Genomic DNA, 882,879 nt, shown 5'->3' with positions numbered 1-882,879 from the left:
CGAGAAAGTTTCTGCGATTTGTTTATCCTTTAAGCGTACTAAGGGAAACTAAAGTATAATATGTATGACGAAATCAACAAAAATAGACAGCGTGTGAAGGGAAAATGTAAATATTGAATATCGTAACGTTTTTCATGATAAACAAGTTAGTGAAACTGCGAGGCGCTAAAGATAAACGTCCATTGGTTAATATCGCCTGAACGATTCCTTCTCTTCAGCAGCAAGGTATCTGATAGATTATTATTAGACTTCAGTCAGAGGCGGCCGTCCAAACCTTCGATCACCTCACCACCTCCTGGTTGTCTGGTGTATTTCGACCACCGGTTGTGCCAGAACATTTTTCCACGCACATGCAAACTGTGGAATCAATTCCCTTCGGAGGTGTTCCCATTAGATTACAACATGGGGTTATTCAAGGGGCGAACCAACAAATTCCTGAAAGGCTGGCAATGCATTGGTGGTTCCTCTGGTACTGCAAATGTTCACGAGCGGCGGTAATCACTAAACGTCAGGCCCGCCTGCTCGTTTGCTAGCCATTCTTTTTTTTCATCATCATCACCATCAGCCAATAGATGTCCATGGTCTTGCGCTGCCTGAATCCAGTGGCTCCCTGCAACTCGTTGGATGTAGTTTGTTCATTTAGTGGGAACTGGTGGTCTTCCAATGTTGCCCTGTCCGGTCCAAGTGGGCCTTTCTAGCACATTGGGATTCCAACGCCTATCGGTATTTCGAACGATGTGCCCTGCCCATTGCAAATTTAACTTCACAACCCAAGTCATGTCGGTTACTTTAGTCCTCCTACGAATTTACTCTGATTTGATCACGTAGAGAAACTCCAAGCATAGCTCTCTCCATCGCCTGCTGGGTGGCTCTGAGCTTTCGTGTGAGGCCCATAGTTCGTCAGCTGATTTTGAGTAACTGTTTATCGAAGGTCCAGACAAGCATTTGAGTATATTTTCGTAGCTGCCTTAAAGAAGTTCGAGCTTCTTCTTTAGAAAGAAAGGAAAATAGCTCTTTAGACGCTATAGCTGCTATAGATAAGAGAAGACGCTCAGGCGAAATTGTACAATGGCGCCGATTCTGTTGTCTTTCTCTAAACTAAATTTAGAGTATCTGCATCCCTTTCTTTTTAATATTGCTAAAAAAAGACAGAACATGAATTTTACATTAAAGACTCTACATTTTAGTGTACGCTACAAATTTAAACAATAGGCTCACGACTACAGTCACGCGGTTTGACAGCTCTAAATTAAATTAAAACTGTCAAACTGTGTCTGTCCTTTTCATATTACATTAGTTAGAAGAGGATGTGAATACTTTAAAATTAAGGTGTGCTCACAATCAGTACTATCGCAAGCCTAGACAACAAGGTTCCTTAAAATACGAACCCGGAGACAAAATGGATGACAACACTAAACACTTGGCTGTTATAATATCTTAGCTGAGGTAAGTTTTATAAATAAGTGTAAGGTAGATTTAAGGTAAAACTATTTTATATGCAAATCATTGCACTTTCAATTTTATGTTCTATTCTATTGTTTCTAGTGGATTTGTAGACACGTTGTATTCTTTCTTTGATTAGCGTGTAAATGGCGCCTTTGCATATGGCGATATTAGTTGCGCGACACTACAAAACTGGCTGGAGTTGCTAAAATAATTGTCGAAAAGTAATTTAAAGTTTTCAAACCCCCTGACTGCGGTTGGCACTGGATCTTTTTCAGCCCACACATTAAAATGCACAAAATCCACCATTTTGTAGTAGTAAATATCTCTTACTCTCTTTTTCTTTTTACTGTTTTTGGTACAAAATAAAAATAAATAAATTATATTAATTATACACTTACGCCATCAAGAAAATCTAACGACGTATAATTTTATCGAAATCGGTGAAGCCGTTGAGTGAACGGTGAACACATAACACTCCTTTTGGGCTTCGCCGCAGTTGGGTAAAAACCACACTATTCCAATTTATGACCGCGCCGGGCCGTTGACTATCGTTCGTACAATATTAATGTCGTCCTGTGCAAAGACGGATTTTAGGTTTTATTTTACCTGTTCAGTTCCTATCGGTCTAGGATGTTTCTTGAAGCTTGTTGTAGCCTAGAGTTAAGGGAATGTAACAATTTTTGTAAAAATATCACTACCATTAAAATATAGATTTATCGCTTTAACGAGGCAGGGTCTTAACCACGATCAAAAATGAATATAATAATTTTAAAAAAAGTCGTTTTAAATTATCACAAACTATGGGATAGCTCTTCAAACAAACTATTGGTTTAAAACAAAAATCTAAGTTACCGCGTAAAAGTTTGAAAATCGATTCAATATAATGAAAAACGAGACCCGTGCATTTAAATCAATTAATTTGACTAATTTAAGTCTATAAACAATCAAATCTATCACAAATCAAACAATAAATTCTGCGATCGCTGATTGAAATTAAGATAATTATAAGATTTCACATCTCACCGACATTGATAGAATTCGAGAGTCAAAGTAAAGGCCCTAACAATCCTAGATTCAAAGGCAAAACTTCAATACCACTGATTTTAATTTCACTACGTTTCCGCTTGGAGCGCTAGCTATACATAGCTGGACAAACTTTTTATTTATTTGTTTAATCCAGTTATATGAAAGTTTATGAATGTTTAAGAGTAAGCAAACAAGTAACAGTTACTTATGAGATGAACTTACCAAGTAAGATCGGTAAGTTTTGTCTGAAAGCAATAGCTGAGTCATGAAATATGTAAATGCCAGGTATAGTTTTAGATGATTTATTATATTTTGCTTATAATATACCTATAACTTGAGCATTAACATAACATAACATATAACATATAACATATAAACTTTAACTTTACTTTAACACTTTAACGCTGAAGTGTGTTGGTGAGATGTAAAATCTTATACTAAGGCCTCAGTTATAGTCAGGCGCGATCCGCACCTTTGGGCTCACAGGAGATATGTTTAATCAACCCACCTATCAGATTGTTACAAGATGATGTGATAATTATTTCACGTCATCTAGTGAGAATCTTATTGGTCTATCAACATAATCTCCTCTCCGCTCCGCTTGGGTGGAGACCAGGCCTTAAGTTGCCACTTTAGTGGAAACTTATATGTAATGGAATTATTAGCCACCACCACAGCATCAGCATTTAAAAGGGAATAAGAATAATGTAATTTCTTCTAATTAGTGCAGGTTTGATTTTTCTAAATTCATTACAAATTCATTTACCATCAACGGAGATCTTATTTTTTTAGTTCAATATATTATTAACGTAAAATATCGGACCACTGCTAAATATTTTCTTATTAAACTTGTTCATAGGACCACTCTTATTAATAGAAAAGCTATCTCTATAAAGTAAATTTACAAGTAAAGACATAAGCATAAAATTTAATAAAAATTGATAATATGCATTTTCGTAAGCAGCGCTAGTGACGCTGCTACGTTTTGGCTTCCATAGTTTTGAGTAGACTATTTAGGTAATCTCAAGGATTTTGTACTTTAAATACAGTAATAATATTAGCGATTTTTGCTAAAAAATAAAGTATATTATATTTTTTATTTTCCGAGGTTCATATTCATCAACATGCCCGAGCATTTACTTTATTTTCTATCGCTTCCGAGATCGATTTATTTTTTAAAAGACATCTAAATCAAATTTCCGACCTAATTTTATTTCGTTTCCCTTTAAAAAAATAACCAAAGTCATAGACGTATTTCCAAAGAGGTATGATTAAATGCCAAGTTAGAGTCGGTTTAAGAACTTTTCAAAGCAGCAGTTTTAAAGACATGAATAATTCTTGCTTGTTTTCATAATTCATAAGTTTTGCGTGTTTCTAGGGATTAAGTGATACCAGTTTGATTTGGACGTCGGATATATTTTTTATTTTTGGATTGTTCAATATGTTTCTATTTTATTATTTTTAAAATCATGACAGTACATTTCATTGGATCATCGTCACTGGTTAATTCATTAGGTACATTAGTAAGTATTAAAATATAAAAGACAATTCTTGTAACTCTAAAAATATTTTCACGAGCTTTCATAAATTAATTGTATACAAAATTATATATTTTTCTTACTTGTAGTGTAGCGTTAGTGTGCGTACGATTATGCGTATATATTATGTCTGTGTAGGTACAATTGATTTTTATACGTATATTTGAGACTTGTTTTGGAGAAAAAAATTGTAATATCCATTATCCTTGTTTTTGTCATACTTATCAATACAATTACTTTTATGATTTAAAATAGGTATTGAAAAATTAAAATCCATCTTTTTTTCAACGTTCAACACCATAATTGCACTATTGCTATTATATACATTATCTGACTGTATATATGCTTGATGTTAGAAGGCCTTTAGGTTTCATAAAATAACGTTCTCATGCAGTTATTACTACCCCAATTAGTTAGTCGACTTATCTGTTTTGGGATCAAATCTTGTAAGTATAAGCATTGAAAAGAGTTGCTTTGAAAAATTGGTGTTATCAAAGTTTATGTGGAAAAATATTTTGGTTTGGAATATCTTACAGTACCGATGCCTTAGTTTCAGATGGTTTCAGATGACATATAGAAATCAAACTAATTTTAATATTATGATGTCCATCAGTTTCATTTTGTAATTTAGTTTTGGCATCGGATTTATAGTTCAGCGATTGAATTTAAAATAAAGGGTAGCGTATATATATAAATAATTTATAGTCTGTGGCATATCACGTAAAAAGAAGTTGATTTGACTCTTTGAAAATGTCGAATGAGCTTCTCAGGTGGATGTTGTTGTATTTTTATATAGTTGGTAAGATTGTTCATATACATTTTGTTGGCTGTATGACGTAAAGAAATCGATCGAGTATATTCGAGTACGGTTAGGGTTATAAAATTGCGATTATTGTCGCAAAAAACGAAACAGTTCTACTTACTTCATTTTATACAGAAATACAAGTAAACTTTTCGTTGCCATTTTTTATCTGTTTTGCTTCTGAAAAACAGAAAAACCTTTGTCGCGTCGCCTTCCGATTATTCATTTATTTATAAGGGGTTTTCATGTGCCTTCTCAAAATATTGAAGAATAAAGATAAAATTGTTAATGTATGCTTTTCAGTACAGCTATTTGTAATTTTTACACGTTTTTAAATGTAGGTTTACATTTTTTGGTGATGGCGAGTTGTTGTTGTAAAGTGTTACTGGAATAAAAACTTTATCTGCATAAAAAGTAAAACAATCCAAAAATAAGTATATGTTATAATTTTCAATTCACTTCCAAACAGTGAACGACAAGCATAGAACTCACGTCTGTTGATATCGCAACAGGCTCATAATAATTAATTCCTACTGTGTTTCATGTAACACATGGGCGCTACCGTGATTGACTGACTTAGGGATGATTTATGCCCACAGGTGGCGGGCGCCGTGTCCGTGCACGGGACGCCACACGGTAAAGCATGAACTACTTCATATAAAATATTCGTGATGTTTTGAATCTGTGCCTAGTGGGCTCGTGCCCGCCACGTGTTAGCATAATTAATCATCCTTTTAAGTGACAGCTACAGAGCTTCAATCAAATTAAAACGCGTGCGGTATAGTAATTAAGAGTACCTATAAGAATATGCGCCGCCCACCACAGTAGAGATAATGTCACGCTATGATGAAGGAAGCGTGCAGAATATTTCTATGCTTTGTCGTCTGCTGCTTCCAGATTGATATTTTTTAAACAATCGGCCATAAACAAACAAATATTTAAACTGGATTTAGGTATCGTTAAGTAAAACATTTTTTTCCTTTATTCCACAATAATTAATTAAAGTAAATCCGGTATTTCTAAAAATAACGAAATACTGATCTCAAAAGCAGAGCTTTTTTGGAACGATAAAAGATAAAATATAAAATAATAAATATCATTTTTTATTCTGGTCACACTGACACTCGTACTGGGCACACTTCTGCAGATTATAAAGAATATATTGTGTTGCGTGGTTTAAAAACTAAGTTTAGTCTAATAATTTCGATTTTATGATGGTGCCATATAATATGGCGGATAACGTACACACATACAAAGTTATTGTTTGAATTTAATTTGAACGACGACAAGAAAGACATTTTGTTATTTTATATAAGTATTTGGTAATTAAGGTTATAATAGTGTTTCCTTCTTTAGATTCGTGTTATAATAATTCATGTTTCCACTTAAATTTAATTAGAATAAAATTCATCTTTGACACGTTTTGTTTTATTGCAACTCTTACGGCGATTCGAATTCTATCCGTCATCCGCGAGAATACCAGCGATTATCTACGATACATGTCATAAGCTACCATACAAAACAAAACCCGGCCAAGTGCATGGCGGGCCACGCGCAGTGTAGGATTCCGTAATCAGAATCCTCGAAAAACAGATATAACTCCTTAACCTGTGAACCCTACTTGGCCATGATAGTTTTCCTCTAGAGTCTAATAAAAATGAACACTTTAAAACATAATATTTTACAAACAGATCTAGAAATCGAAAAATGATGTTCCCACACCCAAAGTATTTTTAAAAGACCTATTTAACGATACCCCACACTATGGGGTAGACGAGAAAAAAATTGATCCCCACTTTACATGTAGGGGAGATACCCTAAAAAAAATATTTATCAAAATTTTATTTCACCACTTTGTCGGCGTGATTATTATTTATACCCATGCCAAATTACAGATTTCTAGCACTAATAGTCTGAGATTAACCGAAGACAGACGGACGGACAGACAGACGGACATGTCGAAACTAAAAGGGTTCCTTGTTTACTACGGAACCCTAAAAAGGAACGTATTTTCACGGACTCGGATCGGATGAGTGCGTAACCGCTCTTATAGTGCGCGCAAAACAAGTAATCCAATCTGAACATCGGCCACTGCAGTTAACTACGCTACAGATATAGTTGCTAGTCATCAGTGGCGTGCAGCTCATAGAAGCATAAACACACTGCTTACCCTCATTGTAATAAATCAATGCTTATTTTTCATTATAACCTGCCGTAAAATAAGTTCATACCTAAATGCATACCTTAGCTTGAACTCCTGTGCACGCCACTGCTAGTCATCTATATAACCAGTCGTTCATTAAAATGGACATGACTGGACGTGATGGTAACTGATGACGTCCAATATTATGGACGTCGATTAGATTCGACGATGACGACGATGCTTGAATTCCATTAACATTGGTGATTTGTAAAATCAGTACCCTTATTATAAACTAGATGATGCCCGCGACTTCGTCCGCGTGGATTTAGGTTTTTAAAAATCCTGCGGGAACTCTTCAATTTTCCGGAATAAAAGTAGCCTTTGTCCTTCCCGAGGATGTAAGCTATCTCTGTACCAAATTTCGTCAAAATCGGTTGAACGGTAGAGCCGTGAAAAGCTAGCAGACAGACAGACACACTTTCGCATTTATAATATTAGTATGGATGTGAAAGTGTGTTTGTTTGTCCTTCAATCACGTCGCAACGGAGCAATGGATTGACGTGATTTTTTGCATGGGTAAGTATAGTCAAAGAATTGGAGAGTGGCATAGGCTACTTTATATCCCGGAAAAAAAGAGTTCCCACGGGTTGTTAAAACCTAAATCTACGCGAACGAAGTCGCGGGCATCAGCTAGTCTCATAATAAAAGCCTACGCAAGCGAAGGACAGACCTCGGGGAACTTTTTGTCCGTCAAAATAGATTGCTTACAACAGTATCGAATAACGTTCACGAGGGACTAAAAGTACCCCGTACAAAAATCCCCCGCATAGCAGAGGACATCGACAGACCGTAATGTACAAAAGGGGGGTGTCCTCGAAAAAATAAAAATAACGTTTCAAGGGCCCAAGGTGCGTGAACGCGTAAGTATAGCAGATTTAGCATTTCACGTAGACATTTCGACTCTCGAGTTCTAGCAACGTTTGGTGAGACGTAAAATCTTATACTAAGCGTACTGTACCCGTAGTACAAGATTTTACGTCTCACCAAACCAAACCAAATTCGAGAGTCGAAATACTTCTGCGTTACAGTAAACTGGATCTTAATTGCCTTGTTTTAAAGCTCAAGTTTGTCTACACTTCTACAGCCAGCGCTCCAAGCGGAAACATTGCGAAATTAAAATCAGTGGCATTGAATATTTGACTTCAATTCAAGGCTCTTTAGGTCCATTTTACTGTAACGCGGAAGTATTTCGACTCTCGAATTTGGTTTCGTTTGGTGAGACGTAAAATCTTGTACTACGGGTACTGAGCAGGCCATAAAAACACAGGTTCATTGAAATTGCGTTGGTTATTACGAATTACGATAAGGAAAATGTTTTTCACCGAAGGGCAATTCGAGCATCGTATTTCAGCGAACGCCTTTATTATTTACATTTTATTTCATTAGATGCCAATTGTATTCGGAATTTCGTTAATGGATTCGCTCGTTTGCTCGCGGATTGTATTCTGTCTTGAATACATTTTATTGTTAATATTTGAATATAATGAAATGTGTCTGTTTTCTCGAGTCACTGGTCTCGACCCCTAACTCCTGAACTACTAGGTACTATTTACCTACAGTACGCGCCCGAAAGTGATGAACAGCGGCCTTTAGAGTGATATTTCATCTTTTTAGAGCGTTGACTCTGTCACTCATACCCGTATGACGCTTTGTCGGTCTTAATGACCGAGACAGTGCTCTACAAATCTGCTGTCTCCTTCTAAAGATCGATGTTAGAGCCATAGATAGATCTCGAATACTGATACCTCATCGTGCATTGTCAACGAAATTCGATTTCCTTTCACGAAACGTCACGAAAGAAAAGTTATTTTCTAACTTAGTTAAAAAGATTCACACCAATTATGTAGCTAGTCAAGAAAATCGGTTGTCACGTCATCCCTCTATTTGACAAGGGGCGGATTATGTCGATTTGTCGACCCTGGCATCTCGCGTCCATGGAAGAACGTAATAGGAATATTTTATGATGGTATCAAATGCTTCAAAATATTGATCTTTGGTATGAAAATAAATCCGTCATCAAGCACAATATTGTACCTACTTTCCATTGAAATTATGAGAATTAATTATTGATATTAAAAATTTTGAATGGAAGCAAGCGTTTCTTTACAGAATAGGGTCTTGGACTAAAGTAATAAAATGAAGTGGTTTTTTTTTGTATAGCGGTAGTTTATGGGGCTATAATTCATTATTAAAAAGAATAATTTAAAAAATCATGATTTTTATTTATTTTTAACATGAACGTCACGCTGCTGTACGGAAGGTGAGTAATGACGTCACAATCCGTAAACGACATTTTTTTTCAATTTTTAACATTAAAATAGAGTAATTTCTGCAGGAAAATATTTTTATGTTAAGTTATTGAAAACTATATTATGTCGTTTACGTCTTGTGACGTCATTAATCGCTTTCCGTACAGCGTGACGTTAATAATTATTTTAAAAATAAAAATAAATCATGATTTTTTTTTAAATTAGTCTCTTTAATAATGGATTTATACAGTTTCTTATAGTTTACTTTTCAAATAGCATAGACAGACCGCCTGGACGAAACAAAGGGTTGTTTTACTGAACTCTAAAAAAGATGTACCTATAGATGTACGTTAGGCTCTTTTTAGTCCAAAACTGGGTCATTTCATGCTAGTTCTGTACATTATTCACTTGATAGCATTTGGTGGCGTGCTAAGCAAAGTTGCGAAGTTCCTTGTCATTGTCATGTTAACCAATTTAACTTACACTCGTTAGTCATTCCCAACTTGAGCATTCTTGTTTTCGTATACTCATTCGTGACTTGCCACAAATTATACTTACCTAAGTTCTCATATTAATTGGTTTTTGTTTAATAACTTAAAGTTGGTAGGTATCTCACCATTAATTTCTTCGCGGAACAAATAAAGACTCAGAAAATTAATAATAAAAAATTATGGACAAAAACATTAGAAATTTTAGCGTTTGGAGTCATACGGTTGAAATTATGTGGTAGGTAGGTACTCTTCTAACTTCTAGCTAGGAACATGTTGACTACTTGGATGTTAATAAGTTGCTCCACAACAGCTTAGATAGCAGGAAGATTAATAAAAATTTCCATACTGTTCCATCCTACTAATATTATAATTAATGTGAAAGTGTGGATGTTTGGATGTTTGTTAGTCAATCACGCAAAAACGGCTGAACCAGAAAAGCGGGTCATCGTTTACTTAATCTAATTTTAGAAGAAATCGGGGGCATCAGCAAATGAGTTTTTAAAACCTTAATTTGACGCAGATACCTATCAAATATGGCGTCGAAAAGCCACGAAGAAGCGAAAATGGCGAAACGCGACACCGTTGAATATGAATTTGGCATGCAAACGAGCTCCAAACGAAAATTCAAGCTTATTTCAGAAGGTTAAAATCCAAAATCGTTTGATAAAAAGTATCCAGGTTCATAATTTGACGGGTGTTGTCTGCAGTGCATTTGTTAGAATGTAAATTAGAAGGTAGGCCTTGTTTTTTTCTTTTGGCCGTGTATTTTAGCGCGGGAAATGGAAAACGTATGGAAATTGAGTCCGCCTGTCAAATAAATATTTAAATGTGGTCGAGTTCTGAAAAATTGCATTCTTGGTTGCACTTGTTAATTGCATTAGGGACTGAAGTTATTAATTCTTTTTCATTTTACGGAAGGTTTTGCAGGTTGTTTGTTAGTAAGTTGATCCTTAACAGGGCTCCGATGGCTCACACGTTCATTCTCTACGAGCGCCAATTTTCGGGGTGCAATTTTTTTTTTTTTGAGTTTTACGTAAATAGTGCAACGGGTGGGGTTTGAACCGGCGACCTTTCGGAATTCAGTCCTATCCTTAACCGTTGAGCTATTGAGGCTCTCAATTATGGCGGAGCTCTACCGAAAAACACTTAATAAAAAATAAATAAATAAAATAAAAAGAGCCTTTATTGCAGTGTTAAGTATTTACAGGTTTTTCTTATTACTAGGTAAATAATGCATTGAATACTTAAAAATTATTGCATTAAGGATTATTTACATTAACATTTTTTGTTGTTTTTTATTTTTTTTTATGTTCTGCGTGTCCATCGACATAGGCCTCCTCTAAACTTTTCCAAATGGTTCTATTTCTGGCTAACCTTGTCCACATACCACCAACCAAGTTTCTTATGTCATCCTCCCACCTTTTAAATTGTCTCCCCCTTCTTCTCTTTTTGTTTCTGGGGTACCATTCTAGAACTTTTATGGTCCATTTTTCTATGTTATCTCTTATCATGTGCCCTGACCATCTCCATTTTAATTGTTTTATTACTTTTTCTACATTCTTAAATTTTGTTTTCCCTTTATGTCTTGTAGCTTTATTCTATCCCTTAGTCTAACACCTATTACACTTCTTTCCATAGAGTTTTGGCAAGTTTTTAAAGTTGTGAGATTTTTCTCAGTAAGGGCCCATGTTTGTGAACCGTAAGTTAGACATGGTAGTATACAAGTATTGAAAACCTTTCTCTTGTCCTTGATAGGTATATGTTTATTTTTGAATACTTCGCTGAGCGACCAATATCTTTTCCAAGAGTTTGTCACCCTTCTGTCAATCTCTTTCGACATGCAGTCTTTGGTTGACAGAAAAACACTTGAGGCGGTCCAAATTAATGATGATATTGATAGGTAGGTAATTAGCTGGTATCTGTGCAGATTTTTTATTCAATGACATGTTGGTAAGTACTTAGTTAGTGACGATGCAATCTAAGATGAGACCGTAAAATATTCAATTCCTTATTACCTACTTAACTAGAATTTTTCCAAATCCTTTCCAAATGAGGGTAAAAAGTAAAAACTTGTAAAAAGCACTCAAGTTTCTAGCGATTAGAGCTTTGCGTTGATAGTCGTCTGCGTGGATTTAGGTTTTTTAAAAATATCATGGGAACTCATTCATTTTCCGGGATAAAAAGTAGCCTATGTCCTTTCCCGGGATGTAGGCTACCTCTGTACGAAATTTCATCAAAATCGGTTAAACCGATAGACCGTGAAAAGTTAGCAGACAGACAGACAGACAGGAACACTTTCGCATTTATAATATTAGGATATGGATATGAAGTACCACAAGCATAGGTACATCAGGTGACCCGCCTGCTCGTTTGCTCGCTATCTCTATTTAAAAAAATACTTATGAAAAATGTGACGGTTTCGTTGCTTACCTAATTTCCTACAGAACCCGTATTATTTATGACGAGATGCATACAATTTTCAGCTGTTGCGAGCAGCGCCGATTTGAATACGAATACCGACACTCCAACATCTGAGTCTTACCACAACAAACTTACGAATACAGCCACTCCAGCATGTAATAGTGCGATTTCCAACTTTATACTGATACAAATAAGAAAGTAATACAGTTGAAAATTTACTTTTGTGATATACGAAAAACTTTGCCTGCAATACGTGTCTAGGTAAAATCTAGTGTGAAAATAAGTACGAGTGGCAGCTCGTTCTGGGGTTAGGTATACCCACATGGTGTTGATTTGAAAGTGGTCAATAAGAGTATTTTCAATTAAGTTAGAGATATGATCTAAGGCCTAACAAACATTTGAATTTACCTTATATATTAATAGGCTTAAAAGAGTCACAGTAGAAGAATTGTCATGTACACATTAAGGCCAGCGAAAGCATTATGAGAAGAGTTTCTTGATGAAGTGACCTTCTCCCAACCCTGAATGCACTCATAAAAATCTGATAAAAGTCCATTCAAAATATTTCTAAGCGGATTTCTACGTCATAATAGCTATTTTCATGCCCAGCCCGATTCGTCCAGTAGTTTCAGCTGTGCGTTGATGGATCAGTCAGTCAGTCAGTCAGTCAGTCAGTCAGTCAGTCAACTTTTCTTTTTATATATATATTTAGACTTAGGGCCGGTTGTTTCAACAAATTTTGACGGACACGTAACCTTTAAATATGGCGCTAACGAACGTAAGAAAAGAAAAAGCGTTGATTCAGCATCTATTAGCGCTAACGTTCGTTAAAAAGTTACGTTTACGTTAACCAGTGCTGGCGCCATTGGTGATCGTCAAATCAGTTCGTAACTTCATACTTCTTACAAACGGAATATTTTATTTACAAATTATAATGGAATCAATTGAATTCAATGCTTTTAATGGTAGTTTTATTGAAGATGAAAGAGAATTTTTAAAAAAGAATAAGTGTTTAAAATGCGAAGTAGCAATATCAATAACTATATGATTTAATATAAAATGAAATAAAAAAGTATACGGAAAAGTAAGTTAATTTTTAGGGTTAGTTTCGTAACCAGAATAACAATGACGAACAGTTTTTTGTATAATGAAGCAACGCTCTTAAATTAACAGACGTTAAAATTCGTCTACGTCTGTTAAATTTTAACGAACGTATCTTACGAAGACCAATGGTTTGAAACAACCGGCCCTTATAGTTAACAAATAAACTATTAATAAACTTAAATCTAAAAAAAAACAACATTAAATTAAAACTAAAATAAATTAAATTAAATCTAAAACCTCGTCGAGACCACCGCAGCGAGGCATTGTACCCAAGATGCTGGCAGCATTACCCCTTTGGATGGCCAAACTAATTCTTTGACCAAGGTAGCTGCCAGCTCTCGGGTCCCCGGTTGACTCGATAACTCTTTTCGCAATTTATTCAAAAAGAGCTCGAGCCCCCGGGCCCCACGGCCCCAAGGTCTCCACACCAAAAGGCACGAATACGAAGCTCCCGTCGAGGTTTTCATATTTGCGCCTCTTGGCCTGTTCGGCGCTGATGACCGCTGCACCCGCCATAGAGGAGGTCGCCTGAATGTGGGATGCAGCTAAAGTGTCTACACAAGTTGCATCCCAAACAAGCGACCTGCCCATCTTATAGTAATTTTATTATTAAAGTAAGCTGTTACGGCCAGCCTTTTGTATAAAGTTCACTCATTAAACTACAAGCTTTAATAAACACTGTTTAAAAACTTTGAAACTCCGCCGAAATTCATTATTTAAACTACATTAAGCAGAACAAATTAATAGCTACACGGCATTTTCGTTAATGAAAATGTGTCGTCACATAAATTGTGCACATGACAGCTGTATCTCTTCCGTTATTCGCAGGAAATGCGCTTCGACGCCTGCCTGCGTGTTTTATTAATTCCGCATTTTGTTTGTGTAGGTATAAATAATTTTACAGTGTTTTTCAGTTTTTATTTACACTCAATATATTTCATAACTCTATCGAACACCTACCTGCACAGTACCTATGTACTTAGACTAGCTTATCTAGACTACACAAATTTCAAACCCCCATTTTATCCCTTTAGGGGTTGTATTTTCAAAAATCCTTTCTTAGTGGATGTCTACGTGATAATGTGAATGTGAAATTTCAACCCAATCCGTCCTGTAGTTTGAGCTGTGCGTTGATAGATCAGTTTAGTCATTCAGTCACTCAGTCACCTTTTCCTTTTATATATTTAGATTCTATAAGGTTTGGTTATATGTACCTCCGTTGAACAGAGGGCAGTATTCTTCAATGCCTTGACATGGTTCTACGATAGACGATACTTTTCAAAATCAACAAAGCAACAAAATTAACTTCGCAGTCACGCTCCATTGCTTCCTTGAGGCTTGAACAAAATCGACTCGATAATAATCTCTCTAAATATGGATATTATACCGAACATGGACTTGGAGTAGCTAGACACCGCAACCGTCCGTCCAGGCGTACCGTTCAATGCCAAATTGGGTATTTGACTCCAATTTTTTATTACTTTATTATAAACTAGAATAAAAATAATGACGTAAACTGAAAAAACTAATTAAATCGATCAAATAACAAAAAAATTATAAGCATTTAAATATTTCTGATGAGACAGAGATAGCGATACAGCAGTTTGACGTCACACCTACTAATGCCATAGGCATATATATTGCTACGGATATGATATAGGTATTGCTACGGATTGTTGTACGGACGGACGGACAGACGGACAGACGGACAGACAGACAGACGGACAGACAGACAGACACACGCACTTTTGCATTTATAATATTAGTATGGATTAATATCCATTTGCCCCTCATTATTTTAAACATGCGGCATCTAGCCATTCTAAGTCCCTGGTACCGGGCCTATTACAGAGCACAATAGAGTTTTTGGAGAGGAAATTGCCATTAAGATTGGCCATTAGGGTAATCAGACTGAAAACCCATTTGACGGCAAAAAACGATCTTAATCAAATCGTCATCGATCATCAACACTGTCCTGCGAGAAAAGTTATATCCGGTAAGGAAATAACGTTAGTTATCAAGAGTCGCTTACATAATACGAGGCCTTAAACACAAGAGATAGCGATCTTTGATTGACACTATATTAATTTATGCTGTAAAAGTTGAGCTAACATGCATACCTCTCCCTTCACAGGACATAGGCACATCTTCATTGTTATGAAATATGTAGGTACAGTCTACTTGAATAAAAAATATATTCTATTCTATTCCATTCTATTCTACAGGGGCCCTGCAACCACAAATATTGTTTTGACTACTGTACTGACTTGTTCGTACTAGTTTTGTATGAAAATGTCAAAAAAATATCAAAACAAACTTTAAGCGATGGTAGTAGAGCCCCAGTACACGGCAGAAAATGATGTACATCGAACATTTAGTAGGAGATAGCGGATTTGTAGAGCATTGTGTCTGTCGTTGAGATAGACCCGACTACGGCAAATCCAAAAGGAAGGTTGATTACACACAATTGTGTTCCTCCGTAGTCTGTAGTGCCTAAACTACTAAGCTGATTTGGATGAATGAGGTGTCAATCGATTTGTTATTATAGTCCGGGTGGCATAGGCTACATTTTATACGGACAAAATTGACCTTATGGATGTTACATACAAAAAAGTGGGGGTCTCGAAATATTTTTTTAATTAAAAGCCAAATAACATGACTTTTATAATCGCTGCATCTTTTAACTTACCCCACGCAGGGTTAAGGGGAAATGAGGATGGTGTAACCGGAAGCTTCAGCACAATCGAACCGTAATCGCCTGAGCCTGAGATAGAGTGTCACTCAATTAGGGTCCTCTTTTCTGAGGAAGAAAAACAGCCTAATTGAGATCAGGAAAGAGGAGTACTTTCTTGGATTGTCAAAAAGGTAGCGTAATAAAATCGCAACAATTTGGCAGATAAAGTGTTTCTAGACCCAAATCGGATTTCTATAATGATAGACCTAGCAAACATGAGGCCCCAAATTAAATACCCTTTAGGCTTACCTACTATAGAATTTCATGTTCTACACTAATACCTAGTCGTACTTACCCACTTACCCTAGTCCTAGTAGTACTTAACCACTAGTGATTCGCCCCGAACCTCGCGGTATCCCATAACAGCGCCATCTACTAACATTATTGTGAAGTTATGTTAAAAATACTGATGCCCATTAAAAGTAAATAATTTCTTTTCTTTATAATATTTGTTTTATTTTAGTATTTGTTGTTTATGTACTTGTTGTGTATGTATAACTGAAATTATAAACAAGTTTCAGTTTGTAATATTACCGCACGGCCCCCGCGCTAACCCGGTGCGGGCGAGCGTGGGTGACATCTGTTGGTGCTACAAATATTCACGGCGCGGCGGTAATCACTTAACATCAAGTGACCCACCTGCTCGTTTGCTCGCTATTTTTAGAAAAAAAATCATCATGATCAACCCATCGCCGGCTCACTGCAGAGCACAGGACTCCTCTCAGAGTGAGAAGGGTTTGGCCCTAGTCTACCACACTAGCCAAGTACGGATTGGTAGACTTCACATACCTTTGAGAACATTATAAAAAAAAAATATTCAGAAGAAAATAAGAAAATAACAGCCCGTCGCCGATGGCAATCAGTATTCCGCTAACGAAAGAAATAATAAATCAGCAAAGAATTAAACTAATTAAGCAAGTAGATGTAGCAAACTTTCCACTTTTCGCCTTTTTTTTTGTTTTTCCTTGTTTTGGAACACAAAGAAATCCGTAAATACTTACTAAGTACTCGAAATACGTGAACACAAGGATTCCGTACAAAATTAACATACAGTATAGTTCGCGACAGGTCGAGATGGCAATTGGGTTATGAGGCGAGGGGACGCCCCGCACACCCGCATGTCAACCGTGCTATCCCACATCGGGTTAGCGCGGGGGCTATGCGGATGTGCGGGACGTTCCCATCCCGATTGCCATCTCGACCTATCGCGAACTATAGGATAGTCGGAACGGATGCTGACAAAGTTAGATCACACGGCTTGTACCGAAGCTCGCCGTAACCAGGTTTGCTTCCGTTCGGTCCAAGTTGAGACTTAGTTCTTATCACTAATGCTATTGGCACCTGGGCTTGGGTGCAAATTGTGATATATTCTATCAAGACTGTTGCAACTGGGTTTCACGTCTGACCAACCACCGCAGGTCTCCTCGCGGAGTAAAAAGGGTTCCACTCCGCGAGGGTGAAAAGGGTGGTCATAGTCCACCACGCTAGTCAAATGCAAATTAAATGAGCAGACTTCACACACCCTAGAGAACATTATGGGGAACTCTTAGGCATACAGATTTCCTCACGATGTTTTCCTTCATCGTTAAAACAAGTGATATGTAATTGCCTAAAACGCACATGACTCCGAAAAGTTAGAGGTGCGTGCCCGGGATCAAACCTCAGATCTCCCGGCTAGAAGGCAGACATCTTAACCGCACTAGGCTATCATCCCGGAACCCAAAATCTTGATTAGAAGTTATAAATTCTTATTTGCCCCTGACCCCGGGACCCGAAAAAAATTTAAGGAAAGAAAAAGAAATTAAATGTCGCAACTAAACCAGTTTTTCGTAAAAAGGGCCTACCTACTGACCTTGACAAATTGCATTCGGGGCCCTAGAGAATTTTTCAGTGCGAAAATCGAGAAAATTTTTCACGCCTCTGACAAATCGATTTCCGCGCTCAAATTATTGTAGAACCGTTTCAGAGACGTGATTGTGTTACCTATTACATTTCTCGTTTGAAGTTTATGACGAAAACTTGCAAATATTTCCAAGTAAATAATGGGTATGGGTAAACATTTTTATATAATACCTACTAGCTGACCCGCCCCGGCTTCGCTCGGGTGAAATTTATAAAATTGGTGTGTTGGCAAATTTTCAAAAATCCTGAAATACCCTACGTATTTTTTTCTTTTGTAACCGAAAACCCAAACATCAATTTTCATGGAAATAACTTGAATAATGACGGACTTACATACAAACATTCATCCCTTATTTAACCCCCTTGGCAATAGAATTTTCAAGAGTCGTGAATTTCGTATTTATTAACCGAAAGCCTGTACATACCAATTTTCATCGATGTTACTTTAAAAATGATAGACTTTCATACAAATTTCCATCCCCTATTTACCCCCCTTAGGAATGGAATTTCGAAAAATTATTTTCTTAGTGGAAGCAGGCGGAGTGAACAGACGACATTAAACGAGTCGCAGGGAGCCGCCTGTAATAACCTTTCAACTGCATAAATATTAACACTATCTGTAAAGTACAGCTCAAGATCTAAAAGATCTAGATTTCCAAAAAAAAAAAAGATGTATTTCACAAGCATTTTTAAAAGCTATAGGTACCTACCTAGTTAAGGCGAGTCACCGAGGCTAAGCGGAAAAAACTGGTTTGCTAGATCAAATGTTTGAGGTATTTACTATTAAATAATGGCCTTGCTAAAAATATACAATATACCTAAAGACATTGTCTAAAGAATGTGCTACTTTGATACACAATAGGAAGTACTTCACTCGATCAAATAAAATCTTGAAATAAGCCGAAATAAAAGTCTAAAACGAATTATTTAATACTTAAATTTCTGACTTGGCAAATAATTTTTATATAGAAATATTTGTCTTTAAGTACTACCGAGAACCCTTAAATTTTGGTTTTCAACAGGACTTCTATAATTTATTAAATTCAAATTTAACGTTTGAAACACAGAATTTGAACGTCGCCAAGCGGTTTACTTCAAAGCCGCGCTGCCCGCCTCGGTGACTCGCCTTAAGTAACTATTTCTTCTTGCTACAAAGTTGATAAGTATTATAAAGTAGATAATAGAGAACCATCTACTTCACGCGATCGCTCTCGTCTATAGAGTAAAAAGAAAAGTACAAGATGAACCTAGAGTGGCCACTCATAGTGATGTAATGCCAGCTTTTATACGATACGATTAGTCGTGTAATCTTTAAGATTTGATGTGAAAAATCGAAATCCATTTGCCTATCAGAACACATGTTACGTTCAAAAAGATGCCTACTAGGTACACTAGAAAAATGGGTAGGTTTTTAAAAATCCTTACTCTCTCTCTCTCTCTCTCTTTCTCACGGAACTTTTATTTTCTGGGATAAAAGTAGACAGTTTCCGGGATGCAAGCAATCAATGTACCAAATTATGTCAAAATTGATTTAACCAATGGATCGCAAAAAGGTAACAGACAGCCAGACAAAATACTTTCATCATACCTAATATTAGTAGATACTAACGAAACTGTGTTGTTCAAAGCTACTTAGATAATGATACTTTGAATAAAGACAGTTTTGCTTAAATAATCCATAATGAGTATATTGTTATGTGTTGGTTTGACTTTCTTCTACATTATTTTTGCATAGGAAATGGTTGAAGAGCTGGAAAATTATAGGTAGGTACTAATATACAATAATACAAATACTTATAAATAACATTATTCTTACTTTTATCACAGAAAAAGACCTCCGTTGCGGGTGGCGAAGTAATATAATTATTAACGAAATTTAAGTTAAAAGTGGCAAATAATATTCAAATATTTTATTCGTGGGCATAATTCCCGAGACAATGGCGCTAATGTTTCTTTAAATATTACTTTTGGGCTAAATAAGATAATTCAACTTGCTAAAACTTTCTCGAATCAATGTTTAATAGGACCTGTTGCAAGCCTATTGGTTTCGACATCGTATCGTAAAGTGCAAGTACGTATTAGTGCTAGCGGTAAGCTTTATTAGGCGAGAGGACTTCAGCGCTTGGTCTCGAGCTTGAGGCTTCTGTAGGGATTGTTGCTGTCCACATCCGCTTAACAAATATAGTCCAAGCACTTCATAGAATTGCGAGTATATAGATGCCTTTTAATACTAATTTGAAAATAAAGTCCTCAACTATTCAAAATATAATATACTAGCTTATGCTTTCAATACAAATTTCAAACCCCTATTTCACCTCTTTAGGGGTAGAATTTTCAAAAATCGTTTCTTAGCGGATGCCTACGTCATAATAGCTATCTATGCATGCAAAACAGTCCGGTCCGTCCAGTAGTTTGAGCTGTGCTTCGATAGATCAGTCAGTCAGTCACCTTTTCCTTTTATATAATATTTAGATTATACAAAAGGAAAAGCCGACTTTAGGATAAAAAGTAGCCTATGTCACTCCAGATCTTTATGTATACCCATGCAAAAAATCACGTCAATCCGTTGCATCGTTGCGACGTGATTGAAGAACAAACCAACACACTTTCGCATTTATAATACTGATAATCCACGCAGATGAAGTCGAATAGGCTTAGCTATTTTTCAACGGAATTTATTTTGTAGCTTGTGATAGAAACCACACAGATTAGATTATACTATCCATTCTATAACACGAATGTATATTTATGTTTTACCTTGATTTGTAAACAGATGTTTACAGCTTTACAAGCACCAAGTAAATCTTACATTGTGTTAGCAAAGCGCTGTTCAATTTCCTGCCGGGAACGAGAGGAAACCGGGACGGGGAGAAGCCAACCAATAAACGACTCCGTTCCGTCTTTACTAAATTGATTTACCAACCATTTTTTTCATATATTTTGCAAAGTATAATAATATTTACTCATAGATAGATAGGTATAATTGGTCTATAAACTATAGACTAACTAATACCTGCGACATTGTCCGCGTGCATTTTTTAGTTATTATTATTTATTATAAATAATGCGTAAGTGTGTCCGTCTGTCCATGTCGGTAACTGTCCGCTAGCTTTTTACGGTCCAACAATTTAACCGATTTTGATGAAATAGTTACAGAGCTAGTTTACATCCCGGGGATGGGCATAAGCTACTTTTTATCCCGCAAAAATAAGAGTTCTCACGGTATTCTTAAAGGCCCGGCCCATCCGTTTAACCGATTTATGTGAAATTTGGTAGGTACAAAGGTAGCCATCGTCCCGGAAATTGACATAGACAACCCGGAAAAGCAAAGAGTTCGCATAGGATTTTTAAAAAACCTAAATCCACGCGGACGAAGTCGCGGGCATCATCTAGTATCCTATAAGTATGTCCATTGTCCGTCTATGCCAGACGTAGCTATCTATGCCAGATTGATTCAGCAATTCACAAGGGTGGCACAAGGCTGTAACTGTCAAACTAGGTACTAATTTCGCAACTCCAGACTGCTAGATATCTACTGAGAATTTCTAGACAAAAAAGTCTGAAACTTTTGAAAAGTGTGATTTGGAAACCGACGACTGACAGATACCTAAAAATTTCTCAAATAAATGAGTTCAGGAAAACCAAGAATCAAACTATGAACTTTTCACTTATCATCACAATGGCCTTAAATTTTTACCCTACATTTCCTCACTTAATCCAACAAAAACTACCTTAATATTCCTAAACAAAACACTATTCACCCGCCTCCATAGCAGTGTCACGCGATGCCGCAAAAAGTATTTAAAGTCTTGGACAGACACACAGCGTCACGGCAACGTGTCCATCGCTACGTCTTCTAGAATCAATTAACATAATACTTTATAAACGTAGAGTTGGTGTTAGGAAAAAACATCTTTCATCTACATATACGGTGGGTGATTTGTCCATCAATTTGGTGCTGCCAAGTGAAGCGCGACGGCATAAATGTTTACGCTGCCCCACTGTTGGTTCTCAATCAACTTTTCGTTTCCGCTGAGTATGAAAGGTTTCCCGACGTTTTGTTAGAAGTTCCCTAACTGTCGTGAACTGTCGCAGAACTCTTTTAGCCTGAAAGCAATTACTGTACACTGTGTGCAGTCAGATTAGGAGCTGCTCTGATGACATTGCGCTACGCAATACATGCTTTATACAGTTCCTTGTACGTACTCGTGTCACGTGTCATGTCGTGTATGCGTGTCGATGTCACATGTCGCTTCCGTCGCGCGTTCTATCTTTCCAAGCCTTTAACGACGTAAAAGTTTCTCTACCGGAAGCAAGCCATCTTTTCTTGTGGGGACCTGGTCGCGACGGGCCATCAATATAGTTCAACGACCAACACACAAAGTTTTGTTTCGACGTCAAGGACTTGTTGCCTTTAGAGACAATACAATGTATAGGTACCATAGACATTTGTAGCTAGCATGCACAGTACGCGGCAGAAAATTATGTACATCGGTCTTTAGGAGATAGCAGATTTGTAGAGCATTGTCTCTGTCGTTGAGACCGACAAAACGTCATATAATATAGGTATGAGTGACCGAAACAACGCTCTACAAAGCCGAAATATCATTTTAAAGGCCGATGTACATTATTTTCTGTCGCGTACTGTAACTAATATAGCTAACGAAAGGTGAGACTGGAAAATCGCGGCAAATTGTAAAATGTTGGCAGCGCCAAATTAGTATGACAGACCTGGAATAACCTATTACCTACTTATTTTTATCTGTCCTAAAAAAATAGGTTATTCCAGTCTATCATGCTAATTTCAGAACTGCCATACTGATATTTTTTAAAGCTGCGCTTTTCCAGTCTCATCTTTCGTTAGTCAGACTCTACGCGACAGTTCGAAATGGCAATCGGGGTGGGGATGCCAAGCACGCCACACAGCCCCCGCACTAACCTGGGTGGAGTACGGGTGTGCGGGGCGTCCCCCCGCCTCATATTACGATAGCCATCTCGGCCTGTCGGCCTGTAGAGTACTATTGGTATATTTGACTCTGCGTCGTTGTATTGTCGGATTGCAATCCCATTAGACTACGATGTTAAGGGAATAGAATAGAGAATTTATACACACCTGTGTTTATACACACAGCTTATGTTGCGTTGTCACTTGTGCGCTATAGGTACACGGCAATAGGTACGATGTGGATTCCCCCGCGTGGAAATTTATATTTTTAAAAAACTCGTGAGAAAGCCAGAAAGAAAATAGCTCGATAAAAGAGCTATTTATCGATTCTCGATAGATAGCTCGACCGATGGCAGCCACAAAACAGCTGTCCTATTTGGCGGCCATTTCCAACGGAAGTGACGTTCTAATGTTCCTTCTATCCGAAAAAGTCAGAGTCACTTTGAAGTCGTTTTCGTAAAGAAGTTTCACAATGAAATGCACCGCCCGCCCTCCCACTGCTAACCATGCAGGAAAAGTTAACAGTTAAAAGGTAAAAGTTAAAAGTTAGCAGTGGGAGGGCGGGCGGTGCATTTCGCATGCTGCATGTTGCATCATACAGATTCGACCTGTTTTAGCGGATTATAGCAAAATATTAAGCTTTTAGTTCATTGTATATCATGGACTTCCGCAAAGTAACGCCTGCTTCTATACAAGAAGTTTTACTTCAAAAATATTTTTCTTTTTCTACCCCAGAATGAAAAAACAAAACCGCAAAAAACGGGAGTCAAAAGTCAACAGGGGCCTTACGAGTTTACGCAAATAGCAAATACCTTGAGGTAATGTAAACAAATGGGGTTGGGCGTAAAAATGCGGGGCGAGGGTACATTCATCACTGACTTCCTCTAATGTCAAATTGCTGCGCCGACACGCAACCCAGGGTTACAACCCTTTACAATGTAGGGTAAAAATGTATGGTGTATTTATGTTTTCCGTACATTATTTTGATATGTTTTTCTAAAAATTGATATGAAATGTGCACATTTCATCGCCTGTTGGTTCGAAAGTTAAACTTCCCGTACAGTATTATAACAGTCCAGAAAAGTAAGTATGAAATTTCATTTCTGGGCAGAAGTTATTACAACAGCTGTCCAGAAAAGTAAGTTTTTCATCCGTAAATTTTATTTCATATCATTAGTTAAATATTTTGATTCGGAATTCTACCAAATAGCGCTTTCAGTACACAGCACGATTATCCGTATCGGATTTCTTATAGCGCTGTAAGCGTCATTCGGATCAAAAATTTAAAAGATTTTTTGTCTTTATATTATTAAAAGGCGCGAGTTGACTATTCGTTTTAAATTATTTATTAAACAAGTTAGGAACCTACTAGATAAAATAAGTTCAATTGAGCACAGTACGGAATTTGATTGCACACCTAAGTTATACACCACAGCCTGTATATATTCTGTGAACCTCTACTGTACCTGTAACCTCTGTGAACAAACTACACTTCACTCGTTTCGGGTGTCCTGCAGTCATTAATCACTTTTGGAACATTATGTAAATTGTCACGAGCCCGTCCACCGCTCCCGTATACGATTTGTATTCGTTATAAAGTACCATACTGCTATTTTAGCGTTTACCATACTGCTAGCTTCCTGAAATACTAATTTTAGCTTCCAACTTCACCTACGTGAATATCCCGTAGGAACCTTTTCCGGAAAACCCGGCCAAGTGCGAATCAGACTCGCGCACTGAGGGTTCCGTACTACAACTACTTTCTAGATCTCGTTCAAACCAATTTTCGGTGGAAGTTTGCATGGTAATAATGTACCTACATCATATGTATATTTTTTTAGTTTTATCATTCTTCATTTTAGAAGTTACAGGGGTGGGGGGAGCACATTTTACCACTTTGGAAATGTCTGTGACATACGGATGGACATACAGACAGACAGACAGACATGACGAATCTATAAGGGTTCCGTTTTTTGCCATTTGGCTACGGAACCCTAATAAAAAGGGCTTGTCAGTTGTAACTTTTCGGATCTACTGTGCAAGAAATTACTTTGATCCCTTGTTTTATTATTTTGCGTTGCGTTGCGTTAAGCTGCATTGTGTTGCGTTGCAATGTTATGCGATGCGATGCTTTTCGTTACGTATCGTTGCGTTGCATGGCGTTGCGTTGCGATGCGATACGTCGCATTGCGCTGCGTTGCGATTCAATGCGTTGCGTTGCGTTGAGTATCGTTGCATTGCATTGCGATGAGTTGCGTAGCGTTGCGATACAATGCGATACGTTGCGATGCGTTGCATTACGATGCGTTACGTTGCGTCGTTGCGTTGCATTGTGCGTTGTGATGCGATGTGATGCAAATCGATGCGATGTGAGTCGATGCGATGCAAATCGATGCGATGCGAATCGATGCTATGCGAAACGTTGCGGTGCGTTGCGATGCATTGTGTTGTAAAGATTTTCACTTCTATAACCCCCTTCCTATTAAGTTTACATTTTGAAAATGTAGGTAAATAAGTTTTTAGTTTCATTAATTCATGTTCTCCTTCTCAGATTCAAATTACCGCTATACAAGCTACAACTATACAAATTCTTGCACGGAGATCGTAAAACCCATAACAACGTAGGCAAAATACCCGTGAGCTTTTCTATTTGTCCCGAATTTCCCTCAGAACTCGGTGCAGAAAATACTCGTCATCTTTGATCGGAAAATATGTGCGACTGGCTATAGATACTTAGGGTAAACCTAGACATAAGACCTTAAAACTTATGTGAAACTAGATGATGAGCACGATTTCGTTCGCGTTATTTTAGGTTTTCAAAAACCCCGTGGGATCTCTTTGCTTATCCGGGATTATTATTATCTACTACTCAACGGGGGTATCGGTGTACCTTTCTATCTTTTTTGTATCTTGGATTACATGGCTTGAGCCAAGGGGACTTTGGAGGTTTAAAATGTATACACTCGTAATTTCCCAAAAAAATCTCTAAAAATATCAATACTTATAATAAATCAAAAATAAATTCGCGCTTGCTTCGCTCACGTTCTTTTTGGTATTATACTTACCATCAACTTAAAATGCAAAATTACTCTAACAGAAATTGCATCAAGTCAAAAAAAAACGGTAAAAATTTTGGCCTTGATAAAACCCCTCCCAAAATCAATGTCTGATTACTATGATCGGATCATATTCACAACTCTCTGTACAGTAGGCGACCGAAAGTAATGTACATCGACATTTAGAAGGAGATAGCAGATTTGTCGAGCGTTGCCCCAGTCATTGAGACCGACAAAACGTCATATAGGTATGACAACGCTCTACAAAGCCGAATTAGTGTCATTCTAAAGGCCGATACTACATTACTTTCTGCCGCGTACTGTAAAGTAAGTGTCTTGTCTCATGTCTGCACTTTTGGTTCGTTTACGATTTGACGTATTTTGGAATTGAATGTGGCGGAAATTGTGCATTTTCGTCGAGTATTCGTCTGATATTCCATGATACGGGTGTGAATTTACATTCAGTCTAACAGACCGTGTGTAAAAGTAAGCCCTCACTACTGAGCAAGTGTCAAGTTTAGGGCCACAGTCCACCACGCTGGCGAAGTAAGAATTGGCAGACTTCACATTAATATCTTTGAGAACATTATGGAAAACTCTCAGGCATGCAGGTACGTTATTTTCCTTCACCGTTAAAGCAAGTGATATTAATCAATTGCATAAAATGCACAAAGCTACCTTTGAAAAGTTAGATAGCATCGACTAAACAGGGTGTAATCAGAATGCTAGCAAAAACTTGGCATTATTGTGTATTACCTAAACACAATCCAATACTAATAACCATTTGCTTCATGTTATAGTTTTAGTGATTTAGTATTTTTCAAACCCGCAATGCATAGCGTGCAAAACTCGGGTCAATGCCCCGCCTACGACGCGGTATTAACTCCCAGTGGCATACTTACGCAACTTGATCTCTAGCGTCATTCAGATGTTTTTAATTATAGGATTTTTTTATATTTTTTTCGCGTTTTTTTTGTGGTATCATATCAGTAATCATCAGTACTATCACCTGTCTTCGTTTTTGCCAGCGTTCTGGTTACACCCTGTATTTTATTCTGGGAAATCAAAGAGTTCCCACGGGAATAGGAATAGAAGGCCGATGTCTTAACCACTATCACTAATAATAGTTTTTTAGAAGAGATTATTAGAATTTTTTTCGCTCGGGATTCGGTTAACATAAATCAAATCATCTTTAAACTATAAAAAAATCATAGCTACATAAAACCACGAGCGACTCAACAAATTTACGATTTGCAAAGTCGAAAAATAATTAAGCAAGCAATATTTTCCCTTTAATGCGTCCATGTCTGGCATTAAAAAGCGAAATTGGAGAATTTGTTCGTCGTTACGGCAATAACGTAAAAGTTATTAGGCATCAGTGCGCTTAGTATGAGATTTTACTTCTCATAGTAAAATCTCATACTAATACATACTAATCAAATTTGTTGTAACCCGCCAGACCGTCACCAACGTTGAAAGTATTCGAGAGTCGAAACAAAATAACTTCAAAGTAAAATAGTTTAAAGTCACTAATTCAGGACCATTGATTTTAATTTCGCTTGGAGCTCTGGCTGTAAATATATGTACGAACTTGAGCATTAAAACAAGGCGATTAAGGGCCATTTTACTTTAACGCCAAAGTGTATCGACTCTCAAATGCTATCAACGCTGGTGAGAAGTAAAATCTTATACTAAGCGTACAGGACCTCGCAACTCAATGTAATAAAATAAAGTGATGTTTAAAGGCATTTCCCGCGGGAGCCTGCGGGACCCGGAATTTAGTAACTAGAACGTAATATAAATTTAAATCTTTAAAAAAATCCGGCACAGTGTGAGGGTTCCGTACTACAGTCGTATTTTTTCGACATTTTGCACGATAATTCAAAAACTATGATTCATAAAAATAAATAAAAATCTGTTTTAGAATGTACAGGTAAAGATCTTTCATATGATACCCCACTTGATATAGTCACTCACTTCGAAAGTTGAAAATACTAATTATTAGTTCATGACCACAATTTAATTTTTTTTGTGATCTAACCCTAAATTCACGGTTTTCAGATTTTTCCCCAAATGTCAGCTATAAGATCTACCTACCTGCCAAATTTCATGATTCTAGGTCAACGGGGAGTACCCTGTAGGTTTCATGACAGACAGACGGACAGACAGACAGACAGACAGACAGACAGACAACAAAGTGATCCTATAAGGGTTCCGTTTTTCCTTTTGAGGTACGGAACCCTAAAAACATTAAATTAAAACTAAAATATTAAGTTAAATTAGTAACAGTTTCCGAGAGTAAATATTACACATTGAGCTTAAGATATAAACACCAGCTTCGACTTGAAGTGCTGATAGTTACAAGTCAACACAAGTATGAGTGATGATGATGATTACCTCACTAATGAAGTTAGATAATGCTTATTTATCGACAAAAAAATAAACTGCTTAAAATTAATCCATTTTTTGTGGACAAGAAAGAAATATTGCCATTTGCGAATCTTGTACTTGCGACGTTTCATAAGTCATTTTAGATCTTTAGTTAGTGAGGTCGTGCCGTCAGAAAAATCGTTTCGTCGTGACACCAATGCGGCAGTTAATAGCTTTCTTTTTGGGAGATCTACCGAAAAAACGTTCCAGAAAAATTTCATAAAATTCCAGGATCATCAATCATTAAGACGATTAAAGGCATTCAGCAATACGCCTGAGAGGAGATAAATAACACTCAATACCCAAAAAACCAAAGATATAATTTTTCTAACTTGGCAAAACCATAACAAAATTACAGTGGCAAAAGTGTCGCTCGGCACAAAGTATGAAAAATGAATATGCGGGTTTTCAGTCACACGTACCACATTATGAGTCGTGTTTTACAGCTGTCGCAAATGCGTGGTTAAAATCGGTTACACCGCAACCACAAACACAACCACTTGCAGCCTCGCGATACAGCAATAACAAAATTTTTTTTGGTTGATTAATTTTGTCGTTGCTATGATACAGAGCTGTGATAGCCTAGTGGTTAGGACGTCCGCCTTCTATCGGAGGTCAGGGGTTCGATCCCGGGCACGCACCTCTAACTTTTCGGAGTTATGTGCGTTTTAAGTAATTAAATATCATTTGCTTTAACGGTGAAGGAAAACATCGTGAGGAAACCTGCATGCCTGAGAGTTCTCCATAGTGTTCTCAAAGGTCTGTGAAGTCTACCAATCCGCACGTAGCCTGCGTGGTAAACTATGGCCAAAAACCCTTCTCACTCTGAGAGGAGACCCAAGATCTGTAGTGAGCCGGCGATGGGTGATGATGAATTATAATTAATTAGTAACACTATGACAAGCCCGAGATAGCTCCATAGAGTTTTTCTGACCTGGCATAACAAAAACAAAATTACAATGGCAATATTGTCGCTGGACACAATGTATAAAAACACTGAGTTTCATTTACACCTACCACACTTTGCATCCGCGTTTTTCAGCTGTCGCACACATGTGGTTTAAATCAGTAACACCGTAACGACAAACACAACCACTTGCAGCCTTGCGATATAGCAATAACAAACACACTCTATCAAATTAAATATTTTTTGATTGATTGATTTGGTCGTTGCTATGATGCAGTACCCAATAAATAGAACACTTAATTCGTGCAAATGTTGATGACAACTCCTTGTATTTCTCGAATCTAATGGTCCTGTAATTTGGCAGAAAACTTTAAACATAATGCCTCCCCTTCAAGAGGACGCGTTGCTATTTCATTGAAAGCGATGAAATGATATAAGGGGGCCATCTGCCCGGGTGATAGCTTGCTGACTTGTAATTAATTACTGAGTAAATCGGTTAGACGTTTGGCCTGCGTACAGAGCATTTTTTATTTAGAAGTATGTACCTACCTATAACCGCAACGATTAATTATATTAGAGCTTGCTGGAGACTGCTCCAGATCTTTTTAGAAAAATTATATTTTAAGTCAAATTAAGTCAAAGTCAAAACATTTATTCAAAGTAGGTAAAAAATTACGCTTTTGATAGTCGGTTTGCATTTGTAAGATGATAATTTTTACGCGAACTTAAAACTAAAGCTACATTAAATTATTGGTCTCACTATTTGAATAAGTGTTAAAAAATTGTTATCGTGAAACTCCTATATTATTATTGTATAGCACCTACCTATATTTCTTAGATTAATTATACCTATAGTAGGAGGCGCCACTGTGCCACGGCAAACATTAGCTCCGTAAAAATTATTTAAAAAACGAAATACAAGTGCCTTTTGTTCAAAATAGAATGATTAAACAAAGTATATAAGTGATTAGAAAACTGGTGTTATTAAAAAAACAGTGAAAAACTAACTTTAAAATAAGTAAAACTGGAGATAAACAAAGTGCAAATCACCTTCCAACTTTACGATCTGGTGATCTTATTCATGCCTTAAAGACGTAAAAATTCAAGCAGGATTGCTCTTCCAGGTGTAATGAAGTGAAAACATACACAACAAAGCGTAATTTAAAACGCCATGTAAGTTCGGAATAAACATAACCTCTTGTGAATGACCAGCATAAACACTATCTATTATTTACGAACTGGTGTACCCTTTCATGCACTCAGAACGTAAAATTCGAACAAAACTGCTCATTCAGGTATGTAGAAGTGAAAACATTTATCACAATAAAGTTTAAAATACGAAAAGTCGAGTAAACATACCTACCTATTTACCTTTTGTGAATGACTTACAAAACTATTGTTATTTACAAATCGATGGACTTCTTCATGCTTTCAACACATAAAATTCAAGCTTATTTGCTCGTTTAGATGCGAAGAATTAAAATCATAGTATTATAGTCTAAGATCCGCCCGCTTAAATCTGCATATTAATATGTACTCAACATAGTGACACTTGAAATACTGTGAAAAATAAAACCTTTTGGTGAATGACTTGCATAAATATACTGATAAAATACTACTACTATTTACAAAACGGAATATCACATGCAGAAACATCTGTCGTAGCAAGGGCGCTCTGCAAAGTACCAGTATCAGAGACGGCACAGACGAGTTATCTAAATTAAAACACTACAAGAGACTAAATATCAAATACAAACACGAACCACTTGAGGGCACCATCTATACCAAAATAAACTGGTAAATCCACAAACAAAAATGGAAGAAATTCTAAACGCACTTAAAACAATAAAAATGGAACTAGATGAGCAAAGATTAGAAATCAGGGAAACCGGAAAAAATGTTACGGAACAAGTCACAATAAATGTAAATAGGATGCTCGAAGAAAAATTCTTAGCCTGGGATGAAAAACACGAAAAACTAAAGGAAATAGTGGAAAACCAGCAGAAAAGGATTTACTTTTTGGAAAAACAGTCAAGGAATAGAAATATAGTGTTTTTCGGTATTGAGGAAACTGAAACATCATACGAAAAATTGGAAAGTAATATTATCAAATGGGTGGAACAATATTTTTCTATCGAGCTAACCTACAGAGACGTACAAGAAGTCAAAAGAGTGGGGAAGAAAGGAGAAAGACCACGCCCATTAGTAGTCACTTTTTCAACTTTAGGCACAAAAATCAAAATATGGAAACAAAGAAATACACTGAAAGACACCCATTACTATGTGAAAGAAGACTACCCAAAATACATACTGGAAAAACGGAAGGAACTACAAGAACAACTACAATTGGAGAGAGAGAAAGGAAACATAGCCGTAATTAAGTATGATAAACTGATTATAACATCTAAAAACAATACTAAGAGAAAATTACCTATTTCACCTAAGAATGTCACAGCACGAAAAATAGACGAGACCATACACACACATAAAAAGAACAAAATACAAATTACTGATACATCAATCAGAAGGTCAAACAGTATCTCCGAGGGAGTTGTAAAACCGGGCATATTAAATTTCTTAGTCAGTAAAAATACTACTAATACCACTAGCTCTAGCAGTAATCAAGACAAAAAAACATAGCAACCAAGCCCCTCCTCCAACACAGATCCGAAAAACATACAAACTAAAGCAAAAAACATACAACATCTTCCAACCCGGCTGGTCACCGTGGAAGATTATGACCATAACCCTCTGAAGAATATCATTTTGGCACAGAACAAAAATAACAAAAAAACTCATAAACTACATATTGCAACATACAACGTCAGGACCTTGTCTACATATGAACGCTTATTAGAATTACACGAATCATTAAAAAAAGTTAAATACGATATAATTGGAATCTCAGAAATGAGACGGCTCGGTACAAAAATAGAAGAATACGAGAACTTCGTACTATGCCACGTAGGACACACACCAGGCATGTACGGCGTAGGCTTCATAGTAAAAAAGTCACACAAACACGATATAGAGAGCTTCACTGGTATGACAGAACGGGTTGCAGTACTGAACATGAATATTCAAGGCTTTACGGTCACCATCATACAAGCATATGCTCCAACTGAAACAGCAAGTGAGTTTGAAATAGAGGAATTCTACAAAACGATTGAAAAAGCACTAGAAGCCACCCACAAGAACATTATAGTAATGGGAGACTTTAATGCGAAAATCGGTTTACCCAAGAAGGAAGAATACTTAGTTATGAAACAACATGGACTCGGTAAAAGAAACGAACGAGGACAGAGACTTATAGATTTCGCACGAGAACACAAGTTAACAATAATAAATACATATTTCAAAAAGAAACAAAATAGAAGATGGACATGGAGATCTCCAAATGGTGAAACTAAAAATGAGATCGACTATATACTATCAAACCAACCAAAAATATTTCAAGACGTAGATATTATGAATCTAAATTACCCCTCAGATCACAGATTAATTAGAGCAACAATAAAACTAAATGGTCAAAAAAGAAGTAGAACAACTTTCACAAACACACAAATTAGCCAACTAAAGAGTGAAGAAGAAATATCGAACTATAAAGAAAACTTATCAACAATACTATCTGATCCGTCTCTTTGCCAGAAAAACACCTCAGTACAAACCAATTATGACAATATAATAAACGCTATCATAAATAGTTTGGAAAAGGCTCGAGTAAAAACAGATATACATAAACGCCACAAAATACTAGCGCCTCGAACAATAACCTTGTTACAAAGAAGACAAGAACTACAAAAAACAAAAAACAAATCGCGTTCTATGAAAAATGAGCTAAGCGCACTTTATAAATTAGTAAATAAATATATACGAAATGACTATGCAAAATACAGACGAGACACCATAGAAAGACATCTACATCTAACTGGAAGCACAAAGAAGGCCTACAAGGAACTTAGAACAAATAAAACTTGGATTGAAGGATTGAAGAAACTAGACAAAAACCTGAACAAAAGAACTGATATTATTACCACAGCAACTGACTTTTATACAAAATTATATAGTGACAAGACAAAAACAGATACTACACAAAACAACAGCTTAAGACAACATAACGAAGTGAACATCAATCCAATAGAAGAAACCGAAATCATAGAAGCAATCAAGAGAACAAAACTAGAAAAATCCCCCGGATCGGATAACATCACAAACGAAGCTTTAAAGATAGCATATAACATTCTGGCCACACCACTAGCCAATTTGTTCAACCTGATACTACAAAAGTCTGAAACACCATCACAATGGTCAGAATCCAATATCATTCTAATATATAAGAAAGGAGACCCAAAAGAGATAGGCAACTATAGGCCAATAAGTCTGCTACCGACACTCTACAAGCTGTTTTCTACTATTATAAATACAAGAATTAGTCCTGAAATAGAAGCCAGACAACCCGTAGAACAAGCTGGTTTCAGAAAAGGGTTTTCCACAGTCGACCACATACACACCCTGGAACTAATTATAGAAAAGTACCAAGAGCATCAAAGACCCCTGTACCTAGCTTTTATCGATTACCAAAAAGCCTTCGACACAGTAACACACGCAAGTATATGGGACAGCTTGAAGGAACAAAAAGTCAGCGAAGTGTATATAGAAACCATCAGAAGCATATATAACAATAATATGGGCAGAATAAAGATGGAAACTCTAGGCCCAAGCTTCCCCATACAGAGAGGGGTAAGGCAAGGCGATCCTCTATCACCAAAAATATTCATAGCCATTCTTGAAGCCATTATCAGCAAACTACATTGGGAAAAAATGGGTCTATATATACAAGGCGCCTTCTTAAGCCATTTAAGATTCGCGGATGATATAGTCATACTATCAGAGACAAGTTCACAGCTGCAGATCATGATCGAATCCTTACAGCAAGCTAGTACAAAAGTAGGACTGGAAATAAATCTATCAAAGACGATGACAATGACAAATAGGAGTAAAATACCAATCAGAGTAAATGGAAATCCACTGGAATACACAGAAAACTACATATATTTGGGGAAGACAATTAGCTTAGGCAGGAAAAACAACGAAATAGAAGTAGAAAGGAGAATACAGCAAACATGGAACAAATATTGGAGCCTAAAAGAAATCTTCAAAAGTAACATGCCAACACATGTAAAAACTAGGATTATGAACTCTTGCCTTCTACCGGTATTAACATACGGATGCCAGACTTGGAAATACACAACCAAAATTAAACACAAAATCACCACCTGCCAACGAGGACTTGAACGCAGCATGCTAAAGATAAAGAAATTAGACAAAATAAGACACACGAGAATAAGATCAATAACAAAAGCCACTGACGCCTTAAATTATGCACTAAAACTAAAGTGGAAATGGGCAGGCCACGTGGCTAGACTTAAAGACCAGAGGTGGACAACAAAAGTAACTCTGTGGAGAGGCCCTCGTGGCAAAAGGAGCAGGGGGAGACCACTGACAAGATGGGAAGATGAGATCTTAAGAACAGCTGGCCCGAAATGGGATCGTATAGCGCAGGACCGAGATAAATGGACATCTTTGGAGGAGGCCTTTACCCAACCTGGGGTCCTTACATGAATAGTAATAATAATCCTAACAATACTAACAACTAAATAATAAGTTCAACTAACCAACTAACAAAACATAGATAATTTAAACTATTGTAAAAATGTAAGGAATAAAAGGCTTTTTTATTTTTATTTTTTTATTTATTTATAATTATACCTATTTGCTGGCTTATATTTTTTAGTAGAATTATAGTATTGAATTAGTGTTAAAAATTCCTACCGTGCCCATATTTCTGTCCATAGCACCAACTGCCTACCTATGTTTCCGTTGTTCTAATTCTGCTTAAGTTCTGTTAAGTTGCATCCAACCAGAATAGATACTTTACATAACCCCTTTCAGAATTCGCGAATGTAATACACGCTTTAACAAACAATAACATCGGCTTAGAAAGCTTAACAAAATACGGTAGTGGATATACTGGATACGGTTTTAGTCTCTACCATTGATATAAGCAATCAACAAAGATACACAGCTGTGTATGTTTAGTTAGTCGTAGCAGACACCTCTGATTGGCTGACACTTTCTCACTATTGGCTGTAATGCATTGTTGCAACAAGAGTTCCATGAATTTAGCCAATCACAAATGAGTTCGTAGCAATATAATTGTTGCAGCTTTTCTGCAATAGACCAGCGCGTTGCGGTATGGTAAGTAAGTAGGTACATGTTAAAAAAGTACCCGTAGTAGACGTAATATTATTTAAGTTATATTTTGCCAATCCGTACACGTTTTAATATAAATCCACCCTAAGCCGTTGAGTATCTGTATCTAAAATATTATGTCAGATAGCAATGTCACACAAGTAACTGAAAAAATCCGAAAACCGTGAATTCCGTCGCGCGCGGAGATGTTTTCGGTCCAGGGTCGTCAATCCGAGGTCGGTCTCCGCGCGACGGCGTTAAGTTCGCCGTCGAGCGCGGAGACGAGGTCAAGTCCGGTGGGTCTCGCGTCGTCGTAATCGTCGTCGCTTGGATCATTTGCGTTCTGAGACAATGATGGCGATCGCAGGAGCTCACGAGGTAGTTGACGCCCGGTCGGCGGTCTAGGAATGAGTGGAGCGATGCCGTGGAGGTGCTCGTACGGTCCGTTGTCCGCGCGCGCAAACATGCGCCTCGCGAGTGTTGTGCCGTTCACGAACAAGTAATTAGTTTACTAAATCACATCACAGATGGCGCTGTCCATCATTAACACGCAGTGTTATACAGCTGTTGTACGGAAATTCACGCACTTGACCGGTTTAATTTAAATGATCAATCCCTGATTAAAGTTTAAGTTATATTGAATTGGAACTTTGTATATCAACGGTCTCTACACAAAATTCAAATCTGTCCGTCGGAGCGTCCATCTCTGCTTTGGTGTTAAAAGCCGGCTGGCTCGCATAACAAATGGAGGCAAATTTGAATTTCAAACCACGGACCGAGTGTCAATCCGAAGATAAAATATATCAGAGGAATAAAAGCGACCTTTGTCCGAGTGTTCGTATTTAAACGAATTATATGATGGGTCAAACAATACCTAAATAATATTTGATGCAGTAACTCAACGGATTAGGGTGGACTTATCTTAGAACGTGTACCTACGCGTTGGCAAAATAACAAAAAAGGTATGGTGCCACGCCAGGCTACGTTTTTAACATGTCACTACCGTAGGGCGTACCTCCCGCCTGGTCTATTGCAGAAAAGCTGCATCAATCATCAATTGATGAAATCTCAATCGTTGTGATTGGCTGAATTTATGGAACTCTTGTTTTTTTTAAATAATAAATAAATATTAGCCAAGTTTGTCAACATAAAACATCAAAAACAAGTCAGCATGAAATTTCACCCAGAGTATGAAAGGGGATGAACGTTTTTATGAAATAAATAAAACTGCTATTTGTAATTTGGATAGCGGGTAAAAATAAAGAAGCACATGTTTCAGGATTTTCGAAATTTTCAGCGCAATGCCGAGGCGGGCCAACTAGTATCACAAATTACTTAAATTGTACTCTATACTTACAAGTCACATTAAAATATAATAAGTGGTTTGTAAGTACTAAGTACCTAGTAAAGTAGAAACAACAAAATACCAAACCACACTCGTACGTACAATAAATTCGAAACAGAATCTGATTAAGGCTTGCAGTTGTGGCATACATTTGTAGAACGCTCTATAGTATGATAATAACTTATACATATTAAATCCAGGCTGCAACCTGGCCATAGCGATGTGAATTAGTGAATACGCTGGCAACTTAATCGCACCAGATTTAAGGTGGCCTCCTTTCACACCATCATGTAACACAGTCATACATCTGTATGACTGTGTTACATGATGATATGAATATGAATCCAATATATTAAATCAGAGCTGCAACCTGACCATGCCAGCGTGGCTGTGAGTTAGTAAATACGCTAGGTGGGGTCCTATCACACCATAATTTAACATAATAATACAGTACGCGGCAGAAAGTAATGTACATCGGTATCTCTTACTCATTGTCTCTGTCACTCATACCTATGTGACGTTTCGTCGGTCTCAACGACAAGGACAATGCTCTACAAATCCGTTATCTCCTTCTAAAGGTCAATGTACATTACTTTGTGCCGCGAACTGTACAAATATGAATAGGAATCCAATACCAAACCACACTCGTACGTAGAATAAATCCGAAACAGAATCTGATTAAGCCTGGCAGTGTGGCATACATTTGTAGAACGCTCCACTGTGATAATAACTTATACATATTAAATCTAGGCTGCAACCTGGCGAAGCTAGCGCTGTGAATTATTACATACGCTGGCAACTTAACCGCACCAGATTTAAGGCGGGTTCCTATCACACCATCATGTAACACATCACATGTTGTCGCAGGCATCATCACGCCCTACATACTTTCGAACTTTATACCCTGCCTATTGCCTCTTCAGCTTGCCAACCCATTGAGCTATGTCCTCGAATCTTCATATCATCATCATCATCAACAACATTTGATAGACGTCCACTGCTGGACATAGGTATTGGACATGTAGGGATTTCCACACACTACGGTCTTGCGTCGCCTGAATCCAGCAGCTCCCTGCGACTTTGCGCTTTTCGGTGCGAGGTCGAATTTGTGTTAAACAAAAAAAATGTTTCTCTATTATGTCCGTTATAGACTTTGAAACCATCCAACCGATCGATGTGCCCCGAGTCGATTTCATTAGAAAGGCAATAATGCGACGATGTTCTTTTTAGCGTAGTAACACGCCGGATATCCACTAGTATATAGATGGATGAATTTACACTTCGGTGTAATAAGAAGACCTTTTGTAGTGCGCACAGTATAAGGAAAAATCCGCATCGTTCGTGCCATTGTGTTTGCTCAACTCACGAGGCAAGTAATTAGCAGGACTTACACTAAGCTCTGATCTCACTACAGTTTACTACATTTCTTTAAGTATTATTATTCGTTTAATGCTACGAAATAATAACATTATAGTTTGGTCCACTTAGGACTTTCCCTAGCGTGCTCGCCAGCGCCCTCCGTACAAATGTTATCATTTAAATACTATCCAATCAAATTCAAAGAATTTTTGTAGACACGTTCCAGAAACAAATCCATATTTAATACAAAATCATAAATCATAATCATATCTAGGTATCTGTGGTTATCCAAATTCCCATGAAAAGTAATATTCATTCACTACATTTGTATGAAAAGCGCTGGGTAGTGGGAAGCAGGCTAGTGAAACTTTGCTTATGAAGTAGGTAAGGTACCATAGATCAAGGCTTTGTAAAAAATGAATATGAAATAATGTGTTAAAACATTTCTAGAAAAGCGTACAAAACTTATTTCATTTCAATGCTATTATAACCTATCAAAAATTACACCCAATTTCGCGTCCCGACTCCCGACCTCCAAGCGTGGGTCCTGTTCCACCTGAATTAATGATACCGTCAATTTAACTTGTGGAATAACGTGGAACGTGGTCCCCTGGGGACCTAGAACAAAAATCGCTTTTCAAAATTGGTATTTTCACTTATATTTCTGTGTAGGAAATACATGTTATTTTCGAACGCAATGGATATAATATTTTTGTAACCTGTCATTTGTGTTTTGTGGTGCAATAAAGAATATACATAGATAGCTACATGTCATCATATTATTATACATACATAATATGCCAGCAAATTAAAAGAGCTCTGAACTAAAGTTGTACTTGCGCAATGGGTGAAGCCGGGGCGGGTATCTACTCGCTGAGACGCTTCACTTTCACTTGAGTGAAATTTTTGAAAATCGGTGAGGGGATGGAACAACTTTGAAACTACATAGAAAAGTACACGTTTTTAAAAGTGTAATTTCAAAGTTTCACGAGCTCAATAATTTGTGTTTAAATTGTTACCCATGTAACTTAATATATTTAAAACAATAGGTACTAACGTAATGTATATTGTAATAAAATGAAATTACTACATGTACTTAGGACAGTGTGTGCCACTTATGATTATGTCAAGACCCTCACCCGTTGGGAAAGCAGATTGTACTGAGAACATAATTTTATTATTATATCATAGCAGATAACATAAAACGATAAACGGACGGACTGTAAGAAAGACCCCCTCCTAATAAAGGATTTTAGAAATCCCACACGAGTGAAGCCAGGTCTGCTTAGCAAACATAAATGGTTGGATATAATGTTATATATACCAACTCTACAACTTGAAGAGTGAAGACTTATAATATTGTACGTAAAGTAAATAAAACAACTACTTAGTAAATACAATATACAGCCCCAAGCAGCCAGCTCTCATTTCCATGCGAGGTTTTCTATTGCCAAGTTGAAAGTTCTAAACCGTAAAATGGCGGCCATTTGTAAAATTAAAGCTCGGCTTAGGGTCTTTTAATGAGGAAAAAAGTGGGTCGGGCCAGCCGAGCGGATCAAATTTTTCTTCTTGTCGCCTTGCGTCTAAATATGCCTCAAGTTATGAGAGAGATACCTAAGAAATCCATACATGTTTGGCTGCATCATGACTTGCCAGATGCCAGAAGTCTGATAAGTACCTGGTATAAAATAGAATATAACTGTCATGTCTAAAGTACGATCTAAAGCTAAAGCGCAGCACGCAGGTCACCCAAGCGACGACGACTACGACGAAGTGACCTCGTCTCCGCGCTCGACGGCGAATCTACGCGACGCGTCGGCGCGCGGCGCTTACGCTTGCGCCCTTTTTTTTCCGTGGGGAAATCCTCATGGATGCCACCGCACCCGGGGAGGTACGGAGGTTATGTCGGACTCTTACCGACTAAATCCCCACGATGTTCCACGCATCGCCTGGTGGCTGGGCTACGGGGCCAAACACGGTCGCGCAAACCAGCCAGCGGCGCCTGCTAAGGACCCACCTCAAGGGACCAATAAAATCGACGCTTGCGCCCTCGCACAACCTCGCAACCTCGGATTGACAAGCTCGGACGACGCGATCGCCACCCGCAGCGCGGAGAACAAACGAACACAGAACAAATCTACTGAGACCATAAGCCATGGCATAATTGGCAGACCCTAGCCGGTGAAATTCCGACTTAAAACAGTCACCAGGGCGCAAAGTTGCCCTGCGGGGCACCCGCGTATGGAGGGCATGCCTCGAGGCCCGTACTCCCGCTTGGCCGTTCAGTGGCCCACACTACTACCTTAATCTAAGGGTTAAGCGTACTTACTTACTTTTGACTTAACAACTGACACAGACGAAAATATATGTATAGTGAGTCCTTTCTCAAAATGTATGCATCATGCCTAAATAATTACTAAAAGTGATTCAATTTGCAGCTATATTAGATAGTAAGTTAATGTAGAAAAATGTCCCATAATACTTTTTTTAATTCAGATCCAAGTTACTTAGCCCTTGACTGCAAACTCACCTGGTGGTAACTGGTACAATGATGATGCAGTCTAAGTTGGAAGTAGGCTAACCTTGAAAGGGTATGGCAGTTATAAGGCACATAAAACTTACAAGGATAAAAGGAAATTTTATGTACCTACTTACTAGCAAATTTTTTAACAGCAACCGCTTTTATCTTACAACTTAGTCACTCGTCACGTAAACTGCTCTAAATCCCTGAAACTCAACGTAAAAGATGGCGACAAAATTCCGAGTGGCTACGAAATAAGTACGACGAAAACTTCTGTAGGAAGGTAGGCGACTGGACATGTAAATAATAGCATCTATTAATATCAGAAAGGCGCCCATTTTATAGAACTAACCTACGGTTACACGACTTTGTCTTTGGGGTTTCCTTATATTATCTTTAGGCAGTCTTTAATAAGTAGATACCATTTGTGACCTACAACAATCTAACCTCAGTGACGTCTGGATTTCAAACGGGTCGTTCATTAGTAGGTATCTAAGAGGTGGCGATAATTTATTTGGTTCCAAAATCGTGAATAATTTTGTTCGCTTGACCATATCTTGTCATTTATATCGATGCCTACAACATGTTCTTTTAGTCCCCGCTTTACCTAGGTTTAATTCCATGACTTCTATGTCTTGAAACCTCCTAGTCAAATTACCGTTAAACTTTAACCCCAATAAAAAGCGAATTAGGTTGCAAAAATCATAAATGTGGTCGTTTGGTTACGAAGTACCTACTTTTTTGGTGGTTGTTTCAGTTAAATGCATGGAAAGATTGCTGTTAGTATTAGGTTACTCTAGTCTTTTTTTGCGTTTCTATTTTTTGTACTGTGTTTACAAACCTACCAAATGGAAAATGATTTTTTCATTGATCCTATTCTCAATTCTATCCACTAAAATTCTTTTAAGCAAGTGGAGTTAGCGATTCCTCGGAAACTTCCAGTTCTACTAGTTTTTCCACTGAAATTCCCAGGTCGGTAAATTGAGGATTTTTCTCCCCTGAAAAACTTTTTAAGATTGAGTGTACATGACTATAGAGATTCCCAAGTTTATGGGCATCGCCGTCGGAAAGATATATCGTGAGATTGTACCAACAAAACAAAGTGTAAACTTTGGGAACTTAGTTTCCTTTTAGGGCAAGAAAAAGTCAAGGAAATTTTTTACAAGTTTTATAAAATATATTAGAAGCCTCTAGTAATAAACTTCGAACAACAAACTTAGTTTTGTACTCTAACAAAAAGGTTGAAAATTGAAACCTAATTTTGGTTCTAGTCGTTTGTAAGACCTGGCGTCCATTAATTTTCGGTATCAAATTGCCTATACTTACTTGTATTTACCTCTTATGCTACTAAGTTCTAGTTCTAATACATATAGCCTATAACCGTTAAACGTTAAAAAAAGTTGTGATAGCCTAGTGGTTAAGACGTCCGCCTCCTAATTGGAGGTTGGGGGTTCGATCCCGGGCACGCACCTCTAACTTTTCGGAGTGCGTTTTAAGTAATTATATATAACTTGTTTTAACGGCGAAGGAAAACATCGTGAGGAAACCTGCATGCCTGAGAGTTCTCCATAATGTTCTCATAGGTGTGTGAAGTCTACCGCAAATAACCAGCGTGGATTTATTGTTGGCTTGTCCATACACTATACGTTACACCCTCTTTACCACAAACCATACCGATACCATTTTAATTCCTCTGAGAGTAAAAATATAAGCCGTAAAAACAAACGTTTGTTTTTAACACAAAAAGAAATAATTTGTAATCGGAACAGATAGGTAAATTAAGTGTTTTAAGTCCTTTCCCCAATTGTAGGGCGATTCGCAATTTAAGAGCATTTTGTTTGTCCTCCCGGTTGTAAATGAGAGCAATTTATATGTAGGGTCGTTTAGTGTGGCGTGACCAGAATAATAAAACTGTAACCCAAAAGTTACACTATTAATCTGTCCCTCCGAGCGAATTTCGATGTTTAATGGAGAATCAGGCAAATAAATAAATGCAGGTCTATCAGTTCGATGCGTGATTTGAAATCACACAAAGTGAAACGTCGCTAAAATTTTGAAAAACTGTTGAATATTATCCGTTGTCTAGGCGTAATTAATGACAACAAAACTGTTAGAACGGGTAACTTTGTACTGTTATAGATTAAGTATAGTTCTATAAGTTACACATTACTGTCTATTGTAAACATGATATTCCTATTTTGTCACCCCTCCCTGCTTGTACCTACCTAATTATAGATGTTGTCGTAACTAGGTGATGCCCACGACTTCGTCCGTGTGGATTTAGGTTTTTAAAAATCCCGTGGGATCTCTTTGATTTTTTGGGATAAAAAGTAGCCTATGTCCTTTCCCGGGATGCAAGCTATCGCTGTACCGAATTTCGTCAAAATTGGTTGAACGGATGGGCTGTGAAAGGCTAGCAGACAGACAGACAGACAGACAGACACACTTTCGCATTTATAATATTAGTATGGACTAAGGTAAATGATAAGTACCTACTTAAAACAGTGTTTATGTTAGTAATGTCGTAAGTTAATCATGTAAGCTACTTACATGAGCAAAACTTACAGGTGTAATTGCGGAACAAGTTACGGATGCGACTGTTTTCGTCGTCTAGTTCGCCGAAGAAATGTTTATATAATAGGTTACTTATAAATCATACTTTTAATACCTACTTACGCAGGTTTCACTTTGTATAGGTTTTATTGTTCTTGATCTGGTTAAATACTACGGTCATAACGAAGGTAGTTCCGTTCTTTTTACAAACTTCTGGAAGCCGCTGCCACAGAACATTCCTCACTCTCTGTCCAATTCACTATGAAAAAACCAAAACTACTTATATTGTGCAAAAAGTTGTAGAGTAACCCATGGAAGTAAACATTTTACAAAAATTATAACAGGAGTTAGTTAATCAAATTATTATACTTTTAGTTAACGATATGAACCAAAAGTATAATAATTTGATTAACTAAAACTAACTCCTGTTAGTTCGTATTTAATCAAAACCAGTTTTACTCCGAAGTTGCAACCCTATTTAAAGTTATTTTAGACCCCAGATTAAAGATTAGCCTCGATTGTTAGGTGGCGTGAAAAGGGTCATTTCATTACAACTTTTTGAATTCCATAATATAGAACAGAGGCCCGAACAGACGACGATTACTCTACGACGCTCTACGAGCTCGCAAAAATAACATAGTTTATCTCACATATAGTCTGGGTCGTAATTTTAATATTATGTTACTCAGGAAATAGGTATACCTACATAAAAATCAGCAAAAGTCAGTAATGTTTTACGTGCCTTTAGCTACTGATATCTTTAAATTAAATAGCAAATATTATATGCGCGATTAAAAGTACACTATATCCCACACATTTTGTTTCTCAGAAAATAAGTCAGTCTCTTTAACGTCTGGCGGCAGTGGAGTCTTGGATCATAAGAAAAATGAGCTGCTGAAAGAATAAGACGTAAATTAAGTGTAAACTGTAAACTAACTTCAATATCGATTACTATAATGGGCACTTTATTACTGTGTCTTACTACAGCAATAAAGTTTCATTTTATACACGAGCTATTTTACGACTTTCGCCTTTCCAAGTTATTGTCTTTTAATGGGGTTATTCGAATAATAACCCAAGTGGCTCCAAAGTGTAACAACATAATATTTTTATAATACTAAAAGCTAGGTAAATAAAATATTGGTTTACATTCGATATTGGAAGAAAATCATCTTTTTATGTCCCTACCTATACGGACCTACCTAGATCGCAAAATCAGTAAAACTGCTTTTCGACCTGGTGCCTCCTTTACTTTTCTTTCATCGGACTTCAAGACATTGTCATGGTCTGCACTCTGCACACCTAGAGGGCTACATAGGGAACTTTTCACGAAATAGTTTCTTTGGCTTGGTTAAACGAATTAGTTTGGCTATCCAAAAGGGCGAAGCTGCCAGGATTTTGGGATTTTTCGCTGCAGTTGAGTCCATGAAGACTTCATCCGTGTGGATTTAGTTTTTTACAAACCCCGTGGGAATTTTTTGATTTTCCGGGATAAAAAGTAACCTATGTCACTCACCGGGTCTATAACTATATCTATGCAACTACGTCGATCCGTTGCTCCGTTGCGACGTGATTGAAGGACAAACCAATACACTTTCGTATTTAAAATGGATAGTGATGATTAGTAAGTATTCGAAGTGAAAACTTCTACAGGCGCGTTGGACGATTTTGGGGTAAAAAGGTAAAAACTTCAAAGTCGCAATAGGCAATAGGTAGTTTTTGAAGTCGGCGCCAAACCAAAATGTTAAAAAGTGTCAAAATGTAAAGTTTTATAAGAAAATTGAAATACATAGATGTGACATTAGGTTTAGTGATTTTTAAATGGTTGAGGACGTGGATTTTACGAATTTCGGAAGACCTAAGAGATAATTTATTTTTGACATAGGTAACATTCATTAAAAACATTTAAAAACAACTAGGTACGCAATAAATTAAGTATGACATAAAATTCTCTCATTAAGTAAGCTTTCCACGGAGACGTCGCGAAAAGTTTTCTTTAAGAGGCAATTAGGGGTAACTTAGACTTCAAAGAGCCTAATTCTATGGATTTATGTCTTCAGAACCCTAAATTGAGTTCCCGTGGGATACATCTAGATGATACCGACTTTATCGAGTTTGATTTCGGCCTACCAAATCTAAATATATAAAAGGAAAAGGTGACTGACTGACTGACTAACTGACTGACTGATCTATCAACGCACAGCTCAAATTACTGGGCGGATCGGGCTGAAATTTGGCATGCAGACAGCTATTATGACGTAGGCGTCCGCTAAAAAAGGATTTTTGAATATTCAACCCCTAAGGGGGTGAAATAGGGGTTTGAATATTTGTGTAATCCACGCAGGCGAAGTCACGAGTAGTTATTTAAAAAAATCCATACAAATTTGAGCCTATGAACTTTCATTTTACCATGCAGTCATATCTGAATTTTAATATTTCAACATTGAACCTATTCGATTCGATAGGTAAAGGATGCGGTGACCCTAAGGACCCTTAATATTAAGGGTCAGTTATTTATGGTTAAAGCAGGTGCGTATTTTTATGCGAATTTTATGTAAATAAAATAGTCTTCACGTATTTCCCCCGCGATCGCTTGCTATAAGCTTATAGGTAATATAGATATTATAGGTAATATATTCCTAGAGGAAACTGTTTTTATCGATATCGGATTTAATAATTACTAGATGATGCCCGCGACTTCGTCCGCGTGGATTTAGGTTTTTAAAAATCCTGTGGGAACTCTTCATTTTTCCGGGATATAAAGTAGCCTATGTCCGTCCCCGGGATGCAAATTTGTACCAAATTTCTTCAAAATCGGTTGAACGGTTGAGCCGTGAAAAGCTAGCAGACTGCAGACAGACAGACACACTTTCGCATTTATAATATTAGTATGGATTATGAATTACCTACTGTGTGTCCGCGTGGATTTAGGTTTTTAAAAATCCCGTGGAAACTCTTTGATTTTCCAGGTTAAAATATATGTCCGTCTCTGGGATGCAAGTTAGCTCTGTAACATTCATCATGAATCATGACCAAGCCATCGCCGGCTCACTACAGAGCACCGGTCTCCTCTCAGAGTTAGAAGGGTTTTGGCGTCTACCACGCTGGCCAAGTGCGGATTGGTAGACTTCACACACCTTTGAGAACATTATGGAGAACTCTCAGGCATGCAAGTTTCCTCAAGATATTTTCCTTCAGCGTTAAAGTAAGTGATATTGAATTAATTAAAACGCACATTAACTCCGAAAAGTTAGAGGTGTGTGCCCGGGATCGAACCCCCGACCTCTGATTAGAAGGCGGACGTCCTAACCAATAGGCTATCACAGTTTGCCTACCCTTACGTATAAAAATTTCAATGGCTTACTAAGCCAGGCTATTAAAATGCCGGCAACGCATCGGCACTCACTCTGAGAGGAGACCCGTGCTCTGTAGTGAGCCGGCGATGGGTTGATCATGATGATGATGATGAAGGGTAGGTAAGGGTGTAGGTACACTACGAAATGCTATGACACCTTATACTTTGAGGACTTTGTAAATATTGCGTGACACACCATACGCGACGGCCTTAAACAAAGTCTAGCTAAGCATATGCAAAGTATCATTATATTAACGATGCATATTCATACAGAGACTATAACAAAGGCTAGAATCACGGCATACGATTCATATATTATGTAACCGAATATTCATGAATATTCCAAGTGATAAGTACGAGCTTTAAGCTTTTCATTCTAGTAAGTAGGTAAGTGCTATAGTCTATTCGTTTATTACTCTGTATAAGTCTTTAAGGTCTCCTTCAAGGTCTCCTCTCAGAATGAAAAGGGTTTGCGCATAGTCCACCACGCTGGCAAAGTGCAGATTGGCAGACTTCACACACCGCCGAGAACATTATGGGGAACTCTCAGACGGCAGACCTGCAGGTTTCCTCACGATGTTTTCGTTTGCCTGCTTGCTTAAAACGGACATAATTATCTCCGAAAAGTTAGATGTGCGTGCTCGAGATTGAACCCCGGACCCCAATAGACAGACTTATCCCGCATATCAATCAAAGAGTTCCCGCGGGATTTTTAGAAACCTAAATCTACGTGGGCATACCATCATCTACAGCTACTAATATTTTTTATTATTCTTTTACTTATTCTTTTATTACGTAAAAAACCTAACAGACCAATAGATAGACATAGAAAGACTTTTTACTAGAGTTTATAATATTATTCACTAGCTGATGCCCGCGACTTCGTCCGCGTGGAATTAAGTTTTTGAAAATCCAGGCAGCACGGCTTTGCCGGTACCGTGGTTATGAGCCACGGCCGAAGCCTCCCACCAGACCAGAGCAGAAATTTAGAAATTATAAAATTCTAAAACCCTGCCGGGAATCGAACCCGGGACCTCCCACTAATAAGACAACAGCGCTTACCACTGCGCCATAGTGGTCGTCTCGTTTTAAATACGTAGGTGTTTATTTTTACAAGTGCTTTCGAATCATCAAATTAATTAAGGAGTTCCATAGAATAGACAGATAGACATAAGATGGACACTAACATTTTTGGATTCATAAAATGAGTGTGGATTTAATTAATTTCATTTAATTCATAGCCCCGCCGTCATTTTAACAAGCAAACCATTGCTCCTTTGCCCCTCCACTGGAAACGCGTTCATTAAGCCACCCTAACGAGAACTTCAGCTCGTGAAACGAACCCCGGTTTTCCCCACGGTTTTATTGCTGCCACTAATAGGCCAAGAGACGGCCGCACTTTTTTGGAGCATAAGTTTTAAGCAATTAACCTACGTAATTAACCGACGATTATGTGGTGAAACAGTGCCTTCCCATGGCTACAAGAATGATGGGTAGGGGAAGACCACCAACTACCTGGATGATTAATGTCCAAAGGGACATGAAACGCCTCGGCCTCAGTTACGAAGACGCGAACACGCGATCTACATGGCGCCGCATGATAAAGAAAGCCGACCCCGCGTAACGGGAAAAGGCGTGGACAAAGAAGAAGAAGTTTAAAGTAATTAAGTACCTATCTCAAATGTTTTAACACCACGATCTCCACAGGGATCTTAAGACAGAGATTGTAAATAAAGTCATTTAAAATATGCAGAACCTCACCAACATTGACTTCCCCATTATTTTGGAGAGATAACATGAGAACGGAGACTCAAAAGAACCAAACCATTCGAACTAGTATTAAAAAGTGCATAAGTGAAGTACCTATCAAGGTAACAGTGCTTGTGCTACTTAGCTTAACTTAATCACGAAAACATAGTCTAGCTTGTGTCCAATGATCTTGGACTTGAACTACTATAGTTGGGCCATTACGAACGTGTGAACTGGGTCATGAATCGTTTTTATCCGACCTCTCACTCGCACGTACAGGCCTTATGGAACTGGAACATGATGCTCTGGTGTTATTTGTGTAACAGTAAAAAAAGGATTTGTCGATGGTCGATTACAAAGAGCGAGCAAAAACAATAAAAAATTAGCTACCAGCTACCTGAGTCCGAACGGCATCCCTTTATCGATAACGACTTCTGCGGCATTCTCACAAAGCTAAAGACCATAATGATTTATGGACCCAGTTCACACGTTCATAATGGCCCAACACTGTACAAGATCCTTAAGTAGTTTCTCCGCCACCTCTTGGTCTACACAGTCTGTGGTCGAGTTCAAAAAGTGAAATGTCAACGAACTATGAATTGGCGAGTGGACTGTGAAGAACCCTTTTGAAAATTGTAATTGGTGACGATTTTTGCACTCTGATTTATGTTTATTAATGTGAGGCGACGAAAGCAATTAAATAGGAAAACGAATTAACACAAAGAATAATATGAAAAAATTGAATAAACACTTGCAAAATACTTTAATGTCGTAAAATACTTTCTAGACAATACATACAACATACATTAAATACATACAATAAATACTTTAAAAAAGCTTATAAACGGGCTAGTTTTATAACAAATTCAAGCAATTTTGTACTGATAACTTGCTGTATTTAAGGCTGCACATTGAAAACTTTGTGACTTTTGAAAGCCTACTTAAGTATTTGAAATCTATAAACACAGTGATTTTGATATTTGGATATATGCTTTTTTGTTCTTTAATCTAGATTCACCTTTTAATTGAAATACCATTAGATGACCATTTCTTCAATAGAAAAAATAATGAAATCTGCCCCAAATATCTAAATTTTTTCGTTTATTAATCGGAAACTGCAATTAATTTTTTTATACTTTTTTTTAATGATTCAGGTAAAAACTAGCCCTTGACTACAATCTCACCTGATACTTAGTAAGCGATGATGCAGTCTAAGAGCGGACTAACAGAAATGGGTATGGCAGTTTTTGTTAAACCCACACTCCTTTGGTTTCTACACGGCATCGTACCGGATCGCTAGATCGCTAGGCGGCACGGCCGAAACCTACCACCAGACCAGACCAGAGATTTAGAAATTATAAAATTCCAAACACCTGCCGGGAGTCGAACCCGGAACTTCCCACTAATAAGACCACAGCGCTTAGCACTGCGCCAGGGAGGTCGTCCTTATTATGTGGATAATTACAATTTTATTTATTTTTTATTGGATAAAAAAAATTTGATGTACAAAATATCAATTTCGTTGACCTTTTAATCTGATGCAATAACCTACTTATTATTTATTCGCAGCCTAATAAATATGACGTCATGAATCGTAATATTTATTTTCATTGGAAGCACCCAGTCTGTCCCAGCAACCGTTCAACCGATTTTGACGAAATTTGGTACAAATATAGCTTGCATCCCGGGGAAGGACATAGGCTACTTTTTATCCCGGAAAAATGAAGAGTTCCCACAGGTTTTTTAAAAATCTAAATCCACGCGGACGACGTCGCGGGCATCATCTAGTTTAAAATAATTATATTTCACCAAAGGAAAAATAAGTAATAAGTACCTACCTACAAAGAACGCGCTTAAAACTTATATTAATTTTTATATTGCTGGGCTATCATTTTTAGCAAGATGCAATTATAAATAGCCCGTTTAGATGCCACTTACTGAATGGGGTTTGCAACATTAATTAAAAATTAAGTCGCTTTTAGCTTTAAAAAGCTAAAAGCGACTTAATTTTTAATTAATCTTGCAAAAATCGATTCAATTTCATTAAACTCTTGGTTCTTTCAATTTTTTAAGTACAGAAATATTTTTATTTTATTCATTGCGTCTTATTGTATGGTGATGTAGTCATTTGTAAACAAAAATAAGGAAAAATACATTAAAACAATTTATGTACTTACCTACTATACTAACTAAATGATGCCCGCGACTACGTCCGTTGATCTGCAAAAAAATCATGTCGAACCGTCGCGTCGTCGCGTTGCGTTGCTTCGTTACGGCGTGATTTAAGGACAAACCAAACACACTCGTATTTATTTACCAACTAAATAATTGTCTGTAGTGTCTCGTTACGCTTGGGGTTTATCCCGGCGCCCGTGACGTAAGACATAACGTTACCCCCATGTTGAATAATCTACTATTGTAGCGACATGGACGGCTTAACCCTTACGTAGGGGAGTAAACATAGCGGTGACAGCATAAGGAGTTGATTGGGGATAAGCAAAGGGCGATGAATGCACCTACTAGGAAATAACTATTGCTAATGCGCGTGGCCGACATTTTAGTGACGTCAGCACTAGACTGAAGCTTCGAGCTGATAGTGTATTTTTATTTCGGCTGACGTCAATGACGTCATTTCGATGTTAATGAGACATGGGCAATTTGCGGGACTTATACCTATTGGTAATATAAATGAGAATCTTTTTTATTACAAAAGTTTTAGTGATAATGGCATCACAACGCCCTCTTTTGTTAGATTAATATATCATTTGAGATTTTTTTAAATGTCACTAACTACTAAAGTACGAAGTTCAACTTACTAGGCAGGTAAGGTAGGTAACTTCTATTAAACCTACGTAGAGGTTACGAGCTAACACTAAAGGTGGCGCTGTAAAGTTATAAGATTATATAATTTGGTATGTTGTGAAGGAAAACCTTCGGAAGAAACCTGCATGGGCGACGGTAATCACTAAACATCAGGAGAGACGCCTGCTCATTTGCTCGCTTTTTTATTTAAAAAAAAACCAGTGTCGTCGCGTACTACAGTTATCCATACTAATCCATACTTCCATACTTCCATACTAATATTATAAATGCGAAAGTGTGTCTGTCTGTCTGCTAGCTTTTCACGGCTCATCCGTTCAACCGATTTTGATGAAATTTGGTACAGAGATAGCTTGCATCCCGGGGAAGGACATAGGCTACTTTTTATTCCGGAAAATCAAAGAGTTCCCACAGGATTTTTAAAAACCTAAATCCACGCGGACGAAGTCGCGGGCATCAGCTAGTAAAAAAATAAAAGACTGCGACTATCGCAATTCGCAATGCATCAATAACAAAAATTTCATCATACTGCTATTGGACGGTCGACGATTATGAAATGTGTTATCAATCGACCATAATGTTATTAACCTCCGCGACCCGGAGATAATTCACCTGATAGTATTCCTTTAGGGTTCCGTACCTCAAAAGAAAAAGAAAAAGTAATAGTATAAATAATAATATATATATTTCGATTATGGATTTTGTATATATATTAATATTTATAATAGTTATGTATATGTATGATAGTTATGTATGTATTACTGAAATAGTTAATTATATTATATAATATTATACTACTTCATTTTTTTTTTTTTCTGTATTGCGTGTAAGTACTATCCAACACATCTAGTTTCTCCTTTCACCAAAGGTTGCCTGGAAGAGATTGCTGTGAGCAATAAGGCCGCCTTTGCATACAATAATTTTGATAGTTTAAGTTTCTGTAATAGTTATGTAATTTTTTTTGTGTGCAATAAAGTATTTCTATCTATCTATCTAAGAAAAAAGGAAAAAAATCGGTCAAGTGCGAGTTGGACTCGCACATGAAGGGTTCCGTAGCCGTACCATCGTACAGGAAATATTACTTTTTTTACATGGCTGTTATCTTATTATTTGTTATTATAGCGTTCTGTGAATTTTAGCTCTGTACCTATTACATTTCACGAGATACAGCCCGCTGACAGACGGAGACGTCCGTCCGTCCGGCTGTCAACGGGATGTACACCCCGCCCCGATCGACATCCGGACGGATGGACGGACAGCTGAGGCTATAGTATATAGGGTCCCGTTTGCACCCCTCAGTTACGAAACCCTAAAAAGTAATCATTGTAGTTTGTAAGTCTATCTGAAATCAAGCTTTATGTTAAAAACAAAAAATACAACCTTAAATGCCGCATATATTGACACAATATGTAAATACATAAATCAAAACCTATAGGGTACCTACCTACTACCAGAGATAATTTATTACAAGCTACTAGGTACCTACCTAGTTATTTTCCGTTGACCTAAAATGATAAAATTTAGCAAGGTCTCACAACACAAGAAAAGTCGTAATTTGTAGTTTTCTCGTCATAACACAAAATAAAACATCTTACAAACTTAGATTTGCAGTTGGAAGTAAAAAAATAAGGGAAAAAAACACGCGTACGTAGGCAGTTTTTTATTAACCTTCCGCTTCCGGAACCCTCGCTGCGCAAGTCCGACTCGCACTTGGCTGGGTTTTGTATTACTTACTTTAGCTAGTAAGTAATATTTTGTGGTCCTGACTCCAAAGGGCTCGAGCCCTTTAGCCCTTTATTCGAAGGCTCGGAGTTCTTTTTAGAGCTCAGCTAAAGGAAGCGTCTAAAAAAGGGCTCAGTCGTAACAAAGACTCGAGCCCTTTTTAGAGCTACAAGCCCCGAGAAAAGGCTCTTGAATGAAAAAGGGCTCGAAGCTAAAGAGCTTTTTAGTCTTTTAGCCTCGAGCCTTATAGGCGTCTTAAAATTAGGACTAAAAGGCTCGAGCCCTTTGGAACACTAGTCCTGACTCCTGACTAAGTATAGGTAGGAAACATTTACGACTATGAATCATCTGCAATTATTATAAACCTTTAGAAGATGTTGCTTTTATTTTTGATAGGTAGTAAGATAATATATACTTTCGTATCTATATAAAAATGCAACTCACAGCGGAATTATTTAAAACAGCGTATTATTTTTCAAGTTATTCAACCAAGTAATTAATGATAGCCATCAAGTAGGTAGTTAGTTACATCAATTATACATTTAAACCTCACCTATTACCTACCTATCTCATTTTATACAAGGTTAGCAGAAGCACGCACGCCGGGACCACAGATTGACGTGTGAAACGATTTTTTTAAATCTTTTTTTTTTAAGTGATAAAGACAAAATGTTGCGTCCACTATTCCATTTAAGTGTCGCTGCGATAAATACGTTGGTGATGTGGTACGATCAAACGTATATCACGTTTCCATTTACCGTTAAAGCTATGGAGGGATATCCGTTGAAGTCTAGGAGTATGTTTCTCACCATATGGTGTCTGGTAAGTACCTACCTACTTAATAGAGTACACGACTAAACAACGAACGGTAGAACATCCTGAAACTATACCACCGTACCGCAAGACGCCAGGCAAGTTTGAACCCCTAGGTATACCTACCTATCGTCAATATTCCATCTACGCGTACGAAATGCTTTGCATCATCGTTCCTTATCGCATTGCTAGGGTCTGGAATACTCTTCCGAGATCAGTGTTTCCTGCCAATTATAATCCGGGTATCTTTAAAACAAGAGTGAATAGGCACCTACATACACGTCCCATCTTGGGCCACATCATCACATTCCATCAGGTGTGATCGCGGTCAAGCGTGCGCCTATAATGAATTTAAAAAAATGATTTGAGCTTTTTAATGTAGATAAGAGGTAAAAAATACCTACCACGATTAATTTGATGTTTTGTTTGTCCCGTCGTACACGACCCGTGCAATTGGGTTGAAATATCGACAAATAAAACTCGTGGTAGGTATGTATAGTGTACCCGTTATCTACATTAAAATATCCTGAAACCTGCTTGTCTGAGAGGTTCCCATAATGTTCTCAAAGGTGTGAGAAGTCTGCCAATACGCACTTGGCTACCGTCGTGGATAAACCCTCATTTTAACAGGAGACCCGTGCTCAGTAGTGTCCCAGAGACAAGTTGAGATGATAGTAGGAAAAACGATCCTAACCAGTGATAGTTTTTTTTAAGAATATTTGCCATGTTAAATGACTAATATTCCCCTTTCCTCCCCCTAATAAGCATCAAAGCTTGTGCTAGGAGTAGGTACGACAATAGTGCAACGGGCGGAGTTTGAACCGTCAACCTTTCGGTATTCAGTCCACTCCTTTACCTATTGAGGCTCTATTTTCTAACAGTAGGTGGGTACAGCTTTGACGGATCAAAGGAGCTTAGAAAATATATTTTTTCAATTAAAATAAGTTTATTTGACCAATTTTGTCAACTTACCTTGTTAGTTTCAATATAAACTTCGCTTTACAGTTATATGATAAATAGGTTGCTAATTAACAGAATAACATGATTTTGAGAATATGGTGCATTGTGCCATAGCTAACATTTGGGCCACTTTTTTTAATGAAAATATTACAATAAAAATTGACACTTTGGTTTAATTGTGGCCCGTCAAAAGAAACCTTTGGTTCACTAGGATTATTATGTAGGTATCCATACGATTGTTGATTAGATATGAGCGGTCTAAGATTAGCCGTGTCGAGGTTAAAACCATTAAATGCATGTAGGTAGTCTCTTAATAAGAGAAGAGAGCTCAGAGAGGTTATGTGCCTTCGTGATAACCTGATGTAGGCAGTAGGTAGGTAACTACCGGTTTCTGTTTATTATGACTAAGTAATACTATCTGCTTCCCATATTAGTTATTAGGTGATGTAATTTATGGTTCCGTCCCACAAAAGGAACCTTTATGGGATCACTTCGTTGTCTGTCTGTCTATCGTGTCTGTCAAGAAACCTATAGGGTACTTCCCGTTGACCTAGAATCATAAAATTTGGCAGACGTAGGTAGGACTTATAGCACACGTAAGGGGAAAAATCCGAAAACCGTGAATTTGTCTGAAGGTTTGCATGAACAAATAATTAAGTAGGTAGTATTTTCGACTTTCAAGGTAAAATTATTATAATATATATATATATTCTAACACAGATTTTTATTTATTTAATGCGTAATAGTTTTTGGTTTATCGGGCAAAATGACGAAGAAATACGGTTGTAGTACGGAACCCTTGGTGCGCGAGTCTGACTCGCACTTGGCTGGTTTTTATTCAGAGACCACACCAGAAATATAGAAATTATAGAATTCCAAACCCTGCCGGGAATCGAACCCAGGCTCTCCCACTAATGCTCTACAAATCAGCTATTTCCTTCTAAAGGTCGATGTACATTACTTTCGGCCGCGTACTATAGTAGACAGTTCATGTATTTTTACTACCTATCATATTATGAAAGGAAAGTGAAGGAAAACATCGTCAGGAAACCTGCGTGCCTGAGAGTTCTCCATAATGTTCTCAAAGGTGTGTGAAGAAGACCAATCCGCACAGAGCAGCGTGTAGTCTGGCCTAAACCCTTCTTATTCTGAGAGGAGATCCGTACTGAAGTGGGCCAGTGGGTCAGTGGTCGGAAGTGGTTGATCATGATGATGATGATATTGACTTACACTACACTAAAAATTGGGTAGGTAATAAATAAGTAGGTAGTAATTTGTATGTAAATTAATAATTAAGATTCATGATTCAAGTCTAAGTAAGCATTTAAAAATAAAACAATATAACTTGCATTTAAGCAGATAAGAATTATTCATCCGCGAGTATTAAGATTTTTAAAAATCCCGTAAATTTTAGGCTAGGTTAAAAAAACCTAGCCTATTTTTCGCATTTTTTTTTAGGATTTTTGTAAGAACATTTGTTCTGACGAGTACCAAGGGATGGTAGGTAGTTAATCGTTAAGCTTAGCTGATTACCATTTTAGGATTCCGTACCCGAAAGGTGCCAACGCCCTATTAGCCTCCGCTATCCGTCCATCCGTCTATTTGTCTATCAGCGGGCTGTAACTCACGAACCGTAGATAATAGTTACAGACTTGCAGACTACAGAGTTGAAGTTTTTAGTTTTTTTTTATTTATTTATTTATTAAAGAATATTAGTCATCAAATGACTAATATTCCCCTTTTCCTCTCCAACTAAGCGTCAACCTTGTGCTAGGAGTAGGTACGACAATAGTGCAACGGATGGGGTTTGAACCGTCGACCTTTCGGTTTTCAGTCCACTCCTGTACCAGTTGAGCTATTTCTATTGCCGCTTTAACAAAAATAATTATTTCATAATAGCCGCCATATAAATTAATAAAATAATCTTTTACTTCTCTCTTCGTGAACTCTTCGTGTACGAATCCGACTCGCATTTGACCGTTTTTTTCCTTTTTTCAGATTTTACAAACCGTGTACCACTTCGTCGCATTCCTGAACGATGTTGTCGGAACGAACGTGCAGTCCCCGAAGAAGACACCTATAATCCGGCAAATTAAAGACACCCTCTTCTCCATCGCTTTTCCTACAGCGATTTACGTGTCGCTCGCATTTTGGAGCATATACGCCATAGACAAGGAGCTTATTTTTCCTGAACGCATAGAAAAGTTGTACCATCCAGCTCTTAACCATGTAATGCATACGACTGTTTCAGTTTTTATTATTATTGAATTATTCACTTCTTATAGAAATTATCCTTCAAGAAAACTTGGTTATATAGTAACGTATTTATTCTACGTATCGTACTTGGTATGGTTTTTCGTTGTCTATGCTCAAACCGGTGCATGGGTGTACCCGGTATTCGAACCTTTGAATTGGCCACTGAGGTTTCTTTTCATAGCACTAAGCCTAAGTATAGCGACCGGTTTATACATTTTTGGAGAAAAAGTAAACAACTTTGTATGCAAGAATCTCAGGCAACCACACACCAATGGTGTTACAAATGGTACGGCTAAGAGTAAGAAGAAGTCGTAAATAAATAAATATTTTGAAACATCGACCCTTTTTCATTTCAGTTTTCTATTCCGCAGATAATACACCTATTATCAACCTTTACTTTACCTACAACGATCCCTAAAACCTAAAAAAAGAAGAAAAGTTTCTCGCCCGTCATCAACATACTTAGATACCTACAAAAAAATATTTTTACTTATTGGTTGATTCTACATTGCTGCTTCATTGAGTTATACAGGGTGGAAAAAATTATGGGCCCTGGAGGGCAATTTTACTGAAAGGAAAACTCTCTTGATTTTTTAAATTTGCTTGTCTCACCCGGGAATCGAACCAGCTAAAAATTCAATAAATAAACACTCACTATTTTTTTCCAGCCAGTATATTAAGTGTTAGTGAATCGGTAGGGTCTGGTATCTGATCTGGAAATCTACCTAATTAGGCGTGTCGAGAAGAGAAACTGGGCCTAAGTGGAGACCATTTATTTCTTGCCTCTGCCAAATGGATGGATCCCAGAGATCTCTATCTAAATGTATAAAACAAAAAGCCGTCTGACTGACTGATCTTTCAATGCACAGCAAAAGCTACTGGACAGATCGGGCTGAAATTTTGCATGCTATGTCATAGCTATTATGAGATAGACATCCGCTAAGACAGGATTTTTGAAAATTCAACTCCTGAGGTAAAATAGGGGTTTGTTTGTGTAGTCCACACGCACGAAGTCGCGGGGATAAGCAAGTTTAAAATAAAAAACAAATGAGTAACTGTTAGAATTTATATTAATTGTACATCAGATTCCTTTCACAATAAAATCAATTTCATTATTAACACCTTTTTTCCGCCTGCTCCTTTTTCTCTTGCTTGACCATTGAATGGTAGATAAATTCATTTTTTTCAACAACTCGCTATAAATTTTACAAATACTTTTATAAAACATTAGTACAGTAGTAGCACCTTTAATATATTGTTCTAGAAAAGTGTCAGGATCCGCCTGATTTTCCAATTTTAAAGCTGTATTATATACAAATGTTCCATTGTAACTTTTATAATAAACTGTACTGTCAAACGGTGAAGCACATAAGGTATTTAAGGTGTTAATTTGCTGTAACGAACACTGAAATTGAGCAAATGAATATATCTTTTTAATGTTGTAACTTTTAGGTCTTTTACATATACTGTCATCAATTTCAAAATGTTTTAAAAGTACACTCGCTGCTATAAGACAATCTTCATACAAAACTTTGTTTTTATTCAAAAACAATTCATCGGTTTCTAGGTTTTCTGTAGCTTTTTCTTTAAATTCTTCAATTTTTTTGGCGTGTTTAGTATTAAAGTGGTAGTGGCTACGTACAGAACCAGTTCTCTCATCAATAATTTCTAACATTATGTACGACATGAACAAACTGTGAACGTGTGCTGCCGGGACGCTACAATAAGAAATCCACCAAAGAACTGATATCATGAAAAGTTGAAAACTAGACGGTAACAACTCTATTTCACTATAGTCCAAATTTTTAAGTTTTATATCAAGAAAATGTTGGAAATATTTGTTTAACTCTGTAGATGTGAGTTGTTCATAAGATATGCTTAGAGGTCTCTCAATCGAATATTCTTTATCCACTAATAATTTTCTGTAACTACAATTTTCTCTACTAAAGTACAAACAGCTTTCTTGACTGAAATCTGTTAAGATGTCAAAGGCATAACGTACAATAGGTAAGACACAAAGAAAGCAATCCCTTTCAGTGAAATCTTCTGCTTGCGGATTGCAAACGTGTAAATGATGTGCATATAGATTTAAATAGGTAGTTGGTATAAGGTTTTTACGAATTTTATCAGAAAACCAATCTGGTAAGCTGTTTAAATTAGGATCAGAGACTTCCTGAGCCTGTTCTTCATCTTCTTGACTGCTGCCTTCATTAGAAACAGTGTCAGAATCTTTATCATCTCCTTCATCATTTTCATCATCAGAATTACAGATTTCATCATCAACATCAGGCATCTTATATTCTGACTTTTTAATTAACTCATCTGTGTTTATATTAAAGTATTTCAAAGATTTACAGTCATTACAGTAATATCCATTGACACTTTTCTTTATTATTCCAGAAACTTTATTTTTCTGATATTTTTTAAGTCTGCCTATTATTTTAACAATAGCCGAGTCTAAACTTTCATTTTGCAGCCAGTTGAATAAGGCATGGATACTTCGCTGTTGCTCATTCTTTTTTCTCCTACTTTTGGGCAATTTAAGTTGACTGAAGAATTTACGAAAGACCCGTTTTTCTACAAAATCATTTCCAAGTAGAGTCGCTAGTAACGGTAAAAGTTCTTCATGAAGACCGCCAAAATGTTCACACAAGTATTGTACTTTGTATAGCTTACATTCCATAGCATAAACCTTATTACTGTCCACCTCAATTTGCTTTGGTTTTGTCTCTAGCATATTAAAAGGGATGTATAAAACGTTATATATAAAGAAATCCGAATCGTAACTCAGTACGGGACAGTTTAGAATTCTGGCTAGGGCAGCAATTTCATCATCAGCTTCAAACTCGCAAGTTGTATAGGGAATCTTCATTTCTATAAGAACCTCTCTGAAAACATCTCGAAGGAGATAAGGGAAGATTTGGAGGCTGCCTTGCGTCACTGGATCTAGACGAGAAGCACCTTTTAACTTAGATCTAAGTCGACTAAGCACTGTTCTCAATTTCCTACTTTCATGGCACCCATCAAAAATAACATAAGGTTTAACGTTACATTTCCGCAAGTTCTTGAAAAATGTCTTCGTACACGATGCCATCTTGTCGTAATCACCACCAAATGCCGAGAAACTGTTCAACAATCGGTACAATTGGGCGCATAAGCTATGACCGTCGATGACCAGGCTGGTATCATGCAAATGGTACTTTTTCAAGAATAAATCTTGATTGTGATTTATATAAGTTGTCAAACCTCTCACTCCCATCTCAAAATTCAAACCACAAAATCCGGGTTAGAAACTTAGAAAGATAAATACAATCTAAAATAAAACAAAAATAATTGAAAAGAGGTTATGTTTAGTCTACACTCCACAGACAAAAAGAACGTGTTTAGTCACAGAGTAGTACCACAGCCAATTACAGTGCGACAAATCCCCGTAAAGTGTAAATATAGTAGATAATCTATGGTGTAAACGGTCAAACATGTTTGTCAAATATTACTTGCTTGTCAAACAAACTACGTGTTTGACAAACATGTTTGACCCTTTACGGGGCACTTAACACGTCACTACGTTCTGACCATAGACTAATCTATATTTTATAGAATCTCTTGATAGTGTGTTATCTATGACCTCTTGTCTATAGCTTAAAACCAAAATGCCGGCATTTTCATGTGTATTTTAAAATTTGTAAAACACGTGCGTGCTGTGTAGCGAATATTAAATCGTTATTATAAATTACGTTGTTCTCTATATTCTATATATCTCAGTATCTCACTGTGTCATAAAAGTGTAATTGGCGAGGATAGACAGACTTAGTAGGTAATCAATCAATTGCGCCACATTGTATCATATTATCGCTTGTAAAATAAAATATTTCAATAATGACTGACGAAAAAGAAGTGGTAACTGAAACTAATGAACAAGAAAATAACGATAAAGAGGATGATACTGAGGAGTTGACTGATTTGGAGAGAGGTATCATACGCCAAGTGGAGTATTACTTTGGTAGGTATATAGTGCATAGCATTTATAACAAATCGATAAACTTGCACCATGGACTTATAATTATAAATACATCCATACATATTTAAAATATTACACCCATGTTTATATTTATTTAAGGCTTTCGTACTTTCACTATATTAGGCAGTCTACAGATAGATTTTCTGCTTTATTGGCACCTAACCTAAAAACTGTACTTATTTTAAAAAATGTGTTGAATTTTCTGAATTACCGAGCCCATTTATGATCATTGTGACCACACCGGTCTGTAGGTCTGTCTGTCCGGTGTCCAGTATTGGGCTTAGTGGGCTATTCAGCAGTCTACAGTTTCGGAATTTGTGATTTAGTAGGTTATGTATACGGTGGTGTTCCAACTAGATTACAACTTGGGGTCATTCAAGGGGTAGACCAACAAATTCCTGAAAGGCCGGCATCATTTCGTTTGCTCTCTAATTTTATTAAAAAAATGAAGCAGACTTAAATAAATGATTGATTGACTACTCATCACTGGCTCTGGCACTGGCACTGAGTACAGTAGGGCGATTTCGTAAAACCTGCATCAATCATTATTACAATCTCAATTGTTGAGATTGGCTGAATTTGTGTTATTCTTGTTGCAACAATGCATTGTAGCCAATAGTGAGCAAGCGTCAACCAATCAGAGGTGATTGAAATTGTGACATTGTAGCTGTTATTCTACCGCAATCATGCAGCAGGTTTCCTCTTTGAATGGGAAGGGTTTCTCCATAGTCTTTAAATACTTTGAGAATATTATGGGGAACTCTCAGGTATGATACAGGTTTCCTACAGTAAAGCAAGCTTACTCACTTAATTGCTTAAATATACATAACCTCTGGACCTGACTAGGAAGTAAAGATGGGCGTTATTGGCTATTTACGGCAACGGTTAATCAACAGTTACTTAGTTTCAATACCGATATTGTTAACCGTTGCCGAATATCGGTATCAGAGTTGTGTTTCAACTAATTTAATATGCGCAACGCGCAGCGGTTTCCGTAGTAGTAACTAAGCTAGCTGCCGTATCAATACCGTCTGTATAGCTAGCGCGCGCATATTCACTAAAATAAAACCAATTTTACTTTCATGAATATCGTGAAGTAATCACAACCTTAAGTTCATAGCAGTAAAGTTTAATTTGATCATTAACATAGGTCAAACTATGGTGGACGCTTGCACGAATAGTTTGCCACAGTCCAGTTAACCAAAAACATTTCATAAAGATTGATAAACCAAAGAGGACCTTATCTCTATTACTCTAAGGCTAACTGTATTTAGAATGATAGATCAAAGTGTAATGGACAAGTACTTGTACAGTTAAGCCTTAGCGTAATAGAGATAAGGTCGGCTTTGGTTTACCAAGTTCTTAGTTACTAAGCCGGTAGCCAATAACCGCTCCTTCTCAGCTTTCAGTGAAAGAAAGAAAGAGAAGGCATAATTATTGCGTTTCTAGTTACCCAAAAACCAAACAATGCATTGTCGGTTGCCAGTTGGCAGTGTTGCGTTGTCAGGTGGTTCGTCATAGATGATAACTGAAAACCGTTGCTAGCTACGACAATAACGCTATGGTACGCTATAGGCACGGCAGCGGTTTTCAGTTAAGTTAAGCTATAGCGGACACATGTCTACTAGGAAGTCACTATCTTAACTACTAAGCTATCAGCACTTTTTTGATAAACTAGCTAACCCGGCAATCTTTGTACTGCCTAACAGTTGATTTTTTTTTTCAGGATTATTTTAAAAAAATTCTCTCCGTAAGAACCATCCTCGTACTTCAAGGAATATTATGAAAAAAGAATTAGCAAAATCGGTTCAGCTGTTCGCGAGATTTGTGATCAGCACCACATTTAGCTATTCATTTTTATATATAGAGATTATTATTGTACAATCAATAAAAAATCAATCAATTACAGGTGATCTCAACCTGCCACGAGACAAGTTCCTGCGGGAACAGGTGAAGCTGGATGATGGATGGGTGCCCCTGGATGTGCTCACCAGGTTCAACCGGCTTGCCAAACTGACCACCGACACTGATGTTATTGCCAGCACTATCAATAAGTCCACTTCTGGACTGCTTGAGGTTTGTGTCACTCATTTTATTATATGTAACTCTTAACATGCCTAAAGAATAAATTATTTTTTAGCTTATTCTGAAATAGATTCTAGACAGTCAGACTGCATTTGGACTGAAAATTGGCAGGTGTGATGTAGTTTGACTACAGTTAAGTAAGTTAGTTAGTAATATAGAAGCAACTGCTGACCAACTGCATGATTGGCATGCAGTTATGGAACAAGTACACAGTGTAAACTATATGGTAAGCGTGCAGATGGGCAGCAGTTGTGTCAACTGCAACAATTTGCAGTCAGCTTGCAGTCCAAAGTCCTCCGTCTGACTTTTGTATTCTTTCTCTACATCATAAAATATAATATAATTAGCTGATGCCCGCGACTTCTTCCGCGTGGAATTAGGTTTTTCAAAAATCCCTTGGGAACTCTTTTATTTTCCAGTATGAAAAGTAGCCTATGTCACTCTCCAGGTCTTTATCTATACCGGTGCAAAAAATCACGTTAATCCGTTGCACCGTTGCGACGTGATTGAAGGTCAAGCCAACAAACAAACACACTTTCACATTTATAATATGGGTAGTGATATCACAACATGAAGCCTCATCGGGGCATCGCAAACTATAACATTTGTAACTATTATAGTTACTATGTAGGTCATAATATTATGTCAATCTAAGGCCAACTCTTCAGTATACTAGTAAAAATTATTTCTGTTTTGTTCTTGTTTTGTACAATATTGTGTCAAATATTGTAAAATACAAAGCAAAAACACTTGTCAAAACTTATTAATAGCAATTAACTTTTCAGGTTTCAGATGACAACAAGAAAGTGCGGAGAAACCCTGAGATGCCAATACCAGAAATGAATGAAGAAAGACGTAAAGAACTCACAGCTCGGACAGTATATGCCAAAGGTTTCCCCAAAGACACGAACCTAGACGACATTCTCAAGTTCTTCAAACAGTTTGAGGAAGTAGAGAATGTTATCATGAGACGGTATCAAGACAGACAGACTAAGAAGCGAATTTTTAAGGGATCTGTTTTTGCTACATTTAAAACTAAAGAACAGGTAAGATTACTTTTGTTTATTCAGCACTAGCTGATGCCCGCGATTTCGTACGCGTGGATTTAGGTTATTAAAAATCCTGTGGGAACTCTTAAATTTTCCGGGATAAAAAGTAGCCTATGTCCTTCCCCGTGTTGCAAGCTACCTCTGTACCAAATTTCGTCAAAATCGGTTGAACGGTTGAGCCGTGAAAAGCTAGCAGATAGACAGACACGCATTTATAATATTAGTATGGACTGACAAATGTGCAATAGCCACTTGATAGGCACCAACTATGTTTGTGGATTCTAAAACAGATTTTTATTTATTTTTATGAATCATATTTTTTGATTTATTGTGCAAAATGTCGAAAAGATACGACGTACTACGGAACCCTCGGTGCGCGAGCCTGACTCGCGCTTGGCCGGATTTTTTAAAATTATTTTTTATTTTACGAAGTTTTTTGGTCATATACCCAATCGAACCTTACACAATGCACAGGATTTATCTATTGAAATAAAGCTTTATGAAAAGCATTTTGGCTGAAAAATTGTTCCTTTTTCCAGGCAGAAAAGTTTTTAGATACAAAAGATTTGAAATTCAACGACTCTGAGCTGCTGACCTTGTGGCAGGACAATTATATGCAACAGAAGCAAGAGGAGTATGCTGCTAAGAAAGACAAGAAGGACAAGAAACACAAGGACAAGGAGGTAAATTACTGTGAAGTGAAGTATTATTGTAGACTAGCTTATGCTCACGACTTTGTCTGCGTGGAATTAGGTTTTTAAAGGTTCCCTTGGGAACTCTGATTTTCGGGGTAAAAAGTAGCCTATGTCACTCTCCAGGTCTTTATCTATACCCATGCAAAAAATCACGTCGATCCGTTGCACCGTTGCGGAAAATCAAAGAGTTTCCATTGGATTTTTGAAAACCTAAATCAACGCGGAACGAAGTCGCGGGTGCATCAGCTAGTTTGTGATAAATTCATGTTCACTCGGTACTGAAGCGACTGTAAATGCCATCTTTGTCTCAGTCAGTTTGTCTTTTGTATAATTTCCAGCCAAAGGAAAAGAAGGATGACTTCATGTTATTGCCATCTTTGTCTCAGTCAGTTTGTCTTTTGTATAATTTCCAGCCAAAGAAAAAGACTTCATGTTAATGCCATCTTTGTCTCAGTCAGTTTGTCTTTTGTATAATTTCCAGCCAAAGGAAAAGAAGGATGACTTCAAGCTGCCGACGGGCACGGTGCTGCACTTCAGCCAGGGCCACGACAAGATGACTCGGGAAGACGTCAAAGGAGCTCTCACACCTTTGGGTTAGTGTTTAATCATTTCATCATTATCAATGGATGGACGCCCACTGGTGGACATAGGTCTCTTGTATCCTTACAAAGTAAGAAAAGAAAAAAGGAAGAAAGGAAGTAGTGATGTAACGTATTTTGGACATTAGCGGATGCGAATGTGAATATCTGCTGCCAACAAGTAGGGTTTGAATCTGTAACCTTTCGGATTTCAGTCCACTCCTCTAACCGTTGAGCTATTGAGGCTCAATATGGTGCTTAGAACGAAAAAAACCCAAGACTTCACATTCTTTCTTTATATATATTTTTTTTATTCATTATAGGCAAACGCATGACCACAATCACACCTGATGGAAAGTGATGATGCGGCCTAAGATAGGACGCGTTTACCTAGAAGATGCCTATTCACTCTAGTTTTTTAAAGATACCCGGGTTGTAATTGGTAGGTAATATTATGCAGTTATCACTCTTTTTTAATCAAATATTTTTCTAAATGATTTTTATTTCTCCAGGAGCCGACATCGCTTTCATAGACTTCAAAGTGGGCGAATCGGAAGGCTGGATTCGTTTGACGAAAGAGAACACAGCGAAGGAACTAGCAGAAAAAATCGTCGACGGCAAAATCAAAATTGGAGACTCCGAAGTGGTCTTCAGAATTTTGGAGGGTGAAGAAGAAACTGCATACCTAGAGAAAACTGTCGAAGAAATGTCGAAACGTCGTAAAAACCAGAAACAGTTCAAGCAGAATAATAAAGGAAGAAACTTCAAAGGCAAGCAGGGTAGAAAGAGAAAGCAAGATCAGTCCGATGACGGCCCTCCAGCTAAAGTTAAGGCTGAAGATAGTTAGTGTATATTTTAATTAAGAAAAATTTTTTAAAAATTAAAACGTAAAATAAACAACAACAAACAACAGTTCGCCCTGCGATACCAATATGACTTAGAAGTAACTCATAATATTATAATCCGTAAAATTTAATTCCTCACGCGCCATTTTAACTTTTTGTGTCAAATTTCACGTTAAAAGTACGATTTTAGTCCTTATTTTAAAGGTGACCCGTTCTTTTGACATGACAGTTGACCCATCGAGTTAAAATGGCGCGTGAGGAGTCATTTTGAAAAAGGAAAAAGATTAGGGAGTTTCGTTAAATAAATATTCGTTCAATAATTTTGTACGGACTATAATTGCGTTAGTAACTATTTGATTGTATTGCTGTATGTTGGTATGCGTTATGGTTCCTAAAAAAGCGGTCATTGTATGAGAATAACATATTTTCTTTACGTATTGTATTTGTCATTCATAGCTTTAGATATTGTATAGTTCACTCTGATATTGCATTCGTAGGTCCGTGCGTTTCTAAAATTAATATGGGCTTAGTCCTTTCAAGTTTTCGATATAAGCGGCGCGGTGATTACGTAAAACGTTGCAGTAGCGACAGCAGTAGCAATGCGACAGTTCATTTGCTGTCTCTCTTCTTCTTATTTTGCTTTGTGGCTATTGCTGTCTCTCTCTAGCCGCTGTTCCGTGTGACGGTTGACAGCAATGATCGCGAGATTTACGCCTGTCGCGAGATACGTAATCACCCCGCGGATCTTCCTAACTCGTTGAATGTTGATAGTGTACTTTGGTACTGCAATGTTTTTAAGAATTGTATCTTGTTAAAATCTGTAAGCTAAATATTGTGGCTAATTCTGTTGTACACAATCTCTAAACTAAACTAAAATGGCACGTCTAAATCTATTGCTATCCCTTTCATAATGTTGCTTGCGGAAAAGGACAGCACTACATTTAGACCTGTTAATTTAGTTTAGTTTAGAAATTGTGTACCAGAGAATTGGCCCCATTGTTGCTTTTGGTATACATAATCTTAAGACGTACATAATTAAAAGTTTTATTTTACGCTATGTTTATTTTATTTTATCGTATATATATTCTTCTTTTTACTTTTTACGGGTTTCTGTATTATCAACCTTGTTTCTGTATTAGCCTGAAAACGGTTGTCTGTAAAATACGGGGTCATCTGGCAATCCTTTGTAGTTGCCATAAAATGTTCCAGTGCCGAGGGATGTGTGGCAATATGTATATCAATCGATTGCGATTGCAACGTTGACCCAAGTCGGTAACTGGATGGGTGACTGACTTGGAGGTCCTCCTTTGGCCTTTTCATTTTTTTCGTGTTTCCACAGAGTAAGTACATTGAATATAGTGCTTCGAAGAGCACGTTAGCCGTCGGTACCGGTTATTATGACTAAGATCTGATAATTACTAAACAACCAGAATCGAAATCTCGTTCTCTTAGTGAGTTGAATGCGGACGGATTTGGGAACCCACCGCATTATTATAACAAGAGTACTGCCATTATTTGATTAATGAAAAGGAGTCCCTACCCTGAGGAATAACAGACTATAAAGAAGTTTCAGTTCACTGAGCCACAGCCGAATAGAATATCTTTGTTCTTAGAAGGCACAGTATAGATTTTTGACTAAGAGTCGAACCCCAGTACTGGCGTAGAAATTCTAGAAAACTGGGATCTTACTGTTTGGGGCGTTTCTGGCATAGACAAAGTATAAGTAAAAATTGATAAAAATATAGATCATAAGATCGTCATGGTCTGTGAAATTGAGCATTGTGTCAAATGATTTGTCTTTGTCAAAAATTGACAATGACAAATGTAAACATACACCGATTGTAAACATAATATCTTTAGCAAACATAATTAGATTTCTAAATCGTTACCTATATCAAATAAAAGCATCCTAACAGTTAAAAGATGAAACCAGAGTTAGAAAACGGTGAAAATAAAGAAGATACAGTGACTGGTGACGTCATAGGAGACACTGCATACAGCGAGCGATTTGTTCTGAAGTTGTTACTAAAATTTGCTAACTTGGACACCTTAAAGGATGAAATTCAAGAAAAAGCTTTCGAGGAAGATCTCTGCACGCTCTGGGACATGACAGCTGAGAGAGATGTAGTGTTATTCTTACAAAAACACGATGTTTTAAACTTGTTCAGTTTCGCCTGGCCGTTGGTTGAATCACCTCGGATTGTGGAAATTCTTATTGGTCTTATAGGCAATATGTGCTGCCAGCGAGAAGCAGCGGAATCTCTACTTAAAATGGACAGCTTTCTTACCATGTTACTAGAATACGCGAAGTCTGAAGACAGCCTAACCATTATACAATTACTGAGGCTAATAAACTCTAGTTTATTCCTAGCTGAAGATAACATATCAATTTGGATCGATATGTTTATTAATGTGGGATATTCAAACGCTCTATACTTCATATTGAAAAACTCTTCCAACAAAGAACTGTTGGTTACAGGTTTGGAAAACTTTAACACTATATGTTCATACTGTAACACTGGTAAGCATAGAACTAAATTTTTCGGACATTTTGTCTCTTCAGAAGCTATAATAGCTTTAGCATCAGCTTTCACAGAGATAACTGTGAAACAGAAAGATTGTTGCGAGAGAGAGGAATTGGAACGAGTGTTAATAATAAGCTTGCAAATCACACTAAATTTAGTAGGGTTTGACAAATCTTATGATATATTCAGTGATAACAAACCAGACGTTGGGAATATTATATCTATAGTTTTCTCATATTACGAAAATAAGTTTGTTATTCAGAAGGAAATTGATATGGATTTGGTAGATATTATAGATTCTACTAAAACAATAGTACGAGTGCTACAGATTGGGGAACTGTGTGATTATGAACAGTACTGCCTGCAGAGCTACAGTATGTGGAAAACTTTAAGTTCAATCGCTACATTTGACAAAAATGGAGGTTCAAGCTTTGAAAATGATGACAAAGAGGAACTTCAGGACTTTTCAAAGAAAATGAAAACATCATTGAGCATACTTATATTTAGCTATCTAGAGAGCTGTTCTGATGACAACTTGGTAAAGGCGTTAGACTTGATTGACTCAAACTATGAAGATATTCTAAGTTTGGTCAATGATAAGTCATTAGTGAAGGCAGTATGTAATAGGGCAGCAAATTATAGGACTAGATTGAAGGAAACTGAAAATTGTTGATTTTCAAAGCATTGTTATTAGAATTAATTGTAAAGTTAGTTGTAACTTTTTTTATCATAAATGAATAATTATACTTTCAGTCACAATTTGTTTGTCCAGGATCAATTGCCATTGCCATTCACACCCGGGAAAATGTGTGTGAATCATGATGAGTGAAAAGATGGAGTACTTTTGGTGGTGGAGTGCTTTCCAAAAGGTTTATGTCCAGCGGTGGACACATACAGGTTGATGGTGACAGCAACATTAAAATCCTTGGTCTGAGTAAACTGTCACCATCCCTCAACCGGCGCCCTAACTCACTAGCCATCTCAGTGAAACAGTTTTATCATCGTCATTATCAACCGATAGATGTCCACAGCTGTACATAAGTCTCTCGTAGAGAGTTCCACATGCCAGTCTTGCGCCACCTGCATCCAGCAATTTTATGCCATATGGTTATAGTGGAAAGGGAAATGGTTTAGTACCATAGCTTAGTATGTTTTGTGCCATCCTTACAATTGCAAAATTAAAACTAATCACTGTATGAATTATTACTTACAATGTACTCTCTATTTTGTTACCAAAACCTACTTTAGAATAGAAAATGATTTGATAAAGGACCGTAAATAAAATTACAATAATGTATATGGGATTATATATTTTTTGTAGACATAATAAAGCAACATTTACATTACATTATTTAAAGAGTTGTACACCGTCGCCCGAGCGGCCGGCGTAAACTATTCGAATGTAACAGTACGCTAACAAAACAAGCATCCCCGCATGCACTCAAGCGTGCATATGCACCTCACAACTCATACTCGCGTCGCATATTATGATCCTCACATAAAAAACTTACACCACAAATACTGAAAGGGAGAACAGATATATTGTAAGTTGCTACACAAACATTTACATTTCATTATGCTGTGCTAGAACTGCTTCATGTAGATAGATTGAGACCAGATGGGCTAGTACGGAAGTTCTGTACATCACCTCGCGAATGTTAGGGTGCTTCATAAAGTAGGTTTCCAGTACCGACAGCCGGCCGGTGCGGGTCGCTTCGGTACCGTTCGGTGTGGGTAAAATAGCCTAAAGGTATGATTCCGAACCACGCTGCACGCAACAGTGCTGTCACCTTATATGACATTACATTCCGAGCTAGGCAGCAATGTAGCGGAACACACAGCCGCGACAGCGCTGTGACAGCTGGTGATAGCACTGTTGCGGCAGTACTGCTGCGTGCAGCGTGGTTCGGAATCATACCTTTATATTATCTTATATGCATTACCTGTCTCTATCTGAGAGCTCATAAGATAATATGGGGCTAATTTATCCGCACTAACTACTATTAAATATGTCGGTACTGGAAACATGGCTCTTTATGCAGGCACCGTTACACGTAAAGTTTAAAGCCCTATATCCAACAAAGCAGACATCGGCGGAGATGTGTTTAACAGACCAATAATCAGTGGCGTGCACAGGGTTTGAAGCCAGGGTAGGCATTAGTTAGGTAGGAATCTTTACTGACAGGTCATAATGAAAAATATGCATTGAGCTATTACAACTGGGGTAAGCAGTGCATTTATGCCTCTATGACCTGCACGCCACTGCCAATAATCTATGATAATTTTTCACATTGGTGCTATTGAACATATCTCCATTCCGCTCAGCTTTGATGGATACAGGGTCTAATTCTAGGCCGCATACATTTATGTCTGACATTCATTGTGGAAAATTTTGGACAAAATATATTTGACACGAAGTTTAGAATTCAATATCGTAGTACATAAGGCCCCAATGTAAAATAACAGAATCATGTATAGATAAAAAATATAAACATTTGTGCAACACATTACCATACACATTTTTACATTAAATGTACTTAAACACTATCTAACCACGAGCCTATGCGCTCCGAGACGGAGCGAAAATCGCACATTTAAATATCAATTCGTAAATATTTAGATATTATATCCGATAAAGAATAAAAACAGGATAAAGACTAGACTTTACACTGATCAACGATTAACTGCTAACAGGGCCCTTGCTCGCGGTGATATTGAAATCGCAACTGTTGTACCCGCAACTACCCATACTATACACTATCCACGGAAACAAGTTAGAATAACGCGTGAAACTTAACGCGCCATTTTAACTTTTTGTGTCTGTTAGCGGATCTTCTCTGTTTTGTGAGTAAACTCTATTTTGTGGTATGTGGTACTTTTCGACGTTAAATTTGACAACTTCATACAAGAACTGTGAAATTTAACGTCACAAACAATTTACGATCTGAATATCATAGCGAATAAGGGCACAGCAACAATGCTAGCGCCTTCTGCGGTCAGCTACGCAAGCATTGCGACTGGCAACACAGGCACCTTTTTAATTATTTCTTGTATTAATTTCAAGCAATAATGGTACAAAGCTCATTGATTTTTGACAAAAATGATACCGTAATTAGATGCCGGTTATTTTTGACCTACCCTCAATTTTTTTGCATTTATAATGGCGAAGTGCATTGTGCTGGTTTGGCACTACAAAAAGCCACAAAATATGAGAAAAAAAAATTAAAAATTGACAATTATTCAATTCCAGGCAAATTATAAAATATGTGGGTACACAAGCAACTAACTCAGTGCCGAAAGAATAAAATAATTATCGACCTACCCTAAATTCTTTTTATTTATGTAAGAAAAACAGATTATTGTCATAATAGGTTTGAAATGATATTCTAAGCGTTTAAATATCTAATACAATCAAAAATCAATACTTTGCATCATCATCATCATGTGCATGTGTTGCCAGTGGTACTCAAACAACTGAGCGAATATATAAAATATTATAGTTTCCCTAAACGTAACATGTGACCATACCGGACCACTGTCCACACGGGCAAATCAATAATATACACCATAAATGTTACACTGAGGGTAGGCTCCGTTTGGCATCAGTTAAGTCCAAGATTTTAATTACAGTTCTTGCAATTCACGAAGGCGAGTGGCTAATGCTTGTGTTTAAGTCGTATCGGTATAAGTAACGTACACTGAGGGTGAGATCTAAAAAGCGCACTCTGACTTTGCTTAGACTTAAGACAGAGTTAAAACGAGACAGAGCTATATCTCTCACATAAATCTTTCTCGTTTTAACTCAATCTTAAGTCTGAGCAAAGTCAAACTGCACTCTATAGATCTCAGCCTTAATGTGTGCGTTTGCTCGCGACTGATTGGTCCGACATGAACGCACACTTACGCAATGCCGTGTATCCGACGTAATCACAAGTAAAGTTCAAACCCCCTTAACATGAAATAGAAAGATTTTTTTCAAGAAAAAAAAGCTGTGATAATCACTGCTACAATAATAAAATTGTTGTGATTAGCTGAATTTACGACTAAAGTTTACGAGATGTTTAAAATCGTTCTATGGATGGTTTTTTTTTGTTTTTTTCGCCTAGAAGGTGCCTATTCACTCTTGTTTTAAAGATACCCGGATTATAATTGTCAGGAAACACTGATCTAGGAAGAGTATTCCAGACCCTAGCCATGCGTATAAGGAATGATGACGCAAAGCGTTTCGTACGCGAAGATGGAATGTTGACGACATAGGGGTGGCAACTCGCCCGGTGACGTCATTCTGACGAACATAATGAATTGTACTGATGCCAAACCGAACGTGTAACCTCTGTCTTACTTTCCTTTACCTACTTAATAAATTATATAAATAATCTGAATTTAAAAACAAGTCTTAGGTCTTCATAACATATGTCGCATGTAGTACCGTGATGAATACATCCAATCGGGGTATATTTTTTTTCAGTGCAACTTTGATAGATCAATGGGATTTTACTGCTTTTTCTGGAATGCATTAACGAAAAACGCTTTATAGTGCATGCATTTGAGATCTCACTCGCCATTTTAGCTCTATGTGTCAACTGTCATGTCAAAATTTCACCTTTAAATTAAGGACTAAATTCGTACTTTGGACATGACAGTTTACACACAGCTAAATTGATGAGTGAGATCTCAAAATGTTTGCATTATTCCTTGTTTTAAAATAATATAATGCGGATAAAAGAGGTTTTTGTTAATGCATTTCAGAAAAAAACAAATAAATGCGATTTTAGTGTAAAATGTTACATTATAGGAGCAAGGTTACCCCAGTTTAGTGTTTCTGTTTTCAGCTACGAATCAACGGTCTCTACACATAAAATAATAAAATGTAATCTATTATAAATAATTATTATAATACACATAAAATAGACGAAAAATAAACATCTTATTGTAAGATTTAAACGATTTCTACTCACGTAAGTCTTAAAAAAACAAGTAGAATGTGTAGAGACCTCTAACAATAACTATTTACAAAGTTGTAGCCAAAACAAAACAAAAAACAAAGCTTTAACAAAGAAATGAACGCAAGTGACAATTTATATAATGTTATGTCATTGGTTTTTGTGATGCCAATATTCGACAGTATAAATGCGTACATTTTGAGATCTCACTCGCCATTTCTCACTCACACATAGATTAGAGCTAATTCTATGTGTCAACTGTCATATTAAAAGTACGGTTAACCTTTAAATTAAGGACTAAAATCGTACTTTTGACATGACAGTTGACAAATAGAGCTAAAATGGCGAGGGAGATCTCAAAATTTATGCATTTTATTTATACAAAATTTCAATTTTTTTATACTTTCAGTTAGGCATGCGACTAATTACGTTAAAAATGATTAAATTTATTATACTCATTTTTTATCAGTTTGCAGTAGATATTCCGCTTATATTCTTTCAATATACATTAGTTTTAATATGAAATCTGTCAACTACATATTTATGAAATGTGTGATACTCATTTTACATACATAAGAATACATGTCACAGTACGCGTCACGAAAGTTGAAAATGTGCGCTGGAACTGTTTTGTCCGCGTCACCGTTAGATGGACTACTACAAAAAGTACAGTTTGAACCATATGAATTATCCTATACTGTATGTGCCACGACGTATTGGGTAGGATTAGGTAATCATGCAAATAAACGTGCGGTATTAATGCTATGTGAACGAGGTCTAACGTGTGAGATTTGCACCTCTCGGTAAAAATTACGAGCTCGCTTCGCTCATCTCGCGTTAAAGTGACTTTTCAACTTTCGTGAAACGAACTGTATTCATGTCATAGAGCAATATTCCATAGACATTACCACTCCAGCCATTGCATTGGTTCTGAATGGTCCGTTTTTTGATTTTTGGCACTCTTCCTTCGAATTTTGTAAAATAATACTACTTGACGCATGAACTGGCAGTGTCTATTGGGTTGATGGGGTCACCAGTGACGGGTTTCTCAGGCGATACTGTAGCTTTAGTTGACATTTGACAGTGAGTGTGATCTATCATAAAAACTCATGATTTGGACAGAACAATTCACTAAATGTCAAAAAAAATACAGAATAGCCCCCGGGATCTCCTGTCTAACTGAATTTAGAGTATCGGCATCTCTTTCTTTTTAACATTACTAAAAAGGACGCAACATGAATTTTAAATTTCTTAAAATTTAAAACAGAATATAATGAATGAACAAATTTAATTTAGTGCACGCTACAAATTTAAACATAAGGCTCGCGACTGGCAGCTAATGTCACGAGGTCTGTTCTTTTCATATTACATGGGTAGGAAGGGGATGCGAATACTCGTGTATACTGTCATGTCAAAAGTACGGTTCACCTTTAAATTAAGGATTAAAACCGTACTTTTGTGATGACAGTTGACACATAGAACTAAAATGGCGAGTGAGATCTCAAAATGCATCCATTATACACGTCACTGGAATCACCCCATTAGGCTCCGTAAACTAATAGTTTAAATGAAAATGATCCTTAAACCAATGTCACAGGGTAAATATTTAATTGTAACTGTGTTGATATAATATGTATTGTACGAGCATAATTTTGTAATTATTGATATTTATGTGAATATAAAATTTCATATTAAATTTTAACTCTATTTAACTTCGACAACAATCTGCAGGCGAATGTTTGGCTGAATCGATTTTGATGGATAATAAATCTGTATAAATATATAGTCCGTACAAAATGACTCCTCATGCGCCATTTTAGCTCTATGTGTCAAATGTCATGTTAAAAGTACGATTTTAGTCGTTAATTTAAAGGTGAACCGTACTTTTCACATGACAGTTGACACATAGAGCTAAAATGGCGAGTGAGATCTCAAAATGTTCGCACATACTTACCCTCGTTTATGTATTTATTTATTGAGTCATATTCGACACACCTAGTATAAGATATGTATCACCGTTGCGATATGCTTAGACTGACCCAGTCATTGCCAAATATGTAGAGTTAATATGGGATTTTACATCTCGCAGACTTTGGTAGAATTCTAAAGTCGAATTGTCAAAGTAAAACGGGCCTTAACTGCCTTGTTTTAAAGCTCAAACTCATTCTCTTACAGCCAACGCTTCAAGCGGATACCTTACGAACTAAAAATCAGGTACTGAATTCATGACTTTAAATCAAGAACCTTTAGGTTCATTTTACTCTGACAGTATTGGTTCGACGCTCGACTTCTGTTAACATTGGCGAGATAAAAAATCTCATATTAACCCTACTACTCAAAAATCAATACAAAATTTTCAAAGGCCGTTATAATTCTCATACATTCTAAATACCCGACGAAATCGTTCGAAAAAGCAGTATTGAATTATATAATATGCAGAGCCATAGACAATTTCGTCCGGCAACCAAAATGCATAGACTCGAGTGTCGCCAAACATTCCCCCACAGATAAACTACAATAAACTTCTTTGGTACATTTTGTGAGCAAAAGTGAAAAACGGTTTGAGTACACATTCATAGACAAGCCTAAAGCGATGCGGTCCACTAGCGATACCGAATACTGTCGCCATAATCTTGCGTTCATCTAAACCCTTTCCCCTTAAGGTAGCGACTTATCTGGGCGATCGCCGCTTGCGTCTACTGCGCTTTTATACTTACATCTATAGACTTTGACTTTGCCCAGACTTAGCATTACAGTCGGTTAAAATTACGTTATGATTACCGTTAAACTTGTGGAACCCACGTTTAACCATAACTGTAACCGATTGTCATGCAACTGGACCTAGGTCGTCTCTTATCAGCGTCATAATTTTTATTGCAAAATGGTCATGACTCTTACCATTAATTACATAATGGTGGAAATCTTTTTGGGATAATGGGGTGGGCTCTAAATGATGTCTTATAGCGATAATTTGAAGGTTTCGTGATTTTTTTTCGTACAAGCCCGTTATTAAACATACTAATATCGAGAAGGCGTCCAAATATAATGCGATTGAATGCGGAAAATAACGACATCAGTTCGTTTAAACTTTAAACACGGGTTCGTACGACCATAATTCGTACGAACTTGTTATCTGGTAGATTGCCCTCTGAAAGAGTCGCGAGACGCGGTCGCCATGATCCGAATGCCACCTTAAGGTTTGACGTAGCCGAGTGTAGTTTCACTGGAATGTTCTAGACTCGAGCAAACCGTACCAGGCCCACTAGTATTGCTTCACGTAAGCGTATTCATCCGTGATAGATACTATACGACACATCCATTTGTACTTAACACACAGACTACTTTACTATATATAGATTAAATATTAATAGAAACAACCTAATTTCCCCAGTTCGTTGTCTTGAACGGACAGGCGTGTTAACTACGGGGGGGTCACACGTAGAATAAATATAGGAATACATCTACACAGTCTGTTGAGACGGCAAGTAATAGAAAATCGCACGTCCTCCTCGACATAACATCGAAATACTATTAAAATCCACGCACATATATCTAGGCGATATAAAATTTATATACGCTTTGTAATAAACTACAAAGATGCTTTCGATTTTCGCGGATGAAAATCGCGGGACGATGTTGCCGCAACGCCCAAACACTCGTACAAAATGTACACTAGCAACACTTCTTGTCAAAACGGTGCATGCTATTAAGGCTCTTAACGTGACGTCGTACGGTCGCGTATCGCGTGCACGGTTCCGAAAGCGAACTGAAGTTTTGCTAAGCGTATCGGAGGCAGTGAATCCGCCCGTTCGCACGGATTAAATTTACTATAATACTTTTTTTATATAAGAATCGTTGCACTAGATAAGGACTAATTTGTTCGATACGCGGATATTCGAGCGAATTCACTGGTGGGAGGCGAAATGTCGAGTATCGATATCGGGAGCGGAACATCACAGCACACGCGGGTAGCGACTCGAGATTACACTCCTAGGCGTCCTTTGGGCGCGCGTCGAGTATCGATATGTCGATATCGATGTCTAGGCCCCGGAGAAGCCGTACACCTCGAGCACCCGTATCTCGAAGTCGCCGCTGGGGCAGAGCGGCGGGTTGTTAAAGGTGGAGCAACGGTCAGTTTTGCCGAATCGGATGTTCTCGTCCATCCATATTGCCTGCCCGTCTCTGCAAAACATAATTGACAAGTCAAAAACTATTCATGATTTTTTTCGAAATTTATTAATCAACAAAATAGCAATTAACACAATTTTTAGAGGTAATTTATTCTAGACATTGTTAGGGAGTTAGAAATTAATTATTTTAATAATATACTTAGAAAATATACTTAGAACATGAAGGTACTATCAGGCTGACAAGAACTTGGACAGTTCAGAGTTAATCTAAATACTTTAAAAGTATCCCTTAAGACCACAAGTCCGGAAGCAATATCTCAGGGCTATTTAACGAAAGCGAGTGAAGACTCAAATAGGCAATTAGGGGTACTAAGTACTGACCTTCCTCAGTGGTGATCATCTTGGAGTCTGCCGCCATAAAGAGCTCAGAGCGGTAAAGTGTGTAACGTATCATATCTGGCATATTTGGAGTAAAAGCTGAAAGGGGGTGATCAACCCCACCCAGGGGTTCTTGGCTCTTGTGGGATGGAGGTTGAAAGGCAGTGATCGTTAGGGGTGTATAGCAGAGGTACTGACCCTCCACCGATGGTGATCATCTTGGATTCGGCGGCCATGAAAGCTCGAAGACAACTGCGACGCGTTTTCTGGCCCTTGTGAGTTGAGGCAAAATTTTCGTTGATTGTGCAATCGATTCTTATGTATCTAGTATTAGTGGAGTAAAGGCTGAAAGAATGAAAGTACTGACCCTCCTCCGATGGTGATCATGGTGTTGTCAGCGGCCATGAACAACGACTTCCCGTGCGAGGTTTTGACTTCTTCCTCCTCATCTTTGGTGATGGACCCCACCCAGGGGTACTTGGCTCGTGTGGGATGGAGGCTGAAAGGCAGTGATCGTTAGGGGTGTACTGACCCGCCGCCGATGGTGATCATCTTGGAGTCGGCGGCCATGAAGAGCTCGGAGCCGTGCGAGACGCGCTCGTCGCCCTTGCCGTCGGCGGCGAGCGAGCAGCCGACCCACGGGTACTTGGCGCGCTCCGGGTAAAGGCTGCAAGGGAACGCGTACACGCTAACCATTTCGTGTGAGGTGGGTACTTGACATGTCTGTTGTATGTCACAATATTTTGTATGTAGTGTTGGTAAGTGGTAACTGTGTGAAGTTGAGACCAGCTGGTCGATTGCGGAAGACCTGCATCAATCATTATTACAATCGCAATTTTTGTGATTGGCTGAATTTATGGTATTCTTGTCGCAATCATGCATTGTAGCCTTTTTAAATAGAGATAGCGAGTAAACGAGCAGGCGGGTCACCTGATGTGCGGGTCACCTGATGTTAAGTGATTACCGCCGCCCATGAACATTTGCAGCACCAGAGGAACCGCGTTGCGTTGCCGGCCTTTTAGGAATTTGTTGGTCCGCCCCTTGAATAACCCCATGTTGTAATCTAGTGGGAACACCGCCGATGGGAGTTCGTTCCACAGTTTGCACGTGCGTGGAAAGAAGGATCTGGCACAGCGGACGGTCGAAGTGCACCAGACACCCAGGTGGTGAGGGTGAAATTCCTTACGGTGGCGTGCAGTGCGGTTGTAGAAAAACGAGGGTGGAATGCGGTCAAAAAGCTCTTCAGAGCACTGCCCATTATAAAGGCGATAGAACACGCATAGAGAGCTATCGTCTCTGCGATGCTCCAGGCTTTCTAGCGAGCCGGTTAGTTTGGGTTAGCCTATACGAGCATCAACCAATCAGGCGATTGCGATCGTGATATTGTAGCTGTTTTACCGTAATCGAGCCAATGGTCGTGTGACACATGTTGGAACAAGCGGCTAGCCCACTGCGACGCAATACAAAGAGAAATTAAAATATCTAGAAATTAAATAATAATTATAAGGTTTAAATTTGGATAGGTAATAATCATTTAATGAATAATAATAGAAGTGTACGACATGGTCTGACTACACCAACTCTAATATTGAATTTGTAATTACTACGATGATAAATCTCAGTATACTTAAATATTAATGCAAGCGAAAAAAATTATATGATAAGAGCAAGAATAAAGAAAAAAAATAAGTAAACAAGAAAGTAATCAAGTATTATAAATATGAGATATTCATAAGTGATTAAATTCAAAATTATAATAGAATTAAGCTCAAAAATATCCCCGAACAAAAAGCAAGCGTTGTATTGTAGAATCTGTCAATTCAAAACTTAACCGAAATATTAATATAATCTGTTACAGAAAACAAAAGTGACAAAGTTTTATAGTCATCATATTATTATTATTATGACATTAAAAATTTGATCCAATCATATTAAATAGCGTTTGATGTAATATAGCAAAATAATATCATTTTTAAGCGTTAAAAAGTGCAAAGTAAAGTTTCGATAGCTTGACGTAAAAGTGTGCAGTGGTAGTAACCCCCATTACTAATAAACGTTGTTTTTTTTAAAATTTATTGCAGTGTACAGCTGCTATGCTTTGTCTTCTTCTTTTAAATGTCAAATTACTGATGACAAAAAGAGAGAAATCATATTACGTAACTATTCATCCGCTAAACAACGTTTATTAATAAGGCCGTTTTAGTGTGCAAAGCTTTGTCGAAGTGAATTGAAGTGAACAGAGAAAAGATAGCGTGTCACAAACAACTGAAACAGAAAGCCTTTACCCGAAGAGCCCAAGTAAATAAAAAGTATAAAGAAATGCCTACCAATTGGTATTAGTATTATTGTCTACATACAAAAAAATTTGAACTAATTTTATACAAAGGGCTTTGGAGATTTTAGCATACCTAGTAGTCGGCCATGTTTCTTTTTTTTTCAAAAATAACGGTCACACAAAAGCCTATATTTATTAATAGCTGGCAATAATACAAACAAGTATAGTCCGTACAAAATGACTTCTCATGCGCCATTTTAACTCTATGGGTCAACTGTCAATTGTCGTGTCAAAAGTACGGTTCACTTTTAAAATAATGCTATAATAGTACTTTAGACATGAAATTTGACACATAAAGTTAAAATGGCGGATGAGAAGTAATTTTTTACGCATTATATAGTAAAAAAAATCCCAACTGTCAAGTTATCGAGATTGCTATCAAAGTTATACTGGTGGCGTCATCTAGCCATTAGTACAACTTTGATAGCTTATATCTCGGTAATTTGACACTTTGGAAGATTTCATACAATACTTGTTTGTATTGATGCCAGCTATTGAATAAAACAGGTTTTATGCATGGCCGCCATTTTGAAATTGAAAGAAAATGGCGGACTACTAGGTCAGGCTGAATTTCATAAATTGATCAGACAAGTTATACCAATTGGTAAAAGCTCAAAATGACAAACAAAAAGAAAAAAAAGCCAGTAATTATAAACGAAATAACAAATACGTAACGCATAAATAAAACAAAAGAAAAAAGCTCACAATTTGTAGCGAAAGCGTTTACAGGTCATTTTATAAATTAGCTTTACGCAAATAAATCGATAATTGCTGAAAAAATAACAATAAATTATAAATATGCACATTAACTTGACTATAAGACCAAGATAATAAAATAAAGAGCATATAAAATAAGTAAATAAAACATTATAAATCATAAACATAACAAAAAATGTATAAGGCTACAAATAGAGAGATCATCAATAAAACACGGTATAAATTGAGAAATACTTAATGAATTTCGAAAAGATTAAAACTACCCTCTAAATAGGAATTAAATGTTAAATGGATATAAATGGAGTGATTAAGATATAACTCATCTAATGACATAAAATCTAAATTTCTCAAGTAATCACAGTACAAAAGTTGAAACAAAGTAAATTAAAAAAACAAGTGAACTACGATTCGGACTCGCAAACGAAGGGTTCCGTACTAGCGTACAAGATTATGTTCTTTTAATTTACATAGCAGCCGTTTTGAATTTTTTATTATTTGTTGCTTTAGCGGCAATTGTAATACACACTCTGTGAAAAAAGTTAATTTCAACTCTGCCTATTACGGTTCATGAGATACAGCGCGCTGACAGAGAGACAGACAGACAGATGGACAGTGGAGGCTTAGCATTAGTTCCGTTGGCACCCTTCGGGTACGGAACCATAAAAATGAACTGATACGAAACAATGAAAGTTTCCCAGAAAGATGTGGCGGTTGAAGGATGATGATGGTGACACGTTACCTGAAGAGGAATGTCTCGCCGGTGCCGAAGTAGGCCTGGCGGTTGCCGCGCTCGTCCTTCTGGTTGCGCTCGAACCAGCGCGTCGAGCAGTATGCGCCAAACACCTGCAGCATAACACAACTACTCAGTAATCGCAACTTATTAGGTAAGTACTATTATAGCGTTTAAACTATCGTGAGTGATTTCCATTATACATAGTATATATTTCTACGGCTATTCTCACGTATACAGTCGACGTTAGCCCGACTAGTTTCTCTCCGGGGTCCTTTATCAAGGAGGTCAGTTCGCGCACGAAAGATATAAAAGTAAAACAATAAATAACACAAATAGAAGTACAAATACTAAAGAATAGAAGATAATAATGGTGATGATGAAGAATCTTTTTAAACCTATGAAATAAATTAAAATTTCACATCTAATTCCTATAAAGTAGAAACACATAAAATCATTAAGGCAAATTAACCACCTTAATTATCTCACCTCATTATTGCATGTTTTGATCATCAGTAACGTAGGCTCGTGGTGTTCTACCCTCACGTAGAACGTGGTCAGGGAACAGCCGTGTTCCTCCGTGGTATACAGCAGTACCGGCTGGTACATGGTTATGCGCACCGGCAGCCACGACCAGAGCGTGAACAACTGTAACACGGAGTCCATATAGAAATACGGGGTCTAACATTGCTGTCATTGTTGCTGATCTGCGGGGTGATTACGTATCTCGCGATCATTGCTGTCAAACGTCACACGTAACAGCGGCTAGAGAGAGACAGCAATAGCCACAAATCAAAATAAGAAGAAGAAGAGAGACAGCAAATGAACTGTCGCATTGCTACTGCTGTCAAGTTGCTGTCGCTACTGCAACGTTTTACGTAATCACCCCGCCGGTTATACACAATCTATAAATAAATTGACAGGTCTACTTAGGGTTAGTATATTTTCGCCATCTTTGATAGAATTCGAGCGTCAAAGCGCAATACATACGAAATAAGACTTAAAAACGAAAGTCATCCATTCAGTACCGCCGATTTTTATTTCGTTTGGAACGCTCGCCCTAGATATAATATGGTTAAATTTAAATTTTAATACAAAAGAGTTAAGGTCCATTTTATTTTGATGTTAAGTACAGTTAAGTATTTCGACGCTCGAATTTTTTAGCGTTAGCAAGATGAAAAATCTCATACTAACGCTACTGCAGTGCTATTCTCCTCACAATGTTCGGTTTGGAAAAAACATTATTAATCAATCCACATACATCTGTAATCTATTGATAGCAACGTTGTTATTTGTCAAAAGTTGTTTGGTCTTTCTTAACAAATAACAATGTTGCTTTACGTCGGGTTCCAATATTCATCTCTATTTTTAATCTGTCGATAAGTTACCTAACAACGTTGTTATTGGGCAAAAAAGACCGTACAATTTCTTGACAAATAGCAACGTGGCTAAGTTGGCAGATAACAGACAGATGATTATTGATTTCGACCTAGCACCTGTCAATTTAGTTTAGAGATTGTGTACAACAGACAACATAATTGTTTAGAATGAAGTTAACGAACTATACAATGGTACTATTCGTACTTTGTAATTTTCTAATACTTGTTGAACTATGAGCGATTGCGGTCGTCACTGACACACGCTATACCGCTTTAGAAACCATAGCAACGACTTTGATAATAGCAATGTGACAATCGCAATCATCTCCGATTGGCTAAAACTCTTCTGCTGAAGTACAGTTTTAACAAGAGTATCCAATAACGATTGCGACGATCATATAGATATAGACCTGATAGCTATGATATTGATTGAACTATGCGCGAATTACATTGTGACGTTACATGAGACACCTCTACTTACAAAAACTGTCAAATCAGACGTCACACGTTGATAAGGAGCCCAGGACAGCACGTTATTCAAATATGGTCTCTAAGTCATGCTCTGTAGATATCCATGATGAGCCAATGCCCGCAGCTATACTATTTTTCAATCAAACGTATCTACAGAAGATGAATTTAAGCACATACTTGAACAATAAGAAACATGTGCTTTGCTTTAGCAGTGCAGTGTTCATCAGTGACGCTATTAATCGTACTTCAGATGAAGATAACAATGTATTCACTATTTAGTTTTCTAACAAAATTAATGATAACGTCGAAATTAATTTCAATAATGTAACTATCGTAGAATTATCAACAAGTACTTTACATGAAGAAAACTAACTATATAATGAAAGTACTATGGAGTTTTCTAACAAACTAAATGTTAATACTAAATATCAATTGATATTCAATAATGTTATTGTTATGAATTTCTCAAAAACACTCGTACATATTACTTATCTAAATGATGAAATAATGGTATCTAGAAGAGGCTGTCTTCTAAATAATGTAGTCATGAACTTTGTAGTATATGAAATAATTAAAACTGATGATTCTCTAACAACGTAAATGTTAAAATCCACTGTCTCCGATTTGGATTTAAAAGTAGTTAATATGAAAATAACTAAAAAACACTGAGAAACTAAGCGTTCAGTTTTCTAATGCGTGAAAGATTTTAATAATATCAAGCAAAATCGTTCAAATGTTACTGATGATTTTTATGAATATTAATCTTGCTAGATTCTACAAAAGTATTTTTCGATGTGTCAGTTGATGTAAAATACGATTTAATAAATGAAAGTACCAACAAATACATTGAAAAATTTGTAAAGTTACAGATGCTAAAACTGAAGATTTTGAAAATATTCGTATAATTTCCAGTCGATTTTTTAAAAATAAAACTAGTTAAAAGTTAGTCTAAAACACTAAGATTGAAATAAAGAATATTCATGTTTATACTAATAGACAACATAGATAAACGACATCACAGAATTAGTTGTGTCGTTTTAGTGACGGCTACAATTGCCAAGTGCTTGTGAACATCTACACATTTATACAACACGTAAACAATATCTAAGTTCGCTATAGGTAAAATCGACAGACAAAACGACATCGCATGCAAAGTTACGATTTAATAACGATAATGTAGTGCTGGATTAAACGGGAGACATTTCAACCATTTCTGTAGGAATAAGCATTACTGTATTGGAAGAACATTAAGTATCAAACATTCCAAATTGATTTGCGAATCTAAGATGATAAATTAAAAAAAAATTAATCATCAGTCGATGGCAAAAATGGCTCCGACAATTATAAAATTATTACTAACTAATGTTATATTAATGCAATACACAGTTATTTTTCAAAAAGAAACTACAATCTAAAATTCAGAAAGCTAGCAATAGAATTATAATAAAAGTAATAATATTATAATGATGAGATAGGATTTAATGTGAACTTTTTGGTGATAAGTGTGTTTATATATTAGTCCTCTGCCTTTTTGCAATCCGAAACAGTGCGGTGACATTAAACATTGCTAATTATTATTGTTTATATCTCTCTTCGAACGATAATTTCTATATTGATTTCAGAGTCTAGACATGAAAAAATTAAATGCCCTTTAAAAAAAATCGGTTTTCTACAAATGGTAAAAAGAAAAACAATTATAAAAACATAAAACATTGTTTCTTATTTAATAAATTAAGTTACTTAGCTTGCAAACCGTAAAGATGATGGATACAGATTTCGCATAACATCGAATCTTCCAAGATACGAAATTAATCGCGATTTATAATCTAAATAAATACCAATAATAAGAAAGTAAAATAAAAACGTATAGAGAGATATAAACGGCGATACGTACTTCCAATCAATTTATTAAGCTACCAAGTTAACCCCAAGATAATAGTGGTATTAAGTAGATCCCTAATCGAACCTTCTGACGGAGGTCGGACGAGTGCTGGCGTTGGTCGCTGAACACCGCGTTAGGGAATGGGAACCACAGGGCCAGGTGAGAGGATCTTGGGCTCTGTGAAAACTCCTAGATGATGATGAACAGGTTCCATGTTATGTGACTGAGTTCTTACATTTTAGAGATCGTGATATCTAATATTGCTCGGAATGATAAAAATAATGTTTTTGCGCAAGGTGATGTTTGAATTAGTTTTATGTCTGGGTGACATTTTTGGTGATTTTCAAAGTCTTATTTTCTTGGCCTAATGTTATGACAATATTTCACATAGTTAAAGGAGATGACACTATGATAGCACAATGGAAGTCTTAAGATTTGGGGAAACCGAGCTTTCATGCAAAACTTTAGCTGTCGTTGATATCAGATTTCATTACACCAAATAGAGTGAGAAATTTTGTGTATTAAGAATAAGAAATAAAGATAAAATTAAGAATAACAAAATCTGAATCAACATTCACATTAAGATTAACAACAGTAATGCAAAATAATATCATAAACAACAAAAACTCGAAGCTACCCTAACTGGAGGAACTTTAAAAAAACAGCGATCGCTTCAATATTAAAATAATAAATAAACACCTAATAGAGGCAAGCGGTGCATCTAAACATCGATGATGGTCGCAAGCTCAAAAACGGCGACACTTAGAAGTTTGTTGGTGACAATACTACGTAATCTTACTTCGCTCTGGTCTAGAATCTGCGACTTGATCGCTTGGATTGGATAAACGCCCATCGAAAGGGCGCGCGGGCCCGGCGAATGTGAGCCCTAACAGGAAAACCGACACAAAAGTTAGCACTCACACAAAACAATCGTTTACATGCGCCTTCACATTATTATTCTAATAAACCTATACACAGGGTGTTAATCATCTCAAGCTATTTTCAACTGCCCGCCACAGCACAACGGTTACGGTTTTCCAAATCTCCAAGTCACCCCATCTCACACGCATGCCATATTTCGCAATATATCAACTTATAAATACATAATTAATATCACAACTTAATCAAGTCTGGGCACTTGGCAAAAACAACACATTGAAACATCGAGGAGAACGCAAATAGGAACAAAACCATTCAAAGCCAATGCAATGAACTTCGAAAATTGTTTGTCTGAGTGTTGTTGTTTCGTTTGTCTGGTGAGGATCGTGTCGAGTAGAATGATCACATCGATAGAACACAAAATGATAGGTATTCACAGAATCTCTCGCTACACAGATCGAAACATAACAAAACGTGGATTCGACAAAAAAGGAAAGGAGACAAAGGAGAAAATATTTTACAAGAAACTAAGACTCATAAAATGGTTTGTCTCATCGAATCTGTAGTATTCGATGTAATTGAAGTTAGTTGTGTTAGAAACGCAACCGAATGATTGAATGAGAAAGAAAAGCGAAAGCCACGCCTAATGTTGTCGTGTACGATACCATCTGTTTGCACGTTTCCTCAGACATTCTCTGCAAACCAAGTAAAATGATTTCTAATACACAATATTTTATATCGATCACATAAATGCTTCTTTACGGCGTGGAGGTGCATTTGGTGTAGTTAGAACGTTTACCGCGTCGTTTAAGGTGTTGATCAAATATATAATTTTTAGATAGATAGCTCAAAAAGCATAGGATACCATTTACCAAAAATTGTTTGCAACATATTTATTATTTGTATATTCCCAATAGTTTAGCTTTGAACAGATTACTGTCAGGTGTTACTAATGTTACTATTAGTGCTGCAGAAAAATTTACTAGTCAATTGATATTTACTTCAAATTACTATCGATATAGCCCAAATCAAGGTACACACACTATCGTGTTCGGACTGCGGTATGATACAATATGGTGCAACGCAATCTGGCGCACCGATCGACAAATCAGAGCCCTGAACGTAACGTACCAGAGCATATTGTGTTATGTGTACATCTTCATAGAAAGCGTATGATTCTGATCGTCTTCTGTTGTATCACAACATAATATTGTTTGCACTATCAATCAAATAATTGGTTGTTCTATTATCATCACCCATAAATGAAGGCCTGGATTTTCCGGCAACACTAATGTCTACCAAATCGTTGAAATAAGAATAACCGTCTTCGCCAACTCGATGTAACTGTAAAACATAACGATCATTAGTGTATTCGTGTTCGTGTACAAACGTACCTCGCGTATGGTGAGCGTGTGCGACATCATCTGTATGTTGACTTGCGACTGGCTCGTTGGCAGGTTGTCTGAGGAGCGCGACCGCATCAGTCGCGAGCCAGTTATCACCTGCTTCGACTTTAACGTCATCTCCGTCTTTATGAACACTCGGGATATGTACTGTGAACTGGAAACGAAACGAACAAAAACATTTTTTTAATCCTGATGAAACATAAACAGAACAGTTATCTATAGAACAATTCCAATTAGTAAAGCGAATTAATGCACCTGATGCAGCACGTTTTTTAAAACAATAAATTCGTCATCAGTATCGAAAATTGAAAAAATGTGAATGAGGACGTAAGTGTTGAGAGAGCAATAAGTGCTGACGTAAGATGGATCAGCTTTACTGAGCAACGTATTAGGTCCGATAAACCCTCTTTTTCCATGTGCATGTGATGATTGCAGAAACTTGAAAATTAATGTAACTGATAACTGAGCAGATGACTAAAAATTTAAACCAAATTTTAAAAGTACCCAATGGTTTACTTGGAAACCAGAATTTTCTGAACAATAGTTCCTAGTAATTATAGTAATGGCTAGAGTTAAAAATGAAAAAAGCAAAATTTTTTGGAGATGTCAAATTACCAACCTTAGTGCCCTTATACTAAAAGCGGTTCTTAGGAGTTTGGTGGGGGAAGCAGGCATGTTCCTGCAGAATTTGTCGACGGCGTGATCGACTCCATTCTTCGTGGCCTCGGCGTACCACTCGGAATTCTGGTTGGTGGAGTGCTTGTTGAACAGGATCAGGATAGCTAGGGCTACCCTGTAGAATACCTGAAAAAAGGAGAAGGCCAGTTTTAGTCCAGCTGTTTAAACAGGGTTGTATAGTAGTATTCCATGTTCAAGTCCACTGATGATAGAGTCATAAACTACTATGCTACTTAGTTGTCTGTGTATAGAGTATAAGCGAATCTTATGAAAAATTTCAAGATGTGTCTTTCTATATCGGTTAACACAAGATTGTCTTGAATGTGTTTGAATGGTCGACACTCGATAGCACTAAGTCCGTATCGTCTCGATAGCACGAAACCTGTAGTCAGCAGACTCCAAGGCTTTAAACCCAGAACAATCTAGATCATTCTACCTTACTTACCTTGATTCCTTCATGGAAGAAACAGTCGAGCACTCGCACCAGGTGTGGGAAGGGTAGAGCGGCCAGGATCCACCATTGCCAGTCGGCGTAGATGCGCTCGGGGCCGATGGCGCCAGATAGTCGCGACAAATGCTGCGCGGCCGACTTCTGCAACCAAGGGGCGATGCTGTACGGCGATGACATGACACTTGCACCTTATTTAGTCTAAGCACGTCAAAATTTTACCGAGTTTGGTCTGGTTCTAAACTGACTTGACAAACAGAGGCTACATTGGATGGTATAAAATTTCATAGTTGTATTTGTGCGAATGTGATCTATTTTAAGCAGGGAAATTAACACGGATAGGATTTTCGGGTAGTCCAAAATTTAAAAAAAAAACAAATAAATTTCAACCAAATCAGATCATATTAAATTGTGAAAAGCGATTTAATAAATGCATTATATTAGGTACTAGCTGATGCCCGCGACTTCGTTCGTGTGGCTTTAGGTTTTTAAAAATCCCGTGGGAACTCGTTGATTTTCCGGGATAAAAAGTAGCCTATGTCACTCTCCAGGTCTTTATCTATACCTCTTCCAACAGTGCGTCTTCTGGTGCGAGGTAGCCATTCCTGCACCTTGGGAACCCAACGTCTATCGGTTTTACGAACTATGTGCCCTGCCTGCATTGCCACTTCAGCTTTTCAACCCGGTGAGCTATGTCGGTTACTCTAGTTCTCTTACGGATAGCTTCTCATTTCTGATTTGATCACGTAGAGAAACTCCAAGTATAGCTCTCTCCATCGCCCGCTGAGTGACTCTGAGCTTTCTTATGAGGCCCGTAGCGATCAACATTGCACAAATAAATTCCCTCTTGGCTTTTTTGGCGTTCCGTATTTCCAAAGAAAAAATGGAACCCCTATAGTATCACTTCGTTGTCTGTCCGGTCTGTCGTACCTGTCAAAACCCGTCAAGGGAATCAAAACCTCCGCTATAGGGTACTTCCCGTTGACCTACAGAATCTTAAAGTTTGGGAGATAGAAATAAAATCCTATAGCAACAAAGGGAAGAATCAGAAAAGCGTGAATTTGTGGTTACATCATTAAAACAATTAAAAAGTGTTTTTTATTGTACGATGGTACGGAACCCTGCGTGTGCGAGTCCGACTCTCACTTGACCGGTTTTTTGTAATTATAATTACGTAAGTTCTTATTTCGTGTAAAACTTTAAAAAGTTATGATGACCTTGGCTGATATACAATCAAAACATTACATAAACTTAGTGCGTGTTTAAAAAACAGTACGCGAAAGAAAGTAATGTACATAGTGTAGTAAGTAGGTAGGTACACAGTACGCGGCCGAAAGTGATGAACATCGGCCTTTAGAATGACATTTCATCTTTGTAGAGCGTTGTCTCTGTCACTCATACCCATATGACGTTTTGTCGGTCTCAACGACCGAGACAGTGCTCTACAAATCTGTTATCTCCTTCTAAAGATCGATGTTCATCCCTTTTCCCCGCGTACTGTACGAGTATATGATTGAGTATGAAACATGAGTGAAAATTAATCTTATCAAAGTGGGAGTAGCATTACACATAAAAGAACAGGAAATCCATAAAATACCTTAACCACTACAAAAGGATAATAAATTAAAACTATATCTCGAAGACAACGGCATTCCACGTTTATTATGGTCAAGTACCAGGCCGTTTTACAATATAAACGATGAAATTAAAAGTTTCGATTTCCTACTTGAAAATAACTGCAGTGTCATATTAAGCTGATGACCCCAACGTGTATCGGTTTTACGAACTATGTGCCCCGCCCATTGCCACTTCAGCTTCGCTACCCACTTTATAAGACACGCATACTAGAGAAGAAAAGATTAGTGTGGCGCATGTCTGATTCGACACAGGAGAAAATATCTTGTCATATGTATGATCTCATATTATAACAACGAATGCGATTGAATTTTTTTATAACACATTTCTCATGAGATACAAGAAATTTTCTTATAAACGGCCTTCGGGTACGGAATCCTAAAAAGGCACATAACGTAATTTTTAGGGTTCCGTACCTCAAAAGGAAAAACGGAACCCTTATAGGATCACTTTGTTGTCTGTCTGTCTGTCTGTCTGTCTGTCCGTCTGTCTGTCAAGAAACCTACAGGGTACTTCCCGTTGATCTAGAATAATGAAATTTGGCAGGTAGGTAGATCTTATAGCTGATATTTGGGGAAAAATCTGAAACCCGTGAATTTGTGAACATCACACAAAAAAAAATTGTGGTCATGAACTAATAAGAAGTAGTTTCAATTTTCTAAGTAAGATAACTATATTAAGTGGGGTATCACATGAAAGGTCTTCACCTGTGCATTCTAAAACAGATTTTTATTTATTTTTATGTATCATAGTTATTGAATTATCCTCCAATGTCGAAAAAATACGACCGTAGTACGGAACCCTCATTGCACGAGCCTGACTCGCACTTGGCTGGTTTTTTCTTTCACGCCTCTTGCGGCGTTGCGGCAGTGTGCTATCACCTTTATCAAACCGACTCGCGAGGCTCGGTTTTTACTACACGGCATTTACCTAAAGACCCCTATTTTATACAATTTAAAGATTTTACGATAAGCGGCGCATTACGTGACGTAGCTTCGTAAAGAAAACAATTTATGCTAATGTGGATGGTATATACATTCAGCATGGTATTGATTATTTTAACCTTTCTTTGTTTTATAGGACTGTAATCTTAAATGGCAGCTGTGATAGCCTAGTGGTTAGGATGACCGCCTTTTAATCGGAGGTCGGGGGTTCGATCCCGGGCACGCACCTCTAACTTTCAGAGTTATGTGCGTTTTAATTAATTAAGTATCACTTGCTTTAACGGTGCAGAAAAACATCGTGAGGAAACCTGCATGCCTGAGAGTTCTCCATAATGTTCTCAAAGGTGTGTGAAGTCTACCAATCCGCACATCGCCAGCGTGGTAGACTACGGCCAATACCCTTCTCACTCTGAGAGGAGACCCGTGCTCTGTAGTGAGCCGGTGATGGGTTGATCATGATGATGATGAATCTTAAATATTGATGAAGACCTTTTAGAGATTTGGTTACTGCAATACAGATGTTTATATAAATTCAACAAACTAATTACAAACTAGTAGGTACATCAGACTAATTGGCTGCGAAATAATAAAATTCTTACTAACATAATTTTTCTAATGTGCGGAAACCTTTTCAGAAGGAAGACAAAAAAGGTTAGTCATGCTCGTCAATAGAATTGACTATGGAGTACCCACTAAAAAAATCGTGATTGAATCAGATATCGTTATCGTCAATTCATAAAATAATAATTTACTGTCATAGCAGCTTCTTCTAATGGAAGAAGCCTGTATCAATCAGAAACAAAAGATGTGGAGCAAAAAGTGAGCTGAAACAAACAAAAATAGAGAATAGATAAAAAAATTAACAACAAGACTGCTTTGCCATACTGATTTTTTTTGTCGAAAAATCAGTATGGCAAAGCAGTCGTGTTTTTTAATTATTATTTTTAAGCCAGTTACACACGTCTCCCGCGGTCGCCCGCACCGGCTTAACGCGGGGGCTGTGCGAGTGTGAGGGGCGTTCCCTCCCCGGCTGCCATCTCGACCTGTCGCGCACTTTACATGAACCCTGATAACACGACCCTTTTTTGGGCAGTCGTGTAAAAAATAAAAAGAAAAATTTAAGCTTACGGCATGTTTTTTCGCGATCTGCATGACCGTCTTCCACGTGACCTCGTTCAGCAGTTTGGTCTGTGTGATGAACATCTTCTCCTTGGACGCGACGAGGCTTGCCATGCAGTGGTAGCATTCCTCCTCTGAAAAGATGGAACGATACATTTTTATTATACCACGAAGAATCAATCAGGAAAAATCCGGGTAGAGATTTTGGATAGTAACTAATCGAATTGGTAAGACGAATTGGTTAGATTGGAAGCAACAGTCAGACCAAGTCAAATGAGAAAGGTATATTAAATTTTTTCTTAGTTTGCTTATCATCATCCGCCTGTGGACATAGGCCTTCCCTAAAGAGCGCCACCACACCCGGTCCTCAGCCTTCCTCATCCAGCCACTTCCCACCAGCCTCTTTATATCGTCGGTCCATCGTGCTCGAGGGCGTCCCAAACTACGCAGTCTCCACTCAAGGACTTTCCGGCTCCAACGGCCATAGTCTCTACGACAGGCATGACCTGCCCACTGCCACTTCAGCTTGCTAATAGTTTGCTTATAAGATAAACAAATCGCAGAAACCTCAGAGTAACGCGAAGCGACGCGATATGCCCGGGGCTAGACCTTCTGATGTTAGGTTTTTCACTCGTATGATGATTTCATCGCAAGCTCGCGGTAACTAAATGGTATGGGCCACGTTTAGGTGCACCTCTTATGCATTTCAGCGAGAAGCTACTTAAGTAAACTAAGGAAAACTATCGTATAATTCTTTCTAGAAATAAATTTCTTAACCAGATTTCGACTATTTGAAGGACTAAGCCGATGAAAATAATCTGTTGGAGGGCACGATCTTGACAGTACCACGATTTTAGGAGAAAGAGAGAAACTAAAGCATTCTCATGATAAACTCAATTCAAGAATGTAGACTAGACTTAAAATAGATTGGCAAAAATTGCTAAAGGTCACAGAGGAAAAAAAGGAACATGCTAGAATTTCTTTTTATTTATATGCATGCACCTGCGAAGCAAATTTAAAAATGCATTAAAATAATGTCAGAAAAAACCTGCGAGCGCCAGTAAACTACTTCTTCTCTCTACTTTACTTTATATTTATGATGGAACGAGCCACGGGTAGGTATTTGTGTAAATATATTCCACGTTTTATGCATTTTAAAATAGTCGGTGCTCCTTATCAAAAATAATTATAATTCATTAAATTATTTCCGTTTCCATTGACAGCGCCTGTTCCAACTTCCAAACAAATTCATATAGATTTACGATTATTTATATAAACTGCTAGGTATATTTTTATGGTTCTTCAGAAATACTCAGCTATAAACTGTACCACACCACTGACCTAGATGTCACAATCGCGTACACCGATTGTAATTCATTGCAAGTCGAAAATACGAAACTGGGACATGCATGGGATGAAAAAACCCGCCAAGTGCAAGTCTGACTCGCGCACCGAGGGTTCGGTACCTTGGAAGGATACATATATAATACATATTTTATTTATTCAACTGCAAATGTAAGTTTGTAATCACGGGTATTTTTTATTGGGTTACAACAAAAGTTAACGATTTTAGATTTTTTCTTTTACATATTGTGTTTTGTGAGACCTTACCTACTTGCCAAACATGGCTCAGTCGTACTCAGAGTCGCTAATCGTTACTTAAGATTGAGTTAAAACGAGACAGATTTTTTGTGATATAATAGCTCTCGGTTTAACTAAACTTCAGTAACGATTAAGCGACTCTGAGTACGGCTGTGAATCAACGGAAAGTACCCTATAGGTTTTAATCTATTTAACAAAATAAATAGTCGAATTTTTTGATTGCGTTAACTTAGAAGCTTGATTTTTTTACAGCTCTGAAGTTTATGAGACCCAAAGTATTTGATTTTAATTTCAACATGATACATCTACATGATGTGTCTACATATATACTGCATTCCTGAGAAAAGGGTCTTGATAGACATACGATTAACAAAGTGATCCTATAAGGGTTCCTTTTTCATTTTAAGGTACGGAACTCTAAAAAAGTTAATTTACAACGCGAATATCCAATTTCAATTCTCTGACGCGTGAGATTAGCAAATTATACTGGAATCGAAAGTCTAAATATAATTTTAAATCTCTAAAGAGACTAGGCACATGGAAAATCGTGTTTTCGAAGGGTAATTTCGCCCGAATGGATGCAATTATAGCGTAACTCTTCGAGAACGCTTGCAATTCTAGCGCTGGAGTTAATCTGACAAAACCTTGATTGCTGTAGTCCATGACAGGACGATAACTTTGAAAAATGACGATCTTTCATACAAACTTTCAAACCTTATTTAGCCCCTGGGGCGGAATTTCCCAAAATCCTTTCTTAGTGAGTGCCTGCGTCATAAAATTAAGCTACTGTCAAAATTTCAAGTTTCTAACCCCAGAGCGGTTTGGCATTTTTTATGTAATAGAAGATAATATTGGTTTAAAATTAATCATAATATGAACAATTTACACAGTCGCATTACTATTAAAAGTAGAACCAAGACCCTATAGAATTACTCATTTCAAATTTCTCGAGCGCGAAATTGGAGTTGGAATAGAAAATGAAAACGGCGCTTGAAAACACCTACAAGCTATAACTTTAACAACTTGGGAAATCGGCTTCTCGAAACCTAATCATAAATTACTCAGAGAGATTCATTATAAATTCGCAAGCACTAAATAAATAGGTTAACAAGACTCGGAGGAGTGTTTACCGAGAGCTTCATTAAATTGTATACTCATTATACGATGAAATATTTAACGAACGTTTTTACTCAAATCCCTACGAGATAATTTAAAACTGTTATGCACCCTTAGAGCGGTAACGCACTACACCCGATCCGAGTCCGAGAAAATACGTACTTTTTTGTTTTGTATGGGACCTTATGACGTATGTCATAGATAATTATAATAATTAAATCGTAAAAAAAAGTAGCTAACATCTAAATATGCATGCAATCACACACTCCCACTTACACACACACTCACATACACACACAGACACACACACACACACAAAAGCATACACACACTGTTGTAATTTTATTATTGTATATACCTACATTTATTCTAAATCTATTCTGTTAAAATAGTTTTAATTATAATTTTAAGTAATCTCTTTTGGCCTTCTGTTATATCTAGATTTAAATTTAAATAATAATTATTTATTTACGCTGTTGATTACTTTCAAATAAACAAAAATAAAAAAAATAAAAAATAATAGCCGGTATTCTCACGGATGACAGATAGAACTCGGATGACGGAAGTGTAGTGCGTAATCGCTCTTATTATGCATTCAAAATTAACTTTATTCCATGGATAGGTAATTGAAGGCTGTTGTAGTTCGTGCATTTCACGAGGGCCAGGCGGTAATGCTTGTGTGTAAGTCGTATCGGTACAAGTAAGGTACAGTAAATGTGTGCGTTTGCGAGCGCTTGCTCGCGACTGATTGCTCCGACGTGCACGCACATTTACACAATGTCCGTGTATACGACGTAACCACAAGTAAAGTCCACTCGCCTTCGTGGATTGCAAGAACTGTAATTAGTAGGAAATGTTTGAAGTAGCTATGGAGCCCTAATTTGCAAATTGTTGGCAAAACATATTATTACGTTTTGAATGTTTGCACACTGGCGCTCAACGTGGGCTACTTTATTACAGCATAGTCCTGAAAAATGTTAATTAAGACCCAATTTCACCAAGCATTTAACCCCCGTTTAAAATTAGGTATATTTTGAATGTTTGAACATTGGCGCCCAACGAGGGCCCACTCTACAATACAGGTTTAGTACTAAAAACAGTAAATTACACACAGCTCTATATATTCTGAATATCTGGCATACGGGTAAATCGGATCTGCGGCAGGCAGTTACGCAAAATGCAATTATCGCAGCAGCTCGTCGAGAACGCTTCAAATTCCAATACGCCAAACTCAATCAACGTTGGCAAAGGCTCTACTTAATTGATGTCTATGTGAGAATGGTGCACGTGGAGTGTTAATTTTAACCGTGTAGGTTATATTTCAGCTTACTAAAATGCAGACTACACCATTTGTATATATAATTCAAAGTCGACTTTTTAAATTCAGATATAAATTAGGCCTTGGCTGCAATCTCACATGGTGGTAAGTGCTGATACAATCTAAGGTTGCGGGCTAACCTGGAAGGGGAATGGCAGTTTTTTTGTTTATTAAACCCCTTTGGTTTCTGCACGGCAAAGTAAGCCTTGGGAGAAGCCTTCATGAAGTTTTCAGTGCCTCCGGGTGAACGTTCTATGCAATCCTGGCATGTTCTAGTTTGAAACTGCTCATGTATTCATGAACGGACTACGCCGCGCTCTGTTGAGAGTTCGTTGGTTACTCCGAAAAGTTAGAGGTGCGTGCCCGGGATCGAACCCCGACCTCCCGAATAGGAGGCGGACGTCCTAACCACTAGACTAGGCAGCTGCATCAGCCATGTATAACTTATCTTTGATCTTGCCATACTTCGTCATTATATCTCTACATAGTATAAAATAAAGTCGCTTCCCGCTGTCTGTATGTATGTATGTATGTATGTATGTATGTATGTATGTATGTATGTATGTATGAACGCGTAGATCTTTAAAACTACGCAACGGATTTTAATGCGGTTTTCACTGACAGATAGAGTGATTCAAGAGGAAGGTTTATAGGTATAGTTTAATTCTCAAAAATTAGAGATCCCTAGAGAAATTGAAATTATTTATTTATTTATTTATTTATTTACACTTTATTGCACACAACACAAAGTAAACATTGAAAAAACACAATACAGGATCTTAATCTAATAGCTGTAGCATGCAAAGGCGGCCTTATCGCTAAAGCGATCTCTTCCAGGCAACCTTTGACGAAAGGAATCACGAAAGCACGGGTTGGTGCGGCAGCCGAAAATGGCCCTAGGTATATTATATTATTATTATAAATTAGACTACATACACAGTACATTCTAATAATACACAAATATATATAAATATATATACCTATATACATATCTCTATAATATACTACATAATTCTGTTTACATAGATAAATAATAGTTCTTCAAACGATTTTTGAAGGAGTTTAAGGATTTCGCCTGACGTATTTCAGCTGGGAGTGAATTCCAGAGTTTGACACTGTTACTGGTGAAAGAGTTACCATAGTATACCGTGCAGCTGTGTGGAGTCATAAGCTTATTGTCGGTGCTGGAGCGGAGGGAGAACTGATTGTTCTCACCAAGATAGGAAAACCGTTCTTTTAAGTATGATGGTGTTTGAGGGTAGTACAGAATACGATATAGGAGCGACAAAGCGTGCATCTCCCTCCGCCGAGATACTGGCAGCCACTTTAGTTTAGCACGGAACTCTGATACATGATCGAATACATGATACATGATGAATAATGTGAATTATGTCGGAAAAAAATCCTCTCATTAGAGATTTCACCCACATTTTACATTGCACCCTTGGGAAGCCGGGGCGGGTCGCTAGTTTCTTGATAAAAGTAGGCTCTTTTACAACATTTGCATTTTAATTAAGGCACCATTAAGTTGCTCGTTAACAAGGTTAGGCTCTTACTCTCGCCTCCTCGCGCGGCACTTTTAGGCACAGCGGGTGCTATAATAGTATTAAAGCTGAGAAAATACTGTTCCTATACTATACTGTACTCTAAAATATACATTTAGACACGCAAATACGCACATTTATACACACTTACACTCACACACACACACACACACATAACATGAACTTACACGCACATATTTTCTTTGGTTTGTTTTGTATTCACCGAGCTGGAGACCCTGTCTTCCGAGACACAGTTTTTTACTAGTTCGGAAAAACAGGTGCACAGTAATGTATTATGTAATGATTGTAATGTAATGTTATGTAATGTTGTATTTGTTGCAATAAACGAATAAACTATAAACAACAATTTCTATGTCATGAGCACGAGCACAACAGGCGGCCTTATTGCTAAGATAGCGATTTCTTCCAGGCAGCCTTAGGGGCAGAAGATTATTTAAAAGAAAGTGGAAGGGGTGTACTAAAATAATGATAGTCCACCTATCAGACAAAAAATGCATCCATAAAAATGTATCATATTATCACATTTAGATATTTTTAGACTTCATTATCTTATCTATTCTAAGATTTAGATAACAATACTTGAACATAGATAAGATATGAAGTAAGAACACGTGGGGTGCCAGCCAGGTAACCTCCCAGTGTGCCTGGGTGCTGCTGGTCCTTTTTGGATGCGTCCGAGAGCAGTATTCTTACAGAATGGTTACATGGCTAATAATCTCTCTTCGGGGGATTTTGTTGTAGGGGGGATGCGTAAACGCAATTCCCATTTAAAAAAAATGAAATAGAACACTTGCGTGTTTTTATGAAAACAAATAAGTAGGCTACTTTTTATCTCGGAAAATCAAAGAGTTCCCGCGGAATTTTTAAAAACCTAAATGCACGCGGACGACGTCACGGGCATCAGCTGGTCTGGCTATTATTTTGATACAGGATAAAAATAAAACATAGGTCCATACTTTGATGAAAGTCACGTAATATTTTATCATCACAATTTACAAACACTACGTTCTATCATACTTGACATTTAACCTTTCTGCTTTCCGTGATAAGAATATGTCATTTATGCAAGTCTCCATAACTTGAGTCTCTATTTTCAATGCAAATGTGCACTCTACAAAAGATAAGAGCGCAGTTAAATCTGAATCTTAGTCGTAAGTGTTAGTTGATTTAAAAGCTATAAGCACATACGAGTGGGTACCTACTTCGTTAATATTGAAAAGCCGAAGGAACATAAAAATCATCGAGATGTGATCATTAAAATTCCACAACCCTGTCCATTCATTGTCATCATCATTATCAATCGATAGACGTTCACAGCTGGACATAGGTTTCTATATACGCCACAGGTCGAAATGGCAATCGGGGAGGGAACGCTCCGCACGCCCGCACAGCCCCCGCGCTAACCCCGCCTCATACCCTGATTGCCATCTCAACCTGTCGTGGACTAGAGTAGGGACTTCCACACACCACGGTCTTGCGTCGCATGAATCCAGCGGCTCCCGGAAACTCGTTTGATGTCGTCTGTCCATCTAGTTGGGGGTCTTCAAACGCTGCGCTTTCCGCTGCGAGGTCACCATTCTAGCACCTTGACACTCCAACGTCTATCGGGTTTTTTAAACTACGTGCCTTGCCCATTGCCACTTCAGCTTTGCAACCCGCTGAGGTAAGTTGGTAACTCAAGTTCTCCTACGGATCTCCTCATTTCTGATTTGATCACGTAGATAAACTCCAAGCATAGCTCTCTCCATCGCCCGCTGTGTGACTCTGAGCTTTTTTATAAGCCCCACAGTTAGTGACCATGTCTCGGATCCGTATGTCATCACTGACGACACGCACTGTTCGAATAAAATATCCAGGTAATAATTTTTGTTTTCATTTTGTACGGCTTCTGTATAGCTACCGAGATTCGTCACTTTTTGACTATAATGAAAGAGGTACATTTTTTATGCAAATATTTCGAGCGAGAAAATGGTCGCAATACTCATAAAACGCCTTCTTCGTAGAATACAAAGAGGTTTTATGAGTTTTGTCTCCTTCGGGACAAGTGAATGTGAAAAACAAGGAAAATAGGGCTCGCACAACGACTTCTATCCATTGCGACCTGTCGTTGGCCGCGCTATATATCGCTCTTGCGACCAATCCCCTGGGCGTTCAATGTGACAGTACTCACGTCGTCACACGTCTGGGGACTTATTACATTTTTAGGGTTCCGTACCTCAAAGGAAAAACGGAACCCTTATAGGATCAGTTTGTTGTCTGTCTGTCGGTCTGTCAAGAAACCTACAGGATACTTCCCGTTGACCTAGAATGATGAAATTTGGCTGGTAGGGTAGGTCTTATAGCACACGTCAGGGGAAAAATCCGAAAACCACGAATTTGTCACGAAACCACATCAGGAATTTTTTTTTTATGTGTTCATAACAAATAATTGGTATTTTCAACTTTCAAAGTAAGATTACTGTACCAAGTGGGGTATCGGCTGACATACATAAATGTAAAAGCCTGTTAGATAAAAGATTAAAAAAAAAAAGTGGGGTATCATATTAAAGAGCTTTACCTGTACATTCAAAAACAGATTTTTATTTGTTTTTATGCATAGGTAATAGTTTTTGATTTATCGTTCAAAATGTGGAAAAAATACGACTGGAGTACGGAACCCTCGGTGCGCGAGTCTGACTAGCACTTGGCCGGTTTTTATAGTAATGAGCCATGGTAAACAAGACTAGGTATTGCTACTATATTTTCTCCTCCACTAACTATGCGAGGCTTGTGCTAGAGGTAGATAGAACAATAGTGCAAAGGACGGGGCTTGAAACGTCGATCTTACGGATTTCACTTCTTCCAGGCAGATATATCCTTGACCGATGATCAATATCGGTAAAGGAGAATCTTACAATAGGAAACCATTCGATACCTTTAAAGCGCATAGCAATTAACGTATAAGTCGTGGAGTAACAGATAAACCGAGCGGAAACGTTGTTTCAACAAACAACGCCAGATATTTACACTTTACAGCGATACTCCCCGAATGTTTACTAGACTATTCCTTGCAGATGTTCCAAAGTTTCCATTTAATCCATATGAGGGTTGCCACCTCAATTCAAAAAATGTCCTCCGGACCGGATTTCGGCCACGGCGGCCAATCTCCATGGGAACTGCACGGAACTTATTATCCACAGATGCACTCTCTATTCCCTCAATCTCATACCCAAATGGAACGGAAATCCGACACGACCGGAGAGAGATCAGGCGCAGGACCGACGGCTTTACGTGCTCACCAAGGCACGGGTGTGAAACACCGCCAACTTTCTAACTCCGTGCTATTACTGAGAATTTATTAACTGTAAAATACGATTCACTAAGAATTAAACAATACTTAAGGCAAAAAACAAATGAAGTTGGTCTGGCAACTTCGGCTTTGGCAACATTTTACTTGTGATGAATATCTTTTTGGTAATTAAAAACAATTTTGCTCTATTCTGTTCGAAAACAACTAAAATACGCTAAATAGTAAATTACTAAATCAAATCGCAAATCAAAGTCACACTAGACTCCTTTAAAACTGCAGTGAAGAATCATTATCTTACAAATTGAAGACGACAATCATATTTTAGTTTCTCCTTAAGTAAGATTATAGAGTAGGTATATATTCGTCTATTTTATTAGTATATTGGTATTATACATATTATTTAATACATGTATTAGTGGTTTATGTATTAGTATGTATCAGTTATTTGAATGTATGTTTATTAGTATATTACACATCACCTGCAGTCTAATTTTCCTTATACTTTCCAATCTTTAAGGTAGCCTGGTAGAGATCGCTAATTAGCGATAAGGCCGCCTTTTGTGTCTTCCTTCTGTCTGTGTTTTTTATTCTTTAATGTAATCCTTTTTGTGGTTGTGCAAATAAAGTGTATTTATTATTATTATTATTATTACTAATTAAATAATAATCATAAGTATACTGGCAGCCCTAGTCTTGATAACCCCATAATATAGTTAAGCATTTGGCATCGTCCAAGTAATCATTACATTATAGTTATCTTAGTAATTGAATTTAGCATAATGTTGTAATTCATGGCGTAAATTTCCAAGCTCCAAGAAATATAATATAGTAGGTATATGACCTGAATACATAGTATTTATATTCATTTTGAATACATATTCATTTGATTATTAAAAAGCACATTGCGGAGAAGCTCATGTGGTTATAATAAAGATTTAATAAAAATAACATTTTATTTAATACTAGCGACCCGCCCCGGCTTCGCATGGGTGCAACGTAGATACTACTATTGTGGTGTTAGATATCTACTCGTGTGGTGTCAGTGAGGAGATTATTATAGGCGCCGCGGCACCGGCCGCTGCCTCCGTCTCGTTTTGTTGCGCGTTAGTTTTAATCTTACGATATTTCATATTATTTTAATTTTGTGATATCTCGTAAGATATTATTCTAAATTAAATGATGTACAGGGGCCAGTAAAAACACCCTCGAAAGTAAGGCTTTGTTTCAGATCACATTTGAAAATCATAAAATCGAGTATTGTGAGCCAACCTTCAAAGATACATGTATGCTATTGCGGACTTCTTTGTAGAACTTTTTAAGACAAACAATTTCACGATACAATGTTTTCGTGTAACTTTGACCGCACTTAGGCAGCGCACGCTTCGGAAACTCTCAAATGAGAGGATTTTTTCCGACCTAATTCACATTATTTCAATTTCCATAGGGATCTCTAATTTTGAGAATTAAACTATACCTATAAACCTTCCTCTTGAATCACTCTATCTATTGGTGAAAACCGCATTAAAATCCGTTGCGCAGTTTAAAAGATCTACGCGTTCATACATACATACAGACGCGGGAAGCGACTTTATTTTATGCTATGTAGAAAAGGTAGATACTTATGAGTGAGAACATTATTCTGTTTTTCCGACACAAAAAGTAGCTTATGTCTGTCCCTGGGATGCAAGCTATTTCTGTATGAAATTTCCTCAAAATCGTTTAAACGAATGGGCTAGCAAACGCTATCGAGAACTGTGAAGCTTGTCACAAAAATGAAAATCCTTATTATATAAAATATACAAAACCTTATAGTATAAACTAGAGAATGATCAAAACAAGATATCCAGTGCATGTTTAAAACAAACACAAAATTAAATATAACTTCACATAATTATCTACTTATTAGCAATTGTTTACACTTTACATCATTTACATTATCGGTCGTAAAGTATTAACCGTAATTTTCAAAGAGAGACATAATGTAAGAGAGCATAAATTTCGAAATATATAAACCGTTAATGTAAGCATTACGACTTACGACATATTATATTATATTTATGGGCATTTATCTGATAACACGTACCCCGGTCACGTGTGGTGTAAACAAAGACGAAGCAGTAAATGATTGATTGGAACATAAAACTCTCATTGCCTTTATTGTGGGTAGTATGGCCATATGCTACTTTATTGCTGGTCCACACCCAGCGTTTTCAGAGTAATACCACAGAGTAAGGATATGATATTACAAACAGAGTTTCAACGAAGCCGTCTAGACTGAGCAATCGTGCGGTGTGGGACGAATAAGCGATCCGAACTGGCCTCTTGAAAGTGTGTTTGTTTGTTGGTTTGTACTTCAATTACGCCGCAACGAAACAACGGATTGACCTAATTTTTTACATGGATATAGTTGAAGACCTGGAGAGTGACATATGCTACTTTTTATTGCGGATAATTAAAGAGTTCCCACAGGATTTTCGAAAATCTAAATCCACGCGAAATCGTGGGCATCAGCTAGTAAAGGAATAATTATAACTTGGAATGCAAACATTTCCTGATAGTGAGTGGTAGGTATCCGTCTGGCTATTACCTACGCGGTCAGACGATACAGTACACGTGCAAACGGAATAGCCCACAAGCTGAATCGATTGCGCTACCGTTATGCATGGTTTGATAGCCAGCGGCAAATTACCATCTTCACAGGAGAAAGTAATGCAAAACAGACGTGGAATGATACGTACGTTGACTCCATTGTATCTACTTTGTTTACTACCACTCGCCTAACCTCAACCTCTGCGAAGCATATAAGAAATAAGAAACATAGTCATTCGCCAGAAAACTAAGCTAGTAGACGCTCTTTTACAAAAATGGAAATGGGCAGGATATATTATATAACAACAAACAGGTGGACCTACGTAATAAAATATCAGGGGGCAGGCAAAAGGAGAGTGGGAATTGGGAAGACAGAGGGAAAAAGTAGGCTGATGACATCATTGACATAGCAGGAAAACGAGAAAAAACTAGATGAATGCCCTATCTACCGACAAAAATGGAAAAGGATGGAGAAGGCTTTTTCCCCCAAGCGACCATATACTAAAACTAAACAAATTAACGCATAAATTGTAAAGAAAGTTAATGTGAGAGATTATAAAGCTATAATAATAAAATCTCAACCTCGAATAAATTCTTGAAGATCTGTCTGGTAACGTAGGTAGTGCAATCACCTCACAAGTTAGAAGAAGCAAAAAAAAAACACTATTTAGGAAACTGTTTTAGGTATACCGTGTCACTGAGACTAGGTATATCTACTCTTGTGCAGAGAGCACTAGTGTGGGAGGGCGTGGGTCAGAGGAAGGTAATAGTTGACGTAAAAAACGAGCCAAATTGAGAACCACCTCCTTTTTTGGCAAAAAGTCAAGGCTTTTAACGTCACTGTCACTCTCCGACAACTTGCATCCTAATTCCTTCCTACCATGTTTCTACCTCACGATCGTAAATCGGACACTTCCGTAAATTTGTTTCAAATATTGCTATAACCAACCATACTAAAAAGTTAAAAACAGATCCTTGTAAGTCTTCGAACACGTATTTCCTTCCCTCGACAATGCAACATTTTATGAACATCGGGTTTTCTCTTCAATCCTAATAAGTACTGCAGGGGCCTAAACCACGAAGACTTTTTCTACAACTTCGGGTTCCAAATACTTATAATGCTACAAGGATAGTGACTATTCCAATCAGATGAGATTTTGGAATATCTAGCCCGCTATCGATAAAAGATCAAATCAAAAGGTAACCTTCAGTCTTCTGGAGATTCCTTAAAAAGTACTTATTCGTACAGTCGTGTCCTTTTGTGTCCATTGTATTCATATTCGTGCGATGGCCTACTTTTCGTTACGCCATGTAGTAATGTACTCAAAGGTCAACGACACTGACGTAACAGAACGAAAGAAAGATAAAACAATCTTCATGACAATGGGATGGAATTTATTATGAAATAGGAAAAAGAAAGGCGATAAGATTGCACCTTGGCACAATCTGTCTAATAGGTTCCATTAGATGTTATAGGTATAGCGAATAACTGAGTAGGACCCTGCGCTATTGGAGCGGCGCGGGAGGGGTGACTGTTGTCTGTAGTTGACGAATCACTGAGTTCTTGCGTCACTACCCTACACTAGCAGGAACCTACACAGTTATGTGTTATGCCTGTAGATACTATTCCTAGGTAAAGTCGAAACATTGACATTTTTCATCATTTCAGTGACGAGCTGTCATGCAATTGGTTACACTTGAGGCGCAGATCTAGCTATATCCTTCTACGTACGTAAATAACAGTTGTTACTAGTTGAAATAACAGTGAAACCGTGAAATGGTTTGGAAATCATAAAACGATAATAATTTATTTCCAAATCATAATAATATCACAACACAGAAAAATAAAGAACGGCCAGCCAGCTTGGCAAGATGTTTGATTTCTGGTACGACAGGATGAAACAAACAAGTCAAACTTGGCAAAGAAACGAGACAACGTCACTGTAATTAGATAATTTCACGTACGGAAGCATGATATATCTCGATAAATCAATAAGAGATGAGAGTTGCTGCAACGTAATTGATGGTTTGAGTAATTCTTGCGTATGTACTTCAGAATAACCCGTAGTAGATCAAACGATTATATCACGGTAGATATGGAAACCAGATGAATGTTTTGAACACGTCATGAAAGTTGAAAAGCTAATTGTGGAATAAACCTTAAGGCAATTAAAATAAAGAAGTAAAATACAGAAAAAAACGATCATTATTATTAAGTGGGAATTACACTCAAGGAATATATAGTTATAAGTATAATGAAGGAAAAAGATAAAATGTAGAAATTAAAAAAATAGCTATTGTGTTTCAGTGCCCGAAATATCTCACAACATGTCAAAGGCCGAATATTGGAGTTATTTTCGTACAATGGGAGGTAATTGGAATGGCGACCTCGACGTGGCACCGAGTTTAGTGATTTATTACTACTCCGTCGAAGACTGGCCACACTTGCTGCGCGTTTGAAAACAATAAACGGCAAAATCATAAAATATTTATGGTTGTAGTTGCATAATAATATGTAATTAAATCAGTGCAGTTACAATTAATATAGAGACATTATGAACCATTACCTCTAAACCATTTAGCTTCCCAATTAAAAGCTATTTCAATAGCGATATCTGTTCCAGGTTCATCATCATCATCATCAACCGATAAACGTCCACTGCTGGACACAGGTCTCTTGTAGGGACTCTCACACGCCACGGTCTTGCACCGCCTGATTTCAGCGGCTCCCTGCGGACTCGTCTGATGTCTCCGTCAACCTAGTGGGGGGGAGTCTTCCAACGCTGCGTCTTCCGGTGCGAGGTCGCCATTCCAGCACCTTGAGACCCCAACGTCTATCGGTTTTACGAACTATGTGCCCTGACCATTGCCACTTCAGCTTGGCAACCCGTTAAGCTATGTCAGTTAGTCTAGTTCTCCTACGGATCTCCTCATTTCTGATTTGATCACGTAGAGAGACTCCAAGCATAGCACTCTCCATCGCCCGCTGCGTGACTCCGAGCTTTCTTATGAGGTCCATAGTTAGCGACCATGTTAGCGCTTCAGATTAATGAGATAACCTGGATCACGTATCGTAGTTAAAATGGTTGGCAAAAGCACAATAGTAACATCTAAAAAAGAATGACAACCGTTGCAACATGATGACAACAACGAATGTATGTCATTCTTCCGAAAAGCCTACCAACGCAGGTCTTTTAATTTTATGGCGAAACCATCATTAGCTTTACGACGCTACTTATTCACGGATAGATACAGGCTATTGACGTCCCTAATCTAACGCATCGAGTGTCGATAATGGCGTAGTCGATTGTGTCATATCGTGCCGACGTGTATACGAATTGACAGTCGTTAAACGTCAGCGGGATGTGGGCGTCATAAAGGAGGAATTCGCGGTCTCTCAGTTTAGCATCAGTCGTCAAAACACTTATGGGATCGTTCCCAAATTAAAATGTAGTAGGTTTATGATATCAAGACGTAGGTAATCTTTATGTCGAAGATGCGAATGCGTGGAACATATAAGGTCAAATATGGTTGGAAACAATCACCATCAGAACACGCGGTTGACATGATTATTATTGAAATCTATAAATATATAAAAGGAAAAGCTGACTGACTAACTGACTGATCTATCAACGCGCACCTCAAACTACCTACTGAAACGATCGGGCTGAAATTTGGCATGACGAAGACATCTGTTAAGAAAGCATTTTTGAAAATTCAACCCCTAAGGGGTAAAACGAGGGTTTGAAATTTGTGTTGTCCACGCGGATGAAGTCGCGGGCATAAGCTAGTTAAGGAATATACAAGGATCTTAGAATAGGTATACATATGAACAAGGAAGTTCACGGACGGAAAAGAAACCCAGAAAGAAAGATGAAGAAGATTGGGACGAAAAAGACATAACAGCAGATTCATATTAAAAATATTTGAAGATTTAAAAGAACTTTAAACAATTCGGATTCAAAGAAGCACACCATGAATTTTCTTGCCTTAGGTACAAAACATATTTTTAGGTTTATCGAGAGACGCTCAAGAAATATATATTTTTTTCACATTAAACTTAGAACTGCTTGTTCTAAGATAAAATGAGATATCGAAAAACCGGGAATTACATGCGATGAGGTTTTTAACTTCAATCTAGATATTCTCGTCAAAATAAATATTTAGACGCGTGTTTATCGATTTATTGGGCGAGTGAAGATGTAGCGAAAATCTATGTTCAAAGTTCAGACTCAAACTTTTCGTAGAACACAATGAATCATAACTAACTGAAATAAAGAAATTAGTTCAAGCTTTATTAGGTATCTATAATAATAAATAATTGTCGCTAAGTTGCTGATATGCTGGTACAGTTAGCTTCATCATCATCGACCGATAGACGACCACAGCTGGACATAGGTCTCTTGTAGGGACTTCCACACGCCACGGTCTTGCGCCGCCTGAATCCAGCGGTTCCCTGCGACTCGTCTGATGTCGTCCGTCCACCTAGTGGGGAGTCTTCCAAGACTGCATCTTCCTGTGCGCGGTCGCCATTCCAGCACCTTGCGACCCCAACTTCTATCGATTTTACGAACTATGTGGCATGTGCCATGCCCATTGCCACTTCAGCTTCGCAACCCGTTGAGCTATGTCGGTTACTCTAGTTCTCCTACAGTTAGCTTATTGTTAATATATTTCCACAGCAGGCGATATGTTGAAAATAACTAAGGATGCTGAAGGGTCTGAAGGGATATGGTAAAAAGACGTTTTTAATCTGTAGTTGTTTGCCAGTACACGGAATACTTATATTATAAGATTCACCTACAGCAGCATATTTCGTTCAAAGATAGAATAGTATAGAAGTGTATAGAAAGGAAAGACAATGGTGCTGATTCTGTAGTCTTTCTCTAAACTAAATTTAGAATATCTGCATCTTTTTCTTTTTAGTTTTGCTAAAAAGGGACGGAACATGAATTTTACATTTAAAGACTCAAATTTTTAGTATACGCTACAAATTTAAACAATTAGGCTCGCGTTTGTCAGCTAAAGTCACGAGGTTTAACAGCTCTAAATTAAATTAAAAACTGTCAAACTGTCTCTATCCTTTTCATATTACATTGGTAAGAAGAGAATGCGAATACTCTAAAATTCAGTTGTGCTCAGAATCAGTACAAATACCGTTAACTAAGTCAAACCAATTTGCTAGAAAACCCCAAATGTAAAAAAAAGTAAGATGGTTGGTGCCAATAATATTTGTACTTAATGATGAGTGATGACAAGGTCATTGGTCGGTCCTCTTGTCTGTTTGAAGTTGAAGTCTCGCTCATGTTCAAATTATAGATTTGAACTTATATGTTAAGCAAACTTAATTTATAAGCGGATCTTAAGTATAATATTGACTACTTGCACACAATTTGAACACTTTAGACTTTAGCATCTCATAAAAAGTCTGAACTCAAGATTAACTAATCGGCTAGATTAAGTGTTTTTATTTATAGAAATTAATAATATCTAAGCATCTCTCAATTAACGGCTACGTGATTCGCAGCACGCCACGACGCAAAATAGAGTAGTGGTTTATCGTAAATTAAATCAAAACATTCCGCGTTTTCAAGGGATTTGTTCAAATTTTTACACATAAAGATAAAAAAAACTATTAATTGCGATAATGTCGCCCCACTTGGCTATTGCCAAACTTTTGTAAAAATAAGCACAATTCTCTACATAAGCAACAATTTTAGCATCATCATCATCATGATCAACATGATCAGTCTCTGACATAATCAACCTATCACCGCCGGCTCTCTACTGAGTACGGGTCTTCTCTCAGAATGAAAAGTTTGTCCATAGTCCACCACTCTGGCCAAATGCGGATTGGTAGACCTCACACACCTTTGAAAACATAATGGAGAACTCTCGTGCATGCAGGTTTCCTTGCTATCCTTTCATTCACCGTCAAAAGAAGTGCAACCATATTTAATTTTTTTATTAGCAAAAGTCCAATCAGCATCATCATCATCAACCAATAGACGTCCACACTCCACTGCTGGACATAGGTCTCTTGTAGAGACTTCCACACGCCACGGTCTTGGATCCAACGGCCTGGATCCAGCGGCTCCCTGCGACTCGTCGGATGTCGTCCGTTCACCTAGTGGGGGGTCTTCCAACGCTGCGTATTCCGGTGCGGGGTCACCATTCCAGCACCTTGGGACCCCAACGTCTATCGGTTGTACGAACTATGTGCCCTGCTCATGCAAAGTCCAATGCAACGTATATAATCACGAATGCAATACGGTCACTGCTATCTATCCTACAGAATAATTTCTAGAAGTAAGTAACGCTGAATACAAACAAAGCCAAAATAAACGGCACAAATCCCATAATAAAATTCCTATACGCGTCAGTTTTATACTGGCCGATAAAAGATTAGCGATAGAAGGTGTCCACGTAAGCGATAGCCGGTGAAACATCCAAACATAACAATTCGTGACGTACTTGTCACTATCTAGTCATCGCACTCGAGAGTTTATCGGCGTTAGATTACGTACACGGGTTACGGTAACACAGTATTGTGACCTGGACCAGAGAACACTAGAGTGAGGAAACTCGGTTAAATCCTGAATCGACATCTGTCAAATATTACGGGTATAATAGGGGTGACGTGAAATCAAACATGTAACGCGTATTTAATTCCTCACGCGCCATTTTCACTTTTTAAAGATGAACCGTACTTTTGACATGACAGTTGACCCATAGAGTTAAAATAGCGCGTAAGGAGTCATATTTTACGGACTATACCTGGTCGTTACATAGCCAGTTAGCCTACCTAGCCTTCCTACATTTGACGCCTGCCAGTCAGCCCAGCCAGATAAGTTGCAATAAGTTCATCTCTATTATTTCTTAACAGACTTTTTTATGCAGAGAAATATCTTTTGTAGGAGGTACCTGCAAGAGATCTCAAAATACGACCAGCTGCAGCTTAATATAATATGGGCAAGATAAAAGGTAGACGTAGACCTGGCCGTAGACGAACATCCTGGCTTAAGAACCTTCGCCAGTGGTTTAATGAGGAGTACAAGGTCAAGGTTAGCCTTAATTATTGCCAACCTCCGGTAGGAGATGGCACTAGAAGAAGCAGAAGGAGGTACCTAGATACTAAATCATACACGTACACGTTTGAAATAATTTTGGGTCAAGGATGTTTACCATTACCAGTACCATTTTAACCACTTTAAAACCTATTGAAACCACTTCGCTTAAATAGGACTAGGTTGGTTTTGTGTTCCGTATGCTAAGTGATTTGTCTAAATTATCAACTATAACAAGCTGTATAGTTATACTTCCTACCTATCCTCTTTACGTCTCATCAAAAAAATCGAAACACTTTATTAGAACCAACCTTTACGGCGGTTACGCACTCATCCGATCCAAGTCGGTGAAAAAACGTGCCTTTTTATTTTATATAATTATGACATAATATATTTTAGATATTTTTTATATCCATATTTTCACGGATTCGGATCGGATTGATCGCTGTTAGTGTTTCAAAAACTTACTTCTGGGAGCACAAAAGCAAAAATTTAAAGAAGAAATCTAAGAGAAGCTTTGGTAGATATACCTTATATTGTTGAGGTACAGGCTAATTAATTTAAATTACAAACCAAACAGACATTATGAAAACAAATTGATCGGATGATCTAGGAGCGTTAAGTCATCGCACATATAATGCATCTCATGTCTTATTGCAGTCAGTATTCATCCATGCAAGATGTGAAACTTGATTCCTTACAGACACGCGTCGTAAATCATCCAATTACCACCCATAAATAGTATACGTACCGCGAATATGATATCATATTTACGGCACGACCATTGAGTACCTCACTGGCACAACTAAGACACTAAAAAAAGGATAAAGAATTAGTCAAATTGCAGAATGTACGTATTCAATCACTATTGTGATACGATCTGAGGAAAATTAAAAAAACTTTAACGCTAAAAAGTCAAAAGACACTAAACAAAGGATAAAGAATTGGTCAAATTGCAAAATGTGTGTATTCACTCACTATTGTGATATGATCTGAGGAAAATTGAAAAAAAAAACTTTACAACGCTAAAAGGTAACTGACCAGAATAATTCGGATGAGTCAGGCACAAAGGTTGATATAATTTTAAAATACGATTAAAAATCTTGAACTCACTACAAGAAAATAACACTTTCCAGAGCTTTGAATGTGAAATGTAATACTTGTTGTAAGTGAGTTTTCTTTTCGCAAAAAAATATGTATTCTAAACTAGTTGATGCCCGCGACTACGTCGCGTCCGTGTGGATTTAGGTTTTTAAAATCCCGTGGTAATTCTTCGATTTTCCGGGATAAAAAGTAGCCTCTGTCACTCTTCAGATCTTTAACTATATCCATGCAAAAAATAACAGCGATCCATCGAGATTGAAATATAAACCAATAAACTAACAAACAAACACACTTTATAATATGATTTTACAACCAACAACTTTGTTCAACCACAAGACTTTCAATATATGGTTGATATAAATTAAGATCCATAAACAGTGAAGTATAGAGGTGAAACTGTAGAAGTCGATTAAAAATGATCTGACACAATAATAAAGGACGACCTCGGCGCACCTATAATAGTGTAATAGTGTTTTTAATCGTACCAAGTTTATAATTGAGTGGATTAGATGGTGTCACGGCTTGTAACAGTGGTGACAGATCTGTTATGCACCGCGAACACGCCCTCGACTCCACTCATACAGCCGTACTCAGAGTCACTTAATCGTTACTTAAGTTTAATTAAAACGACACTGAGCTATACCTATCTCTCACATAAATCTGTCTCGTTTTAACTCAATCTTAAGTAACGATTAGTGACTCTGAGTACGGCTGATACTATCGATCTTGGAAATTTGACTGGTAGAGATCTCTAATAGAGATAAGTATTATTATATAAGTAAGATTACCTGTACACTTTTTATCTTTTTTCTTTTATACATTACTAGCTACCCCGGCGAACTTCGTACCGCCTAACTAACAGTCGATTCTTTTCAGGATTTTTTTTAAATTTTTCTCTCCGTAAGAACCATCCCCGTACTTCAAGAAATATTATGAAAAAAGAATTAGCGAAATCAGTTCAGCTATTCTCGAGATTTGCGATCAGCAACACATTCAGCGATTCCTTTCTATATATAGAGAAGATTAGTAAGTAAAAATAAAAAATTGTCGAGTGAATCCTTAACATTCTCAATCAAAGATTTAAACTATAATAATTAAGTAGGTGTGTAAGTTGTAGATACACATCTTAGGGACGTCGTCCACGGTTCAAAACACAACATGCTAAAACATTCTTATATGTAGTTGTTGAAGCCATAAATTGTTTATTACGATGTATTCTACGGTCTACCCCCTCAAGTAAACAGCTTACAGACGCGGACGGTTATTTACATGTATACAAAGCCGTTGAACGATAGAAACAGTCAAATGTCCTTGACCATATCACTAAGGGTTGGATCTGCTAATGTTTATCAGTACCCTTATTACAAATGCGAAAGTGTGTTTGTTTGTTGATTTGTTGGTTTGTCCTTCAATCGCGTCGCAACGGTGCAACGGATCGACGTGATTTTGCATGGGTATAGAAAAACACCTGGAGAGTGACAATTGACATAGGTTACTTTTTATCCCGAAAAATCAAAGAGTTCCCACGGGATTTTTAAAAACCTGATTCCACGCGGACGAAATCGCGGGCATCAGCTAGTTCCTGATAAATCTGTAGGGCGATTGTCTAAAACCTGCATCAATCATTATTACAATCTCAATTGTTCTGATTGGCTGAATTTGTGCGATTCTTCTTGCAACAATGCGTTGTAGCCAATAGTGAGCGAGCATTAACCAATCAGAGATGATTGCGATCGTGACATTGTAGCTGTCAAACAACCGCGGTAACACTGTGGCTCTACCGCGGTTGTTTGACAGCTACAATGTCACGATCGCAATCATCTCTGATTGGTTAATGCTCGCTCACTATTGGCCACAATGCATTGTTGCAACAAGAACCGCACAAATTCAGCCAATCAGAACAATTGAGATTGTAATAATGATTGATGCAGGTTTTAGACAATCGCCCTACAGGTTTATCCTGATAAAATATTGATCACTTGCTATGTCCAATGCCAATGTGTTTCATATCAAACAATTTATTACATCCAAGAAAAACATCTAATAGATTCCTTTTTAGGGTTCCGTACTTCAAAAGGAAAAACGGAACCCTTATAGGATCACTTTGTTGTCTGTCTGTCTATCTGTCAAGAAACCTACAGGGTACTTCCCGTTGACCTAGAATCATGAGATTTGGCAAGTAGGTAGGTATTAGGGGAAAAATCTGAAAACCTTGAATTTGTGGTTACATCACACGAAAAAATTAAAATTGTGGTCATGAACTTAAATTAGTACTTATTTTAAATTTTCGAAGTAAGATAACTATATCAAGTGGGGTATCATATGAGCTTCACCTGTGCATTCTAAAACAGAATTTTATTTATTTGTATGCATCATAGTTTTTGAATTATCGTGCAAAATGTCGAAAAAATACGACTGTAGTGCGGACCCTCGTTGCGCGAGCCTGACTCGCACTTGGCCGGTTTTTTTCATTCTATTTCCGTTCATAGAAAACGGCCGCTCCGCAAACTCATAAAAAACATAACATACGTTATAATGACATATTGCAATATAAAACCCGCTGTACTGGCACAGTCATAAATAACGCATAAAAATTCATAACGACTTATATGTTCGGCTAGTGGAGAACTATTTATAGGATTTCTTTCATATGCGATCTTTATAGAGCGGCTATTAAAAGTTTTTTTGATTTATATCGAGTTTTATTGAAAGCATAAATGTAACTTTTGCCAATAACATCAGCACTATCATCTATAAGTACCTAAATGTACAATGAACTGGTGGCATTGATTTATGTTTTTGTTGTTATTGATGTTGATTCAGTAGGGCGATTGCGTAAAACCTGCATCAATCATTATTACAATCTCAATTGTTGTGATTGGCTGAATGTGTGCTATTCTTGTTGCAACAATGCATTGTAGCCAATAGTGAGCGAGCGTCAACCAATCAGAGGTGATTGCGATCGTGACATTGTAGCTGACATTCTACCGCAATCGCGCAGCAGTTGTACACTTAAAATAAACTAAATTAACAGGTCTTAAAATCATCCTATCCTATACCTATATCCCATACAGATTCGACCTGTTTCAGCGGATTATAGCAAATTAAGCTTTTGGTTCATTGTATAGAAATTATTATATCAAGAGTCAAGCGGCAAGACTACCACCGCAGATGCAACGAAGATAGAAGATAAGGGCTTTCGGCTATAGTCGGCTTGAAGCCTGCCATTTCTCCATTACCGTGACGACCAATTATGATAATTCAATCGCGTTCCGCCAATAAACAGTAATTAGTTTAAGTATACAATCGTAATTATATTCCTAATTTAAAATTCAAAATATTAGATACCATTTGTAAAACATGTAACTATTTGGGTGCTGAGATAATAATGGTAATCGCAACAAAAGAGGATATTGTGTAAAACATTTCAGATAATACGTTAGCGGCTCGCACACCGAAGTTCCGTCCACGATCGCCAGTGATAAGGCAACTATGTACATACTTATTATGGAATCACATAAAAGTACTAGAGTCCGTCTAACGAACGATAATAGTGATTTTTTTTAAACTCTAAACGCAAAAATGATAGATACCAAACTGAAAACAAGATACCATAGCCAGTCCCAAATTAGTTTCAAATTACGGTTTAATAGTCCAGCAGCCGCCACCTCTATTTTTTGTGATTAATAACAGCGTGAATCTTCGTGAGTAGGTTCGGTTCGACCAGACGCCCAAGTTTTCCTCTGTGGAAATTCTCGATTCAGGTAAAGTCAAACCGGCCGGCTAAGGGCTAATAGCAATAAAACTTTTTAACAATAGTGTTTTATATTGTGAACTGTCATAACTCCTAATACGTCGGTACACCAAAAAGCTGCCCGTATAAGCGCGACCGATGAGACGCTATAGAAAATAATCGCGAAAGAGAATTCTACTCTGCCGCATATAAACAAACGACGCCAGAGTCGGCCGATGGTCGATACATCAAAGCTTAGTAATTGGTCTCACAGCGGGCGGGGCGGACTTGTTTATTGAGTTTACAGTACAGACTACAGTAGTCTGAGTATACTGTACCAAGCTCAAGTCAGGTCGTGCATGGAGTACTGCAGTCACCTCTACGATGGCTCCGCTAAGTACCAACTAGCGGCTCTGGATGCTGTTGATCGTCGAGCTAGGAGACTCATAGGCGAAGACTCTCTTTTACTGGCGAAACTTCAAAGCCTTGATCACCGCCGCAAGGTCGCCGGCTTATCGGTGTTTTATAGGATATATTTCGGAGAGTGTGCTCAGGAACTGTTCGATCTTGTATAGCAATTTTGACGTAGGCATCCGCTAAGAAAGGATTTTTGAAAATTCAGTGAAATAGGGGTTTGAAATTCGTGTGGTCCACGCGGACGAAGTCGCGAGCATAAGCTGACGATGATCTATAAGCATTTTTCACACCTTAGCTCGCAAACGCGTCGCGGTTGAGATTTATATGATTTGACGTTACTAGTATATTATTGGCACCGATTCCGTTGTCTTTCTCTAAACTAAATTTAGGATATCTGCATCCTTTTCTTTTTAACAATGCGACAGAACATGAACTTTACATTTAAAGACTCTAAATTTTAGTGCACGCTACAAATTTAAACAGTAGGCTTCTCGACTGTGCGCTAAAATCACGGGTTTTACCATCTAAAAATTAAATTTAAAACTGTCAAACTGCGTCTGTCTCTTTTATATTACATTAGTAAGAAGAGGATGCGAATACTCTAAAATTAGGTTGTGCTCAGAATCAGTACCATTATGTCGTTAACTGAAACCTTCCGTAGCATAAGTTACCAAATAAATCAAAACCTTATCTAGATGTAAGATGTACCTACGTGACTATCGAATATAAGATTGTTCACGTGGTACGTCGTACTAATCACTAAGCAAACGCTAACAACGTCCATGTTTACGTCACGTTCATCGTTTATATTACTAACCATACTTACTATTATTATTATTATTTATTTATTTATTATTTAATTAGAACGGCCATAAAGCCCAATTACACTAATTAAATATACTTACAAAAAATTGAATAAAGTCATGTTAAAAAGCAAAATATAATTTTTTACAAAAGTGCAAGATCTGACCCATGAGGTCAGCCCATTTGTCAGCAAATATGTCACAGCGAGGGGACATATTATAAATGCGAAAGTGTGCCTGTCTGTCTGCTAGCTTTTCACGGCTCAATAGTTTAACCGATGTTGATGAAATTTGGTAGAGTTAACTTACATCCAGGGGAAGGACAGGCTCCTTTTTATCCCGGAAAATTAAACAGTTCCCACGGGATTTTTAAAAAACCTATATCCACTCGGACGAAGTCGCGGGCATCATCTAGTTTGTTATATTTATTTTATTAGTTGTTGTAGATCAGATGCAGTTGTATACTTGTGATAATTTTATCATTTATACCAATGATGATTAATTGGATATGAAATAGCAGAAGGGTGTGAATAAACAGAAACAAAATGAAATCCATATTACTAATACTATAAAAGTAAAAGCAAAAGTGGGCCTGTCTTTTAGCTCACTATTTACGGCCTATACGCTTGACAAATTTTGACGAAAGGCACAAAACATCAACGGACCTAGACTACATTAATTTGAGCCTGAAAAAAGTTCCCATGGAATTTTTGAAACCTAAATCCAAGCGGACGAAGTTGCGGGAATCATCTAGTAGTGTAATCAGAATATTCCATTTATTTTTCATGAAATTACGCAAACATGTTGCACAGCTCGGTCTCGGTATATCAAGTTTAATTCATCTCGATCCCGAATGGAGGCGTGCAATCAAAGCGAGAGGTTAAGAGGGCGTGGAGGACGACGTGACCCATATAGGTACCCGTATTCCGTAATGACGACCGGAGGGAGCGAATACGACCAGCTTTGTATTAAATCTCCGTGGTCTCATATATAGGGTTGACGTTGAGTTCCTACTAGATGGCGCTGTATCACTTTAAGGCGCGGCGCTATACGACGTTCGCGCCTCTATGACTTTGTACAGCAACTTGTATTGAGCAAAATTTACCGTCATTATCAATCGATAGGAAGTTTTAAACAGATGCATAGAGGCATCTTAATACTGAATTATCTAGATAGGGACCTGGGACTGCATTGCATAATATTCAGTGTAATTACCGACTACGGTATCGGGTAAAATAAAGACTGTTACTTTACAGTACAATCTCACCTGGTGGCTGGTGGTAAGTGGAAATACAGTCTAAGTTGGAAGCGGGATAACCTGGAAGGGGTATGGCAGATTTAAAAAATATCTACGTCATAGACATAGGGGGCTTGAGGTGCTGGAATGGCGACTTCGCACCGGAAGATGCAGCGTTGGAAGACCACCCACTAGGTGGACGAACGACATCAGACGAGTCGCAGGGAGCTGCTGGATTCAGGCGGCGCAAGACCGTGGCGTGTGGAAGTCCCTACAAAAGATCTATGTCCAGCAGTGGACGTCTATCGGTTGATGATGTTGATGATGATGACGTCATATGTCATAAGCTACCATACAAATGGTTCTTTGACTACTTCGGAACGTATTTTCACAGACTCGGATCGGATGAGTAACCGCCCTAAAAAGGGACATTTTCGCACGTGAAGCATAAAATTGCGTCATAACTTCATAAGAGTACACAGACACAGCACGGCTAGCATGGGCCGAAGATAAAAATTATATCCCCCGATTTTATCCACTGCACAGGAGATAACATTAACTTCTCCACCCCTCAGAGCACGGCAACAGGGGAGAGGAGAAGTTTATCCCCGTTTGACATTTCACGGGGACTCGGGGGACTATTTATCCACCGTCTATAGCATGGGGCCAAATAAAAGAAGATAAACTGTCCTTTTTTGACATTTGAGAGGGATAATTTTATCATCGAGATTAGAGGTGGGTATAAGCTCATAGAACTTTAACTCAATTATTAAAAGATCAAAAAACATGTCTCGCGCTTTTTTTATTAGTTTGAAATAGAGAATTTAGAACGAAAATAACATGAGCACGTAATTAGTGATGGAAGTAATCCCTTTGAATTTCCCGACGCTGAGTTCCAACACTTGTTTCGGATAGACAAATATTATGTGCTGTACTTATGCGAACAGCTTAATGAAGCACTAAAGCCGATTAATTCGGTGGATGGATTCTTAAAAGTAAGTAAGTACTTACCTATTACCTAAAACCATCTTGTGCAAACGAATAGGTACCTAATTTAGGTTACCTACTTAGGTAGGTAGTAGGTACCTACAAATAGGTATTCGCGGCTATTCTCTATTTATTCTACGTCCTCACATCTATAAGACTCTTGGCAGATGGTAGTTACCAGTGAGATACAAGTCAAGGTCATGGGATGACTATTGCCCGCGACTTCATCTGTGTGGATTTAGGTTTTGAAAATCCTGTGAGAACTATTTGATTTTCCAGAATAAAAAGTAGCCGGTGTCCATCCTCGGGATGTAAGCTAACTCTGTAGGTACTAAATTTCATCTAAATCGGTTAGACTGTTGGGCTGTGAAAAGCTAGCAGACAGACAGGCAGACACACTTTCGCATTTATAATATTAGTATGGATTATTGGAAATATAAAATAACACAATTGACTCATTATAATAAAATCATTTATTTGAACAAAATAGGCAGGAGTCTAATTTAACAAAACAATTCTTAAATTAAAATACACACCTATATCATAGTTAAATACATAATGATACACAAACACAATAACACTTTACAAATTATAATGGTTCATCATAAGTGTTTTGTAAGAGTAAATATGTTAGCCTATTATACTTTATAGACCATTTCAGTATATCCTCTTACTCTTAATTTATTATTATTGAAAATCATTAATGTATAAATTGTATATTTCAGAATTCTAATGGAACAACCAAAGGACAGACTAGAAAATGTAACAAATAAAGAAATCTCACATATCTATGGATCAAACCAGACTGCTAACTGTTGCCCGACAATAAAAGGGAAAAAGGGATGGAATAATAAATACATATTTGCATTAAAATATATTTCTTTAAGTACCTATTACCTAAAACCACCTTGTGCAAACCCATCCTTATATCTACTACTACTACTAGGGTTCTGTAGGGTATCAATGGGACCCTATTACAGTCTCAGCTCTCCATCTGTCTGTCTCCTGAAACGTAACAGGTTAAAGTTGAAATTTTGTACTTATTTCTATTGCTGCTATAACAAAAAATAAGTTTCTTCAAAAAATAATTTTGCTTTAAGTACTCTCTGTGTGATTGAGTAACAAACACAAACTTTTAGGCATAATATTAGGAATACCAATTGAAACAATGCTTATTTGGATGTACACAAATCTCTGATGTTAACTTAACAGATCTAAAAGTAGCACCTATTATCCTTAAGAAAAGGAAGTAACAAGTTTAATGTTCAATCAAACCACACTGCCATAGAATAACTTCCTATATTCATAACTATTTACAAATTACAAAAATGTACATATCCTCTACTTACTTTTTATTTATTTATTGGCATTTATAGGAAAACCACTCGGGGCTATTGGTTTTATAAAGTACCCACTGTGTACAAAGTGGGTTAAACGACAGTCTCACCATAGTCCACCACCGACACTTCAAAGATTTCCTGCCATAAGATAAAAAACATTGGCTTGACATGCTTATAAAGAAATAAGTTAGTTTAATAGCTCAAACCATACCAGCTTAACCAATTTTAAGTGATATTGAACTCTTCTCAGTGCAGTGTGCTGAACTGTTAGTTTTATCATCATCTCAAACAATAATGAAAATATTTTATGTTGATAAGATGTGTACCTAACTTACCTATTCCAATAGGTAGGTACCTAAAGTTATTTTGAGTTTGTTATACAAGACACACATTTAATAGAACTAAATTAATACACGCATCTCTCTGGCTGGCCCATTATGGAGTCTTCAGGTCCAATTCCTGTTGAGCATTTATGCCCAACAGTGATAATTAATATTGAACACTTATGTGCTCATATATGTGACCGACGGCACTATTGAGACATTTCCCGGTGGTCCTACATCCCGAGCTGCCTCATCATACTTGTCAGTCAGTGGCCAGTGCCCTTCTTCAAGTACATATTTCCATGTCTGCAAATAAAACAACAATTTATGCATTTCTTTGTCGCTAACAATATCAATATATTATCACTTTAATTTTGTGTACTAACACAAATTGTCTTTGTGATACTTACTGTGATAGCTAGAAATTTCAACTATTCGATTATTTTTTAATTTGGATAAATCAAAAGTGGAGTTAGGTTAGGTAAACACAAACAATAACAATACTTACGTGCATAATCTTCTGTGAATGTTTTTTAAACTATTTTACGGCTCCGGCTTCTAGCTCTTTTAAAATAAAAAGCAGCCACAGACGAGTTACGAGTAACGAAAACGAGCAAAATCAAAAGCACAGATAAAAAATAATAACACTTTGACATTAACCGAGGACTAGTCTTTCCCCGCCTTATCACCGGGGATAATTATATCCAACCCTGTGCCCATGCTCGGAGAGTGGAAATAACTATCGGAGGGGATAAAATTTTTATCCTTTCCTCGGGGAGAAAAAATCCCGGCCCATGCTAGGCCTGCAGGCGTCGTCTCTGGGGGGATAATAAGAGTTTATTGCTGAATGTGAAAGATAATAGAGGCGAGGCTTTGTTCCGCCAGTTTATGAGGCTCTCAGGAACTAGGTCGAGATATTAATGAAGTAGACAAAATGAAGAATACAGTAGGTAAGATTGCCAGATAGAAAAATTTAAAAGGAGAGCACAATTTAGTGATATTTCGCAAAAAGAAGGATATAAAATTTTAACTTTAAGCCAAAAATGTAACTTTATTTAACAAAAAGGCTTAGATATAAAGCTCAATCTTCTAAACTTACGTGCAAAGCAATTATGTAAAAGAATGCCTTTAATGTAGTAAGAATAAGGTATTTCTTTACTGTGTATTCTGTATTTCTTATGGAAAATTCACTAGGTAAAATCTCAAAACAAAGTTTATTCAATCTGTTAAATAAATACCACAGAAAACTATACTGGTTTCAATAATAATGAAACAGTAACATTAATATTATTTTAGCATATTTTTTATTCTTCCAAGAGCTTCATTATTTCATCGCGTCTCTACAGAATAAAAAGTTTTAACTGTCTTTCGAAAGAAGTATATTTTATTTTCGTTTCATCTAGACCTTTGTCTCTTGGGCAATATTAAAGTTTTGATAAGTAAAGTTTTATAGTGGGCTTTGAAGTGGATATAGGAGATGAAGGAAGGGAGAAGTTATTAAAGACAAAGGAAAAACTTCAAAAGAGTGTAGTTAAGAGTGTGATATTAAAAACAAGAAGCAAGTTTTTGAAATTGGTATTCGTGAATTTCATTTACCATGAACAATTGCTCAAAATGGCAAACCCAATTTAGTAACTGACATATGCCCGGTTTCGCGCTTTTGGTCCGATAACTCGAGACAGTGCGTTTCTGAACAACGCAATGCAAGATAAACTCTGTTTAAACTTAACTGGCCTATGTGCGCCTTATCGATTCCATAAAGTTATTTGACGTTTCATCTGTCAGTAGGTAGTTCATGGTTTGCGTATTTTTAGATAAAAAAGTATTTTAATAGTAAGTTGTTTGTTACTTTGCAAACAGCGTTTAGCCACTTATGAAGCATAGAAAAAAATACTATTACTAATAAAACTAGTGTTGATGGCGAAATCAGTACCCTTATACAAATGCGAAAGTGTGTTTGTTTGTTGGTTTGTCCTTCAATCACGTCGCAACGGTGCAACGGATTGACGTGATTTTTGCATGGGTATAGATAAAGACCCGGAGAGTGACATAGGCTACTTTTTATCCCGGAAAATCCAAGAGTTCCCACTGGATTTTTAAAAACCTAATTCCACGCGGACGAAGTCGCGGGCATCAGCTAGTAAAAGATTCAGAAGCAGATCTCTGTTTAGAGATAAGCATTTCCGATGTAACTTAATTTATTATTACTTTGTAACTACAATTTTTGGTACATGAATAATAAAAATAAAATAAATAAATAAATAAAATAATAATATGCATTTCAAACTCGTTTCCTGTAACAGACCCATCTAGTGACAGAATTATGAACTGGTTATCGGTTTCATAGTTTTTGTTGTATTCAGAAACGCATGGACAGTTAAACGACGTTTATCTTATACATAACTTTATTGAATTAACAGCTAATGAGAGACGATGAAAAAAAATGGGTTTCAATTATGAAATTAACGGAGGCAGTGCGTGACACGAGTAAAACAAGTCGCCTGATTGTTGGTTGTGAACAAAAAGAACAGGAAGAACTCCGGTTACGGGCGAGTGCGCGCCGGTCGAACATGGTAATGGGGAGATTTATTCCTTCAAGCTTTTTTCTGCGCGTCAAAGCAGATTGTACTCAAATTCAAATAATAAACAAGCACCCAAGAACTGGCGAAAAGTCCACCTACAGTCTCCAACAGACCCTTCTATTTTGTTCGACGATGAAAAGAATTGGGTTTTAATTATGAAATTAACGGAGGCAGTGCGTGACACGAGTAAAACAAGTCGCCTGGTTGTTGGTTGTACGCAAAAAGAACAGGAAGAGCTCCGGTTACGGGCGAGTGCGCACCGATCGAACATGTAATGGGGGGGTTTTATTCATTCAAGCTTTTTTCTCGACCCTTCTATTTTGTTCGACGATGAAAAGAATTGGGTTTCAATTATGAAGTTAATGGAGGCCGTTCATTGGGCGGCTGGAATTTTTGCATGTTAAAATGTAAAATAAAAAGTGAAAAACTGGGGCGTTTTCATACTTCGATGCACAACAAAGAAGAGAGAGGGAAGGGGTGCACTTGACACGATTTGCTACGGAATACAATATAAATATTGAATGATGAAAGACCTAGGTAAACTGAATGAATATTAATTACCTTTTTTTTCTAGTATTTAATATTTGCAATGCCCTGATAGGACCCTAATGAATAAGTTAGCTTTAAGTATCTACCAATGTACATGAACGCAAATAAATAAATGAAATGAAAAATGAAACGACTTCATCCGAAGTTTTTAAAAATCTCCGGGGACTCTTTAATTTCTAATATAAAAAGTTGCGTCCACGTCTTTAGCTAATACCAATGCAAAAAATCACGTCAATCCGTTGCTCCGTTGAGGCATGACCAAAAAAAGTGTGTTTACTTTCGCATTTACAATACGAAGTAGTGATATGTGTAGTCCACACATATCACTTAGCTTCGCGACCGTTGCGCTGCAGCCGCCCAACCTCCACACACTTAACGGCGAAGGCGTTCTAAAAGCAGTTGATATTATTGACAAAACAAATAACAACAATATAGGCAGAGCCAATAATACCACTGGTTAAATAAAACACAGAAGCGATAACAACAACGCGGTAATCGCGTCGCTTGTTTGTAGATAAACGTGCGGAGACTGGCGACAGGCCAAACGCAGGAGGCCCGGGTTTATATCGGGCGTCCGCGGACATTTTTCGCACGAAAACACGGGCCAAAGATGACACGTTTGAACTCTTGAATGCGATCCAGTTAAAACTGGCAGATAACGTTGGAGAATGAAGACTCAGTGTCACGGACGATGTTGCTAAGGAAAATTATAATCTTAAGATGAATCTGGGCGATAATATTGACATTGTAGATTGTGAAAATTGAATGTTGCTTTATTTAGAACGGTCAAAAGAAACTTTTTGTTTATTGAGAACACTCTTTAGTCGCAACTTCTTAATAAGCATTTAATCACTACCCATATTATATCACTACCTATATTATAAATGCGGTTTGTTCTTCAATCACGCCGCAACGGATCAACGTGATTTTTTGCACGGGTATAGTTAAAGAGAGTGGCATAGGCTACTTTTTATCCAGGTAAATCAAAGAGTTCCCACGGGATTATACAAAACGAAATCCACGCGGACGAAGTCGCGGGCATCAGCTAGTAAGTAAATAAATAAAGATACAGCTTTGTTGGATCCAAATACTGAGAGAATTTATTTAATTACTGTTATTTACTGTAGTAGCTCTACTTTTAAACAACCAGCACATTTGTCTTTAACCAAATTAGCAGTTGGTACAGACTTCAACTCTAATAAATAATTGAGCTTCGGGATTCCATCTCTTAGTCCATTATATCTGTCAAATGTGTTAAGAAATTTGTGTAGAATTACATAAACAGTAATCACTAAAGATTGTAATCAGGCGCAACAACAATGACATTCACACGGTCGTAGCAGCCTAGAACAAAACCAGCTTTACGTGCAACAATACGAGACAGTAAGTTTAGATACGCGCACGTAATGCGATAACTCGTCACCAACTGTGCGACTGCAGTGGAGGCATTGAGCTGGGACAGTTCAATATCACTAGATATCGTCGAATCGAGGTAATAAGGCCTCTAGAACAGTTGTTAGCGATCGTTACATGTGACTTGTTGATTGATCAAATCTAAGTTGCTGTTATAAAAGTAGATAAGATAATTTTAATAGGGAATTTAGAGTTAGCACAAAACTACACAAAATAACGAAAATATCGGCATTATTTTTAAAAACTATATAAAGGAATAGCCGTTAAAAATGAGAGGATGGCGAACAAAACAGCTTATAACTAAATTACTTTTTTTAAATCAGGCTTCATACAAATCTGAACTTGAATCCAATGCAAGCAAAAGGGCCTAAACCTGTGCTAAAATTCAGTTCAAAGTTTGTGACTTCGATAGTTTCGGTAAAGTTTCAACTAACTGAATTATGGCTTAATAGCCATAATTCAGTTAGTTGAAACTTACTAATTCCTAATTTTACAGTAGGAGCGATAATTTGCTCCTACTGTAAAATTTAAGTTTCTGCATTTCACACCATTTTTGGCCAGCTCTTCAAATGTCATAACAATTATTAACTAAAAGTTGATAGAATACTTGCGAAAAAATATTTTTTTAGATTCCATAAGACAATTGTAGCAAATTCAAATTGACTTATCAGGTTCAGGGCCAGTTTTTGTTGAGTTACATACAACATAGCCATTAGCTATACAAACGATGTTGATAAAAAGGAGTATAATATTATGGCATCGTAAATAACTTAGTTAAAAGACCGCAAGAGGAAACAGTCGCTTTTTAACCATCCGGTTGTTGCGATGTTCAAATTGACATGGTCCATTTCCGCTTCGTCGAGAATCGTGATAAACAAATTGTCTCAATTCTCAATTGCGCAGGTGTCGCATTTATAATATTATCTAATCATATTAGCGGTATACAATATTTCAGTTGCTGGTTTTAGCAATTTTATTCAATTAGTACCTTTCAGCGCTGGACTAGAATTTGGAATAGATCATGTCATGTATATTATGAAGTTAGGGACCATGGGCATTTTGTATGAAATCTGGCCTTACTCTGTTAGATTATTGCTTATAACCTACAGTTACTGTAACGCAATAGTTATCTCATCACCGGGTATGTATTTTGTGTGACGATTTTCTTGTGAAAATTAAATTCAATCAACAATGGAGAAGTTCATGCTGTGCTGCATTTTTGGTCAGCTTATCACTTGGGTAATTAACCTTAGAGTGATAACTAAGCAGAACCTTTGCAGTATGGAGCGCGAAAAGACCGAGCTTGATTGAATGCAATGCGTTATGCGAGTTGCAACAATGTTCTTCTCAGGTACTTACTAAAACGAAAAAACTATAACTTACTAAAAAGAAAAAAGATTCATGACGTCAGTGAAGACACCTTGATATATAAAATGTCTCTGAATGAATTTGAAAAATCATGTTATGGAATCGTGCGAATTCCAGAAGACAATAACAGGTGCAATACAGAAGTGAGACGTAGGAAATTGATAACAAACTAGACGCTCTACAAATCTCTGGTATGCCGACGGCTATTAATCGTGATCACTCGTTTACACGTGATGGAATAGCATTCCCGACTCTGTCACGTAGTAGGAAAGTCCAATTTAGGATCTGATAAAATAGGTCCGGGGTATATGGTACGTTTAAATGATATGCAATCGTATGTCGTTGAAATAGAGTTTAAAATAGACTGTGTGATTTAGTAGACCCAGTCAGGAGCGAATGGTACAGCAATTTGCCTATTGCCGAGTTCAATTATCGCCCCCCCGCACTCATTACTGAATTAAGGCGAGAGCGACAGTAAATTTTGTGACGCCTCTGCAATTCTACTAAATTGGAAGGATGCTTTGTTATAACCAGTTGTTACCTGACTTATCCGGAACTTTGACAGAAAGCTATGAAAAGTATAATAAGTAAGTACGTTTTAAAAGTAAGTCAATAATAATGGTCTTTTAGCGTGATGCAATGCAAATGAAATTTTAAAAACAATTTAGGTCAAAGTAAATGTGTTAATTTACACATTTATGGAAATGCAGTATGTATTGAGTTTTGTGACAATGTAATTTTTATATTATAAGAGTAGCGACTCGCCCGGCTTCGCACGAGTAGTGTAATACAATTTTCGTATTAAAAAAACTAATTAAAAAACTGTAGCCTATTTCAACTATAGCCATTGGAAATAATGTAGCTTTCTAATGGTGAAAGAATTTTTGAAATAGGTCCGGTAGTTTTTAAGTTTATTTGTTACAAACATACAAAAATACAAATCTTTCCTCTTTACAATATTACTGTAGACGTTAGATTGTATAAAAAAAATTGAAGGTAAAGTTTTTACCTCTGATTAGACAGTGGAAATGTTAAAAGAACAAGCTGTTAACAATTTAGTGATCGTGTTAACAGAGCGTTTTAGTCATATTATCGTTAATGGGGATAATTAACTTGTCGGCGTGGAAGACGGACATTATTCACAGGACGAGAAAACCGCAGCTGTAAAATTAACAGCTCGCATTCAAGCCGTCAGCGCCGAAACGTGTTAAATGTGATGTTATTGAGATATCTTTGTATTTGAGTGAAACAAAATATTTTAGGTTAACCAGGAGAACCTTGAAGAGGAATATTTCGGTATTAACAATATTTTTTTTACAAAAAATAGATGAGTAAACCAAAGGAACGCACACAATGTAGAGCGTATCAAAAATTGACGCGGAATATGCAAAATGTTTAAATTACCTTTTGTAGTAGATACTAAAATATGGACATATTATTATTATTTTAATAACTATCATAATATTTAATAAATCATTCAATGATTTAATTTTAGTTTCTACGAGCGATTTAATAAAGTTCTGAATAGAGAAGATCTTGGATTAGTGGTATTCTCAGTTAGAAAGCTGCAGTAAAAATAATTCGAAAAATCCAATATAGCTGCTGCTGCTGATAGCGGATTTTTTTTTCAAATTCATAATTTGAACAAAAAAATAGTTACAAAAGTATTGTTAGGGACAACACATACGGTTAAGTTTGCTGGTATTTATAATTGGCATATTACTTAGTTCTGAAGTCTTAAAAAAAATAGTGATACATAATTGCACGTATCAATACATGTGATTAAACTCCTAAAAAAACAAAACAAGTATTGTTTAACATTATTACTTGTTTACAATAAATAGCTGCGGTTAATTTATCTCGCCGTTATCATTGTAAACAATGAACATTGTTTAATGATAAACACCTCTTAATTTAGTAATAAAAAACTGATTCAAAACAATGGCACATAAATACAACGTGTCAACTTAAGGATTAAGTATCTCTTTTAATGTTTAATCCAAACATGTTTTGTAAAATCTGATGTAAGTTCTATTTATAATAGTGAGAAATTTAAAGAGACTTAAAAACTGTGAGATTTAATAGTAACCACTAATGTGCGATTTTATAGAAGTTGCCAACTATAAAAACAAACCTGTTATCTCGGAATTTGTGATTCACATTTTCACTACGAACAATTATATTAAGACGTACTTATAGAAGACAATTGCGGCGATTCTGTTGTCTTTCTCTAAACTAAATATAGAGTATCTGCATTTTTTTTAATACTGCTAAAAAGGACGGACATAAATTTTAGATTTAAGGACTCTAAATTTTAGTGCTTCTTTAAACAGCTTGCGACTGGCAGCTAAAGTCACGAGGTTTGACAGCTATAAATTATATTTAAAACTGTCAAACTGTGTCTGTCCTTTTCATATTACATTAGTAAGAAGAGGATGCGAATACTCTAAAATTTAGTTGTGCTCACAATCAGTACGAATATCTGAAGTACGTAATCAAGTCACAATCAAGTCAACATTGAGATATTAGGAACAAACTAAATTGAACTGAAAAAACTAGCAGGGCGATTATGGTAAAATGATCATGTTGCATCACAAAAAAATACATCCTGAAATTATCGTGAATATTTCATTTGCGATGCGACATCTCATTTTACCGTAATCGCCCAGCTTACGATTGGAAGTGGGAACTTTCTTCAGAAAGTACGCCTAATTATATAATATACAATTTTGCTTTGAAAATAAAATTTGTCCAAATTTCTCTCTCTCTCTCTCTCTCTAAAGTCTAATCTATCAGCCTGCATGCGATCACTGGTTGAACAAAAGAGGCGCGAAAAGCCATAGCCTTTCGAGACAACGCCACCAATCACGGTCAAGCCTTCGAATCCTTCCATAAGCCAAGCCATTATGAATTTTCAAATGATATTTGAAGTGCCTGGTCATAGTTTGAACTTTGATCGTCAACGTCTAAAGTTTGACTTTAAAAATCATTCTCTTGAAATAAATACATGTGGCCAAAATGTACCAAACATTTTGGCATAACTGGGTCCTAACTCCTGTGCTGACGGGAATAATTCCGTTGAAATCCCCTGTATGTAACTTTTATTTTGCGTAGAACGCTTCAAGTTGTATTGTTTGACTTACCAGGCATGAAGTGTAGTAGAGCTGCGGTGATGGGATAGAGACTGGGGCTGTACGTGATGTCGGGACAGGCGTAACCGAGCACGGAGACGACGCGGTCCGCCACCGCCCGGCCCTTGCGGGTCAGGTGGTACCCGAGGCAGTGGGTCGCCTCCACGAACGGCGGGAGCATGATTGGCTTATCCGGCAGCTCCACCGTGCCGAATACCTGCAACAAGATAATTGGATGTTACTTACGTCACGGAAGCGGTTTGTATGTTTGGACTTGGAGCATCACTAACATTGGCAACATTGGCGTGGCATTCTGATGTCATTCTCTAAACTAAATTTAGAGTATCTGAGTATAGAGTATCTTTTCTTTTGCATATTGCTAAAAAACCCAGGAAGACAGAAAAGAAAATCATAGTGATAGTACACATAATGTTATGAAGTAGCATAGAGTAGTAGAGTAGAGTCCTGTATTTTACAGAGTCGGTATATTACAGAATATATTTCGGGGAGTGTGCCGAAGAACTTTTCGACCTGGTTCCTCCTTCAACTTTCTACTATCGTACCTCAAGGCATCGCCAAGGTCTGCACCTGTACGTAGTCGAAATTCTATGGATGCGTACAAAGCGATTTGCCTCCTTAATTCGATCCGCTATGATTTGGAACACCCTTCCAGCATCAGTTTTCTCCTCCAATTATAATATGGGTACCTTCAAGTCAAGAGTGAATAGGCATCTTCTAGCGCGCTACATCTTAGGCTGCATCATCACTTGCCACAAGGTCTGACTGCAGCCAAGCGCTAGTCTATAAATTAAAAAAAAAAGAGTCGCGATGTCGTACGATCGAGACATTTAATCTTGCGGTAATCACTAATCACAGGAGGTGGCTGAACGCAGGTTTCCTTTCGTCCGGTTATGTGAAAGATTGCCCATTAAACCTTAACAGGTTGTAGACTTTCCTAACACCTACGCTAATCACGCTAGTTTTCGACTATATGAAACTAGATTCGAAGAATTTCAACAGGATGTGAAATTTAAGTACAGCAGCAACACGTGACCTGGATACTTGCATCTAGTTAAAGTAATTTATTTTAAAACGATCTGAACATGAAAAGGTATATTTAATAGTGGTATTATTTTAACTGTACATATTATAATGTTGTTTCTTCTCAAAGCAGAGCGTGTATGGAATCCGCATAGCTTAAATTTTAAAATTGACGAATCATGCATACAATTTTCATCACCTCAATTTTTGTCTATACTCAATATTATACAGAGTCCGAATTATGTGAGCTTGATGTGGAGAGAAATTTCTGGAACAACTACCCTTTTTGAAAAAATCTTTCACTGCTTTAAAAGTAGATTATTCCAGAAGGACATAGGATTAATTATTGAGTTAATAAACTCAGGTGAAGACGGGTCAGGCGGTACACACCAGTATTTAATATGCACTTGTTTAATTTCGATTTCGGTTCCGACAAAAGCTTAACAATTCAAAACAAATATTCCAAAACTGTATAATAATATTGTCATATACAGTGGAATCTTCACAATATGACCTAGATAACATTATGTGATAACAGAATTGTTCGTCGACCTAGAATGTTGCGAACATTCTACCCGATGTTTGACTAGGATTTTCTTATTATGACCTAGATAGATTTAGATAATATTGGTAACCCATTCTCTAAGGCGAAGGAAAGCAAATGGTCCTATTTGATATGACCTACCAGTTCAGTTACCGATGTTGATGAATTGGTTGATGAATTTCATTTTATTTTATTTTATTAAGACACGGGATTTCCTAGTTTAGGGGTCAGGATTCCAGAGAGTTGATAACTGTACTGAGTTGTTTAAATAAATAAATAAATAAATATTATATTATATTGGCACCGATTCTAAGCACAACCTAATTTTAGAGTATTCGCACCCTCTTCTTACTATTGTAATATAAAAAGGACAGAAGCAGTTTGACATTTCTAAATTTAATTTTTAGATGGTAAAACCCGTGATTTTAGCACGCACTCGCGAACCTACTGTTTAAATTTGTATTGTGCACTAAAATTTAGAGTCTTTAAATGTGAAAGTCATGTTCCGTTCCTTTTTTAGCAATAGTAAAAAGAAAGGGATGCAGATACTCTAAATTTAGTTTAGACAGAGACTAGAGAATCGGGGCCATCATTCGTTTATTAGTAATCAACAGCGATACAGACAGTATAATTTTACATAATATTAGACTGAAAAGGCCAAATAGGATTACAAATTTGTTTAACAGATTACTTAAATAGTTATTAATTATAAATTTATAACAGTACGTTTGAAGAGACCAAATAATTTAAGCAAGCTTTACAATATAATAATATGAATTTCCAATGGACAGAGCTTTAATATTTGATATTTGTGTCTTATTCTTCTTTTTCCTACTATTTACTTAGTACACACCCTTATTCGATATTTCTATTTCTATTTTTATTTTCGTTCCGAGGTTCCATGGAAGAGAACATTGCTTACCGATATGATTGCATATTGTACGCTGTTTTGTTGCAGTTAAATTAATTTCAAGAGTCAGTAAAAATATTTATGGATAAGATATGTTTCGTAGTTGCAAACTTATCTATGGTAATCTTAATGGGTAACTGAAATTTGGTAACCTCTACATTTGGATTTGATGATTGCTTCCCCACAGATTTTTTATTGAAAGTCTAAAAATCTACCTATACTAACTGAATGTTACCTAAGTTATAGACTTAACCTTTAGTTAGTAGATATATTGGTAGATTTTTGTAGTGGTAACTAATGTTAAGTCTATAACATATAGTTAGCACTGCAGTGGATTAATTTTATCTGATGTCGCTAAATATCACATAACAAAGAAAAAACCATCATTCGCAAACTTGGTACAAGACTGAGGTTTTTAGAGGCAAACATACTAACTAACTAAGCGTAAACATTTCGACTCCGATCTAATATTTGACCACTTAAGGATACCGTCCTAAATAAATTTGCAAATATAACAATACAATTATTATTAAGACTTAAACGTGAAAATGAAAAAGTCGTAATAAAAAAAAACACGACTACCATGCCAAAAAACTGCCTACTATCCTACATCAATGGAAAAAACAAAATTAAAATTAAAAAGATTCACATTTGAAAATGGCACCAAAAAGGCACAAAAAAATTGTAGCCAGTCTCACTCAAGAATTCTAACGATATACACAAGTAGGTACGTCAAGTTTGTTCAGGCATTTAGAAGTTATGGTGGAATAAAGAAATCACATAGGTACATGTGCAAAAAATGAACCCCGAAAACATTACACTCCTTTTTTGGACAGTAATGTAAAAAAAAGGGCCGAATTGAGAGCCACCTCCTTTTTGGAAGTCGGTTAAAAAGAGGGTGTAATTTTTTATAAATCGTGCAATGGTATCATAGTCGTGAATTGATTTAGTAAACACATTCAAATCAGTTATCCAATCTGTGGCTGACATATTCGCAAGTCGACTCGTGATTATTCACTTTGCGGGCAAGGCCGTTTTGGTCCGCTCCTATAAATTATACATTTCTGTCTTGAAACTGTACCTACGCATAAAGTGGCAACGGCCATTTGACATATAAATGGTATCTTTATTGCAGCTAAAGAGACACAACTAGGCGATATTGCTTTACCGAACAACTAAGCGAAACTAAATAACTGTATATAAACTTTTTATAATAAAGAGCTTGGTAAAGAGTAGTGAATATAATTCCTACAGCTGAATATCTCTGATCAAACGAGAAATATAACAAAGTAACACAACTGAATGACACGTTAGCTAATAAACAAACAACTAAGTAACTTATGAAACCAGATAAATAAAATATAAATAAATCTTTATTGCATACATCTCGCGATAAACTAAGTATATAATGTAGTGGCACCTGAATTATGCCGGGATACAAATACAATGAACAATTAATTACAGAAAGAATAAATGTAAAACTCGTTGCATATAGTATAAAAAGTATAGAGACCGAAATATAGATACATTTATGACTATTATCCATTTAAGTACTATCCCAGATTTTTTCACAAAGCCGACTTTTTCATACAATTCACTAACACTATAAAGGTGTATCGGCGTAAAAAACACCTTATCACTATTATCAGTGCAAAGAGAGAACTCGAAGGAAAAACATAATTCAGCAACAGACCAGTCTTAAAGGATTATTATCACAGACGCATTAGCTATACAAACAGAAGCTAAATCAATATTTTTGTAAGCAAAGAACGATAAGAAAAACGTATTTCAGTCAACAGGTTCAGTTATAGAGGTAGGTATTAATTATTAAAAATTTCAAGAGATTTACTTTGTGAAGATTTAAATAAATATCACTAATTATGCGGAATCGGAGAGTTTATAGTGATAAACAGAAAAAAACAAATTTAAACACAACAAAGGTAAATGATGAACAGAAATCATCACTAAAACAGTTATTAAAATTAAAAGATTTACACACTTCATTTATGGTGAAGCAATGATCTCTATCAAAAAATATTAGGTATACCAAAATGAACCGTCCAATTCCGCTTTCACAGGGATTACCAAAAGTGGTTAACCTAATGAGAAAATCATCAATCAAACAGCTAAAAAGGATACATATACAACAAACGTCTAGACAACGCATTTGCAGACAGGATGTGTGTCAATCAATCCAACTTGTGGATACATATAGACAAACAATCTTTATTGAAATATATACGGGTTTAAATTACAACTTCCTTTCAATACTCTGTAATATGACTAAATAAAAGTGTACGTAATACAAGTGATTGAATAATTGTGACATTTAACTTTAAAAAATCACGAGCTTCATGATTGGGTAATGGGTTCGAGGAACGTGTAATCTCGAAAATCGTAAAAGTTCCTTTATGTTGATCGCATATTCTGGATAAACACTACACGCCGCAAGTACCGTACGTGCCAAACGCCAAGCATTTTTCACTTTAGATAAAGCAAATTGTACGTCGAATTTTTAGGGCTAAAATGCGGAGGACCTACTGAGAAGCTCAACTTGTGCTAAAGCCAAAATTCATGTGATGTCGGTCACGTACGCCAGTCTTAGGAGCGCAAAATATTTTGTGATTTGTGTGCCATCACATTTCAAGTTGCGACGCTGATAGAATCGCAGTACGAATAGTGCGCGCGACATCAGCGTAGGAAGAATTCAGGTCTAAAGAATAACGGATGACTTCATAAATGTACAAATAAATTCTGATATTCAAGACTATTTAATTTTTTTCTACCGAAACATTTTCTCTTGATTCGGGAATTGCGTCAAAGTAAACGTGGGATCGATGATAAAAGTGCCGAAGCTCCCGAGACGAAATCTCTAGATAGACCAAGGCCCAAGCACAATCTGCAAAAACTTGCAACGCTTTGTCTATACAAAATGTACGAGAAAGTTTTGTCACACTGATTGTGCTTGAGGTGAAGCAGCAGCAGAAGCATGATTTGGTGCATGCGAATTTCGAATCGCAGGAGTACTGCTGACGTAGATGACGAATGACAAATTCGTTGCGTTTGGTGCATACGGTTTTTGCGGAGTATACGATTCGCTTCGTAATGTGCGATCAGAACTGGACAGCCACGTGTTACGCAAAGAAGAAGCAACGACCGAAAGTGTAATTTGTAAATAAATACATAAAGATAAACAACATAAATACAACCAATAACCATTTGTTACGGCGACATACCCAGAACCAGGTTATTCGACGACGACAAATGAGCTAAATATAACTGTCTCGTTAATACGCGAAAACTGTGATAGGATTAACGAAAAAGATGTATCTGATCGCGCGGCAATTTAAGAGGAATGCAAAGTAGATACTACATGCTATCGTTAAGCTAATGCCAACAGAAAAAATATGTTCTACACTTTAAATAAATTGATATTTGATAATATTACGATCAGTAAGAATGACAACTGAGATATTCTGTACTATTCAAAACATGTTTTTTAAAATGCAAATTGAAAATTCTCTGTCTGGCCTAATTGCAGCCAAGCGCTAGTCTATAAATAAATAAAAATGAGTTTTATTGGATTTGATGATCTACCAAACCTAACCTAAGGATCTAAGAAACCTAATAACTAAGACATATGATGCGACTTAAGAAGAACTACGATTGCGTGATCTTTGATTATGTAATATTAATGAGCATACAGAATAATATTAAAATAGATAATAAAGATTTACGCAAACGTTAATTTAAATACAACACGTCATCTTATCAACATAGTCCGATAGAAACGTACGAGTGACACTATAATCTAACGTTTGAAACATAACGTTCTAACGTTTGACATAAAATAACCACCTGTTTTGCAAGTTTTTATTATTAGCTCGGTATCCGTGCGGAAAACACAAGCTCTCATCATTCCGTTAGATCGCGTGTAGTAAATGCCACGCCCCCAAACCCGCTTAGAGTAGCATGATATTGACAGAGAACAGACAGGCTAAAATAAATTGCTGTGACTGTTACTCTTGTCAGCTTCCAGTCAGTCTAGCTGCCGGAGAATTTATAAACGTTTTCTTCTTTCGTTCTTTCAAAAGTTGCACCATCAGCATTGCTGTATATTGATCCTCCCTCATAACGGTGGTTACGCACTCATCCGATCCGAGTCCGTGAAAATACGTTCCTTTTTGTTTTGTATGGTAGCTTATGACATAAGTCGTAGATAATCGCTGGTATTCTCTTAGTACATAATAATTCAATGGTATTCTCGGGGATGGCGGATAGAACTCGGATGACGGAAGTGCAGGGCGTAATTGCCGTAACTCATAACAAAAATGTAAAGCTTAGTGTAGTGTAGAAAGCCTATTGCATGAAGGGCATGTCAAGGTCAAACATGTTTGCAATCTACAAAACACTTCCTTGCCTTAGGATGAAGTGTTTCGTGGATTGCAATGATCTTGACATGCCCTTTAGCAATCCACAAAACACCTTTATTAACTCCGTTACACCTAGTTAACTAATAACCGCTTTCGCACGGGTAGTTATTACAATTTTCGTAGGGATCTCCTTTTTTTAAATAAAATATATCCTACGTCACTCAAGAATAATGTAGCTTTTTACTGGTGAAAGAATTTTTAATATCTGTCCAGTACAAACTAACTAACCAACTTTACCTCTTTAAAATATTAGTATCTATAGATCAGTATAGGTAGATGAACGTTGTATTTTTAAATTCCTTTAGATATTTATCGGTGAATAGAGAAAAAAACTGGCAGTCATTTATTCGCGCAGCCGCGCGCGCCGCGTGCACGCCACACCCTCCGCGAGCGCGCAATGTCCTTCAGGCCCAAGGCCGCCTACACACTGTTTACATACCGGTATTAGGGTTGCCCCGTGTACAGAATTTTTGTTTATTTCTCTGGGTTTACCATCCATTTACTATATTTTTGGAGGTACGGAAGGTATTAAAATACATGTGTCACTTGTAATGTTTATTTTGCGACTGTTTTAAATAGCTTACCATAATTATTTTATATCGAATATGGTTGTGTGAGTGACAGGCTTTCTTGTGCGTGATATATTATGTAGGTAGTAGATGCGAACGGTGTAAGTATATTATAAGTAGGTAGCTGGTCTTATTTATTAAATAAATTACTTATTTATTAAACACTTCCATACTAATATTATAAATGAGAAAGTGTGTCTGCTAGCCTTTCACGGCCCATCCGTTCAACCGATTTTGACAAAATTTGGTAGGCTTGCATCCCGGGGAAGGACAAAGGCTACTTTTTATACCGGGAAATCAAAGAGTTCCCACGGGATTTTGAAAAACCTAATTCCACGCTGGCGAAGCCACGGGCATCAGCTAGTGTATAATAATCAAACACCGTAAGCAAAGAGCTTTCGGTGTTTGATTATTTTACATGGGTTTAGCCTTTGACAATGAATATTAAAGGATTTCAAGAATCTGAATATTATTATGTCACAATCTTAGGCTTCATTACAAAGTAGCCGATGATTTTTTTTTTAAAAGCCAACCTTTTTTTAGTCTGTCTGCTGTGTGCTAACGCATTTTTCTAAATTTGACGATGACAACCCTATACAATTTGCTAGATTCTATATCTTCACGAAACCAGTTTTGAGAAATAAATAATTGATACTTGAAACCAATTAAAAATGAGTTGCGTAGATCTAAAACATGCGTACAAAAACTAAGTTTTATCCGTCTAAGATCTCAACTTCGCAACAATTTACAGTTACTCAATCTCTATTATATAAAAATGAATCGCTGAATATTGTGTTGCTGATCGCAAATCTCGAGAACAGCTGCACCGATTTCGCTAATTCTTTTTTCATAATATTACGTACGGGGATGGTTCTTACGAAGAGAAAAATTTTAAAAATTCCTGGAAAAGAATCGACTGTTAGGCGGTACGAAGTTCGCCGGGGCAGCTAGTTTATTATAAAAATAACAAGGTAGGTATAGTCCGCGATAGGTCGAGATGGCGATAGGGTGGGAACGCCCCGCACACCCGCACAGCCCCCGCGCTAACCCAGTGCAGGCGATCGCAGGTGACGTGCCATCTCGACCTGTCGCGTAGCTACTATAGTATGTTGGCAGAAGAAATTAATAAGTGTCCTCAATTATTTTCCGGATTTAACTTTATCATTGCCCCTTACCAACAGAATATTCATTAAAGTAGGTATAATGAGAGTAGTATTTCTATTCCACTCTTAATAAAATAGCATAGTTTTCCTGTTTAAATTCCGCATTATAATTGAGAGTACGGCTTTTGTATTCAATAAATTGAATGTTATCTTCAATGTTATAAGCGGTACCGGTCCAAACAATTTTAAGTGAACGCAAATCTATATTCCGATTCTTGGCAATTGTTCCAACAGTGTTTCGATAACGGAATACATAGACGCAAAAACCAATATATAAACAGAGTTGTAGTCTATGTTTATACATATACACTTCGGAGTGACACTGATTTTTATTTATTTATTTTATTTATTTATTTATTTATTTATTTCACAACTTAAAACTATCCTTACAGGCTAACCTAATGCGATAGCTAAGTAAACTTAAATTATTTATATCTACTTATTACCTATTACATACTTTTTACTATTTACAACTAACTGACTAAAACTTACATAACCCTACTTTATTTAAAAACTTAACAAAAATGTTGTGGCCCTTATGAACTCGCCCAGTGAGCAGCTGAACAGGTCGATGTGTTCAGCGACCGAGTTGAGCGTGCAAGTCGCGCGCGTGAGCGGCGCCCGCTGCAGCAGGCAAGTGCGAGCGCGCGGTTGCGCCAGCAGTGGAGGCCTGCGTCTGCGTGACCCACTGTCGTTCGGCACACAAAAGCGTAACTCCTGCAGAACAGCAGGGTTATGCACCTTCCCTCTTAGCACCTTAAATATGTATGCAGCCAGGGATACCTCTCTTCTTAATTCCAGTCTACTGTATCCCACCATGCCCATGACAAACAGAGTGGGATACAGCAACGGGTATCCCGGATACACTCCGTACAACTTTAGGTACATAAACCTTAAAAATTTATTTTGAATGCGTTCCAGCATCACTTTGTACTTAGCTTCACCCTTGATGAACCCACTAATTCGATATTTCTAGAATAAACCGATGAACTCGAAGTTATTAGAATGATTCACACACGTAATCTTAGTGGAACACAATATTACGTAAATATAATTATTATAGAACGATATCACAATAGTGCCTATCGATTGCTATCTTGAAATTAAAGAAGCGTGACGATGAAGAAAACATGTTTAATATCAAGTAAGTTATGCTTTAAAGACAAGACAAGGAAAATATTTTTAACACAAAGAACACAAATTAGGTACTAATTTTGATATAATTTAAAGAACCATAAAAACTTGCAACATTTTAAATTCCGAAGTCATGAACTAAAACTGATTTATTTAAGACATATTAAAAACTTAGTAAAACGAGATCTGCATATTCATGCAAATAATCTTTTCCTACAATAGAAATCAGCTTTCAGACATTTCATAGTAGCAAATACATTCAACCTTGATGGCGGATAAGAACGGAGCTCTATTAAGTGGCTCTCAACGCACGCTACCGATAATGGCTTTGATCTGGATGAACATACATTATAAATCATACGATTGAAACATCATAATATAAAAACTACTTTGAAAATAGAATTGAGTAAAGTTAAATTTTCAAACATACACATAACCAAGATACGGTCAAGCGAACAAAATTTTTCACAGTTTTGGAACCAAACAAATCAGCGCTACCTCTTAGATACTAATGAACGACCCGTTTGAAATCCAGACGTCACTGAGGTTGCATTGGTGCTAAAGCACCACTGAGTTGGTGCCATTTTTAACCGACTTCCAAAAAAATGTGGTGGTTCTCAATTCAGCCCGTTTCTTTTTTTTTTTTAATGTATGTACATCGATTTTTTCGAGGTTTCTGGACCGAATTGCAAAAGCATAATAAACGAAACTAGAAATCAAAACGTGAAGCTCGCTCGACTTCAACATACATACACGTGTAGAAATAAAAATTATTTATTACTTTGTAATGATTTGGAAGTCGTTTTTTTTAATATCCCCGTCCATACGAAGTAATATATAAGCCAATGATTCTGATACTTACACAAAAATCTATTCAAAAAATAATATTCTTAAACTTCAAATGATACCAAAGTGATTAAAAACATAACATGAACGATATAAATCACGTTTTAACCAAGTTAAAAAAAATGGAAAAACAAAATGAGACCAAACAATGGTACAATTAGACATATTTTTGAATACGAGCAATAAATAAGATTGATGTTAATTGCCAACCCCGTAATTTTTTATACCTAGTAATAAAATAAGCTGATTTCTAACTCCGTGATAATATATATTAAAACATAGTCCAACAGTTTAGTTTAAATGTATTACAATTTAGTCCAATGGTCTTGGTACAGTTAGCTGCGAATGTTATTGAAAATAAAGTAGATCCTCTATAATTTGGAACGGAATTTTTAAAATTCAAAATATCTACGCCAGGTAGCACTTAGAACTTTATAGGCTGAAATAGAAAGAGACGAAAAACAAACTTGATGTTACATTAAAAGCACAAGTGATAACAAGGGTTAAATTTTTATCTCTAGATTTAATCTTTGAAAAGAGATAACCTAGATCCTACATGATTTGGAACGTTATTTTAAAAAATGTAGTTACGCCAGCTGCCAGCACCACCTAGAAATTTGTAGAGCAAAAATAGAAAGAGACAACAAAAATTAACGTGATATTAATTTTGAAAAAAACAAATGATGACAAGTAAAGGTTAGTTTCTGTCTAGACTAAGCTTTGAAAAAAGAGCTAAATCAAATAAATTAGTTCACCAATTCGAGTGAGCGGATAGATGACTGTACAACGAGCAGTTGAATTGTGTGCCACGTGATCCGACTCGGATTACTGGGTACCGTGGAGCGTAGACAATGAGCACGTGGGCGAAGCGCTAAGGCTCTAATTAGTGCGGGCACAACCTCGACGCGACCTCTTGGCATAAGCAATCAAGAACTAATTGAATAAAGTAGACTGACTTTACCAAATTGCAAATATGACATGCTCTGTGGTTTTAAGTACTTAAACATAAACGTGTTTGCACTTAAGAAGTTAAGGTTCATAGTTTTGGTTGTTAAGTGTACGTGCAATAAAGTTAGGCGCCGTCCTATTGTCATCGCTCGTGCGATGAAATACAATATGAACGTAAACTGTGGCTCTTTCCGTTTCCACATTCAATCGGGATAACTGTCATTTAGCATTCATCATCATCATCAGCCTGTGGACGTCCACTGTTGGATATAGGCCTTCCCTAAAGAGCGCCACCACACGCGGGCCTCAGCCTTCGTCATCCAGCCACTTCCCGCCAGCCTCTTTATATCGTCGGTCCATGATCCATCGTGCTGGAGGGCGTCCCACACTACGCTTGCTTAAACGCGGTCTCCACTCAAGGACTTTCCAGCTCCTTAACATTAATTACATCAAAATTTGGGAACTGAAATAAATGGTTAGGGATGCCTTGATACCCCAAAAACCCTGTGATTAAATCTGATGAGGATTGTACTAGACTAGCTGAATAAATAAATACATTGCCGACGATATACTCTCTCTTGCGGATAAGATCGATGATACTATTTTGGGCAGGCCGAATACACAAACCGGATTCCTTCGAAAATAACTCTTGTTTTACCCTCGCACTGTAAAGTGCTGTAAATCTTTCGCGGACGCAAGTCGATTGTGAATAAGTTTAGAGTTTCAGTTAGGTAGGCATTAGGTACAAATATACAAGGGTCGCTTAATTTATAACATATTTGTGTATTTTTTATTTTAAATAATTAATCGTTATGATTACTGCTCGTTGGCCATAATTTTTTTTTAATGGTTCTGAAAAAAATATTTTACTTCGTCTAGACATACCTGAATCATAACAGACTAGAAAAGATATTCTCAACTTTAGAAGCAGCAAAACACACACATTACACACATTTTCAAAACAAAAGTAACCTGACAAACTTATTTTGAATGATCAAAAAACTGATACTAAATATGTGGTGCTGATTTAAATAATAATCATAATAAGCCAAAAAAGATTACAAATATAAGATGTACTCTAAAACTAATTATAATATAAGAAATATAAACCGTGAAAGAAATAAACTTAAATAATTATATAATCAGTAGTGTAGGTTTTTCAACGAGTAATATCATGAGTGACAGTTGAATAAGTTGCTTGAAGAGGTACAGTAGCAACACAAGGTCTCACTATAATTTCCATAAACATAAAAGTGGTAGCGATAGATGTACGTAGTTGCGACACCACGTGGTGACATGAATTCCGGTCGAGTATGAAATATTAGAAAATATGTAAGTTGACAGAATAAAATTAATATCTAATTAGTGTATAAATAATGAGTGGGTATTAAATATTAGAAATTAATTCAGCGCAAAAAGAGTATTTTACGATAAACAATTACGATTTGAGAATAGAAAAGAACAATTGTAAGCATCGTCTCTATAACTGATCTGAATTTTACAAGACCGTGTCTTCGACGATAATATAAATATATATCAGATAGTATAAATTACGTACTAACTGACATGAATTACCTTAGATACGGCATTCGTCCCTGAGTGCGATATTTTCAGAAAATAAAATACACCCAAATATGTGAGGTAATCTTAAAAATATGTACCATGTTCGGGGTATCTAAGCTCAAGCCTCAAACCTTGACTGCGATTGGATAAGAGAAAAGCTCCGTCAGACAGAACCAAACATCTAAAATCTACGTATTATATGTAGTTTAAATGAGGGTACCTTTTATTGTTAACGAGACATTTCGATACAACTGTGAGCCATACGTAAAATTTTCCACTAACCACTGTTCCGCACAATACATAAGAAAGGACAATTTCCGTATCAATCTAATAGTCGGGTGCGGTAAACAGTGCCGACCTGATAACCCGGGAGACGGGCTTGTTTACCGCGCCTAGTTTGATTGATAATGTGATTAACTGCGATGCGACGGGAGAGGTTATCGTTATCATTAAAGTGCATAATGTGCACAATTTAAATAGAATTTATGCACTTTCTAAAGCTTCATTAGTACCCACTACCCTTATTATAAATGCGAAAGTGTGTTTGTTTGTAATAGATTGCCGAGGAGATTCTTGAATATTAAGGTAGGATTCTATCTTCAGAAAGAATAACGATGAATTTCTCATAGTTTTATTAGTCACTGTTACCACTTTTAATGCTGGTATAGCAATGCTCCGATCTCTCGAACCTTGATTTATATTGCTAAAATAGTTCCTATAAAGAGTTCTCATGGGATTTTTAAAAACCTAATTCCACGCGGACGAAGTCGTGGGCGTCAGCTAGTTATCAGTAATAATGAACTGTTGTCGACAGTGCAGATGGGATGGGCTAGTTATAAAATTGTTTCTACTGTTGAGTGTTGATTGACCTTGAGTAAAATTGCGCAATGCAGTCGCAAACCCCAATCAGCAACCCAAACACTGATTTAAATTTTGATGAGCGTCTTGAAATACTGCTACCCCAAGATGATTACAATTTGAATTTGCAACTGTGATGAGCAATTAACCCTCTGCAGTGTGATTCTCTAAGGTAAAATAATATTTACATCGGTCGCACATCGGATGTTTCCTTAGATGTAGCACATTTGTTATTCTATTAATCGCGTTCGACTCACCTTTGCGACACTAGCGCTTCACCCGCGAGTGTGATCGATGTAGGAAACGGGTTTTTGACATTTATGTATGGAATTTGCTATTCTAATTGCTCGCCTTCGACTACATCGTACGCCCTCGCCTTCGATTCTATGTGTCAAACGGAAAAGCGTCTCCGGTGTAGCTTTTCTCTACGATGCACCATCGATGCACGAGTTAAATTTCGTTGTAAACATAGAAAAACTTTAAAAGAAAGGTGAAAATGTGAGTTTTATTTTGTTATTTTCTATAGTAAGTATAATTAAATGATAAAAAAATATCTGAGTTAACTATTTATCGTTTTTCACTTCAGATGGCTGCTCGCTTAGCTCAAGTACATTTTTCTTATTAGAAGAAGCTAAACAAGAGGAATACAAAATAAAAAGGCGTGCAAAAGGTTGTCAAATACGTGGTCTTCGTCTGCTCTCGACAGACGCATTATGTAAGAATATTTAGTATCACGGAGGAACTTGTGGCAATGTTAGAAAGGGATTTGCTCCCCTACATCAAGAGCTAGTCGTGCAGTGGTGTATGTATTATTTGGAGTTTAAAACGAAGATTTAGATGCCTTCTAGTTCATAGCGATTATGACCCAGGGATGGTGGCCAGAAGATTCATTATACTTAGCATGTTGCATGCACGTTTTACACAACATACTACAACATTACCAGCGTTGTCATTTTCAAATGACATAATCCGAGAAGAACATAGGATAATGAGCATGCTGCAAAGGAATCCTCGTCAAAGCAGAGCAGAGGGCTTAGAAGAAGGACAAAGGTGCCGAGAACTCCTTGCTAATCGCTCGTAGCGTGCAAGACAGATGCAATAATTAATAAAAGATAATTCTCAATTTCAAAGCCTTTATTTATTCCTTATCTTAATCTTAACTATTTACATATATTTTAATGTTATGTACATTTTATATATTATACCGTGTGTGTGTTAGTGTTTTTCAATAGTTAATTATAATATATTTTATTGCATTTCTCGTTCATTTGTTTTTAATATTTGTGTGGAAAAGATAATAAAAGTGCAATATAAACTTAGTTTACATTTTTTTACCATAGAAAAACAGACGGGTTTTGTTATAGACTTTTGGTAGAAAAAAATGAAATAATTCCCACAGGATTTAAAAGCTTCTCAACTGCTAGAGGCTCAGGAATTTTAGTGTCTTCCACTGCTTGAGAAGAATTCATGATCATCGTGATCAACCCATAGCCGGCTCACTGCAGAGCACGGGTCTCCTCTCGGAGTGATAAGGGTTTTGGCTATAATCTACCACGCTGGCTATGTGCAAATTGGTAGACTCGCACACCTTTGAGAATATTATGGAGAACTCTCAGGCATGCAGGTTTTCTCACGATCTTCTTCTTCATCGTTAAAGCAAGTGATATTGGATAAAAAGCACAAAACTCCGAAAAGTTAGAAGTGCGTGCCCGGGATGGAATCCCCGACCTATAGCCTAGTGGTTAGGACGTCCACCTTCTAATCGGAGGTCGGGGGTTCAATTCCGGGCACGCACCTCTAACTTTTCGGAGTTATGTGCTTTTTAAGTAATAAAATATTACTTGCTTTAACGGTGAAGGAAAACATCGTGATGAAACCTGCATGCCTGAGAGTTCCCCATAATGTTGTCAAAGGTGTGTGAAGTGTACCAATCCGCACATGGTCAGCGTGGTAGACTATGGTCAAAACCCTTCTCACTCTGAGAGGAGACCCGTACGTACTCTGTGGTGAGCCGGCGATGGGTTGATCATGATGATGATGATGATGATGAATCTCCCTTGTGAGTTCTTCGCCTGCAACAGCCACAGTTGACATATTATGAAAAAGTTGAAATAATTAACTAGTCAAAAAAAATCCGTAGGTATATTTTATACTAGCTTATGCTTGCGACTTCGGCTGCGTGGACTACACAAATTTCAAACCAATATTTCACCCCCTTAGGGGTTGAGTTTTCAAAAATCCGTTCTTAGTGGATGTCTACGTCATAATAGCTATCTGCATGCCAAATTTCAGGCCGATCCGTTCAGTAGTTTGAGCTATGCTTTGATAGATCAGTCAGTCACCTTTTTCTTTTATACATAGGTATAAAAGCTAGTATAGACTAGCTGATGCCCGCGACTTCGTCCGCGTGGATTTACGTTTTTCAAAATCCCACGGGAACTTTTTGATTTTCCGGGATAAAAAGCCTATGTCACTCTCCAAGTCTTTATCTATACCCATGCAAAAAATCACGTCAATCCGTTGCACCGTTGCGACGTGATTGAAGGACAAACCAACAAACTAACAAACCAATAAACAAACACACTTTCGCATTTATATAATGGTACGGATATAATATATAATAATATTATACACACCGCAGGCTCGAAATAACTCTCCAAGTGTGGTAAACTTTCATCATTTATATATCATTCTGAAATAAGAAAAAAAATAGTACTTTATATTATTATTTTAAATAATTTTTCATATTAATTACGTACCCATACTAGCCATACCTAATACCTACTTAAACTTTAAATGCGAAAGTGAGTCTGCTAGCTTTTCACGGTTCAAAAATTAAACCAATTTCGATGAAATTTGGTGCAGAATTAGCTTACATCCCAAGGACGGACATAAGCTAGATACTTTTTATCCCAGAAAATCAAAGAGTTCCCACAGGATTCTTAAAGGGCCATCTATTTAACCCATTTATGCATTTATTTGTAATTTGGTACAGAGGTAGCTTGCATCCCGGAAATTGACATAGACAACTTCTTATCTCAGAAAAGCAGAGTTCCAACAGGATTTAAATATTCATTTATAGAGATAACATAGATAACAGACAATTCAAAATCTTCCTATCCTTTTGCAAAACTTTCTCCAACCATAAGAGAAACAATTATTAGGTTATTTAGATCTGCTACTGCTATATTTTCATCCATACCACTGCCTGTTCTTTCTTCTAGCAATAACCATGCTACTGCATTTTCTCTTTGCATCATCTTTTTTATCTTTCCAATACTGTATTGTATGACAACATTTAACACTAGGTAGATACTAACATTTATACTCTGCTTAGAAAGTAGATTGTGTCTTTGAAAATAATATTTACATACCTTTTGCTATTGTTGCCAAGTTTTGATGCAGCCATTTGTATTCATCCAATATTGTCCAACTTCTTGGTGATGCTTGGTGACTACGGTCTCTAGCAAGGGCAGTGCGAGCGTGCCCAGTTGCTAACCATGGTTTTTACTCCATAAATTTGAACAATTTTTCAAGTTGAGCAGTGGATGGGGCAATATTGCGAGGCACTGAAATTTATAATTAAATCGTTGGTCAGCACCGAAAGAACAGTTTGATAGGAAGTCTGACACAAGTTTAAAACCACTGATATCGGAGTAAATTAAGTTTAATTAAATACTCACTTGCATTTTAAAACAAAACACTATAAAACGACGTACAAAGACGAAGTTCACGCACTATTTGTTGAGTTGTTGTGACGACCTATGAAGTCACCATGGCAGTAAAGGAATTATAAGTGCTCCACTAACCACTTGATTTAATTACGTGCAGTTTGTTTTAAGACTAGAGTTTTTTGTCGAGTAATCGTTTTTCAAGGGTGTAGGTGATCAGTAATTTACCAATACCATTTTTAATTTTGTGCTGACTGACATCTTGCACGGCGGGAAGCAACTTTTTTTTTAATGATGCAAAACAAAGGCAAAGGTCTCCTTGCCTATGTCCAAGATTTTTTTATATAATGATAATTTCTCATAGTATTTTGCATTTATTGCTTTAACTTTGTATAAAAATAGCAAATGTAATCATAAATGAATTTTAAACCCACTATAAATGCCATATTTCGTAATCGTAACTTTTTATCGGTATGAAAATAAAAATAGGATGACATCACTGGCTCATCCGAGATAACATCGTAGAGCCCGTCTCAACCATAAGATCGCCGACGAGCTTAAAGCCACTACAGAATCACAAATTTACAACCGTTGCTGGCCTGGTCGATCTGTACGATGTTACCTCGCAGACCACATCGATGTTGGCAACGTTGAACCGTTCTTTAGAGAATCACATAGCTGATCAATAGACTTATTTTTATAGAGGCGATATTATATACTTCAGCATAATGGCTTTGTCACTTAAATCCCTTAACAAAAGCACCCTTCACCAAGAAGATCCCACTATTCAGTGATCCTGAAAGAGATCAAAAAAATAACTGTATTAACTTACAAGAGACAATTTTACTAATAATAATAATAATAATAATAATAATAAATAATTTTGAGACGGAGAAAAAGCGCAAATATCTCGATCTGGCTCACGAGGTTTCCGACATGTGGCATGTGGAGTCCACTGAAATCATCCCAATCGTCATATCTGCAAATGGGTTGATCCCAGTCAGCCTCGCTCACCATCTGAGGCGACTGGGGTTCCGTGGCAGTTCGCTCGCAGCCAGGATGCAAAAAGCGGTCTTGCTGGACTCGGCTAGGATAGTCCGCCGATTTCTTCACCTGTCGCCCTGACCCCCGGCCGTTTGGTCTCCCCTGCCGGGGTGTAATCCTCCGCCCGGTACAAATATGTATGTATGTAATGTTTATGTAGGTTTATTTATTGTTATGTATGTAAGTATATTATAAACTTTTTGGCTTTTATATGTATCTATTTTGTACACGGGCGTGAGAGCAAATAATATATGATAATAATAATAATTCGTCATATCTGCGAATGGGTTGATCCCAGTCAGCCTCGCTCAACATCTGAGGCGACTGGGTTTCCGTGGCAGTTCGCTCGCAGCCAGGATGCAAAAAGCGGTCTTGCTGGACTCGGCTAGGATAGTCCGCCGATTTCTTCACCTGTCGCCCTGACCCCCGGCCGTTTGGTCTCCCCTGCCGGGGTGTAATCCTCCGCCCGGTACAAATATGTATGTATGTAATGTTTATGTAGGTTTATTTATTTTTATGTATGTAAGTATATTATAACTCTTTTGGCTTTTATATTGTGACGTTGTAAATTTTGAACTACTAATTAGCGTTTCGCTTTTAATTAAAATCTATTTTGTTCAAAGTATGTTGGTGCCACCTAGCATCAAGGTGCAGAACTACGCGTGGGTCGATGTTCAGAGTTCATTCGAGCCACAATAGATGGCGTTTGCTTCGTTGTCAATTGTCGTAAAAATAAAACAAAATAATTAAATAAAACCATAATATCATTTGTTTATTGTTAAGTCATTAACAAAACGGTTCTTATAATATATCCTTAGGTTCCGCAAATATTCAAAAATGAATTGGCTTTATGATCAAACTAACTGAGAGCGGCACACTCGGGTTGCGTCTGGCAACACCGATTGCTGAGATTTAGAATTTTCCTGGAGTCAACATGTGAAGACGAATTTTTTTCGTTCCAGGAAAATCTCACTTCTTTTCGCCCATGGCTTCGCCTGGAAAAATACAATAGTCATAAATTTTAGTCATCCTAACGTATTTTCAATGTTTCATCAGTTATGGTGAGTGAAAAATCAAGTAATGTGGATTCGACAAAATGGCGGTTTGGTTAGAGAAAATCCTAATCTCATGATTTCTTTCAGTTCCAGTTATTTTAACTTCCCAAATAAATGAGGATAATGGGTTGTGGGTGGACTTCTGAAAACCATTGGTGGCCAGGAGTTCAATAGGTGAGTTGTGTTTGATCGGGAAAATTCCACGTGTCGAAATTTTCACACAGCACAAATTATAATCTTGTTTTTCTTTGTTACAGGGTTTACGTTTACGTTTACGTTTTACGTTTAGCTTCAGTTTTCCGTTTAGTTTTCCGTTTGCGTTTTCGGTTTTCGTATTTATTTCTTTTGCACATTCACGTTGACAACTTAATTGCTATGGATAAGACTTGGTGAAAATCTTTGTAATGAAACATTTCGGTTGTGAAGAATCAAATAAGTTGAGTTTTGGATCTTGGCCGATGCCGTCCAGCTACCTTGCAGTCTTCGCACCTACAAGTAAGCAAATGTTTGTATCCTGCAACAGTTTAGTGAACCTTCTTAGTGTATGTGTACAGTAAGAACCCTGTCTTTACTACTGAGCTTTTATTTTGAAACAATTTTATGAATTTTACTGTGTCATTGTCTATACCATGCCAATGGCATCTTAAATTTAAAACATAGATTTTATGTACTATCTACCTAAGGCATTCTAATGTATCTAAATTAAGTCTTGGCATTAAGCTAGAATAACTAAGCATTATTAGCCATCACTATGTATTAAGCGACCCCGGTAAAAGTTACATTAAAAACAATTTTGCCTAACATCTAGCAAATTTCATTTATAACACCTCATATACATTACAAGGGAGTCGACGGCTAGCTTCTATTCTTTACTAGGTAGATAGATCAAGTAAAGTAAATTATTATTTTCCTCTAATCTTTGTAAGGTGGTAGATTATTCCGTATCCGGGTATATTTCTATTCCGCCCAATTTACCACCCTTACAAATGGCGCCCGAACGTTTTTTTGTATAGTTATTTCGGTATATTTTGAGAAATTTTGGGAATTTTATGAAATGTACTCCGCTGATTGTACAATTTTCTAAGTAGTGACACATTGCAAAGAGCACTAAGCTGTTTTTTATGGTTAACTAACTAAATAATAACTAATAGTTAGAAATTTTGTTTGATAGTTTAAGTAATTTTCTGAGTATAGTCCAACAGTGGTTGTTTCTTATTTAATTAACACATTATAAATGGTGTTTATGCCGTTCAATTATGTTATTTGACTTACCTTGGAGGTGTATAGGTGAATGTTTGCCTTCAGTTTAGTAATAAACATTGCTTAACTGAGTTGTTGTTGGGTATTGCTTTCAATAGTAAGTACAACTTATGTTTGAAAATTCCGGTAACTTAGTATAATTAAAGTTTTGAAACGCTATGTGCTGTTAACTAGTTACACACATACATTTATAAATACTAAGAGTTACAACTTGTGAAACTAAATATATAAACTATATTCAGAGATTACATTAAGTTCAAGTATGAAGTTATGAACAATTTTTTTTCAGTGACTTGATACTTCATTATTTTGTTGAAATTTTGTTCAGAGCTGTGTTAAGGTTATGATAAAAGCCACTTCACACACAAAACATGTTAAGTTTAATTGAATGCTGGTAGTTTAAAGTGACATTTAGAAACAGATTTTGTTGTATTTTAGGTTATGTGTTAAAAGTGTAAAGTAACAGTCATCAAACCATTGCACAATCTCTTTGTTTTTTTTTGAAAGATAATATGCTAGTCAGAGTTCATTGCAACTTTGTTGCCTGTTTACTTTTGTAATTGTAAAGGTTGTAACACACTGTGTACTCATAAAGGTGATACTGCACCTTACAATCATTTATTCAATTTTGGGAAGTTTTATTTTGTTATATTTTGTTTACTATAGTAATAATATGTGCTTGTATTATTAACAATATTTTGGAATAGGAACATAATTGATAAAATAGTTAGGATAGACTTAAGAATATTGTTTTTGTTGTGTATTTTGCTTGTGTATATTTAATAGTTTAAATAACTTCTTTTGTGTTTGTGTTTAACCAATTTGTATAAGGCTAAACATAGACAGTTACACAAGCTCGATATTTTGTTAAATGTGTTTTGACTTAACACAATGGAACAGACTTTTGCCCAGTTTCATTCACTTTTGAAGGACGAATTGTGTTATGAAGTATCCATTCGTTCCGAAACTCCAGCACCTACAGTGCTAGGTTTAAAGAAACAGTTAAAACAATTAATTCAGGAAATTCCTTCTGAATCAATTTTAGAGACAGATTTCTCTTCTGAAAGTGAGTTAGGGGTTATTACTAAAAAACTTCAAGACTTAGAAGATTTATTAAAAAAGTGTTCTGACACTAAAGATAGACATGCCCTCTGTAGGTCTAAAGCTTTAGCTTCACATTTGTACTTTAGAATTTTGAGAATACAGTGTTCCGAACTCAGCTTAATAAGTAGGAAGAGTGAATTACATACAAAGTTGCAGAGTTTGATTTCCAGATTAGATGCTGACAATGAGTCGTCTCACGACGAATCACTGGATTCCGAGAGTACCGCCGTTGACTGCACTGGTGATAAAAATGTTGCCAAGTGGAAGTTACATTTCAACGGACAGGGTGATCCGCGCAGTTTCATCGAACGCGTTGAGGAATATAAAAGATCTTATGGCGTTTCAGATGGAAAATTATTTGTTTCTGCATTTCATCTTTTTACAGGCCGAGCATTGTTATGGTACAGAGGCAACAAATGTCAAGTTTCGTCTTGGTCAGAATTGAAAACTTTATTTTTAGAGGAATTTGATGCAGTAGATTATGACTACAGGTTGCTAGGTGAAATTCGAGCAAGAACACAAGGCTCTGAAGAACCTGTGTCTATCTATTTCGCTATAATGTTTTGCATGTTTTCAAGGTTGTCAACACCACTTTCCGAAGAACAAAAGTTACAAATTTTATTACATAATATTCGCCCTTTTTACTCAGAACAATTAGCTCTTGTTGACATTAAGTCTGTCGCAATGTTGAAGGAAAAGTGTCGCAAACTAGAGGCTGCGAGGCAGCGTTCCGCCTTATTTTCTGAGCCTACTAACAGTAAGGCAACTTTAAGTTCAGAGTTTGCTTACAAACAAGTGACAAAACAGATAAACACACTTTCAGTCACACCTGCACCTAAGGTTGATACAAGTAAAGGCACTGATTTTACGAAAACAAATAAACAACTATGTTACAAGTGCGGCAAGGGTAACCATTCCTTTAAATTTTGCAGGACAGTTCCGAAATTTATTAGATGTTTTTCGTGTGGACGTCAGAACTTTACAGTAAAGACATGTCCAAGTTGTAGTAAAAAGGCGATTAGTAAACCCGCTCCGGACAAAAATTCAAAAAACTAATTAGTAAGAACTGTGCAGAGACACAAGTAAAGAACTTGGTCATTAACAACAAAACATCCCTTTTACCTGACACAGTTCTGTATTCAGTGGATAAACGAGACTTTAGGCCACATTTAAAGGTTTTTGTTGACGGTTTTGAGATTACAGGTTTACTAGATTCCGGTGCTTGCGCGTCAATTTTGGGTAACCAGGCGCACAAGGTTTTTTTGAGATTCGGTTATAAACTGCATAGCAGTATTGATACCACATTTTCAGTGGCAAATGGAGACAAACTTGATTGCATGGGTTATATGTTTATTCCGATTACTTATAATTCCGTAACTCACATAATAAAATTTTTTGTAGTACCCTCTATAATAGCGGATGTTATTTTTGGCTGTGACTTTTGGAAAACATTTCAGTTAGCCCCTGGCATTTTTGATAATTTAGAATTAATTAAGGCACCTTCTCAATTTTACAATATTTGTGCGATTGATAATAAACAAATTCATACCATCACTTCTTTTGAAAACTTATCATCTCAACAGAAAGAATTAGCCCAGTCTGTAGTAAATAAATTTTTAGATATTTCTTCAGAGAAAATCGGATTGGGTAGAACAAAATTAATTGAACATGTTATTGACACCGGTGATGCCTTGCCAATAAAAATAAAACAATATCCACTTTCTCCCGAAAAGAAGGAAGCTTTAAGTAAAGAGTTAGATAGGATGCTGGAAATGGACGTAGTTACTCCGAGTGAAAGCCCTTGGAATAACCCAGCAATTTTAGTGAAAAAGGCAAATGGAGACTGGAGATTTTGCCTAGATTGCAGGAAATTAAATTCAGTGACAAAGGGGGATTCATACTCAATACCGTACATTCCACAAATTCTAGATAGCTTGAAAGAGGCAAGGTTTTTATCATCGATTGATTTAAGTTCAAGTTTCTGGCAAATTCCGTTAGCTAACGACTCTCAGGAAAAAACCAGTTTTACAGTTCCTGGTAGAGGGTTATTCAAATTTAAAGTCATGCCGTTTGGCCTATGCGGTGCACCAGCACGACAGCAGAGGTTAATGGACCAGTTATTTAATCAAAATTTTTGTAGTGATATTGAAAATGGAATAGTATTTTGTTATATAGATGATATTGTTATTTGTTCTGCTGATTTTGAAACCCATTTAATTTTATTAAACAGAGTTCTGGATAAACTAAAAATGGCTCAACTATCCATAAATTTTGATAAATGTAATTTTTTTAGAAACACTTTGAAATATTTAGGGTATATAGTGGATGAATTTGGTTTACGCACAGATCCTGGAAAAGTTGCCGCAGTTTTGAACTTTCCGACCCCAAAAACTGCACAGGAGGTAAAGATTTTCCTAGGCACTTGTTCTTGGTACAGGCGCTTTATTAGGAATTTTTCAACCATCGCTGCACCACTCAATAGACTAACGAGTAAAGGAAAGAACGCACCTAAATTTGAGTGGAGCGAACAGGCAGAGGTAGCATTTAATACATTGAAGAATGCGTTGGTAACCGCACCTGTTCTTGCGGTACCGAATTTTGAAAAACCATTCAAAATACATTGTGATGCTTCTGCATATGGTGTTGGCGGTATGCTAACGCAAGAAACCGATGGTTGCGATCATCCCATTGCGTATGTCAGTAGGAGCCTAAATAAAAACGAAAGGAATTACAGCGCGACGGAACGCGAGGCTCTAGCTGTGATTTTTGCAGTGGAGAAATTTCAGGCTTATTTTGGTTCCAAGCCAGTCACAATTATCACAGACCATGCATCCCTAAAGTGGTTCTTAAATTTAGAAAATCCCTCAGGACGACTCGCCAGATGGGGTTGTAGATTATCACAGTATAATTTTGTTATCGAACATAGGAAGGGTTGTGATAATGTAGTTCCGGATACCTTGTCGAGACTCATACACGTAGATGTAGTTGGTGATCGTGATGATAACTCTAGTCAACAAGTTTTGGTAGATGACTGGTATGACAAAACATTTAATGGCTGTAAAATCAATCCAGCAAATTTTCCGAATTTTAGTATTTTGAACGATAAACTATATCGTTACAGTAAATGTAAATACCAGCTTCTCAGTGAGTTCGACTGGAAAGAGGTAGTCCACAAGAACGACATCCTTAGAATTATGCAACAAAACCATGCAGATGCAACTGCAGGTCATTTTGGTGTGTTCAAAACTCATCGCAGATTATCCCTCAGATATTTTTGGCGTGGTATGTATAAGGACGTGGTTGAGTACGTTAAGAATTGTGATACTTGCTCTGCGTATAAACACACGACATCAGCCACTCCAGGTCTGCTAGGGAAGCCTAAAGTCTGCGAGAGACCTTTTCAGGTCATTTCGGCTGATTTAGTCGGACCTTTGCCTAGGTCTAAATCAGGATTTACATTTCTTTTTGTGGTGACGTGTTGTTTTTCGAAATATACAATGTTGTTTCCGTTACGGCGTGCCACAGGTGCCGCTGTTGTTAAAGCGCTAGAGAATTTGTATTTTTGAACCATAGTGTTCCAGAGACTGTGATTGTGGACAATGGGTCCCAATTTACAGGATCTGAATTCCGTAATCTCATTAAGCGCTATAATATTCCGAAATTACACTACACACCACTGTACACTCCGCAAGTTAACCTTGTTGAGAGGTACAATAAGGTTGTTATGACTGCTGTAGCCGCTTTTGTGAAAGATAACCACAGGTCCTGGGACGAAAACCTGTACAAGGTCCAGTTCGCCATAAACAGTGCGGTTAATGAATCCACTGGATTCTCCCCGTTCTTCCTTGTCCACGCTAGAGAACCGGTCTTAAATGGTTCCTTCTATAAGGACACGGATAAGGAGTACGAGGCCGGAATTCCAAGGGAGGAATACGCAGGAAAGTTTGGAACTTTGGAGGACATATTTGGTCAGGTTAGGAGAAATTTGTTTCAGGCTCATGCAGAGTATGCAACGCATTACAACTTAAGGCGTAGGTCTGCAAGCTATTCTGTTGGGGATATAGTGTGGAAAAAGACCTATCCACAAAGCGACGCTACAAATTTTTTCACAGCTAAGCTGGCACCTAAGTATGAAAAGTGCAGGGTTGTCAAGGTTTTGTCACCTTTGGTTTATGAACTAGTTAGAGTAGCTGACAACCACCCAATAGGCACTTGGCATATTAAGGATATTAAGAAGTAGATATTTGCCATTACTTAGTTTGGTCTAAACTGTTTGAATATTTAAGTTATCAATATTCAATTAGGAATTTGAATGAGTGTAGTGATGTTCTGAGTTAACAGTTACATTACCATGGTTCAGTTGAGGAGGAATGTAGTGGATGTATGTAGGGATGAATATGTGATGATTGGAATGCTTGTGGTAGACCAACCGGATGAGAAAGTAAAAATGCAAATATCGTACTTTGGGGATAACGAAAAGGGGGGGGTTTTGTGTTTTGTTTTCGTTTTCCTTCTAGATAATGGATCATTTCGGTTATTTTTCCGATTCTGTTCCGAGATCTATTTTCTAGGAGAGTTATTTCGTTTTTTTTTCTCAGATTCCGATTTTGATTCGGTTTTATTTTTCCGAAAGGGATAGAGAACGGTTGCCATATCAGATGGACCCGTTCACAACCAGTTTTTCCGTATTTGTTGAGTAACAAATATTACGATGGTAGTTTAAAAGAGTGAACCACCGTAGGCCTAGACGCATTCTATCAGTCAGCTGAAGAATGATGCCAAGATGTTTCCACTCAAGTGTCTTAGACACCATGAAGTTTTTTTGTATATATTCTTTTTAGAAGTTAGGGTTGTGTAGTTAAGTATAATGTATAAAACCTTACACTGTTTTCAGTATATTTATTTTGTTAGACAATTTTCCTTGTTAGTAGTAGATGTGCGTTCACGCGTAACTTCTGTGTTTTTTTTTGTTTGTTTGTTTCAGGCAAATTGTTAGTAGTTGTTGGATGACGCTGAGGGCAGCGTGGTTCAACCTGTTGAACCTTTTCGTAGGAGGGGAAGTATTGTGACGTTGTAAATTTTGAACTACTAATTAGCGTTTCGCTTTTAATTAAAATCTATTTTGTTCAAAGTATGTTGGTGCCACCTAGCATCAAGGTGCAGAACTACGCGTGGGTCGATGTTCAGAGTTCATTCGAGCCACAATAGATGGCGTTTGCTTCGTTGTCAATTGTCGTAAAAATAAAACAAAATAATTAAATAAAACCATAATATCATTTGTTTATTGTTAAGTCATTAACAAAACGGTTCTTATAATATATCCTTAGGTTCCGCAAATATTCAAAAATGAATTGGCTTTATGATCAAACTAACTGAGAGCGGCACACTCGGGTTGCGTCTGGCAACACCGATTGCTGAGATTTAGAATTTTCCTGGAGTCAACATGTGAAGACGAATTTTTTTCGTTCCAGGAAAATCTCACTTCTTTTCGCCCATGGCTTCGCCTGGAAAAATACAATAGTCATAAATTTTAGTCATCCTAACGTATTTTCAATGTTTCATCAGTTATGGTGAGTGAAAAATCAAGTAATGTGGATTCGACAAAATGGCGGTTTGGTTAGAGAAAATCCTAATCTCATGATTTCTTTCAGTTCCAGTTATTTTAACTTCCCAAATAAATGAGGATAATGGGTTGTGGGTGGACTTCTGAAAACCATTGGTGGCCAGGAGTTCAATAGGTGAGTTGTGTTTGATCGGGAAAATTCCACGTGTCGAAATTTTCACACAGCACAAATTATAATCTTGTTTTTCTTTGTTACAGGGTTTACGTTTACGTTTACGTTTTACGTTTAGCTTCAGTTTTCCGTTTAGTTTTCCGTTTGCGTTTTCGGTTTTCGTATTTATTTCTTTTGCACATTCACGTTGACAACTTAATTGCTATGGATAAGACTTGGTGAAAATCTTTGTAATGAAACATTTCGGTTGTGAAGAATCAAATAAGTTGAGTTCTGGATCTTGGCCGATGCCGTCCAGCTACCTTGCAGTCTTCGCACCTACAAGTAAGCAAATGTTTGTATCCTGCAACAGTTTAGTGAACCTTCTTAGTGTATGTGTACAGTAAGAACCCTGTCTTTACTACTGAGCTTTTATTTTGAAACAATTTTATGAATTTTACTGTGTCATTGTCTATACCATGCCAATGGCATCTTAAATTTAAAACATAGATTTTATGTACTATCTACCTAAGGCATTCTAATGTATCTAAATTAAGTCTTGGCATTAAGCTAGAATAACTAAGCATTATTAGCCATCACTATGTATTAAGCGACCCCGGTAAAAGTTACATTAAAAACAATTTTGCCTAACATCTAGCAAATTTCATTTATAACACCTCATATACATTACAAGGGAGTCGACGGCTAGCTTCTATTCTTTACTAGGTAGATAGATCAAGTAAAGTAAATTATTATTTTCCTCTAATCTTTGTAAGGTGGTAGATTATTCCGTATCCGGGTATATTTCTATTCCGCCCAATTTACCACCCTTACAATATGTATCTATTTTGTACGCGGGCGTGAGAGTAGATGTATATATGATATAATAATAATAGTTTTTTATTGTCAGGCATAAAACCCATAAACACATTTAAAAATTACAATAAAATAAAATACAATTTACATTACAAAGCATACAAATAAAAATAAAAAATACATAAAGATACCTTACAACTAACTGAAATGGTTAAAAAACTCATTTCAGATGTCACAGGTCACAGGTATTACTTTCTGTTCTTATCCTGGTGTACAGATAGCCAATAACTAAAAATAGGGCTGGGCATCCCTTCACAAACGACCTTGAGTATTGCATTGTTAGAGCCCCGAAGTCTTTCCCAAAAGGATGCCACGCGAGCTCTAACAATACAATAGAAGTCAGGCACCCCCGCTTCGGCAAACATAGTAGAAGCACTGCAATACCTCGGCAATCCCATGAGTATTCGGAATGCGTCGTTATATTGTACTCGTATTGCAGTGAACGACTTTTTAAGAAAGTTTGTCCATAACTGGCACGTATAAAAGCATTGGCAGTAGGCGTTAAATAAGGTTATTTTAACGGCCTTACTGCATTTGCTAAATCTACGCGCCAGCATATTGCAACGAATCGAGAGTGCCCTCCTTTCCCTCTCAATGTCGCTGTCATCTTTTAGATGCTCTGTCAGGATGTGTCCTAGGTATTTGAATTTCTGCACAACCCGAACTGCTTTACCATTTAGAATAACTTCTGGGATTCTTTCCGGACCTTTACCTGACTGACTAAGCCGAAATTGAAAACGGATCAAGTTTTAGCACAAATACAGGCACTGGCATACGATAACGCACAATAATAGATCAACCCAATAAAGAGGCATGGGATGATAATTTATAAAAGACAAAATTTTATTACGTCACAATTGAAAACGGTTAAAAGATTGTACAGTGTATCAATATGAAACTGTGGCATAAATATTGACAATGGCATACAATTACTTGCAAGAAGAGATCGACCCAATAATACCATGAGACGTTAACTTACAAGGAAGAAAGGTGTAACTGGATAAAATTATGATGTACCACTATAAACTAGAATCCGTTGGCACAAACATTGGCAATGGTATACGATAATACGCAAGAACCGCTTGACCCAATAACCCAAGGCATGGGACTATAGATCGAAGCGGATGTGAATGTTTGTACAGACAGGGATGGGTAATTGATTGCACAATGCGAATACATTTGAATAAATTGTCTCTAGCGTCTGATCAATGGCTGCTTCCTCGGTTGTTGTTCGATGACTCGATATACTTAAGATATATTTTAATTTAATTCACTTTTATAGACTACCACTTTAACTGCAGTGACGTTGTTCAGCAAATTCTTTTAAACTTGAAGCTACCCAGACTATTCAGGCTGACGAGATCTATAAAGCGTAGGTACTTTGACTTTGCTTAAACTTAGGTTTCAGTTACAGTGAGACAGATTGCATCATATTTCCCCTCCAATTATAATATACTTGTACCTTAAAGTCAAGAGTGAATAGGCATCTTCTAGGCAAGCGCGCTCCATCTTAGGCTGCATCATCACTTGGCACCAGATCTGATTGCAGCCAAGCGCTAGTCTATAAATTTAAAAAAAAATATGTTTAGTCCTCGACTTCGTAGAACAGTAGTAGCGTTAGTATAATTTAGACGATAAATAGTGAAATCACTTTGTATAAATAAGTGTGTATGTGTAGGTATATAAAACAAATGCAAAATAAGTAATAAATAGAATTTTATACAAAGTAAGAAATAATATAATATACCAAATTGTAAACGATCGAAGTTGAATAAAGAAGAAAACAAAAATAATAAAAGTAATTCTATCAAAAAAGGTAAAGGGTGCAGTGATCGCTAAAGTAAAAAATTATGAATTTTAAGAATTTACGAAGCAATGGAAGAAGAATTTGACGATTCAAAAGTACTTGTAAAAGTTTAATTTAATAAAAAATATTTATATTTCTATTAATGTTATTATGAATTATCAAATGAGGATGAAATATATATCTGTAACAAGCTTATATATATAACAGTTATGCGATAACAAAACAATAATAATACGTAAACAATTCATAGCACGGCGTTACGCTGAATTTTATAGATAAAACGCGTTTTATTGCATTGTATGTGAATGGAATGTCTTTGAAAACATTTAGATTAGGCCTTTGTAATTGAAATTTCAAGGTATAACGTGAAACGTACTAGCGTTAGGTATGTAAGTAAAATGTAGAAAGAAAAACCTGCAATGCACTAGTTAGTAGCTCTAACATCTTTGCAGAAGCTTTACATTCAAATTTATATTGTGTTAAATTTTATTTTATGTTGGCCTAATTTGGAGTCTATTTTCAGATATCTCTAGCAACTTTATCATCGACTGTTTTATTTTTCATATAAAACCACTTTTATATAAGTTAAAAGAATGTCGCAGGTGGTAAAACATGGGTCATTTAAAGGACAGGACATGAATTCAATTGACATAGAATCCAAAGAGAAAAATATAAAAATGACAATTATCTAAGCAATTATATCATGTAATTAAATTATACCATGGACAGTTGTTAACACGTGTTACATAACACGTACATTGTACTATCGATGTACAATTAGACATAAATCGACAGAGTGACAAGACAAAGCACAACATCATCATGGTATAAAAAAGTGGGTACTTTTTTACGTTTATTTTATAAAAACTAGTATATTTATTAAATGCAATCAAACAGCTTTCGCTGCATTTTATTTATTTTGCTTAGAGTTTCAAATTAAAACAATTTATAATTTATCCGTTTCCTAAATTCAGCACTAGTTTACCTGTTGTCTAACAATTAAAGTTATTTGCGTCAACTCTTATCACCAACAGATTCATTTGCAATTCAAATCAGCCGGGTTAGCCATTCGTCAATATGCCCAACAATGTTTATTGTATTACATGAGTTATCATGCCAGAACAAAGGCGCTCTATTTACGGCATATTCCAGAACCACTTTTGTTAGGGCAGGTGCTCATATGCAGCTGCATAACGTTTAGATAGAAACGACTCGTACCTGCCACTTTAAGCTGATCACACATTTCAGCAAGTGTGTACGAGCCAATATCGACGCATTCTATAGTATTAAAAAAATACGTGTGACATCATTCTTATCATCATCATCATGATCAACCCATCCCGGGCTCACTACTCAGCACGGGTCTTCTCCTCCTCCGGGTAGAACTCTCAGGCATGCAGGTTTCGCACATAACTCCGAAAAGTTACAATGCGTGCCCCGGATTAAACCGCATCTTAGGCCACTCATTGCTTTTGATGTGTGATTTGAGTGATTGTGATCAAGCGTGTGCCTATCCATACTAATATTATAAATGCGAAAGTGTCTGTCTGCTAGCTTTTTAAGGCTCAACAGTTTAACCGATTTGATGACATTTGGTATAGAGGTAGCTTGCATCTCGGAAATTGACGGAATCGGAAGAGATGGGATTTAAAAAAATCTAAATCCACGCGGACGAAGTCACAGGCATCGTCTAGTAGTGTATAAAACATAATATGATTTACTGATAGTAGAGTCGAGTTCGAGACGTGCGAAAATGTTCAATGTGCGATCACCTTAAAACGGAAGTTTTGGTTGCAAAAGGGGTCCTGTATATGGTAAAACATTTTGTAAGACAGGTTCGCAAGCTGATCTAAGTAGATGTAGGGAACTATCATAGTTTTTACAAACGGTAACGGGTAATGTTTCAACGTGGGTTACGTATTTGTTAGTACAGGCCACAGGGGCAATAAACTTCACAGACGTGGGCGAAGTAGCGGGCATCTTTCATCAAATCTTTGGCAAGGTATGCGAACAACTACGAAGTGATGCTGACTCTAAAATTTAACAACATGCTACCAGAATTCACGACAGTTACGGCGATTACGCACTGCACTTCCGTCATCCGAGTTCTATCTGTCATCCGTGAGAATACCAGCGATTGTCATTAGCTCCCATACAAAACAAAAAGGCACATATTTTCACGGACTCGGATCGGATGAGTGCGTAACCGCCGTAAGGGTACTTGTAAAAAAAGTCGAGGCTCAGATTAATCGTCGAGGCGTCGACGTCACTGGCAGGCGTCAAATGCCCCTATATTTGACGCTAGGACTATGAATGAATCGCCTATTTTTCTTTTATTTTACGACACGTCACTCTTTTTAGGCGCTTGTGCACTCATCCGTATTCGGTTCGTATCCGTGATTCTTCAAAGTGTACAAATAGTTATAATTCGATTAGTATTTTTTGACGGATCTGTGAAATCACGGATGAGTGCACAAACTCCCATATTTAAGATATCGTCGATTCAGGAACAAACTCAGAGTTCCCTCACCCTAGTTCACTTTGACGCTACCTTGGTAGTCTTGAATATTGACATTAAAATTGTCAATTGACAGGTCCACCGAGGACAGGTCTCAATGCCGTGTACACATTTTCTTAGTTTAGAGATTCCAGTAAGTACAACTGAATTATTTAATAAAATTATTTTTCATCTAAACCAGAGCAGAAATCCTGTACTCTTGGTACCTACTGTATACGGAAGGGTCTGAGAATCGACCACATTATTATGACAAGAAAGGACCAACCATTGTTATTAAGAGGAACGGATCACCCCCTAAGTAATGGAGAACACGTTATATGTTAGGAGACGCAGTGAAAGATAGAGGTGCACCAAAAAGTGTGGGTGTAAAGAATGACGCGGCTAATCTTACACAAGGTTAGAAGGAAAGAGCAAGGATTAGTATAACCGTTGAATAGGACGTCAAGGCCATCGGTCCGCCGGTGAACGAAACCTCACAAGTGCACCAAACTGACTACGTGCAGTCTGCCTGTATATCGACTTCCTGCATTTGCATCGATTAGGCGCTTAGACACAACCGGTGGATCGTGTTTTCAAAGCCAAGGTCCTGGTTGCGATCAGCTGACAGGATTTAGTCGTTTAATCATAGCCATTAGATATTGAGTTATTATTCTACGTATGACATAAGTCGTTATCGTCATCTACTGATAGACTTCTACTGCTGAACAATTAGAGACATGAAGTTAGCTTAAAGTAGTAGTAGGAGGGGGGGTGTGGTAGTGGTGGTGTCTGGTGATCTGAGTCTGATTGGTTGAAAGAGGCGGCGATTTGTCTACGCATGGCTGTGACTATTGGTTACACTGTTCTAAATTATTCCTCGTGGAATCTGCTTCCCGAACAAATAGTAATGACAAGTCACATAAGTTTGCCTACATATTATAGACTAACAGCGATCACGCACTCATCCGATCCGAATCCGTGAAAATACGGAAATAAAAAATATCTACAACATATTTCAGGGTAGCATACAAAACAAAAAGGAACGTATTTTTACATACTCGGATCGGATGAGTGCGTAACCGTCGTAAGTGTGGGGATTTCTAAAGTCAACTTTCGATTATTCGGATTTAAATCATTCATTTCAACTCTTCACTGTTCAGCTATGGAGACCCAAAACTAATAAATTATGCCTTCAAAAATAATCTAGGTTACCCAAATTCCAGAAAACCGGGAGAGCTCGCAAATTGAAGTGAAAAATAAAAGTAAGCGCTAAAGGCACGTGACCACAATGTAGGTGAGAAAAGCCCAAGTGTACGTCTATTTTTGGACTTGGCGCGTGGCCACCGTGCACCGGCGCGCGCGCATTGCTATGTTAGTCAATAATCCGGCTGTCATGGGTCCATACTCATAATATAAATCCGAAAGTGCGTCTATTTGTTTTGTTCCTCGAGCGACGCGACGAGCTCAGAGGAGGGAAGCGAGAGTTAGGTATCCAGATACGCAATGACAGGAGAGGATGTGGGAAACAGGAGACACCACGAACGGCGACGGGAATCTCCCGTATCTGTGACGTTTGCCCCAGAATGGGGAGAGTGACATAATGGGGACAAGGAGGAAAGAACTTGTAGGGAGTCAAGAAGGTGCCCCGGGAAAGAGCCACCGAGCAAATACCGAACGGGCGCCCTCCCGCGTTTCGGCCCATTTAACCGCAAGGTTGGTGGGGCCATGGGTGGTGGTGGGTTGTTCCTGCAAGGTAGACTTGCGCTTGACGACAACGGACCATCGGACTTTTTCAGTAGGTGAGACCTAATTAAATCGGTCGAAGGGTTTCGTAGCTTTCGCAGCTTGTATAGATTATTATTTATCTACTAGCTGATCCCCGCGACTTCGTACGCGTGTATTTAGGTTTTTAAAAATCTTTGATTTTCCGGGATAAAAAGTAGCCTATGTCTCTTTCCAGCCCCCCAATTGTGGAAGAATAACCATTTCATGGCTATCGCAATCGTCAAGAATTCGGCCCTTTGATTGGGTGTGAAAAAATGTAAACAGCGAATCAACCAATCAAATGGCAGAATTTCTTGACGATTGCGATAGCCATGAAATGGTTATTCTTACACAATTGGGGGGCTGGTCTTAAACTTTACCCATGCAAAAAATCACGTCGATAGGTTGCTCCGTTGCGACGTGATTGAAGGACAAACCAACAAACAAACACACTTTCACATTTATAATAGGGGTAGTGATACTGTTTTTGCTCCAAATAAACACTTTTTCTTTCATTATTTCTTTCATAAGCAGATGCAGCAATATTTTAGTTGCAGATCATGATTATAACTGCAGTGCTAAATCACTGCGTCACCCGAGGCTAGTACGAGACGCGATGATTGATGGCAAAGGATTAATTGTAACAGCGGGTGCCAACCGCCGATATTGTTTCAAAGCCAATTAATGCATTTCAATTATTGTTATCAGCAAAACTGGAATGTGACGATAAAATTCCGTTCAGTCGTGTGATCAATTGATTCCTCGCCTTGGATGAGGAAACAATTGATTCCTCAGTACAGAGAATTCGACCTCAAGAGTACGTATATACCTACAAGGTTTTACATCAAAACAAAATCGTTAAATGTTGGCGGGGGACAGGGGAGAATGCTTTGTTGTGATTGGTGGAAGTCACGTAATGTGCGGAATGAAGGAACGGGCGTGGGCCGACTTTTATGCTAAGCAACTGCCTAAGCTTGGCGATCGGGGGTGTCCGGCTATTAGACGTCTATAGGTGGTGGTCTGTATTCCTTAGTTCCTTAGATGAGGATTCTATTGATGAAATATATGATCACTAGATCTGTTACCTTTTTACGGTCTGAGCTGATTCTGATTGTTACGAAATTTGGTACCATACCAATATAACTTGTATCCCAGAGAGTTCCCACGGGATTTTTAAAAATCTGAATCCACGCGAACGGCGTCGTCTAATAATATAATTAATGCGAAATTTGTTATATTTACTTACTTCCCGAAGATGGATATAGACTACTTTTTAAAAGAGAAAATGTACATGATGATGACAGTAAATTCAAATAGGTGTATGTACCTAAGTCTCACGGAAACACAGAAAATCCAAAAAACCAAATACTACGTCTGATGCTGCAGGCACTAGCTAATTAATTAATTAATTGATACACAAGCAGATGAGACCAATCTACGAGCCAAGTAACTTTCAGGTCACGTTGGTGTTCGGCGAGTGCCGGCCAACGTGTGAAAGCTGTTTACGAATCCTTTGATGTGAGAATGAAATCTCACACAAGCGACCTAAGGTCTTCTGACGCACGTGGTAAGTAAATATAGGTCAAATGTGACAGTACACATCCACCGAACGCATTGGGCCATCGTATACAAGGGACACAAAATTAAGTCGAATTACCGACCTAAATACAAATCGGCTTCCTAAATTGGAGTTGGAACTCGACATAACTGGTGCTATAAAACTGATAAAATCGCTCCAAGTATGCGTAAAGGCTTACAGCTTTGACGAAAGGCTGACGTTTTCCCTGACGCTTGGACTCGCCTTGCAAGAGACAATCCCAATTTTCAATTGAGTTATTCAGAAAAAAAATTCAAATTGATTCAGGTCTTGATCTGGTTCATCCTAATAATATTATAAATATGAAAGTGTGGATGTTTGGATGTATAGATGTTTGTTACTCAATATTTTTATCCTGGAATATCAAAGAGTTCCCGGAATGTCAAATAATTATGGAATATCAAAAAGGATTTTGAAAAATGTAAATCCACGCGGACGAAGTCGCGGGCATCAGCTAGTTAAAATAAGAGCTCATGATCGGCACTATCGGCACTTTAGCCAACCACAGGAATATCTGCATTAAGATGGCTGCCGTGTTGCAGGTGACGCGTCTAAAGTATTTCATCAGGCAAGGGCCAAGGGATTCATCAAAGGTCCCGGTAAGGGATGATTTATGCCAACACGTGGCGGCCGCGGGCCGTGCCAATACGAGGCGCGGCCGAGGCAAAACATCACGAACATTTTATATGAAGCAGTTAATACTTCACCGTGTGGCGTCCGTGCCGTCTGCGCCTCGTACGTGGCACGGGCCGCGCCCACCACGTGTTGGCATAAATCATCCCTTAACCGCAGAATGATCCAATAAACTGTGCAAACTGTGGAATCAACTCCCATCGGAGGTGTTACAACTAGATTACAAAATGGGGTCATTCAAGGGGCGAACCAATAAATTCCTGAAAGACCGGCAACGCATCGGCGGTTCCTCTGGTACTGCAAATATTCATGGGCAATGTAATCACTTAACATCAAGTGACCCGTCCGCTCGTTTGCCCGCTATTTTATTTAAAAGAAAACTGCAGTGCAATATTTATAATTTTGTTGTGTTTACCTAACTGAGTAGTGATATCACGAAAAAATCGCAAGCCTCAAGATGAAACAAACACTAGTGTTGTGACTAAAGGCTCTACTGTTACTTTTCAAGTGAATTTTTTTGGCTTTAAATCTGTAATTTAGTATGGGCAGAAAATTTTACGAGAAAACGTCGTGCTTGACATCTCCTTACCATTTTTACAGATTACCTAACGCACAGAGTTACATTCAAGGCTCTGCGGCTTTAGGATAAAGATCTGCGGTTCATTATTTAATCTAACCTTTTGGCCTTCCCTGGTAACTAATCCCTAGTGACATTTAAATTTTAGTTAGAGAAATTAAATGCGAGTTTTGCTTTTCCAACCGCAAGGGACGTCTGCGACCTTGTATAATAGGATTTAATTTAATGTCATTATCATGCAGAAGGCCCAAGTCTCTTAAGTAGAGTCGGCATTTACGTAAGCAGTTAACTAATCTTGCGGGATAACAGATAACTTATTAAATCCTATTTCATCAGGAATTGTTCTACTTTGCGTCACAAGTCACATATTTTATGAGCGAGCTGCATCATATTTTTTTTTAAAGAATATAAAGCTTTGTTATCAATACGAATATCACAAATGCGAAAGTGCGTCTGTCTGTTTCCTTATTCTTTAAAAGAAAAATCTTCAAACGACCAGATCTTTGAAACTAGTAGTTAGCTTGAGATCTATAGAGCGCAATTTAACTTTGCTCAGACTTAAGATTGAGTTAAAACGAGACAGATTTACGTGAGAGATATCGTCTCGTTTTGTCTCGTTTTTATCTTAAATCTAAGCTAAGTCAGAGTGCGCACTATAAATTTCACCCAGAGAGCACACTGTGACTTAGCTTAGACTTAAGACAGAGTTAAAACGAGACAGAGCTAATATCTCTCACAAATCTGTCCTGTTTTAACTTAATCTTAAGTCTGAGCAAAGTCAGAGTGCGCTCTATAGATCTCAGCCTTAGTCTTCGCTCCGTGGATGACTGGACTCAATTGTTGGTTCCTTATGACGCCCGCTGAACCTCTTTTAAGGGAATTGGATTCGCTAATGACAGTTGCCGTTTCACCTTGAAACTAGCAATTTTTGTTTTGGCGTTTGGTTTTGGCGCAATTTATTGACATTTGATCAGCTGATACTAATTACTAACACGCACTTTTAGTACTTTAACGTACTAGGGTAAAGGACTCCAGGAAATGAACGAATACGAAACCTCGAAAAAATCGGTGTACATACATTTAAAAAAACGGGCCGAATTGAGAACCATCTCCTTTTTGGAAGTTGGTTACTAAATGCGAAAGTGTATCTGTCTGTCTGCTAAGGCTAATTTTTAACCCGTAAAATTAGAGAGTTCCCACGGGATTTTCAAAAAGCCTAAATCCACGCCCACGAAATCGCGGGCATCATTTAGTATTTTTTTATTATTTTGTGTATCTATATTATAGTCATAAATTATTTAATAATCAAAAAGAGCAAAAATAATGCGCGGTATTAATTATTGTTATACTTATATTTTTTTATTTAACAGGAAAACTTACAGCTAATTGGAAAAGTAAATTGATAAGAACAGAAGAAAATTGAAGCTGATGACAAGTTTCACAAATAGAATTTATATAAGACTAGCTTATGCTCGCGACTACGTCCGCGTAGACTACATAAATTTCAAACACCTATTTCACCCCCTTAGGAGTTGAATTTTCAAAAAATCCTTTCTTAGCGGATGCCTACGTCGTAGATAGATAGAAATACTTTATTGCACACAAAAAATATTACATAACATGACAAAGAAACTAAAACGAAAAAAAGATTGTATGCAAAGGCGGCCTCATTGCTCACAGCAATCTACCAGGCAACCTTTGGTGAAAGGAGAAACTAGGTGTGTTGGATAGTACTTACACGCAATACATACATAACTATCATACATATACATATCTATTATAAATATCAATATATATACAATCCATATTAGTAATATATATATATATATATATATATAGCCTTTGACCGTGTTTAAAAATAGACTTTACAAAATATTAATACATAAGAATTACTACGACATTAAGGACTATGTAACGGATAAGGATATTTTAAGTTATTAACAATAATTAATTTGGACTTCTATTATGTTGACATTTTATTCATTACTAATATTTTGTTTTGATTGTACCTATGAAGTCTATGTATAACTTGTATTTTAATTCCTGCTTATTTTTATGTTTTTAATTTAAGGTAATAATATTCAAACACCAGTTACGGTAAAATGTATAAGGCTCATCAAACATTGTTTCAACCTATTGTACCTGCATTTTATTGAATAAATAATTCATTCATTCATTCATTCATTCATACTCGACTACGACGACGATAGGTATATACCTATCGTCGTCGTAGTCGTAATAGCTATCAGCATGCCAAATTTCAGCCCGATCCGTCCATTAGTTTGAGCTGTGCATTGATAGATCAGTCAGTCAGTCAGTCACGTTTTCCTTCTATATATTAAAGATCAAAAAACAAAAAAAAACTCGACTGAGGGAGAGAGAGAATAGAGGCAAAAGTAGTAAATGTTTGTCAATTGTAACACCTACAGTTGACGATTGATTTTTAAAAAACCTAATTCTACGCGGACGAAGTCGCAGGCATCACCTAGTAGTTTATAAGTCACTTAGGACCTTTGTAAACAGCGTCATACTTACTCATAGGCGAGAAAAATCCGACACGATTTTATTCCGAACGTAGAGGGCTGGCAAAACACCCGACATTTCTTGTCGGCGCCAACACAAAATCGGTTTTAGTCAAGCGTGCATCATATAAAATGTTCTGCCACTGGAACATCCGATTAAAATCCGGGCCCGACAACCGACAAGTGGGAACCGACTCTTACGGAAATAATCGACCGTGATAGACAAACAGACGGAAGGACGGAGCAAATCGAACCATAAGGGTTCCATTTTTAGGGTTCCGTAGCCAAATGGCAAAAAACGGAACCATTATAGATTCGTCATGTCTGTCTGTCTATCCGTCCGTATGTCACAGCCACTTTTTTACGAAACTATAGGAGCTATACTGTTGAAACTTGGTAAGTAAACGTATGCTGTGAACCGCACTAAGATTTTCACACAAAAATAGAAAAAAACAGTAAATTTTGGGGGTTCCCCATGCTTAGAACTGAAACTGAATAATTTTTTTTCATCAAACCCATACGTGTGGGGTATCTATGGATAGGTCTTTAAAAATGAAATTGAAGTTTCTAATATAATTTTTTTCCAAACTGAATAGTTTGCGCGACACTTCCAAAGTGGTAAAATGTGTGTGTGTGTGTGTGTGTCCCTGTTACTTCTAAAATACTAGAATGATAAAACAAAAAAAAAGTATGATGATATTACCATGAAAGTTTGCTTTCACCGAAAATTGGTTTGAACGAGATAGAGTAAGTAGTTTTTGATTTATCGTGCAAAATGTCGATAAAATACGATTGAAGTACGGAACCCTTAGTGCGCGAGTCTGATTCCCACTTGGCTGGTTTTTACGATTATGGTACGGAAACCCTTAAAAACTCTTATTCATAAAAAATTGTATCAGCTGGTTTAATTCCTGGTAGTTTTTATTTATGGTAAAAACCTGTGATTTGTTTATTCACTTGAGTCTTTTACCCTAGAACCTGATTAAACCGACCGCCCCATATCGAAACCCAGTAAATGACATTTTTTGAAAAATCGTTATCTTATGTCATAATTCTTACTTCAATAGTATCTCCCATTATTGTAAGGAAAACAGCATTAAAATCTATACTTCCACATCCATATCTATACTCCATACCTACTTAATATTATAAATGCGAAAGTGTGTCTGTCTGTCCGTCCGTCTGTCTGTCTGTCTGTCTGTATGCTAGCCTTTCACGGCCCATCCGTTCAACCAATTTTGACGAAATTTGGTACAGCGATAGCTTGCATCCCGGGGAAGGACATAGGCTACTTTTTATCTCGGAAAATCAAAGAGTTCCCACAGGATTTTAAAAACCTAAATCCACGCAGACGAAGTCGCGGGCATCCTCTGGTTTTCCATATAACAGAAATTTTGATACCTCTAAAGTCTAAACCTACAGTACGCGACAGGTTGAAAAAATGGTAATCGGGGAGAGAACGCCTCGTATACCCGCACAGCTCCTGCGCTAACCAGGTGCAGTCGTGCGCCTTATGACGTGCGGGTGTACGGCGCGTCCCCTTGCCTTATATCCCGATTACCCTCTCAACCTGTCGCAGGCTATATATAGTAAGTGCACCTTATACAATGAGAAAACCAATTCAAAGCCTAGTAAGTCGCTGTGACCATTTTAAAAACATAACCCATGATCTAAAATCCAAATCAAAACAGTAAAGACGTTTAATAATGCATTAAAAGTAAGAATAGGAAAGGCAATAAGCTCTATAGTACGTGAGATGAATGATGAGAAAATGACAGATGGAAATCGGGGTATAAGGCCCGCACACCCGCACAGCCCCCACGCTAACCCGGTGCGTGATAGCGCGGGTGACGTCCCCACCCCGATTGCCATCTCGACCTGTCACGTACTATAGGTACATGTTAAATGTTTGCAAGGAAAATACTTTGCATACAATAATGTTTTTTCTGCATTATTTAACAAAGTCTAACTACTAGAAAATCTACTGAAAATACTTAGTCTTAAAATAAAATAAATTAAATTATCTCCCTGCGATCTCGTCTGATGTCGTTTACAGGGTTTGGATTTTAGGCAGCCGAAATGTCACTGTTGACGCTATCAGAAGACCTAAAGCTTACGCTAGAACACAGAACTGTCATAATTCGTGTTCACTTAACCTAACGTCTCTCAGAGGGCTGAGAGGCAATAAATCTTTTTCTTATAATCCATACCAATAGTATAAATGCGAAAGTGTGTCTGTCTGTCTGTCTGCTAGCTTTTCACGGCCCAACAGTTTAACCGATTTTGATGAAATTTAGTACAGAGTCAGCTTATATCCCAGAGAAGGCTACTTAGGCTACTTTTTATCTCGCAAGAGTTTCCAGGGGATTTTAAAAAACCTAAATCCACGCGGACGAAGTCGCGGGCATCATCTAGTTTTAAATATCATTTTAATTTGAAATAGCCTTAATAATTATTATTAAGGCTTCAAGTTAACAGGTTATGCCAGATGCTTTCAAATTTTTTTTTTTCAAAATTTAAGAAGAAGAAGAAAGGCATAAAATCATCATCATCATCATCATCATCAACCGACAGACGTCCACTGTTGGACATAGGTCTCTAATAAGGTCTTCCTCATGGCACAGTCTTTCACCGCCTGAATCGAGCGGCTCCCTGTGACTCGTTTGATTCGTCTGTCCACCTAGAGGGGGTCTTCTAACGCTGCGCTTTCAGGTGCGAGGTCGCCATTCCAGTACCTTGGGAATTGGGATCGTATTTTGTAAATATATATTGGCTTTTCGAATTACGAGCGCTCATTGCCACTTGAAATGAAATTAAATTAAATGAAATGAAATTCAAATATGGATCTGACACATAGGTATAATACTTACTTAGAAAATATTACTGTCTGTCAACATAATCTATGACAACCTCACAACTAGTACGTAATACTACGATAATTTTAAAATAAATTTGAGTAGTGAGCAGGCTTCATTTTGAGATAAATAAATCCCTATTTTATTATTCAACCATTACCAGTACATATAAACACAACTTTCATTCAAAAATAATAAGTTTATAGCGTAATTTTACGAAGAAATGGATGCGCGCAGCTCCGCCCGCCATGACAGCCAAAAGGCTACTGACAGGATTTAGCGCCTGCAAGAAAATGAATAATTTCCGTTCGTTTTAGATTATTTAAGAAATGAAAAACATTTAGTTTAAAACCAATAATTTAAAATGATAAGATAACCTAAACATATTGTTTTGTGATGGTTTGAATTTAACACGTTTAGCCGTTAAAGAAAAAAAACAACAAAACAAGTTGATCATAGCAATGTTTTCAACATCAATTCTTCAAAAAACGAGATAATTTGAACAAATGTGATATAGGTCATTATGATCTTCACAAATTGAAGTTTTTTATTACATGTATTTAATAGCTATTAATGCTTTAGGAAAGAAAATCTTTTTCTTCAAATTTACAGCATTTTCGCGATTTGACACTTCCTTTCCCCTTAAGGAAAGCATTTAAAAAAATCACCGTTATGAAAATAGTCAATTCTGTTAGGCTAGATAACAAAGACATTGAGAAACGTCGAATCATCAAACGACAATCGGATATGTACCTAGGTCAAGGCGCATGAGTCGTTGGCACCGCACCAGATGAGTTCGACTGACAACCGACTCGAATCAGATTAGATATCCAGTAGGTACATATCAATGAGCATTTCTTAATGCTGCGCAACTGATGATGATGACTGATGCAAGGTAACATGCAACATGAAATGAAAGAATTTGTTGCAATGCAATGTAACACACTTTGTAACAATTCTCATTCGCAGATCGTACGCACGCTGCGTCCACACTTATGAAATGCTCCTTTCATGTTACATTGCATGTTACGTTACAGCAGTCTGTACCCGCCTTAAGACAACGCTACGCTCGCGCGCACGCTGGAAACTGGTGCGAGTAAATAGGTGCATATGTTCGGTTTGTACTTCGAGCACGCACTTCGTCCACAGTCCACACTGATGAAAACCTCCTTTCATTGCATGTTACCTTTCATCAGTCTATACGCAGCTAAAAGCATGATCATTGTAATGACTTTGACATCAATTCTCTTGTTTACAGAACAAGAAATTGAAAGCATGGCGATGATAGTCTAGTAGTTTAGACGTCGGCCTCCTAGCTAGATGAGCCTCTAACTTTTTGGAGTTATGTGCTTTTCAATCATATAAGTATATCAGTTTCTTTAACGGCGAAGGGGAACATACATTGAGGAAACCTGCATGCCTGGGAGTTCTCTATAATATCCTCAAAGGCGTGTGACGTGAATCCACACTTAGGTAGCGAGGTAGACTAAACCCTACTCACTCTGAGAGAAGACGATGATGGGATGGTAATGATTAGGTAGGTCCAGTACGCGACCGAAAGTAATGTACATCGGCCTTTAGAATGACATTTCGGCTTTGTAGAACGTTGTCTCTGTCACTCATACCAATGTGACGTTTTGTCGGTCTCACCGACAGAGACAATGCTCTACAAATCTGCTATCTCTTTCTAAAGGTCGATTACTTTCTGTCCGCGTACTGCACAAGTATTGCTACACTTTACAGTACAGTCTACAAAAACAGTTTAATTTTCAGTCCTATTAATTTAGTTTAACCGCCAATCAACAGTTATTGAATAGGGTGGCCCTACCAATAGGAGGCCTGTGTCAAACACTGGATGTACAATGATGAATTTAGTTTTGTAACCATCGATATAAATGACAAGATATGGTCAAGCAAACAAAATTTTTCACGGTTTACGAACCAAATAAATCAGCGCCACCTCTTAGATACTAATGAACGACCCGTTTGAAATCCAGACGTCACTGAGGTTGCATTGCACTGAGTCGGTGCTATTTTGTTTGTTCAACAACCCTGTCCATACGAAGTAATATATGTCAATGTTTGAAACTCATAAAAAAAACCAGTGATTTATGCTACCGTTTCTACTCTTCCAACTACTAGCTATTAATTTAAAACTGGAAAATCTAGAGCAAGGTTGTGGAAATGTTCGGCTCAAGTCATAAACAATAAAATCTAAAACCAGAACCAAAAAGATCCTTCTGGTCGAATGAGTGAAAATTTATACGGACCGTAATCTGTATGTATATATTTTTTTTTAATTTATGGACTAGCGTTTGGCTGCAATCAGACCTAAATTCAAAATCCTGACTGACTGACTTATATGTATGTATAATGTACCTATATCAACGCACATCAGTCTAAACCGCTGGTCGTAGGGACACGGGGGGGGTGTGTACTTGTCTGTAGGCCCAGCGATTTAGGCTGTGCGTTGATATATAATTCAGTCAGTCAGTCAGCCAGTCAGTCAACAACAGTCATGGACAACGACGAGGACAGGTACTTTGAAACCAGACAGCGCGGTTTGACCAAGACTACCAAACTCTATAACCTATAATTACAAGTACGATTTTTACGACTGTGAAGACTTAATAAACACATCACGCCTCAGGCTTCGTTCACGCAAATAACATATTCAGTACACATCGTGTGTTGACACAAAACATTTGGATTTCAAACAGATGTGAGCTGTGAAAATGACAAAGAATATAGCATTCCGCTACATTCCTTCATATTTAGTACTAACTAGCTGATGCCCGCGATTTCATACGCGTGGATTTAGGTTCTGAAAAAGATAATTCAAAAACGTGATGCATAAAAATAAATAAAAATCTGTTTTAGAATGTACAGGTGAAGCCCTTTCATATGATACCACTTGATATATAGTTATCTTGGATTTAGATTTTTAAAATCCCGTGGGAACTCTTAGATTTTCCGGGATAAAAAGTAGCCTATATCTCTCTCCAGATCTTTAACTATACCCATGCAAAAAATCACGTCGATCCGTTGCACCGTTGCGACCTGATTGAAGGACAAACCAACAAACAAACACACCTTAGCATTTATAAATTAAGGGTACTGATTTTCACTGATTCATCCGATCGGATGAGTGCGCGCGATCGCTCTTACGCGTTTTTTTAAAAAGAATATTAGCCAAGTTAATTACTAACTAATATTCCCCTTTCCCCTCCAATTAAGCGTAAAGCTTGTGCTAGGAGTAGGTACGACAATAGTGCAACGGGTGGGATTTGAACCGGCAACCTTTCGGTTTTCAGTCCGCTCCTTTAACCGTTGAGCTATCGAGGCTCAAGTTTCGTCTCTCTGAGAAATTTCTGCGATTTGTTTATCTTAAGCAAACCAAGGAAAAAGCAACTATAGAACAATTGGGTATTTGACTCCAATTTTTTTATTACTTTATTATAAAACTAGAATAAAAATAATGACGTAAACTGAAAAAACTAATTAAATCAATCAAATAACAAAATAAATACTAATGCCATAGTAGCTTCGTGCGGTTTCATACAAATTTTCGTTTTGCGAGAAAGGGGTAGAAGACCCTCCCACTCCAAAATTAAAATGCCTGTAACTTTGTAAATCTTTGTTGGATTTTAATATTTTTTTCAGTGTACGTCATTATTTTTATCCTAGTTTATAATAAAGTAATAATATTTATAAAATTCAAAAATAGGCAAATACCCAATTAGTGATGAGTCAAACCAGGAGCACTTCAGCCACGTGGCTCACTATACGCTCGCCAAGATTCCGGTTTTCTGAGAAGTCATAAGGAATGTCGCTCTGAAAATACCTTCCATAAGTAGGAATCTATGATATCACTGTTTGTTGACTTCCCGGCCTTATTATGCAGTGTGATTTTACCAACTTCCGAATTGAATTGAGCGAAGGTCGCCACGGAAATAACACAGATTAATTTTAATCACTTGCGGATGCTTGTGCGTCAGCCTGAAAGATGGTTAAGCTTTTGAACCCTTATAATACTAGATTTTGCATGGGTATAGATAAAGATCTGGAGAGTGACATAGGCTACTTTACCTCAAAATCAAAAAACGGAACCCTTATAGGATCAGTTTGTTGTCTGTCTTGTCGGTCTGTCAAGAAACTTACATGGTACTTCCCGTTGACCTAGAATCATGAAATTTGGCAGGTAGGTAGGTCTTATAGCAGACATTCGGGGAAAAATCTGAAAACCGTGAATTTGTGGTTACATCACACACAAAATTGTGGTCATGAACTAATAATTAGTATTTTCAATTTTCGAAGTAAGATAACTATATCAAGTGGGGTATCATATGAAAGGTCTTCAGGTGTGCATTCTAAAACAAATTTTTATTTATTTTTATGCATCATAGTTTTTTTATTATCGTGCAAAATGTTGAAAAAATACGACTGTAGTACGGAACCCTCGTTGCGCGAGCCTGACTCGCACTTGGCCGGTTTTATTTATCCCGGAGAATCAAAGAGTTCCCACGGGATCTTTAAGAAACCTAATTCCACGCGGCCGAAGTTGCGGGCATCAGCTAGTCATCTTATAAATCCAACAACCGACCATCAAAAATGCAATTTATTAAGTACCTATTTTGAATAAATTATTTGACTTTGACTTTGGAGAGATTGGTTCAGCGGTTGCGCCGCAGAATCTAGCCTAATGATGATGAAAAGTCACTCCAAAATTTCATGTTGGTTATTTCAAGTCAGAGGAAACCGGAAAATATTAGAGTTCTAATTTATTGTTATTAGTTACTACTTATTAGCCATTTATTAGCTTTGCCGTGTTGTGGTTGACGCACCAAAATAGATTATAGAGAAAAAATTCCGCGTTCCTGTTTTGCAAAAATATTTATTTCAATAATATGACATGATTCACAATCACACGTATGAAATATCGTTTCAGAAGATAATTATTTTGAAAGTTATTTGAACTTGTGCCATTTTTAAAATGGTTTCAGCGAGCCAAATTATTTGGAAAAATAAATTATTGGGTCTTCACAACGATAGAGGTCTGTATGCAGTTGCGCTGCACTGCGCGTCGCTGCAGTCCGACTGCAGAAAGCGTCACTTCAGGCCGCTCACGGTACTTACCGCACTACAACTGCAGTACGCGGCAGCTCGCGTCACTTGCGCGTCACTTTTACACCCATTCGCGTACGAGCCACAACGTCGCAAGATGAGCGACAGTGAAGAGGGAAAGGGTGGAAGCCGACATCCTAGGGGTTGGGAATTTTGAGGATATACTTCTAAGAGCCCGTCATGTGCCAAAAATTAAAACTACGTTATTTATTTTGAGGTTTATCACGCCTTTACATTAAATACTTAACTCGATGCGCGTGTATCTTATCCGAGCGCCGTACGGATTCTGAAGCGACGCGACGCGCCGCTGGGTATGTCGCACTAGCGTCGCTGCACCGAGCGTTACTGCGCTGCGCTTCACAATATTCTCCCAGCCGCGACGCGCGGCAACGCGCGGTGAAGCGCTGTGCAGCGCCGCTCTAGTGCGATAAGCGCCATACAAAATGATAGAAATAATATTTTGACGCTCTGTGCCGCGCCCTGCAGTGACGCGCAGCGCAGCTCAGGTGCGTTTAGGGAGTATGCACGATGCAACTATGCAAATTCTTCAAACACGAAACTTAGCCAATTCATTAGGTACCTACTGAAGTTTGGCTAAGCAGTACCTAAGCTTTACGTCTGAGAGTAAGCTGTCTTTATAAGGTTGTCAAAGCACGAAGTAAGGCAAAGGATCAACATCATCATCACTATCGGGTCCCCTTTCAGAATGAGAACGGTTGAAGCCATAGTTCGCCACGTTGTTGGCCAAATGCGGATGCGCAGACTTCACACACCTTTGAGAATACTATGGAGAACTCTTAGGGATGCAGGTTTCCTCACCATGTTTTCACCGTTTAATCAAGTGATATTTAGTTGCTTAGAACGTACATGACATACCTATACATAACTCCGAAAAGTTAAAGATGCGTGTGAGGCAATGAATACAAGTTAATATTTTTTTTAATAGATATAGCGAGCAAACGAGCAGGCGGGTCACCTGATGTTAAGTGATTACCGCTGCCCATGAACATTTGCAGCACCAGAGGAACTTACAAAAGCTGTTCATTGACATAAAAAAAAATGTGGCGCATACATAAGCGCATACGATAGCTTTTCAAAGACTCGCTATGAACATGTGTGTAGACTGCAGTGCTGCAGCTAAGTGCGAATTGTGAAGGTGAACCAGATCGCAGAGCAGGCTACATTGCCAACATTTATTTTTAATTAAAAAATGATTCACCTATGAAACTGTTTAAGACTGAACTGTTTTATGAAACTTTTCTTAAACAATTCTGTCAAGTTGCAGCAACTATGAAACGAAAAAAAACGGGCAAGTTCGAGTCGGACTCGCACACGAAGGATTCCGTATCGTACAAGAAATTAAACTTTTTAATATATCTATTTATTTCATGGTGACTATTTTGAAATTTTTATTTTCTGTTATACCGGTAATAGAAATACATATTCTGTAAAAATTCAACTCTCTATTACGGTTCACGAGGTAGAGCCCGCTGACAGACAGACACACAGACAGACGGACGGACGGACGGACGACGGACGGGCGGATAGACAGCGGAGGCTTTAGTGATAAGGTAGGCAGCCTTCGGGTACGGAACACTAAAAAAATATTCAGAAACTAAATGACGGCCGCGACTTCGTCCGCGTGGATTTGAGCTTTTAAAAATCCCGTGGGAACTCTTTGATTTTCCGGGATAAAAAGTAGCCTATGTCCATCCCCGGGATGTAAGCTACCGCTGTATCAAATTTCGTCACAATTGGTTGAACGGATGGCCGGTGAAAGGCAAGCAGACAGACAGACAGACAGAGGGACAGACAGACAGACACACTTTCGCATTTATAATATTAGTATGGACAAGTAAGTAGACGGACGCAAACATATTGATTTTTATTGGCAAATTTGGTAACGATTTTAACGCGTCAAAGTTTAAAATAATCTACGAATGCGTACGTGTAGAATCGGAAGGAAATAGGTATAATTTTCCAGTGCAAGTAATTCGGGCTTAGGTCACCTGCCGATTATAGTATGCTCGCGCGCAGCATCGAAGGTGAACGGCGAACATTCAGTGTGCTTAGTACATTTTACATCTCACCAACGTTGATAGAATTCGAGCGTCGAAACAGAATAACGTCAAAGTAATTTTTTGTATTTATTTTTATTCAGATACAAGTTAGCCTTTGACTGCTATCTCATCAGGTGGTAAGTGATGATGCAGTCTAAGATAGAGCGGGCTAACCTGGAAGGGGTATGGCAGTATTTATTAAACCCACGCCCCTTAGGTTTCTACACGGCACGTAACGGAACGCTAAATCGCTTGACGGCACAACTTTGCCGGTAGGGCGGTAATTAGCCATGGCCGAAGCCTCCTACCACACGAAAATGGGCTTAAAATCCTTGATTTGAAGACAAAAATTCATTACTAGATAATACTTTAATTTCGTAAGGCTTGGAGCACTAGGTGACTAGGTGTAGAGAGGTATGGACGAATTTGAGCTTCAAATCAAGACATCAATTACGGTCCATTGTCATCATCATCATCATGACGAGTCATCGCTGGCCCACTAATGAGCAGAGGTCTCCTCCCAGAATAGGCCATGCTGGCCAACTGCGGAATGGCAGACGTCACACACCTTTAGGAACAGGAGAACTCTCAGGTATGCAATTTTCTTTACAACGTTTTCCTTCACCGTTGAGCAAGTGATATTTAATTTCTTCAAAAACGGTCCATTGTACTATGAGGATAAAGTTTCGACACACTTCAGCGGGGAGGGGCAATGCACGCACAACAGACGGAAACGTTTAACTGCGGAAACCAGCCCAGAGAAGAAGAAGAAGTTTCGACACTCGAATTCTATCATCGTTGGCGAGATATAAAATCTTATACTAACACAACAAATCACCCGATTTGAAATCGTGCCAACCGCGCGCCAAATAATAACAGAAACATAATGCATTTGGTCGAAAACACGCTCGCTTGTTTATTTGCTTTCGCTGAAAAAACTGGAACTTTGCCTCGCGCCTATTGCAATTTTTTATACTAACTAATCAGTACAGAAAAGGTGGGTAGTCGATCTTCAAATGTAATGTAGTATCAAAAGAAAAAAAACCGGCCAAGTGCGAGTCAGACTCGCACACCGAGAGTTCCCGTGGGAACTCTTAGATTTTCCGGGATAAAAAGTAACCTATATCTCTCTCCAGGTCTTAAACTATACCCATTACCCATGCCAAGAAATCACGTCAATCTGTTGCTCCGTTGCGACGTGATTGAATGACAAACCAACAAACCAGTAAACCAACAAACAAACACACTTTCGCATTTATAATATGGGTACTGATTTATTTCATACTAGTTGATGCCCGCGACGTCGTCCGCGTGGATTTGGTTTTTAAAATCCCGTGGGAACTCTTTGATTTTCCAGGATAAAAAGTAGCCTATGTCACTCTCCAGGTCTTTAACTATACCCATGCAATAAATCAAGTTGATCCGTTGCTTCGTTGCGGCGTGGTTAAAGGACAAACCAACAAAAACACACTTTCACATTAATAATAAAGGTACTGATGATTTCTCAGTGATTATTAAAAGAGGATCTTGTAGAATAAGTAAAATTCACGCCCTTTTTTAGTTTTAAGTGTAATAACCATTTTAAATTATCCATTAAACTAAAAAAGTACGTCATTATGATGTGATGTCACATTCCAGTATTTCATAGAATCTACTAAGCGCGCGTTTTGACGTTTGATAAAAAGTCACTAATTTGACTAGTTATCAAATACCGCATTATGTCAATAAGTGACTTGCACTTGACCTAAAGTTGAGAGAGCACGTGAAGTAAAATCTATTAGAACGTCTTTTACACGCTTCCCAAATATGATTTTGTTGACACTAAACAAATAGGTTATCTCGTAGCTTCTGCATGACTAATATTATTATCTATTTGGCCCAACAGCGTGATACAAAGAATAACAAATAATTTCTCATAACTGCCTAATCAATTAACTCCTAATTACTTGAAGCAGACTAATATAGTCGTAGTTTTGTAGTAAAAATGATAATGGCACAATCGATTCATAACATTGACCGAGGAGGACGGCATGTTAATCCATTGTAAGCTTATATTGTAATCATTAAATGACAATTGCGACATATTGAAATGAGTGTAATATTTAAACGGTAACAGTTATTTCGGAAAATATCTAGCAGATTTGAGACCGCATACTTCTCTATAGCTTTCAAAAAGATGGGATACAAAGAAGGTGATGAAAAGCGTCTGGATAAGAAAGGCTCAGGTGATGTTTTGAATCCGTGCCTCGTAAGTGGTACGGCTCGTGCCCACCACGTTTTGGCATAAATCATAGCAACCGTAAGCAATTTCACTCTCTGTCTGGTGTCTAATGCACTTCGACCGTCCGCTGTGCCAGATCCTTCTTTCACCGCACGTGCAAACTGTGGAATCAACTCCCATCGGCGGTGTTACCACTAGATTACAACATGGGGTTATTCAAGGGGCGGACCAACAAATTACTAAAAGGCCGGCAACGCATTGGCAGTTCCTCTGGTGCTGCAAATGTTCATGGGCGGCGGTAATCACTTAACATCAGGTTACTCGCTATCTCTATTAAAATCAAACCGACATGAGTTTTTACAAGTGTGCAAGTGCGGGATTACCAGTTAACCTAAGCTAAAAATACAAATATATTAATGAAAATCTTTATAGTAAGTCCTATGTATAAGACTATAGAGTTCTGTACGTAGGTATCTGTATACAAATTGGCATATATTAACATTGTCATAAAACAATCTTATCAAGTACATTAGATAGGTCGATAGTCTTGTCCAAGGCAGAGATACTTACCTAATAGATAACTATTTACTAAACAAGCAAACGCAATAGGCATACATTGTGTCGCAACTCGCAACAATCAAACAATAGGAGCAGAAAAGTGGCCAGTTTCATTAGCAGCTGTTGTTAATCGTCTATCCATTGTTATTTGTTGTCAGCTACTCAGACTAAAGAAAAAAGATTACATTCCGAGCTAGGCAGCAATGTTCCGCTACATTGCTGCCGCGACATTGCTAGCTCGGAATGTAATCTCATATAAGCTTATAGACATTGTATGGGGACCAGTAGTGCCGCGACAGCACTGTTGCGGCAGCACTGCTGCGTGCAGCGTGGTTCGGAATCATACCTTTGGGCTGTCTTTTCATCGGGATCCGCAGCTAAGCATGTATGTGAAAACTTACCGAATCGCATTATTTTTATAGTGTAGCTTATCAAAACTTTGGTAGTAAAGGATTCGATGAGCCAAACTAAGAAAATGAAGGACTATCATTTTTGTCGTTTTCAAACATATACCTAACCTACCCCGCTATAGGGTATTATTCCAGAATATGTACCAAGCCAGCTAGTAAAAGCCGATTTCCACAACAAATAGCATCGTATCGTATGGCAGTAGCATTTAACATTGGTTTTAATCGATTATACAAAAATATCTTAACTAAACTGACAGGTCTAAAACTAGTCCCATTGTTTTCCATATAAAACATTGTAAAAAGGATACTAGTTTCAGACTTGTCAATTTATTTTAGAGATTTTGTACAACTTAATTAGCACGCGATAGCTCATTCTATTTTTTCATTTAGTCTGTTATCCGTAACTAATTGGGATGCGAGATGAGGCCCGCTCGATGCGTGCGCGCAGTGCGCACGTTGATGTCAAACGCAAGGACTCTTTCGTACTGTCTAACTCTATGATCGTACTAGCGGTATGCCGGTACAGAAATTTGGTTAATTACTCTTCTTTATGTTTATAGCCTACAGTCAGACCTGCTGGCAAGTGATGATGCAGCCTAAGATGAAGAGCGCTTCAGCAGCGCGCGCTGACATCCTTATTATGAAGAAAAGATGAAGATACATGTTAGTGCTAACATGTTTTTGTCTAAATGGTATAAAAAGTAGCAACGACGACCAAAAATATTTAATCTAAACTAAGTTCTTGTCTTCGCTATTTTCTATCTTATGCATATAGAGCTTTTCGGTCGAGATAAGTATAGAAAGACCACAAGATGGCAGCAAAAATATCCTAATTTTCGTCTTCTCAGTGTTCTTTTGGCGAAATCTACATTTTACCCCACAGCTCTTTGTCCTGGTAAAAACAAATTTTGATGTGCCGTGAATCACGTCCACTGATAAAAGACTTTCGGCATCTACAGAAATAAGAACAAAGACTACACCTCAAAATTAATGTAAATAAAATAATAACGCTATGTTTACCTATTGTGTTGTTTCCCGCGGTAAACACTGATAAGGATTTGTTGTACCTACGCTTCTTTTTCGTTACGAGACGGCGAGTTTTTCCACAAACATTTAATTGTTAACACTTGGTGACTCTTTGTTATAAAATGCTTGGAGGCGAAACCCATCTGACAGGCAGTGGCGTGCACAGGGTTTGAAGCCAGGGTAGGCATTAATTAGGGAAACCTGTTTACTGGCAGGTCATAATGTAAAATTTGCATTGAGCTATTACCTACAACTGGGGTAAGCAGTGCATTTATGCCTCTATGACCTGCACGCCACTGCTGACAGGTGTAGTATTAGGAAGATGAAAGCTTGCGCAATTTACATGTACCTGTATGTAAACAGTGAGTGCTACGAACACAAGATTTAATTGTGCGTGTTCATTCGAGCTTCACGCAAAAAAAAAGATGTTTTTCGGCGTTTTTGTACGATGCCCATTTAAGGCTTAATTTCTTTTTAAAGCGGAGCGGTCACGTAGTCACGCTCGCCAAGGACCTCATGCAATCCACTCAAAAACACTCGACACTCGACACACAAACAACTTGAACAATTTTCAATCTATCGCTAATTGAACATAGGCGAAGCTTGTGAGAAAATATTTGCGTTTTAATTGAATGTTTGTGCGTGGCCCGTTTATCATCAGAGTTTGTCTGATCGAGACCGAGAATAGACGACCTTGGCAAGTGTTCACCTCCTTATCGAGGGGCGAGATATGTCTAAACATTTGGGCGGCGCCGAACAAAATAAATTCACATAACCTTCACGACTTTAAGTACACAAATTCGCGAGATAAGACCACTCGAGTAGAAAATTTTCGAGAGAGTTGTCGGCCTTGCGATGACGAGATTTCTTAATATACATACATTAAGTATAACTGTAGGAGCACTGACCTGCGTAACCATGTCCCAGTAGAATCCGTCGAGCATGGACTTGCCATGCTGGTGCTGTCGGCAGAGCGCCGGCCAGAGCGCGGCGCGGATGGGGCTGTTGATGGGCCACGAGTTCTCGCGGATGAGCAGCTTCAAGTCGCGCTTGCGGCCCTGCTGCAGCAGCGGCTGGAGCTCCTCGAAGGTCTTGAGCGGCGCTTTCTTGCCTGCGAATAACGGGGAGGGTAAGCACTGCGTCCAGATCGGCGAGGGCGAATCGGGGGCGAGGGACTCGGCGCTTTGCGCGCGGAACGCGGCCGGTTCTATGTACATCGCACTGAGGGCGCGGGGCACATGCTTTCGGTGCGCGCGCGCCTACGGCACTGCAGCGCCGCCGCGCCGCAAGCTCCACCAGCCTCCGGAAAATGCGATAGCGCCCCGGCGCGCGACAACACTCGCAATGTTTACCTGCCACAGTGGCTGCCGATTGCCGTCACGGTCGATCAGACCACTTTTTTTAAATATTTTTTTTCATCAAATAAAAACTTCTTTGAATCAAAATAAATTACGGTTCCAATATCTTATCTGCTCTACCATGGGGTTTCGGAGTTTTAGCTTAAAAACAATATAACTGTGACGTCGTCCACATAATATTTTGTTGAGCTGAAAGTCTTATTGATTGATTGTACTTCTGCATGAATAATGTGAGATCGGTAGAGCTTTCGATCATTCTAAAAATAAATTCAACATAAAAGCTAAATCACGTTTTAAATATAATTTGAAAATACAAGAACTAAAATAAAATGGATAGCAATAAAAAAATTGCATAACATTTCATAACTCTTTCAAGTCTCTAAGAATACTTTTACTAATAGGATAAGTACGACAATTAAAATGTAAATTACAGGAGAGCTATTATAATAAAAAAAAAATGAGTTCGCCATGTGCAATTAATTGTAAAAATAGATACGGGCTATCGAGGTATAACTACATAGCGATACGAACAGACAAATTTTGGAGGCAAGCCAAAGCACTCGAGGCAAGTCATGAAAATTCAAGAAACAATAATAATTATAACAATAGTTCTGCATCTAGAGCGCACAATTATTTTTCACAATAACTACATACCTACACTCATATACCTAGTAATCATCATCATCATCATCAACCGATCCACTGTTAGACATAGGTCTCTTGTAGGGACTTCCACACCTTTCGGGCTGAAGTGGCAATGGGCAGGTCATGTCTGTCGCAGAACCGACGGCTAATGGGGCCGCATTCTGTAGTGGAGACCGCGTACCGGTGAGCGCAGTGTGGGACGACAAGCCCGATGGACTGGCCTAATGACCTGAAGAAGGTGGTGGGGAGCGGATGGATGAGGAAGGCGGAGGACCGTGTTTGGTGGGGCGCTCTTGGAAAGGCCTATGTCCAGCAGTGGACGCAAACAGGCTGATAGATTGGATTGGTGCAAGTAAGTCTCCCCCCCTAGATGGACGGACGACATCAAACTAATCGCAGGGATCCGCTGGATTCAGGCGGCGCAAGACCGTGGCGTGTGGAAGTCCCTACAAGAGCCCTATGTCCAGCAGTGGACGTCTATCGGTTGATGATGATGATGAAGTAAGTCTCCAGCTTAAAATGTTGAGTACATTTTAGGCCCAGCTGATTAGATCTGTACGTTGATAATGTCAAGGAGTCAATTTTTCCTTTTAAATTATCCAATAGTCCCATAGTCGCAGTACAGTGTTAGCTCGAGCCGCGGCTGATAACAAGGGGTTATCACTTATCAGCTACGACACGATTAGTTACCTACAAGTTTTTAAACAACTTCATAGCATATCTTCTTAGAGATAAACACATAAGTACCATTGAGGGGGGCATTAAGTCTTCGTGGTAAACAAAAATTGAACAGGGAACAGTGACCCTTGGCAGTCTAAGGGTGAGATCTATAGAGCGCACTCTGACTTAGCTTAGACTTAAGACAGAGTTAAAACGAGACAGAGACACTATATCTCTCACATAAATCTGTCTCGTTTTAACTCAATTTTAAGTCTGAATAGATCTCGAACTAAGTTTGTTTGGAGCGCACTAGCCACTACGAATACCCCTCTCTTCTACAATGCTTCTACAATGTTATTGAGGATATCGCCTCGTAAATTCCGAGATGGTATAAAAATACAATTCAAATCATTGAACTAATTCTTCTACATTGTTCTTAACGCGACCTTGTTTAAATAAAATTCTCATGATAGTTACTGAAAACTTCCCAATTACGAGTGGGTAAGTTAATTCAGTGAAACTATAAAGGAAAAGCTAAAAAAACTTGAAGAGCTTCCAACATTCTGTTGAAATAAATGACGCATAATTTTCATTATTATAGTAAAAGTAGTTTAGTCATTATAGTTAGTAGTACAGTCGAAAGTCGAAGTAGTACAGTCGAAAGTCGAAGTAGTACAGTCGAAATGAGCGTTGCGTGTCAAATCCCAGTTTAATGTCAACTGTCATTTTAAAAGTAATATTTTAGTCTTTAATCGTAATTTTGACATGCCAGTTGATACATAGAGCTAAAATGGCGAGTGAGATCTCAAAATGTACATGCATTATGCTTATACTTATCGATGCACAACTTAGCTAAGTGGATCTATAGCTCCATGTCAGTTCTTGCAATTCACGAAGACGAGTGAACTTTACTTGTGGTTATACAAGGTTGTACAAGGTTGATACAAGGGCATTGCGTAAGTGTGCGTGAATGTCAGACCAATCAGTCGCGAGCAAACGCTCGCAAACGCACACATTTAGTGTACCTTACTTATACCGATACGACTTAAAAACACAAGCATGAGACACTCGCCTCCGTGAATTGCAAGAATTGTACAAGAGATCTCCGTCCGCCTAGCAATGAATTGACGTCATCCGTCTTTGTAAGTAGAATATCGGATTAGATGGTAAACCGATTCTTCATTTCTCAATACATAGGTTTTTTTTAATTTAAAGATAAATCGGGAAAATTCCCATTATCATACTTCAGTGAAACTATAAAGGAAAAACTCCAACCTGAAGTGCTTCCAAAATTATGTGGTAAATGACGCATGCGCACATTCCGTGCGCCAATGTTTCTTGTACCGACCTACTCGTAGAAAAACCGGCCAAATGCGAGTCAGAGTCGCGCACTGAGGGTTCCGTACTACAATCGTATTTTGTCGACATTTTGCATGATAAATCAAAAAACTATTATGCCTAAAAATAAATAAAAATCTGTTTTAGAATGTACAAATAAAGCCCTTTCATATGATACCCCACTTGGTATATCAATCTTACTTTGAAAATCGAAAATAGCAATATTTGTTCCTAAACACATTTTAATTTTTTTCTTGTGATGTAACCACAAATTCACGGTTTTCAGATTTTTCCCCTCATGCCTGCTATAAGATCTACCTTCCTGCCAAATTTCATGATTCTAGGTTAACGGGAAGTACCCTGTAGGTTTCTTGACAGACCGAGAGACATACAGACAGACAGTCAGGCAGACAGACAACAAAGTCTGGTGGTGGGTGGTCAAACAAAGTTTGTCTGGTGCTAGGCTTCGGCCGTGGCTAGTTACCACCCTACCGGCAAAGCCATGCCGCCAAGCGATTTAGCGTTCCGGTACGATGCCGTGTAGAAACCAAAGGGGTATGGGTTTAATAAAAACTGCCATACCCCTTCCAGGTTAGCCCGCTATCATCTTAGACTGCGTCATCACTTACCACCAGGTGAGATTGCAGACAAGGGCTAACTTGTATCTGAATAAATAAAAAAAGTGATCCTATAAGGGTTCTGCTTTTCCTTTTGAGGTACGGAACCCTAAAAATGTGAATATTTTAAAGCACTCGACACAATTTACGCCTAAATATAAACTTTAAATGGCTCTCATAATAGGTAGGTACATAGTTTATGCAATTCATGTTTTTCTCATTTCAAATCGGCTGTTTCTATCACAACATCTTGAAATATTGCAGAATCGAGCCCGATTTTAATATTCTAAACTATCAACTTTAATTTATTTATTTATATAAAGAAGTTAAAGATGATATTAAAGCCGTTTTTTTTTTTCAAAAAAATCTAGTCAGATTTAAGAAAGTCATTGTTATCCAAAACATCAGAACAAAATTTGCCTCCCGATTGTGTAAGAAAAACGTATTCATAATCGGTAGCAAATTCTGCCCCTTGATTGGCTCTGAAAAAATCTGAACATTGAATTCAACCAATCAAAGGGCAGAATTTCGATTACTATTTACAATGAATACACAATCTTAGGGGCTGTTCCTTTATGTAGGTAGATTGTAGAAGTGCTAATTTAAAGATCAAGTCTCTACCGTCAAGAAATTCAGTTCTGTTCTGTACAATTATAAGTCAATCATGAAAACAAAAAGAGAATTAACAACGTAGAGTCTTACACTTTTAGATACGAGATGAAAATAATTACATTTCCTTCCTTTATTATTATGCTTCATTCAACATTATCCTTCTTTGTAGAGGAAATTGGACGCAAATTGTTGTTCGTTAGGCGGTAAGCCTTCAGAATTCAAAATGAAGCTTACGACTTGTACTGTATTAAGAATTCAAAGACTGCCGAGCTCCTTTCATCTCTGTACAAATTGCTGCTTAGTGTGGAACTAGAGGAAGCCCCGCCTTCGTTAACTTGTATTTCATTGGATATCTAACACTAATCGGCACGGGTCTCCTAGCAGAATGGGTTTGGTCCAGAGGTGGATTAAAATGTCAGGAGCGCCCTAGGCAAGCACCATGTATAGTCTGCGACAGGTTGAGATAGCAATCGGGGTATGAGACGGGGGGACGCCCCCCGTCACCCAAACCGGGTTAGCTCGGGGGCTGTGCGGGTGCGGGGGCGTTTCCTCCTCGATTGCCATCTCGACTTGTCGCGTACTATAATCGCAAAGCTGGTATTTGGTGATTATACGAAGTAAACGAGTGGAGACTTGAGACTTTGCTATATTAAAGAAGAGGCGGTGACTCCAAGATTTTGCATAGAAACGAAGAAAGATATCTGAGGCACAGACTCGCTAATCCAACTGTACATGATCGCACGCGCCCTTTCGTAATCTCGCGCCCCTAGGCAGATCAGTCAGTCAGTCAGTCAGTCAGTCGCCTTTTCCTTTTATATATAATTTAGATTTCAATTTCGTCTTAGTCCCCTACACTTCTCTAGTTAAATACCAATTGAATTCATTCATCAGTGCCAAATGAAATTTATTTCTGGAGGCCATAACAGTGTTTACGGACCGTTAATACCTAATATTAGGTAACAGCGGAGATTTCATTCAACTTTTCGCCAGGTGGCGTGTTGCCCCCACTAAACTTCGCAGCTTGATTGTTATTGACGGACAAAACATCGCGCCACGTGCGAGCGCACATTTTGCAAGAAATCACTTACCTATAGTACCCGTGTTAATTTATAATTAAGTAAGTATATTACATAATAGATATTGTTTTATGAATTCTAAATATTTAACAAGAAAAGCTAGCTGACTGACCAGCCCCCCGATTGTGTAAGAAAAACGTATTCGTATAACGTTATCGTAATTGTCAACAAATTCTGCCCTTTGATTGATTCGCTGTTTACATTTTTTCACAGCCAATCAAAGGGCAGAATTTGTTGACGATTGTAAGTCCCGCAAATTGCTAATGCGCGTTGCCGCCATTTTAGTGGCGTCAGCTTTAGCCAAGACTGTCTCTTTCTAAAGGTCGATGTTCATCACTTTCGGCCGCGTACCTACTGTCAGTAGAAATAAATGCACTTCCCAAGACAAAATACATACCTACTTACTGAAAATGTTAGAACATGCTTCAAAAACAATTTCATCGTACCTACATGGAATAAAATAATATAAAGTGCCAATGTACTAACTACTATAATTATTAAAAATAAAAATACGAATAACTAGGTATCTAAAATGTTCCATATGAACATGTAACAGGTATCTACAATTATTAACTTAACGTGAAAGTTAATTGTATCAAATTAGCCACCAGTCTAATAAATAAAATCTGCAACGCAACAGTAAAGTAAAAGAGAAAAGAAAACTTATTAATGGTTGTTCTTTTGTCTTAGGTATTGTGTAAGTTGTATTGTGGCCGTGACTTGCCGGTTTATTGGAAAATTATAAAATACATAAGGCCATTGAGACAAAGAAACTTATAGAGCCGCTTGGTTAAGGATTTTCCAATAAGGTCTTGGACAGTAAGTAATAAATCGACGTGATTTTTTTGTATAGCGGTAGTTTATGAGGCTAGAATTCATTATTAAAGATATTTTTTTTAAATTATGATTTTTATTAATTTTTAATATAATTAATTATTAACGTCACGCTGTACGGAAAGCGATTAATGACGTCACAAGGCCTAAACGACGAATATTTTTCAATTTTTTAACATAAAAATATTTATCTATTTAAAAATAAATAAATAAATTGTCGTTTACGGATTGAGAAGTCATTTAATTCACGTTCTGCGTGACGTTCATTTTAAAAATACATAAATAAAACTCAAGTTTTTTTAAATTACTCACTTTAATACACATCATTTTATTACAATAGTCCAAGACCCTATTTCTCAGAAAATACCTATAAACCGTCTCAAAGTAAAATAGAAAACTCGAATCTAATAATAGTTTTAAGTAGTTACAGTGTAAATTGCATCTATGACCGAGATTTGCCAATGTATAGGAAAATAATAAAATACTGATGAAAGGCAATTGAAACAAAAACTATTGAAGAACCGCTTAAAGGATTTCCCAATTTCTCAGACAGTAGGACAATAAAATTATAAAGTGTCTTGAAGTAAAAGAGAATAGTATAATGATAGTTCACACAGAGCTAAAATGGCGAGTGAGATCTCAAAATGTATGCATTATTTATCTCATTACGTAGGGCCTGTTTTACAACCAGCATGTCTATAGTTTGTATGTTTATAATAAAACTAGCTGATGCCCGCGACTTTGTACGCGTGAATTTAGGTTTTTATAAATCCCGTGGGAACTCTTTGATTTTCCGGAATAAAAAGTAGCCTATGTCACTTTCCAGGTCTTCATCTACACCCATGCAAAAAATCACGTCAATCCATTGCTCCGTTGCAGCGTGATTGAAGGACAAACCAACAAACAAACACACTGTCGCATTTATAATATGGACTAGCTGATGCCTGCGACTCCGTCCGCGTGGAATTAGGTTTTTAAAAATCCGGGATAAAAAGTAGCCCATGTCAGTCTCCAGGTCTTTATCTACACCCATGCAAAAAATCACGTTAATCCGTAGCACCGTTGCGACGTGATTGAAGGACAAACCAACTAACCAACAAAAAACACACTTTCGCATTTATAATATAGATATAGAGATAGTGATGCATTATGCTTCGCACGCACCCCAATATGCAAGTGGTCGTATGTTATACTTTAACTGGCCTTGAAATTCTCAACGGAGCTTCCATGACTGCCATTTCCGATACATACGGAGCATCCGGAAGCGACGAGTTATGCTTATATTCGTACCTACAGTCGTACGTGATATCACTATGGCTTTGATATTGCACAAAACAATATCCTGATTATGAACAAAAGTTTTGAAAAAATGCGGAACCGATGAAACGTAAACACGATACACTTTGCAGCAAAACTAAGAATTAATTCCTTTTTTTTAAAGAATATTAGCCTTTTTAGGGTTCCGTACCTCAAAAGGAAAAACGGAACCCTTATAGGATCACTTTGTTGTCTGTCTGTCTGTCAAGAAACCTACGGGGTACTTCCCGTTGACCTAGAATCATGAAATTTGGCAGGTAGGTAGATCTTATAGCTGACGTTTGGGGAAATATCTGAAAAACGTGAATTTAGGGTTAGATCACACAAAAAAAATTGAATTGTGGTCATGAACTAATAATTAGTATTTTCAACATTCGAAGTGAGTGACTATTTCATATGAAAGGTCTTCACCTGTACTTTCTAAAACAGATTTTTATTTATTTTTATGCGTCATAGTTTTTGAATTATCGTGCAAAATGTCGAAAAAATACGACTGTAGTACGGAACCCTCATTGCGCGAGCCTGACTCGCACTTGGCCGGTTTTTTTAAATCTAAATCTAAAAGGATTGACTGACTGACTGATCTATCAACGCACAGCTCAAACTACTGGACGAATCCGGCTGGGCATGCAGATAGCTATTATGACGTAGACATCCGCTAAGAAAGGATTTTTGAAAATTCAACCCCTAAGGGGGTAAGATATAAAAGATAATAAATAATAGGAGTATAGATTAGTATAGATTGAATTCATGTCTGTCTGGTAACAAAGTAGTAGTGTCTTCTATCGCGTAATAGCGTTATCAACGAGATCTAGGTTACGGAGATTGTTATCAGGGGCGACAAATACATCTCATCTCGAAGTATGCTCGTCTCTTATCAGCGAATCTTTATTGTGGCTTGTGTATGAACGTAGTAGAGTAGCAATAAAATCATGTAAAGCATCATCCAAACCTGTGCGACCAAAGCGACTACGAAACGAGAACGTCAGCCGCGCAGCGGCGGCGCGGGCGGCGGTCGTCGCCTGCCACGATCCTTACAACCCGATCATCGCGCGAGTAAGCGATGCGACCATCGCGTGCTCGCGACTAAAGAACGCGAATACGCGATTCATCGCGCGAATGCTTATTAGGACACCTATTCGAGATCAGTATGTTTGATCGCGCGTTCGTATGAGTAAAGTTCGCGCGAATTCGCGATGATCACTCATTCGCGTTGTATTAGGACGACGCCTAATGGCGCCATATTCCACACCTACGCGACTACAAGTGAGGTGTGCACTTACAGATTCGCGTCGTGGACACTCCCGCATCGCATCCCGCATCCCGCGTGTATGACACGCAGTTGTGGCAGTAGCTTTAATAACATGCTTTTCAGAATTTTATGGTTAGGTTTATTACCTAATTAACCTGATAAATAGAATTATTGTCTAAAGCCGCCGTGCAGTCTAGATATACCTAGATTTTGTATAAGTTTGTTTCCTTTACTCACGTTTTTCCTGACTGCAAAGTGCAAAGTGGCATATGAAATTAATTAGAATTTAATTAAGTTGTTCTGCCATTTATGATTTATGTCACCGGTTCGAAAAGTAGATTGTACTGAGAAGAGCCGACAAGAAACTTCATCCCAATAGAAAAGTTATAAAAGGATCTTATGAAACATCAAATCTTTCTGACTGCTACTTGCTTTGATAAAATAGTGCTAAATAGGTATTAAAGATAACTGATAAGTATTGTTTGATTATAAATTATAATCGCTAAATACCTAAGTAATAACTAAGATTCTATAACTGCTTACATAACTTAAAAGATTTTTTATTATTTTAGCTACTTAAGTAATCAAAACTATTAAGTAAAACATCTTAAAGCTGTTTTAAGTTCGTCGGCAGCCCAGGTGGGAGCGGGTACGTCCTGCGGGGCGGGGAGCGGGTGCGTCCTGAGGGGCGGGAAGCGGGTGCGTCCTGCGAGGCGGGTAGCGAGTAGAACAATTTTTTTATATTTACAAGAAATTGGAAGGAAAACGCGCGGACGTATCCTAATACAGTTATTACTGAGCGGGTGCCGAGCGGCATGGAAAGTATAGCAGTGCGCCCGCAGGACGCACCCGCTCCCACCCGGGCAGTCCGCAAAAATTCATTAAGGCGAGTCACCGAGGCGGGCAGCGCGGCTTTGAAGTAAACCGCTTGGCAACGTTCAAATTCTGTGTTTCAAACGTTAAATTTGAATTTAATAAATTAAAGAAGTCCTGTTGAAAACCAAAATTTAGCAGGTTCTCTGTAGTACTTAAAGACAAATATTTCCATATAAAAATTATTTGCCAAGTCAGAAATTTTTGTATTAAATAATTCGTTTTAGACTTTTATTTCGGCTTATTCCAAGATTTTATTTGATCGAGTGAAGTACTTCCTATTGTGTATCAAAGTAGCACATTATTTAGACAATGTCTTTAGGTATATTGTATATTTTTAGCAAGGCCATTATTTAATAGTAAATACCTAAAACATTTGATCTAGCAAACCAGTTTTTTCCGCTTAGCCTCGGTGACTCGCCTTAAGCAATTTCATAAAGCAAGCATGCATGTAAATTACAAACATGCAGTTCCTCGGATAAGTCAGTTAGTTAGCGATCGCGTAATGTTTCCATGTTTAGACAGCACCGAACACAATGTCTCCTTGTTTCACAAACAAGTAACAATGTTGCTGTAGCTAGCTGCTAGCAGCTCATCGTAAGCTAACGAAACCTTTTGAAATTTTAAATACAGTTTCTTCACACATTCAAGTACCAACATTCTTCATCATCATCATCATCATGATCAACCTATCGCCGGCTCACTACAGAGCACGGGTCTCCTCTCAAAGTGAGAAAGGTTTTGGCCATAGTATACCAAGCTGGCTATATGCGGATTGGTATAGACTTCACACACACTTTTGAGAACATTATGAAGAACTCTCAGGCATGCAGGTTTCCTGACGATGCTTTCCTTCACCGTTAAAGCATGTGATGTTTAATTACTTAAAATGCACATATAACTTCGAAAAGTTAGAAGTACGTGCCCGAGATCGAACCCCCGACCTCCGATTAGAAGGACGTTCTAACCGCTAGGCTATCACAGCTTACTTGCTAATAAAAAAATAAAATATAGATTCCCAAACAGGTTGCGGGAAAAATCAGCTTTTTCTGGATCCACAAAATCATCAACAACAGCATGGGAGGAAGAGGTGATTGGTATGATTAATCATAAACGGTTTCCATGTTTTGGTGGTCTGGTGATGGACGGAGAGTTATGGAAAAATTGAAGTGATGCCTTTGTCCAGTCCCACCCTTGCCGTACACTTGAAGAATATTTCTCGAAGAATTTGACGACCTCCCTGGCGCAGTGGTAAGCACTGTGATCTTATTAGTGGGAGATCCCGGGTTCGAATCCTAGCAGGGGTATTTTGTAATTTCTAAATTTTTGATCTGGTCTGGTGGGAGGCTTCCGCCGTGGCTAGTTACCAGTTACCACCCTACTGGCAAGCCGTGTCAATAAGCGTTTTAGCGTTCCGGTACGATGCCGTGTAGAAACCAAAGGGGCATGGGTTTAATAAAAACTGCCATACCCCTTCCAGGTTAGCCTGCATCATTACTTAACACCAGGTGAGATTGCTGTCAAGGGCCAACTTGTATCTGAATAAAAAAACCTTAGCCAGGTTTTTTTAGGTCTCGAACATTATTATCATTACTGAGCACTTAAACAACTCTCATTCTAAGAAGAGACCTGTATCTTCTCAAAATGAGACGGTTTGGCTATAGTCCACCAGTCTGGCCAAATGTGGATCGACACACTATTTATCTCTGTAGATTGTGCTAATTACCTATTGGTATTACATAGTTGTTCTAAAGTGTAGCAAAGTCTCTAGTAGATAAATCTAAAGTCTACACATTGAATAGACACTGTGGCGATTTCTGTGAAGATAAAATGTATGATTCACTGTAATTCTTTTGTTATCTAAATATATATAAAAGGAAAAGGTCTGACTGATCTATCAACGCACAGCTCAAACTACAGGACGGATCGGGCTGGCATGCAGATAGCTATTATGACGTAGACATCCGCTAAGAAAGTATTTTTGAAAATTCAACCGCTGAGGGGGTAAAATAGGGGTTCGAAATTTGAGTAGACCACGCGGACGAAGTCGCGGGTATAAGTTAGTTATCTCATAAAACTAGATATTCATGAATTAAGATCTTTTTCAGAACAGAACCGTACATTTATGGATCAGTTTTTTTTTTTAATTAGTGAAAATGCTTAACTGCAATCTCATCTGGCTAAGCTGGAAGGGATAATGGTACTGATTCTGAGCACACCTAAATTTTAGAGTATTCGCATCCTCTTCTTACTAATGTAATATGAAAAGGACAGACAAAATCGTGACTAGCTGCCAGCCGCGAGCCTATTGTTTTTTGTAGCGTACACTAAAATTTAAATATTTAAATGTAAAATTCATGTTCCGTCCTTTTTTAGCAATACTGTAAAGAAAAAGACGCAGATATTATAAATTTAGTTTAGAAAAAGAACAGAATCGTGGCCAATGTAGTAAGTATTTTAAATTCATATCTAATCAGCTTTTATGCGGCATCGTACTGTACCGCTAAATCTCTTAGTAGGGTGGTAACTAACCACAGTCTTAGTGTCCCACCAGATCAGCCCTGAGTCTAGTTATTTAGAAATTATAAATTCCTTAATTAGGCCAATCGAAAATCAAACCAGGGACTCCAATGATAAGATTGCACCACTTGTCAGTTACCAATGAGCCAGGGAGGTTCTTGATGACACAAGAACTATCCTTTATTCCATGAAGATATTTTCTATTGCCCGTGACTAACTAAATCGTACTTACTAAGACAAAAAGATTTCTCAAAATTTTCCAACTAGGAAATAGTAAGTAGTTATTTCAAGAACATCTTAATAGGCTTTTAAAATCCTGCTTTTGACACTTTAACGATAATCATATAAAAATACTGTGTCATTCGAAACAACTAATAACAGAACAAATACAAATCCAATGTGTAGCACATCAACAAACTTTGTATTTCAAATTAAGTCTTGGCAATAACAATTGTATTCATGTTTTGTAAATTAACAGAGATGTGTAAAAAGGACATCAATGCCTAAGTATTTTTAATGAAGTAATTTTCAATGAAAATGAATACTGTCATTTTATTACGTACTAGCTTTAATGCCTGCGACTTTAGAGTAGACATGTGGACTACTCGAAATTCAAACACCTATTTTACCCCCTTAGGGGTTGAACTTTCAAAACTCCTTTCTTAGCGTATGTCTATGACATAATAGCTATCTTCATGTCAAACTTCAGCCTGATCCATCTGTTAGTTTAAGCTGTGCGTTGATATATCAGTCAATCAGTTAGCTTTTCCTTTTATATATATATATAGATATAGAATTTTATACCCATTTAAATATGTACTTGTAATAAATATTATTGTTATGTAAGGGGTCAAACAGTTTTAAAAGGTCATGAGAATAAATGTTCAACAACATAAAAATTAAGAGATAAATAGATATATATTATGTCAGATATTTTGTATATTAAGTAATGCACTAGGAAGTGATAAATGATAAGCGTTTAGAGTATCATAGAAGAAATCTAATATATTTTTATAGCAAATCTCAATGATAAGATATCTTGTCTTGGTACTTGGTACTTTAAACAGAATTAAGATAATGGGTAGGTGAGTAATTTGAATTTATTATGTAAAAATATGACTTACCTATATGATTAACCACCCATATTATACATTTAGCGGCTGTTGGATGGAAGCTTTTTATTAGCAAACTATAAATGCAATAGCTTTAATATTTCTATGTGATTGTAGATACTTTCTAAATTCCTCATGAAATAGTAACATGATTAGATAATAATTTAATCAACAGAAAAAAAAATCTCAAAACTATTTGGATATCTAAAATTTAATTTTCGTACCCTAAACGGTACGTTCCGTACCTCAAAAGGAAAAACGAATGACATGGAAGGAAATAATTAAAAGTGTTTTATAAGCAATAAAGTGGTGACTGATTTACTCAAGTTGTATCAACAGATAGTCTTACTGAGAAGATAAAACAATTCATACTTTAGGGCAAAAGCCTTGGGGAAAAATGAATTATGAATGAAATAAGGAAGGAATTACATAAAAAATATTGAAATGTTTACCTGGTGGACTGTCAGTTAGGATGGTGATTCCGGAGGGGTCGACATGTGGAGGGAAAGCCTCGTAAAGGTCGGGCTCCTCTTCCAGAACTGCGGACAACATCACGGAGGGCATCCCTGCTCCACGGACACTCGACTACACTTGACTAGACACTACACTACACTGCACTGGCACTGTCAGCCTGTCACTCACACCAGCACTAAGCCCATCACCGTCAGATCATGTGCCACCGTCCCACGCACCTAAGTCAAATCCTGCTGCACCATTTTCAAATCTGAAAGGAACAAACCATGGCTATGTGACTAGAACTGTGTCAAGACTGCAAATTATATTATAAACGACACTATCACGGCGATACGTTATCAGTTGCCTCAGTCGGCATAATCCTCCGATTTGTTCGCGGCGGATGAGCGTCGCTATTCAACTAAGTAATTATCTAATTGGATATAATTAAAACATTGTTCCGATCAGCTGATTGCCCCTCGCTGCCAGAAGGGGCTCGGAATTTTATTGCTATTTTAAGACTCTGCGGCAGCTGATCGGGCGATCTTCAATGTCAGAGCGAGAAACGCCCGAATTTCGAAACTGTATGAAATGACTTTTCATGAAAACCGTACTCCGAAATGGACTTACCGAAATCTTGGCGATAAATGATGCGGTGCAGGATTTGCGACTCCGTATTTACCGCTTTGGAGTCCCCGCGGCGACTAACTAGAGTGCCCTGTTCCCGGCGCAACGTAATCACGGATGGGATAATAGTGACGAGTGGGAGCTGCCGACGCCTTTGCTTTGTCACTTAAACGAACCACACAGTACTTCACAGAGTTATATCAGTAACTGACCATACGCACGGGGACATTGTAACATTTATTTCACTGATACCTACGCGAAACAATCAACCTCTGAAATCTGAATCGTATAATCTAATTATTGATGTATCCGGTGAAAGTCTTCAACGTGAATCCGAGACGAAACTTTTCTCTATAATGACTAGTCTGACTGAATTGTTACAGAGTAGACCGAGATTTTCGCTTTTAATGAAAAATCTAGGCGATTAACGGACCTTCACACCTACTGTATTCGCGATTTGCATGAAATCGAATTTAATAAAATTGAGACGGAACATGGACACATTTGATTTGCCACTTGCCTACTCAAAAGCATAGACTAAAAACGATTGAGGAGCCGAATAGCGATGAGCATAGCTGCGACTGGATTCACACTCACAATGCTGCACGCACCTAGTATAATATTATTGTAGTTTTGCACACACAATGCGGTAAAAAGCAAATTGCGAACTAATCCTTTTAAAAGTTTCTGCCTGGGTCCCTGGAGCCTGTCTGGACTGACGTGGAGTGTGCACGAGAACTGAAAGTGACTTGAACGACACACGCTTAAACAATTTCAAATATAGTACCGAGCAGAACGTATAGTTAGCTAAGGATAGTTTACATCCCGGGATCCGGGGATGAGCATAAAATCAAACAATTTGTGTAGGATGTTTCAAAACCTTAAATTCACGCGGACGATTTCATTTTGGTAATAAATAAGTAAGTATTACGGTGCATTACAATAATTATTATTGATCAAAATATGGTTTACATTTTTATCTTGAAGAACGGTGTTTAAAAATTTCACACACCTTTTTTAAAAGTCGGTTAAAAATGCTGGTAAGAATATCCGATACAGCACTATGGACAATTATCTGTGTCATGTCAACAACAGTCAATGTCATTGTGTTGCCAGATGGTTCAATTTGTTACATTTGTCGTAACTTTTGACCTCTCATCTTACACCTAGCATTATTTGTAACTTTTATTTTTAAGCCAATTTTCGTAACATTTAATAATACCGTAAGTACCTATGTACTTAGTTGCATTTCAAATTAAACTTTATATTAAATTAGAAGGTTACAAACAGATAAGTAATCAAACGCCATTAATTTAAGACTGAGTATTTATATGTTACAACTAGCGGATGCCTGCAACTTCGTCCACCTGGATTTACGTATTTACTTGGGATAGATGGATGGACGGAGGTATGGACGGATGGACAGACAGACACACTTTCGCATTTAAAATATTAGTATGGACTATGGATACCTGTCAAGTGCCAGTTGGTCTCACATACGAAGGGTTCTGTACCATAGTACATAATATTGTGATTAAAGTCAACTAGTTAATTATTTGTTCATGAACACATTTTATTTTTTATTTTTCATGTAACCACAAATACATAGTTTTCGGGTTTTTCCCTTTAGTTATGCTATAATAATACCTACCTACCCGCCTAGGTCAACGGGAAGTAGTTACTTACCCGATAGGTTTCTTGACAGACACGATAGGCAGACAATGAAGTGATCGGAACCCTAAAAAACAAAAATGTAACGTTGCTGTAAAAAAAGTAACTTTTTAGAAAACAAACTTTTGATTCAAGCTAATGTTGGCGGCACATATTTAATAACTTGGCAGCACTGTCATTCACGAGCTGTCATTTTCATTTTGACAGAACAATCACTTTCAAGTTTCAAGTTTCATGAGTTGTTACTTGTTTGTGCGGTGTTAAATGGTTGTAAATTATTATACACAGGTTTTATAAAAAATATGTATTTTGTAGAATAATATTGTGATTGGTTTAATCGACTTCCATGTAGCTGCGAAAATGTCTTCGGCAAAAGCTGACTGTTTGAAAGGTGGTTAAATTACAACTTTTTACATCATGTTTACCCTGGTAGGTGGGTAGGTGTTTTGATGTATATTTGATTTATTTATTGAATTGGTTTTGCAGATACCGTGACAGTGCTAATAAACGCTATAGGTGATAGCGATAACACTGTGAACAATGTTGTAATTAAATCCCTGACGAAGATAGCCAATGTACATCCAAATGAAGTGATCGAAATATTCTGCGAGTTCTACCGGAACACGGTCAAGTCTAACGTGACACAGCTGGGCAATATTGTAAAGTACGTATTTCTTTTCATCATCATCATCATCATCATCATCATCATCATCATCAACTGATAGACGCCCACTGCTGGAAATACTGCTATAAAATACTGGTAAAACTACTAAAAAATTTATACACAAAGCGATTCGCATCATATCCATAATTAAAAAAAAAAAAGATTTATATCAATATGGACATAAGTCTCTTGTAGGGACTTCTACATGCCACCCTGAATCCAGCGGCTCCCTGCAACTCACTTTATATCATCAGTCCACCTAGTGGGGGTCTTCCAACACTACTTTCCTGTGCGAGGTTGCCATTCCAGCATTTCCTATCAGTTCTTTAAATTATGTGGCCTGCCAATTGCCACTTCAGCTTCCCAACCTGCTGAGCTATGAGCATATTTCTTGTACCCAGAATTAAGTAAACTCATAAACACCTAGGTCAATATTGAATTTTCTCTATAAATTAAACTTTTTTAAATAAGTTAGTGATTATTTAGTCAGTGTTGGCCCTACTGTCACCTAGTTCGCCTATAATAGAAGCCATACATCGGTAATCCTAATTTAATGTAGATATGTCCAATATCATGTGTCCACAGTTTTTGCACTTCAGCCTTGTACGGTTTTATATATGACTCACTGTGTATACAGTTCCATATTATTTTCCATTCTATATTACAGGTGACACATTTGTTTGTTACTGGCCCATTTTGACGATTTTGGTAGGAGCTCTCTTGGGATTATAATGTGGTGGGTTCCCAGGCCCTTCTGCATACAACTCAACTAAGAGAACGAGATTTCAACTCTTAGGTTTTACAGCAGATGTTAGTGATACTAAAATTTGATTCCCAATATTGTGACACTAGATTATGCCAGCAACTTCGACTGTGTGGATTAAGGTTTTTAAAAATCCTGTGGGAACTCTTTGATTTTCCGGTATAAAAAGTAGCCTATGTCCTTCTCCGGAATGCAAGCTATCACGGTACCAAATTTCGTCAAAATCGTTGAATGGATGGGCCGTGAAAAGCTAGCAGACAGACAGACACACACTTTCGCAATTATAATATTAGTATGGATGTATAAAAGTAATTGCAATAGAGTCAAATCTCTCTTCTTGCTCTTTTAACATTAAATAGATTAAACAAACATTGGGAAAACTCGAAGCACTTCTGATATAGACGCATCAGCAAAAGCTGCTTAGTCCATTAAAAATAATAATAAGAAATACTTTTAATAGACGTCTTCTACCATAAGGTCAAGGAGGTTCTAAAAAAAAAGTTGATGAAAGAAGATGAAACAGAAGATATTTCTAATTACAGTGGACCCCCGGTAATCCGGCCCCTCTCTAATCCGGCACCCCCTGTAATCCAACATAGTCTATTATTTATCATTGAATACTTTTTTGTCAATCTTCGCTAAATGCATGATTGAACAAGTTATAACTTGTATGCACCACCACAATTGTGCTCGACGCGTAGGGTATTGTTTTGATTCTGAATATTCAGATTGCTTAGTTTGAATACACAATGAAGTACTTCAGAGTACGTATATATGTATATATATCATAGAATCTTATCATTGGATCTGTAATTTGTCGGATTACAAGGTACTCTTTTGTAAAAAAATCCGGACTATAGGGGATCTTAGACAGTACTCTATAATCCGACAAACTCGGTAGTCCGACACTGCCCTGCAAAATGTTTGTCAGATTACCGAGGGTCCACTGTATAAACTTTAAACTTTTCCCTTGCAGAGTTCTAGAGCAGACATGTGTGAATCAAGTGAAAAAGTTGGATCAGAAGGTAGCAGCGGAGTTGGTGAATGCAATGCTGCGTGCTATGACAGAGAACCCGTCCTATGAGCCCATGGTGCAGATGGGTGCTTCAGCCGTGCTTGTAGCTATCAGCCATGAGTACTTGGATGTGGTAAGTCCCTATTTTTTTCCCCCTGCCATAAAGCACTATTATATAATGGCAGCTTTATTGCTACTGCCATCTAGCCTTCATGATCATCATCATCATGATCAAGCCATCGCTGGCTCACTACAGAGCACGGGTCTCCTCTCAGAGTGAGAAGGGTTTTGGCCATAGTCTACCATGCTGGCCATGTGCGGATTGGTAGACTTCACACACCTTTGGGAACAGGTTTCCTCACGATGTTTTCCTTCACCGTTAAAGCAAGTGATATTTAATTACTTAAAATGCACATAACTCCATTAGAGTTAGAGGTGCGTGCCCGGGATCGAACCCCCGACCTCCGATTAGAAGGTGGATGTCCTAACCAATAGGCTATCACAGCTTAAACGTCCATCCCATCATCACAGCACATCAGCCATCTAGCCTTATGAGCTGATAAGTAATATTATTCTAGCTTAAACTTCTACTTATGTTTAATTATGGAAATTATACATAAGTAGAAGTTTAAGCTAGAATAATATTACTTATCAGCTCATAAGGCTAGATGGCCAAATTATTAGGATATGAATTAAGTATAATAAGTAAATATATGTAAAATTAGAATTCAAATTAATATCACATTAAGTATTAGAGCATTAGCTATAAGATTTTCAAAATACAGCATATATATTAAATAAATAAAAGCTTTTACTGGCCTCCATAGGTACTAGACCATGCCAAATGCTATGAACGCTAACGAAAAAAAACAACTTCAAAACTTGTTTAAAACATTTCCAAAGTAGTCACATGAAGGTGAAAATGTAAATTAGTTGAGGAAAATATTCATAACATAAGCATAAAATATTTTATAAATAGTAATTAGGCTACTTGACTACATGATAAATATGTAAATATAATAAACTAGCTGATGCCCGCGACTTCGTCCGCGTGAAATTAGGTTTTTTAAAAACTCCGTGGGAGTTATTTGATTTTCCGGGATAAAAAGTAGCCTATCACTTTCCAGGTCTTTATGCAAAAAATCACGTCAATGCGATTCACCGTTGCGACGTGATTGAAAGATAAACCAACGAACAAACACACTTTTGCATTTATAATAGGGGTACTGACTAGCTGATGCCCGAGACTTCGTACGCGTGGATTTAGGTTAAAATCGTGTGGGAACTCTTTGATTTTCCGGGATAAAAGGTAGACTATGTCACTCTCCTGGTCTTAAACTGTACCCATGCAAAAAAACACGTCAATTCGTTGCTCCGTTGCGACATGATTGAAAGACAAACCAACAAACAAACACACTTTCGCATTTGTAAAATGGGTATTGATATGTAAATTCAGTTCTTAACATTTTTGATTTTGGCCACATGTCAGACATACACAACAAGTTTATTAAAACTGTTGTGTTGTCTAGGTACAGTACGCGCGGCGAGAGTTTGGCTTTGACCGTTATTGCGCAGAAATCAGAAATTGGGTATCAACGGGCAATTAGTGGGGTGCGGGGCGGGTGTGTAGGCGCACGCGGTGCTCTGATTGGCGCTCCACTGCTCCAGTCGTTCCCTGCCTCTGTTTGTACAATCACGTTCACAAGTGAATTGCTATTTTCGTTAATTGTTTATTATATAAGAATCTGAATAGCACTGCTGCTAAGACTTTTTTTTAATGTTAACTTTTGTATTTAATAATTATTTTAAGTTTTCTTTTGTTTGTATGTACCAATTTTACATGTATCTTGGAATAAATAATTTTATTAAAAAACAATTATTTAGAATTTTCATCGCTGTCTCTGTAAACTTTAAAAGGAAATAAACATTTTATATAAGTAAAATAACTATCAATAGTTTTAATAAATGAAGAAGTTTATCTATTTCGTATTATTTTCTAGCATTATTACCACTGTACATGAATTTTGACCCACTCAAATATCCAACCTGGTACATAAAAAAGGAAAAGTATTGTGTGCGTGACAGTACCCATGCGCAGTAATCCCCTCCACCCGAAGGTCAAAGCCAAACTCTCGCCGCGCGATCTGTACTCATATTATGACCCCACGTCGTTGCCCCATTATAATATCATGCAAAGGCTTGACACAATATGTCCAGAAGATCTTTTTAGGGTGCCACTGGGACCCTATTACTGAGCTTCCACTATCCGTCCGTCTGTCTGTCCGTCTATCCGTCCATCTGTCTGTCTGTCAGCGGGCTGTATCTCATGAGCCTGAGACAACCCTCCACCTCCCATGGCCCCACCAACCTCTCGGTTATATAGGCCGAATCGCGGGAGGGCGCCCGGTACTTGCTCTTAGCGTTTTCCCGGGGCGCCTTCTTGACTCCCTACAAATTATTTTATGTCTCTTCCTTGTCCCTTATGCTCACTCTCCCCCCTTGGGGCTAGTCATCACTAGTACAGCTGAAATCCCCGCTGCTGCTCCTCCGTGGTGCCGGCCTGGCACTTGTACGCTTCGCCTCTTATGCCAATGGTGCGCAAATTCCCGTAGCCGGTTGCAGTTCCCCTCCGATGACACGAGGTCCGTGTAGAAGACCGGCCCCACTTCCCCGCGTACGATGCATCTCCTGAACCGTAATAAGCAGAAAGTTGAAATTTTCACAGAATGTTTATTTCTATTGCCGCTAGAACAACAAATAATAAAAATTTCAAAACGGCCTCCATGAAATTAAATATACTTAAAAATGACATTTCTTGTATAATGGTACGGAACCCTTCAGGCTTGTGCTTGCCTACAATCACACCAAGTGGTAAGTGATGAGATGATGCTGCCTAGTGCCTATATGGAGCGCACTTGCCTAAAAGATGCCTATTCACTCTTCTTTACAATATCCCACAAGCGTCAAGCCTATGCTAAATATTGCCATGCTGTCACTTGTAACATAAACACAGTAGGGATTAATATAGGCTATGGTCATGTCTAGGTACTTCGCGCGCTGATCACTCAAATGTCCCCCGCGTCGTTGCCGCACTACACTATCGCGCACACGCTGGGCACGCTCGCCGCGGTCAACACACACGGAGTTGTACCACACGTCAAGGAAATCCTGTGCAAAATGCTACCCTTGCTGCCACTTGTCAAGCCAGACGGAGTCAGACAAGCTTTTGCTTATGGTGAGTTACTATTTTTCTTTCTATATTTTTTCTAAAGAACTTACAATAGTTTTTCTTATCAAATTTTTAATGTCCTTTTCCATTTTATCTTAAACAAAATTGATTTGATACTGTGTGAAAATGAATGCCATCCTATTTGAATTTGTGAAAAAGAATAAAGTTGTGTAGAAAAATATGTGATTTTTTAATCTTTATGATGAAATAAAATAACTAAAAAGTATAATTTTTCTACTTACAGCATTTGGCCATTTCGCAGTCGCAGTTTCCGAACAAATAGGCGACAATGTTGAAAATGAGAACATTACGTCGATAAAAGAAAATTTTGTAACGGAATTCTCTATAGTTTTCGACGTGTTATACAATCAATGGCTACCCTCACATGAGCCCAAAGTAGCGGAATCAGTACTCGAAGCGTTAGGCCCTATCACTAGACTCATACCAGAAAGACAATTCAATGAAACAGTTAATAAATTTGTACTGTCTTTACTATCCCTGTATCGCAAACCAGTTATTAATTTCTACTGTATTAGTCAATGCATATCCTATCTATTGTCACCATCTCCTTTGAATCCAAAACTAACACTAAATGATAGCGTAATAAATGCTATTAATAGTGTCATGTTCAATCTAGTTCTTGTAGAACCAGATTACGACCAACCTCATACTGTCAAAAACCATTTCGAGGTTCTACGTTGCTTCGATCATATGGCAGGACAGTTTCCAGATCACACAGTTGAGAATTTGCTGCACAATTGCAAGAACAATCAAGAGAAAGAAAGAATGAAAGCTGTAATAGTTTTAACCCATTTGACCACGTCATCGCAAATTTTTATTGAAAATTTTGCTCCTAAATTCGTAGCGATTTTGAAAGTAATGACAGCCATGGAACAAGGTGTCAAGATGAAGAAATTGCTTGTTAAAGCAATAGTTGGTCTTGTTTATAGAAATTGTATAATGGCCCCTGAAGATTTTGCGATGGTCGAATTTATAATAAAGCATTGCAGTTATGAGGGACCGCCGAATGTGTCGAAAATTGAAATTGTGGAGTTGCACGATACTTGTAGAAGTTCTCTTATTCTTATGTGCAACACAGTCACAAGTGTCCGGACTCAGTTACAGAATTTATTACTCACTGCTCTAACCGTGGATGATTTTTCTAAATCCATGTCAACAGTGTGTCACTGCCTGACTTCTTTGTTGCAAAACAATTCTGATGTTATTGCAGATGAACAGTCCGATAAGGCGAGCGACTTACAATGTTCTCCAGACTTAGTTTTCGTACGATGCTTAACGCATATAGTCGATCCCGACCAGACTGAAACCAACAAAAATCTGCTCATATTCTTGGAAGAATTTTCTGGTGATGTGCACAAGAATTTAAAGAATTCTTGGACAATAGAAATCCAGAGATTGTTGAAATTTGTGGAAAAGAATGAATCCAAAGAGCAATGGCACGGAATGCTTTTGGATCTTTTAGTGTCTGCTGTGGAACAAGTTAACAGCAACAAATGGGTTGAAACAATATCAACGTTAATATCTCAACAAGTTATGTCCAAGAAACAATCGCCCATGATTAAAGGTGTTTCTCTTCAGTATTTAGCTATACTGTCATGCCATATGTCTAATGCTGCAATTATTGAATCTGTTCTCAAGATAATACTATTCGCTCTCAAATCTATTCCAATGGAAAGCGTCGATTATGTTAGTAAAGCAGTAGGTATTGCATCAAGAGAACACGGCGAATTTGTCCTTAACGAAATCGATGCAACATATAAAGAAAATGAAGGAAAACGTGGAAATAAATTACTTAACTTTTTATCATCAAGATCGGCAAAAAATGAAGCTGAATTAGGGGTTGTTAAATATGCAGTTATAACCTGTTATGGAAAAGTAGCATGTGACTGCTTAGATGTACTCGTACTTGCTAGATTGGGCGAAAATGTTACAGCAATACTTTTTGAAATACTAAAATCGAATCCACCCTTTGATTTGTGTAAGGCTAGTGTTACGACTCTTTACGAGATAGCCAAAGCGTTATACCCCGCTTCGCATCATAATGTGACCTTGAGAAACCGCTGGCAACTACTAAATGGCGTTTTGGAACAGATATACAACAGTAATCTTGATAAAAGGAACGTTGAACTGTACCCTATTATAGTTAAAGCTTCGAAAGCTTTAACAAAGCTACAAAAAGGGATATTGCCTGAAGAAAGAAATACAATACTGAGAGTTCTCTTTAACAGTATATTTGGTGAACTATCATCTTTCAAAAGGAAATACGAAATCGAGGGAAATGGGGATAAAAATGATTTACTCGCGAAAACACTAAATGATTCCTTATCGCTTTTGCACGAATTAATTAGGGAGTTGATTATCCAATCGACTTGTTTAAGTACGATAGATGATATAGTGACTTTATTAATGGAATGGATCCGCCATGATAACGACGAGATTCGGACAGCAGCCATGTTAATCCTGCAAGTTGTATTCGACGCGTATATAAGAAATGTTAAATTGAATTACGAAACGCCGAGCAAATTTGGCCAAATGGGATATCTGCTTGGACTTTTAGTTCCCGGAGTCGCAGATGCCAACTTCCCTGTAAGATTAAGTACTGTCGATTGTGTTAAACTGATCATTCAAATACAAGATCTATACGAAGGTCATACAATCGAGCCTGACGATGAATGTATGGCGAGTCTGTCTCATTTACAGAATAATATACTGACGAATGATTTGAATATGATAAGTGATTATTGTACGAAATTGTGCGATACTATATCGCCGAAAATTCCACATTTGCACACAATGCAGTTTATAGAAAGTTTGCTTCAAGGGTATGACAATCAGGAGTTTAGAAGTGTTGGAATCAGTTCAGTATTGGATTCTTTTATAGTGAAGAAAGGCCAAGATCTGTTTCAGAGTATAGAAAGGATTGTCGAAATACTATTGTTGACGATGGACGATGTCAACGATGAAGCCCGCATGCGGTTAATGAGGCCGTTAACGTCTTTGACAAGGCATCATTCCAATGCTGTCACAGCTGTTCTGTTGGCACAAAGGATTCCTTTAAGACCGTAAGTATTAAATGTGCTCATATGTTGCTATTTATATCACCTTTTCTGTATGGGTAACTCAAACAAAACAGAAATTCAAATCTTAATATATAAAAGGAAAAGGTGATTGACTGACTGACTGATCTATCACACACACACACGCTCAAACTACTGGACGGATCGGGCTGAAATTTGGCATGCAAATACCTATTATAAAGTAGGCGTCCGCTAAGAAAGGATTTTAGATAATTCAACCCCTAAAGGGTTGAAATAGGAGTTTAAAACTTGTGTAGCCCAAGTATTTGTATACATACAATATACATGTTGCAGTCTTCTAAAGCTGGTAAAGATGTTAAAATGCATTGTTGCAGATGCGTAATAGCTTGTTGGCGATACCTAGCTCGCGACGAGAGTCTGTCTTCGGTCATAGTTGATAACTTCCTTCGACTGATGACATCCGTTGAGCTGTATGAGGACCCCTACCATATTACGGATAATCACATTGCGGCGTTACAACCTTTAACTGTAAGTTAAAAGACTATACGATTCAATTTCATTGTTCAAATAAGGTCTTTTAAATCGTCAAAACTATTCCCTACTTATGGAATGAATTTGTTCACCATTAAAACTATCAGTCACTGTAAGTAACTATCAGTAAGGGTGGTCCACAGAGAATTCAACCTCAAGAGTACGCATATACAAGGTTTTACATGGAAACAAAATCGTAAAATGTTGACGGGGGGACAGCGGAGAATGCTTTGTTGTGATTGGTGGATTCAAAAGTCACGTAATCAAAATAATGTGCGGAATGAGGGTACCGAACGGGCGTGGGCCGACTTTTATGCTAAGCCTATGCTTGGCGATGGTCATATGCAGGCAGTTTTCAATTCAGCGGCTCCCTGCGACTCGCCTGATGTCATCCGTCCTCCTAGTAAGGGGTCTGCCAACGGTACGCTTTCCAGTGCGAGGTTGCCATTCCACCGCCTTGGGACCCCAACATCTAACGGTTTTTTTAACTATGTGCCCTGCTAACTGCCACTTCCGCTTTGTAGCCCGCTGAGCTATATGTCGGTTACTCTGATTCTCCTACGGATCTCCTCATTTCTGATTTGATCTCTAGAGAAACTCCAAGCATAGCTCTCTCCATTGCTCGCTGAGTGACTAAGCTTTCTTACGAGGCCCATAATTAGCGACCATGTCTCACATCCATATTTTAACATGCACTGTTCGAAGACTTTGGTCTTCAAGCACTGTACTGTAATTGAAGTCAAACAGGAGTCTACTAATATGTCGTATCCTTATACATGGGAGTACAGACTATGGGCCGGTTGTTTCAAACCATTGGTCTTCGTAAGATACGTTCGTTAAAATTTAACAGACGTAGACGAATTTTAACATCTGTTAATTTAAGAGCGTTGCTTCATTGTACAAAAAACTGTTCGTCATTGTTATTTTGGTTACGAAACTAACCCTAAAAATTAACTTACTTTTCCGTATCCTTTTTTATTTCATTTTATATTCAATTATATAGTTATTGATATTGCTACTTCGCATTTTAAACACTTTTTCTTTTAAAAAAAAACTACCATTAAAATCATTGAATTCAATTGATTCCATTATAATTTGTAAATAAAATAATCCGTTTGTAAGAAGTATGAAGTTACGAACTGATTGGACGATCACCAATGGTGTCAGCACTGGTTAACGTAAACGTAACATTTTAACGAACGTTAGCGCTAATAGATGCTGAATCAACGCTTTTTCTTTTCTTACGTTCGTTAGCGCCATATTTAAAGGTTACGTGTCCGTCAAAATTTGTTGAAACAACCGGCCCTTAATCGTTTGTTCCAGCTAATCAGTGCTTTAGGCGAAATGCTGCAAGAGGAAACGATGCGACCAATCTGTCTGGCCAAGTTCGCTTTGCTATTCGCGGTGCTTTACACTTCAGTGGCGTGCTACATAGACGCCTCGCCACCGGCGTATGCCGTGCCTGCAAACAAGGTATGATGCATCATTGATTTACCGGTAAGGGATGCTGGGCTAATTTGTATGAACCCTGGGCGAGGCTAACAGAGACGTAGTTATGGCACGCGACAGGTCGAGATGGATATCGGGATATGAGGACAGGGGGGGGGATTGTGATATAGTTTAGCTCCTTCATAGGTAAGGGTTTTTCTGCCGTAATTTGTTTTAGTTTTGGGTAAGACAAATTACGTATATTTTAGGACAAATAAGGTATTCTTATGGGTATTAAAATTTATTGACCACATTCAGTATTAAAGTATTTATTAAAAGTTAATTTAAAACGAAAAAATATTGGTGCTATGACTGCCTTGTCTGCCTTGTCTTGTGAGGCAATTTGAACTACAGTATGCGGCAGAAAGTAATGTACATCGGCCTTTAGAATAACGTTTCGGCTTTGTAGAGCGTTGTCTCTGTCACTCATACCTATGTGACGTTTTGTCAGAGACAATGCTCTACAAAACCGCTATCTCTTTGTAAATGTACATTACTTTCTGCCGCGTACTGTATTCAAAACGGAGTCCAATCTGAACGAGGCATATGACTGCATTGTATACAGATCTTACCGAGGCATAATAATTATGTTCATGTACCTAATAAACAATTGGTTCTTCGACATCAAGGGGCAGGAGCGGTTCGGCTTCATCCCCAACAGAGAAGCCATCAAGCTGTCGCCCGCCAAGATCACTATCAATACCTTCAATATGTTCCTGGAGAGGGCCGACTGCTATAAGGTGAGTCTATAATGCGTCATGTAAGTTGAAAACTGGACTGTTATATTTAGGGGGGTCATGTAAGGTTTCAGCAATTCCAGCCAGATAAATGTCAAAAATAAGTTATTTAGATTTTCGATTGGACTTTTAAATTTTTGTCACTTCGTCTTCTTCCATCGTCTTTTTAAAAATCCGACTTACTTGAACGATCCACAAAAATCCTTCGATTTCCAGAATCTATAAAAATAAAAGGAAAAGCTCTCTGATTGAATGACTGATTGACTGACTGACTGATCTATCAACGCACAGCTCAAACTACTGGACGGATCGGGCTGAAATTTGGCATGCAGATAGCTATTATGACGTAGATATTCACTAAAAAAGGATTTTTGAAAAATCAACCCCTAAGGGGGTAAAATAGAGGTTTGAAATTTGTGTAGCTAGTCTTTTAATAGGAAGCTATTTCTTCTTGGTTCAGGTAAAGGAAGCCTGTTCCTTGTGCCTGACGATAGAGCACGGGGACAGTTCGGCCACTCTGCTGGAGTTGGCGCCAATATTGGGCGGCGCGCTATCGCGGTCGTGCCCGGGACAGTTGGCCAAGTTGGTGGAGCGCTTGGGCCAATACGCGCGCTCAGCTTTGCCACCGCAACGATGCGCCGCACTTGCACTATTAGCAGATTTGTTGAACTATAGGTAAGTAAACTAAGTTCTGCTGGAGTTGGCGCCCATATTGGGCGGAGATTTATCGCGTTCTTGTCCGGGACAGCTGGCCAAGTTGGTGGAGCGCTTGGGCCAATACGCGAGCTCCAATTTATCGCCGCAACGATGCGCCGCTCTTGCACTATTAGTGGACTTGTTAAACTATAGGTAAGTAAACTCCTGGAGTTGGCGCAAATATTGGATGGCGAACTTTGGAAAGTTCGCGCAAGTGTCTGGCACAGTTTGCCAAGTTGGTGAGGTGCTTGGGCCAACTTACCCCCTTTTTTTAACGCTGGGAAATGCGTTTACGTATCCCCCCTCGTGGAAGCTAGCCAGCTAACCAGCCAGCCAACCAACTGGAGGGAAAGTATGTGGGACTCGCCGGCCGAGAGGCGACCGGAATACTCGGTAAACTCCGTCGCCTGGTAACTGGTTCACGGGAACGCCGAAGCAAACTACCGCGACCCAGTCAGCGACATCCGCCGAGGCGGACCCTCCACCGGGGACCCCGCTCACGAGGTCCCCACACCGCACGTCCGAGGCGCACCGACCAAGTGCGTGCGCCTCCCGACCCGGGGACCTAACGGGCAACAACTGCAGACTCCGCGCACGTCGCCCGCGTCCCATCCTCCGCCTCGTCCGCTGCGCCCTCTGATAGTCAGAGGGACACCCGGAGAAACCTCCTCCCTGCCAGGCCATCTGCCACTGCGTCTTCCGGTGCGCGGTCGCCACTCCAGCACCTTGGGACCCAAACGTCTATCGGTTTTACGAACTATGTGCCCTGCCATTGCCACTTCAGCTTCGCAATCCGTTGAGCTACGTCGGTTGCTCTAGTTCTCCTACGGATCTCCTCATTTCTGATTTGATCACGTAGAGAAACTCCAAGCTCTCTCCATCGCCCTGTAGACTCATTTACACTAAATTAATTTCTCTTTAATCTAATTTTAACAGGTGCAATGACAACCCTGTCCTCATAGAATCGGTACTAGCAACCCTCAACACGGGTTGGAAAGACTCTGACCCACGCGTTAGAGCTGCGTGCCTGCGCGGCGCGGCCAACGTTGGCCAACTGAGAGACCAACACCGCGCCCAAGCCTTACCGGCTGCGTTGGCTGCCCTCAGCCAAGGCGTGGATGCGCAGAAAACTCCGTGAGTGTAATTATCAATAACTCTAGAAAGCCTCATCACGGGTTGAAAGGACTCGGACCAACGCGAGAGCGTTGTGCCTCGTGGCGCGGCCTACGTTGGCCAGCTGCGAGACCAACACCGCACCCAGTCTTACCGGCTGCGTTCGCCACGCTCAGGCAAGCCTTTAACGCGCAGAAAACTCTCAGTCAAGTAAAACAGTTTACAAAATCATATACCCACAGGGTGTAACAAGAACGCTAACAAAAACGAACACAGGTGATAGTACTGATGTTGCGTAAGTAGGCCACTCGGAGTAAATTCCGTGTCGTATGCGAGGCATTGACCCCAGTTTTGTACGCTATACATTGCGGGTTTGAAAAATACTAAATCACTAATACTACAAAATGAAGCCAACGGTTATTGGTATTGGATTGTGTTTAGGTAGTATAACAATAACGCTAAGTTTTTGCTGGCGTTCTGGTTACACCCTGTATGTATCCCCTGTATCACCCAGTTTTAAGTACAGCTGTAAGTGCCGCAAATTGCTAATGCGTGTGGCCGCCATTTTAGTGACGTCAGCACTAGACTGAAGTTTAGAGCTGATGGTATAATTTTTATTTCGGCTGACGTCAAAATGACGTCATTTCGATGTTAATGAGACATGGTTCCAGCGCAATAGCAATTTGCGGGACTTATAACATCAATATAAACATTGGCACCGATTCCGTTGTCTTTCTCTAAACTAAATTTAGAGTATCTGCATCCTTTTCTTTTTAACAATGCTAAAAAGGGACAAAACAGGAACTTTACATTTAAAGACTCTAAATTTTAGTGCACGCTACAAATTTAAACAGTGCGACTGTGCGCTAAAATCACGGGTTTTACCATCTAAACATTAAATTTAAAACTGTCAAACTGCGTCTGTCCTTTTCATATTACATTAGTAAGAAGAGGATGCGAATACTCTAAAATTAGGTTGTGCTCAGAATCAGTACCATTCTCACAACAGGTCAGCCATAGACAACGTGCCCCTAGCAGCCATCCAAGGCCTGAGCCGCCTGCTCACAGAAACAGACCAAATCGACAAAGAGTTCGACCGTGAACTAGTCTCGATCTCGCAGAAGATACGGCCGTTCATGAACACAGACTGTGCGCTGTTGAGGGAGAACTCTATACGGCTATTCGGTATAATCGTGGGGTTGGTCACGTCTGACGCGTTGGTGGACCAAGGCGTTGGGTCTCTGCCTTGCTTCTTATTGCACTTGTGCGATAATAACTCCGCTGTTGTAAGGGTAAGTGTTCAGTTTTTATAATTTACAAACTAAAATCTTTGATTAAATTAGGCCGTAGGGCACAACAGGCCAACCATTAGACAACATATCTCTAGCAGCCATCCAAGGCGTAAGCCGCTCGCTCACAGAAACAGACAAAAAATAAAGACTCAAAAGGGCTAGAACCTAGAGCCATAAAACCAGTTAAAAAAAGACAAGAAGTTCAACCGTGAACTATGTAGTCTCGATCTCGCAGAAGATACGGCCGTTCATGAACACAGACTGTGCGCCTAAAAATGGCCGTCCTGCAATTGTGCAGCATGCGGCAGGAGTAGGCCACTCTGCCAAGATAACATCGAAGAGATGAGGTATGCCGCATGCCTCAATGCTGCACTGTGTTTCTTTTCAAACAGCCTGTGTGTGTAAAGGGTCTATCTATTTATTTCCAGGCCTCCAAATTCACTCTTCGCCGGGTTTTCAAAACGTTTAACGTTAAAAAGTCGAACGATTTCGTCCAAACCCCACCTTGTGGACGAAGGCCGGTTGTATCTGGACGAGTTTCTGTGGGCGTTGGTCCGTCAGCTCGCGGACGAGATGCCGGGCGGCATAACCAAGTGTCTGCACAGCGCTGTTAACTACCTGCACTGTGCGAGGGACGAGATCAAACCACACGCCGCGTTGTTGTTAGGTAAGTGCACAAACAGCAAAATAGTTAGGTTTATACCCGTCCAATGTGGTGTCATCATCATCATCATTATCAACCCATCGCCGGCTCACTACAGAGCACGGGTCTCCTTTCAGAGTGAGAAGGATTTTGGCCAGTCTACCACGCTGGCCATGTGCGGATTGGTAGACTTCACACACCTTTGAGAACATTATGGGGAACTCTCAGGCATGCAGGTTTCCTCACGATGTTTTCCTTTTACCGTTAAAGCAAGTGATATTTAATTACTTAAAATGCACATAACTCCGGAAAGTTAGATAGATAAATTTCATTAGATAAATAATTAATTTCATATCATTTCTGACAATTCAAATCAGTTTTAAAAATAATCTTACACTAATTAATTATTGGTAATCATAAGTACCGTGGTACCCCTCAGGTGTGCTGTACTCAGAACTATACCGTATAAAAGAGAAATACCCCGAAGAAACCGAACTAGACCCTGACATAACTCGCAGCGCACGCACTAGACTCCTCACACTGATCAAAGAGCCCAGCGCACAGGTGCGACAAAACGCCGCCATGGCTCTCGCTAACATCTGTCTAGTGTCTGCGCTGGACGGATGACCGGGGCGGAATACGATGATAATGATTGCGATGGACGATGGCAGCTATCTCGTCCGTATGACTAAAAAGGATTTGGCTCATATAAACCGATTGAGGAAGCTTAAGAACTTATAGATCAAGTATGATACATTGATCATGTATGATACTGCCTCGTACGAGCCTATAGCCTCCAGTTTTACAACTTTTTGTATAATTATTTATAGTACGGCTCCACTAGTGCCGAACCATTACTGAAGTTAGCAAGTAGTTTCAAATGTTTTGTTAATAATTTTTTCTTAAAGTACGTACACATAAATGAAAGTGCTTTTTTCTAATATTTTTTTTGTGTTGTTTAAAACTATTGTAATGAAGTACATAATATTATTATGAGGAAATTATGATTATACAATTATTACATTTACAGATCTATTCTTTAAGTTTAAAATGTATCAATTCATCAATTATTTTGATTTTGTTTTCAATATTGCGTTTTTTATCAAATAAATTCCTATAATCACTTCGCTGTAACTCAATAATATATTCAATACCTACAGTAAAATGTTACCATATTGTTATTATAAAAGATGTTACCTACATGTAACAAAAGTAATATTTTTCATGTTATATAACATGATGTTACATATTTCGAGATCAGCTTAGCCAAAATAATTCCAAAATGAAATTAGATTTGTTGTTAGTTAGATCCTAGTTGAGCAATCGTTAGAAATTCTAGTTTTGAAAAAAGAATTAAAAAATATATTTTTGCATTTTCTAATAGTTAGGAGAAGTAAATTTAGTGACATATATTGAGTTCTTTTTATGCCTTACTATACTATGCCTAGGAAAAACTAGGTTTAATGAATTAATATAAGTTACATTAGATATATTAATTAGAATTATTGCTATTAGGTAGCTATGTAAAATTATATTATGAAGACTGCAATTGAAGAAAGATGTAGTTTAATTTAATTTAAAACAACTTTATTGTTAATAGATTTACAGAGAGTAAGAATACAGGATACACTTAAAACTTGTCACTAAAGTGATCTCTTCCAGTTTAATGATAAAGTTGAGTAGAATTAAGGAATTATTTTATCTTTGTAAGGGAAGGTTTACTTTTATTATGATTTATACCTTGCGAAACTTCGGTGCTTACACATTTAATTCTAAATGTTATATTGTATTACAAAACATAGTTATATTGTAATTAGTCATGTTATATAACATTATGATTCTAAAAAGAATTAAAAAAAAAGAAAAAATACTGAATTAAAAATGTATAATACGTAGGTAGTAGTTAACCAATGTGATAAAAACAATATATTGTTCAAGAATATCTCTTAGTTTTTTTCGCATTTGGGAATAATTAATTATCTAAGTAATTTTAATATATTATGAGTAAAATGTTATTAAGAAATACAGGGTGTAACCAGAACGCTAGCAAAAACTTTGCGTTATTATTTCTAAACACAATCCAATACCAATAACCATTTGCCTCATTTTGTAGTTTTAGTGATTTAGTATTTTTCAAATCTGCAATGTATGTATAGCGTGCAAAACTCGGGTCAATACCCCCGCCTACGACGCGTCATTGATTCCGAGTGGCCTACTTACGCAACGTTCGTTGACCTCTAGAGTCAGTCAGATGCTTTGTTTACAAAATATCGTGAACTTTTGCAAAATATGGGATTTTTTAAGTTCAGTTTTCGCGGTTTTTTTGTGGTATAATATCAGTAATCATCACTACTGTCACCAGTCTTCGTTTTGGCTGGCGTTCTGGTTACACCCTGTATGTAAGAAAATTCTATTCAGTAAGGACGTTCTCTGGACAGGTGAATCTGGTATCTATCTATCTAGCAAGTTATATTATGAGTCAACCTCGATATAGAATTGGTATTTTAACGAATAGCCCTGCATGCTGGTTATAGAATATTTGGTTCCATGTAAGATGAACTGAATATTCTCAAAGAGAACTATGGAATCCCAAATTGTTTTGTTTATGAAAATATAATGCTTTGTACACAAGTTAGTTATTTTAGTGGATTTTTGTTGTATATTTCAATGCTTTTTTGAAATACTTAGTTATATTTTGATATCTTCGTAAAAATCTTTAACTAGTTCGAAACCCTCTTTTTTTAGTTATCGTCAAAATTGCGTATGTACCTACCTAATTTAATTTTATAATTTGATCCCAATCAGTACTTAAATACAGTTAAAAACATACCTATTATAATATAATATATTTCTATTGTTTATTGTAAATTACAGTTTCAAAATCAAAGTAAATCAAAATTAAATACATAAAATATAATCTATCAAACAATATTTCTCTCTCATTTCTTTCTGTATGAATAACGTTATTGTTTACAATAAAATTGATTGAAAGTTTCAATTGTTTTTCATTTGTTTCTGTAATTTCATTTGAGCTTCACGCGCGGCTGTCAACTTACACACGTCACATCTGAAAAATACATATTACATTTTAGGGTTCCGTATCTCCAGAGAATAAAAAGAAACCAGAACCAGATTTTTATTTATTTATTTATTAACCGACTTCAAAAAAAGGAGGTTCTCAATTCGTCGGAATCATTTTTTTTTTAATGTATGTTCCCCGATTACTCAAAGACGCCTGGACTGATTTTGAAAATTCTTTTTTTGTTTGAAAGGGTATACTTCAAAGTTGGTCCCATTTAAATTTGGTGAAGATCTGATGAACATCTTCGAAGATAGATAATGGAACTCCTCAACGGATAAGAGTAAATTGCTCGCGATCAGTGTAATAGCTGTTTACTAACAGTAGATTTTTAACCAGGCATAGCATATTTTAATACCATGGGGCCACTAAAAATTGAGAAATAAATTTTTTTTACAAAAAAAAATAAAAACAGACTTCGATACACAAACACTAAAAATTGAAAAATAATTTAATTTATTACCGAATATATTATGTATACAAGAGTTGATATAGTTCCATAATAATATTTTTGGGGTCGGTGCCAATGAGGTGCCATTGTGGTGTTTTTTCATTGGAGAGATTCGCGCAGCTGAAGCTAATTGGCACCGGCACCAAAAATATTATTATGGAACTATATCAACTCTTGTATACATAATATATTCGGTAATAAATTAAATTATTTTTCAATTTTTAGTGTTTGTGTATCGAAGTCGGTTTTTATTTTTTTTGTAAATTTTTTTTAGATACAAGTTAGCCCTTGACTGCAATCTCACCTGGTGGTAAGTGATGATGCAGTCTAAGATGGAAGCGGGCTACCCTAGAAGGGGTATGGCAGTTTTTAATTAATCCATGCCCCTTGGTTTCTACACGGCATCGTACTGGAACGCTAAATTGCTTGGCGGCATGGCTTTGCTGGTAGGGTAGTAACTAGACACGGCCGAAGCCTCCCATCAGCCCAGACCAGAAATTATAAAATTCCAAACCCCTGCCAAGAATTGAACCCGGGACCTCCCACTAATAAGACCACTGCGCCAGGGAGGTCGTCAAAATGAAGACATAGCTTACCGCAAAGGCCTGGCGAGGTGGAACTTCCTGGTCGCACGGCAGTAGCCGCGCAACTGTCGCGCGTCCCATGCCGCTGACTCCATGCGCCATTCCGGCGACACGTATGGCGGCACGAGTTTTGGAAGAGTGAACTACACAAAATATTTTATAATTTGGTGCGAGTATCGTGTGGCAGGGCATGGTGCATAGTTTGTACAACCGATAGATGTTGAGGTCCCAAGGTGCTGGAATGGCGACCTCGCACCGGTCGACCTGGCGACGACGCAGCGTTGGAAGACCCCCCCCCACTAGGTGGACGGACGGCATCAGACGAGTCGCAGGGAGCCGTTGAATTCAGGCGGCGCAAACCGTGGCGTGTGGAAGTCCAGCAGTGGACGTCTATTGGTTGATGATGATGATGATCGTGTGGCCTAGTTGTGACAACGCATATCAGTCAATACCAATATAGAATTAAAATACCAAATTAGAAAGGAGTCGCGACCCTCAGCAATGAGAAATTCGGCTATTATCTAAAGATGATCGACACCAAAAAAAATTGAAATCTTTTTAAAAGGCATATCAAAAATTGTCAGTCTTAATTGGCATATCTTGCTACCTTAGATGAATTCTAAGCTTGGTACCTTCAAAAATATAGTACGATTCAAACGCGTGAAGTTAGCTTTGCGATCTTGCACATGGTATAATTATACACTCGAGAACGAAATCACTTAACGGGCGGTAGGTTCCACCTCAGTTTAAGCAAGCTTAAGCAAAGTAACTTCTCATCTCGACTATACAAAGACAAACACACAAGACACGTATAGTGAGAGAGAGAGACGCATCAAGGAACTGGCGGGAATGTAGGAGCGAGACGTGCGCTGTTACCCTCCCCGCTACATCGGACACCCAAAATGTGTGTTCTGTGCAACGTCGTGCGCAAACTTCAGGGGCGCATTTACATTTGAATCGTACTGTACCTACGTATCCCTTACCGGATTAGAAGGAGCCGGTGAGGCAGGCAAGGGAGCTTTCACGCTGGGCGCCGTCGTTGCCATCGCATTGCTCCTCTGAGCTGTGGTGGTGTAGCTATCATATATCAGCAGTTTGCGTTTTCTGCAGCAAATTGTACTTACTTATCATCTTTGAAAGTCGACCTACGATTTCGTTTTATCCTTAAGGGGGTTCCTTAGAGTGCTAAGCTGCTAAGTGCTGAGTTTCAAGTAAGTAGTTTCATTTCACGGCGTCGTTCCTTAAAACCCGGTGCGTAGGTATTTCTTTGCAATTTTATGAATAGCAAGTAAAAATGACAAAAAAAACAATAATACGGTCCCTGGTTATCTCATGCAGGGACCGAATTTCTGGTATTTTTTGTGGAGTTACCATACCAAAGTAGTTACCTACCGTTATGTTAATGTTAAAAATTAACGATTAAAATAACGATACCTACCCTTACCTAAATTCGTTAAAGTTATCTAGATACTATTAATAATACCGGTAAAAATATTGATACTTATACCGGTAATTATACACTTATCTGATATCTGTAAATAACGATGCGATGCCATGTACAAAGCAGTATCTGGCTTGACGCGTATTTACCATGAACTTACGATAAATAAAACGTTTAATCATTTTTAATCATTCATCATTGGTAAACAGTTACTATTTAAACGTTACCTTTTTAACGTAACATAACGAAACGGTTTTGTAGTTTTAACGCAATTTTTTTTAAATACTTAATGGTCCCGCCCCTGGGATTTCTGGGTTATAGGTACTTACTACATTATAGATACATTTTATTATTAAGTTTTATTATAATAATGTAACTTACTCTGGCGGGGCATCATCCAAGCTTAAGGCTGGTGTTATGACAACTCGAGGACGCGTGTTCTTTGCGTGTTCCAAGTTTTCGTCTGCTGGCTTCTCCTATAGGTATTAAAAAACTGAAGTGCGACATCCGAAAGTTGCAAAGCTTTCGTCTCGCTCAATCATACACGTGCTGCCCAGCCAAAGATATGCGTTTCATCACTGTGTTCGTTCGTTTCACTTTTTTAGAGTCGTCTCCACCCCAAAATGAAGCTTTGCTTCAAAAAATATTAGCTGTCGTGGCACACTTGATAGAAGCGAAGCTACCAATCTCACTCACTTGTATGACTTAGGTATGCCAAGCCCACGAGGTAGCGCGTTCGTTGTTTGTTTCATTTTTTGCCGTTAGGTGCTCACCCGAAAAGTAGGTGAGGTAAGGTTATGCTTATGTAATTATAGTGATAATTGATAAGGAATATTGATGAAGATGATACCTATGTACCTACCTAATTTGGTTACGTATGAGTTTTCTTGAAACAATCTGCCTTTAATACATCAATAGCTTATGTTAATGTATGGATCGAAATCCAAAGGTTCACATTCCACTCGTTAGTCTTTTATCGTACCAATAGGATTGTACCTATAGGTACCTATTCTTAGCCAAGCTCTATACTTTGGTTAGAGGAGAATACAAGTCATGGTGACCTTATACCTATTTTTTAGTATACTTAATATAGATTATTATCATCAGACTTTAAACTAACATAAGGTTGCTGGACATCCATTGGATTAGTCCAAACGATATCCTTAGGCTTATGCAGCAAGGTAAAAGGCGGCGCCCTTGCGTCCTTCCAATCGACCAATGTATGAATATCCTTCAAATGTGGATGCCTTATTCTATAGCAAGACGGTTTTGCTTTATACACCGTTTTAATGATTGGCTTTATTTCGCTATTGCGGTGATACGTCCTGTACGATGTTTCATAATTGAAGAGCATGTCTTCGAAATGTTTTTCGGTGGACATTTTGAGAAAATTATGTAAAATGTGTCTCAGAAATTATAAAACATAAGAAATCCTGTAAAATAACTCTCGAAATTTACAATCAATAATAATAATATGCAAATAGTTGAGAAAGAAATTCCAAAAGTTTGATATGAATGCAGACATGTGAAAGATGCCAAGATAAAGTGAAAACCATAAAGAGGTAATCATTCATCTAAGGTGAAAACCATGAAAACTAAGGACCACAGATTAAACATGTAGGTAAGTACTTAGTAAATACTATGTTTAATCTGTTCCTTTACGATACAAAGGAGATCTTCATGGAACAAGAAATCCGCTTATTTCTTTAACTGGTAATACCAAACACCTTTTTGCTTCGTAACAATTCAGATGATTCATAAAAATTAAAAATCTAGTTACTTTTTTAATTTGATTTATTTCATCTTAAAAACCACTTAAATAAAATTATGAAAAACATTTCAAATACGTTATACATAATAACAGTAACTTATATAAATATTTTTATAAAATAGGTAACTAAGTGAGAACTCGTCCAAACCTAATTAATAAAAAAATATTAGTTATGTAAGTAATAAATTAGGTAGATACACTGACTGATTAGCCTTTACAGGTTTAACGGCCCGAAGGTATCTTTCTATACGCGTCAACTAAAGCTGACTCATCACATATTCTGCACCTGAAAGCAAAATCAACGTAGGTAATTCAGAACAAAAATCTTGGACCCCACAAGCTGTTTCATCTAACCCAATTTAAAAACTCTTTATTGTGCAAAATTAAGTAATTTAAAGCTATGAAAAGGTGTCCACAGGTAGAATGCTTTATGCTACCAAAGAAGTTAAAGAACAAATCATCATTACGTAGTTAAAAGCTATGCTCACATCATGGGCTCTCGTGCGAGCCAGAACTCTCTGGTTGGATCGCAGTGCGCTCGTAATTGTTTATTGTCCCACGAGATAGTCTCCATGCGCCACTCTGGTGACACGTACGGCGGCTGTAGCTTCGGTAGATTCATCTAAGTTTGAAAGAAAAAATACTTAAAGGTAGACTGTAGGAAGTAGGAACTTGAAACCTAGTAAGTAGTTGGTAACGTAATATTTTCCTTGATTGAAGGTACGATTTATGATCACCAGTGAGAGCGCAGCGAGTCCGTAATTTTGTTCCATTTACCAAAAAATATCTTCAAAGTATATAAGTAAGTACCTACCTATATTTAAGTATCTTCTCATAGTACAAAGACTGACTTAAATCTTTTGAAGCACCTACTTAAGTAAGTACCTAACTAGGTAGGTAGCTGGTAGATAGTGGCACAGGGGTATGCGATAACAATGCGAGATACCCAAACATGCACACTGGAAGCAAAATATGTCTTTACTAAATACTAACTATAGTCTATCACGATATATTTACAGAATTAGCAGGCGTAGGAAGTTCCGGTAATGGCGCCTTCACTTGGGGCGGCAATGCCGCAACCGCCTCGCGCATGCCGCGGCGCGTCTCGCTGGTGTACATGTCAGTACACAGGATGCTGCGCGCAGTCGGATCGGCGATGTCGTCTATGCTCACCGCCGGCGCCATCACTAACCGGGGACGGGTCTTTTGAGCCATCTCTCTTTCTAAGTCGTCTTCTTTTTTCTCCTGTTAGGTACCAAATTGTAGTACACCAGTTTCTCTTTAAGCAGGTTGATAATTTAAAGTGTAGGGTAGGTACCTACCTACCACTAAAACTACCAAAATATTTCGTTATGTTACGTTAAAAAGATAGATAACGTTTATAATAGCGGTAATACCAGTTTGATTTACAAAGCGTTATTGTTTGTATTGTTACTTTAACAATAAATGCGTATCGAGCGAAGATGCTACCTACTTTGTAGGTACACAGCATCTTTAGATAGAGTTGCTCATACTCACAGAGTACAATATTATATATACTGGAACTCATACTGTCGGTAGGTATTGTTACTTTTACCGGTATTAATAACGATATCTAAATATCGTTAATGGATATCGTTATTTTAACGTTACTTTTACGCGTTAACATAACGGTATTTTGGTAACGCTACGAAAAAAATACGTCTACCGTTGATTCAGCCCTATTTCTACAACTAACAACATAGAAGTTTTAAATTTTAATAGCTTACAAACTGTTTCATAAGAGCGTGCGGGTTAGTCCTAACAATTTCCTTAGGGGCATGAGTCAGGCTGAAAGATGGAACATCTCCCTTCCATTCCGTCATCGTGTGCAGGTTGTTTACGTTCCTGTACGCTGAGGTATGCTCCTGTACAGGCTTAGGCTTAATCTTAAATACGGTCTTTGGGTACTCTCGAATCTCACCGTGACGATAATCTGTCTGATAAGTTGTTTCATATTGAAATAACATGGACTCGATCCTAAGTTGGGATTGTAACATTCTTATTTGTTTTCTTAGTTTTTCGCTATGCGATACAAATTATTATTATTCCGTTCGTGTAGAACAAGTAGAAAATATCTGCAATTGTCAGAAATAAATGTCACAATCACAGATTAAATATGTTAAAAGTAAATATAGGTATGTAACCTTTTCCAAACGTACGAAACATCCAAATAGTTTTTAATTCTGTCATTTAAACAAAGAGTATTTATAATGACAAGGTACGTTTTAATTTAAACTGCAGATCTTGTTATGGCTCCCTATAACAAAAATATCATTCAATTTGCATTTATATAATATGACTCTGAGAATATGACGGTTCGATCAAATCGCTATGGGTAGCTCATTCAATATGAGCAAATTGACACCCCGGCCGTATTTACCTAAGCTGATGGGCTGGTGAAGCCCACATGACTAACCATCTGATTTTACTATCTTTGTGAATCTATATAAGTTTAACTAGCAATAATAATTGCAATCATAAACATTTATTGCAATATACTTAATAATAGAATGTGACGTCAGTATGAATCCAATATGGAGGATGTAGAATAAAAAATAGGCAAGACAGGTATGTAATAAAAATAATATTATAAATTCTCATTTATTTATTTTAAATCCATCAAATAAATGACACCACGGTAACACGTAACAAATTTAAAAATAAAATAATAATAAAACATTAAAAAATAAATTACATTTTTATCACAATATCGGTAAATTCATGCGATAACTTTACTTAATATTGCATTTCGTTAAACTTTTTACATAAAAATAATTTAATATAAGGTGAAACTTATTAGATAAAATGATATCAATTCACAAAAGTCTATACAGTGTGACGATCGCAATCACCTCTGATTGGCTGTTATTCATTGCTAAAATGCCAACTTGCACTTTTACAACAAGAATAACATAAATTAAACCAATCATAACAATTATTGCAATAGTAATGTGACAATCACAACTTCCGTGCTAACCCCGCAGTTGTACAGAAAACGAAAAATAAATCGATAGCATGTTTACTTCGATCAATTTACCATTAGCACTATTTAAATTGCCTGTGTCTAACCCAAATCCGAGAAAATACGGTTGTTTAGTAGCAGTACTACCTATATAATTGTCTATCAGCCGTACTCAGAGTCGATTAATCGTTACTTAAGTTTAGTTAAAACGAGACAGAGCTATATCTCTCACATAAATCTGTTTCGTTTTAACTCAATCTTAAGTAATGATTAGCGACTCTGAGTACGGCAGTGACTCTATCGACCATTTTGGGCAATTTTTTCTCGGATTCGGCTCAGAGAAAACCACATAAGCTGTAGGTATTTAGTGTTTGTAATTTCCATAAAAATGAAAACAAAATGTTACAAATTAATTATTCAAGTTAGTAAGATGGTAATTATTAAAAACGAGATCAATTCAAAAGTAGGTATATGTATAATAACACAAAAATATTGTAAGTTGATCTCTCCGGATTTAATGTGTGTTAAGAAATAGATCAGCTGAAGGCTACCCTACACACAATGTGCGAAGTCACCGCACAGCACCTCTGTTGGTCACCACAGTTATCCAATAACAAATTATTATGAGTTTGACAATTACTTGTTGGAAGGGCTTGAATACTTTCGAAAACGGATAATATTGTTTATGAAACCGTTATGATTCTGTTCCCGTTATAATTAACCGGTTAAAAAAAAATTGGTTACAGGTTAATACGGAGAATGGAATTTGACTCGCGCTAACCGATACTAAGGCTGAAAGCCCAATTGTACAGGCGGAAGTTATATTTCGGTTATAGTTAAAACATTAAACGTCAATAAAAGCAATATGGCAACCCATATTGAACAAGTGCGGGTTTGCTAACTCTGGGCCTAAACTTTACCTTTAATCTAGTGACTTGTGCAACCCACTTTGCTTTTTTTGGTGGTCAAAGTTTTTAACCGTAAAGTAATTTTAACAGCCTGATATGCTAGTGGCTCAAAATAACAAAGGCCGCGGATACAACTGTAAGTCCTACTCACGTAAGTAGCTTACATAATTAACTTACGACAAATTTACTAATGTAAACACTATTATAACTGAATTTACATAAGTAAATTTGCTGTGAATTAATTACGTAAGCTACTTACGTGATTAAAACTTACAGGTGTAATTGCGTAATATGTACGTACTGAAATACGCAATAAGTCCTGCAGTGTTTCTCAACGCGAAAGATTTTTGGAAGTCGTTTTGCAATGTATTATAAACATCAAGGAAAGCATAATCAGGTACGCTGTTACATTATAACTATGGTTTATTTTTTCAAAAATTCTCTCTTATTTATACCTACTTATTTAGTAAAAAAGTTTAGCGGTCAGAAAGATTTAAAAAAATGGAATATAAGAATGTAGACATGTTTAACTGATTCTAGCTTTAATATTTGGCCACAATTTCTGTTTAAGTAGTAGGTAGTCTATATTAATTTAATTTAAAGGAATCCGAGTGTTCATAATTAATTATGCATAGTTTCAATCTTATAAAATAGAATCGAAAACTGTAATCATAAAGTATTTTGTGGACGTATAACATGTCACTACATATGGTCTTATAAAATATTGCTTTTTTTATATTAGGTAGTTTAAGAATGAATGTACGTATAATGCGTCCAAAGTAACAATTGGAACACCATATTTGCTCTGTCAACTGTCATTTGAAAAGTATGGTTAGCAAGTTGTTAATCCATTGCTAAGCGTACTGGTTTGCTTATTTAGTGTTTACCAAATAGTAATAGTTTTAAGTTTGTATTAGATTAGTTTATATGCTGTAGTAGGTACTTTATATTATAATTTGTATATTTACTTTAATATGTATAACGCGAACTCGCCATCCTCACATAAACCTCTACCTTCTAACAAATAAACCTGGAATAGCGGTGGAATAGTTATACTCTGTTGTCTTTTTCTGTCATCAGTAATTTGAAATTTGAAGGAAAAAGACAAAACAGAGTATAACTATTCCAGGTTTATTTGTTAGAGGGTAAAAGTTTAATGTTTAATGTACTTAACTGAATATTCAGTGAACAATAAATTTAAAAAATAATTAAAATGACAGTTGACAGATAGACCAAATATGGCGCTCCTTTTGTTACTTTGTACGTGTTATACACTGTTACACTGAGACTGCTCGTGAGGTATGGCACGGGTTGCGGGAGAGTGACAGTTGACATAAAAGTCAAGGATTTTTAATGCACAAATTTTCAGAACTCACTCGCCATTTTTGCTCTATGTGTCAACAGTCAAGTCAAAAGTACGGTTTACCTTTAGATTAAGGAATAAAATTGTACTTTTGATATGACAGTAAAGAGCTAATATGGCGAGTGAATTCTCAAAATGTACGCGCTATAAATGTCGTTACTCACTGTCACATCCACGAGCTTTTTCAGTCATGGAACATACCAATAATAATTGATTTAATTCGAAATTTTTAAGCGATTTTCCACCAATATATAAATTTAAATATGTGCAACATTTTTTATTTGTAAGTTACTGGGGCCGATTCTCTTGTACACAATTTCTAAACTAAACTCAATTAACAGGTCTAAAATCTAAATCTAGTGCCATCCTTTTCCGCAAGCAACATTATGAAAGGGATAGCAATAGATTTAAACGTGTCATTTTAGTTTAGTTTAGAGATTGTGTACAACGGAATTAGCCACAATGTCTTACTACAAAAACTTTAAGCGCAACTTAAAATCTTTACTTCACCAAACACAGGATAAACACGTGTTTAAATTAATCTAAAGTTTTTGTGGTAAGACATTATAACGTCAATGAATAAAACGATATTTTATTATTATTAACAACACGACTTCATGATAGATACTTAGTTAAATTTTAAAGTACACCCTATATACAGAAATATATTTTACATCAATAATAATTTACTATACATAAATAATAACTATATTTTACATTACATATTTATAATATTAACGACCAAATTCGATTTTAGGACAAATAGTTTGGCCTAGGCGAATTCAGTTTGTTCTAAAATCGGGTTTGGGCGATAACATAAATATGTATACGCGAAGTTCATGCGAAAAATTGGTAAGCATATTATTATTTCATTAATTTAATTTGTAAACATGGCCTCGTTTATGAAAAATAAATTTTCTGTTTAATATAATATTCTTATAGCGATCAAGTTAATCCCGAGATAAAATATCAATAAAATAATGTGTAAGTATTATTTAGGATTCTAGGTATACCGTCCGATAATAAAAATACTACATACTTGAAACAATTCGATTGTACAAAAACTTAAACAGGCCTATAAGGTACGATATCTATAGTACGCGACAGGTTGAGACGCCAATCGGGATATGAGGCGGGGAGACGCCCCGTACACCCGCACAGACCCAGCGCTATCCCGGTGCGGGAAAGCGCGGGGTCTGTGCGGGTGTACCGGGCGTCCCCACCCCGATTGCTATCTCGACCTATCGAGTACTTTATATCGTTTGCACCACTAAATGACTGTTATTGTATAATTTTTGAGACTAAAAAACATGCAAATATCTTGAAAAAAGTATAACAGCAATTTCTGTTCACATTTCAATAACAGACAACGGATAGCAGAATTGGCGGCAAAAAGTGACACTAAATCCAACATGGCCGCTCTAAGACATCAAAAGGAATACAAAAAGGAATTGCAATATCAACACTAGTGCAGTTGACGCACAATATACAAGGGAATTTTTTCTATTATCTATGGTGAACATGTGTCAATCAGGCACTTTGAATTCTGCCCAAATGGGACAGAATGGGGACGCGGGTCCACCCCATGACCATCCCCGTGGTATGGCTAAATGGCACAGCCCTGATTTAATCACCCCAGAGTGCGTGTTAAAGTTGGTTTTGCCAATGCCTCCGGGGCATAAAATGACGCTTTGCCCGTTGGCGTTAGTGTCTATTTTCGTGACGATCGTTTGGTCCAATATTGATTCGCAGTTCTGTAGCGCTGAAACAAACATTATTATTACATTAGGTTAATTGATTGAAGGGCGCGCAATAGGTCAACTTTTATGGTAGTTATACATTTTACTGAATTCCCATGCTACGTATCGGCTTCGCTCCGATAAAATTTCTGATTTCTTTCTCTATCAACAAAAATATCACCTATCAACTTATTAATCTGATTCGTCTTTTCCTATAAGTCTTCCAGGTCATCTCTATAACTTAGACCGTAGATCCCATACGGCACACGTTATAGAAATAACACAGAGCGTAGATCCCCACTGCCTCCGTTACAAAGATAACGTAGACCATAGATCCTCACGGTATACATTATACGTTATACAGATAACGTAGACCGTAGATCCTCACGGTTTACGATATAGAGATAACGTAGACCATAGATCACCACGTTATACGTTGTAGAGATAACATAGACCATAGATACGCACGTTATACGTTATAGAGATAACATAGACCATAGACCATGCCAAATTACAGATTTCTAGCACTAATAGTCTCTGAGATTAACAGAGGACGGACGGACAGACGGACGGACATGGCGAAACTATAAGGGTTCCTTGTTTACTACGGAACCCTAAAAAGCGGCTAGTTTATTGATCAGTAAAACATATGTACATTTGCATGCCAACTTGGGGTTAGTATCATTATGAATGTTGCGGGCATTTTTAGACCTTTTGTGTCTAAAGTTCAGAGGTCAACTCTCTTTGGGGATGCTATACAAATGTCGTAATTCGTAAATGGGTCATCTTTTATGAAATGATCTTCAATTTCACTTGTAAACGTTTTGAAAACGCAGCAAATTGGGAACCATTGTAGCGCTATGGCACACTTCTTATAAAACAATTTGTAGGATGAATTATCAATTTTTTTATATTGACTATATTTTTGGAGACAAAACATTTTGGTAGAAGTAAATCAACTCGAAAAGTCGAAACAATGACGCCATTTTAGGCAAAATGTCGAAATATCTTCGTAGATTTAATTTTAAGTTTGCGTTTGATAAACCTTACAAATTCAACAACTGACAATCAAAAAGTGTACCTACAATGGTACCTATTTTTAACCGACTTAAAAAAAGGAGGTGGTTCTCAATTCGGCCCGTTTCTATTTTTTTTTAACAATTAGCTTTGACTTTGTACACACTTCTTCTATTCGATAAACAAGCAGCTTTAAATCCTGTGTAAAACAGTCCATACATCCATACTAATATTATAAGAAATGCGAAAGTATGTATGTGACTGTCTGTCTGTCTGCTAGCTTTTCACGGCCCATCCGATGAACCGATTTTGGTACAGAGATAGCTTGCATCCTGGAGAAGGACGCAGGTCTTATTAACCCGGGACATTAAAGAGTTGGCACGGCATTTTTTAAAACCTAAATCCACGCGGACGAAGTCTCATCACTAGACTGACTGACTGACTGAGACTTCGTCCGTCTACCTACTAAGGTGTTATATAATTCTTGAAGGAACTTATTATGTTTAGCATCATCGATTTGTCATCTTTGTGGAAACTAATCTCCGAGACGACGGTAGGCATATATAATAGGTATAGAAAATATTAAACAAAGAAACACGTGACAACGCGTGTGAATCCGTGAAGGTCAGTCAATTAACCTCATATCTGAGATACGGAGCAAATGTTCTGATTACGTCACTAATTAGTCGAACGATCTAACGATGGTCTTTCGGCGATTTTGAAGATATTCTGTGAAAATTTTATTTATTACTAACTGATGTCCGCGTCCGCGTGGATTTACATTTTTCAAAACCCCGCGGGAAATATTTGATTTTCCGGGATAAAAAGTAGCCTATGTGTTAATCCAGGGTACAATCTATCTCCATTCCAAATTTCATCCAAATCCGTTCAGCCGTTTTTGGGTGATTGAGTACAAACATCCAAACATCGAAACATCCACACTTTCACATTTATAATATTAGTAGGAAGTAAGATTAGGATTACCCGACTACGGCAAAGCCAAAAGGAAGGGTTATGATTTTGGCAGTCTGTGTGTGTATGTCATATGTAGGTATGTATATTTGTATCTATGTGTGTTCCGCTGTAGCGGCTAAGCTACTGGGCCGATTTTGATTAATGAGATGTCAATTGATTTGTTGTTGTGGTTGTTATGGTCCGGACGACATAGGCTACATTTTATACGAACAAAATCGATCCGACGGATGTTACATCTACCTTAAACTAAATTACATATATAGGTCTACTGGTAATCTTCTCTATATATAAAAATGAATCGCTAAATGTGTTGCTGATCGCAAATCTGGAGAACAGCTGAACCGATTTCGCAATTTTTTTTTAATAATATTCCTTGAAGTACGAGGATGGTTCTTACGTAAAGAAAAATTGAAAAAATTGTAAGTACTTATTAAAAAAATAAAGAATCGACTGTTAGGCGGTACGAAGTTCGCCGGGGGAAGCTAGTATAATATAGAATGACTAGCTCATGCTCGCGACTTTGTCCGCGTGGACTACACAAATTTCAAACCCCTATTTCATCCCTTTAGGAGATGAATTTTCAACAATCCTTTCTTAGCGGATGCCTACGTCATAATACCTATCTGCATGCCAAATTTCAGCCCGATCCGTCCAGTGGTTAGAGCTGTGCGTTGATAGATCAGTCAGTCAGTCAGTCACCTTTTCCTTTTATATATTTAGATGTTTATGAAGCCGCGATGTAATCGTACAGTGTAGGTAGGTACTAGGAAAACATAAACAGCTTAGTGGCTATTTGCAAACTGCATAATATCATAATCAATGCGCCATTTTACAGTAAACTCTTTGTTGTCACATCTTGTGCTGAGTCATCTGAACAAAGTGTAACCAACAGATAAGGATGATTTTACTTGTCAGGAAAACGTTTACTAATTATTTATTAGCTGATGCCCGCCACTTCGTACGCGTGAATTTAGGTTTTTAAAAATCCCGAGGGAACTCTTTGATTTTCCGGGATAAATGGCATATGTCTTTCTCCGGAAAGCAAATCCACCTCCAAATCTCTATACCAAATTTCGTCAAAATCGGTTAAGCTTATGAGCCGAGAAAAGCTAGCAGACACACTTTCACATTTATAACATCAGTATGGTTGTAATTCGCGGGCTGCATCTAGTAATAAGCTGACTTATTTTTAGTTAAGCAAGTAGGTACATAATGTGGCTAATTCGGTTGTACACAATCTCTAAACTAAACTAAATTAACAGGTCTAAATCTAGTGCTATCCTTTTCCGCAAGCAATATTATGACAGGGATAGCAATCGATTTAGACGTGCCATTTTAGTTTAGTTTAGAGATTGTGTACAACCGAATTAGCCACAATAGTTATTTATTACATCAATGATTATTGCTTAGGTACATAAGACTTGTAGAGTTATTCCAAGTGAAAATTGGATGACACAATTCGCTCATTTATACGGTGCTACATCTCCACGGTTGTATCATCTCCACTCGAGAACTGTCTTTGGCAATCCGCTTCGTATCGGACAATATCCCTCAAAGAAATCATGAGCATAGCTCTTTCTATAGCACACTGTGTTGGAGACTTGGTGGCTGGTGCAGAATACTTCATCAACATGATCAACCCATCGTCGGCTCGCTACAGAGCACGGGTCTCCTCTCAGAGTGAGAAGGGTTTGGCCATAGTCTACCACGCTGACCATGTGCGGATTGGTAAACTTCACACACCTTTGAGAACATTATGGAGAACTCTCAGGTATGCAGGTTTCCTCACGATGTTTTCCTTCACCGTTCAAGCAAGTGAAATTAAATTACTTAAAACGCACATAACTCCGAAAAGTTAGCGGTGCGTGCCGGGGATCGAACTCCCGACCTCCGATTAGAAGACGGACGTCCTAACCACTAGGCTATCACAGCTGCAGAATACTTACATCGAACATTTTCCCATCGCACGAACTCCCCAAAGAAGGCCAGCTCCAGGTTGCAGGAGAGTGCTCGGGCGGCTATCTCGCTCAGTCTCAAGCTGTCCTCTTTACACAACCGCTCCGTGCACTGTACGTTCACTAGGATAACCGGCCGGTTGCATATCAGGAACGCTGGAAACAAAATATGATACGTTTAATGATATAAACAAAAACCGGCCAAGTGCGAGTCAGGCTCGCGCACCGAGGGTTCCGTAGTGCAGTCGTATTTTTTCGACATTTAGCACGATAAATCAAAAACTATGATTCATAAAAATAAATAAAAATCTGTTTTAGAATTACAAGTGAAGCCCTTTCATATGATACCCCACTTGATATAGTTATCTTACTTTGATAATTGAAAATCATTTGAAAATACTGATTATTAGTTCATGACCACAATTTTTTTTTGTGTGATGTGACCACAAATTCACGGTTTTCAGATTTTTCCCCTAAAGGCAGCTATAAGACCCACCTCCCTGCCAAATTTAATGATTCTAGGTCAACGGGAAGTACCCTGTAGGTTTCTTGACAGACAGACGGACAGACAGACAGACAGACAGACAGACAGGCAACAAAGAGATCCTATAAGGGTTCCGTTTTTCCTTTTGAGGTACGGAACCCTAAAAACAAACAGGCCGAAAAGAAAGCGACTTAATAAAAACGTGTTAAAATAGCTTAAGTTACAGTGATGCAGTTGCAACTTGCAACATAACGGTTTACGCAGGTCGTACGCCTCGTGTTCATATTGGACTACTTATTTTGCGCGCACTTTGCACTCATGAGTAGTCTACCAATCCGCACATGGCCAGCGTGGTAGACTATGCCCAAAACCCTTCTCACTCTGAGAGGAGACCGTGCTCTGTAATGAGCCGGTGATGGGTTCATCATGATGATGATGATGATGATGCACTCATGTCAGAGTGAACTAGATTAAGGGGACTCTCGGTTTGATCCTGAATCGACGATATGTCAAATATTAGGCTATGGGTGACTTGAAATCAAAGAAAAATAAGCGATTCATAGGCTACGTCTAGCGTCAAATATAGGAACATTCGACGCCTGCCAGTGACGTTGAAGCCTCGACGTTTTGTACAATGAACGTCGTGAAATGTGCTCATGTGTCTCGGAGAGCACGTGATGCTCCTACGTCTATTCTCTTTCCTGTCTGTCGGATTGCCGTGCCATTGGACTATGAGAGTGAGGGAATTATAGTCAATATAATATATCCGTGGTCAAAATATAGTCGGGAAGATGTTATCGTAATATTTTTTAATATGTATCCATTTTACATTGTGACCATTTAAAACATGAATTTATGCTAAGCCACCAAAGTCCTTATCAGTCCCCCCGCTAACAGTTAATTTCCGTCGCTCGTTAAAAATAAATACTTAACTACCCAAGCTATGTACTTTGTAACAGTGATTTTTAAGTTTTATATATTTTTTTCGCTTATCAATTTGATTATTTTTAAAGCTGGTTAAAGGGATTCGATCCCAGGCACGCAACTTTACCGTTACGTGCGTTTTAAACATTTATTTTATGGTGAAGGAAAACATCGCATCCGCACTTGATCAGCGCGGTAGACTATGGCCATAACCCTTCTCACTCTGAGAGGAGACTCGTGCTCTGTAGTGAGCCGGCGATGGGTTGATCATGATGATGATAATCCTTCCTCTAGAATCAGTCTATACCTACCTACCTATTGATGAAAACGTACATAGGGACAGACGGTGGGAAGCGACTTTGATTTATACTATGTAGAGATTCATTATCCTTCACTTTAACTCCGGTCGCCGAATCAAATCCCACCCGTTGCATTATTGTCGTACCTACTCCTAGCACAAGCTTTACCCCTAATTGGAGGATAAAGGGGAATATTCTTTAAAAATATTATAAGCCTTACTTAACGTATCATTGGAAAATATTTCCATCGTTGTTTTATTTTAAAATCCAATGTCGTTCATACTTCCTGTGAAGAAGGAAGTTGATAATTTTATGTAAAGCATCGTGTCACCGCGGTAAATCCGGCCATCAAGTGACATAGCGAACATAAATACAATCACTAGGAAGATCCATCAATGTTTTACACACATCAATATACGCCATGTTACGTAAAATCACGGACTACGGTAAATCCTAGGTTTTACCTCAGAAACGTAAAAGTTCAAAAATTAACTCAAGGCCACGATTACATCTGTAAGTTTTGCTTACGTAATTAATTCACAACAAATTTACTAAGGTAAATGACATTTATAAGAGTGTTTACATTAGTAAATTTATATATATATATAGATTAATCATGTAAGCTATACGTAAGTAAACCTTACAGGTGTAATTGCGGCCTAACAGTTTTTACAATCTACGCCAGATTCGAGAAGACTTGCTCCGTCACCCCTCCATTCAGTTTCGCTAAGGGCTTCGCTAGTTTTTTTTTTTAAACCAAAACATATTTAAAACATATTTTGTTTTAAACATTTCTTTAAAACAATGCAACCATGGCTCTTGCTCTTACTCTATTCAAATGTTAACAGGCGCACTTAATCCCGCTAAATTCACTCACATCTTTTTTTTAAATGGTTTACTAGCGATTTTAACATAAAACTTAATAGCTATAATAAATACATAGATTTTTCTATCATGCACACATAATGTTAAATCACTTAAAAGTAAACACTGCATGCAAATGCCGTACAAATACCAGAGTTCTTCACTGAATACGAATATGTTATAATTGTGAATGAAGTTAGCGCAAGGCATCATTGGGGCCGATTCTCTAGTACACAATCTCTAAACTAAACTAAATTAATAGGTCAAAATCTAGTGCTCTCCTTTTCCGCAAGCAACATTATGAAAAGGATAGCAATAGATTTAGACGTGCCATTTTAGTTTAGTTTAGAGATTATGTACAACGGAATTAGCCACAATGTTTAATCTTTATAAAGGCGGTAAAATACATGTTAACAAGAATTCATTGCGAGTCAAGGAGACAGTAATGCAAGTACATATTAGCAAGCTTTTTGTGAATAAACTTTTAACTGGTTTTGTCGTCATATTAATAATAATTGTTATTTAATAATATACGTTTAAAAGAGCACAAGGTTGTCAACATCAAATAGCTAAACCAAGCAATTGATCATGTTCAACATAATATAATATTCAAAAAAGATATTATGATTGAATTGCATAGAATATATTGTAATTAATTGAATACATTCATCACAATATGGATACTGGATCATCGAGTCACAGTTCACGACAGTTGGGAACTTGTGACAAAACGTCGAGGCGTCGACGACGTCACTGGCGTCAATGTTCCTATATTTGACGCTAGGTTAGGCGATTCAAAGGCTATCTAGTAGGTAGCCTATGAAATATAAATCACCTATTTTTCTTTGATTTCACGTCACCCATAGCCTAATATTTCACATATCGTCGATTCAGCTGGTCGATTGCGGTAGAATGACAGCTACAATGTCACGATCGTAATAGAGCACATTTTGTGGAGATCCTTGCAAGAGAGCTTAGTCCAGCAGTGGACTAAGGTCTAAATCTATCGTTTGAAAGACAACAGTAGTTAGTAAAAGCTACGTAGTACGTACTGAATTAATGAAGGGGTTGTAACCAAAATCGATTTTTCACTACACGCTATACCAAAACACTCCAATATCAGGGTTTTAAATTATTAACACTCTTCAGTCCTCGTAAGCTGGAAAATTGATTTATATCCAACCAACCAACCACCAACCTAAAAATGGTTGGTAGTTACCAACCATTTTAGGAAGGTTTAGTTGCTTGACAGATTATTAGCCAAATTCTGACTAATATTCCCCTTTCCCCTCCAATTAAGCGTAAAGCTTGTGCTAGGAGTATGTACGACAATAGTGCAACGGGTGAGATTTGAACCGGCGACCTTTCGGTTTTCAGTCCGCTCCTATAACCGTTGAGCTATCGAGGCTATTATTCAGATACAAGTTAGCCCTTGACTACAATGCAATCTCATCTAGTGGGAAGTGATGATAGACAGTCTAAGATGGAAGCGGGCTAATCTGGAAGGAGTATGGCAGTTTTTAGGGTTCCATACCACAATAGGAAAAAGGATCACTTTGTTGTCTGTCTGTCTATCTGTCAAGAAACCTTAGGGTACTTCCCGTTGACATAGAATCATGAAATTTGGCAGGTACGTAGGTCTTATAGCACACGTAAAGGAAGGTATGTGCGTTCTAAGTAATTAAATATCACTTGCTTTAACGGTGAAAGAAAACGTTGTGAGGAAACTTGCATGCCTGAGTTCTCCATAATGTGGTGCGATAATTTTTACGCGAACTTAAAGCTAAAGCCACGAGGGTTCCGAACTGATCTATATCAACGCACAGCTCAAATTACTGGACGGATCAGGCTGAAATTTGGCATGCAGATAACTATGACGTAGACATCCGCTAAGGAAGATTTTTTTAATATTCAACCGTAAGGGGATAAAATAGGAGTTTGAATTTATCTAGTCTACGCGGACGAATTCGCGGGGATAAGCTAGTGTAAATATTATCATCACATTATATCAAGCGGGCAACTTATGGAAAAGCTAATTGCTATCTACCTCTATATCTACGATGAGACGACACAACCTACTAATCTAAAATCAGTGTGTGTTGCTATGAATATAATTGGTAGGTATAATCAGGTGATTGCAAATTGTAAAAATTTCGAAAGGTTCCTTTAAAAGTCAACCTAGATATGTAGCATAAATTACATTTTATTGTTGCCCTAATACAGGAATACTGTCGCAACTAGAATGAATAAAGCCAAATTTAAATTTTACATAGTATAGTTATGACGCTTCATAAAAAGTAGCGGGCCTTTTAAATGTAAATCATGTTAGTGCTTCATCACACTAATATCGTAAAGGCTAAAGTTTGTATCTTTGTTATTATTTCACGGTAAAACTACTGGCCAGTTTTTTTTAAAAATTAATTTGGATAAAATTTGGAATGAAGATAGATTATATCCTGGGTTACCACATAAGCTAATTTGTATCCCAGAAAATCAAAAAGTTCCAACGGGATTTTTAAAATCCTACACCCACGCGAACGTAGTCACGGGTATCAGCTAGTAAATCATAAGAAAAGCGACCGCCGACTTCGTCCGCATCCCGCGGGAATTGTTTTTCCCGTGGATTTCCCAAAACATTTCTTTCATACAAACTTTAAATTATAAACAACTAGCTGATGCCCGCGACTTCGTCCGCGTGGAATTAGGTTTTTAAAATCCCGGGGGAACTCATTGATTTTTCGGGATAAAAAGTAGCCTATTATCCAGGGTTACTTTTATCTATACCCATGCAAAAAATCACGTCAATCCGTTGCACCGTTGCGACGTGATTGAAGGACAAACAAACGCACTTTCGCATTTCTAATAAGGGTACTGATAAAAAAGAATTAACCCATTTGGTGCAGTCGTTCGGATGTTACGCGCGTATATGTGCGATATCGGCGATTCATAAGATAAGTTAGTATAATAATATGTTCTACATAGTAAGTAGTAGCAGTTCTTTCCAATGAAAAACACATTATAGGAGTTATTAGAGCCTTTTAAAAAGAGTGGACCCAAAGCACTTCCCCAAAGGATGCCACATACAGTTACGATTGAATGAATTGAATTTATTAATTCGCTCGAGCCCTTCGACACAGTTCTAGAGCGTCCTACAAAAACGACGATTAATATGCAACTCAATTATACGAATGCGGATCGCCTCTACCGAGTACTGAGCTCCTTAAATAGTAAACGACGACACAGGCGACGAAGCTCATGGGCTATATTGATGACATTTAAACGTATTCGTATTATCAGAAAGGATAAAACCACGTGAGGTATGTCTTTCACTACACATTAGCGAATTAAAATGTATTTCAAAGGCGTAATTAAATCCCATATCTACTAATTAAATGCAAAGTGTGTCTATCTATCGGTCTGTGTACAGCAGGGATGCACATAGACTACTTTTTGTCCCGGGAAATCAAAGAGTTGCCACGAGATTCTTAAAAAGCTAAACCGACTTCGTCGAGAGATTGTTCACTCTATGACAATATACGATTAGCTAAAGACGACGTATCAACCTAGTTTTACAGCTTGTGGAATACGAATCACGATTTTCTGTTCGGAATAGCCATTCTAAGTTCTAATAATCATTGTCAGCGCTGGGACGTTTTATGTGGATTTGGTTGATTTAAAACACATTTTTGTGATATTTCTTACAGTATTAATACAATTTAGTTTACGAAAAAAAGAGAATGTAAAGAGGAAGTTGCTAATTGACATTACATTAGTTTTGCCAAAATTACATTAGTGTTGCCAAAATAAAAATAGTTAAGGCATTCATTAACATTCATAATAGGGTTATCTAACTACTTTTTCTTAGTGCAACGAGTTAACTAGTACTATAGAATGCTTGATAAAGATAGTCTAGTCTAGTTGAGTTGAAGGTCTCCACTCTAAACGTAACTAAACTATTGTCAATGTCAAGTGCGCATACTTAGCTCACGGTTTCACTGAATAGTTGGGTGCACTATTTTCTCCTCTAGTATCATCTGTAAACCTAAATATAGAACGCCAAGCCTACTAAAGCCCCTCTACCTTGAGGTACAGGTTATAATTTTGGCTTTTATATAAATGGCAACAATCAAATATGACCTTTGTTGTTATTGCAGTAAGGTCACAGTTCCCAACAGTTAGGGAACTTCTAACAAAACATTGAGGCTTCGACGTCACTGGCAGGTCAAATGTTAGTACATTTGACGCAGTAGCTCTAAAGTAGCCCTATTTTTCTTCGACTTTACTTTACCATAACCTATTATTTGACATATCGTCGATTCAGGATCAAACCGAGAGTTCCCTCTCATGTAGTTCACTCTGGTTGGGTGCACTATTTTCTCCTCTAGTACCTACCATTTGTCAACCTAAATACAGAACGCCAAGCCTACTAGCCGCTCTACCTTGAGGTACACCGGTTATATCTTTGGCTTTTATATAAATGGCAACAATCGAATATGACCTTTGTTGTAACTGCCGTAAGGTGAATCAGGGGACGACTTTTTCAATGTCAATAACACTTAGGACAACAAAATGAACATAACGGTTGATTTTATTTTAAACCTAGGTAATGCCCAGCTGGCGTTGTAACTTGTGATGGGACTCGCACGTCATATATTTATTCGTTAATGGTACTATGCACAGAAAAGAAACCTCGCAATTCCCGACAACAACTATACAAAATTCAAAAACTGTTCAAAGTTTGAATTCTATCGGATGACCGATTCGCGAATGCACAGGTAACGAGCATACAAAATAATTTCATATTTGGCCAAGGATACAACCGTAAGTTTTACTTACGTAAGTAACCTACATGGTTAACTTACGACTTTACTACTGTAAACACTCTTATAAGTACATTTACATTAGTAAATTCGCCGTCCATTAATTACGTAAGCTACTTACGTGAGTTTAACTTACAGGTGGTACCTAATCACGGTCTTAGACAAGAAAAGAAAAGCTTTAAATCATGAACTTCTAAATAAAGATGTGAGTACAAAATATCCGATCCAAAAACAAAAAAAAAACCCTGGCCAAGTGGGACCAGACTCGAGCACCGAGGGTTCCGTACTATAGTCGTATTTTTTCGACATTTTGCACGATAAATCAAAGAAATAAATGAAAATCTGTTTTACAATGTACTGGTAAAGTCCTTTCACATGATACCCCACATGAAATAACAATCTTACTTTATAAGTTTAAATTACAAAGATTTGTACATGAACACTTTTTAACTTTCTTTAATGATGTATAACCAATTCACAGTTTTCGGATTTTTCCCGTTACGTGTGCTATAAGACCTAACCACCTGCCAAATTTAGAATGCATAATTCTAGAAGAACGGGAAGTACCTACAGGTTTCTTGACAGGCAGACAGACAATGAAGTGATCCTTTAAGGGTTGCTTTTTTCCTTTTGAGGTACGGAACCATAAAAATACAAGATTGGAGAGCAAGTGAAAGTATCAAAACTGATAAACATGATATTGGTTTGAAAATTTTAAATACATACGAGTAGATTAGAATATTAATCGAGTGATTCTTTAAATAGAAAGTTTGAGCTTGTGACATAAGTTTTAATTCTTGGGGCTTGAGGTATAATAAAAGGAGAAATTACCTGACTGACATAACAACGTGCAGTACAGTACGCGGCAGAAAGTAATGTACATCGTCCTTTAGAATGCCATTTCGGCTTTGTAGAGCGTTGTCTCTGTCACTCATACCTATATGACGTTTTGTCGGTCTCAACGGCAGAGACAATGCTCTACAAATCCGCTATCTCCTTCTAAAGGTCGATGTACATTACTTTCGGCCGCGTACTGTATTATGTATGTATTCTGAGATATAACACAGTGGTAGATATGCATTTGACGATTCAAAAGTATTTGCAAAAGTTTAATTGAATAAAAATTATTTTTATTTTACAGCAACATCACAAGCCTCTGGGTCTGGAAGAGATTTTGCGTATAGGTTCCTTAATCTAAATATATAAAATTTTAACGTTTAAACTACCGTGAGTGATTTCCATTCTAAATAATATCTGTCCACGGCTGTAGTCACGTGTTTAGTCGACGTTAGCACGACTAGTTTCGAACCCATACGGGGTCCTTTTTCAAGGGAGTCCGTTCGCGCACGTGCCGCGGTTTTGACTAACGTCGACTAAACACGTGAGTACAGCCGTGGACAGATATTATATAAAATTTAGATTAAGGAACCTATATTATTAACAGAAGATTTCGTCAAAATGTTCCAAAAAAATTAAAAGGTAGGTAACTATAACTATGCAGATTTATGCAAAGTGAAGTCGATTGGTAATGGATTCACAATGAAGCACGAATTGAGCCAATTAAGTTTATAACAATGGTCAATGATATATGAATTGTTCATTGTGCTCATATTTGTGTGAACTACGAACGCCTTTACAAACTCTGATATCTATACTAATATTATAAATGCGAAAGTGTGTTTGTCTGTCTGTCCGTCTGTCTGTCTGTCTGCTAGCCTTTCACGGCCCATCTGAATTATCGTTTGAATTTGAACCATTTGAATTATCATGCAAAATGTCGAAAAAATACAACTGTAGTACGGAACCCTCGTTGCGCGAGCCTGACTCGCACTTGGCTGGTTTTTATAAAGTGATATGGCAAGTTTGTCACTACAAAAAGTTCTTTGGAAAAATACCGTGGAATTGAACATACGCTGTTGTTATCACACAGTTGTCTGTGTTATCAGACGATCTTATCTGACGCGGACGGTATGCGATAAATAATTATACAGTCTAAGATGAAAAAGTTTAAAAAGATAAGAGATATAGCAGTTGATGGGCACGTTTTTATTTGGACACTAGCTGATGCCCGCGACTTCGTCCGCATGGATTTAGGTTTTTAAAAATCCCGTGGGAACTCTTTGATTTTTCCGGGATAAAAAGTAGCCTATGTCCCCTTCCAGGTCTTTAACTATAACCATGCAAAAAATCAATCCGTTGCGCCGTGATTGAAAAACAAACCAATAAATCAACAAACAAACACACTTTCGCATTTATAATATGGGTACTGATTCTGAGATCGGATATAACGAGGAACTGTCATGCACCTAAAAGTGGAATCAATTTGCTCAATTAAATCTTACATCAGACACGATTTGAATATTTAAATTGATGTAATGCCTTCGTAGGCGTTAAGCCAGACAGCAAATTTGAGCATATTGGTACTGATTCTGAGCACTACTAAATTTTAGAGTATTCGCATCCTCTTCTTACTAATGTAAATTGAAAAGGACAGACACAGTTTGACAATTTAAATTTTATTTAGAGCTGTCAAACCTCGTGACTTTAGCTGCCAGTCGCGAGCCTATTGTTTAAATTTGTAGCGTGCATTAAAATTTAGAGTCTTAAATGTAAAATTCATTTTCCGTATTTTTTTAGCAATATTAAAAAGAAAAACATGCAGATACTCTAAATTTAGTTTAGAGAAAGACAACAGAATGTTACTCCCTAGTTAATCCTCTACTTGTCTGTGAAAGTCTCGTCAAAATAGGTTCAGTCGTGCCGAAGACTAGCCCGTTCAAACAGAGAGACAGACAGACAACATTTTTAAAAACGTTTGATTCGGTTATGGTACAGTTCAAAATTTAATAACCAAATGAGCTTAATATGAGGTAGTTATTTTGAAATTACAGACAGACACTTCCAATTTATTTATTAGTATGGATTAGTATAGATAGACCGGAAGACGCAGCGTTGGAAGACCCCCCCCACTAGGTGGACGAAGGACATCAGACGAGTCGCAGGGAGCCGCTGGATCCAGGCGGGCGGCGCAAGACCGTGGCGTGTGGAAGTCCCTACAAGAGACCTATGTCCAGCGGTGGACGTCTATTGGTTGATGATGATGATGATGATGATGATGATGATGATGATGAGTATAGATATAGATTATTTAGAGGCACTCCTTATACTCTGTGCCCAGGTTATACCTATTTCCGTGGTGTAACACGGCGCACGTAATTATGTAGATGCTGAGCACTTTTCCGCACGGCGCGCGGCGGGCGGCTCCTTCATGCATGAATGTTTACTTTGGCCACGTTGATATACAAAAATACTAGATGCAAAGACTTGCCAAAAATACGTCCGAAAAATTAGCAATCAAAAAATATTAAAAAGTACGACTGCCCTGCCAAAAAACGAACTAAAAAGTATTCATATAAAACCGGCCAACTGCGTTGCGGGCCACGCGCAGTGTAGGGTTCTGTAGTCACAATCCTCGAAAAACAGATATATAGCTCCTTAACTTGTGATCCCTACTTAGCCATGATAGTTTTCCTTTAAAATTGATTGTATAAACTACTGGGGGAGGGGGGGGCGCGGACGACACTTGACTCTAATAAAAATTAGCACTTTTACATTTAAAACATCATATTTTACAAACGGATCTAGAAATCGAAAAATGATGTTCCCACACCCACAGTATTTTTAAAAGACCTATTGAACGATACCCCACACTATGGGGTAGATGAGAAAAAAAAATTCATCCCCACTTTACATGTAGGGGAGCTACCCTACAAAAAAAATATTTATCAAAATTTTATTTCACCACTTTGTCGGCGTGATTAATATTTATACTAGGCGTGCCTTTTAAGTTCTGTCGTTTCCATATTTCCCGGCAATTTTGAATTTGGAACTGTTTTATATTCGAATGTTTAAATTTTGAATCTCAAAACAGTTGAAAGTATTAGGATTAATGCTATTGTTTAGTCACAGCGTCGATTGGAATCTGTCAGGTTACGTACGAAAATGAATCTTTCTAAGGAAAATGTTCGTGCAATAATTTTCTACAACTTTAGAAGAGGCCTGACACGGCTTTAGTGTTTCGAAGAGCTAACATCTGTGTTCAGTGATGAAGCCCCATATCTGCGGATTGTCGAACGCTGGTATTTAGAATTCCAGTGTGGACATACTAGTGTTAGTGACAAATCTCGCGAAGGACGCCCAAAATCCGCCTTCACTGAAGATAACATCATTGCTGTGAGACAACTAATTCTCGAAGATCGTCATGTGACATATCGAGAGATAGAGGCTCTATTAGGCATCTCAGGGACAACCATTCAGAAGATCTTGCATGAAGCGCTCGGTGTGAGAAAGCTAGTTTGCCGTTGGATACCGCATCTGCTTTCCGACGATCACAATGCGGCGCGCGTCAGATGGTGTAAGAAAACTCTACAAAGGTTCAACCGAGGAGAGTCAAATCACGTCTACGACATCATCAGTGGTGACGAATCTTGGATCTATGCCTACGATCCTGATTCCAAACAACAATCTACATTCTGGGTCTTTCAAGACGATCCAAAGCCGACTAAAGTTGTTCGTTCTCGAAGCACTTCAAAGAAGATGGTGGCCACGTCCGTTAGAAAAGCCGGCCATGTTGCGACTATTGCACTTGAAGATCGTAGAACGGTTAACGCAGAGTGGTATACCACAGTTTGTTTACCACAAGTCATCGCCGAACTTCGAAAATCTAACTCAAAGCGACGCATCATCCTGCACCACGACAACGCAAGCTCACACAGCGCTCGTCAAACGATTGAGTATTTGAAGCAGGAAAAAGTAGAAATTCTTGACCATCCTCCATACGGTCCTGACCTAAGCCCTAACGATTTCTTTACATTTCCTAAAATTAAGAAAAGTCTTCGTGGTCAAAGGTTCCAGTCCGGTGAAGAAGCAGTCGATGCTTTCAAGTCAGCCATTTTGACACCCCCACTTTAGAGTGGAATAAATGTTATAATAACTGGTTTGAGCGAATGGAAAAGTGTATTAAGCTACGTGGTGAATACTTTGAAAAACAATAAAAAGTACTATAAGGTTCCAGTTGTGTTTTTTTCTTCAAACGACAAAACTTAAAAGGCATGCCTCGTACCCATGCCAAATTACAGATTTGTAGCACTAATAGTCTCTAAGACTAACCGAGGACGGACGGACGGACATGGCAAAACAATAAAGGTTCCTTGTTTACTACGGAACGCTAAAAAATGGCACCATGCAGCCATCATATTATATGTTGCTTTTTTTTTCAAAAATTTATAGCCACTCGGGATGGTGCAAGGATATCCCATACATCTAAATCTGTTTATGCAGGTTTTAAAATGTGCCAATCGAAAATCGTATGATTTCATTTTCAAATGACGTATGATGGAATCGGTTTTAAATTTTTTGCACGGTACTAGTTAAATAAAAGTCGGTGACCTATTTTGCGATGGGCGGCCAGAGCCACCCACCTGTTTTAGTATGTAATCCATATTATTTTTGGCCCTAAGCAATCTAAACAAAGATCTGAATCAGTGATCTCATTCTCAATAGGTTGATCATAGATGTAAAATTATTGATTTGTTTTCAATTTTATTACTTGCGGTTATTTCAGTAGTGGGGTTTTTAAAGGTCCTGTGTTTCTTAAGCCCCGAATTTAAGACAAGATGTCACTATTCAGTATACCATAAAGTATATTGCTCGTGTGATGATGAAAAGTAGTATCATGGATAGTTTCAAGGTCGAAGACTACTACCATGACACGCAATAATTATTATAAACAATATTTCCGGAAGACAAGTTTGTATCTAAATTTTGCATGCCTATCTATGGCGGTTTTTAGATTGTTAAAAAATCTCTAATAGGTACCTTTTCTGTACATCTGCAATCGTGCAAATAAACGATTTTGTTTCGATTTTAACCAACGCGATGGAAGAAGTATCTTTCAGAAGTTACATTTCTAACGAAACTATCTTTGGATTTCTATATCAATGTTCGGGCACGGTTTCTCAAACAATCGCTCACACGATTCGATAGCTACTTCAATGTTTTGCCCAAACATTTTGCCGATTCGCGTGCGTATGGGAATTTAGGTAGGTATTTGAACGGACTTGTACTTAGAAGCTAGGTACAGGAACTTGTAGCTAGTTTTTAAAAGGATAACTTATATCAAACTAGCTTATGCTCGCGACTTCGTCCGCGTGGACTACAAAATTTCAAAACTCTATTTCACCCCCTTAGGAGTTGAATTTTCAAAAATCCTTTCTTAGCGGATGCCTACGTCATAATAGCTATCTGCATGCCAAATTTCAGCCCGATCCGTCCAGTAGTTTGAGCTGTGCGTTGATAGATCAGTCAGTCAGTCAGTCAGTCAGTCAGTCAGTCAGTCAGTCAGTCACCTTTTCCTTTTATATATATAGATACTGCAGCATCATGCTGACGCAGTAGCCCTTTCAGCTCAAACAAGACATCATTTTTGTTCTTAGTAGCTCGTAGTTTTAAGTGTACCTAGTTTTAATTTTTTAATTTTTAACATTTGGTGTGTATATTTTGTTTCTCTTTTTTTTGAGCTGAATAACCTTTTATTAATTATTTATTTTATTTATATAGGATAGAATGTAATAGAATATAAACATTTATTATTTAATTAAACTTTTACAAGTACTTTTGAATCGTCATATGCATTTAGCACTGGTTCGGAATGCCTTTTCTACCGAGAACCAGTAAGAAACTCGCCGGTTGCTCTGTTCAAAGATTTGATAGATAATACGATATTATGGTATGGGTATTATATTCAGTTTTTGTGATAGGTTAATGAAACTTACCTACCATAAAAACGGAATACATAGTTTCGAAGTAAAATTCCAGCACATAACGGCACATTTCTGCAGGTGCTCATCGAATGTTTATTTTTTCTTGTCTTAAAAATATTCTACGCCTCATCACGCGAATGATGGCTTCAGCTCAGTCTACTTGATTTTTTTTGTACAATATTGACAGATGTATTCAAGCCACCTATTTATAGATACTCCTAAATAAAAAGTTGTGATAGCCTAGTAGGACGTCCGCCTTCTAATCGGAGATCGAGGGTTCAATCCCGGGCACGCATTTTTAACTTTTCGGAGTTATGTGCGTTTTAAGTAATTAAATATCACTTGTTTTAATGGTGAAGGAAAACATCGTGAGGAAACCTGCATGTCTGAGAGTTCTCCATAATGTTCTCAAAGGTGTGTGAAGTCTACCAATCCGCAAATGGCCAGCGTGGTTAGACTATGGCCAAAAGCCTTCTCTCTGAGAGTAGACCTATGGTTTATACTCCTACTTCATATAATACACAACTTTTAAAAAATCACGATTTATTTATAGTTGACTAGTTGATGCCCGTGATTTCATCCGCGTGGGTTTAGATTTTTTAAAATCCCGTGGGAACTTTTTGATTAGCCTATATCTCTCCAGGTCTTTAAAAACCCATGCATAAATCACGTCGATCCGTTGGTCCGTTGCGGCGTGATTGAAGGTCAAACCAACAAACAAACACACTTTCGCATTTATAATTTGGGTACTAATGCCAAGCGTAGGCTATGACTGTTTGTCGTAATTTCGTCAAGATCGATTCACTGGTTAGAGCAGACTATAGGTAGACGGACTCACTTTCATATATTTTATAAGTAACTTATGCCCGCGACTTTGTCCGCATGGACTACACAAATTTCAAACCCCTATTTCACCCCGTTAGGGGTCGAATTTTCAAAAATCCTTTCTTAGCTGATGCCTACTACGTCATCATATCTGCATGCCAAAGGAGATGAACAAAAATTGTATGGAGGCGTCAGGCGTGCCCCAGAATGTACAAAGATGATAATGTATGTGCCATTTAACAAATGTACAGAGATGATATATCTGCCATTTAATGGTAAACATCTTCTATTTTAAGAAAAAAAAGTCGCATGTTGTTTTGCAGTCGTGGCATTAAGTTCATGACAGGCACAGTTCAGCCTGGGGCAAATTTTGTCCATCTCGTTTCAGCCCTATCTGTCCAGTAGTTTGAGCTGTGCGTTGATAGATCTGTCAGCCAGACAGTCACCTTTTCCTTTTATATATTTAGACTAGCTTATGCTCGCGACTTCGTCCGCGTGGACTACACAAATTTCAAACCCCTATTTCACCCTCTTAGGGGTCGAATTTTAAAAAATCATTTCTTAGCGGATGCCTACGTCATAATAGCTATCTGCATGCCCAGCCCGATCCGTCCAGTAGTTTAAGCTCTGCGTTGATAGATCAGCCAGTCAGTCAGTCAGTCACCTATGGATATAATATCACGTGTATACTCTGTACATACATTACAGATCGTATTGTGCAACAGCGAAGGTCGTCATACTTTATCATTGTCTATTGAACGCTTATCTGTCAGTGTTACAAAAGCAATAACGCATACCTAATTATCAACGGACGTACATTGATATCAAAGTCCGATTTATCACCTTTGCGCTGAGTGGTACAAGTTTGCCTCTATAACAGCTACAGACCACCTCCATAATTGCCATAGACGCCTAATAGCCGAACACCCCCGCTCGCCAAGCTTAGGCACTTGCATAGCATAAAATTCGGCCTACGCCCGTTCGGTACCCTCATTCCGCACATTATTTTGATTACGTGACTTTTAAGTCCACCAATCACAACAAAGCATTCTCCCCTGTCCCCCGCCAACATTTTACGATTTTGTTTCATTCAAAACCTTGTACATATGCTGTCCTAATTGGCAATCGCTCGCCTGAACATATTATTATGTACGATCATATGGCATTCATCAAAGATACAATATACCTACGTACTACAAGAATATAGACTGGCGGGAGGCTTGGGCCGTGGCTAGTTACCACCCTATCGGCAAAGACGTGCCGCCAAGCGATTTAGCGTTCCGGTTTGATGCCGTGTAGAAACCAAAGGGGTATGGTATGTAGGGATAAGTTTCATAAAAACATACCCGCTACCATCTTGGACTGAATCATCACTTACCACCAGGTGAAATTGCAGTCAAGGCTTAACTTGTATCTGAATAAAAGAAAAGATACCGTCCCGGCTTCCGTTTTCCCTGCCAGGCGCTAGCTACGATTACGAGCGCTAGACCCTTCTCATTCTGAGAGACCCCAGTTCAATAAATAGGCCAGCGATGGGTTAAGATGATGATTGATGATGATTGGTTTAGTCACAAACCTTGCGGAGAAACCCCCAGCCGCTCGGAGCGCAGCGCAGTCAGTTCCTCAAAGATCCTTCGCGCATGCTCGTCTGTGAGTAACGCGGTCTCTACCGTGATGTGCTTGTTGGAGCGCTCGTACAAGAAGCCCAGGTTTCGACTGCAACAACAAACAATAGCTTGAAACTACCAGAGGATTACAAGAACTAAAGAACAGAGGGCGAAAAAAAGATGGAAGAGAGATAGCTAAAGGAAGGGATCAGAAATGAGAAAGAAGAGTGATAAGGAAGGACGACAGAAAAGGAAATAAAAGCGACAAAGTAAGAATCAAGGTTTTGCCATCAAGATAGTTGAGAGAGAATGGGATAGAAGGCAAAAGTAAATAGAGAGCAGGAAGAAAGCTAGAAAGAGGGATCGGCATTGGATGAGTAAAAAAGAGTTATACGGCGACAGAGAAAGAACTGAGACTTGAGAGGAAGGCAGTAGGAAACGGAGTGTTGATTGTCGACATCGAAATAGATTTGGGAGAGATAAGTGTCAGTCACACAAGGAGAAAGAAAAAGGGATTAGGCAAGAAAAAGGAAGACGGTGATTAACTGATTAGTATTATGATGGAGCAAAATATCTGTACATATAAAAGAAAAAGCTGATTGACTGATTGATTTATCAACGCACAGCTCAAACTATTGGACGGATCGGCCTGAAATTTGGCATGCAGCTAGCTATTGTGATCTTATATCACAATAGCTAGCTGCATCCCGCTAAAAAAGGATTTTTGAAAATTCGACCCCTAAGTGGGTGAAATAGGGGTTTTAAATCTGTGTAGTCCACGCAGACGAAGTCGCGGGCATAAGCTAGTTATGGTTATAAGGCTACAGGAGAATTCTTATTCTTAGAATAAGAGAAGAGAGACAGTAAGAGAGAGTAAGACGGGATGCAGACGGGGTTTGTCCTAAAAATTGACGTACGTATAAAATGCTATCTAAATATATAATACAAAAAAAATAAAAACCGACTTCGTTACATAAACACTAAAAATTGAAAAATAATTTAATTTATTACCGAATATATTATGTATACAAGAGTTAATATAGTTCCATAATAATATTTTTTGGTTCCGGTGCCAATTAGCTTTAGCTGCGCGAATCGTCTAGACTTCATATTTTTATGGGACTCCACAATGACACCTCATTGGCACCGACCCCAAAAAATATTATTATGGAACTATATTAACTCTTGTATACATAATATATTCGGTAATAAATTAAATTATTTTTCAATTTTTAGTGTTTATGTAACGAAGTCGGTTTTTATTTTTTTTGTAAAAATTTTTTATTTCACAATTTTTAGTGGCCCCATGAAATTATGCTATGACTGGTTAAAAATCTACTGTTTACCAAGCTTTTACACTGATCGCGAGCAATTTACTCTTATCCGTTGAGGAGTTCCAGTATCTATCTTCGAAGATGTTCATCAGATCTTCACCAAATTGAAATGGGACCAACTTTGAAGTATACCCTTTCAAACAAAAAAGAATTTTCAAAATCGGTCCAGGCGTTTTTGAGTAATCGGGGAACATACATAAAAAAAAAAAATAAAAAAAAAAAAAAAAAAAAAGATTCCGACGAATTGAGAACCTCCTCCTTTTTTGAAGTCGGTTAAAAAGAAAAGGTGACTGACTGACTGACAAACTGAATGATCTATCAACGCACATCTCAAACTACTAGACGGATCGGGCTGAAGTTTGGCATGCAGGCTATTGTGACGTAGGCATCTGCTAAGAAAGGATTTTTGAAAATTCAACCCCTAAGGGTGTGAAATAGGGGTTTGTGTAATCCACGCGGACGAAGTTGCGAGCCTAAGCTAGTCTGAACATAAAATTGTATTTATCTGTTTCAGAAAGTGAATTTTATTAGATACCTAATTGTTGTTGATTGCCAAGTAGTTGTGATTCATAACATTTTATACTTATCTATTTCTGACTTGATTATGCAACTAATGAAGTCATAAAAACGTATGATCTTTGTCTTCTCACGAGAATACTAATATTATTTAGAAACTAGATGATGCCCACTACTTCGTTTACATGGATATAGGTTTTATTTAAATCGTGCTGGAACTCTAGCAAACCAGAGACATAGATATTAGTTTTTTTTAATTCAAAGTTTTTTTACAATTTTTTTACATAAAATTGTTGAATCCAGCTGAAAGTGCTGAAACTGAAACATACGGTTTTTTTGCTGGAAGTCAACGTGTCTATAAAACTACATCGAGTTTGATTGGTTAATATTCAAATGAGAATCAAACTACGTTTGTTTGACGCGAGTGACGGAGGAGCGCTTATTAACGGGGGACCCATTACCAAGCGCTCGATTGGCGCAGTCTTGCACTTGACCGTTTATCTCTCCACTCGATGTAGAACGTCCCTGACGGCTTCCTTATCAGATCGTCTCGCGCGTTATCAGCGCGCCGAGCGCCTCGATCGACTGATTTAGAACAATGTTTATCGTGCACACGTATTATTAGGGTTGGCACACTTTAACTAAGGGTGATAAACTGATCCATACTAATATTATAAACTAGCTGATGCCCGCGACTTCGTACGCTTGGTTTTATGTTTTTAAAAATCCCGTGGGAACTCATTGATTTTCCTAGATAAAAAGTAGCTTATGTCCCTTTCCAGGTCTTACACTACTGTACCCATAACAAAAATTTTTCAAATATTTAATGCATGCCAAACTATTCCTAGTATGGTTGGCAACCCTACTTATCGAAATTACGCTTTTGTCTCAATATCACAGAAAGAAATTGAGATGTATTGCAACACAATAAGTTTCAAAATTATTTGCACGTTGACTACAACAATAATTAATGTATTAATAAAAATAATTGAATGAATATAATTGCCCTAGCTAACATGCAGGTTGGAAGTTTGTGTTTACATGCGCAATATGGCGTGTAGACAATTAGGCACTGCCTACCTTGCCATTGTGAATGACATGAATCTTATTTTTGAAAAAATAAAAAACCGGCCAAGTGTCAGGCTCGCGCACCGAGGGTGCCGTACTGCGGACGTATTTTTTCGACATTTTCCACGATAGTTCAAAAACTATGATGCATAAAAATAAATAAAAATCTGTTTTAGAATGCACAGGGAAAGCCCTTTTATATGATACCCCACTTGATATAGTTATCTTACTTCGAAAATTGAAAATACCTATTAGTTCATGACCACAATTTAATTTTTTTGTGTGATGTAACTCTAAATTTACCCTTATGTAACTCCTAACCCACTTACCTGCCAAATTTCATGGTTCTAAGTCAACGGAAAGTACCACTCACTAAGGAGGTCCTGAATGAAGCGAGCCTACAAGGCCGAGTGCATTTAGAACTCACCCTGTATATACGCTCTGCCAGGTGTGACTGTTGCACCGCCACTCTCTCACTCGCCGCAACGCTGGCGAGTTGAGCTCATCGCATATCATCTGCAACGCGGGCTCTTCCAGTATGTCCTGAACAGCTATTATTGATAACCTGCGAAAATAACTCCGTTTTCACTTCTCATGTTCGTAAAGTTCTTCTTTATGCTGGCTGTAAGCGGGCTAAAACTGCTTTTCATGCTCTAGTGAGTATTATAGGTCTATGGCTCTAGTGCAAATTTTTTTATTGGTGTACAAGAATCTATATGTGTATATATACCTTGTAATTTTTTATTATAATTTTAACTAAATAGACATGTCGGTACTTAGTATCATAATATTATTGTTTTATTTCCTCGCAATCGAAGTGAAAAGCAAAGTATATAACTCGGTCATAAAACCCATTTTATCCTCCACTTAAATATCTGCCCGAGCCGCTCGGATTTCGGTTTGTTTTATGCCCTTGTTGTACAATCTACTATTTCAGTTCTTATGCTCCTAAAGTTCTTCTTCATGCCCAGTGTAAGCGGACTAACACTGATTTTTATGCTCTTGGAGATAAAAGTATTGCATGGATAGTGCCTGAGCCAAGCCTATCCTCTTAGCTCCTATGCTCTCCTGGTACTTTATCCATGTAAGCTACAGTTCCAGTGTCACGTCAAAAGGTCTCCGACCTTAAACTTGCGCTGTGGGTTATATATCGGTCTACATATTCAATACTATCAGTTAGATCGTTGTTGTTCCAACTCCTTGTCTATATATAACACTTACAGCCGTACTCAGAGTCGCTAATCGTTACTTAAGATTGAGTTAAAACGAGACAGATTTATGTGAGAGATATAGCTCTGTCTCGTTTTAATTAAACTTAAGTAACGATTAAGTGACTCTGAGTACGGCTGTAAGTGTGGGTGGTTGCTTACAACAATTACATTTATTTTTAAACAATTCCTGCAATATTTACTAGTTAGATTAGTCTATGGTAGTGTAATATATTCTTTGTGACTTTGATGTTATTTTTAGCTAAGTTAATTTAAAATATTACAATTAGCGATTAACAATTAATTGGTTGTTTTTCGTCGTCGCTAATTAATACTTGAACTAATAAACGTTTTTTCTGCTTTGTTATTCTTTTAATATTTATCCGTGTTGGTGAGACGAAATAACTTAATTTTTATAATTATTAAGATTATAATTTATGGTTAGGTACTTAGTTAATCCATACTAATATTATAAATTCGAAAGTGTGTCTGTCTGTCTGTCTGTATGCTAGCCTTTCACGGCCCATTTGTTCAACCGATTTTGACAAAATTTGGTACAGATATAACTTGCATCCCGGGGCTACTTTTTATCGCGGAAAATCAAAGAGTTCCAACGGGATTTTTAAAAATCTAAATCCACGCGGATGAAGTCGCGGGCATCATCTAGTAAATAGATAAAACTGATAACTTATCACAAATCAAAATCTATCTAACAAGAACCTACTTTAGAAATAAGATCTCTCTAGTCCATTAAGTTAGAAAATAATTAGTATAATTTTGTGGTTATACAATTTTTTTTAGACAAGGTCAAACCAAAAAAAGATTTAAATAAACTGGTATTACTTACTTATATTCCAGTATAGTCCTGCATATCACCTCTCTAACACCAGGATTTGTGATTTTGTCCACACTGAGTTGATGGAGATTCCAGGAAGCGAGACGGCAACACCTAACCCCATCTCTTTCATACGTAAACACCTCTTCCACAATAGGTCTGTGAGAGTAAGCAGATAGCAAGTCCAATATATCTGTCACTGGAGCTGTCGCAAAACCATTTGGCAACGTAATAGGAAATTTATTTGGCATTGACAGACTTTTTCTATGCGGACTCTTTGGAGTTTTTGGCTCACTGCTGACCAATGAATCATTTATTGAAGAATCTGTCCATCCGTTCACGTGCCCATTGGTTAAATGTTGTACACTCTCGCACTTCCTAAGTTCCAAGTTTAAATGTGGTTTAATACTACTTAGTCTAACTATATCCATCCCTCTCACTTTTATAAGATCATCTAAGGACTTAAAGGGGCCTTTTTTGTTACGGTAATCTACTATGTTTGCGGCTAATTCTTGGTTTAAACCAGGCACACATTGTAATTGGAATACGCTAGATGAGTTCACTGAACATAACTTATTTTCTGACGATGACCTTATGCTATCTAATGAGTATGTGTAAGAGCTAGTTCTAGAGATTTGCCTTCTTGAATTTGTACATATTTCAGGTCTTAGTAGCTCTAGTTTTTCAGCACCGATACCTACAACAATGGGTAACATTAAGAATCATTATTTGTACCATCTTACCAAACCTTAAGCTTTTTTATGATAAACTAGCTTATGTACTACACAAATTTCTGAGTCCTATTTTACCCTCTTCAATCAATCAATCAATCAGCCTATTTGCGTCCACTGCTGGACATAGGCCTTCCCAAGAGCACCCCACCACACACGATCCTCCGCCTTCCTCATCCACCCACTTCCCGCTATCTTCTTAAGGTCGTCAGTCCAGCGGGTTGGAGGTCGTCCCACACTGCGCTTGCTGATACGCGGTCTCCACTCTTTACCCTCTTAGGGGTTGAATTTTCAAAAATCCTTTCAAACTATCAGCCTGATCATGTTATCATGACAGATCAGTCAGTCAGTTAGTTAGTCAGCTTTTTTCTTTTATATAATATTTGTAGGTAGGTACTACAAAAAAAAATCACACTTAAATCATTATAGTTATTCACTGAATTTTAATTTATTATTAGTCAAACCACGAAAACAAAAGTTTTTTACAATTTTAGCAAACATGGACTCCGGACTATTTAGAGAGAGAAAAGAATGAAACCAATTTCAAGATTCTTTAAAGTGATACCATGCTATTTTAAATTCCTAACTTTGAATATTTTAAGTAAACAATAGGTAAAGAAGAGAGAAGTGAGGCAACTTATTTGATCCTCATTGTAAATGACTGAAATCATGATAATAGGTATCTATAATCAATAGTACAAAAGTGTTAGCCAATAAGGATTGCAATAAATGGACTGGTTGCATCAAAGTTTCATAATATATCTATTGGAACAAAAGATAAGTTTGGCCTGATTGTATGCATATCTCTAGATACTACACCAATTTTTATGTTATCTAGCACATCTGTAGTAGGCTGATAAGAATTTTGATAACTGCATTAATTGAAACAGAGTTTTATACTTATTAGTGACTAGATGATGCCCGCGACTTCGCGTCTTTAGGTTTTTAAAAATCCCACGGAAGCTCTTTGATTTTCCGGGATAAAAAGTAGCCTATGTCCTTCCCCGGGATACAAGCTATATCTGTACCAAATTTCGTCAAAATCTGTTGAACGGATGGGCCGTGAAAGGCTAGCAGACAGACAGACAAACTTTCGCATTTATAATATTGGTATGGATTACATACAGAAAGCCAGAAAATAAAGATACCTACTTCTTTATTTTTTGCTTAGAAACAGATAAATTTAGCCTTTGTTATGTTTGCTAGGCTTTACCATAATTACCTGAGACTAAGGCAAGGTCGTCAACTCGTTTAAACCTGCCTATCATCTGCCGATGACGAACTATCTCCTGCGCAAGTTGCCTGGACACCCCTGGCAACGTCATCAGCTGCTCCTCTGTCGCCGTATTCACATTCATCAGATCAGGGTACTCCTCCGAAGGCGGCAAGCTGAACGTGTGGCTCAAATTCGACTTGTTCAACTTTGAACGCCTCACAAAAGAACGAAAAGACCTCCGACTACCTTTACTCCGGTTAGAACTAGGACTCTGCCCCATATTTGCACACGCCACAATAAACCATAGGTAACACTTACAAATCTAAACGCAAATTTCACTTTTACAAATTATTATTAGATTAAAATTAAATTAAAATCGCTTGCACATCACTGATTTAAAACTTATATTACAACTACACAAACAAACACATGTCTCACGTATCACATTTTAATCTCAACGTTAGCGAAATTGTTTTCCCGGATTGCTAAAGATTACTTTTGTTTTTATATTCACTTTCAAATTACATTTAATTTATAATTCCACACAACTCAACAAGGCAAATCGCGTTACGATAAGAAATAATAAGAAAATGAAATATATATATGACATTCAATGACATTTTGTTTTTGACATGACAGCATCAAAATGACGTGTGGTACAGCTGCGTTCTGAAATAAGTCTACACTCTACAGCTATCAAGATAAAATATTATAGTCTGGCACTACAAAAAGCCACCATACAAGAAAAGAAAAATGTTCCTGAAAGCGCTGATGTTTTTATAAAACTATGGAAAGTACGTAACTACAGTATTCAGTGCTTTGTACGGCGAAAAATACTTTTAAACCATAATAATTATTACATTAATACTGAACGCAGCGTTTTAAGTAAGCCATGAAGGCAACCATCATTTAAGTTCAGAGCGAGACTGTCCCGATGGAAAACTAAGTCAACGCGTACTGCATCCCGTAGGGCGATTTCTTAAAACCTACATCAATCACTGGTTTAACTAGGTACCAACAAGTTATAAAACTTAATATTCGCACACGCAGCGATGCATGTAGTTTTCAATTTGGTCCTCACAACAGGAGCTGCCTAAATGTATCTAATCGGGTTCGTATCTAATTATGTTATGAATAAAAAAAAACGCAATAAACAGATTCCGTGCTAATTTATTTAATTAAAATATTTGATAATAGTAGTTATAACTTGTACAATAGTCGCCAATAAGCTAAAAATAGTAACCGTAGGTTTTGAATTAATCGTAACACTGCTATATCTCTGTATTTACATACAAAGCTGAGTGTGTATGATATAGGGCATAATTTATTTCTATTAGAAACATCAGCAACGATGATGAAAATAATAGTTAAACTAGTTATAATACTACAAAATTTGTCATAGATATTTTTATCAAGTGTAAATCTGTTTTTTGTTGCTAGCAATATGTAGGTACCTATTATTATTATAGAAATATTAATATGATATTTAAGGTATGATATAAAATTCTCATATTATAGGTAGGTAGGTATCCCAACTTCTAACTTGGCGACTTATTGGAATCTATTGAATATATTCCATTTCGCACATATTTTAATTTTACACTCATCATTACAAACAATTCAATATTTTCTTTGTATGTTAACTTATCGATTAATAAATTAAGTTATCCAATAATAAGATACTTGTACTAATTCTGGTATACACAAATCTTTAACTCAACAAAATTTAGTTTAGTTTCAGCCAAGAAGGGCTAAAAAATTTCCGTTTTTTTTAAGCAGATATTTACGCATCAATACTAAGTACTTACAAACGCGATTGTTTTATTAGGTTATTTAGTTTATTTTCGTTAAAGTTCTGCATACAACAGAAATGGTAAATATCAATATTTCTCCATTATCGAATATTATACAACCAAAAAAGGGTGGCTATAAATACTTATCTCTAAACTATTAAAAGCGTAATAACTAATGAATCAGAATCTAACAGTAAATCACTACGCCTTTGCGGTAATATTAAACACTATGAAAATGAATGTAATTTATAGGTTTATTTTTAAGAATACAGCATTATTTATTTAATGTTTAGTCTTTTTACATAAACCAATTTGACGAAACAAACTAAATTGACTTGACGAAAAATACTGCAATCTATCACAATTAATAACAAGTCAATTTAGATTTTAGTTTAACAAAATTAACACCAATCTGAGCTTAGTTTATTTTAATTAAGTTTTTTTAGGACTTAATAGGGCAATAGAATCAATAAATAACAATAATAATTGTAATGACTGCTAAGCCTTAATATGCGTATAGAAGACATATTCATCAATATATTTTCCAAACTAAAAGTCCATGGTGTTTTCTTAAAATAAAATAAAGATACTTAAAAACTCATAAGTATTATTAATTTTTAGCTATTCGTAATCCGAGGATGGTAAGTGGCTAATTCATATATTAGGTAGTGCAAATTAAGGATAGGTATATTATTTTTGTTCTATAAGAATTATATCACAGTACATATTATAGTCGTTATCAAATATGAAAAAAAATAACTATGCATAAATCGAACTGTTGTTTTGACTAGTATTAAAAGATATAATCTAAGTGAGCAAAAATATGTTGGATTTTAATTTTAGTTGAAAGATTGTTGATAACTAAACTAAGTATTCAAAGGAATAAAAATCAAGTCGTTCTTGTATATATCTATCTGTATATTAAATTTAGTTTAGTGTACAACAATAACTGTTAAAAATTCATGACTATTTTTGCAAGAATATGGTTTTTCGATTAAAATATGAATATTATATAGTAAATCATAAAGTAAAAATTACCTAACTATTACTGACTATTGAAGAATTTATTTAAACAAAACTGTCCCAGTATCAAGTATAGGCCTTTATGAAAAAAAAGATATTTTAAAAAAGTGGGTATATATTAATAAAGATTTATAATGCACTTTAGCCACCTAACCTAACATTATCCCTCACTATAAAAATATTTTTATTCTTCTATGCAAATTTTTGTTGACAGCACTAATTTTAGTCTTCCCTACTTATAGAAATAAGGATTATTATAAGTTTTTTTTTAATGAATAGCTGCCTCAATAATATTTAAAGCAAATAAGTTCTTGTTAAATCATGCTTCAAATATTGTTTTTAAAACACAACGGCTGCCACGCGTTTTATATTCCCAGGATAGTCTTTTAATGATTACTTAATGAATTTTACTTAAAAAACTTTGAATGAATTTTTCGGCCTCATCTTAATTTTGATATTTTAAATAAATTTAGATTTTGTATTCTAAGTTCTAACGAAGTTTGAAGGGACAAACGTAACCCTTAACTAGTCTCAAAGTTGGCAGCCGATTCGAAGCCAAGTAAATTTAAACATTTCGAGTTCCATAAATAAAGCTCTAAAGAGAAGAAATTATGATTCGAGATGCTATTCTTTTTGTAGAAAGATTATTAGTATATTTAACGTTTAAATGTCAACGGATAGCAGTTAATAAAGCGAATGTTAAGTACTCAATAATAATTTCAAAAGTTACAGTTAATAAGTTCGAATTAGTTAATAGTGACCTTTAGTGCCTGCAATAAAATCATTCATCAGTTGAGAGAGCGTTGGGCAAGAATTAAATGAAACTCCATAATATTATTCGATAATTTTACTATAATAATAAGCACCAAACCAGGTTTGGAATGTTCTGTATTGCACCAAATATGAACATAATCCAATGTTAGGAAATTACGTCTTTTATACATAATAATTACATCACCTCACAGAGTATGGGTAGAAAAAGCATAATATACTGTGTTAAGTTAATGTATTTGAAAATAAATAAATTTAGCTATAACAAAACACAAAAAGGTCACCATTACAATTCCACGATTAAGGTCCGCTGTCCACTAAAACTTTCAGGGTTTTACATGAATGCAGTTTAATACGTAGTTTGACAATATTATAGTTAATTTCTCGAATGCGAATCTACGATATGCGTTAGTGGATAGTGTCCTTACAATTAATGAGTTTTACATTTCGATCATTACATTATGAGCAATAAAAGTTAACATTATGTATTTTTTAATAGTTTGTGGTGATTTACCTGCTTGTGTAAAAAAAATTAAGAATATATTGTTTAGCACAAGTTTGTCAAAGAGTAAAAGTTTTATTTAACGCCTAATAATTCTGTAGTTAGTGTTGTGTTAGATATTACCTACTGTTCAAATGTGTCTGCACAAAACTTATCATTAAGCTATTGACAAAATTTAGCGGAACTCCGCTAATTGAAATGTTAGGGCACTACCATATCTGCCCGTACAAAGTGATGAAGAATCTCTCTCGCAAAATTTTAAATTTCCTTTGTTTCTGACCGTAATCTCAAATCTCATATTAACTTCGAAATTAGTAAAATTTTATCATAAAGCATAGAAAATCAACTGTATAATTATTTAAATTCTTTAAATAAATTAAGCAGGTAAACTATTTTTGTCCAAACCCCGTTTTTTTCGTTACAATAAGAAATGATTTGTACAAATTAAATTAAGCAGGTGTAAACTATTTTTGTCCAAACCCCGTTTTTTCGTTACAATAAGAAATGATTTGTACAAATATAGACTGTATTGTGCATACTATAATATCCCCACATGACTGTCAGTCTTCATAGAAGATCACAATTTTGGATATGAGCAATTTAAATAGAACTGAAACCAATTAAACTAAACAATAAATGTATTGAATAGTTGTGTTAGTTATTTTTCAGAAATCTTATAGTTATGAATTAAATACAAAAACATTCAATTTTTTGATCGAATTCAATAGTAAAATTGGGAAGTCCTAAATTCATAAAATTTAACATGGTAACCCTGACTCATATTTGTATGATAACTTAGCACACATTGAACCAACGCACTCGGCGAATGTGCATAGACCACTTGGCCAAAAACATGTGCGGACCGACTTTTATGGGTTTCCAGACAAAATATAAATAGATCTGAGAGCAATTCGCAAACAGCGGCGTTTATGTAGCCTGCACTGGCTGAACGCACTGGATCAATGTGTACTGATCTTTAGATTTTGTCATCATTACCGATTCAGTTCTATATAAAATACTCGTTAATCTCAAGAGGATTCAAAAGGCTCTATTATCGAATAAATTCAAACATAAGCTAACTAAATAAATACTTAATATCATAAAACGTATTATTATTATTAATATTACAAGTAAAAAATAAAATATTACTGAATAGGAAATTATTACAACTCTCGATTTCGTTTCACTGCAATGGAATTAAGTATAGAACGCCTAGCTTAGCTGAGGAATGAGGAAGTTTCAGGGACAGCTTCAATAAAATTTTCATCGATGTCTCTTGAATATTTCGCATAGGTCGCCACGAAAGAGAAAAAATACCTATATCTTTATTTATTTATTTATTTTATATCTAATTAGAACGGCAGTGCCACTTACACTAACTAGATGATTCATAATAAATTTAAATACGAATAAAGGTACAAGAAAAAAGACATAAAATACATAACGATAAAAGATCAAAGAATTTTGAATTTATGATCTATGCTTTAATGTTTAGGTCGTGTCAATCAATGACATAGATGAAGAGTAGAGCTAGCGTGCACTGCAATTTTCCTTACAGTTTTTCCCCACAAAATCTGTGAACTATAATAGAAGTAATTAATTTCGCATCCGATTTAAATTTTAAATTTTAAAGCATACATGATATAGATATAGGTATTATTTTTCGTCTTTAGTGGTGGTAATATATTCAGCGCCATCTATGAAAAATTTCTCGAACGTTACCTGGAAACCTTCTCGTTAAATAATAATTGCTGTGCGCTTATATGAGATTTCATTTGCATACATTTTAAGAACGCATTCGCCAATCGCCATATTTATATGTGTCAACTGACATATCAAAAGTGCGATTTTAGTTATGTTATAGTTGGGTAAACCCATAGACTAGAGATATAAAGTGTTGCCCTAATGTCCTATAGAAAATAGCGGATAGCTAAGCTCTAAACTAACTAGTTCAAGCTTATCGAAATTTTCAAAAAAAAAAAAAAAAACTACATTTCAACATAACTATAAAATTAGGGTTTCGGCACATTCCGCCATTTGCTGTGCCAGTGTAAGTACTTGCTTTTCTTGTAAATAAATAACCTAATCTTTTGTTATGACAGCTGATTAGCTGATACTATGAACAAGCGCCGCCATTTTCTGTGCTAAAAAATACACGGTAAAACCGCAGGTAATTTCTCTCTATTAGTTTAAATACTCTAAGGGTAAACCATACTTTTAACATGACAGTTGACACAGAGCAAATATGGCGGGCGCGTTCTCAAAATTTATGCATAATACAGCTAACCAACGTAGATGGAATTCGAGCATCGAAACACAATAATGTCAAAGTAAAATGAATCAAAAGGTCCTAGATTTAAGGTCGAAAATTCAGTATCATCGATTTTAATTGAACAATATTTTTTGCTTCGTGCTCTGGCTGCAGATATTGAATTGAATTGAATTTAATTTATTTTGTAGAGACAAACAGTTACAATGAGAAATATAGATAGTATATAAGGACGAATTTCAGCATCAAAACAAGGCTGTTAACCTAACGTTGTTAAGCTATGTAAAATCTCATACTGAGCATACTGGGGACCAAACTGCTATTACATCAGTAGGGTTAGTACATTTCGACAACGTAGAGTATCGATACTCGAAATGTATGAATGTTTTTGGGCTGAAATACTAATATTTCATATATGGCCCGGGTGGCTTTCAAATCGCGCAAATCTACATTCCAATATATTCGACTCCCCAGCTAATCTAGGTGAACTATATATTATAACTATATTCAGAGGCATTCTTCACATACAAGGCTGCCATAGATTACAAAAAAAACATAGATATAACATTAATTAGTTTTAATAAGTTATGTAAAAAATGTCTCTTCTTTTCTCCTTAATATTACAATACATTAACCTTTATATAAAGTACATCACACTGCCGTTAGCTGTGCTGATTCGATCGTACTCAAATCTCTAAATGGACGGATCTAAAAAATAGCGCTGTCCTTGTCTTTAGAGAACAACGTGAAAAGGACAACACTACTTTTTAGACAGTCAGTTTAATCTTGTACAACCGAATACGCACCAATGCTTATCCTGTCCTGTATTACGAAATCTGTGATTGCGATTATTGCAATTGTTGTTATTTGCTTCTGTGTGTCGGGTTGAATTTTAGTTAAAACTTAGACTAACAAAATGATCTAGGATATATTACAAGAAAATTTTGTTTTTATTTATTAAATACCTTTTAAAGTAAATGAGAATATAATGAAGATCAAAGTGAGCTTTTCCATACAAAGTTTTATGAATTGCAAACGGATTGTGACGTCACACTACAGAGCGTCGTGGACGATAAAACATCTTCATACAAGCTTGGAGTATTTACGTAGTTTTTGTGTCACGTATTTTATCTTAAAAACAGGACTAAGAAGGATTGCGATTATTGCATTAATCGCACCATTTTCGTAATATCAAGACGGATATACTATAAAACTAACGATATTTCATCAACAGATGGCGTTGTTGACCAAACCTGTAACCGACCAATCACACTACAGCGCTCGACCAATCTTGATCGACGTACAAATTATTCACCAATCTCGTTTCGCGACAATACAAGCCTTCGGCATATTAAACACTAACGATATATTATGTCGACAGAAAGCGTTGATGACGTATAACCGACCAATCAGATCAATCGTAATTGATTAAAAAATAATATACAGCGTTCCGAAAAATCCTGATTGTAATTTTACTAATCGCGATCGATAAACAAACAGTATACATCGTTCGAACAATCGTGATTGCTTTTACACAAATCGCGATCGCTTACAGGATACAGCGCTGGAACAATCTTGATCAATGTATATTTTTCAATAATTACTATCAGCTAACAAATAAATTCGCTTTGCCAATCTTGGTCAACATATTTTTTTCCCCCATTTGCGATTGGCTAGTAAAATGTATACAGCGCTCAACCAATCTTGATCGATGTAATTTTTTAACTGACTATAAAAAGGTAGAATCTCGAAGGTTGTCGCAATAATATAAGCGTTCGGAATAAATAATACGGTTTCCGTTGCCGCGTGGCCGTGGATATGGCGTGACAACACAAAGTACAAGCCAGCAATGTATCATATTATGTGGAAGCCCGCGGACGTTGCCCGCTTAGCTTCCACGTGCCAGGCGATATCTTGCGCGCCCGCTAAACTAATATACCTGTAAAGAAATGAAAAATATACTTCTACTAAATTACTACACAATGCAATAAGCATCATTTGACAATTTTCTTAAAAATACACATCAGCCATCTTGGATTTGGAATTGGATATCAATTCTGTAATCAACAAAGAACTGTCAAAATGACATACCGATTTCATCTAAATCACGTCACCTATTAATTTGGAAATTAATTTCATTTTCGTTATTAGTAACCCGAAACCAGGGAAATGACACCCATATCGATTTCTTTAAAAAAAGGCAAGGCAAGTCGGCCATTTTGGATTTGGAAGATAAATGCCATTTTTGTAATCAGCACGCCCAAAAAACTCTTGAAAATGGCACTCATATATTCTTGAAGAATGTAAGTATATTTTATACATTTTACATGATATAAAAGTTTTTTTGACAGCACACACGCCGGTTTCACAGATTATTACACCTCTGTGGCAGGTTCACTTAGGCGCCACCTGTCGGGATAAATTGTCAGTGTGGATCCCCGTTGCTTACCCACCGGACAAGACCCCGTCTCTGCACTGGACGGCGTACCTAGCGCCATCGTGCGGAGACCCACTCTGAACTAACACGGACCTACAACATCACCGCGCGCGGCGAAATGGGCTGATCCACCCGCTGCGCGGTGAACAAAGAATGGGAACAATCACACCACCTGGGCCCAAAGCCAAGATGGCAGGCCCTAGCCGCTTATATAATGGCTAAAAGAACAAACACGTGGGTACAAAGATGCCCAGCGCCACATCCGGGTAAGGAGGCCCGTACCCCCGTCTGGCCGTCCCAGCCAAACGGAGAAGACCCACTGATGATACATGAAGGAGCTAAACCAACCTCGACTGAGCCGCGTCGCGCTAGCACTCGGACGTGTTAAGGTCAATGGGCGGCGGCGCGCGCTTGGCCCGCGTGAGTCGGTCGAGCTCCGCTGCCGCATCGGAGCGCGCGGCCGCCGCTGCAGGCGACGCGTCAGGAGCCCTCGTGCCGGGCGAGCCGGGCTTGTTCTTGTATAGTAGAGAGTTGAAGAAGTTGGCCAAGACACCCTCATTGCCCGGCGTGCCGGGACCCATGCCGATCTTTGCCCCGTCCAGCTGAAATATTACACAACGATATTATCATCATAGAGACCTGGGCCCTTTGTTGATAACAAGATGAAAGTAGCACCATTTTAAAACTAACATTTAAATAATCCATAATTGAAAATTTGGCAAGATTTGTCAATCTAGGAGCTGAGCAATTGAAGAAGTAAAAATGAGTATACCACAATTAGCACAGCGGTCCATTTCGTCAATATCCAATCGATAGGCGTGGTGTCGTATCCCAAAATAACAAGGCCAATTCAGTCGTGTACCTAAGCAAGATTCTCGGAGTCCGTTAACGAAGCAGGGGGGCAATGAAAAAAAGCAAAATTAGAAAGCACGCGAAGAAGGAGCCCGTAACTCAACGAATACAACAACAAACAAAGCAAAGTGACAACTGACATTTGGCAATGCAATTCCCAATTAATGGCTTTTAAGGCCGCTACTCACGACACTGCGGCAGGGCCAATTCAGCGTGGAAAAGTGGGGAGGATCCTAGATTGCCTCCTAAACATCTCGTGTGTAGGGTCATTGTGAGTCCGATCCTAGATCGCTTCCTAAATCGGCCGGCAGGACAAGAAATGCATCCGATGTCTCCTATATTGAGGCAAACGCCCTGTCGCCCTGCAAGTGTGTAGGGCCGTCGCGTCGCGTCGGCCCGATTTATTTTGTCAGTTCGGTCGCGACAGCCGTCAAGTTGTGTTGCGCGTTGGTTGCGCGCGCGCATTAAAAAAATTAAAATGACGCCGGACGAACCGGAAGCATGGATTGAAGTAATCGACATTTTTAAAGAAAATCCTCATTTGTGGGACAAACAAAATAATAATTATTAAAAAAGAAATTAAAGATTTTAGAAAAAAAACGATGGTAACGATGTTTGAATCAAACGTAAAATTCAACGGCGATATTGAATTTAGACAGTCGTCTTGCAAGATAATACGACTCTGACGGAAGCATCCGTCATCCGCCACTTTTGTTTCACTCTTTAGAATTTTATGTTACAAAAAGAAAAGAACATAGGATTAGAATTTAAAAAATATTGAAATTAAAGAAATTAAAAATATTGCATGCTCAATATAGTGACTAAATAATTATATTGTGTGCGTCAGGAGCCCCCGTGCCGGGCGAGCCGGGCTTGTTCTTGTTTAGTAGAGAGTTGAAGAAGTTGGCCAAGACACCCTCATTGCCCGGCGTGCCGGGACCCATGCCAAGCTTTGCCCCGTCCAGCTGAAATATTACACAACGATATTATCATCATCATGATCAACCCATCGCCGGCTCACTACAGACAACGGGTCTCAGAGTGAGAAGGTTTTTGGCCAAATCTACCACGCTGGCCATGTGCGGATTGGTAAACTTCACACACCTTTGAGAACATTATGGAGAACTCACAGGCATGCAGGTTTTCTCACGATGTTTTCCTTTACCGTTAAAGCAAGTGATATTTAAATAATTAAAACGCACATAACTCCGAAAAGTTAGAGGTGCGTGCCCGGGATCGAACCCCCGACCTCCGATTAGAAGGCGGACGTCCTAACCACTAGGCTATCACAGCTATCACAGCAACGATATTATATGGGTAACATTAATACATATGACGGCAGCGCCGTCATTTGTTGTGAATAGATTTTATATAGTGCATTTATGACATTTTATTACAAAACTACGACAAGGTGCTTGGGTAACTTAATAATTTTTATGCCATCTTTAACTAGTATTATCTAGATTATAATATGCCATATTTTGTACAATCATTTTATTATTGTATTGTACTATGCCGATTTGACTTTCGTAAGCGCTTGTAATGAGTCTAAATCGAAATAAATACAAAAAAAAAAAAAAATAGATTGCGCATTGAACATTACGTCATGCTTCCCACCGCCGACTTTGAGACAATAAAATGGCAGGCGCGGTGCGAAGCAGAGGATTATTCGTTTGGCTTCGGCCAGAGGCGCTTCTCAGTGGATACTATGTGTGTCGTACTGTAGGTTTTATTATTATCATTGTTGTTGTGACCTAATGTGGTTTCAGTTGTTAAAGGTTATAGTACTAGGTTGTGAAAAGTGATGTGATTGTGTGAATGATGGTATAGTGTGTGTTCACCAGCTGTTTATCTGGTAAGTCCTCTCGTATTGCTTCAATTTGCATTAGACTAAAGTCATTGTTGTGGTTGATGGTGATTTAACTAATATAGGTTGTAATAGCTAGGTTAGCTTGTTGGTCTGGGACTGGTATGGGGACATGGTGGAGCCGGTAGCTAGGTAGGGACTTAGCTAGTGTTACTTAGGGTTTGTCTAGTCTCATAAGAGACGTTGTTGTCATGACTCATTATTATTGACGGTAGGTATAGTTGAGGGTAGTTGGTGATATGTCTCGTAGTGTGCGAGATTATTGTTAGTACGCCCACGTAGGCTCGGTTAATCTAATAAGTAGTAGTCCTGACTTATCCGTCTTAATCATTATCATCATTATCTTTTAGGCATTTCAGTCTTTCCTACACATACATGAGATCAGTCGATGTCAACAGGCGAGAACAAACAGTAATTTAATTAAGGTAAAACGGAATATTAGTTATGTCTAACAAGGCCAATATTCTTACTTGGTCAATGAAATTTAAAACGAAAATTATATAAGTAAAACTTCTTTCTTCTTCTTTCTAAAAAGAAGTAGAAGAACGGAAGTAACGAAAGCAAACGTACTTCTGTGCGTAAAAATGCCCCCAAACAGAACAACAGCTGGTTTGAGACCGTCAATTTTTACGAGGTCCTAAAACCTGGTCCTTCGAACCGGATACACATACTTGTGCTGTAGTTCTCTGGGTGGTTCTTAAAAGCGAACCTACTCTATGTGCGGGCGTGTCAGCCTGCATTGCAGTCAGTTTACAGTGTAGGTAAAACCTGGTCCTTCGAACCGGATACACTTACCTGTGCTGTAGTTCTCTGGGTGGTCCTTGAAAGCGAACCTACTCTAAGCGCGGGCGTACCAGTATGCAATGCAGCCAGTTGTCGCTGCAGGGAGAACCTCGTCCTTCAACCCGGATACTTATACCTATCCTGTAGTTCTTTGGGTGGTTCTTAAGAGCGCACACCTTCTAGGCGCGGGCGTACTAGACTGCATTGCAGCCAGTTGTCACTGTAGGTATAACCAGGTCCTTCGAACCGGATACACTTACCTGTGCTGTAGTTCTCTGCGTGGTTCTTAGAGGGGAATCTGCTCTAGGCGCTGGCGTGCCAGCCTGCAACGCGGCTAGTTGCCGCTGTAAGAACGCTTGTTCGTCCTCCGCTGACACTTCTGCTTCCCTGTGACCACCACTCTAAAAATAATCGAGACGATTTTTTTTTATAGTACATAAAATATAGCTTGATACCTGAGACGTTTGTCATAATGACATTTAATAGGTATGGGACGTGTTTCGTATTTTATCGATATTCATATCGATAAAATACGAAAGAAAAAGAAAAATAGAGGTTTGAATCTTGTGTAGTCCACTCTATATCATGTGTTAGTAACAAACTTATTTTATGTTAATAAATAATTAATTTACAAACTAAAGCAGACATCCAGTGCGCTTTGAATGCGCTGTCCTGTCTGTCCGTTATCGATAACGTACTCACCTTCCGCGTAGCGGGTTGTACGATAACATCTCTATAGTAGTCGTCGGGCTTGCACGTCTGCATGTTTTCATACAATATACTAATTTTCTTTATACTATCCCAGCCTGCGGGTCTGCAAAAAGAAAAAAAATGGTTTTCACATTTCGCAATGTGTTGTTTTGCCGTTTGTATAAAACACTAGTTTTTATCACCAAATTTATCTGCGTGACCTATAGGAACTTTGCATTTTTTAGCGATAAATTTTATAGTCTTAGCAATCGGTAATAATGTATAATAAGCAACAGGTCGAGATGGCAATCGGGATGGGGCGTGCACACACGCACAGCCCCCGAGCGAACCCGGTGCGGGATAGCGCGGGTGATGTGAGGGTGTGCGGGGGCATCCCCCCGCCTCATACCCTGGCTGCCATCTCCACCTGTCGCGTGCTATTAGTAAAAGAATTTTCAGAATCGGATCATTATTTTCGCATCTTACCCCCATACATATACATACTTCCAAAACTAACTTACTTCATAATAATCTCATGGTCCAACCATCATGACGCTCACCAAACTCACAAGTTAACAAATTTTTACCTGTTTATTGTGAGCGGAACCTAGACTATTATTTTAGGCTTAAAAAAGTCACTTAATCATCATCATCAATCAGAAGTGAGATTCACTAAAATCCTCGTGTAACTTTAATGGTCAACATCAGAAGTGGGATTTACAGAAACTTTTCAAATGAAAATTAACTATGAGGTAAGGATAAGAAGGAGATTGTTCACACTTACATCAGAACAGCGTCCTTTTCAACAATGAGCGCAGGTGTTCGAAAAGGCAGGCCGTATATTCGATGCGTGAGGTACTTGTACAGCAGATCACAGTTCTTATCCTCCTTGGCGCTAGTATAGAACAGAGCCGCGCCGTATTGTAAGCAAAACCGCCGGATCCACTGCTGCATGAAGTCAAAGTGCTCGTCGCGATAATCGTGCTCCTTTTCTAATGTGGTCATGTAGTCAGTCTAAAAAATAATAGGAAAAATTGACATTAGAATGCGAGTTAATGAACGTCATATCTGTAATCAGCACCCGGAAAACCTCGAAAAGAACACCCGAAAATCATCGACTACCAAATCAATGGCGCACACTTCGAGAATCCAAGAAAAGTTTTTTTGATGTAAATATTTGAAAATAAGGGTCATTATTGTTAGCTATACCCAGATAAGGCTAGAAAATGATCATCAATAATTGCTACAAATATTTTTGGGCTCTGGCTTAACTGGCAATATTAATTCTCGGTTAACTGAGCATTATTGAAAAAAAAGGTGACGAACTATAACCATGACAACCTATATTAGGTATGGTATACATTTCAATGAAACACAATATCTTCAATGTATAAACAATGAGAAAAAATCCAGTGAACGGATGTTGACTGTGGCTTTCACTGACGCGTGATTAGGGTCCAAAATCTAAATGAGAGACAATAGTTTGATAGTTACATATTTAACATTACAGTTACATCTTTAACAATTACATAGAAATTTTACAAGCTATTCAATTATTCAAAACTTCAGATCTTGAAATTAGCTATTAATTTCAAGATCTGAAGTTCACTAATGTTGGTAGAATTCGAACGTCAAATCACTTTAGCGTTAAAAAAATCAGCATTTTGGGATATCATTATTTATTACTCTTTAGTTTCAAGTTTTATACAAAGTGTTTTTGCTAAAAGTGAAGAAATTTTTCTTCCTAATACTTGACATTAATGAAAACAGTACCCATTCACCTTTTTTTTTAAATAAACTAACATTTGCAGCACCATTTGACGACCTCCCTGGCGTAGTGGTGAGCGCTGTGGTCTTGTTAGTGGGCGGTCCCGGGTTCGATTCCTGGCAGGGGTTTGGAATTTTATAATTTCTAAATTTCTGGTCTGGTCTGGTGGGAGGCTTCGGCCGTGACTAGTTACCACCCTACCGGCAAAGCCGTGCCGCCAAGCGATTTAGCGTTCCGGTACGATGCCGTGTAGAAACCAAAGGGGTATGGGTTTAATAAAAACTGCCATACCCCTTCCAGGTTAGCCCGCTATCATCTTAGACTGCATCATCACTTACCATCAGGTGAGATTGCAGTCAAGGGCTAACTTGTATCTGAATAAAATAAAAAAAAAATAAAAAAAAACCAGAAGCACTGCCAATGCGTTGCCGGCCTTTCAGGAATTCGTTGATCCGCCCTCTGAATGACCTCATGTTGTAATCTAATGGGAACACCGCCGAAGGGAGGGAAGGGATAGCTTACTTAGGGCGCAGCGTAGGTTTACTTTGTAACCTTTGTTCTGTGGGGGATGAATGTCGTTGGTGGCTTTTTCACTCACCTTAGTGGCAACGACGACAATATCGAGGCCCAAGTTGGTGGTAAGTACGGCTTCCGGCAGCGGGTTGTCGTCGTCGTCGTCGTCGAGCTCGTCGGACAGGTTGCGCGACGAGCGCTTCATGGGCGACGACGCGTTCGGCTCCAGCTCGTCGCCCGGCTCCGTGTACCTCTGCCACTTCTGCACTTGTTGCTTTTTACTTTGTAACCTTTGTTCTGTGGGAGGACAAACGAAAATTTTGTTGATGGCATTTTATTCGCGGACGCATCGTACCGGAACGCTAACTACGTTTGTCGGCCCGGTTTTGCCGGTAAGGTGGTAAGGTAACTAGCCTCGCCCGAAGCCTCCTACCAGAATAAAGACTACTATAGACTACTTTTTATCTCGCAAAGAGTTCCCACAGGATTTTTATAAACCTAAATCCAAGCAGACAAAGACGCGGGCATAAGGTAGTTTATAATATTTGTACTAGGATTAGTATGGATATATCTCTATATAAAATGTGTACCATCTCACGACGAGTAGGTACGAGTGAACTGGATTGAACACAGCGAATTTGATAGGTATAAGAATCTTATTGTTATGCACTTTCACGAATTAATTACTCGAGTCACCTCGCGTGCGGTGAGCACTTTGAGCTATATTATTTCCTCTCTATTTTTTTCATATATTTTACATGTATTTCTACAAAAACTAGCTTATGCTCGCGACTTCGTCCACGTGGACTACACAAATTTCAGACCCCTATATCACCCCCTTAGGGGTTGAATTCTTAAAAATCCTTTCTTAGCGGATGTCTACGCTATAATAGCTATCTGCATGCCAAATTTCGGCCCGATCTGTCCATTAGTTTGAGCTGTGCGTTGATAGATCAGTCAGTCAGCCAGTCAGTCACCTTTTCCTTTTATATATTTAGACTAGCCGCCCCGGCTTCGCACGGGTAGCTTATTACAATTTTCTTATTGACCTCTAGTTTTTTTGAAATAAAATATATCCTATGTCACTCAGGAATAATGAAGTAGCTTTCTACTGGTGAAAGAATTTTAAAAATCAGTTCAGTAGTCACAGAGTAGTTTGTATCCTCTACAAACAAACTTACAAACATTACCTCTTTATAATATTTAGAACAGATAGGTAGGTAAGTCTCAGGAAATCCGTTTTGGCAAAGCGCACTGGGTCAAGGCCAAAGGGTTACAATATTTAAGTAATACGATATCAGCCAAATTGTCTTATAATTAGCTAAGCCAAATTGACAGACATAGAGAACGAAGTGATCTTATAAGGGTTCTTTTTTTTCTTTTTGAAGTACGGAACTCCAAAATCTGACGTACTTGGGGTGATGTCGCTCGTCCAAAAGAGGATCCTTGGTGGAACCGGTCACGACCACAAGGTAAAGGGGAAAACGACACAACAAACGTATAATCTCATCATGACCAACCCATCGCCGGCTCACTACAGAGAACGGGTCTCCTCTCAGAGTGAGAAGGGTTTTGGCCATAGTCTACCACGCTGACCATGTGCGGATTGGTAGACTTCACACACCTTTGAGAACATTATGGAGAACTCTGAGATTTCCTCACGATGTTTTCCTTCACCGTTAAAGCGAGTGCTATTTAATTTCTTAAAACGCACATTACTCTGCGTGCCCGGGGGATCGAACCCCCGACCTCCGACTAGAAGGCAGACGCCCTAACCACAAGGCTATCACAGGTTCGTATGATTTACAGTCGAATTGGTCGAGTCGGGGATGGGTTGATCATGATGATGATGTAGTCGAGTAAAAAAACGACGAACTGAAATCCGATATACCGCAGCTTAGGTGTCACCCCTCCGGCTAAAGTAGTTTACGCATTTCTAGTAGGTTCACGCTTCATGCTTAGTTGGACGAAAATCCTCATTAGGGTGTCTGTCCACTGAACGGAGCAGACCTAAGACGCGTTCAGTAGACCCAATTAGATTACAGAGATGACGCGAAAGGTGCCCATTGAAGGCACTTTTTTTTTAAAGAATATTAGCCATGTTAAATGACTAATATTCCCCTTTCCTCTAAAACTAAGCGTCAGGCTTGTGCTAGGAGTACGACAATAGTGCAACGGGCGGGGTTTGAACCGTCGACCTTTCGGCTTTCAGTCCACTCCTTTACCGGTTGAGCTATTGAGGCTTAAAGGCACTCAAGTTATATTATTTAGCAGGAAGTTGGCAAGAAAAACTGAAGGGAATATCTATGCATTGAATAAATATGATGGGCTCTTCTCAGATTTGGGCGCGTTTGGAACCCTCGTAGCTTTAGTTTTAAGTTCGCGTTATAATTATCCCCACTATATCTTACAAATACAAGAACCGACCATCAAAAAGTGTAATTTATTACCTACCAGATGATGCCCGCGACTTCATCCGCGTGGATTTAGGTTTTTAAAATCCCGTGGGAATCCGTGGTTTTCCGGGATGCAAGCTATCTCTGAACCAAATTTCATTGAAATCGGGTAAACGGATGGGCCGTGAAAAGCTAGCAGATAGACAGACACACTTTCGCATTTATAATATTAGTTTGGATTTTGAATAAATTATTTGAATTTGAATTTATAACTGAGGAGGTCAGGATCAACAATTATCATTTCACTGTTGTTTCAAGATCGAGAAAAACTTTTTACATTCAGTGCGATGTAAATAAATACCTGTCTCTTTTTGATCAGAATGCGACTTTCCTTCCTTTCTTCCTTGACTTTTGATCCTGACCTATTCAACTTTCAGGATAGTATGATAAATAAAATAAACATAAAAGTTATAAATATGAAAGTAAAAAAGCTCAACGGAAGTAGTACAAATAGAACGAAAGATATTGTAGCTCGCGTGAGATTTATTTTAGACATTTCGCTAAAGGTGACGACCGCCGACAGAGATCTTTGACGTAGTAAGTGGAAATGACTTATAAAACGCATAGCTGGGAAGTGGGAACTCTGTGCAATGCAATTATTTATGACAGTACCAGCACAGTTTTACTGTGGTACCAGTGTACCTGTGTTTTTAGAGTTCCGTATCTCAAAAGGAAAGACGGAACCCTTGTAGGATCCGTCTGTCGTGTCTGTCAAGAAACCTATAGGGTACTTCCCGTTGACCTAGAATCATGAAAGGCAGGTAGGTAGGTCTTATAGCACAAGTAAAGGAATAAATCCGAAAACCGTGGATTTGTGGTTAAATCACACAAAAAAAGATTAAAATGTGTTAATAAAGAAATAATTAGTATTTTCAATTTTCAAAGTAAGATAACTATACCAAGTGGGGTATCATAAGATTTGAAAGGGCTTTACCTGTATGTATAAAAAACTAAAGTAGGATAGGAATATGTTTTGATAAATAAATTAAAAAATATTGAATATACTGCAGGTGTATACATATATTATATCTACAAGAGGAATGTTAAATTCCGCGTTGTTAATGATCAAGGTTAAATAAACAGATGTCCTTTTAACTACGATCGTAAACATTTTACTGTCACAACTTTGTGAGCGATCAAATAAATAAAGAAATAATTTACTAGGTATCAAGATGTGTATCGGAAAGGAAAAGAGAATGGTCAGGTTACTAGGAGTAGATATAAGTTACATATATGTATATTATAGATAGATATTGCCATAAAAATCTGCAAAACTTTTGCAACATAATAGGAATCGAAAGAAAGAAAGTTTGCTAAATTCCTCAAAAATACATATCTTGTTCTTGCAATGTAAGCATTACAGAGCAATGTAACTAAATCGAAGGAAAAAACGTAATCTAATAACATGATTCTATTCAGTCGATGGCGACAATATGAAATTAGGTATCACGCATTTTACGATACTTTATAAGCGTAAAAAACACACAAAAAGTTACTAGGATTTTATAGGCGTAAAAAACATTTTAAGTTTTTTGGCTGACACATTTTTGGCTTTATTTATATAAAAATAGCACCTATGCTTATATTTATAGCTTTTATTTTATTTATGAGAACGACTTGGTTCACGCGCAATTCGACTTTTTAGTCGAATGATGACAATGATTCTACTAATCTATAAATATATAAAAGGAAAAGGTGACTGACTGACTGACTGAATGATCTATCAACGCACAGCTCAAACTACTGGACGGATCGGGCTGAAATTTTGCATGCAGATAGCTATTATGACGTAGGCATCCGCTAAGAAAGGATTTTTGAAAATTCATCCCCTAAGAGGGTGAAATAGGGGTTTTAAATTTGTGTAGTCCACGCGGACGAAGTCGCGAGCATAAGCTAGTTTTGTTATAACTTCACCGAGGGTTCCGTACTAGACTCGGATTTTTTTCCACATTTTGTACGATAAATTAAAAACTACTAAGCATAAAAATAAATAAAAATCTGTTTTAGAATGTACAGGTAAAGCCCTTTTATATGATACCCCACTTGGTATAGTAATCTTACTTTGAAAGTTGAAAATACAAATTATTTGTTCATGAACACATTTTAATTTTTTTTTCGTGATGTAACCACAAACTCATGGTTTTTGGATTTTTCCCCTTACGTGTGCTATAAGACCTACCTATATGCCAAATTTCATGATTCTAGGTCAACGGGAAGTACCCTCTAGGTTTCTTGACAGACAGACAGACAACGATAAGGGTTCTTTTTGAGGTACGGAACCCTAAAAAGTTTATTTATAAAAAACTAGCTGATGCCCGCGACTTCGTCCGCGTGGATTTAGGTTTTTAACAATCCTGTGGGAACTCTTCAATTTTCCGGGATAAAAAGTAGCCTATGTCCTTCCTCGGGATGCAAGCTATCTCTGTACCAAATTTCGTCAAAATCGGTTGAGCGGTTGAGCCGTGAAAAGCTAGCAGACAGACAGACAGACAGACATACTTTCGCATTTATAATATTAGTATGGATAAAAGGAGCGAGAAAATGTGTCATAGTACGAGTGAAGCGTAAAACCTGTTATACATATATAAAGTAGAAACGCATTCATTGAAGTAATACGCGCGGATGACGTAACACGTGAGTCACAGTGCGAAATAAACATTATCTAACGTAGGTATCTGTTTGACAAGTTGAGATTCTGCAGGGAAGGTCGAGCTTAAAGCTTCAGTTTGCGAGAAATTGTCCTAAGAGACTACTAAGGAGCGCTTAATAATCTACACTAATATTATACTCTATTAAGCTGTGATAGCCTAGTGGTTAGGACGTCCGCCTTCTAATCGGAGGTCGGGGGTTCGATCCCGGGCACGCGCACCTCTAACTTTTCGGAGTTACGTGCGTTTTAATTAATTAAATATCACGCTTTAACGGTGAAGGAAAACATCGTGAGTAAACCTGAAGGCCTGAGAGTTCTCCATAATGTTCTGAAAGTTGTGTGAAGTCTGCCAAACCGCACTTGGCCAGCGTGGTAGGCTATGGCCAAAACCCTTCTCACTCTGAGAGGAGACCCGAGCTCTGTAGTGAGGCGGAATGGGTTGACCATGATGATGATAACGAAATAACCACATTAGTATCTACTATCTACATTGCTGATTGCACCCGTGCGAAGGCGTGGCCGATCGCTAGTTTATTATAAATAAGTACTCGTAATGTTTGTTTATTTGAATGTAGGAGGTCTACGAAATGCAACAAAAGCACTCATCCCGTTCCAAAAATTCAAAAAAAATGTTTTATTGAAAAAAATTATTGCACTTAAAAACATTACCCTCCTTCTGGTGCAATCGGGTAAAAATATCCAATTAGGATGCGCCAATGAGTCACGCAATCAGTTAATGATACCACCATGCACTGTCAGTGTTTGACATTAAAATGATAACGCCTCTGGTTTAATAATAGACTGTATAGTTAATTAGCAGTGTATAGCTTTTGTTATGCTCTTGCACTATTTGTGGTGGCAGTGAAATTAATTTTAATAAATGAATCTTTTTAAAGCCCTATTTCATTTATCAAAATGTATTGAATTTTCAAAAATCCTTTCTTAGCTGATGCCTATGTCATAATAGCTATCTGCATGGCAAATTTCAGCCCGTTATCTGTCCAGTAGTTTGAGCTGTGCCTTGATAGATCAGTCAATCAGTCACTTTTCCCTTTTATATATCTAGATTATTAGTTAATAATAGTTAAAGAAAGTAGTAAACAAATCTATCAATATGTTGGATAAAACTATAAAGTTTATTTCACACTAAAGGATATAAATCATATTACAGTCTGTTCAATATTGGGAATGCCAATATTGACCAGTCTATAACATAATTTATATCCCGTAGTTTGAAATAAACTTAACAGTGACAGCACACATATTTCGCAAAAAGATATTATCTTCTAAATTGCTATCAAAAATAGTAAATGGGGCCGATTCTCTTGTACAAAATTTCTAAACTAAACTCAATTAACAGGTCTAAATCTAGTGCCATCCCTTTCCGCAAGCAACATTATGAAAGGGATAGCAATAGATTTAGGCGTGACATTTTAGTTTAGTTTAGAGATTGTGTACAATGGAATTAGCCACATTGGTTGACTATAGTTACAATCGGTGCTAAAGTTTATAGTCTAAAACTCATTTCTTAGATTATAGTTGAAAACTTATTTCTAAGATCATAGTTGAAAGTTTATTTCTCACATCATAGTTAAAAATAATTTCTCAGATCATAGTTGAAAACTTATTTCTCAGATCATGGTTCAAAACTGATTTCTCAAAAGTAAAAGACAAAGTTCTTATTCTAGACAGGGTTTTAGGTCTAGACAGGGTTCTAGTTCTAGAGTTCTAATTTTAGACAATGCCCTAGTTGCAAACAAATTCTAGTTCCAGACAGGGATTTAGAATCCATATGCAAAAAATGACACGTCAAAAACTCACCAGGTGTGAGATCCAATTTGTCTATATGGTCGCCGAGCACAGAGGCCCAGCTCTGCAGCTGGTCCAGGATGCCCCAGGGCGTGGTCATGGCCACCGTGAGGACGACCAGAGTGTGTGGGAATGTGTCTTCACTCAGTGCAAACTTGAGCAGGTTTGTGTGCCCTGGATCCCCATCTAGGACCCAGACGCTTAGTCTTGTGTGATCTGGAAATAAATATCTAGTTAATATAAAGCTAAAATAAAATAAGAATTGAATTAGTACAGAAATCTCGCTATCATGTTTCCAAGAAGGAGCAATCCTAGATTTAGGTGACATGATATGAAGCTACAATATAAATTGCCATCGTCAAATCCATTAAAACACTTTCTGACCAACAGAGTTGTTCACATACGGAATAAATTGCCTAAAGATGTGGTTATGTCAAGTTCTGTTAAACAGTTCAAGAATAGATTAGGCTATTTTTATTTAAGCAGTTCTGATATAGACGCATCAGCGAAAGCTGCTTAGTGTATTAAAAATAATAATAAAAAATATCTCCTCTTTATAATAAAATCTCCCTCCCCTATAAATAAAAATAAAATCAATAATATAAGCATCTCTTAAGTTCAGTCGAGTTCGATTAGTTTGCCTACAATAACTTAAATCTACCTACCTATACCTTTACTACAAAAAGAGATTTAAAATATGAGCATTGATCTTACCAAAATCACTCCCATAGAATGTAATGGTAATAATTCTTTTGCAAGGAATATCTTCATCTAAATATATAAAAGGATTGACTGACTGACTGATCTATCAACGCACTGCTCAAACTACTGGACAGATCTGGCAGAAATTTGGCATGCAGATAGCTATTATGACTTAGACATCCACCAAGAAAGGATTTTTGAAAATTCAACCCCTAAGGGGGTGAAATAGGGGTTTGAAATTTGTGTAGTCCATGCGAACGAAGTCGCGATCATATAAGCTAGTCATCATAATAAACGAGTGTCCATGTTTTCTGCCACATATAACTTACTGTTAGGCAGTACGAAGTTTGCCGGATCAGCTAGTATGTATTATAAATGTGAAAGTGTGGATGTTTAGATGTTTGTGACTCCTTCACACCACGTTGACTGAACTATTCTGGCTGAAACTTGGAAGGGAGATAACTTAAACCCTGAATTAACATATAGGCTAGTATTTATCCAGGAAACTCAAAGAGTTTCCATGAGATTTTTATATTAATTAAACCTATATATCAAGCAGACGAAGTCTCATGGAATAGTCTAGTGGTTTATAAATTAGTAACTCACCATCACGGTACTCATCTCTAACATCTATATATGCATATTCGAGTGCTGACCCCTTCTTAGGGTCTTCCACACCTTGTAATTTAGCTACTAATGTGGTCTTGCCCGTCTCATTATCACCCAATACCAGCACATTCTTGTTCGACGGCAATTTTGTGTTCCCCTGGTTCTGAACTTCTTCTAAAATAGCGGACCTGTAAACATATCACTCCAATACAGAGGAAAATTTTCATATGAAAAATGTAATAGTTAAATCTCACTTGACGTCGAGGGAAACGGTCCCAAATTGATTGTAACACATATTCCACGGCTTCTTTACAAACAAAGGTAAGACGTCGGAGCCAGGTCACATATTTCTCAGGTACAATTCTTTGACATCACGTAGGTGTGACACATTGGATACCCTATATGGATGCTGCATGTAAGTCGTAAATTAACAGTGACCAATTACCACAAATTGTCCTTGCCGTCGCCGTTTTCTTTCTTTTTAGATTTAAGCCCATTCGCTTGGCCGTTTGTCTCCATTCTTCAGATATGATAGAAGATAACAACGGCACAAGAGGCTTTTCTTTCGTTTTCGTTTCGGCTGTTCATACGTCACTCTCGAAGACAAAGCACAGACTAAAAAACTCGTGGAGAGTGGCGATCTATGGGCGGATAAAATTGTTGCCATTCACTAAACTTCACATAGACTTTTTACCATAAATCTTTACTAGGTTTGTCAAAAAAACGCCCAGTGTTTATTTGCCTAATTTTATTTTTGACTCTGTACCATAGACTACGAAAATTGCCGACATTTGACAGTTGACAGTGACAGTCAATGAAAATGAGCGATGGGCTTGGATGGTGTTTTAATTTAAACGTCTTTTGTAAATTTTCCAAAACTTGTGTAAATAATAAAAATCTAAGCTTTTTAAATTATTTCAATTAACATTTCGGAGAATAATATTAACTATTAAACTGTATTGGACAGTGTAACTGAGTGTTCGGTATTGACTATTGAATTGAATTGAATTTAAGTTCTACAATACTATTACGTTTGAGGCAACGTATTTGTTTTACTTTTACATCTTGTGTATGATCGCTTTGGTTTCCTTATCGTGTTGTTTATCAACGTAAGGAAACAATAATAACGATTTAAAACAAACATAACACAGTAAAAGTGAACCTAAACATAGTGTAATTTACAGTTTTTGTGTCGAGATCAAATTTACCTAAGTAAACAAAATGTACAAAAAACCCAGCTCTGGTAAAAGAGGAAATTTATCACAGGTGAGTCATTATATTGTGATTGTAGACTAGTTTTCATCCGGCCTTATGATCTATTTTTAGTTGGGATTGTTGAGGTAATAAGGCATCATGAGAATAAAGGATTTCCTTAATTGAACAGTGCTCATATAGCTAATCTTTCAAATGTTAACTGTCTTCAAGGATTCTGTTATACTGACTATGTACTACAAAGTCAAATCTTGTTGAGTTAAGATAATCGGGTAATAACTTGTACACATAACATAACTTGAAACAAAAGTTTAAATACACCTACTTACAATATACACAGCTGTAATAAATTCTACTTTTAATAAGTTTGTGGCCTCCTTCTACCTTGTCCATTCTTCTTTCTTATGCCTCTCTGGCTCAAGTCATCATTTTTACAAATAATTAATCAAAACAATAACAAATTAAAAGGAAAGTTCCTGACTCACTGACTGACTCATTAATTCCCAGCCCAAACCTTTGGCCCCAGAAAGCTGACATTTTACACATAGGTTCCCTTTATAAGTGAATGAATAAATCAGAGTTCAAAATTCTCGCAGAAGTTAAGCCCTTAATATTTAATCTATTTATTTAATTAAATTAGTAACCTATTAGTAACGAGACATCATTTTTGTTTTCAGTACTTTCGTAGTAGCTAGCTCGTAGTTTTAAGATTACCTAGTTTTAATTTTGTAAATGTTAAAATTTGGTTTATATACCATACCTATTCTGTTTCTCTTGTTTTGTGAGCTGAATAAACTTTTTTTTTTTTTTTAGTATGGCCTGCTAGACATCCCAGATGTAGATGATGCAGATGAACCAATGGATCTGTCAGATGATGATATAGACCTGGAGGCAGAGTTGGCGGCTCTTGGTGGAGGCCGTAAACCACGGCCGAAGAAGAAGGTGCCACAGGTGGTTGCCGACTTGGACAGTATGATCGCTGCCAGCTTGAGAGACATACCATCTGATGAGGAAGTGTCAGGTATTATTTATTTATTCACTAGCTGATGCCTGTGACTTCCTTCACGTGGATTTAGTTTTTCAAAAATCCTGTGGAAACTTGTTGATTTTCCAGTAAAAAAGTAGCATAATATGTCACTCTCCAGATCTTTAACTATACCCATGCAAAAATCAAGTTGATCCTCCATTGCACTGTTGCTATGTGATCGATGGAAAAACCAGTAAACAAACACACTTTCACGATGTATATCAGAAACAAAGTCTATAAAATTATACAGAAAATACAATAATACTTGCAAATAAAATATACCAAAAGAAGAATCTTAAAATACTATACTTAGACACATATAAGTAAAAATAATTTAACAAATCATCAGGGTTTGAAAACTGAAGCACTTAGAAGTCCAGCCAATTACTGTGTGAAAACTCCCTAATTAATCATTAAGTAATTAATAGAAGGGGTCACAACTCACAGCAATGAGTCATCTCACTTCATGTATTTATACTGTAAACAGTAGTTCTATAATAAAACTCTCTTCCAGGTGATGAAGATGACCCAGAATTACTGAGAGAACTACAAGACATGTCCCTGGATGATGAAGCGCCTCCCTCTGAAGAACTGCGTATGACCAGGCCGGCTCCTCCACCCCCCGGTAGTTCATCTAACAGCACTATTAATTTGCTGCAAGAGAGAATAGCTAACTATACTACAGCAGAGAGAAACGCTAAGCAGAGTGGGGAAAGCAGTAAAGCTAGAAGGTGAGATTACAAATGGTAAAAGTTGATCATTACATTTAAACATAAGCATATTCGATGCCGGGATTTCCTTCGCGTAGATTTAGGTTTTTAAAAATCCTGTGGGAACTCATTGATATTCTGAAATAAAAAGTACATAGGTAGCCTATGTTACTCTCCAGGTCCAACTACACTCATTCAAAAAATCACGTCTATGTACGTTTTTGAAGGAAAATACAACAAACAAATAGACTTTCACATTTTTAATACCTATTATTAGAAATATTGATATATTTAATGTAAGAATGTATTTATTCGTAAAATCGCATTTATTTCCTAAGCTCGCTTTTTGTATTGAATTTACTGTTGCTTCTTGATAGCTTCATTTTGGCAAAGTTTACGTGCATGATAAAAAAATGTAAAATATCTACCAAAATGCTCAATATTCGACAGGTACGGCCGAGGTATCAAAATGCTAAACGATCTATTAAAACAAGCGAACGCCGGCAGACCAATCAAAGACGAAGATATACCTCCACCGGTCAGCCTCGGAAAACCTGACTCCCAACCACCACAACCTTCCCCAATTTCACCCCCAGAATCACCCCGTGAACACCCTCCCGTCCCACCCCCTCGATCTACATCAATACCAAGTGCTCCAGAACCAGAGGAAAGACCCCCAACACCCCCAGAACCTAAGGAGCCGCCTCCACCCCCCCCTAATGTTGAGGAGTTGGATCCGGTTAGACAGCAAGGATTGCAGTTTATATTGAGTGAGTATAACTATAGAACTTCATGCAATGCATGCAATGGGCATACAAATTAATATTGTTAGGTGACCTAACTTAACAAAATTAATGACTATTGAATTTTTTAATCTGGTTCGCTGAAAATTGACAGATATTAGCATAACAAACCAAAGATTTTTATTGCCATTTAACATAACCATTTAAACTATACTAATTGTCTAGCTTATTCCCGCGACTTCGTCCGCGTGGATTACACAAATTTTAAACCCCTATTTTACCCCTTAGAGTTGAATTTAAAAAATCCTTTCTTAGCGGATGTCTACGTCATAACAGCTATCTGCGTGCCAATCTCCAGCACGATCCATTCTATAGTTTGAGCTGTGTTTGTGCTGTAGTATAGATCAGTCAGTCAGTCACCTTTTCTTTTTATACATATGTATTATGTATTTAGATTTTATTCATAAAAGAGATAAGAATCGATACCCTATTTCTCGCTTTAACACAAGATTAATAATCAAATATAATAAAACATGTTCCTTCTAGAACGAAAAGAAGAGTTTAAAGCGGCAGCGCTCGCGAGCAAGCACGCGGGTGACAAAACGATGGCACTAGAATACCTAAAGGTCGCCAAACAATTCGAGATAGTAGTGCAAGCGTACAGATCTGGCCAAGATATGGATCTCAATGAGCTGCCCACGCTAGAAGTGATCACGGCAGCTATAAAGGGTCAACAGAAGGAGGAGAATCAGACGCAGAATTCTACAGGTAAGAAACCAAAAAACCTATCCTGGTTAAATATACAACCGTTTTTATCCACCAAAAGGAAATACCCAGATAATAATGTCTTCCGACCGAATTTCGTCCACGGCGGCCAATCTCCATGGAGATTAGCCAATTGCGCGGGAGATATTATAGTGCACAAGTGTGTGCGCAAACACAGGTGCACTCTCTATACCCTCACTATAGCACGATGGGACGGAAATCCGATATGACTGGAGAGAGATCAGGTGCAGGACCAATGGCTTGACGTGCTTTGCGAGGCTTCCTTCCTGACTCCGGGCTAGTATGTATTGAGAATTTCTTAGGTAATGTATTGAGCAAGCACGCGGGTGACAAAACGATGGCACTAGAATACCTAAAGGTCGTCAAACAATTGGGTATTTTCCTACTCTTGAATTTGATAAATATTATTACTTTATTATAAACTAGGATAAAAATAATGCCGTACGCGGAAAAAATATTAAAATCCAACAAAGATTTACAAAGTTACAGGCATTTTAATTTTGGAGTGGGAGGGTCTTCTATCCCTTTCTCGCAAAACGAAAACTTGTATGAAACCGCACGAAGCTACTATGGCATTAGTAGGTGTGACGTCAAAATGCTATATTATCGCTATCTCTGTCTAATCAGATATATTTAAATGCTTATAACTTTTTTGTTATTTGATCGATTTAATTAGTTTTTTCAGTTTACGTCATCACTTTTATCCTAGTTTTTAATAAAGTGATAAAAAAATTGGAGTCAAATACCCAATTCCATAGACTCTAGCTAGATTTTGTACCCTTTTACGCATTTTCCAAACATTTGTTTTGTTCCTAGAGCCAGCGCCAGAACCAACTTCAGAACCAACTCCAGAACCAGCTGGGTTGATAACGGCTTCAACCGTTGACGAGGCGTTACGACAGAGACTCGCTTATTTTCAGGTACTTAAAACTTACTAGCTTATGCCCGCGACTTCGTCCGCTTGGACTACATAAATCTCAAACCCCTATTTCACCCCCATAGGGGTTGAATTTTTCAAAAATTCTTTCTTAGCGGACGCCTACGTGAAGCTATCTGCATGCCGAATTTCAGCCCGATCCGTCCAGTGGTTTGAGCTATGCGTTGATAAATCTGTCAGTCAGCCAGTTAGTCAGCTAGAAAGCTGAAATGTCATTCTTAAGGCCGATGTACATTACTTTCTGCCGCGTACTGTAGTTCACGACAGGTCGGACATGGTTAGCGTGAGACTGTGCGGGGCGTCCCCACCCTGTCGCGAACTAAACCTACACCAGTTTTTGTAAAAAGCACCATATTCTTTTAGGAGCAAGAATCAAAATCCAAGGAGCAAGGCAACTCTTCTAAAGCCCGCAGAATGGGACGGATAGTGAAGCAATACCAAGACGCCATTAGGTTGAACGCTGCTGGCAAACCCATACCTGCGGAGGATCTACCAACGCCCAATGGATATGCACCTTTGCCTAGCGAAGGGGTAAGTTATTATTTTTATGCTGATACCCGCGAAATCCCCTCCCTGGCGCAGTGGTAAGCACTGTGGTCTTATTAGCGGGAGGTCCCGGTTTTAATTCCTGGCAGGGGTTTGGAATTTTATAATTTCTAAATTTCTGGTCTCCGTCAAAGAGCAAAGCTTTTATCTGGTGACCAAACACACTGTATAGCGCGTAAAATTTAACTCCTCACGTGACAACTTTTTGTGTCAAATATCAAAGTCAAAGTCAAAGTCAAAGTCAAATGATTTATTCAAAATAGGTAATTAATAACGCTTTTTGATGGTCAGATGTTGGATTTCTAAGATATAGTGGTGATAATTACGCAAACTTAAAACTAAAGCTACGAGGGTTCCAAACGCGCCCAGGTCTGAGAAGAGCCCACAACAAACTCAGCCGGGTATTCTTTTTATTATCACCACTTTACAAAATTATTGAAACTTATTAGAACTATCACAATCCGTTAAGCAACTCATTCCCAAGCTTGTTTATCACTTAAATAATCCTTTACATTGTAATAGGATTTTTCAATTAGTTTAAGTTTTATGAAAACTCATTATCATTTACGATTACTCATTACGATTTTTAGTCTTTATTTTAAAGGTGAACCATACTTTTGACATGACAGTTAACCCATAGAGTTAAAATGGCGCGTGAGGAGTAATTTTGTACGGAGTATACGGTCTTTTGTGTGTATTTCAGCCTCGCCCGTCCCCAAGTAAGCCAGCCCCAGTGGCACCTAAAGCAACCCCGAGCCCGTCCCCCAAACCCGCCACCCCGCAGCCAGCGTCGCGCTACGACAAGCAACTCGTGTTGCTGTTGCACAGACAGAAACAGTTCAAGGAGGCGGCCATACTTGCTAAGAAGAATGGTAAGTCACTCTAGCCTTTAAGCGAAGTTTCCTTAGCGGTCTCCGCAGCGCTCTCCATACCATATTATTGTTACCCTGTAGGACGATTGTCTAAAACCTGCATCAATCATTATTACAATCTCAATTGTTCTGATTGGCTGAATTTGTGCGATTCTTGTTGCAACAATGCATTGTGGCCAATAGTGAGCGAGCATTAACCAATCAGAGATGATTGCGATCGTGACATTGTAGCTGTCAAACAACCGCGGTAGGGCCATGGATGCTACTTCAATTCCAGTCAAAAAAGTGCTGCTTTATCTGGACAAGAAAACATGAAGTGGAGGCGATCACAATGGATCGGAGACAGGCGAAGTGATACAGGGTATTCAAGAACCTCATCATCATGATCAACCCATCGCCGGCTCACTACAGAGCACGGGTCTCCTCTCAGAGTGAGAAGGGTTTGGCCATAGTCTACCACGCTGGCCATGTGCGAATTGGTAGACTTCACACACCTTTGAGAACATTATGGAGAACTCTCAGGCATGCTGGTTTCCTCACGATGTTTTCCTTCATCGTTAAAGCAAGTGATATTTAATTAGGTACTTAAAACGCACATAACTCCGAAAAGTTAGAGGTGCGTGCCGGGGATCGAACCCCCGACCTCCGATTGGAAGGCGGACGTCCTAACCACTAGGCTATCACAGCTAGTTCAAGAACCTGCATAGCCCCAATCACTTCCTATATTATAAATGCGAAAGTGTGTTTGTTTGTTGGTTTTGACTTTATATTGATAAGAAAATATGAAGTGGAGCCGATCACAATGGATCGGAGACGGGCGAAGTGATACAGGGTATTCAAGTACCTGCATAGCCACAATCACTTCCTATATTATAAATGCGAAAGTGTGTTTGTTTGTTGGTTTTGACTTTATATTGATAAGAAAATATGAAGCCGATCACAATGGATCGGAGATGGGCGAAGTGATACAGGGTATTCAAGTACCTGCATAGCCACAATCCATACTAATATTGTAAATGCGAAAGTGTGTTTGTTTGTCGGTTTGCCCTTCAATCACGTCGCAACGGTCCGACGTGATTTTTTGCATGGGTATAGTTTAAGACCTATAGAGTGACATAGGCTACTTTTATCCCGGAAAATTAAAGAGTTCTCACGGGACTTCTTTTTATAAAGAATATTAGCCATGTTAAATGACTAATATTCCCCTTTCCTCTCCAACTAAGCGTCAGGCTTGTGCTAGGAGTAGGTACGACAATAGTGCAACGGGCGGGGTTTGAACCGTCAACCTTTCGGTTTTCAGTCCACTCCTTTACCGGTTTTTTAACAACCTAAATAGTCACACCCCACTAATCAGTACGTGATTATTTTTGTTCCCAGGTGATATAGACCAAGCTAAGGAGTACCTTCGGGCAGCTAAAGGCTTCGACTCGGTGATAGAGGCGGCTGAGGGCGGCCTCACCGTGGACCTCAAGTCACTGCCGCTACCTCCCACTGCCAAGAAACAGATGGAGCATACGTGAGTTAAATGTTCGATAAATCACCCACTGCGCAAGTTCAAGGTCACACGCGGCATGCGCCACCCGCGCTTTGCTGGTAGAAATATATAAAGAGCATTTGATAATAATAGGTACAGCGACGCGCTACACTTTGCATGCAATCAGCATTATTAGCCTCAATAGCTCAACGGGTACGGGAGTCGACTGAAAACTGAAATGTCGACGGTTCAAACCCCGCCCGTTGCACTATTGTCGTACCTACTCCTAGCACAAGCTTTACGCTTAGTTGGAGAGGAAAGGGGAATATTAGTCACTTAACATGGCTAATATTCTTTTATATATAAAAAAAAAAAAAAAAAAAACCCGCTACACTTCAGGTCGCGTGTCGCCATCGCGAATCGCGGTCGCGTACCGCTGACACTATTTTAAATGACTAACATTATACAACATACCTCGGTGGCTCGATTGCGGTAGAATGACAGCTACAATGTCACCATCACAATCACTTTGATTGGTTGACACTCGCTCACTATTGGTTAATTAATATGATTCATTGCTGCAACAAGAAGACGATAAATTCTACCAATCACAACAATTGGGATTGTAATAATGATTGATGCAATTTTTCCGCAATCGACCAGCGGATGCTTATTACGAAAGTGACATCCATTTTCAACTCGAAAATTTAGTTATTTGAAAAAATCTAAAGTTACTTCTTCCCTGCGTACATACACTCAACCATTGTTATTATAAACTAGCTTATGCTCGCGACTTCGTCCGCGTGGACTCCATAAATTTCAAACCCCTATTTCACCCCCTTAGGGGTTGAATTTTTAAAAAATCCTTTCTTAGCGGATGCCTACGTCATACTATCTGTACCCGTAGTATAAGATTTTACGTCACACCAAACGTTGCTAGAATTTGAGAGTCGAAACACATCTGCGTTATAGTAAACTGGATCTTAAGTGCCTTGTTTTAAAGCTCAAGTTTGTTCTCACATCTACAACCAGCGCTCCAAGCGGAAACCTTGCGAAATTAAAATCAGTGGCATTGAATTTTTGACTTCAATTCAAGGCTCTTTAGGTCCATTTTACTTTGGTGTTATTGTGTTTCGATTCTCGAATTCTAGCAACGTTTGGTGAGACGTAAAATCTTATACTACGGGTACAGCATGCCAAATTTCAGCCCGATCCATCCAGTTGTTTGAACTGTGCGTTGATAGATCAGTCAATCACTCAAGTCACCTTTTCCTTTTATATATTTAAGATTTTTTCAGTTTCGACGTCGTATCAGCTGACGACTGCGGTCCTCCCGATGACTCTTCCATCAGCCTCGGTGACGAAAACGTCATGAGCCGCCTGCACACACAGCTCACAGCCCAGTTGAAACTGTGCCTAACCAACCGCGACCACTACCGCGCGATGGGCAATATCGCTGAGAGCAATCGCTTCGAGCATCTAGCCGTCAGTGTGAAACAGGACTTAGATGTGGTGGCTGTAGCTAAGAGGTGAGCGTATAAAACGGGCTAGATTGTTTGCAATTTCTAGATACAGCGTGTAACCAGAACGCTGGCAAAAACGAAGACAGGTGATGGTACTGATGATGATGATGATGATGACTGATAAGATAATAAGGGTACTGATTTATATTATGGGTACTGATTTATAATAAGGGTACTGATTTATAATAAGGGTACTGATTTATAATAAGGGTACTGATTTATAATAAGGGTATTGATTTATAATAAGGGTACTGATTTATAATAAGAGTACTGATTTCCAATGTAAGCCCTTATTCTAAAATGTGTTATCTCATTTCAGTTTGGGAGATAATCCACCAAAGTTCCATTACGAGAGTCGAAAGTTCTCAGTAGTGCAATGCAATACCGACCTTAATGAAAATGATTTAGAGCTGACAATCGTTCGGGGCATTGCGTACAACGTTCCCAACCCGAAGGAGATTGATACTTATGTGAAGTACGAGTTTCCCTTCCCTCAGGTATGTTGATATCTACTATCAATGTAGTACAGTGCAATATAGATCTTAGTACTAAGACTTAAAGTTGGCAATTGTTCGCACAAAATTTACCCAGGAGAGACGCCAGAGAAAAACGGGCAAGTGCGAGTCAGACTCGCGCACCGAGGGTTCCGTACTACAATCGTATTTTATCAACATTTTGCTCGATAAATCAAAAACTATTATGCCTAAAAATAAATAAAAATCCGTTTTTAAATGTACAAGTAAAGCCCTTTCATACGATACTCCAATTGGTATAGTAATCTTACTGTGAAAGTTGAAAAAAGCAATTTTTGTTCATGAACACATTTTAATTTATTTTCTTGTGATGTGACCACAAATTCACGGTTTTTAGATTTTCCCTTCATGTCTGCTGTAAGACCTACCTTCTTGCCAAATTTCATGATTCAAGGTCAACGGGAAGTACCGTATAGGTTTCTTGACAGACAGACAGACAACGAAGTGATCCTATAAAGGTGCTGATAAACTTGAGCATTCACTTGTAATCATCATTCTTGCGAATGTTACATCACAGAAAAATACGAGAACATTTGGCTCTATGCTTGGCTCGGCTCGTTGTTCAGTTCGACAAAAATAAAAACGGCGAATGCTCGATGTGCTGTTACAAGTGAATGCACAAGTTTATCAGCACCTTAAGGGTTCCGTTTTTCCTTTTGAGGTACGGAACCCTAAAAATTATAAATACTACTCATCATTATTGTAGGAGGCGCCAGTATCAGACCGGACCCCCTTAGTAAAGGACACCAACAGTCCCCAGTACGACTCTGTGTTCACCCTGCCCATACAACGCGGCGCCCGGCCTTGCCTCAGAGTGTTTAAGCGACACGGAATCAAGTTCGAAGTCTATTCTAGAGGGTAAGTGCTAATTTAAGGTCTTATATAAATATTAATAGAAGTAATTTTTTACGCGAATCTATCCTCTTAGCACGGTTATAATATATTTTTTGATAATTATTTTATATATATTTTTATATGAATACCTACACAATTTTTTAATAAAAATGTTATCTGAATTATATATTTAACTAGCTTATGCTCGCGACTTCGTCCGCGTGGACTACACAAATTTCAAACCACTATTTTACCCACTTAGGGGTTCAATTTTCAATAATCCTTTCTTAGCGGATACCTACGTCATAATAGCTATGTTGCATGCCAAATTTCAGCCCGATCCGTTCAGTAGTTTGAGCTGTGCGTTGATAGATCAGTCAGTCAGTCAGTCAGTCAGTCAGTCACCTTTTCCTTTTATATATTTTAAAGACTAGCTGACCCGGCGTACTTCGTACCGCCTAACAGTCTATTCTTTATTTTTTTATTTTTTTTAATACTTTCAATTTTTTTAATTTTTCTCCGTAAGAACCATCCTCGTAATTCAAGGAATTTTATAAAAAAAAATTAGCGAAATCGGTTCAGCTGTTCTCGAGATTTGCGATCAGCAACACGTTTAGCGATTCATTTTTATATATAGAGATGTAAAGATATCTGAATCACTGTGTAAAAGTTACTTTAGGATCCTTAGAATAACTAAAGTATTTTGTACATATGTCTATAGAAGTGATTATATTTCCATAAAAGTTGTTTGTCTATTTTTCTGCATGGTGTGAAAACGTATGTAGTGAAATGGGGGACCCATTTCTTTTCTTTTTCGATTATCATCATGGGCAACTAATATGGTATAGCGTATAACTGAGTACTACACTACACTAATACAGTACTATCACTTGTATAAGTTACGCCGATGTACCTGCGCAGAAATCTTATTTTTTAATGGCGCGAAAATATCTCAACCAATCATAGCGCGCATCCGTCCGCTATTGGTTGTTGTCTGCGCGCCATATTTTGTACGCGCGAATTATAAGCGAGATAGCACGAGTCTCTGTTCTTGTGTTTAAAATCCTAACGTCAAGCAATAAAGTCTGTATTTCATTGGTGTACATTTGGTTTTAGTCGGCCTTAGGGCGAGACCACAACACTGCGGTGCGACGTCGCATCGCAAAACGATGCCGCATTGCAATGCGATGCGTTGACGCAACGCAAAAGTATCATCGCTTACGGCATCGTACGAGAAAACTCTGACCATCAATTTCTAGTGAGCCATGGATCGCACTACACGTATTCGATTTCTACTTGCGTTAAGACGCACCAAGAAAACACACACAGCACAGAATGGCACACAGAGATGTGTGGACACTGACTGAACGGGAATACGTCGTCGCATCGCAAGTTTGTACGGTGCGACACCGCGTCGGAAATTTTAATTTAATTTAATTTAAATTTTTTATTTGAAAGGGCAATCAACAGGTTACACAAAGAAAACTTACAACTACACAACAAGAAATAAATACATAAAAATGCATATTATGTAGACCCACTAAGTGATTGCCACAGCTTGCGATGAGAAAACTAGATAGAGAGAGAAAAACGAAAAAAGGCAATCGGGACAAGAGAAGAAATGTTAAAAAATTAGATCCAGCAAGCTGAGGCAATCAACTAACTGGATCGGTGCCACGAACAGAACAAATTTGCACAGTGCATTGTGCGACGTCGTAGATTTTTACGGCTCGACGTCGCATCGCAGTGCTGTGGTCTCAGCCTATGGTTGCGCTTTTCTGCGCAAACGAATTTTGTTGATGCGATTAATAGAAGTGGTAGTACTGTAGGTATTCATGTGTTTATTTCCTATGCATGAACCCTTTGTATATTTTATCTTGCTCGTGTGGGTAGTGTGTAGTAGTAGAACGATGCCGCAGGTGTGGCAGCTGTAGTGGCTTGTGTTGCAGCGGCTGGTTCAGCAAGGACTCGCTGCTGGGCAGCCTCACCGTCAAGCTGGCGCCCTTAGAGACACAAGTCACGCTGCACGAGGCTTTCCCGGTGAGTAGAACGATGCCGCAGGTGTCGAAGAGTGTCCCTTTGTAACTCAAAAACTGTAAATTTTTACAAAAATCTGGCAAACCATAGACACAGAATCAGTTTCTAGAATGTATGTATAATGCGGTAAAAATGACTTCTCACACACCATTTTAACTTTATGTGTATTTCATGCCAAAAGTACGATTTTAGTCCGTATTTTAAAGGTGAACTTTTGACATTACACTTGACCCATAGAGTTAAAATGGCGTTTGAAAAGTTATTTTGTATGGACTTTACCTCCTTTAGTTTGATTGGGTACATTTGTATCGAGCATGCTACGAATAAACTCCCATTTTTAGGGTTCCGTTTTTCCTTTTGAGGTACGGAACCCTAAAAATGGGAGTTTATTCGTAGCATGCATTATTGGATCACTTTGTTGTCTGTCTGTCTGTCTGTCAAGAAACCTACAGGGTACTTTGGCAGGTAGGTAGGTCTTATAGCTGACATTCGGGGAAAAATCTGAAACCGTGAATTTGTGGTTACATCACAAAAAAAATTAAATTGTGGTCATGAACTAATAATTAGTATTTTCAACTTTCGAATTGAGATAGGTAACTATATCAAGTGGGGTATTATATTATGAGAGGTCTTCACCTGTACATTCTAAAACAGATATTTATTTATTTTTATGCATCATAGTTTTTGAATTATCGTGCAAAATATCGAAAAAACACGACTGTAGTACGGAACCCTCGTTGCGCGAGCCTGACTCGCACTTGGCCGGTTTTTTTAACAATATTAACCAAGTTGTAAGCAGACTAATATTCCCTTTTCCCCTCCAATTAAGCGTAAAGCTAATTTTGTATGGACTATACCTCATTTACTTTGATTGGTTAAGTTTGTATCGAGCATCCTGTTACTGATTGCAGGCGTTTCAGTATACGCCTGCAGTCTATGCAGGTCTCCGGAGGTACTCACCGACCTTGTATTTCTAGTTAACGAAGCTCCTTTTCTGGTAGGTTTGTTAAATTAAACGAAGAGGCTTCGTAACACATCCATTTAATTCCAGTTTTAGACGCTGTCGAGGCGTCAACAATGACAGTATTCACAGCCGATAGGGGGCGTCCATAAATTACGTGAGGTGTTTAAGGGGGGGGAGGGGGGGGAGTCAAATCTCGTCTAATCTTACGTTGGAGAGAGGGGGGTCTCGGCAAATATCACGCAATTTTATATCTGATTGAAACAAAAAAAAAATTATACTATTTTGGTCCATTTAATCCAGATTGTACATGCTTAAGATATTCTATTATTAAATTTTTATTACACTTATAACTCTCAGCAATATTGATTACTAGTCTTAACTAGTCGTAAATAAAAGCACGAAGAATTTTTTTTTCTTTTTACAGTAACACATCCATTTAATTCCAGTTTTAGGCGAAGAGAGACCGAGAAGGAAATACAATTGACAGATACAATTTACAGATTAAATAATGTAGTAGACACAGACTAAAATTTAGTTATAATACTAAACACATACTACGAATAAACTCCTAATTGCACTTATGTATTCCAGCTAATGGACGGACGCCGTCCCGCGGGCGGCTCGCTGGAAGTGAAGCTGCGTATGCGCACGCCACTATTGCAGCAGCAAGTCGAGAACACGACGCATCGCTGGCTTGTCATAGACAATTGACGCGTCACTCCAAGTAGTATAAGTCCCGCAAACCGCTATTGCGCTGGAACCATGTCTCATTAGCATCAAAATGACGTCATTTTGACGTCAGCCGAAATAAAAATCTGAAAACCGTGAATTTGTGGTTAAATCACACAAAAAAAATTAAATTGTGGTCATGAACAATTATAGCTATTTTCAAGTTTCAAAGTAAGATGTACCAAGTGGGGTATCATATGAAAGGGATTTACTTGTACATTCTAAAACAGATTTTTATTTCTTTTTAGGCATAACAGTTTTTGATTTATCGTGGAAAATGTCAAAAAATACGACTGTAGTACGGAACTCTCAGTGTGCGAGTCTGATTCGCACTTGGCACTTGGCGTACGCCGCTACTGCAGCAGCAAGTCGAGAACACGACGCATCGCTGGCTTGTCATAGACAACTGACGCGTCACTCCAAGTAGTATAAGTCCCGCAAATTGCTATTGCGCTGGAACCGTGTCTCATTAACATCGAAATGACGTCATTTTGACGTCGGTATAGGCGTATCGCTTATCTGGAGACTAGCGCTCTTGTAGGCTGTCGAGTATTTTACTCGTACGTCATCCTACTTCAAACACTTCCTCTATCATACGTAGATACAAATATAAGTCCCGCAAATTGCTATTGCGCTGGAACCATGTCTCATTACAAACGAAATGACGTCATTTTGACGTCAGCCGAAATAAAAATATACCATCAGCTCGAAACTTCAGTCTAGTGCTGACGTTACTAAAACGTAACGCTGGCGGCCACGCGCATTAGCAATTTGCGGGACCTATATAGAGCTGTTGGTGGCCCATAGACAAATCGCTCTATGGGCAGAGGTCGAAGCGGCTTTGTATTTTTATGTTTAAGGTGCAGACATACTAAGGCGCTTTGCAGAAGGAGTAGGTAGTTGAAGAAACTATCAACTTTTCAAAAGTCAAAAGTCTAAAATAATTTATTCAAATAGGTATTAACACTGTTTGACTGTCGCTTGTTGGATTTGTAAGATGACATAGTGGTGATAATTGATTAGGTACGAGAACTAAAGTTACGACCGTTCCAAACGCGCCCTGTGGGGTGATTCTCTAACTCAGTGTCTAACACTGAACGATAGCCACAGAGCTCATTTTTTAATCCGTTGAAGGTTTTCTACGAAAAAATATTTTATTACCACCCAGTGAAGCAGCAATGTAGAACCAACCAACCTCGGTGGCTATCATTCTGTGTTAGACACTGAGTTAGCGAATCACCTAGCAGGTCTTTCAAGTTTCCTTTAAAAGTTGCCAGTTGCTACAACCAAATAGACCGGTTTACGGTTGCCGCAATTTTATGGCAATCTGTGAGCAACTTTGATAGCTGCGTTGCTCAATCTACGTACAGTGTGATGATGGATATCGAAGAGGCAGCAATTGTTCTAATTTTATTACGTTGCCGCCGTCGAGGCGTCAACAATGGCATTATTCACAGCCGATAGGGGGCGTCCATAAATTACGTGAGATGTTTAAGGGGGGGAGGGGGACGAGTCAAACCTCATCTAATCTTACGTTGGAGAGAGGGGGGTCTCGGCAAATATCACGCAATTTTTTATCTGATTGAAACAAAAAAAAAAAAAAAACTATTTTGGTCCATTTAATCCAGATTGTACATGCTTAAGATATTCTATTGTTAAATTTTTATTACACTTATAACTCTCAGCAATATTGATTACTAGTCTGAACTAGTCGTAAATAAAAGCACGAAGCATTTTTTTTTCTTTTTACAATAACAATCCAACGCGTTTACGTAAGAAACCCAAATTTAAATTCTAAATTCTAAATTCAAAATAAATTATTCTTATTCTTATTCTTATTCTTCTTATTTTGAATAATCTTACGTGAGATTGGGGGATGGGGGAGGGGATTGAATAAAATCTCACATCTCACCAGGGGGGGAGGGAGGAACAGAAAATTCAAAAAAACACCTCACGTAATTTATGGACGCCCCCATACAAATTCGATTCGACAATTGTTATTTGCAGCAATTATAAAAAACAGAAATATAAAAAACTTGCTCCGGGGGCGCCACTAGTATACCTATTGTCTATGGTCACTAAGTACCTATATGGTTTTGTAAAAATTAGTTCTATGGGTTTTCCGCGAGGTGTTTTATTTTTCTGGTCAGGCTTTACTAGTCATCAATTGCAGCAACTGAAAACCGGAATTCGCAACTCGAGTTGCTGCAATAGTTGCTCCATCTGCAAGGCGCCTAAAAGGTCTTCAAACAAAGGAGGTTCTCAATTCCTAAAGCGGGTATGTTTACTCGATGTTCACAAAAGATATTAAATGTAAGCGTTGTATATTGTGATATAATATAAACTTAGAAATTTATTTTGGTATGTATAAACTACAATGGCAAAAACTGATTAACTAAAATAACTAAACGTTTTACCGTCCCTTTCTGTACAGTAATTGTGATTCCAAAAATGTTATGAATATTTAATTTTACAGTATGCGGACGAAAGTAATGTACATCGACCTTTAGAAGGAGATAGCAGATTTGTAGAGCACTGTCTCTGTCGTTGAGACCGAAATAACGTCATATAGGTATGAGTGACAGAGACAACGCTCTACAAAGTTGAAATGTCATTCTAAAGGCCGATGTACATTACATATTATTATCCTATGTATTGTGTTTGTCATTATAATTTTTTTAGATCTGTCTATGTGTAGATCTGGATTCTGGGGTTAGATTTATTACAAGCAATAATAAAAAAGCGATAATCTGTAAAGAGATAGCGGTTTCGTAGGGCGTTGTCTTGCATATTGTCTGTCATAGGTATGAGTGACAGAGACAACGCTCTACAAAGCTGAAATCTCATTCTAAAGGTCGATGTACAATATTTCCTGCCGGCTACTGTACATATATTTTATTTTTATACTTATGCACTAATAATGCTTTCGTTGAAATTATAATAGTGTAAGTAGATAAGTAATAATTTAATTGTTTATTTCTATGATAATTATTATTATAATATGATCGAAATCACCAAATATAATTTGAATATACGTATGTTGATATCGATATTATATTTATTTGTTTCTTTATACCCATGACAAATTATTTTGCATACAATCTATTAACTGAATTGACACTAAAAATAATGCTATCCTTTTCTGTAGGGAACATTGAGAAAAGGATACCACTATATTTAACCCTGTCATCGAGATTGTGTATAGTGATATAACGAATATTCGCATCCGCAAATGCGGAACATTCGCATTAATTCAGACATCCGCATTCGCATCAATAAATGCGGAGCTTTTGCGGATGCAGATACATATTTGCAACAAGTAACGACCTGCAAAGAAAGTGAGCGGTGTCAGAGTGGCGCGTACCTCGCGCGTGTTTGCTAATTGGTATCCTCGTTCGCTAACCGACCAATCAAAAAGTGTACAATGGTACCCATCAGGGGTGTTACGGATATTCGCATCCGCAAATGCGGAACATTCACATTACCTAATTCAGACATCCGTAACACCCCTGGTCTAAAGCACCGGGCAAAACTCGTCGCTTACGCTTTCTCTGAGGTTTGTTCGATTTGTTTACCTAAAGAAAACCAAAGTATACCTAGTCATCATGGAATATCGTGAAGTTCTAAGTTGTTTTTTAGGGTTCCGTACCTCAAAAGGAAAAACGGAACCCTTATAGGATCACTTTGTAGTTTGTTGTCTGTCTGTCTGTCGGTCTGTCTAGAAACCTAAAGGGTACTTCCCATTGACCTAGAATCATGAAATTTGGCAGGTAGGTAGGTCTTATAGCTGACATTCGGGGAAAAATCTGAAAACCGTGAATTTGTGGTTACATCACAAAAAAAATTAAATTGTGGTCATGAACTAATAATTAGTACCTACCTATTTTCAACTTTCTAATTGAGATAGGTAACTATATCAAGTGGGGTATTATATGAAAGGTGTTCACCTGCACATTCTAAAACAGATATTTATTTATTTTTATGCATCATAGTTTTTGAATTATCGTGCAAAATGTCGAAAAAACACGACTGTAGTACGGTACCCTCGTTGCGCGAGCCTGACTCGCACTTGGCGGGTTTTTCATGTCAACTATATAAATAATAGATTCTTTTTTTTTAGCGATCTAAAGTTCCGACCCGTTCGCCTTGACTTTGACACAGTTTTATTTCAAATTGTAAACAAATAAAATTAAAACTAATAGCAAGTCGTTTCAAGGTTTTTCCTAAATTAATTAGCATGAACTACGCATATGGACGTGTTTTAGGTATGATCAAGTTTTGTTGGCCTTCGGTACTTTTGTGTTTTGATAGTCTTGTAAACAACCTACTTAATAATAAGGGTTAACTGAATTATGTTAGGTTAGGTCTAGAAACTTGAAATTTTGCATGTAGATTTTTAGGGTTCCGTACCTCAAAAGGAAAAAGGAACCCTTATAGGATCACTTTGTTGTCTGTCTATCTGTCCGTCTGTCAAGAAAAGCTATAGGGCTCTTCCCGTTGACCTAGAATCATGAAATAGGTAGGTAGGTAGGTAGGTCTTCTAGGTTCTAGCACAAGTAAAGGAATAAATCCGAAAACCATGGTTACATCACAAAAAATAATAAGGTAGTTTTTTAAATTTTCAAAGTAAGATAACTATACCAAGTGGGGTATCGTATGAAAGGGCTTTACCTTTAGTCCTTTACATTCTTAAACAGGTTTTTATTTATTTTTATGCAAAATAGTTTTTGATTTATCGTGCAAAATGTCGAAAAAAATACGACTGTATAGTACGGAACCTTTGGTGCGCGAGTCTGACTCGCTCTTGCCCGGTTTTTCTCTATAATGTAGACCCCACTAAACAGTAGGTATACGTAGTGGTAATACATAAATTCTCTTTCAAGAGGAATTCCCTCTGAGCGGAGGCAGTATACCTAACTAGGTAAGACATAGTAGGTAGTAGGTATATATACCTATACCACAGCTGTAACATATCACTCCATCGATCAGCCTGTTTGCGTCCACTGCTGGACATAGGCCTTCCCGAGAGCGCGCTACCACAGTCGGTCCTCCACCTTTGTCATTTACTCACTTCCCGCTGCTTTCTATAAGGTCATCAGTCCAGCGGATTGGAGGTCCCGAACACGTCTGCCCCAGCGGCCATCTGCATCGGTTCTCCGCCAGACTGCCTGCCTATTGCTACTTCGGCTTGCTAATTCGTTGAGCTATGTCGCTCACTTTGGTTCTCCTACGGATTTCCTCATTGCGGATTTTGTCCCTCAGCGAGACACCCAACATAGCCCGCTCCGTAGCACGCTGAGCAACTTTATGATAGCACTAGATGATGCCCGAGACTTCGTCCGCTTTCAAAAACCTGTGGAAACTCTTAAATTTTCCGGGCTAAAAAGTAGCCTATGTCCTTCCCCAGGATGCAAGCTATCTCTGTACCAAATTTCGTCAAAATCAGTTGAACGGTTGAGCCGTGAAAAGCTAGCAGACAGACAGACGTACTTTCGCATGGATAGTAATAATAAAATTTTATCGTAATAATACGGTAAGGTAAAGAGTTTGAAAAATAGCTTGACGTGAGCTCGATAAGTTACCCAGTTTACAAAATGCAATCAACAGGTTAGTTCTAAAAATGAAAAAATAATCGAACATGAAGTGTGTGGTAATTAATTATTGTTTCAATAATCAAAAATAGTCAGTGGCCCATGAGGGGATCGAACCCGCGACCTTCGCGTTATTAGCACGACGCTCTAACCAACTGAGCTAATAGGCCGGTTGAGCGATGCGATGAAAATACTGAAACCTATCCTGACGTTCACTGAAACCTCGTGACTTCAGCTGCCAGTCGCGAGCCTGTTGAGCATACACTAAAATTCAGTGTTTAAATGTAAAATTCACGTTCCGTCCTTTTTTAGCACTATTAAAAAGAAAAAGATGCGGATACCTACTCTAAATTTAGTTTAGAGGAAGAAAACAAAATCGGCGCCATCCTACCTAAGTTTTTCAAGTTAAAAAACATGGCACTCGTGACCAGATTTACTTAATAATATACGAGTACAATAATTTAAAACAGATTTTTATTTATTTTCATGCGTAATAGTCTTTGATTTACCGTACAAAATGTCGAAAAAATACGGAATCCACGGTGAGCGAGTCTGACTCGCACTTGGCCGGTTGTTTTTAAAAAAGATCAACTGCAGAGTTTCTTGGGGCTTATTCTCAGTAGAAAATGCTTTCCCAACTGGCGCAGTGTGGTAGGTAGAGTGTTAACATTATGCTGCCCTGCATTAAATAAATAGGTAAATTCTTCAAATAGGCTCCGAATATCCATCAGGCAAAAAGCCTAAAGACGAAAGTGATGACGTATGGCGCTGAAACGTGGACACTGACAGTTGGCCTTGTCCACAAGTTCAAAGTCGCTCAGCGGGCTATGGAGCGGGCTATGTTGGGTATCTCTCTGAGGGACAAATCCGTAACGAAGAAATCCGTAAGAGAACCAGAGTGACCGACATAGCCCAACGAATTAGCCAGCTGAAGTGGCAGTGGGCAGGCCACGTCTGCCGCAGAACCGATGGCCGATGGGGCACACGTGTTCTGGAGTGGAGACCGCGTATCAGCAAGCGCAGTGGGACGACCTCCAACCCGCTGGACTAACGACCTTAAGAAGATAGCGGGAAGCGGGTGGATGAGGAAGGCGGAGGATCGTGTGTGGTGGCGTGCTCTTGGGAAGGCCTATGTCCAGCAGTGGACGCAAACAGGCTGATTGATTGACTGATTGATTGATTGAAAAATTCTGTAAAGGTAAGATATTGAAGTATGTACCTATATTATATATACCTACTTGCTTATACAACATTGTATGGAAAGATCTGGCAAAGTGAAACAATGCCTCCAGGTTTCAGTTTGACGTCATCAGGTCACGTGACGGCGCCGGAGCGGGCACGGGACGAGTGTTCTTGACGCCCAGCGATATAAATGTTTCACTAGAAGCGGCGCTTCGTAGCAATAATATGTTCCAACGAGCATCGGTGTACGGACTCCTGCCCATCGTAGTCCACTTTTTTTATTTTTTTTATTTACATACAAGTTAGCCCTTGACTGCAATCTCACCTGATGGTAAGTGACGATGCAGTCTAAGGTGGGAGCGGGCTAACCTGGAAGGAGTATGGCAGTTTTTATTAAACCCATACAGCATACACCTTTGGTTTCTACACGGCATCGTACCGGAACGCTAAATCGCTTGGCGGCACGGCTTTGCCGGTAGGGTGGTAACTAGCCACGGCCGAGGCCTCCCACCAGACCAGACCAGAAATTTAGAAATTATAAAATTCCAAATCCCTGCCAGGAATCTAATCCGGGACCTCCCACTAACAAGACCACAGCGCTTACCACTGCGCCAGGGAGGTCGTCGAAATAAAGTGGTATTAGGTAATAGGTATCTATAGTGAGGGTATCAGAGTGAACTAGAGTGAGGAAACTCGGTTTTCATCCAGAATCGACATCTGTCAGATATTAGGCTAGGGGTGACGTGACGTGAAATCAAAGATACCTAGTCGTTTCATAGGTTTAACAACACAAGCTTAGTAAATATCGTGAACTGTGGCTTGTACCTATACCTACTATAGTCCGCGACAGGTTGAGATGGCAATCAGGGTATGAGGCGGGAGGACGCACGCAGATTTGCACCCGCACCGGGTTAGCGCGGGGGCAAATCTCGACCTGTCGCGTACTACAGGTGAAGCTTCGACGTTTTGTTCAAGTTTCCTAATTGTCGTGAACTGTACGGGTACATGTACTGTACTGTACTGGATCTTAAATGCCTTTTTTTAAAGCTCAAGTTTGTCTACACTTCTACAGCCAGCGCTCCAAGCGGAAACATTGCGAAATTAAAATCAGTGGCATTGAATATTTGACTTCAATTCAAGGCTGTTTAGGTCCATTTTACTGTAACGCGGAAGTATGTCGATTCTCGAATTTGGTTTGGTTTGGTGAGACGTAAAATCTTGTACTACGGGTACTGTGGCTGTACTGTAATGAAGCGTCCCATCTTTTCTTGTTTCGGATTGACTATGCTACGTAGGCCCTACTGGCCGCTACAGCGTCACCGGCGGGGTTGGCGAGTGCAAAGCTCCGCCTGGGGGTGAGCCCTAGGGCTCGAAAGAATAATTTGAGAGGTCGGGGGGGCAAGGTGGTCCTAAGGGCGCCTCCTGTCAGCCTCGGACCGCGGCTTAGGATGACGTTGGGATTTGTGGATTTGTTGGACTACTGGTTAGTCCGTACTCCCCCAAGGCCGTGGCGTGAGTCCACGATCGGGTGACGTTAGATATCGGGGACCTCGTCTTCGCCGTCGTAATAAGGTTGAGTTGTGTAGCCGATATAAAGAGGCTGGCGGAAAGTGGCTGGATGAGGAAGGCTGAGGACCGGGTGTGGTGGCGCTCTTTAGGGAAGGCCTATGTCCAACAGTGGACGTAAACAGGCTGATGATGTGTAGCCCTACGAGAGCCCCATCTAGTGGAACATCATTTATATCGCTGTCGACGGCCACGTGCCGCTATAATAGGATGCAATAGCTCGGGGGTAGGCAGGGGGTGAGTACTGAGTAAGTATACAACACTGTTTGGTTATGAAAGACTTGATATTTAGGTCGGTGAAGTGTAAGAATAGTTTTAAGTATAGGTACCTACCTATTATTGGGATCACGTTTAGTTGCTAATAAATAACTAGTGGTTCGCCCCGAACTAAAACCTTTTTTTAATTTCCATACAAGTTAGTCCTGCAATCTCACCTGGTGGTAAGTGATGATGCAGTCTAAGATGAAAGCGGGCTAAAATTGAGTCCAACTCCAAAGTTTTCCGTTCACTGATCAATGAAATTCCGTTCACTTATTATCTTCTTATAAAGACAATTTGGGGCCGATTCTCTAGTACACAATCTCTAAACTAAACTAAATTAAGAGGTCTAAATCTAGTGCTTTCCTTTTCCGCAAGCAACATTATGAAAGGGATAGCAATAGATTTAGACGTGACATTTTAGTTTAGTTTAGATATTGTGTACAAAGGAATTAGCCACATGACATTCTAATAAGATGAAGTTTTAAATTGAAAAGAAGAAATTATTAAGATTGAGAAGAAATTAAATTGAAATTCAATTCAATTCCCACCAAAAAGGTCTAAAACTATACTAAAATTGAGTCCACAGTCCAAACAGTATAATTAAAATAAAGTTTCAACAGTTTTTTGCTTCTCCTGTAAAATCTTTATATTTCGTGCAATGCCACCGTTTGTTCGCCAGCTCCCATTATTATATCAATCAACAGGCTTGACTCTTGGCTAATAAGTAAAGTAAAAAGAATAGTACGGTAGTATTACAACAGGCCAAAGTCCAAGCAACATACTACAATCTCAAAATGAACAGAATTGTTGCGCCACCGCGCGGCGAGCGAAGTCCATGGGATTCAAATAGGTGTAAATACTTTGTAATATGTTGCCAAGAATACTTGATTTAAACGAGGCGTGGTCGTGTGTAGGAAATAGAAATAGGTATATAACAAAAAGCACATTAGAAAATAGAATTTATGGACAACAGAGTTGGCAGACTTCGTAAAAATAAAATTTAAACAGAGCTTTCAATTCAGAGTCAGATACAGTTTTTCTTTACATTCCTACATACCCACAAGATACTATAAATAAAAATAATCACTCGTTTTAAGGCGCAGCTTTTATATGAAAGTAGCTGATGCCCGCGACTTCGTCCGCGTGGATTTAGGTTTTTAAAAATCCCGTGGGAACTCTTTGATTTTCCTGGCTAAAAAGTAGCCTATGTCACTCTCCAGTTCTTTGAGTATACCCATGCAAAAAATTACGTCAATCGGTTGCTGCGTTGCGACGTGATTGAAAGACAAACCAACAAACAAACACACTTTCGCATTTAAAATATGGGTACTTAGTGATAAAATGTATTTATTTCATTAGGACAACTTGTGCCACTATTTGTGATTAAGTATGTCAAGACTCAACACTTTGCGATGAGAACCTCTCATTAGTGACACTTCGCACCAATATGGCTGCGAAACTGTTATTGGCTGGGCAGCACGTCTATATAATTGAGTGACACAGAGTAACAGAAAAAACCGGCCAAGTGCGAGTCAGGCTCGCGCAACGAGGGTTCCGTAATACAGTCGTATTTTTTAGATATTTCGCACGATAATTCAAAAACTATGATGCATAAAAATAAATAAAAATCTGTTTTAGAATGTACAGCTGAAGACCTTTCATATGATACCCCACTTGATATAGTTATCGTACTTCGAAAATTAAAAATACTAATTAATAGTTCATAACCACAGTTTAATTTTTTAATTTAAATCTAACCCTAAATTCACAGTTTTCAGCTTTTCCCCGAATGTCTGCTATAAGACCTACCGACCTGCCAAATTTCATGATTCTAGGTCAACGGGAATTAGTACTCTGTAGGTTTCTTGACAGACCGACAGACAGACAACAAAGTGATCCTATAAGGGTTCCGTTTTTTCTTTTGAGGTACGGAGCTCTAAAAATAAAAATAATTACCATGTCGTCAAAAATATAATCAAACAACGACGTCAGGCTACATAGGCTTACCGTTTATCTACAGACTAAGTAGAGCTCTTGTAGGCAAGTACTCGTACGTCATTCTCATCGATGTCATCCTACTTCAAATACTTCCTCTATCATACGTAGATACAGATAACCGTAGTTTGCATTAGCTTAGAAATACTCATCAACCGTCTATGTCATCAACCGATAGACGCCCATTGCTGGATATAGGTCTATATTGTAGGGCCGTTATGCAATCGCCACTCCAGAACACATCTGCGCCGTCGCGTCGCGTCGGTTCTGCGACAGACATGGCCTGTCAACTCAGAACCGATGGCTTAAGTAAAAGATATTTAGTATAAAGCGGGTAAGTTTCTATGGATGTTGGGTAGTAAGAAAAAAAATTGCGGAATTATTTGTATAGGTAGTTCGCGACAGGTTGATATAGCAATTGGGGGACGCCCCGCACACCCGCACCTACCTCGCGCTAGCCTGGTGCAGAATAGCACGGGAGACGTGCGGGTGTGCGGGGCGTCCCCCAGCCTCATACCCCGATTGCCATCTCGAACTGTCGCGTACAATAGGTACGTCCTTACTAACTGACTCATCATTTGAATTTCTATAGATCCTTTCTTAGTGACGGTCTACGTTATTTATGAGTGAACTTACAAGCAAGATCTCCAATATCTAGACCCAAACGGTAGATACGTTGACATGTCAACCAGTAAATTAGTTTATCCTTTTATGGTTGGAACCAGCGAATGATACAACATTGAAAACGTGTTTCTAATGAAACTCAAACTCACGTCTGTTAAATACGTAATTTCAGCCTTCAACCAATTGAATTAGCACAAATCGCAATTGGGTCGTACTGTGTCTTGTTGTACTGTCATGCGACAATGACCGCTGCCGTGATTAGCCCGTTAAGTGACAGTTAAAGAGTTACAAGCTGCCAATCATGGTAGAGATTTCGTACGGAGCGTAAAGAATGTTTCTATGTTTTATCATTCGATGTAGGTACGGAAAGCGAACTTTGCCAATGAGTTTTCAGCTCGTGTAAGGAACAATGAATTCCTTATATTGAAAACTAGTGTTATGGTAGAGACTAGAGCGTTTAAGTACGAATAAATAGGGGTATGACTAAATAAAAATAAATCAAAGTCACCCGTTACAGAAACAAAACAAAAGCGTGCCCTTTTAAAGAAATAGCAATGACGTACGCGGGTTAAAGAACTTGGCGCATTATGTCGGTTCGTACATACAGCTATAGTAGGTAACATTTGTTTATATGGTTCGTGAATCCAGTGCAAACCGGTCGAGTTGGAGACTTGGCGAGCAGCCGACACGCCCTCGATTCCTCGCCGAGCAATGTTGTTGCTAATTTATTGTATGATTTCGCAACATAATTATGTTGCGGAAAATGATGCCATTTTACGCAGTTCGGTATCAAAGGTGCAGTTCGCAACTGAAAGTGATGGACAACGGACTTTAGAATGACATTTCACCTTTGTAGAGCGTTGTTTCTGTCACTCATACCCGATAATATATGACGCTTTGTCGGTCTCAACGACCGAGACTATGTTTTACAAATCTGCTGTCTCCTTTTAAAGATCTATATTTATCATTTTGGCCGCGTACTTTATCAATTCTTTGTTTATTTTTCACTAGCTTATTCCCGCGATTTCGTCCGCGTGGACTACACACCCCTCATTTTACCCTCTAGGGGTCGAATTTTAAAAAATCCTTTCTTAGCGGATGTCTACGTCATAACCTATCTGGAAGTCAAATTTCAGCCCGATCCGTCCAGTAGTTTGACCAGTGCGTTGATAGATCAGTCAGTCAGTTTTATTTTTATATTTATAGACTAGCTGATGTCCGCGACGTGTGACTTTTCGATTTGGAAAACCGTGATTCGAAAGAACCAAACCAATGCCACTACGCTGCTACGTCAGAAAATATCCCGCGTAGCTTTCTCGTAGAGCAACAAGTACCTATTTACTTTAGCGTTTAAAAAATTTGATCGTGGTTTGAATAAATACTACATGATCAATAAATGATGAAGCCACGGGCATCATCTACTTAGTAAGAGATGAAAGATAGAGATTTACCTTTTTTGAAGACATATACATTTAATTCAGCCATTTCGAGTTGTGAAGCCCGCGGGTTGCAATGACGTCACGGGCGCGGTCGAGGTCGGCTAAGGTCACGCGGGGAGGGGGGGAGGGGAGGTCAGTACGAGCCTCTATGCCTCTCTAGTCTCTACACATCCTTTGTTATACGAACGGTGTATCATTTTATGAAATAAATAGATAACTTGAGTTTTCTTTCTCTCCTCCGTAGGTGTTCCTCATTGCTGAGGGTTGTAACCCCTTTCCATTAACCATATAATGCTAGGAATTTTCTTGGAATGATAATGCGGTGGGTTTCCAGATCCTTCTGCATCAACTCGACTAAGAGAACGAGATTTCGACTCTTAGGTTTTTACAGTTTCAAAATAATTAATTACTTATAATACTATCACCAACATCAGGTAATTACTTATCTTACAAATTCAATAATTAACAATCGAAAAGTGTACAATGGTACATACCAATACTTTTTTTTAAATACCTTTGTCATAAATCGCGCCTGTGTACCTACCTATCATCATGATCAACCCATCGCCGGCTCACTACAGAGCACGGGTCTCCCGTCTCAGAGGGGGTTTGGCCATAGTCTAGCATGCTGGCCAAGTGCGGATTGGCAGACTTCACACACCTTTGACTTTTGAGATAATTATGGAGAACGGCATGCAGCTTTCCTCGCGATGTTTTTCTTCACGAAAACCTTACCTATCTATAGCGTAACCTATTCGATGACCACCAATTGATTGAATCTTGATTGAATAGAGTCAGGTATTTGTCAATGTTGCGAGTTTTCATTGAGGTGCGTAAAGTCGGCCTCGCCGGCAAACGATCGATCGAGCCGCGAATGTCAAGTTGAGGGGAACTCTGACGTCAGACGCCCACGCTGGGGGAAGGGGGACAGTTGGGAGGTGTTGGTGTACCGGCCCGTGCAAAATTATTTACTTACACCACCTTTTTACTTGAAACATTGGTACTGCTTCTGACCGCAACTAAATTTTTCAGTATTCGCATCCTCTTCTTACTTATGTAATATGAAAAAGACAGACACAGTTTTAAATTTAATTTAGAGCTGTCAAACCTCGTGACTTAAGCTGCCAGTCGCGAGCCTAGTGTTTAAATTTTTTGCGTGCACTAAAATTTAGTCTTTGAATGTAAAATTTATGTTCCGTCCTTTTTTAGCAATATTAAAAAGAAAAGGATGCAGATACTCTAAATTTAGTTTAGAGAAAGACAACAGAATCGGTGCCATTATTTGCTTACAAGAGAAAATTTGGATAGGGCATGAGAATATTATTTTTCATACTTAATTGCTTGCGATTTCGTCCGCGCGGATTTAGATTTTCAAAAATCGCGTGGAAACTCATTGATTTTCCGGGATAAAAAGTTACTTTTATGTCACTCTCCAGGCCTTGAACCATGTAAAGATTAAGTCAACCCGTTGATATCCGTTGCGGCGCGATTGAAGAAACAACCAATAGAACAGTAAACCGACAAACAAAAAAACATTCGTATTTATAATATTATGGGTAATGATAATTTAATTTTTTGGTGTTCTATATAGAGTCACTTCATATTATTACTAAGTCGCGACTTCGTCTAAGTGAATTTAAGTTTTTTAAAAATCCCGTAGGTAACTTTGATTTTCGAGGGTAAAAAGTACTTTACGACCATCTCCAGGATGCAAGCTATCTTTATACCATTTCGTCCACGTAGAATCAGATTTTTAAAATCCCGTAGGGAACTCTTTATTTTCCGGGACAAAAACTAGCCTAAGTCCTTCCCAGAGATACAACCTCTGAACCAAATGTAGTTGAAAACAGTTTAACTAATGGGCCGTGAAAAGTTACTTAAGCTGATAATTGAAATTCAGGGTTTTTCAACTTTTAGGTTATCTCTGAAAACCATTACATAACATTATATCGACCTACCTACATATGTACTTATACCTACCTGGATAAGAATTTTTCTGTGCAGTTTTGGTGTACATAGTGTTATTTATTAGTATACCTAAGTACTTATTTATCTATTTGAAAACTCCTATAGTAAAATAACTCAAGATTTAGCTGTACGTAAATACAACCACGTGCCCTAATTTACAGTTACGTAACGCCTGCTACGCCGTAGCTTCACTGTGGTTATTCAATTTCAGCTGAAGGTTTATTTGCGTATTTGCGAACATTGAAAATATGTTTTCTTTAGTCCATCCCTTGATTACAAAATTGTTTTGCTAAACATTTATTTACGACATCGACGGGTGTTGTTAGGAAAGAAATATCGTCGAATCTACTCACGTCTAGATTTATTCACTGTACAATTTACATTTTAGCAGTCTATCTTCGCTTATGAAGGAACTAGCTTATGTTTGCAACTTCGTCCGCGTGGACTTCACAAACTTCAGACCCCTATTTCACCCCCTTATGTGTAGAATTTTCAGAAATCCTTTCTTAGTGCATGCCTACGTCATAATAGCTATCTGCATGCCAAACTTCAGCCCTATAAGTCCAGTAGTTTGAACAGTGCGTTGATAAATCATTCAGTCAGTCAGTCAGTCAGTCACCTTTTCCTTTTATATATTTAGACTAGCTAATACTAGCGGCTTTCTTCCGCGTGGACTACACCAGACCCCCTATTTCACCCGCTTAGGGGTACAATTTTCAAAAATCCTTTCTTAGCGCATGCCTACGTCATAATAGCTATATCTGAATGCCAAATTTCAGCCCTATACGTCCAGTAGTTTGAGCAGTGCGTTGATAGATCAGTGAGTCAGTCACCTTTTCCTTTTATAGGTATACTAGCTTATGCTCGCGACTTCGTCCGCGTGGATTACAAAATTTCAAAACCCTATTTCACCCCCTTAGGAGTTGAATTTTCAAAAATCCTTTCTTAGGGGATGCTTACGTCATAATAGCTATCTGCATGCCAAATTTCAGCCCGATCCGTCCAGTAGTTTGAGCTGTGCGTTGATAGATCAGTCAGTCAGTCAGTCATTCAGTCAGTCAGTCAGACAGTCAGTCAGTCACCTTTTCCTTTTATATATTTAGATAGAAGATAGATTTAGATTACTTTGTAGTCTATGGATTTTTTATTTCTGGTGTGGAAGTGCGTTTGTGTGTCGGTATGTCACATGGCAATGGTGAAGTAAAGCTGAATGAAGGGGCGACGAAGCGAATCTTTGGCATAGTCCATTTAGAAAACTGTATTACCCTCGTAGCTGCCTCGAGATCTAGGCGGGCACGCCCTTCTAACTTTTCGGAGTTATGTGCCCAAGTTTCTTACAGCCCAAAAGCCAGTAAGAAACTTAGAGCTGTTTACTAAAAACCTGTTCCACTAACAAGTGATAGAACCTGCTAGCGCGGTGCTCTAATTAAATGGTAAAAGTTCCTATACCACCATTTATAGTTAGTGTCATTAGACCACTTTCTGTTAGGAGTTTAGGACACACCTAGTTTCCCACGTCATCACTCGTCATGTAACAAAATTATATAACCCACCCCATTTGACAGATTAAAATAGCTCACAAACAGGTAACAATGTTGACAGCAAAGGGCGTCATTTCGATGAGGCGTATACTTGGATGAAGGCGTATAGCATAGTAGAAGTAGATAGATATAGCCCACTGTCAAGTGCAGGGGCGATCGATGCAAGTTCAAGGTTGGGCGGGGTGCGCGCGCAGCCCCGTGACGTCAACCATTCATGCCGCGCAGCCTGCGATGCAAACCAGGGCTCGCCCTCGCCCTCTGCCAATGTCAAGGCGTAAGTTAGGGGATGTAGCGTGGACCTACCATTACAAAACAGTGATTTAAGGACGTACCAGAAAAGCTTATGAACACATCAATCTTGATGTGCACTTAATAAATTTTTTAAGAGTTATAATAATTGTTAAAAGTTAATAACTCCATGTACTATTAGAATACAGCTTAAATTCATCCAAATAATCGCCATTTTTTGTCTAAAGTATATAAAGCTACCACGAAAAGCCCTTCTTGGATCAGACAGATTTGTAATAAAAGCAACACTTCTATTACATGCAACATTTCGATTGAAATTATGCATTGCACATTATTATTATAGTAAGTGTTCTGCATTTTTTGTCAAAATGATTTGTCAACTTGTCATGGAAAGTGGATGGAATTATTTAAGTATGTCCTCATCATCATCATAATCCACCCATGACCGGCTCACTACAGAGCACGGGTCTCCGCTCTAATGAGAAGGATTTTGGCCATACTCTATACCACGCTGGCTTAGTGCAGATTAGAAAACTTCACACACCTTTGAGAACTTTACAGAGACCTCTCAAGCTGACAGGTTTCAAGTTTTATTGTAATATTTTCATTAAAACAAAGATAATATATAATGACGATAAATTGAGGAAAAAGGAAATATTTAAATATATCTAAATATATAAAAGGAAAAGGTGACTGACTGACTGACTGACTGACTGAATGACTGACTGACTGACTTATCTATCAATGCACAGCTCAAACTACTGGACAGATCGGGCTGAAATTTGGCATGCAGATAGCTATTATGACGTAGGCATCCGCTAAGAAAGGGTTTTTGAAAATTCAACTCCTAAGGGGTGAAATAGAGGTTTGAAATTTTTGTAGTCCACGCGGATGAAGTCGCGAGCATAAGATAGTTATTACATAAATCTCTTTGCTCTAGTAACTTAGATCGCTTAGACTGCAGAGAACGAAAATAGCGGTGCTGAGGCAAAACAGGAAACTGTTCGGCAAAGAAAATAAGTTTCATCGGGATGGCGAGAAGATTGCTTTTTAAATAGAAACGGCAATTTTGCTAACAAGTTACATATTGTACGTATTGTTTGTTCAATTACGTATTGAAAAATTGATTTTGGTTTACTTTTGTTTAGAGCTCAGTCGATACTTATCTACTTACTTACTGGCATTGACTTATATATTATTTCGTATGGACGGGGTTATTGAACAAACAAAATGGCACCGACTCATTGGCAACCTCAGTGACGTCTGGGTCGTCTGGATTTCAAACGGGTCGTTCATTAGTATCTAAGAGTTGTCGCCGGTTTATTTGGTTTCTAAACCGTAAAAATTTTTGTTTGCTTGACTATATCTTGTCATTTATCGAGGCTTACCTACTGGTTTTTGAGACCACCACGTTATATAAGATATCGCGACGTTAAAAAACCTTGAAGATCGACTTGCAGAGTCATATCGGTTAGTTGTAGTACCCTACACAACATATTATAATACCGTTATTCTACTTATTCAATTCAATTCAATTAATTCCCCTAAAGTTTTTTCAAGGTTCTTATAATTTATATCCATATATTATACGTTTTTGTTTTATATAATAACTATCATAATAGCATGTAAGTACTTTAATTTGTGTTCGATTTTCTACACACAGGTATTGTCTATTATTGAGTTGTGTAGTGACACGTCCGATTATAACTGCTTCTGTACACACTTTTTTTTTGGAGAGTAACTAGTTTTAACATTCATGGCAATTACTCAGTCAATTATTATTGTCATAATCTGTATTGTGTGTTTAATAAAAAAATTAAAAATACAAAGTTGGGAAATGCCTGTGTAGGGCTGCGTAGAGCTACGTAGAGCCGCGTAGGACTGCACGGCCGCCCGCGCCGGCATGCCACAAATAGGGCCTACGTGCCGCGCGCAACGTACGCTTGAATTAACTTAGCCGGCTGGATAACTCATCAGAAATGGCCTTTGATAAAATCAAACGTAAACATAGGCACAATGTATAATAGGTACCTACTTACTGGTTACTTGTTATTAATTCGGCATTATCATCATGATGCGACGAATCATTGTTTAATTAGGCACTCTTTATTATTTTGCCACGCATCGTCAGCGATTTGAATAAGTATTCTACAACCTGGCGGAAATATCTGCGCACCTCGCTAGAATGCGCTTCTCCTCGCGCTTTCCCGCAGCTCGCCTATTTTACTGTACCCCAAGGGTATAAACATTACGTTCTGCCAGTACCGTTACCTGTACCAGTGCCAGTACCTTTGCCAACGCAAGCACGTTGCATAACGTCATTAAGCCAGGTTCTCAGATATCTCAGACATATACATCAATGCGCATCGTTAAAATTTAAATAGACAGATCAGAGCCTTGGTTTGGCGACTATGATTTTCGAGCAATGCCTTGTATGTATACTTTTTCAAGTTATAGACAGGGACTGAAGATAGGCAGATAGGAGATGTAAAATCACTAGTTTGCCCGTCCCCAGTATTTTGTGAGGTTAAAACATTAATTAAATACCTATCAAACCTGTGATAGCCTTGTGGTTAGAACGTCCGCCTTCTAATCGGAGGTCATGGGGTTCAATCCCGGGCACGCACCCCTAACTTTTCGGAGCTATGTGCGTTTTAAGTAATTAAATATCACTTGCCTTAACGGTGAAGGAAAACATCGTGAGCTCCCACATCCCTCTCCCTCTGCATCCCTGACTCCTGAGATTTGTCCATATAAGTCCAAACCCTTATCATTCTGAGAGGAGACCCGTTCTCAGTAGTGAGCCGGTATAAGATAGATAAAACTGCAGGAGGCGAGATTACCCTTCAAAGATAAGGTTAGCTCGAGTGCTCCACAATCTAAAGGTACAACAATGTATACTAATCTCATACTCACGATAAACTTACATCGCCCGACTAAGTAAACCTACTTATTATCATAATTTCGATAAAGCTTACTTACTTTGATGCTTATCTGAAACTTACCACCTACTTAGTTAAGACTTCAAAAAACCGGCCCAGTCGGGCTCGCGCAACGAGGGTTCCGTATTACAGTCGTATTTTTTCGACATTTTGCACGATAATTCAAAAACTATGTGTAAAAATAAATAAAAATCTGTTTTAGAAAGCACAGGTGAAGACCTTTCATATGAAACCCCACTTAATATAGTTATCTTACTTCGAAAATTGAAACTACTAATTATTTATTAGTTCATGACCACAATTTAATTTTTTTTGTGTGATATAACCACAAATTCACGGTTTTCAGATTTTTCCCCAAATGTCTGCTACAAGACCTACCTACCTGCCAAATTTCATGATTCTAGGTCAACGGGAACTGTAGGTTTCTTGACAGAAAGACAGACAGACAGACAGAAAACAAAGTGATCCTATAAGGGTTCCGTTTTTCCTTTTGAGGTACGGAACCCTAAAAATAAGGCCCTTAATTTGGCCCCTAATTTGGTCTTATTATAATACTAGATAATGCCCGCGACTTCGTCCGCATGGATTTAGGTTTTTAAAAATCCCATGGGAACTCTTTGATTTTCCGGGATAAAAAGTAGGCTATGTCCTTCCCTGGGACGCAAGCTGTCTCTGTATCAAAATTCATCAAAATCGGTTGAACGGATGGGCCTTGAATAGCTAGCAGACAGACAGACAGATAGACAGACAGACAGACAGACAGACACACTTTTGCATTTATAATATTTGTATAGATTGACTGAAAATATTCCATCACGCGCAATGCTCGTGCGCGATGATTATTTTGTCAATTGTATCACGCGTGATAAGGCTGATGCGGCTATATAGGTATTTGTTATTAACGTGATGGACTGATAGCGCGATATCAGATACTACACCTGTCTGTAACGTTGTAAATGATGTTCACATCTACTGGTAATCATTATTACTTATTAACTTGGATAACGCATTGTAATAAACACTGCAGGAGCTTATTGGAGGAGATACATCAGATATACCTAAATGTTCATATTATGTTCGAGTAAAAAAAATCTGCTTATATTATATAAAAATGAATCGCTAAATGTATTGCTGATCGCAAATCTCGAGAACAGCTAAACCGATTTCGCTAATTCTTTTTTTATAATATTCCTTGAAGTACGAGCATGGGTTCTTATGGAGGGAAAAATTTAAAAAATTGCCTGAAAAAGAATCGACTGTTAGGCGGTACGAAGTTCGCCGGGTCAGCTAGTCTTAAATATATAAAACGAAAAGGTGACTGACTGACTGACTGAGACTGACTGACTGATCTATCACCGCACAGCTCAAACTACTGGACGGATCGGGCTGAAATTTGGCATGTAGATAGCTATTATGACGTAGGGATCCGCTAATAACTGATTTTTGAAAATTCAACCCCTAAGGGGGTGAAATAGGAGTTTGAAATTTGTGTAGTCCACGCGGACGAAGTCGCGGGAATACGCTAATGTAGGTACTATAATATACCTAGGGAAAAACTATAATTACCTACTTATAGGGAACTTAGGAGGATGACGGAGTCAATTTAAAGACAATCAAAGGCAATCGAAGGCTTTCTACCATCTTACAAGAAATAAAACCTTTTTTTTGTAATGTACGTACTACGTACCTACCTAACCACAAATTCACCGGTTTTCAGATTTTTCCCTTTAATTGTGCTATAAATCTGTAGGTATTCAGTAACGCCGTTAAAGTAATATCGTTTCAATGTAACGCACTTTTCAGAAAGTATTTTCTAAGCATAAAATAACAAAGACAACGCCCTATCTTCTATAATATAAAAATGAATCACTAAATGTGTTGCTCATCGCAAATCTCGAAAACAGCTGAACCGATTTCGCTAATTCTTTTTTTATAATATTCCTTGAAGTACGAGGATGGTTCTTACGTAGAGAAAAATTTAAAAAATTTGAATCGACTGTTAGGCGGAACGAAGTTCGCCTGGGCAGCTAGTTAGAAATAAATATTTTACGCATTTGATAATAAGTAAGTGCAATTATTGTGCTTAAGCAATACTTTATCAGAGATAAATAGGTAAATACTGTTATCGCGTTCACCTTGAAAACGCCTGTTTATTTTCATACTCTAGTACTTTTGGTGGGTACCTAGGTAGTACAGATATTAATGTACATAGTAACAAGGAATTTGATAATAATTAATACAGTCTTTATAAACAAGGAGTTTTGGTCTCTTTTTAGTAAAGTAAGTAAGTATGATTTTATTTTTAAGTTATTGCTACACGAATGAATAAATAAATAGATAAAGAAAACCCTTCCGAAAACACAGAACTTATAAATAACATTGTACTAACTATCGAAATAACCTTCCTCTGTCCAAATTCTGCCCTAATTAAAACTGTTTTGAACAAATAACCACACAGGCATATTTATTACCAACTAATCTTATCTGTGACCACTTATGGCGTCGCTCAGTGGGAGTGGGTCATATGTTCCGACGGTTGACCCTAGATAGCTTACCGGTTGCCACTGGTTCAGGCACTAGGCACTTACTTAGTATAACGTATAAATCATACGCGTAAATGCGATATAATATTGCATTTGAATGTTGCAAAATGTGCCTTTAGAAAATGCATTTATATTTAAGTAAGTAGCAAGTATGTATTTATAGAAAGAACTAGATTATGCCAATATTATTCGCAAGTATTAAGGGTGTTTAAAAATCTGGTGAGAACTATTTAATTTTCTGGGGTAAAAAGTACCTACCTTAGTCCCACAGGCCACAATGCAAGGTCTGTCAATACGAATAGGTACTGACAAAAAACTGAGCCTAACAATATTTTCACTAAAAAAGAGAAATTCAATCAATCAAATAAAAAATTAATTAATTGAACTGTAGGTAGTGTTATTTTGTTTTTATTTTTTATTTTATTACTTTACATAGTTTTTCTTGATTGTATTTTATTATTTAGTTTTTTATTTTGTTCTTTAACTTAATTACTATACATACCTACTTGTATTTTTACTAATTACATTTTCCAGCCTTTCAGATTAATAATAATAATAATAATTCGTTTATCAAATTTAAAAAAAATATTTTGTTGTTTATTTATCTTGTAGCGTTATCATTCTACCTACTGGTTTTTAGCGACTAGGTACTTATTGTGATCTTTCTGTACTTTAGTTTTTATCACTGTTTGATAATTTTATCAATGTCCTGATGACCTGATGTTTATCTAGTAAGTATTACATGTGATAACAGAAATTAATATATTACAGCAAAAATAATTACAGGAAGAAAATGAAAAAAAAATGTTACTGGCCCATGAGGGGATCGAACCCGCGACCTTCGCGTTATTAGCACGACGCTCTAACCAACTGAGCTAATGGGCCGGTTGACCAGTGGGACGAAAATAACAAACTTACTTACATAAAGATACCACACGAAGATACTCTACTGGTTATAAATACTGCTCTACAATCTACATTCTACACTCGCTCTTGTCGGGGCGTTCCCTCCCCGATTGCCATCTCGACCTGTCGCTAAAGCCTGTCGCGTTCTATTAGGTAGTCCAGCAGCCGACAATTGTTTTTCAGAGTTTATTATCCAATTATCTCAATGTTCAAAAAAAATTATTTTATTTTATAGTGAATTTTCACAGAACAAAAGTTGGGCGACTCGTGAAACGGAACCTACGGACGAAGAATCACCTTGTTATTAATCAGAAAAAAAATCCCTTGGCGGCTGCTGGACTATATACTAAGACTCCTTTAGAAATCTAATTTAAATTAAGAGACTTACAAAATAAAGTTTTTATTGTAGGCAGTAATGTTATCTCTCAGACCAGGGGCGCGTTTCGAACCCTCGTAGCTTTAGTTTTAAGTTTGCGCAAGTAATAATTATCACCACTATATTTTACAAATCTAACACCATACCAGACCATCAATAAGAGTATAATTTATTACCTATTTTGAATGAATCATTTGACTTTGACTTTGACTTTGACTTTATCATTTCGTTATTGTAGTGATATCGTGAACCGGTATTTTACTGTAATTAAGATTCGCCAGTGCACATGTACCTACGTGCTGAAATACCTAACTATACCTTTTTTTTTATACACAGGAAATGCCTGACGCATACCCCTCCGTCAGGGGAAACAGAGGGGTTATGTGGGGCTTGCACCCACTAAAACCTGTGTTCCTCCCTCGACAGCCTGGTGGTTGCGCGGGTATCACAGTAGTAAGTAAAGTAGTATTGCTACCGCGACTAAAGCTGCCTTTTACGCCAGAGCGACATAGTGCGCTGTGCCTGTGCGACATTGTGACATGTCACAGGACCACAGACAAATTTATTTATTGGGGAGGACCGCATGGACGGACACACTTTCGCATTTATAATATTAGTATGGAAGTATGTATTTCCATACATTTTAGTGACGTCAGCACTAAACTGAAGTTTCGAGCTGATGGTAGGTAGGTATATTTTTATTGCGGCTGACGTCAAAATGACTTCATTTCGATGTTAATGAGACATGGTTCCAGCGCAATAGCAATTTGCGGGACTTAAAGTATAGAGTATAGAATATAGATAAATAAAGTCAGCCAACATTTGCAATTTCAATATTGTGATTATAATAGCAATGTGCTCCTTGCTGAACCAAATAATAGCAGAATAAATTGTAAACTTATTAGATCAGCCTTCAAAAAGTTATTTAATTCCAGATAATATTGCTAATACGAATATTTACTCTTTACAAACACCAAACAAACAGCTCTGACCCAGGTTTCAAACAGACACGTTATCTTGTGTTGACATTCGCCAATCTTCGAGCATGAGGCATTTGCGTAAGCGCACTAATCATGACCACTATACGAAGACCTCTATGTATTTACCATTTCTTTTAGAACTAGCACTTATCTGTAGGTCAAACGTGATTGGGCGCCATTATCACTGGGTAGTCATCGTGGGAGCTTCTTGCTGCGTTAGACACCAGTCGGCGGCGGATCGTCGTCGGCTCAACACCTCTTTGGAGAGCTTTTCACATTTTGCATTGAAATAACTAATAAAAAAAAATTGCGGTTCTTCACGAAATTAAATTATCTATTAAAATGATGGCACAAAACACTAACAGTTAATTACAATAGATTTCCGAACTTTGTCTGTTATATTTAAATTAGAAAACACTTACATAACATTACGTCAGTTACCAATAGGTACAGTTAAGAACCTATTATAATGTATTCCTCATCACTAGACAAAATAAACAATCAAATAAGTTAAAAAAAGACTAAGTATTAAGATAAATGTCGAGGTATGTAGGTAGTAGGTAGGTGTGTAGTAGAAAAACCGCTAAAACAACAACATAGAATAACAAAGTTGTTTAACAAAGTATGTTCTTTCTTTAAATAGTTATATTTATTTTCTTCTTATCGTTATCATAGGGAGAGTTTAATTAACGTAGAGTTACTCTAATTAACGTAAGTATTTACACCAAAGATAATACTCGCCACAAAGTTATATTATTATTTATACCTAGTGACAGAATATAGATAAGGAAACAATACAGAGAAATATGTGCTTGACTTAAAGTTAAAATAATATTATAGTCACGCCGTATGCGTGTGAAAACGTCTATACGTAGCTACTCTGTTTTCAATATGGCGTCTCAGCAAAACAAAGCCACGCGCGCTTCGCGTGTCTGCCGCACTGTTTAAAAATAGAACGCACGGCGTTAAATTCAACGACCAGATTAACATTATCTCTGTCCCCCTTCTTGCTTCATAGAAATTATAATGAAGCAGGGGAGCTCATGTGGGTTAACGGCGGTCAAGGTGATGTGGTTGTGAAGTAACGTAGGACCACGCCCTGCTGATTTCAATGCGTCTCGCGTTCCAAATTTAAAATAGGTAGGTACTTGTATAGGTACTGGCTTGTATTTTGATTCTGCCATTCTGCCGAAGTCTTTGTTTTTACTGTTGCTAAGTATGTGGGATTCATAGAATACAATAAAATTAGATATGAGGAGATTAGTTTGATGACTATGGTATTGGTTAGCAGAAATAGTTTTTCATAGAATTAGTAAAACCCAAGAGAACATCAAAGTTTTCATAATAGCTTCAACGAATTCAGCCAAATAAGTCTGGTTTATTGAAATCTGAGGGTTTATTGAACAAGTTTCTGCCTGATACGACTCTGTATTTAAATTTTAACAAAAAAAACAAAAAAACATTAAGTACATAGGTACCTTTTATTTCTGGAAAACATAGCATAGACAACCTAGTGCTGACGTCAGTAAAATGGTGGCCACGCGCTTTAGCAATTTGCGGGACTTATACAAAATGTTGTGCGCAGGAACGTTTTTCCCGCTTTTTTTCGTAGAATAAATTCGTCGGTACCAACTGCCAATGTCACGTCCAGTATCTGTTTAATATTTCGCAATATTTTACAAAAACATAGTTTAATTAATCGGTGGTAGGCATTGATGTGGGAGGTATCTAGTCGAGATAAGCAATAACTGGATATCTTCTAAAAAACCGACACGATACCACTTTTTATAACATTTTGTGATACTTCTCTTGCGTCAGCTAGATAGGTATTTTTGTTTACAAAACGATATAAAAACGGTAGGTAGAGTTGTCGGTAAGATTGTATAAAACGCGATTTTGTGATCACGAAATACATCATCATGATCAACCCATCACCGGCTCACTACAAAGCAGGGGTCTCCTCTCAGAGTAAGAAGGGTTTTGGCCATAGTCTACCACATTGGCCATGTGCGGAATGCGGATTGGTAGACTTCACACACCTTTGAGAACATTATGGAGAACTCTCAGGTATGCGTATGCAGGTTTCGTCACGATGTTTTCCTTCACCGTTAAAGCAAGTGATATTTAATTAATTAAAACGCACATAGCTCCGAAAAGCTCAGCGAATATAAGCTGTGATAGCCGGTTAGGACGTCCGCCTTCTAATCGGAGGTCGGGGGTTCGATCCCGGGCACGCACCTCTATCACGAAATACAATTAATAATAATTTATATTAGTAACGTAAGTCTGGATTGTGATGACTGATGACTTAGGAAAATTCCTTGAAGGGAGTGAATTTTAACCCGCATCCACAATAATTAATAGGTAGGCAGGTACATATATTTCAACTTCAATGCAATCTAAAAACTTGGTCAAGTGCAAGTTACTTGTACAAGGGGTGTTCACTGAAAGTAAAAGCTGACTGACTGACTGACTGACTCACTGATCTATCAACGCACAGTTCAAAGTACTGAACGGATCGGGCTGGGCATGCAGATTTAGAATTTTAGAATTTAGAATTTTTTTATTAATCACTTAGTACACAAAAAATATTTACAAAAACAATATAATAATTAATTATCAGTAAAATAATATGTGCAAACGAAAACAACACAAACGATAGAACTGCATTAGTCAAACACTGTAATAGCTCTTATGGCGTAGAGTCATCCACTGAGAAAGGATTTTTGAAAATTCAACCCTAAGGGGGAAAATGGGGGTTTGAGATTTGTGTAGTACGCGCGGACGAAGTCGCGGGAATATATATATGTACAAAACGCAAATGGCAGACAGGTCAGGACAAAAAGGCGGTCCTATCGCTAAATAGCGATCTAAAAACGAACAAATGGACAGTGGAAGGTGGTGTATATAATAAACCTAAATACTAATAGCTAAATGAACTAAACCAAAATCTAAAATCAACAATTGCATAATAAAGTAACTTTTGGTGACACCTATAACATTACTGAGCTTTTGAACTTTACAGTTTTATCTAATAGTTTCTGAATAAAATGCTCATGAAATGGTTGTGATATCCAGACGGACAGACGGACTAGGTGGTACTATTAGGGTTTCTTGTGTTACTGCAGAACCCTAAAAAGGAAAAGCGTCAATCTACCCGCATATTTTTTGTGGTTCGCATTGCACGTGAAAGATAAGTTTTTGCGTCGTTTTAATTGGACCGATTGTGAACTTAGGTCATGTTATTTTTTTTAAATTTCTTTATCAAGAATCACGTGTTTTAATATTTTTGTCACGCTTTTTATTTTTTTTCCAATATTACAACTTATTCCCAGTTCACATAGTACCAGTAGCATCAATGATACAATCCAGCGTAACGGCTGGAAAAAATAATTTTTAGGATTTTTAGGATTCCGTACATAAAAAGTAAAAATTAACCCTTAGAGGATCACTTTATTTTCCGTCTGTCTGTCGTGTCTGTCATGTAAACCTATAGGGTACTTCTCGTTAACCTACACAATAAAATATGCATAGTAGTTTTTGATTTATCGTGTAAAATGTCGAAAAAAATATCTGACCATCCACGGATTTACGAATCCAACGCAACTATATGCCCAACAATAGTCTAGATAGTAAATACCCAATCCAATATATTCAAACATTCCAATTTATTCATGTCTGGCAGGTAACTGGCCACTGGGTGTCTATGAACTCTAGGAAACATGGAATATTGATGTATTGGATGACACGATGCTTCACAACTCACGAGGCCGGGAAAATGGATATCAGTAAATGTATTTATTGCTTAGAATCAATTGATGATGCAGAAAATTCATTATTCTATTGTCCTCCTACAAAGTACAGACTAGACCTGTTTGTGGCAATCCCGAAAATCCCGAGATTAGCCAAGTACAGTCCCGGGATTTCGGGGTCAGAAAACGGCCGGGATCCCGGGATTTGGGATCCTGGGATTGTATTCTCTACTCGTAATCCAAAAATACATGGTCTACGCAATGAAAAGAAAGATGGATGAATGAGAAGGAAGATCATAAGTCAGGCTGCAGCAGTAATGATTGACCAACAAGGCGGGTAAAGTATTATTCCTTGGAGATAGGAGAATATTTAGCCGAGTATTTAGAGAGTCTGGCACTATTCAATTCGGATTCGGATTTTCATGAGAATTTCTCCTCTTACAGAACAAGTGTAGGGACAGTAGGTACATATGAATTGCACCTCATGAGACAAGAAATGACTAAATACTTCGATAATCCATTCCAGCCAAAGAGGCTGTAATCCCAGTAAGTATTTGCGGGTTTTGCATTAGCAAAATGTGCAAGAAAGCGTTGTACCACTGATTGTGCTTGGGTTACTGTCCAGCGTTGGAAAGAACTAACAGTATCCAATCCAGCGATTGGAATAATGTGAAGCGGCCATTACGTTGTATTTTGCATTTCGCGCATCGTAGTTCAAGCTCCAATGTCATAGAGACCAGGGTCTGCCAGGTATCTGTGAATTTATTTCTGCTATGACATACAGTTTATCATGCTCAGTGACCATGGTCATTTGAATAAGAGTTTTACAACAAAGGGACTGAGCTGTCTGGCCCTGATGACTCAATCATTTGGGTTAAATATAAACCGATCGGGTGACTTCAATGTTATGTGTCGATTGTCGATTCGTTAATGGTTTTAATTTTTATGCGCATATTTAGATGTATTGGGGTATAGCTCGAATCCTTATATTATCACGAGACACTGGCTATAATTTTTGTGATACAAAATATGAATATAATAGTGGCTGTATGGTGCCATTTTCAAATGTAAAAATAAAAATGTATTTTTAGTTCATTTACTAGCATTCGTCTTTTTAATTTGATTTAATTACGACTTGTTCTGAATATAACTAAACCCAATTCTACAAGATGGTAATTTAATATAACAATAATTTTCCTTGTATTCAAATTATTGTCAGTGATCTTTTCTTTTACTACTTTTTAAAAACCATATTATTCTCATATTTTTTCCGTAAATAAAATTACAAATGACTATAAAGCTGAAAATAATTTTCTACAATTAATTCGAGAATTTCAGCGCACATGAAGGCAACGGGTAGATAGTAGATACTTATAGACTGTGAGCCGTTCCTTTGTGGACTTTATGCGCCTTAGTGTGCAGCCTTTGTGGCCTTTATGCGCCTTTGTGTGCAGCCTTCGTCCTGCTCCTGATTAAATTAGCTGGAAAATACCAGCTTAGCCTCGAGTTCTTAACATTTTTGATATTATCGTAATACCTAAATATTTAACCATCTACATCATCATTATCATCATCATCATCATCATCATTATCATCATCATCATCATCATTATCATCATTATCAACCGATAGATGTCCACTGCTGGACATAGGTCTCTTGTAGGGACTTCCACACGCCACGGTCTTGCGCCGCCTGAATTCAGCGGTTTCCTGCGACTCGTCTAATGTCGTCCGTCCACCTAGTGGGGGGGTCTTCCAACGCTGCGTCGCGTCGTCCGGGGCGAGGTCGCCATTCCAGCACTTTGGGATCCATATCTACTAATAATACAATTGCGAAAGTAACTGTTTGTCTGTCATTGCTCAACCGATTTTGACAAAAGCATAGCTTGCATCTTGTGGACAGACTTTTTATTTATGAGAATCAAAGTACGAAATAAAATGGTCGTTCGAACCGGATATTCATATTTTAGTTAAAAACTAAGAACTGAAGAGTGAGATATAAAGCAGTAAAGAAGCCTATTTTCCTTCGAAAAAAATACACCGGTATTTTTTTAGGTAAAATTCTCGTTGATACGCCTCTTTTTTGAGGTCAAAGCTCATAAGATAGTAATTAATATAATTTCAATGTCAACATTTCGCCATGTAGCTCTAAAATCTGTAGGTATGGTGACTGGTGACACACGTAACACGACTGAGTCAGATTAATTCTCCGCCACATCATACGATTACCATAAATAGGATTAAAAACATTGCTCACAAATTATATCATTTGTGTAAAGTATTCTAATACAACAAATAGTCATAATATGAATGAATAAAAGGACTAATTTAGTGGTTAAGGTGCAAAAATTTATATGGAATTTTTTGCATTTGAAATAGGCAATTTTAAACTATAATTTTGAATTAAGACAATTTAAATATTTAGATTAGGTACTTAGTAGCAATCTTAGACTCTACTTACTGTTTAAACAAGTACCTATCTACTTATCTATAGGTAAAGTATGTATCCATAGTAATTAGGTAGGTATAGTGCATTCAAAATAAACTGGCGTGTTTCCACTTGAGACCATTATTACCAATAACAAATAAGATTAAGTCGTGGCGGGTGAATTCAAAAGTATCAACACTGGTTGGTTTGCAACAAAATATAATAAGGTTGAACCGGCTCCTTTAAAAATGAATGGGCTCTATGAGTGTATGGTTTATTACCCCTATTGTTTACGTGGCATATCGAATGTAATATTATTGTTATTGCTAATTCGGGTCTCAAGTGGAAACACGCCAGTTTATATTGAATGCACTATACAAATTTATGTGACGAAAAAACATAGTTTGTAATTATAAATAAATTCTAGAGTACTAAAAAAGTGTAACCTAGCGTAACGATAACAATTTACTTTATGTTAGGTGCTAGATAAATTTATCAATTACGATGTGTACTAGATAAATAAACGGCTAATAACAAAGTAAAACTTTCCATAAACTTTAAAAAATAACTTAGACAGATATATTTTATGGAATATCAAACATACTTATTCGTAGTCATATTGGTTTTGATCATTGACGCCTACTTTTAAACCCAAAGCTTACATTTCCAAGCAAACCTAACTAAATTCTTATGAAACGAAGCTTCATACTTGAACAAAATAAACCATGACGTCTGACGTCTGATGATGACGTCTACCTTGAGTCAAGATTTTCTTATTATCAATTTAAATTAGTCAAAAATAAGTTCAAACTATAGCTATAACTGAGAACCTATTACAACAAAGTTCTAAAATATAATATGCTAATCAACTAAAAGATAATAACAATATTTGTATTTATTTATTTTTTGATTTAGACTTACTGCACACACACACTTACTGCACAAGTCAGATAAGCATAGTACAATACAATAACAAAATAAGTTTACAAAATAGAATCTAGATTCTATGCCATATTTTGTATACTTATTTATTAAAACTAGTGTTAAAACTTTCTATTAAAACTATTGTTGACGGCTGACGCCCACATTGAATCTGCAATAGACGGGAACTACCGGTAACGCAAACGTGAAATCCAAAGAAATGTGCCAAATTCTTGAGATATCATGCGCGTTCAAAAACAAGTCTGTAGTCTTATATGCGGTTATAGATGTACTCGTAAACCACACGAAACTCTCCAAACAAATTACATACTTTACAAAGAAGTGAACGGATGTGTGAATAACACGCGGTGGGCGCGTCAGCCGATCACGCCGGCTCAGCGTGGAACTTGACGTCACCTAGCGTCATACAAAACCACTCCAAACAAGCTATTACGAATCTTATAGCACCTCGCAATACGACCAACGCCCCTGATTCACTGCAATGGTCACTGTACTTTTCCACTGGTTTTGCGTAAGTGCACCGGATTTCTCATACATCTCACGGTGATATGAATTTAAATCTCCAATTTCACATCACATTCCATATGAATTCGAATCATATCATTTGCAAATTGCAAGCATTTCCCCATGGATATTTTAGAGATATTTTGAGAAATAAGTATGTATTAAAGAATAACTCAAAAGTTGTCAGGGAAATTTGTTTTATAATTAGAATTAGTACTTAGTTTATCTGTACGTACAGGAACACGAAGAGTGCAAATGTCGGAATATTATCATATTGTAAATATACGACGATGTACGCTCGACCGAGGCTATAAAAGTGATCGTAACGTATCGTCCGCGCCCAGTGCGGATTGCACGGGCATACTAAAAACAACTAGTAAAAATAACATCCCACAGCCTATGAACAGTGATATAACTGTAACGACTCTACTTGACGATAATGATAATAACACAGACCTGCTAGCTACTGTTTTATTGCAATGGTATGACTTTAATGAATCACTAATACACACCTTTCCAATACAATGATAACCTTTGTTTCTGATTTTGCAATGAATCATTAGCTAGCTATTACTAAATTGAAAATCAATAATGACATTTAAAGCCAATGACTCGGTGAATCATCGATGTGCAGGAGTGCCCGCAAAAATTCATTGATAAATTTAGAGAAACCGATAAGAAAGTAAATAAACAGTTGAATTGCATAACTTGTGCATTTCCTGGGTTAATAGGACATTTGAAACTTAGTCTTACAATAAACTGAAGAGATAAATAAGGTCTACATACTATTCATACACATAGTTTTAAAGATAAAGCTAGACATAAAACAGGTGATTGAGTCTTCCATGTAGGTCACGGATGATTCATTGAAGATTGATGCATAAAATGTTTAGTTTAAAAATATGAATGAACTTCCGTATTCTCGGACTCGTAACTCGGAAATAAACTTTACAGAAAGCCATCTAACTGACATGACGGTTATTTTATGATTGTACTTATTCATTGATCCAAGAATAATAATTATTCTTGGAATCAATTTTTCAATAATTATTATTGAAAAATTAATTACTGCTTAAAACTGGTTACAATACAATCGGGTTTGTTCTCAATTGTTTCTTCCAATTGGTTTATTTAATAAGTAATTAGTATTAATTAATTACTAAATAAATTGAGTAATTAATTATTTATTACTAATTTGCACTAGTAGTTTGTGTACTGTGGAACCAACTCCCATCGGCGGTGTTCCCACTAGATTATAACATGGGGTTATTCAAGGGGCGGACCAACAAATTCCTAAAAGGCCGGCAACGCATCGGCGGCTCCTCTGGTGCTGCAAATGTTCATGGGCGGCGGTAATCACTTAACATCAGGTGACCCGCCTGCTCGCTTGCTCGCTATATCTATTAAAAAAAAAAAAAAAAAAAAAAAAAAACCTACTGATCTTTAGGATCAACAGTTATTCAGGGCGTGTTACTTCAGTGTCCACTTTGAACAAGTTTTATAAATTACCTATTTCTAAATTTTTCAATAGGTAGGTACGTTACGATGCCGTTGAATATTAATAATATACAAAATTATTTGGCTAATATTTGAAGATTTTGGTAGCGACGTGGATCAATATTTAGATTTTATTGCGCTGATAGGTTCTACAAGTAATTAATTTACTTCCGAAACTACATAGTTGAGAACAGAGTTTAATATTTTGATTAAGTAATAAGTAATTTGATAAACAAGTTTCAAGTTTAGTTGCTAATGGGATGTAAGTTGTAACATTCTTCTCCTATGGAAGTTCTACGAGTACTTCATGTTGGATAAATCATCCTCTTTTAACCTTTACCTTTTACCTTTGTTCCAAATATTTAATTTAAAATTGGCTATCTATTGTTAAATTTAAGATCTTTGCAATAGAATATCGTAATATTCTACGTGCTTTTCATTGTAGGTAGTACACACCTATTTTTATATTTTAGTCGTGCGCAATAGAGAGTTTAACACATGTATTCACAATTATCTATTATCTGTCTCATCGCCCTTAAACGCACAATGTAAACTCCACCAATCAAGTTATAGTGCATTGAATAGAATAGAATAGAATAGAATGTTTTTTTATTCATGTAAACTTTTTAAAAGTGCTTATGAATAGTCAGGTTTAATTTACCACTGGTTCGGAATGCCGTTCCTACCGAGAAGAACCAGCAAGAAACTCGGCGGTTGCTTGCTGTTTGCATTCTGTTTGCGGCTGGTTGCATTCAATATTAACTGGCGTATTTCCACTTGGGACCGTCATTAGCAATAACAATAGCATTAAGTCGTGGCGGATGAATTCAAAAGTATCAACACTGGTTGGTTTGCTACAAAATTTGTAAGGTTGAACCGGCTCCTTTAAAAATGAATGGGTTCTATGCATTCACTTATATATTACTTCGAAGGGACAGGGCCATTGAACAAGCAAAATGGCACCGATTCATTGGTCCTAAAATGATTATTTAGTACCAATGCAACCTCAGTGACGTCTGGATTTCAAACGGGTTGTTCATTAGTATCTAAGAAGTGGCGCTGATTTATTTGGTTCCAAAACCGTGAAAAATTTTGTTCGCTTGGGCATATCTTGTCATTTATATCGATGGCTCTATGAGTGTTTGGTTTATTACACCTATTGTTTACGTGGCATGTCGAATGTAATCCTATTGTTACTGCTAATGACGGTCTCAAGTGGAAACACGCCAGTTAATATTTATACTGTGTGACATCAATTATTTTCAGCAATCAGATTTGTGGAATCCACACTATGCGTTCTAGCGCACTGTGAGACCTCATATTGTGAATACGGCCTACGGGTGTAAATATACTATCTCTTATTTGTAATGTAAATAAACTACAGATAGGTACATAGTCACCCAGCAACTTGATGAAAAAAAACCGGCCAAGTGCGAGTCAGGCTAGCGCAACGAGGGTCCCATACTTACCACAATCGTATTTTTTGACATTTTGCACGATAATTCAAAAACTAATTTATGCATAAAAATAAATAAAAATCTGTTTTAGATAAAATGCACAGGTGAAGACCTTTCATATGATACCGCACTTGATATAGTTATCTTACTTCGAAAATTGAAAATACTAATATTAGTTCATGACCACAATTTAATTTTTTTTGTCTGATGTAACCACAAATTCACGGTTTTCAGATTTTTCCCCGAATGTCTGCTATAAGATCTACCTACACAGGTACATGACTCTAGGACAACGGGAAGTGCCCTGTAGGTTTCTTGACAGACCGACAGACAGACAACAAAGTATTCCTATAAGGGTTCCATTTATCCTTTTGAGGTACGGAACCCTAAAAACTATCAAAACCTGTCTCTATGTCGCGTGGTGGTCTCGTGATCACCCGGTGCTCTATTATTATTATACCAGTTTGGAAGCTGATTAACACCAGTTTATATAATATACTAACGCACTAATCGTTATGTAAGCTTACATGTATTACTATTTTACTAAACACGAAAAGCATTTGTATCACTGGCTCTTTACGCAATGCATCCAATCCCGATCTGAGAATTTTCAATCCGAAGTTGCCGTTATTTAATAAAACTAGCTTATGCTCGCGACTTGGTCCGTGTTCACTACCGGCAAAGCCATGCCGCCAAGCGATTTAGCGTTCCGGTACGATGTCGTGTAGAAACCAAAGGTGTGGGTTTAATAAAAAACTGCCGCTTCCATCTTAGATTGCATCATTACTTACCACCAGGTGAGATTGCAGTCAAGGGCTAACTTGTACCTATCTGAATTTAAAAAAAAGTTTATTACTTTTTTAGTCGAAAGTTATACTTACCTATAGGTATGGTATTTTTTAGGGTTCCGTACCTCAAAAGGAAAACGGAACCCTTATAGGATCACTTTGTTGTCTGTCTGTTTGTCTGTCTGTCTGTCTGTCTGTCTGTCTGTCTACCTACAGCGTACTTCCCGTTGACCTAGAATCATGAAATTTGGCAGGTAGGTAGATCTTATAGCTGACATTTGGGGAAAAAATCTGAAAACCGTGAATTTAGGGTTAGATCACACAAAAAAAATTAAATTGTGGTCATGAACTAATAATTAGTATTTTCAACTTTCGAAGTGAGTGACTATATCAAGTGGGGTATCATATGAAAGGTCTTCACCTGTACATTCTAAAACAGATTTTTATTTATTTTTATGCATCATAGTTTTTGAATTATCGTGCAAAATGTCGAAAAAATACGACTGTAGTACGGAACCCTCATTGCGCGAGCCTGACTCGCACTTGGCCGGTTTTTTGGCCATTAGATCTTGTGTCCAAATACCTAGGTAGGTAAGTAATTGAGGTTGAAATTCGGGGCTAGGGCTTTTTGACAATTGAGAAGGGTGAACTTCCACAATAGCTGGATGATAATGCTAATAACTTATAAACACAGTACAAATAAGTAAGTCTACTTATTAGTACCTACTTACCTATATATTATAGGTACTACGTAATATCTACCTATTAGGTACCTATTATTTTGAAATCTATAACTAGGTACGCAATTTAAATACGATATCCAATTAAATTAACACAGGTGGACTTATAAGAGAAAAATAGACTTATATTATTTTTCTCAATTTCAGTATCCTTCGCAAGAATCTTCAACTCAAAAGGCAATAAAGCGACCAGTTACATCCAAGGACCGCTATAATGTTGCTAAAATTATTTTAGTTTAGTATAAAAACTCAATATTTAATTCAATACCTATCGCATATCTCGAACCGAAAAACCAGATTCAAGCACTAAAATAACCCGCTGTGAAATCCAACAGAGTTCACAACAGCACCAGCTGTAACGCCAAATCATAGGCTTTATCCGATAACCAAAAATAGCATCTATCAGTACTGAATTGAGGTATAATTTCGCTTGTAGTATTTTTAACTGGTATTTTTGAAGTGACCACGTAATATGAAATTCTTGGAACAAGTTTTGTACGTTATAGTCAATTAATTTAAAGTTGCATTTTGTTTGGATTGAAAGCATTCGGTTTTTAAAATGGTATAGTTTTGATGTGACCACGTAATCCGAACACAAAGCAAGCGATTTTGAATTTTTTGGCTTGGTGTTAATGTCTATTTTTATTTGTGTGTTTAGTTAGTGTGTGGTGTTCGGTTGTGTGTCAATGTTGCACGGGCGCGGCGATGACGTCACGATCACGCAGCCGCAACGTGGTACACACCCACCGGCGCGCGCGCACGCCGTGCAAAGATGCCATAGCAAGTATAGTTGTATAAGTAGGTATTGGATACAGAGGTTGGTCTTGTGAAAAGTATGTTTCGTTAGAAGCCTTGTTTATGTTTTATAGGTGTGTCACCTTGGTTTATTTTGCAAGGTAGTTAAGCAGGCAAGTTTGATACAGCCGAAGACGTCTAATAAAGAATTTCATTGGTTGACGACTCCTTTGTTGTTGGTACACTAAATAAAACGTTCTTTCCGATCGGATTTCGACTACGACTTTTTTATATTTTTTTTATAAATAGATACAAGTTGCAATATCACCTGGTGGTAAGTGATGATGCACTATGCAGTCTAAGATAGAAGCGGGCTAACCTGGACGGGGTATGGCGCTTTTTATCAAACCCACACACACCTTCGGTTTCTACACGGCATCGTACCGGAACGCTAAATCGCTTGGCGGCACGGCTTTGGTAGGTTGGTAACCAGACCAGACCAGACAATTCCCACAAATTCACGGTTTTCAAATTTTTCCCCTAATTTTTTTTTTTTTTTTTAAGAATATTAGCCATGTTAAATGACTAATATTCCCCTTTCCTCTCCAATTAAGCGTCAGGCTTGTGCTAGGAGTAGGTACGACAATAGTGCAACGGGCGGGGTTTGAACCGTCGACCTTTCGGTTTTCAGTCCACTCCTTTACCGGTTGAGCTATTGAGGCTCTAAAATGTCTGCTATAAGACTTACCCTACCTGCCAAATTTCATGATTCTAGGTCAACGGGAAGTAGGTACCCTGTAGGTTTCTTGACAGACCAACAGACAGACAGACAACAAAGTGATCCTATAGGGGTTCCGATTTTCCTTTTGAGGTACGGAAACCTAAAAAAGGTCCTAACTCAGCACACACTGCTGCAGCATTACATAGGTCTACCTACATATAATATATACAGCAAAGGTCCTATACCTCTGTATGTAGATAAGTATTGTAACATAGTATCTACTTACAGGCAACTTGGCAATAGTGTTGTGCCAAATTCCTTGGAAGGGTATTTTCCTGAGCTAACATGAAACAGGTTCCACTGACGCATCGGAGAATGAATATAGTTGGTTTTGTCCACGCGCGCCGCGAGTGACTTTCAAGGCCCATTCGAGAAGACCACTCTACAATTCACTAACTTTGACCGTAAAAAATATTACGTGTAGTCCTGTAGGGAAGAGCCGGTAAGAAACTCAGTTGCTCTTCAAAAAATGTTACAATATCCAAATATGTATGCAATATAAGTATTAAGTACACTACCTTGTAAGTTGCTGAATTTATTTAAAAATTCAGATACAAGTCAGCCCTTGACTGCAATCTCACCATATGGAAGCGGGCTATAACCTAACTGGAAGGGCGTATGGCAGTTTTTATTAAACCCATGCCCCCTTGGTCTCTACACGGCATCGTACTGGAACGCTAAATCGCTTGGCTGCACGGCTTTGCCGGTTGGGTTTTAAACTTGTAACTAGCCACGGCTGAAGCCTCCCAACAGACCAGACCAGAAATTTATGAATCCTACCAGGAATCGATCCCGGGATCTCCCACTAATAAGACCACAGTGCTTACCACTGCACCAGGGAGGGAGTTTCCGTGGGAACTCTTTGATTGCATTCAGCAGCATTTAATCCACGCGGAAGAAGTCGCAGGCATCATCTAGTAAATGCGAGCATCATATGTAAAAAATGTGGATACCACCAAATGACGCCCATAAAGTTTATCATATAATCTACAGTCTATACTCTATCTCCTCCTACGTACCTATAGCTACGTTGTTATAGCGTTTAGTTGCCATGCCAGCCCCGATCGAAACTTGTTACTTTTTACTACATACCGATAAAATTGCAAAAACTGGCGGAGGTTCAGTTTCGACATCTTGAATATTTCTTCAATGATTAACAATGAAGAGATTTAAAAACAATCGTCAATTCACTTTTTTGTTATATTTATAATTGTCTGTTAATTTGATTGACCGCATTTCAAGATTAGAAAGTGGGTTTATGATATCACTTATCTTCTTTTCATCTCACTTCTTACTAATATTATAATTATTAATGTGAAAGTTTGTATTTTGTTATTCCTTTACGGCTTACGTCACAATGGCTGAACTAGCTGAACCGATGTGGCTGAAATGGAGATTGCTTATATCCATAATATTAAAAGAGGCTTCCAATTTTTTTTTTTTTAATTCTACTCCCAAGGGGTTTAAATAGGGGATGAAAGTTTGTAGAAAGTCCGTAATTTTTCAAGTTATTTCTTTAAAAATTAATATTTTGGTTTTCGGTTACAAAAGAAAAAATACGTAAAAATTTCAGGATTTTTGAAAATGCTACCCCTACACCGATTTTCTAAGTTCCACCCGAGCGAAGCCGGGGCAGGTCAGCTAGTATATTAAACAGTATGCATATGAATTTTTGCAGCTTTATGATTCGTTTGAGGAAAATTGAAACACACCGTGAAACTTAACCTCGGTTAAAGTTAAAACAACGACGTCCGTGTAGGAAGACGAGCCTTTTGAATAATGCATCATTCAACTCGCTTTACAAACACATATTAAGTAGGTACAAAGACACACCTTATTGTAGCAGTATACTGCAGAAATAAATCAAATAAGATTACAGTAATAATTTTTTTTTTTTTTAATTTATTTATTCATATTAATTTTACAGAGTTTCCTACATATCTATCTCGCCAAACTGGTGGGCCAGTTTGTTGGCGAGGTGGCGCTCTTAATACTATGTACATAACTTACTACGTTATTTTGTTTTCTAGTGATACACTGGCTCCATTCAATGATATAACGCTGGAAGCCTTACGTGACAAGCATCCCTTACCAAATACCGATTCTGTGCTGCCAGATCCACCTTCTAACACTTCTTATTTACAGATAAAGGATGAAGAAACTTACGCTGCGATAATGTCGTTTTCTAGTGGCTCTGCTGGTGGCATGGACGGCATAACGCCACAACATCTTAAGGATCTTGTGGGAGTTACTGCTGGGGACGCCGGCAAGGCGCTACTGAGCGACATTACCAGACTATGTAATTTCATGTTATCTGGCGAGGTAAATTCATCCTTTCTACCATTCCTTTATGGCGCGAGGCTTTGTGCTTTCAATAAGAAAGATGGTGGCATCCGTCCCATCGCTGTTGGCTGTACTTTTCGCCGTTTGGCGTCAAAATTAGCGTGTAGTCACATAGTCTCTACCCTAAAGGATAAATTCCAACCTATTCAAGTTGGATTCGGCAGTAAAGGAGGTTGTGAAGCAGCAGTTCATTCGGCTCGTACTTTCTTAACGAATGGCGAGGTTGAGGTACTGCTGAAAGTAGATGTAAAGAATGCTTTTAATTCTTTGGACAGGGCAACTTTGCTGACAGAAGTCTCAACGCAACTTCCTGAAATTTACCCATATGTTTGGCAATGTTACAGCTCTGCTTCTAAATTATTCTTTGGAGATAGCGATATTAAGTCTTCTGTAGGCGTTCAGCAGGGGGATCCTTTAGGTCCGGCCCTGTTCAGCTTAGGGATCCATAACCATATCTCAAATTTAACATCTAAATTTAACATATGGTATCTTGATGATGGAACCATTGGGGGCAACGTGGATGACGTTCTAAAAGATCTTAATCATATTAAGCAACAGTTTGGGAAAATTGGTTTAGAACTTAATTTTTCGAAATGCGAATTGTTTTTTACAGAAAAACTGTCGCAAGAAAGAATTCTATTGGCCTCTGAATTATTCAATGAAATTTCACCTAATATTAAAATACTTGATAAACGTTCACTTTGCCTTCTCGGTGCTCCTCTTTATAATGAATCCATACAACCACTCTTGGATCAAAAAGTCAGAACATTTTCGGCTAATACCGACAAATTGGGCACTCTAAATTCTCACATTGCATTTTCGATCCTAAAATATTGCCTTTTTGTACCTAAATTAATTTACATTCTCCGCGCGAGCCCAATTTGGAAATTTCATGGACTACTCGATAACATGGATGCCACCCTTAAAAGTACACTAGAACAAATTCTAAATTTAACTTTTGATGAGCACTCCTGGAACCAAGCAACTTTACCGGTCAAGTACGGTGGCATCGGCGTGAGGAAAATTTCCAGTGTAGCTCTTCCGGCTTTTCTGTCCTCTGTGCATAGTATAAAAGAGCTTAGCTCTCAAATTCTCAAATCCAATTCATCATTGACCTATGCCGCAGAGGCCCTAGAGAGTTGGAAGGTCAGATGTCCCAATGTCGACATCCCGAAGGAACGTACTACACAAAAACTTTGGGATTTGCCATTGGTTCAACTGACACATACGAATTTGGTTCAAAATCTTACAAGTGACAGAGATCGTGCCAGGCTTCTAGCATTATCCGAAAAGGAATCTGGGTATTGGCTGCATGCCTTGCCATCAAAAAATCTCGGCACACTTTTAGATAACGAAAGTTTTCGTGTGGCTCTAGGTCTCAGATTGGGAACACCACTGTGCCATCAGCACAGATGTCCGTGTGGAAAAGAGGTTGATAAATTTGGAATCCACGGACTCTCTTGCCAAAGGAGCTCCGGTAGGCTGTTTAGGCATGGCTCTCTTAACGATACAATTAAAAGAGCTCTTGCCACCATAAATATTCCTGCGCTCATTGAGCCGGCAGGGATTAGTCGGGATGATGGCAAGAGACCTGATGGATTGACGCTGGTTCCCTGGGAACGGGGACGGGCGCTAATGTGGGACGCAACTTGCGTTGACACATTGGCCCCGTGTCATATCAGGAAGACAGCATCAAGACCGGGAGCCGCAGCAGAAACAGCTGAAAACGGCAAGCGGCGCAAGTATGCCTCTCTTATAGAGAGTTACATTTTTGTGCCGTTTGCCGTGGAGACCCTGGGGCCATGGAGTCTTAGTGCTAAAAATTTTTTACGAGACATTTCACCGCGATTAATAGCCTCAACTGGTGACAGAAGGGCTGGCTCATTTTTTGCGCAGCGGATCAGCCTGGCTGTCCAGCGCGGAAATGCAGCCAGTATTCTTGGCACCATTCCACGCGGTCATGATTTATATAGTAATTAGATAAGGCTAGCCTTAAGTTTTATTGTATTAAAAAAAAAAAAAAAAAAAAAAAAAAAAAAAAAACTTACTACTATATTTCCTTAACGCTATTCGCTATACAACTATATCTATTCTTATAATAAAAACTGTACTACTACTACACACTAATTTAAACCTACCTACTTCACTTAAAGATAAACTAACACAATTGAGTATACTAACAACTTACTAATAAATAACCAAAGAAAACACAAAAACACAAATTAATAATTAAGAAGCATGATAGTCAGTTAGAGAGTCCCTAAGTAAGTGTTTCTTTAACCTCTTCTCAAGGACTCCCTTACTGAGCCTATCGATATCCTCCCCAGCCCAACCGATAAAACAATGCATACCTTCCTTAGTTTGTATCTACCTTGTATCTATACGTTTCAAAGGAAATAAAAATATTTTATACTTACCGCGAGTTCGTTCGAGCGGATTTGGGTTTTTAAAAATCCAGTGGGAACTCTTTGATTTTCCGGGATAAAAAGTAGCCTAATGTCCTTCCCCGGGATGTAAGCTAACTCTGTACCATTTCGTCAAAATCGGTTGAACGGATGGGCCGTGAATAGCTAGCAGAAAGACAGACAGACACACTTTCGCATTAATAATATTAGTATGGAGTATGGATAAAGACACACCTTATTGTAGCAGTACTGCAGAAATAAATCAAATAAGATTTACAGTAAAATATAAAACAATGCATACTTATTTTGTATCTACCTTGTATCTATACGTTTCAAAGGAAATAAAAATTAAAAATATTCTATACCGCCACTTCGTCCGAGCGGATTTAGGTATTGCATCCTGAAAACAGACATAGGATACTTTTATCCCGAAATACCGACCAAGTGCGAGTCAGGCTCGCGCACCGAGGGTTCCATACTACAGTCGTATTTTTTTCGTCGTCGTATCGTATTACATTTTGCACGATAATTCAAAAACTATGATGCATAAAAATAAATAAAAATCTTTTTTAGAATGCACAGGTGAAGCCTTTTCATATGATACCCCACTTGATATAGTTATTTTACTTCGAAAATTGAAAATACTAAACATTAGTTCATGACCACAATTTAATTTTTTTTTGTGTGATGTAACCACAAATTCACGGTTTTCAGATTTTTCTCCTTATGTCTGCTATAAGACCTATCTACCTGCCAAATTTCATGGTTCTAGGTCAACGGGTAGTAGGTTTTTTTACAGACAGGCAGACAGACTGACAGACAAAAAAGTGATCCTGGGTTCCATTTTTCATTTTGAGATACGGAAACCTAAAAATCAAGGAGTTCCTGTGGGATTTTAAAAACCCTACATCCAAACGGACTACAAAAACTTACAATTCTTTGGTGTGAATACTATAAAATTGATTGAAACATCGTTTGCAGAAGTAAGCTAATCTGGGTCATACATGTTTTATGGTAAGTACTTAAATACCTATGTATTATAAACATAAGTACTCGTACAGATAAGGTTTTATCGCCAGCTGGCCGCCACTGCATTGAATCATACCGGGATAGGTAAAACATGCTCTTTAATATTCTATGCTATCACATGGCAATATGGCTAATTCCATTGTACACAATCTCTAAACTAAACTAAAATGACATGTCTAAATCTATTTTTTTTGCTATTTGCTATCCCTTTCATAATGTTGCTTGCGGAAAAGTTTAGCACTAGATTTAGACCTGTTAATTTAGTTTAGTTTAGAGTGGCCCCAATTCTCTTGTCTCTCTCTAAACTAAATTTAGAGTATCTGCATCCTTTTCTTTTTACTAATGCTAAAAAAGGAACGGAACATGACTTTCACATTTAAAGACTCTAAATTTTAGTGCACAATACAAATTCAAGCTTGGTAGAAGAATGCGCTACTAAGCATTATCGCAAGTTTACTTATTAGGTACTATAATGGACAGTATTATGAATTATTATGAATTATGAATTCGTTTTTGCCAGCCACCCCGCCATAGTTTGTGAGATATTTCATGTTATGTACCTATTATTTGGGCGTCCGTCAGTACAATTTATGTAGGTACGCCGTACGTCTAGGTACACGTCACTTGCACGCATCTACACGTGTTCACGTGTTACAAGTAACACGTTCAGGTGCTTCAATATGTGCATGTGATCATTCGTGAATTTCGGGAGATATGTATTGACACGTTGAACTTTCATACGAGTATATTTAGAACAGGATTCAGTTTAGTTTTTTTTCCTCCGACAGCGGTCGGAGGCTGTTCAAATGAGCTGTTCAAATGCTGAGGCAAATAATAAAATAAATAATAATAATAATAAATCATTTATTGTTCCAAAGCGTTGGTACAAGACGTATAAGAATATTTTTCCGACATATTATCGCGACAAAAAACTTCCTTAAGAAATAAGTTTATAATAATATTTAAATTTTAAATACTTATCTAGAATTTATTTCTTAGTAGGTCAGTAGGTAGGGGAATTTTTAACAGTTTGTACTAGGTATTTAAACTTTAAATAGTACAAAATCATTATCATAATAACTAACTAATTAATTACAACTTTACTACTTGGCTTAAAATTACCCTCGACCCCCAAACTAGGTTAACCCGTGTCATGGGGGTCAGTCTCTTCCCAGATATGCAATGACAAAGATTAATGAATCTATAGTATACAGGTCGAGATGACAATCGGGGAGGGCACACCCGCTTAGCCCGCCCGGTGAGGGCGAGCGCGGCTGACGTGCGGGAGTGCGAGGCGTCCCCCGCCTCATACCCCGATTGCTATCTCGACCTGTCGCGTACTATAAGTAAGTAGGTATAAGTAACGGATTCAGTTCTTATGAAGAAAACTCTTTTCCTTTCCATAGGAGGTGAAATTCTGATGGATATCCAAATCGGTTAGTGATAGACTCCTGTCTGCTAAAACTCTTCCTTTCTCCATGCAATAACGTTTCTGCCTGTTGGCCTGCCTACCGTAACTGCCACGCTCTTCTTCCTTCTCTTTCATCCTTCTCCTCTATTTGTAATCACACCACACTAATTTTTTGCGCAACGGATCAGCCTGGCTGTCCAGCGCGGAAACGCAGCCAGTATTCTTGGTACCATTCCACGCGGGCATAATTTGTATAGTAATTAGATAAGGCTTGCTTTAAGTTTCATTGTAAATATTTTCATTTAAAAAAATTAAAGAAATGTTTGTATGTATGTGTGTGTTTGTTACTCTCTCATGCAAAAACTACTGGACGGATTTGGCTGAAAAAACCCGTAAAATCCATAGTTCCCGCATAGAAGTCGCGGGCATCATCTAGTAGGTACCTATATATTTATACCTAGGTAAGTATATCTTTTTCAGTCTAGACGGTTTTGGAGCTCCCTTCTGACCATAAAGAGGCTAATAATAATTACCTACTTACGCAATCTCCAATAGCCGGGGCCTTTGACTTCTATATTTAGTCTTAATTGTCTCCCGTGGGACTCAGTTAAGGCTGTTTTCCAGATAAAGCGTTGCGGAATTCAAGATTTCCTACCGTTTCCTATTCTCCGACCTATTCTCGTTTTTCCTTGTGACTTTTAGGTGGATGTGACTTTTCATCGTATCGCTTCTATCCTGGAAGGCTATCTTTAGCATCTACATCAAAGCCGTTTACGCCTAATTTGAGTGGAAAGAATCAGAGGTCATCAGATTGGAGACATTATGGGATGAGTGGCGATCTACATTGTTTTAATTCTTGATTCGTCAGTAGGTACCCTTATTATAAATGCGAAAGTGTGTTTGTTTGTTGGTTTGTCCTCCAATCACGTCGCAACGGTGCAACGGATTGGCATGATTTTTTTCATGGGTATAGATAAAGACCTGGAGAGTGACATAGGTTTTATCCCGGAAAACCAAAGAGTTACCACGGGATTTTTAAAAAACCTAATCCCACGCGGACGAAGTCGCGGGCATCAGCTAGTTGTCATTATAATAGTGGTCATGATAATCAGCAATGAGAAATTAGAGAGAGCTTGCTAACGCTTTTCATAGTATCGCTTCTATCCTGGAAGGCTATCTTATTAGCGTCTACATCAAAGTCGTTTACGCCTAATTTGAGTGGAGAGAATCAGAGGTCATCAGATTGGAGACATTATGGGATGAGTGGCGATCTACACATTGATATAAATGACAAGATATGCCCAAGCGGACAAAAATTTTCACGGTTTTGGAACTAAATAAGTCAACGCCACCTTTTAGATACAAATGAACGACCCGTTTGAAATCCAGACGTCACTGAGGTTGCATTGGTGCTAAATAAACATTTTAGGACCAATGAGCCATTTTGCTTGATCAATAGCCCTGTCCTTACGAAGTAATATTATAAGTCAATGGATCTACATTGTTTTTTTCCTGAATCGTGACAGAGGACCTGAATTAAGATTTTGTTGAAAATATGTTTTACTGAATTACACCTGAAGGTGACCGTACTTTTGACATAACAGTGGACACATAGAGTTAAAATGGCGCGTGAGCTCTCATTTTGCACGGACTATACCTAATATTAACCTGCACCTACCTAACACTTTTTGATTGTCAATTGTTGGATTTGTAAGATAATAATGTAAGTAATCATCACCATCATCATCATCAACCAATAGACGTCCACTGCTGGACATAGGTCTCGAGGTCTCTTGTAGGGACTCCCACACGCTATGGTCTTGCGCCGCCTGAATCCAGCGGCTCCCTGCGACACAATCTAGGACACTGGACACGCAATCCAGTTGGGTAGGTCCAATTTCGAGAAAGAGGTCAACCGCCGAATCCAACTCAGTTGGGCAGCGTTCAGGAAGCTTCGAGATGTCTTCTCGTCAAAAATTCCTCAGTGCTTGAAGACCAAAGTCTCCGAACAGTGCGTGTTGCCAGTGATGATATTTGGATCCGAGACATGGTCGCTAATTATGTAAGTATAATGGTGATAATTAAAAATATAAATCTACGAGGGTTCCAAACGCGCCCAGGTCTGATTTGTGTAGATATGTAGTAGGTATAGCTCTTACTACCTTCGCGAAAGTTTCAGGAAAGCCCTTTATAGCCGGGATAAAATTAGTAGGAGTGGGCGAGCCAGTGCCCGCTGGACTTTGCTCCCAACAATGCAAACAAGAAAATAAATCTGTTGGTAGATACTGCTGTAGTGTATACTGAAATAGTTAACACGACTACTTTACACAGAACATAACTAATCTCGCATATCAGCGAACAACACGTTTAATTGTCGTACCTACTCCTAGCACAAGCTTTTCGCTTAGTTGGAGGGGAAAGGGGAATATTAGTCATACTTAACATGGCGAAATATTCTTTTATAAAAATAAAAATAAAAAATTATAAATCTTAATACCTACGTAAAAGGAAAGGAAGACTGCCTGGCTGACTGACTGATCTATCAACATACGGCTCAAACTACTGAACGGATCGGGCTAAATAGGTATGGATCTAGACATCCGCTAAGAAAGGATTTTTGTAAATGGAACCTCTAAGTCTAAAGGAATGAAATAGCCGCGGGCATATGCTACTTAATTACGAGGCTAGCTTTTTGTAATATTTTCAATAAAAAAAACTTAAATGTAATGTAGGTAGGTTGGTTAGCAACTAAATGGAACTTAAGTATAAATAAGTATCTACCTATACAAGTTGTTATGTTATAAAGTTACATTTTGCACTAACCAAAACAAAGTGGGCTGCCTTGACCGAGATTCGAACCTAGGAACTAAGACTGCGATGGAAAGGCAGATGTTACATTAGGCGGGGTCATATTGTGCACGATTCGATCTGCGTTAACGTTAAGATGTTGCTTGTTGAAAAAAAAGGTTGAAGAATTTGTATCTGAGAACGAGCTCATCAAAGCTGGGTTAGTCAGGTTAGTTAAAAAAACTACTTAAAATCTAAGTGCATAAAGTATAATTTGGCTCTCTTTTTCTCTTTACTGTAAATGTTTTTGGTACAATTAAAAATAAAATAAAGCATACCAAAATACAAATTAAAAAAATAAAGCATAATTTTGTAATGTTACCACCAACTATTTCAAGAAACCACTTAATTAATCTTTCTTGTTGTGAATTTGAAACAAAATACACAAAATAATATGTAGCCGTTTGGATGCAATGAAAATTTTAAACTCATGATTTAAAAAAAATTGCAAATCGGTCCAGACACCTCGAAAAAATCGATGTAGGTACCTACATACATGAAAAAACGGGCCGAATTGAGAACCACCTCCTTTTTGGAAGTCGGTGAAAATGGCATCTTTCAAAGACAAAAACAGTTAGGAAACACTGTTAATTACATAAATTATGATTTGACTAGCAAGCTCAAGGTAAAGTCTGAAAATCCTACCGACTCATTATTATTTTGACAACATGATCATGAATGATGATGCCCGGCTCAGTAATCGATAGTTTGGAAATACCACGTTTTCCCTGTAAATTTTTCAGCCCTCTTAACCAATAACTATAAAATTACTACCAAAAGCGACTAAGCAAGAAACAACAAGAACTATAAAATTAGGTGATCCAGCGATGATATAACCAACACCAAAATATTTAAATATCAATATAAAGAACTGTCTCGAATTTCGCAGTCATTAGGCTTGCATTTGACGGCAAAACAGCTGCAGCCAAAAAGTATAGTGCAACAAATAAAGGGCATTAGTTTGTTTACGTTGGAAAATCACCGCAACTAATTGTTTTGGGGAATCCGACTCATTCTGTGGCCTCGCTCACGCAGTTTCCGCCACTGAGATGAGGCCAAAGTCTACGGAAAAGTGTCAAAGAAACAGTACCTACTCAGTTTTCAGACGCAGCTAGCTATTCTTTATCCCGGAAAATAGAGCTCCCACGGGATTTTTTAACACCTAAATCCACGCGTACGAAGTAGTGAGCAACAGCTAGTTTTTTTTTTAATGTGAAAATATTACAATAAAACTTAAAACTAGCCTTATCTAATTACTATGTAAATCATGCCCACGTGGAATGGTGCCAAGAATACTGGCTGCATTTCCACGCTGGACAGCCAGGCTGATCCGTTGCGCAAAAAATGAGCCAGCCCTTCTGTCACCAGATGAGGCTATTAATCGCGGTGAAATGTCTATGTAAAATTTTTAAATCAGCTACTTGGTAATATTAGGTACGATTGGCGATTAGGTAGGTAAGCGTAGATTAAAAACCTGTGTGAAATCTAGTTACCTACTCAGAGAGTTAATTTTTAGACGTGATACAAGCGAGTAAAATCTGGAAGTTCTAATTTATTTACGGACGTACCTACATCAAAGCAAGTGGATCGAGAGGTGTTTGGTTTGGTTAGCAGTTAGCACATTCACTAGCGCTTGAATCGTGCACGAGGTGACGGGGCAGACTGTCGACAAGACAGTAGCAAATAGCCCACAAGACAGTCGCAGATTGCCCACAAGACAGTCGCAGATTGCCGACAAGGCAGTAGTAGAAAGTATTTGTTTGTTTTAAATTTTTTATTGCACATATTATATATATATAAAAGGAAAAGGTGACTGACTGACTGACTGACTGATCTATCAACGCACAGCTCAAACTACTGGACGGATCGGGCTGAAATTTGGCATGCAGATAGCTATTATGACGTAGACATCCGCTAAGAAAGGATTTTTGAAAATTCAACTCCTAAGGGGGTGAAATAGGGGTTTGAAATTTGTGTAGTCCACGTGGACGGAGTCGCGAGCATAAGCTAGTTGCACATAAAAATAGTATGCAAATTCGTACAGGGTGGAACCAGAAACCAGAACGCTATCAAAAACTTAGCGTTATTGATATCCCTACTACCTAAACACTATCAAATACCAATAACCATTTGCCTCATTTTGTAGTTTTAGCGATTTAGTATTTTTCAAACTCGTAATGTATAAGAAGATATCTTTTTATTACTATAATAATAATTTAATTTGATTATTACTATAGTAATAAAATGATGTAATTTTTTTGTATAAGTATCGGTAGTTTATGGCGCTAGAATTCATTATTAAACATAATAATTAGACTTTTTATTTATTTTTCACATAATTAATTTTATTAATGTCACGTGACGTCCCCATAAATTACCACTATTCAAAAATCATATCATTTTATTACTACAGTCCAAGACCTTATTAGCAATATTTCTGAACATCTAATTGTCTGATGTCTGCACCAAACTGCACTAATTCTACATTCTTGTGGCCCCACCTAACGGAAAATTTAGAAGTTTTCGAATAATTTGCAATACAAATATGTTTAACATATTGATCAACAACTTCATAATATTTTCGTGACTCGGGGTCCAATGTTTTTGCAGAACGAACTGGTTTTCGTTGGATCTAGAACTTAGGAGCTCAATAGAAATAAAGAAAGTTTGCGTTGCAGTTTATTAAAATTGCTTGTAAGCGCAGTGCGGGTTACTTTCAGCCTGCTGGACCGACAACTTTAAGAAGGTATTGGAAAGTGAGTTATCCAACTGTGGGTTATTCTAGCGGTTGTCCTCGGCCTCCTGGTCGGTGGGGTCCAAGATTCGATCTTGAGCTCGCACCTGTAATTTTTCTGAGTTTCAAGCAATTTTAAAAGTGATGGAACATCGTGAGACAAACTTCTTGCTTTAGAGTTCTCAAAGGTGTGTGGAGTATACTAATCTCGACGTCGCCAGCGGCGTGGTGAACAATGGCCTCAACCCTTCTCATTCTGAGAGGACATCCAACCAATGCTCATTACTGGAACAACGCTAGGTTGAGCGCGGATAATACGTGACAGATAAAAAATGTGAAACCATCATGATCGATAGAATAATCTTTGAAATCTAATCAGCTATTAATGAGCGAATAGACTAAAGCTGTTATGCTATGTGCCACATGTTGGAAATATGTAAATAAATAAATAAAATCATTTTTATTGTCATAGACAAAATAAACTTGACAGTAAATAAAAAGATGAGCGATAATATTTACAAAATGATAATTAGGAAATTACGACTTAAGTAAGTATATGATAACTAATTCAATAGACAGTCAGTAGCGTAAACAATAGACGATTTCTTTCTACTACTAATTTACGTATTCATAGATATCTACACCGACGTCGTCACAAAGAGATTGTAAAGCAATAAATTATCAGACAAATTGCTTTATAAATAACTGTATACTATTCGGTTTATTGCGAATACCAGCTGTAAAAATATAAAATAAAAGAAATCAAAAATGTGGTAGACTCGATGACTCTATGCGCGCTAATTGCAATTATATTTATACCTACTACTACTTATGTGCCTAAATTATATAAAAGATTAATCAATCATTGTGGAAGAGTCAAGGATGAGTTAATGATTCTATTGCGCATTGCATTGGTAAAATAGGTAAAAATAAAAACTTCAATTTTTATGAATGCATTTTACAGTGATTTTCGAATCAAAAGTTTGGATTTAATCATTTATTGGTCCAATGGTTTTGGGTGATCCACATTTTGAAAGCAAAACTTTGAAAATCTCGTAATTCTGGTCCTCTGCCTACCATACAGATAGGAAGAAAAGTCTGCACAAATCACAAAAATAGAAATGTTGTATAATCAACTAAGTAAACTTGTACAATTGCGCTTTTTAAGCGTCAAGTAAATCTACCATAGCTTTTTAATTCGCCGTCTACATTTTCCGTTTCGAGTTTTCACGCCATCATAATGACTAGAAGCTCTATTTTGCAGCTGCATTAGAAGTTATAGAGCCTAGTAAATTGCAAAAATCGGTAAATTGCAAAGTGTGAGTCGGACTCGCACACGATGGGTTCCGTACCATTGTACAAGAAATAACACTTTCAGGGCGGCCATTTTGTTTTTTTTTGTATTTATTGTTATAGCGGTAATAGAAATATACATTCTGTGAAAATTTCAACTCTACCTATTACGGTTCAGGAGATACAGCCCGCTGACAGTACACAGACGGACGGACGGACGGATAGCACTGAGTAGATCGTAAAACTGTGCTAATAGGCACCCGTTGGCATCCTTCGCGTACGGAACCCTGAAAAGTATCGTGTTAGAAGATGCACACAGAGACCGTAAATTGCGAAAATGAGCGCTATCACAGTTGAGGCCTTTCCTGGCCGTTATCACGTCATGACGTCACTATCACGCCCTCCCGCCGTGTAGCGCTCGTGGGCCGAGAATGAATACCTATTTACAATGTTTGTTATTGGCTTGCATCACGTTTTTGTGAATTTTTAGGCGGATACGAAAACTATATCGAGTTTTTTTCATAAGGATTTTTTGCTACAAAACATGTGACAAGCATTTACATATAATTATAACTTGTGTAAAGTTATAATTAGATAGGTATATGTAATTTCTTAATTGCGTGGAGACCCTGGGACCATGGGTCGTGGAAACCTTGGGGCCATGGAGTCTTAGTGCTAAAAAAAATATCTGGTGACGGAAGGGCTGGCTCATTTTTTGCGCATAGGATCTGCTTGGCTGTTCAGCGAGGAAATGCAGCCAGTATTTTAGGCACCATTCCACGCGGGCAAGATTTGTACAGTAATTAGAAAATTTTCACTAAAAAAAATATTAACTAAATGATGGAACATAATCATGGCATGCAAAAATCTTTTAATTCTGTTTTACTAGCTTGGCCTTGGCTTCGTCCAAAATGGAATTTTTGAAAATCGGCGAGGGTATAAAATTTCCAAAAATCCTGAAACTTCTTCCTAAAACTTTCCTGCCCGGTTTGATAACCTTGGGATCCCTTAGTGCTCAAATTAATTTTGCCTTTTTTATTTTCCATTCCAGACGACGTGTCGGTCGCAGAAATAGAGTGGACGGGAATCGCGAGCGCTCCGAACTGGTTCGCCTCATGAAGAAGAGAACGAAAAGAAGATTACTGCTAACCTTCGCTAGTAAGAAGAAGAGGAACCGGATCTCCTCATAGAATGAGAAGTTTAAGAAAGTGGTGATACGAGAGGATCCGCAGTTTATTATTGGTCGTACCTTCCTTACCTCTAACTTTTCGGAGTCACCTACGTAATACAGAGGCAGATTATCCCTGAGGCAAACTAGGCACATGCCTAGGGGTGCGAGGTTACGAAGGGGCGCGCGCGATCATGTAAGTAATATTATCTTGGAGTGACCGAAACTTCCTTTAATATAGCAAAGTGTCATGACGCCTGACGGGATGTTCTTCACTCGTTCACATAAATAGTATAATATAGCAAAGTGTCATGACGCCTGACGGGATGTTCTTCACTCGTTCACATAAATAGTATAATATAGCAAAGTGTCATGACGCCTGACGGGATGTTCTTCACTCGTTCACATAAATAGTATAATATAGCAAAGTGTCATGACGCCTGACGGGATGTTCTTCACTCGTTCACATAAATAGTATAATATAGCAAAGTGTCATGACGCCTGACGGGATGTTCTTCACTCGTTCACATAAATAGTATAATATAGCAAAGTGTCATGACGCCTGACGGGATGTTCTTCACTCGTTCACATAAATAGTATAATATAGCAAAGTGTCATGACGCCTGACGGGATGTTCTTCACTCGTTCACATAAATAGTATAATATAGCAAAGTGTCATGACGCCTGACGGGATGTTCTTCACTCGTTCACATAAATAGTATAATCACCATCAACCAGCTATGCAATGAGACGATTCCTCGTTCTTTTGAAATAAGTCTGTAAAAATTTTAATCCGCCTTTGACGTAATATCACTTGATGTAACTGACAAGGGAAACATCGTGAGAAAACCTACATGTCTGAGAGTTCTCCATAATATTCACAAAGGTGAGTGAAGACGGCCAATTCTCTTCTCTTCTCATTCTGAAGAAGAAGAATAATGAGAAGTTTTCCGTAGATTTTTGGAAATATTCCAACTCATGCTGGGTTGCATATCACCACGCGGTTTCACGTGACTAAACAGTGTCACTAATCGGAGTCACTCAGTGCGCAAGTGATCGGGGTGTGACTTCATGCAAATGATAATAAATTATAAGCTTTTTATTTCTTCGCCAAGCGTTTGTAACATGTCCTTATCTTGGTATTCACTGGGGAAAGCCTGCGGGTTTGCTTATTTGCTTGGAAAAAATTGCATGGCTATTATGTAGCTCACTAGCTAGCTATAGACTTTTTGCCAAGCAAATACAGTCTACTATCACAATACCTATACTCAGTTATGACTATGAGTGGTAGTGATAGTAGACTGTCTTATTTGGATTTAAAAAAAATTTACAAAAAAAATAAAAACCGACTTCGTTACATAAACACTAAAAATTGAAAAATAATTTAATTTATTACCGAATATATTATGTATACAAGAGTTAATATAGTTCCATAATAATATTTTTTGGTGCCGGTGCCAATTAGCTTTAGCTGCGCGAATCGTCTGGACTTCATATTTTTATGGGACTCCACAATGGCACCTCATTGGCACCGACCCCAAAAAATATTATTATGGAACTATATTAACTCTTGTATACATAATATATTCGGTAATAAATTAAATTATTTTTCAATTTTTAGTGTTTATGTAACGAAGTCGGTTTTTATTTTTTTTGTAAAAATTTTTTATTTCACAATTTTTAGTGGCCCCATGGAATTATGCTATGACTGGTTAAAAATCTACTGTTTACTAAGCTATTACACTGATCGCGAACAATTTACTCTTATCCGTTGAGGAGTTCCCGTATCTATCTTCGAAGATGTTCATCAGATCTTCACCAAATTGAAATGGGACCAACTTTGAAGTATACCCTTTTAAACAAAAAAAGAATTTTCAAAATCGGTCCTGGCGTTTTTGAGTAATCGGGGAACATACATAAAAAATTAAAAAAAAAAAAAAAAAAAAAAGATTCCGACGAATTGAGAACCTCCTCCTTTTTTTGAAGTCGGTTAAAAATTTGAATGTTTGTTGCTCCTTCACGCTCCGGCGCGGCGGGGTGATTACGTAAAACTTTGCAGTAGCGACAGCAACGCGACGGCAGTAGCAATGCGTCAGTAATTCATTTGCTGTCTCTCTTCTTCTTATTTTGCTTTGTGACAGCAATGATCGCGAGATTTACGCCTGTCGCAAGCCTGTCGCGAGATACGTTATCACCCGGGTCACAGCTGAAAATCAGCATTCTGCGTCTTATGCGTGTTATCCCATATGATGCAAGGCATTATGCTGAGCTGTACACCCATTTGGGGTGGTGTCACAGATGAAAATATTACATTAATAATAATTGTATGCTTTGTTTTTATCTGTGACACCAACAACAAATAAATGCATTTTCTTTCCTTCTTTCTCTCCGTATTGAGTGAAACGATTTGGCTGGTAGAGAGCTTATATCCTGAATTTTGAAGATTTAGATGTTTTGACAATCCCGTGGGAACTCTTCGGATTTTCGGGATAAACAGTAGCCTATGTCACTCTCCAGGTCTTTGACTATACCTATGCAAAAAATCACGTCAATCCGTTGCGACGTGATTGAAGGACAAAATAACAAACCAACACACTTTCGCATTTATAATAAGGGTACTGACAATAAGGGTGCGGGCGCGGCGTGCCTCTTAGGAGATGTGTGTGATCGCAACACGATCGAAACTTGTCACCCTCTCTACTATAGCATATTTTAAAATAACTATTCAGATTTTCTCACTGCATTTTTTAGCTGTTGTCAGTGACGTACGGGCGTCATGATGGGCGTGCCTCCTGGAATCTGCCGTGCCCCAGCGTGCTATGCCGGTATATTCTCGCTAAGTGACTTTGTAGCACGGACGAGTTTCGGACGTTTGTGTCACGCCCTAAATATATGATTATACACTTGTTATTTTTAATATTTTGCCAGTTTAAAATGTAATTAAATATGATATGAAGTAAACTACAAATAAATTTTTGATTAATCACAAATTCTAGTTAATTTTCAAAATAAGTAATTATTTTCCAATTGAAACTATGCAAGAAGCAAGAAGGCAAAGCTAAGAGTTGGATATCAACAATCAGCCCATTTCAGGTCCTTTTTAAATATTTTTAAAACTTGGTAGAATAATTAATTTGGGCGCAATAAACAAATATTTTCTTTATACATAGTAACGTCGGCAAAGATAAAGCGGCGTGATAACATATTCTCGCCGTTATCAGAGCCGGCTCGCGCAGTGCGCTCCGCCGTCGTCGCGCCAGTCGCTCTTGGCCACGGGACCTGTGGTCGACTCCCACCTCGTCACCACCACCCACAGGCTACACAAATAGCCTGTGGGTGATGGTGACTCAATGCGGTCCGAGAAATGTCCTAGTAGGAAGTTTCCATGAATGGTTACAAAACCATTAATGGAAACTTCCTACTAGGACTTTTCTCGGATTTACCGAATCTTGCGTAGCAGGGGGATCGTGACGGTTTATAGTGACGTGATAGTGTCAGTGCAGTGAAATACAAACAACAGGCGTTAGATATTCAATATTTTATATTCTTTCTTTGAAGCTTAGCAAATAACATATAAGTAGTCTTAAGCTAAATAGTATGATAGGACAGTCTTAGTTGTACTAAAAACTAGGTAACGATCATGAGATCTGGATCACAGTCTGTGTCGCTTATTGCACGACGGTGGGGTTGACTATTGCGATGGGGGGCGAGGGGAGCAGGCGGAGGACGGGGGCGGGAGGGGCGCGCTCTTTGGCGTGTCTCTTGACGTGCTTCGCGAGGTGGTCGGAGCGCATGAAGCGGCGGTTGCAGACGCGGCATCCGAACTTCTTCTCGCCGGTGTGAGTTCTCTTGTGTCGCGAGAGTTCGTCGGAGCGGGAGAACCTTCGCTCGCAGCCCGGCCACGCGCAGCGGAAGGGGCGCTCGCCTGTATGTGTGCGGGCGTGCGCTTTCAAGTGGGAGGACTTGAAGTAGTTCTTGCCGCAGCCGGGGTACGAGCACTCGTAGAGACGTCTTCGAGCGGCCGGAGCGGGCGCGACCAGCCATAGCGCCGTAGTGGGAAGGAGGGCGCCGGGCATCAGCACTGTAGGCGCCGGGCGAGGCGCGAGCGGCACCCAGCCGGGCGTTGCCGCCGCCGCTGGCATCTGCGGCACCCTCTGTTCCTCGTCTTGTTTAGGTGTCCACTCAGGGTGTGGTGAAGGAACGCGGGCCTCTTCAATTTTCGGCGGCGGCGTAGGAGGGGTCGCGGGAGGGCTGGGCGTCTGGTTGGCGATGTACGAGGCTTTAGCGTAGGAGTAACTGTGGCCGCGATTCATTTTAAACTTCAGGGTTTTGAGGATGTTCATGTGCACGGGGGGCGGCGGCAGCGGCTCGGGGCTGCACGTGCCGTCCTTGTGCGCCCGCATGATGACCGAGGGCCGGCAGGGCTCCGGCGGCGGCGTGCTCAGCAGCAGTCGCGCTAATTCACAGCGCGACCGCTTGCTGCACTCATCTTCACCTTCCGAGTCCGAGGGTTGCGGAGTGACGAGCCCGGCGGGCGGGGACTCCCGGGCCCGCTTCGCTGCAGCCTTCTTCAGAGGCAACTCCACCTGCGAGATAAAGACAAATACGTAAGCGACCGCTCGCTATTATAGCCGGGAGCACGCGCACGCTGCGTGTTCGTGCGCGCTCGTCATACTTTCGATTGCACAAGGTGGGTTACAGAAGGTAACGGTTTATTCTCGAAAATGGGACGTAATACAAAATTAATTTAATTTTTTTTAATGCAAAATATTTTTTTTAAAGTTCTTTTACAAAAACAACACTCACTTTAGCGTCCATCAACGGAGGCGTTGAGGGCGGGGAGAGAGGTCCGCAAATGTCGAGAATGGTGGACATCGTAGCTATACTATCATTCAACGAAGCAAACTTTCTTTTTTAATTCACAAAACTTGCGGGGCTCCGTCCGCGGTACTGGGAGAGAGAACCGTGTAGTTCCGCTGGCGGATGGCAGACGAATAAACCGCGCCGCGAGCGTTGTCGGGACGAGGTGCGGGCGCGAGCGGGCGGGCGGCCAATGGCAGCGGGCGGCGCGGCTCGGCGGGCCAATGGCGGCGGGCTGATCACGCAGCCGGCGCGTGCCGGCGCGTGGCGTTCACGTGCACGGCGAGTGACGGCGGCGAGGTCGCGGCGTGACGTCAGCGGCGCGCCCCCGCGTGACGTCGAGGGGCGCGGGCGCGCAAGGTCGCTGTCGCTTCGCGCCGAGCTCGTCCGCGCCTTCCCGCGATCACCTTCACTCGACACTTCTGCATTCGCTGGCTTCGCTGCAATTTCGAGAGTCAACGACCTGCGTCATGCGTGCTGTGCAGTGAAATCGACACACAACATAAAAATCTACACATACCTACCTACCTCAGGTACCAACCATATGCATTAAATAATACGGAGATTTTGGTATAACAACGCACTCTATCTTATCTAGGATGGGTGCATAATATTCTAGATAGTAAACATAATCATAGTCTGTTGAAACGAATGCTTTAACTTATTACAACTTATCCTATCTATTTAAATTATATATCTAAACTCCGTATGCATTAACACTGTTGCACCAAATAAAGTATAGTTTTAGTAATGTATGAATATATATATAGTATAGTATAAATATAGTATAGTATATAATATAATATAATATTAGTATGAATGAGGTCGATGAACTTTGTCAGCCCTAGCACAGACTACGGTCTATTTGGGCTGCAAACTGCCAACACCAGTCGCGGCTTTTTGTCTAGTGCTTTGGTCTGGAAGTTGGTGTGAATTATTCGCTTTTTTTTTGTCTAAATAAAAAAATAAAATAAATAAAATAAAATAATGCTATCATAATATTGTAATCAGACTTATGTTCGGTTGAACAGACCGCATTGTGTTATCAATGAATTTTATTTGTTTACTTGGGTTCTGAACGTTTATACCTACCTATAGTTACATAAAGTAAGTATATAAACATAATAAATATGATTGTAAATTCAAGGAAACATTTAAATACATATTGGAGTGGAAAGCAGCAATATGAGTCTAATTATGTACACATAGAAGCTTAAAGTATATAAAGAGTTATTATTCCCACGGCCTATCTTATCACCAGGTCGAAGGTTCTGATAAGTTTGATGATAAAATGTTATCTCGGCTTTTAAGTGGTCACCGGTTTTAATAATTGGTAGCCAATTAAAAAGTTGAAAGTAAGTATCATCATCATCATCATCATCAACCGATAGACGTCCACAGCTGGACATAGGTCTCTTGTAGGGACTTCCACACGCCACGGTTTTGCGCCGCCTGAATCCAGCGGCTCCCTGCGACTTGTCTGATGTCCGTCCACCTAGTGGGGGGGTCTTCCAACACTGCGTCTTCCGGTGCGAGGTCTCCATTCCAGCACCTTCTGACCCCAACGTCTATCAGTTAGGTATACGAACTAGGTATGTGCTCTGTTAGTACCTAAGTAATGTCTTATTCACAAAAAAATAAAAATAAAGTTAATTTTACTTTTTAAAATTAATTTTTGCACCAGCTTGAATAGCGTTGAAGTCTAATATACGGTAGGTATACGTACCAAGTAGGTTGCACGACTTTCACCCCTTGATTTTTTAGGTCAATATTCACTAAATCTAAATAGGTAGGTATATAAAAGGAAAAGGTGACTGACTGACTGGCTGACTGACTGATCTATCAATGCACAGCTCAAACTATTGGACGGATCGGGCTGATATTTTGCATGCAGATAGCTATTATGACGTAGGCAGTAGGCACCCACTAAGAAAGGATTTTTTGAAAATTAAGTGTAGTCCACGCGGACGAAGTCGCGAGCATAAGCTAGTCTATCTATATACTTACTAATAAATAAAATTGAAGTAGCCATCTACCTATCTGTAACTTGGAAGTAACTAGGTACCTCATATTAAACTCACAATGTGGTAATTTGAACTGTAATATAACTGAATCACACGTTTTTAAAATTTTTGTCTGTCTATCTGTTTGAATGGGCTAAACCTTGGAACGGCTGAACCTATTTTGACGGGACTTTCACAAACAAGGAGAGAATTAGCCAAGGAGCCATAAGGGTTCCTTTTTTCTATTTGAGGTACGGAACACTGAAAATGCCTATTTTTAAGTAGGTAGGTACCTACCAGAGGCGTCTTTACCTATGGCGCAGGGTGTGCGGCGCACACGGGCGCCGGGTCTAAGGGGGCGCAGAGCGCCCTCTAATGCGCGCCACCAAAGATGCGTCGATGCCGGCGCTCTCAAAGACCCTGTGCTCGTGTTATGGCCGACGCCGTCATCATTTAAAATTGCACCATTTGCATCCGAATTTCCGTTTGAAAGTATAACTGTTATTACCTATTCCATTTTGACTCTGCTCCTACTAGACTACAGGGCGCCAGGGTACTGGTTGCACACGGGCGCCACAAGGGCTAGAGATGCCTCTGGTACCTACTCTACGTATTTCCACCATATACCTATTGTTATTATTATTTTCCTCGTTGGCAAGGTAACGGTCGGTGACGATGACGCATGGGGGGGGGGGGGGGGACTGCGCCCGCGCATGCTACGTGAAAGTGTAGCACGCGGCCAGCGAGTGATCGGGTGGCGTAAGTGTGGAGTAAGTCATCAACTGTTGACGGGTATAGAGATAACTAGCTTTTTTTTTTCTTCGGGGGAGGAAAAAATCCCTACGGACTTCTGCCTGCTGGCAGGGTGTGTCCGACTCGCACGGATAGAGATAACTAGCTGATGCCCGCGATTTCATGCGCGTGGATTTCATCATCATCATGATCAACCCATCGCCGGCTCACTACAGAGCACGGGTCACTTCTCAGAGTGAGACGGGTTTGGCCATAGTCTACTACGCTGGCCATGTGCGGATTGGTCGACTTCACACACCTTTGAGAATTTGAGATACTATACTGAATCCTATCTGTACCGACTACCGGCCCTAAACATTATAAACATGTTTTATTTCATGCCCTAACTAAAGTTTTTGTATATCTCGAAGACAAGTGACTCATGCTTGTATTTGGGTTAAACTTGGGCCGTGAAAAGCTAGCAGACAGACAGAGACATTTTCGCATTTATAATATGGATATGGATTTTTAAGAAAATTTATTATATTTATGAATAAATGACTATGTCATAATCCTCGTCACAGCTTATCACTTGAACCACACATCAATACGTGTGTGTGCGTAATACATAGCTGTTATGTAGACACGATGTGTAGGAGACAAAGACGCGATGGTGATGACGTGGCGAGCGCTATAGTGATGACTCATTGGCGTGAAACGTAAAATGACGGATCGACTTTTTTTACTGGACCGGCTTCCTTGACGGACCGTCAAAAAAGTCATATGTATTCAACAATATCATCATAATCAACCGAGACGTCCACCGCTGGACATAGGTCTCTTGTAGGGACTTCCACACGCGACGGTCTTGCGCCGCCTGAATCCAGCGGCTTCCTGCGACTCGTCGGATGTCGTCTGTCCACCTAATGGGCGGTCTTCAAACTCTTCTCAAAAGCTGAAATAAATGTGTACTCAGAAAAGAGCTCTACATTTTTACGCCACGTAGGTACCTATAGAGAATTTTCCAAACTAAGTCTACTAGCGCCATCTATCGCGGAGCTTTTGGACCTACACGTAAAATTTGCTGCCACGCTGCTATCAGGGCGCAGAGTGCTCTCATACATATTATGTTGTTTTGTTTTAAGTTTCACTTAGGTGGCACTACAATACGAAATTTTCATCATTTTTTCACGATTGTAGTGCACGCTATTTTCGCTAGCTGACTCAAATTGGCAACATGTTTCTTGCCGGCTATGTATATTCTTGAGGGAATTTTCCCAACTAACTTAATAAGTCTACTAGCGCCATCTATTGCAGAGCTTTTGGACTGCCACATAAAATTTTTCGCCACGCTGCTTTCAGGTTTCATCGCACAGAGTGTTCTTGTAATTCAAGAAGTGTTTTAGGTTTCCCCTAGATGGCACTACAGTACAAAATTTTCATCATTTTCTCACGGAGCTTGTGCTCGAGTAATTTTCACTAGCTGATTCGAGTTGGCATAAGTTAAATTACCTTTTTTAGGGTTACGTACCTCAAAAGGAAAAACGGAACCCTTATAGGATCACTTTGTTGTCTGTCTGTCTGTCGGTCTGTCAAGAAACCTACAGCCTACAACAGGGTACTTCCCGTTGACCTAGATTCATGAAATTTGGCAGGTAAGTAGGTAGATCTTATAGCTGACATTTGGGGAAAAATCTGAAAACTGTGAATTTGTGGTTAATCACACAAAACAATTAAATTGTAGTCATGAACTAATAATGAGTATTTTCAATTTTCTAAGTAAGATAACTACTTATATCAAGTGGGGTATCATATTATGAAAGGATAATAATATGACGTATCTTGTGAAATATTCTAAACTAGACGATGGGTCATGCGCACGACTTCGTCAGCTTGGATGTAGGTACCTAGGTGTTTGGAAATCCCGTGGGAACTATTTAATTTTCCGGCATAAAAAGTAGCCTATGGTACCTATCAGGGTTTAATTTAAACCTATCTCCATTTTAGCCAAATCGGGCCAGTCATTTAGCTACCTACCAGGCAGTAGCGTGCAGGTCATAGAGGCATAAATGCACTGCTTACCCCAGTTGTAAGCTCAATGCATATTTTTCATTAAGACCTGCCAGTGAACAGGTTCCTACGTAACTAATGCCTACCCTGGCTTCAAACCCTGTGCACGCCACTGCTACCAGGGTTGTTGCGGATGCCAATATTTTGACAGCGGATGCGGATGTCTGAATTAATGCGAATGTTCCGCATTTGCGGATGCGGATGCGAATATCCGTAACACCCCTGTTTGATACCATTGTACACTTTTTGATTGGTCACTTAGCGAACGAAGATATCAACTAGGAACGCGCGAAGCACGCGCCACTCTGGCCCCACCCACTTTCTTTGCAGGTTGTTACTTGTTGCAAATATTCATCAGCATCCGTAAAAACTCCGCATTAATTGATGCTGATGATGATGCTGATATCCGTAACGCCCCTGGTACCTACATACGTTTTGTTTTTCCAACATACCTACCAAGAGGCTGCTTACGGGTCTACTTACTCATTTGCTACGGGTTTAGGTACGGTAGGTATACCTACTTACTGCACCTGTTATATAAATTACTTACCTACAGGAAGAACAAAATTTTCTATTTGATACAGACCCAGTACCCTGGCGCCCTCTAGTCTAGTAGGAGCATGATCAAAATGGAATACTAACAGTTATATTTTCAAACGGAAATTCGGATGCAAATGGTGCAATTTTTAATGACGGCGTCGGCCATAACACGAGCCCAGGGTCTTTGAGAGCGCCGGCATCGACGCATCTTTGGAGGTGTCGGATTAGAGGGCGCTCGGCGCCCTTAGACCCGGCGCCCGTGTGCACCGCACACCCTGCACCATGGGTAAAGACGCCTCTGGATACAGACAGACAGACAGTTTACTAAAAACTGGTCAAGTGGGAGTTGGACTCGTACACGAAGGGTTCCGTACCATCGTAAGTACAAGATGTACCTATTAAGTACTATCTTGTTTTTTATTCTTTTGTGACTATAAGTATTTAATGTGGCTAATTTTATCAAAACTATACGTACACGTTGTTAGGTATAAGGGAAACGCTGGTATAGTCGTCAGTGTACCGATACCCGTCAGATTGTAAAAAATGGTCAGTTATTAATTTCTAGCAAAAACTAAATGAAAACTTTTTATGGCAACATATTTGTGATAGTATTTTCCATAAATTAGTATAAAAACATTTAATCCAAACTATAATAGCGTTGGAGAAAAACGCATTCAAAGTTAGCATTTTCAAAATTTGTGTTTTTAGCCAGGTTTAGTCACTCAATCGTAGTCCTACATGCTAGTATTCGAAGAAAGTTTTGAAACATCTATTGGCCACTCTGGTAAATCTGATTATTTTATACAACAGTCAAGTTAATTTTCTAACGAAATAATCTATAAAACTGTGTTTATTTTATTATTATTTATGATTTAACGCATGTGACATCTATTGGTACTTTGAAATCCCTACTTGACCCAATACTCGTCAAAATTCATACTATTTTGACGGTTACTGGGACACACTAGAAAAATGAACGTAATACCAACACTGTTCAATTTTAAACCTTATTACAACGTGATAAGAGTTTCAGTTGCGGTACACAGACAGTGACTGTTTTGGACAGTTAATCTGTACTTAAATTGACCTTTAAATTGAAGATGCAATGTTTTTATTTTTTAACCTGACTACGACGAAGTTAAAGTTTTATAATTTTAGCATGCTGTGTAATGTTTATCTGTTCCCGTATATATTTGACCGAGCGAAGTGAGGTCTCTGAGTCTACTTGAGTGAAATTGCTGTGAACTTGTCCGTCTGTCCGTCAGAGCCTTATAACTTCTGAATTACTGACCGCAATGACTTCAAATTTAAACATAATATGAAAACTGACGGCCTTCAGCCGAATATTACAAAAACACATACAAAAATATAAAAGCTTTATTTCAGCGGGGCTCTCATATGAAATAGGGAGTTTTAAAGTGGCGATTGAATTCACCGCTATATGTCAAAAACGGTGACATAATATTAGAAATTGAAACGTGTGTATAATTTCGGTTATATCGTGCATCGAGACCAATAATTAATCTATGATATCGTGTACTTGAACAACAAAAATTAAAATCAAATATATGTTATAAAGAAACGAAATTATTTCATTTTTAATGGGCATCAGTATTTTTAACATAACTTTACAATAATCTTAATATTAGGTTGGGGAAAAAGTTTATTCGCATTTTTAAGAAAATTAAAAAAAATATAGTATAGTTTATTTACATTTAACTAAAGTATGTAGGTACCATTTTATTCGATAACTTTTTGCCATCTTGTAGGTAGGGACATGATCCCATTGCTATAGAAATTTTGGGACTTCTGATCAAAATACCGCGACAAGTGGTTTTGGCAGTCCTCTAGTGATGTTGTAACCTGACACTGCCTAAAGAATTCTGAAGAGACCGAAACAGCTGGAAATCTGAAGGTGCAAGGTCAGGACTATACGGCGGATGCATTAACACCTCCCAGCCAAATTTTCTTAACTTTTGCTGAGTGGCTAAAGATGTGTGAGGTCTAGCGTTATCATGATGAAAAACCACACCCCTTCTGTTGATTAATTCCAGCCGCTTTCTCTCAACTTCTTGCTTTAATCTTATCAGTTGTTCGCAGTAGAGTTCAGAATCGATGGTCCTGCCTGGTGATAACAGCTCATAATGAATAATGCCCTTCCAATCCCACCACACACACAGCATCACCTTGTTGCGAGTTAACCCGGGTTTCGCCACAGTCTGTGAAGCCTGACCGGCCTTTGACCACGACTTTCATCATTGAAGCAAGTGATTTAATGATTTCAAGCTTATTTCTTGGTTTAACGACATATTATTATGTAGATAACAACTACATTCCACGATTAGTTTATAATTTGATTTGTCGATATCTCGACCCAATTGCACGATCGTTGCAATTGGGTCTGGGCGATGGAGAGACTCTGAGCTTTTTTATGAAGTTCATAGTTAGCAATCATGTCTCAAAACCATATGTCAACAGGTATACATACCTACTCGTCTACAATATCGAGTGCAGAGCTCTTAATGATTACTGGGTGGGGCAGGCCATGAGCCTTAGTCATGATTTTTGTCTTACTCATGTCCATTTCTAGGCCCACCTGTTCTGAAGCTCTGCTGTCATTGAGCATTGCATTAAGGTCTTCCTCTGGTGCTGCAAATGTTCATGGGCGGCGGTATTCACTTAACATCAGGTGACCCGCCTGCTCGCTTGCTCGCTATATCTATTAAAAAAAAAAAAAAAAAAAAGTCTCTGCAATAACGACTATACATTGTCATCGGCAAATCAAAGGTGAGTGATGTACACGCCATTAGTGTTAATGCCAAGACCGTTCCAATCCTGAAACTTAAAACAGTCTTCTAAAGCAGCGGTAAAGGGCTTCGGGGGGGTTACGACTCCTTGCCTGGTCCTCAATGCGGACTGACATCGTGGCGGTTTTCGTACAAGCACTTCAGCACTTGAATATGCCAGTAGTCGATTTGGCACCTCTATGGCGATCTCAATACAGCCTATGTTTCCAAGGAATCTAAGGCTTTTTCACAAAAACATTAAACAAAGTGGCCGATTATATTCTTCAGTCTTCTGTATAACCTGCCGCAGCGTGTGGAAGTGATCCAGGTCCTGAAGCCCTTTCGGTATTTTTTGCTATCGAATTGAGTGGAGTTTCAAATGAGAGAGCGAGAAAATTTGGGGTTCATAAATATAAATATTAAAATATAACAAGCAACAGAAAAACAATTTTAAAAAGAGCCCTATTTGACTAGTAGTCATCATTCCTATTTGAACAATATCTAAAAACAACTTGAACAATATAGTAGGTAATGCTACCTAATACTCGTAGGTGGACCCCCCACTACGTGGACGGACGATATCAAACGAGTCGCAAAGAGCCGCTGGATTCAAGTGGCGCAAGACCGTGGCGTGTGGAAGTCCCTACAAAAGACTTACGTCCAGCAGTGGACGTCTATCGGTTGATGATGATGATATATCATAGACAACGTAAACGGCCAAGGACGAGGCGCGGATTTCCTGCCATGGCTTGAAATCCCAGAATCCAATAGTTTTTCATTTAAAACGACTAGTTAAATTTATATTTTACACATTTTCTCAGCTCGAGTGGCCATGTAAAAAAAAACACAACTTGAAAATGAAATTAAAATAAACCTTATGTCTACGGTAATAGAGTTTAAATTATTGTTAAAAATTGACGAGTTCTGGGACACATTGACGATTATTAGGACAAATCTGACGGATACTGGTACAAATCACTCATTTTTGTATTTTTTAATTATTAAATAACATTAATGAAACTTATTAATTCCAAAATTACATTTAATAAATACATTATAATATCTGCTTTCTTGTCATGTAATTTGTTTTGTTCTAAATTCACTAACAGCAACGTGGCAAAGCTGCAAAGTCAGCTAAATTGAGAAACCGACGAGTATTGGGACATTTCCCTTATAATAAATATTGCATGCTAATAGGCAGAATTTGGCTGTACCTTTTTGTTTTTGTAACATCTCGACTGTTTACCCAGATTCGCAATAAAGCAATTTGTATTTGTATTTGTATAAGATATTATAACACTATGTGCTATTATTATATATGTTATTAATTATGTATAGTATATGTTATTTAATTTTCATGGCAGCCATTTTGAAATTTTGATTATTTGTTGATACCTATAGCAGCAATAGAAGTAGGTAGATACCAGCTACCTACTCTGTGAAAATATCAACTGTCTACCTACCTTCGACGGTCCATGAGATATGAACATATACAGCCCACTCACAGAAAGACAAACAGATGGACAGACAGACGGACGTGGAATTTTTAAAAAACACAGGTATATAAGTATAGGTAGATATAATAAGTCACGGGCAACATCTAGTTTATATCCTTCTTGATTTTTCACGTTTCTGATTGATTACAAACTAATTTAAAAAATAATGATACTTTTTTCGTAGCCGGTTACGAAACAGCTACGAACTAGAATCATTAATATTCTCCAGTAATCTGATTTCGTAGCTGCTTACGAAAAAATAGTGAGCTACCAACGTGGATGAAAGCCACATTATTTTATGCCTTTACCTACTTGGAAATACCTTTGGTGCTGCAGATGTCCATGGGCGGCGCGGCGGCGGTACGTCTGCTCGCTTGCCAGTTGCTAGCATTGGTATAAACACACTTAGGTACCTACCTACTTGCTTATGCCCGCGACTTGGTCCGCACGGACTATACAAATTCCAAACCGCTATTTAACTTCCTTATGGGTTTAATTTTCAAAAATCCTCTCTTAACAGATGTCTACATCATAATATCTATCTGCATGCCAAACAGCCCAATATGGATATTAGGTAGTTTGAGCTGTGCGTTGACAGATCAGTTAGGCAGTCAGTCAGATTTTCCTTTCAGATACTTATAAACCTTAATATAGGCACTTCTATAGATTGGCCAGAATACCTACCTATAGCCAAAGAGAAGATAATCATGGGCAGTGGCGTGCGAGTCATAGAGGCATAAATGCACTGCTTACACCAGTTGTAATAGCTCAATGCATATTTTTCATTATGAACTGCCAGTAAACAGGTTCCTACCTAACTAATGCCTAGCCTGGCTACAAACCCTGTGCACGCCACTGATCATGGGTAGTGCCTACCTATACCGTACTTACCTGTAGTGGCTTGTGCAACAAAAAGTGTGCGGGTCAAAAAACCTTAAACCAAGGTAAAACTAGCTACGACAATAAGTCGTAGCTTTATCGTAGCATCTCTACAATAGGTAGGGTAAAGGTAGATATAGGTATTACCTAGTGATAATAAGAATTTAAATACTTACATTTTTATTTTATTATTCCTACCTATTAATTTGAATGTCAGCAAGTGGGTAATTTAAATTCTAGGATATCGTACTCAGGTACACGAAAGGTGCCAACAACAAACGAGACCCTATTAGGTATCTAAGTCTCCGCTGTCCGTCCGTCTGTCCGTCAGCGGGCTGTAAGTACCTACTGTATCTCATGCACCGTACCTTATAGGTAGAGACTTAAAAATTTTATAGAATGTGTATTTAGATATTTCTATTGCCTCTAGAACAACAAATATCTAATAAAAATTTCAAAATGGCTGCTATGATTTTTTTTTATAATGTTACTTGTACGATGTCGTGTGCGAGTTCGACTCGCACTGGATCGGTTTTTTTTTATTGATGAAAGTTAGAGCTTTTACTGTGGTAGGTAAAACGCTACCTAGGTACCTAAATAAAGATAGGTACGTCTGGGATGGAAGCTGGCTAACCTGCTAAGGTGGAAGGGGTATGGATGGCAGTAAAATATTTTATCTAATAGTAAAATGTTTTCTAAACTTTTAAACCTTACAATATTTTAATTAAGTAATTAGTACCTACCTAGGTATACCTACCTATCACATGATTGGTAACTGATAAGATAAGTAGCTAACATTCGACATTTGAAGAGAGATAAGAGCAGTCAGTTAAAGTTTACTCGGTAACTAAAAAGTCAACCTTAACCGTCAATTTGAAAAAAACTGAGTTTCCTTCAACCATTTTCCTAAAACCTAGCCTACGCCGCTACGCCTCTACGCAGAGGCTACGCTCAAGGGGGGTGCACACTGCACAGTGGGCGGGGCCAGCCAGCCTTCAGCCTTCGCGAATTGGCACCTCCCGCCTCTAACCAGTCGCGACCCAACCGCCGAACGAGTCGGACGTGCCAGTTGCAGTGTGAAGTTTGCCAGGATTTTATCGTGAAGTGTTGTGTGTGACATGTGGGGACAAGGAGCCCGGCGCTAGGACATGTCGCGAAGGAAACAGAGCAACCCCAAGCCTTTAAAACGTGAGTTCTGACTTTCGCTAAGTTAACACTAAAGTTAAGTAGTGCTGAGAAAAGTCTTACAGACAAGTTAAACTTGTTGCAAATCTTAAACTAACTTTCACGCATTCACGCAGCAAATTACAATAAGTAGGCAGGGAATGTGTTATGTTAAGAAGGTGCTTAGGTGCTTACCGACTATGAATCCGGCCATTTAAACTGCTAGCGAAAGGGATACTAAGTTACTTCTAAGTTATTAAACTGTCTAATAAATGGAGTCAAATTGCCAAACTCTACCTCAGGTTGACGGTACAGGTTGGCTCTACATGAAAACATGACACAAATCTACATAAGACAAAAGTCTAGGTATAGCACATGAGTAGATAATATGTATACCAACTCTGTGCCTAGAGTCCGTACAAAATGAGAACTCACTCGCCATTTTAACTTTATGTGTCAACTGTGATGTCAAAAGAACGCTTCACCTTTAAAAAAAGATTCCGACGAATTGAGAACCTCCTCCTTTTTTTGAAGTCGGTTAAAAATAAGGGCTAAAATCGTATTTCTGACATGGCAGTTGCCATTTAAAGTTAAAATGGCGCGTGAGAACTTAAAATCTATGCATTATACGATTTATTATGGTAAACCGTAGACATGACAGCTGATGACACATATAACCAAATAATTATGGCGAGTCTTTTCCCAAAATGTACACAATAGGTATTCACATTGCCTTTACCTACTCTACCTTTTCATTCAAAGGCACGGCTTGATGCTTCTACTCGTAGCTAACTTCACTAGAGTGAACGACTTCTCCAAATCTATAGGAAAAGGTGACTGACTGACTGACTGATCTATCACCGCACAGCTCAAACCACTGGACGGATCGGGCTGAAATTTGGCATGCAGATAGCTATTATAACGTAGACATCCGCTAAGAAAGGATTTTTCAAAATTCAACCCTTAAGGGGATAAAATAGGGGTTTGAAAGTGTAGTCCACGCAGACGAAGTCGCGAGCATAAGCTAGTTATCTATATCAAAGTTCAGTTAGGGAACTTCTAAGAAAACGTCGAGGCTTCGACATCACCGGCAGGTGTCACATGTTAGTACATGTGACGCAGGTAGCCCTAATGTAGTCCTATTTTTCTATGATTTTACGACAAAATAGCCTAAGAGGGAGGGAGGGCAACAAGATGGCACACTTATAACTTTAGAAAAGTTATGAAAAGATTTGAAAAATATGAAAATTGACATCTTATTTTTCAAATCTTGTACCTTTTGTACAAAAACGGACTATCGGGGCTCGTAGGAGAATACTAGGTAAAAGACAATTTTTGTATTCTTTTTACATACCTACCGACAAAAATATTGTCAAATAATATTTTCATGTTTTGATAAGATAGGTAGAAAGATGGAAAGTCTTTTTACACACAAAACAAGGAAACTAAAAACAAAAACAATTTTTTATGCCAAGACGGGCAATCTCCACCATGCAGCCTTGTTACGGCTTCTAGGTAGGTAATCTAGAAGTTATAGATATTTGTGTCAAGCCAAGACGTAAAATAGACGGACCGGAGCAAGTGGCGCTGATAGGCATTACCAAGATTTATTAAAATATGAAGAAATACCGAGGTGTGCCATCTTGTCCCCTACCTCCCCTATTGAAATGTCAATACGACAAGATAACGTGGTCTAGCACGTATTTAGTAATGTCACGTAATGTTGGTAACGTAACGAAATAATTATTGTGATTAAAGTTAATAGCACATAACCGCGTCTAGGATTTGTAGGGTTATAAATATATTCTTCTCTATATGGGTATAAAAATGAATCGCTGAATGTGTTGCAAAACGCAAATCTCGAGAACAACTGAACCGTTTTCGCTAATTCTTTTTTATAATATTCCTTGAAGTACGAGGATGGTTCTTACGGAGAGAAACATTTAAAAAAATTTAATCGACTGGTTAGGCGGAACGAAGTTCGCCGGGTCAGCTAGTAGCTAAGTAATAAATCGAGGGTTCTTTAACTTAATTTAGATGATCAGTTCCGCGCTGGGATTGTTTGTCTGAAGTGCGATAACTTATAAATTAAACTTATTGCAAGTAGGTAAGTAAAAAGAAAGGTGACCCAACAGGTAACGTAAAAGTCATAAGACTAATTCTGGGCCATATTGCTAAAAGAACAAAGTGCCTAGGTACCTAAACTAAATTCGTTAAAATGTAAGTTTGTCTATGAACTTATGACTAACACGAGGCAAATGATTGCGCATTGTACAAAAACAGATCGCAGCCGGGCTTATATAGGCTTATATATTTTATCTTTTCTATGAGATCTATAGAGCGCACTCTGATTTTGTTTAGACTTAAGACAGAGTTAAAACGAGACAGATGTATTTCTCTCACATAAATCTGTCTCGTTTTAACTCAAACTTACCTCAAACTCAATTTCACCCAAAGACCTGTCCAAATCACCATGTTGTACTACTTACTTGTCTTACGAGCACTATAGGTATCTTCTTCTTCTCAATCGTACACTCTTGACAGAGTGGTCGTGGCTATATGAATTCTTCACTGCTGCTCGTGCGATCTCCCTCCAGCGACTTCTGTTGGTGGCATTATGTGCACGCACGGAGAAAGGCGTGTTTTTTGCGGAGCGGTTTTAGTCCGTCCACCTAGTTGGGAAACACCCACGTGGTTGTGTGCCCTCCACTCGACCTTGTACCACGAGGTGTTCGATGATACCACTCTTCCTTGTAATAAATAAATAAATAAAATAAAATCTTTTTATTCAAAGCAACTATGGCTCAATTTGTTAGTAGACAGATTCACTTAAAAACTAGATAAGGCTAGCTTTAAGTTTTATTGTATTAAAAAAAAAAAAAAAAAAAAATAAAGCCTTAAAAACTAATGTTAGTAACTACTACCTACTATATTAGTGGCAAAAAGACAGTTTAATTATTTTTTTTACATTTACAAATGTGGCCTCACCAACACTTGAACAAAGTGTTTAAGCATGTTGAGCGCAGCCTTGTCAGTAGTGATGATGACTTCTTCCGCATTATTGCAAAGAAGTCATCAGTCCGTTCATTTGCGAATATTTCTGACGCTGAACAGAACCGCAGTATAATGTGTCCAAAGAACTTGAGGATTCGCAATTGTAATCTACTAGTGACGAAAGCCTTTGATTTATTATCAGTTCTTTGACAATGGAGACGTTTGTACGATGTGCGGTCCATTTTATTAATGTAGGAAAGTAACTATGTAAATAAATAATATTTTGATAGATGCTGTTTTTTTTCTGTTTGGCCATTGTCCTCTTACTAAAGTTATCACAGTAAAAACATAACAAAGTTATACTTAAGTACGTAGGTACCTAACTTAGATGTTTGCTTAATTTAGCACTTTACAGGAATAGTGATAACCGGGCATCGAACCTGGCACAATTTCCTCAACGGCGTGAGTCAAATACGGGTACAATTCTAACTAAGTACTTAATCACAATATTTGGTTTTGCTATGACTTGTAGAATTCGAATGAACAATAAAAATCCCCGCAGGAGTCATCTTAGAAACGTAATACCTACTTTATTTTTCCCAATTTACCTACCTTACCTAGCTCTCTTGTGAAAACTATTGAGATATCATAATATTTTGAGACGAAATATTGTATTTTTTCTTATCAACACAAAAAAGTATGGCATAAAAATGATTAAGTAAGGCAATTAATTATTATAAGTGAGTACAAAGCCATCAGCATCAGAATTCGGGAAAAAGTTGTCGTGTTGTCAGTGATTGTGTTAGACATCTTGAAATATAACCAGATTCAAAGATTTGACACATCACACAACTATAGACAAAGCTTACTTTCAATAGGTGTATATATCACGAGAAAAATAGTAGGTATGCAGGTTTTTTAGGGTTCCGTATCTCAAAAGGAAAAACGGAACCCTTATAGGATCACTTTGTTGTCTGTCTGTTTGTCGGTCTGTCAAGAAACCTACAGGGTACTTCCCGTTGACCTATAGAATCATGAAATTTCGCAGGTAGGTAGGTCTTATAGCTGACATTCGGGGAAAAATCTGAAAACTGCGAATTTGTGGTTATATCACACAAAAAAAAAATTAAATTGAAATTGAATTAATAATTATTATTTTCAATTTTCGAAGTAAGATAACTATGGATAACTAGGTATCAAGTGGGGTATCATATGAAAGGTGCATCATAGTATTTGAATTATCGTGCAAAATGTCGAAAAAATAGGACTTTAGTACGAAACCCTTGTTGCGCGAGCCTGACTCGCACTTGGCCGGTTTTTTAAATTAAGAATAATAGATAATAGAGTCTCCACACCGCGAAAAATCCCCTTTTTGGAAAAGAACCCTGGACGGGTTTGAAAGTAAGTACCTAAGTAGTCGGCAGTGGCGTGCACGTCATAAAGGCATAAATGCACTGCTTACCCCAGTTGTAATAGCTCAATGCATATTTTTCATTATGACCTGCATGTAAACAGCCTACCTAACTAATGCCTATCCTGGCTTCGAACACTGTGCACGCCACTGGTATTCGGGCATTTTCTACTAATCACGTGAGTTTAGCTGTAAGAGATTCGTATTGTACACAACTACAATTTCTCAATCTTTACTGTGACTTTCAAGGTTCAACAGATTTTTGATCGCAATAAATATTATATGTACCTAAGTAATTATGTATCTACTAGATGAAAACAGTTTTGTGTTCCCAATATTTTTTAAATAATTCATCAGTTGTTTATAAAAGAGAAAGTTCTCTGATAACCGTTTGGCTCTTTCACGAAATGTCAAGGTGATGTAACATTTTATCCATTTTTAGGGTTCCATTATTCAAGAATGAACCCTTGCCTCCGATAAAACCACTACTAACTAATATTACTAATGGTTCGCCCCGAACTTAGACCTCGCGGTATCCAATAATTCCATTATACCATAACAGCGCCATATATTAACATTAATGTGAACTTATGTTAAAACTATTAAAAATGAAAAATGAAATAATTCCGTTTCTTTTGAATATTTATCTAATGTTAGTATTTGTTCTTCAAGTACAGGATATTACTGAAATTGTACACAAGTTTCAGTTTCTAATATGTAGCCGTTTTTGACATATTATAAATTATAACGTCGAATTCAAACCCCACTTTTATTTTTTAAGCCCCTCATTTCTTATGGGACCCCCCCTGAAATAAAGCTTTTTACATTATTTTATGCAATACGCAGCCAGTATCAGTTAAACTTATTTAACACTAGCTGATGCCCACGACTTCGTTCGCATCGTTTTAGGTTTTTGTAAATCCTATATAACTCTTTGATTTTCCGGGATAAAAAGAAGCGTATATCACTCTCCAGATCTTTAACTATACCCATGCAAAAAATAAAGTGGCTCCGTTGCGACGTGACTGAATGACACACCAACAAACAATTACACTCTCGCATTTATTTATAACCTATGCTCGCGACTTCGCGTGGAATACACAAATTTCAAACCCATATTTCAGTACTTTAGGGGTTGAATTTTCAAAAATCCTTTCTTAGCTGATGCCTACGTCATAATAGCTATCTGCATGCGAAATTTCAGCCCGATCTGTCCAGTAGTTTGAGCTGTGCGTTGATAGATCAGTCAGTCAGTCAGTCAGTCAGCCACCTTTTCCTTTTATATACATATTTAAGATATGGGTAGTGAAGGGTAAAGGGTATGATGCTAAGTTAAATTACCTACTAGCATGAATACGGAACCCTGTCTGATGCGTGTTATGAGATGTGCTTGACCAGTTTTTTAATTGTACGCGGTACGGGTTCAATACACTGTTATCACGAATTAATGTTTTCTCTGATTGTTTGTTTATCACCGGGTGATATACTGAGTATTATATCGTGGAATCCTCCAGTAACGGGTATCGATCGATCTTTGATCTGCTCATTAGTTGGTGATTTTTAGGGTTCCGTACCTCAAAAGGAAAAATGGAACCCTTATAGAATGACTCCTCATTTCTTATTCGAACCGCTAGGATATGAATCGCCCTTCCAGCAATGTTTTCTCCTCCAATTTTAATATGGGTACTGTTGGGATATTTTGATTTTATAGGAAAAATATCAGTAAAAAGAAAAACTTGGACGTCCTGTTTGAGATATATATTTGAAGTGAGTGAATATGTCATCGAATGTAAAACAAAAAACTCTTAGAAAAAATAAGAATAATAACATATTTAAATATAAACAATTTAGTTTACAGCCAGTTCCAACAGGTACCTTCAATTCAAGAGTGAATAGGCATCTTCTAGGCAAGCCCGCTCCATCTAAGGCTGCACCATCTCTAATTGCCAACAGATCTGATTACAGCCAAGCATCTATAGGTCTATAGGTTATAAATTCGATACGGAAACGAAGTTGTGGGCAAAAGCTAGTAGTTAATAAAATCTTTAATCTAGTCTTAAAAGTTATCAATTAATCGCAGTATAACCTACCTAAGTGCGAACTTTACGCCATTTGAAGTAATATTTCGTATGATACCTAGATAGGTAACTCATCTATGTACCTATGATGAGATTAAGTGGGAGCAGAAAATATCACGTCGTCGTTATAAATAGACGATAAGCGGACAAATAAGATATCACAGAGACAATTATATTATAATTGGTCACTGTTTGTTTATCAGACTGTCACTGTCTCTACCTCTAAGTAAATATATCTTAACTATATCTACATAAACATATCTTTAAATATATAAACAAACTAGCTGATCCCCGCGGCTTCGCCCGCGTAGATTTAGGTTTTTAAAGATCCCGTATAGCCTATGTCACTCAGGAATAATGTAGCTTTCTACTGGTGAAAGAATTTTTAAAATCGGTTCAGTAGTTCTAAAGATTACCCCCTACAAACAAACTTAACGACATTACCTCTTTATATAATACTAGCTGATCCCCGCGGCTTCGCCCGCGTAGATTTAGGTTTTTAAAGATCCCGTATAGCCTATGTCACTCAGGAATAATGTAGCTTTCTACTGGTGAAAGAATTTTTAAAATCGGTTCAGTAGTTCTAAAGATTACCCCCTACAAACAAACTTAACGACAATTATCTCTTTATATAATATAGCTGATCCCCGCGGCTTCGCCCGCGTAGATTTAGGTTTTTAAAGATCCCGTATAGCCTATGTCACTCAGGAATAATGTAGCTTTCTACTGGTGAAAGAATTTTTAAAATCGGTTCAGTAGTTCTAAAGATTACCCCCTACAAACAAACTTAACGACATTACCTCTTTATATAATAATACAACGGGCCGTGCAGCAGAAATCGTAATATTTTAATTTCGCCATAACTTCAAAACCAAACGTCCAATTTTAATCATTCAAAGACCAAATATTATCTCCATAAACTGTTCTTAGTGATGAAATCATTTATTTTGATAAGGATTAATAGCATGAGTAAAATAAACGCGTTTAAATGTAGTCCAAAAAAATTCAAGATTTTTAAATAAAAAAATGGTTGCTGTGCCTCACTCGACATAGATGGGTATAGTGTGTCGCGGACTTTTTTGTAGATATTTATAAGATCTACAATTAATTAGAACATTTTATGGTTCTATCTTTTATAGTTTAGGCAGCGTACGCAAAATAAGTAACTTTTCTGGTTGATTTTTTACACCTTGTGTCCGAAAAACCCAAATATCTTACGGAACCCTATTTTTTTCCAAAATAAAATATAGCCTATGTTACTCGTGGATAATGTAGCTTTCGAATGGTGAAAGAATTTTTAAAATCGGTCCAGTAGTTTTTGAGCCTATTCAGTACAAACAAACAAACAAACAAACAAACAAACAAACAAAGTTTTCCTCTTTATAATATTAGTGTAGACAACGGGCCGTGCAGCAGAAATCGTAATATTTTAATTTCGCCATAACTTCAAAACCAAACGTCCAATTTTAATCATTCAAAGACCAAATATTATCTCCATAAACTGTTCTTAGTGATGAAATCATTTATTTTGATAAGGATTAATAGCATGAGTAAAATAAACGCGTTTAAATGTAGTCCAAAAAAAATTCAAGATTTTTAAATAAAAAAATGGTTGCTGTGCCTCACTCGACATAGATGGGTATAGTGTGTCGCGGACTTTTTTGTAGATATTTATAAGATCTACAATTAATTAGAACATTTTATGGTTCTATCTTTTATAGTTTAGGCAGCGTACGCAAAATAAGTAACTTTTCTGGTTGATTTTTTACACCTTGTGTCCGAAAAACCCAAATATCTTACGGAACCCTATTTTTTTCCAAAATAAAATATAGCCTATGTTACTCGTGGATAATGTAGCTTTCGAATGGTGAAAGAATTTTTAAAATCGGTCCAGTAGTTTTTGAGCCTATTCAGTACAAACAAACAAACAAACAAACAAACAAACAAACAAACAAACAAACAAACAAAGTTTTCCTCTTTATAATATTAGTGTAGATGTAGATAAAAAATAAAATATATAAGTGTAGATGTAGATAAATAAAAATATTTTTTATTCAATAGGGTCTTGACTCTTGGACTATAGTAATAAAATGAAGTGATTTTTTTGTAAAGCGGTAGTTTATGGGGCTAAAATTCACTATTAAAGAAAATACTAGATTACAACATGGGTTTATTTAAGGGGCGGACCAACAAATTCCTAAAAGGCCGGCAACGCATCGGCGGTTCCTCAAAAAAATTGATTTTTATTTATTTTTAACATGAACGGTCATGCTGTACGGAGGTGAACGAGGTGAATAATGAAGTCACAATCCGTAAACGACAAAAAAAATATTTGGCGTTTACGTCATGTGACGTCATTAATCGCTTTCCGTACAGCGAGACTGATGCTGATGCCCGCGACTTCGCACGTGTGGATTTAGGTTTTTAAAATTCCCGTGGGAACTCTCTGATTTTCCGGGATCAAAAGTAGCCTATGTCCTTCCCCAGGATGCAAGCTATCTCTGTACCAAATTTCGTCGGTTGAACGGATGGGCCGTGAAAAGCTAGCAGACAGACAGACAGGCACACTGTCTCATTTATAATATTAGTATGGATGAACTTGATGACTTGCCTATGCTGCCTATGCTGCTGACGCAGGTAGGTACTGCAACCAGCACCCCTATGTTAGCGTCAAGTCTTACGGCAACGCAACACAACCCTAAGTGATAGGGTACCGATGACGAGACCATATTATATCTTGTATAGTAAACTTTCTAAAAACATTATAATATTATGTCGTAGTCAATAAAAAAACCGGCAAAGTGCGAGTCAGGCTCGCGCAATGAGGGTTCCGTACTACAGTCGTATTTTTCGCCATTTTGCACGATAATTCAAAAACTATGATGCATAAAAATAAATAAAAATCTGTTTTAGAATGTACTGGTGTACCTTTCATATGATACCCCACTTGATATAGTCACTCACTTCGAAACTTGAAAATACTAATTATTAGTTCATGACCACAATTTCATTTTTTTTTGTGTGATCTAACCCTAAATTCACGGTTTTCAGATTTTTCCCCAAATGTCAGCTATAAGATCTACCTACCTGCCAAATTTCATGATTCTAGGTCAACGGGAAGTACCCTGTAGGTTTCTTGACAGACAAACAGAGTGATCCTATAAGGGTTCCGTTTTTCCTTTTGAGGTACCCTAAAAAGAATTAGGTAGTTCAGTTGCTATTAATCGTGCACACTTTTTTATAGTTAATTTGAATAATTAACCATATCATCGCTATGATAATTCTATACTTAATATAAAAATGAATCACTAAATGTGTTGCTCATCGCAAATCTCGAGAACAGCTGAACCGATTTCGCTAATTCTTTTTTTATAATATTCCTTGAAGTACGGCGATGGTTCTTACGGAGAGAAAAATTTAAAAAATTTGAACCGACTATTAGGCGGAACTAAGTTCGACAGGGAAGCTAGTTCCTTATAAATAATATTATATGTAGGCACAGGTTTAAATAATTATAATATCTATTTACTAACTCGTGTCTCTTGTTGCTACAATATTATTATACCTTCTGTTTTAATGCATTTTAATTGTAATACTAACTAATAAATACATTACAGAGTCTCGATAGCTCAACGGTTAAAGGAGCGGACTGAAAACCGAAAGGTCACCGGTTCATATCCCACCCGTTGCACTATTGTCGTACCTATACTCCTAGCACAAGCTATACGCTTAGTGACAACGACAGGGTCTTCTCCGGTTGGCCGAAGGCCAAGCTTAGTGAGGAGGTTTCCAGGAAACGTTCAAGATAATTTTCATAGATGGCGCTGAATACTTTCGACGACACACATTTTACAACTTTGGAAGTGTCTCTCGCGCAAACAATTCAGTTTAGAAGAAAATAATATAAGAAACCTCAATATCATTTTTGAAGACCTATCCATAGATACCCACACGTATGGGTTTGATGAAAAAAAAAATTGAGTTTCAGTTCTAAGTATGGGGAACCCCAAAATTTATTTGTGTAAAAATCTTAATTCGGTTCACAGAATACATCTACTTACTAAGTTTCAACAGTATAGCTCTTATAGTATCGGGAAAAAAGTGGCTGTGACATACGGACGGACAGACAGACATGACGAATCTATATGGGTTCCGTTTTTTGCCATTCGGCTACGGAACCCTAAAAATGCCTTTCAAAAGTCTAGACTCTAAAGTCGCCATTACCACGACATTCAAATCTCAACGAGGCGACAGATAAGAGCCCGTGTTAGTGGCCTGGTGTAACAGATTTGGTTTGTCGCTCGCACAGATAGTGGCAAGTGCAGCACTTGACTTGAGCGAGTAATGGGAGATAAGGGTTCCCACACGCGCACCGACAACCGATTTATTGACTCATCAATCTGTTTCACGCGCTAATTTGTTATGGATTTTACGATTGCCACTTATTATAGATTCTTAACTCTACATTTTTATACAGTGTGTTATATGAAACTAGGTACTTACTTTCAGATTTATCTTTTACAGAAATTTTTGAAAACAGTGAAACTTCTGCCAAATTGTTTTAACACAATTACAGTAATGTAAGTATAGAAATTGAAATCGATCCTATTTATGAATTAAAATATTATTTCATGTTTTTTTTAAACTAAAAAAAATTAATTGTTCCGTCCATTTGGGTGCTTAATCAATTAAGCACCTATATTATTTTTATTGAAGTAAGGTATTATTAGTAAGTAGTAAGAATAAATCAATTTTAGTGACAATGGTGATGATTATTAATAGGTATGCATTTGGTAAATTTCAAAAGCGCCTTAGCCGTGTCCTATACAATTGTTGTTGGCACTTGCGTGAGAATTTCTGGCAAATTGTCATCAACGTACAATATTGCCGCCGACGCATTGCAACACAGCTGAGCATAAGCTAGATCATTATGATTTCAAAGACATGAGAATATACGCAGAAAATTTTCTCTATTCAGATCTTCTCAATAAAAAGTTGGAGGATTTTCTTTCAATGCAAAAAACTGGCCAAGTGCGAATCAGGCTCGCGCACTGAGGGTTCTGTACTAAATTCGTATTACTTCGAAATTTTGCACGATAATTCAAAAACAAATATGCATAAAAATAAATAAAAATCTGTTTAAAAATGCACAGGTAAAGCCCTTTCATAATATGATACGCCACTTGATATAGTTAACTTACTTCGAAAATTGAAAATAAGTACCTAATAATTATTAGTTAATGACTACAATTTAATTTTTTTTGTGTGATGTAACCCTAAATTCACGGTTTTCAGATTTTTACCCTTATATCTGCTAAAGGACCTACCTACCTGCCAAATTTCATGATTCTAAGTCAATGGGAAGTACCCTGTAGGTTTCTTGACAGACAGACGGTCAGACAGACAGACAGACAACAAAGTGATCCTATAAGGGTTCCGTTTTTCCTTTTGAGGTACGGAACCCTAAAAACCGATAAATATCGCCGATCAACAGATCATAAAGCAACCCACAAAGGGCCATCCCATCCAATAATTAATCCTGTTTAAGGAAATACAGAAACAAAATGAGCAGAAACACAATCTTCATGGAAAGCATAACTTTACGCACAATAGAACACCCGTCAACAGCGTTTTGCTTGGTGACTCCTGCGCCCGCGCACAATGTACCTTTGATCTCGCCGAGCCGATATTGAAGTTCAGCAATCGTACAGTTCCGAAACAGCCGTAGTCCACGTCCAAATGTTAACAGTTAACACAATCAAAACACTGCACTGGAGTCCTTTTTCTTCTTGCATATTATGGCAGTTTGTAAAAGTTAAGTTCAAACATATTGTATAGTGACAGTATATATGATATTTCCAGTACAATAACGTACCTAAATTAGTCTTTAGTCTTGTAAATATATAAAAGGATTGACTGACTGACTGATCTATCAACGCACAGCCCAAACTACTGGACGGATCGGGCTGAAATTCAGCATGCAGATAGCCATTATGACGTAGGCTTCCACTGAGAAAGGATTTTTGAAAATTCAACCCCTAAGGCGGTGAAATAGGGGTTTGAAATTTGTGTGGTCCGCGGACGCGGACGAAGTCGTGAGCATAACCTAGTATTAAATAAAAGGAAAGTTTGACGACTGATAAAAAAATGCAATATAAGAACAAGTGCAAAAGCAAGTAAAGTTTCACTTCACTTGTTTTTGCAAATTACTTCACGATTAGGTACTTAATTCTTGACTGACTGTTTGGGCGTCTATTATGTCCGACCTATAGGCACAGTCGGCCTCAGAATTCGAGTAGCGATCCTGCAAAACTATTGCATGAGCATTGAGCATTCTCACCTTTTTCTATAAACTCGCCACACAGATGTCCGCACAACCGTGCTGTGCAGTGACAGTGAATTTGATCATTAAAATGCTAAACGAGTTTTGGCCTTTGACTGTACATGCGCGCATCGGGTCATCCGATTGAGTTCTGCTTAGCACCCGCTTCGTTGCAGTTCAAATCAAATCAATTCGAATGGTTTATTTAAAATAGGTAATAAATTACACTTCTTGATAGTTGCATTTGTAAGATGATATAGTGTTGACAAATTTTGCGCGAACTTAAAACTAAAGCTACGAGGGTTCCAAACGCGCCCAGGTCAGTTGTAATGCAAAAGTAGCTACGTTTGTTTCGGTACTGTATGGTTGCTAATCTGTGTTATTATCGAATACGTTGAGCGTGTCTTGAGTGGTGTCGCCGACTGTCCCGATTAATGCAGGGCGTCCCGATATACGAGAGCCCGATCTGATTTGCTAGTCTTTAGAGGCGTCAGTTGCCATGCTGTTGAGAAAATTGTACTCGTTTGACATTATGGTAAGTGGTTTAGAAAAAGTTGCAATAATATTAAAATTTAACCATCCATAGTCCAAACCTACCTACTAATATTATAATTCATAGTATCCATACTAATAATTATTATTTTTTACCTGGCTGAGTTTGTTGTCTTCTCAGACCTGGGCGCGTTTGGAACCCTCATAGCTTTAGTTTTAAGTTTGCGTAATAATTATCACCACTATATTATGTAGGTATCTTACAAATCCAGCCACTGACAATCGAAAAATAATTTATTACCTATTTTGAATAAATCATTTGACTTTGACTTTTACTTTATTCTTTTAAGGGTTCCGTACCTCAAAAGGAAAAAGGAAACCTTACAGAATCACTTCGTTGTCTATCTGTCATGTCTGCCAAGAAACCTACAGGGTTCATAACAAATAATTAGTATTTTCAACTTTTAAAGTAAGATTACTATACCAAGTGGGGTATCATATGAAAGAGCTTTACCTGTACATTGTAAAACGACTCTAGTACGGAACCCTCGGTGCGCGAGTCTGACTCGCACTTGGCCGGGTTTTTTTAAATCGTACCAGATAGTACTGATACTTTGTCCGCCTGGTTAAATAGGTTTTATAAAATCCCGCGGGAATTTTGATATTCCGAGAAAAAAAGTTGCCTATGATGGCGTTAAATTGAGGGCATTTAAGCTATCTCCATTCCTTACCCCAGCTATGACTCAACCCCAAAAAAAAAAGAGAAAAAAAGAAGCTATTTCTACTCCATAAAAATACGTCCAAACACATAGGTAATTATAATATTACTAGCTTATGCTCACGACTTCACGACACACAAATTTCAATGGGTTGAATTTTCGAAAATTCTTTCTTAGCGGATGCCTACGTAATAGCTATCTGCATGCCAAATTTTTGCCCGATCCGTTCAGTAGTTTGAGCGTTGATATATCAGTCAGTCAGTCAGTCAGTCAGTCACCTTTTCCTTTTAAATATTTAGATTTGGATCTTTACACAAGTTTTAAATTATATTGTAATTAAAATTACATACGTATTTAAGCCACTCATTGCTTGTAACATCTGATAGCTTATCAGTTACACAGTATTACTGAGTGTTCTCCAAATTATTGCAAAACCCGTCTTATCAGTACCTATTACTAAGTGTAGGTGTTATCGGGCAATTTCTAAATGAAGACCAAGAAATGTGAAAGAATTGTACTAGGGTATTGGTCTGTAACTCTGTAGTAATAAAATGATGCCACGTCTGCCGCAGAACCGATGGCCGCTGGGGCAGACGTGTTCTGGAGTAGAGACCGCGTATCGGCAAGCGCAGTGTGGGACGACCCCCAACCCGCTGGACTGACGACCTTAAGGAGGCAGCCGGAAGTGGGTGGATGAGGAAGGCGGAGGAACGTGTGTGGTGGCGCGCTCTAGGGAAGGCCTATGTCCAGCAGTGGACACAAACAGGCTGAGAGATTGATTGAATAAAATGATGTGATTTTTTGTGTAATGGTAGTTTATGGGGCTAGAATTCATTATTATAGAGAATTATTAAAAAATTATGATTTTTATTTATTTTAAATATAATTAATAATTAACGTCGCGCAGCAACAGAAAGCGATTAATGACGTCACAATGAAAATATTTTCCAGCAGAAATACTCTATATTTAAGTTAAAAATTGAAAAATATTTGTCGTTTACGGATTGTGACGTCATTAATCGCTTTTCGTACAGCGTTTTATTGTGGCAACTAAATTCCTAAATATAATATCGACATTCGTGAGGGTGTCAATCGACTTGACATCCTACACACGAAACTCCATACGAAACAGCAATGTTACCGACTTGACACCCCAAATGGTATTTAAACGCAGTCAAAAAGTGCCACGCGCGACCCCGTGGGAACTCGCCGCAAGAGGGTTAACACCCCAACGTAACAACCCTCGGTGTTAAAGCGTTTTGAGATACGTGGGATTAACAGATTCAAAGAGAAGTAGTAGGTTAGTTAGGGTTATGGAGAGTCAAATGGATTTGTTTGTTTATTTCTGTTTTTTTTTTATAGAAATAGGGTCCGACTGTAGTAATAAAATTTCGTACGAACGAACTTCGTATCGCCTATCAGTCGATTCTTTTTCTGGATTTTTTAAATTTTTCTCTCCGTAAGAACCATCTCTGTACTTCAAGGAATATTATGAAAAAAGAATAAACGAAATCGGTTAAGCTGTTCTCGAGATTTGCGATCAGCAACACATTCAGCAATTCATTTTTATATAAATAGAAAAAGATTAAACGACAAAACATACATTCTAGACTAAAAAAATAAATCAGAAACTTTAGTAAAAAGTTAATATTTATTACTTTTATTACTAACCTTGTTGGGAATTACCTACTGTTTAAGGACAGCTAAATTCCTAGTACTTCAGTATCAGAATTCAATAATATTAATTTAAATGGAAAATAAAATAACCTCAATTTATCCTTATTCCATATTAAATTCTTAGTCACAGATGTGTTGATTAATTAATTACTCATGATTTAGTCAGAAATGTTATATCTAATAACTAATTATTATAACATGGAGGTTAACGGTTAACAGTTATGTATTGCTAATAGCCAACCGATTCAGTAGGTATATGATTAAATACATTTTGAGACAAATAATTTTGTATTACATTATTTACTAAGCACATAACTTGTAGGAAAACCTTTATAAAGAAAAGGAGGCTGATGTATTTAGAAAAAAAGGTGTCTTACTATAGCTACTGTAGGTTTTTCTTTTGATCAAAATGTATGGTAACAGATTTTGTAAGTTGATTTCCTGATTCCCGAATCAAAGATAAACTCATTGTAATAGAATAAAAGTATGTAAGTACAAAATATGTTATTGTATATAATATACTCCCAATATGCCTTATTTAATTTTACGATTAATAATAATTAGGTATAACCAAAAAACAAAAATAACACGTCAATAAATAATATCTACTTATTGTTTTAATCCTACATTTTAATCTTTGTTAAATCGTTGAATAATTAAACATTTAACGCGACCAAGGCCTTACCTAAGTACAAAACGACATTCCAAAAGTGAAATATACATGGAAATAAATATGCCAATGTCATCCTTTCTGCTATTGAAATAAGGAACAAATTCGCTTGCATAAATACTGTCATAGTATTCAATTATGTAAAGATAGATTAGTATGTATCTCATCTAGATAAGAGTTTAGCGAACTGATATGGCTATCAAGTGGATTAAATCGCTCGGATATTCTAGTGATAACGATCAGGAGATAGCTAGCACTGATATCGGATTTAAAATTGAAATCAAGTACAGGTACAGGGTAGTGCTGAACAAATATATTAAATGTTAATATATAAAATTATTAAATAAGAAAAAAAATTAAGATAACTTTACATAAATCATATTTTTTAATTAAATACGATTAATAGGTTCAAATTCAAACTAAGCAATTCATAGATACCTATTATGTGAACAATTTTGAATACAACAAATTGTAAAATGCTTTAATTATGTTTAATAATTAAGAAGGTACAAAATAAATTGTAAAATTTAAAATGTCTTAGTGACTATAAAATATAATTGAAGTTAAACTAAAATAAAAATAAAACAAAATTACAGTAATAGTGAGTTTCTTGCTTAATAATATCATTTTATTAATGTAATTATTTTATTTTAAAATCTTTACTTATTGTTAAAAGTTTTAATTAATTATTTTTAAGAAAAAAATTAAATTGTTTTTATGTATAAGTTATGTTAATTAAGAATAAGTTTATAGTATTTAAGGGTAATGATGATGGTTAGGGGAAATAGGGTGATGATGATGATGATGAAACACCTTTTGTGTCTGTACGCTTTGTAATCTCAGAAAATACACAAAACTCGGTCGTAATTTGATCAATATCCACTCCTAAAACTGCGCCAGAAGGGATTTTGTGATAGCCCGTGTGATCGATGTTTTTCTATATCTATTTAGATAACGAAACTTTATCAGTTGGCAAGATTATATTTTGGCTCACGGCATTGATATAGGTGCCTACTAGACCCAAGATATACAGATTCGCTCGAAAGTACCTATCCACTAAAAGAAAACTCGGAAAATACTTACGTGTTGAATTGAGAACCAGCATCTTTTTTGAAGTCTCAAGCGATTTCACACAAGCCCAAGATAAAAAGCTTTTATAATTATGTATGTTGCGAATTAATATTAGTCATTGCTTGTTAAAAATATAATCAATTTAACTCTTTAGCAGTAATCTATGAGTAGGTAGGTACTTTTCATTTATATAATTGATTCAAAACATAACAGTAGGTATCTACTAAAATAATATTTCTTTAAAACAAGTGGGGCAGATTTTTAAAGTGAACTGGACCTGCATTGTTACATAACAGCTACCATCTCCTTAATCTCAACTTCGTCTCTACAAATATTTAATATCGATGACTATCTATTCCAAAATTCCTGATTCAGGGATTTGGGCGACGTCCGTGAATGATTATTCTTTGATGCTGATAACATCGAATATCTTTTTTTCGGATTAAAATATTATTAGATCTGAATTTTAGATAACGTAAAAATATGGCTCCCTTTTTGATTTATCAATTTCATTAGGTATTTTATAACTGCTCATTATTATAGTCCAGATTTGGCATGCTACTTACCAGCTCATTTACTATTTAGGCATTCAGGCAAAAATTAAATACATTTCTGAAATAATTGCTTTTAGAAACATAATTGAGCATACTGGGGAAATATGCAGCTCATTTGAGATTTTAACCGCTGATTTTTGATCTAAAAAGCTTATAAAAAAGAAAGCATATTAATAAAAACTTGTAAAATACATTTAATTTCGTTACTTAAAAGTCATTACTACTTTTTATAAAAATACAAATAAAAGTAAAGTAAAAATTACAAGATTATCAAAAATTGTTTATAACGTCAAAATTAAATTTTGTTTCAAAAACATTTGTCCTACGTATTGAATTTACACAGTATGTATAAATAAGGTACGACACATATTGTAAGCAAAATATGGTTCAGGTACGACAAAAAAAGTATTTTTGGAAAAGACTTGTAAACTCCAAACCTTGATCATTACCTAAAGACTGAATCAATTAAAATTTTAGGGTATATTTTTCAGTTTAATTAAATAAGGAACCTTTAACAAAATTATATTGCGATGCCAATTAGAATATCGTCCCGATCTCGAGTGCGATATGTGTAATTTATTTGTTACGGTGTGATAGACGGTTTGATTTAATCAGATAATATAGGTCCTGAATTTATTGCGTATCCAAAAGATGTACTGAGTTTTTTTGTTCAAACATAGGTTATGTCTTGACTGAGATCTTAAATAAGATAGGTGGAAAATGCAGTCTAAGTGAAAACCGGTCAATTGCGAGTCGGACTCGCACACGAAAGGTTCTGTACGATCGTACCTAATATAACACTTTTAATATATGTGCAACACTGCAAGTTAAAGTACTACCGAGCCATTTACATGTGATTTAGTAAACCTCCTTCTTTTTAGGGCTCCGTACCTAAAAAGGAAAAACGGAACCCTTATAAACGGATCACTTTGTTGTCTGTCTGTCAAGAAACCTACAGGATACTTCCCGTTGACATAGAATCATGAAATTTGGCAGGTAGGTAGGTCTTATAGCACAAGTAAAGGAAACAATCCGAAACCCGTGTTTACATCACAAAGAAACCGGCCAAGTGCGAGTCAGGCTCGCGCACCGAGGGTTCCGTACTACAGTCGTATTTTTTCGACATTTTGCACGATAAATCAAAAACCATTATGCATAAAAATAAATAAAAATAATTTTTAGAATGTACAGGTAAAGCAAGTTGATTTGTTCAAAACACTTTTTAATTTTTTTTTGTGATGTGACCACAAATTCATGGTTTTCTGATTTTTTCCCGAATGTCTCCTATAAGACCTATCTACCTGCCAAATTTCATGATTCTAGGTCAACGGGAAGTACCTTGTAGGTTTCTTGACAGACCGACAGACAGACAGACAACAAAGTGATCCTATAAGGGTTCCGGTTTTCCTATTGAGGTACGGAACCCTAAAAACCGGCTAAGTGAGAGTCAGGCTCGTGCACCGAGGGTTCCGTACTACAGTCGTATTTTTTCGTCATTTTTCACGATAATTCAAAACTAACCTCGTAGGTACCTACCTATATCAAATACATAATAGGTATTTGATATGCCGATTCAGGATAAAACCCAGAGCTCACTCAGTCTAGTTGCAGTGTTATCACTGAACTTAGATTTTCTATGAGTTTCCATAAATGTTCTCAGCTCTATAATATTGTGGTAGGAATCAAATGATAACGATAACACCCTTATCAATCATGTAAATCGTTATCAGGGCTCCGGTAGCAAGCAATAAACTGATACAGATCGGACCGAGTCATTACAAATAATGACATGTTTCTGGGATGTGTGTGACCACTTGATAAAATTACTGCGGAATGTATTATTTCAGAACTTTTCTTTTTTAGGGATCCGCAGTCGTGTCATTGTAGTTGAGGTTGCCATGGTAGCATCGTGGAGCCCCAACGTGTATCGGTTTCTCGAATTATGTGCTCTGTCCATTGTCACTTCAGCTTCGGAACCCGTGGAGCCGTTGAAGCTTTTACCCCATATGTTTTACCCACAGAGAATTCAACGCATATACGCATTGCATGACTGACAACAAAATCGTAAAATGTTGGCGGGGGACAGGTGAGAATGCTTTGTTGTGATTGGTGGCCTTAAAAGTCACGTAATCAAAACAATGTGCGCAATGAGGGTACCGAACGGGCGTGGGTCGACTTTTATGCTAAGCAAGTGCCTAAGCTTGGCGAGCGGGGGTGTTCGGCTATTAGGCGTCTATAGGTGGTGGTCTGTGGTTTTACCCATCCCAAACTTGCCTAAAGAATTTTTTCTTCAAAAACCAATAGTAGGGGAGCCCAAGAGGCTAAATAGGGATTTACTCGAGCGTCGTGAGGACCTATTGGATTGTGAAAATTAGGTGCTAAAAAGAAAAAAAATGTTATACGATGTAACCCCTTTTACTGGTGTGGAGAGCGTGTACAGGTTTTCAAAAATGTAAAAAATATATATTCACTCGAACGCTTTAGATATTAATAGTATAATAGTATAATGCGCCCCACGCGTTTTTTTAAAAGTATATTTTAAAGTCATGGCCGATTTTTGAAACTTTGTTACTCATCCATTTCCTTATGTCACGCTAAAATTGTCAGATCAATGAAAAGACACACTTTTCTGCATTTAATTAACTTACCTTGTCTTAATCTGACGCGCTCGAGTAAATCCCAAAATCCCCGCTTGGGCTCCCCTACCACAAAGGGTCGAAGGTCATGAAGGAACGTGGATACAAAGAACTGTGAACAAAAACAACGAATCAAACAAACAGAAATTAAACAAACTATGCAGAGTTTTATCGTCAATCGCTTACCCGATAACACCATGCGCCCATCACACGCTAACCCCGTCTCTTTCCCCCCCACTGCAATTAGCATCTCTCTCCCTCTACTTCTACGAATAAAAAATAAACTAATGAGAGATATCTCGTTATCACTGGACGCCATATCGCACAGCATCCGCTAAGTTATCGATAAGAGTACATCTGTCAACGTACGGGCTCCAATTACTTGGTCGCTTAATTGGGCTCATGTGTGACCTTTGATCGTAAAAATATTTGGAATAAGATCATTGATCTAATGAAAGTTGGCATATCTTACCTACTTTATTTACCTACTTTATATCTATACTGAGGCGAACTCATTGTTTTTTTCCCATCGAGTCACACTGTTACTAGTTGCAACTTTTTACGGTTCCGTACCTCGAAAGGAAAAACGGAACCCTTATAGGATCACTTTCTTGTCTGTTTGACGGTCTGTCAAGAAACCTACAGGGTACTTCCCGTTGACCAATAATTATGAAATTTGGCAGAAAGGTAGGTCTTATAGCAGACATGAGGGGAAAAATCTGAAAACTGTGAACTTGTGATTACATCACAAGAAAAAAATTAAAATGTGGTCATGAACTAATAATTGTAGTACGGAACCCTCAATGCGCGAGTCTGACTCGCACTTGGCCGGTTTTTTATTTATTGTAATTCCCAGCGAGTGACACTGTGGCACACGAGTAGATATGTAGCTTAGATGTGACTCGATGGGATTTTTTTTCGATGGATTCCCAAAGAGTCACAGTGTGACACGATAAGTTGTGACTCGTTGGGAACCCATCAAGCTGTGATAGCATTGTGGTCAGGACGTCCGCCTCCTAATCGACGGTCGGGGGTTCGATCTCGCGCACGCACCTCTAACTTTCCAGAGTTAAAATGTGCCTTTTGAAAATCCCGCACTGGGTTAGCGCGGGGGTTGTGCGGGTGTGCGGGGCGTCCCCACCCCGATTGCCGTCTCGACCTGTCGCGTTCTATAGGCATGCGCTTCGCTTTATCTTTTATCGTTACCAATACCAACTTATTGTGTGTCATTAGTCATTAGTTACACAAACAAATACTATGTAACGTTACATGAGCGATAATTCCAGATAAGCTTGCAACCTAACTGAGTTCTTTGTCTAAGAAGCTGATAGGACACGCTTGCCCTTTCGTGTGTTTCGATCCGATTGGCTTTACTAAACTTTTTTGTGCGACAGTGAAACAAAATGGCTTCCATTTCTTGATCAAGTTTTTTAAATGTGTAACTCACAAAAATGTTACGCATAGGCCATAGCTAACAATTATTATTTTGATCAAAAGGATATAAATCCCGCAAATTGCTAATGCACGTGGCCGCCATTTTAGTGACGTCAGAACTAGACTGAAGTTTCGTGCTGATGGTATATTTTTACTTAAATATACGTCAAATAACGTCAAAATGACGTCATTTCGATGTTAATTAGACATGGTTCCAGCCCAATAGCAATTTGCGGGATTTATACATACCTACCTAAAAAAAATTAACCCCTTTTTTCCAACACTGATAGGGATTCTAATGGGATTGCAATAAATGTTTCTGAAGAGTTTATATTTTTGTTATTTTTATCCAAAACAAACATGATTCTAGATCAACGGGAACTATACCTACCTCATAGGTTTTGATTTCCCTTTCCCTATCCCTGATAGACAAGACGGACAGACAGACAAATAGACAGGGAACCTTTTTGTCCTTTTGAGGTACGGAATCATAAAAATGCCTATGATCTTATCGTTTTGCGTTCAAATATTTCATTATTTAAACTTACAATACCTAATATTAATATTTCATGTAACGGGTATCAATATTTCCACATCAGAGCGGGTATGGTTATCAGATTATCAGCGCCCATGTTATCATGGTTCAAGAGGTTATTCCTTATCGTGCATTAAAAATATCAGCTGTGACCAACGATATTTAAATGGAAAGATACGGTCATGCGAACAAAATTTTTTAACGGTTTTGAAACCAAATAAATCAGCGCCACCTCTTAGATACTAATGAACGACCCGTTTGAAATCCAGACGTCACTGAGGTTGCATTGGTGCTAAAGCACCACTGAGTCTGTTGTTCAATAGCCCTGTCCATACGAAGTAATAATTAAGTCAATGGCTGTGACCAACGACGTACTGAGAAAATTTGACCCTACCCTTATTATAAATGCGAAACTGTGTTTGTTTGTTGGTTTGTCCTACAATCACGTCGCAACGGTGCAACGGATTGACGTGATTTTTTGCATAGGTATAGATAAAGACCTGGGGAGTGACATAGGCTACTACTTTTTACCTACTTTTTATCCCGGAAAAAAAAAGAGATTCCACAAGATTTTTAAAAACCTAATTCCACGCGGACGAAGTCGCGGGCATCAGCTAGCTTTTAATATGGAAGCCACATATTGCATGATTTCGAGAAAATGACTTCGCATTAAGTATCTAAATATATAAAAGGAAAAGAAGACTGACTGACTGATTGACTGATCTATCAACGCACAGCTCAAACTACTGGACAGATCGGGCTGAAATTTGGCATGCAGATAGCTATCTCCTTCTAAAGCTCGATGTTCATTATTTTCTGCTGCGTACTATACTTAATATCTGTAAGTAACATTCCCAAACATCAATCCGACCACTCGAGCGCAGCCGATAGCTCTATTTATCAATAGGTAGTTGGATAATTTTAAAACAGAGATTCATTAGCTGTTATCTTATCTGTCAAAACGGAGTCCATTAAGCGAGCTATCTACCGTTATCACACTCTTATCACGCTGAGATGAGCGGGACGGCGAAATCAGTCCACCATTTTAAAATATGACGTCTAAATTCGTATTTAATTTATCGGAAAAAATCGTTTCAAATATTAATGTTTATTTTCCTGTTTATTGACATATTTTTATCGATGTGCGTATTGATTTAGATCGTAATTTGTTGACCCTGCTCTAGTTAACTTTATTCTATATTTTAGTTTAATTAATTGTATCATATTGATCCATCCGGAGGTATCGGGCACGCACCTCTAACTTTTTGGAGTTATGTGCGTTTTGACCAATTAAAATGTCACTTGTTTTAACGGTGAAAGAAAACATAATGAGGTAACCTGCGTGGCTTAGTTTATCTTATAAAACTTTGATTTACTGACCAAACAGAATATAGCCTTTAGCCTTAGTTTGTCTTATAAAACTTTCATTTACTGTTCAAACAGAATATTGCCTTTAGCCTTAGTTTGTCTTATAAAACTTTCATTTACTGACCAAACAGAATATTGCCTTTAGCCTTAGTTTGTCTTATAAAACTTTCATTTACCTACTGACCAAACAGAATATTGCCTTAGTTTGCCTTATACAACTTTCATTTACCTACTGACCAAACAGAATATTGCCTTAGTTTGCCTTATACAACTTTGATTTACCTACTGACCAAACAGAATATTGCCTTAGTTTGCCTGATACAACTCTCAATTACCTACTGACCAAACAGAATATTGTGTTATGTGTACCTACCTACTATTTATTGGTACCTAAACATGAACTGAGTACAAGTCTCAACATCAGTCATATCGCCAGACGGCGCAATTTAAAACGGTTAATTTAATTTTCAATCTATAATGGGATGCCCGGCTGATACGACGCGTTATCTATGTTTTAGTTGTAATAGCTTCGATGCGATCGGTACATAATCGGATCGATTCAATAATGGGGCAACGCCATCTGTTGTTAGATAGACGTACAATAAGAAATTTTAATATTGTAAGGTGCTAATTTGTGGAAAATTAGATAACTACTATAGATTCTGGATTATTTTCGATAGGATATGCTACAGGCATTTGACGATTTCATTCCCCCTGTTATAGTTAATTAATGTATTGTATCGCTTAGGTATCATGATTCATGACGCAAGGTAGGCATCATGACATTCTTCTCAATATGTAAGTGTGCGTAGTTTATTTTTAATGTTCAATGTGTTAATTTTTAATATTATAATGGGATGCCCGGCTGATACGCCGCGTTATCTATGTTTTAGTTATAATAGCTTCGATGCGATCGGTAGGTACACAATCGAATCGATTTAATTATAGAGCAACGCCATCTGTTGTTAGATACAATAACATATTTAAATATTAGAAGGTTCTATTTGTGGAAAATTACGCATCGATTCTGGGCTCGTTTTGATAGTAAGCTACAGGCGATAACTTGTTGTTTTGTCGATTTCAGTCCACGCTGGTGAGAAATATATAACAGCATGATTAGTTCATGTCCGTTAGGTATCATGACGCATCGCAAGGTATCATGACATTCACCTCATCAGGTAAATATTAGATAACTATTATGATATGTATAGGTAGTTTATATTTAATTTTCAATATATAAATTTGGTGAAATATAAAATATCGTAATATAAGCGCACTGCACTGGTAGAGCTTACCTGAGGGCGATTACGCACTGCATCCGATCCGAATCCGTGAAAATACGTTCCGAGGTAGTCATAGAACTATTTGTAGGGTAGCTAACGCATTAACTCCGACTTCCGTCATCCGAGTTCTCTCCATCATCAGTGAGAATATCTCGGATGTGCCTCGGATTCAATTCCGACATAATTTCATGTAAATAAGTCAAAGATGTCCACTGAATAGCTTGGATTTGGATCAGAGATCGGATTAGATAACCGAGTATTTATATCCCTTTTTTCACGGACTCCGATCGGATGAGTGTTTAAGAGCGATCACGAACTCTTCCGATCCGAATCTGTGAAAATACGGATATAAAAAATATCTACGTCATATAATATTCTTAGGTCACGCCACCTCTCTTAATGAGCTTAGCTATATAAGCTGAGCGCGCGCGAGCACTGGGCTCATTTCGCTACTGATTTTTGTGCTGTATTCATCGTGGTCTGGTTTGAATTATGTTTTTCTTTATTACTGACTTTTACTTTTTGTGTCTTTCGTGTTAAATTTTGTTCCAATCATTAAAAGTTTGATAATTGTAAAAGTATTTGGTTTTGTGTTAATAAATTGTGTTTTTTTAAATTGAATTTTACTTTCGTACCTAAATTCAGAACTGGGATTCCTATTCAATAGCCCACTATAGTTAAAATTTAGTCACTGACAATCAGTTTGCTTAAATTGGAACAAAATTCTAACCTTTAAATTTTTGTTGTTTTTCTTGTACAATGTCGGATCGCGGGTATCGTAACCGCGATCGTAGCCGTGATGTGCCGTGATCAAACTCGAAGTTGTCGAAGCAGACCACGTTGATGTGAAACAGCAGGGCCTAGATGTAGGTCGCGAGATCACGCACTTAGTCGTGTTTTTATCCAAACGTTGCACTCAATACTGAATCAATACTCCGCGATCGAGAAAAACGTGTCGAGACTTGTCGAAAATAGTTTAACCTCTGTAGTAACTAAACGCGAGTGTAATATTAATCGTCTCGGTAACACTGTGACCGTTCAAACAGAATGCAACACTCCCGTTTCTGCACCTTTTTCCGAACAAGATGAAGTTACTGCAATTAAATCTTTAGAATCAAGTACCTATACCTTTGGCTTTATGGCTAAGCACGTATTGGCCACGTGGACGTATCCAGTTTAAATATTTTTGCCCCAATTTTTATTAAAAAAAAAAAGGGAAGTTTTATCAGTGTAAAAAATTTATGCCTACCCTACGTGTTTTGTGAATTAATAATGCAGTCGTCTAAATCTGGTAATCGATCTAAGCATAAAAGTAATTCACGTAAATTGCATAATGAACAAAGGCGTGCTAGTCGGTGTCGTTCAATCACCGATTCCCCAACGCCGGCGGCCCCGCCGCGGCGAACTGTTCCTAGGCTGCCGCTTTCTCAGCAGCAAGCTCAGATGCCGCAGCGCTGCTACACCGCAGGTCTGGGGAGACCTCTCTAAACCGCGTGGGCTCCATGGTTTCTAACGCAAATTGTGCGGTGTCGGTAATGACGGACAAAATAGTGAGTGCAATAATTAGTGAAATTAACCAGGTGAGATCTAACCATGTCTTTATTTTTGGTCTCGGTTTTTAATGATGTTAATGCATGGTGTAAAAAAAAAAAAAAAAAGTTGATCATGTTCGTAACTTCAACCGATGGCATAGCCGCGAGGTAGTCTCGTGTATTGGAACTTGTACAAAAGGGTTTTGTTATGATCAGTCTTAGATCATTTTAAAACGGAATTTATTCCGCTGTGCCCACGAAAGGTTGATATTGAGATTAAGAACACGTCTATGTCGGTCCATTAGTCACTTCATGAAGTATCTCACCAAGATACCCGCAATTTAAATTTGCAGTTTAAGACTAGAAAGCGTAGTCTTAGTCATAGTACTTTCCAATCACGCTGTTTTCTGTGTGAAAATTAGGATCACAAAGTGTACCTACCTACTCTACGAAAAGTTAAAACTTATCGAAAATCTAAAACATCGACTTTGATGCAGTTCAGTGTTAGTTTTGTAAAAAGAGTAACCGTAATGTAGGTAGATGAGTTTTTGCTCAACAATTATTTTTGCCACGAGATACAAAAATTGAGCTTCCTGACATAAGATTAGAAATCAATCTTCATGTGGTGTTAGATCGTTGTATGAATAGGTAGACCTGTCGTAATAAGGACAGATGTACTAAACCAACTGGGAAATACTTATATTCGAACATGATTCGAACATAGTGCTCACATTTGTCTTTCCTTTCTCGAATGTTCCGACGCAATGCTGCGCCCTTGGCTGCGGGCTTTGGAATTCCGCATGAGAACGAGGCTTGCCATGCTCTGGCCTGGCAATGCGCTGGTGCTGCGGCACCGTGTCGCGCCGCTGCCGCGCCTTTCTGCGCTCTGCACGAGCGTGACGCTGCGCTGGCGTTGCTGCGCCGTGCCGCGCCGCCGCCGCGCCTTTCTGCGCTCTGCACGAGCGTGACGCTGCGCTGGCGTTGCTGCGCCGTGCCGCGCCGCCGCCGCGCGGCGCGCTGGTGGTACTGCGCTGCGTGCGCCGCTGTGGGCTATAGTGCCTCTCGCGAGCATGGGGCTCACTGGTGTCGCGGCACCAAACCGCGCATCCTGCTCCAAGCTTCGGCGCCCTTCGCAAACGTTGCAGCTCACTGGTATTGTGACACGATGCCGCGCGCATCGTGGGGCAACATAAGTGCTGCCGAGCCCTTGTACGAGCTGATTGGTGAGAATGTTCTTTTTTAAAGTTAGTGTCCATGATTTCGATAGGTACCTATGTGTTGTAGTAAATCACGTTACCTACGCATACCGTCTTGGACTTAAAGGTGTTTCGTATATTATGCGAGTCAGTGACGCACTGTAGTGCGTTCGTAAATAATGTAACGTGGGTAGATTCAACTCTTTTAGAAAATCTGATAATTCCCGTTACCGATTGTTTCCGATTTTGCCATTTTGATTAGATTCATTTGTTAGGGTCAGGCGAGGCCGAGTCTTTAAGACAAGGCCATAACGTAGGTAAAGTCCCTTGAGTACAACAAATCTGGCAATCTAAGATCTAGCTGGGTACTTTAGGCGCTACGTTGAGGAGTATGCTATCCAGACAGCCTCCCTTGCACGTCTGTCGGAAAAAGAGGTTCCTTTTCATTGAGGCCAGAGCAGGAAAAGGTATCTCAGGACATCACTCGGGGACTCACCACTGAGTCCAAGGTAGCAGTCTTGACAGATTTGCCAAACAGAGGTGCACACTGACTTCAGCAGCATCGGCTATGGCCCGGCGCTGAGGTGGATCCACAACGACGGCAAGAAGCGTGTGGTCGCCTGTTTTAGCAAGGTTTACCCAGGGTGCAGTGAGTAGGTAGTACTCCTACGTGCTAGAAGCGTTGACAGTCAACACTTCCGCCACCATTTGGTTTGTCTTCAGTTTAAGGGTGTGACCGTCTACAACGCTTTCACAGCCACCGAGCGCTGCTGCTACTGCGCGTTACCCGTAAGTGGATTTATTTCCATGACTTCATCTTCGCCTTTGAGTACTAAAAGCGCACGATGATGTGTTGTGGCGACTATCTTAGCTGCAACCCTTTAAGTCAACGGCATCACCAAGCCAAGCAACTGGGTTTAGATGGTGCAGGTCGCAGATCAGGACACGCTCGTCGAGTATCTGTAAGTGGGACAGCTAGACTCTCATCGGTATGTGTACTAAAGTGTTACGCTCTATTACCGCTACTCAGCAGTAGGAGCGGAAGCGTGGTTTTCGTGATACCGTCTTAGTCTGCTGCAAGTCTTTGTCGAAAAGACTCTGGACCTGATCCTGAAGTACTTCTGGTTTCTTGGGCTACGTGAGTTCGTAGTCAAGCATGTGGTTCACTGCCTGGTTTGTATATCAAACAAGCAGGTCTCCAGAGTTCCTCACCAGCACACAACAATGTGGTTGCAGAAACTGCACGGCTTGATCGAGCGGCATGGCGTGAAATGTGACGCTCCAGGGCAAGTAAGCTGCTGAGGTAAAATCAGTCCCGGCAGGATGCCTATGCTAACCAGAATCGTCGTCCGCCTCGCGTGTTGAAGGCTGGAGGCATGGTGTTGGTGATCAAGTATTCCCGGTCAACGGGGAAGTTTGACTCTGGCATGTGAGGTCCATACAAGGTCCTGAATCGGCTGCTACGAGCTGGAGCTGTTGAGTGGGTCGTATGGCAAGACCGCTCAGGTGGCGGCGGAGGGCATGGTGCCCTGGCAAGGAGAGTGGTGCCCGGATGCGTGTGGTACTTTCTTCGAATGTGAGTTCAGCTTGTTGACTACTTTGTAGTGGTGAAGATGAAAGTCGTGATTTTGTTAATCATAGCCCCAAAACTCTCACCCTCCTTACTAAAAAGGCCTTGCTTGCTCCCTTACGTACTTATCTACTGACGGACTGATCCACGACATCTATTTTTGTGCTATGACTAAACAAATCACGGTAATGCTTTACTCCTCAAGGGAAGTTCAACGGTGGCTGGTTGAGATGCACTTTCATAGACTGTTGCCCGAGCCCGGTGGTCTGATGATGGTCATCTCAAGTTCCTGCTCCATAGACCGTTGCCCGAGTCTGGTGGTCTGAGACCGTTGCCCGAGTCTGGTGGTCTGATGAAGTTCATCTCAAGTTCCTGCTCCATAGACCGTTGCCCGAGTCTGGTGGTCTGAGACCGTTGCCCGAGTCTGGTGGTCTGATGAAGGTCATCTCAAGTTCCTGCTCCATAGACCGTTGCCCGAGTCTGGCGGTCTGAGACCGTTCCCCGAGTCTGGCGGTCTGAAGATGACGAGAAGAAGCGCGCGCTAGGTTTGAGACGTCTCATAGGTTGATAGGTGTCACCTCCTCTGGGTGATAGGGACACCCCATAAAACTAAATGATTTATCTACATGTCTAGCTAATACTAAGTCGCATTTCGAATTGCTTACCCATTGTGTTACCATTTATAGCTATGGAGTTGTGCTATATCGGAGCTAATTTCAGGTGATGACTATGAAGTAGTTGGCCCAGGTGCTGGTCCCCCTTCCGCACCTGAGTCTGCCCCGGCACCTTACGCGGTAGAGGCAGAGGCATCGCTCCATTCGGCGAGCTCCTCACCGGTCTCCCCTCGCGCACTGCACGCCGACAGCGTTGCGGCACCAGCTGCAAGTCTCCGCAGAGAAGATCTCACGACCTTTTCTGGCATGGCGGGCGAGGACGCCGCATAGTCAGGAGAGGCCGTCTTAGGTCACGCCACCTCTCTTAATGAGCTTAGCTATATAAGCTGAGCGCGCGCGAGCACTGGGCTCATTTCGCTACTGATTTTTGTGCTGTATTCATCGTGGTCTGGTTTGAATTATGTTTTTCTTTATTACTGACTTTTACTTTTTGTGTCTTTCGTGTTAAATTTTGTTCCAATCATTAAAAGTTTGATAATTGTAAAAGTATTTGGTTTTGTGTTAATAAATTGTGTTTTTTTAAATTGAATTTTACTTTCGTACCTAAATATATATTATGTCATAAGTTACCATACAAATAACTCTATGACTACTATTATACGTATTTTCACGGACTCGGATCGGATGAGTGCGTAACCGCTATAACCACTCTTATGGCTTTTAAAATTAGAAACTTTCGCAATAAACTAACTGCGCCAGTAAAAAATATCGTAGGTCTTAACAATATACGTCTATTGTGCCACTTTTCTTGTTGCCCAACGTAACACAAACATATTAGGAGCTTGATAGCGCGATTGTATCTCGCCTATTAGCGCTGAGATTAAACAATGGGCTGTAATCGAAAAAATAATGCGACCAATACATCTCCCTGGCTACTGTACACTCGGACACAGAAATGTTTAGCTGGATATTTGAAGACCTTTATCCATGAGGTAGGTACATGTAGGTATCATGACAACGGGTTTATGGTGACGCGTATTAATTCAGATAATTCATCTATTAACATACACTTACATCTTTGGCTGTTTAATTGTACACTCGAAAACAAATATATACGTAACTAGTTTATGCTCGCGACTTCATTCGCGTGGACTACACAAATTTGAAACCTCTATTTTACCTTTGGTTAAATTTTCAAAAATCCTTTCTTAGCTTTAGTGTTTCCTTTTATATATATCTTCACCATATATAAAAATCAATCGCTGAATGAGTTGCTGATAGCAAATCTCGAGAACAGCTGAAGTGATTTCGCTAATTCTTTTTTTATAATATTCCTTGAAGTAGGTACGAGGATGGTAGTTACGGAGAGAAAATTTTAAAAAAATCCTGAAAAAGAATCGACTGTTACGAAGTTCGCCGGGGCAGCTAGTATGGATATAGATATCGATTCGGTAACGAATTGTTTTTTTTATTAAACTGATTTCTGGAGCAGATTTCCCAAAAATCTTAGTTTAATGTACAATCTACTTGTTTTCGTAGTTGTGGTGAGTAAATGCGTGTGCAGTAATTAGGGCTATTTGTTGTGTCGCTATCGACACGCCCGCATCGCGCAACAATGGGGAATGGCGGATGGAGGTAATCATTCGATTAAGACGGCTTGATTTGTTCCTGACAACGTTTTTTGGCGAGGTGGGCTGAGCACCCAAAATGTGTTCGTGAATTTTTAGTTAAAATTACGTGTTAGAGACAGCGAGAGTGAGAATTCTCCATAATGAAAGGTGTGTGAAGTCTGTCAGTCCGCACTTGGCCAGATTGGTTGCCTATGGCCTACACTATTCTCATTTTGAAGACGAGACCCATTCTCAGTAGGTAATAGGCCGGTAATGAGTTGTTTATGATGAAATAACTATAAATGGCTGAACATAAATAGGGGTGAATATGTCTAAAAGCGTTTGGCGCACAGACATGAGTTGACGTCACCATAATTAGGTATTTTGTAGCGGCAGGTTTCTCATTATTTGAACCAAAAATCTCAGTTTACTTTACTTTCAATGTCTTCGTAGTTGTGGTGAGTAAATGCGTGTGCAGTAATTAGGGCTATTTGTTGTGTCGCTATCGACACGCCCGCATCGCGCAACAATGGGGAATGGCGGACGGAGGTACTTATTCGATTAAGACGGCTTGATTTGTTCCTGACAACGTTTTTTGGCGAGGTGGGCTGAGCACCCAAACTGTGTTTGGGAGTTTTAAATTAAAATTACATGTTACAAAGAGAAGAGTGGGGAGTGGTGACCTCGCACCGGAAAGCGTGGTTGGAAGACTTCCCACTAGGTCCTAGGTGGACAGAGGGCATCAAGGACAGAGGTCTGTCGGTTGACGATGCAGAATATGATGATGATGTCTTTATTTCTTTCTTTCTTTCTTTATTTGACACACTGGGGCATTATGATAAACCTTGATAATAAAAAGTCCCCCAAACTAGTATTCTCCATGGCATAGAGAATACATCCCATAGCATAGAGTATGGGATTTGATATGGGATGTGCTGTCTTTGATACTTATTATCATCAAACTAGCTTATGCTTGCGACTTCGTCCGCGTGGACTACACAAATTTCAAACCCCTATTTCACCCCCCTAGGGGGGTGAAATAGGGTATTTCAAAAATCTTTTCTTAGCGGATGCCTACGTCATCCTATCATCATACATCAGCTATCTACATGCCAAATTTCAGCCCGATCCGTATATATTATGACCTTTTATATATTTATGAGAAGCTTTGTTGTTGTTTATCGTAAATATACAATGGAAGGCGAACAATTTTAATTTGGAATATCTCAGCCATAGTGTAAAACATAAAATTTATTGCTTTGCGTAGGGCAAATTCTTATTAGAACCAGGAAAATAAGACATTCGTTCAATATAACAAATGATTCACACCTAACGAACATAAAATACTGTTGTACATTGCTTCCCTGCTATTATCTAAACGAAAATCGCCCTGAAGAGAGTCCACATTGTACGCCCAACTTTATTAAAGTACGCTTTTGATTTAATGCAGCACTACCCTGTCTAAGGTACGATGTACGTAACCTAATCACTTGTCCCATCTTACTTAGTGCATTGTCGGTTAAAGCCGAACGAAATTCAACTCTTTGACTTAAATAAAAAGGGTTGATTTTCCGTTGAGACAAATTTTCGTCCCGACCTACGGCCTCGCGATCCATTTCATCTCAAACATAAACTACGGAACAGGCGTCAATTGTTAACAAGTTTAACAACTCTCGATTCTCGTGAATCGATACCAATCGATTTCGTTTATTTTCTCGCACTAAACTCGATTGTTCCACTCGATACATTACGCCCGCGGCGCGTATAGTATGTCAAATCCTAACTGACATTGCATTCGATTTTACTCTCTAATTGTCGATAGTTTGGGATCAGTTTTGTGGTTATGATTTTGACACTTGAATTGATTCATCTATGGATTTTATCTCGAGCAATAACACACTTTATTTGTCAAGTAATAAGGTTACAATTTGGATGTAGGTGGGGAGATATATATGTGGTTTTTTGTATGGGTATTGTGTAGGGACAGTCATTTGTTTTGACAGACTGTGTATGGCCACGGTGACTAAGATCGTACGATTGTAGAGCGTTTTAGATCGGGAGATAATGGGAACTGACACACGGACACACGGCCGCCGCGGAACGGGAGCTGGATTCATTTTCGTGCCTTTTGTTCGGTGATGGAAAGTTGACGCGATTGTTTCTTTGATTGGGATGTGTGATGGGGTCTATTGTTCTTGTTTACATATCGTGGGACAGTGTTTTACGGGAAGATAAAGTGGTGTAGTTAAGATAAATAATGTGTACCGACGTATATCAATTGCAGTAGGTATTTAAGTTTTTAGGGTTCCGTAGTAAACAAGGAACCCTTATAGTTTCGCCATGTCCATCCGTCCTCGGTTAATCTCAGAGACTATAGTGCTATAAATCTGTAATTTGGCATGGGTATAAACATTAATCACTCCGACAAATTGGTGAAATAAAATTTTGATAAATATTTTTTTAGGGTAGCTCTAGCCCTATATGTAAAGTGAGATGATTTTTTTTTCTCGTCTATCCCATAGTGTGGGGTATCGTTGAATAGGTCTTTTAAAAATACTGTGGGTGTGGGAACATCATTTTTCGATTTCTAGATTCGTTTGTAAAATATAATGTTTTAAAGTCTTGCGCCGCCTAAATCCGGCGGCTCCCTGCGACTCGTCTGATGTCGTCCGTCCACCTAGTTGGCGGGGTCTTCCAATACTGCGTCTTCCGGTGCGAGGTCGCCATTTCAGCACCTTGGGACCCCGACGTCTATCGGTTTTACGAACTACAGCTACACCAAGTCCGTGTGCTCAGTCTACTCAATAGTTACTTACTTAAATCCGTTTCGCTAGGTCATATCGCCACGGTAGATTCTACATTCCCTAACAAGATCCAAAGACGTTTGCGCTAATCCTACGCACTATTGTTTAAAACGGTATGCTCATTTCGCATTCGAGATAAAATCGTCTTGCGACAACAAGCGGGAGGCAGTTGTCTTTATAAGGTCTAGACGAGAGACAATATTGTAGTCTATGGCTGCAGAATGTTTGTGAATTATGGTTTGGCTACGTGATGCTCTGTGGTAATTTATTATCATCTGTGGTCTATGATATTGCGTTTGGCAATCGTTAACAAACAATATAATAGGTCTGTGATGCAGAGATGGTTCAGGACTTCAGAGTCATGGAATTAGGGAGTACCTAGGTACCTACGTATAAGTCCCGCAAATTGTTAATGCGCGTGGCCGCTTTTTTAGTGACGTCAGCACTTTTATTTCGATGTTAATGAGACATGGTTCCAGCGGTCCACGGTGAACATTTAGGTACTTATACTAACTACTAGCTGATGCCCGACACTTCGTCCGCGTGGATTTAGGTTTTTAAAAATCCCGTGGGAACTCTTTGTTCCAATAGCAATTTGCGCAATAGCAATTTGAGGGACTTATACAAAGATACTATCATGTCGACGACGTTTTCACAAACATTTTGAAACTCACTATTATATTATGTGTTGTGTACCTATTATAGTTTAGTGTTGTCAAAAAGTGATTATATCTCGGGGAAATTATCGAGTAATCGACGTTACGGTGCGCCCGCGCACGGATGTCAAACTAATGTTCTACCGACCGCCATTTTCACTGCATTTTATATAAAATCGACTTTACTGTGCAGGTAATAAGGTATAGATATTTGGAGGCGGTGTAGCGATTAAGTTTGTGACTATGTGTGTTTATAATAACAGTAGCCTGTCATAGTGTCACACTTTTGGGGATCCGTTTGGTGTGAATAAAACTATGAGTCCAATTAAAAATTGTCTTTTAGCGATACGGTGATACCTAATAATAACATATCGGCTTTCTATTCGGGATCTCTTAAATTTCCGGAGTCATGTGCGGTTCTTAAGCAATTAAATATTACTTGCTTTAACGGTGAAGGAAATCATAGTGAGGAAACTTGCATGCCTGAGAGACTTCCTTTGAAAAATGTTTTCAAATATTAAAATTAAAAAAATGCAATTTGAAACATCTCCATTTTCCAGTCACTGCAAATCAAAATAATTCTTCAATTTTGTATCTTATTGCAAATCTAAACACAAACGATTTTGCAATATTCTGTATTATTTTTAGGTTTATTTTAATTCCCTATATTATAAGCCTTTGTTGCTTCAAATAAACTTTATTTAGTACAGTTTTTTTGACGCTTTTAGCTTGGCACATCGTCTTAAATCCTACGGCCGACCGCAACCGCCGAGTTTCTTGCTGGTTCTTCTCGGTAGGAAAGGCATTCCGAACCAGTGGTAGATGCATCCGACTATTCGAAAGTACTTGTAAAAGTTTATTCGAATAAAAAAGATTTTTATTTATTTTTTATTTTACGGAACCCACATGAAACAATGCCGGTCATAGACCAATTCCGATAGATTTCCGAGATCAAAAAGCGAACGTCCATTTGGACTGGCGATGGTACATACGATAGGGAGATTTATGTTATTTTAATAACACATTATTTTTTACGTACAAACCGACAGGCGAGAATTTTTAGCTTATCTCGCTTTAATATCTATGTCGTTAGTGCTGCCATCTCGGTTATCTACATCTGAGTAGGTAGGTACACAAAAAAATGGAATGCTAAACAATGAATATGTTTGACTTGTGCCTTAAGTAAATAATCAGTACCCTTATTATGAATGCGAAAGTGTGTTTGTTTGTTGATTTATTGGTTTGTTGGTTTGTCCTTCAATCACGTCGCAACGGAGCAACGGATCAATGTGATTTTTTGCAAGACCTGGAGAGTGACATAGGCTACTTTTTATCCCGGAAAATTATCGAGTTCCCACGGGAACTTTAAACCTAAATCCACGCAAACGAAGTCACGGGCATCAGCTAGTGTGTTAACCTTAATCACTACCCATAATATTATAAATGCGAAAGTGTGTTTTTTTGTTGGTTTAGTGGTTTGTCCTTCAATAACGTCGCGATTTTTTGCATGGGTATAGTGACATAGGCTACTTTTTATCCCGGAAAATTACTGAGTTCCCACGGGATTTTTAAAACCTAAATCCACGCGGACAAAGTCGCGGGAATCAGCTAGTCAAAACATAAATAAAACAGAACGCGGCCGAAAGTAATGTCGGATCGACCTTTAGCAAATTTGTAGAGCACTGTCACCTACTTATAGTATGCAACAGGTCGAGATGGCAATCGGGGTATGAGGCGGGGGGACGCCCAGCACGCCCGCACGTCTCCCGCGCTATCCCGCAACGGGTTGCAGAGATTATATAGTTAAACAAAACTTGAAAAAGACTTGTGAGCCCGTAGTTCCAAAACTGTCAGCAGTATGAAAATACTAAACGAACTACTGTGAAACTGGCTGTAGAGTTCTTTAAGTGTTTACAGTTTTTTAGACTGCATCAATCGTACGAGTGGGGGCGAAAGGGTCGTGTCGATGCGTCTGCGCAGATAAATACGGGGATGTAATTAATTTCACTCCGTTCGTTCGGCTGTTTGTTTTGCAGTCGTGATCTCTTAAAGGAATACCTTTACTTCTTGGAATGTTACGTTTTAGAAGTATCAACTTGGAAAACTTAACTTGATAGATGTTTTATTAACACTGTACTTTAAGAGATTCGAACCGCTAAGGTTTGGTACACCCTTCCAGCATCAGTTTTCCCCTTGAGTATGATTCAATTAAGAATGAAACTTCGTTTATAGAAGCCGCGCTCAGGAGTTCATGACAGCTTGTGTGATCATAATGTACGAAGCATCCGTCAAGCTTCCAGGCTTATCGAACCTTGTAATAGTAAGCTCAAAAATAAACGGAACATTACAAAGTTCCCAAACTTGAAAGTCGATGAACGCGTAAAACAAATAAGACGCGAAATTAAATTTCGATCGCTCTCAGGCCTCACGCAAAAGTGTTGGAATTTCGAACGGAACAAAATAAGACAATTACCTGTTGGCAAATGTTACCGATACGAGCCGCACAATCGCCTGCGCCGCAATCTTTCGATCGGTAATTTGGTAATAAAATGAAAATACGCTCGCGTCTTATCTATAATCCTCTATACATATCCTGCACTATATAAACATAACCAACACACCAGTCTCGACAGCAAGAAGTCTTAAGCACGCTTAAAATTTCAAGCTAGTTACACCAATACAAGTTTAAACTTGCGACTTAAGACAACAAACAATTGAAACTGAGCGTAAGACATTAAGGATTAATTTTCCCCGACCGATTTTTTCAATGCTCTTCTGCGTTCGCGGGTTCGTGTCGATTTCGCGTGGCTGCAAATTTAATTTTCTTTAATAAGCTGCTTATGGTTCTGGCGCTGAAATTTAAACTTTATCATTGAAGGGTAGGGTGGGAAATTGAGTGGTGATTGCGGGGCTCGTTGGAGGCATGTATCTCGATAGTGGAGCTTGTTTCATCGGGCGAGATGCAAGTGCCGATATGCGCCCCGCCCATGCTTTTTTCGTGGCTCTCCTAAGTAACAATGGGGTGATCTGTTAACTAAATAACGAGTGCGATGTATCAGTGGGAACGATGTCGATGCGTCGTGCTTTTATTTTTCGAGATGTGTTGGCGACGCTCAACGTGTGATGGAAAACGAATATTTGTATCTTCGGAGATGCAAAGTGATGGGTTATACTTGTACTAGAGCAATACTGTAAATGCAAAAGTGTCTGTCTGCTAGATTTTCACGGCCCATTCGTTTCACTGATTTCAACAAAGATAGCTTCTTTAATTGAGTTGAATTTGTTTATAATAGTGCCTACATAAATCGCAGACTAAACTAAATTGAGAGATCTAAAATGGTTTGTTTGGATTTTTGCCTAAGCTCAATTACACGATTTTACAAAACTCAGTTTGTAATTTATTGCTAGGAAGGACCCGATGCGAAAACAAGGTTTTCCTCAGCAAAGTCGTCTATACTGACTCACAAGCCTGATCTCTCTCCGGTCGCGTCAGATTGCCGTTCCATCAATAAACCTACCTGTGTTTGCGCGTGCACATAGTAACAATAATTTATCGTGAGTCTTGGGTTGTCTAGTCTGCACTAGATTGGCTGCCATGGCTAGGACTAGGACTATCACGTGGAAATATTTAGGTAGGTATCTGACGCATTGTTATAGGAATATTTATTATTTTAACTATGATTGTGTAGCGCGAATGTAATCTGACACAGTTCTCATCATCATCATCATCATCATGATCAACCCATAGTCTAACACCTTTGAGAACCTTATGACGAACTCTAAGGTACGCAGGTTTCCTCACGGTGTTTTCCTTCACCCTCAAAGCAAGTGATATTTGATTTCTAAAACGCACATAACTCCGAAAGATTAGAGGTGCGTGCCCGGGATCGAACCCCCGACCTCCGATAAGAAGGCGGATATCCTAACCACTAGGCTATCACAGCTTGACTAAGCTTGACAATGGAGCTGATTCTCTTGTACACAATCTCTAAACTAAACTAAATTAACAGGTCTAAATCCAGTGCCGTCCTTTTCCGCAAGCAACATTATGAAAGGGATAGCAATAGATTTAGACGTGTCATTTTAGTTTAGTTTAGAGATTGTGTACTTACAACGGAATTAGCCACACTGTTCTAATCACTCTTTTAATGAAGCCAAGCGGCCATAATTCTCGTTACTGAAATCAAAAACCACAATCTGCCACAACAACTGGCAACACTATAGCGATAGAAACAGGAAAACTGAATTTTGAGCGTATAATTAAGCTATTATCACAGTTAGACGCCCGGAAAATACCCAATAATCCAATAAAACCGTGGATATTTCATTAAAACAGTAGAGCGGCTATTAGTACCTAAATAAATACGTCCAAATGGCAGTAAATACTGAGATTTAGACATTGACAGAGTGGAAACGAGACATCTTCATGTCTCTACCTAAATCTCTCTCTCGTTTTCACTATCTTAGGTCTGAGTAAAGTTAAAGTGTGCTCTATACCGCATCGCAGCCTCAATCTTATTAGAATACTTAAGAGCGTTCCAATCGATAAGTGATTGTTCTTTGACATATACGAAATATCAAAATCGGACACTTATTATTAGTGATATTCTGGGTTATAAAATGTGTTTCTCCATCCATGATACCCATCATTAGGTACCTACGGAGGATCGTGGCTCCTTTTATTATTTTATTAGTCAGTAGCTTATTCTCGCGACTTCGTCCGCGTGGACGACACAAATTTCAAAACCCCTATTTTACCCCATCAGGAGTAAAATTTTCAAAAATCCTTTCCTAGCGAATGTCTACGTTATAATAGCTATCTTCATACCAAATTTCAGCCCGATCGGTCCAGTAATTTGAGCTATGCGTTGATAGATCACTCAGTTAGTCAGTCAGTTAGTCAGCTTTCCTTTTTTTATAGACTAGATGATGCCTGCGACTCCGTCCGCGTGGATTAGTTTTTTTAAATCACGTAGGAACTCTTTGGTTTTCCAGGATAAAAAGTTGCCTTTGCCATTTTCTGGGATGCAAGCAACCAGCTTTCATATAAATTCGTTAAATGGATGGGTCTATTATAATAATTGTTTTCTTAAAAATTTATGCAGGTAATTTTGACACTAGTTGGTATAATAATTGAACCTGAAGGAAAACTAGCCAAAAAGCCTGTTTTTCTGCACTTATGACTTTTAGTACTTTGTCCTGTCTACTAACATAACGTTTTCATGTCTATAAATAAAATACAATATTGAAACAGTATCGATTGTTTCGAAACAAGGAAACATATGGCAGGAATCCTCCTGCCTCCAGATATGGGACTCAGAATCATTGTACTTGTTGTGACGAGGAGATAATGTGAGGAGGAAAACGTTTGGACTTGTTGATGGGAATAACCCTAAAACCTTGAAGATTTAAGACGCAAAAGCAAAGTTTGATTGGTCAGGCAAATTGGGCCAAAATATCAGCAATACAATTGAAACAGATATATTAATTTTTAGGGTTCCGTACCTCAAAAGGAAAAACGAAACCCTTATAGGATCACTTTGTTGTCTGTCTGTCTGTCTGTCTGTCGGTCTGTGAAGAAACCTACATGGTATTTCCCGTTGACCTAGAATCATGAAATTTCGCAGGTAGGTAGGTCTTATAGCAGACATTGGGGGAAAAAATCTGAAAACCGTGAATTTGTGGTTAAATCACACCTACATATACAATAATTAGAATTTTCAGTTTTCGAAGTAAGATAACTAGGTATATCAAGTGGGGTTTCGTATGAAAGACTTCACCTTTGCTTTCTAAAACAGATTTTTATTTATTTTTATGCATCATAGTTTTTGAATTATCGTGCGCAATGTTGAAAAAATACGACTGAGTACGGAACCCTCGGTGTGCGAGCCTGACTCGCACTTGGCCGGTTTTTTTGTATGAAGAGCGAGCAAAAGAATCAGTCACCTGATTTTAAATGATTACCGTCTCCCATGAACATTTGCAGCACCAGAGCTACCATAGGAACCACTCAGGAATGCTCTGCCAGTTTTTCAGGAATTTGTTGATCGTCCTCTTAAATAACCAACCCCGTGTTGAAATCTAGTGGGAACACCGAGAGGGATTCCTACCGAGAAGAACCAGCAAGAAACTCGGCGGCTGCTCTTTTCAAAGTAGACTAAAATACCAGAACATCATTAAACCTAGATTGGTTCGAAAACCTTGCACCAAACTAGGTTTATTTTGAAGTGAAGGTTCGGCAATGTTTTTGTTGTCAAATCATCTTGGTAGGCAGCAAACAATATGGATGCCGCGATGCATGAGAACCGGTCGTGACGTCATAGGAGGTGGGGCCGCCCCGCCTCTCGCCTACTACTAGAATTCACTATAGTAGCAAAACTTAAGCCACTATTGTAGAAAATCAGAAAAAAGTTACAAATTATGTATATCCAAACTAATAGCTATTGAAAATGTGAAAGTGTGTCTGTGTGCGTTACCTTTTCACGGCCCATCTACTTAACCCATATTGAAGGGTATGCATCCCGGAGATAGACATAGGCTTCTTCTGCCAAGGAAAATCAAAGATTTCCCACGGAAATTTAAAGTATCTTTTGACAAAATTTGGTACAAAGATATTTAGCGTCTCGGAGATGGACACAGGTTAAAAAAAACTTGTTACTTTTTAGTGTAATAATAAAAGAGTTCCCACGAGATTTTTAAAAACGCAAATCCACGCGGACGAAATCCTCGGCATCATAGGGCCTAAAAGTTTTAACAAACTTTTTCTTTACTATAAAAAAAACCCTCACGGGACACATATTTCCTTTATAAAAGCTTGAGGTTGCTTTTATATCAACTTTAAAAGTTTATTATCCAATTTTTCTAAGCTCCGCGCACGAGGTACGGGGTACGGACCCCTGTTTATTGCTTAATAGCCCCGTCGCCGCCTTGGTCGCTCGCTAATTTGTTTACTCTACAAATCGACGGCGTTTATAATAAGGATCAATTTCCACAGACTTGCTCAAAGAATTTATTAGCTTTTAAATCTTTCATCATCATCATCATCATCAGCCTGTGAACGTCCACTGTAGGACATAGGCCTTCCCTAAAGAGCGCCACCACACCCGGTCCTCAGCCTTCCTCATCCAGCCACTTCCCGCCAGCCTCTTTATATCGTCGGTCCATCGTGCTGGAGGGCGTCCCACACTACGCTTGCTTAAACGCGGTCTCCACTCAAGGACTTTCCGGCTCCAACGGCCATCGCCTCTACGACAGGCATGACCTGCCCACTGCCACTTCAGCTTGCTAATAGTTTGGGCTATGTCAGTGACCTTGGTTCTCCTGCGGATCTCCTCATTTCTGATCTTGTCCCTCAAGGAAACTCCTAACATAGCCCTCTCCATAGCTCGCTGAGCGACTTTGAATTTGTGGACAAGGCCGTTTGTTAGTGTCCACGTTTCAGCACCATAGGTGAGGACGGGAAGAACACACTGGTTAAAGACTTTCGTCTTGAGGCACTGAGGAATTGACGATGAGAAGACTTGACTCAATTTCCCAAAAGCTGCCCAACCTAGCCGAATTCTTCTGTTGGCCTCCTCGTCGAAATTGCTTCTGCCTGATTGAATTGTTTGGCCAAGGTAATTGTATTGTGAAACAAATCTAAATCTTTAGTTTTTAAAAAAAAAGCTATACAAGATTTATCAGCTTTTGTCCTGGACACATTATACAATGTATATTATTTATATCTAAACTAATTGAAAATGGCAGATCTAATGTATTCCTACTTATTATCCCTTTACTAGATTTAGATCAGTCAAGTTTGAGTGTAGCTATATATTGTAGAGCACGACATAAATTAGCCACAATGTAGGTAGGTACCTATTATAGCTTACCTACGTACCTAGATATGTGTTAAAATGTAAGGATTTATTATTTACTTAAGGAAATGAAACGTAATAGTCAGGTAGGTATATTATACTTATTTTCATAAACATTAATGTCAGCCCCTGTTCACACCTTTTTCTGCTGACATCGGCGAGCTGCTTAAAATTCGCGATGACGTTTCCCGCGCGATTTGTAAACATGGCGGCGCTTCCGGTAAGGCCACGCCGGAAATTCGATGCCCGTCTTTCTGGAGGGCGAGATTATATACGATGGGAAAACAACAACTCTTTGATGAGATTTCACAATAAACGATCAGACGGGCGAAATATTAGGTGTTTCAACTTTCATCATGATTAGAATAACGCTTTTTTGGGATTAAATCTACTCGGTAGGTATGGCATTCTGAATCTTAGGCTTCATCATCACTTGCCACCAGGTCTGATTGCCGCCAAGCGCTTGTCTATAAATTAAAATAAAGTATCACTAGGTAGGTACTTATTATAAATATTTTTGGTTACAGTTACACGTATTCAAACAAAAACGAAACTTAGACCGGGGGGTGATTACGTAAAACATTGCAGTAGCGACAGCAACGCGACAGCAGTAGCAATACTCATTTGATGTCTCTCTTCCTCTTCTTCATATTTTGCCTTGTGGCTATTGGTGTCTCTCTCTAGCCGGACGTTTGACTGCAATGATCGCGAGATTTACGCCTGTCGCGAGATTCGTAATCACGCCGCGGGTTTGATTTTTGCTTTCTAGAAGTTAATTAATTTTATTGTAGCTGATTAAAAATATTTAGCCTAAATTAATGGAATTTTAATGCTACCATCTCAAAATAAACACTGTAAACGGCCAAAAGTATGGTTGTAAAAATATAGCCGTGCCGCCAAGCGATTTAGCGTTCCGGTACGATGCCGTGTAGAAACCAAAGGGGTATGGGTTTAATAAAAACTGCCATACCCCTTCCAGGTTAGCCCGCTATCATCTTAGACTGCATCATCACTTACCACCAGGTGAGATTGCAGTCAAGGGCTAACTTGTATCTGAATAAAAAAAATAAAAAATAAAAAAAAAAATATGAAAAGAAAGTGTGCATTGCGAAATTTCATTGCGCGATTTTTTCCGCAGAATTCTGTGACGTGGAAATTGTATGAAATAGTTCGCGCGTTTTTTCCACGACTGCGTGCGGCTTCTTGCAACTTCTATTATGTCACAGAGTTCTGCGGGAAAACCGCGCGGTAAAAACACAAAAAATTCGCAGGCGGGCTTGCTTTAAAGATTTTTTAAAGCTCACTCAATTTAAATATTCAATTTCGTATCAACTGTCAATTACTCGGCCGTCAATCGGCTAGACTGTAAAAGAGTGAAAAATGGCAGATATTGTGTAAATCTGTAATTTATATGCGTTGCCGCGGGCTGCGAACCCACGCGCCGCGCCGCCGACTACCTAGGGTTGTCGATTCCCAACTTGTCGACACCAAATTTTTAAATTTTAATATCTTTATTTATTTTTACAGGCCTTTTATACAATAACTTCTTTAGTTGTGATTTGAAACTTAGTAAAACAAAAAAAATTGGTCAAGTGCAAGTTGGACTCGCACACCAAGTGTCCCGTACCGTCGTACAAGAAATAACAATTTTTAATTTATTTTGAATTTTAATGGCGGCCATTTTGAATTTTTGCTATTTGTCATTATAGCAGCAATAGAAATACACATTCTGTAAAAATTTCAACTCTCTACCAATAGGTAGTACGGTTCACGAGATACAGTCCGCTGACAGGCAGACGGACAGCAGAGGCTTAGTAATAGGGGCCCATTGGCTTCCTCCACTAAAAGGAGACAAACATATAAATCTATAGGATCTAGTGTGCGAGAGAATGAGAGAATACATTGTACAGTGTTTCCTATTATTTCATCAGCAGTAGTAGGCCAGCGGTGGATTAGAAATACTGAGCACGGTTCTTAATTCTTATCTCATAAGGAGACTGGGGTTGTACGATTTAACTACGCAACGTTCATCAGACTCTACAGAGCTAATTTCGATAAAAAAAACTGTCCCCTTTTCACGTATGACCAAGAACAACGTACAGTACGCGGCCAAAACGTCATTCTAAAGGGCGATGTAAACGCTCTACAAAGCCGAAATGTCATTCTAAAGGCCGATGTATACGCTCTACAAAGTAGTACTTAAGTACATTACTTTCGGCCGCGTACTGTAGAACTTAAGCATCGAATTTTCACTTGTGACAACCCTATCAATTTGCGCCTAATTTATTTCTTAATAGCACCCCTCGTGTTCGTCTCGGGCGGGCGTTAATTTGTTTGTTCAACAAATCGAACACTTTCATTGATAAATGGTGGTTAGATCATTTAAACTTTTTATATTAACAAGAATTGCTTCATTATAGTATCGAAGTATACCCGTACTTCTATAGTATAATATCTTCTCAAATTGGCTGACAACGGCACGGCATCGCCACTGGCATGGCGCGGCGCGGCGATGGTAGGTATATTGCCCTCATCATCATCAAGCATAGCATTACAGCTTGTTTTACGTTGAATAGGACGTTAAGACATAATATGTATAGTACACGACAGGTCGAAATAGCAATCGGGGTGGGGACGCCCCGCACACCTCCACAGCCCACAGCCCACGCGCGAACCAGAGTGTGACGTGCGAGTGTACAGGGCGTCCCCCCGCCTCAAACCCCGATTGCCATCTCAACCTGTCGCGAACTTTATTTCACTAGCTGATGCCCGTGACTTTGTCCGCGTGGATTTAGGTTTATAAAAATCCCGCGGGAACTCTGATTTTCTGGGATAAAAAGTAGCCAATATCACTCTCCAGGTCTTTATCTATTCCCATGCAAAAAACCCGTCGATCCGTTGCGACTTGCGACGGACAAACCAATAAACCACCAATCAAACACACTTTCGCTTTTATGTGATGAGTATCATACAGAAATAATTGAGAAGAAAGAAATAATCGGAATTAAGAAATCGGCGCCACGCTCTGCCAGAGAGTAGATGCCATTTCTATTACCTTGTTTGGAATTCTGTGGTTCATACCGTTCTGTGGTAAGCGAAATAGCTTAAGAAAATCTACCAAATAAACAGCTATAAATATTATAAATGCGGCAAAAAGGTAAGTAGGTAGGTAGCCGAAAAAATTCGTGCTACGGAAAAAATATAATTAAGTTAATTGAAAAAATGCCCGGGAAAGCTACATAACTCATGTCTTAATGCCTGCTTTTTAGTTAATGTAACTACCTAAGGTTAATAAAAATGTTGTAATTATTTTATTTTTGGGGATTAAAAGTTGCTAATGAAGACAATAATGTGGGTGTTTTTCAAACTGAACTCATAAATTATATTTTCTTTCCAGGTAAGTGCGGTCATGTCATGGGACACATACTACAATAGGTATGAAACAGTTTAAATATGGCTGAAACAGGTAAGAATATTTTGTAGGTATATTATTTTAAAATAAATTTAAATAAAACGAAGACAGGTGATAGTACTGATGATCAGTGAAATACCACAAACAAAAACGCGAGAAAAAAACCTATATTTTGTAAAATTTCACGATATATTGCAAATAAAACATCTGACTGACGCTAGAGGTCAACGAACGTTCCGTCAGTAGGTCAATTGGAGTCAATGCCGCGTCGTTGGCAGCGCATTGAACCGAGTTTTACGCGTTATACATTCATTGCTGGTTTGAAAAATACTAAATCACTAAAACTACAAAATAAGGCAAATGGTTATTGGCATTGGATTGTGCTTAGGTAGTATAACAATGTGGCTAATTCCGTTGTACACAATCTCTCAACTAAACTAAAATGACACATCATCACATCCCTTTCATAATGTTGCTTGCGGAAAATGATAGCACTAAATTTAGACCTGTTAATTTAGTTTAGTTTAGAGATTGCGTACAAGAGAATCGGCCCCAATAACGCTAGATTATTGCTAGCGTTCCTGTTACATCCTGTATATATTATAGTATCTATAGATTAGCATAACAAAAAACATCGGTTCATAAAAACCAGCTTTTCCCAACTTCGCTGAAAGGCCGAGATACACTTATTTGTGTTTAGCTCAGTCGCCATTGTCGTAACTTTCAGCTCGCATAATGCGCGCCATTTCAATTGTAGCCACAGATTAAAAAGTTGCCGCTTCCGTGTGTGCCGCTCTTTACCGACTGCTTATTGATTCGAAAGACAATGCACAGAAAGTGTGTGCCTCTCAGCATGTGCCAGTATCAGTAAACACCTGGTATTTGTGCCATTATTTGTAATTTTCAATTTAGCCGTAGCCTTTGGGTATTATTTTGATCTACTTATGCAAACCAGAGACAATACACACAATGTTAGTTAATACAAAAAACAGTTTTTATCTAAATTGTGTGGTTTATTAGGGTTCCGAACCTCAAAAGGAAAAACGGCACCCTTATAGGATCACTTTGTTGTCTGTCTGTCTGTCTGTCTGCCTGTCTGTCTGTCTGTCTGTCTGTCTGTCTGTCTGTCGGTCTGTCAAGAAACCTACAGTAGGGTACTTCCCGTTGACCTAGAATCATGAAATTTGGCAAGTAGGTAGGTCGTATAGCTGACATTCGGAGAAAAATCAATACATTACTAAAAAAAATTAAATTGTGGTCATGAACAGCTAATAATCAGTATTTTTAATTTTCGAAGTAAGATAACTATATCAAGTGGGGTATCATAATATGAAAGGTCTTCACCTGTGCATTCTAAAATAGATTTTTATTTATTTTTATGCATCATAGTTTTTGAAATATCGTGCAAAATATCGAAAAAATACGGCTATAGTACGGAACCCTCGTTGCGCGAGCCTGACTCGCACTTGGACTGTTTTTTTTAAACTAAGCATGCGCTTGGGCGCTGTCACAGCAAAGTAAGTGATGAATAAGGACGCAGCCTAAGTTGGAGCGTACCTACCTACTTACGGCCTAACCTGCAAGGAATTGCATTCATTCAATATTATATTTCTAAAAACAATGCATATTAGAAATAAGCTGTGATAGCCTAGTGGTTAGGACGTCCGCCTTCTAGTCGGAGGTCGGGGGTTCGATCCCGGGCACGCACTTCTAACTTTTCAGAGTTATGTGCGTTTTAATCAATTAAATATCACTATCTTTATCGGTGAAGGAAAACATCGTGAGGAAACCTGCATGCCTGAGAGTTCTCCATAATGTTCTCAAAGGTGTGTGAAGTCTACCAATCCGCACGTGGCCAGCGTGGTAGACTATGGCCAACACCCTTCTCAGTCTGAGAGGAGACCCGTGCTCTGTAGTGAGCCGGCGATGGGTTGATCATGATGATGATGATGATGATATTAGGAATAAGGAAGTAAATCGCTTCGTACGTGTCCGTGGAATGATGTTTTCCTTCGCCGAAGATCGCGTAATAAATTCAAAAGAAAACTCAGGTGGTCTTGCGCAAGATCGAATCTGCAGAATGTTGTTATGGTTACGATATAGCATCTCGGCATTTTAAGGAATGCCATAATTATATATACTGCCTGTAACATTACCAGTTACTACATACTTTTTCAGAGAAAAAATACCACCAACTGATACAAGTTAATTTCAATGTAGCCTTTTTGTTTGTAAGAAATATTTATTATTCACCAAGTTATGATTTATTAAGTTGTCAGTATAGTTTTTGTTAAGGTAGGCACATATTTAGATACTTTACTGCCGTACTCAGAGTCGCTAATCGTTACTTAAGATTGAGTTAAAACGAGACAGATTTATGTGTGCTCTGTCTCGTTTTAACTAAACTTATGTAACGATTAAGCGACTCTGAGTAAAGCAGTTAATTTATTAAACAAATCGTAATTAAAAGACACAACACAGATCTAACCAAAAAGTTAAAATTTTCACATATTTTGAAAGTGGGGCCATATAGCCGTCATACTATTTTTTTTTTCAAAACTTTATAACCAATTGCACTCAGGACTATGTAAGGATCCCAATGATACCCAATACCTACATCCAAATCTGTTCAGGCATTTAGAAGTCACGGTGGAATAAAGACACTCACACACATGTAAAAAATACCTACACTGCTTTTTTGGAAAGTCCTGTAAAAATTATGATGATATGAGAAATAGTAAGTAAAGACAAGTTGCAAAATAATTTACCTATGCTTAAAAATTGGTGGTTACATATTAAGTATATAGTAGGATAAATTATATATTTAAACTAGCTGCCCCGGCGAACATCGTACCGCCTAACAGTTGATTATTTTTCAGTATTTGTTATTTATTTTTTACTTCAAGGAATATTATGAAAAAAGAATTAGCGAAATCGGTTCAGTTGTTCTCGAGATTTGCGATCAGCAACACGTTCAGCGATTCATTTTTATATATAGAGAAGATAGTAAACATTTCACATCTAATAAAATAAATGCATGCGGAATGCGGATAGTTTTCAAGAGTTTAAAAAAATATTTGGTGTAAGTACCTACTTAATTAAGTACTTACCTTTTTATTTTGGTTTAAATATCTTTTGAGTAGGCATTGAGTTTCCGTTTTGTCTACCACGAGAAAAAACGGAAACTCAATGCCTACTCAAATGATAAGTTTACTTCCACCGCGCTTAAAAAAATGTTTACAGTTTTATTTTAAATATTAATTATTATCGTATTTTTTCCTTTTGGCAGCGGAGACGTAAAAGTAGGAAACATATGGTTCTAGTACTTTGTATGCAGGTCGCGAGGGGTCTTTAATTTCCGAAACAGCCGCCTCTCACGCTTGGACGCCTTGCAGATAGATGGTGTTCCGTGGTTCTGCCGAGATTGTCCCCACTATGAAGAGAGGTTCTAATTTGTAATCATGCACCCAACTTCTATTAAAAGTTTAATTTTTGAAGAACATTTAACGGCATTAACTATAAAATAATAAATATAAATAAGAAATACCTATAAATAAGTAGAATATGACGTTAAAACTATCGTGAGTGATCTCTATTATAAAATATTAGATGATGCCCGCGACTTCGTCCGCGTGGATTTAGTTTTTTAAAAATCCCGCGGGAACTCTTCGATTTTCCGGGATGAAAAGTGGCCTATGTCCTTCCCCGTGATGTAGCTAAACTCTGTACCGAATTTCATCAAAATTGGTTAAACCGTTGGGCCGTGAAAAGCTAGCAGCCAGACAGATACACTTTCGCATTAATAATATTAGTATGGATGTCACAATTCTATGGTACAAAAAGTATTGATAAAGGGTCCCCTTAAAAAGAAAGCCACCTTCGATAAGCAGCGTTCAGAAATATCGAAACGATGACATTGCGATAACTCCGTCGGTCGCGTCGCCCCGCGCAGCTAATTAGCGTGTGGTTATTTACAAATAACTGATAGCGACTTTCTCTTTATCGGCAAATAACAAGTTTATCAGGACAATGCACTATCGGGTAGAACTTGCATCGTCTTGCGTCTAGGGCTTGCACTACACTTCACGACAGTCAGATACAAAACGTTCCACCTTCACTGGCAGGCAGTCCCGCTAGCCTAATATTGGACCGATATCGATTCAGGATCGAAATTCTGAGCACAACCTAATTATAGAGTATTCGCATCCTCTTCTTACTAATGTAATATGAAAAGGACAGACGCAGTTTGACAGTTTTAAATTTAATTTTTAGATGGTAAAACTCGTGATTTTAGCGCACAGTCGCGAGCCTACTGTTTAAATTTGTAGCGTGCACTAAAATTTAGTCTATAAATGTAAAGTTTATATTCTGTCCCTTTTTAGCATTGTTCAAAAGAAAAGGATGCAGATACTCTAAATTTAGTTTAGAGACAGACAACGGAATCGGTGTCAGTTTCCTCAACTTTACTCTGACTGTACTCAAAGAAAGTCTCCATTGCGACAAAGATATCAATGTTAGGTCTTGTATACTTTGGCACTAGACGGCGCCACATGTATCAGACTCACCATTGAGCCTGAATCGCGCAAACAAAGTTTTCACAACGGAGCACTATTCCGTACCCGAAAGGTTCCAACGGGGACGGAATTTCCGCCTTTCAGTAGGATGTATCTCATGAACCGTAATAGGTAGAGAGTTGAAATTTTTCACAGAATGTGTCGCTATACCTAACAACAATTACTAAAAATTTAAAAATGACGATGAAATCAGAATATAGGTATTTAACTAGTAAAACAGATGCACAAAAAATGATTCTTTTTAGGGTTCCGTAGCCGAATGGCAAGAAACGGAACCTTTATAGATTCGTCATGTCTGGCTGTGTGGATGTAGGTATGTCACAGCCACTTTTTTCCGAAACTACAAGAGCTTTACTGTTGAAACTTGGTAAGTAAATGTAATACAATAAATTTTGGGGTTCCCCATTCTTAGAACTGAAAGTCAAATTTTTTTTCATCAAACCCATACGTGTGGGGTACTTACCTATGGATAGGTCTTCAAAAATGATATTGAAGTTTCTAATATCATTTTTTTATAAACTGATTAGTTTGCGCGAGAGACACTTCCAAATTGGTAAAATGTGTCCCCCCCCCCTGTAACTTCTAAAATAAGAGAATGATAAAACTAAAAAAAAAATATGATGTACATTACCATGCAAACTTCCACCGAAAATTGGTTTGAACGAGATCTAGTAAGTAGTTTTTGATTTATCGTGCAAAATGTCGATATAATACGATTGTACTACGGAACCCTCAGTGCGCGAGTCTGATTCGCACTTGGCCGGTTTTTTTATTGACTTATGTAATCTATAAGAATCTTGTAATCATTGTCCATCAATCGTGGCGCGGAGATCGATTTCACGATAGATCGATTCTTAAATCGATGTGACAAATAAGCGCACGCGCTTGAGCGATTAGGCGCATGAGCGGCCGGTCGCTATTTGTTTAGATGTCAATGACATCTATTTCTATATTCTATTGATAATGCCGCCTACTAACACGTGATAGCCTAGAGGTTAAGACGTTCTCCTTCTTTTCGGGAAATCGGGTGTTCGATCCCGGGCACGCTAACTTTTCGGAGTTATGTGCATTTAAAGCAATCAAATATCACTTGCTTCAACGGTGAAGGAAAAGAAACTGATGTAACTACAAATTCACGGTTTTTGGATTTATTCCTTTACTTGTGCTATAAGACCTACCTGAGGCAGTGGCGTGCACAGACTTTTAAGCCAGGGTAGGCATTAGTTAGGTAGGAACCTGTTTACTGGCAGGTCATAATGAAAAATATGCATTGAGCTATTACAACTGGGGTACGCAGCGCATTTATGCCTCTATGACCTGCACGCCACTGCCTATAGGTTTTCTTAACAGAAAACTAGTGGTTACGACGTCGGCCTCCTGTAGTCGAGCTCGAGGGTCCGGAGTTCGATCCCGATCGAACTCCGGACCCTCGACTATAGGATTATATGAGCCCGGGGCCTGTCGGATCACTTTCTTTAACGGTGAAGGAAACATGGTGAGGAAACGCCTGCGATGAGTTGATGATGATTTACTTCATCATCTTAATTCATCGTCTGCCTCCGTAGACCACGGGTCTCCGCTCAGAATGAGAAGTTTAAGCCATAATTCACCACGCTGACCAAATGTGGATTGGCAGACTTCACAACCTTTGAGAACATCATGAAAAACTCTCAGGCATGAAAGTTTCTTCACGATGTTTTCCTCCGTTAAGGAAAACCAACTTATATTAGTTTTATTTATAAGTAGGGACTCCTCCCTTAGAGCAGTAGCAGCCCTGCCTATCAAGCGAAAGTGCACGTCTCGATATCGAACAATGTGACACAGAAGATAACGTGTCGTGATCGCCGCGCTATCGCCGCACCGACACGACACGACGTCGCCACGACGCCGCTCCTACACTTTACCTACACTATAGGTGCTATCTAATTTTTTATGGGAAATTTCTTGAGGCGCAACTTGAGAGATGGCTCAAAACTTTTTCGGACGTAACCTTCATACGTCACTTCCTGTTCCTACGAAAGCAGCCGCCAAACAGATCAGCTGTTTTGAGGCAGCCATCTATATTATATCAAGTATACCTAGTAGTGATTACGAGATTTACAAGCGGCGCGCTTGAGTTGGACAACTTATTCTCATGCTTAGAACACAGTCCCGAATTCCCCTGCCAGGAATGAGGAAGTTTCCAGGCAGCGTTAGATAACATTTTCATAGATGGCTCTGAATACTACCACCACTAAAGACGAAAAATAATACCTATATCTATATTATGATCTATGCTTTAATGTTTAGGTCGTGTCAATCAATGACATAGATGAAGAGTAGAGCTAGCGTGCACTGCAATTTTCCTTACGTTTCTTTCCCACAAAATCTGTGAACTATAATAGAAGTAATTAATTAATTTCGCATCGGATTTAAATTTTAAGATTTAAAGTATAGATTACATAGATATAAGTATTGTTTTTCTTTTCGTCTTTAGTGGTGGTAGTATTCAGAGCCATCTATGAAAATTTTAGCGAACGTTGCCTGGAAACTTCCTCATTGGTCCCAGGATCAGGAAAAGACCACAGTACTCACCACTGTGCGAGGGAGGTGGCCAGTGCGCTTGCCCAGCTGTGGGACATTAAAAGGCAGTTACCTCATAATCATACCCATATCTAAATGGCATCATATAATCATAACGTCGACGCTTAGGTTTGGTTGGGAGAGATTTAAATTTTTAATATCGCTGCGATCAGTTAAGAGCGGGAATAAGTGTAATGGCGTATAAATCAGCCCGTATCAATGTTATACCGCCTCTGTCAATAGCTGCGAGGTACGCCGACGGACTACGGTGGATAATCTGTAAGGGAAAATAATCTACCATAGATTTCCACCACTTGGTATTTTCAGCAGAATCTGCTTTCCGAAATTGATATAATTACGTATTTTATTTATTTTTATCAAAGAAGTAATTAAACTATTAATAAACTTAAATCTAAAAAAAAACAACATTAAATTAAACCTAAAATAAATTAAATTAAATCTAAAACCTCGTCGAGACCACCGCAGCGAGGCATTGTACCCAAGATGCTGGCAGCATTACCCCTTTGGATGGCCAAACTAATTCTTTGACCAAGGTAGCTGCCAGCTCTCGGGTCCCCGGTTGACTCGATAACTCTTTTCGCAATTTCTTCAAAAAGAGCTCGAGCCCCCGGGCCCGGCCCCATTGATATAATTGGGTATTTGACTCCAATTTTTTTATTACTTTATTATAAACTAGCTGCCCCGGCGAACTTCGTACCGACTACCGCCTAACAGTCGAATCTTTTTCAGACAATTTTTTCTCTCCGTAAGAACCATCCTCGTACTTCAAGAAATATTATGAAAAAGAATTAGCGAAATCGGTTCAGCTGTTCTCGAGATTTGCGATCAGCAACACATTCAGCGATTCATTTTTATATATATAGAGACTATAGGATAAAAATAATGATCAAATAACAAAAAAGTTATAAGCATTTAAATATTTCTGATTAGACAGAGATAGCGATATAGCATTTTGACGTCACACCTTACTAATGCCATAGCTTCGTGTGGTTTCATACAAATTTTCGTTTTGCGAGAAATAGATAGAAGACCCTCCCACTCCAAAATTAAAATGCCTGTAACTTTGTAAATCTTTGTTGGATTTTAATATTTTTTTCAGTGTACGTCATTATTTTTATCCTAGTTTGTAATAAAGTAATAATATTTACCAAATTCAAAAGTAGGAAAATACCCAATTGTAGTGAACTAAGCCATGAATAGCATAGTGGTTATCTACATGCCAAATTTCAGCAGTTTGAGCTGTGCGTTGATAGATCAGTCAGTCACCTTTTCCTTTTATATATATATTATTTTTTTTTTTTAATTTATTATTAACATACAAGAAAATTTACATATAATAGGTAGTACGCATTGTAAAAAAAACCACAGAGGTTTGACCCTCAATGCGTACGTCTGCGCATTACATCATGCCTACTTTTGTCAAAAAACAAAATTAGAAATAATACTATTACTTTATTATAATATACTAACTTAATGTTAAAAACAAAGAACATATAATACATATACCTACACATATATGTATATACATACATATATGCATATACACACACATGCAGATACACATATAATTTAACAGGTGACATTATTATTTATGTATGTATGTATGTATTATTTAGATTTTGAGTTGAAACTAGGAACTGTTGTCTTGGGCGGTCCACGCTATCCTCGCGCCCATATGAAGTCCATTATCGAGAGCTGGAGATGGGGCGATAGCGGCCATAATTTGCAATAAATATAAGGCCGAGGTGTCAGCGATAGAGCCTTTGTTATCCGCTGCCAGCGATTCCGGACGCGACAAATTCGGCGACACCTACCACCTACCACACACTATACGGTCTATACACTTCATATTATCATCATCACTACAGAGAACGGGACTCCTCTCAGAACGAGAACGTACCATATCGGTTTCTATACGTCATCGTACCGCAACGCTAAACGCTTGGCGGTACAGCTTTGCTGGTAGGGTAGTAAGTGGTAACTAGCCACGGCCGTATACTCCCCACCAGATCAGACCAGAGAGAATTAAAAAGTTATAAATTCCTAAATAGTCCCTGCTGATAATCAAACCTGGGACCTCCCGCTTATAAGATCAGAGCGCTCACTGCGCTAGGGAAGTCGTCGCGTCGCCTTGCCGTTGGCGTCCCGGTCTGTAGTGTGACGCGCCATCCTTGATACTGGCTCTACACGCTCGCCTTCACTGGGCGAGCGTGTAGAGCCGATATTACGTTACAGAGTAAAGACCCGATGTTATCACCGTCTCAGCGATAAAAGACGTGTGTTGTGTAAACAATTTGTGCACAGCAGTGCGCGTGCCCTATCTCGGCAGCATCGGGCGCGACACAATGTTGCTGAGCTAGTGCGGCACACACCTGCGATTTGTGCCACTTTGCGTAATGGTGATAGTTGATACGGAGATTGTATTACAAACTAGGTATAAACAATCATTCTTATCTTTAGGGACCCACTGTTCAATATTATGTTGTCTCTCATAATGCCCATTGCTTGGGTGACCCCCGTTAATCTCATAATAGAGGTATACTACTCACTTTCATCTAAATATATAAAAGGAAAAGGTGACTCACTGACTGACTGATCTATCAACGCACAGCTCAAACTATTGGACGGATCGGGCTGAAATTTGGCATGCAGATAGCTATTATGATGTAGACATCCGCTAAGAAAGGATTTTTGAAAATTCAACCCCTAAGGGGGTAAATTAGGGGTTTGAAATTTGTGTAGTTCACGCGGACGAAGTCGCGAGCATGAGCTAGTCTAAATATATAAAAGGAAAAGGTGACTTACTGACTGACTGATCTATCAACGCACAGCTCAAACTACTGGACGGATTGGGCTGAATATTGGCATGCAGATAACTATTATGACGGAAGCATTCGCTAATAAAGGGATTTTTGAAAATTCAACCCCTAAGGGGGTGAAATAGGGGTTTAAAATTTGTGTAGTCCACGCAGACGAAGTCGCGAGCATAAGCTAGTATAGAATCATCTAAGTAGTCAAAGTCATCTATCTGATCAAAACTAGCTGATGCCTGCGACATTCACCGCGTGGATTTAGGTTTTACAAAATCCCGAGGGAATCTCTTTGATTTTCCGGGATAAAAAGTAGCTTGTATTACTCTCTAGGTATTTAACTATAGCCAATAGCCATGCAAAAAATCACATCGATCCGTTGTTCCGTTACGACGTGATTGGAGAACAAACCAACATACAAACAAACTTTTGCATTTATATTTGGTAGTGATAAGTAGAATTGTAGTAAATTCTTCTAATTATTACGGATACGAATCTACATTATCACATTTTCCATACTTGACGAGACGGGGTAAGACCGGTTCTTATCGCGTAATGTAACAGGTGGATACAGAGATACAAATGGCGTCTGTACAAATAACGAGCATGTCGACTTGACATTTACACCACCTATCCACGTCCAATGTAACTTAGCTGATGCTTAGTATTTGTTTGTTTATTTGTATGTTTAACTTACACGTGTCCGCATGGATTTAAGTTTATAATAATCCCGTGGGAACTCGTTGATTTTCCGGGTTAAAAAGTAGCTTATATCCTTTTAATACGATTAGTAGGATGGTAGTAAATTCTTCTAATTACGGATACGAATCTACCTTATCACATGTTACTTACTTGTCAAGTCGGGGCAAGACCGGTTCTTATCGCGTAATGTAACAGGTGGATACAGAGATACAAATGGCGTCCGTACAAATAACGAGCATGTCGACTTGACATTTACACCACCTATCCACGTCCAATGTAACTTAGCCGATGTTTGGTAGTCAATTTGTTCGACTATGTTTAACTTAGGCTGGAAACATATTTTGAAAACGCAAAGCAACCCAGTAAAACGCAAAAGTTTTGCATATTTATTATTTACTAGCTGAGCTGATTTAAGAAACCCCGTGGGGACTAATTTTCCGGGATATAAAGTAGCTTATGTCATACTCCAGATCATGCAAAAAATGACATCGCATCGGTCAGTCGCTCTAATAGTCATAATATACAGGTTACTCCCATAGTCATAATATTATACAGGTTGCTTCGTTGCGACTAGAGGATTCGATCCCGGTCGATTTTTCTAATCCCGGGAATTCGGGATTATCTACAGTTAATCTCGGGATCCCGGGATAGTCCCGGGATTGTAATGGTAGTGGAAAGTGGTAAAAAAAGACAGTAAAACATACTAAAATCATTTTTTTATTTATCTTTTAGTTTTGTGAGGACATATACTTCTTAAACCTAAACAAAAATGAAAAGAACATTTAGGTCTATGTACGACATTAACATAACCTCTTAGAGCTACAGAAAATAACACTTGTTGTTTTTCATCTATATTTACTCAGACACATTAATGCATTGTTGCTTTTAATAATTTCATTGATTATCACCAATAAACAAAAAAAAATATCAATACTTACACGACGTGAAGCGGGAATTTTACACACTTTTACGCATAATCCGGTACCGGTCGTTAGCAAAAACAAATGAAATCAGCTGTGTAAACAAGATGGCTGTCAAAATGTCTAATCAAGGTAAGTAGGTTTCGTTTCACGCAAATTTTTATTGACTTATTTAAAAAATTTATCAATCCCGAAAATCCCGGGATTCATTAAATTTGATCCCGAAAATTTCGGGACTAAAATATGACCGGGATCCCGAGATCCGGGATCCTGGGATAGAATCCTCTAGTTGCGACGAAATTGAAAACCAACAAAAACATTTTAGTGATTTTACTTTATTAGGAAAACTAACTACAGGTACTTATATTTATCATTTTACACCCAGAATTTAAAGAGATTTAATTATGTAACAAATGCATAAAATCAGGAGATTCATATCAATACATTAAGTAGATTTAAGTTTATAGTTATAAATATTAATAAGTAATTTAGGTGTTAAGATTAATAATTTATAATTATTCTTGTAAGATAGATCAAAGTACGACAGGAAGTTAACAATTAGTGTTAAGTGTACTATTATAATATATTCTGTGGTTAAGCTCAGATTAAACTCGAGATGTTAAGAAAAAAAAAATTACATTCCCATTGGCCCTTTTACTTTCATTACTTATCTATAAGATGGTGGACGAACGGGTTTGATCTAAGCCAGTTAATAAAACTTCAAATTGTCGTACTACGTATTTATAAGATCATGTTAATTAATTGCTTCTGTCGCAATCTACGCCGATTACTTACACACGCACCAACTTGATTGTACCCAATTAAGTTGGATTGATCGTATTAGGTTTGGGTTTTTGTATATTGTATCAATGTGCAGCCCAAACAGCTATGACTAGACCTTGAAATTTTGCAGTAGGCTTTCCGTAAATTTGAATATGCTTCAGATACGCATATAAAAAAATTTGCTTTGCTTTTTAAAAATTTCAGTCGAAGCGGGACATTTAGAACATTTATTTATTAAAAAGTAATTATACCTACTCACGACCTAGTATCCATATTATAAATGCGAGAATGTTTGTTTGTTGGTTTATCGTTCAATCACACAGCAACGGAGCAAATTATCGCAATGATTTTTTGCATAGATATCGTTCAAGACCTGGACAAGGACTAAGTATAATTTATCCCGGGAAATCAAAGAGTTCCCACGGATTTTTCGGAAACCTAAATTCATACGGACGAAGTCGTGGACATCAACTTGCACACCATTTTATTGGACGTATGATCAAACACCCAACCAAGTTTGGTACCAACCTGGTACCAACCAAATCGGCACGTCTGCGAGAAGCTCGCCACGTGGGCGGAGTGGAGGGCGTCCACTGATCGGCTTATTAGCATTTCTCAATATCATTCGTCAATCAGCGATGTTTCCTGCGATAAGGGGCTTTCCGTGATATAATGCGTGACACACTTATTATAATATTAATATTATGGGTGTAGGCACAGATCAGTGCTAAGATTAAATGCATACCTAGACCTACTTTGTAGCAAATTGTTGAAGTAGTACCTACTTACGTAATTCAATTTTAAAAATGCACTTATCTTATAAATAAAAAATATTATAGCTAAGAACTGTAAAATTGAAATTTGGTGCAGTTTTTTTAATCAATATGGCGGTTGCTTACCGCCATTTTCGAATGTAATTTTTTTTACTTTTTAGATCGTGTTTTGGCGGGGCAGTCGTGTGTTTAGTTTTTAATTGTTATCTTGTGAAACCTATGTTAAGGCTGCCTGTCCACTGGTACAGAGCTATGTAGTGGAGTGGAGCGGAGCGGAGCGGACCGAGAAAGTGATGCGGAGCGGAGTTGCGGATTGTATATTGTCCATAGATGCGGAGCTAGGTAGCGGAGCGAAGCGAGAAAGTAATGCGGAGCGGAGTTGCGGACTATGTTTTTCCATGCTCGGAGCTATGTTGCGAGCAAGCGACGAGCCATTTGAGTAAGCAAACCAATCAGATTGTCGGTAAATAACGCGATAATTTTATTCCGTCATCTAAAAAACTCTGATTGGTCAACTATACACATCTCCGCTCCGCTCCGCACCAGTGGGCAGGCAGCCTTACTGGCGGTGGAACTTTGGTACCCCCCTCTGCTTCCGCTCTCCGCTTTCTCGCTCTTCTTCCCCGCGTTAAAATGTATGATTTTTTAAACTAGACCGCAAATCCTTATCCACTGAATCACAACGTGAGTCTTATGCAATTATATTGATTATATCTGCACAGCTCCGCTCCGCTCCTAACTTCTCCGCACCGGTGGACAGGCAGCCTAAATGCCCTGTCTCTTAATAAATAAAAGATTTAAAACCCAGTAGGTAGGTACTGTTGTAGTGGTCAAACTAAACTTTATAATAATTCCCACAAATACTTGCAGCATTTCAGTAAATGCTCATAGTGTCGCGATTGTGTCAACTCACCTGTTTCAATTACGTGCGTACTCTACACGAGTGGCGGCTGTATCGGGTTAATGGCGCGCGAACTGATAACCGACCCCCCACGCCGACCCCCCCGACCCCCCACGACCCCTCGCCGCCCGCTACTATATCAGAAACTTGCAGATCCCATCGGGGTAATTGTGTGGTAATAGATAATAATTTTCACTTTGTTTTCTTTGTGGCCTTCGTTTATTATAAAGGTGTGTATTTCTGAACATAGAAATTAGATACTAGCTTATGCTCGCGACTTCGTCCGCGTGGACTACACAAATTTCAAACCACTATTTCACCCCCTTAGCGGTTGAATTTTCAAAAATCTTTTCTTAGCGGTTGCCTACGTCACAATAGCTATCTGCATGCCAAATTTCAGCCCGAGCTGTGCGTTGATAGATCAGTCAGTCAGTCACCTTTTCCTTTGAAATATATTTAGATTAGGTAGGTTTTTGATCGGTAGTTTTGTAAGAGCCGCGATAGGCTTGTGGTTAAAACGTCTGCCGCCTTCTCGGCAGGTCGGTAGTTTGATCTCGGGCACGCACATCGAACTTTTCGGAGCTAAGTGCGTTGTAGTTAAATATCACTTGCTTTAACGGTGAAGGAAAACATAATGAAGAAAACTTTATGTCTGACAGTTCTCCATAATATTGTCAAAGGTGTGTGAAGTTGCCAATCTTAAAAGCCTGGATAACTCAACGGTTACAGAAGCGGACTGAAATCGAAAGGTTGCTAGTTCAAACCCCACCCGTTGCACTATTGTCGTACCTACTCCTAGCACAAGCTTTACGCTTAGTTGGAAGGGAAAGGGGAATATTAGTCAGCTTAATAAACTAGGCTAATCCATACTAATCCATATCCATACTAATATTATAAATGCGAAAGTGTATCTGTCTGTCTGTCTGCTAGCTTTTCACTGTCCAACCGTTCAACCGATTTAGATGAAATTTGGTACAAAGTCAGCTAATATCCCGGGGAAGGACATAGGCAACTTTTTATCCCGGAAAATCAAAGAGTTCCCATGGGATTTCAAAAAACCTCAATCCACGCGAATGAAGTCGCGGGCATCAGCTAGTATTCTATAAAAAAAAACTGCACTTCGCTGGCGTAGTAAACTATGGCTGAAACCCTTCTGATTCTGAGAAGAGACCCCTGTTCTCTAATGAGTCACTTAGTTATGTCAGTCAGACAGTTCCTAATGGTTCCTAATTTCAATATTACCTAAGTAGTTTGATAGGCATATTATAATATATTCGTATTCACACTTTGACTTCCGGCTTATCTGATCCAATTAAAGAGTTTAACGCTAAAAGAAAAACCGGTTAAGTGGAGTCGGACTCGCACACGAGGGGTTCCGTACCAATCACTATCGTACAAAAAGTAATGATTTTTATTTTATTTTGTAGTGCTACTTTACTTTTTTATGTGTTTTTACGTATGCTAGAAGACCTACCTACTTACCTGCCAAATTTCATGACTCTAGGTCAACGGGAAATACCCAATAGGTTTCTTGACAGACAGACAACATAGTGATCCTATAAGGGTTCCTTTTTTGGTTTTGAGGTACGGAACCCTAAAAATAAAGATAAATTTCATTATCTTTTTATTAATACCACTATTCACTACCGAATTTTAGCAGGAATCCGTCGGTGATCCATCACCGACCGACAGTGGACGATTATCGATGTACATTTTCATAATTGATTCATTAGGTACCTACGCACTTTTCTCGGCGGCCCTGGATGGTGCGTGTGCATTCGTATCCGTCATTCATTCGTCGTAGTCCGTCATTCGTCGGATGTTTTCTACTAAAGTTTAGTAGAAAACGTCCGACGAATGAAACAATAGTACGACGTACTGCATACGCAACGAAATTTAGCTTAATTTTATTTTTACTGTACCTATTTAGTATTTATTCGTACCCAAGAATTGACATAAAAAAATCAAATACTATGTATTTATTATGAGTGAAATTGTACTTGTCCGTCCGTCCGTCTGGCACAGCCTTATAACTTTGAAATACTGAACGTAATTACTTCAAATTTAAACATGATTTGTAAACTGATGGCCTACAGCCGAATATTTCAAGCTTTATTACAAGCCGTACGAAATGAGGGGCTTTAAAGTGGGGATTGAATTCGACACTTTATGTCAAAAACGGCTACATATTAGAAGCTAAAACTTGTGTATAAATATAATATTCTAGAAATTCCTACTTTCTTTGAATTTTTATCTTATCTTATCAATTTTTATCAATGTGCAGATGTTTAATGCTGGGATAAGTCGAATCAACATTTTTCGAGAGTAGATATGTATTTAAAAAGAAATTAAAAAGCAAGTGGAAAAGTCGTAACGTAAGTGACAGTGGAAACAGAGCGGGCTTGTAGCTGCGCGTGAAGATAGCTCGTGCTTTTGTCCCGAGATCCTTTATCGCTTCACCGCGGGATCAGCTTCAATTTATTTACTCTCCTCATATTATTTATTTTGAGTTTCGAAACTTATAAAGAAAATATTGAAAAGTTATTTCCAATAATAATAGCTGCTTTGCTGAACTTTTGGGTCGATTCACATTGACAGCGATCGAATTGAAGCGAAATTCTCGACATAGCATAATATCTATACTTAGTCTAAATATATAAAAGGAAAAGGTGACTGACTGACTGACTGACTGACTGAATGACTGACTGACTGACTGATCTATCAACGCACAGCTCAAACTACTGGACGGATCGGGCTGAAATTTGGCATGCAGATAGTATTATGACGTAGGCATCCGCTAAGAAAGGATGTTTGAAAATTCAACCCCTAAGGGGGTGAAATAGGGGTTTGAAATTTGTGTAGTCCACGCGGACGAAGTCGTGAGCATAAGCTAGTTACATATAAAAGAAAAAGCTGACTGACTGACTGATTGATCTATCAACGCACAAATTACTGGGCCGAGGATGCAGGCGTCTACTAAGACACTGTTTTTGAAAATGTTCTTGCAATTGCGTTTTGCAATAGCCCTGCAGGTGAATAGTTTGAAATTTTTCTTCCTTATGATTGCGACTGCGTTTCGCAATAGCCCCGCAGGTGAAGAGCGATATATTTCATAGGAGATCACAGTGAGAAAGGTTCAGATTGATCATGTGGGGCGACGTTATCGTGATAATGGGCGGGCGGACGAGCGATCGCCCGTTCTCAAAGCTTGATTGAAACTGCGTATTTTTGTTTAACACAACCTATCATTATCATAAATGCTTTAATATTGATTTTTCCAATTTTAATCTATCCTATCCATATCCATACTTATCCAACCGTCTGTCTGACTGTCTGTTAGATTTGCACGCCCCTGCACCCGTTTAACCCATAAAGCTATCTCTGAGTTCTGACCTTTCGTTGAAATCTGTTAAAGGTATGGAGTCCGTAAAGGCAACAGAAAGATATTTTCGCATTTATAATAATCCATACTAATATTATAAATGCGAAAGTGTTTCTGTTTGTCTGTCCGTCCGTCTGTCTATCTGCTAGCTTTTCACGGCCCATCCGTTTAATAAGTACCTATTAGTAATTATGTCATAATCATCATTTCATGATCAACTCATCGCCGGCTCACTACAGACCACGGGTCTTCTCAGAGTGACGGGTTTTGGCCATAGTTTACCACGCTGGCCAAGTGCGGATTGACACAGACTTCACACACCTTTGAGAACATTATGGAGAACTCTCAGGTATACAGGTTTCCTCACGATGTATTCCTCACCGTTAAAGGAAGTGATATTCAATTACTTAAACCGCACATAACTCCGAAAAATTAGAGGTAATTATATGCCGATGCGTATAAATCCCGCAAATTTCTAATGCACGTGGCCGCCATTTTAGTGACGTCAGCACTAGACTGAAGTTTCGAGCTGATGGTATACTTTAACGACATGGTTCCAGCGCAATAGCAATTTGTGGGGCTTATACATAGAAATTTACATTGTTTTACCTTGTATGAAAATTATGATGACTTTGATGCGTCTTAAAAATAACGTTTGGCGTTTTTTAAGGTGCGTCATTAAAAGTGATGCTTCAGATACGATAACATCAACAATTCTTTTGCCATTGAATCTCAGTCCAGTGGTTTTAAAAACCCTCCATCCAGGAGGACGGCTGATAACGTTATCGTCACGCGCAATTTGGCCGCTTCAAGCGATCGAACTAACGACGTATAGCGCTGATACCCGCCTGCCTTATGAAGTGTTACAGATAGACCGCCTCAGCCTGCTACGTTCCTGGTACTTTAATATTCCAAGTTTCATCTGCCTTTTCGATGTGATGACTTATTTGGCTGTCCGTGGTATGAGACTGGCGAAACCCGAGTCCACCAACTCGGGTTTCGCCAGTGGTTCTCAAAATCCACAATTCAGGAGCTGATAAGGTTATCATTACGCCCAATTTAGCCGCTTCAAGCAATCACTGCCTGCTACATTCCTTATACTTTTATATTCAACTTTTTACTGCCTCGTTGACGCAGTTGCTACCTGCAGATCATGAGGCCCCGGGTTGAGTCCCGGATCGGGCCAAAAAAGGTTAGTGTTTTCTGTCAAAAAATTAGAAGGTGCATGTCTCAAACTGCTGGGTCTAGAAACTTACCTACCTTAATTACCGCTTCATGCCTGCTAGGTACATTTCTGTTACTTGGGCTGTTTTTTAAAAAGCACCTTGAAGACGGAGGCGGACATAGGTTTTTTTGAAAAATATCTTAGCCCTCGGAAAAACAAGGAAATATGTAATCAACATTCTCATATACATTTTACGTGAACGAATTCACATAAAAGACTCTATAGTAAACTTTACTTTTTGCTTATGTAATCAATTTCCAGTTTTCAATACCTTTATATGCTTCCAGTTAGTTCTCTATAGCTAGTCTTCGAGCTACTATAGACTTTATTTGAAGGTAACTCTAGGTTGAAGTTCCTTTGCAGGCTTGTTTTTGCCTGTTGCGCCGGAAATTACCGCTTTCGAGCGCCCTCTGTCGGGAATCGCCTTGTAATTCGCCAAATTACACACCCAGATCTTCTGTAATTAAATCTTTTATACAAATAAAGCCTTTTTTGTTAGATTCGAGTACAGTTTAGAGATCCTTGATGGAACCATAAAATATGAAACTCGAATCTCAAAATGTTCTATAGGTACGAAATAGACTTTTTGTAGCCTATGTAGGTACATAAAGTCCGCGACTGGTCGAGATGGCAATCGGGGTATATTAATATTAATATATAAAAAAAACATATAAAAATAGAGGAATTTCTGCGGGAAACTATTTTTTTTATGTTAAAAAATTTAAAAATATTTGTCTTTTATGCCTTGTGACGTCATTAATTCCCTTCCGTACTGCGTGACGTTAATAATTAATTATTGTGAAAATAACGAAAAATCTATTTTTTTTTAATATTCTCTTTAATAATGAGTTCTAGTCCTTTAAACTATAGCTATACAAAACATCACGTCACTTTATAACTACTATTAAGGTAGTTATTTATCGTATACCTACCTACCTACCAACCTCTAAAAAGTCTTGCCCTGACTGATTGACTAATCTATCTCACTTCCAAGCACTGTAGGGCGATTGTCTAAAACCTGCATCAATCATTATTACAATCTCAATTGTTCTGATTGGCTGAATTTTTGCGATTCTTCTTGCAACAATGCATTGTGGCCAATAGTGAGCGAGCATTAACCAATCAGAGATGATTGCTATCGTGACATTGTAGCTGTCAAACAACCGCGGTAGGGCCACTGGTCTACTCACGATTGGAAGACTTCACACACGAGAACATTGTGAATTCTAGTCCTATAAACTATCGCTATATAATACATCATATCATTGTATTACTACAGTTCAAGACCCTATTCTCACTTTTGTTAGATCTAGCAATTAGCCCTGTATAGCCGTAGTAGCGCTATCAAGGCGGGCCTTATCGCCAGCTCGCAGGCACACCTTGCGCGATATCATCTTTTTAATTAATTTCAGTAAAAATGTCCTTCCCTCGTCACACACGCCCGAGCCACGGTAATTCTAATTAATAAACCACCGTATAATATGCACCTACCTAATACCTATACTACAATATGAATGATGACGTGATGGGGGTCGCTTAGCCTCGCCTAAAAACAAAATCTGAAAGAATGTAATTAAATAAAAAACCGGCCAAGTGCGAGTTAGGCTCGCGCAATGAGGGTTCCGTACTACATTGCGTACTACAGTCGTATTTTTTCGACATTTTGCACGATAATTCAAAAACTATGATGCATAAAAATAAACAAATATCTGTTTTAGAATGTACAGGTGAAGACCTTTCATATGATACCCCACTTGATATAGTCACTCACTTCGAAAGTTAAAAATACTAATTATTCGTTTATGACCATATTGTGACCATAATTTAATTTTTTTTTGTGTGATCTAACCCTAAATTCACGGTTATCAGATTTTTCCCCAAATTTCAGCTATAAGATCTACCTACCTGCCAAATTTCATGATTCTAGGTCAACGGCAAGTACCCTGTAGGTTTCTTGACAAACAGACGGACAGACAGACAGACAGACAGACAGACAGACGGACGGACAGACAGACAGAAAGACAGACAGACAGACAGACAACAAAGTGATCCTATAAGGGTTCCGTTTTTCCTTTTGAGGTACGGAACCCTAAAAATGGTGAGAAAACGTGACCCTTAAATTTAATATTTATTTTTAATGTGTAATTGTTGTGACATAGTCATCATCATGATCAACCCATCGCCGGCTCACTACAGAGCACGGGTCTCCTATCGGGTGTAACATAGTACCTACCTAATAAATGAATGAAAATAGCCGGCAGAAGAATTATTATTCCCGATTATACCCGATCTTTATTCCGCATAACAGCATCCACAGTACAAGCCCTAATGGTTGCCAACTACAAATTCTCCATTTAATTTCTGTTAATTTCTGAGATTTTGTTACTGAGACGTAAAAGCTGCAAAACGGTTCGTAGGTTTTTTACAATCAGCTTCAAAATTAACTAAGTATATTATTGAGTAACGAGAAACTCCTAGTAATGATAATATATTTTTTAAGTTTTTGACGATTTTAAATTTTTTTCCGTCATCGAGAAATTTTCACGAGCTTTATCATGTACCTAAGTAGGTACTTGTCGTTTAATTTTTTTAAACTAAACCTTTAGGCTTATTCAAAACATAATTCTTAATAGACTCCGAAGTAAACCATGCATTATCCCAAAGACCATCTAAGTCTATTCTCCATTTCAATAATGCATTCCAACTTGTTAATTCAAACATATAGCAAGCTATCAGAAATCTACCATGGTTCAATATTTATACAGACTTGTTCAACCAAAAGTCTACCGAGCAGGCCTACCGAACGGTGACAAATGATGAGATCTCATAAATTGATCTGTCACCGATGACAGACGAATATAAAAATGCATTCCAGCTGGCTGATTCCAACATAAATCCAATTTTATTCCAACACGATTCCCATTTGATGTAACGCGTAACTGAAATCTCCAATTCATGTTCTCAGTAGAAGAAGTCATAGAAACGTCATAATTCGATAACCAGAAGCGTTAATCCGACCACTGATTGACACTTGTACTTGTAAGTTGTAAGCTACTACTAAGTAAGTTAACTTAAACCAGCTTGGAAGTTAGGAAATATGTGACACTTAAGGCGATATGCGGTGTTGAGACACATTTCGGATGTTCATAGAATCAAATTTTGGCTTCAAAAACCGGCCAAGTGCGAGTCAGGCTCGCGCAATGAGGGTTCCGTACTACAGTCGTATTTTTTCGACATTTTGCACGATAATTCAAAAACTATGATGCATAAAAATAAATAAAAATCTGTTTTAGAATGTACAGGTGAAGACCTTTCATATGATACCCCACTTGATATATTCACTCACTTCGAAGGTTGAAAATACTAATTATTAGTTCATGACCACAATTTAATTTTTTTTGTGTGATCTAACCCTAAATTCACGGTTTTCAGATTTTTCCCCAAATGTCAGCTATAAGATCTACCTACCTGCCAAATTTCATGATTCTAGGTCAACGGGAAGTACCCTGTGGGTTTCTTGACAGACAGACGGACAGACAGACAGACAGACAGACAGACAGACAGACAAACAGACAGACAGACAACAAAGTGATCCTATAAGGGTTCCGTTTTTCCTTTTGAGGTACGGAACCCTAAAACTACTAATTTGTTTGTTTATTTTTTAATATTTTAAAAATTAAAGATATCTATTCATTAGTGAATTACGAGAAGCAAAACACGATCGGCACAATTTGGCTCGATACAAAAAAATCGCGAAGTTTCCCCAAAATACGCATTTTGTACACGACCATTAGAAGAAAAACCAATTTTATTCGCTTGATATAAAACCAATTTTAATCAAATTTCGTATTTACGTTCAACGTTTAATACACTAAGGGATTACGGCACTTACGGTATTATTTTATGGTTTAGGTTAATACGGTATTATAGAGCACATGAAACTTTAAATATAAATATTTACCTACCTATAAAAAGCGTGCAACAAAGCGCTCGGCGACCCAGACTACTGCTCCCGGTCGCCCGCAACGCGTCATACCCGTGTACAACTTCAATCCCATTTCGCCTTAATATTTAAGTCTTTATATTTTAAGAATATAATAATTATGTAGATAGAGGCTTAGAATAATGAATTATTCAAAAGTTAAGTCTTTTGAATAAAAAATTGATCATCCAATTGATCATTGACCGATAACATTTTTTAACAACTTAGCGAAGTAGGTACCTATAGTACGCGACAGGTCAAGATAGCAATCAGGGTATGAGGCGGGAGGGACGCCCCGCACGCCCGCACGCCACCCGTGCTATCCCGCAGGGGCTGTGTGGGTGTGCGGGACGTCCCCACCCCGATTGCCATCTCAACTTGTCGCGAACTATATCTACTTTTCTTTTCTAAAACTATTTACGAAACTTGTACTATAGAGATAATGACAGGTGAGAAGTCAAAATCGACCCTGTCAAATCTGTGCGTTCAAAGATTAAAAATTGACAGTTTCATTCACATTTCATCGAATTTGCATAATCTACAGATTTTAATATCAACAAAACTTACGTCGCAGTGTCACATCGAATCATGTTGATTAAAATATATAAGATAATAGCATCGACTTATATGTAGGTATATTACTTCGTATGGCCATTGAACAAATAAAATAGCACCGACTCAGTGGTGCTTTAGCACCAATGCAACCTCAGTATAGAATAGAATGTTTTTTTTATTCATGTAAACTTTTTACACGCCTGCGCGCGTGTAAAAAGTACAGTACAACTTTGGCGCGCTCTTGGAAAGGCCTATGTCCAGCAGTGGACGCAAACAGGCTGATGGATTGGATTGGATTGGAAACTTTTTACATGTACTTATGAATAGTCAGGTAGTTTTAATTTACCACTGGTTCGGAATGCCGTGTGTGCAGTGTCGTCTGGATTTCAAACGGGTCGTTCATTAGTATCTAAGAGGTGGAGCTGATTTATTTGGTTTCTAAATCGTGAAAAATTTTGTTCGCTTGACCATATCTTGTCATTTATATCGATACATAATAGTGTTCATAAAGGTGTAAAAATCGATTTTTGTTTGCTAATTACTAATAATTTAGTATTGAGGTCAATAACGATTGCTTTTAAATTTATCATTTCTTATAAATGTTCTTATGAGACTTTTCTTTTTCATTTACTTAAATAATTAATATTGATAACATTTTTCAGCTATGTAGTGTAGGAATATGGTGGGAATATTTATTATATAACTAGCTTATTCCCGCGACTTCGTCCGCGTGGACTACACAAATTCCAAACCCCTATTTTATCCCTTGAGGGGTTTAATTTTCAAAAATGCTTTCTTAGCGGATATCTACATCATAATAGCTATCTGCATGCCAAATTTTATCCCGATTGGTCCAGTAGTTTGAGCTGTGCGTTGATAGATCTGTCAGCCACCTTTTCATTTTACTTATATATTTAGATTATAACTATTCATAGAAGGCTATACTTTAGTAAATTATATGACCCAGATCATATTCAATATAGATATCTATCCCACAGATTTAAAAATAAAAAGCAGCTCTGTAACTTTTATCAAAACAGATGGGGCCGTGAAAATACACCAGACAGACAAATAGACAGACAGACACATTCGCATTTATAATATTAGTATGATGATGGACTCCTTAAAATAGTGTGATTAGATTTCTTCGGCGCTTGACGGATTGTAGAGCTCTGCACATTTCTCTAATAAAGCCTGCCTTATCTAAGCACAAAGGCGGCTAACTACGAGACAAATATAACAAGATAAAGTCAAATAATGTTACAAATTATAAGTAATGACAACGGATCTAAATTTTCAATATATAGGGTGTAATTAGAACTCTAGCAAAAGTTTGGCGCTATTATTATACTATACCAATTTTATTTTTTAATACAATAAAACTTAAAGCTAGCCTTATCTAATTACTATATAAATCATGACCGCGTGGAATGGTGCCAAGAATACTGGCTGCATTTCCGCGCTGGACAGCCAGGCTGATCCGTTGCGCAAAAAATGAGCCAGCCCTTCTGTCACCAGATGAGGCTATTAATCGCGGTGAAATGTCTCGTAAAAAAAATTTTAGCACTAAGACTCCATGGCCCCAGGGTCTCCACGGCAAACGGCACAAAAATGTAACTCTCTATAAGAGAGGCATACTTGCGCCGCTTGCCGTTTTCAGCTGTTTCTGCTGCGGCTCCCGGTCTTGATGCTGTCTTCCTGATATGACACGGGGCCAATGTGTCAACGCAAGTTGCGTCCCACATTAGCGCCCGTCCCCGTTCCCAGGGAACCAGCGTCAATCCATCAGGTCTCTTGCCATCATCCCGACTAATCCCTGCCGGCTCAACACATACTATACCTTAACACAACCCAATACCAATAGCCATTTGCCTTATAATTGTAGTTTTAGTGATTTAGTATTTTCAAACTGCAAAACTCGGGCTTAATGCCTTGTCTACGACTCGGCATTGACCCCGCGGCACTTATCTACGCAACGGCCGTTGACTTCTAGTGTCAGTCACACGTTTTATTTGCAATACATTGCGATCTTTTCGAAAATACAGGATTGTTTTAATTTTTTAGCGTTTTTTTTTAGATATCTTATCACTATCAGTAATCATCAGTATAGTACTGTCACAGAGGCGGATTAAATGTCGAGAGCGCCCTAGGCAAGCACCTCATAGGCGCCCTTCTAACAGCCATGTTAATTTTTTTACTAACTAACTTCGAAAGAACGAGAAATCGTCTCATTGCATAGCTGGTAGTTGGTGATTATACTATTTATGTGAACGAGTAAGGACATCACGTTATGAGACTTTAATATATTAAAGAACAGGCAGTTTCGATCACTCCAAGAAAATATTAGTAGGCATAATTAGGTAGGTCATGTAATGAAATTCTACATGATCGCGCGCGCCCCTTCGTAACCTCGCGCCCCTATGCGCGTACCTACTTTGCCTTAGGGATTTTTTTTTTTCTCTAGGAGGAGGAAAAATCCCTAATGGACTTCTGTCTATCGACAGGGTGTGTCCGACTCGCACGGACTAAAAAGACCTCCCCCTCTGCGAGATCAGCACGGAACCGTGTAACATTACTTCGTGCTGACCCTCTGGTTGCTCTCTCTCCTTTTTTTCTTGTTTTTCTCTATCCTCCCTTCTCAACATTATGGCTCTCAGCATCTGACCGTATCTGTGCCACTCATTTTCGCTTGACACCATACGGGCTACCAGATTTTGGGCGTTGACACTGTCACTTGCTCCCTGTGCTGCTTCTCTAAGATCCGCGCACGCGGGAATTTGCCTTAGGGATAATCTGCCTCTAACTGTCACACACCTGTCTTCGTTTTTGCTAGCGTTATAGTACTACACCCTGTATAGGTACGAGTAACAGTAATTTGAGTGGCAGTGCTAATTAACTTGTTCTTTATCATATCTTATTCACATCTCTGAACAACCGGAGCGATTAATTTTCAAATTGAATAACCATGTACAGTGTAATATTGTGCTTTTAAACGTCTTTGATTTCATCGTAATCGACGGACCAACTAATTTATACAATACGTGTCAGTTATTTTGTATGTACGTACGATTGACATGTGTGAATATATTATACTAATCTATATGCCGCTATATCCTTCCTCTTATTTCAATATGTACAAAATTTACAGAATAAATAAAAGATTTATTTATTTAGGCAACAAAGACCCATATTTTGTTAGTATACATACAATGCTTAGAAACTATGTTAGTAATATGATCATTTCATTTTTACAACTATCCCGACTAATATTATAAAGGCGAAAGTTTGTATGTGTGTGTGTATGTTTGTTACTCCTTCACGCAAAAACTACTGGACGGATTTGGCTAAAATTTGGAATGGAGATAGATTATACCCTGGATTAACATATAGGCCATTTTTATCTCGGAAAATAAAAGAGTTCCCGCGGGATTTTGAAAAACTTTTGTTTAAATTGTTAAACGAATTGGCCATGAAAGAGTAAAGACAGACAGACACAATTTCGCATCAATAATATTAGTATGGGCTTGTCACTATGTACCTATTAAATGTATTTCACCCATATGTGCCAATGCTAAGAGCGACTAACATATCAAGAATATAAATGGCGTACGTAGTAAAAAGTTGTTTGAGATAAAAACTGCGCACGCGCATTCTCTGTCCCTTTCGCGTGATCCGTGAAAGCTGATTGGCTTCAATCCGCTACGGACTCGGAGGTGTTGACAGCTGAGGTTAGATGACAAGTTTTAATTCTTAATCTGGGATCGCACTTTTAACATATCACGCGCTGCGTGCTGAGTCGAACTAGTAAATTAACAAAAACTTTAAAGTTAAAACTATTTTATTATATTTACAACTGTGCTTTATTTTATTATAAGCTATGCTCGCGACTTCATCTGTGTGGACTGCACAAATTTCCAAACTCTATTGTACCCCCTTAGGGATTGAATTTTCAGAAATCCTTTCTTAGCGGATGTCTACGTAATAATAGCATGCAAAACGAGCTGTTTTTTAATCCCCTGGGAACTCAGTTTTTCGGGGATACAAAGTAGTCTGTAGCAGAATCACGCCTGACTTGAAGAACTAATGCGAAATTCTCAGGACAAGTTACTTAGCAAGGCAAGACAAGGCTTCCCATAGCACAGGGAATCCTAGTTTGGGGGCCAGGAACTTTGCATTGCTTCTCGAGTGTTTTGACGTTTGATAAAAAGTCGCTTATTTGACTATTAGTCATCAACCCCATTGACTTGAAACAAAGTAAGCGCAGGCAGCTATCGAAGGCGCTATCGTATCTGAGGACACCTGAAGCACTATCGTCGTTTTAATTATCGTTTAAACAACGCATCATCGAGGAAGCGGCCTTGTACCGGTATCGGTGGATAAGGCGTTTCCGCAAGCATTAATGGGCAAAAAGTTCTAATTTAAAAAAAAGGTATAAAATTTAACTGATAAATGTATACACACATGCATTCTGTTTGCTCTATTCAAAAATACTGTACAGTACGCGACAGAAAGTAATGTACATCGGCCCTTAGAATGACATTTCGGCTTTGTAGAGCGTTGTCTCTGTCACTCATACCTATGTGACGTTTTGTCGGTCTCAGCGACAGAGACAATGCTCTACAAATCCGCTATCTCCTTCTAAAGATCGATGTAGATTGTAGATGTAGATATGAGTCTTTCTGCCGCGTTCTGTAATAAATAAACAAAATAGTTAATGTAAATCTGTGATGTAAATAGAAAGAGCATCCTATACGCGTCGAAGAATAAATTTCTTTAAAAAATCCATTTGATAAATGCAAATTAGCAAACCTCCGGAGATCCGTTGTGTAATGAGTAGTACCTACTTAGGTAAATTGAAAAATAAAAATAATAATTTAGGCGTAGGTATGTAGATATTTCTTTTGTTGTTACTTTGATCTTGGTAAGTCATTTTAAAATAACTGGTAATATCACAGATTAAAACAATAAATTTAAAAAGGAATTAAGAAACTATCATCGTAAAAAAAAAAGTAGCTAACATATTATGCATGCAATCACACACTCCCACTTACACACACACACACACATACACACACACACACAAGCACACACTCACACACGCATACACACACACACAAGCATACACACACTGTTGTAATTTTATTATTGTATATACCTACATTTATTCTAAATCTATTCTGTTAAAATAGTTTTAATTATAATTTTAAGTAATCTCTTTTGGCCTTCTGTTAGGTATACCTAGATTTAAATTTAAATAATAATTATGTATTTACGCTGTTGATTACTTTCAAATAAACAAAAAATATAAATAAAGTAAAATTACCGGAGTAAAGGAGGTACTTAATAAATAAACAAAATAGATCATGTAAATCTGTGATGTAAATATATTAGAAAGAACGTCTTATACGCGTCGAAGAATAGATTCTTTAACCGACTTCAAAAAAAGGAGGAGGTTCTCAATTCGTCGGAATCTTTTTTTTTTTTTTTTTTTTTTTTTTTTTTTTTATTTTTTATGTATGTTCCCCGATTACTCGAAAACGCCTAGACCGATTTTGAAAATTTTTTTTTTGTTTGAAAGGGTATACTTCAAAGTTGGTCCCATTTCAATTTGGTGAAGATCTGATGAACATCTTCGAAGATAGATACTGGAACTCCTCAACGGATAAGAGTAAATTGCTCGCGATCAGTGTAATAGCTTAGTAAACAGTAGACTTTTAACCAGTAATAGCATAATTCCATGGGGCCACTAAAAATTGTGAAATAAAAAATTTTTACAAAAAAAATAAAAACCGACTTCGTTACACAAACACTAAAAATTGAAAAATAATTTAATTTATTACCGAATATATTATGTATACAAGAGTTAATATAGTTCCATAATAATATTTTTTGGGGTCGGTGCTAATGAGGTGCCATGGTGGAGTCCCATAAAAATATGAAATCTAGACGATTCGCGAAAGCTAATTGGCACCGGCACCAAAAAGTATTATTATGGAACTATATTAACTCTTGTATACATAATATATTCGGTAATAAATTAAATTATTTTTCAATTTTTAGTGTTTGTGTAACGAAGTCGGTTTTTATTTTTTTTGTAAAAATTTTTTTTAAAAAATCCATTTGATAAATGTTAGCAAACCTCCGGAGATCCGCTGTGTAATGAGTAGTACCTACTTAAGTAAATTGAAAAAAAAATAAAAAAAATTAGGTGTAGGTATGTTGATATTTCTTTTGTTGTTACTTTGATCTTGGCAAGCCATTTTAAAATAACTGGTAATTTGACAGATTACCGGAATAAAAGAGGTAATAAATAAACAAAATAGATCATGTAAATCTGTGATGTAAATAGAAAGAGCGTCCTATACGCGTCGAAGAATAGATTCTTTAAAAAATCCATTTGATAAATGTTAGCAAACCTCCGGAGATCCGCTGTGTAATGAGTAGGACCTACTTAGGTAAATTGAAAAAAAAAATTAGGCGTAGGTATGTTGATATTTCTTTTGTTGTTACTTTGATCTTGGCAAGCCATTTTAAAATAACTGGTAATATCACAGATTATCGGAATAAAAGAGGTAATAAATAAACAAAATAGATCATGTAAATCTGTGATGTAAATAGAAAGAGCGTCCTATACGCGTCGAAGAATAGATTCTTTAAAAAATCCATTTGATAAATGTTAGCAAACCTTCGGAGATCCGCTGTGTAATGAGTAGTACCTACATAAGTAAATATAAAAAAAAAAAAATTAGGTGTAGGTATGTTGATATTTCTTTTGTTGTTACTTTGATCTTGGTAAGCCATTTTAAAATAACTGGTAATATCACAGATTACCGGAATAAAAGAGGTAATAAATAAACAAAATAGATCATGTAAATCTGTGATGTAAATAGAAAGAGCGTCCTATACGCGTCGAAGAATAGATTCTTTAAAAAATCCATTTGATAAATGTTAGCAAACCTCCGGAGATCCGCTGTGTAATGACTAGTGATGGCGTGCGAGTGTGTGCGATGCGATAAGGATGTATTAGAACATTCCGAGCGGCGAGCGCCACTGTATTTATTCTTATCCGGAGCAAGCCAGGTTACACCCCTAGTGACACGCCGCAGATATCGATGAAAACGCGTATCGATTTGTTTCACATCGAACATTTTCTAATCGGCGCAACTTGACACTCCTGATGCCGTGTTTGTATAATTAGACTAACGATAACGCTGAGTAAGAGTAATGTCGATATCGTGAATGTCGAGTGGAAGGCATAAATTATAGTTAAATATTTATCAATAAGTTATACCTTGTGACGTGCTATTTATAAGCCGGTTTTAATAGAATGTTTCGTTGCAAGTAGGTATTGATAAGTGTCATAAAGATATTCTGTTAATGCAACGCATTAGTTTTAATTAACAATGCTATCGTTTCATTAGTTCAGTTTAAATAGACAGCACAAACACGGTGAAATAAATAAAGTGAAGTAAAATACAGATACTGAAATTATTGTATAATCCATCCATACTAATAATATAAAAGCGAAAGTATGTCTGTCTGTCTGAAATTTGGTACAGAGATAGCTTGCATCCCGAGTAAGGATTTAGGCTACTTTTGATCCCGGAAAATTAAATAAGAATAAATATAAAATTTAATTATAGAGATAATTAAATTTATTTATTTTTCTTGGTGATAGTCAAAGTCAAAGTCAAATGATTTATTCAAAATAGGTAATAATTTACGCTTATTGATTTTCTGGTATGGTGTTAGATTTGTAAGATATAGTTGTGATAATTATAACGCAAACTTAAAACTAAAGCTACGAGGGTTCCAAACGCGCCCAGGTCTGAGAAGAGCCCACAACAAATTCAGCCGGGTATTCTTTTTATTATCACCACTTTACAAAATTATTGAAACTTATTAGAACTATCACAAAGTCGTTAAGCAACTCATTCCCAAGCTTGCTTATCATTTATATAATCCTTTACATTGTAATAGGATTTTTCAATTAGTTTACGTTTTATGAACACTTTGAACTTGTTGAGAGACATCTCCAATATGTCTTCTGGAAGCTTATTATAGAAACGTATGGAATTACGAGCAAATGAATTGCTAACTTTACTGAGCCTAGAGGCGGGCATTACAAGTTTATTTTTATTTCTAGTATTTATATTATGACAGTCACTTTTTTTTTAAAATTTATTTATGTTTTTATGTACGTACAGTAAATTTTCAAAAATATATTGATTATGCACTGTCATAAGAAGATAGATAGAATTAGCCATAAAATTATAAGTCTGCTACCAGATCTAGTTCATTATTATCAATTTCAGTTTTGGAGCAGCATAAATCATTCGTCATCGTCATCAGTGGAAACCATAGATTAATTATTAGTGTCGCTAGTATGGTCGAAACTATTCCGGCTTAATTTGACTAGCCACGTGAGACCAGCCGGATATTATCCTATAAGTATTTATATTGGTAAGTATTCTTTATAAGCATAGATTGTTACGGCTATACTCACGTATTTAGTCGACGTAAGCCCGACTAGTTTCGAACTCTTCCGGGGTCCTTTTTCACAGGGACAGGGACTAGTCGGGTTTAGCCGTAACAATCTATACTTATAATGGAAATCACTCACGATAGTTCAAACGCTAAAGAAAGTATTATTTTCGTTATCACTTTTATCACTTTTTTTTGGAGAGTGACTAGTTTTATTCATGGCTTGTATTACTTTATCAATTATTGTCATAATCTGTTTTGTGTGTCCAATAAATAAAAATAAAATAAAATAATCTAAATAATTTTATAATAGTTTCGATAGCTGCAAAATGTCGCTACTAGATGGCATTAACAGTCGCTTCAGTACTGAGTGAACATACATATCACAAATTTCGTGACTGGCAGCAAGCGAACCGTAGCTTAGTGTAGCGTAGGAGACGCGGGCTCAAATCCTACCGGCCCGCAATTTATGATATGTATTTTTAAAAAAAGTATTTTCAAAATTTCCTTGAAGTTTTCAATTTTCAATTTGTGTAAAAAACTATAAAAATTATAGAATACACCTTTAAAAATATTTAATACTTCCAACAAAATATCGACCTAGTGCACATCCCTACGCCAACCGAAGGGGGTGAAGCGACGCTTGGCGCGGCGAGATAGCGCGATACCATCGCCGAGTGGCAGCCCTGATAGTACGAATAATAATAATTTTATTATCGCGATCTAGGGTTCCCAACGCCTTGTTTTGTAAACTTGGGTTATAATCGCGGGTAAAGTTTTTACGTCGTTTCGTGTATGTGGTGAAACTGGTGATAATAAAGAGAACGTGTTAGTACCTATCAAATATTTGGCTATCATCATCATCATCATCATGATCAACCCATCACCGGCTCACTACAGAGCACGGGTCACCTCTCAGAGTGAGAAGGGTTTTGGCCATAGTCTACCACGCTGGCCATATGCGGATTGGTAGACTTCACACACCTTTAAGAACATTATGGAGAAATCTCAGGCATGCAGGTTTTCTCACGATGTTTTCCTTCACCGTTATTTGGCTATAGTGACGTGAAATCAAAGAAAAACATGGCTACTTTAGGGCTACCTGCGTCAAATGTACTAATATATTTTGTTGCCTGTAAGTGACGTCATATAATGGGAATGGCTTAGAATAACAACTGGGAATGGTATAAAAATGGCATTAAACCAGCGATAGTCTGTGCATTAACAAAGTTAACTGTTGAAGTTAACCATTTAACCGGAAGTAGCATTTAAATAAAGCATTAAAGAGGCAAACGTTATCAGAACAAAATCAGGCGGCTTAGCTTAGTGCCTCGGTGGGAGGGAAGGGGGGGGGGGGGGGCTTTTATCTCTCGCGCGCAGATTGAATATATATTTCATATGTGATTCTAGTCGCTTGGGATTTTTTCTAGACATAACGTAGGTGAGGTAGGTATTTAATAAAACACTAGCTGATGCCCGCGACTTCGTCCACGTGGAATTAGGTTTTATAAAAATCCCGTGGGAACTCTTTGATTTTCCGGCACAGAAAGTAGCCTTTTTCACTCTTCAGGTCTTTAACTATACCATTGCAAAAATCACGAAAAACAACAAACCAAAAACCATAAAAACGTTTATGGTTCGAAAAAAGTATTGGTACGTACAAGCATCTCTCTCTCTCTCTCTCCGGTCGTTCCTTCATTGCTGAAGATTGTGGTCCTGGCAATGGATTGTTTGTTTTCACCGGCTTCTGTTAGTGGCCATTTTAACTAGGTACTATGTCAGAGGCGTCTTTACCTATGGTGCAGGGTGTGCGGCGCACACGGGCGCCGAGTCTAAGGGGGCGCCGAGCGCCCTCTAATGCGACACCTCCAAAGATGCGTCGATGCCGGCGCTCTCAAAGACCCTGCGCTCGTGTTATGGCCGACGCCGTCACAATTTAAAATCATCATTTAAAATTGCACCATTTGCATCCGAATTTCCGTTTGAAAATATAACTGTTAGTATTCCATTTTGACCCTGCTCCTACTAGACTAGAGGGCGCCAGGGTACTGGTTGCACACGGGCGCCACAAGGGCTAGAGACGCCTCTGTACTATGTGATAAAATCCACACCTGCTGGATCCCTTTTACTGGTCTGACCACCTAGTTGGTGAGCGGCTTCTTGCTCTTTTGCCTTCAGTGTTGCCCGTTACTATTAGCTTTTCTAAGCTGTCGTCCCCTCGCCGTGTGATGTGGCCGAAATATGAGAGCAGTCGTTGGTAACATATGGACGAGAGTCGAGCAGTGATTCCGAGTTGCGAAAGGATAGACACGTTTGTGCGCTTGGCAGTCCACGGAATCCGTAGCATCCGCCTCCAGCACCACATTTCGAATGCATCTATTCTTTGCCTTTCTCTTACTTTGATAGTCCATGTCTCTACTCCATACATAGTACATACATAAGTAGAGGAATATTTTCTCGGCATATTTTTTTATATTTTTTTATAAAAGAATATTAGCCATGTTAAATGACTAATATTCTCTTTTCCTCTCCAATTAAGCGTCAAGCTTGTGCTAGGAGTAGGTACGACAATAGTGCAACGGGCGGGGTTTGAACCGTCGACCTTTCGGTATTCAGTCCACTCCTTTACCCGTTGAGCTATTGAGGCTCTAAATAATATAAAAATATTATGACAGCAGTAGGATTAAGTAGTTAGAGACACAAATTACAAGTCATGGTGATAAGTGACTAGGTATATTATATTATACTTACTTACAGTACGCGGCAGAAAGTAATGTACATCGACCTTTAGAACCAGATACCCAGGTGGTGAGGTGAAATTGATTACGGTGGCGCGCAGTGCGGTTGTGGAAAAAGGAGGGTGGAACGAGGTCAAAAAGCTTGGTACAGAGATAGCTTGCATCCTGGAGACTTACATAATGCTCACGTAAGAAAATTGAGTGAATATTCATCATCGTTATCATCAATCGATAGACGTCCACTGCTGGACATAGGTCTCTTGTAGGGACTTCCACACGCCACGGTCTTGCGCCGCCTGAATCCAGCGGCTCCCTGCGACCCGTCTGATGTCGTCCGTCCACCTAGTGGGGGTCTTCCAACCAGAGGTCGCCATTCCAGCACCTTGGGACCCCAACGAGTGAATATTACGAAGAGACAAACATAGCCGGTCAAAAATCGGTCGACTTAGCGCCTCGGAGGGGGAGGGCTTATCTCTGGCGCGCAGATTGAATATATTTCATATGTGACTTCACCCGCGCGGGCTCCTCACATTCTTTATGCGGCTATACTGCTACAAGTTTTAGATTTAGATTATGCGATATTGCTAAAACTCTCACATTCTAAAATGTCGTTCAAATCCATAAGCCTTCTAAAGTAATAAATCCAGTAAAAACAACTTTACTGTCACGAGTTAAATGACTAATATTCCCCTTTCCTCTCCAACTAAGCATAAAGCTTGTGCTAGGAGTAGGTACGACAATAGTGCAACGGGCGGGGTTGAACCGTCGACCTTTTGGTTTTTCAGTCACGTTTACCTGTTGAGCTATTGAGGCTCAGTACTGAGTGAGTGACTGAGAACATACATATCACAAATTTCGTCACTGGCAGCAAGCGAGCCGTAGCTTAGTTGTTAGAGCGTCGGGCGCGATCCCAGGAGACGCGGGTTCGATTCCTGCCGGTCCGCAATTTTTGATATGTTAGACTTATTTAAAAATATATAGGTATAGTTATGTAGATAAACCCCCTTCTTCTTTACATAGTATAAAATAAAGTCGCTTCCCGCTGTCTGTATGTATGAACGCGTAGCTCTTTTAAATCACGCAACGGATTTTAATGCGGTTTTCACCAATAGATACAGTGATTCAAGAGGAAGGGTTATACGTATAGTTTAAGTTTCAAAAAATTAGAGATTCCTAGGAAAATTTAAATCTCACTGACACCACATTAGAATCTACACTGCACCCATGCGAAGCCGGGGCGGGTCGCTAGTATCGTATAAAAACCAAAAATGACATAACTATGGGGCCATCGAAAGTTGTAATATTAGAAAGGTACACTTTCAAACGTAAACTTTGAATGCCTTATCGCACTGCGGTGCTGTAACAGTGAATAGCTATCTGCTAATGAGCAGTTCGAAGCCGATAACAGTATCTACACCTGTCGTGACCTTTCCGTGACCGAGCGTGTGTGACTAGGAGTTAAAAAACATGACTTATCGGACATGTGGGGTGGGCACACAGGCGCATGTTGTCCATTAGCTGGACTAACAAAGTCACGAATTGGTCACGAATGAGGTATTTTTTAATGGAGAACTCTGTGGCATGCAGGTTTCCTCACGATGTTTTCCTTCACCGTTAAAGCAAGTGATATTTAATTATTTATGAAATGTTCTCAAAGGTGTGTGAAGTCTACCAATCCGCACATGGCCAGCGTGGTAGACTATGGCCAAAACCCTTCTCACTATGAGAACAGACCCGTGCTCTTTAGTGAGCCGCTGATGGGTTGATCATGATGATGATGATGATGAAGGTAATTTTATGAAGATGTGATTACCTAGTGGTTAGGACGTCCGCCTTCTAATCGGAGATCGGGGGTTCGACCCCGGGTACGCACCTCTAACTTTTCGGAGCTATGTGCGTTTTAATTAATTAAATATCACTTGCTTTAACGGTGAAGGAAAACATCGTGAGGAAACTGCATGCCTGAGATAATGTTCTCAAAAGTGTGTGAAGTCTACCAATCCGCACATGGCCAGCGTGGTAGACTATGGCTGAAACCCTTCTCACTCTGAGAGGAGACCCGTGCTCTGTAGTGAGCCGGCAATGGGTTGATCATGATGATGATGATGATGAATGCATTTAGTTTGTCTACTCCGAATGGTTTTAACTTTTACTTTAGTTTCCTTCTGTAAATGTCCTCCAGGCGTCTTTATATCTTCTATAATATAAAAATGAATCACTAAATGTGTTGCTGATCGCAAATCTCGAGAACCGCTGAACCGATTTCGCTAATTCTTTTTTTTATAATATTCCTTAAAGTACGAGGATGGTTCTTACGGAGAGAAAAATTTAAAAAATTTGAATCGACTGTTAGGCGGTATGAAGTTCGCCAGGGCAGCTAGTACTTACTACATACATGAATTTTGAGATTTGTAAAATTATTGAGTAAAATTGATTTTTTTTACTAAGTTGTCCTTTCGTGAACCTCTTCCAGGCGTCTTCGTGTACTAGGAAAGTTCCTATATGAATTTTGAGATTTTTTTAAATTCTCGAGTAAAATTGTGCAAAGTCAGCAAACCGTGTCATCTTATCGCGCCATTGCCCATTTATAACGCTCAATAAACCTCGTATCAGCGTATCACTGGCCGCCGTCCTATTCTCTACCACTACCATTGTTTTACTGTACAAAATTCTGCAAAAAAAAATTAAAGTCGTTGCTTGGTACCTACAACATTAATTCACTATAAACACTTCCTGAATCTTGATAACTTAGGCGGGCAGTAACCCTGCAGCATCAGGATTGAGGAGTTGGATCCAGAAAATTAAATGGGACCACCACACATCCTCTGCTAATTAAAAATAATAATTTGCAAATCGGTCCAGAAACCTGGAAAAAACGATGTATGTCTTGATTTTTGAAAAAAAGGTAAATAGTTTAAATCGCAGGAAATCCCTATGCGAAGAGACGATAATATAGACGATATAATATTCTTGTTGCCGAATTATTGAAAAAAGCCTAACTGTTTTAAAAAGCAACAAAAAAAAATAGAAATAGAAATATTTTTACTCTACTTAAATTTTACAAGTGCTTGTGAATATGAAGTGAATATTCCACTGGTTTGGATTGCTCTTCCTACTGGGAAGAACCAGGAAGAAACTCAGCGGTTGCTCTTTTAAAATATCGATTAAAAATTTTATGCTGTAGGTAGTTATGTGAATATGTAGATACACCTTTAAGGTTATCCACCCATCCATCCATCAGCCTGTTTGCGTCCACTGCTGGACATAGGCCTTTCCAAGAGCGCGCCACCAAAGGACCTCAGCCTTTCTGTCATCGGTCCAGCGGGCTGGAGGTCGTCCCACACTGCGCTTACCGGTACGCGGTCTCCACTCCAGAACACGTCTGCCCCATCGGCCGTCGGTTGGTCTAGGTGCCTTTAAAGTACCTAGACCAAAATAAAAACTTTAAAAATCATGACTGTTCCAAAAGTCCGTAGTACGGCCGCAGCATATCGGTGAAAAACGTGAAAAGTAGCAGAGATATCGCGGTTTTGGCGGGCGGCGATAGCTAGGGGTGCCAGTGCGGAACTCACGTCCTTTTGTGGCGCTCTGAATAGTGACCCTCCTATTTCTGAACATTTACAAAAGGTATTTTTGCCATTTTTAACGGCCACTTTCAGTTTAGATACCATTTTAACAACTGGAAGCTATTGAAAAAAAAATAGATTTAGAAATATGTTTAATCTACTAAAATTTTACAAGTGCTTTTGAATATCAAATGAATATTCCACTGGATTGGATTGCTCTTCCTACTGGGAAGAACCAGGAAGAAACTTAGCGGTTGCTCTTTTAAAACATGGATTAACAATTTTATGCCGTAGGTAGTTATGTGAATATGTAGATACACCTTTAAGGTACCTAGACCAAAATAAAAACTTTAAAAAGCATGACTGTTCCAAATGTCCGTAGTACGGCCGCAGCATATCGGTGAAAAACGTGAAAGTATCAGAGATAGCGCAGTTTTGGCGGGCGACGATAGCTAGGGGTGCCAGTGCGGAACTCACGTCCTTTTCTGGCGCTCTGAATAGTGACCCTCCTATTTCTGAACATTTACAAAAGATATTTTTGCCATTTTTAACGGCCACTTTCAGTTTAGATACCTATATTAAAAATATTCAAGTTAGTTGAACTATTAATTAACCCGTCAAGTTTAGACAAAATCGCCAGTGGTAGGAAAGATGAGGGGTAATAAGCTGGCAAAATTGGGCATATAATGCGGAGGGAAAAAAGCCATGTCACTAGAAGAATGTTAAATATGCATGTGGAAGGAAAAAACAGGAGAGGGCGACCAAAGGAAAGGTGGATGGATTGTGTGAAAGAGGATATGCATTTAAAAGGGACTCTTGTAGGGACTTCGACACGCCACGTCTTGCGACTCGTCTGATGTCGTCCGTCCAGCTAGTGGGGGTCTTCCAGCACTGCGTCGTCCGGTGCGAGGTCGCCATTCCAGCACCTTGGGACCCTAAAGTCTATCGGTTTTACGAACTATGTGCCCTGCCGAAAAATTCAATAAATTCAGTCATTTCCAACAATTTATCGGAACGTAATAATAGCAACTTTCGTTATAATATATAATAATATCAACGGCTGTACTCACGTATTTAGCCGTTGACAGATATTATATATAATGAAATCACTCACGATAGTTTAAACGCTAAAAAAGCAACTTTCGTGTTAGCCCCACTGGTTTAATTTGTCGTATTATGACTATGGTACTATATCCTTGATATTTTTGCCTATTTCGGCGGCGCCAAGTCATAATTATATGAATATCTTGAACATTTTACATCGATCGTTTAGCAAAAAGCACTTATGTAATACAAATTCCCCCTCCAATAAACAGAACATGCCACGGAGCGTGTGTCGGGGTCTAGATCTGACGATAGCATCTAATTTGCATATTACTGCAGATTTTTTCAAGAAATAATATATACACGCCTAATATACTAATGTAGATATGTGTATGGTATAAGTGAAAAGCGATTTATCAAAAACTCTACCGAAAAGTTTAGCTTCATACGAATACGAACCACATTATAACAAACATTCAAACATTGTAAAAAAATATTGCTTTTCCGACTGGCCAAAATCAAGACAAAAAATGAGAAGATAAGAATATATCAAAGGCAGCGAAAAAACGTCATATTTGAAGAGCCGTCGAATAAACTTGACAAATCCGTATTGAAACCTAAATAGTTTTAATTCTTTTCAGTATTTTCAACTTAAATCTGTTAAATTTATGCTCCAAAGATTAAATTCACTAAATAGATCCGGCAAATTATCGAGTTTAAATTTTTAGGTGCAGCGGTAGCTCAGAACAGTCTGTGCGACAAAGTTTTTTTGAGGTTTTTTATCGACAGAAAGAGATATGTCGCGTTGACTCAAGCTACAAGTTATTCCTGCAGGCTTATGAGTCAGACCTAAATAAATATGCCTGCTGAAAATCATGCCTTTTAGTAGATACTTAGCGAGCATTAAAAGCAGATAAAATAACAACAAAACCTGCTTTAAAATCCAACTTGCGAGAGTCAGTTCCTTAATTCACCCCTTCTTTTTAAACTTACGGCTGGACTCACGAACGCTGAAACATTCTAAAGTTGTTCAAAAGTCGCGACCGCTTATGGCTTGCACCCGTGAATTTATAGGTCAATTGCAGTCATTCGAGGTCGTGACTCCTTGCGGGTAATGATATTTTAATGTTATTTAATTTCACCTTTTTTTCTTGCAGGTAAGTAGGTTATCGGTGCCGGTGCGCTGGGGAAGTGAGTAAGCACTTTTAGTTACGAAAGTTTAACTATTGTATAAGTCGGTAATGATTGACCTTATGTCTTCCGCATGCTTTCGATGTTATGAAGAACGATTTTAGATGGAGACATCCTGATTTGTGGAGAAAATTTGTGCATAAACTTCAAGGGATCTTCAAGATATATACAGTACGCAGCTGAAAATAATATATATCAAGAGCATTATCTCTGTCGTTGAGACAACGCTCCACAAAGCCGAAATGTCATTCTAGCGACTCTGAGTGCGGCTGTAAGTTATATTTATACAGACTTTAAGTTTGATAAGTAAGTATCTTTTTTTTAAATAACACTTGGTATTTAACAAAAAGGGAAATCTTATCTCAAACTCAGTGGTGGTGGGGAGGTAGGGAGGGGAGGTAGGGGAGGTAGGGGTAGGTTAGGGGGTGTGTGGTTACCGGGTAGAGCACAAACAGCAAAAGTTCACGTCCTTATCTCATCTGTTTGACGGATTCCTACCACGCTGCGTATTCATATTCGTCATAGACTAGCTTCATTCAGACTTTTTGATATTTTTTAAATTGCATATATTGTCGCACTCATAGTTGCCGCCTTTTGGAACGAAAGTCCTATGATCTGTTACGGGGAAGCAATCTTGAGACGATTGTATGAATGCGGGTGGTTGATGATTTTTAAGCGAGTCTCGTTCGACTCGAGACTCGACCGACTATTACATGCTTTTTGTGTTTAGGTCGCCATTTTGATTGAGTGGTTGCAATAGCAATTATTGTGCCCTAATCAAGTTAATATTGTAGTTAGGTTATTATAAAAGGTAAAATTCTCGATAAGCCTCTGCGCGTTTTGATTAATATTTAATTTCACTTCTGGTTTGTTTATACATAGTAAGGGACTATGTATAAACAAACCAGATATAAGGCTTTGTTATTGTTTAATTATTACTCTCCGTAGGAAGGGCATTACGAACCAGTGCAAGTAGATTCGCGTGACGATTTAAAAGCACTAGTGAAAGTTTATTTGAATTTAAAAAAGTTTTATTTCTATTTGACTTCTTAACTTTGTTTTATCAACGTACAGCTCAAACCACTGTGTAATGTGTGTATGAAGGTTTTCTGTCAAACCACTAGAAAGGATTTTCACAAATTCAAACGAGATTTAAAAAAATCCATAACAACGGGACAAACCTATAGATACTTACCACTTTCTATCTTAATCTTATATCGTTGGATACCTAACTTTGTGCTTGTGTGAATTTTGGATAGATAGGTTTTATTAAAAGTATAATCTTTGTTGCAGTCATTGTTCTTATTAGCCTTGACTTAACGTAAGTTCAATTTTAATTACTTAAGTAAGGGAAGTAGACTTATCAGTTAATGCCCTTTTGAAGATTGAAAAGTTATCTTGATATATTATTTTATTCAGTATCTTATCTTTTGAATGAAAAATCATTTAAATACGTTTAAAGTAGTAATTAAGTAAAATAAATAATTATAAACCGTGATCATTTTATTTAAATATACGCTTCGGTAAGCGACATAAATTGCATTAAAAATAACACTTATCATTACAATGATTAAGATTGGCTATTTATAAAGTCTACTACTCAATAATAATACTTATCTGTCTGTTACCTTTTTTGTATGTATGTATATACTTTATTACACCACAAAACACAAATGAGAGGTTACAAAAAGAAATCTTAAAAAGTAGGTACAAAAACTTTACATGCCCACTTGACGAAATTTTATATAGATAATAGAGACTTCGTCCGCGTGGACTACAAAATTTCAAAACCCTATTTCACCCCCTTAGGAGTTGAATTTTCAAAAATCCTTTCTTAGCGGATGCCTTCGTCATAATAGCTATCTGCATGCCAAATTTCAGCCCGATCCGTCCAGTAGTTTGAGCTGTGCGTTGATAGATCAGTCAGTCAGTCAGTCACCTTTTCCTCTTATATATATAGATTCGGGAGACGGACATAGCCTGAGTACTTTTTATCACGGATAATAATAGAGTTCCCACGGCATTTTAAATATCCTTGCGGACGAAGTCGTGGGCATGATCTAGTATTAATGTAAAAGAAAGATCTCTCTGTATTCTCGTATTACTCTGTAGCCGGGCAGAACCTCAGGGTTGGCGATAAGGCGCGCTATTTAATCAGATCGCATCTCGTGGAGGGCGGGCGTTATCAACGCTTATCAGACGGGAATAAATTCTGAGGAGATTCTTATCAGCGCCGCGCCCGGCTAACACTATTTATAAGGGTGGAATTCAGCTTTATTTTTAATGTTTTCACGTCATACTTACCTACCTATTAAAATTAGGTAGGTATACCTATCTTAGGCGTTAAAATTATTAAATCTAAGGTACACTTTGTATAATTGTTGCTTGTATACATACTAAATAATATACGTTTCCTTACTCTAGTTCCATTCGACGGATTTTTAATCTATAGTACCTATTAGTCGTACGTAATTCAAAAAAATAAAAAACTGCCCTGTCAAAAATTTTACTAGAAAGTAAAATTTTTTACATTTCAAAATGGCACCATATGGCTGCTAGTATTGAATTTTTTCTTCATAGCCAGTGTCACTCGGGATTGTGAAAGGATTCTGACGATAGGTAGGCACATCATACATCCAAAATAGAGCCTCAATAGCTCAACTGGTAAAGGAGTGGACTGAAAACCGAAAGGTGGCCGGTTCAAACCGCCCGTTGCACTATTACTTATCCTAGCACAAGCCTAAATAGGGGAATATTAGTCATTTAACATGGCTAATATTCTTTAAAAAAAAATTGTTCAGACATTTATAAATTATGGTGGAATAAAGAAATTCACATAGGTATGTACATACTTGTACCTAAATAGTTTTAAATACATATCGTAAATTGCGGACCGGCAGGATTCGAACCTGTTCTTCTAGGTTCGCACCCAACGCCTTGAAGGCTAGGCCATAGTTATATAAACTACACTATAAATTTTTTTTATAGTGTTTTACCTACACTTAAGGGGAGGGACATGTAGATTTTTATACTACCTGAAAACATTAGGTATATACATTATACACTCCATTCTTGGGCAGTCGTCTTCTACTTCTTCTTCTTCTTCACTCTGGGCTGGTTTCCGCACTTCAACGATTCCGTCTGTTGTGCGTGCATCGCCCCTCCCCGCCGAAGTCTTCACTCCAGCCATCCAAGCTCGCTCCAGAAGCCAAATAAACCGCTTGGGCAATCGTATAAAAACTTTTAATTCTATTGTACTTATTATCATTATAGAAAGTTCTGGAAAGAAGTGTGTGTCTGAATGTAAAATAACATTTATATGCAACGCTCGCTATCTACCCTATTAATGTGTTATCGCAGCCTTGAGAGTCGCAGTGAGGCGCGATACCATCTACCGTAAAATACGGGACCGATAAGGGTGGCGAGTGATACCGAGCTCGGTGTACCAGTGTATTCAAGACATTTGACTTTGCTCGACCAACAAAGTCGTAGGACATTTATGAGAGACTAGCTTATGCTCGCGACTTCGTCCGCGTGGACTACACAAATTTCAAACCCCTATTTCACCCCCTTAGGGGTTAAATTTTCAAAAATCCTTTCTTAGCGGATGCCTACGTCATAACAGCAGTCGCTGGAGGGAGATCGCACGAGCAACAGTTAAGAATTCATAGCCACGACCAATTGAGAACAGCGTCATAATAGCTATCTGCATGTCATATTTCAGCCCGATCCGTCCAGTAGTTTGAGTTGTGCGTTGATAGATCAGTCAGTCAGTCAGTCACCTTTTCCTTTTTTATATTTAACTATTACACAAATTTCAAACCCCTATTTCACCCCCATAGGTGTTGAAATTTCAAAAATCCTTTCTTAGCGGATGCCTACATCATAATAGCTATCTTCATGCCAAATTTCAGTCCGATCCGCCCAGTAGTTTGAGCTGTGCGTTGATAGATCAGTCAGTCAGTCAGTCAGTCAGTCAGTCACCTTTTCCTTTTATATATTTAAAGATCACCAATTTTAATAAATAAATTATGTTTCTGTCTGCATCAACTTTCTTACGCACAAAGTCTGTTATTAGATAGGTACCTTTTTCTCTTAGGATTGCTTTAGTAACCAAACTCTAAAGATCTAAGACATCATTTCGCCAGTGTTTTCTAAATAATCTACAGTCTTCTTACATAATGTTAATGATCAGATTATGTTTGTTTACAACCCCTCGCTATCTGTCTGTTTGTCCGCTCGAGCGCGGCTATAAAACTCAATTCCGTATCTCGACTCCGGATAGCGTACAAATACTTTTTATCTGCAATGCAACTTTAACAAGCACTGCATTATGCTGGCATTTTAAATAGGTCTTTAAATTACTACTTAACTGATTTTGGTGGGAATGGCTTAACCAAAATCTTTTGAAGTAATACAAAGTCAGCTGGTAGATAGAAGTTTTGTTTTTGTCGTAATTTTTTCATACATCGAACGAGGCTCATTAAACCTCGTGTAATGTCATGAGGAGTTGGTTGGTTTTTGGAACTTCGTAAGTAAACGTTTATTTCTTAAATTATGATCACATTTTATTCCGCGCTTTCTTCATTAGAGCACTAATAAAGCCAACAAGCCTCAAGCAGAAGAAGCGCCGGTTATTATCCATACTAATATTATAAAGGCGAAAGTGTGTCTGTCTGTCTGTCTAGCTGTTCACGGCCCAACAGTTCAACCGATTTTGATGAAATTTGGTACAGATCTAGCTTACATCCCGGGGAAGGACATAGGCTTTTTTATCCCGGAAAATCAAAGAGTTCCCACGGGATTTGAAATTCTAAATCCACGCGGACGCAGTCGCGGGCATCATCTAGTGATTTATAACTTTAAGAAAAATTTATGTTATATATCCTTTTAAAATATAAATACGCATATCCTAAATTAATTAGCTAAGTCTAACAAAACGTAATGCGTAGGCCATATCTATCTAAAACGGACACACGTGCGCCCGGAGCAGCGAGCTTCGTTAAAAATTAATTACATGCATTATCGCCATCCTGGCGTGAGATACGGGCGATCACACCGTACTAATTAGGCTTATCGTAGACCAATTATTTATAAGCGAGCCTTATCGGAAAGCAGCCATTGTTTTACGGAGAACGACACACCGTCGCGTAGGATGGCAAGCGCGATAGCGAACATTTTTTTATTGGCCTGTTTTTAATTACATGATTAGGATTAGGTTTTACTTGTGAACATTAATTTTACTGCAGTTCTGTAGTTGTCTGGTGTTAATTTTATGTTACAACAGCAATAAATGAATGAAATGTAACAGAGCAATATCTATTTTTGTTGTAATACTCATCATCATCATGATCAACCCATCACCGGCTCACTACAGAGCGTGGGTCTCCTCTCAGAGTGAGAAGGGTTTTGGCATGTGCGGATTGGTAGACTTCACACACCATTGAGAACATTATGGAGAACTCTCAGGCATGCAGGTTTCCTCACGATGTTTTCCTTCACCGTTAAAGCAAGTGATATTTAATTAATTAAAACGCACATAATTCCGAAAAGTTAGAGGTGCGTGCCCGGGATCGAAGCCCCGACCTTCGATTAGAAGGCGGAAGTCCTAACCACTAGGCTATCACTGCTTACTTCGTTGTAATAATATGCGTTTTAAATATTTTTAATGTTTTAAATATTGTTTCCTATTCGCTATATTACATGGGATCTCAAAAACTAATTACTTTCCTACGATGGAATTTTTTTAATTCGAATTTTAGTTAAATTATAAATAAACTAGCTAATGCTCGCGACTTCGTCCGCGTGGACTACACAAATTTCAAACCCCTATTTCACCCCCTTAGGGATTGAATTTTCAAAAATCCTTTCTTAGCGGATGCCTACGTCATAATAGCTATCTGCATGCCAAATTTCAGCCCGATCCGTCCAGTAGATTGAGCTGTGTGTTGATAGATCAGTCAGTCAGTCAGTCAGTCACCTTTTCCTTTTATATATTTAGATTAATAAACTAAAACGGCTTATCTGAAATGGCTGTCTGCGTTCTTAAAATCTAATCAAATATGCAAAACTAATTCAAGGAAAATTCAAATTAAATTTTGATAACTCAAGTATGTAAAATAACAAGGACACTTTACCTAGTTAATACCGGCTGACTATCACATACGGTTTGATAGAACATTATCAAAGTTGCAATAATGAACTAGGAATAATAACTGTTGTATAATATATTTGTGTACTAATTGTCGTTTTTCATCATCATCATGATGGAAATCACGTCGGAAATATCTGAGCACCTCGCTGGAATTCGCTTCCCCTCGCGCTTCCTCTCAGCTCGCCCATTTTCGCCTATCCAGTACCGGTGCCAACGCAAGCGCGTTACATGACGTCACTAAGCCAGGTTTTCTGATATTTCCGACGGGTCGTACATCGGCCTTTAGAATTACATTTCGGCTTTGTAGAGATTTGTCTCTGTCACTCATACCTATATAAATTTTGTCGGTCTCAACGACAGAGACAATGCTCTACAAATCTACTATCTCCTTCTAAAGGTCGATGTATTACTTTCTGCCGCGTACTGTATGCAGTGGTGTTCTACTATGTTATCTAGGTATTACATTGAAGTCGCAATCGTATCGTTCATAATATATAATTTTCGCGTGCACTAGCAATGCCTTCATTTCCATGTCCTATTTCCTAAACGGCCGTTTTACAAGAATACTGCATCGACTGGACAGTTGGTACGAGTCACAAGCGGCGCGGGTAGCGGAGCGGGAGTGATGCAATTACAAATCATCATATAAAATTAATATTTTATTTATTCTTCAATTTCCAGCAACAATGCATTAATTTGGCTAGTTATAACTGGTAAATTGTTACATTCATTTTGAAATTACTGATTGAATTCAAAATGAATTAGTTTAAATTAACCAGGTAGCTTTATCAATTATATTTTGGACAAATAATTTAAATTATAATGGTAAAAGTTTTCATGTCTATGTCTTTCCATTAATTTTGCTTTATTTCTTATAGGTTTAAGGGGTTTATGTAAGATAAGCTGATGCTTGTGTCTTTGTCCGTGTAGGTTCGGTTATTAAAAACTCCGTAGGAACTCTTTAATTTTCTAAATAAATAAAAAGTAGCTTATGTCAACAGGGCTTTAACTCTACCCATGCAAAAATCACATCGAGCCGTTGTGACGTGATTGAAAAACAAACCAATACACCAACAAGTGAACACACTTTTGCATTGTAATATGGATTTTACACAGGGGTTTATAGGCAAACACGTATATACACTCGACGTTTTTAAGTTCATTCAAGCAAAATGAATGCGTGTATGTAACTTTGAACGATTGCTTAATTTTTATCCATATTATGAAGCTTGCTAGCCCGGCATGCGTTTGCAGGGGATTCTGTTTTTAAAATAAAAACGCTACCGCCCATAACTTATACCGGTACTATAGTACATTTTTCGTTTTTAAAAGTGGCAAATTACACACATAAGGAATGTGCAGTTACATTAGAGTATTAACATTTTTATGGGCGATATTTTCGGCGGGACGTAGCTTTGGCAAATTGATGGCCGTTCTCAAAACGACTTAATGTATTTTTTTTACTTTGTAGAGCAATAAATGGATAATTGCAGGCATTTTTCGCTTTAAACGTATCAATGTATTAGTAAAGATTTATAGGAACTTTAAATATGGTACATATATGAAATGCGTTACCTACCAATATGCCTTAAATTTATTGCAAACATTGGCACCGATTCCGTTGTCTTTATCTAAACTAAATTTAGAGTATCTGCATCCTTTTCTTTTTAACAATGCTAAAAAGGTCAACAATAGGTTGATCAACAAATTGAGAACATTAAATTAAATAACTAAAATTATTAATCTATAAGTAGTATAATTTCATCATCATCAGCATCACCAACAACCGATAGACGACACAATGCGTAAACAACAATTATTTTTCAATTTCTTATCATACAAATAGTGTAATTTCTTCTGGAAAATATTTTTTTTGTTAAAAAATTTAAAAACATTTGTCGTTTATGCCTTGTGACGTCATCAATCGCTTTCCGTACAGCGTGACGTTAATAATTAATTATGTAGGTATAATAAAAATCATGATTTTTTAAAAATTATTCTCTTTAATAATGAATTCTAAGCCCACAAACTACCGCTATACAAAAAAATTCACATTATTATATTACTTAAATATTTGTAAATCCGAGGGCAGCTGCACGATTGCGGGAGAATGATAATGAGCTACAATATCACAATCGGAATCATCTCTGATTGGTTATTTGGTTAAGGCTCGCTCACTATTGGCTACAATGCATTGTTGCAACAAGTAACGCACAAATTCAGCCAATCAGAACAATTGAGATTGTAATAATGATTGATGCAGGTTTTAGACAATCGCCTACAGGTTTATATAGCGTCAGTTTTATAATAATCCGTTTCTATTTTTGTTCAACCATTTTACTTTTTCTCTGTATGTTCTAAAATCCCTGGGGCGGGATTTAGGCACATATTTCTAAGCACGGAGGTGCGCGTAGTAAATATCGTGCCGCAATCGGATCGTCTAACTTACGTGCAGCGCGTATCGGCGGCGCTGCGACGTGCCAAAACGTGCCACAACTGGACGCAACGTGCCAATTCCGCGATGAAAACCTGCTGCGCTATTATTGGCACGTTTTATACTATTCGCGATTGGAGGCCTAGGATTTAAATACCATCTTTATATCATTTTATTACTAGCTGATGCTCGCGACTTTGTTCGCGTGGATTTATGTTTTTAAAAATTTCCAGGTCTTTAAAATGTACCCATACAAAAAAAACATATCAATCGGACGTGCGGTGTGGGGACCTCGTGAGTGGGTCCCCGGTGGAGGGTCCGCCGCGGCGGACGTCGCTGGCTGGGTCGCGGTGGTTTGCTTCGGTGTTCCCGTGACGCGCAAGGTTTCCGCTGGGTTTTAGCGAGTATTCCGGTCGCCTCTCGGCCGGCGAGTCACACATACTTACCTTCCCTCCAGTTGGTTGGCTGACTGGTTAGCTGACTGGCTTCCAGGAGGGGGGATGCGAAAACGCATTTACCAGAATTAAAAAAAAAAGTCCCGTCCATGTACTTTTTTTTTAAGAAGTTAAGATTTTACTATTGCTTTTTTTACACAAATTCAGGATGCAAATTATTATTTACGATATCGAACGCGATATAAGAAGTAAGAACCTAATTAACTATCCACTTATAATATTATTATGATAACATCTTATAAGACAACAGCTACAAAAAAAATAAAAACCGACTTCGATACACAAACACTAAAAATTGAAAAATAATTTAATTTATTATCGAATATATTATGTATACAAGAGTTAATATAGTTCCATAATAATACTTTTTGGTGCCGTTAATCGTTAATCTACTGTTTACTAAGCTATTACACTGATCGCGAGCAATTTACTCTTATCCGTTGAGGAGTTCCATTATCTATCTTCGAAGACGTTTATCAGATCTTCACCAAATTTATATGGGACCAACTTTGAAGTATACCTTTTCAAACAAAAAAAGAATTTTCAAAATCGGTCCAGGTGTCTTCGAGTAATCAGGTAACATACATAAAAAAAAAAAAAGATTCCGACGAATTGAGAACCTCCTCCTTTTTTTGAAGTCGGTTAAAAAGTATACCTACGTAAAGTAGGTACCTATACCTAGTTACACAAGTGCTGCATAAACTAGCATAGTTATATTATTATAATATGTATATTATGTGATATTTATAGTGTACCGCTTAGGGCGCCCATTCACGAGCAGTTTCAGCAGATGTCAACGGATATCTCAAGCAGTCATTTGAGTTTTAACAGTGTTTGTCTGTTCTTTTCTTATTACATTGGCAAGAAAAAGATGCAAACACTCTAATATTAAGTTGCCGTCATTATTTTGCAGTAAGTAAATAAAATTAAGTGTACCTACTCTAAAGTTAAGTTAGAGAATCAGTACCTACCATTGTTATTAGTCTAATAAAGCAACGAAAGTAATAAAAAAATAATGTATTTTAATGAAAATATTAAAATAAGTACGTGAATTTTTTATTTGCTATTCTATATTCTTTCCATGTAAACTTTAAACTTAATTTGAAACTCAAATAGGTCTCTATTTAAAAACTACTTATTATAATTTTATTAGTAGTCCGGGTTCAACGAAAGAATCCCGCTTTTTTACTCAAATGATTTCAAAATCCTGTTTTCCTAGAAAACCTTAGCAGCTGCTCGTGTACGGCCGCCCTTATTCTTAAACAGAAAACAAAACTAGACGCCAGCTGATAACTGCCAGTCGTTAAGATGACTGAGATAAGATGGCGGAGATAAAGCCAAGGATAATGTTGTATATCATTAGATACAGTATATATTTTATTATGTCTAGTCTAGAAGTAGGTATATTGTGAGTTCTCTATTATGTTTCTTTGTTCGTGGAAGGTCAGTTAAGTCAGTTACATTTTTATACCGCAACGTGAACCTGCCCTATGTCCGTTATCTGCGACTAATGACGTGCGGTTTCTTACTTCCCTATCAGCTCGTCTTCCTGACCAGGGTATATTCATGACGCCTCGTGTACGGCCGCCCTTATTCTCAAACAGAAAACAAAACTAGATGCCAGCTGATAACTGCCAGTCGTTAAGATGACAGAGATAAGATGTTGGAGATAAAGCCAAGGATAATGTTGTTGTATATCACTATATACAGACTATGTTTCTAGTCTGGAGGCATGTCGTGAGTTCTCTATTATGTTTGTTTGTACGTGGAAGGTCAATTACGAAACCTAGATCTCAGTTAGTTATTTTTACGTAAACTTCTAAGTATAGAAAGATCATTCGACGTGGGCAAAATTCTAACAAAAATCTCGTAATTAGTTAGATCCCGGGAACGCAACTCTAAATTCGGAGTTATGTGCCTTTTAAGCTTTACAAAAAATCACTTCATTTTATTACTACAGGTCCAAGACCATATTAATATTATAAGTATCACTTGAACATCGTGAGGAAACCTGCAGTTCTCCATAATGTTCTCAAAGGTGTGTAGTCGGCCAATCCGCACTGGAGCAGACTATCCATACTAATCCATACTAATATTATAAATGCGAAAGTGTGTCTGCTAGCTTTTCACGACTCAACCGTTCAACCGATTTTGACGAAATTTGGTACAGAGATAGCTTGCATCCCGGAGAAGGACATAGGCTACTTTTTATCCCGGAAATTTGAAGAGTTCCCACAGGATTTTTAAAAACCTAAATCCACGCGGACGAAGTTGCGGGCATCATCTAGTGGCTAATAAATCATTCTCATTCTGAGAGGAGACGCGAGTGCTCAGGTTTGGGCCCGCGGTGAGTTGACCATGATGATGATGATGATGAAAGAAAAGGTTGGGAATCTCTGCAAAATAAAACCACCAATAATAAAACCAGCGAAATGGCTTATAAAGTTTATAAACACCCACAGATAGCATATTAAAAATTCGTTACACTTATAAAGATGACGCGACATTCTTTATAAGAGCACGCCATACTTGGACACCACTGATACACTTAACTCACCACTGATACATAAAACGTAAACTAATTGAAAAATCCTATTACTTACAATGTAAAGGAGTATTTAAATGATAATAAGCAAGCTTGGAAATGAGTTGCTTAACTTGGCTTTGTGATAGTTCTAATAAGTTTAATTTATGATTTTGTAAAGTGGTGATAATAAAAAGAATACCCGGCTGAGTTTGTTGTGGGCTCTTCTCAGACCTGGGCGCATTTGGAAACCTCGTAGCTTTAGTTTTAAGTTTGCGTAATAATTATCACCGCTATATCTTACAAATCCAACAACTGACAATCGAAAAGAGTACCTAATTTATTTCCTATTTTGAATAAATCATTTGACTTTGACTTGGACTCAAGATATTTAGTCTTTCCTGTGAGGTGTTCAAAATTTATAAGCCTTCGAAAAAAATATTATTCTTTTCATCAAGAGCGCTCACAATACTGTATTTTTGCAAGAGTAGGTACAAATACACTTTTATAATTTAAAAGTGTAGTACCTATTAATTGTAGTTATGATATTGACATTCACTTTTTTTTATATCGTGTAACAAAGAATTATATCTTTTAACAAGGGAAAACGAGTTATTACCAACATCGAGTAAATGTAACAATTAATCTCAATCAGAGATTCTCAGTAAGATGACTTACGGAAAGGCGCTTATTCTACACGACATGCAATTAGAATTTTTAAATTTAAAACTATAGATTAAGTCATATTTTTAGTGCTAATAATTATGCATGTTGGTAAAACATTTTTGCTGGAAAACACAACACAATACAACAGTTTTTACATCTCACTGTAAAAATGTTTCTGCAAATAAAGAATAATAGAATTTATAAAAAGATGTTCAATGTAATTACCAATAGGTACTCTATCCACGGGCTTTCTCTGTTATGTAATTCCAAACAAATGATATAGACAAAAATCTTAGTGGACTTTAACCATTTTGAGGCGCCAACCAATCACAAACATGTATTCAAAAAAAATCGAAATTCAATCTCAAAATATGGTTTCTTTTGTGATTATACATACTAACTTCTTTCCGTGGATAGTCAGAACTTAACGGAATGTGTATTGTAAGGATCTAACTATCGTTGGTATTTTAATATCAACGTTAACAACATTTGTACCGGCCATCCAGATCCCAATCTCCTGATCCGAGAACAATATTATCGGCTGAAACAAAAAATAAATCTAACAAAAACCACCGACGGCCCCACAATGGACAAACAAATGGGTGTGACAGAGATAAAAAATGTAAAAAAGAGCTACCGATGTGTTACCGGCCACCTATGCTACAGATTACAATCTCCTTTTTGTAATACATTGCTCCCTTAATACGTGTAAAGGATTCGGTGGTTTGTGTTTAACAAGCAATGGCAAGCAATTATATTAATAAGGTTTTTTCATGTGTGTGCGCATTCTTGTTAAAGCATGATGGTGTTGTACCTATTGATGTTCCTGTTTTATTAGTAGTTTTAGAGCTATTCTAGTGGCACGTTCTTTTAAAGTGCAAGTAGTAAAGGAAAATAGTTTTTTGAAATTGCGTGCGTGTTTGCGTGTTTGAAAAATCATAAAACATGACAAATAAGGTACCTGGCACCCACTTGTGATCTGTGCTAGTACTTACCAGATAATTTATTGCCATAGATACTTTTGTTGTTACTGCTAACAGTCCCTTGGATGAAATACTAACAGCCCTTCGAGTTCACAGAAGTTTTTTAAGAGTTCATATATCTACTAATAGATAGTAGGTAGGTATAGTGTTACTGTAAAATCTCAAACTACAGCGAATCCTAGGATTTTCCAGTAAAACCTAAGATTTACCAAGTGTCAATGGTAAAAGACCACAGATAACGGAAACAACCATTGGGGCTGATTCTCTTGTACACAATCTCTAAACTAAACTAAAATGGCACGTCTAAGTCTATTGCTATCCCTTTCATAATGTTGCTTGTGGAAAAGGATAGCACTAGATTTAGACCTGTTAATTTAGTTAAGTTTAGAGATAGTGTACAAGAGAATCGGCCCCAATATCTGTGTAAAAGACCGAACTGATAATATGTGATGATAGTTAATTTTAGATTTTACTAGTCTCCATTCAAAAATCTTAACCTTTAAGATTTATTAAGTAAATGACACGCTTCAAAAGTTCGAATAATAATACACCCGCGGGGTGATTACGTAAAACGTTGCAGTAGCGACAGCAACGCGACAGCAGTAACAATGCGACAGTTCATTGGCTGTCTCTCTTCTTTTTCTTCTTATTTTGCTTTGTGGTTATTGGTGTCTCTCTCTAGCCGGACTTTTGACACCCCGCGCGCCGATCGAAATTTGAGCACAGCGACTCCACGCAGTCTTGGTTTCCCTAACTCTTCTTCTTATGTTTCTTGTACCTAAAGTGCGAAGTCATAAGTCTACTTTCCGTAGGTACATTGTAACAATAATGTAAACAAACAGCATCGATGCATCTCGTAGGAGCAACAGTTCTGGTAACGCGATACCAGGGTATCAGAATACAGAAGGCACGTTGGGTGGGCGCTGGCTTGGACTCATTTGTTTCTCCCACCGCTACCACAATACGCTGCGTGTGTGTAATGTGATTCTGTTCATAACTATCTGATCTACTGATCATACTGATCTATCAACGCACAGCTCAAACTACTGGACGGATCGGGCTGAAATTTGGCATACAGATAGCTATTATGACGTAGGCATCCGCTAAGAAAGGATTTTTGAAAATTTTACCCCTAAGAGGGTGAAAAAGAGGTTTGAAATTTGTGTAGTCCACGCGCACGAAGTAGCGAGCATAAGCTAGTTCGTCTAATATGTCTCGTCTCCACTTTTATTCTCTCCTCTTGTTAACTCCGATGTTATAGAATGATTGAGCATCTGTATAGTAACGCGATACTAGGATATCATAAAACAGTAAGCAACCTACGGCCGTCCTTTTGCTAAAAAGCGACAAATCCTAAAAGTAGTGAGCCAAAAAACATAAGAATTCAGAAAATCTGATGTTTAAAAAAAAGTATTTTTTACAGGCAAGTGGCAACAGAGATACTTTTCTCCATCTCCATTGTACCGCCATCCAAGATGAGGATCAGTACTGGTAACGCGATACCAGGGTTTCAGTACACAGCAGGCGCTCTGGGTGGGCGCTGGCCTGCGGCTCATTTGTCACTGCGGCTACCACGATACGCCACCCTTTGTGTGGCGCGATGGCTATCGAACAATGCCTTACGCCTGTTTCTACATTTAAACTGGTTAACACATTTGTTACTGAGTCTCCGAGCTCGGGGCGTAAGACTTCATTGAGGGCAGAATCACTGGACTGCTATTTAAGGGTTGGATTACCCGGCTGAGTTTGTTGTGGGCTCTTCTCAGACATGGGCGCGTTTGGAGTCCTCGTAGTTCGCGTAAAAATTATACTCTATATCATCTTACAAATGCAAAAACCGACTATCAAAAAGTGTAATTTATTACCTACTAGCTGATGCCAGCGACTTCATCCGCGTGAAATTAGGTTTTCAAAAATCCCTTGGGAACCCCTTGATTTTCCGGGATAAATAGTAGCCTATGTCCTTACCCGGGATGCAAGCTGTATCTGTACCAAATTTCGTCAAAATCGGTTGAACCGTTGAGCCGTGAAAAGCTAGCAGACAGACAGACAGACACACTTTCCCATTTATAATATTAGTATGGATTTTGAATAAACCATTTGATTTGATTTGTATTTGAATAATGTAATTTTTTTGTATGATTCTGTTGGTAGTTCAATAAAAACAAAATAAAAGTTACAGGTGCGTGCCCGGGATCGAACCCCCAACCTCCCGAGTAGGAAGGCGGACGTCCATCACGGCTCTAGGTTATAGGTCTATATTTCTTTAGGATATGTATAAGTTTCGCAAATTGCTATTGCGCTGGAACCATGTCTCATTAACATCGAAATGACGTCATTTTGACGTCAGCCGAAATAAAAATATACCATCAGCTCGAAACTTCAGTCTAGTGCTGACTTCACTAAAATGGCGGCCACGCGCATTAGCAATTTGCGGGACTTATGCCACAAAATATCTTTTTCGCAATCACGCCACAAAGTTGCTATCTTTATAGAAATTGCGCTACAAAATACTGCACACTCGATTACACCCATTGTTGTGCAAGAAAAATGTTTGACTATCACGTGCAGAGATAGGTTGTATGCAGAAGCGTCTCTAGCCCTTGTGGCGCCCTTGTGCAACCAGTACCCTGGCGCCCTCTAGTCTAGTAGGAGCAGGGTCAAAATGGAATACTAACAATTATTTTTTCAAACGGAAATTCGGATGCAAATGGTGCAATTTTAAATGATGATTTTAAATGATGACGGCGTCGGCCATAACACGAGCGCAGGGTCTTTGAGAGCGCCGGCATCGACGCATCTTTGGAGGTGTCGCATTAGAGGGCGCTCGGCGCCCCCTTAGACCCGGCGCCCGTGTGCGCCGCACACCCTGCACCACAGGTAAAGACGCCTCTGGTTGTATGGCAGAGCAAGATTCGTGACCGGCGATATTATCCCGGCGACCATACACGCCACAAGAACACCTATTTACTTTAAGTTTACATCATTTGCGTAGAAGAGGTTAAATTAAAATTAATATTCAGTCAAAGTTAAAGTCAAATAATTTATTCATACCTAGCTAAGCTCGCGACTTCTTCCGCGTGGACTACACAAATTTCAAATCCCTATTTTACCCACTCAGGGGTTGAATTTTCAAAAATCCTTTCTTAGCGGATGCCTACGTCATAAAAGCTACCTGCATGCCAAATTTCAGCCCGGTCCGTCCAGTAGTTTGAGCTGTGCGTTGATAGATCAATCAGTCAGTCAGTCAGTCAGTCAGTCACCTTTTCCTTTTATATATTTAGATAGAAGATAGATAATACTAGATGATACCCGCAACTTCGTCCGCCTGGATTTAGGTTTTTAAAAATCCCGTATGAACTCTTTGATTTTCCGGGATAAGAAGCCCATTCCTTCCAAAAATGCAAGCTATCCCTGTAAATTTCATCAAAATCGGTTGAACGGATGGGCCGTGAAAGGCTAGCGGACAGACAGACATCAAAACATCAAAATTCATGCTAAATTTCAGCCCGATCCGTACAGTAGTTTGAGCTGTGCGTTGATAGATCAGTCAGTTACCTTTTTCCTTTTATATTTATTAAGATGATAATGCCTGTGGACTGTGTTGCTGTATTGCAAGCTCAATAACATCATAATACCTTTAATAAAATAATAATTAATTCATGGATAAGCGTTACATCAATAAATACCTACTGCAATTTCGTAGGAAAACCGCAAAGTATGACTAGAATCACAATATAACATAGGGATACTTGCCATTCGTTTTACTTGTCCGATAACCTTTTCAATTCATATTATACCATACTGTACAAGCAATTGCAGCCTAGTGCATTGCTGGAGCGAATCAAATCCAAGTTTTTTTATCATTTACATAGTCTTCGACTGCATAATATGCTTTTTCTATTCTGTAGAATGTTCTCGAAAGCGTGTAAAGCACTTGACCGCGCCGCGCCGAGAATAGTTGAGGCCACCACGCCGCGGCGTGGCAGCCTCAACTCTTCTTATTCTGACCCGTACTCAGTAGTGGCCCGACGCGACGTGGCGATTGGTTGAAGAGAATCGCAAAGTGCCTCTTTTGCTTTTCTTAAATAGCTACTTCGGAAACCGTCCAACCTAAATGGCTCAGTTCATCTTCCAAGCTACTAAAAAAGCTCCGTCGTTAGCTGCATAATATCTTCCATCACGATTCTAATAGTTTTATTAACGCATAATAATGAACTACCGATAGCGCCATGTAATATCAAGTAAAGTATAAAACAACGCCGATGACGCGCTCCAAAAGTGGACTAACCCGTTATTATAAAAATCTTAATATATAAAAGGAAAAGGTCTGACTGACTGATCTATCACTGCACAGCTCAAACTACTAGACAGATCGTGCTGAAATTTGGCATGCAGATAGCTATTACAACGTAGACGTCCGCTAAGAAAGGATTTTTGAAAATTAAACCCCTAACGGGGTAAAACAGGGGTTTGAAATTTGCGTAGTCCACCCGGACGAAGTCGCGAGCGTAAGCTAGATTAAATATAATCTTTCAGGGCCCTTGTCATTCTATCGTATGACTTACCTACGTAGGGTATCTAAAGATGATTATCTCGAAATTCAGGACTTGTCTAGGGTGATCTATTTGTTCTGAAGAGTTCCAATTTTCACCATTGTTAGCAATTGGGTAAACCAGCAAAGGGATACGGTGTTGGTCTATCTAGATGAATTAGTCAGTCCAACGCATATTTATAAATGTTTGCAAATTTTTGATAGCCAGTGTGGTGTAATAAATAAATGATCTATGTAATTAAAACTTAAAGAACCAGGACGAAATTCTAACAATGTGAGTTTATGTCTATTTTCTGTATGCCTGACTTCGATCGCGTTGAATAAGGTTGTATGAAAATTCCTTGAGAAATTCTTTGATTTTTTCGGAAAAAATGTAGGTAACCTATGTCCGCATCCGAGATGCAAACTATAATTGAAAATTGGATAAACCGATGGGCCGTGAAAAGGTAACAAACAGAGAGACATTTTCCATTGATAAAATGAGTATGGATAAATTACTTTGTGAAAAATGCAAAAACGTGTGATTCACCGAACCGAATTCTAAAATTGTGATTTTATGCCCGATTTCTTGTGTTTACCATTCTTGGGATTGGGCCACTTTAACATCGGAGCCTTGAACATCCCATTCATTATGTGTAACACGTTTACACCTGCCGGTGATTTGCTATTTATGAAGTGGGAGATAATTATTGATACGTCTTTTTAAATTACTCCTGTTTTATCTATGTGCATCAAAATGGTCGTATATTTTTAGCGTTTGACCGCGAATTATTAGTTGATGGCAGTTCATTTTATTCATTTATTTTTAAATAGATGACAAAGTTGGCTTTGGCTGCGATCTCACCTGGTGGTGAGTGAGGAATGACGATGCAGTCTAAAATAGAAATCATCCCTATCGAGTCGGTTTAAGGAATCTCCTTCAGCCGTAAGACTCGATAGGGACCAATTTCATGCGTTGATAGATCAGTCAGTCAGCCAGTCAGTCAGCTTTTCCTCTATAAAATAAAGAATTATAGATTCAGCAATTGACAATCAAAATGGTACAATGGTACCCAATTTGAATAAATGATTTGACTTTGACTTTGAATTCAGCCGGCAGGCGGCAAGGCATTTATATTGAAAATAAAAACAATAAGTATACTCCATGTTGAATCAGCAGCACTGCCAAGATTGGCAGAGTATCAGATCAGGCAAGAGGCAGGGTTCAAGGAATCTCCTTCGGCCGTAAGACTCGATCGGGACCAATTTCGCAAAAACTACACAACGCGATACGTTGTACTGATCGCTGATAGCCTGCGTGTACAGACAACAAAAAATACATACTTATTTATGTATAAAAAAATCCTATAATATGATTTTTGCTCAGAAAATGCTCATTTCAGAAACCCAATCCGAACCAACGAAGTCTTGTATACTCGTTCAAAAACTAATATTTGTGACTGTGGTTTTCTAGATTTCTATAAAAATGTGCACTTAGTTTTAAAGTTACACGGATTCAAAGATTTACATATAAATCTAAGCTGTGTAACTTTGAAGCAACTAGTTGCAACAATGCATTTTAACTTGGAATTTCAACTATGTAAGGGTGCAAGCTTAGCCTAGTGGTTAGGACGTCCGCCTTCTAATCGGAGGTCGGGACTTGGGCGGTTCTATCCCGGGCACGCACCTCTAACTTTTCGGGGTTATGTGTGTTTTAATTACCTAATTAAATATCACTTGTTTTAACGGCGAAGGAAAACATCGTGACGAAACCTGCCTGAGAGTTCTCCATAATTTTCTCAAAGGTGTGTGAAGTCGGCCAATCCGCACATGGCCAGCGTGGTAGACTACGGCCAAAACCCTTCTCACTCTGAGAGGAGACCCGTTCTCTGTAATGAGCCGGCGATGGGTTGATCATGATGATCAAGTGTTTTACCTTAGCGATGCCTCGCGGTTCAAAAGTAAAATGGCGAGGCGGGAATTAGAATAGTTTCTTGTACTTACTTGTTCCATATTTGATCCGTATTGACATACCCAATGACGAGTGCATTTTTTTGCTGTCCGTCCACACACGGGCGTATCGTACCATCTAATATTATTCTGAGAACGACCTTAATAAGTCACTACAGAATGTTATCTATTCCATTTTATCGGGCCGCGATAAGCATCTCTATCCAATTAGCTCCACAATGCAATATGGGCCGTCGCTATTATGACGGAACATACTCTGGATATTGTGATCCGACCGCTCGATGCGCCGTTGTTTCAGAAAAAACCACTTTATACTGTACCGGGATGCAGAGTTATTCTATTTATTTTTATTTTATTTATTAGGAACACACACAATACATTAATTTAACACAAACTACGACACTTATAGACAAACACAGGCTGATAAATGTATCTATAAAATGTGTACCCAGCATTTGCAAAATATCTAGACAAATAAAAAGAACTTAACTAACTACTTAACTAAACAATTAATAATTAAGTTACTTAGGAGATGAACCCACCGTAAAATGATAAGAGCTTTTTTTTGAATGCAGTAGCTGAGTCATGAAATATGTCGATGCCAGGTATCTTTTTTGATATTTCGTTAAATTTTGCACATATACGCATAATTGGGGCTTGATTTCCTAGATGAGATTTGGTGAAAGGTATATGGAAGATTTTTGGGGATATAAAACTGCGGGAGTTGAAGCCTAACTAACTAAACACGTTCTTATATATATCATCATCATCAACCGATAGACGTCCACCGCTGGACATAGGTTTCTTGTAGGGTCATACGCCACGGTCTTGCGCCGCCTGAATCCAGCGGCTCCCTGAGACTCGTCTGATGTCGTCCGTCCACCTAGTGGAGGGTCTTCCAACGAGTCTTCTGGTGCGAGGTCGCCATTCCAGCACCTTGAGACCCCAGCGTCTATCGGTTTTACGAACTATATGCCCTGCCCTGCCTATTGCCACTTCAGCTTCGTAACCCGTTGAGCTATGTCGGTTACTCTAGTTCTCCTACGGATCTCCTCATTTCTGATTTGATCATGTAGAGAAAATCTAAGCATAGCTCTCTCCATCGCCCGCTGAGTGACTCTGAGCTTATCTAACACCATACCAGACCATCAATAAGAGTAATTTATTACCTATTTTGAATAAATCATTTGACTTTGACTTTGACTTTATAATATACCTACTACTAGCTTATGCCCGCGACTTCATAAATTTCAAATCCCTATTTTACCCCCTTGGGTGTTGAATTTGCGAAAATCCTTTCTTAGCGGATGTCTACGTGATTATAGCTATGTGCATGCCAAATTTCAGCCCGATCCATCCAGTAGTTTGGGCTGTGCGTTGATAGATTAGTCTGTAAGTCAGTCAGTCACCTTTTCCTTTTATATATAGATGTTTTTTTCATGTACCAAAGTGTACATGAAAAATATCTACATATATTCCGTCAGTCAGATCAGTGTTTTCCATTTGCTTCGATTGTTGTAGTTGCGTGCCCGGGATTGAACCCCGACCTCTCGAATGAAGGCGAACGTCTTAACCACAAGGTTATCAAGCCTCTAACATTCCCTAGCACCACAGCAATCTAAAAGCACGGAAGCCGGCATCCATACCTCAAATTCATAAGGCAGATAGTCTTGGCGCCACCTACATCTCTCGCTGATAACAGAACATAAATCAAGGGTACTCAGCTGATAAGACGCCCTTCTGATAACGAATTAATAAGATTTCCACTCTTTCTAATGGACTCTTAATGCGGGACAGCTTTGTTACGTTTTTATTGCCCTTTTAAAACTATAATTTTGGTTGTATATGGGTATGTCTTGGTTGTTTATACTTGTACCTACCTTGCAGGGTTTTAGGGAATACTGTGATAATAATTTTATTCAGATCCTTGAACACTGAACTTTCAATTATTTCTGTGTCTTTGAGTCTTTTTAGAGAGCAACCGCCGAGTTTCTTGTTGGTTCTTCTCGGTAGAAAAGGCATTCCGAACCAGTGGTAGATGCATCCGACTATTCGAAAGTACTTGTAAAAGTTTATTTGAATAAAAAAGATTTTTTTTATTTTTATTTTATTTTAGTTTTTACCAAAGAGAAAAAGCTCATATATAGTACTAGCGACCCGCCCCAGCTTCGCATGGGTGGCAGTGTAGACACTTATGTAGTGTCACTTCCATACTAATATTATAAATGCAACCACCGCCGTGTCTCGTTTTGTTGCGCGTAATATTTGTTAATTTTCGATGGAAGCTTGATTTCTTCCGATATTTTGTTCAAATATCGTCATATTTTAACAAATTAACACAAACCAATATTAAACTATACCCATAAACCTTCCTCTTGAATCACTCTATCTATTAGTGCAAACCGCAATAAAATCCGTTGCGTGGCTTAAAAGATCTACGCGTTCATACATACAGACAGCGGGAAGCGACTTTATTTTATACTATGTAGAGATTTTAAAATTTCGTAGGGAGGTACGCTTTCGTGTGTGACGCGTAGCGGGTAGCGACAGTGGTTTTTAATCCATACTAATATTATAAATGCCAAAGTGTGTCTGTCTGTCTGTCTGCTAGCTTTTCACGGCCCAACCGTTTAACCGATTTCGATGAAATTTGGTACAGAGATAGCTTGTACCCCGGGGAAGGACTACTTTTGATCCCGGAAAATCAAAGAGTTCCCACAGGATTTTTAAAAACCTAAATCCACGCGAACGAAGTCGCGGGCATCATCTAGTTTAAAAATATACTTCCCGTCCCGTAGACCCGTCAAAGGAATCAAAGCCTATACTTCCCGTTGACCTGCAATCATGAAAGGCAAGAAGCAATGTCTTATAGCACAAGTAAAGGGAAAATCCAAAAACTACCTATTTATATTCGGGCGAAAGACTGGCTTCTCATAGCACAGGGAATCCTAGTTTGGGGGCCAGGAACTTTGCATTGCTACTACCAGGGTTATGTATATATACCTTGTAAATGTTTATTAAATGTTTATCAAATAATGAGGTTAATAAAAAGTTTGTCATTTGTGGTTACATCACAAAAAAATTATTAAGTGTTATCTCTTGTACGATGGTACGGAACTCTTCGTTTGCGAGTCTGACTCGCACTTAACTGCTTTCTTTTTATTTAAGCGGATGTGGCGGTGTAGCATAGGTCTACGATTAGCGTAGACGCACGTACCTACTCAGTAGTGACAAATAATTATATTAGCTCAAAAACTTGCTCCAGCTCCGTTGATCTTGATATGAGCGCCATGGAAACCCACCCTTACCTACCCATGTCGAGGGTAGGCAGATATGGCAGATACATTGATAAGCATCGATCGACGCGCTATCGGCGATCGCGAATGAAACGGGCCGTATCGATGTAAACTCGTCCGATTATTGTGTTTTCCATTTCTGTTTCGATTAACTTTAATGTACTCTATAGCCATACATCTCAATATTATATTTTTGAGATTGGTTTAAAATTTACTGTTTTTCTAGGGATGGAAAAGGTTTCAAAGAAAACTTATTTTGCGCATAAAAATAGGTCGTTAATTCTTGTTTGGTGCAAGTTGTGCTTTCAAAAAAGTATTATTATATAGTTTTACAAATGCCTATAAAAAACCAAAAATAAATTAATCTATCTAGTTTAAAAAATTTAAAAATACGACTGTCCTGCCAAAAAATGAAGTAAAGATTTATTCACATTTGAAAATGGTGCCCATCCAGCCGCCATATTGATTTTTTTCAAAAAAATTATAGCCACTGTCACTTAGGATAATGTAAGGATTCTAACGATACCCCAAATCTGTTTAGGTGTTTAGAAGTTTTAGGGGGATTGAGAAACTTACATACATATATTCTGAAAATATAACACTTCTTTTTTGAACAGTCGTGTAAAAATGTATGCAGCTGCCCGAAACTGATTTCGATTTTAGATAAAATTATGTTTGTAATTACTTATTTATTCTTTTATCGTAAGAAATAATCTAACGTGCGATGAAACTATTAGATAGAATAAATTAGAAAATGTAATATAAATTAGGGTATTTGCATTTTTCCATACTATGCTTCACCAGTAACTATGTAAAGGAATCTAATAAATAATTTAATTTTTCACCTACTTCTTTTTTCTGTAAGTAGGTAAACTAGGTAGTTTCAATTTTAAACTTTGCAAACATATAAATAGCTTACTAGATTTTACTAGTGCCTTTAAATCGTCAAAATAATCTATCATTTTAAAAGTATTAGAAAATATTTAGAAATTTTATTAGAAAATATAATAGCAAAACATGTTCAGAACAAAGAATAGTAAAGAGCGAATGAGTCTCACATGTGAGATGTCGATCAGATCGCGCCGGGCACCTGTCCCATATCTGGTCATCATAACGTTGCAACTTGCAGCTATCGAGTAACATAATAGCAAAACATGTTTAGAAATAAGAGTAGTAAAGAGCGAATGAGTCTCGCATGCGGCGAGCATCTGTCTCATATCTGGTCATCATAACGTTGCAGCTATCGAGAAATATAATAGCAAAACATGTTTAGAACAAAGAGTAGTAAAGAGCGAATGAGTCTCGCATGTGAGATGTCGATCGGCGGGCACCTGTGCCATATCTGGTAATCATAACGTGGCAGCTATCGCGGCATCGCTGTCGGCCCCTATCTAACTATTATTACATTATGCTAGCTAGTTTTTATTTTAGGATGACTGTTATGGAAACATTCTATATTTTATTTTTTGAAGCAACTTTTTTTAAACTTCTTTGTCAAACTCAAAGTCAAAGCCACCTTATTCAAAATACATTGTAGGTACACTCTTTGATCGTCTATTGTTGAATTTGTAAATTTAAATATCTTACATGACCATTAATTAACATCAATTGTATCAATTATAGAGACTACCTACTTAAAGACTTTTTGAACTCCTCAGCCCTGATACTCTGAAGAATTGCATTCCTAAATCGTGGTAATCCCACAGGATTTTTAAAGAATCGTGCATTTAAATGTTTTTACGAAGTTTGGTACTCAGATAACTTGCATCTCGGGAACGGGCTACTATACGGATAGACTACTTTTTGTCCTGGAAAATCAAAAGTTCCCACGGGATTTTTAAAAACCTAAATCCACGCGGGTGAAGCCGAGGGCATCAGGTAGTGGCAATCTAAGGCAGCAGATGTTTTACCAAGGACATTGCAATGTTCTTATCTCAAACGCATTCTAAAACCATTTTTTAAATTAACTTAGTCCTTGATAGCAGACAGCTGGAAACGAGAATATATCGATGTGTCAAGAGCTAAAATCGATTAGATAGATGCTGTCCGAGCGATTGCGAGTTTCCCGCGGCTCAATCGATTCAGAATCGAGTATTTGTCGATCGTTCATCGAGATAACAGCGAGAAGTGGCTCGGAGTGTGCTAGATCCGTATCAGTTCAGGAATTTCATACAAAATTATCTTCAATGCGTTGTTTCATTGACAATAATTGTACTTGTTTGGATTAGTCTAATGCCATTTCCTGTATATTCTGTCTTTTTCTGTGCAATACATTGTGATAAGGAAGGCTGTATTTTTTTAATCGAATACAAAAAACCTTTCATATGATTACCCCACTTGATATAGTTATCTTACTTTGAAAATTGAAAATACTAATTATTAGTTCTTGACCACAATTTAATTTTTTTGTGTGTGATGTAACCGCAAATATACGGTTTTCAGATTTTTTCCCCTGTCTGCTATTCGACCTACCTACCTGCCAAATTTCATGATTCTAAGTCAAAAGGAAGTACCCTGTAAGTATCTTGACAGACCGAAGGGTTCCATTTTTTTTTTCAGGTACGGAACCCTAAAAATCTCATACTTAACCATACATCGTCTCCAAATTCAAAACAAAAGTGACAGCGTTCTTCGCCGAGAATATCGAAATATCGCCCGAAGATACGACTTTTATCGCGGTGTTCTTAGGGTTCCGTATTTATTTGAATTTCTATATGCGTAATTTAGTTTATGCGAATATCGCTATAACAGCGGAGACCTTTTCAATGCGTCTTTTAATGCATTGATTAAATCTTGGTCATATCAAAGGAACTATTAGGTATTATGTGGTCATATACTCCATATTGCATTTGTTATAATTATTATGACCTCCAACCATAACTATTAAAAAATAACCGTTTTTGTAAAAAAAATTACTGGTTAACTAAGTTTGTTTATACAAACCTGCCTGTCCTGTCCCTGTCATTCAAATATGTCTTGTCAAAGTTAATCGGGTATCGTTTTTCGTCGTGAATTCCGCATGCATCCGTATCGAAATATCGCCCGTAGATACGACTTTTATGGTGGACAGCTTTTTTGTTTGACATTTTACACAAGTACCTATATTTTAAGTTTAAACAGCGCGATCCGATCAGAAATGTTATCTACTAATTTCATGGTCAATGCTTTGGTCATGGCTTTGGTCACTGGGTTTCTCATGACAAACCCAATATGGTGAAACTCTACGACAGAAAATACACCATGAGCATTTTATTAATGAGACAGCTACGACCTTTGAAAGATCAGCGTAGAGGGCTAAAAATCGTAATACCCAACTCCTGGTCTCGGCGTAGTCGGGTATCGTTTTTCGCTGTGAATTCCACGTCCGTATCGAAATATCGCCCGTAGTTACGACTTTTATGGCGAGCAGCTTTTTTATTTGACATTTTATACAAGTTCATTCAAATAGTGCGATACGATCGAAGACGTTATCTATTAATGCCATGGTGAATGCCTTGGCCAAGGCCTTGGTCATTCCCTTTCTCATAATAATCGCAATATGGTAGAACCCCGTGACCCAAGATACATACTTATGAGCATTTAATTTGTCAAAAACTAATTTGAAAGGTACGGCCTATGAGGGAACTGGCGTAAAGTGCTAAAAATCAAAATACACAACTCCTTCTAGTCTCAGCGTAGTCGGGTATCGTTTTTCGCCGTGAATTCCGCATCCGTATCGAAATATCGCCCGTAGATACGACTTTTATGGCTGGCAGCTTTTTTATTTGACATTTTATACAAGTTTATTCAAACAGCGCGATACGATCGGCGACGTTATCTTTCAATGCAACGTTACCGCGAGCTGGGGCTCGATAGGATCTGGGGCCATTGCTAGTTAAACCAACCTGATAAGGGATCGGGTGTCGCTGTGTGCGTGCCACATCCGCACGTCGGCTTCACTTGTGTGCGGAGAGGGGAGCTGTACCGTACGCCAGCCAGTCACTAAAATTACGCGGCAAAAGAATGACGCCGCAAACCAAAAGTTGTGCTCTGCGTTAAAAAGTTGTTGTGTTGTGTTTTTGGACGTTTGTGATGTTATTGTGGTTGAGTTATTTGAGGCAGTTGGAGCTAGCCTGCGCCGGTGCGGCCGCCCTGCCGCCAGGCGGCGCTGTCGGCGGGAAAACAATGTGTATGTGGGACTTCACTTCTTATTGTTTACAACCCCTTGTTTTTGTTAGGAATTATACTTTATATGCATATTATAACCTGAATTTGGCCCTCGTGGTTTAGTTTAAATACTAGTAGGTACTAGTATAAAGTAGCTTGGTTCACTGTCGGCGCAGTTTTCCTTGTTTACAAGTTTCAACCCCTTATTTTTGCTGTCTCTGATGTCGATTTCAAAGTCAAAGGTCAAAATATGATTTATTCAAAATAGGCAAAATGGGTAATATATTACCTACTCTTTTCTATTTTCAGTTGTTGGATTTGTAAGATATTAGTGGTGATAATTATTACGCAAACTTAAAACTAAAGCTACGAGGGTTCCAAACGCGCCCAGGTCTGAGAAGAGCCCACAACAAACTCAGGATAAAGTTTATAAGTAAACTTTATAGTTAGTTCGTTTATTAAAATTTTTCGTTCCGGTTTCCAGCCGGCATTATTGTTCTAAATTTTATTACACTTAATTAGGTATAATTAGTGTTTGTTTATTTTGCACATAGATCTACATTTTATAGATAAGTATTTAGTTAAGTGGGGTAAGATCTTGAACTAATTAAGAAAACAATTTAATTTTACCTAACTTACAATAGGTATAAAAACTTAATTCATATTAAATACTAGCTTATGCTGGCGACTTCGTTCGCATGGACTACAAAAATTTCAAACCCCTATTTCACCCTCTTAGGGGTTGAATTTTCAAAAATCCTTTCTTAGCGGATGCCTACGTCATAATAGCTATCGGCATGCCAAATTTCAGCCCGATCCGTCCAGTAGTTTGAGCTGTGCGTTGATAGATCAGTCAATCAGTCACCTTTTCGTTTTATCTATATTTAGATGTAGAGTTACCTTAATAGGTATATATAGGAGTCAGGTGTTAATTACATTATTTTATTGCTCTTTAAATGAAATATTTATAAAATAAACGTTAATATAGGTATAATGCATATTTCTTAACAGAGAGCGGACCCATTATATTATTAAACTAGCGTATTTTCGCGAATTCGTCCACGTGGACTTCACAATTTTCAAACCCCCTATTTCACCCCTTAGGGGTTAGCTTCGCCACCCTCTGAGTTAGGTCGGTTATTCTGGTTCGGATTTCCTCATTTCTGATTTGATCTCATTGAGTAACTGGACCTGGCAACTGATGGCCGCTGGATTCAGGCGGCGCAAGACCGTGGCGTGTGGAAGTCCCTACAAGAGACCTATGCCCAGCAGTGGACGTCTATCGGTTGTTGATGATGATGATGATGAAGTTTTACCTAACTAACGTTTAAGCAGTGTAACGTTATATAAACAATGTTATTTATGTTAACGACTCGACATTCGGAGGATCGCGATAAGAGTAATGATTCAAAGTTTTTTATCTTGTTTGTCTTCCTGATATATCAACCTACCTACTAGCTAACCACTACTTAGAACCATTACATAAAGGAACTGAGCTAAGTCCTACGACTTTATAGATAAAACTAGCTTATGCCCGCGACTTCCGCTTGAATAACACAAATTTCAAACCCCTAAAACCCCTTTAGGGATTGAATTTTCAAAAATCCTTTCTTAGCGGTTGTCTACTTTCATTTCCGGGATAAAAAGTAGCCTCTGTGTTAATCCAGGGTATAATCTATCTCCAATCCGAATTTCAGCCAAATCCATCCAGTAGTTTTTGCGTGATTGAGTAACAAACATCCAAACATCCACACTTTCACATTTATAATATTAATATATAATATAAAATATTAGGATTAAACTAGCTAATGCTCACGACTTTGTCCGCGTGGACTACACAAATTTCAAACCCCTTTTTCACCCCCTTAGAGGTTGAATTTTCAAAAATCCTTTCTTAGCGTATGTCTACGCCTTAATAGCTATCTGCATGCCAAATTTCAGCCCGATCCGTCCAGTAGTTTGAGCTGTGCGTTGATAAATCGGTTAATCAGTAAGCTTTTCCTTTTATATATATAGAAGAGAAGAGATATGGGTAGTGATGCTGCACGCAGAACTTTGAATTAAGACCGTTGACAAGTAGGATCGAGGCCTTACGACTTACTATACTGCTAGATAAATATACAGATATAAATGCTTATTTATCGTTGTCTGTTGTCGGTGCTGATAAAAAATGACGTGTGCGTTGTGAATGGGGACTCGAGATGTGCTGATAGGGCTTGGGGGGGAGGGAGGGACGGGAGGGTGGGGGGGACGTTATCGCGCGCCGAGATTTCACGTTCATTATCACAGATCGAGGGTGTTGCATTGTTGAGACAGTTTACATACCTATTACATATCACAGTGAGGTACAGACGGTGATTCCTGGTTTTATACATGTCGTACCTTAACAAAAAAAAACCGGCCAAGTGTGAGTCAGGCTCGCGCAATGAGGGTTCCGTACAACAGTCGTATTTTTTCGACATTTTGCGCGATAATTCAAAAACTATGATGCATAAAAATAAATAAAAATCTGTTTTAGAATGCACAAGTAAAGCCCTTTGATGTGATACCCCACTTGATATAGTTATCTTACTTCGAAAATTGAAAATACTACTTATGAGTTTATGACCACAATTTAAATTTTTTTGTGTGATGTAACCACAAATTCACAGTTTTCAGATTTTTCCCCTAAAGCCAGCTATAAAATCCACCTACCAGCCAAATTTTATGATTCTAGATCAACGGGAAGTACCCTGTAGGTTTCTTGACAGACCGACAGACAGACAACAAAGTGATCCTATAAGGGTTCCGTTTTTCCTTTTGAGGTACGGAACCCTAAAAATAGTAAAGCGCGAGTCGAACTCGCAACGAAGGGTTCCCACCATCGCACAAGAAATGACACAATTTTATATTTTTTTAATTTTCCTGGCAGCCATTTTGAATTTTTTATCACATTTTGTTAAAAAATAAAATATACCTACACATTCTGTGAAATATTTACAACTTTCTACCTATTACGGTTCACGAAATACAGTCCGCTATCAGACAGACGGACGGACAGTGGAGGCAACTCTGTAAGAGTGCACTCCACTCGATAACCTATCGTATCGTATTGTGACTACGCCCACAGTTCAGGCAAATCATTATATTTCCACTCTCTACATTATTTTGCTCTCGCAACAAGTACTATTTTATTGAGTAACATATAAATCTGCTTCTTCGAAGTAGGAAATGCGCTAAGCAAAATTACCTAGACTAAAAACTATAATAATATTTAATTGATGCATAATAAAACAATTAGCATATACTTAAATAAACAATAATGCATACTCTTTGGTATGTAAATTTTATATATTTAAAACTAAAATAAATTTACGTTTTTTTTCTATGAAGAAAAATGCTCTAGAGTTATTCAACCTTAGATTATAACTACTTAGATTAGGAATTTTTATTTGATCAAAATTTAGATATTTTTCATTTGTAAACAAAGAACGACTATTAAAGACTAAAACTTGCCCTATGAATTCAAAATACCTACCTAAAATGTGGAATACTAATCCGATTATGATGGAAAATTTACTCATGAATATGACTAAAGCCATAGACTATGTAGACTTTTCATATCATTTTTCGAAGGGTTTCACCATAGTCTGCTACGCTGTTCAAGTGCGGATTGGTAGGCTTCACCACCTTCGAGAACACTAAAGACAACTCTCAGGCATGCAGGATTCCTCACGATGTTTTCCTTCTCCGTTAAAGCAATGATAACTACTTAAGTGATCGGAAAATGCTCGCGGAAACCCTAACTTATGCTTAAATTGATGTTAATTTTGTCCCATCTATAACTAATTAAAAAAAAGAATATTAGCCATGTTAAATAACTAACATTCCCCTTTCCTCTCCAGTTGGAGTACGCTTCGCTTTCAACTAAGCGTTAAGTGTTAGGAGTAGACCACGACGATAGTTTAACGGGCGGGGTTTGAACCGTCGACTTTTCATTCCACTTCTTTATCTGTTGAAATATTGAGGCTCAAACTAATAGATAGTATATTTTATTATCTTTGGCATTATAGACGACTATATTTGGTGCTATTATACAAGTCTTCTGGCAGAAGCCATTGAGATCTCTATCGGGTCTTGGATTTACATGAAGACGAGATAAATCGTGATAACTATCTAGACTTCCAATGAGATTCGTGTCTTCCTTTGATTTATTAATTGAGCCAAAAAAATCGAAATCGTCTGGCGCCATTAACACGTCACGCTGGTGTTACATAAAGTGTTGGGTTTGATTTCCGGCAAGAACAGATTGAAATGATCTTGAAATGATTCTCATTAGCTACTACCAAAATGAGTGTTGCAGAGAAGAGCAACTAATTCAGCAGTTAGGTACTCTTTTCAAATGTAAATTATTTTGTAAGTAACCAGAACGCTAACAAAAACTTGGCGTCATTGTTCTCTCTAGCACAACGCGCAACGCGCAATGTATAGCGCGCAAAAATCGGGTCAATGCCCCACCTATGACGCGGCATTGAATCCGAGTGGCCTACTTTTGCAACGTTCGTTGATATCTAGCGTCAGTCACATGTTTTACTTGCAATATTTTTAACCTACTTAAACTAAACCAGAAAAACTGTTTCAGTTATAACTTGGCCATTTGCGTGGGTGGGGGATCTGACTCCGAACTAGATTACCTGTGTCTAGGATGTCATTTCCATTTCCGATGCGGTTTGCGGCTGATATGACGGGGAGACTTTGGGAACTTGATTTGTTCGTCTAACAGTTGAACCAAATTTTTGTGGACATAGCTTTACCTACACTATGATCGCATCTTAATTATTAATGCCAGCGTCATCGGTCATTTAGATTGATATCTGTATAAATATACAATTATGAAATGTTCTTAGATCTTATCTGGGCAGAGATATGGCACCTTCGAATGTATTTTAGAGCACATAGCGGCTTTTATGTTGTTTTAATTAAATTTTAATACATAAAACTAAAAATAGAACCAAGTTTTCAACCATTAATAATACTTGAATTTATCATAATTAAGATGTAGCATTTTTTGTAAAAGAACTTCATATTCTTTGTCAACGTGCAGTTTAACGCGTAAAATTACGCGACATTTTCACTTTTCTGCTGAGCTAAGTCGAGGGTTCCGTACCTCAAAAGGAAAAACGGAACCTTTATAGGATCACTTTGTTGTCTGTCTGTCTGTCTGTCTGTCGGTAGGTCAAGAAACCTACAGGGTACTTCCCGTTGACCTAGAATCATGAAATTTGGCAGGTAGGTAGATCTTATAGCTGACATTTGGGGAAAAATCTGATAACCGTGAATTTAGGGTTAGATCACACAAAAAAAATTAAATTGTGGTCATGAACTAATAATTAGTATTTTCAACTTTCGAAGCTAGTGACAATATCAAGTGGGGTATCATAATATGAAAGGTCTTCACCTGCACATTCTAAAACAGATTTTTATTTATTTTTATGCATCACAATTTTTGAGTTATCATGCAAAATGTCGAAAAAATGCGACTGAATTACGGAACCCTCGTTGCGCGAGCCTGACTCGCACTTGGCCGGTTTTGTTTGTATAATAGCTCTTGCCGTTACGACATACTGCGCGAGTGTTTTGACCGCCAAGAGAGCTGAGTTGAGCTAGAACACAGAATCATACATCGATTGTACGTTACTTGAGCGAGAAAATAGTCAATAGTTACTCGCTTCCTCGTCCGCGATCAGACAAGTTACTCTGCTTAGGTACTGATTTGTGAAATAAGTTTTAGTTAGGCTTAAAAGGCTTAGTTAGGCTGAATTGAGCTAAGACTTTTTAAAAGTACCCCTTTTTATCTAATAATGGTAGGTATTTGATAAGTTATTGGTGAAACATAGGGGAGGTGGGGGAAGACTGTTATTATGCCGATAGAGCCCGTATGTGGTACGGTGATAACAAATGAGTTATCTGCCTATGTAGGTTACACGAAATTTTATGTATCGCTTAGCTAATTTATATTTGACAAGTTTGCGCTTGACTGCGATATCAGAAAGCTTTTCGAGAAAAATTCATTACTGGATTACCTATTTGGTACCTACTACTACCGGTACACCGGCCTACCCCGATTGCTACCTCAACCTGTCGCGAAATATATCTATAAGGTATCTATATTTTAAATAAATACTCAAATTACGATTTTAAAACCTGTCCGATAACTTCGTTAAATTCACGACAAAAAATTGCATTTTTCTAATATGTGACATCACATTTAATTTAATCTAAGATTAGAATATGGTCTCAGGTACCAATACCTATATTTTTATTCGTTTTTTGTCTCGATGTTAGTGATATTAATCTGAGGACTGGTGATTAAAATAATATGTTTGCTTGTCAGTTTCTTTAAACCTACCTGATAATCACTGCAAACTAACATGTTTCATAAAACACTGATTAGGTACTAAAATACCCATAACCAAAATTCAACTAAGTATAAGTCCCGCAAATTGTTATTGCACTGGAACTATTTATTTTTATTTTTATTATTCATGTACCAAAAATTGTAGTTACAAAGTAATAATAAACTATGTCTCATAAACTCGAAATGACGAATGATCCTTTACGTAAATGTACATTGGTGTTTACAATAACCAAGAGTTTAATTATTAAACCAATGTTAACAAAAAACTTTTATAACCGAGTCAACATAAATAGAACAGAAATAAAAAACTTAAAAAAAATTAATCCATTCCAATCTAAAAATCCGATCAACATAAAAAGATGTTGGGTGCGATTAGGAGGGAACCATTTTGTATAGACGCGGGCCTATCTCGCCCTCCTATCGCCTATCCGTCGATCTCTTATCGGCGGACGGATCGCCCCGCGATCGGGAGTTTTGGCGATAAAACCCCCCACGAAATCCCTCCCACGCCTTTTAAAAGATATAGAAGGTAACTTTTTGTGTAATCTTAAAATATTTTTAGGACGTGTTTTTTTGTAACTTTTTAGGGTTCCGTACCTCAAAAGGCAAAGACCGGCCAAGTGCAAGTCAGACTTGCGCACCGAGGGTTCCGTACTCCAGTCGTATTTTTTCGACATTTTAAATCAAAAACTATTATACATGAAAATAAATAAAAATCTGTTTTAGAATGTACAGGTAAAGCCCTTTCAAAAGAGAGTGGTTTTTACCGGATTTTTTGGTGAACTCTAGATATACCTATGGTATGGTATGGTACGCTTCGTATGAGGTCATAGGTTCGCTTCTCAGTTCTATTAGTTTTGATCAGATTGTGTTATCGTCTACTAAATTGGCTTCCAGCCTATTAAATATAAAAAATTAAAATATCTGATATCAAAATGGTAATTTAATTTTATCAACGACAATTTATCTGTAGGTTATGATATTTTTAAGTGTTTATAAACTATATAATATATTTTATAATATGGCAATATTAATAAGTTATTATTTAAATTAAGCTTTGTACCTACCTACATCTATTTGTAATTTTAAAACTACATAAACCGCTCTACAAATTGCAAGGTAAAAATCAAATAACTGGTCTGAAGTGTATGTCTGAAGTCAGAACACGCATAAGGTAGGGTTAGAGTAAACTAGTGGTGAGGGAATTCTAGGTTTGATAATGAATCGACGATATGTCAAATATTAGGCTATAGTGATGTACAATCAACAAAAAATAGGGCTAAAGTAGCCCTATTTTTTACTAAGGGCGTCAAATGTACTAACTTTTGACGCTTGCCAGTGACGTCGAAGCCTCGACGTTTTATTAGAAGGTCCCTAACTGTCGTGAACTATGGTAAAGTTCCGTAGCTATGTTAGTTGCCAAAAACTTGGGCAGTCATTATTAATTCTTAAACGCTAGTTTTTTTTTTAATTTAACACCGACAACTTCCATACTTAAAAGACCGCACATTTAAATACATACAATAAACAGTATGTATGGTCGTCAATTACAGGTGAAACTTTACTTATAAACTAACATGCACTAACTTAACAATCTTCCCTAAGACTTTTCCCTAAGAACTGTCTAAGAAACAATTTTTTTTGGATCTTTTCACGTTCAGGACGTAACTACCCTGAACTTTTTTGTTCAAAACATTTAAATTGTGCTCTGTATAGCCGTATTAAGTTTCCATAACTGCTAAATTTCAATTTTACAGCTCTTATAGTTTACTTTTAAAATAGCTGTGACCCAAATACAGACATAAACTTAGACGGAATGACGGGCAAGGCACCCGAGTCGTATATGCAAGGGTTTGGGAAGTGGGAACCAATCATAATAATCATCATGATCAACCTATTGCCGGTTCAGTACTGAGGAGGGTCTCCTCTTAGAATGAGAAGGGTTTAGCCTGGTTTGTTTGGGAGCCCACCTCATTATTAAACCAAGAAACCCCCTACCATTGGGAAGGAGTCACGAGGAGCGACATAGGTAGCAAGGTATATGTTATGGTAGAATCGGTATACACAATGTTATCAGACCAGCATCACGTAACAGCTTATCGCGCGGCTAATCTCCCTAGGATATTATGAAGCTGCGATAAAAGAACGCTAACCCCCTCGCCACCCTTTCTTAACGGATATAGAAGGTAAATTACAACGTAAAAATAGTGAGTTTGTTTGTTAGAAAAATGTTTCATCATAATTTCGAAATGCCAGAACAGATTTGGTTGGATGGGATATCGTTAGAATTCTTGCATGATCCCGAGTTACACTGGCTATAACTTTTTTGAAAAAAAATTAATATGGCTGTATGTTGCCATTTTCAAATGTGATTTTTAGGTTGTTTTTTGACAGGCCAGTCGTTTTTATTTTTTATTCATTTTATTATTATTTTTTATTTCGAATGTTCTAAAAGATGTGTGAAGTCTGCCAATCCGCACCTGGCCAGGCGTGGCGTGATGGCCTAGATTGTTATGACTTTATAGTATCCTTCCCTCAACGATTTCAAGATTTTTTACATTGAATCACTATTATAAATGCGAAAGTGTGTTTGTTTGTTGATTTGTCATTTAATCACGTTACAACGGAGCCACGGATGGACGTGATTTTTTGATTGGGTATAGTTAAAGACATAGACCACTTTTTATCCCGGAGAATCAAACAATCAGACATTATAACAAACTTAATTAATTAGTGCGATCAATAAATAAAAATAATTTCGATTCAAAATGAATGCCCTATATAATTACATGATAAAATCTATTATAAAATAATGTAACACGTAGTTTGCATGTAATTGTATAATAATTATATATTTAGCATGTATGTATTGCTAATGTACCTAACTTTGCAATGCCCTAACGGGGCTTCATGTAACCATGAAAGCAAATGAATAAATAAATCATAAATCATAAATCAGTTCCCACGGGATTTACAAAACCTAAATCCACGCTAACGAAGTCGCGGGCACCAGCTAGTTAATAAATAATTGTACCCATGTACCATACAGTAAGTATAGATTATACCTAGGTATTTAATCAGTCTTTTTGTGCGGGAGCGGGCTATGGGTGGCTGTTATCACTTACATAGGTATTCAGATAAGGAATTCAACAGATAATAATATAATGTGCGGGCTGATAGCACTACTTCATTACTAGTTTTTTTTATTTACATTTTATATACAGGGTGTAACCAGAAAGCTAGCAAAAACGAAGACAGTAGATAGTACAAAAAAACGTGAAAAATATTTAAAAAATCCTATACTTTGTAAAAATTCACGATATATACCGCAAAGTTCACGCAAAGAAAACATGTAACTGATGTCTATAGTGTCAGTAGGCCACTCAGAGTCAATGCCGCGTCGTAGGTGGGGCATTGACCCGAGTTTTACACGCTATACCTACGTTTTAAAAATACGAAATCGCTAAAACTACAAAATTAGGCAAATGGTTATTGGATTGTGTTTAGGTAGTATAACAATGTGGCTAATTCCGTTGTACACAATCTCTTAACTAAACTAAAATGGCACGTCTAAATCTATTGCTACCCCTTTCATAATGTTGCTTGCAGAAAAGGATAGCACTAGATTTAGACATGTTAATTTAGTTTAGTTTAGAGTTAGTGTACTAGAGAATCAGCCCCAGTAACGCTAAGTTTTTGCTAGCGTTCTGGTTACACCCTGTATCTATATTATATAGCTATACTATTTTATATACTAGGAGCTTATTTGCATTTGCCGTTATAAGCTTGAATTCAAGAGCGATTAATTAAATTCGTTTTGTTTTAATTTATGCACTTTTTTGTTTGTCTAGCGTGCATTTTGAATATCCGTTTTGAGAGAGGTATGCGGTACGACTATTCAACATTGGTTAAGATGGCTTTTAAAATCAGTACCCTTATTATAAATGCGAAAGTGTGTTTGTTTGTTGGTTTATTGGTTTGTCCTTCAATCACGTCGCAACGGTGTAACGGTGTTACGGATTGACGTGATTTTTTGCATGTGTATAGATAAAGACCTGGAGAGTGATATAGGCAACTTTTTATCCTGGAAAATCAAAGAGTTCCCACGGGATTTGTAAAAAAACCTAATTCCACGCGAACGAAGTAGCGGGCATCAGCTAGTTGGGTATATTTGGAGCTTGAATTTTTAGTTTGAAACAAAGAAAATATACCTAGTGAACTTTATTCTTTATTCCCTATCCCGTGGGAATTTTGAAAAATCCGACCTTATACTCCTTGTCTATATTATAATGGGAACCTCTGTGTACAGCTTTCTAGCTCCCAGGTTTTGAACCGGGTATTGATGAGTCAGTCAGTAAAATTGTTCTTTTTATAATAATACTAGCTGATGTCCGCGACTTTGTCTGCGTGGTTTTAGGTTTTTGAATATCCCCTGGGAACTATTTGATTTTCCAGGATGAAAAGTAGCCTTTTAAGTCATTCTCCAGGTCTTTAACTATCCATGCAAAAAATCACGTCGTTCTGTTGCTTCGTTTCAGCGTGATTGAAGGACTAACTGACAAACCAATAAATCAACAAATAAACATACTTTCGCACTTATAATTTGGGTATAAGTCCCGCAAATTGCTATGGCGCTGGAACCATGTCTCATTTACATCGAAATAACGTAATTTTGACGTCAGCCGAAATAAAAATATACCTACCATCAGCTTGAAACTTCAGTCTAGTGCTGACATCACTAAAATGGCGGCCACGCGCATTAGCAATTTGCGGGACTAATAGTGAGGTAGTGATGTAGATAGATAGCTTAGAACTCAATACCTAGTCAACTACACCAAATTATGTACATTGCAACACAAGAGTGGAGCAATCAGGTTCCGTCGGTGGTGCCATCAATACGGCCCGTCACCTCGCCAGGCATTGAACCGGCGACCTTTCAGCGCTCCGCCTCGATAGCGAATCAATTAGACAGTGCATGATCCGGCCGGCCCACTCGCATAAATTTGTTGAACGAGATGCCACTCGTGCACACCATTCGACGAACCACAGTTCACTGTTTTTATTCTTCAAAAGCTACTTATAAAAGCGCTATATCCCTAGTTTAATAGGATAGTGACACTGATTCTGATCACAACTAAATTTTAGAGCATTTTCAACTTTTTCACACAGTTTCTAAGACTTCGTGACTTTAGGTACCAGTCTTGAGCATAGTGTTTAAATTTGTAGCACTGAAATTTAGTCTTCAGTATTAATTCACTTTTCGTCCTTTTTAGCAATACTAATAAGAAAAAGATGTAACGCCAGTGTAACGTTTATGTGACAAAAAACGCTCTCTAAGAAACCATAATCTTATGTTTTAATGACATCATTTAAAGCTATACATATATAGCAAGCAGATATAATGTGACGGCATCGCTACGAAAGCTTAGCTAGAGGTTATGTCCACATTTTAAAAGCTTTAATAGCTTAAAGTACGAAAAATGTAAAAAGCTTACGGTTGAATAAAATTCTAAAGTGTTGATGACACAACAAATTGAAAAAAAAATCATGTCAAAACTGTTTTTTCGTATTGGAGGAAAAACAGTTTTCATGATCTTCGTTTTTATATAATGAGGCATTGATTTATTAAATAAATCAATGTAATGAGGTAAGTATATCTATGGAATCATGGTCTTCAAGTGAAATCTGTATAAAGCTAGATGAATAAAAATGAAACCCGAATCTTTAGATGCAGTTGAACTATTGAAATAAAAAGTCTCACTAGTGCAACGGTTGAACTTCAACCGTTGAATTAGTGAGACTTTTTAACTCAGTTGAACAAGCGGGAACGAATTTATGGCGTGAAATGTGAATACAGAAAGGTGCACTCTTATTTAGCGTACGTCTAACACGACTGTGCAGTTTCGTCGAGATGACGGATAAATGTTGCTGTAAAGGAATCTGTTATCGACATCAAACCGGCACTTTATTATATGTGCTGCGTATAGAAGGAAACGTCTATCTGTCAAGGCCATTTATCTTAGACCATACCTATCTGTCTAGAACTAGATAAGAGTTACCTATCTAGTTGCAAAAATTAAACAACGTTAAACGAAAGGTAAAGCAACGTTGATCCGAGGCAGTTATTGAACGGGTGACAGACTTTGAAGGTCCACTGTAACTGGATGCCTGAATTAGGCCCTCTTATCCGTGCCACGTTAGGACGTCCGCCTTCTAATCGGAGGTCTGGGGTTCGATTCCGGGCAGGCACCTCTACCTTTTCGGAGTTATGTGCGTTTTTTAATTAATTAAATATCACTTGCTTTAACGGTGAAGGAAAACATCGTGAGGACATCTGCATGCCTGAGAGTGTAGGCAACGCAAAACATGGCACATTTTTAATCACGCCTTAGAATTTCCCTCCACTATTATGGGAACAAGCCTGCAATATATTTCGGGTACCTAGTCATCTTTTGTGGCGCACAAAAAATCCGGCGAGATGTCAGTGATAACGCTAAAGCATGGCGCTGGCGATACTAACTAGAGATAACGGGTTCGATTCCCGCCGCGATGCTTCCTCCAGATAACCACGTGTTTTGGGAAAAATTCTACATTAACTTGAACAATAGAATTTGGAGTGTAACCGTTAAATGCGGTGGGGACGAGTAGTTAGCATCTTTATGTTTGTTTTGGGAACTCTTTTGATGCGATAGACACTTTAATTATATAGAAACGGGTAATTTCACGTGGTTTTACGTGTAATTTTTAAATTCTTTAATTTACATCTGATAACTCAGAGTCACTCTGCGGGCGATGGAGAGAGCTATGCTTGGAGTTTCTCTACGTGATCAAATCAGAAATGAGGAAATCCGTAGGAGAACTAGAGTAACCGACATAGCTCTACGGGTTGCGAAGTTGAAGTGGCAATGGGCAGGGCACATAGTTCGGAAAACCTATAGACGTTGGGGTCCCAAGGTGCTGGAATGGTGACCTCGCACCGGAAGACGCAGTGTTGGGAGACCCCCCACTAGGTGGACGGACGACATCAGACGAGTCGCAGGGAGCCGCTGGATTTAGGCGGCGCAAGACCGTGGCGTGTGGGAGTCCCTATCCGTCTATCGGTTGAATGAGATGATGATGATGATCTCAGCAGGCGATGGGGAAAGCTATGATCGGAGTATTCCTACGCAATCAAATCAGAAATTGAAAGATCCGTAGGAGAACCAGAGTAATGGCCACCCAAAAATAAAATTGAAGCAAAGAATAAAATAAAAACAAATTCATCATGATGATCAACCCATCGCCGGCTCACTACAGAGCACGGGTCTCCTCTCAGAGTGGGAAGGGTTTTGGCCATAGTCTACCACGCTGGCCATGTGCGGATTGGTAGACTTCACACACCTTTGAGAACATTATGGAAACCTCTGAGGTATGCAGGTTTCCTCACAATGTTTTCCTTCACCGTTAAAGCAAGTGATATTTAACTACATAAAACGCACAGAACTCCGAAAAGTTAGAGGTGCGTGCCCGGGATCGAAACCCCGACCTCCGATTAGAAGGCGGACGTTCTAACCACTAGGCTATCACAGCAAAAACAAATTGAATGAAACAAAACTCAAATGACTGCAACAGTGAGTTAGCAAAAGAGTGGAAATGTGAGTCCTTTATCTCATGAACCGTAAGCTGAACGCGTTATAGATAACAGCATGTTAGTGAAAACGGATGAACACAGGTATCGGTGGGAGGTCAACATTACAGCTTGCAAATATAAAAATTAAGTATCAAGTGCTTTTTATATTTGACATGAAAACCTTAAATAAGTAATTATGGGGTTTAGGCTAGTACACACATATATTGAATGAATGAATGAATGAAAGAATGAAATATGTTTTCCTTATGAATAGCCTTGGCCTTCTAGTAACAAACATTTCAATAATCATATTTCACATTGCGATCATCGAAATATTTGTTTATTGGCCTTTATTCAGAGATACAAAAATCAAATTAAGTCTACTGGCCTGTGATATCTCGTTGTACAGAAACTTTCCTTACGTACAGTCATCATAATCATCATCATCATCAACCAATAGACGTCCACTGCTGGACATAGGTCTCTTGTAGGGACTTCCACATGCCACGGTCTTGCGCCGCCTGGATCCAGCGGCTCCCTGCGACTCGTCTGATGTCGTCCGTCCACCTGGGGGGGGGGGGGGGGGGGGTGTCTTCTAACGCTGCGTCTTCCGGTGCGAGGTCGCCATTCTAGCACCTTGGGACCCCAATGGCTGCTGGATTGGCAAGAAGCTCAGTAAAGATATTAGGCAATGTAAGCCCCGCCCTATATGGCCGATGAAAAAGAATATTAGCCATGTTAAATGACTAATATTCCCCTTTCCTCTCCAACTAAGCGTCAGGCTTGTGCTAGGAGTAGGTACGACAATAGTGCAACGGGCGGGGTTTGAACCGTCGACCTTTCGGTTTTCAGTCCACTCCTTTACCGGTTGAGCTATTGAGGCTCATACTACGTGCAAATAAATATAGGTACTACGTGCAAATTGCAAAACATTTTATAACGTGTACCCATAGTGTGGACTAGTCCTAGTACAGATCAGGCGTTAACAAGCGAGCGGGGTGCAGACTGCAGACAAGCGCGTTGTCGCGATGCCATCTCCGCCAATTTGTACGTGTGTCCGCGGGATTTATGGACCACGCGGGCATCGTGCATAGGTGGCTTTACCGAGCCTTACCGGTATGTAGGGCTAGACTCTACACTCCGAACGATTCGATAGACGTTCCAATAACATGAAGAAACTTGCTGACAAATCTTAGTGGGCGTCTATGTTATAGAGAAAACCTAAAAGTCCACGTCAGGTCGAGATGGCCTGGACGGGGACGCCCGCACACCCGCACAACCCCCTCGCTAACCTGGTACGGGATAGTGCGGGTGTGCGGGGCTTCCCTCTGCCTCATACCTCGACTGCCATCTCGACCTGCAGCGTACAATACAGTGCGACAAGGCTCTCTTGGCACTTGAATGACATTGACAGGGGGGGCGCTGTTGGAGAACAAAGGCTTAGAATATTCAAACAAGAACAAAGGGGACACTTGACGGCAACGTTAGTTCTGATTTTCGCCACGCGCCAAGAAAGCCTTGTCGCACTGTACTTAACTATATTTTATAGAAAGCACACAAGCAGCAAGGTAGGTACTCCGTCGATAGGTTCCATTCAAAAATCGAACGGTCTATGCGGTTTTATTATAAAAAATTCAAGAAGTGTGTTCGCGTGTTTATTTTAAACCTGACAGATTTCTCATGCAAAACTGTTAAAACGGTAAAAAAATTGGCATCAATTAAACTTGCTCAGTTTTTGTGGCAAGACCGTAAATGTTTGAAACATTGAACTAAATATCTTTCAATTAAACAAATACCATTAAACGGTTTCCGTTTTCCGTTTGTATGGCGTGAGAAATGCAATCGGAAGGGTAACTTCTCACGTTTTACTAATACAGGCAATTGTATTATGGACCTATCTGAATATAAAAATATACCTATCTCTAAATTTCAGTTTTTCAGTAAAAAAAACTCTAGTTCAGGCTCTAAATACTTAGTCTAAGTTCTAAGATTTATAACTAGTGTTAACCGATTTGGTGTAACTTTAAACCTACAATTTTTTAAATCCGAAAACCACAGACATGCTTTTAATTTCTACATTGAATTCGATTGATACATTGAATTGGTTAATGGTTGGTGCGAATAAGCGGCTCTAAAAGCATTATACGTCTCGCAAATTGCTAATGCGCGTGGCCGCCATTTTAGTTATGTCAGCACTAGGCTGAAGCTTCGAGCTGATGGTATATTTTTACTTAAATATACGTCAAATGACGTCATTTCGATGTTAATGAGACATGGTTCCAGCGCAATAGCAATTTGCGGGTCTTATATCAAAGAATTTAAACCATCAATTAATTATCTTTTATTTAAACGTAACCAAATAGTATTTCCACTCATAACAAAAAACATAGTATCGTAAAATGACGTACAAATTGCAATCTCCCGGAACAAAAACTACAAGAAAAAAAAACAATTTAAGCGTTAAATAATAAATTTATCACTCGCCCGAGCAATATGTTTCCTTTTAAAATATGAGCTCAGATTAGACCTCCACCATTCCTCATTCGCCAATTAAATCCGCGGGGAAACAAGAGCTAGCCTCACGCTTAGAAATATAAACGTAAAGCGAATCTTTACTTTTCAACACTTCGATACTGCACGCTTGAGTCGTGGCTTAGGGATGTGCCTACATATATATCGATATGTTACTTTAACGTGGTCACAAAAGTAAGCGACGCATATTCATTATTGAAAAAAATACTTTATTGGGTACATTTGAAATGACTTAACTTCCTTTGACAGTGAAGGAAACTATCGTTAGGAAACCTGCATGCTTGAGAGTTCTTCATGATGTGCCAATACGCACTTGATTAGCGTGGTAGAGTATGCCCCATCTCATTCTGAGAGGAGACCGTGCTCGAAGTTGGCGATGGGTTAGTGATGATAATGAGTAAGTAGTTGTCAATTTTATGCCTAAAACGATTTTCAAAATGGTTTGACTCCATTATACAGTTATCAAACATTAGGTTAAAAAGAACTCTAAATAAATAAATATAATCTTAATTGACAAAGGTTAATAGGTATGTTTTGTACATTTAATAGTGTCTGAACTAGTAATTTTATTTTGTTTCCAGTAGTGTAAATATATCTCATCATATTGTATTATGAATATGATAATAAGTCAATTATGATATTAAATTTAAATCTTGCCTCTTAAATGTAGAGTTTAATGTAATTTTTTTCCATAAGACATACCTCTTGCTTATCTTAGTTAAAAAAATAAAACTAATTCCCAAATCGATATCAAAGAAAGCTTAGCAAAAGCACGTCACTAAAGCAAAACTATCATCAGCCCCGATCGCGAATATCATTATTGTATCCCACTGGAGGAGAGATAAGAGCTTAAAATGTAAATGAGACGTGCGAAAAAGTATGCGATTATCTCACTATTAGGTATAAATTAAGGGACTTGGGAATGAATGCGGGACAATTATATTGTCACGAAGGTGGGTTCTGTCGCACCTGCGCGGGGGCAATCGGCAGACCGATCTGCGCGCGCGCACGCCACCTCGACAGGGCTGCCTTTTATAGCCATCGATATTCCGTTAATCGCTCTTTCAATTTGAATATCGATTTATTATGCACCTCTCTATAATTTTTAAGCGACAGCAATTGAAGCGAGATTCTCAATTTAATTTTGACGTCGCGTCGTTTTTATATCTCTTGGTATCTTTTAGGCCCACTTACTTACACAAAGACATTTAAACTGCTGGTCGATTTCGTAAAACCTGATTGAGATTGTAATAATGATTGATGCAGGTTTTAGGCAATTGCCCTAATGATTTAGGTAAATTTTTTATGCTGTCACTTTTTAGCAAGCGAATTGTGCTCTTGCGAAAAAGTGACAGCATTAAGAAATTTAACTAAATCAGGTTATCTGTCCTTGTGCTGTTTATTTATAAATTCATTATCATCACTAGCATACTTATGTCCCAGTATTGGGCAATGGCTTTTCTCGAATAGGAGAGGATTATGAATATAATAATTATTTACAAAGGTGTTTAACTTTTCTTCGAAGACTTTTTATTAATTTATGCTTTGAGATTTCCATTTTTATCGACATGACAATTTATTGTGACACGCTCGCAACACTATATAAAAACTATCGACTTAGCGCTTCCCTATTCCCTTGCAATCGATACGGGCCGGCCACGGACGGACATACTCACATTTTATTGTGTGCCAATTAAAATATTCCTTCCTCGCCGATAGTGAGAATAACTTCGAACAACTAAACTTGCTTCGTATGATTTAGTTGTAGCAACTTGCAGCTATATCGTGAACGCTGCTTTTCGAAACGACTTATTGTGGGATAAATAAAACCAGCATGGGATCCTTAGGATAGGATCTTTCAAATCCTATTTTTACACGACTGCTAAAGTTGGATTTTTAGAAATAATAACGAATCTTGTTAAAATCTTTATCTTAGTTATATTTATGACCTATTTTTGATTTAATCTTAGATCTTTGATATTTAAAGAGAATGAAAGACCGCATAGTTAAAGTTAATAAACATATCAATAAATTATTTTAATGTTTTCCAATATCATTAAAATCTATATAAATTCAAAAAGATAAAGATCTCAAAAACACTAGTATGCATTATTATACACACTTTCATTTTATTTATTGCAAAAAATAATTGGAGATCTTGAAATTAATGGTTTTATTATGCTGACTTTACTTTGAAAAAAATGGACGATCTTAAGCAATTTATTGGCGTGAAATATTAATGCTAATTTTAATTAAAGAATTATGAATCTTTTTATTTGATCAAAAGTAGGTCTTCCCGGTATGCAAGCTATCTCTGTACTAAACGACAAATCGCCGTGAAAATCTGTAGGGCGATTGTCTAAAACCTGCATCAATCATTATTACAATCTCAATTGTTTTGATTGGCTGAATTTGTGCTATTCTTGTTGCAACAATGCATTGTAGCCAATAGTGAGCGAGCATTAACCAATCAGAGATGATTGCTGTAGCGGATGTGCCAGCGGAGAGGTCCTAGGCGTGGTTTGGGCGTTTTTAAAAATGAAAATCACTCACTCTTTTAAATTTATATTATTACAAAAAACAGGGCCGACAATTGTTACTTCGCTTATTTTTTCGTAATGATCGCGAGTGTTGCCAACTTAATTTTTTTTTTTTTTAAAGTGCTAGTGGCGCCGCGTACATGGTGGTGTGTCGGTTACAATTGCGATCGTGACATTGTAGCTGTCAAACAACCGCGGTAGGGCCACTGGCTGACAGACAAACCGACAGGCAGATAGGTATATGCCAGCTCGCCAACAAACTGGCTCACCAGTTTGGCGAGAAAAAAATAATGTAAATATTTGGTGTACCTACGCTTGTTATAAAAAAAAAAAAAAATCCGCAACTGTCAGGTCGAGATCGCAAGCGGGGTATGAGGCGGGGGGGACGGGGACGGGGGGGACGCCTCGCACATCCGCACTGGGTTAGCGCGAAGGCTGTGCGGATGTGCGCGGCGTTCCCTCCCCTATTGCCATCTCGACCTGTCACGTACTATAGGTACACGTTAGTAATTATAATTTTCAAAGTAGATATAGATAGACCAGTAGGACGATTGTCTAATACCTGCATCAATCATTATTACAATCTCAATTGTTCTGATTGGCTGAATTTGTGCGATTCTTGTTGCAACAATGCATTGTGGCCAATAGTGAGCGAGCATTAACCAATCAGAGATGATTGCGATCGTGACATTGTAGCTGTCAAACAACCGCGGTAGGGCCACAGTATCTCGCTTTCTGAATATCCTATGTACATAGTAGGTACTCATTGGTCAATTTTTTTTTTTTTTTTAAAGAATATTAGCCATTTTAAATGACTAATATTCCCCTTTCCTCTCCAATTAAGCGTCAAGCTTGTTCTAGGAGTAGGTACAGTTAAGAATATTGTGGTGAATTATTAATATTCACCACAAAGTTATATGTACATAGGATATTCATAGAGTACCTACAGTGTTGCTAACTTTGTAATTTTATTTCATGAGGTTCTGGTCTACTGGTACGGATAAGTATGGAAATATGGATTTTTGTTAAATTCAAAAATATAGAAATATTTTCTAATGCCTCTCCGGCCGTCATTTCACGGCAGCGCACCACTAATGACTGCGCGATAAGCGATAGCGCGCGATAACGAGCGATAATGACTGATAACGTTCCACTGGCGCGCTGCTAATAATAGTTTTGTTGTTTTAATATTCAACGAAAATTGTGTTAAAATAAATTATTACTAGTGGTTCACCCAGAATTAAGTGTGCTTAAGACCTCGCGGTATCCCACAATTCCCGATAGGTGTTAGTTGGTTTGAAACCCCCCCGAAATCCTAGACAAAGGAAAATTATTGTGTATAAGTGCCTAATATACTAGCTTAGGAATTTACCAATATTTGTTGTAAATATATCAAAAAAATTGCGCTCGCTTCGCTTTGGTTGGTTTGTCCTTCAATCAGGTCGCAACAGTGCAACGGATTGACGTGATTTTTTGCATGGGTATAGATAAAGACCTGGAGAGTGACATAGGCTACTTTTTATCCCGGAAAATCAAAGAGTTCTCACAGGATTTTTAAAAACCTAATTCCGCGCGGACGAAGTCGCGGGCATCAGCTAGTAGGTTATAAGGAAAATTAAAGTTTTCCTACCACGCATACGATTCAACTGAATAAAGTTTCCACAAACCAATACGATAGGAAGACGCGAACGTGCTCTAACATTCAAATATTGGCATTTTTAGCTCAAAAAGGACGACACGTCTACCGTCCCGTTAGAGATCAGGAATCGATACGATCAATCAATTACCTAGTCATATCACGAGGCCTGGCCTTTTGCAATACATTTCTGCAACACTTAATTAAATTCCAAAATAAATTAAACTCTAATTTTAGAAGTATAGAGTCCAAATTTCGGTGCGTCATATTCAAAGTGCATTCGATATGAAGGTTTATTAGAATAAAATTTTCCATGCACATTCTCCGAAAATTGGACATTGTAATTTTTATCTTGTTGCGTAAATGTAGAGTTCAGTTTTGATTGTGTTTTGTTTTGTTGCAGTGTGTATATTGCGTATACGCAGATAGCCATGCAAGGGAGGCTAGACGTTCTATAGACTATGGTCTGGTGAAGTAATCATAACCACAGTTGAGACTTTTTATCTTAAAACTTGTTGTCGTCTTACAGGTGTTTAATTGTTTCTTGCTACAATACAGTAAAAATAACTGTTATTGCGTGTTGCCCAATGTTTGCTTGTTTGCCTTGGCAGTTATTATCAGACTTCCACCTTTTATCACTTCGATAGGATGCCATCTATAAATTACGATTTTAGATACAATTGTGGCTAATTCCGTTGTACACAATCTCTAAACTAAACTAAAATGGCACGTCTAAATCTATTGCTATCCCTTTCATAATGTTGCTTGCGGAAAGGGATAGCACTAGATTTAGACCTGTTAATCTAGTTTAGTTTAGAGATTGTGTACAAGAGAATCGGCCCCACATATTGTCATATAACATTTTATCTAACTACTTGTCGGTTGTCTGCACTTACCCTAATTGGAACCGGTATCAAGTTTACACATTGATACCTTTTGTGACTTTGGATTGATTTTATCAATCACTTTCGAAAAAGGTAGGCTTGCCTTATTAGAGTTGTTCTTTCTTGATGCATATTCAGTATTGGGTATATTACTACTGCCATTTTTGGGTGCAACATTAAGTTAAGTGGGTAACTGGAGGGGTGACCGACCATTTATGTTAAAAGAATACCCGGCTGAATTTATTGTGGGCTCTTCTCAGACCTGGGCTCGTTAACAAACATCCAAACTTTCACATTTATAATTATCTTAAACATAAAAGAAAATATGACTGACTGGCTGACTGATCTATCAACGCACAGCTCAAACTATTGGACGGATCGGACTGAAATTTGGCATGCAAATAGTAGGCATTCATTAAAAAGAACTTTTGAAAATTTAACCCCTAAGAGGGTGAAATAGGGGATTAAAATGTGTGTAGTCCACACGGACGAAGTCGCGAGCATAAACTAGCTAGTAAGATAAAATTTATTCATCCTGTAGCGAATAAAAGTATCAAAGTACCTATACGAATATCTATAAGAATATCTATTTTGATATGGATTCTACGGAGCTCGACAGAGGAATACCGGGTATCGGGTAGCTAGAAATACCGGGTATCGGGTAGCTAGTAATACCGGGTATCGGGTTACTGGCAGAGGGATGAGGTCAGATATTTCAATTTAAGATCGGATATTGGCGCGGCCGTGACGCCGCATACGTCTCAGATGGTGGCGCCTTATCTCTATATTAAAATCTTATGTATGCAAGACTTATGGCGGCCCCCGGTTATGATACAGGGAATGGCAGCAGATTTGGTGGACATTTATGAGGTGTTTTCCTTATGTATGTGGAAAAGCAATCGTTTCTTATCTGTGCTTTAAAAGTTATAGTTTATTGTATGTCTAAAAGCTTATAATATGTATATTAATATTTGCTTAGAATTAAGCGAACCGTAAATTATTTATTGTCATTCTGACAAGGACGTAAAATATACAATTTTTTGGTATTTTAGGGCAAAAAGCCTGGACCGTGTCGGCCTAATGTCACAATGCTGAATTCCATAACCCATCTGATTTGTGACGCCGCATACCTTTTAGATGGTGCCGCCTTATCGCTATATTAAAATCTTATGTATGCAAGACTTATGGCGGCCGCCGGTTATGATACAGGGAATGGCAGCAGATTTGGTGGACATTTATGAGGTGTTTTCCTTATGTATGTAGAAAAGCAATCGTTTCTTATCTGTGCTTGGTCTGACTCCTAGGCCAAATGCTGTAATGCTTAAGTCCATGACTCGTTTAATTTGTGACGCCGCATGTTCACCTTATCTATCGATCGACGCTCCTTATCGATTAAAATCTTATGTATGCACTAGCTTATGCTCGCGACTTCGTCCGCGTGGACTACACAAATTTCTAACCCCTATTTCACCCTCTTAGGGGTTGAACTTTCAAAAATCCTTTCTTAGCGGATGCCTACGTCATAATAGCTATCTACATGCCAAATTTCATCCCGATCCATTCAGTAGTTTGAGCTGTGCGTTGATAGATCAGTCAGTCAGTCAGTCACCTTTTCCTTTTATATGTTAGTATATATTTAGATGACTTATGGTGGGGCTCGATTATGATGATACAGGGAATGGCTGTAGATTTGGTGGACATTTATGAGGTGTTTTCTTTATGTAGATATCTATGTGGAAAAGCAATCGTTTCTTATCTGTGCTTTAAAAGTTATAGTTTTTTTGTATGACAAGTCTAAAAGATTATTGTTGCTTGACAAACATTTGCTTTGTATTAAGCGGACCTGAATTATTATTACTCGAAAATACTTTTTTTTTTGGAATTTTGGGACATAAAGCCTGGCCTACTATACTAATTATTATTATTATAAAGTACAATAAACAAACTATAAAATTACGACAATCTATTAATAGATAACATCCATCTATCCATTTGCATATTGATTGCATTCTTAGTTATTAGAATATTATAGAAGCTTGCGTAATTTTTTACACACAAAGAGTTGGATATGAGTCAAACGCATCGTGAATCAGCGATGCGCCCGATAGCTGTCTTCCTACACAGACGTATGTACAGATAGTAATTGTTTTATACACTTACAATGCATAATAACCCAATAAATCATGTGTCGAAATCGATTTTAAAGTTCATGGAGATTGATAACTTTCATCACTGCAAACATATTTTTAGGGTTCCGTACGTCAATTTTTTTACGAAACGAAAATGGAACCCTTTTTTTGTTTTAAAAAAAACAATATTAGCCAAGTTTATTATACTGACTAATATTCCCCTTTCCCCTCCAAGTAAGCGTAAAGCTTACACTAGGAGTAGGTAGGTACGACAATAGTGCAACTAATAGGGTTTGAACCGGCGACCTTTCGGATTTCAGTCCGCTCCTTTAACCGTTGACCTCTCGAGGCTTTAAACCCTTATAAGATCACTCGTGTGTCTGTCTGTCTGTCCATTAGTCTGTCACACTGCCAATTTTCGTCGAATGTACTGGACCGATTAGGTTAAAATCTGGTATCTAAACATCGGACATGTAACGTAAATAAATGAATTTAGAATGTGGTGGTCATTTTTGGAGGCAGATTAGAAAAAAAGACTTAAGTAATTAAAAGTAAATAATATGAAAAAATATAAATAAGAAGTCTATGGTCTTAAAGCAAGATGGTGAATCTCTTAAAAAGCGTGCAAACTTACACACCTATTCATTCTACGGAACCCACTCCACGTTAGTTTAACACGCACTTGTTCGGTTTTTTATGTACCTATTGATCTTCTCAGTTCTCATCCTAATTTTTAGGGTTCCGTATCTGAAGAGTGCTATCGGGATTCTATTACTAAGTCTCCTCTGTCCTGCATCCGTCCGTCCGTCTGTCCGTGTGTCTGAAAAAATAGCATGAGAAGATTGAGAAGATCCTATTGATTTTAATTTTGCTTGTGTAAAAATATAAAGTAGGTACCTATAGTATGCGACAGGTCGAGAAGGCAATCAGCGTATGGGGTGGATGGACTGTGCGGGTGTGCGGGGCTTCCCCATCCCGAATGCCATGTCGACCTGTCACGAACTTAGTTTCATTTCCCTCAGAAATAACTCAAAATTCTTCAAAATCATCCTGTAAATCAGACAGAAGTATATCGAAATCAAAATGGCAGTCATAGAAGGCAATCAGCGTGGAAATATATTCAATATGGCCGCGTGACGACGTGACACGGTCCCGGCCGCAATTTCCTATTATGTCTGTCACTGTGTCACGCTTCAGGCGGACACTTTTTATTTAGAAATGTTTATCTGATACATGACGGGATTTTTGAAAATATTCACATTTATGAAGACTTTTTGAAAAAGATTCTGCATACGCTTTTTTATATTCAAATACAAGTTAGCCCTTGACTGCAATCTCACTTGGTGGTAAGTGACGATGAAGTCGAAGATTAAGATGGAAGTGTGCTAACCTGGAAGGAGTATGACAGTTTTTTTTAATAAACCCATGCCCCTTTAGTTTCTACACGGCATCGTATCGCGCACATCGTTGGTGCGCCCACACCACATCGTGGTGTGGAGGGTCCGCCTCGGACATCGCTGGATGGGTCGCGGTTGATTGCTTCGGTGTTCCCGTGACCCAGTCACCAGGCGACGCGCAGGAGCGCCGCTGGGTTTTAGTGGGTATTCTGGTCGCCGGTGAGTCCCACATACCTTCCCTCCAGTTAGTTGGCTGGCTGGTTAGCTGGTTGGCTTCCAGGAGGGGGGGATGCGTAAACGCATTTCCCAGCGTTAAAAAAAAAATCATGCAAGTGGACCTTAGTTTCTTATATATTCGTACTCATTTTAATTTATCGCGCAAAACACAAACAAATATTCGTTCCATCTAAATTCTATTATTGAATTTTCTAAACAACTATCGCGTACATCCGCACCCGATAAATAAATCCCCCCAAAACAATCGGGAACATGAAATCAATCGGGGATTCAATAAGTAGTAATGTTGTCTCAACTTATTCCGAGCATAGAGATTCTGTTTTGAATTTTGTTCAAACGTTGTTGGCTAACTATGGAGAGGCGTTTTCTCTATAAGTTTTATAATATAAATTCATGTAGGTCTAATAATTGGTCTTTCTTTATTGTTTGGGTGTCAAAGTGGATGCTAGGTGCCTGCACAGTGATCATTATTTGTGTAATGTAATCTTTCTATATTATTAAAAAAACTTTATTGTTACTAGATTTACAGAGAGTAAGAATACAGGATACACTTAAAAAACAAAGGGCGACCTTATCACTAAAGTGATCTCTTCCAGGCAACCCATATTATTATCCTGTATTTAGGTAAATAGGATATTAGGAAATATTTAAATTGTGCATTAACTTTATGACATTTTGTAGAAAAATAATTGTTATTTTATTAGAAAGAAAGAAAGAAAGAAAAAACGTTTATTTTTTAAGTTGAGTCACACATCACCAGAGCCTACCTACGGGGTTGGTTATCCCGGCGCCTCTAACAAGTAATGGTATGGATGAAAAAATGTACAAATCTACGTATTTCCTTACAATTTTGCAAGTTAATGTAACTCGGATACTTTATTTTTTAACATGAAAACTTACACACGGGCACAAAATTAAGACAGCTTATAACACTGAAAGATTCTATTCTAATCCAGTCCATCAGTCAGTATGCATCCACTGCTGGACATAGGTGCTTCAACAGCACGCCACCAATACGTTCCTCCGCCTTCCTCAGCACAGATTAATTTCATAAAAATAAAAGAGTTTCGCTCCAACGTTATTTATCACCATAGAGTATAAAGCAAAGTTTAAAATGGCGAACGGTAAACGGCTCACCCGATCTCTTTCAGGAAATTAGCAGAGCTTCCTACGCGGGATTATTGCAAAATAAGATATTGTTTACCCCCATCTATTTCATTCGCTCATTCGTTCACTCGTTCATTTGTTCGCTTCGACTGAATGATGCGCCTTTGTCTCTGTTCGGATTACTTCGAGCGAGAGTGTTGATACTGAATGTTTTGATTAACACTTCCTGTTTATTTTAAAATAGATAATATATCTGTGACTGCTTAGAAAGTGCTTTCGAATATCCTACTTTTGTAGGTGTTCTTATAAATAACTAAATGCCCGCGACTTGGTCGGTTCTTTCAAAAATTCTCTGGGAATTCTTAATTTTTCAGGATCAATTAAGTTGAGGAGTAATCAGAAAATATAAAAAAATAAACGACTGTCCTGCTAAAAACGAACTAAAAAGTTTTAAAAATCACATTTGATATATTTTTATGGGTGACGCCATAATAATATAGCCGCCACATTGTTTTTTTTCAAAAAATTATAGCCCATGTCACTTGGGATAACGACATCCAAATCTGTTCAGGTATATAAAAGTTGTGGTAGAATAAGGAAATCCATATACAATACATGAGTACATGAATCCTGAAACACTCCTATTTTGGGCAGTCGACAATCGTGTGAAAATCGATATTTACTTTTCTTTTAACCAAGCAATCGGAAATTAGCTGATTCACGAATCATGTTCCGAAAAAATGCCACCTATCAATCAAAGAGGCAAAAGTTACTCAGTTAATTTGTCAGATGTTAATAAAGTGGCTAGAAGACGGTCTTTGTAGAGGATTTATCGCGCGCCTCCACCGGGTGCCGCTTCATTTCCTGCGCTTGCCTCTTGTCGAACTCTTTGCCAGGCCCAAATTACAAGCGACAGTGGGAAATCTTTCGAGTGTGACTTTTTGCAAGCAATTTGTGTAAAAATGATAATATAGGAGAAAGAAGATGGTATTTGTAGAGGATTTATCGCACGCCTCCACCGGGTGCCGCTTCATTTCCTGCGCTTGCCTCTTGTCTAACTCTTTGCCAGGCCCAAATTACAAGCGACAGCGGGAAATCTATCGAGTGTGACTTTTTGCAAGCAATTTGTGTAAAAATGATAATATAGGAGAAAGAAGATGGTATTTGTAGAGGATTTATCGCACGCCTCCACCGGGTGCCGCTTCATTTCCTGCGCTTGCCTCTTGTCGAACTCTTTACCATGCCCAAGTCACAAGCGACAGCGGGAAATGTACCAAGTGTGACTTTTTTCCAAGCAATTTGTATAAAAAAGATAGTAAACTGGCTAGAAGGCGGTCTTCGTGGAGGATTTATCGCGCGCCTCCACTGGGTGCCGCTTCATTTCCTGCGCTTGCCTCTTGTAGAACTCTTTACCTGACCCAAGTCACAAGCGAGAGCAGGAAATGTATCAAGTATGACTTTTTTGCGAGCAATTTGTATAAAAAAGATAGTAAACTGGCTAGAAGACGGTGGTTGATTTTCCGGAGGGAAAATAGCCTATGTCCGTACGGCTCCGGGGGGAAATCTATTTTCTGTACAAAATTCGTTAAAATTAATATAACTGATGGCTGTGAAAAGCTATCATACAGACAGACAGATAGGCACACTTCCGCCTTTATAATATTAGTATGGAAAGGTTGACAGTTAAATTAGGCGTACAGATAAAAAAAATTGGCAAAGTGCGAGTTGGACTCGCACTGGCACACAAAGGGTTCCATACCATGTTAGAAGAAATGAAACTTATTTATTTTTTCATGGCGGCCATTTTGAAATTGTTATTATTTTTTGTTATAGCGGCAATAGAAATTACACATTCGGTAAAAAATTCAACTCTCTACCTATTACGGTTCACGAGATACAGCCCGCTGACAGACAGACGTACGGACGGACAGCGGGGTCTTAGTAATAGGGTTCCTTCAAGTACGGCACCCTAAAAATCAGCCCATAAGGGCACAGATACACATTTAATACGGAGGCTTTATTTAAAGCAACAGATATCAATAAAATACGTATAATTATAATAATTTACCAACACCTTTGAAATACCATATCGGGTTTTAGCGATTTCGTTAATTTTAATGGCCCCTAAACTGGCTCATTATAATTTATTTACTATAAATTAGATAAACCTTAAAAGCATTTGTTATCTATCTAGATTAGGTCTAAGGAAAACAGTTTTACTAATATTTTATCGTTATCAGCTAAAAACACGTCTCTATTTATTATTCTAATGATCGGTTGTCGACGGTTCAGGTATCTTAAAATTCTGTTATTTAAATTTTAAAATGATTGAGTTTCATAACAACTTGATTTCTATTGATGGATAGAAGCAGGCGTTACTTTGCGGAAGTCCATAATTCACAAGGATCAAATGAATGCTGTAAAAGAAACCTAGCATCCATTAGATACTAAGTAATATTATAAATATGAAAGTGTATCTGTGTCTCTGTTACCTTTTCACGGGCGATAATGCGTCCCAAAAGCGGTGTTGAGACATATATTTCGGATGTTCAAAGAATCAAGTTTTCGTCTCAAATACTACTTTGTTTGTTTATATTTAATATAATAAAAATAAAGATATTCTTTAATGAATTACGGTGGCCAAAACATGATTGGCGCAATTTGGCTTGATACAAAAATTCGCAAAAAATCCCAAAATACGCATTTTTTACACTACCATTAGAAGAAAAACCAGTTTTATTCGATTGATTAAAACCAATTGCAATAAAATTTCGTGTTTACGTTCAACGTTTAACACTAAGGGATTGCGGTATTATTTTATGGTAACAGAGCACATAGAATTTTAAATATAAATATTTATAAAAGCCTTGCAACAAATTTGCGCTCGGGCGGCCCAGACTACAGCCCCGGTCGCCCGCAACGCGTCTTATAGAGCACCCGTGTACAACATTAATCCCATTTCGCCTTAACCGATTCTGCTGAAACTTGGTACGAAGACGGCTTGAATCACAGAAAAACAAAGAGTTTTCACGGTGTTTTAAAAACCTAAATCCATGCGGACAAAGTCGGCGAAATAAACCGTATGTGGTTTCAGCTGGAGTGATCAATTTCTTATAATTTTTTTTTTTTTTAAACAAATTCATACTAATTTTATAAATGCGAAAGTATGTCTGTCTGTCTGCTAGCTTTTCACGGCCCATCCGTTTAACCGATCTTGACAAAATTTGGTACAGAGATAGCTTGCATCCCGGAAAAGGATATAGGCTACTTTTATCCCGGAAAATCAAAGAGTTCCCACGGGATTTTTAAACACCTATATCCACGCGGCATCATCTAGTAAAAAATGAAAAGTCGTCAGCTAACAGAGTTCCCACGGGATATTTAAAAACCTAAATCCACGCGACATCATCTAGTAAAAAATAAAAAGTCGTCAGCTAAAAGAGTTCCCACGGGATTTTTAAAAACCTAAATCCACGCGGCATCGTCTAGTAAAAAATAAAAAGTCGTCAGCTAATAGATACCTTCCTACTAAAATTAAACTTACTTCATCCTATAGCTTGGACCATCACAGCAATAGCAGAATACGCGAGGATAATCACATTGTTTTGTTTTTGATTCATTGCCGTTTGCTATTCGCAAAGTTTTGTATTTATAATATTTCTTGGTGGAGCTTCGCATCGCTTAAATATTGTATCGTTGCTACTATTATGTGGTTTCGACTCTACCGAAAACTATTTTGAAATAAACGTGTTGAAATATTTAATGATACTAAATAATATTAGTTTCGTATAGTAAAGAATTACTCAATTTACAGTTTTGCTCAAGTAAATAACAATCGTTTTTCTTTTCAGGTAAGTACCTAATGGAAAATGCAGTTGGCAACATAGGTACAAGATCTACTTGTCATACATGTATTGTAAGTTTAGTTTTCCTTAAAAAAAAATAACCCTGTTATACTTCCTATAACGAAACGAATAGGTCCCAGACCATGTTGTCCGTGAAAAATTTTTGTAGAACAGTTTCCGAACAGAACGAATTCGAAATTATTTTATATGACATCTACCTTACTATTTACTCTAAGTCGTTATAATTTTTATGTACAATGCTCCTCCTGTAAATCTTATTTTGTGCTTTATTTTACACCGTTTTGTTCGTAAACCCCTCAAATAATGTCTCAATGAATATACCTACTCGTATCGTTACGAAATCATAAAAATCGTACAGCACGCAGAATACGCGTCAGGGCACCTCACTGGCCGGAGCACTCTTCAAGATAAATCAAAAGAACCTTTCGAGCTCCGCGAAAAGGCCGTGATGATAGATTAGCCCTCACTCCCCACTCAGCCCTTAGTTCCTTTGTGGACAACTGCTCATACACTCCAGGCAACGTGTTAGACGCCAATTCTGCTGATTATATGATTTCAATTATACGGGGCTTCATTTCTTTTAATACAGGATCTTTTGAATAGTGTTTTGAATTGACGACTATTGATGAATTGTATGAATTTGACGACCTCCCTGGCGCAGTGGTGAGCGCTGTGGTCTTAATAGTGGGAGGTCCCGGGTTAGATTCCTGGCAGGGGTTTGGAATTTTATAATTTCTAAATTTCTGGTCTGGTCTGGTGGGAGGCTTCGGCCGTGGCTAGTTACCACCCTTACCGGCAAAGCCGTGCCGCCAAGCGATTTAGCGTTCCGGTACGATGCCGTGTAGAAACCAAAGGGGTATGGGTTTAATTAAAACTGCCATACCCCTTCCAGGTTAGCCCGCTATCATTTTAGACTGCATCATCACTTACCACCAGGTGAGATTGCAGTCAAGGGCTAACTTGTATCTGAATAAAATAAAAAAGTGTTTTTTGACCTGCGGACTAACGTCTAAAGAATATCACCTATTGGTGCGGCTCCCTACTGCGCACGGATCTCCTTTCAGACTGAGGAGGGTTTGAAAATAGTCTACCACGCTGTCGGGTTCCCATGGGATTTAAAAAATCTAAATCAACTACATGGATTTGACTCGCTCCAGCAATGCACGGGGCTGCAATTGCTTGTACAATATGGTATAATAACATTGTAAATTGATCTCTTGAAAAGAGCAACCGCCGAGTTTCTTGCTGGTTCTTCTCGGTAGGAGCGGCATTCCGAACCAGTGGTAAATTTAACTAGTTGACGATTCAAAAGCACTTGTGAAAGTTTACTTGAATAAAGATCTATTCTATTCTATTCTATTCAACCCATCACCAGCAGCAGTTTTTGGCCATAGTCTATCACGCTGGCCATGTGCGGATTGGTAGACTTCACACACCTTTGAGAACATTATGGAGAACTCTCAGGCATGCATGTTTACTCACGATGTTTTCCTTTACCGTTGAAGCAAGTGATATTTAATTAATTAAAACGCACAAAACTCCGAAAAGTTAGAGGTGCGTGCCCCCGAACCCCCGACCTCCGATTAGAAGGTGGACGTCCTAGCCACTAGACAAAATTATACCTACTATGGTCTTTATTGAATAAACCAAACCAGTACCAATGTAGCAATATAATAAGACGATGGTTTATGAATCGATCGCAATAATTGTCGAATAAGCCTCGATCGGGTCGCGAAAAGAGATTGTCCGCGCCCAGGCACTCCTCGCGATCATATCTCGCGCGCGCCCTTTCCACGCCACGACCTCTCAAGCCATCGATACCACACTGAGTGGCAAAATTATACCTAATATGATAGATCTTTATTATAACACCAATGTGACTGTAAATGATCGTACAAATTGATCAAATTCCACTAACCGCGAGCGGTTTATTCATATCCGTTGAGAGTTCAGAGTAAATTAAAAAGTACGTGTTTCATGATTTTTAGCAATCCCATAAGGAAACAAAGGGCTTGAAATCTAAATCTAAATATATAAAAGGAAATGGTGACTGACTGACTTACTAACTGATCTATCAACGCACAGCTAAAACTACTGGACGGATCGGGCTGTTTGGCATGCAGATAGCTATTATTATGTAGGCATCCGCTATGAAAGATTTTTGAAAATTCAACCCCTAAGGACTGAAATAGGGGTTTGAAATTTGTGTAGTCCACGCGGACAAATTCGCGAGCATAAGCTAGTAATAAAATAATGGAAGGGAATTCCACAACACGGAATCCGGTAGATATCGAAAACCGATATTTTAACGTCTCTATCGGTTGCCAGATCAGCATAAATATGCAACTAATAAGGAGAATTCTGAAATACAAACGTATACGAATAATTCACTTCGCAACCAAAATAACATTAATTTTACGTAAGAACTCTCGCCTCGATTCCGAACTATCTTCGTTGGATGCTGCAATCTCCGTATTATCTATGCGACTGCAAGGCTACAACCAGTTGACAAAGTGCACTACGTGATATTGCCGCCATTACTCCCGGTGATTCATATCGGCCCCCCCAGACCTCCCTGGGCCACCCCCGCCTTGCCTCAGATAACGGTCCGCACGTTGTCCAGATATACCTATTAAGGATGCAACACTGTACGCCGAACACACATAAATAACCTAACTTGTAGACTCCAGTGTTAGCACTCCGTGCGATGAACTGCGCTGCGGAAAGCCGACATGAAAAAGACCTTTTGCTGAAAGAAAAAGTTTAAATACAGTGCGACAAGGCTATCTTGGCGCGTGGCGAAAATCGGAACTAACGTTGCCGTCAAGTGTCCCCTTTGTTCTTGTTTGAATATTCAAGCCTTTGTTCTCCAACAGCGCCCCCCTGTCAATGTCATGCAAGTGCCAAGAGAGCCTTGTCGCACTGTAAGTATCAGAAAAAACGTCGCACTGAGCGCGTCTACAATTTGTTAATTTTGACACTGCGCGAATAAGACGACAAAGGTCCTATGGCTCATGGCTCCTACGCGGATTCCGCAGTGTGAGCCGCGATACCGCCCATAAAATAGTCTGGAGCAGTCATGGAGCCCACTTCTATCTTAGACTGCATCGTCACTTACCACCAGGTGAGATTGCAGTCTCGGGCTAACTTGCGTCTGAATCTATATACATTAAAGGAAGAGCTGACTGACTGACTGATCTATCAACGCACAGCTCAAACTACTGGACGGATCGGGTTGAAATTTGGCATGCAAATAGTTATTTTATAATGTAGACATCCGCTTAGAAAGGGGTTTTGAAAATACAACCCCTAAGGTAAAATAAGGGTTTGAAATTTGTGTAGTCCACGCGGACGTAGTCAAGAGCATAAGCTAGTAAAATAATAAAATATGACTGGCTGCATCAAGCCATGACGACATAGCTAACTTAGCTAACTATAATCTTCATTTCGCTGTCAGTAGACTGCTCAAGCTGACGCGACTGCCCCAAGTGGTCGAGCAGTTGCCAAGGACTGTTCGAGCGGTCAATTTACATTGTTCAACGACCAGCTGCTCGAGCTGTTCATGAATGGGCGCTCTTAGACATAATTATTTCCCTCGCGCATCGAACACACATAAGTAACTACCCCAATATGTAGACTCAAATGTTATCTATTCTATAGTTCGCGCCAGTCGAGATGGCAACTCCCCCCGCCTGTTACCCCGATTGTTATCTCGACCTGTCGCAAACTATAGTTATTATGAACTCTGGAACGGAAAGTCGACACTGAAAAGAACTTTCGATCGAAAAACTGTAGGTAGGTCGATTCAGGAAAATCTGCGACAATGCATTGTAGTCAATGAGAATCAATTGCGATCGTCACACTATAGCCGTCATTTTACCGTAATCGAGCCCAAGTAGGTCGATTTCGTACACCTGCATCATTATTACAATCTCAATTGTTGTGATTGGCTCAATTGTTGTGATTGGCTGAATTTGCGCGATTCTTGTTGCAACAATGTATTGTAGCCAACAGTGAGCGAGCGTCAACCAATCAGAGGCGATTGCGATCGTGACATTGTAGCTGTCATTCTCCCGCAATCGCGCAGCTGTTTAAATATCGAACTCAAGACAGGAAGAAAGCGCGCGAAACTAAACTAGCGCAACAAAGCACACGAATGAGTATTGGATTGAAAGTTGAAACAATCAACGAATTAAAAAAAAGCAAATCGGACGTTTATTGTCCAAGTTGTCTGCTATCACACCGTTCCACCTCCGTTGCTTACAACAGACGCCCAATTTGCTCTACAGAACTTTTATCTTGGCCTTTCTTTTTTCTACACGCCAAACAAAGAGTCGATATGACAGGTTGGTAGTCCGGTATCTGTGGCGGGGCAAGCGAAAAACGAATATCGAGTAATCGAGCAATCGAGTAAAAACAAGACTCAGGCGGGAGCGCCCGCCCGTGACAATTGCATCTGCACTCAAATACTCGCCGCCATATTGGATTATTGCGCCTCTATTTTGATTAAAAGTCTTTTTAGGAAATCGTTTAGCACCTATGTTGCTATAGTATCCATACTCCTAAGTAGTAAGGTTTAATTACCTGAACACTGATATTTTCTGATTAGAAAGGTAAAAAACCGGCCAAGTACGAGTCAGACTCCCGCACCGAAGGTTTGTATTTTGCTCGGGTATTTTTTTTTCGACATTTTGCATGATAAATCAAAAACTATTGTGTGTAAAAAAACGGTTATAGAATGTACAGGTAAAAGCCCTTTCATATGATACCCCATTTGGTATAGTTAAGTAACTTTGAAAATTGAAAATAACATTTTAATTGTGTGATGTAACCATAAAATCACGGGTTTCGGATTTATTCCTTTATTTTTGCTATAAGATCTGCCTACCTACCAAATTTCATGATTCTAGGTCAACGGGAAGTAGGTACCCTATAGGTTTTATTGACAGACACGACGGACAGACTGACAGACAACGAAGTGAACCTATATGGGTTCGTTTTTTTCCTTTCGAGTTACAGAAACCTAAAAACGTAAGCTTAGAACGACGGCCACTACGCATCGCATTTTTACGAAAACTAATACGAATTGAATACAAATAAGGGCACAAACGCCCAATCTCTCTTATAGCTGGATTAAAAAGTTATTTTAAAATTATGGACCATTCAGTTGTGGAAATGCACTACAAAGAAACAGCATACATTAACACATATAAACGAATGCAATCCTAAAGGAGCAAATTACATATAAATTTACGAAAACCTTTAAAAACACAACCGGTAACTTCCAATCATCATCCAAAAAACAAAGTTCAAAATCAAAACATGTGTAAAAATGTTCACACTCCATAAGCACGGTGGTATCGCATTGCAAACAAAACTTTCTCGGAAGTGCACCGGCCACACAATAGTGTTGTGCTCAAAATATTCTTATTTTAATCGAGAAGGCGAGCATCGAGTTCTGTCGTGCGGAATATAGATAGTGACGGACGGTCGGTGGTTTGACTCTTGAGCGACAAAAATACATTCCTATTTTAAAATATGTGCCAAAAAGAGGCTGTTTGAAACATAGACACGGAAAATTTAATCAGTTTCCCCCAACAACGTCTCTGGTTTCCCCTGAATTAAAAAAGCAGTACAATGATCTACGAAAATTTGGTATTTATAGTACTTTATATCTTTTTCGAATCTCAAATAATAAATAGCAATTTTCTTCTAAGATTAGAGACTTTTAATTAGATACGTAGTAGTATATACAATTTCTTTGGATAACTTATATATTATACTGTAAATTTGACAAAAATTGTAACTAAGTTTAAAAACAAAAAAAAAATACCATATCTTTTTTTACAGTCATAAGAAAAACTTTTAAAACTTTGCGAGTCAATATTTGAATCACGCTTCAGTGGCAGACAAGCAATTCGAACTCACGTCAATCAACGCCAACTTTGCCGCTTTAAAAAATGAGAGGAGGAAGCAATCAGGTTTCCGATTTGACGTTTGCAACAAAAAGCGCGGGAAGCGACGCGTCAACCGCGGGATGGATTCGAAAATTAAAATCCCGTTCGGTATGTTGGCAGCTATGACGGCTGTCGCCATGCAGTGCTGCCAACATTGCCAGCTCGATTTCAGGCTTGTTCTAAATATGTCACCACTTCTTTGTTATCGAACGACGTGCGCGCGGAAATGAAAGCCCATAGAGTAGATGTTATTATCAACGCATGTATCGCGCATTATTTTAAAAGTGCGTTTTGAATTGAAAACTTGAAATTTTTCAGAATTGAATTTTCATCATCATCATGATCGACTCACCGCCGTTTCACTACGGTCCACGGGTCTCCCCTCAGTATGAGAAGGGTTTAGCCGTAGTCCACCGCGCTGGCCAAGTGCGGATTGGCAGGCTTCACACACCTTTGATAACATTTTGGAGAACTCACAGGCGTGCATACCTCACGATGTTTTCCTTCTCAGGTAAAGCAATTGATATTTAATTGCTTAAAACGCACATAACTTCTACCATCCTAGGCTGCATTTTCAGTTAACCCATTAGAAGTCACTGTACTCAATTGTGTACAGCCATATAATTAAGTGTGGGTTTTATATTTCAAACAATTGACGGAATTATTCTTGATATTTTATTTCATAACAATAGTGTTCAAAGCTACGGATAAATAATATGTGAGTATTGTAATTGTTTTTGACTAAAAATCTCAGTCGAAGTTGTGTCACGGGAGTACTATGCAGGTAAGTGAATAATTTTGAAAATATTATAACAATTACTGTATAATAATTGGTTTTCACATTCAATTACCATACAATACATGTCAACGTAAGTTTTAAAGAACATTTTAATCACATAGCTATAATTACAACAAAACTATAGCCATATAAATGTTGCTGTACTCGATTGTGTACAATGACAACATCCATAAGTAAATTTTTTTTTCTTCAGATTCCTAACAATAAGAAACAACAAATATTTTTGGCTCGAAACAACTACAAAGAACTTGAAGAGGCTGTTGACGCCATTTTGCGTGATAGCGACGATGATGCGTTTGATATGGCTATCATACCACCTGATCCAAGTGCGTTGACTGATGAAGAAGAAGGGGCCTATGAGGATATGGTGTCATCGTTCATACCGCATAACGTGCCTGGTACTATCGAGATATTTACGAATCGTAAGGATGGTGGTAACGAAGATAGTGGTAGCGATGACAGTGACGATCAACCGCTGGCGTCGTAACAATGTCCACTGACTAGCACGAAGGACATGAAAAAGATGGACCGTGCCTCTTACGACTACAGGTTTGACAAGAGAAGTGAGCTACTTATGGTAAGATGGAAATATAATAATGTGTGTACAATGGCAACCAACTACGAAAGCATTGAACCACTAGGGTCTGTCAAGCGATGGTGTCCAGTAAAGCGGGAGAAGACCGACCGACTGTTCTAAAATTATAACAAAAATATGGGTGGGGTTGATGAACTAGTCCATCTCCCTATATAAAATTGCTGTTCACGGTAAAAAGTGGTGATGGGTGCTATTTACATGTAATAACAAATGATGCTCCCGTGGATCAACTCGCGTTCCGCCGTCATATTGCACGATTTTATCTACGCCAAGGTGAACTAAGAAAATTGCGCCAGTCTGCATCAGTGGTTCCAGGGCTGCCTCAAGATGGAATTGGACACTATCCCACCAAAATTGTAAAACCGCTGCGGTGTGTCTTTTGTCATTCAAGAGTGCGCTGGCAATGTAAGAAGTGCCTAAAAACACTTTGTGTCGAAAAAGCATGTTTCGAAAATTTTCATACTTAAACGGTCAGTGTACCCATTTGTGTACACCCCTGTAATTTGCTGAAAACTATGTTTTCATAATTTTTTTCTTTGGTTTTATGTTTCTTTGTTCTATATTAATACATAAATAAAGATGGTTCAAAAAAAATATTTGTAGTTTTCATTTGACCTCTAATGGGTTAAGAGAAGTTTCCCTAGCGGGTCCTCCTCTTCATATAAACGTAGTTTCGTTCTCATTTGATAAGGTATACACCAATCTAACTCAATGAGTTTTTATACAAAAGTAGTACATGTATAAAGTTACACGAGCTTTAAAGATTTACAAAATGCAAACCCTTGAGCCCGTGTAATTTTCAAATATTATGAACTAAACGACTTTTGTGTGGAGCCCATTATGAATAAACTCCTTTTAACTCTCAATAAAATCTAGGCTTCATTAACATCAGATCTATAAATAAGATACTTTATCCAATGACGTCAGATATCCGCATGAAATTTGCAAACTGTAAATCAAAGAGGGAATATCACCGATGAATATAAAACCGCTTTACTTTTGCGACACATAAATCTCGGGGAAACGAATAGTCAGTTTTTCCTGCATAAACCTCAGCGAAGTTCAAATAAGCACCGCTATCTGGCGTCGCAGTCGAAAACTTTTTCAACTACGCAGTGTGAGAGGCGATGAATAGAGCAAACGGCTTAGCCTGACGAGTGCGCGACAGTCGGGTGAATATGTATGTATCTCTGCCTGCGTCGACCTGATACGTCACTCAGCCCGCCATAAGTTTTCTTGCCGTGTGAAGTTTCAATTGGAAAATGGAATTTACGTTTTTTCTCCATCACGTCGTGCTTGTGTGTTCGATTTTTAAATTACAATCTGTCTAATGTGATTTTTTAAGTTATTTTGAGGATATTTTTGATGTACCTAAAGAATTCTTCTACAAATCTATTCGTCCCCAACTAAACACTATCTTCGTATTCTTCTTAGGTATATTAGTAAACGGCTTAGCCTGACGAGTGCGCGACAGTCGGGTGAATATGTATGTATCTCTGCCTGCGTCGACCTGATACGTCACTCAGCCCGCCATAAGTTTTCTTGCCGAGTGAAGTTTCAATTGGAAAATGGAATTTACGTTTTTTATTATAAATACTATCTGTCCCGGCTTTTCTCACGTGTGTAGTCGACGTTAGCCCGACTAGTTTCGAACCCATACGGGGTCCTTTTTCAAGGGAGTTCTTAGGTTTATTAGCAAACGGCTTAGCCTGACGAGTGAGTGACTCAGCCCGGCATAAGTTTTCTTGTCGAGTGAAGTTTCAATTGGAAAATGGAATTTACGTTTTTTTTTCCATTACGTCATATTACGTTGAGCTTGTGTGTTCGATTTTTAAATTGTGCTCGGTGTTATGATTTTCTAACTTGTGACACTGGAGAACTTTTCCCATATCTAAAGAATCTCAGCACATTATATTATCCAATTATTCTTCAGCCAACAAGACTGATTTTTTATACTTGTTTCTTCATGTTTAAAAGTGTGATACAGACATTATTTACTGTATATCTATCTATACAACAACAATACTTACGGCGAGCGAACCACCGCGTACTTGGTTCCGCGATTCATAAATGAACTACCTCCAACGCTGATTAAAAAAATAGATATTAAAAACATTAAGTATAAATTAAAAGAATATTTTTTAGCAAAGTTAGATGGCTGAGTCTTTTGTGTCTATGTAGATTATATAATTATTTATATTAGTGCTAAGGATTAGCCACCTAATAAACCTACTCACGATTATATTGTGTTACATACTTACTTGATTCTTCGCGTTCAATACCTACTGTAGATTAATTCTTTAAGTAATTAGTTAATAGGCACCTAATCGTTGCAGCTATAGGCACTGAGGACAAACCTCTGTGGTTTTTTCAGTGTTTCTTGTTTAAGATTTGTAGTTGATTGGATAATAAAAAAAATAAAAAATAAAAAAAATCTATACTTTATGTAATCTTATTCTTGTTGTATTAGTCTACGGCTTTATTTGTTTAAGGCGGGATCGAACCGCCGACATCCCGAATAGGAGGCGGACGGCTATACGCCCCGCAAATTGCTAATGCGCGTGGACACCATTTTAGTGACGTCAGCACTAGACTGAAGTTTCAAGCTGGTGGTATATTTTTCTTTCGGCTGACGTCAAAATGACGTCATTTCGATGTTAATGAGACATGGTTTCAGCGAAATAGCAATTTGCGGGACTTATTTATGCTGATATTATAAAGAGGTAATGTCGTTAAGTTTGTCTGTAGGGGGTAATCTTTGGAACTACTGAACCGATTTTGAAAATTCTTTCACCAATCGAAAGCTACATTATTACTGAGTGACATAGGCTATATTATATACACGCGGGCGAAGCCGCGGGGATCAGCTAGAATCTTATATCACGGCTCAAAATAAAATATACCACTAAAATATTACCATAATAACAAAAATATTGGCGCGGGTTTTTTCTCAATGTATCGTGACGTCACCTGTCCGCGGATAGATTGGACTCGATCGGGCGACATTATGTTTGTGTAATCGTCGAACATTCTTTTGTCCGTGTAGATAACTTCGCGCACTGGGGTCTATAATCACGCTTATCTAAAAGGTTCGCAGTGTTGGCGAATATATACGCGATTTTTCTATGCTAAAAAGAGACTAGGTAAATAATATTGTGACTTATATACAAAAATATGTTTAAAAGATAGTAAGTAGGTAAGTAATATTTAGACCTTTATTTTGGCTTTAGATCCAATCCTAATAAGTCAAAAGTGTGGGACCATCTTGGTCTGACAAATTCTATTTACCTTTTTTTTTATCGCTAGGAAATGCATTTACACATTCCTCCACCCCTGGAATGCAGCCAGTCAGTTAACTGGAGGGAGGGTAGGTATATGGGACTCGCTGGCTGAGAGGCGACCGGAATACCCACTGAAACACAGCGGCGCTCCTGCGCGTCGCCTGGCGACTGGGTCACGGGAACACCGAAGCAATCAACCGCGACCCAGCCAGCGACGTCTGCCGAGGCAAACCCTCCACCGGGGACCCATTCGCTAGGTCTTGCCACCGCACGTCCGAGGCCCACCAATAAAGTGCGCCTCCCGACCCTGGGACCCAACGGGCGAAGACTGCAGATATCTACCGCCCGGAGCTCCCGGAACCCCATCCTTCGCTCCATCCTCTGTGCCCTCTGCTAGTCAGAGGGACACACGGTGAAACCTCCCCCCCTGTCATGCCAGGTCACTAGCCATAGCCAACAATATCCCTAAAGAGAGATTATTATTCATGTTACCGGGGTGCACCGGCCCGAATTGCTCTCGGACGCATCCAAAAAGGACCAGCAGCACACTGGGAGGTTGCCTGGGTGGTACCCCAAGACCAAGTATTTCACAATTTATTTATTCCAATTTTTTCGTTGAGTTTGTAATAAAAAATCAGTATGTATTTGTATCGTAGAAAAATCACGTGTCCACGCGCTAATGTCAAATTATTGAGGTACTTTTATTATGAAATTTTCATTTCCACTGTATAGTTTCCATTTTCTGTTTTATATTTTTTTAATAATTTTATAACATTCTAAACGTAGCTCTATACGAATACTTTCAATTAAATGATAATATTATATTTGTTATATCATACTGATATCTCAAAGATAAAATATCGACCGGTTATCGCGTCTAAATAAATATTACTTCTGTAAAATCAGTAATCGAGTTGTGTGTTCAGATAAAAAGATATTACAATAAACAGGAGAATTCAATGTCCAAGAAAATGTATCTGTGTGGGTTCTGTAGTAAATGAAGGAAGTAGGAACTCTTATAGTTTCGCCCAGTCTGTCTGTCTGTATGTGTGACACACTTACAGTAATTTTAAAAATCTAAATATAAATATTATAAAAGGAAAATGTGACTGACTGATCTATCAACGCACAGCTCAAACTACTGCACGGATCAGGCTGAAATTTGGCATGCAGATAGCTATCTAGGCACTAGGCATCCGCTAAGAAAGGATTTTTGAAAATTCAACTCTAGGTAGGTATATGTATTTAAAAACACTATGAGGTTTACTAGACCGTTTTTGGAAATGGAGCAGTTTTTTTTTGACGAATTATCCCAGTAGTGTGCGTCAAGGCCTTTCCGATTCGATTCCCAGTTGGAGAAATAATTTTTGACTTTGATCTGGCATGGTGGAAGAAGGCTGCGGCTATTTACTATTACCACCCTTTACCGATAGTCTTCGACAAAAAAAATCAAACAATATATCCATACTCATTCATTATGGAGAACTCTCAGGCATGCAGTTCTCTTATGATGTTTTCCTTCACGTTCAAGCAACTGACATTTTAATCGCAACGCAGAAAAGTTAGAGATGCATGCCCGAAACAGAACCGCTGACCCCTCGAAAAACTGGCCGATGTCTGAACCACTAGGCTATCACCCCTTTATTATATCACTGCTTATCATGTCTAAATATTGTAAGCAAATACACTCCCGTAAAATCAGTGACGAAGTTGGGTGTCGAGAATCGAGATACAGCGATATTAGGCTGCCTTTCCACCAGAGATGTACGATTTAGCTATGTGGTAAGTGGTAGCTAAGCTATGAAACCGTGTTTATTTCTTAGCTCATCTTGCAACCCTCGCTTCAACTAGTATGACACGTTTCTAAACCTGCGTGGTGTTTAAAACAGGTGTGAAAAACGGAACCCTTATAGGATCTCTTTGTTGTCTGTCTGCCTGTCGGTCTGTCAAGAAACCTACAGGGTACTTCCCGTTGACCTAGAATCATGAAATTTGGCAGATAGGTAGGGCTTATATCAGACACTAGCTGATCCCCGCGGCTTCGCCCGCGTAGATTTAGGTTTTTAAAGATCCCGTATAGCCTATGTCACTCAGGAATAATGTAGCTTTCTACTGGTGAAAGAATTTTTAAAATCGGTTCAGTAGTTCTAAAGATTACCCCCTACAAACAAACTTAACGACATTACCTCTTTATATAATATAATAATATACAACGGGCCGTGCAGCAGAAATCGTAATATTTTAATTTCGCCATAACTTCAAAACCAAACGTCCAATTTTAATCATTCAAAGACCAAATATTATCTCCATAAACTGTTCTTAGTGATGAAATCATTTATTTTGATAAGGATTAATAGCATGAGTAAAATAAACGCGTTTAAATGTAGTCCAAAAAAAAATCAAGATTTTTAAATAAAAAAATGGTTGCTGTGCCTCACTCGACATAGATGGGTATAGTGTGTCGCGGACTTTTTTGTAGATATTTATAAGATCTACAATTAATTAGAACATTTTATGGTTCTATCTTTTATAGTTTAGGCAGCGTACGCAAAATAAGTAACTTTTCTGGTTGATTTTTTACACCTTGTGTCCGAAAAACCCAAATATCTTACGGAACCCTATTTTTTTCCAAAATAAAATATAGCCTATGTTACTCGTGGATAATGTAGCTTTCGAATGGTGAAAGAATTTTTAAAATCGGTCCAGTAGTTTTTGAGCCTATTCAGTACAAACAAACAAACAAACAAACAAACAAACAAACAAACAAACAAACAAACAAACAAAGTTTTCCTCTTTATAATATTATTAGTGTAGATTAGGGAAAAAATCTGAAAACCGTGAATTTGTGGTCACATCACAAGAAAAAAATTAAAATGTGTTTCGAACAAATATTGCTATTTTTGACATTTAAAGTAAGATTGCTATATCAAGTGGGGTATCATATAAAAGGGCTTTACCTGTATATTCTAAAACAGATTTTTATTTATTTTTATACGTAATAGTTTTTGATTTATCGTACAAAATGTCGATAAAATACGATTGTAGTACGGAACCCGCAGTGGGCGAGTACGAGTCGCACTTGGCCGGTTTTTTTTTGCTGTCTAAAGCGGACTTGTTAAACATTCTCTATGTTGATAATTTTTTTTAAATGTAAACAACCCTCTTTTGGGCTTCGCCGCAGTCGGGTAAAAACTTAGCTTTGTTGAATTCTTGTACGAATATAGTACGCGACAGGTCAAGATGACAATCGGGGAGGTAACGCCCCACATACCCGTACAGTCTCTGCGCTAACCCAGTGCGGGCGAGCGCGTGTGACGTGCGAGTGTGCGGGGCGTCCCCCCGCCTCATACCCCAATTGCCATTTCCACCTGTCGCGTACTATAAGTGCCAGGATTTTCAGTGCTGAGTTGTCATTCGCGACATGTTAAGGCCCAAGACACGGGTCTGCCCGCGAAATTCAAATTTAATTTGGTTTTTCACAATTTGTAAACTTATGCGACAAAGTAGGCTTATGGCATTCAAATTTCGCCCCTAGCAATATCATCTTCACAGGCTTATATAAAAATCTTTACTTGAAAGTGTCCAGTTTAAGAAATTAGTCAAAATAATGAGTTTAACGTGAGCTACTCGCAAATTAGTCATTATTTTGGCTAATTTCTTAAACTCAAGCCTGTGAAGATGATACTGGGCTCAATTTGAATGCCATAAGCCTAATTTGTCGTATTAGTTTACTAATTGCGAAAAACCATTATTTATTTATTATTATTATTTATTAAGACACACCTAGCAAAGTAGCATGAATACCATTGGTGGAAAGGCAGCCTTAGGTAAGTACTTATAATATACGTACATATTACAATAAACAGTTGTATGCAATGTTCTTGATCGTTATCGTGTGTAATCCGGCGTGTCGATTGATAAGAGCTGAATCGTAAAAATCGCGCCTGATTAAACCTTATCGCTAGCAACTGATAAGCGTATAGTTCCAATGCTAGATTCGGTCGGTGCGTACGAATAGCAGTCGTGTTGTGGACTTACTTCATTATTAAATTGTGTTCTGTGCTTTGGATTTTTCGGAATGTTTTTCGTTTTTTGGTACGTATATATTCTGTTGTTTATTATATACTATCTGGAGCCCACGACTTCGCCCGCGTGGATTTAGATTTTTTAAATCCCGTGATAACTTTTTGATTTTCTGATATTCATAAAAAAAAACTTTATATATAAAAATGAATCGCTAAATGTGTTGCTGATCGCAAATCTCAAGAACAGCTGAAGCGATTTCCCTTATTCTTTTTTTATAATATTCCTTGAAGTAGGTATACGAGGATGGTTCTTACGGAGAGCAAAATTTAAAAATTGTAAGTGTTCAAAAAATTAAAGAATCGACTATTAGGCGTAGGCGGTACGAAGTTCGCCGGGTCAGCTTGTTAGGGATAAAAAGTATTTTAGCATTTAAACTACCGTGAGTGATTTCCATTCACAACGGGCTCTACGGGCAGCGGCACGTGCGTCCCGCAGTCAAAACCGCGGCGCGTGCGCGAACGGACTCCCTTGAAAAAGGACCCCGTATGGGTTCGAAACTAGTCGGGCTAACGTCGACTACACACGTGAGTAAAGCCGGGACAGATATTATTTAGAATGGATAAAAAGTAGCCTCCTATGCTTCTCTCCAAATTTAAATATATCTATTATCTATGTAAAAAAATCATGTCAAACCGTTGCCGCCGCTTGTTCCGTTGCGGCGTGATTAAAGGACAAACCAAGAAACAAACACACTTTCGCGTTATAATATAATAATATCTAGTCATTATATTATATCAGATTTTGTTTAGGAAAGCGTATAGAGTGAAATTGTTGCATGACTTTTTCGACCGTATGAGATATTGCAAGTCGATTCTAATTATTAATTTAACTAGCTTATACTCACAAATATCACTTGCTTTAACGGTGTTACCTATTTTGAATAAATCATTTGACTTGACTTTTGACTTTTGAAGGAAAACATCGTCAGGAAACCTGCATGCCTGAGAGTTCTCCGTAATCTTCTCAAAGGTGTGTGAAGTCTACCAATCCGTACATGGCCAGCGTGGTAGACTATGGCCAAAACCCTTCTCACTCTGAGAGGAGACCCGTGCTCTGTAGTGAGCCGGCGATGGGTTGATCATGATGATGATGAATACACAAATAATCAGTGGCGACCTTATGTATTTTCTATTGCCATAAATCATACGCTTGCGCATTTTCCGATTTTCACATCCACTGATAAGGTGTTCTTATCGCCCTTATCGCAGTTACGGTGTGTTTTCAATCGTAACGATGCTGTAACTATTTGTTACGCGGTGTTCAATAAGTTTTTCAACATGCCTATTCAATTCAATTCAATTCCCAATTATTGGCTTTTAGGTGTGCCAGCTGGGCACAGAGTGTTTCGCCAGTGTCACGTTTATGGAGAAGGCACGAAGGAGATTGTTCTGTTTGGAATTTGGATGCCTATTCGAAAAAGGAAAATTATCATTAGGGGACACTGAGAACAAAATTTAATTTTAATGTAGATAACGGGTAGGTACATACCACGATTAATTTGGCATTTTTATTTGTGGATATATTTGCACGAGTCGTGGCCACGACGGGACTGCGGTGCTACGAGAGATGAAGTAGCGAACTACCCTCTTTCTTGTTCTTTTCACTGGAACCCTCACCACCTGTGTGTCTGGTGCACTTCGACCGTCCGCTGCGCCAGATCCTTCTTTCCACGCACGTGCAAACTGTGGAACCAACTCCCATCGGCGGTGTTCCCACTAGATTACAACGTGGGGTTATTCAGACCAACAAATTCCTAAAAGGCCGGCAACGCATCGGCGGTTCCTCTGGTGCTGAGAGACAGCAAATGTTCATGGGCGGCGGTAATCACTTAACATCAGGTGACCCGCGTGCTCGTTTGCTCGCTATCTCTATTAAAAAAAGAAAAAAACTTCACGAGGTGTCCGGCAAAACACACTCACAACGTCACTATTAACTTTTGATGTCGTACGATGCTGGCTTGTTTTGCATAATTCTACCACTGCAGTCCACATATGTACTTGCTAGTTTAAAACCATCCTCACGATTGAAATTCTGGTGTTTGCGAATTTCAATCGCTTCCCGCACCACGAAGCCTCGTTAAACCACGAAATAAGCTTAAAATCATTAGTAAAATTTAATTTTGTTCTTATGTAACTAATTTCATCTAAATCGGTTTAACGAATGGGCCTTTAAAGATCACGTGGGAACTCTTTGATTTTCCGGGATAAAAAGTAGCGTATGTCCGTTCCCAGGATGTAACTTAACTCTGTACCTACCAAATTTCATCAAAATCGGTTAAACAGGTGGGGCGTGAAAAGCTAGTAGACAGACAGACAGATAGACAGACAGACACACTTTCGCATTTGTGATATTAAAATAGTAAAAGTATATGGTATGGAGGATATGAAAATTGCAGTTTACCTAAGTACCTACTATAAGTCCCGCAAATTGATAATGCGCGTGGCCCCCATTTTAGTGACTTCAGCACTAGACTGAAGTTTCGAGCTGATGTTTTTATATCGGCTGACGTCAAAATGACGTCATTTTGATGCTAATGAGACATGGTTCCAGTGCAATAGCAATTTGCGGGACTTATACCTACCAAGGTCACTGACATAGCCCAAACTATTAGCAAGCTGAAGTGGCAGTGGGCAGGTCATGCCTGTCGTAGAGGCGATGGCTGTTGGAGCCGGAAAGTCCTTGAGTGGAGACCTAGTGTGTGTGTGAGACGCCCTCCAGCACGATGGACCGACGATATAAAGAGGCTGGCGGGAAGTGGCTGGATGAGAAAGGCTGAGGACTGGGTGTGGTGGCGCTCTTTAGGGAAGGCCTATGTCCAACAGTGGAAGTACACAGGCTGATGATGATGATGATGATACCTACCTACACAGTGGTACCTCAGTGCCTATGGTCCCAACTACATATGAAAGAGTCAAAAGCATCTCATAATATATTATCTTTAACATATATCTAAATCTCGTTAATAAAACTTCCTGTTTTAAAAATCTGCTTATCTAAAGCAGATTTTCGAGTTTTCATAAAAAGTCTAAAATCTTTGACGACTCTGATTGCTCTTTATCTATATTGCTGATCGTGAATTATACGATATTGGCATAGCAAAGTCGAATATAGCGTCCGTTATCGGTTCTCTTAACAATTAGTCGCAATCTGAAGATAATATTCGTAATAAAAATGTAGTTAACAAACGTTAGATATAAATTGATATTCTTAAATTTATCTACATGTTTTAAGGACACGATAATATGCTAATTCAGTTATATATACAACTTCCTAAGTAATAAATTTATCGCCTCAATAGCTCAACTGGTAAAGGAGTGGACTGAAAACCGAAAGGTCGACGGTTCAAACCTCGCCCGTTGCACTATTAATTGTCGTACCTACTCCTAGCACAAGCCTCTTAGTAGGAGAGGAAAGGGGAATATTAGTCATTTAAAATGGCTAATATTCTTTATTTAAAAAAAAATTAGGTTTATTGCAGTGATCGAAGATAAGTCGCCGTCATCATCAACCGATAGATGTCCACTGCTGGACATAGGTCCGTCCACCTAGTGGGGGTCTTCCAAGTTCCAACACTGCGTCTTCCGGTGCGAGATCGTCAGTCCAGCACCTTGGGACCCCAACGTCTATTGGTTGTACGAACTATGTGCCCATTGCCACTTCAGTTTCGCAACCCGTCGAGTTATGTCGGTTACTCTAGTTCTCCTACGCATCTCCTCATTTCTGATTTGATCACGTAGAGAAACTCCAAGCATAGCTCTCTCCATCGCCCGCTGAGTGACTCTGAGCTTTCTTTTGAGGCCATAGTAATATTATGCGACATGCACCGCCCGCCCTCCCACTGCTAAAAATGCATGAAAAACCAGCCACCAGGCAAGCAATACGCACCACCACCACGCAGTACCACCACTACACAAATCCCAAAACACACTCAACGCACGTTTCGCCCCGACACCGGTGCATCCTCAGGAGATGTAGACCTTACAATCCACAATTGCATGTGGCATGCTGCATGTTGCACCATACAGATTTGATCTGTTTCAGCGGATTATAGCAAATTAAGTTTTTGGTTCATTTTATATATTATATCATGGATTTCCGCAAAGTAACGCCTGCTTTAACGTATTTATAATTTCGGATGTTCAACGCTTATGACAATGAGTATTATAATTTGATTTTTAGAGAAACAAGCATATTTATAGATGAACAAAATTTATAAATAAAACCTTCCTTTTTCGTTGCCGTAAAAATTAGAATTACTAATGAACATAATACAAATATGAGTTATTGAATATTATCTTTCCAGCTCTAAGATGATATATTGGCACATTATCCCAACATTTTACATATAAATGACATGTTCTACAAACCTTTAGATATTAATACATATCAGATGACCACAGATAGCATCTGACTTCTTGTTTTATTGGATTTCGATAGATAACGACTCTGTTATAGCCACTGAGTTGGAACATAGAGCAGCAAACCCCATACAGAGGTCAAAAAGTGCCCTCACCTAATGATTACCAAGACGTAAGTAGATCGAGCAAACTTACTTTAACTGCATATCAATGCGATTAAAAAGATTCGACAAGTGGCAGACATAGAAATTGCTTGAAAAACAGTTATTTTAAAGCATGATTTTCCATTATTATGCTAAAAAAAACCAGTGCTTTAATGTATTTATTTTTCATATTAAAGAAGAACGTGAATAAATTATGCCAATAAATGAGTAACTCATTTTGAATTCATAGTCAAGATTTTAAAATACGAGCATAGATAAATTCTATTATCGTGCTGCAATATTCGAGCCAAACATAACAATTATAAATGGGACCAAGTGAGTCGTTGAGAACTAAATTTAAAGAAGTTAAAATTATGAATTACATGACAAAAATATTCTTGGATTTTTGGATTTTTGCGTCTATTTACTGAATGGTGAACTTTTACACCCGTCAGATTTAAACAATTTTGAGAAACATTGCTTCTCTAGTAATGGCAACTCTCTGACAACACAGCATTCTTCTGTGGATATCATGTTACTTAATCGGGAGATGTATTATCAAAAAAAATGTGTAGCGTGTAACAGAAGATACCTAATAATAAACACTCGTTTACATAAAATTATATTTTTCTCGAATAGTACTTACTATTTACGAGTCACTGTTCTTGTAATTCTACCTACTGAGAACTCAAAATCTTCAACTCAAAGAAGAAACTCACTTACTGACATAATTTTTTAGTGTTTTACCTTAACTTCAAGGAAATTACTAAATAATTTTAAATACATCAAAAATTGCGTAACCGGCAGGAATCGAACCTGCACCTGGGGTGGGCGCGAACCCAGAAGATGCAGGTTCGATTCCTGCCGGTTACGCAATTTTTGATATGTATTTAAAATTATTTACTGACATAAATCAACATCCGTACAGCTCAAATAACACTACAAACTTGATATTTTGTATAAAGGTTTTGTATATAGTTGTATAATATAGTATTTTCAATTTCCAAAGTAAGATAACTATACCAAGTGAGGTATCATATGAAAGGACTTTACCGGTACATTCTAAAACAGATTTCTATTTATTTTTATGCATAATAAGTTTTTGATTTATCATGAAAAATGTGGACAAAAATTCCAGAGTACGGAATCGTCGGTGCGCGAGTCTGACTCGCACTTGGCCGGATTTTTTTCTACTTTAGTTTATTTATTATTTATATAATATCTGTCCCGGCTTTACTCATGTGTTAAGTCGACGTTAGCCCGACTAGTTTCGAACCCATCCGGGGTCCTTTTTCAAGGGAGTCGGCGCGGGACAGATATTATAGGTATATAATGGAAATCACTCACGATAGTTTAGTTTATTTTTTCGACTTATCTTCTACTTGTAACATTTTTAAAACCAAACCACCTCAAAGTATGGGCTCGTGCTATCTATATTGCTGAAGCAGGAAGTGTACAATGTATGGAGAGCAGCTTGAACACAAAAGGCGGCGCACGCGCCGGCTTTCACAGCTTCCTGTGTCATTGGACCACCCCTATGTGGAGATAAACACACTCGATGAATACTTAAAACTATAGTTATCCTTAGTTTGCTTCTCTTCTCTTCTCTACATAGTATAAAATAAAGTCGCCTCCCGCAGTCTGTATGTATGTATGTATGAACACGTAGATCTTTTAAACTAAGCAGCGGATTTTAATGCGGTTTTCACCAATGGATAGAGTGGTTCAAGAGGAAGGTTTATAGATATATTATAGATATAGTTTAATTCTCAAAAATTAGAGATCCCTAGGAAAATTGAAATAATGTGAATTAGGTCGGAAAAAATCCTCTCATTTGAGAGTTTCCAAGGCGTCCGCTGCATAAATGGTCAAAGTTACACGAAAACAATGTATGGTGAAATGGTTTCTCTTAAAAAGATCTACAAAAAAGTCCACAATAGCATACGGTGGCATCTTTTAAGGTTGGCTCACAATAATCGATTTTATGGTTTTCAAATGTGATCTGAAACAAAGCCTTAACTTCGAGGGTGTTTTACTGACATACTATTAATTCTTATCAAAATAAAATAGTTCGTCATCTGTAATGTTCAATTTAGACCAAAATTGCCCTTTACATCATTTAATTTAGAATAATATTATCTTACGAGATATCACAAAATTAAAATAATATGAAATATCGTAAAATTAAAACTAACGTGCAACAAAACGAGACGTAGACGGTTGGGCCGCGGCGCCTATAATCTCCTCACTGACAACACATTAGTATCTACATTGCACCCATGCGAAACTGGGGCGGGTCGCTAGTAATATATGAACAAACTAGCTTATGCCTGCGACTTCGTCCGCGGGGAATTAGGTTTTTAAAAACCCCTTGGGAACTCTTTGATTTTCCGGTATAAAAAGGAGCCTTGAGATGTCCTTCCCCGGGATGCAAGCTATATCTGTACCGAATTTCGTCAAAACCGGTTAAACAGCTGGGCCGTGTAAAGCTAGCAGACCAACTTAAACACAGACAGACAGACAGACAGATAGATAGACAGACGCACTTTCACATTTATAATATTAGAATGGATTATATATAAATAATTAATTTAATAGCCGAAAACCTCGTCTTTATCTCCCTATAGCTCCTTATCTTAATATTCGCATTGATTTAGCATACACCTACAATCTACATGTATTAGGCCAGTTTATCGCCATAATGAATAACTCAACATTTTTATTATTTTTATTAGGGTTATGTACCCATAAGCATGCCAGCGGGACCCTATTACTAAGCCTCCGCTGTCAGCCCATCTGTCTGTCTGTCAGCGGGCTGTATCTCACGAACCGTAATTTAGGTAAAGAAATTTTTACAGTGTGTATTTCTATTGCCGCTATAACAACAAAAAATAATAAAAACTTCAGATTCGCGAATTTAAAAATGGCCGCCATGTAAAAAAAAGTAGGTACATATAGTGTTATATATAGTGCGACAAGGCTCTCTTGGCACTTGAATGACATTGACAGGGGGGCGCTGTTGGAGAACAAAGGCTTAGAATATTGAAACAAGAACAAAGGGGACACTTGACGGCAACGGTTAGTTCCGATTTTCGCCACGCGTCAAGATAGCCTTGTCGCGCTGTATATTTTACAATGGTACGGAACCACAGAAGTCCTAATATAAATTATTAGGATTTCTGTGTACAGAACCCTTCGTGTGCGAATCCGACTCGCACTTGACCGGTTTTTAGTTATTTACCATCGACAAGTTCGATTCATCGATTGCATATTGACATTTCACTAAAGATTTATTAATTCAAAGTTCAATCAGATAACAATTGTAGGTAGGTACTTAATTTATTACAAATACAATTATAATACCCATTCTTAGGGCCATTATCAATATAATATGTTATTCGATCGGAAAATTAAAACCTTCATAAGTAACATCGAATACGAATCGAACACAGAAAGACAATTCATTATTTTTATCGATTTACAGTAAATCAAGTCGGCCGCTTTAGTATCGATTAGAATAATGAAAGAGAGTAGATTAGTTGGATAACTGAAATATTTATAAATGTAGTGAGTCGAAATCGATTTTTAGATCGATTACGAGTGAAATATTCGGGTGGGCCCGTAATGGCAGCTAGAGGCTACAAATTAGTCGTTACTCGTTAGAAAGCGTACCTACATGCATGCTTGTTGCATTCTCTTGATTTAAAAGATTATTTCGTTATATTTAATTACTAGACTAGCGTTAAGTAAATTGTTACTTAAATGAAGATTATTTTAACATACTTAAATATTTTAGTGTATTTTTGTTCTACTTTAAAATATATTTTGTTCATAAATACCTAACATAAGGTCACACCAAAGATTTATCGCAAGACAAAAAGTCGACGCGACTTATCGATGAAGACATGACTGATTCTTTACGCCTCTACTTTTTGATACGCAGACGAGGGTAATAAATAACAGTTGGAAAATGGTGGTTCTTTCCTACAAAAATCGTAAAGGTCTTACCAATTCGTTTGTCGTACTTTGCACTTCCAAGTTTTTTGTTCTCATATTCTAGGGTTTCTAGTAGAAAGAAATAAGTTGACATTATGCATGTCCTTTCAATGTTTATGATTTGTAAGTTAAGTTTCTGGTACAAAATAATTAAATGAAATAGTAATTAACAGTGCGTGCTGTTTAGTAAAACTAGTGGAAGCTATATTTAAGGTTTTATTTCTCCTATTTATTATAAAAACTTTCACATAATTCGATCACATTGTTACAACTCACAGCGCAGTGTGCAGAGAGGTTATAATCTAATTTCATTGACGTTTCGCTAATCACTGTCTATAGTTGGTGTTGCCACTGCTAATTTGACAGATGTATTTTCGGCGCGAACACGTGCGCTTAGTTAGAATATTACAAGAAAAATAAAAACCGACTTCGATACACAAACACTAAAAATTGAAAAATAGTTTAATTTATTACCGAATATATTATGTATACAAGAGTTAATATAGTTCCATGATAATACTTTTTGGTGCCGGTGCCAATTAGCTTTAGCTGCGCGAATCGTCTAGACTTCATATTTTTATGAGACTCCACAATGGCACCTCATTGGCACCGACCCCAAAAAGTATTATTATGGAACTATATTAACTCTTGTATACATAATATTATATTCGGTAATAAATTAAATTATTTTTCAATTTTTAGTGTTTGTGTATCGAAGTCGGTTTTTATTTTTTTTGTAAAAAAAATTTATTTCTCAATTTTTAGTGGCCCAATGGAATTATGCTATGACTGGTTAAAAATCTACTGTTTACTAAGCTATTACTCTGATCGCGAGCAATTTACTCTTATCCGTTGAGGAGTTCCAGTATCTATCTTCGAAGATGTTCATCAGATCTTCACCAAATTTATACTTCAAAGTTGGTCCAACTTTGAAGTATACCCTTTCAAACAAAAAAAGAATTTTCAAAATCGGTTCAGGCTTCTTCGAGTAATCGGGGAACATACATAAAAAATAAAATAAAATAAATTCCGACGAATTGAGAACCTCCTCCTTTTTTTGAAGTCGGTTAAAAATCGGTTTCCGCTTTTAACCATTTACCTACGGTTAGCCGTGTAGGATTAAAATCGGTTACAAAAAGGGCTATAGTTCCTTAATGTCGAGCGACATACGTAGCTACATGTCGTTAGTGTGAAAACGCTAAATCAAAATCTGGCGTCGGCGTACGGTTCCGTAGAACTCCCAGCCAGCTATTATTTGGGTATCAATTTTCAAATAAATTTTCTTTCTTTCCAGGTAAGTGCGCATACATCACGGCTATCTACTCGCGCGAGTAAGGGGCGAGTAAGTAATGTGTTGTGTCATTAGAGCAATCGATGTCAAATAAGATGAATTAAGGATGCATTAGCACGTTTGTTCATATGTGTTCAATAGGGGTGAAAAATACTTGTGTATTTTTATAATTTTTATTTTATTTCACCTACACTTGAAGGAAATTTCTAAATAATTTTAAATACACATCAAAAATTGCGTACCGGCAGGAATCGAACCCGCGTCTCCTGGGATCGCGCCCGACGCTCTAACCACTAAGCTACAGCCCGCTTACTGCCAGTGACGTTTGTGATGTGTACATGCTCACTCAGTACTGAAGCGACTGTTTCTGCCATCTAGTAGCGACATCTTTTTGCAGTTATCGAAACTACTTTCAAAGGCCCATATTACAATGCAGCTCTATGATGTGTATTTAAAATTATTTAAATACTTGCGTATTTAAAAAAGAACATAAAGGAAGGAAAGAGTAGATGAGAAAATATGAGAGTCAGTAAGGAAAGTAGCTAACCTATACCTAATTAATAATTTGAGAATTTAATGATTAAGTATTATGAGTGTTATCAATTTCACGGAAAGTTGAAAATAACTGAAGTTAAGTATAGAACAAAAACCATTTCTTCTTAAATTCAAAATGGTAGGCGGTATGGCGGAGTGAGTAACGCAACGGTTCATTTTGAATTTTGATAAACACCATACCATAATTATTGATGAATAATATAATAAGCTTTATGGGCCACGCACAACAGACGGAAACGTTTAAGTGCGGAAACCAGCCCAGAGCGAAGAAGAAGAAGCTTTATGGGCGTCAAAAACTGTCCGTGAAAAATATCCTCTCAACCCTACGAATAGTATTGGTACCTTCAAGTCAAAAGCGAAGGCATCTTCTAGGCAAGCGCGCTTCTTCTTAGCCTGCCTGCATCATCACTTGCACTGTAAATTATATACATAAAAAAGGATAACAATATTTTTATTCGTACTCTTCCCCATGATTATTTAGGATTATTTACTTCAGGACTAGCTTATGCTACTTCGTCCGCGTGGACTACACAAATTTCAAACCCCTATTTCACCCCCTTAGGGGTTGAATTTTCAAAAATCCTTTCTTAGCGGAAGCCTACGTCATAATAGCTATCTGCATGCCAAATTTCAGCCCGATCCGTCCAGTTGTTTGAGCTGTGCGTTGATAGATCAGTCTGACAGTCAGTCACCTTTTCCTTTTATATATTTAGGTTATCTGAATAAGGTAAGTTTAACATAGAATACTAGTGACCCCTTTGAGGGGAAAGAGACTACAAATTAGGTTAAAACAATAAAAGATAGATCTTTATTGACTAGAATATAATCTAAGTCATTTTTTCCCATTGGTCTCCACTGCACTACACTAGGGAACATATTGTATTTAATTTAGAATTTAAAGCCTCTAATTGAACTAACCAGACTGTTTGAATTCGTATGAAGAATAAATATAGTTTGAGCAACAGCATTAGCGATTTCAACTTAATCTTAGCTCTAAGCTACAAAGTACAACTCTTCATAGTTGCAAGCAAAGTGTGCTTATGAAGCTTACGTCGAAATGTTTGCTGAAAGCCGCGCGATAGACGCCTGCCTGCATGTGATAACACGTTCATTGTGATAAAACAAACGCCACGTGGCTATTTAGGGTGGCTATGTAGTTGTTTTTGTGCTTATCAGTGCTTGATAAGCGACGATGAACTAACTTGGCTGTCCAAAAAAACTAATGTCTATCGATATTCTAAAGGATATCAATGTCTATCGGTATTTTAAAGGATATCTTGAGAGTGTGCCCAAGAACTTTTTCACCTTTCTAATATCGTCCAAAAAAACCAATGTCGATCGGTATTCTAAAAAATATCTTTCGGAGAGTGTGCCCAAGAACTTTTTGACTTGGTTCCTCGTTCACCTTTCTAATATCGTCCAAAAAACCAATTTCTATCGGTATTCTAGAGGATATCTTGAGAGTGTGCCTAAGAACTTTTTGACTTGGTTCCTCCTTAATCTTTCTAATATCGTCGTGTAAAGTCTCTACCGTTAAGACCGACAAAATGTTGGTCTCAACGATAGAGACATAGGTACGAGGTATAGAGGAGACATAGGTCTCATTCTAAAGGTCGATGTACATTATTTTCTGCCGCATACTGTACCTTCAATCACCAGTAGCGTGCACTTTCAAACAAAACTTTTCGGTGTCGGGTTCTTTAAGAGGCCACAGTTTAAAAGGTACACAGTGTCCGAGCGAGGTGGCGAGGCGAGGGGTAGATTGGGGGTGCGGAGGGGTAGCAGCGAGGGGGCACAGTCAACAGCGCGTTATCGCGGCGGGAGATAGAGGCGTGCGCGGAGCCGATAACAGCGCCTCCCGTATATTTCACACCAGACGAGCTGCGGGACAAGGTATGACCTTCCTAGATATGGCAGTCCAGGGTTTGATCAAGTACCGAGTTTATTGTGGGCTCTTCTCAGACCTGGGTGCGTTTGGAACTCTCGTAGGTTTAGTTTTAAGTTCGCGTGATAATTATCACCACTCTATCTTACAAATACAACAACCGACTATCAAAAAGAGTAATTTAATACCTATTTTTAATAAATTATTTGAATTTCGAATTTTGAATTTTGAATTTTAGCTAATTAAAATCCAAAAGTAAAGTTTCAGGTGGAGAAGATCTAGAAACATGTTTTCAAAAATAAACATTTGAAATTCATATCGAAAATGTTTTCAAAAACATCCAAAATTCGATTAGAAAACATAGTTTCGTTTGTGATTGGTTGGTGACTCAAAATGGTTAGCGCCCACTAAGATTTTTACCTCTATTATTTGTATGGGATTAGGTAACAGAGAGAGCTAACTTCTTTGCACGGATAGGGTGTTGTTACATACTAATTAATGGTCCAAACGCATTTACGCTGCTACGCTTCAATTCAAGGCTCTTTAGGTCCATTTTACTTTGACGTTATTGTGTTTCGACTCTCGAATTCAAGCAACGTTGCTGAGACGTAGTATCTTATGCTAAGCGTACAGGAGTTTATATGAGTTTGTATGGACTATAGAGCATGGCGCTGCCGCAGCGCAGCGTAATGCGCAAGTGCGTTTGAACCTTAATTTTTTCACTTCACAAACTTGCCAAGGCATAAACAAAATTATAAGCACTGAGTTCCGTTCAGTAGCATTAAACTTAAAGTGGCAATCGCCTGTATCTTACGCCAGCAAAGACTAATAAAGCGATTTCATATCCTCTTCCGAACTCCATGCATGGCTCGAGACTCGTATAAAGATCGCGGGATGCAATACAATAAAAATAGTTCGTCCCCATTTAATTTGCATAACGCAATAAAGCTATACTGCGCCGGAACACGAAAATTAAACTAGCTTTATATGCGTAGTAAGTTAAAATGGACTCTTTGAAACTCTACGTTAAGTCTTTTGTAAATCACATTGTGCAAATAAATAATATCTATTTCTATTTTTTACGGTGGGGGGGCCTTTAGCCTTTTGGTAAAGACATCCGCTTCCTATTCGGGATGTCGGGGATTTGATCCCTCTAACGGTAAAGGACTTGCTTTGAAAACATCGCGAGGAAATCTCCATACCTGACAGTATCTCCATAATGTCCTCAAAAGTGTGTGAAGTCTGCCAATCCGCACTTGACCAGCGTAGCGGACTATGGCCTAAACCCTTCTCATACTGAGAGGAGACGTTTATTCAGTAGTGGGTCGGTGATTGACTGATTATGACGATGATGATAATTCGGGGGATTGCAACAAACATTTTAGTCTTCCACTTACTTTCGTTCTTTGATTGAAAAATGCTCCACTAACTTGAATCAATCGTGAAGGGAACCACAAAAACTATAAAGCAGTGCGTCAATATAACAGTGAATCAAAGTGCAAGCGCCTTATCAGGCCGCAGCAGCCGCCTATCCCGCCCGCCCCGCGCGCGCGCCCGCCCGCGGTTTGCGAGCTTTGAACAAATATCACTCACTGTAACCTATACTAGTACCTACGCTATAAAACTTATAAGTTATAGAGTTAAAAAACTGATAAAAGCGTACCTTTTTATTCAGAAAGTATTACTCGAGAATTAATCTTTAGAAAAAACATTTTGGATCCAATAATCCATACTATAATTTTAATTTAATTTTAATTTATTTTATTTTGTAGAGACAAACAGTTACAATTAGATAAATAGATAGTTTATATACTTACATAACATATTATAAATGCGAAAGTGTGTCTGTCTGGCTGGCTGGCTGTCTGTCTGCTAGCTTTTCAGAGCCAACAGTATAACAGATTTTGGTGAAATTGCGCTCTTTAATCATTTACATAATTTTCGATTCTGTAATATGCTTTTTTCATGAGCATGCTATAGTTGTATAATCTCTTTATTTATACGGAACTCTTCACCTTGTATTGGTAAGTTTTTTTTATTTGAACCTCTAGTTTTAAACCTTCGTATAAAGAAAAATGGCCAGGAGTAAAGGAAACGGCGCAGACATGACAAGATTGATGAATGTCCCAGTGTTTAAACACACGACAATTATATGATATAAATCCAGCTAAATGAATGACTGCGCGACGCGAATCGCGGCGAGATCTCGCCGTGTGCGACGACGCGACGATCGCGCGATATCGCATGACGTATGAGCGTGATACGACGATACGCGGCTCAGCAGCGGGGTGGCCATGTATTCTTTACGACTATTGTGTAATTTGTGTCCAAACTTTTTGTTTGATATATTACAACGAGCAAATATTTATACATTTGACAACCGTTAAAGCAAGTGATACTTAATTACATAAAACTCACATATCTTCGAAAGGTTGGGAGTGCGATATGCAATCTCCCAAACATCCAAACATACGTTCCTCCCAATGTTGGGGCAGTACGCAGAGAAACTTTCAGCTTTTATAAAATAAGGAAGGTCTGACACATTTGCCCCGTGTCATATCAGGGAGACAGCATCAAGACCGGGAGTCGCAGAAGAAATAGCTGAAAATAGAACCAAAAATATTTATCGAGCTTGACAGATATTGAGTAGGGGTGTTAAGTGAATCCTCGAGTAGCTCCTATTTAAAAGACTGACGATTTTGACGAAACCAAAAGTCACGGCCGATGTTTGAAACTTTGTGACTCTCCTTTTTAACCGACTTCAAAAAAAGGAGGAGGTTCTCAATTCGTCGGAATCTTTTTTTTTTTTTTTTTTTTTTTTTTTTTTTTTTTTTTTTTTTTTTTTTTTTTATGTATGTTCCCCGATTACGCGAAAACGCCTGGACCGATTTTGAAAATTCTTTTTTTGTTTGAAAGGGTATACTTCAAAGTTGGTCCCATTTCAATTTGGTGAAGATCTGATGAACATCTTCGAAGATAGATACTGGAACTCCTCAACGGATAAGAGTAAATTGCTCGCGATCAGTGTAATAGCTTAGTAAACAGTAGATTTTTAACCAGTCATAGCATAATTCCATGGAGCCACTAAAAATTGTGAAATAAAAAATTTTTACAAAAAAAATAAAAACCGACTTCGTTACACAAACACTAAAAATTGAAAAATAATTTAATTTATTACCGAATATATTATGTATACAAGAGTTAATATAGTTCCATAATAATATTTTTTGGGGTCGGTGCCAATGAGGTGCCATTGTGGAGTCCCATAAAAATACGAAGTCTAGACGATTCGCGCAGCTAAAGCTAATTGGCACCGGCACCAAAAAGTATTATAATGGAACTATATTAACTCTTGTATACATAATATATTCGGTAATAAATTAAATTATTTTTCAATTTTTAGTGTTTGTGTAACGAAGTCGGTTTTTATTTTTTTTGTAAAAATTTTTTTTCCTTATGTCACGCTCAAATTGTCTGATTATTGAAATGTACACTTTTCTGCTTCCAATTAACTTACCTTGCTTTAATCTGACGTGCTCGAAGTAAATCCCAAAATTCCCGCTTGGGCTCCCCTACTATAGTGATTTAGTATTTTTAAAACCCGCAATGTGTAGCGTGCAAAAATCGGGTGAATGCCCACCTACGTCGCGGCATTGACTTCGAGTGACCTAATTACGTAACGTATGTTGACCTCTAGCGTCAGTCAGATGTTTTATTTGCAATATATCGTGAATTTTTACAAAATAAAGATTTTTTAAATATTTTCGCGTTTTTTTATGGTATCATATCAGTAATCATCAGTACTATCACGTATCTTCGTTTCTGCCAGCGTTCTGGTTACACCCTGTATAGCGCTATAAGGAAGGAATATGAAATTTTTTCCGATCAATCGTTTTTCTAATTCCGCCTAGCCGGAAATCTGTCTCGGAACCTGTTTCTGAGGCGGTTATCCGTTCCATCCGTCAGCACAGATAGATAATTTTAAGTGATTCCTGCCTACATTTACAATCTAAGTAAAATCTCCCCGCATGGAATTTTACGAGTATCGCCTATCGGGCGAGATTTCACATAGGTAATAACTACTTTTTATCTTAATATAAGTCAATAAAAATAAGCAGTGGATTTATAAATATTTATAATACCAAATCATTATCTTAATGGTTGGTGTGGATCTATTCACGATCGGCTGAGAATTTTCGGCATCACTTCGGCCAAAACTATTCTACACGAAAACATTTGCCAGTGACCAATTCTGATACTAATTTAATGTCTAGGGAATAAGGTTCAAAACGCCAGAAAATAGTAGTTGTTAAGTAAGAACGACGCTTTCTAAGCTGCAAAGTTACGCGTGGTGTGGGGCCCTTAAAGCTTTTTCTAACATACTTGGCCACCCTATCAAAAATGCAACAATGACGCGCGAGCTGCTCGGTAATATTTTAAAATCGATGTTTTTATGAATCGATAATTTGTTCGGCCCGTTTTGGTGCGACGTTTCGCGAGCCAATCGATCCTTATCTCGATGTCACAACGCTTTGTTTTCGATTCGGGCCCCAACATCGACCATGTTTCTCTTGAAATGTGTTTCTTGCTAACGTACGAATCGATGTTATCTCGCGCACCGTTGCAAATTTACTTATGCAGTTTTTGAATTACAAATTATGCGATCTGTGATCTTACGCGCTCGGAATACGGAATACGTTGTGGAAAAAGTGTGTTTCGTGTGCGTAAGGTGCATTTTGTTTGTTTGGGTCCGTCCTTCTCACACGCATGCCAGCCTGTCTGACTTCAGGCCCCCGATTGTGTAAGAATAACCATTTCATCGCTATGGCAATCGTCAAGAAATTCTGCCCTTTGATTGGTTGATTCGCTGTTTACATTTTTTCACAGCCAATCAAAGGGCAGAATTTCTTGACGATTGCGATGTGTGTTCGATGGCTAATATTTGATACTTTCTTGTCGGATCTGAGGAATTCACTGCGGCAGCGCGTAGTCATTATACATAGTGGTGTAGACTGTAGATCATACCAAAACTACACTTTTTGTTCTAAAAGTTTTCGAATAATTTATTGTTGTTAGTCTCAAAGTTAGAGTAAAGGCTCAGTATAAAGAGAGACACAGTAGTCTGACGCCTTTGAACTCGTGGTAAATGACCACTACGACGACTCTTCAACTGGCCCAATTACGTACCTAAGTCAGTTCGGGTCTCTCCCTTCTTCCGCACGATTGCTCTGTGTATGTAATCTCTCTGTATGTAATCTCCACAGACCACCACCTGTAGATGCCTAATAGCTGGACACCCCCGATCGCCAAGCTTAGGCAGTTGCTTAGCATAAAAGTCGGCCCACGCCCGTTCGGTAGCCTCATTCCGCACATTGTCTTGATGACGCACATTGACTTTGTTGTGACTGGTGGACTCAAAAGTCACGTAACTTTTGAGTCCACCAGTCACAACAAAGCATTCTCCCCTGTCCTCTCCCGCCAACATTTTAAGGTTTTGTTTTCATGCAAAACCTTGTATATGCGTACTCTTGAGGTTGAATTATCTGTGGTAACCTCATATCCTTTTACCACAACATAAACTTTGTGGTAAAAGTGGGCTTAAATAAATTATACCTATCCGTTTAAATTTGCATGCTGTAGCCGCCTGTAAATGGAATTATACATAAAAAATATATATATATTGACCTAGAACCTGAGGTTTAAATAATGTAATTTTTTTGTTTAATTCTGTTGATGGTTTAATTAATAAAAATAAATAAATGAAATACATACACCAATGATATTATATGTAAAAAAGAAATAGATAGTATTAGTCACAGAGACTACGCTCTACAAAGCCGAAATGTCATTCTAAAGGCCGATGTACATTACTTTCGGTCGCGTACTGTCCTACCTAGAAATTTTTATGACTAAGTACACACGCAGACTTTATAGAACTTATCAATCTATCTAACAAATCACTGCCAAGCACAGTCAACTCAAAAGGCAGAGAGAATTATTTTATCGATGACTAATATCTCGGCAGCCCCAATATTTTAACGGGACGGTATCGCATGCGATACGTGATGTGGGCGTATGTTAATAAATCGCGTATCGCAACATCACGAGATAGGAGCGATATCTATAGATTCGCCTAATTTATAGCACGCTAGATATCTTGGCAATAAATAAAAAGCCAGAGATGATAGCTATCTACGCCGAAATTGGATGGTTTCAATACGAGTTTGTTTATAGATGTAGATAATGTACTTGTTTATAGAATATCTTAATATGATGTCTAGGCAAACCAAAATATATAAAAACGGCTGAGTTTTTTATGGGCTTCTTTTCAGTTGGAACACTCGTAGCTTTAGTTTGTAGAGTTCCGTACCTCAAAAGGAAAAACGGAACCCTTATATGATCACTTTGTTGTCTGTCCGTCTGTCTGTCTGTCGGTCTGTCAAGAAACCTACAGGGTTCTTCCCGTTGACTTAGAATCATGAAATTTGCCAGGTAGGTAGGTCTTATAGCAGACATTTAAGGCGAAAAATCTGAAAACCATGAATTTAGGGCTACAGGGCCCCCTGGGAACGCGGGCGATCCCAGGGGGTTCAATTCCTGCCGGTCCGCAATTTTTCAGCTCTCAGGCATGCAGGTTTCCTCACGATGTTTTCCTTCACCGTTAAAGCAAGATTAAATTAAGATTTTATCTACCACGATGTAAACAGTGGCGTGCACAGGGTTTGGTGCCAGGGTAGGCATTAGTTACTGTGAAAACCTGTTTACTGGTTGGTCATAATGAAAAATATGCATTGAGCCATTACAACTGGGGTAAGCACTGCATTTATGCCTTTATGACCTGCACGCCACTGGATGTAAACAAACTAGATTCATCGACCTTTAGAAGGAGATAGCAGATTTGTAGAGCGTTGTCCCTGTCGATGTCGTTGAGAACGACAAAACGGTATGGTAATATAGGTAAAATAGGTATGAGTGACAGAGATAACGCTCTACAAATCCGAAATGTCATTCTAAAGACCGATGTACATTACTTCCTGTCGCGTACTTTAGGTGGATATTATGAATTTTATTTAGACTATATAGATGCATTTTATCTATAAATATTATGCGAAAATTTGTTTACTTCCTTTATTTTTTTCAAGCAATATTTTTATCCGACATCCTGTTTTTTTAGTTTCCTCACTGCTTGCTCAAAACGGTTTTATAAAGGCAATAAAAAGTAATAAAAGATCGCCGATACAAGTACGTTTGGTAAGAAGCGGATATTGTTGATTTATCATCGATGAATCACCTGAATCGATCACCCCTAGTGGCCTAGCTTCTGACTTAGGTACTAGGTATATTTATGACATGTTTGGTGTGGGTATGTGATGAATTAGTATACTTAGATATTTTTTTATATCTACACTAGCTGATAGCTAAAGCCCGCGACTTCGTCCGCGTAGAATTAGGTTTTTAAAAATCCCGTGGGAACTCTGATTTTCCGGGATAAAAAGTACACAAAGTCACTCTCCAGTTCTTTATATACCTACCCATGCAAAAAAACACGTTAATCCGTTGCGACGTAATTGAAGGACAAACAAACACTTACGCATTTACAATAAGGGTACTGATTAATAATAAATTAGGTTTGAATATCTAGGTAATTTTAATCTTTTAAATCACTATTTGGACTTAAGTAATGCGTAAAGAATAATTAATTTAGACCTCCATTTTTGATGTGACATTTACCTTCATATTTGGTGCATAAGGGAAATCTTTCAACTAACATCTGCCACAACTGTACTAGCCTTAAACTCCAGTTAATATATCCTGCTCGTTTAACGTTGACTTATAGCGTGGCCATTTAACCGCCTGTCCCGAGAAAAGATGATGTAAAAAGTTTAACAAGCCCCCGCGGCGAAACATACGCTGGGGGAGATTAGGGGTTAACTGGGGGACACCTCTAACCTAGATTTAGGTAAGAGGTCTTTTGTTAATTTGGCTGAGTAATTAGATAATTAGGTTAGTTAAACTTTAGTTTCATTGGGATGTAAGATGTTTTTGCTGCACATTTTGACTATTTAGGTATATGGTTAATTTTATAGTTTCTTTTATGCATTGAAATAAAACAAAAGAGCTTAGGTAATAACTTTGGAAGGACGAGTTATTTTTTGTGAAACATGCATGTTTTTTAAGTTAAGTACAAGATGACATATAAAGGATAAATAAAATAAAAAATAAAGTATACAGAATTAATAACATATTTAATATTACAAGAATTCCTGTGAATTATTATATCAAACAACATTATGTACCCACATTCATAATAACGCTAAGAAAAACTTATATGTATAGGTATTAATGCATTAACTTGACTAACACATAAACTTCTCTGGGCGAAATCATCCCGGAGAGATTACAGAATTGATCTACTCTCCTGACTGATTAATATTACAAAAAGTACTTCGTCAACTTGAACAAATATCGTGAGAAAATACAACAATGTAATCAAGATTTATATCTTAGATAAAATATATACCTATAAACGAAGATCATATTTTTACTAATTGTGTTAAAAAGTGTTTCCATTAGATTACAACAATATTGGGCCGGCAACGCATTGGTGGTCCCTCTGATACTGCAAATCGGCGGCGGTAATCACTTAACATCAGGTGACCCGCCTGCTCGTTTGCTCGCCATTTTTACTAAAAAAAAGTCATGCATTTAAGTATCAAACAATATATGTCCATTCATGACACAGATAAAGCAAAAACGAAAAAGTTGCCCCAAAACTTCCCTTATCGCGAATTAACTTGGCCGAAATCATCCCGGAGCAATTACCGAAGTTGTCGCATCACGGCTGACAAATACCTAGTCAACTTTAACAAATACCGCGATTTTTTCGCCTCCCGCTTATCGGGGCGCCTCAGGGCGACCGACCCTTGGTACACAATTTTTCAGCGCGATATACCAACGACCAAGTACCTACCGACTGCGCCAACTTGAGTCTTTAAAAAGTTTATCGTGGAAGTTCGCACACCTCGTCCCGTCGCGAATGATATATCGGGCCGCATTAATCTTCGTAAAACGTTAGTTAGCCTTGTTGGTGCTTGCCGCTTGCCGCTCGCCGGTTGTTGTGGCAAGCGCCTTTTTTATCCCGGTGGTGAAGATAGAATACTCGTTAATACCTATTATACTTAGTCCCTTTATATGTATCAAACGTTTTCAAGTCTTCCCTACCAAGTACCGTATTTATCGTTATGTTCATCAAGCTATTAAAAAATATTAGATGATTTCCGAGCTATCGGTATTCTGCATACGTTCGTTCGGATACCTTAATGCCTATAAATGCCTAATACCTAAATAAACCTTGCTTAAATGCCAAGCATATACTTTGTTATTGAATTCCAAGTCCTAGCTCTTCAATTCTGATGCTGCAAGGTACTGAACTCCTAAGCCGTGTGGACTTGGAAAGTTTTATTGGTGAATTGATATTTTAGTTACCAAGCATGACTACTTACACTAAAAAGCTTAAAATAAAATAAAATATTAAAAAACCGACTTCCAAAACTACTACAAAGTAAAAAATAACTTTTGTTTCTACACGTGTATGTATGAATGAAGTCGGGCGAGCATAATAAAAGAAACTAGAAATCAAAGCTTGAATCTCAACATACAATACACGTGTAGAAACAAAAGTAATTTTTTACTTTGTAGTGGTTTTGGAAGTCGGTTTTTAAGTATTTTATTTTTCATGTGTATGAATATAACAGTAGGTAACTCTATAGTATTTTTAGCGGTATTCGTGCTGCGGTATCGCTCGCCCACACGTCTTTGTGCCCACTATCACCACTTGTTGTTTTGTCTGCTTGTTGCTAGAATATCTTTATTTTTCCCGCGAACCAACGTTTTGTTGCTGCTCTATCTCTAAATCTTGTTGCGATGTTGATATTTTAAGCAAGACCCGATTTTAGAATAAGCTTTTTAGTTGCTTTTATAATGAAAATAATAATAATATAATTGTGAAAGTTTGTCTGTCTGCCAGCTTTTAACGGCTAATCCGTTTAACCGATTTCGATGCTTGATACAGAAATAGCTTACATCCTGGGGGAGGACATAGACTTCTTTCAATCTTGGAAATTCAAAGAGTTCCCATGGGATTTTAAGACCCTAAATACACGCGAACGAGGTCGCGGGCATCAACTAGTATTAAATTAAAATATTTTGAGAAACTGTAATATAAAGACGAATGAACTGAAATATAGGTGAAAAAGTTAAATTGTTTTCATTAAATTTTTCATGATGAAGTAAATTAAGTCGTGAAAACTAAAGATTTTTTAATTTTTCTGCTCTGAAATCTGGAAAACAATCCGTTCAGCATATTTTGGACGTTCTCGCAAATAGTCGGCAAATCCTATTACTAATCCTCCGTCCGTCTCTCTGTCAGTCCATCTATCTATCTGTCTGTCAGCGGGCTGTATTCAAGAACCGTAATAGGTACTTAGAAATTTTTTTTTTCAATGTGTTTCTATTTTCACTATATCAACAAATAGGTAATAGAAATTCCAAAATGGCCACCATGAAAATTAAAAAAAAAAAATTAATAAGTACACAGTGTTACATCTTGTACGGTGGAAACCCTTCGTGTGCGAGTCCGATTCGTTCTTGACCGGTGGTTTTAATATAATATATTCATGATGTTTTTACCTATAGTTCGTTGAAGAATAAAATAAATACAGTAGCCATTATATTTCTGTATATTCGAGTCTATTGAATAAACTCCCAAGACTATCGCTCGCACCACGTTCCTCGAGCGTTGATGTAAAAGACGCTTATCACGTCGCGCGGGAGATTCGTCGCGGGACGATAGACGAGTGTTCGCGAGAGATAACGTCCCGACTCCCGCCGCGCCCGTCCCGCTGTCCCGCTGCAGCGAGCGCTAGGGCTGACGACGTCTACTGCGAATAACAAAATAAAGTGTGTAAAACATAAGTGTTCTGTTTTTAAACATTTCTTTTTATTAACACCTGTTATGCATCGTTGATGTAAAAGACGCTTATCACGTCGCGCGGGAGATTCGTCGCGGGACGATAGACGAGTATTCGCGAGAGATAACGTCCCGCCTCCTGCCGCGCCGTCCCGATGTCCCGCTGCAGCGAGCGTTAGGGTTGACGACATCTACTTTGAATAATAAAATAAAGTAGCAAAACACCTCAATACGCTGAACAATGCTGTTAAAAATACTATTATAGGTAGATTAGTCGCGGAACTATATCTAGACGAGGGTTCATGAGAAATATAACGTCCGAACGGGCGTGGGCCGACTTTTATGCTAAGCAACTGCCTAAGCTTGGTTAGCGATCGGGGGTGTCCGGCTATTAGGCGTCTTTACGTGGTGGTCTCTGTTATAGTAGAAATTAAAGTTTATCTGACGTTTGTCAACCCTAGCTATCACACTCTTGCAGTTATCACGGCGGCGGCTATCACGGGCGCGCAGCTATCACGCGGCCGTATCACGCGCGCGCAGTCATATCACAACTTCTATCAAGCTGAGGATGTGATTTATGCATTTTTATGCGACTTCGGCGAGCGAAATCTTTTTAAAAGGCATTGTTGTTCCAAAGAGGAGTTTCTCAATTTTCCTAGTAGGACCCTTGTAAAAAGTAGGAATTAGGATCATAAGATCTGCTTAACAACTCCTCACCGGCTCACTTTTGCGCACGGTTCTAGTAAAATAAATACGTAAAATAAAAAGGTAGCCTAGGCCATAGTCCTCCAAACTGGCCAAGTGCTGATTGGCCGACTCCACATACCTTTGAGAACATTATAGTAGAGAATTCTAGCAAATAGGTTTCCTCACGATATTTTCTAAACTTTTACAAAATTATAGAATTTTTTTATATATTTTTTTTCGCGTTTTTTTGTGTATCATACCTACTGGTAATCATCAGTACTATCAGCTGCCTTCGTTTTTACCAGTGTTCTGGTTACACCCTGTATATTAATAAATTAAAAATTATATTATACTAGCTGATGCCCGCGACTTCATCTGCGTGGAATTAGGTTTTTTAAAAATCCCGTGGGAACTCTATGCCTTTCCGGGATATAGAGTTGCCTATGTCAATTTCCAGAACGCAAGCTACCTCTGTACCAAATTTCATATAAATTGGTTAAACGAATGGGCCTTTAAGAATCCCGTGGGAACTCTTTGATTTTCTGGGATAAAAAGTAGCCTATGTCCTTCTCCGGGATGTAAGCTAACTCTGTACCAAATTTCATCAAAGCTAGGAGACAGACAGACAGACACACTTTCGCATTTATAATATCAGTATGGATATGAATTATTTTTATTGGTAATTTCCTTTTTTTATTTGCGTATAAAATAAGATTTGCGGCTATAATTAGGTAGACGTAAAGGTGTTAACGACCTAGTCACCCTTCCATCTAAAACCAGAACTAAGCTGTTGAACATTAAACGAAAAGCCAAACCCGAGATCGCCGATCGAGAGAACTCATGAAAGACTTATTATGGCCTCAAGAATCTGCGCTTACATCTCAATTGCAAAACAATGTTATCTGTACAAACGACTGCTCTTAACTAGAACAAACAAAAAATAACTCTAAAACCATTTACATATAGTTCAAAATTAATTAAAGTCCGAATTTGCATCATACACACTCCCAAGACAAATGAATAAAGATGGACGGATCCTATGTGAATTAAAGTGAAGCCAGTTTTGTATGAATTCAGTACATAGTTCTGCTTCAAGTAGCGTATAAACTCTTGATATTAGAATGGTTTTTAGTAAGTAAAATCTGCGTAAGTAACTCAAAGTTGGAAGTTCGACTACGGCGGCGACGACGAAGTAAGCGCTAAGCATAATCGCAAGAAGCGTTTATTCATCAGTTTTAGTGTACTTACACGATATTTTATTGATATTTCTCTTTAACAACTGCGATGAATGACAATAACTGTTTTTATTAATAAGTATTGAATGCATATACTTAGTTAGAAAATTTCTTACTCTTAGATTGGATGCGTATCACGCACAGAATGTTTTTCGCACAAGTGTCACATAATCATCATCAACCGATAGACGTCCACTGCTAGACATAGGTCCCTTGTAGGGACTTCCACACGCCACAGCTTATAATATTGTGGTGCAATTATCTCATCTCTGCTTCATTTCGTGTCGGCCCGATTTCTATCTATCTGTTTATTTAGTCTGTGATTTACCAACATCAAAAAACCGCAAGTAGATTCCTGATACAATGAAAAATTAACTTTGTATGTTAGAGTATATAGAGTTGCGATTTGCTTGAAGGGTTCATAAAGGTTATTTATTAGGTTAAGGGTGGTATAACGCCTCCATAGCCGTGGGTCTGAACGCAGCCGATAGTATCGATGCGGAGTTAACTAAATACGTGCAAAGTTGCTTGCAGCGAGTATTGTGTGGTCGAACTCCTCGCTAGTGTACTTACCTAGTGATCGATGGGGCTCGTGAGCAAATATTTTTGTGGCGATTTTTTTTTTTTTTTTTTTTTATAGATATAGCGAGCAAACGAGCAGGCGGGTCACCTGATGTTAAGTGATTACCGCCGCCCATGAACATTTGCAGCACCAGAGGAGCCGCCGATGCGTTGCCGGCCTTTTAGGAATTTGTTGGTCCGCCCCTTGAATAATCCCATGTTATAATCTAGTGGGAACACCGCCGATGGGAGTTGGTTCCATAGTTTGCACGTGCGTGGAAAGAAGGATCTGGCACAGCGGACGGTTTTCCCGTGGAAGAAAGAGATGATAAGAAAATACCTGTATTTTATCGTGTCTGTCATAAGTGCAATTAGAAAACTAGGTAGGTACATAGTTATAGTACGCGACAGGTCGAGCTGACAAATTTTCTTATGCCTCCTTGAGACCGATATAGGATACTTTTTAAGTTTTTATTCGGGATTTTCATAAATCCTTAATCCACAGAAACCATCACCTTTGTTTCCTTCTTATCATAAAAGAGGTAATTTCCTTATTCTTAGCTAAGCAGGTACATAAGAGCAGCAAACAAGCATAACTATCTCCCCTGGGTATTGATAGCGGAATATTGTCACAATTACCGGGCAAAGATAGGGGACGGAACACTGTATAAGATAACACTTAGATCTTACTACATCGTTAACTTGAGATAACTAGTTTTGAAATCTTTTCAAACCTCTGACGTCTTGTCACTACCCGTATTATAAATGTGAAAGTGTGTTTGATTGTTGGTTTGTTGGTTTGTCCTTTAATCACGTCGCAACGGAGCAACGGATTGACGTGATTTTTTGCATGGGTATAGTTAGAGACCTGGAGACTGACATGGAATAGACTTTTTATCCCGGAAAATCAAGGAGTTCCCACGGTAAACTTACATCAACGCGGACGAAGTCATGCAGGGCATCAGTAAGTTTTACTATATTTCAGCGTTTCTTTTTGATATTTTTTCATGTTTATTTCGAAATCGAGATTACGTTTCGGTTTCATTTTTCCCAAATAAAAATGTCCGCCGCAGGATCATAACATCATAACATTTATCACACACATATAGCTTTGCCTTATCTCAATTGCCGCACACTCTCATTTCGCATGGCGAAAATCACTAATAATTCTTTGTATTAGTTTGTTTGGGCGATATGGTTCAGCTGGAACACGGATGGAGAGCTGTGCTAGATGCGTCTGGTTGGCGAATACACCGGTATAAAAATCTATACATATAAAAGGAAAAGCTGACTGACTGATCTATCAACGCACAGCTCAAACTACTGGACGGATCGGATCTGAAATTTGGCATGCAGATAGCTATTATGACGTAGACAGCCGCTAAGAAAGGATTTTTGGAAATTCAACCCGGGTAAAATTGGGATTTGAAATTTGTGTAGTCCACGCGGACGAAGTTGCGAGCATAAGCACCTATTTTATGTTTATTCATCACAATATTTAAGTGGATTATTATCAGTATGGTAGTAATAAAAAGATATTTAGTTTTCCTTTTAAAAAACTTTTTTTATGAAATTTAGCGACGCCGTAACGACGTTTGCCCGACCACCGACACACGTCAACACTCAACACTAGTTGCGCGTTTTTGTACCTTCCTACTGCAACATACAGCATCCAGCGGCTCTACACATGTGCGCTTACGTGCCGTATCTCTGCCGGCGCTCACGCCGCGCTAACGATTTATTTAGCGACGCCGTAACGACGTTTGCGCGACCACCGACACACGTCAACACTCAACACTAGTTGCGCGTTTTTGTACCTTCCTACTGCAACATACGGCATCCAGCGGCTCTACACATGTGCGCTTACGTGCCGTATCTCTGCCGGCGCTCACGCCGCGCTAACGATTTATTTAGCGACGCCGTAACGACGTTTGCGCGACCACCGACACACGTCAACACTCAACACTAGTTGCGCGTTTTTGTACCTTCCTACTGCAACATGCGGCATCCAGCGGCTCTACACGTGTGCGCTTACGTGCCGTATCTCTGCCGGCGCTCACGCCGCGCTAACGATTTATTTAGCGACGCCGTAACGACGTTTGCGCGACCACCGACACACGTCAACACTCAACACTAGTTGCGCGTTTTTGTACCTTCCTACTGCAACATGCGGCATCCAGCGACTCTACACATGTGCGCTTACGTGCCGTATCTCTGCCGGCGCTCACGCCGCGCCGCGCTAACGATTTATTTAGCAACGCCGTAACGACGTTTGCCCGACCACCGACACACGTCAACACTCAACACTAGTTGCGCGTTTTTGTACCTTCCTACTGCAACATGCGGCATCCAGCGGCTCTACACATGTGCGCTTACGTGCCGTATCTCTGCCGGCGCTCACGCCGCGCCGCGCTAACGATTTATTTAGCAACGCCGTAACGACGTTTGCGCGACCACCGACACACGTCAACACTCAACACTAGTTGCGCGTTTTTGTACCTTCCTACTGCAACATGCGGCATCCAGCGACTCTACAAATGTGCGCTTACGTGCCGTATCTCTGCCGGCGCTCACGCCGCGCCGCGCTAACGATTTATTTAGCAACGCCGTAACGACGTTTGCCCGACCACCGACACACGTCAACACTCAACACTAGTTGCGCGTTTTTGTACCTTCCTACTGCAACATGCGGCATCCAGCGGCTCTACACATGTGCGCTTACGTGCCGTATCTCTGCCGGCGCTCACGCCGCGCCGCGCTAACGATTTATTTAGCAACGCCGTAACGACGTTTGCGCGACCACCGACACACGTCAACACTCAACACTAGTTGCGCGTTTTTGTACCTTCCTACTGCAACATGCGGCATCCAGCGGCTCTACACATGTGCGCTTACGTGCCGTATCTCTGCCGGCGCTCACACCGCGCTAACGATTTATTTAGCGACGCCGTAACGACGTTTGCCCGACCACCGACACACGTCAACACTCAACACTAGTTGCGCGTTTTTGTACCTTCCTACTGCAACATGCGGCTTCCAGGCGGCTCTACACATGTGCGCTTACGTGCCGTATCTCTGCCGGCGCTCACGCCGCGCTAACGATTTATTTAGCGACGCCGTAACGACGTTTGCCCGACCATCGACACACGTCAACACTCAACACTAGTTGCGCGTTTTTGTACCTTCCTACTGCAACATGCGGCATCCAGCGACTCTACACATGTGCGCTTACGTGCCGTATCTCTGCCGGCGCTCACGCCGCGCCGCGCTAACGATTTATTTAGCAACGCCGTAACGACGTTTGCCCGACCACCGACACACGTCAACACTCAACACTAGTTGCGCGTTTTTGTACCTTCCTACTGCAACATGCGGCATCCAGCGGCTCTACACATGTGCGCTTACGTGCCGTATCTCTGCCGGCGCTCACGCCGCGCCGCGCTAACGATTTATTTAGCAACGCCGTAACGACGTTTGCGCGACCACCGACACACGTCAACACTCAACACTAGTTGCGCGTTTTTGTACCTTCCTACTGCAACATGCGGCATCCAGCGACTCTACAAATGTGCGCTTACGTGCCGTATCTCTGCCGGCGCTCACGCCGCGCCGCGCTAACGATTTATTTAGCAACGCCGTAACGACGTTTGCCCGACCACCGACACACGTCAACACTCAACACTAGTTGCGCGTTTTTGTACCTTCCTACTGCAACATGCGGCATCCAGCGGCTCTACACATGTGCGCTTACGTGCCGTATCTCTGCCGGCGCTCACGCCGCGCCGCGCTAACGATTTATTTAGCAACGCCGTAACGACGTTTGCGCGACCACCGACACACGTCAACACTCAACACTAGTTGCGCGTTTTTGTACCTTCCTACTGCAACATGCGGCATCCAGCGGCTCTACACATGTGCGCTTACGTGCCGTATCTCTGCCGGCGCTCACACCGCGCTAACGATTTATTTAGCGACGCCGTAACGACGTTTGCCCGACCACCGACACACGTCAACACTCAACACTAGTTGCGCGTTTTTGTACCTTCCTACTGCAACATGCGGCTTCCAGGCGGCTCTACACATGTGCGCTTACGTGCCGTATCTCTGCCGGCGCTCACGCCGCGCTAACGATTTATTTAGCGACGCCGTAACGACGTTTGCCCGACCATCGACACACGTCAACACTCAACACTAGTTGCGCGTTGTTGTTGTACCTTCCTACTGCAACATGCGGCAACCAGGCGGCACTACACTTGTGCGCTTACGTGCCGTATATCTGCCGGCGCTCACGCCGCGCTAACGATTTATTTAGCGACGCCGTAACGACGTTTGCCCGACTACCGACACACGTCAACACTCAACACTAGTTGCGCGTTGTTGTACCTTCCTACTGCAACATGCGGAAACCAGGCGGCTCAACACATGTGCGCTTACGTGCCGTATCTCTGCCGGCGCTCACGCCGCGCTAACGATTTATTTAGCGACGCCGTAACGACGTTTGCCCGACTACCGACACACGTCAACACTCAACACTAGTTGCGCGTTGTTGTACCTTCCTACTGCAACATGCGGAAACCAGGCGGCTCAACACATGTGCGCTTACGTGCCGTATCTCTGCCGGCGCTCACGCCGCGCTAACGATTTATTTAGCGACGCCGTAACGACGTTTGCCCGACTACCGACACACGTCAACACTCAACACTAGTTGCGCGTTGTTGTACCTTCCTACTGCAACATGCGGAAACCAGGCGGCTCAACACATGTGCGCTTACGTGCCGTATCTCTGCCGGCGCTCACGCCGCGCTAACGATTTATTTAGCGACGCCGTAACGACGTTTGCGCGACCACCGACACACGTCAATACTCAACACTAGTTGCGCGTTTTTGTACCTTCCTACTGCAACATGCGGCATCCAGGCGGCTCTACACATGTGCGCTTACGTGCCGTATCTCTGGCGGCGCTCACGCCGCGCTAACGATTTATTTAGCGACGCCGTAACGACGTTTGCGCGACCACCGACACACGTCAACACTCAACACTAGTTGCGTGTTTTTGTACCTTCCTACTGCAACATGCGGCATCCAGCGGCTCTACACATGTGCGCTTACGTGCCGTATCTCTGCCGGCGCTCACGCCGCGCTAACGATTTATTTAGCGTCGCCGTAACGACGTTTGCCCGACCACCGACACACGTCAACACTCAACACTATAGTTGCGCGTTTTTGTGCCTTCCTACTGCAACATGCGGCATCCAGCGGCTCTACACATGTGCGCTTACGTGCCGTATCTCTGCCGGCGCTCACGCCGCGCTAACGATTTATTTAGCGACGCCGTAACGACGTTTGCCCGACCACCGACACACGTCAACACTCAACACTAGTTGCGCGTTTTTGTACCTTCCTACTGCAACATGCGGCATCCAGCGGCTCTACACATGTGCGCTTACGTGCCGTATCTCTGCCGGCGCTCACGCCGCGCTAACGATTTATTTAGCGACGCCGTAACGACGTTTGCGCGACCACCGACACACGTCAACACTCAACACTAGTTGCGCGTTTTTGTACCTTCCTACTGCAACATGCGGCATCCAGCGACTCTACACATGTGCGCTTACGTGCCGTATCTCTGCCGGCGCTCACGCCGCGCCGCGCTAACGATTTATTTAGCAACGCCGTAACGACGTTTGCGCGACCACCGACACACGTCAACACTCAACACTAGTTGCGCGTTTTTGTACCTTCCTACTGCAACATGCGGCATCCAGCGGCTCTACAAATGTGCGCTTACGTGCCGTATCTCTGCCGGCGCTCACGCCGCGCCGCGCTAACGATTTATTTAGCAACGCCGTAACGACGTTTGCCCGACCACCGACACACGTCAACACTCAACACTAGTTGCGCGTTTTTGTACCACTGATAACGAGTGCTGTGAGGCGTGATAGCCTAGTGCTTAAGACATCCGCCTCAAATTCGGGAGGTCAGGGGTTCAATCCCTGGCACGCACCTCTGACTTTTCTATTTTACGCAATTAAATATCACTTGCTTTAACGGTGAATGTAAGCATCGTGAGAAAACCGCCATGCTTGAGAGTTTTCCATAATGTTGGGTGTGTGAAGTCTTCCAATCCGCACTAGGCCAGTGTGGTTGACGATGACCTAGGCAACCCCTTCCAATTGCAAGAGGAGACCTGTGCCGGCGATCGGTTAATGATATTGATAATGATGATATTTAAAGCCATGGGGTGTGGTTTCAATAGAGTGCAAGCATAGGCTTCATTTTATCCCGGAAAATCAAAGACTTCCCACGGGATTTTTAAATAACCTAAATCCAGGCAGACGAAGTCACAGGCAACAGCTTGTTAGAAATAAAACTGAATAGTATCAACTTCTACTATTTAGAGGGTTATTCTTGTAGGGTGTTTAATACCCCGTAAGTCCCAACTATCCCCCGATGTTATCGGCCCTAATTGAATACGGGGACACATCGACTGAGGTGAGCGGCTCGCTAATGGGCCGTGATACCGGTCTGCTATCGGCGAAATTTATAATTTTACCCCGTGAAATACTGCTAGATAAAACTTATATTGCTATTTTCCAGTATCGACTATCTTTATTTATCTATGGACTTGCTAAAATAACTTTTTATCGATCATAAGTTTGCGCTTTGCTGCGATTTTCTGAAGTATTTTAACTCGGAAAATCAAAGAGTTTCCTTGGGATTTTAATAAAACAAGCGGACGAAGTCGCGGCCGTTATATGAATCTAAAATGCAACTAAATATTATGTACTTTACTGGTAGAGCCTTTCTTATAGGGTGCTAAATACCCCGTAAGTCCCAACTATCCCCCGATGCTATCGGCCCTAATTGAATACGGGGACACATCGACTGAGGTGAGCGGCCCGCTAATGGGCCGTGATACCGGTCTGCTATCGGCGAAATTTATAATTTTACCCCGTGAAATACTGCTAGATAAAACTTATATTGCTATTTTCCAGTATCGACTATCTTTATTTATCTATGGACTTGCTAAAATAACTTTTTATCGATCATAAGTTTGCGCTTTGCTGCGATTTTCTGAAGTATTTTAACTCGGAAAATCAAAGAGTTTCCTTGGGATTTTAATAAAACAAGCGGACGAAGTCGCGGCCGTTATATGAATCTAAAATGCAACTAAATATTATGTACTTTACTGGTAGAGCCTTTCTTATAGGGTGCTAAATACCCCGTAAGTCCCAACTATCCCCCGATGTTATCGGCCCTAATTGAATACGGGGACACATCGACTGAGGTGAGCGGCCCGCTAATGGGCCGTGATACCGGTCTGCTATCGGCGAAATTTATAATTTTACCCCGTGAAATACTCCTAGATAAAACTTATATTGCTATTTTTTAGTACCAACTATCGATATTATGGACTTGCTAAAATCGCTTTTTTATCGACCAAAGGTTTGCGCTTTGATATGGTTCTTCAGTCCTGATTTTCACATTGAAATCGCAACTAGACTGCAAAAAATAACCCGGGCATCATCTAGTTGATAAAGGAATTTTAGCTCAAAAGTCCCTATAGGAAGCTTACAAAACTCCGACACTCAATACATCGATGGTTAGCCCAGATGATGGCCATTGAATTCATCCCGAGGGAAGCAGTCTAGACGTAATGTCTTATCTGTATCTTCCAGGTTACCCGCGAGTGCTTGCTGCTTCTTCCCGATAGGAACCACGAATATTGGATCGATATCCTATATATTATATTCTATATTTAATTGTCAAACATGTCAAGAAAATGATAAAGAGAGGCTTATGTCTCATCCACACGCTAGTAGCTGATTTGAGCTTTTTTGGAAGGTCCGTAGCTTAAAGTAAGCCGATGCTGACACTGAGCCGGTCTAAATCTCTGTCATCTGAATAAGATGAAGCGCTGTAAAGCAATCGTATATGGATAAACTTAATTGTCAAATATGTCAAGAAAAATGAAAATATATATGATGGGAACGGTCCGAATTATATTCTTTCCACGGAAAGAAGTTAGTATAGCCCTCTCTCTGTTATGTAATCCCATACAAATGACAGAGTCAAAAATCTCAGTGAGCGTAAACCGTTTTGATTCATCAACGAATCACAAACGAAACTATTTTTTCGAATTAAATTACGAAATGTTTTTGATAACATCTTCGAACTGAATTTCGAATGTTTATTGAAAACATGCTTAACACTCACTGAGATTTTTGTCTCTGTCATTTGTATGGGATTCAGCAACAGATAGAGCGCTATACTTACTTCTTTCCGCGGATAAGGTGCTAAACTACGTTTGTATAGAGAACACTAAAAAACCCGCTAGGGTTACTTCTCTTAAGCAACATTATCTATTTACAATCATAGAGAGTCCACCGACCACCCTCTGAAGAAGGAAATAAAAGGAAACTTCTCTTAATCATATCGTGACACGAACAAGTGACTATCAAGTGTCAAGAGCAAGTTTTCGATCCAACAGATTTACGATCTGCCACCGATCTGCGCTATCACAAAAGCCGTCGGAAGCGGCCGCCTCTAACGGCGTCGTTACGGCCGCTAACGCCGGCTAACGGCTCTTAACGCCGGCTAACGGCTGTTAACGCCGTTATCAGCGATCCAGGGCCGGCGGAAGGCCACCTGCGGCTGAACGGTGTACCCCGCCTTAATGCATCCGCACTTATTTATTCTCGAGTTATAGCCTGATACAGTTTCCTGATCTCTATCGAATGGACACGCTTGACACAAAAACAACCTTACCCAAGCCTTTTATTCTTGTTTATAATGGTTATGGGTGCATTATTTTTTAATGGGTTACGGTTTAAATGTGAAATTAATGCTTAAATATTTTTCAGTTCCGTCAAATATTTATGTTCTCCAGAAACGGGTTTTTGCTGTTTCCGCGGTTTTATTATGTTTTAAAATAATCATAATCATTTCATTATGTTCAAATTATATGCTAGATAACTCATCCCAGCTTTTCTCGGATGTTTTAGAAGGATCCTACATACAAAATCTCCAGCACCCAGCCATTTCAGTTGTACGTTGGTATATGCAGTCATAGTTTCTCCTTTTTTATAATAGATAGCTACTAGAACAGATTATAGCCAAAACTTTGTCCTGGATTTATGTTTTTTAAAAATCGCGTGGAAACTCTTTAATCTGTCGGGATAAAAAGTAGCCTATATCACTTTCCAGATCTAACTTTGCTTTACAAAAAATCACGTTGACCTATTGCACCTTTGCTGTGATTGAAGGACAAACTAACAAGCAATCACTTTCCTATTTCTAATATTAGTATGATAGATAATACTATTGTAGTAGACTATGTTTTATACTGGAGGGTTGTATGACAATATTTATAATACTATGTGGATGATGCCCGCGACTGCGTCCGCGTGGATTTAGGTTTTTAAAAATCCCGTGAGAACTCTTCATTTTTCCGGGATAAAAAGTAGCATATGTCGTTCCCCGGGATGCAAGTTATATTTGTATCAAATTTCGTCAAAATCGGTTGAACGGTTGAGTCGTAAAAAGCTAGCAGACAGACAGTCACACTTTCTATGGATTTAACAATATTTATTCCTGAAAAAATGCATACAATTTTTTACTCGCTTACCTACCTTTAATATTTAGGGAAAATATCACCCAAAACGCAGCGCGTCCGTGCCTACCTTTTAGTTTCCACAGTAATACGTTATCTGTGAGGAAAAATGCACACCAGCAGTTTATAGTTGGGTTTTAGTTTAAAATTTCAGTGGCGCGATACCGCGGTATCTGGATGCAGCAAACTTTTACTTTGTGCCGGCTCCGAAGATAGTGCCGTGATATATTCCGCGCCGATAGCTAGTTCCGAACTTAGAGCCAGCTATCGCTATTGTTTCCAACATTTTAAAACAAATATATCAGATAGTTCTGGATAGATACACGCCAAGTTGATAGAGAGTAGATTCGGTCAAATAACTTAAAATAAAAGTTCTAGGTAGTTCACAAGTTAGGCCCCAAATTTTGTAGGTACTCGTCTCTCTATAAAAATAGACCCAAAGGATAGGATCCGATTGCATCCGATCAAAGCTTAGAACAATAGTACACGTACGATAATGTGCGTACGATACGCGTCATACTTGAATATTTATTATTTTCCTCAGTCAGTCAGAGCCTCAATAGCTCAACCGGTTTGACGACCTCCCTGGCGCAGTGGTGAGCGCTGTGGTCTTAATAGTGGAAGGTCCCGGGTTCGATTCCTGGCAGGGGTTTGGAATTTTATAATTTCTAAATTTCTGGTCTGGTCTGGTGGGAGGCTTCGGCCATGGCTAGTTACCACCCTACCAGCAAAGCTGTGCCGCCAAGCGATTTAGCGTTCCGGTACGATGCCGTGTAGAAACCAAAGGGGTATGGGTTTAATAAAAACTGCCATACCCCTTCCAGGTTAGCCCGCTTTCATCTTAGACTGCATCATCACTTACCACCAGGTGAGAATGCAGTCAAGGGCTAACTTGTATCTGAATAAAAAAAATAAAAAAAACCGGTATAGGAGTGGACTGAAAACCGAAAGGTCGACGGTTCAAACCCCGCCCGTTGCACTATTGTCGTACCTACTCCTAGCACAAGCCTGACGCTTAATTGGAGAGGAAAGGGGAATATTAGTCATTTAACATGGCTAATATTCTTTAAAAAAACAAAAAAAATTGTTTAAATATAATAGTTGGCCACAACGACCTAAGGTGATAAATGAAATCAAAATAATAACAATAGCATTAAGGAAATATTACTTAAAGACATCCTAGAACCCTTAATAAAAAGCATTTTTTTAGTTTTTTAAAAATAACTTAAGTATCTATTACCTAATTAATTTTTACCTTCGCTGTACCTAACATTTACTTCATACTTTAAAGTACCTAGGTATAAGTGGAAAAACGCTTAGTTTAAAAGCAAAATTGTGTTTGTTTTTTATTTGTTAATACACAGTAGAGACAGATTAATCTTAAGATAAGAGATCTTATTAAGATACACACACAAGAACACATTAAATTAAAGCAATAAATAGAAAAAAATTACACTATCTCTCAACATCGCAATCTTCGTAACAAACTCACCCACAAGTAAACCATTACTATGATTTGTGGCGTCATTTGTTTTGTATGTCGGTTAAGCCTACATACGACTGCCCAAGATAATTTTTAACACAACAAAATGAACCGGTAAAGTGCGAGTCAGACTCGCGCACCGAGGGTTCCGTACTACAATCGTATTTCTTCGACATTTTGCACGATAAATTAAAAATTACTATGCATAAAAATAATAATCTTTTTCTGAATGTACAGGTGAAGCCCTTTCATATGACACCTCCACTTGAAATATTAATCTTACTTTGAAAGTTGAAAACACTAATTAACTCATGAACACATTTTAATTTTTTTTGTGACGTAATCACAAATTCACGGTTTTCGGATTTTGCCTTTACTTTGTGCTCTAAGACATTGCTATCTGCCAAATTTCATGATTCTAGGTCAATGGGAAGTACCTATTCTATAGGGTTTGATTCCCTTGACGGGTCCTAACAGACACGAGAAACAGTCAGACAGACAGAAAAATTATTAAACTGGTCCATACGATTTTTCAATGCGCTGTTACGAGGAACTATTATATGACAGATCATTGTACAAAAATAGAAAAAAAATTGGGTAGGTATATATTAAATCATGAAAGGTTCGTCGCATAGTTGCGATTATGATATCTAAATGTCTGCTTAAAGTGCACTAAACACCACAGCAATGATTATTACCCAGCAAGTGTGCAAGCAATACTCAAAGACAGTAAGTACGGCGATACGTGAGGTGATACCAGAAACTTTGCCAGATCCAATACAAGAACCGACCGAACTTATTCTGCCGTGTGTGGTACGAGGCACAAGAAAAATATTAAGGGTATTTTTTATCTTTTATTATATAGGGTATTTTATAGAGCCTCAATAGTTCAACGGTTAAGGCGTGGACTGAAATCCGAAAGGTTGGCGGTTCAAATCCCACCCGTTGCACTATTGTCGTACCCACTCCAAGCACAAGCATTACGCTTAGTTGGAGGGGAAAGGGGGATATTAGTCATGACTAAATATGGTTAGTATTTTTTTTTTAAATCTCTAAATAATAATTAACTCTGGAATTTTTACGTATTTCCTATACAAAAATTGATAAGGTGTCAAAATTTGGTATTTCTTAGTTAAGTATTATTGGCGATTGAAAAGTCAGCCATTAGGATTACTATCACCGCGTCCATGCACACAAAATATAAAAATATATTATTTGGGTAAGACTTAAATTACCTAGAAAAATCTATAATGTCAATTTTTTATTTGCTTTAAACGAACATAAGTACGAAGTCTTAACCACTAGGCTATCAGCGCAATCAAATCCCTGACCCATCCGAATAATAGACAAGGCTATCACCTAGAGCTTAAGACTTCGCCTACTATTCGGAAATAGAAGTAAATAAAATTAATATAAATCCTAACTCCGCCTCAGCTCATAACTTAAGGCACACCGCAAACGTTGCAACTAATACGCTTTAGATGTTCTTCTAATTAAACTGTTATGTTAGTTGCACGTCTAATGTCGCGGCAATGTCGCGCGAATGTTGCACGAGTGTTGCAGTCGCGATAAGATTGTGCTTCGGAATTCGCGCATATAGGAACTACCGACTACGTGAATGGCTGTTAAATGTTGTTTCTGATACCAGCGTTGAAATATTGGCACTTAAGCTGTTTGTTTAAGAATAAAGGGGTAAAGTTGCGCTGGTTTTCTTGACTTAGAGACATTTATTAAATTTAGTAATGATAATATGACTTAATAATAAACTTGATTTGTTATAGTTTAGTTATAGCCTAGCGATGACGTCCTCCTCCTATTCGGCAGGTCAAGGGTTCGATCCCGGGCATGACTCACTCTAACTTGTGAGGTTATGTGCGTTTTAAGCAATCAAATATCACTTACTTTATCGGGGAAGGAAAACATCGTGTGACCGATTGCTTACAGCCCATTGCTGCAGAGCAATAGGCTGTAAGCAAACAAACATATTTTATTAATTTTATTTTAAAGAACATTAAGTTGTTCTTTAAAATAAAATTAATAGGTACGGTGTTTCCTCAAAATAACATAATTAATAACGTTTATTATTCAAAAGGCGAATCAATTTGGTGCTGCAAATGTTCATAAATAGGCCCTGGTAATCACTTAACATCAGGTGGACCCGCCTGCTCATTTGCTCGAAAATGAAAAGACACTACATGTATACGTTTATAATATAGATAATCATTCATATAGCTATAGATAGCCCGTAATGGCCGTTCACTTGAAGCTATCGGGGGCAGCTGAAATATTCGGATAACGGGAGACAAATGAATCACTTTGCCATTATGAGATAAGGGCGACTTTACACGCATCCATCAATTTATTGATCTTCTTATTTTTCCAGCTTAAGAGCTGCAAATCGATTATCTGTATAAATGATGCTCACTCTGTGTAATCTATTCATCTAAGTATCAAAACTTAACTGTGTTTCGGAATTACAATTAAAATAAAGAGCTTTTAGAGATCTCTACACTAGATGATGATGATGATGATGAGATGATTTCATCCGCATAGATTTAGGATTTTCAAAAATCTGAGAACTCTTTAATTTTCCGGGATAAAAAGTAGCCTACGTCCTTCCCCTGGATGTAAGCTAACTCTGTAACAAATTTCATCAAAATCGGTTGAACTATTGGACTGTGAAAAGCTATTAGACTGACAGACCGACACACTTTCGCATTTATAATATTAGTATTTATTGGTTGATTACAACCATTGTGACAATAATTTTTAGTTCACTACATGTAGGTATATTATTTTTAATTTATGAAAGGAAATACAACATGAATACTTACTTGCTTTAACGGTGAAGGAAAACATTGTGAGGAACCTGACTATGGCCTAAAATTCTTCTGTCTGAATAGTCTCGGCCCGTGATGGGTTGAAATGATGATAATGAAAATCATATACGTAAGTCCGACGACTACAAAAACTAATGTTGCGTTTAAATTATAAATATCTAAACAAGAAATTCGTAGCTATTTACTTAGATAAAAAAAATTATTAAAAACCGAAGTGATTTAATCTTATGGACTAACAAAAACGATGTACTTATATATTATATTGTAAACATGCTTAAATTCAGTCCTTGAATAAAACCGTCAGTCTTACCAAGGTTCCATATTTTATGCAGATAAATAACGATATGCAAACATTTGAAACATCAATTAGTTATATTAAAGCTATCGCAGTCACTCCGTATGCGGACAGCCTTAGAGATAACGGCCTAGCAGATAGGTGGGAGTGCTTTCGGTGATAAGCGCGGGACGAAATCGGTATATGATTCGTTGCACGATGCATCGGCTATCTGTGTTAGCCATGTTTGAGGCTAATTTCCTATTCCGACCAAGCAATCCATGTTTACAATATTGTGCTAACAGATTAAAAATTAATTAGCATGTTTTATTATCATATAACAAGCGGTGATGGCCTAGTGATTAAGACTACGGCCTAAGACTAATCGGATTCAAACGGCCCTTCGTAACTCTGAGGAGTTATGCGCGTTTTAAGCGATTAAATATCACTTGTTGAACGGTGGACGAAAACAACGCGAGGAAACCTACATACTTGAATGTTTTCTATAATTACATAAAGGTGTGTAAAGTTTGCCAATGCCAAACATTTGGCCAGTGGAATATAGTCTAAACTTTCTTATTCTAAGAGGAAATCTGTGCTGAGTGACCCGGCTGGGTTTAGATAATGATGATGTTGATTATTGTTTTTATCATAAAGGTAAAGTTAAACGTCAAAGAAAGTATGTTTATTTTAAGGCAAAAAATCTTTTTTTAGAAATCTTTCTTATTCTTTGTCGTATAATAATATTTAAGCCTCAATAACTAAAATCCAAAAGATTTAAATCATATTTTTTAACAAAATATTTTGATTAAAATATATATTATGATTCAAATCTTAATTCTTGTGGAAGTCGATTATGAAGCTTTTGAGTGAGACTTTGATCTCACATAATATAACCACTTAAATTAATTTTAGTAAGCGACTTATAAAAAATACTGACATTATGAACACACTCTCTGGTTTGAGCTCTTGAAGTTAGCTTTTGTATATCTCATAGTCTTTTAGTTGTCAGTTAGTTGCAATACATATCGCTCCGTATGTGGGGGGCCTTAGCAAAGATTACGTCGCAGTAGATAAGCGGGAGTGCATTCGGCGATAAGGCCGGGACGAAATCGGCGTATGATTCGTTGCACGATGCGTTGTTATCGGTTTTAGCTATGTTTGCGCTAAACTGGAGGACCGATGACTAAATTATTATATGCAGATATCTACTTAGGCACATAATTATTATTAAAAAACCATAGGATGCCCTTAATCCTTATCAACCTTATCCGAGTGTTTTTCTTTTTATAAAACATATACATGTTGCACCAAAAGAAATGTTAAGAGTGTGGAGTAATCAATATTCGTAGTGAAAACTGCAAGTGCGATACAGCGATCCGTTACCTCGATACAGCCTTTGAGCCACGCGTCTGTGACGCTCTGTACCCGTAGTACAAGATTTTACGTCTCACCCAACCAAACCAAATTCGAGAGTCGAAATACTTCCGCGTTACAGTGAACTGGATCTTAAATGCCTTGTTTTAAAGCTCAAGTTTGAGCCAGCGCTCCAAGCGGAAACATTGCGAAATTAAAATCAGTGGCATTGAATATTTGACTTCAATTTAAGGCTCTTTAGGTCCATTTTACTTTGATGTTATTGTGTTTCGACTCTCGAATTCTAGTAACGTTTGGTGAGACGTAAAATCTTATACTACGGGTAAGTACTGAAGAGAGATTGATTTTGTGGACATAGGAATTACATTGGCATGACTCAGGTAGGGCCTACAGAAACATTGGTTTATTAAGAGAAGTAACTCCAGCGCTTTCCATACAAACGAATTTTATTCTCGTTTGAATATTAAACCAATCAAATTCAATGGTAGAAGCATTCCAGAAACTTACTAATATTATACACTAGCGGATACCCAGCGTGTGATACTACGCAAAAAAAATTTGCTTATGCATTTTTTATTGGTCTGAAGCTTAGACTCTAAACTAAAACCGTCTTCGCATTATTGCCTTTGTAATGAAACTGGTTTGGGGTGCATCGGTTGAATGGATTTAAAGTCTATAACGTACACAGGTATCTAAACATTTTTTGTGTTTAGATATAGCGATGTGAGACTGTGACTCTACTAGTCTTTTATTATTGCCTTTTCATGGTTCATATGCCCCTATTAGTGGAGAAGCAACGAGAAATACGATGCAGACAGAGAACTAACGTGACATGTCCATATATGATCAAACGTCGTGATATGATATCATGACCTCTTTGGGTTTTATTGGGTAAATTCATGAACGCTATTCGCCATTCACGCGCGAGTGTATAGCGGGCTAAACAAATGCCTTATTGCTCATTTTAAAGTGTGTTCCTCACATAAAGGTTATGATTTAATAGGAAAAGAGTATAGGTAAGCGAACACACTCGTAGTATCTGCGGGACGCATCCATCAGGGCGGCGCGCGTTATCACCTCCGCACCAAGCGCCCGTTTTATTTTGCACTCTGTTCACCCTCGCACCCCGCTAGCATTTAAGCTATACGATAAACTCTACTCTGGGTTAGAGATTCATGTTTATCAAGCAAAACACACTAGAGTTTTCTGAATATATAAAAGGAAAAGCTGACTGACTGACTGACTGATCTATCAACGCACAACTCAAACTATTAGTCGGAAACTAACCCGCCAGGCGAGCGGGGATGACGTGCGTGTGTGCGGGGCGTCCCCCCGCCTCTTACCTCGATTGCCATCTCAACCTGTCGCGGACTATATATGTTTAGGGACTGGGAACCCAATTAAACAGGTCAATATGTTTAAAGGGACCAGTTGAAAAAAGTGGATCAAAATTCATCTGCTTAAGTCAAAGTCCCCCTAAAAATACTCATGACAAACGGATAAGCGTAAAGGCATTCCCACAAGCATTTCGTTGCGGCATTAAATAAAAGATAATATTATATCGATACCGTATTCCGTAAAGCGGGTAACACACTGCACTGAATAACGCGGCGGTTCGCGGTCGAACGGGGCAAGATTATTTTCAGCTTATGCAGCAGCATTGAATCTGGTTGAGTGCCCATCGGCTACTGTAAGCCTATTTGCTTTTCCGCAACTGATGAAGTAGCCGATTTTTAGCAGATTTGGCTTCCGTCAAGATGTTACGCGCGATCGTAGCGTAGCGTAGCGTAGCTTACGATCGCGACACGAGTATGTGAAAAAAGGCATTTGTATCTAGCGTACAGAAAGTCAGAAACTTTAGCTTTTTCTGTAGCCGCTATGTCTGCTAGAGAAGCTCAGACGATAGTAAATAATGTACGCTCAGCCTGAAACTGAGATCTATAAAGCGAATTCAAATATGCTCAGACTTTACTTAAAGTTATGAATCTGATTTGGTTTAACTCTAAGTAAAGAATAACAATAATTTAAATATATCATTGTAGCAAAGATGAAAAAGTCAGCCAAAGACTCGACTTATTAATATTAGATACCTGAGTGCAGTACGAAATCTTGCTTAGCTTGACCGCACACCGCTGCGGTAGACGGTGCTGTGTGTTATCCGCCTAAAGAACATCTCATTTGAATCATCTGCTATTAGCGATACGGGGAACTTTATCTGCGCGGTATAAGGTCGGGCACATTTATAAATAAATAATAATGACTGACAATAAGGTCTGGTAATTAGGATATAAATTTCTGACGGAGATATGAAAGATATAAGGTAAAACAAACCTGATTCGCTTACGAGACCGACGGGTGCGCGTTTCCATTTTAACACATGTTGTTTGTGTAGTTAACAAAATCGTTCACGTCACGTCTTTTATATGCTAGACCGTACATTCAATGTGCGTGGGAAAGTGAACAGTACAATAGCGATTTTAAAGTCTTAATCATATCAAGTGCGACATACAAGCAACACAACCAAAAAAAGTTATTCGTTTTAGAGATTTTAAATATTTATTTCTACTTACTTAAAATATTTGTTAACTTTGCTGTAATTTAAAATTATCTAAGAATTATCTATTAAAAATAAATATAAATTAACAACAATTAATTTGTATTTTGAACGCTTGACCACAATCACACCTGATGGAAAGCGATCATGTGATCTAGATGTCCCGTTTACCTAGAAGATGCCTATTCCGGATTGTAATTATCTCCACTAAATTGTGTGATAATATTGCAAAACGTCCGCTGCACCGGTAACAAAATAAACATAAGTATGGAACACTCATTGTAACGATACTCAACTGGCATACTAAAATATTATAAAATTTTAATATGCAAAATAGTACAAATTTTTTTGCTTTAAATTTATCTAAATTAGGTCAGTACATATCAGTAGTAAAGTATTTCACATAAGAATATAAAAGTTTCACTTCTAAGAGTTTCAATTTTAACTCATAACGCATAACGTAGGCAAACATTGGGAATCGAGGATATACGCCGCACGGGTTATCGGGAGCGAAGACAGCGATGCGCGGGGCCGCGTCGAGGCGTTGTGTGCGCGCCGCGCTGGTTAAAGCGTAATAGCGCTCGGAGCGTTCATTGCTGAACTAGCGTTGCGTGCGGCATCGCGCGCGTCGGTCGAGACGGTGAGTGTGCGCGCTCGTCGTTGCGTAGTGGCGCTCATAGCGTGCTCTATTCAAACGGCGATGTGGAGATACAAAATATAATTTACTTATTGTAACTTATGTGCTGGGGCGACACATGAGGTTTATAATAAAGAATACTAATTTGAGAATGGGACCACTTTGAGTACAAGGATACATTTCTTATATTATAGGGCGATACTTTCTAAAGTCTGAGAGCGATTTATGGTTGAACTGACAATTTGGCTGCTTAGGCGGAGAAAACCGCGCGTCCCTCGGGATGTGTTTGGTGAATCTTTGCTTGAGATGGCTTTCAGTGTTATTAGTGAACTATCTGACATTCTTCTGAAGACTTCTTTCATTCCGTGGTGATTGCAAACACTTACAAGGTACATAAATGCTGAAGATGGGATTAGGCCTGTGGATATATTCTCCCTCGCTTCGGCGTTTGTATCGCAGTGCGCCTGGCTCTGTTTGACGTCTGACTATCAGTTAGATGTTAGATAGGGATTAGGCCTGTAGATGCCATGGTGAGCCTTGTTCATTCTTGACAATAGTTTGCTATGTTTGAATTTGTGATTACATCGGCGTTCGTTCACACATAGTGGGAACGTATGTTAATGGGGTTGCATTCAAGTATAGTGGATGTTAGATTGAGTTGTAGGCCCATGTACTAAATCTGCAGTGAGCCTGGCTCGTCTTTAGGATTTAATTACATTGGAAACTAGAATAGGATTGGCTAGCGATGGCAGATCATACGGCTATTTCTGGTTTTCTCTTGTTCTGGTATCCTGTGTTTACTTTTGAATTATTTGCTGAGTTGATTCTAGCATGCTTTAATAGCTACCAATCACAGTGGGCAGGTAATGCTGCTGTTCTGTTTGTACTCTGACATTCGTTGGAATACTTAACCACCTTGTGGTGTTTACTGAATACACGCACAATATAAATGCAACATTATTATACCAATACATCAATATTGAAGGTTGGGTTAAGGCCTGTGGATATTCCCGCAGTGAGTCTGACTCTCCTTGAAACCTATTAACAGGTCTGTAGTGGGAGAGCACCACTCTAAAAATGCTGTATCAGCTATGGCTGCATCGTGGGATCATAAGAGGCACGCACCTCTTTCTAAAGTATGCTTGCATACGTTGCGCCGTTTATCAAATGATGACGTTTTGTGGGGGGGGGGGGGGGGCTACTGTTCGTTGGTATTTTATGTACTTAGTGTCATAGGATACTAAGGGAAGGCAGAAGCTCACCGTACATGGCGCGGAGGGGCTATGTACCATCATTTACTTTTTAATTCCCCAAGTAAATGATGCCATCCTTCCAAGCTTCTATCCCAAAGGGGTTAGTAGTTTGGAGAAGTCTTCAAATTCGCGAACTCCGTAAAGTCGTTGGCTTGATAAACGCGGTTCAATACGTGAACGCACATTTTGAATTGCACCAGAACGGCATTTGTCTTGTCAGACATACTCGAATGCCTACTTCCAATACGCGGACTCCGTAAAGTCGTTTAGGCCTGATGAACTCATTATTTCCGATACTCTAAAAGTTCTTGGTTTATTATGGACACAACATTTCAAGGGGTCTTACTGCTATACGATACACGTGCCACTTTAAGGGAATTAATTTAAACCGTAACCTTTGGAAAGATTCGAAGGAAAAATAGGGTAGAGTTTTTTAGGACCTCGTCAGGTTAGTTACATCATGACAGCATCAAAATTTTACTTGTTTAAAAAAGCCGTGTCGTGAGATGACAATGGAAACACGCACTCTCAAAAGTTGCGATAAGACGCTTTCAGTTTTATATTTGCCCGCGATAAGGCCGGCCGCGAATCGATTAGCCCCACATTAGCGATAAAGGTTTGTATATCTATAAGTGCTCGCTCTTGGCTCCATCATAGCTTTGAAGATTCATGTGGAGTTGGGACTTGGCGAGATGGTTTGATGTGAAAGGGCACTTTGTGGCAAGGTCGTATACCTGAGACGTATTCGATGTTAGATAAGGTTGTGTATAAATCGCATAGAGGTCGCGAGATTATTTATGAGTATTGTATATAATATTAGCCATGTTAAACGACTAATACTCCCCTTTCCTCCTCAACTAAGCGTCAAGCTTGTGCTAGGAGTAGGTACGACAATAGTGCAACGGGCGGGGTTTGAACCGTCGACCTTTCGGTTTTCAGTCCACTCCTTTACCCGTTGAGCTATTGAGGCTCTTTTGAAAGAAGTAACCGATAATTTTCTTGATTTTCTTTCTCTGTAGGAAATAACGAAAGAAATACCTTATTAGGCCGTATCAATATTAGATGTGAAACCTCAATAGCTCAATGGTTAAAGGAGCGGACTAAAATCCGAAAGGTCGGCGGTTCAAACCCCACCCATTGCACTATCGTCGTACCTAGCACAAGCTTTACACTTAGTTAGTAGTAGCAAAATCTTTTAGCATACGTATATTTTTAAAAATTTATAAAATTAGTTCCAAAAATATGGGAGAGATTTCTAGCGAAAATCATCAGGATCAGGATTCGAGGATTTTGAATCGCCCTTTTTACTTAGACTAGATGAGGGACCAACTTTCATTAGATTAGATCATGGTCAATTGAAAACTTGCCATCCATAAAAAAACATTATCACCCCAAAAAACTTCTAACCATTATGTGGTTCATGGAAATGGGTGACGACAGCAATTAAGAATTCGACACACAGAGAGAGAGTTAATAGCGTATCTGTCCACTGTTAAACGATGAAATCTTTCACCACGACAGGTTTGCAAATCTCCACACCCTTTCAATTCCCTGACCTCCGCTCTAGCCCTCAATCAGACATCAATACGCGCAGTAAGGCCACACGAGTAGATATTATAGACCAGAGGGGAAGCTTCACACTAGCTCACACACACCACTACTTGCCACGGACGCTCCGTGCGCCCAGTTTGGCGGCAAACGGAGCGTCCGTGACACGTCGTGGTGTGCGTGAGCTGCGCTAGAGTGAGTGAACCTACAGCCAGCCGCTAGTATGAAGCTTCCCCTCTGCTATATATCTTCTCGTGTGGTAAGGCCGCCCACCCACGTCATCGATACCGCTCCTGACGATACCGCGCTGTCGTCGCTGTCGCAGAGTAGATGTCCGGATACACCCACGCGGCATGGGTTTGCTTTTTGGTAACATGTATGATAGCCTAGTGGTTAGGACGCCTTATAATCGGAGGTCGGGGGTTCAATCCCGGGCACGCACATCTAACTTTTCGGAGTTATGTGCGTTTTAAGCAATTAAATATCACTTGCTTTAACGATGAAGGAAAACATCGTGAGGACACCTGCATGCCTGAGAATTCTCCATAATGTTCTCAAAGGTGTGTGAAGTCTACCAATCCGCACATGGTTAGCGTGGTAGACTATGTGACTATGGCCAAACCACAGATGAGTGAATAAAACCCTTCTCACTCTGAGAGGAGACCCGTGCTCTGTAGTGAGTCGGCGATGGGTTGATCATGATGACTATGATAATACGAATTACCAGAATAAAGTAAACTTTAGTAGTAACCTTGTTTTTCATATTAATAACCCACCTAATGTAAAATAACAACTCTCAGAGTTACACTCCACGGAATTAAAAACCAGACTTTAGGCACCGAATTCTGGACTCCTTACTTCTAAAGTAGACACTTGAACGTTCAGGTCAGAAGAAGTCGTCAAACATTTGCGCGTCAAGATGCCGTGATGGACGGTTCGCAATAAATCCCAACAAGACAAGCAACAAGGTACAAGGTTCGATATGGGAATCTATTAACTGACCCCTGTAGGGCTGCCACCTGCCATGCACTTGCATTGTTACATTATTATCTCCAACTCAAAGATTTATTATTAAACTCCAGATAGGCAAAGCTCATACAATTATTGTATTTTAAAAAGTAAAGACAAAGTATGCTTGTATATGTGACACTAGATGATGCCCGCGACTTGTTTGTCCGCATGAATATAGGTTTTTTAATCCCGTGGGAACTCCTTTTGAAATTGTGATAATCATTGATATCGACCAGCAGATCACATTTGAAAATCATAAAATCGATTGTTGTGAACCAAACTTAAAAGATACATGTATGCTATTGCGGACTTTTTTGTAGAACTTTGTAAGATAAATAATTTCACCATACATTGCTTTCGTGTAACTTTGACCATTTAGGCAGCGCACGCCTCGGAAACTCTCAAATGAGAGGATTTTTCACATTATTACAATTTTCCAATCTTTAACTTTTTGATAATAAAATGTAGCTCATGCTACTTGCTAATAATGTAGCTTTCTCTTATAGGTGAAAGAAATTTTAAAATCAGTTGAGTCTTGAGTAGTTTTTGAGTTTATCCTACTTTTGTCTTATAATATTTGTTAATTTTCGATGGACGCTTGATTTCTTCCGACATTTTGTTCAAATATCGTCATACTTCAACAAATTAACACAAACCAATTAAATTAAACTATACTTATAAATATTCCTCTTGAATCACTCTATCTATTGGTGAAAGCTGCATTAGAATCCGTTGCGTAGTTTAAAAGATTTACGCGTTCAAACATACAGACAGCGAGAAGCGACTTTATTGTAATACTATGTAGAGATTTTACGCCGTTACTTTTTCAAGTTTTGTCTTTTCGTGTGGCAACCCTATTGTTAAGGATCCTAGGCGCGTCGACAATGCCTAGATGGTTATCAGTTGCACCCACGTCGTTGCTGTCTGTACTGTACTATAGAATGTATGAACTCATAATAATTCCTACGTGAAAACGCTTTGTTACTAAAGTTTTGTGAAGAAACTTTTTAAAAATAAAAGCAAAATGAAACCTCTACGAAATGAATCATCATGATCAACCTATCGCCGGCTCACTACAGAGCACGGGTCTCCTCTCAGAGTGAGAAGGGTTTGGCCATAGTCTACCACGCTGGCCATGTGCGGATTGGTAGACTTCACACACCTTTGAGAACATTATATAGAACTCTCAGGCATGCAGGTTTCCTCACGATGTTTCCTTCACCGTTAAAGCAAGTGATATTTTATTAATTAAAACGCACATAACTCCGAAAAGTTAAAGGTGCGTGCCGGGGATCGAACCCCCGACCTCCGATTAAAATGCGGACGTCCTAACCACTAGGCTATCACAGCTTCAGATCCATTACATCGTACTATTAGCTATGTACTATGTAGGTACTACTTACTAGGTATACAAGGTATGTTACGCAAACCGCGTCTTTATCGTAGCACATGTAGCCAGATGCCCAGATATAGAGATAAGAGCTTTTAGTTCTACTATCGTAAGTTCTTGAGATATCCAGTGGGGAACAAACAACGCACGCGTTATACTTTATAAATAGATAATTGGATCTCTTTGGAGCGTATTTATTTCGCCTGTGGGTCGTGACCTCTGTTCTCCCATACATTTTTTTAATATTTTAAACTAGATGTTGCCCGCGACTTCGCCCGCGTGGATTTAGGATTTTAAAAATCCCGTGGGAACTTTTTGATTTTTCGGGATAAAAAGCCTATGTCCTTCCCCGAGATGCAAGCTTTCTCTGTACTAAATTTCGTCAAAATCGGTTGAACGGATGGGCTGTGAAAGGCTAGCAGACACACACACACACACACACACACACACACACACAATTAATAACATGCATTTATGGCGACAGAGGCGAGTTCGCGGCAGTTCTAAGTGACTTATTTTGACCACTTTGATTACTACTCGGTGATTTTGATGGACAACAAATTGGCGGAGGACTATCCTCGTCTGTGTTGGTTCTAAGGAGGTCGTATAACAACAAACTATCCCATGGTATTAGTACTTAGTAGTAATATACTAGAAGGTATCCCATTCTGTAGTTAGCGATTCGTATCTAGTACGTAACAACACAGTATCGGGATGCGGAGCGAGCATCGATCGGCTATTGAGCGATACGCCGGATTTATGTGCGCTATCGGGCAAGTCTTAATTTACTGCTAAGGCCACTGTCACACTGCTGGCACAGTGCCGACAGGTGCCATATAACACTCCCTTACTTTATATATATCGTCAGTGAAGTTCTAACAGTGCGTAAGTCAAAAAAAACCGGCCATGTGCAAGTCAAACTCGCGCACCGAGGATTCTGTACTCGGGTATTTATTAGATATTTTGCACGATAAATCAAAAACTATTATGCATAAAAATAAATAAAAATCTGTTTTATAATGCACAGGTAAAGCCCTTTCATATGATACCCCATTTGGTAGCAATCTTACTTTGAAAGTTAAAAATATTAATTATTTTTTCATGATCACATTTTTTTGTGATGTAACCAGAAATTCATGGTTATCGGATTTATTCTAGTTACTATAAGATCTACCTGCCTACCAAATTTCATGATTCTAGGTCAACGGGAAGTACCTTATAGGTTTTTTTGACAGACACGACGGACAGACAGACAACGAAGTGATCCTGTAAGGGTGCCTTTTTTCCTTTTGAGGTACAGAGTCCTAAAAAGCAAATGGTAGGTATCCATAACAACCCAAACCTTTGAAAATAGCAAGTTTTTTTGTCAATGTTGCTAGTTACATGACACCTTAAATCAGTACCCTTATTATAAATGCGAAAGTGTGTTTGTTTGTTGGTTTGTTGGTTTACTGGTTTGTTGGTTTGTTGGTTTGTTGGTTTGTCCTTCAATCAGGTCGCAACGGTGCAACGGATTGACGTGATTTTTTGCATGTGTATAGATAAAGACCTGGAGAGTGACAAAGGCTACTTTTTATCCTGGAAAATCAAAGAGTTCCCACGGGATTTTTAGAAACCTAATTCCACGCGGACGAAGTCGCGGGCATCAGCTAGTTGTAAAATAAAAGGCAAAAGTCAAGGCGAACTATTCCAAACTTTTGACTTTTATATTCCAGCAGATCTTTTGAGCTTCAGATTATATTAATCTGCCCTAAGCTCCATCAGATTTTAGAGATAATACCTTATGGCAAATAATTTGTATTCCGAAATAAGTAATTCACATTTTATGTGTAGCATTTAAAACATACCTACCTACTTCCACATAGCTTTCAGTTTGATCTAATTTACGATATGATAATAATTATATTATCTAGCACGACATTTCTGGGCGGGGTTTGGGTGTGCACTGCGTCTGATCTACGTCATTTCATTGTTTCAACTAAGTACCTATATAAAGAAAAAATTATTAGAAAACCTAAGTCATGCATTTGTATAGAGTGTAATATTTTTAGAAATTGCGAGCACAAACTATACACCTACTGAGACCCGAAATCGTTGTCTAAATATTTCATTCTTGAAAAACTACAGGTTAGCTGAAATTAGCGTGACAGTAGGCTTCTGTTATCGGCGATCTATGCACGCGACATGTGGTGCGTGCCAGTACGCACTTTATACGCCACCTTTGACAACACATTTTTTGGATAAGCATTTGATAAACATCGCCGTATCTAAACGGAGTTATGAAATACTTTAAACGCTTCATGTCTGGTAATAAAGTAAAGAAAGTGGGATATTATTTTTAAAAAGATATGAGATGTCGAGAGTCAGTAGCGAAACTGTTATTCTGTTTTTACACTCATACGGCTTAATACGCGTTCCCCAGTCAATGACGTGTGTTCAAAAGAATCCTCTTCTTATAGTGCCACCTCTCATAGGAGATGGAGAGATGTGTCCAATCATTAGGACTTTTTGCATCATGGACGCTGCTGCGCGAAATAATTCTTGAGCCAGGTTTTTCTTCTTCGGCTAGGTGGTCTTCTACCGGCTTTTTTCACTTTCATGTGTGAGCTGAAGAAATCCCGTGGGAACTCTTTGATTTACCGGGATAAAAAGTGGCATATGTCACTCGCCAGGTCTTAAACTATACCCATGCAAAAAATTACGTCGATCCGTTGTGACGTGATTGAAGGACAAACCAACAAACCATCAAACAAAAACACTTTCACATTTATAATAGGTGTAGTGATAGATATGCTTTTTTGATGTGGTCGAATCCTCATACGAATAAAAATTGAAGTAGATTGATGGAAGAGTTTTTAGATGAAATTCGTCACTCATATTTTATTACATTGAGCACACGACACATGACAAATTTTTGAACATAGTTTTTCATTGCTATTTTTCTTGTTTGGTGTGAATTATTGTGACTGTGAATTTTCCAAAAAAGAATGCGATTCAAACAACATAATTTAGGTAGTACACCAAACAATAGTTTCCAATCAACTATCTATTTTTTGCGGAAAAAATATTGTTTTTTAAATAGGGATAGCGAGCAAACGAGCTGGCGGGTCATCTGATGTTAAGTGATTACCGCCCACCCATGAACATTTGCAGCACCAGAGGAACTGCCGATGCGTTGCCGGCCTTTCAGGAATTTGTCCGCCCCTTGAATAACCTCATGTTGGAATCTAGTGGGAGTTGATTCCATAGTTTGCATGTGCGTGGCTCACCATCATGATCAACCCATCGCCGGCTCACTACAGAGCACGGTTTTCCTCTCAAAGTGATAAGGTTTTGGCCATATTCTATCACGCTGATCAAGTACGGATTGGCAGACTTCACACACCTTTGAGAACATTATGAAAACTCTCAGGCATGCAGGTTTCCCTCGATGTTTTCCTTCACCGTTAATTAAGTACTTAAAACGCATTAACATTAACAGTTAAGTGCCCGGGATCGAATATGGAGATCGAAATATTATATACTAAATTACTAGCTTCAGGTTTTGAAGTCATTTATGCAATAGATAGGTACTTGCAAGTTTGACATACATTTTTTTACCATAACAAAACAGTGTCATGGCGTTGACAGACGGGAGTCGCAGGGCGCGGCGTGCGTGCGGCTGATAAAGATCGGGCTCACATACAACCTCGCCTCTACAGTGCCTCTACAGCACCACTGTACTATTCTTCACTATACTTTATGATAGATACGCAATACATCACTAATTGTAACTTGTAAGGCGATTGCCTGTTGTGAATCCTACGTTAAAAAAGCTTCCGGAAATCTGAAAAGAGTCACCTAAAGAATCACTGTGAAGCAAGTCGTAATTTAAAAAAAAACGGGCCGAATTGAGAACCACCTCCTTTTTGGAAGTCCGTTAAAAACACAATTGCTCTGCCAAAAACTAAAAAGTAAGAATTTTTCATATCAGAAAAGGGCGCATACAGCAGCTATATTTTTTTTTTGTTTCAAAAACCTCAAAACATGATACACTCTTTCCTTCGTGTAAAACTAGTCTGCATTCTGGCGACGGACATAAAATACTTTTTGTCCCGGACAATCAAAGAGTTTTCACGTGTTTATAAAACGCTGACGAATTCGCAAGCATTATCTAGTAGGTAAGACGTATCTATGTTACACATATAGTCTCCCCAAAAGCAGACTTATGATTTACTTGGGTAATGTAGTATACCTTAGTAATACTTAGGACAAGTATTCCTATTAATCATATTTTATTTCCTCTTTTCAGGTAAGTGTCCAGCCATGAGTCCCCGATATGCGAACTCCGAGGATAATATTTTATGCAGGTACATTTTATGCAAAGAGCGAACCCGCCATACGTCCGGAACACACATCCTTAACGACCGCAGAACGCGTTTTAAATTCCCAATAGCCTTTAAGTCGCCTTTAAGGCTGCCTTTCCACCAGGGAAAGCGCTGAAAGAGAGCGACGCTAAGCCGTGAAACGATGTCTTTCTACCAAAACGTAGCGCTTGATATCTGCGCTGAGCCTACGAATATAAGCTAGGTATGAAAAGAACCAATTGGGTAGCTTCGACAACACATCTAGTTACCGAAAATGTACCGTATGATGCAAATTAAAAAAAAATCGCTTCATTGAAAACCCCATCCATAATAACCAATTATTTTGCCTCCAAAACTAAGTTAAAAAGAACCGGCCAAGTGCGAGTCATACTCGTGCAAAGAGGGTTCCGTACTACAGTCGTACTTTTTCGACATTTTGCACGATAAATCAAAAACATGCATAAAAATAAATAAAAATCTGTTTTAAAATGTAGGTACAGGTTAAGCACTTCCACATAGTTATCTTACTTGAAAATGGAAAATACTAATTATTTGTTCATGAACATATTTTAATTTTTTTTTGTGATGTAATCAGAAATTCTTGGTTTTCGGATTTATTCCTTTACTTGTGTTATAAGACCTACTTACCTACCAAATTTCATGATTCTAGGTCAACGGGAAGTACCCTATAGGTTATCTTGACAGACACGACGGACAGACGGATAGACAGACAGACGGACAACAAAGTGATCCTATAAGGGTTCCTTTTTTCCTTTTGAGGTACGGCACCCTAAAAATGAAGCAATTTTATTGGTTAGTTTCACTTTCAAACACATCCTTGACGACCTCCCTAGCGCAGTGGTGAGCGCTGTGGTCTTAATAGTGGGAGGTCCCGGGTTCGATTCCTGGCAGGGGTTTGGAATTTTATAATTTCTAAATTTCTGGTCTGGTCTGGTGGAAGGCTTCGGCCGTGGCTAGTTACCACCCTACCGGCAAAGCCGTGCCGCCAAGCGATTTAGCGTTCCGGTACGATGCCGTGTAGAAACCAAAGGGGTATGGGTTTAATAAAAACTGCCATACCCCTTCCAGGTTAGCCCACTATCATCTTAGACTGCATCATCACTTACCACCAGGTGAGATTGCAGTCAAGAGCTAACTTGTATCTGAATTTAAAAAAAACCTTTCTGGTGGAAGGGCAGCCTTAGTTGCCTTTAAGAAATGCACCATTAATGGACAAAGCGGTGCCGGCGACACGATATTAACCATAACACATGAAAATGCGAGCAAAAACACGTTTTACAAGACAACCCAAATAAATATCGATTCATAACTACCGTGACCAGACGATCTGCTTTTCGTGGGACTGCCCACTTTTGATCCACGTGTCCGTATAGATATCCTCGAACATCGACGGAGGATAGTAAAATATTGGTACTGATTCCGAGCACACCTTAATTTTAGAGTATTCGCATTCTTACTGATGTAATATGAAAAGGTCAGACACAGTTTGATAGTCTGAAATTTAATTTAGATGCTATTGTTTTTCTTTGTAGTGTGCACTAAAATTTAGAGTATTTAAATGTAAAACTCGTGTTCTGTCCTTTTTTAGCAATATTAAAAAGAAAAAGATGCAGATACTCTAAATTAAGTTTAGAGAAAGACAACAGAATCGTCGCCATCCTTTACGGAAAACGTACTAAAATTAGAAAAAGCGGTAACTTAATAGGTATGGGAACTTCTATGAAATACTGAAATGTGGCGTCACAATAATTTGACGTACTTTTTTAGTTTAATCGATAGATAACAATGGGTATTAAATTTTACAACTAACAAAGGATGTGATATTACGTCATTTCGGAGACCCTTTATATTATACTAGACCATAATACTCGATGATTCCCTGCGACATCGTCCGTGTGGATTTAGGTTTTTAAAAATCGTCAGATATTGAGAAGGCGTGTTAAGTGAACCCTCAAGTAGCTTCTATTCAAAAGACTGACGATTTGGTCAAAATGTTTCTTTGTGTGTCTTTTCTTTGAAACTTTGTGACTCTCCCATTTCCTTATGTCATGCTCAAAATGTCAGATTATTGAAATGCACACCTTTCGGCATGTAATTAACTTACCTTGCCTTGGTCTGACGCGCTCGGGTGAATTCCAAAATCCCCTCTTCGGCTCCCCTACCATACATGATCAACACATCACCGGCTCACTACCGAGCACGGGTCTCCTCTCAGAGTGAGAAGGGTTTTTGCCATAGTCTACCACGCTGGCCATGTGCGGATTGGTAGACTTCACACACCTTTGAGAACATTATAGAAAACTCTCAGGCATGCAGGTTTCCTCACGATGTTTTCCTTCACCGTTAAAGCAAGTGATAATTAATTATTTATACGCACATAACTCCGAAAAGTTGAAAGAGATGCGTGCCCGGAATCGAACCCCTGACCTACGATTAGAAGGCGGGCGTCCTAACCACTAGGCTATCACAGCTTTCCCCCCTGCCCCTACCAATAGTAGGTAATAATACCTTCTAATAGTAGTTTCGGAATAGTGTTCTTGGTACTGGATGCGATGTAAAATCCGATACACTGCATGGTCACTTACATGTGGGATGTCAAGATAGCAGTCTAGCGCTAACCTGTCACCAAACAAAAAAAAGTGTCCCGTTTCGAGCCATCAAAAACCTGGTCACATTATTCATAACACAATACAATCTATAATCGAATGAATCGAGTAAAAAGTAAGGGTGGCCACACATCGATATCAGCGGCTACATCGGTGGCCTGTCCGGTTATTGTCATTCGCGTGGTATCGCGCGGCCGATCGCGAGTACGCGAGTCGAATCGAATGCGAAGACAGCTCGAGTACTACGGTCCAGGGTAATGCCATCTGTCACATTTTATCTGCAACGGCCGTGCGGGGATGACGTGTGTTGCCTACATTTTTTTTCTTTCTAGTTCTAGACCGTGTCTGCTATGGATGGATGATAGAATATACTCTACGGGATATCTTCATGTATTCTGTTGTATCATCATCATCAACCGATAGACGTCAACTGTTGGACAAAGGTCTCTTGTAGGGACTTCCACACGCCACGGTCTTGCGCCGCCTGAATCCAGCAGCTCCGTGCGACTCGTCTGATGTTGTCCGTCCACCTAGTGAGGGGTCTTCCAACATTGCGTCTTCCGGTGCGGGGTCGCCATTCCAGCACCTTGGGACTCCAACGTTTATTCCGTTGTGTAGAAGCAGGCATTGCTTTGCTGGAGTCCATGTTATACCTAGGACTCGCAAGCTTAATCCGCTGCAATAGACAGATCTGTATGGTGCAACATGCAGCATGCGATATTCTTGTGAGTAATAAAAATAAAATCTTCAAGAAATCGTTGAGATAAAATATAAACGGTGCACAAGATGCGAGGAAACTATACGAGCGTATTTATTTGCGAACTGCGATGTCGTCGACGCGTGCTAAGATATTTACGTGAAAGCCTAGCTGAGCAGAGATTTGTAGCCGATTTGTAAACGCGGCTCCAGCCCGCCTTGTTCTGTTAAGGAACAACTTGTTAAGTGGCTTTAGTTTAAAGATTACTCGTTTTGTGTTGATAGGACTCAAGTTAAACGAAGTGCGGAGAACGTATTTAAATTAGGTGAAGTTATTTTAGGATTCCAGGCGATCTATAGAGAATACTTTAACTTTAATGACACCTTACTTAGAGTTAAAAGGGGTATAGTATGGGAACTTTCGGTTTGATCCTGAATCGAAGATATGTCAAATATTAGGCTATGGGTGACGAGAAATCAAAGAAAAATAGAGAAACATGGTAGGAATATTTGACGACTGCCAGTGACGTCGAAGTCTGGACGTTTTGTCACAAGTTCCCTAACTGTAAGGGGAAAAAATCTGTCTAGTTTTAATTCTAAGTCTGAGCAAAGTCAAAATACGCTTTATAGATAGATCTCAGCCCTATACGAATAACAATATATTCGTAGTCTAAGCTCAAAACTTGTGACACTGAAATTGGTAGTCTGTGGCGCGTATCGGCTAATGAGACCGTGTCCATTGTTTTCTCATGCGATAGTATGCTCGTATTATCTGTGTCCTTAGTACGAGATTTTACGTCTCACCAACGAACGTTGATATAGAATTCGAGCGTCGAAACACTTCAACGTTTAAGTAAAATGGACCGTAATCCTCTTGTTTTAAAGCTCAAGTTTATCCAGTTAAAGTGAGCACCTGTAGCGTCAGTGACGCCACGGCAGAACGGCAAATTAGGTATAATGCGTACAAAATGTATTCTCACGCGCCATTTTAACTTTATGTGTCAATTGTCATGTCAATAGTACGATTTAAATCCTTATTTTAAAGGTGAAACGTATTTTTGACATGACAGTTGACACATAAAGTTAAAATGGCGTGTGAAACTCATTTTGTACGGACTATTACACGCTGTGCAAATCAAGATAACGTCATACGAGCTCAGCGAACTGACGCCACGCCAGACACCGAGTCAGTGTCGCTGCGTTCAAATGACGTTCTCTACAATTGCATAGTACATTATTTTATCTAGTGTAGACAAATGCTTGATTCGAAAATCCATATTTACTTTGACTACAGTTCACGTCAGTTACGGAACTTCTTTCAAATCATCGAGGCTTCGATGTTACTGGCAGATATCCTCGATTCAGGATCAAACCGAGAGTTCCCTCACTGTAGTTCACTGTGCTTTAACGTTATTTCGTTTCGACGTTCGAATTCTATCAATGTTGGCAAGTTGTAAAACCCTATACTAAGAACATTGTGTATTTTTGCGGTTTATCTCGCCGCGAATAGCCCAATTGTTTCTGTTTTCGTCATCTTGTTATTGTTTCGCGATCGATGTCGGATCCGTATTGAGATAATCGCGTCTCGATTGTTTTGCTGGCATTGTGGGTTTGAGATTTGCATTTGATTTAATGGATACCTACTCTTCTCATCATCTTGTTTGGAAAATTAAATACTTGAATTGGACGTCATTAAGATAATCTCTGAACTAATATGAAATATCAACCGACTCTACTGCTGATCCGGAATATTGATTCAACTTTAAAGGTAGGTACTTAGGTAAGTACTTATCCGTCCGTATCATCCAGCGGTCCAGCCCGTCTGTCCGTCTGTCCATCACATACTTAACTAACTAGCTTATGCCCGTGACTTCGTCCACGAGAACTGCTTACACAAATTTCAAACCCTTAGGGTTGAATTTACAAAAATCCTTTCTTAGCGGATGTCTACGTCATAATAGCTATATGCAATATGCATGCGCAGTCCGATCCGTCCAGTAATTTGAGCTGTGCCTTGATAGGTCAGTCAGTCATTCCGTCAGTCAGTACTTCCTCTTATTAATTTAGATTATTGCAATAATTATCAAGATAATCATAGTTTTAACTTTTGCATTTTGAACCTTAGTACCTACTTGTGGGCTGCTACTGATTTGTTTCGGAATTGGATCGAAAAGTATTTTTTCGCTCTCCTGTAAAGTTGCTTATTTTGATTTACCTACATACGTGGTGTTAAATCATAACATAATATGTTTGGCTAAGAATTCGACGATCCCATATTATGGGATTATCCCATATTATGGGATCGTCCCCAATGACTTTATTTTTATGGCAACCAAATCAAAAGCAAAAACCGAAAGTCACAACAACCCAAAACTTATGACATGACATCCGAAAAGACAATGTGGTGCAAAACATCCCAAAAAAACCCCGAAGAAAGCCGAAAGAGCACGAGTCTGTACCCAGCAACCCATCGTATCGGCATCTCGTGTTCTCACATCATTACCCGCGCCGACGGCTACAAATTTACATCCAGCACAATGGCTATCCGCCATCGAGGCATCATTAAGGTGATTCCGATAGCGCCACTGCCTGTATCCTCCCATACTGACTTAACCTCCACCAACCACAACCAATTTTCTACTCTAAACAACAAGACATAAAGATTTATTTCGCTTAAAAGTATTTCTGTACTTACGTTAAAAAATTACTACCTTTGTTCTGCTATACTGTGTTATTTTCACTAAATTTTGACCTTAACGCCTAAAAAATAAAGTTACATTTCGCTTGGAAGCATTGCTGTAACATAAGACGAAAAGTGAACAACAATTTACATGACAGAATGTCATATAAGTCAATACAATGCAATCTATAATGAACTCAATCAGTTTTATCTTAGAGTCTAAAATCTATTTTGGTGTTCTATAAGGTTTGTTTGGGAGAGGATCAGTTTGAGCTACAGGCTATCGCCACAATGGGGCTTATACGGTCTTATAATAGGCGATTGTGGAAGTTTGTAAAGAAAAATATGGGTACCCAAATCCGCCCGCCGTGATCGGTGTTATTCAATTTATTAAGCCGTTTTGGTGTTAAGAAGGGTGATCGTGAAATGTGTAGGACCTTTATTGACTGCAAGTTTTTTTTTTCAAAGCCATGTTAAATTACTAATATTCCCCTTTCCTCTCCAACTAAGCGTCGGGCTTGTGCTAGGAGTAGGTACGACAATAGTGCAACGGGCGGGGTTTGACCCGTCGACCTTTCGGTTTTCAGCCCACTCCTTTACCGGTTGAGCTATTGAGGCTCTATTGAGGTTTTGTTTGTGACATTAAAGGTTTGGACAAACAAAACAAAGGAAACTATTCATAGCTTAGACGCTTACACGGACAATTGGGTATTTGACTCCAATTTTTTTATTACTTTACTATAAACTAGCTTATGCTCGCGACTTCGTCCGCGTGGACTACAAAATTTCAAAACCCTACCTATTTCACCCCCTTAGGAGTTGAATTTTCAAAAATCCTTTCTTAGCGGATGCCTACGTCATAATAGCTATCTGCATGCCAAATTTCAGCCCGATCCGTCCAGTAGTTTGAGCTGTGCGTTGATAGATCAGTCAGTCAGTCAGTCAGTCAGTCAGTCATTCAGTCAGTCACTTTTTCCTTTTATATATATAGACTATAGGATAAGAATAATGACGTTAACTGAAAAAACTAATTAAATCGATCAAATAACAAAAAAGTTATAAGCATTTAAATATTTCTGATTAGACAGAGATAGCGATATAGCATTTTGACGTCACACCCTACTAATGCCATAGTAGCTTCGTGCGGTTTCATACAAATTTTCATTTTGCGAGAAAGGGATAGAAGACCCTCCCACTCCAAAATTAAAATGCCTGTAACTTTGTAAATCTTTGTTGGATTTTAATATTTTTTCAGCGTACGTCATTATTTTTATCCTAGTTTATAATAAAGTAATAATATTTATTTAATTCAAAAGTAGAGAATACCCAATTATTGAAATTCCTCAATTCCAGCCAATTATGACATCACGACCACATGAAGCAATTTACTGCAATACCCAACAATACCTGAAAATTTCATCAATGTTATGCGAAATAAATTGCTCCACATTGCTCCACTTATTGTTCTAGATTGATCCATACGTGTTGTTTAAAAATTGCCTTTATAAGCGCACCATAAGAATATAAGAATATAAGCACAGGTGACTTTTAATGGCCGGTGCAGACGAGGGACCATAAATTGTCCGCGTAGGACAAAAATAACACACACACTGGACAGCACAGAACTTCCGCCTCGTAAAAAGAATGCTGAGAGAGAGAGATGTGTCTGTGAACGGATACAGTCGGAGAGAGACAGAGCAGAAAACCGCTAGCGTTCTTTTTACAAGACGGGACCTTTAGTAAAAAGCAGCTTTTGTCCTCCGCGGAGAAAGCTCTCTTGTCTGCGCAGGTCCTTAGTGTATGATAATAATATGAGGGAACTTTTATAAGGGTATCGGGAAAGAAGACATTTATTTTATTGTGTTTATTTGAAAGTAATCAACAGCGTAATTAGATAAATATTATTTAAAACTAAATTTAGTTTTAACAGAAGGCCACAAGAGATTACTTAAAGTTATAATTAAAACTACTTATTTAACAGAATTGAATTATAATAAATACAATAATAAAATTACAACAGTGTGTGTGTGTGTGTATGCTTGTGTGTGTGTGTGTGTGTGTGTGTGCGATGCTATGCGATGCAGTTCTTACCATAGTAGATAGTGACCCATTTTTGTCCTCCGCGGACAACACTTCGTCGTCTGCGCAGGCCCAGAGTGTATGATAGACAAGACAGAGATGTGTAATGTGTATCGCGTCGACGCGTCACTGCGCGCGCGACGGCGTAAATCGTTACTCGCGTATTGTATGCAAAACGCATACCGCATAATATGAGGGAACTTTTATAAGGGGTTCGGGAAAGCAGACGTGCTTATATTTAAGGCTTGTGGAGACAAGGTGCAAAGGCAGTGATGCGGACCCTACGCGGACTCTGCAGTCTGAACTCCCTCACCATCATCATCATGATGAAGCCATAGCTGGCTCACTACAGAACATATAGGTCTCTTCTCAGTATGAAAAGGGTTTGGCTATAAACCACCTAGCTACCCAATTGCGGATTTGCAGACTTCACCTTTGAGAACATTAGGTATAGAGAATTCTCAGGCATGCAGGTTTCCTCACGATGTTTTCCTTCACCGTTAAATACATATTTAATTTCAACATACAAATTTACATCCCCCATTTAACCCACAGGCGTGGAATTTCGAAACATCCTTTCATAGTGAATACCTAATCTTTACAAAGAACACACCCTCAAAATTTCATGTCTCTAGGACCAGTGATTTAGGCTTTGCGTTGATATATAAATCAGTTAGGATTTTGAAGTTTATATATGTAGGTATATATAGATTATAGAAGACCATAGTCACCCATAGTTCTTCAATAACATAGCAATTAACATATAATGAGATGTAAAACGCTACATTGATCGTATGTACCTACTACCTACCCACTAGAATCAATTATTCATAAGTTTATCTTCTTAATGGTTCTGAGCTGTTTCAGCGTTTAACATAGCATGCCATGTTACTGATAAAGCTGACCTATGTATTCTCAGCGAAAGGTTGAGATGGCAATCGGGGTATGAGGCGGGGGGACGCGCAGCACACACGCACGTCATCCGCGCTCGCCCGCACCGGGTTAGCGCGGGGGCCATAGTTTTACGATAAAACTGTGCGAGTGTGCGGAGCGTTCCCTCCCCGATTGCTATTTCAACCTGTCGCGTTCTGTAATTCTCAACGACTACCAGTGTACTGTGTGTTTGTGTGTGTGTGTGTGTGTGTGTGTGTGTGTGTGTGTGTGTGTGTGTGTGTGTGTGTTTGTGTGTGTATGTGTGTGTGAATACTGTGCGTGTGTGAATGTGTAAATATATTCTATACCTAATATAAAACTACTTGGATAAAATCACAAAGGTATTAGTATTTGACTAGAGTTTTTCTATTTGGCGGATGTTATGCTATGTTATTATGATAAAAGGTTTACAAAACTAAAATTATCTTTCACTAGTCGTTAAACACGTCCGTCTATTTATACTAAAACAAAAATAAAGCAACCATAGAGAAGAAAAACGGCACACATTACCCTCTTTAACCTAACCCATTATACTTATACGCTAACTGCTAAGCATAGACAAAACGTTCCAAATTCAAAATGGGCTTAACAAAATGGCTGCTACGTTCATTAGCGGCAGTATCACACTATTTTGTCGAATGGACAGAATTTTCAGTCTTTCAACATAATGAATGCGGTGTAAAGGAAATTTTGAGGGAAACGCGATAAATAAAGGCAAGCGACGTTGATGAAAAACGACGCACGATGCGGGCACTTAATTTTGGCGGGAAATTAGGCAGCCATTTTGTAGTTACTGTCGTGGGCGATGACAGTTTACGTTTAGGAATATAACGAGTCTCCCGTCAGAATGCGAACAGCTAAGGCCATAGTCTGCCATGCTGGCCCGGTGCTGTTGGCAGACTTCACACACCTTTGAGTCTCAAGAACATTATGGAGAACTAAAACTCAAGCATGCAGGTTTCGTCACGATGTTTTCATGCACATAAATCCGAAAGTTAGAATTGCGTGCTCGGGATCGAACCCATGACCACCCGAAAAGAAAGGCTATCACCGCTCCGCCCACTATCACACAAGGTACGTATAGGTACCAATTACCATCATGTTTTCTGTGACTATACAGAAACTAGGTATCTGCCGATAATTATCTAATTAATAGGTCGTGCATTATAAGTCCCGCAAATTACTAACGCGCGTGGCCGCCATTTTAGTGACGTCAGCACTGGACTGAAGTTTCGAGCTAAGTCTATATTTTTACTTAAATATATACGTCAAATGACGTCAAAATGACGTCATTTCGATGTTAATGAAACATGGTTCCAGCGCAATAGCAATTTGCGAGACTTATAGCATTTGTGAACACGTGTTCGAAATTCAAATAGAACAGAAATCGTTAAATCGACACTATCAACAACGGTGAAGGGAAGAACAAGTGAAGTTCCTGAGTACACTCTCGTTAGGTATAGGTACAGTACTTTAGAAGGAGATAGCAGATTTGGCGAGCGTTGTCTCTCTCGTTGAGACCGACAAAATGTTATATAGGTATGAGTGACAGAGACAACGCTCTACAAAGCCGAAATGGCATTCTAAGGCCGATGTATACCTACATTACTTTCTGCTGCATACTGTAGGTATTATTATGCCTATCTGGTAAAATAGATATTATTACTTACACCATAAATGCTCAGACATTTAAACAAACATACACACAACATTTCCAAACACAGATCAGATAATATCGATACAATAACAAATCGAACAAATACTTAAAACCCCTTTATCTCGCGCGTACATTACATAGGAATCCACAATTAAGACACTTAACCGCATCGCGGCATGACATCACTATCGGTAAGGAATCGATTCTTTTTCTTTTATATCGAGTAATCGAAATCGAGCGTGGCGCCGGCCGATCAGCTTTATCGGCGTGTTATCGAGGACTAATGCATTCTTCCTGATAACGAGCCATAAGAGCGGGGGCAGATAAACCCGGTGTGGCCATGTTGAAAATAGTTTACACGCATACTTTATTGTCTATTTAGGGTTGTACCTATGTTCAATAAGATCTGTAAATCGATGTTATCATCGCAACAACAAAAATACCTATTATAAAACTCCAGATAGGCAAAGGTCATACAAATTGTATTTTAAAAGTAAATACAGTAACGACACAGACTACGAGTAACTAATAAGTAGGTACGTAGCTATTGGCGCCTTTTGGCACGCACATGACCACGAACGTGCTTTAAAAAAATCGCGGCCAGAGTGTCTCAACAGCAGGTAAAAGAGTAGTAGGTACGATGTTCTTAGAGTCAGACAGAATCAGATTAAGAGATGCTACTACTCTCTTTGCATCCTCTTCGTCATTGCTGAGGCCTGAGAGTCATGAGCCCTTTTCATTATTCATTTAATAATAGGAGTTTTATTGAGATAGCTAGCTTATGCTCGCGACTTCGTCCGCGTGGACTACACAAATTTCAAAGCCCTATTTCACCCCCTAAGGGGTTAAATTTTCAAAAATCCATTCTAGCGAATGCCTACGTCATAATAGCTATCTGCATGCCAAATTTCAGCCCGATCCGTCCAGTAGTTTGAGCTTTTCTTTTTACATATTTAGATAATGCGGTGGGCTACCAGATCGTTGGTAAAAGCTAAGATCTTCAAAGTTCATATTATTTATCTGCAGTATTTCTTAAAATGCCCAGTCAAAAGTAATAAAAATAAATTAGGCATTTCAAATGACACTTCAAGGGTTTCTTAAAACCGATAAAACGGCTAAACCGATAAATTAACCAGCACAACTCTAGTAGAGACCTACCCATTTTTAAAATTCGAATTCCACGCCACAAATTCTTTCCAATTTTATCGACAGCCGAAAGGAATACGTCTTCCTTATTTAAATCGTCATTACGAACTCTTTCCCCGGCGGTTATCGTTCGCGGCCAACGCCGAAGAGATGGCAATAATAAAAATTATCTATACAAATGGGCTTGGATTACTCGACGACATAAATTCAGCTCTGGTCCAATGAGCGAGCTGCCACAGGAGATAAAGGGTCAACGGATTTTAGAGCTGTGTTTTTTTTCGCTAGATGTTTGATCCTCAGTCAATTAGTAGTTGAGCCGTGTGATAGTGTAGTGAGGAGTTTAATCTTTACGTCAAATTCCAGACTTTTATGTTGTTACTGATATACAAGATTGGTCCCTTGTGGTTATTTGTTGTTGGATATGTATTAAGGTTTAAAAGGTTATACAGTACGCAGCTGAAAGTAATGTACGTACATCGTACTTTAGAATGACATTAAAAATGGCTTTGTAGAGCGTTGTCTCTGTCACTCATACCTATACGACGTTTTGTCGGTCTCAACGACAGATACAGTGCTCTACAAATTTGCTATCTCCTTCTAAAGGTTGATGTACCTTAGTTTCGGCCGCGTACTGTATTTAGCTGTTTTAATGACAAAATGTGGCTAATTCCGTTGTACGCAATCTCTAAACTAAACTAAAATAGCACGTCTAAATATATTGCTATCCCTTTCATAATGTTGCTTGCGGAAAAGGATAGCACTAGATTTAGACCTGTTAATTTAATTTAGTTTAGAGATTGTGTATAAGAGAATCGGCCCCAAATATCCTAGTAAACTTAATAATCATAAATGTTAAAATAGTACAGTCACTTTTATTCATTTCTTTGATTAGAAATGAATAAAAGTGACTGTATTTCATACAAAACTGCAGATATGTAAAGCTCATATAATTCTATTTATATGAGCATTGTGTACTTCTAAAAGTGAAGAAAAATTCGTAATTCGTACTCGTACCTATGTGTGACACGGTAGATAAAACGTAGACACGAGACAGACAAAATGACAACATGGATATTGGCATGGGTATTATCGCACCTTTTGACACCCATGAGCGTGATTAAAAAAAATATATTAATTTCTATTTCAAATGTTAATTAATTCTTAAACTGGTGTTAATTTTTTTAAACATGAATTTTAAGAAGATTAACCGAACTTTGTATAAAAGTAAACTTGGTCGTAAACAGGCAACAAGCTTCTAATCAAAATAAAACAACCAAAACGCAATTAGATACGGAAATACAGAGTTAATGGGCGCCAATAAAATTAAAAGCTCATATTTCAGTGTTCTTTTGCCGAACACTAAAAGACTTTGGCAGCGGATAGAGAAATATTTTAAAGTCCAATCCGGTTAAAAAACGGCGAAAAAACCCCCATCCCGGCCGGCCGGGTATCGGGCGCTTACCGAGACACCGCGGCAGAGTTATACGACAAAAATGCTAATTTTCAAATCTCGAACTTTGCTCGCCCGCCACAATCGGTACCTACTCGACAACTTTTTTACGATTCGATGTTTATCCCCACATCACTTTAGGTGTTATTCGAATTTTAAAACTCGAATGATAGACGTAATGAAGTCGGTTAAAAAATACGTTAGTGAGCGCGTTTGGAACCCTCGTAGCTTTAGTTTTAAGTTTGCGTAATAATTATCACCACTAGGTATATGTTACAAATCCAACAATTGACCATCCAAAAGAGTAATTTATTAGGTACCTATTTTGATTATAACATTTGGTATACGTCCCGCAAATTGCTAATGCGCGTGGCCGCCATTTTAGTAACATCAGCTCTTGACTGAAGTTTCGAGTTGATGGTATATTTTTATTTCGGCTAACGTCAAAGTGACGTCATTTCGATGGTAATGAGACATGGTTCCAGCGCAATAGCAATTTGCGGTAGGTACTTATAACTACAACCCATTTTTTTTTTTAAATTCATTATAGGCAAACGCTTGACCGCAATCACACCTGATGGAAAGTGATGATGTGGCCCAAGATGGGACGTGTTTACCTAGAAGATGCCTATTCACTCTTGTTTTAAAGATACCCGGGTACCCGGGGTTAAATGCTCTTACTTCTTACATTCTTAAGTTGGCCGGGCCGAACATAGCATCAAGTGGGTCGAGGTGGCAATCGGGGTGGGGACGCCTAGCACACTCGCACAGCCCCCCCCGCTAACTCGGTGCGGGATAGCGCAGGTGTGCGGAGCGTCCCACTGCCTCATATCCCGATTGTCATCTCGTCTGGTCGTGTTGCGTATTATAGTAGACCTATAGGAAAGAGAGAGAAAGAGCCAACTTATAATAGGAAAACCATCGAGGAAAACTGTAAAACTATCGAGGAAAACTGTATAACTACTTTTTGATCACCGAAAACTTTTTTCAGTTAAGTGTTTTGGGATTTTTTTACTGTCACTAATTAATTACCTATGTAGTTCGTTGTTTATTTAGATGGTTCCGGGTTCCCTATACCTACTTCACTAAAATAGAATTTTATAGAAAAGTTTATAGTTACCTACTAGTAGGCATACATACATGATATTTTATCTTGTGGCATACGAAAGCAGAGTGGCGAAAATAAAAAAATAAAAAATGGCTTTATAAACAACCCAATTAAAGCAAAGTTAATTCGAATCTTAAGTCTCCCGCCGCGCTATTAATTTTTAACGTCAAAATTAATGCATGTATCGCTTCATCTCGATTAAATCGGTTAAATCGCATCCGATTCCGATCGCTCACTCGCGATTTTCTTTAATTATACAAATTACATTGTGAAGCCGTTCTTGCTATCAGCGCCATCTTCCGGGCGCTAGCAATTTTGCGCGATAAAAGCGACGAGCGATTAAATTCGAATTTATTAAATATAAATAGGCACCTGCCATTGATATACAATTCCGAAGATGGTGTTTAATGCCTCCCGCCCACTGGAAAACCCAATTGCATTTGGAGACCTCCCACTTGGTTGACGCCTGACGAACTATCGCGAACCGCACATGCTGCCACTGATATACAACATCGAAGATTGCACCTACTTGAATAACACAGCCCCCTCACCGAAAAACGTAAAGTTGCGTTTGAAGACCACCCACTTGGTTGATGGACTGTATCAAACGGTACCTGCTGCCATTGATATACAACATCGAAGATTGCACTTGAATGACAGCCTCTCACCGGATAACGCAAAGTTGTGTTTTGAGACTCTCCAATGGCTGTCAATTAACAAAACTCTAAGTTAACATAGAAATGAAATCTGTTGTCTTTACTGCTATCGTCGATTTTGAGCAACTCGTCAATACAAAATCGCACAAGAATAATTCGCAAGAATATATGTATATTAACTAAAATGGAAAGCAACGCAAATTAAATTGTAGCGCTATACAAATAAGTCTACTTTGACAAATAACGCGCTATGATGGCACTGCTCACTGATTTCTGTAGTATGACCAGAAGACCAAAACACCATAAAAAAAGTAATGAAAGTTATTTATTTATTAAAGAAAATTTAATACCTATAGAAGAGCTATTTTAAACAAAATCATGTTCTATGAAGCTGTCAAATAATTTAGTATGTCACTAGAAAATCATGTAGTAAACAAAAACGAGTTGCAACTTGCAACCCGTAACTCCCGTCCCGTCCTGTCTTGTACTACTTAACTCAGGTCATTGAGTTTACTAGTTATTATCTTGTTGACAAAAAAATGAAGACAGAAGTAGTACATCTATGATTTTCTTTTTTATATCAATGCGATCGTAACGATTAAATTCGAATTTTCAATATAAATAGGTACGTACCGCGCAAAAACTCGATATCGATAAATGTCAGACGAGTTGGTGATTTATTCCTGGAGGCAACAGTTCTTTAGCTGCTTATCAGTTGGATCGGTTATTGTCGTATGTTCCGTCGCGTTATGAAGGGTGTCGGGTAATAAAGTTCAATAAAAAACTATTTGATTCCCATCGATGTTGAGAATCGAGTATGTTTTATAAAGATGGTGGCGTGTCATCCGTACATCATTATATGGTTAAACATTTTTTATCGATAACTGGTTTTGTCGATAATAATCCAATTATGTGAGTGTCTACTCATTCCATATTTGATAATCAGAAGTGACATTGACTTTAAACCACCGTACAATAAAATAAATCTCGCAGCTAAACTACGCAAAATATAGGTACATTAATGAATAATGTGCATTGGGCCTTAAAGTAACCATTCACTTTATATATTTCTATAGTTCATTCAAGTGAATGGGACACTCATTCCATATTTGAAAATCAGAAGTGACATTTTTAAACATCACTCGTAACCAAAGAGTATAAACTATAAATACTACGCAACTATGTGTATTGGACTTTAGTTCGTATTAGATCGTACCCCGATCCATCAAGCCTCGTTAACACGTTCACATGCTTTGTTCTTTTTTCAAACTGGCCGGGAATAGTGTTGGCCCGTTTTTTCTTCACAATCGATTGTCGGTAGTAATTGGTATGGGAGTAGCCGATGTCGAACACGATGTTTGACGGCGAAGCTCTAGTTAATTATTTTCGTGTCGTAGGCGTGCGCTAGAGATGGTATCCTTTATCGAGATAGTGTTGTAACAAAGATCATTTGACGTAACAGTTCTGATGCAGCGGGTTTTAAAGATCGCCACAGTGATTTCTAGGTAGATGTGTTTGGGAATGCGATAATTGAGTATTGTCGATATGATTATAATTATATTAATTTTTTATTCACTTGTACGTCGTAACATTTTATTATCACTAACATCTGATAATAAATAACCGTTAAGAGTGCTCTTCAGGATCGCTCCAAGTCAAGCGTGAGTGCATGCTGTTCCAGTCAACTTTTATGGGTGATACCTAGGTACTCAAAAGTGAGATGGAGGATATTTTAACAACGTACCTAAATCCTTATTTCTTATTTATTAATCAACAAGCGTGGACTACACAAATTTCAAACCCCTATTTCATACCCTTAGGGGTTGAATTTTCAAAAATCCTTTCTTAGCGGATGCCTAGGTCATAATAGACTATCTGCATGACAAACTTCAGCCCGATCCGTCCGGTAGTTTGAGCTGTGCGTTGATAGATCAGTCAGTCACCTTTTCCTTTTATATATTTTTCCATCCATCTGATGAGTATCCTGTCTGTAACCTTTTGCAGGGCGGGTTCCACTGTTGAACAGAACTTGACGATTGGTACGGAGAAAACTTGGATCGTACAAATTTTTATCGCGGGAAAACAAAAGGGGTTTATGGTTTTACTAAGTCTACAAGGATGAAGTCAAGGGTGAAAGTAGTTTATCACCACCACGAATATGTGTTTGTTCATTAGTTCGCTGTTTGTCCTTCAATCACGTCCCCACGGAGCATCGACGTGATATTTTGCTTGGGTAGAGAAAAAACCTAGAGAGTGTTATAGGCTACTTTTATCTCGAAAAGTCAAAGAGTTCTCATGGGGTTCTTAAAAACCTAAATCCACGCGGTCGAAGTGCGAGCATCCAGATCTACTTTATTTAAATTGATTAAAACTCTCACATCGAAACTACAAAACGGAAACTGTGAATTTGTAACCACTCCGTCACGACCGCATAGGTAATGTCTTGTTTCATTTTTCCCAGTTCACTATCTCCCATCTTTTGCAGAACGTTATCGCCGATCTTGTTCGCGGAATGTCGCGACCAGCCGCGTCGTCGAATTACGCATTTTACGCACGCGAATTTCGTACGAACGCACAAACGAATCAAAGAACAACGCTATCGCAAAGTTCGCAATCGACATATTAATATTCGATAGACCCGACTCGATGTTCTCGATTCGTATAATTAAAATCGAGATCCGATCGCGATTGGATGCGGGATTCCGTCACGTCGCGAGTCAGAAGCGCCGCCCACTTTTGACGCCTCCAGCGTTGCGTGTACGCAACTTTTACCGTTTATCGAATCGATATCTACGTATCGGCCCATCATTAATTTAAACTATCTATTAAATACTTTTATATGGTTACAAATTTTTAAGAGATAAGACCGCGAAGAAAAAAATTGGATAGAGAGATTTGCATTTGATCTTCAAAAATAACTAAATCCAAATCATTTATTACCTTATTGTAATTAGGTTGGTACATAAATTAGTTTTAGTACATAAATAGGAACTAGAGATGCACTTTGGTAAAAAAAATTATAAGATTTCATTTCACCTGCTTTTTATGATTTTTGCTAAAGCATAAAAAACATAAAAAAGCAGGTGAAATGAGAATAAAGGTAAACCTATATTAAAATATTTTCATATAAGTAGGTAAGAACTGGTTAAAATTAGGACTTTCTGCCGCTTTCAAAATTAAAAAAATCACAGATTAATTAGATTTTTTTTCAAATTTTTTTATAACTCTTGCCACTTGGGATGATGTAAGGATTCTAACGGTATCCCATGCATCCCAAAGTTCAAGCATTCAGAACTTATGGTGGCCTAGAGAAAATTACATGCACATATTTTTGAGCTTGATTATTTTTGGCTTTTATAAAACACAGAAAGAGCTATAAAGCACATTGCGTGAAATGTGTCGTACAAATATGAGTGTCACTTAGCCGCAAAGCTACCCCGCAATTTGCGGAAATAAACGCTAAGCTGCCGCACAATTTGTATGCAAAATAAATTCCCTGAAAAAATGCCTCACATGTACCAGTCATGCGATCGACAATCACACAATCGCGAAACGTTCATATTCTCGAATTGAGCCGGGAGATGGCAGAAAATTGTGAGCAACCGCTTGTTAAAAGCCGTTAAGAAATATATTAACACGATTAGAATGGTAAATAAATCCCTGAAAAAATGCCTCACATGTGTACCAGTCATGCGATCGAGAATCACACAATCGCGAAACGTTCATATTCTCGAATTGAGCCGGGAGATGGCAGAAAATTGTGAGCAACCGCTTGTTAAAAGCCGTTAGTACATAAACAAATCCTTACTTATAATATATGGAGGCTAAGCCTGTGAGAATATTAGATACAAGAGCATGCAGCGTTCTGCAAAATGATCTGACTTATTTGCGACCTTTCAGCTGTTATCAAGCACCTCTCATCAACTTCCCACCGGCTCTTGAAGTAGATATGGCGCGGGTCTACGGCACCGTAACTCAGAAACAAGCAAACACGGCACCAGCGCATTTGCATAACTACCGACTTTTTATTCAGCCGCTATCAAGCACCTCTCATCAACTTTCCACTAGCTCTTGACCTAGATTCTCTGCGCTTTTCCGATAGGCGCGGGTCTACGGCGCCGTAACTTAGAAACGAGCAAATACGGCACCAGCGCATTTGCATAACTATCGACTTTTTATTCAGCTGTTATCAAGCACCTCTCATCAACTTCCCACCAGCTCTTGAAGTAGATTCTCTGCGCTGTTCCGATAGGCGCGGGTCTACGGCGCCGTAACTCAGAAACAAGCAAACACGGCACCAGCGCATTTGCATTACTATCGACTTTTTAAATCTATGCAAAACGCGACGATACGCCCGCGTCGGGCTCACGAGCATCTACCCTCACATTTAAAAAAATAACACATGCGATTCCATTATAACACTATGCTGTGCTACCTCTGATTGATAACTAGGTTTTATTTAACGATGACAAGTCAGCCCTTGACTACGCGATCTATGATGATAAGTAGGTGGACGGGTTTGGGTATGTAGATTTCCTCTGAAAGATCTAATGACTTCAGCAAAGTTTCTCAACAGATGGTATTGCGACGAATACCATCAGTACCGTTAATATAAATGCGAAAGTGTGTTTGTTTGTTGGTTTGTCCTTCAATCACGTCGCAGCGGTACAACGGATTGACGTGATTTTTGCATCGGTATAGATAGAGACCTGGGAGAGTGACATAGGCTACTTTTTATATTGGAAAATCAAAGAGTTCCCACGGGATTTTTAAAAACCCAAATCCACGCGTACGAAGTCGCGGGCGTCAACTATTAAGTAAAACTTTTAAAATAAAGAAAAACGTACAATTTTTGCCAGTTATAGGTAGGTACTAATAGATTTGTTCTTTGAATAATTGACTTTACTTACCCTTTTTCCAAAATTATTGTTCGATTAAGTAAGTAGGTATTTAGGCCTACTATCGTTCATATTATTTTGAGGTTCGTTTCGTCAAAAGTAAAAGTAACCCTTTGGAAAAGAGTGGTGTGTAATCTCCGTCGAGATCTCGCGCAGTATGATTGATGTAGAATGCAACTTAATATTCATAAGGTGTTGCCACATGTAACTATAGCATGGATGTGAGAAAAATGACTACGTATAATGGATGTGGGAATACAAAAACAATAAGGCCTGAAACATACTCATGTGACGTCACAGTTCAGTAACGTGATTTCGCTTTCGAAAACGAGACTGAAACAAGTTAAATAGACAGCTCTTAGTAGTGCTCAATAGAGTCTAATGAAATAAATAAAACACGACTGTGACTAATTCCGTTGTACACAATCTCTTAAAGTAAACTAAAATAGCGCGTCTACTGCTATTCCTTTCATACTGTTGCTTGCGGAAAAGGATAGCACTAGATTTAGACCTGTTAATTTAGTTTCGTTTAGAGATTGTTTACAAGAGAATCGGCCCCATTGTCCGCGTTTTTCTGAGAAAAAAAGTCCCGGACATGCAAGCTCTGTACAAAATTTTATCAAAATCAATTAAGCGGATGCGCCGTGAAAGGTTTTAGAAAGACGGACCCACTTTTGCGTATTCCGCGCGACTTCATCCGTGCGGATAAAGGTTTTCGATTCCCGCGGGAACTCTGAAATTTTCCGGAATAAAAAGTAGTCGCTTCCTCCCACGGGATACAATCTATTCCTGTTACAAATTTCATCAAAACCAGTTGAACAAATGGGACATGAAAGCGTAACAGACACACGGACAGACATACACAGTTTCGCATTTATGATATTACTAGCTTATGCTCGCGACTTCGTCCGCATGGACTACATAAATCTAAAACCCCTTTTTCACCCCCTGAGGGGTTGAATTTTCAAAAATCCTTTCTTATCGGATATCTACGTCATAATAGCTATCTACATGCCAAATTTCCGCCCAATCCGTCCAGTAGTCTGAGCTGTGCGTTGATAGATCAGTCACCTTTTCCTTTTATATATTTAGACTAGTATCCATATCGGATTAATACGGATAACAATAAAGTACCCTTAACTTATGATTTAAGACTGCAGAGCCGCATCCGTTCAACTAAACTTCAATTCTTCACACATCGTCGTTAGGTTTAACTATTCGGTTATAATTAAAAAGGAAAAATCCTTCCAACGCACATGTGAGATGGCGCGATAAGAAAATTAAAGAGTTTTCCGTAATGGACTGCGAATACCGACACGATATTATTGCGTTATGCTAAATAGCATAAATGATTAATTTTATTATCTGCGACCTAGTATTTTTCTCGATAAATGCTAGAGTAGGTGTGTACCGTTATTAACAGTTTTTAGGGTTCCGTACCTCGTACGTACGTAAAAGGAAAAACGGAACCCTTATAGGATCACTTAGTTGTCTGTCTGTCTGTCTGTCTGTCTGTCGGCCGGTCGGTCTGTCAAGAAACCTACAGGGTACTTCCCGTTGACCTAGAATCATGAAATTTGGCAGGTAGGTAGATCTTATATCTGGCATTCGGGGGAAAATTTGAAAACCGTGAATTTGTGGTTACATCACACAAAAAAATTTAAATTGTGGTCATGAACTATACCAAGTGGGGTATCATATTATGAAAGGTCTTCACCTGTGCATTCTAAAACAGATTTTTATTTATTTTTATGTATCATAGTTTTTGAATTATCGTGCAAAATGTCGAAGACTGTAGTATGGAACCCTCATTGCGAGAGCCTGACCCGCATTTGGCCGGTTTTTTAATTGAAAATGCAGAAGAAACTAAAAAACTTTAAGTTCCTATTTCTTGTTCAATTAAAGTTTAAAGTATACTTACAAGTAAGCGGCAGAAAATAATGTAGGTAGGTACATTGATCTTTAGAACGAGAAAGCGGTTTTGTAGAGCATTGTCTCTGTCGTTGAGACCGACAAGACGTCACATAGGTATAAGTGACAGAGACAACGTTCTACAAAGCCGAGATCTCACTCTAAAGGTCGATGTACATTATTTTCTGCGGCGTACTGAAGCCGAGGTATGGTTTTCATACTAATTAATGCACTAGCATTTTATGCAATAAACTATTACGTTACACAGTGATGTGATAAAAATAAAAGGTACAAAATCGAACGAATGAAAAACGTATCATTATTGAATGACTAGCTTATGCTCGCGACTTCGTCCGCGTGGACTACACAAATTTCAAACCCCTATTTCACCCCCTTAGGGTTTGAATTTTCAAAAATCCTTTCTTAGCGGAGGTCTACGTCATAATAGCTATCTGCATGCCAAATTTCAGCCCGATCCGTCCAGTAGTTTGAGCTGTGCGTTGATAGATCAGTCAGTCAGTCAGTCAGTCAGTCACCTTTTCGTTTTATATATTTAGACTAGCTTATGCTCGCGACTTCGTCCGCGTGGACTACATAAATTTCAAACCCCTATTTCACCCCCTTAGGGGTTGAATTTTCAAAAATCCTTTCTTAGCGGAGGTCTACGTCATAATAGATATCTGCATGCCAAATTTCAGCCCGATCCGTCCAGTAGTTTGAGCTGTGCGTTGATAGATCAGTCAGTCAGTCAGTCAGTCAGTCACCTTTTCGTTTTATATATTTAGACTAGCTTATGCTCGCGACTTCGTCCGCGTGGACTACATAAATTTCAAACCCTTATTTCACCCCCTTAGGGGTTGAATTTTCAAAAATCCTTTCTTAGCGGAGGCCTACGTCATAATAGCTATCTGCATGCCAAATTTCAGCCCGATCCGTCCAGTAGTTTGAGCTGTGCGTTGATAGATCACTCAGTCAGTCACCTTTTCCTTTTATATATTTAGATGATGAAAAACATATTTTCAGTGGACGAGTTTGTTAATATGTTAGTGTTATCGCCGTGTGACGTCACGACATCTAGATTTATATGTCGTAGGGCGAGGAAATGTTTATCTACCTTCGTGAGGCGAAGTTTTTGCTCCACACTCCACCTGCCTTATACACTAGTGTGGACAATGATTAAGCTCATGTATATGTAGATGTACCTACTCTTATATCAAGAAGAATTACGTTTATGGCGAAACTAATTTCTTTACTAAATATGTATAAAGTATTTTAGAGCATTTTAAACTGACTTTTGGTTATAATAAAGTTGGTTTTCTATAACCAAAAACCGGCCAAGTGCAAGTCAGGCTCGCGCAATAAGGGGTTCCGTACTACAGTCGTATTTTTTCGACATTTTGCACGATAATTCAAAAACTATGATGCATAAAAATAAATAAAAATCTGTTTTAGAATGTACAAGTGAAGACCTTTCATATGATACCCCACTTGATATAGTCACTCACTTCGAAAGTTGAAAATACTAATTATTAGTTCATGACCACAATTTAATTTTTTTTATGTGACCTAACCCTAAATTAACGGTTTTCAGATTTTTCCCCAAATGTCAGCGATAAGATCTACCTACCTGCCAAATTTCATGATTCTAGGTCAACGGGAAGTACCCTGTAGGTTTCTTGACAGACAGACGGATTGACAGACAGACAGACAGACAGACAACAAAGTGATCCTATAAGGGTTCCGTTTTTCCTTTTGAGGTACGGAACCCTAAAAACGTCCTAATTTAGTACCTAACTACTATGCTCGCGACTTCGTCCGCGTGGACTACACAAATTTCAAAGGAAAGGTGACTGACTGACTGACTGATCTATCGACGCACAGCTCAAACTACTGGACGGATCGGGCTGAAATTTGGCATGCATATAGCTATTGTGACGTAGGCATCCGCTAAGAAAGTATTTTTGAAAATTCAACCCCTAAGGTGGTAAAATAGGGGTTTGAAATTTGTGTAGTCTACACGGACGAAGTCGCGAGCATAAGCTAGTCGTCTATAAAAGCACGAGTCTTATTAAATTTCTCTATTCATGGCCACACTTCTCCACAGTCCCCACATTTGATAGTGAAGGCAAAAAGCTAAACCATTAAAATATACAGCTTACAAATAGCCTCGATAGCGGAATCGAACCCGCGATATGTAAATGCGCGTCCGATCGTGACGCACGACGTCCGTCCTTTCGCAGACACTTGCTGAAGATCACACCGGGTGATAGACAAGGGAGCTCTTTTTAGGGTTCCGTACCTCAAAAGGTAAAAGAAACCCTTATAGGATCACTTTGTTGTCTGTGTCAGTCTGTCTGTCAAGAAACCAATAGATACTTGCAAGTTTGACATACATTTTTAGAGTTCTAAAAGATGACACTGGGTGATAGACAGGGGAGCGAATTTTAGGGTTCCGTACCTCAAAAGGAAAAGGGAACTCTTATAGGATCACTTTGTTGTCTGTCTGCCTGTATGCCAGTCAGTCAGTCACCTTTTCCTTTTTAGGGTTCCGTAGCCGAATGGCAAAAAACGGAACCCTTATAGATTCGTCATGTCTGTCTGTCCGTGTGTCACAGCCACTTTTCTCCGAAACTATAAGAGCGCTACTGTTGAAACTTGGTAAGTAGATGTATTCTGTGAACCGCATTAAGATTTTTACACAAAAATAGAAAAAAAACAATAAATTTTGGGGTTCCCCATACTTAGAACTGAAACTCAAAAATTTTTTTTCATCAAACCCATATGTGTAGGGTATCTATGGATAGGTCTTCAAAAATGATATTGAGGTTTCTAATATCATTTTTTTCTAAACTGAATAGTTTGCGTGATAGACACTTCCAAAGTGGTAAAATGTGTGTGTGTCCCCCCCCCCCCTCCCCCTGTAACTTCTAAAATAAGAGAATGATAAGACTTAAAAAAAATATATGATGTACATTAATTACCATGCAAACTTCCAGCGAAAATTGGTTTGAACGAAATCTAGTAAATAGTTTTTGATTTATCGTGCAAAATGTTGATAAAATACGATTGTACTACGGAACCCTCAGTGCGCTAGTCTGATTCGCACTTGACCGGTTTTTTATATATTTAGATTTCTGCGTGGATGACTAAAACGTCCTCCAATGATATTTTATATTTAGTGTCTGCTTAAAAATATTTGATTTACCAAAAAACATAACAAAACTAAAATGTTTACCCGGTCGAAGCAAGGGCGGTCAAGTAGATAATTTCTTGCAAAAACAGATTATTATCTTAACGCTTTTAAAAGAATATCTTATATGTTTAAAACTGATCATCTTTGTTTTAGAGTTCTTGTATTTTTTATTTTCAGAGTAGGTAATTTGTAACTATCAAAGATAATCCATACTAATATCGGAATCTTTTACTAGGTATCGGAAAGTGTAGGTACCTATCCGTCTGTCTGTTACCTATTCACGGCTCAATATATTCTATCTGATCGTAACAAATTTTGGTGGTAAATTGCAAATTGCAAAATAACTTAGGCTTGAAGTCGTGGGCAACAGCTAGTAAAATAAACTAATTTGCCAATAATACCTACGAGAATTATATACGACTGTCCTCAAATATGATACCATTATCATCTATTTTGAAAATATATTTTCAGTGATATGCAAGAAGTAAGTATACTAATACTAGCTTCCCGCGACTTCGTACGCGTGGAATTAGGTTTTTTAAAAATCCCGTGGGAACTCTTAGATTTTCCGAGATAAAAAGTAGCCTATGTCACTCTCCAGGTCTTTATCTATACCCATGCAAAAAATCACGTCAATCCGTTGCACCGTTGCGACGTGATTGAAGGACAAACCAACAAACCAACAAACAAACACACTTTCGCATTTATAATAAGGGTACTGATTAAAGACAAATATTTTGTCAGTTTTATTATTTAATAAAAAATATTGCTACATTGTTGTACACCAATTAGTGGTGCATAACAAACGCAACATCGATATTACAATATTCAATTCGATAAATATTATTTGAATGACGTAATCGTAATCGTTCGATAACATTTAAATGTTTTCGAAATCACAGGTAGTGAGTGAATGATATAAGATATCGTTCTCTAGGTGATCGGTCACCGGCGTCACAGTACGCGATCGTTATCTGCGCCGATTGTGACTGCCTCGATGCACGACTATTTTAATTGGACCCTGATCTCTGATCTGATAAATGTAAGGACAAGATGGCGGCTTTGTTTTTTTATTTAACATGTAAAGGCACGTGTTCGATGTTAGTACGGGTTATAGGATTTTGAATGACTGTTTAATGGTGCTTGTGAACATATTAGATGTTTGATTTGGTTTTTTTTTAGATTTGTAGGTATCTTATAGGTAGTCTTCATATTAGTAGATTAATATAATTAGTCTTGATAGAGAATTGCAGAATTTATATTATAAGTGTTAAAGGAAATGGTTAACCCAATTCAATTTCAGAAAACACAACACAACAGCTTTGTAAACTTTAACGTTGCATTTCATTCAAGCCATGAAATGATATCGTTTGCTAAGTCTATGCAAAAGCAATGCGGGCACTAAGTAGACATTTCAAACAAAATAGTTATGTCAATTGCATGCCTGCCCCCTCATACAGAAGTCGTTTAAGCCACATTATTTGACGTGTTTATAAAGACAAAAGGACGCTGATGAATATCATTTAACGAATCGACATTCGGTTTCGCGAAAGTTGCTCAAACGACACCAAGTCACGCCATCTATCTGATTGAACATTCAACCTTTCTTAACAATCACAACTTATAACTTACTTAAGGAAAAACGGGAGCTCGAACGCAACTAACGAACCGCGATAAACTCGCGTTCGCTATGACGACAACATTAACCGGCGGATAAATCGCGCACTGACGGAGCCAATCGAACGTCACCGCGGAATCGCAGCAGCCAATCGAAATGCGCTGTGACTAGGATAGCGTGACCCGAACGCAATCCGATTCAATTGGCATTCGTTACCGCGAGATGGCGGTCGGCGCGCGCACCAATCGTCGCGTCCATCTCGCTGTCGTGCCCATATAATGATCTTCACAGGGGCAGGAGAATGAAGTTGAGCCTCTCATTAATTGGCGTTTTGAGCTGAGATCGCTGCGCGAAAGATAGGTTAATTCCTCGCCCGCTCGAGATCGTTGTCGCTCAAAAAGGAAGGTGAGCGAACGTTTTCTGGAAATCAGATCCAATTACAACAAGGCCCGTTAACTTTTTGTTCTGTTTGCCAATGGTCGAAATACTCACGCGCAATGTTGACGGACGGGGGTCGCGCGACCGGTTCGGGTTATTGGATCGGATGTTTTATTCCCTCGTTGCACGGAAACGTGGCAGAACATTGGTCGCATAACTCAAAACCCTACACCCCACCCACGCAGAGGCATTTACATACAGCGAGCACGTCTCAATTAGGAGCGCTAATGTATGCCTCGACCAAAGACCTGATCTGTCTGACGTGGACAGATAGCAGTGAAACGTGACGAGTGTCGACTATCGCGGGAAAAGCACTGCCAACCTACCATCGCTCTACTATTAACAACACTAATAAGAACTGATATTGTCGATTCTTTTTGCTCCAATCTGCTACTCTGAATTCCATTTAGGTATCGGTAATGGCCACTTCTCGATAATGAGAGATTTATTTTTGTTTTCAGGTGAGGACGAGGAATGGGGAAACGAGAGCGAGGCGATGTCAGGAGAACCTCGCACGCCGAGCTCTGGTGGGGAGCGCGTCGCCTCCAGTGGTGGGGCATCGCCGGTTTCTGAGGGTTCTACTGCTGCTTCTCCGCCACGATTACGGCTCAACACGAGTCTGGCGACTGATCCGGCTCTCGCACCGCAAGCTACATCTCTGAAACACGAGCCGCCCTCTCCATCACCCCCTCCGCCACCGGTTCAACAACCGAGAGATTACTTGGCTGGGCTCACGGCTGCAAACTTTCCAGCCTTGTTTCCCGTAGCGGCCACAACACCCCCAGGATATATGTGCCAACCTTGCGGAATACGGTATTCTTCACTAAGTACTCTTCAAGCACACCAAGAACACTACTGTTCCAAACGGAGAACAAAACCTGATGGCACGGAGACGTCTGCAGATGCTGCAGCTGATGAGTCGAGCGGAGACTCCAAAACGCCGCGGCCTTTAGGCAAACAATACGCATGCACCTATTGCTCATATAGCGCTGACAAAAAAGTTAGTTTAAATCGTCACATGCGAATGCATTCTTCATCCCCTGTTAGCAGTAGTACTCCTGTACTACCTCCCACCTCTAATGGAGAAGCTGTGGAAGGTCAGCCAGCACAGGACCGATATTGTATAGACTGTGACATACATTTCACGTCAATTAAAACTTTCCGGGCCCATAAAGCGCATTACTGCAATACGCGGCAAGTCGTAAAACAAGCATTGGCTGCAGCTAGAGCGGGTTCGGCGACATCAGGGTCGGCGCCACCATCTCCTGGTGCGACTCCGCCTGCACAAAATCAATATGCTTTGGCGCTACCGACAAATCCGATTCTTATAGTCCCATACTCGATATTAAGAAGCGCCAGTACGCTACCTGGTACTACTTTGCCAGACCCTGATACACCGTGCTTTTTATTACCAAATGGCACATTCCAGCCCCTTAGTAGAGCGTTACCAAATTTAAATACAAATGAAGTAAAGGAGCCCGAAGTTTTAAAGTCAGCGAATAGACCGCGTGAGCAATCTCGTGATGGCACTACGCCATTAGATCTGAGCGTGCGACGTTCTCCGGAATCTGTAACGCCAGACGAACATGAAAAGGAGAATAGAATTCGTTCTACAACCCCTGAGCAAATTGTTTGCGCTCCATCGTTACCTGGCTCTCCCGGAACCCCATCTCCTTCAAGGCGATCTTCCTCTCCAAGTGGGGAAAGCTCTCCTAAACGAAGTCGACGTAGTTCAAGAGGGCCGACACCTAAACCGCCGAGCATACCTTCGCCTCCTGAAGAAAAATTTCCTCCAGTCGTGCCTGCGCCAATCTTACCACCCGGTTTGGCGTTAAGACTTGCCACAGACTTACCTGTAACCGTACCACCCCAAGTACTGGTTAAGCAAGGTGTTTCGAAGTGTAAAGAGTGCAATATAGTGTTTTGCAAATTCGAAAACTATCGGATACACAAACGGCATTACTGTTCAGCTGGCGGTGGGGAAGAGAGAGCTAGCCCTGCGCCTCCGGAGCCTGGTCCGCCGCCGCAATACCGACAGCTCATTTGCCTGGCGTGCGGGATACATTTCAGTTCGCTGGATAATTTGACAACTCATCAGGTCTATTACTGCACGAAGAGGGAGACTCGGTCACCGCGCAGCGTGCCTGAGACGCCGAGGCCAGCGTCTGGTTCTGACGGTGGATGGAAATGCCCGTGCTGCGACGTGGTGTCGCCGACGGCCGCAACTGCACAGAGGCATATGGAAGCTCACGCTGGGGTGAAGGCGTTTCGTTGCACGATCTGTCGGTACAGGGGGAACACGCTGCGGGGCATGCGCACTCACATACGCATGCACTTCCGGGAAAAGCCTGCTGACCTACAGGTTAGTACTTAGGTACGACAAATGCTTAAGCAAAAACTATTGACATTAGCACAGAACATTAGGTACCTATATTTAACCCCAATTTTTTATTATTTATCTACCCCAATTATGTATATCTTTTCATATAATTTTGTCTTTTCTAAAACATTCTAGTTCTAAATGAAGTAAAATTCTACTATAGACACAGATATAAAAAAATATCCAAATCCAAACATCAAAGTAGTTATCCAAAACATAGATAAACTCATTTATAACAATTTACTAAAGCTTCATATTCGCCAGAGCTACATAGTGTGATATTGCGGCATGCCACAGGGCCGCACGGTAGGTCCAATAATAATTTAAAATGTAGCAAGAATCATCGACAGACTCTCGTATAATATTCAAATTCTACAGCACGATATTGTTTCGGTGTAAAATAAACTACCGCGTTGCCGTATGTGGCTCCGGCGTAAAACAACCTTAACACTTTATAATTAATTTCTATCATTCTCATATTTTGTCTTAAGAGCCAAATAACTATAAAAGCTCAAATACTACAAAACTCACCTATTACTCTCATTTTTCCAGGAGGAGAGCTACATCTCATGCGTAGTCGAGGAAGAAAGTCGCGAGACGACATCCCCAGCCCCAGCAGTGGGCGAGAGAGTGCATCGATGCAGTTCCTGCGCTTACACCTCCACGTACCGAGGCAACGTGGTACGACACGCGCGATTAGTCCACGCAACCGAGGAACCAGAATCCGAAGACACGACCTCCCCAATCCCAACAGTGGACATAAAAAAGGAGCCAGACACAGAGGAAGATTCCCCAAACTTCTGCAAGTTCTGTAACATACCTTTTAAATACGGTAACTCTTATAAAGCTCATAAGCAATTCTATTGCAAAGCTAACCAGGAGGCTGCGGCTAACAATAACGTGCCGGCAAGAGTCAATGATGCGTCGGTCGTATGAAACGGTGGTTTAAGGAATATTAGCGATGTTGTTGTGAAATTTATTCAGAATATTCTTTAAAAAAAGTACTCGAGTGAAGATTTTTGTTTAAATTAACTAAAGCCTAAAGGGGATATCAAATTAGGCAAAAATTGGTCTTAATAAAATCTTATGGTATACTACACGCGTGGATTGAATTTTGAAAAATCTCTCTTCGATTTTTCGGGATAAAAGCAGTCTATGTCCGTCTTTTGACAAACTTTGAACTGCTGTTTCTTGTGTAATATAGAACCTAACTAGTCTAAATAGACCTACACATCTCATAATGAGAAGTGCAAAGAATATTCAGACACTATACTAAATGGTTCAGAAAATAAATGTCTAAAAACAACCCAAAAATATTTCCACTGTAGTGAAAGTTCAGAAAATAATTTCGCAACAAAATCACTGAATTTTATTAGACCATTCTTAACCTGATAGGTGTTAAATCGTCAATCTTAGCTTCCTTCGCTTCCGAACGTCTAAATAAGTGTCTCTAAAATATTAACACGTTATCGGAACTATTCGAATTATGTGCAATAATTTATCAAGTTAAATATAAAAATATCGATTTAAGGACATTAACTGTAATTGCATATCAAAGCCAAATCGATGTTTTGACATTCAAGTGACAGATCACTGAGTGAACGGAACGAATGAAATCTCGGCTAATGTAAATACAGCCCTATTTAGATTTTGTTATATTGTAATTGTTATTGTAAATCATTAACTAGTTAAAAAAAAGTTAACCTCTTTCGTCATTTGTATTAGTATACGTTAAAATACCAAATTGTAAATATATTCTGTAAAGATATTATTATCGCATTATTATTATAAAACTAAATTTTATTACCATTTGTTCTAAGTGATTGTTCTTTCTTTGTTGTTATTGTAATTTTTGTTTATTATTATTGATAATTAAGTATTCTTAAGGGTCCACTACACATTGGCCAAATGATTTCGGAGAATGGCGGCTAAACGTGTAAGAGTGCGTTGCCACTAAAGCGGAGATGTGATCAACTCACTAATCACGTTATTTAAATATTAAAAGATAACGTGATAAAATTATCACGTGATCTATCAATAATCTCAGCTTGCTTCAGGTGATAGGTATCCTTAGGATGTGATTCGACTGACGTAAAACGAGCGGTGCGGAGCGGACGTGTGGGCTACCAATGATATTATTGAGACGTACCATTATCGACCATTAATAACATTGGTCTATTTCTGCACGTCTCCACTCCACTCCGCTTGTCTCGTATTCAGTGGAAACGCACCCTAAATGCTGTTTGCGCAATGTAACAAAATCTTTTGATGATTGAATGAAACCCCACAAAAGTTGTCAAACCGACTAGCGCTGGCCGCACGCAGAAAATGTATGTCAAGTGGCCCTTTTCCTCTTTCACCGAATGCATTGGTCATTGTGTAGTAGACTCTTTATATAAACTTTATCCAACTTTGCTAAGCAATTCAATGCTCGTTCCATTTTTCCGTACACAACAATTTTTCCGTGCTTTTACAAATTATCCGCTGATTTTATTAACTTTTCATTCTGATGACACTACATGGTAGGTAAGATCTTACAACTAATTAAACTAGTCTATTATCGAAATATTGTAATTTTTTCTTTAGGCAGGTAGGTAGGTACCTACATTATAAAATATAAATTTTATTAACCTACTTAATTCAAAGGTCATCACCATCATGGTCAACCCATCGCCGGCTCACTACAGATAACGTGAGAAGGGTTTTGGCTATAGTCTACCACGCTGGCCATGTGCAGATTGGTAGACATTCAAAGGTAGCACGACAAATTATTAAATTTTCTTTCCATTTAATGGCATTTTCTTAAAATCAATAACTAAATAGTTACCTACATAAGTACCTACCTATTTAGTATTTAAATGAAAGATATTATATTTTGAGAATTCTTATTAGAATTTATTACATAAATATCGTGTAGTGTCATTAATGTAGAGTTCTTCAATTCTCCAGAAAGCTATAAGCTTTTTACTAACTACTATTGTGATTTTTCTAACTACGCGAATATGCTAATGCGGATTTTTATAATACGTCATATATACAATACTCGTATATTTTTTTCAAATTAAAAGCCTATTTCACCACTTGCAAAATATTCTTTAAATTGACTTAAAGTTATAGTAGGTATTTACTTTTTACCATTTAAATCTCGTAATTTGCCGTTAATTCAAAAGCGGTAGGTACATGTTGAACAAATCTCCGAATTTTTCAGAAATTTACACGCTTTAGACAATAACATACTGTTAGGGGTAGTTTCCACTGAGGCGGAGACAAGCGGAGCAGAGACGTTTGTGCTTCGACCAATCAGATTTTGTTGAGAAACTAGCTGATGCCCGCGACTTCGTCCACGTGGATTTAGATCTCGTGCGAAATCTTTGGTTTTCCGGAATAAAAGTATGTAAAAATCAGGTCAACTATATCGATGTAAAAAATCAGGTCAATCCGTTGTTCCACTGCGGCGTGATTGAAGGACAACACAACAAACAAATACACTTTCGTATATTTTATAATATGGGGTAGTGATGACATTGACATGATACAATTATCACGATATACCAATCAAGTTTTGTTAGATAATGTTAATTTTATCATGTCATGATTATTGAACATGACTCCGCTTGGCTCCGCTTTGGTGGAAACGTATCCTTAGACTTTTAAACTAACTAGTGGTGAAATAGGTCTAATAAACAATTCATACATTTTGTGAACTTAAGGAATTCGAAAAACTATAAGTAAAATTAACAGTTTTTACGGAACTAAAAATTTATTTATTACAATACAATAAATAACGCGTTATAAGTGATGTAATGTAAAGATGTCCCTTTTCTAGGTATACATAATTATATGGTAGGAAAAGTTCTTCTAACTACATAGACTAAAGAAAATAGATAGGCGGAGCTATACCAGACAGAAAAGTGATGCTAATATGTGTATCACGCATCTATTGTTATCTACGTCGCGTAAACATCCAGGAGCCTCTTTTTATATGGTGTTCAAATCGTATCTGCTTTTTGTGCCGTCAAAGACACCATTTCATACATTATTCAGGCTGTGTAAAAAATAAGGGTATATATTGTTTCAAACCGGCACCTATTCATACCTATTTTATTTCGGGTTAAATTACCTTTCTTTTTTCTTAAGTCTATGACAGATAAAATAAAGAAAGTTCACGCAAAATACCATGTTTTGTCAATGCCAAAGCATCGCTAGATTATTGTAATTTGCATTTATAGGTATCTCACTAATTATAGTTATAGTATTAAGTGAATACAAGACTTATTCCGTAGATATACCTACGTACATTATTGATATTAAAAACAAAGATACACAGTTCCGTATAAATGTAGTTAAAGTTCTTTAAAAAAAGTTGTAAGTACACAACTGTTATGTAAATTCCATTGCGACTTCCAGACTTGTAGGAGATATAATATTGCCCATTACAATATTAATGTACACCTTACCCAAAACAATAAATGACATGATATTTCAATGTAATACATAAGTGTGACTTTTAATTAATAAACTTAAAGAAAAGCAATACCTTTAACGAATTGCACGCTGTTCATGTCTAACTGCGTATCTTGGTTATTATATATCAATGGTATTAATATATAAAATTCGTGTATTCATATTGTGTTTGTAAAACTTTGGAATAAGTCTCGAATTGTAAAAGTTTCGGGTAAAAATGGCCGTAGCCCGTATCAATATTTGTAAGAATCGAAATCTGCGTAAATCTGTTATTCGTGTAAAGCCGTAGACAAATCGCATGGTAACACAATATTATGGTACAAAAACAAGGATATTTTAGTACTGTCACGTTATAATTTTAAAAAATATATTACGAAAATCCATCTAAGTTTCTGAGATGTGCTAACTCTTACTAAGAGTATAACTTTTCTACTAGAAGGTTTAAAAATGGCTTTTTGTTTACGACTCTGCCAGTCCCTGTACGCTCAGTATAACATTTTACGTCTCACCAAACGTTGCTAGCATTCGAGAGTCGAAACACAATACCGTCAAAGTAAAATGGACCTAAAGAGCCTTGAATTGAAGTGAAAAATTCAATGCCACTGATTTTAATTGCGCAACGTTGCCGCTTGGAGCGCTGGCTGTAGATGTGTAGACAAACTTGAGCTTTAAAACAAGGCAGTTAAGATCCAGTTTACTATAATGCGGAAGGTTTTCGACACTCGAATACTATTAACGTTGGTGAGACATAAAATCTCGTACTAAGCGTACTGAGCTGTGGTACCTTCATAAAAAAGTATCATGACATTATTTGTATTCGTACACCCTCAACAAGCATCTGATGTGACGTGCCATAATCAGTGTTTAATTAAAAAACATATAGTTATATTAAGGTGATATTCTCGAATAAAATTGTGGCTAAATTTATCATGAATTAATTCAATCTTAAATGGAAAATTGTTGCGCGTGTCTATGAAACATTGATAAGACCCATTTTTACCTGTTTGTAAAATCGAGAGGTGCAGATTTGTCATAGTAATTTGCCACTACATTTTAAAGATTTGGTCATGATATCCATGTGTATGTGATGATAAGTGTATGTACCTAGAGACAGAAAAAAGATATTTTATAGACATTAGACAGACTGACGCCCGTAGGTTTACCGACCGCCAGTTAATGCATGACAGAAGTCAATCGTTACTAAAAAAAGTCGTTCGCGTTTATTCGCAATGGCTCTGTCTATTGTTTTCACTTAGTCTGTGACACCTCTACTATCTTCTATCTATATTTTTCTCGTTGGATTGAGTCATCCTATCTTTGAGTTACATTCTTTTAACAACTAAACCAAGAGAACAGATCTTGAAGACCTTTGTACAAAGATACATTGCATTGAAAACGGAAGTTAATAAATCATTATAGAAAAATATTTGATTGACGATTTCTGTCCCTCTCGATTATACAGAGCTTCGTATATGTAAGAGCCGATGCGTACAGAGTCAAGTGGAGCAATCTTTTTGATAACAACTTAAACTCAGCTTTATGGTCTTATTACAAACGTGATAAGTATTCGAATTGATATACTGAAACCAAAACACGGAGATATTATGAAAATGAAGTATACTTTGAATTGTTACTAAGAGATACTGCGCCTTAGCTCAAGTCCTACCTGCGGGTGTGCGTTCCACTTAAAAATGGGTCTCTAGGGACTTGATGTAGCGAGCGCCACGGACGCAGGAATGCGATGCGGTGAAGACAAAATGCATAGCGCTCTATGGAACGAAATACAACTGCCCGTCGCGCGCTCGCTTTTTTTATTCAGCTATACACGTTACCAATCTCACCTAGTGGTAAGTGATGATGCAGTTCTAAGCGCGCTAGCCTGGAAGGGCTAACCTAGAACTTGGGGATGGCAGTTTTTATCAACCGGAACGCTAAATCGCTTGGCCGCACGGCTTAGCCGGTAGGGTGGTAACTAGCCACGGCCGAAGCATCCCACCAGACCAGACCAGAGAAAAATTAGAAATTATAAAATTTCCCCTGCCTGAGCGCTCATCACTGCGTGGCGCCAGGGGGGTCGTCGTCTTAATTCCATATACCACCATACATTTTGTCTTCACGACGTTCATGCGCGCCGGGCGCTTGCTATACCAAGTTCCTTAATGTATAAATTATTCGCCACTTACTCGTTAACGGTAAAATTGTAACCATAGTGTTTATAAAGTGATACATAACTAAATGTACGCGTTACATTGATATTGTATAATACGCCTGACAATAAATTATTATTTATCACATATTAACACCCTGTTTGTTATTATTTGGTGCCCTTGAGCTAGAAATCAATACTTATAATAATCTATATATATATAAAAGGAAAAGGTGACTGACTGACTGATCTATCAACGCACAGCTCAAACTACTGGACGGATAGGGCTGAAATTTGGCATGCAGATAGCTATTATGACGTAGGCATCCGCTAAGAAAGGATTTTTGAAAATGCAACTCCTAAGGGGGTGAAATAGGGTTTTGAAATTTTGTAGTCCACGCGGACGAAGTCGCGAGCATAAGCTAGTAAGTAGATTATTATTTATTATTATTATCATTCTATATTATTTAATCTCACGCCCGTGTAGACCTACCAACCAAATTTCATGATTCTAGGTCAACGGGACCCTATAGGTTTTCTTGACGGACACGACAGACAGACTGACAGACAACAAAGTGATCCTATAAGAGTTCCTTTTATTTTCGTCTTGAGATAGGGAACCCTAAAAAGTAGCCGTTCATTCTGTACCTTTCATCAAAAACGATTAAACGGATGGACCACGAAAAACTAGCAGAACAGACACACTTTTGCATTTATAATATTACAAAGAAAGTAATGTACATTGGCCTTTAGAATGACATTTCGGCTTTGTAGAGTGTTGTCTCTGTCGCTCATACCTATATGACGTTTTGTCGGTCTCAACGACAGAGACAACGCTCTACAAATCTCCTTCTAAACGTCGATGTACATTACTTTCTGCCGTGTACTGTAAGTAGTATGGATGAGTCTGAGTGACTGTTTAGGAAAATATGAAAAGAAAAAACATGACTATTGTACAAAAATATATTTCAAACAGACTTACATAATCTCCTTATAACAAAAAAACTAAACAGATTTCCATAAAACTCAATCCGGCTCATAAACATCAGAAGTGTCACTCACATCAGCATATTGTTCCTTATACTGTTCAGAGTCCTCGTCTTGCCCGTAATAGAAACCATCATCGCTATCGTCTTTGTATCCATCATCCATTTTAGTACAATGCACGAAATTTCTGCTGTCAGCTAAATTTTCCTCTGAGAATTTTTCGTCAGGAATTTTTTTGTCAGGAAAATTTTGGTCACAAAATTTAAAATCTGGTTGTTCTGACAGTACTCGAGCTTTGTACTTGGCGTATGCTTCGCCGTACCGTTTGACGTCTTCGTGGTACAAATCCGCCGGTTCATCGTAGATTTTGTCTTCGCCAGCGTCGCTTGAAAGATCGTCTTCTGTGAATCGAAGTGTTATGATTACGGTTTGGTAATTTTGGACAAAAGATTGAAAATTTTTGATATGTACTGATAACTTACGAAAGGCTTTTTATCCCAAGAAACCGGCCAAGTGCGAGTCAGACTCGCGCACTGCGGGTTCCGTACTACAGTCGTATTTTTTGAAAAATCTTTTTTAGAATGTACAGGAAAAGCCCTTTCATATGATACCCCATTTGGTCTATAGTTATCTTACTTTGAAAGTTGAAATACTAATTTTTGTTCATGAACACATTTTGATAGTTTTTTTGTGACGTAACCACAAACTCACGATTTTCGGATTTTTCCATTCAAGTGGAACTTAAATTAAAAGTAGCTTGGTATTGTTTAACTATTTACCTATGTTACACTTCTCAACAGCCTTGATCATATCCTCCTCATCAATGCTGCTGGGTTCAGAGTCAGGGTACTCATTCCTCCAATCATTCTCGGCATTGGAGTCCTCACTGTCTTCCTCAGACGATTGTAGACCATTGTCTCTGTATGACCCAAATATTAGGTCTGTTTCATAGTTTTCTATACTGAAAATGTAGAATGTACCACAAATTAATAATAAATAGTTTAGTGCCTATCAGTTGGTCCGAAAAGTCTGAAAAAAACCAGAAAACTTACAAGTCACTTTTTTTTCACAAGCTAATCTCGCCTAAAAAGCTGTGATAGTCTAGTGGTTTAGGATGTCCGCCTTCTAATCGGAGGTCGGGGGTTCAATCCCGGGCACACACCTCTAACTTTTCAGAGTTATGTGCGTTTTAAGTAATTAAATGTCACTTGCTTTAACAGCGAAGGAGAACATCGTAAGGAGACCTGCAAGCCTGAGTTCTCCATAATGTTCTCAAAGGTGTGTGAAATCTACCAATCCACACATGGCCAGCATGGTAAACTTTGGCCAAAGCCCTTCTCACTCTGAGAGGAGACCCGTGTTCTGTAGTGAGCCGGCGATGGGTTGATCATGATGATGAAAAATTTATTTGCAAACAATTTATACCTTTAGGAGTTTTCTTGAGGGATAAGATCCGAAAAGAGGAGATCTGGAAAATGAGGAGAATGATCTGTTCCACAGTTTACATGAGCGTGGAAAGAAGGATCTGGCACAGCGGACGGTCGAAGTGCACCAGACACCCTGGTGGTGAGGGTGAAATTCCTTACGGTGGTGTGCGTTGCGATTGTAGAAAAATGAGGGTGGAATGAGGATTGATGATGAATTTATACCTGACTAGATTATCCAACATAGATATGTCAAAGTCTTCTTTGGCCGGTGTGTACAGATCATACATATACTCCACATCCTTTTTCTCATCTTCCTTTTTTTGTAAATCCACTAAATCAAAATCCGATTCCTCTTTCAAACCTCTGCTCATATTAACGATTTCATAACGACTCTCTGTTGAGAACTCTTTCCTTTGTTTACGCATTTTCTGAATTATATCATTTACATTGGTGACTTGTTTTGGTGAGATGTTGGTTAGTGGGGCTATGTTTTTTACATGTGTAGGTTCCTGGAAACATTAAATCTATATATAAATAAAAAGAAATATATAATTATATAAAAGGAAAAGGTGATTGACTGATCTATCAACGCACAGCTCAAACTACTGAACGGATCAGGCTGAAATTTGGCATGCAGATAGCTATTATGACGTAGGCATCTGCTAAGAAAGGATTTTTGAAAATCAAACCCTACGGGGGTGAAATAGGGGTTTGAAATTGGTATAGTCCACGCGGACGAAGTCGCCAGCATAAGCCAATAAATTCAGGAATTACAAACACAGAATTTGCCGAGAGTTTGGATGTTTGAACTACACCCTATTTAGCAGCTTTATAGCTGCTTTTCTTTAGTTTACCAGTTTCCTTAGTTTGTAGTGTCTTTTAACAAAACCAAAGAAAAAGCAGCTAAACAAATTGTTGTTTACTTTTGTGTTTTTTAGTTGTTGTTTGTAATGAAAAACGAACTACAGAATAGAATTCTTAGCTTACCTACAAAACAAAATAAGGAAAGATAGGATAGAGAGTAGGTCCCAAGGGTCGATAACCTAATAGGTAAAGGTTGCCGGATTGAATTTGAGGTTAGAAATTGGACAACAAAAATATTGCCTTTACACGTCCTTTGATAAAAAGTTAATTAATAGATACCAAACCAAACAGTATTAGTCGCTTACCTGAGTTTCCACACTGCCTCTAAACACGAAGAGTGATGGAGAAACTTCATCAGAGTCCGTTTTCATACGTTTACATACGAGTACAAGAGCATCTTGCGGATTATCTTCGAGCCTGCGCTTTACACGTAATACCGTGGACGCAGCCATCGTTTTAAAATTCGTCGCCTATCCCTCGAATAATTTTCACTGTTTCGTATTATTTTCAATTCAATTCATAGTATTATTTTGAGAAAGAAAACATTTTCATTTTCCACAGATATGTCATTTTATTTTCAATCTTGACAGTCTTGACATAGGGCCAAGCATGGGCCAAGATAATCCTACTCGATGGGGCCAAGTCCTGTGACAGTGACAATCATGGACTGCGTTGGCTTGTCGGGCTTCTCGATTGCTAGAATGACAGCTAAAATCACGATCGCAATCACCTCGCGTTGCAACAAGAATCGCACAAATTCAGCCAATCAGAACAATTGAGATTGTAATAATGATTGATGCACGTTTTAGACAATCGCCCTACGGTAGAATGACAGCTAAAATCACGATCGCAATCACCTCGCGTTGCAACAAGAATCGCACAAATTCAGCCAATCACTACAATTGAGATTGTAATAATGATTGATGCCGGTTTTATAGTCTAACTTGAGTCGACTGTTTCTCAAACGGACTATTGCATAGAGATTCATCTAAGGACTATTGAGTGATTTAAATGACAATGACGTTGACAGTAATTGACAGTGACAGCACAGTGACAGTGCCAGTGACACTTGGAAAAAGCCCCGCTCGCGTCGTTCGATAACTTTGGCGATTTTGCATTGTGCTGTGATGTGATTTAAATATAAAAATAGTCTCAAGAATATAGTTTGTGCCACAGAATATTCATTTAGCAAGTGGTCTTCCGGTTAACTTTAATCTAGTGACGAATTAACAGATTATCAGGATGGATAACCTGAAGCAGTTCAATACAATGGCTTCTGACGATAACTGGCGGACTCCGAACTTCAGACAGACTGTTGTATCAAAAATGTGAGTTGGTATTTAATATTTAACTGTCAACAATTTAACAAAATTTCCTGAAACCAAACAAACATTTTCATTCAATTCATTAAAATTTTTGAAGAGAGCAACTGCCGAATTTCTTAGGAAGTATCCAGACCTGCGAGCTGAGTGACTCGTGAGCCGCTTAGCTCGCAGGTCTTACATATTTGATCAAGTTGAGCGGCTAGCTCCGCGCGGCGCAAACAGAACCATGGGCTGTGGTGTTATCTCTCAAATAATCAAAGGCTCTAATGAACTAGGGTGCTCATGTAGAGCCGCAAATGTTTGACAATATAATATGTATTGCTAACTTTAAAAACATGGGATGAGCAGTTCTCTTGCCAGTCAGTTCACTGTTTTTCTGTTTAAAAAAGCTTTCAAGCTTTTGGTTAATTTATTACCTAACTTATCTAAAAAATAAAAGGAAAAGCTGACTGACTGACTGACTTTATTTTATTTTGCCTGCAATCTCAACACATGCCGGCACATGTGTTCGCACACACACACACACTGCATAGTTAGCTAGTTTCACAAAATCAGTCAGATAACATGTTATTATTAATTATTTTTCAGTGAGGAAGTAATCCAAAGATCAGGGATGCAGGTGGCACGAAACAGCAGTGAGATGGAGAACCATGTGTTCATGAAGGCCAAGAATAGAGATGAGTACATGAACATGGTTGCCAAACTCATATTACATGTCAGAGAGATGTGTGAGTAACTAATTTATTTAATACTAGCTTATGCTCGCGACTTCGTCCGCGTGGACTACAGAAATTTCAAACCCCTACTTCACCCCCTTAGGGGTTGAATTTTAAAAAACCCTTTCTTAGCAGATGCCTACGTCATAATAGCTATCTGCATGCCAAATTTCAACCTGATCTGTCCAGTAGTTTGAGCTGTGCGTTGCTAGATCAGTCAGTCAGTCACCTTTTCCTTATATATATTTAGAATACTAGCTGATGCCCACGACTTCGTAGGCCTGGATTTAGATTTTAAAAATTATGTGGGAACTCATTGATTTCTCGGGATAAAAAGTAGCCTATGTCACTTTCCAGGTCTTTGACTATACCCATGCAAAAAATCACGTCAATCTGTTGCTCTATTGCGACGTGCTCCATTGCTCCATTGCGACGTGATTGAAGGACAAACCAACAAACAAATACACTTTCACATTTATAATAAGGGTACTGATTTCCATCCACTGCCAAATTGGTTCAGTCATTGTGATATGAAGGAGTACCAAACAGTTTGATCAAAAGTTCAGAGTTATATAGCAAAGAAAGCCTGTTTCACCATGTGAAAATTAATTCTGTTCATTTCAGCACAATCCAAAGCAAATCCCGGTCCACCAAACATGCAAAACCCCAATCAGAGTCAGCCTGGCCCAAGCCCCCAAGTTCAGAGCCAACCTGGTCAGCCAACACAAGGGCCAAGCAGCCAGCCAGGCATGGCCACAGACCCTATCAATGCTCTACAGAACATGGCGTCACAGGGAACAAGGAATCAGATGATGAATATGGGACAAGGACAAATGCAACAAGGTCGGCTATCCTTTGCCTATAAATAACTATTTTTTTAGGGTTCCGTACCTCAAGGATAAGGATAAGGAAAAACGGAACCCTTATAGGATCACTTTATATACTTTATATATTATGGTACTTCCAGGGTACACCAATGAAGTCTGTAAACACCTTAACTTTTTTGTTAGACTAGCTTATGCCCGCGACTTCGTCCGCGTGGACTACGCAAATTTCAAACCCCTTATTTTTCTACTAAGGGGCTAGTTTTCTGTGTAAATACACAATTTCACGATTCTAACTTCAAAACTGACAGACTTTCCCTTCAGGGGTTGAATTTTGAAAAATCCTTTCTTAGCGGATGCCTACGACATAATAGCTATCTGCTTGTCAAATTTCAGCCCGATCCGTCTAGTAGTTTGAGCTGTGCGTTGATACATCAGTCAGTCAGTCAGTCACCTTTCCCTTATATATATTTTTTGTTAGATTAAGTTTGAAAAACCAATTTAATTAATCATTTTGTTTTCTTTCAAGGAGTTATGGGCCCCAATCAAGGCATGGGGGGAATGCAAGGCCAAATGGGTCAACAAGGTCCAATAGTATCACAAGGCCAACCGCAAACAGCGACCAACCTCCTCCAAACATTGAACCAACGTCCACAACTGAACATGCAATTGCAGAATAAACTTGGCGGATCGATTGGCATGGTGCCCAACCAAGGTCAAATGGGCTCAAATATGGTTGGCGGTATGGGGATGAATCCCATGGGAAGTCAGTTGCAAAATCAGTTGGCGGGGCCAGGAATGCAAGGGCAGATGATGCCAAATATATCCATGTCCAATAATATGCAAGTGCCAATGTCCCAAGCTAGTACCATGGTTGGTCAAATGCAGTGTAACCAAGTGGTGGGTGGAATGGGGGGGCAAATGGCACCCAATAACATGCAGGGACAAATGCCCAATCAAATGGGTGAGTTTTTAATTGGGTATTTGACTCCAATTTTTTTATTACTTTACTATAAACTAGGATAAAAATAATGACGTACACTGAAAATTCAACCCCTAAGGGGGTGAAATAGGGGTTTGAAGTTTGTGTCGTCCACGCGGACGAAGTCGCGAGCATAAGCTAGTATATAAGCATTGCTATTTTTGTTGGAGGTATGGGCAATAACCAGCTGGTTAACCTGAACATGCTACAAATGCACCGCGGGCAGGGGAAAGAGGTGGTGATGGGCGCGGGCTATGCGCAAAGAGCGCCGCCTCACAACCAGTTCCTGAGGCAGAGCCCCTCGCCTTCCGCCTCGTCGCCTAGCATGCCCGGGCCCAGTCCTGTATCTATGGGTGAGTATTAACCCGTTTTTAGGATCCTTACCTCAAAAGGCAAAAGGAACCCTTATAGGATCACTTTGTTCTCGAGGTAGTGATGGGTGCGGGCTATGCGCAAGGGCGCCGCCTCACAACCAGTTCCTGAGGCAGAGCCCCTCGCCTTCCGCCTCGTCGCCTAGCATGCCCGGGCCCAGTCATGTATCTATGGGTGAGTATTAACCCGTTTTTAGGGTACGCACATCAAAAAGCAAAAGGAACCCTTATAGGATCACTTTGTTCTCGAGGTAGTGATGGGCGCGGGCTACGCGCAAAGAGCGCCGCCTCACAACCAGTTCCTGAGGCAGAGCCCCTCGCCTTCCGCCTCGTCGCCCAGCATGCCCGGGCCCAGTCCTGTATCTATGGGTGAGTATTAACCCGTTTTTAGGGGCCGTACCTCAAAAGGCAAAAGGGACCCTTATAGGATCACTTTGTTCTCTGTCTGTTTGTCGTGTCCGTCAAGAAAACTTGTAGGGTACTTCCCGTTGACCTAGTATCATGAAATTTGACAGGTAGGTAGATCTTATAGCTGACATTCGGGGAAAAATCTGAAAACCGTGAATTTGTGGTTACATCACACAAAAAAATAAAGATATGTTCACAAAAAAATTAATTTACTAAATCACATAGAGATGGCGCAGTCCGTTGTTGCAGTGTTCTTCATAAAACATTTTATTTTTATTTTTACACCCTTTTATTTTTATTTGGACTATTTATAGCTGAAACCTGTTTTGTGTGCCTTTATAATAAAATAAAATAATATAAAAGTGTTAGGTATATCTTGTATGATGGTACGGAACTCTTCATGTACGAGTCCGAATCGCACTTGACCGGTTTTTTACACAGGATACAAACAAAGTTTTTTTACTACACTGCATGAGTAAAATATTGTAAAATATACTTTGTACTTGGTTGGCTTACATAGTTTTTCTGTTTGTAGGTGGTGGGGTGTTGAGCGGGGCGTTATCATCCCCTATGTCAGGGTTGGGGGGTATGGGGCCCTGCACTGGCGGCAGTCCGTCGCCTTCCACCAGCCATCACCATCCGCCTCAGCAACGGTGAGTGACAAATTTTGTAGCTGGAAATAGGATTTCAGAACACAAAAAATTCCTCTTAGTCCTTGAAAAACTAATTGTAAGTAAAAATTGAAGATTTTATCACATCTAGTCTTGTACAGGAGTTTTTTTTATTTTTATTCAGGTACAAGTTAGCCCTTGACTGCAATCTCAACCTCACCTTCTTATCAAGTATGCCTGACTATCTCATTTTCTTTTAAATTCATTATAGGCAAACGCTTGACCACAATCACACCTGATGGAAAGTGATGATGCGGCCTAAGATGGGACGCGTATGTGTTGTGGGTAGCTTGTTCGGATCATGAGGGTACTTGTTCCGGGTCTAGACAAAAAAGTTATTGGGGGTAGTTATCTGTCAACAAATTCTTAGTAGCAGCCCGGACTTGTGAAGTTACAATGCGACAAGGCTCGCTTGACATTGACAGGGGGGCGCTGTTGGAGAACAAAGGCTTAGAATATTCAAACAATAACAAAGGGGATACTTGATGGCAACGTTAGTTCCGATTTTCGCCACGCGCCAAGATAGCCTTGTCGCACTGTACTCGTGCTTAGATTGAGCGCTGCCGTTTGGTCAGATTTCTTTTATAAATCGATGTCGATATCGATTTTTAGGGTAAACATGGGTATGGTGGCATCACCATCATCGTCTCTCAACACGCCCGTGGGCAGCAGCGTGGCGTCCCCGGGCGGCGAGGAGGCGGCCTACAGGGAGAAGGTGCGCCAGCTCTCCAAGTACATCGAACCTCTGCGACGGATGATCATGAGAATGGTCAGCGAGGGAGAGAGTGAGTAACCCATTGTTATAATGCATTCAAAATAAACTGGCGTCTTTCAACTTCAGACCGTCATAACAATAACAATAGGATAAAGTCGTGGCGCGTGAATTCAAGTATCAACACTATGAGGTTGAACGGGTTCCTTTAAAAATGAATGGGCTCTATGACTGTTTGGTATATTAGCCCTATTGTTTACGTTGCACGTTGAATGTAATCCTATTGTTATTGCTAATGACGGTCTCAAGTAGAAACGCCAGTTTATTTTGAATGTACTAGAACTATTTTCATCATCATCAGCTCGACCCATCGCTGGCCGAAATAAAAAGGAATTAGGCTATTACTGCCCCTCGATTGCAGTAAAATGACAGCTACAGTACGCGGCCAAAAGTAATGAACATCGATCTTTAGAAAGAGACAATCGGCTAATTTCGGCTTCGTAGAGCGTTTCCTGAAACTTCAACAAATTCCTGAAAGGCCGGCAACGCATCAGCAGTTCCTCTGGTGCTGCTAATGTTCATGGGCGGCTGTAATCACTTAACATCAGGTGACCCGCCTGCTCGTTTGCTCGCTATCTCTATTTAAAAAACAAGTGTTTGAGTAAAATTATTGTTAGCACACATATTAAAACAATATAATGTCCTCTTTAGATGTGGAAAAGCTAACAAAAATGAAGAACCTACTAGATATCCTATCAAATCCCAACAAAAGGATGGCTTTGGAGACGTTGCTCAAATGTGAAGTGGTTCTGGAGAAGCTCGACTTCAAGCGGAGCGAGGGCGTCGGGTTGGGACTGCCTTCTTCCACTGGAAAGGTAATTTTATTTTATTTTGTTTATTTGAAAGAAATCAACAGCGTAAATACATAATTGTTATTTAAATTTAAATCTAGTTATAACAGAAGGCCAAAAGAGATTACTTAAAATTATAATTAAAACTATTTTTAACAGAATAGATTTAGTATAAATGTAGGTATATACAATAATAAAATTACAACAGTGTGTGTGTGTGTGTGTGTGTGTAAGTGGGAGTGTGTGTTTGCATGCATTCTTCGTCTTCGCTCTGGGCTGGTTTCCGCACTTAAACGTTTCCGTCTGTTGTGCGTTGTTTGCATGCATATTTAGATGTTAGCTACTTTTTTTTTTACGATGATAGTTTCTTAATTCCTTTTTAAATTTATTGTTTGATAGGTAAAATAAGTCAAACTCAGCGAACTGATTGTTATAAGTACGTACCAAGCGTGGAATTATAATATATATTATATACATATTTCAGAGATTAATTATTTTTTTATTGAAAATAAAATGCAATTAAATACCTGTGACGCCATCCTTGAAACAATAATTGCAAACCTCATAAAATTCACCATATGAAAATTACGGCTTCGAAACATCTCGGATTCATTACCAGAAGGCGGAAACATTCAATACACACACCAATATTCTACATTTCTCGAACAAAAATTGAACTCAACCCTCATAAAAGTCATTTTGTTTTTCTCGCAAAGTAAAACAACAAAATCAACTCATCTCAAGCTCTTTTAGAGATTGGGGATGATCCCACCGCTGCTTTCGATGATTAATTATTTTAAAAACAACTGCGACTTTCTAATTCTCTCCCAGAAGAAATATTCCATCCATTCCGAGATTCTCCGACAAACTAGAATCCACACGTATGCGACACATAAAACTATGAAGTTTTTCAACCAAACAAGCTCTCAGTGCCGACGTGTGGACGTTCGAACTAGTTGTGATAACGCAAAGAACCAACATTGATGTATGATTTTCCATTATGTCATTCCTGTTTAAATTTACCTCTATAAAAAAAAATCCTGATTGTCACAGGAGCAAATCTTCAACCCTCTGCTGGAGGTGGTGAACAATTGCCTCCAGTCGCCGCTCGCGAACCACACGTTGAAGCGAACTTTCGGCTCCACACTCGACGCGCTCAACGGACCTGAGATCAAGTAAATATTACATTAGTACTTGTTCTCGTTCCTCGATTGTCACAGAAGCAAATCTTCAACCCTCTGCTGGAGGTAGTGAACAACTGCCTCCAGTCGCCGCTCGCGAACCACACGTTAAAGCGAACTTTCGGCTCCACACTCGACGCGCTCAACGGACCTGAGATCAAGTAAATATTACATTAGTACTTGTTCTCGTTCCCCGATTGTCACATGAGCAAATCTTCAACCCTCTGCTGGAGGTAGTGAACAGGCCTACAGTCGCCGCTCGCGAACCAAATTCGATCGAAGTCAAAGTCAAAGCCTTTTTAAATGGGTACCTCAGTATACTTTTTGGTTTGTATATAGATGAATTTGACAAATAAACTGACGTAAAGTTGATAGTTAACTACTTAAACTTGAAACTAAAGCTACGAACGAACTCTAGATCTTCCGAATACGAGGCCGAACTCTTATCATTTATGTTACGACCGCTTGATTTAGTGCTTGATTATTATTAATCGTAGTATATTCTCCAGGAACCTTCCAGCACCACCGCAAAAGATACCGAAGTTCGACGAGCCTACGATGGACATTCCAGACGTGCTGCAGGGGGAAATAGCTCGACTGGATTCCAGGTTCAAGGTATAGTCCGTCCGGAATGAAATGAGCCAAAACATAAACAAACACACTTTTCAGCTAACACGTAACTTCTTTTTCTTTAGAGCTAGAGTTACGGTACAAAAAATTGTACTGGCTCATAGGCAGAAACTCATCACTGTCAACTAAAAATAAGATACTATTATACAAACAAGTCCTAATGCCAGTGTGGACTTATGGTATCCAGTTGTGGGGCTGTACCAGAAAGACCAAGTCTACGTCAGGAATGTAGACATTCATCGCGATCTCCAAATGGGCTTCGTGGACACAGCTATTAGCAAACACGCTAAATCCCACGAACGCAGGCTCCATGAACATGTTAACGTCGAGGCTATCCAGCTCCTCGACAACACAGACCTAATACGTAGACTTAAGAGGACTAAGCCTTTTGAGCTAGTGTAGTTATAGTGAAAGTGTAGTGCTAGTGCAAATCAAAGATCACACGAACAAAGTGAAAGCATAGTGCTAGTGCAATTTAAAGAACACAAGAACAAAATGTCTTCCAATAAGGTATCTTAACTATAAACTAAGCTAAGTCAATGGACAGATTCTTAGGTATAAGTACGTTTATAAGTTTAGGTTAATATAATATTGCTTATTAGACTCTTTCATAGGCTAGATTGTAATGGTAGTAAAGTACTGGTGACAGTGCTTTATGACAAAAAAAAAAAAAAAAAAACGTAACTTCTTGATAACACTTTTCCCGATGATAAAATTATTAAAAACACGCACACACGCCTTGTGGTCCACGAACATCCTAAGTAAAATATGCACGTAATATTCATTTAATTTATCCATGATTTAAACAAAAAATTAATAATTAACTAAATGAAAACAAAAATTAAGATCCACAGATAGAACTAAAATGCTAGTTTAGACGTTTTATATTCTTTGATTTCTTTAGTGTTGTGCAGAGACAACATTGCAACCACAGACTAAAAATGAACGAATGTGAGTGACCATACACATCGATAATTCGTTCGAATCGAAAACTAATCGATTTATTTCTTCCCTATTAGTAATCTTGCGACTCGCTGTCAAAATCCTCTTTTTCGGGCGGCAGAAAGTCACAGTAGTCGGTCGCAGCTGTCGGGTTGCGGTTGCCAAGATCCGAATTCTACCTTCCATTTCTTAAAACTGCTTTTGTATAGTCGCTCGCAACCGTACCGTTTGCCTCCAGGTATCGCTGGAAACGATGCAGTTATCGGGCGGTGAAGGCGCGATCTCCCTCATAGCGCAACTAGACGACGTGCGGTTACCGTGCGTGCCCGCGGTCCACGTGTCCGTGCCGCGCGACTACCCTGCCGCGGCACCCGCGCGTCTCAGACCCAGACAAGCGCGCAGTGGGAGCGCTGCGGATTGCTTCCTCGCGCGCGTCGAGAAGGCGATGGACGCGAGATGTGCGCGGTAAGTCATCATCACAATCTCCTTCATAGCGCAACTAGACCACGTGCGTGCCCGTGCCGCGCGACTACCCTGCCGCGGCACCCGCGCGTCTCAGACCCAGACAAGCGCGCAGTGGGAGCGCTGCGGATTGCTTCCTCGCGCGCGTCGAGAAGGCGATGGACGCGAGATGTGCGCGGTAAGTCATCATCACAATCTCCTTCATAGCGCAACTAGACCACGTGCGTGCCCGTGCCGCGCGACTACCCCGCCGCGGCACCCGCTAACGTCGTCTTGGCTAACATTTTTAATGCATATTTGATTTGGGGTCCCAACCAACATATTCACAGGGTACAACCCTCCACCTCCCATGGCCCCACCAACCTCTCGGTTATATGGGCCGAATCGCGGGAGGGCGCCCGTTCGGTACTTGCTCTTGGCATTTTCCCGGGGCGCCTTCTTGACTCCTTACAAATTATTTTGTCTCTTCCTTGTCCCTTATGCTCACTCTCCCCCCTTGGGGGCTAGACGTCACTAACACAGCTGTGATCTCCGCTGCTGCTCCTCCGTGGTGCCGACCAGGGTACATTGTATGTCATTCAGAGCCTTTTCGGGCTATTGAAGTAGATTACGAAAACGATGCCCATTATCAGATACAACATCCCTGTTGGCGCCCAACCGTATAACTCTGAGGCGGCCGCGGCTATCCTGAACAATCCCAGATATGTAAAGTTTTTAAATGCATGTGGATGTCATATCCGAGGTTTGTGAGGGTGCTATCCATTTTCAAATCAATTGAAAGTCTTCGTCTCTGTGTAATTCTAAAATTTTCCACGCAAAAATCAAAATATGATTGAATTTTTGTATCATTCTGCCCTCAGGTTACCGAAGAGCTGTTCGGTGGGTCAACTATTAGACGCTTGGGAAATGAGCGTGCGGCAAGCGTGCGCGCCCACGCCCGTGCACTACACACCCGTGCCGGCGCTCGGCCTTTAAACACACAGGGCGTAAGGGCCTAAAAAAGGGCTATTTGAATCAAAAATCGTGTTGTATGAAACTGTCGAAATCAGTATGACACTGTATATGAAGTTGTAAGCAATAACGAATTTGCCGCCAGCTGTTTTTTGTTCGGAATGACGCGTCCTTTGGTATACGTCCCGCAAATTGTTAATGCGCGTGGCTGCCATTTTAGCGACGTCAGCACTAGACTGAAGTTTCGAGCTGATGGTATATTTTTATTTCTAAATGACGTCATTTCGATATTTATGAGACATGGTCCCAGCGCAATAGCAATTTGCGGGACTTATAGTACAACATAGAGTTGTTGTATGTTTGTAAGTTTATGGTATCTTTGCGGTGCGAGTTGTCAATTCAAGAACAACCGTCGTCGTTATCATTCACCGATAGACGTCCACTGCTGGCCATAGGTCTCTTGTAGGAAGTTCCATACATAACGCTCTTGTGCCGCCGCTATCCAGCGGCCTCCCTGCGAATCGTCTGATGTTTGTCCACGTAGTAAGGGCCCACGAAGGGGTTTCCAACGCTGTGCTTTCCGGCGCAAGGTCGCGATTCCAGCACCTCGGGACCCCAAAGACTATCAGTTCTTCGTACTATAATATGCCTCTCCCCTTGACACGTCTCCTTCGAAACCTGTTAGCTACAGTATCAATTGTTTTGTAGCTCAAAGGGTGGTTTACTTACGTACCTTAGTTTTACTTCACATAATTTTTAGGGTTCCGTACCTCAAAAGGAAAAACAGAACCCTTATAGGATCACTTTGTTGTCTGTCTGTCTGTCTTAGACTAGAGATCAAATTGTAAATACTTAAAATTATTATATTTATGTGAAAAAGAAAGTAGAAGAAAGAAACATCCACTCGCATATCTCTTGTTTTAATCTAATATAAACCTTAAATATAAGATGAAAGGGATGTGTTTTCAATGTCTCGGAAGGTAAATTAATCTCGAGTTATTTGAATTGGAATAATATGAATAACTTTCTTACGAAAGGAAATCTTTTTATTTGTTTAATGAGGTAGTTTCAGGGCAACGTTCGATAAAATTTTCATAGATGGCGCTAAATAACTCCACCACTAAAGGTGAAAAATAATACCTGTATCTATATGATCTATGCTTTAATGTTTAGTTCGTGTCAATCAATGACACTTACGTTTCTTCCCCACAAAATGTGTGAACTATAATAGAAGTAATTAATTAATTTCGCATCCGATTTAAATTTAAAAAATTAAAGCATAGATCATTAGATATAGGTATTATTTTTCATCTTTAGTGGTGGGGTTATTTAGCGCCATCTATGAAAGTTGTATCGAACGTTGCCCTGATGCTTCCTCATTTCGATTTAAAACATTATGGATTTTCGATCTTTTTTAACCTGCCATAGGCTCTGGGTTCTAGCTATTTTGAGCCTGGGAATTTCGATCTAAAATAGAGAATGTCGGGCCGATTTTTTTATAGTAAAATATTTGGATTCTATTATTTATTCTTACTTTTATTTGATTAGGATTATAATCATTAGTTATTTTGCCTTTGCTATGGAGTCTATAATAATTTAAGTTATTTTATTGTTAATTTTTATGCAAGAGTTGTGTTTTGTGATATTTAATTATTATTTTTAAATGCTGTTTAGTCATAGATATATAAAATAACTAAGATTTAATGTAAGATATGACAATTAAATTAAGTAAATAAAGCAATAAATTATTATACGAAATTTTGTAGATATAGGTGCATAATTTTTATGGAATAATTCACTTTAGATACCAAATCAAATCGTTCTGTTAAAGTTTTTACGCATAAAGTCTACAGTAAATTATATCAGCAGTGGGTAGGTAGCACTAATTTCGGAGGGGGGGGGGGGGCTTTTTTGATTTCTGTTCGCTCCTTTAACCGTTGAGCTACTGAGGCTATACTAACTTACCACGGATAGGGTATTAGCACCTTTTTTTATGGTAATTAAAAATTTAAAACTCTGTTAGCGCGATTCAGGATCTGTAGAAATAACCGTGTGAGTTAAAGTAACGTCATCTAGTGTATGTATGTGAAGACACAACTGCTACGTAGTATCTTGCTGATAGTATTTACATTTGAAACGGACGGATAGTAATCCCACTTCTGATATCCGAAATCAATTAAATTAAAAAAAAACAAAGTTTGTTTGCAGAGATGTGATATTTGTCTGTGATAATTTAACAAAATACTATGATCACAAAATTCAACAGATTTATCATGTAAATAGCTGTACAGTTATAATTTATGTAAAAAAACGAATAATTTATAATAATATTTAGTAAGTATTTTATAAGTTTAGTATGTAAATAGTAAATGTGAAATATTTTTGTGGAATTGTTCATTGATTGAATGATTTGGTTGTTTATTGAGCTTACTTTTACTTTGCTCAGACTTAAGACCGAATCAAAATGAGACAGACATATTATCTTTGCATAAATCTGTCTCATTTCTCATTGACTTTGCTCAGACTTAAGTCTGAGCAAAGTCAATGTATGTACTATAGATCTCAGTCTGAGTATCTTCCATGTTTTGTTTGCCTTAAACCAATTTCAACCATATGTCAAAGCAAATAAAATTGAGTTTAATTTGTTACCAAAAAACTCGACCCGCGACTGAGATCTATAGAGTTTTCTTTTCGCATTTTAATTATTTGGCTCAGACTTAAAACACTGTTAAAACGAGACAGCATTATATCACTGGTATACATCTGTCTCGTTTTGTCCGAGTCTGAGGAAAGTCAAAGTACCTACGCTCTATATTGTATCTCAGCCTAAGACTGCGTTCACTTACCTGGCGGCGGCCAAGTCGCCATATAATAATGACCAGCAATACATTTTGAAGTTTGTATATATTAATTATTATTATTATAGATTACGTAATATTGATTTGTACATCGAATGTTTAAAATAATTCATTTTTTATTAAATGATTATAATATTTAAAATAATCCATTTATACTTTTAATAGACATATTATTATTGTAAATATTGAATCTTTATAATAAAAATTGACGGTATAAGTAAAATTTGTTTTATTCATTTGTTTATAGAAAGAGAAAGTTTTGGCTAATAATGACAAAGACTGGTTAAATTGTTATTTTGGATAAGAGTTCGAGAGAAGAGAGACCAATTCGCCAGCCCATGTGTCCGTAGACTTTATTGTTATGAGAATAAGGTTCACAATGAGAACTGGTATAACGGTGATATTGATTTGGAATAAAACCACGAATCGAATAATAATAGTCGTTATTGCTATGTGCATAAGGTTCACAAAGAGAACTGGCATAACGTTGATGTAGTGTAATAATTATAGTACTTATAAAATAAAGTTAGTTGTATGTCAACCAGCCTCGTTTCATTACATGGTAGCAGCGGTGGGATTTGTTTTGGAATAAAACAACGAATCGAATAATAATAGTCTTTATTGCTATATGCATAAGGTTCACAAAGAGAACTGGTAGAGCTGGTGGCTAGGCCGCGTGCACGTGGAGTGTCGTGCAGTACTGCCGCAGCACGACCAGTGACGCGCGCCTGGCCAGCCCGCATGTCCGTGGCCGCAACCTTTTTTTTTAAAAAAAAAAAACTTAAGTAAAAAATACCCGTCGAAAAAAACTAAACGTGCCCGGGACCCTGGTTTGAAAATGTCTTTGCAAAAGGTTTTTACCGTAATATTCTTTAGTTTTTATTGACTCTAACAATTTGAAATGAAATATATTTATTTCATGTAAAGACAACTATTATGTGAGGATTCTAGGACGATACCCACTTCAGAAAGCAATGTTCTACTGCTTGATATATTAAATATGCTGGAAGTAACGTCAACTGTCATATAAAGACCGATCGATTTCGTAAAACCTGCATCAATCATTATTACAATCTCAATTGTTGTGATTGGCTGAATTTGTGCGATTCTTGATGCAACAATGCATTGTAGCCAATAGTAAGCGAGCGTCAACCAATCAGAGGTGATTGCGATCGTGACATTGTAATTTGTAGCTGTCATTCTACCGCAATCGAGCAGCTGAGTTACTCTCAACTTGCGCCTACAGAAATTTTACTTTGGACCCGGACAATTTATCCAAAGACTACATATCATATTTTCGACTTTCTTCCTTCTTACCTTTATAACCCCCTCCCATAGAGGAACCACAGCCACATGTAGCGTTTTTCTTCCCTCCCGAAGAGCAAAACGCGCAGCAATGGAACTGGCCTGTGTGAGCCTTCGACATACGAGCCGCGCACGAAAATGGACTGCCCTGAAACCAAACGTGAATTTTCAGGACATCTTATTTTGCCTCGTGGTAAGTAAGAAAAAAAGAAAGAAAGGAATGACGTTTATTTACATAACTGTGCCACACATCACATCTTAAAACTAAGAGCTAGTTCCGGCGCTTCTTCCACCTGAGAACAAGAAGCGCCAGAACAAACTGTCATGTGTGGCACAACCCGAAAAGGGTCCCAGCTCAGCATTATGCTGTATGCCTTATTGCACAAGAATATACAGCGCTGATTTTCAGCTGGTACCCTGAACCGGGTGACGCCACGGAATTATAAACTCACAATAATCTATATATATAAAAGGAAAGGGTGACTGACTGACTGACTGACTGAATGACTGACTGACTGACTGACTGATCTATCAACGCACAGCTCAAACTACTGGACGGATCGGGCTGAAATTTGGCATGCAGATAGCTATTATAACGTAGGAATCCGCTAAGAAAGGATTTTTGAAAATTCAACTCCTAAGGGGGTGAAATAGGGTTTTGAAATTTTGTAGTCCACGCGGACGAAGTCGCGAGCATAAGCTAGTTCTACTATAAACTAACAAAAACAACTTACAATAATAAGTACCTAGTACAATAGTAACAATGTCGTTCGTGGAAGCCGGCTAACCTAGAAGGGGAGTAAAAGTTTTATGGGGTGCTAAATGATAAGATAATAATCCAATCCAATCCGAGATCGCGGCGCTCCAATTTCGAGAAAGAGGTCAGCCGCCAATCCAACTCGGTTGGGCAGCGTTCAGGAACCTTCGAGATGTCTTCTTGTCCAAAATTCCTCGGTGCTTGAAGACCAAAGTCTTCGAGCAGTGCGTGTTGCCAGTGATGACATGGATCCGAGATATGGTTGCTGACTATGGACCTCATAAGAAAGCTCAGAGTCACTCAGCGGGCGACAAAGACATAGCTCAACGGCTTGCAAAGCAGAAGTGGCAATGGGCAGGGCACATACTTCGTAAAACCGATAGACGTTGGGGTCCCAAGGTGCTAGAATGGTGACCTCGCATCGGAAGTCGCAGTGTTGGAAGACCCCGCACTAGGTGGACGGACGACATCAGACGAGTCGCAGGGAGCCGCTGGATTCAGGCGGCGCAAGACCGTGGCGTGTGGAAGTCCCTACAAGAGACCTATGTCCAGCAGTGGACGTCTATCGGTTGATGATGAAGTGATAATACCTTAATAGGTGTATTGTTAACGGTAACAGCGAGTAGAAAGTGTCCGGGGCTGTGCGGAGTGAAGTGCAGCGCGTATGTCCCGTCCCCTCGCTCCCGGACTTTAGCGACCGCCGGACGCGCGCTCGAGTCGCGCCTTCTGAAATAACCCGCCACCTGAAAATGTAACATGAATGGTGATGCAGGACATGCTCACAAAATTGCAGACATCGGCACTTGTATAGTCCGCGACTCAAGATGACAATCGGGGAGAGAACGCCCCACACACCCGTACAGCTTCTAATTGTCTACATACCCTATAGTCTTGAAAGAGAGTGAATAAGTACAGCCTTCTCATCCCCAAAAATTGTTCTAGGTTTACTTGTTGGGGTAAATTGCTACACTCTGCAGAATCTGTCGTTGTGGCTAAGTGAGTTAGTATTGTGGCAGAAGGGTAGGTACCAACTTAAGTAAGGAAATTCTTCGATTCAAGGCTGCTTTCAGGCACTAAAATATTATTTGATTAACAATTAGCACTGTATTACCAGACCGTAAATACGTAGGAAGATTAAGTTCACGAGGACCATGATCATCATTATCAATTGAATTTAAGGAATTCGCAAATAAAATATGGCCACTTACATTTTCTCCACCACACCAAATGCGTTCCCCACTACTGTCGCGAAGTTCTACTATTGCTGTGTGCTGCACGGCGACCTGAAGATCTTGGAGACCTGGCACAACAACAAGTCAAACAGAACATTTCACAATTTATGATTAAAGATCATATCACATGTTACTTAGGTTCTTCTTGTATGAAGAGATGATAAGTGCCTACCTATATTATACCCACTGAACTGACTCATATTTATCTCTATTTCTTAGGTACTGGCTTGCTAAGAGTCCTGGAATAGGTTGGCAGAATCTGAGAATAGAATGTTCTGCTTTGAGTTAATAAAGAACTTGGCTGGAACAAGCATACGGCTGTAAATGAGAGGACCTCAGCTTATTTTCCTTCTTTGATAAACTGGTAAAGGCTGCGTTAAAGTAGTCTACTTAGTACGTAACCTTATAGCGCATATTATGCTGTCGAGCGAAGACGCGTGGCAATGCTATAGCTGAGGGCTATAATGATAAGAAGAGAAGAGAGGGAAAAAGAAGAAAATAGAAATTTAGGTCAGCACGAAGTAATTCTTACGCAATTCCGTTCTCACCTTGGTAGACCTGGGGAGTATATTTTAGTCCGTGCGAGTCAGACACACCCTGCCAGCAGGCATTAGTCCGTAGGGATTTTTTTCTCCCCCGAAGAAAAAAAATCTACTTAGTACCTATAGATCTAGTGAAACCTCGCTCTTACCATCAGTTTCTAGCACACAGCGGTCAGGATCTGGTGCCAAAGTGAACAGCCTGCCCACTAACGTAGGTCGGTGAGTGGCAGGGGCTGCGGGGGCGAAGCCCAGTTCACAACGCGGGGGCTCCGATAAAGGCTGAAGTTCTGTGAGGCGCTCCAAACGACGGAGCACTGGCCCGCTGAGTGAGAGGACCTCGTCTTCCTTCCCTTCTTTGATAAGCTGGAAATAGATGCCAAATAAAGATTAAGATCTAGGAGGAGAAACTAACCTTGGAAGAGGGTATTAACCATCTGCGAAGAAGAGAAGATATTATAGAAAAACTTAGCAATATTTGCATTTATAGCCAGTGACCTCATCATCATGCGGATTGCGGTGCCATCTTCTAACTGAAGCTTAGCGGTTTGCATCAATCAATCAATCAATCCATCAGCATGTTTGCGTCCACTGCTGGACATAGGCCTTTCTAAGAGCACGCCACCAAACACGGTCCTCAGCCTTCCTCATCCACCCGCTCCCTACCACAATCGGGAATAGCAGGGCTGCCGGGAACTGGGGGCCTTTGTCTGTTGGCGCTACTCATTAGAAGTAATGCCCATACTGACCACGCTGGGCAGGCGGGTTGGTCAGCGCAGGGCTGTAGGCCATTTCGCACCAGTGACGCTGCTGCCCGTCTCTGGTCTGTGTTATTTAAAGCCAAGCTATTTGGAATGGTTATCCCGCCATTCTTCGGTCGTCATATCAGGACGTTCGCTGATTCGCAGGGGGCACCGCGTGCAGATGAGGTTGACATTTGGGGTGCTAAAATGTTAGTGCACCCCCTTACCCCCCGGTTTGCATTAGTATACCTACCAGTAATTGTCAAAGTAACAGGAGAGGACTTCAAGTGCTTTGCTTGAAAAATGACAGCCTGGATCGAGTACTTTTACGTATGTAAATTCTCTGTATTCCCAATACCATAGAAATAACTAACGTAAGAAATAAAGGGTGGTTTGCTCACAGACCTAATTGCCTCTCTACCATTTCCTACACAAATGGAGCATGCATCCACTCTCTAAAACTGAAGAATGAATAGGCAATACTCTCTAAAACTGAAGAATGAATAGGCAATAGGCATCCTCAAGGCACCAATTTTCATGCAAATAATTTAAAAATAACGGACTTTCATACAATCTTTCATCCCCTATTTGGTTAAATAGGGGCTGAAAGTTACCACCACCACTTAGGGGTGGAATTTAGAAAAATCTTTTCTTAGTGGATACCTACTCTTTACAAAAAACACACCTTTAAAATTTCATGTCTCTAAGACCAGCGGTTTAGGCTGTGCGTTGATGTAAGTCAGTCAGTCAAGATTTTGAATGTGATATAATATATAGATTAGTAAGAGTGTAAAAGACAAAATACGGATAGTGAGTTTCTTCCTTACCTCCTCAGCAAACTTGACAGCTTCCACTGAGTGTGCAGCCCTTTCCTCCAGTTCCCGGGTCTTGTCCTCTATGCGTTGCCTATACGCCGCCCTGGCTCGTACGGCCGCACAGCACAGCGCTCGACCATGAGCTTCTACCGCTAGTCTGTATTCCTCTGACCATACTCGAATCTCGCTCTCTATACGAGCAGCTTGGGCCTGTGATTTATTTATTTCTGTTAATAGTTCTCCAATGCCTTGGCTAATGGAACGCGCGAAAATAGAATTTGGTTTGTATCTGATGATACCTACTGCATTGTGATAACGATAATAAAATGACGAACTAGTTAAGAACGTAAAGAAAATTGACCCATGAAAATTTAACGTTTCTTTAATATGAAGAAAAAGAAGAGATATAAAGATCTATCATCATCATACCAGATATATCTACCATGGGTCAAATTTTCCTAGATTTGAAGGTTGAGTCAGTCCTTGTATCCAGCATGCACATGGCATGATTAGGTACTAATACTAGTTATAATAGTTATCCAGTTATAATTGCTTTTATAACCCACCTCAATATCCGAAGCATGTACTTCCAAGATCCGATTCGCTCGCTCCACGTTATCTGGCACGTGCTTGGTCCTCTCGCACGCGTCTCTCAGGGCATTTGCACGTTCGTTCGCCGCGCGAGACGCGTTCGCTACTGCGTGCCCAGTATGAGAGATCAGACAGCAGTCCCTGCATATTACCTGTAAGTTCACCGAAAATGTGATCGGAGATACGTATCAGAACCAGAGTTTAGCGATATAGCTCATAGGGTTGCGAAGCTAAAGTGACAATGCAATTTAGCACATATGTGCTAAAAACTGATAGATGTTGGAATCCCAAGGTGCTAGAATGGTGTCCTCACACCAGAAAGCCTGGAAGACCCTCCACTGGTTGGACAGACGACATCAAACGTCAATAAAAACAACGCCGTGGCGTGTAGAAGTCCCTACAAGAGATGGGTTGACAATGATGATTACGATGATTGAAAATACTTTCTTCCAGACAAAGATTTTTTAAATCTTGAAATCGTGAAATAATTTTTAGTGATTTAGTTTAACTCACCTGTTGGCAAGTAGCGCAGTACACAGTGAGCTTCAACTTGGGATGTTGTACACAGAACCGCAGCACTGGCTCAAGTGGCTGCAACAGATGCGTGGCATGGCCTCGCTGCCGCGTGTGCGCCTCACCGCATGCCTTGCACACGCTTACTAGACACGCACCGCAGCGGCTGGCGGCCTGCAGGCGAAGAGTTCTACAGTGAGGAACATTCTAGATGAGCAGATGCGTGGCGGTGCCTCGCTGCCGTGCCGTGCTGTGTGTGCCTTGACGCACGCTGCGTACACGTTCACTAGACACGCACCGCAGCGACTGGCTGCCTGCAGGTGAGGAGTTATACAGTGAGAAATATTCTTGACGAGCGGCTGCAGCGTATACGTGGCATGCTCTCTCCATACATACACGCTCACTAGACACGTTCTACAGCGACTGGCAGTCTGCATACGAGGAGTAGGTACTTAATCTTCTTTAATGTAGGATTCAGGAAGTAGAGCTGTGATGCGGTTACCGAAGTTAAAGTCACTCAGTCGTCGATTTTACTCTTCTTACAACATTCGAGACGAGACTGCAATGTGCGTAGTTCTGTTGCAATTGTGTGTGTTGTCTCTTGCGGAGGAGGAACTTGCTGGCTTCAGAGGGATCATCTTAGAAGGATAGAAGGAGGTCCTGGAGATTGAGCTTCCCAAGCCTCTAGTTTAATCACGTCAATCCCTTCTCCGTAACAACCATCCCCCCAACAAAGACAAACCAGCAGAAGGTAAGACAGTATGACACTGTACGAAAGTTTTGGAAAACAAAGACCAACAATGAAGTTCAATGGAAAAAAGATTGGAAATTCTAGAAAACATGTGGTGGCGGTCGAAGTAAAATTGCCTACAAAAATAACTTTTGTATACTTACTTAAATAAAACTGAGTTTAAGTGAACCGATAATGTAGCGTTACATTGTAAATGGCATTTTTCTGAAATCATGCATGAGTCGTATTCTGAAAGCAATGAGTTGCGGATGACTTTGTCTGGTGGAAGGCTTCGGCCGTGGCTAGTTACCACCCTACCGGCAAAGCCGTGCCGCCAAGCGATTTAGCGTTCCGGTACGATGCCGTGTAGAAACCAAAGGGGTATGGGTTTAATAAAAACTGCCATACCCCTTCCAGGTTAGCCCGCTATCATCTTAGACTGCGTCATCACTTACCACCAGGTGAGATTGCAGTCAAGGGCTAACTTGTATCTGAATAAAAAAAAAAAAAAAAAAAAAAAAAAAAGACTGGCGTCGCCCCTCGCACGTGTTTCTAACTATCGATCTTTTAATGCCGCTTTTGGTAGTTGTCACGTTTCAGTTTATAAATAAACTAGTTTATGCTCGCGACTTCGTCCGCGTGGACTACACAAATTTCAAACCCCTATTTCACCCCCTAAGGAGATGAATTTTCAAAAATCCTTTCTTAGCGGATGCCTACGTCATAGTAGCTATCTGCATGCCAAATTTCAGCCCGATTCGTCCAGTAGTTTGAGCTGTGCGTTGATAGATCAGTCAGTCACATTTTCCTTTTATATATTTAGAAGAGTAAAAAGGAACTGAAGGAGAAGGAAAGGAACTACAAAGGACTGAGAAAAGATTAAGTAAGTAGGTACTGTACCTACTTAATTCTTTCTCAGACAGTTCCAAAACGAATAAGTGGATTTACGACTAGGATAGCCTATCCTAGTCGTAAATCCACTTATTCGTTTAGGATAGGTACCTGTACTGGATAGGTACCTACACTTATTTCCGTTCTAGTTTACTAGTACCTACCTAGTAGTTAGACCTAACATCTAGGTAACAATAGCCAGGAGCGCAAGTTTAGATTTTATTATTCAGATACGATTTACAAGTTATGCAATCTCACTTGGTGCTAAGGGATGATGTAGTCTAGGATGGTAGCTAATCTGGCTTATATAGAAGTTTAACTAAGTTTGTTTACATGCTGAATATAAATGCAAATGCACAAACCATTTTTATGTGCCTGATACGGCAGGTTATAGGTTACCTTATTATCAGTGCAGCAGAGGTCACAAAGCACAGAATTCCCGCTATCCCGGTTGGCCATCCGCCGCAGCAGCACATAGTTGAGCGGCAACGCTGAAATGCCGCCGAGCGGTAGCTGCGTCTCCGATCCACATGTCGGACATAGGATGAAGTGGTAGTTTCTTCCTGATATCTGACAAGAAAGAAATAGACATAGACATTCCTTCGCTCATTGAGCCGGCAGGGGTTAGTCGGGACGATGGCAAGAGACCTGATGGGCAGAGGCGTCTCTAGCCCTTGTAGCGCCCGTGTGCAACAAGTACCCTGGCGCCCTCTAGTCTAGTAAGAGCAGGGTCAAAATCGAATACTAACAGTTATATTTTCAAACGGAAATTCGGATACAAATGGTGCAATTCTAAATGATGATTTTAAATGATGACGGCGTCGGCCATAACACGAGCGCAGGGTCTTTGAGAGCGCCGGCATCGACGCATCTTTGGAGGTGTCGTATTAGAGGGCGCTCGGCGCCCCCTTAGACCCGGCGCCCGTGTGCGCCGCACACCCTGCACCATAGGTAAAGACGCCTCTGCTGATGGATTGACGCTAGTTCCCTGGGAACGGGCATGGGCGCAAATGTCGGACGCAACTTGCGTTGACACATTGGCCCCTTGTCATATCAGGGAGACAGTATCAAGACCGGGAGCCGCAGTAGAAACAGCTGAAAACGGCAAGCGGCGCAAGTATGCCTCCCTTATCGAGAGTTACATTTTTGTTCCGTTTGCCGTAGAGACCCTGGGGCCAAGGAGTCTTAGTGCTAAAAACATTTCACAGACGCAGCGGTGACAGAAGGGCTGGCTTATTTTTTACGCAACAGATCAGCCTGGCTATCCAATTAGAAAAGGCTAGCTTTAAGTTTTATTATATTATTTTCAGAAAGAAAGAAAAAAACGTTTATTTATTAATTGTGCCACACATCACTTTATATCGAAGGCGCTTCCTCCTTGAGCGTACAGACGTATTTTTTCGATATTTTGCACGATAACTATTACCTACTATTACTAACTATTAAAAATTAATAAAAATCTATTTTAGAATGGACAGGTAAAGCCCTTTCATATGTTACCCCACTTGGTATAGGTCATAGTTATGATATAGGTATTTAAATGTTACTTTGAAAATTGAAATTCCAATTATTTGTTCATGAGTGGTCATGAACAAATAATTTAATATTTTTTTGTGATTTTACCACAAATTTCACGGTTTTCAGATTTACGAGTATGCCCTTACGTGCTATAAGACCTACCTACCTGCCAAATTTCATGATTCTAGGTCAACATGAAGTACCCTATAGGTTTCTTGACAGACACGACAGACAGACAGACAATGAAGTGATCCTATAAGGGTTCCTTTTTCCCTTTTGAGGTACGAAACCCTTAAAACCAACCTTTCTAGTAACGATCCCGTATAATTTCAGCTTGTCCAAGCTAGTGTCAGAGCCTGACTTGCGGAAATCGCTCTCGTAGCCAGAGCCTGCTGAACCGGCTCTTGAGGTCAATCCTCCTTGATCATGTTGCAAGGACCCTGGAATAAAGAGCAGTTTTAAAACAACTGAAAGATTTCAATTTTCATACAAGGTGTAATCAGAACGCTAGCAAAAACGAAGACAGTTGATAATACTGGTGATGAGTAATATGATACTACAAGAAACAGCGCGAAAAAAACGCGCAAAAAAATCAAAAACAGTCCTGTATTTTGTAAAACTTCATGATATATTGCAAATAAAACATCTGACTGACGCTAGAGGTCAACGAAAGTTCCGTAAACTGTAGGTCACTCGGAGTCAATGCCGCGTCGTAGGCGGGGCATTGACCCGAGTTTTGCATGATATACATTGCGGGTTTGAAAAATACTATAAATCACTAAAACTACAAAATGAGACGAATGGTTATTGGCATTGGATCGTGTTTAGATAGTAATAACAAAGCTGAGTTTTTGTTCGCGTTCTGGTTACAACCTGTATTTGCGCCTTGCAAAATTGTAAACAGGTACAACGGTGATAGCCTTGTGATTAAGACGTAGACCTTCTAGTCGGGGCTTCGATCCTGAGCACGCATGACGCACCTCTAACTTTTCAGACTTATGTGCGTTTTAAAGAATTAAATATCACTTACTAATAATGGTGAAGGAAAACATCGTGAAGAAACCTGCATGCCTGAGAGTTCTCCATAATGTTCTCAAAGGTGACTGTGTGATGTCTGCCAGCCCGCATTTGGCCAGCGGAGTGGACTATGATCTAAACCCTTCTCATTCTTTCACTCATTTGTTGGACCTTAAAAGACTGTGAGAAAGAATAACGCAAACTTTCAAGTTTCAGATATACCTACTTATACTAAAAACAGATAGTTACAGTACTCAGCAGAAAGTAATGTACATCGACCTTTAGAAGGAGATAGCAAATTTGTAGAGCATTTTCTTTGTCGTTGAGACCGACAAAACGTCATAATATAGGTTTGAGTGACAGAGACAACGCTCTACAAAGCCGAAATGTCATTCTAAAGGCCGATGTACATTACTTTCTGCCGCGTACTGTACCGTGTTTATTTAGATAAGAAAAACTCATGGAAACGCAATGTGTGTTCAAAGAAAATTTTGATTCAATTCAACAGACGGGTGCAATTTGTTTGGATAAGACTTCTTTGATAAATATATTATGTAGGTAATCAAGTGTGTAAATTATTATTTATTATTCACATCTGGCGAGTACCAAACCCGATTTTATGATTTATGAGTAGGTAGATGACGCCCGCGACTTCGTCTGTGTGAATTTAGGTTTTTAAAAATCCCTCTGGAAGTCTTCGATTTTCCGGGACAAAAGTAGCCTAGTTATGTCCAAGTCTCTCCAGGACGCAAGCTGTCTCTTAAAATTTTCAGTTTCGATTCATCGAATGCATGTTTGGCACATTATTTATTTATTTTTTCTACCAAAAATTTGTGAATATTTTATTATTATTCATTTTATGCATTTATATTAAACAACTGAACATTAAAAATACAGATCGAAAATATCATGACATGACAGTACATGACATGACCAGAAATTTAGAAATTATAAAATTTCCAACTCTTGCCGGGAATCGAACTCGGGACCTCCCACTAATAAGACCACAGTGCTTGCCACTGCGCCAGGTAGGTATCATCGGTAAATGAACACGTACCTATTTAGCATCTCATTGCAGTCATTGATGTCCGGAACTGAGCTAATGTGTTCTAAATATAGGCTCGCCACCCGGCGCGCCGCGGGAGGCCGCGGTACACAAACAAACGCTAGATCGACATAACGACACGATAGGTAACGTTGCATTGTCATGCTTACGACATCTAAATATATATAAAAGGAAAAAGGTGACTGACTGACTGACTGATCTATCAACGCACAGCTCAAACTACTGGACAGATCGGGCTGAAATTTGGCATGCAGATAGCTATTATGACGTAGGCACCCCTAAGGGGGTGAAATAGGGGTTTGAAATTTGTGTAGTCCACGCGGACGAAGTAGTTATACTTAAATAAATTATTACCGTACTGTTTTCGTTAAATATTACTAACTAACTGATGCCCGCGACTTCGTACGCGTGGTTTAGGTTTTTAAAAATCCCGTGGGAGCTCTTTGATTTTCCGAGATAAAAAGTAGGTAGCCTGTGTTACTTTTCAGGTCTTAAACTAGACCCATGCAAAAAATCACGTCAATCCGTTGCTTCGTTGCGACGTGATTGAAGGACAAACCAACAAACCAATAAACCAACAAACATACACTGTGGATGAATATATTCAGCTTCTCCCTATGGCCTCTTTTTAGGGTTTGGGCCCTATTACAAATCCTCTGGTGTGCTGTCCGTCCGTCCACCCGTCTTTCGATCGTCCGCTCTTCCGTCCGTCCGTGTCTGTCTGTCAGCGGGCTGTATCTTGTGAACCGCTGGATGGGACTAGAAATGAGTATGGATGGTAGAGATTTATTATAATTATGGGTCTGTGAACAAAATTAATTAAGCATGACATTCCACTGACGTAACAATGTGTAGTCTGTGGGAACTGTCAAAAAAACTTGTTCGTTACGTTTTAAATGCGTTTAATTAAATCAAGGTTTAAATTATAAAATAATTATTGTTTTACGTAATTATACGTTAGAATTAAATAGTATTTTTCCTTTGCAGATTGTATAAGAGACAGTGAACAAACAATGACAGAAACTGATGCAACGAAAAGGCCTCTAGAAATGCCTGAAACATTTCTTCCGTATTTGGATAAGTATCGAATTTATAAACTCTTCAAGGTGAACATTTAACTTTTTTCTAATTTATCTCTGTGTCTTAACGGCCAAAAAAGTATAACACTAGAATTCCCACGAAATTTTTAAAAAACCTATATCTACGCAATTGAAGTTACGGGCATCATCTAAGTAGTTTATAGTATTTATGGATTTCAATTCGTACTTGAAATACAAATACAAATTTCTTTATTGAGAATCTGAGTAAACAGTGGAGATTTATTTTACTAAAACAAAAAGCCAAATTCTGCCTATTAGCATGCAATATGTTATGATCATTTCATAGATCATGCTAGAAGATCTAGTGCTCAACTTGCCGCGAGATCACCTGAAGCACATGAAGGTGTTCCTGAGGCGCCGGTGCTTGGACACCTCTAAGGACACAGACAGAGTCATTTTGCTTGTATCTCCTGAACTTGACATAGGTATCGATTTAAACATCCTGGTTACAAAGCTAAGTATGCGGGTTATGAAAAAAAAACAAAAAATTTAAACAAAAAAACCGACTTTAGGAACCACAAACACTAAAAATCTAAATATATGAAAGGAAAAGGTGACTGACTGACTGACTGATTGACTGACTGTCGCTGTCTCGCTGTACCAAATTTTGTCAAAATCGGTTGAACGGATGGGCCGTGAAACGCGAGCAGACAGATAGGCAGACAGACAGACGGACAGACGGACAGAAACACTTTCGAATTTATAATATTACTAGCGACCCGCCCCGGCTTCGCATGGGTGCAATGTAGATACTCCGACATTTTGTTCAAATATCGTCATATTTCATCAAATTAACACAAACCAATATTAACCTATACCTATAAACCTTTCTCTTAATTAAATCATTCTATCTATTGGTGAAAACCGCATTAAAATCCGTTGCGTGGTTTAAAAGATCCACGCGTTCATACATACTGGGAAGCGCCTTTATTTTATACTATGTAGAGATATGAATGGTATGGAACCCTTCGTGCGCGAGTCCGACTAGCACTTGGCTGGTTTTTCAATATTTTCCTAATCATTTTCAGAAGTAAACCAGTTAGTCCGAGATTTGATAAAGGAAATCGGATTCTACGTTGTCACTCGTCGCTGTGTGATGGATCGCTACGAAAAGGTTCGTAACCCACAAAATATCATCTTCTTATATATATAAAAAAGGAAAAGGTGACTGACTGACTGATCATCAACGCACAGCTCAAACTACTGGATGGATCGCGCTGAAATTCAGCAGGCAGATAGCTATTATGACGTAGGCATCCGGTAAGAAAGAATTTTGCAAAATTAAATCCCTAAAGGGGTAAAATAGGGGTTTAAAATTTGTATAAAAGTCGGTCAGTTTTGAAATTAGAATCGCAAAATTTTGTGATTTACACTAATCCATACTGATATCCATACTGATATTATAAATGCGAAAGTGTGTCTGTCTGTCTGTCTGCTAGCTTTTCATGGCCCATCCATTCAACCGATTTTAATGAAATTCGATACAGAGATAGCTTGCATCCCAGGGAAGGATATGTCCTACTTTTTATACCGGAAAATTTTAGGTTTTTGACCGGTTTATTTATTTATATAAATGTTATCTATTAAAATAACGGACTGTTACGTTTTCAGCATAACTCCTACGAACCTGGGTGCATCTCGCCGGTGCTGCTGTCGGAGGTGACCAAGTTGTTGACTCGGACCGACCCTGTGCCGCAGGCGGGCTGGCTTATGTATGGTAGGTACATAATTCAAAGTCAAAGTCAAATAATGTATTCAAAATCAACAATACCCTTATTATAAATGCGAAAGTGTGTTTGTTTGTTACTTTGTTGGTTTGTCCTTCAATCACACCGCTACGGGTGCTACGGAGCAATGGATCGACCTGATATTTTGCATGGGTATAGTTTAAGACCTGGAAAGTGACATAGCATAGGGTACTTTTTATCTCGGAAAATCAAAGAGTTCCCACGGGATTTTTGAAAACCTAAATCCACGCGTACGAAGTCGCGGGCATCAGCTAGTCAGTACCCTTATTATAAATACGAAAGTGTGTTTGTTTGTAGGTTTGTCCTTCAATCACGCCCCTACGGAGCAACGGATCGACGTGATATTTTGCATGGGTATAGTTTAAGACCTGGAAAGTGACATAGGCTACTTTCTATCCCGGAAAATCAACGGGATTTTTAAATAACAAACAATAGTAAACATTGTGTAAAAAGAGTATTTTAGGATACCTACTCTATTAGTGTTATAGATTATATATAGAGTACACCTACATGATATAGAGTACAATACTCTATTTTAGAGTACGGTTGGCAACCCTAGTCTCAACATACGCTTGTCTAAGTGAAATTATTTCTCCCGTCAGATCACCCATGCACAGTGATGGAGGCGCGCTGCTTGCAGCAGGATGGGGTTTTGCCGACAGTGACGTTGGTGCTGATGCCGCCGCCGCCCGTGGCACCCCGGGCACCGAACCCACTCACCCCGTACCGCTCCTTCTTCCAGCAAGATTTTGAAGGCTTGAAGATTGCTTATAAAGCTACACTAAAGGTGAGTAGTAGTAAAAACAGCCTAGCATTAGGCTGTTTTTAGGGTTCCGTACCTCAAAAGGAAAAACGGAACCCTTATAGGATCACTTTGTTGGCTGTCTGTCAAGAAACCTACAGGGTACTTCCCGTTGACCTAGAATCATGAAATTTGGTAGGTAGGTTTGGTACTTGTGGTATAAGACCTACGTCTTATAGCACAAGTAAAGGAATAAATCCGAAAATAGTGAATTTCTGGTTGCATCACAAAAAAAAAAAACATGAAAAAATAATTAGTGTTTTCAATTTTCAAAGTAAGATAACTAATATACCAAGTGGGGTATCATATGAAAGGGCTTTACCTGTACATTTAAAAACAGATTTATTTTTATTTTTATGCATAATATTTGTCTGTGATGTTTTTGATTTGTAGTGCAAAATGACGATAAAATACGACTGTAGTAGGTACGTCTCGATGCGCGAGCCTGACTCGCACTTGGCCGGTTTTTTAAAAATTGGTTTGAATTGTTCGAATGATTTAAGATTATTCATTAATTTATTGAAGGTAGCTTAGTAAAATTGATATTTTAACTCATTCGATGTCATACGACCTACGCTCACCGTTGTGTCACACCAGAAACTATAAACCACAGGAGGTCCACATAGACCATCAGGACAGTCTCGAGCAGATCGGCGCGAAGTGCGTGCGAGCGATTCGCGCGGCGGCGGCGGGCGCGCAGGGCGCCGGGCAGGGCTTCCACGCGCCTGGCGCGCCCGGCGTGTACCGCGTGCTGCTCATAGGTGCCATCGGCTCCGGACGGAGAACGCAGGCCATGGCCACCGCAAGGCACTTCGATCTTGTGTATTGTGAGTAGGCTACACCGCGCAGCGGCGCGCAGGGCGCCGGCAGGTCAAATCTTGTCCCTCGTATGCTCTCAAGCGAATCACAGTGGAATGCATGCACTGAAATGTTGCGTGCTATTATTAAAAGAAGAATCTCGGATGAATGGGATAGGCAGAAAAAAGATAAAGCCTAAACTGTAAAGACAGCCATCTTTCAGATGCAATGCAAAGGTTTTACCTGAAAGATAGAGCTGAGGGGGGAGGAGGTTTTTAGTCCGTAGGCCATTGTGGAGTCGGGCATGCCGGAGGCATCCATGAGGATTTTCCTCCTCCCCGAACGGAAAAAAAAAGGGCGCCGGCAGGTCGCAAAGAGCGGCGGCTGGATTCAGGCGGCGCAAGACTGTGGTGTTTGGACTTTGGAAGTCCCCAAACCTGTCCAGCTGTGTGCGTCTATCGGTTGATGATGATGACGATGATGGTGAAGTTTATGTCACTAAAAAAAGACCTGCGCCTTGACTCCCTTAAAGTCTACTTCGGACCTGGATGAATCCCTGTAATGTTTTTTGTAGAATATTACTCATGAGTCATGACTAACATTCCCCTTTCCCCTCCAACTAAATGTAAAGCTTTTGCTAGGAGTAGGTACGACAATAATGCAACGGGTGGGTTTGAATTGAACCGTGTCGCATCGCCGGCCGACATTTCGGTTTTCTATTTGAGCTATTGAGGCTTCATTAACCCTACAGAGCAAATTATTTGGTCAGATAATTCTTTGCAGTTTCATATGTATTTTTCCCATTGTACGTTTTCACAGTGTATTACCAAGACCTGTTCAATGAGGCGCAGCTTCGTAACGACGAGATCGGTGAAAAGTTGCGGAAGATCGGCATCAGTGTGCAACTGAAGGCAGAGATAGTCAAACGACGCATTTCAAGAAAGGTTAATACATATGTTAACTAAGTAGGTACATAGGTACTTTTAGGAAACTACTGCATGGCCCATGTATAGTTCTTTCTGTAGCAAAACCAATAATGAGGGCGGCCCAGGGGTGGCCCTTGTAGAAGACCATCAGGCCAGGCCATCTTGATAAAATTTGTAAAAATACGGGTGTTTTGGCGGATTTATTTCAGTTTCCCTCCGAGAAATAGAACGATATTCGGTTCTAGATCGTGAATTGGATAATTAGAGGTGTAGAGGTTGTGATAGCAATCACACCTAGGATTTGAATGATGTATTTTTTTGTATGGTTCTGTTGGTGGTTCAATCCAAAAAAAAAACCTCGCGTTGTGACCTGTGCCTCTTGCGTATGCTTTTGGGAAGACATTTCAATAATTTGTTAGAAATATTTAAATAATACTGATTTCTGAGCGGCGACGGCTTATGAATTTTTACAAGTTAGTTGCTACTTAGGTAGGTACTTAGAATAATTGACTAGGTCCTTGTAATTCGTAGTTGTATCCATCTTTTAGGACTGCATCGACCACGGCTGGGTCCTCGCCGGATATCCCGCGTCCGGGGATGATTTTGAACATTTGGATCGCATGCCTACTCCGCCTAATCGGTAAACCCCTAAAACATCATGAAGTAATCGTTAAACTACCAGCAATATGCGCCGCATTTTACTAAAGTCGAAATGGTCACGTAATTTACTTTATCAATCTAATTCTATCTCTATGGTCATGTAGATACGATAGATAAAAGCTGGCCGCAATTTTTTGCGATTTAATTTAATTTTAAAATTTAAAATTATTTTCTCTCTCTTCCTTGTCCCTATTATGTCACTCCCCTTTCTGGGGCAGAGGTCACGGTTACAGGAAATTCCCGGCCTCGTGCTGTCGGGATTCTTCTCCTGTTTCCTCTTCGCTATCTGCGATCTCTTCGCTCCTCTCCTCCGTATTCCTCCTCACTTCCTTCCTTGTCATTTGAAACAGTATAATATTCCTGCACGTGCCGCGGGTGGTTTGCAAGGCGCGCATGCAGGCGTGCGGTGTGGACTGCACGGGCCGCGCCGCACCACTCAGCTCAGACCCGCAGGTGCTGTCGCTCGACCCGACCTTCGAGGCGCAGCTGGACGCAGAGGTAATATTCCTGCACGTTCCGTGGGCAGTGTAAGGCCTCCTCATCTATAATTCCTCATCATGATCAACCGATCGCCGGCTCACTACTGATCATAGATCACTCAGTATGAGAAGACCATAAGCTGGCCAAGTGCAGATTGGCAGACTTCACACACCTTTGAGAACGTTATGAAGAACTTTCAGTCATGCAGGTTTCCTGGCGATGCATGTTTTCCTTCATCCCTAAAGTAAGTGATATTTAATTGCTTAAAACGCACATAACTCACGTCTCTGGAATTTAACCCCCATAACCCGACGACTACACACGAGTGCAAACCTTGACGATGCCTTGCGGTAAAATTGTAGAAAGGTGAAGGTTTCTCCATGTCAAACAGTTCTTGGACACACTCCGAAATATACCTATGTACCTAAGTACCTATTTATTCTGTTTAATACCGATAGACAGGCAAAATCTGGCCTCAAAACAAAGTTCGAGGCTTTAGCATATATTCTTCTTCAACTTTCAATGGCATGCAGTTTTCTCCCCCAATTTTAATATGGGTACCTTCAAGTCAAAAGTGAATAGGCATCTAGGCAAGGGCGCTCCATCTTAGGCTGCATCATCACTTGCCAGCATGGCTGCTTGCAGCCAAGTGCTAGTCTTTTAAATAAATAAAACCAATGTTGGCAGTTGGATACCTACTTCAGCGAGTCCCTGGCCGAGCTCCGGGCTGCGGCTGGCATCACTGCCGTCGAGGTGGACGGCACTAAATCTACCGGTTAGTTTCTTTTATCCACCCTAAAATAGCCACCCTAGGATATACCCTCGGAAAATGTAAGTGCAATTCCGACTCCATGGTAGGTACCTACAATAAGTCTACCAGTAAATTAATTCAGATTTTTCATTAATAAAAATGGATGCCCTATTTTCTTCAATGATGATGATGATGATGGAGCTCTTTTATTCCCACGTGAAACTTAGGGCTGCAGCTGTTGGTTTTCATGTCTCCCTATCTTTGGTTACTGCCTTTAGCATAAGTCCCACTCTTTTAAGATATGCTTCAATAGACCTCCAGGTGTTGGGTGGTCAACCAGGTCTCCTTCAACCGGCAGGCCATTGAATCGCCACTTAAGCAGCTTTTCCCTCTTCCCTTCGCAAATTATGCCCGATCCATTCCTATCGCCTCAGGGATATTTCCTTGTATACTGGGAGTTGATGGCATTAGTCTCACAAGATTTTCTTCAACAGGTCAACCCACCACCCCCCATGGCACACCAACCGCGCGGTTATATGGGCCGAAATTTAGGAGTGCACCCGTTGGGTACTTGCTTGGCGTATTTCCCGGAGCGCCTTCTTGACTACCTACAACTTATTTCCTATCTGCTTCCTTATCCCTATATGCCACTCTCCCCTTTCTGGGGCAGACTTCACGGTTTCAGGAGATTCCCTTCGCCGATAGTGGTGTCTCCTGTTGTCCACTTCCTCTCCTGTTTATTCCTCACTGTTTTCTCTCCTTCTCGTCACATCCTCTTCCTCCTCACTTCCTTCCTCCTCTCCGCGTCCTCTCTACGTTATCGCCACCGAATGTCTGATAAATATTGTTGAAGAAACAAGAGTTGCCTCCTCTTGTTTCTTCAACAATTTAATTAACTCATCATCAGCATGATCAATCAATCCTCCTCTCAGTAAGAAAAGGGTTTGACATAGTCCACCACGCTAGCCAAGTGCTGATTGGCAGACTTCACACACCTTTGAGAATATTATGCGGAACTCTCAGCCATGCAGGTTCCCTCACGACGTTTACCTTCACCGTATAGCTCTGAAAAGTTAGAGGTGCCCGGGATCGAACCCCTGACCTCCGAATGCGAGGTGGACATCCGGCTATCAACGGTCAATATTAATTATTATTTGTCACTTGCCTACAGATGAAGTGCAAGTGAAAGTGCAAGCCGCCATCATGGCAGGCCCGCTCCACAACATTGAGACTTGCTCGCACATACGCAACGTGGGACGAGTAGACGAGCTCATGTTCATATCAGATCATTCACAATAGAAGTGTGAGACTATAGCTGCGAGTATGTGTAGTTCGTGTGCATCAGTAGGTATATGCTAGGGGTGTTACGGATATTCGCATCCGCATCTGCAAATGTGGAACATTCCGCGGATCCGTGGATGTCAAAACTTTGGCATCCGCAACAACGTCGCGATTTCCACTCGACTGTTGGTTTTTTTCGTGAATTCCCTTTGAGTGAATGATACATAACAAAGACATACTACTAGTCAGTCTGTGTCGCATATCTACTCGTGTGGTGTGTATTGTAACAAGATCGCCTCGAATGGAAATGGTATATTACAAGCAACCAGCTTAAGAGTTGCTCAAAACTTAGCGACACAAACGTTCCGGTACTTATTTTAAAATACAGCAAGTACCTAAGTAGGTACTTACCATTTCTATTAAATTACCTATTTAGAATTTGTGTTTTTTTAATTATAATAAAATAAAAAACATATTCATAAAAAACTTTTTTTTATTTATGTCGTATTACCTTGGTAGGTACCTACTTATTTAATTTTATCTGTTTTATCCAAGGTTTTATCCAAAATATTACTTACTAAGTTAGAATAAACAAATATATTATCGTTTGATTTTTTCAGACTTTCTTTTTAAAGATTACAAATAGATTGAATACCCATATAAATAGGAATCCGACCTTAGTAGTCTGTCGGAAATCAGCTGTGAGAGTCAATAATCCGAAATAATTCAATTAGGTAGTACAATGTGACATAGGTAGCCTTGCCACTGTGTGGCTTCCTAACCTATTTCGTTTACCAAGATTTAACTTTCATACTTGACCTAGTCTTGAATGTTATTTTATGGGGTACCGTTTTTTTTTTTTCGAGTGGGAAATCTTCTGAAGATACCCAATCGGGTTATGTTCTACCCACTAAAACCCTCTCGTTGGACCTCCTCAGCGCGTTATTGAGAGGCTCCGGGAACTCTAAAGAACGTACGCCGTGCCTGCTGCCGTGACGTGCTGGTGCGCCCCCCCCCCCCCCCCCCCCCCCTTCCGCCTCATACCCCGATTGCCATCTCGACCTGCTGATACTGTAAGACTTAAGCGTGCCTGCCCACCGAACTAAGCCAACTAGCCTAGAGACTGGTGAACTAAAATAGGCTGAATATGCGTACCTAAGTATACTTTCTAGGTCTAGGTCTGTTTTTAGAAGGTCATTAGACAGTGATTCAACGAGACCTAAAATAAATTTACGTAACACAAAAACGTGCAATCCGTTGCCAAAAATATCTTCTTGTTGCTCGTTTGTTGTCCATCCATGACACATCCTGATAATTGGCAGCACTGGCAGATGTGTGTAAAAGCATCAATCATCTATACAATCTATACTAATAAATAAAATTGAAGTGTCTGTCTGTAATTTCGAAATAACTAGGTACCTCATATTAAACTCATATGGTTATTTGAACTGTACCATAACTGAATCACACGTTTTTAAAATTTTTGTCTGTATGTCTGTCTGTTTGAACGGGCTAATCTTCGGAACATAGGCTACTTTTTAACCGAATTTCAAAAAAGGAGTTGTGTTTTTCTACCTATACCTATCACCGAAATCTCCGAGATTTCTGAACCGATTTGAGTAATTTTTTTTTAATCGATAGAGAAGCTTTGCGAAATTGTCCCATAAAAGATTTGGATTCCGACTCCTGAATCCTGATGCTGTACTGTAGACCTAACCACAAAATTGATGGAATTTAGAAACTGTCGGTTATAAATTGATATTGGAGGTAGGTACTCGTACCTACCATGTAAAGACTTTTGAACTCGAGGAGCCAACTCCTCAGCCCTGATGCTGTAAGAAATTGCGTTCTCAAATCATGGTAATCCTACGGAATTTCTAAAGAACCATGCATTCAAATGTTTTAACGAAATTTGTTACTGAGATATCTTGCATCTCGGGGACGGGCTACTACAGATAGGCTAATTTTTGTCCGGGAAAATCAAAAGTTCCCACGGGTTTTTAAAAACTTAAATCCACGCGGGTGAAACCGCGGGCATCAACCAGTTTTAAAATAAAAATATTTAAAAATCCGGCCAAGTGCGAGTCAGACTCGCTCACCGAGGTTTCCGTACTACTACAGTCGTATCTTTTCGACATTTTACACGATAAATCAAAAACTATTACTTATGCATAAAAATAAAGAAAAATCTGTCCCCCAATTGTGTAAGAATAACCATTTCATGGCTATCGTAATCGTCAAGAATTCTGCCCTTTGATTGGCTGTGAAAATATGTAAACAGCGAATCAACCAATCAAATGGCAGAATTTCTTGACGATTGCGATAGCCATGAAATGGTTATTCTTACACAATTGGGGGGCTGTTTTAGAATATACAGGCAAAGCCCATGTGATACCCCACTTATTATCGTTATTTTACTTTGAAAACTGAAAAAAAAAATTATCAGTTTAATTTTTTTTGTGTGATGACAAAGTATTTATTTGTATTGTATTTATTTATTTATTAAAGAAGAATATTTACAGTTTACAACAAGTTTGGTGCATTCATAAACTTTAAATAAGTTTTTCCGTACACCAGTGCCGTCGACAGTCGAGTGATTCTATAAAGGTTCCTTTTTGCCTTTAAAGGTACGGAACCCTAAAAATCTCGTGAACTAATGTTGTTTCCCTATTTTCTTTGAAACAAGATATTTTGTACTGTTCACTATTGTGTAGTGATTATGTAGGTATGATGTGTAGAGGCCACCAATTACCACATATTCTTATCGATCTATTAACAGCTACTTAGCGAGGTTAATAGCTCTTCCAGATGCCGAATAAATAAACAGGCCACCATAATAAAGTTTTTAAACGCTTCAACTGCTATTTTATTGCTGTTATGAAACAATGATGTATTCATCCTGCTGAAAGCTGTGTAGCCTAGTGGTTAGGACGTCCGTCTTCCAATCGGAGGTCGGGGGTTCGAACGCGGGCACACGCCTCTAACTTTTCGGAGTTATGCATGTACATTATTATGTACTAACGTAGGCGGGCGGTGCATATCGCATGCTGCATGTTGCACCATACAGATTCGACTTGTTTCAGCGGATTATAGCAAATTAAGCTTTGCAAGTTCATTGATTCAAAAGCACTTGCAATTATTATTCTAATAACTGATGCCCGCGACTTCGTCCGCATGGATTTAGGTTTTTGATAATCTCGCGGGAACTCTTTGATTTTTCGGGATAAAAAGTAGCCTATGTCACTCTCAGGTCTTTATGCCATGTTACCCATGCAAAAAATCACGTCAATCCGTTGCACCGTTGCGCCGTGATTGAAGAACAAACCAACAAATAAACACACTTTCGCATTTATAATAAGGGTACTGATTTTATTCTTCTCTAACTCTGCCAATGTGAAATCTTAAGGAATCCTTATATTTTACCTGCATCGCCATCTTCCCATGCAGCAGCCTCGCCATCCTGGTGCAACCCTTGCAGACACCTCGTGCAGAAACTGTGAAGGCAGCTCAAAAGCCTCGGTTCCACGAGCTCCCGTCTACAGATGCCGCACTCCCAATCCTTCACCCTGGCTCTCTTGCTCTCCCCATAAGCAGATGTCCGTGGAGCTATCGATAAGTTCTGGCTCGTCGGTCGGAAATTTTTCGTCGTTTTCAAAGGACTGTTACCAGCACTTATTGACGAAGGTTCTAAAGACTTTCTACGATCTTGTTTCTTACGGGAGAAGCTTCCGAAAATGTAGAGGATACGGTCGACTTCCATTTTTTATTTATTTTAATTTTTTAATTCTATTTCGGCATAGGAAACATATTATGTTCTTTTGGATTATATACAGGGTGTAACCAGAACGCTGGCAAAAACGAAGACAGAAAATGATACCTAGTACTGAGATGATTACTGATATCTTACCACAAAAAACCGCGAAGAATAAAAAAAAATCAATCGTTTGTAAAAGTTTACGATATATCTATAATATAAAAATGAAACACTAAATGTGTTGCTCATCGCAAATCTCGAGAACAGCTGAACCGATTACGCTAATTCTTTTTTTATAATATTCCTTGAAGTTCGAGGCCATAATAATATGGTTCTTTCGGAGAGAAAAATTTAAAAAATTTGAATCGACTGTTAGGCGGAACTAAGTTCGCCAGGGCAGCTAGTTGCAAATAAAACATCTGACTGACGCTAGAGGTCAACGACCGTTGCGTAAGTAGTCCATTCGGAGTCAATGCCGCGTCGTAGGCGGGGCATTAACCTGATTTTGCACGCTATACATTGCGAGTTTGAAAAACACTAGGTAAATCACTAAAACCACAAAATGAGGCAAATGGTTATTGGAATACCAACACACACAACACAATCCAATAGGATTGTGTTTACTGTTTAGGTAGTACTTATAACAATAACGCTAAGTTTTTTTAGCGTTCTGGTTACACCCTGTATAAGTAAACTAATTAAGTAGGTGAATAAGTGTTTTGTCACGCCAAAAGATGATACTTAACTTACTATAAAACAGATTTTCTATCATTTAACTTTTTTGAAAACTTCTGAATTAAAGTATTTTTTATTGCTTTTTTTTTATTTTACTGATATTCGATTTAAGCCGAAGTTTAATCTTAAATAGCTGCTTAAAACTGATTTATTTCAACAACTTTTTGTTGGCATGATCGATTATAATCTACAGAGGTATTTACTTTTGACCCGAGTAACTAGTAACTACCTTAATTTGTTTAAAAAAATATTATATACCTAAGTAAGTTGTAACTTTAATTTTTGGTATTCACATAATAAAAATAAATATAAGGGTGATAACGGTGTTTAATTGAGCTTTATCTAATGTTACATTTTGTAATGTTTATATCACGTCGATACGTTCGCGAGTTAATAGCGCGGCGTGTAAAAATAAACGTGCTTTCGTAACGCCGTTTCACCGTGAACTGAAATGAGAAATCTGAAATCTGAATTCATGCAAATACTTTCATTATTATTTAACTAGCTTATGCTCACGACTTCGTTCGCGTGGACTACACAAATTTTGAAACCCTATTTTGCTCCGTTAGGTGTCGAATTTTCTTAGATCCTTTCTTAGCAGATGTCTCATCGTAATAGCTATCTGCATGCCAAATTTCAGCCCGATCCGTCCAGTAGTTTGAGCTGTGTGTTGATCAGTCAGTCAGTCAGCTTTTCCTTTTATATTATATAGATTTAGCGATGGGCATGTTGGCTTAGATATTTGAAATCATTTACTTACTTACCTAATTTGAGATTAAGTATTATTATTTATTTTGATTCTCAGTGATTTTAAATTTCACCGGCATTTTTCACGAAAAGGTTTTGTCAATTTTCGCGCTTATCGTTTGCTATAGGTACATTAACTCAAACTCAAACTCAACTCAAACTCAAATTAGTTATTTAGAATAGGTAAAATGTTACGCTTACTGATGGTCAAAATTGTTAATTTGTATGATGAAGGCGTAGATAGACAAGGATGAAAATGATATACCTACAGTGGTTTTTTTTTTTTCTCTTTATTTAAAGGGTTTGTTCAATCAGAACAGGTCACCCTTGTAAAAAATCATAATAGGTAAGTATAATTAATTATCTTCGATATACAGGGTGATAATTAATACCTACGTACTAAAGCTACGAGGAACTAAAACTAAAACTCAATTAGGAAGTAGGATCAATATCAATAGCGTTGATTTTTCGCAGTTTTGTTTCAAGGGAACTGAATTTATGCACAACTAGCTTATCCTCCCGACTTCGTCCGCGTGTACTACACAAATTTCAAACCCCTATTCCACACCTTTAGGGGTTGAACTTTCAAAAATCCTTTCTTAGCGGATGCCTACGTCATTCATTTTGAGAGGAGATCCGTATAGGTATACAATTTCTGATTATTAAATTTCAAAAAAATAATGTATTTCCCCCAATACCAGCTCTGACGGGAACTAATACCCCGTGACACAGTCACAATCAATTTCCCCACATTTGAGGGATGCATACTCATGAAGGACGAGACTTGGTCAGACACGAAGCGGGACGTTAAAAGTCGTTGCTTAGTGCCTACAACATTAATTCACTATAAACACTTCCTGAATCTTGATAACTTAGGCGGGCAGTAACCGTGCAGCATCAGGATTGAGGAGTTGGATCCAGGAATTTTTATGGGACCACCACGGAAACATAACAACAAACAACACCTCTGTTGATTTAAAAAAAATATTTGCAAATCGGTCCAGAAACCTCGAATAAACCTACATACCTACATTAAAAAAAAGCGCATAAGAGGCAGTAACTTTTCAAGTGAAAAAACGTCGTGATTTGACACTTCTACGCAATACGACAGAATGCACATTCAGTTAACGTTAACTTTAAAAGTTATACTAGACACTCAGGCTGAGATCTATAGAGCAAACATTGACTCTGCTCAGCCTTAAGAGTTAAGACACAATTAAAACTAGACGGCGAGTTAGACGAGACATAAATCTGTCTCGTTTTAACTGAGACTGAACTGATCTGACGAAGTCAAAGTACGCTCTATAGAGTGCACTTTACCTTTACTCGCTATATCGCTATTCGCTGACATAAATCTGTCTCGTTTTAACTGGAGCAAAGTCAAAGTATACTTTGCAACCTCAGAGCTTAGAGCGTGATGGAAACGGCGAACGACTGCAGCAGCGCAACTTTTACGCATGCGCTCTCCCTTCTCAACACCTTGCGTACCTTGTTTTGTAAATATTACAACTTCGAACTACGTTATGGACATGTTTCCGTGAGGCGTTATGAATGCCCAGGTCTTTAGCGCTATTTTGGTCACCCCTGTCATTTCTCATGTTCTTACTTAGGGGATGATACACACGTGCTACTTAGTTATAAGCTACTGAGTTAGCTTTCCGGTATGATATTCGATAAATTGTTAAAGGGACTAGTTACCTGCCTACTTAGTAAAATCATTGGATAGGTATGCAGTGTGTTTTTTTATCTGGGACAGTATGGGGAAATCTAAAACCAAACGAGATGCAGGGAAGGGTCTTAAGAACCTTTAAGTCTTTTTTTTGTGAAAACAATTTTGGTACCTATTTAAATAGGTAGTAGGTAACTTTTTTGATCAAGTGTGAGTTGTCCATAAAAATCGATTAAATTACGTACCCAAAAGAAAAAATACACGGGTATCCAAGATTTGATGATTAAACGAACTCATTTAATCATCAAATCTATAGGATGAGTTATCCAAGATTAAGGCGCGAAAATGAATGTTATTAAAGTTTTAAAATAGAAACTGAAAATAATCGAAATCTACCAATAACACCGATTAAATAAAATAAATAAACAATGGAAGACAATAGGTATCCGTTGTGTAAATCAGATTGCAAGAAAATTATACCACCAAATCAACGACATCACGACGTGTAAACATCACGTCAAAACGTCCGTTTCCGAACCGATTTCTGAACGGAAATAGGGCGCGATGGCGGTTTGACCCAGATTATGGCGCGAAAACTAATGTCGGACTATTTTTTGCGCCCGCACCGCGATTACGCGTTTCGTTCGACTGACGACACGGGGAAACTAAACGTATTTTAAAATGTTATACGAGAAATGTACAGCTAATGAAATTACCTTGGATTAAATGGTAACGTTTCAAATTTCAATTTTCATTGACATTTTACGACCATACCGTGAAGGGAACTTCCCATGGGCGATGACTGGGCTAGATTTAATTTAGCCTCGATTTCGTCTCTCGTTTTGATAATTTATGATGATTTAATCTACCTACCCAGCATTGAGGTTTCCAATAGCTTTGAGTTTCGTATCGAATCTTTTACTTCCATGGAATTATAATAAGTAGGTACTAAAGGGATTTTATTTATTAACGTTTTTTTTTTTTTTTAATAGATATAGCGAGCAAGCGAGCAGGCGGGTCACCTGATGTTAAGTGATTACCGCCGCCCATGAACATTTGCAGCACCAGAGGAGCCGCCGATGCGTTGCCGGCCTTTTAGGAATTTGTTGGTCCGCCCCTTGAATAACCCCATGTTATAATCTAGTGGGAACACCGCCGATGGGAGTTGGTTCCACAGTTTGCACGTGCGTGGAAAGAAGGATCTGGCGCAGCGGACGGTCGAAGTGCACCAGACACCCAGATGGTGAGGGTGAAATTCCTTACGGTGGCGCGCGGTGCGGTTGTTTGAGCCAAGAGCATGTGGTGGCTGGTCTTACTGACAAATATCTACTTACCTAACTAGCTACCTAATAGATTTTTTAAATTTCCTTAGAGCCATTACGCGTGCGCACGGTCGGCCCCGACCGTTAGAATCTGTAATTTATATTTTATATTACGAAAGTTGCCGTGTCTATAGTTATACGAACAGAGTTGCGGCGACATCGTGCGTATACAAGATTCAAGCAATTAATATTTGAAATCTTATTAATTAAGTATACTTATTTACTACATATTTATGATTACAATAATTTATTGTTTTTTTAGGACGTTCATCTTCTTATTAAATGTAACATTCGTCGAATGCTACGGTCGAATGCAAAAACTAAACGTAGCTATCGAGTGTTAAATGTCAATGTCATTATATTAGTGAGGTACTATATTTTTATCGATATTATATGTCTATAAAATAATATTATTAAAATATTATACATAATTTTATTATATATAAATTATTTTTCTACAGAAATCGTCTGAAAAGAGGCTTAATTTTTGAATTCATTATTAAAATATCTATACTATACATGAAAAGTAACATTCGAAATCTGTCTAGAACTAATAACTTTCTCATGATTTGACTATGCTCACTACAGAGTACTGGAATATCCGTAGGCCTCCTACAGTCCAAAAAGGCTCTCTTGCCACTTAAATGACATTGACAGGAGGGCGCTGTTGGAGAACATAGGCTTAAACAATTCAAATAAGAACAAAGGGGACACTTGACGGCAGTTCTGATTTTCGCCACGCGCCAAGATAGCCTTGTCGCACTGTAATATCTTTTTGAAGTTTGTGGTACCTATTGACAAAATGTTGAAATTCGTCAAATTAATGTCAATAATTTTAGATTGACGTCAGCCGAAATAAAAATATACTGGTTGCTCGAAACTTCAGTCTAGTGCTCACTTCACTAAAATGACAGCCACGCGCATTAGCAATTTGCAGGACTTATAATAATATTATTGCTTTACACTCAACAGCTTCAGAGCTTTCGATATTTTTGCCTATTACTTGCATCACTATAAGAGTCGTGTGTGAATTTGACGTTGACAAATGTCAGTGACAATTGACATATTATGTTTTTATGGTGATCGACTTTGTGATTTCATTAGAAAATAATATTTTCTAGTGTGCTGTGTGGGTGTCCCAAGTAGTGGGATTGTTTATTATAATGTGCTCGTATTTAAATTATCTCAGTACCAATATAAGTGTAGCGTAGGGCTGCGTTTCCGTTTGTAACGTGTATAAAGTGTAACATGTTGAACGTGCACAGACTATGGGTTTTATCCAGCCTCTGTGTGATTGTGACCGTTGTTCTATATTTCCAGTCAGAAATAGCACGTATGGAGGACAGTTACCGCAAATTGGGTTGGTATTTGACGTGAAAACATCGCTATAATGTCGTAAGAGAAATCGCTGGCTATTAGATATATATTTTTCTTCATAGACTCATAGTGCACATATTAGCGCAGTCACATAGATTCTTGCCCATTCTTTGTGAAAGATGCTTAGAAAATGCTGCAGATTATTTAATTAATATGATACCGTACTAAAGCCAATCCAAATCTATACTTTTTCTTCTAAGACTCATGTATTTTAACCATATTGAAGTGTAGTTTATGTCTAGCTCCAGTAACCAAAATCTCTGTTCCAATATTCATCAAGATCAGTTAAGCAGAACTTCTTAAAAGACTCAAAAAAAAACATGCATTTGCATATTTTGTAAAGTAGAATTTTTATTTTCTCATATTTCTAAGACATTATTTCCAAGGAAAAAATTGCAGTCTTTCTCTATTTCATCACAATTGGTTCAACAGCCTAGTTGTAAAAAGGTAACAAACAGACTGGACACTTTCTTTTTGTAGCATTACTAGCTGACCCGCCCCGGCTTCGCTCGGGTGGAATTTAGAAAATAGAGGTGGGGGTTGAATTTCCGAAAATCCTGGAACACGTATTCATTTGTGACCGAAAACCCAAATACCAATTTTCATGCAAATAACTTGAAAAATTACGTACTTTCGTACAAACTTTCATCCCCTATCTAACCCACTTAGGGGTAAAATTTCGAAAAATCCTTTCTTAGTAAATACCTACTCTTTACAAAGAACACACCCTCAAAATTTCATGTTTCTAAGACCAGCGGTTTAGGCTGTGCGTTGATATATATATGTCAGTCAGTCAGGACTTTGAATTTTATATATACAGATTATTATCAAATAGATGATCCCACAACTTCATCCACATGAGTTTAGGTTCTTAAAAATCCTGTGGGAACTCTTTGCATTTCCAGAATAAAAAGTTGCCTATGTCAATTTCCGGGACTCAAGTTACCTCTGTACCAAATTTCATACAAATGAGTTAAATGGATGGGCCTTTAAAGATCGCATAGGGACCCTTTTTTTTTCCAGGATAAAAAGTAACGTATGTCTGTCCCCGGCATGTAAGCTGACTCTGTACCAAATTTCATCAAAATCGGTTTAGCTGTTGCTGTTGCTGGCTGTGAAAAGCTAGCAGACAGACATACTTTCGCATTTATAATATCAGTATGGATGGTAAGCAATTTTAGCTACTTAAATAGTGTAAATAATGCTTATGAATTTTCAAAGGTTTGTAATTAAATTGTTTATTTTTTTGTTTTAGAGTTGAGAGTAGCGCAGTCACACTCAAGCTCCCGGCAATTCTTCACAAAAGACCTACAGAAAGATGACGATGACCTAGTAGTTATTTACAACAGAGTACCCAAGACTGGGTCAACAAGTTTTGTAGGTGTCGCCTACGATTTGTGCAAGAAGAATCACTTTAAGGTTCTCCATATCAACATAACTGCGAACATGCATGTGATGTCCCTAAATAATCAGTACAAGTTTGCTCAAAACGTGACCAGATGGCAGGAGGTGAAGCCAGCACTGTACCATGGCCATATGGCATTCCTTAATTTCGATAGGTAAGTCTATAAATACACTCAAGTGGTAGTTTTTATTGCGTTGGCTGGTTTAGTTTTGTGTGTTTATTTTTAACTAGATTATGCCCGCGACTTCGTCCGCGTGAATTTAGGTTTTTGAAATCCCGTGGGAACTCTTTAATTTTCCGGGATAGAAAGTAGCCTATATCCTTCCCCGGGATACAAACTATCTCTGTACCAAATTTCGTCAAGATTTAGTACTTTCAAAGGCCCGTATTACAATGCAGCTCTTTCAATGAGAAATGACACTATGACATCGCTTATGACATGATTATGACAGTCGCTTCTGTAAACACTAAACCAGAACGAAGTCTGAGCACATAGTCTTTTCTGTCATAGTCCTAGAATGTTTTTATTAAATGTTAAAAGAGTGGAGTGAAGAACGCTTTGTGAGTAGTTTTACGCTCAATGAGCGTTTTCGGTCTTTGAGTGTAACATCTAAATATATAAAAGAAAAAGGTGACTGACTGACTGACGGACTGATCTATCAACACACAGCTCAAACTACTGGCCGGATTGAGCTGAAATTTGGCATGCAGATAGCTATTATGATGTAGGCATCCGCTAAGAAAGGATTTTTGAAAATTCAACCCCTAAGAGGAATTTGTATAGTCCACGCGGATGAAGTCGCGGTCATAATCTAGTCAGTACCCTTATTATAAATGTGAAAGTGTGTTTGTTTGTTGGTTTGTTGGTTTATTGGTTTGTTGGTTTGTCCTTCAATCAGGTCGCAACGGTGCCACGGATTGACGTGATTTTTTGCATGCATAAATATAATAAAGACCTGGAGAGTGACCATAGGCTAATTTTTATCCCGGAAAATCAAAGAGTTCCCACGGGATTTTAAAAACCTAAATCCACGCGAACGAAGTCGCGGGCATCAGCTAGTATATAATAATTGCAATACAGTTTCTTAATAAAAACACAGAAGTTACAAGAGTACTATAAGGAATGCAGAATGTTAAGCAATACCATAAATGTATGTGACTTACATAACATATTAATTTGTTTTAATCATACTGACACAGTTGTTTATAAATACATTGTATGAGAAAAATGTGATGTCATACAATATACAATTTACCTATTTACCTTTATTTGATTTATTTAAGGGTGGTAACTAGCCACGGCCGTAGCCTCCCTAGAAAACCAGACCAGACTAGAAATTTAGAAATTATAAAGTTCCAAATCCCTGCCAGGCATCGAGCCTGAGACCTCCCACTAATAAGACCACAGCGCTTACAACTGCACCAGGAAGGTCGTCATAAAGCATGTTTTTTTTACAGATTAGGTACTACATCGAAGCCTATTTTCATTAACCTCATAAGGAAACCTTTAGATAGACTTGTATCGTACTATTACTTTTTACGACACGGCGATAACTTTCGACCGCACCTTGTGAGAAAGAAACATGGCGACAAAATGGTAAGTTTTTGAATACCTATTATCTAGTTACAGTCAGTAACTTTTAAGAAAACTGGTCAAGTGCGATACAGACTTGCGCACCGAGGGTTCCGTGCTCGGGTATGTTTTTACTAATTTACGTCATTTCAATTTTTTTTATTGATGTAACCACAAATTCACGATTTTCGGATTTTTTCTTTATTTGTGCTAAAAGAGCTACCTACCTGCTAAATTTCAAGATTCTAGGTCAATTAGAAGTACCCTGTACGTTTTCTTGACAGACACGACAGATGGATAGACAGACAGACAGACAGACAGACAGACCACGAAGTGATCCTATAAGGGTTCCTTTTTTCAATTTGAGGTACGGAACCCTAAAAAAGCATTGAAATACTTTTGAGTTTCACATTCAGTACCTACATAGTCAAGGCCTAATTTAAATTAGTAAAATTTAAATTAGGTATATAAAAGGATTTCCTAGTTTTATCAAATGTTTTTAATGTGTTTTTGAAACATCAAAAACACATTAAAAACATCTGTTAAATCGATTGCAATAAATAATGTGTATGTAAAAGTATAATATGTATATTTGCACAGATTGTATCATAATTTATAATGTATCCGAATCCCACTTCTGATCTTTAATTTTGTGTTGTGTGTATTATTTAGTTTACCTATATTATCAACCTATTTGTAATCTGTTGACAAGTTACTTAGCGATGTGGTTAATTGTCAAAAAATAATATATTTTTTTTTCCTAAGTGAACTATAATTGCCAAGTATCTTATTGACAGACTAGATGATGCCCGCGACTACACTTTCCCATTTATTATATTAGTATGGTTTACAGATAGATTGATTGGTGTGCCTAAGAACTTTTTGACCTGGTTCCTCCTTCACCTTTCTAAGCTTCCAGCGCTTCGTCTATAAATTAAAAAAAACCTGTCTTTTCTTTGGTTTGCAGACATTTGACGAGTGTGTGGAGCAGTCTCAGCCGGACTGTGACCCAGACAACATGTGGTTGCAGGTGCCATTCTTCTGCGGCCATGCTGCAGAGTGCTGGTAAGACTCGATTGAGCTTCAAAGGAGACAGTCCACTTTGGGTGTACACTTGTACCCTCTAACGTGAAAAGCGAAATTTACAGAGAGTTCATTAAAAATAAAACAAATTCAGGAAATCACAATAAATAACTTGCTAAATTAAAAATGTAATTTAAATTTTTTCGGTACTGGTAGAAAAGGCAGTAAACATGACAAGTAACGTGCTATTGATTGACAGCTAACGTAAAAAACATGAATCCGCCCGCCATTACAGCTTAGTTATGTTGCGTCACGTGGACAGAATCTAAATATATAAAAGGAAGTGATGAACATCGATATCGGTCTCGGTCGTTGAGCCCGACAAAACGTCATATGGGTATGAGTGACAGAGACAACGCTCTACAAACCTTAAATGTCATTCTAAAGGCCGATGTGCTTCACTTTCGGCCGCGTACTGTACATTATTTTCGGCGTACGTACTGTAATATCATTCATCTAAATATATAAAAGGAAAAGGTGACTGACTGACTGATCTATCTATAATAATATATAATCTATAAATATATAAATAAATAAATATTATATATTATATTATTATATTATCAACGCACAGCTCAAACTACTGGACGGAACGGGCTGAAATTCGGCATGCAAATAGCTATTATGACGTAGGCGTCCGCTAAGAAAGGATTTTTGAAAATTCAACCCGTAAGGAAGTGAAATAGGGGTTTGAAATTTGTGTAGTCCACGCGGACGAAGTTGCGGGCATAAGCTAGTTTACACTAACAATGGACAGCACCATTTAAATGCAGGAAAGACACTAGTACAGAAGAAACAATTAATTAATTAATGCCTTAATTTCAGGAAACCCGGCAGCCTCTGGGCGTTACAACAAGCAAAACACAACCTCGTAAACAACTACCTTCTAGTGGGAGTCACTGAAGAAATGCTAGACTTCATCTCTGTGCTAGAGCAAGTTTTACCCCGTTTCTTCAAAGGAGCTACCGAGCACTACCTGAGCAGCAATAAGTCCCATCTAAGACAAACCAGCTCGAAAATAAACCCCTCACAACGAACCATAGAGACCATACAACAGTCAAATGTATGGAAAATGGAGAATGAATTATACGAGTTTGCATTAGAACATTTTAAGTTTGTCAAAAGAAAAATTTTGCTTAGAGAAGCGAGTAGTGTGGCCCAAGTGTATTTCTATGAGAAGATACGACCGAAATGAGATCTTATTTACTAGGTAATATAGTTTAATTTACTTTGGTTGAATAGAAATTTCTTTTCGTATTGAAAACTTATAAAAATGCAACTCACTTATGAATATTCAAGTATTATGTATACTATATATATAGTTTTATTTTTTGACGTTTTTGTATTCAATGGACATACTTCTGCCTTTCACATATGGTATCTATTATAAGTCCCGCAAATTGCTATTGCGCTGAACCATGTCTCATTAACATCGTAATGACATCATTTTGACGTCAGCCGAAATAAAAATTTACCATCAGCTCGAAACTTCGTCTGACGTCACTAAAATGGCGGCAATTTACGGTACTTATTATACTATATAGTGTGTAAATTTTAAGATCTCACTCTCTCACGCCATTTTAGCTCTATGTCATATCAAAAGTACGGTTAACCTTTAAATTAACGACTAAAATTTGACATGACAGTTGACACATAGAGCTAAAATGTCGAGTGAGATCTCAAAATGTATGCATTATATCCATATCAATGTTAGGGCCAGTAACAGACTACTAAAAATGCCGCAAATGCTTTTCAGTAGCCATTCAAAAAATGACTCTATTTAATTTGAATAGAGTTGTTATTTGTATACAAATTTTTACAATTATTAATACTCAATTCGAATTGAAAGTCGACAAAAACATGTCTGCAGCATTTGCAGTTCTATTTTCAATGGCCTAAACAGTCAATTTGCTCTGTGTTTTTATGCGTAATGTTTGAAAATCTTCACAGACTCCGATAGATGGCGTTAGTAGTACAATAAAACGCACTAAAGAGGTGCGCGAAATATTATTCTGATACTGAAATTGCGAATGTGTCGAGCTGAAATTTCTATTTGACCAAAACATAGTATATTGTATAGTAACTGTATGTAGTATTTGTATGTGGTAGCGAAACATTCCATTTATTTTATAAGTTACACATAATAGTGATTATCTTTATGTTATTTATTTATATAAGGTGTTACTGAGTTGTGTAGGTTTACTATATAAACCTAGGGCCATGGCTTTATTCGAACAGCGATCATTGACGTCGATTCAGTTGCATCAATCATTATTACAATCTCAATTGTTGTGGTTGGCTCGATTTTTGTTGCAACAATGCATTGTAGCCAATAGTGGGCGAGCGTCAACCAATTGTTGGTGATTGCGATCGTGACATTGTAGCTGACATTCTACCGCAATCGAGCAGCTGATGTTTTTCTCTAAACTTAATTTTGATATCAGTCAGGGGCTAACTTGTAATGGAATAAAAAAGTACGGCTTACCCTTAGATTAAGGACTAAAATCGTACTTTTGACATAATAGATGACATATCTAAGATCAAAAATAACAAGTCAGTTCTCATATAGAGGGTTAAATAAAAAATATCAGAAAGCTCTCGGCACGTAATTGTTATCGTTAAAACTAACCACTTTTGTTTTACGACTTTTCATATTTACACAACAACACAATTTATTTCATACCAAAAATTGAATAAATTGAATAAATTATGTCATTTATTGTCAAGTTTCATTACACTGTGAATCCAAATACACGAGACTTGAGACCAAGAGCGTCCTGTAACGTGTGTGTGAGAGAGAGAGAGAGAGAGCGAAGCGTGTGGTTCGCGCGGCGTTGCCAATGTTACAGAGTAGTTACAAGGAGAGTATCTATGTAAAATATTGAATAGTATTTGATATTTCACAAAATATCGAGTTAAAAAAGTGGTATAACAAAAGTTGTTAGTTTTAGTGATAAAAATTAAGTGCCGAGAGCTTTCTGATATTTTTTATTTAACTATCACTAGTCATAGTGTGACCATTGCAAATAGCAACGATCTCTGATTGGCTGACACTTTTCTGGTATTGGCTAAAATGGTCAACAAAAATATGCCTTCCCACAAAAAAGCAAAGATCGACGTCAAAGCCGTGGCCCTGGGGAAATCTCTTATGAAAAGACCAAACAAGTGTTTTGTCATTGTGAATTAATTATATTTGCGGTTAAATTATTAAAAGACATCTTATTATGGGTCGTATATAATACTAGCTTATGCTCACGACTTCGTCCGCGTAGACTATACAAATTTCAAATCCCTATTCCACCCCTTAGGGTTGAATTTTCAAAAATCCTTTCCTAGCGGACGCCTACGTCATAATAGATATATTCATGCCAAATTTCAGCCCGATCCGTCCAGTAGCTGTGCGTTGAAAGATCAGTCAGTCAGTTAGTCACCTTGCCTTTTATGTGTTTAGATTACCGGGAAATAATATGCCGGGCATCTGTAATCTCTTGCATTATGAAATCGAATAACAGTTTGAAATTTATGTAATCCACGCGGATGAAGTCGCGAGCATTAGCTAGTTACAGCTAACTAATATTATAAATGCGAAAGTGTGTCTGTCTGTCTGTCTGTCTGCTAGCTTTTCACGGCATAACCGTTCAACCGATTTTGATGAAATTTGGTACAGGGTTAGCTTATATCCCGGGGAAGGACATAGGCTACTTTTTATACCGGAAAATTGAAGAGTTCCCACGGGTTTTCAAAAACGTAAATCCACGCGGATGAAGTCGCGGGCATTAGGTAGTTGATTATAATTAGTTTCAGACGTATATCCTTGTATTTCCGACCCATAGTTTTAAAATATACCTTAGTATTGGCCTATTTATTTCTATGCTGAATTCGTCTATGTTTTAATAGTAGTAGTTAAAAGTTTAATATTAGAGCTATGTCGTTACACGTATTAGCGCTAGTTCGGTTGTACAAAACCTCTTAAAGTCTAAACTAAGACCAACTGCCGTACTCAGAGTCGCTAATCGTTACTTAAGATTGAGTAAAAACGTCTCAACTAAACTCTGTCTCGTTTTAACTAAACTTAAGTAACGATTAAGCGACTCTGGGTACGGCAGTAAATCTCTCAACCAATCGGATTATCGACGTGACAAAATTACACAGATCACTACCTATAGACGCCTAATAGCCGGACACCCCCGATCGCCAACCTTAGGCACTTGCTTAGCATAAAATTTGGCCCACGCCCGTTCGGTACCCTCATTCCGCACATTGTCTTGATTACGTAGATAGAGTAATAAAGGTAGATGCAGGAACGTTTGCTTTCTCATTCGCACTAAAAAGAGAGCACAGATAAAGTTACTAATGTGATAAACAGAGACGCAGCTAACCTATTTTTTGTCCCTTATCGTGTAACTGGTTTTTTCATGAATACATACAAGAAGTTGCAAAACAAACTTTGAGAATTCATGGCGTAATTGTATTTCTCATGAGTTATTTACTTGTTTTCACATAAAAAAACGTTTAATACAATTAATATTGTTGATCGGTTAATACAAATATTGACTACTAAACAATGGTAATAATTGTCGTGTTATTCATCGTTACGTCGTGCTATCGCTATCTCATACGCGGTTACACAGTACTTAAATCTACCTATTATTCTATCTACGCTTGATTACGTGACTTTTGAGTACACCAATCACCACAAAGCATTTTCCCCTGTCCCCCGCCAATATTTTACAATTTTGTACCTACGTATAAGACCTACCTACCTGCCAAATTTCATGATTCTAAGTCAACGGGAAGTACTCTGTAGGTTTCTTGACAGACCGACAGACAGACAACAAAGTGATCCTATAATGGTTCCGTTTTTCCTTTTGAGGTACGGAACCCTAAAAATGGATAACGGTGCTCAGTAGTTGATCGATGATGAGTTGAAATGATGTTTAGAGACTGTGTACAACCGAATTAGCACAATTTTATTAGTAAATTGCTTGTGTTCACTGATTTGTATATTGTTTGGACGCATTTATTAGATCGATAGGGCACGATGTTCTTCCATGTTTTTAATATTTTTACGTTTGTGTATCTGTACATAATTTTTATACATATTTGTATATTGCGTAAATATTATTGTTTTCTTTCTTGTTATAATTTATATGTAATCAGGCAGGCAGGATCAACACTAGGTGATTTGATTGATAGACCCAGCCCCGAAAATTCAAATTTTAGTTTTTCGAAAATAATAGATAATCATACAACGAAGGCTTATGGTAATGAGCTTTGCGCGCATAACATTTATGCATCTACATGTTTTTACATAAACCTTTGGTTAAAAATACTCATTTACTTCATATTTGTGCAAAACTGGGGAAATTCAGAAAATTATCTTTCAGGAAAAAATATGAAGTAAATGAGTATTTTTGACCAAAGTTTTATGTAAAAACATGTAGATGCACAAATGTTATGCCCGCAAAACTCATTACCATAAGCCTTCGTTGTATGATTAGTCTACTATTTTCGAAAAACTAACTAAAATTTGAATTTTCGCGGCTGGGTCTATCAAATCACCTTAAAGAAAATCCGAATGACAAGCTTGAGAGATGAGCAACACGAATCGCATCATCTTAAGAGCCATTACGCACGATCGACTAGTCGCCCGGCGACTAGTCGACTGTGCGTAATGGCTCTTATATAGAGATCTATAGACTGCACTTTGACTTTGCTCAGACTTAAGATTGAGTTAAAACGAGACAGATTTATGTGAGAGACATACATCTGTCTCGTTTTAACCCTGTCTTAAGTCTAAGCAAAGTCAGAGTGCGCTCTATAGATCTCAGCCCTAGAGCAGTAAACCTAACGCGCTTTTCATACAAACGTGTAGTACCCGAGTTGAGAAGGCAATCGGGGTGGGGACGCCCCGCATACACGCACAGCCCCCGCGCTAACCCGGTGCGGGCGAGCGCGGTGACGTGCGGGTGTGCGCGGCGTCCCTCTGGATACCCCGATTGCCATCTCGACCTGTCGCGGACTATTTTGGTTATCATTCGAATATTAACCAATCAAAATTCAGTGAAATTTTGTGGACACGTTCTCTAACAAATATCTTCAGCTCTAAATTTTTGTACCGACTGCCTATTATAATGGCCTATTATAAAGCCTTATACACACACAACGCGCGACGAATATAAACGGCAGGTCGCCACATAGAATGTGCGCGTACGATTTAAGATGATATAAAAAACCGGCCAAGTGCGAGTCAGGCTCGCGCGACGAGGGTTCCGTACTACAGTCGTATTTTTTCGACATTTTGCACGATAATTCAAAAACTATGATGCATAAAAATAAATAAAAATCTGTTTTAGAATGCACATGTGAAGCTCTTTCATATGATACCCCACTTGATATAGTTATCTGAATTCGAAAATTGAAAATACCAATTTTTAGTTTATGACCACAATTTAATTTTATTTGTGTGATGTAACCAAAAATTCACGGTTTTCAGATTTTTCCCCTAATGTCTGCTATAAGACCTACCTACCTGCCAAATTTCATGATTCTAGGTCAACGGGAAGTACCCTGTAGGTTTCTTGACAGACCGACAGACAACAAAGTGACCCTATAAGGGTTCCGTTTTTCCTTTTGAGGTACGGAACCCTAAAAATGCATGAAGCACGTTTTTCACATTTTTTTTTTACTTTGAAAAATCATACACTGCCGTACATGTAAACGCCTTCAATACAGTGCCCTCTTAAAATAATACTAGAAGAATTTTTTTTTATTCTAAGTAAGCTTTAAAAAGAAATTGCTTTCGAATCGTCAAGCTGGTTTGGAAGACCCTTCCTACCGAGAAAAACCTGCGAGAAACTCGGCGGTTGCTCTTCTTTCCGTCGCGCTTTGTGTGTGTTAGAATTTCAGTTAAACTCAGTTAAACTTGTTGTTATAAAAATTGTTCTGATATTTTTATTTGTTACTAACACCTAGTGAATTGATACAATGTACTTATCTAACCCAATTGTAATGGATGGAGACATACTTAGAACTCGCCTCCTATAATGTACAGTACCCGGCATGAAATATTGCACATCGAACTATAGAAAGAGATAACGGTTTCGCAGAGCGTTGTCTCTCGTGTGTACGAGTGACAGAGACAACGCTCTACAAAGCCGAAATCTCATTCTAAAGGTCGATGTACATTATTTTCTGCCGCGTACTGTAACTCAGCTTAGAGAAAAAAGTTAGGTCCGAGTCTTAAAAAATGATTTATTAAACGCAGGGTGTACTCATTAGAACGCTAGCACTATTATTATACTACCTAAACTAAAAACTAAAAAAAAAGGTGATTTCCACGACAGACAAACTAGGAACAGTAATAAACTTGCAACTCCTACGCTACGCCTCGCGAAATTAGGAAAGTTATTTGTGGGAATGAGTGTAACATTTTATAATAAAATCCCACAAACAATTTTAGACTTGCCTTTACACAAGTTTAAAAAATCTATTAAAAGTATGCTCTTAAAAAAGCATATTATACAGTGGAAGACTATGTAAATGATAAGAAAGCTTGGATTTGACTCGCTCCAGCAATGCACGGGGCTGCAATTGCTTGTACAGAACGGTATAATAATATTGTAAATTGATCACTTGAAAAGAGCAACCGCCGAGTTTCTTGCTGGTTCTTCTCGGTAGGAACGGCATTCCGAACCAGTGGTAAATTAAACTAGTTAACGATTCAAAAGCACTTGTAATAAGTCTACTTGAATTAAAATGTATTATATTCTATTCTAGAACACAATCCAATACCAATAACCATTTGCCTTATGGCCTTATACTTGTAGTTTTAGTGATTTAATATTTTTCGAATCCGCAATGTACAGCGTGTAAAACTCGGGGTCAATGCCCCACCTACGGTACCCATCTATGCACCGTTCGTTGACCTCTAGTGTCAGTCAGATGTTTTATTTGCCACACATTGCAAACATTTAAAAAATACAGGATTAAAAAAAAACGCGTTTTTTGTGATCCTTGGGGTCCCTTGGGTCCGTGGGACCTTATCAGTACTACCACCTGTCTTCGTTCTAGCTAGCGTTCTAATTGCACCCTATGTATGCCCCTATGTACTTAGTTATTTATTAAGATATCTATATTATGAAGAAAATATATCTGAATCTCAGCAAGCACCAGTTGTAATGCAAAACAATAAATTAAAAACTTTTTATTTACAATGGATTTTGAATTTATTAGTTACCTACCCCCTACCCAGTATCACCAGTACTACCCACATTTTATTTAAAATCCGAATCAAGGATCCGTTTGCGAAATATTAAGCTTTAAAATGCAAACTTTTATAAGAGCCAAGTGTAGCAATACCGGCCAAGTGCGAGTCAGACTCGCGCACCGAGGGTTCCGTACTCAGGTATTTTTTTCGACATTTTGCACGATAAAACTAAATTGGTTTTGTCCGTCCTTTTCTTATTACATTGATAAGAAAAGAGGCAAATACTCTAAAATTTAATTGCCCCTAGAATTAGCACCATTATCAGCTCGGTACGATGGTACGGAAACTTTCGTGTGCGAATCCGACTAACACTTGACTACTTTTTACGTAATTTGTACCTAATAATATCACAGTCCAATATAGAGATAGATAATATTGATTCACTAAATGTGTTGCTCATCGTAAATCTCGAGAACCGCTGAACCGATTTCGCTAATTCTTTTTTTATAGTATTTCTTGAAGTACGAGGATGGTTCTTACGGAGAGAAAAAATTAATTCAACCTCCCCCTCAATTTTCTAAACTCCACCCGAGCGAAGGCGGGGCGTGTCAGCTAGTAGAAGATATTAATTTAGGTAATAAATAATGCCCATCAGGGCGATAAGTCTAACGTTAGTTACCTAGTATTAGTAGTAGACCTATTTATTTGAAACCAATAATTATTATCCGGAATAATTATTGTTTAAATACCAGTACTTTATTACTTTTCTACGAATCGGTTTGTCACAGTCCGTAATTATACCTACCGCTTCATATACCTTATGTACTCGTACTTAGGTAATGTGATATGAGGTCATATACTTAGTTCTCAGAATTCCAAAGTTCTTTAAACATTTCAATTATTATAATGGTCATCGCTGATCTACGTTGCCGCACCGTTAAGTTTTCTGTGCTGAAACGTCAAATGGTGCATAAGTAGCAAACAGTAGGTAGGAATGCCTCTCATGTGTCAAGGTGTTTTATGTCTACGTCTCTGAGTAAGATATTGAAAAGCTAAGCTCACATGATATTAGGCTTTATGTAGGTACTTATATGTTGTTCTATGAATTGTACTAAACTAGTACCTATAGTACGCGAAATGGCAATTGGGAAGGGAACGCACTGTACACCCGCACGTTATGTGATGTTTTGTCGGTCTCAACGATAGAGACAACGCTCTACGAAACCGCTATTTCTTTCTAATGGCCGCGATGTACAATATTTCCTGCCGGCTGCTGTAATTATGACTGTGTCTCTTACGCTACGCTACTGGTTCCGAAAACAGATTCTATGGAGAAGAACTGACAAGAGACTCGGCAATTACTCTTTCCAATCCATAAAAAGTTACAACCTGTCGGATATATCTGTGAACCTGGCTTAGTGATGTCATGCTTGCGTTGGCAACGGTACTGGTAGAACTTAGTGTTTATATACTCTATGGGTACTGGATAGGCGAAAATGGGCTAGCTGCGGGGAAGCGCATTCCAACGAGGTGCACAGATATTTCCGACGGGCTGTACAATATTATCAATGTAACAATTCACTTCACCATCTTATGGGCAACTGAAATATCAGCCAGTTGCTTCCACATACAATTCCAATAGGCACTGTGGGACTGGATATATTAAGCGCCATGGGCGCGTGGATGGAACGATGTGAAGACAAGAAGTATGGCGCTCTGAGGGATGAAATACTACAATGTCCTGTCCATGCGTTCGGGGCGCTTGATGTACTTATTAAGTCCGTATAGTGCGGGCGATGCGACGTAGGTAAGTCAGTGGCAACCTTACGTGGCCTGAATTAATAATACTGGCCATGAGTAAGCCACTTATCGACAAGTGGAAGACGCTGAAAGATTTAGTAGATGTGTGACCCTAATTGTTATATAGCTTAACTATAAAGCAAACATCCTATAGGCAGTTAACTACTAGGTATCAACCTGCTTAGTTTCATGCATTTTTCTTATGAGACCACTGAATTCAGAGTCTAGAGGTGGTAAAGGAGAAAACGAACTGAACTGAAGGCGCGCTTCGAAAACAGTATGGAGAACTTTCAGGCATGGAGGTTTCCTCACGATGTTTTCCTTCACCGTTAAAGCAAGTGATATTTAATTAATTAAACGCACATAACTCCGTCTAGAGGAGCGTGCCCGGGATCGAACCCCCGACCTCCGATTAGAAGGCGGACGTCCTGACTAGGCTATCACAGCTTCGTATACCTAGAGGTACTTGGAAGAATTAATTTTCCAGTTTTGTTTTACAATTGGTACCTATAGGTACCTATGTACAATAGTTATATAGATACCCTCTACCTAACTGTCTAAGGCTGAGATCTATAGAGCACACTTTGACTTTACTCAGACTTAAGATTGAGTTAAAACGAGACAGATTTATACGAGAGATATAGCTCTGTCGCGTTTTAACTCTGTCTTAAGTCTAAGCAAAGTCAGAGTGCGCTCTATAGATCTCACCCTGTGTATGTTTATAAATGTCAATCTAGAAAGTTACGGATAGTGTTTTCATGGCACATAGTACTGAACAAATTACAATAATATTGGTAAACCAAGCAAATGTTAACAAAAATCTATAGGATTTTCACAATACAGCGGTTACGCACTCATCCGATCCGAGTCCGTGAAAATACGGATGTAAAAAACTCGGACCGAACTCAGATATTGCTTACGCACTAATACAATCTCTGATCCAAATCTAAAGCTAATCAGTGGACATCTTTGACATATCTATATCATATTATGTCCGATTTGAATCCGAGGCACATCTGAGATAGACGAAGAGAACTCGGATGACGGAAGGAAGTGCAGTACGTAATCGCTCTAAGTACCTACTTGCGTACCTACTTAGTTGTTACTAAACAAGTTGTGGACTCCTAAACCACATTAGAGTTTATTTTCTTGCAAGAAAGGACCATGCATTTTCCCTGTAAATGTACACGCATTCATTCAGGGAGGCGTAGAATTAATTATTCATTGCATCCTCCGTCCCCTTCAAACGTCCTAACAAGGATGCGTGTGAAAAAGATGGAATGATTTTTTAATAAGACGCCCACCACCAGGAGGGTAGTAGAAATTGTTCAGTCGCGCGTCATCCTTGCTCCGAGGCGGACGCCCGCGATGCGCGCCCGATTCAGATTGCCGGCAGAAATGCTCTCCCGGAGACACAACTTTCGAATAACCAAAGAAAAGTTGATCAGTTAAAAGAAGCGAGGATGAGTTAATTCTTTTTTGTTTTTTCTTTTCGTACGTAACGACTTTTGTGTTTAGTTTTTGATGGCCATTACGAAGGTCGCGGCCTTCAATCGATGAACAATTTACCACGTGTGACCACTGTCCACGTATGGACTGTTTTTGATACGTTTTTATCATAAGTGCCAACATAGCATTAAGCTTTACAAGGACTTTGAGTTTGTTTGGAGGAAATTTTGTATAAAATATTCACCTTCATGGAATATGGGCATCTGTTTAGACACTGGTAAGTCAAGGTCCCAAATTGGGCGCCAATTTTTTTTATATATTTCTTTAAAATGCTACGATGGTTACACTGATCTTACCAAAAAGTGCGCGGGTACCTACCTGGCCCGGGTCAGACACCTTGAGCTACTTTAAAAATTAATAGAAAAGTATCAATGCTAACACATTTTTCGCTGAAAGAAAGTATGTTCTTTTATTCGAATTCGAGGTCGTATACCCACATTTGTATGACTACTCTCAAAGACAAGTCACAAGGTCCCATATTGGGCGCCAAATTGGTGCTTCTTTGATATTGGTACACAAAATAAAATTAATTGACTCAATGAAGTTAATCTTATTTTTTATTTATAAACTACTAGCTGATGCCTGCGACTTCGTCCGCGTGGATTTTCATTTTTCAAAATCCCGCGGGAACTCTTTGATTTTCCGGGACAAAAGGTACCCTATGTCACTCTTCAGGTCTTTAAATATATCCAAGCAAACAAACACGTCCGTGCTCCGTTGCGGCGTGAAGGGCAAACTAACAAACAAACACACTTTCGCATTTATAATAAGGGTAGTGAAGAAAATAACCTAGTGGTTAAATTTTTTATTATTTTTATATATTATTTTCTTTTCCAACAATTACTTATAGTTTGTTTTTAATGTGGTAGGTACCACGTTGGGCGCCAAAAAATATTTCTTTATTTTCGCTAGCACATAGTTAAAACTTGTTCAGTTGAACACAAATGCTAAAGTAGATAAATCAAATTCTTACCTATTAGGACAAATACCAGCTATTTATGTACAAAAATAATTAAACTGTGCCTGTTAATTTAGATTAGCGTAGGTACAACAATTATTATTATTAGAAGTAAGCTAAGGCGTAGACCGCCTGTTATCCTAAAATAACTCTAATTGGAAACGACGCACGAATATAGTTTCCTGACCAGTGATGACTTATGTATTGTGAAACGTAGTTGAATTGAATCCCTATAGTTATAGAATAGGGGATTTCTGGATATGCTCATGATTCTTGGCTAGTGGCGAACAAGTTTGTAGTTAGCGCGATATCTTTCGTTCTACGATTTTTTCCAGAATCCAGTATTCATTCATGTCTCCGGGATGTAAGCACGTACCAAAAAAATCTGTACCTATCTACAAAATTTTGTCAAAATCAGTCAAACAAATGAGTCACAAAAAACTAGCAGAAAAACAGACAGACACACTTTCACATAATTAAAGTATGGATTTGATCAGGTGTGATTGTGGTCAAACTTTTCTCCAGAACAAAACAATGAAGAATTTGAGACGGGAGACGAGCACAGTCGCCAAGAGAGCGCATGGCCAGCCACTCCGACCGGCGCTGCGTTCCCCATGCAGAACTCCAGCCACGTCAAGTTTGAGCCGCCCTCTGTTCCTGTCATCTTCGTCTTGGGTAACTTGCCTTCTTCTCTAGAACAGGAGATTGAGACGGAAGACGAGCACAGTTGCCAAGAGAGCGCATGGCCAGCCACTCCGACCGGCGCCGCGTTCCCCATGCAGAACTCCAGCCACGTCTAGTTCGAGCCGCCCTCTTTTCCTGTCGTCTTCGTCTTGGGTAACTTGCCTTCTTCTCTAGTACAGGAGATTGAGACGGGAGACGAGCACAGTTGCCAAGAGAGCACATGGCCAGCCACTCCGACCAGAGCGGGACCCATGCAGTACCAAGTACATAATGGGGAAACCTTCAACTTAATATATCCTGACATATTAAGTCGAAGGATTCCCAATTCACAAATTCTACCATTCTATCTATTTTTGATTAAGTATTTATATAAGTTCTATATTTATTAAGTTATCTACATATTGCTATATCTCGTACCATACAATTAGATAAAGTAGTAGAAGCATACAAAGTAGAATGTGCTATCGAAAGCTTTGTTTGTTTAACGACCTCGCGACGACTGCGTTGCGTCTTAAAACAACAGAGAAATGTTCAGTTGATTCTACTGCTTTTAAAAACACAGACATTTTGCTATAAAAACAGAAAAGTTACTGTTGCAAACATGCAAGTTGTCATTGCACATATTTCAAAACTGACCTAGGGTTTGTTGTACTATGGTTGTATTACGTGGAAACTATTAACTATGTAGGCATTCGTTTTAGAGAGAGAGCCAGCGCGTGCCAGACCTTCCTAATCTTATAAAAGCTGAAAGTTTATCTGCGTATTGTCCCCAATACTGGGAGGAACGTTTGTTTGGATGTTTGTTTGGATCATGGTGGCTTTGGGAGATAACAGGTAATAAAGGTGTAAAAAATCTTACTTCAAAGTATGTGCATGTGCTGGCTCCTTAGGCCATCTCCTACTATGTGGTGGGAATATAGGCAAACGCTAACTAGTCGTCGCATAAAAAGAAAAAATTCCTTCAAATCCTTGCATTCATAGCTACATCAAAACAGACGTAGGGTAGGGAAGGGAAAAGATGCCACACTTATAACGTTAGGCTGTTCGGCCCAATCATGACCTATGGGATCGCGCAAACGTGCGCTGATCGCATCGCTACGCGACGATCGCAGCGCGACGATCGCGATGTATGTAATAGTAGAGAGCAGTGCTTAGGGCTGACGTGGCAGGCTCGTTCGCAGGCGGGCCGGGCAGCGGCAAGGTGACACACTGCGACACGCTGGCGCAGGAGCGACGCGGCGTGGCGCACGTCAACATGACCGACCTGCTGCAGCAGTACGCAATCGGGAATGGTGAGTGTTGACCTTTACTATTTAAACAGTATTTCTGTGGGTCGCTAACTACGGGCCTCATAAGAAAGCTCAAAGTCACTCGGCGGGCGATGGAGCGAACTATGGTTGGAGTTTCTCTACGTGATCAAATGAGCAATGAGGAGATTCGAAGGAGAAACTGACAACGGGTTGCAAAGCTGAAGTTGCAATGGGCAGGCACATAGTTCGAGAAACCGATAGACGTTGCGGTCCCAAGGTCATCCCAGCAATGGCGACCTCGCACCGGAAAGCGCAGAGTTGGAAGATCTTCCAATAAGTTCCACTGGATTCAGGCGGCGCAAGACCGTGGCGTGTGAAGGTCCCTAAAAGAGACCTAAAGGCCAGAATTGGTCGTCTATCAGTTGACAATGATGATGACGATGATGATTTGTGTATGCGCAGCTTGAGAGTCATCATCATCATCACTAATGAACACGGGTCTCCTCTTAGAATGACAAAGGTGTGGCTATACCACGCTGGCCATTGGGCATTGGCCAAGTTCGGATTGGCACTTCACACACCTTTGAGAACATTATGGAGAACTTATACTTGCTATCCTTAAAACAGATCTAAAAATCTAGCTAGGATAGCCAGTTCTTGATCTTGTAACATTCATAATATTAAGCACTAATTGTTCAAGATCAAACCCATGTATGTGTGTAACTATATGATTGAAAAATAAACGTTTTATTTATTTATTTATTTATTTAACTTTTAGGTATGTAAGTTTCCTTACGATGTTAATTTTCGTGTTGACATTGATTTAAGATTATTATTGAACTCATAAGAAAATGAGAAGTGATAGTGTGTATCGGTCAGAGTCAAACTAATAGCTATGTCGCAGCAATTGTTATCGATTTGTTGCATTATTCAGAAGCTCCGTGTAAACACACCTTGACGTACCCACGTAATACATAATCAGATTGATTATTATTTATCTATTGTTTAATGTCTGCAATCCGCAAATAATCCTATGGGTACCTATTATACTTTTCACACCACTCGCTCGACAATTACCTTATTACCTGTGCATCTAAAAGTACGTCATACCAGAGATAATCTTTAATCTATATATATAAAAGGGAAAGGTGACTGACTGACTGACTGACTGACTGACTGACTGACTGACTGACTGACTGACTGACTGACTGACTGACTGATCTATCAACGCACAGCTCAAACTACTGGACGGATCGGGCTGAAATTTGGCATAGCTATTATGACGTAGACATCCGCTAAGACAGAATTTTTGAAAATTCAACCCCTAAACGGGTAAAATAGGGGTTTGAAATTTGTGTAGTCTACACGGACAAAGTTGCGGGTATAAGCTAGTAAAGCATATAGCTCCTTAATCTAAGGGAATTAATAACAGGTGGTCAATAATTAAACTGAATCTGTAATTATAGCAGGCAACGTACGGGGCCGTGTGAAGAGACCACGTGACTCCGACGTTGCTACGCCTCTACGGCTGTAGCGCCTGTAGCCCGGCAGCTGCTACACCCTCCTCTAATAAATACATTTTTTTTTTTTTTTTTTATAAAGAATATTAGCCATATTAAATGACTAATATCCCCCTTTCCTCTCCAATTAAGCGTCAAGCTTGTGCTAGGAGTAGGTAGGCAATAGTGCAACGGGCGGGATTTGAACCGTCGACCTTTCGGTTTTCAGTCCACTCCTATACCGGTTGAGCTATTGAGGCTCAATACATTATAATATCTATAGCTTTATCGTCATCATAATATTGTATTTTTTTATATTATAAGTACCTCAAAAAAAAAGGAAACCTTATAGGATAACTTCATTGTCTGCCTGTCGTGTCTGTCGTATCTGTCCAGCAAAAGGAACCAAAATCTCTAGGGTACTTCCGTTTGACTTAACTAATCAGGCAGGTATAGTACGCGACAGGGCGAGATGGCAATCGGGGGGTGTGCGGCGCGTCCCCCCCACCCCCGTCTCATACCCCGATTACCGTCTCGACCTGTCGCGTATTACAGTTAGTTCTTATAGCACAAACAAGTAAATAAAAAAATCCGAAAACCATGTATTTGTGGTAACATCACAAAAATATTATAGATTGTTTTCTCGTTAGTATAATAAGCTTACTAAATAACATCAAGATGGAGCTGTCCGTCATTAGCTTGAATTTTTTATTAAATACTGGTTTAAGATTTTTCGTACAATGGAGTGGAAGTTGGAACCCATCGTGTGCGAGACTTGACCGGTTATTCTACACTTGGCGTAGCAGTCGCGTAGCTACGTCTACGATGTTTTCTGTTTTCTGTGCTATGTATATTATCATACGGCCATTATTTACATATTTTTTTAAAAGTCATAATAACTTTCACTTGTGCGAAACAAGAGAACTAAGTTAAATATCTAGATTGCGAATAGTTGTGATACTTTGCGCACTTAGAGCTAGCTTATATGGTTTGTAAAATACCTGTATACCTAATATCAGTATTGCTATTTGTCAGACATGCAGGACTTCGGAACGCTGTCCAGCAAGACGGTGACAGAGGTCCTGATGCTGGAGATGAAGATGGCGCCCACGGCCAAGACCTACCTGGTTTCCGGCTACCCTCGCTCCATGAGGGACGTCGCCGAATACTCTGACAAAGTAAGTTTACTATCGTTTTACTGGTTCACTGGTGGAGAGCGCTATGGTATCTATAAAGAAAAGAAAGAAAGAATAAAAACCGGCCAAGTGCGAGTCAGGCTCGCACACTGAGGGTTCCGTACTACAGTCGTATTTTTTCAACATTTTGCACGATAGTTCAAAAACTATGATGCATAAAAATAAATAAAAATCTGTTTTAAAATGTACCTACAGGTAAAGCCCTTTATGATATTCTACTTATTATAGTTATTTTACTTTGAAAATTGAACATATTATTAATTATTTATTCATGAACACATATTAATTTTTTTTCTTGTGATATAACTACAAATTCACGGCTTCTAGATTTTACCCCTCATGTCTGCTATATGACCTACCTACCTGCCTTATTTTATGATTCTAGGTCAACGCCTATAGGGTTTCTTGACAGACACGACAGACGGACAGACAGACAGAAAACGAAGTGATCCTATAAGGATTCCTTTTTTTCTTTTTGAGGTACGGAACTCTAAAAATGACGATTTATTAAGAAGAACATTTTAATTTTTTTATAAGTAAGTTTTTTATAAGTTTCTTCTAAATTCATTATTCCTTGTTGAAGCTAAATAGGTCTTAGTATCTTCCATGAAGAAAATTTCATGGAAAAAGCTTGCTGGATTCATAGGAAAATATAATTTGCGATTGGTACCTACCTACTAGATGACTAACCATGTAATTCTAAAGAAATAAATTAAAAAACTATAAAAAGAACTAAACATCGATAATCTAGGAACGCCGATGTTTTAATGACTATCTTTTCATATGTAAAACGAATTAGCTTTTCAATAGGTAAATGTTTAAAGACCTAGTGTGAGATTGTATGATTTCCAATACCTACCTAAAAGGTGCCTTTTCAATAGTTAAAAGGTTGCCTGAAGATCGCTTTAGCGATAAGGCCGCCTTTACATGCTACAGCTATTAGATTAAGATCCTTATATGTTTTTTATTATGTTTGCTTGTGTGCAATAAAGTATCAGTACTCTAATTATAAATGCGAAAGTGTGTTTGTTTGTTGGTTTGTTGGTTTGTTCTTCAATCATGTCGCAACGGTGCAATGGATTGACGTGTTTTTTTAACGGTATAAATAAAGATCTGGAGAGTGACCTACTACTTTTTACGTGGCTACTTTTTATCCCGGAAAACCAAAGAGTTCCCACAGGAATTTTAAAACCTAAATCCACGCGAACGAATTCGTGGGCATCAGCTAGTTTTATTATACCTGGATGACTGACCTTTCGTCTAGTTATATCGTTGCACGTAGGTACCTACTTATCTACTACTTACCTACATTAATCGATTTGGAAAAGGACAGACGGACAAAAATCTACCGCTGTAGTGTGTCAAGGGCATCATAGATACAGAGAGTAACCTCAACTCATTATAGACGTGTGGAACTATTTGGGTATCTAATGATTTTAAGCTTATTTCGTGGTTTTTTACAACAAACTTTAATGTAGATAACGGGTACATACCACGATTAATTTGATGTTGTTATTTGTCGACTAGCTTATGCTCGTGACTCCGCGTGGACTATACAAATTTCAAACCCCTATTTCACCCCTTTAGGGGTTGAATTTTCAAAAATCCTTTCTTAGCGGACGCTTAGGTCATAATAATCCGTCCAGTAGTTTGAGCTATGCGTTGAAAGATACCACCACCACCACCTTTTTGTCAGTGTCAGTCAGTCAATCAGTCACCTTTTCCTTTTGTATATTTAGATATTTCAATCCAATTGAAAATACTATGTCATGGTCGTGGTCATGACGGGACTGCGGTGCTACGAGAGATGAATTTCCAGCTGTCAAGGGCAGCAGCGAACTACCCTCTTTCTTGTTCTTTTCGCTGGAACTTCACGAGCTGTCCGGCAATTGGGTTGAAATCTACGTATGTAGTATCTAGTAGTGTATCGATGAATCGTAGGTATGTATTTTTTTTTTTTTTTTTATTCAGATACAAGTTAGCCCTTGACTGCAATCTCACCTGGTGGTAAGTGATGATGCAGTCTAAGATGATAGCGGGCTAACCTGGAAGGGGTATGGCAATTTTTATTAAACCCATACCCCTTTGGTTTCTACACGGCATCGTACCGGAACGCTAAATCGCTTGGCGGCACGGCTTTGCCGGTAGGGTGGTAACTAGCCACGGCCGAAGCCTCCCACCAGACCAGACCAGAAATTTAGAAATTATAAAATTCCAAACCCCTGCCAGGAATCGAACCCGGGACCTCCCACTATTAAGACCACAGCGCTCACCACTGCGCCAGGGAGGTCGTCAAATGTATACCACAATATGACCACAATCAAATTAAACAGAACGCATTTTCGGTGGTCCGACCTACGACAACAATATTACCGGATATTTGGGTTTCTGTTTATCGATTCTATTATTTTGACGCTCATATTGTGACCTGTGAGTCGTAGACCTACTCGTAGGTATAATGGTCCGCTTACATGGGCAATTCTTAAAGCAATTTGTTGCACGGCAACACGTATGGATCAATCTACAGCAATAAGTGGAGCAATCTGAAGCATTTATTTTGCATAGCATTGATCAAATTTTCAGATATTGCTGGATATTGCAGTAAATTGCTTCATGCGGTCGTGACGTCATAATTGATTAAATCGCCTGGAATTGAGGAATTTAGATTGCCCGTGTAAGCGTACCTTATAATAGAGCTGTAAAGACGTTGTAGAAAAAAATGCGTCTAAAGGGCTACCTAATGGAATTAAATACTAATAGCTCTATGGGGACTGAGAAGTAATGGCAAATGCCAACCCTGCGTGAATTGATTGGCACAACCACAATAGGCAGATAGGTCTAGGTACCTATCTATCTTCAAGATCGGCTTAGAATACCCGACTGAGTTTGTTGTGGGCTCTTCTCAGACTTATACTTATCATCAAATAGGGTACTTTCCGTTGACCTAGAATCATCAAATTTGATAGGTAGGTAGGTCTTATGGCACAAGTAAAGGAATAAATACGAAAACTGTGAATTTGTAGTTACATCACAAAAAAAATTGAAATGTGTTCATAAATAAATAATTAGTATTTTTAATTTTCTAAGTAAGATACCTAAACTGCACCAAGTGGGGTATCATATGAAAGGGTTTTACCTGTGGACATTCTAAACCAGATTTTTATTTATTTTATGCATATTATTTTCTGATTTATCGTGCAAAATTTCGAAAAAATACGACTGTACCCGTGTGCGAGTCTGACTCGCACTCGGGCGGTTTTTTTTAACACAAGGTGTGAAGAGGAATAGACAGTCCATTTATAATGAAAGGGATGGTAAATAAAATAATCGACCGCCCGCCCATGACAATGAAAGTGGCGTTGCCGATAGTATCTGGCCATACCTATGTGTAGATAAATAGATTAAACACACACGCGACGATGTTAAAACGCAGCCAGGACTATGTATGGTAATGTCATAATGAGTCATGGAAATTGTGTGGAGGTTATAACACAAGGATATCTAGAAAATTCTATCATGTAATGTTATGTAACTTCTCATCTCATGTGAGGGTGCTTAAATCAGTGATGAGTGATCCACTGCAGAGAAAGCTACCAAACTCATCTTTAATTCATTGAAGGTTTGCTTTGAAATATTATATTCATATCGCTCAGTGAAGCAGAAATGTAGAACCAAACAATGTCAAATGACTTTGACGACCTCCCTGGCGCAGTGGTAAGCACTGTGGTCTTATTAGTGGGAGGTCCCGGGTTCGATTCCTGGCAGGGGTTTGGAATTTTATAATTTCTAAATTTCTGGTGGTGGAAGGCTTCGACCGTGGCTAGTTACCACCCTACCGGCAAAGCCGTGCCGCCAAGCGATTTAGCATTCCGGAACGATGCCGTGTAGAGACCAAAGGGGCATGGGTTTAATAAAACTGCCATACCCCTTCCATGTTAGCCCGCTTCCATCTTAGACTGCATCATCACTTACCACCAGGTAAGATTTCAGTCAAGGGCTATGTTGTATCTGAATTTAAAAAAAAAAAAAAAAAACAAAACAAGTTAGCAAATTACCTCGGTTGTCAATTTTGCAATGCCTGAAGACGAAAGGGTGTTTATATTTACTACTAATTATTTTTCTTTTTATTGTAAAAACATTTACAATAAAAAGAAAAAGAGCGTAAAAATGGACAGAGAAGCACTTATCTCTATGAGAGATCTCTACCAGTGACTCTTGGCAGTGCGAGCTGATTTTTTTTGTTGTAAACCGGTAGAGACCGATATGGAGGCCTTGTTTACAACGGTGTGGCACAGACTTAAACTGTAGATATTTATTTATTTGTCGGTAGATCCAGACAATAAGCGGCGTAGTACTGGTGAGCTGGCGTCAAAGGGTCCTGGAGCGGCAGATCGAGTACGGAGCACGGCTGGGGCACGTCGTGCTCAGTCTGGCACGGATGGAGCTCAACAACTTCTACAAGAACGTCATCCCTGTCGCCGACTACTTCGACCAGAGCAACATGCTTATTTCGGTAAGTTCTCTTTTTAAATCTCAGCGGGCGATGGAGAGAGCTATGCTTGGAGTTTCTCTACGGGATTAAATTGAAATGAGGAGATCCGTAGAAAAACCAGAATAACTGATATTGCTCAGCGGGCTGCGAAGCTGAAGTGGCAATAGGCATCGCACATAGCTCGAAAAACCGATAGACTTTGGGGTCCCAAGGTGCTGGAATGGCAACCTCGCACCGGAAAGCACAGCGTTGGAAGACACTCCACTAGGTGGATGAACGATATCATATCAAACGAGCATCATAACAGGGACAGGGAATCGCTGAATTCAGTCGGCGCAAGACCATGGCGTGTGGAAGTCCCTACAAGAGAGCTATCCAGCTCGGACTCGGCTGCTATCCTGTATTTAACTTTGAAAGGGCATTTTATCGGATCGTCGTAAAATTCTTAGGAAAATCTGCTACAAATAATAAAACGATTTTCCATGAACTCAAAAAGAATTAATAGGCTACTTGACACTTTTTTAAAGTTGGTCTTAAATAGTTAATATTTGTGCTATTATATCAAAAAAATTAACACTATATTTTTTTGCGCCCTAAAAACCGTAAAACTTTCATTTAAAAATATATTTTTCTTAGACAGGTGAAAACACTGTCGGCCATGTTTGGCCGATAGATTATCTGTGCTCTGACGTCATGCATTTGTAAACAACAGCATAACCTCCCAAAGTTTAATAAACATGACTTCTATACTAGTGTACATGAAAAATATAGTAATTTTCGTTATTGTATCATCCGAGAATGTAAAAAAACGCATCGATAAAGACCACAGGAAAGTTGTGGATTAGAGTGCCCAGTGAAATAAATATACGTAACACGCGAAGACTTGCTTAAAGGGATCCTATATGACTAACGACTTCAACCCAAATTTATTTTTGCAAAGATCACTTTGTTGTAATAACTTATTCAATTTATAAAGAGAAAACGATATTTTTTTACGTTTACTATGAGTTTTTAGAAATATATAAAAACTAGCTTATGCTCGTGACTTCGCCCGCGTGGACTTCATAAATTTCAAACCTCCATTTAACCCACTCAGGGGTGGAATTTCAAAAATCCTTTCCTAGTGGATACCTTCTCTTTACCTACAAAGAACACACCCACCAAATTTCATGTATCTAGGACCAGCTGTTTAGATGTTTAGGCTGTGCGTTGATATATAAGTTAGTCAGGACTCTAAATTTTATATATATGGATACTACGTTAGTCCCCGCGTGACATAGGGATGACATTTCTTTGTTTACATATTTAATGACTTCACATCATGGCTGACAGCGTTTTCTACGTTTCAAATAAAAATAAAAAACTGTATTTTTTAAAATTGGATTTATATATCCATCCTGCGTTTTTAATAATTGTTATTGATATATTTCGTTGTCTTAAGCAAAATACTATAATAAATAATGATTTATTGGACGAAATTAGATATGAGTCAAGTAGCCCATTATTTATATTTTGTGATAAAAAAAGGATCTGGCCCATGAGGGGATTGAACCCTCGACCTTCGCGTTATTAGCACGACGCTCTAGAACCGACTGAGCTAATGGGCCGGTTGTATGTTCTACCTAAAGTAGAAATCGTATCCTGCTGCGCGATTGCGGTAGAATGACAGCACGAATGTCACGATCGCAATCAACTCTGATTGGTTGACGCTCGCTCACTATTGGCTACAATGCCTTGTTGCAACACGAATCGCACAAATTCAGCCAATCACAACAATTGAGATTGTAATAATGATTAATGCAGATCGCAGGTATTATGAAATCGACCAGCAGATTAAACGAATAGATAATATATAGTATCTATAAATAATATAAATTATGATAAAAAATATAAAAGTCGATTAGATAAACATATTATGTATGAGCATTAGTGATTTACTTACTTATGCTCGCGACTTCGTCAGCGAGGACTACACAAATTTCAAACCCCTATTTCACCCCTTCAGGAGTTGAATTTTCAAAAATCCTTTCTTAGCGGATTCCTACGTCATAATAGCTATCTGTATGCCAAATTTCAGCCCGATCCGTCCGGTAGTTTAAGCTGTGCGTTGATAGATCAGTCAGTCAGTTATTCAGTTACCTTTTCGTTTAATATATTTAGATTAGCTTCTGCCCGCGGCTTCGCCCGCGTGGCCTACAGGAAACAAATGGCATTTTTTTTTCAGAAACAAACATAACATCAGGACGCGCACCCTGCACCAGCACCGAATAACACATATAACCTTCCAACCCCTATTTAATCCCTTTAGGGGGGGAGGGGGGATTTTCTCATACTCGTTTCTTAGCTGACATCTAACCTCAAACCTACTTTCCAAATTTCAAGTTAATAATATCAATAATTAAAACTATCCCATACAAACTTTCATCCCCTATTTTACCACCCTTATGGGCAAATTTTCCAAAAATCCTGAAACACGTACTTATTTCTTCATTTGTGACCGAAAACCCAAATACTCATACTACAATAGCTCATAAAATAAAAGAAGTAATCATAATATTATCCATAATACGATTACCATTAATTATTTTTATAAAAAAACGATCAAGTGCGAGTCGGACTTGCACAGAAAGGGTTCCGTACTATCGTAGAAGAAATAACTCTTTAATTTTTGTAAATTTTCAAAGTGCCAATTTTGAAATTTTTAGTATTTGATAGCGGCAATAGAAATACACATTCTGTGAAAATTTCAGGTCTCTACCTTTTATGGTTCGCGAGATACGGCCCGGTGACAGACGGACGGACAGCGGAGTCTTAGTAATAGGGCACCCTCTGGGTACGGAACCTTAAAAACTGACTATAAAGGTGAAAGTTGCAAGTTGTAACAAAGTTGAATCGCATTAAAGTGGTTTCAAAAGGTCGTAAGTAAAGTCTTTCAAACCGTTTTAAGTCGCTACAAAATTCATATAAATTGAAACGAGGCATTATCAAAGCAATACTTAGTGCCTTAAAAATAATCCTCATAACACATAATTAAGGGTGTATTAAAGAAAATGTCTGTTAGCAAGCGGCAGGTTTGCATATTATATAAGAAAATCGTCAGTCAAGTAAGCCGTCGTTGTGTGCATACATTTTTTATGTCCAATTATTGTGACGATTTCCTTTTGTAAGTATAGTGCATTCAATATTAACTGGCGTGTTTCCACTTGAGACCGTCATTAGCAATAACAATAGTATTAAGTCGGAGTGGGTGAATTCAAAAGTATCAACACTGGTTGGTTTGCAACAAAATATTAAACCTTATGGTTGAACCGGCTCCTTTAAAATGAAACGGCTCTATGAGTGTTTGGTTTATTACCCTATTGTTTACGTGGCATGTCGAATGTAATCCTATTGTTATTGCTAATGACGGTCTCAAGTGGATACACGCCAGTTAATAATGAATGCACTATAAGCAAAGAAGCATGTAAAATGCAACATATATGCATATTTGTTTAGTAGCGTTTTTCTTAATAAAGTTACTTAGAACGAAACAACTTTGAGTATGTATTTTTTGCGGCCATGTTAAATCGATGAAAGAATCGCTTTTATGACTTTTTCCCTAATAAAGTTATTAAACTGTAATAAATGAAACTAGTTACTGAGCGAATTACTTTCCATGTAGGTAGAAAAGATAAATCTAAAACAAAACATAAAAATAAATAAAAATCTAAAAGTTTTAGAATATACAGGTAAAGCCCTTTCATTTGATAACCCACTTGGTAAGTATACCTAGTTACGTACTTTGAAAATAGAAAATACTAATTATTTTTCATGCACACATTTAATTAAATTTTTATTAAACACCTTGCAAATTTCATTATTCTAGGTCAACGGAAAGTACCCAATAGGCTTTCTCGACAGACACGACAGACGGACAGACAGACACACAGACAAAGAAGTGATCCTAAAAGGGTTCCGTTTTCTTTTGAGGTACAGAACCCTAAAAATTATCTTTTTGTATTCTCCTACATATAATTATAATTGCGAAAGTTTATTAATTGTTCGTTGGTTTGTTAGATTATTATTGATTTGTTAGTTGGTCCTTCAATCACGGTGCTACGGAACAACGGTGGTTATAGTACCTGGACATAGGCTACTTTTTATCCCGGAAAATCAAAGTTCCCACGGTATTTTCAAAAACCTAAATCCAAGCGGATAAAGTCGTGTGCATTAACTAGTATTTTATATGTACAGACGGACACGCTGGTTCTACAGACAGTCAATGCGCGAAGAAAAGGGTGTACCCCTCGTATTAATTATTTATCACCACTATAATATCATCTTACAAATAAAAATTTGGACAATCAGGAAGCGTAAAAATTTACCTATTCTGAATAAATAATTTGAGTTTGAGTTTGAGTATCATGATAATCATGTTGATTGTGACAGCATTATGCAATTGCCCTCTGTGACGTGACACTACGGATACGTAACGTAGCTCGCAACGTAATCGATACGCATCAATAAAACATCGCCGCGACCATTATCGAGTATCGACCGAGTAATGCCATATCACTGATGTACGGTCAGGTACATTGCCAATGTCTTACTAATGCTGGAACCACACTTACAAAAGCCAACGCATATCGATAGGTTTTTTTTTTTAAATTTTCATCATCTTCACCTTCATCATCAACCGATAGACTTCTTTACTGGACATAATAATATATCCCTTGTAGGAACTTCCACACGCCGTCGTCTTGCGTACGCGCATAATGTCGTCCGTCTACTTAGTCATAGTGGGAGGTTCCCAACGCTGCGCTTTCCGGTGGTCGCCATTCCAGCACCTTGGGACCCCAACATCTATTAGTTTTTCGAACTACTTATGTGCCCTGCCTATTGTCACTTCAATTGATATAAGTAATGAAAACAAAAAACCGGCCAAGTGCGAGTCAGACTCGCGCACTGAGGGTTCCGTACTACAATCGTATTTTATCGACATTTTGAACGATAAATCAAAAACTATTATGGCTTATAATAAATAAAAATCAGTTTTAGAATGTACAAGTAAAGCCCTTTCATATGATACCCCACTTGGTACTACTGTATCTTACATTGAAAGTTGAAAATAGCAATATTTGTTGATGAACACATTTTAATGTTTTTCATGTGATGTAACCACAAATTCACGGTTTTTTAGTTTTTCCCCTCATGTCTGCTATAAGACCTACCTTCCTGCCAAATTTCATGATTCTAGGTCAACGGGAAGTACCAGGTTTCTTGACAGACAGACAGACAACAAAGTGATCCTATATAGTGTTCCGTTTTTTCTTTTGAGGTACGGAACCCTAAAAACGGGGGAGACTCAAAGGAAATCCTAAGTAAAATCTCAGATAGCGATCTCACCTGATGGCTGATAAGATTTGAGAACTGATAACACAATTCAGCAGTTTATTTCACTCTTGACCTACCTATTTGTCCGCAGCATATTGCCGGAACCATAAATTGTGTATTATAGTTACCCAGAACGTCAAATTGTGTATTATAGTTACCCAGAACGTCAAATTGTGTATTATAGTTACCCAGAACGTCAAATTGTGTATTATAGTTACCCAGAACGTCAAATTGTGTATTATAGTTACCCAGAACGTCAAATTGTGAGGCGATAACTTTTCCGGTAAAGCGGCACCTAACAACGCGGCGGTCAAAACCCTTCTCATTAATTAATTTATACAAGGGTTAATTTTCGACCACCTGTAATAAAATCTCTATATATAAGTACTCAAACTGAAATTATTTATACAGAACAGGTAAAATTTTACGCTCACTGATGGTCAAAATTTTAATTTGTAAGATAATAATATAGTGGGGATAATTAATACGTACCTACTTAAAACTAAAGCTGCGAGGGTTTTTTTATGTAATGAGTAGGTACATAAAAGGAAAAGCTACTGACTGACCGATCTATCAACGCACAGCACAAACCACTGGATGGATCGAGCTGATGCAGATAGTTATTATGAAGAAGCCATCCGCTAAGAAAGATGATTTTCGAAAATTTTGTAAAATTAGTACAGTTCTCGCGGACGAAGTCGCGAGTATAAGCTAGTCTATTTGTATAAAAGGAAAAGCTAATTGACTGACTGACTGACTGACAGATCTATCAACACACAGCTCAAACCAGGCGCGGATCCAGCCCTCAAAAAGGTTTATGGGCACAGCCATCCGAAAATCGGCCACCGGCCACGTGCAAGTCGGAGTATGAACTCGCTCATGATCGATACACCTAATGCATTCCTATAAAGGAGATGTTTACAAAATATATGACGCTTTGACGAAGCTAAATAAATTTCAGCCCGATCCGTCCAGTAGTTTGAGCTGCGCGCTGTTAGATCAGTCAGTCAGTCAGATGACCGATTCAACTAGGTCACCGCGGCTTTCTTAGTTCTTACCACTAATACTACCCAGATATTCTATCTAATAAACACCCTATTTAATTTTCGAAGGACCGTTGAACCTGTTTATTTATTTAGTTCAATAGACCCTCACATCGGCCCATTACCCACTTTGTGCGTGGTAATAACATTTCGACGAACGAAAAATATGTTTGTAACGCCTGATGATTCAGAAAAATCGATGCCTTACAATAATTATTAATAATGGCTGAGGGATTGTTCTTTTATATCAGGCTCCATTGTTTGTTGGTTTGAAATCAAATCAATTTTTTTTTGTTCCGTTACAAGTTCGCCCTAGACTACAATCTCACCTGATGGTAAGTGATGATGCAGTCTAAGATTGAAGCGGGCTAACTTGAAAGGGGTATGGCAGTTTTATTAAACCTTGATCAGTTTCTACACTGCATCGTACCGGAAAGCCAAGTGGTACGGCTTAGCCGATAGGATGGTAACTAACCACGGCCGCAGCCTCCCACCAAGACCAGAGACTATTTAGAAAATATAAATAACCCAAATTGCCCCTGCCGGGAATCGAACCCGGTACCAACTACATTATAAGACCACAGCGCTCACCACTGCGCCAGGGAGATCATCAAGATTATTTTATTTATTTATTTTTTACTAGCTGCTGATGCCCACGCCTTCATCCGCGTGGAATTAGGTTTTTAAAAATCCCGGGGGAACTCTGATTTTCTGGGATAAAAAGTAGCCTATATTATGCCAATCTCCAGGTCTTTAACTATATCCATGGAAAAAATCACGTCAATCCGTTGCTCAGTTGCGACGTGATTGAAGGACAAATCATCAAACCAACAAACAAACACACTTTCGCATTTATAATAAGGGTACTGACTAATAAGGGTACTGACATAATAAGGGTACTGATATGAGTTTGTACGGAGCAAGCCGCTGCCGCGTTGCGCTGCGCAGCTTAAGTGCGTTTGGATCATTAAAGTTTCATTGAATTTATGAATCAATCGTTTGGCCGTTGGCGGTCACATCACACAACAATACTTAAGTATGGGAAGGTAATACCACAGCGAGTCGAGGACGTGTGACAGACCAGCTGCGAGGTAGGCGGTGAAAATTTAATGCCTTCAATATTCTGGACTAGCCTGTAAGGCTCTACTCACCGAATTTCAAATAACTTATAGAAATGGTATCCGCTTGAAGAGAGTGTTTCCAAGTAACGCATGTGCAAATAATCCATACTTAACAATAATATTATTGCATCATCACTTGCCACCTGGTCTGATTGCAGACAAGCGCTAGTCTGTACAATAAAAAAATTGTAAAGTGCATGTCTGTCTGTCTGCTAGCTTTCCACGGCCCATACGTTTAGCTAATTTTGACGAAATTTACCTACTCATATTTTGTCGTCGTCTCAACTTTCAATCTCTAGATATTCGACAGCTGGAGAAAGGTCTTTTGCAAAGATCTCCAAAGAACATAGTCTTATGCCGCTTTGCACCCAGTAGCAATCGCTCGACTGTCAGTCCACCAAGTAGAGTTTTCCAACGCTTCAAGTCTCTTAGGATAGGAGAGTGAGCTACTCAAACTAAAATATGTAGTTCTAAAGCACAATAATATCTCTTGTCTCTAGTATCGAAAGCAGCGTAAATTAACTATAACATCATCACGTACCACCAGGTGAGATTGCAGTCAAGGGCTAACTTGTATCTGAATTTAAAAAAAAGGAGACCGACGCGACTTCTTAACCAATGTCCATTTTATCACCGCTTACTCGGCTCGCTTTAGCTGTTTTCAAAACGTTCCGTTTATACAATAACGGGCACTGATGTTTTACTGGACATCTGCGAGGCGATAAGCTAACGTGCATTTATTACCTCTATACTCAATCTGAATTCTGTGGGACGTTCCGATTTATAGACTATAAAAGGTTCACTACATTATAGATAAGTTTGTTTCTTTTTCATTCGAGACGGGGGCGTGTTCCGAGACCTGCATTCGAAGCGAGCTGAATGTATGATTTGATTCGTTAAAAAATAATTTTACCGTGGTTGGTTCAAGTGATAACTCGATGGCCTGTGCCAATGGGGCCTACTTTAGTACAATATTTTCTAATTCGAGCCTCAATAGCTCAACGGTTGAGGAACAGACTGAATGCCGAAAGGTCGGCGGTTCAAACCCCACCCGTTGCACTATTGTCGTACCTACAACTAGCACAAGCTTTACGCTTAGTTGGAGGGGAAAGGGGAATATTAGTCCTGATTAGCATGGCTAATATTCTTTTACAAAAAAAATTATCTACAACAGTACCTACTTGTGAACGTACCTTACCTTACAGTAAATTTGCGTGCGTGTTGATTGTCATGATGTCATGAGCGTAAAAAATGTAAAATAAATACCGTTCTTCTTTATAAGAAAGCTTGCAAGCGAAAAATCTGAAATTAACTAAGCTGGGACATTACACTGACGTAGGTACCCTTAGATGAATGATTACCCTCTATGTAGGTACCTTATACAACGCAAAGTTTAACTCCTGACGCGTCATTTTAACTTTGCGTCAAATTTCATGTCAAAAGTACGATTTTAGTCCTTATTTTAGAATAGAATAATGTTTATTCGAGGTATATAGGTGGAACATGGTGTAGGCAATATCGTCCTGTACAGCAGTGCGACACCTCGAACAGGTAGGCCACTCAGCTTGTGTTGAGACGTCGGGCCCCTCAGACACAAACCTCTATAGCAAACATCTGAGGTACCAGACGCCCCAACGTTGATTTTCAGTGACCGCCTTTTATACTACCCAAACGTCAGTGGCATAGAATATGTAAAGTTAGCGAGTAAATGGATAAATAAAATGAAATAAAGTGTTTAAAGTTTTTAAATTTAAAGTGATTTAGAGCATAAAAGAAGAATAAGAAATAAAATATTTAAATAGATGTTGTAAATTGTAAGAATAGGAAAATTGTACGATAGTTTTTTTTTTGTATATATTATTATGCAGAAACAATAAAATAAAATAGGATAGCTCGCAAGGTGGATGAGAAAGTAAAATTTGGTAAAATAAATAAATTAAATTAATTTTGACTAAATCTGTAACTTTTGAATATTTAAAAGATGTTTTTTGAATTTTACTTTAAAAGCGCCGGAAGTCTGAAGTTTTAAAGGTGAACCGTACTTTTGACATGACAGTTGACTCATAGAGTTAAAATAGTGCGTGAGGAGTCATTTTGTACTGACTATTATACTTCGTAAAACCAGGTAAAACCTAATACCACAGAATATATAACCTTTAATATATTTCTAGAGACTAGCTAAGTACCCAAGTTAAACGGAAATTAAAAAACTTCAAATGTGCTTGTTAACGTAATTGTTGCCTTCAAAAATTAACTTGTAAGAATTGGAACACGTGTTCAGGTCATATTTATGAGATTTGATCGTTTCTTACCAAGTATAGCAATTGAATTTATGTTACCTATTAGGATTGGAAACTACAATACTTATCTATATTTTATTCAAAGATTTAAAAGTTTAAACTTTTCCGAGTTATATGTACAACTTTCGCTTTAGGCAACCCATAATTTGCTTTAACGGGGAAGGAAAACATCGCGAGGAAACCTATAAGTAGGTACGCTACAGGTCGAGATGGCAATCGGGGAGGTAAGTGGTAACGCACCGCACACACACACAGCCCCTGTTGCGGGCGAGCGCGGGTGACGTGGGTGTGCGGGGCGTCCCCCCGATTGCTATTTCAACCTGTCGCGGATGTGTACATGCCTGAGAACTCTCCATATAATGTTCTCAAAGATGTATGAACTATGAAGCCTGCCGATCCGCACTTGGCCAGTGTGGTGAATTTTCTCATTTTAAGAACAGATCCGTGATCAGTGGTGGATTGACGATGGGTTGAGATGATGATGAGATAACTTCATTTGTTCATTAAAGCAAATCGATCTTGAAATCTCGCTGAAATCGGTGTGTGTTTTTATGTGTGAACACACACCAAAAAAATTCGATTGTGGCAGACGGACGGTCGGACAGACGGGCGGAGACTAGTCGCACCATATTAATAATTTTTACCATTTTGGTACGGTACCCTAAAAACGGGCCGAATTGAGAAACACCTCCTTTTTACCCGATTACGGCTGCGCCAAAAGGAAGGGTTATGATTTTAGCAGTAAATATATGTATGTATGTTTGTAACTATTTTGTGTGTTCCACTGTAGCGGCTAAATTACTGGACCGATTTTAATGAATGAGGTGACAATCGATTCGTTGATAGGCTACATTTCATTCGGGTAAAATTGAGCCGACAGATTTTACATCCAAAAACAGTGGGGGTCCCCAAATTTTTTTGGAAGTCGGTTAATAAGATAGCAATATTTTGATTGTTCACAGGTGAATGGTGAACGTAATCCTGAAGAAGTGTACAAAGATTTCCGGGCAGCGGTCCTGCAGATATTGGGGGCAGTGGAAGACCAGAACATGAATGGAGTGGGAGTTGGACCCCATGGTATGAGACAGCATTTATCTTCCCTTTGTATCTTTTATCAGTTGATACAAAATCAATAAAAGCAACTAGTACAACATATACCTGCCTAGGTATACATATATTCCGTAAAAAACTGTCACGTCAAAAGTACGGTTCACCTTTAAAATAAGGTAATCGTACTTTTGTCATGAAATTGTACACAAAAAAGTGAAAATGGTGAGTAAGTAATTTTTTACGCATGATAATATAAAGTTACAGAACCGCTCTTAGGTTAGTAATAATAAAAGTACCTATGTCAAAATAAAATATATTGTTATAAATTGTTAATTATATTATGTTATTAGGTATATGTACATTGTACCTACAATGTGAAAAAATAGTAGTGGAACGCACAACTTTAAATTGGGTATTTTAATTTATCTATGTATCTATGTTATTCTTTTTTGTATGCAGTAATACCGGGGGAAATAGTCGGCGTGGAACCGGTGCCAACGAGAAACAACGGACCAATGATGACACAAGACGTGGAGATCGAAGATGAGTCTCTGCCATCCACTGTAGCACCGACCGTACCAACTGTGCCAGTGCGCGTCGAACCTGTACCTTCTTTGCCAAAAGTTACTCAGTTCCCAAAAGTTATGCCAGTGAACAGCAATGTTGAGAGGGTTGTTAGTCCTAAGGTAAGTACAGTACGCGACTGAAAGTAATGTACATCGACCTTTAGAAGGAGATTGTAATGCAAAAACTTAGCTAGCGTTATTGTTATACCTACTACCTAAACACAATTCAATACAAATAATTATTTGCCTCATTTTGTAGTTTTAGTGATTTAGTATTTTTCAACCCCGCAATGTATAGCGTGCAAATATAAATGGGGTCAATATGATTCGGATCAATGCCCCGCCTACGACGTGGCATTGACTCCGAATGGCCTACTTACGCAACGTTCGTTGACCTCTAGCGTCAGTCAGATGTTTTATGATTTTTTTATCATATCATCATCATCATCAGTAGTATCACCTGTCGTCGTTTTTGCTATCGTTCTGTTTATACCCTGTATACATGGTCAATTTCCTTAGCGTTGCGTTTTCTTATAGTTAAAATAATCTTATAATATAAATTACGCTTACAGCCTGAGGTCATAAGAGTTCGAGGAACAACCACCATACCTCCAACGTTGTGGGTGGTAGGCGGTCCAGGAAGCAACAAAGCAGCCTTGTGCGAGAGATCCGTGCTGCAAAGGGATGGCTGGACACATTTCAGGTACTTTACAGGAGTTCAAAGGTTAAAATATGGAATGCCCTTCCAGCTTTCGTTTTCCGCTAGCTATAATATTGGTACCTTCAAACAAGAGTGAATAGGCACCTTCTAGCAGACGCGCTCCAGCTTAGGCTGCATCATCTGTGTGTGCATTGCTGTCAAGCGCAAGCCTATGTAGTAAAAAAACCGGTCAAGTGCGAGTCAGACTCGCACACCAAGGGTTCCGTATTGCAGTCGTATTTTTTGACATTTACAGCTTGGGCCAACGCCTTCGAGCATTAGCAGATGCAGGAGGAGGCCCGGCTTCAGACGGTGCCATCGCTCGAACAGCTGTGAGTGGAGGAGAACTGGTACCCAAAGACCTGGTCACCAAGTTGGTCATAGCCACTGTCAATGATGCAGCTCGAAGTGGTCATGGGATTGTGCTGGATGGGTATCCCAGAGATTTGGACCAGATGGAAGAGTTTGAGAATGAGGTAGGTTCACTTTAAAAGCTCACATGGTAACTAATAAACCTGGTCTCCATGATAGCTGGATTCGAAACATGATCAGTGGGAACCTGTCAAATATACTGGGAATTGGTTACTTAATTGATCATCACAGTTACGACACTACTGATTAACTTGCATGGATGAAATTTTTTGGCTGACGCTGGGCTGGGAATGATTGTTAAATGTGCCTAGTTCATTAAAGATACAAAAATTCTTAAAAATAAAAGCAGGAAACACTAATTGTCACAATGGATCAATTATTATTCAAAATATTATGGTGTTAACAGAATAATTCACTTTTTTACCTAACCTTACGGTTTTGCTCCATAGATTTATGTTCCACAATAAATTAGGAAACACATCCGTTATTTCTAAATGTGTGCGTAAAATATCTGGTTCAAAACCCAGTCGCTTTAAAAGCTTATACCAGAAAAAAAATCCAGTTCAAGATCAGCCCCCGTATGGTCCTACTGGACTGTTCGAAGCTGCAACTTGGAAGAGGTCGTAGGGACGACTCGGTGGCGGCTTTCAGAAGACGACTTGAAGTGTTTCGGGAACTGAGCCTGCCTATGCTGAAGAGTTTGGACCAGCAACATAGGCTGGTGATTGTGAGTATATTTAGGGTACTGAGAAAACGTTAAGATCCCTTTTATAATGGAAGATTAAATGCTGTCGAATGGCCACTAACTGCCTTACATTTTCTACAGCATGAAATAGGTATCTAGTTCATATTTTTTGTGATAGATTGTGTAAATGCCGCGCGCCGATGTCAACTGCAAAATTTCAATTTTAAACTGTAGAAGAAAGACTACAGTTTAAAATCAGTTTACCTACAGTTTAAATAAGTCAATTTTAGACTGGCCTTTACAGAAAAGAGTTTCAGAAAGCGTTTTCAGAAACTTTTTGTAATGCATGTAAGGTATTTATAAAATAAATGTTAAGCAGATGCTTCTAGATCATTCTTCATAAACAGTCTTGAGTTGATCATTGAATGTTTACTTAAATATTTGAAGTGGCGCAGTCGGTAGGATTATCTCGTTTCTTTTTCTGATGTATAAACCAGAGACGAAGTTACTTACACTGATGTAACTAGATGGCGCCAAAAGTAACTTCATTCACTAACTATGAATGAAGCCTGAATCGCGCCAACGAAGCTTTAACATCGAAAGACTGTCATATTTCAATTTCCAGCCAGTCCTCGGATATATTTTGGGCTAACTTTAAAGATATCAAATGCTGTTATCAGGTGGACGGAGACACGGACTCCTCAGATGTCCAGATGGAGTTCACGCGGGTGCTTCTCGAAGAAATGGAAAAAGCAGAAGCTATCGCTGCGATACCACGCCCGGAGTCAGCTCACACTAACTCACAGACACAAATATCGAACAATAAAGGCGAGTTGTGGTTTAAAACTCAAAACTCAAATTTATTTTAAGTAGAATAGCAGTCACTCGTCATGAGTCAGTTTCTACTACTGGTTCGGAAAGAAAATTCTACTGAGAAGATCCGGCAACAGCTACTTTTACAAACCCCTTTTTGTTTGTTTATGTAAATTTATTGCGAAGCAACCGTAAGAATAGCATTATCTCTTTAAAGAGATTCGTATGATCCGCGTTTATCAATTAATCGAATGGCTCTTTTGTCAAAATTTAATTATTTCTCATTTTAACTCAGCGTGATTCATGATTTATATAGTAATTAGATAAGGCTAGCCTTAAGTTTTATTGTATTAAAAAAAAAATACTCAGCGTTGAACATAACCTTGACATCTTTCGTAACCTAACCTCAGTAAAACTGTGTTCCTAACCTAAGCAAACTTCAGAAGAAATAAAGTTAAACATTTTATCTTCAGACGGAACAGCAGTACAGCAATTTGCGCACACCGTGTCCCGAATCGGCGTCGGGATAGCCAACGGCGTGGTGCGAAATGGGAGCCAGCCCAACGGGGCCATACCCAACGGCAACGTTGCCAACGGGTTCATTGGCATGGCTAACAATAAGGTGTGTATAGAGCAGTAGTGTAGCAACTCGCGCTGTGTCTTGCATTTGAGCCGGGATAGCCACCGGCGTGCTGCGAAATAGGAGCCAGCCCAACGGGGCCATACCCAACGGCAACGTTGCCAACGGGTTCATTGGCAAGGCTAGCAATAAGGTCTGTAAAGAGCAGTAGTGTAGCAACTCGCGCTGTGTCTTGCATTTGAGCCGGGATAGCCACCGGCGTGCTGCGAAATAGGAGCCAGCCCAACGGGGCCATACCCAACGGCAACGTTGCCAACGGGTTCATTGGCAAGGCTAGCAATAAGGTCTGTAAAGAGCAGTAGTGTAGCAACTCGAGCTATGTCTTGCACTGGACCCCGGATAGCCAACGGCGTGGTGCGGAACGGGAGCCTAGTGCCTACCCAACAGGGCACTGCCCAACGGCAACCCTGGCATCGGCTTCATTGGCATGGCTAACAATAAGGTGTGTATAGAACAGTAGTATAAGCAACTCGCACTGTCTCATATCGATGCCGGGAGCCAACAGCGTGGCGTTGAACGGGAGCCAGACGAACGGCAACTTTGGCAACGTTGCATAAGGTGTGGTAAGCAGTAATATCTACACCAACTCACGCCGTGTGTTGCATTGGTGCCGGGATATCCAACGGCGTAAACTAGAATGGAAAAGTGCGCAACGGGTCACTGCCCAACCGCACATTAATTTTGCGGCTTTAAGCGGCAAGCAGTGGGACAACATCGTGGTGTAGAATTCGAATATCACGGTGTAGTCTGAGAAGAGCCCACAACATTTTAACTTAGACATGGCAGGAAACTCGGATATCATCTTAACTTAACTGAAATTTCGTTTCCCAGGTAAAGCCAATGCTGAACAGCGTTGCCAAAGTGCCAACGGTGTCGCAAATGACCCACGACCAAGTGCGAAGGCTGTACGAGCAGAGTTCCGGTGAAATTACCATGAACACTCACATTTAGCTGTGTAATACGGTGGTGGTGGTGAATTTGTTGTAGTATAAGGCCAGAGACAAATCTAGCGACCTAGAAATCGATTCTAGAAAGAAGGAGCAAGTGGTTAAGACGATATGCGTCCCAGAAGCGGTGTTGACACACATTTCCGATGTTCAAAGAATCAAGTTTTGACCTTTAAAACTACAAAGTTGTTTATTTATTTTTTAATATTTTAAAAATTAAAGATATTCTTTAGTGAATTACGAGAGCCAAAACAGGATTAGTACAATTTGGCTCGATACAAAAAATCGCGAAATTTCCTCAAAATACGCATTTTTTACACGACCATTAGGAGAAAAACCCGTTTTATTCGATTGATATAAAACCAATTTCAATAAAACTTCGTGTTTACGTACTCCCAAACTTGAGTGATAGATGCAAAAATCTCAGTGGCCGTTAACCATTTTGAGTCACTAACCAATCAAAACATGTTTTCAAAAAATATCAATTCGAAAATGTTTTTAAAACCATTCGAAAACATAGTTTCGTTCGTGATTGGTCGGTGACTCAAAATGGTTAGCGCCCACGGGGTTTTTGTCTCTATCATTTGTAGGAATTACACAACAGAGAGCGAGCGCTGTACTAACTTCTTACCGCGGGTAGGCCATAGGCAGTAGCGTGCAGGTCATAGAGGCATAAATGCACTGCTTACCCCAGTTGTAAGCTATTTATCATTATGACCATATTTTTCATTATGACCTGCCAGTAAACAGGTTCCTACCTAACTAATGCCTACCCTGGCTTCAAACCCTGTGCACGCCACTGGGCCCGTAGGGTGTAGATTGACATGCCTGTACCTGCCTGTACCCTAGTAAAGCTATTGACTGTTGGGTACAGCCTATTATAATATTATTATATCATTGAATACAGCCCGATATATGCTTCGCATAGTGTAGCATAGTTCGACCCTTACGAATGTAAGCCATTTAAAACAATAGTACAATAAGTATACTTATTATGTATATGTAACCAGTACGCTAGCAAAAATTTAGCGTTATTGTTATACTATCTAAACACAACATTTGCCTCATTTTGTAGTTTTATTGATTTAGTATCTTTCAAACCCGCAATGTAGGTACCTATAGCGTGCAAAACTCGGGCCAATGCCCCGCCGACGACGCGGCATTGACTCCGAGTGGCCTAGTTCGTTGACCTCTAGCGTCATTCAAATGTTTTATTTTCAATATATCGTAAACTTTTACAAAATATAAGAGTTTTTTTCGCGTTCTTTTTTGTAATATCTTATCAGTAAGTAATCGTCAGTACTATCACCTGTCTTCATTTTTGCTAGCGTTCTGGTAACAACCTTTATAAGTACTTACTAATTAATAATTTAAAAATATGCAGGATTTTGAAAGATTTTTATTTTGCAAAAATATCCCAGACTAAACAAAATAGATGGACGGAAAATTAACGCCAGCCTATAGCCCAGAGTGACAGTTAGGGGGCGTATTCACTGGGTGGACTTACTTCAATAATAATTAATATCAATATATCAATATATCAATAAATTCAATATTAATTCGTTTTACGATAGTAAGTACGAAAATATTTTAAGTAGATTTAATATTAAATAATGATACATAATTATAAGCCTAATTTCATATTTAATTAATTTAATTTAATGTAATAAAAAGTTTTCTGGAAAATATTATTATAAATAGCGTTGATGATTTCAAGTTCATATTTCAAGCTCTCCAATTTCGATATCTTGCTACGATATATTGTATTATTCAAAATTGCTCCTATCCACCTACTTTATTTATAAGAAATGTTATATTTTTTTACCATTACATGTGTCAACCTTATGTTTTGAGCAACGAGCATTCGCATTTGTGACCTGTGAGCTTACAAATTACACTACTTGTAATGACTCTACATTACACTACTTGTAATTACACTACATTACACTACTTGTAATTACACTACAATACACTACTTGTAATACAAACATCGTTCGTATTACAAGTAGAGCATACTGTAATGCTCTGCTGTATGTTAGAAGTATCCAACGATTTTATAAAATTCCAGATAGGCAAAGCTTATACAATTGTATTTTAAAAGTGAAAACAAATTCGTGCGCTTGTGTGTGACACATATGCATAGCCACAGACATAGACATAGACACAGACTACATACATATTGGCGTGGGCTTACGCACCTTTTGATACCATGAAGCGTGCTTCAAAAAAATGGCGGCCCGTTACCAGGGTTGGTTATATCCAAAGAACTTGCATGTACTACTACGTAGTACACCGTTATATCATTACACGCGTGCGCAGCGTGATCTTTGCCTTCACGTATTCACTGATGCAATGCGCGGATCATTGGTACACACACACCCACACGCATATATACATTTACTCTTTGGTACACGCGAATGCTCTCCGTGGGTATTATGTTATGTTATGTTCGATTTATTTCAAAGTATGGATATGTTTCTTTTTATAGTACAACTGGTAAGTTCAATTTTAAGAAAAAATTAAATACTTAAAAATTATTTTCTTCTATTTTAAACAAGTTGGGACATAAATATACAAATCAGGCTTTAAATAATTATTAAAATAACGCACATTATTACTATGTTCGATACAAGTGCCTATATTTTCGAAAAAAATGTTATTAGTAGCGATTAAGTAGGTATAAGGCAGTTTTCAAGGAATCGTCTGGAATACTTAAATGGATAGTCCCTTTTATTATTACTTAATTACAAATATTTAAATATTAAGAAATGTTAGTCATATTAATGTAAGTAGGTAGGTACCTAATTATTGTAGTAATTCATAAATTGAAATACTTGATTCGAATTGTTAAAAATTAAAAAAAAAACAGACTTTTATATTATTTTAATACCGTTATTCTTTATTTTTATATATAATATTCTAATTCTAATTGGAATACATAATATTAGAGAATCATTTTATTTACTGCCATTGGTGTACAGTAAAACCTAAACAAATTTACAGTTACTTACACCTACTACCTACCCATCCATTCCATTCAAAATTGTCATTTTTGAAAAAAAATTATAAATGTACAAAAATTTTTGCTCCAAATATATTTTAACAATACTTTACGTATATTATGTACTAGTGTAAGATAAATCTGTAGGTACGATGTTATGATTGGTCGAATTTATATATATATATTTAGATTAATTACATATTAAAAAGAATTTAGAAGTTCTAAAACGTATTTATATCGATTTTTTCATTTTATATAAATATTTCTGTAATATTATAGTAGTGACGAAAGACAATTTCAATAAATGTTCATATAATAAAAATAATTGCACAAAAACACCAATCAGTTAAGTAAATACAACTTTAGCTAATGTTAATACATGTTTTTTTACAAAGCAGATATATTAAGTATAATGTCAATAAAGAATATTTTATTTAAGTAGGTAAGTATTTTGAAAGTAAAAAATTAAATATTTACAATGACTAAATCCAGCTGAAGTGGACCATTTTTAATTGAAACACAATATTTTATTATCTAATCTAGTTGTGCATATCAAGATTATTTAGTTATACTTTAAGTGCATTATAAAATCACAGGATTCAGGCAGAAAAAACAGCAAGAACACGTTTAGACGGACGGACTTACAAAAAACGGAAAAAATCATGGCACATTTAACATTCACCCAAGTAGGACTTTGAGACCTCGCTTCGCTCGGGTACTAAACTTTTTACTTCGGCAGTTTATTAAAATCGCACACGTTGAATTGCAATGATAATACTTACTTAATAATGCCAGTAAGTATATTTCGATCATCACTCATCTCGATTGAATAATTATTTTCATAGTGCTAGTTCATGAAATTGTATATGCCTATAGTGGAAGAGTCTCAGTCAATCAGAAATAAAATGATTATCGCATTCATTGCATCTAAGTTTACTGCTAGAGCTATACGCTATCAAAAAACTACGAGTAAGTACTTAATATGCGTGGCATACCTACTCCTAACTGGCTTCATTTTTACTTAAGAACAATTTTGTTCACAAACGTAATTTGCTTCTCATCTTTTCCCTTTTATCTGTGCATGTAAAGATGATTAAATTAAAACTTTAGTTTTAATTATTATTAGTTCTAGAATTAAAGTCACGTAGAGTAGAACCACAAAACTGGGGCCAACTTAGAATTAGATTTTTAGTCATTAGAAAGAAAACGTATACAGCACAAAAATTTAGTATTTACGGAGCACTCAAATTTTATATCTAAAGTAAGAATAAAAGTAATTTAGGTAGGTAATTAATTTCATAAAAGTAGATAAGTATGTAATTAGTAACAAATAAGCAATTTTTTGAAACAACAGCAAATCAGCAAAGATTTAGTACCTACGGCTATTATTATTTTATTTGTTATCTAGGATTGTCACAGGTATTGAAAAAAATAGTCAAGTAAGATAGCTAAATTACAAAAGTAACAAGGTAGTAAGACTACCTAACTACAATTTTAAAAAAAACTGAATAAGAGCGCAGTGCAAAACTGGTATCCCTGCTACGAAGACTTTCGTAAAGGTTCTGTCTATTTTTTTCTTTCTGTCTGTGAGTTTTTAGCTTTGAACGAAAGTATTGGATGTTGGATGGATCGGCACCGATTCCGTTGTCTTTCTCTAAACTAAATTTAGAGTATCTGCGTCCTTTTCTTTTTAACAATGCTAAAAAGGGACAGAACATGAACTTTACATTTAAAGACTCTAAATTTTAGTGTACGCTACAAATTCAAACAGTAGGCTCGCGACTGTGCGCTAAAATCACGGGTTTTACCAACTTAAAATTAAATTTAAAATTGTCAAACTGCGTCTGTCCTTTTCTTATTAGTAAGAGGAGGATGCGAATACTCTAAAATTAGGTTGTGCTCAGAATCAGTAGGTACCAATATCATTATTATATTACTTATTATAACTTATTTTATTTTATAGTAGTTATTTTATAGTACCTGTAATAATTCTAATCTATCACGTGCAATAGTTACAATTTGATTTCACTGAAATTGTAAATGAGTTGGTATGAAATATAGCTGTTGTACCTAGGTACTTAGTTATTACAGATAGTTTATGGGACTAGAATTCATTATTAAAAAGAATACCTAATTTAAAAAAAAACACATTTTTTTTTATCTTTAACATGAACGTCACGCTGTACGGAAGGTGACCGAATAATGACGTCACAATCCGTAAACGAATTTTTTTTCAATTTTTTAACATAAAAATTTCTGCGGGAAAATATTTTTTATGTTAGTAAATTTAAAATATTCGTCGTTTACGCCATGTGACGTCATTAATCGCTTTCCGTACATTGTGAGGTTAATAATTAATTATTTTAAAAATGAATAAAAACATGTTTTTTTAATTATTCTCTTTAGTAATGAATTCGAGCCCCATAAGCTACCGCTATACAAAACATCACGTCATTTTATTACTACAGTCCAAGACCGATAGACTTATTATACTAAGCTAGACCATATTAGTAGGTAGACCTATCCCATACCTATCCCTGAACATTTTAATAGTTTGCAACTTCTATAAGTACAATTAGATTTAAGAAGAAATAAACACATCTACTGATACTTGTGTGTTATTGTAACACTACTCTGTAGTCTAATTTGTTTACGATTATAAAATAAAGCAGCACTTTTTAATTCTTCTGGTTTTATTTCACACTCACTTTACTCCGAGGTATAGGAAATGGTATATTCACCTAAGACGGGCCATGGAGTTAATTAACAAAGCTTACCTATATCTAAAAGTTGTGGTAGCCTAATGGATAAGACGTCCGCCTCCTAATTGGAGGTCGGAGGTTTGATCCCGGGTACACACCTCTAACTTTTCGGAGCTATGTGCGTTTTAAGTAATTAAATATCACTTGCTTTAACGGTGAAGGAAAACATCGCGAGGAAACCTGTATGCCTGAGAGTTACTCATAATTTTCTCAAAGGTGTGTGAAGTGTGCCAATCCGCACTTGGCCAGCGTGGTAGACTATGGTCAAAACCTTTCTCACTCTGAGAGGAGACCCTTGCTATGTAGTAAGCTGGCGATATGTTGATCATGATGATGACGGTCTATATCTATGGTACATAATATGGAAGGTATTGATTATATGAAAACATAATTGAATGTGTACCAGGCACCGTATCCTTGAAGTACAATCAATAAACTACTTAATTGTCAAAACAATCATGAACTGTTCGCTCTAAATTCTCATTTAGAGGGAACAGTTAGTTTTTTATATTCTAAGGACTCCCCAGTCCCCTCCGAAGCCGGGGCGGGTCGCTAGTCTATAATATAAAAATCGAATCACTTAATGTGTTGGCCTTCGCAAATCTCGAGAACAGCTGAACCGATTTCGCTAATTCTTTTTTTTATAATATTCCTTGAGTACGAGGATGGTTCTTAAGGAGAGAAAAATTTAAAAATTTTGAATCGATTGTTAGGCGGAACGAAGTTCGCCAGGGCAGCTAGTAGAATATAAAAATGCTCTTCAATCGATAAAGATTAAACTTAGGGGAAATTACACAACAAGCGGTTAAAGAGATAAGTAATGGTTATCGTTAAACTTTCAACGTCAATAAAAGCAAAATAGGTTGCAACTTGCAACTGCATGTTTGAGAGTTCTCCATAATGTTCTCAGAGGTGTGTGTACCCCGCCAATCTGAACTTGGGCAGCGAGGTGGACAATGGCCAAACCCTTCTCATACTGAGAGTAGACCCGTGCTCTGTGTGAGCCGGCTATGGGTTAATCATGATGATGACGAGACGAGACGAACTTGCACAAGTAGGGGTTTATAAATTTAGACGAAACTTGACGAAAAAAGCGCATAAGTAATTAAATACATTCACAAAAGCATTTCAATCTTTTTCTCTGTGGGTATATTCAACTCGAAATGAATTAATCTTATATAATGCCTTTTTTGAGTCTCAATAGCTCAACGGGTAAAGGAGTGGACTGAAAACCGAAAGGTTGATGGTTCAAACCCCGCCCGTTGCACTATTGTCGTACCTACTCCTAGCACAAGCTTGACGCTTAGTTGGAGAGGAAAGGGGAATATAATTAGTCATTTAACATGGCCTCAGAATAAGGACTATTAGAAGTAGCCCTATTGTGACACTTACTGTTAGAGCGAGATAGCTAAATGCATTTAAGCTCTTATTAGAACGTGACAAAATGATTATGTTTTGTCCTTATCACCGTGGCCACTTTTTTTTGTTTGCCAAAATGTATTTGTACCGTGTGAGTATTTGGCAAACAACGTGAAGTGTAGAAGGAATGACATTTCACAAGTAAGAAAATCTGCTTGAGCGAGAGGGACTGAGGGGGTCACGCTAGTAGCAAATCTGGACATATCTGTGAACATGGCTAATATTCTTTAAAAAAATAAATCTATGATTATAATAATTGCCAGTACTATCTGGAATCCTACTTACATTGTGCATTCTCAACGCATTGAAAGTATACAAAGCGCCTTTACTCGACACTTAGCTTTTAACGTCAGTGGCATCTCACACAGACAGCCATATTATCAGCGACTGGCTGAGTTTAACATGACATCTCTTCGAAATAGGCGCGAAATACTTGACTTGTGCTTTCTACATAAAATTTTACGAAATAAAGTTAAATGTAGTAACCTTCTCAATCGAATATCCTTATCTGTTCCACATAGACACTCCCGCAGTTTTATATCCCCAAAAATCTTCCATATACCTTTCACGAAATCTCATCTAGGAAATCAAGCCCCAATTAAGCGTATATGTGCAAAATTTAACGAAATATCAAAAAAGATACCTGGCATCGACATATTTCATGACTCAGCTACTGCATTCAAAAAAAAGCTCTTATCATTTTACGGTGGGTTCATCTCCTAAGTAACTTAATTATTAATTGTTTAGTTAAGTAGTTAGTTAAGTTCTTTTTATTTGTGTAGATATTTTGCAAATGCTGTGTACACATTTTATAGATACATTTATCAGCCTGTGTTTGTCTATAAGTGTCGTAGTTTGTGTTAAATTAATGTATTGTGTGTGTTCCTAATAAATAAAATAAAATAAAATAAAATCTGCGGAATCTGCGGCCATATTGCTATAACTCCTGTCACATTTCCCGCGCGCGCTACATTTCTGAAGACACGAAACTTTCCCGCGCTGTCAGCTCACCGTGTCACAGCTGCAGCCTTTGGCACAGTTTTCACGACCTTGACCGCCTGAAGCCGCAGTCGCTCCGCAGAGCTCGCTCTGAAACAACGTGTCGTGTGTGTTCTCCTGTACCGGGATCGCGGTCAATTTATACAAATAAAAAATGGTAAGTTTATTAATAAATGTAGATTTTAATTACAGAAAAATAAATGGAAAATTTAAAATTATAAGTTTCGTCTCATAATTCGTATTTCAAATGTTTCCGTTGAGAATTATTTGGAAGTTTGAGATTTTTCCCGTACAGCGTTACATCACTGGTATATGAAAATAGAGTTCCCCTATTATTCTACGATTAGAGAGGGGTTTTTAAGCTTCTTATAAATCACAGTAGGTACAGTTTTATAGTGCTTTGTTCCCGAAATAAATGTCAACACCGCTGTTATGTTATGCTATTGATTTTCGTGAAATCTTGGCTTGCTTTGAACAATGTTTAAAGTGGATAGTGCTACGTACAGTTATGGGACAGACTGGCCACTTTAGATATTAATTTTCATCTCTATACATCCAACTATGTACTTAATATTATTATAAATGCGAAAGTGTGTCTGCTTGTATGTCTGTTACGACCCGTATTGAAAAGGTAGCTTTTCCATACCATACGTTTAACCAATTTTGACGGGTAGCAGAGATAACTTGCATCCCGGAGACGGACATTAGGCTACTTTTTTTCACAGAAAATATAAGAGTTCGTTCAGGATTAAAAATCTTGAATGAACTCTTATATTTTCTGTGAAAAAAAAAGGATTTCTCCCAAGTGAATCCCGGGCAAGTCAGCTGGTTTTAAAGAACGCTGCAAATACTATTTGTTACCTACTATTTCTTACTATTTGTTGTTGTTTGTAACATTACTTACCACGAGGTGAGATTTCAGTCAAGGGCTAACTTGTATCTGAATAAAATAAAATAAAAATTAATGATAACAGCTCGGAAGTACTTGAATTGAATATTTTGATCATAGCGAATTTATTAAGTACTAGATGATGTCCGCGACTTCGTCCGCGTGGGTTGACGTTTTTTGGACTCTGTACCAAATTTCATCAAAATCGGTTGAACGGTTGGGCCGTGAAAAGCTAGCAGACAGACAGACACACTTTCACATTTATTATATTAGTATGGAAGTATGGATTAGTAAGTAGGTACACTACATCTATGTACCTTTTACCACAGAATATAAAGTAGATACTACAAGTCGTAAAACTAATAACCACGATCATCTCAAATTAGATATATAATAGTACGCGACAGGTCGAGATGCAATGGGGGTTGATGGCGCCCCGCATAACCGCACAGCCCGCGTGAGGGACTCGGTGAGGGATGCGCGGGTGACGTGCAGGTATGCTGGGCGTCCCCCCGCCACACACTCCGATTGCCATCTCGACCTGTCGCGCATTATACTGCTATACTAGTACTCCTACTATTGGAAAAAATTACTTCCGTAGTCTGTGGATGTCCTGATTTTATAACGCTAGGTATTATAATAATGGGACTCTGAGCGTCCCACATTGTCCCACTCCTAGGTCGTTATTCAATCCTATACACCTATCATTATTACAATACATATTATACGAAACTATACGACACATAGTCATTAGCAGATAGCCGCGACTTCGTCCGCTCGGATTTAGGGTTTTCAAAATACACTCTCTCTCGTAGGAACTCGTTGATTTTCCGGGATAAAAAGTAGCCTAAGTCCGTCTCCGGAATGCAAGTTATCTGTAATACCAAATTTAGTTAATCCTTAAAAACCCGTGGTACTTAATTAATTCCGCCGTGATATTCAATTGCAATATTTTTCGATCATCAAGGTCGACGTAGGTAGATACTTTTATCGCATCTAACATCGACATGCAATTGTACTTTCCGAACAATCGATTAGTGCTGCGAATGCGTACTGAAAACTCGACCTAGACAATAAATATAAATACGTAAATAAACGTTGATGCTTAACTTTGTCAGGGCAAATTCTTTACCCCTAATAAACCCTCAATGCCATCTCAAGATTAGCTAAACAGTGCGTTTATCTATGAATACCTATCCATACTATATCATAAATGCGAAAGTGTGTCTGTCTGCTAGCTTTTCACGGCTCAACCGTTCAACCGATTTTGACGAAATTTGGTACAGAGATAGCTTGCATCCCGGGGAAGGACATAGGCTATTTATCCCGGAAAATCAAAGAGTTCCCACGGGATTTTTGAAAAACCTAATTCTACGTGGGCGAAGTCGCGAGCATCAGCTGGTAAAAAATTTAAATTTAAATTGAAAAAACCCCCGACACAAAAACAAAAAACAAACAAAACAAAAACACTAAAAAGAAAAAGTAATATGTATTGGCCCTATAAGTACTAAAATTTATAACCAAGCGCTCAGAAATCTTAGATTCTAGTGTTCAAAAACGTTTTATTAGATACTAGCTGTACCTAACTACCTATCTACCTACCTACTACGCAGTGGCGTGCACAGTGTTTGAAGCCAGGGTAGGCATTAGTTAGGTAGGAACCTGTTTACTGGCAGGTCAATGAAAAATATGCATTGATCTATTACAACTGGGGTAAGCAGTGCATTTATGCCTCTATGACCTGCACGCTACTGCTACTACGTCTACCGTGAAGATTTTCTTATTTTGATAATGAAGATAGTTTCTTAGTTTATTTCGGGCGAAGTAACCAAAGTTTATTGCACCTAAAATATTTGTACATCTTCCAAATATTGATAGTAATGTACTGAAACATTTCAGTCCTGCTTTGACGTAGTTCGCAGATATAGCCGAGCTTTTCCAAAACCGTCCAGTTGTGGACGGTCGACCGTGTTTGCCAACTGGCACGACGCATTGTGCTTCAATATTTACGTGTTTGTTTATACTAAAGGAAAATTTTAAGCAAATCTAATATCAAAATTGAAAAATTCAAGATAGGATAACAATTTTAATATAGGTATTTAAAAATAGATTTGTTAATTATTGTTGTAAAAGTTGTTTTATTACAAAGTCAAAATCAATTCGTACCTATTCGTACAACAATTTGTATTCCAATTGAGTACTTGTTGAATTGTAGTACATATTATAATTACAAAATATTATATCTTGAATATAAAATTACCAATCTATCTTGACTAGTCTAATTTTCATTTAAGATTTGTTTAAATTTGATTTATTACAATTTCGACGATCCTGGCGGGTCCCCAAAATAATTGCTGCTAAAAGCTTCAGTGTTTTTCCGTAGGTAAAGTATTTAATTATTATCACCATTACATAAGTATCTGACAAATTGAACGATTATTTTTGTTATTTTTTTAATATTCAAGATACATATGGTAATTATTATTGTTATTTTCTCATTTTCTGGTCGTAAGGTAAGATTTGGTAATTGTTTGTTTGGTTGTTGTTTTTCATTTTCTTGTTGTAAGGTAATTCAGATTACCACGTAGTTTAATGAAAACCTTAAATATTGAAGAGACATACGTGAAGTGTAGATGTTCGTATGTATTCGTGTTCATGTTCGTAACGTGGTTGGAACTGAGCAGCGCGCCGCGGGAGAGAAATGTTATTTTTAATGTTGGAAAGGTATGTAGATTGAAGAAAAACACATTTCTTTATCACTAGAACATATAGTAAGTAGATAAATAGGTATAAAGGTTTCTCGAGACTTCGGCATTTATATTCAAATCTTTCGTTTCTGTAGACCTACTGGTTCTAAAGGACCAGTAGAGGGCGATTTCGTAAAACCGGCATCATTCATTATTACAATCTCAATTGTTGTGGTTGGCTGAATTTGTAGTATTCTTGTTGCAACAATGCATTGTAGCTTGTAGCCAATAGTGAGCGAGCGTCAACCAATCAGAGGTGATTGCGATCGTGACATTGTAGCTGTCATTCTACCGCAATCGCGCAGCCGAGCAACAACATGCGACAATGCGGCATTCTTTAGTGCGGGGGGATGCCCTGCACACCCGCACGTCGAGTGTGCAGAGCGTTCCCACTCCGATTGCCATCTCGACCTGTCGCGTACTTTAGGTACGGTACCTACCTACTCTGAAAAATTATGAAAATAAACTGTTCAGCAAGGTCGAAATATCAACTTGATGACTTAGACCTTGGTTCCGCTCATTAGTTTTAAATTTAAAACATTACTTGCCCGCTATTTCGTCATTGTCAGACTCTGATAGCGAAATATCTGTTTTCATTTTCAAACTATACATCCGTTTATCCCACAGATAACGTGGTTTATCCCTTCCTTAATTTAATTTTTAGCTTTTCATTCATTTTATATTTAATTCTGTCGACAAATTAAGTATTTTTCAAAAATTCTATAGTTTTGTTGTTGTTGTTCTATAGTTGTGTTGAAAAAGCTGTGATAGCCTAGTGGTTAGGACGTCCGCCTTCTAATCGGAGGTCGGGGGTTCGATCCCGGGCACGCACCTCTAACTTTTCGGAGTTATGCGCGTTTAAGTAATTAAATATCACTTGCTTTAACGGCGAAGGAAAACATCGTGAGGAAACCTGCATGCCTGAGAGTTCTCCATAATGTTCTCAAAGGTGTGTGAAGTCTACCAATCCGCACATGGCCAGCGTGGAAGTCTATGGCCAAAACCCTTCTCACTCTGAGAGGAGACCCGTGCTCTGTAGTGAGGCGGCGATGGGTTGATCATGATTATGATAGTTTTGATATCCATACTAATAATTATAAATGCAAAAGTGTGTCTGTCTGTCTGTCTGCTAGCTTTTCACGGCCTACAGTTTAACCGATTTTGATGAAATTTGGTACAGAGTAAGCTTACATTCCAGGGAAGGACATAGGCTACTTATCCCGGAAAATTAAAGAGTTCTCACGGGATTTAAAAAAAACTAAATCTAAGCGGACGAAGTCGCGGGCATCATCTAGTTGCAAATACGTAAAACGCAGGTTTACAGATTGAATTTAAATCAGTACCCGTAGTATAAGATTTTACGTCTCACCAAACGTTGCTAGAATTCGAGAGTCGAAACACAATAACATCAAAGTAAAATGGACCTAAAAAGCCTTGAATTAAAGTCAAATATTCAATGCCACTGATTTTAATTTCGCAATGTTACCGCTTGGAGCGCTGGCTGTAGAAGTGTAAACAAACTTGAACTTTAAAACAAGGCACTTAAGATCCAGTTTACTGTAACGCGGAAGTATTTCGACTCTCGAATTTGGTTTGGTTTGGTGAGACGTAAAATCTTGTACTACGGGTACAGACGAAAGTTTGTTAAGATCGCACGAACGGGCGAACAGCGGTCATTGTCAATGCAGAATGATCAGTTGATCACCAAAATAAACAGCCTCGGCGTCTATCTATCTAACGCTCAACATATTATACCTACGTAGTTTACACTCCACAACCGACGCGGTACCTATGTTATTCGATGCATTCAAATCTCTTGTCTAAATAATTCAATGACTTCTATTCTACTCGAAATAGAATATGTAAAAGTAAAAACAAACTCGACATCCGCGTTTGACTTGAAGGTTTCAATTCAGTTTTCAGTATAGTTTGGAACTGTAATAACATTAATATTTTTATGGAGATTTTTTCAAGAAGGAGGATTACAAAATCCACAGTAGTCCGTGAGTCCAAAGGTTCGCTTGACATACTAGGTCAGGCCATAGATAAGTGACTATTAGAAGTTATTGACATAATTTTCTGAGTCAATTTTCATATTTCCAAACAACCAAAATTTTTTTAAACATATTTTCATCATATTTTATGTTTTACTTATTTATAAAAGAAAAAGACAGTTACAAATTAATACTGAGAAATGTGTCAATAATAAAAGCATTAAAGAGACTATAGTAACGTATCAAGTTCAAAAAAGCGTTAAAAATGGAAGAGAAGACATGCCACCCTTGCGAGGAGCCTATAGTTGAGAAAATCCCACCTTGCCCCTTGCAGTGTATGTCGCCTAAATGCAAGGCATACAAGGTACCTCCTAGTAAAATCCATTCCAATCATAGCTGATCACAGAGGCGTCTCTAGCCCTTGTGGCGCCCGTGTGCAACCAGTACCCTGGCGCCCTCTAGTCTAGTAGGAGCAGGGTCAAAATGGAATACTAACAGGTGTATTTTCAAACGGAAATTCGGATGCAAATGGTGCAATTTTAAATGATGATTTTAAATGATGACGGCATCGGCCATACATAACACGAGCGCAGGGTCTTTGAGAGCGCTGGCATCGACGCATCTTTGGAGGTGTCGCATTAGAGGGCGCTCGGCGCCCCCTTAAACCCACACCCTGCACCATAGGTAAAGACGCCTCTGGCTGATCACCCCCAATCTATCAATCAGCCTTCATTACTCACTGCTGGACCTTCTTATCCTTTTCGAGAATGCGCCGAGAAATACGGTCATCCATTCTTCCTCATCCAACCGTTCTAGTCACCTTCTTCATAAATCGTCGCGTCAGTTCATCGTACTGGCGGGTACTATGCTTAGTTGTATTGAATCCACTGAATTGAATTTATTAGTCTACAATCATGCATTCTAAAATCAGCAGTTCCTCTGGTGCTGCAAATGTTCATGGGCGGCGGTAATCACTTAAAATAAGGTGACCCGCCTGCTCGTTTAAAAAAATTGCTGAAGGGCAACCCCACACTATGCTTAGGTCTTGTACCTACGCGGTCTCCACTCTAAAACTTTTCAGCTCCGACAGCTATCACTCCTAGGACAAGCATGACCTGAGTACCACTTCAATTTTTCCGGTGATTTGGGCTATTTCAAAACCTTAATGCTCCTTTCTCATTCATCATCATGAGATCAACCCATTTTACGCCATAGTCTGCTACGCAGGCCAAATGCGGATTGACAGACTTCACACACCTTTGAGAAAGTTATGTACAACTCTCAGGCATGCAGTTTTCCTCACGATGTTTTAATCCACCGTTAAAGTAAGTGATGTTTAATTGCTTAAAATGCAAATTTAACTCTGAAAAGTTAGCGGTGCAGTGCCTGGGATCAAACCCCCGATTGGAAAGCCGACGCTATCACAGCTTTTTCATTCACAGTCACAGAGTATAAGCGTCACTCGGAAAAGTAGTTACCAAAACTTGCGCGAGGAATACAGGTCACGCGTAGAAGTTTTTCAAGAGATCGAACCCCCGACTTCCCTAACCGGAGATCGAAGCCTCTTTCTCAAAAGTAGGTACCTACCAAAACTTGCGCGAGGAATACAGGTCACGAGTAGAAGTTTTTCAAGAGATCGAACCCCCGACTTCCCTAACAGGAGACCGGTCTCTTTCTCCTTTTTCATTACAAAAATAATATTACAGGCTCCAATCGATTCGAGCAAATCCCCCATCGTGTGGGTTCTCGGGGGCCCAGGCTCAGGCAAGGGCACGCAATGCGACAAGATCATCGCGAAGTATGGGTTCACGCACCTTTCTACTGGCGACCTGCTACGAGCTGAGGTGAAGAGCGGCTCGGAGAGAGCGAAGAACCTGTCTGCTATTATGGAACGGGGTGAGTCGCTAAATCACCATCATCATTATCAACCAATAGACGTTCCGTAACTCCTTTTAGGGTCTAAAATCTGAAACACTTTCTCTTCGTGGATTTTGCCTTAAGTTGCCGTAAGTTCAGATAGAAGCGAGCATCTCCAAGTTTCCAGCCAAACCTGGGCGCGTTTGGAACCCTCGTAGCTTTAGTTTTAAATACCTATTAATTATCACCACTATATCATCTTACAAATTAAAATTTTGACCATCAGTAGGTAAGCGTAAAATTTTACCTATTCTGTATAAATAATTTGAGTTTGAGTTTTAAGAACCGTCACATTAGATTTCAGTCCAAAACTAAAAGACTCTTCAAGACTAATATGGAAATTCCATAAGTTAATGAGAAACGCCATCTGCTTGCGAATGTGGAGACCGCCACAACTGCTATACAAACCTCAGATAGCATTTTAGGAAATTGACATAGTGTATTAACTTTCAGGTGAACTAGTCCCCAACGACTTAGTATTAGAACTGCTGAAAGAAGCGATGGTCGCGAAAGCTGATGAAGCCAAGGGTTTCCTGATCGACGGTTATCCACGCGAGAAGTCGCAAGGCATTGCTTTTGAAAAAGCCATCGCTCCTGTTACTGTGAGTGGAAATTCGTTTATTTTTGAAGGACTATTTGTCTGCAGTGTTTGGGGGCACGAAGTGTCCAGTGTGGGTTTGCTTCGCAGACACCCGCTGGCGGAGTAATGTGGAGTTGCCGATCCTTTGTGCTCCTTGGTCAGCGGTGAGGTGGAACTTTGCAGGACGCAGGTTTTTAGTCGGTATGAGTCCGACAAAACCACCGTGCTTCTCCATGGCTGTTGGTACTCATGATGGTTCTTCTTCACGGCAAAAATTTGTCGCAATCGTCTGCTAATATTTTGTGAGATGGACTCGTAGTCTATGATCTAATCTAGAAATTTTTGGCATGGAAATGGATACCTTAGATAAGAACATCTACGAATAACAATATTTTTATTCGTAATAAAACATCGTATTTTGCATTTAATTGTGATTTTCACTCTTGGTGGTAAGGATTGACAATGACATATTTGGCGGCCGTATCATTTCAACGCAGCATCTAATAGACGGAAGGTTTTGACTTCCGTCCGTTCCAATGTCAACTTTTTACGGATCTATTGCTGAACCGACCTTACTAACTGAATTTGGCACACAGGTAGCTGGCATCATGAAGATGCACATAAGAAACTTTAATCCTGACAAATTAAAGAATTGTGGACATCAGGTACTAAGACTTAAGGGAATATTTCTCATTGCAGGTGATAATCTACTTCGAAGCGTCATCAGAGACCCTAACGAAGAGGTTGCTGGGCCGCGCCGCCAGCTCGGGGCGCGCGGACGACAACGAGGAGACCATCAAGCTGCGCCTCAAGACCTTCCTCGACAACAACGACCAGGTGCTCGCGCAGTATCCCAACAAACTCAAAAGGGTAAGTACTGAGTTTGAAAACCTCTAGGTTATGAACAGGCCGGTGTCAGTGCCAGTTCTACATCAGATGCTCATCGTAAACTGAGGCTCTGGGCTGAGACTGAGGGTCGCCATCCCTTCCGCATTGTGCAACTGCCTCAGGAGCCGTCCAGGTCATCGCATGTATGGGTATGTGCAGGTATGGGTGGAGAGGCGTCATCAGAGATCTTATCAGAGGTTGCTGGGCCGCGTTACCAGTGGACGAGAACGATCCACCATCAAGCTGCGTTTCGCGCATTACGCGGCATACATTATGAGATCGGCTTTCTAGATGGTCGCTCATACCTATGTGACGTTTTGTCGCTCTCAACGAAAGAGACACTGCTCTACAAAACCGCTATCTCTTTGTAAAGATCGATGTATTTATTTTCTGCCGCGCACTGTACAGGTGCGTTTGTCAATCGTCATATTTACCAACATACCAACAACCCTGACAAATCTCTGCGTGGTACATATTTTGCCGTGATGATATTATAACTAAACTAGCTGACCCGCCCCGGCTTCGGTCGGGTGGAATTTAGAAACTCAACGTGGGGGTTGAATTTCCAACAATCCTGAAATACATATTTCTTCATTTTTGACCAACAACCCAAATATTAATATTCATGGAATTAACTTGAAAAATGACTGACTTTCATGCAAACTTCCATCCCCCATTTAACACACTCAGGGGTGGAATTTCAAAAATCTTTTCTTAGTGGATCCTACTCTTTACAAAGAACCCGCCCTCCAAATTTCATGTTTCTAGGACCAGTGGTTTAGGCTGTGCGTTGATATATAAGTCAGTCAGTCAGTCAGTCAGTCAGGACTTTGAATTTTATATATAGAAAGATATAGCTATTAATTTTTGAATGCACAGATAAACGCAGAAGACACCGTCGACAGCATCTTCAGCCAAGTGGAGAACATCCTGGACCCGCTGGTCGCGAAGTGAGGAGCCGCCTTGTTAACTAATTGTATATAATGTACCTACTTCCTTTATTTAATCTAATGGCCTGTTGATTAATTAAATTTTTATTCTTATTTAAAATAAATTATTTTTGAAATTACCTACTGGGCCTATTGTGCCTCACTTTTATTTCTCAAAAAAAAAAGAGTCAATTTTCTGGAAAAATCTTTTTAATAAAAATTTGTAGGCTTATGATATTATTACAAACTGGCATAAGTAATTGTTATGCTTATTCTAATTTTTCATCATTAATTTTAACTATGAAGTATGTACTTACTAATAATTATTTTAAAAAAATCAACTTAAAGGATTTCATTCTACATAATATCTTTACGCTTATTAGTACTATCACAACAGTGAAAACTACGCAAAGACGAGGCCTGAGCTATATTATAATATATGGCCACCGCCAATGTTGGTTGCGTTTACCAACTACCAATACGTAGGCACGGTAATGTTATCTATGCAGTATTCCAACTTCATACAAGCGGGCGAAACGCGAGCTATACTTACGCGCCTCGATCTCGCGGTGCGCTCGCGGTGCAGCCAGTCGCGACTGTGCCGAAGTGAAGAACGGACGGTGTTTTGTTTTTTTAATAACCGCGCGATTTTTTTACTAAAAATAAGTTCAAGTACATATTTAATATGACAAGTACATATTTAAACACAAAGTAGGCAAATGACAAGTACATATTTAAACACAAAGTAAGCAAATGTAATTAAAATGCCGGAGGCGGGCAGCCCTATCGCATGTTTACGTACCGCGCTGCTGTAGGTATTTATTTCAAAGATATGGCCGAGTTACAATACTGTATAGATAACATTACCGTGACGTAGGGGTAGGTAACAGTTAACTGAACGGTGCAGATGTGTTTAATCGACCAATCAAATCCTTGAGAGATGACTTTAAAGGTCTATGGAGATGACGTGATAAATTTTATCACGTCATCTCACACAGATTTGATTGGTTTAACTCATCTGCTCTCCGCTCCAGTGGACAGACCCGCCCCGCACCACACTGACGCTGTCTACCATTTTGGATTAAAGGGGCAGGATCTCTTCTTGTTCCTTTTCGCGTTGCCTCACTGCCACCGCGGTCTCCACGAGCAAATGCAAGCAATTAAACTTGTCCTCCCTCTCCGGCGGCACCACCTGAAGTGACCCAATACTTTACTGAACTACCCGCGCAATTAGCGACTACCCTCGACTTGTGCATATTTCTTGAAATTATATAAGTGCAATTAATTTATTTAAAGAATATTAATCATTATCATGATCAACCCATCGCCGGCTCACTACAGAGCACAGGTCTCCTCTCAGAGTGAGAAGGGTTTTGGCCATAGTCTACCACGCTGACCATGTGCGGGTTGGTAGACACTCAGATATTATGATGTTATTATTTATATCAATAACTAGCTGATGCCCGCGACTTCATCCGCGTGGAATTAGGTTTTTAAAAATCCTTTGGGAACTGTTTGATTTTCCGGGATGAAAATTAGTCTGTCACTCTCCAGGTCTTTCTCTATTCCCATGCAAAAAATCACGTCAATCCGTTGTACCGTTGCGACTTGATTGAAGGACAAACCAAAAAACCAACAAACAAACACACTTTCGCATTTATAATAAGGGTAAGGGGATCATTAGTGTCACATCAAATAGTGTGATCAAATAGAGTGGGTTGATTAATACTTTAATCAAGTCAAGAGATATGCACAGAAAAATTATTTATTTTTGGTAAATTCAGGTGATGCCGGCGTTAAAACATTACAAAATTAACTAATAAAAGTAAAAAGAAAAGCGCATTTCAAGTCACAAATCGTTTATTTATGACACCAAACACAAATATCATTACTCCGATAAATACAAAATCTTTATTTCCTTAATAACACTTGATTGTCTTTACAACGTTTAATCGACGTTCACAATTCATAACATGCTTTAACTCCGACGTCGCCTTTTATAACTAAGTAATTAAAATACGCAACAACTAACAATTAGTAAGAAGAAGAAAGAAAAATGTTTCTCATCCAATGAACCAATTGGTTACCTAGTTAAGTAATGCTGTAGGAATTGTAAAAAATCATAAAGGAAAACTTTTATAAGCTTTATAAATCTCCATCAACAATTCATATAAAAAATGTAAGATGAAAATGCATCATCGATTGTAGGTGCCAGGTTTTGAGCATGTTTTAAGATAATTCTCTTTTCAAAATTAAAATCTAAGACAAGGATTTTATGAAAAGAAGTGACCTATATTTTTCATTGAAATGGCAAAGAGTCTACATATTTCTAAAAACTTATTAAGAAAATTCTAGAAACATTTTTTCAACTTTAAACAAAATTATATTTTCATTTATTTACAAAATCTAAATGCACTAAATAAAAAAGTGACTGACTGACTGATCTATCAACGCACAGTTCAAACTACTGGACGGATCGGGCTGAAATTTGCCAAGAAAGAATTTTTGGAAATTCAACCCCTAATGTGGTGAAATAGGAGTTTGAAATTTGTGTAGTCCACGCGTACGAAGTCGCGAGCATAAGCTAGTTAATAGTAAGTTAAATTACGAAGATAATATATTTCTTTCTATACTTATTACAAGTGTTTTAAGTGTGGCACCACATATCCGTGGTGGCGACTTCGAGTTCGACAGCAACTGGCGGGGGAGCAACAGCCAGAGGTGGCTGAGGCGGTGGTGGACTCACCTGCCTGCGGGATGCCAGCTCAGCGGCCGGCGCTTGTGGCTGCCAGCCATCCATATCTTCCTTCACTATATCACCACCGTCTTCCATCATAGATACTACTGTTGCGCTGAAATTATACAATGGGTAATATGCTGGCATGGTATGGACATATAATGCGGAGGGAAGAAAGCCATGTCACTAGAAGAGTGTTAAAATATACATGTGGAAGGAAAAAAGAGGAGAAAGAAAAGGTGGATAGATTGCGTGAAAGAGGATATGCGTGTATAATGCGGTGACGGATGACAGAAGTGAGTGGAAGAAAAAGAAGGCACAACATGCCGACCCCACGTAGCGTGGGATACGCTATAGGTACAGAATCTGCGTGTCTGAGTTCTCCATAATGTTTCCAAAGATGTGTGAAGTCTGCCAACACACTTGGCCAGTGTGGTGGTCATATTATGACTCTCCGCATTCTAAGGTGGATAGATTGCGTGAAAGAGGATATGCGTGTATAATGCGGTGACGGATGACAGAAGTGAGTGGAAGAAAAAGAAGGCACAACATGCCGACCCCACGTAGCGTGGGATAAGGTACGGAATCTGCAGTGTCTGAGTTCTCCATAATGTTTCCAAAGATGTGTGAAGTCTGCCAACACACTTGGCCAGTGTGGTGGTCTATGGCCATATTATGACTCTCCGCATTCTAATAAGAGAGCCGTTACCAGTATTGAGCCAGTTTGAGGTTGAGATGGATTTTGATCAAATGTTTGGTTTGTCAAAGTCAACGTCGAATCGTTACTTTTTGGTACAAAATTACTAAATTGTAACCAACTGGTTAAAATTTCGATTCGATGGGTGGTTGGTTTGGTAGACCAGAAGACCATTGCCACCTTAGCGTTTTTGAAGGAAACCTTCCGTTAAAGCGACCATCTGGTCTAATTTATATTGATACAGCACTATACACTCGTATGCTTCGTCGTAATTTTTCTTGTTTTATATATCTACTAGCTGATGCCCGCGACTTCGTACGCGTGGATTTAGGTTTTTAAAAATCCCGTGGGAACTATTTGATTTTCCGGGATAAAAAGTAGCCTATGTCCCTTTCCAGGTCTTAAACTATACCCATGCAAAAAATCACGTCGATCCGTTGCTCAGTTGTGACGTGATTGAAGGACAAACCAACAAACTAACAAACCAACAATCCAGCAAACAAACACACTTAACTGATTAAGTTGGCAAACCAATTAAAAAAAAAAATTTACTAACCCTCTAATTTCTGAATGCAAATCTTGATTAGGTCCGTAACGAATAACGGACTGCCACACCGAGGGGTCGTATTTCACTTCCTCCTCGCTGATCGCACTGGAGTAGCCTTCTTCAGCTTCTCCGAGCTGGTCCCTTTCATTCTGGTAGACTAGGAGACCGTCGCCGTAGTCATGACCATGCCCCTGGTCAGACACAGTCTGTTACGAGGGGAATTTTTGGTCACATAAGTTTTCTTATTAGAAGTTGGTTGGCTTTGCAAGGAAAAAAGTACTTAATTCGACAAGAAAAGGATTATGATCTGTGAGATTCTATGACATTTTCTCAAACAGTTTCCTTTATAGAGGGTTCCGTACCTCAAAAAGAAAAACGGAACCCTTATAGGATGACCTCGTTGTCTGTCTGTCTGTCAGTCCGACAAGAAACCTACAGGGTACTTCCCGTTGACCTAGAATCATGAAATTTGAGAGGTAGGTAGGTCTTATAGCAGACATTAGGGAAAAAATCTGAAAACCGTGAATTTGTGGTCACATCACAAAAAAAAATAAAAAGTGTATTGAACAAATAATTATTAGTATTTTCAAATTAAGATTAATATACCAAGTGGGGTATCATATGAAAGGGCTTTATCTGTACATTCTAAAACAGATTTTTATTTATTTTTATGCATAATAATTCTTGATTTATCGTGCAAAATGACGATAAAATACGACTGTAGTACGGAACCCTCGACTCGCACTTGGTCGGTGTTTTTATTTGACTCTTTTCCATTACTCTACAGCAGCATAAAAGATGATAAGCAATACATTTCTTACCTGAACATCGACATGTTCCCATGCGCCAATGTTTACATTGTTAGGAATTAAGGCCATGGTAGAAGTTGAGGCGGTATGCATACCGATCATAGGCCCCACGCCCATGTTCATGTTCATGCCCATGCTGGCCATGCTGCCCATGTTCATCATGCCCATGTTGACGCCGACGCCCATGTTGACCATGCTCACACCGGCCTGTTTGCGGCCGCGACGTGAGATCGTGTACTGCAGGGGATCTTGGCCCTCACGGCGTATCATGTCTGGTAGGATGCGTCGACGGGCGTTTATGAACCAGTTGCATACCTGCAATTATATTTTCTTGACGCACCAATTTGCGGGATATATTTGAAAAATAATATAAGTAAACTTTTGTATAAAATACAAATAAAGCACAACACACATTGAGAAGGTAAACACTCATACAAATGACTAAACAAAAAATTAACTAAGGAAGACGTTACATAAATTTTTCATAAGAACATTTTTAAAGTCTTAAATATAGTGAGATACATTGAGATTTGAAGGATTTTGTCATAGACGAGCGAGATCATGATAATCGTAGCAGTCCAAACAATAATCTCCATGTAAGAAGTCCACAGATGCTTAACATTTCCTGAACGGAGCATAAGACCAACATCTTGATTTTAAAAACATTGAAAATCAAGATGCGGCTGTCCTACATCTGTCTGCGGCGGACTTCGGTCACATTGCCAGGAAAAACGCGAATGAGTAACATAGAGAAACTGCTCTGTCAAGATCGATGGAAAGAGACCCCGCGGACGAAGCCAGAGACGTTGGTACGACCAGATTCGTGCAGCGGCCTTCTGCAATGCCTTCCGTACGGCCTCCAATAGGGAAAAATGGCGCAAAATCGTGAAGAAGGTTATGTCTCGAGGGAGCCACGACCTTCAAAATTGAGGTACCGACGCGAGAAGAAAGTGTATAGACTCTAGTGCCACAAATCGTCGTGAAAATTGAACCTTATTATTATTAAGTATACACTTTATTTATATTGCCGCAAGATAGAAAATAACAGTACAAGAACAGAAAACACAGACAGAAGCATAATACAAAAGGCGGCCTTATCGTCTAGCTGCGACGCGTCAATCAAAAAAAAAAAGATTCCGACGAATTGAGAATTTCCTCCTTTTTTAAAGTCGGTTAAAAACGCGAACTTATGCAAACCATTAAGATGAGGAAAGTCGCATATTTGGGGCACGTGCTTAGGCACAAGAGGTACGAACTCCTACAATTCATCATGATGGGAGCAGTTGCTGGAAGAAGAGGCGTCGGTCGCAGAAAAAATTCCTGGCTGTGCAACATCCGGCGGGGAGATTACTTAAAACGTTGCAGTAGCGACAGCAATGCGACAGTTCATTTGCTGTCTCTCTTCTACTTCTTATTTTGCTTTGTGGCTATTGCTGTCTCTCTCTAGCCACTGTTACGTGTGACGTTTGACAGCAATGATCGTGAGATTTACGCCTGTCGCAAGCCTGTCGCGAGATACGTAATCACCCCGCGGGAGTGGACGGGAATCGCGAGTGCTTCAGAAATATTTCGCCTCGCGAAGAACAGAGTGGAACACGCTAAGCCAACCTTAGCTAGTCGGAGAGGCAAAGAAGAATCGTCTACTAACTGTTGCCCGCAATTTCTTCCGTGTCGTAATTTCTTACCTGTAGCACCGACAAGTTGGCTTCTTTGCTTAAAGCTACCTTCTCCGTATCACTGGGATAGGCATTGTACCGATGGTCGTACAACCACCTCTTCAGGATCCTGACAGCTGTTTTAGGGAGGTTACCGCGTCGCTTCTTCACTGAGCCTACGATGATCGAATGCGGTGGCGGCAGGCGCGCTTGCAGTATGTTCATAGGACGTACATCGTTCTCCCAATCGTGGATTATTAATTCGTGCTCCTCCGTTGAGGAGCTCGATGGAAAACGATCTCTCGCTAGAATTTTATAAAAACTAAATTATATCGATAGGTTAGACTAGCTTTTGTTTATTGGGTAGTTTCAGAGTTCTATCACGGGCACTGGTTTGGAGGTTATAATTAGGGGTTTTTGTACCTCTGCGCCTCGAACAGCACGTTAATTTACAAAGTTATGCAAAGTACTCAATAATCAAAATCATATAATAAGTGGAGTTGAATACAGCAGGAACTGGAGGCTCACCATACTGTCCTAAGAAAACTCCCAACCTGATTTTGTGATTATTAGAAAGGAGGCAAGACCCTCGGCCATTGGGATACGACGTAAGAAGAAAGAAATGTGATCAGCAGGTATTACAGAATAGATGCATGCTTAGTAAAACGTGCTGATTGCTAATAGATAAGTATATACTTATCCACTCCTGACTTGTGCTTATAGATACGGCAATTGCAACGGATTAGATTGTAGATTTTAGTCCGTCCCATGTCCGTCCGTTTTACGCTGAGTTATTGAAGTGAATGTAGCTGCCCTTTTTCACCAAAACGGTATGAAAATGATTGCTGATTGCGTACTTTTAGGGCTGTCAATTTAGATTACTGGTCAGATTTTGCGCCATATCAAATCTTTGTCACAAAGGTTTCAATGTTGTCAATACACTCAAAGTATGGATTTGATAGCTTTCTACCTACTCACCTACTTAAGTTTTAATACAAAACTTAAAATACTCAGGTTGAATAAAATAACTTACGCAATTTGATCTTCATGACTTTTATGACTGATTTACGAAGCGTAGCGTCAGTTTCCAGGGTTCTAGAGTTATTTAAAAAATAGAAAAAATCCAAAATCTCCGTGACCTCTCTCGGGCGCTGGCAAAAATTTTACTGAACTTTTGTTGTTTCAAATTTTTTGTTTTCAAAATCGGTGCGCGTTCTATGACAATTGACAACGACGCATGCATGTCAATTGTCGCGGTGAAGCTTAATTTGAATTTTGAAAAAAAGAAGAAAAAAACAGCCATGAATTTACTTAAGTACTAAAATAAAAGAGGTTATCGCACAAAGGTTTTAATAGTGTTGGTATTTTAAAATTAAAAGAAGTAGGTAAGTTAGGGAAAAGGTTTTATGAAATCCTGAGTTTGCTAACTATCCACTTCTGGTAAACTAATATTGAACCGATTTTGATGAACTTTACTTGAGAAATAAGTTTCCAACCTCGCTGGTAGGTAAGTGACGATGCAAAGATGGAAGCAGATTGCGTACCGTCCAGAATAACGGATTCTACTATCTAATAAAGTGTCGAGTAGCTAGTGAAAGAGGTCATTATTTGTGTTGTTTGGTTTCTTCGCAGCATCGCAACGTACCTACCTACTGAACGGCTCTTGACGGCTCAGAAGAAATACCTGCCTGACGGCATAAGATAACCGGAATTTTAACCCGGGAGGTTTGTCAGGCCAGCAATGACAAGCTATTAGCCAATTTGCAAACCATTTAAAGAGCATCAGCTCATATTGAGCATAAGGTACCAAGAATTCACAAAAAATAATCTACTTGAGTGTCTGTAATTTGTGGATAAGTTACCTACTAAGAAAAAATTGTAATGTCATATCAAAAAAGACGTTGCACCTCCATTCCACTCCACTCCGTAAGTATGCGTTGGACTTAATAAATAAAACTCATAATAAAACGTAACATGTATTATAGCAAAATTTAAAACTATTACAAAACACTAAGCTTCCTGATAAAGCAAATCTGCGGGTATAATGGACGCGGGTACATATCCAGAAGGGGGTAAAGTAGACGGAGGTAAATTAGAAGGGGGTACGTCAGAAGGGGGTACAGGATTTAGAATGGGAGTAGTTCTGACGACCGCAGGTGCGGATGCTGCCAACGGTGGTATGTTTTCTGGTGCTTGAGATCTTTGGCCCTTCTCTATGGTGTCTGAGAGTATTTCCTTGAGTGTGGTAGCCAGCGCTTTCGGATTTCCACTGCTGTCCAACTGTGGAAAATTATGTGGTTGATAAGAAGCTTAATATATATAATTTTTATAATTTTTAAGCTGTGATAGCCTAGTGGTTAGAACGTCCGCTTTCTAATCGGAGGGTGGGGGGTTCGATCCCGGGCACGCACCTCTAACTTTTCAGAGTTATGTGCGTTTTAATTATTTAAATATCACTTGCTTTACCGATGAAGGAAAACACCGTGAGGAAACCTGCATGCCTGAGAGTTCTCCATAATGTTCTCAAAGGTGTGTGAAGTCTACCAATCCGCACATGGCCAGCGTGGTAGACTATGGCCAAAACCCTTCTCACTGTGAGAGAAGACCCGTGCTCTGTAGTGGCTAAGCCACGGTTCGCCTACCGCTTAGCGGTCAGAGCGTCGGGCGCGTGCCCAGGAGGCGCAGGTTCGAATCCTGCCGGTTCCTCTATTTTTGATATGTATTTAAAATTATTTAATAAATATAAAGCTGTGATAGCCTTGTGGTCTTGACATGACATTCGTCTCCTACTCGGGGGGAGACCGGGGGTTCGATCCCGGGCACGCACCTCTAACTTTTCGGAGTTATGTGAGTCTTACAGCCGTACTGGGGTGAGATCTATAGAGCGCACTTTGACTTTGCTCAGACTTAAGACACTGTTAAAACGAGACAGCGCTATACCGCTGGCATAAATCTGTCTCGTTTTAACTGAAACTTAAGTCTAAGCAAAGTTAAAGTGCGCTCTATAGATTTCAACCTCAGAGTCGCTAATCGTTACTTAAGATTGAGTTAAAACGAGATAGATTTATGTGAGGTATATAGTTCTGTCTGCTTTTGACTAAACTTAAGTAACGATTAAGCGACTCTGAGTGCGGCTGATAAACAATTAAATGGCCTACCCACTGCCACTTCAACTGGCTAATTCGTTGAGCTATGTCTGGTTCTCCTACGGATTTCCACGTTATGGATTTTGTCCCTCAGAGAGATACCCAACATAGCCCGCTCCATAGCACGCTGAGTGACTTTGAATTCTTGGACAAGGCCAACCAGAGGCGGATTAAATATCAAGAGCGCCCTAGGCAAGCACCTCATAGGCGCCCCTCTAACAGCCAAATTAAAAAATTTACTAACTAACTTCGAAAGAACGAGGAGTAGTCTCATTGCATAGCTGGTTGGTGATTCTATTTATTAATGTTAACCAATGAAGAACATCACGTCATGACAATTTGCTATATTAAAGAAGAGGCAGTTTCAGTCACTCCAATATAATATTACTTAGTAGGTTCTTAGAAATAAGTAGGTCCTGCGCCCCTTCGTAACCTCGCGCCCCTAGGCACGTGCCTAGTTTGGCTTAGGGATAATCCGCCTCTGAGGCCAACTGACAATGTCGTTGATAGCAGTGCCGTAAACTAACCCTTATCACATGTCCGCGGAATCGCTTGTGAACATTTTTGACTTTGTGCGCCGCCTCGCGCACCACCTGCCGCGCAGAGTTGATCTCAGACTCCGGTCGGCCTAGCTCCGACAGTTTGTTCTGTAGTCTCGTTGCTGCTAACTGGTAGCGAACATGATTGGCATTATTTGTTGGGAATATAATGTGGGGAAAGTGTTTGGCTTCGATTAAATAATATTAGGGATAAAAGTCGTACCTACCGGACGTATTTGACGTAGAAGCGGTAATGGCTAGTAGGGCCTAAGCAGCATACTCAATCGACGAAACAAAAAAAATGAAGGTACGAGTAGCACCTTGAAAAGAGGTCTATAGGTACGCATATACGCGCTTCTGATGATCATGAATACCCAGTTGAGTTGTAATTACCTCACTATCCACTTCCAGTGCGACCACCTTCTCAGGCCATTTGACTTGCCTGTTGAACATGTTCGACATGCGAGGATTCTTCGGGAAGCCCACCAGGATGAAGCCTTTGGCGTCCTGATGCTGGAGCATCGACTCTTTGATTATATCCACTGTTAATTGCTATAAACAAAATTGCAAAATTCATTAGAATTCATAAAGGCGATTGAAAGTTTTAAAAAAAAGTTGGGGCCACAGGTGCGGGAATGGTGACCTCACACCGGAAAGTGCTATATTGGCATACTCACATTATGTGAACAAACGATATCAAACGAGCCGCCTAGCCTAGAGCCTACAAGCCAGGAAATCCTACAAGGGACCTAAGTCCAGGTATGAAACTGAAAGCCTATGGCAGTTTGACATCTACAATGTGAAGATGTCCTCTGATTTTCTGACAATCCCTCACTATTGCCTAGAATACATTGCTGCAGCAAGAATAGGTACTACACACAAATTTAGCCAATCACAACAATTGACATTGTAGGGACAATCACACTAATTAATTATTTATTGTAGTAAGGTGCTAAATCAACATATTATTGTAGGTACCTTAGATACAGCTCAGCATAAACTGAGATTGTACAAGTTCTTCTATAACCAATAGCTTGGACCTTCCATGAAAGAAAAATTTAGGAACCGCCCGATGCAAAGCCAGGTCGGGTTAGTTACTTGCTGCTAAAGTAATAAAGGCTATCTGCAATAGACTCACCTCTGGTACATCCTCCTGTGCTTGAAATTTATCAGCAATGAGACGCCCCCTGGCCGTATCCTTCTCCGCTTCGGCTCTCACCAGCTCCCCTGGTCTAATCATCGTGTACCCGGTGATGTTGGAGATGGTCTGGGCGACTGTCTGGTTGCCTGCACCGGGAACTCCGTTCACGAAGATAACTGGCAAGTGCCGTATGGGGGTCATATCGTAGGGATGCACCTGGTTTGGAGGGTCTGTTTATTATGCATAAAAAGGGCAATACTCGCAATTTATAACTTAAGACCACGCGATTCCCTTCGAGAGAAATTTAAGGAAATAGATATCCTTACTGTAGCCTCTCAATATATTTATAATAACATAATTTTTGTAAGACTATATTCTTAGTTACAAGAAAATTGGTGATCTACACAATAGGCTAACTAGAAACAGAAACAAACTTGCAGCTCCTGCCTTCCGCCTCAGGAAAGTCCAAAAGTCATTTGTGGGTATTGGTATTACCTTTTATAATAAAATCCCGCAAACTATTTTGGACTTACCTTTGCACAAGTTTAAAAAATCTATTAAAAATATGCTCCTGAAAAAAGCATATTACACAATTGAAGATTATCTAAATGATAAAAGAGCGTGGATTTGACCTGCAGCTCGTTCCAACAACGCACAAGACTGCAAATACTATTTTATACATGGCATAATTTTGTACCTATATCAAATATTTGAAAAGAGCAACCGCCGAGTTTCTTGCTGGTTCTTCTCGGCAGGAAAGGCATTCCGAACCAGTGGTAGATGCATCCGACTATTCGTAAGCACTTGTAAAAGTTTATACGAATAAAAAAGATTTTCATTTCATTTTCATTTCAAATAAGGAGACCTCGTCAAGGAACCGTACCTACTTCATCAACCCATGGGTGGCTTACTACCGAAAATGAGAAGGGTTTGGCCATAGTGCACCATGCTGGTCAAGTGCTATTTGGCAGACTTAATACACATTTGAGAGCATTATGGAGAATTCTCAGGCATACAGGTTTCCTTACGATGTTTCCCTTCACTGTTGCGACAAATGATATTTAGTTGCTCGAAACGCACTTGTATAGCTCTGATGTCAGAGGTGCATACTCGGCTCGAACCACGGACTTTCCAAACCGGAACTTTTCTTAAACTGAACGCATTTTAAGGGTGTTAACATAAAGAACCAGGTTTCCGGTACCGACAGATCGGTGCGGGTAAGTTAGCCCATCTTATCTTATGAGCTCTCACATAAACAGACACGTAATACGTATAAGAGAATATGTTTAGAGCAATTTTTTTCCCGTACCGAGCGGTACCTGTCGGTACTGGAAACCTGCTTCTTTATGTAAGCAGCCAAACACGAGTTAGTTAGTCCAAAGGTCCAGTATCATTTCACTTACCTCATCAACTGGACATCTAGAATAGAAGCAACCCATTTTGTCTACAAATTAATTACTCACTTAATTGTCACGAATGTAAATTAAATAAGTATTTCTCAATAAATATTTTAGGAATAAAACGACATATTTTCTAAATATTAAGTATTTGACAGTTTTTCAAAATGGATTGTCTAGGTTTTTGACGTTTTCGAATTGTGACTAAGGAGTATGTAAGTATTTAAATTCGGCCAGATATATTAAAATTTTCTAATAATCGTTATCATCATCGTCTGCCTATGGCCATTGGCCATCCATTGTTGGACATAGGCATTTTCTGTTGTAATCTAGCGGGAACACGGTGGATTTTTCTAAAACTTTACCCTTTTCCAACAAGTTATTGATGTTTGTATTTTTATTTTGTCACATATGTTTGTAAATGTTGTATTAACTTATAATTGGCGACTACATTTAGTAAGTAATATTTTCAGAATTAAGTTTTTTTTTAAATGTATTAGTGTAAGTAGCCGTCAGTTAATTTAATAAATTTAAAAAGAAAAAAAAAAGTTCTTAAGGTTTTTACGGTTTCTGCGGCCAATAGGTATAAGCGTGGAGCCATACCAGGGGTCTTACGGACAATGGATAGCTACGTATCCATTGTCCGTAATTAGACGTCTAGGTACCTACAGAAAATATACCCAGGAAGAAAGAAGAAGAGGAATTCGTCAAGTGAATCGTGCTAGTTTGGAATACGACCCTCGTGAGAAGAACCAGCAAACTGGGTGGTTTTTCGATTCGAACATTATTACAATAATTATTAAATAAGTACGTTTAGTCAGTCAGTTGGACATGGCAATTTACTATGTGACAACAAGGCGAGGAAGTAGTGAATTATTTTGTCACTCATCACATGGCAGTGAGTAGGTATGTACCTAATCCAATCTATGGGAAGGTCAGTGTTTTCCATCATTTTCATACTTGAAGGGTTTAAAAACAGCCGTATTTAGATCTTTTTTTACTACACGAAAATTCCAGATTCCCGCGTTGATCTAGGTAAGTATAGAAAATAAAAATAATGGCCTGTGAACGACAGTGCTAACGGATGGACAACTCTCTATAATTTTAAAATAAGGGTTTACTAGAAATGTGTATAATTTTCATCAGTAAAATAAGGTATCATGTTACTAAAGTTCTTAATCACAGCATTTATTGTTACAAAAACATCGGCCAATAACAAATGCTCCATTGAATCACCAACAATCGTGCCCAAGTACAATTTAATCGAGAAATGCCACCGTTCCACACTTGGCATAGCTGCCAAGGCAAACTTCACCTCCCTGACCAGTTGCCAAAGACTTGGCATACAGAAAAAGGCTCTGGCACTGAACTTTAGCCCTGAAATGAGCTTCAAGGATGGTGATGGTGATGTTGAGCCTTTGGAATATACCTGTGAAGTACTGAAATGTGCGGAAGCAGATGGTGGGTTATCATTAACTAATGATACTAGATATGATTACTACAGCATCTATGGGAAGCCTTTACGTAAGTAATCCATCATCATCATCATCATCATCATCATCATCATCATCATCATCATCACGAGTAGCGTGCAAGTCATAGAGGCATAAAAGTACTGCTTACCCTAATTGTATTAAATCAGTGCTTATTTTTCATGATTACCTGCCAGTTTCTACTTTCTACCTAAATGCTTACCCTAGTTTTAAACCTTATGCGCGCCACTGATCATCATCAACCCATCGCCGGCTCACTACTGAGAACGAGTCTCCTCTCAGAATGAGAACGGCTTAGCCATAATCTACCACGCTAGCAAAGTGCGGATTGGCAGACTTTACACACCTTTGAGAACATTATAGAGAACTCTCAGGTATGCAGGTTTCCTCACGCTGTTTTCCTTCACCGTTACAGCAAGTGATATTTATTTAATTGCTTAAAAACACATAGCTTAGAAAAGCTAGAGGTGCGTGCCCGGAATCGAACCTCAGACCTACCGAATCCATATCCATACTTACTGACAAATTATCACAGAGTAGAGTAAGAATATTAAGTAGATTGTACTTCTTTATACTGTGATAAATATAACTGTCTGTATATTTGTCTATCTATCAGTCTGTTACATTTTCACGGTAAATCCATTTTGAATTTTGATGTAATTGAGTACAAAGATACCTAGCTTAGAAGTTGTATCCCAGAGAAGACTATGGTCTTTTATTCCAGAACTTTTTATTCCGGAAAATCAAAGCTTTCCCACGAGATTAAAAAATCACTACCTACCTCACTACCCATACCTATTAATAATTATTATTATAAATGTGAAAGTGGTTTATATGTTAGCTGGTTTGTCCTTCAATCACTTCGCTACGGATCTATGTGATTTTTTACATCCTTCGTTAAAGACCTGAGAATAACATAGACTACTTTTCTATCTACTAGACTATCCCGGAAAATCAAAGATTTCACACGAGATTTTTAAAACCTAAATCCATGCAGATGAATATCCCTGCGTACACGATTTTTTACAGTGTGTTTTTTATCATCATCAACCGATAGAAGTCCACTGGCTGGACGTAGGGCTCTTGTAGGGACTTCCACATGCCACGATCTTACGCCGCCTTAATCCAGCGACTCCCTGCGACTCGTCTGATGTCGTCCGTCCACCTAGGGGGTCTTCCAACACTGCGTCTTCCGGCGCGAGGTCGCTATTCCAGCAACTTGGGACCCCAAAGTCTATCGTTGTTTTTTCAGCTGGCGTTAATTCCACCTGTGTTCCGGCTACAGGCATGTTCTTCTTGCTGCCCAAAAGGCGGAACTACACGCAGGCGCAGGCTAGATGTAGGAGTATCAGCGGAGTTCTCGCCGATGTGAGCAGCGAACAGCGCACGGACGCTCTGTCACAGGTCCTGTCCAGCGCTGGCGTTAACGCGGCCTATGTGGCCATGTGGAGTCGGAACGACAGTGTCTTTTATACCAATAGTAAGTGTTTCTATACACGCAGACTAGTGTAGGAGTGTCAGCAGGGTTCTCAGCGAGCAGTTCCCAGCTTTGTACGAGTATTCTACAGCGCAACTTTTTTACAGACTTGAAATGAGGGTACTTAAACAAAAATGAAGACTTATACATTGAAGACTTTTTACATTCACCTTTCTCAATTTTGTTAAAAAATTAAAATACTCACCTACTTAGGTAGCTAGTTAAAACTTAAAATATTAAAAAAAAATAGTGGCCCATGAGGGGATCGAACCCGCGACCTTCGCGTTATTAGCACGACGCTCTAACCAACTGAGCTAATGGGCCAGTTCTTTGAAACGGCGAAATTAGCATTCAGCTATTTTAAGTTCGAAGTCTACCTTATGGAACCTTCTAACCATGGATATATTGTAGTATAAATAATAATTCAAATTCTTCAAACAGATACAGAACTGTTAATTTGATGAAAGATTTGTTTTTTCAGGTGATTCGTTAGACTGCACGACCTATCGGGCCTGGGCACCTGGGTATCCACGCAGAAGCCCCAATATGACCTGTGTTGTACTGACTCGCTTTCATACGTGGAGGACAAGCTCTTGCAAAGCTAGATTTCAAGCGCTTTGCGAGCTCATCCCGGGAGGACCTTACAAAAAAGGTTCCATATTTCCATCAATACCGAGAAATGGTAAAGGACATTTTTTGCTATGGTTTTCCAATCAGGCGACTTTCATTACAATTTTTTGAGATTTTTCTGATCATCGCATTCAAACATGAGGTTTTTTTTTCAGGTACTCAAGCAACAACAATAATTAGTGACTATTAGTAAATAATTGTGTTATAAGTTATTTATATTATGTAAAATTTTAAAATGTTTAATTGTTCAAATTCTTTCACTACCTACCTAAACAGCAACAACAAAACGGAGATAACATCTTAAAATGACAATGACATGACAGTGACAGTCACAGTCAGTCAAAAATCCACAGAGTACTTGCAAAAATCTGTCAAGTGCTTTGTTGTTTGTTTACTTTAAAAACATTGAAAATAAAATATTTATTAAGATTTTTGAGTGAATTATTGAAGTAGCTTGCCTCTAATTTAATATGGGCCAGGGCAAAAGCCAGTTCACAGAGGAAGAACTTCAAGATTATGAGGTAAGTAGGCATTAATTAGAACACAGTGAATCAATCAATGACTAATTCTTAACTCCTTATGTTTCAGGATCTCACGTATTTTACTAAAAAGGAAGTGCTATAGTAAGTTCATAATGTACTTTATATTAAGTATATAACTAAAAAAAATTAAGTCAAATGGTTATTCTTGGTCAAGATTCTATACTAATTTCCATCCCAAGATATTTTGCCAAATCAAACAATAATTATTTAAATTCAGTTTAATCAATAGTTTAATTTCAAAAAATAATTGACAATCCCATCTGCACCTGTGATCTGATGTTCAAAAGTAATGTAAAATAACACAAATAAATCATTACTTTACTTTCTATCCAGTGCACATCAAAAGTTCAAAGCCCTGGCCCCAGAAAAGGTGGGCCACAACAAAAATGCCAAACTACCGATGGCCAAGATTCTCCAATACCCCGAGTTACGAGTGAATCCCTTCAGAGACAGGATATGCAAGGTCTTCAGCTCCAGCAATGATGGGGACTGCACATTTGAAGACTTCCTTGACATGATGTCGGTGTTCAGTGAAAATGCTCCTAAGGCTGTGAAGGCTGAACATGCATTTAGAATTTTTGGTGAGTCAATCCCTACTTCCATATTACTAGCTTATGCTATGTAAATTTCAAATCCCTGTTTTACCCCGTTGGGGGTTGAATTTCCAAAAGTCCTTTCTTACGACTAAGTCATAATAGCTGTCTGCATGCCAAATTTCAACCTGATCCGTCCAGTAGTTTATCCTGTGCCTTGATAAATCAGTCAGTCGAGTTACCTTTTCCTTTTATATTTTTAGATGACATGAAAGTGTCTGTCAATCTGTCACATTTACATGGCTCAACCGCTGAACTAATCTTGACCAAAAACACAGAGGTAGCTTACATTCGAGATACTTTTTATCTAGAAAAATCGGTGAGTTTCCTGTGGGAACTTTATTTTTCCAGGATAAAAAGTATCCTATGTCACTCTCCAGGTCTTTGACTATACCCATGCAAAAAATCACGTCGTTCAGTTGCTCCGTTGCGATGTGATTGAAGGACAAACCAACACACTTTCACATTAGTACCCTTATTATAAATGCAAAAGTGTGTTTGTTTGTTGGTTTGTCCTTCAATCAAGCAACGGTGCAACGGATTGACGTGATTAAAGCATGGGTATAGATAAAAACTTAGAGTGACATAGGCTACTTTTTATCTTGGAAAATCAAAGAGTTCCCTCAGGATTTAAAAAAAACTAATTCCACGCGGACGAAGTCACTGGCATCAGCTAGTTTATAATATGGGTAGTGATAACTTAATGTTTATTTTTGTATTGTGATCCTCCTGTAAAAAGATTCCTCCTAAATACCCTCCTTAACTTCAAACCATGTACACACCACTGACCATCTTATAAGTCTATGTCTATGCTATGATTCTAGACTTTGACGGTGATGACATGATAGGCGTATCAGACCTACGTGAGGTGATAGAACGGCTATGTGGTCCAGAGCTCAAGCTTAGCGACTCTGAAATACAGCAGCTGGTGCAGAATGTTCTAGAAGAAGCCGACCTTGATGATGATGGTGCACTGTCCTTTGCAGAGTTTGAACATATCATTGATAAGAGCTCAGATTTTTGTCAGTAAGTATTCATTATACATACTATCCAAACAAATACATATTATGAATGCAAAAGTAACTGTCTGTTTGTTATCTTTTCAACGGCTCACAACACGACATTTGCACAGAGGCAGCTTGCATCTTAGAGATGCAACTCTTACTAGAAAATAAAGGTTTTTTAAAACATAAATATACATGTAGATGAAGTCACAGGCATCAGCTAGTTAGATTCTAATAAATATATTAGAATCTAAGATATACCTATATTAAATATAATAAATATATTAGAATCTATTTGAATTCAAATTACGTACTTCAAATAGTCAAAACTTCAATAGATTTTCAGTATAATTAAAAATCTACAAAAGGTTAAGATTTTTTTAAATAGGTACTTATTGTTTTGAAATAAAATACTCAGTATTTTTTATAAACATTATTTCAGACAAGACCCAATAAATTGTCAGTAACAATGAGAAATTAATGAGTTAGTAGTATCTTACTTAATTTTGGTATTTTATTATCTGAGCCTTCTCTACCTAATATTTCTCAATTAAAGGAACCCCCCAAATTAGATTAGTAGATTAATACTAACATACCATGGATATATTTGACATGTATTTTTTTTTCATTTTTCAGCTCCTTCAGGATAAGACTGTGAAGAAAATTAGCCGATATTCCAATTTATATCTAGAAGTATATTACTTTGTCATAAGTGAGCTAACAATTTCCATGAAATCTTTATAAAAGTTGAAAGAAAATTGAATCAGGAATAATATGAAATAATGTAAATGATTTATGATTCATGCCTAACTGTGCCACGTTCGAGATACTTCTAAAGCGCGGACAGACTGCAGATTGCAAATTTATATGAAGAAAAGTAACTCGGTTGGGGGTTAAAAAGACTCTGACATGACACAGTCTGACTCACAGTCTTATGTAACCTCATACAAATTTCCAATCTGTGCCTTGGAATAATCCTTTATGGTAATATGGTATGGGTTTTAAAAAGAGTTGTAAGAGAATTAAGATGGAATATGGAAACTAGAGTTGCCTATCGATAGTCGACTATCGCTAAATTATCGATAGACTATCGATAGTTGACGTCATATAAATAGTATTGACAGCCTAACGATAGTAACGATACTATCGATAGTATGATATAGAACAATAGTATTGGTAAAAAAAAATTGTATCGATAGTATCAGCTTCAATAGTATCAATACTATCGATAGTATCGATACTATCGAAGTGAGTAAGAGTGATTTAGCACTACTTGTACTTGATACTTATGCTATAATTGGGGAACAATACTATCGGCGCTTATTAAACTATCGATAATGTAATACTATTAATCAGCTCATCTATGACAAAATCCTTCAAATCTCAATGTATCTCACTATATTTAAGACTTTGAAAATGTTCTTATGAAAATTGTATGTAGTCTTCCTTAGTTAATTTTTTGTTTAGTCAAATGTATGAGTGTTTACCTTCTCAATCTGTATTGTGCTCCATTTGTATTTTATACAAAAGTTTACTTATATTATTTTTCTAATATGTCCCGCAAATTGCTAATGCGCGTGGCCGCCATTTTAGTCACGTCAGCACTAGACTGAAGTTTCGAGCTAACGTCAACATCACGTCATTTCGATGTTAATAAGACATGGTTCCAGCACAATGCGGGACTTATAGATTGTATTGTACTCAATGAAACTGCCAAATATTTGATAGGATTATTATATTGTTTAGTGAAACTTAGTTTTAATAAATGAAATATCTTCCAGTTTTAGTTTTATTGTAAAAATCCTTAGTGAACATGTAACTGAAAACCTAGATCCACGCGGGCGAAGCCGCGGGCATCAGCTAGTGTTTAAATATTTATGTCAATTGGATCATTAAAAGATAATTGAATAATATTACTTACTATGTATTTGATAAAAAATATTAATAAGTATCTGCAATATGGAACACGTTGCATATGATATTATAACAAGATAACGAAAATACACTTAATACATATAGCAGCACTTAAACCTTGTATATGATGCATTTACTACTATTACTTTGATGCATGTTGATGTGACCAAAACCTGATTGATAAGCTCACATGAAAATCAAACAAAAAAATTAATATATTATTGTAAAATATTAAAAATATATTTCAACTTAATATTACAGAAATAGGATTACATTTCTGAAATAAAATATGTAAAATCAGTTCTGCAAATACCCAGGTAACTTCATCCTCATAAATACCCAGGTTGTGAAGAAAGACACTAGTATACATAGAAAAGCTACAGATATTAGCAAGATTCTGTTCAGCTTTGGTGTGGTAGGGTTGTGAGTACGATCTAGGATTATAAAGCCCAGGCCTCCAAGAGAGAAAAGGAAGCTTGATGCTAAGCCTTCCATGATGTATTGTCCGTTCACTCGGTTTGGCATGAATGCTACGGGCCTGCTGTGACCGTGTTCATCTGTGGTGGACCCAACACTCGGAGGCTCCACGATGACATCATAAATTATACCTACAACAAAAGAAACAGTAATTACCTACATATATTTTAAACTACTACTTATACTTTTTAAATTGATTGTTGCCAGTTGACTTGGCAGTCTTAAGATCATAGATAGATCCATACTTATTCTATGTTTACGCAGCTTATAGCGAAAACAGTCTACTGCCGGCAGCTCGATTGCGGTAGAATGACAGCTACAATGTCACGATCGCAATCACCTCTGATTAGTTGACGCTCGCTCATCATTGGCTACTGAGATTGGCTATAATGCATTGTTGCAACAAGAATAGCACAAATTCAGCCAATCACAACAGTTGAGATTGTAATAATGATTGATGCAGGTTTCACGAAATGAATTCGGTTGCCACGGCCAAGAACACATCCAATATAGAAAATATACTAAGAGCCAACTCTGGACTGGACCACAGCGTTCCCGTCTCCAGGCAGTTCATTAAAATACGAATTCACATAAGAATCAAATAGAATCTTTGAACACAAAACTAACCTCCAGTCACTAAAAAGTATGAAAATAACACCAAGGAAAATGTTGTCATCGCCGACGGAGCTTGCAACCATGATGGCTTTTTGATTTTAATATTAGGTATTTCAAGAACAGTGAAAGGAATTGCGTATAACGCTTCCATTTTAATTAAAATTTAACCGCGATTGACTGTTGATGTGGATTTCTGTGCACGGACGTTTTTTTGTGGTTTTTTTGACTGCACCAGCGACCTCTGTTGGTTAATGTTTTGGTGATAATTTCTGTCGGTCGGCGGTGGTGTGATGTTTTGCCAGCGTGAATTTTACTTCTTATTTATATCTAGTTAAGTGGAAATAGCGACTATTTCTCTCTGATATAATCTTATTACGATTAATGTTAAAAACAAAACGCTATATTTGTCGAGCAACCTAAGCTTGTAAAGGAACGTAGTTGATTGTCATACAATGTAAGCCAATGGAAAAAAGGCTAATGTGTTAAATGTTTTATTACCATTGGTGAACCTTGGATAATCAATTAAATTGGTCAATTTTGACCAATAGGATGCTGTCGAATATGGATCATTCAACCATGAAAACACGGGTATTTCGTAACTGTCAGTTTTTGACAGGTTTTAAGAAAATGTTCGTGGGTTCCTTTCGTGTTATTTCTTGTTTTTTAATTTCTCGTATTAAAAGCTGTTTCTTTCATATTACTCGTGAAAATCATGAATAAAAATAATATACGCGTGTCTGTGTGAAGCGTGGTTTAATGTATTGGTTTATTTTAATTACTCATTCGAATGCACTGTGAATATGTTTTAATTTAACTCACAAAATGAACTATACTGTGGATATTGCACTAATATTACGATGAAGGGTGGACTGTGTATTATTTACACGTCGTTACTGACTATCTCAGTGCTTTCAAGGTAAGCAAATTCCACCGTAATAAGAAATATTCCCACAACAAAGACTTGGTCAATAATCCTGAATATTCCACTTTTCAGTTGTGCTCTCTTCATTCTTGTGCTGTCAGAAGCTCTTCAAGCAGACGAGGTTAACTCCAATGTTGATCTTTCGGGGCTTCATAATGTTTCAAAAAAATCCCCAAGTGCAGAAGAACCGCCTGATTCCTCGCCAGAAATCAAAGACTTGCCAAAAGAAAAAACAGAGGATACCGATCACCAGATGACGTTCCCGGACACATTATCTGTGAACTCTGTAACAACAGATGGGTAAGTGCTTTTTACACTATGAACAACCTATTTTTTTTTTAATTAATTGTTAAGAGGCAAAGGTTAAAAACCATTAGATACTATCAAATTTATGACAGTTGATTTTTATAAATTTTTTTATGCAAAGGCACTTAATCATACAGCCAACTTTCATCACTTGATCATTGAAAGTGAGATTTAGCATTCTGAATGCCCAGTTTTTATACTCACCATTTTTTAGGCATGTGCAATGGGTTATTGGATCCTAAACACATGTCTTACATGTAGAACAATGCTTCAATCTGATTATAAAGATTGATTCCAGCTTTTAATTTGGTACTTGTTTGTCTAAATTGGTTTTGGGCAAATAAGAAAGTGCGATTATCTTGTTCAATTGTTTCCCAGTACAGCTAATAGTTATTATTTATATGTTAATCAATCTTCGGCTTGTTATTTGTAAGCGTGGAATTTGAATGATGCAATAATTATATGCATTCATACTTATGGCTAAACATATTAACAATGTGGTTAAATATTTCTAATACTTTATTAGATACTTATCAATACATACTTATATTATTGTACCTATTGATAAGTAGACGGAATGACACACTTCATCTAAACCTTCATAGTTTTTTTTTGCTATGTTAAGTGGACTTGTTAAACATTCTTTATGTTGATAATAATTAAAAAAAACTTGACATATTTTTAGGAAATTTCTAATTTTAAACGACTATAAATTTTTCTCTCTGCATTGTGATTGGGTGTTAGTTGTTAACATTAAAACACTCCATTAAAAAGGTGAGTTTTAACCTGCTTATAATTAATATATTTATTTTATAGGATAATGTTTTTTGTTTGGATGATAAATTAATGCAGTGGACTCCCATATCCTTCAATAAAAGTTCAGAGTATAAGTCCCGCAAATTGCTAATGCGCGTGGCCGCCGTTTTAGTGATAGACTAGACTGAAGTTTCGAGCTGATGGTATATTTTTATTTCGGCTGACGTCTCAAAATGACGTCATTTCGATGATAATGAGACATGGTTCCAGCGCAATAGCAATTTGCGAGATTTATACGAGAAATATCTCTGACTATACATATGTACAGTACTGTATTTTCTCCAAATGTGATTGCATTATCACTTCAATAACATACCTAATTATCATTATTATTTTTGGGAATATAGTTTGGGAAGTTTATACTTAATTAACTACTTCCAGCAAAGGTCAATGTATTGAATATGATACATCTTAATGTATAAAAGGAAAAGGTGACTGACTGACTGACTGATCTATCAACGCACAGCTCAAACTACTGGATGGATCGAGCTGAAATTTGGCTTGCAGATAGATAGCTATTATGACGTTGGCATCCGCTAAGAAAGGATTTTTGAAAATTCAACCCCAAGGGGGGTGAAATAGAGGTTGGAAATTTGTGTAGTCCATGCGGATGAAGCGAGCATAAGCTAGTAAGTAATAGGAAAGGAAAACTGCTCAGAAATCTTGCTTACTTGTAGATAATTATATCTGTAACAAAGATTCGATTCAGCCTTGGTAAGGCCGCGCGTGTGTCGAGAGATAACATTGCGTGAATCCTAATCAGGGATACTAATCTATTTTCAAATAGTTCACTATAATCTTATTAAAAACAATCGCTTCTCACGCGATTTTTCGATTTTCCTGTAAATTTATTTATTTATTTATTTATCTGATTAGAAACGTGTAATAATGATGATGATGTTTAATTGATAATTATACAAATACATAAAATTGTGTTAAAAATAAATATATTTTGTGATTTCGAAATAACTAGCTCTTATTTAAGCTCATTTATGATGATTAGCATCCATCTAAAAATGTTTGTTTGTCTGTTTTTCTGGGTTAATCTTCGGAACGGCTGAATCGATTTTGACAAGACTTTCACTGGCAGGTACAGAAGTAGTCTAATCTACTTTCATCTCGGTAATATTTAGGGTTCTCCATAATGTTCTCAAAGGTATGTGAAGTCTGCCAATCCGCACTTGGCCAGCGTGGTAGACTATGGCCAAAACCCTTCTTAATCTGAGAGGAGACCCGTGCTCTGTAGTGAGCCGGCGATGGGTTGATCATGATGATGATGATGATGAATATTTAGGGTTTATCTGTTTGTCTGTTTTTCTGGGTTCATTTTTAAGCAGATAGAGGATGATATAAGGAGGATCTTCGTAAAAAAAGAACCTTTGACAAACTTCCTAACTATGTAGTTGATAATAGTTTATACCAAACTAGCGACCCGCCCCGGCTTCGCATGGGTGCAACGCAGATACTAATGTGGTGTCATTGCCTCGGAAACTCTCAAATGAGAGGATTTTTTTCCGACCTAATTCACATTATTTCAATTTCTCTAGGGATCTCTAATTTTTTGAGAACTAAACTATAGCTATAAACCTTTCTCTTGAATCACTCTATCTATTGGTGAAAACCGCATTAAAATCCGTTGCGTAGTTAAAAAGATCTACGCGTTCATACATACATACATACATACAGACGCAGGAGGCGACTTTATTTTATACTATGTAGAGAAGTAACCTTCATTGTTCGTTTTATTATAGTTGAAACTTGTTTGTCGCCGCTGTACTATTTACATAGTAAATACAACTACGGTTATACAATGCTTTCCAAATATAACCTTGTCTCTATTCAAGTATTCAGTCTTTGTTTTTGAACAAAAAGATAATTGTCTGTGTCGTCTATTTAAGATGAATTCACTGAAAGGATTCGATGACATGCGATCTATAGAGCGTACTTTGACTTTGCCCAGTCTTTACTGAAGCGGAACGTAAACTTCGGAGAATTCTTTAAAATTGAAAACATTAATTGATTTGTTCATGAACTTCATGAATTTCGGATTTTTCCCTTTACTTGTGCTATATAAGACCTACTCGTACCTATCTGACAAATTTCATGATTCTAGGTCAACGGAAAGTACCCTATACGTTTTTTAACAGACACTACATACATACAAAGAAGTGATCCTATAAGGGGTTTTCCTTTTGAGGTCATCATCATCATGATCAACCCATCATCGATTTTCTACAGAGCACGGGTCTCCTCTCAGAGTAAGAAGGGTTTTCGCCATAGCGCTGGCCATGTGCGGATTAGTAGACTTCACACGCCTTTGAGAACATTATGGAGAACTCTCAGGCATGCAGGTTTCCTCACGATGTTTTCCTTACAAGTGATGTTTAATTAATTAAAACGCACGTAACTCCGAAAAGTTAGAGGTGCGTGCCCGGTATCGAACCCTCGACCTCTGATTCGAAGGCGGACTAACCTCTACGCTATTACAGCTTTACGCTATCAAACCTTTTGAGGTACAGACCCTAAAACGGGCAAAAAAGGGTCGGCCTTTAAAAGTAAAACTTCAATAGCGCAAAAACGAATAGAAATCGAAAGCATGTCTAAATATAGAGGCGCTGACAGCCGGCGCTGTACCCGTAGTATAAGATTTTACGTCTCACCAAACGTTGCTAGAATTCGAGAATCGAAACAAAATAACATCAAAGTAAAATGGACCTAAAGGGCCTTGAATTGAAGTCAAAAATTCAATGCCACTGATTTTAATATCGCAACGTTTCCGCTTGGAGCGCTGGCTGTTGATGTGTAGACAAACTTGAGCTTTAAAACAAGGCATTTAAGATCCAGTTTACTATAACGCGGAAGTGTTTTGACTCTCGAATTCTAGCAACGTTTGGTGAGACGTAAAATCTTATACTACGGGTACTGTTGATTGTTGAATTCGAACACCGCTTGTTATGACTGGACCACAAAACATTGGTAGGATCATTGACTTATATATAACTTCGTATGAACAGGGTTATTGAACAAATAAAATGGCACCGACTCATTGGTGCTCGTGCACCAATGCAACCTCAGTGACGTCTGGATTTCAAACGGGTCGTTCATTAGTATCTAAGAGGTGGCGCTGATTTATTTGGTTTCTAAACCGTGAAAATTTTTATTCGCTTGACCATACCTTGTCATTTATAGTTTCTAGTTTACTCTTGTCATTATCACTTTATGAGGCAATCTATGTTGTAGGTGCCCTTATTTTATTGCCCTTCAGACCCCGCCATCCCCTTCTAACCTAACCCATCCGAGTCGGAATGCCCCGAGTCCCGAGCTCGCTTCGCTCGCTCTTGATAGTGGGAGCGAGGGGGAGGAAAGAGGGCCCCATTATAGTGTGCGGTCTCTTCCGTCGGCCTGGTCGACGGAGGCCCCGAATACCGTCGAGGCCGCCAAGTGGTATTAAAAAGATAGATCTGGTGTCCAGCATCAATCTTGATTATTACTGCTTAATTGATAACCGGTAGATCCACTCTTATGCAAAGAAAGCTTGCATTAGTTGCCCGTTCTTTCGTTACATTTTAGAGAACCAACAATAGCTGCTGTGATGGGAACATGATAACAGTTTAATGATATTGATTGGTTAACTATGATGATGATGAAACAGTTGTTTAAGCATGGTAGATCAAAACCTGAAAAAAACTAGCCAAGTGCGAGTCAGACTCGCGCACAGAGGGTTCCGTACTGCAGTCGTATTTTTTTCGACATTCTGCACGTTAAATCAAAAACTATAATGCATGAAAATAAATAAAAATCTGCTTATACCGATGACTAGCTTATTCCCGCGACTTCGTCCGCGTGGGCTACACAAGTTTCAAACACCTGTTTTACCCCCTTAGGGGATAAATTTTCAAAAAGCCTTAGCGGATGTCTACGTCATAAAACCTGTCTGCATGCCAGCCGTTCCAGCTATTTCAGCCTGATCCGTCCAGTAGAGCTGTGCGTTATAGATCAGTCAGTCAGTCAGTTCCTTTCATATATTTAGATATACTGTTTTATAACTGGCAACATAACGTCAAATGCTGTGATAACTGATAGCCTAGTGCCTCCGCCTCCGTCCGCCTTCTAATCGGAGGTCGGGGGTTCGATCCCGGGCACGCACCTCTAACTTTTCGAAGTTATGTGCGTTTTAAGTAATTAAATATCACTTGCTCTAACGGTGAAGGAAAACATAGTGAAAACATCAAAATGTTCTCAAAGGTGTGTGAAGTATCAACCCGCACATGGCCAGCGTGGTAGACTGGTCAAAACCCTTCTCACTCTGAGAGGCTCATGCTCTGTGGTGAGCCGGTGATGGGTTGATCATGATGATGATGATGATGAACATAATGTACTTGACTCTATCTACTATAACAAGGCGCTCATGTCCTTTAATTTAAATCGCATCGAAACCATTTAGCACAATATCGCAATGTTTACTCCTATCGGACTTTGTCCGGCAACAGATTGGAGACACACATAAACATACATTGTATATTGATTACCACCTCGTGCGGTGCCAAATTATAATACAAGTAACGCAAATTATGACTGCGGCCGTGCTCGGCGTGTTTTCAGGTACGCAGTGAATTTATATTGCACCTGTTGTGAAACATTTGCCATGAAGGTTTGCACATAAAGAAACAATGTAAAGCAAATCTCAAGAGTACAAAATTGGCGAAATTTTTACAACCTTTCTTGTAGGTAGGTACTCAAATTTAAATTAATTATAATTGAGATATCAAATTACGGTCACATTTACGTAAAAAAGACTAGCCAAGACTAGAAATGTGTATCTAACACTGGAATTCATAGTCAAAATAACTGCGATATAACACGTGTCGTCTAAATGGTCGTCTGGTGGGACCATTCAGACGACACGTGTTACATTCATCCTTTGTGCATTGCATAAAGTTTGTATGTGACTCATGTCGTCTGATGGTCTCCTAAAGAAGCTCCTATATTGACCATGAATTCCAGAAATCGTTCGCTGAAAATATTTTAAAACGAATCTGCATAGAAGATTCATGTTTCTTCAGTAGCGTCATAAATATTCTTTTAATATTACTGCGGTTAAGTTATGAAACCAAGAGTTATGGTTTCTTCGACTTTATTATTAGTCTAGCTTAGTAAAATCCACGCTCCTGGAATCCGGTGTAATCCAAGGCGTCTACTTGTTACTCGCTGGGTGACCCGTCGATGATGAGAACTTTAACTTTTGCGTAAAAACTTCAACATTGCAAACTAGATGTCGCTGTGCAGATTTGAATGACGCTAGAGAAGTTTTCATTCACGACCAGTATGGAAAAGAAGCTATAACTGTGGAAGCTGCTCACTCATCGAGCACAACATGACGTAGCGATGCAACTAATATACTATCAAGACGAAAGATCTTGCTTGTCCTGAAAATGGAACTAAAAAATGATGGTTTTTCTATACTTAATGAATTGCTTAACAATACCCACGCTCCTGTAATCCGACTGTAGTCCAAGGCGTCTCGTTATAACACGCCCGGGTGATCCGTCGATAACCTCTGACGGTGAGAACTTTAATTGTTGCGTATAACGAACCGACCACGCGTCCGTGGGGCCCAGATCCAGGTCGAGCCACTTTTCCGCGATAGTTAAACGATTGCATTTCCAATTTAATTTGCTTTTCACTTTTAGGTGGATATTTACTGGGATTGTGGACGCTGATTTATTTGCTCTATTGTGTAGGGCTACCACGGCTGACGGCTGCCGCAAATATTAGTACTACCTACGCTAATCGAAGTAGACTTCGACGACTTTTGACGACCTCCCTGGCGCAGTGATAAGCGCTGTGGTCTTATTAGTGGAAGGTCCCGGGTTCGAATCCTGGTAGGGATTTGGAATTTTATAATTTCTAAATGTCTGGTCTGGTCTGGTGGGAGGCTTCGGCCGTGGCTAGTTACCACAAAGCCGTGCTGCCAAGCGATTTAGCGTTCCATGGTATGCATGGGTGTAATAAAAACTGCCATACTCTTTCCAGGTTAGCCCGCTTCCATCTTTGACTGCATCATAACTTACCACCAGGTGAGATTGCATCGAGGCCTAACTTGTAACTGAATAAAATAAAATAAATTGTTAGACTGAATTTTCGAGTTATGACAGAGTTTGGTATTTACATCTTCGTTTCGGTTTTACGACGTTAGTAAAAGAAGAACCAAGTAAAAATTACTGAAATTTTGCGTCAATTTTCCCAAAAAAGAGATTTCCCCAAAAAAGTTATTAACAGGTTGCAGAATTAAACCTCATAAGCCTCAAGGCAACCAAGTTTAATAATAATCACCCTGTACTTAACCCAATCTGATCTGAACAGATTTGTCCATTGAACATAGAATTTAATAAGGAAACTGTCCAATGACCATTCAAAATAATTTGAAGGAAATCAAACAAGAGCTGCGGGCCAAAACACATATACGCGATACGATCTCGCATTGTGGCACGTTGCGACGTCTTGTCACGATGCGATAACGTATCGTGGAACTGGATGAAATGCACCTTATAAAAATATGATGCGACGTCGTACTTGTATGATGAACGGAACGACGTTTTCTATACGATGTCGTTGAAAGAAAATTGTCACAAGGTTGATCCAAAGATATTTTGCAAAAAGTCACGTCAATCCGTTGCACAGTTTCGACGTGATTGAAGGACAAACCAATAAACCAACAAACAAACACACTTTCGCATTTATAATAAGGGTACTGATAAGTGTACAGTAGTGGGTACCCTATTGTAATCTCTTTGGTCGTCAATTGTTGAATTTGTAAGATACGCGACACAACGTCGCAACGTGCAACGATGCGACGTGGTATCGTGTGTAGTGTTTTGGCCCTAAAGCTATAGGGCTTTGTATAGTTAAGCGCGGATAAAGTAGCGAAACTAAAAGCGTAGGATGACTTGATAGACCTGTAGTTAACGGAATGTCGACTGTAAATTATTGTAGTATTCTAGCCCCAGGACTTTAATTCGAAAGGATAGAAAGTTAAATTGATTAAAAATATGAAAGCAATTTCTAATAAGACGCCTACGTGATTGAACCAATAGTTATAATAAGAAGGCAGTAATTGTTCCTTTATGTAAGCAAGAAACGTTAGTGACATATCGATAACTGTCTCTTATAAATAAATCGTGTACTTTCAGTATTTTCTGCAATTTCTGCATTGATACCTGAGATATCTCGCGTGAAATGTTCGTAAAGAATTCAAGATTAGCACTTTGATTAAAAAACCGGCCAAGTGCGAGTCAGGCTCGCAAATAAACAAATACATAATTCGTATTTTCAACTTTCAAAGTAAGATTACTATATCAAGTGGGGTATCATAATATGAAAGGGCTTTCTTTACCTGTACATTCTAAAACAGATTTTTATTTATTTTTATGCATACCTATTAGTTTTTGATTTATTGTGCAAAATGTCGAAAAAATACGACTGTAGTACGGAACCCTCGGTACGCGTGTCTGACTCGCACTTGGCTTTTTTTTAAATTACAAGTTATACAGCACAGATTTGCTCTTTTTCACGGCCGAGGCCCGTGAAGAGCTACCTTAAGTTTTTCTTAAGGCTGTGTACTATGAAAGCCTGTTGTCGCTCGGTGTAAAGATATCGCTCGAGGTTGTTGCAATCGGTCATTCACTGTCTGCTCATGCTTAAGGTGTTAACTCCTACCATTGTTGCGGATTTTCATTTCGAGTTATGATCGAGCTCCTTTCGACTTTCTTTCACTAATCTGTAGCTATAGAACTAGTGCCGTAGTAAGTATAGATTTTAAAGCCTTAAGTTTTACTTAAGACTGTGTACTATGAAAGCCTGTTGTCGCTCGGTGTAAAGATATCGCTCGAGGTTGTTGCAATCGGTCATTCACTGTCTGCTCATGCTTAAGGTGTTAACTCCTACCATTGTTGCGGATTTTCATTTCGAGTTTATGATCGAGTTACTTTCGACTTCTTTCACTAATCTGTAGCTACAGCACTAGTGCCGAAGTAAGTATAAATTTTAAAGTGTCAAAAAAGAACCCAAGGTTCAGAAAACTCAAATTGGTTTTTATCTTTATTTATAGGGTTCCGTGCCTCAAAAAGAAAAACGGAACCCTTATAGAATCACTTTGCTGCCTGTCTGTCTGTCTGTTTTCTGGGAGGTTTGTTATAACACATTGTCAATGTCATCTTATCATATACCAACATCTAAAATTAGGCCGCTATTATGCGCTATGATATTGTATTGAAACTAAATTGGGTTCTAAATTATTCCTTTTTTTTTTAAAAACTTTGTGGTCAGATAATAAATTAATAATCTTAAATAGGAATATAAAGAGAGTAAATAACGAGGTTTATCAAGAATTGTTTCGAAATATCTATCGCTCCGCCTATTTAGAATGACTGATGCTCCACTGTAACTACCTATCGAGCGACGTTATTTTCATTTCCTAAGTTTAGTAATTTACTAACAAAACCATTCTGAGAATTTTAATTTTAGTTTTCGAGAACACATGGTAGGAGACGTCTGGCGAATAATTAAGCTCAAGTCTGAATACCAGGTGTCCGTTAAAGGGAAAGTGAGAATTCACTTGCAAACAAAAACTTTTTCACGCTGAATTACGCTATTATTTACGCTCGTATTGTAAATAATCGTGAGCTTAAGTCCACTGCTTTTTGATTATTTTATTTACTGTTTGTTGTCTGAACGATTTTGTCTATTATACAATAGATGCCTTCTCTAAAAATAAGTGGCATTTTCTAAGGATAACATTGTGCTCATTAAGTTGTACAAAAATTCTAACCTAAACTAGTGAGGTTTCTAAAACTTTTTAAAGGAATGTCATGAAAAGTGTGGCATTATTTGAAGACCTTTACGGCGGTTACGCACTCATCCGATGCAAGTCCGTGAAAATACGTTCCTTTTTGTTTTTTATGGTAGCTTTTAATTAGTGTAATTGGGCTTTATGGCCGTTCTAATTAAATAATAAATAAATAATAAATAAATTTAAAAAGGAATTAAGAAACTATCATCGTAAAAAAAAGTAGCTAACATCTAAATATGCATGCAATCACACACTCCCACTTACACATACACACACACATATACACACGCACACACTCACACACACAAAAGCACACACGCATACACACACACCCAAGCATACACACACACTGTTGTAATTATAATATTATTGTATATACCTACATTTATTCTAAATCTATTCTGTTAAAAATAGTTTTAATTATAATTTTAAGTAATCTCTTTTGGCCTTCTGTTATAACTAGATTTAAATTTAAATAATAATTATGTATTTACGCTGTTGATTACTTTCTAATAAACAAAATAAAAATAAAAATAAAATAAAAATAAATAATAATATGTCGTAGATATTTTTTATATCCGTATTTTTACGCATTCAATCGGATGAGTGCATGATCGCTGTTACTTAAATTCAGTTTGTTACACAACCTTAATAAGCGCCCTAAGGTAGAATGAATTTTAAAAGTTTTTTTATGATACAAAAACCTTTAGGTATTTTTATTTTTAGAAATGACATTTCACTTCGGCGATGTTCCCACTAGATTTCAACATGGGGTTATTCAAGGGGCGGATCAACAAAATTCCTGAAAAGCCCGCAAAGCACTGGTGGTCCCGGTTGCTTAATCATAACATCATGTGACCCGCTTGCTCGCTCCTGCCCGACACCGGCCTGTGCCATTTACTAGATTCCACTACTATATACTGGACACAGTCATATAAATCTCATTCATACACACGTCATGATCAAATGTCAACGATCTAAGCTCATGTGTCGACGTGTGGATACTTTGGTATGACTGTATATTCACTTTGATATACCGCTGTACCGGTGGACTCTTGACACAGGTGTCCATACTAAAGTCACTATATGACTCAGGTTAAACTTTTTCATTAGCGAAAATGCAAGCGGTGTTTAATTCAATGAAAATGTAAAGCCACGATACAATCTGATATACTGGATACAGTCATATAGATCTCATTCATACACACGTCATGATCAAATGTCAACGATCTAAGCTCATGTGTCGACGTGTGGATACTTTGGTATGACTGTATAGTGTATAAGTATCCACTTTGGTACACCGTGTACCGGTGTCTAATGTAAATGTACCGAGAAATCGTGCCGCCTCCATACATTCGCGGTGTCTTATTGCCGGACAGCGTGATATGCGGGTTACCATGACTACCGGATTTTCTGGGACGTTCCCTTTTTAGGGTTTCGAAAATGAACCCTTATAGGATCACTTTCTTGGCAGTCTGTCCGTCGTGTCTGTCAAGAAAACCGATAGGGTACTTCCCGTTGACCTAGCATCATGAAATTTGGTAGGTAGGTAGGTCTTATAGCACAAGTAAAGGAATAAATCCGAAAACCGTTAATGTGTGGTTACATCGGAAAAATAAAATTAGAATGTGTTCAGGAACAAATAATTAGTATTTTCAATTTTCAAAATAAGATAACTATACCAAGTGGGGTATCATATGAAGATATTTTTTTTATGTATAATAGTTTCGGGTGCTTATTGAAATTGTTTGATTCACGTGAAAAAACAAAATGAAACTAATTTTATTCAAATTGAAAACTAATTGATTACTTAAACTCGCGTCAAACTTGTTTCTCATGAAAAGATAGAAAGAGGGCATTAGCCTGTTGTATTTTAATATTTATAGTTGAAAGATATTTACTACCCAAGCTTGGAGGCCAGTGGGGTTCAAAATTCAAATCCCTGAGGTTTTGTAAAGCCTGTTTTATAAAAATAAAAAATCAAAAATCTCTCATAAAGCTGCTGGTAATTTTATAATTTAGTTATTTATTATTAAGTAATGCCACCTGTGGTCTAATGCTTAACTATCATGAATCCTATGTCGCTATGTTTGTACCGCTAACTGTGTGAAGTAGGTATAACAACCTAAAAAAATCCATAAAAATCTTTCCTACTGGCAACACTAATGATAAGTTCCATCTCAACATTAGCATGGTATTAACATATAATAAGAAGCTAACAGCTTCAGCAGAAAGCTGCCGTTTCAATAAAGCCCGATATCTCCACATTATTCCTGCGCTTTTGATTTATTCATGCGACAACATAATAAATACGAGTGATTAACATATCCCCCATATAGGGTAATAGGTTTTACTGTTGCTAGTAAAATTGTATTGCTGGGGTGGCCAGTTTTCACAAGATCACAGTGCGGGACATGAAATAGAAATCATAGCGTCGAGCGTCAATTTCCAGTTACATTTTTTATTGTTAATGCGAATCAGTTACCCACGACACAGGACTATCTAGTGTGGGTACCATCAGAAAATGTTTAAAATTGACAAAACTGTTTTGTTAAATAAATATTTTTTCAATTTTTCATTTTTCATTGTCAAGGGCCAGTGCAGCCCTAGCGCGCTGAGTCACTAAGGGCAGCCCTTAGGGCTCGAATTTTTAAAAACTCGGACTTAGTGCGGGTCGGACTCGCGTACCGAGTGTTCCGTACTCGGTATTTTTTTCGACATTTTGCACAATAAATCAAAAACTATAAATATAAATTAAAATCTGTTTAAGAATGTACAGATAAAGCCTTTATGATAACCCAATTGGTATAGTTATCTTACTATGAAAATTGAAAATACATTTTTTTTGTGAAGTAACCACAAATTCACGGTTTTCGGATTTATTCCTTTACTTGTGCTATAAGACCTACCTATCAAATTTCTTGATTCTAGGTCAACGGGAAGTAGGTATCCTATAGGTTTTCTTGACAGACACGACGGACAGACGTACAGACAGACAGATAGACAGACGGACAACGAAGTGACAAAACGAAAGTTATGTGCAGAAAAAACAAAAGTTCTTTCTGCACATAACTCTCGTTTTGACATACGCGTTTACACGCGTGCTGCAAATCGCGTTTCCAATACAAAAGCTGTTGAAGTGATTTTATTTTTCAGCTATACATAGCCCACCTTTAGAGATAATCCATAATCTACATTTGATTTAAAGCCGTAGGACAGTCTTGCCAAATGAGGAAAATGTGGTTAACCTTGTAAATTTAATTTAAGTAAATTCCTGTACCGAAATTACGCAAAAGCTGTATTAATCTTGGTATAGTTTAGTTACCCCTATAAACGCAATTAAATAAATAAATTTATTAGCTACTTTAAAATGAATAGGTATCTACTATGAAGGAAAATGTACAGTGCGACAAGGCTATCTTGGCGCGTGGCGAAAATCGGAACTAACGTTGCCGTCAAGTGTCCCCTTTGTTCTTGTTTGAATATTCTAAGCATTTCCTCTCCAACAGCGCCCCCCTGTGAATGTCATTCAAGTGCCAAGAGAGTCTTGTCGCACTATATGCGAATTAGCAATTTTAATAAAGACATAATGACTATTGCTTTACCATAATATTATGTCAAAGTAGATTTATTTGACTTATCAAAAGCACTTGGTAAAAGTTTGCTTCTATAGAAAACGCTTATTTTCTCTTCTATGTATGGAACTTCACGTTTTATTATTCCAAAAATAATACATTGTACCTGATAGGGACTAGTTATTCCCTGATCGTGGGCAGCGATAAATCGGTATCAATTATCCCAAGCCAGAACAACAAGCAAACCCATGTTTCGGGGTCAGTATTCTTACCATTTAACTGTCAGCATAAAGGAACCATTCGTAATAATGCACTCGATATGGAAAATCAACTTTCCCTGATAGATAGGGAGGCGGGAGTGTAAACGCGTATGATACTAGATAGCCATAAACTGATACTAGTCAAAGAGACGGTGAATGAATGGATGAATGAATACACTTTTGTTGTAAACCACAAAATTAGTGCAGAAAAATACATACAAAGCAAAATAAAAGTATAGGCAGGTACAATTTGGCGGCCTCATCTCTACCTAGTCTTTAAAATTAAAAATATACGAGCATAGTTCTTCATTATATCTACAACATTTTTAAAAATTATGAAAATTGCACTACATTTACGGGAAACATGTTATCGCTTTTTGTATAAAAATTTACAAGTAGACTCTTAAGCATTTAAGGCACGTCTTCAGGGGCAATTGAAACTCCTCAATTCCAGGCAATTTAGTCAATTATGACGTCACGACCACATGAAGCAGTTCACTACAATACCCAAACAATATCTGAAAATTTCAGCAATATTATGCAAAATGATCGCTCCAAATTGCTCCAGATTGATCCATGCGTGTTGTCGAGCACCAATCGCTTAAAAAATTGCCCATGTGAGAGCACTATTAGTCCACTGAAAGAATTATGGGCAGTGGTACATATATATACACAGACCACCACCTATAGACGCCTAATAGCCGAACACCCCCGCTCGCCAAGCTTAGGCACTTGCTTAGCATAAAAGTCGACCCACGCCCGTTCGGTACCCTCATTCCGCACATTGTTTTGGTTACGTGACTTTTAAGTCCACCAATCAGAACAAAGCATTCTCCCCTGTCCACCGCCAACATTTTACGATTTTGTTACATGCAAAACCTTGTATATGCGTACTCTAGGAGTTCTGTGAGTATATATAAACACTTTAATTCTTGGGTGTACCGGCTCTTAGCCTACAGATAGGCTTAAACGGGCACTCATTTATGTCACAAACAGACAGGCCGGCTGTCTGTAACAAATGAAAGCGATCTAACAATGGTTACGATTGGACATAATGGTTGTTCGGGGGCTTGCGCTTACGCCGGTGCGTAAGTGTACTCTGTACACACTGGGGAGCTTTCATATTCTGCGATTGTGTGTAAGAAAGCTGCGCATATAGTTTCCCATATTATACGCTGTTGCGTATTGTTTTCATGATGTTAACTTGAGGCCGTGAAGACTTAGTGGTTAGTTCGATCAGAATGTAGCGTACTTACATGCTGGGAACTTACCATTGAAGACTGAACAGTGACAATTCAACTTGAACGGAATAAATATTTTTTTTTTATTTTTTTCTTTTATTTATTAGGAACACACACAATACATTAATTTAACACAAACTACGACACTTATAAACAAACACAGGCTGATAAATGTATCTATAAAATGTGTACACAGCATTTGCAAAATATCTAGACAAATAAAAAGAACTTAACTAAACAAATAACTAAGTTACTTAGGACATGAACCCACCGTAAAATGATAAGAGCTTTTTTTTGAATGCAGTAGCTGAATCATGAAATATCATTAATCATCAAAAAATAAATATGGTTGTCAAACGTCAAAAATAGTCGATTTTCATGGTTTTTTAAAAAATTTAATTAAATTTTTGGAAACAAAAGATATACTAAAAGTTAAAGAAAAAGATATAATGTTCCAATAGGCCATATTTCGTCGCTTAACGCTCTAATTTATTTTAGGTACCAACCCTCTAGAAAGCTGCGGTTGTCCTTTCGTGGTTAAGCCAATGTTGCCAACAAAGTGCTTTAGATACTAAATGTAATGATTTTTTTGATATTTTAGTATTTAATGGTTACGATTGGACATGATGGTTGTACGGGGGCTTGCGCTTACGCCGGTGCGTAAGTGTACTCTCTACACACTGGGGAGCTTTCATATTCTGCGATTGTGTGTAAGAAAGTGCGCATATAGTTCCCCATATACGCTGTTGCGTATTGTTTACATGATGTAAACTCGAAACCGTGATGGCTTAGTGGTGAGATCGATCAGAATGTAGCGTACCTGAAACTTATCGTAAAGTTAGAGTTTCTTAGGTACCTATATAACGGCCAATGTTTCCAATTTAGTGTTTTAGGTACAGTTCTTGCAATTCACGAAGGCTAGTGAACTTTACTTGTGGTAACGTCGTTTACATGGTCATTGCGTAAGTGTGCGTGCATGTCGGACCAATCAGTCGCGAGCAAGCGCTGTCAAACGCACACATTTAGTGTAAAGTCCTTTTCATGAAAAAAGTCCCGCGGTGATTTTTGGAACTATGATGTCGGCGGACTATGTTGGCGGTGATTGTCGGCCATGTTCGTCGATGTTGACAAGTTCGTTTGTTGTGGTAGATTTTTGTGAGTTTTTAACTAGCTTAGTGCATTTTAAAGATTGTTTACAATGCCATTATGTCACGCGATTACAGGCTGCGTCTGGGGGACTTCTTTCATGAAAAGGACTTTACCTTACGTATACCGATACGACTTGAACACAAGCATGAGTCAGTGGCCTTCGTGAAATGCAAGAATTATACCAAATCTATAGAATTTTTGATATAGTTTTTAATTTTTGATATTTTATTATAATACTAGTTGATGCCTGCGACTTCGTTCGCGTGGATTTTGGTTTTTGAAAGCCCGGGGGAACTCTTTGATTTTCCGGGATAAAAAGTAGCCTATGTAGCCCTAGCCCGCTGACGGACAGACGAACGGACAGGGGAGGCATACTGCTATCATGGGCCGAGTTTATTGATTTGTCCCACGAATTCTATTACTTCAAAAGCCGTGGGCGTAATTTACAACTAGTTAAAGTCCCCGGCTACACTTGACTTTTCAAGTTTCCACCGATATCTCAATCACATAATATACACTACACCGATAATTGTTCCAGTAAATCTCATAGCGAGCCTATTAAAATTTTACAACCAATCTTAAATCTAAATACGGTGGCATAAACAATTCGAGCAGTTATGTTATTTCTGTTGTGAAATGTATAGCCGAAGTTATTTACGAGTATCGCGGGGAAAGCCGGCCAATCTGCCTTGAGACCCTACGACCGTCTCCCACGCAATTTCTATTACTTACCAAAGTAACCACTGAGAATAATTTTCAATACTATTTTGGACGGACTATAATTATTATAGTCCGTGCAAAATAGTACTCCATATTTGACCGATTCGTTTAGTGATGTCCGAACGCGGAATCAAAGGCGGGCTATTCGACTTGTTGACGATCCCAAACTAACCGGCTCGTTGGAAAGCCTGGAACACCGTAGAGACATAAGCTCTTTTTGCGTGTTCTATCACCTTTATAATGGGTGCTCGAAAGAGCTTTTTGACCTCATTCCACCCTCCTTTTTCCACAACCGCACCGCGCGCCACCGTGAGCAATTTCACCCTCACCACCTGGGTGTCTGGTGCACTTCGACCGTCTGTTGTGCCAGATGCTTCTTTCCACGCACATGCAAACTGTGGAACCAACTCCCATCGGCGGTGTTCCCACTAGATTACAACATGGGGTTATTCAAGGAGCGGACTCTTTATAAACGAATAACTTTTTTGTTAAAATGATCTTAGGTAATGGTTTAGAGTAGACCTCAAGTCTAGGCGAATAAGCAAGTAAACTTCAAAATAGAAAATACCCATTAACAGACGGAGTTATGTATCCGACACGATTTTGAAAGTGAAATGATAAACTGAATCTCAATAATTGCTCGCTATTTATGGTTGTTGTTCACGCGACTGTCGCCCGTGTGCGCGTCGCCTTAGTGACCAGTGTCGCTTGCGTGCACGTTTCCGAGATAATGCGAAAATCAACAGGTGACTGAAAGCTCTAATGTACGAAAACGTTCAAGTAACTTAAGTTATTTACGACTATCGCGAGGAAAGCCGATCAATCTACCTTGAGACTCTATGACTCCCACACATTTTTATTACTTACCACTGAGAATAGTGGGTCCAAAAATTGTTTACTCTCTTTGACATTAAAGTGATGTCCAAATACACTACTGGGAACGGTGTCCTGACCAATGCTGACCGAGTGTCAATCGGCTGCTGAGAATTTTTTAACAGAAAAACCCAATGGGTCGATAACTTTTTCTTGATATGATTATAGCAATGGCTTACAGTTCCACGATCGCCAACTCTTCAGCAATAAGCGAGTTAACTTCAAAATAGAAAATACCCATTAACGGACGGAGTATAGGCATCCGACACGATTTTGAAAGTGAAATGATAATCTGAATCGTAATAATAAATCTCGCTGTAAACGCGCTGTTTATGGTTGTTGTTCACGCGACTGTCGCCCGTGTGTGCGTCGCCTTAGTGACCAGTGTCGCTTGCGTGCGCGTTTCCGAGATAATGCGAAAATCAACAGGTGGCTGAAAGCTCTAATGGTAATGTACAGGTTTCGTTTTTAATACTTTTGCCCGCGACGTTGTCTGCGTGGATTTAGGTTTTAAATAAATCCGTGGGGACTCTTTGGTTTTTCAGGATAAAAAGTAGCTTATGTTACTCTCCAGGTCTTTAACTATACTTATGTAAAAATCACATGGGTCCGTTGCTCCGTTGCGACGTGATTGAAAGACAAATTGAAGGCTTACATCAAAGTATAAAGTCAATTTTTTAATATATTACTAGCTTATGCTCGCGACTTCGTCCGCGTGGACTACACAAATTTCAAACCCCCTATTTCACCCCCTTAGGGGTTGAATTTTCAAAAATCCTTTCTTAGTGGATGCCTACGTTATAATAGCTATCTGCATGCCAAATTTCAGCCCGATCCGTCCAGTAGTTTGAGCTGTGCGTTGATAGATCAGTCAGTCAGTCAGTTACCTTTTCCTTTTAGATATTTAGATTCGGAATGGTACCTATTTAAATTAATAACGTCATGCATTGCCAGACCGAACCAGCCAGAGCCATTAGTGTCGTGGTAACCCCCTGCCAGATACTCTTAAAGTTTATAAATTTAAGGGTGTCTGGTAGGTGTTTGCCACCATACTAAGTGTCTGGATATCATGACGTGATTTCTTATACTATTCCGAACAAAAAAAAATAGACTTTATACTTTGACGTAAGATTTTTTTACACTTTTATTACATGTATCTCCCAAAGCCACCATGGTCTAAACAAACGTTCCTCCCAGTGTTGGGGACAATACGCAGAGAAACTTTCAGCTTTTATAAAATAACGAAGGTCTGGCACGCGCTGGCTCTTAGTCAAAAATATAATAACCGCGACATGATGAGTTTAATAAAAGGCAATTATAACGAAATCACAGATAAACATTTCAATTTCATGTTTGTATAAATACCGATATATACCTTAGACATAAGAAAACTATTTGAAATCGGAAAATAGAATTCACATTTCGTGCTAATAATGATTACCTACTTATTGTGAATAAATTTAAATGCATAATTTATGGATAGAATTTATTAACGAATCTCATTAAATGTTAACTAATGGTTAGGTATTAATTTTAATGAACTGTAATTTGCGTATATGAGTTGATAATTAAATAAATTGTTGCGATACTTTACCTACCAGTGAGATTGGCGCAATTATACTAAAATATACAAAATTGACTAAACGACTGAAATAAGGAAATACGACTGAAATTTGCTCTTTTAAAGCTATTTATATGCTAATATGAGGTTAAAGTTATAATATTCTAATATATATAAGGTTATTATAATTTATAGTATAAGAAAGGTATTAAAAGGTTATTATAGTATAAGTAAGGTATAATTGGGAAAGCTGTCCCTGTTTCCAAATCGAGAAAGAATAATAAAAACCGTCTATAGGCCATGTACTTGCAACTTATCATGTTAACCTGCTCAAATACTATATTTACCTAAACTATTTAGTGCTAAACACTAGGTAAATATAGCTATAAGATAGCAAACACATTTATGCTGTATATATTTTATCAGGATATATTATTGTGATGTTGTATATGAAAATATTTAACAAAAATAGTGAATTTCAGATTTTTTACTTAGCAACACCGCATATAAGGCGACTGTGTGACACTTCACAAGATGGCGGTGTTAGTTCCGATTTTTTACACGCGCTAAAAGAGCCTTGTCGCACTGTAGTACTATACTCAAGGACTTAGGTGTAGTTAGATGATCGAAGATTCTCAAACCGGAAAGAAAGTGACCCATCAGCCGTTAATCAATTCTTAGAATAAATATTATTTTGTGATAATAATCGTCTGGCCGCCGTTTAATTTTAACATTCACTTTTAATTCTATGACATCGTTTGACGATAAGATTGCACTTGGTACCAAAGCTTAATAATTTAGTCTAAGTTGAAATGCCAAGCTTGGAAAAGACGTTGTTAGTTTCTTAAAAAAAACTCGGCCAAGTGCGAGTCAGACCCGCGCAAGGTTCCGTAGGTATTTTGAAAGGATGATTAACTAGACCTAAAAAGCTTATCGACTTAAAACGATCACATCACTAAAATCGACTTAAAAAAATGAAATTAAACTTGCCTATAGAATTTCAACAAGTCCCAAACACCCATTCGAGTTACCCTGGTCGACTAGAACGCGGCTATCCGACATCTATTGCTTGTTAGGAACTTTATAGGTAACAATAATCTCCGTTTTACTACTCCCTTATTGTTTTAACGACACTGATTGAGTCTTTACTAGTGAGGGGAAACGCGAGTCACGGTTCCGCGTTATCGATTGTTTCGCCGCTGTAAAATAATTTTCACTGACAGCACGTAATTTTGCGATGCGATAAGCTTTAATAGTTATTTTATGGTTTCAGTCTCGCAGTTGGCGAAGCGTATGATGGCACACTTAGTTTTCGCGGTTCAATATTGCAACGCGTAAATTTTGTTTGATTTCTTAGGTAGGCAAGTATAGGGGTGTTTGGTTTTTCGCTCAAAAGGTTTTTCTTGCTAGTGTTATAACTGTTTTATACCAAACCTCACCCTGTTCAGTAACAAACAAACAAACAAACAAACTTACAAACTTTACCTGCGCTCGCGACTTCGTCCGCGTGGACTACACAAATTACAAACCCCTATTTCACCCCCTTAGGGTTTGAATTTTCAAAAATCCTTTTTTAGCGGATGCTTACGTCATAATAGCTATCTGCATGCCAAATTTCAGTCCGATCCGTCCAGTAGTTTGAGCTATGCGTTATAGATCAGTCAGTCAGTCAGTTACCTTTTCCTTTTATAATATATTTAGATTAGTAAAGAAGTATAGATTATATTAGCAGGCGTTCTGTGGTATTTGGTAAGTCTACTTTCTAACTTTATTGAACGTATTCCTAAAGTTTGAACATTACGTCCAATCAGGGATCATCTTGCGTTAAACAAATAGACACACATATTCTGTAATGGTGATGCTAAGTGAGCTTTACAAGTTTACAATAACTTTCTTTATGTTTGTTTTCGACATCGTAACACTGAAACTTGAAACCCATGCAATTTTACACGTCTATTGATATGTAAATTACCACTGGAAAAGCTACCAGTATTAGCAAGAGTTAGGGCCAGCGCCCACTGGCGGTACGTCACTACGTGAAGCGCATACTGACTGCAAATTATGCATTGGTATCCTTAGGCTTGCCGCGACATCTTTAGGTTAGATTTTCTAAAAAATCCCGTGGGAGCATGATTTTCTGGGACAAAAGTAGCCTATGTTCCTATGATATAAGCAACTCTGTAACAAACGTCAAAATCTGTTAAACGGACAAGCCGTGAAAAGCTAGCAGACAGACACTTCCTTATTTATAATATTATTTACTAGCTTATGCTCGCGACTTCGTTGATTACACAAATTTCGAACCCCTATTTTACACCCTTTGGTGTTGAAATTTCAAAAATCCTTTCTTAGCGGATAGCCTACTTCATAATAGCTATCTGCAAGCCAAATTTCAGCCCGATCCGTACAATAGTTTGAGCTGTGCGTTGATAGATCAGTCAGTCAGTCAATCCTTTTATATTATAGATATAGAAGAAGAAGAAGAAGATAATAATATTAGTATGGATATCGAAACTAGCTAGGCAGTTGGAGATCTTTTACATACTTTGACTCTCGTATAGTTTTCAGAATTTGTCCACTTTTGGAAACACTAGGAAATCAATCAAGAGAACCTCCTGTTATAATCTGTTAATAGTTTCTAGCACGTCTTAGATTTATGGAAAAGTGTTATATGAACTTATGATTTATGAAGTCAATCAACGCTGACCGATTCCAATAGTCCAATCACAATCGCCCCGCAGGTTTGTCACTCGGTCACATGGCCATATCCTACGCAGTGCCGTCGGTGATCAAAGAAAGTGCTATAAACTTTCACGTAGGAAGCTTTTAGGCTATTTGCACTTAAGCCTAGGTTACACTAGCGCACGACGCGATTACCAACACACTACTGCGAACACCATACTCTTAATGTTTGAAGTCAATCAAAGCTGACCGATTCCTACAGTCCAATCATAATCGCCCCGCAGCAGGTCTGTCACTCGGTCACATGGCCATATCCTACGCAGAGCCGTCGGTGATCAAAGAAAGTGCTTCCTACGTGAAAGATAAACTTTCGCGTAGGAAGCTTTCAGACTATTTGCACTTAAGCCTAGGTTACACTAGCGCGCGACACGATTAGAAACACAATAATCACAATTATTTGTTGTTCTTCAAATCAGTACACTTATTATTGGTCCGTTGCGACGTGATCGAAAGACAAACCAACAAACCAACAAACAAACACACTTTCACATTTATAATATGGGTACTGATGACCCTTGCAATATCTATATATTTGATCTCTAGTTGAGAGAACTTTCAAAGTTCCAGTTTTCTGGGAGACCAAAATTCCAAAGACGTGACTTTGAAAGTTCCCTCAACTAGAGATCAAATAGCTCTAATGTACTCTCAGGGTCAGATCTATAGAGCGCACTCTGACTTAGCTTAGACTTAAGACAGAGTTAAAACGAGACAGAGCTATATCTCTCACATAAATCTGTCCCGTTTAACTCAATCTTAAGTCTGAGCAAAGTCAAAGTGCGCCCTATAGATCTCACTATCAGCCTCACAGACCAACACCAACCTAGATCATTATTGTTGAGAAAGTGCGTTCTAAGCTTATTTGTTTTAATTATTGAATTGTCATATTTATATCTCTCGCCTACACGGGTATTTCTTAGATGAATTATAAGCGATGTAGTTCGTAAAATAGGAAATGGATTTGTCTTTTATGAATAACTTTTAAGATTACTGTTAACTGCTTGTTCTGTATTTTATAGATCTTATCCATACTATCCATACTAAAGTACTATGTCTGTCTGTCTGCTAGCCTTTCACGGGCCATCCGTTCAACTTATTTTGACGTGGTACAGATATAGCTTGCATCCCGGGGAAGGACATAGGCCGGAAAATCAAAATACGTAAAATCTACTTTTTATCCCAGAAAATCAAAGAGTTCCCACGGGATTTTTAAAAACCTAAATCCACGCGGACGAAGTCGCGAGCATCATCTAGTTTCTTGTATTTCAATATAACAACCTGAACCGATTTCCCTCTTGTAATTGGAATTGGAAAGTTGGATTTTCTGAAAAAGAGGTCCGTTGTTAACAAAAATTACCTATATGTAAGATCTCAAGTTTTATAAGATCCAGCGCGTTAATGTCAGTCAGTCATTTTATCTACATACCTATATAAAAGGAAAAGGTGACTGACTGACTGATCTGTCAACGCACAGCTCAAACTACTGGACGGATCGGGCTGAAATTTGGCATGCAGATAGCTATTATGACGTAGGCATCCGCTTAGAAAGGGTTTTTGAAAATCAACCCCTAAGGGGGTGAGATACGGGTTTGAAATTTGTGTAGTCCACGCGGACGAAGTCGCGAGCATACGTAACTAATATGATAAACAACCAAATGTCAGGATTATGTATGAAGATAGTTTTGAGATAAATGGTCGCAGTACACCGCAATCATATTCACAGCCAGCCATGCAGTCTCGTTGCTCCCTTCATTCGTCCACGTCTGTGATCGTTTTCACTCTCTGATTGAGCCAAATTTATGGCTTCCAGCTTTTGAAATCACTGACATCCTACTCGTAGTTCACAACAATTAGCGAACTTCTAACAAAACGTCGAGGCGTCTAAATGTTAGTACATTTGACGCAGGTAGCCCTATTTATCTTTAATTTTACGTCACTATAGTCTAATATTTGACATATCGTCGACTAGCTTATGCTCGCGACTTCGTCCGCGTGGATTTAGGTTTTTAAAAATCCCATGGGAACTCTTTAATTTTCTGGGATAAAAAGTAGCATATGTCCTTCCACGTCCCTCTCTCTCTACACGTAATCATGAAAAGTCCCAGTCCTACAAGTTGCGTTACGAATGTTACGTACATGTGCTTATATGTATATTACATATTCTATGAACGCGGGTATCTCATATAAATGGTTGTTGAGTACAGCAATCATCTTCGCCGTTAGGAAATAGGAACAGCTTCTTGGTATCTTCATTAATCTATGTCTTTACCATAGTACACCTAGCCGCATAGGTAGGGTTGTCAGGTCGCCAAACCTAATAGCCGGACAGACCAGCCAGTTTGGCCGGACATTTAGGTAGAAAGGCCGGACACCTTACATTATTGAGGATTTTGTGTTTTAGTATTAATAGGTACGTCAAAATAATTGTATGTAAAATCAAGCTTTTTTTTATTATTGTCATAAATCTTGTTGTTCAGGCGGCACTGCCACCTGCGGGAGCGACCGACAGTCGACTCGCTCGTTACAATGTAAAAAGCCTAACAAAAGCTGGACAAGCCGGACACCGTTTATTTTGGCCGGAAACGCAATCAAAAGCCTACCTATGTCCGGCTTTATCTGGACGCCTGGCAACCCTATGCATAGGTAGGTATATGATCAACGCTTTCACTCCCCATTTGCTATAGATTGTTGCCTGCCATCTGTAATAAATAATTATGCAATTGTCTCAATTCTATACTTACCGGGCTAATTAATTAGGTTATAGGTTTTCTTTAGGATTGAGTAACTTTGAAAATATCCAAATATCAGAGCTTAGATCTAGTTTTTAGGGTTCCGTACCTCAAAAGGAAAAACGGGACCCTTATAGGATCACTTTGTTGTCTGTCTGTCTGTCAAGAACCCGATAGGGTACTTCCCGCTGACCTAGAAAAATGAAATTTTGCAGGTCTTATAGCAGACATTAGGGGAAAAATTTGAAAACCGTGAATTTGTGATTACATCACACAATTCTTTTTTTTTAAATACAAACATGCAATATAATAGACAAAATCTTTGGACAGAAGGACAGAAATGTGCGATTAGATCTTCATTAACGCACAAATTTTTAAGGTTTTTTCTAGTAATTTTTTCTAGATACAACTAAAGTTGAAAACCAAATCCAAATACTTAGACAATAAAATATTATGTACTTAATAATTTGCCAAAAATTCATTACAGCTGAAAACAATAAGCGTCCTGTATGCTGATTCGGTAACTCAGTGTCCAATGATGAATAATGACCACCGAGCTTATTTGACATTGGTTGGTTCTACATTGCTGCTTCCCCGAATGATAATAAAATAACTTTTCATAGAAAACCTTCAATGGATTAAAAATAAATGTCAAATGAGCTCGGTGGCTATTAATGATCATTGGACACTGAGTTAGCGCTGGACTGTTTGCAAATATAATATTATTACTTATATTATTAAAATATACTTTATTTAATAATTATCTATATTTATAAAAGGAAAAGGTGACTGACTGAATGACTGACTGACTGACTGACTGACTGATCTATCAACGCACAGCTCAAACTACTGGACGGATCGGGCTGAAATTTGGCATGCAGATAGCTATTATGACGTAGGCATCCGCTAAGAAAGGATTTTGAAAATTCAACTCCTAAGGGGGTGAAATAGGGTTTTGAAATTTTGTAGTCCACGCGGACGAAGTCGCGAGCATAAGCTAGTCTAAATATATAAAAGGAAAAGGTGACTGACTGACTGACTGATCTATCAACGCACAGCTCAAACTACTGGACGGACCGGGCTGAAATTTGGCATGCAGATAGCTAACATGATGTAGGCATCCGCTAAGAAAGGATTTTTGGAAATTCAACCCCGAAGGGGGTGAAATAGGGGTGTGAAATCTGTGTAGTCGCGCGGACGAAGTCGCGGGCGTAAGCTAGTTATTATTAATTATTTAAATAATATGCATGTATACCTTAATTATGAATAATGAATTATTGACTATTGTATTGTATTTGTTTGTGGCACTACCATAGAATTAATTCATTGTGTATCTTTTCTTTCCCATCTAGACACAAGCTGTTGAGCACAAAACATGTGTTCAAACAACACGTAAAACGCGTCGAATCGCCGTCACCCTGACGTCAACCACTATTTACATACGATATTTATGTATTGATAAATTATATTATGTACGTTCGTTACGTAACGTAAGTACGTTCATAATTTATGTGACCTGTTATCATAATATAGCTATTTATTGTACAAGTACGTAATGGTAATTGTATTGTAACTGTAACACGATATTGTTACATGGTATTAACCTTTACAAAAATCATTATTATTGATAGAATTATTAACATATTATTCCACACCAGTCTTATCTACTATTTAGATATTTGTAAATGAAAGTGTTCAAAAAACAAATCTTACACACTATTTAGATTTATAATATTTTATTAATTACTATTAATTAATATATTTTATTTATAGTATCTTTTATTATTATTATTATTATTATTTATTGATCAAACATAGGTACACTTAAACATACTTACTTACGAGAACTAATACATAAAATACATAATAACAAACCAATTTGTTAAGTAGGTAGGTATACAGAAAAATCGACTGTCCCTAAGCTAGGTAGGTATACACCTGTGTTTTAGGCGACAGCACTCTCCTTAAAATTGATGGCTCATTTTATATACAAAAGATCTATATCGCCCCCAGCGATAGTTTACATTATATTGGAATGGAAAGTGGATTCTAATGCATGATTAAAAAACATACAATATCTAAAATATTTTTCCAAAACAGATAATACTGTTTTGGTCTAATATAATTATCGTGTCGAAATATTTGAGTACGTGATTAAGATTATAATTACATAACTATAATAGAACGTTATCGATGACAGGCGATAATCGATAACGGGGACGATATATTTCGATACACGTCAACGGGGTGTCGATAATTATTAATAAATTTTAGGCTTTATTTCAATTTCCGAGAGCACAGTCACATACGGTCCTCGTCTTTCTTATCCACTTCCTGGCCTATTGCGTCATACATCACGGGTCAGGACATTCGATAGTGCATTAGGGTTAGTATGAGATTTTTGCAAGTTCCAAACTTTTTAAGTGCCTTGTTGCAAAGTTGAATTCGTTCATACATCCACAGCTTACACTCCAAACCCTGCGAAACAAAAATCGGTGGTATACTGGATGCATGAATTCAAATTGAGGAACTTTAGGTTCTTTTACTCTGACGTTATAGTGTTTCGATGCTCAAATTCTATCAACATTGGTTACATGTAAAAACTCTATATTATTAATAACCCTAGAGTAATTAGAATATTCAATGAAGACCGCTTGCCTTATAATATGTCTGTAGCCCTACTGTACCCGTAGTACAAGATTTTACGTCTCACCAAACCAAACCAAATTCGAGAGTCGAAATACTTCCGCGTTACAGTAAAATGGACCTAAACAGCCTTGAATTGAAGTCAAATATTCAATGCCACTGATTTTAATTTCGCAATGTTTCCGCTCGGAGCGCTGGCTGTAGAAGTGTAGACAAACTTGAGCTTTAAAACAAGGCACTTAAGATCCAGTTTACTGTAACGCGGAAGTATTTCGACTCTCGAATTTGGTTTGGTTTGGTGAGACGTAAAATCTTGTACTACGGGTACTGTACTTTTAAAGTTAACTTCATTTACGGGACGGGAAACGGACTGAAAAGTTTTCCGTCCATACTAAATGACACATTTACGGCCGGTTCACACATGTCTCCGTTTTACTGTTCCGTTTTATCGTGTACGTTTTTTTTTTCGTCGATGGCGTATGTAGTTGTATAAGCGACTTCACACATGGCACAGTATTCTGTATACAGTAAAAAATATCGTTCCGTAAAAAAATTACATTCCGTTTTGTTATCGAATACTGGACGGACGGAACGGAAATATACGGATACGTAGAATTTTAACGGATAGATACTGTGTGTTTTACTGTGTGGTATACTGCGAGTTTTCTGTTCACACATCGCATCCAGTAATGACGGATCCGTTGAACGTTATACGATGCCTATGTGTGAACAGAGCATAAATTTATGACGTATCCGTTAAAAACGTACCAGTAAAACGGATTCCCATGTGTGAACGGGCCGTTACGTATATTTTACGATAACGAAACGTTACACTAGGGCCTCTAAATGAAACGAGATCGGAAGATTGGCATTTGGCAAATGGCATTCTTCAGATGCTGCGTGATTGAAGCGGCGCGGGCGGCGTGTTCGACAATATTTTCGCTCGTTACAATATCGTGGGTCGCAGTTATGTAAAATGTAAGTAAAGTCATTAATTATAGCCGCCAAGGCAGTCTAATAAGTTACATCAGTCTTATTAACGTGATCGGAATACTCTCGGGCAACTTTTCCCGTAATCACGCGGCCACGAGCCGGCATGGGGTTATTAATGAGCCAATTATTCCATTATTAACTCCTTATTTGCGTCGGTCGGGTGCTTACTGTATCTGAGACTAAATATCGCTGCCCCCGAGTTCTGCGAGAGCGCAATAAAGAAGGGCTTTCTTTCGCTAACGGCGAGATCACGAGTGGTGCTGGCCAAGATACGAACGCTACGAAGCGAGTCTATCTCAGAGGAAGAATGGTATAGGCAATAAGCGTATAAATACTGTGTCTGAGACTAAATATCGCTGCCCCCAAGTACTGCGACGCCGCCGCCTGAATTCAGCGGCACCCCCGACTCAGAAACGTCGTCCGTCCACCTAGTGGGGGTTCTTCAAAAGCTGCGCCTTCCGGTGCGAGGTCGTCATTTCAGCACCTTGGGACTCCAACGTCTATCGTGATTCGTGATATTAGCGTGTAATACAATACAATACATTACAATTTATTTGCATAATGTGTGTAGGTACATTAGGTGTGAAAGCTCAGGGGGATATTTCCTTGCAATAATACTCGAGAATCACATCAAACTCATATTTTATTCTTTGTATGCTTTTACTTCTCATCTCATCTCATAATCATATAATCACATAATCATAATATAACAACTTCATAACTTAAACACTATCGCACCATAATTAACGTATGAACACAACTATGATTGACAAAAGTCTGAGCCCTGGTTATCCAAAACATCTGTATTAAATACAAGTCGTTACCACTTCCAAACAGTAATAATTGCCTTTGTCAATATACGTCTTTTTATGCAACGTATATTGACAAAAGATAATGACATATTTGATAAGGTATATTGACGTGCCTACACTGTAGTTTTCATGACATCCACTTCCGGACAATAATAATTACTTTTGTCAATATACGTCTTGTCATGAAACGTATATTGACAACAGTATAATGACATGTTCAATAAGGTATATTGACGTGGCTACACTGTTGTTTCATGACGTTGTATACTGGCAAGTGATAAGAATAATAATTATCCCCGAAATTCTAAGAGGTGTTAAATCTAATAAACATAGTCCAGCACGTTAGCCATGTCGGCGTACAATTATAGTTGACAGTTGAATTAAGTATGAATATTTTTTTATAAATTACAGGAAAATCATAAAATTAAACTTAGTAAGTACGAGTAATAAATATACCATAACATTTTACATTTTCATAGCGAAAATGTGAACGAGAACATAAAGTTCAACGAAAATCGAGTGTAGGTACCTTTGGCTAGCCACATCAATTATCTCTATACTACTTTTTTTTTTTTTTTTATTCAGATACAAGTTAGCCCTTGACTGCAATCTCACCTGGTGGTAAGTGATGATGCAGTCTAAGATGATAGCGGGCTAACCTGGAAGGGGTATGGCAGTTTTTATTAAACCCATAACCCTTTGGTTTCTACACGGCATCGTACCGGAACGCTAAATCGCTTGGCGGCACGGCTTTGCCAGAAGGGTGGTAACTAGCCACGGCCGAAGCCTCCCACCAGACCAGAAATTTAGAAATTATAAAATTCCAAACCCCTGCCAGGAATCGAACCCGGGACCTAGCCCACTACTAAGACCACAGCGCTCACCACTGCGCCAGGGAGGTCGTCAAACTTTCGTTAGTTCAATATTTTAAACCTATTTATACGTCGAAGCAGTGGCGTGCACAGGAGTTCAAGCCAGGGTATGCATTTAGGTATGAACTTGTTTTACAGCAGGTTATAATGAAAAAGTAAGCATTGATTTCTTATAATAAGGGTAAGCAGTGCGTTTATGCTTCTATGAGCTGCACGCCACTGCGTCGAAGATGTGATAATATGGAAGCAGCTTTGTACGATAAAAGTAACTCGAGACCTTTCTCTTTCTAATGGATAAGTTTTATTTATATATATTTTGTTTCCATAATGAGTGAGCATTTAGCATTTCACAGAGCATAAGGTCAGGCTGTCGGTATCTACTAAGTTAATACCAATAATCAATATTAAAACTTACTTAGTTATTTTATTACGGCAATTAATAGAGTAAGTAAATTACTATTAAATACTTACTAATCTATACTAATATTATAAATGCGAAAGTGTGTCTGTCTGCTAGACTTTCACGGTCCATCCGTACAACCGATTTTGACGAAATTTAGTACAGCGATAGCTTGCATCCCGGGGAAGGACATAGGCTACTTTTAATCCCGGAAAATTAAAGAATTCCCGCGGGATTTTTAAAAACTTAAATCCACGCGGACGAAGTCGCGGGCATCAGCTAGGATGATATACCTATGCGAAAGTGCGTTTATTTAATTAGTTTCTGTTGCACTTACGCAGCAATGTAGCAACGACGACCGTTTGACGACCTCCCTGGCGCAGTGGTGAGCGCTGTGGTCTTATTAGTGGGAGGTCCCGGGTTCGATTCCTGGCAGGGGTTTGGAATTTTATAATTTCTAAATTTCTGGTCTGGTCTGGTGGGAGGCTTCGGCCGTGGCTAGTTACCACCCTACCGGCAAAGCCGTGCCGCCAAGCGATTTAGCGTTCCGGTACGATGCCATGTAGAAACCAAAGGGGTATGGGTTTAATAAAAACTGCCATACCCCTTCCAGGTTAGCCCGCTATCATCTTAGACTGCATCATCACTTACCATCAGGTGAGATTGCAGTCAAGGGCTAACTTGTATCTGAATTAAAAAAAACGGATTGACATGATTTTTGCATGTATCCCGGAGAACCGAAGATTTTCCACGAGAATTAACATAATTTTAATAGTTTTTTACCGACATTTCAAGTAAATTTCTATATAATTTTAAATAGGTACAGATCAAAAATTGCGGACCGGCAGGATTTGAACCCGCGTCTCCTTAGCTTACCGGTCACCGGTTCCGTACTGCAGTCTTATTTTTTCGACATTTTGCACGATAATTCAAAAACTATGATGCATAAAAATAAATAAAAATCTGTTTTAGAATGCACAGGTGAAGACCTTTCTTATACCCCACTTGATATAGTTATCTTACTAAGAAAATTGAAAATACGAAATTATTAGTTTATGACCACAATATAATTTTTTTGTGTGATGTAACCACAAATTCACGGTTTTCAGATTTTTTCCCCTAATACCAGCTATAAGACCCACCTACCTACCAAATTTCATGATTCTAGGTCAACGGGAAGTACCCTGTAGGTTTCTTGACAGACAGACAGACAGACAACTAAGTGATCCTATAAGGGTTCCGTTTTTCCTTTTGAGGTACGAAACCCTAAAAAAGTGGCTGACTGACTGATCTATCAACACACAGCTGAAACTACTGGACTGATCGGGCTGAAATTTGGCATGCAGCAGCTATTATGATGTAGGCATCCGCTAAAAAGGGTTTTTGAAAGGTCAACCTTTTATGGGAGTGAAATAGAGGGATGAAATTTATGTTGTCCACGCGGACAAAATCGCGGGCATAAGCTAGTTATCTTATAATAGTTTGATTAAAGTCTGGCGGCCGTCTGTCTAGCGTATTGCCAATTATGTAATACTTCACTCACGGCAACATAAACGTTATTAATTGTATTTTATTCAATCACTATTCCATTCAGTTATTTATAACTTTAACAGTTTATGTTACATAAATCAGTATTTTAGACTTTAGTACGAGTTTTCACATCATCGATAACGTTCACAGATTACAAGTGTCAGCGTGTCCAGCGCTTTCTTGTTTTAAATCATTTTTTGATCGTTATCACACAAAGATTCCTCTTAGAAGGTTCCTATCATTATTACATGAACATTCTTCCTGACGAAACTAAGCTTAAAATCTGGGCAGCTTAGTTTAACAGACGCGGTCGGCTGTGAGCTATCTTGCAAATTCGTAATATGACAGTAGTGGGTAGTTAACTGTAACAGTCGTTTATTTTGCACCTTTTTTAAATCAATCACGGCTACCGCAGCATGAAAATTTGTAGTGCCGTGAAATAAGTGGTGTGTTGGCTGTCAATATGTGCCATACCTTCACATAGACGGTTACAGTTTTAGCCGTCTAATTACTGGGCAAACAATTTGATTTTCATTGATACCTTCAGTGTTTTTGTGACAGTATTGTAATTTTGTGTTTGAAAAAAAAATCCCTACAAAGGTAAACACCGCGCCGCCAGAACTTGTTAAGTCATAGTAGTAGTATAAAGCTTTATTGTAACGTAACAGAGTATAATTATATTTAAAAATAAAAACAGAACGGAAAACAATATTTTAAGGTTTATCACTATAAACTAAGTAAACGTTTTGATATTCGAATTCTATCAACGTTGTCGAAATGTGCAAACTTGTACTAAGTACTAGTCTAATCGAATCGAACCACACCTACGTATTGTAAACAGCATACCTACCGCGTGTTCGAGTGAAAGTATTTAATAAAAAATAAAAAAATAACATGCCTCATTACGTCTATACTTGTAGTTTAACTTGATAATAAAATACAAATTAAAAATTAATAAAAAACAAACTTTTATAATAAAATCCCGCACACTATTTTGGACTTACCTTTGCACAAGTTTAAAAAATCTATTAAAATATGCTCCTGAAAAAAGCATATTACACAATTGAAGATTATCTAAATGATAAAAAAGCGTGGATTTGACCTGCACCTCGTTCCAGCAACGCACAAGACTGCAAATACTATTTTATACATGGCATAATCTTGTACCTATATCAAATATTTGAAAAGAGCAACCGCCGAGTTTCTTGCTGGTTCTTCTCGGCAAGAAAGGCATTCCGAACCAGTGGTAGATGCATCCGACTATTCGTAAGCACTTGTAAAAGTTTAAACGAATAAAAAAGATTTTCATTTCATTTCAAATAAATATACGAAAGTAGTACCTACTTTATATTCCATTGTTGTTCTCGTTAGTCGAGTCACAGAATAAGTATATAAGACATAAGTGCACTCAGCACTTAGGCAACATTGGCGCTACTTAAAAGAGGTCCAACAGTGGATGTATTGTATGTGTCTTTTGAAGATTTTTTAAAAAATCTGATAGGTATATTTTGTAAGAGGCTTTTACAGGTGACCTATATATGCCAGCCCCATCGTTACAAATTAAATTATAATCAAACTTCATAGTGAATCCTAACAATTCACTATGAAGACAATAACAATTTGAGAGAATCACTTACAATGTTGAAATGCTCAAAGGATCTGTTGAAGATTACATATAGTATATACAATTATACATACATGATTTGTCTTTGATTTTCAAAAGGCAAAAAGCTTACAAGGTGCATAATTCAATTGGCAACACAGGGCAATCATTCAAAGCACGTGGCGGCGGTTATCGGCAATGAATTCCTCTCTCATCGGCCGCGCGCCTTGATGCCTTTGCCAAATATTCTGCTTATAGTCTATACTGCTGATTATGGCGTGATAGATATGATTCACGGGCCCGTTCACGGATTTATAGGGCTTCAAATTATACGAACTTTAATGAAATGTTTTTTTTTTTAAAGAATATTAGCCATTTTTTAAATGACTAATATTCCCCTTTCCTCTCCAATTAAGCGTCAAGTTTGTGCTAGGAGTAGGTACGACAATAGTGCAACGGGCGGGGTTTGAAACGTCGACCTTTCGGTTTTCAGTCCACTCCTATACCGGTTGAGCTTCGTCCGCGTGGATTTAGGTTTTTAAAAATCCCGTGGGAACTTTTTTTTAGGGATTTTTAAAAGCCTAAACCCACGCGGACAAATGCGTCTTTAAATGTAAAGGACTTTACATTTAAAGACTAAATTTTAGTGCACGCTACAAATTTAAACAATAGGCTCGCGTCTGTGCGCTAAAATCACGGGTTTTACCATCTAAAAATTTAATTTAAAACTGTCAAACTGTGTCTGTCCTTTTCATATTACATTAGTAAGAAGAGGATGCGAATACTCTAAAATTAGGTTGGGCTCAGAATCAGTACCATTATGTAACTAAATGTCAGCGGTTCAGTTCAGGAGTCATCAAACTGAACTGGTGTTACTGTGCCAGTGGACCGACGAACTACAATGAAAATAGAAATGGTATTCTCTTCCTAAAGTTCAGTACAATTTTTGTAGACGAGAGAATATGACATTCAGGCATGGACGTCTATCATCGATATTTAAATGACAAGATATGGTCAAGCGAACAAAAATTTTTACGGTTTAGAAACCAAGTAAATCAGCGCCACCTCTTAGATACACCTGTTTAGAACGACCCGTTTGAAATCCAGACGTCACTGAGGTAGCATTGGTGAATAATTAACATTTACTCCAAATCTATAAAGTATTGAACTTCCCCCAAGTATTATTTATTTTATTTTATTTTATTTTATTTAACAGGAAAACTTACAGCTAATATGAAAAAATTAATAGGTAAAAACAGAAGAAGATTAAAGCTAATGACAAGTTTTCACAGATAGAATACACATAAGAATAACAAAAAAACTCGACTGGGGGAGAGAAAATTCAGGGAAAAGTAATAAAATGAAAAAAGTAAAAAAAACGAGAAACGAGATCTGGCCAACGAATTATTCAACTGAGGTATGAGCGTTAAAGAATTCATTCATTCAGAAGCCAGAGCTTTCCGAATAGTGGTACCAGTGATGCAGAATAGGTCCAAATTTTTGTCATTTTTACAAATTTTATTAAACGATGAGGCAGATCTAAGCATAAACGAGTTTCTACGAAAATTGGTATGCGTATGCGGTGTGTGAAACATTGAAAAGAAGCGAGGATGAGTATTGCTAGGGACTTTAAAGTGTAACTTCTCAAGACTTTTTACAAGACAAGTATTACTGGGCAGACTGTCTTGGGCGCCCCTAAACCCTGCGCTTCACTCAGGATTCTATATGCAACACCCTCGCTACGCTCGGGAGTTACTCTAGATTCCCTCGTTTCGCTTGGGATTTATCCCAGCGCTCATGACGTAAAACAATATATTACCCCATGTTGAATTATCAACTATAAGTGGCTTGCTGATATAAAGTTGGCACTCTTACTATTTGTCTCAATGAATTAGGAAAACGTAGGTGTAAATTAGAATTTAGCCTAGTGGTTAGGACGTCCGCCTTCCCATCGGAGGTCGGGGGTTCGATCCCGGGCACGCACCTCTAACTTTTCCGAGTTATGTGCGTTTTTAAGTAATTAAAATATCACTTGCTTTAACGGTGAAGGAAAACATCGTGAGGAAACCTGCATGCCTGAGAGTTCTCCATAATGTTCTCAAAGGTGTGTGAAGTCTGCCAATCCGCACTTGGCCAGCGTGGTAGACTATAATGGCCAAAACCCTTCTCACTGTGAGAGGAGACCCGTGCTCTGTAGTGAGCCGGCGATGGGTTGATCATGAGGTGTAAATTGTGGAGGATTCTCAGTCATGCAGGTTTTCTTACTATGTTTCTCTTCACCGGTACCTATAGCAAGAGATATTTAAATGGTTGAAAAAACACACACAGGAGTGTGAAATCTGCCCATCTGCTCTTGGCCAGCGTGGTGGGCTATGAGCTATGAAGTATGAACTCTATGTTACTCGAGGAAATCCTATCTCAGTAGTACGGCGATGGGTTGAGTTGAGATGATGTTGATGATATGTTAATTGGTTGTTTGGACGCTATTCTGGATCTTAGATATATTTATCTAGTCTATGTTCTAGGTATTATGTAGTTGGCAAAATGTCAGTAGGTATTGACTACGATGAACTGCTGCAAACTAGCTAGAACTAGAAGTGGATTCATGACATTCAAACGATAGGAGTGCTCGTTAACATTGTATTATCTTTTATTACCCGCCCCGGCTTCGCATGGGTGCAACGTAGATACTAATGTGGTGTCATTGAGGTGTCATTGCCTCGGAAACTCTCAAATGAGAGGATTTTTTCCGACCTAATTCACATTACTTCAATTTCTCTAGTGATCTCTAATTTTTTGAGAATTAAATTATAGCTATAAACCTTCCTCTAGAATCACTCTATCTATTGGTGAAAACCGCATTAAATCCGTTGCGTAGTTTAAAAGATCTACGCGTTCATACATACAGACGCGGGAAGCGACTTTATTTTATACTATGTAGAGATATCTGCTTTACTCACGTGTTTAAACGCTAAGATTGTCACAAAGGTGAGTAACTCATTCTCATGAAATTTTAAAGTAAAGTTAACTTTATCATCGATTGTAAACAATAGGTCAAACATTATCCTACTGCGATTTTATTTTTGTATGTAGCAAATATCTACGAGAATGTTTACTTCCTTATCATTGTTACTAATGCCAAAATGCCAACAGGCCAACAACCTTTGTTTGCGAAGTAAAAATAGAGTGTAAGTGTGGTAAATTGGGCGGAATGGAAATATACCCGGATACGGAATAATCTACCACCTTACAAAGATTAGAGGAAAATAATAATTTACTTTACTTGATCTATCTACCTAGTAAAGAATAGAAGCTAGCCGTCGACTCCCTTGTAATGTATATGAGGTGTTATAAATGAAATTTGCTAGATGTTAGGCAAAATTGTTTTTAATGTAACTTTTACCGGGGTCGCTTAATACATAGTGATGGCTAATAATGCTTAGTTATTCTAGCTTAATGCCAAGACTTAATTTAGATACATTAGAATGCCTTAGGTAGATAGTACATAAAATCTATGTTTTAAATTTAAGATGCCATTGGCATGGAATAGACAATGACACAGTAAAATTCATAAAATTGTTTCAAAATGAAAGCTCAGTAGTAAAGACAGGGTTCTTACTGTACACATACACTAAGAAGGTTCACTAAACTGTTCCAGGATACAAACATTTGCTTACTTGTAGGTGCGAAGACTGCAAGGTAGCTGGACGGCATCGGCCAAGATCCAAAACTCAATTTAACTTGATTCTTCACAACCGAAATGTTTCCTTACAAAGATTTTCACCAAGTCTTATCCATAGAAATTAAGTTGCCAACGTGAATGTGCAAAAGAAATAAATACGAAAACCGAAAACTAAAAACGGAAACGCAAACGGAAAACCCTGTAACAAAGAAAAACAAGATTATAATTTGTGCTGTGTGAAAATTTCGACACGTGGAATTTTCCCGATCAAACACAACTCACCTATTGAACTCCTGGCCACCAATGGTTTTCAGGAGTCCACCCACAACCCATTATCCTCATTTATTTGGGAAGATAAAATAACTGGAACTGAAAGGGAAATCATGAAATTAGGATTTTCTCTAACCAAACCGCCATTTTGTCGAATCCACATTACTTGATTTTCACTCACCATAATTGATGAAACATTGAAATACGTTAGGATGACTAAATTTATAACAATTGTATTTTCCCAGGCGAAGCCATGGGCGAAAAAGAGTGAGATTTTCCTGGAACGAAAAAATTCGTCTTCACATGTTGACTCCAGAAAAATTCTAAATCTCACCAATCGGTGTTGCCAGACGCAACCCGAGTGTGGCCGCTCTCATTTAGTTTGATCATGAAGCCAATTCATTTTTGAATATTTGCGGAACCTAAGGATATATTATAAGAACCGTTTTGTTAATGACTTAACAATAAACAAATGATATTATGGTTTTATTTAATTATTTTTGTTTTATTTTTACGACAATTGACAACGAAGCAAACGCCATCTATTGTGGCTCGAATGAACTCTGAACATCGACCCACGCGTAGTTCTGCACCTTGATGCTAGGTGGCACCAACATACTTTGAACAAAATAGATTTTAATTAAAAGCGAAACGCTAATTAGTAGTTCAAAATTTACAACGTCACAAGAGGTATTAAAAATCTGTGCCACTTGTGCGGTGTGTCACTGTCTCCAAATAGCATTACACTGAAGTCTTTGATCGCAAGTGGTTTTTTAGGGTTCCGTACCTCAAAAAAAAAAGAACCCTTATAGGATTACTTTGTTGACTGTCTGTCTGTCAAGAAACCTGTAATGTACTTCCCGTTGACCTAGAATCATGAAATTTGGCAGGAAGCTTAATTTGGCTTGAAGCAGACATTAGAGGAGAAATCTAAAAACCGTGAATTTGTGGTTACATCACAAGAAAAAAAATGTGTTCTTGAACAAATATTGCTATTTTCAACTTTCAAAGTAAGATTACCAAGTGGGGTATCATATTTAAGGGCTTTGCTTGTACATTCTAAAACAGATTTTTATTTTTTTTAGGCATAATAGCATTGATTTATCGTGCAAAATGTCGATAAAATACGATTGTAGTACGTAACCCTCAGTGCGCGAGGGGATGCGGACGGGACGAGCTGCGAATGGGACGAAATGCGAACGGGACGACTTGCTAACAAACCACGCTAAGGGTGCCTGTCCACTGAAGCGGAGCAGAGCGAAGATGTGTATATAATTGACCAATCAGAGCTTTGTCAGATAACGGAATAAAATTATCACGTTATTTACCGACAATCTGATTGGTCTGCTCAACACATCTCCGCTCCGCTCCGCTTCAGTGGACAGTCACCCTAATGCCTTGGCTATCCAAGACACCAGTATTTTTACAACTTTTAACTTCACTCTTGGAATGCGAATCAGCGATTTTGAGAGTGAAAATCTAATTAGATAGATAAGCATCGGTAGTTAAAGACTTAGCTATTAACGGTTTAGCTAATTACATGTACCTAAAGTGAAATTAAATTATGCATAAAACAGTTATGCTTATGCGTCTATGTAGCATTTTAGTGGGTGTCAAATGTTTATGTGCCAATAGATCAAAGGAATTTATTCGCTGGTTGAAAATTTAGAGTGGTTATCTTTTTTCAAACAAGTCCCAATGACCTATTTTCTATATTATGTTTCCTTGAAAGCTCGATGTTGTTTTCTTGGAGAAGTTTACACCAAAAGGTTAATTTCTAATTTGATAGCAAGAAAAATACAAAATATTTTATTTATTTATTCAAACAACAATAAAAAATACAGGATAATCATAAAAACAAAGGGCGACCTTATCACTAAAGTGATGTCTTCCAGGTTCCAGGCAACCCAAGACGGGAAGTCGCAGTGCAACTATAAATACATACATATTGCCATTCCTTGAATAATTTAACAGTTTTAATTTAGAATTTATATCGCTGAGAGCAACAAAGAATCAGTAGGGCGATTGTCTAAAACCTGCATCAATCATTATTACAATCTCAATTGTTCTGATTGGCTGAATTTGTGCGATTCTTGTTGCAACAATTCATTGTAGCCAATAGTGAGCGAGCATTAACCAATCAGAGATGATTGCGATCGTGACATTGTAGCTGTCAAACAACCGCGGTAGGGCCACAGAGTAACGGGATTTTTCATTCCGTTCTAAAAATGCAGATTCTTATACAGATCTAAATTTTAGGCAACAATAGTCGATCAGTTGGAAGCCCTCATTACAGTCGGAACTCCCTGTCGCGCGTCGCTGACTCATTTATGGAAGCCCTTAGAAGGATTCAGGATGTTATAAATTTAAGCGCAGGCCCGCTTGACGCCTACAACGGTAACTAAATTTAACAAATCCACTTTACAATACACACCAGTCACCAGCCAATAGAAAGCCAGCTGTTAGTTGTAACTTGTAACCAGCGATTTCGTCAGCGAATTGTACTTACGAGTAGAATCTATGGCGCTAATTCGTTGGGCCTACAATATTTCGGTCCTCTTTTTACTCGGTATAAGAAAATGTTAATCTCACTGGTTCATTTTACATATGCGTGGACCCAACATTCATAATAACGTAATAAAAAGGAGTTAATTAACATTTTAATGAAACGAACTATTCTACCTGCTTTTTATTTCCTTTTTACAACAGCAGATCTTTATTACCCAAATAGTTCAATTGACATTTACTGATTTCGTTATTTATTGCCATTTTTGTGTCTTTATAGGCCCCTCTGCATTCGAGTATTTACCTAGATATTTTATTATAAATGTATCTCTAAAGTTTCTGACGAATGAATAGTGAAATCTAAATTTAGATAGGTAAGTAGGTGTATAAAAGGAAAAGCTGACTGACTGACTGATCTAACAACGCACAGCTCAAACCACTGGACGGATCGGGCTGTTTGCCATGTAGATAGCTATTGTGACGTAGACATCCACTAAGAAAGGATTTTTGATAATTCAGCCCCTAAAGAGGTAAAATAGGGGTTGGAATTTGTATAGTTCACGCGAACGAAGACGCGGGCTTAAGCTACTAGGTATATAAAAGGAAAAGATGACTGACTGACTGACTGATCTAACAACGCACAACTCAAACTACTAGACGGATTGGGCTAAAATTTTGGCATGCAGATAGCTATTATTACGTAGACATCCGCAAAAGATTTATGAAAATTCAACCCCTTAAGAGGTAAAATAGGGGTTTGAAATTTGAATAGTCCACAAGAACGAAGACGCGGACTTATGCTAGTTAAGGTATAACAGCGTTTTCACCTTGTTTTCATATCATTCGATTTAGATATTGGTGCAAGTAAAATGTATGAAATGTTCATATTGGCTGAATATTTTACCCATTTTACGATATAAGGTTTACTAGTAACGACCTAACTGTATACCGAAGCTACATTTAACCAAGCTTTTCAGGCTATAACCAGAATTTATAGCATCTCATAAAATTCGAGTTTCAATGAATAAATTTAATGCTGTTTTAATGTTTTTATAATAAAACGTTAAAATAGTTCGTTAAAATAAATAGTAATCATTATATATGTTATATTTATATTTGTTTATATTTGTATTTTATACTTTGCTTGTTTAAATATGACTTAACTAGCTTATGCTCGCGACTTCGTCCGCGCGGACTACATAAATTTTAAACTCCCATTCAACTTACTTGGGGGTGAAATTTCGAAAAATCCTTTCTTAGTGGATACCTACTCTTTACAAAGAACACACTCTCGAAATTTCATATCTCTAGGACCAGCGGTTTAGGCTGTGCGTTGATATATGTATAAGTCAAGTGCGTTGATATATGCGTTGATATATAATATTCAAACACCCAGCTACAATGGTAGGTACCTAAAATGTATAATCATCAGACAGCATAAAACTCTTCTCACTCTGAGAGGAGACCCGTGCTCAGTAGTGGGCCGGTAATGGGTTGATCATGATGATGAACAAAATTATTTATCACACGGTATCCCCCCCGTGACAAACCCGATATAAAAAATTAGAATAGTTAGAATTTCGCAAACTATGAGTATGACACCATAGACAGCAATCTCTACCTAGGTGGCGCTATTCAGACATGATGGATTAATTGAAACGGCATTTGCCTAATGTCAACTACCTGTGTAGTTGCAATTTAAACGAGTACTAAAGGTGAACGCACACTTATCAGAGCCGAACGCGTCGAACGAATCGAAGTCCAGCGCGTACACATCCTCACCAGAAGAATCGACCGCGCCGAAAGAATCGACTCAAATTGGAATCACTCATTTTATAAAACAATGAAGAAATAGTACTCGCGCGTTGCTCTGTCGTACGCAACTGATAGAATGCAAGCGCATAAGCCGAGTCGACCGCATAAACCGCGCCGAATCTAGGATTTCTGGGGTTCTTGCAGATTCGGACGATTCGACGCGGAGAAGTGTGCGTGTGTTTATGACATGTCATATACAGAATTCTAAAATTCGTTTCGTTCGACGCGTTCGGCTCAGATAAGCGTGCGTTTACCTTAAACAAGAAGGTAAATGTCGGAGGCGACACACGAGTCGCGACGTCCCATTCCGCGCACCGCGGAATATCTAGGCTACAGAGTTAGATTCTATAGTGCATTAGTGTGATCCGTACAGCTCGCACTCGCTTCGTAGATCAGACGCGACTGTTTAACTGCCGGGAACTATACAAGTTTCATAACTGTCGTGAACTGTACTAGAGTCGCATAATAATTCGCGTGTCGTTGCGACTCGCTGTTTGAACGGCACTCGCCGCCCACGGAAAAGATGCGGAACCATTGAACTACTGAAAATTACGCCTTGCACTGTACACTATAGTCTGCATTAACACACCATGACGTGATCGTTAATGTATCTATGTAATCAGGGCTGTCATGCCGTTCGGGAAAACTTCTGGGGGCCTTTTTATGATGGGAGAAATATACCCGACATCCTGCGGGGGAAATCGGGGTTATGTAGGATTTTTACCTACTAAAATCCCTTCGGTGGCCAACGCACCGCAACATTTGTCCTTTCTCACACTACACTATGTACTTGTTTATGTGGTTAGTAGTCGGGGGGACGCCCCGCACTTCACCCCCGCTCGCCCGCACCTGTGGCCCTACCGCGGTTGTTTGACAGCTACAATGTCACGATCGCAATCATCTCTGATTGGTTAATGCTCGCTCACTATTGGCCACAATGCATTGTTGCAACAAGAATCGCACAAATTTAGCCAATCAGAACAATTGAGATGGTAATAATGATTGATGCAGGTTTTAGACAATCGCCCTACTGGTTAGCGCGGAGGCTATGCTCGTGTGCGGGGCCTCCCCGATCGCTTCTTATACCTTCCTTTTGCGTCATCCATCTTTTCTCATACTATGCTTGGCTAAGGTTTAGAATACTCTTTCCGCTTTTATTGGTAGGAAACACAGATGTGTTTCCTACCAATAAAATTTTAATAGTGAATAGGCATCTTCTAGGCGTCCCAGATTAGACCATTTCATCACTTTACATCAGCCCCCCAATTGTGTAAGACGATTTCATCGTTATCGTAATCGTCAACAAATTCTGCCCTTTGATTGGTTGATTCGCTGTTTAAATTTTTTCACAGCCAATCAAAGAGCAGAATTTCTTGAAGATTACGATAACGATGAAATGGTTATTCTTACACAATTGGGGGGCTGATTATGCTCAAGTGTGCCTATAGTGAAAAAAAAACCTACGGTCGCCGACAAGGTTGGGCGAATATGTACAGGCCTTTTAACATTACTCTTGGTGTCACAAAATATGTCCAACTGTAGTACAATATTTCACTAAAACATCTGACGAGTGACCACTTCCGACACTCGGTAACCCTGCGTTACGTAAGTTGAGCTGGTCAGAGAAGTGGTCCGCCGTTCGATTCCGGGCGGCGCAGGTTGTGCCGGACAACTGTAATAATAAATCATTTGTATACGCGCCATGACTCTACTTTATGTCGCAGTTTAGATATTCACAGTTACGCTAGCTGTCCACGAGCATTTCGGTGCCGTCATGTCAAGAGTTGGCAGGAAGGCCACGTAGGTCATGTCAAGAGTTGGCAGGAAGGCCACGTAGGTCATGTCAAGAATTGGCAGGAAGGCCACGTAGGTCCTGTCAAGAGTTGGCAGGAAGGCCACGTAGGTCATGTCAAGAGTTGGCAGGAAGGCCACGTAGGTCATGTTAAGAGTTGGCAGGAAGGCCACGTAGGTCATGTCAAGAGTTGGCAGGAAGGCCACGTAGGTCATGTCAAGAGTTGGCAGGAAGGCCACGTAGGTCATGTCAAGAGTTGGCAGGAATGCCACGTAGGTCATGTCAAGAGTTGGCAGGAAGGCCACGAGGCAGACGCCCATATAGTTCACGACATACAGTTTTCCCGAATATTCGCGATACTGAACGAATTAATTATAAGTGTTATCAAAAACGAACGTAAACCGAACTTAAGTACCTTGTTACCTATATATTATATTTTTTTATTATTATTCAGATACAAATTAGCCCTTGCCTGAAATCTCACCTGGTAAGTGATGATGCAGTCTAAGATGGAAGCGGGCTAACCTGGAAGGGGTATGGCAGTTTTTATTACCTTTCGGTTTCTACACGGCATCGTACTGGAACGCTAAATCGCTTGGCGGCACGTGGTTGCCACCCTACCGGCAAAACCTCTCACCAGATCTGACCAGAAATTTAGAAATCATAAAATTCCAGACCCCCGCCGGAAATCGAACCCGGGACCTCCCACTCGTCGTCGGTCGTCAATCTGCATTGAAAGAGCCGTCACAACAATCAATTCAAAGAATAGACAGTATTATGATCATAAACGTACCCATAGAATATATCCATTCTGTTCCCAATTCCCATACATCATTGGAAAATCTACGCCTAAGGCAGTGGTCCGACCGCCAACGATGAACGAGAAACGAGTAGAACTAGAAACTTAAACGAGTTGGCGATCAGCGGGAAGCGAGTGTGTAGTTTCGATAGTTTTGTCGCCGGGCTATAAGCGAGTGTGCAACTGCAACGAGCGATTACTCGCGCCATTCGCCCGCGGCCGCCCAGTTCTGTTCAAACCTGCGCGCGCGTTACACGTGTTCGAGCGAGCGAGCATCGCTGAACGAATATCGCTGAGCGCTCAAAAATAAACTCGCTCAAAAACTAGTAAAGCGAATCGTCGCCGGCAGTGTGAACAGTCAGAGAGCAACTATTGATATATGCATCTCTTTCGTTTACACGGAATGTACATTTATTGTGCGTTTCTTGAGAGAGAAAATTGCCGATAGTTAGTCGTTTTCTCGCCGGCGGTCGGACCACTGCCTAAAATCTAAAGGTCATCAGTCTGATCAATCGATAGTCAAATCGCTACCATTTGGCATACATGGAAAATGTGCGTTTTCCCTACTTAGACATGCATTCGACGTCGGATCAAATGCCAGGCTATTTGAATAATCGACTACATTAACATGTATTGACTGTTTGGCTTATGAAGTCAGTCGGCCATTGATCCGTCACGGTATATGGACGCATTTAGATACGAGTATGTTACGGCTGAAAGCCGAAGTGCAGTAGGGTAGTGGCTGTAGTAATAAAATGAGGTGATTTTTTGGATTGCGCTAGTTTATAGGGCTAGAATTAATTTAAAAAATCATTATTTTTATTCATTTTTAGGGTTCCGTACCTCAAAAACGGAACCCTTATAGGATCACTTTGTTGTCCGTCTGTCTGTCAAGAAACCTACAGGGTACTTCCCGTTGACCTAGAATCATGAAATTTGGCAGGAAGGTGGGTCTTATAGCTGACATTTGGGGAAAAATCTGAAAACCGTGAATTTAGGGTTAGATCACACAAAAAAAATTAAATTGTGGTCATAAACTAATAATTAGTATTTTCAACTTTCGAAGTGAGTGACTATATCAACTGGGGTATTATATGAAAGGTCTTCACCTGTACATTCTAAAACAGATTTTTATTTATATTTATGCATCATAGTTTTTGAATTATCGTGCAAAATGTCGAAAAATACGACTGTAGTACGTAACCCTCATTGTGCGAACCTGACTCGCACTTGGCCGGTTTTTTTACATCGCCACGTTGTACGAAAAGCGATTTATAACGTCACATGGCGTACACGACAAATATTTTTCAATTTTTGACAAAAATATTTTCTCCAGAAATTACTCTTTATTTTTTATGTTAAAAAATTGCAAAGAATTGTCGTTTACGAATTGTGACGTCATTATTCACCTTCCTTACAGCGCGACGTTTATGGCAAAAATAAATAAGAATCGTGATTTTTTTAAATTATTCTTCTTATATTATTAAACACGCTCATAAATAACTTTATCAACTGCGCTCAACTTATCAACACAATAAGTAAACAGCTGAGATTTCTCGAATTTGCCTCGTGCATTGATATCCGAGGCTCGTGCTTATTCATGTGCTTCATAAAAACCTTGACCTGACCACCAGTTCAACTCTATGACAGCAAAAAGTTCTAGCGAGCTCGTGCGATAGGAAACTAATTTCACTCTTCATCAGGGTTGGTGGTTAGCTAACTAAATATATCTAATTTTAGCTTCTCCGTTAATAGAGGTCGTTGACTGTTAAATTATTTTTGTCCAAAGTTTATGTTCTTACTCGTACATTGGTTTTCCCTTTTTCATCATTAGGAACTCGGGGTCTAGTGTCAGAATGTATAAAGAATTTATTTTGGTGCGAAAACGATAAGTATTGATTTATTACAGACCTTATAGTCGCTTTATAGTAGAGCATAAATCAATAAAATAAGTGACAACTTTCTAAAACATTTATTGCAATACATACTATAATAACAATTTAACTGATGTTATGTCTACTCATCTCAAAACCTTTTTATGTAAAATATCTAAAATCATTTAGCGAAAAAACTAGTCATCCGGGCGACGGTCATTGATTTATTATTACAAAATCTTGCTTGGTCTATTCTATTTATTATGATTAAATTATCTAATGTCGTGCAAAATTATGTTAAGATGTCTCTTTTCCATCAGATCTGTTGATTGCGAAGATCTTATTGGATCTTTAGGCTTATGAAGTTAGTTCAAGAAGTCTTTAGGAGTCTGCGTTTCACCCCCCATTGCAGAAACTGCAACTTGATTCTATCAAGTGGCACCAGCCCTAAATCAAACTGTAATTCTGCGGTTGCACTGCCAATAATTCAGTAACGCGCGTGACCGCGTACGAAGCGGACGTGTGTTTTGCTCCACCCAAAAATAGTCACACTGATCGCGCTTTCTTTACTTACAAATCGCGAAAACGGTAAAACTACTCTTAAAACTGTGTTATACTCATAGTTTTAAAACAAAGTGTGTGTTTAGTAAACGTGATACGGTAGCATTGCCGGGAGATCCCAGTTAAACCTACTTATTTATTGCAGTTGCATCCATCATTTCACTATGGTAACCCACGACAAATATGGTTTTTCCGTTACCATATTTGGTGTGTATTAAACCTATTAAACGAATTACATTAAGCATTCCAATAAGATAATATAATAATATAAAGATAAGTCGTAAATTATTATAATCCTCAAATTCTAGATATTTCTAAATTCAAATAGGTAGATTTATGTGATAAAGTGACACATTTATAATTTGATAGAAGTTCATCGATAAATAATCTAGTTTCGACGCTGTATTAGTTAAGAGCAAGCTTGTGAAATTGCGATTGCGAAATTTAACCATAAAATGAAATCGAAGGATACCATCAACCATTTCAATTTTTTTTCAATTATTATTTTAAAATAATTTATGCAACAGCAAAATCTGAAGCAAATATTTTTCGTTATTTTCACCAAGGCTACATGACCTTCGACAAGTTGTATTGTGTAAAAAGGTACGCTGCGTTGTAGTCTCATTAAAATTAACACCTATTAGCATAATCAATAAAAGGCGTAGAAAATTTGATACATGATCTTGATTATTAATAAGGCCAAGAACAAGTTGATCTGCAATTAATTTGGCTGTGATAACATTTTCTCGTAACGGGATTAGAACATTTGCCAATGCTGCTTCTGTGCTGTCTTTATGATTTTGGATAACTTGTTTTGAATCTGGTCTTATTTAATCAACTTCATTCCATCACATTTCAAGATAATTTAGATATTTTGGATGTTGTATAGAAGCAGGCGTTACTTTGCGGAAGTCCATGATATACAATGAACCAAAAGCTTAATTTGCTGTAATCCGCTGAAACAGGTCGAATCTGTATGATGCAACATGCAGCATGCGAAATGCACCGCTCGCCCTCCCACTGCTAACCATGCAGGAAAAGCAGTCACTCGGCAAGCAATACGCACCACCACCACCACGCAGCACCACACAAATCCCAAACACACTCGACACACGTTTCGCCCCGACACCGGAGCATCCTCAGGAGATATAGACCTTACAATGCACAATTGCAAAATTGCAATTGCGAACGAAAAACAAACCAACACCGACTAGTGTATAACTAGGCAGTTTTTGACATGATAGCCTTAATTGCTAATTTTCATTTTTATGGAGAGAGAGATGAAAAATATCTTTTTCCAAAAATAACTGATTAACTAATTCTTAATTCTTTCTTTCTACTACAGAATCACAAAACCCAAAGTCTAATGATTTATTCAAAATAGATAAACAAAAATAATTAAAGCCTTATTTGTTAGTTTTTATGTCAGACATGGGCAATTTTGCTTTTTAGGCCTCTATTCCCGAAGTGCGCAATGGGACTCTATTGCTAAGACTCCGCTTTCCGTCCATCCATCTGTCTGTCAGCGGGTTGTATCTCGTGAACCATAACTAGTGACCTGAAATTTACACAGAATGTGTAATTTCTATTGCCAACAAATACTCAAAATTTCAAAATTGCCGCCATGAAAATTTATAAAAATCAAAAGTGTTATTTCTTCTACGGTGGTACGGAACGCTTCCTGCGAGAGTCCGACTCGCACTTGACTGATTTTATTTATATTCTTCAGAAGTTTATTCGACCGTATGTACGTTTGAGTGGTTCAACGGGTTATTATTCTAAGGGACGACCCTTATTTCCCCTCTTACATTGAGTGGTTGTTATTTCAGTTCTTCCTTTTGCGGCAGGAGTTTTCAGGCCGTGCTGATGTTGACATACGAGAATCGTTTTCAATTTCAGAATCAGGTCAATTATTACGCTCTTGTCAGCATGTCGGAGTTGACCTGATTTTGAAATAGCGGGCTACATAAAATTGTGAAGGCAGACGTTGGGTTTCAGATCAATTTCAAACTGTTTTTTGGGTCTTTAACTTATATAATTTTATTGATCTTGCATACTACATTGTCAGTATTATATCAACATCCACAGTTTAACACTACGAATAAATGAATGGGAAAGTGTGTCTGTGTCTCTGTTTGTCCTTTGCTACCTTTTATTTTTTTAATAGCTTAGATGTAGAACCTAACTTTATAAAGATTGGTATCAAGGTAGCTTGCTGGGCAGAAGTTTTTTCAACAAAAGTCTCTTAGAAAAAAGATTGTGAGACGTTACTAACATTATAAATAATATAATAGCCTAGCTTATGTCCGAGACTTCGTCCGCGTGGACTACACAAATTTCAAACCCCTATTTCACCTCCTTAGGGGTTGAATTTTCAAAAATCCTTATTTAGCTGATGTCGACGTCATAATAGCTATCTGCCTGCCAAATTTTAGCCCGATCCGTCCAGTAGTTTGAGCTGTGCGTTGATAGATCAGTCAGTCGGTCAGTCACCTTTTTGTTTTATATATTTAGATAATGTAAAGTAATTATTGTTAACGAAACCAACTAAATATTCTCGTAGCGAAAATATGACCTTCAAATTATTCTAATATCTAGTCCAGAGAATATTCCATAACAGTATCTGGTTCAAGATCGCCAATTAGCTCATTCCCGCATGTCTGCTCTTTTTGTAACGGCATTACCATAACTATAAAATGATTTACTTGATAGATACTTAGCCTGCAGCGTGACTTGACATCTGAGATCGCGGTCAAGCGCAAAACCAGTGATGTATAAATATATGTTTGCCATAAGTCCCGCAAATTGCTATTGCGCTGGAACCATGTCTCATTAACATCTAAATGACGTTATTAGTCAGCCGAAATAAAAAATATAGGTACCATCAACTCGAAACTTCAGTCTAGTGCTGACGTCACTAAAAAGGTGGCCACGCGCATTAGCAATTTGCAGGACTTAGAACAGAATGATTGAGTACATTATTTGCTAAATCCTTTTCTTCATTCAATGACAAGTTTGAGCTTGACTGCGAGTTTATTTGGTCCTAGATGATGCAGTCTAAGATGAAAAACCGGCCAAGGGCGAGTCAGACTCGCGCACCGCGCGTTCCGTAATACAGTCGTATTTTTTCTACATTTTTACGGTAAATCAAAAAATATTTTAGCCTAAAAATAAATAAAAATCTGTTTTAGAATGTACAGATAATGCTTGGTATAGTATTCTTACTTTGAAAGTTGAAAATACTAATTATTTGTTCATGAACATATTTTAATTTTTTTGTGATGTAACGGTGACAAATTGACGGTTTTCGGATTTATTCTTTTACTTATGCTATAAGCCTGCCAAATTTCATAATTCTGGGTCAACGGGAAGTACACTCTATGGTGAAGAATCTGTATCTGGTAGGTGGTATGGTGAAGATACCACCTGCCTGCATTATACCGATTATCACCAGATTTATGTCTATGATTCATAACATAATCAAAATAGATTAAATTCTTTATCAATGTTAGTTCAAGTAAAACAGGCAATGTTTGTGCTTCGACTGTTATGTAAATTAACAACAGATAGTAAAACTAATCGTTCTGAAGTCATACCTCGAGTCGAGGCTACCTCGATACATTTTTGTTCGTGTTTAATGACTTCAAAATTACCCGTACGACTACATTTATCTTCTCTTTCGCGGTAATTATTTTATTTTTAGATGACTTGTTTATCTTATGGTGTTATTGGTGTATTTGATGATTATGTTGTATATTATTGTCCTAAAATACTTCATGATTAAAACATCTTAATATGAATTATAGTCAGTTAAATAAAGCATTGATTTTATAGGACGTAACCTGCTATTACTAAAAATTATGTACAATTTATACTATCTACACATTATATAATATCTGTCCCGGCTTTACTCACGTGTTTAGTCGACGTTAGCCCGACTAGTTTCGAACCCATCCGGGGTCCTTTTTCAAGGGAGTCAATTCGCGCACGCGCCGCGCTTAGGTATATATAATGGAAATCACTCACGATAGTTTAAACGCTAAAATATCTACATATTTATCACAATTATAACCCATTAGCTTGTTATCTAAATATATAAAAGGAAAAGGTGACTGACTGACTGACTGACTGACTGATCTATCAACGCACAGCTCAAACTACTGGACGGATCGGGCTGAAATTTGGCATGCAGATAGCTATTATGACGTAGGCATCCGATAAGAAAAGATTTTTGAAAATTTTACCCCTAAGGGGGTGAAAAAGGAGTTTGAAATTTGTGTAGTTCACGCGGACGAAGTCGCGAGCATAAGCTAGTTTACAATTAAATGAAAGATAGTATTAAAATTTCATTTACTCATGTGTATTGATTATTATTGTCATTATAATAATTATTTTGATTAGTCACAAATCTCAATTTTAAATTACTTACCATGTACATTAACTACTTCAACATTAAACTTTCAACGACTGTAATTTACTAACGAGTTAATGCCGTACTTAATATTGAGTTAAAACGAGACAGATTTATGTGAGAGATATAGCTGTGTCTCGTTTTAACTAAACTTAAGTAACGATTAAGCGACTCTGAGTGCGGCTGTTAATTCATTAGCAATCAACTAACTGCTAACTTTAATCATCCGTCTGGCTTCCCTGTCTCGTATTTTTGGCTTAGACCTTAGATTAATCGTTCAGGGCTAGTGGTCCGACCACCGACGATGAACGAGAAACGAGTAGAAACCTGTACACGTTTTCAAGCGAGCGAGCATCGCTGAACGCATATCGCTGAGCGAGTTTATTTATGAAAGCTCGTTGCTCAGCGACAAAACTAGTAAAGCGAGTCGTCGCTGGCAGTGTGAACAGTCAGAGAGCAACTTTTGATATATGCATCTCTTTAGTTTACACGGGGAATGTACATTTATTGTGCGTTTCTTGGGAGAGAAAATCGCCGATAGTCGTTTTCTCGCCGGCGCGCGACCACTGCCTAAGAGTGCAAGCTAGGCTACCTTTATACCAATCTTTACAAAGTTAGGTTCTACATCTAAGCTATTAAAAAAAACCGGCCAAGTGCGAGTCAGGCTCGCGCAATGAGGGTTCCGTACTACAGTCGTATTTTTTCGACTTGATATAGTCACTCACTTCGAAAGTTGAAAATACTAATTATTAGTTCATGACCACAATTTAATTTTGTTTGTGTGATCGAACCCTAAATTCACGTTTTTAGATTTTTCCCCAAATGTCAGCTATAAGATCTACCTACCTGCCAAATTTCATGATTCTAGGTTAACGGGAAGTACCCTGTAGGTTTCTTGACAGACCAACAGACAGACAGACAGACAGACAACAAAGTGATCCTATAAGGGTTCCGTTTTTCCTTTTGAGGTACGGAACCCTAATAAAAAGTAGCAAAGGACAAACAGAGATACAGACACACTTTCCCATTCATTTATTCGTAGTGTTAAACTGTGGATTTTGATATAATACTGTCAATATAGTATACAAGATCAATTTTTTTTTTAATTATTATAATTTAAAAAAACATAATTATATAAATTAATATAATTACTCGCAATTAAACGCACTTATTGTGCGTTTCTTGGGAGAGAAAATCGCCGATAGTTAGTCGTTTTCTCGCCCGCGGCGGTAGGACCACTGTCTAAGTGCTGAAAACGAAGCTCACATTATCTGTAATCGGATAAGCTGCTTCAACTTGACTGACGACAGATTTCATAGAAACTTATCTGTGACCAGTTTTATAATTATGAACATAACTTTCCTATTACTCTTTAACTAGGTACTACAAGTTATCGACGTAACTCTTTCGTATTTCTTTCACTTTTCATTTCAATATACTTACTCTTCGGAAACTTGTAGAGATATTTCAAATAGAGTCTTGGACTGAAGTAATAAAATGAAATGATTTTTTTGTATAGCGGTAGTTTATATGTCACTCTCCAGGTCTTTGACTATACCCTTGCAAGAAATCACGTCGATCCGTTGCGACGTGATTGAAGGACAAACCAATAAACCAACAAACAAGCACACTTTCGCATTTATAATATGGGTAGGGATTGACAATAATGTCAGCATCACAGAAACCATAGCAGTTTGATATATGTGGGCCTTAAGTTACACACTTAGTAAGTTAGGTTTTTTTTTTTAAATTCATTATAGGTATACGCTTGACCACAATCACACCTGATGGGAAGTGATGATGTGGCCTAAGATGGGACGCGTTTACCTAGAAGATGCCTATTCACTCTTGTTTTAAAGATACCCGGGTTGTAATTGGTAGGACACATGTCGCGGAAGAGTATTCCAAACCTTAGCCATACGTATGAGGAATGATGACGCAAAACGTTTCGTGCGTGTAGATGGAATGTCGACGACATAAGGATGGAAACTCGCCCGACGTCTTGCGGTTCGGTGGTAAAATGGTGAAGGGGGGACAAGATCGAAAAGTTCCTGAGCACAGTCTCCGAAATATATCCTATAAAACACTGATAACCCGGCGACCTTGCGGCGGTGATCGAGACTTTGTAGTTTCGCCAGTAAAGGGGAGTCTTCGCGTATGAGTCTCCTAGCTCAAGCTAGCTAGGTAGGTATTCAAAGATTTCGAAATGAATCGTGATTCATGACTGATTTAAGTACATAACATACTGCAGTGTGTTTTATAAACATCACGATGTTTTCAAATACTTTAGGCACCATAATAATCAATTTATAATTATAAATTACCATGTACCGTATATGTACTTACCTATTCTTTTAATGTTCTTTAATGTTGCTAAATTCTGACGTTGTTGGTCAGACCAAAAAAAACATACAGTCGAATTGAGAACTCCTCCTTTTTTTGAAGTCTGTTAAAAAGAGGCTGTCGACACACCTATCTGCGATGCAATCCACGCGACAAGAGACAAAAGGAAATAGAAAAACATCGTAGCAAATATTGTATCTAAGGGGAGCCACGATCTTCAAAATTGAGGGAGCGACGCAGGAAAAATGTTGCTAAATTATGTTTTTGGATGTTCCTTCATCTCTGTAATTTCTCTGCTAACTTCAAACGTTTGGTAGAATTAAAATTTGATATTCAAAAATTCCGAAATGCCTTGGTACTTGGTCTTTAACAAACATGCTTTGCCTATATTCAGAAGCATATTAAATTTTTTAATTTTGATACATTTTACTTGTTATTAATTTTTCATACCTATGTAATGCGATATTACGTGTTCCTAGTTCCTGATTGTTTATTTCTATAAATAAATATTCTATTGAAACTTAATATAGCTTACCTACTAGATTTACTTTTGTAACCTTGCAAAATCTTTATTATGTAGGGCGATTGTCTAAAACCTGCATCAATCATTACTACAATCTCAATTGTTCTGATTGGCTGAATTTGTGCGATTCTTGTTGCAAGAATGCATTGTAGCCAATAGTGAGCGAGCGTTAACCAATCAGAGATGATTGCGATCGTGACATTGTAGCTGTCAGTCTACCGCAATCGCGCAGCAGGGGCCCTACCGCGGTTGTTTGACAGCTACAATGTCACGATCGCAATCATCTCTGATTGGTTAATTCTCGCTCACTATTGGCTACAATGCATTGTTGCAACAAAAATGGCACAAATTCATCCAATCAGAACAATTGAGATTGTAATAATATATGATGCAGGTTTTCGACAATCGCCCTGCTGTTCTTTCTCGATGAAGGAATTTCAGTCAATTTCCTCAACTCTCATCTTTACTAAGGTTATGTATTATTAACCATTCTTGTTAGATAGTGTGTATAGCGTAACACATATTTTGAGTTCAACACGATCATGGGCATGACATGCCTGACCATAGCGATTAACGGTCGAAATTAATTACGTCCATTTTTTTTATTATTATTCAGATACAAGTAAGCCCTTGACTGCAATGCCTGGTGGAAAGTGATGATGCAGTCTAAGATGGAAGCGGACTAACCTGGAAGGGGTATGGCACTTGATGGATTTGTATGCCCGCTACTTCGTCCGTGTGGAAATAAGTTTTTAAAAATCCCGTGGGAACTCTTTGATTGTCCGATATAAAGTAGCCTATGTCACTCTCCAAGTCTTTATCTATAGCCATGCGCAGAAAAATCACGTCAATCCGTTAAACCAGTGGCGTGCAGGTCATAGAGGCATAAATGCACTGCTTACCCCAGTTGTAATAGCTCAATGCATATTTTTCATTATGACCTGCCAGTAAACACGGTTTCTACCTAACTAATGCCTACCCTGGCTTAAAACCCTGTGCACGCCACTGCGTTAAACCGTTGCGACGTGATTGAAGGACAAACCAATAAACCAACAAACAAACACACTTTCACATTTATAATAAGTATGGGTTCTGATTTCAGCCGTACCTAATAACTCAAAAGTGAATAACCGACTACCTAAGCCTGAAGGTTATTTTAAGAGCTTATATCACAATAGTCGCTCGCGTGTGGTTAGATTTCAGGATTCGATTTCCAGTCCTTCCTTATAACGAAGACCTATTCTACCTACTCTATACCGTGAAGGGAAATGCTCATGAAAGTCATGGTTCCATTCGGCCTACCCTAATTTCAATGAGCGCAAAAGCAGCCATTGTCATTGAAGCAATTTTAACAAGAACATAAATTCCCCGCCCGCGTCTATATCCAGGTCGGCCTGAGTGCCTCGAAGGCCTTGCTAAGACCATTTGGAGACTGGGTTTCTATTTATAGAAGCTTAAACTTGTTGCAAGGGATGTAAATGACGCTGAAACAATCGATTTTATCGATTTTATTGGACTTACAACTATTCTTAATCGATTTCTCAGCAAGCTCATGACATCGAGAGTTTTATACGCCTCAGACTTAACTACAGTTTGAAAATGATGATGATTTATATTAAAATTAACACATATGTACAATAAAAAATAACCCGTTATTTAAAAATCATTACATAGGTATAACATTATTTATTGAAGGAAAAAACATTAATAAGTAATTGTTTATCAATCAGTCAACGAAAATGTTTTTTTAAGTCGTGTAAAAATTTTATAAGTTAAACTAGCTTATGCTGGCGACTTCGTCCGCGTGGACTACACAAATTTCAAACCCATATTTCAACCCCTTAGGGGTAAAATTTTCAAAAATCCTTTCTCATCGGAAGCCTACGTTATAATAGCCATCTGCATGCCAAATTTCAGCCCGATCCGTCCAGTAAATTGAGCTGTGCGTTGATAGATCAGTCAGTCTGACATTTTGCCCTTTTATTTATTTAGATAAGTGAGGTTTATTTAAAGAAACCATTACTTACATAATTTTAGGCATAGTAAATAGTCAATTTACCAATATTATCAATTTATCTAATTGAAATCGAAATGAAAACCGAATAAAATCGACACCTCTATCACATCCCTAGCTGGTGCTAAGCGAAATGCTTATTTAGCCTGTTTGAGATCTTTATAGCGAATTCCATATTTGTGGCGCTAGCGTGAAAGAGGGTCATATTTTAGAGCGCTAAGCTATCCAGACCCGAGGCTTGTAAGAAACCTAATTTAACGAGCAGCGTTATTTGGGTACTTGATAATGATAACTTAGATAGCTAACTAATGACCAAAAAGTCTTTTTTGTACAAAATACTCGTCGAATTGAGAGCCGTCTTCTTTTTGAAGGTGGCTAAACATAAAAATTGGAACATCACAAAATAATCACTACCCATATAATAAATGCAAAAGTATATTTGTTTGTTGGTTTATTGGTTTGTTAGTTTGTCCTTCAATCCCGTCGCAATGGAGCAACGATCGACGTGATTTTTTGCATGGGTATAGTTAAAGACCTGGAGAGTGACATAGGCTACTTTTTATCCCGGAAAATCAAAGAGTTAAAACCTAAATCCACGCGAAGTCGAGCGAGGCGAGTCTAATCTGTTGAGCTATGTCGGTCACTTTGGTTCTTCTCCGAATTTCCTCGTTCCGTTTGCTAGAAAATATAGCATTTTTGACGGTTTCGCTAAAGCTCGTTAATGCAGAATCAGATTTTTCTAAACAAACAATGGTCAGTCTCGTGTGCCGAAATCCGTACTAATGCGCATACATTTTTTTATTTTATTTTGTTTATTTGAAAGTAATCAACAGCGTAAATACATAATAATTATTTAAATTTAAATCTAGGTATAACAGAAGGCCAAAAGAGATTACTTAAAATTATAATTTAACTATTTTAACAGAATAGAGTTAGAATAAATGTAGGTATATACAATAATAAAATAAAATTACAACAGTGTGTGTATGATTGTATGTGTGTGTGTATGCGTGTGTGAGTGTGTGCTTATGAGTATGTGTGAGCGTGTGTGCATGTGTGTGTGTGTGTAAATGGGAGTGTATGATTGCATGCATATTTAGATGTTAGCTACTTTTTTTTTGTTTTACGATGATTGATTTTGTTTTGTTTTACATCATCTAGGTCAATGTATCCAAACTCTAAAGTGATAACCAGTTCACACTGGCGCCTTGTAACTGGCACGTGTGTATCGAACTACATAGTTGCAAGGAATTTTGGAAAAATAAATAATAATATTACCTTTCTTTCACCAGACAACAAATCCCCACAGTATTATGTTAGTAACCATCTTAACCTATGGTTATCATCATCATCAACCCATAGCCGAATCACTACAGAGCACGGGTTTGGCCATAGTTTACCACGCTGGTCAATTTCGGATTGGCGCCTAACCTATGTTAGTAACTATAAATAATGTGTAAGTAAGGAACTTATTATATGTTAGTTAATATAATTAATATGCTTACTAACTAATGCATAAAGAAAGTGCTTTGCTAAATAATTGAGAGCTTAATTATACTTTTTACACAACTGCCCAAAAAAAGTGTAGGTCTCCGGGTTCCTATTATATTATGTGAGTTTATTTATTCCACCATAACTTCTAAATGCCTTAACAGATTTGGATGTATTTGGTATTTTTAGAATCCCCAGTGACACCGGATGTTTTTTTTTTGAAAAAAAAGTAATATGCCGGCTGTATGCTATTTAATTGCTTAAAATGCTTAAAATCTCCGAAAAGTTACAGATCGAACGAATCCCAGACCCACGAATCTTAACCACCAGGCTATCGCCACTTTTACGAATGAATGGATAAAGCAGAGTGATTGTCAACTTTCTAGAATGAAAGATGATAGAATCTGCATGAGTAATGGATAAGTTCGCACTGTTGTCGCCTGCCTCCAAATTAGAAACCGCGCCACGTACTGCAACAAGTTCTACTGCCGCTATAGGGCGCAACCGTGGGCGAGGTAATGAAGCCGGTCTGCCCAGACAGCACATAATCTAATATTTACTGGCCATTGTCTCGCGCTGTCCCAGCACTGTGCTGGTGTCGCAAGCGACGCCCGCGGCCGGCGGCGGGTCTTTGACACTCATAGAGAGCTAGTGGTAAACTTATGATTATAAGCTTATTTCGTGGTTCAAGGCCCAAGAAACGGGTCTGCCCGCTAAATTCAAATTTAATTTGGTTTTTCGCAATTTGTAAACTAATGCGACCAAGTAGACTTATGGCATTCATAGAAAGAAAAAGAAAGAAAGAAAGAAAAACGTTTATTTTTTAAGGCTGTACCACACATTACCAGCTAGACCTGGTTAGGTTATCCCGGCGCATCTAATACTTGAGTAATAAAGTCAAAAGACCTCAAGTAGAAGAAGCGCTGGAATAAACCATGTCATGTGTGGCACAACCCGAAAAAAAAGGTCCCTACTCAGCATAAATGCCGTATGTCTTGCACAAGTACAAAAACATACAGCGCTGGTTTTCAGTAGGAACCCTGATTCGGGTGGCGCCACGGAATTATTTTAATTGTACTTATCTAATCTATCTATTCTATATGTTAATAATATATACAAATTCACACATATTATACTTACTTATATATATAATTGGACACATCTATGCACATGTATAAGGTATGCCTATGATGTAGCCTAAATCTTGTTACAAAAAGGAGTACTCCGCCACATGATCCTGAAATTCTACCTGTTTATCCAAAAGGATTTTTTTCAATTTAGTTTTGAATGAAAATTTACTTTTTAAATTCCTTATTGGAGGGGGGATATTATTCCAACATTTAGTGGCGGAGTACGTAAATCATAGCAATATCATCTTAACAGGTTTATATAAAAAACTTTACTTGAAAGTGTCCAGATTAAGAAATTAGTCAAAATAATGACTATCAAACTCAACAAACGCTGCGCTGTCCGGTGCAAGGTCGCCATTCCAGCACCTTGGGATTTGGGACCCCAATGTCTATCGCACAAAATATTAAATTCGATGTTCTTGCGGGGGTCCATGTTTCTTTTAATCTGCGTTTGTATTTTTTTTATATAAAAATGGCGAGCAAACGAGTAGGCGGGTCTCCTATCTCTATTAAAAAAAACATTCATGAACGTAAATCGACACTAGCTCCCCGCCTACATGAGAGGTGTCGCAAAGCTCCTCGCGGGTGGTAGCTCTTTGACCGGCATGTTATTAATCTATGGCCTTTCCATTATTATCTCTTGATACACCATCAATTCAGTATTTCACACCACGCTTCCTGTAGCCTGCCCAAATGCGCAGTTGTCGATTGAAACTTCAATAGAGTCTGGATAATCTAGGGTCACAGGTCTCGTCAGATCTGACTTTAGGCTTCTATTGTGCTGTCTGGAAATAATTGGCTCCGATAGAGAATAGGGCGTAATTTTTGTTGCATAATATAAATAGTTTTTGGAATAACTAGCTTATGCTCGCGACTTCGTCCGCGTGGACTACACAAACTTCAAACCCCTATTTCACCCCCTTAGGTGTTGAATTTTTAAAAATCCTTTCTCAGCGGATGCCTGCATCATAATAGCTATCTGCATGCCAAATTACAGCCCGATCCGTCCATTAGTTTGAGCTGTACGTTGATAGATCAGTCATAAAACCTTCGCTATTTGATTCCATTTCGAGCGATAAAGTCGACACAGACCAATACAAAGCCTAGAATATAACGCTATGTATCCAAAGCACAAACTAGTTCTCAAAATAGAGGTATCTATCTCGATCTGTGGTTGGAATGTTGCAGTACTCGGTATTAACGTTAGGGATAGTGTTCCGAACCGCAACCGAACCGATTGCGCAATCGAATCAATACACTATTGTAATACGGAATCGAGGAAATTGCAGTCTCTGCTATGTCAGCCGAGAATGTCTATTTATTTTGATTGTGAAGCTCTTCGATTAACAATGAAATGAAATGAAATGAATATTTATTGGACTAGGAGAGCCCGTACCATAGGGGCCAGTGCCTTCCCATAGTTTCTAATAGTATTTAAAATTAATTAGGAACAAATACAAAGATTGTAATTAAATGTAAAGTTTGTTGCTGTTTGTTCGGGCGCGTGTGTGTGTGTGTGCTTGTGTACGTGTATCTATGTATATCGATGGTGATACTTAGTATTAGATAGAACCTGTCGGTTGTTTAATGTGAATATCATAAGCGTGTTTTAAATTTTTAATTCGATTTTTAATTGCATGCTAAATTTCTCTTCGGCATTTTGTTCGCGTTGATTTGTGCGTTTTTCAAATATTTCAAGACATCTACTTGGTATTTAAAGGTACTTGCTTGCAAATCTTTAATTTTAATAAAAAGTTATATTTTAACTTACCCGTTAGAAGTGGAAATAATAGGCAAGACTCAAGTCGCAATTTTTTGGGTTAGGTGCAATAAACTCTTGACGCGAGAAATGTAACCCAAATGTTACGGAGTTTATTGTATCATTGTGTAAAAGTACAAGGTTTTCTTTATATATATATTACAAAGTGTTCCCAAAGTGGAACGCCACACCGGTTTTCCGTTTCCTGTCACAGTCACAGTAAGTAATTAGGCCCCTTCTAAGCAGTGGCAATCATCGCTTCCCCACAACGTGTTAAAGTTATTAATGCAGATTAAAAAACAATATTTTTTTAATGATTTTCCAGACTTTGATAAAGAAAAAGGTTATGAAGAATATGTAAATCACATGTTTTATTTATTTTGGTTTATGATAGATGTAATAAAGTTTCGTAGGTTTCGTAATGTATAACTGTATTAGCCTAGTCAGTTAGGCCCCCTAGTCAGGGGATTCGGGGCTCGATCCCTAAATATCTAAATATATAAAAGGATTGACTGACTGACTGATCTATCAACGCACTGCTTAAACTACTGGACGGATCGGGCTAAAATTTGGCATGCAGATAGCTAGTATGACGTAGGCATCCGCTAAGGAAGGATTTTTGAAAAATCAACCCCTAAGAGGGTGAAATAGAGGTTTGAAATTTGTGTAGTCCACGCGGACGAAGTCACGAGCATAAGCTAGTAAATATATAAAAGGAAAAGGTGACTGACTGACTGACTGACTGATCTATCAACGCACATCTCAAACTACTGGACGGATCGGGCTGAAGTTTGGCATGCAGATAGCTATTATGAAGTTGGCATCCGCTAAGAAAGGATTTTTGAAAATTCAACTCAATATTTGAAGAAGTAAGGGGGGGAAATTTGTGTAGTCCACGCAGATGAAGTCGCGAGCATAAGCTAGTACCTACTATAAAATCCGTAACGAGGCAATCCGTCGGAGAACCAATGTGACGTAGCTCAACTAATTAGCCCGCTGCTGAAGTGGCAGTGGGCAGGCCACGTCTGCCGGAGAAATAAAGCAGAATGGCCGCTGCGGCAGACACGTTCTCGAGTGGAGACCGCGTATCGGCAAGCGCAGTGTGCGACGACCCCCAACCCGCTGGACTGACGACCTTAAGAAGGTAGCGGGAAGTGGGTGGATAAAGAAGGCAGAGGATCGTGTGTGGTAGCGCCCTCTTGGGAAGGCCTATGTCCATCAGTGGACGCAAACAGGCTGATTGAAAATTTGAAATACTATAAAAATGATTGCACGTGGTGTAATGTATCGATAATGATCGATCGTCGCGACTCGCGGGTTTATTGGCTCCGCAATTACAAGAGCCGGCGTCGCGTAAAATTACACTTTGTTACGTAAATGAGGCAATCAATACGCCTACCTACTAATGAATCCTTCATTCATATACTAGATGATATCCGCGACTTCGTCCGCGAGGACTTACATAGAGTCTTGTGCCGAGTACTAAAACTCGTGTCTCTGCCAACGCGAATAACAGACTGATAACAGAGCGAATAATAGATTACTAGCTGATGTCCGCATTTGTCCGCGTGGGTTTAGGTTTTTAAAAATCCCGTGGGAACGCTTTGATTTTCCGGGATAAAAAGTAGCCTATGTCCTTCCCCGTGATGCAAAATCTTTGTATCAAATTTCATCAAAATTCGGTTGAACAGATGGGCCGTGAAAAGCTAGCAAACAGACAGACAGACACACTTTTGCATTTATGTTATTAGTAAGGAAATAAGAATCAATGGTTACTGAAGTTCTTTTCGAATTTTTTTTTTTGGTTGTTGAGTGAGATTCGTGTGGAAGTCCCTACAAGAGACCTATGTCCAGCAGTGGACGTCTATTGGTTGATGATGATGATGATGATGAGTGAGATTAGGTAAATTGATTTCAAAACTCAACCAAATTAGTCTGTCCCCTTAAACCAGTGCAAATTGCGAAAACTTTGATGGTTTTCGTGAGTTTCGATGCCATATTTTTAGTGGCGATTTCACAAAATTTTCTTGTGTTAGGACAGTAGCCTGTAGATAGGTATATATCTACGTGACTGATATATACCTATCTACAGACTTTTTTTTAAAATAAAAAGCAAGAGTATAATATTTAAAAAAAGCCTTGTCAGAGTTGAAAAGAGCAAGTGTTGTAAAAATACATTGTATTTTTTTTCCAAAAAAAAATTGTTCATGATCTTTTCCTGAATTTTTCAGAAACATTTTTCCCGAAAACATCTACGTGATGTTTTAGAAACTGTGTATCCGAAACATTATTTCTCAGTGAATACATGGCTTTAAATAAATATATCTAGCAGAGATCGCGGGCTTTAAACTCTTTATTGAGACTAGAGAGGATTGAACTTTTCTATCTTCATTAGCATTATTAGATAACGGAGGAGGTAAGTACGTACAAGCTTTCTTTTCTATCGCGGAAATGTGTTGCGTATTTACTTTATCGAGGAGTAAAACTTTCATGCAATTATCTAGGCATCTTTTAGGTATAATAGGACTGGTATATTCTATATGGTGGTATAGGATAGGATTAGGTATAATAGGATTTTTTTTTTTCGAGGGTAGGCACTGAAAAGTGTGCACGCGTTTTTTTCGGCTCTCGTGTTTATTTTGTTTAAATTAGTTATTTATTGAATTTCAAACATGTATTAGTGTTCTCTTACCTGCCAGCCCTAGCTCCAATCAGAAAATCCACACTTGGCACCAGAATTGACAAATTAATTAGATAATATATCACAAAAGCACAGTCACCATAATTAACATCACTATGGAGGCCCTACAAGTTTCAATCCAATCAATGACGGAGCATTTCAACAATCAAATGGCAGAATTCCAGAAGAGTCTGCAGGGAGCAATTCCAGCATCCAGCCCCGCTTCTAATATATCTGGTCAGTTCAACACTTTCCGTACATTTGTGTTATCTGCGCTTGCTGGACTCCAGCAGCAAGTAGAAATGTTGGCCAAACAAACAGATCAGATGGAGATGCGGAGTAGGCGCAAGATGTTGCTGGTCCATGGCATCCCTGAAGGCACCGACAGTAATTTGGCAGCTACAGTGAGTACATCGTTGTCCCAACATTTAAAGTTACCCGACCTTAAGGAAGATGTTCTGAGCCGCTGTCAGCGCCTGGGTCAGCCCAAGGAAGACAGGCCCCGGGCTATACTTCTAAAATTCCGGGACCTGCCAACAAAGAATCAGGTCTGGTACGCCAAAACGGCTCTCAAGAATACAGGCATAACCCTATCTGAATTTTTAACTAAAGACCGTCACGATGCCTTCATGGCTGCGAGGCAAAAGTTTGGCGTTTCAAAGTGCTGGACGAGGGACGGACTCATTATAGTTATCGGCCATGACGGGAAACGACATCGGGTGACCTCCAAGGCAGAGGTTAGCGCCATCCAAACGCGCAGTGATAGCCAGACAGCGGCCACTTCTAGTGCTCTAACCACTCAAGTCCCAAAGGTCGATAAGCCATTAGTGAATGAAGCCGCGAGGACAAAAAGGAACGCTAGGAAGTAAGGCAAAGTCTCCTTCTTGTGCTCTGGCATTATTTGTTGTAGTTTTGTAGACTTATGACGCTTGCAAACCATGTATAGCAACTGCATACTTGTACTATCAGTAGGTATTAAATCATCTGTGTCTTTCTGCTATTAATTCACACGCCGTCACTTTAATGTAGTTGTGGGTACTAAAAGTTAAATTAGTTATCTAAACTCTAAACTTCAAACTTCTGTTTGCAAAATAAACAAACATCAAAATGGCACTGACATTTTATGACTGACACTTGACAGCTGAATCCATCGTTCATCGTTCCTAGTCTTTTAATCTATGGTAACTAGGGCCTGCGGTCTTCCAATGTTACCCACACTCATTGATTATAATCTGCATGCATTGAACTATGTACCTATTGTACGTTTACGTAGCATAGTCCTTAGATTAATTTTAGTGTTGTAAATATTGTAAAATAGTAATTAATTTTAAGAATTTATTTGTGATAGTTTTACTCTCAGCTTGCTATCATGTTGTACCTACTTAATTATGCATGTATTAATAGTTGCATTTTTTGTTAGCTTATTAGGTATTTTTTCGATATGGTAGCCTAGCTTCTCGCTTCATTTAGTGTTTTATTTACGGTTTTATCTGATTAAACTTAAATCAATGTTTTACTTTTATGCGATCTATTAATTTGCTGCTGGCGGGCGAAAGGAAATACTAGAAGGACCCGTACACTAAGTCTTATTATTATTATATTTTATTTGAGTTAATATTATTATTTTAAGTACCTCGGTATTATTTTAAGTAAGTATATCTTATAATTATTTTATTTTATTCTATTATTATGGCTAATAACGATATAGAGCACAGTAGTTCTGAAGACGAGTTTTTCTCAGCTTCTGATAAATCAGATGCATCCGATGGCAGTTTCCACAGCGTTTCAGTATCTCTCCATACCCAACTTCTTTTAGCGCTATCACCCTTTCCTAAAAACTTCAATGTGGTACATATCAATGCCCAAAGTATTCCATCTCATTTTACTGACCTCTTGGCTTCATTTGAAAATAATAATAGCATCCATGCTATTTTAGTATCTGAAACCTTCCTTAAACCATGCTTGCCTTCTACCTCCTACTCTATTCCTGGTTTCCACTTAATTCGAAATGACCGAACGGGTAAGGGTGGGGGTGGTGTGGCGATTTACCTTCGTAGCCATATTCCCTTCACTGTTTTGGACAAGTCACCCAGTTTGTACTCAGAAACTGCTGAACACATTTTCATTGAAGTATTATTTGGTCAACTGAAATTACTTCTTGGCGTATATTACAGCCCTTCTCTACATATTAATTATTTCCATTCGTTTGAAACACTCCTTGAACAATATGTACCAACAGTTGACCATACAATAATTTTGGGTGACTTTAACACGTGTCTCCTTAAAGGGGATGCGCGTGCGAAACGGCTGACTAATATTGTTAATAGTTCTAACCTACAGTTGCTTTCATCCTTGGCCACGCATTTCTTTCCTAATTGCGCACCCTCTCAGCTGGATTTGATGATGGTCTCCTCTAAAGAACATGTAAGCTCACATGGTCAATTGTCAGCGGAAGCCTTCTCCTATCATGATCTCATATATGTATCATATAAAATACGTCCACCGAAAGCCAAGCCGACTGTTGTCATGCGACGTAGCTTTAAGAACTTTAATAATGATAGGTTCCTGCAGGATCTCAATAACATAGATTGGGATATCATTTTTGATGCAACTACAGTAGATGAAAAGGTCAACTTATTTAACTCTATGCTAACACTAATCTTCGATGCTCATGCACCACTGCGCCCAATCAAGTTGAAACACCTACCGGCTCCCTGGCTAACTAAAGAAATAAAAATTGCTATGACCAAACGCAACTCAGCTAAAGCTAAATTTAAATTAAAACCAACTGAAGAGCATCTCGAAAAATACAAAAAACTACGGAACCGATGCAGTAAACTTTGCCGAGATGCTCAACGTAACTATATCCATGAGTCTATTGATAACAGTAACCCTTTGAAAACCTGGAAGTTTCTAAATTCACTAGGGATCGGCAAGCAACAGTATCAGACCGTGAAGAATATAAACCTGGATGATTTGAATAGGTATTTTACCACAATAACACCAATGGATAGCCAAATAAAAAATGATACCTTAGTCCGTTTTAGTGCAGCACCCTCTCCTGTTTTCCCCCCATTTATATTTAACTCAATTACCCCTGATGATGTCAAGAAACACATATTGGCAATCAAATCTGATGCAGTTGGCAGTGATGGTGTAAGCCGGAAAATGATAATGCTTGTACTGGAACAAGTGACCCCGATACTTAGTCATATTCTTAATCACTCCTTATCGACTAGTACTTTTCCCAGCGCGTGGCGGGTAGCGTATGTTATTCCTGTTCCCAAAACGACTAATCCATCGTCCTTCTCTCATTATCGGCCAATTTCTATTCTTCCCTTCCTTTCTAAAGTAGCTGAACGTATAGTTTCCTCTCAACTTCGCCGCTACATATCCTTTAATAACCTACTTAATCCTCACCAATCAGGTTTCCGGCCAGGGCACAGCACTGTCACAGCGCTCACCAAGATATGTGATGACATTCGCTACGGCCTCGACAACCAACTTGTGACAATTATTGTTCTTTTAGACTTTAGTAATGCCTTTAACTCGGTTGATTTGGATATAATGTTGGCCACGCTTAAGTCTGTTAATATATCGCAAGAAGTGGTGGACTGGTTTCATTCTTATTTATGGAATCGTCAGCAATGTGTCCGCATTGATAATAATTTTTCCTCCGTTTCCTGTCTTCGTGCCGGTGTACCTCAAGGAGGTGTCCTTTCGCCACTTTTATTTGCTATTTTTATTAATTCTATCTCCCATTCCCTCTCTTCATCCTACCACCTTTACGCTGATGACCTGCAAATATACATATCCGTACCAGCGGATGAAGTTATGACAGGTATTAGTAAAATTAATTCTGACTTATGTAAAATTAGTACATGGAGTAAATCGCACGGTCTGACTTTAAATGCTAGTAAGTCACAGGCTGCTATCATTGGTAACCCCAGGCAAACTTGTAAGATCGACTTCAATACCGCTGATTCAATCGTGCTGAATAATTCGACCATACCGTTCAGTGCGACTGTCAAGAACCTCGGCTTGTTTATTGACTCCTCATTCTCCTGGATCCCGCAAACTAATTATGTAAGCAGACGCCTCTTCGCTGCTGTCGGCTCTCTTAAAAGATGGAAGAATCTCCTCCCAATCAAAACAAAAATATCTTTGGCTGAAACTCTGCTCTTACCCATATTGGACTATGCCGACAGCAGCTACACAGATCTGAATGAGGAGCTACTAAACAAGTTGGAGCGGTTGCAAAACCTTTGCATTCGATTTATTTATGGACTAAGGAAATTTGACCACATCACCGAATACCGTACGCGCCTTAAATGGTTGACAATTAGACGGCGTCGGGATTTCCACGCACTCACCTTACTCTTCTCTATCCTCTATGCTCCCCACACTCCTTCGTACCTTAAAGATCGCTTCACTTTTCTTGGTGCTGCCTATCGCGACAGGAATTTACGCTCATCCACAGATAACAAACTCCAAACCCCACGTAGCTGCACAAAATTCTACGGGAAATCTTTTACAGTATATGTTGTACAACTGTGGAATGCTCTGCCCAAAAATATCCGGGATTCGAAATCCTTGCCCATATTCAAAAATCGTCTTAAAGAACTATACTTATCGATGCCATAATAGTCAATTTATTCGATCATAGGTATTATATGTATGTCTTTTATAATATATGTAGGTATGTAGTTATATATATATATATATATATATGTATTTCTATTATGGATTGTATATATATTGATATTTATAATAGTTATGTATATGTATGATAGTTATGTATGTATTACTGAAATAGTTAATTATATTATATAATATTATACTACTTCATTTTTCTGTATTGCGTGTAAGTACTATCCTACACACCTAGTTTCTCCTTTCTCCAAAGGTTGCCTGGTAGAGATTGCTGTGAGCAATAAGGCCGCCTTTGCATACAATTATTTTTTAGTTTTAGTTTTTTTGTAATAGTTATGTAATATTTTTGTGTGCAATAAAGTATTTCTATCTATCTATCTATATAATAGGACTGATCTATCAACACACAGCTCAAACTACTGGACGGATCGGGCTGAAATTGCAGATAGCTATTATGACGTAGGTATCCGGTAAGACAAGATTTTTGAAAATTCAACCCCTAAGGGGGTGAAATAGGGGTTCGAAATTTGTGTAGTCCACGCGGACGACGTCGCGAGCATAAGCTGGTATCTAAAATGTTCCTACATACACCACAGAAACAATACGGGAATAAAATAATAAACCAAGTTAGGTAAAAGATCAATTTGGCGGCCTTATCGCTGCATAGCAATCTCATCTAGTATGTTAATTTGTTGCGACATCGACACTATCAGTTTCTATGGATCTTTGCATTCCATTGCCGTTGTCCCGGTGATCTGTTGAGATCATTACATCATCCAATTAGTGTCCATTTTCCTTGGTCAAGTTTCATCGACATTTGTTGCAATAAATAAGGCTTCGCGCTCCGGTGAAGTTCTGGAAATCCCATATTCTAGTGGGGGTCTGCTGTGTTATAAAGACAACCTACAGTAGCCGGCAGAAAAAATTGTCCATCAACCTTTAGAAAGAGTTAGCGTTTTCGTAGAGCGTTGTCTCTGTCGTTGAGACCGACAAAACGTCACACAGGTATGAGTGACAGAGACAACGCTTTACGAAGTCGAAACCTCTTTCTAATAGTCGATGTCTATTTCCTGCCGGCTACTGTACATTGATTTTACACATATAAGCGTACGAATTTATCTTCACTTAGTTTTTAGGGTTCCGTACCTCAAAAGGAAAAACGGAACCCTTATAGGATCACTTTGTTGTCTGTCTGTCAAGAAACCTACAGGGTACTTCCCGTTGACCTAGAATCATGAAATTTGGCAGGTAGGTAGATCTTATAGCTGACATTTGGGGAAAAATCTGAAAACCGTGAACTTAGAGTTGGATCACACAAAAAATATTAAATTGTGGTCATGAACTAATAATTAGTATTTTCAACTTTCGAAGTGAGTGACTATATCAAGTGGGGTATCATATGAAAGGTCTTCACCTGTACATTCTAAAACAGATTTTTATTTATTTTTATGCATCATAGTTTTTGAATTATCGTGCAAAATGTCGAAAAAATACGACTGTAGTACGGAACCCTCATTGCGCGAGCCTGACTCGCACTTGGCCGGTTTTATAATATCAAATAGACTCAACTCTACTCCACTTTGTCTCTCTCGTTAGAGAGTAGTATATTCCTTGCTCCCTCTGTACCTACCTATGCGTCAGCCCACAGGTGCTTCCCTTCTCACTACATTTCACGTTAGGTATCTACTATCTACTATCTTCTACAATGTATCAGAGTCAGACTAGATAACGCGGTTAAATAAATATTTTTTTCCTTTGATAAAATGTATCATTAAACATCTACGCATGTTTGTTGTTGCATAAAGACCATGTTTATAAACTGATTAAAAAGTCACTTATTTGCCCGCGTGTTTTATAAAATGTATAACTTGTATGATTAAGTAGTACCTACCTACTTACGCTGGAATTCATAGTCGAGATAGGGGCTTCTTTAGGGGACCATTCCTGTGTCATATTCAACCTTAATGCATTGCATGTAATTCAGGCACATGTCGTCTGGATGGTCCTCTAAACGATCTTGACTATGAATTCCAGGTGGTAATATGTATTGTACATGTAGGTAGGTATATGGTGGGTATCAAAGATGGATGCAACGATTTCCCGCCAACGCGATCGACCATTGTTGCACATTGCGTATTGCAATAATTATTCTATTTTTAAATACCTAGGTATCACCCTAAACACATAAGAAAGAAGTTTAATTAAAACAAAATGGATATGGCCTCGTGGAGATTTAATTGTTGTTTATACAATTAATTAATTATTGATCCCTTTTGGGACCAGTAATGTAGACCACCATACTAGGCTAGTCAAGGCTCCATAGTATGATTCAATAAAAAAAATTCAAAGATCGAATTTCCCGCCAACGCGAACGGTCACAGATAATAAATTGTTATGAACCTGCAAACCATGAAAAAAGTGCAAAAAAAAAGTTGAAATAAAGTTGTCTCTACACGTATTATCAGGGAGTTGAGATCGTACTTAGGTACAGCAAGTTGTAACACTTTACACCTAGCTTCTAAAAAAAGTTGAAATAAAGGTGTGTCTACATGTGCTTCGGGCTTGAAGTCTTACTGCAACGATTACGAAACATTGTCACGTAACGTCAAAACCAGTGTAAAGGTGTGTCCACACTTGTGTCGGAGGAATGCAGGGTGTGTGTTGTGTGTTGTTATAGGCGCGCGACACAGTCGACATTAGTACCAACTACATCATCTAGCTTTACAAAAAGTTGAAATAAAGGTGTATCTACATGTGCTTCGGCTTCGTACGATAGTGAAACTTATCTGTAGCGTCAAAACAAGTGTAAAGGTGTGTCCGCACTGGTGCCGGGACAGTGCGGGGTGTGTGTTGTGTGTCGTGATCGGCGCGCGACGTCGCCAATGCGGCGGCGGCGGTTGCGCGATGTCGCCGCCGCGGGCGCTGCTGGCGGCGCTGCTGCTCTGCCAACTGCTGTCGTACGGTGGCCACCAAGGACTCACCAAGATATTCTACACGTAAGATACTATAGATAACACTCTACACATATTTACAGGAAGCTTCGAGATGTATTCTCGTCCAAAAATTTTCAGTGCTTGATGACCAAAGTCTTCGAACAGTGCGTGTTGCCAGTGATGACATATGGATCCGAGACATGGTCGCTAACTATGGGCCTCAAAAGAAAGCTCAGAGTCACTCAGTGGGCGATGGAGAGAGCTATGGTCGTAGGTTCTCTACGTGATCAAATCAAAAATGAGGAGATCCGTAGGAGAACTAGAGTAACCGACATAGATCAACGGGTTGCGAAGCTGAAGTGGCAATGGGCAGAGCACAACGTCCGGAAAACAGATAGACGTTGGTGTCTCAAGGTGCTGTAATGGCGACCTCGCACCGGAAGGCGCAACGTTTGGAAGACCCCCCACTAGGTGGGCGGACGACATCAGACGAGTCGAGCCGCTCGATTCAGGCGGCGCAAGACCGTGGCGTGTGGAAGTCCCTACAAGAGACCTACATCCAGCAGTGGACGTTTATCGGTTGATGACGATGACACATATTTACTATCAGAGGGATACCAGATCAACCGACATGGGTCATCAGGAGGTCTCTATCCATTTAAACACCCTCAGTTTGTAAATTTTGAATACAAACGCGTATTATCGCAAGTCGCGTGGAGTCAGGTATGGTGGCGTGTAGTACCTAAGTATATTTCCGTCATAATAACCCGTTGTCGAAATCAATTGATGCATTGGTATGTTCGTAATATGGAAAGGAATTTTAACAATAAACAAGATATCGATTAATTTAACACGCACTTACATTTCACACGATCTTTTAATAGACCGTAACAATGTCAGTTAAGTACTGAAGTCATAAAAACAAACACGCTATTATTGTCAGTGTTAGATTATGCCCCTTGGACCTATTTAGCCCAACAGGTTCGGCAAATGAAAAACTGAAAAAATAACCGACCAATTCGGCGATGAGTCTGTTTCAGTCACACTGACCGATCTTGGCAAAATTTGCAAACACAGATATGTCCAGATTTGCAACTAGCGTGGCCCCCTCAGCCCCTCTCGCTCAAGCAGATTTTCTTACTTGTGCAATGTCATTCCTTCTACACTTCACGTTGTTTGCCAAATACTCACGTACAAATACATTTTGGCAAACAAAAAAATGTGGCCACGGTGATAAGGACAAAACATAATCATTTTGTCACGTTCTATTAAGAGCTTAAATGCATTTAGCTATCTCGTTCTAACAGTAAGTGTCACAATAGGGCTACTTCTAACAGTCCTTGTTCTGAGTTTGCAAATATGTAAAAATATAGGTCGACATTCACCGAGGCTTTAGATGTTGTCTTTGGAAAAACAGCAACTACCTATAAGAGACCTAGGTATATCCAGCAGTAAAGGTCTATTGGTCGATACCCTATTATGACGATGATGAAAATGAATTTGCTTTTGATTGGGTCAATACGCAAGAAATGTGTAATGCCCACATTCCCACATGAGTACAATCTCCACAATTGACGCAATGATTGTCTCAATTGGTCACGTTATACAATTGATCTCATATTTTGAGGACTCCATTGTCACAGAATATCTTAAATAACTTCCACGCGTCAAGTCAATTTGAGATATCATATTATTTATTCGTAAATATGTAAACTCTGCCGTCCTATATCAAAAAAGCCGTTAACTGCAAACAATATTTATAAGTTATCTCCAAAAAACGTGGCTATTTTCAAAAATTAAAGTTTCTAAAAACATAATGCTACAAAGTACCAAACTTTTTATTTAGTTTTTACTTTTTACGTAGCATTTTTTTTTAGAAAGATTAGTTTTTCAAAATTCCCACGTTTTTGGCCGATAACTTATTTTTTTTTGTACCTAGCTTACTTATAAGCAGTACGTGACAGGTCGAAGTGTGCAATCGGGGTGGGGACGCCCCGCACACCCTCCGCGCTAGCCCGGTGCGAGCGAGCGCGGGTGTACGGGGCGTCCCCCGCCTCTTACCCCGATTGTCATCTAAACTTGTCCCGTACCATAGTCTATCTAGGTACTACGCACTAGATGGGTCATCCCTGTCTGTGTTCAGTCTGTGAACCACCACACCTTGTCCTCAGCCTTCCTCACCCAGCCGCTTCCCGCCAGTCGCCACCATCTCCGTAAATTATTCCGTCAGTCGTCGTAGATTAATATTACCTATTATTCTTCTTCATAAACTTTGGGGCTATGCAGGTTCTTGAATACCCTGTATCACTGCGACCGTCTCCGATCCACTGTGTTTGCCTCTACTTCACATTTCCTTGTCAAATCCGGTGGCGCCATATTACCTATTTGAGATGGACTCTTTCACAGATATAAAATCACGCGAAGAACCTTTTCATATGATTTAAAATTCGCAATCATGATTCATGCCCATCGCTACTACCATTGACATATATATTACTTCGTAAGGACAGTGCCATTGAACAAGCAAAATGTTGCTTTAGTCACCGACTCATTGGTCCTAAAATGTTTATTTAGCACCAATGCAACCTCAGTGACGTCTGGATTTCAAACGGGTCGTTTATTAGTATCTAAGAGGTGGCGCTGATTAATTTGGTTCCAAACCCGTGAAAAAATTGTTCGCTTGGGCATATCTTGTCATTTATATCGATGGCTACTACCGATAGTAACTAGTTAGCAACAAAAGTTACTTTACATTCCGGCGAATATAAAGCAGGCACCAAGTTTAAACCTACCTAAGTTTCAGCTAAGCGGAGAAGCAAACCGGCTTGCTTGCATTCCAACATAGTTTAATCGAAATATACGATTATTGCAACTTTAATAGTAATTTTGCTGCAAAACATGAGTTATATTTAGCTTTATTTATATGAAGGAAATACGCACTAAATCAGGATATAAACATGTTCTCATAATTGAAATTTATATAGTGAATAAATTCTCTTTACCCAGGAAATGTAATTTATTGTTATTGAATTTTGGTTTGGTATTTTATTTGAAGGAAATAATGGCGTTCATTCGATAAGAGGTTTTACAGGCGTGCGTTGCCTCGTACAAACACATCGACTGAGCATGCCTCGCGAGGCAGATAGACACACCCATTTAGTTATAGTCCGTACAGAATGACTTCTCATGCGATATTTTAACTCTATAGGTCAACTGTTATGTCAAAAGAACGATTCACTTTAAAATACGGACTAAAATCGTACTTTTGACATGACAATGACACATAAAGTTAAAATGGAGCGTGAGAAGTCATTTTGTACGCATAAGTCTATGTTTGACTTCATATGTAGATTTTTCAATTTACCCTAATTTGTTAGGTTATTACTAGTTTCCGTTCAAGCGATTTATTACCGGCGAGTAATTGGAATTTAATCGACTCGACTGCGTTAAACGGCAACGTTAGGCAATAATAAAATCACGGATTTCTCTGTCAGATTGATTTTATCAGCTATTTTGTTAGCTTTATCAAGATACTTGCACTTTCACTTAAAACTTTTGTGTTAAAAATTCTAAGCATCCAGATATTTTTATTATCATAAAAATTCATATTGTTCTTTTCTATTTCAGGTTACCTGACACGGGGCAGCCTCCGATACTCATCTCGCTAGCAGAAAATGCAAAGTTGGATCTAAGAACTCCAGAAGAGCTATTGTACGCGAACGAATCAGAAAAGCACAATGAAACAACAAGTTTTGCTATCGCCGACGGTGAAGCTAGCGACGACGATGAGGAAAAAGAAAAAGTTACCGAAAAACCAAGTACGGAACCTCGGCTCGTAGTCAAAGCGAAACCTTTCCAAGAGAGCCAACCAGAGGACGTACCTCAAACCACCACAGCTCCGGAAGACGCGGAAATCATAGCAGAATCTCAACTGGAAGAAAAACCCGAAGAAAACATTCCAATCAAACCGGAAACGCCGCAAGAAGATATACCCTCCTTCTCGGAGTGGGCGCAGAAACAGCTAGCCGAGGCTGAAAAGAAGGACATCGTGCTGAACCATTCAAGTCAACCTAGTCATAGTAATACTAATTTCAGCAGCAAAAACACTAAATTAAGATCAAAAAATTATGCTTCTCCCGCATGCGGTGCCAAAGTCGTCGCCGTCAACCCTGAGGCGGGATCGGCGAGCTCTATCTTATCTCCGAACAGAGACGAGTATATGCTCAACACCTGTAACAGCCGCATTTGGTTCGTAGTAGAGCTTTGCGAAGCTGTGCAAGCACAAAAGATCGAAATAGCAAACTTTGAGCTTTTCTCCTCTACGCCCAAAGATATCGCTGTGGGTTTTAGCGATCGATTTCCTGTCCGGGAATGGGCCAGCGTCGGTCAGTTTACCGCGCAAGACATAAGAGATGTACAAAGTTTCGATTTGTACCCGCATATATTTGGAAAATTTATCAGGGTAGAACTGTTATCACATCACGGTTCGGAACACTACTGCCCTATATCTTTATTCAAAGTTTACGGCACTTCAGAATTCGAAGTGCTAGAAAAAGAAAGCTCTCAACACTCCGCTCAGATAGATGACGAGGAGGATGAGATAATAGATGTCCCCGACGTACCCGCCGCTGAAGCGGAACCGACAAAGAACTTGTTCGGTTCCGCGCGAGATGCCGTCATGTCTATTATGAAGAAAGCCGCTCAAGCATTAGTTAAGTCAGAAGTTCCTAATAACGTTTCCAGTGAACACAATGATACATCAACAGACAATATGTACAAAAAGTGTTGCTCACCCAGCCATATAATAGTGTGTGATAATTGTAGTGAAACGCTTTACAATGATGTGTATGAACTACTCAGTTGTAGCTCGGACAGATTGACCAGTTTAGTGCGTCAAGTTTTTTTAAGAGACACTTTAAAGTGTACGAGTGTATGTCAAAACTATGGTTTAGATTTTAAAAGTACAAAGACTATAGAGTTCGGTGAAGAACGCGCGGCGTATGTAAACTCCTTCTTCCCGCCGAAATATATAGCAGCGTTGTGCAACATTCTCGCGATTAAAGAGAAAAAAGTAGTATTAAACACTAGTTTCGAGACAGAAATGAACGTTACTTCTAATACAACAGTAGATGATTTCCCTCAGAAGCTTAATAGTGAAACTAATTCCGAACAAGAACTGAAGTTAGTGCCGATAAAAGACAATGATACGGATGATAAAATTAATGAAACGGCTCAACCTGATGATAGAACTGTTGTACCTGAACAAAAACTTGAGCATGCTCCTGTAGAGTTACCAAAAGATGACAAAGATAAAAAAGATTCCTACAAAGAAAATTCTCCAGCAAGTGCTGAAGAACAATTCTTTTTGCCGGAACCACAAGTGGATCCAATGCCTCAAGAAAAACAATCAGAAGAGAAGAACGAAATAGAAAACCAAGACAATCCAAAGATTGAAATTAAAAATGGAAAAGATATAAACACTGATAAACCAAAAGATACTCTAAGTGTAGGCGATGAAATAAGCGATCAAGTGATGATCGAATCAGATAGTTTTATATCTGACCTAGATCAGATGGCGGTGGATCCAACTCCTGCCGGCGCTCACGCCGCGGTGAATCAAAACCAGGCTCAGGCGTCTCTACAGAAGGAGTCTGTATTTTTAAGGCTCTCCAATAGAGTGAAGGTGAGTTTATTTTTTAATACTTATGTCCTTAACGATTAAGTCTTCTTTAACAAAACATGCTGATATTAACCAGAGTCTATTCATTTTTCTAAACCTATATCAGAAACTACTAGTTAAAAAAAGTTTACATAAGTGTGTAACTGAAACTACAAATATTGTAAAAAATTGAAGATGAAAATTTATTTTTAACTAGCTTATGCCCGCGACTTAATTCGCATGGACTACACAATTTTCAGACCCCTATTGTACCTCCTTAAGGGATGCATTTTCAAAAACCCTTTCTTAGCGGATGCCTACGTCATGATAGTGATCAGCATGCCGAATTTCAGCCCGATCCGTCCAGTAGTTTAAGCTGTGCGTTGATAGATCAGTCAGTCAGTCACCTTTTCTTTTTATATATTTAGATGTTTAGAACTTATTTCATAAAATTTCATGCTTCAGGTGTAAAAATTCAGACTTATGAAATTTTAAATTTATTTTAACTTAGCTGTCGATGATAGTATTTATTATTAACGCTTATATTTCTCAATTTCAGACGCTAGAAAGAAACATGTCTCTGTCGGGTCAGTACCTCGAAGAGTTGAGCAGAAGATACAAAAAGCAAGTAGAAGAAATGCAAAAGTCATTTGAAAAGACAATGCTGCAAATGTCGGAAGAAAGGAGAAAAAGCAACGAAAGAGAACAGAAATACATAGACCAGATGACGTTACTACAGGATAAACTTTCACAGATGACTATAGCTCTAGAAATGCTGATGGAAGAAAGAGACAGCTGGTTCGGGAATTTAACATTCTTTAAATTTTTCATTTACCAGTCTATAATAGTCGTTATAGCAATGTATTATATATCGAAGAAAAAAAAAACCTGAAACTATTCTAGTACCTATTCCAAAGAAGACTAGGAAGAAACAGGATAAGTTTAGAAGAAAATCTGTGGAAGGTGTTAGCGGGCATGCCACTCCTTCAGCCAAGAAGAGGAGACCAAGTGAGGAAGCGTTCCAAATTGTAACACATCCAGATGAAATCGAAAAAGATCAAGATGCTGGAGAATGGCAAGTTGCCAAAAAGAATAGAAAAAGAAAACCTTCAATGATAGTTCACAGGAGTACAGACTCTGAAGTTAAAGAAAATGCAGCTCATGATTGCATGAGAGAGTTGCAAGAGAACCCAATAATCTTGGACGAAGCAGAATTCCTTGCTCCCGTTTCGGAACCAAAAGAATTTCCCGAGAATAAAGTAAAAGAGTTACCAAAAACTAATGGATCTTTCTTCAACAATTTGAAGACAAAGACCATGAAAACCAGACGGTTGTCGTCGCCAGCATTTCTTAGAACATTTAACCGTCAAAGCAGTAGGAGTAATCCAAGTCCAGTAGTCAGGACTTTGGAGCCGATTTTCAATGGGAAATTAAGTAAGAAAGCTGCCTCAGAATCACCTACAGGGAGTCTATGGTCAGAATCTACAGATATATCTCAAAATGGACACCCAGAAAGTGAAAGTGGAGGCAAAAAGAAGAAAAGTTTTAAAAATATGCTGAAAAAAGTATTTTAAGAACTTGTCCTGGATTCTGTATTGGCAGAAAATATGAAACGCTTCTCGATGTGTAGGGTGCGTTTCCACTGAAACGGAGACGTATTCAATAGACCAATCAGGGTGATGTTAAATGGCGTGATATCTTATCACGTTATCTGTCAAAAAGTATGGTCGAAGACACGTCACGACTCCGTTGGAAAAGCACTCAGGCTTCCGTGGAACTGGAAACGCACCATTAACGGCACTTAAAATTTTCAGTAACGATTTTTTTGACGTCGCTGTCGACTAAAACTTAAGTGCTTTTAAATTTCCTGATTCGTTTCCTTTTTTAGAGGCCCGGCACCGCAGCCGTAACTACGCGCATTTTACGTCAAAATTGACACTTCTTTATAAAAGCACTGTCAAATTTTGACGTCACCAAAATGTAGTTTCGAGCAAATAAAGTTGATCCTACACCATAAGACGAGTCGCAACTCGCAAGTAATGAATTACTGAGTAGGTACTTACTAAAAAATTATTAAGTATGGATATTGGATAGCGTTATTATGTAATGGGCGATCATGGGCCAAGAAGAGAACAAACGGAATTCCGCGTGCGAAACTACGCGTCCTAAATTCTGCTCCAATGAGTCTTATTAAAATGTTAATAAAGCGTCGTATCAGCGTGGACAAAACGTCGAAGAAATCTTCTGCGCACGTTTTGCTCGTGGAATTCCTCTAGATCTGTCCCTAGCCTAAGGCTGGGATCTATAGAGCACACTTTGACTTTGCTCAAACTTAAGATTGAGTTAAAACGAGACAGATTTATGTGAGAGATACACATCTGTCTCGTTTTAACTTTGTCTTAAGTCTAAGCAAAGTCAGAGTGCGCTTTATAGATCTCACCCTAAGAGCCCTTGACTATTTGTGTTTTATATAAATGTCAGTGCTTAATTAATTATTATTAATAATAATCAATAAATTATGTAACTATTGTATTGTATGTTTATCGAAATGATGTCTAAATATATTTAAATTATTGTAAAAAGTATATCGTGTCGTTAGTAGTTGTCTATAGTGTTGTATAGATACAAATTGTGATAAATTAGGATGCCTAATGCTGTTTCGTTTTTTTAGGGATACGTAGCCAAGTGACTAGAACTCTACCCATAATACTCTCGCACTTTTCGAAAATTTTGAGTTTTCCTTAATTCCTCAATATTTAACTAAGCACGACAAAATCTTGTTGAAAATATATTGCGACTTGAATCAAAATATTTTTTCAGGTAAGACGTCACAATATGGCGGAGAGTCATTCCTATTCTTATAATATTATCTTTATGGTGTAATTGATGGATGTCACAACATTAGAAATAACAAAAACCATTGAAGTTTTCGAAATGTATTAAACCGTGCTAAGGGGTACTGAATTTTTTTTTTTAATTTTTTCGTCATGTCCATCTGTCTTTGCGGCATCGGCACAGCAACAAAGTTCCTAGCGTTTACTTATTTCAGTAAATTTATACTGCATGTGTCCGCTGCCAATTATTATTTTTGTATATCGTATATATCTAAATGTCAAATATAATGTTTTATTTTTATTTATCAATATTTGCACCTTTACCGCCAAGTATAATTGCCCATATTTCACTAATTTGGAGTTTATTTTATTTTCGGTTTATAATTTATATTGTTTTATAGATTCCAAATTTCATATTTTCTAAAGTATAAATCGTAACCCAAACGCACCTGAAGATTCGCTCAGGCCAGAACTCGTTTTTGGCCATATAAAAATTGAACACAATGGGCAATGTATCATTTTTGATACGCACGATGTGTATCACAAATGATACACACTGGCCACATTGCATCAACAATGACATGTATAATACACTGGCGGTGAAGGTGTTAATTTGTTTTAGTATTTGATAGCATGTGTTCTAAACGAAGTGTATCACAAATGATACACACTGGCCACAATGCATCAATAATGACATGAATACACTGGCGATGAATGTGTTAATATGTTTCAGTATTGGATCGCTTGTGGTCTAAAGGCCAAAATAAATAATAATAATCAATCTTATCTGCAATTTGTCGGCGAGTTGCTTAGCAACAAAATAGATCAGTTATATTAATTTCGGCCGTAAAACCACTTTAGGTTTTTAACTCTCTAGATTTTAGTTTTCATAAACTGTATGTACAAGTATCTATGCATGATTTTTTGTATAAACGCGGCTACGGAATCCCTCAAATGGGAGCGCGACTCGCGCTTGACGTTTTTTTTATTTTGCTAGAATGCCAGTACGGTAGGTACACTGCAGACAGTGGACGCTAGTCCGGGGAAACAAAGAAATGGCATTAAATGCATAAATTTTATTTCTTTTGTAGTTTCATTTTAGTAATCCTATTTTTTTCTTAACATTTTGTAAATTACAAATTATCATATTTCTATTAAATAATATTTTTGTAGCACTGCGTGACCTAAACCTGCACTTAAGACACGGATAAGTGTTACAGTGCGACAAGGCTCTCTTGGCACTTGAATGACATTGACAGGGGGGCGCTGTCGGAGAACAAAGTTACAGTGGGACAAGGCTCTCTTGGCACTTGAATGACATTGACAGGGGGGCGCTGTCGGAGAACAAAGGCTTAGAATATTCAAAGGGTACACTTGAAGACAACGATAATTCCGATTTTCGCCACGCGCCAAGATAGCATTGTCTGGGTTTAGGTCACACGAGCTATTAAATAAACAAGACAGTCCATTAAGGGCGCCTTCGCCGCAAAGTGCAGTGCGGAGGCAGCGCGGCTGCTTTTTAAATCCACATTTAAATAAAGACTAGCGACTGCAGCGCTACATGCGAGCTGCGGCCGCGCTTCAGCTCCTCGATGGAAATTATATGGATTTACAAAGCACCGCTGCAGCCGCGCTGCCTCCGCGCTGCACTTTGCGGCAAAGAATGCGCCCTAATGCACCGCGTTTAGCTTAGCAAAGCCGTGCTGCTAGTAACTGCTTGCAAAAAGTCTTTCAAGTCCACGCATTTGATTTTAACTAAATTTCTATCCCTCGCCACAGTGTTGATAGCGATCGCGGCTTCCTCCAAGCTTTCTATAGAGTATTGTCTATGGGTATTTAATTTTTTTTACAATATTTCACCAAACCCTATAGTACAGTAAATAAAGCCGTTTTTTTTGGTCAACCACGCACTAAATTTCCGATCCAATTTTTGTTTATAGGTTAAGGGTCACTTACTGACCATGAAATAACAAAATGCTGACAGATCCAGGTGGAGCTTCGATCGCAATCTTGAAGGAAAGTTTTTAGCCGATATCTTGAAAACTATCCACTTTAGGGTAAAAATAATTTTGACCATTATTGTAGAGAGTAAAATTTTGCATCTTTTGTTTCGTGCAAACTTTTTTGTAAAACTTACCGTTGACGATTTATGGCCGATTGAATGAACCGGTTCATTAAAACGGATCTGTCAGCATTTTGTCATTTTATGGTCAGTAAGTGACCCTTAACATAAAAAAAAAAGAAATTGGATCGGAAATTTAGTGCCGAGGTTAAATGCTCTATTTACTGGAGTACTATGCAACGATAGTAACTGATTGCAAAAAGTCTTTCAAGTCCACGCATTTGATTTTAACTAAATTTCTATCCCTCGCGATAGTGTTGATAGCGATCGCGGCTTCTTCCAAGCTTTCCATAGAGTATTGTCTATGGGTGTTGGTCGCGAACACTATCTCGTTGACTTCTTCGTACAGTTTGACGGTCACTAAGTGCTTGAAGTGTTTCTTTAGAGTCGACATTATGGTTTCCTGAAGGTTGGTATCCCTGCAGACTAAATTGAGGATGAAGTGGCCTGGAAAGTAAGTGAGATATTGTAAGTATCTATTCGTTTTTAGGGTTCCGTGTCTCCAGACCGGCCAAGTGCGAGTCAGACTCGCGCACCGAGGGTTCCGTACTACAGTCGTATTTTTTCTACATTTTCCCATACTTCCCGTTCCCGCTCTACGGGTACTTCCCGTTGACTTAGAATTATGAAATTTGACAGGTAGCAATGTCTTATAGCACAAGAAATGGAAAAAATTCGAAAACCGTGTATTTCTGATTACATTTACATCACAACAAAAAAGTGTTACGGCGCAAGACCGTGGCGTGTGGAAGTCCCTACAGGACACGTATGTCCAGCAGTGGACGTCTATCGGTTGATGATGATGATCCAATAACAAAAGCTGAGCATGTTTATAGCGATGACTCACCATCATTGGTCAATATAGTGTTGACTTGTTGGAGCACGTCATCGTTCAGAAACTGTCTTGGCGGACACGACAGTCCTAGCGTGCGGTCCTTGCTGTCCATGTCGAACAATACGGCTCCATACTGGTGACCTGCGAACCAAAGGAATATAATTTTAAATACACATCAAAAATTGCGAACCGGCAGGAATCGAACCCTGGCAGTAAGCGGGCTGTAGCTTAGTGGTTAGAGCGTCGGGCGCGATCCCAGGAGACGCGGGTTCGATTCCTGCCGGTTCGCAATTTTTGATGTGTATTTAAAATTATTTAGAAATTTCCTTCAAGTGTAGGTGAAACACTATAAAATTATAAAAATATAGTAAAAAAAGCAAGTACCTATGTCATTTCTCGTTCAAAGAGCTGTATTGTAATATGGGCCTTTGAAAGTAGTTTCGATAACTGCAAAAAGATGTCGCTACTACATGACAGCGATGTCAAAATATAAACAACATATTTAAATAATTAAATATTTGAAATTATTGAAAATATATTTTCGAGTAAGAAGAAAGATATTAAAATGGATTGTGCAGCCTGTTGCAAGCTTATTGTTCCTGGAGAAGCGTTATTACAATGTATGATTAGCAACTGCAAAAAATCATATCACGAACTCTGTACAGGTATTTTAGAACTAGCTTCCGTGAATGCTGATGCATGGACCTGTCCCGAATGTGCATGTATGTCGAAGAGGGGCGGTGATAACAGCCTGACACACGTAGGCTCATCCGCCAATAACAATATTACCTACAGAAAAAAGGCAACTGCTATCGCTTCCAACGTGGATGAGAAAGAAATACAAAATACTGATGACCTTCATCTGGAAATTAAAGAGCTGCGTGAAGAGATTGTTGGCTTAAAAAATCAACTGAGTCAAGCGATGTCTTTGCTGGTATCATACCACACAAAATGTGATAGTTACTTTTCGCGCCTAGATACTGTTGCGGCAGTTGTTCACACTGGCGATCAGTCTAAAATGTATGACATGGCAAACAGCAAAGATGAGCAGGCGCAGTCTAAGAAAGGTGAGACTGCCAGTGTACCGAATGCGACTCCTCAACCTGCCGTGCTACTCTCACCAATCAATAATCTTGTGCCAAACCCGCCTAAATCTCGAAGTTATCGGCAAGTCGCCGGGCAGTGCCCCTCACGCCTCTCTCGATCATCCGTAACTACACCGTCGATGATAAATAATGTGCCATATCCACCGGCTTCTCAAACTACAACACAACAGGAGGGATCAGAACCTTCTGAACAATGGGTAGAAGTCCGCAGGAAGAAGCCCCGAAAACCCAACATGATTTGTGGCACCGCGAGCTCATCTGCGACATTTTTAAAAGCAGTTGAACCCAGGAAATACCTACACCTGTGGAACATGAAGTCGGGTGCTGAAGATATATTGAAATACTTACAGCAACTTTATTCTACGGATATCTGCACTGTGGAGGAATTAGTACCTAAAGGTAATTACAAGTCATTCAAAATCGGAGTTCCATTGGCTGATTACGATAAATGTCTGTCAGAAGATGTATGGCCGATCAATGCAAGGATCAAGATCTGGACTAATTTTCTTAAATCTTCAGGAAACTCGGGCAACCTGGAAGCCAGGCGTCAGCCCTTTCGTAACCCAAACTAACAGCAGCATGGATAGCTCAAGAAACCATGCTGCCTTTAACATCTTGTACCAAAATGTTCGCGGTCTTAAAACAAAAACAAAAACTTGGACTATGAATCTTCTGTTGCAAGCTTGTGACATAGTAGCTGTTACGGAGTCATTTCTCGACAAAACCGTTGAAGACGCAGAAATAGCCAGCGGCAACTGGAGCGTATTGCGCCGTGACAGAGGCTCGCCGTGCGGTGGCGTCCTGATCGTAGCTCGTCCCGGTATACTTATACAACGACGACGTGAGTTTGAAACCGATAATGGTGAAGATCTATGGGTTTCATGTAACATACAGGGTCGATCTATGTTTATATGTGTCGTTTACTTAAAACCCAGTGCCTCCGACGAAGACTACATGAACTTGTTCTGTAAAATAGAAAGCTTTATTCTTGAATTAAAGGGATCAGTGGTAATCTTGGGAGATTTAAACTTGAACAGTGCGTCCTCCAACATAGTTCATTATTACTCCTATTTTGTATCTCTCTGTGGCTTATCCGAAAGAAATAACATTGTAAACTCTCACGGGAGTATTCTAGATGTAGTACTTGTCCAAGAACGTGTTGAAGCAATAGTCTCTGATACGGAGGGAATGGTTCCACCTGACTTATATCATCCTCCTCTTAACATCAAAATGAATACTCGTGCAGCCAAACACTCTGAACGATTGGAGCCTAGTAATATAAGCTCCTCCAGAGATTGGAATTTCCGAAAATGTGACCACGAGCAACTTGTAACTCTATTATCTTCAGTGTCTTGGGATGGTCTTTTGGGCGCAACTGATGTACAGTCAGCGACAACTTGTTTCTATAACATCATGTATGATGTTTTTGATTCGTGCATCTCTAAAAAGAGTAGAAAAAAAAGTACTATTAAACGCTATCCAGTTTGGTTTACAAGTAGTATTATACGCGATACAAAATTTAAATTAAAATTGCATACAAGATGGATTAAAACCAAATGTGTTGAAACTTACTCCAGGTTTTCAGAAATTAGGTCAAATTTGAAGGCTTGTATCACAGAAGCATATGATGATTATATAAGGCGTGCTGAGAGAAGCATTAAAACCAATCCTCTATGTTTCTGGGACTATATCAGTAGCTTGCGGTCTAAAGGTGGATTTGAACCTAACGTTACATTTAATGGTTCTATGCATAAAGGAGTAGATGCGGCCGAAGCTTTTGCGAATTTCTTTGCAAACGTATTTCTTCCTGATGTACCAAAGTTACGTGTAGTTGAGGCATGTCTAAATGATGGCAAGCTAAATAGTACTATATGCCACATCCCAAAGTTTACAGTGACGGACATAAAATATGGCATTGATAAACTGAAGGTAAATTGCGCAACTGGACCAGATAACTTACCAGCTGATGTTTTGAAAATGTGTAGTAAATATCTTAGTCTCCCTCTTTGTCATGTACTTAATTTAATCTTAAAGACTGGACAATATCCTTCTCAATGGAAGCTGACCCGAGTTACACCAATACCTAAAAAAAACCGGTACGACGTCCGTAGAGGAATTTCGGCCCATAGCTATTCTCTCAACGCCTGCCAAGGTATTTGAAAGAATTGTGCATAGAGAGATAAGCCGGCAAATCAGTAATTTACTATGTGACGAACAGCATGGATTTAGGATTAAGAAGTCTGTCAACTCCAACTTATTAACAGCTACTGAATACATATCGTCCTGCCTAGATAGAGGCCATCAAGCAGATGCACTTTATTTTGATTACCGCAAAGCTTTTGATAGAGTTAATAACGATATTCTTCTAAAAAAACTCAGTGCTATTGGTCTTTCTCCTCAGCTCCTACATGTATTATCAGACTACCTCCGTGACCGTCAGCAATTCGTTCGATATGGCATATATGAGTCTAAACCATATCATACGCGATCCGGTGTAAGCCAGGGCTCTATCTTAGGACCTCTATTCTTCCTAATCATGATAAACGATCTTCCAGAATCTATAAAATATGCAAAATGCTTGCTATATGCAGATGACCTAAAACTTATATTCGAAATTACTTCTATCGAAGATTGTCTCAAGTTGCAATGCGATCTTACAGCTGTATATCACTGGAGTAAAGCGAACAAAATGGAGTTCAATCGTGACAAATGTTCAGTTATGACCTTTGGTAAAGTTCGGTATCCTTTGATACATGAATATAAAATGGATGGAATCCCTATTCCCAGAGTACAGAACATGAAAGACCTAGGTGTAATTTTTGATAAAAAATTGACCTTCCATGACCATATTAACACCGTAGCAGCTGACTCATTTCGAAGATTAGGATTTGTACTACGCAACTCTCGGGAGTTCCATAGTCCTTTGGTAATACGATTACTATATTACGCCTTAGTCCGAAGCAAGCTCGAAACAAGCACCTGTGTCTGGCATCCGTACGAGGCAAAGTACGGGCTTATATTAGAAAAAGTACAAAAGGCCTTCCTAAGATACCTGTATAAACGTTGCTATGGATATTATCCTTTCCTATACCCAACCAAATTTCTGTTAGGTTGCTTAGGTTTCAACTCCCTGGAGGTCAGACGCATTTGCGACCAACTCAAAATTATGTGTCAAATTTTGCGAGGAGATGTTAATGCTCCAGAACTTCATAACCAACTGTGTCGCATACGTGTCCCTGAATCCAACAGTAATCTTCGTCCACGAAAAAATAAACTTTTCGTGGTCCCACATCATCGCACTATTGCTAGATCTATGTCACCTATACCCCGTTCATTAGCATCATTCAACGCGCTTTTGGACAATAATGCTCAATGGGACCCATTTAATGATGGGTCTATAATACTGGTTCGGGAGTTACTGAAGTACGCTGAGAGCATTGCATGAATATGTCATTCAATGTTCTCAGCGTACATATTCAAAATTCTTTGATCTTTTATCGTTTTGTATTTTATGTCTTTTTTCTTGTACCTTTATTTGTATTTAAATTTATTATTAATCATCTAGTTAGTGTAAGTGGCACTGCCGTTCTAATTAGATATAAAATAAATAAAATAAATAAATAAAAATAAATAAATAAATGGCAGAAACAGTCGCTTCAGTACTGAGTGAGCATGTACACATCACAAATTTCGTCACTGGCAGTAAGCGGGCTGTAGCTTAGTGGTTAGAGCGTCGGGCGCGATCCCAGGAGACGCGGGTTCGATTCCTGCCGGTTCGCAATTTTTGATGTGTATTTAAAATTATTTAGAAATTTCCTTCAAGTGTAGGTGAAACACTATAAAAATTATAAAAACAAAGGAATATAATACTAAAAGTAATCTTGGATAGGTATGTCAGCCACAGGACGCCCGGAATTGAACCCATGACCCCCAGGTTAGGAGGCCGACGTCTTAACGTCTAGGCTATCACCGCTATTTGCTAAAATAAATATACCTTCATAATAAAATGGCATATCATTATCATCTACAAGCATAGCTCTCTCCATCGCCCACTGAGTGACTCTGAGCTTTCTTATGAGGCCCATAGTTAGCGACCAGTGCCCTGTTTATCAAACATTACAAGTCTACAAGCTCACAAGTTACAAGTTACAAGAACTTTTTTACAAACTCTTGTAAATTATGTTTATCAAATAATTTCACAAGACTTGTAGGATTTTACAAGACTTGTAGAACTTGTTTTTTTAATTTAGAACACTTTATTTTTGCTAAATTGCAAAATAATTTTTCAACCGTAATAAATGTCGATAAAATAGAAATTACGGTACCATAACTAGTCAAGTTATTGTTAAAAATAATTTATTTTTTTCAAATAATTTAATTTTGTGTTAAATAACCTATTTGTAAAACCTGTTGCTTCTTATTTTATTTACCTACCTACTTTTATTTATTCTATTTCGGTACATCAACAGGAAGTACCTACACAAAAAGTTTAAATTAAAAATATTACATTATTTTTCGTGAATTAAGGTTAGACTTAAAATTTGGAAAAATAAATAGACTTTAAAAATTTTCGCTATTCGAATTACACTGCAAAGATGGCGAAATCTGATTCGAAAGTTACAATTATTCTTCAATTAATTCGTGACAAAAAAGATATTTTATTTGGCGCATTTACTGATAAATTATCTAAAGACCAAAAAATTGCAGAGTGGAAAGAGATACTATTGCTATGTCAGTCGCTTGGACTTGTATCTACCGAAAAAGATTATGCCAGCATACTCGTATGTACATGAGACACGTTTTGGTCAAATTTAAAAAGAGCAGCATTGATAAGTTTAATAAAATTACACCTTTGAATTATTTTGAATTATATTTAGTTATTTTACCTATTTACTACTAGGTACTAGATAATTTAATTATTCTTTTATACAATATCATACTTGCATACAACTTGTAAAATAAATTAAGAGTCAACGGAGGCTCTACAACTTTTTCGCTACAAGTTACAAGCTACAAGCTACAAAGGCATTTTTGATGAACAAAACCACAAATACAAGTGTGAAAAACACTTGTATTACAAGTGATATTACTTGTAGCTTGTAGTTTACAAGTGTAGTTTTGATAAACGCATTCTTGTAAAAATGCACAAATTTACAAGAGAAACGCTTGTAATACAAGACTTGTAACGTTTGATAAACAGGGCACATGTCTCGGATCCATATGTCATCACTGGCAACACGCATAATATAATAATAATTATATTACCAGCATTGGCCTCGTCCCGCAAGAAGTCGACGCCATCTTTGATCTGCACCTCGAGTCGCTCGTCCACTTCACATTCAAAATGGTTCCGAGCCACCTCCAACATCGCAGGGTCCAGCTCGACGGCCGTCACCTTAAAGTTCAAAAACACATGAAAAATACGAGCTACAGTTTGGAAGGCCCTTCAGGCATCCGTGTTTCTTGGGTTAACTGGTACCTTCAAGGCAGGGCTACCAGCCAGGTAACCTCCCTGTGCCTGAGTGTTACGAGACCCTTTCAGTACGTCCGGGGGAAAGAGCAGCGCTTGGACCAGGGTACCTAGGTAAAATGGTTAACAATTTCTCTTCATGGCTAATTGACCTGGCAGGGAGGGGGTGTTGTCCGCGCGTCCCTCTGAGTGTCCTGAGCAGAGGGCGCAGTATACGCATTCATGGGACATAGCCCCAGGAGCAGAGGTGGATGGTTGGTGATGAGTGTTTCATCACCCATTCAATCACTGGCTGCCCCATTGAGACGTTGAGTATGGGGAACGTGAAGAGGGAATTTCCCTCCCCAGGAGCCCTAGCCCTCGGGAGGACCTGTGGATGATGGACACGGGACGGTCCGTCGCTCAGTGTGGTCCTCGGGTTGGTTGGCGTGCTGTGGTTCCGGCATGCCTCTAACGGTGTTTGGGGACACGTAGTGCCCCAGTGGTGGGGCTGCTGTGGTGGACATCCGCTGGCGAAGTAACGAGGCGTTGTTGGTCCCTTGTGCTCCGTCGTCCGTTGTGAGGTTTCTAGTCGGTAGGAGGTCGACATAACCACCGTGCACCCCGTGGCCGATGGTATCCATGATGGATTTTCTTCACGAGAGGAAAAAAAGGTAATACTCTCTTAGGAGGTACGCTCTTAAGAGCGAATAGGCATCGTCGAGGCAAGCGCGCTCCAACTTAAACCTCATCATTGTTTTCCTTAAGGCATCGTCAAGCGCAAGCCTTTCTGTGTTAAAAAAAATCGGTCAAGTGCGAGTCGGTGGAGTGATAGGCCGATATGTGACCGAAATCTGTCTGTCTGTGTGTGACTATCTCACCTTGAGATCGTGGCAGCACTTCTTGAGGAACATGCACAGGCTGCCGCCGCCCAGCCCCAGCACGGCGACGTGTTTGCTGCTGCTCAGTTGCACTCCCACACACATGAAGGAGTGGTAGGTCGATATGTGACCGAAGTCCACCACTGACTTGGACTTGTTTTTTCTTTTCACTGAAAGAAAAATAGGTTAGTGCTAAGTGTCTTCTTATATTGGCTTCTCACGGTACGTGACTCAGCGGATTATCACGATACGTGACTTAGCGGATTATCACGGTACGTGACTCAGCGGATTATCACGATACGTGACTTAGCGGATTATCACGGTACGTGACTCAGCGGATTATCACGGGACGTGACTCAGCGGATTATCACGGTACGTGACTCAGCGGATTATCACGGTACGTGACTCAGCGGATTATCACGGGACGTGACTCAGCGGATTATCACGGTACGTGACTCAGCGGATTATCACGGTACGTGACTCAGCGGATTATCACGGCACGTGATTCAGCGGATTATCACGGTACGTGACCCAGCGGATTATCACGGTATGTGATTCAGCCGATTATCACGGTATGTGATTCAGCGGATTATCACGGTATGTGATTCAGCGGATTATCACGGTATGTGATTCAGCGGATTATCACGGTATGTGATTCAGCGGATTATCACGGGACGTGACTCAGCGGATTATCACGGTACGTGACTCAGCGGATTATCACGGCACGTGATTCAGCGGATTATCACGGTACGTGACCCAGCGGATTATCACGGTATGTGATTCAGCGGATTATCACGGTATGTGATTCAGCGGATTATCACGGGACGTGACTCAGCGGATCATCACGGTACGTGACTCAGCGGATTATCACGGCACGTGACTCAGCGGATTATCACGGTACGTGACTCAGCGGATTATCACGGTACGTGACTCAGCGGATTATCACGGGACGTGACTCAGCGGATTATCACGGTACGTGACTCAGCGGATTATCACGGTACGTGACTCAGCGGATTATCACGGCACGTGATTCAGCGGATTATCACGGTACGTGACCCAGCGGATTATCACGGTATGTGATTCAGCCGATTATCACGGTATGTGATTCAGCGGATTATCACGGTATGTGATTCAGCGGATTATCACGGTATGTGATTCAGCGGATTATCACGGTATGTGATTCAGCGGATTATCACGGGACGTGACTCAGCGGATTATCACGGTACGTGACTCAGCGGATTATCACGGCACGTGATTCAGCGGATTATCACGGTACGTGACCCAGCGGATTATCACGGTATGTGATTCAGCGGATTATCACGGTATGTGATTCAGCGGATTATCACGGGACGTGACTCAGCGGATCATCACGGTACGTGACTCAGCGGATTATCACGGCACGTGACTCAGCGGATTATCACGGTACGTGGTTCAGCGGAAATTCCCGCAAATTGCTAATGCGCGTGGCCGCCATTTTAGTGACGTCTGCACTAGACTGAAGTTTCGAGGTGATGGTATATTTTTATTTCGGCTGACGTCAAAATGACGTCATTTCGATGTTAATGAGACATGGTTCCAGCACAATAGCAATTTGCGGAACTTATACCACGGACTCTTCCCGTGGTGCGTCTGCGTCAGTCCATTCATATGTCGGCCAAAAGGTTTTTTTAATCAAAATATCAATAAGGAAGTACCTACTACATACTTACTTGGAATTTTAAAATGCCTCGATAAATAAATGGCGGCCTCAAAACAGTTGTTATTTTAAGCGGCCATTTTAAATACGCACTGAAGAAATTTTATTAAAAAAAATTCAATACCTGTTTTAAGTTTAGCTTCAGACTGCACCAGGAACTGATTGTCCAAAAACACCAGGCGGCGATACGTGGTGCCCTCTACGTCCACATCTTCCACCACATAGTCCCCTGATACTTTGCTGGACCCTTCGTGTACTTTGACGCGGCGACCCACGTCGCTTCCTAATGATAGGAACGGTATCTAAAAACCACAGGAAACCCAGGATTTAAAACCACAATGCTGATTCTGAGCACACCTAAGTTTTAGAGTATTCGCATCCTCTTCTTACTAATGTAATATGAAAAGGGCAGACACAGTTTGACAATTTTAAATTTAATTAGAGCTGTCAAACCGCGTGACTTTAGCTGCCAGTCGCGAGCCTATTTTTTAAATTAGTAGCGTTCACTAAAATTTAGAGTCTTTAAATGTAAAATTAATGTTCCGTCCTTTTTTAGCAATGTAAAAAAAAAAAGATGCAGACTCTAAATTTAGTTCAGAGAAAGACAACAGCCAATGAATCAGTAACGTAGATTTTTTAATCTGTCTCTGCTCTTTCCTGTACTCGTCATTGCTGAGGGTCGTAATGCCTTGCCATAATTCGTATATTGGTAGGAGTTCTCTTGGGATAATAATGTGTTGGGTTCCCATGTTCCTTCCGCATACAACTTAAGCCTCAAAAGCTCAAAGGCTCAAAGGTTGCGAAGCGGACTGAACTCCGAAAGGTCGGCGGTTCAAACCCCACCCGTTGCACTATTGTCGTACCTACTCCTAGCACAAGCTTAACGCTTAGTTGGAGGGGAAAGGGGAATATTAGTCCTGATTAGCATGGCTAACTAATACTTTTATTTTAAAAAAAAAACTCGAAAAACAGAACGAGATTTGTACCCTAGTCTGGGATGACATCTAAACATACATAATTATGTACACTAGCCGGCAGGAACCTACATCGAATTTCAGAAAGAGATTTCGGCTTCGTAGAGCGTTGTCTCTTTCACTCATACCTATGTGACGTTTTGTCAGTCTCAACGACAAACCGCTATCTCTTTCTAAAGGTCGATGTACAATATTTCCTGCCGAGTACGTATTCCCGTGATATCTTGCGATACGATCGGCCCGTGATATCACTGGGGGCCATGCCTGAAAATCAGCGCTGCAGTCGACCGACTGTAGCAATAACCTGAGGCAGCGCCCCGTTCGGCCAAGATAGACTCTAAGCTAGTTTTAAGAAGTGGGTGCCTGGGTCTTGGGGAACCAGGGAGCATGGACACTGGTCGGCTCCTTGGTTCCCCAGGGACTACGGCACCCTACCTGTTTCTACCTATTTGTAAATTTGGCCGAATAAAAGGTTTTTATTATTATTATTATATATATATAGGCCTTTGCCCGCGTTTGGGATGACCTCTGAAAACAAAAAAAAAAAAAAACAAAAAAAAGGTACTAATAATTTGAAAAAAAGTATATATATATACAAAAAAAAAAAAAAAGAATAATAAAAAAAAAAAAAAAATTAGAGGTAGGCTTATTTATTTATTTTTTTATTATTCTGGTTTTAGTACCCTGTAGTAATACCCACCTGGCCACTGAATCCGTTGGGCACCAGCATCTTGGCCGAGTGTGCCAGTTCCTCCTTGACGGCGTCGAGGCTCTGGAACAGGTGTCCTCGTCGCAGCACCGCCACCACCAGTCTGCCGAAGCGAGCCGAATCCTGCAACTGCCGCCTACCCGCCGCAGTGCCGAATAACCACTCGGATTCCCTATAAAACAGAATACTATTAACTGAACAGAATACTACTAATATTATATTGCTATGCTGTCTGTCTATGTTGTGATTATCTAGCGAACAATTCGCACAAGATTAAAAAAAATTAAAAACTAAAAAAGTCTCTGATACGTCAGCGAAGCCGCCTCTTGACATAATGACAAAAGGAAAAAAAACGTACTTGAATAATCATCATGATCATTGGTCGGCCCAAGCAGTCGCGGGCAAGAGCTCGCAAACGCAACTAGCCAATTGCGAGTCAGACTCGCGCACGAGGGGTTCCATACCATCAGTACCCTTATTATAAATGCGAAAGTGTGTTTGTTTGTTAGTTTGTTGATTTGTCCTTCAATCACTTTGCAGTCAGATCAGTCAGTCAGTTATCTTTTCCTTTTATATATTTAGATATAGTAAGTGATACAGAGGTTCGACGTAGCCGCCTACACAGAGCAATCGTGCGGTAAGTGCGGGACAGTCGCTAGCGGCTGGAACGGAGCTCCGGATAAGCGTGCCTGTCCACTGAAGCGGAGCGGAGCGGAGATGTGTTGAGCAGACCAATCAGATTGTAGGTAAATGACGTGATATTTTTATTCCGTCATCTGATAAAACTCTGATTGATCAACTATACACATCTCCGCTCCGCTTTAGTGGACGGGCACCCTTACGCGGATGACGTGTGGGTGTGCGGGGCGTCCCCCGCCTCATATGGTATGCCATATCGTAAAAGCAAAGACGTCATTAATATGACATGTGATCAAATCTGTCACGAAAACAATCCTCAAAGGAACCACTTTGGCCCCAATAAAATAAACAACGTTTTGCAGCCAAGAATCCAGTTTTGAACGCAATGCGGTCGCCATCGCAATCCATACTAATATTATAAATACGAAAGTGTATCTGTCTGTCTGCTAGCTTTTCACGGCCCAACAGTTTTTACCGATTTTGACGAAATTTGGTACAGAAATAGCTTGCATCCCGGCGAAGGACATAGGCTACTTTTTATCCCGGAAAATCAAAGAGTTCCCACGGGTTCTCAAAGGCCCATCCGTTTAACTGATTTATATGAAACTAGATGATGCCCGCGACTTCGTCCGCGTGAGCTTCGATTATTAAAATTCCCGTGGGAACTCTGATTTTCCGGGATAAAAAGTAGCCTATGTCCTTCCCCGGTATGCAAGCTATCTCTGTACCAAATTTCGTCAAAATCGGTTTAACGGATGAGTCGTGAAAAGCTAACAGACAGACAGACAGAGAGACGGACAGACAGACACACTTTCGCATTTATAATATTAGTATGGATTTGGTACAGAGGTAGCTTGCATCCCGGAAATTGACACAGGCAACTTTTATCCCGGTAAACCCAGTAACCCGGGGAGTTCCCACGGGATTTTAAGAAAACCTAAATCCATGCGGACGAAGTCGCGGGCATCTCCTAGTAAACAATAATTGTTTTGGCAGTGGAGCCCTATCTTTCTGATGAGTTTAGAACCGTAGTTATATTTAGCTGTTTACTGTCATGGAGAAATATGATTGGCAGCGGAGCGGCACATGTCATTCCTATTTACAATCTTAACATCCTATAGAAAGAAAGAAAGAAAGAAAGAAAGAAAGAAAGAAAGAAAGAAAAGACGTTTATTTATGCAATTGTGCCACACATTACAACTTAAAGCTAAGAGCTGGTTATTCCGGCGCTTCTTCCACCTGAGAACAAGCAAAAGAATCGCCGGAACAAACTGTCATATTGTGTGGCACAACCCGAAAAAAGGGTCCCAGCTCAGCATTATGCTGTATGCTGTATGTATGTATGGATGTATGTAGGTACATATCATCAACCGATAGACGTCCACTGCTGGACATAGGTCTCTTGTAGGGACTTCCACACGCCACGGTCTTGCACCGGCACCGCCTGAATCCAGCGGCTCCCTGCGACTCGTCTGATGTCGTCCGTCCACCTAGTGGGGGGTCTTCTAACACTGCGTCAAATGGCGACCTCGCACCGGACCTTACGACCCCAACGTCTATATACTATAGGTACATATACTTGCATATTATACTTAACTTGCATATTAGACCACAAATTTTTCCAGTAGGTTCTTTTTATAACGTAGGGAATCACATTTTGTGAAAATTTATCCCTAAGGGAGTTAAATATAGTGGCTGAAAATTCGTATGAAAGTCCATATGTCCGTCATTTTAACACGTTTTTATTACCTCGGTTTCTTGTCTGTCTGTCTGTTTGTTTGTCTGTTCGGTACAAATCTTGCAATCTATTTTAAACTAACTTCCCGATGAGCGACTGACTGACTGATCTATCAACGCACAGCTCAAACTTCTGGATGGATCAGGCTGAAATTCGGAATGCAGATAGCTATTATGATGTAGACATCCGCTAAGAAAGGATTTTAGAAAATTCAACTCCTAAGGGGGGTAAAATAGGGGTTCGAAATTTGTGTAGTCCACGCGCAGTCGCAAACATAATCTAGTTTTTACTATAAATTGAAACAGGATGACAATGCAATGAAAACAAAAACATGTAATAATATCTTTTCCAAAAATAGTCCTTATGAATCCCTTGGTTTCCAAAATAAATACTTTTTTTTTATTTTTTTTTATTCAGATACAAGTTAGCCCTTGACTGCAATCTCACCTGATGGTAAGTGATGATGCAGTCTAAGATGATAGCGGGCTAACCTGGAAGGGGTATGGCAGTTTTTATTAAACCCATACCCCTTTGGTTTCTACACGGCATCGTACCGGAACGCTAAATCGCTTGGCGGTACGGCTTTGCCGGTAGGGTGGTAACTAGCCACGGCCGAAGCCTCCCACCAGACCAGACCAGAAATTTAAAAATTATAAAATTCCAAACCCCTGCCAGGAATCGAACCCAGGACCTCCCACTAATAAGACCACAGCGCTCACCACTGCGCCAGGGAGGTCGTCACGTGTTCTGCATCCAAGTATACGAGGAATCCAGTTTTGAATGCAATCGTAACTATGCGTTGGCATTGAAGCCCTGTCTATTTAAGCCCTGAGTATTTAGAACCGTAGTTTATATTTAGCTGTTTACCATGGAGAAAGATATATGATTGGCAGAGGAGTGGCACATTCCAGACCTATTTATGAGAGATTCGGCCGATTACACGAGGCGAGGGTTAGGCCCTTTTCACATGCACTGCCATGGCACGATTACCGTGGCGCGTACATAAACGGCAGAAAGTACTGTACATCGGCCTTTAGATTAGAATGACATTTCGGCTTTGTAGAGCGGTGTCTCTGTGACTCATACCTATATGGCGTTTTGACGGTCTCAACGTCAGAGACAAGGCTCTACAAATCTGCTATTTCCTTCTGAAGGTCGATGTACATTACTTTCTGCCGCGTAAAGTAGTCAGCGCGTTGCTCATGACGCATCGGTATAAGTAAATTAGAATTCAATCAAATTATTTTTCAAATATTTTCCCGCAGAAATTACTCTTATATTTATGTTAAAAATTGGATTTTTTTTCGTTTATGCATTGTGACGTCATCATTCACCTTCCGTACAGCGTTACGTTCATGGTAAAATCTATATATATAAAAGGAAAGGGTGACTGACTGACTGACTGACTGATCTATCAACGCACAGCTCAAACTACTGGACGGATCACGCTGAAATTTGGCATGCAGATAGCTATTATAACGTAGGCGTCCGCTAAGAAAGGATTTTTCAATATTCAACCCCTAAAGGGGTAAAATAGGGGTTTGAAGTTTGTATGAAAGTCTGTCAGTTTTGAAGTGTCTATAAAGAAGTTTTGTAGTTAATATTTTTGCAATTAGCAGTATGACATATTTTATTAGGCTCATGTTAAAATCTCATAGTTAAAATTCAAACCTAAGGGTGTAAAATAGGGTTTTAAAATTTGTGTAGCCCACGCGGACGAAGTCGCGGGCATAAGCTTGTTAAATAAAATTCATGAGTTTTTTTAATCGTTCTCTTGAATATGTATTCTAGCCCCATAAATTACCGCTATACAAAAAATCACTTCATTTTATTAGTACAATCCAAGACCCTATTAAATTGGTTTTAGCGCTGAAGAAAAACATCGTTAGAGAACCTGATAGAATAGTTCGCCATAATGTTCTCAAAGGTGTGTGAAGTTTGCTAATCCGCATTTGGCCAGCGTGGTGGACTATGGCTTAAACCCTTCTTATTTTTAGACGTCACCTGTGTACTGAGCAGAAGGTCCGGTGATGGGTTGAGTTAATGATGAATAATTAATTTTAAGGGCAAATAAATCTAAATATATAAAAGGAAAAGGTTACCTGACTGACTGACTGATCTATCAACGCACAGCTCAAACTACTGGACGGATCGGGCTGAAATTTGGGATAAAGATAGCTATTATGTAGGCATCCGCTACGAAAGATTTTTCGAAAATTCAACTTCCAAGGGGTAAAATAGGGGTTTGAAATTTGTGTAGTCCACGCGGACGAAGTCGCGAGCATATTTATATTTATTTATCGTCCTAATTACCATAAATAAATTAGTTTGAATTTTAAAAAGAATCAGGCTTATAAAGCTACCTGATTTCACTGAGGTAGATATTTAGTACATAATAATTAAATGCCTGATTTCTAATTTTATAATTTCAAAATGAGTAGGTAGGTATGTTTTTCAACCAACCTGAGAAAACATAAATGTGCACTAAAATTGATTTTAAAGGATATTTTTAATTTAGAAAATAATGCTTTTAACCTACCTGAGAAAGAACGAATATTCACTAATAATATATATATTTTTTAATTTCAAAAATAAATAGGTAATTTCAAAGCGTACTGCTTTGAAATCCACCTGAAAAAAAATATATTCACTAACTAATAATAAAAACGATTAATTTTACAAAACGCGTTTATCCAGTAGCTTTTCCGAAAGCAGTCTAACGATACAGGGACTGCTACAACACAAAACGCTGTTGTTTGCGTATTGGAACGAGAGTAGGTACAGTACGCGACAGGTCGAGATGGCATTCGGAGTACAAGGCGGGGGGACGCGCCGCACACCACCACAGCGCCCGCGCTCGCTCGCACCTAGTTAGCGCGAAGGCTGTGCGGGTGTGCGGAGCGTTCCCACCCCGATTGCCATCTCGATCTGTCGCGTACTATATATAGGTAAGTACCTACTAAATCTTATATTAAAACAGGTAGGCGGTGTTGAGGGTGTGTTGTTTTGCCGATTAGCGTCATTTCAAACGTATAATTTATTTATTTTTAAATAAAAGAACATTAGCCATGTTAAATGACTAATATTCCCCTTTTTCCTCTCCAACTAAGCGTGAAGCTTGTGCTAGGAGTAGGTACGACAATAGTGCAACGGGCGGGGTTTGAACCGTCGACCTTTCGGTTTTCAGTCCACTCCTTTACCAGTTGAGCTATTGAGGCTCTGATTTAACTAGATGATGCCCGCGACTTCGTCTGCGTGGATTTAGGCTTCTAAAAATCCTGTGGGAACTCTTTGCTTTTCCGGAATAAAAAGTTGCCTATGTCAATTTTCAGAACGCAAGCTACCTCTGTACCAAATATCGTGTAAATCGGTTGTACGAGTGTGCCTTTAAGTATCCCGTGGGAACTTTTTGATTTTCCGGGATAAAAAGTAGCCTAAGTCCGACCACGGGATGTAAGCTAACTCTGTATCAAATTTCATCAAAATCGCTTAAACTGTTAGGCCGTATTGAAAGGCTAGCAGACAGACAGACAGATACACTTGGATTTTTTGTCTTTGACTGCCCCATAGATCAAGTGTCGAGCTTATTCGGCTGGGGATCATGAGGTTCTGGGTTCAGGTTCCAAGTCGGGTCAAATTTTGAAAAAATAACTCAGGGTTGCTCCTGAAAATGAAATCGTGAGTCAAAAAAGTTTTTGGTTTATAATAAAAGTTGAGTTGATTATATTCGAAATTCTTTTGAGTAGAGAAACAGCGTGGTTGCCCTCATAACGCAGTCCGCGTGAAAAACAATCTATTAATATCCAGCGCTTTATCAACACCTCAACGTAAACAAGGTTGTGAAATCTAATTTTACACCCATTGACTTATATAAAGGGCCATTGAACAAACAAAATGGCACCAACTCAGTGGTGCTTTAGCACCAATGCACTCAGTGACGTCTGGATTTCAAACGGCTCGTTCATTGGTATCTAAGAGGTGGCGCTGATAAATAAATCAGCGCCACCTCTTTTCACATCTACTCACTCACTCTTTTCACATCTTTTCACGGTTCCAAAACCGTGAAAAGATTTGTTCGTTGGGGCATATCTTGCCATTTATATCGATGTTTACATCTATCCTTTAATTCACCTAACGAGGCGAAGTCTCCGCCCCACTTCAATGAATCTGCTTTTATCCGTCCGTCAGTCTATCCGTCCGCCGCATTCAGAGCTTCAAATAAAGTTTTACAAGTACTTTTGAATCGTCAAAATCGGCAACTACCACAGCTTGTACCACAGCAAAGAACTCGGCGGTTGCTCTTTTCAACGATTCGATTTCATCATCATCATCATCATCATCATCGTCAACCAATAGACGTCCACTGCTGGACATAGGTCTCTTGTAGGGACTTCCACACGCCATTCCAGCACCTTGGGACTCCAACGTCTATCGGTTGTACGAACTATGTGCCCTGCCCATTGCCACTTCAGCTTATTGTAAATCGAATCTGAATTTGGGCAGCGTTCAGATTCGATTTACAATAATATTATTTTTATTTTATTTGACTAACCAACAACATTCACACATAACACATACACAAGTATTTACATACAAAAGAGATTTATAATTAAAAGACACATAGCATAAACGTAAACAACTGGCTAGTACAAAGATTCGTTACAATGATGTTATAAAAGTTTAAAAGGCAGTTAAGGTAAAATGCAATAAAGAGTTATATCGTTAAATCTCTTACAAACGAATTAATTAGCTCCCTTTCGTAGGGAGCCATTATAGGGGATTATGCCATGTGCAAAAGTATGTTATATCAATCTCGCGCATGACTGGAGCGAGCTGCGAGTCAAACCCACGGTCTTTTATCATTTACGTAATCTTCGATTGTGTAATGTCAACTGTCATGTCAAAAGTACGGTTTACCTTTAAAACAAAGACTAACCGCCGCACTCAAGAGTCGCTAATCGTTACTTAAGATTGAGTTAAACGAGACAGAGCTATATCTCTCACACAAATCTGTTAGTTGTAAGAATTATTGTACTTTTAACTTATTGAGTAGTTAATTTAATTGTTATAGATTTTAGGTACGCAAAGAATGTCTTAGTTTAAGTTTTACTATTTAGAAGTTCTAGTTAAGCATGTTGAGTTAGCCTGTAAGTGAGTATACATTGATAGTCCTAAGTTTATATAAGTCGTCATAATTAGTTTTTTTTGTATACCGTTGGCTTCCTATTAAATAAAATAAAAATAAAAAAAAATAAAAAAAATCTGTCTCGTTTTAACTCAATCTTAAGTAACGATTAGCAACTCTAAGTGCGGCGGTTTGTTTGTTTTAAAGGTAAACCGTACTTTTGACATGACAGTTGACATAAAGTTAAAATGTTGCGTGAGAACTCATTTTGTACACTAGCAGTATGGTAAAGAGTTTACACTATACTTTGAATAATTTCTTTAATATTTTGAAAAAAAAACAAATATTATTTTAACTTAAGCCCGCGACTTTGTCCGCGTGGACTACACAAATTTCAAACCCCTATTTCACCCCCTTAGGGGTTGAATTTTCAAAAATCTTTTCTTAGCGGATGCCTACATCATAATGTCTATCTGCATGCCAAAGTTCAGCCCGATCCGTCCTGTAGTTTGAGCTGTGCTTTGATAGATCAGTCAGTCGGTCAGTCACCTTTTCCTTTTATACATTTAGATTTCCTTACCTGCCCTGTGGCACGATGAATACTGCGTATTTGTTGATGGCTTGCGATTTCTTCTGATCCACTATGTACAGGGTGTAACGAGGGATTTCCTCACCAGGCAGCATTAGATCTAGGGACACCTGTATACAAAACATTACATACATTAGTTTTAGTATATGCAAAACCTGAAAGTAGTTTGTTCAGAATAAGTAACAGAATCGATTGCAATCATTTTTATAATGGGTTGTTTTAACCAAACAACCGGCCAAGTGCGAGTCAGACTCGCGCAATGAGCCGGCGTCCTATTTTCATCGCTCGTGCGGTGATGCGATGCGATTTCATCGTGCGATGAAATACAATATAAACGCGCGATCGCGCGATCTTCAACAGGACATTCAGTAAAACACAGTTTGTTTAACACACGGGACGCGCGATCTTTTTCGTCGGACGCACGCATCATCGCACGAGCGATGACAATAGGACGGCACCTTAGGGTTCTGTACTACAGTCGTATTTTTCAACATTTTGCAGGATAATTCAAAAACTATGATACATAAAAATAAATAAAAATCTGTTTTAGAATGCACAGGTGTAGACCTTTCATATGATACCCCACTTGATATAGTTATCTTACTTCGAAAATTGAAAATACTAATTATTAGTTCATGACCACAATAGGCTAGTTGACACTTTTTTTAAGTAGGTCTTAAATGGTTAATATTTGTCCTATTAGATCAAAAAAATTAACACTATATTTTTTGCGCCCTAAAAACCGTAAAACTTTAATTTAAAAATATATTTTTTATTAGACAAGTGAAAACACTGTCGGCCATGTTTGGCCGATAGATTATCTGTGCTCTGACGTCATGCATTTGTAAACAACAGCATAACCTCCCAAAGTTTAATAAACATGACTTCTATACTAGTTTACATGAAAAATATAGTAATTATCGTTATTGTATCATCCGAGTGGACCCGCCCGCGTGGACTTCATAAATTTCAAACCCCCATTTAACCCACTCAGGGGTGGAATTTCAAAAAATCCTTTCCTAGTGGATACCTTCTCTTTACCTACAAAGAACACACCCACCAAATTTCATGTATCTAGGACCAGCTGTTTAGATGTTTAGGCTGTGCGTTGATATATAAGTTAGTCAGGACTTGAAATTTTATATATATGGATACTACGTTAGTCAATAGGGATGACATTTGTTTGTTTACATATTTAATGACGTCACATCATGGCTGACAGCGTTTTCCGAGTTTCAAATAAAAATAAAAACTGTATTTTTTTAAATTGGATTTATATATCCATCCTGCGTTTTTAATAATTGTTATTGATATATTTCGTTGTCTTAAGCAAAATACTATAATAAATAATCATTTATTGGACGAAATTAGATATGAGTCAAGTAGCCTATTTAATTTTTTTTGTGTGATGTAACCACAAATTCACGGTTTTCGGATTTTTTCCCAAATGTCAGCTATAAGACCTACCTACCTACCAAATTTCATGATTAAAGGTCAACGGGAAGTACCCTGTAGGTTTCTTGACAGACCAACAGACAGACAGACAACAAATAAGGGTTCTGTTTTCCTTTTCAGGTACGGAACCCTAAAAAATTACCTCATCATCACCATCTAGGGATGTTTTAGCAAGTCCATTGGTGATGAACGCAGCATCCTGTGCCGACTTCACGCAGGACATCAGCTGCTCAGCTATATCCAGCCGCTGCATCTTATCCCCCGCTATGCATACTTCTACTATCTGAAATAATTTGATAACAAATTAAAAAATTAAAAAGTTATATTTTTCAACTTTACTTTAAGGTTAATCAGAGGCGTCTTTACCTATGGTGCAAGGTGTGCGGCGCACATGGGCGCCGGGTCTAAGGGGGCGCCGAGCGCCCTATAATGCGACACCTCCAAAGATGCGTCGATACCGGCGCTCTCAAAGACCCTGCGCTCGTGTTATGGCCGACGCTGCCATCATTTAAAATTGCACCATTTGCATCCGAATTTCCGTTTGAAAATATAACTGTTAGTATTCCATTTTGACCCTGCTCCTACTAGACTAGAGGGCGCCAGGGTACTGGTTGCACATGGGCGCCACAAGGGCTAGAGACGCCTCTGAGGTTAATAATGGCAAGAGCCAAGAGTCAAAGCTAGCATGTAGGTGCATTTTGATTTTGACTTTATTTCAATGGTAGAACAACAAACCGTGCTAAAAATTGAATATCTTTTTAGGCTTTACAAACGCTATAAAATATAAAAAAACTTGTTAAAATTCCCATTTAATCATACTTACCAATTTAGGCAACTCCTTAAACTTGGTAGCCACCACCACAAACACGGGCAACGTCATACCGTCACCATTCTCAGCATTCTTCTCCTCCGCCTCATGGCACCTCACCACTCGGAACATCCACGACTTATCACAAAAGAACTCCACCAATTTACTCAATATATGACTTTGTAATAATGTTATACACACATAACGACCACCTATTTTCAAAACTCTTTTAATTTCATTAAAATATTTGTCTATTCTTTCAATAGTTTCTCGACTATCATCTGGCATTAATGCATCTAATGTACCTTTATCAAGCACTACGTTAAACTCATCATTTTCAAACGTCATATTCAATGCATCCATATAATGGAACTTCATACAAGTTCGATGCGAGTTTATAGCTTTCATCTGTTTGATAACAACTTCTGATACGTCTATGTTGGTTATGTTTGGGTAACCAATATCATAAAGGTCCGCACTGAGACTCGAGTTGCCGCAGCCCGGTATGAGAATTGCATCTGTTCTTTTAATGTATTTGTGTAGGTGGGTGCATAGCTCTAGATATTCGCCGTACCTTTAAAGTAAATCATGTATTATTACCAAATATTTATAAACCCAGAACAAAAGTATTGTGCTAAGTTGTTACCATTCGAAAGCTTTGTTCCCTCTTTTCTTGAAAAACTTATTCCAGTAGTCTTTCTCACTGAACTCTTTGTGGGATTTCGGAAGGAGATTCATGTTCAGCTACGTATTTTTATTTTTCTGAAGAGTTCTAAGCCAAAATTAATTATTTTTCAAAAAAAATGTACATGTGCATTTGAAGATTTGTTATGATTTGAAGTGATTTGAAGTCAAATGTCAACTTGTCAAGTCAATTGTCATTTGTCAAAATGCTGTCAGTGATTCAAATTTGACAGTTTATAGATCATTCTTTTTACTCTGTGATTTTATGTAAATCTTAGATGAATGTATACTATCTCTATGATGTAAATATTTCTGTTTGTTATCTGTACTCCCTTCCAGCTAGGGACGTGCAATGTAATATATAGATTGTCGATATTTCTAAAGAATTTTATTTCAATATATCAAAAAAGTCCCGCAAATTGCTTATAAGTGTGGCCGCCAATTTAGTGACGTCAGCACTAGACTGAAGTTTCGAGCTGATGGTATATTTTTACTTAAATATACGTCAAATTTTTTTTTTAATATTACAATATAACTTAAAGCTAGCCTTATCTAATTACTATATAAATCATGACCGCGTGGAATGGTGCCAAGAATACTGGCTGCATTTCCGCGCTGGACAGCCAGGCTGATCCGTTGTGCAAAAAATGAGCCAGCCCTTCTGTCACCAGATGAGGCTATTAATCGCGGTGAAATGTCTCGTGAAAAAATTTTAGCACTAAGACTCCATGGCCCCAGGGTCTCCACGGCAAACGGCACAAAATGACGTCATTTCGATGTTAATAAGACATGGTTCCAGCGCAATAGCAATTTGCGGGACTGATACCATAATAATTAGTATAAAATGTAAATAATTACACTAATAAAATTATTATAATATTATAATTTGCTACATCTAATGATAATAAGAGATGGTGATTTTTCTATTCTTAAGCAAAGTAAGTCTCATTTATACATTTTCACTAGGACTTTCAAATACCGAATTATTTCAATACCGGTATTAATAATGTCATTTTTTTTAATACCGGGATCACTCATGAACGTCAATTTGTGACTTTAAGTCGCTAGACACACCACATTTAAATAGAGTTAGATAGCTTTAAATACATCTGACCAAGCAACAAAATAATAATTTAGTTATTTCTTAGATATTAAAATAATATTCACAGTTTTACCTATATCAATAATTATTATTTTATGAAGAAGAGTAATCGCTACTCGATATTACATCTGAACTTTGTAGTTGTGATAGACATCCCTAGTTCCATGTTTTGAAATTGAATTATTGAATAGAATTTCGTCATCAGCTGTCTGTCGCGATTGGATTTCGTGAAAGATTTGTCAATATTTATTTCTAAAATTGTGTACAGATTGTTTGGAATCTTTTAATTTCTTGTGTAAATAAAATGTTTCACCACTCAGTATTGTCCTGTGGAAAGATGGTTTCAGCGTGATAATGGTTACCAGAGACTTTATTGAAGATAAATCGTGGATACAACATCTAGGCCACTGAAGAAACGAATTACGTATTCAACTCCAAACCAATGGATAAGCTAGAGGATAAGTGGGATGCCCTCGCTACTATTAAATCCTTTGATTTAGGTAATTATAACCTATTGTTTCAGTAATTGAATATTAGTCCATAGCCTTGAACATAAACATAAGCAACCTTTAGTTTAAAAGCAATCTAGGTATTAGTTTAAGGAAGTCAGCAGATGTTATGCGTTAATATAAATAATACGGAGTAGGAATTTAAAAGATAAGACATCCATCCAAATCTGTAGGGTTGGATTTTGCATCGTACCTCCTCAATCGAGAGTTGTATGTGGGGGCTCTAGGGAGACTGCCTGATCTATCAATGCACAGCTCAAACTATTGCAGATCTGTCTGAAATTTGGCATGCAGATAGCTATTATGACGAAGACATCCGCTAAGGAAAGATTTTTGAAAATTCAATCACTTAAGGGGTAAAACAGGAGTTTGAAATTTGTGTTGTCGACGCGGACGAAGTCGCGGGCATAAACTAGTATACTATTATACTAACCTTATTCTAATATCTCACATTTTATCCTGGAAAATTGCACAGCATTAATATAAAAGCATTGTAAAGTGGTAATAATAAAAACAATACCCGGCTGAGTTTGTTGTGGGGTCTTCTCAGACCTGGGCGTTTGGAACCCTTGTAGCTTTAGTTTTTAAGTTCACGTAAAAATTATCACCAATATATTATCATCTTACAAATGCAACAACTGACTTTCAAAAAGTGTAATTTATTACCTATTTTGAATAAATCATTTGATTTGAAAAACATATACAACACAGGGACAAAGTTGTGGACGAGTAAATGATTGTTCACATAAAAAGCCACAGTGACCACAATTTACCAGAAATATCTATCAGAGACAGGGCTGTCACATTTATTTAAATACTTAAATAGTGTAAATAATTATTCTAAATCTAAATATATAAAACGAAAAGCTGACTGACTGACTGATCTATCAATGCACAGCTCAAACTGCTGGACGGATCGGGTTGAAATTTGGCATGCAGATAGCTATTATGACGTGTCTACGTCCGTTAAATCTGCTAAGAAAGGATTTTTGTAAATTCAGCTCCTCAGCAGTTACACACTCATCTGATCTGAGTGTGTGAAAATATGGTCCTTTTTGTTTTGTATGGTAGCCTTTGACATACGGATGGGTTCGAAACTAGTCGGGCAAACGTCGACTAAACACGTGAGAAAAGCGGGGACAGATATTATATATGACATACCTACCTATGTCGTAGAAATTTTTTACTTGTGAATTGCTTCCTCTTGGCTTTTGTCTTGCGTGATAATTTGATTGATTGATTGAAAGATTTGAAACGCCATCTGCTTGCATTGTGGCGACCACCATAGGTCCATCCAACGACCAGACAGACAGAAACAAATATTAGTATTTGAAGACTAGCTTATGCTCGCGACTTCGTCTACGTGGACTACACAAATTTCAAACCCCTATTTCACCCCCTCAGGAGTTGAGTTTTCAAAAATCCTTTCTTAGCGGATGCCTACGTTATAATAACTATCTGCATGCTAAATTTCGGCCCGATCCGTCCAGTAGTTTAAGCTGTGCGTTGATAGATCAGTCAGTCATAATATATTCAGATGTAAAAACTAGTAATAAAAAAATACATGCACTAAAGTACTTAGTATTGTTATTACGTTTGATTTGGTGGCAGCCCTTTGTTTTATTATCGCTAAAAAGTGTTATCAAATCAAATTTTGGTATCACAGTAATTGGTAGTAGTAGTTACACGCTTCATACAACAACATTTTATTTTAACGTCAATTATTATAAAAACATAATAATATTACAATGGTTAAAAAAGAAATCTCTCTTCTACATATGAACCACATAAAAATGTGTCGTGAGTACTATTATTATTAATTTTTCAAGTTTTTTTCTTTGCAAAAAATATTTTAAACTAGATGATGGCCGCGACTTCGTCCACATGGATTTAGGTTTTTTAAATATCCTGTGGTAACTTTTTGATTTTCCGGGATAAAAAGTAGCTTATGTCACTCTCCAGGTCTTTATCCATACCCATACAAAAAATCACGTCAATCCGTTGCACCGTTGCGATGTGATTGAAGGACAAACCAACAAACCAATAAACCAACATTCAAACACACTTTCGCATTTATAATAAGGGTACTGATTCTGTGTTAAAATTTCTTGTAATTTATTTGCAGGCATAGCACGCGACAGTCACCATGACTCCATCTTACACCAGAGCACGCAACAGATCGAACTTGTCCAATCACAAGCAACCACACCAATCAGCCTCCTCGTCCAGTCGCTAGTTAAACAACTATGCGCTTTACTAGAAAAAGACAACTCCAGGGCCAACCTGTTGTACAACACAATCTGCGAGAAGCTGCACAGCATGAACTTGATAGACGATTCGTATGCGATGGGAGAATTTGAGGTTATGAGGAGTCAGTATCAACGGGCCTTATACCAGCTAGTGACTGTAGCCAGTGGGTCCGAAATACCTATAAATTTACCGGTAACATGGCCTATAACTAGATCTGGGTTGGAATGGTCGCGTTACCACAAAGAATTTGAGGAGCTGTTCTTTATAGCAGGAGGTGGTTTCGGAAGCGTTTTCAAAGCACGACACAGATTAGATGGAGTCGAATATGCCGTCAAAAAAGTTTATATCAAATCCTCAGACGTAAACTCTATAATGTCGCATTTAGCAGAAGTTAAAACCATAGCGAGTTTGAATCACCCGAATATAGTCAACTATAAAGCAGCCTGGTTAGAACCGATGGTGGAATCTACGGTCAAAAAGAAGAAGAGATATAAGATGGACACAGACAATGACGATTTTTCTTTAGGATCCGACCATCACTCCTCAGTGTACCCGAACATGATGAAATCGTTCAAAACATACAACCCCAAAGATTTAACGACAAACCACAGTCAATCGGACTTCATTATATCGTTTAAAAACTCAAATAGTTGCGAAAACACTGTCAGTTCGGACGAAATCGATTCGGAAAGCGATGATGACTCCGATTTCGAAGAGCAAAACGCCGTATGCAAACTGTTATCCGGGATGGAGTACGAAAACTGTTCAAGGGTTAACCTCAAATGGGCGACCTTGTATATTCAGATGACATTTTGCCAGCAGACTTTAAAACAATGGTTGGACGAGCGTAATAACCACATGGTACTTACTAGGAAGAACTCTGATGATATGACGTTACACCATAGTGATTCGAATGACTCCACTGATTCTGCTACCCTTGAAAATGCGTTTCCGAACTATCCTGTTGCTTGGACGCGTATAGACGTTATAGTAGACATGTTCACTCAGCTGGTTAGGGGGTTGCACTACATACACTCTCGCGGTATTATACACCATGATGTGAAGCCTAGCAATGTGTTTGTGGAGCAGAGCGAGAGTGGAATGCTGGTGCAGTTGGGAGACTTTGGCTTGGCGTGTCCGCTGCAGCAGTCCCATAGTGGATTAGCTCTTGGAACTCATTTGTATGCGGCGCCGGAGCAACTCGATGGACAATGCAATCCTAAGGTACTTAATTTTTTTATTCAATATAAACTTTAGCCCTTGACTGCAATCACAATCAATTTTCAGTCTGTTTAAGCGAATTATCCTTAAAATGTCTAATATATTATGGCTAATTTAATGATAGAAACATAACTAGGTTCGTTTGTGGTTGGTTGGCCACTCAAAATGGTTAAACGCCACTGCGTTTTAACCGACTTCCAAAAAGGAGGTAGTTGTCAATTCGGCCCCTTTTTTGTCTTTGACTTTGTATGGGATTATGTAACAGAGACAGCCCTATATTAACTTCTCTTCATGTATAGAATATAATCATTGTGCTTCAGTTAGCTATCTGTCGATATTACAACTGGAATTTTGCATCTGAGAAGCGTTAAAGTTCTGACGTCTTATACCAAAGTCAAAAGTGAAAGAACTGTACTCCATTGGTATAACATAATTCCTGTTTATTTCCAGAGTGACATGTACTCCCTCGGAATAATTCTTCTCGAGATGGTAGAACCATTTAGCACGGACATGGAACGCGTAAAGACCATCACAGACCTCCGCAAAGGGCAAATCCCCGCCCACCTCACCGCAAACTACCCAAAAATAGCCCACATCATCGGAAAACTAGTCCAAAGACGACCCAGCAGACGTCTAGACACCAACCAATTACTGGAAGAGTTGAAGACGCTTTCTGAAAATAAAGACGATACCATCAGACAGTTGAAAGAAGAGCTGGCGGCCAAGGATGACGAAATCGCCAAGTTGAAAATGATGCTCGCCAATTCGAATTTCCGTTCGTAAGTAGAGTAGTGCGTAGCAAGAACAAAATAATTCTCTTACGACTGATTTCACTCGTAACCTATTTTCACTCGTGACCTATTTTCACTCGCAACTGTATCGCACTTGAAATTGATTCTTTCGCCTTGGCCAAAAAAAAGAACAAAGACACTATTAGACAGTTGAAAGAAGAATCAGCCGCGAAGGATGACGAAATTGCTACGTTGATTTGAAAATGATGCTTGTCAATTCGAATTTCCGTTCGTAAGTAGCGTAGTGCGTAACAAGAACAAAATAATTCTCTTGACTGATTTCACTCATAATCTATTTTCACTCGCGACTGTTTTCACTCGCAACCGTATATTTACACTTGAAATCGACTCTTTCACCTTGGCCAAAAGAAGGACAAAAGACACAGGATGACGAAATTGTTAAGTTGAAAATGATGCTTGCCATTTTAAATTTGCGTGCGTAAGTAGCTTAGTGCGTAACGCGAACAAATTCTCTCGCGACTGATTTCACTCGTAACTTATTTTCACTCGTGACCTATTTCCACTTGCCGGCCTATTTTCACTTGTGACCTATTTTTACTCGCGACCGTTTTCACTCGCACCCGTATTACACTAGATCGTGTTTTTCACTTCCGCGAAGAACAATTAGACACTGTTAGACAGTTGAAGGAAGAATTGACGGCGAAAGATGATGAAATTGCCAATTTGAAAATGATGCTTGCCAATTTGAATTCCCGTGCGTAAGTAGCTATCTACTTACGCACGGGAATTCAAATTGGCGTAGTGCGTAACGTGAACGAATTCCCTCGCGACTGATTTCATTCGTGACTTATTTTCACTTATCGACCTTTTTTCACGTTTTCACTTCGCCCGATTTTCACCTTTCAAAGAACAAAAGATTACACTTTGTTTCCAATTTTTCTATAACATTTTTTAAAATTGATTTTATAGAATATTGGTTGTAATTACATACTTACTATAATTTGTATAATTTGTATTTGTGTGTCGAACAAATAATTTCTGTGTCTTAAGATAATTGATATTAGTGTAGTGTGCCACAAGTTTGTGTATTTGGACATTTTTTTTGGAACTGAAATGTTAATGGTAAATTTTCCAGCTATGTATAAGTCAATTGTATAGTGTCCTATAACATATCTAACATTTCAGAGATGTTCTAGTATTTTTTTACTATCTTTTCCATGAGATTAAAATAGTACAAGAAGTAATAATAGTAATTATTGTGATTTTTCAATTGTCGTATCTAAGTGTACCTACATTTTGAAAATTTCTCTGTGTACTATGCCAAATTCATCAAAAATTACTTAATTAATGATTTATTTACCAACAATTGAAAAAAGCGCCCCTAATAATCGTCAGCATAATATTTTGACCACAATATTCCATTTTTGCCAAAATTGGAGTTGGGTTTATTTATTTTGGAATGTTATTTATTGCGTTTATTGTAATTTATTATATTAATTTTTATAGACTTAAACTGATGATTGCACATCTATCAGCAGGTGCCGAAAGTTTGGATGATGTCATCTGAGGGATGATTTTGTATTCATATTTAGTAATACCAGGCACTAATTAGAGCTAGCGCGCACCACGGTGCGGTTAATATAAATCTATCAAAATTCGGGCGGAATAAATTCCGCAGTGCGCGCGCTTCTATGTAGTTCTATAGTTCACAGATTTTGCGGGAAAACAAACGTACGGAAATTTGCCGTGGTGCGCGCTAGCTCTTAGTCTAAACCGATGATGGTTTCTGCTTGAAATATCTTGACGCGTGGCGAAAATCGGAACTGACGTTGCCGTCAAGTGTCCCCTTTGTTCTTGTTTGAATCGTCTAAGCCTTTGTTTTTCAACAGCGCCCCCCTGTCAATGTCATTCAAGTGCCAAGAGAGCCTTGTCGGACTGTACTGCGTCACCTTAAGTCCTCGCGTACGGCACGTGCGAGTGCTTTCTGTTAGATGTGCAGTCATCTTTAGCGTCTCATCAAAATATTTTTTAATGAAATAATGATTCCACGTTTTGATGAGACCTCGTAGTGTTCAGATGTGCTTAAGAATAAGTATTTTGTGCGTGTGTATGTGCGTATGCTAATAAATGATTTGAATTTTAAATATAGGATTTAAACCAAATTTTTCATGTTTTTTTTTTAATAAAACCCACAGACAATGTTAAAATATTTATTTACAAAAAAAAAGTTAACTGCATAAATTAACGTCTTAAATCTAAATTATATTTACAGACTTAATAATAACTTTTAATTGGCTCTGTAGCTACACTTTTAAAAAATGAAAGATTTTAGCTAAACCTGTTTGATTAGTATTTACCTACCATAAAGAAAATTAGACTTGTCTTTTCCTAGATTTCCACAAGTGTACATGCTCAATGGCAAATTCGATTGAATGTCGAATGAATGAATGAATGAATGACGCAATGTCGAGCATTAGGGTGCCTATCTCTTTGACTTGAGCCGCTTAACAAAAAAAGAATGATGAAGATTGATGTCTTGATGATTGATGTCTTGATTTATATTTGGTGAAGATTTGTGCAGCAGACTCATCATATTGATTTGCTGAACAATCTCCGCTTAAGTGGACAGGCATCCTTACTTACTATGATGAAGATGATGTCTTGACTCTTGATATACTGTTGACTGTGTTCAACAGACCTGATTGGTGTGCTGAACTCATCTCCACTCCGTTCCACTTAAGTGGACAGGCACCTTTACTATGTTCTATGATAAAAATGATGATTTCTATGATTTTTAATGATATTTATGAATATTCAAGCTACAGCTATCATAGAACATAGGAACAACAAAGTCTACGTTCTATGGAAATTGCTCGTCGAACATGTATTTGTGTGGAAATCCAGCCTATTAAGTTTTTGTCCTTTTCTAACTTAGAGCATTAGATAGTTACAGATATTCTATTTCACGAAGGCCTTCTAGCTATGTTTGTGTAAGTGCACACGTATTTATATTGGTTTAGTGCGCGTAGTGCTCTGTTTCGACCGCAACCCGCTGCTCGATAGCGGGAAAATTGCATCAACCATTATTTACACTCGCATCGTTGCGATTGGCTAAATTTATGGTATTCTTGTTGTAACAATGCATTGTAGCCAATAGTGAGCGAGCGTCAACCAATCAGAGGTGATTGCGATCGTGACAGTATATAAAAACAGCTGTTATTCTCTCGCAATCGCGCAGCGGTACGTACACAAATGCGTTAGTGCGTATCGGTACAGTGTACACTCACTACTACAACCAAGGCTGAGTGGTCTTCGTGAAATTGAACTTTACAATAAATAGATACGAGGACGAACAATCTATTATCGAAAATGTTAAAGTAAAATTCTACATTTACATGGAGCAATATGTTTTCTAATGCGGATAAATTATTGAGAAAATATTAGGAAATGGCAAAAGACTGGACAGTGTTAACTATAACACTAAATAGTCGAAATTATTCTTGGCAAAGAATTATAAAGAGCGATATGATTTCGTTCTAGAAGTAGAAATTGTAAAAGAAGAAAAGAACGCTAACATTGCGTCTGTGTTTAAATTAATATTCGTGTAAGACGCTGCTCTACAATAATTGAATGCAATTATTTCAATACAAAATTACAGTGCGACAAGGCTATCTTGACGCGTGGCGAAAATCGGAACTAACGTTGCCGTCAAGTGTCCCCTTTGCTCTTGTTTGAATATTCTAAGCCTTTGTTCTCCAACAGCGCCCCAGGTGCCAAAAGAGCCTTGGTGTACTGTATTAAACTGACCTCTGAAGGTATAGCAAAGTCAAATTACGCTCTATAGATCTCAGCCTAAGATCTATGAACTCAAAAACCACTGATTTTATGTTCAATTTTGATTGTCAATGCTTTAGAAGGTTTTTAGTGTAACTCCGGGGACCTTATCTAATTTGGCGGGTGGAGGGTAGTTAGAGCAGGTTGTCTACGGCGTGAATGACGCCGTTGGTCGCCGGGATGTTGTGCGTCACCACTTGCGCGTTGTTCACTTTGATACGACCTGGGAAGTGAGGGTAGTTTTATATTAATACACAAAAAGTCTTGAGGTGCCATGGGCGGACATAAATGAATATAAATCATATGGGACGCGCTGTCCAGCCAATGAATAAAATATTTGGATTGCTTCTTCTGGGGAAAAGTTAAAAGTATAGATAGTTCAATCCATGATGACGCGCCCCACTCTTTGTCAAAATCGTTTACAGTGCAAGTGAGCCATGTACTGTTAGAGCAAGTTCTATCATAATGCTCTAATCAGCAATATGGGCACACACACACACAGACGAAGATAAATTAGGTAAAAATTACTCCCCGCACCCCGTAGTTTCTCTATAGTGGGGCGCGACTTCGTGGATTGAACTATCTATACTAGGATGTCAAGACTTACCGGAGCTCTTCTGTAAAGTTAGGGGCTTAGCGTCCTCCATAGAGTTCCTCAGCTGGTAGTACCTCATGCCCGCACTGTACAGTGTTCCTGGCAGCACGTGTCTCGCTACTAACGCCTTGGCAGCTGCTTTTTCGGAGTATCTCGATAGTTCCGCAGGCGGGAGATGAGCAAACGCGGCGTCCGTTGGCGCAAATATTGTGTAGGTTTTGCTTTCTGGAACAGATAAGATATTCTTTCCGGATCTAATAGAAACTGTTCAGCACGCCTAACTTGCGTCCACGAGAAAATTTTGTCTACGCATTTACTCGTAGTATTACTTATCTCTATGAATTACACGATAAAATGCGTAGACAAAATTTTCTCGTGGGGCGCATTTAGACAAGCTGAAGCGGTGGTAGAGTCTGCTGGACATAATATCGTAAAAGTCACATTGGCTTTCATTATCCTTTTTTTAAATTTTGAATGGAGAGGACAAGGAAAATGTCCAGTCTTCTATTTAGTTCATTAAAAGCAGAGGATTGGACTATTTGTTCTGAATAAAACTGTCTTGACTCTTGAGTGAGAGTGCTATTCATTTTTGGTAGGTTTAGCTTGTGCTTCTGGTAGGTACATGATTTAAAAAAAAAATGCAAATCGGTCCAGGAACCTCGAAAAAATCGATGTACATACATTAAAAAAACGGGCCGAATTGAGAACCACCTCCTTTTTGGAAGTCTGTTAAAAATGGAATTGGGCTAAACCGGATTCTATGCAACTAATTATTTTTAAGTAAGTTCATAACCAACATCACTACTGATGAGATCGGAGGTTCCCGATCTTTCCCTAAACATCAGACACAAAAGCCTTAGCCTTTAAAAAGAGAAAATCCCTTGTATAAAGACAATAAACTTTTACCTGATAACGTCTCTGCCATGCCACTCGCGATGATCGCTTTGAGGAATGTGGTGAACCGTCGGTCCCTGTCCGCCTGCAGTGTCTGCACTATATCCCCTACTGGGAGCGGGAACATGACTCTGTCCACTGCATGCGCTATACCCTGTAATTTAATGGAACGTTGATATAAAGGTGCCTCTGTAAATTAAGTAGTTATACCGATGGAGGGGCAGTTTGTCTAGTCTTAATGGAACCAACTCAAATCGAGGGTAGATTTAACTTGTCTGTTCTTCAAATTTAAATACAAAGTTTTTTCTAGCATATGTTCCTATGTATATTGGTTCGATGAAAGAAAGGGAGTGTATCTTGCCTTTTAATTTACATTAAGACGTCATTAGATTAAGAACATTATTTCAGATCAATTCTGATTTATCACAGAAGGATCAGTTTCTTAAAATTCCAATGCTGCAATAGGTATTCAAAATTCCAGCGATTTGGGTAGAACATGTTTTTTTTCTATATTTAAAGCAATAAATTTCCTGCTCAGCAAACCATACCTGAGGGATGTGTATGTCCTTCTTATCATCGAGAACTCTAGCGCCGTTGATGGTGGTGACGCGCACCTCATTCCACTCGACGTCGTGCATGTCATACTGGTTGACTCTTAGCTGCGTGCCAGCTAACGAGACCCCCGTCATCTCGTCTTGTAGGGAACCCACGTCGAAGGCACCAGGGATCACATGATGGAGTAGCAACTGAGGATGATATGAAAACTCCTAGATTAGGTAATGTTATGTTAACTTTCTGAAAACAGCCTCATATTTTTGGATTTAGTTTCTCATTTTTAAATGATAAGTTGATCAAAAGGAATTCTAAAATTACCTTCTACTTTTTTATTGTAATCTGACCATAGTCTCCGAAGATACCGTGTTTCAGATGCCATGGAACAGGTCCTTAATGTCCAACAACAAAGGCATTAAAATACTACTTTGACTCCTTAAAAAAGATATATTTAGGTAATTTGCAAAAATGATGTCGTCTACTTACCCCACTAAGCAGTCTAGGATTGTCCCGGAATTTTTCCTCAGCCCTATCAGGTCCGCCGAGTTGCACCAATAACGTCCTGAAAGCTTTATCGGTTGGAGCGAAAATTGTGTACGGTCCCGTCTCATTCAAGATCGCATCTAAACCAGATTGTTTCAAGTATTTAGCTGTCGCAAAGAGACCATTCTCCTTTAGAATATCTATTAGATCTGGTGTACTAGTTCTAGCGTAGTTAGAGTTGAATGTAGATTCTTCATAGTTTGGTGAAACTGTGCTGGATGATCCAATTACTACGACTTCTTGAGGAGTAGATCTTGTATACGTGGGAGTAGTATTTATAACTGTCGTTGTGTGGAAAGGATTTCTTGGGCTGTAGCTGTTCCTGTTAATGTTGTAGGTGGGAGTAGAAGATTTTGTCACGTATCTAGGTTGAGGTGTCTCGGTTGTGGTGCTTCGAGTGGAAGGAGCAAAGGTCTGTGTTAGGGGAGTAGCCTTTGTTGAAGGAGCAATGGAATTACGGTAAGACGCGTAGGTAGGTTGTGGTGTTGTTTGTACTGGGTTGGTATGCCCTGAGGTCCCGTAGTTCGATGTTGTTACGTAACTGGTGTAGCTTGAAGGGTGGTAGGATGATTCCGCAATGTAATCGGTCGATTTAGTAGTTGGGCTTGAAGTTGTCGATGTGTACGCATTGTTGGAAATTTTGGTAGGTCCGGGAAGTTGTATTTCTCCTTTCTTTATTTTGTTCAAAATTTCCTCTACTTCAGGACCTTCTTCCGTTTGTTGACCATTTGCCTTTACTCCTTTTACTTTATACGTACCGTCATCCTGCTCTTCGAGAAACACGAATGTTACTTTTTTTTTGTTCTGAAGTGTGCTCGGTAATTTAGAAACTTCTTCCAGTTTACCATTATCCGACTGCTTTATAAGTTCATAGTTAGTGCCAGGTGGTAAAACACCTTTCGTTAAATCCTCGAAAGATATGCGACTTTCCTTCTGTGGCTCTTGTGTAGCCTGTATGAATTTACTTAAATCTGGGCTGTCAGCAGCAATTGCGCCTTTCGGTATTAAATTAGGATTATTGGTTCTTATCACTTCATATTTCTGTCCATTCAAAGATATTTCCCTTGATGTGAAATTTTTTTCGTTGAAATCTTCAGGGTTTTCGGCTAACGCGACTTTTAATTGTTTTAAGATATCGGGTTTTTGGAGTAAAGCAACACTCTTGGCTCTCAAATTGTCATCAAATCCTTTAGTATCACTCTCTTCCAGCAAGTCTTTTATTTCGTTGTAAAGTTTTTGTTTGTTCCTGTCTTGAGGGGGTGCTCTTGTTCTAGTTGGCGTTCTTGTCCTTTGTCTTACGGTGGGTCGTGGGCGAGGAGTCGTGGTAGTTGTTGTCGTCGTTGTTGTAGTGGTGGTCGGATGTTCCTTCTCGTACATTTCAATGGCCTTCCTAAACAAATCCGTCTCATGCGGTTGTAGCGGTCTTCGCCTCTCTTGGTTCCGTTTGTAAAAATCTTCATAGTTCTCTGTCGTTGTGTAGGTGGGTATAGACTTTGTCGCCTGTTTACTAACGAATTCCTCGTGTAACTTCTCCACTTTTTCCTGTTGTTTTTGCTGCTGCTTCTGAACAAACTCCTGATGCTTCTGAATAATTCGCTGCCTCTCTTGAAGCTCTTTTAGTTTTTCAAGATTTTCTTTCGACTGCTGTTCATAATAATCTTGCAGCTGAGCTACTGATTGTCCGTTAGAGATTTGAGGTGACTGGTTTATAGCAGTTTGGAATGGGGCTTGGGCATTGTTATAATTTTGGGGAGATAGGTTCGGGGCTGCTTGGATTGTGATTGGGTTAGGTCTACTAAAAGCCTGGTTCTGAACGGAAGCCAAAGTTGGCAGGAAAGCTGGTTGAGTTGGCCTCTGCTGTGCAATGTTCAAATTTTGGTTGAATGTTTGAGGTGCTTGTGGGATCGGATTATTTTGGAAACTGGCCAATGTTGGAATTGGTTGGGGTATATTTTGATTATGGTGTGGAATTTGTTGAAAGTTATTTATTGGATGGTTAATATTGGAAGGTTGGTTGAAGTGGAAACCATTATTGTTTTGTACGGGAATATTCTGAACAGGAATGTTCTGGGCTGGCAACAGATTGTTGAACTGAGGAACATAAGGTTGCTGTTGAAAGATCGGTTGAGGGTACTGAATGGTCGGTGATGGACTACTCAATACAGCTTGTTGAGCTTGAAAGTTCTGTAGTGAAGGAGATGGCCCAAATCTCGCTTGGTGTTCGTTGAAGCCTGATGGTCCCAGCGCCGGCTGACGACTTCGGTCGAACTCATTTTCTATCTGGAAGCAAAAAGAAAAGCTAATCAAGTACCTTCTTACCTAATTCATACTTGGAGATAATCTTTTCTATTTCAAAGAAAATTTTTAAAATATTCAGATGAAAATTTGAAAATAATTAGGGATACATTTTAAACACTGTCACACTAGGATAGAAAGGTCTTAAATCAATAATTAATGTGTTTAAAAAAATAGTCGTATGTTCGAGAAAATCGAGATTTTAGTTTAGGTATTAAGTAGCATTTGCCTACGACTTCCACAGCTGATATATTAATTGACAGAATTTAACATTTGTTGATAGGTAATGTATCTAGGTGATCAGATTATGAAAATTCTTTCACTGATAGATAGTCTGATCAGTGAAATAATTTTCAGAATCTGATCATTACTTCCGGAGATTACCACCTACATAGAAACTGACAAATTTTACCTCGTCATAATTTTCGTATAGGTACCTATAGATTAATATTATTAAGTAACAGAAAAACAAATGGAATAGATATAAAAACAAAACAAGCGCTTCAATACAAAAGTATGTTAGATCTCATATCTTAGGCGCGAGGCCAAGAATGCACTTTCGTGCTACTGATGCGTCACGGAGTCTCCGACGATCGTACGCGAATTGTAAGAAACCGCATCTTTCTCACGGAATACGGCGATTGTCCGGTAGCTAAACTAACAGTAAGTAAAATAAATAAAATAAAATAAAAATATTTTTTATTCAATTAAACTTTTACAAGTATTTTCGAATCGTCAACAGCATCTACTTACCCACTGGTTGAATGCCTTTCCTACCGAGAAGAACCAGCAAAAAACTTCGGCAGTTACTCGTTTCAAAGATTTGATATACAATAATTATGCCATGCATAAGAAAAGTATTTGCAGTCCTACGCGTTGTTGGAACTAGCTGCAGGTCAAATCCACGCTTTTTTATCATTTAGGTAATCTTCAATTGTATAAAATGCTTTTTTCAGGAGCATACTTTTAATAGATTTTTTTAACTTGTGTAAAGGCAAAATAGTTTGCGGGATTTTGTTATACCCACAAATGACTTTTGGACTTTCCTGAGGCGGAAGGTAGGAGTTGCAAGCTTATTACGGTACAGATCGCGCGGCGAGAGTTTGGCTTTGACCTTCGGGTGGAGGGGATTACTGCGCATGGGTACTGTCACGCACACAATACTTTTCCTTTTTTATGTACCAGGTTGGATATTTGAGTGGGTCAAAATTCATGTACAGTGGTAATAATGCTAGAAAATAATACGAAATAGATAAACTTCTTCATTTATTAAAACTATTGATAGTTATTTTACTTATATAAAATGTTTATTTCCTTTTAAAGTTTACAGAGACAGCGATGAAAATTCTAAATAATTGTTTTTTAATAAAATTATTTATTCCAAGATACATGTAAAATTGGTACATACAAACAAAAGAAAACTTAAAATAATTATTAAATACAAAAGTTAACATTAAAAAAAAGTCTTAGCAGCAGTGCTATTCAGATTCTTATATAATAAACAATTAACGAAAATAGCAATTCACTTGTGAACGTGATTGTACAAACAGAGGCAGGGAACGACTGGAGCAGTGGAGCGCCAATCAGAGCACCGCGTGCGCCTACACACCCGCCCCGCACCCCACTAATTGCCCGTTGATACCCAATTTCTGATTTCTGCGCAATAACGGTCAAAGCCAAACTCTCGCCGCGCGTACTGTACTAATACTTATTACAGTAGAGGCTTACAAATACTTACTCTGCTTTCATATTCAAACCAAATCAGAATATTTTTGTTTCATACCTATCATCATCATCATGATCAACTCATCGCCGGTCTACTACTACTGATCACAGGTATCGTGTCCGCCGTCATATTGGGTTTACTTTAGTTAGGACTAGATGATGCCCGCGACTTCGTCCGCGTGGATTTAGGTTTTAACTCTTTAATTTTCCGGGATAAAAGTAGCCTATGTCCTCCCCCGGGATGTAAGCTAACTCTGCACCAAATTTCATCAAAATCGGTTGAACTGTTGCGCCGTGAAAAGCTAGCAGACAGAAGACAGACAGACACACTTTCGCATTTATAATATTAGTATGGATAATATTATTATGTTTTCTGTGGTAAGATACCGGTCTTAGTAGATGGCCACATTTTTTATTTGACTTAGATAACTTACAAATCTTACAACTTTTTCCTTCAGTCACATTCCTTCCTATTCCTATAAAAAAATACCGGGCAAGTGCGAGTCACACTCGCGCACCGAGGGTTCCGTACTATAGTCGTAATTTTTCGACATTTTGGACGATAAATCAAGAATGCATAAAAGAAATAAAAATCTGTTTTAGAATGCACAGGTAAAGCCTTTTCATATGACACCCCTTGGTAAGGTACGGAACCCTAAAAATGACGCAACACCTTTCTGTGGTGATACACTCTCTAACCGGTTTAAGCGGACATACAGGATGTAACATTCGTAACGTGTGAGAGTACAGACTAGCGATTTGTCGCCCGACGAAAAGTATTTTCTGAAGGTCTAATTAAAGGTGTCCACACGAGTTGATATCCTAAAGAAGTTTTGCTGGTCATTACTATAATTTAAATTGTTATGACAGGCTGAATTTATGTAGTGTATTTAGTACGGAAACCTAAAAAGATGTTGTCAAAAGAAACAAAGAAAAACGTTTGTTTTGGAAGTTGTGGCACACATCACTTTATACCTAAGGGTTGGTTATCCAACAGCTTAATTGCGGTAGAATGACAGCTACAATGTCACGATCGCAAGCACCTCTGATTGGTTGATGCTCGCTCTATATTGGTTGGCTAAAAATTACAATGCATTGTTGCAACAATAATCCCATAAATTCAGCCAATCACAACAATTGCGATTGTAATAATGATTGATGCCGGTTTTTCGGAATCGACCTACTGGCGCTTCCAAGGTGACGAAACAAAAAGTTGTACAACAAAATGTCTCCAGTGTGTTCTTTGGCTAACGCAGCAGAATGCCGATCTTATGGTGGCACTTTCACGATGACGTGTGGTGTGTGGGCGTGGCCTGCTTTCGGTTTCGTTTGAGCCTTACTTTTGATTTCAAAGGTCATTGAGGTCAGCGGCGTTTCGTAAGACCCGTAACGGTGGTCGAAGTTTAGCGAAGACTGCTAATGACTGCCGTGCAAATTGAATTTTGAAAAACCGCCTTGACTGTGTCTGCAATAAGATATTGGACTGTAATAATAAAATGATGTGATGATACAGCGATAGTTTATGGGGCTGGAATTCATTATTCAAGAGAATAATTAAAAAAAACATGTTTTTTATTGATTTTTAACATAATTAATTATTAACGTCACGGTGCGCTGTACGGAAAGTAATGTAATGACGTGACAATGTGTAAACGACAAATATTTTTCAATTTTTTTCTTATGATAAAAAATTGATAAATTGTACGCTGCCTGAAATTCAGGCCGGACGCGTTTGGGACCCTCGTAGCTCTAGTTTTAAGTTTACGCAATTAATTATCACCACTATATCATACAAATGCAACAACGGACGATCAAAATGTGTAAATTTTACCTATTTTGAATAAATGATTTTGAATCCAGATTCTAGCAGCTCCTTGCAATTTCTTTTGATGTCGTCAGAAACACTTAATGGGGGAGTCTGCCAAATGCCAATGCTGCTAGTTCGAAGAAACTATATAGACATTGGGGTCTCCAGACTCAAGGTGTTAGAATTGCGTCCTCTCACCGGAAAGCAATGAACCTTACGGCCATTGATTTAAATCATATAAAAGGATAAAGTGTCTGACTAACCTATCAACGCACAGCTCAAACTACTGGACGGATCGAGCTGAAATTTGGCATGCAGATAGCTATTATGACGTAGAGATCCACCAAGAAAGGATTTTTTAAAATTCAACCCATAAAGGAGTGAAATAGGCGTTTGAAATTTGTGCAGTCCAGGCGGACGAAACTAAAAGGTTATATGTTTAAATGAAAACCATATTGCATAATATGATCACTTGATCAGTAACCACATAACGTAACAGTGAAGCAACATAGCTCAGGTATAATGAGTGAGAGCGTCTGCTTTCTTCGTTTTGTGGAAACCGGACGGGCATTCTGATTCGCCGCGCGTCTCGACGGATCATCTTTGTTTTCGAACGATTAGAAAACGCTCATGCATGCTATTATTTCTAAACGTTATGACTTCTGAACGTCACGACGATCATTTAGATTGGTTGCATAGGTATGCATAGGAACGAAAACAATGACAAACCCCACTAATATTATAAATGCGAAAGTGTGTCTGTCTGTCTGCTAGCTTTTCACGGCCCAACAGCTCAACCGATTCTGATGAAGTTTTTGGTACCTACAGAGTTAGCTTTCATCCCGGGGAAGGACATAGGCTACTTTTTATCCCGGAAAATTAAACAGTTCCCACGGGATTTTTAAAAAACCTAAATCCACGCGGACGAAGCCGCGAGCCTCATCTAGTGATGAATATACAGGGTGTAACCAGAACGCTGGCAAAAACGAAGACAGATGATAGTACCTACTGATGATTACTGATATGAAACCACAAAAAAAACGTGAAAAAAATATAAAAGGATCTTATAATTTTGTAAAAATTTACGATTGCAATTAAAACATCTGACTGACGCTAGAGGTCAACGAACGTTGCGTAAGTAGGCCACTCGGAGTCAATGCCGTGTAGTAAGCGGGGCATTGAGCCGAGTTTTGCACGCTATACATTGCGGGATTGAAAAATACTAAATCACTAAAACTCCAAAATGGGGCAAATGGTTATTGGTATTGGATTGTGTTTAGGCTGTAGGTATAATAATATAATAACGCTAAGTTCTTGCTAGCATTCTGGTTACACCCTGTATATGAATATCATATATCAAGCATACGATATTACGTACCTACCACGCGACCATGGTAGATAGATGCGACGCGCAACGCGCCGCATCTCCAGAAATAAGCCCCAAAAGAGCCCTAAATCTAGCTGTAGACGTCTATCGGTTGATAATGATAATGTCGGACGGAAGTCGCATCATTAAGGTGTTTACCATTTTGGTACGGAACCCTAAAATCACTTCGTCACGTAACACTTACATTTGGAAGCTGTTACGCCAATGCATCACAACAAATCGAGATTTATGATGATAGCACATTGATAGCTGTTATTCATAAAAAGGTATTTGTAATTCTAATAACGTAACATTAATACTTAGATTGACTCTAATTCGGATTAGGAATGACGAATGGCGTATGATTAGGCACGCAATGCTCACTATATTGATATGGATAAGTCAATAATTCTCAGAATTATGCAACTCTGACTGATTATGATTTCGATTCATGATTAAAATGTTTATTAGGAAAATGTTTAAAACGCCTTAATACTAATAGACTAACAGCCGCACTCAGAGTCGCTAATCGTTACTTAAGATTGAGTTAAAACGTGACAGATTTATGTGAGAGCTCTGCTCGTTTTAACTAAACTTAAGTTACGATTAAGCGACTCTGAGTGCGGCTGTTAGAGCCTATGAGGTCCAGACCTTCGTTATTTTATAAAAGCTGAAAGTTTCTTTGCGTTTCTTTCAACACAGGGAGGAACGATCGGCGACTATAAAGTTTCATGGTCATGGTGGCTTTGTCAGATAACAGGTAACAAAGACGTATAAAATCTTTCTTCAAAGTATGAAGTCAATTTTTTTTATATTTTCAAAATCACGTCATGCATTGTCAGACATTTAATATCGTGGCAACCCCCTGTCAGACGATACCCAAGACACATTAAAGTTTTTAAGGGTGTCTGGTTTGCCACGATACTAATGCATGACGTGAATTCTACAGTGCTTATAGAAACTTGCAGCTTTCATAAAATAACGAAAGTCTGACCCTCACGGGCTCTTAGTCCATAAGTTTAATAAAATAGCTGACTTTTGGCTGAAGCAAATTTCGTCCTAGGTACCTAGTTGCATTTGTTCTGATTGGCTCAATTTATGGTAATATTCTTGTTATAGCTGCTCCTGTATGTAACAATCTCAGTGGCTATACAGGGTGTACCAGAACGCTAGCAAAAACTTGGCGTTATTGTTATACTATCTAAACACAATACCAATAACCATTTGCCTCATTTTGTAGTTTTAGTGATTTAGTATTTATCAAACCCGCAATGTATAGCGTGCAAAACTGGGGTCAATCCCCCACCTACGGCGCGGCTATGACTCCGAGTGGCCTTCTTACGCAACTTTCATTGACCTCTAGCGTGAGTCAGATATTTTATTTGCAACATGTCGTGAATTTTTACAAAATATAGGATACTAGCTGATGCCCGCGACTTCGTCAGCGTAGATTTAGATTTTTAAAATCCCGGGGAAACTCTTTGATTTTCCGGGATAAAAAGGAGCCTAGTCACTCTCAAGGTCTTTCACTATACCCATGCAAAAAAATCACGTCGATCCGTTGCTCTGTTGCGACGTGATTGAAGGACAAACCAACAAACAAACACACTTCCGCATTTATAATAAGAGTACCGATTTGCATTTTTTGTGGTATCATACCAGTAATCATCATTATTATCACCTGTCTTCGTTTTTGCTAGCGTTCTGGTTACACCTTGTATTTAAACGTCTTTGCGGAGTGATCCTTATAAACCTGGAAGTAGGTAGCTATAAAGACTCCGTGGTAATATGCAGCTTATGCAATAAAGTCTAGACCGCATTGCTCGAGGAAGTGTCGCATAGCGTAGGATTCGTTGACGCAAGTTGTGTAATTGTGGAATCGAGAGCCTTTCCTATGGTTTACTACACAATTTTACGAGTTTTAAAGAATGTTCTTGCTTCTTGCAGATTAGATTAAAACTGGATCCCCGACCCCTCTCCGATATTACAAAGCCAACGTACAAACTTTTTATAGAACAATTTAGTATAATACAATCCATACTAATATTATAAATGCGAAAGTATGTCTATCTGTCTGTCTACTATCTTTTCACGGCTTAACCGATTTTAACAAAATTTGGTACAGAGATAGCTTGCATCCAGGGGAAGGACAAACGCTACTATTTATCCCGGAAAATCAAAGAGAAGTGTCGCATAGCATAGGATTCGTTGACGCAAGTTGTGTAACTGTGGAATCGAGAGCCTATCGAGAGTTTTATAGAATGTTCTTCCTTTTATTGACGACCTCCGCTTACCAGCGCCAGGTAAGCTGGTGGCGGTGGTAAGCGCTGTGGTCTTATTAGTGGGGGGGTCCCGGATTTGGAATTTAACATTAGTACAGTGCGCGGCCGAAAGTAATGTACCTACATCGGACTTCAGAATAACACATCGGCTTTGTAGAGCGGTCTCTGTCACTCATACCTATCTGACGTTTCGTTGGTCTCAACGACAGGGACAACACTCTACAAATCTGCTATTTCCTTCTAAAGGCCGATTACTTTAGGTATGGATAATATAATCCCATCTAATTAATAGCATGTGTTCAATTCATAGGAGAAAGTAGCCGGACATAGTTTGCGTGATGTGTGAGGTATTCCATGCCTCCATGTCCATTGTCCACTGTAGTTACTGCATGGGCAGTTGACACGCTTTATATGTTGGCTATATATTTATTGTAATGGGTGACAGGCAAGACAGCTACACTTGTATCATGATTGTAAGAAACGATAGAGTCACTTGTTTAATGAATTATTTAGGTAATAGAAGAAGATTTTCGTAGATTGATTTAAAAGTCAGGAAATCGAATAGATTTAGGCTAGGTACACACGGAGACCTAATAGAAAAAGTAGATCCCTTTAAGCGGAATACCTACACGGGGAGTGAAAATTTTGACAGTTATCTTAGTAAGAACTAGCGTATGCTCGTGACTTCGTCCGCGTGGACTACACAAATTTCAAACCCCTATTTTACCTCCTTAGGGGTTGAATTTTCAAAAATTCTTTCCTACGTCATTATCTCTATATATAAAAATGAATCGCTAAATGTGTTGCTCATCGCAAATCTCGAGAACAGCTGAACCGATTTCGCTAATTCTTTTTTTATAATATTCCTTGAAGTACGAGGATGGTTCTTACGGTGAGAAAAATTTAAAAAAATTTAATCAACTGTTAGGCGGAACGAAGTTCGCCAGGGCAGCTAGTATTATTATATATACCTATTATATTATATATATCGATAATTAAAATTTATATCTCTTATCCATAAAAGAAGTAACTTTTTCGAGATAGGCCAGTACGATTTCTAGATTATAAGGCAAGGCAAGGCAATACATTTGTGCTAATATCGAGCTGAGAGCGGTTCGAATTAGAAACGAGGAGGCAAACCGCTTCGTTCGCGTGGAATTTTGACTACGCACGTAGGGGTGATAAAAAGACAGATAGACATCACTTTCGCACTGGATTTGGTAGGTTCCAAGCCCACCATCACAGTGACAATACCCCTAATTGATGTCGTGTTCATAAGCAGTAAGTTACTCATACAACAATGCAATGTGAGCTATCCTACTTACTTAACACAATCAAGACTTATTAATTTTCGTTAATTGCGACCGCGGCGGTGAAAGCGACTGAGAAGTTATTATATAAATCAAAGTCATGTTCTTTGGGTCTTAATATACTCTTACATTATTTTGTGCATGATAGTGTAAAATAATGTACCTACTCTGTACTTAATCAGTAGTCCTTATAAATGCGAAAATGTATTGGTTTGTTGGTTTGTCCTTCAATCACGTCGCGACGGTGCAACGGATTGATGTGATTTTGTGTGGGGTTTAGATAAAGACCTGGAGAGTGACATAGGCTACTTTTTATCCCGGAAAATCAAAGAGTTCCCACGGGATTTTTAAAACCCTAATTCCACGCGAACGAAGTCAGGGCATCAGCTCGTATTTAAATAAAACTGCCTTTTGATACAGCTATATGAAACATCGACGTCTGCAACTGCATGTTTTCTAAATCTAAATATTATAAAATGAAAAGCGGACTGACTGACTGATCTATCAACGCACTACTGGACGGATTGGTATGAAATTTAGCATGCAGATAGCTATTATGACGTAGGCGTCCGCTAAGGAAGGATTTTTGAAAATTCAACCCCTAAGGGGGTGAAATACGGGTTTGAAATTTAGTAGCGCGTACGAAGTCGCCAGCATAAGCTAGTTACGATATATGCAACATCGGCATCGAGAAAATGCTATATTCACGCATGTGCTTCGATCTCCTCGACCGTGTCTGTATGTAAAGTTTACTTTCTTCTCTCAAATATTCATCAAGTTCAAGGCGTTATGTTACACCTGCGAATAATGGCCGCTACGCATGCATATGCGTCGCAACTCGCACGCATGATCGGCATTGAATTCAAACTCAAAAATTATTTCATGTAGGACTACTTTCTTAATGTTTTCCTTCACTGCTACATATAGGTAGACTCCACCACCCGTTCCGGTATGGGTTGTATTTAGATTTTCAAAAATCCCGTGGGAACTCTTCGATTTTCCGGTATATAAAATAGCCTATGTCACTGTCCAGGTTTTTTGATATGTACCCTTGCGAAAAATCACGTTGATCCGTTGCTCCGTTGCTATGTGATTGAAGGACAAATCAACAAACAAACCAACCAACAATCAAACTTTCGCATTTATAATATGGGTAGTGATACTAGGCAATGATTACTAAAATGTCCATTTCCCCTCCAACTAAGCGTAGCATGTGCTAGGAGTAGGTACGACAATAGTGCAACGGGTGGGGTTTGAACCGGCAATCTGGCGGATTTTCAGTCCGCTCCTCTAACCGTTGAGTTATTAACGCTATTACTATAGGTACTGTGACAGGTCAAAAGGTTAAAAAATTACATAAGTGGGTATCTCCATCATAAGATTCACAACGTAACAATTTCTAAATTCCTCAAAGTCGTGATTAAGGTGCCGTAACATAGATGTCAGTTTGTTTTGCTGTTATCTCATAGAGAAACTTTCTATCTTTGCTAAGAATCTCAATAATTATAGATGATTGTGATTTTTGCTTGTAGAAAACTTATTAAACTGCACCAAAAGGAGAACTCCCAGTTTTGGGCCGAGTCTTGGGCAAAGTCTTGTTACAGAAAAAAATTTGGACAAATTCTTTGTTTTATGATAAACCAAAATCACAAAAAATAATATGAATTTATATTTGCTAAATATAGAAAAATATAAACGGAAATGTCTGTGTTTTTGTCGAGATTACCTATTACTGTGATTGTACCTATAGTGGGATGGTGTACCGTGTACGGAACCCTCAGGTAGGATTTTGTATTATTTAATGTTAAATTATTTTATGTACCTACTTAAAAGAAACCAATCTAAACAGTTCACTAGTTGTTTAATTATTATTAAGTACTTGATTGATAATTGCAAAAATATTGTATTGCAAATAACACATTATCTAACACAACCTAACCATGGATTTGAGCCCATATATCTTGATTGTGCAACTTTCACTCAAACTGAAACTAAAACAGTCTAAAGGGCATATTTTTATCTAACAAATCACTAATACTTGTAACGGTTCATCAATTTCTATGCCCAACGATGTATGGGAGATGGTCGGTCTCCTTTGCACCAGAATTGGCGAATACCAGACTGAGTTTGTTGTGGACTTCAGAAATGAGGGGCCAGGGCGAGTTCAAACTACTACTAACAACCAAAGCTACGAATGTAGAACCTTCGTAGCTTTAAATTTGATTTTGAAGATAGCTGATAAAATATATAATCGCCCTAAGAATAGTTCGATAGCTGTTTTAGATATCTGCCTAGCTTAGGAATAGTTGGTTATTGTGTGTACGTTAATAATAATTAGTACAATGGTACAATACAATTAGTACAATAGTAATAATAATTAGTACACTGTAGATTTTAATATGCAGCAGATACTTGTTTGTACCTATGTTTTTTTGAACAATAAACTATTTCTTTATTTATAATTTATTTATTTAAATAACATATCTAATACTGAGCCTCAATAGCTCAACAGGTAAAGGAGTGGACTGAAAACCGAAAGGTCGACGGTTCAAACCCCGCCCGTTGCACTATTGTCGTACCTACTCCTAGCACAAGCTTTACGCTTAGTTGGAGGGGAAAGGGGAATATTAGTCATTTAACATGGCTAATATTCTTTTAAAAAAAAAACTAAAAACTAACTAAACTACTGCAGCAACCCCTGGGTTAAAATTACCTACCTAATTCTTACAGAGCTGAATTATTACGTATGTAAAGTAAGTTCTTAAATAAAATAGCACCATAGAAAAAATATTAGAAACTCAAATACCAACCCTGGGTCCAGTAATAGCGGCGACTGTATGCGCCAACAGCAGAAACGCGTAAACGCCACCCCTCATGCTGCACTCTCAAACAACAGAGCGGCAGAGTACCATCACACAACACTGTCTGTCACAGCACTACCTTCTTCCAGCACTGAATCCCAATTAACTAGAGTCCACTGCACTGTTCCAAATTAAAAAAAAAAACAATCCCGTATATCTTAAATTTTAGCGCGAAAATTTACGCGCGATCGTTTGACAAGTTCGTAAAACAATAGACAATTGTATTATTTTTTTCGATAGTAATTTCCGGATTATTGTAAAGCTTAGCGCGCATGCAACTATCAACTTTGTTTTTTCACGAATGTGTGTTATCGGGCAATGGCTTCACGCGGCGGCAGACCCAGCGGCAGTACAATCGTCAGTGAGCGTCGCTTCGTTTTACCACCCCTACTCCGACCGCCCCTTCTCAATGTTTCGAAAGGTATTGAGATTCGTTTAAAATCCTATGCCGTTTATTGTATGATGTTAGGTGAATGTTGCGTAAAATAATTACGGTTTATTTTGATTAAAGTATAGGTTTTATTAAGAGCCTCTGTAAAAGCGATATTACGGAGTCAGCGGTAACTTCATGTTTTGCCCAAGTTATCTGTCTGTCTCCAAGCGTCTCCAACCAATCAGTGCTGAAGTAGGTAAGTATTTTTTTGTGTCCAAGGTAAATATTGCTTTGAAGATTCAAACAATTCCTAGCTGACCAAGTCAGAAATGAGATCTCTTAAGTGAACAGTAGGTCTCAGTCAATAATACCTAGCTACCTACTTAAATATAATAATATCTATGGACTAGGAGTAGCCAGAACCGGTTAGGTGACTTATTTACCGTGGCTTCAGCAACCGCCAATATTAACCCGTGTTCTGTAGAGATTCTTCTAAGAGACATCAAGTTGTGGACACGAATATCTACCTATCGGTTGACGACCTTGCTAACCAAATTCATTGTCGTCATCCAATCCTTCGCCGGCGCATCACTAAGCACGGTTTTTCTCTCAGAACAAGAAGGGTCACGCTGGTCTTGTGCGGATTGGCAGACATCACACGCTTTTCAGAACATTATAGAGAACTCTAAGGCATTCAGGTTTCCACACTAATGGTTTCCGTCTCCATTAAAGGAAGTGATATTTCTCTCTATGAGCTGATTTTCAGGATAATAGATGATTGCTGAAACATTTATCTTGGATGATTTTCAAAATAAATCTTTTTATGGTTAAAATGCAGGAAGTCAAGTAAAATTATATAAAGTAAATGAGGTGAGAATATTGGCAACGCCACCTGGGAAGCGAACCGTGGCGGGTCGGATTCCCTTTCGCAAAGCCGTTGCGTTGCGCAAACGCAGCCTCATTCTAATTAAGGGAAATCTTATGGTACTTAAAAAGAATTCACTTAATTCGATACCTACCAACATTTATTTACGACTAGCTTATGCTCACGACTTCGTCCGCGTGGACCATATAAATTTCAAACCCCCATTTAAACCACTTATGAGTCAACAATTTCGAGTACAGAGCTAACAACATTTACTGGATGGGACGGACGATGATGTATTGATTACATAGGAAGTAATTCAAGTAAACAAGGGGCTAATTCATCTGGGAATCGAACCGTGGAAAGTGTCGGATTCCCTTTCGCAAAGTCCTTGCGCAAGCGTGGCCTCATTCCAATGATGGAAATCTTATGGTAAAATCATTAATCAGGCTCAAATATCTCATGAATCGTAGCGTAAACAATGGTCTAGGATGTTAGCCCACGGCAAAATGAATGGAGGTACCTACATGTATGCCTTGCTAATGGGGTGACCACTTTGATGTTTAGGTGGAAAACCAGAAGAAAATCTTTTGGTGCTTCTGCATGACATTTAATATTTCTCAAGTGTTTACGGTAATGTATAGTCCGCGACAGTTTGAGATGGCAATCGGGGAGGGAACGCCATGGGGCGTCCCCCGCCTCATACCTCAATTTGGCCATTTCGACCAGAAGCGTACCATAGGCTTGTCAATTGTCAAGTATAAATGAGAACTTCTACCAGAACATTTTCTTTCATTTATTTTTAGGGTTCCGTACCCGAAGGGTGTGCGTCCGTCCGTCCTAGTCTGCCTTAAAAAGGAAACCTCTGTACAAAATTTCAGCTTCCTAAGGTCCAAGAGTTTGCATGGGCGTTGATGAGTCAAGACAAGCCCGTTGGATTTAGATTTATTCATTTATTGCGTGATTGTAAGTATACGAGAGAATAGATTATCAAATAGGTACATGTCACGATCTGCCATACAATGGCACTGCAATCCGGCATGACTGGAGAGAGATCAGAGCTATAGAAAGGAAGAAAAGCGTTTCCTAATTCCTAGTATAATGGTCACCCTACACTCACAATGTCTAATTGCAGTGCAACAGTCGTTTTACAGCATTTAAAAGTGTAAGCGGTGTTGCAAGCCTTATCTAACCATCGCTGCATTGTGCATACGGCATATGATGCAGCATGTCCATATCTACGAGCCTAAACAATAATTTACTATGTGAATTTCTTTGACTTCCAAACAAAAGTCAGCAGTTTTCACCGCTTACCCGGGATGGTACAACAAGTAAAATTAATAAACAAGTTCATTTGTTTTGTTCACTGAACTTTTAATAAGTGAGGATTTGGTTGTCCTCATATAAGTAGGTAGTTAATTTTTTCACGATATTCGATTACTTCACCTTATTTTTGTAATTTCAATTAATATAAATATAGCCCTTGCAACAGAGCTTCTTGCTGGGACTTTTCCTTACCGTGGGTAATTCTATACCATCGGTTATCTTATAAACCATTTTTCTTTAGTTTAAAAATACCAGACATGCTCACTCACTTTCACCCCCACACACACGCACTCACGCCCACACAAACACAGATAACAAGGACTTCCACGCACATATTATTTTCTTTAGCTCTTTAGTTTAGTTAGTATGTTAGTTAGTATGTAGTTAGCTTTGTATTCACCGAGCTGGAGGCCCTGTTTTCCGAGACACAGTTTCTACTAGTTCGGAAAACAGGTGCACAGTATTGTTTTGGTAAGAATTTTATAATAATTAGTTTTAAGGTATCAATACTAACAAAAATATGATTTGTATTTGGTGGAAATAAATGATTTTTTTTTTATTATTTTATTATTATTTGCACTGCATCAAGTCTGGTATTTATTAGGAGTAAGTAAGAAAAAATAATTTTCATATTTTAAAATGAAGCCATGTAGCCGCCATATTGAATTTAAAACAAAATATAGCCGGTGTCACTCAGTGTAAGGATTCTAACGATACCCCATACATCCAATTCTGTACAGGCATTTAGAAGTTGTGGTGGAATAAAGAAACAAGTAGGTCGATTTCGTAAAACCTGCATCAATCATTATTACAATCTCAATTGTTGTGATTGACTGAATTTGTTCAATTCTTGTTGCAACAATGTATTGTAGCCAATAGTGAGCGAGCGGCAACCAATCAGAGGTGATTGCGATCGTGACATTGTAGCTGTCATTCTACCGCAATCGAGCAACTGAATACATTACACTCCTTTCACAAATTTGGGCCCTACCATTGACTTATATATTACTTCGTATGGACAGGGCTATTGAACAAACAAAATGGCACCGACTCAGTGGTGCTTTAGCACCAATGCAACCTCAATGGCGTCTGAATTTCAAACGGGTCTTTCATTAGTATCTAAGAGTTAGCGCTGATTTATTTGGTTCCAAAACCGTAAAAAATTTTGTTCGCTTGACCATATCTTGTCATTTATATCGACGGGCCCTACATTACATAAGAGGTTACAATGCATGAACCTTGGAAACTTTTATTTGAGCAGTCGTGTAAAAGGGTACTTTTACAGGATTACAGGCTTTAGGAGAAGACAATGTGTTTACAATAGAGAGTTAAGCCAACATATCCAGTCAGGAAACCCTGATATACAATTTTTTTGACAAAGTGTTTTCAATAATTAGCGAATACAGTTTCATTACACAAGAAGATATGCCCAATAAGGGAAAATTATAATTGTAATGTTTGCACAATTTGTAGAGTTTAGACACACTGACATACATAAAGAAAAAGTGGGTGCTTACGTGGGATATTGATCTTGGATTTAAGTAACTTTGTTACCTTAATAAGTAGGTAGGTACTTTTAGAGGTTGTGTAAAGTAAAAAGTGAGTAAAAAAGTGAGATAATAATCGAAGGAGTTGAAATTTGAAAGCAGAAATAGTTTTTGATGCAACCCAAGGGCGTTTGTGCACTCATCCGTATTCGGTTCGTACACACAATACTTTTTGATTTATCATGCAAAATGTCGAAAAAAATACCCAAATACGGAACCCTCGGTGCGCAAGTCTGGCTCGCACTTAGCCGGTTTTTTTTAATCTTTACGCAAGTATACCTACATACGAGTTGTGTTTGAAAAAGCATCCGCATCGAAATCTCCAATACTATTTTCAGCTACCATGAAATTTAACACAATGCATATTCTATAAATTTTCACGGTATTACCGTGAGCCATTTTCTAAAGTGGTAGAGTGGTGGTTACGTCAGTGACTGGATTCAGAACTTAGAGATGATTGCTATTACTCAACTTACCAGATGATGGGCCGACCACTTCGCTTTATAAATTATACGAAAATGATTAATCTAGTACGTAAGTTAATTAAGTTGCGAGCTTACGAGTATGGTGTAACTACATAACTGTAGAATCTAGATACTTAGGTAGAGTTAGCACAGAATTGATAACTATGTTTTATCACTTTACAGTAGAGACTCTAAGCTTTAGTTTTCCTTGTTTTTTTAAAAAAAAAAAGAACATAAGACAATTTTTTTAAGTTTGCGTAATAATTATCACCACTATGTCTAACAAATCCAACATCTGAACATCAAAAAGAGTAATTTATTACCTATTTTGAATAAATCATTTGACTTTGACTTTGATTTGTTATGCTGACTAATATTCCCCTTTCTCCTCAAACTAAGCTTGTGCAAGGAGTTGTTACGACAATAATAGTGCAATAAGTGGGGTTTGAACCTGCCTGAAACTGAGAGAGTGTCTGCCTCTTTAACCTTTCGAGCTATTGAAGCTATCGAATCTCTAGTTTTTTTTTTTTTTTTTTACTATACTTTACTAACTAAAAAACCGTCTCGGAGAAATGTGTAGGCGACGCGATTTGCTCGGCGCTTTAGACCTAGAATTTTCTGGAGGTTTTTCAGTCGGATCATGATTTTCACTGGCAGTCCGCCGTACCAATTTGGTTAATTTTCCGGGATAAAAAGTAGCCCATGTCACTCTTCAGGTCTCTAATTATGACCATGCAAAGAATTAGTCAATCCGTTGCTCCGTTGCGACGTGATTGGAGGACAAACCAACAAACCAACATGCTTTAGCATTTATAATTTGGGTAGCGATATAAATATAATATTAATACATGTATATGCCCGTCATTTTCTTAACGAGATCTTGTGTAACACCAATCTTCTTAGACGCCGATTGTGATGTAACTTTGTAACGGTTAACGGTAAACTATCTATCAGTAATAATATTATATTAACGTTATTGCAAATAACAATAAACTCTACAGTCTACATTGCAGTAGATAGGTAAGTATGTCGATTAGGTAGGTTTATTGAATTTGAGCTGATAGGAACAAAGTAAGTCAACGTGATTAATGATAATTGATAATACTTTCCTCAAAATTTCTTTTTACTTTTTGCAGTACCTAACACTTCATTAACCACTATTTGAGAAAATACTAAACTCTACCTTTTACGGACGTTAGTAAGTCCATACGTCATTTCCACGGAAAATGCCGCCAAAAAGAATAGATCAGTCGTTTTTTGAACAGAACGATGTCAAATGGACTAACGCGTGCCAGACTCCCAAAGCACACGTTCCTCCCAGTGTTGGGGACAGAACGCAGAAAAACTGTCTGCTTTTACAAAAAAAACGAAGTTCTGGCACGCGCTAGCTCTATCTCTAAAAGAAAAATCAAATGGAGCGAAAACAAATGAATCACTAAATTCAAAACACAAATACACAAGCCTCAATTTTGAATTTGGAATTCCTAATCGAAGGAAATTTGAAATCAAAGTGTCCAGTTGGATAAAACGCCAATTTTTTTGATTTCGATTTTTTTGGTTTCATATTGTAAGGACCAAATACTTAGTTCTCTTTGCGCACTCAACTCTTTTGCTTTCTGTATGCCAAAAACAGGCTGAAGAAATCATGCACTATTTCGCAAGTTCCAACAAACATAATTTAAGATGTACGCATGTTATGTCCAAATACGCCATAGATATTGTCAAATGCTGGTCTTGAAATAATATGTCGCCGATTGCCAAATCAGAAGATGGCAACAAAAGTGCCTCTTCATAACAATCTCGGCGCTTGATGGATCGCATCACGTATGAAATTACCGGTCACGGCCGCCACGCAGCATCTCTGCAATGCTTTGTGTACAGGGTGTTTGTTTTTTGATGATAATTTTTCTTTAAATTTAGTACTTAACAGTTTTTGAATTATCGTGCAAAATATCGAAAAAATACAACTAGTACGGGACCCTCGGTGCGCGAGCCTGACTCGCACTTGGAAGGTTTTTTTGTTATTAGGTGTCAAGCGCATATTTCTAGCGCAAATGCGTAAGTAAAAATTTTGTATATCAAGAGTAAAGTAAAGTAAAAGCACCGCATCGCAGCACAACGCACCGCACCGCACCGCACAGCACGGCCACAACTCACCGCACCACACCATACCGCACCGAATCGTACCGCACCGCACCGAATCGTACCGCACCGCACCGCACCGCCTTACCGTACCGTATCCGTACGATAGTACAAAAACCGATCAAGTGCGAGTCGGACTCGCACACGAAGTGTTCCGTACCATCGTACGTACCGTATTTTAACATTTTTATGTGCAACACTGCTAAGAGGTACCTACGTCATGCGTCTTTAATTTTTGTTGCTGAAACATTCCTAGCAATAAAAAGCACACGCTGTATGTGAACACAGGAGAATGTTGTAAAAATGATCTTTCTTTAACACAGACGAATTTATTTAATTGTACGATTGCAATAATGTTTGAAAATTGAAATACCAATGCAATTATAACTACTATTGTATGTATTTGTATTGTACTCGCATGTTTTTAGGGTTCCGTACCTCAAAGGAAAAACGGAACCCTTATAGGATCACTTTGTTGTCTGTCTGTCAAGAAACCTAGAGGGTACTTTCCGTTGAATCATGAAATTCGGCAGGTAGGTAGGTCTTACAGCACACTTAAGGGGAAAAATCCGAATACTGTGAATTTGTGGTTACATCCTGAAAAAAAAATGTGTTTATACACAAATTATAAATTTTCAACTCTTAAAGTAAGATCAATATAACAAGTGGGGTATCATATGAAAAGGCTTTATTTGTACATTCTAAAATAGATTTTTGTTTATTTGTATGCATAATAGTTTTTGATTTATCCTGCAAAAGGTCGAAAAAATACGACGGAACCCTCAGTGCGCAAGTCTGACTCACACTTGGCCGGTTTTTATTAAAATGAATGACTGTCTTTTTTCTACTTAACGGAGCGCAAAGCGCGTCCATCCACCCAGTGGTGGACAACATTAGGCGTGTCGCAGGGAGCCGCTGGGTTCAGGCGGTGTAAGACCATGGCGTATGGAATTCCCTACAAGAGACCCATCCAGCAATGGAGGTCTATCGGTTGATGATGATGATGATGAACTTATCAGTAATTGCAGTACCTAGTATCACCTGTTTTCGTTTTTGCTAGCGTTCTACATACACCCTGTATAATTCTTAATCTGATTCACTTTTTAAACGCTTTGGTAAGTATTCGCTGTAAGTTATCACAGAGCATTGTGCAAATGTAGTAAACGTATGTTTCTCAATTTTGAAGAGCTACAAAGCGTTTTAACGTTTTAGACAATCATAATAATATCTGCTCATTAATTTTACGGTTTATGATTGAAGTAGATATTTTATATACCTAAATTACTTACTAAATACTAGCTGATGTCTGCGAATTCGTCCGTGCGGATTCGGGTCTTTAAAACTCCCGTGGAGACCGTTTGACTTTCCGGGATAAGAAATCTTATTATTAAGTCTTCATTATACGAAGCAGTCACTATGTCTTTCATCAAGATCCAATCAGTGATTAAACTGCCAAAAGGTAATAGACAGACACACTTTCTCATTTACAATAATATTATGATGCTCGAGATTTTGTCCGCATGGAATAAGGTTTTTTAAAAATCCCGCAAGAACTCTTGATT

At 38.4% G+C, this 882,879-nt stretch overlaps 29 protein-coding genes, 3 long non-coding RNA genes and 4 other non-coding genes across 59 annotated transcripts; 16 read left to right on the top strand and 20 right to left on the bottom strand.

Moving 5' to 3' along the window:
* The first annotated feature begins 30,116 nt into the window (after positions 1–30,116).
* On the top strand, positions 30,117–31,897 carry LOC138402242 (chromosome partition protein Smc-like). The gene has a single exon (XM_069498141.1). It carries the CDS (start codon positions 31,070–31,072, stop codon positions 31,892–31,894), a length of 825 nt encoding a protein of 274 aa, XP_069354242.1. The 5' UTR covers positions 30,117–31,069; the 3' UTR covers positions 31,895–31,897.
* Positions 31,898–53,503: 21,606 nt separating this feature from the next.
* On the top strand, positions 53,504–57,293 carry LOC117997044 (androgen-dependent TFPI-regulating protein-like). The gene is made up of 2 exons (XM_034985219.2): positions 53,504–53,752; positions 56,702–57,293. The coding sequence occupies exons 1-2, from the start codon at positions 53,600–53,602 to the stop codon at positions 57,272–57,274; spliced, it is 726 nt and encodes a 241-aa protein (XP_034841110.1). The 5' UTR covers positions 53,504–53,599; the 3' UTR covers positions 57,275–57,293.
* Positions 57,294–58,010: 717 nt separating this feature from the next.
* Positions 58,011–60,340, bottom strand: LOC117996941 (protein asteroid-like). The gene has a single exon (XM_034985088.2). It carries the CDS (start codon positions 60,216–60,218, stop codon positions 58,041–58,043), a length of 2,178 nt encoding a protein of 725 aa, XP_034840979.1. The 5' UTR covers positions 60,219–60,340; the 3' UTR covers positions 58,011–58,040.
* A 259-nt stretch (positions 60,341–60,599) lies between these two features.
* LOC117997035 (la protein homolog) lies at positions 60,600–67,284 on the top strand. Its single transcript, XM_034985207.2, has 6 exons — positions 60,600–60,959; positions 62,887–63,053; positions 63,848–64,108; positions 64,651–64,794; positions 65,288–65,399; positions 65,897–67,284. Exons 1-6 carry the CDS (start codon positions 60,836–60,838, stop codon positions 66,229–66,231), a joined length of 1,143 nt encoding a protein of 380 aa, XP_034841098.1. The 5' UTR covers positions 60,600–60,835; the 3' UTR covers positions 66,232–67,284.
* Positions 67,285–68,020: 736 nt separating this feature from the next.
* Positions 68,021–70,105, top strand: LOC117997015 (uncharacterized). The gene has a single exon (XM_034985184.2). It carries the CDS (start codon positions 68,153–68,155, stop codon positions 69,425–69,427), a length of 1,275 nt encoding a protein of 424 aa, XP_034841075.1. The 5' UTR covers positions 68,021–68,152; the 3' UTR covers positions 69,428–70,105.
* Positions 70,048–200,574, bottom strand: sky (GTPase-activating protein skywalker). 8 transcript variants are annotated; one of them, XM_034985147.2, is made up of 14 exons: positions 200,043–200,573; positions 199,412–199,683; positions 185,654–185,856; positions 130,374–130,578; positions 92,838–92,962; positions 89,128–89,274; positions 88,624–88,808; positions 87,993–88,158; positions 87,264–87,293; positions 86,519–86,605; positions 82,477–82,635; positions 81,997–82,100; positions 78,738–78,872; positions 70,048–77,879 (listed from the first exon to the last, which is right to left on the bottom strand). In XM_034985147.2, the coding sequence occupies exons 2-14, from the start codon at positions 199,521–199,523 to the stop codon at positions 77,738–77,740; spliced, it is 1,800 nt and encodes a 599-aa protein (XP_034841038.1). In that variant the 5' UTR covers positions 199,524–199,683; positions 200,043–200,573; the 3' UTR covers positions 70,048–77,737. The 8 variants fall into 8 exon arrangements, with proteins under 8 accessions (XP_034841038.1, XP_034841015.1, XP_034840988.1 ...); XM_034985124.2 differs by lacking the exon at positions 87,264–87,293 and having other exon boundaries at positions 89,128–89,271; positions 200,043–200,574; XM_034985097.2 differs by lacking the exon at positions 87,264–87,293.
* Positions 120,968–122,053, bottom strand: LOC138403008 (uncharacterized). The gene is made up of 2 exons (XR_011237315.1): positions 121,827–122,053; positions 120,968–121,624 (listed from the first exon to the last, which is right to left on the bottom strand). It is a non-coding gene; the product is annotated as an uncharacterized lncRNA (long non-coding RNA).
* On the bottom strand, positions 145,486–148,706 carry LOC138403007 (uncharacterized). Its single transcript, XR_011237314.1, has 4 exons — positions 148,054–148,706; positions 147,745–147,939; positions 147,007–147,062; positions 145,486–146,442 (listed from the first exon to the last, which is right to left on the bottom strand). It is a non-coding gene; the product is annotated as an uncharacterized lncRNA (long non-coding RNA).
* A 1,353-nt stretch (positions 200,575–201,927) lies between the features above and the next one.
* Positions 201,928–219,938, top strand: c11.1 (maestro heat like repeat family protein c11.1). Its single transcript, XM_069500476.1, is given in 14 exon segments — positions 201,928–202,101; positions 202,197–202,374; positions 204,114–204,285; positions 207,198–207,387; positions 207,626–210,464; positions 210,815–210,968; positions 212,295–212,444; positions 213,089–213,199; positions 213,657–213,871; positions 214,829–215,026; positions 216,015–216,297; positions 216,726–216,797; positions 216,799–216,964; positions 217,380–219,938. Coding segments are annotated over 14 exon segments (4,947 nt in total). The 5' UTR covers positions 201,928–202,070; the 3' UTR covers positions 217,568–219,938.
* On the bottom strand, positions 219,935–226,300 carry LOC117985824 (uncharacterized). Its single transcript, XM_034972621.2, has 8 exons — positions 226,015–226,300; positions 225,284–225,511; positions 224,755–224,888; positions 223,616–223,901; positions 222,877–222,971; positions 222,038–222,158; positions 221,067–221,197; positions 219,935–220,007 (listed from the first exon to the last, which is right to left on the bottom strand). Exons 1-8 carry the CDS (start codon positions 226,282–226,284, stop codon positions 219,935–219,937), a joined length of 1,338 nt encoding a protein of 445 aa, XP_034828512.2. The 5' UTR covers positions 226,285–226,300.
* A 574-nt stretch (positions 226,301–226,874) lies between these two features.
* On the bottom strand, positions 226,875–457,030 carry LOC138402829 (uncharacterized). Its single transcript, XR_011237175.1, has 2 exons — positions 456,929–457,030; positions 226,875–228,169 (listed from the first exon to the last, which is right to left on the bottom strand). It is a non-coding gene; the product is annotated as an uncharacterized lncRNA (long non-coding RNA).
* LOC117985802 (endonuclease/exonuclease/phosphatase family domain-containing protein 1-like) lies at positions 229,358–259,338 on the bottom strand. The gene is made up of 6 exons (XM_034972599.2): positions 258,765–259,338; positions 256,824–257,508; positions 255,196–255,333; positions 251,820–251,959; positions 235,198–235,362; positions 229,358–231,282 (listed from the first exon to the last, which is right to left on the bottom strand). The coding sequence occupies exons 1-6, from the start codon at positions 259,036–259,038 to the stop codon at positions 231,047–231,049; spliced, it is 1,638 nt and encodes a 545-aa protein (XP_034828490.1). The 5' UTR covers positions 259,039–259,338; the 3' UTR covers positions 229,358–231,046.
* On the bottom strand, positions 259,911–282,852 carry Dlic (dynein light intermediate chain). 2 transcript variants are annotated; one of them, XM_034972610.2, is made up of 9 exons: positions 282,698–282,852; positions 282,250–282,440; positions 280,954–281,157; positions 274,112–274,323; positions 272,530–272,759; positions 271,758–271,869; positions 271,316–271,456; positions 267,902–268,155; positions 259,911–267,055 (listed from the first exon to the last, which is right to left on the bottom strand). In XM_034972610.2, the coding sequence occupies exons 1-8, from the start codon at positions 282,769–282,771 to the stop codon at positions 267,922–267,924; spliced, it is 1,398 nt and encodes a 465-aa protein (XP_034828501.1). In that variant the 5' UTR covers positions 282,772–282,852; the 3' UTR covers positions 259,911–267,055; positions 267,902–267,921. The 2 variants fall into 2 exon arrangements, with proteins under 2 accessions (XP_034828501.1, XP_069356895.1); XM_069500794.1 differs by lacking the exons at positions 259,911–267,055; positions 267,902–268,155 and adding an exon at positions 268,608–269,370.
* l(2)gd1 (lethal (2) giant discs 1) lies at positions 283,074–300,236 on the top strand. 3 transcript variants are annotated; one of them, XM_034972582.2, is made up of 14 exons: positions 283,074–283,518; positions 284,278–284,485; positions 285,006–285,222; positions 285,652–285,971; positions 286,491–286,712; positions 287,559–287,650; positions 288,031–288,198; positions 288,917–289,085; positions 290,463–290,601; positions 291,858–292,088; positions 292,402–292,579; positions 293,322–293,473; positions 295,369–295,489; positions 297,042–300,236. In XM_034972582.2, exons 1-14 carry the CDS (start codon positions 283,474–283,476, stop codon positions 297,159–297,161), a joined length of 2,382 nt encoding a protein of 793 aa, XP_034828473.1. In that variant the 5' UTR covers positions 283,074–283,473; the 3' UTR covers positions 297,162–300,236. The 3 variants fall into 3 exon arrangements, with proteins under 3 accessions (XP_034828473.1, XP_069354092.1, XP_069365932.1); XM_069497991.1 differs by having other exon boundaries at positions 287,547–287,650; positions 295,399–295,489; XM_069509831.1 differs by having other exon boundaries at positions 287,547–287,650.
* Positions 302,867–302,940, bottom strand: TRNAI-AAU (transfer RNA isoleucine (anticodon AAU)). The gene has a single exon. It is a non-coding gene; the product is annotated as a tRNA-Ile (tRNA).
* Positions 319,892–319,965, bottom strand: TRNAI-AAU (transfer RNA isoleucine (anticodon AAU)). The gene has a single exon. It is a non-coding gene; the product is annotated as a tRNA-Ile (tRNA).
* Positions 353,720–355,235, bottom strand: cbt (cabut). The gene is made up of 2 exons (XM_034973393.2): positions 355,003–355,235; positions 353,720–354,782 (listed from the first exon to the last, which is right to left on the bottom strand). The coding sequence occupies exons 1-2, from the start codon at positions 355,069–355,071 to the stop codon at positions 353,865–353,867; spliced, it is 987 nt and encodes a 328-aa protein (XP_034829284.1). The 5' UTR covers positions 355,072–355,235; the 3' UTR covers positions 353,720–353,864.
* ush (Zinc finger protein ush) lies at positions 366,609–615,888 on the top strand. 6 transcript variants are annotated; one of them, XM_069500574.1, is made up of 4 exons: positions 366,612–366,750; positions 579,600–579,657; positions 607,206–609,106; positions 609,677–615,888. In XM_069500574.1, the coding sequence occupies exons 2-4, from the start codon at positions 579,627–579,629 to the stop codon at positions 610,058–610,060; spliced, it is 2,316 nt and encodes a 771-aa protein (XP_069356675.1). In that variant the 5' UTR covers positions 366,612–366,750; positions 579,600–579,626; the 3' UTR covers positions 610,061–615,888. The 6 variants fall into 6 exon arrangements, with proteins under 6 accessions (XP_034834502.1, XP_069356675.1, XP_034834425.1 ...); XM_069500579.1 differs by lacking the exon at positions 366,612–366,750 and adding an exon at positions 480,545–480,618; XM_034978611.2 differs by lacking the exon at positions 579,600–579,657 and having other exon boundaries at positions 366,609–366,750.
* A 795-nt stretch (positions 615,889–616,683) lies between these two features.
* fs(2)ltoPP43 (female sterile (2) ltoPP43) lies at positions 616,684–619,603 on the bottom strand. The gene is made up of 4 exons (XM_034978893.2): positions 619,318–619,603; positions 618,371–618,657; positions 617,501–617,682; positions 616,684–617,122 (listed from the first exon to the last, which is right to left on the bottom strand). The coding sequence occupies exons 1-4, from the start codon at positions 619,462–619,464 to the stop codon at positions 616,761–616,763; spliced, it is 978 nt and encodes a 325-aa protein (XP_034834784.1). The 5' UTR covers positions 619,465–619,603; the 3' UTR covers positions 616,684–616,760.
* A 498-nt stretch (positions 619,604–620,101) lies between these two features.
* Positions 620,102–631,924, top strand: MED15 (mediator complex subunit 15). 2 transcript variants are annotated; one of them, XM_034978793.2, is made up of 12 exons: positions 620,102–620,340; positions 620,926–621,065; positions 621,678–621,896; positions 622,407–622,841; positions 623,024–623,212; positions 624,174–624,291; positions 624,922–625,094; positions 625,733–625,896; positions 626,926–627,047; positions 627,563–627,668; positions 628,864–629,090; positions 629,948–631,924. In XM_034978793.2, exons 1-12 carry the CDS (start codon positions 620,255–620,257, stop codon positions 630,060–630,062), a joined length of 2,094 nt encoding a protein of 697 aa, XP_034834684.1. In that variant the 5' UTR covers positions 620,102–620,254; the 3' UTR covers positions 630,063–631,924. The 2 variants fall into 2 exon arrangements, with proteins under 2 accessions (XP_034834684.1, XP_069365752.1); XM_069509651.1 differs by lacking the exon at positions 629,948–631,924 and adding an exon at positions 623,486–623,599 and having other exon boundaries at positions 623,030–623,212; positions 627,551–627,668; positions 628,864–629,243.
* A 1,573-nt stretch (positions 631,925–633,497) lies between these two features.
* Positions 633,498–660,707, bottom strand: LOC117982201 (E3 ubiquitin-protein ligase TRIM45). 6 transcript variants are annotated; one of them, XM_069500656.1, is made up of 12 exons: positions 660,545–660,707; positions 656,583–656,884; positions 642,834–642,970; positions 641,412–641,582; positions 639,392–639,565; positions 638,854–639,030; positions 638,300–638,497; positions 636,882–637,095; positions 636,167–636,258; positions 635,549–635,701; positions 634,214–634,349; positions 633,498–633,654 (listed from the first exon to the last, which is right to left on the bottom strand). In XM_069500656.1, exons 1-12 carry the CDS (start codon positions 660,559–660,561, stop codon positions 633,536–633,538), a joined length of 1,890 nt encoding a protein of 629 aa, XP_069356757.1. In that variant the 5' UTR covers positions 660,562–660,707; the 3' UTR covers positions 633,498–633,535. The 6 variants fall into 6 exon arrangements, with proteins under 6 accessions (XP_069356757.1, XP_069356740.1, XP_069356753.1 ...); XM_069500639.1 differs by lacking the exon at positions 660,545–660,707 and adding an exon at positions 658,001–658,086 and having other exon boundaries at positions 656,583–657,007; XM_069500652.1 differs by lacking the exon at positions 660,545–660,707 and adding an exon at positions 658,001–658,078 and having other exon boundaries at positions 656,583–656,945.
* Positions 645,604–653,332, top strand: LOC138402816 (adenylate kinase 8). The gene is made up of 11 exons (XM_069501092.1): positions 645,604–645,719; positions 646,000–646,138; positions 646,742–646,827; positions 647,325–647,430; positions 648,064–648,248; positions 648,877–649,090; positions 649,881–650,005; positions 650,536–650,627; positions 650,998–651,145; positions 651,815–651,902; positions 653,050–653,332. The coding sequence occupies exons 1-11, from the start codon at positions 645,627–645,629 to the stop codon at positions 653,175–653,177; spliced, it is 1,404 nt and encodes a 467-aa protein (XP_069357193.1). The 5' UTR covers positions 645,604–645,626; the 3' UTR covers positions 653,178–653,332.
* A 1,774-nt stretch (positions 660,708–662,481) lies between the features above and the next one.
* On the top strand, positions 662,482–672,181 carry Hs2st (Heparan sulfate 2-O-sulfotransferase). The gene is made up of 5 exons (XM_034968535.2): positions 662,482–662,746; positions 664,019–664,322; positions 665,627–665,765; positions 666,709–666,806; positions 667,650–672,181. Exons 1-5 carry the CDS (start codon positions 662,635–662,637, stop codon positions 668,017–668,019), a joined length of 1,023 nt encoding a protein of 340 aa, XP_034824426.1. The 5' UTR covers positions 662,482–662,634; the 3' UTR covers positions 668,020–672,181.
* Positions 672,182–678,196: 6,015 nt separating this feature from the next.
* On the top strand, positions 678,197–704,365 carry LOC117990039 (adenylate kinase isoenzyme 5). Its single transcript, XM_034977516.2, has 13 exons — positions 678,197–678,559; positions 679,826–679,975; positions 681,166–681,276; positions 683,769–683,911; positions 688,260–688,442; positions 699,221–699,335; positions 699,768–699,994; positions 700,447–700,577; positions 700,831–701,050; positions 701,509–701,673; positions 702,312–702,419; positions 702,878–703,066; positions 703,916–704,365. Exons 1-13 carry the CDS (start codon positions 678,538–678,540, stop codon positions 704,033–704,035), a joined length of 1,884 nt encoding a protein of 627 aa, XP_034833407.1. The 5' UTR covers positions 678,197–678,537; the 3' UTR covers positions 704,036–704,365.
* Positions 689,953–690,028, bottom strand: TRNAI-AAU (transfer RNA isoleucine (anticodon AAU)). Its single transcript has one exon. It is a non-coding gene; the product is annotated as a tRNA-Ile (tRNA).
* A 7,858-nt stretch (positions 704,366–712,223) lies between the features above and the next one.
* Ak1 (Adenylate kinase 1) lies at positions 712,224–722,296 on the top strand. Of its 3 annotated transcripts, XM_069501019.1 has the most exons (6): positions 715,048–715,196; positions 715,669–715,825; positions 719,549–719,738; positions 720,213–720,361; positions 721,039–721,209; positions 722,107–722,296. In XM_069501019.1, exons 2-6 carry the CDS (start codon positions 715,694–715,696, stop codon positions 722,179–722,181), a joined length of 717 nt encoding a protein of 238 aa, XP_069357120.1. In that variant the 5' UTR covers positions 715,048–715,196; positions 715,669–715,693; the 3' UTR covers positions 722,182–722,296. The 3 variants fall into 3 exon arrangements, with proteins under 3 accessions (XP_034824678.1, XP_069357120.1, XP_034824670.1); XM_034968787.2 differs by lacking the exons at positions 715,048–715,196; positions 715,669–715,825 and adding an exon at positions 712,224–712,369; XM_034968779.2 differs by lacking the exons at positions 715,048–715,196; positions 715,669–715,825 and adding an exon at positions 718,093–718,206.
* A 2,501-nt stretch (positions 722,297–724,797) lies between these two features.
* On the bottom strand, positions 724,798–729,811 carry LOC117981805 (uncharacterized). Its single transcript, XM_069501801.1, has 5 exons — positions 729,635–729,811; positions 728,632–728,906; positions 726,959–727,261; positions 726,147–726,328; positions 724,798–725,008 (listed from the first exon to the last, which is right to left on the bottom strand). Exons 1-5 carry the CDS (start codon positions 729,648–729,650, stop codon positions 724,804–724,806), a joined length of 981 nt encoding a protein of 326 aa, XP_069357902.1. The 5' UTR covers positions 729,651–729,811; the 3' UTR covers positions 724,798–724,803.
* Positions 729,812–730,564: 753 nt separating this feature from the next.
* LOC117993587 (adenylate kinase isoenzyme 1-like) lies at positions 730,565–734,986 on the bottom strand. The gene is made up of 5 exons (XM_034981425.2): positions 734,831–734,986; positions 733,425–733,643; positions 732,680–732,838; positions 732,275–732,415; positions 730,565–730,881 (listed from the first exon to the last, which is right to left on the bottom strand). Exons 1-5 carry the CDS (start codon positions 734,864–734,866, stop codon positions 730,612–730,614), a joined length of 825 nt encoding a protein of 274 aa, XP_034837316.1. The 5' UTR covers positions 734,867–734,986; the 3' UTR covers positions 730,565–730,611.
* A 992-nt stretch (positions 734,987–735,978) lies between these two features.
* Positions 735,979–738,692, top strand: LOC117989965 (uncharacterized). The gene is made up of 4 exons (XM_034977402.2): positions 735,979–736,348; positions 737,570–737,797; positions 738,276–738,476; positions 738,580–738,692. The coding sequence occupies exons 1-4, from the start codon at positions 735,985–735,987 to the stop codon at positions 738,612–738,614; spliced, it is 828 nt and encodes a 275-aa protein (XP_034833293.1). The 5' UTR covers positions 735,979–735,984; the 3' UTR covers positions 738,615–738,692.
* On the bottom strand, positions 738,045–738,118 carry TRNAI-AAU (transfer RNA isoleucine (anticodon AAU)). Its single transcript has one exon. It is a non-coding gene; the product is annotated as a tRNA-Ile (tRNA).
* Positions 738,693–738,770: 78 nt separating the features above from the next.
* On the top strand, positions 738,771–742,343 carry LOC117991607 (calcium and integrin-binding protein 1-like). The gene is made up of 5 exons (XM_034979234.2): positions 738,771–738,945; positions 739,013–739,047; positions 739,300–739,547; positions 740,384–740,585; positions 741,200–742,343. The coding sequence occupies exons 1-5, from the start codon at positions 738,895–738,897 to the stop codon at positions 741,219–741,221; spliced, it is 558 nt and encodes a 185-aa protein (XP_034835125.1). The 5' UTR covers positions 738,771–738,894; the 3' UTR covers positions 741,222–742,343.
* On the bottom strand, positions 742,284–743,807 carry LOC117984967 (oligosaccharyltransferase complex subunit ostc-A). The gene is made up of 2 exons (XM_034971680.2): positions 743,582–743,807; positions 742,284–743,085 (listed from the first exon to the last, which is right to left on the bottom strand). The coding sequence occupies exons 1-2, from the start codon at positions 743,718–743,720 to the stop codon at positions 742,775–742,777; spliced, it is 450 nt and encodes a 149-aa protein (XP_034827571.1). The 5' UTR covers positions 743,721–743,807; the 3' UTR covers positions 742,284–742,774.
* Positions 743,808–744,096: 289 nt separating this feature from the next.
* LOC117986892 (SUN domain-containing ossification factor) lies at positions 744,097–824,971 on the top strand. The gene is given in 5 exon segments (XM_034973860.2): positions 744,097–744,485; positions 744,564–744,791; positions 819,027–821,082; positions 821,618–821,935; positions 821,937–824,971. Coding segments are annotated over 5 exon segments (3,357 nt in total). The 5' UTR covers positions 744,097–744,426; the 3' UTR covers positions 822,633–824,971.
* On the bottom strand, positions 824,954–848,847 carry LOC117986903 (eEF1A lysine and N-terminal methyltransferase homolog). Its single transcript, XM_069500632.1, has 10 exons — positions 848,665–848,847; positions 848,034–848,592; positions 847,353–847,493; positions 845,747–845,865; positions 837,656–837,836; positions 836,106–836,283; positions 834,286–834,455; positions 833,221–833,350; positions 826,862–826,990; positions 824,954–826,461 (listed from the first exon to the last, which is right to left on the bottom strand). Exons 1-10 carry the CDS (start codon positions 848,754–848,756, stop codon positions 826,187–826,189), a joined length of 1,974 nt encoding a protein of 657 aa, XP_069356733.1. The 5' UTR covers positions 848,757–848,847; the 3' UTR covers positions 824,954–826,186.
* A 1,122-nt stretch (positions 848,848–849,969) lies between these two features.
* On the top strand, positions 849,970–855,681 carry LOC117985517 (eukaryotic translation initiation factor 2-alpha kinase 1-like). The gene is made up of 3 exons (XM_034972263.2): positions 849,970–850,304; positions 852,439–853,787; positions 854,235–855,681. Exons 1-3 carry the CDS (start codon positions 850,247–850,249, stop codon positions 854,565–854,567), a joined length of 1,740 nt encoding a protein of 579 aa, XP_034828154.1. The 5' UTR covers positions 849,970–850,246; the 3' UTR covers positions 854,568–855,681.
* A 1,057-nt stretch (positions 855,682–856,738) lies between these two features.
* On the bottom strand, positions 856,739–874,943 carry LOC117985508 (serine/threonine-protein kinase Wnk). The gene is made up of 6 exons (XM_034972251.2): positions 874,550–874,943; positions 860,898–863,234; positions 860,408–860,605; positions 859,872–860,013; positions 858,978–859,190; positions 856,739–858,593 (listed from the first exon to the last, which is right to left on the bottom strand). The coding sequence occupies exons 1-6, from the start codon at positions 874,613–874,615 to the stop codon at positions 858,505–858,507; spliced, it is 3,045 nt and encodes a 1,014-aa protein (XP_034828142.1). The 5' UTR covers positions 874,616–874,943; the 3' UTR covers positions 856,739–858,504.
* Positions 874,944–882,879: the final 7,936 nt, after the last annotated feature.

Source organism: Maniola hyperantus, chromosome 1, assembly GCF_902806685.2.
Source record: "Maniola hyperantus chromosome 1, iAphHyp1.2, whole genome shotgun sequence".
Lineage (NCBI taxonomy): Eukaryota > Metazoa > Arthropoda > Insecta > Lepidoptera > Nymphalidae > Maniola > Maniola hyperantus.
Note: the sequence above shows the minus strand (reverse complement) of the source record. Positions and strands in the feature narration are given on the sequence as shown.

Bases quoted from the DNA above. Each gene is read 5' to 3' on its own strand.
- LOC138402242 (XM_069498141.1), top strand. From the start codon at position 31,070: ATGGAAGAAATTCTAAACGCACTTAAAACAATAAAAATGGAACTAGAT.
- MED15 (XM_069509651.1), top strand. From the start codon at position 620,255: ATGGATAACCTGAAGCAGTTCAATACAATGGCTTCTGACGATAACTGG. The intron at 621,066-621,677 runs GTGAGTAACTAA...TGTTCATTTCAG, and splicing joins ATTACATGTCAGAGAGATGT to CACAATCCAAAGCAAATCCC. The intron at 623,600-624,173 runs GTGAGTATTAAC...TTCTGTTTGTAG, and splicing joins GCCCAGTCCTGTATCTATGG to GTGGTGGGGTGTTGAGCGGG.
- LOC117990039 (XM_034977516.2), top strand. From the start codon at position 678,538: ATGGGCATCTGTTTAGACACTG. The intron at 683,912-688,259 runs GTAAGTTTACTA...ATTTGTCGGTAG, and splicing joins TCGCCGAATACTCTGACAAA to ATCCAGACAATAAGCGGCGT. The intron at 699,995-700,446 runs GTAAGTACAGTA...TTACGCTTACAG, and splicing joins AGAGGGTTGTTAGTCCTAAG to CCTGAGGTCATAAGAGTTCG.
- LOC117996941 (XM_034985088.2), bottom strand. From the start codon at position 60,218: ATGGGAGTGAGAGGTTTGACAACTTATATAAATCACAATCAAGATTTA.
- LOC117985824 (XM_034972621.2), bottom strand. From the start codon at position 226,284: ATGTTACAATCCCAACTTAGGATCGAGTCCATGTTATTTCAATATGAA. The intron at 222,972-223,615 runs GTTAGTTTAAAG...TAATACCTATAG, and splicing joins TGGATGTCCAGCAACCTTAT to GAGAAGCCAGCAGACGAAAA. The intron at 222,159-222,876 runs GTAAGTTACATT...AATTTGCTGCAG, and splicing joins TTGGATGATGCCCCGCCAGA to AAAACGCAAACTGCTGATAT.
- LOC117981805 (XM_069501801.1), bottom strand. The intron at 727,262-728,631 runs GTAAGAAATTAC...ATATAATTGCAG, and splicing joins CCAACTTGTCGGTGCTACAG to GTATGCAACTGGTTCATAAA. The intron at 725,009-726,146 runs GTTAGTAAATTT...GTATAATTTCAG, and splicing joins TTGCATTCAGAAATTAGAGG to CGCAACAGTAGTATCTATGA.
- LOC117986903 (XM_069500632.1), bottom strand. From the start codon at position 848,756: ATGAATCTCCTTCCGAAATCCCACAAAGAGTTCAGTGAGAAAGACTAC. The intron at 834,456-836,105 runs GTATTGAATTTT...TTTTTCTTTCAG, and splicing joins TGAAGCTAAACTTAAAACAG to TGAAAAGAAAAAACAAGTCC. The intron at 826,462-826,861 runs GTGAGTCATCGC...CTTACTTTCCAG, and splicing joins CACTATATTGACCAATGATG to GCCACTTCATCCTCAATTTA.
- LOC117997035 (XM_034985207.2), top strand. From the start codon at position 60,836: ATGACTGACGAAAAAGAAGTGGTAACTGAAACTAATGAACAAGAAAAT. The intron at 63,054-63,847 runs GTTTGTGTCACT...TTAACTTTTCAG, and splicing joins CCACTTCTGGACTGCTTGAG to GTTTCAGATGACAACAAGAA. The intron at 64,109-64,650 runs GTAAGATTACTT...TCCTTTTTCCAG, and splicing joins CATTTAAAACTAAAGAACAG to GCAGAAAAGTTTTTAGATAC.
- LOC117984967 (XM_034971680.2), bottom strand. From the start codon at position 743,720: ATGGAAGCGTTATACGCAATTCCTTTCACTGTTCTTGAAATACCTAAT. The intron at 743,086-743,581 runs GTTAGTTTTGTG...CTTTTGTTGTAG, and splicing joins ATACTTTTTAGTGACTGGAG to GTATAATTTATGATGTCATC.
- LOC117991607 (XM_034979234.2), top strand. From the start codon at position 738,895: ATGGGCCAGGGCAAAAGCCAGTTCACAGAGGAAGAACTTCAAGATTAT. The intron at 738,946-739,012 runs GTAAGTAGGCAT...CTTATGTTTCAG, and splicing joins AAGAACTTCAAGATTATGAG to GATCTCACGTATTTTACTAA. The intron at 739,048-739,299 runs GTAAGTTCATAA...CTTTCTATCCAG, and splicing joins ACTAAAAAGGAAGTGCTATA to TGCACATCAAAAGTTCAAAG.
- Dlic (XM_034972610.2), bottom strand. From the start codon at position 282,771: ATGGAGACAAACGGCCAAGCGAATGGGCTTAAATCTAAAAAGAAAGAA. The intron at 282,441-282,697 runs GTAATTGGTCAC...ATATGTTTACAG, and splicing joins GACGGCAAGGACAATTTGTG to GTCCGCTATTTTAGAAGAAG. The intron at 268,156-271,315 runs GTAAGTGTATCC...GTAATATTTCAG, and splicing joins CGCAGAGAACTACAGCACAG to CTGGACGGGGCAAAGATCGG.
- LOC117985508 (XM_034972251.2), bottom strand. From the start codon at position 874,615: ATGAGGGGTGGCGTTTACGCGTTTCTGCTGTTGGCGCATACAGTCGCC. The intron at 860,014-860,407 runs GTATGGTTTGCT...ATTAAATTACAG, and splicing joins AGGACATACACATCCCTCAG to GGTATAGCGCATGCAGTGGA. The intron at 858,594-858,977 runs GTAAGTCTTGAC...CTCACTTCCCAG, and splicing joins AACTTTACAGAAGAGCTCCG to GTCGTATCAAAGTGAACAAC.
- Hs2st (XM_034968535.2), top strand. From the start codon at position 662,635: ATGTTGAACGTGCACAGACTATGGGTTTTATCCAGCCTCTGTGTGATT. The intron at 665,766-666,708 runs GTAAGTTTTTGA...TTTGGTTTGCAG, and splicing joins AGAAACATGGCGACAAAATG to ACATTTGACGAGTGTGTGGA. The intron at 666,807-667,649 runs GTAAGACTCGAT...CCTTAATTTCAG, and splicing joins GGCCATGCTGCAGAGTGCTG to GAAACCCGGCAGCCTCTGGG.
- LOC117993587 (XM_034981425.2), bottom strand. From the start codon at position 734,866: ATGGGTTGCTTCTATTCTAGATGTCCAGTTGATGAG. The intron at 732,839-733,424 runs GTGAGTCTATTG...TTTTGTTTATAG, and splicing joins CACAGGAGGATGTACCAGAG to CAATTAACAGTGGATATAAT. The intron at 732,416-732,679 runs GTAATTACAACT...GTTCGCTACCAG, and splicing joins CACTGGAAGTGGATAGTGAG to TTAGCAGCAACGAGACTACA.
- sky (XM_034985147.2), bottom strand. From the start codon at position 199,523: ATGCCCTCCGTGATGTTGTCCGCAGTTCTGGAAGAGGAGCCCGACCTT. The intron at 92,963-130,373 runs GTAAGTCAAACA...CCATCTTTTCAG, and splicing joins TCTACTACACTTCATGCCTG to AGGAGGAATGCTACCACTGC. The intron at 82,101-82,476 runs GTGAGATAATTA...GTTATGCTGCAG, and splicing joins TCAAAACATGCAATAATGAG to GTGTTTGGCGCATACTGCTC.
- LOC117997044 (XM_034985219.2), top strand. From the start codon at position 53,600: ATGTTGCGTCCACTATTCCATTTAAGTGTCGCTGCGATAAATACGTTG. The intron at 53,753-56,701 runs GTAAGTACCTAC...TCCTTTTTTCAG, and splicing joins TTCTCACCATATGGTGTCTG to ATTTTACAAACCGTGTACCA.
- Ak1 (XM_069501019.1), top strand. From the start codon at position 715,694: ATGAAAACCTTAAATATTGAAGAGACATACGTGAAGTGTAGATGTTCG. The intron at 715,826-719,548 runs GTATGTAGATTG...ATAATATTACAG, and splicing joins TTATTTTTAATGTTGGAAAG to GCTCCAATCGATTCGAGCAA. The intron at 719,739-720,212 runs GTGAGTCGCTAA...ATTAACTTTCAG, and splicing joins GTCTGCTATTATGGAACGGG to GTGAACTAGTCCCCAACGAC.
- LOC117985517 (XM_034972263.2), top strand. From the start codon at position 850,247: ATGGATAAGCTAGAGGATAAGTGGGATGCCCTCGCTACTATTAAATCC. The intron at 850,305-852,438 runs GTAATTATAACC...ATTTATTTGCAG, and splicing joins TATTAAATCCTTTGATTTAG to GCATAGCACGCGACAGTCAC. The intron at 853,788-854,234 runs GTACTTAATTTT...GTTTATTTCCAG, and splicing joins ATGGACAATGCAATCCTAAG to AGTGACATGTACTCCCTCGG.
- LOC117985802 (XM_034972599.2), bottom strand. From the start codon at position 259,038: ATGGGGCAGAGTCCTAGTTCTAACCGGAGTAAAGGTAGTCGGAGGTCT. The intron at 255,334-256,823 runs GTAAGTAATACC...TTATTTTCGCAG, and splicing joins AGGACTATACTGGAATATAA to GTTATCAATAATAGCTGTTC. The intron at 235,363-251,819 runs GTTTGTGACTAA...TTTTGTTTCCAG, and splicing joins GCTGGGGGTTTCTCCGCAAG to CGTTCCTGATATGCAACCGG.
- LOC117982201 (XM_069500639.1), bottom strand. From the start codon at position 656,919: ATGGAAGTCGACCGTATCCTCTACATTTTCGGAAGCTTCTCCCGTAAG. The intron at 635,702-636,166 runs GTAAGTGGCCAT...TTACATTTTCAG, and splicing joins TTTGGTGTGGTGGAGAAAAT to GTGGCGGGTTATTTCAGAAG. The intron at 634,350-635,548 runs GTATTATCACTT...GTTTGGTTTCAG, and splicing joins TTAACAATACACCTATTAAG to GGCAGTCCATTTTCGTGCGC.
- LOC117989965 (XM_034977402.2), top strand. From the start codon at position 735,985: ATGTTACTAAAGTTCTTAATCACAGCATTTATTGTTACAAAAACATCG. The intron at 736,349-737,569 runs GTAAGTAATCCA...TTGTTTTTTCAG, and splicing joins CATCTATGGGAAGCCTTTAC to CTGGCGTTAATTCCACCTGT. The intron at 737,798-738,275 runs GTAAGTGTTTCT...TTGTTTTTTCAG, and splicing joins CAGTGTCTTTTATACCAATA to GTGATTCGTTAGACTGCACG.
- LOC117997015 (XM_034985184.2), top strand. From the start codon at position 68,153: ATGAAACCAGAGTTAGAAAACGGTGAAAATAAAGAAGATACAGTGACT.
- LOC138402816 (XM_069501092.1), top strand. From the start codon at position 645,627: ATGACAGAAACTGATGCAACGAAAAGGCCTCTAGAAATGCCTGAAACA. The intron at 647,431-648,063 runs GTAGGTACATAA...TTCTCCCGTCAG, and splicing joins GGCGGGCTGGCTTATGTATG to ATCACCCATGCACAGTGATG. The intron at 651,903-653,049 runs GTTAGTTTCTTT...ACTTGCCTACAG, and splicing joins GGACGGCACTAAATCTACCG to ATGAAGTGCAAGTGAAAGTG.
- cbt (XM_034973393.2), bottom strand. From the start codon at position 355,071: ATGTCCACCATTCTCGACATTTGCGGACCTCTCTCCCCGCCCTCAACG. The intron at 354,783-355,002 runs GTGAGTGTTGTT...TTTATCTCGCAG, and splicing joins CTCCGTTGATGGACGCTAAA to GTGGAGTTGCCTCTGAAGAA.
- ush (XM_034978534.2), top strand. From the start codon at position 480,522: ATGTTATTGTGGTTGAGTTATTTGAGGCAGTTGGAGCTAGCCTGCGCC. The intron at 480,619-607,205 runs GTATGTGGGACT...TTTTGTTTTCAG, and splicing joins TGTCGGCGGGAAAACAATGT to GTGAGGACGAGGAATGGGGA. The intron at 609,107-609,676 runs GTTAGTACTTAG...TCATTTTTCCAG, and splicing joins AAAAGCCTGCTGACCTACAG to GAGGAGAGCTACATCTCATG.